Source organism: Macaca thibetana, chromosome 1 (genome assembly GCF_024542745.1).
Source record: "Macaca thibetana thibetana isolate TM-01 chromosome 1, ASM2454274v1, whole genome shotgun sequence".
Classification (NCBI taxonomy): Eukaryota; Metazoa; Chordata; class Mammalia; order Primates; family Cercopithecidae; genus Macaca; species Macaca thibetana.
Window position 1 is genome coordinate 203659953 of NC_065578.1, and position 1151947 is coordinate 204811899.

General features: G+C 41.8%; 4 protein-coding genes, 3 long non-coding RNA genes, 2 other non-coding genes and 3 pseudogenes across 23 annotated transcripts; 4 read left to right on the plus strand and 8 right to left on the minus strand.

The window, feature by feature from the left end:
• Positions 1-232: 232 nt before the first annotated feature.
• Positions 233-805669, plus strand: NTPCR (nucleoside-triphosphatase, cancer-related). The gene is made up of 6 exons (XM_050770321.1): positions 233-242; positions 777027-777168; positions 781994-782156; positions 783294-783390; positions 796926-797135; positions 805022-805669. Exons 2-6 carry the CDS (start codon positions 777135-777137, stop codon positions 805088-805090), a joined length of 573 nt encoding a protein of 190 aa, XP_050626278.1. The 5' UTR covers positions 233-242; positions 777027-777134; the 3' UTR covers positions 805091-805669.
• LOC126958161 (uncharacterized) lies at positions 35650-60610 on the minus strand (annotated as a pseudogene).
• On the minus strand, positions 142168-144209 carry LOC126942670 (uncharacterized). Its single transcript, XR_007721602.1, has 2 exons — positions 143812-144209; positions 142168-142883 (listed from the first exon to the last, which is right to left on the minus strand). It is a non-coding gene; the product is annotated as an uncharacterized LOC126942670 (long non-coding RNA).
• Positions 222987-454897, minus strand: SIPA1L2 (signal induced proliferation associated 1 like 2). Of its 12 annotated transcripts, none has more exons than XM_050769653.1 (23): positions 454785-454897; positions 396373-396421; positions 337444-339198; positions 318138-318271; positions 315496-315684; positions 308418-308592; positions 304254-304357; positions 295967-296124; positions 289904-290480; positions 286004-286278; positions 270964-271221; positions 269022-269105; positions 267231-267331; positions 266751-266854; positions 264552-264940; positions 257734-257958; positions 253939-254092; positions 251111-251330; positions 240906-241037; positions 229103-229156; positions 228427-228550; positions 227373-227454; positions 222987-224294 (listed from the first exon to the last, which is right to left on the minus strand). In XM_050769653.1, exons 3-23 carry the CDS (start codon positions 338924-338926, stop codon positions 224148-224150), a joined length of 5169 nt encoding a protein of 1722 aa, XP_050625610.1. In that variant the 5' UTR covers positions 338927-339198; positions 396373-396421; positions 454785-454897; the 3' UTR covers positions 222987-224147. The 12 variants fall into 12 exon arrangements, with proteins under 12 accessions (XP_050625610.1, XP_050625656.1, XP_050625576.1 ...); XM_050769699.1 differs by lacking the exon at positions 454785-454897 and adding an exon at positions 453963-454034 and having other exon boundaries at positions 269022-269102; XM_050769619.1 differs by lacking the exon at positions 454785-454897 and adding an exon at positions 453963-454034.
• LOC126944896 (U6 spliceosomal RNA) lies at positions 522647-522751 on the plus strand. Its single transcript, XR_007722221.1, has one exon. It is a non-coding gene; the product is annotated as a U6 spliceosomal RNA (small nuclear RNA).
• On the minus strand, positions 550767-566667 carry LOC126942658 (uncharacterized). The gene is made up of 3 exons (XR_007721599.1): positions 566347-566667; positions 553896-554103; positions 550767-552027 (listed from the first exon to the last, which is right to left on the minus strand). It is a non-coding gene; the product is annotated as an uncharacterized LOC126942658 (long non-coding RNA).
• On the plus strand, positions 630383-633766 carry MAP10 (microtubule associated protein 10). Its single transcript, XM_050769823.1, has one exon. It carries the CDS (start codon positions 630812-630814, stop codon positions 633533-633535), a length of 2724 nt encoding a protein of 907 aa, XP_050625780.1. The 5' UTR covers positions 630383-630811; the 3' UTR covers positions 633536-633766.
• Positions 661848-662011, minus strand: LOC126944233 (U1 spliceosomal RNA). Its single transcript, XR_007721984.1, has one exon. It is a non-coding gene; the product is annotated as a U1 spliceosomal RNA (small nuclear RNA).
• Positions 805670-810999: 5330 nt separating the features above from the next.
• On the minus strand, positions 811000-1120610 carry PCNX2 (pecanex 2). Of its 3 annotated transcripts, none has more exons than XM_050769598.1 (34): positions 1120211-1120610; positions 1087537-1087742; positions 1086656-1086776; positions 1085897-1085933; positions 1082636-1083952; positions 1076922-1077069; positions 1076633-1076778; positions 1074677-1074770; positions 1060965-1061100; positions 1051090-1051235; positions 1041579-1041732; positions 1041447-1041479; positions 1032078-1032249; positions 1022675-1022785; positions 1021444-1021535; positions 1001553-1001662; positions 1000279-1000375; positions 985467-985559; positions 984471-984621; positions 966227-966368; positions 961528-961705; positions 923233-923341; positions 917549-917678; positions 886492-886550; positions 883559-883774; positions 855302-855555; positions 847828-848061; positions 845572-845684; positions 829847-829991; positions 828314-828544; positions 827122-827396; positions 826259-826446; positions 813279-813727; positions 811000-811379 (listed from the first exon to the last, which is right to left on the minus strand). In XM_050769598.1, the coding sequence occupies exons 1-34, from the start codon at positions 1120361-1120363 to the stop codon at positions 811206-811208; spliced, it is 6414 nt and encodes a 2137-aa protein (XP_050625555.1). In that variant the 5' UTR covers positions 1120364-1120610; the 3' UTR covers positions 811000-811205. The 3 variants fall into 3 exon arrangements, with proteins under 3 accessions (XP_050625555.1, XP_050625548.1, XP_050625564.1); XM_050769591.1 differs by having other exon boundaries at positions 829847-830006; positions 1120211-1120363; XM_050769607.1 differs by lacking the exons at positions 811000-811379; positions 813279-813727; positions 826259-826446; ... (28 more) ...; positions 1086656-1086776; positions 1087537-1087742 and adding an exon at positions 1117417-1119387.
• LOC126942640 (uncharacterized) lies at positions 818382-828321 on the plus strand. Its single transcript, XR_007721594.1, has 3 exons — positions 818382-819123; positions 823137-823193; positions 827483-828321. It is a non-coding gene; the product is annotated as an uncharacterized LOC126942640 (long non-coding RNA).
• On the minus strand, positions 855564-862400 carry LOC126942576 (developmental pluripotency-associated protein 3-like; annotated as a pseudogene).
• LOC126942609 (putative 60S ribosomal protein L39-like 5) lies at positions 950946-953520 on the minus strand (annotated as a pseudogene). The gene has a single exon (XR_007721587.1). The product of XR_007721587.1 is annotated as a putative 60S ribosomal protein L39-like 5 (transcript).
• Positions 1120611-1151947: the final 31337 nt, after the last annotated feature.

A 1151947-nucleotide genomic window follows, 5' to 3' on the forward strand; every position in this document is an offset into this window, starting at 1 on the left:
ATCCATCTCCAGAACTTTTTCATCATCCCTGTCATTTGTTTTGCATTGCTGTGAAGGAATACCAGAGGCTAGATAATCTATAAAGAAAAGAAGTTCATTTGGCCCACATTTCTGCAGACTATACAAACAAAGCACCAGCATCTGCTTCTGGTGAGGCCTCAGGAAGCTTTTACTCATGGCAGAAGGCAAAGGGGGAAAAGGTAGGTCATGTGGCAAGAAAGGGAGACAGAATGAAGGGGGGGGGAAGTGCCAGCCTCTTGTAACAACCAGATCTTGCATGAACTCATAACCACAGAGAGGGCACCACACTATTCATGAGGGATCCACCTCCATGACCCACACACCTCCCACCAGGCCCCACCTCTAACACGGTGGGTCACATTTCAACATGTGATTTGGAGGGGACAAATATCCCAACTATATGAATCCCCAACAATTGTTTCCATTGTTTCACAAATATGATCCACAAAAAAATATGAGATTCTATAGTAGAATCTCAACCTGACCGTCATTTTAAACAATTCAGGTACCCAAAGATCTTGGCCCCTTTATGCAGGAAGAAAGTGATCGTGAAAATGTCTTACTTGAAATTTGGCATTGAGCTCCCACAACTGCTTCACACTGTGTCCTCCTCTCTCCTCTATGACCCTCTCCAAAGGTGATGGGAAGTAGTAGGGTGCCAAAGAGTTAAAACAAGGAGTGTTGAGATAGGGAAGAAAGAGAGGTATTAAGGAAAGTGGCACCAGACTGGCTTCCTCTGAGTTCTGGCGCTTTGGCACAGTCACTGTGGAAAACAGTATGGCAGTTCCTCAAAAACTTCAACAGCATTACTATATGATCCTGCAATTCAATTTCTGGGCATGTATTCAAAGGAATCAAAAGCAGGAACTTGAAGAGATGTCTGTATACCCATGTTCACAGCAGCATTATTCATAATAACCAAAAGGTAGAAGCAGCCCAAGTGTCCACTGACAGGTGAATGGATAAACAAAATGTGGTCTATACATGCAAAGAAACATTATTCAGTGTTTTAGTCCATTCTCATGTTGCTAATAAAGACATATCTGAGACTGGGTAATTTATAAAGGAAAGAGGTTTAATTGACTCACAGTTAAGCACGGCTAGGGAGGCCTCAGGAAACTTAGAATCGTGGCAGAAAGGGAAGCAAACACGTCCTTCTTCACATGGCAGCAACAAGAAGTGCTGAGCAAAAGGGGAAAAAGCCCCTTAAAAAACCATCAGATATCTTGAGAACTCACTCACTATCATGAGAACAGCAGCAGCATGAGATTCAATTACCTCCCACCGGGTCCCTCCCATGACACATGGGGGTTATGGGAACTACAATTCAAGATGAGATTTGGGTGCGGACACAGCTAACCCATATCATTCAGCCTTAAAGAGGGAGGAAATTCTGACACATGGATGAACCTGAAAGATGTTATGCTAAGTGAATAAGCCAGATGTAAAAGAACAAGTATTGTATGATTCCACTTATTGGAAGTACCAAGGATAGGCAAATTCATAAAGATAGAAAGTAGAATAGTGGTTTCCAGGGGCTGTATGGGGGCAGGAAGGTTAAGGGAATGGGGAGTTATTGTTTAATGAGTTTTTGTTTGGAATGATATAAAAGTTTTGGAGATGGATGGCAGTGATGTTTGCCCTACAAAGTGAATGTACTTAATGAACTATACTTAAAAATCATTGAAATGGTAGATTTTATGTTATGTATATGTTGCCACAATTTTTAAAAGTCAAAAAAGTTGTTGGACCATGAACTAAGATCAAATTGGCATAGTTCTGGGGAGAACAAGTTATCCCAGTAATAGGAATCCCAGGGTGGGTGCTGTCAGGTTCCACTGTATATTAGTTGCAACTACCATATAAGATTGTGGCAATGTAAATAATGTATGCAAAGCACTTAAAACAGTGACTGGCACACCATCAGCATCTGATAAATGTCACATTGGTATAATTCTGGGGTCTATATTAATATTTTTACTTAGTGAACTATATTTAATTCTTTATACATAAACTCCCACTTAAATTGCCTTTTTAAAAATAAATTGCCCTTTTAATAAAAATAAACATGATTTTTACATGCAATTTAGAAAATACAGATAAGCAAAAGGGATAAAGTAGAAGTCATCCACAATCTTATCGACCAATCATAGTCATTATAATATTTTGGTATAAACTCTGAAGTCCCTCTTCTCTGTATGTATTTAGGAAATAGAATTATATAGTACATAATACTTTACAACTTATCTTTTTCAGTTGTTTCATTCACTCAACAATTATTTATTGAGCAGTTACTATGTGTCAGCTTTTCTAGGCAGAAAGAACAGCAAATAAATTGCCCTGAGGCAGACATTTATACTGTGACTATCTCTCCATGTAGTTACGCATTTAGAAGCTTTTTCTATTTTACCCCTTCAGTGTCAACATTTTATTCTGCTCTATAGATACAGCATAATTTATTTAGCTAATCTCTTATTTGGGGACATCCAAGTTGTTTCTAGTTTTTTCTTGTCTCAAATAATATGGCAATGAGATTCTTACTTACAAACCTTTGGTCACACCGCTCTTTCACTACTATTTACTTAGTGACTAACGGAATGTCTATCAGAGCTCCCTCAATGTTTGTTGAGTAAGTAAATAACTCTATAATTATTACTTTAAGATAATACTAGAAGTGGAACTGCTAACTCAAATAAAAGGTAATGCTTAATATAGTAACTTGAAGTCTACTGTTCCAAAAGCTTTACAAATATTAATTCACTTAATCTTCACGATAACTTTTTGAACTATGTGCTATTAGAATACCTACTGTGTAAGTGAGGAAACAGGCTCAAAGTAGACTGAGTAACTTGCTCAAGGTCACACAGCTAGCATGTGGCAGGATGAGCTTTGGAGCTTGTGTTCTCAACCACTGCTCAGTGAATCAAATAATGTATCAGTGGTAAGGCTTGTGGTGTCATGAACTGGATGTGTTTCTCCCAAATTCCTACCTTGAGGCCCTTTCTTGAATGTGACTGGATTTAGAGATAGGGCCTATGAGGAGGTGGTAAAGGTTAAGTGAGGTCAGAAGGGTGAGGTCCTACTCCAATAGGGCTTGTGCCCTTATACGAAGAGGAACAGACACCAGAGTTCTGTCTTCGACAAGTGAGGATGCAGGAAAAACGTTGCCATCTGCAAGCCAGGAAGCTGCCCTCACTAGAACCCAAGCAGGCTGGCGTCCTGATCTCAGATTTCCCAGCCTCCAGACTGTGAGAAAATAAATCTATATTGTTTAAACCCCCTAGTCTGTGGTATTTTGTTATGGCAGCCTGAGTAGACTAATAAAACTAGTGTATTTCCAGATTATTCTCATCAGGAATGTCACGTGTCACAACACTAATGGGAAATAATGTTTTTGCCTGAAAGTAGATCTACCATTCTATCTAGCAATCCCACTAGTGGGTATCTACCCCAAGGAAAAAAAAAATTATATCAAACAGACACTTGCACCTGTGTGTTTATTGCAGCACAATTCATAATTGCAAAGATACGGAACCAACCTATGTGCCCATCAACCGATTAGTGGATGAAAAAGATGTGTGCGTGTGTGTGTGTGTGTGTGTGTACACACACCATGAAATACTACTCAGCCATGAAAAAGAACAAAATAATGTCTTTTGCAACAACTTGAATGAAACTGGAGGACATTATTCTAGGTAAAGTAACTCAGGAATGGAAAAGCAAATACCACATGTTCTCACTCACAAGTAGGAGCTAAACTACGGGTACACAAAGGCAGACAGAGTGGTATAACGGACATTGGAGACTCAGAGTGGGGAGGGTGGGAGAGGGGAGAGACATGAAAATCTACCTGTTGGGGTACAATGTACACTACTTGGGTGACAGGTACACTAAAATCCCAAACTTTACAACTATATAATCATCCATGTAACAAAAAAACACATGTACCCCTAAAGCTATTGAAATAAAAACATTTAAAAACTTAAAAAATGTATATACATTGAAAAAAAAAAGAAATAATGTTTTCATTCACATAAGGTTTAATTGGCAGGAGAGTGGGCTCTGTTTCAGGTAGTCATTCAGGGACACAGGCTTCTTTCACCCACACTTCTTTATCTCCAGGGCCCATCCAGAATCCTTCTTTGCATGTATTAATTCTTGCCACTTAGGAGGAAGAGAGTGAGGAGGCCAGGCTAGGGCTGAAAGTTGTATGCATCTTTTCAACCGCATCCCCTTGCCTGAACTCCAGCACCTGGTCATGCCTATTGCTAGTGGAGATTGGGACATACAGATGAGCTGTGAGCCCAGAAGATCTTGGAAAGAATTAGCAACCTAGGCCATGGTTCACTCTTCTGATCACTGTTACTCACGTTCCTTTTCCACATGGAAAAACCTCGCCATAGACAACAACAAAAAGACCCCCATCCAATTGTCGAAGTTCAGGATCTCTGGATAATCAGCACTCCTATCTATCAGGGCCCTACGCTGCTTCTCATGGTCCAACAGCCTATGAATTTAAAACACAGGTTATCTGCCTCCACCCTTCCCAATATACGACTGTGGGTCAGACATAAAATAACAATAACATTCCCATTAGAAGAGGGAAGAATGGGAAACCGAGCAACTACCTGTTCATAGTGATTTTGAAATTGTACCAGACAGTCTCCCTAACCTGGGAGCAAGAAAGATTCCTTGATTAGAGCAGATTTTGTTCAATGGAAGGAATTCCTGTGTCTATTTTTCTTCATGGCAACATCTGAAATAGGTAATGATGAGTTTGTGTTACCTGGGGTTGTATTAAAATAGAGAGTATTAATGTTTTAAAAAATAACGTATAGTAAGGCCAACATAACACAAAATGGTTACCATAGAAAAAACAGTGTGTTACTCAGTTCCTGAGCGGCGGGGGGATGCCATGCAGGGTGGGGGAATGGGGATATATGGAAACAACAGGGTCAGTCAGGAGACAGAGGGAGGTGGGGAACTGTGGGGAAGAGCTTTTATTTTGGTTTCTGCAGGAAGAAACTGGCAAGGTAAGGTAAGCAGGCTTAGGATTGGCTAGTTTGAATAATTTCAGTGGACTCTGGTGCATAAGAGCTGGCCTTACTTGTCTGGCACCTGGCCAGGGCACAAGGATAGTGGCCTAGAGTGTGAGAACCCTGTAGAGGAAGTGGTTGGGAGTGTGGGTTCTGGATTGTTTGCTTTGCATATGAAAGGTGTACTCAGTCTCTCTCTCTCTCTCTCTCTCTCTCTCTCTCTCTCCTCCTCTCTCTGTCTGAATTGGTTAACCTGGGAGGGGCAGTCCCTCCAGAGTCAACAAAGCCCAAAGATGTTAAAGCATCAAAATACAGAAAATTTTAAAAACATTATTAAGACCAGGTGTGGTGGCTCATGCTTGTAATCCCAGCACTTTGGGAGGCCAAGGCGAGAGGATCATCTGAGGTCAGGAGTTTGAGACCATCCTGGCCAACATGGTGAAACCCTGTCTCCACTAAAAATACAAAAATTAGCCGGGAGTGGCAGTAGGTGCCTGTAATCCCAGCTACCCAGGAGGCTGAGACAGGAGAATCACTTGAACCCAGGAGGTGGAGCTTGCAGTGAGCCGAGATCGCACCATTGCATTGCAGCCTGGGGCACAAGAGTGAGGCTTCGTCTCAAAAAAAAAAAAAAAAACCCACAAAAACAAACAAACAAACAAAGTGATTAATACGGGGAACTCCCCAAGGTTTTTGTTTTGTTTTTTTTTTTTTTTTTTTTTTTTAGATAGTCTTGCTCTGTTGCCCAGGCTGGAGTGCAGTGGTGAGATCTTGGCTTACTGCAACCTCAGCCTCCTGGGTTCAAGTGATTCTCTTGCCTCAGCCTCCTAAGTAGCTGGAACTATAGGTGCACACCACCATACCCAGCTAATTTTTGTATATTTTTGGTAGAGATGGGATTTCACCATGTTGGCCAGGATGGTCTCTAACTCCTGACCTGTGATCTGCCCGCCTCAGCCTCCCAAAGTGCTGGGATTACAGGCATGAGCCACTGCGCCCAGTCAGGAACTCTCCAACTCTTATAGTCTACTTGCTGCTCACACAAATTTGGAGACACAAGTGTTGTTTTAATCTCAACAAATGAAAGGCCTCTATAGTCTTCTTGTTTCCATGGCAGAATAGTTCCCTTAAATATTTAATAGCTTCTGATGGTCTTCTTCCAGTCGGTTCCACATGCAGCAGCCTCACGGAGGGTCTCCCCGAGGCGGGACCCTCCTGCCTGTCTTTTCCCTGTGCCTCCTCACCACAGCTTCCCTCTTGCAAGTTGACGGTGACTGCCTATGTGCAATTTAAAAAAACAAAAACAGAGAGCCTTGGGTGATTGGTTCTTTGACACAACACAAATCACTTTGCTTAACTGAGAAGGTTGACTAGACCTTTCCAGTCTTAACAATTGTTATTTGGGGTCCTGAAGTGCTCAGTTTTTCCACCTTGGAGGTCTTTTATTTGTGGACTTTCTCATTTCTTCTATCTCCTCTAAAAAGAAAAAACAGTCAGTTGTTGTCAGAGGCCATCTCTCTTGTGTGATCTGAGAGACCAAATTGGACACCACCTTGTCCACTAAGAGGGATGCCATGGTTTAGAAAACAAAGGTTACCTGCAGGTCGAGGGTTCAGGGCCCAACTGGCGTGGCATATTTCTAAATTTCTATGACTACAAGAAAAACTACACTCTTGATACACTCCCTAACAGTAGGAGTTATCAGATCCCTCCTAACCTGGCTTTACAACCCAGGCCACTACAACTCTGGGCAGAGGACGGGCCTTACAAACACTCTTTTCTGATAAGCACCTGTAGACTTCATGTCTGTTTCAGCAGCTTATAGAGGCTGCACAGTCTTTGTGTCCTACAGTTCAACTCTTGATATTAAGGAGCCAAATTTCACTTTTTTGTTTGTTTGTTTTTGAGATGGAGTCTCGCTCTGTCGCCCAGGCTGGAGTGCAGTGGCCAGATCTCAGCTCACTGCAAGCTCCGCCTCCTGGGTTCACGCCATTCTCCTGCCTCAGCCTCCAGAGTAGCTGGGACTACAGGTGCCCGCCACCTTGCCTGGCTAGTTTTTTGTATTTCTTAGTAGAGACGGGGTTTCGCTGTGTTAGCCAGGATGGTCTCGATCTCCTGACCTCATGATCGCCCATCTCGGGCTCCCAAAGTGCTGGGATTACAGGCTTGAGCCACTGCGCCTGGCCAATTCCACTTCATTTTAATGCTAAAACCCTGCCCCAAAGTGAACATGGGATGTTTATTATATGTATGTTTACCTATTGTGCATGAGCTTGGCTCCCCTCATAAATATATATAGCTTTTTCCCCAAACCTGCTGAATATGTATGACTCTATTGTGTAATACAGACCCTGTGAGGCATAAAAACCAACCTGCCCCTCCCCTCCTAAAAGAGAGAGCACCTCCAGTTCATACCAGAGATTCTGTCTTCCCAGCTTGCAAACTGATGTGGCCAATAAAGCTCCTCTTTCTACTATTAAGCCATCCTAGTGGTCTTTTGGATGACACTTGTATTACCTTATTAAAGGCATCTATAGATTTAGTTGATCACTTTAGCTTCTACCACCACTTTTCCTGGAGCTATGGTCTCAGGAGGCTGGGGGTGTGGGGGCAGTCACCCTTCTAAGACATTTAAGGTAACAGGTTTGCCACTCATTTGCCATGACTTAACAGGGCTTTCTAGCTATCCAGCCTGCTTGATGTATTTCCCCTCACACCTGTCACCCAGCCACTAAGCCACTGTCACATATTTAAGTGTTTTTTACAGCAGCACCTCACTTTAAGCCATCATTTCTTGAAAACCTCTTACGGCAATGCTCATAGCTGATATAACAGATAAACCTCCACTTTCAGTGGTTTAACACAAAAGAATTTTATTTCTTGTTCATGAAGAACAAAATGGCAATAGAGTGGTGGGGGGGCTTGCCCTATTCAAACTTTTTCTATCATGGCTTCCTAGGGTCTTGCGGTCCTCTTCTGTGTCCTCTGCCTCTGATCAACCAACAAAGAAGGAGGCACAGAGGGTCACATGCCTGGCATGTATGGGTAGGCCTAGAGTGGTGGGTTTCATTTTTGCTCACATCCCTTTGGCCAAAACTCGGTTGCCTGGCCACATCTCTCTTGAAGCAAACCTGTGAAATGTAATAGCTGAAAGTCCATTGAATGACCCAGCAGCCCTGAGTCCCAAAGAGCAATCCATACAGAGTGGATTCACTCTTCCCTCAAATCTTCATCAACACCAAGTACCATTTAAAATAAAATCTTTGATGTGCTAAAGTGGTATTTCAAATGTTTCAATTTGCATTTTCTTTGATTTCTTTATGAGCTTCAACATGTTTTCATCCGTTTACTGGTCAGTTTTATGTCTTCATTTATGAGTTACTTGTTTCTGTTTTGTATTCCTTTTTCCACTAGGGGATTCTTATCTTGTTAATCTATTTATAGGCAGATTTGGTATATTAAAGATATTAAACTTTGCCTCTAGGAAGAAGATTTTCTTTCAGTTTGCTTTTTTTCCCCGTGGAAACGTTTAATTCTCTTGGAATTTATATTGGTATGTGACACAAAGTAGGGAATCTAATGTTTCCCCAAATGCTTAGGCTTTCTCTCCCAAATCTTAGCATCATTTATTGAAAAATTCATTTTTCCCTCAAAAGACTAATTGTTAAATATATGGCTTTCATCACCAAGGACCAAGTGATACAAAAAGACTGATGCAGTCAGCCACCCATGCTGAAATTCTGCTCTGGAAACATTCCCTGAAAGCCCTGGTTAGCATTGTCATTTTAGATTTCAAAAAATAAGATATTACTGTACAGCACCTGCAGTTCTGTTGAGAAGTGATGTCCATGCCCAGATAACCAACCTGGAACTGCTTAAAGGGGGAGCCCCAGGACACACCCATCATTCACAATCTCTGCTGTGATCCATACTCCAGGCATCATTTCTCGAGCTTGATGCCATCTGCTATGGGTCTCTCAGCTACTGACCAATAGTCCATTTGCTTTTGTACTGCCAGTTTTGGTTTGTTGCTTACTGTAGATTTTCTCATCAAAACCTTCACTCCCCTTGGTAAGAATTGTATTTGTGAATCTTCCTGATTTAGCTTGTCCCCAAGATGTTTCTACTTTGGCCAGATGGCTCTCTTACTCAATTCTTCCTTGTCCCCTAAAAGGAAGTCAATGACATTTTTTCCACTACTTTCTTCATTTATCCCACTATCAGAACTTCTGCGTCATAGGAACAGAGAATGTTAGAGCTTTAAGAGGTCTTAGAGGCTATCTATTCCCACCCCTCATTTAGCAGATGGCGAAACTGAGATGACTTAGTTCAGAGCTACAGATCGAATTACTGGTAGAGTCACAATTCATACCTGGCCTCTTACCTCTTAGTTCAGCGTTCTTTCTGAATCCCTATCATATTCCATATCCTGAATTGTCTCTTTGGTACAGGAACCTAGCTGAACCAGCAGGAGATGCTGTGTAAACATCTGAGTGCCACTGTTATGACCAAATACTCCTACTTAATGAGAATTGCCCATATAAAGAAGGCAGTATGCATTAGAATATAATCAATACATGTATCTAAAATGGGAAACCACAGTGGCAATGCTAGGATTCTCCCCTGTCATTCCATTATAGATCTTTTAGATCAAGGAGAGACCGTTAGGAAGAAAGGATCAAAATTCAATGCTTATGAAATATAAATGAGATGATTTATAAATTCATTACATGCCATACGTGTTGAATATCATTAACATTTTAACTTTATCATACAAATAAATGCACCAGCTCAACAATTTATGAACAGAAATCCAATTAGTTTTTCTACCCTCTTACTCGGAACATTATATTAGAAGCCCTCGGGGAATCTTCGTAGATGTGCGAATGAGAAGGTGAAAATTTTTCTTTCTGCTCTGAGGATCATGTAACCCCAGGCATGTTTCCAGTGTTGGTTTAAGAGAGTCAGCTGGAGGGGGCCATTGGTAAGTGTCATCTGGTGTCACTGCAGACAGCGGTGCAGAGCAAGCTGACATCATGGTACCTGCATGTGAGTCCAGGGAGCTACATGTCTCTCTGCTCGAGCGTGTCTCTGACACTCCCATTTTTGGTGTAATGTCGAGCTTCTTTGCTTATAAATATTGTGAATAGGCCGGGCACGGTGGTTCATGCCTGTAATCCCAGCATTTGGAGAGGCCGATGCTGACAGATCACAAGAGTTCGAGACCAACCTGGCCAATATGGTGAAACCCCCTCTCTACCAAAAATAAAAAAATTAGCCTGGCCTGGTGGGGGGCACCTGTAGTCCCAGCTAGTTGGGAGGCTGAGGCAGGAGAATCACTTGAACCCGGGAGGCAGAGGTTGCAGTGAGTTGAGATCACGCCACTGCCCTCCAGCCTGGGTGACAGAGCGAGACTCCATCTCAGAAAAAAAAAAAAAAATTGTGAATATATTTTCTGAATCTTGGTCAGGGTATATTATACAAAAGCTTCCTTGGTTTCATACCATTGGCTACTACTAAGATGTAGGGTTTTAGATGACCAACATGGAGAGCATATGTAAGTAGATGAGAAAGATTCTGATGTTCGCGACAATGGCCAACATCGCTGAGGGTGGCTTTTCATAGAAGGCCACAAGGAATAACATGCAGGGGAAGTAATTTAACTTAGTAGGAAGAAAATATCTCTCAAGGGCCCAGAGACTAGGTCCAGAGAAAAGTCGAAGAGTGTTGCCAGGATATTAGCATTAAGTTAAAAGAGAAACAAAAGGAACTATCTAAGAATGGAACCAGCAATTTCTCTCTTTTCCTCTGCTGACTTCGTGATTGTCACATAGTATTTTCTCTAAATTAAACATCTGAATTCTATGTTAAAAGCATTCCTAAAACACTTTCTTATATGGTAGTTATAGCCAGTCCAGAAATTACAGATGTAATCGTCTCACATTTTTAAGACTAGAAGTTCTTGGACTTGCTCATAAAGACAGCATCAGAATAAAGTAACCATCAATGACCTACAAATACAGTCAGCCCAGATAGTAAATAACCAGGCTAAAAGAGTCTGAAAGCTGCTGCTCAGGAAGCTGGGCAGGAAATTGCAGTCAGAGGTTACAGTCTTCCCTTTTTACAACCAAGCTGAACCAGCAACATTTCCACCTGTAACAGGTCTGCTCAAGTCTCCCTGGTCCCAGACAATATCAGAAGCAAAATAAGAAACACAATTTTTAGAGAAGGAAATGTTGTAACAGAAAGATTCAGTTTCCAGAAGGTGCTATTTCTTTGGAAGGCGCTACCATGGGGAGCAATATAGCTGTGTTGGCATGACATGGGCCATGGGGAGCATCCTGCCTATGGAAGGTCGATGGACTAAGTATACTGGCCTCAGTAGGACTTGGGTTGTTCATAGCTCCAGGTTGCAACAGGGATAAAAAAGACTGGTTTTAGTATATGTGGCTATTACATATGCATGAATAATATTACATATTACTCATGTGTATAAAGTACACAATTTGCATGATCAAGTAAACTTTACCAAAGGTAACAGAGAGTCTACAGATTCAAAATTTAGAGATGATTAATCATTTCATAAAGAGCTCTCATTTTTCAATAGGTGTCATTACAGGCTTTCTTCAAATAGCAGTAACCCTTTGTGCATTTGAAAATGGAATGCATGTATATTTATTGATTTATTAACATACATATATATATATATATTTTTTACTTTTAGAGACAGGGTCTCATTCTGTTACTCAGGCTGAAGTATACTGGTGCAATCATAGCTCACTGCAGCCTCAAACTCCCAGGCTCAAGCAATCCTACCACCTCGGCCTCCCAAGTAGCTAGGACTACAGACATGTGCCACCACACCTGGCTGATGTTTTTCCCATTTTTTGTAGCGACAAGGTCTTGCTATGTTGCCCAAGCTGGTCTGGTGGAACTCCTGAACCTCAAGAGATCCTCCTGCCTCAGCTTCCCAAAGTGCTGGGATTATAGGCATGAGCCACTATACTTGGCCACATTTATATTCATCAACAACCTTTCAAGAGTACATCTATTACATATAATAATTTTCATCAGTAAATAACCTCCAGTGTGTATATAGCTTTTACATGCACACCCAATTATGTTTTAGCAAAATTAATTCCATAATAATGTATAACCAAATAAATGCATTACCTCACCCAGTAATTTTTAGTGATAATTATGTAGGGATTTATACAAATGAGATTATCTCACTGCCACCTCCTCCCCTTGAAAGATCAGTAATGAGATCATTGTGATATACAGTAGGATTTAATAGAGATATTAAGTCAGACTTCCTTGTGTTCCTAATATATGTTCATGTAGCCCTTGGCTAGAAGGCTACAACCCTTGCTCTAGGTCGAGCCCTAAGTAATGCTGTCATCTGGGTAGGATCAACCCAACTGCTAAGCAATTGTCTCTAACTTAAGAGCTTATCAACAGGCTCACAGTCCCTAAACCATCTCCATTACCTTGCCATAGACTCTGAACTACCACCATGAATTATTTCTTTAGATTAAGACTTCTCACGTCAGAGCCTTGCTAGCTCTGGCACATTAACTCATTCACTATTTAGCCTAATTCAGTTTGCATTCCATAGCAAGCTTGGCCCTAAGAGGGTAAGATGGAAGAAAGGCTCAACCCAGAGCGCTGGGCAGGGATGCGAAAGGGAGACCTGGGGAAGGGAAAGGTGTATGAGGGAATGGTTGGATAAAGCAGAACAACACATGTGCTTGCATAAAGAGGAGAAAAGCAGGAACCAAAAGGAGGCAGGAAACAGAAGCTATGCAAACCCCTGATTTGGAACAGGTTCAGGACCTGGGCAGTGGCTGTCAATGGTGGGTATACCTTTTATGGCATGGATGCAGAAACTGTTATGGGATCCTTCTGATCACACTGTTCTGTGAATTGTTCAGATAGAGATACACTGACAATGCAAACAGATCTAGTTACCAGCATTTGTCTTCCTTAGTTTGGTCTTTTTGGCAGGGGAAGGGGAGATGAAGCCACTTTTAAAAACACAACTTATTCAAACAAATACAATGATTGTTTAGCCTTTTCAGCATTGACACGACCCTCACTGCGTGTGTCCTGATCTTCCCCAGTAACTGATATCAAACTGAACAAGTGGGATCACTATTTCTTTTGACCCCCTCCTTTTCTCTCCTTTTAATGTTTCCACCAAAAATACTGGGCATCTTCTTTCAGAACCATCTCTAACTTTATTTATTTAAAATAACAATAATAGCACCATAGCCCCATTTTCAGACACTGTTCTAAATGTACAGTAGATCCTACTCAATTCCTCATATCCCCCAAGGGGCATGTCTACACCTGTTCATGGTGGCACTTAGATGTTCTGAGGGATTGTGCTTCTGCTCGTGCCAGGAGTTATTTTCAGAAGGTTTCTATCGCTTCCTCATTGTCTGTATTTTTCTTTTCATTTCTATTGCAGAAGACGGGGTTTGAAGAATGAGTTCAATATCTCGGCCATTTCAGACCCATCATTAATTTCATGCCCAGCCTGATTTATTTGTGGACCCGTTTTCACTTCGGTATCTCTTTTCCCCGGTGTATTAGTCAAAAGCTCTTCTATTATTTTTAACCCTGTTTACTAGAATTATCTTTGCCACTACCTTGTAAGTCACACGTGTTTTTTTCTGTTCATAATTCTCTTCTCTCTACATCTCAGCATGGATTTCCTACGAGAAAATCTATACAAAATCATTCCCCAAATCACAGCACATATTTCAAGGGTCTTTATGTTTTCTCTCCTTGGTGGAATTGTGATCTTTCTGACCTTAATTATCCTAGTAGACTGTTTGGTCTTCCTCACAGGCTTTGGTTGCTTCCTTTGCTTGTTAGAAAGGTGGCAGGTCCCTGCTTCTAATCTGTTCTCCTGGGAGAGAGTTGGACCTGTGGACGCTGCCTGTACCACCTGTTCTCTTGGGACAGCCAGCAATCTTGAGAAGTCAGGCCCGGCTTGATGGATGTCAGAACTGCAGGGTGGCTCTGCCCTGAAGATCACTGTGGAGCCTCTTCCTTCCAACCCTGGAATGAAGAGGCCTGAACAGCAGGGGTGCTTGTCTGTAGTGTTCTCTGGCCCCTTTCTTTCCCACCGTCTGTAAAGATACAGAAGCCACAACTGTTACAAAGACCCAATTTAACTTCAGGGTCCCTAAGGCAGAATCAAGACAAAATGGAGAGAAATGTTGATAAAATCTACCCCCAGCCTTTTCCCTTGTCCCTCCCAAGGTATCTCCTGCTCCCAGCTATCTGGCATCTTGTTCTGGTCCCCTAAGGGTCTGGTCATAACTTTCCATAAGCACACAGCCCAGGTCTGCCCTCCCAGAATGTGCTCCTCCTTTGGGACATCTCTACCCCGCCATGATTACTATCTTAGAAGGAGCTGAGCCGAATTGCTTCCCAGAAGAGACTGGCCAGTCCACAATGACACTGCTTGAGGGCTCTGAGCCTCCTGCAATGCTTCTTAAAAAATAGTGGTGTCCTCTTTTACCCCTCCTACCCTCTAGGAAATAACCCTGGTCAAATAGTGGGCTGTTGGCTGGACACCGTGGGCTCATGCCTGTAATCCCAGCACTTTGGGAGGCCGAAGTGGGAGGATCACTTGAAGCCAGACGTTCTAGACCAGCCTGGCCAACATAGTGAGACCTCATCTCTACAAAAACTTTTAAAAATTAGCTGAGTGTGGTGGGCAATACCTCTAGTCTTAGCAGAAGGATGGTTTGAGCCTGGGAGGTTGAGGCTACAGTAAGTTATGATGGCACAACTGCACTGCAGCCTGGGCAACAGAGCAAGACCCTGTTTCTAAAAACAACAAAAAATAGTTGACTCAATTTACTCACAGCCTAAGTTGAAAGATACAAATGAAGTATCAGCAACAGGGCAGATTCGGTGGGAGGTGGAAAAGAGAGGGAATTCACACACAGAAAAGATGACAGAAGAGGAAATGGGGAGTTGAGAAAGGTTAAAAATAGCAGTGAGGTGATGACGTAATAGGAGCAATGTTTCTTGCATTACAGATTGACAGAGAAAAACAGGCATCCTCACCCTTTGTCCCACAGAGTAGGGGAGGGGGATTCCCCCAGCAGCTAATCCTCCTCCTTCCACCCAAGGCCTCCCACCCTCTCCTCCAGTCCTGTACCTCCACTGCTTTCCATCCTCCTCAGGTTCAGGACCATCGCCAAGGAAAGCTTCCTTTTGCTCCTGATATTTGGCTGTGTCCCCACCCAAATCTCATCTTAAATTGTGGCTCCCATAATTGCCACGTATTGTGGAGGGAACCCGGTGCAAGATAATTGAATCTTGGGGGTGGTTTCACCCATACTGTTCTCGTGGTACTAAGTCTCACGAGATCTGATGGTTTTATAAGGGGAAAGCCGTTCGCTTGGTTCTCATTCTGTCTTGCCTGCTGGCAGGTAAGATGTGCCTTTTGCCTTCCACCATGATTGTGAAGCCTCCCCTGCCACGTGGAACTGTGAGTCCTTTAAGCCTGTTTTTCTTCATAAATTACCCAGTCTCGGGTATGTCTTTATCAGCAGCATGAAAATGGACTAATACAGCTCCTCTTTGAAAAGCCTGGGGAGAGGTGTGGTTTGCTCCTGAGCATCAGAGCTCCCTGTGTGGACCCTGGGGACACTGCCAGCTAGACATGGGCTGAGCACTCCAGATGCATCACCTCATTTAATCCTCACAAAAGTTGGCATTAAAGATGATGACATGAGGTGTACAGGTTTGGGTGATTTGCCCAAGATCCAACAGCTGGTAAAGGGTTAACCATTGTGTGTGCATCCTGAGTGTGGGGCTCCAACAATTCTGTCTCCCTTCTCCTTTGGTGTGTTTGGCATGATGTCATCAGGGCAGTAGATGGGGCTCTGGGTGGTGTGCACAGCACTGGGTCCCTATCCACATTTCACACCAACTAGTAACCATTTATTATTCATTCCACTTAAAGGGATTGACCTGACTTTTCTGAGACAATAACTACTGAAGGTGGAAAATAAGAACTGATGTCTCGCAATCATAGGCCTACGAGCCTCAGATTGTCACATAAACAGAGAGGAACTTTGATATTATTTTCAAAGAAGACTACCACAGAACTCATAAGAAGAGTGATACCCATGTGTTGCTGAAACTGCCTCTGCAAAGATAATGACAGTGAGAGAACTTAGCATGGCTGACTCCATCTTGCTTCCAGCCTCACAAGCTGCCTGTCTTCACTCATTCCTGGGCATAAGCCAAGCTAACCATGAAGGAAATTGGTTTATAATTTAATTTTGAAGCAAAGGTGAAAATAGTACTTCCCTAAAGCTGCTCCCGTTCTTGTTTGGGAGCCAAAATCACCTTTGAAAGATGAAAAAAAAATGGTCACAAGACTAGGATTATGGGAGAGGCCTGAATTCTGCTAAAACATAGGCGTAGTTTCTATAAACCCTTATTGCTAAGGAGTCATGTGGCCAGAGGTCTGTTCCTATAGAAAACATTAGTATTGTAGAACCTAAGATTGATCTTTTGAGATGCTTTTCAGACCTTTGCATTCTGGCAACTGACTGACCCTACCTGGACTCATTGAGTTGACTCATGAGTCAACCAGTTCTGTGGCCCCCATCCAGAGGCAGACTCAGCACATGAGGGCTGTTTTCCGCACCCCTATGATTGCATCCCCAACCAGTCAGAAGCATCCATTCCCGAGTCCCCTGCCCACCAAACCATCCTTGAAACACCTTAGCATCTCAGCCTTCAGGGAAACTGATTTGAGTGATAACTCCTGTTCATCCGTATGGCTGGCCTTGCATTAAATAAACTCTTGACTGCAATACCACATTCTCAGTCAACCTTTTTTGTCTGTGCAGTGGGCAGGAAAAATCTGTCAAGTGAGTACACTACAAGCCTCCTAAGTGCCAGGCACTGTGCCTGTGCTAACTGGGATCCTCAGGATAATTTTGCCAGGGAATTATTGCCTGCCATACAGCTGACTGAGCCTAGGTGCAGAGAGGTTACATGCCTTGTCAAGGCCACACAGCTAGGAGGAAGCCGAGCCTGGATTCAGGCGGCACCAGTCTGAATCCAGGTATACAACATTTCTGCTTCCCAAATACACGCTTTATAGCTTTTGAAGTAGCAAGAATGGGTTCAGGAACTCATCATAGGAGACATGCCCAGACTGTGCACAGTTGCCCAAGAATTAGAGGGAAGAGGAAGAGTCATGGGTGAGGGTGGAGCCAGAGTGGAAGGAAAGGGAGGAAGTTTCTTCTAAAACAGATAAAGAAGGGGATGTGCCTGCTGGGCAGCTGTCTGATGGCCCAAAACTGTCACCAGTATCAACCTGGCTAACTCAGGTCCCCCAAATCCTTCCTCACCTTACTTGTGGGTATAAATGAAGTTACTCTGACATGGTAAGACCTGGAGTAAGTAAACAAACAAACAAAACAAGCAGATAAGACAACAGAGAGAGAAAGAAAGAGAAAAGGGAGGGAGGGAGGAAGGAAGGAAGGAAGGAAGAAAGGAAGGAAAGAAGGAAGGAAGGAAGGAAGGAAGGAAGGAAGGAAGGAAGGAAGGAAGGAAGGAAGGAAGGAAGGAAGGAAGGAAAAAAGAGGAAAGAAAGAGTCCACTCATTTTTCTCACTTAGGTAGACTTCCCATCCTCCTCTGAGCATTAATTGTGCTCACGTACATTTACATATGCTAAAAGCTGACAGCTGAGGTCAGCTGAGATTTTGGAAACAAATAAAGTATAATGTGGTGTTATGAATTAAGAATGAGTTTTGTTGTTTATATTTCAAATTCTTGTATTTGCCTCCTAAGAGTTACCTCCTTTTAGAAACTACAGGAAAAAGATCTTAAGAGAAGGAGAATTACTGAAAACAATGGAGCATGTTTTATGAGATATTTTGATTTAAAAATGTTTTTGGACACGAATTCCTTGGCCAATGAAAAATGAATAGCAAAGGAAATCTGTTTGTTGTTTCTCTCTGGTCCCAGTAAGTTTTCATTGTGCAAACATTTAAAGTGCCCTATTCTGATGGCATGTCAACTTACAAGCTCGACAGAGGTGCCCAAATGCCTGGTCTGGCCCTGGTTTCAAGTAGCAATTTGAGCCAGCACTGCAGATCCGGCTGGATGACAGAGGTAAGGCCAGGGAAGATCAGGACAGGGCCAGAGAAACAGCCAAACTCTCCCAGGAAGGGCTGGAGGCTTCGACCAATTGTCATTGTCTCCTGTTCTTCCAGCACAGCTCTGGCTGTTTCCTGGCAGCCCTGCCCTGAAGGACTCATCTCACTGTGTCCTTTGTTAGGCCAAGTCCCCTGCCATGCTCTGCCTTGTCCCCAGCAAGGGAGGGTAAACAGGGAACTCCTCCCAGGGAAAGGCTGCTGGCCAAAAGAGAAGACGGGCATTTCCTTAGCTGGATGAACATCTGCATGGGCAGCAGACTTGCTGTTTGAGCAGGTGGAGAGGAGACGTGAGGCACAGGGCAGAGTAGAGAAAGGAGGCATGGCTGGGACCGCTAGTGCTCCCACAGATGGGCATGGCCAAGTGTGGGCCCCTGGGGACACGCAGCTGCTGCAGAGGTCACTGGTTTGACTGACTCACCAGTGTGCCTTTGGCGAAGGCTACTGTGGGAGCAAGCACCCCAGGAGAAACAGGCTGTGGGGGCAGTGCTGAGGGTGGGAACAGAGGGGTTTGGAAGTGGGGGAGTAAGGTGGATCTTCCTTGTGTGCTCTATATGCCAGCCAGCACCTGTCCCCCACCCTCAGGCAAGCCGTCCTGGCCAGGGACAGAGTGGAGGCAGCCAGATATACAAGGGAGAACAGTCTTTTTTCAAATCCTTTGTTCCCAAGCAAATTGGAAAGAAGGAGAGACCTGGAAGAGAGAGGTACGTAGGAGAGGAGAGCAACCTCCTTCGCTCTTTGTACCAAGGCTTCCTGGCTATAGCCTGGCCCGTGGGAGGGTGGGGGAAGGAGGAATTGGTCATTGGACTGGATATGAAATAAATAGACACTTGAAACAGGCCTGGGCTGTTTCAGTTACTGAAAGTGAATGGAATGTTATAAAATCTGCCCCAAATGTCATTCAGTGATGGGAAAGGGCATAGTTGAAGGGAGTGAATAAGAACAAAAAAAAAAAGTCACATTTGAATTCCTACTGAATTCACACATCTCAATGAACTGGCTGCCCGTGTCCTACAGGGTCTGTCCCTGAGGGCAGGGCTGTGTCCAGGCGAGTTAGAGGCAAAGCCAGGAGGGCTGGGGATATTGCAGCTGCACACACATGGCTGAGGCCAGGACTCAGGTCCTTGGACTGCAGCGCCAGAGATGAAGATGCGGGGAAGGGGAGGTGTGGGGGTTCAGTGTGGAGCAAATGCGTGAGGCACATCCTGGTGGGAAATAGTGGGAGAATAGAACAGCCAGGTGAACTGAGCTCTGGGCTCAGACCAAGGCTGTGCATCTGAATTTCTGCTGAAGATCCAGAAGTCAGCCCTCAAAGGAACCTGGATCCATTTTCAAGGTGCTGCTTTGCTTTCAGCTTCAGCAAATGATGATAGCACGGTCTAAATCCTAATCCTAACAACAGCAGCTTACCGTGATTGCAGGATCCTCATTTACTGTCATCATCCCCAGTTTACTGATGAAGACACTGTGGCCTACAAAGTGTGGCAGCTAGGTTACTTTCCACCAGAATTTGTCCCCACTTTCTAGAAGAGAGTTCTCAGTTGCTCTGACAAGTGGCTGCCTGTCCAAGGACTACGCTTCCCAGCTTTCCTTGCATCCTTCTCCACTTTCTCTCACCTCACCTCTTCGCTGGATGCCGAAGATGCAGAGGCCCTCGGGGATGGTGGGGCCACAAGACCAGAAAGACTGGTCCCCCAAATCAGGGTGTCGAGGGAAGCTGTCCTCCAACCAGGAGCCCTTGGATTAAAATGTAAATGCAAATAAAAAGTAAACTTCTATTATGCCAAGCTACCAAGATTTTGAAGTTCATTTGTTACAGCAGGCAGAATTATCCCAACTAGCACAGAGAAATGGAATAAGTTTGACGAGCCATACGGCCAGTGAGTGGGAAGACTGGAGATAAACTCAGATCTGCCCAACTCCAGAGGAACACCCAGGCCAATCAGGTGCACATCCTGCCAATGCAGGTCTCATGTATGACGGGCTCCCCCTGCCCATACAGCCTGCGTGTCTGTCTTCGCACCTAATGCTATTGTAATGGGACAAATGTGGGCTGGCCCAAGGAGTGGACACAGGATAACTATTCTGAGTCTGTGGGTTCCCCTCTAGGGTCAGCATCCAAGCTGTGAGACATTGTGCTGAAACTTCATACCAACCCCACTTCCAGGTGAGACCAGACAGGAGGTCCATTGAAGTGTGGCCAGCAGACAATGTCTGTTTTTGTTTTGGGGGTTTTTTTTGGATTAAAACATAGATGGGGCAGTCTTCCTAAAAAGGTACGTGTTCACTGGACTCTCCACGCTAACTCAAGGACCCTGGAGTAGGAACTGGAAATGGGTGAAGAAGTTCCACATATAGACTCCAGCAGAGCTTGGGAGCCATCCCGAGAGCTTCAGCTTCTGCTGTTTGATGTGGAATTGACCTGACAGTAACAATGATAACAACAGCTGACGTTTATCCAGGGCTTCCAGTGTTCCAGGCACTGAGCTCACACTGTACCATCTCGTGTCATCCCCACAGCAGTCTCATGAGCGAGGGTCTTCTGCCAAGTTCACTCTGTTAATGAGGAAATGAGGATGTAGAGGGAATAAGCCCCTTGCCCAGAGCCACACAGTTACAGAGCAGCAGAGCTGAGACTCACAGCAAACTCTGCTTCCAGAATTCTGCTCTGAAACACTCGTCTCCAAGTGCTCTGGATCTTGCTCTCCATCAGAGACAAAGGAACAAAATTTAAAAATTAATTTTATACATGTGCAACGCTCACTATGTACATTCAATGTCAGTAGAGCAGGAAGATATGAAAAAACTAGCGACTTTCTAACGTTTCTTCCCTTGCCCTTGGGACTGTGCACCCCTGGAGTGGGCGCACTCCCTTTGGAAACAAGCTCTGGACCCCTCTCTGGATTGTACTCAGATGCCAGGACCACATGTGCTTCAGTGGCCAGGATCTTTTCCAAGGGCAGGCAGCCCTGCTCCAGGAGAGAACTCAGGGGAAATGGGAAGGCATGGGAAACACTGATCCTACATTTTGTCCATTGCACTGTCTTCATCACAAGATGCTGGGCAGTTCTGAAGCCTTGTGGTTGCAAAAGCCTTGTAAGATTCAGACTACCACTAGAAGGCATGTTTCTTTTATAGAAATGTCCATAACGGCTGAAAAGTGAATGGGAGTGAATGCTTCATCAAGGCCCGTGAGCTCTAGGTAGCCTTGGAGGTCAGGCGCTGACAGTTACCATGCTGTCAGTGGAGGTCATCATTGATGGAAGAGTAGGTGGAGGTGGGTGGCAGCATGCAAGTGTTCCACAGAGAGATAAAATACCCTAATAACCCTACTTTCATGAGGTCAGAAACCTGCATTTGTCTAGCTTGGCAAGGCACTGGAGATAGTGGAGGGGAGCCAGTACCATCTGGGCTTCTCCATGTGCAGTGCCCCTTCCCGAGAGTACATCAGGATGTCAGGGAGGCAGGCGGTCTCAGAGTGGGCCAGCAAGTTTTGGAAGGTGTCATTCATAAAATATTGAAACACCGAGGCTGCAGAACACAAACCAAATGGCCATGACAGGTTCTGCGCAGGGGAGAGTACAATGGAACCCGACCTCCATTCATTCCTGACTCTCATCCGGCTCAGTGGGCTCCAGTGTGTGTGGACTCCAGCCATGGGAGCAGGTCCAACGGTGCCGAAATTAGCAGAAGCAAGCACTTGCCATCGATGGTCACTTTGGGAAGGGCATCTCTTGCAGTTTTAAAACACTGTTCTGTTTCTTTGTAACAAAATATAGCAGGGTCTCAGCCAAAAAGAAAATGGCACATAAACCTTTGTCCTAAAGCTATGTTCAGGGATTTAAAAAAGGGTGCAAGCCCTACTTCAGACCATGCCCAGGTTTCCGAGTGTCTAGCACAATCCAACAGAGGGGGTAGGCTGCAGGGAGGAGAGAGTGATGGGGAGGAAAGAGTAATATGACATGATGTTCTATTCTACAGAGCAACACATGTTCTAACATGTGTGAGACTGGCTGCCTCTCCTCTACGAAGAGATGCCGGTGACAGCCAGGACTGGTGTAGGCTCTGTTGAGCATCGCAGTCGTATGTGAGTGCTCAAGAGATGCTATTCACTTTCTCAGGTAGGTGTCTCCCTCTGACTGCTTGTCCCCTTCTTTCAGAACCTGCCAGACCCCTTTTCAGGGAGTCCTCTACAGACAATAGACCGAAGAGGGAGCCTGCCCCAACCCAGAGTTGACTGAACCCAGGTTGGACACTGAGTTCCCCCCACCCCCATTGAGATGGGCCTCTCTCATCCTCTTTTGTGGAATTTGAACCAAGCGACTCACGTAATTTCCTCTGGGGTCTTGAAATATGAAAGGATTTAACACAGAGATGGGTGGGAGGTGGGCAGCCATGTTGGATCCTCCATAGAGAATTGAGGACATTGTGTCTGCAGAGAGACACACACACATAAGAAAGATGGTGGCAGAGATGCAGAGATGAGCTCAGCAGCCCTGGATCAAGTGGCTCAACATATCCCGTCCTTGACTTTCCAGATCCCAGCTGTGGTCCCATATGGGGCCTGCTGCATGCCCTGTCCTTGGGTTCTTTGAGCTACCCTTGTAGCCTCCAATAAATCCACTTTGCCCCGAGCTAGGAAGAATAGTTCTTGTGCCAAGTGATTCTGGACTAAGACACCCTATACCCTGCCAATGCAGCAGGCCAGTGTGGGATTCTGGAGCCCCAGATGACACAAAGCTTTCCTTCTACTTTAATCCAGAACGCATTCACCGATTCTCCCCACATGCTAAGCACGGGGAGAGAGCCTGGGACACCAGGCATGACACACACCCATGCTCATGCTTTCTCTCAATGCCTGCTTCAGTTCCTAAAGAAAGGAAACAGCAGAATCACTTCCCTCTCATCAGTTGACATCAGTATTCATGCTTTCGTGACATTCTACATGTCTCCAACATCTGTGATGGCATCGCCCCAGAAAGGGATGTAAACTGGGAAGTGGGTGGAAGTGAAAACAATAGCCTTTATTTATATGCTTCTCCCTTAAACAGGTGGATCTGGGGGAAATATTTTGAGCTCTATTTAATGCAGAGCTAAGTGGGGATAATTTGATTCCTTTTGCTTCCCCAGATGCGGTTTGTAGAGGGAACTTCACAGGCTCCCTGGAATTGCTCACATTTGGCAGCTAAAGCGGAAACACCGATCCAAAATATTCACCCCAGGCGTGGGGTCACTCCCAGTGGCGGAACTGCCCTGCATTTCCATTGCCTGGACTGAGGAACAGGTGAAAGGGGAACCACATCAGTGTGGTGGCCTGGGATGTGCCTACTCCCTAAGCCAAGCTTCTCTGTCCTGAGTGGGCTTAGGGTCCCCTGCAGCACGGGTGTTAAATGCTGCTTCCTAGGCCTCACTCTCAGAGCTTCCAGTTCAGTCGAGTCCAGGTCCCTAACCTGTTGTCGTCCAGTTTATTTTGATCAGGTGCCCCACAACCACACTTTGAGAAGTAGATCGAGTCCATCTGGGCATCTTCCCTGTTGTCCCTAAAAATAAGGTTAAAAAAAGGCACCAGTTCAAAAATCCAGTTTATTTGTTTGAAGTTCAGGTTTACAGTTCCTCCAATCCTCAGATAACAGAAGAAGCATCTGGAAGGAAATAACTCCTGCGCCCACCACACCCCAACTACGCCAAGGGAGTTCACACCCATGACCTCTGGGCTCCTCCCACGGCAGGGAAGCCTTTGATTCCGCGCCTACTCCTTGAGTCTAGAGGTCATAGGCAGCCAGTGGGCATTTCTGGGTTCTGGGTCAGCTGCAGCTGCATTCCTGGGCAGGGGCTGTGTGATGTGCTGAGCGTGTCTTGGAAGAGTCGCTGGAATCCACTTACCTGGGATGCTGCTCCTAAAAACCCCTTTTCCAGCTGCGGCTGTGGTCACCTGCAACATCCGTTCAGCCACACAGGTGATCCAACCGGCTTCATGTCACCCAACCTCACTAGAATCTCGGTTAAACAAACAGGGCTCCCGTGTTGTTTTCATGACAAACCCCCCATCTTAAGTCAGGGTTCTGGTAAGTGGCCCCTGCCTTGATTCCTAGGCTTGAGTTTCCTTCTTGATAATCTGCCCAGTCTTTAGTTTCCCCAAGGCTGAGATTCTACTTTCCTATCTTCCAAAAACTTCTCCCTGGGGAAAGAGAGTCTGCTTTTGTAGACAGATTTTGTAGACATTGAACCCTGCTGACCCTGCTGTCTGCTGGGTGCCCCTGTCACCATGCCCTGCCTACGTGACATGATACCACCTTTGGGGTCCCCAATTTCTCACCACTTGCCTGGACTGTCCCTTGTGCAGTAGCCGGCCTCTAGAGCCACCCTCTACCCACCTGGCCTTGCTTTCTACCATGTTTCCCCACCCAGTCTACCTTGGGGCTATTCCAACTTGCTCCTGGCAAAGGGCTACTGAGTTTCTAGGTCTCAGTCCCTCCTCACCAGGCTTGTCTAAGACCTACATCCAACAGATTTAAAGCCAACTGGAGGCCAAGATCATTGGCTCATGCCTGTAATCCCAGCACTTTGGGAGACCAAGGAAGAAGGATCATTTGAGCTCAAGAGTTCAAGGCCAGCCTGGGCAGTAAGACTCTGCCTCTAATAAAATAAAATAAAATAAAATAAAATAAGATACAATAAAATAAAATAAAAGTCAGACATGGTAGTGTTCCTGTACTCCTAGCTACTTGAGAGGCTAAGGCAGCAGGACGCTTGAGTCCAGGAGATCAAGGTTGCAGTGAGCTATGATTATACCGCTGCATGCTAGCCTGAGCGGCAGAGTGAGACCCTGTGTCCAGAAAAAATAAATAATTTAAAATAAAAAATAAAAATCATCTCCCAGGGGTATAATTGTTTCTCGTTTATCTCCTAAAATGGATGGAAATATGAGTCAGGGCTCTTGGTTAGAAAACTGGTGCCCCTGCTATTTAAGCAAAATATAGGACTTTGTGAAGGAAAGAAAACGTAGGGGTGAGAAGTAGAGAGGAATGAGTAGAAATAGGGAGACCAGTGGCTATTCCCCACAAATCTTAGATTGCATCCTGGAATCTTTCCTTTCCTACTCTTTGGACCTGCCTGGGCTCTTAGAAAACTTCCCACGGCACTGTCCTCCTGAGTCCCCCTAGGGTGACTAAGCAATCAGAAAGCTTCTGCTGCTTCTCTGCTCTCAGCCCGCCTGGGGTCGCATGTGACATCTGGCTGCTGTTCCGCCATCCACTCTAACAGCCTCTTTGTACCTCTCTGCTCTTGGTCCCCTGGGAAGCAGTGTCACGTGGGTGCTGAGAGCATTCACTCCAGTGGGGTGGTTTCAAATCCCATCTCTGCTACTTATCACCTGTGTGACCTCAGGCAAGTCACTTAGTACCTCTGACCTCAGTTTCCTCACCTGAAAAGGAGAGTATGTTTGGCATATACTTATAAGGCTGCTGTGAGGATTAAATGAATTCAATATGTATAAGGTTCTTAGAACAGTGCCTGGCCCATAGCAAGCACTATCCCATATAAGCATTCTTTATGATTATTATGGCTCTCTCTCCATTCTAGTTAATTTTCTCATCATCTTCTTTACTGCCCAGTCTGGTCGGCATGCATTCCCATAAGGTTGCTATAATCTCTTTCACCTCCATTCAAAACACTGCAACATCTTCCTCAATTTCAGCTCAGTTCTGGGCCCACCTCTTCTAATACGGAATCCACACTTTCCTAATGAGCAAGAGAGTAGCCATTTTTACTAGGATCCTTAATCAGAGTAATATTTACTCAAGATTTTAGTGAAGCTTCTACTATCTGGACTGTCAGATTTGGAGTCAAAGGTGGTGCCTGGGTTTCTCTGTGCTTCTCATGTCCTGCCTGATACTGGGCAGCGGGTGGCATGCTCTCTGCAAGCACTGCTTCTCTTCACTGTACGCTCTAAAATATCCTTTGCATGCACTAGGCTGTATATCTACTAGATGCACAGTTGGTTTGGCCAATAGCTAGACCATCATTTAAAGACTGTTACGTGGAGCACCCTCTGGCTCTGTGATTGCCACGACTGCATGATGGAATTGTGAGACAAAAGCGAGACCCTGTCTGTGATGGAGAACCCCCTCAGAAGAAGCTCTTCTTCCAAGTCTATAAAACAAACCCCTCTGAAGTTGGTTACTAGGGTCCAAAATTCCAGGCCTTTCACCAGAATACTTTACAGATCAAAGTTAAGTAGGAAAATTTAATAAAACTACAGCCTCGGGTGTGGTTATTCTCAAAGCATGACATTTACCTCAGTTCACCAAAATTTCCCCTTTAGGCCACTGTTTCAGTAATTCAGGTCTTTAGTAGGGGAGATAATATTTTTTGCCATGCTATAAGTTCTTTTCTTTTAGAGGTATATATTTTCTGCAGTGAACACCAAGAATGTTAACGGGCCATCCATTTAACTTTGATTTCATAAAGTGTGAGAAAAGTGGCGGCAGGCTGCGGCACTTTTGCCAGGGGGTGGCAATTAAGCAGGTTGAGAAGGGACTTGAGCAAGTCAGGGACTCACTCTGAAATGAAATTACTGGAATTTGCTCTGTCGGAACTGTGATTCATGCAGAGATCTGAGAAGCAAGACTAAAGACTAATGAAACCGCCTTCCTTTAAACTCCAAGCTAAGTAGCTAACAAGCCCTCTGTACCTTGTTGGTAAAGTCAGATTTTCTTTCAGCTTCATCGCAGTTCTACAGTACTCCACGTTGATGGAGAACCCTCATTTTCCACTTATCTACATATTGATTGCATAAACATGTGTCCCCTAGGGAATCTGTAGTGGCAGTAAACTTCAAAGGCTTCCTTACATATTTATAGCTGGAAGAAAGGTCTCAAGGGAGTCTTGTACCTTGATTGAGGTGCCCCCCTGGAACTCCAGGCTTATTGGTGGGACTGCTAAATTCCAAGACTGGTGTGTCAGTTCAGAAGATACAGGACTTAGCAGTCCAATGCTTTTGATTTCAAAAGACTAATTTATTCACTGATATTGGGAGATCAGCCTGGGAACTGGCGCTGGTCATTTATCTGAAACATCATTCCCTTTCCAGATAGAAAGTACAAGAGGCAGATTACATTATGGATCAAAAGTTATAGCGTGTGTAAAAGAGTACAAATACTTGGAAACTGTTAAGGGAATATTTGTTCCAGCTAATGTTCTCTTGGATACAAGGTGTCATAGTATACTGTATACACAGTTACTGTATCATGCGTCTGTCTCTCTTTCCTGCTCCACTGTTATATCCTAAGGTCAGAGTCTGGATCCTGTTCAGCTTTGTGTCCCTAGTGCCTACAGCAGAGTCAGCACTCACTAAAGGCTTACTAAATGAATGCTGAATTAAAGAAGGAAGGCTTTGTTTTTGATCTTGAAAAATAAGTCAGTTTCAGGGCAGCGGACTATCCGGTATGATACTGTAGCACTGGATACATGTCATTATAGCGCATAGCATATACAACAAGAGTGAACCCTCATGAAATCTGTGCACTGTGGGTGATGGCGTGTCAAGGTAGGCTAATTAATTGTAACAAATGGACCACTCTGGTGGAGGATGTTGATAGTAGGGAAGGCTGTGCAGTGTGTGGGGACGGAGTGTACATGGGAATTCCCTGTACTTTCCATTCGATTTTTGTTACTGCGCTAAACTTGGGTCAGCTTGCCCAGCATGCAGAAACAGTTAAATATTGACACCTGGATTTGCAGTGAGAGAAACTGAGGCAATTATTGCAGAATGCCAAGCATGGAGAATCAGGCAGCTAATGCTTGAGATCCAACATCCCCAATGGCTTACAAGCAAGGGTTTTTAAAGGGAAGAGTATATTTCAGGAAAGCAGAAGTTACAGGCAAAATCATAAATCAATACATGGCAGTTATATATTGATTTGGTCTAAGAAGACACGATATCTTGAAGCAAGGGATTGCAGGTCATAGGTGGATTCAGAGATTCTTTGATTTGCAATTGGTTAAGGAGGCGAGGCTTTGTCTAAAGTCTTGGGGTCAGCAGAAAAGAATGTTAAGGTCTGGCCTGGGGGTGTGACTCTCTCCAGGCCCCCCAGAAGAAATTTAAAACAAAGAACAACTGTCAGAGTTCAGTCCTCAGTTCCCCTTTATCTGAGATCTATGTGACGGCAGTCAGCATTTTCCATCTGGTGGGGGGTCCTGGTTTCTGAAAAACAACTCTAAGATGTATGTTAAGATGTTATCTTTAGCTTCTATAGGGAACCAAACATCTTGTGACTACTTTACCTGAGTGGGTATTAAGTTTATTATTAAATACCTTCATGCTTAATGGGTTATTCACTTATTTCCCAAGTCTAGGTGCCTGGAGTTTAATTCCAATCTAGGTGCCTCAAATTTCCCTTGAAGGGACTAAAGATTTTTCCTTTATTTTCATGCTTGGGGGATCTGGAGGGCTCTAAGTGGGGTCCCTGCACCATCTTGTTTTGCTGTGAACCTAAAACTGCTCTAAAAAATGAAGTCTATTAAAAAAAATAAGTCAAATTTCAATATGGAGTGATGGTGAGTGAAATTATTCAAGGCAGAAAGAACATCATGAGGCAAAATACTGAGGTGGTGGTCCTGTGTGGGATGAGGATTAGAAACAGACTCAAGAAAATTAGTGATATTCAAGTTTGGCTTCAGGAAACTATATATATATAAGGGGAATCATGAGAGATAAGAACTGCAAAACAGTTCAAGGAGAGAGGATGAAGGCCTGGGATAAACTAAAAGCTTCAACTTAGTTGAGTAGGCAGCAGGGAGTCACTGAAAGCTTCTCAGGTTACATTGCAGCAAGGATTAAAGTTGCTATTAAATCTGGGTCAAATTGTCAGATTTCTTTATTTCATCTAGTTTAGTGATCTCCAATTGCACTGCATCAATCACTCCCTTCAGGTACAAACAGCAGAAGCATCAAATATATTTGCCTAGGGTCACTATGAGTTGTACACTCCTCACTATTTCCTCATTCTACATTCAGATAGTTTCAAAACAAAAACTTACTGTGATTAGACTCAATGGGTTTTTTTTATTACTTCCCCCTACTTTTGCCTTTTACTTTTAGCTTCAACACAATATCTATCCCAGATCCCTCCCAGAGATGTGCAGTGAAGGAGGTAAATGCAGAGATCTGATTAAAGAAGGCAGGACAGGGGCAATCAGCATGATGGCCATCCAGGAAGCTCTACAACTCTTAAAGAGACAACAGGAAAAATGCTTATCTAGAAATGTCCTTGTGTCAATACTCCTTATTCCAGGGAACTGCAGAGAGGATAGAGAAGCCACCATCAGTCATAAGAGGAGCTAGCTCTTAACCGTCACCAGGGAGAAGTGCTCCAAAACTTTGGCTGTGAATGAGAGTCCCTTCTGACCAGATCCCCTCTTTGGGCTGCTGAGAATGCCCACTTTATGGGGATACCACCTTATAGTAAAGGCACCGATGAGAATGCTTTATGTGGGCTGGGATGATAAATTCAGATAGTATTGATATGGGAGGGGGGCAAGGAAGTGATGAGTGGAGAAGGCGGGAGTCCCTAGTGAGGTGGCCACCCCTGGGCCTGTGCCCACGGACCTAGGTAAGAACAGGTATTTCTGTTTTCCTGCCCAAATGTTGCATTTTCCAAGACCACCTTGGCCCCCCACGCCCCCATCCTGTGCCTATGAAAACCCTGAGACCGTAGAGGGCAGACACACAAGCAGCTGGACATCGAGAGGAACACACTGGCAGAAGAACACACCGACAGGCACTGGCAGATGCCGGCAAGCCATGGGCCCGAGGAACGACGCACAGTTTGGCCACTGCGGTCAGAGGACAGCGCCGCTGCTAGGTTGCCTGACTCCAGGGTACAACCACCACCTTCCCACTCAATCACCCTTCTGGCTTCCCCATCCACCTCACTGAGAGCTACCACCACTCAATAAAAAATTTTGCACCCATCCTCCAAGTCCACGTGTGATCCACGTGTGATCCAAGGCAAGAAGCCAGGATACAGAAAGTCCTCTGTCCTTGCGATAAGGCAGAGGATCGAACTGAGCTGATTAACCCAAGCTGCCTACAGATGGTGAAACCAAAAGGGCACACTGTAACAAGCCCACTGGGGCTCCAGGAGCTAGAGGCTGCTGTGGAGTCGGAGCCCACACTCTCCGTCATCTGCCCCTCTACCTGCTCTCCCTAGGGGTTGTGAGCAGTGGGGCACTGAAGAAGCGAGCCACATCTCCATCGCATGCCCTGCGAGGGGGACAAGGAAACTTTTTCCATTTCAGTATGGAATACTGAGATGGTGGGAAAGACAGGTAATTGCTGTAGCATTAACCTGGAAGCACAGAGAGGAGATGGTGAAAGGAAACGGATTGGGTAAATAATGTTAGCAACCAGCAGTCCATTCTACTGCTTTGGGATATTTCCTCACTTTCTCTCCATGGGATTCTCACCATTGTGGAGACCCAGTAAGAAGAGAAGGGGGTGGTTAGCACAGTGGTTCCTAGGTCAGGAAGAGTTCTGGAGAGGCTAACATTTGAAATGATACTAATGCAATAGCTAAAATGTAATAAACTCTGCCAATTCCTGTTCAACGGGCTTCACCTGGATTATCCCTCACTGTAAGGCAGGTTCTATTAGGTCCCTTCCACACAGGTGGGGACACAAGGTAAAAAGAGGTTATGTAACTTACTGATGTTTACAAGGTATGTGAATAGCAGAGCTGTCTGTCTATCTGCAGAAATGGTGCCACTCATACTGCTGAAGAAAGAGCTGGGTGGTACAGACAGAAGGGTGAAATGGAAAAACATAGGCTGTCTTTGAACAGCTTCTTCCCAGATTGTTTTTGGGAAGCATTTTGGTTTGGCATCCTCCCAAAATGCTTTTCGAGACCCTTTATATAAAAAATGTCTCTTCTTTGCCTGTTTCTGTTGCTGGTTCAAACTCCCACAGCCTCATCCATGACTTCTCCTCTGTCTGTGAGTCACACAGCATGCATACCAGGGCAGGTGGCTATCTTGGCTGAGGACACAAAAACATAGACAGAAAAGGTTGATTCATGTACCTGTGAGTGCATGTATGTATGGTGCATTCTTGCAGGGCAGGGAGCTGCACTCTGCCTTAGAGTCTGGGATGGGCTGTGTAGGTGGGTAGTTCAAGGTCAACTAGTTATGGAAGGCCCTTTTGCTTTGTGTTCATTTTCCTTTTGGAAAATGTCAAGTTATTTAAACTTGACCCACAATCACTGATAAAAATCTTATAAAGTGTTTTCCTCTGAAAGCAAATAGCATTTGGCCAGCCACTCTTAATTACAGTATGTTGCAGGGAAATGAAAAACGACTTCCCTCCACTCCTCTATGTTCCTTGGCTGGGCTACGAATTAAATTGGCATGAGACAGATGAACAGGAGAAAAAGCTATTTAATTATATGCATATGTATGGGATTGTCACAAATAAGAGACTTGAAGAGGGTCAGATGACTGAAGCTTATGTGGTTTCCTGAGTTACAGAAAGGACTAGGGGATTGGGGCTTGAGGCTTATGCAGTGGGGGTGGTGACCCAAGTTATGGAAGGGTTAGGGGAGGAAATGTATGGTGAACAAAGGTTGACCTGCTATGCAGATAAAAAGCCTTTGGGGTAATAAAAGTTGTCTCTGAGCAGCCCTCACAAGATTAGGTGATGGTTTGTCTGGGCATAGTGTCAACCTCCAATCTTTCTCTTCTGTGATCTGAGTTCATCTTCTCTGTTTGAGAAGATTCCTAGGGAAAGGATTCATGACAATTGAGCTCCTTTTGCAGGATCATCTTTAGGCAGGTAAGGGGAGCTCAGGGAAGCCACTGCCTGCATCTGCTATTCCCCCAAGTGCCCTCACTTCTAAATAAGCAGCATACTGAAGTGTCATATCTTGGGGTGGCATTTCCTGAACTACTTCAATGTATATACCCCTCCATGATACAGGATAGTCAGCTGTGGGCAGGGTGAGAGCTCAATGCAGAATTGAGGAATAATATGATTGCAGCTATGAGTAAGGCCTCCAGATCCAGGACCTCCCCATATCCCCTTCCTTAAGGGCCTTAGGGGTCTGTTACTCTGTTTCCCTTTTCATTCAACTATCAAGAAAATTTAAGGTTTTCAAAAGGGCTAAGGAGAGACTCTGTGGGCAAAGAAACCCTTTGACCGTCAGATACATCCCCCGATTGCCTGAAACATGGCAGAAATAAATGGTATTATTCTTGGAATCAGTCCTAATGTTCACTAATCGATATTTGTAAAAGTCTTAAAAGAGCCATGGGGTAGGCTAATGAGGTACTTAAGAGAAAACCACATGGGCATATTTTGAGTCAACAATATGAACCAACAAGTCCTTAGGTGCAACATTTGCCATATCATCTCCCTTTAGCAATGTGAAAGAAAGCAGAGTTAGGGACTATGTTCAGAAAAATAAGACCATGACCAAGGCCTTTGCTTCACATTGCTGCCTGCTCTGCAAATATTGCTACAACTCCTAAGTGGAAGCACTTAGGAGACAGAATTTACCAACATGATCCTCATCTTGGGTGGAGTCAGGAGCCGGGTAAGGATGGAAAATGCAATGGAGCACCAGGGAAGGCCTCACAAGGAAAAGAAGCTGTGCAAATCACATGGATTTGCATGGCTGGAGGAGCTCTGGGGCTGTCATCCTGTTGGAAAGACCTTAGACTTGGAGGCACAGAACACAGATGGAGTTGCCTGCCCACTCCCTCAGTTCTCCCAAAACTACTACATAGCCTGAACCTTCTAGATGCAGAGAGATTAACTTATTACATACTGTGAATGCCTTAGGTTGTGCATTAGGACTTAATTTTTTCCAGGAGGTTCCTGGTTGACAAATTGCCTTCTTTTTTAAGTGTCAAGAATATTATTTATTAAGGAAAAATTAACTTTTCAAAACTCCAGGGGCCCAGTAGGGATGTTGACCTGCAAATTGGAGGAGGCCATTTCAAACAAACACAGTATGCACAGGCATTATGAGGGGTACAGATGTGACTGGGATCATATGAAGCCTCTTTCTGAAATTCAGGTAAGATCAGCTCAAAGCCCTTATCTAAGCCCCATGGAGAGTTGGTTGCCTCCCTAAAATTTTGTGGCTGCCCAAGGATTTTGCCTTCTCTGATGCCTTTGGCCCCAGCAGCCTATCTTAACAGAATACTTGCCATTCACTTTGTGTCATTTAGGTCTTTATTTCTACCCTAGAGTTGATAAAAATATGGGGCTCATATTCTTTTCTTGAATTACTTAAAACCCTCATCTGATGTCTTTGTGCATGCAGTGAACTTACGTGGAAGAGTTTCAGCAGCAGCAACATTAGCAACTTATGATTAAATATCAGACCTCTATAGCCTAAAAGAGCTTTGTCTACCCATCAGGTGGTCAGCCATCTCTGCCATCTCCAGTCCTCAGAGCCCTCCTTTGTATGCCTAGCTTTCACCAGTCCCTGCCCTATACTCGGCTCAGAGCTTCTCTTTATACTCAAGGACTCCATTCAGCTCAAGCTTAGAGATGACTGCTCGAAACGGAATGATTACTTTCACAATGGGCACCTCTTTCCTCTCCAGGATGTGGTGGAGAATCTGGAGATGTAATTTCTTTCCAATGACATAAGATAGATAAAATGATTTCTGTCTTTAAGAGCCTTAAATCCAGTTGGAAAATCATTTAATAATTAATAGGCTGTATGGGAAAAAAAACACGGTCAGAGTTAGAGACATGTATTCAATCTTCCAGTGCCGCCCCGATAAGCCAATGACCTTGGACAAGTTACTCATATAGTTTCTCATCTGTAAAATATGGATTATATCATGCAATGTTGACAGCTGTTATAGATGTGAAGCTATATGTTTAAAATGGCTAACACAGTGCTGGCATCATGGCACGCAGTAATAAATTCCAGAAATTTTTATTCATTCCTAAAGTATCTGTCATGCAGTAGATGAATACTAAGTGATAGCTACCTTCTGAAGAACAATATCTTAAGTGTTAAATAGAACATCAGCAACATATGAGATGGTGTGAAGTAAAGTGAACTTGGAGGAATTCTTTTCCTTCAAAGAGTGTGATTTTGTTAAAAAGGCCTTTGAAATAAAACAAGAATGCATTCCATAAGAGAGCTCAAAGACAAAACAGTTCTCCGTGTCTCCTTGTTCAGCCCAACAGGTTAACTCAGCATTTCTCTGGTGTGTAGTGCCTTTGTGCCCGAAGATCATATTGCACATAAACATTTGTAAGCAATGGGTCATACTTCAGGAAGAGTTGTGAGGTAAAGGAAGCAAGCACTGTGGAAGAGGGTGATGTAAACATTTAGAAACATTTAGATAGGGACCTTGGGCAAACAAAGAGAGGAAAGGAGAGAATTTGAATGATTCTATGAGCAAAGTGGAAATGATGCAAGTATAATCTCATATATTTTCTAAACGTCTGAAAGACTCATAAGTAAAACATCTTAGAGACATAAGAGTGCATTGATTTTTATAATTTACTTTATAATTTACCTACAGGAGACATATTAGGGTTCTCTAGAGGGACAGAACTAATAGAAGATACACACACACACACACACACACACACACACACACATATATATCTCCTGTATTCCATATATATATATATGAGTTTATTAAGTACTTAGTATTAAGTATTAACTTACACCATCACAAGGTTCCCACAATAGGCTGTCTGCAAGCTGAGGAGCAAGGAGAGACAGTCCGAGTCCCAAAACTGAAGAACTTGGGGTCTGATGTTCAAGGGCAGGAAGCACCCAGCATGGGAAAAAGATGTAGGCTGGGAGGCTAGGCTAGTCTCCCCTTTTCATGTTTTTTTGCCTGCTTTATATTCACTGGCAACTGATTAGACTGTGCCCACCAGATTAAGGGTGGATCTGCCTTCTCCAGCCCACTGACTCAAATGTTAATCTCTTCTGGCAATACCCTCACAGACACACCCAGGATCAATACTTTGTATCCTTCAATCCAATCAAGTTGACACTCAGTATTCACCATCACAAGTCCACCCCTTGTCAACTTGAACCCATACACATCTCCTAAGATCATACATAACCTTCAAATAAAGACAATAATAAGGTCATGATTACACCTAACATAATACAACCTTCCTTTGTACAACCAGAAATGGACCGATCCCCAGCCCAAATACTGTTATACAAGGTTAACAATACTTAATATCCTGATATGAAGTCAATAAACCTTATGTTTTATTGATGTTTACTGATGTTTCCACATGATAAAGGAAAAAGAAATAAAGATATTTTCTTAGTACCAAGTGTATACATGCACAAACATGTTTTTAGCAAAAGAAGAAGGAAATACTCATGACAATTACAATCCCCATTTCTGCAGCTGGTCACATGGTCGTAGCTGGTATTGATGACTACCTTCTTCTACTACCCATTCTGTATTCCCTTTGTCTTCAGCAAGCACCTCAGCAGATTGCGGGTTTTTTCCTGGAGGAGTGACCCAAACCTTTATTCCTGAGGGGTCTGGGCCATTTGCAGTTCTGCCTGGATTTGGCTGTTGTAGTTTCCCATAATTACAGGGCACGGTAATACTAAGAGACGCCCTAATGGATCTCCTGAATTCCATGTATACTCTTCCTTACCTCCAGGTTGTGGAGTAGCAGACTGATTTCATCTTGATAGTCTGGGTCAGTCACTCCAGCCAACACTGTAACTCCCTTCTTAGCCTGTTGACTTAAAGGTAGGAGGAGCCCAAAGTGTTCAGGTGGCAATCTTAACTTCCAGTGTAATGGAATCTTTGTTGTGTCTTTTAGGGGCAGAGTTCCTCCCTCTGGAACTAAGACCTCTAGACCAGCAGAATGTAATGTCATGGGAACAGGAAGCAAAAACTTTGCTAGTGAATCACTAGGGGTGATGGTGAGGGTGCCACTTCTACTTCCACCCCTTGATTCTTGGACTCATGAATCCTGGCTATGGGAGAAACAGGACCATATATTTGATGTTGATTCAGAGCATACACGGCCTTCTGAGAACTTTGCCCAAGCTCTGCAAAGTATTATCACCTAGTTGGTGTTGTAATTGTGGCTTCAAAAGGCCATTCCACCATTCTGTCAGTGTCATCCAGCTGCTTCAGGATGATGAAGAACATGATAAGACCAGTGAATTCCATGAGCATGCGCCCACTGCCACACTTCTTTAGCTGTAAAGTGAGTGCCTTGGTCAGAGGCAGTGCTGTGTGGAATACCATGACAGTGGATAAGGCATTCTGTGAGTCCATAGATGGTAGTCCTGATAGAAGCATCGCATGCAGGATAGGCAAGCCCATGTCTGGAGTAAGTGTCTATTCCAATGAGGACAAACCTCTGCCCTTTCCACAAAGGAAGAGGTCCAATATAATCAACCTGCCACCAGGTAGCTGGCTGATCACCTTGAGGAATAATGACATATCAAGGACTGCTGGCCCTTGATTTCTGCTGCTGGCAAATTGGACACTCAGCAGTGGCCATAGTGAGGTCACCCTTGGTGAGAGGAAGTCCATGTTGCTGAGCCCATATGAAACCTCCATCCCTGCCACCATGGCCACTTTGTTCATGGGCCCATTGGGCAATGACAGGGGTGACTGGGGAAAGAGACTGAGTGGTGTCCACAGAATGGGTCATCCTATCCACTTGATTATTAAAATCCTCCTCTGCTGAGGTCGCCCATCAGTGAGCACTCACATGGGATACAAATATCTTCACAGTTTTTGACCACTCAAAGAGGTCCATCCACATACTTCTTCCCCAAATTTCTTTGTCACCAATTTTCCAATCACGCTGCTTCCAAGTCCCTGACCATCCAGCCAAACTATTGACTACAGCCCATGAATCAGCATATAATTGCACATCTGGCCATTTCTCCTGCCATGCAAAGTGCACAACCAGGTGCACTGATCAAAATTCTGCCTACTGGGAAGATTTTCCTTCACTGCTGTCCTTCACGAATGTCCTAGAAAGGGGCTGTAGTGCTGCAGTTGTCCACTTTTGGGTGGTCCCTGCATATTGTACAGAACCATCTGTGAACCAGGTCCTAGTCTTCTCTTCCTCTGTCAACTGATCATAGGGAACTCCCGATGAGGCTGGGGAAGAGAAGGCAAGGTGACAGGAGTGGAGACCCTGGGCATTTGAGCCATTTCCTCATGTAACTTGTGCCTTCAGGACTTGCTCGAGCCTGATCACATATATACCACTTCCATTTGATGATGGAATACTGCTCTGCATGACCCATTTTATGGCTGGATGAGCCAGAAAGCTCCCAGTTAATGATAGGCAGTTCAGGTTGCATGGTGACTTGCTGACTCATAGTCAAACATTCAGTTTTCACCAAAGCCCAGTAACAGGCCAAAAGCTGTCTCTCAAAAGGAGAGTAGTTATCTGCAGAAGATAGCAGGGCCTTGTTCCAAAATCCTAAAGGCCTCCACTTTGATTCACTTATGGGAGCCTTCCAAAGGCTCCAAACAGCACCCCTATCTGCCATTGACACCTCAAGCACCATTGAATCTGCTGTGTCATATGGCCCAAGTGACAGAGCAGCTTGCACACCAGCCTGAACCTTTTGCAGAGCCTTCTCCTGTTCTGGACCTTACTCAAAACTGCAGCCTTTTAGGTCACTTGATAAATGGGCCAGAGAAACACACCCAAATGAGGAATGTGTTGCCTCCAAAATCCAAATAGGGCTACTAGGCATTGTGCCTCTTTCTTGGTTGTAGGAGGGGCGAAATGTAGCAACTTATCCTTCACCTTAGAAGTAATATCTTGAAAGACCCCACACCACTGGATCTCTAGAAATTTTACTGAGGTAGAAGGTCCCTGAATTTTAGTCAGGTTTATTTCCCATCCCCTGGCATACAAATCTCTCACCAATAAGTCCAGTGTGTTTGCTACTTCTTGCTCACTGAACCCAATAAGCATAATGTCATCAATGTAACGCACCAGTGTGATATCTCGTGGAAACAAAAAGTGACTAAGGTCTCTTCTAATAAGATGATGACACAAACCTGGAGAGCTGATATACAGTAGGACAATAAAGGTATATTGCTGGCCTTGCCAGCTGAAGGCAAATTGCTTCTGGTGGGCCTCATGGACAGGAATGGAGAAAAAGCCGTTTGCCAAAACAATGGCTGCATACCAGGTACCAGGAGATGTATCAATTTGCTCAAGCAATGAAACCACATCTGATATAGCAGCTGCAATTGGAGTCACCACTTGGTTAAGCTTACAATAATCCACTGTCATTCTCCAAGATCCATCAGTCTTCTGCACAGGCCAAATGGGGGAGCTGAATGGGGTTGTGGTGGGAATCACCACCCCTGCATCCTTCAAGTCCTTGATGGTGGCACTAATCTCCACAGTCCCTCCAGGAATGTGATATTGTTTTTGATTTACCATTTTTCTAGGTAGAGGCAGCTCTAATGGCTTCCACTTGGCCTTTCCCACATAATATCCCTCAGCCTACCTGTCAGGGACCCAATGTGGGGGTTCTGCTAGCTGCTAAGTATGTCTATGCCAATTATGAATTCTGGCACTGGGAGCACAACCACAGGATGAGTCTGGGGACTCACTGGACCCACTGTAAGTTGACCTGAGCTAAAACTCCATTAATTACCTGACCTCTACAAGCCCCTACTTTAACTGGAGGACCACAGTGATGTGTTGGGTCCCCTGGAATCAATGTCAGCTCAGAGCCAGTGTCCAGTAGGCCCCCAAATGTCAGATCATTTCCCTTTCCCCAATGAATAGCTATCCTGGTAAAAGGCTGGAGGTCTCCTTGTTCCTCAAGGGGACCCAGCCTCCCCTTTATTCAAGGAGCTCTGGGTCAGTAAACTGGCTCAAGTCTGGATATTGATTGCGGGGCCATGATTCTCTGTTTTTATGATTTAAATTAGTCTTTTGTCCATTCAAGCTAGAAATTTTCTGCTTGCATAAATTAAGTAGGAATGCAGTGGGCTTCCTATCAATTTCACTTCTAGGAACACCATGATTTATTAGTCAATGCCAGAGCTCTGCATGAGTCAGACTATTCTGATTGCCGCTTTGCTTTGGCTGTCCACTCCGTACCTACACCCACCTTGCCTTTGACGCTGAGTGCCGCCGCTTGGCCCCTGACACCTTGGGATCCAATTATTCCCATTGTATTTAAATTTTGTAGTTGAGTGACTGTGGTTCCCATGGTTAGATCTGACATACAGAGAAAAGCAATTACAGGGCTCTTCAAAGATGCAGGTGCTGCCCTCACAAATTTATTTCACAAGGCATTGGTCAAGGGTACATCTTCTGGACCCTCCCAGTGGGGATAGGTAGGTCTAAAGTGGCTAATCCACTTCACCATCCCAATCTCCCTAAGTATTTTGATCCCTTCCTCTACATTAGACCAAGGGAGATCAGGCATTTCCAGCTCACTCACAGTGGGCCATCTTTTGATCTGTACTTCAGCTAACCAAGCAAATAAACTATTAGAACCTTTTTTAAGTCCTCAAGCTGCAACATTAAAAGCAGAGTTCCTACTAAGTGGGCCCAAATCAATAAATTCAGCCTGACCCAACCCTATGTTCCTTCCACCATTATGAAAGCAGACAGAGAAAAATGACATACTACCTACAGAAGAACACCAATTCAAATGACAGTGGATTTTTCATCTAAAACCATGGAGCCCAGAAGAAAGAATGCAACATTTTTTTTCAAGTGCTAAAAGAAAAGAACTTTAATTACAAATTCTATATCTGATAAAATTAGCCTTCAGGAATGAAGGGGAAATAAATTCTCAGACGAAAAAAACTTAAGGAATTTGCTGCTCATTGACCTACCCTTAAGCAATGGCTGAACAAAGTCCTTCAATCAGATGGAAACAATAAAAGAAGGAAGCTTAGAGCATGAGGAAGAAAGAAAGAACAATGAAAGGAGCACAAGTACAGGTATATACAACAGACAATTCCTTTCCTGATGACTTTTTAAAATCATATGTGATGACTGAAGCAAAAATTATAACACCATTGGATGCTAAAGACAATGATACTTAACAATGGGAAAGGTAAAAGTATTTAAATAGCAGTGAAGTTCAAACTTCACTAAAGATGGCAAAATGTTGATACCAGTAGACTATGATAAGTTTCACATGTCTATTATGATAACCGGAGCAAGCACTAGGAAAACCACACAGAAATAGGCCAAAAAAAAAAAAAAAAAAAAAAAAAAAAACACTACAAATGAATTAAAATATAATCCTAAAAAATATGCAAGTAATCCACATGAAGGCAATAAAAGACAAACAGAAAAATAAGGCCTAGAGAAAACATATGAAAAATAAATAATAAAATGGCAATTCTATCAATAATTACCTTGAAAGTAAATGCTCTAAATATATCAACCAAAAGACAAAGATTAAGAGAGAAAATTTTAAAAACATGACTCAACTATATGCTGTTTACAAGAAACTTATTTCAACTTCAATGATCTAGATAGATAAAAAGTAAAAGGATGGAAAAAGATATAGCATGCAAACATCAAATTTTCTTAAAAAGCAGGAGATCCTACATTAATATCAGATAAATTAGATTTAAAGAAAAGTTACTTGAGAAAAGGAAGGACATTACTATATCATAAAAGAATCAATCCACTAGGAAGACATAATAATTCTAAAGGTATATGCCCCAAACAACAGATTTTCAAACTATATGAGGCAAAAATTGACAGAGCTGAAAGGAGAAATAAATAAATCCACAGTTATACTTGGGGATTTTAACCCAGCCCCGTTGGAAAGTAATGAAATGACTAGTCAAAAAATCAATAAGGATGTAGGAGATCTGAACACCATAATCAATCAACTGGACCTAAAGTGCATGGATAGAACACTCCAACCAGCAGTAACAGAATATACTTTTTTTTTTTCAATTTTCTGTAGAACATTCACCAAACTAGTTCATATCCTGGATCATTACAAAAAATTCAACAAATTTCAAATAATTTAAATCATGAGTTTGTTCTCTGATCACGGTATAATCAAACCAGAAATCAGTAGGAGAAAGACAACAGAAAATATTTAAACAGGTGTTAATTAAACAATATGCTTCTAATGATTCACAGGCCAAACAAGAAATCTCAAAGGAAATAACAAATATATAAAATTAAATAAGAATATTTAAAAAGTCAGACTTGCAGGATGCATCTAAAGCAGTGCAGAGAGGAGAATTTGTAGCATTAAAGTGCAAATTAATGTTAGAAATGAGGAGAGGTCTCCAATCGATAATTTAAATTCTTACCTCAAGAAACTTGAAGAAAATAGACCAAAATAAACTCAAGCAAACAGAAGGAAGGAAACAGTAAAAATGGCAAAATAATAATAATAATAATAATAAATTACTGTAATTCAAAACAGGAAAACAAGAGAGGAATGCAATGAAACAAGAAATTGGATTTTTAAAAAAGAATCAATAAAATCAGCAAATCTCCTGACAAAAATAAAAAAAAATAAGTAAAAGAGTAAACCTCTGACAAAAATTTTAAAAAGAGAAGGCATGTATCATTGATATCAGGAATAAAACAGGGAATATCACTATAGATCTTGCAGCTATTGTGAGTGTAATAAGAGAACATCATGAGTGAAAAAAACAAGTTTACACTCATGTATACAGCAACTTAGAATAAATTAACCCATTCCTCAAACGAAACCCTACTACCAAACCTCAACCAAGATAAAATAGATAATCTGAATAGTTACATAGTCATTAAATAAACTGAAATTTTAATTTAAAATTTCCTGAAAAAGAAATCTCCAGCCCAGATGGCTTCATTAGAGAATCTTAACCAGATATTCTGTAGAAGAAATAAAGAAGAATTAATGTCAATGTGATGCAATCTCTTCCACAAAATAGAAAAGGGGAGAACAAGGCTGGGTGCAGTGGCTCACACCTGTAATCTCAGCATTTTTGGAGGCTGAGGTGGGTGGATTCCTTGAGCCTAGAAGCTCGAGATCAGCCTGGGCAGCATGGTGAAACCCTGTCTCTACAAAAAATACAAAAATCAGCCAGGTGTGGTGGCACATGCCTGTAGCCCCAGCTACTCCCCCCCCCAACACACACACACGAAAAAGAAAACCAGAACATTTCTCAACTCCTTTTAAGGGGCTAGTATTAACCTGATACTAAAACCAGACAAATGAAGTACAAAGAATAAAAACTCTCATGAGACAACAATGTCTTTCATGAATCTGATGCAAAAATCCACAACAAAATATATTAGCAGATTGAAGCCAATCATGAACAAGGACCAAGTAAGATTTATTCTATATATGCAAGGCTTATCCAACATTCAAAAATCCGTATTACAGAATACTATTCAGCAATGAAATAAGAAAGAGCTATTGACACACAGCATCCTGGACGAATCTTCAGGGAATTGCTTAGTGATAAAGGCCAATCCCACAAAGTTTCATACTGCATGATGTTATTTATACAGTACTTTTGAAATGAAAAATTTTAGAAATGGAGAACAGATTAGTTAGTGGTTGTCATGGGATAGGGACATGGATGATGGGGTGGGAGAAAGGTTGGTGTGATTCTGAAAGGGAAATGGGAAGGATCCTTGTGAAACTGTTGTGTATCTTACAGGTCTTGGTATGTACATGAACCTAGAAGTAAACATTGCATGGAAGCAAATACACACACACACACACACACACACACACACCCCCACCCAACAAAACACCACCTCCGACAGGTATAAATAAAACTGGGAAAACCTAAAAAAGGTCAGCTAATTGTATTAATGTCAATATCCTCATTGAAATATTATACTATATTTTTGAAAAATGGTCCCATTGGGAAATTGAGTGAAGGAGACATGTGGTCTCCTTGTATTATTTCTTATGACTATACGTCTTTCTACAATTATATCAAAACAAAAGTTTAATTAAAAATACTAATTGATCATATTTAAGTGAGAATTTTGTTTCAAAGCATTAAAATAAAGAGCTCATATATTTACTCTTTGATCATTCATTGCTCTAGTTGAGGGTCTCTGCCCCTCCTTCTTCCGTAATGATCTCCCTTCCATCAAACTTTCAGAGTTAGACTGAAGAACAATATGCAATATAATTTTGTCATTTAGAGATTTGTTTTGTTTTGTTTTTGTTTCACTGAGACAGGGTCTTGCTCTGTCACCCAGGCTGGACTGCAATGGCACAATTATGGCTCACTACAGCCTCGAGACTTCCCAGGCTCAAATGACCTTCCCACCTCAGTCTTCTGAGTAAGCTGAGACTACAGGCACACGCCACCACACCCAGCTAATTTTTTTTTTTTAATTATTTTGTGATGGGGGCCTCACTCTTTTACCAGGCTGTTCTCAAACTCCTGGGCTCAAGTGATCCTCCTACCTTGGCCTCTCAAACTGCTGGGATTGCAGGCGTGAGCCACCACACCTGGCCCATTTTGGGTTTTGTGCCCTTCCTGAGCAGAAGTGGTGAATTCAAGGATGGGCGCCGTGGCTCACGCCTGTAATCCCAGCACTTTGGGAGGCCAAGGCGGGTGGATCACGAGGTCAGGAGATCGAGACCATCCTGGCTAACACGATGAAACCCCGTCTCTACTAAAAAATACAAAAAACTAGCCGGGCGAGGTGGCGGGTGCCTGTAGTCCCAGCTACTCTGGAGGCTGAGGCAGGAGAATGGCGTAAACCGGGAGGCTGAGCATGCATTGAGCTGAGATGGAGCCACTCCAGCCTGGGCGACAGAGCGAGACTCCGTCTCAAAAAAAAAAAAAAAAAAAAAGAAGTGGTGAATTCATTACTACTCCACCCAATATCTAAAGCTATTCAGTGTCTCTTGAATCCAACAACATTTTACATTTAAAGAGAATCAACAGCATTGTTTCTTGTTTTGTTTTCTACAAGTAGCTTGCAATTAGAAGATAACATAACATTTCTAAAAACTTTTTCTGTTGATAATAGTTATAATCTTATTTAAAGAAACCTACTACATACAAACCTGACTGTCCCCAAAAAAAGATTTTAGATGATGAGAATTTCCCTTCCAATAGAATTTAATACTTTTCATTATAAAATAAATAGTGTGGTCAAATGTGATTATAACAAAGTGCTGTTTATTCATTAATGGGGATTATGTGATGAAAAGTAGATCTGGATTGTGTTAATAGAGGTATAGTCCCAGGTACTCCTCTACAAGAACTTTGCAAAGCAATGTAGACATTCCTCAACTTATGATGGGGTTATATCCCAAAGAACCCCTCATAAGTAAAAAATACCATAAGTAAAAAATGCATTTAATACACCTAACCTACCAAAAGTCATAGATTAGCTTAGTGTACCTTAAATGTGCTCAGAACACATAGCCTATAGTTGGGTAAAATCATCTATCACGAAACCTGTTTTATAAATATAAGTATTGAATATCTCATGTAATTTATTGAAGACTGTACTAAAAATGAAAAAGAGAATCGTTGTTTGGGTACTCACCATTAATGTACACAGCTTAAAGCACACTGGGTGTGAAGAGGGTTTTATGCATTGAACTAAAATTAATTGCTGGATAATGGGGATGCTACGGTGACAGGGCCATCGATTTCTCTCTCTCGTGTGGAGGCTTGAGAATAGCTGTTGGAAGACAGTGGGGCATTGACACTTGTTGATGGTTTGGCAAGCATAGAGTTCTTCAGGAAGATAAGTTTTAACCGTGCAGTTCGTTTCTTCTTTTCTTTATATATTTCTCTACAGCAAGCAAGAGCAGCCTGCATCTACCTGTCAGCTCTTGAGAATCTCTAGCAATGGACGTCCATTTCTTCCACCGTTCATAAGCCACTGCTGAGGGTAACCAATGTCTCCACCAGTTTCTTTGCTGCAAACTTTCTTGGTGCCTCAGGTGTAACTTATTTTTCCTCTGCTTCAATTTCTTTCTTTCTTCTTCAGTCTGATCAGTTTCTCCTTAGGAAGCTCTTCAGTCCCAATGCCAATAAACTCATGAATATCCTCTTCATCAACCTCCAATTCTGGCTGTTCCCCAAGCACTAATATTGTTAGTTACTATTTCATCAAGAGCAGAATCTTTGTTAAAGCCTTTAAATGCATTTACATACATCTTCAAAACTTTCCTCCAAATGCCATTCATGCATTGTTGTGTGTCTTCTCATGCTGGAGCAATGATCCAGGCAGCATTTAGAATATTAAAACCTTTCCAAAACTCTCAGAGCGTTAGGTCAGATTCAGTCTCTTTAACAGCCTTTGCAAATATTGAGTGGATAAGTAGTATGCTTAGAACAGAGCTCTTGTGCCTTGTTCCATGAGTTGAATGAGTGCAGTTGTGTTCAGAAGTGGCGAATATACAATCTTTACATCAAGATGGATGTCACCGGATAAGCTATGGAGGACCTGGAGCATTGTCTAAGATCAGAGCAATCTTGAATGAGATGTTGCTTTGCCTATAATACTCTCTTGCCTGCAGAATAAAACACTTCAAACCCGTCTTTAAACAGTGCTGATGTCATCCAGGCTTTCTTGTGATGGCAATAATAAACAGGAAACGAATACTTGTTCACATTCTCAAATGCTCTAGAGTTCCCTAAGTGGTAGATTAGGAAGGCTTTGATTTGAACCCTGCAACATTTCCACCCCAAAACAACATTCCAGGATATTTGAATGCCTTGAATCCTGGCATTGTCTTGGCCTGTTAATATATGTATGCACCAGCATACGCTTCCAGAACAAACTCATTTTATTGACATTAAATATTTATTCTGGCAAATATTTCTCATCCACAATTATCCTATGGAGCTTTTTCTTAAATGCTTCAAGACCTTCAGTATCGGCAGTTGCTGCCTCACTGCTGACCTTCATGTTATGAAAGTTACGATGCCTTTTGAAGTGTTGGAACCCGCCCATGACTTGCTATAAACATTTGCATTTGGGAAAGATCACAGGCATGCTCTTTTAGTGTATTGAAAAGACTTCTCGCCTTAGCCTGGATCATCAGTAGGCTAAGCAGTATGTGCTTCTGTGTCTGGTCTTCCACTCACATGACAAGTAATTTTTCCAAATCATCAATCAGCCCAGCTCTTTTCTTTGTGATAACAGTAGATTTGACTGATGTTGATGGTTCCACTGCATCACAAATTTGCTTGTTATTCCTTAAGATGATCGTGGCTTTCTACAGTCCTAACTCATGTGTGATGGCCATTGCTGGCTTGCTGTCTCCGTACTGGGCAATTATTTTGAGTTTTGGCTCAAGAGTAATTCCCTCTGCTTTTCCTTCTCCCCAGATATAGATGAGTGTTTTGTAGACATGATGGGATGTGAAAATTAAAAACACAATATTCCAAACAACACGGGGAACACAGTATGCTGTAGAGTATCAGTTGTTTGCCCTCGTGATTGCATGGTTGACGGGGACCTGTGGCTCACTGTTGCTGCCCAACACTGCAAGAGAGTATTATACTGCATTATACTAGGAATTATAGTATTATACTAGTGAAATGCTCAAAATTTAAAATTCAAAGTACAGTTTCTACTGAGTGCGTTTCATTTTTGCACCACCATAACGTTTAAAAATCATAAGTCGAATTATAAGTCAGGAACCATCTGTGTACTCTTATCTTAAGCAGGGCAGAAACCAACCCAAAAAGGCCATAGAACAACTAGCTCTAGGCCTGAAGTTGGCAAACTTTTTCTGTAAAGAACCAGACAGTAAATATTTTAGGCTTCCTGGGCTGTATGATTTCTGTTGCAACTGCTCAACTCTCTGTCCTTTTGGGAAGAAGGCAGCCATAGACAATCCATAAATCAATAGTGGGGCTAGGCACAATGGCTCACACCTGTAATCCCAGAACTTCGGGAGGCTGAGGTGGGTGGATCGCTTGAGCCCAGGAGTTCAAGACCAGCCTGGGCAACATGGCAAAACCCCATCTCTACAAAAAAATACAAAAATTAGCCAGGCATGGTGGTGCACACCTGTAGTACCAGCTACTTGGGAGGCTGAGGCAGGAGGATTGCTTTGAGCCTGGGAGGTCGAGGCTGCAGTGAGCCAAGTTCATGCCACTGCACTCCAGCCTGGGTGACAGAGTGAGACCCCATCTCAAAAAAAAAAAAAAAAGGTGTAGCTGTGTGCCAATAAAACTTTATTTTGGGAACCTAAAATTTGAATGTCATACAATTTTCAAGAGTCACGAACTAACTATTACTGTTCTTTGATTTTTCTTCAATCCCTTAAAAGTGTACACAGGCCATACAGGAACAAGTGGGGGGCTGGACTTGGCCTGCAAGCTGAGGATGTGGACTCCTGTTCTAGCTCATGAGACAGCCTGTTAAATATCAGCCTAGCTTCTGGAAAGAAAAACTAAGGAATTAAACTTGGTTCCCATGATCTTAATGTGCATTTGACAACATAAAATCTATTTAGGTAGTTTGTCAAAAAATTAGCAAGAAATATTTTCGTAGGTACAAAATGATACATTTCATTAAGAGATAGTATTGATGTCCATGTGACTGTACATATACGTATATATTATTTATGTGTGTGTGTGTGTGTGTATGCCTGTATCTCTTCCCCCCCACAACACACACTGAGTAAATACACAACAATGGGAATTATTTTCATGTTCCTGTCTGCAAGAAAAGGGTTAATCTGTGGACTATTAATTGCTCCTGAAATCCAGTCTGGAGCTGCTGCTGACACCAAGGAAATATTCTGCATTTATATTCGAAGCCGACAAACCTTGAGAAATCCTGCTGTTGGAAGTGTGAGTCAATGTGCTTTCATCTGCAGTTTCTCTTTACCGTGCAGCTTGGAATGTGAGTACTGGCATTGTCGGGTGCTGTCAGTCACCGCAACTGATTCAGAGTGAGACTGTAATTGAGTCAGAGAATTTCAGATAATGGTCTTATGAATGATGCTATCTTTTTACCCACCTGAGGGGAATCTGTCCTTCTGAATGGAGCTATTTATTCTATTCCTTGCTCATCAGCTTAAAGTTTGGGCATCATTAGAGTCACGGAGATGCCAGTGATTCACTTCCTTCGGTGGTATGTCGAGGGTCAATGGGAATTGTCAAAAAATTTAGGGGATTTTAATTTAAGAGGAAAACTCAAACGTACTCCAGAGCCCATTTTCATTTTGTCATCCTTAGTTTTGAGAAAACTCCTTGGTATTATGCTCACTGTTTTGGAATTTTCTTTTGTAGCAGGGGGTGGCTGCATTCCTTCACTTAAAGGCATTGTAATGATACATTGTATAATTTTATGGCCAAATGCAGCTGATGGAGATAAAACTTCTCAGGAGTAACATTATCATACTGCCATTTGTTCCCAAAGCTACTTCTAAAACCTCTTTTTAACCTTTGTCCCCTAAAATTATTTCTGCATATCTCACTATTTTCTGCATATCCCCAAGAGACAATAATTTTGTACAAAATTTTCCTATGGGTAGAAAGTAGATAGACTTTTTCAAACTACATGAGCCTTACCTTCCCCCTGAGATTCTGATAAGTTTTCCCCCTCCAGCCTTTGAGAATCCATTTGTTTGAATGTAGGGATTTGAATCACATCACTCAACATCCTGTATGTCTCTGATTCTTAGATTTCTCCGTAACGCTTATAGTGATTTACTGCAGATTATTGACTCATTTTTTTTTTCTTTTTACCAAGTCACTAATGCATGTACAATTTGATACCAGGATAAAGAATGACATAATTTTCTTTCGTTATGATTTCTCATTGGCCAATGTCAGAAAGAAAAACAGAACAAAATGAATGTCTGCCTGATGCAAAATCCTAATCAGGGTCCAGGGAACTCAAAACAAATTAGACCAACTTCTCAGTACTCTGAAGAGGTTACTAGACCTTATTTTTACTTTTGCAGCAGAAACGTGGGAGATCCAGTTTGAGACCAGCCTGGCCAACATGGCGAAACCCTGTCTCTACCAAAAATACAAAAAATTAGCCGAGCGTGGTGGTGGGCACCTGTAATCCCAGCTACTTGGGAGGCTGAGGCAGGACACTCACTTGAACCCAGGAGGCGGAGGTTACAGTTAGCTGAGATCATGCCAGTGCACTCCAGCCAGGGTAGAGCAAGACCCTGTCTCCATAAATAAATAAATAAATAAATAAATAAATAAATAAATAATAAAAACAAGAACCGTGGGAGATCCTGGGGAGGTTAGGAGGAGAAGCAGTGTGGTTGGCCTTCCCAGCAATCGTAGGTACTGGATTTCCTTCCTAGAAGTAGTCCATCCAACTTTGACCCCATTTCCAGGGTATCTCAGAATACCAACAACGTGTTCGGTGTTTAAGTAGAAATATCAATTGCCGTGGGTGGAGAAACAGGCCTAAAGAAGATAAATTCTGATCCAAGCCATACATTTAGCAGGGAGAAGACTCAAGGTAGAAATCACAATTGTCTGCTCTCATCGGTTGCCTCTCTTCCTGCCTCCTCTCAGGGGGTCACGCACTGAGAGAGCAGCATGGGCCAAGCCACATGGGAACCCAACTGGATGCTGAATACAGGGGTGCACTGCCCAGCTCTGCCTTTAGGGTTGAGGCACTCATTTGTTCGCTGAGCTGCTGTTAGTTGGAAAAGGTTGGGTCTTCTCCCAAGGGACAGAGAGCATCCAGTGACTGCTTGATGAGGAAGATATAAGGAACTGGCACTTGGTATGAAGAACTGGCATTGGGCCGTAAGGCAGGACAACTCTGAAGGGTCCTCCAGGTCCCTGAGGATTAGCTGAGGCCTTTGTTGTGAATGCATTAAGAGTAAATCCCAGCGGAGGTGTGCTGGCTCATGTCTGTAATCCCTGCACTTTGGGAGGCTGAGCTGGGCAGATCACTTGAGGTCAGGAGTTTGAGACCAGCCTGGCCAACATGGTGAAACCCCATCTCTATTTAGAAAAAAAAAAATTAGCTGGGTTTGGTGGCAGGTGCCTGTAATCCCAGCTACTTGGGAGGCTGAGGCAAGAGAACCGCTTGAACCCAGGAGGTGGAGGTTGCAGTGAGCCGAGATCGCACCACTGCACTCCAGCCTGGGCGACAAAGTGAGACTCCATCTCAAAAAAAAAAAGAGTAAATTCCTACCTCACCACAGTTTTCATTCCTGTGAACATAGTCCCCTATATTCATCCAAATTAAGTACTCTCCCCAGAAACTTCCTTTCCTCGGAAAGGAAAGAAAAGAAACTGGAAAAAACTCTGAACTGAGTCAAAAACAGCTTCCTAAGGAGCCACCAAAACAGGTCAAATAATAGCAATTATCTGGGAATGGAGTTTTGAGGCCAAAAATCTTTGCAGGACTCCCCGTTACTTTCAGATAAGATGAAAAGTCTATAGTGGGACATGCAAAGTCTTTTAGGGTCTGGTCCCTGCCTAAATCCCCAGTCTCTTTGGCTGACAAACTACTTAATGTTTAGACTGACCCTATTTTGTCCCCTCCAGTGGCTGCCAGGCTGCTGTTTTTCACCTGATTGAGAGCTTTTGTTTTCAAAATGATTGTGCGGCTGGGGAGGGAGGATAATCGGAATAGGGCAAATTAGAGCAACACAAAGCTCACTGTTCTTACTGAGATTCAGTTCTTTTTCTTGAGAAATGCTCCCTGGGTTGCTGCAAGTGTTTTGCTAAGTTCCACGGTTCTAGAAGTGGGAATTCTTACCATTTTTGCCAGTGTTCTCATTGCTTTTATAAAGGATGAGATTTTCAGAAGATCTTATTCTGTCGTTTTTTAGTTGATATCCAAACTAAGTTTTAAAGAGTAAATAGAGGAGAGGTTTGTTGTGGCAGAGGTGACAGCTTGGGCAGAAAAAAAAAAAAAAAGACGGGAGAAAGTTTGACATATGCAGAAGCACTGCAAGCAGCTTGGAATTGCTGGAACATGAAGTTGAGACAAAGGAGCACAAGGAAAAAAGTCTGAGGAGGCAGGCAGTTGTCAGATAATGAGTGGTCCATGTGCTACATTTGAAGATGTTTAAACTTTTTTTTGTCTGTCTCAGCTGTTTTCCTTACAGGGCCAATTTCAAACCTCAGTGATTGCTGAAAACCTGGTATAGCCACGCAAACTCACAAGTTTTGAATTATCTGATACTAGTAACCTTCCCCTCACCAACTAAGCATTGTTCACCGGTGGTCAATACTTCTATATAATTATCTCTTTAAAATTTCTAAATGCATTTTTAGCTAGCCAATCCTAGCATTCAATACCTATCACTGCATTAAAAAAATGGGAGGCATTTGGGAGACCTGTATTAATTGATTACCGGAGAGATTATTGAGAAGTGCTCCCAGGTTCTTATTTTGGAGTATAACTCTTGATGATACAACCAGCAAGTGTTAGTTTGGAAACATAGAAACCATTTTAGGTATTTTCACCAGGAAGAACTTAATATGAAGACTTAGAGGTTCCTATAACCATTGGATATGTTGGGAAGATTGAAGATCGAGAAGGTTTTCAGTGAATCCTAAAGTGGGGTGGTCACAAGAGGCCATCCTTGATGATCTTAGCTAACTGCAGCACAAATGAATAATTTTCAAGGAACCCTTGGGAGCTGCTGGCAATCCCCACATCTATCAGTTGCCAGTGCCTACATTTTTGCTTAGCAACTAATACAGGAGAATAGTGATGTATCTTCTGTCTGTGAAACCTCTTGCAAACACCTCACATTGGTAGCCGGGTATGCTTGCTGCTGTACCACTGAGCTCTCCATTCAGCAATGAAGGACTTACCTCTTAGCTGCTGGGAGTGTTACCAGATGAAATTCTTCAGATATCAGCTATCTTTAGAAATTGCCCTCTGCTGAAGTTCAGAACCACCTTTCTCAAGGCCATGTTCTCTTCTCAAAGAAGCCCACCTTCAACAAGTGGTCAGTGTAAGGATATAAAGGTCCCAACTCATCCCACCACCACCGGATACTCTGAGCTACAGTCGTCTGCCAGCTATTCTCCCTGTGTGTATCAAGTCCCTGTCCACCCCATCCTCACTATAGCAGGAAGGAGGTAGTCAAAGGCAAATCTGATTATTTCCCCCCACCAGCCTCTCAGATGACCCCCAATGCTCCTGTCTCTTGGTATCCACCTCCTTGGTAGTCCCCTCCCACATTGTATCAGAGTAGGTCTGTGTTTCCCATAGATGTTGGTAGAAATAATGGAATGTCACTGCCAAGATGAGGTTATAAAAACCCTTTCCTGTTGGGCTGGCTCACACTCCCTCTCACTTGCTCTGGGGGATACAGCTTCTCTGGGGCACACAGCTGCTCTATGCTGAGTGGCTGTATAGAGAGGCCCACAAAGAGGAAGAGAGAGCTCCTGAGTGATTCTGGAAGCAGATCCTCAGCCCCAGTCAAGCTTCACACAATGGGAGCCCCCAGTGCAGTGACTGCAACCTCTTGTGGGACCCTGAGCTAGAACCACCCAGCTAAGCCACACCTGAATTCCTCACCCTCAGAAATGGCATGAGATAATCAGTGTTTGTTGTTTGAAGCTGCTAAGTTTTGGGGTAATTTGTTACATCACAAAAAATAAGTATCATCCAGTGGTTTCCCAAAATTCTTTAACGTGGTTCTAAAGGCTCAATATGATCTGACCACTGACTATAATGTCTGCACATCTGTCGCCATCTCCTCTCTGCCGCATGCTTTTCCTAGACTATCCTTCCACCAATACTGTTACCACTCTGCACACACCATTTCCACTGCCAAGAACGTGCTCCTCAGATTTGTTCATCAAAGTTAAAATCTACTTCCTCACATTTCAGTCCAAGCCACTTCCTCATGGAAGCCTTCTTTTGTCTCCCAGATGACTAAGTCGAATCCTTCTTTTATAAGCCAGGATGGCCTCACTCACTCACTTCTCTTTGAGGGCACTTGCCTGGTTTAATAATAGCTAATATTTATTGATGAATTACTATGTGCTGGCACAATCCTAAGTGCTTTGCATAATGCATATAAACCCTCACAACCATCCAGCAAAGTGCCCCCACTTTACAGATGAAGAAACTGAGGCACAGAAAGGTCCAGAATGTTGCTGAAGGTCACCCAGTGAGTATGCAGATTTACATATTCCTGTGTGTTTATTTGAGTGCATCCATTATTCCAGGAAACTGGATGCTCTGTCATGGCAGACACCTCTTCTTCTTTTGCTCACAGTGGCCCTAAGTCTTCTTTCCTAACTATCCCAATCGTATAAACATGGAGTTGTCAGTGAACCTAGGAAAGGCCTGAGTTACAGAATTTCCATGGAGCAGGGAACAAACAGACCCTGTAGCCCACTTTGAGATTTGGACATGCAAAGGTCAAACTGTGTGGACAGGGGCTTCTTTATGTGACCGGTTCTTCTGTTCCTTCCTTCTCTGCTAATACAGTCCTGCTGTTCAAAATGAACTCCAGAATAGCACAAAGTACAGGCAAGGAAGGTTTTCAGGAGGGAATACTGCCAACCAGGCAGGACTGGAGCCCTAGACATTTTCTTTCTGGGCAGCAGGAGCACATTTCATCAATGGTGGGGGTGTGGAGCCTGGGGCCAAAGGCTGAGGCAGACAGACTTCCAGGAGATGAGGCCATCGCCGGCAGCTAATGCCCAGGACCCCACAGTCAACCCTCTGCCACTCAGGTCCTGCCAGACAGGAGCAGCAGGCACAGCCACCCAGGCAGAAGAGAGGATGGTGCACAAGGAGGGCGTAATGCCAGATGGTGGAGCTGGATGAATGGCCAGCCAGCCGGCACCAGCCAAGTGCCAACTGTTAGCAGAGCCCAAGCAGCACAGTAGAAGGCAGGAAGTGGGGTGGCTCACCCCAGCTCCTCCCAGGGTGCCGGGGCTGACAGCCAGGGGTCCACCCTGGTGAGGCAGGACCCTCTCCTCCTCACACTGTGCAACGAGCTCTGATCCTGGGGTCATAAGATGTTGGTTCAAACCCAACTACATACTAGCATGTGACCTTAACCAAATCACATGACCGTACCTGCTCTGATTAGGCAGGTGCCATGAGAACAAACTAAGTTACATGTATAGAGATGGTTTGCTAACAGCAAACTACAAATGAGTATCTACAGGGTTGCTATGACACTCCAAACACTCATCAATTGTTTTCTGTTTGCAGTCTACTTTTGAATACTAAAAGTGTGGGCCCACCTAAAGGGATTACAAGTTAAAACAACATAGACTTGGTTCGCAGCAGTTACAGATCCATCAGTACTGCAATTACCAGGGGCTCATGGTCTTTGTCAAAGCGGCCTGGGCTTGCCATCGGTCTAGTAAACCTTTTCCCTGGGCCCCTCTCTGGCATTCACTGTTCCCCTTCTCTCACTCATGCTTGTTGCTGGAGTAATGTCCTCTGGTGATGGCTCTGGCCACTTTGCAAGGCCTTCCCTCTTCACCCTCCCAACAAGCTTATCTCCGTCCACTCCATTCCCTTCTTCTTGGGGCCCATTCACATAAGCACTCCCTGATAGATGTTAGAGTAACAGTGTGTGTACTGAGTTGTAGCAAAAAATAAATTTAAACGTGGATCAAAACTGGGTGGCTTGCTGAGGAAATGTTTTCAATCCACCTGGGCACGCCACGTTTTGTTTGAACTCATTGGCTTCCACACCGGCTGTGTGATGGGGACATGCCACCCTAACCTCTCTGTGGGAATGCCAGGCAGACAGATGCAGAACAAGCTCCAAGGGCCCTGCTGGTAGTGCTCAGTCTTGAAAAGGTCTAGCGGTTTGAGTCTCTCTTCAATGAGATACTCTAGATTTTGTAACTCTGCAAAGTTTTTATTCATCTGACATAAGTTCATTTCATCTAAGTGGTTATGATTTCCCCGCTGTGAGCCAGATATTGTGCTAGAAGCTTGTATAGACATAGGAACCAGGCTGGGTGTGGTGGCTCATGCCTGTAATCCCAGCACTCTGGGAGGCCGAGGTGAGGGAATCACTTGAGGTCAGGAGTTTAAGACCAGACTAAGTGAGACACCATCTCTATCAAAAAAAAAAAAAAAAAAAGAAAGGAAAAAGAAAGAAAGAAAAGGAAAGAAAAGAAAAAAAAGAAAAGAAAAGAGGACCCAGACACAGCCCTACCTTCAAGGTGCACTGTAGTAGAACGGTTTCCAAAGTAATGAGTAAGTTGTCTGGCCTGTACTAGAAGGCTCTACAGAGTAGGCAGCCTTTGAATAGAGTCTTAGGGTCTTAAAGAATAGTCAAGAATGCTGGGGCAGAGTTTGCAAAGACATAGGACATGAAGGCAAACATAGCTGTGCCATGATGGGTGTTCTGGGTCAGCCTAACTCTGTCAGAGATGCTTCAGGAAACCTCCCAGCCAAGGCCTGGGAAGAGGAGACAACCAACCCTCAGCTCCAGCTAACTGTCACCCTGTGGAAGACAGGCTCAGCTTGGCCTCCTCTTGGAGCTTTCAAAAGATATCAGCAATTCAGATTTCACACACACACAAAAATTCCCTGATTTTTCATTGTTGGTGACCAATTCAAAGAAAAAAAGACTGTTCGGGCCAATTGCAACAGATGCTATGGTGCCCCAAACACAGCCAGTCATCTTCCAGCTGCTCTGAGCATCAGGCTTCCTTCCCCTTCCCCAGCTTGCCTTTCCCTTCACTCCTGCTCTGCCTCTCCCCTTCTCCAGCCTGCACATTTCTTCCTTCACTATCATAGGTGTTTCTCTCTCTTTTTCCAAGACAGTTCTATAGAGTGGAACTATCACAAGTTTTGAAGTCAGCCATCCTAGTAAAATTCCAGGTTGCCATTTACCATGTGATTTTAGGTAGGTTTTAGGTAGGTCTTTTTCTTGATGTCCTGAATGGGCAAAAGAGGGTAAGAATATCCACACCGCAAATTTGTCACAAGATTGCATGACATCAGGTCCATAAAGAGCTTGAAACATGGGTCCCCTGAAATATTGGGTCCCCTGCTCCCAGTTTGCTTCTTTTGTTTCATTTCTTCTTCCTCACTTTCTCTGTTGATTAGAAGAATTAGGCAGAATAAGTAAAACACCAGATAAAATTTTCTTTACATTGTATTTTAAGAAAAACATTAGATTAGATAACATAATTTTTTATCTACATAGATTCTAATTTTTCTTTTTTTTTTTTTTTTTTTTTGTTATTTCATACCTATAAATTAGTGGGCAAAATTCCCAGTAAATAAATAATAAAGAATAAGGGCAAAATTCCCAGTAAAGAAAGTGGTCATCAGAAGCCAAGAGTGTTTCAAGAGTGGAGAGCCCTTGAGCCACCCAATGAAGTTACACCATTCACACCTGGTGAATCATAGCTTCCTGCCCAGACGCTATGTTCTCTTTACTTCCTAAGAAGCAATGATGCATTCTCAAGGGCAACGAACATGAAGGAACACAGAGCACATGCCAGATGTCCGATCCTTCTGGCCATAGGTACTGAGGCAGAGATAGAGCCTGGCATGCCTCTTCTACCATATCTTTCCATTTTTAATGTGCAAAGTGAGGTGCTATGCTAAAATCCTGTTTTCTTCCAAGTGTTTTATGAGGCTTTCATATGCACTCTGAATCATCATTTGATTTGGTTTATTACAAGTGATACAATTCAGAAATAGCCAGGTGGAAGAGATGCACAGGGCAAGGTGTGGGGAACAGGCACCCATGCCTCCCTGGGTGAATGACACCTCCCAATACCTCAATGTGTTCACCAATTTGGAAGCTCCACAGGTGTTTCCTGAAGATCTTCCAAAGCCAGGCCCCAGGCCCTGCCTCTATAGAACTGATCTGACACCTGAGACTCCAAGTGCAGACCAGAGGAGGTATTTGGAGCACCAGCTTGAAATCCTGTAGCTAGAGTTCAGGAGAGTGGGGTGTCAAACAGGAGCTAGAGAGAGGAGTTGCCTGGCTGGGAGGCTGGGAAAGAGGAAGGCCTGGTTAGGATTAGTCCATTATCCAATACAAGGAAATTCATTTTGAGAAACAAAATTAAATGCTAAGCCCCCCAACCTACTGAAAGGACCATATCTTGCTCAAGGGGACCACAGAGCAACCTTGAAAACTGACTTCTTAGCCTTGATGGGATGGGAGATCAGACAGACCTAGTTATACCTGCTCCTTTGTTAGCCACAAATAGACTTTCTTCCCTAAAGGCTGAGCAGAAACCATACCTTTCAAATCCACCGCTGATACCAACCAACTGTCTAACACTTCCCCTCCTTTTATGCCTAACAAGAGACTCAGCTACTCAGGAGGTTGAGGCTGGAAGATCCCTTGAGCCGAGGAGTTCTGGGCTGTGGTGTGCTATACCAATTGGGTGCTTGCACTAAGTTTGTCATCGATATCGTGACCTCCTGGGAGTATGGGGCCACCAGGTTGCATAGGGAGGGGTGAACTGGCCCAGGTCAGAAATGGAGCGGGTAAAATTTCCTGTGCTGATTAGTAGTGGAATCGTGCCTGTGAAAAACCACAGCACTCCAGCCTGGGCAACATAGTGATACCTGTCTGAAAAAAATAAACAAATGAATAAAAAAGAGCCCATCAACCACCCAGTAGTTATGACCAGTCTACAGAGAATTTCACGTCCTCTGCTTTACCTTTTGGTATCAGAAGGCTGACAACTTCAACTTCAGGTCATGCTAATGCTGCCATTATTTGTACATAGGACAGATGAAGGGGCATGAAGTTCCACTGCACATATGCATGTTTCTCTTTTCATAAATATTCATGATCCCTCCCATAGCCTATTGAATATGTATATTTGACCACTCCATTCAAGGTATTTTTTTTCCCTTTACCCCTCCCTAGAGTGCCTATTTCTGGCTTCTGGCTTCTGGCCAGAGGCTACATTTCCCATTCTGCCAGAATGGCCACCTGCAGGCTGCAACCCTTTATGAGAAATAAAGCTCCCTTTTTTAAATTTATGAACCTCATCATTTTTCAGTTGGCAATTGTATGGGCACTGGGGAGTCACTGAAGGATTCTTTACCAAAAGAAACAGATCAAACTGGGCTTCAGAAAGATTATGCTGACTGCAGATGAATTAGACAAGACCCATACTGGGCATCTCTTGCTTAGATGATGCAGTAGCCTTCTAACCGGGCCTCTTGCATTCACCTTTGCCTTGCTTTAACCGAGCCTCAAATCAGCAGCCAGAGAGATCCTGACAAAATGTGTTAGGTGTGATCGCCAAGGCCTCCGAGGATGCCTCCCTTGTGGTCATGAAGGCTAATGTTCTTTCTACAGCCTTAATCCCTGCGCAACCTCCCTTAACCTTGTCCCCCAACTGCCCTCTCCTCGCTTCCTCCACAGCGGTCATGCTCATATATCCACATGACCCCCTGCCCTTTCTGCGTCCCATCGTCAGGCTCTCTCCTCATGTTGTTGCACTTGCCCTTCCTGCTCTTCCCTCACCTATCACAGAGCGGCTACCTCCCTCCCTCAGGTCCTCACTCAAGTGTCACCTCCCCAGGGAGGACTGCCCTGGCCCGCTTCTGTAAAATCACACTGTATGGCAGAAGCACTGGACAGCAGTAACTTAAGCATATCCTGAAAATGACCCTATGATCTGAGACAAATGTGTGTTTGGAGTTCCAAGCTAAGAAATCCAAGAGTGGCCAACCTAGAGATTCACTCTTTATCTATGAAGAACATCCTAGCCCCTAGCCCATCCCTTGGAACGCGGGCTGTACAGGGGATTGAGGCCCTTTGTTTTGGTTGAAATGAAGGTTGCTAGGTAGAGGTTGATAAGTGAAAACGCCATATAAACTGCATGCTTTTTATACACAGTAACAGTTTTCCTGTCCAGCCCACCGCCTCTGGATGACCCTGTGTGTAAGTCCTCAAAAAACCTTATGTCTTGTTTGCTGGCTCCAGGTCTCTTTTTTGGTCTGTTGAACACTGTGCCATCAGTATTGGAGTCAAGAGAGCTTTGCATCACACACACACACACACACACACAGACAGACATATACACACTCTCCCCACTTCATAGCTGGACTGCAGTGCATCGTGGCACCTGATACAAGGAACAAGCAGGTAGTGAATGGAGCCCTTGCTCCACTTGCCAAGGAATGTCCCATTGTGGTTCGCTTTGCCCAGAGGAAGGGTGCTTTGACTGAGCATGAAGGCCAAACTATATCCTGCAGAAAGAGGGCACTGTTTTATTTGTCTAGAATCTGCCTCATTCTGCACTCATCCCCCTCCCTTTTACTTATCATCACCTTACATGTTACATAGTTTATTTCTTTACCTCGTTGGTGTCTGTCTCCCCTGCTAAAATGTAAGCTCCGTGAGTTTCAATCAATACTCTTTCCTTGGGGTCTAGAACAATGCCTGATACGTAGTAGATGCTCAATAATATTTTCTGAATGATTTATGGGTGAATAGATGGAAGGCAGGAAGGTAGAAGAGAAGGAAGAAAAGAGAGGAGAGAGATTAGAGGCAGGGAAATGCAGTCTATGTTCATAATTTATACAAAACAGAATAATAACTAAGGTGGTGATATGACTGTTTTGAGTATAATCTTGCTTTTCTCTGACCCTCTCCAGCTAATTGTATCACCCAATCAATCCCTGTAAACCTCTGGGTGAGACGAAGGAGGGATCCCCTCTTTTAGGGGCCTACAGACCCCAAGCATGGAAATAAAGGAAAATCCTGAGTTCCTTCACAGGAAATTCCGGGCACCTAGCTAGCCCTGAGAAGTAAATAAGTAATTTGTTAAACAAGAAGGTAAAAGCAGCCTAAAACAATAGCTAAAAAAGTTAGAGTCCCAGAGATGTTTGCTCTCCCTATGGAAATTAAAGATAACATCTTAAAATATGTCCCTGAGTTGTCTTTCAGAGGCTGGGACCCCCACAGTACTGATCCGCTGGCACTTAGACCCCAGGTGAGGGGGAAGCGAAGACTAAACTTTGACTATCGCCCTTTGTTCTAATGTTCTTCCTAAGGGGCTTGGAGACAGTCACTCCCCTAACATTTTTCTACTGACCCACAATTTTTAAACAAAGCTTCTCTTCCTTAACCAATTGTAAATCAGAAGATCTTTAAATCTGCCTCTGCCCTGCAAGCAGGTGCTTCAAGATATCCCCCCTTTTTGTCCAAAACCAACGCGTAACTTTCATATATTGATTGATGATTTTGCCAGTAGCGTCATCTCTCCTGAAATTTACCCCTCCTTTAGAAACCCTTACCTGCAAGCCATTAGGGAGTTTGGGTCTATCAGCATGAGCTGCCCTGATTCGCCTTGCTTGATGCTCTACAATAAGTGCCTTCCTTTCTATCACGGCAGAAACCTCAGTGTGAGCATCTGGTTTCATTGCACCAGGCGAGTGGTCGCCGGTTTGGTTCTGTAACATGAATATCACCATGCCCAGGACAGCGACTCCAAATTTCTACACTCCTCAGTTTGATGTAGCTTCTCTTTGGCCTTTGTGTCTGTTATTTCATTTTCTTGGTCCCGGTTGGTTTTTTCATATTAAAACCCATTTTTATCTCGGTCTCCATTTCTCCCATTTGAATTTTCATTTAAGCCCAAGTGATTTTCTAATAGCTTGAGTCCCTTATTGAGTCATTTGTCTCAGGGCCAAATGCAGAGATGATGGCTCCGCTTTCTCTCTGTGTGCTTAGCAGAGAGGCTTTTGCTTATGAGCCTGGGGTGCTGAGCAGTTTAAGAAAGTGCCCTTGGGCTGTGACTGCACTGCCATCCTGAAGAGGTGACCTCTCCTCATTGAAGGGAAGGGAGAGGCCTTCCCAGGCTCCTCTCTCACCCCAATTCCTCCCCCAATCAAAACACTTGCAATCTGGGTGGCAATTGATGCAATAAGGTTCAAAGGTAAAAAGCTAACCAGGCTTTGTCTTTTAAATGAAAACTCCATTCTGAAATAGAGCACAGCAGGTGGGCAGGAGCTGCACTCCTTTCGAAAGCTGTCACACATCTGTGCAGAGGCATGGTTTGGTTTTTTTTTCTTTTTTTTTTTAAGCAGCAACTGCAGCAGCAGCCTGGGAACCACTCCGTACCTGCTGCTCAGGCTTAGCTGCTTCTCTGCAAACTGTATTCAGTGGCAGGCCATTTCCCTGTTAGGGAGGGCCTGTTGGGGGGGGGGGTTTCCCTGTCTCTAGGGACCAGCTTTGGAGCCAGAGCATTGCATTCCCCACCTGAAAATCCCAAATATGCATTTTCTGCTTCTGAAAGGAAATCACTGTCCATGAAAGCTAAAAACACCCACTGTCCAGAAAAAAATCCACACACATATGCATATGTGTATATATATATAGAAGTATATATAAGATGTACAATTGAATAATATATAGCGAATAGTATATTAATAATTAATAATATTTATTAGTAATATATTATTCAAATTTGTCATCTCACTCCTCCTCCAGTAGAAGTTCTTTAAGATACAGGATGAAAATTTCGGTGACTGTAGATATCTTTCCTCCTTGAGGTACTCAGGATTGGGTCATTGTGGATTGGAGGATCCATGGGTAGATTTTTAAATTCAAAACTGGGGGCTAAAGCAGCTGTCTGGGCAAACCAGATTAATACATTAAAAAGAAATAAAACCCAGAAGTGACTGGAATTTCCTTACTTGGAGTGGCACATTCTACATTTGCTGTTTTGTCAATGGAGAGCGAGACCGGGGTATTTTCTAAGCTTCCTGGTCTCCCAGGAGAACTTTGTTTAGTTCTTTAAATCACAGCTTTTAAATTCCTGGCCAGCTGCCTAAAGGCTGTATTGTTGAACCTGCCTTTTGTCTTCTTCATAACTGTGCATACCCTCACAGGATCTTTAGGGGTTAAGGAATTGTCCTTCAGTGAGTTTCAGTCAAAGGAGGCAGAACCTGGAACTCAACATCAGCCCTTTCGGTGGGGCTTAGGCAGCTTTCCGGATGGGAAGAGGGCTTACCCCCAGCGGTCTGCATGTAGCTCTTCAGGCTAAAATGCCTGTCATCTGCTACAGATCAAATGCAGGACTAATTGGCACTCCTGAGCCAACTCATTTTTGGATGAGTTTCCTTCTGATGTTTTAAAGCATCTCAAAAGCCTCTTCTATAAATGATTCTCAAGGACCCTCGCAGAGAGAGATTAGTCTCTTCACTATAATAGGAGTAGGCTTTGGTCCAGATTTATAACCATCCTATCTTTCATATTGAATAATAAAATCTAGGTTTAGTTTAATTTCTTCTAATTCCTTTTCAGTAACTTATCTTAGAAGCTTAACCAAAAAGAGGAGAATGAAGAAGGAAATCAACTCATTTGCCACTGTCAAAACAGTTATAAGGCGAAAGATGTATGTGGTCTGAAGAGAAACCAGAGAATTATATAACTTAAAAATGATTTCAGGCACGTGCAAATGGGATAATTAACAAATATATCAAAACGAATAGGGGGAAATTCTAATGCTGTAAGCTAGAAATTTCATGAAAACATGCCTGCAGAGAGCAAACTCTTTTTTTTTTTTTTTTTTTTAAAGAAAGAAAACCATAATAATTATCATAAGGTCACTACTAAGTGCCAGACATCAGGCTGAATTTTTTGGAGGCACGAATGTATCTAATTTCCATGAAGCCTTTTCAAAGTAAATGTTATTCTCCCCATTTTACAGAAGGGGACACTGAGACTCAGCAATATTAACTGACTTACCCTATCAATAGATAGTAAGTAAATTTGAACCCGGGGCTACTCAGCTCCAAAGTCCTTTCTATTTACATAACTGTCATTAAAAAAAAAAATCTAACAACGATAATGACAGCAGCAATAACTCTAAGAATGTGTAAGAAAAGAAATTTGAAACACAATTATTTACAAATATTTTATACTTTTAAAAGACTCTCTTCATTTCAGGTTTCTGAATGTCTGTATCCGCATTAACCAATAGAATTTTCTGCAGTGAATGTAAATATTTTATCTCTGTGCTATCCAATCAGGTAGTCACAAGATACAGAGAAATACTGAGCAATGAAATTGGGTTTTATGTGACCAAGAATCTCAATTCTTAATTTTATTTCATTTTGAATAATTAATTAATAATTAATTATTTAATTTCTATTTAAATAACCACATGCTGTATGCCTAATGGATCAGGCAGCACCAGATCTACATATTTATAATTAAAATGCTCAAAGACAATTTCGGAAAGAGGAAATTTTAATGCAAGTTTAGTGCCAAAGCTGATATTTTTCGTTAATGCCATTAATGAAATTCCTGGAAAATAGATGAGTCTCATGTAATTGCAGACTCACCCATGGGTATTTATACTGTGGATTGAGAGTTAGTTCTCATAATGAATTCCTACATGTCATCAATGCCCAAATGGATTTAGGACACAATTTTAATTCTCACGTCTGCAATTCTCACATCGACAAGGGACACATTTTATTTTATAATAGTAAATTTAAATATGGCAGAGGAAAGGATTTTGCTTTTTTTCACTACACACACACACACACACACACACACATTTTTCCTGAAAGCCTTTTTTTTGTATTATAAACATACAATCCAGATTCCAGTTATTCTCAAAACCAAGCACTTTTTTTGTTGTTGTTCTTTATTTTGTAATGTATGATAGTGTGTGATGTGGTTTGGCTCTGCGTCTCCACCCAAATCTCATATCAAACTGTAATCCCCGTATTCCCCATGTGTCAAGGGAGGGACCTAGTGGGGGTGATTGGGTCATGGGGGCAACAGTATTGCTGTTCTCATGATCGTGAGTGAGTTCTTACGAGATCTGATGGTTCCTCCTTCGCACACACCCTCTCTCTCCTTCTGCCTTGTGAAGAAGGTGCCTGCTTCCCCTTCTGCTATAATTGTAAGTTTCCTGAGGCCTCCCCAGCCATGTGGAACTGTGAGTCAATCAAATTTCCTTTGTTTATAAATTACCCAGTCTCAGGTGGTATCTTCATAGCAGTGTGAGATGGACTAACACATTATGTAAAGATATGACCTCCAAAATGTTATCAGAGACACTCTGACCCACATTCGCTCAGATAGGTTACAATTCCTCCCTGCTCAGGGGAAGATATTTCTGCCTCATCCAGATCCCTTTCCTGGCCATCACCCATCCCTCAACTGCTGTGAGTGTTGCCTGCTAATGGCTCAAAGCTGCCCCTTCTCTAAAGAATGGCCATGGAAAAATGGGAACCCCTAGCCCAGGAGACTACACCTTCCTACAATCCATACTCATTCATCCTTGGGGGATGACAGGGTGATGGAGGAGCAGGTTCCAAAAGACCAATCTCCCTGGTCAAAGTAGAACCAATTTTATGGTACAATTCTTGCTCCAGAGCTCCCCATGGGATCAGGCTGGTGGTTGTCTCCAGGCGAGTTTATATCCTTCCTTAACTCCTTGCCATAGTCTATTCAGGATGCTATAATAAAATGTCATAGGCTGAGGAGTTTATAAACAACAGAAATTCATTCCTCATGGTCTGGAGGATAGGACAGCCAAGATTAAGGTACTGGCAGACTCAGTGTCTGGTAAGGGCCCACTTTATCACAGACGGTGCCTTCTCTGTGTCCTCACATGGTGGAAGAAGTGGACAAGCTTGCTTGGGGTTATTTTATGAGGGCACTAATCTCATTTCCGATGACCCCACCTCCCAATACCATCACTCTGGTGATTACTTTTTAACATGTGAATTTTAGAAGGACACAAACATTGAGACCATCGCCCTCTTCCTCTGTTCTATCTTACTTCCCCATCCCTTCCCCAGATACCACAAGCTCAATAAGTCACATGCACCTGAATCCTTGTCTCAGGTCCTGCTTCTAGGAAAACCTGCCTAACACACCATCTCAAAGACCTGAGTTATTTGCACGACCAAGAAGTTGCCTGTCAATGTCTGGGCTCACATGTTCCTCCTCAGAAAGTATAGAAAATATTTTCACTAATAAGCTTTGAGAAACAGTAAACTTTTGTTTGTTCTTTTCCATGCAAAAATTTATCTAAGACATTCCAGAGGTAAAAGGGTTATGTGATATCACCACAGCCTAGATTTGGAATACAAACCCAACTACAAAATAGAGGCTGTCACTCCTGCCTAGTTAATCAGCCAAAATGGGAGTGCTCATTGGAGTAAGTCTATTTTCTGGCTACAGCACAATTTAGAAAGGCATGATGGCTAATTTTATGCATCAACTTGACTGGACCACAGGGTGCGCAGACATTGGGCTGACCATTATTCTGGTGTGTCTATGAGGGTGTTTCTGGATGAGATTTGCATTTGATTCAGTAGAATGAGTAAAGCAGATTGCCCTTCCTAATGTGGGTGGGCCCCATCCAATCAGTTGAAGACCAGAATAGAACAAAACAGCTAAGTAAGACAGAATTGCTCCTGTCTGATTGAGCTGGGATATTGGTCTTTTTCAGCCTTTGAACTTAGTCTAAAATACTGGCACTTCTTGGGTCTTGAGCCTGCTGGCTTTCAGACTGGAACTTACACTATCCACTTTCCTGGCTCTCAGGCCTTAGGACTCAGACTGGGAATATCCTATCAGCTTTCTTGGAGCTTTGGCTTGCGGCTATAGACCTTGGAACTTCTCAGCCACATAAACTCATGAGCCAATAACTTATAATGAATGTCATTTGATATCTACCTGTATTCTATAACCAGATAGATAGATTGATTGATTGATCATCAATCATAGGTAATCGCCTATTGATCATGTTTCTCTGAAGAACCTTGCCTAATACAGAAGGTAAATTTTGCATAAGCTGATTGTTTAAGATTTAGATTCAGTAGACAAGGAAGCAAAAGAGTACACAGTGGGTTTTACATATAAAGTTATGATAACCACATCTGATTTCTTAAGCATACACACACACACACACACACACACACACACACACACACACGCAAAGGGCTTAGGCCAAAGGAAAGGAAATATGCATTCTGTATGTCCTGTGTTGCCCCCAGTCCCACTGAATATTAAACAAGAACAAAAGCACTCATTTAGAATATACAATGATTTGGTAGAAAACAAAGTGTCAATTTATTCATCCATAATGAGAAATAAAACCATCAAGCAGATTGGATTCTGATGTTTGCTGTTCAGTTTATTCTACCCCTGCAGGCAAATTTACAGGGGAAACTAAATTGAAACTAGAATTTTTTATTGTCTGAGGAGCAGAAGGGATTTGGATGACTCTCCATGCAGAAGTCACTCATCTATGACCACCTGACTTTCTGCTCTTCCTGTGGGGCACGCCAGCTGCAAAGCGGCTTGGGCCAGGTCTCTCTCCCCTGAGCAAGGATAGAGGCCCCTTGCCAGCAGAAGCCTCTCTCGTTGTCATTTTTCTGGACTTTCTTGACTGGCCAGCTCCCTTTTGTCTAAGTGCCATATTTTATAGGTTTTTTCTGTAACATTTTTTTGGTCCTGTTTATTTTTTTCTGATGTCAAAGATATATGATCATTTATAAAATCTTTGGACCAAGTAACAATTTCTTACCACCTAGAGATAATCACTGAGAAATGAGAGCAAAGTGAGTACCTGCCTTGTAGTGAAGAATAAAGGAGCATGCATGGAATTGAGGACATTGCCTGGAGCATAGAAGAGCTCAGAATGATCTTTCTCACACCTTTTTAAATATTCTTTATATCGAGGTTCAGCAAACTTTTTCTTTAAATAGCTGGATAGCAAATAATTTAGACTTTGTGGGTCTCATGGTCTTGCAACTAAACAACTCTGTCACTGTACTGTAAAAGCAGCCACAGATACTATGTAATGAATGCTTGTGTCTGTGTTCTAATAAAACTTTATTTACAAAACAGTCAGTATGCCACCTTTGGTCCAAGGGCCATAGTTTGCCGACCTCTAATCTACATCATCATCTAAAATGGCTCCAGAGTAAATAATGGATTTCATTATTAAGAAAAAATTTTATTTTCTAGTAAAATAATTTACAAATGCTTCTCTCTTTGCTTTTCAAATGTGCCTTTTGTTCAGTATCAGGATCAATTTATAAATAATTGCTCAGTATAACTTCTGGGTGTGCTTCAGGCATGAGAAGTGGGGCACGTTTCCTGACGGCAAATGTTGACAGCACATCTACTCGGGCAGAATGTGCCCAGCGACCCAGCCATCCGTCCTCTCAGAATGCACCACACGGGTTTCCTAGAATGCATACACAAGGGTATTCATGGCAGAATGGTGTCATATCCAGGAGCTGAATGCAATCCAAACACCTGTGGAGTAGAAAGGATAAATTGTATATTATAACATAAAATACTATATGGCAATGAGAATGAACTAACTACAACTGCATACAACAGCATGGATGCCTCTCACAAACATAATGCTGAGTGGAGGAAAGAGAGCATGCAATTTGATTTTATTTTCATACAGTTCAAAAACTAATCCATGATGTTGAAATCACATAAGTGGTTTTCCTTGGGAGAGAGGTAGTTAGTGGCTGGGAAGGGTAGGAAAGGGCTTCTGGAGTGCTAATAATTTGTTAGTCCGGGGACTGATTTCACAAGCAAATTCACTTTTATGAAGATCTATTTAAATTTTTTAAAAATTGCAACAGTTATTTTAACAACTACCTATATGAAAAGACAGCCACATGCCAGGCACTATGCCCTTGACACCAGTTGTCTATCTAATCCTCACAAAACTCCTCCAAAGTGTTTTCTCAGCCCCATTTCATTATGAAAACAAAGGCTCAGAGAGGTTAAGAAACTTGCTCAAAGTCACACAGGTAGTGAGTGGCTGAACTTGATGATATTCTGCAAACAGACACCAGGAGAAAAATATACAACTTTATGAAATCGGTCTATAAACTGGGTATCCTAGTGGGACCGTGTTATGAGATTTTGAGGAGGGAGAAATCTTGGAGATGAAAGACGGAGGTGACACCTGCACTGTGTTGAGAAGCAGGAGGAAAGAAGGAGGTGTGTGCGCAAGGCTGAAGCACCTCAGTATCTAAGTGCCTCTCCCTCCCCTTCAGTCTGGACTGCCATAGTGCAGACAGGGGGATTGGAAACAGGAAGGTTTCTCCTGCTCATTGATTCCTTTTCAAAATATACACCAGCTCTAGCATGGCTCAACATGGAAGTGATGATTTCTCCTGGGAGGAACCAATGGTTCCAGAATGAATCCATGCACAGACATGGCTTCTGTGGGCTACAGCCTTAGATGTTATATTTGTAATCAAAGCAGAAAAAGCCCTGACTCTGGGTGATTAAATATGGAGAAAAACTAAGAACGCCATATAACCAGTCTTCTCTAGAACTACTGTAGGTCCAATTCTGTCCCTTGGCCCCTCCTCTCTCTCTCCTAGAAACTCGCATTACAGAGTCAGTATTTGCAAGCTTGGTGCTAGACACTACAACATCTTATTTTTTTTAAAATGATGGTCTTAATGTAACCTGGTTCATATAGAAGCTTGTGAAAATATTCATATGTCCCCAAATAGAAATAGGAGAGTCTATGACCCAATAAACAAATACTGCAAAAAACTGGTAACTTTCAAATAAAGTCTATCTGTAGCACAAGCAGTAGAACTTGAGAATTTGCAACATTTATCTGAATCCCTGAAGGTATTAATAAACTTTTATATGGAGCAAACAGCCTAGATGCTAGAAAATATACATCATAATGTTTTATGTTTTATTTAGCTGCAGTACATAAATTCCCCCGGGCCCCACAGGCAAATACTGGTGGGCTATGACTTCCGGCATTTAAAGGGATTCTCAGACATTTATCTTAGCCATTCCAGTGTGATGCTTCCACTCTTTATTGTGGAATCAGTTACTTTGGGCTTTGGGGAATTTGTGATTGCTGTTTTCAAAATTCTCTTTGCAGAATTTAATGAAGTCAAAATTATACAAAAGAATCATTTTTGAGAGAAGTGAGTCATCTATGTTCTCTATCCGAAGTGCGCATGGAAATCCGTTGCTTTAATTGTATCTAAATACCTTCTCTTTCATACTGGTTTGGTTTATGTACATATATGCCAGCAAAGAAATAGCTATTATGGCTGTAAATTGTACCTGATATGAGATTAATAGCTATAAAAATAGTCCTCGGGGGAATTAGGGGTCTGGTTTAACCATCTCTGTAATGTTCCTGCTTCCAGAGCGATATTTCACGGGTGTTGTAAAATTTATAAGACTATATTCACGAGGTCTGCATGGTTCCAACTAGACAAGACTGGCTGTTTATCTTAGCATTCAGTGTCTAATAGAAGCTGCCTTCATGATATTCCAGGTGTCACAATAAACACACAGTACAAGTGTTTATAGAAGCTGCACTCAATACTGGATCACAGAGCTTACTCTGAAGGTGAAGGAAGAGATCAATAAAAAAATCTGCCCTCCTCTTTCAATAATGACTCAGGAGGGCAGAGGAGGGTAGGCCGGACATGATGGGGGATGAGGGGGTCAGATAATAGTAATTGCCACTTCATTAACCCCCCACAGGCTGGAGAGGAAGGAGGAGTGGAATATATTCTATGTACCTCTCATTGTTGGGCTGAAGGCAAACGGCTAACTCCACTGGTATGCTGAGACAGCTTTTACCAGCTCTCAGGAGCTTATTGCTAAATTTTTAGAAATTTTGTGAGCCTGTTGTTCAATACTGCCTTTATGAAATATTGAATCATGCAAACTTACAATTAAATAAAATATACTTAACAAAATTAATAAATGCTCAAAATTCTTCATTTCCTAATCATTGTGCTACATTTTACTATTATCTATGCTCGGCCTTTATCTACATCTCTTGCCTATAAGATGGAAATGCTGAAATGATATGCAACTGTACAACTGGACAACTGGATAACTGTACAAACCTTCCTGGTTGTACAACTTCACAGTCAGGAAAATCAGATTGGTAGCTTGTCCCTCGCTGGAAGTATTTACACCACAGAAACTGGCAAATACTAAATCTCTTAGTGTGTGTGTTTGGTGTGGGATAGCCAGTTAAACATATTCCACTGGTCTATATGTCTGGTTTTATGCCAGTACCATGCTCTTTTGTTACTATAGTTCTGTAGTATGATTTGAAGTCAGGTAATGTGAGGGAGTTTACCAGCACACCATAGCCGAATCCCCTTTTTGCTGTTGTTTTTTTCCTAACATCCTAGTTGTTGATCACAATGGCCACTTGTACCCCTTCCTCACTTTATATGCCATTCTCTGGCTACCGTTTCTTGGAACAGTTGAATAGGCCTTCCTGCTGTGGTTAAAGGAAAACCAAAAGAAGGAAAGATGAAAAGATGGTTGCCATCTTCCCTGTGGCCCTTCCTAGTGAGGTAGCAGACTAGCAGGACTTATTTCCTGGTCCCAGCAGGATGAAATAAGGAAACTGGTTAGAACCAGCATATGGCATTGAAGGTAACCTCTGGTTGCCCTCACTGCTCATCAGCACTCACGCTTACATTACCTGGCTTCAAATCATACTACAGAGCTGTAGTAACAAAACAGCATGGTGCTGGAATGAAAATAGACACATAAACCAATGGAACAGAATAGAGAACTCAGAAACAAGTCCACACACCAACAGTAAACTCATTTTCAACAAAGGGGCAAAGAGCATACACTGGGGAGTCTCTTCAATAAATGGTGCTGGGAAAACCGGATATCCATACACAGAATGAAACTAGACTCCTATCTCTTGCCAAATACATAAATCAAAGTAGATTAAAGACTTTATTTAAGACCTCAAACTGTGAAACTACTACAAGAAAACACTGGCGAAACTCTCTAGGACATTGGTCTTGGCAAAAATTTGAGTAATATCCCACAAGCACAGGCAGCCAAAGCAAAAGTGGACAAATGGGATTACATCAAGTTAAAAAGCTTCTGCATGACAAAGTAAATGATTAACAAAGTGAAGAGACAACCCACAGAATGGGAGAAAATATTTTCAAATTACCCATCTGACCAGAATATATAAGGAGTTCAAACAACTTTATAGGAAAAAAAACCCTAAAATATGTTTTAAAATGGGCAAATGATCTGAATAGACATTTCTTAAAAGAAGACGCACAAATGACAAACAGGCATATGAAAAGGTGATCAACATCATTGATCATCAGAGAAATGCACATCAAAACGATAATGCGATATCATCTCACCTCAGTTAAAATGTCTTATGTGCAAAAGACAGGCAATAACAAATACTGGCGAGGATGTGGAGAAAAGGAAACCCTTGTACACTGTTGGTGGGAATGTAAATTAGTACCACCACTATGGAGAATAGTTTGGAGGTTCCTCAAAAAACTAAAAATAGAGCTACTATATGATCCAGCAATCCCACAGCTAGGTATATAACCAAAAGAAAGGAAACCAGTATATAGAAGAGATATCTGCACTCCTATGAGTGTTGCAGCCCTGTTCACAACAGCCAAGATATGGAAGCAACCTAAGTATCCATCAGTGGATGAATAGATAAGAAAACATTGTCCGTATACACAACACAATACTATTTGGCCATAAAAAGAATGAGATCCTGTTATTTGCAACAGCATGGATGGAACTGGAGGTTATTAAGTAAAATAAGCCAGGCATAGAAATGCGAACTTCACATGTTCTCACTTATTTGGGGGAGTCAAAGATTAAAACAATTGAACTCATGGAGGTAGAGAGTAGAAGGATGTTTACCAAAGGCTTGGAAGGGTAGTGGAGGGGTTGGGGGACAAGCAGGGATGGTAAATGGGTATAAAAAATAATCAGAAAGAATGAATAAGGCCAAGTACTTGATAGCACAACAGACTGACTATAGTCAATAATAATTTTTATTTTTATTTTTTTTACATGGGGTCTCACTCTGTCACCCAGGCTGGAATACAGTGGTGCAATCATGGCTCACTGCAGCCTCGACCTCCCTGGGCTCATGTGATTCTCCCAAGTAGCTGGGAGTACAGGTGTACACCATCACACTTGGCTATTTTTTTTTATTTTTATTTTTTGTAGAGACAGGGCTTTGCCATTACCTGAGCTGGTCTCAAAACTCCTGACCTCAAGAGATCCACCTGCCTTAGCCTCCCAAAGTTCTAGAATTATAGGGATGAGCCACTACCCCCAGCCTTATAGTCAATAATAACTTAATTGTACCTTTTAAAATAACTTAAAGAGTATAATTGGATTGTTTGTAACACAAAGGATACAAGTTTGAGGGGATAGATACCTCATTTACCATGATGTAATTATTACACATCACATGTCTGTATCAAAGTATCTCATTTACTCCATAAATATATACAATATGTACCCAAAAAAACAAAAAATAAAAAAGACACTCCCACCAGTGCCATGACAGTTTACAAATGCCATGGCAACAGCAGAAGTTAACACCTATTTTCTAAAGATTTCTGGATAACTTGCTCCTTAATTTGCATGTAATTAAAAAGTCGGTATAAATATAGCTACCCAACAGCCTATGGGTTAGCCTTGCTCTGCAGAAAGCAGCCACTCTGCTGTACACTGCCGCTTCAGTAAACCTACTTTCCTCTACTGTCAGCTTGCTGTTGAATTCTTTCCTGAGTGAAGCCAAGAACCCTCCCAGATTAAGCCCCACTTTTGAGGCTCACCTGCCCCTGCATCATAAATGTGGATTAAATTCCCATTATTAGTGTCCACTGTTGTCATCCCAAGGCCTGTATGCATCCTCCTGTCCCCCTCTTCCACTTACAGCCCCTCTCTCTTTCTGCATTCCTATGCCCTGGAGAACCTCATACAACACTCTGGGTTTGGGGCGGAGGAAGCAGGAGAGCAGGAAATGGCAGAAAGAGCATGGAGGCAGGTATCAGAAAACCAGGATTTTTGAGCCAATAGTTTGCCACTTTTTAACCTGTGATAAGTCACATGTACTGTGTGAGCTCTATTTTCTCATCTGAAGAATGGGGTGAAAGTAATATCTTCCATGCCTACCTTATGGAGTGCTGTGCAATTGGATGCAGTAATGAGTATATGAGAAGATGATCCATAAACAACCACTTTTACATTTCTGGGTCTTCAATATGTCCCTGTTAAAAAGTATTATTAAATACTCTACAGAAATAACAAGCACTAACTGATTTTTGTTGAGCATCATAAAATGTTAGAACTAGAAGAAATCTTTCAGATAATCTACCAATGTATTGTTCCGACTTAAGGAAAATGCCAGATCTGCCTCAAATCTTGCCCCCTCAGAAACTATTTTACATAAAACCAAAAGACTTATTTGGGATCTTTGTGTCAAGAGAAACAAAGACTCATTCAGTTCCTTCAGGAGGAAAAATAGAGAGAGTAGGTTATTACAAAGGCACACATGGATTGTGAAGGTGAGAGCTCATGGAAATAATAGTAACATTGATAATAGCACTTTAGTGCTTTCTATGTTCCATGTATTATTTCTTTTAATCTTTGCAACAAATGTATGAATTGTGTCCTACATTTTCCAATTGAGAAGACAGAGGCTTAGACAGGTTAAATATCTTACACCATTGCACAGCTATGTTGTGCCAAACTGAAATATGAACTAGGGTCTCCAGAACTATGCTTGTAACTTGTATGGCATGTTCTTCCATGAACACAAACTTCAGGGCAGCTGCTCCCCTGGGAACCAACGCCAGGAGGGGTTTGCTGAATGACACAGAGAAGCATGTTCTCTCTCTTGTAGCATCTGCTTCTCTATCAGCTTCTGTGCTGTCTTTTGCTCCCAGGCTTCTAACTTCAGCTTGCTGGACTATAGTGATCACTGCAGCTTCAACTGGACATGTCCTTTCATTAACTCAGTCTCTGGGTTTTCTAATTTCAACTGCCAAGAGTGAATTCACATTGGTCCTTCCTGTCCTTTCTAGCCTGGCCATAAGTTAATTCCTGGATTAGGCCTCTGTTCCTGCTCCAATCAGCTGTGGGCATGCGGCCTGGAATAGCATGTTTTGTACACCCATTCTTTTATTTGACCTCCTAGAGCTTCTCATATTCTTCCTTTTTTATAGCTATTTGTATATTAGTTTTAACTTCTCTTCTTGACAAAAAGAACCAGAAGTACAGACTGATTTAGCTTTGTTTCCAGCATTTAGCACAGTAGCAGGTGTTCCGGGAGGGTTAGTTGAAGAGGTAAACTATCCTTTGGCAGATGGAGAGGCCAGATTTACACTAGTGAAGATAAGTGTATAATTTAAGTAGTAATCTAGGGAATTGAAGGATTTATTACTTTGCTTCAATTCTCTGTTTCAGTGAAAGGATAAAATTCTTGGTCTTTATTATTTAGATTATTGGATCAATTTTCAGTTTCACTTAGCTGATTTCCATTTTCTGCAAGACACCGAGAGTAAGTTTATTTTTTGGGCCATAGTCAAGGTGTATCAATAACCCAGAAAAGAGAAGCAACCACTGGTGTCTCCTAGCCCGCAGGTAGTTCTGGGCTAAGCAGGAAGGAGCACACTTACTCCTGGTAACTACCTCTGGTTCTTTCCATCGAGGCACACTAGAAGACTTCCAGACACTCTTTGCAGTCGTGTTGGGATCATGTGGTTAGTCAGATGTCTTATTCTGTTTTTTGTTGCTTATAATGGAGCACCTGAAACTGGGTAATTTATAAAGGAAACTAATTTATTTCTGACAGTTCTGGAGGCTCAGAGGTTTAAGGTCGAGGGATTGGATCAGGTGAGAGACTTCTTGCCAGTGGGGACTCTCCGAAGAGTCCTGAAGCAGCACAGGGCATTGCGTGGTGAGAGGACTGTGCTAATGTGCTAGCTCGGGTCTCTCTTCCTCTTCTTATAAAGCCACCAGTCCCAATCCCATGATAACCCATTAATTCATTAACCCATCAATCCATTAACCTATGAATAGGTTAATCCATTCATAAATGCAGATCTCTTATGACCCCATTACTTCTTAAAGGCTCCATCCTTCAGTACTGCCACATTGGGGATTATGTTTTGACATGTGTTTTGGAGGGGATATCCAAACCACAGCATCAAGCCGGCGAACCCCCAGTAGAAGTGAAGGGAGTCATCTCCCTTTAGAGGAAATTAAAAATGGATCTGAGTTTTCTTACCCCTTTCTTCCCTACCACATTAGTGGTGGAGGCTACCTGTTGAGATGGTAGAGCTGCAACATGAAAGCATACCCTGGAGAGTCACCTGACATGTGCCTTACTTTGTGTGAGCAAGAAAGAGGCCCCAGTTGTTCTATTTTTTGAGATTTGGAGGTTAATCTGTTACCAAGGAATACCATCACCTTTCCTGAGGAGTACCAGCTTTCTAAACTATCAACCCATAGCCCTGGCCTGACCCAGACTTGCTCAGAGGCTACCTTCCCCATTCAGATCCTGTCAGGGTGGGTAGCTCAGTGACTCGCAAGTAGTAGTCATGGTGAGCATGAACTTTCAATTAGATAGAACCAGATTTGAATCATCTCTGATACTTCGTAGCTATAGATCTTTGGGAGAGTTAAATCCTCTGTACCTCTTTTTTTTTTTTTTATTTCTAGAAAGGGGGTGACACAGTGTCACAACTCATGAGGCAACTCATATGGATAAAATGAGAAAATGCATACTTAGCCTGCCTTCTATTAGTTTAGAGTCCTTCCATTTCCCTTCATGTATACTACGTTCCATCTCTCTTAAAGTCACCCAGTGCAGGGACCATCCCTGCATTGCATCCCATAGTCTCTACTAGCATAGTTACATGCACCTACTATAATTCTGCTGAATTAAGTTATACTTCATTAAATTGGAAGATGAGGATGATCTGGAAACCAGCTTTAGCAATGGCCAGTCTCAACAAACCCAGATACTAATTGATGTAGCCACACTTTGGTTCTGCAGTGGCCAGGTGATATGGATATTCCAGAAACATTTAACAATTTACTTGCAGCCTCACCATGACTTTCAAGTGATATATTGGTCTGCATAAGTGTTCTTTGAGTGACTCTAGCCTTAGCAAGCGTTCTTCGTCCAATAGCCACCCTTTGGGATTAGATATTAGGCCATCATTGGATGTTCTGGTTCTTCCATAGATGATCTTATAAAATTACAAGACTTAAGTCCAGACTTTCATCCCACATAAGCATGTTTAAGATTAAGTAGGGTTATAATTAGTTCCTGAATAAATTGTGGGTGTGGGTGTGTTGGCTTCATGAGGCCAGATGTTCCTTAACAGTCACACTTGATACATCTAGACAGTTTCCCCAGAGCATCTCACAATTTTTGGATTCACTCCAGGTAGTTCCAAAAAATGACCTCAGTTCTGCAGATTTCACTTTTAGAAAAAGACTAGACTTCCATATGTTTCCTAAATAGAAATGGAAAAATAACATGCAGGAAATTATACGTGTGAGAAAAAGTAGTTAAGAGTCTCCTATTAAAAAGCCAAAGTAAATTTCTTGAGGCTTTAATTAAACAAGGCATCAAGCAAAAAATCTTAAGTAAACTATAGGCTTTAAATATTCATCAAAGGAAATCCATATGTAGCAATAGATTTGTACAGAATTCCTCCTAGCCATATATTCTGACAAACCGCATGTCCTCTGAGCTGGTCTCATATTATGTATAGCACTAAAGGTATCTTATACAAATGCCATAGCTGGTCTTTGAAAGAGCACCCTTTTCATATGCATTCAAGATGTAACTATTGTCTTCTACTAGGTAGTGGTAAGAACCCAAAGCATTTCTCCTGATTTTCCCCCTAAAACCTTCAACCATTGGATTTGGAAGAAAGACATTGAAAATATCATTTCCACACAACATACTGCACTCAAGCAACATTCAAACCCAAGTCCATTGGGATTCTAGTCAGAAGTCATCAGCAGTGGCCTGATTGTGCTGGGACCTTCTCTTTGCTCTGACCAGATGTGGTTAGAACTAACTAGATGTTAGGTCTTTGAGAGTCCAATGACGAGGACACTTGTGGAGAAAAATGCACTCGCGTGATGAAAGTCTAATGAAAAATGCAACTCCCTGCCTCTGCCCTCCGTTTCATTTGTGCTTTTATGAGAACCCATGTTTATAGGGAAGCTTCTGTTTGCTTCAGCTCCTGGCAGCTGCTTTTGTTTCTCTTCCTGGTGAGTAAGTCGGTGTTGGAAAAGAGAGATAGATGGGCTTGGAGATCTAACAACTTTTGCAGGCTTGACAGAATTTTTTCCACACAATGGTTTTTTTGGAAAATGTCCTTAAAAGAGGTCTGTACGGTCTTATCCAGTTCCCTGTTCTTTAACTTCTGTGTGCAGATAGAAAGAAAGAGACACTTGGTCAAGACTGCCCCCAAAGGGCTCCACAGTCCCTCTAGAACTGTCTGTGATAGAAGGAATACCTTAGATCTCATCATGCTCCTCCTACTATGAACTAGAGTCTTTTCTATTCTTGTGTAAGTTAATTTTTTTTAAAAAAATGTTGTCCATAGTGGATGTCAACAGGTGAAGGAGCTATTCATTTCTGTACTCCCTGTTTTAATCCTCCTCTACCTTTTTCTTCCAGTCCCTAAAGGGGGAATTCAGACCGACGTAAATCAGAAAGCACCACAGACTCCACTGTGAGCTGGAGACAAGGAATAAAATCAGGAAATGCTTAACTCAACAGGCAATCTCTTTGCTAGCTGGGGCCGTCTAATTAAACAGCTGATTGAGTGCATTCACCCACATCTCCTGCAGCGGGCATCATGAAATCTAAGCACTAAGCTACAGTACTTATTTGGAAGATTTTTTCACACAGTATTAAGGAAGAAACAGCTTTTACAAAATCACAGCTCCATCACCTTTCTAGTGCTAATGACCAGGTTCAAATATGAAATATCACTTTCCAGATCTCTGTCCTCTGTCTTTTGAGGACCCAGCATTCACCTGACCCACACAACTCACAGCAAACCCCAAGCCAAATGAGACCCGAGCAAGTGAAAATTACAAAACCAGCAATTCTCTTTCCATTGGTCTGTCAGCATGAAGTGCCCACTTTCCCTGCAGTGTTAATAACCAAATATGAAATATTTAAATGGCTGCAAATTGCATCAATTAAAATTGTTTCCATCCCAAGTAAGCACAGATTGCTTGGCTGTTTTGACCCAACGTCTTTTTATGTTTGATATACTTTCTTAATTAAAAAGTGCACAATGATCAAAAACCATGGGTAATTGTAGCATTAAGTTTTAAGTGCAAAATCTAAAAAAAAAGGAAAAGGCTGAGGTTGAACTCTTTTGTAACATATCAACTTCATGTATTACTGCTTCGTTACTTTGAAAACATAACAAGCCATGGATATGAGGGGTGCTTTTTTTTTTTTTTTTTTTTTTTTTTTTTTGAGACGGAGTCTCGCTGTGTCACCCAGGCTGGAGTGCAGTGGCGCGATCTCGGCTCACTGCAAGCTCCGCCTCCCGGGTTCACGCCATTCTCCTGCCTCAGCCTCCGAGTAGCTGGGACTACAGGCGCCCGCCACCACGCCCGGCTAGTTTTTTGTATTTTTAGTAGAGACGGGTTTTCACCATGTTAGCCAGGATGGTCTCGATCTCCTGACTTCGTGATCCACCCGCCTCGGCCTCCCAAAGTACTGGGATTACAGGCTTGAGCCACCGCGCCCGGCCTGAGGGGTGCTTTTTGATGCTAAAGTTGACCTTGGTTTCTCTACCTAGGAAATGATGACCGCTTGGTATGACCAGGACTTAAGGAGCAGAACAAACACTTAAGGATGTCAAGGGAGAATTTTTCAAATTGAGCCCCAAACACAGGGGCTTCCACCGTTTGATGTAGTCTTTTAACAAATCAGATCAGATCAGTTTTTCTTCTGTTTAATACCCTCCAATAGCTTCCTACTGCATTTAGAACAAATCCAAGCTGCTGACCACAGGCCACGGTGCCCCACAAGCCCAGACAACATGCTTCCCTCCTTTTTTCCCACTCACCTCTCTCTAGCCACATTGGCTGAATGTTTTCTGGGAAAAAGAGATTATTCAGTTTTTTTCAGAGGTAATCTTCACCCTTTCAGTTTCCTCTGCTGAAATAATCTTCCTCAGATAATTTTTAGGATTTCTGGCTCTTTCTCTTCCTTTAATCTCTGTTCAAATACTCTCTCTCCAGAGAGATTTTCTCTGACCACTTTATCTCCCTCCCTGTCCCCTCTCACTGCTGAGGCTCTATCATGTCACCCTGTTGATCTCCTTCATCCCACACAAGGCTCTCAGAAATGACTTCTTTGACCATCATGTTCTTATTCAATACCTGTTTCTTATTCAATACCTGGTGAATCTTCAGAACCTGGAACGGTGCCTACACACAGCTGTGCCAAGCACTCCACTGAAATGATTAACACTGGCTCCACATCCAGGAAGCCTATAGATGTAGGTTCCTTCTGACTTAAAACGGAAGGGAATTCAGATGTGTGCCCCTCCCGGCCTCTGATCTGCTGACATCCAGCAGCGGGAACCCGTGATGTGATGGCTTCATTGCTATTGGGAGATAAGAACCAGAGGAGTTTGCTAGGAGAACTGCATCTGAGGGAAGATGCTTTATTAGGGACAGTCCACCAGTTATGCTGTGTGTGTGTGTGTGTGTGTGTGTGTGTGTGTGTGTGTGTGTGTGTTGAATGTTCTATTAAAACATCTATGAAATGGTACCTCTGAGGGAAAATGAAAGATTGTCTTTTCTTACAGGCTGTTTCCATGGTAGCGTAATACTCTTGGGCAGCACCCTAATGATGAGTTATTACTTTTTAGCTAAAACACATTGTAGGGAACCAATTAATAATATAACTTTCACAGTGAAACAATAGGTTAATTTTTCTTTCATTTATTCTCAGATGCAAACATGCACAGACATATGTGTAATAATTTATCCCAAGCTCTGACTCACTTGTCTTTGCTCTTTCTTCACTGAGTTAGCAAAAGAAGGGAAAAGGAGGTGATATTGACCCTCTGGGAATCCCTCAGGCAAAAGATGTAGGTGGCATTGCAGATGCTGCCCTGAGAGTGTTTTAATCATGAAAGTCCCTTTCTAAAACTGCCAGACCAAGTGTTCTAGCAGCTATATTATGTCAGATGTGATTGCACCCACGGTGCCTCTTGAGCTGCGTATCAGAACTGATGTTACAAAATGGTTTGACTGCTTGCAAGGGCTTCTGAGAGAGATGCATCTGACATAATGAGAAACCTCTTCCTGGAGGAGTAGCCAAATCTCTGTTTGGCCAACTGGTCTTGGAGGCTTAGGGTGGTATCCTCCTTGTGGTCAAGATGCACAGATGGCTCAGATTAGTGGAATCGCCTGCAAGGGAGAGGAGATGACAAGGATTAGTACAGAGTGGAGCCGAGGACAATTCTGGGACAAGGCAACATCGGGCTGTGCCCCATGGGCTTCTGAGCAGCTAAAAGGCTTATGGATTTCTCTCTTAGGAACTGGGAATGTATTTGGTAGCTTAAGAGGTTAAATCCCTGGATTTCATGGTGCTTCTACATTTCTCAGATGCCTTTGTCCTCTTCCTTCCAAGTCCCATTTCTTCAGGCAGACCTGGATGTAGAGATGCCATCAAACTTATATATTATCCACAAAGAAAAATAATCAACAGAAATAGTTCACATGTTCATGTGTTCATGAGCGCTCAGGAAATCTAAATCCCCCAATGCATACGCATCAGATTATCATCTTTGATTTAAGGTAAATATTTTCAAGCCACATATTTGTCAAGTATAAAGAAAATATAAGATAATGAACAGCAGAGAAAATACACTAAAGAAGTAAAATATCCTGCATCTCCTGCCCTACAGCTGCTGCTACATGGAGATGGAAAAACAAATAAAAGACTGCAGCCATTGTATAAGTTACTGACACATTGTATTCTAAAACTGATTATATATTTTTTTCACAGCCCATGGAGAAAGTTGGATAATAGAAAAATAGAATATTCTATTAGTAGATATAGCTATATCATAATGTAGTTCACTTCAAAGTTCAAAAGTAAACCAAAAGAGAGAATTATCAATAAATAATACTTTAACTGGCCCAAATAATTTTTAAAGATTTGTTAAAATGGAATTGAGAATCATTTCTACTCAGTTTGATACATACAAAAAGATGTGCCTACATATTTTCTAGAAATAGCTTCAAGTGACTACCGGGTGAAGAGTAAAAAGAAAATGTAATGACATATCTCAGAGAAGGGAAAAGGTTGACATGTTTATAGAAAAGAGAAGAACGACTGTTCTTGAAAGAAAAGACAAATGTTTACAGAGCATCTCCACATGAATTCATGGAGACTTCTATTTCACCCCCAAAGGAACTCCGACAGGCTTCCCTGTGTCCCTCTCACAGATGAGGGGAGTGAGCTCAAAGCAATTAGATAATTTGTGCAAAGGGAAAATGACTGATAATGCACAGTGGTGGATTCTGAGCCTAGATTCATTAAAGCTAAAGAATTACCGCATTTGGTAAGTTCTCACCTAGATGCCTTTACATTTCTACAGAGGGCAGATAGCAACTGAAAATAAATAAATCAAAATAAAAAGATTTTAGGTTTTAATTTTCTAAATGTCTTTTTTCATATTGAATTGATATTTATTTCAAGACAGGCCATGTCAAAATAAAAAAAAGAGTCCACCCTTGTCTTTAACAATAATATTGCATTATGAAAGCACTTTACAAACGCCATCCCACCTTTTAGCATAAGTTATGGGTATGTGAGCTAATGATTACCTGAAAGCATCTCCTTATCCAGATCCTTAATTCAAGTGCTCTCTGAATATTACAAGGTGACAATAAGTGGGAAGTGTAGGAGGAAGAGGAAAAAGAGTGGACTGTTTCTTCTAGTTAAGGGTTTTATTGCAAAGAGGGGATAAGGAAGTATGAAGATATTTTTGTTGTCTTTTCATCTTTACACTGTTGATATGGTTTGACTCTGTGTCCCCATCTAAATTTCATCTTGTAGCTCCCATAATTCCCACGTGTTATGAGAGGGGCCCGGTGGGAGGCGATTGAATCATGGGGCGGGTCTTTCCTGTGCTGTTCTCGCCATAGTGAATGGGTCTGACGAGATCTGATGGTTTTAAAAATGGGAGTCTCGGCTGGGCGCGGTGGTTCACGCCTGTAATCCCAGCACTTTGGGAGGCCAAGGCGGGTGGATCACAAGGTCAGGAGATCGAGACCATCCTGGCTAACACGATGAAACCCCGTCTCTACTAAAAGTACAAAAAATTAGCCGGGCGCCGTGGCGGGTGCCTGTAGTCCCAGCTACTCAGCAGACTGAGGCAGGAGAATGGCGGGAACCCGGGAGGCGGAGCTTGCGATGAGCCGAGATCGCGCCACTGCACTCCAGCCAGGGGGACAGAGCGAGACTCTGTCTCAAAAAAAAAAAAAAAAAAAAAAAAAAAAAAAAAAAAGGAGTCTCTCTGCGCAAGCTCTTTTTTGCCTGCTGCCATCCTGTTAAGATGTGACTTGCTCCTCCTTGCCTTCCTCCATGATTGTGAGGCCTCCCCAGCCATGTGGAACTGTAAGTCCAGTAAACCTCTTTCTTTTGTAAATTGCCCAGTCTCGGGTATGTCTTTAAAAGCAATGTGAAAACGGACTGATACAACTGTGTGAAGTAATGCTTACAACATAAATTCAGCAGGCTTTTCCTGAGCTGTATCTCAGAAGTTTTCTTCCTGCAAATAATGTATTTACAAATGTGTAAATTAGCTTACACAGCAATCTCACAGTAACTGGTGAAGATTAAAAGGGTGCACTCCTAGTATATTTGTTTGCAGTGTTTAAAATAAAAACATATTGCCATGGTGATGAAGCTCTAAATAGATCCAACAAAACATCTAAAAATTGAAAGTAGTTTTAAAAACAGGGCAAAGGAACAAATATCACCAAAGGAAAAAAAAGATTAATTGTAGGTTAAATAATAAACAAAATCATTAGTCAATTAACAAAACTGTACAGGTCTAATAAAAAGCAAAACCAACCTAAAAGACTCAACATTTAAAAAATGCTAAAATGTCATGTAAGAAGGAATTCAAATGGGTTGCAAGGGCAAAATAGCAATAAAGTAAATTGGAATTAGAGATGTTTGCTTGTCAAAGATAAAGCAAATAAGCTGCATCTATAGTGGGCCGCAACTTGAAAGGAAGAGTTTTTAAATTTGTTGTTTGGACTATCTGAGACCCCAAATGACTTTACTTTGGAGGTGATAAAATACAGGATTTAAGAGCATTGACTTCCAAGTCAATCTTCTACTTTGTAATGCATAATTAGAAACCTCTCATTCTGATTTTTAGCTTTCTTACCTGTAAAATAGGGAAATTATATTAATTTTTAAGGTTTCTGAGAGTTTAAAAAATGATACGTATGTTTTAAATTGACTAGACCTAAGATCGCTGAGTTGATAGAGTCGCAAGAACAGATCAAGTGAAATAAGGTATTAAATGTTATGAAGGGTTATTCATTTCCTTACTTAATTGAAACGTTCGTTTTTCAACTTATGGTATTGAGACTTTGCACCAAGTTTTATGTTTCCCATGATCTATAAGAAGTCCTAAGAGCAAAGTTTCTGAACAAACAGAAAAATAGCGTAATTCTTGACTTCTAGTAATAAATTGAACAAAGGCAGAAGTCAATAAGAATTAACAGAAAGGCCGGGCGTAGTGACTCACGCCTGTAATCCCAGCACTCTGGGAGGCCGAGGTGGGCATATCATGAGGTCAGAAGTTCGTGACCAGCCTGGCCAACATGATGAAACCCCGTCTCTACTAAAAATACAAAAATTAGCCAGGCGTGGTGGCATGCCTCTGTAATACGAGCTACTCAGCAGGCTAAGGCAGGAGAATCGCTTGAACCCGGGAGGCAGAGGCTGCAGTGAGCGGATGTTGTGCCACTGCACTCCAGCCTGGGCAACAGGAGCGAAACTCCGTCTCACCAAAAAAAAAAAAAAAAAAAAAAAAGAAAAGAATTAACAGAAAATAACAGAGAAAAGAATCAATGAATTCAAAACCTGGTTCTTTAAAAAAGATAAATAAAATAGAAACATTTCTAGCCTAACTGATAGGGAAAAATAACAGAAAGAGAAAGACGGAGAAGACACAAATTACCAGTATCAGGAAGGAAAGAGAATAACATGACAGCCCCTATAACAGACATTAAAATGATAATGAAATATGAAAAAACTTATGTCAATAAATTTGACAATTTAGATAAAGTAGACAAACTTTATAAAAGACACAAACTACCAAAGCTCATTCAAGAAGAAATAGACAGCCTGAATATCCCTATGCCTATTAAAGAAAGCAAATTATGAGTTAAAACCTCCCCACAAACAAAACGCCAGGCCCAGATTGCTTCACTGGCAAATTCTACCAAACATTTCAAAAGAAGTAATACCAATAGCACAATTTATTTCAGAAAATTGAAGAGGAAAAAACACTAACTCATTTTGTGAGGCTAGAATTATACTTATACCAAATCCTGACAAAATAATGACAGGAAAATAAACTGTAGACAAATGTCCATCACAAACACAGATACAAAAATTTTAACAAAATTTTAGCAAGTTGAATACCCTTGTTTGTAAAAGGATAATGCATCATGACAAATTGGATGTTGCCTCTGAGTTGCTGGGCTGATTCAACATTCCAACACCAACCTCCTTTGGATTAATGTTTATATCATATACCTTTTTCATCCTTCCATTTTTTAAACTTTCAGTGTGTTAATATTTCATTTGTGCCTCTTACAAGCAGTGTAGAGTAAGGTTTTATGTCTTCATCCAGTCTATTACTACTAATAAAAGATTATAGATTTTTAAATATCTTACTTCAGTTCTGTACATTTTTGGTTTATATACTTTGAAACTGTGCTGTTAGCTGCAATAAATTTAGAATTGATGTTTATGTGTTTGTTGAACATTTTTATTATAAAATCATCGTCTCATAATTATTTCCACTTTAATAACTTATTTGTCAGATAAATTTGACTACATAAAAATTAAAAACTATTCATCAAATAACACCATTAAGGGAATTTTAAACATTAAGCCATAAGTGGGAAAAGATACATGGAACACATACATCTGAAAAGAGCTATGTCCCAGAGTGTGCAAAACACATAAGAATCAATACGAAAAATATCAGACACCCAATAGCAAAATGGACAGGACATTTGAACTGGCACTTCAAAAAATGATATTCTAATGACTACTAAACATGAAAAGGGGCTCAACCTCATTAGAATTCAGGGATATTTAAACCATGATGAGTAACCATCACACTTACTAGAAGGAACAAAATTTAGATGTCTGAAAATATTCAGAATTCACAAGGATATGGAGCAATGGGTCCTCTTATGTAAACCTGGGTGCATTTTGGTACATATTGGTGTATATTGGCACAGCCATTTTAGTAAATGACATTTTACACTACATTTTACTACATATATACACTTTATTCCAGCAGTTTCACTGCTAAATATACCCTTGTGAGAAATGTGTACACATGTACATCAAAAAAATGTTTAAGAATATTCATAACAGCACAACATATAATCACTAAAAACTGGAAACAACTCCAATATCTATTAACAGTAGAACTGATAAATGAATTTGGATACATTCATAGAGCAAAATACTAAACAGCAACTAAAATGAATGAATCATTTCATGCAACAATTTGGATGAATATTACAAACATATTGAACAAAATAAGTTGGAAAATGCATACCATATGATTTCATTTATACCAAGTTTGAAGACAGACAAGCAATCTATTGTTTTAGAGGTCAGGAGAGGTAGGGGATGTAGGGTAATTTGAGGAAGGAGAGCAGGAGCTCTATGGGGTTCAATAATGTTCACTCTATTGATGGGAAGTGGTTACAGAGGTGTGTTTACTTTGTAATCGTTCATCAATCTCTGAGTTTATGACTTGTAAACTTTTCTATATGTATGTTGTACCTCAGTTTAAAAGTTAATACAAGTTCTTCAGATCTAAATAAAGCTAAATTTATTTTTATTTCATTTTTAAAATTTTTCTTACCAAGAAAAAAATAAAACTAAATTTAAATTTCTTTCTGAATTTCTTGACACTGAAACCACAAAACAGATGATATTGAATTGTGTCAAACTTATTTTCTAATGTAAAGAAAAATCCAGCTACTTTCAGTGGACCATGTTCTGTGAGCCTTACTCCCAGGTAGAGTATGCCTCTATTTAGAGAAAATGTCTATAATGCTTCTGTGCCAGTTCCATGGGGAAAAGATTGCGCCTTATTGATTCACCATTGTGTGTCTAGTATCTAGACTAATTTCTAGAGCAAATTAGGTGCTCAACAACATTTGTTGAATGATTAAATGAGTTAAAGAGAAAGAAAACTTTGTTACTTGAAGTAGTTATAAAGGTAGGCCTGGGCTCCACTCTTATTGAAAGGAGGCAAGGAAATGGTTCAAACTAGGGAAATGTCTGCTGTGTGAACACTGGTTTGTGAATATTCCTCTTATTATAAACACATATGCTGTGAAAAGAAGCTCAGGAAATTGCAGGAGAGGAGTCTTCACTATTGTCTTTTCCTACCAGCCTGATAAGTCACGAATACATCACAGTCGCCTACTTGAAGCCCACCTCTACTTTGACTGAGTTACACGCACCCACTGGAAGTGATTTTAAATGACCTTTATCAGAGAGGTTGCAAATAGGGGCATGTTTCTTCCAAGGAGCACGCGAGTTAGCTTTCGTCAGTGTCAGAATTTGTATATTGAAAGTAATAACTTACAAATATTCTGTGATTGAGCCTTGACCTTTCTATGAATTTTTTTCACTTTAGAGTGACTCATACGTGGACAGGTAGAAAATCCACATGTGATGCAGAATCTAAGCTCTGGAGAATTAGTCTCAGTACAAATTGTCTTTACCAGGCATCTTGGCATTTAATCACACATTGCCTTGAATTGTTGTTTGCTCTTTTCATAGAAATATTCCTCATCTCCCATCTAAACTGTAAGCTCATTTCAATCTGGAGCTGTGAGCATTTATTCTCAGATGTCTCACCTGGACACTGAGCCATTAAGAAACATGAACTGATCTGAGCCAAGTACCAACCATGTGGGCTGAGCAGTTTGGATCACAGCTGACCACCATCTGGCAGCCCACATATTCCCAAGAGTCAAGGGCGTTAGCCAAGGCCCATCCAGGAAGACAGAATCTATGTTAAGTATTTAAAACAAATAATTTAATTCAGGGAATTGGTAACACAGGTGATGGAGGATTTGGAAAGCCAATAGAGAGAGATGAGGTTCCTCAGGTATTAGCCACATCAGGAAGCCACGGCCACTCCTAGGCTAGAAAAACAAAAGGAGGAAGCAGTGTTACTGGAGCCCAAGAGTCAAGGTCACCAAATATGAGCTGGGTCCATGTGGGCTGGTTCAACAAGAGCCAGAATCACAGGAGATGCAGCTGCTGGCGGAGAAGCTACCCAAGGCAGAGTGGGAGGGAGCAAAATCCGTGGCATCTCCGGAGCTTCCCTCACCCTCCAAATTCTTCCCACTGCCTCCCACTGGTCAGGCCCAGCTGGAAGGGCTAGGAATAGTTGTAAGGGCAAGGCAGAGCCACAGTGGGCATACCAAGTCCTTATTCCTTTTCCTTAGCCCTTCTCCCGTTCCTTTGTTGCAAAGATGCATGTTCTCTGGTGCAGTTGAGTTCAGCTGTGGATCATCTGCTCTACCCTCTGCAACCCCATCCTCATAGCCACCTTCCTAGGCATGTAGGAGGTGCCTGGCCTTTCCAAGGAACAGCAAGGTGGCCAGGGTGGTGGAGCCTAGTGAGTGAAGGGGCTGGGGAAGCAGTGGAGGTCAGAGAAACAAGGGAGCATAGCATATCCTGCAAGGCCTTTGACTTTCCGCTGAGTGAGTGAGTAGGGGAGGCCTCTGAGGGTTTTCAGCAGAGGAGTAATGGGATCTGACATTTTCATTACAATTCTGGCTGCTGAGTTGAGAATCCACTGTGGTAGAGGGGAAGGAGAAGGGCAAATGCAGGGAGACCAGATAGGATCCTTATGATGATAATTCAGACAAAATGGTCCAGGCCAATGTTGGTGAGGAGCCAGGGTTGAGCTCTAGGGTTCCTCAACTTTAGGCATCAGGGAGATGAGGAGGGATGAGGAAGTGCACTGAAGACACGGCCAAGGAGCAGAGATGAGGAACAGGAGGGTAGTGTCTTAAAAGCCAATTGAGGAAGGTGTAGCAAAGAGGAGGGAGTGGTCACCCCATCAGTCCTGTCACCACTGATGGCCAAGTCGGAGGAAGACTGAGAAAGTTGGATTTATCCGTCTGTAGTTTTTGGTGACCTCCATGGGGCCAGTGTTGGCAGCATGGTGGGGTGACGGCTGATTGCAGTGGGGTGACGGCTGATTGCAGCGGGTTGAGGCACAGGGGCTTGAAGTGAGCTGGAGACAAGGAGAGGCTTCCCTTTCCAGGTGTTTGGCTGCAGAGGCAGGTAGGGGCATGGGATGTGGCTGATCAGGGAACTGAGTTTTGTTTATTACTGATTTTGAATGTGAGAAATAAGAGCATGTTTCTACACTAAAAATAAAGGTGCACTAGAAAGGGGAAGACATGATTTAGGATACATCCTAAAATTAGAATTTTGGTGGAATGCTGTCCTTGAAAGGTTAAGAGAGGATGCAATTTTATTATATTTTTAAATAAAATTGTATTTCTTTAAAGTGTACATGTTTATATATACATAATAAAGAATATGATGTATATATATACACATACATAGGAATGATTATTCATATCAAGCTAGTTAATATTCATCTCCTCACAGTTACGGGGGATGGGGCGGGGTGGGGGTGGGCCGTAGTGAAAGCACTTAAAATCTAGTCTCTTCACAAATCTCTAGTATACAATACAGTATTACTAACTATAGTCTTCTACCATACATTAGATTTCTAGAATTATTCATCCTACGTAACTGCAACTTTGTACCCCTGAACTAACATCTGTGCATTTCTCCCACCTCCCACCCCTGGTAACCATGCCCTGTGTAGTCAGCTTTTTTAGATTCCACACATAAATGAGATCATGCAGTATTTTATCTTTCTGTGCCTGGCTCGGTCCACTTGGCATAACATCCTCCAGGTTTAAGGACGGAGTTTCAGCATTACCAGCCTTTTGTGGCACCTGGGCCTGTCCCAGCACTAGGGGTACTATGTCCCAGGAAACCATCAGCCCTGGGCAACCAGGATGGTTAGTCACCTGAAGTGAAGTAAGCAGGAAGCAAGAACAGCCATCAATGAGATTGGGTAAGGCTGCCACGTCCCTGTAATCCCAGCCACTTTGGAGTTTGAGGCAGGAGGATCACTTAAGCCCAGGCGTTTGAGACCAGCCTGGGCAACAGCAAGACCCCCATTTTAAAGGAAAAAAAAAAGACTGGGGAAGGAGGTGCTGGGGATTTTTTTTGGTAGCAAAGTGAACCTGGGGATACACTTCCAACTAGGCCACACGAGTCACTAAATCCCAAGAGAGCATGAGAGAATGGAGAGAGGTGGCCTTTTCCTTATGGTTTTTAAGCTTCTGATCAAAACAATCTGTCATGAGAGAAAATCTTTAGCAACAAAGGCTTTGAGCTCATGGGGGAAAAACCCCAACTAATGTCCAAAAAGAAATAAAAGAGGAGTCTTAGCTGATAGCCAGTGAAAAGAGAAAAGTTCAAAATATTATCCACATCACCTACCACATCTCTGCAGTTAATGGAAAATCACATCTTCTGCGAGCTTTTTGGAAAGAGGTTCACTAGATAAGATCATCTGAAAAAAATCTGACATAGAGAACTATTGACCATACCATTTGTTTTTCTTCTATTCTCTGGCTGTGATTGTAAACTTTGCTTGCCTGATAAGAACCCTTCATGTGAAGAAGCTATAGATAACATCCTCCTAGGTCCCTGGCTCATGGTCAAATGATAAATCATGTCAAGATAAGGAAATCGTTTGATTCTTTAAAGTTGAAAAGAAGATGTGATTAAAAATGTTATTTTGTGGATATATGGGATGGTTTCCTATAATCAGTTACCCAAAATAAACCATATTATTTAGCGACTGTCTGCAGAAAGGCAACCTAACAGATGTTTAAGACAATGAAAGAAAGCTGAAAATATCTCAAATATAGAAGAGTTTAAAAAAAAAAAAACATGTGTATTGATTTTGGAGTGAGGGAATGAGAGACATATGTTTATATATTTCTCATTCCCTCACTAGCTTGATATTGCTTTTATGGGACAATTTTTTTTCTACATAAGATAGAAACTGATGCTATGAACACTTACTTCAAGTCTAGGAGCAAAAAATATGAGTTGAAGCTCTATATGATCAGGATTTTGAACTGTAAGAAATGTGGCTTGTGTGGAAATCTCTGAAGTCTATGAGATCACAAAGTGGAAGTCACAGACAGGTAAACTGTGTCTGAGGAAGGGGCAAAGAAGGAAAGGAGAAAGAACGGGGCACATTTAGAGCCACAGGTATTTTTGTTGCAATTTCACCATAGAATACAGGGCAGGGGTTTCTTTTATGGATGAGAGCAGTAATCCACAAATATGACACCTTTTTTCCCTCCCTCCCCCAGTCTGCTTGACCAAATCACTCATACTTCCTATCTACCCCATAACCCGTACTTTTTGTCTGCCCCAAGACATCCAGTGCCTTAGGGCTCAGGGCTGAGACTGAGAGCGCATGCCAGCTGCACCTGTGCGGGCACTGAGTTCTCGGAGAAGGAACCCAATAGGTAAATGACTCCAGAAAGGCTTCTCCCAGCAGCCAGAATAAGACAGGAAATGAAGCTGATTTATTGACAAGGTAAGGGAGCCAAGGCTGGGCCAGGTCTAGAATCGGGAAATGGGGGCATTTTCTACTGAGCAGATAGCCTTTGCTTCTCCCTCACGGCCATATTTTTGGATTACTGCTGTCAGTACTACTTCACCCACGAGAATCAGGCAGGTGGCAGCTGAGAGTCCTGCCCAGAGTTTCTCCCAGTTTTCCTCAAAAGCACCAGGGTGGATTCAAGGGTCTGGGGTAGACCCAGTTTAGAAGCCTCAGGTGAGAGCCCTGAATTCGTGTGCCCTGAGCTGAGGACAAGATTTTTGGGTCACTAGAGAGCATTTTCTGGTGGTGACTAAAGAATTCTCTGTCTCTGTTCTTTCCCGGTTTATTCTCCTGGTATAAAATCCCAGGCTGTGCTAACAGCTTCACAAGGGGGAGTTTCTGAAGAGCACTGGATAGCACATCAAATAGGAATCTCTTGTGTGCAGATCCCCGTTCCAGTCCTGCACACGAAGCAACTCCCAGGTTCGGGGCAGCAGGGAAGATGCACATGCTGACCTGTGGCCACAGAGGGTGGGCAGTGGATGTCGAGAGTGGACAGCCACTCATGCAGGTAGGAGGCCAAGGCAGGAGGTCCTGGTTCTGCCCCTGGAAGGAAGCAAATTCTAAGCATGAGCGAGGCGAAGCCAGCAGGTGAGGCGCCAGGGTTTCCCCTCCTCCTGCTGAAGAGTTCTGAGTCCTACGTTTTGCTGAGGAGCATCTTCCCTCCTGGCTTTTCTGCTGCCTCCCTTCTCTCCCTTCACTCCCTTTTTACCCCTATGTAATCCTAAGCTCCATGGTAGACAAGAGGATCTGCAACTGTGAGGGAGAGTGTGCATATTGGTGAGATGTGGGCACTGGTGAGATGTGGGCATTTGGAAGGAGAAGAACCGTCAGAATTATTTGGGGGAAAAGAAGGAGGTTTCCATTCTGGGTTCTTTCTTTACTTTACTTTTCTTTTCTTTTTTTAGAGACAAGGTCTTGCTCTATCACCAAGGCTGGAGTGCAGTGGCGCCATCATGCCTCACTGTTACCTCCCACTTCTGGGTTCAAGTGATCCTCCTACCTCAGCCTCCTGAGTAGCTGGAACTAGAGGTACATGCCACCTTACCTGAATAATTTTTAATTTTTTCGTAGCTATATGCTGGTGCCACTGTCCTTTGTCTCCTACCCCAAAGCTATGCCTGTTTCATTGTGACAACATTGTAGCCCAGGAAAAAAAAAAAAAATATATATATATATATATATAATTATATATAGTATTATAATATACATTATATCACGTTGTAATATTTATATATTATAATATATTATATATATATATGTGTGTTACCATCCAGTAAAGAAGCCTGTGTATAAAAGGAAGGAGCTTCATCAGGAGTCTCCAGAGGCTCTACGCTGATGCCTCTTTAGTCTGATTTCCAGTGATTTAGGTCAAACACAGTTTTGCAGAAAGGGAGGAAAAAATGGTGTGATGAGGGAAAGAGGGGCTCACCTGCCAGCATTCCCACCTACCCACTGCGCCTACCCACCTTGGCTTTCCTGGAGGCAGTGAATGTCACCCACAGCACGGAGGTCACCAAGGGGCTAGGCAAGCAAATGGGATTTTTAATAGGAGCACTCTTGCCTCAGCTTCGCTGTTCAGCACACTCATGAGTGCTCAGCCAGTCCAGTTCTGCCTCTCCATGCGCGTATGTGTGTGTATATATAAACATATTTTACCATCCGGTAAAGGGGCCTGAGTATAAAAGGAAGGAACTTCATCAGAAGGCTCTGGAGGCACTACACTGATACCTATTTAGGCTGATTTCCAGTGATTTAGATCAAGCACATTTTGCAGAAATGAAGAGAAAAAGATGGGTAAAGAAATGTTTGATTTACAAGGCCTTTTTCCATGCCTTGTAAAATTCACCTAGGCTATGTTCCATTCTCTTGGGAATGATGCCTGCTCCCCAGATTAATTCCACTAATGTCTGATTTCCAGTGATTGAAAAAATTTCCTAAATTCAGTTTGAGATTAGCCTGTTGCCTAGGGTAATCTGAAACTGCTGGCAATCCTCCAGCGTCAACCTCCCAAAGTGCTAGAATTACAGGCATGAGCCACCGCACCCGTCTGGTAACTTCATTCTTTGATCACCAGTACACACCTCGCCCAAGGGTCATTGTCCTCTCTCCTTCCATGAATTTAAGCTCCTTTGCATCTCTCTTATTTATTGCACTGCCTGACAGATAGGGGTGTTTGGTGAAGATAGGCTTGATGAATGAATGAATGCCCAAATGAAGAAGACAGGCTGAGCTTCCAGAAAATTGTTGTTATCCCACCCTGCCTGTGGCTAAGAAGCATCCAAGTGGGGCCTGTCTGTCCAGCCCAGGCTTAAGAATCATCTTCTCCTTTCCCATTGAAGCCATAGGAAAGCCACTGTTCTGGCCACCAAGGCCAAGAAGGACCATAAAACTCAGGGCCTGACCACAGGGCAGCCAGTCCAGTTCTACCTCTCCATGTGCTTATGGAGTCAGAGGTTTGCCCCTCCTGGTCCTTCCTAAGGGGAATAACAACATGAATACTCTCATGTTGCCAGCCCTCAGAGAACAGAATTCTCAGGGCCAAGAAAGTGAATGGAAGGTTTGAAAACATACTCTGGTCACCATATTAGACACAGGAAACCAAGACACATAAAGACCGACAGTGCTTACAAGCCACAGCTTCTCTCCTGGCAAATGTTGGATGAAGAAAATCCACTGAAGAGTTATTCACACTATGTTCTAGATCCTACATGGTCATTAAAGGGAAGCACATTACCTCCTCACTCAGGGATGGCCAGTGCTACATTTATCTACCCATTTTTTCTCCATCTCTGCAAAAAGGTATTTGACCTAAATCACTGGAAATCAGGCTAAATAGGTATCAGTGTGATCCACCCTTCCTGATGAAGCTCCTTCCCTTTATACTCAGGCCCCTCTTCTTCCGGATGGCAAAAACAAGATGTCTTCTTCCTGGGCTCCATTGTTGTCAAAATGAGCCAGGCATAAAGCTAAGTTCTAGGAGCCTTCCAGGCTCCAATTCCCAGGCTAGACTGTGTCTCCTTCCCTCCTTCCCCTGTGTTCCAGGAGCCCATCTCAATACCAAGGATACGCTCAAGGACAAACAAGTGTTCTTTTAGCGCTGTCTCTGCCCACCCCATTCCTTCCATTGGCCTGGCCCCCTGCTTCAGGGGCTCTGCCTGCCTCTGGGTCTTTAATATGCCTTGTAAAATTCACCTAGACTATGTTCCATTCTCTTGGGAGTGATGCCTGCTCCCCAGATTAATTCCATAGAAGAAACTGAGGTTAATTGTTTAATGCTTAGCTCCTGCTGGAAATATTGACATTTTAATAGGGAGTCGTTGAAGGACTGGAGAGCTGCATTTTAGAAAAATCAATCTAGAAATTATGTAGAGTAAGGAATGGACAGAGAAGAGTTAGAAAAGAGGAAAAAGAGGTAGCAGGCTACTATATAAAACTAAGTATGAAATTATGAGGGTATCAGCTGGCATGACTGTCGTGGACTGGCAAATATTTGCCATTTTTCGGATGCCAGACTCTTTAACAGTTTTCCTGTGTTTGGGAAACATTGGAATGAAGCTTTCTCTAGGTAAAAGCTAGAACTTTGATCAGAATGAACGCTTTCTCAGCCTTCTTGGCACCTAATGTGAAGCCACAAGACTTAAACTTGGCTAATCAGTCACTCATTTAAGAGAGAAAGCAGACGCTCAAAAGATGTCATTTTCTGGCAAAAGAGGTAGAATATGGCAGAGAGATACCATGATTTCAGAGGCCACAGGGCCTCCAGGTTGTGAGAACTCCCTGCTTGAATCTCTGGAGATTCTGAGTTTCCTCATATTTTTTAATAGATAAGTTTTCTTTCTGCTTTGCTTTCTACCTAGAAAGGGATTCATTCTGGCAACCGTGATTTACACAAGAGGATATTGAAAGGATTTGATGAAAGTTATCCCACTGATTCCTTAACAAGATGGTAAGCACTTAAAGGACTCAATTTCATCTTCTTGACTACCCTGGTGGTGCTTAGACTATATACAGGCATTTCATAAGCAATGAGGATGAGGCACACTGACTGAAAATATTTTGAAAGTTGTAAAAGACCCTCTGATTCTTAAAGCCACGTTGGGCACAACTCATGCAAGAATTCAGTGGCCTCCAGAGCTCTTAGCCCAGCTGGGAATCCTTTAGGGTAAGTAATTGTACTTCCTGGAAGCCCGTTTTCTCCATCTGTGAAGTGGAGGCCTTAGGGAATATCTAACAAGTATCTAGTGATGAAATCCACGGGCTCTTGGAAAGGCCACTGTTTCAGACTGAGCAGGGCTCAGGAAGCCAGGGAGGCATAAGCGCTCCCACAGAAATTGCATTTGTCTCTAAGGTTTGATCTGCCTGTATGAATGAGGGAAAAAATTTAGCACGAGGGATGTTTAAAATTGGATCCTTTATTTGCCTGAACCAATGCCTTGTGCATTTTTGAGTTTCATTTCCTGTTTTGTTTATCTCCAGAAGAAAAGAAAATAAGGAGAAAAGTCTCCAGCAGAGCAGAGGCAAGAAGTGCTCCTATTAAAATTCCCATTTGCTTGCCTAGTCCCTTGGTGACCTCCGTGCTGTGGTAACATTCACTGCCTCCAGGAAAGCCGAGGCCAGTGGGTGCAGTGGGTAGGCGGTAATGCTGGCAGGTGAGCACCTCCTTCTCTCATCATCTACCATCCATCAGAGGCCTGTCTCCCCTGATTCTTATCTGACACTCATTTGCACTGCTTGGAGAGAATGTGCAAGGAACTAGGAGAAGATGCTCAAAAAAAAACACGGGTCAGGAAGATGGCTGCAGCACTGGAGAAACCAGGCATTGATTTTGTGGGCCTCTGGGGAAGAGCTCTTGGGTGCTCTTACAAGGATGACTAGGGTTGTGTTGATCTTGAGAGATGCAGCTAACGAGTTGGGGGTCAAAAGAATTAAATTGCAGAGGCTTAGGTATCAAAGTAAAGAGAAACCAAGAAACAAAAGCGTGCAGAGCTTCCCAAACTACATTCTTAGTGTTTAGTCTTTGCCTTCCTTTAAAACAGCTAAGATAAGGCACGTATCACTGCATTCTAAACCTGTTGTAACAGTTATGACCATTTCATAGAGTAATACCAACTTGCCAAAAGGATTGACTCAGAGTTAAATAGCGAAGGGAGGGAAGTGGCTATCTTTTGACTCTATAACATATTCGTCTGAATACAATGATGTTATCTTTGAAATTCTTAAATTCCAATAATATCATTACAGTGACAATTTTATGAGTTGGGTGTTGAATTCTCACAATCAATGAAAGGTTTATTTGGGTGACTTTAGCTTTTTTTTTTTTGGCACCAGTTTAACAATAGTAACTATTTATGCCGCTTTACTCTTTAAGATGTTTTCTGAACACTATCTCACTTCTTAACAACTTGGTGAGATTGTTTTTCTGACCTTTCCACTTTACAGCTGAGAAAACTGAGGCTCAGGGAAAGAGAACTGGCACTTGCCTTTGACTCCAAATCCTGACTCTCCTGGCTGTTCTGTGAAATCCTAAATGATGGTAACCCTGGATACCACCATGCCAGCTTTGGTTGCATGATAGGATTAAAGCCAATATCATCTATCCTGCAGTGAAGGCATGGATGGGAAACTCGCAGTGAAGGAGAATGTAATGCATTGAAATGACAAATACATTGCATCTGTGCTATAAACTATGACTGAAATGCTTAATGCTCTCCTTAAAGAAGTGAATCAGGTAAGCAAAGCTCTGTTCACCACACGGGAAAGCACCTTCACAAAAACCCAGGCCCGGACTCAGTCCCTGGTTCTGTGCACAGTGCTAAACCCAGTGGGATTTCCAGTGACTCCTAGATGAAGCAGACATTATTTCGCTCTACAGTCTCTTCCCTATGCTCACAAACCAGCCTCTAGGAATTTATCCCCCACTGGCCAGTTCACATTTTTCATATGAACTCAGAGGGATATTTTTAAAAATCGACCGAGACAGACTGGGCTCCCATAAGAGAAATGGTTCATGGTGGAGATCCTGTTCAGTCCCCAGGTCCTGCAGCATCAACACAAATGGGGCTTTGATCTGGAGTGCATGTCTTCACCCTGTTTGCTGTTTTCATTGACATTGTGCAGTAGGAACAGTGCAATTTCCTCCCATTTCAGCTCTGGCTTTTCTGAGACGGAACTGGAGGGAAATTAAGCTGTGACTGATGGAAAATACAATGGCTTTCAGTCCAGATGTGTCAGGTAGAGCTCCCTGTGGTAAATCTAGCCTAAATCTGTCCAAACAGGCTGCTCTTGTGTTGCCACTTGGGGTTGATTTTTCTTTAAATGAAAGTACGAAATTTGCATAGAACTCTTTCCTGATTTTGCTTTTCTCTCCCTTTCCTTTCCTCTCCTCTCCTCCTTTCCTTTCATTTCCTTCTTTACTTCTTTCTCCCTTTCATTCTTTCTCTTTGCCTTTCTGCCCTTTTATCTTCCCTTCTCTCTTATGCTCTTTCTCTCCCTCCCTCCTTCCTTCTATCCATCCTTCCTTCCTCTTCCCTCTCTTCTGCCTTCCTTTCTTTGATCACATTGGCTAATATATAAAAGTTCTGTTAAAGATTAATTCCAAGGTCAGTTTTTTATTTTATTTATCTATTTATTTATGTAAAGAAATGGGGTCTCCCTGTGTTGCCCAGGCTGGTCTTGAACTCCATGACTCAAGTGATCCTCCCACCTTGGCCTCCCCAGGTGCTAGGATTACAGGCATGAGCCACCACACCCAGCCCCAAGGTCAGCTTTTAGATTTGTTCTCAAAGCTTTCCTAAAACTGAGACAGTGATTCCTTACATTAATGAATTGTGTAACTAAGCCCCTCTGTCTGCAGGAATTGTGGGACTAATCTGACACTTAGACGTTGCTTTTGGCTGAGATGGAGGCAGAAAGAACAGCACAGTGCTAGCCCCACAAGCAGGAGCTGCTAAGGCAGGGACAGAGTTGGAGAAGGCGCTGCCAAGCCTCATGGGGAGGCCCAGGGCACATTCTCCCCTGGGTGCCATTGGAGGACTTCTTGTAAATCTCCAGGTTATGGTAGATGAAGATGCCAGGTGCCAACTCTCGGATGAACCAGCAGATTGGGGCTGTAGGTCAGAGATTTTGCTAAAGGTTAATGAAATCTTGGGATGGTGGCAGTTGGAGGAATGGACTCACCTTTTCCCATGAGTCATCAGGATGTTTATCATACTAAGCACCAACTACTAACTGTTACTTAAACCTTCTGTGGGGGATCTTGTTTAGAATTTGTTCAAAAGGATTTATTTCTGACTCATTAGTGGAAAGAGTTATGTTTGGTTTTTTTTTCACCTGAAGTTACTATCATTGTATAATAATTTACAATGTATACAGACTTTTTCTTTTATTTTGTCTTAATAAATCTTCAAAATAATCCTGTGAAACAGGCACCATCTCCATTTTTCCATATCCCACACAATCTCGACATTTTAAAAAAGCAATCACAGTAATAGTGACAAGTCAGATTTTCCTAGTTATGCTTTCATTCACTACTTTAGGACCTCTGGCATTTTCCTGATGCTGCTACTTGTCTCAAAAACCACTTCCAAACCCAGCACCTCAGTCACAGGATAGAGATGGGTAATTGGCATTTATATTGTATTATTCCATTCCACCTTACTTTCTTTGTGGCTTCCTGTGTGACAGGGCTGGAAAGATTTTTTTAAATACCTTGTAAGACTCTCTTGCAGCTAGGGTCCTGGATGGTTTGTTTATGATGAACTTGTGTGATTTGGAAGACGGAAGTGTGGCAGGGGCTACTGCCTGTGGCTTCAGCTGCAGCTCCTGGAGCTGCTGTCCTGGAGATGATGCTGGGCTCCCTGACTCAGCATCCAGGGTCCAGCCACTAGCTTCAGTTGTGCTGAGAAGCAAGTGTGGTTCTGTGCCTGCTGGACATGTGTTCTTGAGCTCCACCACTCAGGATCTGCTCAGCAGAGGTAGACTGTTCTCCAGTGGGCCAGTTTGTTGCTTTTCTGAGAGTTATCTTACTCGTAGCTCTCCAAAGGATTCTGCAAATTGCTAATTCCTGTTATTGAATCCTCTTTTTGCTGAAAGTACCTAGAATATTTTCAGTTTCATGCACCTGAACCCTGGTGGATACATGCGCCTTCTCCCAGTGCTGCCAGGTCTGGGAGTCCCCGTAAGTGTGTCCTGTCTGCCTATAGTCACAGCCATCTCACCTCAAGGTGACAGTGGTCATACCTGCCAAACTTTCTTCTGCCCCAGGCCCTTATAGTGACCCCTACTGCTAAGACTTCTCATGCCCATGAAGACTCCTGCACTTCCACTGCTGTTGGAAGCTGAAGGCCATCAAAGGCCCACTGTCAAAGGTATGCCCAGCTGAAGCTCCTCCACAGGGAGCATCCATCCTCTGGCACCCTCAACGTGACAGCGAGGCAGTCATCTCTGGTGAAATGGGGGAGAACCTCTACCCCATTGCAGGATCACTTTGCTACCTTCATGACTCTCAGGCACTATTATTATTGCACAGATACGCTGTTCAGCTTGACTTGGAGCTTCCTGCTTTCTGGTTCTTGACCCAAAATTTACAAACTCAATAACAGTATTTAATTAATAACTGTGCAGACTAATAAATTATTAGTTGATAATTATTGTTAATTAACAGCTAATTAAATAACAAGTATTTGTTGAGTGCCTAATGTAGGACATGCATGGGATTACACCTGAAATTATCTGTTGACTCTGGTAACTGAGTCATGTTTGTATTCCTAGTGCTCTCTTTCCATAGAAGGAGTCCCCTCCAGGCATGAATAGACCCCTTCACCTGTCACAAAAATGCTCCGCAGAGCTGTCCAGCGAGTCTGCCAGCCATGTCTGCAACCTGAGGGAATAAACTAACACCACCTAAGCTTCAGGAGGGCATGGACGATGCGAGGTGGCTGGGGAAGATGTCTGTGATGGACCCCTGGTTCTTACCGGAGTGACTTCCCCAAGGTCAACGTCACTCGTCCACGCTTTGATCAAGTAGATCCCAAGAAGGAAGGTACAGCCAAGAAGGGATACTCCAGACAGCTTAACTTAGGAAGCTCTTGCTTTGCTGAGTCACTTGAATATTGCACTTGCAAACCTTTCTTTTGCATGGCTTTTTTTGGGGATTCCATTCGTTATTTATTCCATCATTAGAAGATGAAAATATATATATATATACCCATAGAAAAGTACGTTTCCTTGAAAGGTTTTCAAGTTCCTCAGTATTGTAGTTAGAACGTTAGGTCTGATTTACCCTTTGAAAACTTCCTCTTTGATATAGTATTTTAGCTGTAATTATTAGGACAAAAGATCAGAGAACCATAAAAGAAAAATGACATCTTAAATCTTTACTTAAATGGACTTAAATTTAAATGGGCTTAAATTGTTTACAGAGCTCACGCTACATTCTGCTATAGAGAAAATAGCAAGAAAAAAAGTGAAAGAAGCTTTCCAAAACTTTCGTTTGGGAAAAAGTTCTCTTCAGAAACATATCCAAGGATCTCTTTATGATAGAAAAGAGAAAGGTCTTTGGAACGTTTGAGGGGGAAATGCTGTTTTTAATAAAGAAGCAATTCAAGGAATATTTATTTATTTGCTCAGTTTCAAAAGGTGTCCTTTAGTCCTGAGACCCCAGGAAGGCCAGTGTCGTGTCTCCTGAGGTTGTTGGGTAAAAGAAGCAGTTTTGACGTAGAAGCAGTCAATTCACAGAGAAACAAAGAAGTGCTGGAATTGGTTCTTGACCCCTGATGTCCACAAGACTCAGAAACTGAGAGAGATGGTAGTTAAAATTGCAAAATGTTTTCCTGAAATGACCCAACTTTGACACAAAGGAATTGTTTACTTTTTAAATGTACATGTCTGCAGGAAACTTTATGAGGTCTATATCCATGTGTATGTGAGTAGATCTCTCTCTCTCTCTCTCTTTCTCTCTCTCTTTCTGTCTGTCTCCTCTCAGCTTTTTGGATTTTTCTCTTTACCTTATATGTTACAAACTTTTACAAACGTGTCTAAATGTGGATTTTTAAAAAATTCACTCTGCTTGCCACTTTGGGAGATATTTTTTTCTGTCTAAGGACTCAGGCCTCTTTTTTTTTTTTCTTGCAAAATTCTTACTTTTCAAACGTTGTCCCCCAAGAACCCTCTCTATTTTCCATATCTAGAACTCATTGAATAATTACGGAAATTTCTAGATTAATCCTCCCTGTCCCTTAACTTTTTATAATATTTTTTTCTTTGTGATCCATTCTGGAAGATTTTTTCAGTTTTATCTTCCATTTCATGAATTCAGTCTTGAACTGTACTCAGATTAATAATGGACAAATTTATTGAGTTTTTGTTTCATTAACTGTATTCTTCAGTTCCAAAATTTCTAATTTTTTTCTCCAAACATGAATTCATGTTTAATGAATGCTATTTCCCCCCTTGTTTCCACGAGGGTAGGAAAACAGTTCTCTCAGGGGTGAGTTGAGTGCTCGTGCTTGCAGCCCGTCCTCCTGCTGCTGGGCCTTCTCAGAGGGCCTCTCCCTTGCTCATGTGGGATGTGAGACTGCTAGTGGGATGATGTCATTGTGGTTTCAGGCTGGGACCTGGTAGAAGCAAGATTCTGGGCTCCTACAATATATGGGAAACAACGCCCAGCCCCAGCCATGTAGCTGCAGCCTGCAGCCAGGCCACAGCCCTGGGTGGGCATCTGGGTTCTAACACCGGACCCAACCTCGGTATGGGGACCCTGTCCCCTGCCCCGCCTGTTTGGCCTGGTTCTGGACCTGGCCTGCTGGAGGAATGTGGGCCAGGAGTCCACTTCTCATTGCTGGTTTCCTCCACCCCTGTGGTGTAGAGAGACTGCATCAGTTCTTGTCTATAGAGATTTCCTTTTCTTGTTTTTGTGCTGGCTATGTGCTTATAAATACATCTGAGATCTTTAAAAGTATGTGTTGGGGAAGAAGAGAGGTTGCAGCCTAAGCTCAATCCAACATCTGGACCCTGATATCTAGTGAAGAATGTCTCAGGAGAGGCATAGAAGACTCAGGTGCAGTGAAGAGAAGCTCTTGACTTCATCTCTTTAGACTCTGAGAGAGGGAGGCATGGGAAAGGAGGAAAAACGTAAAGGTAAAGAGGGGAGGAGGAAAAGCAGAGTCACGGACGGAGGACCCCGGAGCAGGGGTGGGTGGGAGCCACCTGGTGATTATAGGCGCTAAAGTCGTGTTTCTCTATCTTTTATATTTAAATAATGATTTTACTTTATGGATCCTGAGGAAGGAAGTTTAGCAAGTGCTTATTCATAAGCATTTTTCTCATGATCGCTTCGTGCCATAACATATGTGTGTATGGAACATAAAGCCCATAGAATAAAATCATGTCATTAACTATGTGGTCAGTGACATGTGGTTAGCACACATTATTTCCTCCTTTTTGCCTTTATAATAAAAATCAAACGTAAACAAAGTTGTTGAGGACTTTTGATAGGAGTGAGAGGGAGGCTGTCTTCTGGCCTTCCAGACTACTTCAGAACCACCGATAAAAATGTGAATCTAATATTGAGGTTAATAACCTTGTCTCAGTGTTGCTGAGTAAGACAATTTTTTTCCTAACCCAAATGTAAGTGTTTGAAGCTAATAATTCAAACCATTGTTAAGCCTTAAGGATATAAGCCTGGCTTAATGCCCAGAGAGTCAGTAGACTCAAGCTCTTGAATGTTATTTAGGAAAACCGATCCTAAAAGAAGAATTCCTCACTAAAATGCAGATTCCAGAGGCTTCTGAATGTGCCATTGGCATTTTTAGCAGACATACATAAGCATATAAATAACCGCTTTACTGGGTTAAACAGTGTCACCCAATTGCGTGTCTACCCAGAACCTCAGAAGATGGGGAGACCTTGTTTGGGAATGGGGTCTTTGCAGATGTAATTAGTTAACATGAGGTCATACTGTATTAGAGTGGGCCCGAAATCCAATGGCTCGTGTCCTTCTAAGGAGAGAGGATTTCGAGACAGAGAGGAGACAGAAGACCATGTCACAATGGCAACACTGATTGCCAAGGAATACTAAGGATGGCTGGCAACCACCAGAAACTAGGAAAAGGCAAGGAGGGACCCACCCCAGAGCCTTCAGAGAGAGGGAGGCCCTGTCCACACCCTACTTTCAGACTCCTGGCCTCCAGAACTGTGAGAGAATAAATATGAGGTGTTTTAAGCTCAGTTTATAGTATTTTGTTACAGCAGCCCTAGGAAACTAAGACATCTGGGGGGAAAAGTAGACACAGGGCCCAAGTAACAGTGTAAAATCCACCATTAACATCAAACACCAGGGAGGCAAAGGACCATCTTAGTTAAGGGACTTCATTGCCAGGCTCCTGGGTACCTGGGAGGCATCTACCTGATGGTCCAGGGCCAGCTTTTCTCGTAGTCTCCCTGTTGTTGACGTGTGGGTCCAGGTTGGCACATGGTGACAGACCTCCACCCATTGCTTGTGAAACCTAAGTGTCCCCCTTGAAAGTGTGCCAACTCTTGGCTCAGCTGCCCCGTTTACAAGTTGCCTGTCCTTACATAAGTTGTCTGATTACTTATGTTTTCTCTCTGGAGCTTATCTTTTTACATGTTGACTCAACCTACTTCACTGGGAAGAGGATCAAAATGGGGAAGAACAAAAGCTGTGGCAATGTTAGCTGCTAATTTTTTTTTTTTTTTTTTTTTTTTGTAAAGAGTTGGCGAAGTGTTTACTATCTAAACAGCTGGCCTCAGAATTCCTCTTGGGAAGGAAACTGTCTTTACCCAAGAAAATTCCTTGGTAAAGGCACCCCAGACCCCTTCGGGCCTGCATGTTGATTGGTAGCAAGGCTGCTGACAGCAGTTGTGTTGAGACGGCAAAGCTTTTGGAATAGAGGCTATTATACAAGAAAGAGAGAAGCAAAAGATAGGGCTGGGGGCGGGGAGTGGGAGAGAATTTAGCAAGACTAGTTGAAGAGATGGTGCGAATATGAATGCTGTGTGATACGACCCTTTCCCTCCTGTCAAAATACTCTAGAAATTTATGAATCCTTAAAGGAATTGATTCCCTTGCTGATATTGTTGCTTTGGAGACAGTTTCTCATTACACTTGACATGTTCCTTCAGGTATCTAACATTTATTGAGCACATAGAGAAGAAATCATCCCCTCCTGTTCCCTTCTCCAAGAATGTGCAGACGTCTAATGGTGGGTGTTGGAATGCCACTGAATGTAGCCTAGTAGGTTTTGTGTTTCCACACCAAGACTGTAAGAAGCAGGACAGCCGCTGGCTTGTATTCAGTTACATTATATGTTTCTTCTTTTTAAGGCAATACTGCTGCAGGGAAGGAAAAATATATATATTTCTTTTACCCTTCCAAGTTCCTGGCTGGCACCCTGTAACAAAAGACAGATTGATAAAACAAAAACAAACAAATTTATTTAATGTGAATTTCACGTGACACAAGAGCCTTCATAAGGAAATAAAGACTCAAAGAAACAGTTAAACCTGCATGTTTTTACTAATAGGTTTGATGAAGCGTGAGCAGTCATGGAGAAATCCAGTAGAGCATCAATGTGGTTTGGCTGTGTGTCCCCACCCAAATCTCATGTCGAATTGTAGTTCCCACGTGTCAAGGGACCTGGTGGGAGGTGATTGGGTTATGGGGGCGGACTTCCCTCATGCTGTTCTTGTGATAGTGAGTGAGTTCTCACGGCATCTGATAGTTTAAAAGTGTAACACTTCTCCCCTCTCTCGCTCTCTCCTACTCCACCATGGCAAAGACATGCTTGCTTCCCCTTCACCTTCTGCCATGATTGTAAATTTCCTGAGCTTTTCTAACCTTGCTTTCTGTATAGCCTGTGGAACTGTGAGTCAATTAAACCTCTTATCTTCATAAATTACCCAGTCTCAGGTAGTTCTTTATAGCAGTGTGAAAACCGACCAATACAAGCATAGAGTACGAGGTAAGAGTAGTAAACTGGGGGAAACTTACCAAGGTCTGTTTGTTCAGATACTCTTGTGTTCCTTCATCTTCAGAGATAAAGAAACCCCTTTCCTCCTAGAGAGGGGAGGGCACCTTTCATACGAGGGTCTTATGACCTGCTTCAGGGGAAGATCAGAACATTCTTCCTGGGTTTTCTGACCTCCTTCATGGAAGAAGGGTGGGGAAATTCAGAGTCCTTCCTGCATATACTATATCTCAAATCTCCTCTACTTAAAATATTCAGTGTATCAAGGAGCCACATTTTGGGGGTAGCATGTCCTGAGCCTCATCACTCTGATTGGAATATAGATTTTATCTCCTAATTAAAGTTAGATTGACTGTCTCAAACAGGTCAAACTGATGACCAACGATATATTCTATATAGCTTACAGTGACAAGAAAAATAAAAGCCCATATTTACAAATTTAGAGATTTCACATAGAATCTGGATTTCAGAGACCTCTTCAAAAACAGAGACATAGGACAATACTGCCAAAACCAGCAGATGTTCCTCAGGGGCCACCCCTTCCAATGGGTACATCCCTGCAGGGTGACTCCTGCTGTCTCTTACCCCTCCCACCTCCCCGGGGCGACGCACCCATTCCCCCTTATCTTTTGCATGCCCTGTACTTTTCCTTGTTATGGTGGTTATGTCTCAGGGGCGGTATCTCTACCAAAAGCAAGGAAAAAAAAGTGGACTAAGAGGTTGGGGTTTTGACAAAGCAAAATGGGAGACAGCCTATATTTCTTTAAGGAAGTACTGACTCCTCCTGGCTGTTTAATCTGCATACCCTACTGCATGTGATGAAAGAATGCAACTTGAGTCCCTGGTTTATGAAACCTGCCTGCTCCCTGCAGGTGGTCCAGCCTGTGATTCTGGACGGAAGTGACTTGATTCTAGCACTCATTTCCTGTCTCCATCACTTAGTTGGGAATCCTGTATTTCTTCATGACTTCTCAATCTCGTATTATCTAAAATTTGCCTTTACAACCAGATTGTAAATTTCACAAAGGAAGGGATTTTTCTCAGCAGTCCACCCTTTTTCCACCCCAGCCTTGCTTTCCCTGCCTGCTGCCTCCCTACCTAGGGGAAGTCAGGGCAGAGGCTCAGGCAACCAGGCCAGAATGAGCCACACCCATACCTCGGGGCAAAACTTACCTGGGCTGCAGCTGTTGAGTGCCAGTCCTTTTCTTTGTATCCTCTCTACTTTTTCTCCTGACTTGCTTTCCCTGGAGCTTAGAAACTATGGATCTCCTGAGTTGGCTGCCTGCGCTTTGTGATTCCTTTGTCTCCGCAAAACCAGCATCCTCCCCTGCTTGACTGTATCAACCTTGGACTTTTGGATCACATCCTGCTGTGCTGAGAGATCCACCTGATACTTTGCTCCCACCAGAGTCTAGCCTACTGTCTTTCCCTTGAGTAGTTAATAGACTCATGCCTTGACATACTCAAGCAATGCAATGTAGCTCATTTGGACCAGTATGTACACAGAAACATATGCCTTTGACCCCCAAAATTCTTTCAAATTTTTCTTGCTCTTTGTCTTTTTCTTTTTTGCAGCAGTGGGGAAGGGGAGAAGTCATCAGTTACACCTCCTCATTTTTGTAGCTAAGTGGTGAGGTTCTCCTCACCATCACTTCACCATCCCTCCTGGGACCTAATCCTGAACATTGTCCTGATCCCTTTCCGGGTTACCCAGTGTAGAAAATCCCAGCAGGTCCCACTGGGGAACTCTTAACTCACAGTGAGGGCCTTCCCTTACCTTCAGCTACACAGAACTTGGTTTCCTCACAGAATTCCTCCTTGTGCCCACAGAGCAAGATGAGAATTTTGGGGGCTCTTTGGATCTGGAAGATGCCAGGCCCAGACCCAGCCCTCACAAAGAGCTTGATTTATGGCAAATGTCAATGTCACATGTAAATGCAAATTGTAGCTATGATGCAAATGAGAGCCCAGAGAAAGGGGATACTTAGCTCAGGTCAGGGTTAGCTCAGCTCAGCTCAAGGTGACAAAAGGCCTGGTGGAAGAGACATTTATGACATTTGTGCAATAGTTTGACCACATATTGTTTTAAAAAATATTCCAAAGTTAAGCATAATGTGTATGCCATAAATAAAATTTACACACAGATTTTAAATGTATGGATTGGTAAGTTTTGACAGTTGCTTATACTCATGAGACCACCACCCCAAAAAACATGTCCATCCCCACTGGAAGGCCCATCTTCTAGTCAAAACAAACCCCGCCACAGTTCTACTTTTCACTACCACAGATGTTTTTTTGCCTGTCATTGAACTTCCTATAAATAGAGTGCATTCAAAAGCATTCATTCAGTATGTGCTCATTGATCTGGCTTCTTTGGCTCAATGTGATATTTTTTGAGACCTATTTGTGATAGCAACATGAGTAGATCTCAAAAATTGTCTGTGTTAATGGAGTCTTAGTCTGTTTCCTGTTGCTTATAACAGAATAACTGAAACTGAGTGATTTATAAAGAAAAAGAATTTATTTCTTACAGTTATGGATGCTGAAAAGTCCAAGGTTGAGGGGTTGTATCTAGTGACAGCCTTCTTGCTGGTGGGGACTGTCTGAAGAGTTCCGAGGCTGGGCCGGGTGAAGGGATAAAGTGTGCTAATGTGCTAGCTCGGGTCTGTGTTCTTCTCCTTCTAAGGCCACCACTTTCGTTCCCATGATACCCGTTAGTCCTAACCCATTAATGCATTCATTCATGAGTGGATTAATTCATTTATGAGAGCAGGGCCTTCAAGATCCAGTCACCTCCTAAAGGCACTCTCTCTTAATATTGTCACATTGGGGATTAAATTTCAACATGAGTTTTTGAGGGAGCAAATATTTAAGCCATAGCAAATGGTTTCTTCTTTTCAAATTCTGTCATGTGAATGTACTACAATTCATCTATCCATTCTCTTTTGGATGGACATTTGGGTTATTTCCAGTTTGGGATTATTATGAATTAAGTGGCTCTAAACATTGTGTATATGCCCATGTAGTTTTTGACCAAACCAAGATTGAGTAGGTCAGTGTCTATAGCAAGGGTCCCAGACGTCTACCCATGGGAAAGGAGATTAAGGTAAGCCATGGATCAGGGGTCCACTGGGTAAAATTCCTTGGGTAAAAACTAAGTAGGGGGCCAGTTCATGCTCAAGAAAGGAATTTTAGGATGACAGGGAAGCTGTGCTCTCTTGTTTGAACTGTATTCTCTTTGCAGTGGAAAAAGCCCCGAGCAGGGAGGGAAGAGAGCAGGATCGAAACCAGGACAGGGGAGCAAGGTGCCCAGGCAGTAAATGGAAGGAGGCACTCGTGCTTGGGGCCCAGTGTACACTGCATGGCCCTGAGGCCTGGCCTCTGCTGGGATAGTCAGTTCTTCATGTCTTGTAGTAGCAGAGATTGGAAATTAGTGGGATCTGCTATTTCTAGCATATTATCCTCTCCTCAGAGCCCGATGGCTGGAGGCAAGCTGTGACAGTGCTCTCTGCAGACTTTGGAGAGAAAGGAGGGGAAGGAGGGGGTGTTTTCCTGCTGCATCACCCTGGTAGTGAGCCTTTGTGCTGATATTTTGCTTGAAGGAACTGTAATTGCAGGACCAGCCCACACTGGGCCTACTCTGTTGATAACAGAATGTCAAGTTACCTTGTAAGTATAACGAAGCCAAAACCACAAGTCATGTAGCCTAGGCATGTGTAATAGAAAAAGATTTGACCTCCAACAACACCTAGAACCAATGATTCCTTCCCCACAGAACTGAGAAGACTGGGACATAACGAGAACCTGAATGCCAAAACTTTTTCAGAAGTGAAGGACCCATTAACCAGGAAAATCTGGGGCTATATTCTGTTTCAACATACCTTACCATAAATAGTCAAACTTGAAGCCTTCCCATCAGACTCTACCAAGCCAACATTCCTAAATCCTTTCCCTTGCCCTCCAACTCCTTAAAACTTGCTCTCTAGGCCCCAAATTGGGGAGACAGACTCTCATTGTACCTCCTGTCTCCTTGCTGACCTCACAATAAAGCCTTTCTTTTCTCAAAATCGAGTGCCATAGTATTGGCTTCTACGCATGTCGGGCAGCAAGCCCATTTGCGGGATAACAAGAGTGGGGCTGGCTCTACTTCTATGCAAGTTCAAAAAAACAACAAACACAAACAAACAAAAACCAGACTGATTTCTTCAGTGGCAGCTTGGTGTTAGGAGAGCCAGATCTTCCTTCCAATTCTCTGAGGGACTCAGGCAGGTCCTATGCCCTTTCTGAGCTCCAGTTTTCTTCCTCTGTAAAATGAGAATGATCTAACCTGCCCCGAAGCTCCCCGACATAATTGTCATGGTGACTCAGTGGAGGAAACATGGGAAATTGTGGGGAGAACATTGTCTATGTATGTGAATTAATGTAGGGAAACATTCATCAGACTGATGGCTTGAGTGGTTAATCTGGCTTTAGATACTATTTAGGACTAATAACCAACACAATTTGAAAGAGGGCTGAGAGCACTGTAAATACGGGCTCTTTTGGTTTGAGCAAAGTTGAATGAACAAATGCCTTACATAAGCATTTCCTCAAAACCTGCAGTTCCTCAAAGCCTGCACATCTCATAAAGCATCTTTCAGTGGGTTCTGTGTTCGTTTGTTCTGCTTAGCTGAAGTCAGAGTCAACATAAACACAGTGTGTTATGTGTGTATTAGAAGAAAGAGTCAGTAATATGACAAAGGTAAGGGCAGAAATGGAATCTCATGAAGAGTATAACCACAGGCTGAGTTATTGAACTGTCTGAAGATGGAAATGAAATAATGTAACACCAGAGAAAGAGAAGTAGCTGGGAAAGATGCTGATATATTTCCAACAAGAATGAAACGTAGAATTGTATCAGTTTTAAATAGTAAGGGAGCATAGCAATTACTGTATGCAGCCTTGTCATTTCTCAGATAAAAAGACCGAGGTCTGCAAAGTCTGATTTATTTGCACCTAGTGACATAGCTAATTAGAAGTGTAGCTGGCATTGGAATCTGGTTCTTCTAAATCCTAGAGGTAAAAGATGTCAGCCTGTGAAATGTCTTAGTCGAATTAAATTGCAAGTTTTGACTGAATGCTCAGGTTAGGGCATTTCTTTCAAGAACTGAAAAAGGCGTATGTTTTATTACAGAAAAAGGCCTATTGATTAGAAGCCATGTGATTGACTAAAGAAAACCAACGTGAATAGGGGGATGAGGCAAATGTCTAAACCCCAGTAGGGAGAGTTTGAAAAGCTAGAGAAAAGAATTAGAAACAAATGAAACAACTAAACAAACAAACAAAAAATATATGATAGAGAAAAGTCTTAGGAATTTGCACTATTAAACATTTTCTGAACCAAAAAAAGAGAGAAAGTTTATATCACCAGGGCAGATTAAAATCCCTTCAAGGATAATAATGAGAAAAAAAAAGAAAGGAAAAAAAAAAAATCTAGACAAAAGGAAAGACTTCCCACAGGCAATGACACCAGAATGCGGGAACCTGGAAAGCAGCAACAATGGAAGCTGGCTGGGGACAGCGAGAGACAGGGAGGAAGAATGCAAAATGAACACAAAGCGGCTGCAGGACAGCAGTACCTGGGACCGCAGAGCGCAGAGCGAGGGAGAGTGGATTCACAGCTCAGGGAAGGCAGTTTCTGACAAGGTGCATGCTAATAAGACCAAAATGCAGGCTTGGCTTTGCATCCATTATTCGTGACTTGGTTTTACAAGAAGTGCCCTCCTGCAGAAAAGAGGACAGAAAGAGAGATGATAAATGCCTCCACGGTGGGCCATTTCCCATCATCTACACCCCAGCAACCCTCGAAGGATTTCTTTGATTCCCATCTGAGGAATGAAATGAAAGGAGCCTCCTTGAGAGAGGTCATTTTAAAATTGGAAACCTGAAAGGTGAGGAAAGACAGTGGGTCCAATGGCATTGGAGTGAGCAAAGGACAGGGAGAAGGGGGAAAGCAAAATTAATTTGTTTCTCCTCTGTTGGCTTGCAGATCGCTGTTTTGTTCCGCATAGTGATGAGAAATAATATATAAAACAAAATCTTCTTGCAAATTAACATTTTCCTGAAAGGGAATAATGATTTAGTACTTGGCTTTAATTTTTGTTTGGGGGCAAAAACAGTACCGAGAGCTGGGTACTGGTAATTTCCAGGGTGGTGTAGTAAGTCTTGGAAATGCTCAGCAATGAGACTCAGAGACACATCAGGAATTCAAGATCCACCAGTCTGACCAAGATGGTGAAACCCCATCTCCTCTAAAAATACAAAAAAATTAGCCGGGAGTGGTGGCGTGCACCTGTAATCCCAGCTACTCGGTAGGCTGAGGCAAGAGAATCACTTGAACCCGGGAGGCGGAGGTAGAGGTTGCAGTGAGCTGAGATCATTCCACCGCACTCCAGCCTAGACAACAGAATGAGACTCCATCTCAAAAAAATAAAATAAAATAAAATAAAATAAAATAAATAAATAAATAAATAAAATAAAAATTCAAGATCCAAAGGACACTTTCTAAAACTAACATTTACTGGATTCTCCTGTAGGGATTATAACTAGAACTGTCCATGAACAGCCACACACAGCTTTGCCTTCTCTAGCCCAAACCTTCCATGTCTTTAGAATCTTTCCTTATAAATGGGGACTCCCATGATTTTCATTCAAGTCTTCCCCAGGTAATTCTCGCATTAGTTCACAGCTTCACTCCACGCCAGCTTTGGAAAAGTCAGGTACTGCCCCTTCCTGGGAGTTATCACCTCCTTTGGGGGCACGCCAGCCCCTGGTGCTGCTTCAGTGGCCTGGCCTCCCATGCAGGAGATATTATAAAATGTCTGCATATTTGCATATAGCCTTCTTTATGTGGGTAACTGCCCAGCCACCAAACCCTGAATCTTGCACTTTAGCTCTACATGATAATATTAGCTGATGGAATTCTCTAGTCGCTTTAACATAGATTGCCTTCCTCTCAACCCTTTAGTTTAACTTGATATATATTTTTAAAATGATTGGTTTGAACTAACCCTTTCTTCTCAAACCAGAAAATCAGAATGTGCCTCTATGAGCCTGTTCCCTGGACTTGCCAGGGGACAGGCCAACCCCACACAGTAAAATACTTGCGACATTGCAGAACTATGTCTATATCATCATTTGTGGGACTATTGGTTTTGAATTCTTTGTGTGGCGTGTGTATACATGAGCTTTTTATAGTGGGGAGAAGAAAAACCACAAAGACTCTTGGCAAACGTTGTTAGGATGTATATTGGTGGTTCTCAAAGGCCAGTCCAGACACTGTTGACCTAAGAGTCCTGTGTGAGGCTTCAGAAAAATTCGGAATCCTGGGCACCACCCTGGATTATTTTATAGTCGGTCCAGGGTATAATGGCAAATCTGTATTTTTCTAATGCTCCTGAGGAATGCTGATGATTGGCCAGGCTTAATAACCAGGGGATGAACCATTTCTGGCAACATGCTTTGCTCCATGCTGGGTTGGTTTATCTGAATCCGTCCTAACTGAGCGATCTATCCTTCATTCAACAATGCTTATTGAGGGCTTTCTATGTCCTGGGCACTATTGTAGATGCTGGAGATGAAACGGTGATGGAAACAGATGCAATTCCTGGGGTTCTAATGCTCTATATTGTTCATACTGAGAATGTCCTTCCCCTGCAATACTTTTCTATTATGTCTTCCCTCTCCTGCTTCTCTTCCCACCACGTTTGTTAAAAAAAAGAGAAAGAACATTTTGTTAACGTAAAACTAAGAGGAAAAAAATCAACAATGATTTCTGTAAATATGTTGACATAGTGCTTTGGGTAGCAGAAAGAGCTCGTGGTGGTCGCTGGAAGGAGCAGATCATTTTTTGGAGAAACAAGATGAATATTTCAGTTTCCAGATCAAAAACTAGAATTTAGTGATTCTCTTTGTCAATAATCATTGTGTGATACTGAAAAGCATAGTCAGCGTTACACCAAAAATAAACCTGTATCATCACACTCCTTGCGTTTTGATGGGAGGAGGAGATGGGTTGCTGTTAGTGCTAGGAGCACACAGACACTCCCATGAACTGGTTGGTCTGCCTGGGATGGCAGCGCGTGTTCCAGCATGAGCAGAAATTGTGGAGACAGAGTGGAATCCCAAATTGGACCCAGGGGTGTGACTTCTAGGATCAACAAAAAGATCAACTTGCCATTTGACTTGAATGACTAGAAACAGGTGCATTTCACTTCTAGGCCCCTAATGAATGTTGCCAAAGACTTCCCCTGCAGCCCCAGACGTGCCCCTACTGCACTGTGGAGGGACCACAGGCACTGTGGGGGCTACTGGGCAAGGATTGTGCCTGGAAAATACTCCCAAATACATTTGGAGCAGGATTCAAGGAAAATTTCCAGGCAGAGGCATTTTATTTGCCTCTAGAGTTTCAACCTGTTTTCCTTCTCCATCAGATTTGTCTTAATTTAGTCTGAGGTCTGTGCAAGGCATTTTATGACCATCTAAGACAGTCTTGTAGTGGGTCATTATACATTCTGGCCCTATGCCTAGAAGCAGACCCAGAAGCCTCAGTGTCCCTTGGGGCTTATAAACGGTCTTCCTGTTTGCATGTGGTATCCCATCCGGCTACATGTCATTGCCACAGGCCCTTGCAGGCCAGCCTCATCTCAGGGCACGAAAAGTTCAGGTGTCCTGAGACAAAGGAAGGACCCTGACACAGCTCCCACTGCCAGGCAAGCCATCAGTTCTGCACACTCTAGTGGCTGCTAGTGCGCTCCCTGGCCGTGCACTCAGCTTCATGGGGACACCAAGGGAATGAATGTCCTGCCTTCAACATATTTATGCTCTTCTGAACACTGGGAGCCACACACTGGCCCTAATGGCAGGGAGTCACTTGAAAACCTCTAGAAAGTGTAGGTTCAAAACAAAATATAGATCTGGCTTAAATGTAGCTTAAACTACTTTCCCTTTTCCCCAGGAATTGTACAGAACCTACATGCAAACATAAGCTAATAACTCTCCAATTATTTTTATGTAAATTCCCCTCTTTTCAGGTTTTCTGCTTTGGATTTTTTAATCCTAGACCATCATCCTAAACACATGGTCTGTTGACACTACCGCTGCCTGGCCAGGGCAGGGACCTGAAGTGTTCTCCTTAGACAAAGCCAAGCATGATGAGAACAATGGATTTATACCTGACTCTACATTTAGATTTGAGGCTACTGCTTGGAAGGGATCTAGACTGTTACACTGCCTGGTGCACCTGGGTCTGGCTTTGCTAATAAGCTGCTAGCTCTTAAAGCTGACAAGGTGTCTGGTCACAGGCTTCATCCAGGCACATGTAGTGGCTGAGAAAATCACCACCCTTTGTCTTGGGCCAAAGGAGTCACTAGGTCTGTCAAATGGTCCCAGAGAAAGGTCTTGTTGTTGGTGGGTGTCGTTAATTACTTTGTCACAGCTCAGACACCCACCTGCTATCAGGCAATTGTTAGGAAAGAAGTTGGACTCCTTTAGCAGGTGAGGAGGGACTTATCCCCAGACTGCTTCAGTGTCACATAGGCAGCTCCTGGAACTGATGGTCAGGAGAAAGCTCTGCTTCGCCCTCCTGGTACTCAATTGTCCCACACCCTTCAGCCACTGTGGCACCATATCACTGTTGCTGATGGAGCACCCCTGCTCAATTAGCCAGCACTTCCTGAGTACTTACTGTGTGAGGAACACTCACATGGTGCTGCAGGGACAACCAAGGTGAGTGACAAGAGCTTCTGCCTAGAGGTTGCCTGGTGTGTGCCAGGCACCGGCTAAATGCTTTACACGTTCCATCTCACTTAATCCTCTCTACATCCTTCACCATGGGGATCATCATCTGGACGTTCAACATAAGAACACTGGACCAGAAGAAGGAAGCGATTTGTCTAACCTCGCTCAGGAAGAAAGTGGAACAGCTCAAACCTAACCCCAAACCTGTATTTTTCTACCTTAGTGTGTCTGCTTCCAGTAAGTCCACAGTCTAGACCAGAGGGAAGACACGTACATTAAATAAAAAAAGTTAAACTATTATGCAAGTTCAAAGGGATAAACTCTATAGTGGAAGTATGTATAATGGAAGTGTTCAAAATGTGAAAAGGACATGGAAACTACAAATCCAAGTGCAGAGGACAAGGGCAATTTATTGAACAAGGTAAGTTGGTCAGAGCTACCCAAAGGGAATGGGATTGGGTGAGTCTTGTGTATGCATGTGGCTTAGTAAATGGAGGGGGAACCTAATAGGAACAGGATCTCCTAGCTCATGTGGAGAGTGCAGATGAGACTGTATGCCATTCATCTTCAGTTTTCCATAGTTTCCTCCTGTAACACAGTTGAAGAGCATGTTCTCTGATCGGTGCATATTGTACCAGAAGTACTTTGGGAGGTGTTTGCACTTTGCTTGTGGGTACTTTGTGTGCCCATGTCAATGTCCCTTCACCCCAGATGTGAGCTGTATAGCTTGGCCTCCTGATTGACAGAGCCCCAGCTTGGTTTGGCTCAGATTCTACCTCCATTGCCCATCTCCTCATGCTGAAATGTGCCCTGCTCTTCTCTCGCCACCTGCTCAATTCTTAACACCAAATGACCAATTCCACCCTGGCTGCCCACTCAGGATGTCAGATTGGGCACAACATAGCCAAAAACCTGGATGTCACTTTCAATGGATGCATGCAAATGACATCCTGGGTAACAGCAAGAGGAGGAGGCTGGACATCAAAGGCCATGATCCAGCCCAAGATCTGTCACTAACCATTTATGTGACTTTGAGTTTAAATTGCTAATCTGCTGCCTCTTCCAGCTCTAGCAGTCTATAAATCTATCCCAAATATATGTTTTAACACCATATTTAACTTCTCTTTATCTTTGTGCAGGACAAAGTTGTTTTTAATCCTCAATAAACTGGTTAAAGGAAGGTCTGAAGAGTTAGAACTCTGAGCATGGGGGAAGCTTAAGAAAGCTGGTTCATGAGGCAAGTAGAGAACCAACAGTAAACTGATAGAAAAACAGAACCCTAAATATATAGCATCATAGGGAAAACAAGAATGGAAACATTCTTGCGTTCATTCTGCACCATTTCCACCCAGCTTTGCTCAAGTTTCAGGAAGAAACATGGGTCACTGTAAGAGCAGCCCACTATTGTTCTGTGCTGCAAGAGCATGTTTCTATATTTCAAAATGCAAATCAATGATCTGGCCATGGTGACATGTGCCTTGAGTCGCAGCTACTTGGGAGGCTGAAGCAGGAGGATTGCTTGAGCCAAGGAGGTTGATGCTACAGTAAGCTATGCTTGCACCACTGCACTCCAATCTGGGTGATGGAGCAAGATCTATCTCTAAAATATTATATATATAATTATATATTATTAACACATAAAATATAATGTACACTAACTAAAATATGAAATAATATATGTTAATTATATAATTAACATATATTACACTATATTAATGTATACATAATATATGTATTATATTATATATTATTTATATATTTTATATATGTTTATATAGTACATAATTCCATGTAGATTAATGTCTTACATGTAATATGTAACATAATATATTAATATATAGTAATACAGTATATAATATATTAATAATATATATGTTAATATTAGTGTATTATAATTACAATAATACATTTTATATATAAATAAATCAAGCTGGTGATCTCTTACTGTGTAACACTATTGTTCTTGTACCTTGCAATCATTTAGTAAGGTTGAATTAGATATCATTAAATCTCCTAAAGTTCTTGAAGGAAATGATGACGATTGATTCCTTTCTGCAGTCCCAACCTCCAAACACTCGAAGAAGGGTAATTTTTACAACCCACTTTCTCTGAGGGTGAAGCTCGGAGACTATAACTGATTCCATTTGCAGATCAGGAAACTGAGGCCCAGAGACTGGAGCTGACTTGCGCAACTGGCCTGATAAGCCAACTGCAGTCATTGGACCTCAGACTCCTGATGTTCCCTGCTCGTGCTTCATTGGGAACAATTTTTCAAAGTGCGCAGTGCAAGCTGTTCTCTGTTATTGCCCAGTGGAAAGTGGAAAGACTAAACCAGGACAGAAAATGTGTATTAAATTTTGAAGAAGTTAAAAACAAGAGAGAGAAAGAAAGGAAGGAAGAATTCATCCAAACTAATAAAACTTCTTGAGCAATTCTCCTTGGGATGACATTTAGGTGTTTACTTAAATTGCTGAGAATGACTCGGGACTGCGAAGTGATGAGAAAGAGGACAGGCTGCACTTGGCGCATGAGTCCCATGAAGCCTCAAATCCAATTTTAACTTGGAAAATGTTTGTGTAATCGTCTTATTCAGCATCTCCATGGTGTGAGAAAGATTGGGCAAGAGAATGTCCTCAGTGTCATAGCCTTTTAAGTCATAAGATGCAATCTTTCAGGGCCTTGGTCTTTGGCATTCCACTGGCATAATGCCAGCTCCAACGAGGGTGGGAAAAGCACACAAGGGAGATGCAAGGGGGCACATGGAGGACGCACCTCCTGCTCCTGCTGGGAAACAAGCCCTCTCTTTCTAAAGGAGGGGCAGGCTATGCACAGACACTCACACTCACCCCACCCAAGCTCTGTCTGGCAAGGTCCATCTGTGAAAGGTCAAGGCCAGCCTTCACACCCATGTGATTGGCCCACATCCCATTGTCTAATGGGAAATGACTGTGCAATGTTTGGCCTAATGTCATGATATGTGCAAAATCTGCCCCTAAACTTCCTCTGCAGAATGAACCTGTGCTGGGACCCCTCACAGCACATACTGTCAAACTTCGCACACATTGATGCATATCCTGTAGAATTAACAACTAACATTTACATGACATCTACTATTTACGGAGAACAATCCCAAGTTCTACCTTCTGTTATTCTCCAATCAACTCTGTGTGCCTGGCATTCTGATAAGCACTGCACATGAATGACTACCCTTAATCCCTTACAACTCTATGACATATGTACTATTTTTAAAATTTTTAAATTTAATTTATTATTATTATTATTATTATTATTGAGATGGAGTTTTGCTCTGTCACCCAGGCTGGAGTGCAGTGGCATGATCTTGGCTCACTACAACCTCTGCCTCCTAGGTCAAGCCATTCTACTGCCTCAGCCTCCCAAGTAACTGGGATTACAGGTGCCCACTACCACACCTGGCTAATTTTTGTATTTTTAGTAGACACAGGGTTTCACCATCTTGGCCAGGCTGGTCTTGAACTCCTGGCCTTGTAATCCACCTGCCTCAACCTCCCAAAGTGCTGGGATTACAGGCGTGAGCCACCGCGCCCAGCCTGACATATGTACTATTTTAACCCATCACCTGAGTAACACACAAAGCTGGAAGCATCACTTACCTGACTTCAAATTATATGACCAAAACATTATGGTACTGGTATAAAAGTAGACACATAGATCAATGGAACCGAATAGAAAATCCAGAAATAAAGCCACATGTTTTCAGCCAACTGATGTTTGACAAAGCCAACGTTGGGGAAAGGACACTCTTTTAAATAAATGGTACTGGGAAAATTAGATGGCTCTTATAGAAGAATGCAACTGGACCCCTGTCCCTCAGCATATACAAAAATCAACTTAAAATGGATTAAAGACTTAAGTATAAGACCTGAGACTATAACAATCCTGGAAGAAAACCCAAGTAAAATGCTTCTAGGCTTTGGTTTAGGCAAAGAGTTTATAACTAAGACCTCAAAAGCAGAGGCAACAAAACCAAAAATAGACAAATGGGACTCAGTTAAACTAAAACACCTGTATTCTTAATCACTAGGTTATTCTGCCTCCTTGTGAGAAAACAGGTTCAGAGAGAAGTATCAGCATAACCATAGGCAAGTGGGAGAAAGCAGGAGATAGCCCCAGGCATCCTGCCTCATGCTACTTCTTCCAGCCCTGCAATTCTTAGCACAATGCTGTGGAGTATTCGTCCGTAACAAATAAGACATTGCAAATGCCTTCTAGCAGGCTCTTTGCTCCCCACAATGCCCCTCTGGGCTCTGTTCCCCGCACGGCAACCTCAGTGACGCTCCTAACACTGAGTCACATCACAGCTCCCCTCTGACCAAGTCAGGTCAAGCCAACATCCTTGCAGGGCCCTAAAGAGCTGGCCCCAGTGGTCTGTTTAGTTACATCTTCCCCTTTCCTCTCCCTGCTCCCACTGCTCCAGCCACACTGACCACTCTGGGCATCATTAAACATGGCAAGCAGAAATCCACGCCCATAGTCTCTCTGTTTCCTGTTGCTCTGCCAGGAAGGCTCTTCCCACAGATACCTGTGACACTTGTTCCTTCAGCTCTTTCAAGTTTCTGCTCAGCTATCTTTTCTCAACTGTGCTCTCCCAGAGAGGCTTCTCCTAAACTCCCATTACTCTCCACTCTCTTTACCCACTGTTTTCCTTATCAGTTATTGCCACCTGACATATTGTTTCCTTTTATTTTTACTTGGCATGTAATAATTGTACATATTTATGGGATGCAAAGAGATATTTTGATGCATGCATGCAATGTGCAATGCTTAGATCCAAGTAATTAGCATATTCATCACCTTGAACATTGATCATTTCTTTGTGTTGTGAACATTCAAAATCCTCTGGCTTTTTTTGAAAATGTACACTAAATTATTGTTAACCATATTCACCTTACAGTGCTACAGAACACTAGAAGCATTCCTCCATCTAGGCATAATTTTGCAGCCATTAATCAACCTCTCCCTATCCTCCTTCCCTCCTACCCTTTCGAACCTCAAATGACCTCAATTCTACTCTCTACTTCTATGAGTTTATTTTTTCTCCCACATGTGAGTGAGAACATGCATTTATTTTTCCATGCCTGACTTATTTTGCTTAATATAATGTCCTCTGGGCTTATCCATGTTGCTGCAAATGGCAGGATTTCTTACTTTTTTATGGCTAAATAGTACTCCATTTGTGTGTGTGTGTCTGTAGTGTGTGTGTATATATATCACACTCAACTGTGATGTATGTATATCACACTCAAATGTGATATGTATGTATATCACACTCAAATGTGATATGTATGTATATCAGTCTCAAATGTGATATGTATGTATATCAGTCTCAAATGTGATATGTATGTATATCACGTTTGCTTTATCTATTCATCTGTTGATGAACATTTGACCACCTGACATGTATTCACTTGTTTATTGCTGTCTTATTTTTCTCTAACATAAGTTTTTTGAGGGCAAAAACTTAGTCTGTTGGCTTCTTTTGTTGTTCATTGATATATCCCTAATACCTAAAATAGTATGTGGCACACAGAAGGTGTTCAATAAATATTGGTTGAATTAAGACATAAGCAATAGTCTAGATAGGAGCATATAGTGTGTAGCACAGTCTACTCAGCATAGTGCCTAGCACTTGATAAGAACTGAAAGCAAATATTTATATATGTAAAAATAGACGGGACTTGAAATATTAATTCTATTTCCTATTTTGTGTAATCAGCAGAAAAGAATGTATAAGAGCTTGTCCAGTTTGGTTTGGTTTTAAATTAGCAATTCAGCAGCAAAGTGAGAAGCCAATAATAATAGCCAAAGCCACGCCAGAAGTCTGGGAACACGTCACATGCCGATGAAGACAGCAAAGACGTCACTGGTGTGTGGCAGTCATCATCCCTGCATTGCCAATAGCAGCTGTGGGCTGTGGGCTCTTGTGGGAGAGCCCTGTCCAGCTGAGAAGGAAGATGGAGGAAGGCTGGGAGCTCACAGTGGTTTAAGCAACTCTGCAGGATTGATGCACCCCCACAGCCTCTAAGCTGGAGTGACTGAGATCTGAGGACTCAAAGCTCACTCCTAACTCACTCATGGACTTTAAAATGACTTAAGACTATGGGTGTGGATTTCTGCTTGCCATGTTTAATGATGCCCAGAGTGGTCAGTGTGGCTGGAGCAGTGGGAGCAGGGAGAGGAAGGGGGAAGATGTAACCAAGGAAACTCAAACTTAGAGCCTCATCCTTTTCACGGAGTTTAGAACTCTTTAGGTCATTTGACCGAATCACAAGGTAAGCAGGCAGAATGATATCTAACTTTGACCCAAAAGAACCAAATTAGAGAATGATTTGCTCTTGGTTTAAAATTCAGTTCATGGTAATCCCAGCACTTTGGGAGGCCGAGACGGGCGGATCACGAGGTCAGGAGTTCGAGACCATCCTGGCTAACACGGTGAAACCCCGTCTCTACTAAAAAATACAAAAAAACTAGCCGGGCGAGGTGGCAGGTGCCTGTAGTCCCAGCTACTCGGGAGGCTGAGGCAGGAGAATGGCGTAAACCCGGGAGGCAGAGCTTGTAGTGAGCCGAGATCTGGCCACTGCACTCCAGCCTGGAGGACAGAGTGAGACTCCGTCTCAAAAAAAAAAAAAAAAAAAAAATTCAGTTCATGGTTCTTTCTACTGTTCTTTGTGACTTAACCTCAGTTTCAACACATCCTGGCTATGCATCTTGGTGTGCTGCCAACTCAGCCACCTCCCTTTTCTTTTACAATCTTTTCCTTCAAATTGATTGTAGTTTTATTGGAGGAAAGCCAAATAAACATGGGCTCATTGTCATTATATTATTTCTTACGTTATTGTCCTAAGAGACGAGCTCATACGGAGTCTCAGAAATTCAGAGAAGTTTGGCTTCAGGGTAAATTTGTTAGCTCAAATACCGTAGACCAGGCATTCAGAGAAAGGTCAATCTTATCCCATCCACCATTTTTCTTCCATGTACCAAGAAGCTTTTGCTTCTAAAATAAATAAACTATACAAAAAAATTAATACAAACATCAATCCATCTCATTGCTTTCTCTTACATAAAACATTTTCCTTTGGGGTGTTTTAAGAAAACTCCTTGGAACAAATTTGATTCTCTGAGTAGATTTCATGGTTAGAGCATAAATATGAAAGAACTTTTGGGAGAGTATGGCAGCCCCAGTACGTGAGATCAGGCAGTTGGTACGAAGAGGCAGAGATTAAATGAATTTACAAGTACAGCAGCTACTAAGCAAAGAACTCTTCTCTTCTAAACAGAAAGTGGGAAATTGCCTCCTTCAGACTTGAGAAAATCTTCTGTAGGACTCTTGGCAAATATCCAGTTTGAAAGGAACTAACTTCTTTAACTTCAGCCCCTCACCAAGCTTCTTCTTTCTTCTTCTATTCTCCCAAACAGAATGACTTCCTTCACTCTCAAACTGTTCCCCTCTGGCACTCCTAATTAATTTAATCTAAGCTTCTCTCAAAGGCTACTCACCTCTGTTCTCCTGCAGCCATTCCCTTTCCTCTTGCCAACACTCTCCTTCTATGCTTCTTGGGTTCATTATTATCTTTCCCGTCACTGAAAAACATTTACAAGGAGGTACTTTTTGTATTAATAGACTTAAGAGATCCATCAGTTGGAGATTGTGTTACTCAAAACAAAGCCTTCACAAAAGTCTGGCAAGAGAAAAAGCCATCCACTTTCAGTGCTGGTGCCATTCCTTGAGGAGCCACTGGGTCAGAACTGAGTGTCTTCCAATGACTCAACCTCAGCTGGAGAAGAGTAGCTGGAAACCAATCCAAGGACAAGCCCAAGGTTTATTAACAGATGCAAATCCTTTACCTTCCTTGTAGCTCTTCTCTGATCTCCCAATACGAGCTGAAACAGATGAAATGTGGGTACAGCACTGGGATGTTGCCAACAACAACCATTGCAACGCAAAGGCAAGTGCTCCATGGCACTTGCTTCATGCCCTCCTTGCTGGCGATACAAGACTGGTCATGAGCTTCCTTTTTTTCTTTGTTGGAGGCCGCCAGCTGCGGGCTATGGGCCGTGGCATCCTAAAGAACAGGATCTGACAAAAGAAATGATTTTTTTACTTGTAAAATGAAGAGGAGTACGAAGCCAATTCTGCAGATAATTCATCCAACTTCTCCTCTCACAACCCACACCCAGGTGCTTTGGCCCACCTCTCCTAAAGCAAAATGGCTAAAGTCTATGAAGTATGACAGAATACTTCTTGAAAAACAATGCAGAGAGCTACCTAAAACAAGCAAACAAAACAAAACACATCGTGGCTTGAAAGGTAGCTTTCTTCTCAGTTGATTGGCTATCTTCCTTGGGATGTGCCTAGGCCAGTTTACCAACTGCCACCTATAAACCTCTTCCCTCCTGACTTGTTACCAAATGAGAAGACTCTACCACCTACCTGTTCTAAGAGCCACCATTGGTTCCTCAGTGAATATTTTCCTGCCCCTCTTGTCCCCGCCTCATTCCTTTTTGATTACACCTGTATTTACAATTTTCTTTGCCTATCACTCCTTCTTATATTTCAAATTTTCTAGCTGGTATACATCTTTTAGAATTTTATTTAGTAAATGTCTATTGGTGGAAAACTTTTAGTTTATCTGTCTTTATCTTGCCCTCATTTTTGATATATTTTAAAAATAATTTCAACTTTCATTTTAGATTCAAGGGGTACATATGCAGTATTACATGGGTATACTGTGCCATGCTGAGGTATGGGATACGAATTATCCTGTGACCCAGATAGTGAGCATAGTACCCAACAGTTAGTTTTTCAACCATTGCCCCCCTCCCTGCCTCTCCCCTCTATTAGCCCCCAGTGTCTATGGTTGCCATCTTTATGTCCATGAGACCCAATATTTAGCTCCCACTTATAAGTGAGAACACACAGTATTTGCTTTTCTGTTTCTCAATTAATTCACTTAGGATAATGGCCCCTAGCTGCACCCATGTTGCTGCAAAGAACATGATGCCATTCTTTTTATGGCTGCATAGTATTCTGTGATGTATATGTTTCATATTTTTTTAATCGAATCCACTGCAGATGAGCATATGGGTTGATTCAATGTCTTTGCTATTGTGAATGGCGCTGCCATGAACATATGAGTGCATGTGTTCTTTTTGGTAAAATGAGTTATTTTTCTTTGGGTATAAAACCAGTAGTAGGATTGCAGGGTCAAATGGTAGTTCTGTTTTAAGTTCTCTGAGAAATCTCCAAACTGCTTTCCACAGTGACTGAACGAATCTACATTCCCACCAGGAGTGAATACGCATTCCCTTTTTTTCCACAGCCTCACCAACGTCTGTGGTTTTTTGCCTCTTTTTTTTTTTTTTTTTTTTTTTTTTTTTTGAGATAGAGTCTCGCTCTGTTTCCCAGGCTGGAGTGCAGTGACGCCATCTCGGCTCACTTCAACCTCCACCTCCCAGTTCAAGTGATTCTCCTGCCTCAGCCTCCCGAGTAGCTGGGATTGCAAGCATGCACCACCATGCCCGGCTAATTTTGTATTTTTAGTAGAGATGGGGTTTCACCACGTTGGCCAGGCTGGTCTCGCACTCCTGACCTCAAGTCATCTGCCTGCCTCAGCCTCCCAGAGTGCTGGGATTACAGGTGTGAACTACCGTGCCCAGCCTTGACTTTTTAACAGTAGCCGTTCTGACTGGTGTAAGATTGTATGTCATTGCAGTTTTAATTTGCACTTTTCAAATGATTAGTGATCTTGAGCATCTTTTCATGTTTTTTGGCCACTTGTATGTCTTCTTTTGAAGAATACCTGTTCATGTGCTTTGCCAACTTTTTAATGGAGTTGTTTTTTGCTTGTTTAGCGATTTAAGTTTCTTATAGATTCTGAATACTAGACCTTTATCAAATGCATAGTTTGTGAATATTTTCTCCCGTTTTGTAGGCTGTTTGCTCTGTTGATAGTTTCTTTTGCTGTGCAGAAACTTTTTAGTTTAATTAGGCTCCACCTGTCAATTTTTGTTTTCATTACAATTACTTTCGAGAACGTAGTCATAAATTCTTTAGCAAGGCCAATATCCAGAATGGTGTTTTCTAGCTTTTTTTTTTTTTTCAAGATCCTTATAGTTTGATGTCTTACATTTAAATCTTTAATCCATCTTGAGTTAATGTTTGTATATGGTGAAAGATACAGATCCAGTTTCCTTCTTCTGCATATGGCTAGCCAGGTATCCCAGCACCATTTATTGAATAGGGAGTTCTTTCCCCATTGAACAGTATATTCTCTGTATAGAATTATACAGATGCGCATTATTTTCTTACAGCTAATTGAAGACATGATTTCTATTGCCTTCTGGCTTTCATCGCAACTGTTAAGTCATTGATAAATCAGGTATTAGTCTGTCACCCCTTTGAAGACAATGGTTTTGGACGTGGGTTTTTTTGGTTGCTTTTAAGATCTTCTATATTTTGGGGTTCTGCAATTTCAACAAAATGGGTCTAAAACTGGATTTATTATTATTTAGTTAGTCTACTTCAATCTATGGACTGGCATCTTTAATCAGTTCTAGAACATCCTCAGGCATTATTTTTATAAATATTGCCATTGCCTCATTGTCTCTCTCCTCTTTTTCTGAAACCTTGACTCTATGCATGATAGACCTTCTTGGTCTATACATCTCTTAGCTTCTCATGTTGTAAATCTCTTATGTTTTTGTGCTTCATTCTGGTTATTTTGTCTTTCAGTATACCAACTGTCTCTTCATCTGGGTTTAATATGTTGTTATACATATCCATTACATTTTAAATTTATTGCAAATTGTCCAGAAGTTCTACTTTTTAGACCTGAAAAGTCTTTGAATATGTTTTTCCACTTCGAACATACATGTTAGAGTTTGACTTTTATTGTATTCAAGATGTGATTACTGCATGGTAGATATAGTTTGCATATAATAATTCTAATATTCCTGATGCTATTATTAGCTCCCCAGGGCCTCTTTTCCACCCTGAAGCTCCCTGTAGTCAGAGCTGCCTCTGCTCTTTTCTTTGTTGGTATAACTATAGGGTCTAGCATAGTCTCCAGAACATGTTCAGCCCCCAGTAATAGTTATTGAATTGAATTGTTGCCTTTTTCAGGAGAGTCAAGAGTGATCTCTGCCACCTCCAGTAAGTGTATTCCTGATGTTACCCTGACACCTGATAGTCAGACTGTCCTACCTTCAACTCATGGCTCACAAATGACTATCACACTTCTAGGGGATCCACAGTGAGGCTGAGAGCTGTCAGGACCCCAAATAACTCTAAAAACCTGGCTGGAGTATTGGCTGTCTTGTTAGGAGCTGGGTCACCTTGGACTCTTTGAGGAGAAAATGAGTGTAAGGAGCTTTATAAACTGAATTGCAGGCACTTGTTCAATTATTTACCACACAGCACTTTTTGAATATCAGTTCTATGCAGAGCTCTATGCTAATGCTGGACACGCTGAAATGCAGTCACTGTGTGCCACTTGCAAATGGCTTTGAGACTAGGTAGGGAAATTGGCTATCCAAAGAAGATCATCAACATACTAAGGCAGTGTTTCCAAGTACCAGATGAGGAGGCTAAATGATTGGAGTCATTTCTCAGGGCTCAGATTGCTGGAGAAGGTTTATGGAGCTGCTAAGTTTGGGGATGTACCTTAAGAAAGAACTTAAACTGCCAGAATTGGACCAATCTGATCAAATGGGGCTATGAATGGGATGGTCACAAACTCAAAAATTTGCAGGACAGAAAGACAAAATAGTGATGCAGGCTGGTAATACAATAAGGAGTGATTGGGACTGTGGCAAAACAAAAGAGAATGTTCTGTCTAAAGGTGACAAAAGTGACTCAACTCCTTCATAATATTGAGATGTGAGAACATGACCTATGCCAGAGCTTCTGCTTTCAAAACAAATGCTGAAAATTGGGTTTCTATGTGATGTTTCTCAGTTTTTAAAACACGATTCCAATATCACTCCTTTTGAAAGCATGTCTGTGTGATGAATTTGGTCTATAGGCCACAAGTTTCCTGCCTCTACTTTAGACGAAAACACAAGTGTAGTGAATTGCTTCATTTCACCCTTGCGTGTTCCTGTCTTTCTGCTTCACTACTCTGAAAAGCTGATAATTCCCAAATCTGTATCTTCAATGCCAGTCTATACCTTGAGTTTCATATCCGTATGTTTAGTTGCCTATTTGGTGTCTTCATCAGGAAAGGCACTTCAAACTTGACGTGTCCAACACCACATTTTTCTGCTCCAACTCCCAATCGATTCCTATTTCTTATTTCACAGTGGGCCTCAGTCTTTAATCTGTAAATAGGAATAATAGTAATAACCTGCCCTTCCTAACTTTTAAGGTTGTTCAAAGAAAATAATTGTGTATAGGACAAGAGAAATGAGGTGAGAAAGATTGCATATTGTGTGTGAACTGAACTCTGAGATGACTACATATTCTGCAACATGCTTGTCCACATCTTCCTACAGACAGAGATGAGAAAGAGATTCAATTTTGATATATATATCCGAATGTTGTCGTAGACAAGGAAAGGCAATGAAACACGAAATTTGTAATAATCTTTTGTTACGCAGACCAGACTCATCCAGAGGAAAATAGATAGCGTTGTCAGTCAAGTAGCATCTCACTATTGAGTTCAAGTAACATGAACTTACCAAACTTTTTTTTTTCCTGAGAATTATATAATCTAGAAAACAGTCTGTTGGCTTCTCATTGTATTGGCCTCATTGCCTCCAGTAAAGGATGCCTGAATCCTCTAAAATTCAGGAATTTTAGGGCCCATTGTTACGGGTTTCCAGAGATGGAAAGCAAGTTGTGCAGCCTTGGCTGGGCTGCAGCTGTGGAACATGCCTATGGCAATGGTGACTTCCATAGAAGGTAGGAGTAAAACAAGTTCATACAGTAGAGAAAAGTCTTTTCTAAGAGTAGGTAAGAATACTGGAAATTATTATTATTCCATATTTTACGGCATTAATATTCAGTGAATGGCCCAAGTAGAAAATTAAGGAGTCATCTTCCACTATTCTGTTGTCTTTATCATGCAAGCCAATCAGGCACCAGTTCTGTTATTCTACTTCCTGAATATGACTGGAATCCATAATCCCATCTTTACTGCCCTGTAGAGGTACAAATAAAATAATAATACAGGCTTATTATTTTATATCAGGTTGTTAAAAATCTTTCTGACCTGTCTCCATCCCTCCATCTCAATTCTCACCAATTCATCCTTCACTCTGCTAGCTAAGTGATCTTTCCAAGCCTGAAGACATGTGCCTCGCATGATTACAATGTTTTTTTTGCAACTTTTTATATCCAAGATCCAGCTATCATTTCAGTGTCAGTGTGTCACTTCCTTACACACCTCCTGTATTCTGGATGAACCTCATGGCTAGCAAGCTTTCCAAGCATGTCTACACATGCCAGGTGCTGGTCAAGAAGGACCAGCATTTAAAGACTCCGAGAATCAAGAGTGGCTGTGTTGAGAGGAAGAGGCGGGCGGGGAAGATGAGAGGCTGCTATGATAAGGTGGGTTCTTGAAAGCATGTTTCTTGAGCCTAACGAGTCTTCCTGGGATGCATGTGGCTGCCAGTGGGTGCATCTTGAGCATGAGTCATAGAGCCAGTCAAGACATGTATCTCAGGTATATACCATTGATCTACCCTGCCATGGGTAATGTCTCAAGTCTCACCTTATTAAATATCCACACAAAACAAACAAAACTCTGATGATAAATGACAATATGCGAATATAAGAGGTACTAGTAAAGTTGGTTTTAGAGAAACTATGTCAACTTATCTAAGTTTTTACTTGGTATTAATTATTACTAATATAAAATCTGAACTTCTTTCTATCTCATTTTGCATTATATCTATAAATATAATTTTGTCACTTATCATTTCTATTTCTGACCTAAGTCCTCTTCCTTCCTCATCCCATCTCTTTTCATCTCCTCTTCCCCCTGCTGATTAGACAGCACATTCTCCCTGGATGGTTTTAGTCACTGCCACTTGTTCCATTACTATATTTGAGTGAAGGTCTCCCAAGTCTCTAGCTCAATCTTCTCTGCTGATTTCAAAACTGTCTATTAACCGTGTACTTGCAATTTCTGCTTAGATGTCCCATTAGCTGTCTCAGACTGAACAGTTCTCTCTCTAATGTCCCATATCTCAGTAAAGGCATCACTATCTTCAACTCTGATGCCTTGTTCCTTTACCTCCCACTTCCATTCAGTCACAGAATTATGATGATTCTACCCCAAATGTAACCCATCAATTTCTTTCTCTCCCACTGTGAGTAGTTTAGTTCAGGCCACAGTGATCTCCAGCCTGAATTATTATACTGGTCTCCAATGAGTCCTAATCCTCCTAATATTGTCCCTTCCCATTCCCCTCCCTGATCTGCTGCTGGAATAATCATTCTAAAGTGAAAATTTTTCCATGTCATTCCCCACTTTACAATTATTGTCCCAAGCCCAAGAATAATATTTTAGATGGAGCAAGTACTCCATAAATACATATAAAGACACAAATACATTAAATGCAAATAAATGGAACAATATATACCTTGTTCTCATTAACCAAAAGAAAACTGGAGTGTCTATATTATTATTATCAAAGTAGATTTCATGGTCAAGAATAACACCAAGGATAAAGAAGTCATTTCATAAGATAAAGAGGAACATCTCCAACATTGCATAGCAGTCCTAAAAACATACACACCTAAAAACGTAACTTCAAACTACCGGAATATATAACACATAAAGCAAAAACTCAGAGAATTACAAAAAGAAATAGACAAATTCAGAATTATGGTTGAAACTTTATTGCCCCTCTTTCAATAATTGATTTAATGAGTACACAGAAAATCAGCAACAATATGAAGAATTTGAACAATAGGAGAGCCAGGTAGCAAGTTTGGAGAACTCCTACTTAGTCTTGCAGATGTTAGGCCCAAATCACTTGCTTTTTGGCTTTTTCAAGTAAAGAGCCTTTGCTTTTATTGCCAGGATACAGTGCTCACATTTGATCTGCGTGTTGGTTTTAATATCCTGAGTGCACTTCCCTGAAATCTTAACCTGGCCACTGTCATTTTCCGTGAAACTCTAGGCCTCTACAGCCCTAGACTCCTGGGTCCCCTTGTCTTCTTCCTAACTGGAAAAGTCTTAAACAGCATTGCTACACTTACACTTCTTTCTTCTTCTCTTGCCCTTCGTCGGGAGCTTTTGGGATATCAAAAGCCAAGTATCTCATAACTAACTTCTTTTTAGTAGTATGTCATAAAGGTCTTTCCAGGTGACCCAAAAGAGTTCAGTGAACTTTTTTATTAGAGATAGTTTTTCTCTTAGTTATCTTCCGTAATTATAACAACAATAATCACGAACACTTATAGAGCACTTACCATTTACTATGTACCAGGCAGAGTTTTAAAATGCTTTACATTTGATTTTGACAATAACCTGTGAGATAGGTAATATTATTATCTCATTTTGTCTCATTTTACAGGTTAAGAAACTGAGTCATAGTGAGGTCAAGTAATTTGCCCAAGAAATAACAGAAAAGCATCCAGCTTAACAGTATGGCCTCCAAGGAGTATTTGACCCACTATGTCATATATGCCCTAAAAAGTAGGTTCTGTAAAAGGACATACCTTTTTCTTTCTGAAATTTTAAAACAATTATTTGAAAAAATACTTGAACAGGTAAGCTTTAAATAGTGTAATTCTGTGACTTCTGCTGAAGTTTAAGGACTGCAAAAGGTGGCCTCTTCCTCCAACTAGTCCTTTAGATAAATTTAAATTATAATCAATGAAACATATTGATGCTTTGCTTCATTTAGTCAAAAGGATAATTTAGCTGTCACAGAAATAAGGAAAAGAGATCATATTAGAGAAAAATATTGAGTGATCTCTGTACTTTCATGAGAATGTTCTTCTTCTGCCACCTGGGAGAGGATAGTCCTTCCTTTGCAACTGGTTGCAAAGTCCCAAGAAGTCAAGCAGAGTAGCGTAGCAGCTTATAAAACTGTCCAAATTTCATATAGCATGGCTGTGGCTTACTGAATTGCCCATATTTCACATAGCATGGCTGTTGCTTAGTCTTAAAAAGAAAAAGAGAAGAAAGAAAAAACTGGTGATCAATCAGAGGAAAAACTCCTCCCTTTCCTACCTACTTCCTAGCTCTGTGCTTCCCCAAAGAGGAGGCCTGAGTGCGGGACCTGAGCTCCCGTGAGGCACTACACGGCAAAATAAAGCCAAGGTGGGCAGAGAACCTTGTGTTGGAAAATCATCAAGGAGGAAAAAAAAGTGAAACTGCACCAGGTTACCTTACTGCAGTCCCCCCATCAAAGGTCCAAAGAGGGAAGGCTGCCCATGACCTGGAATTGGCAGGTACTAGTGCTTGGAACTGAATTCATTCCTGCAGGGATGGGGCAGGCAGGGAGCAAGAAAGGGTTGGAATGCTTATAAGGGATTAAGGCAAAAATCCTCCTTAAAAAAATAAAATCAAAAATGAAATAAGAAACTGTCCTGCCAACAACTTCGTCTTATAACATCAGTAAGGATAAATTAAAGGGGAAAAGAGGATAATAATGATCTGATTCACATCTTCTGCCAAGTCCTTGACGACGCTGTAGAACTGGGAGAATGGCAATCCACCCTTTCATCTTGTTTCATGTGGTGGCAGCACAGTATTGTTTCATTGGCATGAACGACGCGATGCTCGACCTCTAACCGCCCTGCTCCCCAGCAGGCTCACACACCCTCTGAGAGTTGTCGTTCTGTGTCTGCCCAGCCCTGATGATAAGGTGCGTTCTTCCACATTTGTCATACAGGAGACTTAGGGGGAAGGTAGAAAAATCACTTTCAGATCAACCGCAAAACCAATGCCTCCCGTGCAGGTCTCTGCAAATACCCACAATCTCTACCACTCATTCCTTTGTTATTGTTAACAATTATTTAAGTTTATTCTTAAAATTTCAAACAAGTGGCTGGGCACGATGGCTCACACCTGTAATTCCAGCACTTCGGGAGGCCGATGGTGGGTGGATCACGAGATCAGGAAATCGAGACCATCCTGGCTAACACGGTGAAACCCCATCTCTACTAAAAATGCAAAAAATTAGCCAGGTGTGGTGGCAGGCGCCTGTAGTCCCAGCTACTCAGGAGGCTGAGGCACGAGAATGGCGTGAACCAGGGAGGCGGAGGTTGCAGTGAACTGAGATCGCGCCACTGCACTCCAGCCTAGGCGACAGAGCGAGACTCTGTCTCAAAAAAAAAAAAAAAAAAAAATTCAAACAAGTGTAGTAAACGGCATCTCATACAGAGATGGCACTTTGGTCAGCCTCCTTCCAGGCACCTCTTTCCCCATCCAGAGAGTCAAGTATACGTTTAGTCCCTTTATGGAAATGCTTCTTCTCTACTGGTTACTACCATTTTGTTTTGTTCATTCAGCAATTGTAATGTGCCACATGCCAGTGATATTATTCACAGTCAAATGATGCAAAGAACCAAAAGAAATTTGTAACCTAGTATTTTTCAGCTGTCTTTATATACATATCTATTTAATGCACACATTATAATTGTACATATTAATGGGGTACAAACTGATGTTTTGATATATATCTATGTTGTATGATGACCCAATCTGTTCGTGTTCTTATAGTGGCAGGTACGTCGAAGACCTGAATGAAGACCATACATGACTTACCTCCTCAGAAGAGGAAAGCAGTGTGCATTTCTACCAAGGGCAGCTTCATGTAGAGGGATTAGAGGAGGGAAGTACCCATTCAGAACAACTACTGCCAGGCACTTTGTATTTGTTCTCACTCAATTCTCTGAGTTATTGGAAAAGCCAGGTTTCATCACACAGAAAGAAGGAAACAGAAGCCAAGGAAATCAGGTAGCTACATCCCAAAGCTAATTTGCAGAGGGTCAGGATTGTAACCCAGGTCACTCTGGCCTCAGGGGCTATGAATGCTCCCATAGCAGGCCTGCACACGCCCAGCACCCAGCCCTCCATCCATGCTCAGTGTGAGAAGCAGAACGTCACACACCATAGGTGAGTTCATGGACTGCAATGTCACTTGTATTTCTTGCAATATGATCTGGACCTGGGTATTTCTCTGTTCTCTGATGGTTCCATGCGTATGTGCCAGAAAGCTGAAAAAACATGCTCCCTGACTAGCAGGCTCATTCTACCTAGAACAGATGGACCAACATGTGGAAGGCAAGTATGGGGGAGGAAGGGGGAGGAAACAGGAAAAACAGAAATGGGGCCAAGCCACAAGTGGAATACGTTTTTTTATTATTACCTGATTTTGACCAAGGGTAGATGCATTAGAAACCATCCTAAATGTTCATGCAATGCTTACCTGAAAAGAACATGCACTTAACTTCAAAGGGAATTAGGTTTAGAATTGCAGTCCGCAAGTCCCATTTGAGGATCTCTTCTTTGAGACAGCTGCTGTCTGGGGCTCTCGTCTGGCCCCTGCTGGGGCCTCTATTTCACAGCTTCTCAGGGCAGTTGGCTTGGAGTGACAATGGTGAGACAATGGCTATGACAGTTTCATCACCATCCTCATAATCATGCCTCTTATAAGAGCTTATAAGATGTTTTCACATATATGACATCACCTGATCTTTATAATAAGCTCTGACTTATCTCCTAGGAAGAGGAAAGCAGCGGGCATTTCTACCAAGATAGAAATTATTATTGTTAGGCAATAATATGACACATTTAATAGCCTGATGTAATGTTACTATGTTAGTCTTATCCAATAAGAAACCAGTGTTTGGCAAAGTGATACAACTTAACTGTGTTCACACGGTTAGCCAGTGTCAAAGCCGGGACTCCCGTCAGATCTGCTCCCTGGTCTGGCACATTTTTGCTGTAGTCTATCATGACGAGGTAAAATGACAAGCTTCCTAGGTTCACTACAAGACTTGTATTTTATCATTCAGGGAGTATCAGAGGTTGAGAAATATGGTGATTCATGATCCTTTTATTCGTAGCTAGTGCTGTCTGTCCATGCTAATTTTTCTCTTTGTACATGTGGCATTAAAGGCTAATGCATGATGAGCAAATCTTTACAGACTAGGTATGTGTCATTTCGACTATGATGATAAAATGTGACTCAAGTGATATATTTCCATCCGCAATGACCTTTCATGCATTAAGAGTACTGACTGAGAGTTTTGGAGGCAGACCCTCCAGAGTAGGAGTGGAAACCCTTGAACTTGGCAAGTTACTTAACTACTGGAAGCCTTGATTTCTTAATCTTTAAAATGGGGATAGCAATGTCTACCTTGTAGGGACATCATGAGTATTTAATGAGATAATGCAGATAAAGTTCCTGATCCCAGCAAGATCCTCCATGAATGGCATCTATTATCCTTATTCCGAAGTTCTTTCCCTCTATATTTAAGCTTCTAGAATTGACATCTTCTTCCTTATCAAAAGTTGCTCAATATGCAGAACCTAGAAGAAAAAACTCTTTCCAAATAGCAAACGGCCAACCATTGTTTTAAATTGTTCAGTTGTGGAACTGACTTTAGAATCAGATGTGAGTTCAAATTTCAGCTGTACCAGGTGCCCTGGGAAACTCATCTTCCCTATCCCAACTTCAGTTCCCTCATCTGCAAAATGGGAATCACGGTGTCTATTGCACAGTGCTGTTGTGAGAATGACTTGAAAGTGCCTGACCCACCGGGCGCGGTGGCTCACGCCTGTAATCCCAGCACTTTGGGAGGCCGAGGCGGGCGGATCACAAGGTCAGGAGATCGAGACCACGGTGAAACCCCGTCTCTACTAAAAATACAAAAAATTAGCCGGGCGCGGTTGTGGGCGCCTGTAGTCCCAGCTACTCGGGAGGCTGAGGCAGGAGAATGGCGTGAACCCGGGAGGCGGAGCTTGCAGTGAGCCGAGATCGCGCCACTGCACTCCAGCCTGGGCGACAGAGCGAGACTCCGTCTCAAAAAAAAAAAAAAAAAAAAAAAGAAAGTGCCTGACCCAGAGGCAAAGCTGGACAAATACTACTGCTGTTCTGGATGTTGCTGGTTTCAGAGCCGAGCCTGTGTGAGGAGATGGCCCAGTGTGGGGCTGCGAAGCCTGGGGCTGCTGGCATTTTGGTGGGGGTTTCCCCGTTTGCTGCCATCTCTGATCGCTGCAGGGGCCTCTTCCTGCTGTTCCTTTCTGCTTGGCTGTGCTGCTCCTTAGAGTCCCCTGAGGGAAGACAAAGGTGAATAGAGTTGTTTAGTTTGGAAAAAAAGCATCTCAGGGGCAACCTAGTCATGGATTCTACCAAGGACTCTTAGGAAGAGGAGCTGTCCATTTGTTCTCTATCTCCAGGGAGGACCAGAAATGGGGATGAGGAAATGAGCTGCAGAGAAAGGGGGCTCCAATGGAGGGAAGAGCATCTTGCCTAGATGGTGAATTGGTCCTAGGAGGGCAGTGACCAAGAGAGCTGGGGACACCATCTCTGGAAATCCTTAAATGCAGGCATGACCAACACACAGTCTGGATCTCTTAGGTGGTAATCTGCTACAAAAAAGGAGCCGAGACCAAAGTAAATAATTCCACAGGTTTTTATAGGAGAGAATCCCAAAGATTTTCTGCGCATTGGTATATGCACGTGACATAAATTAAACCTGGGCTAATACACAGAGAAGTATGTGTGATCAGGTACGTGTGCACACACACACCTTTCTCTTTATGCTTTGGGTTCAAGGGAGCTCAAGAGAACAATATCAGGTACAGAAGCTATTGGCAGGCACATGTGTGGTCTCTTAAGACAATAAGGTGGGAAAAACAGAGAACTGGAAGACTTGGCTAGGAGCGGCTCAAAGAGATAATTGGACCATTGTGTGAGTTCTTGTTGTGGAAATCAAGGGCCATCAGAATTTAGCCCTGGAATGGGAGCTGTGCCATTGACCAAGTTCTTAGACACTGGCAAGGCAGCACACAGTATGCGTTCACTCTTTATTAGAGCCTCAGTGATATCCTGTACAGGTGAGGAGATGGTGTCTTCATCTATTGAGCCCTTGGTTTTCAACTCAAGTGTTTGAATGTGTCATTCCGTTTTCCTGTGGCTGACTTCCTCTTAATGCCCAGGTATATGCTTTGAGTTTTCTTGCTCAGATTAGCTCTCTGCCATGGGGCCTACTCTCTTTAAGCTCTCCATGAGACTCATTGCTCTCCAAAGTGTCTCATTTGTTTACCTATTTATCTTCTACCCCCTAGAATGTGAGCCACATGGGGCAGGGATCCTATTATCTTTATTTTTATATTCCTTCTTTATGACAACATACAGAAGTGCTCAATACATGCTTGTTGAACAAAAGATTAAACTGACTTTCCCAATAAATTGTTCTACTAAAAAGACACACGCATCCATATGTTAATTGCAGCACTATTCACAATAGCAAAGACAAATAGCAAGTGCCCATCAGTGTTGGATTGCATAAAGAAATTGTGGAATAGTACCATGGAATAGTACACAGCCATAAACAGAATAAAATCATGTCCTTTGCAGTAACATGGATACAGCTGGAGGCCATTAACCTAAGTGAATTAATGCAGACATAGAAAACCAAATACCACATGTTCTCACTTATAAGTGGGAGCTAAACATTGGGTACACGTGCATATAAAGATGGCAACAATAGACACTGGGGACTCCTAGAGGGAAGAGAAGGAGGGTGTCAAGGGTGGAAAAGCTACCTATCTGGTATTATGCTCACTGCCTGGGTGAGGGATTCAATTGTACTTCATATCTCAGCATCAAGCAATATACTTTTGTAACAACCTGTACATGTACCCCCTGAATCTAAAATAAAAGTTGAAAAAAATAAAATAAACTGACTTTCCCACAATCCACCTTTGACTCCCAAGCCCAGCACCCTTCCAGCTTGCTTCCTGCTTCCAGAAGACCTCAAACCGGGCAGCGCAAATCCGAGATGCACAGAGTCAAGCCTGCAGCCAGGTCTAGAGCTGGACACTGCCTGATTCTCCCCTCTGCTCCGTTCCTTTAGAAGCTCCTTTTCCAACATTTGCTTTGAAAAGTCATTCCCAGAGGATTTTTATTTTTAATGGAGCAGGCTGCCAATAGAACTTTATTTATGGATTTGTATTTTAAGATTGTTGGGGATTTGCTTGCCGTGCAGTATTTGGGTGGATCTGGCCCGAGGCAAGCTGAGCCTCAGCACTTCCCTGTGGACTAAGCGAGCACTTTCCTGAGGTTTGGCAAATGCCCTAGGGCTGCTTTCTCTCCTTTAGAGGACTGGGTAGGAGCCCAGGGCCTCAGACCAACCCATTCACTGCCACTAGGAAAACAGTACTCCCACTGGGGACAGCACTGGATGCCAGAAAGGAGGCCCTACCTCTCCCTTCCCACACTCCTGCCTGTGTTGTGTGAACCTGGTCTTCTAAGAACAGAAATAACATCCTGTGCTTGCTCCCACTTGGCAGCCAGGCGGGTCCAGCGGGCCACTTGGCGGTCAGCCTGAGGAAGGAAGTCTCCAGGTATTGGTGAGAAAGTCGGAGGCAGGTTGCTGCCTAGAGAAAGTGCCTTTGGCATTTGTCAGGGTCACAGGGCAGAGGTAGCTCCAGGGGGGATCTCTGACCCTTCCCAAGCAGTGAAAGTTGGGAAGTGTCTCCCCCTGCAGCTGTGGCTTCCAGCAGAGACCGGAGACTAGAACCAGCAGCACTTACAGAGATTTATAGCCCGTGGAAAAGAGCTTCTCAGCTCACATGTTTACTTCAGAGAACTCTGTGGAGGCCTCAAGGGCCAGGGTCAACATATACCACTGCAGCTTTGCCTTTCAAGCGTTTCGGGCCGCGTTATGTGTTTGGAAGACAGCAATGGGGTAGGTGGGGAGTGGGGAGGGCAACAGGCATTACTGAAAATTCACAAACACACATGGTTTGGGCATGTCTAGGTAGTGTATAGTTAATGATGATGTTCCTCTTTGTTCCTTACCACTTAGAGGAAAAAAGAAACATTTCCAGTTCTCCTATGTCAAAGGAAGGCCTGTTGCCAGGCCCTTCTTCTGCTAAAAAAAAAAAAAAAAAAAAAAAAAAAAATCCTTACAAATTGAGAGTTCCCAGGAGATTGGAGTTAATCCCCCGCAGCTAACCAAGGGAGAGTTGTCACCTTGAACATTGCACCACTGTCAGGGTTTTTGGGGTGCTCTGCTTGAATGACTAAAGGAGACCCCCCTCTCCCACCCAATCCCCTTCCATGCCCAGGCTTGGCTGGCAGCTTTTCCCTCGCCTGTGTCACCTCCTTCTGTTCCTCTGATTCCTCCCCCTCACACTACTCCTGGCTCCCTCTCGGACCAAGTCCCAAAGGACATGGGGGATGCATAACCGGCCGGGAAGTGAGTGGCCACTGGTTTAATGGCAACCGGCACCTTCCCCTCTTCCAGGAGGAAAGGCTGTTTATGTGGTTTTGTAAAATACGCAGAAGCTATGAAAACAAGCACTCTATCAATAATAAATGGAATGGAAAATAGAAAACAAGTCAAAGAAAGATGCGGTGGAAGGTAAGTCAGTCAATTTTCCTTTAATTGCTCTCACGTCCGTAAAAGCCAAAGGAAGAGCAACCCTAAAAGTGTCTTAATCAAATAGAACGCCAGGAAGCCTGCAGCAGGGACATCTCTTTGGGAGAAAACGCAGCGCAATCTGAGTTTAAGGAAGCCAAAGCATACTTAGGCTGGCTAAAGGAAATCCAGTTGAAATTACATTATAAAAACAGAAGCCAACTATTGTAACTTTTTCAATTACCGCAATTTTTGGCACAGGATTGTATTTTTTAGAACTTTATCCGTATACAAAAATTGAAAAGTAAGTATTTTAATTCGCTTATGTTCAGCTAGAGTGGCTTCTTTGCAAACTAAAGGTTAAATTTTGCCAAAGTGATAAGGAGCCAATTGTATAAAGTAAACTGTTGTCACGAATGCTGCCTTTCTCCCAACAAAACCCACCCATGTGGTCACAGCTCATTACTCTACAAGGAAATGTACCACTAAGAAAGAGGGACACCTGCTTGGCTGCAGGTAACCTGTACAGGACTCCATCCAAAGGGCTTACTGAAAAGAACAGAGTACCGAGGGGTGTCATTATCAGTGGTCTCACTCCTAAGGCAGATCTGGGCCCCGGAAATAGTTAAACGTATACCATGTTGAAATGATGGCAGACAGATTCTAGGGTGGTTCTCAGGCTTTCCACACCCTGCTGTTCACCCTCTGTGGACTCCCCTCCCCTTGGGCTAGACCTAGGAAAATACATCACCTTCTCTAAGATTCTTTCCTAGCAGAGTAGGGAACGATTCTCCAGCTAACTTTGAAAAAGTCAGCTGTTATGTTTTGACACGGCTATGTGGCTGAGAGCTGAGGGTGGCCTCTAGGAGCTGAGAGCACGTCCTGGCCAACAGTCAGCAAGAAAGCAGGGACCTCAGCCCTACAACTACAAGGAACTGAACTCTCCCAACAACCTGAATAAGCTTAGAAGAGGACCCGAGCTCCAGATGAGAATACAGCTTGGCCAACACGTTGACTTCAGCCTGGAGAGACCCAAGTAGAGAACCCAGCTATGCTGTGCTCAGACTTCTATGGAAACTGTGAGAGAGTAGTGAGTTTTATTGTATGGTAATGTGTCATGCAGCAGTAGATAAGGAAGGCAAGATGCATCCCATTGCATAGGCTGCTCAATCAGCTGGCTCAACGAACCTGCATCAGAGCACTTTTCCAAGCTGCAGCCAGGAGATCCTTTCAAAACAGGAACCACCCCTACTGCCATCCGCAACTGCTTAAACTTCTTGGTGGCTTTCCTTGGCACCTAGGATAAAGATTAGGAAACTCCGGTTGGCCTACACAGACTCATATCTCAGCTTCCCTCTCCTCTCCTGCCACACTGGTCTCCTCTCAGCGTGTGGCGTCCTCTGGGGCTGTTTCCCCTTCTCCTCCTCCTCACCTGCAATTCCTCCTTTCAGAGATGACATCCCCTCCAGCTTTTGACTGCTTTTGTTTGCTCTCCAATGCCTTCCAATAACTATTTTAAAAGGGTTTTCCAACACTCATCATTGTTGTCTACAAGAAAGGTAGTTTAATCCAAGATCCACCCTCTTCATCTGAATTCATCATAGGGTTTTAAGACACTTACATTTGGCTATTCTCATTTAGTCCTCATAAAACATTACTAAGATGACCAAAATGAGTTAATTCTCTCAACAGATAATTTACTTTCTCCGTTTCTATATTCCAGCCATTATGCCAGGCAGTGATAGCCAGGGAACAAATCAGCGGGAAACAAATCAGGTCCAGTCTCTAGCTTCACTGGGTTTATGATCTAACACAAGAGTCATTCGCTAAATGAATATAGTGAATTTTAGAGAGACCAAGGGCCTCATGCCAGGGCCCATAGTGGAGTAAGTAGCAGAAGTGAGATTTAACACCAGAGCTCTGACTTCTGCATCAGTGCACACAACACAGAGTATTTTTCATGAGGCTACCCCATAAAAGCTATACCATTCATTCATTCATTTAAAAAATATTCATTGAATACTTTTAATCTACCAGGAACTGTTCTAAACACAGAAGATACAAAAAGGGCAAAAATAGAAATTCCTGCTCTCATTCTGCCCACATTCTAAAGAGTTATTACTTTCTTAAGTCATATGTAAATAACACCCTTAGTGTAATCAGATATTCTTCAAAGACTGAATTTTATGGAGCATGTGTTTTTCATTCACTAGGGAGGCACATAACACTATGAGCTTTGCTAAAATTGGTTGATACAAGGAATACAATTATGATAAAATGTTCTTTATGATAAAACCACTTCACTATCTGGGGAATGGGCCACAGTAACAAGGCTTTGTCAATTTTTTAACTTCTATATTAACAAAACAAATGCAAAAAATAAGACCTAGATGAATATATTTTTGTGAGTCCTTATTTATACAATAGCCAGTCTCTAATAATGATAACTGTGGCCGGGCATGGTGGCTCACGCCTGTAATCCCAGCACTTTGGGAGGCCGAGATGAGTGGATCACGAGGTCAGGAGATGGAGACCATCCTGGCCAACATGGTGAAACTCTGTCTCTACTAAAAATACAAAAATTAGCTGGGTGTGGTGGTGTGCACCTGTAATCCCAGCTACTCGGGAGACTGAGGCAGGAGAATCACTTGAAACTGGAAATCGCAGGTTGCAGTGAGCCGAGATCACGTCACTCCTCTCCAGCCCGGTGACAGAGCGAGACTCCGTCTCAAAAAAATAAAAATAAAAATAAAAATGACAACGTCAAGGCCTGATTATATATTATTTTTATAAGAAAGATCCAGGGAAAGGAAGAATGAGAGATGGGCATAGAAAAACAAGAATAAATAGGAGAATTGAGTGACAATTTTTGCAATTTCTTTTTATCAAGACATTTCATCTTCTATCACCCATCTCTGCTCCAAGCATCTCAGCCACCTACAAACTCACTTCAACTCCCAGAAACTGCGTGCTGAATTTCATGATGAACTCAAATGCTTTCTTCCCAGCCTTTCCCTTCATTCTCACAGTGTGGCCCCACCTACGCATATTGTCATTTAGCACGGATCAAAGCCTTACACTGAGAGGATGGAGTCTTTGGAGACAGTGAAATCTCAAACATCTGCCAGTGGGTAGATAAGGAGGTGGGGGCATCAGGGTGCACCCCTCAAATCACATCACATGTAACTATTGGGGTCAGGAAAGTTAAACCTCTCACTACAACAAATCACTACCATAAAATTTCAATGAACTTTCACAAGGAAAATCAGGGCAAGGTGATCTATGTCAGCTATGCCTGTCTGTTTCCTCTAATGAAATTTTGACTGGTTCTTTTCAGTTGCTAATGAACTTCAGAGACTCTCCATTCTACTTTATCTCTAGGTCTTAACATTGAAAAGAGCGTAATCATTTTAATAAAATGTTATCATTGCAGACCTATTTTAATATTTTATAGCATGATTCATTAATCCATCAAATATTTATTGTATATTTACTGCGTGCTCTGAGAAATACAAAGGTGAACTTAAGATCTAGTGTACTGGGAGAGTTTGCCAAACTGTAATTCTGATCTACTATCATTGGCTGTAGAGCTGAATGTCACACAGGACTGAGTTTCATAATACGGGGTTATAGGTGATACTTACGGAGAGAGATGGAGGGGTCGTTGGGAGAGCTCAGTTTACCACAGCAGCCCTAGAGCTGACATATAGTGATCACGCAATCAACATTCATTACGTAAATAAGCAGCCAGAAGACAGACACATGAGAAAGATGTTGGAAGTATGGTTTTAATAAATAGATCAGGAAGCTGGGTAGAAGAAATGGTGTATACAGAGATGCAGAAGGAAAAAGCTGAGCAGTGCGCTTGAGCTACTAGCTGCCACGCAAGCACAGAAGGGCTGACCCCAAACCACCTTTCCAGCACCATGTCCCCTAGTTGTCTTGTGACCATTTCTTTGCTCCATAAACTTCCTTCTCCTCCATACTTTATTATTCAAACAGTGCTTTCACTCATATCTGTGAGCCAGGCTTGAGATCACGGGCAGTTTTTACTTTTCCCTTTCCCTCCCTTGACATCTGGTCAGAACAAAGCCTGAATAACATACTCCTGAAGTTCTTCTTGGTATCCATCTCATCCTCCTAAAACTTTCCTTCAAAAAACACTGAAAGCTCCCATTGCCACCAGTCTTGTTTGAGATCCATCTTTTCTCATTGGATGTTTGAAAGGCCTTCTTAATTTCTCTTCTTACATCCCAAGTTTCCCCATAGGCCATGCTCAGTACAACTCCCAGACCAGTTCTCTTGAAGCAGAGCCCTGGTACTAACATGTTCCCGTTCAAGAATTGTTAATGCTTCCCAATTATATGAGGATTAAAGTCAAGGCTGTGAGTCCAGCAGAAGCTCATGGACATTATGACAGAATTTGAGCCATTATAGGAATTTCTTCAGGTGATTCACATGGTTAAAATTACATTTTGAAAGTATCCTGTGAAATAAAAAATGGAAGTTAAGGCAAGCATGCAGGTCATAAAATGACTTTGGAGGCTTGAGAAAACCAGGCTAGAGGAGATAATATTCTTTTTTTTTTTTTTTTTTTTTTTTTTTTTTTTTTTTGAGACAGAGTCTTGCTCTGTCGCCCAGGCTGGGGTGCAGTGGCCGGATCTCAGCTCACTGCAAGCTCCGCCTCCCGGGTTTAGACCATTCTCCTGCCTCAGCCTCCCGAGTAGCTGGGACTACAGGCGCCCGCCACCTCGCCCGGCTAGTTTTTTTTTGTATTTTTTAGTAGAGACGGGGTTTCACCGTGTTAGCCAGGATGGTCTCGATCTCCTGACCTCGTGATCCGCCCGTCTCGGCCTCCCAAAGTGCTGGGATTACAGGCTTGAGCCACCGCGCCCGGCGAGGAGATAATATTCTATACCACAAAAAATTAGTGGAGGTAGAGAGAAGTAGATAAGTAGGAGAGCTATTCAAAAGTGGGATTGACTGCTCTTAGTGATAGGTTGAATACGGGGGGAAAGGAATTGGGGGTGGGGATGCTGCCCAGTTTTCTGAGTAGATGACATTTTGTTTGCCAAGATTAAAAAAAAAAAAAAAAAGACAAAAGAAGAATCAGCTCTTCTTGGAAGTAGGTATGGACTGGGGATGAGGAAGAATGTTGAAGTCAGGTTTGGGCATGTTGAATTTAGGACGTGTGGATGGAGATGTTCAGGGACCACTGGCCTTGTAAGACAGGGAGCTCAGAAGATATGTTTGAGCTTGTACGAATCAACATTTGTTGTGTGACAAGCCACCCCAGAAGTTAGTGTCTTAAAAACAGCATGTTTTATTATTGCTCATAACTTCAAGTCATCTAGATGTTTCTGTGGATCTGGACCAGGCTGGCTAATCTGGGCTAAGCTAGTTTATGAACCTACCAGTTAACTGATAGATCACCAGAGGACCAGCTGTTTTCAGAGGGCCTTGTAGACAGAAAGGGTGAAGGAGGTGTCTTTGATCATCAGCTCAGCCCAGTTTGTTCACTGGGCTAGGATAAGGGGTTCCAAGATCAAAAGCATATGTGTGCAAAACATCTTGAGGTACAAGCTTAAGACTGGCACAGCATCACTTCTGCATTTTGTTCTCCATAGCAAGTCCCAAAGGCAGCCAGATTCAATGGTTGGAGAAATCAACTCCACCTCTTGACAGGAGGAGCAATAAATATTTCTGGACAGGCTTTGCAATGTACCACAGAGCTGAAGAACAGATATGGAAGTTATCAAAAGATCAATAACAGAAATAGGTACAATTTCCCAGGGAGATCGGTAGGGTGAGAAGAGAAGAGAGCCCAGAGCAGAATCTGGAACCCCACAAACACTATGACACAGATTGTAGAAGATTTCATGAAATAAACAGAAGTAGCACCCAGGGTTATAGGAGGTAACTAGAAGATGGCTGAGTCATAGCAAAGAAGATGATGTTCTAAGAAGGAAAGTGTTATGGTTTGAATGTGGTTTGTCCTCTCCAAAACTTATGTTAAAATTGATTGCCAAAAAAATTGCCAAGGTAACCACGTTTGGAGATGGGGCCTTCAAGAGGTGATTAGGCCAGCAAGATGAATTAATGTCTTTCTCACAAAATCAGGTTAGTTCTCCAGAGAGCATGTTTTTATAAAGCAAGGTCATGCCTCATGTTTTGTCCTTTTTGCATGTACACTTCCTGTTTTGCCTCTCTGCTATATTGTGATGGTATACAAGACCCTCACCAGAAGTGGACCAGATGCAGCTGTCTGATCTTGCACTTCCCAGCCTCCAGAATCAAGAGCCAAATGAACCTCTTTCTTTATAAATTACCCAGTCTCAGGCATCATGTTATAGCAACAGAAAATGAACTAAGATTGAAGGTATGTAATAAATGCCAAGAGAAAAGTACTAATCAGGCCAAGTACAGTTTCAGCAAGGTGTTTAAAAAAAAAAAACAACTAATATCTGAATAACACTTATGTAGCTGGATAACATTTAGAAATTAATTTCTGGGGTTTCCCCCATGTATTTTCTCTTTTTCTTTCTTCTGTACTACTACTACTGGGGTCTTTCTGCCCTCCCCAGCTACTTAAAAAGGAAGAAAACTCTACGCTTTATTGCTTCATGGGTGGTCTGTGGCAGGCTGGAGGGCTCACTGTGCTTGCAAGATGTCTCCATCTTGTTTTCAATAGGCTAAGCTCAGAGGAGAAAAGAACATTGGCAGAGCAATAGAAGAGAACCAGGACTTGGAAGAAGCAGGAGGCAGAGAGGTGCTTGATCCTGATTTTAATAAAAAAGAGAGAGACATTTCCTAAGACTAGAGAGGAGTGAGGCATGTGGATGACAGAACAATGGTATGCCTACCTTCTGCCTTCCCGGGGGTGACACCTCATAGAAAGAATTGGCAAAAATGGGATCATAGGGACAGTGGTTGCCAGCTTCTCCCAAGATTCTATATTCAAAAAGGAATCTGACCTTGAGAGCTGAGGGTGGGAGAGACAATGGCTCCACTAGCAGGTACTTGGCTGAGCAGATTGTAATGACCAGGGGCCACCATCAGCACATTGGCTCATCATGTGGGCTCAGAACCTTTAAGAGACCCTGAGGAACTTTATGTCCCAAATAGAGTATGTGAGATGGAATTACAAACTAATGAGAGGCTAATTTATTCACAAATAAAGAAATGTGCTGTTTCCCATACACGTAGGTTTGTGGAATGAGAGTCACCTTTGCTGTGTCCACTATGTACAAGGCAATGTGTTAATGTTTTCAGTTCATTATCTTACTGAATCTTCCCAGTAGTACTGTAAATTCTCTTCTATAATTATTCTGACTTCATAGATAAGGAAACTGAAGAGCAGAAAAATCTAGTAAGTTTTATGGGCTCAAACTAATATATGGGAAAGCATGAAGTTGAACCCAGATAAGCTAATGTCAGAGCCCTGTCTCTCAACCACCATGCCATTCTGGTCCTGATGATTTAAAGCATTTATCCAAATAATGCAGGCAAAATAAGAGGAAATAATAACCAAAGTTCATATGTGCGCACACAGACACACACACGAACACACACAAAACTTCAGTAATTGTACTATCTTCTTTTTTCTGGAATTTGGTGGGATGTTTCTGTACCTCCTAGGAAATGGCCCAGTCCACCTATTCTCTTGACCTGGCCTAGAAAGAGGTAACCAGGGAAATAACAATAATAATAATAATAATGGCAGACTTGCAGGTAAAAGAAGGTGTAAAAATCCCAGCACTTTAGGAGGCCAAGGCAGAAGGATCATGAGGTCAGGAGATCAAGACCATCCTGGCTAACACAGTGAAAGCCCATCTCTACTAAAACTACAAAAATTAGCCGAACGTTATGGCACACACCTTTAGTCCCAGCTACTTGGGAGGCTGAGGGAGGAGGATCACTTGAACCTGGGAGTTGGAGGTTGCAGTGAGTTGAGATTGCTACACTGCACTACATCCTGGACAACAGAGTGAGACTCCATCTCAGAAAAAAAAAAAAAAAAAAGAAGAAGGTCTGACAAGGAAAACGATGAGAAATGATCATTCATTTCCTCTGCTAATACTTAGGAATAGGTTAATGGCAGTCAGGTGGAATCTCTTTTAGTGAATAAGAAAATAATGGAAAGGAATAAATTAAAGGAGTACAGGATAAAAAAGAATAATGAAGGCCGGGCCTGGTGGCTCACGCCTGTAATCCTAGCACTTTGGGAGGCCAAGGCAGGTGGATTGCCTGAGCTCAGGAGTTCCAGACCAACCTGGGGAACATGGTGAAACCCCATCTCTACTAAAATACAAAAATTTAGCTGGGCATTGTGGTGTGTGCCTGTAGTCCCAGCTACTTGGGAGGCTGAGGCAGGAGAATTGTTGAACCCGGGAGGGGAGGTTGCAGTGAGCTGTTATTGCGCCACTGCACTCCAGCCCAGCCTGGGTGACAGAGTGAGACTCTTTGTCTCTTAAAAATACAAAAAACAGAAAACACACACACAAAAAAAGAAGAAGAATGAAAATAAAGGTAGAGCAGAAAGGGAGAAAAAGAACTGGTGGAGAAGAAAAAGCCCAGAGGGAGGAAAACAATGAACAAAAAGCAAAGGGCAGACTGCAAGGACTGGACTATGCTTCCCAGCCAACCAGCCCTAGGAAATCCTATTAGACAGCAAAAAATGAGATTATTGTATTTTTACTTTGCCACAATATGCAAATGACTCCATTTAGCTGTTAAACATGTTGTTATTGAATTCTGAGAAATTCCCTTCATAAGATGTAATATTTTTGTGACAATATTGTCAGCAATGCCAGATTGCTTTTCTATTTTGGTTAAGCTTTTATCCGAGTCTAGTATATGTCATCTACTCCCAGATTCCAAATGATTGCTTTTATGCAATTTTTGTGTAAGCAAGAAATAATAACATGCTTAGAAATGTGAGAAATGTGTTAACCTTCCCATTATTTTTCAGGGCCCAGGAGAATTAGAGGGTGGGCCACAATAGGGAATGTAATTATTTCTCATGATGAATTTTTATGTATGTTAATATCCTTGAGAGCCCACATATCTGTTATTAACCACATTCATTTATTTTGTTCCAGTCTTTGTGCCTCATGTTTTTAGTCCTACTTTTAGAGGCTTTTTGTATAACTGACAAAGACTTTTAAAACCTGTAAACAAAGGATTGTGAAATCACATTTTCTATCTCTGACACATTTATTCCTTCTTGGTGGCGTCACTGTAATTCTGACTATAATTTAAAAAGAAACTGGACTCTCAAGACATCTTGGCAACTGCTGACACTATCATGACAATGCTTGTGGTTTCTGTAAATTTTTATTGATTTAGATGACTTTTCTGATAGAGAAAACTTCTCACCTATCCAGGATCAATCAATGAGAAATAAAGAGGGAAGCAAATACAAGAAATGTTTTGCATGATTCATTAGTCACAAAGCACATCTGTTCAGATCAGAACCATTTCGAAATCTGCTATATCTAGCTACTGAGTCCTGGACAATGACTAGTGGATCAGAAACAATAGTGACTTTCTTAAGAATAAGAAAGTCTAGTCATCTAATTAGCAACAACAGTAGTGTGATGGTTAATTTTATGTGTCAACTTGGCTAGACCTAGTTGGTACCTAGATATCTGGTCAATCATTATCTAGGTGTTACTGTGAAGATATTTTTTAGATGTGATTAAAATTAAATCAGTAGACTTTGAGTAAAGCAGGTTCCCTCCATAATGTGGGTGGACCTAATCCAATCAGTTGAAGGTCTTAATGGAAAAAAGACTCACCTCCCCCCAGGAATTTTGCCAGCCTTTCGACTGGAACTGCAACATCAACTCTTCCCTAGGTTTCCAGCCTTCTGATCTAACCTGAAGACATTGGACTTGCCGGCCTCCACAATCTCTGTCAGTCATTCTCTCTTTCTCTCTTTCTATGAGTGTGTGTATGTTTATGCATATTTAAAAATCAAAATCATATAGAAATACCCACACATGCATCCTATTGATTCTGCTTCTCTGATGAACTTTGTGATTACTACAGGTAGCTAGGACCTACTTCCCAATTATTAACCTTCAACTGGCCAGGCTTATTCTACCCTCGCTGGCTCATTGCTGGTAGCAAGGTTGAGCCAGAAAACCGAAGAGTAGATAGAGAAACCACATTCTAACACCATTTTCCTGATTAACAGAGATTAACAGGTTCTTTACTTTCACATCAATAGAGATGCCTAGGTCAATGAAGATCTCCAGGGAGTCACTTAAGATAACTCTTGTTATAAGTAAGACCACACCGGAACACCCCACAAGCATCCATTTTAAAGATTTTCAGCAGAACGGATGACCTCAAATCAGACAGAAACATTGAGGCAAATAAGGACCGACAAAGGCCTCTAGATTGATATAAACTAAGTCATTGGAGGATGTATCAATTAGCTTTTGCTGTGTAACAAACCACCCCAAAATGTAGGAACTTAACTGTTTTATTATTATTCCCAAGTCTGTGGGTTCACTGGGCAGTTTTGCAGTCAGCCATTGAGTTGGCTGGGTGCTCTTGGTCTGAGATTGGTTACTCAAATGTCTAGTAGTTGATGCTGGCTGCCCATTGCTCTCCAGGGTGCCTGGGCCACAAGTCTCTCACCATCCAGACTCCAAGGGCTTTGTAAAGGTTTTGTTTTCTCTGAGGCAAAGCATTCAATGTTTGCATGCAAGGGGAAAAATATCACCTAAACCCCAAGCGCGCACATTGTTTTATGCCAGGTGATCTGATGGAGAGGGAGCAAAGGTCTCTTCTGTTTCCTTAGGCCATGGATTTAAAACAAATCAGGCAACACAGACTGCTCTTTTGTATTTGGTAAATTATTTATAATGGCATTTGACTAGAAAATATAGCCATAGACTTGGAAATAATAATTTTAAAAAGAGTGAATGTGACTCTATTAGGGAAATGGTGTGCTAATCCAGGTTTTGTTATCATTTCAGCCTGATGGCAGATTGTCCATGAAATCTTTCTAGATTCATGGAGGGAGAAGCTTTGAGGAAATGAATTCAGGAATCTCATGCAAAAAAAAGAAAGTGGCATAAACTTTACCCCACCCTAGACCTGATATGAAACCCTAGGCGATCCCTCCTGCTCAAATGTTCATACTGTGTGCCCTGAGTTATTACCTAACAGTGGTCATTCTTCTAATAACAGATCCTGGGATTCCTGAAACCATGCTTTCTCTCAGTGCTGTTGTCTCTGGGCACATACGCCATTGAGACAGCGACATCACACACCCTCGAAATAGCAGTTGCACAAAGCAAACATTTGCCCCAAGCACGTCAGACTTTTGACAGGCTGCAGCATGATAAGTTACCAGACATGTTCCCACAGGAACCTGCGTGAATTGATTGCAACCAGACTCACTCGATGACAAGTGACAGACAGCGGATAATGCAGGGAGGTCAGGTGGGCTGCCAGGCCCAGAGCCAATTGCTCCCTGGAGCCCATCAACAAGGGACGGGACTCAGCAGGACCAGGTCGGCAGCCATCCTGGTTAGCTTCCAGCGGGTACAGGGAGAAATCACAGCTGGCAGAAGCCGGGACTCCTGGTGCCACTCCAACACAGTGAGGGTAGAGGAAGGTGAGAGGAGGGTGTTACTCTTTAAAAGAACTCAGATTGCATATGAAATGCATCTGTTTCTTCTTGCTTTTGATCCCAAAATGAAAAGAGTTTAATCTCCTATCTGAAAAGAAGCTCTTCCTCTGCTCTCCTGACACCAACGAACCATCAATCATTGTCTGGATTTCCTGAACCTCTCAGTACAGAGGCTTCTAGGCCAAGAAGGGTTGAGAAAGGCCTCCTTCCAGCTGAGGACAGTGAAGTGTGGTAGGAAGCAGAAGTCTCCCAGAGAGGGCAGACCTTGTCTGATCCCTCCCTCCGACAACCTGCTCCACAAAATGATGTGGGGAGAAAGGGGTCATGGCTCAGACTCTGGGAACACAGTGGCTTAAAAATTGATAAGTATTCAGACTGGACTTGGTCTCCAAAAGCCAAACATCCTTTTCCCAACTCTTCTGACTTCTCACTGCTGTTTCAAAGACCCCTCTTGGCACAACAATGGGCAATTTCTCTTTTGTAAAACAGACCATAACAGATTTAAAGGGCACACAAACAAACATACACACACGTACACACACAAACACACATGCACACATAAATACACACACATGCACGCATAAATGCATACACATGCGTGCATACAAATACACACAAAACCACAGCTAAAATCCTTTGTAATCCCAACCCAGCTATTTAAATCATTCAGAACCTGGCTTGGAAGAGAGAGAGAGAGAGAATAAAGTAGAAAGGACTGAACAGGTTGAGTTACTCAGGATTCTGAATTTCAAAGCAACCTCTTACCTCCCAGTCTCCTGTCAATGTGCTGACACAATTTCAGACCTAAAACACAATTTCAGACCTAAAACAGAGCTCTGTTCTTCTTTATCAGACTTTGGCCCTAAAGGCAATTTTGTCACCTCCCAGTCCCATAATAAATTTAATGGGCTGTTGAATTACCTTCATGTGCCTGGGGCTTTGGCAGCAGAGCTATCTATAGCTGCCTTTTTATATCTTTTTATAAGGGCAAAGTGCTGACTCTTTGTCCTTAGACAAACTTCAGATTCCATTGTGATTGACTGGTCGAATCAATGAGATGTGAGATCTTTTCCCCCTGAGAAAGTCATCTGACAGAAATAACCTCTGAGCCCCTAAAAGGTCAAGTTCCTATCAGACTCCTAATCTGGTCAACCCCTTGGGCTTGGCAGGACAGTATATAAGCAATGGCTGTGGCCAAGGGCTGAGCAGAATTGTGACAGTTCCTCCTTCCCCACCATGGTCTTCTGTCTCCACTTTCCAGATGGGATGAGAGTAGCTTTAGCTTCTAGATCTGGAAGTTCATGTCATCCCCGCTCTCTGGGCCACACCTCACCTGCTGGCTGTCCACTTTATACCCATGTGCATGTGCCCCCTCCTCCAGCCCCAGAACCCCAACCCTCACCTGCACCCCAAAAGCCCATGCTCCTGGAGACCTCAGCTTTAGGAGATGAGTGGGGCTGGCTTAATGAAGCTGTTGGAGAGACCCAGCGGGAAGGACTAGTGAAGTCTTTCTCAGCCAAAGGTTGATTTTGAAGGAATCAATACAATCATCAATATTTTCACAAGGCCACTTTATCCTCCTTTTGGGGATTCCTCCAGAATGGTTGTTGTTATTCATCTGTTTAAAAAGCTTTTTTTCTTCTCAAGTTCTTTGCATTCAAGGTACACTAAATTCTTTTATTATTCAGAAGGGTCAGGAGATGGAGTCAAATATGCTGCTTTAATGGCTCTCAAATTCTGATGTCTCTAAGAATCACCTGGGGAGCTTGTCTCTAATTGAGATTGCTGTGCCGTGACCTTAAAAATTCTTATTCAGATGGTCTGAAATTGGAATCGAGAATCTGCTTTTTTATAAGCACGCCAGGAGATTCCAAGGTTGGTGGTCTAAGTAGCATGGCTTTTCTTAATAGTTTACCATTTGCAGCTAGTTGATTTTCACAGAATTATAATGTTTTCAAAATGGATCCATGGCAGGAAACCTAATAGAAGTACAGCTGACACATGAATAACACGGGTTTGAATGGCACGGGTCCACTTCTACATGGGTTTTCTTCTGCCTCTGCTGCCCTTGAAACAGCAAGACAGACCCCTCCTCTTCCTCCTCCTCCTCTGCCTACTCAACATGGAGACAATGAGGACAAGACCTTTATGATGATCCACTTCCACTTAACAAATAGGAAATACATTTTCTCTTCTTTATGATTTTCTTAATAGCATTTTCCTTTTTCGCAGTATATAATATATACAACATACAAAATAGGAATAGGAAATACATTTTCTCCTCATTATGATTTTCTTAATAGCATTTTCCTTTTTTGCAGTATGTAATATATACAACATACAAAATAGGAATAGGAAATGCATTTTCTCCTCTTTATGATTTTCTTAACAGCATTTTCCTTTTTCACAGTATATAATATATACAACATACAAAATAGGAATAAGAAATACATTTTCTCCTCATTATGATTTTCTTAATAGCATTTTCCTTTTTTGCAGTATATAATATATACAACATAAAAAATACGTGTTAATTGACTCTTGACTATGTTATCAGTAAGGCCTCCAGTCAACAGTAGGCTATTAGTAGTTAAATTTTTGGGGAGTCAAAAGTTATATGCAAATTTTTAACTGCCTGAGAAGTTGGCGCCTCTAATCCCCACATTGCTCAAGGTTCAACTATATAATTTTAAATGGCTTTGAGTCCGACTATCTGAGAATTCTGTTCTATATGCTTCTTCTGAAAGCTTTAGGATTTCCACAGTGTGAAGTACCAAGTGATAGTCTCCTGTGGACCTTCATGTGCCATGGCACCACCACATATCTGATGTTCATATGGAAGACCCTGTGAGCAGCTGGTTGGTGGGAGGCCCTGGTAACTGGCTTGACACAACCCGGGTCATTGTGCCAATAGCAGAACTCATACCTCATCTTGCATGGCCACTCAGCCGCACCTGTCCCAGAGACTCCGCCCTTCACCTGCACTTGCCCTTGCAGACAGTCCTTGGGTCACAAAGAAATCACTGGAAGAATCAGATAAGAAAATTATGGAATGATTGTTTGCAGAATCTGTGTTGACTTAGAGCAAGTTGCAAGTGGGAGATACAAGGAGCAGAAGCAGGCAGGCCACGCTGAGAACAGAGAAAGCCAGGGCTTGTGTGATCTCCTTGGTTCACTGCTTGCCTGATATCCTATAAACAAATGGGAATTTGCATTAAACCATCACCTGGCAGTGTTCCTTTTCAGCAAACACTGTGTTAAGGATCTGTGCTCACCTAAGAACTAACGCAGAATGGTCATGTTGTAACTTTCAGTCACCTCTGTGAAAAACCTGGCCACATTCAGAAGAGAAAGCATACATACATTTCCACTCACATGATAGGCCTGTTTACGGTCTTTATGTATTGAAGGAGTAAGAACAATAAATACCTAAGGCAGAATTTCATATCCTGACTCCATAGCAAATCCCAAAAATGGCTAGGGACCATCAGTAGGCCAGCATGACCAGCAGGACCTAATCTTAACACTGAGGATGTGGAAGGTCATGCTGTGCTATTAACTTCTCTGTAATCCCAGCTGCTTGGGAGGCTAAGGCGGTAGAATCACTTGAACCCGGGAGGCGAGGTTGCAGTGAGCCAAAATCGTGCCATTGCACTCCAGCCTGGGTGACAGAGTGAGACTCCATCTCAAAAAAATAAAAAACTTTCTCCAATTAAAATTGCTAACGCTGGTGACAGGGAAAACTGGGCAGAGAACAGATCCCTCCCCACATTGAAGCAAGCACCATGGGAGAAGACTTTCAAGGTCTTTGTGAGTTTGGCCTTCAGAAATTCAAATCTTGCAGCTTGAGTATATGCATAGGATATAAGAACTAGAAGAAAGTTAAAAAAGTATTTTTTACTTTATGGTATAGGTGAGTAAACTGTCCCTGCAAAATGCAGTGACAAATACCAAGTAAACATATAATTAGTAGTACAACTGGTTGAGATTCACTGCTGCGTTGTATCCTCACCAAAGGAAGCCTATTTTTCATAACTACTGAAATACTTCATCAGATCTTTGTTGAATAGAGATTGAGAAAGGTCCAAGGAACAGAAAGAAAGAGACACTTCAAAAAATGCAATGAGTTCATTCAAGCTTCCTGATGATGGTAAGTATGTGACATCCTGATATTTACAGGACAATTAATTCTGGACACTGGATCTTCATAACCTCAGTTGCCCTTGGGAACCTGGCGCTTCTTTTCTTCCATCCCTGTCTCCGGGTGGCCATTTGGAACTGCCTTCTGTATGGCTGAGACAAGTGGGAACTCTCCCTCTTATTGCTGCAGCATGTTGGTGAAAAGCTCTCAGCAAAAGGTTCTGGCCAAGGGTAAACCAAGCCTTTGCTTCCAGAGGCTAGAAGATCAGGCAGGTCCAGATTATCATCGAGTCAGTGGGCAGCAAGGCTAATGTTCATGCATCCTGTCCCATTCTAAAATCCCAGTCTCATCTAGAAAATCCATCTCTTTGGACAGGCCAACACTGACACAATGCACTTAGATTTGGAAGAAATGTCCAGTGTGTTCGTGGGGGTAACCATTAGGTTAGAGTGGGCAAGAAGATTAGTGTGAGGCCATAGTTAATACTCTTCCCAAGGGAAAACTCAATGAGGTTCCCGCCTGCACTGATGCCAATATGGGGCTCACTGGCCACCCGGAGACAGGGATGGAAGAAAAGAAGCACCAGGTTCCCAAGGGCAACTGAGCTTATGAAGATCCAGTGTCCAGAATTAATTGACCTATAAATACCAGGATGTCACATGCTCACCATGTTCTGTTCTCCTGTCTGTTCTGTCCATATCAGAAGCACAATATTCAATTCTGGGTAGAGCACTTTAAGAAGCTTGTTGGAAAAGTGTTCCTCCTAAATGCCCTAAATGTGTAGAGAATACTGCTTAGGATGGTGAGAAACACTCCTGATCTTGATAAGAGAGTAATAGAAAATTCCAGAGATGTTTTCGTATGGAGAAGAGAAATACTCGAGACGGACATAAAAGTAATGTCCCAGCATGTAAAGAGCTGCCAGAACAAGTTGAGATTTTTCTTATTCTTATGGCTCTAAAGAGCAAAACTAGGAGCAGATTTATTTTCTACATAAATACAAACTTTCCAACAAAACAAACAAAAGAAGCATCCTAAATATTGAACACAGTTTGTAAAGCAGTAAGTCTCCCATACAGAGGAGTCTGAGGAGAAACTAGGAAATTATAAGCAAAGATGTCAAGGGCATTTATTCCTCTACTAAGAGTGCCACAGAGGATCTTTAAGGCTTCTGACAGCCTTAAGATTCAAGAGCTCTGTGCCTGGAGGTAGAAGAGAGACAAATTATGAGCCTCTGCATGACATATTTCTTTTTCATTTCCTGACCATTCAATTGCATTGCTAAGTGGACTCTTAGTTGGGGAAGGCACTTAGGTAGCAAGCTAATCAGATGTTGGAGAAGACACATTCAAGTGAATTTTGTGCAGGACAGAACAAAATTCAGAAAGGCAAGCAGCTGCTCAGAGACTATATTCTTCATGTCTCCTTGGGACACCTCTTCTTGTATGTGACTTATCTAGTTGGGAAAGTTTTTCTGTTGCAATTTCAATTCATCTTCCCTCCTCCTAGTTACTCACGAAAGGCTACTCTTTAGGGGTGAGTGAGGACCTAAAGCCATTTAGTTATTGGAAGGAATACAGACAGAGCAAATAACTGTCGCATTCCACTGGGTCGTACCCTTCCTCTTTCAGATAGCCTCAAAGAAAAAAGCCTCCTCTTACCATATGCATTTTATTTTTACTCTCTGTTTATGGGATTTCGAAGTGTAGTCTTGAAATAATTACATTTTTGCGAAACAATAACTCTGGAATAAGCTTAGCAGATAGCATTTGGAGAAAGAAGAGTTCCCCATAAGCTGCACTGCACAGAGCCCGAGTCAAATGAATTTCTTCTTCCTTGAAAACAACCTAAGCTATCTTGATACTTGAAGCTAGAATTCTAGAAAAATACAGAGAATCTAGAACACCCAGTGTGAAGCCACTTGACTCAAGGGGACTGAAGAGCTTGTTCAGCCATTCACATCAGTGATGCACAGGAAGAGAACATGAAAATCCTGAGCACTCAAGCCAAACTCTCACCTTCAGTTGTAGTAGGATGATGGCAGTAACACCTTGCATTTACTTAATACATGACAATTTATTATACATTTAAGACTTTTACATTTTATAAGTCTGGATGTTGAAGTAGTTTACAAAATAGTTTACAAAATTAAAAAAAAATAATGTTTAGAAACTCCAGGTGGCCCTTCTACCATGAAAGGACACAGTGAGAAGATACTATCTATGAGAAAGAAGGCCGTTGCCAGGCACCCAATCTGCTGGTGCCTTGATCTTTAACTTCCCAACCTCCACAGTTGTAAGAAGTAAATTTCGGTTGTTTATAAGCAAAAAAAAAAAAAAAAAAAAGAGAGAGAGAGAGAGAAAGAGGAGGAAGAAGAAGACGACGAGGAGGAGGAGGAAGAGGAAGGAGGAGGAAGGAGAAAGAAAAAGAGAAGAAACTCCAAGTGGCTTTCACAAAGTCACCTCAGTAGTAAGAGGCAGAACTAAGACTCAAACCTATGTCTTCCACCGCTAAGGCCAGTCATCTTTCTACTATAAAGAACCTGTGCTCTGTAACAAGTGTTATTTGCTTATATTTTCTTTATTTCTTTACTTTTTAAAAACCTTTTTAGCAGTGTTCCTTCTGGGAATTTTAAACTACATTTCAGCATTGCTCAGCTTTCATAGAAAAACTCTGTTCTGTGGAAGCCATGGAGCTATTTAAGGCTTAGAGGATTTCCCATAGTGAAGTACCACCAACTGGGTGGCTTGCGCTCCAGAAACTTACTGTCTCACAGTTCTGGAGGCTGGAAGTCCAGGACCAAGGTGTTGACAGAGTTGGCTCCTTCTGAGGGCTGTGAGGAAAGGGTCTGTTCCAGACCTCTCTCCTTGGCTTGTAGATGGCCGGGTTAATGTTCACACGCAGTGTTCTATGTGTGTCTGCATTCAAATGCAAATGCCTCCTTTTGTAAGGACATTAGTCATATTGGATTAGGGGCTGACCTGACTGCAGCATGACCTTATCTTAACTAATTATATCTGCAATGACCCTATCTTCAAATAAGGTCACTTTCTGAGATACTGGGGCTGAGGAGTCCAACATATATTTCTTGGAAGACACAATGCAACTCATAGCAAAAAGTATCCTAGAAATCACTATAAAATGAACATTACTATAAAACGCCATTATCCCCCTTTTTTTCTACCTAATACGTTTGCTCACAAGACAAGAATGCACTTAAACACGTTAATATGTATGTTTGAGCATGTGCATGGATATGCACATATAGCAGAAAGAAGGGGTAGTTAACTAAGGCAACAAGGCAGCATGACCTACCAGACTCACACACTGGGTGATGAGGTTAAAGAATATCAGTAGCAATACTCATTTTTCTACTTTTATTCTCTTTTTCTTTTTTTTTCCTTTTTTCTTTTTTTTTGAGACGGAGTCTCATTCTGTTGCCCAGGCTGGAGTGCAGTGGCATGGTCTCGGCTCACTGCAAGCTCCATCTTCCGAGTTCACGTCATTCTCCTGCCTCAGCCTCCCAAATAGCTGGGACTACAGGCACCCACCACCACACCCAGCTAATTTTTTGTATTTTTAGTAGAGATGGGGTTTCACCGTGTTAGCCAGGATGGTCTCAATCTCCTGACCTCGTGATCCGCCCGCCTTGGCCTCCCAAAGTGCTGGGATTACAGGCGTGAGCTACTGCGCCCAGCCTCCAGTTTTATTTTCAAATGCCCTCTAAAAAAAAAAAAAAGAATCTGAAGATGGCAATTCAGACAGAACTGTTCACTGTCAATGCAGAAATGTATGCCTCCCAGAAGTATGTGCATGTTACAGTGGATCCCCCTGAACAAGGGATGATGGTTAGCACACAGGAATGCATTATTAATGATGAAATTGCAGGCTTCACCAAATAAATACTACAGGAAATATTTGGGTGGGGGAGGGCAGTCTTCCCAGCTTTCTGAAATAATGGAGTCTGCCTGACCACAAAAGGCCCCCACCCCATTCCTAACTCAAATCTGGCTTTGCTTCTGGGGAGAGACGCTTTCCCCACCCAATTATGCTCCATGCTTCCAGTTAGACTGCCAGGCAAACATTCCCTCGGGCACTGGCCTTCTCCAGTTTCCAAAGAGAAAACGCTTTCAACTGTCAGAAAGATGAACTTGACTCTGTCAATTGTGAAAAATAAATCATAGTTCTATTTGGGAGTTTTTTGGACAATATAAATGTACAAATTTATCATCAAGAAAGAAAATAAAACACAAGTGTGCTTCCCCCACCCACCTCCTCCCTCCTTATTGTTCCCCAAACATCTGCTCAGTGCACAGCTCTAGTGCCGGCCATGACCAAGCCCATTCAGCGTGCCCGGACTCATCGCTCCTGGTGAGTTTCCGGGAGTAGTATACATTTTTTTAAAAATCACAGTGCTTGTGATGAGCTGCTCCAGTCATACCTGCTGTCTGGAGTTGTACACATTGTTAAGACGGTGTGGCCCTATAACCTTCAGGAACAATCTAGTGCAGGTGCTACCAGCAGACCCCATCTCTGGGGCTCAGTGGAATTACAATGCCCTGCAGAAGTGTGCACCAGGGGCCTCTAATCAGGTCAGAGCTGATTGCCCCGTAGCCTAGAAACAGGTTGTAAATACATGTTGCAGACACATCGGAGAGCCCACTCCTAGGCAGTGAAGGGGCTGTCTGTTCTGCCTACAGCTTTAACAGATAAGGCCCAGGGCTGGGTCTCACAGGTTCTCTAGGCAAGTACCTGCAGCTCCTCTAAGAGGTGTACATCTCACTGCTAAGTTGTGTCACTTGGGCCACTTGCTGAAGAGAGTTCAGTTAGTAATTTTCAGACCACCCTAAACATCACCATGAAGTCCATGGGGATCTCCCATAGGTAATGGAAGGGGGATGGCCTGAACCCTGACCTCAGTAAGTGGGACAAACACGAGGGTCTTTTCTCTTTATTATACTCCTCTTCTGCAGATACACAGCCAGAGCTCACAGGAGGGTTTGACTCTGTTTTTTTAAGTAATAAGATACCAAATGAGACTCAGCTGAGCCAGTCTAATGCCGACAGTATCTCCAGACCGTGAGACCAGGCTGCGGCCCAGATTAGCAAGCCTCACAGACTCCACACCAAAGGCCTGGGAAACGCTCTCTTCCCTGATCTCAGGGGACATGACCTTCTTTTCATTCCTGTGGTCACAAATAGATATAAGGCTATTAACCTTATTAGGCCTAAGATGTGTCCAGCTTGGAAGAGATATGCAAAGAGCACTGAGATTTCTTCAGCATCGGCTGACCTGCAAATCCCAGGATGCCATTTTTAAAGGGGTCTGTCTGTGGCTATTTGTGGCAAAGGTTGAGATAATTCCAAATAGCACTAGATACTAAAAAAGGAAGTGATGGCGAGGATTAAGCCTGGACACAGGTTGAAGAATAGCCCAAGTGAAGCCTCTCTGTGGCACTGACTACCTCTGCCTGCAGTTGAGGAATTTGTCCACTGCCATTCACCTGCCATTTTTCTGGAAACTCAGGGCCATCACAGGTGCAGGGCAGAAACAGGTAAGGCCTCAGTAACCATGGCAGAGGTCCTGGCAGCCTCTCTCAGCCTTTCTCCACCTGCCAGGGGTTCTGGCAGAGAATTAAGCTCCTACAGAAAATTATTTGAGTGACTTTTTTTTTCAGCATTCCCAGAATCTTCCATGGCTGGTGCTACTCTAGAGACCTAGGAGAGACGTTAATACACTAGATACCTGAGGGCATCGGGTCTTAATTGTTCCAGGGAATCCCAGGTGAGAAAGATATGTTGTGTAACTTGATTGCCAAGTTTTCCAGTGGCCCTACTACTTCGACTCCTTCAATGACAAGAAACTGCAGAGACAACCTTCTGGCTCTGTGCACTGGTGGGTTGTACCAATGCCCCACTTGGGGAGTGGAAGCAGGTACATGTGAAAAGACATTTGGACTGTAACTTGCTGGGACACTCCTGTTTCTAGATAAGCATCCAGCTCCCATTTGGCCACTGAGAGACATGCTGAAGGAGTGAGCTGTGCTTAGCTCAGCTTTGTGTGGGTGCTTTTTCATTCCAGGGCATATGCCCAGTTATCAATGGCTTATTCCAGGTGCAGTGTCTCCCTAATCCCATCACTTTAGCCTGCATTGCTAGTCTCTGTGTTCCAGTCCATAACAGGCTCTCACTGGCACATCTGACTCTAGGGGTGCTTGGCCAGAATAATCCACTGTTCCCAAGCCACAGCTTCATGCACTGAATAACACTCTGACTTTTTAAGAGCTGGATATGTCGATTTTGCTTCTTTCTGACAATGAAGATTAGTTCTTGCGAAAGTTAATGTTTCATCTCATGGAATACAGAGAAACGGGGAGGACAATTTAGCAATAATGCATCTGGGTGGGTAAGAATCAAGTTAATCTCTTGCTAAGCCTAGGAGAGATTTGGGTGGGGGAAGGGCAGGAAAGAGACCAAAACGTACATTCAGGAGTAAAAAAAAGTCAAAGGGAAAATGTCGCCTGTCAGCTGTCAGTATAAAAACTATGTGGATTATCTTTCTCCAGTTGTGAAGGTCAGTATTACTTCTCTAAATTACATAATGTGCAAAAGTAAAACTCATTTTAGTAAGAGAGGGTAGGATAAGACTTGCCCTTGGGTAGTAGTGTCATCACAGGCGATACAGGATGCCCGTTAAGTTGGAATTTCAGAAAAAGAACAATTTTTTAGTGTCACCTTAAGTATGTCCCATGCAATATTTGGGACACACTTATACCAAAACTAACTGTTATTTATTTGAAATTCCAGTTTAACAGGGTGTGCTGTATCGTTTTTCTTTTTGTTCAATCTAGCAACTTAGCTCAGAGGACAGACAACAGCGAGTGACCGGGACTTGCCCTGCCTGAGTGTCTACCACCAGTTTGCCTGTCATGGAGCTTGCCTGCATTATTTAACACGTCTGTGCTTCCATTCATTCATGTGAAAAATGAAACAAGGGTACTACCAGGTGGCCATGGACATAGATATGTCCAGGATCTGGTTTCAAAGCAGTTCAAAAAAAAAAAAAAAATCAGTCATCAAATACAAGGTTGAAGGCCAGAGACCCAATTCCCATATTTGGAGGAGAGGGTAATCCGGATGGATCTGCACTGATTTTTTTTTTTTTTTTTTTTTTTTTTCTTTGAGATGGAGTGCAGTGGCATGATCTTGGCTCACTGCAACCTCCGTCTCCCGGGTTAAGTGATTCTCCTGCCTCAACCTCCTCAATAGCTGGGACTATAAGCGTCCACCACCACGCCCGGCTACTTTTTTGTATTTTTAGTAGAGATAGAGTTTCACCATGTTAGCCAGGATCGCCTCAATCTCCTGACCTCGTGATCCACCCGCCTCGGCCTCCCAAAGTGCTGGGATTACAGGTGTGAGCCACCGCGCCAGCCCGCAGTGATCTTAATGTGCTGATGGATCACCTGTGACTCTCCTCTGAGGAGCTCCACCCCCTAGGTTGGTAGGACTCACAGACCATGTCTACAACCAGGGCTGGGGGTCCGGGATTCAAATCCGTTCTCCTCACTAGGCAAACCTTCTTGAAATTGCTGAATCGTGCAGTGGGACAGAGTTGGCAGTTGTGTATCTGTCTGGGACTGAGGACCTTCAGAAAATAAAGCTTATTTTAAGGGGAGACTCGGACACAGTGAGCTTGACTCTGTAAGGAACCTCTTTACTTCTAGAAGGGAAGAAGAATTCTGAGAACATCGAATGGCTACTTGGATTTCATCCCTGGCCCAGGGTCTAAGAGCTGGAGAGTTAATAACAAAAAGTGCTGGAAAGTGCTGTCCTCCCCACGCCTCCCCACCCCCACAGAAAACCCTACTAGGGCACAAGTAGCACCTTCAGGACTATTCTTGCTGAGAGTGGCACAAAGGGGAGAGTGGCAATCGCCGTGAACTCCCCAGAGTCCTCCAGTGCCCACACGGCATGGCAGCCCACAGTGATCCTAGGGAGAACATCTTTCTCCTCTTTGTGTTGCTCTCTGTATGCAGGGGCTCAAGTGTAGGAGCCAAAGGGGCCTGACAGAGACAGGGGAGTCCAGCAAACTTCAGCCCCTGCAGAGCAGCCGTAGTTCCCAGGGAGTGCGGAGGTGCCTGTTAGACAAGGCAGTGCTGACCGAGCATGGTGCCAGCACCTGGGACAACTTTAGGATGACAGGCAGTGCCCTTGACTGCAGAGTCAGCACCAAGGACTGGATGTGGTACACATGTCCCCAGCTCTCCAGGGGAGCCTGAGCCTGCCCCACGCATAACATGTGAGTGAGTGGATGAAGGAATGCTTGACTTGAGTGACGCTCACATAAGGAGCATAAAGCATCCAGCTACGGAGCTGAGACACAGGGAAATAGATGAGGCCAATTTTTTTTTCTTTTTTCTTTTCTTCTTCTTCTTTTTTTTTTTTTTTTTGTCTGTAATTTCTAAACTGTGGCTAAAGAAAATGCCAGTATTTGGTTTAATTCCCATCTGGCACCTTTTTCAGCGGTAAATTGATTTCAGTCTTTTTTTTTTTTAAAGTCTCATCACGAAGCTTCTATAGTTAGGTATAATTCATCAAGGTTTAGAATTAGCCCAAATTTCTCTAAATCCTTCTTTATTTTTTCACACAAGGCTTCATGATTGTTGGTTTGGAACATTAAGATGCAAATGATAGAGGAAGCGTTACACATTTAAATGTGCAGGGTTGTGTGGCATTAAGCTGTTCTGGAAAAGAACCACAATCCTCCTCCGGCTTGTTAAGACGGAAAAAATGAGAGAGCGGTGAAAAGGGAGGAAATGTTAAATTTATCTCGATTCATGCTTTGTAGGTCAAGGTGAAAGAAAAAACTATAAGCTTTTCAAGACCTAATCACTGACAGACACGCCTAGCAAAGATCCCACCTTACCCAGCCAAAGCAGAAAGACCGTGGAGGGATTGGAGACAAGAATGGCTTGTTTCCCACTGATACCTTAAACTGAGGTCTCACTGGCCCATCCTTCACTTTCCCTTGGAGAGCTGGTGTGCGTTCCTAACAGAGTGTGTGTTTGTGACAAGATAAGGAGTAATGACATCATGACAGGGGCCAGGCAGTTCCAAATGTGTTCTCCCTAAGGTGTCCCCCTGCCCAATGTGCGTTGTGACTTCGCTCACATCTTCCTCTCTTTTCCTACCTTTCCTCAGTGTCTCTCTCCCTCTTCCCTCTCCCCCTCCTCCTCCCCCTCCTCTTCCCCTTCCTCCTCCTTCCTCCTCCATCATTTTCCCTTTTTCCCCCTCCCCTCCCCTCTCTTTTCTTCTCTCCCTCTTCCCTTCTCCTCTTTCTCCCCATCATACTCCCCAATCACCTTCCCCTCCCCCTCCTTTTTCTCTCCTCCCCCCACCCCTCTCTACCATCTTCCTCCTTTCCCCTCCCTCCTCTTCTGGCTCTCCTTCTTCTTTTCTCCTTCCCTCCTTCTCTTTTTCTCCCTCATTTCTCCCCCTTCCCCTCCCTCCCCTCTCCTTCTCTTTCCTCTTCTCCCCTTCCTCCTCCGGTCTTCACTCGCCTGTCCCACAGTGGCTAAGCCGCCCTGCCCTCTGACCCAAAGCTCCAGCTCCACCTCCTCCCATCCTGATCCTTCCTGCCAGAGCCACACACACATTTGCCCCTGGGCTTGGTGCTGGCTTCTCTGCAATCCACCCACCTTGGGAAGGATGAGTCATGTGTTCTTGGGCCTCGGGGCCTTTGAACATGAGCTGTAAAGAAGGATGAGTGTTTCCGTTTGACTTTGAGCCAAGCTCAGTGGGGAGGAGCGCTTCACCTGTAATGTGCTTGACTTGCCTGGCAAAAGGGCAGCAGGAACCCTGCCCTGCTCTGCCCACCTAAGCCCAGTGGATGGAAGGAGGGCAAGTCTTTTCTCGTGTGGCTGCCCTGGCCTGAGGACATTGCTGGTAGTCTCATCAGCCCTTCCTGGTCTGTGTCTTTGAGTGGAGAGATGAATGGCCTAAAGTCGGGAGGCTGAAATGGAGGAAGCTTTGGTGATGCCACAGAGGCAGTGTGGTTCAGTAAACCCGGGGTGCTGGCATCGCCATTGTGTAGCTGTGGGCGAGACACCTAACCTCCCTGAGGGCCAGCCGCTCCTTGTCAGGTGGGGTTACGAAGCTTCCCTGTTGAGTGTTGTTGGGGTAAGGACATCAGATGTAGTAGAGCAGGAAGAGGTGCTGTCTCCTTTCGTGTGGAGACTTCTCAAATAAATGATTTCCGCTTACCTATTGACAAAGGGGTTCACCAGAAAGTCAAAACGGGGCTAGGACCCAGATCATTCATATTCTGGTTTCCTCCTCTCTGGGGGCACTGGGCTTTCATGAATAAGCTCTCCTGCAGGCTCTGTCACCGGACAGGCTATTTCTGCTCCTGGATGGTTGCAGGCCCCAGGACTGCCTGGCATACAATTCTCCCTGGGCTTTCCTGTTCTCTATCCATTTCAAAATTCGCAGCTTTTGCTCCCACAATTGACAAGTTCCCTCTCCTCCTTTGCTGGGTGTGTCTTACTCACATTTCTGAGAGGCTGTCTCTGCCTGTCACTGTGCCATGGTATCAGCACCCAGTCAGGGGCAAAGCCCCAGCCAAGCCAGCATTGGAAGAAGGGAGGGGTCCTGAGACATGGCTGCCTCGGCCAACTGTTCAGCAGATGCTGAGGGAGGCCCCTTCTCCCCAGCAGGCCTGGGGGCGGTCGGTGATTGGCAACTCTACCCACAAGGCAGAGGGACTGAAACCAGAACCACAGAGAAGGCGAGCAGCCTGCTTAGAGGCCAGGGGAAAGCCTGCACTTCGCTTCTATTGCATCTCAAGTGTCATAAGAGCACATGGCTTCTCCAAGTCCTCTGAGCCAGTGGAGGGACTGAGCTAACATTATGATGTCCCTAGATGAGTAGGCTGTGGCAATTTGTGCTTTTTTAATTTGGCAATAATATTTAACAAGACATTTGGGTCAGTGGGATCAATTAGACCACACTAGAACTAACCAGAAGTGCTACATTTGATTATAAACTCCCGAAAGGGTACTCATGGTGGCCAGAGTTATTTTTGTGCACAGGACTTTAAAGAGGGGAACCCTTTGTTCAACAGGGGTGCATACTGAGCACAGCCAACTTGTTGGGGCACTAGGTGCTATTGCAGGGGAGGCAGAGATCCCCTCCAACCTCCTTAAACTCTTATGAGGGCTCTTTGGCTGGATCTAGAAACCAAATTGACACCAGGCAGATTAAGAAGAAAAAAACATACAAATTGTATGAGTTTTCCATGTGCATGGAGATCTTCACAGGAGAGTGAAGTCTGAAGAAGTGGCCAAAGCCAGATGTTTTTGGACTCTTTAGACAAAGAATGACAATTTTAAGAAGTGACAGGACAAAGAAAATCGGCGAGGGCAGTAAATTTTCTAGGAGAGTCATTAGGAGAGATACGGGGCGGGTGGAGGAGTGTAAAACAGATGGGAGATAAGGGTTACTCTCTAATATATGTTCATTCAGGTCCATTCCAGCCCCCACTTCCCAGTCTCTGGTGATAAGGGCTATTTTCACATGCTAATATGGCAATGGTATGCCCCACCCCTAAGCAGGAGAAATACTTATCCTTTCTGAATGCAGGAAGAGACAAGTCAGCTGGCCCTTTCCGAAACTACAATTTCTCCAGTGTTTTCAGCCCTAAATCATCAATCCGGCATATTTTTGGATGACACGTCCTTCACTCCTTCACTATCCAGCATGATTATAAAATACACTCCTGTGTCCTTCGGGGGTTTCAGATTCAGCTGGGGAGACAGAAAATCAGGAGAATTCTTCCAAGAAAGACTCTTCTGCATAATATAGCAAGTAGAAGTTGGAGATCTAGGGACAGCATGAGAGGGTGGGGAGAGGAGCAGAGGTGAGAGAGGGATAAAGTGTGAACCATCAAGATGCCAGCGAGCTGAGCACTGCAGTGTGGGCCCAGCCCCCAAGACTTGCTGAAGCCTACTAATCTCATGGATTTTTGCATGAGGGATTTTTGTTGTTGATGTGTGGCGGTGGTGGTTGGCAACACAAGGTGTTCATCTGGTGTGTTATAGAAACAGCAAGGGGAAGGAAGGTCCAAGAGGCAGATGGAGCCACCTCACTTCCCACCTGCTATGATTTGAACATTTGTCCCCTCCAAAACCCATGTTGAAATTTAATCCTCAATGAGTATTGAGAGGTGAGGTCTTTAGAAGGTGACTGGGTCATGAGGGCTGTGCCTACATGAATAGATTAATGGGTTAATGGATTACTGGGCTATCATGGGAGTGGGACCAGTGGCTTTGTAAGAAGAGGAAGAGGCCAGGCGTGGTGGCTCACGCCTGTAATCCCAGCACTTTGGGAGGCCGAGGCAGGTGGATCACAAGGTCAGGAGATCGAGACCTTCCTGCCTAACATGGTGAAACCCCGTCTCTACTAAAAATACAAAAAATTAGCTGGGCGTGGTGGTGGGCGCCTGTAGTCCCAGCTATTAGGGAGGCTAAGGCAGGAAAATGGCATGAACCCGGGAGGTGGAGCTTGCCGTGAGCTGAGATCACACCATTGCACTCCAGCCTGGTTGACAGAGCGAGACTCCGTCTCAAAAAAAAGAAAAAAGAAAAAAAGAAGAAGAGGAAGAAAGACCCAAACCAACATGCTCAGCCCCCTCCCATGTGATGCCTTGCACCACCTCAGGGTGCCACAGGATCCCCACCAGCAAGAAGGTTCTTACCAGATGCAACCCCTTGACCCTGGACCTCTCAACCTCCATAATTGTAGCAAATGAATTTCTTCCCTGTATAACATTACCCAGTTTTAACTATTCTTTTATAAGCATCAGAAAGCAAACTAAAACACCACCTACCCTGAGTTCAGAAGTTGGGAGAAATTGTTGGTAGTATTTTGACATTCACCAAATGTGAAATTCAGGGTGCACGACAAGGATTATAGATTGGAAAAGAACTAATTACGGAGTTACGTACATAGGATACAGCCCCAGCACCCTATCTTTGTATCATACGTTGTATCTTACAAAGAGACCTTACGACCTAGCACATCAGTTGGCCCAAATACTGGTGGAAGGCTTATTAAGCGCTCATGAATTGGTTTACGTGATTTATTTCATTGAATCATCACAGCAACATTGTGCAGTATGTATTGTTATTAACTGCTCCCCACTGCACCTCTGCCCTATTTTACTGATGTGGGGTGTGAGGTGCAAGGAAGCTGGATGGTGCCACAGAGCCCGCAGTTGGTCACTGGTGGACATGAGCGCCAGCACAGGCATAGTGAGTCCAGAATGAGTATTCCTCACCTGCACCGCCCACTGCCTCTTTATATGGCCCTGTCATCACATGACACAGACCAAGCTGTGCTGCAGAACCGTCCCTGTCTTTCCCTCCAACCATTGGCAGAGAATCCAATCTGACATTCTGACATTGCCCAGTCGTCACGGTGTCCCCACACCAAGGAGAGTACCGTGCCCAAAGGAGCTCAGCAACTTGTTGCAGGGGTGAGGTTAGCAGGTAGCTTTTAACTACTCTCAGAAAAGTTTCCAGACAAGAGGCTTTATACCCCAGCACACCCAGGTCTTTACCATAAGCCACTGAAAGCACACACTGTGTCCGAGATGCTGCGTCTGAGATTCTCCAGAGGAGAAGGCATTGGTTATCTGCACGAGGTGTCAGGCCGTGGAAGTAAGGTTTCTATTTTATCATGATGTCTTTTAAGATACTAAGTCCAGGAATGCCTGTCTCAAATCCTATTGGGAAAAAAAGGCAAGACATAAATACATTTCAATAGGGAAAGGAAACATCCAGGAACAGTTACGGAGAAACCCTGTCATGTTATATGCTCCCTATGATGACTGCCCATGGCTATTGATTTTGTAACATAAAGTAGAATGCATCCCCAGTGTTTCTCCTTTTGAAGGGAGCAGACCTTTACAGCCAGTATCACACAGAGAGAAGCCTTGGTTCACAGCAGCCCATGTGTGTGTCTCATGTTTTTGAGCCAAGCCACACCATGGCCCCCAGAGTCCTCGTGTCCTGCACAGCTGAAGGAGCTGGAGTTGGCACAGCTGAGGGCACAGGTGAAGCCTTACCTGGCAAGACCAGCCCTCTATTCATTTTCTGCCTTGTGTGTGAGGTAGGAGGGGGACATTGGTCACACGAGCTCCATAGACTTGGGTCTACAGCCAGTTAACAGCTGTTCCCTTGAGAACCCACTCACCCAGAAGGAATAGCTCAGTCTGAGCATCAGCCTTCTGGTGCCCTAGCTTGTTTGTTCCCCTCCCCAGCTCTGAGTGGTGTTCAAGAGAGAGGAAAATGAGAAGCTGTTAAGCATTTGGGGAAAAGGCATAGAACCATCAGACTAGGGGCAAGGAGAACCATCAGACTAGGGGACTAGGGATAGGGGTAAAGAGAGCTATCAGACGAGGTACAGGAAGAGTCGTTAGACCACCAGAGTAAGTAAGGAGAGCCGTGAGACTCGGGGCAGGGAGAGCCATCAGACTATTTTAGCTCAGTGCACAGATATGACCTCACTCTTAGATTATTCCAGCATACAGAAATAAGAACTTACCAAATGGTCATTAAGATGTAGTATATATCTTTAGGAAAGCCAGCTCTAAGTAGATAAATCTAGAAGTCAATTGAAAATATGATTTGATTTTTAAAAACTGTGCTTGGACATAATCTTTAAGGAGCTATTTGAAACAGGTCGTTCTATATACCATTAGTTCTTCCGCACCATTCTGTATCATGAAATGACAGAGAGCCTGAAAGAGGCACCTCCATCAAAAGGTGCAGGCCCCAGCAAAACCCATGAAATCTAAGTGTAGGCAAATATCTGTGCTTATGCATATATATGCATGTATTTATATATAAAAAAGAATAAGTTTATGGGATTTAAAACTTAAAAAATACTAGTCTAGACAATTGAACTACACAGACAGACAGAAAATGTCTCTCAATTTTTCACAAATTTCTCCTTAAATTATTTAAGCTCAGCATCTCTGACTATGACCATGAGTCAAAATACCAGCTTGGTGCAAATTTCTTTGATGCAGGTTGGGAATCATCCTCCGAGACAATGTCTGTGAAGCTCTACGAATTCCCCCTAAATCAAATATACTTACTTGTTGATAATATTCACAGGAAATGAAATTCTTCTCAAAACCAAAAGTGACTGGTGTTTCCTGTGTACCCAGCTGCTGTATATCCATTCTTCAGAGTATCTTCATCTAGATTACATTAAGAAGTTGTCTCCAAACCCATCAACCATTCCTCACTAACTGTGTTTCATGGGTTCCAGAATTTGAGGAGAATCAGTGGGATACCATTTGCGTCATTTGCAAAGGCAGCATGCTTTGACCACCTCTGCTCCAGGCCTTCCCCTGAAGCCATGAGACACCCTTCTTTCTCCAGTGGAATGGGACGTAACTATCACACTTGGCTTTCCATCCCCTTCCTCATCCAATCCCTGCCCCTGCCCACCTGATTGTCCGGGACACACAGAGTTGTCGAGGAACCCTGCCCCTCCTTGAGTGTGTGTGACATAGGATAAGAGAATGTAGCTTTTGCCTGGGAAGTGTCTGGAGCACTCAGTGGCTTCCTTTAGCACTTGGCAGTGTTAAGCATCACAGTGAAGAGTCAGAGAAATGGCCTGTGTGATGGAAGCCACTCTCATGCATGTGCCTATCTCTGTTAGAGATCAGGGCATGCTTGAGTTAGAGATCAAGGCCTGCTCAATGCCGGGAAGTATATAGTAGCTACAAAGCAGGATATTGGATACCAAGCCATCAGTGAGGCAGCTGTTGTGGGCAGGTGAAACCATCATCAAAATTCAGAATAACTAGGAGACTTGCAGTTTGGGTTTTTCGTTTTTATTTTTAATTATTTTTGTAGAGACAGGGTCTTGCTTTGTTGCCTAGTCTGGTCTCAAACTCTTCAGTTCAAGCAATCCTCCTGCTTCAGCCTCCCAAAATGCTTGGATTTACAGGTGTAAGCCACCATGTCCAGCTGACTTCCAGTTTTGTGTAATTGTTTTGAAACAACTGTGTGGGCATTTGTTGTTAGGATTTGTTTGTTGCTTTGTTTTTCCAAACTATCTTCTCACCTTCAATTATACCTTCCAACTAAGTCTCTTTCCAAGAACCAAGAGATTTCCAAGCCATCTCTTGAAGGGATCAACTTTTTCTTACAAAGATGGAGGGAACTGTTATTGGTCTCATCTTGCATGTATCACAGCCCCAGCCCTGGAGGAGAATGTGCCAACAGGACACTGTTATGAGGCAGGGTCTGCCTGATCAACTCCTCACTATGACCAGCTGCCTTACTCCTTCAAATTTATTTCTAGAGGAATTTGAAAGTCGACATGCTGGGAAATGGCATGGTTAATCCCCTTCAGTCCCAGCCTGCCTGACTAACCCTACCTCCAGCTACACCCCTAGTCCCTCTATACTCTGGTCAGTTTCATTCCCACCTCCTTGCATCTTTTTATGATATTTCTTTCCCCTTCTCCTGGCATATCTGTTCTTCATCTTCTGCCCATTTTTCAGGGCCCAAGGGAAGACCAGCTTCCACTTGCATACATTCCTCGGCTTCTCTGGTCTACAGACATGCTGCTCTCGACTCCATGAACACCTATGCTCTGTGTTGCTCATTCTCGTACTTCATTATGGGCAGCCCTGCAGGCTTTGACTTATTTTTTGTCCATTTGAACATCTACAACTGAGAAGGGACACTGAGGAAGCCCTGGACAAATATCTATCTGAATTTTTTTTGAGTTAATGGAAATCATCTACAAGTCTTGTCTGTACAAATGGTCTGTAGGCAAAGTGATTACCAGAGTTGTACATTTTTGAAGGCAAAGTTTCTGTCTGCTTCATCTTTGAAACTCCCAGAGTATGTAGTCTTGACTCAAGAGTCAGTTGACATTGCATATAATTTAATACTTACCATCATTGATTTCAATACTTAACTGAAACTCAACCTTGAGAATTTCCTCTTCTACAGAACAAATCCCATTTCAGATTCCTCATTTAGTGCCTCATCTGAAATATGGGGATGATAATGCTACTTAACCTCGTAGAGTTTTAGGTGGATTACATAAATTCTACATGTAAAATACTCAGTAAAATGCAAGGCATGGCACAAAGTAAGTACTCAGTCAATTTAACTAGTATTATTGTTATTCCTTCTGATTCTTGGTTGACTTCTTATAACAAACTACCTGCCTAATCTCCCTGTTTCATATTTCTATGCAACTGAGGACTTTTTGTTTGTCTTTTGTTTTATTTTTTATAAATTTTAGGCTCAAGCAATCCTCCTACATCAGCCTGCTCAGTAGCTGGGATTGCAGGCACGAGTCATAGTACCCACAACTGAAGTTCGATTGTGCATTATCTAAGTCAATAAAAGGACATGCATACTGTATTAGTCCATTCTCACACTGCTATGAAGACATACCTGAGACTGAGTAATTTATAAAGAAAAGAGGTTTAATCAGCTCACAGTTCTGTGGGCTCTACAGGCATCTCCTTCTGGGGAGACCTCAGGAAACTTACAGTCATGAAGGAATGCAAAGGAAAAGCAAGGACATCCTCACTGGCCAACAGGAGAGAGTGGTGGGAGGTGCTACACACTTTCAAACAACCAGATCTCGTGACAACTCTATCATGAAAGAGCACTAGGGGGATGGTGATAAACCATTAGAACCCACCCACGTGATCCAATCACCTCCCACCAGGCCCCACCTCCAACACTGGAAATTACAATTCAACATGAGATTTGGGTGGGGACACAGAGCCAAACCATGTCACATAATTTAGAAATTTTGGGTTTAATCATTCTTCTAGGAGTGTTTAAAAATGGAAGTTTTGAGAGTGTATCAGATCTCTGAAGACCAGAGAGCTTAGTGGGATATTTGAGGGTGTTCAGATGCAAGTGTTCTTTATTTACTTGGCTTAAGAACCTAAGCCTTTGATTCTTGGACAGCCTGTAGATCCTTTAAGTTGTGAATGGTACTCTTACTCCTAATGTCATCATCAAATATGGTGTCCTGTCTTCTGAACTTCCTGTCACGAGGCAGCATGGCTTGGTAATTTTAAGCTGTATTTTGGCACCAGCTGGCCATTCCATTTTGTTCCCTTCCAGTAGAGCTAGAGAATAAGAATATTGCTCTTTGATGGACAATTATCATTTGTCCAGACACATTCAACTACATGACTCTGAGGAAAAACTGAGGCCACGTTCAAAACAAGGACAATTATCTCACTGTTGGATTGGATGTAATAGACTCAGTGGGAGTCTTAGGCCTGAGTCATTTAACACAGGGCTCTTCACTGGGACATTTTATATTTGAAGGCAGACGGACATAGACGTAGACACATCTATGAATGGACAAAGGCCATTGACTGAGGGATGTGGTTTCTCCAATTGCCTTTCTGGATAACTTGCTTTGGATCTCTAGAGCCCTGGAGCACACACCTGTAAAACTGAGGCCGACTGCTCAGGTGTCACCCTTCACCGAGGCTGATATGTGGAAGGACAGGGAGGAGCAGGAGCCCTGTGGAAAAAGGAGAGCCGAGAAGACATAATTACATAGGAATTCCTCTTTTAAAAAACAAAATTATTTTCTGTGTTTGAATGTTTATAATCCTTGTTTACCCCACAAAGAGTTTAGTAAAAGAGGAAACAGATCCATATGAAATCCTGATTTCCACGTCCCAACCTCAGCCACATCAGTCCTAATTTGCTGGCGAGGAAGGGCCATGAATAATGAAGCTGGCCAGCCCTTGCTTAGGTCTCAAGCTGGATTCCCAGATAGAAAGAAAGGGGAAAGAGGGAGCTGAACCAAGGATGGGCTGCGGGCTTTCTAATGGTCTTGTTGCCTACAGGATTAGGCTCTGCCACCTAACCTGAGTGTTTCTTTTTCATTACTGTGGAACCATGGTGAGAGCAATGCTGTGTTGTTCTATGGCTGCTGAGGCAACCGCGGCTCCCTGTCGGGTGAGGAGAGGCAGGAGACAGGTGGAAGGGGCCGGCCAGTCGTGCCCATGCAGCTGGAGCTTTGGTTGTCCTTTGAAAAACTCCTGCAGCATCTTCAGAATAGAATACAATACTGAGAACTCCTGGCTGAGTTGGAAACACCGGATCAGGGTATCTGGACACAGGGAAGAGCCTGCATCGTTGGGGTCTTGGAAAGGATCTTGCCTGGGAAAGGGGTAGTGGATGGATAGTGTATAATTCACCCAAAGTCCAAGTCAGCTGGAGCCGGCTCTGGGGTGAGAATACTGGTGATAGTTAATAACAAGCAAAGTCCCAGAGGATGACACCATCTGCAGCTGAGCTGATGAATTAAAGTCTAAGCAGTAGTGTCAGGGGCTGGAGAGAACATTCTGCAAATGAGGCTGATACACCTTCCTTGTTATAATTGCTCCACTCTCAAAGGCATTCCAGTCCAAGCCTGCTTGGCTGTCAGAGCTTAGAGAACCAAGGACAGAGCGGAGCAGTGCAGACTGTAGTCTGTGAGTCTTCTCCTGACACAGCTAGAAGCAGGAGAATTTCTTTCCACCGTGGGCCTGTCAGTCAAGACTGGGGTGGGGTTCTGATTTTGCCTTGTAAAAGCTACATGACTTTGGAAGAGACTACTTAACCTCTCTGGGCCTCACTCTTATTTCCAAAATTGGGGTAATAATATCTGCCTCACAGGATTGTTGGGAGATTCATGTGAGATGTGTGTAATACATTCAAAGCTATTTTGGTTTCAAAAAAACAGGGCTCCCACATTTAGGCAAAATGGGGGATATTGTATAAGGATGCTAGAGGATCTTATAAAAACTATTTGAAGGAAGGCGGTGTGCCCCTTCACATGGGGGAATAATATAAAATATAATTTAATTATTTTTCTTTTATTATTTTATTTTATTTTTAATAAAGGATATATTTTATTTATAAATTATTTTAATTTATTCTGTCCCAGAACCGGCAGCTTGCATGCTGCAAGGAAATTTCTCTTCATTCCTTACCTCTGTGCTTGGAGGTTTTAGCCTTTTTCTGGAGACTGACTTCTTCCATGTGTCAGAGACCAAAGCCAGTGACAACTCCCAACTTTCATATCCCCTGTTTTAACAACAGAGAGAACTGGTTCTGCTCCCAAAAACCTTAGGGAAGACATCCTACTGGCCTGAGTTTATGTGACCAATTCTCGCCCAACCACCTGTGGCTAAGGGGACAGGACCTGTAAAGTATGACTGCTCTTACAGGAACCACAGGGTGCAGCTGGAGGGGGACGATATCTCAGAAGATGGTGGGTGGACAGATAATAGTGTCCCACCCAGGTTTGTTGTTGTTGTTGTTGTTGTTATTGTTGTTGTTTTGAGATGGAGTCTCACTCTGTCATCCAGGCTGGAATGTAGTGGTGCAATCTCAGCTCACTGCAACCTCTGTCTCCCGGGTTCAAGTGATTCTTGTGCCTCAGCCTCCCAAGTAGCTGGGATTACAGGCGCTCACCTAATCCCGCCATGCCCAGGTAATTTTTGTATTTTTAGTAGAGACAGGGTTTCACCACGTTGGCCAGCCTGGTCTCGAACTCCTGACCTCAGGTGATCCACCCACCTCAGCCTCCCAAAGTACTGGGATTACAGGCATGAGCCACCATGCCTGGCCCCACCCAGGGCTTTGTGAATTGTAAAGAACACTTGCTGGCCAGCCGTGGTGGCTCACGCTTATAATCTCAGTGCATTGGGAGGCTGTGATAGGAGGATTGCTGGAGGTTAGGAGTTCAAGACAAGCCTGGGCAATATAGCAAGACCCCGTCTCTACAATAAGTAAATGAATAATAATAAAGAGCACTTCAACTGGGATGTCTTGGCAATGGCTACTAGACAAACATGCTCAGTGTACAGTCTTAGACGCCCAGTGTCAATCTCTATGTTGTGGTCCTACGAAAGATGTCCATTCCCTGCACTTCTGGACTCCTGCTTTAAACAGCGTCTTTGTGCTCCCCGAACTGTGCCTTAGTACTAGTTTAATGGTAATACCCCTAGGAAAGAAGTAGAAAGAAATCTATACTTGCAAGATCAAAGTTTGAACTGACACATTGAACTAAACAACAATCAGAAAAGATGGTCTTTTTCTGTGCTTAAATGGGAAGAAAATTAACTTGTTGATAGACTATACCACTCTGCAGCCAGACTCCTGAGAGTCCCAAGTCTGAGTGATTTAGCACAGGAAAATGTATGGTTTATAGTCTAGCACTGCTGCTCCCATTCGCAGACCTTTGTCTACCATGAAATAAAGGATCTGTTGTGCAAGTGGAGAAAGGAGGTGATAGGGCCACCTGCCGCAGCGGGGGCTGGGTTGAGGAAAGACACCTTCTGACTTCAATTAAGGCTTCAGGTCCCAGAAGCCACTTCTTCCACAGTACATTGGGGTTTTTCATGTCTCCCCACTTTTAACCCTTCAGCTAGCAGGGAGAGGTTCCTCTGAGCACCCAGCTTGTAAATTGGCTTCTGGGTTGGGAGTCCCCCAAGCCCAGCACTGGTCACACTGACCAGGCAGTGTAAACTTTTGCCTGTGTTTCCTCTGGATTAGGCTTGGCCTTCCCTAGCAATCAATCCTTCACAATTTAATAACTGACTGGAGTTGGGGGACAATTTAGAATGCTGATTCCTTCTTCATTTGCATCTGATAGTCACTCTGGATGTTAAAACTGAGTAGTTACGTCCAAAGGCCAAAATCAGCTGAATTAAAATCTATGATTATGCTTATCCAATCCTCATTTATATCTAAATCCTGTGCAGAGACAATGTATATTGTGAAGGCCCCCGTTAAGGCAGAACAGAAACTTGGCTTTAACTCGTCAGTTCTGGCAATTCAGCTTATAGAGGAATTTGATAGAACTCGGTCACCTACAACCTTGGTCAATGTTTTACAATGAGCTCTGTCATTATGCCAGTCTAATTCCTGCCTTTTCAGACAACAGGAAATGGGGTTAGTACCAAGGGGCAGCGAGGTGCTGTGACCTTGACACCTGTTCAGTAGGAAGTGGACTGAAACAGGAATTGAGAACTTCAAGCACCTGTCTTCACCCGACCACTCCCATCTGGGCAAAAAGCTGCCCATAGAAGATCGTCTGGAGTTTCCCTGACTTTATGTGATTCCTGATTTTTAAAAAGAGACAGAGAGAGAGGGAGAAGTATGTGAAGCCCAGAGAGAAGCAGGTAGCAACATCTTAGAGGAAGCAGCAGCCAGGGCTTGGCTAAGACAGGAGACAGCAGGAGCATAGGGCAGGGTATAAGGCACAGGAGCAAGAAGTGAAGCTGCCATGGCACCAGGAAAGGCCCTGTAGCATGGGAAAGGCTCTCTCTTAGCTCAGAAATGGCTGGCACTAGACTGGCAGCTCTAACTCTGACTCTATTACAGGTCTAACTCTTGCTACCTATGTCCTTCCAACACAGTCACTTTGCTGCTCTGTGACTCAGTTTACCTCTGCAATTTGGCCTACTCATTACTCTGGACCTTACTGTGAAGTTCCAAAGTTCTCCAGGTAGCAGGCATCCCAGACAACACCATAATTATGACTTTTCTGCATTTTCTCCTCAGTGGATGTCTTAAAGATTATGTGTTGATCTAAAAAGGAGTCGCTGAGCTCACGTCAAAATTAGGGTCATCTATGTTAAAATATGAATAGTAACTGGGATTCAATACATTTGGTTTTAAGATTTAAATAGGTACTCTAAAACTTAGAAGACATGATGATGGTTAGGAGAAGACACTATCTGCCAGGGCTCAGTCACATATGGGCGAGAAATTCCTACACAATAAATGCAAAGACAGGACGTATGAGAAACAGACAACCAGAGAGCAACATTAACACATCCATCACTTCAGGACGTCATGTCATTTCTGCTACTCAACGTCAAGATCCACTGTGAATTTTACAAGGCCTGAGACCATGTAATGGAGGGCCATACACCATATGTAAAAATGTTTATACTTTTTTAATTCAGTTAACAAACTGAAATATTAAATAAGTTTTTCCCCATATTTGACAATTTTTTCTTTCAAGATGGCCTGGTCTTAGAAGAAAACATAGGCATGATCTTAGATCAGGCAATGGTTTCTCAGATATGATACCAAAAGCACAAACAACACAAGAAAAAAAGAGGTAAATTGCACATTATCAGAATTAAAAACTTTTGTGCTTCAAAGGACACCATCAAAAAAGCAAAAAGATAACTCACAGAATGGGAGAAAATATTTGCAAATCATATACTAGGTAAGAATCTAGTATCCAGAATATATACAGAACTCCCACAACTCAACAATTAAAGCTTAACCCAGTTTTTTACATGGGCAAAGGATTGGAATAGATACTACTACAAAGAAAATATTCAAATTACCGAAAAGCACATGAAAAAGTGCTCAGCATCGTTGGTCATTAAGGCAATGCAAACAAAACCACAGTGAGATGCCATTGCATATCCAGTAGGATAGTTTCAATCAAAATGACAGAGAATAACCAGGGTTGGCCAGGATGTAGAGAAACTGAACCCCTTACACATTGCTGGCAGGAATGAAAAGTATGGCACAGTCACTTTGGAAAAGAGTCTGGCAGTTCTTCAAAAGCTAAACTTCAAATTACCATGACCCAGCCATTCTACTCCTAGGTATGTACCCAAGATAAATGAAAACATGTGTTCATCTAAAAATTAATGAACATTCACAGTAGCATTGTTCATAACTGCCAGAAAGTGGTAATAACCCAAATGTCCATCAATTAAGGAGTGGATAAAGAAAATGTGGTACAGTGGAGTATTATTCAGCCACTGTTAAAGTATTGATACATGTTACGACGCGAATGAATCTTAAAAACATTATGCTGAGTGAAAGAAACCAGACCCAAAATATGACATATTGTATGACTCCTTTTGTATGAAATGTCCAGAATAGGCAAATCTATAAAGATGGAAAGATTGCCAGGAGGGTGAGTACTAATAGGTATGGGTTATTTTTTAGGGGGATGGTGATGAAATGTTATGGAATTCGATAGTCATTATAGTTGTACAATCTTGTGAATATACTAAAACCTATTGAATTGGACACTTCAAAAGGGTAAATTTTATGGTATGTGAGTTAAGTCCCAACTTTAAAATGACTTGGAAGATCAGGTTCAAATTTAGAATTTTCATCCTTCCCCTCCCCTGGCCACCAGCCCCAGTTCTTTTCCCACACTTGGCTCTTCCTGCCTCACGAGTGTGCTCCCATGCCCCCATGTGAACTCCCCTGCCTTCATGGCCAGGCTCTGTCTACGCCCCCAAAGCAGCCACCCTCAGCTCCTCTCACACCTGGAGGTGAGCACGCAGGCAGCAGAGCCTGGCCAGGAAGATATTCCTGAGCACGAGGTCCAGGCAGGCCATAAAAGTGGACTCAGACATTTGAGCAGGGAATTCTGCAGGGTGGTGCTGGTGGGAGCTGGCACAGGGTCCCCCAGGCCGTTCTTTTGGCCTTAGAGATGCCTTCCCTGTGCAGAGGACACAGTTGGAGGATGGCCCCAGAGAGGCTTTCTGGAGTGTGTCAGGAGATCACTCCTGCCCAACTGGCTGTGGAGGAGTGAGGGCAGTGTCTGTGCACTTAATAATATGGCAGCAAGGGAAGCGGCTGATGCACAGTTCTTAGAAACGATGGATCAGGGAGGACAGCCACTCTCCAAGACAGTCTACGGCAGTGACGCCTGAAGGACAGAGCAAAGCACATCCTGAAGCTCTGGAAGAAGGAAGGAGCATCCTTGCAAATAAACTGGGAGCATCCAAGGACTCAAGAGGGCAGGCCCAGAGCGGCAGCAAGGAGGTGGTAGACAGAAGGCCTAAGACTGAAAGGCATGGCTAGAGCTTTGCAGGAAAATAGAGGGATGTGAGCCTGTGCCTCTGGATTTAAAACATGTGGCATTGGCCGGGCGTGGTGGTTCAAGCCTGTAATCCCAGCACTTTGGGCGGCCGAGACGGGCGGATCACGAGGTCAGGAGATCAAGACCATCCTGGCTAACACGGTGAAACCCCCTCTCTACTAAAAAAAATACAAAAAACTAGCAGGGCGAGGTGGCGGGCGCCTGTAGTCCCAGCTACTCGGGAGGCTGAGGCAGGAGAATGGCGTAAACCCGGGAGGCGGAGCTTGCAGTGAGCTGAGATCTGGCCACTGCACTCCAGCCTGGGCGACAGTGCGAGACTCCGTCTCAAAAAAAAAAAAAAATTGTGGCATTTGCCTCTAGTCATGTTGATTCCCTGGGGACACCATCCTTTGACACCTCCTCTTGCTTTCTTTTTTTTTTTTTTTTTTTTTTTGAGACGGAGTCTCGCTCTGTCGCCCAGGCTGGAGTGCAGTGGCCAGATCTCAGCTCACTGCAAGCTCCGCCTCCCGGGTTCACGCCATTCTCCTGCCTCAGCCTCCCGAGTAGCTGGGACCACAGGCGCCGCCACCTCGCCCGGCTAATTTTTTGTGTTTTTAGTAGAGACGGGGTTTCGCCGTGTTAGCCAGGATGGTCTCGATCTCCTGACCTTGTGATCCGCCCGTCTCGGCCTCCCAAAGTGCTGGGATTACAGGCTTGAGCCACCGCGCCCGGCCTGACACCTCCTCTTGCTTTCACAGACGTCCTTCCTACCTGCTGCCTGATAAAAGTTTCAGACAGCAGTCAGTTTCTCTGATGAGATAGGAACTGGTGAATGAGATTGAGGTCAGAGGTAAGACACCCTATCAACACGGCCCGTGCGCTTGCAGCAGGCATGATGGCAATCACCTTCTAGGGCATTGCAGACTTGTTATGTTGAGCAGAAGACTTAGGGAGAAAGGAGATAAGAGAAACCTCCTGCCCAGGGTATCATTTTCTCCCCACTTGTGCAGAGCATGAGGCTGGAGAGGCAGTGCAATTGTAAACTTCAGCGTGGCCCCCGTGTAATGGGAAATGTGTTTGCTGGGCCTGGGAGGGGCAGACCCCAGGAGGACCACGGCAGCCCTTCCTGTTAAAGAGGAGCCCAGCATTTTCCCAGAGGATGGACGGCTCAGTGCTTTCGCTCTGCTTTCTGTCTACTTTTGCAGCCACTGAGCCGGCCAGAGAAAGAGCAAGCTGAACGACCATCAGAGGTTTGTATTTGGCTCCATTGCTAAGAGGAGCAGCCTGGAAATGCTCCAAACCACTGAATGGAGTGGACTACTCCTCTGTGTTGGATGCCCGGCTTGTCTTCCATCCTAGTGGTGTGGTCTTCCATTGATGTTGATGATTCATGAGATGCACTTTAGCATCTGACCATCCTCAGTTTGGATTCCAGTCATGTGTCTTAGCCTCAATTTATTTATCCTTAAAAGCAAGAGCTTTAAGTGGGATTCTACATGCAAATCTCTTAGCATCCTCTCTGGGACACATTAAATGCTGGGAAATTGATGATGAGTATGACTGATTGAATGAGGCTGGGGTTCTTTGGTTCAGTCCTTGCTGGATGGCCGCAAGCAAAGGGGAAGGAATGAGGGGCTTCCCAAATCTCATCCACTGGAAATGTGCTGGCTGTAATTATTTGCTGACAGAAAAGTTTACTTTTCAAAGGAAAAAGTAATCCTTCCTTTCAAGTATAAATAAGATTCTGAAGGTGGGGAAGTGGATTTTAAAGTATCGGCTTTGAAGAGTGGTTTCCAAGTATTTATTTCTAAATAATGAGTTAAAACTCTAATCACTCAATGAGTTCTGAAAAGACCTGGAATGGGGGAGTGCTATATAGTCATTGCTTTAAAAAGCTTTCTTGTCCAAGTATTTTTGCCTTTAAGGCTTTGTGAAAGCATCAAACCCTCTCCTCTTCCTTCCCCCCTCCTCTCCCGCCCCCCTTGCTAGCTTTGGAAATGTTACAGCTCAGCTCTGGGCTGCCCACCAATACCAACACCTGCCACCTACCCTCTCAACACCCCCTACATCCTACAATAGAAGCGGAAGGTGATCTTGGGTTTTCTGGCTATAATGCCTTGTGCAGGGCAGAAATAGAGGAAAGTAAGAGTGAGATTAACCCAAATTCAGCTTTGCCACTAAATATCAGGAAAAGGTTCCCCCTCCCTTCTAGGTCTGTTACCCTTGGCCTTTTTGTGTCCATGCAGAGCAAAGACACCTGCAATTGGAGGTGGGGGTGGAGAGGACACTACAGAAAATTCCAGAATTCAGATAGTTTCACGTTTTGCTATTATTTCGAAACTGCTATCTCCCATTCAAATGTTGGGCCAATTGCTATTTTTGTAGCACTTAGCATGAAATGGGAATGATAAATTGTTTGGTGCCAGGGACATAAAATAAAGAAGGACAATGAAGGTAAAAATACTGCTGCTGTGATTTATGGAGCTTCTTGATGCTTTTTTTCTCCTTCCTATGGATATTCTTCCAACTCGATCTCCCTGATCTCCAATCTTGTTTCTCACTTCCAGCACTCAGTCTTCCCTTTCCCTTTTCAGGTTTGTTTTATAATAAATAATTTTCCCTCCAATGGCATGCTCTTAACAAGCCAATGGTGATTCATTTAGCCAAATTTCTCCAGCACCTTCCATGCATCGAGCACTATGTGGGAATCAAAGATGAGGCAACGTTAATCATCCAGGGCTAGGCAGTCCATCCAGGCGCAGGGGACACAGGCTGTGTAAGAGGCCTGGGATCCACGTTGGAAGCTCCCTTACTCCTACCCGAAGCAGGAGGATGCAAGCACAAACAAAAGCTGAGTTAGCATTGGACCAGACTTCCCAAGAACCCCTCAGGTGGCTGGGGCAAATCATCCTGTCTTAGTAGGGGATCATCAGTCCAGCACCCTGCAAAGGCTATTTGGGAGTAGAGAAGTGTCTTCGGAAACCAGGCTACCTGGGTTTGAATCTCACCTCTGCCGCATGCCAAGTGGGTGACCTGGGGTTCAACCTTACTTATGTCCCTAAATTCCAGATTTCTCCTCAATAAAATGGGAATGATAACAGTACCCATCTCACAGAGTAACTGTGGAAATTATTGGAAATACTATGTGGAAAGTGCTTCATAAAATTGGCTGCTATAATAATAACAACAACAAGAATGTTGTTATAACAGTAAAAAATAACCCAGGCCCAATCCAGGATGAGGTCTGTGGTCCAGAATGCTTTCCAGGAGGAGATAATTTTGGAAAGATTTCAGTTAGCATAGACCTTAGAATTAGAGACAGTGGAGCAAGTGTCACCCTAGGGAGAAAAGGAAGCAAGGGGACCACTAGATTTGGGTGAGGAAGTCAGGCCATTTGGCTGATGGACAGGTGTGCAGATGTGGGTATTCTATTCCCAGAATGGTTGTAAGATTGGACCAGACACTGAGCACATGACTAGAAGACAGACACTTAAGCCAGTGGCCCAGGCAGAAGGACCAGATAAGCTAACGAGCTACTCACAGTGGTCTGGAGCAGGGAGGCCAAGCTGGCTGCTCAGTGTTCAAAGGCCCTGCCAAGAAGCATGAATGGAAGACAAGGCCATGGCTCCCGTTCTGCAGTGCTCTGGGTGGGGCTCTCATTGGACCAGGGTCAGGGAGAAGCTATATCTGCCGGTGTTGAGTGGCATCACAATGGCTAGGGAAGAAGCAGTTGAGGCAAGCCAGGGCTTAGTCATAGTCAACAAATGCATCCAGCAGAGACTCTACTCTCAGGATGTGTATATTCCACGGAGAAGACAGAAACTAAACAAAGTCATCATTTACAAAAAACCACCAGACTCTCTCCCTTGTGAAAATCCATAGTGTCTTAAATTAGTGACCTGATAACATTAGGAAGGCTGTATAGCAGCCATTTACCAGTCAAGTGACCTTGGGCAAGGTCCTTGACCTCTCTGCACTTGCATTCCTTTGTCTGTGAAATCCGGAGGATAGCAGTAGCCACACAGTTTTTAAAAGGACTAGATAGGAGAGTAAACTGCTTGGCACACAGATTATTGAAACCAATTAAATAAAAGAGATCTGCTTCACTCCTTCAACCAGTCATTAATATTTTTGAACAAATATTTACTGAAAAATATTTATTATAGTAGCGCTACTCTATGCTTGTCACTGTTCCAGGGTCTAATAAACTAGTGTCAGACAAAAGAAACAAAGTTGGCATGGGGCATGTATGTCAATGGGAGAGACACAAACACGATACAATGACGGGTAACAGCAAGTTGTCTGAGTAAAAGCAAAGCCAGGTAAGGCAGTGAAGAAGGACCTGGCAACAGTCTCTGCAAAACAAAATGTAAGCAGAGACCAGAACAAAGTGAGCATCCAAGCCATGCTGATTGCTAGGGGAAAGCCTTCTAGGCAGAAGGAACAGCAAAAGCAGAAAACCCTAGGTGAGACAATGTGGGTTAGGAACAGCTAAGAGACATTGAAGCCGTCTTCACAGGGTAAACAAGAATTCTGGACAGAAATAGAGTTATAACGAAGCATTAATCAGGCTGCACTTTAACCCATTTCCTTGTAATCAAAAGTCATAAAGCATTAGATATTGACCATTCAAATCCCCATTGTACCTATGGATAAAATTCCTGACATTAGAATTAGAAGGTTTTTGTTTAAGAATTGCTTAAGCAGATCCTGAATTTCAGCAGAACAGCTGGCAACTACCAGTTGAAAGACTTTCACAGGGGAACTGAATCAGCACGAGAATACAGTTTCTTCATCTCCTTTTCCCATGACTTCACCCTGCACTCTTTGACCAATCAACAATCTCCACACTTTGGTCCACTCCAAAACTTGTAAAAACCCTAACCCCAAATTCCTGGAGGAGACAAATTTGAGGCTTCTTCTCGTCTCCTCGTTTGGTGGCCCTACCATTAAATCTCTTCGTCTGCTGCAACCCAGGGTCTCATTGTATTGACCTGCTGTGTGCACCGGACAATGAACCTATTATAGTTACAGCATGTGGGGCTGGAAGTGGGGAACAAGAGAGTGATAAATGAAGTCAAAGGTGGCTGGGCCATATCTGTTTTCATTCTCATGGCAGTGGGAAGTCATTGGAAGATTTGAACAGGGGGAATGCCATGAACAGACTCTTTGAAAGCTCACTTTGGCTTCTGTGTAGGAAATAAACCACTGAGAGGAAAAGTAAATGAGACAAACCAGTTAGTCACTCACAGCAGCAGTCAAGACTTAAGATGATTGTGGCCCAACCGGGGTGGTTGCAGTGGAGGTGGTGAGGCGTGGGTAAATTCAGAATATATTTAGAGTGAGGACTCCACAGGGAATATTGATAGATAGAAGCAAAAAAGAACCAGGGAAGCATGGCTCTGTAATTTATTATGCAAACCAAGAATTTTTGGCAGTTAAAGGGGATGTTAAAGACTGACAGTGCAAATTGGGATACACAGTCACCTTAATCAGGGAGTTTTATTGTTGTTGTTTAACTGGGAAGACGCCATGGCAGTTTCCTGAGATGAAGAACAGGGGAGGAAGAATAGGTGGAGGCCAGGGGGTTGGGGAATCAAATAATTTGTATAGTGTAAAGTTTAAGATGCCTACTAGACACAGTTTAAGTGTTCGTCAGAAGTTCATGAAGGGGTGGTGTCACACATTCGGAATTTATGATTCTGACAAGTTTTATGTAAATGGAGACGAGAAGAGCCCCAAGGACAGAACTTGGGGAACTTCCAACATTCCGAGGTCAGGAAAGTGAGAGGAATCCAGAAAAATGATGCTGCAAAGAAGTAGGTAAAGTAGAAGAAAACCAAGAAGGTGGAATGTTCCAGAAACCAAGTAAAAAAAAAAATCAGAAGAGAAAAAGACTCGAGAATCAACTATGGGATATATGTGTGTGAAGATTGCTGGTAATGTTGGTCATGACTTCAGGACACTGGTGGGGACAACAACCTCATACAAGTGAGTTCAAAAGGGAATGAGAGAACAGTGAATATAGATAATTTCTCCAGGGTGATTCAGTGGGGGCAGTTGCTGGAAAGGACCTTTTTTTTTTTTTTTTTTTTTTTTTGAGACAGAGTCTCACTCTGTTGCCCAGGCTGGAGTGTAGTGGCACAATCTCGGCTCACTGGAAGCTCTGCTTCCCAGGTTCACACCATTCTCCTGCCTCAGCCTCCCTCAGCTGGGACTACAGGCGCCCGCCAGCACGCCGGGCTAATTTTTTGTATTTTTAGTAGAGACAGGGTTTCACCGGGTTAGCCAGGATGGTCTCGATCTCCTGACCTCGTGATCCACCCGCCTCAGCCTCCCAAAGTGCTGGGATTACAGGTGTGAGCCACCGCACCCGGCCCAGGAGCTCTTTTTAAAGACTGGAGAAAGGACAGGGATTGTCTGCTGATGGGAATGAGACAGCAGGTGGGAAAGCTTTGATGCAGGAGAGAGAAGAACTGATTGCATAAGCAAAGAGCAGGCCAGAGGGGACAGGAACCAGTGCACACGCTCGGGGCCTGGCTTCAAGAGGGGCAGGCACAGCTGTCCACCAGGCAGGGTACACCATCAGAGACAGGCAAATTGGTGGATGTGGCTATACAGTGACGTTTTCTTCCAATTGTGTCTACATGCTCAGTAAAATAGGAAGCAAGATCATTGGCTGAGAATAAAGGTGGGAAAAGGGTGTTAGAGGTTGAAAGAGAGAACAGAAGGTGAGTTGACTGGGGGCTGGGTTGCTCGACAGCCCTGAGGGATCCATCTTGATGTCTGGTCGTAAACTTGAGTTGATTCCAGTTTATCCAGTTATTCTTTCACTCTGGCCAATCAGCCACTCAGATGCAGACTCTGTACATCTGAATTTAACTGGTTTATTTAAGGGTTCTATGATAGAAAGACATGATTGTTGAGGGTGTATGTGCAGGAGTGATTAAAGGGATGGACTGTAAGCTGAGGAAAAAGGAAAGTGAGAAAATGAGGGGGATTCAAAGCGGTAGAGTACTGCTTGGTGGTCCTAGTGGGCAAAGAATTGTTAGATTTAGGCTGTGAGAGGGAGTGACCTGGATAGATACGAGGTAGCAGTCAGAAAGCAGAGTGTTTGAAATGAGTATTTTGGAGTTGCTGTGGTTAAGGGCAGTGGAGCGGGTGGCTGGGGTGGGATGGAGGACAAGGTCACTGGCAAGGACGAGGATGTCAGATGAAGTGTGTATGTGGCTTTGAAATTGCCAGGAATGATGACAGTCAGTGCTCAAACCTTTGATGAATGAGGCAAAGAGTCTATAAATGATTACAACTGGGAGGGGGGGAGCTGGGGTGTTTTATGGAAGAGGGAGAATCAATGCTAATAAATAGCAAAGACCCCTCCCCACCCCCCACCCCCCCCCCCACACACACAAAACGATAGCCAGGCATGGTAGAAAGGCTGTGGAGAACAGCCAACTTGAGACATGTCGCAGAAGCAGAGTCCCCAGGAAGGGCCAGGTCTGCTTCACAGTGGGATAATGAAGGGACTATCCAGCAGGAGCTGATGTTAGGGGAGGAGGTGCTGCTGGTGACCATGATTTCCAGAGCACAGGCTTTGGGAGTCAGAAGCCTGGGAGCTTGAATCAGATTGGAGAATCGACCTAGCCACAATGGGACAGTGGTCCTGAGAAGCGATGGCCAGAGAAGCTAGGGCTTCCTGTGGAAACTGCAGCAGATTTATGAGCTAAGAGGCAGACTGGGAATCCCACTGTGATCCTTAGGAGTGGGTGGGTCACCTGCTCTAGCTTTATGCTCCTTCTTGGCACTGGTCACTTTGCAGAGTGGAGGAGAGATTTAGGGCAGCAGAGCGACAGAAAGGAAGGGAAGCTCGGTGTCCTCATCAGGAGAAGGAGCAGCCATGTAAACCTCTCTCCACGCAGGAATGGTGCCCTCTTACCAAGACAACAGGAGCTCTGGCAGTTCAGCAGTGACTTGCTGAGGGACAGGGATGCAAAAGTCCAGAGAGGGGTCAAGCTGGGCTAGGTCAAGGAAAAGGCAAAGATTCCACGGGTTCCTGCGTGGGGAACATCTAGACCACTGTGCATCTCAATAGGAAGGAGTCCTGAGAGGCTCTGTCATGACCCCATGAGCTGGGGTGCCGCCTGTCACCCACAGATGTTTTTACACATGTTAAAGGAGCAGAGCTAGCAGTGGCTTTCCTGTAACATCCACACTGCTGCGCCCGTCTCCACGTTGAAAACGGCAATGAATTAAGGACAAAAGATTAATGTTGTTGGCCTGGTGTATTATATACTCAACTTCCATGGAAACCCGGCAGGTAGTAAATCAGCCAAAAAACATATTTAATAACTCCTAGTAAAACCCAATTTACTCACCTGCCAACCATGGAAAAGTTGATTGCTTTGTCAGAGGAACCCCATTCATTGTAGACTCTTGGAACTGCCCTAGACATGAGAATCACATTTCCCTTTTTTTGGATGGAGATAATGCATTCAAAATGAGCCATAAAATAGTCTAGGAGCAACATGCCTGCTGTTAATAATAGTGCTAGATTACTTTATTTGTCATATACTCCAGATCTGTCTACCTTGGTAGCTGGCATTGTTCCTGAATTTTTAACAAGCACCCTTATAAGGCAGTGAGAAAAGGCAAATAACCATGGACTTGAAAAGGAAGACACGAAGAACAATGCCCTTCCTTCCTGGCTGTTTCAAACAAGTCATTTGGCCTTAGCCTTTAGGGAAGATATTAGCTTTGTGAATCACATCTTACCATTTGGTAATTGTACTGTTCGGTTTCCTGGGGATCTTTCTACTTCATGACCTCCGGCTCGGTGATTAGATTGATCAGAAGGAAATGATGGGAAGCTGTCCTTCCCATCTCACTTATTCTGGGTCTCTATTGTCTGCCTAGCATTTTCTCCAGCTTTGCTCTCCTTCATCAACAAGCTACTTGTTCCTGAGAAAATTCACAGTGCTCTCCAGCTGCCTCCTGGATGCAAGTGCACTTCAATACAAAAAGTCTGAACCAGGAGAGCTGATCACCAGAGGGGAGGCAAAGGATGCCGTTTGATGGATAATTTTCTGCCGGCTCGCCTGCCTGTTACTTCTTTTTCTTTGCTCTATAAGCATCAATTGTTCCAAGGGGGGTAAAATGCTTTCTGCTTTTGGTTGGATTTAAGTTATATGGTTGGTATAACTTAAAAGTACCCATATCTCTTAGGTGACAAAGAACTTGAAATTTTGCATAGAAAAGAATTTAGGATCCAGGACTGCAATGAAAGACAAGGAATTTGGGCTCTGCTTCTAACTCCACGACAAGCATCTATGGCCTGAAATCCATATCTTTCCCTCAGGCTCTGAATTTCTGTTAATACTGAGCTTGAGTTCATATCTGCAAATAGGCAATAATTAATAATCAATCCACTAATTAGAGTTATACATGTTTGATTGTGGTGAACTAAAATAGTCTCCTTGGCTTAACTATATCTCTTTAGAATTTTCTCACATTTATAAACAAGAGGGTGTGAATTACACAAGCCTCACTATTAATAGTAGGAGCCAAGGCTCACTCAATATTTTAACACATAACCGTTCTTTGCAGGAAGTACTAGAGTGCAATATTTCTCAATTTAGCCTGGGTGGATAGATTCCCAGGGATCAGAATGTTTACAAATGCATTCTTTTAAATTTGTATTACCATTTTGCTAATACTGTAAAAATAAATGTATATTCTGAGATCATCAGCTCCTAACTACAGCCTGGTTTCTGTGTTTTCATTTCGTTTACAGTTTCTATACTAGCACAACATATCGATTTGTTTAACTCTACACCAGGCGATACCAGTCTATGTATTTTTGAATGCATGTACTCATTTTATCTTCACAGCAACCCTACAAGGTAGATTCTATTAGCACATGTATTTTATAGATGAGGAAGCAGTCACAGAGACATCAAGTGTCATGCTTCATTTTACAAAACTGGAACATGCTGGAGTCAGAACTCAACCAGGCAGTCTTGCTTCAGAGTTAGTAGCTCTTGACTAAGTTGCTATTTTGCTCCTCCAACCGGTAGCACTTCACTTCTAATGTGGTATTTTACAAACTTGGCTCCACAGAATCTAGGAGATTTGTGGGGTATGCTCAAGAATTATGGAAGGTTATTTTTCTCAAAATAAATCTGTACATTTCTTAAGTTTTCAAAAACATAGGCATTGGAATAATATCATTTGAGGTCAAATCTAGAGAAGGTTCCTATTAGTTAAGCAACATAAGGGGTGTTTCTTTTCTGCTTCTGTTATGATGGGATATTGGTCTCCCTTGTGGATTATTGTCAGAGTGTGATGAGGCAACATATGTTCACTACTTGGCATACCATATTCAGTGAGGTTGCTCCCTCTTCCTTTCCAATTCCCCATTCCCCATCTTCCTCTTCTCAGGTTGGTACAAGATGTGTGCTAACAAAGGTACCTAAACCGGTGGAACTACAAGGAGAAGCATAATCATTAGGTTCACTAATTACTGCTTTCTGTCTGCCAGAGAGACCATTTACATAGATGTGATAGCATTCAGTATGTGAATTGGATCATTCAAAAGAGACAAATGTTTGTAAACAGCTGAAGAGATGTGCTAAGAATAAAGACAAGAGAAAGAAAGAATGTTATATTCTGGAGGACAAAACACAATGATTCTGATTTTGATTCTGCCATGAACTTGTGCTGTGTTCTGGGACAAGTCTGAGCTTCCATTTTTATGCCTAAAATTAAGGAATTTTAGTAGATCAACAGTTTTAATTATTTTTTAGACATAGAATCATTTCATCAATAAAACATATACCCAAAAAAGCAGATTACTTTCAGGAAGCATGACAACTTTGACCATTTCACAGTGACTTTCTGGGACCTAATGTGGAGAAGGATTTTATAATGAGAGAAATCTGTGATTGATTAGCAATGTCTGCCAGGGTCACAAAAAGCAGACAGGCCTCCCAGTGAAGACCATCCTGTCCAGAAGACAAATATGATAAGTAGATAAAGAGGAATATTTCATGCTTATCTGGGAGAGATGCCTAAGCCTGGTTTACTCTCTTCAGCAAGAGAATTCTACTATAGAAAATTCCTCCTACCTTTCTTAGTCTCTATGTTTCTAAATCTTTGAGGTAAAACACTTTTTAAAAACTATCCAATAGCTAAGACTGTGAGAAGAATTTGATATATAATTACTAAAACTGTTCCAATCAAACTCAGCAGATAAAGCAAGAGTAATACTTTTTATATTGTCATTAGACCCAGCCACTACAATAACGTTTTTGCCTAAAGCCTCATTTTAATTAAGAGACAAGAAATGAATTAGGCTTCCAGGAAACGGGTTAGTACCAGCTCATCATATTTGGCTGTGGGATGTTTAGTCTTCTCTTGGAGACACCTGCTCCATGTAATTTACTCTCTTGTGGGATGTTTTAATAGCCTTTTTCTAAGGGATGAATAATGTCCCACTGTATTGCTCAGGAGCAAAAAATGGCCACAGCTGGGTGAGATGCTTAGCAACTTTTACTGTGTCAAAGAGATTTGCCAAACTCAGCAATCTGAGGCGGTAGAAATTCATCATTGCATTCATCAGGTGCCTTAGTACCATGTAGCACAGGGAATCTGCTCCAGCAGGTAAAGAAACGACCCTCATTAAAGTCCTGGGGAGGCGTCTGCCTTAATGCCCACCAAGCCTCCAACACTTGGCATTCCCAGAACCCAGTACCAAGTTCCTTGCTCTGCATACAAAATGTTTGTTTAAGAGAACTAGAAAAAGATAAAGGGGCTTAATAGCTAGACTCATAGCTGCTAATCTTATTTTAAGAGAAAATAAGAGAAACAAAGCCTGTGGGTGAAGGACATTTAACAACATAAATGAATAGTTCATACGTATACCTGAAACTTAATTTTAGAGAATGTCACCTCCTTCATTAAGTTACTTTCAATGTTTATCCTTAAAAAGTAGCTTCAGGCCGGGCGTGGTGGCTCACGCCTGTAATCCCAGCACTTTGGGAGACCAACGTGTGTGGATCATGAGGTCAGGAGTTTGAGAACAGCCTGGACACCATAGTGAAAGCCCATCTCTACTAAAAATACAAAAAATTAGCCGGGCATGGTGGCGGGCATCTGTAATCCTAGCTACTTGAGAGGCTGAGGCAGGAGAATCGCTTGAACCCGGGAGGCAGAGGTTGCAGCGAGCTGACATCGCGCCACTATACACCAGCAGGGGCGACAGTGTGAGATTCCATCTCAAAAAAAAAAAAAAAGCAAAAAACAAAAAACAAAGTAGCTTCAAACCCATCAAACCACTTATGTGAGGTTTGCTGGCCTGGAGAAATGTAACGATCTTATGAAAATATCTGGGAACTGGGAAAATATCTTTTTTTAAAAAAGAGAGAAAAATTCTAACATTAGTGGTATCCTTCTTGAAAACTCAATATGTTGGGCCAGTCCCTTCAACAAAACTGGGATTTTAGTATGCATCTATTAATTGAAATGTAGGCCACGGCAAATAAAAATGGGTTGAGGCCAGGTGCAGTGGTTCATACCTGTAATCCTAGCACTTTGGGAGACCGAGGTAGGTGGATCTCCTGAGGCCAGGAGTTTGAAATCAGCCTGTGCAACATAGTGAGACCTCTGTCTCTACAAAAAAAAAAAAAAAAGGCTGGACATGTTGGTGCATGCCTACAATGCTAGCTCCTCAAGAGACTGAGATGAGAGGATCACTTGAGCCCAGGAGTTCGAGGCTACAGTGAGCTGTGATCGCACACTGTACTCCAGCCTTGGCAACAGAACTACACTCTGTCTCAAAAAAAAAAAAAAGAGTGAGAGAGAGAGTCAAAATATTTAAGTCAGTGTTTTCAATATTTAGGTTACAAGAGTATAAGCGAAAGGTCCACAAGTATGTTGTGAAGACTAAAAATAGGCCTGCCTTATTCCCCCATGACAAGTAAATGCTGCTGCAGTTAAGCAGGTATGAAAGTCACCAGGGAACCCAAGTTTCTATGTCATGCATCTCCACAGCCCATGTGTTTGAACTCTTCCTTCCAGTGCATGCATCTCATTTACTCAATCAGCATATAAATAGATAACTTAGCACCATCAACCATGCGCAAATAAAACCCACAATGAAACGCCATTTTACACTCACTAAGATGCCTATAATAAAAAAAGACAACAACAAATGTTGGCCAGGATGTGACAAAATTGAAACCCTCATACGGTGCTGGTAGGATTGTAAACTGGGGCAGCTGCTGTGAAAACCAGTCTGGCAGTTCCTCAAAATGAGGTTAAACATAGAGTTACCATATAACCCAGAAATTCCACTCATAGGCATATATACCCAAGAGAAGTAAAAATACATGTCCACATGTACATGAATGCTCACAGCAGCATTATTCATAGTAGCCAAAAGCTGGAAACAATCCAAATGCTCATCAACTGAGGTATGGATAAATTAGAATATGATATATCCATACAATGCAATATTATATGACAGTAAAAATAAATGACATTTACAAAAAGAAAAAAGAGAGTATCTATAGCAGGCCTGAACCTTGAACATATGCTAAGGGAAAGAACCCGCTCATGAAGAACCACAGAGTGTATGATTCCATTTTTATGATATATCCAGAGTAGGAAATCCGTAGAGAAAAAAGGTAGAAGAGTTATTGCCTAGAACCTGTGAGCCTGGGGAGAAATGGAGAACGGGAGTAACAGCTATTGGGTACAGGGTTTCTTTTGCAGGTGATGAAATGTCCTAAAATTGATTATGTTGATGGTTGCACAAGTCTATGAATATAATACAAACCATTGAATTATCCCCTTTAGATGGACGGATTTTACGACATGTGAATTATATCTCAATAAAACCATAATAAAAGAAGAAATAGCAAGGAAAAACCCCAGAATATTCATAGTCTGGATTAGCCAAATAGGACAATGAATACATGGATCAAAAGAGAGAGAAGAAATATATTAATTTAGTATGTGGTAAAATTCACATTTCCAATCAGCAGAAAAGTTATGAAATTATTTCATGGATTAGTTCAACACATTGAGACAGAAAAGTTGGCTACTCATCTGTGAAAGAAGAATAAAGTTAGATACTATGCTCACACTGTATATAAAAACAAATTCCAAATTGGCCTAAGATGTAAATGGGCAAAATAATATGTTTTATAAAAATAAGCAAATAATCTTATAACTTTGGCATGTAGACGGTCTTTCTAAACAAGAAGTAAGACCTAGATGTTCTAAAGGAAGTGGTAGACAATTGCGTTTACCTGAAAATCAAAACAATTTATGACAAAAATGATATAAAGCTAAAAATGAGCAAGACTATAAAAGTATAGTCATATATTAGAAATACAAAAATATAGTCTTATAGATTAGAAATAGTATATCTATTATATAATATATATTCATAATATATGTAAAAAAATAATCAATTTTATTATTGATTGTGCGTATGCTTTTAAGGGAAAAGATAGGAACAAGCAATTAACAGATAAATAAATTCATATGGCCAATTAACACTTAAAAATATACTCATGGAAATTCAATATAAACAATATAATTTCTCTTTTATCTACATGATTAACAAAAATTAAAAAGATTGTAAACATTTAATGTTGGCGGGAAAAGACATTCACTCTCAAACGACGTTGGTAGAAGATAAATTGGTATATCCTTTTGGGAACAAAATTTGGCAGTGTCGGCCGGGCACGGTGGCTCATGTCTATAATCCCAGCACTTTGGGAGACTGAGGCGGGCATATCACGAGGTCAGGAGATCAAGACCATCCTGGCTAAGATGGTGAAACCCTGTCTCTACTTAAAATGCAAACAATTAGCCGAGCGTGGTGGTGGGTGCCTGTAGTCCCAGCTACCCAGGAGGCTGAGGCAGAAGAATGGCATGAACCAGGGAGGTGGAGCTTGCAGTGAGCCGAGATCACGGCACTGCACTCCAGCCTGGGCGGCAGAGCAAGACTCCGTCTCAAAAAAACAAAAAACAAAAAACAAAAGACAGAAAACAAAATTTGGCAGTGTCTGTGTAATCTTATATTCATATGATCTTTGCAGTTCCAATTCAGGAATCCAACCTGAAAACATACCTGCACAGGTGCACAAAAATTGAAGTAAAGATTATTTATGGAAGCACCGTTTGTAATAGTAAGAAACTGGGAAACCCCAAAAAGTCTGTTACTGGGCTATTATCACCTGAACTGCAGGACGTTCTTACCATGCAATAGTACGCAATTGTTAAAATAATACACACTGACATGGAAAGACCTCCAAGATCTATTCTTAAGGAATAAAAAGTAAGTCTCAAAATAATAAACATGGAAAGATCCCATTTCTATAAGACTTATATATAAATATAGATGATGATCCACCAACATCATTACTACGGGGCGTGTGATGAAAGACGGAGGGTGTCTCTTACTCTACAGCTGTCTGGTGTTGTTCAGGTTTCTAGGTATGATTTCATAAATTTTAACTGATGCTTAAAATGATAAAGGACACAGTGTAGATTAATTCTCAGTTCCTTTCCAGCTCTCCGCATCTATGACTCTGTAACTGTCAGTAGCTACTGCCTCCATCTGCTTTCATCACTGCAGAGGCAGACAGCAAGACTCCGCAAGATCGTCGACTTTCAGACTTGAAGCCACATCCGGTCTGCTAAAATGCACAGGTGTTTAGCTCTGTTTCTTTAACCAGTGACATGATCATATCACACTGAGCTTATCTTGGTGTCAAAAGCAAAGCTTGGGTTTAGTCCTCTTCGTTTCTCAACCTGGTCAGATGCCCTCCTGCGTCCTGGACTTGTGGGTGCTCCTTGCTGTGGTGATGTAGCGTCACTGCCCTCTTGGACTGATCCCTCGTGCTCCTGTCCTCCAGCTTCCATGTCACTTCCCAAGAAGAGACATTCCTCATCACCCAGGCCAGGCTGGTCTCCTACAGTCACTTAGCTCTCTGTATTTTCTCCCACGGCACTTTCATCACAGTGATAATCACACGTGGTACCATTTTTATAATATCCCATTAAGCCACAAGGTCCCTGAGGACAGAGACCGTGCCTCTTGGTCACACTGAAGGCCCAGTGTTGAGTATAGTACTTATTATATTGTAAACATGAAACAAATATTTATTGAATAAATGAATGTGCAAGTTAAGGAATCCCAGTTCGGCAATGAAATCAACAGTCAACCCCGTGACTCGTAGAGTGAGAATATGGAGTGGAAGAGCTGTCTGGACAGAAGCAGCACGGCTGTGGGTTTAGTGAGCAGCGGGGATTGCAGGGGCGAGAAGGCTGCAATCACAGCATCATAGCATGACCCGAAGAACAACGGAGAGACATTTAAAGATTTAAAGCAGGCCAGTGACATGACCATGTTTTTATTTTTTAAAGATTACTGTACTGGGTCCAGTGGCTCACACCTGTAATTCCGGCACTTTGGGAGGCGAAGGCAGAAGGATCGCTTGAGCCTGAGAGTTCAAGACCAGCCTGGGCAACATGAAGAAACCCCATCTCTACCAAACAAAATACAAAAAACGATTAGCCAGGTATGGTGGTCCACGCCTGTAATCCCAGCTACTCGGGGAGGCTGTGGCAAAAGAACCCCTTGAACCCAGGAGGTGGAGGTTGCAGTGAGCCAAGATTGTGCCACTTCACTCCAGCCTGGGCAAGACAGTGAGATCCTGTCTTAAAAAAATAAAACTAAAATAAATTACTCTGTCTGCTCAATAGTCAGGGGAAATGAAGAGTGAATGGGAAGAAACCAGGTAGGGAGTACCTCCAAACTCCAAAAGACAGAGGGTGGCAATTTGGACTAGAGTGGGAAAGTTGGGCCGCAGATTTGGAAAGACACATTTTAAGTCTACTGTAGGCAAAATTAGAAGACTCTGCGATTATATGGAAGGGAGTGTGAGAGGTGATTCTCTGCAAGACATATGTATGGAGATGGAGAACCATAGCATTGGAGAAAGGTAGTGAGTTCAGTGTGCCATCTAGTACGCAAGTGACTCGGAGACATCCAAATGGAGACATCAGGACTCTAAATGGGGAAAATGCTGACGGCCGACTTCTGGAGCACAGTCACACATCACTTAATGGCAGGACTATATTCTGAGAGATGTATCATTAGGTGATTCTGCCGTTGTGTGAGCATCATAGAGTGTACTTGCCCAAGCCGAGATGGTAGAACCTGATGCACACTTAGGCTCTATGGTACAGCCATAGAACTAAGCTACACACCTTTGCAGCACATTCCTGTATGGAATACTGTAGGCAATTGTAACACAATGGTAGGTATTTGTGTATCTAAACATAGGTAAAGGTACAGTAAAAATATGGTATTACAATCTTATAGAACCATCATCGTATACGGGGTCCGTCACTGACCAAAACGTTATGCGACGCACAACTGTCATTCTAACTAGAATCCTCTGGGCAGCCATTATCTAATTCCTCAGGAGCAAACCGTCTTCTATCAAGACTCTCATAGCGAGTCTAGTTCTTTACTCTTTTGTAACCAGGAAAATGTGATCATCAAAATGCAAACAATTGTTTTGTGAAGAAAGCATCTTGAATAAATATGTTTATCTTTGGTGTTTTTTGAAATCGAGACAGTGTCACAACTCAGCCATCATTTTTCACCCTGACACGACAATTTGATTATACTTTCCTCCCTGCTCATCTCTTTATTTGTTGTAATCTCTCCACATGAGCAAGTTGATGGTGGGCTCTAGAGCCTATCGAGGGAGTGTGTGGTCGTTGTGTGAGAGCTTCAGCAGGACACACTTATAATTAGGGCCCAGTCTAGGACTTATGATGCACGCAAGCCTTGCTCTGATAATAAATAGTAAGTGACACTTGCAAAAATAGTTGATCAGAAACCATCTGCTCAGAGCCACAGTGGATCAGAAGCCCAGGGCGAGGGGCGGTCCTCGGAGCATGTGCCTGTTGGCCGAGGAGCCCAAAGCCCTTGGAGGCAGAGCAGAAAGGACAAAAACAGTGCAGGTCAGAGGCAGGCATGAGATCAAGCCTTCTGAATTCCAGATCACTTACCTTATACTCCCCAGCCCCTCCTTTCACTTCATCAAAGCCCACAAAAGAGCTTCCCTCTTTTCAGCAGCCAGTCTTGAGGGTCTTAGAACACCCTGGAGTTGGTTCAACATGCAGATTCCCACCTTTTCATCCCCTGCAGGACACTCGGAGTCAGCCACCTGGGGTACGCTGGCGAGTTTGCACTCACAATGACTGCAGGTGATTTGGATGCAGGTGCTTCTCAGACGTTTGGTCTTGACTTGAGCATCTATTTTTCCCTTGTGATGCTAGTTTTGACTGACTGCCAAGATTTAGATGAGCTGTCAAACTCTCTCAGGCCCCCACTCCTGGTGCCCCTATTTGCCCCTTTTAATTGATTTGGTCTGAAGGTCCCTGGCCTGTGGAAATCTTTGACTCATCTTTATCGAGGCTCTGACAGGCCTCACTATGGGATGAGCAGCTTCTCCAAATGGCCATGCATCTTTATTTAGGTGCACCCAGGCTGCCGCAAGTGAACCTGGAGCTGCGGGGCATGGGGGCTGGGCTGTAGGCCAGCTTCACAGGGACAGTGGAACTCAGAAGGGGGCTCGCAAGGCCACCTGCTAGTAAGGACCGATATCGGGGTAGAAGTGTGACTGCAGGTGGAGGCCGAGGCGGGAGAGCAGGAGGTAGGCTGGGGTGTCAGCTGGTACAGGGCAGATGGCTCCCTCCCCCCAGACTTTCTGCAGGGGGCACCCTGTCCTTCGACGCTCCATGACTTTACCCAGTGGCTCCATTACTGCGCCCCAGTGAGGACAGCATTGACTTATCGCAGAGACAAAGTAGCTTCTGTTTTGAGGCTCCAGTTCGTGCTGCACAGCCTGGGGGAGAAGCTTTCCAGTCACCTGGGGAGAGCACATGTTGCCTCTGGCCCAGGGTTGGCCCTATGTTGTTGCTGGAAGACAAAAGGGCCTTCCACGATACAGGGGCCAGTGGAGAACCGTGGTCAGCTTCCTTTCTGGCTTCAAATTTCTAAGTCCTTTTATTGCTCTTCTCTGGAAAGAGTGACTGTTCTGGGGACATGTACGTGTCTGAGGTGTTTCCTCCTAGTCAGACTTTCATTTGGAACTGTCAGCTGGAGCAACTTCCAGGTGTAAGAGTCTGGCTCCCAGGCTGGCTTCTCCCCGGGTGCCTGGGCGTCTGCCTGTGTCTCGGGCACACACAGCTCTGGACACACAGAGGAGTCAGCAGGAACCAGCTTCTGTGCATCCATCAGCTCCAAACCCTGGTGTAGAGGAAAGGCCACATCCAGGCAGAGAAGACAGGGGCAGGCAGGCAGGCAGGCACGCAGACTGGTCCCCTCAAAGTGGTTTTGGGCTGGTGAATGGGCCAGTTGGCCACCATTTGAAGTCTGGCCCTCATCTTGCTGCTTCAGGGACCAAGAGCCCTTTGGACTGGAGATGTTGACTCACCCTAACGAAACTCACTAGAAAATAAGAATGGTGTTTTCTTTTCTTTTTTTTAATTTTAGAATGAGAAATTTAACTGTCAGGTGGACCAAATGTTCCCATCGGCCCGACTAACACTTTCCCTCCCTGTGGGCAAGCTATATGGGGAGATAAAGATGGAAATGTCATTTGGTGGGAATAGAGCTAGGGAACAGAGAGCTATGTTTTAAGGGAACCTGGGATTTGTTTTACTTAGGGATGGTGAGACACACAGAAATGGAAGTGACTGTCACGAAGGAAAAAGTTCATACGCACAGGTCCTTAGAAACAGGAGGCACGGCACAGCATGCAGGACCAGGCGGGATACACCAGGGTCGGTCTGAAAGCAGAGGAGGAAGGAGAGAAAGGTGGGCGGGAGCCTTTATTGTTGTTTCCAAGGGAAGGAGAGGGTAAGACAACGTAAGCTGACTTAGGATGGGCTAGGTTGAATATTTCAGGACTCTGGGGTGTAGGAGCTGTTCCTGGTTGTCTGGTACCTGGCTCTGGGGTGATTAGGGCAGGGGATAGTGGCCCAGAGTGTAAGAGTCCCACAGAGGGGGTGGTTAGGAGTGTGGGCTCTGGATGGGTTGGTTTGTATTTGAAAGGCATGGTCATGGATGAGTTAGCATCAAAAATACAGAATAAAGAGACACAAGGAATTCATACATACATAACTTCTGTATTTACATGCGTATGTGAAAGATTTGAATGTTAAAAGAGCCAATGAGTTCATTCCACAAACATTCATCAAATGCCTACAGTGCATCAGGCCCTGTGAACAAGTTAGATATATTGTTCCTGCTTTCCTGGAGCTCAGAGTTTAGCATCAGTCTCCAAAATCCCAGGAAGTCTCACCTTCAAGATAAGGATATACCGGACAGGTGGATCTGATGCACTGTTGTCACACAGAACCCGTCCTGATGAGCACTGCCCATGTGTGACTCTATCTCTCCTTCCTCCAACTTTCCATTCTTGTTCACCCATTTCTGAAGGACATAGTCCTTGCTTACATGGGTTGATACAACCAATTAAGTCATAGACCACCCTCTCTGGCCTGGTAGCCCTTTAAGTTCTTTGAGTGGCTTTCCTATCTCAGTTCTGATGGGTCCTACGCCGATTCCATGGTTTCAAGGACATGTTTACAAGAACTGTCTTCAGGCTGGTTTCACACATCCTAAGAAAGAAAAATTGGGAAACTCATTGCAATGCATGATTTCTTAGGTGAAGATGTCCCAGAATCACGCCAATTCCCATTGTCCCAGGGAGTAAATCCTCATCACTCTCCCCAAGTATGGCTTTCAGAGGGTACGAGAGAGAAAGACTGGAATAAAATCTCCACCTTCAGCCACTGTGGATTCGAAGAACATCCTGGGGAGGCTGTGTGTCTTCAAGAACCTCTGGCAGATATATTTTTGATGTACACAGCCCCATTATCTCAAGAGAAGGCCAATATTAGCACAGTGCAATATGCGGATTATTTTAGCCTTTGTCATCTTACAGATCCAGTTCTGCAAGGTGGTTTTTAGGTATTTTGTAGCTCAAAACACAGTTTTCACTAGGAACACCATTATAAAATTCGGGCTCCCGGGCTGGTTCCCCAGAAACTACTTTACTTTCCCAAGGAAATCCAAATTTGGAGGTGAGCATCTTAAGCAAAAGTATGCAATTACCTAAGATGAAAATCCCAGTACAGAGCCAAGCAGCCAGGGGAGTGAGGCCATCAGCACAGAAACATCCAGGACCACGTCAGGGAAGGCCCCTAGATCACACAGTGAGGAGGTATCACTACGGGCCACTATCTGCAAACTGGGAGTGTGATGATGTAAAAACATGAAACACGGGTATCTTCCACGGGGCGAGCCCTACCACAAGGAGGCAAGTCCTGTTTTTAGCACTTGCCATCAATGTTCCCCATCAGCATCACAGTATTCTTCCCTGGGCTCGCCACTCCCTGCTAAATATCCGTTATCGTGTCAGTTAGGATCACATTTGGGCTCTACAAGACAGAAAAGCTCAGATAAGCTTAAATAAGACAGTAAGACTTCTTTCTCCCCCATGTAAAAAAGCAATTATCGTGGCCAGAGGTGCAGAGCAATCACGGTTCCAGGAAATCCACCAGGCCCCAGACTCCTCTCCTATCCAGAGCATGCGACCCTTATTCCCATCTTCCAGGGAAGTCACCGCAGCTCTGGCCATCAGCAGGGTGCCCTGGGCAGCAGGAGGAGTGGCAAGAACAAAGATACCCTCTTCTCCCAGATGTTCCACTCTTTCTATTTACGTCTCACTGGCCACAACTAACAACAAGAGAACGCTGGAGATAATCTTTTAGCTGAGCGCCTTGTCCACCAAGTTCAATTAGGGTTCTGTCACTTAGGAGGAAGGAGAGAACGGTTGTTGATATGGACAACCAGTAGTCTCTGCCACAGGGAACATGTGAGTAAGATTTCTTATGTTGATCAGCTGCAGTGGCTCACATCTGTAATCCCAGAACTTTGGGAGGCCAAGGCAGGTAGATCACAAGGTCAGGAGTTCAAGACCAGCCTGGCCAAGAGGTGAAATCCCGTCTCTACTAAAAATATAAAAATTAGCTGGGTGTGGTGGCAGGTGCCTGTAATACCAGCTACTTGCTAGTTGGGAGCCTGAGGCAGAGAGTTGCTTGAACCTGGGAGGTAGGGGTTGCAGTGAGCCGAGATCATGCCATTGCACTCCAGCCTGGGTAACAGAGCGAGACTCTGTCTGAAAAAAAAAAAAAAAATTCTTATGTTAATGTCATCAGCCACAGCTGGGGTAAGAGTAACAACTACGATTTATTACTTACTCTGCTTGTACAGGGTCCAAAACTAAGCATTTAAAACACATTCTCTTATAATTTTCATAGGGATTCTATGAATCAGGCAATTATGATCCCAGTTTAGTGATGTGGAAACTGAGGCCCGTAGTACACACCAGTAGATGGCAGAGCTGGGAGGTGAATTCTGTGAATCTCACCTGCTCTGAGACCTGCGAATGTCTGCAACTGTGATGGCGGCAGCCATGGTGTTTCCCAAGATTAGGGCCAGCCTGTGCAGAATGAGGGCTGTCCTGACTGGTGGCAGGAGATGTGGGAGCTTCACATGGCTGAATGTGGGCATCGCCTTGTTCCACCCTTGACTGGAGCTTGCCCTCCTGCCAGGACAGGGCTCATTGGAGAGTGTGACTTTCTGCAATCCCCTTGCCATGGTTTGGCTCTCATGGCCTCACATGGTGCCATCTTGTCAATCCTGTTTTCTTTCTGTGTCTGCCATTGGTGGTTCCAATTACATTGCTCTCATCCCAGGCAGAGAAAAGGACACAAACAGCAGCACCTGCCAAATTAGAAATGTGCTGCTTTGCTAGCAAAGGTCATGGATCAGAGCTGAAGATGGTGAACAGGAAATGGAACTGGGTGGAGACCGGGAGGGGAGCCCATAGACGGGGAATGCTGCACAGCACCTAGTGAGGGACTCCAAGGTGGTGTTGGAGGTGACCTAATCCAACACCAACCCTGGCCAGTGGGTGAAATTATTATGACTATACCTACCTTGCAGACAGGAGCCTCAGATCAAAGAGATGCAGTCACTTACCCAAGTCCATTCAAGTTAAAACATGTGTGGGCTGGATTCTTTCTACCACTCCAGAGATCAGGAGCAAGATCCGGAATGAGGATGAGAGCCAAGCCTGGGGTCATGGAGGTGCAAATCCATTAGTGCAGCAAAGTAGAAACCAACAAAGTCAGTTCACGAGTTGGTTTACCTCTGTATTCTCCAGAATATCCAGCCCAGGCCTTGGCACTTAGAATATAATGGATATTGTATTCTAATCACACCATTTCTCTGTGACCTTTGGCTTCATTGAGCTTTCACTGATCTTCATTGCCAAATTGAAAAGGAGTGAGTCAGCGTTCCTTCCGTTCCCCGCACCCCCAACCACCCCGCTCCCACAATGTTAATACAATGATCCTAAGAGACTCAAATAAAAGCTATGAGCCTGCTGGGAAATTATGCCCAATAAGCTCTTAAAACTGGCCAGACATTTGAAATACAGTCTATAATTTCATCCTCAGCACAACACCAGGAATTTTATGTGATTATATTAACTTTACCAATGAAGAAGGGCCAGCAGCTCTGAAAAGTTAAGCAATTTGTCTAAAGACACACAGCAGAATTGGACTCAAAATAGTTTTTACACTAAAGTCCATATATTTCTCTTTTTTCCTCTTTCCCTTATTATTATTTCCCTGATTATTATTAAAATAATAATGCTAAAATAATAACATTATTATTTTAGTTCACAGCAAGCCTTGACTGAGCATCTAGCATATTCTAAGCACTGTAGATACAGTAGTCAATAAGATACAATCCCTCCCCTTAAAATAAGATTGCTTATGGATTCATGCAAAGAAGAATAGCTTGGGCCGGGTGTGGTGACTCACATTTGTAATCCCAGCACTTTGGGACGCCCGGGCGGGAGGATTGCTTGAGTCCAGGAGTTCAAGGCTGCAGTGAGCTATGTTGGTGCCACTGCACTCCAGCCTGGGTAATAGAGTGAGACTCTGTCTCAAAAAAAAAAAAAATAGTTTGAGTAAACATGATACAGTTTTATGAGTGCTGGCAAATGTGTGATCAAGCATGACGGTCTCTGGAAGTTCTCCCTTCATTAAAGGGAGAATTTACACAACCCATGAGTAAAAACAAACAGCAAATCCCCGTGCCTCTTGTAGGGTGCAGGGCCAGTTTACAGGCTGGATTTTGCAGACAGAAGGTTGATCAGAAGTGAGTATGTTTGCACAGTTGCCTGGGAAAGGTGCCTGGGGCGCTGGCTCTGCCGGGAGCTGGCTGGTGGAAGGATGAGAGTGCACAAGCTCCCTGTCCCTTCCCACAACCCCTGCTGTCTTGTCAAAGCACACGGCCAGCCTGTGAGGAGGAAGGGGAGGGGCCAAACCAGGGAGCCTGAGGTCTCACCTGAGAGCCCGCTGCTCCTGCTAACCCAAATCAGGTACACTTGGCCTGCACAGCCTCTGAAACCAGAGAACTGCAAAGTCAAAGCAGCTAAGTCAAGAAGATTCCTTTTTGCTTCTCAAAGGAGTAGCAGGGCTGTCTTTGACTCCTCTGTTGGGCCCCAGGCTCTAGGGTGAGGCCCAGCTCTTTCAGGGACCAGGCAGGGGGCTGTCTGTAGGAACCCCTTTTTCAAAGGCCCTGCTGGGCTTCCCAGGAAAGGCACCGTACTAGGAGCCAGCATTTACTCCCAGCCAGGGCCTGGTAGGGAGGGGCGACAGTATCCGTGCAGTTGTTATTCCTTGAGGCATTTCCCATCGTTTCAAACGTTACCCAGGGAGTTGTTTTACCGAACAAATAGCAACTGGTCTCATACGTGAGTTGGGGAGGGCAATTGAGAAGGAAATCTGAGCCAGGGTCACAAAATTAAACTGGAAGAAACTATCAGCTTGTTGTTAAGCCATTTTATCGAGCCTAAGACCTAGTTGCTAAGTGGCCGGATCCACGGAGCTTTGCCACCTCCTCTCCCTGCTCTTCCCTCTTTATGCAGTGGCCACTCTCATGACCCCTCAGAGCTCCGTGGAGACCCTGACATCAAGGAGGTCAACTCCCAGCCTGGGAATGAGCACTAGGGAGGGGGGGTAGCAGGGAGGGCTGTAGCAGACAATGTACACCCAGGAGGGATGCGCAGCACAAACCAGATAGCACCAAGGGGATGGTTATTCTCTCTCCCAGCCGCCCAGGCTGACTCTGCAATGTCGGAGGCTCCTGGGGACAGCACAGCTGCACTCCTGTAGGGGCTGGGACCTTGGAGAGTTGGGCTTTGCCTGCCTCTCTCAGCCTTTCTTTTGGAAGATTGTTCCCTTTTTCAGACTTGGCCACATTCATCTGTCCCAGGGGCAGCCATGTCTTTAGGTGGAGGAACAAGACCTTAAAAGGGAGCCACTTTGAAGGGAAGGAGAAACGGCCATTTTCTAGCCATCAAATAGAACAATTGGCTTGCAAATGTTCCAGATATTTACTAGTTGGCACATAGAGGGACAGGCAGGCACCCTGGGCATTGTGGTGAGTTTCACAGCTCCTTCCTGGAGGAGAAAGTGGATCTGTCACGGTAAACAGCATGGTCAGCCTTTTTTGGCCATGTAACCACTGCAACAGCACAGGGGTTTCGTGCCGTGTGGTTGCAGACCTGCAATTCGTAATAATTTTAGTCTGGGGTCTGTGTTTTGTGAGTGAAAGCTCATGGAACCATGCAGCACGCACAGGGCTTGCTTGGTCCCATGGGATCCTTCTGCTGCTGCCTCCCTGGGATGGCTCCTCTGGCGCTGGCTGCCCTGTTCCCTGGCACCAGGTCCCATTTGGCTTCCCTTTTCCCCTCCCTCCCAGCACCCTTGGCCATCTTCCTGCCCATTGGGGGCCTGAGGCAGGTGTGGGGACAGGAAAGGCCAATAGACACGCTCCATATACCCTGGCCCAGGACATGGAGGTGTCTGTCCCCAGTTCAGGATGGTAGCTGCTGGTGACCCAGCACGGGGGACCTTCTGGTTTACCCCTTATCCAGAAAGTGATCTTGCTTTTGGCCCACAGGTGTCATCCCCCGGGAGGAGCCATGAACTGGAGTTCTGGTCCTGTGGGAAGGGGAGAGTGTCTGCCTTGCCCTGGCTCAGGGATGTTATGTCAATGTGATGGCTGGGAGAAGGGGGACCCCTCCTAGTAGCAGGATGGGGTCCACAGGAGACTGAGATGATCTGTGCCCACAGGGCAACATCCCTGTGTCCATGAAGAAGACTTTAATGCCTTCTTCTAAACCACCATGGCAAATAAAGAGAAAAAGAGAGAGACAAGGGAGAGAGGAAACCATCTGTATTGTAGTATCTATGACAGCACTCATTTTCTGCTTTTTGAGCAAGGAGCCCTGAATTTTCACTTCACCCTGGGTTGCAAATTATGCAGCCAGCTCTCGTGAGCATGGCCTTGGGGACCTTGACCAACAAAGCTGGCCTGGCCACTTCGTCTTATTCTCTTTTAACAAAGAGGTTATGGTCAAACTATGCACTCAGAGCAGCAGCCAGCCAACCCTGGTGACCGACCTGGTGTGGAGTGGAAAGCACAGACGCGCTTCCTTCCCACAATTAGTCCTGTCTCCAGAAGTTGCCTGGGAGATGCTTCAGGGAGTAGAACCCTTGTGGTGAACATTGGCCAATGGCTTCTTTCAAGATGATCATTTTAAGTCAAGACCCTGATTTTGGTTTTTGAATGGAGGTTGGCAGAGAGGCAAAGGGCTAAACTCCTTCAAGTAGCAGGTAAGAAGGCTCTACACCAACTGCCTGAGCTCAGCCACGGTCGAATGGGGAGGCACCCATCATGAGCCAGAATCAAGCGCAACTCTTACTTCTAACATCTCCTGGATTATCAGCAGCAGTGGAAGACAAGGGAGTAGGGGAGATGGAGTGGATAAACAATGCTTTGACTAGTGAGTAGGGGAGACAGAGTGGATAAGCAGCGCTTTGACCTGAACCCATAAAAACGCATGGAATCTTTCAGGCTGAACTTCCCTCCTTTCTTTCTTTTTTAATGAACCTCAGTTGTTGACTTGACCACATTCAAGCAAACTTAGACCTATGAAAAGCCCTTCTTTTGCCTTCTTTTATTTTACTTTTTTCCCCTTTAGTTCTAACCCTCCACCCCATGCACCCCACCCCACCCACCCTTCGGCACGTTGACACATTCATGAGGTGCCTATCATCCATCCCCTCATCTATGAATTTATACATATTTATATTTACAGAAAATATGCTTTGTTATTTTGTGGTGTGTTGTTTCAAATAATATCAACATAGCATTGCGATATGAGTCTCTTCCTTTTACTCACTTTCTCACTTAACAGTATGTGTTTGAGGTGTAATCACTGGCTCTCTGCAGACAGAGTTTCTGGCTTTCGATTGCTGCAAGAAATCTGGTGGTATTAACAGCTCACGTTGACCATCCCTCTAGTGAGGACACCTCGGCCACCCAACAGAAGCAGCGCCATGATGAATATCCTGAGACATACTCCCTTATGCACAGAGGTGCACATTTCTTTTGAGATATATATCTATATATCTATATATCTATATGCAAAGATGTGTAATATGGTATTTCTCTCCTGAATTTCACTAAACAATGCCTGGCTGCTTTCCAAACGGCTACACTAGTCCACACACCAACGAGCTCCCATTCCTCCCACATCTTCACCACCAATTGCTTTTTCTCCAGCATTCTAGTTCCGGCCAACTGGTGCGCAGAATTTGTATGTCTCTGATATTTTAATCTGTACTGCTCTCATTGCTGGTGAGGCTGAGAATCTCTTCATGTGCTCATTAGCCTTTGAGCTTCTTTCTCCCTCTGTGGCAGGCCTGCTCGTATGCGTCGCCTATTTTTCTATTGTATTTATCTTCTTTCTCTGTGTGATTTACAAAAGTTCTTTATGGTTTCTGAATACCAGGCTTTTGTCAGGTATAGAAAGTGCCTGCAATCCCAGCACTTTAGGAGGCCGAGGTGGGTGGTTCACCAGGTCAGGAGATAGAGACCATCCTGGCTAACACAGTGAAACCCCGTCTCTACTAAAAATACAAAAAATTAGCCGGGCGTGGTGGTGGGCGTTGCAGTCCCACCTACTTGGGAGGCTGAGGCAGAAGAATGGCTTGAACCCGGGAGGCAAATGTTGCAGTGAGCTGAGATGGCACCACTGTGCTCCATTCCAGGCAACAGAGTGAGACGCCGTTCTCAAAAAAAAACACAAAAAACATATGTTTTCTGCCGTCTGTTCATCCAGTCTGTGTTGCTAGTTGTTGAACAGAAATCTTTAGTAAAGCCAATCACATCATTTTTCTTGTGTGTGTGTGGTTTTTTTTTTTTTTTTGCTTAGTAAAGCTTTTCCTTATCAAGACTCTAAAGATATTCTTCTGCATTTTCTTCTAGTTTTATAGTTTTAAAGCTTTCTTCTAGCTTTATAGCTTTGCGTTTATAGTTAGGCATGTAATGAATTGGGAGTCTTAAAAATTTTAATTTTGTGGAGTACTGGATTGGGTTTCTAGGATTCTATAACTTTTCACACCAACAGGAAAAGTGGGAATGAATAGCACAGAATCACCAGGGACAGGGCTGGGACGTGGCGCTGCCCCAGAGTTTAGTGTGCAACCCCTGGTCCGGCTCAGAGGCTCCGGAGCCTCTCAGCCACACAAATGTGCTGTGTGTCAAATGGTCCATGTGCTTGGGAAGCCAGTGGGTATGTGAAGAGGGAGGTAGCACTGAGGAGACAGTGCTGAGCTATAGGAGGCAGGCATGGCTGGGCTTTATTTTGAGGCAGAGGGTAGTGCCAGAAGCATTTTATTTTTTAATTTATTTTTATTTTTATTTATTTATTTTGAGAGGGAGTCTCACTCTGTCGCCCAGCCTGGAGTGCAGTGGTGCGATTTCAGGTCACTGTAACCCCTGCCTCCTGGGTTCAAGTGATTCTGCTGCTTCAGCCTCCCCAGTAGCTGAGATTACAGGTGTTCATCATCATGGCTGGCTAATTTTTGTATTTTAGTAGAGACAGAGTTTCGCCGTGTTGGTCAGACGGGTCTCAAACTCCTGACCTCAAATGATCCACCTGCCTTGGCTTCCCAAAGTGCTGGGATTACAGGTGTGAGCCACCGTGCCCGGCCTCCAGAAGCATTTTAATCAGGAGCTTGGCAAGGAAGGAAGGATGTGTCACAGCACCCTGGTGCCGGCAGCGTGGTATGGGGGTGGCTGGTTGGGGGGATGGATAGTCCAGGAGACCACTCAGGAGTTGGGTGCTGTGTTCAGGTGGGCACTGGTGAGAGCTTGAAAGAAAGGATGAAAGCTGGAGGACACAATTCCAGGGTATTTGGGAAGTGAGAACACCACCACCACCAACAGTGTATCTTGGCAATGAACTAGATGCAGACAGTGAGGGAGAGGCTGTGACCTAGGCTGACTCACAGATTCCTGGGCAGGACGCCTGGTACATGGCTGTCACCCACCGCTATGGGGATGAGAACGCAGAACATGAACCGTTTTGGAAGCGGGTGGAGGATATTGCTGGGTTTCTGTCTTGGTCTGTCTGGTTGAGCTACTGTCCCAAATGTGCCAAAGCCCAAGGGGGCTTAAACAACACACATTTATTGCTCAGGGTTATAGGAGCTGGAAATCCCAGGTCAAGTTGCAGCAAATCTGGTGTCTGGTGGGGGTGCACTTCCTGGTTTACAAAGGGCACCTTCTTACTGCATCCTCATGTGACATAGGGAGCAAGCCTTGGCTCTTCATCCCTTTATGGGGAACTACTCTCATCACGAGGGATCCACTCCCACGACCTCATCCAAACCCAATTACCTCCCAATGGCCTTGCCTCCAAATGTCACTACACTAGGGTCTTAATGTATGAATTTGGGGGTTGGGGGAAGAAGCGTTCAGTCCCTGGCAGTGTCCTACCTAGCACAGATTCTCTCCTCCCCTTCAGAACAGTCCTCACATTCTAGTCTGGGTGGTCACCTTGTCCACTATGCTCCCTATGCTTTGGGGAAGCCGACCCCAGGTCCAAGTTTCAAGGGGGCCTCTGACAGTCTTAAGTCAATCCTCCATCCTTGCTTGCAGTGATGAGCTCATGAGGGCGTGGTCTAAGTCGGCCCAATCAGAGAAGGCCTTAGGAGCCCTGCTGGACTCTGGAAGCAGAAACATGAGCTCATTCTCACGCTCTGTTCTCTCTTCTTCTCCTTTTCTCTCTGTCTTTCCTCCCTCTCCCTTCTCTCTCTTCCCCTCTCTCTCTCCACCCCTACTTCTCTGTCTTTCTGTCTTTTCTCTCTCTTTCTCTGTTTTTTTTTTCTCTCTCTCTTCTCTCTCTCTGAAGGTGGAGAAGAAAGCTGGCCACCATGGATAGCCATCCTGGGAACAGGGCAGAGAGCCAGCCTGAGGATGAGGCTGAGGTCATCAAAGATGGAGCAGGTAAGTGGCAGAAACCAGGGCCTTGGGAGCATGACTATGTCACCAGAGGAAACCGGCTCTGAAGCCCGCTGATCTCCAGTTCCTGTTCTGTAAGCCAAAAACCCCCCTTAGGATTCAAGTCTATTTCAATTGGGTGCCTGTTAATTGCTGCTGGAAGCATACTATCAGACACAGAAGAGGAGAATTCTGGTTTGGAAATCATGAGTGTGAACTGGGACACCGAAGTAGAGACAGTGGTCCAGGTAGTGCAAAGTTTCCACGACAGAGGAAGAGAAGCACGAGCACGCCAACTCTTGTCAGCAGACAGTGGTTTGTATAAGTGGCTTCAAAATCTTAGGAGCAGGCTGCAGGGGTGACTCCTGGAGGAACTCCACAGAGCCAGTGTATAAAAGGAGGTGCAGGGTGCCCCAGTCAAGGAGCTGGAGTCACGCAGCCCACCTGACTACTGGCTCCAGCGTCTCCACCCTTAGCTATGGCTCAGGGACCATGGGGTCCAGCATCCTGCCTGCCACACCTACAGCAACCAGTGGATACTTTCTGCAGTGCTACCTTTTGCCCACATGACTGAGCTCTGAATTGCATTGCATGGGGACTGATTGGCAGCATTTAAGTTGTATCTGCAACTCTCGCTGCCAAGATGTCTGGGGATGCAGTGTTGGGTGTTCTACCTGTGCAGTACAGAGAAGCTCTTCTCAGGAGGTGATGAGTCAGCCCATCTGCACCTCCCGCATGGCTGTGGGAGAGTCAGGGCAAAGAGCTGGGACCAGCGGGGCCCTGGGCAGGAATGAGCAGAGACTGTGGGAGGCCACGAACACAGGCAGAGGCCAACTTCAGCAGAGTGGCCAAAGGAGAGGTGCAGGGAAGGCAGCAGGCAAGAGTGGGCAGAGCCATACATGGCCAAGTGTCCTGGGATGGGGGGCATCACATTTCCAGGAGGGACTAGGTCACCCTGCCAATGCCATGGGAGGGCAAGGAGAAGGTCTGAAAAATTCAGCTTCATCAGTACCACGTGACAGTGCGTGCGTGGAGATGTACAGTGAAAGGAAGCTATTGCAGTCTTTTTTTTTTTTTAGACGGACTCTCGCTCTGTCACCCAGGCTGGAGTGCAGTGGCTCGATCTTGGCTCACTGCAACCTCTGACTCCCTGGTTCAAGCGATTCTCCTGCCTCAGCCTCCCGAGTAGCTGGGATTACAGGCACACGCCACCAAGCCCAGCTAATTTTTTTTTTGTATTTTTAGTAGAGACAGGGTTTCACCATGTTGGCCAGGATGGTCTCGATCTTCTGACTTCATGATCCGCCCACCTCAGTCTCCCAGTGTGCTGGGATTACAGGCATGAGACACTGCGCCCGGCCCTTGCACTCTATTTTTATTGAAATTCCATGTCTATTAGTTTTAGCAGCTGGTAGGCTTCTGGTGGCCCTCATTAGAACCCTCAGGCTTAGGTGAGTGGTAGAAATAGAGGCTGGTTACTGGATGCCTCAGGTGGGCGTGCAGGCAGTGCAGACAGCCCGTGTAGACATGTGGAAATGAATAGGTGGAGAGGGAGCCACAGAGGACATCACACATTCGGTGTCTACTTCCAAGTGTGAGAGGAGCTCCCTTGGAGAGATGCCTGCATCCCTAGGGCTCAGGGCCCCAGCGACATTTGCCAGTGCTCTGGTGTTTCGAATGTCCATGGTGCAGACTGAGATAGTACGTGGCACAGGAGACCCCACCCAGAATGAAGAGAGGAAGAAAGGATGCATGAGGGGGTGGTCATGGCCTGGAGTTCCTCAGTCTGACAGGACTGAGGTCACGCCTGTCCCTGGAGCCAAGTGCAGCTTTTCACCCGGCCACACAGCACATTCTCTGGGAAGGGATCACGGGATCACTGTCAGCTGTCAAAGCAGCAACGCCTGCTCAAGGCTCAGCCCTCTCCAGATCACTGTTCCTGTTTTGCCTTCCAAAGTCCGGCGAATCAACCTCAAAACAGTGCGCCGTTAGGGCGCAGCCTAGCTCATGGTAAATCCCACTTGGAGAGGTGAAAAGAACCAGGAGCCCACGCCAGGAAACTGTCTCAGTTGCTCCTGATAGCCCTTCTACTACTCAGGTGAGCATGGACTCTCATCAGGGCCAGCAATTTCAGCTGCTTCTAGCAGAAGTAATCCGGGGGAAGATGGCTGGACACATCCCGGAAGCAGAGCTGGTTGAGAACCCCTGTGGGATGTCGGGTCACCCTGGCTGGCTCAGGCTTCCTGGGTGTGAATGTGACGGAGCGCGGTGCATGGTGCGGGGCAAACAGAAAACAGCCTGGAAGTTCCCTGCAATCTGGAGGGGCACAGGGGCCAGGGAAACCCATTACAGACACTGGCATGAATCAGACACAGGCCCACAGATTGCTTTTATTTGCCGGCTTGAAAAATGTAAAACTTGGAGAGGGGAAAATCTTTCTACTGTGGGCATTTACACTGGGAAAGGAGATTGGCCAGCATCCTTTCAAGGGAGTTGGTTCCCATGTTGGGCTCCTCTGCGCCTTCTTTCAGGGCTCTGAGGATGCTCCGGCTCAGTCTGCCTAGCTGAGGTTAGCAAGGCCCTGGAAGCCAGGTCTCTTCTGAGGCCGTGGGTTTTCTAGGGGCAGAGCAAGGGCTGGCCATCTATCCTGAGCCCCCCTCAAAGGTCCAGCTCCTCTCATCTGACCTGGCCTTTATGATCTGGCGGGGCAGGTGCTACAGACACACAGCGGGCAGCCCAAGTTGGATCCACCTGCCCAGGTGCACTTTGCCATGCCTTGGGGTTCCCAGCTTAAACTCGTGTCTAGCCTGTCTTCCACAGTCATACCCGGTGTCTGCTGCTGATGTCCAGCATGGCCCAGGAGACACACACATGAGCTGGCTCAGGACCATCTGCTTGACTGTTGGTTTCCACCAGTGACGGAAAGCAGGCATTTGTGGGTTTCAGCAGTCGTAGTCGTCCATTGCTTTTGTGTACTCGGGCAGAAAACAAAAATGTTTTTTCTAAGTTAATACCTGTATCATGTTCCTTTGATTCCTGGCAACCACGGAGTTAGATGGTATCAACACATTTTCGCTTCTTTCCTATCACACCTGGAAAGAAGTCGTGGTCCTTTTACTTCTTAGCAACATGGCTGTAGTGGAGACAAAGACTAGATAAGCTGTGGAGTTAAGACACAGGCATATGACCGGGCGCGGTGGCTCACACCTGTAATCCCAGCACTTTGGGAGGCTGAGGCAGGTGGATCGCCTGAGGTCAGGAGTTTGAGACCAGCCTAACCAACATGGTGAAACCCTGTCTCTACTAAAAATACAAAAATTAGCTGGGCGTGGTGGTGGTGGGTGCCTATAGTCCTAGCTACTTGGGAGGCTGAGGCAGGAGAACTGCTTGAACCTGGGAGGCTGAGGTTACAGTGAGCCAAGATGGCACCACTGTACTCCAGCCTGGTGACAGAGTGAGACTCCGTCTCAAAAATAAATAAAAGTAAAAGACACAGGCATGTTTGCCTTTTAGTATCCGGCTCTGGTACTCCTTCCTCTCTGCAGCCCCTCTCCATACCCACTCACTGCTCCCCTGCTGCTTGTGTTACTTTGCACTCCAAGGCAAACGGTGATTCCCCTGTTGATAAAGGCTTCTCCTCCACCCACTACCACCTCCTTAGATGCTGTCTCATGCTGTATTCCCAGTGCCCTGCACAGTGTCCGCCCCATAATGGGTATTCACCATAGTCTCTGGGTGAAAAGGTGGGGGCGACTAGGGGAGAAAGAGGAGCAGGGGAAGGAAGTGAGCGTTATAATTTGGGGCTAGGAGTTACACTGCAGTGTAATATAATCAACTAATATCAGTTACGGGACAAAACTCTGGTGAGTTCTAAAATAGTACTTGAGAATACCGTTCGTAAATGATCTCTTCTTAGAGAAAAAGAATCTTCAAAGATGATCTTAGCCCAATTCTGCTGAGTAAGGAAAAATAAAGTCCTGATAGGAGATTTTCCTTCTAGGGTTTTCACATAATTGACAATAAATTCTAGGCCCAATGGTCACTCCTGAAAAGCTTAGACTGCAGCCATGTGGCTGCTCACAGCCACCATGCAAATGGAAAATGGGCACAGGGCATCTGTAGCAAGTATAGGCTCCTTCTCAGTCTTCTTTCTTTCCAGCCTGACCCCGTCCCTTCTCCTAAACTCAACATCGGGACACTTGGCAAAGGACAGCAAGGATCTGTGGGGTTCTAGACCCTGTGCAGGAGCCATCGAAGACAGTTTACCTCCTCACTTCAGAACGGATTCATGCCCTCAGCAGCGGGCTCAGCTGGGATCAGTGAGCACTCAGTGCATCCTCCCTTTCTGCCAAGGCTGGCCAGCTGAAAGGAGGCAGCTTTGTAGGAAGTGCACGTCCGCTCTGTCTCTATAGCACTCAAGGGTACCAATCACCTGGGCATGGTGGCTCACGCCCATAATCCCAGAGCTTTAGAAAGCCAAGGCAAGAGTATCACTTGAGCCCAGGAGTTCAAGACCAGCCTCGGCAACATAATGAAACCACATCTCTACAAAATAATTTAACAGTTAGTCTGGTATGATGGTACGTGCCTGTAGCCCCAGCTACTTGGGAGGCTGAGGGAGGAGGATTGCTTGAGTCCAGAAGTCCAAGACTGCAGTAAGCTATGATTGTGCCACTGCATTCCAGCCTTGGTGACAAGGTGAGACCCTGTCTCTTAAAAAAACAAACAAAAAAAGGCACCGACCCAGGCACGGTGGCTCATGCCTGTAATCCCAACACTTTGGGAGGCTGAGGTGGGTGGATCACTTGAGGTCAGGAGTTTGAGACCAGCCTGGCCAACATGGTGAAACCCCGTCTCTACTAAAAATACAAAAACTAGCCAGGCATGGTGGCAAATGCCTGTAATCCCAGCTACTAGGGAGCCTGAGGCAGGAGAACTGCTTGAACCCGGGAGGCAGAGGTTGCACTGAGCTGAGATAATGCCACTGGATAGAACGAGACTCCATCTCCAACAACAACCAAAAAAGCACCAACGCGCACTTCCTGGTTCCCTAATAGCAAGCATAGGCTAGCATGAGCCCACAGACATTCTGTGAAGACACCGAAAGGAGACTCAATTAGCCTTTTGAAAAGTGCTCACGGCACTGGTTAAACATGACCTTTCCTGGTAAAGGTGCACAGGAGCTGGGCAACTCAACATGGAGTCCCAAGAGGCTGAATGGGAGTAACTGAGCCCTGACCCAGTGTCCTCCATAAGCACAAATTCGATCTGCCTTCTCACTGGGCAGTCAGCTGCATGCAGGGCTGACCTGGATACTTCTCCCTTCCGAAGGCCAGAAAGGTGGGCAATGTCCCAGCACCTCTGAAACGGTCATGTGGAGCCACAGGGAGTCTTAAGTCTCACCTGGTCTACACTTGTACCTTGAGTATGCTCTAGTGTTCAATGACCAGGGGAGTTATTACTATGGGAGCCAGGCTGTAGGCAGGTTCAATAAAGTTGGGTTAATGGCAAAAGTTAGGTTTTCCTCAATAATTCTTCCTCTTAAAGGTATTCAATGATGCTTTCTTATTTTCACTTCTAGGTCTTGATTGCTCTAACTTGACCGAGATTGATAAAATCTTGAGTGCAGATATCCTTACCCAAATCGCAAACAGCGCCCTATATTCACAAATACGACACTTCCTTTGATTCAACCAAAAAAATAAATGTATCGGGGACCATGTTATAGATTTGATTTCACCTCTTCAACCATTTCTCTAGAACTCGGTCTTCTATAAAGTGAAGGGATTGGTCTTCTCCAGCTCTGTGGTTCTTCTTTTTTCCAGTGGGTACCAGGCCTTCTTATAATGGCCTTTGTCTTTTCTTTTTTCCAAGCACTTTCTTCCCCACTGTGTCCAAGCTTCCCAATCCTCAAGCACCCCTGAAGCTATTCATATTTAATCTCTTCTCCTGCTGTCCTGGTGTCTGATCTCATTCTTTAGCTCATCCAACCTCAGTGTCCTACCAGATGCTCCCATTGCAGAACGAAATGTTAAAATTTAGGGCCTGGAGCAAACACTTCAGTCATTCTTCCTTTTCTACACATTAATTACCAAATTAATCACTCTTTGGAGAGAGGTCCTCTTTTCCCCTGTTGATCCTCCTGCAGGCCCCTAGAGCACAGCTCCGTGGAATGACGTCTCTTCTCTCTGAATAGATGGCAATTGATCAAAGTCTGTCTGCTCTTTAACATCCAGAGGGCACTTCAATGGTGTTTCTATATTTTCCTGCACTTGTTCCAACAGGTCTTTGTTTTTTTGTGAGATTAAGCTTCCTGGTTTCCCTGTGCTTATCCACTCCAAGTCCCCACAAACTCACTCATTCGGGCCACATTCCTATCTTTTACTTTTAATTGTGATGAAAAAGACATAACGTACAATTTACCATCGTAACCATTTTGAGTAGTACAATTCAGTGGTATGAAGTATATTCACATTGCTCTGCAACCCTCCCCACCGTCCATTTCCAGAACTCTTTTCATCTTCCCAAACTGAACTCTGGACCCACGAAACAACTGCCCATTCCTTCTCCCCCTACCCGCTGGTGACCACCATTCTATTACCTGTCTCTATGAATCTAACTACTCTACTACCTCATATAAGTGGAATCATCCAGTATTTGTCCTTTTGTGACTGGATCATTTCACTGAGCATAACGTCCTCAAAGTTCATCCACGTTTTAGCACGTGTCAGATTTTTCTTCTATTTTAAGGCTGAATAATATTCCATTGTATTGATAGACCGTGTTTTGTTTATTTATCTCCTGATGGACATCAGGGTTGTTTCCACTTTTAGGCTATTGAGAATGACGCTGCCATGAACACAGGTGTACAAATACCTCTTCAAGGTATAAATACCTTTTTCCTAAATTCTCTTGGGCTCATACCCAGAGGTGGAATTGCTGGATCATATGGTAATTCTCAGCTTAATTTTTTGAGGAATCAACATATTTTCCATAGCAGCTGCAGCATTTTACATTCTCACCAACAGTGGACCAGAGTTACGATTTCTCCACATCCTTGCTAACACTCACCACATCCCTATCCTTTTCATTTAAAATACAGTTCATCACAAGCCATAATTTAGGAGGGAACAAGGCCATGCAAGATGAAGTCACAGGGAAGAATAAAAGCAACAGGTTTCTATAAGAACCAACAGTTAGGCCGGGCACGGTGGCTCACCCCTGTAATCCCAGCACTTTGGGAGGCCGAGGTGGACGGATCACCTGAGGTCAGGAGTTCGAGACCAGCCTGGTCAACATGATGAGACCCCCCCCATCTCTACTAAAAATGCAAAAGAAAATTTAGCGGGGCGTGCAGGCAGGCACCTGTAATCCCAGCTCGGGAGGCTGAGGCAGAAGAATTGCTTGAGCCTGGGAGACAGAGGTTGCAGTAAGCCGAGATCATGCCACTGCACTCCAGTCTGGCCGACAGAGCAAGGCTCTGTCCCAAAATAAATAAATAAATAAATAAATAAATAAATAACCAAGAATTATTTTGGCAGGACAGGGCAAGTCAAATTTTCCAACAGAAATACTAAAGATATTCTGTTGGAATATTCTATATGTATTGGCAGCTACTTTTATAAATAAAATGTGTGTCTATAAACACACAAGTTTCATGGTCACATCCATTAATGTAATGCATTTTTATGGCAGAACTACTTCATGCATCTAAGCACAATTCACAATTGCCAAAATATTATGAAACCAACCTAAATGTCCATCAGCCGACGGTGGATAAAGAAAATGTGTTACACATACACCACGGAATACTCCTCAACCATGAAATGGAACAAAATGGCCTTTACAGTGACTTGGATGAAGTTGGAGGCCATTATTCTAAGTGAAGTAACTTAGGAATGGAAAACCAAATATCATATGTTCTCATTTATAAGTGGGAGCTAATCTGTGAGGAGGCACAAGCATAAGAATAATCTAAAGGACTCTGGCGACTGGGGGGAAGGGTGGAGGATAAAAGACTACACATTGGATGCAGTGTATACTGCTCAGGTGATGGATGCACCAAAATCTCAGAAATCACCACTAAAGAACTTATCCATGTATCCAAAAACCACCTGTTCACTAAAACCTATTGAAATTAAAATAAAACGAAATAAATTGTTTCTCTGGACAAGTGAAGGTGGGATTCCTTCAGAACCTTTCCTTATACAGCTACATCTTTGGTTCTTAATACAATTTTTCTTTTGGAAATCAGTGTCACTGACAAGAATAATCCCTACCCAATGGGACAGTAAACAATGACAGTAACCAAGACTCCCAGAACATTTCAATTTTACGTTTCAGAACAAATCACTAATGTGGCTCTTGCTTTGAAAGAACAGAACAAGAATCTGTTAAATTAGGGAGAAAAACTTGGTTTCAAAGCTCCCATCTACCTTGGAATTCACATGAACAGTGTAGTCTATAGACGCCAGTGTCATTAACTGGGTCACTACCAGGCCTCGCTCTAATCCTTCCCCCTTCACAATCATCTGAAGTGAAATGTTTTAAGATGATGCTGGCAGAACAACAGCCTTATAGTTCGAGAGGAACAATGAAAAATAATCAAGTAGGAGTTGAGGGGTTAAACCCACTGACTTCTGTGCACTTCCTCTCCTGAGTAGTGCTATTCGCGTTCTTAAGTACTTAATTTAAAATGATACAGAATGCCTATTCTGGGAATTTTATATTCATGGAAGCGGGGACTGTGGGCTGTAGCCTGCTGTTTGGCAAACCGTCAGCCCAGATGGGGTTCTACAAGGTGTTTAATCAGATCCTAGAGCAGCACACGACTGCCATGTTTAATTATTCTAATTTAATGGAGCATTCAGCAAGATCCGCTTTGTTTGGCATCAATGATTATGGTCGTGGGCAAGAGGGGCATGGGCCCAGACGCTCAGTCCCAGCTTGTTTCATACACGGCGATGGAGGAGACTCTGCCAGGGCCTGAAGTCTCCATCTGCAGATGTGTATTAATAGCCAGCACTGATTTAGTTGAGGCAACTTACTGAAATGCTACCACTCTGAAGCCCTCTCCTGCACACAGCCTTCCTCATGGCTTTCACTGGGTCACAGGAAGGCTGGGAGAGCTGCTCTTTATTACAAGACTACCAACACCACTGCCTAAGAGCCTGATTGATGGGTACCAATGGCCAGGACACTGGAAGTCTTACCCTTCATTTTGTTTTTTTACGAACTCAGCTCCAGCTTTGCAACCAAACGGTATTTTCGCATGTCAAGGGGGCTCATTATTTTTCATTTGTTCTACTTAAAAACAGGCTGCTCTGCAAATTTTAGGCAGATCCCTGATATTAAGAGATGAAAAACAGAGATACATGTTTTTAGAGTCTGCGGATGCTAAAATTTAATCAAAACTTTGTAAGGATTTAAGAGGGCAGTACATTTTCTGGTATTAACATGAACTAGAGAGGGCTTGCAGGGTTTATGTTTTTGTGTTTTTAAAAAGCAACCAAAAGGTACTCAAATCCTGTGTGTCAAAATGCAAGAATGTGACATTTGGGGGTGATGCCCGTTTAAACCTTTTATAAAATACACGAGGAGATACTTCCTTTGTACTTGTTTCTGCCTAGTCAGGAGACTTGCTCTTTGGTTAATTTGGAGGTTATAGGTTAGAAATAGAATGCATTCCTCAGGTCTTGGCAGGTCTCTTACCATTTTCTCTCCTGTGAGTCATAAATAAAGTTTCCTGCTACCTGCCCCTAACTAGGTGTTAAATAGAACCCATTTAGTTCTATTTTCTTTTTCGGGAGTGAGTAGTATGCCTGACTTGCTTACACTAGAGCTAGGGAACTGGTTTTAAATGTGTTAAGCACAAAATCCACAGACACTCAAGTGAACTGGACTTGTTTCTTACTAACCAGTAATTCAAAGGAGAAAAGTGTGTGCAAAAATCTTTATTACTTCTTCCCAGCCCCGTATCTCAACTTGGAAATTCTAAAGAATCAACACTGGTGTGATTTCAGGGGATCTGAGGTTATTTAATAATCCCCAGAGGTTGACCTGAAAGTCGTGGGCCTTTGTCTCTTAGAAAGGTTCACACAAATGTATTTCATGGTGGGGCAGCGATCGTCATGGTCAAGAGGGTGGTTCTGCCTCAGATGGTGGCTTGTTTCTTGTGACACATTCCATCCGGCAGAAACAGTAGAGTTGACTCTTAAAGAGGTTATGTTCACAGCTTCTCCACAACCAGAGAATTCATTTGTTGATCAGTCTAAATGGTATGCCAATTCTCTCCCTAAATCACAGATTGCGGTTTCTCAGGCCAATTATTTTATACAAGGAGCAGGTGATTTCCCTATTCAAGCACTCCTCTATTATCATCATTATGGGTCTTTATCCTTAATGTTTTCATAGTTATCTTTTTATTTTTGGATGTGCCAACAAGAAGCTATGTTTCATGGCTTCATGACTTTGAAGGCTAAAAATAATAGGTGATCAAATTCTGCAGTTTAGTGGACTCGCAGAACAGACTCCAGGCATCTCAAAAGATCATTGTGAGCCACAAAGGCAAAACTGTACTATCAGCCCCCTCAAGTGTAACTTACGTTTCCAATCATAAGCCTTCTCCTAGCTATAGAGAATAGCAGGATAAAAGCCTAATATGTTAATTAACTTTGTCACATACTAAAATGGCCTTAATACATAGTAGTCCACTCCATATGGTTAGAAAAACCTGCTTATTCTAAAATAAATTTTTTAGCAGATATATTCCACGAAATATTTGGTTTGTATCCAGTAAGTCATTATAGCAAGTCAATGTGTGTAGTTGTTAAGGGGCACATTTTGTAACAGTGTCACCAGGACGCCAAGTTGTTCAAAACTACATGTACTATGGGAGCATGGAGTTGGTTGGTTGCTGACTGGAAACATGTTTGAAAAAGCTAAACAGACCCAAAATCATTTTGGCCGTTTTTTGGCATGGCCCTTTGGAGATGGACTTGAGACAGATTATTCATTCCTTTGCTAGTATAGACTGAGAACTGTGTTTTCAAGAAATGTCTTCTGGTCTTATCCTCAGGTATGCCTTCGGAAGATGGAATGGCTTTCCATTCAGCTAGGTTTTGGTCAGGTTCCTTTATTTTCTCTAAACGATGCCCACCTTTCCATCTGATTAGTAGCGCTAAAGCAAATGCACCCACCCTTGATCAAAGACACAGGAGAGCTGTATTCCAGGCCCTTGCCAGGAGCGTAACTGTTGTTAAGCCTTTACTAAAGGCAAGAGATATTTATGGAAAACCGTGTCATCAAACATGCAGTTCATCGATTCCTTTGAAGTCTAGGGCTTATCCCTGGATCCAGCCCTTTCAACTCATCTCCAACCCATCAGCAGTTCTGTGCGCTTTACCTCCAAATACATTCTCACGTGTGGCCTACCTACTTCTCTCCACTTTCACTGCCTTACCACAGGCCATGCCAACACCATCTCTTGCCTAGACCGGTCTTCCTCGTGTACCCTGCCTTATGCCTGGCATTGGTAAATTATACTGGTGAGTGGCCTGTTTTTGTGTGGTCTTGCAAGCTAAGAACGACTCTTACTATCTTTAAAGGGTGTTAAACAGAAATTTGAAAGTATGCAACAGAGGCAGTATGTGACTCCCAAAGCCTCAAATGGTTCCTTTGTAGATAAAGCCCCACACAGAAAGTCTGAAGACCTGCGTGGTCCATTCTGCTTTAGAAGTCAGAATAATCCATTTAAAATAGAGCTCACATCGGGCAGTTTTCCTGCTTCAATGGCTTCCTTTTGACTTAGAACAAAATCCAAAGTCTAGCATGGCCTCCAGTTCCTTCATGGTGTGGCTTTTGCTGATCTCTTCAAGCACATCTCCCACTGCTCTACCCTCCCTGTTACGTCCTGGCTTCTGCTAGATTTCTTGAACACACTAACCTTACGGACTCTGAACCTCGTGTACCCTCGTCTACCCATGGACCACCCTATCTAGGTCCTGATTCCTCATCTTTAAAAAGGGAGTGACGACGGCACCCACCTCACAGGGCTGCTAGGTAGGTAACACAAAGCACTACACAGGACCTGGCACCCAGGAGCTATTCAGACAGTATCAGTGTTCATAATAATTACTTAAGGTAGCCTGTTGCAGGTACTTTTATTTCTGTCTTTCATGTTTTGAAGTGCTCTTATGTCTGTCTTCCCTTATTCGACTGTATGCCTGTGCACACAGGGGCCCTGACCCCCGTTGATCACAGTTGGATTTTCAGTTCCTAGCATGCTGCCTGGTTCACAGTAATGGGAAAGAAAAAAAAGGGAAGGAGGGAGGAAGGACGGTATCTACGTGGCCCATAAGGTTCTTATTCCCTGAAAATCTCCAGTCCCTGGCTGCATCTTGGAGGTGCACCTGTGCGTTTCATAGAGGGCAGCTGCACGAAACAGCCTTAGGAAGCTTACTGCTACATCCACTGTGAGAACGTTAATTGTTCAATATGCCTCCCATGTGAAGCCCATATGGAAAATTCCTTTTAGGGCCAATTCTAAGAGTCAGTTTGCTTCCTCTGAATTCTTGATATGCTTTCTGTTCTTCAAAGGTTGAGAGCAATGGACCTTAACAGTGTTTCCCTTCACATCTGGATCCATGTTTTGTGTCTCCTGTCTTACATTTGACTCATATTTACAGTTTACCTCTTCCTGATAATTTTTCAAACTGTTACTCTTTTTGTTTTTTGAGACAAGAGTTTCGCTCTTATTGCCCAGGCTGGAGTGCAATGGCATGATCTTGGCTCACCGCAACCTCCACTTCTCAGGTTCAAGTGATTCTCCTGCCTCAGCCTCCCAAGTAGCTGGGATTATAGGCATGCGCCACCATGCCCGACTAATTTTGTACTTTTAGTAGAGACAGGGTTTCTCCATGTTGGTCAGGCTGGTCTTGAACTCCCAACCTCACATGATCCGCCCACCTTGGCCTCCCAAAGTGCTGGCAACACCAAAGTGTTAAATTGTGTGTGTGTGTTTTTTTTTTTAAGGCAATCTTGGGTAAATTACTTCACTTTAGCCACAGCTCATGTGGTTGTAAATGAGAACCCCACCTCCTACCTATGGAGGATACCGTTGGGGTTAAATGAGAGGGATGAAAAGTTCAGAGAATAGTGTCTGGCACACAACAGCTACTAAAAACTACTAGATACCCCTTCCTAAAATCGATCTGGGATTTTATGAGAAGGCAGCTGAACAGTATTTAATACAAATCAAGGTCCTAAATGACCTGAAATAAATTCACATACAGTCAGACTGTAGACATGTTAGATCATAAAAAATCTAGTCACCTGACAGCACCATTTCTTATGTGGACTTCTTTTAAACATTTATTAAAAAAGCAAAATGTATGTTCATCTCAAATCTAACAGTTAAAAATGGTAAAGCAATACAAACAACGTGTTACTAGCAGCATCCAGTCGTTAGAATCTCTCACCCTGCTTCTCGGTCTGATCTGTGCAAGCTCAGTCTCTTCTGAGCCTGCAGCTACCTCCAACCCTCATCGTAGTGCAGGCCAAACCAAATTTTATAAAATTAACAATTTAAGGTTAAATAAGCTTAAATAAGGGTGTTAAATACAAGACACTTCATCAAAGCTTCTGTACAAAGATAAACAAATCTGGCATTGTACAAGTGGTTCCGCCGGCTCACAGCACACAAGGAAGTTCTAGTGAGTTAAGCAGATTCACTTTCATTTTTTTCCAGCAGAGCAACTATACAAAAGTGAACTAAGAGTTGAAGTGACTACTGACAACTCGGTGAGCCATTTACAAGGCATATGTATCTGTTTTTTTTGTTGTTTTTAATCAGAACACTGTTAATATTCAGGCACCATTTGTTCCTGCAAATAAATAAGTCTCTAAGGTAACTGCATCTGAACTAGTGTTAAACACAACAGTGCTTTTTTTCTTTAATCCCCCCCGCAAAGCTTTTCCAACTATGTACTATGCCTCCTTTCTTATTGCTATGGTAATGTGGCTGTGGAAATAAAACTACTGTACATCCAAAAAAATAGAGCACCTTTAACATTAAAGTATATGTCTGATTATTTGTTCTCATGTTTATTTTACAATACTAAAGCCCAAACTATGGTAAATTGCTTTACATCTCTACCAGGTCACCTGATAAATAGGAAATAAAACCCAACTATCTTCCCTCTTGAGGTAAGCCCAAGCCAGAGCATGTTTCAGCAGAGTCTAAAAGAAAAAAGGTCTCAACTGTCGCCAGGGTTTACATTCATCTTCACACCAGGAGTTACATTCATTCAGCTTCACATGGGCACTGCCCTCTGCTGTGGCTACCGAGAAAGAGTCGAGGCTCCCTGTCCTGCTGTGGTGAATGGCGCTACACAGAATGGAACAGCAAAAACATCTACGACTGGTGGAAAGCACACAGAAAAACCACGTTTGTGACTTCAAAGGGACAAGGGGGCATTTCCCAATGGTCCCTTGATGAGGTGCGGACTGGCTAAGATTTTTTGTCGATGGTGGTGAAAAACCATTCTGTGAATTTCCGCAGCTGAGCTGTCGCGGTCTGGGACTCCTCCTGCAGCCTCATGTTGTCCTGTCTCAGGTGCTGCACTTCCGCTTGGAGAACAGCCTTGTCTTGTTTTTCCTGGTCAGAGTAGAAATAAACTGAGTCATGGAGACTGACCGATACATTCATTCCTCCTAAGCTGGGCTACAAGAATCTTTTATTCTTATTTTTACTTATGTACTTTTTGAGGGGAGAAGGGGTGACTTTCTTCAGTGAGGGAACTTTCCTGATCCTGATTCCTGCTGATGACAAATGGATGGGAACGAGCACTCCATGCACCCTGTTCTTTCATCCCACTCTGCTCCCACAGGGTGCTAAGATAGCCTTTCTATAGGAAGGTGTTCATCGTTGTTTATATCACGCTCTATCCAAAAAAGGGAGACTACAGTAAGGTGAAAGGTAATACCCTTTGACAAATGCACAAAACTTTCTAAGTACAAAATTGGAATCAGCAGAGCTGTTACATATGTTTATAATAAAATATGTACTTAGGTCTTTCATTCCATCAAGCTTTCCTGCTACACTATATTTCCATAATGACCCTTAAAGTCTGCCATTAAAAACTACGTAAAAATAATCAAGACTTTCAGAAGAATCACATCTGGAGTTTCCAACATATAGCAATAAAAAAATGTACAGCACCAGTTTCAGACCCCTCCCTGCTGAAAGCGATGTCTTGCCCTAAATGGACAGAGGGGTCCACTGTCAGATTGTAACAACTGGTATTTCTGTAATGGGATCTAACTCGACCGCTAATGCCACCAGATGCCACCCACAGCACTGTACGGGAGCACTGAGCGAGGTGAGTGGAGGCCCCCACCGTTGGCATGTCTGGTCCCGCCCTCAAGGTTTCCTCGTTTCCTGATCCCTTCCGAGGCCCTCCCCAATACCACCTGCCTGGTCACTGGCGCAAAAGACCCTGGTCCCCAGAGGAGGCCCGAATCAGAGCTGGCCACTCACTTCGCTGTAAGGAGCAACTGCAGCCCACCCTGGATACGGACTCTCCCCGGACATTCCTCACCACGACTCTCGGTCCCAACAGTCTGAGTCCCACAGCTCAGAACACCTCTGCTGTGACTCAGCTGCCCACCTCTCCGCATCCCTGCCAACCTTTTATTATGACCCATGGAACTTGGATTCTGCCATGAAGACCTTGTGCACGCTCAGTTTGTCCTCCTGAAATTCCCTTCGTCTTCGTGCTCTAAGTGAATCCTGGTTCCCTCCTGAGGACACCGTCCCCAGCAGCTCACTACGGGGGTCGGGCAGGCAGACAGTGCATCCCCTATTGTTCAGGCCAGATCTCCGCTCCTTCCTACAATTCCAGCTCCTCTAAAAAATGTGCCATTAGGTCATGAGACCTGCTACCCCTCCTGGCTGCAAAAACTTTACTGTATCTCCAGTCCCAACCATCATTACGGGAAGATTCTAGAACCTGGTTTGCTCTTTTCTCCCCATCCCACTCCTGTCATCTGTGTTGATGATTTCGAATCCACTGAGATGTTCCATCCGACACTCTGGCCATTCAGCCTCTCCATCGCTTTCTCTCAGCGATCTTCAAAACCAGCCTTCCTCAGCTCCCACTCCCATGACCACATCCTATACCGTGCTATTGTCAATGACTGCATCTCTTCCTAAAAGTTTCAAGTTCCTACTTCTTGACCATCACCTTCTGTCTTTTAAAAATAATTTCTCCAGTATCTCCTCCTCCAGTAATGATAGAATCCATCAATCTTATCAATCTTACTCTTATTTTCACTGCCCACCAACACCTCCGCCCCAGTTGTGACGTTATTTCTCTTCAACCAGCCTGGACTCTGGGTTCTTTAGTTTATTCATGCACTGTACATGCCCCAGGGTCCTTGTCTCTCCCTCTCTCTCCCTCTCTCTCTCTCCTCGTCTTGATTTCCTGTCTAAATCTTAATATTGGCTAAATTCAACTCTCCAACGATTCTACACTTGCAGCTGGAGATAAGGTGACCAGCCATCCCAGCTTGCATGGGACTTTGCTGGTTCTAATATGGAAAGTTCCGTATCCTAGAAAACTTCTCCATCCCGGGCAAACTGGGACAGCTCGTCACCCAAGCTGGGGAAAAAACACACAACCAGGAAAACAGGTATCGCTTTAACTTATGCTCCAAATTCAAATGTGCTTTAGCTTTTTTTGGCAAGTCTCCCAAATACACCCGGTTAGTTTACATGCTGTGGTACACCCATATCCTCTATCCACAAAGCTCTTATATTCCTTCTCACCACTCTCAGCTCATGACTAGAAAAAAAAGAAACAATCTGAGAAATTTGCCAACATCTCTGTCTGGACTCTGTGTATGTGAATGAACGTGGTGCATACATGAACACGTGCACACGCACACATACTCTGCTCCACTCTGGTAATTGTATAAGCTGTCCCTACTCTTATCCAAGGCCAGCTCCCTCCTTGTGACTAGATCAGAGCCCCACCCACTTGCCCTTCACCCTCATCAGGATTTCCCTCCCAACTGAATCCTTTCCTCAGCATTCTCACCAGCTACGATTTTTCCCTTCTTCAAAAGCCAAACCAAACCATCACAACAAAAACCTTCCTGTGACGCCCTCCCACTCGCTACCGCACCCCATTCCATTTCCCTGGACAACCAACTGGCTCTCCAGCACAGGGCTGATGGAACAGAGCTCAGCAAGTATTTGTGGGATACAGGATTTAATTTCTTTTGAGGATGGACCAAGCGCAGGTTGATGTGTAGAGCAGAAGTTCTGAGGGCTGCGAAGCTGACTCAAGACAGACAACAGGACTCAGAGACCAGGCTTTCTGGCAGCAATGGACTCCTCTGAGGTCAGCTCATACAGAGTTGGTGCAACCGATAACTCACTGAACTAAAAAATGCTGGCCCACCGTGCTTCTACTGCACACTGAAGATTAGCCACACGAGGGCTAATCCTCATTTACTCATATCCATTGAGATCCCTGCATCCCACAAAATGAAATACATCAGCTGCAGGTCAGCAGATGGAGTGAGACCTCAGGAGCATCTGTTTGTATTTATCATTGGTTTTTGTGTAAGGCAGTCTTCTTTCCTGAATCTCTTCAATTTCTCTGTAGTAGTTATAAGGGGCTGATTTGATAAGAGAAAGAGTTCTGATTATGCTCTTCCAATAGATTACCTTCCGAAGGTCGGTCTGGAGTTGTCGAAGAATTAATTCCAACTGATTGACTTTCCCGGTCAGTGGTGATGGAGAACGCTCCCTAGCAAATAAGGATAGAATCAGAAAGACTCAAGACAGTCAATTCAGCATTTTGTTGGTCAAGTTTTCACTTGAAAAAATTATTTCATGTGCTTAGAGCCCAGCAAGCGGATACATTATAATATGTCAGAATGGAAAGTGTCCATATAGCTGATCCACTGGAAAGCCCATTCTGGGACTTTACTGATTTAAAAAGAGATCCAGAATCTCTATAGATATACGGGTCGGTAGGAAATCGAAAGATATATTATTTAAATTGGTTTAGCCAATGGAGACAAGGTAGACCCAAATGAAGTCCTGGGAACCAGTCAATTTCCCCAATTTGCCTTTCTCTATGATGGCAATATTATGAAGCTTGTTACCAGTGTGAACATGCAAGTTAACGAAGTTAATTCCAACTTCTATATTCAGCTCACACAGAAGTTGGAATTAAGAATGGATGACACAGGTAAAGAATATACATTTCACGGCGGAAGAACATGTCATGAATATAGGGCTAAGAGTGGGATGTTCCCAACATATTTCAATGGAGGGCATGAGGCCGGATCAAGGACCAGGTTCTAGGAGGAGCCATGCCCTGGGCTGGTGAGCATGTGCAGCCTGGCAGGTGGAAGGCCAATTGGTGAGTTATCCCTGCCTAATGCTGTTGCAATAATTCGGCAGCAGACGCTGACCTTGAGGCTCCTTCTTGCCCTCTCTGACAGTGAGGCTTGCCACCGTGGGCACAGGGTCACAAGTCTTGGCAGGCATGGTGTGCCCATGGAGCAGAGTGGTCATGCAGCTAAAAGCGGTCTCCCACAGCAGGGCAGGGAGCCAAGTAGTCCCACTCAGTCCCTTCTCTGGATTCTTCAGGACTGGGAAAGGGCATGGTGGAATATGGTCACCTGCCTGGCTCAGGGTTAGTCTGTTAGCCGAATCTTTGCTAATCATGCCTGGAACAGCAGGAGGGAGGGGTCCACAGGGGCTCACATACCCAGTCGTGTCCATGAACTCTTTGCCACTGCCTGGATCTACACATAAGGGCAGCTCCTGGGCCCCTTCCAGGTCCTGCCCATGCTGCATATCTGTCAGGGTGCAGAAGGATGCCACCCTCTGGTCTGGGGAGGGGAGAAACACACACAGAAAGATGGGTTAGTAATCACTGCAAGGCAATGTTTCTTTGTGGAAATGCAGTAGATAAATAAAATCCTTTCCCCCCTTCAAATCAGTTACTGCCTTGTTTTGGAACAAAACAAAGAAAAACAAATTCAGGCAAGCTTCAGAGAAGGAGAAAGCATGGAGATTGGCTGTCCTCCTACTGGGCTGTATGGCCTATGCACATCACAGCCACGGGGACAATTAGCAGACACTGGATTTGCTAGAGCCAATTTGCTTTCTTCTTTCCACATCCCAAGAAATGCCAAAGCTGCTGGCTATGCATGAAGTAATAGTTGGATAATGACTCGACTGACAGAACCAAGGAGAGGGACCTCTCTCTCAAGTTCTCCCCAACCCAGAGAAGGTTCTGGAGACAGAACAGCCAGGGCACATGTCCCGCTGTGCACCCCCAACCCTCAGAGCGTGAATAACCATGCAGATGTGCAGACACATGAAATATACAGAAAAGGTTACAGGATATCAGGAGCCAACGAGCAGCCCCAGACAATCACCTAGATAGGACGTGTGGTGACAGAGCAGCCCCAGTTCTTCATCTGAGTCAAGACCTGAAATAAGATTTAGAATTTTCCTATGAACAGGAGTATCTCTCTATACTTGAGAATCTCGGGGGCCCACAAAATGTGGTTATGTGAAGTAGAGTGTGTGTGTGCGATGGACCAGGGGAAACCCTTGAGAGCCAGTATTATGTAACTCCAATGCAACAAGGTGACACATTTCATGTTTTCACTGTTGGTTGGAAGCAGTGTTGTAGTGTACAACAAAGACACGTGGTATGCCATACACACATGGATCCAACCATGAGCATACACAACTGTGGGCTTACTTAAATGACTCACTCCACAAATCCACAGAGAGTGCTGGTGAGAGAGATAATAGCTAAGTAATCTCACTAGAAACCCTTAAAGGAAGATCGGAGGGGCACAGTACTTATAGCAGTACTACCAATGGTCAGTATGACTACGATGCCTTATATTAGCACAAGGACATTTTTATTCTTGGCACCAGGAACTTAACATTCAATGTTTTAAGAGGTAGGAAGGAAAGGGAATAGAATAGTCTTAAGAATGGGCGCCAGACTGGGCCAGCTTCGGGGGCTGAGCGCAGACCAAGAACAGTAATCCAGAAATGCTGAATGGCATGCAGAAAAATAGTCTGTTTTTGAATCACATGGAAGTGAGAACCAAACAATCTATTCAATGACCACTTCACCCTCATTCCCTGGAGTCTCTCTGCTTGGTTTCTGAGCACATGTATGTATCTACACTAGGAATCTGAGGTATACAGCAGGCGTGTTAGTGCTGTGGCGGTCCTTTTCCTATGAATCGATTAATGCTGGAGAGACTGCACTTGGGTCCGTGTCAGGGGTGCTCTGTTCTTAATTTACCCCACTCTACCTCCCTCTGGCTGCTGGACAAGACTCCTCATGAGGCTACCTGCTTATTTGCTTTATGGCAGATCATATACTTCCAGTTAATTAAAAAGGATGGTGACATTGAAGCTGCCAGGAACATATGAAGGAAAGCCAAGGCGCGGGCTGTGGCCATGGTACTGAAAGCGCCATCAGTGCCCTGACAGAGGCCTGGGTCCTCCTGAGTGCACCCAGCTACTGATCGCATTGAGAGTTCTCCATCCACGTGGCTCCTTTGCTAACACACCTGCCCTAGGCAGGCAGATGTCTTTCAACTAACCTTTCTGTAAAGTTCCACACATCAAATCTTCTGTAAGATGATAAACATTATATAACTATACTTTCCTGAGAGAGAATCATGTTACCAATTTGGTACTGCATAGTAGGCTTTTTGCATAAAGTAATTTGCAATTTAATTAAGGTCAACAACATAATTGGGGCCCTGCCAACTTCTACATATGATGTGACGTGCACAGCAGAGCTGGGGGCAGAATCCTGGCTGGGCTTGAGCTGCTCTAGGGGCTGGGTGGGGAGGGGAGGTCTCGGCTGCAGTGGTGTCCAACATAACCCTCTGTTCTGAAAAGAGCCCAGAATATGGGAACATGTCACATTTTAAAAAATCATTAGGAGATATATTTTTATTCCATAGTGACTTTAACTGCTGACCAGAAAAGGAATGGAAAAGAAAACAGGTAAAAATTTGTCTAACTTTTTAGGAGTTTCATTGACTCATCCTCGTTTTATGCAAGCCAGTGATAATTCAGTTACATTTCTTTCTTAATATATTTAGGTTTGGTGGTCAAGTCTAAATACATGGATGAACACGCCTTAGCTTCCTTCATCTGTTTTTACCTTAATTGATAAAATACCCACATATTTAACAGAAACAGAATTTGCTATAGGCAGTCATTCAGACATTCCCTAGGGAGAAATAGGGTCCTACTGGTCAGAAGGCAAGAAGCCAAAACTAGAGTTTTGCCAGCAATGTAATTTCACAAACAGGATTTCACTTTGGATTTGAAAAGCTTGGGAGGCTGAAATGCAAAGAGAATGCTAATTGATTAAGTACAGACACCAAACTACTTTATAAAATAGCTAATCTTAGAGACAGTTTCCAGTGGAAGCTTTATGCCCCTACAGCTTATTTCTGTGACAATAAATATTCAATAATCAAGCAATTACTGAGATAGAACCAAATGGCATGAACAAAACCATCAGAAAAGACAGGCAGAAGAGTAGGAGCTTCATATGCATGGTTACGGTTGGTCCGGATCCCATCACCCACACTCCACACGTGCAGCCTCTTCGGTTTTCTTTCCTGTTCTTTCCAGTGTGAGCAGATCTGGCTAAGGTGGAGTGCTGGGCATGGCTGACACACAAAACAATCCATCCTTTAAAATAATCTCTTAAAAAAACTTATTTCAGGCCGAGGCGGGTGGATCATGAGGTCAGGAGATCGAGACCATCCTGGCTAACATGGTGAAACTCCGTCTCTACTAAAAATACAATAAATTAGCTGGGCATGGTGGCGGGTGCCTGTATTCCCAGCTACAGGGAGGCTGAGGCAGGAGAATGGCGTGAACCCAGGAGGCGGAGCGTGCAGTGAGCCGAGATTGCGCCACTGCACTCCAGCCTGGGCCACAGAGCGAGACTCCGTCTCTCACACACAAAAACAAAACAAAACAAAACAATAAAAACCTTATTTCAATGTCAGTTTCTTATTTTTAGTACATTTAGCACTAAACAAGAAGATGAACAGTCAACAGGCTATTCCATATTCTAGAGTCAAGATGGCAAAACGGATGACTGTAAGTCACTCCCATGACCCTGTCTAGGATTCCTGAAGCACTAGGAACATAAGGCCAAGGCTGGATTGGTGGGGGTGAATGATCCGATCAACGTGTCATGTCTGTCGAGCATAAGGCCAAGGCTGGATTGGTGGGGGTGAATGATCCGATCAACGTGTCATGTCTGTCGAGCATAAGGCCAAGTTAGATTGGCGGGGGTGAATGGTCTGATCAATGCGTCATGTCTGTGGAGCATAAGGCCAATGCTGGATTGGCGGGGGTGAATGGTCTGATCAACACGTCATGCCTGTGCAACATAAGGCCGAGGCTGGATCAGGTGGGGATGAATGGTCTGATCAATGCGTCATGTCTGTCTAGGGTGAGGAATAGGACGACAGTGACTGCCCCAGCTACATGCCAAATGGGACATTCAAGTATGAGGCTAGATTAAATTAAACATATTTCCACAAACAAAGCTGTTCTAATATGTCTTTGTTAGAACTACAAACTCAAGACAAAGTAGGGTTTTGTAGCTACATGTAGAAAATTAAAAGTTTTGATTCTGACTCCTGTGCTTATTGCACTGCAGAAAATTGACTTAACTGGCCACTAGGAAAGGAAAAAAAAAATGCTGCACTATACTATTTTCCACCTAAAATTCTCTGGTTTAGACTTTTGGAAGCCCATCCATGCATGTAGAAAGATAATGGTCTGGTATCTGCCTATGAGTAATTAACAAGAAAAAGTCCTGAAATTATTCTTTATTTAAGAAACAACTATTGCATTGGCCTGAAACCATTTTAATTTACTTTTGAGATAATTTAAATGGATTTACTATTCCAAATTTGACTTTGCATTTTTCATCCATGTAGTAGTCATTTTTCTTTCCATTTTTTTTTTCACTAATTATGTTACCATTAGGAGTTACTCAGTAAGTCACATTTTGTTTACACTTGTATACACATATACACACACATATTCTCTCTCTCATACACACAGTGGTCAAATGTCAATAACTATAACAACTTTATCAACTTTAAGCTGAAGCTTCATAACAGAAAAAGTTCTCCACAAAAAGTGATGTTTATTGTGCTCTGTTTAAGAAGCCAAGGGCCTAAAGAACATAACAAATTAAAGATACAGACTTTGAATTTTTGGGAAATACGGTTATGTGGAGCGTTTCATTGCCACAGTGGTGCCTGGCATGTGAATTGTGAACTCTGCATGTGTGTTTCACACTGATATTTGTGTAGGAGCACACACACATCCATGCTCCCAAACAGCTACGGGAAGATGGCACTCTCCACTACCAACTGGGGAAGTGTGGAAACCTAGGAGGACAGGCCTTCGTGGGGCAGCAACGTGGAATCCAGAGTCTAAGATCATCAGTTGGTCATTTTACCTTTGAAGCCTGTGTTCACTGAAAACAACATTATCCATTCAACAAATGCTAAAAACACACCAACTGCCTCTTTCTGATATTCTGATGAATGAGAGATACTTGAAATCCTAGAGATTTTGAAGAGACTCCACTTCCCTTCCCCAGCTTCACTGTGTGATCCATAGCCAGGTTTTCTAGTTGGGTTTATTCCCATTACCATGTTTAACCGGGGATGAAAGCCATTATGTACATTACCAGGTACCCCCAAACTTGACGTGATTCTACGTAACAAAGGGTATAAGCACTGCAGGCTGGCAAAACTATGATCTTATTGAACTAGATAGACCATCAATTTCACTTAGGAATACTGACATGTAAGAAGGACATGTCTTGCCCTCCAAAAAACAAAATAACTGCATACATTAAAACAAAGTCTAAAATGTGACTCAGTCAGCTTTTCGAACTTGATCTTCACAGCATGGGGGAGGCACAGAGCATCCAACTTACTTTTACCTTTTTAGACCTATGAAGGACTGTGTGTGTGTGTGTGTGTGTGTGTGTGTTTTTAGGTATTTGGGTAGAGATGTGTTACTTGATCACTTATTAATTTTTTTAAATGTCCAATATTTTTCTATTGGAAGCTTTTTGATTCTTTTTAATAATTTTCTGTCAGCAAATTCTCAGGAATTAGATTTCTGGTTAAAAGGTGGGTACAGTTTTCTGGCACTAATAACATACTATCATATTGCCTGAACAAAAAGATGGATCACTTTATAATCTTTATAATGATACCAGCTGTGAGTATTCTTCATAGCTTCCTAGAGCTATTGTATCATTTTTCATATTCAAAAAGTGTGAGCTGGTAGCTCATTATTCTTTAAATTTACATGTGTGATTGAACATTTTTCACCTTCTTATTTATTGTGTATTTGTCTTTTGTGAAATTTATATTCACATGCCTTGACCATTTGTTGACTGTGGGTTTGGTGCTTTTTTGCAGGGTAAGTTCGTTTATGTACTTTAGGTATCCTGGTTTTACCTATCACAATCACATTCTTTAGAAATCTTTTCCTAAAGTCCAATATTTCCTCTTTTATTTTAACATTCTCTTTCAGGTTCATAAAAGGTCTAAACATTTAAATACCTTTATCTGACCATATTACATTTCGTATGTTCTGTCACTACTCCATAATTAAAGCATAATCTTGCTTCCAAAAGTATAATCTTACTTTTACTTTTTCTAAAATTGGCTTTTTAAATACCTAAATCCAAATGGAATACATAAATTCCTTTCCCATGTAACTCTTAAATATATTCAGATTTCTGTCTGAGCTCTTAATTTTTCTTCAAAAAATCTTACCCCTATTGAGTTATTATGCTGTTTTAATTATTATTAAGTTATAATAGATCTTTTGGTTGAGTATCATTTACCTATTTTCCAAATGGAGGCAAATTTAGTTCTTTAACTATTTTTCTTGAAATTGCATTAACTCTACAAGTTAATCCAGGAAGAACTGTCATCTTTACTATGAAGCTTTCTATCCATTTCTAGTCTTACATATTAAAACTTTTCAGATATCAAAGTGTTCCTTGGAATTCTCTCATAATTCTGATGATGGTTTACTTCTCAAAGAACATGTTAATTCAATCTTACTGATATATCTAAGGTGTCCTGTGACTATTACAGTGGAAAGTTGTCTGCAAAGACAGCTGTCAACAACTCCTCCCTCCCTGTGTGTACCTGCCATTTCTTGCCATCTCCACCATCAAGAGGTAGAGGTAGAGTCTATGTCACACCCCTGGAATACTGGCCTTGTGAACTACTTTGGCCTAAATAGAATGTGGTAAATATAATGTTCTGGGACATCCAAAACCAGGCCTTAAGACATCACAGAGCTTCTGCTTTTGCTCTTCTAATTCCTTAAGCCCCATGTGAATAAATACAACTACTCTGCTGACAGCAGGGGTCTCACTAGGCCTCAGCCATTCCAGACACAGACAGGTGAGTAAAATCTCCTTAATGCTCCAGATTCAGTTGAGCTCCAGCTGCATACAGCTGCTTGAGTGACCCCAGCTAAGATCGTATGGAGCAGAAGAACCACCCAGCTGAGCCTAGTCAACCCAGAGTATCATGATAAATAATAACTATTGTTGGGGGTGGTTTGTTAAACAGCAATAGGTAACTAAAAAAAATTAATAACACTTTGAAATTATGCTTATAAAAGTATATTTCAAAATACCTAATTACTTTACCTATTTTATAATCTCTAATTAAACTTCATTTTGATCTTTTGTATTTTCTACATATAAAACTCTATCTAAAATTTCTTACCTCCAACATTGATCTCTTTTTTCTTTGCATTCCTTGTTTAAATGTCAAAAATTCCAGTATAAAAATTAAAGGCACAGTCTCAAAGAGTACACTTGCTTAGTTTCTGGACATAAGCAATCTGCTTATAAACATTTTCTATTAAGTACTATGTAACCATTTAAAATAGATATCAGCCTTTGGGGGTATCTCTCAAATCTTAATTTTTAGAAGAAATAGGTTCTAATTCTATTAGATATACTTTTTTGGGACAAATTGATATAGCTTTTAATTACTTCACCTACTGTAACTTTTTCATTAAAGTTTTTCTTTTATTAAACTAAACTCTTGCCAATAACAATAATCTTTTCAATTTACTGCTGAATTTCATCTAAGCTTTCTTATACTAATATTAAACACTGAGATTGTCTTATAATTATCTTTCGAGTATGTATGTGTTTATCAGGAAAGAATCCTATCATGCAATTGCAGTGACTTGTTATTACCTCCAGGATAGGAATGTTATTACCTCTCCCTGCTTCTGAATTTCAAAAAATATATATATAAAAGGGCATCATTACTCTGAAACTCTGAAAACAATTAACTGTAAACTTATTATTTTCAGGTAATATTTGTTATTTGGGGATATTCTTGGGTGACTTTTCCAATGCCTTCCACACTTTGGCTTTTGACCATTTCTTATGCTCTCTGCCATGTTTTCTTTCAAGAAATAATCTAAGTACCTTATCCACCAAATGTATTCTTATATAGCTGCTTGACACTCCTTAGTAATTAAAAAAACTCTATGTCTCTTTTTTAAAATGTCACCCAGAGAACATATGAATTAGAAAATACAGAGGACTGAGATTCACATGGGGCCAGAAACTGGGGGTTAGGGTGGTGTACCAGTATTTTGTGCAGAAGGAACCAACCAAGTAGTCTGCCAAAGTTTGCAGAAAATTAAGTGATCAAGTGCATCATCTCAGACCATTAGAGTAAAGACAGAAAAGTAATTTTCTGGGTAAATAAAGAGCCCCAGAACTGGGATCAGCCAAGGTGGGCAGCTTGTGTGTATGTGCTACCGTGAATTAAGAAGGGTGTTCCGAGCTTGCATCTCTAGATTGTCCTTTGACAGGTTTCCTTCTGCCTCTACAGCTAATTACTAATACTTTACATTTATATGTTTAGATTTACACGAAACCAACTTCTTGAGTAAGGTCAGGGACTCGTCTTGACCAGATTTTATGGTTCAGGCTGGCCTGGTTTGCATTATGGTGGGGAGTGCAAGACCCCAAATGATCACGAGGTCTTCATAATCCAAGCCAGGGAGAAGCAGTAACATTCCTATCCTAGAGGTAATAACAAGTCACTGCAGTTGGTCTGGGGTTTGAAGGGTAAGGCAGAACCCATTGTCCTCTGCAGGGAGATGGCAAAGTTCTGCACAGGTCATTTTTGTCCCACTGTCTTTTTCTCATGTTAACCTTCTTTCTAATATGATTCATTTGTACCTTTTATGTTTTGGATCAAATTTGCTATTGGTTTATCAATACTCAAAGAAAAACAGAGGTTGTTAGTTTTATTTATAAACTGCAGTGTAATTTCATTTGCCATTTTTTTTTTTTAACAACTTATTTCATTCCTTTATGTGTTTTTCTTTCACAGTTTTCATGGAATCTTTTTGAAGTACAGTGAAGCTGGTTAATTTTCCCTGTTTTTCCATTGAAATAAATATTTCTGAAACATATTTTTCTTAAAGAACTACCCTCTCTCTGGGTGTAGTCCAGATTTAGGTGTAGTCCAGATTTAGGTAGCATCTTTTTCATGATCCTAAAAAAATTGCTCTTGTCATATTCATTAATTCTTCCCAGCATAATTATTATTAGAGTAACATTTAAAACTTTCTAAATGGTCAGATTTTTGTGTTTTGCTTCTGTTTTTCTCATTTAAATCTATTATCACTGCCTTAGGGTCAGCAAGGTGGTCTGGAAACATGGCTCCTTATTGGAGGGAGCTTACTGAGTCCTTGTGCACAGAATGCCTGGCTCTCACCCACAACTATACTATTTATTATGGTCCTTGCACTAATAGAGTTTAAACATTTAAGTTGTCATGATTTGACAGCTTAATTTGGTGCCTCTGCTCTATTTTTAAATGGTATAGTAAAATCTAGATTCTTAAACTCGTGTCCAATGTCAACTTTAGCCCTTAAATGAAGGTGAACACATCATATGCCAAGATGTGTAGCATAAATGAGGCAGACCAATGGGGGAGAGGCAAGTCTGCCAGGGATCAATTACACTATTGGATTTTATAGGGATCATGGGATCTCAATCCAATAGGAAGGTAAATTCCATTTTCCAAGCCTGTTTTCAGATATACTGATGGAAATATGCGCACAGGATTATTCCAGGGAAGACTGAGGCAATAAGCCTTTAGAACCGCCTTTGTTAGTTTGTAGCAATGACATAAACAAGTACACGACATGTTTCACGCTATCTTTTCTTTATAATGTTTACTCTAGCTCAGAAATGGCCTTGAGAACTGGTACAAAAAGAAAAAGTCATGAGGAGCGCAACTGGGTTATCTACCTGAAGGCATTTCTCTTTAAAGTGCTAAGGAGATTGATCACACTCATCACCACCATGCAACTCAGGAGAGAGGGCAGCAGGTCACTGGGATGCAACCTGAGGCAACACTGATACAAGGGAATCTGATTAGCCACAGGAGGCACACATTCTCAACTGAATTTTCATAGGCTGGCTACTGTCTCACCATGACATGCCACCCTATGGAGTAGCATCAAAAATTAAACATGGCATTAACTTCTTCCACATTATTTTATCCATCAATGTTAAAGCTCAGATAACCAAAGTCTTCTCCTTTGGCAAATAGAATACAACACTATTTTCTGCTTAATTTAGGCATCCATGTACCTGAGGGCACTGCCTAGGGAGAATTTCCATGTCATACTTTTTCCCTTCTGTGCCAACTACCACCTATACTCTTACTTCAGCTTAGAAATAACTTGTTGATATCAAAACCACAGAACTAGAGGTTTAGGACTAGATGAAGCCTTCCTTACAGGTTCTTTGGTTCTTCATTTTATAGATGAGAACACTGAAGCCCAAATTAATTCAGCACATGTCCAAAAGGATTACTATTTAACATTCACCGAGTTCATATTTGTAAAAGACCTACAACAGTATTGGGACAAAGTGTGGATGTCACAGTAGCTAAGTGACTTGTCCAAAGGCCTATGGCCCAGAAATGGCTGAAGTTATGACCAAAATCCCTAAATTCATCATTCAGTCCATGCACCATTTTGCCTTCTCTAAGCCCCTGAAAAAATGCATTTTCTAGCCGTCATTTTATTCTGAAGGAACATTTGAAAGGGGTGGAAGGGAACCAAGTAAAGACATAAATGAAGGCAGATACAGACATAAGGTGATAAATATTGTTTTAAATCTGAAAGGTGATCACAAAATGCAAAAGGATCTAAGACGTTGAGAGCTGTGATATGGGTTGGGATAGTTCTGGGTTGCACAAACTGTGCATATTGAATACCTACTTACTCCTCATTACTAGCGTTTCTCATTTGGTTATCTTGATATGTATCTGATAAATACAGATAAAATAATAAAAGAGGCAGCCCTCCCTTAAGAAACTCATCTCTTAAGAGACAGGCATGTGAAAGAAGCAGAATTCAGTGTGTTAAGTACTCTGTGGATAGTTACACAGTGAGGCCACACAGAGATCTGATCTCTGGTCTTCTCTCTCCTGGGGCAGAAAGATCTGGTCAGAGAGAGAGACTGTAGTGTGTAAAAAACACCCCAGAGAAAGAGAAAACGGTGTTACCTGCTCCCAGATTGCTCTGGACAGAGGTAAAGACAGTGTTCCTGTGCTCTGGTGCTGGGTCATGTACAAGCAAGTGCTAGAAGCATGGGGAGCCCAGGAAACAACTAGACCACCAGCCTGGGGCTTCTAAAATATGCAACTAACTTCTGGTAACATCAGAGAATGAAGGTCTCCCCATAAGGCAGACAGGGCTCTTCTGAAATTTCTACAAGGAGTGAGTGGTTTATAAAGAAAGCAGTCTCGTTCCTTCCATTTAGGGAGCAGTGAGCGCATATTCATGTTGCATAAGCTTCCTCCTAGCAAGCTGCCTTTTACCTACTTCCCTCGTGTCCACCTGAGAGTAGATTCCAACTCCTGTTCCCAGAGGCTCAGGACCAGAGGCACTGATACCAACTGGGCAGAGCAAAGGCACCACTGGGCCTCACTAACTTGTTAAGCTGGTCACAGATGAGGGGCAGTGAAACCTCAACCTTCTGCATTTTGACTTCAAATGCACCTCCCCTCCTGGGAAAAGAATTTGATTTTGTTTCCTGAGGCCTGGTGTCACAGGTGATGGGGCTGTGCTAGCAGAGACTGAGAAAGGAAGAGAAACGGGGAGAAAGAGAAGGAAGGGCCCTTAGGCCTGAGAAGGCAGCAGTGGACTCGGGTGCCTCCAGGATGCTGTGACTTGGTTACACCATGAGAGTCTCACAGAACGCAGGGTGTTAATGCCTACTAAAATGATCCTGCCTCCTTTGTCAGTCCCAGCTGTCAGGTTCCCCAGTGCCAGAGCCTGCCATCGTAAAAACTCACTGAAAGAATGCAGCGGCAAAGGGCAAAAAGTCAAGTCACGATCCCGAGCGCCACAGGTTTACATGGCATCACCGCGAGGTCCCGAGGCTGCACGTGAAGCAAGCATCTTCCTTGTTTTGTCTCCCTTTAACTGCAAGCTGGACAAAGGTGTTCCTGAAGGGGAAGCCTCAACCAAAAATGACAGAAGACAGTGTGGCAGCTGGATGGCTCTTAGAGACTGGCTAGCCCATCTACCCTCACTGACCTGCATGTAAGAGGAGGAAGGCGAGGCCTCGACAGGTAGAGACACTTGCATGGGTTGAGCCGATCATGCCAGAGTCTGTGTTTATACCAAGTGACTGGACTCCTCGGCCTGTGCTCGTCCGGGTGAGCCCAGCAGCTCCCGCCTTCTAAATGTGTGCCCCACATTATACCTCAGTACGCTATGAGGAAAGACGCAAGGTGCTCCCCGTACAATCGCCTCTGCTTTTCAGATAGGAAACGGAGGTCCCACCCAGGTCACAGATGGTGCCAGAGCTAGAATTCAGGTTTTCAGATTTCTTGCCTAGTGCTCCTTTTACTAAATGACATGGTCTCCCTTAGGAAACATCCTTAGTTATAGCCCAAGCCAGCCTCTGCTTGTTTTCATCATACAACAAGGCTAAGGATTCAAAACTTTAATCAGACGATGGGAGACAGACGCGCTCCCCTAAGATGCCAAACAGGCCCTGCAGGAAAGGACTCCCAGGGTAAGGGGTGAGGCCAGAGGCTGGTGACTCTTTACCTTCAAATGCCCGTGCAGCGTCCACGAGGTGGGTCCAATCTAACCCTGTGGCTGTGTCCGGGAGGGGCATCAGGCCAGGGTCTGCGCACTTGGACTTATCTGATAAGGACCCATCAGAGAACCAGAACTCATCTAAACAGAAACAAAACCAGAGAGTCAGTCAGTCAGTCACAGCACGGGCACCATCCCAGAGTCAGTGAGTACACAGGCCCCACTGCCTCTCCCACAGTCAGTGAGTACACAGGCTCCACTGCCCCTCCCAGAGTCAGCCAGTACACAGGCCCCACTGCCCCTCCCAGAGTCAGTCAGTACACAGGCCCCACCATCCCTCCCAGAGTCAGTCAGTACACAGGCCCCACCGCCCCTCCCAGAGTCAGTCAGTACACAGGCCCCACCGCCCCTCCCAGAGTCAGTCAGTACACAGGCCCCACCGCCCCTCCCAGAGTCAGTCAGTACACAGGCCCCACCGCCCCTCCCAGAGTCAGTCAGTACACAGGCCCCACCATCCCTCCCAGAGTCAGTCAGTACACAGGCCCCACCATCCCTCCCAGAGTCAGTCAGTACACAGGCCCCACCATCCCTCCCAGAGTCAGTCAGTACACAGGCCCCACCGCCCCTCCCAGAGTCAGTCAGTACACAGGCCCCACCATCCCTCCCAGAGTCAGTCAGTACACAGGCCCCACTGCCCCTCCCAGAGTCGGTCAGTCGCAGCATGGGCACCACTGTCCTTCCTGGAGTCAGTCAGTCACAGCATGGGCACCACCGTCCCTCCCAGAGTCAGTCAGTCAGTACACGGGCACCACTGTCGCTCCCAGAGTCAGTCAGTACACAGGCAGTTCTGCTCCTCCCAGTGAGTCAGTCAGCACAGGAGCCACCATTCCCCTCCCACAGTGGCCAAGATAATTTTTCCTGCTCTTAATGGAAAAAGAAAACACGAGGCTGCAGTTGCCCAGAAGGGATATAGCTGGAAAAATGGAGGTTTGTAAGCAGCAGCCGAGTCTGTAATAGTGAGAAGTCGGCCAGCACATAAGGGCAGGGAGATGAGAATCAAGCCTCTGTACACTATTGTAATTTCACGGTTTTCTTCTAGGGGGCCTGAGTACAGCCAGGTCTGACTGTTGCAGGATAAATTCTCATTTGCTTCAGGGGAGACTTTCCTCTTTTTAAAAGTGTTGCAGGCTTTACGTTGCTGTAAGAAGTACTGGAGCAATCTCCATCCTGATTTATAAAGCTTACGGAGGAACACATCTAAGCTGAGCACCACAAACTTGAGATGCTTCAAATACCAACTGATTATAAAAATGTAGTAAGACTAACTTCGTTTTTATTGCTACTTAAGATCGAGGATGTTATTTTATATACAAAGCACAAACATAGTGGTTGGACTACCTTTCTGACTTAATAAGATGGTTTTACCAATGGCGGAAGCAGAAAGCACTCACCTATCGTGTATTCAATGTTGAGTGGTTTTCCTTTGGCTATGAATGGACCTTTTCCATTTCTTTTTCTCCTTAAACTCTCATCAAGGTACTTAAGTGTTTATGTCATTAATAAGATTCGTTGTTAAGAACTTATTATGCATCTGAGGACAAGTTCTAAAAAGGCTTCAACTGGACTTTCTTTAATGTGCTTTTCTGAACCTGCCCAGAACATTGCATGCAGCTGCTTGTGAACACATCTGACTAATTAGACCAATCAAAATAATGACCACCTGGCTGTCTGAGCCTGCAATTATGTTAAGTAAGGGGGCATAATTAACCAAATGCACCTGTAATTTTTATTCCCACATCCTTTTGGGTGGCTGTGAAATGCTGGCATCGGGACTAAGACAGCTAGTAAATTTGGCCTTGAAGGAGACTGACAGACTTTTGAGACTCTGGACAAATGCAGCTCTTACCGGATCTCTAACAATTACAGCTACACCAATTTTCCATGCTACCTACCACCTTTAGAAGTTGGGGTAATTTTCCACCTAATTATTCCCTGCCTTTATTTTGAAAGGAACTTAGTAATGGATATATTGTCAACATTGTTTCCACCCTCCCTTCTCCACATGCTCTTCTTTGAAACAACACTGGTTCTTCCTTGTTCTACTTGTTCTGTGTGTGATGTGCTCGTCCTTGCCAAGAGGTTAACCAGCAGAGGAGGGAAGCAGCAACACAGGAGTGGGAGGTGGGAAGGAAGGCACTCAGCACTCACTGTTTCCCAGGAGCATCCTCGCTCCCTGCTGGGCAAAGGCTGGGCCGAACTGACTGTCAGGTCCTATCTCAGTTGCTTAGGAAGAAAGGGTTCCAGGTAAAGAAAGACCCTCAAGCAGAAAGGTAAAGAAGCCCAGGAATCTTCCTTCACTTAAAAAACACTTTCTTCTCTCTCTGCAACTCATATGCTGCTTTGCTCAAGGCAAGTTTTCTGCACCAAGTATAAAGAAATTACATATGGAGGCAGCAATTACTTTTGTCACTGATTTCCACATGGCTGAGCTCTTCGGGAAACGGTGCAAGAGTGGCATAGCTCTGTGAGGGCCGCGGAGGTCAGGCAGGCTGGAAACTGGGCCCACTGCAGCACTGTCCTCCCTCCTTCCCTCACTGGAGGAGAAGCATCACGGAGTGGAATGGAATTCTATTCAGATATACGAACATTTCTACAGAAAGTACATTCTGTTCATCATGTTTTACTAAGAAATGCCAACTCGTGAATTTTCCTTGTGTTTGTAAAGCAACAATCCACTCCAGCTTCCGGCATTCTTGAAGGCTAAAATCAAGCCTAACGCACATTCTACGTGCTGTCTGCTTTTTCCCCTAAGATCACTACACAACACAATCCTTACTTGGTGATAACAGGAGACAAGAAAAGAGAAAAATAACACAGTAGACAAGAGGGGTAAAATCCAACGAGAACAGAGGGGACGGCGGCCAGTCCCCTGACTCACAAACTGGGATGTGAGATTAATGTCCCTTGCTTCCCCTTCCCTGGTCCCTCCTGTAGCTGTGTGCTCAAAGAGCCATCTTTCCCCAGTACTCAATAGAGTGGTTTCATGACAGTCTTGGGTGAAACAATTAAAGCTTTGACAATTCCTAAGCACCTCTAAAGTTCCTGATACGCGGCCATTCATAATTTTGCCAAGGCGCAAACGTGAGTGTTAGTGGCCCGGAGTGTGTGAGAGGGCCCAGCTCCCCACAGAGCAGCCCAGCCAACCAGCTCTGAAGATCTCTGCCCACTGCCCCTGCCCAATGCATGTAGAGACCACACACTGAGTGGCACTAATGGCTCTGGGATCTGAGATGGTCTTGGGGTGTACATTTCACAACCAAAGGCAAGCCCAGGCAACCCCGCACCACTTTTAATCTGTATGGCTGGCAAAGCAGAGAGGAGAAGCAAAGGACATTTGTTGGTGATATTTTTTCTTTATTACAAAATATTGTCCCCCCCTCTCCTCCAGTGGTGAATGGGACTTCTATGTGATACTGCAGAACTGGCAGAGAACGTTAGCACAGATTAGATGTATCCTTTCCTCTAGGGTTTATCTGGAGCACTGTCCACTCAGCAGTCTATCCACAATGTATTTGATAAGTGACTACTGCCTGCCATGTGATGGGGGCACAACAGTAGGTAAGGCACGCAAGGCCCTGCTCTCGTGAAGCTTTACATCAAAGACAAGACAATAAATGAATAAGCAAGAAAATACAAGGAGTGATTAAGTCTTCTGCAGAAAACAAAACAGGGTGATGTGACTGTGAAGCTTGGTGGCACATTTGGGGGAGGGCTGTCCAAGGAGGGGACACTTGGCTGAGAAGCAAATGATGAGAAGCTTCTTAATGAACAGCATAGTTTAGAAATAAAAGCTGTGAAAAAAATGTGGATTTAAAGCTAAAATCCATCATTTTTCCATAAGCAGGAAGAGCCTCATGTTAATGGAAGTCTTGTCAGACGAAGAAAGAGCCACCTGTATATCTCCATGAATAATCAACATGAAAAACAGACATTTTCTTTTCCATTGATTAGAATATCATGTAACCGGGAAAATTTACTATTCTGTTTTTGTTTTTTTTGAGACTCTGACACAGTCTGGATGTGGTCCCCTCTAAATCTCATGTTGAAATGTAATTCCCAGTGTTGAAGATAGGGCCTTGTGGGAGGTGTTTGAGTCCTGGGTGGATCCCTCATGGTTTGGTGCTCGTGATAATGAGTGAGTTCTCATGATAGTGAGTTCTCGTGAGATGTGGTTGAGTGTGGCATCTCGCCATCAGCTCTGTCTTGCTCCCTCTCTTGCTATGTGATACTCCTGCTCCCCCCTCTACCTTCCATCATGACTGTAAGCTTCCTGAGGCCCTCACCAGAAGCTGAGGCCAGCACTATGCTTCCTGAACAGCCTGAAGAACCAAAAGCCAATTAAATCTCTTTTCTTATAAATGACCCAGCCCCAGGTATTTCTTTACAGCAATGCAAGAACAGCCTAACACAGATTCTAAATCTGCCAAAATTATTTGCAATACTTTTATCACTCCCCCTATCACCCGGATGATGTTTACTGAGCATCTACTATATTCCAGGAACTACTGGGTACTACCTCAGAACCTAGGGACAGAGTAACTAGTAAGACACAAGTTCTATCCTCAAAGAGCTCTGTCAACAAACAGACGAATACTGTTGGTCTGAGAGGGGTTTGGATTAAGATATGCATAGTGCTGGCTGAGTACGTTGGCTCACACCTGTAATCCCAGCACTTTGGGAGGCTGGGGTGGGCAGATCACCTGAGGTCAGGAGTTCAAGACCAACCTGGCGAACATGGTGAAACCCTGTTTCTACTAAAAATACAAAAAATTAGCCAGGTGTGGTGGCACATGCCTGTAATCCCAGCTACTTGGGAGGCTGAGGCAGGAGAATCGCTTAAACCAGAGAGGTGGCAGTTGCAGTGAGCTGAGATCGTACCACTGCACTCCAGCCTGGGCAACAAGAGCAAAAGTCCGTCTCAAAAAAAAGGTATACACAGTGCAGACCTGGAGGGGCACGGGCAATTGATCACCTATGCTTTGTGATGCCACAGTGGCTGGAACTGTCTTGTCTCCTCAGTTGTACGGTTTTATATGAAAGGCACCATTCGCCTCAGGTATCAAAGCCTGTTGTTTTAAATCCAGCTCTCGCAAGCCTCAGGAGCCCAAACAACTCTTCTGGCCAATTAAGACAAGACCGTGACCTCTTCAGTTGGGTGGCTGGCTCGCTCCCAGGTGCCAGTCCAGGAAAGGGGGTGGCACAAGTGTGGGACCCATTTGCAGGCTCCCCACATGGAGCACGGTGACCTCCTGGCATAACAAGTTTCTCACAGAGTTTTTCCAAATGGAAACCTGAACCGATTTTGCATATGGTGTCACATACTAATGTCAAAGATGAGACATTTAGTGAGTAGAAAACAATAGTAACTGAATTTAGTTCATACCCATAATACTTCCTGGGAGTTCTCAGGATGAGTTAAAAAACAGGAGCGAGGGGAGGACACTGTCTTGAAAGCATTTTTTGGGCACAGTTGGGTAGATTCCATCCTACCTCACTTCTGGAGAAGATGCTTCTCTGTGCTCATAATTCTTACTGCCCATGTTGCATACGGACCTAAATCAGCCTTTCAAGAGACTCATGAATACTGAAATGGGGGTAATATCAGGGAACCACTGCCTGCGCACCTGCTCTGGCTTGCGACATTGATCTTGTGGCTGCCTGTCTGTTTACCCAAAACCTGAAATCACAGTAACCATCTTTACTGAGTCTGAGTTTATTGCTATTATTATAAATGCCAAGGAGCTTCCCAACAGCATTTCCTGGCGGTCAGATATCTGAGGTTTCACAACTACACTTTTCAGAAACCAATGTTTATTACAGGGAAGACTGAGGACATTTGAAAAAAGAGAAAGAAGTATTACACTGAATAATACTGCCCAGTCAAATACTGAATAGTCAAAACCCTGTTTGCAGGTGGATGGACACCTTGCCATGCCACCCTTGGCAAAGAATTCTTCTTCTGGTGGTTGGTAGTCCTTATCATCTACAACACAAAACCACTGAGGCTACACGTGTGGTCTGAAGCAACACGTGCAACTATTACATTATAACTAAAATACCAGTTTATTTTATTTATTCTAAACTCTCCCACCCTCCCACTTTTTAACTTCAAGGGGCATTCTTTGTGATGTGCGTAGGTCAGAACTATAGGATTTGAAACCACACATAATTATTCTCTATTTTCATTTTTGAAATCTAAGAATTCTCATTAGTCCATTCTCAAAAGAAGATTTCAGAGTTTTGATCTCTGTTCCATTAAAAAAACAAAAAATGATCTTTAAGCCGGTGAGCCTGCCAATGTTTGGGACTGTGCCGAATGAACCCAGGTGTCTACCTGCCAACGAAGAAAAGGAAAATATGACTGCTATTCAGTGTCACTGGTTATCCGGCCTGTGAACTGTGTGTTCAAAAGCCCACTCTCATTTTTTTTTTTCCCCCATCTGGGCTCTAAAATAAATTTTCTTCTGCAATCTACCAATGACAAAAACAAAGGTCCTAAAAGCAAGGCAGAAATGTTTCAGAAATATTCTCAACTGCTGGATTAGGTGATATTTGCACACCTCCAAGTTGAAGACATAAAGATACAGCATTTTTCAGTGACTCCACAGGAAATATAGATGAATCATGACATGAATTACATCCAAAATGAGCTTAAGTATGAAGATTAAGATCTTAGTCTCAAGAGAAGATTGAGACAGATTCAAATCTGTAACTTTTAAAAGCTAAAAATACCGGAAAGAGAAGCCTGTGACCATGATAATTACATGTAGAAAAGGTGCAGAGATTAGGTCTTCCAATATTCACTGGGAAGAGATGGGCAGTTACTGGTGCTTTGCCCTGCAACCCTCCTTCCACATTACATACAAAATCTGATTGAGTCTCTTTTGGTGAAAGATTCTCTTTCCCCTAGGAATGCTCTATGTTTTAAAGTTTAAAAGAAGAGTATCTGCGCTTTCTGAGTTTTCTGCCCAACTCTATCTACACAGCAATTTAAAACCATCTGGAACCAAACTCTGCTCCAAGTTTTAAAGTGAAGCTATGTCTCTCTGAGAAACTAAGAGAAAGTGCTGGGCACCTTCAAATATTCCTCATTTCTCGCTCAAAGACATCTTCTGGGCATTAACACTCACATTTCAGCTTTCTGGGCTGCTCTAGTTTTTGACTGTCAAACTATTCTTAAAGAGTGGTATCTTCTTAGAGAGGGTCTACAGAACGGCCAGAAACCATGAAAGGAGGATTATTAAAACCTGTCTTGAGTAGATCTTAATGGTGCAAAAGTGATACATACTTGGTAGAAATCATAATTCAAATTCTGAATTTAGAACTTTTCCCTGGCTAGTGATATGTGGTATGACACTCTGTCGCAATGCTGAACCGTGGCAGTGAGCCACAGCTCCCAGTCAGTCACGAGATTCCGTGGGTAAATAACTGATACTGTATGATGGACTGTGTTGCAAGATGATTTTGCTAATGCAAGTGTGCTGAGCATGTTTAAGGTAGGCTAGGAAATGCTATGATGTTCAGTAGGTTAAGTGACCATATACATGGTCAACTTACAATATTTCCAACTTATGGTGGGTTTATCTGGACATGGCCCCAGCGTAAGTCAAGGAGCATCTATAATCATATAGGCGATTGTGGCAGTCAGAAGGCCAGGGAACCAGAGGCCTCCATACAACTAGAGTCTAGAAGCTTAAACTTTCCATGGACAGGGGGGTTGGAAATCAGAAGTTTTTAGGGGAATAGACTTCAATACAAATTACCTCCAGCTTTCTGATTTACATGTTGTTAGTTCATCCATCAAGCCTAGAGAACATTTTCTGAGTAGTTTCTTAAGTATAGCTATTGGAGGAGATGTATCACCAAACAAGAAGGTTTCTTTAAAGAACAGCAAATGGCAAGGAAAACTCCTAGTGCTTTTTCTAGAGAAGTAAAAATGAAGACAAGTAAGGCAGTTTTCAACTAGGACAGTGAATGAACAGTGTAAACCTGACTGTTTCCTAATTGTGCCTTTGAACACATAAAAAAGGACACAGTTCTCCAGTATATGACTAGATAAATAAACTACAGTACATCTAGATGATGCAATATTATTCAGCTGTAAAAAGAAATGAGCTATCAAACCAAGAAAAGACATGGAGGAAGCTGAATGCTTATTACTAAGTAGAAGAGGCCAGTCTGAAAAGGCTGCACACTGTGTGATTCCAACTAGACAACATTCTAGAAAAGGCAAAACAATGGAAATGGTAAAAAGATTGGTGGTTGCCAGGAACTAAAGGGGAGGGAGCGAAGAACAGGCAGAGCACAGAGGAGTTTTAGGGCAGTGTAACTACTCTGAATAATACTATAATAGCGGATACATGTCATCTTACACATTTGTAGAAACCCATAGAATGTACACCACCAAGAACGAACCCTAATGTAAACCAGGGCCTTTGGGTGATAACGACCCGTGCATATAGGTTCATCGATTGTAACACATGTACCACTGCCACTCTTTGAAGGCACGGGGAAAACGTGTTGGGGGAGGTATACGGAAAATCCCTGTACTTTTTGGTGTGAACCTAAAACTGCTCTAAAAAGTCTATTTTTTTTTAAGTGAAGCTAAAAAAAAAAGGACATATATCTTTCACATGGAAACAAAATGAAGGGTAGAACGTAAGACAAACATAACACACGCACCACGAAGAGTTCACAAGCACACTTCAAACACTGTAAATGAACTAATGTTTGGAGGAAAATAGAGTTTACTGGTTTTACAAAAGCTTTTAAGAGGACATTAAAGTTACCTCTTTACAAAAAAGGGAAAACAGCTGGAGAAATATTAGGACAGTGGCCTAGGTCTGTCTGACCTTTCACGTGGTTGTCAAGGTTTCTTCATTTTAGGTAAATGGACTCTTTATAACCGGCAGGTAATTATGTTACTTAAAGAAATAGATTAGGCCAGGCACGGTGGCTCATGCCTGTAATCCCAGAACTTTGGGAGGCCAAGGTGGGCAGATCACGAGGTCAGGAGATTGAGACCATCCTGGATAACACTGTGAAACCCCATCTCTACTAAAAATACAAAAAATTAGCCAGGTGTGGTGGCAGGTACCTGTAGTCCCAGCTACTCAGGAGGCTGAGACAGGAGAATAGTGTGAACCCGGGAGGCAGAGCTTGCAGTGAGCCAAGATCGTGTCACTGCACTCCAGCCTGGGCGACAGAGAGAGACTCTGTCTCAAAAAAAAAAAAAAAAAAAAAAAGAAAGAAATATATTAAGAATTTTATGAGATAAAGTTCATTTCCAATTATGTTAAATACTAGATACATTATTAGAACTTTGATTTCATTTAGCCTGGGACTTCTAATTGTATTATGAAGTTTGAATTGGTTCTAAAGATATTTTCTGTGATGAAATGAAAAAAAAACTTGCCAATGAATATATTTCTGATTAAATTCCCATTCTTTCTGTACAATAAGAAATAACTATGTATAAAGGAAATAAGGTTAACATAAAAAAAGTGCCCTTAAAAACTGACATTAATGAAGACTTGACACTATGTAAAAATCAAAGATTTTTAGGATTTGAAGGAAAATCGTCTAGAAATCATCAGGTTGACCTGTGACTAGTAAATTGAAATAAGCGGGGACACAAGAGAACACACGTCATCTGCACAGGAACACAAAGCCGCCCACGGGTAAAGCCCAGTGTACGAGCCAGGTCTCCCGAGGCACATGTGCCACCTCCCCATCTCCAGTACTGAACTGCAAAAAGAAACTGAAGGCTAGAAAAGCAGACGTCCCTCCTTGCTGTCTACCCACTCGAAAACCCACTCCTTACATCGGACTTTTCTTTCCTTTTTTTTTAAAATCAGGCTTTAGACATTCTTTTCCTTTATAGATATGATAGTTGAGATATGATGCAGAAGTCACTATTGGACTTGACAGAAATATCTAATATGAGTTTCTCAGTTGCTTTCAAAATAGGTAGTGTTACCTAACTTTTTCAAAATGTCCATTCTGGCACTCTGGAGCTTTTATATTTGAAAATTATTTAAAAGAAAAACACCAAATAATACACATTGAATAAAAACAAAAACAAACTCCCAAATCACGCCACCCTCAGAGCCCAGTGAGGCAGGAGTTGTGCGATCAGCCAGCCTCTCACTTACTTCTCAGGCTCCCCATGCTGGGTGTGGGGTGGGTCCGCGGAGGCAGCGTGCTGTGGTAGGGTGGGGTGGTGCTGAACAGAATGTCGTTGGGCAGTGCTTGGTCAAGCATGGAACTCCGGGAACTGCCAAAGGAGGACCCCCTCCTGTTGCTGCAGATGCTCTCATCCGACAGCGTGCGGTAAAGCGACCTCCTTGGAGACAGGTTCCCATAGAAAGAAAACTAGGGTTTAAACAAGGTGAGAGGAGGGAACAGACATTAACAAAACGAATGCACGGGGCTTGTTTGACTAAGTCCAGTCGTTTCACATACTATTGTGATAGCCTCTTTGAGTTTTCTCTCTTAGCTCAGGAATGCCAAACGCGGCAAGCAGTTGATCAAGGCAAATGCACCAGGGCTTGGATGTAGTTATTAGATTTTATGTTTTCCTCCTTTGACATTCTATGAAATATCGTCAAGACTTAGACATGCACAGCTTTATTAACTCTGAAATGTTAAATAAAACCTCCATAACCTTATAGCAGTGAGAGTTCCTGGAATTATATAAGGTTGCCATTTAAGGCAATAGTTATTCAAAGTCACACATAATACTGGTTTGATTTTAATTTGAAATGACTACATTGTAATATTAGGCAATTTCTCTACCAATCAACTACATGTGAGGTTCAATCTAATCCAAGTAATAAGACTAATTTTGAACACTGAAGCTTTGTAGGCCGCATAAACATGTTTCAAAAAAACAGTAGCAGTCCACTAAAGTCTTACTGTCCACTTAAAAGTATCACTTGCGGTCAGGCACGGTGGCTCACGCCTGTAATCCCAGCACTTTGGGAGGCCGAGGCGGGTGGATCACAAGGGGCAGGAGATTGAGACCATCCTGGCTAACACGGTGAAACCCCATCTCTACTAAAATACAAAAAATTAGCTGGGCGTGGTGGTGGGCGCCTATAATCCCAGCTACTTGGGAGGCTGGGGCAGAAGCATGGCGTGAACCCGGGAGGCGGAACTTGCAGTGGGCAGAAATCGTGCCACTGTACTCCAGCCTGAGCGACAGAGCGAGACTCTGTCTCAAAAAAAAAAAAAAAAAAAGGTATCACTTGCAAAAGTCTGTATAACTGTTGAAAATTGAGTTACAATAATGGATCATAACCAGACTTAAATGAACCATTAAAATTATTGTGGTGTTTAATTACAGATAGGGTAAGAAAAATTCTTACTAAAGAAATGAGTGGTCGAATACTCAAGAAAAGTTAAATCAAATTTGAATTTTCAACTACTTCCTTTGCATACTGAACCACATTCCTTTTAGGTAAACAATAGTAAAAGCCAGAATGTTCACATCAAACAAAGAAACGGCTATTTACATTTATGAATGTAGCAGTAAGTCTAAAAATATTCCTATTGTATGTGTTCCTTCCATTCTGTCAAGTCTTTCCAACTGATGAATGGTAACTGGAATGTGTGTGAGCTATAAAGTTAAATTTACATCATGAAAAGAAGGTGATTTGTCTTAGAAGAAAAAACACATGTCAAGAAGTTTAACCCTCCAGAAAGAAAAGCTGTGTACACTCTCTGTACAACAGTCTGCCTTTGTATCCAAGCTTATACAGTATCATGTACATGACTCGATACAAGTTTTTAGAAAAGACTCATTCTGATGGAGTTCTTATGGGATTCCCTCCTCACACACCACCAGCAGGTTCTTCAGAACTTGATTACAGGCATATTAGATTAAAGCAGCTTTGCAGTAGTGTCTAATTAGAGTGTTGTTCTAAAAACACAATTAGGTTAATTGCGGAATTGTTTTACTATAGGGAAGACAGAAGCACAAAGACCTGCAGTTTACCCTGATCATGGTCAGTATGGCAATACCTGATTTCCTTTTTCCTTTTCACATGAACAAGAGGGAGTGCTGGATTAGAAGTGACAGACAAGGACTCAGTTGCTGACTCTGGCACCAAGTATTTATGAAGAGTTCACATTTCACCATCTGGGGCCTCAGTTACATGCTAAAAGGGGTGATTGGGCTAAATCGCCTTTATTAAGTCCTTTTTAGTACTTTGAATTGTTTAGCAAAGTGGCTTAAGAGATTGTAATAATAATGAAACTAAAGCCAATAAGCAAGCTAACATTATCGAGGGAGTACTACATTGTGAATGACAAAGGTATGCCATTGAACTTGGGGTTGTGGTTTATAAGATTTAAGCACGGCCTTCTCTATAATTTCTGCATATCTCTAAACGGCAGTGTGCAAGTTCCAACCCTGTTTAAAATGCCCAGCAGTGTGCTGTCTAACTCCACTCCACTTCTGGAACAGGACTACATTTCAGAACAGATAGCTTGGAGCAGAGGCTAGAGGTCTGGAACGAAAGTCAGGCGGTGTGAATTTTAACAGCTACTGTTCACGATCACCAGTTCTGTCCAGGAGCTGTACCGGGCTCTTCTCACATGACTTCTTATCTTCACTGTAACTTCACAATTCAATTATTATGATCTCCTTTTTTTCAGATGAGAGCACTGAGGTCAAGAGGCCAAGTCACTTGCGTAAAGTCATGTAGCTAATCATTGCTGGAGCCAGGATTTGAGGCTAGGCCAGCCTGACTTTTAGCTCTATCTGAGATTTTAAAAACAGCCTTCTTAACCTCTCCCAGGCTCCCTTTACATACTGATAGAATCAAAATTGACAACAGTCAACTATGTGCAGTGAGTCGTTGGTGGGGTCATGAGAGATGAAGCATGTGGGAGTACTCTGGAAACCCTTGAGTTTCCTTTAGACTTTTTTTTTGTTTTCAGCGTTTCTGGTAACTTCAAAGCTCCGTAAGTCACTAACCTTTCTTCGCCCCTCCTCCACTAAGGGGCTGTCAGGAAGCATCAGTTTCAGAAAATCTTCTTTAGACAGAACATGTTGAGTCTCTGCAACGGCATCTCCCACTACTGTCTGATGCTGAGCTGCTGTGGACATGACATCCATCTCACTATACATCCTGTTGAAAACAATCAGAACGGAAATTAAGCCTATTTGTAAAGTGCCTGTAGTGGTAAGAATTAAAACCTAGTAACCAGTTTCAGCAACCACAAATGCATACAAACAATTCTTAGGTCTTTAAAGTCAGTTCACTTTTGCTGCATTTGCTCCAAATTCCCACGCCATGTCACATTTGTGAAATGAGCTCAACTACAAAGTTAGATTCCTGAATAATTCAGACACAAATCAGATCGCCCAGGATGAAAAAAATACATAGCCAACTTTTAAAATATGGCTGTGTTTTCCCTTTCCTAATCTGTATCAGAAAACACAGTTTCAATAATTCATCAGAGATTGTCATACGTCTTTTGATACAACCCTTGTGTGCTCTCGCGGCTGGACAACCAGAGCCCCGATGGCACCCAGGCAACAGAGAGGAAGCCACCCGAGGGAGCCTGGGGTTTAAGACTGATCAATTCATGTGTGTGCGAAGCATGTTTTATTATCAGCAATTTCACAAAGCTGTTTGGATAAAGTAGCTGTCTCCCTTAATTATCAGTATATAAAAATGTATTGACAGATGACGAAAGAGTGTCAAGCTGAATTACTGTTTTTAGCTCTTTTTCAGGGAGAAAACTGGGGAGTCATTCTAAAAAGGTTTACTCTGAAAATACAAGCTGAGCAACCAAATATTCCTGAAGACACAGTAAACAGTCAGTGGCTGTACTGTCAGTGGAGGCAAACGGTCTTTGCCACACAACCTGAAACATAACACTCGAGGAATTCATAGCCCACAGCAGTGAGCTGGAGGACAACCTGAATGTTATTGCTGTGTGCCTCCAAGATGACTCTTTATTTCAAAAGCTAGGCTATCTTGTCACTGTATGACAGCTCACTGGGAAATTACTAGAATAAGAAACATACACAAACATGCTCAAAATTCAGAAGGATTTCTCTAAAATCCTCTATGGCTTTGTTCCCGAGGTAGGACAGGTTTCCCTGTACCTCTCAGTTCTTGAAGCACAAGCTACAGTTACAACATGAACAAACAGAGGCTGTAAAAAAAAAAAAAAAAAAAGAAGAAGCTTTTCTTAACATTACTGAAGATTTAGTTGGTTTGTGGGATGGCATGACATGAAAATGGGAGCTTCAAGAAGAATCCAGGACGCTGGAAGGCTTTTGCATAAAAGTCACATAAGGAAAACAAAACAATGTAGTTTTTACCAAGACTGCATCCAAGAAGCGCCCAACATTTGATCCTGAGGTGAGTTAGGTGGTGCTCAAGAGCTCCACGCCCTATGTGTTTTGGGGAAGATGCGGGGAAAAAAACCCAGGTCCTACCAATAACTGCATGGATAAAAATATTATATCATAATTACGATGATGATGTGCTGTTCTAGTTTCTATATGTGTTTCAATAAAAATCGCTAGCTTTCTCTGCTAAACTAGTAATTTAAAGAAATTATCCAATGACATGTCATAAATATGTTCCAAGGGTTTACTCTGTGCCAGCCACTATGAGGAGTGAGGTAAGCAGGACATGGGGCTTGCACAGAAACCCCAGTCCGGGTGTGTGTGCATGTGGTAGGTATGTGGTGTGTGTGCTCTGCAGGCTGAGATGACCCATCAAGCGTGAAGTCACTGGAGGAAGTAAGTACTGGGCTAGCGGGTGCAGAGAACAATTCCCTTTGGGAGGGTGCTGGTCAGGCTCAGAAACTCACAAAGGGCATTAAGGCAGAGGGAAGAGCATGAATGGGTGCACAGAAGCCTGAGACAGAACGGCTCATTTGCTTATATTATTTAAAAATGTAAGACAATATTACTAACAAAATTAACAGTAGGGCTTCCACAATATGATTTTGAGAAATCACCGGTCTATGTGAAACTTCTGGAGAGCACAACTGATTTGTTCTTCAGTGCACAATGAGGCACTAAAAATATGATGTACTTGGCTGACTGTTTTCTAGGCAAATCTTTCAATGATCCAGTAAAACACTGTTTTGATAAAACTTCAAATCTAGTTAGTGCAGTCCTGTATGATTGCCTTGCCTTAGAAACACTGTGTTACTGGGCAGGGCCTGGGGCGCCTGCTCCATCTGCCAGGATGAGCCCGCACACTGACCAGGAGCCCTGGTCTCAAATCCCAGCACTGGCCTCCTGCGATAACCAGTTTGAGCTCAAATCCGCCCCATAAAATGCAAGTTAGGACGGAAGAACTTCTACAGCCCCTCCCCTGCCAGGTGCACCCAAAAACATGTGTGAGGACTGCCGTTTGCCCTTCCACACCATAGGGGACCTCAGGTGGGGAGGTCCAGCGGAGACACAATCTCAGTCTCCTCTAGTGCGCACACAACCTGTGACTCAGAGACGCAAACCCCCTTCTCACCTCATTCCTGACACTGCCTCGCTCTCACTGAGCATTAGCACCATCAAACCAGTGTGTGGAAATGCATAAACCCCAGGCTTTTGCATGAAAACTGTCCAAATGGGCTCCTTTCACACTTCCCTGACTTTCCAAGTGTCTTTCGCCTAAACATAGTACTACGGCGACATATAAAATGCTTCTAAAAATATTTCATAGAACTTAAAAAAGGTTTGGAATGAATTCCTGTGAAGCACTGAGAAGACTCTTATTAGAAATACCAATGTATCATTCTAACATTTTCGTTTATAATAAAAAGGGCTAGTTATCACTATGAAATTCCTTCCTAAATAAGTCATTTGCAATGACTGACATGATTTTTTTAACAAAAGATTCCATGTTCAATTTAAACTAAAAGAATTTTTAATTTAGAAGGCAGAATCGTATCAGCTGTATTTAAGACATAGGATCATTTTTTTAAGAGAAAAAGGTGATACTAGTTCACTGGCAAAGTGCAAAATCTAGAGGTTCTCTCTAAAGAGCCATCCCAGAGTGGGTGCATGTCATGCTCGGCACCACACGCCTGATGACGCTACTGCAGGCAGGTACAGCAGGGCACACAGACCTGGTAATTTAGCACGAGTATTCTGTTAAGTTTCTTTACGAAATAAGCAAACAGTTCGTTAGCCCCAACCAGCCTTGCTCTGCATTCTTCAAATGCTGTTTCTTTACCTGTCTCTTCACAGAGGCATCAGCATAGTCTTCACAAGTGTTGTAAGATGGGTTACCAGTATTTTTAAATCTTTTCTTTTTCAAACAGATACAAAGCATCCTTCCCTACGTGCCCACCACCGCCCCCAACCTCAAACCTAACAACTAAAAGGAAAATTGGAAGTCATGCTAAAATTAAGAAAAATACTTCTTCTTTTAGGATGTCACTTACACGGCAACTTTAAGAAACACACAGGACTCCGTGGGAATTCGAACTGCCTTTGACCTTGTGTATTTATAGAGACTCTATACTCACACCATCAGTAACATGTTACCATGACTTTTCTATTGCAGGCAGATTTGAATATAAAAGCAAAGAACACAGATTTCTTTTCATTTTTTTAATGTAAAAATCAAGAGAAGAATTTATTATAGAGAAATATAATCATCATTTAAAGAGTTTAAGAAAGATGTTTTTAGATTATTCTTCTTTAGTAAATGTATTTCCTTTGGGAGGAAAATACATTTGCTTAGTCAATCCCTACAGTGAACCATGCTGACCAGAGAAGAACAGCCAACCACCTTACCCGGGACATTCAGTCACTTCAGGCTCCTCGGGCGGTGGGCTGCCTTCTGATTTCTTCCAGCCGATGACATATTTGTTCACTGCCCCTTGTCTGTGGTAGGGCTTGGACATGGACCCGGGAACCTGCTGTCCACTGCTGTGAGACACGATGTAGACTTTGGATGAATCCAGAGACCCACTATTTTTTGAACAGTGAGCCGAAGGGCTTCCTGAATGGTGAGAACCACTGAGGAGAAAAACAGACAAAAGCTGCAATACCATCCGATTTCAGCAGTGCTGGCACACGGCCAAATTCAGAGCCACCAGGCTTTACTCAAGTCTTTCTCCGAGAGCAAAATCGGGCCCAGTGAGACAGATGGAGCCTTCTTTCTACCATGGAGCTTGCTAGGAAGCCTCATTTTACATAGGCTAAGGTTATTCACGTCCAAGTTGTATGCCTGTGGCAGGAAGGATGTTAAAAACGTGGCTGGGGAAATCTGATAGAAATATGGGCAACATTCCTAAACTGATGCTTCAAAAGAGAACAAACTCAAATGGTGAATATGTTTGTCGGAGACGGTGCTCAGACTCAAGTTGTCTCCAGGGAAATGCCAATGCAAACCGTAATGGAATACCATTACATACTCACCAGACAGGCAAAAATGGGAATGCCTGACAACACCCAGTGACCCAGTGTTAGTAAGAACCGGGGCAGTGGGTACGTTCCTACTGCTGGTGGGAGTAAAAAGTGCATGAAACGGTTTGAGCATTACCTATGAAGGTGTGTGCACCTGCAGAGCTTACGATACAGCAATTCTACTGCATGGGCACACATACAATAAACCCCTGCTGCACGTGCAACTGTCAATACGGAACAATGTTGATTAGAAGCACTGATTTTAAGAACTCCCCAATGGCAGCAACCAAAATCATCAATAGTAGAAGGATATTCGATTAATAACTATGAATGAATACACGGAATACTCTACGAATGAATGGACTGAGGCTACAGACGACTTGGGCAATCTCATGAACAATGTAGAGAAGCAGCCAGTGACAAAGAATACAATGATCATGAGCCAGTTTCTTAATAAAGTTCATAAACAGGTAAAACTAAACAACATGTCATTCAGGAAAATGTAAAGAAAATGAGGGGATGATTATCACAAAAGCCAGGTTAGTGGCTACCTCAAGGGAGAAGAGAAAGGGCTGTAATTGGGTAGGATGCAGAGAGCTTCCAGACACAGCAATGCTCTAGTCCTGAACCTGCTGGTAGTTACAGGGGTGTTTGCTGCATTAACATATGATACAACAGCAACAATACTGAAACAGACAGAGGCCCTAAAAACAATAAAAATTTTCAAGGTTAGTCATGAAGCTAAGGCCAGAAGGACCACCCACCCCCAGCTGACTGAGAAATTAAGTGGACAGTTCACCGCCACCAGAAATATCTTTTTCTTAAATTAGAAAGATCAACAATATATGTTTTATGAAAAAGGAATAAAAGTTCCTTTATAAAAAATGAAAAATTTTAAGAGTTTAAATTATAGGTCTAATCTCAGCGTTCAGAAAGGGAGGTGGACTTCACTTTCAGCAAACTTGACATGTGAGCGCAGTGCTAGGATTCTGGGTCTCAACACCAGCTCTGTCCCTTACCACTGCCAGACCCTGGGCAAGTTTCTTAACCTCAGTTTTCTCATCTGTAAATTGAGGATAGTAACAGTATCTACCTCCGAAGGTTTCTCTGAAGATAATCTGAGTTAGTATCAGTGAGGCACTTAGAACGGTGCGTAGCGTAGGGTAAGCATTATATAAATGTAGTTATAGGAAGTGACGCAGGAAAGGATTATTCACGAGTAGGAGTCCTTTCTACTGAAAGAGTTTAACACAGGGTTCCTGAGGTAGCAAGCTCCTCCAGTATGCTGAAATACAATCTTATTCTGAAACCCCAGGGGCGCACAGACCTTTTCTGATACATGTATAAAGCAAGTATTATAAAAGACAAAGTATAAAAATAAGAATGATATGAAAATGAACTTTTTGTAGAGGTTCCAGAGGAAATAAAGAAACAAAATAAATGGACCCATTTTCAGGGTCTCTGTGTTTTGGAAAACACTGCGGTTTTAAGTAAAATTAACCAAGACCAACAAACAAAGCACCTCGTCTACCTCTATGAAGAAACTTTAGTTGCTGGTGGCTGGTCTGGTGCCCTTGAGTTTGACTGGTGGCTCCCTCCCTCTGGGCACTAACTGTGAGTCTTGGGAAGATGCTGCATTGCCTCTTCAACGACATCCACACACATGGAACACCAGGTCAAGAGAACAGTAAAGCAACATGACCGAGGTGACCTGAGGAGTAAGGCAAGCAACCAACAGGCGTATGGAGAATAGGAGCTAATGGACTCTTGCCATTCACTGGGGTGCACGCCAGTTAGGGAGCCCTAACATGAAAACTCTGTGTCTAGATAACGAGCTCTGAAGCCCTGTATGTTATTTTCCCAAGTGTATTTTGAAAAATTTCAGAGCTACAGAAAAGGGAAAGGATAGTAGAATAAACACCCACATACCCTTTTTCTAGATCCACTAATTCCTTTCTGAACCATCTGAGAATTAGCTGCAAGCATGAAGACATCATATGCCTATGTTTCAGCATTTATTTCCCAAGAATAAGGACATCCCCCCATAGTTAACCAAGTGAGGATCATGTACAGGACGTCAGGCATTAATGCAATACTGTCATCTAACAGACAGTCCACTTGCTAGTTTCCCAGTTGTCCCAGTAAGGCTTATGGCCTTAGTTTCCCCATTAAGAACCTGATGAAGGACTGTGCACTGCCTTCCACTACCTGTGTGTCTCATGTATTTCAAAGCCTTGGATGATCCCCGAGATGTTTTGTTGTTAAAGACTGGGGCACTCAAAGTCACAGTCTAGTTAATACGCTGCACGTGTGTTTGTAGGTTACTCACCTTTCCCCCTTAAAATGGCCAAAGGCCGCAAACTCTATGTATTGTGCCATTTGTTTTATAACATTTTCTAAAAATTAGATTTCATTAAAAATGTCTTTTATCCCAACTGTAAGATATTTTAAAGTTAACTTGAAGAATAAACATACAGAATCCACTTGATGAGTAATATGGCACAATTCCTTGTTTAGTAGCAGTCATTACAGAAGCGTTCTCCGATGCTGACAACATTCTGGAATGTTGCCTACAAACTTTTCACGAATCCTTTCCTTCTGGACTAATGCTCTTCTTTCAGAGTTATACTGCCGACCTCCAATCATTTGTACCAGGAGAAAGGTATGGTGGCGTGAATGATGATAAACAGCCCAACATCCTATGTGCCATTTACAGGCGAATCCGGAACATGGGGTTTGTTTTTGCAGTTGATTTATTCCATTTTGCAAGGCCTTCGTTAGGTTAGCATAAATACTGCCTGGTATGCTGAGCTCTTGTCTAAATGCCCTGCCCTCGAAGAAAGAAAAAAATGTGTGTGCTGAATTACAAGAACTGAGCAACAGGAGAAAGCAGGCTGGATACATGCTCGTTCTGCTTAATAGATGATTCCTGTTCCCCTACCCTCTTCCTCACAAGAGCGTAACTTGTCCTAAAGAGTTTTAAGTCCTCCCTTTGCCTCCTTAGTACAATCTTGGAATTGTGCCATATACACAATTGTGTACTTATTTAACTCCCGGGTGGCTGCCAAGGAATGCGTGTGTGTGTGCTTGGGGCTGGAAGAGGCTGCTATGGTGTCGGTGGTGAAAAACCACAGTTAAGAATTAAGAGTACACCATATACTGATTGGGACTCCTGACACCGTGAACTGGGAATGGTGGATCCCACATTCCTCCTACTTCCCTATGTTACCTAGGCACTGGTTTATTAACTCCATCAACAAGCATTTATCAAGCACTTTTCCTGGTTTATTTCTTCATTCAAAAAATATTCAGATGCCTGCCATGTGCATAGAACCGTACTAAGTGCTGTGGATACAAGCGAACAAGACAGGCCATGACCCTATCAGCTCAAAACATGAATGCTCCAGTGAGGGGAAGGTAGCTATAAGTGACCTTCTTGTGGGAAGGAATATGCTGTAACACAAATGATTTTATTTAGGGGTGGGTGCTATGAAGAAAACAACACACAGGTCAGGGGCACGGAGCACTTGGAAGCAGAGATGTGGGTTTAAGCAGGATGGTCACCCATGTCAGTTCCTGAAAGTTTATTCTGCTCTTCGGTTACCTGAGCTACTCTCAGTCACAACCCAGACCCCCCAGCAGCAGGCCTCGGCTCAAGGGGACTGCAAGGCTGCCTGAACTGGGACAGGAGAGGAAAGTACGGGGCTGAGGGAGCCTTCCTCATGGCGGCCCATGCCCCAGTTGGGGTTGGCATTTCAGAGTTTGCAGAATCTTTGTGTGGCTTGATAGGTTGGTCCCTCATGCTCTAATGAGTCACCTACCTTTCACTCAACACACAGAAAACAAGGCAAATGCTGTAAATCCCATCCCTCCTCCTCGCCTCCTGTGCAGGTCGGAGGGCAGGCAAGAGGAAGTGTTAAAAAGATTCCATTCAATGACTGAATTCCACGCTGAGCAAAAGCCTAGGACGCAAGTTGAAATGTGGCTTCAAAGCCACCATCAATGAAGAATTACAAGAAAAGGGCAGTCAAGTGGTAAAGGATTCCACTCACTCAACATCTATCACTTATACAACAGCTGGGCCACATCCAATTCAGAGTAGCGGAAGAAAGTAGAATCAATCAGAAATCCAATCTAGCACTGTCATATACTTTCTAATAGTCTAGCCCATTACATTTGCAAATGGTTAAGGTAGTCATGAAAACCCATTTCAAATGCCAGTAAATATCCCTACCAAATATCAACAAATGAATGTGCTCCGAAGGCAGTCTCCATAGAAATTTTACTTAATAATAATAATACATAACTCTATTTGTGATGTCAATGACATCTGTCCAAAAAGGTGTCATGAAATTGGCTTTTTTACAAATCATCTAAACCTTGAACTAGATGTTAGCAGGTTGTGCAATCCCGAGATGGTTTCTACAGTATGACCACCGTTCCTGAAATTCAGCCAGGAATAATTCAGATAACCAAATTCACTGATAATCCTTAATTATTATATTAGTTATTAGTACTAAACCTATTTTAAGTCAAATTATTAAATAGAACTGGTAAAAAAAAAAAAGTAGTAGGAATGTCTATTTTGAAAATAATCTTCATATCCCAAGCTCCCTCTGCATGGTGGATATGCATGATTTCTACTCTCTGGTGTCCACTCCCCCTTCTTCAGGTCAAATAATGCCCTGCTTCTCTTCTGGGGCAGTGGCTGTATTTGCCATTCCTCGGTTGCATGGCTTGGTGAGAGGGACTGACCCCCCAGCCCAGGCTGAGGGCCCCAACTGCCCGAGGTGATGCTACCCCCTAACAACATGATTGGAGCTAGGAGCATGTGAGGAGATATGGGAGTGGGGGGGTTGGCTTTGGAGAAGGCAGAAACCTCTTTCTTCTGCAGAAACTACAAAAGAACCACTTTCTCCCTGGGGACAGAGGACCGGGACTGTGGCAGGTCTGCAGGTGGCACAGCTGTTTTCAGCCAAAAGAAGAATGCTGAGATTTTGGGAAATGGTCATACGGAGTGGGAAGGTGGAGGCAACCTGGTCCTGGGCAGTATCATTTTGAGCTGCTGGGTCAAGCTGAACCTTGCAAGTGCTCAACTTGTTGGTTACATGAGCCCCAATATGACCCTGGCTACGTGAACCAATCAGCATGGAGTTTCTTTAACTTGTAACGTAAAGTTCCCTGAATGACACTCAGTATCCCCTAGCAGTGGTGGGGTGAGGGGGTCTCTGAAGGGGAGCCTAAGGAACATAAAAAGCCTTTCACCGTGATGGCTACAGGTCTGCCTGGAGCACCATCATTTGGAGAAATGCTCCCTCACAGCACTAGGTACCTGCAAGAAACATTCCCATTCTTAGTTCCACTGACTCCGCCCTCCAGTATTGTGGGCAGGACTCACAGAGTAACTTGGAGCTGAATCAGGGAAGGCCTTGGAAACAAGCAGAACAATGACACTGGTAGTTGCTGTGAACAGTTAAATCCTGTCCACAGCAAAACTGAATAAATCCATTTCTTTGTCCTTTGCCTAGTCTTTGAAAGTGAAGGCAGAAATTGCAAATTAGGTGTTTTAAAACCACTGCAGAGAAGTATGTCCAACAGGAGTTTAAAACCACTCATAAGGAGATATTAAACATCCACACTTAGAGTACTTAGAACACAGGTGCTTCACACTTAGCTAGTCTCTACTGAATGAACCCCAGCTGCAGAGCTGAACACACTTTCATTGTCAGACACGTGATCTCAGGTCTCCCCTGCTGTCAGGGCTGTAGAAACAGGGAGGAAGTGTGTGCATGCCCTCACGGCAGGGAGCTACATGTGCTCCACGCACACGCTGCTCTCATGGCTTCCTACTACTATGGTCTGAAGATTAGTGAGTGCCTCCAAAACATGTAGGGACAACAGGTTGAATTAGGAGAGAGACGTAAGTGGCCTGACTAGAGCAATTAATATCTTTACTGACTTTTCACTCAAACTTAATAGGAAACAAAACAAAACAAAGCACAAACAAGGGACTTACTAACATGCAAGCTTTCACATTTTCATGCTGTAGAAACAAGCCCTTCCTCTGATGTCAGACAGCTACGAAAAATAACAGCAACCCACCCGATGCCCCTACTGCTTATAGTTCAGGCTTCTGCCCCACCCCAGCAGGCAGGGCCCAGGTGGCACCAGCAGGTACTACTCTGCAGTGCTGCGGGGCTTACCTGGAATGAGAGGATATCTCACTGAGATCGCCCATGCTGCCTTCCGCGGCACTGCCGGCGGAGATGGCGGACGCGTAGCCATGCACAGAGTATAACTTGGCCGGCTCGTCGTCAGGCCCAGAGACGTCAGCAGCGTCAGCCCACTGCTCGGCCCGGCTGTGGATCAGGGACCTGCTGCCTGCCAGGTGCACAGGGCCGAGGATGGTGGCGGGCATGCACGGGGCCGTGTCGATGCCACTGTCGGTGGAGGCCCCTTTGATGTAGGTCAGCCCCAGTAATTCGGGATCCATCAGGTCGCCAGACCCAAAGTGCTTGTCGTCACTGTTGCTGGAGGTGTTGCTGGAGAGCGTGTTGCTGCTGGAGTGACTGGAGCAACTTTTATCCCCAATCTTGAGAAGAAAGAGAAACAGAGAGTCTTCAAGTGAATCTTGAACTCTGCTGCTTCTCACCCTGACTCAGGGAGCTGCAGGCCATGGGATCGTACCTGAACCCTTTCTACTCACTCTTCAATGTGGGCAATGACGGGATTTCCTTTTTCAAAAACAACCTGGTTTTGTGCAGAAGTCTCTAATTCATACTTCTTCCCATAATTTATCTAAGTTAAATGGATATCTTTAAGTCTTTAATTATTTGTGCAAGAAGCACAAAAGTATGGCCACAGTGTCACTAGCAAAGAAAATAATAAACAAAGGTGATATAAACTGGGAAGAAACTGGAAAATTTATACAAGGAAGAGAAGGGCCACTTATTAAGAAAATGCTTCCATGACAAATTATAGTGCCAGCCTTGAGTTTGGGGGAGAAGACTCAGGTTCCAGTCACAAAGGTAGAACTTTCTGGTTAATCACTTAACCCTCTTCGTGCTTGTAATACTGAGCTTACATGATTCTTGTATGGAGCAAATGAGATAATATATGCAGAAGCACTTGGCTGCTGCGAAGTACACGGTAAACACGAACTCTCTCTCTGAGACAGCCCCAGTCAAACTGCGTCCCAAGCCTTTAAGAAATGGGATTCTCTTTAGAGAAAATAGGTCTGAAAAAGAGTCAATGCTTTTGGTTGGGGCGGGGGGTCTCTGGAAGACAAAAAGCAAATAAAATAGAAGAAATGTCACTGTCTGTACAATGTACTCATATAGACATGGCCTCTCTTCACAGTCTGGGAAAAGCAACAAGATCTGAAGCATCGGCAAAGGGCTTTGGAATCATAAGAACGAGCCAGGCCCTGGTAGATTTTAAAGCAGTTTGGCCTTACCTTTTTTTATTCCAGTCTATCAGATCCTTAAGCAAATCACCTCGACCTTTTCATCATACACTGATATTCTCAAAACTATGCCCACACCATGTATCCCTTTGCTGAAACCAATATGAGAACATTGTAAAGGTAGATTTAAATAGATACAGCGAGGCTGACTCAAGACAAGGTCGTGGTCACAGCTGAGGGAAGAAATGTCGTGTGTGTTTGCTAAGGGACAACTGCAAAGCTGGCTGCTGACACATTAAGAAAGAAGAAAGACATAACTTAATTCAGGACCTTAAAAATTATCTTCACCTGAACATTTTCAAAAATAAGCCACTTTAAAATGTTGGCTTTATTTTAATAACCAACAATTCCTGTTTCTGCATTTCAATGGAAGTTTTGTTTCACTGAGCTAGTCTCCCTCAACGCTCACCTCCCAGGGTTTCTTCAAGGGGTAAACATGGCAACACATGCAAAGGACTGAGAACTACCACGTGGGCACTGCTCTACCCTGACATGTGTGATGGACAGCTGCCGCCGTGATGATTAAATCGTCTGTGACTGTACAGTAAATGACTGCCTATGGCAGAGTTCCTCTGACCATACACATCACTTAGCGGTTTCTGCTTCTGTTTTCAAACCGATAATGCTTCTGCCACTAACTAAATCGATAAGTGGTTAACAGATTACAAATGGGAACACGATTTAGTAACTACTGCACTGGATGTTGAGGATCAAAAGGCTGAGGATATAACTTTGGCTTTGCCACTCATTTGTTGTGCAACCTTTCTTCGAGGTCTTTTATAAATCAGGAAGATAGTTTCCTTTTTTCACCTCACCTCTAAGAGCCCTGCGAGGTAATGTGGTCTTGAGCATCCCCAGGAAGCAGGCTGTATCACTGTGTGCCAAGAGAGATCAGTCCTGGCGAGGCCAGTGAAGGGCTTATGAACAAAGGACTTACGTGAGAAAGCTTATTGGGGGAATCTTTGCAACTTCCATCTTTCTGCAGAGCTCTTTCTTTATAGGAACTCAGGACTTTGGAAGGTGGGCCATGCCATTTGTTTTCTGTCACATAAAGAGAGAGGAGTTGAATTTCCAATTTCCAGTATTATCAAAAGAGTAAAGAAAACCAGAAGTCAGACAAGTGGTTTGGTAAACATGAACAGGCTTGTGGTTCTAGGCCTTTCTGGTCTTACCGATGGATATGCCACAAAAGTAAACAGAACCACCACCATTAAGTGTTCACTTTCTGCAGGTGCCACAACCACAACCAACCATGACCACACCCCCTCCTGCACCTGGAGACCCAGCTGATCACCTCAGCCTGGCGCACATAGGCCGAATGAATGAATGAATCAAATGAACAAGTGATGGGAGAGGAGGGGGCAGGGAGGGGGCAACGGGGAGCAAGGGCGGTCAATTTCCAGGAGTTCCTTATTACCCGGGTGCCTGCTTGTTTCCATGGTGTCTTCCCTCTCCCTGGCTCCGTCACATTCCAAAGGGCCTGAGCCCTGGTGTTCGAGCAGTAGAGGGGACTGGCACCTGAAAAGAACACAGAGCTGAGCCTGCCGTTTCTCACCGTGCCACCTGCCAGCATGCACACGGGAGTGCTGGCTTCCAAGTGGGCTATGTGAGGGAAAGCCCTATCCAGGAGCTGGTTTTTTGGCAAATGAAAATGCAAATTGTCAGCTCAGCCCTGCCAGAGAAGCTAAAAGCATCTGAAATTGTGGGATCTGGTTTAACCAGAGGGTCAGAAAAAGCAGCTAGATGACAGCCATTTACAGATAAAGAAGGGCTGCTGAAACCAGGAGGTTGAAGGACTGTCCAGGATCAGACAATGTACCTGCAAGCTAAAGAGGAGGTTGCATTTTTACATTATGCTTAGAATACATGGCACTGACATATCTTTATATTAAATTTTTCTTAAGAAAAAGAAAGGGCCGGGCACGGTGGCTCCTGCCTGTAATCCCCGCACTTTGGGAGGCCAAGGTGGGCAGATCGCTAGGTCAGGAGTTGGAGACCAGCCTGGCTAACATGATGAAACCTTGTGTCTACTAAAAATACAAAAATTAGCCAGGCGTGGTGGTGTGCGCCTGTAATCCCAGCTACTCAGGAGGCTGAGGAAGGAGAATTGCTTGAACCCCAGAGGCGGAGGTTGCAGTAAGCTGAGATCATGCCATTGCACTCCAGCCTGGGTGACAGACTGAGACTCCACCTCAAAAGAAAAAAAAAAAAAAAAGGAAAAAGATTAACTCTAGACTACATCCAAGTAGACTTTGTTTTATGACAACCCCAAATATGAAAGAAATAAGTAGAAGAAAACTTATTCACATTACAAAGTGATCCTTATTTACAGAATTCTGGCTGAAGACCTTGATTTACAGAAAAAGCCCAAAAAGGTTTTACCGTTTATACAAAAAAGAAAACCAAAAAAGCCAACATCAAAACCTCTCTTCTCTTAAAATGCAATGTAATTTAGAAAGTTGCTTGACATACAACTTTTAAGAACTCCATCATCTAAGGGAAGGAACACACATAACTCAGACTACACATGTAGAGAGATTTCTGCGTGCACCTGCGGGAGCAGTGATGTAAGCTGCTCCTCAGAGCGGAGTCCTTCCCACTGACCAGCCATTGTCTCCTCTCAATCAGTGTGACCAGATCCTAACTCCAACCCAAAGCAGCACCAAGTCACAGTGGCCCCAGCAGACCTGGCGCTCCTCAGGGGTGCACCCTGGCGCCACGCTCTCTCTTCTCTTCCCAGAGGTGGTGGGATTGGTCCATTCGGTGTCTTTGTTCACGGAAGTCCTCAGGCTTTGCCTGAGCTGCTGGCTCCTGGGGACTGCATGGATACTACAAAGGGCAGCTCTCAGCTAGGTGTGCTGGGGCAAAAAAACCAAATGCTAAACCCACTTCTCTGATTTTGAGCGGCATTGCCTCATCAGCAACTTAAGTCAGGGGGCAATTAAGCCCTCACATCCTTAATTTTCATGTTCTGAAAACCTTTCCTCATCAAAAACGAAAAAAGCAGGCTGAGAACTAGACAAGTGAGCACTACCTATATAGAAGCAATGAGCTTTCCAACCTGGACAAGTCGCTTATTAAAAGCATGTCTGGCATTATTATATTCCCCAAATGGCGCCAGGTACAGCAGGCACACAGTAAACGCTTTTGAATGAGTCACGGAAACAGGTTCTTCCCAGTGGATAACTAAGGTAAAAATGAGTGGTACCCGTCGTAGCCCACGTGTGGTCTCCAGGGTCCGCTCCCGCCGGGTCCAGGGTCGCTGGAGGATGACTGGTTGCTGGGCGAGCTTCTGAAAGGTTGAGCACAGTCATTAACACGGCACTGAACTATCTGCCAAGCCCCTTGACCTGGCCTGTTTTGTTTCACAAATAAATTTACTTTGGGAATGACAAGGAGAAGGAAGAAAAACATATTGCCATGTGAAACAGAATAAATCATGGAAAAATAAACTAAGAATCGGTGATGCCAGGGGATATCAGGTGGTTTATGATTGGCAATTTGTCCTAGGAAAGAGGTATGACAGGACAAGCCTTCACTGTTTAAAGATTTAAAGCACAGATAATGATTCCGTCCCAGAGAAATACAGAAGAACAGCAATACAATTCCCGAGAATACAGAATTATGAAAACATTACTAATTCTTATTATGTGAAATTTAAAACAAGTCACGTTTTAGTTCTATACTTAAAACTTATGCAAAAAGAAAAACCTAAATTTGGCAAAACCATTTATTTTCACACATCTCTTGAATGTAATCCTATTTATCTTTTTTTCAGACATGCAAAAATGAAAAATACTCATGAAAACTCACTTGATGAAACGTGCTTGCCAAGTTTCCCTTTTGCTACTAGAATACTTCTGGTTTTTTCCTATAATTTACTTAAATTAGAATTATTTAATTTTACTTTAAGTAAATTTTAATTTAATATAATTTAAACTATGATTATTTAAATTTACTTAAATAAGGGAGGTTCTGCAGACCCCCTTCCTTCTACATGTTGCCCCTTTTACCAGCGCTATCTATGTATATTTCTTTGAATATGGGAAAGTTATAAACTCAGCAGACTTTTGAGTTAGGAGACACAGAACCAAGATGATTGAATGTTAAATTAAATTAACACCTCCCCTGCATTCACTCTGGAAAGAATAAAAATTGGAGAAGGGAGAGGATGACCACAAGTTTTATCAATTAATTCTGGTTAATATTTATATAAGCTTTTCAATTAATTCTGGTTAATATATGTAAACTTACTAAGTGCAAGGCCCAGTTCTAAGCATTTTACATACATTGACCCACTCAGTTCTCCAAACTTCCTCATTTGGTTCATCAGATGAAGAAACTGAAGGTTCAGAGAGGATGAGCACCAGGCCCATGGTTACAGTACATCAAGTAAGTTAGAGCTGTGATTCCAGCCTGGCTCCCAGGCCGTGGTCTATCAGACCAGAGCCTGACATGTCATAATTGAGAAAACTCATGGCATTACTGTGGCCTATATGTTACATAAAAGTTAGAATAAAAGGAGTAGGAATTAACAACAATAAGAAATTTATTATTTTGCTTTGTTAAAATGATCTATGCAAATTCGGCATCGGAAAACCCTCACCAGCTTCTAATGGTATTGGATTTAACTTTTAAACAAGTGTATGCATTCTTTCTTTGAAAAAATCATTTTAAACTCAACTCACTTTGCTTAAAAGGAGAAGAGCAAAGAGGAAGTCCTAATGAGCTTGGAACCTCTTAAAGTATTACTCACATTATGATGATATTTAAGCACTGATTGTTCAGTTTTGTTTTATTTATGCTCAAACCTGTTCACACTTTTCTAGAGGCTCCAGCAGAATAGTTTCTGGGGTACCTTTCCCATCTTGGGGAAGAGAGCCAGTGGACATGGAGGAAGGCTACGAGATGAAGAGGAAAAATTGTGGCCCTGGTGGGCAGAACCTGCATTTTACTAGCACCATCTCGGGGCCAGGAGAGTGCCTGACCCCAGGCGCCACTGTGTCTGGGGCCTGCCCTGCTACCTTGCTTGCCAACTTGTTGTGAACAAGCTAACTCAGAAGTGATTACGAAAAACCCTCCCTACAATGTCAAGTTCTCACCCCAGTGATTTACAAGGGCCGCCCTTGAGGAAACGGAACCAGCATTACCTCGTGCCATCGGGCAGCTTCCGGTCGAAGGAGGTGCTTCGAGGAATGGCGGCCTGGGCCTGCTGGAGCAGCTGTTGGCATGGCAGCCGGTCGGGCGTGCCGGGGATGGGGGAAGCTCTAGAGAGGGGCTGCAGGGCAGGAGTGGGCACCCGGTGCCACGTGGTGTTCCTCCTGAAGGGGGTTTTATACTCGCAGGGGGTGCCCTCGCTGTCGAGTTTATATTCCACCAGGGGGATCCGGCAGAGCTCTGAACACCCTCTGTTGGGCCAAGAAGAGATGGTGAGAAGGGAAGCTCGCAGCTGAGCCGTCAGCATGGCTTACTCACAGCTGGGCCCATCAACACACATCACGTGGTGTGTGCCTCTCCCAGCTCCAAGTCAATGATGCAGAGCGATCCACCCTTAGGAGCATCTCACCTATAATAAAACCACATTCCCACACTATTCAATTCCTCTTCTGCCAGCAATGACTGCGTCTAGAAATTAGAAAGGCTGTTTGTGGCTTTTTTCCTGGCTGCTGTGCAGCCACACACATCATCTATGCTGGTAACCTGCTAATACAGCTGTATGGTTACTAAGATGTTCAACTACCAGAGCGTAAGGAGCTGCTGTCCCAAGACCCCCAATACACAACCAAAAAAAATTAACACCTGGCACAGCAGAGGCCTCCAAGACTTCAGAGCGTAAGGAGCTGCTGTCCCAAGACCCCCAATACACAACCAAAAAAAATTAACACCTGGCACAGCAGAGGCCTCCAAGACTTGTAGGTTAAATATTTTAAATATATTTCTGGAGATAGCAAGTACTATCTCTGGTAATTAGAAATTGAAAGTCCAGAGACATTAAACACCTTGTTCACAGTTACTCAGCAGGACCAAGACTGGGCCTCTGGTCCTCACATTCACTCCCAGAGACCGTAAAAATAAGACCCTCTAAGCAAATGTTCGTCACTTTTAGGGATGATGGAAATATCCATTATCTTGCTTGTGGTGACTATTTCACGCATGGGCCCAAACTCATCAAAATGTATGCTTTGTATACATGCAGTTCATTATGCATCAACCACACCTCAATAAAGTTGTAGAAAAAATCTTATTAAATAGAAAGAGAAAAGCTTCCTTTTGTCTGATGCTTTATTCTTCAAGAAAGTCTTTGGTTAAATGCAGCATAACCAGTCTTAGTGACCAAAAGAACTAGGCCATGTCTGTGTTCAACATATGGGAGTTGGTGGATTCTAAGGTTTCTCTATCTTTCTCTGGCTGTAGTTCCTCCTTATTACAAACTTTGTATGAGATTTATCTTCCTGAAAACTTCAATGTCTCCTTAATGTCTTTCAGGCACACTATGTACCTAGCACTGTCTTGCCCCCAGTCCCTCCACAGTCACATTGCCCACACAGCAGACGCCAGAGGTGGCTCAGAGAGCCACTCAGAGTCCTCTGAGCACCGGAAATGGGCTTGTGTTTGGAGGAACACAGTGATTTCATTTTCATTCATTTAACTTTAAAAACTGATACTCTGATTCATTTTTTAAGTGTTTAGAATAACTTGGGTATGTGAATCTATGTTTTCAACTTTCCATTTTATGAAATATAAACAACAAGTACTCAGGATAAAATTTAGCATCTGATTTGAGATATGCTGTAAGTATGAAATGTACTCCAAATTTCAAAGACATAATACATAAAATAATGTAAACTAATAATCGTTTAATATTTTTTGGATGTTGAGATGATAGTATTTTGAAGATACAAGGTTAAAATATATTACTAAAAATAATTTCACCTGTTTCTTTTTACTTAATATGGCTACTGGAAAATCCAGATAAAATCTTTCTATTTGACAGCCCCCTGTAGAGGAACCTGGCCTGCCACAGCTCTCTGCATGTTGTCTATCTACCCCCAGCTGGCTGATCTGTTCCAGCCATGCATCCTGGCAATCATATCTCCCAGTTTGACCCAAATCTCAACTCAGATCTTGCCTTCTCCATAAGATTTGCTGATTGTGCTGCAGAGTGCAAAGGATGGTAAGCCATGGTACAATTTGAAAAAGGTGTGTGCTCTGCACAGATGTCCCGAGAGATGCAGACCCCTGTGCAGAGAACGGCTGAACTTCGGCGCTCCCTCACCACTGCAGGAAGGCACCTTTCTGACACAAGCCATGCAAGTGCGTGCAATAACCCCGTTCTTGGCTATGGGGGCCTTGTCTATTTTTAACCAGGATGGATCAGTATGATCCAATATCATGGTTTTGGCTCTGGCTAGTAGATGGATATTGCTGTCAGGCATTTCATACATAAATTCTGTCTTTCCAGGTAATTAGCAAACTTCTAGGACAGAACTGATCATATCTTTAACTAATATGCATGTGTGGAATCAAGAACATTGAACATGGGTGATAAATAAGCTTTAACAGATTAAAAATACTTCATTTATATAACCTGAGCAGATATTTTAAATTATAGTTATATTAACATAATCAGGAATCAGAGTTACAAATCACTTTCTTTTTCTTTTTTTTTTTTTTTTTTGAGACGGAGTCTCGCTCTGTCACCCAGGCTGGAGTGCAGTGGCCGGATCTCAGCTCACTGCAAGCTCTGCCTCCCGGGTTTGCGCCATTCTCCTGCCTCAGCCTCCTGAGTAGCTGGGACTACAGGCGCCCGCCACCTCGCCCGGCTAGTTTTTTTTGTATTTTTAGTAGAGACAGGGTTTCACCGTGTTAGCCAGGATGGTCTCCATCTCCTGACCTCGTGATCCGCCCGTCTCGGCCTCCCAAAGTGCTGGGATTACAGGCTTGAGCCACCGCGCAAATCACTTTCTAATTGAGTCTGACAGAAGTGAAAAGCACATTTAGTAAAAGCTATCACAACTCAGGGAAAACCTGAGTGTCCACTATGTGAAAGTCAGGTGTGGCTTTGAGTTACCATGGTTACTCTCTTAAACAGGCATCACAGCTTCCTAAAAGGTCTCCTGCTAGACAGCTTTCCCATATGCTCAGTGATTAGTCAGGTACTTAAGACTCTTTAGCCTAAAATATATGATTTAAGTCAGCTATCCCTAAGGTTCCTACCAACTGCACAGTACAAGGCGTACTGTTAACTTGACCAAAGTCAGCCCGCAAAGCTAATTGGTGCAGTTTGGCAAGGACATGGGAAGACTAGATAAGTCTCAACTTTTGAGTGCCGGGCAAATCATTCCAATTTACCCTGTTGGCAAAGCAGTCAGCATCCCAAGCCAGTGCCTCTCCCTAGACATTCCAGAGTCGTCAACAACAACAACACTTCCTAATATTTGCCCTTTGAGAAATCTACTAGAACAAGGGATCACTCTGTTAAAAAGCAGAATTCCACTGTCACCATGGTATAGTAAAAATTTCAGCCTTTTCTGAAAATCATCACAACAGAACAAGGAGGACAGGGAGAACGCGAAACAGAAACAACCTCAACTGCCAGCTGAATTTGGAGATCCCTGAGACTCTAATACACAGGATGTAAAGTTGGAGGTGAATGAAGAAAGGTTATGGTTTAGCAGAGCAGAGGAAGGTGTGCAGAGGAAATATCAGTAGGAAGGAAGATCACTCACTGTCCTTGAGAACCCTAAAATGGTGCAGGGATGGGAAGCACCAAGCACTGCAGAAGGCCAAGTGAAAAGGGAGATTTAGGCCTAAAAGTTACTTAGAAAGAAGGAACGGGAGTTCGGCCCTAGGCCCTGAGGTCCACACAGTGCCTGGCCTCGTCAGGCAGTAACCAATCCTCTACCACAGTGGGCAAGAGCAGTGGTTTTTAGAGAACAGAAAAGATGCAGAGTCAAGGGTGTGAGGTGCAGAGAACAGGGATGAAAACGACAAGCCTAAGGCAGAGATGAGACCCAGGGTCACTTCTCCTTCCCTGAAACTCGGCCTCAGAATGCTCACCAGCCCACAGAGATCAAAGAAGACGGTTCTCTAGAGAAAAGACAAGCAGATGTAAACCATCCAATCACGCTGCAGTGAAGCTCATGGAGCAACTAGATTGCTGAAGAAGAGGAGGAACTTATGAGAGTTAAAATTAAACATTAAAAAATCCAATAGGACAGTTGGAAGGGAAACTGAGAAATTCTCTCAAACAGTTATGAGAGAGAAAAACTTAAGAAAACTGAAGTTCAATTCAAAAAGTCCAACAGCTACCAGACATAGCTATCACAAAAGAGGAGAAAAAAAAGGGGGAGAAATTATTAATAGTATATGAACATTTCTAGAACTAAAAGATATGTAAAACTGGATTAAAAGGTCCAGAGATTACCCAGCTCAATGAATAAAAAATGGTCCACATGAAAACACATCATTTGGAATTCAGACTCCTGGGTTAAGGAAGTAAGCCTATGGTTCTGGGGACGGGGTGGGTGGGAGCCTAAGTGTCTAAGGACCTGGGCGTGGAATAGTTCCATTCTTCTCAAGAACAATACTAGAAGGTACAAAATATAACAAAGGAAATGCTTGTAAAATTCTGGGTGAAAGTGATTTCTAACTTGTCAAATCCATAATGCTTGGAGCTTGGGACAGAGAAAGAGAAAAAAAAAAAAAACAACATCCTAACTTTTGACTTGGGAAACCAGATTGATGGTAGCACTATCCTTTGATGGTAGCGTTAATAGAGAAGAGTGGACTGAATACGCCCTCCTAAAGAAATCTTACACCTGTTTATAGAACATGAGATAGTGATTTCTCTGTGCATCAGTAAACGTTAGTTCTTATCCTTTATTTTAACTCTGTTTCCCTTCCCGAAAGTAAAATTCTCCTCTCTTACTTAGTTTAAGTTACTCTGGATTTACTGAGTTTAATAGTTACATTATTGGTCAAACTGAGTAAATGCAAATTACATTGGGTTGCATTATTTTCTCATAAAATGCCAAGGCTCTACAAGTTTTGTTCATGGATGTACATGGTTTCCAAGCGTTTTCTGTTTATTCAGACACCACATCCCTAGGGCTACTGATTCATCCCCACAGCCAAAGACCTAATCAGAAATCAAAGGTAAGATATGACAGTAGATAATAAAACATCAAGAAAACCTACTCTCGTCTTCCACTCAAACCGATGCTCTAAGGATCACTGGATGTTCAGGTGAACCCCAGGCTTTGGTATCTCACAGGTTCCAGCTACCTGAGTAGTGCGCATCAGGAACTGTAACTGACTACCATCGAAGTTAAAGATCCTGGAGTTATGTGTTGAGTGAAAGGAATGTGAACCTTGAATCTTGTGAACCAAAAGGCAACTTTGCATTTCCAGTGCTTGTTTGGCCTTCACGTTTGTTTGGTATGGGTTTTTAAGAAGAAAAAAGAAAGAGAAGACAGATGGCTGAGTAGTGTGGCCTACTTAATTCATGCCCATAGACTGTAGTCTTTATAAGACACTATAATTTAGCTTGAGGCTTGGAAGGAAACATGTAATATAAATGCATAATCATGACTCATATTTTGAGAGAGTGCTGGCAAAAATCTGTGCAATCCATTAAGTTGAAGAGAGAATCTGGGTGGAATGATTTTATCTCCAACCTTGTGCGGAAAGTCATATAGGAAAGGTCTTTTAAAATAATAAGAACTGGCATCCTTTTGCCCTAATAAAATTTAGCTATTCTCAAAAGAATGGTTTTATTTTAAAATCAAAACCAATTTTGTTATTATGTGACACTTTTACAGCAACTACTCTTGTGAACTAGCTTTTGCTTTGTTTACTTCTATGACTAAGATGCCAAATTAGTACTACTGATATAAGTGATCATCAAACCTAGTCAAACTCAGTTCTGTTCCATATGTATGAGAAATTCCTTAAAGGATGCATACGGAAAATTCAACCAATGTTTAGGGAAATGGGAAAAGGCATAAAAGAAGAACGACAAATGAGCCTGGAGAGGTCCTCGTGCTGCAGAGCCCATCAGAAATGGATCTGCGTCCCCCTTGGCACGCATCCTCTCTCCCTCTTGAGGGGTTTTAGCACAGGACACCAGGCACGACACCCCGGCTCATCTGGAGTGTCAAACTCGGGGCTGTTATGGATGGGGCACACGGCAAATATTTCCATGAGTTAAATAAAGGCTAACTGAAACCCCAACAGACCAAATGCCCAAAGACCTAGCACAAAAAGACATTTCTTAAAAAAGCAAGCTGCTCAACCTGTGTGTAACTGCAACATTCTTAAAGAAAAGACTTTGCTTTCCTGCTACAGTAGAAAAATTCAGACCTCATTGATACACACGCTTGGCTTCCTCTCGACATACCAAATCAAGTCAAAAGATGGAAATTGCATTTCTAGCTTCTGGCACATGCCTTACAGTTTGCTTGCCAATAGGAGATACTAAAAAACCTCAAGATAAGGCTGTGGGATCACTTTTATGTATGCATATTGATTTCCTCTTTGCTTCATAACAAATGTACACATCATCGACTTATGCTCCTAATTACCACGCTACGCAGGGATCAATACAAACTCAGCTTCAGGGTTAAAAATAAGTGCAATTTTTCACATTTCTTCTCTAGCCAATAACTTTTCTGAGTCTATTCTCTCTTCTCACTCAAAAACATATGCTGGAAGGCAAAACATTCTGTAGACCAAGAAGGTCATTGAAAATGTGCTAGTTAGTTAAAAATGTGGCATTCTCAAACTGTAAAAATAACAGGTAATTCCATTAGATGGCATCCTCAGAGGATCTTATATTTTACTCGTCTATTCTAAAAACAGTACTATTTGTCCTTCTGAACTCACGATCATGGACTTCCTGGGATGGCTTAATCCTGTAAAAGGGACACTCATTAACTTATTCATATTCATACTCATGGGCTTTCTCTCCTGCTTCCTGACGCCTAAAGCTAAACTTTCCACCAGAAGACTTCTTGGTTACAGCTGCCACCACTTCCTGGCTTCCTGAACATGATCAGCAAAGAGGGGGTGTCCAATCTTGCTCACAGTTAACAGATACCACAGTCACTGCCAAGTACTGTAGTGTATGGACCCCACAACTTCAGAGGCACCCAGGAAGGTCCCCAAGATGGCATCCACCCACCCAGGCTCATTCCTTTCCAATGACACTTTGAGTTTCTCGGAAGAACCTTCCATTTACCATCAATAATTTGGAGACGGGAAGGTAGAATCCCTGCTGGCCAGGGTATGGACTTGGTTCTAAATCAAGGCTTCAAACTCTGCAGGCTGACCGTCAAGACCACCACTGTTTGAGTCCAGTCAAGCCATACAGTTTTTTCCATTTGTTCCCAACAGGAACCGTAGACACCAAACTGTCTCCATTAAAGACAGAGTTTGAGCTCTAGGCTCAAAATCCAGACATGACTATGTGTAGCTTAGAAATGTGATAACCTCTTAGACTCTCCACTTGAAAATAGAATAGTAACAGCAGAGGGTGCAACAAGATTAAATTACACAAAATATGTAAACTTCCTCAAGTGACAGCTTCAAAAGAAAGAAGTTCATTACAAATAGACATTATTACTTTCTGTTTCTCCAAAAACATTAAACTGCAAAAGGCACATACAATTTTATGAAAGTTCTAGATAATAGATGTTTATAGAGTCCTGGAATTTTAAAGTTTAACTTTCAAATTGAAAAAATCTTTAGAGCTGTAAAATTCCCTTCATCTACATTCATCTGTAGAACAATATATCATTATCCTATTACTTTATTCTTTTCATCTTACATAAAAGTAGGACACATGACTTCGTATTACGCTACTTCGAAACTAAGAAAGGGGAAGAGTCCTAAGGGAATGATGAGTAGCAAAACAAAACCAAAAAACCTAGAAAACCGAGAAAGTTCAAAGGGAAAAATGTATATTCTTATCAAAAAAAGAGAGGGCAGTTGAACAGTACCAGGTACCATAGACTGTGCAGCCACAGCTTCATCTAATCTCATGACTGGAACTTGCATTTACTGGACTCTGAAATTCCCTATTGGTTTTACTTTACTTGGCTGCATCACAGAGAACCTTTAAGTGAATCCAGTGATCTAAGGAAAAGCCTTACAAAGTACTGCAATGCTATCCTTTAATTCCAATCCACCACCTTAGCATGTGTAGCACTTTATAGTATTCCACATACATCATTTGACTTTCACAAAAATTTGTGAGGTACAAAGAAAATTTACGTTTTTCAGAAGAAGGGCTACAGAGGTTGGAAAGATGATACAGTTAATCAGAGATAGGGTTCACAAAGGAACTCAGGTCTTCTGACTCTAAGTTCAGGACTCTTCCTAAAATACATGGCTATTTTTTTTTTTTTTTTTAAAGAAAACCATCAAAGAACAGTTAATGCAGCCTACACCATGTCATATTTTTCAGTAGGTGCTAAAAGAATCTTTGGAAACAAAAGCCGATCCTCTAAAACAAATTAAATGTTTTTTAAATATTATGCATTTTGTAAAAGAATTCTTTTATAGCCCTAGGGATTAAAGTAATCACTGATATTTTAATCATTTTAATGTCTGTTTTGCTAATAGCCTGCTAATAGCTGAAAGACTCCAAATTATCCAACCAGGTGATAGGGGTAATTGATGCTCATTCACTTGAATCACAAACTCTTTCTGGTACATAAAAAATCAAAGGCTTCCAACAGGGAGATAACCACACAGTATAACTTACTGTAAAGGTTAGGGCAGTGTCATCCATGAAATAGGCACTAAATGAAATCGTAATTTGCTTTTCAACAAACTCCTTAATTTACAGATAGAAACAGAGAGATACCCAGAATAGGTAGAAAGAGAGACATCTGGACCATAATCACACTTGACCAAGCCCTCTTATAAAGGTCAGCAATCGAAAAGGTGTCGTATGAAATAGGAAGTGAGGCTATCTGGCACTGACTAATTCATCAGCTTCCTTCCATCCTTTTCCTCCCTCACGAGAAGCAGACACAGGGGCAGATGGTGTCTTTGTATCTCCAGTACCTGTCAGAGCACTGGACAGAAGCTCAGCACGTTCTTACCAAAATCAACTGCTTTGTTTCTTAGAAAGCTTAAGAGCAGGAACAACACTGCACTGTAATATTTCAAAAGTATACAGAGAAGATTCTCAATAGCTAGCTACCTGATGCCTGATTTCTGAAGAATGTATTTCTATGGGGGAGAACATCCAATGGCCGTCCACTATGGTAGCCACGGTGTAACCTGTCAAGCATGAGATGGTTACTGGTCTAACACAATGCTCATGCTTTACCACCACCCTACGCATTCCTCTTACTGTGATGGTAATATCTCAGCATTCAAAATGAAAAAACACGGGGGCACTAAAGTGAGGATTATTAATTGGAGAGGGTGACAGCATTTTCTACACTACTTTGAGACATTTATTATTAAGTAGTAAGTTGTTGCTATAGTTTGAGAAAAATCACTTTTAAATAGCTAAAATATGAATAAGTCTTATGGCATTTTAGAAAGCCTGAAAGACAAAAAGGAGTCCTTGAAAGTCAGATTACATCTGTCCTATCGTTTTAAAAGCCCTAGTGCTCAGCACTGCTCCTGGCACAAGCTAGTTAAGAGTGAGTGAGTGAATGAGTGAATGAATGAATGAATGAGTGAATGAGTGAATGCAAGGTAATCGACCTTCAATTCTATAATCCTGTGTTCTTACTTTAGGGAGTGAGAGAACAATCTGAACGTTATATTGGAGGAACTGGCCAGAGGACTCAGAATAGGGACTGTACTTTAGGTTACCTTTGTTCTGTATTGTTTTCACATTTCACATCAAAATTCATTCCTGGAGGGTCCATAAGACAATACCAGACATAACTGATTTTTATTACCCATACAAATAAGTTGGAACTCTAATACAAAAGCTCACGTGAGACACATGCACGCACATGTTCTCTGCAGCACTGTAACAACAAAGACATGGAATCCACCTAGATGTTCAACAGTGGTCTGGATAAAGAAAATGTGGTGCATATACACCATGGAATACTACACAGCCACAAAAAAGAATTGAAACCATGTCTTTTGCTGCAACACGGGTGGAGCTGGAGGCCATTATCCTAAGCAAATTAACATGGGAACAGAAAACCAAATGCTGCCATGTTCTTGCTCACAAGCGGGAGTTAAACATTGAGCACACATGGACACAAAGAAAGGAACAATAGACACTGGGGCCTACTTGAGGGTGAAGGGTGAGAGAAGGGTGGGGATGGAAAAATTACCTGCTGGGAACTTTGCTGATTACCCGGGTGACAAAATTATCTGTACACCCAACCCCCACAACATGTAATTTACCCATGTAACACACCTGCACATGTACCCCTTGAACCTAAAAGCTGGAAAGAAAAAAAGTTTGCTTTGTAATGAATAATAAATGGAATAAAGCATGGAAATTTTTTTTTTTAAAAAAGCAAGCTCACTTGAGTCCAGATTTCAGCCCACCATTTATTTTATATAGGTATGTGTGTAGATATATATACAAAAATAAAAACTGTTAAACTGACAAAATTGAGTTTTCCTTCTATTTCCATATTCTCCTCTCTGCATACTTCAGGGGGTTGAATGATCAGGCAACAGACAGCAAAACAGGAGATGAGGACATAAAGTTTTAATTTTATAGAATGATGAGAGAATAATAATTTAGACTCATGATAACATGAGAAAATTTCCACTGTTTTGCATTATATAGAAAAATGCCTTGGATAGTATATCAACAAAGTATGAAAAAATTCACACAAAACAGATGCACTGTAGCAAGGAATTTCATTTCCATATTTATTGGACATATTTACTAAATTCACTCATATTATATAACAACTCATGCATAATTCTGATGAGTTGTTACTTCCTTTATATCTGCCTTTTAGGCTGATATGCTTTCCTTCAAATGACACTGATAGAATGTCAGTCACCTTTGAAGGCCAGAGGCTGGGCCATACCAGTGGCTGTAAATTATCCCTTGCAAAAACAAGAAAGATCTTAATTAAGCATTTCTGGCCCGAGCAACTCTTCATCTTTGCCACAGAGACTGTCTGCTTGAGAAACACTGTGGTTCCCCTTTCAAACCTCATTTCCATTTGAAGAGTGCTATTCCCAAACTGCTTCTTGCCACTCATTCCCACTGTATATGAATTCACTCCAGGATCCAATCCCAGCACGAGATCAGTTAATAAGTGTCCCTCAAGGGGGATTCTCCCTGCTCAGCATTCCCTGCAAATCCACAAGGAAAACTAAAAATGGCTCTGACTTCCTTTCAAGCTGAGGGACAAGCTAGACTGTCACCTCCCTTAGGCTGGCAAAGGGGACTTCAAAACACAGGTGGCTTTAGATTGAACATAAATACTTTTCTGGGAATTCAAAACGCAGGTGGCTTTGGATTCAACATATTAATAAACACTTTTCCTACTAAAGACTGCATTTAATCCAGCAGCTTCTGAGTCAAAACCAAACACCTTTTGACCTGAGGACAAGAGATACTGTCTATTAAATGACAGGCCGCTCATGCTGCCCACAGGAGCAGCTGGGCTCCCATGTCAAATGATGTCCTCAGTGATATCCTGGTAGGAAAAAAATGGGAGTTGATAAATGGCAAAAATGAACCGAAGCATTTTTCACAACACTTATGAGACTAAAATATCTCGTAATTCCTTAATTTGGCCATTTTTGCAGTCTTCATAGTGTTTATGTTAAAAACTACTTTAAAAAATGTATATGTATATATACACACATACACACAGAAACACATACATGCATATACATGTCCATTTAAATAATATTCCTCCTCCCTGACAAGCACTAAGAGCCAGTTTGAGAAAGATGGAGGTCATTTTCCATGCTGCAAGTCAAATGTATAGCTTTAGCTTCAGGCACATCCCGGTATGTGTTACTATACGGTTAAAGGTACTAAAGGTTGTTTGGTTTAAAGGGTTTGTATTTTAAATTTTAAAATGAGTGAAGTGCTACCCATTTCCCCTTAGTCCCTCCTCTACAGTTTCTTAACAAATCTAATAATGCAGAAGGCTAAACATGCTGAGTGCAAGGGTGAAACTGAAAATGACATTTCATACTTGCTTGCGGTCAAAAGCAAAGGGCTGGTATTGCAAGGGTGGTGTCTGGTTATGAGAGGTTGTCTGACAACAGCAAGTACTTTTATCAGGGCACCAGACAGTTGCAGGCAGAAAACAAATCAAAACTAACAAAAATATGGATTTAAAAATTTACAAATTCAGATTCACAGAAAACTGGAAAACTGAATTGAAAGAGTTTTAAATGATACAGGCTAGGCTTAAAGCCTTCACGACTTGCAGTAATGTGGATGATGGGTGTGCCAATTTTGGAACGTTGCTGCTAGGCAAATAGCTAATTCTAACCCTTCTGGCTAGGGTTAAAAGACAGTTATTACAGATTAATTGGGAAAAAAAAAACCCTGTATGTTTAGGGAATGACATTAATGAGACTCCTAGGAAGCAAGGGCAAAATCTTTAAATAAATATCTTGCCTAGTTCCAATAAGAGAATTTGCATTTAAAACAAAGAATTAATTATGTATAGACCAAGGCAGATAACTGACTCCTTAGAGGAAAAACATGTCCTTGGATAAAAAGATAACAGCTGCTGGAACTTTCAAATTGTAGTTTTTGTTTGTTTTAGCTGAAAAACAATTCAATATTTCGTAGAAAATTCTATTCTCCTAAATTATATTTCTAAATACCAAATATAACGACAACTTTACCATTTTTATTAAACAGATCTCTTGAAAGCTTTAAAAATTTCTTACTAACAGTAAACTAAAACTAAAAATAGGCAAGAAATGTTATTTTCTAACCCAAAGGAAGCTCATGGTAACATATTTGTCCAATTCTAGAGTAATCGGCTGCTAGGACAGATAAAAGATACAAAGGCAGATAAAAGACGGATTCTTATCATAAGCATTAAAAATCTATTTTTCTACTAAGGAAGACAGAAATCTTACTGTATGAAAAAATTTCTAACAAATGCTGGAAAATTTACTATAAAAGATTTTTACATATATAGTACTTTAGCTTTTAAGGTCTAAAGGATTTGCCTTTTGCTATTTCTAAGACCCATTTTTAATAAATTAATTTTTTATTTTCTTTGGACTCATAGTAGTACATGTGATTCATGGGACTCTCGAAAAACAGATGGATTCAACCAGGCAGAATCAGGCAAGGCAATAAGAAACACCTTCACATGGGACTGATACTCTACAGAGAAATCTTAGTTTCTTAAATCCTTATTTTATAAACATACTGGGCAAACACAGGAAACAAGGTCACAGAAAGTGAGGCTGGAGGCAAATGGTAAGATAACTAATAGAGAAAGATTTTTGCAAGATTTTGCACATTAACCATAGAGGAAGACAGTGTAAGCAACTTTTTTTCCTAAAAGGAGATCATGGTTTAGCTGATCTATCCAATACGGCAGCCAATAGCAACACGTGGCCAATGAAATATAAATTAATTAAAAGGAAAATTTCGTTTCCTAAGTTGCACTATAGTTCATGTACGTAATAGCCACTTGTGGTTTGTGGCTACTGCTCTGAACAGCACAGACACATAAGTAGAAGTGCAAATGGAGAGTCCTGGCTTAAAGGATGAAGAAAGGAGATAGAGAAAGGAGAGAGCATGACCTAGGTTAATAAGTCCAGAAAGTAGACCCAACAAGCCTACTATCTTTGGATAATAAGAATTTCTTTTTTAATATGAAAGAAATTAAAATGAATATGCTAAAGTTTTATTTATTATTATTTGAGATGCAGTCTCACTCTGTCACTCATGCTGGAGTACAGGGGCACGATCTCAGCTCACCGTAGCCTTGACCTCCCAGGCTCAAGGGATCCTCCTACCTTCCCCTCCTGAGTAGCTGGGACTATAGATGCACATCACTGCACCTGGCTAATTTTTGTATTTTCTGAAGAGATGGGGTTTTGCCATGTTGCCCAGGCTGGTCTCAAACTCCTGGGCCCAAGCGATCTGCCCACCTCGACCTCCCAAAGTGCTGGGATTACAGGTGTGAGCCATAGGGCCCAGCCTAAAGTTTTATTTTTTTAAATTAAATGTGTGGAGTAATTACGCTAAAAGGTTCTAAGTGCTTTACATACATTATTTTATTTCATCTTCATTGAAATCGTCGGAGGTAGGCAATATAATCATCCCATCTTATAGAGAGTAAGTGAGACTTAGAGAGTGTGTGAGTTGCCCCAGGCCACAGAGCAAATTCCTGGATTCCAAGCATACTTAGTCTCTCACAAGCCAGAGCTCTTAAGGCTGCCTGTAGGAACTCCATTTGGGAATGAAGACAGAGAGAAGGTGCTCTAGATACTACCACCAGTCATGCATTACCACAAGTAGTGGGCCACAGCCTGAATGAATGGCTCCTTCTTAATTAGCATTCTTTTTCCTTTTGGCCTAATATTTTATGTTGGGCATGATTATTTTCTATTAGTAATGGAACAGTATTGCTTTCTAACCCCATTCTTATCCTAGCCCTCCACCTATCTGCCTCTGAACCTTCCAAGTCTAGCCATTCCTTTTCAACTATTTCTCCTGGCAGTTTATGACAACGCCCTGAACCAGTTCAACATCTCTCAAGCTCCAATTGAGAATGGAGTATTCACCACACAGAGTACATGCGCTGTTCCAACATTCTTTCATACCTACAAGTATTGGTTTATTAAATATTTTTTAAATAATCAATGGCTTCATGTTATGGGAGGATATTCTAACTGAATGGTTATTTAATGTGTTCAAGGCTGAGTTGTGATGCAGAATTATTTGCTCTTAGATATAAGTCTGACTGGTCCAGGGGAACCAGGCAGGTGCTCTTCCTGTTAGTTCAGAATAGCTCAGCTTTTATGTAGTCAATGTCCCAATAAATCACTTAGAAAATTACTTTTTATCATTTATTACATATTTTAAAGCTCCTTTTCAATTCCTCGAATGAGAGACATCACAACAACATTGTACCAAGACGCACTTGACTGCATTTTCTGAGGACCTTGCAGGGGCAGTGAGGACAGCCACCTGCTACAGAGGCGAAGGAGGAGTGAGCATTACTTGGGCCTGGCACGCCTTACCTTCGGGGGGAGCCGTCGTCGTGGGGCTGGATGATGACCACCTTCACAGTCACAGAAGTGCGGAGCAGGTCGATCATCTGCTCGTGTGTCAGAGTGGCCACGGCGACTTTGCAGATCTCCACGAGGCGGCTCCCTTGGCGAAGGCCAGCCTTCCAGGCAAAGCCAAAAGGTTCCACATCTGCGACAATTCCTTCAAAATTCACATGGAAGCCAAGCTGGCCCAGCCCATTCCTCCTCAGGGTCATTTCCACAGTCTCGCAGCCTCTCGTCACTATCTAAGGGGGAAGGAGACTGTTAGAGATGCCCTTCCTGCCCAAGCTGCCATGGGGCTCTACCAAAGGTGCACGTACGGGCCTTCATGCCAGCCCTCTCCCTTGGGCCCTCACAGCCCAGCCCGTCTCTCTCTGCCTTTTCCTTAAACTGTCCAAGTGACAAGACCAGGACACATTTAAGTTCAGAGCTGATCACAATTAACATTAGCATCAAGTGCAAAGAAAATAATAGAAGCACAACAATGGTTTCATTCTTCATTCTAAGTCAAATCTATTCTTGATACAGGTGTCCCGCTTTCTTAGATGTCACTGACCCAGAGCTTGGGAGCTTCAGATGGACTGAGATAATTCCCCTTTTTCCTTTATTGTGTCAAGTGACTTAGCTTTTAAGCATATAAATCCCATTGTTCTAGATGGATTTTTGCGATGTAAAACGTAAAGATTTTGGAGACCATTACAAGTTTCAGTCAGCAAGCACTAAAAATCATTAGACAATTTAAAGAAAAACACCCCAAAACACTTGAAAGCTAACGCTTAAAAGCCCACTCTGAGGTTCAGGAAGGGCAAACGCAGAAAGTCAGAGCTTTAAGAAAACTCTAAATGTTCTCTACACACCAGCCCTGGGGACATACTGTGGAGGGTTCTGTCCCCTAGGGTCCTTGTCTGTGCTTGCCCGAGTGGTGAGGACCATTCAGATCCACGGCGGGGGCAGGCCAGCCAGACTCCTTGGCCATCTGTTCACAAGACAAGTGTGCAGGATGGTGCTCTGGCAGGCAGCAGAGAGTCCCTCTGGGCCTATGGGCTGCCTCTCCTCCACTGGGCCTGTCTCCTGGGGCTGAGGGCAGCCCCAAGCAGAGGAAGCCCCAGTGTATGTACCTTACTCAAGAGTGAGAGAGAGTCAACAGCAGTCCCACAAAAAGGAACATGAAAGAAGAATGGTGGTTTGCATCCCAATTGGTACATTAAAGCACCACTAATGTAGTCTTCAAAAGCACTCACTGAGCATAGTTTACATGCAATGAAAGAAAAACATGGGCTCATTAAACATCATCTGATGACTATGACATCACCTATCTGTGGGAATTTCAAGTTGGGAGGTATCATACTCCTATCCCCAAAAGCCCAGAGGCAATGTATGAAGTTTCAGTTTAATGAACGTTCTATTTCTATGAAACATGCTCTGAATACACAGATACCTATTTAATAAGACCTATGACAGTAAGTACAGCTGTGGGACTGGGGCTGGTTCATGTATCACCAGTGTCTGATGTTTCCATGGTTACCACAAGTGCACACAATGCCAATCAGCTTTTCCCAGACAGCCATGACAGTTCACGACTCAGCAAAATGCAGAAAGGGGATTGCTGGTTTTAGTTAGTGGTGACGTTTTAGAATATTGACATTTCTAAAGTCATGAACTGAAGTAACTTAAAACTTGAAGAAGTAGTTCTGTAATACGCACAACACAAATATATCTTGTTCTCTTCTTTTTCAACTCTGTTCTAAGCAATCCTATCAAAAGATGACACATAACATGTACCCAGCCTCCTTTCAAATATCAATGCAATTATGAGGTGAAATTTATCATCCATGTATCAGAATGAAGAGTTATTGGCTGAGCCTTTCCAGAGTCCTCCAGCTCTGGCTCTCCTGCTCATTTCCTCCAGTCACCTGCCATCTCCTCTACTTTGTCTTTTTGCTATTTCTTTATCCCCTCTGTTTATTGCTTCCTCACATCCCCAAAGTCTGAAGGAAGGTGTTCTCCATGTATTTGGACTTCCTCCATGGACCCAACTATCACACGAAAACTGTTGTCTCCTAGCCAGGACTGGCTATGTAATTTGTGGGGCCCCATGAAAAATCAAAATGCAAGGCTCCTTATGAAAAAATCATGAAGAATTTCAAGATGGCAATGGCAGAGCATTCAGTCAAGCACAAACTCTTCTGAGAGTGGGTCCCTGAGCAACTGCACGGGGTGCACATCTGGGAAGTGAACCCTGCCTGGCCCTCTAGGAACAAACTCTCATTCCCCTCCTGTACTGTTACCTGCAAGACAGACACCTTTAGTTCCACTTTCCACCACCTGAGAATGGACACTGAGTTAACCACCTGCCAAACGGGCAGGCATTCCCAACATCTCCACGATGACTGCATTCTTCTCTTTCTTCCCATTTCTGTTACTACCACCCTGTACCAACACTTACGATCTAATCCCTTCAACAGTCTTTGGTTGGCTTGCTTCCAATAGCTCATGTTGTACATCATCCTAGACACAGAATATAATTCCTAAAATAGATTTGTAATATTGTGCATCTTGGTCACACTGACAATACACTTCTCTAGCAAAATAGGATGGGGTCCATGGAATAGCAAATGTATAAGAGCCCCTGTGTAAATATCCAGGGAAAGTACATTTTCGTGGTTGGTGAAGTGGTATTTGTGTTGTACTTTCAGAAGCACAGATTATAATGATTTGGTGGATATGCTGAAAAGAAGTATTTGCAATTAGCAAAAGCACAATGCATCCAGAGACTCATCAGTATAACTCAAGTCAATTCTCTAGGCATTTAATCATTTACTTAATCACCCCAAACCCCTTATCTAGGCTTGCACACATATACCTGATAATACTGTTGAACATACTGAGGCCCTTTACCGTAAACAGTCTCCACAAATAATGAAATTACTTTTCCGAGGCCAGCAGACACTGCCCTGATTTTACCTTCTCTTATACATGGTCTGTAACAACAAAAGGGTAATTTATATTTGGTGGGAGGAAAGGGGACAAGGAATGGATATAATTTCTCCTTTTTTCATGATCCATAGTGAACTAAACCTTTTCTAATTAAAAAAAAAAAAAAAATCCCTTTTGGGGGAAGATATACACACAAGAAATTCTACTGTCAAAGCATGTTTTTTTCTTATATTACCAAAAATAAAAACTGGAAATAGTTTGATGTATTCTTACTACTTTATTTTATATGCTCAAACTAAAATCTAATTCTTACTTTGTTAAAATTGGGAGCAGAAATATGACTACTGAACACCATAGATAAAATACAAGGGTTTTGCACTAAAAATCACATACACAAAAATCTTTTTTAGGTCTGACTTTTTAAAAGCCTTTCTAAATTAATGTGTAATTCTGAAAAACTTCCTTAAGAAACAGTGGCTCTAAGATTAATACTATATTTAATCTGGCACATTACACAAAAATACCTGCTGTATAAACATGCAGGGTTGAACTGCAAATAGGACTCATCATTCATACACTCAACAGCAATTCTGCTGTTAATTACCCACTGGGAAGGTATGTTATGTCAGCCTCCATAAACAGACATTCTACCCAGATAATTCTGTTTTTCCTTCAAATGCTGCTAAAATACATCTCAATGTTCTCTTTTGCAGGTTGGCTTAACTCTTCCAATCAATTTATGATGGTTGCTTCTCCACTGTTCATGTATTCAACAACTCCTCAAAAGGACCCAGCATTTGAAATTAAGCCCTGTATCTGTAAGAAATAGTAATGCATTCCCTAATTGCTATAATCATGGTAGGATTTCCCCAGTGAAAGTTATTTTGAATCTGGAATTGAAAACCTAAGGGAAAATAGAAAACATGTACTTACTACTAATCGCTGAACAATTTCCCTGATATCTTCAGCACAGTTGTCTACCGAGGACAGGAGGACACATTCTCCTCTTTCATAAAACACTTTGATACTCATTAATCCAGATGTCCACCCAATAACATCCCGGCAGGAACAGTTAAATACAACATTCTTGGAATCCTTTTCAATCAACATGATGAACTCATTGGAAATCCCGAGAAGACATTCAATGTCAGCAGACTGGCCGAAGTCCCGTGCTATCACATGCCACATGATGGCTCCAATGCTGAACAAGTGGGCATCCTTCCTTGGCTTTACTTTCTCCTTTTTCTTTGCACCCAGTGTAATGAAGCTGAACTTCACAGAGGTATCCACAGTGGCAGTTGTGACAAAGTTCTCCGCCAGATCTTTCAAGTACTCTTGCCTCGTTCGAGTGGCCATTGCTCGAAACTTTTCCGATTTATGGGCTGCATTCTCTGCATTGATTACTTTGGCTAAAAGGAAGTCCCGGAACACGGCTGACTTTGGAAAAGTTACACCTTTGGGAATCGGTGGGCCAAATGGTGGCACATCTTTTGATCTGGAAACTCCAACACTGAGGAAGTAAAAACGGAAACAAAATGAGATAAGCTATGATACCATAACGTGTATCTTTCCGAATTTGGCACATATATACACACTTTCAACTTAACTGGTCTATTCTGCAGGCTCTTGTTCTCCTAATTTCTAGATACCCAGGGTTTATTGTTGTTTAAGCAAAATGTTTTAAACTTAGTAGACAGGAGGTGTAATGGGCTGAATTCTGTCCCTCTCAAAATCCACATGTTGACAAGATAACCCATAGTTCCTGGGAATGTGACGCTATCTGGAGAAAGGATCCTTAAGGAGGTGACTGAGTTCCAGTGAAGCCATTAGGGTGGGCCCTAATCCAACAGACTGGTGTCCTTATAAGACGAGAAAATTTGGGCTTATAAAGAGATACCAGGCATGTATGCACACAGAAAGACGACCATGTGAAGACACAAGGAAAAGACAGCCATCCATAAGCCAAGGGGAGAGGCCTCAGGAGAAACCAACCCTTGCTGACACCTCGATCTTAGACTTCCAGCCTCCAGAACTCTGAGAGAACAAAAGTCTGCTGCTTAAGCCACCTAGCCTGTGGTATTAGTACAGCAGTGCTACCAAACTAATATGGGGGTAACACATCCATAGCATGTGGAATAAGCAGGTTGGCACTCTATAACTCTGTGGGCTGGTTATCACAGGGAAAAACAGTAACGCTTCCAACCAAAATGAGTTTAGCCCAAGTTAGCTGCAAGGGATTCAGTGACATGGGACAGAGTGATCATACTTATAAAGGCCAAACATTTTAAGTGTCACTTTTTTAAAGGAAATGCTCATTTGGTCACATTTTGAAAATCTAAATGAAGGTTTTATGGGAGCAAAGTTTTAAGAGAACTCAGGGACTGAAGAGATCAAATGCATAGTGTTAATAATGAGCATCTTAACCTATTAAAACCAGTAACGCTCCCCTACATCAGAGAGTTGCTTTAGTTATCTCATATCCTTTTCTGAATAAGATAAATTATAGAGTGGACTAATGAATTAACAAAGGAAGGATTAAGACCAGTGAGTGAATGAATGGATCCGGTATCACTGGCAGCATTGAGAGCACCCCAATTACTAAGTAGCTACCACAGACCAAGAATCTGTACCAATCCCACATCTGCCCAGGCTGACGCTGGAGTAAAGAAAGGAAGCAATCTTTGTTTTGTTTTCATCATTGTGGAAAATTCTAAAAAAAGTAAATTAAGGAAAAAAAACATTCCATCCAAATTTGTTCTGTCAGATGCAAACTCCTCTTCTGAAATGTGGTTTGTTAAGACTTTAGAAAAATTGCAGGCTCTCTCACTTGTGCTTTAATCTGCAATCTCTTCAGCAGCGTTAATTACCTGTAGCGGCAAGACAGACAGCTGGCTAGATGGGGCCTTCACCAATATGAAAGGGAAGGAATGACTGCTTTGCTTTGGGACAGATACACCAAACTCATGAATAGTACCTGGTGGTGCTTTACGGTAGTATACGTACTACACCAGAGGGTATGTGTGTGTGGGAACTTGACTTATGTCTTTAAATGAAGGGAAGGTCTTTAAAAACATCACAGAGGTTGACGCTGCCAGGGATCTACATCACGTGTGGCCCATTTTCCCCTCACCACCATCCTCAGGATGGCCATTCTAGACTGGGAATTAATTTATCCCTTACAATCCCCCATGTTAACTCTGAGAGAGTGGTCCTAAAGCTCCTGTTTGGACTTGTGATTAGTCTAACCACACCCTGTGGCTTCTCTTCTCTACACTGTCAATGAGCTCAAAGGGCCTCTCTGTGCACTGCAACCTGCCCTGCAAATATTGGGTACGATAAACCAGTGTATCACTGCTCCTAAATTTGGTTCTCTCTTCCAACAATGAGTACGGATTTCTAGCAGTATTTTTTACCCATGGAATGCTGAGGCGGCCAAATGTCATCTGGCACTCTAGTGCATTACTTCTCCGCATTAACTCTGTAGATCCCATGCTACCCTCTGACTGCAGCTTGTATGCACTTAAGCTACAATGTCAGGGGAAATTTCTTATATCTAAATATTCTCCACTGTGGTGTCACATAGTGAATAAGAGAGACATGGTGACTCCATTATGTACTAGAGAAATTCTTCTTGTATCCAATTATAGACCCTAATATCTACTTGGAGATTCTTTCTACAATGTATGCCATATTCTTGTTCAATAAACTGTATTCTTGCACATCTCAAAGTTGTACAAGAAAAGCAGCAGAATGTAAGCATGGCTATTCCATGATTATGATATTCTGGGTATGGGAATCAATTAGAAATCCTTGATTACAAAAGCTCATATGATCCTTAACATTCCAAATAGAGTCAAGTTCAGAAGAAATATTCTTTTGCCAGATTCAGATAATTCCCAATGTGTGGAAACGAGAACTTATATCAGAGCTCCTTATTTCACCCAATGATTCGATAGCATTTATTAATGATTTAGGGGCCTTAGATATTTAAGGCTCCTCCAGCAAAAGCAAACATAGAAAGATAAGCATTCCTTAATATGCGCATGAAAGCATTTCAATAAAGCCTGCTGGCCAAAGGACAATAAAGAAAGGTGCGAGGAGCAAACTGGAGTCAGCTAACGGGAATCCAGCTCTACCACCTCCTGAGTGACTGAGCTAACGATATAATCCCTCAGTGCCTCACTGCCCTCATCTGTAAAATGGAGGGTAAAGTAGTATCATACCCAAAAGCCCACTGTAACGATGATAGAAAATAATGCACGTAAAGCTTTTATTACCCGAATTGTTGCTGTTACTGTCACTATTACTATCATAGTTGTTTTAATAAATGATTTAAGCCTGTCATCTAATTTTTGTCAGAAGATGTTACATATTAAATTTTCTTAAAAATGGCAGTCATCATTTTCTGTAGATACCTCTCCACTTTTAATTCACTGTTAGCTACCAAGCCTATTCTCATTCCGTTACTGAGCATTTTGTAGAGTTTATCTTGGAAAGCACATAAAAACATAAATCCCTCAAAGTCAGCTTAACATTGGCTACAAATTAAAGAGTCTTTTATAAAGAAATAGGCACTTTGTCATGTCTGCTTTTTAAATATTTTCAGGCTAAAAGCGAGATGTTTCGTGAGGCTTTGGGTGTGTTGCCTCATTTCTCCTAGTTCCAGTGGACCCTGCATAACTGCTTGAGCATTCTGCTGAGCTCATGGGGGAGGCCTGACTCCCTCTGTAGGGTGGGACTGTGGTCTTTTGCTCAGGCAGGTACACCTGATAGGCTGCACACTTTTCATTAGAGGAGGTGATCTCAACCGCGCAGCCCCTTCTGACAGCTGTAAGGCCTATGAACTGGCGTTGGTACTGAGGGTCTATGTCAGCAAGAATACACTGCCACTCAACACCCGTACAAAGCTCAGCTCAGGAGAAAAACAGCTTTCACGGGAGGTTGCCACCCTGGATTAGGACACAGCAAAATTTAAGAAAGCTGTCAAGCTGGACTATATCATTTCCTTGGAAATTATTTTAATACATTTATTTCTCCATTGGAATATTTAGAGGAGTATCACATGAAACAGACCAGTAAGGTGGTTTTAGAAAATGTGGGCATGCCAACCTTATTCCACGAGACAGAGTAAGGACAGTTTCATGAAATGTTATGGAATTCATGTGACTACAGGATTACTCAAGATTATTATTGTTTAAGAAATACTAGCGATGTTTTTAAGCAAGATCAATGAAGCTGATGAGGCACTTCCAAAAATGTAGGCACCTGAACTGATGTTACATTTGAATCTCATTAGCAAAGGTTAATTTAGTAACAGCAATGTGATTTCTTAAAAACTAATCACTCCATCTCTGAATGATTGGCATATGCTATCTTTATCACAGAAAAAATGCGATGTACTTTGTTTATATGTAAGGTATCTCTGTGGTGTTTTCAAAAACATTAAATACATTCAAAACATTTAATTAGATTCAAAAATATTTAATTAAATAACTCAGTTGTTTAATTAAAACCAGAAAACCTAAAAGAAATAAACTGAACAAGTATTGCCTATCTTTACAATTTTTCCTGCTAATGAACTACCTCATGATACAAGCATAAAGATAGCAAGTAATTTAAAATACTTGATTCGACCTAAAGATAGCTACCCATAAAATAACACCAAATACAAAACAATAAAGCCTTATATTTCAGTTTTCCCAACCCATTAGGAAGGTTCATTTTACTCTTCAGAATTACCATTTGCTGGATGAGCTCCCAGGAAAAAAGGCTAACTCACCAGGTTTGTACCAATATTATCTATTTTAAGCCTATCATTTGTATAGAGTAGATACTATATTCTTTCAAATATCACTTTTAAAAAGTAGTTCTGAGCATTTAGGCCAGTGGTCTTAAACCCAGATGTGTGTAAGAATGACTCTGGAGGAAAATATAGAGATGTCAGGTGTACTGCATTAGAACACAGCACAGTAGAGCCATAGACTAGGGCTATGTTTAACACGGTGACTGGGAGGTAAAATTCAGGGTAAGAACTGCTGGTTTTCAGATTTTGTTCTAAGATGGCTTGGGCATCTGTAGGGTGGGATGTAAATTGACAACTTCTCACAGAGAGACAAATTTCTCTTTTGCCTTTAGGCAGTAAGCTCTGTAGTCTTCACTTTCTTACAAGGAATAGTCATGTCTCTGAACTAGGCCCAGTGGGCAGCTGAACTGGCAACTACTGTTTTAAGATGATAAATGAAAATAACCTTGGATGAATTCCAGGAACTCTAATAGGTGTTTTACATAATTTAAGCTATTTGTTCATCATAACCACATACTGAAGTAGGTACTATCATTACCATTATCTTCAATTTTAAGATGAGGAATCAAATGCTAAGAAAAATAAAATAAGTCACACAAAGCCTTATGATAAGCGGTAAAGCTGGTTTCAAACTCGGTCAAAGACCCATTGTTTTACCAATACCCCACATGATATGATCACTTGGCTGCAGTTATTTCCTAACACAGAGTCTGGGAGTAGCAGTTAAGCAGAAAAGCAGGCCTTGTCAGAGCCAGTCTTGGGATTCCAAGGCATGCACGTGCCCTTTTGAAGTCACCCAAGTGTCAACTCCTTGTTTCACCAGCCCTGCAAAGATCCAAGATCTTTGATGAAAAGAAATGTTTTACTGCCACAATACTTACTTCTCCTAGATAAGCACTTAACTAGCCACTTCATCCAACTCAGAGGAGGACACCAATTAAGCTATTGGTTCTGGCTGAAGTTTTTAGGAAAAAACAGAGGAAACGTGTAATCCCCCATTTGAAAGTGCTAGGCATTTCACTTTTTCAAGGGGGCAAAATGGGAAGAAGGCAATTATTTCTTACAGAAAGTGTCTCAGTAATTAGAAAATCACGAAGTTGGAAATAATAATTGGCAAACAAAGATACTTTTGGGAAAAGATGCCCTGTTGAAATAAACCTGGGAGAATGACAGATCAGGGATTACTGACTCACCTATAACACACATTTTCGGTACATGGATTATGCACTTTGACTATGACAAAGACATGCTGAAAGTGAGACCGGATGCTTTTTGGAGTAAAAGGAAGTGCCCCAGGCTCCTGGAAGACGATGGTCACGATGTCATTTCCTATGTGCCTTTTCCTCAGTAGCTGTGGTCAAGAAAGTGAAGAGTTACAAACAAGTTTTTCTTTAAAACAAAATATATAAATATATGCAATTCGCTCATCTTTCAACTTGAAGGAGTGATTTTTAAAAAGCACAGTCATTCTCTGGAAGTTAGTGCTCCTAAATTTGGCATAGAAAAAGCAAAATGGGCTTCATCCAAAAGACCCACGGTAAGAAAAGCCTAAATATTTATCTCTTTTATTTTAAAATTCAATTTGTACTCTCTCTCCTTTTTGTTTTTATCCAGTTCCTCTTTTTAAACCCCTAAAATAATAGCACATCAGAGCTCACAATGCTTTAAAAAAGGTTGTAGGTTAAGCTCTGGAAGATGAAGTCCAAGAGAGGGTACAGGTTTGCTGAAAGGTCCTACACTATCATACCGGCAGGCCTCAGCTTCTAGCCTGTGCTCCCACAGTAACATGCATTTTTGCAACAAAAATACAGAACACGGTCATTTTGGTGGGCAATAATACAAACCAATTAACTGAACCCTGGCCGTTTAAAATGTAATTCAGAAACACACAATTCCACTGGATTAATAATCAGAAGCCCAATTGTTCATAATTTTATAAATCATAAATCTGGCAGGGGGAATGACGCTCAGAGCAGTAACATTTGAACAATGCCTTTACTTTTGATGTTCCTTCTGCCAAGAATGCCCCCTTCACTCCAGGTTTCTCCCAGACAATGCAGTTGTCTCTGTAGATCCCACCTCATCTGAAAGAAACTTCCTATTTCCCAGGCCTATTTCTATTACACTGGTTGTTGCACGGTCTTCTAATGGTTGGTTTACTTCTTCTGCATCAGGTCATAACCTTCATGAGGGCACAGAAGTGTCATACTGACTTTCAGTTTCCTAGTTTCTAATGGTGTGCCAGGCAAAGGAGGTACCCAATACACATTTGTTTAACAAATAAATAATCCAAATATACATTTACTGACACATCACATCATGCATTAAAATTGTGACCACTTTTTTCCTATGAACACATGCCCATAAATCCACATAAAGGCACTCTGTAAGCTTATGCAAGTGAAGGCATAGATCTGAGCTCTCAAAAGTTTGTGATCTTCAGTTTTAATACATAAAACAATCCTTACACAACTTGGTGATGTCATTGCTGGAATGTGACAACCTCAGATAGTAAATCTCTTTTCACTAGCAATATGAAAGACCACGACCTTACCCTTAAATTTATTTGGCACCTACAGCGAATATTCCACATAAAGACCATTAAGTTCAACTTTTAAAGCCTTTTAAACCCGGATACAAAAAGGATTTCATTGTCAGGTCCCTGACTTGTGATTTAGCATGATAAAAGGCTTGGAAAAGTGGGAATGAAATGTTCATTCTTTCAGAGTTTTCTACAGGCCAGTTAAATTGCTGATTCATATGCTGAAAAATTCCTACTTAAATCCCCATGGTCAAAGTTATAAACACACAAAAATCATCTTACTGTCTGAGTGAGGTTTGGAAACATATATTAATACATCATAATACAGACCCAATGAGCCACCTCATTTAAAATTGTGGTTTTAAAAAAGTTTGCTAGATATTTAAAGTGTGCCATTTAAAATGCATGTAAATAATCAGTGAAAACTATATTTAGCAAGGACATTCTTTGCTCCTTTCTCCCAAAATTGAAATACATGATTCATATGTATTGTAATAAGACAAGGAAAAATCAGGAATAGTTTTTAAAAATATGCCCATCATTGTGTTCAATGTATTTGTAGACTACAAAACACAGCAGTTCACACTCTACTTTATTCAATGCCCTTGAAACACAGGAATCCTCACACTGTCAAAAGATGGAGCTCACTTTGGCCAAGGCCAGGCAGTGAGTTCAGCACCTCCTACTTCCTGAGTGATTGCCAGTGTGGCTTCATGTTGTCCAGCCCTGTCAATTAAACACAGGGTGCAGGGAGGGCCTTGTTAGTCAGTGCTTCGTGGCCGTTAAGACTGCAACAGCAAATTGGACAGTTATTCCAATTTCTTTTCCTCCTGAAGGAAGATGTTGGGTCTGATTCTCTACTTCACCACAGGACTATTTAAAGCACAAGTTAAAGCACAAGCTAAAGTCTGGTTACCTTGACAACATGCCAAAGCACTGTTGTCCCTTTCTAGACACATTCTTTTGCTTTGTAAAATGGGCCAAAAAATGTTTTTAAAAGTCTAGTTAATTTAGCCGTGGCCACATAATGCACTTTGTAGGAAAAAAATAAACCATTGGGGGTGGAAACAAGGAGATTCATTAGGAAGGGTAAAATCTAAAGCTCTTTGAAGGAGAATAAAATAAGAAAAATGAATACTATCAATTAGTAGGATGCTTGAATTTGTTTCAGAGATTAAGAAAATAATCTGGAAAATTAACAGAAATATTATTCATTTTTCTGTTTTAGGACTTTGTCAAACATGAAATAAGTAATTTCTTAAACTTCTTAAAGGCAAATGTTTTCTTTAGTAGTTTATGCTTTTTTCTAACTGGTCAATGAAATTCTATACAATCAGAGTCTGTAAATTGGGAAAAGGGATGGCAAACCAGAAACAAACACAGCCTGGCAAAACCGGATGGCACTATTTGTTTGAGGGAATTACAGGAATGACATCTTCTGGGGCAAACTTCTTTCTAGGTATGCAAAGCTAATTACGATTTTCAGTAATGTCAAGAGAACCAACTTATTAGTGCTTTCAGCTGCAACAGGGAGTTAATAAATATTGTATTAGATAGATTTACATAGTCATTTCTACTAAATTTCTAACGCTTGATTCCAGCTGTGAAACAGGAATAAGCTCTTGTTATGACAAGGAAAGAGAAAATGTGAGTCTTCACCCAATTCCATGGCAAAAGCATATAGATGCTACAGAAATACCATTTACGGCCGTAGGTTTAGTGTCAGTTCCTTAAACAAACCGGGATCTCACAAGATCAGTTTCAACTTAGTGCAAAAATACAGTAAGATAGAAGGAGTAAGTTCTAATTATTCGAGAGTACACTAGGGAAACTATCATTAACAGCAACTTATTGTGTATTTCAAAATAGCTGCAAAAAAATTTGAAACGCTCTCAACACAAAGATAAGTGTTTGTGGTGACAGATATGCCAATTACCCTGATGTGATCAATACACATTGTATGCAGGTTTAAAAATATAGCATGTAATCCCAAAATACATACAATATGATATATCAGTATAAAAAAAAAATTTAATGAGAGGAAAAAACTCAAAAAGCAAACTGAGAAGGAAAAAACCAGGAAGTGAAAATAAGTATCAGATAGCACACTTGGATGAAAACTGAAAGCTGAATGAGATAGTATCTGCTGGCTTCTATGTATACGGGCTCATTTGTTAAATTATTATTTTTTTAACCCAGTAAGACAGAAACAAACTGTTTTGCACCTAATGCTGGGGGAAAGCAGGCTGTACAACACTAAAGAGAACAGTCAGGATATGATTCAGAAGCTCGTAAGAGTCAGAGAAGAGGAAGGTCATCTGAAGTTGGAGAAGGCAGGTCTCCAGAGAAGGTCTTTAGAAAGAAACAAATCCATATACTCTAAGAAAGCAATCACAGGTTCTCAATCCTGATTCTTGGGTTTGAATCTAAATCCTGTTACTAAAAAGGGGGCTGACAAAGACTCCTCTGACATGACTGATCCCTTCCTACCACTCTGACCTCATCACCTGGCTCCTTACCATCTAGACAGCATCTTGTCCCTCCTACAGGACAACTGATTCCCACCCAAGGAACTTTGCAGTTCCTGATCTCTTACCTGGAAAGCTCTTCCCCTTCACCCGGAGGGCTGGCTTTTCCTCCTTTAGGGAGATGGCCCTAATTTTGCACTTATACATACACATGCATGTACATAAACACACATATCCCCTCACATACACTATCCTCAAGAGTTTGCACCAGTGGTTAGAATTATGCCTTGATTTTTAAGAGACGTATAGAGTTTCCTACAGAAAAAGTTAATGTAGAAAAGCATTCTAAATAATAATTAAGAAAGGGCAACTTATACACCTTACTACATAAATACAAAAGAAAGAAAAATCTTGCCCACCTCCTGCAAAAAAGTGAATGTTAGTGAACTGTTCTTACTTCTGATGGGCAAGAAGAGGATATTACATTTAATTAATGTTTGAAGGATTTGTCACTGATTTACCATTTCACATAATCATGATATTTTACCAATAACAAGAGTAAATGTACAAATGAGTTAAGAAATGAACACTTTGCAAATGAAGAAACAAAACGATCTAATAATGCAGATTTTTAAGGACTTCATAACAAAGTAAAGATGATAACAGGATTGTGCAGATATAAACATCTCTTTCTTCTTTCTGACACTAGGCAATACCAACCCTCACTCTAAGTAACGATCTTTGTGATGTAGTATAAGTATATGCTCCTACTTAGGGTCTGGGAATAAAGCTACTCATGGAAAACTAAATAAGCATTTTATCCTCCCAAAATATTCTACAGTATTATGCACAGGTGAACCCAAGTATAGTCAGGACCCAAGGGTTCACAGCACTTAGTAAGGCAGGTTGTTCCAGTATTCACATGAGTCCTTAGTAACACCGACTAGGGACTTAAGGAAGTACGCAAACTCTTTAAGGCAGGAGCTTACAACACCCTATCCACTATGGAGAAAACGGCTCCAGGCTTAGCCCAAATGTAACATCATTACCTCAAGCCCATTACTAGAATAAGACCAGTATCCTTTAGTTAGCATCTCAGAAACCTAGGGGCTTGGTCTTACTCATTAGACACCTCCATAAGGCAACAGGTACCCCTTCACAACAGAGCAGCTAAAATGTTACGCATACATTAAAAAAGAAATAGGTTACTGTGTGCCAGGCACTGAGGCACCTCTACTTTATATGCCTACTTTGAAGAAAGAATTTCTTTGCCAAAGTGAAGTTTAAAGCTAATTTGTGAAGTTCTTCCCATTGATGACATCCCACGATGGCTTAACCATGACTTGTCTCCAGGGCAAGCAGAAGGAAAGCACACAGGGGAAGACAGCCCTGGGAAAAGTGGATGGACTGCCAGACAGATGCAGAGAGACTTGCAGGACTTAACTTTTGAAGACAGAAAATAACTCCAAGAGCAGGGTTTCTTATCATTCTTTTGGTCTACTGAGTTTTTCTACGCAAGAGTCAGAGACCATTGCAAAGATTAAAGCTCTTTTGCAACTGTGGTAAACTCTCTGAAGACTTTTAATACATCCTGGAATCGGCATCCAGCTTGATTTATTACAAGAAGGAACACAAGAAATTAGATCTGATGTGGACGAGTCTGGACCAGTTAAATGGTCACAAACTGTAATGTAAGCAGCCAAGGTTACAGGCATAATTCATGTAGGGGCCAGTTAACTTTGCTAAGTCCTGTGGCTTCAAATTGCACTCATGAATCCAGCTGGTCATTTCAGACATTTCTGCCTTTGGTATTAACATAATTTGTGGGCATGGTTGGGGAGGGTGAGAGAAATGGAGTCAATACAACTCATAACAAATTTGGAAAATACATGTCCCAAGATTGCAAGTGGCATTACTTATCCACAAACAGAACACTCTGATGACAACCTGTGATTGCAAAATATTAAAATGTCAAAGAATAATTTTCTGAAATAATTGATAAATTTAGTCTCTCACTTTCTTAACCATTCAGAATCTTAGTTTTTCATAATAGATCTTTAGGACTGGATACAGGAAAATAAAATGCAAATTAAGTCATCCAAAATATAAGTGGCTCGATATCTAATGAATTATAAAAGAATAACAACTAAAACTTAGTTCCATGCCTGGAACTATTTTAAGTGCTTTACATGTATTAATTTGCCTAATTCTCTATCCCTAAGAAAGGTTCAGTCATTCATTCATTAATCATTCAACAAATGTTTGTTGACTTCTTACCATGTTCTGGATACTGTTCTGGGCACACAGGGACACTTCAGGGAACAAAACAGATACAAATCCCAGCTTTCACGAGTTTATAATGTATAGCCTCAACTTACAGGGACTTTTCTTTTACTTTCCAGCTGGGGAAGTTTAGCACACACACATGCTCCTCTACCCGCCAGTTGCATCTACATTTTCACTGCTTTGCTGTCCTGATTTTTGTGCGCACATTTTTTCAAGGCTAGTTTCAGTGAAATGAAGTCAGGTACACAAAACTCTAATGCCTACAGATTTTGATTACTCTTCAATGAAAGGGGGTGGGAAAGCCAGTTTTGAGTTCTGGTAAAAGTAAAGACTTCAAACCTCTGGAGGTTGCCACATGTGAAATGCCAGGGCCAATTCAGCCTGAAGTCCAATGACTCAAGTAATTAGGGAACTGGAAGGGCTTTGTGGTTTGAATACTCGATGACGGGGGTCAAAAGTCACTGGCTCTATTTCTGCTAAAGTACTGACAGATTTTCTTGGCTTGAGTAAGCCCTATCGGTTTTCTGAGCAACAACTCCCACAGAGTTTAATTACTGAATGATTCACAAGTATTTGCTGGACAACTGTCCTGGTCTAAATTAAGCCTCTTAAGATCCAGTGAATCTGTTTGGCATTATTGCAAATAAATTTTTGAGAGCTAAAATCCCTTAGGTTAAAATATACATAAATACATACATGTGATCTAGTGATTTTAAGTCTATCTTTAAAAATACACAGATGTGTAAATCTAGAGATAGATTTTTTTGAAGGTGGTAGGAAGAACTATGATTATTAGAAACACTAGAAATTTCAGAAAGGACAAGAGATTGAGATAAGCACGAGATGGATAATGGCAAGAAAACCCAGCTAGCAATTACTATGAGAAGAGACTGGGGACCAGGAGTCTGCTTTCTCATCCTAGGTGGAGGATCTTAGGCTAAGGTGCTTCTTCCAACTAGTGATGGGAGAAGAGGAGGTAGTTGGCTGGTTTCCTCTTTGGGAAAAAAATGCAGAATTAGACTAAATATATATACACTTTTATGAGTGTTTTTAAAAGAGGAAAAATTCTCTGTGACAATTAAATTTCACTCATTTGACAAATACCTATTGAGCAATTCCTATGTAGTCCTTGGTACTTTAATATATTTGGAGCAAAGGAGTATCAGTTAAGTGACATCCAGAGAACTATCTCCTAAATGTGAAAACAAACGTTAACTCTGTATTTAACCTAAATACAATCAAATCCCTAAAATTAAATTATGTCAATGAATCAGTTATAAGATCCCAGTAATTCACAAACCTTTCTGTAAACAAATCTTCAGAAACTCAAGCAGTCAATATTCTTCAAAAAATCTTCAGCTTAACATGGGCAGAGCCCAGAAGATTCTAAACAAGATGTGAAATGGAGCCTTAGCTATATCCCATAGATCCTCTATCCCAAATGTAGGTCCTTTGCTATCTCAAGTGATCCTCCAAGTCTTCTCAAGCTCACAGTAGACAAAGCATTTCAAATATTTTTAGCATAAGATAAAAATGGCCATAATTTCTAGTAATCTTTGTAAAAAAAAAAAAAAAACTTGCTCGACCAATTTTACAGTTATACCGAAAAGTAAATTATTTTATAATGATTTATGCATCATTCAAGTTTTCAAAGGTTCTTAATTCTTACTGAGTGACTTCTTACTTAATTCTTACTATATTCAGAGCATGATGCACTCTGATTTTTTTCTCTTTAAAAGGGTCAAGAAATTTTGACCAGTAAATCCATTTAAAACAACAAAAACGAAAAGGAGAGGAACAGCTGAAAATAGCACCAGTAACAACTGCAAATAGTATTCTCTATAAATGAACTATTTACCCATATGCAAAAACCGAGGTCAGGTCAACATGGTTGGCCTTTTCGTAATTAACATAGTTGAGACAAGTTTCTCTTAAGAAAAGATTTTGCCTAGCAAGCAATAAATCTGAGTGCAGAAGAGTTTCTAAGTTTTATAAGAAAAAAGCGCAACAATACGCCCTTTAAAACCCAAATAATCCCAAGTGATCAAAGAGTCAAAGATGATTAACGCTATTCAAGAAAAACCCTCACTGATTCTTTGCAAGTTCTAAATGCATCAATATCATCGTGGGCCCACCTCAGATTCCACACTCAGGGTAAAAAGCTCCAGGCTGGGGAGGACATACCTGTTGTCTGTTGTTGGGCATGTAGGGAAGCAGGGTTGACACGTGGAACATGAGTTCGTAGTCTTTGTATGTGGTATAGAGAGAGTGCGTGCCCGTGGAATCAGCTGAAAACAAAGATGAATTACAGAAGCAAGGTAAGCCACTACAAAATTAGTGCTTTAATATTTAAAAGGTTATTGTTGCAAAAACAAAAAACAAAAACACCAAGCTCCACCCAACCAGAATCTGGACAATGCCCTTCAGCTGTCACCAAGCACTGTTAGTACCACCTCCCGCTCCAGGACTGCGGACTGAGGGGCTCCTTTCCTTCTCCACCACTCTCTACTGCACCTTCAGTTTCTTTGCTTTTCTTCTCTGTTCTCGCCCTCACAGTGTGGATTTAGGTGATCCACTGAAAGCGAAGTGCTTTTGCCACCAAGTGCATAGGTGAGCAGTGGAGGAGAAGCTGGTGCACATCTGGGTGCAATTATCTGAAGGGTGTGACAAACTGGCAGATGGCCTGGCCACATCCATGTGTGCATGTGTGCGTGTGTATGTATGTGTGTTTTACAGTTAATTCTTAGTTATTCTTGGGCACTTGATCTTCCAGAACCCAGAAAAATGAAATAAGATTGATTGAATATGGAAATGAAAACAAAAAATGTTATTTAGAATATGTCTTTCCCTGAATGTAATTAATTTTTTTCTCCTTTCAACAGGAAGTACAGTGATACATCACGTGAATGAAGAATATGGAGAATGAATGTGATCACTTACAGTATATTATCCAGTGACACATATGTTAAAAAACGATGACATTTGAACTCCTATTAATCATAAACCTATTCATCTTTTGAAAAGGAGAATGATTCTTTGAAAATTCAAATTCCATCTGTATTATCAATAAGAGTATCTCAGATTGAGAGTTTCACACACTGAAACTAACCTGCTGACTATAACACTGAAGTAATTTTGGAGTAAATTTCTGAATGACTTTTTGCACATGGATAATGAAGACAAAAAGATATACAAAAAGGAAAATGTAAATGGCATTCAATTTCTTTGTCAATTCTTGATCTATACATAGTCTTATTTCTTTACTTTTTAATCAACAAGAAACAGTGTTGCTAACAGCATTTATTCCATCGTGTTTGTTGGAGAAACCTCTATGTAGTCATCTTAATCTTTTTTTAATCTAAAAATCTAAATTTTTACTTTAAAAACACGCAATCATTCAACCTTCATGGACTTAATATTTTCTTTCTGAACCCTGTAGTATGTCTTTCTTTCCAATATTTATATCCAATACAGAAACAGACCTGAAAACGCTCTAGAAGAAGTATCTCATAGAGATCTTAGATGCTCCGAAGTCATTCATAAAAGGCATTTTCATGAATAAGGCAAATAGTTAGTGTTTACATATAGTTACCAATAAATTAATTTACAGATGGACAGAGAGAATATTCATCTAAAAAGTTATATATAAATCAGTCCCAAAATAAAAAAAAATTCCTTTTAACTATTCATTAAACACACATTTGTTATTTTCTAAGGACTTCTTAGAAAGCCACATTCCATTTTAATTCTCTTGGCTCAGAACCTTGACAGTGAACGTGGCTCTGGATGTGAGCCAGCACAGTCCCACAGCAGGATGGATGCTCCTTCCATGAACAACGGACTCACTGATGACAAAACCAAAGGCTGGATGATGAGAGGGCCTGGTACGTTCAGTGACACCCATCACAACACTGCTATCGGGGTGGTTCAAATTCGGAAAGAGACTGATATTAGGTTTCAGATTTAGGAAATTGCAAGGAAGAAAGAAAGATGCACTGGCCGGGACGTGGGGAGGGGGAGAACTACTTCTTAAAATGTGATAATAATTTGTCTATCTCAAGCCATACTAAAAGAGGAATTTCTAAAATTAAATATTCTGAAAGTTTTTATGTCAAATATCAGCCAGATAATGGACAATACACACTAACAAGGCTTGTTGTTCTGGGGTTTGCTATAAATATTTCTATTCAAAAAGGGATACAGGCTATCAGTTTTATCATTCTCTGCACCTAGCTCAATAAAGGCTTTCCATGGCTGGGATTCTGTACTCTGCTCTAGTGAACAGAGCATCTTAGTGGCTCAAATCCTCTATGTTCCTATCCCATTTCATTTTATGTTCAAGAGAGAAACAATCCATTTTAGAGCTGAAAGGGAAATCCCAGATATTCTAGCCCAACATCCTGAGCTTTCCTTGTGAGGAATCTGAGGCCCAGATTTGACCTAAGTTTTATGGGCAGACAGAGTTCTAACTAGAACTCAAGTCCCCCAAATTCTAGAAGGAAGATTTTTATTTGTCTGTGCCTCAAAAGACGTAATTTTTATCTGACCATTCTCCCATACCTAATTCTTACATATCTCCTCTCTACTTAAAGAATATCAGACTTCTTCGCATCTCACAGAATGCCTTGCTCATAAAAATAACTTACAGATTTATTATTAAAGTCAACATATCAAACTCTAGTTGTTATGTTCTCATCTCCTTGAGCTAAGGTGCTTAATACTACATCTGCAATGTATCAAAGATAAGGCCTACGTCATAAAAATGTAAAGCCAATGTAAATTCTATATGTAGGAAAATACTTGGATTATCTATGTTGTAGTTTTACAGACGACACAGATCAGAAATTCTTTAAATGTTTTCTCAATCCAATTCACTGAAGACAGATGACACACAATCACAGTAACAGTTCACATCAGCAGTGGTTTTCCTGGAGGGACATCCTTAAGGACAGAATATCAGCATCTCTAGGGGGTGAATGGTTCTTTACGGAAAAGAGGAGTTCGAAAAAAAAAAGGAAATCAGAGAAGATCTCATTTGTCTTTCTTAAAATATATGGATATTCACATTTTGGGTACTATGAATTATTTCTGAGGCATGGGCATTATACATATTAACAGTCCAGCTCCAGCCCTGGCATGTGCAAAGGACAACTAGGGGCCCCATGTGTGAGTTTATACCATCGCAGGGGCTTGTGAACTATCCTGTAACTGCTACTTTCAAAAACAGGTCTAACAACAGAACTGACTATAGGTGCCACCCTCATCCAGATGGAGTATCAGTGATAGTCCCAAGTTGAATAGACTTAGGGACAGGGCTTGGCGACTAAGGAGAACAGAAGGCAGGAAGACATGGCATTAGGCCACCTTGGTTCCAATCGCAGCTCGGCCACACCCTGACGCTCCCACACAGAAAACTTCCACGTCACCATTCCTTCTAGGAGTCGTGTAAAGAAGCTCCTTCAGATCCTCCAAGTTTAGACTCTCTGTTCATCTCTTTTCACTCAAAGAGCAAGCACTTGTTTGATAATAAGCCGAATTTTCCAATATACATCAAATTACTCTGCCTGGTATTTCAGATACTCATAGCAACTAAATAACAGCACAAAGATAAAATACATAGAACTTACAGACATCAGGAGAAACATGATTATCTATGTGTAGCTATTAGACAAATTCATGCATCCTAGGAGGGCATAAAGCCCATGTTTTGGATTGGCCAGTCAATCTGTCACTGTACAGCTAGTAGGTGCTCCACTCAAGGGGATCTAAATAAAATCCTTGAAAAATAAGATGCATTAGCCATTTTTTTTTTTTTTTTTAAATTTTAGATCCAGGGGGTACATGTGCAAGTCTGTCATAAGGGGATATTGTGTGAAGATGCATTCGCTTTTTAACCACTGCTCCACCTCCCTGGTTAACATCATGAATCTAGAAATGAACAAAATAAGCCCAATAACACAGCATGAATGGATGTGTTAATATTTTGTCTCTTAGAAATAAATGCAGTGCTTGTCCTTGGTATACTGAAACAAGGGTATAATCGAAGAGGTTAGGGTAAAAGAAAGAAGAAAATATTAAACAATTCTTCATGAAACACTGGGGAATCTCTCTGCTGGTGTTACAAAGGAAAAAGAATTGACCCTTTGAGCTTACGACGTGAATCATACACCTCTTGAGAAATGTGTTTCCTTTGTTCATCTGAGGAAATCTAAAGTCTATTCCAAATAAGCTTTCGAGGCTGCTTCTGGGGTCGGGAACAGGAGGGCATGTGATCACTTACTTGGATTTACGCAGCATGCCTGCCTTTGGAGAATTAAAAATGTGCACACACACCAACATTAAACTTACTCTTATTGTCCAGCTGAGCTCGATATTTACTAAATCCTTTCAGTCGGACTCTCTGGCCCAGAAGATCAAGGAATTCTTCAAAAGCTGGTCCCGCCGTCTCATTGTTGTACATCTCTTCCTCCGTGCTCTGGCCTGCCTTGCAATAAAGGATCCCGATCTTGTGCTGAAAGCTCAGCTGAAATGGGGGAGAAATATAATTACTTGGCAAAGCGTATCAGACAAGCTAACTTCCAGTAAAATTAAAACTACAGAAGCTGAGAATTGTTCTAGGACAGCATGCCAGAACAATTCCCATGAGTGAATAAGCAAAAGAGTAGGCAACTGCCACTGTGTGAGATGCTACAAAGAATAACCCAGAAACCCCAGAATACAGCTGGAGACATGTCAGAAACCCTAACAAATTAAATGTACGGCTACGGCCATGTGGGATTTGCCAGGTTTCCAAAACGGACAGGAAGTCAAGGTTCAAGCATCTACTTAAAAATAGAACTGTGGAAATACTTAATCTTACACACTTCATATAGTAATTAGGATGACCTTCTAAGTTGGAAAGAAAAAAAGGCTACAAACTTTTAAAAGTTTCTCTCTCTAGTAATACCTTTTACTTCTTTATTTGAATTTTATGTATTTCTTGTAAATACGTAAGACTATAAGGAAAAAACAAACCAAATTAAGGTCTGGTAAGGGTAGAAATTCCAATGGAAATTGTGATATATGTATATAAACATTAAAATGTTTTGTTGCCATAAAAAAATAACTCTGGCTATATGATTATATTCATTTGTTACATTTTTTACTATCTTGAAAACATCTGCTAAATATACAGTGTACCACAAAGAATCTAATAGCAATTGAGGAGCTCCTGCTGTAATCCTATCTTACAGTCAATGCCACGTTCATGCTGGAAGCCCTGTGACTTCCTCCCAAGACCAGTAAGAAACTGGAGGCATTTTTATACCTTTCTTATGTCCCCCAAAGAGGAACTACTTCTCACTCATGCAATCAGAGTTCTTAATCTTACTACCAGCAATCTGAGCCTGAAAGGCTGACAGATTATCAGACATTGCCAATTCCCGAAAGACATCAATCCATAACACTGTTCACTTTTATTATCAAGCTGTAAAATAGAGCCTTTAATCAAAATTCATAGCTGACTCTCTTAGTAAAATAAGGCAAAATGATACTCATTTCCCTTGAGCAGCAAAGTGATGACAGCAGTCTCATCCATATTATTACCCTAATGACAACACACTATGCAAGAAAGGCATGCGACATCTGCCTGGGTGACCTTAGCAGACATCAGGAAACATTTACTGCATGCTGGATAAACTTAAGAGTTGAGCAGGTAGAGTCAACTACCCATATATCCTGAATGTATTCGGATCTCGACTAAGTGCTGAGAGACTATAAAAGGAAATATCACCTGTTTACAATCTGACTGAATCAGCTACCTACACTGATGGATGCTATGGCATTGCAGTTCATGGGCGTTGGGACCCTGTCAAGGCCAGGAGATCCCCAACTGCACAGCGAGGAAAATGATCTGCACCTTGAGTGTGGGGATATGAGACGGTGTGCATATACTACTCAATACCTAACATTATGAGTTTATTGAGCTACTACTTTAGCAGGGTCAAGAAGAAAAATTTCTATTCACCCAGAGATTGAGGAATCAATGTTTCTGATCAACTCAATTATCTAAATCAATGAGATACCACATTTACTGAGAATAGACAATTATTTTCAAAAAATATTAAGTACAATAAAAATGCCTAACCTCATTTTATTGTAAACATTATTTGCTCCTGAGTGACTCAGAAGACATTTCAGGATCTTAAAGTGCATCAGAGAAACTACTATGATTACCAATTATTACACAGATGTTGGTGACATCTGTGATTGTTGGAATCTATATGAATACTACAATGTGGCCTGAAAATGACCACTTCCCACTGTGGACAACGATGTTAGTTGACGTCTCTTCCGCTGTGAGAGGAGAATTTCAGCCCCCCAGTTATTTGGCCCTGGCTGTAATTAGAGTCCACCATTAATACCGCAGAATACTCACTCACTCCAATGCCTGTGCATCTCAGTGCCCCCTGCTTCCTCTGCACCCAGTAGAATTGCTGCACCATCATCCTCAGCCTCAGAGGTCATTCTGCCCCAGTGGCTGCTGTCCCTGTTTGCTCATCCTCTGCTCCTTTACCTGCTGCTTATCTGAGACCACTGCCAGTGCCATGTGCCACATCATCTGAAGGCCATCTTTGTCTCCATTGCCCCAGGACACAAAGGCAGCTTGCCTCAGTCTGCTCTGGCATCTCCAGGAGGAAACCCCTTCCTCTTCTCTTCTCCCATCCAGCTCTTGAATGGGGAGTCCTGGAATACAGCTGTTTGGGAGCCCAGGGTGTGTACGGTATGCTAAGCAGAGCCATCAGCAGCCTGGCATACTTCCTCTCTGACTCGGACAGTCTTGTGGGCTTGCTATTTCTGTGAACTCTCATTCAGGCAAAGGCCAAACAACTGGACAACTATTTCATGAGACCTCATTACTGACTGTTGTACTGTCAACTTCACACCCCTCTCTTGCCAGCCATCGGACACACCAGCCTGTGTCGAGATCCTAACAGGATCTAGAACAAGATTTGCATTTCCATCTAAGAAGCTCCTGGGCCCATGGGAATCAGTGGATGTGACTAAAGCAGATTTCAAGGCCCTCAAGTGTCTTAGGACAGCTGCCATACTCTGACTCCAAAGAAAACACCTTGCTACACACATGGCATGGCACAAGTTTACCACTCACAGGTATTTGCCAGTCGTGCCTACTTTTGACCAGTTTGCTAGGTGAAACTTAGGAGCCAGAAATAACTCCAGTGAATCACAGTAAAGAACTGTAGCTTGTTTATAACAAAGGTGATTCCAGTAAACCAAAAATGAAATCAACAATGAAACAGAATGAAATGTTCAGTAAAGATCTCTCTCTCACCGGAGTCTCTTTCAGAAACCTGGAAAACAACTGAAATGTGGTATCAACTACTAAATACTCCCGGGGTATATCAGAAAGCTAGCGACACACTTCTTCAGCTCCATCATAACATAAAGTAAAGGAGGGACTCCGGAATCCATACACTAACATTCCTCACTCTCTCAGACCAAGGCTTCGTTAAACCTCAAGCTAAGCCTAATACTTAAGTCTACTGCAGCAACCTTTACTTAACGGATCTGGTAAGAGCTGTGGCAGTCCCACAGTCCCGGGATAGAACTAGGCTTGCATTTGGACACAAGCACTGCTGCAAACTAAAAATATTCACTTGTCAAAATTCCCTATGGCTTCAGTGCTGACAGCTGGACATACATACACACTGCCCAGACAGCAGAGGATCCAACCCACGTCCCATTTTCTTTCTGAGACAGGATAAGAACTGGCTGCTCTATTTCCAAGGCCAGAAGCTTTGGTATTATTGACAAGAAAATTTACATTCAAATGAAGGTGAGAAAAAAACCAAGCCTCAGAACTGTCTAGAGCATATATTTGAGTGTCCAATAAATCCCTTCCCCTCCATTCTCCTGACTCAGCCTACTTGTTCTAAGCATGTAGTCTCATTTATTTAGACCTGCTTGACTTCGGTTGAAACAAATCTGATATTTGAGTAAACGTATACATCTGGGGTGAGAGGACAAGAGGGGAATCGGGCAGTTGGCCTTAAGAACCAACTAATAACTCTGTTAAGGATTTCATAATATTCTAAGATAGTGAGCTGTCATAATTCATCTAAATAACACTTTGTTTACAGTCAACCTCTATAATTTTATGAGTTTACCTATTAAATACATTGGGATAGTCTTTTTAAAAAGGAAAAATGGGATTTTAGAACTGGAGAAGTGAAATTATGTAGATAAAAGTAGCAAAACCATCAAGGTCTTGTTTAATATTTACTTTCCTGAAAATTCTCCATAGTGTTCGAGTCTTCCTCCTCAAAACATCCAACCAAACTGAAGGAACAGAAGGAATGATCTAAACACCCACAGAATCTCCTACTTCTGAAACCTGTCTTGTACAGAGCACATATACTCAGTGGCTACGTGACAAACCAGGATGGTTTGCAAACTACAAAAGAGCAGAAACTAACAATATATGTAATTAGGTTACACACACACACACACACAATTTTTCTGAGACAGAGTCTCACTCTGTCGCCCAGGCTGGAGTGCAGTGGTGCGATCCTGGCTCACTGCAACCTCTGCCTCCTGGTTCAAGCGATTCTCATGCCTCAGCCTCCCTAGTAGCTGAGATTACAGGTGCCTACCACCACACCCGGCTAATTTTTGTATACTTAGTAGAAATGGGTTTTCACCATGCTGGCCAGGCTGGTCTCGAACTGCTGACCTCAAATGATCCACCCACCTCGGCCTCCCAAAGTGCTGGGATTACACGCATGAGCTACCACGCCCGGCCCATAATTAGGTTGTATTTTAAATATATTTTCAAGATTAACAAACCCTTAGAACAATAACCAAAATTGGCTCATCCCTTCCTGGGAAGATTTACTATTAGGAAAATGAGTAAAGAAACAGCACCGCTTGGAATAAACTCTCCACCACCCTAACAGGTTAGCGGCGATTTGTAAGGATTCTTGAGAAACTGGGATGCTAAAAAAGCTGCCCAATCTCTTTTAGAGATGAATATGAACAGTATGTTTTCCTCATGTATAATGGGAATCTGATACCATTAAGAGTTTTAGGGAGTTAAAATGCCATCTTGTGCTTAAGTTTGCACACCATTAAGAAAGTATACCAAAGTCAAACGAATATAAAATCTAAAGAAAAGCCCATGAACTACTACTAGAGATATGAAATGCAGTGGTTTTATCAAAGCAGAATCCAATTTTCTAAATTCATTCGTTGACATCAGACTGTAAATAGGTGTTCAGTAAAAATACTTAGAATGCCTGGTTTTTACAACTGCCTGGCTTCTAGACCTATCTGACTACACCGACAAAATTCCAAAGGAGCTTGCACTTGATTCAGACGGCAATAAGGGGCCATCAAAAGTTTTCCATTAGGATGTGGCATGATCAGAGCTGTATTTTAGGAAGATTATTCTGGTAGAAGAAAGGTAGCCGCATTCACTGATGCCTAAGACAGGCTCATGAGGATACAGACTGATGGTTACATCAGCCAACTTGCAGCTGCCATGGTGTCTCTTTTCACTGCCTGGTGAAAGCAGCCCTAGACGGGGGCAGCGGCAGAGCCCTGAGGGCTTCTGGGGAACATGAACCATCTGTAAAACTTTCTAGAGCAGCCTTGGGGACCAAATGAATGCCTCACCCACCGGGCGCCCGCTCTGTGGGACAGTGATCTATTTTAAAGGGAGAACCGACATATCCTACAAAGGGATCAAGAACTACCTACCACGTGGGTGGCAAGTTCTTTACGCCAACTGTCTTACAACATGCAAATGAATGCTATTCTTCTCATCAAGCCTGCCCGAGCTCTGAGCACTTTCAACCCACCCCGATGTATCCTCTCTATCCTGCCATAACATGTTTTCATCAACTGTTTCATATATTGTTCATGTATGTTTCATGAACATTTCATATATTCCACATACTTTACCAATCATAATGGTAAATCGATTCTGTGTATCACACAATTTTAGAACTCACACGCGCAAGTTTGTGAGTTGAGAGCATGGTTTGTTTTTTTTTGCTTTTTGTTTTTAATGTCAGCTTTCATTCCTGAGACAGACAGATCTCAAGTTTATTCATTCTGGGTGTTACAATATCTGCTTCTTTTTGCTAATAATGCACTGTTAACTTGTTAGACCAATTAGGTTCATCACTTTTAGAATTCTAGCCATCTGAGGTGTCAAATATTCAACTTTAACCACAGTATTATTTGGTCAACCAAGAAATACTTCATATTCCCTCTAAAACGTGCAGAAGGATGCTGCTTGGGAAATTCTGAAAATATACATTGTCACTGTCTTTTTAAAATCATGGATTTAAAAACAAATCCACTCATTTAAAATAAATTGCATGCACTTGAGCATGTAATGCTCGGTTTCCTCTATCAGTTATTTTGCATCTGAAACTTAAAAGACATTTTTTCCATATTCTGAACTACCATCTCAGTCCTGTTCATCATTAATTCTCTCCTGGACAATGTCAATAATCACATAACTGGTCTCCACACAGCCATCAGTCTCTATCTTCATCAGCCTGTACAATTCTCTTCTACCAGAATAATCTTCCTAAAATACAGCTCCGATCACATCACATCCTGATGGAAAACCTTCAATGGCTCCCCATTGCCTCCTGAATCAAGTACAAGCTCCTTGGCCTAGCATTCCGGGTCTCATTTGTTCTAGTCTCAACTTACTTTCCCCACCCCAACCCACCTCAACACCTCTTTTCTTTGTAAAGAAACTAGTCATAGTTCCTAAAACAGCAACTATTCATGTCTCCCTCTTAGAATTCTATCCAAGTCCAAAGGCCCAGTTAAAATGCCACCTCTTCAGGAGAGGTGCCCAGCCAGATGTTATTTCTTCTTTCCCCAAAGTACTCACTGCCTTTACACCTCTCCAAGATCTCTTATCATATTCTGCCTTGGAGCGGTCTTTCTGCTCTTAGTCTTACTGTTCCCATAGGCCAGGGACTAGGTCTTAGTCAGCTTCAATCTTCCTAACGCTTGCTGCTCACACCCATCTGTCAGCATCATGCCTTCCACATAGTAGAGAAGAATAAATGTTGGTTCAGGGAAAGGGCCAACACAAGATTTTTAAATCCTGGAAAAAACCACTATCGACTTCTATTAATCATGCAATCAGATGCACTCTTGCAAGCTGGGACACACCAAAACCTTGGTAATAACAAAAAGTCACAACTCAGCAGGAAGTGTGTTACACTATAATGGCATCATGTTTTCAAAGTAGTATAAAAACATATTTGGGAAAAACTAAAGAGAAAATGTTCTGAGGCATTTAAAATAAATGATCTTACAAGACAGATGGGAAAACTCCCAAACTTTTAGAAACAGACACAAATTCACACACAAACATACAATCTCACATTATACCCACCCCTTGTTCATCAAGCTTGAGCAGCTGCTCTGAAACCTTGGGTGAGTTGGAAGCCTGTCGCAGACACTGAATGCTCAGCTCTGGAATGACGTATTCCAAAACTTCTTTGAGAGGTAGTCCTCGTGCGGTACCATGCCTAGCAGTAGAGGGGATAGCATCTTCTAAAATTGCTCCTCTCAGTGTTGTAAGCTGCAGGGACAAAACAAAAGACTTCGGTTAATATTGATTCTCAATTACCTACTCATAGCCTAACTGTTTGGCTGCCTTAAGACGGGAAAAAGAGAAGCAAGGCTCTTTCTCAGTGTAGCAAAAGGGGCTAAAGTAACATTTAAGGAAACAAAGTCAACACTCAAGGAGTCTTTAAACAGTAACAGTATACAAAGACCAGGAACAAGCCAGGCAGAGTGGAAATGAGCAGATACATGCCTAAGAATGAGGAGAAGCAAGGCAGAGCAATGCTATGAAAATTAGGACATTCCTACAACTCTGAACCCACATGAGAAGGTTGAAACAAAGGAACCAGACATGATGATCCTGGACCTGAGTGATCCTGAACCTGATCACTCTTCTTCCGTCCTCCCTTCCTCCTATCTCTCCATCTTCTTTTCTTCCACTCCCTTTCTTATCTTAGATTAAATTTTCCATAATGACCATTCCCGAGGCTGAACAGGGGAGCAGCAGTCAATGGCATCCATGGGTAGGGTGATTCAGGGCTGAGAAAATTGCCACTTAATTTTGTCTCATGATTTTTTTAGGTGTCCTCACACTCACCACAGAAACATGCAATCAGTATTTGAAGCACGTGTCTAAGATCTAATATGATGAGAGAGAAAACCCCAGAACCATAAATCAAGAGACCTAGTTCTAATCCAACCTCTCTCTGACTCTGGTCCTTAGACTACTAACAACAGGAGGTGGGTTGATGGCAGTCATAAGGATACCTAACGTTTGCATAACGTTCCATAACACTGGCCGACAGAACTATCTGCAAATGAGGACAATGTTCTCTATCTATGCTAATACAGGAGACCCTAGCCACATCAGCTACTGAACACCTGAAATCACTAATGCCACTAAGGAAAAGGATTTCTAATTTTGTTTAGTTATTTTAAATTTAATATTTAAATTAAATTAAGTATTTAAATTTAAGTAGCCACCTGCGGCTAGTGACTACTGAATTGAACAGCATAGATCTATAACTTAAAATATGTCACTTCAAGAAAGGGGCTTTATCTCACATATACCTAGAATGGAGCCTAGGTCACTGGGACACCTATGTACTAGGTAAGATGAACAGGAGTACACATGTTCATGCAGCTGGAAACTAGAAAAGGGCTCTATGTTTTCTCTGATCTAGAAGCAGTTAACCAAAATACATATTCTGGATATCTGCCAAATACATATCCCTCTAATTAAAATGAGCTAAAGGGATAAAACCTAAAGTGCTGGACAGATCTAATTCTTTCCTTTTTTAAGAGATAGGGTCTTGCTATATTGCCCAGGCTGGAGTGCAGGGCCTATTCACAGGTGTAACCATACTGCACTACAGCCTCAACTCCTGAGCTCAAGCCATCCTCCCACCCCAGCTTCCTGAGTAGCTGGGACTACAGGCATGTGCCACCATGCCCAGCTTCAGACTTAATTCTCTATATAGATGAGTATCTACCTATTTAGCTATACATGTTGTATAATTCATACAACAATCTCACTTTCCATTAAAACCAAGACAAGCAAGAATCTAACCTGGGTCCTCAATGTAACAAAGTGTGGGTAGTAGTGACTGTCCTGCTGGGTTTTGGACTTGCATGGGGTCTGCCTCTTTGTTTTGGCCAATTTCTCCCACTAGGAATGGGAACATTTTCCCATCCCTGTACCCCCACTGCATCTTGGAAGTAACCAGCTTGTTTTTGATTTTACAGGCTCATCAACAGAACGGACTTGCTTTGTCTCAGATGAGCCTTTGCTCTGTGGACTTCTGAGTTAATGCTGCAGTGAGTTAAGACTAGGGGACTGCTGAGAAGGGATAATTCTATCTTGCAATGTGAGAAGAACATGAAATTTGGGTGGGGCCAGGGTCAAAAGGATACGGATTAGATTTGTGTCCCTGCCCAAATCTCATGTCAAATTGGAGAAGGGGCCTCGTAGGGGTGACTGGATCTCAGAGGTGAATTTCCCCCTTGCTGTTCTCATGACAGTGAGTGAATTCCAACAAGATCTGATGGTTCCAAAGCGTGTGGCCCTTCCCCCTTTACTCTCTCTCTGTCCTGCTCCAGCATGGCAAGACTGCTTCCTCTTCACCTTCTGTCTTGATTGTAAGTTTCCTGAGGCCTCCCTGTCAGGTTCCTTGTTAAGCCTGAGGAACTGTGAGTCAATTAAATCTTTTCTTCATCAATTACCCAGTCTCGGGTGGTTCTTTATAGTAGTGTGAGAATGAACTAATACAGCCACTTAATATCCATGGCATGTTTCCAAATTTTTCATTTGGAACAAAATACTGCAATGTCCTTTTTAATTATCTTAAATGTTGCAATCATTAACATTAAAAAAAAAAAATTCAGTACCCTATCTAAAACAAACTCAAGCAGTAACATCAAAGGAGATTTAGACTTTAGCCCAGTAACAATGGCAAGCAGCCCCATTACCTCACTTGTCCTGAAAGCCACCCTGTAGTTGAACTGGGATCCTTCTTTCTCCTTGGCATCTTCCACCTTCTCTCTCCGGATGCTGACTGCCACTGGACCAAGGTTTTCATCTATCCCAAAGTAGTTTTGGTGCTCTATAATGGAAGAGAGAGGGTGGCCTCAAAAGAATGAAAAAGGAACAAAGAGCAGGATGGATATCTCTTAGTTTGTGTATCAAATCTCTGAAGAAATACCACATAGCTCATACACAATGATTTCCTTGTATTTGTTTGATCAAATCTTCTGGTTTCCAGTTCGGATGCACGTCTACATCTCATTTTCGATTACCTCCTCCTTTCATTCTGCTTTTCACTAGTTCATGAAGAGCAAAAGCCTCCCTAACTCAAAGTTGTTATTTTGTGATTATGTGAATGGCATCATCAGAAAGAGGTATTGCCATTCTTAGAAACTGTCAAAAGAGGAACATGGCTACTTGTAGAATCAATATTGAAAACAGTTTCCCTCTGTCTGGGAAAGTCATCATTTTTGACTCAATGAGGGCACCAGAGGTGACCTGAGTAGCCACTCAAGCCAACCAGATTAATCTTGGTGATCAGTGGTGTAGCAAATGTAGCAAATATCGTCTTTTCATTACAATGTCACTAAAACAGCATAATGTTTATAAAGCTTACAATGTTCATAAAGTCTAGAGCACAATTTAGCAATAGAAAATACATAAAAGGTTAGTTTCTAAAGTCAAATTTTATCCACAAATCCTATAACTTGGTTTAAAACGTCATCAGCTAATCATCTCTTTCACATAAAATCACTGGTCTTTGAGGGAAATCATACCATCTGCACGGAAAGGGTGGCACCTGAGGCCACACTGTCCATCTAACCCAAGGATCCCTCCAGGACATCTTTCCTAAGAGATGGTCATTCGTCTCTTCCTCATATGTGCAATCACTACGTGTGGGCATTGTTTCAGCCATGGGAACATGGGGAGAACATTCCAGAAAATAGTCGCTACCTATGAAGCAAATACTGTATTCTGAACCCCTCGAATGACATGAAGCTTACTGCTTTGTGAGCAATTCCCTCTAGACTGCTGGTTTCTTGTCCGTGAGCTCTGTTAAAAGCAGCCAAAAATACCTCATTGCAACTTTCAAACTTTTTAAATGTTTCCTCTGAGATGACCCGAACTTAACACAACATTCAAGATATGGTCCAACCCACACTAAATAGTGGGAGCAATTACCCAAATGCTTATTAATGCAGCTTAAAAATTTATCTATTTTTAGCAGCCCCATTACACCAATAATTCATATGAGCAGGTGGTAAACGCAAACCTCCAGGTGTTATTCATTTATTTCTTAATGAACTGCTGCCAGGTCAGTTCTCCAAGCTGTATTCTCACAAAATCGATTTTTTTCACCCTGACTTAAGGTTTTGACTAAAAAGAAACATAATACAGTGAACATCTGCAAACTTGAAGAAAACCTACAGGCATTCCAAAGGCTTTTGGTTATGCCAATGCTTGCCACAATGATTTCTGAAGGAGTAAGAATTGTTGCTGAGAAAGTAGAAAACAGAACCTGAATCACTCAGAACACACACTATCCAAAGCCACCAAAGAATACTGGCTAGACCTTGAAAAGGCAAATCATTTACCTATTTGCTGTTTGCAACCAAATGGGATTAGTACTGACATTATGTCCCTTTACAGTCAGGGGCAGAAGTAGCAAGTAAACTATTTTAAAAGATAAAAGGTGAATTATTGACAGGGTATAGTCCTAGACTTGAACAAAAGGAAACTAGCCTATTTGTTTTAGTGGGTAATTAATCCCTTATGCTGCATAATGCTGCTTTGGTCGGCAATGCGGCACATGTACCAGTGGCGGTCCCATGAGATTATCATGAAGCTGAAAAACTACTATCATCTAGTGACGTTATAGATGTCATTACATGGGAATCCAACATATTACTCAAAACCAAAAAAAGTTCAGAAAATAAAAGTAAGTTCTTGTAAGTAGAAAAAAAGCTTACAGAACGAGATATAATAAAGAAAGCATTTTTGTACAATTGTACAATGTATGCATTAAAAGCTAAGTGTTATTACAAAAGAGTAAAAAAGTTAAGAAAATAAAGTTATAAAGTAGAAAAGTTACCCATAAGCTAAGGTTAATTATTATTAAATTTTTTTATAATAAATGTAGTATTGCCTAATGTAAAGTGTTTATAAAGTCTGCAGTAGCATAATGCCCTACATTAACTCACTACTGAATCACTGGCTCACGCAGAGCAGCTTTTAGTCAGTCCTGCAAGCTCCATTCATGGTAAGTGCCCTATACAGGTGCACCACTTTTGATCTTTCGTGCAGTATTTTTACTGTACCTTTTCTATGTTTAGATACAAAAATACTTATCATTGTGTTACAACTGCCTACAGTATTCAGTACAGTAACATGCTGTGCAGGTCTGTAGCCTGGGAGCAATATGCAATACCACAGAGCCCACATGTACAGAAGGCTGGCCCATCTAGGTTTCTGGAAGTCCACTCTATGGCGTTTGCAGAATGACGAAACTGCCTAAGGGTGCATTTCTCAGAACATAATTCTGTTCTTAAGAGATGCATGGCTGTATTGTGTACTGATAATGGCCAAGGTAACTATTACAAACATAAAAAACTCCAGTGACATTAAGCATACATAAAGATGTGGGTTTATGAACTGATCCAGAAGCAGGCCAAAAACAAACAAAAAAAAGATATTCAATGAAATCAGAGACTAAAAGTTAACTGTCTACTTCAGACTACTAAGTACACTGTCACTATATAAGCTGGCATTAGTGACCATTGGACCCATGGCAGTAGATCCAATGGAAAATGCATCTTTAAACTTAAAACTAAATCAGTTTAGAATATTCTTAGTCGCAGTTAGTTAACTATCCTGACGATAACTTTTGCTTTTCCCTCAATGGGCCAAATGCATCATAAGCCAAACGCATTAAGAAAAATACTCAGAAAGCACACAAAAATACAACAGTCATAAAACAAAAGCTTCCTTCTTATAACACATTTCAAAAAGTTACTTGCAAAAATACTCGATTCTATATTTGGCATTTGACGAGCCCCATAACAAGATCCAAAAGAGTTTCAAATTATTGTAGGGAGTACAAGAGTAAATACACAAAACTACCTCTGATGGGAAGATTGAGAGCCCCAGATTAAGAAAATCAAATCACTAATTCTAATACGTGACAGCATAAAATGATACTCAGCAGGTGCCACAACGACAGAAAACAGAGCCGTGGCTGTCAGGGGCTGGAAGGGACAGCAAGCGGCCGACTACAGAGGAGGCATGGGAGAATGTCCTGGGATCGCAAAGCTATTCTACACTAACTGTCGTAATGGTAATACCGTATTTACTCCTCAAAACTCTCAGAAGTGCACATTAAAAAAAAGTAAATTTTACTGTACCTAAAATATACCTTCAGTTTTAAAAACCGGAGGGAGGCAGAGTCAATGGGAAGAAGGGCCAGTGATCCTTGCAAATGGACGGGGCCTGCTGCACAGACAGACGCCATGACCATTTCACTCCCCCACAGCCTGTCAGTGAGGACAGTACCTGTTCCTCAAGTCATCATCCTTCTCTCTCACTCCTATTTCCTTTGTTACTATTTAATCCTCAATCTGCGTCACACTTTCTGCCACGCTATTGCTCCACTCAAGGTCTTGTTGCCAAATCCAACTACCTTCAGGCCTCCTACTGCCGGAGCTGTCTGCTGTGTGACACCAGTGGCCACTCCTTTCTTGTCCGGGGCCCTCTACTCCACTACTATGGCATCTCCTTTCCAGGTGAGACTGCTTTCTGGTCTTTCATTCTGGGTGTCTGGCATGGCTCCTCCTCTGGCCTCTCCTTACAGCATGAGTGTGTCCCAAGACTCCAGCCTTAGACCTTTCTGATTCTGTGTCTGTCTTTATACTTATATGAATGTCTATTTTCTGTCTTTCCATCTACTCGCCCATCTTCTCCTTTACATTCTTCATTGATATCATCCCAAGCTTCCTCCAGGTTCTTCTCTCACAAATCCCCTGACTCACAAAGGTCTAGGGAAGCACCCTCCACTGTTCATGGCACCAACCCTGTACTTCCACCTCCTCCCTCTGCCTGGAATGTCTTCCACTTTTCTTCGCTTGACATTCTTCTTACTCATCATTCAAGACTCAATCCAAACATCATTCCACTGGAAATACTCCCCTCACCTCCAAAAAGGCCAAATCCTTCCAATTGTACATCCTGAGGCCCTAGGGTTATAGTGCCTCATAGATGACAGGTGCCTAATAAACTGTTCTTGAAGCACTGAACTAAAAGTAGCCTCCTCTGGTATTGTCCAAAAGCAATGGTTGTATCTGACCTCAAGCAGGAATATCAAAATAAAACAGGGAGGTAACTCATTTCATGCCAGGAAGTGGTAAGACAGTGTGAAGCATCTTGGAGGCTACAGCAGGCATTTCTCTCAGTGACCGGAGCAATACAATTTCTTGAAGTATTTATAAAACTGAGAACTTATATATCTATTGGAACTTACATGGCAATAGACCTATCATGTCATATTGCTGTAACAAATTTCCAATAAACTTCTGGCTTAAAACAACTCCATTTACTGCACACAGCTCTGGAGATCAGAAGTCAGTTTCAACAAACAAAAGTCAAGGTTCTGGAGTGACTGCATTCCCCTGGGCAACTCTAGAGGAAAATCCATTTCCTTGCCTTCTCCAGCTTCTAGACCTACATTCCTTACGTTTGGTGGCTCATGGCCCTCCCTCCATCTTCAAAGCCAGCAGCCTAGCATCTTGTTTTAGTGGTCACACTGCCTTTCTCTTCTGTAATCAAATTTTCCTCTGTTTCCCTCCTATAAGGACACCTGTGATTGCATTTAGGTTCCAGCCCGGTCCCGCCCAGATAATCCAGGATATTTCCCTATCTCAAGATCCCTAACTTAACCATAACTGCAAAGTCTCTTTTGCCATATGAGGGAGCGTACACAAATTCCAGGGATTAGGACCTGGACACCTCTGGAAGCCATTGTTTAGCCTTCCAAATATACTTAATCCACTTTAATTCACTTATCCAAATGTTGAACAGGGGATGTCTCAACTGTGTGCCAGAGACTGATAAATACTGGGGATACAAACACTGCCTGCTTCAAAATGTTTGACTGCTGTGGGGGCAATAATATAGGAGAGAGACAAAAATGACACTCCTCAATTGCCCCATTTTCCCTGGAGACACAGTAACATTGAAATTAGGCCAGATAATAATCCTACAATGGCCCCTAAGAGTTAAAATGAAAGGAAGAATCACACCTCTTTCACTTTAAATGAAAAGCTAAAAACGTTTAGGCTTAGTGAGGAAGGCATGTCAAAAGCTGAGACAGGCTGAAAGCTAGGCCTCTTGCATCGAACAGTGAACCAAGTAGTGAATGCAAAGAAAAAGTTCTTGAAAGAAAGTAAAAGTGCTACTTCAGAGAGCCCACGATTAAGAGGCAAAACAGCCTTACTGCTGATACGAAGAAAGTCAGAGCGATCTGGATAGAAGACAAAACCAGTTACAACATTCCCTTAAGCAAAAGCCTAATCCAGAGCAAGGCCTTATCTCTCTTCAGTACTATGAAGGCTGACAGAGGTGAGGAAGGTGCAGAAGAAAAACTGGAAGCTAGCAGAGGCTGGCTCATGAGGCTTAAGGTGAGAAGCTATCTCCACGATGTAAGGGCAAGGAGAAGCAGCAAGTGCTGACGGAGTGAAGCTACACCAAGTTGGCCAGCAAATTACTTAGGTAAGATAGCAGATGACAGCAGCTATAATAAACAACAGACTTTCAATACAGATGAAACAGCCTTCTAATAAAAGAAGATATTATCCAGAATTTTCATAGCTAGAGGGAGGATGTCAAGGCCTAGTTTCAAAGCTTCAAAGGATAGGCTGACTCTCTTGCTAGTGGCTAATGCAGCTGGTGGCTTTAAGTTGAAGCCAATGCTTATTGATCATTCGGAAAACCCCAGGGCCCTTAAGAATTATGCCGAACTACTCTGCCAGTGCTCTATCAGCAGAACAACAAAGCCTGGATGACAGCACATCTGTTTACAGTATGGTTTACTGACTATTTTAAGCCCACTGTTGAGTACTAGTTCTGAGATAAAAAAACATTCCTTTCAAAATATTACTGCTTATTGACAACGCATCTCATCACCCAAGAGCTCTGACGGAGATATATAGGGAGATTACTGTTGTTTTCATGCCTGCTAACACCACATTCATTTTGTAGCCCATGAATCAGAGTATTTCTGACTTTTAAGTCTTATTATTTAAGAAGTACATTTTGTAAGGCTATAGCCGCCATAAACAGAGATTTCGCTGATGGATTTGGGCAGATAAAATTGGAAACCTGGAAGGGATTCATCATTCCAGATGCCATTAAGAACGTTTATGATTCATGAGAGGATGTCAAAATACAAACGTAACAGAAATTTAGAAGGTGGCTCTAACCCTCATGGATGACTCTGAGGGATTCAAGAGTTCACTGTAGGAAGTATTGCAGATGTGGTAGAAATAGCAAGAGAACTAGAATTAGAAATTGAGCCTGAAGATCTGATTGAATTGCTACAATCTCATGATCAAACTTATACAGATGAGGAGTTGCTTTTTATGGATGAGCAAAGAAAGTAGTTTCTTTTGATGGAATCCACTCCTGGTGAAAATGCTGTGAACATTGTTGAAACAATAACAAAGAATTTAGAATCTTGCATAAACTTAGTAGATTCAACAGTGGCAGGGTTTGAGATGACTGACTCCAATCTTGAAAGATGTTCTACTGTTGGTCAAATGCTATCAAATAGCATCGCATGCTACGGAAAAATCTTTTCTGAAAGAGTCAATCAATGTGGCAAACCTCACTGTTGTTTTAAGAAATTGTCACAGCCACCCTAACCTTCAAAATCTACTATCCTGATCAGCCAACAGCCATCAACGTGGAGGCAAGATCCTCTATCAGAAGAAAGGTTGACTTTCTGAAGGCTCAGGTGATCGTTAGCACTCTTTAGCAATGAAGTTTTTTTTTTTTTTTTTTTTTTTTTTTGAGACAGAGTCTTGCTCTGTCACCTAGGCTGGAGTGCAGTGGCGCAATCTCAGCTCACTGCAAGCTCTGCCTCCCAGGTTCAAGCCATTCTTCTGCCTCAGCCTCCTGAGTAGCTGGGGCTACAGGTACCCACCACCACGCCTGGCTAATGCAATGAAGTATTTTTAAATTAAGATACGTACACTGTTCTTTTAGATATAGCACTATCTGCACAGTAGACTACAGTATAAACAACTTTTATATGCACTGTGAAACCAAAAACAGTGTGTGACTCACTTCATTACAATATTCACCATATCGATGTGGTCTGGCACTGACCCCACCATATCTCTGAGCCGTGCCTTATGAGGCTGGTCAGGCAGGACCCAGCCATCAGACAGGGGCATCTTCTTCTTGGGCCAGTGAGTGTCCCAGGGAAGGCACCTCCAGTCTCCTGTCTAGAAATATTGAGCTCAAATAATGGGGTGGGGCTGGGCACCTCACTCTGTTGACTTTCACTAAGTCCCCATTTTTAGTTAAGTGCCTTAGTCCTGCCCTTTGCTAGGCCTGCTGTTCCATTTCTCCAGAATAAATCTTCTTTCCCACCTGGGAGAGGGGCACATAGTCAACTGGCTATGGGGGAGGAGAGAGAATCCGGCCTTTTATGAAGCATGTAACCAGCCCCGTTTTCACTCCCCTAAGCCCTTCTCCAAGGGTGCCTGGCTCTGTGGCATGTCCGGACTCACTTCTTGATGGCCTCTACCCTCTTCCCATGCTGAGGGACGCAGGAGGCTGGCTCTCTCAATCTACTAGGAGTAGTCTTGCTCTTCCACCTGCTTTCATATACCCTGCCTTCCTTCGGCTGCTTCTCCCTGGTGCTTTTTTACTTTTTGGCATTATGCCCATTTTTAAAATTCCTTCACTGTCATTTTTAGTGGTATTCTGGAAGGGGAAGAGATAACATGTTTTCAATTTGCCTTATTTAACCAGCAGTCTCAAACCCATTTACTGTGCAATCTTATAATTATAAAAAGCTTCTTACTGGTTGCCTAATCTGGGCTTTGATGCTTATCACGTGCTTAACCTTGGGTTAGTTACAGAACCTTTCTTAACCTCAGAATCCTCCCGGCTCCTAATATATCTAATCCATGTAACACCATCATTGACCTGGGAGGGGTATTATAGTTGACAGCAGGCATGTTACTGGCAAAAAAATATATATATATATCAAAACAAAATGGAATGCACATAAAGTAAATTGCATCATCGAGTAATTTGATTTTGAGCCCAAAAATCCGGCACAGTTCATAGGTCAGCCTGAAGGTGATTCCCACTTTTAATCTCAAAATGCTGACCCAGAATCACTTGGAGAGGTCACACTGGACTCGCAGAAGTCTTTTTTAAGAGGTGGTATATATACTTCACTGAGTAATTTCTATCATAAATTATACTTTTAAAAGTTTGGGAATCCAAAACTTGTATATTCCCCTTTTTATCAAAGATGGCAGGTGAATTAACTAAAAAAACAAAACAAAACACAAAACCCTTCATGCCTACCTTGCCAATCCATGTCGCAGACCCATTTTCCTCTCTCTGTCTCACACAGACATCCACTTTCTCATTGCAAACAGAGATGAAGTTCCTGCTGTTTACAAGCATCACACCTGCAGACTTACAGCTTTTATGTCTCCTAACCATCTACTAAGGGTTAGCCATGCTTTTGGTTTCACCAAGGAATACAGTAGGTTACCCTGATGTGTTTCCAAAGAAATCAAAGTCTTCTATTCAATCATGTTTAAGACACTGCCTAGCTTTTATAAAGGGCATCTCCACATACCATTAGGACATACAGAGACTGTGCCCCCTACCATAACCACCAGGAGGCAAAAAGTTGCCCTTTTCAAACGATATCCCACATCGCCTCTTCGGGAAAGACCTCCTTGTTTATCTGCATGGCAAGAAGCCCTTCCCATCTTGGGCAGAGGACCGTGAGCAAGGCTTCCCAGGGCTGTGTGCATTCAGACCCTCACCCACCCAGAGCCTGTCCTCATTCCAGGCAGATGATTTCCATAAAATTGCTTCAAGGGTGAATCAAATGAAATCCTTCCTTGGCAGAACAGAAGCTATGAAAAGACTGTTGAGAAGCGAATGAAAACCCACCTATCATGCAAATACAACAGGGCAAGATAAAAAAATCAGCTAACAAGATTGCAGAGCAGGAAATGAAAATGAGATTCAGTGCATTGCTGTGGTGCATTGTGGCTATTCAGTAAGAGATAAAAATTGTAGCTCAGGGAGAAAAAAAATGGGGGCAGGGGCGGTACATTGGACCCTAGCCCAAAAGCTGTTTCCAGATACGGTGATATCTTAGAAGAGAGGTTTAAGTGGTAACTCACTAATGAATTGACCGGTTAAGGATCACATCTCTGCAGGGCCTCCTGAGGCCAGGTATGTAAAAGACATTCACTCCCAGCTCTGCCTTACAGGATTTTATCCAAGCTGTTAGCATCCAGTGACCACAGCACCATTTATAAGAACACCAAGGCCACAAACAACTGTGCACCTGTACCCTCCAGTCCTTTACTTTGTTAATATGCACAGCAGAAGCTAGCTAGCTATTTTGCCATTAAATGCATTTTAAAGGTTCTTTGTTCTCTCAGCCACTAGTTGATGATTTAATTGCCTGCTCTCTGCTGATCTGGGTTACACAGGCCGTTAAATGTTCTTTCAATTCCTATCTATGATGTATCTTCTTTCACCTTTCTCTCCAAACAATTATGTGTATTTTAAATCACTTCCCTTTTTTCGAACACTCTAGGAGTTATTTTTTAAAAAGTGAAAAGGGGACAATAAGTAAGTAAATGAGGGCAGGGCATGGTGGCTTGGACCTGTAATCCCAGCACTTTGGGAGACAGAAGGAGGAAGATTGCTTGAGGCCAGGAGTTTGAGGTCAGTCTGGGCATCACTGCAAGGCCCAGTCTCTACAATAAACCTAAAAAAACCTAATAAATAAGCTGAGTGTGGTGGTGCATGTCTGTAATCCCCGTTACTTAGGAGGCTGAAGCAGGAGAATTGCTTGAACCTGGGAGGTGGAGGGTTCAGTGAGCCAAGATCGTGCCACTGCACTCCAGCCTACAAGATGGAGCAAGACTCCATCTCAAAAAAAAAAAAAAAAGTAATTCAATAGGCCGAGAGCAGTGGCTCACACCTGCAATCCCAGCACTTTGGGAGGCCGAGGCAGGCGGATCACTTGAGGCTAGGAGCTCAAGACCAGCCTGGCCAACATGGCAAACCCCATCCCTACTAAAAATACACGAACTAGCCAGGAATGGTGGCGCGTGCTTGTAGTTCCAGCTACTTGGGAGGCTAAGGCATGAGAAGTGCATGAACCTGGGAGGTGGAGTTTGCAGTGAGCCGAGATCATGCCACTGCACTCCAGCCTGGGCAACAGAGATAGATTCCATCTCAGAAAGAAAAAAAAAAAAAGTAACTCAACAACCTCAAGAAGTATCAAACATTTTCGTTAGTGTTTCATGGATTAAATTACTGAATTTACTATGAAGGAAAAACATAGATTTTTATCACGTAAATTTTTGCTCTTTTGACCCAAATTTAACCAAGGTATTTGCTAAGCTTGAAAAATCCAAGGCATTACAGGGAAGACAATAATATTAAATATCTTTCACAAAAATAAACTCAGTTCATCCTAACTACTTATGAGGAGGCACAACTATTCTTACAGACAATACTGAGGCACAAAGGTTAAGTGACTTGCTCAAAGTCACAATCTGGTGGGACAGTGAGGATGCAAACCCAGGCAGTCCAGCTCTAGTGTTCTCTCATGGAAAGCAGCTCAAGGCTAAAAAAAATTCGGGCAAAGGTTTAAATTGCAAAAATTAATTAATACAGGAAAGTGAAAACTTAAAAATGAGACAACAAATGTATCCTTAACATAAAAACGGTATCTTGAAAAATATGATTTCAGGGAAAGCTAGAGTAAAAATGAAGCTGAAAAAGGAAGGCAGATTATTTAAGGCTTCTTTTCATAATCTGTCATTGTTACTATTTGCTCAAAAGGAAGAAGAAAACACTAGGGAGGTATGAAAGGCGTCACCACTTCAAAGGAGAGCGGTGGAGCCCACTGATAACAGGACGGTTGTCCAGCTTTTATTTTAATGTAGTGGGACAAAGAATGAAATAAATGTTGGATCTAAACAAACACAAGGTGTTTAAACTAAGTTTCTATACTCTTTAAGAACTAATGCTGGCCGGGCGCGGTGGCTCAAGCCTGTAATCCCAGCACTTTGGGAGGCCGAGACAGGCGGATCACGAGGTCAGGAGATCGAGACCATCCTGGCGAACACGGTGAAACCCCGTCTCTACTAAAAAATACAAAAAACTAGCCGGGCGAGGTGGCGGGCACCTGTAGTCCCAGCTACTCGGGAGGCTGAGGCAGGAGAATGGCGTGAACCCGGGGGTGGAGCTTGCAGTGAGCTGAGATCTGGCCACTGCACTCCAGCCTGGGCAACAGAGCGAGACTCCGTCTCAAAAAAAAAAAAAAAAAAAAAAAAAAAAAAAAAAAAAGAACTAATGCTCCAAAGACCTTTACTTTCAACTTACTATACCAGCAGCAAAATGCCAACAAGTGTTCTCAGTTGAACGCCATGTGAGTCAAACTGTAAAGAAATATAAAGAGTCTTATTCCTCTTCTCAGGGAAATCACAGGGCATTCGTTCTTCTTCCCCAGTAACTGACTGAAGACTTTTTGGGGCCGGGGGGTCAGTAGGTTTGAAATAGCACACAGTCCTTTGCAGGTTCCTTCAACACTGCAGAGTATGGGAACTGTGACTGTCCAGATACGGCACCTCCGCAAGAGAAGCAGCCCTGGCGTTTTCCTCCGACGGCCACACCGAGCCCGTGCGATCATAGCCCTTGGTGCTGAATCTCATATATATCTGGGCAATTCCTCCCTGTTAAGGGTCCCCATGGGACTGGATGGGACCTCTAGGGAGGCAATACTGGCCAGGGAGAGAGGTGAAGAACTGCCAGGCGCAGTGGCTCGTGCCTGTAATCCCAGCACTTTGGGAGGCCGAGGCAGGCGGATCATGAGGTCAGGAGATCGAGACCATCCTGGCTAACATGGTGAAACTCTGTCTCTACTGAAAAAAAAAAAATTAGCCGGGCGTGATGGCAGGCACCTGTGGTCCCAGCTACTCAGGAGGCTGAGGCAGGAGAATGGCGTGAACCCAGGAGGTGGAGCTTGCAGTGAGCCAGGATTGTGCCATTGCACTCCAGCCTGGGTGACAGAGTGAGATTCTGTCTCAAAAAAAAAAAAAAAAAAAAAGGGAGGTGAAGAACTCAGTCGATTACGTCTTCAGAGGGAGGAATGTGTATCTTAGAATAGTACTATTGTTAGATGGCACTGTGTTCACTCGCATGAATTTAATAGTGTCCAACTCCCTATTAATTTTCATCAATGACTGTATAAAATCAGAAGAAAAAAAAAGCCACCAGGCATGAAATTCAAAGCAAATGCAGCCACGCATCACTCAGCAGTGAAGTTCATTTGAGATGTAAAGGTGCAGGCCCGCCTACAACTGTCACATTAGTGACACTTCACTGAGTGTGTTTGGAATGCGGTGGTGGACTTCACCAGACACCTTTCCCCAGCCCTCTCTGCCATATGGTTCTACTTGTTTCTCTCTTCATCTCTGAACCACTAAAAGAAAGTATTGCCCTTTAAAGCCTGTACCAGTGGTGTGAACAATAGTTTCTTTTTAGAGAGAAAAGTCTAACACATTTATTTAAGTAACCCTGGGAAGCAGGGGGGGCACGCTATTGACAAGCACTGCTCTAAGCCCTTTACAGGGAGGATTTGTATTATTATCATCCCATTTCACAGATGATTGACTAGGGCACAAAGTAGTTCAAGGATTTGCCCCAAATTGAGTTGGGATGTGAACCTCGGTGTGCACTTTGCCTTAAGTGATGTCATTTGCCCACCATTCACAGACCTCTATTTACCAAGAGTTGACCTCCAACTATAATTAAAATGGATGGACACTTTTACCTAATGACAGACAATTCCCCAGCCAACAAATGGTTAAACTGGTATCAAGAGAGGTAAGAGGGTTATTACACAAATTCTAGAAGAATCTATTTGTTCATTTGGCAGAATGTACATACAACATATTATTCTTCAGTTAAAATGCTAATGATAAAAATTAGCACTGGAGGAAAAGGTGGGTTTACATAGAGCTAGGTAAGAGAGCAGTTACCAGAAACAGTGAAGTTAGCTGCTTACAAGAATTCTATGGTCGTTCAATAAAGCAACATAAACCTTTAAGTTTGTTATTTAGAGGAACTACTCATAAATTCTTCTAGTCTTAAAGAAATAAATCATAATTTAAAATATACGAGCATTTATGACTTACATTTGTAAAATTTTTAACTTTTTATTTTAAAATTCTTTTAGATTTCTAGAAAAATTGTGAATAGCAGAGTTCCTTCCCTTATACGTGTCTCCCAGTTTCCCAGTTGTTAACATCTTACATTATTTTAGTATATTTGTTATGATGAATGCCTCAACTCTGTTTATTATTAACTAATGTCCATACTTTACTCAGATTTCCTCAGTGTTTAATGGAATGCCTTTTTTCTGTATAGGATTCCACCCAGGGTACCACATTCCATTTGGTTGTCATGTCCCCTAAGGCTCTTATGGTCTGTGATTTTTTTTTTTTTTTTCTCAGACTTTCCCTGCTTTTATGACCTGGACAGTTTTGGGTATTGGTCAGGGATTTTGTAGAACGTCCTTCATTTGGAATTTTTCTAATGTTTTCCCCTAATTGTACTGGGGTTATAGGTCTGGAGAGGAAGACTGCAGAAGAGTCATTCATACCTGGGGTACAAGCTATCCACAGGACTTGTCACTGCTGATGGTGACCTTGGTGACCTAGGGAGGTAGTGTCTGCCAGGTTCCTCCACTGTGAAGTTATTTGTCCCTGTCTTTCCATACTATACCTTTTGGAAGTGAATCACTAAATGCAGCCCACATCCAAGCAGGAAGGTGGTGGGACACTGACTTCAACTCTTATAATGATAAATTACTTCTTCAAGTAAAGATTTCTTTACAAAAATGGACATTCACTAATGTCTTCGGTAAGCTGTTTTGTAGCATCTACAAGAGGGCAAGAAATAATGCTTCTTCCCCTGTTACTGTGCTTCTATCAAGCTGATAAGTTTTTCTCTCAAGTAAAGTAAACACAGTCATTAACTTGTCTGCCCAGATCATGGCTGGCAAATACCTGGTATCTCCTCATGCATTCAGTGCAGATAACGACAATTGATAATGGCTCTTAAAATGCAGATGCAGTTCTATACATAATGACATGGAAGGATGATCATCAAAAGCAAGTTCCACAGTAATAGCAGGAGTAAGCTCCATTTACATAAATGTATTTGCATCAGAAAAGCCTTCAAGGATAATAACGAAATGTTAATGGTGATATAGCTGATGAATTTGAGGAGACTTTATTTCTTGCTTCTCTACATTTTCTTATTTTCCTATAACCATCATATGACATTTATATACCATTTAAAAATTCTAAATGAAAAAAAGATACAGATTTGTCAATCTTACTCCGCATTTTTCCCCACTACATTCAGAGGAACACATGCTCCTGTGCCAGCAAAATGCCTCTAGTAAAACAATGTTCCCAAAGGCTCAGACGATGACTTAACCACTTTTCACTTCACTCCTGAGTCACCATGGAGGCCCAGCTTCATCCTCCCATCTGGTTTCAACCTCTCTTTACCCAAATGTTACTCACTTTGCCTCCCAGAACTATTCTGGTCTGTGTGGCATAAAGTAGGGCACAGAACAGTTTTAGAACTCCCGAGTAGCCCAGTAGGTGCACAACTTCTTAACAAGTTAAGGATTTCAACACCACGCAGGAACCCTTACGTGTCAACAGACAGTGTCTGGGCTCTGCCACACAGTGCCAGCGCCAGCCCCACCGCTGGTGGCAGTGTGCAGTACCAAGCAGGTCCAGCCACACAGTGCCAGCGCCGGCCCCACCGCTGGTGGCAGTGTGCAGTACCACGCAGGTCCAGAAGGAGGCAAAGCCTGCTGCTCTGCTACAATGGAAACCAGACTCACTGATGCTCCTATGACTGACCGTGGTCAAGCCCAACTAGAATCCCTATCTAAGGGGGGGCTTGGTCACGGCCTATTTCACAAATGGAGAGCTCAAAGCAGCAGCATATGGCACATTCGCCATGAGTCCCATCAGAGAAACAGTAGTGTGACAAATGGCACCAATGTGTCTTCATGGTCATCGCCAGTGAAAGGAAGGGAATTACTGAGCTTTCACTCTACTTGCTACTATCCTCACTGCTTTTAAAAAAGCTGTTTCGGCTGGGTGCGGTGGCTCACGCCTGTAATCCCAGCACTCTGGGAGGTTGAGGTGGGTGGATCACCTGAGGACAGGAGTTCGAGACCAGCCTGGCCAACATGGCGAAACCTTGTCTCTACTAAAAATACAAAAATTAGCAGGGTGTGGTGGTGCATGTCTGTAATCCCAGCTACTTGGGAGGCTGAGGCAGGAGAACTGCTTGAAACTGGGAGGTAGAGAGGCTGCAGTGAGCTGAGATGGTGCCACTGCACTCCAGCCTGGGCAACAGAGCGAGACTCTGTCTTAAAAAAAAAAAAAAAAAAAAAAAAAAAGCTATTTCACCGAAAGCTACAGATGGATTTGCCTGGGCAAGCGATGTTGTCACACAGTTTCCTGTGTCCTGCCACTCCCCTGCAGAAATCCTTTTACAAAGTTATTCAACAGCCTTTCAGTGATGACGTGTCATAGAAACACACCTCAGCATCAAGGGCAGACATTTCACATTAACTACCCAATAAAGAAGAAATCACATCATCAAAGTTCTACACTTTAAACATTTGCCAGTGATCGGGAGCCAGTTAATTCTCTTGAAAATGAAGTTTTACACAGAACCCTGAAGCACAGAACAAAATAAAAGCACTCTGGAAAGTACCAAAAGAGAGATCCCTGAAAAGCCAGTTTCCAAAGAGAAAATCCTTGAGAGAAGGGAAAAGCAAAAAAGGAAAAGAAAAAAGCTATCTCAAAAACATCGTATCTGTGCCAGTATGGCCAGGCCCTCTGTTTTTAAATACAATGAAGCTCAAGCAACTTGTGATGTTTGCAGACAGAAGGGTCCTGCACAGCTGTGTCCAGTGGCTGAAGCGGGGGTAGGAATCTACTCCCACACCATAGGAGGCCTCCACCTCACTATACTTTTCACTTAAGAATCTGGGCTGCTGCCTCTGCCTGGAGTCCTTAATGGCTCAACAAGAGACCAGCAAGAGCAGGAGCAGATGCCATTGTAGCCAACTTCACTTTGAAGTCACACTGGACCACAGGGGAAGAGCTAAATATAGCAGGAGGCAGGACACAGTTCACAGCTGCACTGGAGAGAGAACAGAGCAGCCGGGGCTCGGCCTTCTTCTCGCTCCTGGTGGCCGCTCCCTCCCCAGCCCCTGAGCCCATCTGCTGGCACAACAGCACCTTCCACAGCACAGAATCACAGAACACCGAAGACAAAGCGACCTCAGGGATTGCCTCCCCACTCCCTCGTTTTGTGGGCTTTGCAAAACACAGCGATGTACCACATAGGGACATTTCGGTCAACAATGGACCACATACATGATGGTGGTTCCACAAAAATCACGATGGAGCATATACAGAAATCTGATGCATGGCACTTGATACTGGCAGTGCAGATGAATAAGGGGAAATGTCTGATATTCAGTAATGGTGATGGGACATTTGGTTTTCCATATGAAAATATATATAGAGAGGAATAAAAATATATATCATCTAGGTTTAAGTACGCTCTATGATGTTCATGCAATGACGAAATTGCCTAATAACACATTTCTCAGACCATATCCCCGTTGTTAACTGATGCGTGACTGTAGTCTAGAATTCCGCTTTCTGACTGGTTTATAAATCCACAGCAAAGCTGAGAACCAGAGAGTGTGCCCAACAGCACCAAAATGCCAAACGATAAGCGTACATCCACCCACAATTCACTGACAGGGTGTCTACACTCAGATTCTTTTGTGGAGCTTATTTATTTCACATTCAAACCTAAGGAGTTTGATGATGTCATCTGCGATGCTCTTGAAAACATTAAGTAGCTCATCAGAAAAGGTGGAGGAAATAAATCACTTGCAGAGGAGCCTTTAAAACTACTAAGAAGTGACAGTTGAGAATTCAAGAGAAAAACCACAAGTGGCAGTCAAGAAAACTAACAGAATCTAGCAACCTGAAATCATCTCGGGGAACAGACCCTGGGGACATTAATGAATCAAATGGTGGTGACCCGGGTGCAGAAAACAACCGTTTTTCATTCCACTTACACTTAGGATGTGCAACAGCATATGAATGAGATGCTGGCACTAAGTCTTGGCATAAATATGAATATATATATAATTTTATATTCTAGTATTTTGAAGTCTGGATCACAAACTATTTACAAAACTCAGCTAGCCAGAGTGACTAATTACCTGGGGATTTCAGGGCATAATAAATCTAACAGACTTTATTTTATTAAGAATTGGCAGCCATGGCTTCATCAATAAAAATAACCTTAATTAGGAAGCCTATCTCTCCATCTCCCTTTCTGAAAATAACTTGCACCTAGAGAGTATCCTTGAGCAATGTGATATAATGTGATACCTCTGCATGAACACAGGCATGAGGGTTATGAGTTATTTTCACAGCAGAGACCAAAAAAAGCAGATCCAAGATTCTTTGATTCCACTGGCTGGAAGGAAGTAACTCATGATGTTAACACCGAGGCACACCTGAAGCCAAGACCGAAATTCAGGGTGGAGGAGAGGAAAGGAGACAACAACAGGGGACCAAGATCTGTTGACAAAATTATTTCAGTCCTATTATGTCATCAGTATGAGGACAGAGAGACAATTCACAGTAAGTGGCCAGATGCAGTGTAAATATCTGTTTATTTAGCTTTATTGCATCAGATCGTTTCTCTGAGTTACATGTTGTCATAACGTGATTATGAAAGACATGCTAAGTTTGGATTGATGCAAAGTAAAAAAGTAAATAAATAAATAAAAGTACACTTAGCTCCCAGTTATCTGCACTAGAAGCAGAATAGTTTATGCACGAGAAACAGGAGGAGGAGAGCAGCGGGGCCCACCCTGTGCCTCCTCAGGTGCTCCGTGAGCTTATCCCTGGATCCCTGGGAGCAGGAAGAGGGCTGACAGGTGAAACTGAAGACAGAAAAATATAGCTCCGAAAAGTAAGCTGCATTGTAACGAAGGGGTGAAGGACACCAGCTGCACCCAATAAAAAGGTGGTGCGAGGTGCCGCAGTGTTTCCTCGGCATGTGTTACTGACACGTGTGGAACCTGTTTCTCTGTAGGTCTCTAAATCAGAGAAGATTCTCCTAGCCCTGGGATAATTCGGGACACTTATTTACAGGTTGAGGATTCAACTATATGACCTCTGAAGAACGCATCCTTCAAGCCTGAAGATATACGTAAAGCAAAAACCATTTATTTGACATAGAATTAAATAATTTATCATTTGTGTCTTAACATTTAAGCCTATCTACAGAACTACACGAAAACAAAATTTGTCTGTTGTGGTAATTCACGCATTCTTTCAACAAAGATTTAACGCGTCCAACACATACAGCAATGCTGGAGGAGCAAAGCACAGAAAGGTTAGAGAGGTGAGGGAATCACAGAATGATCCACTGTACGCAGCATAAGAGATTATTCAGAGGAATAGGAGGAAGACAGAATTAATCAGGGAAGACTTCTTACAAGGGGTGAAATCTAAATCAAGTGAAATCCAAATCTAAAATCAACTTGAATTTGTGATGCTCACAAACTGGCAGACAAAGAATGACAGAAAGAGAAATCAAACCAAAAGGGCATTTACACATGAAGGACTACCCATCAACAAAGGCATGGAATTGCAGTTTTCTAAAGAAAAAATTAGCCTGGAAGCTATGGAGGGACCATGATGGAGAACAAGGTCCGGCCCAGTGGACTATGGCCTTGGACACTCTGAGGAAGGTGCTCCAACACAAAGCAAAACATTGTGACTGGTCCTAAAAAAATTACTCCCGAGACGCACACAAACGCCCGGGGCTCTTCCTTACCTTTCCCATAGAAGAATTTGCGGTAATAATAGGCCCCAAGGTCAATGTGTTCTATGATGTAGCGCTTCACTTTCTCCCTGTGAATGGGCTGGTTTTCTCTGGGCACTTCCAAGACCGAGACACCTGCATTTGTGCAGTGAGAGCTGAGAGACGATTCAAAAGAGCAGCTTTCCCCAGAACTGAAAGAGGACGAGTTGGCCCGAGAGAGCGCAATCCGCCTGTCGCCTTCCCCTCCAGTCTCATTTCTAAAGTAAGGACAACTAAGGACAAGGTCGTTACTTTTCCCGTCACCCTCGTCGGCATCCAGGTTCTCTTTGGAGTTGAGGTCCTCCTTGCTCCCTAAAGGGGACTCACAGTTGCCTGTCTGGCCTGTGGGCATCTGAGTCTGGGATGCTGCAGAAGCCCCGGTGGTTATGTTTTTCCTTTTCCCCACATTAGCCCTCGTAGCCATGGCTTCATTGATATTAAACAAAATGCTCTGGACATCATAATGTGCAAAACAGCGCTGGCAATTCCAAGGGCGAATGCCCCTCTCCAGTCGGCTCTCCTCCAGCTCAGATGTGAACTTGAAAGTTTCGTGCTCACTTTTAACAGTTCGAAGCTTTCGAAAGAGGGATGTTTCCACCGACTCTGATTTCAACCTCCGTTTGAAAGGCTTGTCCCTGTCTCTCCCCATCAGGAGGGCACTGTCCATGTAGTCTAATCCTGAGATGCGGACAAATTCTCCCCTAGAAATCTGTGCTGCTGCATGAAGGCTCGGAGACACTGCAGGGTCACAGCGGAAAAATTCAGGGAACCCAAAAGGGACCATTGCTTTGTGGTCATAATTTTCTACTCGGTACCCTCTGAGCATAGCAAAAAAGTTTTCACCAGATAAGCCTTGCCTGTCGATAGATGAAGTACTTCCATACTCCCTGTGCAGGGCAGCCCCTGTGTTGGGGTTGACTGCATTTTGGTCTAAGACATCTTCGGCGTCGATGTCACTGATAGTGACATCACTATTGCTCCTCTGTCTTATGGGGTGAAGTCCTCTTTGGGGGGAATGGACAAAGATGTCCCCGATTGTGTACTTGGCCTCCACGAAGTCCAGATCGAGCTGCTCATCTTGCTGACCTTCGCTCTGGTCACTCTGCCCATTCTGCATGACGGAGGTGACACTTTCATAACTGGTCTGAGACCGGCTTTCCCACAGTGCCTTGCAGGTTAGCTCCTTGGAACAGTCCTTTTTAGGAGGCCATTCAGACACCCTTGCTCTCACACCCATCTTGGGCACAGCTGGGGTACCATTAGCCGGACCACCACCGCCAGTCTCACTGGAATTCGAGGCATTTAAAGAAGTAGTGGGTCCCATGTTGCCATTAATGGCTTTAAATTTCCGAGCAAAATAATCATCTGACTGCATGATTCTAGGGGGATCCTTGAACTTTGAAGAGGCTCTGCCGAGCTTGTGCTTCTCTTCTTGTGACTGCCTTGGGTCACTCATGTCTACTGAGGAAGAGCCTCCAAGACTCACCAGGAAGACCGATGTAAATCTAATTACATTGCTATTGACCACGCCATAATACTTGCAGATATAAAGCCTTTGTCTGTAGTTGTATTTTTTCTTTTTTTTTTAGCCCAAAGCAAACAACATCTTCAGAATACAGTTTCTCCAAAGCCAATTTGCTTCTCTGTTGTCGTAATAATGTTGTACACCTCTGTTCTTTTCAAAAGCATTCCTTAAGACATCTGGCTGGTCATGAGTATTTCCTTCACCTGAATTAAAAGACAGGAAGTAGCCATTAGCAATTAATATACTTCAAGTTGAACACATTCTACAATAGATTTCGTATCTGTCTTTCTCCTCTGCTTCTGCCCACGAAGTTTCATGATCCACAGCACTGTTCGTAACACTCCTCCCTGGACACCATCTTCCTTCTCTACACAGCTAGATAAAATTCACATCATACAATCAGGTATTAACTTATCTGAGAAACTTTCCTAGGATGTCTCCCACACTAATTGCATCTAAGCAAAGAATGTTGTGATAACACAGCACTCCATCTATATCCAACAGAGTAATTTTCCTTATCTCTAATTGCTGTTTACCAACTTACTGACTTCAAGTTCCTCTAAGCAAAGAACCATGCCTTTCAGTTGTGTACCAGCATTAACTATTAAGGTAGCCTGGCTTAAACTAGGGATTCATGAAGTATTTCAATGAATGAATTGGCTATAAGAGTAGCACAAGTCATGTATATAATGGGTTTCAGTATTATTAGTTTACTTTCCTTCAAAACAGTTAAACTCAAAATGGCCCACAGCAAAAGGGTCAATACAAGACATTAACAAGAGAGTTTTCACAATGATCACCTGTAGTCAAATTAGAACTCACACAGATCCTCCTTTAAGTGGGAAAAGGTCTTCAAGGATCTGGTATCTGACACATCAAATACACTGGAGTAGAGAGATACTGGGTAAGAAGTTGTTTTCTTGTACCTAAGTTGTCAGTTTTTCAGTCTCCAGGAATGGATTTGATAATAGCCTAAACTGTATAGGAAAAAACTATAATTCAGTCATCCTTGATCCTTTTAAACATAATAATTCTAAGAGAATTAGGTAAGATGCAGTCATTTATCTTCTCTTTCTGAAAACCATGGGATAGTGTGTCTGTTCTGTTCTGTGCATGTCAGTACCTGGCTACTCATTTTCCCTTTGTTTGCCATATCCTAAAATATCATTTTATTTCCTCCATTATGGAACAGCTCTGAGAATAGATGACACGTTGTCATCCCTAGACTAAATTTTTTTTTTTTTTTTATGGTAGGGGAAAGCAACTGCCACCATAAGAAAAATACCTGCTATTCCAAGACATCCCCACATGCTCATCTCAAAGCCATTAAGAGTCCACTGGAAAGAGTTTTTATGCTGTTTAGCTAGTTGGGATTTTAACATTTTCAAACCGAATTACAGTTATTAATATTTCTTATGCTTTGGTGAAGGATGAAGAAAACTGGCTATAGCTTTATTACCATCATTATGTTCAGAAGAGGTAAAGTGGTTCTTTCTTTCTTCTGCCTCTGAGTAAGACAGCCTGTCATGAGTTTGGAAAATATGTAACACCTGAAAATGTTTGTGTCTAAAGAAAGAAAGAATAAATTCAAAGAAAAATATTTGTAATTAAAGAGACGAGTTATTAGATCAAGTGTCTACAAACATATGGGTAAATTGCAGTGTTTTCTATTTCCGGGGGCCTTTATTTTACAGGTCACTTGTGCATAATGCACTAGAAAGTTGTACTCTTGTACATAACCAGTCCCCAACTAGAAATGACATTAACAAACGCATCCACGAAATGCAAAGAACCACTTTAATCATTGCTTTGAAACTCCTTTATCCTCTTATTTGTAAAATAAATGCCATCCAAATAATTACAACAAACCCTACCTTCTTTTCTTTTCCATGTCATGTCATCTATTGAAATACCAGTATCTGTACAGCACAAGGGAGTCAAGAAGGAACACGCTCAAACTAGAGGCACAGTTAATGGACTGACCACCTTGGGCTCAACCCACCACCCAGAGAGAAGAGAAAACCAGCATCTCCTCACACTTGTAACCTATTCACCACGCTCCACAGGGAAGCTCTGAGTTTAGGCCACCAACTAACAGATGTGCAAAATAAACCAGAGAAACATTAAATATTAAAACTAGCATTAGCAAGAATAAGATGATAATTAGTCCTGGAAAACCTAACCAGCTATTATAATTTACTGGGCTCAGATTCTTACTTGAAAATCTATCTTCTGAGCTTTCACATTTCTCTAACATTTGTAACTTTCTCAATGTTTAACACATGAAATTAAAGTTACAAAATATTTATTACACATATCTTGTGAAAAAATGGAATACACCAATATATAGTCAAAAAATAAAGATTAGCTAGGTGTGATGGCTCACACCTATGCCAGCACTTTGAGAAGCTGAGGCAGGAGGATCGCTTGAGCCCAGGAATTTGAGATGAGCACAGGCAACACAGCAAGAGCACGTCTCTACAAAAACTTATTTTTTTTTTAATTAGCCAGGCGTGGCGGTACACACCTGTAGTCTCAGCTACTTGGGAGGCTGAAGCAGGAGGATCCCTTGAGACCAGGAATTAGGGGTGGCAGTGAGCTATGATCGCACCACTGCATCCCAGCGTGGGCAACAAAGTCAGATCCAGTCTCAAATAAATTAAGATTTTAAAATATAAATAATATACGAAATTAAAAATAGATGAATTTATGCTGAATCTTATCATAAGGTTCACTACAAAGGACAAAAACTATAGCAAACACAGAGCACGTGAAATTCTTTCCTAACGGTATCTCAGAATATTCCTTTGGTTGTGAATTTTGAAAATTTGTTTGTGCTAAGAACATTAGCTTTAGGGGACAGCTACCGATTTTTCCTATCTAGAATCCATTCCCCTTTCTTCTGGAAATGGTGGCTTGAATTGCTTTGGAGAATCATTTAATTTGTGTGAGGCTAACTCCACACCTAACATGTGGTCAGTTAAGAATACCTCATCCCATGGCCACAATTATTGCTCCTGGGATGCAGCCTGGATCCCATCTCCTTGCAACTCCTCCCCTGAGATTTTGCTCTACTGTAGCTTGTGGGAACTCTGTGTTGTTTAATCTCTCTCCCTCCTCCCTTGTTTTCTATGCCCTGCCCCAGACATACCAAGCGTCTTTCAAGTCTTCAAACAGACCACTCTCCAGGCTTGTGTCCCAGCTGCTCCCTCTAAATGGATCACTCACTGCCTGAGCTGAACTGACAACCATTCATGATCATCTCTCTCCCCGCAACGGGGTGACCCTACAACATATTCCCACAGTGTCTTCCCCAACACCCATTTCCATGCCTCTAAGGACTTCCTGCTTCTCTCTGTCTCTCCCCAGGAGAAAGCTCTGTGAATCCAGACTATGTTTGTTTTCTTCCCCATTTTATCTATGGTGCCTGGAGCTGTTTCCAGTATGTGGTAGATGTTTGGTAAATATTATTAAATTAACAAATCACTATACAAATATATTAGGCAGTAAGCCCTTATATTAGAAAATATTTAAATGAAAAATTCTGGTGGTTATAGGAATATATTATATAATATATTGTAATCAGAAATGTTTCATTTGATATAACTTTGTAGAAAACCACTCATTATAAAGTCAGATACCTATAAATGGATGTTAACACTTTGCAGGACACTATGTGCTCCATGGCATTTTCCCAAATCCTTACAACAGGTAAACACAAAATTCAGCAACTATTCCACTCTGAAAAGAGAGCTTCCCACCCCCACTTCCGTACCAGCCAAATGAGGTGATTACAGACATGTCTTCTAATTGTATACAAAGAAAAGAATGTCATACTTCATCTTCTAAGCATCTCAGCAGCTTCCTCTAGTAGACCCAAGGCCCATTCCCAAACATGGTAGGTAATAAGGAGGCCTAAACGGCCAATCCTGCCACCAGTCTCTGTCCTCTTGTGAGCGCGGCTAAGCGGCTGTTTGCAGAGCTCCATTTTCTGTAGGTGGCATGTCGCCAGCTTCCTGGGGGCTCTGGATGCATGCCCGTGAATGGTATCACTCCAAAACCGGATGGCACATGGAAACTATGCAATCGAAAGACCTGGTCAAAAGGCCACCTCAGCTTCGTGTCCGAGTTAGAGAAGAAGCCATATGAAGCGAGGGCCCACACATGCCTTCTTCCTGAGCAGCTGTGAGTCGCGCCTGTCCTTCCCCTCTCTGTGATTTTACATCATCTTGTCATTCTAACAGATTGTAAAAAACCAGTTACGAGAGTTTCAGATTGGCAAATGCAGAGTCCTCAAACAAAAAGGCCATGGTATTTCTCCTTAGAAAGCAAACGTGCTATGAAATGAAATATTAGAAAGCTGTAGCATAAACTGGATCCTCATTGTACATGTATATGGTGAGTGTCACTGGTACCACTTGCTCCCTCCTGCCTTATTCTAATTAACAGCACAAGGATACTAACTGCTTTCCTAATAGTTAAATGGACTCATACTACTAAGCTGGAATAGCTTAAGAAAAAACAAACATCAAGGAAAATCTGAGACTCATTTAATTCCTTCCCTAGAACTTTATAAAGATGACAGACTCATCTATAAGAGGCCTGTGACCTTGACAGCAACATGAATATTCTCTCTTCCAGGTAATTTCCTAAACCTAGATTCTGACCATCTGGAAGGTGGTGAGAAGAAAGAGTTTGCCTTTGAATGATCTAATAAAAATGGATCTCTGGATTGTGTCTACATACAGTTTTCTTTCTGTTCTTTAAGCTAATTTTTACTGTGAGGGGCACTGGCCCTCTCCCCATAGTTTCCAATTATTCTTGCATTTCATGAAATTCTATGGCTTTTGCTCCCCAGTAAAAACAGAAAATAGTCACCAACACTCTGCAAGCACTTAAAAAACCCAGACAGAAAACTCACAGGTAGTGGGGGTGCCCCCAAGTAAGGAAGGGCTAGGGAAGGCCGCTGACCAACACTGAAGAATTTTAGAGCTTGAAGGAGCTGTTCTCATGCTAACTGTCTTGGTAATAACTTTTAAAGGATAGAAAAGAAATGGAGAACATTCGATATTTAAGCATAATTGTCTTTAAATAGGATGTTTTTCGAAGTTTTCCATGAGACATCAGTGAGTCTTTAAGACCAATATTATAGTTATAATTGAGCCACTTATCAGGACTGCAGCTGTAGCAAATGGATTGAAAACCACAAAACGCACAAATTATGAGCCCCATTCAAGGGAAAAAATGGTTAAAATTATATAGCAGATTTATAATACAAGTATAACTACAGTAAAAAAAAAAAAAAATGCTTATTTTTCATGCCAGTATCCCAACAGCTCTAATACTAATATGGATAATAGGACAGGGAATAAAAGGAAGAACAAACTGATCCCACGTTTACCCTCTCTCTGAGGTCAAGAAGGCAATCAATGAGCTGAGGTCTGATCACCTAAAATGCATTTACCAAAAACTGAGCCGGGTATTAAGTGAAATGATAAAAAAAAAAATAGCTATAAAAAAGCCCATTAACTCACATTCCTATTACCAGCAGAATATGAAAATCAAAGCTATAAGACAACTTGATAAATAGCTACTATTAAATAATAATGGTAATAAATTGATATACAAGTTCAATAATATTTTTGCCTGGTAAGTTTTTGATAGATCTGAACATGAAAATAAGTTCTTAAACATCTATCTTGAATTAAACACTGCAGTGGTACCAAAGATAAATATTTTTGAACATGAGAACATAAAAACCAGCAGAATTCTCCTCTTTGGGGTTTTATAACATAGGGGTAACTTATGATCTGCGAAGGGGAATAGAATCTTTTCTTGCTGGAAAGTTCACATTGGTGTTAGGCCAACAAATTTTTAAAGTACTCCACGTGCTATTTGGAGGAATTTCTCAAGTGATGTCCCAGAAAAGCTGATCTCCTTGATGTGGTTAAGAATTTTTTCATTGGAGTAAAGCAAGACCTCAATTAAAAAAAAACCCTGAAGGATTCAGTCTCCACAAGTTACCCATATTATGAGTTTCCTTTATATTGATTTGCACTTCATAGTGAAAAAAAGGGCCCAGTCGAAGGTTTCTTAAATGGGGCTCTTGGGTGACTCTGTAAGTAAAGCAGCTTGGTAAACTCCATCGGAGTGGGGTCCTGGTCTGTCATAGTCACTGCTTCTACTCCCAGTCATGCCCGACACTTGGTTGACAATCATCATTAACCTCTATCTATCCATTTAAATTGAAATGATTGCAGACCAAAGTATCCCAAAGTCCTGAGTCGACACATTATCATAACACCTGCATGGAGCACACTGATTCTCATTTGTCTCTTTTGGTCTCCTGGCTGGCTCCTCCTCCTCCTCAGGTCATCTTTAAATGCTGAGGTTTTTCAGGTTTACCCTAGCCTGCCTTCTAATTTTATACATTCCCTTGTGCCATCCTTGTAGTCTCATATGCCATCTCTATGCTGATGACTCATAAATCCTTATCCACAAGCCCAAAGACATCTCACAGTCAACATTTCCAAGTTGCACTAAGATAGTCCAGGTTGTCCTGCCTACCCCTCCCTGCACCCAAATCTGCTCCTCCTCTGCCCGGCTCAGGGAAAGGCATCACCAACCACTCAGGTGCCCAAGCCAAACACCCTGCCTTCCCCTCACAGCCCACATTCAATCATGCCTTCCCCTCACAGCCCACATTCAATCATGCCCATTTTACCTTCCAAGTACTCCTCAAATCCATGTCAATCTCTCCATCTCGACTGCTACAACCAGAGTTAAAACCACTATCATATTTCTCCTAGATTATAATGAAATCCTTCAACAGTTCCTTATTTCCCTCTGAATAAAGCTGCTTGCTTTAAGACAGCACAAGCCACTCATGATTTGATCCATGCGTTACAGCCCCTCGTGCAGCTGCTGGATTTCCACCCTCTATGCTCCCATGTGTTGACCTTCATGTTCTTATCCTCTGTACATGCCACTACCTCTGCCAACATCTCTTCAAGACGTGTTTATTTCCTGCCTTGCTAAGAGGTATTATCCATCACACCTCAGTTCACATATCATGTTTTTAAAATGCCTTCTCAAACCTTAAGGTTGGGTGTAAGGGATCTTACTTTTGGCCGCCATAGCATTGTACCTTTTTTTTTCTTTCTTACTCGAAGTTACACCAGACTATACCAGTTTATTACTTGCTGTTATCCTCCTGTAAACTCTAAGCATGGTGAAGGCATAGACATGTCCTGGCATGTGGACACTTGGCAAATATCCAGCTCTACCACACGCTGCTGAGATGGTGATAAAATCGCCTGTAAACGCTGAGCCTCAGTTTCCTATCTGTAAAGTGGGAATAACTGTATCTCTTTCAAAGGATTATTCTAAAAATTCAATGGGACCAAAAGCTCTAAAAATAATAGCTGAAAATGTAATATATGAGTGTATATTTATTGATAAACATACTGATTTGAAATTGAGCAAATGAATGAGGCCCATAACTATTCCAAAGGAACACAGTGAAGGAAACAGTCAGGTTTACAAAATATGGGATGACTGCTCACTGATTTACACACAAAGAATAAGAGAACACACACCAGTAACTGACTGCAGTGTTTAAGCTGATTCTCCAAGAGGCAAAGAAAAGCTTTTAGAAGCTGAGTGAGTTGCCCAAAGCAATCTCCAGGGAGGCACTATTCTCTTCCCAATTACAATTTATATTTGAAATTATCTTAGAGACTTTATACTGTATTAGAATATGGCTTTTCTAAAGTTTTAAACTTCCTGTATCTCAATAAAGAACAAGAACCGATTTCTGGTAGTAAACTGCTACCCTGCCCATCATTCTGTAAGTCAAAAATAGAATAAACAAGGGTTGTTTTGTTAAATAGACAATTTTGATCACGGAGTTTTTTGAAGGAGACAGAAGAACAGCTGCGAGTATTGACTGCTTCCCATTAAATCTTTTAAATCAGAAAGAGATAAAAAGAGATAGCCCTCACCTCCTTCTCTCAGGAGGTTATTAGTTAATACATCTTTTCAGCAATGTGACCCCTGAATTACAGATGGCACGGTAGGAAATCAGTCATCCCAATTAATAATTTAAGCAGAGGCATTTGTGTCTGAGGAAAACACAGCAAAAGAAGAAAAGAATTTCTATTTAATGTCAACCAATATAGACTGCACTTATTAATTTCATTTAGAGATCATAAAAAAAAAATCTGTCCTAATCGTTAAATGAATGTTTAGTGACAATGGGTAGCAAAGAAGAGAACATGAGCATTTTATAATGAAAACTGGCAGGCTGGAGCCTTAAAAAAATATAAACCTTCCTGAAAACACTCTGTTCTCACTAAATATTATTTTCCACTGAATCCAAAGTGGAAACTCTTGCAAAATATCTGTATTATGGTATTCAACAAAACTAACATCAATCAATATTGTTGAAAACTGAACTAAACTGTACAAAGCATGTACCATCACTGTATTCTTTATTAAAATGCAACAAGTAAACACGAAGCCTTCAAATGTGAAGATGCTTCCTTTCAACTTAGTATAAAGGACATGAAAAGAAAACCCTGTCAATCCATACAACAGTCTAGTATTTGATTTCTTAAAACCAGTAATTTTAGCAGCAAATACACAACAAACTCCATTCACTACTCACACACACTGAAAGCCATCTTTGCACTGTTCCCATGTTTATTTGAATTATAAGATACTGAGTATTGTTGAACAGTTTTATGTGGTTTATTGTCTGATATAAAAAACCCTCTTGTTACTTCAGTAAATCAACGTATTCAGTTCTACTAGGCACTGTACTGGATGCTGTAGCAGGGAGGAGCATGAAAGATGAATGAAAGAGCTTCCTAATCCTCAGGAAGCTTAGCTGGGTAAGACATGCGTATAAATAATGAGTCATAAAAGAGATGAAGTTAAAACAATAGTATACCACTTCTGACCAAGCAAGTTACAAAAGCTGTCCATGAGTGTATCACACATGCATGTCTCTCTTTCTCACTCTCTCACACACACATACACACAACACACTCACTCCCCATGCCCATGAGGGTCTGGGGGATGCATATCCCACACGCTACAGACAGATGCAAACTGGCAGCATTCTCTGAACACCAATAAGATAATATGTATTAAATCCTAAAAAACTGTTCAAATCATTTGGCTCAATACTCTACATCTGAAAAATCTACCCAAGAAAATAAGAGACATAATAAGAAAATAAAAAACTTAACATAGAAAAATACTCATCCAAAACTACAAGAATGAAAAACTGGAAACAGTCTTAACAGTCAGTGGTCAGAGATAAATGTGGTACATATATAGAATAAAATACAACACAATCCCAGTGTTTAAGAATATGCATGAAATTGAGGATTTATAGTATTATGTGTAAACAGCCATACACAAAAAACTTTATATAAAGCATGAAACAAAGTATGTTAAAAATCTATATACGTAAAAATACAGGAAAGAAACACTCTCATATTATGATAGCGGTTCGCTCTAGTAAGTAGCCTTAGGAATGCTTTCTGCTTTCTTCTTTGTATTTTTCTAATGTGTCCAAATTACGTAACTGTATATGTATGCTAACTTACATATATACAAATAAACTTTAAATTCAATAAATAACGAATTTTTAAAAAATCCTTCATAAAACTAATGGATGTTTAAATTACACAGAACATATAATATTTTTCCTTGTATAACAGGAGGACTGTTAGCTGTTTCTTCTCCCTTTTAAAGTCCCACAGTAAGATAAAGACGAAAATGGATATTAATACTGAATGAACAATACCTACTGTTGATTAATTTAATGTTTTTTTTTTTTTCTTGTGGCAGGTATTTACAAAAACACTGCCCTTTATTCCCACGCAACAGAAATTACTTTTGTTAGAATAACATTTTTTTTTTTTTTTGAGACAGAGTCTTGCTCTGTCACCCAGCCTGGAGTGCAGTGGTGTGATCTCGGCTCACTGCAACCTCCACCTCCCTGGTTCAAGCAATTCCTCTGCCTCAGCCTCCTGAGTAGCTGGGATAACAGGCACCCGCCACCACGCCTGGCTAATTTTTTTTTTTTTGTATTTCTAGTAGAGACGGGGTTTTACCACGTTGGCCAGATTGGTCTCCAACTCCTGACCTCAGGCAATCCGCCCTCCTTGGCCTCCCAAAGTGCTGGGATTATAGACATGAATCACCACACCTGGCCAATAATATTTTATACTCAAATATATTTTCACAGGCCTTACACCTCACGAGACGCTTGGTGCACTGCAAGGCTGCTCATGTGGTGGACGGCATAAAAGATTAAGAATTAAGAGCTCTGCATCACACCTCTGGGGACACGACTGATGCTGGGACCCTCAGCGGGCCACTTACTTCAATTTCGTCTGCACAATGGGGAGAATGTCTGCTTAGCACACTTAGATAAATGTTGTGGGACCAAGTGAGGAAGCACACATAAGTACTCCAGAAAATTTAACACCACAGATGCAAACTATGAGTCTAATCACCACCTGACGCCTGAGCTAGCAGACGCCCGGAGAGGCAGGGTGGAGCCATTTACTCCCGTGGTATGTCCAGTCCTTAGCCAGTGTTCTTTCCATCTCACTGAGGAATAACTTGTGCCCAATTAAAAACAGCTTTGAGGAGCCGAGAGAGGAAGGCCAATCAGGAAGTGGGACAGACCAAGCTGCTGGCAAAACTGCAACTGAGGAAATCAGTATTATCTACGTAAAAGGTTGCTGTTAGGTTCTAAACCGATATTCCACCTCCTAACCTCTCTGAGAAGTGCCTAAGACTCTCCTAGTCCCTGTAGTGCCAATACTGAATGCCAGTCAAAGCAGACTGTGCTGCAGGAAAACACAAACCCGGCCTCCCCAGGCCTGTACCTGTCATCCTACCTGGGACCCTGGTGCCTGGCAGCGCCTAACTCCTCAAAAAGCATGCCGGATGGTGTGTTCACCTCTCACGGGATCCCCTAACCCAGCGGTCCCCAACATTTTTGGCACCAGGAACCATTTTCGTGGAAGACAATTTTTTCAGACTGGAGTAGGGTGGGTGGGTTGGGATGAAACTGTTCCACTTCAGATCATCAGACCTTAGAGTGCTCAACCTAAATGTATGCGCAGTTCACAGTAGGGTTTGCACTCCTAAGGGAATCTAATGCTACAGCTGATCTGGCAGGAGGCGGAGCTCAGGCGGTAATGCTAGCCCACTGCTCACCTCTCGCTGTGCAGCCCGGTTCCTAGGTTCCTAACAGGCCATGGGCCCCTGCCGTAACCCACTGCTTGAGAGTTCTTCCAAATCCAGAATCTACATACCGTAGGCCTGTGACACATGCCCTGCCCTGAGGTGAAAACCCTAAAATTGGACTGATTCTCCAAGGTGGGCCTGGGCAGCAAGTCACTCATTTGACACTGTGTCCCCCTGACCGGTATCTGAGGCTGGGAGGCCAGGGCTGTGGATTTTGACACCCTCTCGCTGCAGATGTCCCTGCCCACATCAAGACTGTGCCCAAGGACTCCTCCCTCCCAGACTGAAGTGTCCCGCTGAGGGGTCAGTACAGTCCTCTTCCGAGAAGGCCTTCCCATACCACCGTCTTCTTGGGTGCCTGACAGAATAAAGACAAAGTACGAAGGTGTCAGTCCAACTACTCAGGAACCGTCGTTGAAATAATGCAGTCCCACAAGGACAGGCCAGCACAATGACCTGGTGGCTGAAGAAACAAGTTAAAAATACTGGCTCCACTGTGTCAAGTCCAAATTCTATGTCCTTCCTTCAGCAATAAACTTGTCCTAAAATAAAACAAGAAACTTTGCAGTAAAACTTCCAAGGTCACTAAATTAAAAAGCAGAAAAGAGGACAGGAGCAGAAGGGGCTCCATACTTTTTAATTGTCTGGTTTGACTCATAATTGTCCCAGCTGACTCATAATTGTCCCAGCTTTGTTGGCTAGCTCATTCAATTCTTCAGAAAACAAAGTTTCCTGGAAACTCAAATCCAGGAGTAATGTAGGATAAATCCTCAAGAAACGTTTTCCCATAATGTACTTCTTTAGAAGGTTTTGCTTCCAGAGGGATACCATTCCAATTCGCTAGGCACAGGGAACAAATTCAAGGGCACTGAGGGGAAGACTATTCCTTAAACATACTAGATTTGGAATGTTTCAAGTATGAACTGAGTGCTAAATATGAAAAGGAAACTTAAACCACTTTTAATTACAGATGACCACTAATTAATTTGGCTTATTTTTAAGAAGTTCATAACACTACAGATCTTTACCTGAAGAAAAAAAGGAAAAAAGAATCATCACTTAATATGATATATAGCATTTTCCAAAATAACAAGAACATCAAAATCCCCATTTTCTTCTTCTTCTGTTTTGTTTTGTTTTGAGACGGGGTCTCACTCTGTTGCCCAGGCTGGGGTACAGAGATGCAATCATAGCTTACTGCAGCTGAAACTCCTGGGCTCAAGCAATCCTCCCACTTCAGCCTCCCAAGTAGCTGGTATTACAAGTATGTACCACCACGGCCAGATAATTTTTTAATTAAAAATCCCGTTTTCTTATAAAAAATATGATCATGGGAAATTACTGCTTTCTTCGCATATCCAAGTTAATGAATAAGAGTGGGATGCAGAAACTGTAGTTATGATGACTCTGAGTCAAACAGAACATCCAACAGTGAAAACTGATCTCTTGTTAGCAAGTAAGCAATTTTTTTATATATATACACATCACCATTTCTAAAAACCACAGGTATACCCAAAGAACTTGTATGAATATTTTCTTATAAAACGTTAGTATTAACATAATTACATTTATTGAAGGATTGACTATTCCCCAAACCCTTGTAGGTTAATTCGATCCATAAAAAATCCAGCTTTCAATTGAGAAATTAAACAAGATATATAGTAGCGATGATAAAGAAGCATGTATACATTCATTGTGATTGCTACCAGTTTATTTGTGTCTCTGTAATACAAAGGGGGCTTTCAGGATTGGATACCACATGTGCAAAAGCTAAACTAAGAGGCCTTAATATACTCTCTATGTACTTATTGATTCATTATATAAATAAATTCCTCTGACTACAAATTAAAAAAAAAAAAAAAATCTCCGAAAAGACAAGAAAGAGACACCTCTCTCGATTAAACAGACAAGGAAAAAGTCTTAGGGCAGGAAAGTAAGCATTTGCCTGCAGTCAAATGACTATGTTTCAAGAGAATCAGAACTAGAATCTAAGTTGCTTCATTTTTCCTACTGTCACAGGTTCTCAAATTTGCATATAGCTTTTTAAAAATTAGAAATAAAAACAAAACACAAACATTACTGGCTTCATCTGTTCAAAAGAACCCAACCTAACCCAAATTTGTTAACTTCAGACAAATTCATTAACTTCAAGCAACTCTCTTGCTCCTCCTTCCTGCAACAGGCAACTCTCCTCTTCATCCTTCTTAGAGCCAGACTAAGGGTAGATTTAGATAGGCCCAGGAAAAGGCGGCAGTTGCTCCAGCCTCACGTCACTGGTGAGACCACGCACAGACCCAGCTTACAATCAAGTGTGGCACTTTCTTGCCAGTTGGCTCATGCTAGTTACCCATATAACCCAAGGAAACCTCAAGTGTTTGACTGGCAGAGCAGACTGGACATGATCCTAGGCACACCACCCCCAAATAACATCAAAACTTCACAATACCACTCCCAAACGCATTTTACTGATACTTTTGGTTTTTGCCTCAAAGAAACATTTTTTCTTCCCCTGTACAGAGAGCACTGTGTGGTGTTCTGGGTGTTAACCACCCCCTTAGACTCACAATCATAACATGAGATCTTAAGAGAGATAATCTATTCTCACCTCCCACTTTATAAAGCCAGAAATTAAGTGATTTGCCTAAGGTTAAGAGCAAAATGGATGTCCCACTGGAGTCCCAAAATGCTAATAGTTAGGTCATTGTCCTTTATACTTTTTTATTTGAAAGTTGTATTACTGACAAAGATCAGTTATGATACGTAGGTATCTCAGTTGGGCTGAAAATATCTACGTGACCACCCTGTATGCCCCCACCTCTTTGTTTTTGCTTATTCAGTTCCTTTGCTTGGAACATTTTTCTTCTTCCATTGGAAACGGCAAATCTAACACACTCAAAGCCATAATCTATGACTCTTTTCCCCTCTAACTTTACCCTAAAACTTAACTTTCAAAGTACTTTGTGTTCCTTTACTATATAACGGCATACATTATATTCAAATGTTGACATTGACATACCATTAGTATCTATCGACCTACTAAGTATGAAGCTGGGCACAGAAGAATGGGTGACATGGCTCTTGGCTTGGGGGAGGCCAGTAGGGCTCAAGGGTGCCAGAATACAGTTCGGCTAAAAGAATGCCCTGCTAAGATTTCCTGCTGTTGCTCTTGGCTCATGCTAGCTAAAATAGTGTCCAGAGTTGTGTACCTTCTCATCCATATTCTAGCTGCTAAGATTAAAAGCCCATACATTTGCAAAACTGGAAAGCAGCAAGGGTATCACTATAGGATGGCAAATTGGACATCATAATTTCTTTCTCTCTTTCCTCAGTTAGGAGTAAACAGTTTTAAGTTTTGCTTTTATTCTTATGGAGGAAAAAAAGGTATTGCCAACTTTGGCCAACAGAAGGCAAGAGAAAGCCATAAGAGATCAGTATTATGCTCTTCAGCATGGCCCCACCTATTGCAGAATGATGTGTCATCGGCAACCTGAAGCCTCATTTCACCATCAACCCCACAGTTTGGGAGAGAAGTGCTGGTTCCCAGACTTCAGTATGAGCAGTCACTGGTGATTAAAGCATAACTGCTCTGACCCTTGTCACTGAAGGTGAACCAACCTGTTTCTCCCGCAGTCTTTCCTGTATAACCAGAATCCTCCTCATCTCTAGGGGCAGGAAGCCTCACCATTCATTCTTTTTTTGGGGGGATGGAGTCTTGCTCTGTCGCCAGGCTGGAATGCAGTGGCATGGTCTCGGGCTCACTGCAACCTCCACCTCCCAGGTTCAAGCGATTCCCCCGCCCCAGCCTCCTGAGCAGCTGGGACCACAGGCACACACCACCACGTCTGGCTAATTTGTTGTATTTTTAGTAGAGACAGGGTTTCACCAAGTTGGCCAGGATGGTCTCAATCTCCTGACCTCGTGATCCACCCACCTCAGCCTCCCAAAGTGCTGGGATTACAGGCATGAGCCACCGTGCCTGGCCATCATTTATTCTATTTGCATTTGCAACCCCTGTCACATTTTTGTCACGGAGTTTCTCCTTTAAGCACAGGCCTGAGACCCTCCCTAAAAGTGCAGTACAACTAGAAAGGGTTCTTAAGTCTTCAGAACAGATTTCTGAGCAAAAAGGTAAATACTCCCTTTCGCTAAAACGTTAACAAGTTTGGGGTTGTTTTGGCCAGCAGTTCCCAAATCTGACTACACATTTTCAAAATTACCTAACAGATGTTTATACCTTGCTTCCTGGTCTCTGGCCCCAGAGATTCTGGTTCAGAGGGCCTGGAGTAGCCCTGGAACCTAGAGTTTTAGAAGGAAGTTGCCATGCACAAATAGGATTGGAAGCTACTGGCTTCAACGGAATTCTAATAGAGGAAAACTAAAGGTAAATACACGACTCTAAAATCTCCCTGTTTTCCCCTTTCACAAGTACTGAACCATCTTCCACTTAAACAGCTAAATGTAGTACAATTTATTTACTCAGAAGATTCTTGAGTGTGGAAGAAATGAAAATCTGAAATTAGGAACACTCTAGAAATCACTTATGAGTCCAAAACACTGGAAATTTCTACTCTGGTAACAGTAGCCTGGATTTGTTCTGCTGTCAAAATATACTCTAAATTGCAACATTTACTGAACATTCTGTAGGTGCCAAGCACTTTCTAAATGCCTTTTAAGTATTTGAATTTTGATAACCTTATACGATAAGAATTATTATTATCCCCAATTTAGAGTAAGACTTCTCAATTCTCTTAATACAGCATTTAAGGCTCTACCCAAATTTAGCTGCATTCTACCTACCCATCTTACCAACCAAAACCCCTAAGATCACCTTAAAATCTTCTCAAATACACATGAGCCACTCCAACCTCCCTAGCTTCCTTCTTGGAGTTCCCTTCCTGCAATGTCTTTTCCATCCCATTTCTTGTGATATTAAATATGCAGACATTGACATAAGGCCTAAGTTCAAATCCTGGCTTAGCCATGTACTCACTCTGCTCCTCTAGGCACATTTCTTAAACCCTCAGAATCTGTTTCATCATATGTAAAAGAGGTTTTATTTTTTCAACAAATACTTATACATGACTACTACCTTCCAGGTACTAGTCTAGGATCAAAGATGCAGTAATGAAAGGACCTGGAAAAGGTCCTGCTCTCACAGGACACATATTCTGGCATAAGAAGTCATGTAACAGAGGAACATCTTTTGGTTCTTCTTAGTAGCTGCAGTTGGTAAGGTGGATAGGTAGAATGCAACCGAATGTGGGTAGGGTCTACAGAACTTGTTCAAAGCGACTGCTATCATGGGACAGGAACAGAAAGGCTGGGGACATGTAGATGCCGGTATGGGTGTTAATGGAAGGGTAGGTGGCTAAGGAAATACCTGAAGAAAAGGATGAGGACATGAGCCACACAGATAAACAGGAAGGAGGGGAAGGAGCTCCAATCAAGGACTGGAATTGGGAGCAAGCCTGGTACATACAAAGACAGTAAGGACACAGGTTAGAAAGGTAGTGGGCTCAGATCCGGGAGGGACTGATGGGCCACAGGAAGGATTTGACTTTCATTCTGGACAGTTCTAAGCAGAGGAGTGAGATCTGACTTAGCCATTCTGTTTGCGGTGATGAGGAAAGGCTCCAGGGAACTAAGATGGGAAGAGGGATGTAAGTCCACTGCAGTAATCCAGGCAAGAGAGCGTGATGGGGTCTGGAACCAAGTGGCAGCAGTACAGATGGTGAGAAGCAGACAGCTTCTGGGTGGGAGGATTGCAACGGCAGCTTCGGCTGATGAATGGGCTGAGCAGGAGAACAAGAGAAGTCAAGAATGACTCCAGGATTTTTGGCCTAAGTAACTGAGAGGGTGAAGTTGACCTTTATTAAGATAGAGAAGATTGTAGAAGGGAGCAGGGTTATGGTTAAATAGATCACATGTGCAACATGCTTATGAGCACAAGGCCTGAGACACAGTAAGAACTTGATAAATACTAACAGTATTTTTGCTGTTGTCATCATCTGTCCACATGAAACCTTGAATCTTCTAGCTCACACTGATCACTCCTTACTGTAAACTCAGCTATCTGTTCAATTCATTTGGGCACATAATAAGTGCTGACTTACCTTGCATTTTTGTGCAGTTTTTCAATGGGGATAAAAAAATAAATTTAGCTTCCAGAATTGTGTTTCCTGAAGGCAGTAAAGCGCATCCCATAACACTTCTTAAAACAAACTGAAATGTCTAGGGAGTCAGAATTCGTATTTTAAAAAACAAAGATCCTGAGGTTTAGCTGCTATATGACCCAATCAGGACAAATGCCCAGAGTAATATAAGAAAAAAGCAAAACAAAACCCAGATTTCATGTCCTTGTTAAAAACGCTGAAGTACAGCAGGACAATGAGATGCCTACCTCTACTGTAGGAGAAATGCTAAAGAGAACTGCGGAATTAAGGTCCCTGAAATACAGAACAAGATGAGGCCGGGGTCAAGACAAAACATGCCTTCTGTGGTGCAATGCTCTGTAATGACATTAGCTGTCCAGATCTTTAAATCCCGTCAGATTTTGAAAATGAGATTCCTGAACTGATAGAGGGCATGGGTCAGAGGTTCCCGAAGGCCTGTGTGTCGACCAGTGCCAGGTCAGTTGCTGGAGAATTAGCTGAGGAATTTGTTTAAAATACAAATTCCTTAGCCACTGTCCTAGGAATCCTGACTCATGAGATTGGGTGTGGGGCCCCCAGCCAGTTTTTAACAAGTTCCTCAGGTGTTTCTGGTGTTGATTCATCTTTAAGATCCACGGGGTAAAAAAATAATTTGGAAAATATAAAACATTACACAAGCATATGATATGATTAAACCATTAATTCAGAAGTAGCACTAATGATTGAGTTACCCTTTAAAGTCACCCCATACTTCCTTCCCTATCACTGTATAATGATGCTTGTTTAAGACCACAGTTCTCCAAATGCTGGATCCCAGGAGGTCCACCACTGGGCTGGGCAATGATCTCTACAGAAAGGAGGACTGCAGCTATCATCCACCTGAAACTGGAGTTAGCACCTGAGTTGAATAAACTGAATGAGATAGTGGACATAAAGTTTCAGTTGGAGCAGGTGTCCTGGGCCAGTGTTCAATCTAAAAATAGGAGAGATAACAGGCAAAGTGTTGGTTAAATCACAGAGGACAAAGCTGAGGCACATACAGATGTCCAAGGAAGGCAGAAGGGGATAAAGAAAAACGTGTCATACGCCCTCAGCTAGACCTTTGATACACAACCTACAACGTTCCACAACTGCCATGTAAAGACAAGAAAACCTTGCTCAGAGACTCCAAAGACACTTATCTAAAGCCGAACAATGAGTTAAGCAGCAGAGCAAGAATCCAGCAGCAAGTCTGTCTGGCTACATCCAAAGGTATACTCTTGCACACTGTGTCCCACTGGCCCCAGATGCCTGCCTGAGGCTGGGATATCACCACCATGGTGGGGTCCTGCTGACTCCAGCAAGGGTGAGTCCTTTGGGGCTGGATCTCTGGGAAGACTCATCATTCCAGCATCTACATCCAGGCTCATGAATCCTCCTGTTACACTGCTCCCCCGACACAGATCCCAGATCCTCACAATTTCGAGCACATCCCCCCTCTATCTGAATAGTATATGAAAATAAATTATCTGCATGGAGTATCTGTTAGGCTTTGACAAATGGAATAAATCAGTTCTAACTGGTAGCAGCTTTGTACTCACAATCTAAAAATGGCAATTTATACTCATAAATATAATATGCTATGACAGGACAGAATTACTTCCACTGACAACATCAGGTTTTGATCCTACAGTAATGTACAAGATACAGTTCCCAATCACCAGACTCTAAGCTGTAAGTTCTGAGTCCACTAGTCCAAAGAAAGATAAAAGGGAATTTAATAAATGGCTGAAACATCAAGGAGCTAGGTTCCCAGTCTGCCAGAGAAAGTACGCGTATGCCTGAGAAACATCCACAACATATGTTTTTTTTAAAGCTGTCATAATTTAAAGTCTCTCTAAACATCTACTGTTTAATCTAATTTTCCCTCATGAATGTCTGGCTTCAGCTCAAACTGAATCAACATTTCCATTATAAATCTCTATTTTCACATTTTTCTGGTTTGATTGTAAAATGTCTTTAGTCTGAAATATGACACAAGCAGAAGCCGGCATTTTAATGTTCTTCATTGGCAAAATGGTTTTACTACAAAACCAAAATCGCAGTTTTCTCAAGCCAAATGTCTAGAAATTAATCTAAGCAAAAAGAAAAGTAAAATTCTGTAGAAAAGTTTTCAGTTACAAATGCCATCCCAGGTTCTAAGAGAATAATCTGCCAAGCTATTATTAATATTAATTGCTACACATCTAAAGAAATTACATTTAACCTGAATATGAATATGTACCATGAGCCTATGTCCAAATGCAACTGAATGCCAGACATTAAGTTCACATCAGATGCACTGTGCCTCACAGTAAGGAATTCTGTACTCTATCATTGATGCCTTTTAAGAAGCTACTTTGTGAGATATGTATTATGAATGTTGAAAAGCAACAAAAAACTGTTATTAGTTATTTTTATTAGGCCTACTGATTTTTTACATATTAAAACAAACATAAGTGAGTCAGACTGCTCATAAAAGAGATTTAATGTTCCATCAAAGTTATAAATGTTGGAGACTCAAGTGACTTTCTCCTTAGGGATATGTTCTGTGGCTAAAACAGGCGAGAATTCTCTGAAACTTAAACTCCGGCGGCTGACAGAGCAAAGGGCACGCACTGTCTGGGAAGGCATACTGATGACCTGCCAAGGAATCTGGTGAGAAGAGGTTTGGCTGCTAGGTCAGAGACAAGGAGACCATGAAGCACGACAGATCTGAGAGCGCAGGAGCTGGGAAAGGCGGAAAACAAGTCTCTGTTATCTAAAAGTCAGGTTATCCCATTCCAGCTTGGGCCTGCGGCATCTCCCGCCTCTCTCCCTAAATCCCTCACTCTCTTCTGGCAATGCAGCCTCATCTCAGTAACCGTTGAGCAGAATATTCTTACCAACGTCTGGTGTATGTAGATGGTCTGCATAGGCAAAACACCTTTAAGGAAAACTAGAGGGAATCTAACTTAAGGCCTGGGAATTCAAGAGATGCTCAAAGCTATATTCTAACCGTAAGGGTCCTAACCAACCACTCTCCTGGCCTCTTGAGTCACTGCTTATTCCACCTTCCTCTCACCCTGTTTCAGATGGTATGTGACACCAGTGATATGAAGCCCAGGGACCGAGAGAAATCAGCCCATCAAATAAAGAAGCCTTTAGGCTGAAATGAAAGACAGCCTACACCATCATTAAAAAAATCTGTAAACGGATTGGTGAAAAAGAGTTCTCCAAAAATGAAAAAGAAAACAAACAGACAAAATGACAGAAGTTCTAAGTCTAATAAGTTCTTTCTTTTTCTCTTGTAACTGCAATATTGCTATGGATGATTTCACTATATAAGTAATATATAAAAAGCTCTTCTGCCTGAAAAAAAAAAAATACGATGACTGATAGGAGGAGTAGTTGAGGTGATAAAACAGTCAAAAACCAATTTCTCTTGTGTCCAAATATTTGGGATGTCTGATGGCTGAAGATGTTTTATCTCAAAGAATGTGCTTTAATTTGGAATTATTCTTTTCTATACCACATCATGTCATAACAACACTATGGGCCGAGCACGGTGGCTCATGCCTATAATCCCAGCACTTTGGGAGGCCACAGCAGGTGGATCGCTAAAGCTCCAGAGTTCGAGACCAGTCTAGGCAACATGGTGAAACCCTGTTTGTACAAAAAGTAGAGAAATTAGCCAGGTGGGGTGGTTTGCATCTGTAGTCTCAGTTACTTGGGAGACTGAGGTGGGAGGATCACCTGAGACGCGGGAGGTTGAGGCTACAGTGAACTGTGACTGTGTCACTGCACTCCAGCCTGGGGTGACAATATCAGACCCTGTCTCAAAACCAAATAAATAATAATAATTACATTATGTATTAATTTGGTGGTACCAAGCAATTTGTAAATATAGTATGTCCTACTTCTTGGAACAAGAAATTCTGATCAATAAAATTAAGAACTATTTCTAGGTACATAAGCATGCAACTAAACCAATAGTATAACAGCAAAACATTAGAGTTGCTTAAGAAGAACGATAGTAGTAATTCATCCCTTTACAGTGCCCACATTAAAAATACGCTAAAATTCAAAAGATCCAAAAAAAAATGAAGCAACAAGTAATACTTCACGATATGGGAAAATGAGAAATTTTCTTAACTTAAAAATCCCAGAAGCTTTGGTTTTGTGTCCATCACCCTTGTTCAGCAGGAGAAATGGTGTAATAATGGCTAGTAGCACAGATGGGCTGCAGAGTCAGACGCCAAGGTCAGAACCACAGCTCTACTTACTAGACCATGTGTAGACAGGCAAGTTAGGTAACCTTTGTGAGCCTCGATTTTCTGATCTGCAAAATGGAGAATTAATAGGACCCAACTCACAAGACTGCTGTGGGGATTAAATGTGCTAAGGCAGGCAAGGCTTAGAATAGTGCCTCCCATGTGCAAATGTGTTCCACAGTTACTGTTCATTCATGATCCTTAAACCATCTACATACAACCTTTCTACCTCTAACTACGCTCTTTAAGCTTATCCATTATTCATTCACTGATTAGAGACATCCTAAATGACAAAAATATCCTAAGTGTAACCCTTTTTGTAATAAACATCATTTATTTAAGTTATCTGTGACAGTCTCCCAGGCAAGTTCTCTACCCCAACAGTGAGGAAATGCTGGGTTCAAACCCTCATTAACATCGGTTAAATAGAAACAACAAAAAGTCTCAGTAATTTCAAAGGTAGCAGCATAAAGCTGACATATCTCCATTTTAGCACAGGTGGGATCACGGTCGGGCCAGGATGGGGATCTTCTGCTGATACCTGGCTCGGCAGGCCATGGGGCTGTTGAGGGCATGAACCAGAAACACTCATGCATGTCAGACAAAAGAGGAGGGGGTATGGGGCAGATGAGGAAGGTCTCCTAACCCTACAAACACCCTTCTCAAACACAGAGAACAGTAACTGGCCCTTAGCAGGGGTTATACCTCCAGAATGACTCAGAGGGAAAGAACGCCTGGTGCCTCCACAATATCTGATCCCTTCAAAGCATCGTTCCACATGAGGGCACTCACTCTGTACGGCACCAGCTCCCTTTCCACAGAGCTCCCCGACACCACTTTCCATTAACACCTTTTCACCACTGGCATTCAAATAGCATATGTACAATTAATTGCTGGTTTCAAATTATCCAAAGAGAAGCGGTCCAGAGAATGCTGCCATCCCTAAGATCTTTTATTTTGCGAATTCCTACTTCATACAATCTTATAGTCCCCCAGCCTTAGTGTTCTGTGACCCCCCTCCCCACCTTATACACACGTGCTCGTACACACATACAACTGAGAAGAAAAACTTTCAATAACTTGATGGTCACATGAAGGTACAACTTCAGTGGAGGGCTCAAAATTTCCCAACCATCAAGAATGTGACAGTGGGTGGGTGAGCTGACTCACCACTAATGAGAAAGACAAAATTTGACCTCAGCATCTAAACCTGCAAGTGTATATAGAATATCATGTTCTTTTTTTCTATTTTTGTTACCTATTCAGACAGCTGACGAATATTCCTGAGATGCAAGTTTTATCTACCTTATTTTCTACTCGACTTAATCCTGTTTTGATTGCTGGGAGAAGTAGCAGTCACATGTTCTGTTTGTGGCAGCACAGAATGAAAATCCTATACTCAGAGTCTCCTTGTCAAGCAAACAGCAAATCTGTTTATTCATCATCTTCAGTTCACCATCTCCAGCCTTCTACCATGCTAACTACACAAACCACTGCAGGTGAAGCAGCTCAACTCCTCTGTCTAACCTGATGCCAGTTGAAACCCTTGGGGTAGGGTCTTACCTAGGGCTTCTTGGTAACTAGTGGACACCTTAGGCAAGGCCTTGAGGGGTTCAAAAGAATCTGAGTTCTTCCTAGTACTTCCAACTACAAAAAATCTAAGGGTCTGCCACTCAAAGGACAAACTAGAATATTCAAAATCACTTAAGCTTCATTTGGCCAAGAGAAACTAAGTAGTTTCCTAAGAGTCAAACAGCCCTGAAAACCACCTAACATCTTCAAGAACAGAAGAAGACATAATAAGAGACTTCCCCTTCTGAATCTCTGCCTTCAATTCTGCACTCTTCTGAGTAGATCTGGGCCCACTACCTCAGAAATTTGGTACAGAGCATCACCAGGCCAATATGCACGAAGGCTGAGGTTTTAGAGAAGAGGATCTTACGCAGGTTGTACAAGAATAGCAGAGAGAACTGACCTGGAGCAGCTCTTCTCTCATTCTGCGCCTCCCCATTCCCCCATGCCCACCTTCCAGAACCAGCTAGAGCTGGGATCCCCCTGTACCCTGTGGCCAGCTTCTTTCTACCACGAGTCTGACGACAGCCCTTTTACTTCAGAAAGCCCCAGTGACCTGTCAATCTAGATCTGGCTCCTCTGAGCTTAATTCTACCAGTTTTCGTTATTCATTCTTTCTTCTGTGCAGACTACAAGGTCAAAACAAAAATGAAAGGTCTGTGTCTAACTTGTCCCTGCAGGATGGAGAAAGCTGCATGGTGCCCAATGCCAATGCCTGTATAGCATGTAAAATAGTGTCCAGCTCCCAGCAAGTTATAACTTCAAATAAAGGCCGCGCGTGGTGGCTCACGTCTGTAATCCCAGCACTTCGGGAGGCCGAGAAGGGCGGATCACCTGAGGTCAGGAGTTCGAGTCCAACCTGGCCAACATGGTGAAAACCCCATCTCTACTTAAAATATAAAAATCAGCCGGGCGTGGTGGTACGCACCTGTTGTCCTAGCTACTTGGGAGGCTGAGGCAGGAGAATCACTTGAACCTGGGAGGCGGAGTTTGCAGTGAGCCAAGATCGCGCCATTGCACTCCAGCCTGGGGGACAAGAACAAGACTTTGTCTCAAAAAAAAAAAAAAAAAAAAAAACTTCGGATAGAAAGCATCAACACTGAAAGCAAGATAGCAATGAAGTGGTGTCTTCATTTCACTGAACCAGCCTCTCCCATGACAGCCTCTTTGCAAACCTTCATTGGTTCCGACTCTTCAACACCTGTTTCCTCCATTGCCCATTCCCTCTGATTGAGGGAAGGAATTCACAGTCAGAGGGCACTCAAGTGAGTCAGGAAAATAAGTATGAGAGCAAAGGCCAACCAGGGGTATCTCTAGCAAATTCCATAAGTGTTAGAGGAGAGGACAGCAGAAAGATTTCGAATGGAAGGAAAGGGAGAAGGGCAAGCAACTGGGGAAAAAACAGAAACATGCAAGAAAAAAACTGGGTCTAGGGAACAAGAAATCAGGCAAAGGCAAGAGGGAGAGAGAAAGGAAAGAATATGGATCTAGTTGGTGAAATATGGTGATAACATTTAAAATTTGACCAGAATTATCATTATTATTATAAGCAATAGTCAATGCCTTCATCAGGCACCTTGCCATTAACTTACAGAGCACTCACTGTGTGTTGTTTGTTATATCAAGTCTTTAAGAATGTATCTCTAATAATAAGGCACAAGATCACGTCCTTTGCAGGGACATGGATGGAGCTGGAAGCCATTATCCTCAGCAAACTAACATAGGAACAGAAAACCAAACACCACATGTTCTCACTTGTTAGTGGGAGCTGAACAATGAGAACACATGGACACAGGGAGGGGAACAAGACACATTGGGGCCAGTCGGAGGGGCAGGGGAAGGGAGAGCATCAGAATAAATGGCTAATGCATGCTGGGCTTAATACCTAGATGATGGGTTGATATGTGCAGCAAACCACTATGGCACACGTCTACCTATGTAACAAATCTGCACATGTATTCCAGAAAATAAATAAAATAAAATAAAGTAAGAGAATATATCTTCTGGGCTTGCCACTTATTAATAATTTACTATTTTCAACAAGAAAATAGCTCTAGATAGTCTACTAGGTATATTTAACAAAATACCATTTGAAAATAAGGAAGACCTAAAACCTTTAACAGTAGGTTCTATGGGTTTCCTGAACTCTAAGGCCCAAGTGCAAATAAGGCTTTAACAAACCAGATAGATAATTTATTTTTCCCCCAAAACTCCAGGTTCACTGATGCTGAACAAGTCCTAAATTCTTTTCTTGATAATATCTGCATTTCTGAGTTAAGACAGTAAGTCGGTATTTTGGTTCTTGTACAGTACAAGTGTTTTAAACTTAGACTTCCCCATCAACTTTACCCGCTGATTTGATGCTTTTTACTGATATTTAACAAAAAGAAAGAATGAATGAAAGAAGAACACATTAAGACCTTCAGAAACCCAGTTTTCAGTACACCCTCTCGAATAAGCCCTCTCCAGGAGCATTCCTGACAAGAGTAGAGCACATTTCTACAATCGGGCGGCAAGGACTGGCTTGATCCCATAGATTTTTTTTTAAAAAAAAAAGTAATTTGAGGGGGAACTGGGGCAGGGAAAGAATGTTAAATCTTGGGCTGAGCCTTAAATCTCTCTCTCTCTCTCTCTCTCAATCTGTATAGTTTTAAAAATACCTATCAAACCCTTAACAGAAGACGCACAGTATTTTTATTCCTGTTTTTGTACAAGATTACATCTGATACATAAAAGTGTCTCTGAATATTCAGCATTTGTAGTGAATGATGTAAGGATTTAAAGTTACCAGTATGATACATACAAATAGGACCGGACTGCTACCATCTACTTATATAACCCTGGGAAAGTCGCTCCGCGATATATACTAATTTCTCTTCGGCCTGAAAAATGATTATTTTAAGTAATTATTAATTTAGTTATTCCTCAATACAATTATTTCCAGGATACTCAACATAGGGATACTGAGGCGATAGGGCACAATCGCCTGCATCTATGCCATGCTTAAAGATGCTTAAAGATATGGGCATTTCATCTATCAGAAATTACTCACTTCTAGTAGCTCAAATAAGATGCATTCACTGTATGCAAAGTGCACTCTCATATACACTGGGTATTGATCATAAAGTTCTAAAATGCATCTACTCTAGTCTTAAGACAGGATACCAGAATATCTACTCTAGTTTTAAGACAGGATACCAGAATAACGTTCATAAACATGTATCTGTTCATGTCCAGTCTTTCAAAACCTGCAAAAATTTTCATTTCCCCTCTGCCACAAAATAAAAAGCAAATTTCCCAACCTAGCAATCAGGGCCCTCCAAACCTGACTCCAAACAACTGTACTTCCCACTATCCAAGAGGTCAGGGACTAAGTTAAAGGAACTGAGGCCAAATCCCACAGAGTGAAGGAAAAAGAAAATGCGCTTACCTCAGGTCGGCTATGCTCTAAGGCACTGGCAAGGTATTTGTGGTTACAGGATCTCATGTAAGTCTGGTAGTCTGGGTCTTCCCACTTCGTCTCCAGGGCCCAGCTGAGCCCTGTGAGGAACTGCACATTCCTTTCGCTCATATATACTCCTCTCTATGTGTCTGCAAATAGCCTAAGACTATGAATGGAACATGCCTTGTTTGTACACACTGGTATTTGCACATGACAAAAATCAGGCTTTGCCACCTACTAATTCCCTCAGATTCAGAAAAACAGCTAAGTTTTCCAAGAATCTTCAAGAAGCTATTTTAAGTAATTTTATAAATTTGTGTGCCTTCATGAGGCTTAATCTGTACTAGAAGGGTCTCTCATTGCACAGTGTATCTAACACAACCAGTCACTGTCTTCCACAGGACAGCCTGTGACTATGCTGCTATGTAAATCGAATCAAGAGACACACAGAGCAAAGCCTTGCTACTATCCTTACTATATTTTCATCTAGGTCTATCTAACTAGTAATCGAAATGTATCATATACAAACATTAATTTGCATGATTTACCAAAACACTTTTTGTCATGATTCAAGTGAATCAACAGAGCTGGCCCTTGAACATGGGTGTGCACTGCATGGGTCCACTTTTAACATATTTTTTTCAGTAAGTTACACTGAGTGTGCCTGCCTCTCCTGGCCCCTTCCACCTCCTCCACCTTTTCCACCTCTGCTACCCCTTTCTCTTCCTCTTCTGCCTACTCGATGTGAAGACCTTTATATGATCCACTTCCACTGAATGAACAGTAAATACATTTTTGCATTGTCCTTTCTCTAGCTTACTGTAATGCAGGACTACAGTATATAATGCATACAATGGGCCAGGTGCAGTGGCTCAAGCTGCCTATAATCTCAGGCTGAGGAGAGAGGATAGCCTGAGGCCAGGAGTTGAAGCCCAGCCTAGGCAACATGGGGGCCCTGCCTTTACAAAAAATTTTTAAAATTAGCCAGGAGTGGTGACGCATACCGGCAGTCCTAGCTGCTTGGGAGGCTGAGGTGAGAGGATCACTGACCCCAGAAGTTTGAGGCTACAGTGAGCTATGATTGCGCCACTGCACTCCAGACTGGGTGACAGGGCTCCACCCTGTCTCAAAAACAAAACATATAAAATATAAAATGTTAATTGACTGTTTATATTATTAAGGATGCTTCCAAACAACAGTAAGCCATTAGTAAATTTTGTAGGGAGGGGGTTGGTGCCCTTAACTCTCACATCGTTCTAGTCAACTGTACTTCAGAAAGACTGGAATTTCTAAAATTACGGTTAATATTTTCACAACAAATGTTTTAAATATGGGCATAGGTACACACAAACACATGTGCATGTACTTATGTACCCCCCAACAGAAACCTTCCTTTTTTTATTATCCTCTTATTCGTGGAATAAGCATTGAAATGCATGGAGTAAGCACTGAACTACTTCCACATTCTGAGACGTCTTGGGAAATAGGCAATGTTTTACTTTATTTAACGGCTGTAATGACTTTCTAATATAAAAGTGTTTGAACGTCAATAATGATCTTTATCTCTCAAAAAGAGCATCTGCTCTAACATATTAGACAGAGGCTTGGTCAAAGTGATTAAGAAATGTGCTGGGGGAAAGGAAGAAAATAATACAAAGGTTGCCTGGAACATCCCTGCCCTGCAACCACCTATTTTACTAGCAAATAAAAGATACCTAAGGCACAACACAGCCAGGTCTTCTTGCACAAAAAGACAGATAAGCACCAGATGCCTAAAACTTCATCATTGTTATTATCACAATCAAAAAAGCTCCGAAAGCAGATCCCCTGTTCACTAAGGCAGACGATCACTGTATAGGGGCATAAAGTCTCCTACGCTCTGAATCCAGCATATGAATTCTTTTTAAAGGCGTTAACAGGAATTAAACACCTGTAAACGGGACAGGCCCAGTGACGCAACTGTCTGCTCATTTTCATGTCTTGTCTTCCTGAGGAAAAAACCAGGCACAGTGGTGGATGGTTACAGAAGCAGCAGAGGAGCCAATCTCATACTAAAATAAAATATTTCGATTTGTAAGAATGTTTTTTAAAATTACAAAAACTCTGATAGCAACTTTAATGCCTCAATTTTTACCAGACTACTCAGCAATGCATAAGTGTCAACTCTTGTACAAGGTTCCCTGCAGCATAGCACTGAAAAAGCACAGCCTTCACATGGACTTAAACCTGGCCACAAACAAGCTACACTTACTGACTATATGATTTCTAACTTTCTATTAGACACATTACTTGTTTTTCACATCTGGCTTAAAACTTTGAATTAAAGCTCTTGACTCACACATCTATTAGGCTCCGTGTGGGCGCCTAAGCGCTCTAGAAGAACCACAGTTGGCTTTGTTTGGTTTTAATTATGAAAGTAATCTACTTACATTACAAAACTATAAGACTTAAGAATAAGTATGTAATCACACGTAATACTACCACCCTTAGAGAAGCTACGCTTTTTGTCTATTTCTTCTACTAACCTCTTGTTCTTGGATTGTTTTTCCTACTAATAAGCTGAAAAATTCATAGCTTTTTACTCTGATAAAACATAACTGGTTTTTAAAAATTCAAACAGTCTTGAGAAAGAAAGCACTTTTCTCAACCATTATTAACAGTTTGATATATACAGCCTTCTCGTTTTCTAATTCACATATAATTCTCTTAATGTTTGTAATTTAGCAGTAACAGGATTACATAATAGCATATATGCGATAATATTCTATAATCTTTTTTCAACTAATGTATTAATAACTTTCCCTGTCAATAAATAAAAATCTATATTACTTCTTTAAATAAGTTACAGCTTCCTTTAAGAGTTAACCATATAGATGCAGATCGTTATGCAGAATTACTAAGCAGAATGTAAATTATTTACAGACCAAGAAGTTTCTTTCTTCCCCCCTTCTCTTTCTGGTGTCACTGATGTAGGCACAGTCGGCAGCCATGTTGTCATTACAACGTGTTAGGAACGTGCAGATGACAGAAAAGCATCATTTTAATCTTCTAGTACACCTGGAGTCCTGTCTCAATCTTGAGGCTAAAGAAAGCTAGAGTGATTTGGATAGATAAATTGTAATAGACTGAAGACAAGAAAATGCACTCCACATTTCCTAGGCAGCCAGCCAGTTACACAACATAACCTTACTTTTGCATGTAAAGACATCCCTTCACCTTCTTCTCTTCTCTAGATAAAGGATTTTTCTACCGGCCTCCATAAGAGACAGGAAAGAAAACCCTAAAAGGCCACTATGATGCCAAGACTTCACCTTTATTGACTTACCATTTTTCATCTACTTTTACGAAAGGGTTTTATGGCCCACTCCTCTTTAGTAAGAGTCAATACACTTTATGAACCTCCCATTCTGTCTAGTAAGATTTAACAGGAAGACTGTCCAGCGGGGCAATCAATGGCGCTAAATGATGGCACACAGGGTACCAGACAACATGGCACTCGACTCTGAAGAGATGCCTGGGGTAATCACAGACACGCTCTAACCTACTCTGCGTGGCAAACTGAACACAGTTCCACCAAAAAAACACAAAGTAGTGCACTAATGAACACAGTTCATTCTGTTCATTGACTAAATGTCTAGGCTGTTTCAGGAACTGTGTAGGACAGTCGGCATTCTGGAATACAACAGCTCAGTTCCTAAAAACAAGTCTAGTAAAGGGAAGACGCATGCATTAAGACATGTTGATAGCGATACAGTGAAAGCGGTAACTGCACAGCACTATGAATGCATCAAGAAGAAAACAGCCACCTGTCAGGGTGGGGCTGGTCGAGAAGGCTTCTCAGAAGAAACGAACAATCAGATCCTCAAGGATGAGGAGGAGGTCTGCCAGGTGGAGAGAAGAGGCAAAGGCACTGCAGGTAGAAGGAACAGCTGGCCACATTAAAGCGTGATAGAGCACTGGCAAATTGTAGAATGTAAATCAGTACCTGCTTGACTGTGCAAAAGAAATCTCTGAAAGGATACACAAGAAACCAGTAATACAAATAAACTGCTAATACTAGTAATACCGTTAAGGAAGTGGATGGCGGGCAGAGGGTGGGGAAGAACTTTTCGCTGGCTATGCTTTAGACAGTGTGAATATATCTCTCCAAATAAACAGAATTTTAAATAAATAATAAATAAAACTAACTCTTGCCCCCTACCCCTGACAAAACAAATCCAGTATTTTTTATGCAGAACACACAGCAGCTGGGATAAGTAACAGGGAGGAGTCTGGTATACACAGGTCCTCCCCAAATCACGTCTGAGTGGCCCTGGGATATGGGAACGCAACCCTCCCAAGATGAAATAACCATTTCGGGGTAAGGTGGTCCCATGTAACAATCAGGAAAGCCCTAGGGGCAGAATCACAGGTCTCATTCTATTCAAGGGTGTTTCCAGAGCCATCGTTTTCACAGTATTCAAAATGTGCCCTAATGATCACTGTGGCTGGGGGTGGGGGCTGGATGGGGGCAGGGTAGGGCAGATAAGAGTGATAAAAAGTAAAAAGTTTGAAAATTACCAATCTAGGGAAGAACACCAGCATTGCTATCATCCAAATCCTAAATTATTCAAAGACTTTCAGAGGCCTCTACAGCGGTTAATGAAACAATTCCTATTGATAAGTGATTAGCCAACGTTATCTCACCCAGTACATATCTCATTTCCAAATCCCTCAAGCTTTAAGCAGTCTTCTTCAGAATAATAAACATGAGTAAAGATCCCTAACCTGCTGGGTGTGGCTGACTGGGAATGCAGTGACAAAGGCACAAGAAACTGTTCTCAGCGGCAGCTTCAAGGTCTGTGCTGTGCAAAGGTGGCCTCCTGGTACACAACAGCACACACTGTGGCCTGACACACAACAGGCTGTCCCAAAACGTGATTCCCAGTCTTCTCAAACACTAATCCCAAGAACAAGTAGAAAGCCAATTTTCTAGAGAAATAATTACATAATCCACTTTTTACAGACAGGCTCTTCTACAATTACTTGAGTAAAAGAAAAACAAACACTAGTACGATTACTATAGTAATCATGAACGTGCTGGAGGCAGAGCCCAAATCTCCAAGGGTTCTAATGGATTCTATAAAGCACAGATTCGAGAACTGTACGGCTTCCTTCTGCAGCTCCCAAGAGGCAGGCTTGGTATGATAAGCAAACACAGCTGAAGAGCCACCCTGACTCCCCAGGGGATATCCTCAGACTACAAACAACCGTATTCGCCACCTCCATTTGCTTCCAACCTCCCACCTCCTTCTGCTTCCAACCTCTGTACATACTTGTCTCAGTTCATAATTAGTGTGGAACCCAAAGTGTCTTTATTGTTTAGTATCCACCTTCCCACAATACTAAGACTCATGGAAGACAAAATATTTGTTTTACAAACCCAAACAATGGTAAGTTCAATGTACTTCATTCATTTACTCTTTCAATAAATATGTACTAAAAAATTCAATAAATATACTTCATTCTTTTACTCTTTCAATAAATATATACTAACACCCCTACCTGAAGGCAGGTAACACACCCAGCACTGCAGGAGTAGTGAAAAGAGGGACACTGCAAGGCCTCCCACAGCCTGGGGGGTAGTGTAAACTGCAAACTCCAATCCAACAGGAACTGAGCTCCCCTGAACAGAGGGAGCCCAGACCAACCATGAGGACAGGACAGAATACATCACAGAGGGATGGCATGGATCCAGGCAGGGGACGCAGCCTCTGTAAAGACATGAAGCGACAGCGAGCAGGATCCATGCAAGGACAAGGGAGGAAAGCAAGTGGTAGATGAGGTCCAGAAGTGGAAAGGCCAAGGCCAGCTGTGCAGGAAGGAGCAGAAGCTTCTGGAGAGCCCAAGGGGCTGGTGTACAGCCAGAGGCTTGAATAACACTGAAAAAGGGGATTCTGCAAGAAATAACCTGGGAAACAGAAGGAGGAGTTTCCTCTTACTGGTCAGGATTTGCACACCAAAAGGGACACGGAGCCTTCATGCTGGGCCTGCACCGCCAGCACCCTGTCCTCCACACAACTCAAGTGAGGTCTCCCCCAACCAGAGGTGACAGGAGCAGCCAGCAAAGTCCCCATTCCACTGCCCTCACTTCCAGTGCACTCCTTTTAGCTGACACAGGACCTTCCTCTGACCACCCACCTTTCTTCCTCTTAGGACTGCAGATGTTTCTAGTCTTACACTGTTATCCTTTCCAACCTGCCTGTCACTCTTCCCAGTGCTTTTCTCTAATTAATCCCAAAGAGGAGATCTGAAAGCCAAATCCTCAAGGTTGTAGAAAAGGTATATAAAATTAAAGCTCACCACTAAGCAGTTGGTAGAGAAGAAGCCAGGTAGTGTAAGAAAACTCTTAAGAATTGTTAACACACAAAGTGATTGAAATCAGCATGTTATCTGATGTTGACGGGAGCTCATATTATGTGGGAAATTTCCGTAAGTGGGACACTTTTTCCCTAATGATTATAAATAAGTGAGGCAGGGTACCACTATTCACCTAAAATTGGCGGAGGGGGATATTGAGGAGAGGAATCTGAGGCACAAATAAGGGAGGAAAAACTAAGCGTTTTCTGAAATTGAAAAATCTGCTGATCCAACTTACATTTCAAGTTTTGTCATAAAAATCACTAGTCAATATTACTTTTCTTGATCATTTTTATTTTGCTTATGTTGCTAATTGACTGTACCACTGCTGCCTTAGATTATAATAACCAGCAGGCAAAAAGAATGGTGCTCTACAACCATTCTGAAGCCTGGTCACCCACAGACAGGGACTCTTAATAAATACAGTGCGATGGTGACAACTGTGACAGTGAATTTCTTTTTCATTTCTGTGTAGAAATAGAGAATAGCTGATCAAATGCCTGAAGAGGGATTACACACTTAACTATCTGTAAGACAGAACTCAAAATTTTTCTAAACTGTAACTACCCACATCCATTTCAGATTTTTGTTGTGGTTGTTGCACGAAATACTTATTAATAATGCTACTTCATTAGTTTACCAAATGGCACAAAGGAGGGTGTATTCAAAGGAGAGTGTTCATTACTCAAAAGACCATCTGTCTAAGAGCTCAACAGAAGGTGTAAGTAACCATGATCTAGTGCAGGATGTATGGCGGCATTATATCTAGTCAAATATTTGCATTTCTCAGTATTTTAAATATGAACGTTCTTATCCAGCCACCCACAAGTCAGACTTAATTATTATCTATTTTCAAACCAATATAGAAATTTCAATACAAGGATAGCTTAAACATAAGCAAATAGGATTGCCAACCAAAGAGTCTGTGCAGCCACCTTCATTTATATAACAAATAATCCTGACAGCAGCAATATTTTCAACCAGAAAAGCAGTTAAACACTATTACATAAATCAGAACAACATTTGGAAAAACAGCTGATTCTGCCTTTTGGAGCATTAATAATTGTGGCTGTTTTTGCTACTATGGTCAAAATTAGCAGCAGCAGCAGTAGCAGCAACGTTAATCTCATTTAAAGGTATCCAACACTACTGTCTTCATAATGCGGACAACAGAACCAAGGCTGGCAACTCCTCTCCCCTGGGGGAGGTGACGCATTCAGAAAACTTGAGAGGTGCGTGGGCTTTATAAAACAGAAACACTAAAGTCCTCTTTCCAAACTGTTATTTAAAATAGTAAAGACTATTAAAATATTCAAGAATATTTTAAATGGAGAAAAGGGGGAAGAGCAACATGGAAGAGGTATTGCTAAGTCAACTCACTAGGTTCTGGTTTAAAGCAGAGAATGTGATTGAGGACAATGAAACAGAACCAGCGGACTGGGAGTGAGGAGACAGGTAAAGACCAACCAGGAGTGAAAACAGCAAAGACTGGAAAAAAGTCAAGCCTGAATGGGAATCCTCCTCCCACCATCCATTAGCTACTAGGTGGCCCCAGACAAACTACTGTGCGTTTCTATGTCTGTTTTCTCATCTGTAAAGACTTAACGAAGCGAACAGTAGGGTTCATAGGAAGATTAGATGAGATAATAGAATGCATGTGTTTGGGACCTAATAGGCACTCCAAAACCAAAAAACGAAAACCACAAAACACCGGTTTAGTCCCGTCTGCCATGTTCCCCTAAAATCAGTTGTTTTTATTATATGACCCGGAACCAGCTCTTTCTCCATCTGTAAGAGAAAAGGGGTAACTAAGAGAGGAGTCCTCACAACTTCAACACCCAGTATCTAAGGAATATTGGCTACTAGTAGGTTTACTGCTCCATGCTCACTGGGGAGGCCTAATAACAAACTAGTTTACCAACGAACTAACTGAGGATGAGCCAGGAGATTTTGAAAAATCTTAAAAAACGAAGGACAATATGTCAAACTGACAAAGCAGTAGTACTCCCAAGAAGAGCGGTGGGAACTTCCAGGAAGGAGAGAGGCCCCAGTGGGGGAGGTGAGAAGAAGGCCTGGAAAGACCCTCCAGCCTCAGCAGAGGGAGGAGGCAGAGCGCTCCAGGCTGCCCACAGCCCCACAGAGCAGCAGGGCTGAAGGGCTGTGCTGCAGCAAATGATTCAGATTCCTGTGAACTGTAAAAGCCTTCTAAAAAGCTAAAGCCAGAGTGATAGTTTAGCTGACGAGTTGAGCCTTAAAAGCCAGGCCAAGGAATTTTAACTTTTCCATGAGAACAATAAAGTTATTTATTTATTTATTTATTTTCCCCACGAGAGGAAGTCTCGTTCTTGTCCCCCAGGCTGGAGTGCAATGGTGCCATCTCGGCTCACTGCAACCACTGCCTCCTGGGTTCAAGCCATTTTCCTGCTTCAGTCTCCTGAGTAGCTGGGATTACAGGTGCACACCACCACGCCTGGCTAATTTTTGTATTTTTAGTAGAGACAGGGTTTCACCATGTTGGTCAGGCTAGTCTCAAATGCCTGACCTCAGGCACCTCGGGAGGCCTCCCAAAGTGCTGGGATTACAGGCGTGAGCCACCACGCCCAGCTGAGAACAGTAAGTTTTTAAGCCAGAGAGGGTTAGATTTATATCAAGTATTTAGTGTCCAGTACCTCACAAAGAGCAAGCAGTGATTAAATGTCAGCTTTTATTAATACTGACGACAATATGCTTATATCCTGCATTTACCAGGCATTATAGGTTTTTCTTAATTCTTAGGTAGAAGGTTGAAATCAGGAGATTGGCAGCTCTCACTGACTTACAGAACGGGTAACTTGCCTGACACAGACTAAGTAATTAGTAAATATTTGTTTTCTGTTTGTTTCTTTTTCAGAGAAAGGGTCTCCCTCTGTTGCCCAGGCTGAAGCACAGTGGTACAATCATAGTTGGGGCTCAAGGGATCCTTCTGCCTCAGCCTCCCAAGCAGCTAGGACTACAAGCGTGTGCCACCACATCGGGTTAATTTTGTGTTTTTTGTAGAGTTGGGGTCTTGCTCTGTTGCCCAGGTTGGTCTTGAACTCCGCCTTGGCCTTCCAAAATGATGGGATTATGGGCAAGAACCACCACACACAGCCAATAAGCATCTGTTGAATCAAAGAATGCTTAAGTGAAAGGATTATATCTAGCAAATATGGTATAAAAGAGAGAACATTAATGAAATAAAAAGCAGATTCCTGTATTTTAACACCATAAAATGGACACTACAATTGAAACAGAAGAGTTCCCTGACCGCCTTCACTGGATGTGCAACAGGGGGGTGGCACCCCTTATGGATGGGGGAGCACACATTCGGGCAGGTGCAGGAACCAGGGTGAGCTCTTTTGGGCTCCAGCCACACAGTAGCATCTGGGGTGGGTGCCTGCGACTCCCAAAGCCCCAGTGGGCAGGCTACAGTGCTCTTTTAGCTCTGCCATCTGCAAACGGCCTAAGTGTTAACCAGCTCAGTGCCCTCTTGGTACTCGGGTTCCTGTCTGGGGTCCAGGAAGAACCAGGTCACACAGAGGCTTGAAGGATGGTGAATTCAGGGATTTTAATGAGTGGTGGAGGTGGCTCTCAGCAGGATGGATGAGGAGCTGGAGAGGGGGTAGAGTAGGAGGATAATCTTCCTCTGGAGTTTGGCCATCCAGTGGCTGATCTCCTCCCCAACAGTCCCTAGCCAAATTTCTCTTGAGGTTCAGATGCTCCTCCTCGTCTCTCCTCTGCTGCACTGTTCTGTTGCCCTTCTGCTCTTCTCTTCATCTGCCCGTCTGCTCATGGAGCCTGGGGTTTGGGGTTTATATGGGTACAGGATGGGGCATGTAGTGGGCCAAAAGGCAACATTTGAGCATGAAAACAGGAATGCCCGTTCCCACTTAGGGCCGTGGGTTTCCAGGCTTAGGGGTGGGGCCTTTGTTGGGGAACTGCCCTCTTCTACCCAGTATTTCCCTGTTTCCTGTCTCTTGCCCATATCACTATATCACAACTATGTGACACGTTGTCTCTGGTCTCAGCTACACGTGGAAAGTGGCCAGGCTGCCAGGAGGCAAGGAGCCAGCACAGGATTTAGATAGAGGATTTAGCTATTCGACTGTCTCCTATATTTATACTCTTACCCCTGAGCATCCATTTAATGTTTTCTTCTCCTTATAACATATATATCTAAATCCTCTTCTACCATACAACTCATTTTAAAAATCGGCCTTTTCTGTAGTTTGTGAATATTTATCTCCATTGTCAGACAAACTCCAAGAGTACAAAAACATATTTATATTCATTACAGAGGTGAGCCATCTGTAAGTGATCAATACAAATTTTCTCATAAAGAACATAAAACCCATCAACAAAATGAAAATTCTGATAACCCATGTTCATTCTTTCATTTAAGCATGAAGAACTGACCAAGCAGCAAGGCCCCAGGGTAGGCAATGAGAAGTATCTAAGGCATGAGCCCTGACTCCAGGACGTTTATAAACTACTGCAGGAGGCAAGATTAACATACACATCTTTCCACAACATTGGTTTCAATCTCTAAAAAGTTATTTTTTCCACCAGAGTAACTATTAAGAATCAAAATGGATACATTTGGTTTTAAATTTCTGTCTTCATCTCCTGTCTGTGTCTCTGAGATAAATGTTAACAAGCACTAGAATTATTTAAATGCAGTCGTCAGAGCAAACCAGAAGAGAAGGACAAATGGAGAACAATCTATAAGAGAGACATAGCACATCAGTGGCTGGACAGTCTGAAACTTCAATAACAGGACACAATACAAAGGAGAAATGCTCATACAGGAAAGGATATGGTTAAGTGGCTGCGCTAAAAGAAGGGATTATGAAATAAAATATTTACATTTAAAGTCCTATTTTTAACAAACTTACTTTATCCAGCCTCTCAAATTCCAAAGCCTTCAACAGGAAAAGTCTTTCCACAATGCTACCCTAAAAATAGTTCCCTTTATTCTTTCTCAGGGTACCATGCAGATTTCCCTTCAGTTTGCTTTTGCAAGAACACTGGTGTCACGAAGATGAAACAACCACTTATTTTAACTGGAGAGCAATATTTATGTAACGCACACATATCTTGACACTATCACACACGTGCTGATGTTTTCTTTCTAGAAATGGGATCTGCATCAGCCGTGATTGGTGTGCGCCCTGGCCTTGCAGCTGTTGTGCTGGCAAGTTGGGTGTTGTTCCCAGGCATTCCACGGAGTTTCTTGGTTTAATTTTATCTAACAGGCTAAAAGGGGTACAATTATTTTTTATCAAAATAACAATAAGGAAATAACTTCCAACAATGAATTTCTAAGTGAAAGAATCTGCACATCATACATTTGTGTCTGTAATTAGCAAAATTAAATGTCCCTTTCTCTCTGTAACGTATTTGGCTTGCTTCCTTACAATAACTGTCCATGGAACAAAAGCAAACAAGTTAAACAAGAAATTGAGTTTACAAAGTTATGGACATTAATTATTCAATGTTGGCAGAGGCTTTTACTTTAAAATCAGTTACAATACAAACATCTGAAAAACCTCTAGGTTCTAAATCACATCACTACTCTCAGTAGTTCTGAGAAAACAAGTGACTCTTCTTTCGAACAAATGAAACCACCCAAACATTATTTATCTTTCAGCTGCACCACTCCCGTGCCCAAAACTAAACAGAAAAAAGGTTTCAGACTCAACAGTCCACCTCTACCGGTAATCTGAAGCCAGAGTGGGAGAGCAGGTATTTGTGGAGCTAAGTCTGAATGTAATTCTATTTACAATGCCATGCTTTGCCCCCCTAAAGCCAACCCGGGGCAGTATAACCCCAGCCTGATCTTTATCACCTCCTGCTGGAGTGAGGAGTCAGGTTCCCCAAGGTGTACTTCTAACCAGAATTCCTCAAGACAGAATAACCAAATGGCTAATTAACAGAGAGAAGAACCTCCAGCTGCTCCACCACACAGAGGCTCTCACTGAAGTATCACCAAGTCTAAGACAAAGCAGACAGCTGATAAACAATCCACTTTCTTCAGCCCCCTCTAACAAAGCCTCAACAGCCAAATGTAATCTAATAATTAGCATATGTAAGAGTAAAGGTCCAGACCATGACATCAGCTTCACAGAAAAATCAGCAGATTCAAAAAAGATCCACAGAGCCTATGCAGTCTTTGGAAATTCTAAATAAATGAAAGGATGAAAGGACAGAACAGCAGGAGATAGAGAACTCTACATTCTAAGTCCTAGAAAGCACAATACAACATTTCTAAACAAAACCATTCTGCAAATTCTCTATTACAGAAAAAAATCTATCCATCACAAAGGTATTAGCTCACAAGGGTATTAACTAAAAAGTTGCTTCCCTAGCAACCTCCACATTGCAACAATGTCCTTGAATAGCATTCTGCAGAGACGACAAGCCATAGTTAACCCAGAAGACTGTCAACAGTTCAAGGATCACCTAAACTTGGTGAGAGCCACGAAGAGCTAACACAGGATTCCTCAAAGATGACATTACTGCTAAAGATAACATGAGTGCACACATTCTGAAATATCTGTAGCAAGAACTCAGGATCCACTAAGCTGTTTAAAGAAATTTAATGTGTACACCGTGATAAAAGCTTACCTTCCTGCCTGTTACAAAACTTACAGAGGAATGAACTGAACTCAACTAAGCTTCTCTCATCAAGGGTTTTGCTGGCAGCCCCTGCCCCTCGAATTTACCCAACATCTATTTCATCTGTTGGCATGTCAGGTTTTCTGTTGTTGCCGCTGCTGTTGCTTAAGTTAAAGATAACCAATAATTATCTCAACTCTATTTTTAAAAGAAAGAGTGAACCCAAAACTTCTTCTCTCCCTTTAGCGACAAGGTATGGCCATAGTGCAGTTTAACACACCAGATGATAAATTCCACAAATGTACTCTGATGTTGCATAGACAAGGATTGAAACAAAATCCACGTAACTCAAAAGGCAGCTATCAATGGCACATAAACCCCATTCAGATATGGAGAAACCAGATAGATAAGTGTGTCATCTGGGAAAAACTAACAGAGACAGAAACAAGATAAAACCAAAAGAAATTATGTGTCTTTGGGAGCTGTTATCAATCACACTTGAGAATCTTTGAACTTTGCTTTGTAAAACTAGGGATCTTATCCTCTCTTATACAAACAGTTTAAAAAAAAAAAAAAAGGAAGAGCTCCAAGGTAGTGAACACTGGGGTCAGACTCAAGTCTGCAAAAAGATAAGACAATTTACCCAGGGAAAGTTAAAGCACACTTCTTTGAAAGCTCATTTAATTTCCCTCTATTTTTTAGATTCAGGTATCAAAATCTCAAGGATTTTGCAATCTTTGAGATTTTCAGGATGGAGGCAATCCATTGGACCAGGAGACACAGGCCAGCTCTGGGACAACAGACAGAGAGAAGCCATGCGGAAGAAATCCCACAGCCAACAAAGGTAAATTTTAACCTGTGTCCTGTGAGCAAAAGAGGATTAACAAAAACGCATGAGGGCAGCTTAATAAAATACTGAACTAGGAGGCGAGACGCTGACACCGCACAGCGCCAGTGCAATCCACTGTAGGTTATGGTGAAAATGTTTGTGGAGTTGGTCTCATTGCTATCACAGATTCAGCAGGTGTATAGGACAAATAGGAAGATACAACATACAGTAAATGCCTGCCAGGGGTTGGGCTCCATTTATGGTATTCACTTCTACCTAAGACACCCCATAATGTGGTTATCGGTCTCTCTATTAAGATAAGTGATGAGGGACTCTTGAGAGTTTAGGCACTTTTCAATAGTGGAAGCCACATACAGCAGCGGTAGGTGTTTAACTTTGGTCAAAGGTTACAAAAAAATCTCCTTGTGTTTCTTTCTATGCAAATCATTTACTATCTTAACCGCACAACACATCAAGCCCCACCGAACAATGACTTCGACCGGTCTTTCCATTCCCAGTCAGTGAGTTTCCACTCCCACTCTTGTTAACCCAAACTCCAGGCACTTCGAAAATTCCAATATTCCAAAGAATATTTCCCCTCCAGCTACTGTGACTTCCATGTGTTCTTACCGAGGCAAGCCACAGCTCTTGCCCTATTCTGTGTTCTGAGAGATATAACCCAACATTATCATTATTTATTTACATGCTTATCTATCCCACTAGACTGAGAATGTAGAAATCAGAGAAACCTAGTCAATGTGGTATTGTCTCGCCCTGCCTAACAAGATACCTGGCACAGTGAAGACACAAAAGGTTGTCAGCTAAATGAAACATTGCATGTGCTGAGAAGTGTCAACAAGTCGAACACCCTGTACCAGCATGAACTGACTGTAACATCTCCAGTCCATAGATAAATCACACATTTAAAACACTTAGACATTATTTTTATAAGGATCATTATTCCACGTTATCAAAGCAGCGTCTGTATGGAGAGTAAGCCAAAACAAAAGCCTTACTGGAAACAGTGACAAGTCGTAGCTGCATTGTTCAAACAGAACCCTACCTGGAAAGCCAGTTGCCATAGGCTTTTATCTCACACACTGAAACCTCCCCAGACAGCTTGGAATGAGGAGAAAAGATAACCCACTGAGATTTAAACTTCAAAGAGCAAGAAGCCTCGAGGTCTGTAAGATTTGACTGTACCCTAATTAATGGCAAAACATAATTAAACAGAGTTTTGGTCAGGAACTGGGGACATGAAAAAAGGATCCTGGAGGAAATTTTGGCATCCAGAGGAGAAGGACCCTCAGCCACTAGACGGGGAGTCCTCTCCTGGGCAGTCCTTGTCTGGAGCCAGTAATTGTTCAACTCACTTCTCTCCCTGGTTCTGATGGTAAATGTGCCCCATCCCCTGCCCCACTTCTGATGGCAAATGTGCCGAGCAACCTGCAGACCTCTGTCTACCTTCAGGCAGGGAACATGGCACTGAGAAAAGGTTGGCATTCCAGTTCCCACGATGAGTATATTTATTTTTGTACTTTACTAAGTGGCATTCTTGTCACATACTCGGCTAGTGAGTTTGGTTAAAGCAACTAAGTCTGAGAGAGAGATCCATTCTCAGTGCCCCCCAAAAAAATTTTTTTTTAATTTTGCCAACTAATGAGTTATCTCTCATAAAAGTCTTCAGGAAGAACTAACTGGCATTTCTCCTGGCTGATGCGTGATCCTAAATCTTCATTTTTATGCATATTTTCTTTAAATTTCTACACCATGTGGATCAAGTTTTATGAGGGTAATCACTTTTAGTCAACAGTAGTTTTTACCAAACATATAACAATTTATTCAGTAAGACTCACTATCCTAGTATAAAACAATCCTCTCATGTCCCAGGGTAGAAGTGTCATGGAAAAAGTTTGGTTTCACCAGTACTAAATTAATACTGCTTTTGCGGGGCTGAGGCAAAAAATTTAATTTGCAAAAACCAGCCCAAGGCTACCATGATATAAAATTCACTTGATGTGTTAATTTCACACTCTAGAGTCCTCATCGCACTGGTGGGTGGGTGATCTCAATTATGTAAAGTAGAAGAATGTCTGAATTTACCCCAGCAACCCCAGACATCAGCACTCTAGGCCCAGCAGGAAGCCAGAGCTCAGCTTCCTTCCTGCCAGCCCATGGGGTAGCAGGGATTATCCTAGAAGTCAGCCAGACTGAGTAAATATTTTCACTATGCAGAGCTCAATCATAGGGCACCAGTGTCCCATTTAATAAACTTTTTCTTCTACATCTTAACACAGAAGGGATGCTTCCAATATGAACAAATAACAACATAAACTCAATCAGCTCCAGCTAGACCCAGCACATAGGGTGCTTTAGGTTCTGCAGTCACGAGCACTAAGCCTGGGAACTGCACAGGCAGTAAGTGTAAACCTCCCTTTGCCCAAGTCTGTGTTCTTGAAAAGAAATGTGCCAACTCCTGTAAAATAAATATATATGTTCTAGCATCAAAATACTATTTATAAAGACCATGAAATAATGAAACGTGCTTTAATAAAGGCCCACTAAACTGTATATGCAGTACATCAACAGAATATAACACAAACATACATACACAGACATAACCATATATTTACAGAAAAAAGATGAAGACAATTCTCCAAAATTTTGTTTTCATCACTGGGTGTCGACAATTGAGGAAATTTTATTTCCTTCTTTCTATACGAATAGTATATATGTAATATATATTACTTTTAATAGGTTACTCTATAAAACAAAGAAGCCTTGCTTCGAAATATAAGTAAATGAAGATTAGTGTATATTACTTTAAATAAATAAATTGATCTATTGTTAGAGTAAGCTACAATGTTTCCACTATAAGCTAATTCAATGCAGATATAAATTGACTATCTGTTCATCAAGGAAATAAAAGTTCCATGATTCACAAAGAGTAATAATACCTACCCATCAGCAAATCAGTCTGGAAACAAATTTCCTTCCTGTCGGTTCCCCTCAATTCATTCTTGATTTTTGATCCCTGCCTAATCTGCTATCTCTCTCACACACAGAACTGTGGGACTTTCAGGGCCCACAAAGGAATTAACTAAGAACAGAAATAGCCCTTGGCCAGTCCTTTCTTGACAGTAAAGAAACGTCCTTTGTGTTTTTAAAAACAGTTTTCCCTGTGAGTTGGTAGTAGCATGGCAGCCGGCAATCCCATTTTCCTGTCCATCAGCTATTAGGATAAAATGGCTTAACCATCTCCTATCCCAAACCACATCCCCAGCTACCAGCCCTACACCAAAACATTAGTAAGAAATCAGTAGTATGGTATTAGCAATTGATTTAACCAATAATATCACTTGAAAGAAGCTGCTATGCCCTGTTGCTCATATACTACACTGGTATTTAATAAAGCCCTCGGGAATAAAAAATCTAATTCAGAGTCATCTTTTTGGATCATCTGCTCATCAAGTTGACTACTTATTAAAGATTCCTTTAAGAAAGCATAATTCCTTAGACATAGGAAGGTTTCTCAGTGATTGTTTAATCCTCACGGGAAGAAAAATGCTGCATACTGGTCACCTTGCCCAGCAGGGAGGGCCTCCACCTCTCACCTGCCTCCTCTGCATGTGGGAGGCAGGCCCAGAGGCCTCAGCCTTCACAAGCCTCAATGGCCAGACCAGGACACAGCAGTCCCAAAGCCCTGGGCCATGAACTGAGAAGTTCTAACAAGAACATGAACCAGAAATCGAAGCTTCTAAGTGCATATAATTTCTCGCAGTGGAACAGAATCATGAGAGGTTCCAATGCCGGAAAAACACCAAGATGTAAAATTTGGATAATAAATAAACGCAAATTATCTACTAAAGATACTGGATTTTAACAGTCTAGATTTTCATGAAGAGGAAAAAAAGTAAATAAAAACACTACAGTATCCTGAGCTAGAACTTTAGTAGACATTAAAGGAGTCTTTTCTTAAAGCATTAAGCTTTCATTCAAATATTTACTAAGAATCTACCATGTTCCAGACAGATATGACTCTTACACATTTGCTCACGTACATAAAGTCATTTGGTTTAGACATTCCCACCATCTACCAGTTCCTGGGGAGGTATACTGCAATCTCCACGTCAACTGATAAAGATAATAGAAGACAAAGTCCGTCAAATAATATGAATTCCTAGACCTTTTTGATTAATGATACAAATGGCTACAGCATCTTTCTCAACTCTCTTCCCAACTCCTTATCATTATGTATCCTGGTAAAAGAGAACAAAGTTTCAGGAAAATTTTCAGGAAGTCCGCTTTTGATTATTTTAAATGGGTTTGCAAATATGTATCTGTCACTATGTGACCAGAAGACTACATTTTGGACATTCTCGTGCCAGATTCCGACTGGCCCCTGATGTGTACCTGCAATTAACGTAATTATTTCCATATATAAAACCACAAACTGGATCCCATTTTCATTACCTTTTGGGCTGGAGCTGGATACACAGATCACATGTTCAATCCGATGTCCTTCTCTATCACAGGGAGACACACACAATGCCCACCCCTAGTAACAGGAAATGAAACACTAATGAGCAAAATAGCCATTTGCCTGTGTCCAGGATGAATAGTCTAATGAGCCTGTTGGTCCTTTCCTATTCTACAGATAGAAAACAAAAGTAGAGTACATGCTCTTTTACCTTTGACTGGCAGGTTGTCCAGAGTGACTCTGGATAAGTTACTTATCATTGCCAGGCTTTGATGGGAATGGTCTTGATGAAAGAGAATTCCACTTTCCAGCCCCAGCTTATACCTACTGAGTCAAAATGCAGGAGCAGGAGAGAGGGATACACAGGGCAGCGTGTGGAATGCGCCTGGGCATGGGTACTTCAGCAAAGGCCTCAGGTGACTCTTGATATGCAGGCTTAGTGATTACTAAACCTTTTCCAGGGCCAGAGGTAAAGAGGAAGCCATAAAGCCAACCACCTGAAGGGTCTCACTGCGCCAGCTGCTCTGAGAGGCCCTGAGCAAGTAAATATGGCATCAAATATGGATAAGTTGCTGAGATCACCAACAAATCCCCAAGGAGTTTTGGAGGGCAGAAGACACTGGAGAAGTACCAATGAGGAGAAATGGGGAAGATGGCCCAAATGTAGTTAGGAAAACCAAAATGCTGCCCTTGGCAAGACTGCCCAGGCCTGTCCTTACAGAGTGGCAGATACGTCAACTGCACATTTTGAATGCCAAGGAGACGCATGCGTCTGTAACAGCAGCAGAAAGGAGTTAAGTATATTCAATATTAATTATGAAGTCGTCAAAGATAACTTAGAGTCTATCCCCTCCCTAAGCTAAAGAAAAATCTTTACTTGGCTAATTGCCTGGATGAAAATTAGTTTGGGGATGATCTGCATAAAGATACGTGCTTTAAAAAGTCAAAGCTACATAGTAATTCTAATACACTGCCTATTATTATAGCATTTTAATGGAAGGAGATAGAATAAAGGAAGAAAAGAATCATAAATAATACCCAATCTATTATGTGGACACATTAAAGGCATCACATTATTTTATAACGAGAGTTTTTTTTTCCCATTGCAACTGTTAATAACCTAACACTTTTTCACCCTAATGTACTGATGCATATTTCCAAGAGTAGACTAGAAGACAACAAGATCTTATTGCCATTTTTAAAACAAATGTAAAATAATAAAGGTTTACTACTGACTCTGTTTAGTTCACTTGATAATCAGATCTGGACAAGGGGATCCCCTCAGCAAATAAAACAAATCATCAGACAGAGGACAGAGACCCACAAACAAGAAAATGCTTCACATGTGCACTTTTTTCCCCTTAACACCACTAACTGCACATTTTAGCACGTTTTAAAAAGGAGAAAAAAATAAAAATTAGCAACCTAACAAACACCTGCGAGGCTGTGTCTAGAGAACCCGGGCATGGAAGGAGAGCTGTGTAGACATCTGGCATCACCTGTCAGACTGCCAAACCACTGTATTTTTAAGCTATTCAGATGCTTTCTAAAGAAAAAACAATAAAAATCCTACATGCCTGAACTGTGAGGTGGGGGAGCCTCCTTGTAACTCGGCCCTTGTCAGACAGACTACAGCAGCCTCAAAAGGTTCAATAGCCTCTTTATAAACCTATTGTGTGGTGTAGTGCCTAAAAATAGTACGGTCCGGCAGGCAGATCATACCAAGGAACAATCCTACATACTAAACTCCTAAACAACAGACAAAGGAATAGAAAAAAAACTAAATTGTATTTTCAGTCTGCACCTAAGCTCCTGTGGTCAACTCTTCACCTGGACTCCTCCAGCTTCCTCATTTTGTCTGAACACACAGCAAACCTAAATTTTAGCCCTTACAGGCTACACAAGAAAATGAGAGGGACTGCTGGGGGGGAACCTAGGCAGGCGAACAGAGGTGAGGTGCATGACTGAGTCATACATTTCTATAGTATACACTGCCATGCTCAAGAGAACTTTTACCCTCTCATTGAAATAGACATGAAGGTGATGATTACATTATAATAATTATTGAATATGGCTTTCAAGTTTCCCTTACATTGAAGTTCTCACCCCTTCATAGCTTTTAAGAATTACCTGGGGCAGTTTAGGAAAATACAGATGTTGGAAATTCACTTTTAAATTCAGTTTTAAGTTTCTGAGGTGCACAGCTAGGGTTTAGACCACTGCTTAAAACAACAAAGCTTATTGTTTTGTTTTGTGATGGAGTCTCGCTCTGTTGCCCAGGCTGGAATGCAGTGGCACGATCTCCACTCTCCGCAGCCTCTGTCTCCCAGGTGCAAGACACTCTTCTGCCTCAGCCTCCTGAGTCGCTGGGATTACAGGCGCCCACCACCATGCCCAGCTAATTTTTGTATTTTTAGTAGAGACGAGCTTTTACCATGTTGGCCAGAGTGTGTGTGTATGTGTTTGTGTGTGATGGAGTTTCACTATTCTTGCCCAGGCTGGAGTGCAATGGCACTACCTTGGCTCACTGCAACTTCTTACAGGCATGAGCCACCACTGCTGGCCAACAAAGGTTTTTAGACCACGTCAGGTCGACTTCTCAGGTCATGGAGGCAGGCAAAAAAAACCAGGAGGGACGCGGTCAGTATCAAGCACGAAGCCTGCCTGCAACGGATGGGCCACCAAGAGGCCAGGAGTGTCACCCGTCTAGCGAGCACTCCTGGACGGAATGAAAATCAGGCCACAATAGGCAGCTACAAGAAACCATCAGATGAGATCATAAGAAAATGCAAAGTTAAAAGCTACATGTTAACACTCCTCAATCTCCAATTTTAATTTAGCGTTTACTTTTCCTTTTCTCAATATATTTATTTGAAAAGAGATTCTTACTCTGGATTTTTATTGTGGGGACAGGATGGGAGAAGTACCACTCTTCTCCCAGAAGTATTAATAAATTAATACATATTAATACAGATGGGAGAAGTAATAAATAATAAGTGTACACATGTTCTCACTCATAAGTGGGACCTGAGCAATGAGAACACATGGACATAGGGAGGGAAACAACACACGCTGAGGCCTGTCGCAGGGTGGGGGCCGAGGGCAGGGAGAGCATCAGGACAAACAGCTAATGTACGCGGGGCTTAAAGCCTAGCTGACGGGTTGACAGGTCCAGCAAACCACCATGGCACATGTATACCTATGTAACAAACCTGTACGTTCTGTGCATGTATCCCAGAACTTAAAGTAAATAAATTGATAATAAGTACACTAAATGAAATTTAAAGATAAAAATGAGTGTCTTTCTAACACAGTTTAGTTGATTTTTCAAATAAAATAAAATAGCTAGATCAACAAGCATCGTCTGGATGAATCTGGATAAAAACCTTAGATAGATGAAGTAACTTGCCCAGTGTTACATCAAGTTAACAATCTGACACCTTGGATGGCAAACCAGGTTGTTGTCTAACTCTCAAATTAAGGTTCTTTCAGGTTTTTTCACTGTTTCCACTAAACCCAATTGCCGGAATGTTTTTCTGCATACACATGGGTGTCAACATAGGCTCATGGCTAAGAGCCTGACACTAGAATCTCCTTCAGGCCAAAGTGCCTGCTCAACTATTGACTGTGCGACCTGGACAAGTCCCTTAGGCATCTTTGTGCTTCTGTGTGCCGCATCCACAGAGCAAGAAAGACAGCAACAGGAGCTGTTTTATACTAAATAATAAAAGAAAGAACACCTGCAAAATGCTTACAGCAAGACTTAGAACAGGAAGTACTCAATAAATGCTAGCTATTATTATTACCAAGAATTAAATCTGAACTTAGAATGTGTTACTATTTGTTAGTAAGAAAATCAGTACAGAAAATTATCACCCTTTACTGCACATACAGATTCTCTATTCCTTTCTCTCTCTAAACAAACTTTTAAAATGGGTGACTGCAGGGCCTTTATTTCTACTGTGTGCGCCTTAAGGTATGAAGGGGACACAATGATCCAATATCCTGTTACTTCCTATACCCCAGAAATGTATGAGGCAGAAGGAATGTTTGAGTTTGAAAGGACTCTCAAGATGTGATGGTTCTTATAGTACACTGTCACGCTTAAGAGAACTTCTACCCGCCCACTGAAATAGACATGAAGGTGATGATTACATTATAATAATTATTGACTATGGCTCTTTCAAGTTGCCCTTACACTGAAGTTCTCAACTCTTCACAGCTTTTAAGAATTACCTGGGGCAGTTTAGGAAAATATAGATGTTGGAAATTCAGTTTTAAGTTTCTGAGATGCAGAGCTAGGGCTTAGACCACTGCTTAAAATAACAAAGCTTTTTCTGTTTGTTTTGTTTTCTTTTGTTTTGAGATGGAGTCTCAGTCTCTCAGCTTCTATCAGACACATTGCTCATTACCTCAGAAAGTGCTTTCACTGAGGAAAAACAGTTATCTCATTAAAGAATCAAAACCTTAACACTATGCATTGTTCCTCACTGAATTCTTCCTTTATAAAGCTTTCCACCGACATTTCCTCCAAAGAGAAATGTTTAATGAAAGCAAACAAACAAAGGAAAGAAAACAAACCATACATACTGAGACTTAACTTATAAAATTACAATGTGGTATGTGGAAAAGCCCTGCTGGATTTCGGATTCATGAACTAAGAGTGGTATTAGTGGCTTTTCACTAAGGGAATATACAAAACTGTCTTTATAATATGGTACTGTAAATGCTTTCCAAATAACACTGTAGAAGGCTTGTACAAAGCATGACATTGCATTTTAAACATTTGTAGGGATAATCCTTAATATACTGACTTTCACATTTCACACTTCTTTCAGATATCTTAACCATTTAATCTCCACTTAAGTTGAAGATTCCGCAAAACAGAAATCCAACGTTCACAACACTCAGGGGTCAATGTGTTTTCAGAAGTCTGATTATTTCAAGCAGGGCTTTAGGCTATGAACGAATCAATAACTTCATTTGAGTATGAGAATATGCAGTAATTGTTTCATATTACTCTAGTACACATTCTTGAAGTCTTATGAGGATTCTGTTTGGTTTTGCACAATATCAATATGCTTATCTTCCTGCATGAACAATATACGAACATATAGAAGATAACAATATAATTGTACAGATGCTTCTTTTTGGTTTTTCTCCTCACCGCCTGCCGAAGCAAAGTAAGACCACATTCTGAAATTATCTACAAAATACGACTAACGGGATGAATTGGCCATCTCCTTAAGTCACTACCCTTGAGGCACTGTCACAGAGATCTGAAATTATCTATAAAATACGACTAACGGGATGAACTGGCCATCTCCTTAAGTCACTACCCTTGAGGCACTGTCACAGAGATCTGGTAGTTTGCTTCATTACAAATTAGCTATATGACCTTTAGGGCAAATCACGGAGCTTCCCTGGGCCTTATTTTTTAAATGGAGACACCTACTTCAAAGCACTAATGAAAGATTAAATGAAAAAGGTAAAATACCAAAATATTACCTGTCACATAGTGAACAGTAAGCAAATAAAGCTGCAATAATAATTATTCAACAGAAGAGGAAATGGCCTGAAAATACACTGCAAATGAGACACAGCATCTGTCACATTCAGTCATAAACTGTGCTTGTGTGATCAAGTTGATCAGCATTACATTTTGGGAAACCTTATTAGTAATATAATCAAGATATATAATAAATTACATTGTCATTTATTCAACTAGCTATAACCTAACGGTAAGAACAGAGATTGGAAAAAGGGAAGGAAAATAAAGAAATTTCTAATCACCAAGTAAAGCATATCCTACCTGGCCAAAAAAAAAAAAAAAAAAAAAATTCCAAGTTATAAAGGAGTTTGGTTTGAGTCTGATTAGTCCATGAGAAACCAGCATATTGGACTGTGATAGTGTAAAATATATATTTGAACTTCAACCCCATTTCCTGGCATACAACTCCTAAAATACTTAAAATGTCCAGTGACATCTTTTTGTATACTAATGAGTTAACTGATGGATGGCAGCCCTGAGGTAGCTTTAGGATGGGGCTGGTCAACAGAAAGACCAAGGCCTAATCGGAGGGTTGAGATTTTCTGCCCCATCCACAGCCTCCAGTGAGGAGAGAGGGGCTGAAGGTTAATTTGATCACCAATGGCCAATGGTTTAATCAATAATGCCTATGTAATGAAGCTTCCCAAACAGTCTAAAAGGACAGGATTCCGGAAGCTTCCAGACAGCTGAACACATGGAGGTTCTTGGAGGGTGGAATGACGGCAAAGTACATGGAAGCTCTGTGTCCCTCCCCCCGACCTATGCATTTCATCCGTGGAAGAGACATGTAACATCCTTTGTAATAAACCAGCATATCTAAGAGTTTCCCTGAGTTCAGTGGGCCGCTCTAGCAAATTAATCACATCCAAGGAGGGGGTTGTGGAAACCCCAATGTAGTCAATCAGGAGTACAGGGAAATCCACCTGGAGCTTGAGACTGGCACATGAAGCGGCAGAGAAAGGACGGAGAGTCCTGGGACTGGGTCCTTAACCTGTGGGATCTGACACTATCTCCAGGTAAATAGTATCAGAGTTGAGTTGAATTAGAAGAAAGACAGCTGGTGTTTGCTGCAGGATTAATTGCTTGCTTGGTGTGGGGGGAAAACCACCAAACATGTGGTCATGGAAGTCTTCCTTGTTGACTGTTGTGGTATGACAGCAGCAGAAGAAAAAACACTTTTTTTTCATTCTCACAGACCTACTGAATTAAGGACCAAATATTACTTTGTGCAATGGCTTCAGGTGCTGCAGAAAAAAAGAGTGTTCCAAGCCTTGGGAAAGGAGGCTAAGGAACAGGTAGGGCTGTCCTGGGTACAAGAGGACATGGAGTGGCCCATGGGCTGGATTTCTGCTCAGCTTGTCTCAGGTCCTTGATGACCTCATCAAATCCTCAAACCCTATGAAGTCATACACAAATCTAACACATTATCTCTTTCTATACATCTTTTTCACTCTAAATAAAGTACACCAAAATGCACATGTCTACATGTGTTCATTTATCCACCCAAACGTGTATACTGAGTGCCTACAATGTGCCAGGCGCCCTGGAGGACACAAAGATCCATGGTCATCTCAGCTCACTAGTATTCCCCCAGTGTTTCATGATTACAGCAACTGAACTTTTTATCTTTTTAGCTATTTGTGTACATTTGCTTTTTCCCCTTTGGATTATAAACTCTTGATGGGGAAGGGCTGCCTTTTCGTCGTCTTGTTTCCCCCAGCAACTAACAGAGTACTGCACTTACAGAAATTATCCAGTAAATATTTACTGTACAAAATCACTCTCAAGGAGCCCACAGTCTCCTTCCCCTGAGGTCTTCAGATTTTAAGACCATCTGCCTGAGGTGGCTACAGCTTTCTAAATTTGGCTGACAGTGCAATATGAAATAAAATGTTTCAAAACATAATCTGGAAAGGGTTTGTGTTTTCCCACCCTGAAATTCTGTGTATAAGCAGCAAAACAAAATGGAATTTAGGAAGAGAGATGAAATCATCTAAACATTTTATATATAGGCAACTGCATTTCCCAATGGTCAAACCCCCGAGTGAAGGATGAAGCACCAGCCCTGCTGACTTGTTCTTGACAATCCGATCCCGGCAAGAGATGGCACACATCTGCTGTAAGCAGGCAAAGAATGCTGTCATTCCCCCTGTAGAGATCTAGCAACTAAAATGTTTGTTCAGAAACTTGGGCGGGACAATGAGAAACTCAGTCTCAGAACATTTTAAAAATAGATACAGGCCAGGCACGGTGGCTCACATCTGTAATCCCAGCACTTTGGGAGGCTGAGGCAGGCGAATCATCTGAGGTCAGGAGTTCGAGACCAGTCTGGCCAACACAGTGAAATCCCATCTCTACTAAAAATAGGAAAATTAGCTGGGCGTGGTGGCGCATGCCTGTAGTCCCAGCTACTTGGGAGGCTGAGGCAGGAGAATTGCTTGAACCCAGGAGGTGGACGTTGCAGTGAGCCAAGATGGCGCCATTGCACTCCAGCCTGGCTACAGAGCGAGACTTCATCTCTAAATAAATAAATAAATAAATAAATAAATGAAGATAAATTACGGACCCTGTAAAGATCCACTAAAGTATAGAATTCTACTGGCCTTACGAAACTGACCATAAAATTTAAAAAGTGCAGAATCAAAAGGAAGCCTAGCACCATCCCTCCAATACTTATTTTGATTCCCAAAGGGTAAAAGGCGGAAGGTAAAGTTGAAAGCAGAGAGGAGGAACAAAATATTCCAGGCATCAAAACAGTACCTTTCTGATAAGAAAACACCCAAGGAGTTAAAAATTCTTACTAGAAATCTGAAAGCTGAAACACAGACCTCTATAACACTACAGTGCCAGCTATCTCAGAAAATTCTATTCATCTTTTTAAGGACAAGAATTTGGAGCTCAGCCCAAACTTGTCTCAGTCACTTCTCATGATAATAATTTGAGTTCTCCCACAGAACAAGTCTCCTAATCCTCTAATAAACAAGTTTCTAAGCCTTTAAGATGGTTAAGTGAACAAATCCTAACTTCGCCAATGGGAAAATGAGGGCATCAAATGGTAAAATCATCTACGAAGGCGTACACGACAAGTCAGTAATTAAACAAGTATGCCGTCTCCTAGGTTCTGATGCTATCACAAAATCTGTAGATTTTAAACAAGGTGTTCTTTACATACAAGTTAACTGGGGAATAAAGGTCACTGCAAAAGAAAAACTAAAAGAACCAAAGCAATTGAACTTCATTCATACTTTTTTATCAACAGATATGTTGTACAGATTTGTGATGTCCCCTTTAACTAGAGTCCAATTGTAACCCATGTTAAAATAGCATTTGAAATGGATTTTCAACTGAGAAAAGAGACTACCTGGGGCACAGCAGCTTATTCAGGAAGCACAGCTTTACTCCCCTCTATGCTCTTAAAGACATCATATGGATCCAAATCAAAAGCAACTCAAACCGTAAAAATACAAATAAAATTTAATTTTAAAACGAGAGAGAATACCTGGAGTTGAACTAACAGACTGGAAAAATTTTAGATCTGGAACTCATACCACATGCAAAAATAAAGAAAAAAAGTATCATATGCAAATTTAAAACTAAAATATGGAAAGTAGTTTTTATAATTGTGGAGTGGGGAAGTTTTCTCTTAGCATGAGAATCAGGCCAGAAACCGTAAAAAAAAAAAAAAAAAAAAAGGAGCTAAACTTAGGGAGAGACTGACATACTTCATAAGAGAGAAATCAGAACTACTCTATTGTGAAAAGTATCTCCAGAAAGCTCAAGCGCAAACTAAGAATTGGCAAAAAATACTTGTTTATTACCCGTGACAAAAGACTAATATCCAGAATAGAGAGATTAAAAATATCAGTACATGTAAAACTCCAAAAAATAAATGAGCAAAACAAATACATGTAGCCAATAAGCACGTAAACATAACCTCAGTGTTAATTTTTTAGAACATAAACACTAAAACGATAAAACACTTTTTTAACATTAAAACCAGACAATGAAAAGATGTCCACAATGTACTACAATTCACTACAATGATAAGTGAAAATAAAAGCAATGTACAACATATCTGTGGTCAAAAATAGTACATATTGAATAATTCAATCTTTTTAAGTGTGCATGTGGATTTCTGAAAAGTCTGTTGACAGTGATTGCCTTTGGGGGATGAGGCTGCAGGAGAGATCTGTGCTCCATTTTATGCATTTCTGTGTTACCTGAAATTAATATACTTACAAATTTAAAAACTAAAGAATTTTTGGCAAAATGAAGTTTGCCTAAAATCATGAACACATATGATATGGCTTGGGTGTTTGCTCCCTCCAAATCTCATGTTGAAATGTGATCCCAGGGTTGGGGGTGTGGCCTGGTGAGAGATGACTGAATCATGGAGGCAGATCCTTCATGAATGGTTTAGCACCATCCCCTTGGGGTTGAGTTCTCCCTCAGTCAGTTCACATTAAACATGGTTGTTTAAAAGAGTCTGGGACCTCCCCCTTCTGTCTGATGTTCCCACTCTCACCATGTGAGGTGTTGGCTGCCGCTTTGCCTTTCACCTAAAAGCTCCCTCAGGTGTCACCAGAAGCCAAGCAGATGCCAGTACCATGCTTCCTACACAGCCTGCTGAACTGTGAATTAAATCCCTTTTCTTTGTAAATTATCCAGCCTCAGGTATTTCTTTATACCAACACAAAAAGGGGTTAACACAACGCATCACAAATGTGCTCCCTATTGTACAGGGTAGCATATTCCAGAACTTCACTCATCAAAATTACTCATAAAGAAATTAATCTGGAGACCATGTCCTCTAGGTGCACTTCTGTATAGACCTGACTAAGGAAAATCCAGAAAGCGTGAAGTCCAAGCAGTGCCTATTTCCCACAGTACTCCGAAGTGCAGTAAAGGCCAGGTCCCCAGCTGTGTCCAGGCAGCACAAGGTGTCCCTTAGCTGGCCAGCAGGCTAGTAACAGAAAGAACTCATCACTTAGATTCAGAGGAAACCAAGGAACTGGGAGGGACAAGGGCAGCCGTTGGTTTTTCCTTAAACCTAGGTGGGAAGCACCTCCCATTTCCTGTGCTGAAAATGTTCACTATCTCCCTCGTTTTATTTCCACATCAGAATTTACTCAGTCTGAAGGGTTTTCATGAGCACTTCGGCCAAGTTCCTTGATTCCCATTAGGAGGGAACAGTCTTTTCAGGCAGAGTCTGTGTCTACTGTTCTCTCCTCTGTTCCACCTCTTCTCTTGTAAGGATTTTCACAATTTCACCACTCGACATGTTTGTACTTACGTATTCATGATTTATGAGAAACTCGTAGTGGACATCCACCCCCTCCTCCAGTGGTATTTTGCCACAGTTTAAATGTTTATCCTCAAATCTTTTTTTTTTTTCCCCTTGAGACCAAGTCTCACTCTTGCTGCCCAGGCTGGAGTGCAATGGCACGATCTCAGCTCACCGCAACCTCCGCCTCCCAGGTTCAAGCAATTCTCCTGCCTCAGCCTCCCAGGTAGCTAGGATTACAGGCGTGCGCCACCATGCCCGGCTAATTTTTTTGTATTTTTAGTAGAGACGGGGTTTCTTCACGTTGGTCAGGCTGGTCTCGAACTCCCCATCTCAGGTGATCCACCTGCCTCGGCCTCCCAAAATGCTGGGATTACAAGTGTGAGCCACCATGCCCGGCCCGTCAAATCATTTGTAAAGGCACGCTCCCAGGCCACAGACCTCAAAATGCATCAACACGCATAAAAGACAGAGGCTGTGGAAATAAAGATTGACACAGGAACTAAATGCAGCGCCTAACCCTAGAGGGACCCTATATGGAGGGGAATGATGCTGCAAAGGACATTTTCGGGCAAATGGTAAAACTGGGATACAAATAATAGTTCGGTTTGAGTAAGCAATCTATATTAAGCTATCTGAAGTTGATAACTAAACCTCTGTTACCCAAGCAAATTATCTCTATCGCACTGAAGTGCTTAGGGGTAAAAGGTCATGAAGTGTATAACTTGAAAACCGAGTGTATGGGTGCATGCATGTGCCATGGGCCTGTGTGCATGGTTGTGTAGACACAGACTGAGAGGAAAGGATGGGGATCCATTTTTGACAATCCAAGGCTGGAGGACAAATGTCCTGGTGGTGGTTACTTCCTACAGGCTCCTTCACAAGCCCATCTTATTTCCTGCTGCTACAGGAAATACAGTATTTGTGCACACGCACAAGTAAAGGAGCAGCTCTGCCTTTATTCTGCAGCCAAGGAAGGGGTTTAGGTGACAGTGCCCTCGGCCCCGGGCAGAGCAGGCTGGACTTTGCCCCACCACTCCCTTGATCACCTTCCTCACAGCGGCTGCTCTCGGGGGTCCAGGACACATCTTATACCGGGAGAGAAGCCTTTGGCAGCTATTTACCCACCAACATGCTCACTGGTTGCGCCTCTAATATAAGGGACGCTCCATGTAAATAACATAGAAACCAATTATTAAAGGCCAGTGCTTTTAAACACATTCAGGGATGCTCACAGGAACTCTTTAGTGACTCCTTTCAAAGCATCTAGAGGCTCTGAAGCAAGGCAACTCCAAAATTCAAATGAGCTTTCTTAAAACAATGCTCACCCATGTTTGCTGTGGAGAAGTGAGAAAATAAAAACATATAGTCTATCAGCCTAGGGAAACTGAAACAATCTTTAAAAAAAAAAATTAGTGGGACACAAAACCCGAATTTAAAAATCAACATGCCTCTCTGAAGTGAGAATGCCTTGCCTGCAGGCTTACCTGAGTGGGGAAGAGCAGCGGGCTCCTGCTCACACAGCCTGGCAAGAACCTACAAACGAAGAAAGAGACCCCGTTCAGACTCCCAGAACAACTCTTGGTCAGCAATTTGAACATGTGGTTCCTCAGACCTGAGGAATCCCCAGGGGTCCACAAGGTTTCCATTTTCATGTTGATACCAAGGCACTATTTATCTTTTCTACTCTTCATCTCTCCCCAGTGTTCAATGGAGTTTTCCAGAGGTTGAGGAACATACGACAGCACAAGAGATTGAATGAAGAAGCAGGTAAGAGAATCCAGCTGTCTTCTCTTCAGCCACACATTAATGAAATTAAGTATACAGCAATATCATTCTGCTTATTAATTTTTCTGTTTTGAAAAATAATTATTTTCATAAAATGCTGTTTATAATAAAATATAAAGGGGTTACTACTGTCCTTTTTTTTCTTTTGTTTACATTCAGAATTTTTATTTTAAAACAAAGAATCAGAGTAACATTAGTAACAGAAAATCCATATGGAAAGATCCACAATCTTCTCAGTGAGAAGGGGGACCCTGCCTTACTGCCAACCTACCGTTTGAGGAGCCAGAAGTTGACGTGAAATTGCAAGGTCACCTTTTCAAGCTAAACCCCACTCCACAGCTATGTCCTTTTTTTTTTTTTGATTTGAAACAGAGTCTCGCACTGTGGCCTGGGCTAGGGTGCAATGATGCGATCTTAGCTCACTGCAACCTCTGCGTCCCAGGTTCACGTGATTCTCCTGCCTCAGCCTCCTGAGTAGCTGGGATTACCAGCGCCCGCCACCACGCCCACCTATCATTCTTAAATAATAAATATTTTTAAAATTTCTCAGTTTTAATTCTAGTATGGTAAACATCAACAGAGATAAGCCACATAATCAAAAGCTCCATGGAATTCCAATAATTTTTAAGCACGTCAAAGGAATCCTAAAACCAAAAATTTTGAGAACTCCAGTTATCCATTTTGGTACTAAATTCTGTTGAACTGCATCTTCTTTTAATGATAATGGCGATGGTCAATATTAGGTATGCAGTGCTACGTACTAGACACTCTACTAAAACACTTCATATATGTTATTTCCAAACTCACCAGCACGTTAAAAGAAAAAAACAATTGGCCCTTTCTGCCTCCCTGGTTGAGGAAACTGGCACTCAAGACACTGGTTATTTGCCCCAGGCGAATCAGCAAGCGCAGGATGTGAACTCAAGTTAGCTGGACTCCTAAGATCATGCTTTCAACACACCGTTTTTTAAAACAACGTTAAGAATTTCTGCAAACTCAACCACAGCCAAGCGCCCCAGGGCTCACACTCAGATCTGACACTGCATGGACTCAAAACGCAACAATGTGGAGAATACACTTCAGACAAAACCATATAAACATGGGTTTACAAAGACAGTGTGGCTTTTTTTTTTTTTTTTTTTTTTTTTTTTTTTGAGACGGAGTCTCACTCTGTCGCCCAGGCTGGAGTGCAGTGGCCGGATCTCAGCTCACTGCAAGCTCCACCTCCCAGGTTTACGCCATTCTCCTGCCTCAGCCTCCCAAGTAGCTGGGACTATAGGCGCCTGCCACCTTGCCCGGCTAGTTTTTTTTTTGTTTTTTGTTTTGTTTTCTTTTAGTAGAGACAGGGTTTCACCGTGTTAAGCAGGATGGTCTCGATCTCCTGACCTCGTGATCCACCCGTCTTGGCCTCCCAAAGTGCTGGGATTATAGGCTTCAGCCACCGCGCCCAGCCGACAGTGTGGCTTGTGTGGCTTTCTAAAGGCTGGCAAGATCCAGCACTGCTTCCTACAAAAGACAAGACAGACCCCAGGAAGGAGGGCACCCCAGAGCCAGTCCCAGTTTACAACTGTTAACCCAGCAGAGTATTAACAGCGCTCCTTTCACTTTGGGAGGCGATAAACTGTAAGGTCACCTACCAAGAAGGCTATGACTAGTCTCAGTTTTAAAAAGCCCTCCTTTTTCAATCGGTCTCCATTTTCATGAAGCACAGAAACAGTAGATGAAAAATTACTACTCCCCTCAATTGTGGCTGAAGGTAAGATTATGTGCACCGGTTAGGGTGGGGAGAGAAATTCTGACAATTTTTGTAGCCAATATAGAGTTCTGAGTTTTAAAATCTGATGCATAATATAGTGGGTACCTCAAAAAAAAAAAATTAAACATGGCATTACCATAAAACCCAGCAATTCTACTTCTGGGCATACAGCCAAAAGAACTTGAAAGCAAGGTCTCCAAGCTGAACTGGCATAGCCCTTTTCACGGCAGCATTATTCACAGTGGCCCAAAAGGTAAAGCAACCCAAATGCCCATTAGATGAATGCAGAAACAACATATGGGAAATACGTGCCATGGAACATCATTCAGCCTTAAAGAGGAAGGAAAGGCTCACACAAACTACAACACAGATGAACCTTGAAGATACCATGCTAAGCAAATAAGCCAGTCACAAAAAGGACAAATACTGTATGATTCCATTTATATGAGGTATGTAGAGTAAGTCAAATTCATAAAATCAGAAAGCACAATGGCGGTTGCCAGGGATTGGGGTGAGGGGAAATGGGGTTCCTGTTAAATAGATACAGAATTTTCAAGATGAAGAGGTCTGAAAATGGATGATGGTGATGGTTGCACAACAGTCTCAATCTGTATAAAATCAGTGGACGTCTAGTACCGTCAGGGACTCAGATACAGTACTAGGTAGAAGGTGAACCTCATGTTACAGTGCTTCGCAGATACTGTATCTTTTACGGACTGGAGGTTCGCAGCAACCCTGCATGGAGCAAGCCTATCGGCACCATTTTTCTGACACAAAGTTTTCAGTTAGTGTTTCTCACAATACTTTCAACTCCATCAGTACTTTTATATTTGCTATGGTGACCTGTGATCAGAGATCTTGGATGGAACTAGGGTAACTGTCTGGGGCTGGCATGAGCCACACCCATATAAAACAGTGTATTTAATCCATAAATACTGCGTTCTGACGGCTCCACCGACCAGCCTCCCCCATTTCTCTTCCCTCCTCAGACCTCCCTATTCCCTGAGACACAACAATGTTGAACTTAGGCCAATTAATAACCATACAACGGCCTCTCTGTGTTCAAGTAAGAGTCAACTAACTCACTTTAAATCAAAAGCTAGAAGCAATTAAGCTCAGTGGGGAAGACATGTCAAAAGCCAAAACAGGCCCAAAAGTAAGCCTCTTGTGCCAAACAGTCAAGTCGTGAATACAAAGGAAAAGTTCTTGAAGGAAATTAAAAGTGCTACTTCAGTGAACACACAAATGATAAGAAGGCAAAACAACCTCATTGCTGATATGAAGAAAGTTTGAGTGTTCTGCATAGTCAATGAAACCAGCCACATTTCCTTAAGCCAAAGCCTAGTTCAGAGCACGGCCCTAACTCTCTTCAATTCAATGAAGGCCGAGAGAGGTGAGGAGGCCACAGAAGAAAAGTCTGCAGGTAGCAGAGGCTGGTTCATGAGGTACAAGGAGAGCTACACTAAACAGCAAATGTTCAATGTCAATCAAACAGCCTTCTATTAGAAGATGTCCTATAGGACTTTCATAGCTAGAGAGAGGAAGTCGACGACTGGATTCAAAGCTTTAAAGGACAGGCTAATTCTCTTGTTAGCAGTTAACGCCGTTGGTGACTTTAAGTTGAAACTCACGCTTAGTTACCATTCTGAAAATCTTCAGGCCCTTAAGAATTGTGCGAAATCTACTCTGCCTGTGCTCTGTCATTGGAACAACAAAGCCTGCATGACAGCACATCTGTTTACAGCATCATTTACTAAATATTTTAAGTCCACATTGAAACCTAGTGCTCAGAAAAAAAGATTCCTTTCAAAACGTTACTGCTCATCGACAATGCAGCTGGTTACCCAAGAGCTCTGACGGAGGTGTACAAGCAGAAGAATGTTGTTTCTTGCCTGCTAACAACATCCATTCTGCAGCCCACGGATTAAAAAGCAATTCTGACTTTTAAGTTTTATTATTTACGAGGTAATTTTCATAATGTTATAGCTATCACAGATAGCAATTCCTCTGGTGGATCTGGGCAAAATAAACCAAAACTCTTTTAGAATCACCATTCTAGATGCCATCAAGAACATTCATGATTCATGGGTGGAGGTCAAAATATCAACAATTAATAGGAGTTTGGAAGAAGTTGACTACAACCTTCAAGGATGACTTTAGGGTGGGGGCTCAACATTTCAATAGAGGAAGAAATAGCAAAAAAGCTAGAATTAGAATTGGCGCCTAAAGATCTAACTAAATTGCTACAAACTCATGATCAAACTTGAAAGGATGAGGAGTTGCTTTTTGTAGAGGAGCAAAGAAACTGGTTTCTTAAGACGGAATCTGCTCTTGGTGAAGATGATATGAACATTGTTGCAAAGGATTTAGGATATTACATAAATTGGCAGGGTTTGAAGAGAGACTCCAGTCTTGAAAGAAGTTCTACCTGTGGGTCAAATGCTATGAAACAGCATGAAGTCTTTCATGAAAGGAAGAGCTGACTGATGTGGCAAACTTCACTGTTGTCTTATTTTAAGAAATTGCCACAGCCAGCCCAACCTTCAGCCACCACCACCCTGATCAGTCAACAGCCATCAACACTGAGGCAAGATTCTCCACCAGCAAAAAGACTGACTTGCTGAAGGCTCAGATAATCATTTGCATTTTTTAGCAAAAAGTATTTTTAAATTAAGGTTTGCAGATTTTTTAGACATAATGCTACTGCATACCTAATAAACTCCAGTATAGTGAACTGTAACTTTTAAATGCACTGGAAAAAACAAAAAAATTGTGTGACTTGCTATACTGCAACATGTTTCATTGCAGTTGTCTGGAAATAAGCAAACCTCCAAAGTATGCAGGTACTGAAAAGCAACGTGGGGAAGACTAGGTAAAATACATTACTGAACTATAAAAGATAAATGTTTCTTGCAAAAAAAAAGCACGATATTCTACAATTTAAAAAACCTCAAAGCCTCTGAAGCATCAATATTTTTCAAAATTTTGGGATCCCATTTTTTCTCTAAGGAAGCTTTCTATTCTCATCTATATTCTTTATGCTGATACGTCATGAAGCCCTCAACTTGAGTTTACAAAATAAGTCTTTTAAAGGCCTGCTAATGAAACAGTCTGTGTTTTGTGACTAAATATCTTATGCTCTTATGCTTAATGTCTCTTCTCTAGGAGACACTCGATGTTGTAATATCCCAACACAATGAACCGTCTGTAAAAGGCACTTTTCCTTCCTTTGACACAGCAAACATCCTGTAAACAATTAATGTTCCACTCTTTTAACTGACTGCTTTTGTTTACTGACAGGAAAGGAAACCACAAATTCTTCAAGTGGCAATAGGGACTGCAAGAGTTTTACTTCATTTCCTATTGAGCAGGTGGTTTATATGAGGCAACTGGCTATTGTATTTTACCTTGTTTTGCCTTGAGACAGGAAAAAAAGAAATGAACTTTCAGTGCACAGCCTTCTCAAGCAACAGAGCTTGGGGCCAGGTGCTGTGATGCCAAGAGTGAGGGGGGTAGGTTCTCCCGTGTTCCCTGGTCTGTCACTGAGAGGAGGCTCCTCACACTTCAACAGGAAGCTCTGTGTGAAAACCAGATTTGCAGACAAACAGAGGTCTGGCTCTTTGTTCTTACCTGCAGGTTCATCAGCTGTTTTTCCAGCAAAAGAAAGTTCTGAGAAAGTGAAGGCAAACATTTTTTTTCCACTGAAATGAACACAAATATTCCATCAGCCCGTTTCTCTACTTACTGTTAGGATGGATTTGCTAGTATTTGGGGAAAGCCAGCATCAAAAAAAGGCTACTTTTTGTTTCTGTTTGTGTTTGTTTTGCAGTCCCGTACCACTACACCTCAGAGTTTTCTATTAGCCCCAAAACACTCCAGTCTAGACTCTAGACACCAGCAAGGTCCAGATCATGACCACGTATCCAGGACTAAGCACATGCTCTGTACTTAAAAAGCACCCAGTATATATTTCCAAAAGAGATGAATAAAGAAGGAGAGAGGCAGGGCATTTCCTACAGGATAAGCAAGTGACGGAAAGAACACAGCCATTCCCATAAGGGAATCCATAGAACAGGTTGAACCATATGAAACCACCAATGGTTCTCTATTTTTGACCTAAAAAAGCAGCAATTTCATGCAATCCAATCTAACCTCTGATCCTCCTCAGGGAGCTTCCCTATTCCATGCTATTGTAGGAGCCATGGGAAAACTTCCTCTTCACTCTCCAAAACTCGATGAATAAAGGCAGATCAACAGGAGAAAACGCAAATATATTAATATGAACAGAAGTCTCACAAAATAAAAGAACTCAAAGAAATGGCCAGATGGGCGAAGCTTTTTCGGAGGTTACAGAAAGAACGAGGGCTTGGAGTGTTACTGAAAAGGGATCCTGATCCCGACCCCAGGAGACGGTTCTTGGATCTCACACAAAAAAGAATTCGAGGTGAATTCGTAAAGTGAAAGCAAGTTTATTAAGGAAGTAAAGAATTAAAAAGTGGCTACTCCACAGGCAGAGCAGGGACATGGGCTGCTCAACTGAGTATACTTATAGTTATTTCTTAATTATATGTGAAATAAGGAGTAGATTCTTCATGGGTTTTCCAGGAAAGGGGCAAGCAACCCAAGAAGTCACAGTTCCTCCCCTTTTTAGACTGTATAGTAAGTTCACGGGGTTGCCATGGCATTTGTAAACTGTCATGGCGCTGGTGGGAGTGTCTGTTAGCATGTTGATGCATTATAATTAGCACATAATGAGCAATGAGAATGACCAGAGGTCACTTTTGTCACCATCTTGGTTTCGGTGGGTTTTGGCAGCTTCTTACCACAACCTGTTTTATCAGCAAGGTCTTTGTGACCTGTATCTTGTGCCGACCCTCCTGTCTCACCCTGTGACTAAGAATGTCTAATCTCCTGGGAATGCAGCCCAGTAGGTGTCAGCCTCATTTTACTCAGCCCCTGTTCAAGAAAGAATCACTCTGGGGAAAATGTCTGACAGGAACACAGCCAAAAACAGGTTATGATGGTGCCTCAAGTTATGATGACGGGACAGTTATGGGAAGGGGAGGAGTCCTGGCTAGCAAAGGTGGCCTCGTTATGCATCTGAAACCTCACACGGGTAGCAGCCCTCAGACAGAATAGATGATAATTTCTTTTTCAGACCTTTACAGGTGTCAGACTCTCAGTTAATCTTGCCTACATCAGGACAAGGGAGGGCCTTAGAGAAAGCCTGGCTGCATTAATGCGGATTCCCTACAGATGCAAATCCTCCCTACAAAAGACAGCTTTTCAGCTATTCTTGTATTTCAAGCCCAGTGAACAGCCATCTTGAAATATGTCAAAGTATATTTCAGGATAAAATATTTTGGTTCCCTTCATTATCTTTATCATCAATCCCTTATTCTGCTACAACACTAACTTTATCCCTCTCCTTTGTGCCCTCACAGCCAACTGCCACATGAATGACCCACAGTACCTATAGCTCAACATGCAGAAGATGGAGTCTACATCCTTCCTGACAAATCTCCTCCTCCACCCATGTTCCCGACCTGGGCTAACAGCTCCAGTCTTCTCTTACCCTCTCTCTTGTGCTGCAACCATGGCAGTTAAAGCTTCTGTCCGTCTCGTGCCCTTTTCCCACATTCCCTTCTGGTTCTTCTAAGGAACCATCCCTGCCCGTGATGTCATGCTGTCGTCCCCTGGGTTGCTCTGGGCACACCATTCCCTTAGCTCGGTGACTAGTTCAAGGACATGTGCAGGCCACGGCAAGGTCATCTACAGTCTTCTCTGGGATGATGTCGGGATCTTAAGAAGTTCAGTTCTGCCAAAGGAACTAAGCTAGGAGGGTGTGGGCTGCAGCTGCTGGCCACTGTCTCACAGATCACAGAGAAAGGGCTGTTATGCAGAGCTCACCACAGGGAAGGCAGAGCTAGCACAGAGAGAGAGAGGGAAAAAAGAGGCCTTCTGACAATGCTTGAGCCCCTGAATCCAACAATGCCTGCAGTATGCCACCCCAGACATCCCAGTTACTTGAGCTATGCCTTTCTTTTTTTTGCTTAAGTTACTTTAAGTTGGGTTTCTTTCACTGATAACAGCTCACACAGACATATCTACTCAAAACTATACTATGCATAACTTAAATCTCAAAATAACCTTCAAATAATTCCATACTACGGCCCAAGTACCTTCCTAACTCGACTTCCCTACCTGACAGTCAGAATACATATTAAATGACCTTTCCCAAAAGAATATGCCCTCAAGGTTCCTGCCTCTGTCCCTTCTATCAAGACGTTCCCATTACCCAAAATAAACAGCATCCTTTGCGCCTAAAAGCCCCTCATTCCCCACAAAACTTTCTCAGACATTTCCAAGGGAAAAAACTGTTAAAGAAAACCTTCCTAGATAGACAGTGTCTCCTCCTCTCTGCTACTCACTTAGAATACTACGTGTACCTTTCGCTGGAAGGTTTTTTAGTCAGTCTCTTATGTAACTTCTTGATAGACATGTCTGCACCTTCAACTGTGAATCCTGAATGGGCAGAAGCCTGATGCATAATAATAAACGGCTGGTGAAATGAATAAGCAGGCAAGCTTCTTGCATTCTAGAAACATTTGCTGATGATGATGTCACAATTCACTGTCTATGCTTTTTCCATAATTTTCTTTCAACTTTTATTTTAGATATGGGGGGTACATGTGCAGGTTTGTTACATGGGTATATTGCACCCAGGCAGTGAGCACAGTACCCAAGAGATAGTGTTTTACCCCCTCCCCTCCTTCCTTCCCTCCCTCCCTTCCTCTCTAGTAGTCTGCAGTATCTGTTGTTCCCGTGCTTACGTCCATAGGTGCTCCATATTTAGCTCCCACTTATAAACGAGAACACGCAATATTTAGTTTTCTACACCCGCACTGGTTTGCTTAGGATTATGGTTTCCAGCTCCATTCATGTTGCTACAAGGACATGATTTCATGCTTTTTATGGCTGCACAGTATTCCATAGTGTATATATACCACATTTTCTTTATTTAATCCACCACTGACGGGCACCTAGGTTGATTCCATGTCTTTGCTATTGTGAATAGCATAGTGATACACACGAGTGCATGTGTCTTTTTGGTATATGACCTATTTTCCTTTGGTTATATACCCAGTAATGGAATTGCTGGGTCGAATGGTAGTTCTAAGTTCTTTGAGAAATCTCCAAACGGCTTCCCACAGTGGGTGAACTAATCTGCATTCCCCCCAACAGTGTATAACGGTTCCCATAATTTTTTACATTAATTCTTCTCTGAGCTTTTAAGAACAAATAATTAAGTTATTGTGATTATTGGGATAGCCTCCATGTGGTGTTGAAAATTCCGTGGCTCTTTCAGTATTTCCCACAAACAAGATACATAAGGAAGACTCGTTGGAAACCAATACATCCCTGCTAAATTCAAGCTAAAAAGCTTTAACTACTCCACAATGAAGACAAAGTGCAAATTTCCAGTCAAGGCAACCAGGCCACTAGCAATATCTCCCATTTATTTTGCCAGCTTCTTGTCCTGGTGCTCTCGTTCTCACACTCAAATAGTTGTTCTTCCAACTTGCCTGGGTAAAGGGTGGAGCAGTGAAAAGTCACGATGTTGCTTGGTGAACACACACCTCTTCCATCCAATTTGTAAAACATTACAAACAATGGTATCATTTTAGTATGGGAAGCAGAGACAATTTTATTAGCAGAAAAGACAGAAGTAAGGAAGTAATATGCGTCACCACAGGCATGCCTATCCAGGAAAAAAACAGGACATAAAATTTAGCATACATAGCTGATACAGGGTTTTCCATCATTAACTAGTTTGCTTTTACCATCTGCTTGTAGACAAGCAAAACACTAAAAATGAGAAAATATCACTCATTAAAGTAGAAGTTTATATTTGTTATCTTAAGAGTTGAATAGTGATACAGCCCGAAGACGATCCATGGTCAAACTGAGCACAATGAAAACCACAGTGTCCTCCATTCTCTGTGGAGAATGAATAAAGCTCTAACTTAACGATGTTTCAATGCCATAAGCATTTTAAGACTGGGGAATTCTATTATAAACCTGAAATAGTACTCATTAAGTCAATAAAGAGAGGAGAGAATAAATTGTACGTGTTAAATTCAAGAATATTCTCTAAGGACAGCTACTAAAAGCAACTGTAATAAATTAAGGAAGTCTAAATTCACTCAAATGACTACAGGTGTCCATGAAAGGCAAATATGTCTCTGTTTTCTGACACTGACAGATGCCGGGGCTCAGAAAATGACATAACAAAATAAAGGCTTCAAAAGGAGCTCTCTCTGCCCTCCTGTCTCTGGTCTCTCATTCTCCTTCGAAGCAAGCCACAGAAACTAGAATCCCTCTTCCCCAAGTCAACTCACAGAAACTAGAATCCCTTTTGCCCAAAGCTATCCATAAAATCTAAACACACAATCTCCTGCTCTCTGTATAAAAACTGGCCATAAAGAAATTGTCTGACCCACCATGTTTTATTGTAGATCATAAGATGCCCATTTCAGAGACAGTCCTGCACCATGCCCAGAAGGAAGGGGTACATGCTCAGAGAGGCCAGGAAGAACCTAGACAGACAGGCCTTGCTGGGCTTCCCCTTCAGTCGGTTAGCATTCAATCATATCCTTTTAGTCCAGTCATTTTTTTTTCTTTTTTTGAGACAGAGTTTCACTCTATCAGCAGACTGGAGTACAGTGGCGTGATCTCTGCTCACTGCAACCTCTGCCTCCCAGGTTCAAGCAATTCTCCTGCCTCAGCCTCCCAAGTAGCTGGGACTACAGGCGTGCACCACCACACCCAGCTAATTTTTGCATTTTTAGTAGAGATGGGGTTTCACCATGTTGGCCAGCATGGTCTCAATCTCTTGACCTTGTGATCTGCCCATCTCAGCCTAGTCCAATCATATTTCTGCACAGCTGTCCATACTTTGTTGAACCTAAGCATAAAGATGGACAGTTTATCCTGTATCTTTGGGTCTTTCATTCTGAAGGCTCCCATGCGATATACAACTGTGATCAAATAAATTAGTATGCATTTCCTCCCATTAATCTACCTCTTGTGAGTGATTTTCAGTGAACCGTCAGAAGGTGACAGGGAAGTTTTCCCTTGGCCCCTACAAAGGCAAAGTACCCATTATCAGATGAACCTCTTATATCATACTTAAATGACTACTTATACAAAACGCTAGATGGAAAGCTGTGATGAGCTAGGTCAACGAGACAGAAGAAAAATAAAAAAAGAAAACTAAATTTATAGAGATTTGTCTGCAATAGGCTTGAGCACTTCTGGAAGAGAAGAAATAAATCCATCATTAGAAGGTTATATAACTATGCTGCCATATATGGGGGAGAAAGGAAGTATTGCGGCTGATTTATCTCAAACATTCACTAAGTAGTAAGGGGATATTTCCTTTAAGCTCAATTACCTCACGGTGTTCAGATTTGAACCATTATATATCTCCTTAGTTGGGGAAGAGATCTTGATTTTATACACCTAAGAGTAGAAACACGAAGCTAACTTCTGTAACACATGTACAATTTGGAGAAATACAATGAAACCATTTGAAATGTAATAAAAGTGAATAATCTTTACCTACCTATTTAGGCAATTTGCTGTATTCAAGTAAACACAACTTGTATCAATTTCTCAGCAGCAATATATTAGAACCAAAGATGACAGTTCTATAAACATAGCAGAATATACTCTTCTGGAGGCTTACGCTTATTTTCTAGCTGAGTGCCGTTCTCCCCACAGTAAAAGAAGATATTTACAATCTCAGCTACGGAAATGGTCATAGGATCACACAGAACTATTCAGACCTCATTATATAAGTACAGATGAAGACGTACAGTGTCTAAGGGGACAGTGGGGAAAGGGACAGGCCAATGGTTAACGCATAATGGAAACTGATCAAAAGAGAATAATTTTCTTCTCTAATATTCTCCCTCCTCTCTCTTCCTGTGTTTCTCATCTCCAAAACTACTTCCTACTCCAAAAGATAGCTTGATACTGGAAGCTCTGTGCACATGTAAAAGAGTAAAGTAGAACGATGAAACCATACAAAGAGAACAAAGGAGGAAGAAGGCCAATCCTGGAAGCCTCATTCTCCATTACAAGGTTCCCTTAATCTACAAACCTAGCAAGGGAGGCAAACACAGAGAAGAAGCTGCTAAGAGTGCTGATACTGAACATGCAAATCAAAGGGCTTATAGCAACAGTAGAAAGTAAAGATGGCAGGTTTGGTAATAACACAGCTACTGACTTGCAAACACTCCAAAAATGCTTGCTGAACTGAATTAAATAGTTCACAGCTTGAAGTAGGAAAAACCACGATGAGCAAGACTGGAAAAGGTGGTACTTCTAATCTGTAAAAATAATAACAGCAATAAAGAGAAAACTATGGAGGAAATAGAGTTGGAATATTTCAAAACAAAAGGCCAACACAAAAAGAAGATAATATTTACTTAGCTTGGTTTCATCAGCTAACTCGGAAAAATCCCGCATGAAAGCAAAGCACAAGACTCGGTTTCTCCTTGAGACCCTGTTTGTTAGCTCTGTCTCCGCACAGTGATACAGTTTGAGCAGGGGATTTTGCCACGGCTCTGCCACCTGTACTCTGATATTTTCTCAGTGACCATGCGGGTCCTCTCTCTGTGTCCAGGGGACTCAATTAAAAAGACATTCATAAATAGAATGTCTAGGTTTCACACATCCACATCCTCAGAAGCAGGTGTCCACTATAATGTATTTATTAATATTTTATCAGATGTCATTTTATCAAGACAAGTCCGTCATCACCACAGTTATTACCAGGGAGTCCTAATGCAAAGGACAGTTGAAGGGCACCTGGCTTCCTCCCAACAGGCTCCAAAGACCGAACGACTCCAACCTGAGTGCTTGACATCCACAGGAAGAGCTCCTCACGTAATCACACAAATCAGAAAACTGAAGAGAAAAATAAAATAAAATATTGGGCCAAAATATCGACACGCAAAAACAGCTACTCTAAATGACTTAAAATTTCTTTTAAGGAAGAATAAAAAAAAAAAGAAATAACAAGGTATTCTTCTAGGCGTGAAAGCTTTCTCTTCAAGAGCCACCCAAGAACACACTTGTGATTCTTCATACATAGAAAACAAGCAAACATCATCACTACCTAGTTACAATGCGAAATCGCTGGGAAAACACGAGTGAAACAGGAGTCTTTGTCACAAACAGCATCAATTACATACCCAATCTGATGCTGCCCCTTCATACTGGGCACATTCCCAGTAAGGGGAAAGAACACTTGTTGGCTTTTTAAGCGAATAATGATAAATGCTGCATCTATTATTTTTGGAGTATGTCTACACAGTTGGTGTCGTGGGCCTTGATGGTAACAGGAAACAGACATACAAGGGCTAGGGAGACTGAGGATGATGGTATCACAGGAAGGTGGGATGGGAGGGGCTGTGCAGCTATATTTCACAACTTTATTACTTTTATAATACAAAAAGATTACCTTGACTAATCTTTATTACGAACACAAAACCCATTTGACTTTCTAAAAACCAATGAATTTACGCAGTCATTACATTTGCCCTAATTATTCAAACTGCCACAGAGAGTATGAACTGATACACCAGGTACAGATTTAGATGTTCAGGACACAGGAGTCAACAGCTCCAGTGAAAGCGCACACTCCAGGAACTCTCTTACACATCCCTCCCACGTGGCCCCACACGTCTATCACACACATATTAGGTATCTGACCCATTTCTGTAATACTAAGTTCATAACGAATCAAGTCTAGTTCTATCCCATTTAGCACCTTTCCCAAATGTCTTAAAGCCGTGGTTCTCAAAAAGCATGAACCATGGGCCCCTTAGGATCCCCAAGGCTCTTCAACTGGATCTGTGAGGTCAAACTAGAATTCTAAAGCTATTATTTGCCTTTTTGTACTGCATCAACAGTACAAGAGCAACAGCATGTAAAAATGTTTGTACCTTACCACACAGCAAGGCACTGGCCCCAAACTGTATTTACTAGCTGTCATCTCACCACATAACTGCAGTTAAAATAAATGAAGAGGTCCATCACCTCACTTACTGTCCTTGATGGATGAGATGGTTTGACTGCGTCCCCACCCAAATCTCATCTCGAACTGTAGCTCCCATAATTCCCTCATGTTGTGGGCGGGACCCAGTGGGAGAAATCTGAATCATGGTGGCATTTTCCCCATACTGTTCTTGTGGCAGTGAATAAATCTCACAAGATTTGATGGTTTTATAAGGGGAAACCCCTTCCACTTGGCTCTCACTCTTCTCTTCTCTGCCACCATGTGAGATGTGCCTTTCACCTTCCACCATGATTGTGAGGCCTCCCCAGCCATGCGGAACTGTGGGTCCATTAAACCTCTTTCCTTTGTAAACTGCCCAGTCTCAGGTATGCCTTTATCAGCAGCATGAAAACAGACTAATACAATGGAGAAGTAAAAAACTGATTTTATTACGTCTTGACTCTTGAGCACACACACTCTATGACTCTGTGTGATGGAAGGGAAAGCCCCGATGCAGCATATATTGATGGCTGTCGCAAGGGTCAGCACGTGTGGGGTGGACCTATAAGGTGATGAGCCACTTTTCTTCATTGAACCCAACCTTGTACTTGACAGAGCGATATATAAACAATGGTTATTCAGACAAGGCTATCCGGCCGGCATTTTAAAGAAAAGGAACAAAACGGGCCCATTTTTGAGGAAAACAGTAAGATTCAGCTTTTATGAAAATTTTAGACTTTCTGAAAACTTGAATATCCACTGTGATCTTGACAATTTCCCTACATTTAAGAATTTTCTAATTCATGACAAGAATTTTTGATATTACAAGTGAAATGTATAAACATTTGGGAGATTTTCCAAGTGGCCAATGCATGATATTCAAAAACATAAAACAGAGTTTTTAAAGTTAATAGATATGGTTTCAGGATCTACACATATCTCAACCAAACTTTGAGATACCACCTTTCTAGTGTAACATCCAAGAAGATCCACTATTATCTGAAAGGAAATTCAAACACTGCTGAAAGGAAATTCAAACACTGCCTTTTCCAACTACAAACCTCTGTGAGGCTAGGTTTTCTTTGGTTGGATGGCAACCAGAGCAACATATCACAACAGATTGAATGCAGATGCAAGGCAAGAAACCAGCTGTCTGCTAATAAGCCAGATATTAAAGATATTTGCAAAAAATAATGAAGTATACTTCTCATTAAGCATCTTTGTTTTGGAAAAATAGTTATTTTTCACGAAAGTATTATTTATGTTGACATATAGGTGAGTATATTGTTATTTTAAATTCAATAATGATTTCTAAAATCCCTTTTTTATTTCTAATATGATAGATTATGTGATTGATAGAACTCACATAAACAAAAGCTCTTTGGAGTCCTCAATTATTTTCCAGGGTGTAGAAAAAAGGCATGAGACTAAAATAATTCAGAAGCACTATCTGAAAGAAACATTTAGGTGGCAGTTCCCACAAGGAAACACAGGGGCAGGTTTATGGAAAAGAATTTGAGACATAAAGCAGGTGAGGTAAACTTTCCTCAACATCAGGTGACAAAACGCAGTTTCATTTCAATTCATTAAGTCAAATACATATTCATTGAGGTTTCTCTTTAGGGTCAGACAATGATTAAACTATTTAAACATTTGGATCTCCATTAATCTTCTATCAATTTCCCAAATGACTAGTCTTGTGTAACACTACAGTAACACAGTATGTAAATTCACCCAATTAGCTCACTGGTACTTGTATACTCTCCCAAATCGACTCACATTCACTACATTGTCTTTTGTTACCATTGGCTGAGAGACTTCTCACTGAATTATTGATTTTCTGCCAATTAATTACCACAGTTAAGATTCAGTTGAGCTTCTCTTCGCAGAAATTTTTCCAATCTCACTTCTCTTGTACCCTTTGGAGTCTGCTGGGGAATCAAAATAATTGGAAACCTAAGGATAAGATACTGAGTTCTAAAAATATCCTTGGCATAACTTACAAATAACTCAGTTGTCAGACACTTAAATGGGCAAAGCTCTGTTCTCCACTGGATTCCACACTTGGATACTTTTTACCTGATCTTCCCTCAACTCTCTGTCAACAATTTTCCTACAAGAATCTAAGATAAATCCATTTTACTGAACCCAGGGGAAAACTGATAAGTGCATTCACGTATAGGCTCCTGTTTGGAAAAATGGCATGCTTGAGGTATAAGAACTATAAAAAAGAAAAAAGAATCTGCTTACCTATAGAAAGGCATATGCATTTCAGGAAAGGAAATGCAGTTTCTAATTCCTGAAACAATACTTGCACAGCTAAACAGACACTTCCTGCAGCAGTTCAGAAACCATCCAGCCAAGGAGGACGAATCACAGCAGAACAGGAAGTCATTGCTCTATCTCAAGTCAAGGGTTCCTCTGAGGGCTTCCAGAGCCCACTGGAGTGTGCCTGCAATCCAGCGACGCAAGCCAGGAATTCCATCTCTCCTACCCTCTTCCCCAGAGGGGAAGTCAAGACACCTTGCTGGAGCACATGGAACAGACAGTCCTCCTTTCCCCATTCCCACAGTCTCTCACCTCCACCTCCAGGGCCCTCCCACACAGCCTACTCAAAATCCCTCAAGAGTTTATCTCAAGACGCCCCATAAAAATGACTCTTGACTTGATTTCTCTAAAAGGTGTGTGTCACCAATTGAGCAGTGAGATTCAATAAAGCTCCATTTATTTTTGTATACAACTTGAGTCTGAAGAAAGCAAACAAATTAAACCAAAACTTAATAAAGTTGAAGGAGAAATAAGAAATTTAACTCAGTGACAGCACCAGCATTTTAACAAGATTGCCAGAAGAAAGTGAGCTGGAGTTCATACACACTGTTTTCTGGAAAGCAGAGGGTATGGAGGAGAAACACGGTGGACCTGATGTCACATGCTGATTCAGACCCCAGCTCTCGGGCCCTACCTACTTCCTGAAGGGGAACGTGGCTTAGAGAAGCACATGGCATTGGGCCTCGCCCATGGAACCAGCCACACACAAATTAGTTCCATCCCTGCCTTCCTCCTAATATCTCTACCACCACACAAAAAAGGGGGGGGGCGGGGAATGGTCCTGCAGTGAAAGAATATGAGATCTTCCAACTAACAGCAGACCAAAGTCAGTCACAGTATCAAACAGTGAATTCTTTACCATGCATTAGACAAAAGAAACTGGATTAGAGAAGTGACTCTAAGAGAGAAATGAAACCCACCCCATCAACCTAAAATGCAGACAATACAAACAGGAAAGACTCTGCTTTGTAAGGGTTTCCTCAACATAGTTTACAACAAACAAAAGGGATTAAACCTTGATCAAGTTAAAGGGCTGGTTAAAGGAAAGCCTGGTAAATCAGAATACGGTTGATTTCAAGGTGTGTGTCCATTGTCCCGATGCAGCCAACACACGGGGGGCACTGAGGAGTGCTCACCGTCTCTCTTGGCCTTACTGACCTCCAGTACCCTATCTGAAAATAGCAGCCCACATAGGAACAATGACAAAACAGCCAAAAGCATTTAAATGGAAAGAGTGAAACAAAAATTAGTAACTCAGCCTATTACAAAAATAGCTCACATGTGATTCCCTATTTCCTTGATCAAATTGGAAAATAATTTAGCTGTTTATATTTCAGAGAGAAGATCAACACACACACATACTCAAGTACTGAAATTTCCATATTGATCATGACGGGATTAGAATCAGTCCTGTAAGATTTGCTACTCATGAGAACTGTGCTGCCCATTACTTGTTCTACACCAAACCTGGCTCCTCCCTGGGTCTATCTGGGGTGGGGCAGTGGAGCCCTCAGGCCAGCAGCCCCCACCAGGGCCAGGAATGTGGCTGCCTCTGGCTGGTCTCCATGGAGGACAGGACAAGGCTTAACCTATAACCCAGAATGGCACGCCGTCTGGCACCTCTGCCTTGTATTGTGTGTTTGCCTTTAAGCTCTCTCTTTAGGCCTCGTGATGCAGTTTACTGACTGGCGTGGTTTTCTCTCAGTCTTCTAGTCTCCTTAGCGAGGCCATGTTAGAGCAGAGTCTAAGAAAATCAAAAAGATGCGGTACCTTATGACAAGAAGAGGGGAAAATGCTTCCGAGCCCTTCTACCAATAAACTCCTGAGCAAGCAGTCAGGGAACCAAGGTCGCTCTACTACAAAATCCAGCCTATCCTGGCCCAAGAGGAACAAGAGTCACTTCTTATGTTTTAATTTTTAATTTACTATAACTGGCTGAGACTCTTGCTTAAAGAAATAAGAACACAGTTGAAACAGCAACAGCCCAAGCCTGTAAGTGCCACCTGCCATCATAAAGGGCCACTTCTATGGGTGCTTCTAGTGGGGCTGAGCCCTTGTGTCCCTTTTTTCCCACTAATCACTCTTGGGAAGGGGCTACCAGAAGAAGAAAAAGAAGGAAAACATTACTGCATTATCCATTGCCACTATTTTACTACTAAAAATAAACTACCAGAGAAAAGGGAGGAAAAAATATAAAGTTATCAATTCTTACACAAACACACACACACACACACTCTTACTTAGAGGCTGTCTGATAGCAAGAGGAATATTTAGCACAGACATTTGCAGACACTTACCGTCAGAATTAAAATGGGAAGCTGCATAGATAGAAGTCACTGAATAATTAGCCGTGAAGACAATTTTCCTCTGCTATCTGCCAGATACAATTACTTTCACTCCATTTCCAGAGGTAAACACATCTGAACTGGTACAGCTGAATGAGACCACCTGCCACTTGGTTTGCAAAGGTTCTTAATTTGAGGTAAAATTGTAGCCACCTAAAATGTTCAGATCTAAAAATACAAGTATTCTTTCATAAATCAAGTCTGTTGATCTTAAATCAAATTAACTCTGTGAAAATAAAATAAAAACTGATTTATCATGTAGTCTATACTCCTGGGCCTCAGGTATTGAAAAACTTACTGAATCAAAGAAAGGAATGTTTACTGTTACCCAAAAACTTTGTAAACTGCTAGGTTTTCTAGAACTAAACAACAACAACAAACCTTTTTTATAACCTTTCCATAAAGAACCTTAGGAAACTTAACAAACTAATTTAATATAAAATTAAAATGAGCACTAATATTTCAAGCTTCAGTTTATCCTCTCCGAATGTTCACAGGAAAAAAAAAAAGTGAAAATACCCTTTTCTTCTCTCCTTAAATCCCCTATTTCATAGTCTTCAGGTGTACGACTAGAAAAATGGAATAAGGGGCAAATTAGTCCAAAGTAATGAAGAGAATCAGTCCCCTGTAATTCCTGACCTCAGGAGATTCTTGGTTTTAATAGTGGGGCAGGTGCTGGACACATCCAGGTAAATCCAAATTTTTACCTGGGCTGAACACACCCAAGTAAATCCAAATGACTTAGGAAACTCAGACAGCAGCTGCAAAATGACTCCGAAGACAGCGTGTTCAGAGGCTGCATAAATTATTGCATATTGCATCACACGTTTACAACACAAAACATCACATTTAAGAAAAACAAGAATAGGCCAGGCGCGGTGGCTCAAGCCTGTAATCCCAGCACTTTGGGAGGCCGAGACGGGCGGATCACGAGGTCAGGAGATCGAGACCATCCTGGCTAACACGGTGAAACCCCGTCTCTATTAAGAAATACAAAAAACTAGCCGGGCAAGGTGGTGGGCGCCTGTGGTCCCAGCTACTCGGGAGGCTGAGGCCGGAGAATGGCGTAAACCCGGGAGGCGGAGCTTGCAGTGAGCCGAGATCCGGCCACTGCACTCCAGCCTGGGTGACAGAGCGAGACTCCGTCTCAAAAAAAAAAAAAAAAAAAAAAAAAGAAAAACAAGAATTTTTTTTTTTTCCTGAAAGTCCTAAGTCAAATATTCAACTCTCTCATACAGATATCTTTACAACGTTAAAATGAGGTATCTGGTCAATTCCTGTTTAACAAGCATGAGTAATAATGATGGGCCACATTTCCTGAGTCCTTTCTGCAGCCTGGGAGAAAGGCTGGGGTGAGGAATCAGCTCAGCACTCACCCGGCTGTGTGCTTTCAGCTTCTGCGCTAACACCTTTTCCTAGATATTCCTGAACATAAGCAGGGTATTAATGGGGGCGCTTCATTTTAAGGCCTAACCTGGAGACTACATTACATTTTTTTAAATGTAGTTCGCAGAGTAAGAATTCTGAAACCAATCTTGGATTTACCATCTCCAGGGTGCTTTTCATAAAATGATTTGTTATAGTTTTGTTCAAATGATTATACAGAAACAATCCAAACTATTGGGCCAGGTGCAGTGACTCAAGCCTGTAATCCCAGCATTTTGGGAGGCTGAGGTGGGTGGATCGCTTGAGGTCAGGAGTTCAAGACCAGCCTGGCCAATATGGTGAAACTCTGTCTCTACTAAAAATACAAAAATTAGCCAGGCGTGGTGGTGCATGCCTGTAATCCCAGCTACTTGGGAGGCTGAGGCAAGAGAATTGCATGAACTGAGGAGACGGAGGTTGCAGTGAGCCGAGATGGCACCACTGCGCTCCAACCTGGGTGACAAAGCAAGACTCCATCTCAAAAAAAAAAAAAAAAAATTCCGAACTATCTATAAAATGTCACTAAGTATCTCAGAAGTCAGAGTGGCCAGCATTTTCCAACAAGCTGCGGAAATTAAATGAAAAGATACAAATTCTCAGTAACACAAAAAAGACAAAATAGAAACATCCCACTTAAGAAATCATGCCAAATAAGCAATATTCAAAATAGGAATGGGTCCTTAGAAAAGTCACCTTTCAGCAAATGACCGCACTGCCCTCCCCTAACAGGGCCTCTTTATACTCCATGGATATCCAGGGCAGACCCTGCTTGGGCAGGCACAGTCTAAACCGCCCAGCCTCAAAGACACAAGGGCAAGCTCCGGCCCCTCAGTAAGCCCTGCTCAGCCGGCTCTTGCCCTCCTGCCCTCCTGCCCAAGCAGTGGGACCTCTGACCCTCTAGTCATCTCTACCCTCCTGTCTCCGACAAGGCTGATCTCAGCCCCCTATTAATTCTCAAAACCCCACCCCGGCAGCATCCTCAGCACTCCCCTCCAGTCTTCTGATGACCTCACTCCATCTGCCCAGTCCGACTAGAACAGGCTTGTGGAGCGTGACTCCTACTGATTCCATAGAACTGATAACATAAAAAGTGAAGGGAAAACATGAACGAAGGAGAGCGTTGCCACCAGAGGCGAAAGGAGATGATGGTAGAGCTGCTACGGGCAGAGCTGGCTGTGGGGAGAAAGCAAGGAATAAAAATCAGCAGCTGGTGCTAAGGAGAGAGTAAAGACAAAGGGAAAAATTGAGTCAGAGGAGCTGGTGTCAAAGATGAGCACACAGGAGAGACGTGAGTGAACACTGAGCGGAGCCTGGGCGGGGACTCCTGCGCTCGCCTCATTTTACGCTCACGATCACCCACAGCCATCGCTCTGTCTGGAGTAGCTACGGCCAGACAACTTTCATTTTTTTAGTTTCCATCCTCACTCTCCTTCTGGGAAAAACAAACACCTTGGGACCACTGCTTAAGGGAGTCAAGTTCAATGCCCCTTTACCCAGCCTCTTTCTAGCTATCCTTTTTAAGGATTTTTTTTAAAAATCAGTAAGCTCCATTGTTCCCACTAAAGTTTTTCCAGTTCAACAACCCTAAAAGGTCCTAGTCTCCTAAATTTAATATGCTCATTCTTAGATCTAATCAGAACCTCTCCTGAAATACTCTAACACCATCTAACATTTTTGTAAAGCCTGCAGGTAATGCCCAAGCACCTCAGGTCTCAGGCAGGCCAGTGGTGTTCCACTGAGGCTACACCGTACCATCACCTGAAGACCTGCAGTGCCCACACCCAGGCTGCACCCATTCCAATTAAACTGGAAGCTCTGCAGGGGCCCAGGCATCTGTTTTTGTTGTTGTTGCTGTTGTTTCCAATGCTCCCGGTGATTCCAATATGGAACCAAGTTTGAGAAGGCACAAAAGAAACACAGCCAAGGTGCCCATTCCGAGGAACAGGAACAGCTACACAACCATGGCTAGTTGCTAGTGAGGACTTACTCTGCCCTTCGCAAGCACTACCTTGCTTACCACTTTTCAACGGCCCCTTCCCTTAGTAATAAGTGATCTTGCTGGGCTGAAATCATTGGTCCACTGGCTAGTGAGGTCTGGCCCCCCGTGTCTTCCCAGTCACCAACCTTCTCGTGCATACAAAGAATACTTACCCCCCAGCTCCTCTAACTTCCAGTCCAATGGGCACAAAGCCTCGGGGCAACGAAGAAGGCCTTCACTCTAATAAACTGGCTAGAAATAAACTTAAATTAAGCCATAAAAGAGAAAAATGCAAAGCCTGGGCCCCAAACGACAATTGAAGGTCTAGCAAAGGGCAGCCGAAGGTCGGAAAGCACACCACCCTTTGTGCCGGGCTGCCACCGCTGCACCGGGTGGCTTCTGACTCCTTTCAGCTGTCACATTCCTCACAAAGGAGGGAAGGCCAGGGGTCCGGACATTCTCCCCAGCACACTGATCTCATGCCACCCAGCTCAAACTCTGCTCTGGGTCTGCAAAAGTCATCTTTCGTGCTCCCCCCACAAAAGAGGATTTCAGATTCCTGACGTTCATATAAACTGTCTAACTTTCCATCGGGAGGGAATGGTGGACTATGTGTAGGTAGAGTCAGTGCTACGAATGAGCATTTTCTTCCAATGCTCATTCAAAAAGGAAACCCTTTTTAGGGTTTTATGACTATTTGGAATTTAAGCTTTTATTCCTTTAAATGTTTCAAAGAAATAAAACCTATTTTCATTAGGAACAGATGGAAATCATGTTTCTAATGCTAATACAGAGGATCGAATGGATCCAAATGTGTTAACCAAATGAAACTATTGCTTTCCACAATGGTTGACAATCACCTTCAAGTTCCACTGCCCATAGAGTTCACTGGAAAAAAAGTGAGTAACTTCCCTTGCTCTTTTCAAAACTGTTCAGCTTCACGAATGATGCCTTTGGGATGCTATGTTTGTAAGAGGTTTTAAGCTGAAGATGGGGGTTAGGATGGAGGCTGGACACAGGAAGAGGAGAAAGACAAGAAGGCTCTAGCTTAAAATGAACCAGGATTCCAGAAAGTCAAAGGGCTAGTCTTGAAGTGGTTCTGCTGATGTCCAATTCAGGCTTACCCTGAATATACTGCACGCTCTTAGCTCACTGCTCACTCTCTCAAATCCATTTCCCCTCATGAAACAACACTAAACATACAGAACATCACACTAGAAAAGTCTCCCCAACACTCACATGGCTATAAGAAAACTGCCCTAAGTGTTTCCCATATGTGAAACGAATTTCAAACATACACTGCACTGAGGCTGTGAAACGAATTTCAAACATACACTGCCACTGAGGCATCTGCTGAAATTAACTTCACGTGAGAGCTCCATCAAAGCAGAACTGGGCCCCAGATCACCAACAAGGAAGGACCCTAACATAATTCTTTGGTGGATGAATTTATTCATGCTATTATAAGACATTTAGAATTGCTTACAGAAAAATAAACTGTTAAATACTTCTCATTTTATCATTTTGTCAATAAATATATTCTAAATATCAATGTTCATATGAAGGAAGGGTAAGATGTTTAGCTACCTGAATTAAATACTCTATTAAATTTCCAGTAGTTAACCTATTTGTAGAAGGAACAGCTTCTTCTTATTAATACTGAAGCAATCACTGAAGGGAAGAAGAGTTTTTGAGAAGCCTACTGTTAGTGAGAAATGCTTCTTTCCTGCTTCACCTGTTACGGGCTCGATGAGTTAACTCTGGGATTCTTCCACTCCTGAGAAGTGCAGGGACTTATCTGATTAGAAAACGGTTCATTCCCGGCCTCCTCCTACTCCGGGACCAGGCCCCCATGAAGGCAACATGTCCCCTGGGCCTGGTAAGTTCAATGGCCTAATCCTGAGACTCTGTTGGCAGGACCATTTGGTTTTCACAACACGCTGTGGCCTCCAACCTTGCCTCTATCAATGATAAATGATTATGTGGGCATCTACTTTTACTTACTGTTTTTTAACTTTGCCTTGGGCAGGAAGAGGGTTCTATGAGCATCCCAGAAACCCCAACATCTGTGAATGGGTAAGAGTATCAATTTCACTTCCCAGAAGGGCACTTACCCTAATACTGCACCTATGAATACAGCCAAAATTAAAATGTGGCATCAATACCCACCCCCCAACAGACACACACAGGCTCGCAGGCCAGGGTGGCAGCCCCAAACACAAACAATCCAGAGAAAAAGGCACAAGGTGGGGATAGTGAACTGGCAGAGGCCAGGTGACAACAGCCTGTATGGTGGGAGACTCAGGGGTCTGAACATCAACCTAAAGAAGTGACAAGATTTGATCTGGACTCAGAAGAATCACTCAGGCCCCTACTGTGATCCAGGCAAGAGAGGCTGATCTTGGCCTTGTAGTGACAGTGGAGATCTGAGCAATTTCAGAGGTGAAATCAGAACCCCACACAGGAATTCCTTTCAGACAGGCTGAGTCTGAGGCACCCGAAAGAACACTTCCAAAGTGCAATACACACCTCACTTTTAAAACCTGCTCTCCACATTTTCTTACAGGAAGGCACACCTGCATGTGGGCAACAGACTGAATTTGAAACTAACAAAAGCCTGCCAATAATTGTGTCCTCATCCTCAGCCTGGCCATGATCTCCTGATTTTCATTATCTGGCTCCCAAAGAGAAGCTTGTACTGCTTAGTCAATGTTCCTTTTAAAGACAGCCTGTAGGCCAGGCTCTATGGCTCATGCCTGTAATCCTAACACTTTGGGAGACCAAGGCAGGAGGATTGCTTGAGCCCAGGAGTTTGAGACTAGCCTGGACAACAGTGAAATCCTGTCTCTTACAAAAAAGAAAAAAGAAAACCCGGCCGGGTGTGCTGGTGCGCGCCTATAGTCCCAGCTACTTGGGAAGACAAAGTGGAAGGACTGCTGATGAAGCCTAGAAGGTTGAGGCTGCAAGTAAGCGGTGATGTCACCAATGTACTCCAGTCGAGTGATACAATGAAACCCTGTCTCTAAAGGAAAACCAAAAATGACAACTTATAGCTAACTCAAAGACACCTTTTGATTCACCCATAAAGCATCGGAAATATACAAATAAATTATGCAGTGTCTTAGCCTGTTCAAGCTGCTATAACAAAGTAGCATAAGCTGGGTAGTTTATAAACCAAGAAATTTATGTCTCACAGTTCTGGAGGCTGGAAGTCCAAGATCAGGGCACCAGCACATTCAGGATCTGGTAAGAGCCCACTTCTCTGATTCACAGAACGTCACCGTCTTACAGGGGTTTCCTCCTCTCTTGGGCATCTTATAGGGGCATTTATTCAATTCAACAGGACTCAGCCCTCATGACCTAAGCACCTTCCAAAGGCCCCACCTGTCAATACCATCACCTTGGAAGTGAGGATTTTCAACACATGAACGTTGGGGGAACATAAGTATTAAATATTCAGAGCAAGCAAGTAGAGACTGGTGAGCAGACTAAGATGAACAAGACAAACAGGCCTCAACTGAAGCTCAACTCCAGCGAAACAAGCCTGTTACGTACGTAACAAACCATCTATCCCTCAAAAAAAAACAAAAGACTTCCAAATTCTGCGATTTTTAGCCACTATATTTAAATGTAATTCGACAGTTTAAGCTTTATGGAGCAATTTCCTTCACAACCCCAAATCCATTCTATTCAATAACATTAGCTCCCTTAGCAAATAATGAGCATCCATTAGGTGAACAGCATCCGGCTCTGTAACGTGACAGAATGAGGGCAGGGGTTCTGGATTCAGATTACATATTTAAAAAAAAAAAAACAGTGGCGGCTGGTCATCCAGAACACGCAGCTTCTGCAAATACCACCCACTCTGCCTAGGCCAGTAACAGCTTAATGAGTCTCATAGTGGAGCCTAAACCAAAAGCTTGCTCCCAACACCTGTCTCCTCCCACTCTAAGCATACCACTCAGCAGGGCATCCAGGACAGCAAGACGCTGACTGCTCCTCAGCAAAGATCTGCCAGTAAGAACTGTGGCCAAGGGCAAATTTTTATCTGTTGCAGGAAGTTGCATCATCTTCTGTACACTATCAAATCAAAATGTGTTTCCAATTCCAGGAGAAACCCACAAATCCAAAGTGCAGATCCCTGTGTGCCCACCCTCTGTGACTCCACAGTAGGAAGCAGCTGTGATGATCTCGAAGTTCTGGTGAGTTCTGGCGAGAGTGGCTACACGGTGGGGTAGAACTACCCCTCTTAAGATCGGAGATGACCAATCATGCTTCCTAGTCCCCTGCTGTAGCCCCGGGCAGAGCTGTGTAAGATACATTTATGCCCACAGCTTCTTAGCAAGACCTGAGCCTCACACTAAGATGACCGCAATCACACCCGGCAAGGCCGGAGGACTGCTACAACGCAATCTGTCTGCTCTGCAGAAGTGCATGCTGGGAAGTATTCAACGAACCATTTATCAACCACATATCTACCTAGGCATCTCCTGTCCAGGAAATGCCTTCCTGAAAATATGTTACCTAGACCTAACTGATGAAAACTTTAGCAACTAATGTACGAAGGATCAGGAAGCAAACACTTGGGGGCTCTGCTTGCCCATCTGCGGGGATCCTACCAGAACACGGGCACTAATCCGCTGCCAGAGTTTAGTGCCTTTCTGGAGTGGCACCCTTGGTCCTGAAATGGCTCTGAAGGCAGGACCTTCGGCTTTGCTGCGTGCTTTCTGGGGACGCTTGAAAACTTTATGCTCAGTTCTGGAAGGAGCTATAAACTGATAGCAAGTTTGCATTTTCAAACAAAGGGGCAGTGCTGGTGACAGAGTTAACAAAAAAAAAAAAAAAAAATTCTTTTTCATTTCTGGCTGTGCTGCATTAGCAGAATTAGAAAACATATTCTGAAAACAAGAATTTAAAAATCAACTCTTTTTTTCCAGCTATCTTCCCTAATAAGTTATAGCCAAAATCAGTATTCCCCTTTTTATTTTTCATCAAGTATTTTTAACTTAGTTACTTCATGTGGACAAAACCTTACCCGCTGAGAAATGAAAGTTATGAGCGTGAAGGGATGAGGAAACCAGGTTACTGGGGTAACTGAGAATCAAACTGTTGTGTCTGAAACAGGCATTTTTGTTTGATTTTGCTTTCTGCCCAAGGGTGTCTGTTTATATAACTTCTAAAAAAGATGATAACCTAAATTAAGGAGCGAGGAGCATGCCCGTTGGATGACATAATGTGGCTTATCCATGATCTAGCTGGGGAACAATGGTCACCATGCGTCTTACTTCTGAAGTGGGTAGGACGCTCACCCAAAGCGTGCCCCACCCCCTGCCCCTCAGCCCTCAGTGACAGGGCAGGAGGTGGCAGTTGCTCCACGAAGACTCATGGAAGCCACTCACATGGAAGCCTCAGGGCACATAGGTGATAGCCAGGCAGCCTGCACAGCAATGTCACCCCTGTCCTACAAAATGGGTTGTAGAATAACTGATAAAATCAAGCAAGCTGCTATAAACACAGTTACTGTGTCATGACAAAAATACTTTCACTCTTCCCCAAGGCAGAATGACAGTCCCTGTTTCCTGTGGCCAGTGGTGTCTCAAGTAAACCTATAGGCAAGAGCAGGCACCAACAACAGCCCCTAAAGGAGATTCCCCTTTAGGGGATACCCTAAATGGTATCCCTTAAATGGTATCCCCTAAAGGAGAGCAATGGACCAGCCAGTGAGGCTGTGCCAAGTTAGACTAGAGAGGAGGCCTATTCAGTCAGCCCCCAGGCCAGGCCCTGGGACACAGGCAAGATGAAGACTGCCTCATCCTAGAGTTCCAGTAGTCCAACAGAGACACGCAACTTTAAGGACTTGAAAAGTCTATGTGTTCAGTTCAAGGAGAGCTAATAGCTAACGGCTATGCTGTCCAGGCTAGTCTCAAACTCCTGGGCCCAAGCAATCCTCCTACAGAATCAATTTTGAGACCCTCACCTTCCCTATGCAACTCTTTCTGAAAACAGACAGGCATTCCTATCTTTGCAACAGTTCCACTCTCCCTGAAATCTTACATTCTTCCAAAGTTTAAAAAACCTCAGGGCACCAAACAAAGGGTAACTCAAAGCACTGATCATCAAGATGTCTTCTTTGATGATGAATTACGGCCCATGGCCCCTAGAATCCATATGGCTTCCAGTTTTTATGTGTCTTCAACACATTTCTGTTACGGGTGAAACTTGGCCCATTTGGGGATGTTCTGGATTCAGAAAAACTGAAGACATACAGGTTTAATGGCATAGATTCTCTTAAATGTTTCTGAAATTCCACACCCCCAACACACCAAATGCCAAAATGTTCAAGCCAAGTTACAGAAACTTCAAAGATAACAATTTTACTTGTATTCTTTACAGCACATTTTTCAACAGGTAGATAAAATCAATTATCTCAAATTCTATTGTAAAAGGTATATCAAACTAAGTCAATCTTCATATTATTTTCATCTCATAATATGTTTAACACTTCCTACTCGCTATTAACAAAAATATACTATTTAAATTTATGATTTAAAATATGGGCTGTCACCTTACAAGCATGTGAAGGAGTATACAGTTTTTTAAAAATTATTTCAGAGGGTACAAAGACAAAAACCTTTGAAGACCATGCCCTTGAGAAAAGCCCTCCCATGGAGAAGGTGGCCTAGTGAACAAATGCTACAAGGCAAGGAGGGGAAGTCACTACCAGAGAGAAAGCACAGGTAAGTCTGAAGACGAGGGCATTCCAAGCAACAAGAAGAGCTTGTGCACAGGCAAAGCAGCAGCAAAGCCAACCTGGACGACAGGCAAGGGGCAGGAGCCTCTGAGCCTAGAGACCAAGGAGAATGGTGTGGGAGGAGAAGGGAGGCTCTGAGGACCTACAGGCCATGCTGAGGGGGTGCAGATTTTACTCAAGCACCCTCAGAAGGTTTTTTCTTTTGTTTTGAGATGGAGTCTCGCTCTGTTGCCCAAGCTAGAGTGCAGTAGCGTGATCTTGGCTCACCGCAACCTCTGCCTCCCGGGTTCAAGCTATTCTCTGACTCAGCCTCCAGAGTAGCTGGGATTACAGGTGTGCGCCACCATGCCCAGTTGATTTTTGTGTTATCAGTAGAGACGGGGATTTCACCATCTTGGCCAGGCTGGTCTTGAACTCCTGACCACGTGATCCACCCACCTCGGCCTCCCAAAGTGCTGGGATTACAGGCGTGAGCCACTGCGCCCGGCCACCCTCAGAAGGTTTTAAGCAGAGAAGGCTCATAACTGGATGACTGTTTCCACGCATAAAATGCTGGCAGCAATATGAAGGATGAAATGGGCAGAGTAGGCAACTGGAGATGGACAGATGAGCTAGATAGCGGTATCTACAGAAACTTCTACAGCGATGAAAATGTTACTCCTGCAATGCCCAGTATGGCAGCTACGTGGGGCTGCTGAGCACCTGAAAGGTAGCTACTGAGAATGAGGAACTGAATTTTTATTTTTATTTAATTTTAACTCATGCAGCTGGTGGCTACCATATTTGTAGCTGGCCTCATGCAGCTGGTGGCTACCATATTGAACACACTACCTAGAAAGCTATATGAAAATTCCATGAAGGATGACATGTCCTAAGTAAGGCAGGAGCAGGGGAGATGAAAAAGACAGATTCAAAGGCATTTCTGATGCAGAATTAGCAGATGCTGGTGACCAACCGGACACGTCGTATAAGGACTGAGTTAGGGAGGACAACAAGCTTCGTCTAACTGGGCATCCTATGTTGACAGTGACAGCACATACTAAGACAAAGAACAGAGTGCAACAGAGGTCTGGGGGAAGACAACAGATCCAGAAAGGATTCATTTACTGTGAAATGTACTGAGGGGATCCAAGGAAGACGACTAGGGACAGCTGGAGAAAGGCCAGACAGGTAAAGATCTGGAGGTCTCCTTCCAGAGGCTGTGAAAGATGCCACTTAGGGAGGGGTGATCGATCATGCAGAGGGACAATAAGATCATGAGACCCCAGTGTTTAAAAGGCACTGAGAGGTGGAGAGGCCAGCAAAGGCAGAAGAGAAATGACCAGGGGAGGGAGGAGAACCAGGCGCAGAGATACTTGAACAGCAGGGTGTTACTCAGGGTCAAGAGGAGCAGAAAGCCACAGAGGATGGGGCCTGAGGACAAGCTGTAGGATTCGCAATACCAGGAACCACAGAGCCAGGAGGGAAGACCAGATGACGAAAGCCATGGGTGGAAGACAAGACTGTGGCAGCACCAGCAGGGTTCAGAGGGGTTGAAGAGCTGGTGGATGTTAGGATCACAGCAGCAAGGTCATGGAAACGCACCTCTCCTTCCAGGCCCTGCCATCCACTGATGCAGGTGATCATTAGATCCACATGGGGCACTCAGACTCTGCTCTAACACCAGCCACATCATTACACTCCGAGGGTCTCTTTACTGAGACCATTTCTTCTAGGCCCCAATAGACTATCAGAAAAGTTCAAGTTACCTATTTTTGATGACTAAGTAAAAAGGTACCCAGTAAAAAGAGACCTTCTGAAATACAGAAGTGAAGTGAGCAGGGAATTTCACAGAGGTGGACATCATATTTACTCAACCCACAATCAGACTATCCTTTTTAATACCTGCTGAATGGCATTTTTCAAACAAATCAACCTGATTCCACCACAGGGATTAATTACCTCAAGCAAAAGGATACAACGCATCCACAGACTCCTGCTGATCAGTTTAAAAATCTTCAAAAGATTCCAGCACGTTGTCAAGCATAAGGGAACTTCCCCTGTGAGAATCTATACCAACTTCCTTCAAATCAACTTTGTTTTGACTCTCACTATCACTAATGAGAGGAATATTAATCGTTGAATACAATTTTTGTATTCTGACTTTAAAAACCTCTTCGTTCATTAAAATTCACTCCACTTTTGTAGTCTGTTGTATTCATTTCCTTTCCAGCCGCCTCCTCTCACTCTGCTCTAGTGCAGGCAGACAAGTTATTTAACACATACCAGATGTTCAATAATGCAGAATAGTAACTACAGTTTATTGTGCACCTACTATGTGCCAGGCACTTGACAAAGCACTTTCACAAGCATTATCAGAATCTCACAACAATCTTTCACAATAGATATTCTAATGCCCATTTCATGATGTGAGAATTGAGGCTCAACTTGCCCAAGGTGGTGTATCTGTTTGGGTTTTGTTCTGGTTTGGTTTTTTTGAGACAGGGTGATGTGGTTTGGATCTGCGTCCCCACTCAAATCTCATGTTGAATTGTAATCACCAATGTTGGAGGTGAGGCCTGGTGGGAGGGACTGGATCATGGGGGTGGTTTCTAATGGTTTAGCACCAGCCTCCTAGTACTATCTCGTGATGGAGTTCTCAGGAGATCTGTTTGTTTAAATGTGTGTGGAACATACTCCCTCTCCTCTCTTCCTCCTGTGTGGGCCACGTAAGACGTGTCTGTTTGCACTTCATCTTCCGCCATAATTGTAAGTTTCCTGAGGCCTCCCCAGAAGCCAAGCAGATAGCCAGCATCATGCTTCCTGTGCAGCCCGCAGGACCGCGAGCCAATTAAACCTCTTTTCCTTATAAATTACCCAGTCTCAGGTATTTCTTTATAGCAATGCAAGAACTGACTTAATACACAGGTCTTGCTGTGTCTCCCTGGCTGGAGTGCAGTGGCTCAATCATGGCTCACTGCAGTCTTGACCACCTGGGCTCAAGTGATTCTCCCACCTCAGTCTCCTGAGTAGCCAGGACTACAGGCATACATCACCACACCCAGCTAATTTTCGTATGTTTTGGTACAGACAGGGTTTCTCCATGTTGCCCAGTCTGGTGTCAAACTCCTGGGCTCAAATGATCCACCTTCCACGGCCTCCCAAAATGCCAGGAGGATTACACGTGTGAGCCACTGCGCCCAGCCATCCAAGGTAGTACAGACTTCAGGTTCAAACTGTGGAACATCACAGTGAACAAATCATGGTAGGTGTTCAAAAGACACTGAATAAAAGTTACTCCCAGCTGGGCGTGGTTGCTCACGCCTGTAATTCCAGAACTTTGGGAGGCCGAATCGGGTGGATCACCTGAGGTCAGGAATTCAAGACAAGCCTGGCCAACAAAGTGAAACTCTGTCTCTACTAAAAATAGAAAATTAGCCGAGCGTGGTGGCGGGTACCTGTAATCCCAGCTACTTGGGAGGCTGAAACGCTTGAATCTGGGAGGCGGAGGTCGCAGTGAGCCAAGATCGTGCCACTGCACTCCAGCCTGGGTGACAGAGTGAGGTTCTGTCTCAAACAAACAAACAAAAAAACAAAAACAAGGTACTCCAAGCCTCACATTCATTCCACTAAAATTATACTAGCTTGTGAAATATAACTTTGACATTATGATAAAAATAAAAAATACAAGATTTCTGATTCTCCAACAATATGGCAGGACTTCTTACACACATCACACATACGTGCACTGCTTATGCCCCAGTCAGACACAGTTGCTGCTTTCTGATCCATCAGACAATGCTGTAGCACACACAGCACATTCTAACCACATATTCATATCAATGTCTCAGACACGTGATGCTACTGAGTTCAAGAAATTTCAAGTACATTAACAACGAATATACATTATAGGCATCTTTTGTAACAGAAAGAGAAAGAACCTCATAATCTATTAATACTTGTCATCTACTATCATTACAATTTGATAGATACTAAAAATTGACTTCAGAATTGCTATTCAAACGTAATTCTTAAAACATGCTTTCATAAGTCATGTAGACTAATTACAGAGAGACAATTAGCCTTTGACACTGCATTTAATTTAATAAGCCATTCCAGAATTTTAATGGAAGCATTAACAGGCATGAAACAGGAATGAACTTTTTTTTGAGACCTCATAACTTACAAATTAGCTAATTTTTATTTTTAACATAAATGTCAAAAAGCATAGTACCAAAGGGCCGGCAATTATACTGCTAAAAAGACATGGAAGTTATCTGGGTCAAGGTATCTCTGCTTTCAGAAATAAGCGGAGAGCTTTAACAGTATTTTTAAAGTAAATGCCGAAATCTCTAACTTAATGTTTAGTAGCAATGCGGAAAAATATTCCCATTGTCAAGGAGAGGTACTAGTGATAATTAAATAAAATAATGCATGTATATAAAGCAAGTCATTCTAGGCCTTACCAATGAATTATATTATTCATTTATTATATGTATTATATGATTTATAATATATTATTAATACTAAAAAAGATCCTGAAATTAATTTCAATGCCTTTAAATTACATATACATGTATTTCTTCCTATGTAATAAGTTTAAATGAAAGAAAGTTGTCAGAAGGTTAAAAAATATAATGCTTAAACTGACATACAAGATCAGCAAATAATTTTCAAAGCATACATGAAACTAAACTTAGATGTTAGGGGCCTTTACAATAAAGAACATGTACCAAAAACATACTTATTAGACATTTATATCTAATAAACATTTGCTAATTACTTGCCTTGAAACCTTCTGTTAAGTAGAGTCTAGTAAATATTTGCTAATTACTTGCCTTGAAAACTTCTGTTAAATACAATTAAAAGAAAATAAATCCAAACTATATTGAATCAGGAAACTATTTTGAGACAGACTAATTATTTTTTAAAGATTACATATAATGCAGTCATTCAAATATTTTAAGAGCATGTTTTTTCCTATTATAAAATTAATATGTTCATTTTAGAAAAGCTGGAAAACAAATGCAAAAAGAAAATGATAATTAAACATAACACAAGCACAAGTAATAACCATTGTAAATTTTTAAATGTATCCTTGGTTCCATTAATACATATGCATATTTAATATACTGCTTACGAAGAAAATTTTTTCATTTAATATTCTGTGAACATTTTCCCATGTCATTAAATAGCCTTATAAAACAGGATATTTAATTGATTTAAATTACTTGATCATATGCAGTATCATAATTTAATATCTTACTATCAAATTTTTTCCAATTTTTCATATAACTAGTATTACATTGGGCAATCTTATACATAAATCTTTTAGACCACTTGTGATTATTTGGGATGGGTAAATTGCCCATCCCAAATCCCCACACAATTATTAACTTTCTAGATTATGAAAAGTTGCACAGAGCTTAACCTAGAAGACAAGGAATGCCATGCTTGGAGCACTCAGCATTAACAAAAACTGTCCCTACTTCTCCCCGTAGTTATTAATCTTTCAGCCAGTGCCATGGAAGAGAAGGGCTGCTTTGTTCAAAGTCTTCAGGCACACAGGTAGGGTTACATGGTGATGTTCCCGTCTGCACTTATTTTCCATATTTCACCTCTTAAAAAAAAGAGAGAAAAAAAAAAACGCCAGGCACAGTGTCTCATGTGGGATTATATCTCACGATAATCCCAGCACTTTGCAAGGCCGAGGCAGGCGGATCACCTGAGGTTGGGGGTTCAAAACCAGCCTGACCAACACGGAGAAACCCTGTTTCTACTAAAAATACAAAATTAGCTGAGCGAGGTAGCGCATGCCTGTAATCCCAGCTACTCAAAAGGCTCAGGCAGGAAAATCACTTGAACTGGGGAAGTGGAGGTTGCGGTGAGACGAGATCGTGCCATTGCACTCCAGCCTGGGCAACAAGAGCAAAACTCTACCTCAAAAAATCAAAATAATAAAAATAAAAATAAATTAAAACCCAGAATCTTAACTCTGTCATGTAGGCTGGAGTTCAGTGGCGCAATCTCAGCTTACCACAACCTCCACCTCTAGACTCAAGCAATTCTCATGCCTCAGCCTCCTGAGTAGCTGGAACTACAGGCATGCATCACCACGCCCCGCTAATTTTTTTGTAGTTTTAGTAGAGACAGGGTTTCAACATGGTAGTCAGGCTGGTCTGGAATTCTCCTGACTTCAAATGATCTGCCCGCCTCAACCTCCCAAAGTACTGGGATTATGGGCATGAGCCTCTGCGCCCAACTCCATATTTCACTTCTTAAGAGGAATGGACAGATAATCTTTTAGTGATAGCTTCTCACAAGGGGTCAAACATCCAGTGAGGGACTGCTGCAGAGGGCAGACCACCTGCAAATGCAGTAACAACTCTCAAATAATAGAAAACAAATTAGTGGGTTGGAATCAAGAGGTTGGTGCCCTCTTTTCAATGCTATCTTTTCCTCTACCCTCTGACTACAAGCTCAGGCATTAACATGGTCCTCCTCTCTCAAAATAAAAAATTATTTTAGCATTTTGGTGTTGCCAAGTTACTCAAGTTAACTAAAGATGTTTCTCTGTGTGCTGCACACCCATATCTCTGCATACACTACAAACACGAGGAGATCCATGCACAGTAGAAGACTGATAAGCACTCCAACTAAGGTGGAGGCACAGGGGTGAGAAATACACCACAGAGGAAACCACATACAATGGCCAAGCAAGTGCCAGGCAGGTTCACCTACCTGGGACTGTGAGATTCCATTACTCCATCTTAAACTCACAGCCCCAAAATAAATCTTTCACAGAGTTCACAATCCAGCTACTTACTCACAATAGGCCGGTCTTCTTAAAGTCAAACACATATCTAACATTAACCAACATCCCCTCCTTTAGAAAAGAAGCAGCTGTGAAAAAAAAAAAAAATAAGACAGTAACCTCTTTTCTAATAGTTTGTTTTCCGCAATTTAATTTTGTTTCTCTAAAAGCTAATTTGGGATAATCACCCACATCAAACTAGCCATAGACCAGTTTGGATGTTGTTGAACTTGTAAGGTGAGTCACATGACTAATTAAGATCATTAGGACTGTGGTACAACAGTGATGTTTTATAGTTAGCTGTCAAAAGTATACAAAATCCAGAATCCGTTTTGTTCATCAAATTAACTATTACTTTATAAAATAAACGGTTGGACCTAATCACCAATGACAGATCAAAGATAAATTTTGAAATATATCATTTGCTTACTTTCTGGGTAAAAGTTTAAAATGAATGTGCTGAAATTGCTTCACAATTTCTTCTTCCACTTCCATCAACATATTTCTCCGTGAAAGGGTGTCTCTATTATGCGCATTATTAAAACAAAATAGAGAAACCATTGAGATACATATTATCCCCTAAAATAGTGTTATCAATCCAAAACTGAGTAGATAAATTATCAAAGCAAGAAGGAAGCAAGCGGCCAGGTATGGTGGCTCACGCCTGTAATCCCAGCATTTTGGGAGGCTGAGGTGGGCGGATCACAAGGTCAGGAGTTTGAGACCGGACTGGCCAACATAGTGAAACCCAAAAAAATTAGCTGGGTGTGGTGGTGGGCACCTATAATCCCATCTACTTGGGAGGCTGAGGCAGGAGAATCACTTGAACCCGGGAGGCGGAGGTTGCAGTGAGCCGAGATCGCGCCACTGCACTCCAGCCCAGGCAACAGTGGGAGACTCCATCTCAAACCAAAAAAAATAAAGAAAAGAAAAAAGAAAAAAAAGGAAGCTCACTTATCAAATTAAAATCTTAAAATAATGATATGCATGGTGTCTGTTCAAAGTCTGTCACTAGCATTTAATCCAGAGAACCGATCTCTCACTTGTAACTTTAGTTATAATTGCAGAACAAAGTAATGACAGTAACTGTGACTCACTTTATTCATCTCTGATATGCACATTTTCATGGAACAAATATAATTTTTTAATAATGCTTTTCTTTTTTCCTATGTTTATTGTGATTATATTTAAAGAAATGGAAGTTTATGTCTGTTAAACCTAACGATAAAAATTGAGGTTTTAAAATTTTATACTGTATATTTCTTCATGTTTCTTTTTTAAAAATTAATATTAATTACATTCTCAGAAGTACCAATCTGTGAGGGACTGGAAATTAAAGACACTTGAGTTCCTTCAGTTCTCTGCCACAGAGAAGTGCTGTGCTAGGTAATGTGGATGGGAACAAGTCACTGGCTGAGACCTGGACTCGCTTGGAGAAACTGCCTCTGCCGATGGAAGGGCATGATGAGGACTCCGCCAGTACTGGGCTGGACACCAGGTTTCCAAGGCTAAAGCAAGACACAAAAACTCAGTGCTATGGAAGATGTAAGGAGGGAAATGCACCTTACTTATCTACGTAGTTTCTAAAGATAAAATATATGCAAAATTCTAAGAGATCTTGATAAACAGCAAAATACTTCTATGTTTGCCAGTTTGTCTCCAAGTCTTAAAACCTAGTAATCAAGCAAACGAGCAACCCCCTCCACATACACACAACATCAGCAATGACGAACTCAGGCACCTGGGCCTGACACTGAGCCTCCAGAAAAGCCCAGAGTTCAGCCTTTCTCAGTGTGGAGCGGCACCGTGTCATCCGTTCCCGAGTTGGAACCCATCAGAGGCCAGCACAGGCCTGACAGCATGGGAAGGAGAAGAAGGGCAATTAAATGGGGAGGAACACCTTGGTTCAGGTAGGGCTTTAACTCACATTTCTACAATGAGTTTTAAAAAAAAATAACATAAAAACTCTATTTGTACTAACAATAGGCCTGAAACCCAGAGGGCCACCAATGCTGTCTGACTGCTATGGTTTGGCTCTGTGTCTCCACCCAAATCTCATCTTGAATTGTACTCCCATAATTCCCACGTGTTGTGCGAGGGACCCGGTGGGAGACAATCTTGAATCATGGCGGCGGCTTCCCCCATACTGTTCCCGTGATAGTGAATAAGTCTCACAAGATCTGATGGTTTTATCAGGGGTTCCGCTTTTGCACCTTCCTCATTTTCTCTTGCTTCTGCCATGTAAGAACTGCCTTTTGCCTCCGTCAAGATTCTGAGGCCTCCCCAGTCATGTGGAACTCCAGTTAAACCACTTTTTTTTCCCAGTCTCGGGTATATCTTTATCAACCGTGTGAAAATGCATTAATACAGTAAATTGGTACCAGTAGAGTGGGGCGTGGCTGAAAAGATACCCGAAAATGTGGGAGCAGCTTTGCCGACTGTTACTTTAGTAGGAAACAGACAGCAGTTGCAACAGTGTGGAGGGCTCAGAAGAAGAGAGAAAAATGTGGGAAAGTCTGGAACTTGCCTGAGATTTGTTGAATGGCTTTGACCAAAAGCCTGATAGTGATATGAACAAGAAGGTCCAGGCTGAGGTGATCTCAGAGGAAGATGAGGAACTTGGGAAGTGGAGCAGAGGTGACTCCTGTTATGTTCTAACAAAGAAATTGGTGGCATTTCGCACCTGCTCTAGAGATTTGTGGAACTTTGAACTTCAGAGAGAGAATTTAGGGTATCTGGCAGAATAAATTTCTAACCAGCAAAGCATTCAAGAGGTGACTCAGGTGCTGTTAAAGGCATTCAGTTTTATAAGGAAAGCAGATCATAGAAGTTCAAAAAATTTGCAGCCTGACAATGTGACAGAAAGGAAAAATCCCATTTTCTGAGGAGAAATCCAAGCCACCTGAAGAAATGTGCATAAGTAATGAGGAGCCAACTGTTAATCCCCAAGACAATGGGGAAAATGTCTCCAGGGCATATCAGAGGCCTTCCCAGCAGCCCCTCCCTTCACAGGCCCAGCTACGAAGGAGAAAATGGTTTCATGGGCCAGGCCCAGGGTTCCTGTGCCGTGTGCAGCCTACAGACTTGGTGCCCTGTGTTCCAGTCCCTCCAGCCATGGCTGAAAGGGCCCAACCACAGAGCTGGGGCCCTGGCTTCAGAGGGTGCAAGCCTCAAGCTTTGGCAGCTTCCACATGGTGTCGAGCTCACGAGTGCACAGAAGTCAAGAACTGAGGTTTGGGAACCTCAGCCTAGATTTCAGAGGATGTACGCAAATGTCTGGATAACCAGGCAGAAGTTTGCTGTAGGGGCAGGCACTCATGGAGAAGCTCTGCTAGGGCAGTGTAAAAGGGAAATGTGTGGTGGAGCCCCCACACAGAGTCCCTACTGGGGCACTGCCTAGTGGAGCTATGAGAAGAGGGCCACTGTCCTCCAGACCCCAGAATGGTAGATCCACTGACAGCTTGCATCGTTCACCTGGAAAAGCTGCAAACACTCAATGCCAACCTGTGAAAGCAGCTGGGAGGGAGGCTTTACCCTGCAAAGCCACAGGGGTGGAGCTGCCCGAGACCATGGGAACCCACCTCTTGCATCAGCATGACCTGGATGTGAGACCTGGAGTCAAAGTAGATCATTCTGGAGTTTTAACATTCGACTGCCCCACTGGATTTCAGACTTGCATGGGCCCTGTAACCCCTTTGTTTTGGTCAATTTCTCCCATTTGGAACAGCTGTATTTACCCAATACCTGTTGTGTCTAAGAAGTAATTGGCTTGCTTCTGATTTCACAGGCTCATAGGTGGGAGGAACTTGCCTTGTCTCAGATGAGACTTTGGACTGTTGACTTTTGGGTTACTGCTGAAATGAGTTAAGACACTGGGGGACTGTTGGGAAGGCATGATTGGTTTTGAAATGTCAGGACATGAGATTTGGAGGGGACAGAGGTGCAATGATATGGCTTGGCTCTGTGTCCTCACCCAAATCTTATCTTGAATTGTACTCCCTAATTCCTACATGTTGTAGGAGGAGAGACCTGGTGGAAGACAGCTCGAATCATGGGGGCAGTTCCCCTCATACTGTCCTCGTGGTAGTGAATAAGTCTCACGAGATCTGACGAAAGTTTTTATCAGGTGTTTCCGCTTTTACATCTTCCTCATTTTCTCTTGCTGCCGCCATGTAAGAAATGCCTTTCACTTCCTGCCTTGATTCTGAGGCCTCCCCAGCCATGTGGAACTATAAGTCTAAGTAAACCTCTTTTTCTTCCCAGACTCCGGTATGTCTTTATCAGCAGTGTGAAAACGGACTAATACACTGACCTTCAGCTTATTCGTCACTTCTTCATTTTGAGAGGGTGGAAAAGTGAGCAGTACTTTTTCAATGGACTTCCCAATGTCTCTACCCCAAAAGATAGAACTTAAAATATTAGTGTTTTCACAAGACCCTTTACACTAGACTTTTTAGAAGGCACCCTGGTGGTAAAGTTGTAGAAAGGCCCAGGCAAGAAGTTAAACACAAAGTTACAGGTAGTCTTTAGCAAACCACCCACTTTTATTATGGAGTCAAAGGAATCTTCTCCAGGTGTTAACAGCATTCTATACATTATCTGAAGGTATCCAACATGGAACTGTCTTCCAGCAATTCTGGAAGTTACTAGGAATCTAAACACTTAGAAGAATACAGCAAGCTGTGACCAAAATACAGATACTACCATAAACACAAGATTAGAAGGATCCAGTGTTTGGAAGCTTCCAATTAAGTTAAAATTCAAGAACAATATTGTGTGTGTGTGTGTGTGTGTGTGTGTGTGTGATGCCAAAAATGTTATAATGTAGGTCAAATTAGTTCATCTCAATTTAAGGAGCACAGAACATGATCTTTCAGGTGCTATGTGCTTTCTAACCCACAGAACACACCCAGTATCTGAGCAACAGGAAGCTAGGATGGTTTTGAACACAAAAATGTAAGAATCGCCCACAGGATTTGAGGCAGAGTCCAGCAAGTCTTTATTCCAACTCCAACAATAACAGAACACTTAGCAGGAGGGCGCTGTGCGGAAACCACTTCTCTGAGGATTATTAGTATATTTGCAATTTATTTGGCATCTCCTCCCACTCTTCCCATGAAGACATGAACTCTGAGAAACCTTCACCCTCCTGTAGAAGCCTTCCCTTTTTCCTCCAAAATCCCCAACCAACAGACTACACTAACTTACTGTCATGAAAAGCACAGGCTCACACTCCACACAGGGATTGCCAGATACTTCGTGTAACAGTGTAAGAAGAGAAAGATAAAGGGTTTTGGCTGATGGAATAACTCATTATTCCATCAGCCAAGGCCTGTGTAAATGTTTACCCATTAATGGAAAGTCAAAGTACACACATTTTAGAGGCATGTTAATGTAGGATTTAATCAGGCACCATAAATCACCAGGCCAGTTTTCCTCACACACAAGTTTCATATTTCAGTTCAGATAGAGTAGAAATACCGTCCTCAGAATTTATACACATTTGATCTAACTGATTAAGTTCCACACTGCTCTTTTGTTCACTATAAACAAAAAGATGTTAAAAAAAAATTCCCAAACTGCCACAGCATGAATTGAAAACATACCATCTGCAGCTGCTTAGCCACAGCTACTGCCCCCAAATCAAATGAAAGGCTCAAGAAATGCTCAGCTGTGTTCTTATTGCTTGAGAGTTTCCCAGAATCCTTCCATGATTAACTTATTGGCAAAAATTAGCAATATATGCATAGCCCATCTATAATACACCTCGAGCAGACAGCAGTAATCAAAAGGAAATGAATGCAACTTTCGAATTATCAAAATGCCACGATGCTCCTGTTAAAAACCATTTAGCCTTTCCATCTTACAAAAATTTGAAATGTCATTTATTTTAACCAAGAGTTTTCTCCTGCCTCTTTTTCTGATTTGATAGTGGAAAGTGACAAATACATCCTTATCACTAAGTTTTTATTCTTTTGCACATCTTCATTCAAGAACATGAACACTCCAATCTCTAGGAGAAAATTCCAGTCCAAAGCCAGATATAATCCCCTAACTTAGAGCAAACAAGTGTAAGCCGGTACTCTCCAACATTCTGAGAGGAATAAGCTCACGTTCATAGTACACTGTGGATGTTATGAGTTGACCCTCTGGAAAGAATATTTACGTCTGGTATCATCAGAATTGCTGCTACACATCCTTGGAAACCGACAAGATAACTCTAGAAACACAAAACTCAAGAGCCCAAGAATGGGGGCCACGCTCCATCTCCTGCCCCTGACACTATGGTGCACTGACCACAGTACTTGCTGCCCTTGAGCTTGGACACAGTCTTGGAATCGGAATCTACCCCACACAGTCTCCAAAGTGGCCACTCAAATCGATCAGAATCGTCACTTCAAGAGTTTTTCAAGGTGCTAGCCAGCAGTCTGCTGAAGGTCCTTTCAGGCTAAAGCAGCATAACATGAGCTCATTAGAGAAGGAGAAAATCACACGCACAACTGCTTCCTTACTATTTGCCCCGACCCCATCCCAACTCCTCAGACTGGGAGACGGCCCCTGGACTCCAATGGAACTTCCTCTGAATCGCAGGCAAGCCAGAGGGCCCTGCAGTCATTCGAAAGGTTTTTGCTCCCAAGAAACCCTCTGGCTCCTGAATAAGTGATTACCATTATTCCATTCATCAAGTGTCTCTTAAGCCTTCTATTATGAGTCTGAATTTTAAACAGGGACTAGGTCTTTTATTACATCCCCTGATCCATGTCTCCAGTAACATTTCTTTCGAAGTTATAGAATCTGTCAGCAATCTCATTATTAGACTTTATCCTCCCTTCCACCACCCAGAACTAAACTACATCCAACGGGGTGGTGGGGGGGGGGGCCAATCTTTAGAAATATTATTAGAAAATCTGTATTTCCAGAATAAGAGCACCACAAGGGCAACACCCTGTCTGCCTTTCTCACCAGCATAACCTGAGTCCCTAGAACTGTGTCTGGTAAAAAAGAACACATAATAAATAGCTGATGAATGAATACATCTGAGCACCAGCTATACAATAGGCAGCTTATCTCAATAAATCCTCTCTGTAATGCTATAACACAGATTGAACTTCTTCCATTTACAGGTTCAGAAATGTGGACTTTTAGAGAGGAAGCCGCTGACTGACATACAGGCCCCAAAGCCATGGAGATGGCCCCTCAGTCTTAGCCCATGTCTGATCTATCCAAAATGTGTTCTGTATCTTGGGAGTACAGGACAGCAAAAAAAAAGCTCAAGATCACAAGGACTTTTATCCTACAGTAGAGAGGAATACTAGGGAAGCCCCCAACACAAGAGTTCGAACATCCAGCATCACACAAAGCATCATAAAACCAGCTGGGCAAAGCAGAACCAAACAATTGGCAAGCCTAATTCCACAAGACTAGAACAGAAGCCCAAGGATAGCCAGTTACACGACATTCCCTAGCATCCCCTGAAGTTAGGTCAGGTCATAATAAGAGCTCCAGAAGAATAAGAGTGGAAGGGATGGAGGAGACACTTCTGGGCCAGCCCTTTAGGTGATGCACACCTGGGTGCCCCGTCCCCCTCAACAAGCCTCAGCGCAGACCACTCAGGGCAATGCAGTGGGGCTGGGCCCTATGGTGGCAGAAACAGGTGGAAGGAACCTGAATCCACACGTGTCAGGTGGAGGAGAGCAGCCTACCTGCTTTTCAGTGGAAATCAGCTTTTCCACCGCCAGAGCATTTTGTAGTGTCTCTTAGAGCAGGTAGAGCTACCTTAACCAATACAGCCCTAAGGAAAAGTCTTCTCACCTTGATGGCACATTTCACATGCAAAACAACCATTAACCTGGTACAGCTGATGAAAATGTTCTAGTACTTTCATTTATGGTTGGAGAGGTTTAGCAACTCAGAACTTCAGTAGTAGAAGAAATAGAAAAGGGGGTGGTTAACTAAGTCTAGAATTTTATTCTTATGTCAACTAGGTTTTCATTTTGCTAACCAGTATCTATCTCTTCAGCATAAATGATTGAAAATCTGTATTTTTTCAGGGTTAGTTGATTAGTCTCCTTCATATAGTATCATAAAACTGAACTCAGGATTTTTTTTTTGTTTTAATAATTGTTGCATTTGAAATAATTGGAAATAGTTTGAACTAATTAGAAAAAATTCCTCAGTTTTGCAAAATAAACAGATTTATTTTCATTCACCTAAAATTTTCTAAGTATCAGATACAAATCAACCAGTAATATGTCAGGATCCATCTCTTCAGAAGCAAAGTTGCTCAGCTCAATGCTGTAAGCCGGCCTAAGCCAGGCCTGCAACACGTGTCAGCCAACTAACAAAAGAAGCACCTGATCTCCAGAATGAGTGGGTGGGATGTAAGATGAGACCCAGTGGGAAAATTGTCAAATCAGATAGGAAAATCACACCCCTGTAGGGAAAAGGGAAGTTGAGATGTGACTGAAGATAAATACATAAATATCTAACAGAAATTGCTCCTAAAATCATTTGACAAATGGATATGACCTCAGAAAAGGTCGGGTGATAAATATGAAGGTAAAGAAAGCTCAGTGTGGTCATATAAAGTATATAACAAAGTAAAAGTAAATAAATTATGCTGAGTTTTGAAAGAAGCTTTATACACAAGAGTGCATACTGCATGATTCTATTTACATGAAGTGCAAGAACAAGCAAAACTTATCATTGGCCAAAAAAAAAAAAAAAAAAAGAACAAAGGTTGCCTCAGATGAAGGTGGGAAATGAAAGAGTAAGTTGACTGAGCAGGGGCATGAGAGAACTTTCAGATGTGATAGGAACATTTCACATCCTAACAGAAGTATGGGCCACATGGGTGTATGCATTTATCACAACTCACAGAATGATACACTTAAGATTTGTGCATTTCACTCTATACCTTTTACTTCAAAAAACGTAAAAGTTATTAACTCATTTATAACATACATGCTGAAGTGTTTAGTGAGAAAGTGTACAAATGTGTGCAACTTACTCTGAAATGCATCAAAAAAATAAAATGGACTGATGGATGGGTAAAAACAGAGAGACATGTATAAAGCAAATAAAGTCAGACCTAACAACTGTGGAATCCAGGAGGTGGGTACAGGGGTGTCCCCTACACCACACAGTATTTTCAGCTTTTCTATATGATTGCACATTTGCATGATAAAACGCTGGGGGAAAGTATATGGTGATTGCATTGAGATTTATTGGTCTAAATAAATCTCAGAAGTTTAAAGCAGAATGCAAATCTTACCCAGCACTTACTGTGAGTTCATGAGACATGAGATAGGAAGTGGACTGAAGGAAGGGAGCACTGGCAGCAAATGAACAACACCCCAGAGACTTGGGGGCGGATGGGATGCTGAGGCGAGGCGAGCTCTTTTTGTCCACAGACATCCTTCCTAATGTTGCCTCAGTTTAAAACTCTTGTGGCTGGGCGCAGTGGCTCACACCTGTAAACCCAGCACTTTAGGAGGCCAAGGTGGGCAGATCACGAGGTCAGGAGTTTGAGACCAGCCTGACCAACATGGTGAAACCCCATCTCTACTAAAAATACAAAAATTAGCTGGGTGTGGTGGCCATACCTGTAATCCCAGCTACTCAGGAGGCTAAGGCAGGAGAATCGCTTGAACCCAGGAGTCGGAGGTTGCAGTGTGCTGAGATTGTGCCACTGCACTCCAGCCTGAGTGACAGAGCGAGACTCCGTCTCAAATAAATAAATAAATAAATAACTCTTGTTATTCAGCAAATCACTTCAGTGTATCAATTATCAAGTTATATATTCCTAAGTATAAAGTCTCAAAACAAAACACATGACCTTGAGTAGCAAATATGATACTATGTGTATATTCTGTCGACTAACTGAAACGAATTCAGTAATTTTATACCAAAACATCATTTATATCTCTGATATATCCAAAATAATTTTCTTTTAGGTTTATGACACAGTCTCTAACCTTTAGTAAATTACAATGAGGAAAAAAAACATAATGACCATCTTACATGATAGACAAAGTAATTATCACCACTTTGAAAATACTGTCCGTCACTTCTCCTTAATGTTGCTTTTGTTAATAAAATCAATTTCTGGAGTTGCAAAACCTAAACCAGGCAAAAAGATGAGTTCGGATTTAAGCAGATCATGTTAACAGAGATAGTACTGTGATCAAAGGAACAACTGAGAGTGTTTTGTGCGTATCTTCTGGTCTTGGAGAGGGCCTACAGTTTCCCTGCACACAAGAGGCCCTCAATAAAAATTCAAATCCTAACCATTTTCCAAAGCTTAACTCAAGTTCTATCTTCCTTGAATGTTTTCCTAATTATGCAAACCCACCTTATTCTCAGCTAACCACACAGTCTTTCATCTGAAAGAAGCTGTACTGCCCACCAATCATATGGTCTCATTTACACGGGAATCTTTTTCTCATACACCTGACACATAGCCATCAACTCTGCCCAAGTTAGTTAGTTCATCACCTAAGAAGGCAGTTCATTCATCACCTAATAAGGTAGCCCATGCTACTACACAATAGGTCTAGCGGTTAAATCATTCCCTGATAGTTCTGAATCAGTAACATAAGGAAGTTGAACTAAAAGAACACTCAAAGTCCCTCTGAGGACTAAATTCTAAGAGTCAGTTAATTTGCTAACTGTGCCTGACAGCTACCCAGGACTGAAGGACAGGGATGGAAGGGCAAGATCCCTGTCCTCAGGGCTCTCACACCCTAGGGTGCACCCTGTTAACTTGGAAATCTTAGAATGCCAGCATTTAAACAGACTTCACGATGGCCTGGCCTCACATCCTTATTTTAAAATTGGATTACAGGTCACTGCCCCAGAAAGATGAGGGAGTTAGACAAGGCCACCGAAGAACCCCTTACCCCACTTGTATCATCTGCAATAGCAGGATATTCTACTTTGCTCTTTTATATAATACCCCAAGCAGTTTTTTGTTTTGTTTTTTTTTTTTTTTTGAGATGGAGTCTTGCTCTGTTGCCCAGACTGGAGTGCAGTGGCACGATCTCAGCTCACTGCAACCTCCACCTCCTGGGTTCAAGCAATTCTCCTGCCTCAGCCTCCTGAGTAGCTGGGATTACAGGCACGCACTGCCACGCCTGGCTAATTTTTGTATTTTTAGTAGAGACGGGGTTTCATCATGTTGGTCAGGATGTTCTCAAACTCCTGACCTCATGATCCGCCCGCCTCAGCCTCCCAAAGTGCTCGGATTATAGGCGTGAGCCACCACGCCCGGCCAGATTTTTTTAAATTATCATTTTTCTCCTTAGTTTTACCTGTTCCAAAACAGAAGAAGGTAAAAGTTCACTTTTAAGCACACTAATGCTTGCAGGGATGACAAGGAAAGCGAGGGCATATTGCCAAAACCCTGCTCCATGAAGGCAGGTGTCTCGATGTACACTTCTCTCCACCTTCCTCAACACCCCCCAGTGTGCTACAGCAAGGGAAGTACAGATGTGCTCTTTGCTATTGGAATAACGAAGAGCGTAGTAAGACTAAAGCAGTGTCTCTTGAAACTCTCCTAGGGCCTTGTTCCTCATTCCATGCACATATCCTGTGCCGACTCAACATCCCCTCTGCTCCACAGCTTATCTCAGAAAGAACTAAGTTACCGTGCCAAGCGAAGAGGATGAATTTAGAAAGCTCCACATAACCAGACGCACAGCGACAGCAGCCATCAGACATCAACCAGATTTAACTGCCCTAAAATTAGCAGTCAGAGCAAAGTAGTTACTGCAATGATTGCGTCAGAGCTATTCTGACTGGCGAACTGCCAGTTTTAAACAAATTGTCCTGCTTTCTCTACCAGAGAAACAATATTTTGGAACAGAGCCAGCTAAGCATTTCAGTGAATGTTCAAATTCTAGCTTCGCTATTAATGTTGTATAATTCAATGACAAGGTGAACAAAGTCTATGTAGGCTACATCTGCAAGGGTGTTATTTTCTTTGTTGTAAGCACTTATTCTTTGGGTGAGTAAAGTACTGTGGATGAATCCTTTTAAATATTTAAATGCCTGAAATTTATTTAGGGATTCACATTCAACTGGCTTAAACAAAGATTATGCAAATCTAGCAAAGTATAAATGCAAAACAAAAATTGTTTTCCTCTTATATTTCTTTTAATCTTGGCAAAGACTCAGAGGCTAAAAAAAATGTTCTCTGCATGATCACAGAAGGACCCACTCGCTTCCCAACAAAGAATATATAACCTGATTCAATTGGCAAAACTGCTACCTCACTACATATTATGAAATTTCTAGTTAATAACAGACAATTCACTGGCTGATAGAACAGGGCGGTTTTTAGACCAGAACAATGAGCTCATTAGCCCAACCCTTAGCCTCCACTTCCCCCTTTCAGTGATAGTGAGTCGGATAATTCCGCCATTCTCATATGCACACACCTTCTTTAGTCCCTCCCTTTCTCCCTTCTTCCTTTCTCTCTTTTCATTCTTTCCTTTTATCATGATTTATTGAAACCTACCATACCTTATAGGTGAGCTGTAGAATAAAACAACGCTATAGCTGGAACCAAGAGACATGGGTTTAAAATACAAGGACTCAGATTCAGAAAACCACACTTTCATTAAACCTTAGTTTTTGTATCTGTAAAAGGGAAAAAAATCCCACCAGCCCTATAAGGTTCTCGTTAAGTATACGTGAGAGAACACAATGAAAGTTCAAGCACAATAACATTTTACATTTGCCTTTAAGAGTATCTCTCCCCAATTCTTTATTCTCTTCATAAATCAACATTAGTCTCCTTCACTTATTCTTGTCATTTAAAACATTTTATTTATTTTTTTGTGACAGGGTCTCACCCTGTCAAACAGATTTGAGTCCCTAGTATGATCTGCCCACTGTAACCTCGAACGCCTGGGCTCAAGGGAGGGTCCCTCCTCGGCCTCCCCAGTGGCTAGGTCTACAGGTGTGCACCACCACACTCAGCTCATTTTAAAATTTCTTGTAGAGATGAGGTCCTGCTTTATTGTCTAGGCTGGTCTCAAACTCCTGGGCTCAAGCAATCCTTGCCTCAGCCTCCCAAAGTGCTGGGATTACAGGCATGAGCCACTGTGCCCAACTTAGAACATTTTAAATGGGAAAACTGACCTACTATTCCAAACTAATGAGTTACAACGACCCTCAAATAAAATTGGTTGATAAATTGGATGCTTCTACTATCATGTACGCCCTGCTTACAGCATTTCATAGCACACCTTATACACAAATGTAAACAAACAGGAGTTAGAATGATATCCCTCTAATGTCATATTATAAGAACTAGCAGTATGTTAAGATATTAAAGATAAAAGATTTTTACCACGTAAAATTAAGACTATGGCTACTGAACACCTACCACATTTAAGGTACAAATAATATCCTCATGTACTTTGCAACCCTCAAACTAAAAGTACTGAATCAACAAAAGATGCACACTATACACTACTGATTGCATTTTTAAACAACATGATTTCCTGTAGAAATTAACACTGCTAATGGACTGAGAACTAAAGGACTACAGACAGTACTACACAATTCAGAAATCCTTTTCAGTAAGCTTGATTAAGTCCCAGCCAGGGCTTTTAAGTCAACTGCAGCCTCATGGGATTCAAATAGGGCTGTGCAGTCATCAGCACAGACCAGACTCTGAAACCTGGGAAAGGTGTAAATCATACTCTCTCATGAAAGGAGGCCACCTAAGGGTGCCCAGGCTCCCAGGAACCACACCCCTCTGAATGGGGCTGTAAAGTTCTTGATGTAACAGATGGAACACAGTCAAAACCCTCTTCAGAAACTTCCACATTTTTACCAGTTCCATATCAGAGTTCAATCACAGGTCATTTCAAACAACCCAGGAAAGACATAAATTAGGCATAAACTGTTGTTCAAGATAGATCATGTACAATAGAAATAATGATTAGAACTTTAACTCGACAGTATTTAGTTCAACAAAAGCCAAGATAAAGGAAGTTATTTTATGTTCAACCCACAACTCCCAATCATTTCTTTAACAAATATTAGTTCACTGTGAGCCTATTATGTGGCAAAAACCACTTAAGTACAAGGAATACAGCAGTAAACCAGAAATGTCCCTGCCCGTTTGCTGCTTATGTTCCATTACTAAAATTGCACAGGAGGATGGGTGGGGGTGGGTGGTGCTCCTTTAGCTGGAAGCTACTGGAGATACAAGAGCAGGGCTCCCTGCTGTCTCTCCTCATTCATTCCCAACCCACTAATGGCTGGGAAGTTAGGCATTCCTTGCACTAGGGGTGGCTGTGTGCTACCGTTCTGGCCAATCACATACAGACAGAGCTAGGCTATTAATCTGCACTTTTAACATACCCTGATCCTGGGACTGGTTTTGTCTGAGTGTGATAGTATGATGCTTCTTAAACAGCTGAGTTCAGGCCGGGCAAAGTGGCTCACGCCTGTAATCCCAGCACTTTGGGAGGCCGAGGTGGGAGGATACCAAGGTCAGGAGATCGAGACCATCCTGGCTAACATGGTGACACCCTGTCTCTACTAAAAATACAAAAAAAAATTAGCCAGGCATGGTGGCAGGCGCCTGTAGTCCCAGCTACTTGGGAGGCTGAGGCAGGAGAATGGCATGAACCCAGGAGGGGGAGCTTTCAGTGAGCTGAGATCGTGCCACTGCACTCCAGCCTCGGCGACAGAGCAAGACTCCGTCTCAAAAAACAAACAAAAAAAAACCAGCTGAGTTCAACTAGAAACCTTCTAAGCAAAATAGCATCACCATTACATTAACCTCCTCAATAAATGAAACCTCAAACCAAGACCCACAAGCAATTCTGGAAGAAAACAGGCCAAAGTCAGAAATGTCTTCAGGAAAAAGAATAAATACACAGTAAATAGAAGGCCCATTACGAGTGGAGTTTGTCTTCAGCTTGCCTCACAAGATCCTACAGGCTCCCTAGAAATTCCATTTCTCAACAGTTACAAACTCTAACCAGTGATAGTAGAACAGTGGTCTCCAAACAGCGCCACACATTTCAAAGATACAAATGCCCTTGAGGTGCAGAGAAAATACTTCTACATCTATTTATTTTCAATATTAATCTTCTTAAAATTTACATTTGTTTTACAATGTCCATAATATCTTAGCACAGTAAAGTATGTTTATACATACAGATATATTATACATATACACATGCAAAAATGTGTATACAGATATGTATATAAGTATATGCATACATACATGAACACTTAGACAATTGTGTATAGATGGGATGCATGTTGAAAAAAGTTTGAGAACCTTGAGAACCTACCAAAAGAAACCACTGTTTTTTGCATTAGATCATTTAAACACCTGAAACAGGTAGCATCTGCCCTGTAAAAAGAATCAAAACTATAATTTCTAAAATTACTTATTAGAAACTTCAATACATAGAGGACAGTATCCCAAAGCTATTCCTGAACAATGTGAATACCCTACCCACTGTTCAACAAGGAACCAAATGTGTTATCAAAAACACCTCCAGAAGACAGTGAAAGCAATCGATACGCTGACTTCACAGGATATTGTGCCTTAAGCATTAATCAGAACTTTTTTAAAAACTCCACACAACAGTTCATCTCAGCATACATAATTTTATTTATTTATTTTTTTATTTTTTTTTGAGAGGGAGTCTCGCTCTATCGCCCAGGCTGGAGTGCAGTGGCACGATCTTGGCTCACTGCAAACTCCGTCTCCTGGGTTCCCGCCATTCTCCTGCCTCAGCCTCCCCAGTAGCTGGTACTACAGGCATCCACCACCGCGCCCGGCTAATTTTTTGTATTTTTAGTAGAGACTGGGTTTCACCATTTTAGCCAGGATGGTCTCGATCTCCTGACCTCGTGATCCGCCCACCTCGGCCTCCCAAAGTGCTGGTATTACAGGCATGAGCCACCACGCCCAGCCAGCATACATAATTTTTTATTCACCCAAGAGTTCTCCCTTTCCACAGTAACAAATTTTAACACTGGCTCTTTACCTAGATATTTCTACTTAAGAGTAATTGAATATACTACTAAATAACCTACTTCGGACTGTTCTTATTCTTGAGCAACTCAACCAAATGAGGATATCTCTCAGCAGATTAAGCAAATATGCAGAAGTGAAAAATACGGAGTATTCTAATGGGCAGAGTTAAAGACACCCCTTCTGGCTAAATGTTTGTTAGCAAAACAGGAAGAGAAGTGTATCAACCAATTAAAACAGAACCAGAAGAGATTGTGGTGTTCTTCCCTACTATCTGAAAGCAATTCAACACAAGAGAATACCAAACCAAAAAATAAGCTGAAGAAAGTCCAACAAGATTCTGATCTTTCCTACGAGCATTGCAGTTCCTAAGGCCTCCAGAGGTCACAGGTCACAGTGTGATCCTAGTTTCTCAATCCAGTCAGTCATTCAACAAATTTTCATACTCATATGCAGAACAGAGTCCTCATTACTAGGGACACACTGAAAGTGAACTCATTATTACTCAGCAAAACTCGGTCAGTAGAACCAGCAAAGGAGGTTTGACACACTCTTTCAGGATATCCACGTGAAAAGGTGGAGATATATGGGCTAGTTATAAGATATTAAGAGCATTAGTAGTTAACTGTAACCGAGACTGTGACTCCTTATAAGCCTCGAGGGAAGCTTCCAGAGACACACTTCGTGTTATTCAGCCAGTTTAACAATTTCATCACCAGCTTAAGTAAAGATATAAAAAAGAGTCTGATATAATGTACAGACAGCATTTCTTTGGGAGCACAGGTAAAGGTGCCAAATAATATGATCAAATTCCAAAAAGCATGATGGGAAGAATCAGCTAAAATAAAGCAAAACCACAGCGCAATAAATGTTAGACTTTGCAGTGACATCAGCGCAAGATGGGAAGACGAGGTTCAATGGCAGCATGTGATTAACGGCTCGGGGGTGTTTAGTGAACAGGAAACTCGTTGAGTCTGACCACCGGAAAAGCGAATGCAAACTTGGACTATATCAGTGCAAGCAACATGCAACCTATGACACACACTCCTGCTCTACTCTACACAGGTCACGTTACACCAGCCAGGAGCCCAACTCTGACAGAGACTGAAGGATTTGTTCCGTAGGCCACCAAGGCAGTAGAATTTGAATAAACAAGCAGAATTAGATTTCAGTTCTGTAGGCCAAAAAAACTTTCTAGTACTCAAAACCATTAAAAGGTGGAGACCCCCACCCATTACTTGCAATGTTCAGGTATTACTGGAAGACCACTTATATAGAGATTATATAAAAGGATCCAAATATCAAAGAAGGGTTAGTTGAGCTACTCAGTGATTTCCAAACCCTGGTCCTTAGTGAAGTTTTCATTGACCCATGCAAAACAAAAGTGTCCGTGTTAGGATAGCTATAAATCCATGAGCGGGGTAGTTTTAACACAGCTCCTCTCTGGATAGGAAGAACTCTCCTTTAGGCCTGACAGCATACATATTCTTCCCCGTTTCCCCACCTTTTCTTTTTTTTTGGTACATCAAACGTATTTTGACGAAATGCATTGACAATAAGTAGTAACTGCTGTTGTCAATTTTCAACACACTTATGCAGCAACATTAAATGCTGACATATCTGACAATCCCTAATATTTTGTTTGTTTGTTTGTTTTTTCATTTTACAGGTAGATGAAAACAAAAGGTATAGGAACAACATGACGAGACAATTTTTAAGGTCCTTTCTGGTCCAAAGATGCTATGACAACTAGACTCGACTTGCTGCATATTTTCTCCCTTCCTACCACCCAACTTGGCTATATAGTACTGGGGTGGGAAAACGAACCAAGGAATTGGGTTTCACTAAATATGAAATCTCTCAAGAAGCAGAACCTCAACAGTGAGTCAAGATCTGGCTCCCTTCTACAACTGCTATTCTTTGGAAGCAAAGTTTATGAATTAAGTTCAGAAAGGATCAAAATAATCTATGTCTAAAGTTGGGAGCCTTTTAAATTCCTATCACATTGTTACCACTCTTTTAAAAGGCGTCACAGCTAAATGCAATTGGAACAGAAAAAGCAATTTCTGAATCATCGATTTCAAAGTAAACCAAGTAGCTATGATCCTCATGCAAAGCATTCACATATAAACTTACTATAGGTCAAGGCAAAGAAATGACATAATCATGAAAAATATAAACTATCCCAGTCAGACAGGCATTTTCATTACTCTAATACATTCGTTTTACACGTTAAAGAAACCCCACATTTTGGTGCTGTAAGGGATCATGAAAATACTTTCATCCAAATTCATTCGTGACAGGTGGTAGAGGCAGGAAGCTCAAGGTTCCTGTCTGTGCCTAAAGCTTTTTCTACTCTCATCCTGCAAGTGAATTAGGCACATTAACAGAAGTAGAAAACCTAGAACACGGTTCAGTATTCTCTAGGACTGTACTTTGTATTTCGTTGAAGTTCAATACAAAAAAAAAAAAAAAAGCAGCTTTTCAATTAATACCCCAGGCTAAATTTTCTTTAAATTCAGTATGTCTTTAACAGGATTTGTAATCCTAAATCACCACCATAAATTGATCAGAAGTTCAAAAACTCAATGCCTTCCTCAATCTCAAAAAATAACCCTGCACTTATTTACCAATTATGGTTGGGGGCAAGAGGCCGTATTCACATAAACACATAGTTCTTTGCAAAGTATGCAGGAAACACAATCCCATTTAAACTAGTTTCAATGCCCATAGTGCTTTTAAACCAGTTTCAATTACCAAACAACTGGTTTTTCAGGGTAGCTAGTATTTCCTTACTTTAAGAAATAGATTGACTGCTAATTTCAAAATAATAACCCGCTTCCCCTTTGCCTCAGGTAAAAAGACCCACAAGGTGGGCAAGTGTTTACTAAGCTCAGGTATCAAGGAACCCTTCAAAACACCATCCCAGTCTTGGGGAACGGGGAGAGAAAAAAAAAGAAAAAAAACACCTTCCAAATCCATATTACACAGCTTTAACTACAGTAAGCATCATAGAAACCAAATCATGATCTGATAATTCCCCTATTAGACTAAAAGTTACATTCCATACATTTAAAGCTCTTTGAGAAAATCCATGATTTAAATACATAAAAAGCATTTAATGAAAAACATATACTTAAAGCAACTGGGTAAAATCTGTGGCCCATACTAAAAGTCAGAAGCTCCACCCCCATACCTATGATCCAGCTCTTGCTTTATTTTCCGGACCAAGTGCTTACACTGCTTCTTATACAAGTTCATTTCACCCCATCTATAGGTAGCATGTGGGTACTGATAAAAGCTGTTTCTGATTTCATTTCCTACTTCCCAGATGTTTGCTCTGTAGTTTTTCTTTTTTCTTTTTCCTTCAGCTATTTATGAATACACTCTAATTTAGAACAAATTCAATATGTCTTATTTTAAGCTGGGCAAGGCACACAATAAATGAGCACTACCAAGATAATTTCAAGATATTTATCCAGCGTATAAGTTTGCCTACCTAGGCAAGATTTGGACAGGCTGCCATGATCTTGCTTTAGAATAAAAGTGCTTAAAAAACATCACTGGGAGCCTGCTGCTGCTGTTACTGCTGAAACTACGGGCTATTGTGCTTGTCATAAAAGGGCTTGTGCTTAGAAATGAAAAAATCAAATATCCTCTGGGGAGAAGATGTCCCTAACACAATCCCTGGTATGAATCATGCAGATACTTTAACTGCATCTCTTCCCAAAATGGATCAATGGAATCCTTTTGGAGGAATCAACGTGATTTATACCCAAAACTTAAGATGGCATTTTCTCATGAATAATACTCTTATAACTCTGAATCAAGCAGTGAAATTCAATCAAGCAGTAAACATCTTTTAAGTGGAAATATTGTCTAAACGGGATGACAAAACAGAACTCTGAATTCTTTAAGTAAGTCCAAACATGAAACAGACATTCTTAAATGATGTAACTAAATACAGTAACCAAGTTGTCTCTTGAAATTCAACTTTAGGAATGCCAAAAATAATAGGCCACCTCTCAATATCCGCAAAGATACTGGTATGTGTAGGTTTTCTAGGAAAGTAATAAAAAGCAACAGTTTGGGAGATCTTTTTTCTTCAATTACTAATTGTAACACTAGAAAAATTACAACCTAGGCTGCACACAAACGCAACTCAAATGGGCAGTTTACTAAACGTCTGTCATAAGAAAGCCATCTAGTGTTAACGTTTAGAATGGAGACTGCAGACAAAAGAGGCAAAGAAAAGAAAAATCTGTGCGACTATTTTGAACTTCACTGAGCAAAGCCATGAGAACCACCAAGATTCTTTGAGGGTTTTTTTCCTTGATTTTTGAAAAAAGCCATCCTTGTCAAAACCCAGTCTCAATCTAACCAAATCAAAAATGTCTACAATTTTATTTTGACCAAAATCGTGTTTTGTTGAGCATAATTCCGTGACCAATGCACTTGATTTTTTCCAATACTCAGGCCAGAGTCATCTTGGGCTAAATTAATTTAACTGAAGCAGGTTAATGATGACAAATATCTCCCAGAGGAGTAATGCCAAGTTGTTCTCTCTTTCCGAGAAGCCTCGGCTCCTCTTGTAGATGATGAGCCGAAATTGATTCTTTGGGTTTGCGGCACGGCTGAAAATTAATCTGTAGGTTTTCCTGGGGATATTCCTAGGACGTGGGCAAACTACCCTCACTGACACGGGAAGACCCGGGGAGGCACAGGAGCTGGCAAAGTGGGAAGAAAGGTCGCGCTGAGTGAGAAGGGCGCTCGCCCGGCTGCTCACGGTCTTACAAAGAGGGATCCGTCCCGGTGAGGGCGCGCGCTCGGGGTGCACCCCTTCTAGAAGGGGAATTAGCCCCGCAGCAAGTTCGGCGTCAGCCCGCCAGGCGCGCCGGGGGAGCTGCGTCGGGCAACCGCGAGCCCTTCCAGAGAGCGTTAGTCAGAGCGGAGTTCTGGGCACCTGGAGGAGGTCCTCCTCAGTGCCTGTGTCGCCGACACGGGAATAACCTTTCAGACGATCGATAACTTGGAGAGAACAGGCGGCGACGGCTCCTCTCCTAGCCTGGGCCCGGGAGCGCGGGTGCATCTGCGTCTACAAGCCGGACCCTGCCCCGTGCCCCTCGCACCCCCGCGCCCCTCGCCGAAGTCAGCCCCCCGAAGCGCCCCGAAGGGCATCCCCTTCCCCTTCGGGACAGTCACCGCCTGGCCGTAGCCATCCCGAACCTACCCTCGCCACGCTGCCCGTCGGATTCCCCGACACGAACCTTCGCAACACCGTCCGCCGGGACCTGCTACAGCCTGTGCGCGCCGGGCGGCGCGTACCCGGGCTGCCGCCTCGCCGCCCGCCGCTGCCCCGGGCTGCCCATCGGCCCGGACTCTCCCCGCGCCGGGCTCCGGCGGAGGCGGCCCGGACCCGCCGGCTGCGGCTGGAGCTCTCGGCCTGCACTCGGGCGGCCGGCGGGGGCGCGGCGCTCTTCCTCCGTCCTCCTCCTCCTCTCGCTCCGCCGGCTCCTCCCGGGCTCCCAGTCTGCCGCGCCGGCTCCCGATGCCACCGCCCGCCCGCCAGGCGGCACCGCCCCCCGCCCGCTCTGTGGGCTCCCATTGGCCGCCGCCTGCAGGCCCCCTCGGCTCCGCCCCACGATTGGGCGCGGGCGCCGTCAGTCTCACCGCCCGCCGGGCTCCAGGCTCAGCCGGTGCGCTGTTCCCAGGCCCCGCGGCGCGCGGGAGCGGCGCGTCCGGGAGGGGCCCGAACGCCTTTCTTGGGGAGGGGGCTGTGGAGCGCAGCATGAGCGGCGCTGGGCGAGCTCGAGGGCCGGGCAGCCTACCTGGACCCAGGCTTATAGAGAGCTGTCGCCGTCCTCGCCGGTACTCGCTTTCGTCCCTCTGAGGAATAAGTTAAAAACCCCGAGTCTGGTTCTGAGCCTTCCTCTGGCGCAGGCGCGACCCCACCCGGCCCTCCTGTCGCCCAACTTGGGACAGACGCGGCGGCCGGGCGTTCGGATCCGTGAGCCTCGGCCGCTGGGGCTACATACACAGCCCAAGACGCCACAGAATCGCCGAGGCCGCGCAAACGCCCAAACGGCCGCATCTCGAAGTGATCCCATATGAAGAAGACAGCGCGAGGAAGCAAGACCCTGCTGTGTGCCGGCCCCCGGAGGGCGCCCCGGGCCCGGTGGGTCGGAGGGTGGGGAATCACAGAGAAACACGCAGGCAGTAAAATCTTAGGAGGACAGGGGGTGCCAGCGTGCAGGAAATGCTGCTAAGAGACCTTTAGAAGCCAGGGAAAACGGAGAGACCAGCAGTTCCAGGCACCCGCATGCCAGCCCGGTCCGCTCAGCCCTTCCTCCCTGCCCTCCAGGCAGCGCTCAGCCCACGGTAGAAATGTCTTGGATCGTTTTTCCGACGAGGAAAAATTGAACTTTTTATACCCAACGTTTCTACTTTCTTAGAAATGTTGACTCACCTTTGAGGAAGCATTACTTGAAACTATTACTGTAAATTGCTTGACATTTGAATTAGATGCAGAAAGATTAAAGGGTCTCAGAAGAATCTTTTAAGCTAGACTGGAATTGACTCTGCCTAAATGGACAGCAACAGTCATCTATACGCAGAAATAATAAAGCAGGTGGAGGGAGCCTCTAACTTACCTTCCAGCGACACCGTAGGATTTCCTGAGCAGGCCTTTTTGTCAGAGTTTTGAGCTGGGTTCCCAGAGACTGGATTGGGGCTTTCAGTTCCTCCCCTTCTAGAGTCAGACTTCTTCCTGAAGAGAGAATGTTATCTCTACTTCCCTATCACAAACACTTCCTAGAACACAGCCCTGTTAAAAGTTAAATACAGGCGGTCCCTCCCACACTATATTTCTCTGTGATCTGAAGCTGTACACATTATACAATCTTTTGTATCTCTTTAAATTATAGGTATAATCTGTGGGATTAGGTATAACTAAACAGGTCAAAAAGCAATCCTGTGACATAATACAATTCCTGAGCACTCCAGGTTTTGGTGAGTTTCCCAACTGTCACCCCATTATCAGCATTTACAAGATTGTCATGTATTCATTTAACAAACATTCGTGGAGATCCTCTGATGTTCCAGACCATGCTAGGTGCTGGGAATATAAAATGCACAGGACATAAGGCTCGGCTCTTCAAGAGCTCACCATCTGACAGGTGTATTCTCATTCATTGTAGATACTCTACAAGAGATATCAACATTATCTCCTATGTACTCAACAAAACCCTACAGGAGCAGCACCCGTGAAGGAACTTTTCCTGGGAGTGCCTAGGGAGGACATACTCACGTTTCACCTTATTGCACGTTTCATTGTCTGTAAGGGCCTTGAGGAGAAGAACTACATCTCCTCCAGCATTTTGATCCCTAAAGCACAAATCGACTGCAGCTCGGAGCAGATCCTGGATCAGTGGGTGGTCATTGAGGTGGTCTTGCTGCTACAGCTGCAAATGTCCATTGTCTAATAGATGAAGAGGAACCCACTCCTTAATATCCAATACATAATGATCATACATGGAAGTCTGACCAGACACTCTTCGATGACGGTGCTAGCCGCAATTCTCACCCTCTCACCTTCCCATCCCACTTCTTGTGCTTTGCAAACTAAAACTGAAATATCCTAAGTCCCACTACCAAGGTTGACAGTATTTTTTTTAACGCCTGTAATTGATTCTGTGGAGTAAATATTTGTGTGCGTTTATGAAGGTCCATGGGACTTTCTGACTTTCCCAGAACTCCACGTCACATGAGGTTGGCCTTCATCGGAATGTTCCTGCCTTCGGCAGGTGCTGAGTGAGCCCCTTTGCCGTGCAGAACAATGGTGATACATACAGGCAAGAGCAAAACCCATAAGGTATCCACCTCACAGTCAACCGCGAGAGATCTTCAAGAGACACATCTCAGGAATGATTCTGAACCTTCTTCACCAAATAAAATATTCCAGAAATAGTATTAGATTTTAATGTGTGTGTCCTTCCTTGCTAGTCTTCCTACCAGCAGCCCTCTTGTTTCTTGCCTTTTTAGGCAAACAGCCTGAAACTTAGCACAGAGACGGTGGAATTGCAGCACGTGTGAAGATATCAGTGCATCATTTTGGCCTCAGGACATCTTACTGAAAATAATTCTATATTAAAGCTATACATTTTGCTGAAATTAAAAAAAAAATCAATGGTGAATTACAAAATTGTATTTGCCTAAAGGCTAGTGTGAACTTACCACTTTCGCCTTCTCGCAGGCCAGGGTTTTCCCTCCCCTTGTTGCCCAAGCCTCACTTTCTATCCCTCAAAACTCTTCTTTCTTCTGTGAATTGCATCATGTTCTAGGGGTTCCCAAAGAAACAAACTCAAGGGATTAATTCTTTTTACAATTTTGATTCAGCACATCCACTCCTGAAATAATTCCAACATCACTCTTACCTATTTTTCTCTAAGTGTAAAGAGAGCTGGAGTTCAAAGACATACCAACTGTCTACCCTGTTCCAAGGTTTTGAACTTCTTGGCTGACCTTATCTGGTACTTCTAGCTATTTACCTTTGAATTTAGCAAAACGGAAGTTTTGTTTTCTTGACACACTGCAGCAGGATTCTACTTACAGATGAAATGTGTACACTGTAATAAACCTGAATAGCTAAGTTAAATAAGGGTTTATACTCCTATCCTTATTTCCTCCTTCCCTTTTCTATTACTAACCATCTTTTAATAAGTATTTCTTTTATGTCAAATGAATAGGTATAATTTGCAACAAATACGCTTTGAATGCGTATAATGTATACGAGTCTATTATATTAGACTCTTTAAGGACCCAAAGGGCAATATTTATTAGAGTATGTGAATTTTATGACAAGGAGAAGAACTTGAGAGCAGGTGCTCAAGATCACCAATGAGTGGCGCCCACAGGGAGAGCAGGAGAGCCAGCCACCTGGCTTGGGCCATCCAGCAAAGGCCTCACCAAGGATGTGAAACTGACAAGGCAAGAAGGAGAGAAGAGAGCACTCTACCCTTGGTGAGATGAAGCACGGTGGGTGCAGACACAGCAGCCGCCTGTGCAAGGCATGTTTGGGAAACAGTGGTGCCCTTTGGCCAAGCACAGGCTTATTCACTTGTATAACAAACACTTACATGGCACTTCATCCATGCCAGGTTCTGTTTTCCTCTTAAAAGGGAAGTTCTCACAGGCAGACAACCGTATGGGTGCTGCTGCAACTTTTCTTTCTTTTTTTTTTTCTTAAAGAAAACCTCTTACAACAGAAACATGTTTGAATATGGTCTTGTGAAGTAAATTAAGAAATGCAAAGTTCTGTTGCAATTTTTAAAGAAATGGTTCAGCTGCAGCTCCGAACAAAGCACATGTTTATCTTAAAATGAAAACCACTAGAATAACATAAAACCAACAGAACAACATAAGTGATGTGCTAAGTACCCTATACTGTCCGTAATAGCCTTAGAAGAAACCCATCTAATACAAAAGTCTCAGTTCTGTGGATATCTACGGAGGCCTACTATGTGTTCAGTTCTGCTCTGGGGAATGCGGATTATTACAGATAAATAATGAAATTATCCTCAAGGAAATAAAATACTACCTAGCTGGGAGTTTCACAGAGGAAGCAATTCTCAGATTACTGCAAAGACAACACATTTAAAATGCCAATTTGAATTTAATGTTGTATAGATGTGTGACACGGAGATCTGGAGTGGCCAATCTTGGATGGCGTGGTTAAGGATCACTGACAAATGTCCTTCAGAAGGAAAAAGTTTCTTGAGTTCTTAATCATATGTTTCAGAAATTTAAAATCCTGTATGTTTGTCTTTGCTGTAATGTACCCAATCTAATGTATCTCCAAGAATCTTCTAAGACAGGTGGTTTGTTTCTTTTCTGATGATTCAAACTCTTGGCCATAGCTATTTTACATTTTATACCCCTTTTATCTGTTTCACTTTCTCTACTCTCAGACCCACAGGTTAACAACTTGTACCAACTTTATCACTATGAGAGGTATCTTCTGCCTCTTGCCTCACTTTGGAAAGAGAAAGAAGAGGAGAGAAGGGAAGGGAAGGGAAGGGAAAAAGAGAGAGAGAGAGAAGGGAGGGAGGGAAGGGAGGGAGGGAAGGAGAGAAGAGAGAAAGAGAGAGGGAGCAAGGGAGAAAGGGAGGGAGGGCAGAAGGGAGGAAAGGAAAAAGAAAAGAGAGAGGAAAGGAAGGAGAAGAAGAGGAGGAAAGGAGGAGAGAGGGAGGGAAGAAGAGAGGGAGGAAGGAAAACAGCTAAAGACACAGTAGATCATCAGTGTTTGCCACTTGCTTCTATCCTTCAAAGACGAGACTGGAACTTTATATCTGGCAACTCACACAGAACCTGGCAAGGTCTTGCTCGATATCTGATGAATGAGTAGGGAGTGGGTGGATGGATTGCACTGAGAGAAAGTACTGTATTGATTTTTCTGTTTTCTTCCATAGCAGATTTAAAGTGTATATCTTAATCTTCCAAATTTTATTTCTACTTGGGACAAACAGGATCCTTTAACGAGTGCTTTTGGTTCTATTTTTACAAAATAACAATAATAATGACGTGTTAGTTGAACTGATCTACAGAGCATCTGCTATTCTATACCACTAGATGGCGTTTATCAATAATAATGCTCAAAAGCACCACACATACTCTGCCGAGTAATAAATCTAAAGAAATCAGTACAGAAAAGGCATATACAGCATACCACATATGTATATAGATTTACATTTTACATTTGATTTCTTTTTAATATTGGCTGTGTATCTAGGGCTGCCTATAATTTGACAAACCACTTGCTTTCCTAATTTTAACAGTCTTCTGTAACAACAGTTTAGGTTGTTAATTAAACTCTAAGCAGCCTCAATGTGGAAGACATTTCACAGTACCTGGTGACTATTTCCAAGTCTTTCTGCAGTGCTGATGGAAAAACACACCCCCTGGGAAAAAATAATCTGGAAAAAGTTGAAAGCAATATGGAGAGAATGAAAAAAAGTAGAGAGACTGTTCTGCCTGCCTTCATCATTCATTCATTCATTTATTCATTTAACAACTAGGGACTGGGCACCCAGTATTAAATGCTTTGGAGGATGTGCTTGCTATCTCATGAAGAAAAACTGTCAGAGCACAGAGGAAAATGTTTATGATATTTAAATCCTATAAGGGGACAGATTTTTGTTTTTAAGAAATCAGGAGATATAAGGGAGAAATAGAGATAAATTTGAAATGCTCCATCAAGACTATGTAGTTTCTGCTTTCCAGGTCCAAGTGGATTAGTGAGGCCACATTTCCTCATTCTAACATCTGGTTGTCTGAGAAATAACTGCATTTGAGATTTCCTGGGGGGAGACCTAAGTAGGAAGGAAATTGAGGGAGAGAGATGGGAAGGAAGGGGAGCAAAGGAGCAGTGTGAGGAGGCAATCAGAGAGAAACATGAGAAGAGTGGCCAAGGGTTAGAAAGGTAAATCCTACCCACATAATCTGAAAATTAAATCTTTGAAACTGCTTTGATATAGAAAGAGCAAGCTCATACTATATTTTAAGATTGTAGGAGTAAGGAGAAAAGAACCATAAGAGGAAATTGAAACACCTTAGCTCTCCTAATTTCAGTGTTTCCAGAAATTGTAAAATCAGGTGTCAACTTTGCAAAAATGAACTCTGACTACTATGAAATTGTACTACTTTATTTCCAGAAATGCAACAAATGACTAAGTAAAGAGCCTGTGGCAGACACCATTTTCATCCTAAGAGCCTGTGGCAGACACCATTTTTATCCTAAGTAAAGAGCCTGTGGAAGACACCATTTTCATCCACCTACAAAACACAACAACAACAGAGACCGTCACCATGTGACGCTGTTGCCTACAACTCAGTGACCTAAAACCAAATCTATCAAATTTTCCCGAAGGCTGGCAACCTTTGCTAGCCATGACATTTGTGATACAGATGTCACTGTGCTAAATACTGGACCCAAGAGAGTCTTCTCTTGGATTCTTCTCTTTCTCTGCCTTCCATGATCCAACAAGAATGATTCTGGTTTCCTCCAGCGATCTCTCACACCAGCGCAGCCGTCCTCCTTAGGTGCTTTTGTCCTTGAGTACGGACAACTCTCTTAAATAAGCTCTTTGTTTTCTTCCCCCTGGCTTCTAAACCAGTGGTCCCCAACCTTTTTGGCACCAGGAACTGGTGGAGAGGAATAGTTTAGGGATGAAACTGTTCCACTTCAGGTCATCAGGCATCAGTTGGATTCTCATAAGGAAAGCACAGCCTGGATCCCTCCCATGCGCAGTTTACAATAAGGTTCATGCTCCTATGAGAATCTGATGCTGCCACTGATCTGACAGGAGGCGGAGCTCAGGCAGTAATGCCAGTGATGGGGAGCAGCTGTAATTACCAATGAAGCCAGCCAGCCACTCATCTCCTACCGTGCCACTCGGTTCCTAACAGGCCACAGGCCGGGGGCCAGGGACCCCGTTCTAAACCACTGGACACACAGTCCTTTAAGCACATAAATTTCCAGTTCCCAATTCTTCTGGGTTTCTCATTGCATACTAAATAACATCAAAGTTCTCACCTTCGTAACATTTGCACCTTCCATAGACTGCCTCCAACCTTAGTTTCCTGGAGGGAACTCTCAGCAGTATTGACCACTGCAGAACACTTTCTCCTTCGTGGAACATTCACCTTCCTTTGCCCCATTGTGCTACCTTCTCCTGGAACCCTTCATTCCTCTCTGACACTTCCCTGCCTCTGAAACTCCTGTTCTACCACCTTCACATCTGATGCACCTCAGGATTTCTCCTACCCTTCACCTGTTTCCTGGCAAATCTCATCTTTTCCAATGTTTACAATTACAGTCCTTGTGCTGGGACCCATGAACCAAAATGGACAGCCTAGGAATGGCTATTCAGCTCCCAGGAAGCTAAGTATGCAGATAGATCAATATAGATATAGATATAGATATAGATATAGATATAGATATAGATATAGATATGTATCAGAGGTGAAGACTGTGAAAATGAACTCTCCTGTGATAGATTGTATACCAGATACCGACATGGCAAAAATGAACTCTGACTACTATGAAATTGTACTTCTCAGTCAACATGTCTACTTGGATGCCTCAAAGGTAGCGCAATCTCAATACACTTCAACCCGATATGTCAAAAAACGTAACTCTCCAGACTCCATTTCCTGTGATCCCCATTTCAGTAATAGCATCACCACCCATTTATTTGTCGTTTCCAAAAGCTGGGGCTTCTCCTCAACCCCTCCTTCTCCCTCATGCTTTAATCCAATCAATGACCAGGCCTCTATCTCTACCTCCTAAATATATCTTGCATGTATCTACTTCTCCTAACATCCTTACTGCACCATCATGTCTTGCCAGGACAATAGCAACAGCCTCCTAAATGTTCTGTCTCTCTTCCTGCCTTCTGTCCAGCTCTTCTCTAATTTATCTGCCCTTCATACACACAAATCAGATCACCTTCCTCCCTTGCTTTAAAAACCTCAGAGGCTTCCCATTGCCCTCGAGAGAAAACTTCCTTAACCTGTCCCTGTCTGCTCTTTCCAGCTGCCCGCCTTGCTCCCTATTCTTCAGCAATACCAAACACTTTCCATAGTTCTACACTCAGCACATTTCACCTCTCAGCCTCCACACAGACTTCCCGTGTGCCAAGAGTTTCCTTTTCTACCTGCTTCTGTCTTGCTAACCCCTCTTCATCCTTCAGGTCTCAAATGGCTCTCCCTCAGGATGATCCTTCTTGATCCCTATACTAGGCCAGGTCAACCCTCTATCTTCTTGTGGAGGTTTGGATCATAATCCCAAAACACACATTCCTGAACACTGTAGTCCAGAATGTCAAAATGCTGAAAGATCAAAATCTCTAAAGTCTAAAATCCCCAAAATCCTAACCACAGGATAGTTGTATCATGTTAGGCCAGCTCTTATGGACTATCTCTGTGCAATTGCCCATAATCTAGCCCTGCAACACACTTTTTCATATGTTGAATTTTCCTTTTAGGTATTTTTTTCTTTTCTTTTTTAATTTTTTCTTTTGTTCTTCATTTTTTACTATTTCAAATGGTCAGCATTATGTTTTACAATTCACTATGCTATATACTTCATCTTTATGTCACTTCCAATACCGGAGGTATAAATCATGTGAAATCTTCTAGAGAATTCTAATTTCTTTTACACTTTTTTTTCTTTTTCTTTTTTTTTTTGCAAATTTGAGCCCACAAGAGTGCACTATCAGAATCTTGACTTTGTGGATAAGCATTGTGCACGTATGTGAAAACGTTGAAGCTTCCTCAGTAAATGAAGAGAAGTCGTTATTGTACATTTTCTTTAGGAAAGATAAAATTTCTCAAAATCTCAGTTCTTTTGGCAACTGCACATGCAGTGGTAATCAGTTTTTTATTAATATTCTCAAAAGGCGAAGGTTGTTCTTCACAGTATTTCAGATGACTGAAGTGGAGGCACACAATTGCCAGCCACAGTGGCATGGCTTTATACACCTCCTTTTTACCTTTTCTTTATGAATATGGTTTATCTGCTCGTAACTGTTATACCCATGTGGCTACCATTCATATACCTGAGTATTTATGCTTGCAAAAACATATATGTTGTTATTGCCTATTTTATTGTGTAAAGTGGCCTATGAAGTGTCCTGTCCTGTGTGTTTATATGTTTTTCAAATAAAACCCCTTTTAAAAGTGTAAATACCTATCTTTTAAAGAGTTTATTATTTTTTTCCAGAATTATATTTTGGGAATTTTGATCTTTTAGGATTTCAGCATTTGGGATTAAGGCATCCAAGATGGTGCCTTTTGGAATTCTGATCAGTTCTCCTTTATATGGCATTTAGAATTGTCCCTCTCAGATCTCCTTATGCTTTCTTACGTGTGACCTCTTTCTTTCCCACCAGCATGTACACTCTGTGAAGGCAGGAAGTGTGCAGGGGCCTTGACTTTCTCTTCCATAAAACATTCCTTCACAACCCAACCTACCTGCGAACCTCCCAATAGCCTTTGCCAGTGATCCCAACATGAGTCCCAGATAGGCCTCTGCTGGTGCATCTGGTAAATGAGGAGATGAGCCCAGCAGAGGTTCCTCATCTCTGCTGAGGGACTAATGTCCCATCAGAGAACCAATTCATCCTAGGGGAAAAGACACATTTAGCCACTTCTAGAACCTTATAGTTAGAGAAGAGGGATGATAATACAGCTATGGGAACATGAAGGTGGGCTCCATGATAAATCAATGTAAGTGATAAGCATCATTTTGTCCTAAAAATGACAATAATTTTCTCCTGAAAATGATGCCTATCACACATAATGATTTGTCCTGAAGCCCATCTCCATGTCCCCATAGCAGTATTATAGGGAGAAATTGGGCTATACTCTAAAATTATATATTAAAATTCAGTGTGGTCCTAGGACACAAGCCAATTGCATTCTTTTTTCTATTATAATGTGACCCAAAAGAGAGAAAGACTGCACCCAGATTCAGTACAGACCTCCAAGCAGCACTGGCACATCTGTAGCAACATCCTGCACGAGGTGGCAGAAGCAGCAGCAGGGCCCATCAGGAGACGAAGGCAGTGAGGGAGAGGATGCCTGAGGTTCACAGAGGTGGGGGTCGTGGTATTTGGCAGGTGTGGCTTTATCCAGACAAGCCAGAAGCTGCAGCCCCAGCACCAGCTGCAGTGTCCCTGGTTGAAGCTGCAGAGCTACCAGTAGATTCAATCCTGTGCAGAGACTCATCCCCTGAAGATGCCCAGACACGTGTTGGAGAGGTAATGATTTTGTAGAGAATTGGTTTTCTGTATTAGCAGATGGGGCAAGAGCCAAAGAAAAACAAGGAATTACCCTGAACGTGGCCCCTTCTGTACCTGAGGCCAGTGTAAGGAATCTCTGTTGGCATACAAATAGACTGAGCGTGTCACTGGGCTTTACAGATACAATCTCAAATGCTTCGTTATTACTGTGATAGGTACAATCTATGTCTTGTCTCTCTAACCACATTTGATAAGTGATGGAGATAAGTCTGTCTGAGCACCTTGGCCACTGTTCAAGGAGCTTTGAGGAATGGCATGAGCACATGGTATTATTCTGAGAGTACAGCACAGAGGGAGGGAGGCATTACTCATCAGTTTTTACCCCTCTGAGGGTATAAAACTTGGAAAATGCAAATGGGCTTTCTGTCTTTCAAGGACACAGGGCCAGAACCCCGATTTCTTGATAATCCTGCTATGTAAACATACTTGTTTCGCCTTTACATCTATTCTCTTCATTATCTACCCACCTCGTTCCCAGAGGAAATTAGAGAAGAAGGGTGTGAAGAGTGAGTGTTGAAGGGATATGTGGGCAAGTAATTATGATAAAGTGGTCTCTCTCTTCAACAATGTTCTAATAACAAAAAGCAATTGCTTTAGGGTCACCTATTATATTCATTATCCATGCCTTTTCTCCATGCAACAGTACAAGCCATCAATAATAGAGTATGATTGTTTCCTCCCAAAAGACAAGTGATGTGAAATAAACCACGAAGCGACGGTGTCTCAGACAAGATTCTTTATGTCCCTGTGCTGTTCAAGACTGTTTCTCATTGCCTAATAATTACCCACCAAGGACCAGCTCTGTAGCCTGCATTCCACAGGAGCAGAGTGACACCTACAACATCCAACAGCCCCGGTAATCCATCAAGTGCCCTAACTATGGAGCCCGACCATTTATTACCATACCTTCCATTGACAGTCACTCCCTATATTCCCTGAGTGAAGCCTGCCTAAAAGGAAAAAAAAAAAGTCTATGTCTACCTGTGATAATATTATATATATATGTATGTATATTTACATATACAGGTTTTTGTCCACAGTTCCTGATGCATAACTCCCATCACCCTTGTTACAATCCACAGAATCTCTCTTTGAACTTCTCCAGCCCTCCTTTTACTTGCCCAAGGAAGGACTCTAATCTGACTGTGGTTCTTAAGACCCTCATTCCAGAGGTGGTCCTACCCCATACCCTGTAGAAAGGAATGCTGCAGAGAGGCCAAGAAGAATCTGAACAGACAGGCTTCGCTGGGTTTAGCTCATACCCTTTTTGTTCAATCACATTCCTCCATGGTTGTCAATCCAATGAATGCCTAGCCAATGAAGTCCACATCAAAGGCCCATGAGGACAGGGTTTGGGAGCTTCCAGATAGCTGAACATATGGAGATTCCTGGAGGCCAGGACACCCAGAGAGGGCGTGGAAGCTCCGTACCCCTTCCCATATGCCTTTCCCTATGCATCTCTTCATCGGTATCCTCTGTTATATCCTTTATAATAAGCTGGAAAATGTAAATGTTTCCCTGAGTTCTGCGAGCTGCTCCAGCAAATTAATCGAACCCAAATTAATGGGCACCCCAGCTCGAAGTCAGTTGGTCAGAAGTTCTGGAGGCCTGGACTTGCAACTAATGGCTGAAGAGTGGGGAAGTTTTGGAACTGAGGCCCCAACCTGTGTGACCTGATGCTATTTCTAGATAGATAGTGTCGGAATTGAATTGGAAGACACCTTGTTGGTGTCTGCTGCTGAACTGTTTTCTTGAACTGTTGGAAGGGGGAGAAATACATACTTTAGGGTCACAGACGTCTTCTATGTTGACTTCTATTATGTGGGTGTTCAAGCAGAGGGAAAACAGTTTGAGCTTTCCCTAACACTATCTATCTACAAATCAGTGATACCCTTCAAACAGCAGGTCCCTATTAGTTCAAAGAATGCACCACATTACATTTCATTTGTTCTTGTTCCTATCCTTTCATGCTTTCAGTGGCTTACCACTAGAGGAGACCTATACAGACAAGATGAGACAACATGCAATTATCATCTTTAGTATTCCCACTGGGAAAATTGACTAGCATTCATGTGGAACAATAAAATCAAATTTGCTGCCACTTTATTCCCAATTCATGGGCATAAAAAAAAAAAAAAAAAAAGATCTAGTGGAGGGGGCGGGTCACTGTGCACGGGGGAAAGACACCAAAGAGGAAGTGCATCTGTATTGATTGTAAACATATAGTTAAAGCACTGAGCTCATTCATTCCAAACATTATTTTCCTTCTTTCCTGTTAAGAAATGTTAATAATCTTGACTTCGTACATGTTATTTGGAGATCAGAGAATCTCTCTTTAGCATTGTCACTTAACAAACATGTATATATTGAGCACCCTCCTGGGGAGAGAAGCCCCAGTGGCTTAGGTCTATCTCACAGGTGAAACTGGCTTATATCCAGTTTAAGGCTGAAAAGCCCCAAAGAGTGTAGGGCAGGTGACAAGTGTATTAGTTCATTTTCATGCCGCTGATAAAGCCATAAACAGACTTGGAAGAAAAACAGGTTTAACTGGACTTACAGTTCCACATGGCTGGGAAGGCCTCAGAATCATGGCAGGAGGTGAAAGGCACTTCTTACATGGTGGTGGCAAGAGAAAATGAGGAAGACACAAAAGTGGAAACCCCTCATAAAACCATCAGATCTCGTGAGACTTATTCACTACCTTGAGAACAGTATGTGGGAAACTGCCCCCATGATTCAAACTGTCTCCCACCAGGTCCCTCCCATAACACGTGGGAATTATGGGAGTACAATTCTAGATAAGATTTGGGTAGAGGCACAGAGCCAAACCATATCAACAAGGATGTAAAACAACTGGAAAATAAATGCCCATTCATTCACTTTTTTCATTGCTTCATCCATCCATCTATCCACTTATCAAATTTTCTTTGTGTGCTACTATATGCCAAGCATAGTGGTCAGCACTGCAGTTGCAAAGATGTATTGAACTCAATCTCTAGTGGAAGACACAAACAAGAAGACAATTTGAAAAAAAAAAAAAAAAAAAAAAAAGGAGAAAGAACTTGAATCCACTCCAACAGCCAGGAAGTGATACGATGCTAAGGTCAGCCCCAAAGAATGCCAGGTATTGACCAGAGGAAAAGATGCTTAGTTTGGATTGGATTAAAATGCCTTTCCCAGGTACTTTGTAGCTGTTACTTTTCTCTAATTTTTACCCATTCCCCACCTCTTCACACTCTGCAGCTAAGTCTGATAAAAGCAGCATTTTCCTGTATCTTAACAACTTTTTCATTGGCCTTAGCAAAACGTTATAGTGTATTAAGGTTGTTTTTGAACCAAATATGGTGAAATAGTTTCCAGTTTAGAGACAATGCAAAAAGGGTTATTTATTCTTTAAGATAAAGTTTCCTGATAAAATAAATGTATCCTAAGTATATATGTACTACCTAAGATTTTAAGCTGGACTTTTTACCTTAAATTTTTGCTTTGCTAAGTTTCTTCTTTTTCTTGGTTTTTATCATTTCCTTCATTTTTACATGCTGGCTGCAAGGGTAAGCAAGAAAAATCAAATTAAATTAACAGATATGAGGAAATGTAAAAAATTCTGAATCTCTGAGTACCACATAAGCCCATTTATGCAACATGGGCATAATTTTCCATCCTCCTTAAATTCTTAAATATCATGTGATCCATCCAGTAATTTTAATTCAAATGAGTATTTTTTATATTGAAAAAACAGCCTTAGCACAATCTTCTGTCCTTGAAGTGTTTAGTCAGCAGGTATATTGAGTTGTAGAACTGAATAGGGAAATTCTATGGTAGTTTGAGAGAATACAGATTTTATTTCTGTTTTTGTGTGCAGAGTCTAGTATTGGGTACCTACAGAACTTTAACCTGCTTTTCCATGCTTCTTCAGAACATAAACTTAGCTAACTAAGCCTTTTTGGCTCTTTCCAAAGAGCCAAAGGAAATAAGACATGGTGTCAAAATAAGATGCTGCATTACTTTTTGTAGCTGCTGTGAAAAAAAAAAGTTTATTCCATTTATAAGTAGGGAAATAGATAAGGCTAATTAAAAGGACAGTAAAGTGCATCAAGGAAGCTGGGTGTGGTGGCTCACACCTGTAATCCCAGCACTTTGGGGGACCGAGGCCTGCGGATCACGAGATCAGGAGTTCGAGACCAGCCTGACCAGCACGGTGAAAACCTGTCTCTGCTGAAAATACAAAAATAAGCCGGGTGTGGTGGCATGCGCCTGTGGTCCCAGCTACTCGGGAGTCTGAGGCAGGAGAATGGCGTGAACCTGGGAGGCAGAGCTTGCAGTGAGCCGAGATCGCCACTGCACTCCAGCCTGGGCAACAGAGTGAGACTCCTTCTCAAAAAAAAAAAAAAAAAATGCATCAAGGAAAGAGACTAAAATCTGGCTCCTAGCTTGGGAATAGTTTGGACACACAGAGAATATGATAATATTATTCATCTTTGTTGCAACCTAATGATTCACCTGTGACCATTTCATCACTCCCGTGACTATTGCTCTTCATGACAGAACGTTTATTATTCAGGTAAGACAGGTTCTACCACCAAAAAGTTGACAATTGAGACTCTCCTTCATGCAGTCTTGAATATGACTCTAAGGGAAGATAAAGCCATTAAGTTGATCTTACATGTTAACCGTATTTGCCAGCTTATGCAATTTGTTCTTTCATTAAACTGGGAGCCAGGTGGTCTGAGGTCTAGCCTGGCTATGCAACAGACAAGCTATGGGATTTAGGGACTTCACTTGATCACTGAGCACCTCAATTTGTTTGGCTGACAACTATGGAAAGGGAATTAATAACCTCTAAGATCCCTCCTGGTTCTTAGGATGTAACAATCTGTAATGAATGGATGGAAGGATGCAATCCTTCAAGGTTAGCAGAAGCCACTGTACTCAGAGAGGCCTCTGCTCAGTATGGAAGGGGAATATTTCTGATTCTTCAGGCAATGCCACTTTCTAAATACAATTTGTTGGGCTTCTGTGTTTGTTCTGATAAAAGCCTGTTTTAGGCAGAATATTTCTTCTTAAAACTAATGACCAAAGAGCTGTTCACCTCCTTGCCTCCTTACGGTTTTCTATGAATTAAAGTAATTAAAGTTAGAAGGTTATCATTTTTATTTCATTTTAAAAGTTGGTTGAGTGGAGTAGAAATAATTTCTAAGCAATGGAGTCATAGATCATAAAATTTGACAGTTTAAAAGAAAACTACAAAGGTTTCCAAGTTTCTCCTGTGATAATTCAAAATCAACAGGAACCTTTGTTGTTTTAAAGCTATTTTAATTTAAAGTTACTTTAACTGGATTTTTTTAGGCCTTTAACAGTTTTGGTATCCAATGTGTCTGAACTGGGAGGCAGGCACAGATTGATGAAAGTGAAGGTTAAATAAATTTATGTGCCTTCTTTAAGCTGGTGTCAAATGTTGCTAAAATTACAGGATTATGGGCTGGGCATGGTGGCTCATACCTATAATCCCAGCACTTTGGGAGGCTGAGGCAGGAGGATTGCTTGAGCTCAGGAGTTCCATACCAGCCTAGGTGACATGGGGAGTCCAGCCCAGGCAATATAGTGAGACGCTACCATAAAAAGAAAAAAAGTTATAGGATTATGAGTGATAGATATATGGTAGACAATTTACTAGTTTTTAAAAAATATTTGTCATAGAATGATTTGTATATGCAATTTAAGAGTAATTTGTATTTGTGAAACTATACTATTACTAAAACTTTTGTGATGGATGCTATTCATGTTATAGAAATAATTTATCATTAGATGATTTTAATCCTTTTATCTATTAAACTTACAAAGCTAAGTGACAGTTCCCTGAAATTTCTGTAAACATGCATTATTTATTTGATAGCTTGTCTTTCATATTTAATTGTTTGAAGTTAATTGTATTTTTAAACTTTTCTTGATATAGATTATTTTAGATTATGCAGGTTATTTTATTTATTTATTATTGTTTTTGAGACAGAGTTTCCCTCTGTTGTCCAGGCTGGACTGCAGTGGTGTGATCTTGGCTCCCTGCAACCTCTGTCTCCCGTGTTCAAGTGATTCTCGTGCCTCAGCCTCCCGAGTAACTGGGACTACAGGTGTGCACCACCACATCCAGCAAATTTTTGGATTTTTAATGGAGACTATATTTCACCTTGTTGATCAGGCTGGTCTCAAACTCTTGACCTCAGGTGATCCGCACACCTCAGCCTCCCAAAGTGCTGGGATTACAGTCATGAGCCACCACGCCCAGCCTATGTAGGTCACTTTAGATTAGTGTAAAGAACATGCTTTGCAACTATTTTGAAAACAAATATCTTAAAACACAGAACTTTTCAAGAATACATGTGTGTCAGCATGATAAACGTGAAAACTCCTATCACCTTCAGTATTTGCGTAATAACATGTATCTCGATTACTTATTTGCTATTAAATTAGGTTGGTGCCTAAAAAGTAAAGATTACAAAATTACAAACACAAAGTTAGATATGAAAGTAGACCTTATTTCTCTGCTATTCCTTCCATGCTTCTGGTGCTGGACATCATAGTATTCACTCATACTGCACTACCAGCTCTGGCACTGTACCTTTGGACCTCTGACTTTTATGGAAAGAAGAAAAACTTTATGGACACAAACGAGAGGCATTTTACCAAATTTGTGAGCTGTAATCTATTCAGACAGGATTCATGTAGAAAAACAAAAACTACTAGAGGCAGGAAGTTCATATAGGAATAAGATATACAGCTAATAAGGGATCGGAAAACCCAAACATGGGACAGTTAGCAACAGCAGACAGCCACTTCCAACCCACAGCTGAGTGACAGTGGATAAAGCTACCAGAGCCCAGCCCCACCCCATCTGCTGATAGCAGAGCAAGGAGCTTCTGGAAGGAACTGGAGCCTCTGTGTATTCGTTATCTTCGACAGTGTAACACATCACCCCAAGCCCTGTGGCTTAAAACAACATCCTGTACTTTCTCACGGTTTCTGTGGGTTAGGAATCCAGGCATGGCTAAGCTGGGTCCCCTGTCTCTGTGTTGCTCAAGTCTGTAATCAATGTATTGGCCAGGCAGGGCTGCAATCATCTGAAGGCCCGACTAGGGGTGGGGCTGCTCACTCAAGCAATGGTTGGCAGGACTCAGCTCATCCCTGGTGGTTGGCCAGAGATCTTCCTCAATTTCTTGCCACATCAGGGAGCTCACAACATGGCAATTGGCTTCATCAGAGCAAACAGATGAGAAGGGAAGAGAGCGTGGGAGCAATGCAGAAGTCATAATCTCCTTTTCACCTAAGCTTAGAAGTGACATCCCATTATCCTTGCCATGTTCTATTCATTGCAGTAAGTCCAGTTCACATTCAAGGAGAAGGAGTTACACAAGGGCATGAATACTAGGAGGGTGGGTTCTCCAGAGCCATTGCCAAAGCCACCTACCATGCAGGGAGACACAGACATGGCCAAGGACAGCAGTCCTAGAAGACTCTAGTCTTCTAGTAGGACCCCCAACTGGCCAGGTAGCCTCAGAAATGTAGTTCCATGTTCCTTGTGCAGAGCAAAGCAAGGGCAAGTGTTGGGTCTGAGAGCAGACTGACTACTCGTTAGCATAGCATCCTTTTATATTTTCTGACATGACTGCACAAACAACACAAGGGAATTCTGTGTACATAGAGCTATTTCATGGTATTTGCAGCTCTTTCTAGGACTGAAGGATATTATGTTTGTGTTCTTGTGAGGTTGTGAGGTGGCTCTGTGCTATGTTCCAACTTTCCAATCCATCAAAGGGCCCCCAGCACACGCGCGCGCGCGCGCACACACACACACACACACACACTCTTACTCAATTCTTACCCATACAGTGGAGTTTTCTTACTTAGTCACGGACAGGTGAAACATACCAGGTCCTCTACAACTATACCCCAAAGAGGATACATTTAAATGAATAGGATTAACTGTGACTCTCCAAAATGCATTTGATCATCAAGACAAATCTTGGGTTATTTGGTTAATACCACAAAGAGAAGGCATGTTACCCATAAGCCCATTATGACTTCTATTTGAAAAAATTTGGCAGAATTATTGCAATAAATCAAAATTCTAATTTTGATGAGCTCTTCTTTTCTATAAGTGTCACACATAATCTCTAGAGTGCAACAATAAATAAATGAATGAATAAAGTGCACCTTTATTCATGTAGCTTATATATGAATTCTTATAAAATTCCTTCTAGCAGATTATATTTTCCAAAGATGTCTGCATCCCATATAATATTTTTCATCCTGTATATTCTAGGGCCTTGCCACACTCCTATCAAGAGATGGCAATGATATTCCCCTTAAACTTGGGTGCGTGTTTACAATTGACTTGACTGATGGAGTATGGTAGATGTGATGCTTTGTAACATCTGAGGAGAGATTACAAACATGCGGTGAACCTTCATTGTTCTCTTGCTACATTCTCTATTGAAACCCAGCTTCCATATTGTGAGGAAGCCCAGCAGCTACATAGAGGCCCACATGGAGGGAAATGGAGGCCTCTGGCTTCAGACCCCAATTTCCTCCACCCAATAGCCAAAACCAGCTAGTTAGTGATATGAGTAAACCATCTTGAAAGTGTATCCTTCTGTTCCCTATTGAGCTTCTCCAACTGACACCCTTGGAGCAGAAAAACTACCTCCACTGAACCCTGTCCAAATTACAGATATGTGAGTAAAATAAATGGTTATTGTTCCTTTAAGTCACTATGCTCTGAGGTTGTTTGTTATACAGCAATAGAAAACTGGAACACACCTTTTGGGAATCCCTCAAACTGCCCCCACCTCCAAAAAAACAGGCAGAGTACATCAGTTAGGAATATGTTTGGCTAGAAATCACAGAAAATCTGACCTAAGAGTGGCTTGCACAAATGGGGATTTCATTTGCTCACATAGCAGGAAGATTGGAGGCAGAGGGCAGCAGGCATGGTTTTGGAGGCTTAACTCTATCTGGTTCATTGCCTGTGAAATTCTCTTGGCATTTCCCCATGCTTGTTGCTTTGGTGGAACAGGTAGGGCTGCCCTGGCTCCAGGCACAATGCCTGTGTAGCAGGTAGGATAGAGAAAGGGAAAGAGGAGGATCAAGCCCATTTGTTTCTTTTGGCCTCCCCTCAAGTTCTTTCAGGCTGTCAGTCATAGGTGTACCTCCAGCTAGAAGAGAGGCAAAAACAATGAGTATTCACCTATATCCCTATCGTAGCAGAGAGTAACACAGGAGCAGGGGATTGCGTGGGCTCTGGGGAAGCCGAACAGTGCCCAGTACTTTGCAAGCGCTGGGATCCCCACAAGAGATAAGGAGTCTTTGAATGAGAAGCAACAGGACTCCAGGAAAAAAAAAAAAAGAGTAAGATAAATGAGAAGTCAGGCCAGTCTTAACAGTCAAGAAAAAAATGCAACATAGATTTGGTTATCATATATTTCATATATGATTCACTTAGACATCTCCTCCAATTCTTCAAATACCTCTTTGCAGATAGTTCCTCAAATTCCCTCTGCCAGCCGGCTGCTCCTCGAATTCTAGTTCCACATTTGCTGTAGTCTCAAGTCAGATAGCCTCCTATCGCTTCCAGACCAGTGCATCTGACACTGACCTTGCCTGACCTCTACACCAGTTCCCTGTCTGTCTCCCCTATTCATGCTAAATGTCAGTCATCTTTTAGCTCTCACCAATTTGTCTGTATTCTACCTTGTGAGATTTGGCCTCTCTCTCTGCTTTTCCATTTCCCCTACCACCAACTTAGTTTAGGCACCACCAACTTAGTTTAGGCTCCTGTTGACTTTCCTTAATACTAGTGTAATAAACTCCTTACTGGCTTTTTCAACTTCACTTTCTTTTTCTTCTAACCCGTCCTATACTCAGTTGGGATATTAGGAATGACTTTTATATGGTTTGATATAGTTTTGTAATTTTCTAGGAAGATAATGTGGGCTACGTGAGTGGTTTCTCCAGCAATATTGTCTGCCCTTTTGTAAATAAATACATCATTTGCTCATCCACGGGTCTTGGGCCAGGGCCTAAGGGTACAACAGTGGGCTCAACTTTAATACCTCCAAGACACAGGAGGCATTGAGGCTGATTAAGTCTTACCAATGAAATACCTTTCCAACTTTCTAGAGCAAAAGAAAGGAAATTCTGTTGTTTCCAACATGTACAGATAGCATGGTCTTTCACGTTAAAAAAAAAAAAAAAAAAAATCCTGAATTCAGGCCAGGTGCGGTGGCTCACGCCTATAATCCCAGCACTTTGGGAGGCCAAGGCTGGTGGATCACTTGAGGTCTGGAGTTTGAGACCAGCCTGGCCAACAGAGTGGAATCCCATCTCTACTGAAAACACAAAAATTAGCTGGGTGTGGTGGTGCATGCCTGTAATCCCAGCTACTCAGGAGGCTGAGGCAAAAGAATCACTTGAACCCAGGAGGCAGAGGTTGCAGGGAGCCAAGATCATGCCACTGCACTCCAGCCTGGGCAGCAGAGTGAGACTCCATCTCAAAAAAACAAAACAAACAAACAAACCCCTGCATTCCTATATGTGACTATTCTTCAAATTGTGTTCTATCACATTAGTAGTGGAGTCTTCCTTAGATGTGCATTTCCCAGCTGAAGTGTCCAATGAACCTCACGTTTCCATCATTCTGTGAGCATGTAAACTCATTTTTACCGCTTCTTCCCACTACCCCCCACTCCTGAATTATCAGCTTGAACGAACTGGGCCAACTCAGCTTGATATATAACATCACTGGATTAAGCTTGATAACAGTTCTGTTCTTGCAACTTCTCTGCTCAGAAATCTTTACTCGTACTTCCTTCCCTGAAAGCTTCATTTTCTACACCTCCCTCCCTGATGGGCCAACGCTTAACCTTCCATGCCCATCTCTCCTTATGGTCCAGTTGTCCTCTTGCCTCAGCCCGGTATGCCTGTGATTTTCTGCTGTCTACTGTTGGCTCCGGCTGCTGCTTCTGTTTCAAACACACCCTTCTCTCTTAAAATCTAGTTTAAAAAATGTGAGTTTTCGGCTGGGCGAGGTGGCTCACGCCTGTAATCCCAGCACTTTGGGAGGCCAAGGGAGGCGGATCACGAGGTCAGGAGATCGAGACCATCCTGGCAAACACGGTGAAACCCTGGCTCTACTAAAAATACAAAAAAAAATTAGCTGGGTGTGGTGGTGGGCGCGGTGGTGGGCGCCCGTAGTCCCAGCTTCTGGGGAGGCTGAGGCAGAAGAACGGCGTGAACCCAGGAGGCAGCGGAGCTTGCAGTGAGCGGAGATCGCGCCACTGCACTCCAAACTGGGCGACAGAGCGAGACTCCATCTCAAAAAAAAAAAAAAAAAAAAAAAAAAAAAGTGAGTTTTCACAGAAGGCATTTATTTAAGTAACTTATTAAAAAAAGAGATCATTTAATCTTTTTTTGTTGTTTTTTTTTTTTGTTTTTGAGATGGAGTTTTGCTCTTGTTGCCCAGGCTGGAGTGCAATGGCATAATCTCAGCTCACTGCAATCTCCATTTCCTGGGTTCAAGCAATTCTCCTGCCTCAGCTTCTCAAGTAGCTGGGATTACAGGCATGTGCCACCATGCCCGGCTAATTTTGTATTTTTAGTAGAGATGGGGTTTCTCCATGTTGGTCAGGCTGATCTCAAACTCTCGATCTCAGGTGATCCACCTGCTTTGGCCTCCCAAAGTGCTGGGATTACAGGCATGAGCCACCACACCTGGCCGAGATCACTTAATCTTTATAGTATGGGTTTTATCACAATGTCTTGTATAAATTTGGCACTCAGTGAGTATTTGTTGAAAGAATGAATTGAGAGTCATTTATCCATCAGCTATTTACCAAATAGACAGGTCTAGTTTAGAAAAGTCTTGCAATGATTACCTGGTTAATTAATTGTCTTCTGTATTCTGTGATGCTTCACCTGCAACTTTGTACAACAGCATTTGCCCTGTATTACCCTTTATGCGATGGCCCTGACATAAACTACTGATAATCCACTCACAGTCATTCCATGCGCTAATTTCCCCATTACTGCATCCTACTACATACAACCTCATACTTAGCTTATATCTCTTGCAGCTCCTCCAGTTCTTGTCCTAATATCACAATAGAAGTTAAGCGCAAGGGGAAGTTTGGAGGGAGATATCAACGTGTATATAATAGATGATCTCAATTCTGCCTACTGCCTGAAAGTCTCTATACATTGAGTTGCCCTGAGTTCTAGTCTTGGCCCTGACCTGTTCAATAACTAATGCACTTACTAAAGTGGATGCACTCTACAAATTGATTCTGCCTATTCATCTCCGGTTTGCAGCTAGGAAAAGCAGAGGCCTTACTCTTAGGCCTATTTGGCATTATGAGACATTGTAGATGCAACCTTCATTCCCTTCTGCAGTTTCTCTGCCTTTTATCAACAGCTGGTGGAAGACTCCCATCTCTCCCTATTTCAAAGCATGACCTTCCATTTGAATATCTTTCAGAGTTCCTAAGGAATCCTCTATTTTTAAATTTGCTTGCAATTCCACGAGGTCCCCAAGCTCCACCCTTCCTCAGATCTGTGTTCTTACACTGCTCTACATTGCAATTCTTATACCCTCTTGTCATTTAAGAAGGCTTTCCAAGCCCAGGAGAGTTAATTTTGGAACATAAAGCTTGAAGGCTTACCAAGTTTAATTACTTTCCATACAGCTAATAACAAAAAACCATCCCCTGCGCCCTCCCTAAAAGGATGAGAATCATTCCTCCACATGAAGGAACAGAACATGTAAAACCAGCAGACAGTATAAACGTTGCTGAAAACAGGATCAGCTGATGATAGGATCTTGCCTAACCTTCTTCAGTCTCTGATTCTGTTCTGTAACGAGAGAATTCTAGTAGCTGCTGCCCTGAGTGGGCACTGCTGAAGATTACTAAGTAGATTTTAGCCCAATCGTTGAATCCTTCACATTCGGTACATATTAAATATTTTCGGCACTAATTAGCTCCATAATTTAGTCACTAGGAGCCTTCCATCTAATTCATGGACATATTTTCCATTATCCCTTGGGTTTGCTTTTTTCGCCCTTCTTATGTCTCAGATTAGCAGAACTACTGTAACTCAGAAATTAAATTATGCAATGTCAGGACTACTGTTGGTAAAAAAATCAAATGTTAACTTTAGAGATATTTTTCCAATTAGTTTAGGAGTTCACATAGACATCTTTTGTAATCAGAAAACACACAAATATTTTGTGTTGATATTTTGTTCCTATTATGTTAATATCATCTCATTCCAAGTCGGTATTATTTTAATTTGATACCTAATGCTCTCAGGAATTTACTTTTCTTAATAGCTTTCAGTTCAATGCTGGCTGTATAAAAAAAAAATCTGATGACTTAAAAGAACACAGTCATAATTTACTGAATGAAGAAAGTAGTGCATGAATGGGAAAACGAACACAACCGTCATCTGCGTGTCTGTGTGTGACTTTTGTTGTATGAATGCTGGCATCAAGTCACATGAGATATACTTTTTAAGTTCTCTTAGATGGTAATTCGGGACAATAGTGATTGGCTGCCAAAGTTTACAGAGTTGATATAGGAGTGAGGTCTAGTATGCAGAAATGTTTCAGACTCAAAATCAGAACTCATAAGTGCACTTTTAAAATGAGAATGTTCTTCTGATACTCACTGCAGTTCCCAGTAAAGAAACTGAGATTCTGAGAAATGACACCATTTTCTCAAAGGTACATGGTTAGGCAAGGTCATGGAGTGGAGGCTTTTGACTCCCCTGGTGGTCTTTAACCTATAAAATTTCTCTCCACCCCCAGCCCATCTGCTGATTCTGGGCATGGCATCTGTATTTGATCCAGCTTCTCAGAGCATATCAACTGTAAGCCAATTGGATGTAAATACAAAGAGAGCAGAAAACTCTTTTACCAGGCAGCTGGAAAGTTTCACTTGGAATTTATTTTTAGCATCTTGCGTGTGCTCAGGAGCAACCATGGCAACAAAGGCACCTGGGAGAGCCCCTCACAAGGACAAGCGATAGCACCAGAGGGACACTGCATCATCTCCACAGGGAATCGGCAACAGGCTGGACATGTTCCTGTCACTAGGAAAGCCATCACCAGAGAAGAATAATCTCAGAATCAGCAGGGCTCACCTCCACTTAGGGAATAAATGACTGATGAGATCATCTACATAAACCTGTCTTCCCTCCCCTTCCTTACCTTCCTTTCCCCGCACTGATACAATGTGTAAATACAATGTGTAAACACAAGTTTCTGTCCACTTTTAGGTCTGATCATGTGTCATGTTTTATTTACTACAGTCCTTCATGAAACTTAGAAACCACATAGCCATAAGACAGGAAATGAACCCTTCAAGACCTCAGGCTACCACGCTGTGAAGGCTTCAAAGGCATTCATTAGTCTTTATCATCTCAGCAAGGACAAAGTCAGAAGTTCAGCCTCTTTTCTCTCGAAGAACAGGTGAAAAGAAAGCTGAGGGCAAGATAGTGCAAGAGAGAACACACCAGCCGGAGAGGAGCCAGGGCTGCAAGAGACACCACAGTGTCTGGTGAAAACTAGAACTCAAACCAGCTTTATATATTTCTCTTTCCCCAGGTCAAACACTTCCCAGGTAGAAGATGACATTAACTCATGGTAAAGAGCCCAGGGTCAATTCAAGAAATTCTTCAGTTTTTGAATTTCTCTGTCTAGTTCTCTGAATCCTGGCAGACTCCATGGTGATTTTATTTTATTTATTTTTTTTTTTGAGACAGGATCTCATTCTCGTGCCCAGGCTGGAGTACAGTTGCTTGATCATGGCTCACTGCAGCCTTGACCTCCTGGACTCAGGTAATCTCCCCACCTCAGCCCCCCAAGTAGCTGTGACTACAGGCACAAGCCACCACACCCAGCTAATTTTTGTATTTTTTTGTAGAGATGGGGTTTCATCACGTTGCCCAGGCTGGTCTCCAACTCCTGGGTTCAAGTTGTCTGCCTGCCTCAGCCTCCCAAAGTACTGGGATTACAGGGGTGAGACGCTGTGCCCAACCCCCATGAGTAATTTATCCACGTCACAGTTCCCATGCTTGAGACAAGACTCTCAGCTTTCTGACCTGCACTTTCAAGACCACCACTATGTCATTTCTTCTCTTACATTTTGTAAAAATGCAGTTCTGTGCCTTATGCTTTTTGGGAAAATATCCACACTAAACACATCTAATGTTCACAGTTTATGCAAGCGTAGACCCAATGAAATAGATATACTTTAGCTCCATCTTGGCCATTTAGCATTTTTCTGCCTAGGTGCTTTTTCATAATGACTTCAGAAAATCTTGAATGTTTCTAGTTAAATTTGGTACATTTCCAAAGAATATAGATACGCATTGCATTGAATTTGTGGTTCAATGTTATCTTGAAACGTGATAGTGACTGATAAAGTGTTTGCCACAAGCATGTCTTCCATAATTTTAAACACATTTCAGTAAAATCCAAAGTTTCAGGATGATATCAGTACACCGAATTGGGTCCATCTACAGTCCTCTCATTCAATCACATTCGAGGTCTAGGACAGTGTTGTTCACAAAGAGGTATTTAATAAATAATGAATAGAGTAGGAAAAGAAAACCATCATTATAGTCACATGGCTGGAAAGACCTCTATTGATCTTTACTTCCCCACAAAACCACATAAATATATAATGGTGTTATTGAACCAGCTTCCACCAAGCAAATGAACTATGGCATTTCTAAGAGATATCCGTGTTATTATGGAAAAACATCCTACAGATAAAATAAAAAGCAAGTCTTTTATTTGACCCCAAACTAGGAAAGACTGAGGGAAAGATATTCAATTTATGCTTATTTTCTGTTCCTAAAAAAATTTTATGAAGCATTGTTGATTCTCAGAGTTGGGAGAAATTTTTTAAAAAAAATCAGTGAATCATTTTTTTCCCCTATAAACTTGCAGCCACAATGTACAAACCCATATCATATTGGGATAAGTCAATTGCCAATCTAAATTACTAGGTAACTACTATGTACTTAGTAGAGACTAAGCCCAAATGCAGAATAAAGGATGGCCCTGGGAATCAATTCTTAGCGCAAAGAAGCTGCTGCAAACTTAGAAGCAGGAGCCCACTTCTAAGGGCTCCCCAGGATCACAGTGTTCGAAGGATTATCATTCACAGTGGCTACAGTCCAGGTGCAAATGAGGGCGAGCAGACATCGAGGCTCGCAGTACAATATACACATTCAGAAGAGGTTCTGTTTCAGGAGAAATGATGCAAGACATTGGTTCTAAACTCTCTTGGTTTCAAAAGAGGATCCTGTTCTTAATTTAGAATATTTGCAATATATGCATTGGAAAGGAAAGCTGTGAATAGAAAATAAATTCCCCTCTGTATTGCTGATTGGGAAATGGCCGCCATATAATCTCTCCAGGAATGTGATGAAATTGTACTTCCACTTGTATTGCTTTCTCTGCCAAAATGAAAGCCTTCTTTTTAACTGATTTTTCCTCAAAATAGATAACAGACATCTTTGAATTCTACATAAAAATAATTATGGAAACAATTTTAAAAGACCTATTGCAATATCTTCAGATCGATTCCAAGTGAACAAATCATGGTGACATTTGCTTGGCCGTGTGACATGCAGGCAGTTGGTATCAGACTCAGCATCTTTATGCTACACGGTAAGACAAAATCTGACCTCTTAAACTTTAGACATGAAGGAAAAAAAGAAAAAAACCAGCAGCCCAAATTGAGAAGGTGAAGACAGCCTTCAGAAAGATATAGGTACTATGTATCTCACACCTAAATGTCCTCCATAAATAGATAATATGATTAATCCAGAAGCAGATTGTACTGAAGAAAAGAAGAAGGAAATGAACTAGATAATTTTCCAAAGCCTCTGATCCACCGGCCCTTCCCCTAAACCTGAGGGCTGTCCACTTGCTTATGCTAGCTCGATCTCTGCCTTAGAGAAAGAAGCCTAGGGGGACAATTTCTCTTATGAAACACATCACAGTTTGTCTTTTCTTTGCAAGGATTTATAACAAGAGAGAGACACACTCATTTTCATGTAATTGTAGGCAGCAAGACATCGTTGAAAATGCGTAAGAATTGCAGTTGCTAAATCTGAGTTCAAGGCCAGAAGGGGAATATCATCTCTCTGAGACTTGGCATACACATCTTTAACCAGGGACTAATAATTCCTACACAGTGGAGATACCTTGAGAACTAAAGGTCCTAAGGCCTATGAAAATGGTATGCAAACATTGATCTAGAAAGGACCAGGGAAATCATCTTGGCCACTCCTCTAGCTCTCGGGCAGGATCACATCTCAGTTTTCCTGTACTGAATTAAAGAAGTTCAGAGAAGGAACTAAAATGGAAAGTGTTTGATAACATTCCAAGGACAGAATATATAAATTCTTATATTATAGCTTAATCTCTGTGGCTTTCTTTGCATCTCAGTGAAGACGGAAAATTTACCATATAATTAATGGCTTTTGTTTTCATGAAGCCTGTAGTATCACTTCTCAGCCATTTCTTTTAGAAACAGAATACTGCCAAAACTTTAACTGTTCCTTAAAACTGTGTTTGGAGGTATGCTCTACACTCTCTCCAATTACTCTAGTTCATTTTTTTCTGGGACTCAGAATTCTGTCAGTGTGGATTCAGGTCCCATTCTGATGCAGTACTTCATGGTTCCTACTTGGGAGGCACTCAGCCTTTTTATCCTACTGATAGGGCATCAGCTCCTTCCCTACTGTAACCCCTCAATGTTTTCCTGCTATTTATGTATATATAATTGCTTTGTCTTGTATTTATGCATTTTCTCTGTCCTTGATGTGCTTTTCTTACTTCAAGTTGCCAGTTTATTGAAAACACATTAAATTCCTATATTTCTATATTTCAAGATCTTTGCCCCACATATCTTAGTGTTAACTGTAAAACTAATGAAGGATGCTTCTCATTCCATCATCCAGGGGTTATGCAGTGCCGGGTCTAGAACCAATATCCTGTGAGCAATGGTTGCCATGAAATTTTAAGTTGGTATTGCTATTTTTAAAAGTCCCCTCTTGCACATGAATTTCCCATCATGTGTATGGTTATATAATGACTATGTAACTTAGCTCATGTAGGCCTAGTATTTTTGTATGATACATAGACTAGAATAAAAGTCTCTGTGAAGCTAAGATACCAGTGATTTTCTAGGGTTCTCCCTGGCTTATTTTCATAAACAAAAAAAAGGACTTGATTGGCCTGACCAGGTTTGTATTTCATAAAGCTGCGTTGGTGGCTAACCAGGATTTTTATCCTGTTTAAGGCAATTTCAAAATGAGTTTTTCAGGGATATAAGCAAATAGTTAATCTTCACTAAATAGAGCAGATTCTGACTTCTAAGGGCTGGGAGCCTTTTGCTTTGAGCTGACCATTTACTCACTTTCACAAAGAAAAGATAGTGACTTGCGCAGACACAGACACCTCTCCTTAGAACCTTTCAGCAACAAGCTGGTAACTACGGTCCTTTATGATAACAATAGGGGAAATGTATCCTTTCCCTACCCTCTGTCCACCATTAACCACTATAGTCTTGTTAACAGATGAAATAAATTTGATGTATTAATTCAGCAAAAGCCACATGTTCTGAATGAAAAGAAGCAAAATGGCTTTAGGTAGAACCGGGGAAACATTGTGAATCAGCTGCTGGCTTGGTAAGTCAGCCTTCCACAGCCTAACTGATGCCTGGTAGAGGTTTTCCGCCTTCCATAGCCAAACTGATGTCTGTTACAGGTTTTCAGCCTTCCACAGCCTATCTGAGGCCTTTTACAGGTTTTCAAATCAACTTGACAATAATAATAGCAGAGGTAACATACCAGCTTATTCGAAGAGAAGTATTAAATAACATAAGATTTCCCACTCATATCTAATTTCTTGACCTCACGCTTTAAAACACAGAAGGGGAAGGTGTACAAAAACCCTGTTTCACCCAACTTTGGCGCCTTCTCTGTCATACTCATGTATTCAATCCCTCAAAAAAGCTTCTTGAAACTCACACTAAAATCACCAATATATCTAGAGAGGCACTTCCCTCCACTATTGCAATTTATTTCCTCCAGGCCCATTGACTTTCTCAAAAGGGACATAAAAATCACAATTTTTTCATCTTCAAGATTTATTCTAACCACCAGAGCCTTCTACAGCGTTTAGACCCAAGTGTCTCACTAAAATGTACCAACATTTTAGTTTTAATACAATGCATTGCATATATGAAGCAGCTCTTGGCAGAAAAGCAATTCCTACAAAATAATCTCTCACTGTGTGCCACATAGATTCAGGGATTCAAGTGATATTAAGAGGTTTCAAAGGAGAATTCTTTTCTTGTGAATGAAAAATTGAGATATTGAAAAATGAAGCAGCTTGTCTTAAATCAACCCATTCAATAAGTAGTGAATATTTAATATGTGTTATAAAGAAACACGCATTGGGAATTATAAAGAAACTGCATGACATGTCCCTTTGCTTCATGCATTTGCATTTATGTTGGAAGATGACAAGACTAGCATACATAAATAAGAAAAAGAGCACATTGCCATAGAATCTAATATTATGTCTGAGCATGGAAGTAATACTGGATGTAGGAAAAGTCGGTTGTTATGTGTGGGGAGAGATGGGAAGATTTAAATAATCTCTATGACTCTATAATTCTATGAAGACTGATCACAATGGGCCAGGTCCTATGGGTAGAGCTTGAAGCAAAGCTCAAATATTCTTGCTTCTAAATGTAATGCCTGCCTGTCCATTCCTAGACACAGTCAGAATCCCTGGCTCTTTGCAGCCAAGTTCATAGTTAGTAACTGACTTTCGAAGGGAATTATGGGATTCACAACCTCAAGTGTTCAGGGAAGCCAGACACGTGACCTGAGAGTCCATACCCTGTCTGTGGAGGAGAGGGGTTACTGTGTCTTCTTACCTTTAGTCGATGGAAGTCATGCTACCTAGCTCTACCAGAACTCTCAGTTCTTCAAGACAAGTTATAAGCACACATTTTATGGGAAATCTTATGATTTTTAAGAGTTGTCTGCCATTTTGTGACTTTGTGACCTCTGCTTTAGGTAATTCTAACATTTTATGGTGAGATCTTAGCTATTAGACTGAGATCTCAGAGAGTGAACATATATGATTTAGCAATGAACAATGTCATAGGCTGTAAACCATTATCTCCCTGGACCATTACATTGATAGGTGCTTATCAGTGAGTGATTGTGAAGGAATTGTCTACCTGACTCAATTGGCCTTACAGTATCCTAAGAGTCTTCTGAGGTGCAACTACTCTTGAGTTTAAGAATATTCTAAATAACCAAACTGGCCAACAGCTATAACCCATTGGAATAGACAGAACCAATAGATGAATGGCCTCAAGTTAGAGATTTTTACTTTCCTAAAGACAGGCACATGCCAAATAACATTGCATTAATGATAACAGAAGAGTGATAGTTTTCCCCATATAGTACAAGAGACTCAGGAGAAAGCTGACCTTGGAAATTGCCTATATAGTACTTAGCAAGCCATCTGGAGAATGGTTATCATTGGACTGCACTGCCCAACACAATTGATTAGAGTCCCTTGTAATTAATAGTCCTTTATGTCTCTGCATGTCATTGAGTGAGTGCCTGGGCAAGAGAAGCAAGGACCAATGCCAAAGATGTCACACAACCTGTCCTGAGCGGTCAGCTTTCCCAACATAAGGACCGAACAAAAAAACACATCTAACATGAGGATGGTGGACACAGAGCTGTGTAGATAAATGCCAAAAAGTCTGCTGTGAACAGCAGACTAGAAACCAGCTTTCCTGCTGCTCACTCATTTAGATAAAGAAGCTCATCGGAAATACATATGGCATATATTTTATATTAGGGGCAAGGAGACTGGGGGAAGGTCCATTAAAGAGAAGAATGACTGAACCTCAGTGCTGTAAGATTGGGGGAGATGTCAATTATCTCATTTGGTCCCTTTCTTCTGGAAAAGTCGATTACTGTCATGTAATTGATGGGCCAGGAGAGAGTCATAAAACCATGGAGAAGAGGAAACAGACGAATCCAGACTATTAAAAAACACGAGGTAGTGCTTACAGATCATCATCCTTTATTTTTGAAGGAGCTCTCCTCAACCAAATATAGGATAGAAGAAAACAATGTTAATTACTCTTGAAGGTTGTCCTGTTTTCTTCTTCCTGTGAATTTTTATTTACAAAGAAAACACACTCCACCTCTCATGCCTTTTTTACTGAACTTTTTGTATTCAGTGCTTTCAGATGTTCGACAGTTGTACTATAACAGGCTAACATATAAATACTTTTCGATAGCCAGGTCCAGAAAAGGGGTTTTAATTTCACAGACCAGGAAAAAAAAAAAACGAAGAAAGTGAAAGAGTGCAAATCTTCCCATTTCTAAGTTATAGACTCATTTCATTGAGAATCTTTTTCCACACATACGCCAAGTTTCCAATCCATCTCCCTGTGAAAGGAGACTTGGAGAGCCTATGTCGGGCTCAGGGGAAGCAGCAGTGTGCATCCTGTAGCAGCCACAATACATGGAGTCTGAGGACAAGTTCCAGATCATGTTCCAGAGAGCATGGCAATGACCAGTTGTGGAGAGGTGCCGGCAAATGAGAAACAAAGAAGCAAGGGCCTCGGCTGGCTTGAGGAGGCCAGGTCCATGGCTGAAAGGTTGGAGGTACATGGAGAGCCACAGTGAGGACCTGTGAGTTAAACAAGTGGGAGTGGAGAGGATGGTTACATCCTGCTTAAGACTGCTGAGTATTGCTGTCAACAGCAAGTCATCCATTCGGTGGAGCTATGTCAAGAAAACAAGACAGAGAGAACACTCCATTGAAAATGCTTTCCTTCTTCTAGGCCTGCAGCAGGCCACTCTTCTAGAAAAGCCTGCTCTGAATTCATTCTCTCTAGGAGCACTTGGTTCATCAGCAGACCCCCTCTCTCCACTTCCATTTAGCCTGAATGTTTATTTTCTGTCTTGTCAACATTAATATATACAGGAGGCATCACCCACAATTTTGCCCAGCTCAAAGTTTATCTTGCTGAGTGTAGTGGCTCACACCTATAATTGTAGCTATCCAGGCTGAGGCAGGAGAATGGCTAGACCAAGAATTCAAAACCAGCCTGGGCAACATCGAGAGAGATCTCATTTCTAAAACCAACCCCCTGTCTCCGAAACCCAAAGTTTATCTGAGCAAGTGTGGGTTAGACTCTATTCTGCTACTAAACACAAAGATTCTCAGCACACTCTAGCTTTTTCCATATTGTGTTTTCTTTATCCAAAGATAATCACTTGTAAAGACAACTATTCTAAAAAAAAAAAAAAAAAAAAAAAAGCATAGTAAAAAACAAATAAGGCCAGGCACGGTGGCTCACACCCGTAATCCTAGAACTTTGGGAGGCCGAGGTGGGCGGATTGCCTGAGCTCAGGAGTTTGAGACCAGCCTGGCCAACGAGGTAAAACCCCATCTCTACTAAAATACAAAAAGTTAGCCAGGCATGGTGGCGGGCGCCTGTAATCCCAGCTACTTGGGAGGCTGAGGCAAGAGAATTGCTTGAACCCAGGAGGCGGAGGTTGCAGTGAGCCAAGATCTCGCCACCGCATTCCAGCCTGGGCGACTGAGTGAGACTCGGTCTCTCAAACAAGCAAACAAAAAAACAACCAGATAAAAGTACATTATGTTTTTCATGTCTAAACAGTAGTTCATTTTTTTTAATTGTTTTATTGCTGTCCTGCTTTTTAAAATTTACTGTTGTTTTTCTAAGTATCAATCTGTATCATGTAAGAAGTGCTGAATTGCTTCCCTTTTTCCTTCCACAATTAAGTGAATATTTGTTTGCTTTAGTCCATAGTTTGCTGTACAGCCCCATGAAAGTATATTGGTGACTTTTCTTTAAAAGCCATTGTAGTGTGACTGGTCCTTGAGAAAGGTTCAAAGTAGTATAAAATTACTTTTTTTTAAATTATTTTTTTGAGACGGACTCTTACTCTGCTGCTGAGGCTCACTGCAACCCCCAACTGCCCGATTCAAGCTATTCTCCTGCCTCAGCCTCCCGAGTAGCTGGGATTACAGGCACCTGCCACCACACCTGGCTAATTTTTGTATTTTTAGTAGAAACAGGGTTTTACCATGTTGGCCAGGCTGATCTCGAACCCCCAACCTCAAGTGATCCATCCACCTTGGCCTCCCAAAGTGCTGGGATTATAGGCTTGAGTAACCAAGCTCGGCCTAAAATTACCTATTAAATAAGTAAGAATATACTTCTCAAAGTTTAGATTATAAGTTCTCTAAGGACAATTAGAAGAACATGTTTACACATTTTGTATTATAGTATCTAGTGTAGTAATATTCTAATTAGAAAGATAAATCATTTAATAAACTAAGGAATGTATTGATGAATGCATTGAACATGTGACCTTGTTCTTGTGTGTGTGCATGTGTCCTGTGCTTGTGTGTGTGCACACGTGCACATCCTTCCTTGCTTTTGGCTTCCTTTCCCTCTTCTGAGAGAAATGGGATTTGTTATTGACATAACTCCATTCCTTCATTCTTTGATTTATGTGTTTATTCACTCAGTATTTCTTTCAGGCAGTCAGTTGTTTAGCAAGAAAATGATGATCTTTTCAAAGGGCTGAAAGAAAATATCCTGTAAAAATGTCTTCCAAATTAAGGTAAAAATACTTTTGTCAGTTAAATTAAAAATCAGGAGAATTCATCACCAGCAGATTCATAATGAAATAAGTAATAGAGGAAGCCATGCTGGAATGAGGAAAATGATTTCATGTGGCAACTCAGAGGCTCAGGAAGTAATGAAGAGTAACAGAATGGTAAATACGTGGGCAAATCTAAATGAGTATTGACTATAAAAATCAATAATGATAATGTCTTGTATGGTTAAACATTATCTGGAGAATTTAAAAACAGTATATAATATGGGATGTAGTGAAATATGATAAAGAATACTAAGTTCTTTGTGTTGTACAAAAAGTGGAAAAAGTACTTATTTATCTTCGATTTTAGTAAGTCTAGGAAGGATGTTTGAACCACCGGATAGTCTCTACTATTACAAGAGTGATCAAACAGTATGATAGTGGGGATGGATATAATACAAATTCTTATTCAATTCAAAAGTAAGTAAGAAAGAAGAAAATAAGAACAGAAAAAGTTGAGACAAATAGAAAACAAATCATAATTACATTCCATTTAAATGAACTACAGATTTAATTAAAAGAAAAAGATATTCAGAGAGGGTAAACAATTATTTTCTCCTTAGAAGAAATACATATTAAATATAAGGACCTGGCCATGTGCAGTGGCTCACACCTGTAATCCCAGCACTTTGGGAGGCCGAGGTGGGCAGATCATGAGGTCAGGAGATCTAGACCATCCTGACCAACACTGTGAAACCCCATCTCTACTAAAAATACAAAAAGTTAGCAGGCTGTGGTGGCGTGCACCTGTAGTCCCAACTACTCGGGAGCCTGAGGCAGGAGAATGGTGTGAACCCGGGAGGCAGAGCTTGCAGTGAGCCGAAATCACACCACTGCACTCCAGCCTGGGTGACAGAGCTAAAACACACATAATGAAATATGTGTGACCATTCCTATCCATCTCAGATTAATTGATTTCTGGTTAATGGGTCAAAAGTCAAAACTTTTTTCTTTACAGATAGAATGCTATAGTTGTAGCTGTAGACTTAGAAACACGTTTAATAGGCTGGGTGCAGTGGCTCAGGCCTGTAATCCCAGCACTTTGGGAGGCCGAGATGGGCGGATCACGAGGTCAGGAGATCGAGACCATCCTGGCTAACACGGTGAAAACCCATCTCTACTGAAAATACAAAAAATTAGCTGGGCGTGGTGGCGGGCGCCTGTAGTCCCAGCTACTCGGGAGGCTGAGGCAGGAGAATGGCGTGAACCCAGGAGGCAGAGCCTGCAGAGAGCCGAGATCATGCCACTGCACTCCAGCCTGGGCAAAAGAGTGAGATTCCGTCTCAAAAAAAAAGAAACACGTTTAATAGTACGAAAACACAAAACTTGACCACTAAAAGTCACAAAGAGAAAACACAAATATATAATTTTATGATTTACAAGTAATATAGAGCATAAAACATTTAATCTATTTACCTATTGCCTATATTTCCTATATAACTATTGCCTATATTTGACCATTTTTGAACTACAAAAACAGCAATTTCAGATGGTTCAACCCAGTATTTATTTGTTTAGCATTGCAAGACAAGTTATTCAATTTACTTTTTATTAACTGTATGCAAGTATAACTTACAAGCAGAAAGGGCAAAAATCATACATTTGTGGCTTTACTTATCATAATTTAATGCACTCAGAAAACTACAGCTTGGCTCAGAAGGCCCCAACACCGTTGTGTACATGATATATTCCTTTATTTATTCAATTCTTATTTAATTTCTCTCAGTAATGTCCGATAGTTTCTGCGTGTATGTCTTGTACATATACATAGTTTCTGTATGCCTTAGTATATTTATTACTAAGTGTTTGATGGTTTGCAATGCTAATGTAAATGGTGTCATTTTATAAATCTCATTTTCTGCTTATTGTTGGTAAAAGAAAAATAACTGTTAGCGTTAAATTTATGATTCTAAATAAACTTATTTATTAATTTAAATATTTTGTTTGTAGATCCTTTTGGATTTTCTGCATAATAATCTGGTCACCTGTGAATAATGAGGCTTGCTTTTTCCTTTCTAGTTCTTGTATCTTTTCTTTTCCTTGTCTTGTTTTACTGGCTAGAACCTTTAGGAAAATGTTAGCTCCAAATCGTATGAAAAGGCATAAAGCGTGATTTAGTTTAAATCTCTCCAAGACCAATCTGGCTACCATATTGTCTCTTTGGACCAGGGATATAGGTCAAGGACTATAGTCACCATGGAACATAGGACTAGACTCCTATTGCACCATGGCACCTGAAGGCTGGATTGGTGCTTCAGTTCCTCAGTTGAAGAGCACTAAGAGGCATTTGTTTATTACTTCCCCCAGGATGGCACTGTACCGAGGTAATTAAGGAAGTTTATCATGAACATGCTGGGATAAGTTGGAAAGGAAACATGAATGATGGAGATGGTGTAACAAAATGGTTTTGACAACTTTGGATCTGAATTCTTATCCTAATTTGATCCTCATGGTGCAATGTGTGAGTCTAACTCAGGCCATTTCCCTGATATAGATCCTGTTTTGATTCTGGCCATGCCTAGCTTCTTTCAGGTTGTGAAGCGGATAAGGTAAAGATTGTTAAGTGATTTCTACTTCTCTAGGAATTTCTTCTAAGATTAGGCACATTATTTTTGATTGAGCCAGGAAGCAATAGAAAAATGAGAAGCAGATGTTGATTGTTGATTACCAGTTAGTTTCATTTTCCATCAGCTGACAACCTTCACTCACTTTCACTCAGGCTATATTTATCATAAAGCCAGCACATTCGGTTAAAAAAAAATGTAGCAATGTAAAGTGGGCTACAACATCTGGAGTTTAAATAAATTGGCCAGATGTTTTGGTGGTTTATAAATAAAAGCCAAAAAAGAAAAGAGAAAAATGAAACAAGGGGTAGGAGGGTGAGCTGGACTTATGATGTAGTTACCCACTCATGCCCTGCACCTCCTCAGAGTCTGCAGGAGATGAAGCTGTGTGAATCATGATTGAGGAGGTGGAATTAAAGGGATAATAAATTTTGGAACTTGGCCCTGAACAAAGAGAAGCAACCTTCGTTGTTGTACTGTGGAGAAATGGATGGTTGCCTCAGACTTTTTTTGTATCTAGAAATTATTTCTCAATGGCTCATAATTTTTGAATTATATTTACATGGCTTCTCATATCCAAGCCAAGATATCAATTTGCTAAGAGGGCTTTGCCAAATTGGAAATAGATTTGCTTTCCATGTTGGAATTACTGATGAAAACTGCAGGCGTAAGTTCCTTTCCCTTCCTTTTTTTTTTTGTAAAGGTGGAAAACATCTTGTTTTATTCTATTTCTTTCTTTCTCGGTACAATACACTTCATCGAATAATTCTCAAGCAGTTTTGAAAAGAGCTCAGGTTTGAGAATAAGATTTGTGCTCAAATTCAAACTTTGTACTTTTTAGCTTTCTAACTTGGTCAATGTAACCACTTAGAACTTCAGTTTCTCCCTCTGTAAGATGGGAACAATAATTATTATATCCTAAAGCTATTTTGTGAAATAAATGACTTAATAAAATGTAAAACACCTAGCACTGTTTCAAGTCCAACCATATGAAACTGCCCTCTTGTAGCTCTTCTAGATTCTCTGTTTAGATAGATTTACTCCATCCTTCATTTGTGATTCGGAGATGGGCAAATCAGCTGGGTGTAACTACCTCTTGGCCTAGACCTAAACACGAAGTTTTTTTGTTGTTGTTGATTTTTTTTAAACACTATCAGCTATCACCAATTTAAGCCCAGAGAAATAGGAACAGAATGGAAAATTATTCTGCACAACTATATGTGAGTTAATATGATACACTGAAATAGAAAATATTCAACATGTATTTCATTTATTCTTCCAACAAATATTCAATGAATGGCCTATTATAGATGGAAATGGTTCTAGGTGTTGGGGCACAGAGTTTACATTCTGTTGGGGGAAATGGATAATAAGCATAATAAATAAGTAAACTATACAGAAGGTAAAAGGTGATTCAATCTATAAAACAGCACCAGGAAGGCACAAGGAGAACTGAATGGATGAATATTAAATACATTGTTAACTTGCAAATGTTTCTGAGCTTTATGAAGGAGGTTACATCAATGAGATAATAGCAATGAGAATAATAAAGATTCAATATAAAATCCTGGCAGGGTAGCCCTTTTAGGTGGGCAGTTTTACCTGGTTGTTGTGGATCTTAAACCATGCTGGATAAGTTGCCCTTTAGACTAACAGATGACCCTTCTTCATAAAAGAAATGAAACCCACTATAATATGGAAGTAAAATTAACAGAAGAATTCCCATCCAGAGCTATATTTTGAACAATATTCTTTCCCAGGGAAACTAGCGCTGTGAGGGGCTTGCTCTAATAGTCTTATATTTCCAGACATCATGATCTGATTCTGAGTTCTATGTGTTCTGAAATGATTGCCCTATAAAATGCTATAGAGAGAAAACCTATTTCTGATATTAGTTAAGTCTTTGTAGAAATGTTTCAAGTTTCTCTTTGATATTAGTGGGAACAGAAATTAATACCACAATGAAAGGGTCTATCAAAATACCAGAATAGGTTGTTTGAGAGTAGCAGTTGCTAAAGAACTTTGAAATGTGTAGAAAAAAAGGAACTATATAAATCAAAGAAAGGTTTTTTTAATTACTAGGTAAGTATTTCAGTATTTATCCTCAGCAAATGACATTGTTTCCTACTTCATACAGGAAATAAAGGAAGAATGAAAGCATGGAACACTTCAGTTCCTACCTCCAAGTCTCTTGCTTCCAAATGTAAGCATATTCATAAAAAAATGTGCCTACATTCATCATTCATTCCATTCCCACTTTTTTCCCTCATGTTTGAATATATACTTTCCTTTTCTTTCAAAATGAATGGCTTAGTGCAAATGGTAGTTCATCCACCGCAGGCTAGTATACATGACCACAAAGTAAAAATCCCAGCCTGAGGGCTACCCTGCCAAGATTTCACATTGAGTCTTTATTATTCTTGTTACTACTTTTTGATTGATATAACATCTTTCATAAAGCTCAGGAATACTTGCAAGTTACCAATATATTTAACATTCAGCTCACCCGATGCCTTAACTCTGCTATTTTTATAGACTTATCTCCTGGATTCTATGCTTTTCAACTACTCATGAATTACTTCTTCCAATCTTTTATCCGTTTCCTTTTTCTTTCCTCTTTCCTTTCTCCTCCCTTTTTCTGCCTTTTCACTTTCTACTATTTACTTTTTTTTTTTTCTTCTGCATACAAACAGGCTTTAGCCTCTCCCCTCTTAAAAGCAATCAAAAAACAACAAAATACCGTCATCAATAACAATAACAGCTCTCACTGCTCAACATCTGCCTCCGGGTACTCCCCTCTTTTCAATCCTTTCTCCTCAAGCTCACCAGGTAGGTCTTTGGCGCTGTCTCCACGATCTCAATTCCCTGTCCATTCTCAGCACAACACAATCTGACATCTGGCTGTTCTTCTTTTATTATTGAGACTTTTTTCAATCAGCTCAGTGATGACCTCCTAGCTATGAAAGGCAAGGACACTTTTGAGTACTTACATTACCTGGCCTTCAGTAACATGAGACAGGTGACTACATCCTGCAGCAATTAGATGCATATTTTTTGCCAGTGTATGGGAAGTACAAGAATACGTAGGAACACCCATGTGGTTTCCCTTTAGAAGTATGACTTCCTTGGCTTCTGAGAGACCACTCACTCTTGATTCTTTTTCTACCTCCCGGACTTCCCTATCTCACTGTCTTTGCTGGTTTCTCTTTTACCTTCCCTATAAAGGTGAATTTTCCCCTAGAATTCCGTAATTAACTCTTCTTTTTACTCCATCTCCTCCCTGCAATCATGCCCGGTTTCATGGGCATGAAACCTGCACGATTGCAAAGGCCCCATGCTGCCAAGGGCCCCAGCCTTAAACCGATGTTCTGCTTTCCCATCTTGAAATGTCTAATTTTTGGACAAGGACTCCACGCCTTTTCACTGTGCACCGGACTTCACAAATTGCGTAGCCTGTCCAGCCCCAAGTGGTCTCGTCTACATCCAAGAATTCCATTACCACTGGTGACTGATTAACTCCCGAGGTGCTACACCCGGTACGGAATAGGAATCTTGTCCTCTGAGAAACGTATCCAAAAAGTCTAACTTACTATCAATCCTGGTCCACAGCGTTTTATTTATTCTGGGCTTCTGATTTCTACCCTAAATGTCTTTACTCTTTTTTTTCTTCAGGTAAAGTCACAGTTTTCCTCAGGAAGCAGTCCTGGGTCTGCTTCAGCAAGTGAATAAGAGCTTGATTGTGTCCCTGAGGGGCTACAGTGTAAAGTATGGCTCAGATGACATTGGCTTGGAAAAGGTTCAAAATAAGTTTTACTAATCTGTCCCCACCAGGGCTATGGGAAAATCTTTAAACTGCGTCTGTGAAATGTCTGTTGAGCAAAATGGCTTCCTTGTGAATCCATCAGCATGGATTAGCTGCAAAATATGCCATGGAACCAATACCAACTGTGCTGGTTACCAGAGACTGGGAAGGGTAGTGGGGGTTGGAGGGTGGTTAATGAGTACAAAAAATAATTAGAAAGAATGAATAAGATCTAGTATTTGATAGCACAACAGGGTGACCATAATCAACAAAAATTTATTGTACATTTAAAAATAACTAACAGAGTATAATTGGATTGTTTGTAATGCAAAGAAAGGATAAGTGCTTGAGGTGATGGACACCCCATTTACCCTGATGTGATTATTACACATTGTATACCTATATCAGAAGAGCTAATTTACCCTGTACGTATATACACCTACTATGTACCCACAAAAATTAAAAAATAAAATCAATGAACTTCTCAAAATCTCTCCGGGATAATGAATGATCTTTTCACGGAATGGTTATTTCCAAGCCATCTTTATGACAGTGTGACTTACCGGAATCTAATGTCTTTTGAAATGGCTTCTGCTTAACCTGAGCATAGAGGTTACTGCTCCATCTCTCCATGGCAGAGGCATGTGTCTAGTTCATCTGAGGGTGATTTTCTGTTATTAAAAAGGAAGTGAAGTGAAAGGAGCAGGGCACAGCCTTGTCTTATGTCACTGATGATGAGAAGTTTGTTCTTGCCTGTCCCAGCTTTTGAAATGGTATTAAGATTCAGGATGTGGATTACCATGAAAAAATTATACCCCATTCTTGGTATCAGAGCCAAAGGGCCATAACAGATCATTAAAAATTACATCACTGTGGCTGGGCACAGTGGCTCACGCCTGTAATCCCAGCACTTTGGGAGGCCGAGGCGGGCAGATCACCTGAGGTCAGGAGTTCAAGACCAGCCTCGCCAACACGGCGAAACCCTGTCTGTACTAACATACAAAAATTAGCTGGGCATGGTGGGGGGCGCCTGTAATCCCAGCTACTGGGGAGACTGAGGGAGGAAAATTATGTGAACCTGGGAGGTGGAGGTTCCCACTCTGGCCTGGGTGACAGGGCAAGACTCTGTCTCAAAAAAGAAAAAAAAAAAAACTACATCACCATGTTTTTTTTTTTTTTCTATTTCTCTAAAAGGTCATAAAAGTGTAATAACCAATGGTAGATCAGTCCTTCTTAAAATCTGTTGTTTCTCAAATAAAACATTGCACCGATAAACTCAAACCAATAGTTAAAAAAAAATTATTTGAGGAAATGTTAGGCAAAAGTAACGAGCCTGTAGTGTTGAGGGAAGTTTACATTAGTGAGTGGCAGTAACTGCTCTTATCTTTGTCCCTGCAATGTTATCCCAGAAATGAGCTCTTCATCTCCACCCCAAATTCCATTTTTCATGGAATTTGAGAAGTCTGAGAGCCTGGCACAGTGGCTCATGCCTATAATGCCAGCACTTTGGGAGGCTGAGGTGGGCGGATCACAAGGTCAGGAGTTCGAGACCAGCCTGGCCAACATGGTGACATCCCATCTCTACTAAAAATACAAAAATTAGCCAGGCGTGGTGGCGGGCATCTGTAGTCCCAGCTACTCAGGAGGCTGAGGCAGAAGAATTGCTTGAATCTGGGAGTCAGAGGTTGCAGTGAGCCGAGATCACACCTCTGCACTCCAGCCTGGGTGACAGAGCGAGACTCCATCTCAAAAAAAAAAAAAAAAAGTCTGGAACTGTGATGATACTGAAGAAAGAAAGGAGAAAAAAAAAGACAAAAACAACTTTCTGAGCTTTTCTTCATGGTTTGTCTTCCAGGTCTGGCCCTTGCCCTGCCTGTGGCTGTACCTTCTATCACTTTCCCACTCTAATCCCTGCTCCAAAAACGTGATGTTACTGGTGTTCACTGACCTCCTGTTTGGTGTCCCTGGCTTCTGTTAGGTCTTGGAGGTAACTTAAGGGAAATTTAAAGGAACTTAAGTTTTATTTTCTTGCAGAGCTAGATAACCACAAAAGAGCAGACAGCCGAGCCCAGCTGAAGGCAGGCGCCTTTCCCAGAGTTTCCAGATGGCATTCCTGTCCACATGGTCCTATTATCTGCAGTTCCATCCTATTCCATATTCTTCCTGTCAACAACACATCTCACACCCAATTAGAGAGTTGGCGCCATTATCAAGAGAGGAAGAAGACGGAGCCTTTGGTATACATTTCCAGAGCTCCCTCTGGCACTTGTACTGCCCAGTCCGGGGCCACTGGCATCTACAGATGCAGAATATGCCTCGTCAGGCATTCCTGACTCCCAAGAGCCAAGTATGCTCCTTAACTTTGTGCCTATCCTTCTCAACATGAACTATCCATACATCAAAATAAAAGCGTGTGCCCAGGCTACCTAAATCCCACTCAGCATGTGGCGGGAAAGGAGCTACTGTGTCACTGTGCCCTAATCATGTACAAAGCTAAGAGGAGATGCCAAGTTCCTCCAGAGAGCTCTCTGTTTAGATAAGGAAAGCTCATGATGTGAAAGAAGTTATTTTTCCATCATGGACACTCTTTACAGTCTTTTAAGAAAAAAAAAATGTGACATTAGAAGAGGTATTATTTATTATAAAGGCTTACACTCAGAAACTATTAATATAAATGAGCAGAGGAGGCTTTTGCCAGGGCTAGTGTTAAAATTGGCTGCCCCACCAGCTGGACACCCAATGTAGTACAGCTTCCCCTCATTGTGGGTTTTGTTTTTTTATTTTTATTTTTTAGGAACAGAGTCTAGGCTGGAATGCAGTGGTGTGATCATAGCTCACTGCAACCTCAAACTCCTGAGCTCAAGCAATCCTCCTCCCTTGGCCTCTCAAAGTGCTGAGATTATAGGCTTGAGCCACCGTGCCTGACCTGCACTGTGTTTTTGTGCCAGGCCTTGTCACACTTGACAGTTCCTCAAATGAGCCACGCTCTTTACACTCCTAGGTCTCTGCATGTGTGATGCCCTCTACCTCAAATGCTCTTTTCCATCTGGCCAAATCCTACATTCCTTAAGGACATGACTCCCTTGGGAAGCCTCCTCTGATCCCCTGGTCTGAGACAGACATCCCTGGTCTTTTTCCTGTCATATCCAGTGAGCAGCTGCTTCGGTCCCTCTTCTCAGGAAGGTCATTTTCCCTGTGCCCCAACAGACTGGCGTAAGGGAGTCAAAGGGAGAGGGGTGGGGAGAGAGAGAGAAAAGAAAAAATACAGAAAGGGAAAAAGGAAGGAAGAGAGAAAGAGAAGGAAAAAAGGAAGGAAGGAAGGAGGGAGGGAGAGAAGGAAGGAAGGAAGGAAAGAAAGAGTAAAGGAGGGAGGGAGAGAGGGAGGGAAAAATGAAAGGAAAGCAGAAAATTGTAAAGAAAGAGAGAGAGAAAAGACAGAGGGCATGCTGAACACTCCAACATGTTGTCTCTAAATAGGTTTAATTTTGCAGTCGAGTTCTAAAGAAGGTAATAATTTCCTGCTATGTCTCCCATAATGGTAGCACCACCAGGTGAACAGTCAGTGAGGATTGTTAATGCTTGCACAGATCTAACAAATCGGTTTTTTTCACCCATGGTTCATTGAGATAAGGAAAAATGGTCCCTGATTCAAGCCTTATTACTTTCTCTATAAAATCATGACCCTTCATTAAGATCACAACATAATTTTAACTCAATACTAATTGTTACCTTTAACTAACAATGCTTGAAGAAAGAAACAACTTGAAATTAGATCCAAGCAAGGTAAGGATTGTCTTCATTTTCAAGAGGGAGAAAAAGCAGAACATTTCACCTCGATAGGGATCACTGTTGGCTTCTACTCCTCCAGGGCTACTCAATTCTACTTGCAGAATTGACCGCCTCTGCTCCCAAGAGCACCTGCCATTACTCACCCATCTACCAGGACATCAGGACTGATTGGGTGCAAACCATGAACCTGGGACCAAGCATCTTGGGCACAAAGCGGGAGCCTAGGGCACGTGTTGCATCGTTACCCAGGCTTCTGACTTATTGACCCTGTTTACCTGGTTTCTGCCTTTGGCCTTTCGATTAGTAACTCCAGTTTCCCGGTGCAACTGGAATCCCATTCTACCCTAGAATCTGTTTGCTTGAGACTCTGATAGTTTTCCTGACGCTCTTGCCAGCTCCACCTCTCCAGTAGCTTACTTTAGTTTTCTGAACTGATAGCCCCTGGCTAAGGTCCTGTATTCAGTGGACCGCTCACTCAGAACCCTGGGAATGCTGCCTGCCTGAAATGGGGAACCATGCTCTCCTGGCTTGTGTTGCTCTGATTAACCCTTTAACTTGAGCTGCCTTAAATATGGGTGCCACCTCAAAGCAAGCCCCAATTTTCCCATGCCTTTTTAGGTACTATATATCAGACTGGCTGCCTATTATCTGTCATATCAGAGGCCAGTCCTACAGTTATATCCTGGTTCTATCTGCTTCAGTGTCCCTACCTACTCAGGCCTTTGAAGTTTCATGCAGGTCCAGCTGCTTGCCACTTGCAAATTCAGATAACAAGCACAAGGGTTGTAAAAAGACAGTGACTTTTGTTCGAGAGCTTAGCTGAGGGGAAACAGCACAGGCTCCTGCCTTAAGGAAATGACTTGAGCTTTTGGGGAAGAAGGCAGAGGCTTTGAAAAGGGACTTGGCCTGAATGGAACACAGGGATCAGAGTGAGGAGGTGTAGGGGGTCTGCATGACTTGCTTTGATGTCTTATCCATCCAGTGGTCTGGCTGGCACCATCATGGGCAGAGGTGAGTTGTAAATTGAATATTGTTTCGAGGCAATCTCCTAGTGGGTGAGAGTTCCAGAGGTACCTGGTGTGTTTCAAGATTCAGTTGTCCCTGGAACTTCTAAGCAAACACATAGTTAGGGAAGAGTGTCTGCTGGAGAGACGGTAAAGGTTATAATTACGTTTCTGAAGAGCTAAGTAGGTGGTCTTCAGGGAAAAAGGAAAAAATAATTCATTTTTTAAAAGAAAATGTGGTTCTTAGTTACAGCCCTAAAGCCAAGCTTGCTCAAGCTATGAAAATACATCGGAAAATGACACAACAGGTTATGAGGCAGATGGTTTGTCAACATTTATAAAATTATTGATGACAGCTCAGATTTACTAAGAATGTATCATGCCAACTTAAGCCCCTCTTGGTGTTTTTATGGATAAAATGGTGAAATATAAGCCATATGAGTTCTCTTAGGTGGAGTCACAGCGGGCTGAATATTCAACAGTCATCTCCAGAAAGCATTGGTTGATGGCTCAGAGTCAACATGGAAGAAGTTCTTGGTGATGATCGTGATGCTTAACCCAGGCGTGCTAACCACTGTAGCCACAACCTGGGTAAGAGTCTGACACTTTATATGCTCTGATATGGTGAGATATTAATACCATGAGATATAGGATGTACCGAGTTTAGGAGGATTGAGTACACTGACTTCACCATAGTGATGTCCCCCATTGGTTCAGAAACATGATCCAAAAGAGTAAAGAGTTTAGAAAGTTTCTGTGTGGTTAAAAAACGAAGTACAATAAAGTTAATTGAATAAGGACTGTAGGCAGTAGGCCTTCAAGAGCTAGAGGCAATAACTGAGAACTCAGTAAGATCTTAGGACATTTGTAATTGCATCATATGACATTTTTTAATGTAAACTGTTTCTCTTAATATTTAGCACTAAAACACTCAATATGAAATACATTAAAATCTTGATGTAGTACCCGCTACTGTGAGTGCAGGATAAATGCATAAATGTGCACAAATGCCCTGCTGAGATTTCCATTCACCCCACCCTCACCCCTGATTTTCACTCCAAAGACTCCAGGTTCCCACTGGCACCACCTCCCCGCAAGAGCCTTCCCCAGCGTGCTTACTGCATTTAACACAATCCTGCACTGAAAGGCACGTGCAGACAAAGCTTTGCCTCTTGGCCTTGCCAGTTAGTTCTGGAGCCCACCAGACACTCTTGGTTTACATTCTGTTAAAGGCAGACTAGGAACATATGGTAGTTCTCTTTGTACTGTTCCAGAATGGCTGTCCCAATTTACATTCTCACCAACAGTGTGCAAGGGTTCCCATGTGTCCACACCCTCACCAACACTTGTTCTCTCTTATCTTTTTGATAATAGCCATCCCAACAGATGTGAGGTGGTATCTCATTGTGGTTTATATTTGCATTTTCCTGATGATTAGTGAAGCTGAGCAGCTTTTCATGCACCTGTTAGCCATGAGTATGTCTTCTTTAGAGAAATGTCTATTGAAGTGCTTTGCCCATTTTTAAATCCAGCAATCCCACTTCTGGGTATGTATCTGAAGGAAATGAAATTGGTATCTTGAAGAGATATCTACACTCCCATGTTTATCATAACATTATTCACAATAGCAAAGACAGGCAAACAACCCGAGTGTCTGTTGATGAATGAATGGATAAAGAAATTTTTGGTGTGTGTATATAAAGGAATATTATTCAGCCATAAAAAAACGAAATCCTGCCATTTGCCACAACATGAATGAAGTTGGAGGGCATTATGCTAAGTGAAATAAGCCAGACACAGAAAGACAAATGCCACATGATCTCATTTGTGTGTGAAATATTTAAAAATTAAATTCATAGAAACAAGAGTAAAATTAGAATGCTAGTTGCTGGGTGGGTGAGATAAGATATTGGTCAAAGGGTACAAACTTTTGGTTGTGATCAATAAATTCTAGGGATCTAATGTATTAATTAATAAATTCTGGGGATCTAATGGGTGACTATAGGACTAAAATTAACAGTTATTTATTGCATATTTGAAATTGTTAAGAGAGCAGACCCGAAGTTTTCTCATCTCCAAACAAAACAAAAACTGTGTGAGGTGAAGGACAGGTTAATTAGCTGGTTTGTGGTAACCATTTTACAATGTATACACATATCAAAACGTCACATTTTACACAGTTAATATTCCTAATATTTATTTGCCCATTAAAAGCAAAACCAAAAGATCTTTTTAAAAAAAATTCAGAGCTTACTGTCCACACCCCTCAATCAAAACTTCCTCAGAACATGGAGTCACCAGCTAGCTTCCTTTCTGCAGACCGGACTCAGCTGGGACACAGACGGCCTCTCAAACCCCTGCCCTCCACCTCCCGTATCAGTGTTCAATGAAAAGTTCTAGTAGGACTTTAGGGTTTAGTTTTGTGTTAACACATGTTGTTTTAAGAGGACAAACCCTTTCCTCTGAACACTTTGAAACACATTTGAACAAACAGAACAGCCTTTAAACAAAGTTAGAGACCAATCTCCTCACACCTCGGAAAAGCTCCTGGGCCTTTTGGTGATTCATTCCGCCCACCGTAAAGTGGGAAGATTATAATAAACAGCACCTGCCTCAGAGGTCCCTGGATGCTTTGCCGGCTGTGGGATGGTTTCTGTTGCCACAGCATGTGTGTACCTCTGAGCAGATCTGCAAATATGAGTCACCCTGGTACGTGCCCTCATAAAAGTATACACAGAGCATGCCTTGCTAGCTTGGCAATTAACTAATTAATTGACAGCCAGGGTAAACAGTGGAGTGTAAAGTCTAAACCACATTAATTACTGCTTGTAGAATTCCATGAAAGCCTAGGGAAGAAGGTGCCATAGAAGTGTAGGGCGTTATCACTGTAGTGGCTGCAGTTGTTAGAGGCTGGGTTAGAGAAGGGAGCTCAGGGAGCTCAGAGTAGGGGGCCCTGGGTTTCCGGTTCTGCCAGTCTCTCATTTAATTTTTTTTTTCTTTTTTTTTTCTGGGACAGAGTCTTGCTCGGTCACCCAGGCTGGAGTGTAGTGGTGCAATCTCTACTCACTGCAACCTCCGCCTCCTGGGTTCAAGGGATACTCCTGCCACAGCCTCCCGAGTAGCTGGGACTACAGGCCCCTGCCACCACACCCGGCTAAATTCTTGTATTTTTAGTACGAACAGGGTTTCACCATGTTAGCCAGGATGGTCAATCTCCTGACCTCGTGATCTGCCTGCCTCGGCCTCCCAAAGTGCTGGGATTACAGGCATGAGCCACCGCGCCCGGTCTCATTTAGGTGTTTTAAAGGAAGTGGCTTCATATCTTTGTTCATTTAATCCAGTATGTGAAATAATTACAATACTAAAGACTCTTTGAAATAGGCATGGGATAACCAGAAGCCAGAAGTGCATTAATAAGTCAGCAATATGGTAATAACATCCACAGTTATACAGATGAGGATAGATTTAAACAAAGGCCATGCAGCTCAGGTTCAATTCAGCATTGTCCTTCCAAAGTCTTCAGTCTGGAAGACCTTGCTATCCTTCCATTTTTTATTTTATTTTTTAATTTTATTTTTTATTGACACATTTTAATTGTACATATTTATGGGGTACAATGTGATGTTTCCATACATATATATGTTAAATAATGATCAAATATCCATCACCTCATGCATTTATCATTTATTGGTAGTAAGAACATTCAAAAGCCTTTCTTCTAGCTCTTTTGTAACTTTTCTTCCAGCTTTTCTTCTAGCTCTTTTTTAACTGCACAATAGATCACCAGAACTTATGCCTCCTTTCCTGATGGTAACTTTGTAGCATTCTTCAATTTAATACAATATGTATTTATGGAACACCAACTGTGCTAGGCACTTAAGGGAATAAAACGATGAAAAGAAAAACTCATTTTCAGGTAAGCTGCAATCTAGCTATGGAGCTGAGAAATGAACACAAACACCTAAGACCTTGGAGTAAGTGCCAGGAGATGTTACAATCAAAGGCTCAAAAAAAGATTGCTAAGATTGCTGAGGAAGGTGGTTAGTAATTAATTTGGCTGGGGTCATCCAAGGAAGGTTTTGTGTCCTTTGGTGAAAGCTTTGAAGGATGAGAATAGTTTTCTTTTTGGTTTGGTTAGTATTTATTTTTGTTTTTGCCAGGATGGGGAGTAATAGGAGGAAGTATAAAATGCCTTCAAGGCCGAGAAAACAGTAGGTACAGGAGGCACGTTAAGGGCCCTGTGAAAGGTTTTCCTTGCTTTTCCTCCCTTCCTCCTTTCTCATTCCATTCAAACCTTCCCCACCTTTGACGTGATGATTGAAATGCCACCACTTCCTTTGGTTGAAGACTGTTGTTTATTCATTCATACAGGGTGTAGACAGCAATAAGGCAAGACAAGGCAGAGAGAGTGTTGGAGCCAGAACTGGAAGTACTTACATGTAGGTGGGTTTGGTGGAAGCTACAAGTGTAAGCAGGCGACAGGTCAAATCTATATACTTAATTCATTTACTTGCTTTCTAATTCAATAGACATGTATTTATCGTCCACTATGTGTTTAGCATTGTGTTAGCTCTTAGGAAATGTAAAGAAAAGTAATAAGCGGTCCTTTTACTTAATTAAGGAGCTTATAGACAGGTAAAAACAGACAGATCTGTGTACAAGGGAGTGACAGTCGGCTATTGGAGGTGTTAGAGGTAAGAACGGCTAATTCACAGCAAGCACCCACTGCTGGGAGGAGGCAGGTTCATGGATATCGGAACAGGTAGGCCACAGGCTTTCAATGGGTTACAGGAATGGTGTCACAGGACAGAATGGAGGCCACAGGCTTTCAATGGGTTACAGGAATGGTGTCACAGGACAGAATGGAGGCCACAGGCTTTCAATGGGTTACAGGAATGGTGTCACAGGACAGAATGGAGGCCACAGGCTTTCAATGGGCTACAGGAATGGTGTCACAGGACAGAATGGAGGCCACAGGCTTTCAATGGGTTACAGGAATGGTGTCACAGGACAGAATGGAGTTCTGCGGTCACGTCACAGGTGGCGTTTTCAGCTTGCCTGTGTGCACGGTCCTGGCCTATAGCTGTGAATTAGGGGATGAAAATTGTACTGAGACTCTAGTTAGGACATGTAGTTTTGGAGCCTGACATTTGAAACTTCATGTTCAATCCTATTAATGAGAGACAGAAGCTGATTTTCTCTGAGTACAAATTTTACGTAGAAACATGTTAGTTTAGCAATCAGCATTGACCAAAACTGAATCAACAATCTTAAAACAGTCGACTATGTGTCTCACTTTTCTGGAAATCTATTCTCAGATTTCTTTTGATCTGGAGTACTCCTTTGGAGGCATGTTGAATGATTTGAACACACAGATAACGAAATATATCACTTCTTCCTTCCAGCTATGCCATGTGTTACTTGGTCTCTCGGCTTCAGTGAGCCGCTGAACTTCAGCTAATTGCATTTACCCCGTGTTCATCTCAAAATTCTTAGTAGTCATGGTAGCTTGGGGAAGGTCTATTTAAAAATGTTTCTTCCCTAAGGCTCTGTCAAACTTCAATGAAAAAGGATCAACTTGTATTTCACCAGCTGTGTATGGAAGCCGACGTTAACAAGCACCATAATTTGAATTTATCTCAGTGATAGTTTATGCCTTGTTCAAATTTGCCCCAAGGGAGCTGCCCAGCCAGCCCACCCTTTCATCTGGCCTTGCCTAAAAATAATTCCTACCTCTGATGAAAGTAGAAACAAAGATGCTAGGGTGGTCTTCCCTTACCCCCGGCGCGAGGGAACTGGAGCCCATTGAGGTAGGTGAGTCACAGAAACCTCAGTGCATATGTGGCCAGTACAGGTCCCCCTTCCTTTGGAGTGGTTTTGACAGGGGATGCTGGAGAAAGCCTGAGCACCCTGGGATTCTTTAGGGGAGTGGAGAGGAGACAGGATGGAGGGGCCAGTCATACACACTGCCCCTGCTGGGACAGGAAAGCCAGAGTTTTCATCCCCATCATGCTTTCAGTTGGATGGAGACTAAAGATAATAAGAACCTTAGGTACAAAGACTTCTTTCTTTTCAGACAAACACCAAAAACTCATATATCCGATAAATATTGGGTCTCCCAGAAGAGTCACTTCAAGGAGGTCTCCAATTAATCCCCAAATGTGGACCTTCTTCAAAACATACTTTGAAACTCCTCATGTGGAATGGACACAAAAATCTATGGTACCTTCTTTTGACTGCCCTTAATGAAGTCAGACTCTGATCCCAGGTTGATAAATCGCAACGGTGCTGTAGGTGGTAAACACAGGCTGGGCCAGTGCTTATCTAACCACAGGCACTGGAGCTGCAGCAAGAGGAGATAAGACACTGTGATCAGTGCCAAGATGTGCTATAATCAAAGATTAAAAAAAAAAAAAAACACTAAGATAACATAGAAGGAGGTTGAGAATTAAATCTGGATGGAGTTGTCAGAGAAGTTTTTATGAGTTTCCATCTGAAAAATGCTTTGGGCTGGGTGTGGTGGCACACACCTGTAATCCCAGCACTTTGGGAGGCTGAGGCGGGCATATTGCTTGAGCTCAGGAGTTCGAGGCCAGCCTGGGCAACATGGCAACATGACAAGACCCTGTCTCTCAAAAAATACAAAAATTAGCCTGGTGTGGTGGTGTGAGCCTGTAGTCTCAGCCACTTGGGAGGCTGAGGTGGGAGGATCACTTGAGTCTGAGAGGTGGAGGCTGAAGTGAACCATGATCACGCCACGGCACTCCAGCCTGGGTGACAGAGGGAGATCCTGTCTCAAACAAAAAACAAAAACAAAAGCAAAAACAAAACAAAACAAAAAGCTGCTTTGGATATTGGTAATTCTCTCCTTCCCTCCCTCCCTCCCTCCTTTCCTTCCTTCCTCTTACCTATATACAGACATTGGTTCAGTTCTTCACTAAATAATATTTATCAAACATCTGTTATAGGTCAACATCTGGAGAAAAACTGACTAAGACACAGTCCTTGTTCTCAAGAGGCTCCCCGCCTGATAGGGGATAGCGTAGGAACAGACCTATTTCAGACAGTGAGAAAGCCAATGGGGGAGATGAAGCATAGAGCACTCTAAGAATCAGAGCTGGAAAGAGATGTGCTTCTACTAATGCTACGTTTTGCTTCCATTTTTACAATAAAAGCTTCTCTTTTCTCTTTTTCTCTTGGCTGTCAGGGAATTTAGGGTTGAGTTTTATGGCTAGTAGTCTCCTCTTAGTTCTAGATTTCTGAGAATCCCATTCTCTCTACTCCATTACTCAGAGCTGATCCTACACATGCCATTTTAATAGTTTTATTACACCTATGCTTTTAACATTTTTGGAAACAGCCAGGGCATAGTGGAAAATAAATGAATACCTCCCAGAAGCATAAGAGCAATAAAGGCATTAGATAGAGCCCAGGATCCTTATTGATCAAGTTTGTGGCTCTGCTAGGAAAACTCTGCAGGAAACTGAGCTGCTCAGAATTTTTTTTAAACCCGTAAGTTTTTTCTTTTCTTTTCTTTTCTTTTTTTTTTTGGAAATTTCTAGTGTTATTAGCTTTATGAGTTGGAATTAAGAGTGGAGCTGGTCAGTTGGAGAATGCTGAGACAATGTTTTGAAGCGTATTTATTACATAACTGAGATTGAGCAGAGATGTGAAGAAAGCAGCTTGCCATATTTGGAGACATCCTGCTTCTCTTCTACAGTGGGACCCAGCCACTCTTCTGTGTTGACCCTCGGCATACTCTAAGCACCTTAAGGGCCAGGACCAATATTGTCTACCTGTAATCCCAGCATCTTGCCTGGCTTGTAGGAAGCACATACAATGAAGGAATAAAAACGACACATTTCTTCCAAGCTTTGGCCCTGAGCCACTAAGAGGATGATGATGGCACTAATTAAAACAGGGAAGCTAAAAGGAGGAGCAAGTTGGCGGGGCAATGGTGGATTTAGTTTATAAAGTGTTGAGTTTGAGGTGAAGCTATCCAGGTGGAGATGTCCCTTGTACTGAGAAATCTTATATGATCTCTATGTGCCTCTTTGCATTCTCATCTATTAAAAGGAGATGATGATAATAGAATGTTTCTCGTGGGGTTATTGAGAGGACCAGATAGGACAATCTAAGTAAGTGCTGGCTCATAGCCAACACTAATAAAGCATAAACTCAAAGAAATAACTACAGAGCTAGCTGCGATCCCTTCCTCTACTTACATTTCCTACCCACTCAGTCAAGAAGTCTTATGAATTCTCCTGCAATATTTCTAGCATTAATTACCCCTTCCTTTTGCACTCCTTCCCCCTTACAACCTCTTTACTAACTTCAGAAAATTTCTCTTGGGTCCCTCCCATTCCCTCAGTCTCAGTGCTGCCAGCTGACCTTCCCAGAGCCTGGCTCTGTCCCTCTCCCCTCCACTGCCACTCAGTCTTCAGTTTCCACTCATTTCTGCAGAAAGGCAAAACCAACAGGATGCACTGAGCACATAAAGACCAAGTTTCATCTGCTTCTCCCACCTGCTGTTCTAATGCCCACGATTTGTGCCCAAACTAGACTAAATACATGATTAGACCCTAGCAGCATTTGCTGCACCACCGTCAAAAGCAGTCTTCCATTCTTCCATAACTCATTCATTCACTTATTCACTTGTGGTATCTGAGGTCTGGAGCCTCATAGGCCTGAATCTGAATCTGACTCCTGGCTCTGCCCTTTTCTATCGGCTGCTTAGCCTCTCTGAACCTCAGTTTCCTCATCTTGAAAGACGAAGGAAGTAACACCCTGAAGGAGTAGGTGACGGGCTCTGCTCAATAGAAGGTGCTCCACAAATACTGGCATTCTTCTTTCATGTCCTAGGTAGCTGGTCCTTCATGTGTCTCAGGCCTGCTGGGAATTCAGTCTTTTTCCTTCATCCTGCGTAGAAAGGGCAGGCAGCTGAGATGACAGGCAGCTCCAGGCCCACGGTCATTGTCGCTCCAGGTGTTGGCGATTTATCTTGAGGGCGTTCCTAGAGGCAAAGCCCAGCCTTGACAACTGCCTCCATGAAGACTGCTGTCTTGTCCACTCCTCTCATTCTGAAAAAAGAAAATACCGGGGTGCAAAACATATCGTTTATCCTGGTAACAGAGTGAATCAATTCCACACTTTTCTATATTCCAAATCCAGCCCTGGTTCAGATGATCCAATACCTTTCCCATTATAAAGGGCTTTCTCTCTTTTAAAAGTTTGTACAGACTAGGATCTACATATTTTGGGGTTCCTGCCACCCAGAACAGTGCCTGGCACACAATAGGTGCTTACTAAATATGTGTTAAGTGAGTGAATGAAGAAATTGAAAATACCCGTACCAGAGAAGTAAGCCCTCTATAGGATTTCCAGGGCTCCCTCTGAGGGAGGGCTCCCTGTCGTGCTGGTGACAAGGAGCTTATAAGGCCTCAGTCAGTTCCATGAACTGAAATCAATAGGTGGATTTGAGTGCAATAGCTTCTCATCAGACCTCTACATGAGGTCATCAGCGCACCACTGAAGTACTCCAATGGGAACATAAGAGCTCGGGTTCCCAGTGCTGGACACTATTCTGATGAATGCCTGGTGGGCATTCATAAAGAAGAACTCAGCTTACTTGAGAAATGGCTTCGGACATGACATTTCCAAGAAGAGAAAGCTTTTCCTTTGCAGAGATGTGACTCCAGTTTCAGGGGACAGCTAGCCATCATTGACTTTTTCCAGACTCTATGGTGGCAGCCAGATGTCCCAACCACATGCTGACCTTTCTGTCCTTCCTTTATTAACAAACCCCAAAGAAACCAAGTGTCCAGATGGCCAGACTGCAAGGTTTTTTGATGATCATATCTCTTGGTTAGGACATGACTAAAACACATTTCTAAATAGAATACAAACCCTCAGGAAAAGCTGACCCCGAGATATGGAATACTTCTCTTGGCTGGCAAGTTGAGTGCTGACTCTTGAGGCCCATGTTCTCTGCTAGTCCTGACTTCCTACCTTAGGAAGCCTGGTGGAGCCTGTCCGTACCCTCCCAGGTGAGCATCACCAAAATCTGGGCTTGCTGATGATATTCTATCATCCCTGAAACACACACTCAGTAAAAGGCATCTGAACTAATTCAGAACAAAGAGAGAACTGCAGTCCTGATGTTCCAGGCTTCCCTGGGGACCACCTGTCCCAGAGCCAGGGCTGACTGAGAATGCAGTGCTGGGCAGAAGCTGGTTCTGACGACAGCACTGTAAGCCCCACACCTCTTCCAGGGCTGTGACTCAGCTCAGCAGCAGCAGCCATGGCTCAAGGGCAGCATTAGCTCAACTCTGACGAACACCAACTTACCCTTCCTCTGAGCCAGTGCCCAAGCCCTGTGCAAATGGCACCAACACCCTGAGTGCTATAGGGGAGCAGCACCTGTCCTGAATCTGATAGTGGCCATGGGTCTTTTTTTTTTTTTTTTTTTTTTTTTGAGACAAAGTCTCACTGTACTGCTCAGGCTGGAAAACAGTGGCACAGTCATAGCACCACTGTTTTCACTTGAACTTTTGGGTTCAAGTGATCCTCCTGCCACAGACTCCTGCGGTCATCACTCCCAGCTATGTTTTTTCTTTTTTGTTGAAACAGGGTTTCACTATGTTGCCCAGGCTATTAAACTCCTGGCCTCAAGCAGTCCTCCCATCTTGGCCTCCCAAAGGGCTGGGAATACAGGTGTGAGCCATCATAGGAAAGTTGCTCAGCCCTGTAAGACCTCCCCTACCCAGATATCATATGCCTAACATTCCTTCGTTATAATTCATTCTTTGGATTCTTCCCTGCCCTCTTTCCAGACTAAACGCCAATAAGAGCTTATAATTCCAGGGTGAATTCATAGTGTATTTCTACTTGAACAGAAAAGATCAAGAGCAACTTCGGGTGGTACTTCAAAGCCCTTCACACAATGAGGGCTTCTTAATTTCCAACCTCAGGACCAGCCCTTCTTATGGTTAAAAATGGCATTCACTTTTCCAAAAAGACTCCAAGTTGATGCGTGAAGGTCATTCACTGCACGGCTTCTTCGGGCCAAGGCTCATTTGGAAGAAAGCACTGACTCACAGCTGGAGACATCTGACCTCTGAGACGGTCATTCCCTTAGCAGAGATGGGGTTCTGGTCTGCACTTTCACTCTCGTCTCCTAGATGAACATCCAGTTTTGTTTTGTTTCGTTTTCTCTTGAGCAAAAGAGGGCAGAGTCCACTACAGTTAGAGCTCTGTTCTGTATCTGTGGGTTCTTCATCCATGCATTCAACAAACTTCAGATTAAAAATATTCAATAGGCTGGGTGTGGTACTCCCTCCTGTAATCCCAGCACTTCGGGAGGCTGAGGCAGGAAGATCACTTGAGGCTCAGAGTTCAAGACCAGCCCTGGTGACATAGTGAGACCCTGTGTCTACAAAAAAGAAAGAAAGGCAAAAAAATTGGAGATAAAAAAGGATAGTTGTGTCTGTGCTGAGCATACACAGACTCTTAGGCATTTTCCTTGTCATCATTCCCTAAACAGCACAGTATAATAACTATCTATATAGCATTTACATTGTACTGGGTATTATAACTAGAGATGATTTAAATTCTATGGGAGGATGTGTGTAGATTATATGCAAATACTGCATCATTTTACATAAGGGACTTGAGTGTCTGTGGATTCTAATATCCTCGGGGGATCGCAGGTCCAATCCCCATGGATACCGAGGGGGAACCACACGTCACTCATTGATTGCTGAACACACCAGCTGCTTCCAGGCCTTTGGCACTTTCTCACCTCTGTGCCTTTGCTCATTATTCCTTGGCTCTGTCACTTCCCCAGTGATGTTTTTAAGCTGCCTTACAGAGAGAGGAAGAAATCCAGCCAGTTTCTGAAAATCAAGACCAAACCAGAAACCCCAAATTATCCATCAGAATTGGGTCCGGCTGCCCTCTCTACTTATCCACTCAACTTCCTCCCTACATACTTATTTCCTATGCTTTGCTTTTCCTGAGCAGTTTGTAATGTGGGTTCAGTCTCATTATTTTAAGTTTGTTACCTCTCTCACTAGCTCTTGCTTCTGTGTAGATGTCTTGGAATTGACACCAGAGTCCTCTTTGCCTCTCAGGCTGGCTTTGTTAGTTGCCAGTAATGACCTGTTACTAAATGCCAGCACACCTCATTTTCTGACTTACTGTGCCCTTTTGGGCAACTGGTAAACCAACATTCTCTTCTTTCATATCTTAAAATTCTATCCATCTTTCAAAGACAAATTCAGCTTCTATGCGTAACCGAATCTTCCTTCTCCATCTCAGCAGTTTGTTTATGTTTCTATTACATAATTTATGCCTGTGTAAACAGTATAATTGGCTCCATAAAATTTACTCTAGATTTGAGTCTCTTTGAGGGGAGACTTTTATTTGCTTTTTTTCTTTCTAGCAGCCTTTATTATGCCTTGGATCTGAAGGCTTGTCTTGGAAAATGACCATTGAGGACAAGCAGAGGAATCTCTGAGCAGGAGATTGAGAAATACACTTGGATTTTCTCACTTTTAACAAGTTTCTAACATTTTGTAATATGGTTATCTGCAAGTGAAAAAACTCTATTTTCATTTGGAATGAGAGTCAGAAGTACTGAGTTTAAAATCCCAGCTCTTGCTACTATAATGGCAAGCATATTTAGGTTTTACTTTTCTCATCTTTTAACAGCCTGGAGCAGTGTGTGTGTGTGTGTGTGTGTGTGTGTGTGTGCGCGCGCACGTGTTTGTGTGTGTGTGTGCATTGTTTCCCAATGTATAGTGGTGATCTGAGAATCTTTAAATCTTCAGGCAGTATCATCCTACTGACTGTCAACATGGAAGCTCACAGAACTCTGCCCTCCTCTCTTCAGACAGGAATATATTCCCCTGCACATCTCTCTGGATGGAAATGAATGTTCATCAATACAAAGAAAATTGTTATCTTGGTTGATTTCAAGTTGTCCACCATATGTCTCTGCAGGCTAGAATCTTCTACAAAGAAAAAATCACTGATCAGTTGATAATTGCCGGGTTCTACTCACCTCATCTACAGAACAAAACGAGTTATATTTTATATATGTATTTCGTGTGTCTTCCATGTAGGAATTATGCCAGTTTAATATTCAATTAGCTCCAAAAAGTGGTGGTTAATTTTGCTACAAATAGTGATGAGCTTTTGTCTCCCAGACTCAAGAATCTAGAATACCAGCAAATGTGTTATTATTTTAAATAGCTAACCACACACTAACCATCAGTAGACTAATGACTTTTGTGCAGTATTTCTCAACATGTGGTCCATGGAACGCGACTCTCAAAACCACTCTCAGAAACAGGAGTCTATTGTTGAATTAGTTTGGAAAATGCTAAACATTGACTCTTCACTCTAGAAAAATCTCAGTGAACGGATATTAAATATGTATATTAGGTTTATATTGAAGGCTGAATATTCCTGAGGAAAAGAAATTGAGTTTATTTTGTATAATCTGGTATTTTCCAAGCTTGGTTAGCACAAGATAGTGCATTACCATCCCACGGAACTAGTTCCTCTTAGGACATATGTTGGGAACTGTTGCCCTTGAGAATATCCTCTTAGAAGTTTATGGAACTCCACACCTCTCTTCAGTAGGCAAGGCGTGTTTATTACTACAGTATAAGATAATAGCTCATGACAGATAAGCCTCCTAAGAGCAGACAAATCGATTGGTTCATAGTTAGGGTTTTTTTCACATTCAAAAGGCCCAAACCCTGAGCAGCAGCACTTATTCAATCTGCTTTCAATTTGCACATTCTAAACACAATCTGGCTTTCAGGTAAGAGGAAGATAAAATTGTTTTTTTGTTTTTTGTTTTTTTTTTTTTTTGGCAGAAATCTGCCTTTTATAAATGTCTTTAATTTTCTGGCTCCAGATACATCAGAAGCATCCCGAGAATAATGCTCTTTTGAGTATTTTCGGTTTTTTTCACCACAGTCTCTTAAAAAAAAACTCGCAAGATTTGACTCCCAAATTGACAGAAAATCAAGTTGGCTTAAATGCATCTGTTCAGTCCTAATTCCAACATGGGAAAAGAGAATTGAGGAGAACAGAAGTATTCTGAATAACATCTGGGTATTAGAAAAACAAAGAGGAGATAGGATTTAACTGCCCGATGAGGAATTGATGTAGCACGCCCTGCCGCAGGAAATGGCACATTTTGGTCACTTCCACTCAGGGCAGAATGGAGTGGGGGAGGTGAGGAAGTGACACTCAGCTACCAAAGGAGGGCCGGCCCCCGTCTACTCAGCAGCAAAGTGGAGAAGCAGAAGGAGTTTCTTTTCAGCATGCTTTTCTCGGACAAGCCTTCTATGTCTTGTAGCTCAGAAATTCCTCCCACAATCTCTCTCCCCCCAGTCAATTGTCCATGTCCTTTCTCACTTCTCCCTTTCTTAATCAAAACCAGCTTTCAGAAAAAATTATTTCTAACCAAGGCATAACTGTCTAATGATGTTCACAATGTTTTCCTTCCCAGAAGTCTTTGAATACTTATAAGGATAAAATGTCTCCTGAAATTTCTTGTCTGGTTAGTCTAGCCCCATCCCAGCACTTTACCATGAGAACCTAGCCATCTCCAGATGACCTGCCTCTCCCTGCAATATTGGCTTTTTTTCTTTTCTTTCTTTCTTTTTTTTTTTTTTTTTTTTTTTTTGAGTCAGGGTTTCTCTCTGTTGCCCAGGCTGGAGTGCAGTGGTATGATCACAGCTCACTACAGCCTCACCCTCCTGGGCTCAAGTGATCTTCCTGCCTCAGCCTCCCAAGTAGCTGGGATTATAGGGATGAGCCATCATGCCTTGCTATTTAAAAATTTTTTTTTAGAGATCAGGGTCTTGCCATGTTGCCCAGGCTGATCTTGAACTCCTGACTTCGAGCGATCCTCCCACCTTGGCTTCCCAAAGTGATGAGATTAGAGGTGTGCGCTACCATGCCCAGCCAATAATAACTTTTAATGAGACTTGCTGTGTATTACTTTCTTTCCATGTGGCAGGCACCATATTGAGTGTTTTCTGTTATTTAATTTGCTCAACAACTTACAAGGTCGAATAGCAGCTTCATTTTAGAAATGAAGAAAAAGCCCTGAGAGAAGTGAAATAATTTTTTCCCAAGTTGACTGATGACAGAGCTAGAATTTGAATTGAGATGTTTCAAATCCCAAGCACGTGCATCGGATGACTCTGCACACTTTCTGCCAGAAGCTCCGCCTGGACGGGGATCAGCGGTTCTCACCCCACAGCTGCAGCGAGTGGTGGACGACTGCAGACCCCAATCCCTCTCAGCTGCCCATGGGTAAGCCTCTCAGACCCTCTTATTCCCAGGTCTTCTAAATATACAGGATCACTAGCAACCCTCACTGCGCTCTACCCTGGAATCCCTTCATCCCTGGTCCCCTTTCCTAGATTGACATTCCTGCTTCTGAACACCCACTTCCTAACACATTGTAGGAGCCCTTCTTTTCCTCATAAGCCCCTTCCGCCACATTCATCCCTTGACTAGGGGGATGTAATAGGAACATACATTTTTATTAGAGGTTGTCTTGGTATTTCCTGAAGTCATATTATACATGTGTAAATGTGTGAATAAATATATATATACACATACATATAAATCTGTATATAGGTCTATAAATACACATGCACACACATATATTATATACGCCACCGAATGGTTGCTGAATAGAACTGTCCTTGCCATTCTGCTACCTTGAACTTCATTCAAGTGATACTTCCTGGTGAATGAGGAAATGTTGGCTGACATGAACATCCCGAGCTTCTGTTTCTCATCAACAGTGTGCAACCGATTTCTGAACAGTTAAGTAACTGGGTGAAAACTATTCCTGCCCAAGGGCAGTCAATGTAAAGAAGTTGATTCAGCCACTTTACCTCTCGACAAATTTAGTATCCAACAAATACTTATAGAATACCCATGTAAGAGGCACCATGATGGGCACTGTCAACCAAAAAGTGATTGAGGCAGGTGTCAATCCATAGAAGTTTATTCTGTCAAGGTCGAGGACATGCTTGGGAAAATACACCAGTTGCAGGGACATCTGTGACCTGTGATTTTTCCAAAAGGGTTTCAGGAACTTCTGTATTTAAAGAGGAAAGAGGAAGCAGGAGGGGAAAAAAGAGGAGAGTGAGTAGGCAGTGAGGTAGGTGGTTACATTCTAGTGAGGCTCTGATGAGCCTTAGTAAACTACATTTTACATGTGAAAAGAGAGTGTAGATGAAAAAGTCAATGATGACTTGTCTCATGCTCAGTAAATCTACATTTTATTTAAGATAAAGTATTATAGACATGAGAAAAGAGGGCGTACAGGAAATGAGCCTATGACACGGGTTGTGGAATTACAGCTATCTGCTCCAGAACAAAAGGAAGGCAGGATTGGTGACTCAGTTCCCAACCGTAACTTTCCCTTTGGCATAGTGAGTGTGGGGTCCTGAGATTCTATTTTCTTTCACAGCACTGGGAATGAGAAGTCGAAAAGATGTGCGTCTACCCTCATGGGGCTCATCTTCGTAGAAAAACAAAGGGGCAAAGCATCCAATAGAATAAAAATATTGCTACCATGGCCTCATGGACAAAGGGCTCCAGAAGCAGAGAAGACTATTTCTTGTTTATGAGGCAAAGTTGTTTCTTTGTAAATCCATAAATGTTTGGTGTCCTTGACTAGATTCAAAGTCCTTGAAGAGAAAAAAAAATCAGTTTTTTGTTCTCTCTTGCCCCATGTTAGCATTTAGTAGAGTCATCTGCCTACAGCCAAGTTTGAGTTGTGAGGCCGGTTACTTGTGTTGCATAAGGAGCAACTGAGATGCCTCCCAGAGGTGCCCTAAGGACAAGCTAATAGAAATGAGGCCAGTGTTTTGTTAGTAGAAAGTTTAAGAGAGCTGCAGAAACACTTCAGCGTAACCTAACGAAGGGAAAAGAGAATGCAGGAGAGAGAGCAGGACCTGCAGAACAGCTTGCAGATCACAGAAGCATCTTTTGTCTGAGAAAATATGAAAACCCACATGAGGCAATGGCCACATCGCCCAGTCATCAGGGGCCTTAAGGAGAACACCGGGAAATGGACTGCAGAAGGAAACCCTTCCTCTGGCTAAAGAAGGCTGAGGAGGCGTGGTTCACGTTGCAGGTGATTTCAATTTCTGATAGTCAAGGCACCAGGATACGTGGGCAGAGCTCTGCTCACGGCATCATTAAGACAGAGAGGAGAGCACTTTGCCTGGGAGGTGTTCACCTGGTCCCCCCCCACCCAGAGCAAAGGAGTATGCAAAGATATGATCATACAAACCAACTCGGGGTGTCTGGATGACTCTACTCGGCAGTGGGCTTCTGCAAATTATGGCTCCACTTCTGCTACTCCTCGCACAAGTCAACAGCATGTCCTTACACAACCTTGGTTGATGATGCCTAGATTCAGTGGGATTGCTGATAGTGTCAAATAAAAGGGAGATGATGTCACCAGCGATAGGGACAGGAGACAGGGGAATTCTGGGTGGAAGAGGGCGGGTCCCGGGCAAGGTCCCCACCCTCAAGCCTGGAACCTAAGCCCAAAGTGAGAACAGACATCCCTGTTTTTCTGCTTGAATGTTGCCTTTTCCAAAACCACCCATGGCCCGCCCCACCCCATCCCCGATCCTGTGCCCATGAAAACCCAAGGCTCCACTGGCAGAGGGAGTGGAGGAGAGCAACCGGACATTGGAGACTATGTTGAACATTGGAGAGGAGAGCTTGACTTCAGAACGACAGCTTGATGGTGCAGCTTCAGAGAGGAGTCCGACCAAGGACAGCTGGACTCTGGGAGAAGATTACCTTCCTGCTATGTCCCCTTTTCAACTCCCTATCCTACAGAGAGCCACTTTCATTGGCAATAAAAATCTCCCACATTTACCATCTTCAACTCATTCATGCGACCTTGTTTTTCCAGGATGCTGAACAAGAGCTCGGAGCCACAAGTGTGGGTGCAAAAGGCTGTCACATGGACCCTCCACTGAGCTGTTAATACTTAAGCCATCTGCAGGTGGCAAGGCTAAAAGAGCACTGACTGTAACACTTCCTCTGGGGCTTAAGGGGTTGCAGACACCCCCCAGATGCTGCCATGGGGCTGGTATAGAGTTTGTTTCTACCAGCGCCCAAAAGCACTCACCCCGGCTCCTGTATCTGTTTACCTGCGTGGTCCCTCCTGTTGGGGTTGAGCTCAGTGGGTGCAAGTGAGTGGACTTCACCTCTGCTAGCGCCGAAGCGCCTGGCTAGTTCTCACGCCCACACTGCAGTTCCCACCTGCAAAGGGATCAGGGGCAGTTTCCTGCCTTCACTAGCATAAAACAGAGTGCTACTCTGAACCTCCAAAATCTGTTCGGGCATCTGTTTTTTTAAAATTGTTTAATTGTTTTTACAACTTTCTTAATAAATACTTACATAATTCATAAAAGTAGATAACCATAAGTCATATGTGTATAGCGACCGACATTTAACCTCATGAAGTTTAAGGACATTCTATGGATTCTTTGCCTTGGAGTTTCTTACTTTTTTTTTTTTTTTTTTTTTTGAGACAGAGTCTCGCTCTGTCGCCAGGCTGGAGTGTAGTCGCATGATCTTGGCTCACTGCAACCTCCACCTCCCAGGTTCAAGTGATTCTCCTGCCTCAGCCTCCCGAGTAGCTGGGACTACAGACCCGCGCCACCATGCCCTGCTAATTTTTGTGTTTTTTAGTAGAGATGGGTTTTCACCATGTTGGCTAGGATGGTCTTGATCTCTGGACCTCGTGATCTGCCCGCCTCAGTCTCACAAAGTGCTGGGATAACAGGCATGAGCCACCGCGCCCAGCCTTAGTTCCTTATATTTTGAAAAAAAGGTTGTGTCATTTCCTCTGGCTAAAAATTGCTGTTCTTTTGTTAACTGGCCAACATTCAACTTTCGTTACACTATACTTTGATTTCTATTCACCTGTCTATACCTTGCACCAGACTGAATTTCACGAGGGCAGGAGTTATCTCTTATTCACTATCTTGTGCCCAGCTTGGCATATACAAGTAGGTGCTAAGATTTTGATTGAATGAATGAATAAATACTATGTTAATATAACAGAGGTAGGATCTTGGCTTGTCATCAGGTCTTAGCTAAGCCAAGATGGCACTTGGTCCTAACCATTTTTCACATGAGACAATTCTTACTCTCCTAAGTTACACTGGTAGTCACTGAATTTCTGTTCTGCCATCAGAAATGCAAATTAATTACACAGATTGCATCTCTTTACATTCTGGACGATTAACTTGCAAACTGATATAAATTCTAGTCTTCTTATCTCATTGTAAAAGGATAGAAGAAGGCTTCGTCTTGTTTTGCAGAATAAGATGAAAACATCGAGCTGTTTCTCTTCCAGCCTGGGCTATAGCTCTGGGCTGGGTCCAGTGCCACATAGCTGGATCCCAAGCCTGGGGCTTCCCTGCCAGAAGCAAGACTGAGAGGTGCTGTGGGAGTCAGTTAGAAGCTCAGCTGGGAAGGCTCAAGGTTCCACATGCAGACTCCTGCACATGTGCTCAATTATTTGTAGTTAAGTCCTGGCTCTCCAAACTGGCACATGAACAAACAGGGCTCCTGTTCCTTAGGGCACGGGAAAACTTTATAGAGTTGAAAGCAAAGCATGTCAATGATGAAGCCCCAGATTTGAGAAGTTACAGGCTTGGCCATCTACAGGAGCCATTTTGAAGATAAACAGAAGAGAGGAGGAGCTTGTTTGTGTCTTCATCTCTGTGGACTAAGTAGGGACAGCCAGATTGCCCCAGCTGGGTAGAAGGTGTGTCCACGCTTGTGATGTAATGTGACTTTCTTCAATGCCATGTGACTTAGCCCATAGAATCTAAGTAGGAAAGCAGACGAATGAGTGGGAAAAAATGAGGAAAGCTTGCAGTTGAGTGACACATTGCCTTGGAGAGATTACATATCCCTTGAGCACAATTTACTCTCAGTTAAATCAGACCTTCTTTCCCACCCACTTCTTCTGGGCAGCTTCCGAATATGCCCTAGCATTGCCGATTCATTAGCATGGGGGTTCAGGCTTGCTTTTGCCTTAGCAGAGAAAGAAGATGTTCTTCTCTAAGTACTTTCTTTAAATTTAGAAGACTTCTGACCCAGAATCTTATTTCCCAAAAGAAAAGAAAGAAGAGAAGCACAAGCTCAAAGGGTTTGGAAAGCATATCGTGTTGGAAGACATTCATTCCCCTTGACTAAAGAACAATCATCTTGAGTGGGGGTGGGGGTGGGCCTGGGGAGCGGGGAGTCAGGAAAGGAAGGGATTAGATACTCCAGCCAGCCCCATTCCCCTTGAGATAAACTGAGGGGCTGATGTCCACACTGGCGAATGACTGTAGCATCTTGCTTTCATCCAGACAATCTGCAAAGCGCCCGTGTGCAATTCATTTAATGCCCTCTTCACAGCTGAGAGGTCAGCCAGGTGGCATAATTACCCCACAATAAGCTGCTCCTCCTCTCTGCCTCCAGAGCACACAGCTCATGTTGCCCCCAGAGCACTGATCAGACTGTGCCCTGGCTACTCTTTCTAAAGTGTTCACATGGGGTTTGGGCATTGCCCCTATTTCAGAGGACTCAGGAAGACCTGAACTTTCATCTGCCAAGCTCACTCCCTCCCTCCTGATTCCCTGAGGGAGACGTACAAATGAGTGATAATGGGTGAGAAACCAAAGGCTCACTTTATATTCAGCCAAGTTCCTTACAGACTGCAGCACTGGGATGAGCCTCTGGGCCTAAATGGAGCCTCTGTGGATCCCTAAACGTAAATGTAGTATTGAACCCCAAATGAAAAGCCTGTTCATTTGTGAAAAAGAGAAAAGAGAGCCAGCGGCGCCATTCTAGTGGGGCAGACTCTGCCTTTCTCTCAAGCCAGCTGGAGGGAGAGAGCAGAATTGGGTGTGTCCACAGCTGAAGTGCCGAAGCAGGAGGAATCAGACAGGCATGCCCAAATGGAACCTTATAAAACCTGCAGCCCCACCCCGTGGCAGATGGGACCCAGTCTGTGTCCTGGAAGCTGGCTCTCGGTGGGGTTAGTATAGGCGAGAGGTCAGGGGTTGCTTCTCCTCTATTGATGTGTATTATTCTGTCTCCCTTAGAGTACTCGCCTGTGAGCTTTCTCAGGGCAGGCAGTGGGTCTTAAGCATCACTGTAGCTCCATTCCCCCGTCTAACACACCATGCAGCACAGAGCAGGCTCAGGAGAGATCACTCCGTATTAAAAGGAGATGGGGCTCAGAGATGTCAGGTGACTTGCTCAGATTCTGCAGCTAGCAGGTGTCTGATAAGTGGGACTCAGGTTTTTAAATTGTGTGATTTCCTTACATTATGCTTCTCTGCCATATGACATCTCTCTAGAGCAGGCAGAAATGCATCTGAAGGGAGCCCAGCTGGGGTTCATGACCCCTGCAAACGTCCTTACGTTGAATGCAAACTTTTTGTGTGTTAATTTCTGAAGAGAGGCTCAGTGGTTTTCAACACATTCTCAAAGAAGTTTGCGAAAAGTTAAGAACCAATCTTTCAGGAGATTGCATTGAAAGCTACTCTAAATAACATGCATAGTGCCTGTGTGCTGTAGGTACCAAATTAGGATCAGCCTCCTTCTCACTTTTCTGAAAGTGAGGCAGCAGCAAATGAATGGAATCCCAGTGATTACGCTCTGTCGCAGTTTCACCTTTGGAAGGTGTCTAGCTTGGAGTTTCAGATTAGAAAGAGAATTCACTCACGTGGGAGCATATTTTCTCTAACTTGAAAAAAATAAAGAACGTCGCTTTCAGCCCCAATATGTCTGTCAAGTGAAAATGGATGAACATGTCATGAAGATGATTGAAAGACAGATACGCCCAGCACCAATACCCACTAATAACCATGTTACCTTAGAGGACTGAAACTTCAAAATGGTCAGACTTTTTTTTTTTTTTTTGAGACGGAGTCTCGGGGCTGGAGTGCAGTGGCGCTATCTCGGCTCACTGCAAGCTCCGCCTCCTGGGTTCACACCATTCTCCTGCCTCAGCCTCCGGAGTAGCTGGGACTACAGGTGCCCGTCACCTTGCCCGGCTAATTTTTTGTATTTTTAGTAGAGATGGGGTTTCACTGTGTTAGCCAGGATGGTCTCTATCTGCTGACCTCATGATCCGCCCACCTCGGCCTCCCAAAGTGCTGGGATTACAGGCTTGAGCCACTGCGCCCGGCCTGAAAATGGTCAGATTTTAAGGCTCCATTACATCACCAAACCTGAGCTGGAAAAACGACAACATAAAAGAGCTAAGCTGCCAAGCACAGTGGCTCAGGCCTGTAATCCCAGCACTTTGGGAGGCTGAGGCAAGTGGATCATGAGATCAGGAGATCGAGACCAGCCTGACCAACATAGTGAAATCCTATCTCTACTAAAAATTAGCCAGGCATGGTGGCGGTGCCTGTAATCCCAGCTACTTGGGAGGCTGAGGCAGGAGAATAGCTTGAACCTGGGAGGCAGAGGTTGTGGTGGGCTGAGATCATGCCATTGTACTCCAGCCTGGGCAATAGGGTGAGGCTCCATCTCAAAAATAAAAATTTTTAAAAATTAAAAAAAAAAAAACCTAGCCATGTTAAAATTATGACCAAGGGAAGTTTTCTTTCAGAATTTGCTCTATTGTTTATAGTGGTGGTCAGAGAAGAGTGTTGGTGGGCAGGTGATGGGCAGGGAAAAAGAGGAAGGCCTTTCATGATTTAGTGATTTTTTTGCATTTATTACTTAGCTCCTGTATTAGCCAGGATAAGGTTGATTATGCTGTTGTAATGAAAAATCCCGAAATCTCAGGGGTTTAAAGACTCAAAACTTTATTGCTGCTGTATTACACGCTTCCCACTGGGCAGGAGGGGGCTCTGCTCTTTGTAATTGTTACGGGTCCCAGGCTGATGGGGGATCCATCATTTTATGACACCACTAGCATCACACACAGTTTCAGAGTTGACTGGGGCAAGGTAACTGCAGCCCGTATTCCACTGGGCAAGCAAGCCACATGGCCACACCTAGTCTCAGGGGGATGTGGGGATATGCACTTCTCCATCTACCTAGAAGTGAGCCTGTGGGTGATAGTTAATTCCTGAATCCTGACTCAGGCATTCTTTTCTATCCTGCGCCGAGTCTTAAAAAGTCATGTGGAATAGAAAGAAAAAAAAAAGTATTTCTGCACTTCATCTCGATACCCATTTTGTATCTGATCTGGAGTTGAATAACAAATGTTTACAGTAGAAAGTTAACACTGCCTCCATAAAGGACTCAGATGTAAGATCTGTGGAAAGAATATATTTGTTTGAGAAGAATTTACTAACACAATGCCTCCAATTAGTCAGCAATAGACCCTCTGAGAAAGCACATTGGTGACGACACACCTTAAGTTAGTTCTGGTTGAGTGAAAAATGAAAATGTTCAAGCTATAGATGTCACAGTAAGTTTTGTGTCCACAGAACCCCCAGTCAGAGTTTCTGAGGCATTTTTAGCGTGCAAAATTGCATGAGGTTTAAAGGAAACTTACTCTATAAGACAGGTTCTTTAACCCTTGTCAATCACTTTCAGACCATCGGTGAACCTCTTTAAAAGGCCAGGGTGCTGTGTTTGTGTGGGTAACAAGTAATATTGGAAGTGATACTGAAAATTGGAATGACACAGAGGAAATTAACATGGGCCCTGTGCAAGGATAACACACAAACTGGCAAAGCGTTTAATATTTTGGGGCAAGATGAAAAATGTTCTGTGGATGGGTGGTGGTGATGGTTGCACATCAATGTGAATCAACTTAATCCCACTTAACTGTACACATAAAAATGGTTAAGATAGTACATTTTATGTTGTATGTATTTTACCATAATAAAAAAATTTTAAATATCTCATTCATTTTTATATTGTTCACATTGAATTGAAAATATTTGGGATATGTTCATTAAATAAAATATATTATTAGCAATTTTTAGAAGCCAGCACGTTGCCTAAACACAACCGGGGCAGACGTCTACTGTTGCTGTCACAGGCTGTACTTTACAATATTTATTTATATCTATTTAAAAGGCAGATGATAACTAGCCAATAATAATACATTTTATTTGGAACATCAAATGCATGGCGAGCACAGGACTAATAATTGCAGATGTAGTAACACATTTATGTCTTACAAAAACATTGATGGGGCTATTATCTCCATTTTATAGATAAAGAAATACAGCCCTCATGAAGTTGACTGGCTGGGTGCTGTGGCTCATGCCTGTAATCCCAGCACTTTGGGAGTCCGAGGCGGGTGGATCATTTGAGGTTAGGAGTTTGAAACCAGCCTGGCCAACATGGTGAAACTCTTATCTCTAGTAAAAATACAAAAATTAGCTGGGTGTGGTGGTGAGCATCTGTAATCCCAGCTACTCGGGAGGCTGAGGCAAGAGAATTGCTTGAGCCCAGGAGGTGGAGGTTGCGGTGAGCAGAGATCACACCACTGCACTCCAGCCTGGGCGACAGAGTGAGACTCTGTCTCAAAAAAAAAAAAAAAAAAAAAAAAAAAAAAGGAATTGACTGATTCAAGGTCACATGGCTGATAAGGGCCAGGAAACAAACCTAGTCCAATTGGCTCCAAAACCTGCTGGTAAGTCGAGGCTGCCCATAGAAACAGGAAGAAATGGCAGCTATGAACTCAGGGCCTTGGGCAGGGGCTAGTATGGTGGCTGGATCAGCCAGGAGATGACAAAGTTGAAGTCCCAGAAGTGATCCCGAAGCAGGTGGATCACCTGAGGTCGGGAGTTTGAGACCAGCCTGACCAACATAGAGAAACCCTGTCTCTACTAAAAATATGAAATTAACCGGGCGTGGTGGTGCATGCCTGTAATCCCAGCTACTCAGGAGGCTGAGGCAAGAGAATCGCTTGAACCCGGGAGGCGGAGGTCGCAGTGAGCTGAGATCACGCCATTGCACTCCAGGCTGGGCAACAAGAGTGAAACTCTGTCTCAAAAAAAAAAAAAAAAAAAAAAATGTGCATCTTTTTTTTGATGCTCAGAAGATGTGCTTCTGCCCGAGCCAGGCTTGGTTACAAAGGCAGGCATCCCAGCTATAGTGTCAGGAATGGAGGACAGATAGAAAGAGCAGGGGAAACTTAAGCCCAAACCAAAGATTTAGGGAACATGTTGTTTGTTTGATCACTTCTTTTCTGGAGGAATCCTACCCTCTGGGGCTGCGGTATCCGTGAGCACATGCAGAGCCCTTTCCTGTGAGTTCCATGTGGTGCCCATCCCTGGGCTGTGGGATTTCCTCTTCACACCTGCAGGCTTGGTGGAGAAGCCGCCTGCTGAGGGCAAGTGTCCCGGGTGGTGCAGCCCACCATCAGTTAGCGAGTGAGTCCATTCAATGCAGAGGAACCAGTGGACTTGGTGACACTCACAGACTACCCCTTCAACCACTGGCTGATAGAGGTGGTGAGAGCAATAATAGCTTTGATGGACAACCCACACAGAACTGGGAAGGGCTGGGATTGAGAGAACTCACACCTGCCTGCACTCCCACACCTGTTCCCTCTCCACACCTGCCTGCGCTCCTCCTGAAACATAGTTCCCCAGGTAACCACATACTCTCTCCCTCACCTCACTCAGGTCTTTTGCTTTTCAAACATGCCTTCCCTAACCACTGAATTTAAATCTGGTCCTCTATCTTCAACCTGCATCCCTGTCTCCATAATTCCTGCTCTTTTTTTCCCTAACATACATTTCATTCACATATTTGTTTGTTGCCCCTCTCCTCCTGCTAGAATGTCAGCTCCATGAGGGCAGGGCTTTTCATCTGTTATGTTTACTACTATAACCCCAGTGCCTAGAACAGGACCTGTTCAATGAATGAATGAGCTGAGCCCTAAACAATCTACGTACTTAAATACTTCCATCCGGCCAGGTGCTGTGGCTCACGCCTGTAAACCCAGCACTTTGGGAGGCCGAGGCAGGTGCATCATCTGAGGTCGGGAGTTCGAGACCAGCCTGACCAACATAGAGAAACCCTGTCTCTACTAAAAATACAAAATTAGCCGGACATGGTGGTGCATGCCTGTAATCCCAGCTACTCAGGAGGCTGAGGTAGGAGAATCACTTGAACCTGGGAGGCGGAGGTTGCAGTGAGCTGAGATTGCGCCATTGCACTCCTGCCTAGGCAACAAGAGGGTCTCAAAAAAAAAAAAAAATTCCATCTCTAATTTTTCCACTGAGCTGTAAACGTAGAGTAGATTCAACTGCCAATCTGACAACCTCACTTGGCTAAGAAGAATGACAAAGCAACCTGGCCCCAGGGAAAGTCTGACTGCCACTGACCTTCCTCCCCTAATAGCCCTGACTTGGTCTCCCTCATCTCACTTAAAGTTACCATCATCCACCCAGACACCTCGCCAGAAATCTAGGCATCATCCTGAATTCCTTTCCTTCCCATCCACTCACATCCAATCCATCAGCAAGCCTGCTGGCTTTATCTCCAAGAAGAATCCCTGCTGGGTCAACTCCTCCTTGTCTCCGAAACTATTCTAGTCCAAGCCAAGCCACCAGAATTTCCTACCTGGGCTATGCATACTCTATTAACTGTTCTTTTTACGCTCACTTCTTCCTATAATCCCCACCCTATAAAGCAGACAGGATGATCTTTTAAAATGCAAGGCAGATGATGCCACTTCCCTGTGGAAAATTCCTCCCAGAGTCACCACTGAATATAGACTAAGATTTAGGCTCCTTCTGTGGTTTCCAATGTCCCACACGGCTGGCTCTGCCTGTCAGATAAGCTCATCTGCTACCACACACTGGATCACCTACCTTCCTGAGTCCAACACCCCCGTACGTGTCCTCAGAAATACTCAAGCTAATTCCTGCTTAAGGACCTTGGCTCCTGCTCTTTCTGCTACCTGGATTGCTGCACTTCCATATCTTCACAAAGCGGTCTTCATGTCCATGCTTCATATCTTCACAATGCATCTTCGCATTGCTTCATATCAAATGCAACCTCCCTGTCTAAATCCCGTCACCTCCACCCTGGTCACTCTTTATCAAATCATCGTATTCTGTATCTTTGTTCCTTAATTTTTAGCATGTGTTACTATCTAATATTACTAGGTAAATTTGTTTGCTTTGTTATTTTGTCTCCTCCTGCCCATTCCTACCCTAGGTAACATGTAAATTTCCTTCCATGTGAGAAAGAACCTTATCTACATAGTTTACAGTTTGCCACTGTGTCCCTAGTGCCTAGCACAGAGTCAGGCTTGTCAGAGGTGATCAACGAATATTTGCTGAGTAAATGAACTCTTGTGGAGCTAAATGAACTGCAGTGGTATTCCCATGTAACTGATGGAGGATTAGACACTTAGGGATTTAAGTCATTTGCCCAAAGGTGTGCAGCCAGCCAGTAAATGGCAGAAGAAACTAGTGTTCATAACCGGGAGCCAGTGCTACCTGGCAGAACATCTTCTCTTGGTAAGACTAACTTGTCAGGAGCATCTGACCTTAAAGACCTGAGGTTTTGGCTGGGTGTTGTGGCTCACGCCTGTAATCTCAGCACTTTGGGAGGCCGAGGCAGGTGATCACCTGAGGTCAGGAGTTCGAGACCAGCCTGACCAACATGGAGAAACCCTGTCTCTACTAAAAATACAAAATTAGCCAAGCATGGTGATGCATGCCTGTAATCCCAGCTACTCAGGAGGCTGAGGCAGTAGAATTGCTTGAACCCGGGAGGCAGAGGTTGCAGTGAGCCGAGATCACGCCATTGCACTCCAGCCTGGGCGACAAGAGCAAAACTCTGTCTCACCAAAAAAAAAAAAAAAAAAAAAGAGACCTGAGGTTCAGACAGGTGCCCAGTCACCTACCAGGCTGGAGCTTCAGAGAGCTAGTGACCAGTCAGGGAAAGCTGACCTTGAGAGAGTGGGGTACCAAGGTAAAGGCAGGACTGGCCAGAGGTCTCACTGAATAAATCATAGTGAAGCCCACCACAGGGGCACCAGGTTGAATGAAAGGTAGAAATCAAGTAAATTTGGCCACCAGAGTGAGAAAGATTCCAGGGTAGCACTTCCCACTGCTGAAAGCCTGGCTAACACTTCCTATTTCCTTGTCTGGCTTCACGGGAGTCGTTTTCCTCTTCCTATTTAGAAGACATCCCAGTCTTATCCTTCTGGGCTATTCACGCTCAGCTAAGTTTCCAGCCCTGTGTCCCCTAGTGACACCTGTGTCTTGGCATGACACAAAGAGCCAATATTATTAAAACAGCTCCGTTAGTAAACTGTATGGTGTTTAAGGAGCCACGTGAAATCAGAACTAATAGTATGATCTGTCTGCTTAGTGCATGAATGTAATGGCATAATCTCATACAAGGAGCGAACAGAGAGAGACAGAAAAACATCAGTTTAAAGGAGTCTTGTTTGACCTGTCTATAGTGTGCAACGGCTTCCTGGGTGTTCATGTTGCCGGGTGCAAGTCTCCAAAATAGTCAGCAGGCAGAAAGTCTCCTCTGTTTGATAACAGTCCCAGATCTGTCAGTTCGGTTGCCAACCCTAATTTGTAAATTCTCTTCTGTAAAGATTGCACAATTGTGCTCATTTTCTGTTGACTGTGGGCCGGCTAATGGCTGCTAATGAGTCAGCTGCTAAGTGACTCAGCACTGCATCAATAGCGGAACAGATCCCTTCGTCCCTGAATCTGCTGGAGGAAAATGATGTCTTCCTTTGTCAATGTGTCCCTTTTGGCCCCCGCTGAGAACTCATGACCTGATGTATTGTGTAAAGAGTCTCATCCTTAAAGAGCCCACTCTATCAGCTCAAGGAAAACCAAGAGGAATATTCCAAGTTTTTGGTGTTTTTCTATTTTGGTTTTTGTTTTCCTCACTGTAGAATGTTCACACTTGCATTCTTTCTAGTCAACTAGAAAGTCTCATCTTTCTTCCTGTGTAAGGTGTACTATTGTTGATGGCATTCTATGGGCTCTGGGTGACTGAAGGTACGTTAGAATAGATGGGTAAGAGGAAGAGACCATGGCCAGTCTTTGGTGAGCCAGGGTCTGGTTTATGCCCAGATGCAGTTGGCACTAGCAGTAAGACAGAAAATCAGGAAAAACTGAACAATCAGCTAGTCTTAGGGGGATCTTTCGCAATGTAATGGGTACTCAGCAACATAAATGTCCTAAGTGGCCCCCTCTCAAAGAAAACTAATACTGCATACACAAATATAAACAGGCAGCAGCTTAAACACAAGTGCTCTGTGTATCACAAATAAGATGTTTCACATAATAAAAAGTATTCTCTAGAGAGGGCCCTTTGCAATAATGTCAAACATCATTTGAAGTGTGATTCATGTGTTTCCCAGGATCCATTGGGAATAGGAAATGGGAACAGAGGAACCAGGAGCAGAGGACTCAAAGGAGGCATCAAGTTCTACCTCCAGAATTAGAACAGAAAAGAGAATGGAAAGCTGCAAACCCAGTCGATCCTGGCTGTGAGGGCATCAGAACCGCACCAGCCCTCCACGTCTGAGATCCCAAGACAAGCTGGCTCTGAACCAATGACAGCCTCTTGCTCCTTCCTTCTTCCATGAGGAGCTACCCAGTGCCTGAGTAATGGCTACATACTCTCCAGAGGCAAGTCTATCTTCAGATTTTCTGCCTTCATAGGCACCGTCCAGACCTAGTCGTGTTATTACTTCGTTGTTATGGGGCACTTTGAAATATAGAACCACGCCTCTAGGTTTTAGGACACTGGTCTCTCCCCATTCCCTGTATGTTGGAACAACATTATTGGTGCTGTGACATAGGTCACCCCCTCTTATGGACTTACACACTGCCTTTTCCATTCCTCTCATTCCTCTCAAGAAATTTTGAAACAAGTGATTTCTAATTAAAATATTCACCTACTTTAACAATTTCACAATAGTAACAAACGACTTGTTAAACATTCCAATGTGTTGCAATATGGATGTGGAGAACTGCTCTTCTGGAAAACACGATGAAGCTCAGAGATGTTTGTGACTTGCAGAGCTGGTAAGGACACCCAGGCCTGCTGACTCCCACCCAAGTGGCTTGTTCCTGAGCCTCATGGATTGTACAGGATTCTCAGATTGTGCAAATGCGGAAGTGGTGGTGGACAAGAGCCAGTAGCCTATACATTTGGTTACATTTTCAGCCTCTGAAAAGTCATTTTTCTGTCTTGTACTTCAGTGTCCTTTCTCTCAACTCCAGGCTGCCTTACTTCCTCCTGAACACCCTTGACCTGTCTCTGTGCTTGAATCTTTGTTCACCTCCTTATCTGGGGTGAAAGGCTCTCTTCAATCTTCGTTGGTTTCAAGACCTCACGGGAACACTACCTGCTCTCCGAAGCCTTTTCCCACTTCGCGTCTTCCGGCGATCTCTCCCATCTATCCTGAAGTTGTACCATCTCCATCACTCATTCAGGGCTTTCAGAATATCCCTGATGTTGTGAAATTGTCTTTAAAAATATTGTCATGTCCTCTTGTTAGGATATACATTCCTTTTGAGCAGGTATTGTGCCTTGTACCATTAATTAATTTTATTTTCTTGTATTATTAATTTATTAAATAATGTATTATTCTGATCTACCAAAGATTTGAGATAGCGTACAAAAATGATATAATCTGAGAAGATTAAATTAGCAGTCAAGGTAGTTCAAGTGAAAGAGAAGACAAGAAAAGGAGACACGTTTTCATATCCCTAGCGCCCTATGCAGCATCTAATCCCGGAACTCACTACTTTTTTGTTGCTTCTAGGGAATCTGTGGAAGAAACACAAAATCAAAATATTGATCCATTCTATTTGTATATCACTTTATAATTTTAAAGATCTTTACATCATTGGGGCTAAGCATTCTTAGGAATATATTTTTGATCTTTATTCTATAAATAAGAAAATTAAGACTCAGAGATGTAAAGTAACTTGGCCAAGTTCACTGGTTGGTTAATCTGGCAAGCTGCCACTAAAACCCAGTTTTTCCTGATTGAAAATGTTGTGCCCTACCTGCTGGAAGAATAAACTTTGTATAAAGTTTCTATTTGTATTAAAGACTAAGAGATATGGAGAATGAGAACATTACTGAGCCTGTACAGTGGGGAGAGAGGGAGAGGGAGAGAGGAAATAATCAGTTATTATTGATCTGGGAGAGAGGAAATAATCAGTTATTGGGTGAGGAACTAAGACAGATACCTCATATTTTTTCAAAATCAAGTACTCTACGTAAGAACTAATGATCCCTATAGAGATCATTCGTGGAGCAGAATAACAGAGAAACTGAGATATGCCAGAGTGAGGCTGAGGGGCTGAGGACTCTATGAAGAGTTACAGCTTAGGGCCATCATAAATTCAGGCCATTTATTACCACAAGTTTGTAACTCATTGTCATTATTGGTGTTTGCATTCAATCAATTTTATATTCAGTTTTAGAATATAAAAAAGCAATGAAAAGGCTAACCAAAAAAAGGTTAAAAAAAGAAAAAAAAAGCAATGAAAAGACTACCAAATATGCAATTCCTCACAATCTGCTCTGAATGAAAGTGAAGTAGAGGCCAGATGTGGTGGCTCATGCCTGTAACCCCAGCACTTTGGGAGGCCGAGGCAGGCGGATCACTTCAGGTCAGGAGTTCAAGACCAGCTTGGCCAACACGGCGAAATCCTGTCTCTACTAAAAATATAAAAATTAGCCAGGTTTGGTGGCACACACCTGTAATCCCAGCTACTCAGGAGGCTGAGGCAGGAGAATCACTTGAACCTGGGAGAAGGTTGTAGTGAGCCAAGATCATGCCACTGCATTCCAGCATAGGTGATGCAGCAAGACTCTATCCCAAAAAAAATAGAAATAAAAATAAAGAAAATAAAAAGAAACAAAAAGGAAAGTGACGTAGAGAATGTAAGCTGCATCCATAATCCATCAACGTGATGTTTTGTTGAGAAAATTGTTGGCAGTACCATGAAAGGGATGTTTCCTTTGGTATCTAAAAGAAAACATTACTGCCAATATTGGGGGCAAAGGTTTTCATAGTTTGATGGAAAACCTTTATCTTTCTTTGCGCATTCTCTCCCTAGTCTTATTGGATGAAGAAATATATCTACTAACCATGTCTACAGGCAGACCAAGCTCCCTTGGGAAGCTCTTTAACTCCCTGTACCCTGGGAACCAGCTGTGTAGCAGGGTAATCATGCACCCAGTACTCCCGACCAGCTTCAAACTCTGCCACGATGCTCAAGTCTTGTCTGTCCATGAAGAAGTGGGCCCTAACGCTACCCACAGGACCACAGCGATCATTCTAAAATACAGCTCTTCAAAAAGCCCACAAGCTCATTGGGAAATAAAATAACAATTTTTGAAATAGTCAATAAAGTTCTTTTTTGAAATTAGAGTATTATTGGAATTTATGTGAATCGAGATCAGTAGAGTATTAGAAGCTGAATTGAGTGGCATGGGCCATCAGTGAGGGGCATGCTCTAGGAATTTAGAGAACTAGGGGATGAGACCGTTAAAAGTTATTTTATTTATTTATTTATTTAATTAATTTTGAGACGGAGTTTCGTTCTTGTTGCCCAGGCTGGAGTACAATGGTGCAATCTAGACTCACGGCAACCTCCGCCTCCCGGGTTCAAGCGATTCTCCTGCCTCAGTCTCCCGAGTAGCTAGGATTACAGGCATGCGCCACACACCTGGCTAATTCCATATTTTTAATAGAGACGGCCTTTTTCCATGTTGGTCAGGCTGGTCTCAAACACTCGACCTCAGGTGATCCGCCTGCCTCGGCCTCCCAAAGTGCTGGGATTACAGGTATGAGCCACCGTGCAAGGTCTAAAAGTTATTAAGAAGGTGGCATGAAGAAATAGTGGCAGAGGCAGACCTGCCTGTGCTAGGATTCCAATCCCATCCTGACTATATGTGTGATTCTGGAAATGTTACTTGACCATTTTGTGCCTCAGTTTCTTGACTAGACACAAATCATGGTTTAATGGCAGTTTCCGAAGAGGTGGCAAATGGTAGCATGTATTTAGAAAACATTACAGGACAGGAAATTAAAACCAATGTGGGAGTTAGCTTCTAGTGACAGCTCTGGACTGGAGAAGCACTTATTTTTAGGCTTTCTAAACCTTTGCAATTTATTTCAGGGGATTCAGGGAAACAGCATGGATTTTCCCAAAGGGAAGAAATGAGCTGCAAAGCATGAATCATCACCTGACCTGTGTGATTGTCTTTTGCTGACTGTTCAGTTAGAAATGTTCCACAGGGCATTGCCTTGCTTCCTGGCAAAGTTTACAGTTGGGGGAGTGGAAGAAACATCAGGGACCTCTTCCAAGAAGACTATTGAGTAACTATGACCAGGTGCGTCCCACGGTGACGGCTGCCCTGGGTGGAACGGCTAGGTCCTGCATTAGTGTGGTGTTACTTGATGAGGATCAGGGGCTCCCAGACAGGCATCTGGGTGGGTGACAGAAGGTGGTGGCCCTCCCTGGAAGTTTAACAAGGATGTTGGGAAACTAGGAAACGAATTCCCCATTCTCAGCTCATCAGAGATGGCTACTTTAGGCTCTTCACGGAGCTGTCTGCACCCTCAGTTTAACCGTGTATCTGATGTTTGGGGCTCTGAGCTGACATGGAACCTGCTGGTCCAGCCTACTGTCCATCCTCTCCTCACTCAGATGCTTAAACAGAGGAGCCCATGGGACTGGACAGATGCTCATTAACCTATCAGGGCCATAAATATAGTCATAAAATGGCGGTTCAGACCAAATGAATAGCAACCCTACATGATGCTTCACATTCTGTATCTGTTAGTACAATATGAGTTTTGGTTTTTTTGTTTTTTGTGTTTTTTTTTTTTTTTTTTTTTTTTGAGATGGAATTTGGCTGCTGTCACCCAGATTAGAGTGTAGTGGTACGATCTTGGCTCACTGCAACTTCCGCCTCCCAGGATCAAGTGATTCTCCTGCCTTAGCCTCCCGATTAGCTGGGATTACAGCACCCTCCACCATGCCCAGCTAATTTTTGTATTTTTAGTAGAGATGGGGTTTCACCATTTTGGCCAGGCTGGTCTCGAACTCCTGACCTCTGGTGATCTGCCTGCCTCAGCCTCCCAAAATGCTGGGATTACAGGCATGAGCCACTGTGCGTGGCCTACAATATAGAATTTTTCATTGACTCAAGTGACCACTTATTTCTGTTCCTAAATTTTTATATATCCCAGAGAAAAGTCAAAGGGCAACAGTAAAACAAAACAACAAACAATGCAAGCAGACAAATAACATGAAGCACTTTCGAAATATTTTTCTTACTTCTACCACTGCTGTATTATTTGTCCTCATTGAAATGCTCATTGTTTTTCTTATTTCACTTCAGAATTGTCTTCTTTGGCTAAATCGACGGCAATCATGGCCTTGCCTTTCAACAGCTCAATAATTTTGGTTATTCTTAAGAGATATGGGTGTGATGATACATAGATATTTTTAAGTTATCTAAATTTCTGTTTTTGAAGATTCCATATATTGTGCTTTTATTATTTATTACTGCTTGATACATTTCTTAGCTAAGGAATTATTGTCAGATTTCTTTCTCTAATCATGCATCTATGTTTGAAATGTCCTGGTATTTTCATTATATCTCACATTCCTGGAGCCGCATTCTGTTACCCTTCTTTGAGCCATCAGTGAGTGTTGCAATCTCTCCCATCCCAAAACCAGAGCACCTCTTTGGCAAACAAATGTTTTCCCAAGTTCTCATGGTGTTCCCAAACTACTTCCTCCCATTCTGTGACATGTGTTTATTTTATTCTTTTTGTAAACTAGTCATCTTGATTTACTAGTTATTAAACTTTTTTTATCTTCAGAATTTACCTTTTTTTTTTTGAGACAGAGTCTCACTCTGCACAATCTTGGCTCACTGCAACCTCCACCTCGTGGGTTCACACCGTTCTCCTGCCTCAGCCTTCTGAGTAGCTGGGACTACAGGTGCCCACCACCATGCCCAGCTAATTTTGTTGTATTTTTAGTACAGACGGGGTTTCACCGTGTTAGCCAGGATGGTCTTGATCTCCTGATCTTGTGATTTGCCCTGCCTTGGCCTCACAAAGTGCTGGGATTACAGGTGTGAGCCACTGCGCCCAGCCCAGAATTTACCCTTTTAATGGTCTTCTCAGCTTTGCTGAAAGCCACATTTCACAGGTATTTTTACTTAAGTAAAAGGCAGTGAAAGGATCGTTTGTCAAATATAATTCAAGTATTAATTAAAATTCAGGTAAAAATATCTATTGCCACAAAAATGTAGAAGTTACATCAAAATGGCAACCACCACCTTACACCCTATTTATTTTAAGCAAAAAGTTAGTACGTGAAAATTGTAAGATATGGGCCAGAACCCCATGTGGCAATCCATTGTGGTGAGACTTGATTCATATCACATTAATTCTAATTCTTTGTGGAAATAAATGTTAACACACACAAGGCATGATCCCCTCCATTCGCTTATTTCTTAAAACTGGTTCTGGGGGTTGTAACCATTGATTTAGTTATATTACGTCCCTTATTACAGTGTTCCTAATTTAATGTTCTCTCTCTCTTTTTCTCCTGTCTCTTTCTCTCTTCCTGTTCTGTTTTTCAGGCTTTGGCTTTCTTTTTCCTTCAATGCAAACAGTTTTGGAAAAGATCAGCTTAGTTTCACAGAATACATTGTCATTATTTCCCATTTTTCTTTCTCTTAGGACATACATAATTAGGATTCTAAAAATGCATCACTGTGTACCTCCCCTCATTCAAAATGTCTGAGAATATGAGGGCAAGCTGAACTGCTCACAACAACTTGCTTAAATGACTTGATATACTGACTGTGACGTCTTATTATTTAATTTCCATGTGCTCATATCTTCCCCAGTAGATTGTAACTTTCTCGAGCCTGCAGCCTATTAATCTTTATAAGCACCTCCCACCCAAAGTCTAACACAATGTTTTACACTTAGATGCTCAGTATGTCTTTATTGAAGGAAGAGCTATCCCACTTAGTGTCAATTCTCTTCAAATCCAGGTGGACATTTTCCAGTTTCAAGACCTATATTCTGTGTATGCTTTAATCCACAGTCCTTGCCAAATTCTCTCCGTATAAAATAGTGATAAATCAATGTTTCCCCTGCCAATATTTCACTGGAAAACATGATCTAGGTAGGAACGGGTTAGCAGGCTGTGTGGGTGTGAGACGCTGCAGCATTTCCCAGCTACTCTCTAGAGAACCGGCTTCAGAGCTCTCCCAGGATATGCCATTATAACTTCCCTGCCAAAACCTGCTTTTGCTTCTTCCTAGAACTTGGAATCATTTTGGATAGATCCTTAGGTTCATGATCTGGATTCATTACCATCCATCTCACAATTTCATCTAATTGTGATTTTAATTTTTTCCCAAAGTAACACAGAAACTGTTGAACAAAAACACTGTTTTATTATAGACTTATAATAAAAGAGCAGTTCCCTCACCACACTTTTCTATTTCCCAATTCCCACACCTCAAATGGCATCACTTTTCACTCTCTCAGCTATGTCTTGTGATTTATACCTTGTTATTTCAAGATAGCATCTTGTCTTTGTTCCGAATGCTCTAACAAAATACCATAGACTGGATGAGTTATAAACAACATAAATTTGTTGTCCACTGTTCTGGAGCTGAAAGTCCAAGATCAAGGCTTCCTCAGACAGCTGTCATCTTATTCCAGACTCACATGGCTGAAGTAGCTAGCTGGCTCTCTAAGGCCTCCTTTATAAGGGCACTAATTCCATTCATGAAGGCCTCACCCTCATTACCCAACCACATCCCGATGATTCCCTCTCCTAATCACCTTGGTGGTTAGGATTTCAACATAGGAATTCTGTGGGAGACATAAGTATTCAAGACATAACAGATTTTTTAAAAAATAGTTTTTCATATTTCAAATTTAGACATTGGCTTTTAACTTTCTATCATAAAAGATGGAATTTGGCTCTTCCCCATGCCCCCAAAACACATATACACACTCCCACACCCCCACTGTCCCTGAACCCAATTATGTTGTTACTTTGTTAAAATCAGTTGTGAGAGTTTATATTACCTTGATTGCATAATTATTATTTACAGTTGAATCATGTAAAGCAATATTGTTACACTTCCTTTCTTGTAATTAGTGAAATTAATTCTTGTCTTTTTTTGCTTATTTTTCTGTATTATGCTAAATCATCCTTAAAATTTCCCACAGAAATCTACATTTTCTCTCAAGGTATTAAAGCTATCAAATGATTTTTTTTTCCATTTTCCTTTCTATGTATTAGTTTATTATTATTATTATTATTATTATTATTATTCAACATCTCTCTCCTGGAGCTGTCTTTCAGCTTCAGTCTGCCCTGGTCATTCTCTTGGCCAGATACTCAGATGACATCCAGGGACTCTCCTTATCCATCATCCTGTGAATTCCCTTTGCCCCTCTCCTGTGTTACATCCCTGATTCCTAAACAACAAATCTCCTTTTTTAGTTTACTCTCTCGTTTTGGTGGAACTAATTTTTAATTTCCAAAGCTATAACAGGAACAAATAGAGATAACTTTTTGAAGGTCTGAATGTCAGAAAATATCTTTACTCTATCCCAACACTTGCTTGATTGTTTGGCTGAATATAGAATTGTAAGTTAGAAAGTATTTCTATTAGAATTTTGAACGACATTACTCAATTATCTTCAAATTCCCTGTGTTCTTTTTGAGAAGCCCAGGCCATTCTGATTCTCAGTAATTAAATGTGACTTGGGGTTTATGTTTTGTTTTGTTTTTGGAAGATTTTACTATCCCCTTTATCCCTAAATTCTACAGGTATGCTTTACTAGTGGGCAAGGTCCCACTTAAGGTGGGTCCTTTCTAATTTCATCCATTATCCTGGAGAATTACTTTTCAGTCTGGAAACTCATATGCTTCTACTTGAGAACTTTTCTTGTATTATTTCTGTGATACTTTCTTCCCCTTCACTTTCCATGTTTTTTCTTTCTGGAATGTCTACTAGTCAGATATTAGATCTCCTGGGATGAACCCTCCATTTTATTTATTCTCTCTCACTTTCCTTGTATTTGTCTTTTAGTTCTCACATTTGGAGAGAATTTCTTATTTTATTTTCTAATCCACTTATTAATTTAGAAAAACCTATGTTAACATATTTTACTTATCCAAAGTTCAGTCTTGTTTTATGAATCTGAAAACATCTTTTGTTGCTCTATGGTTGCAATATATTCTCTGCTTTTTTTGAGGATAAAAATTATACACATTTTGAAGATTTCTTCTCCTTGTGTTTCTCTGTTTCATATTTTAGATGGTATCTGTTGCTATGTTGCCCAGGTTGGTCTCAAACTTCTGGGCTCAAGCAATCTGCCTCAGCCTTCCAAGTAGTTCTATCCCATTGTACGTGGCTATTTATTGTTATCTTTCATAATAGAGACCTTGCTCAAATGTCCAGTAAACCTTGTCTGCCTTTTTATATTTAAGAGAAAGTAATTTAAAAGCTGAAGGCAAACTCTGTATGTGGAGGGAGGATCTGTTGGCAGATGGGTTTTATCGTCAGAAAGCCAGTTTTTTCACTGGAAGACACCAAAATGTCCATATATATAGATTGTTTTCTATTTGGTCATCTTTCTTTGCTTCTTTTCTTTCCTGCCTTCTTTTGGCTTGATTACGTATATGTTACGATTCCACTATGACTGCTCAAGTATTGGCTCATGGAGTATACTTCTTGTTTTACTTCTCTATGAGTTGCTTTAGGGCTTAAAATATACATCTCTGATTTATTACAGTCTATCTTCAAGTAATATTAGACAACTTCCTAAGCAGAATTTTGTTCTATTCTTATCTTTAACATTATTTCTTTGTTTCTTTTTCTTTCTATTTCATTTTTTAAAAGAGATGGAGTCTTGTTGTATTACCCAGGCTGGAGTGCTGTGGTTATTCACTGATGTGACTGTGCACTGTGGCCTCAAACTCCTATGCTCAAGTGAGCCTCCTGGCTCAGCCTCCCGAGTAGCTGGGACTGCAGGTGCGGGCAATGGTGCTCAGCTGAGTTCATTTGCTCTTACTGAGTTCATTTTTATCCCTGATAAGTGTATGAAAACTATAAAATTCTCTCTAGGTATGCTTTTATTATGTCCCTTTAATTTTGACAAATAAATAACTCACAGGAATTCAGTTCTATGTGTTATAGCATTTCTTATGATTTATCTTTATCTCAAGTGTTCAGGATAGTATTTTTTTTTTAGTTTAGTTTATACAATTTAGTTTAGGTATTTAATTTAGTTTACTTCTTAGCTTAGTCATTTAGCTTTATTTGTTTAGTTCCTTTTAACTTAGTTTAGTTTGTTAGCATAGTTAAATTACTACTTACTAGTCAGTTACTAATTTTTAACATTTCAGTCTTTTAAATTATTTTGATCCACTATTTAAAGATTTAACTTATTATTTAGTGTAATATTTAGTATGTTACTGACATTTTAAGAATATCTTTAATATTGATTTATAATTATTGTTACTAGTATGATGTTTATTACTATTATGACATTTTCTTTTGGAATTTCTTGATGCTTATTTTATGGCTTCACACATGGCCAATTTTTCTGACTATTCTGTTTTCACTCAAAAGAGGATGTTTTCTACATCTATTGAGGGTGAGTATGTACACATAGTACTTATACATTAATTTTATCGATTGTATTATTTAGATTTATCTATTTGTTAATTTTTTCAATGAATATTCAATGCCTACATTTTTGCTACACACTGTTCTAGGCATATGAGATATGGTGGTAAACAAAACAAAATTCCTGCTTTTCATGGAGGCAGTATTTTGCTGGTGCTGATAATAAATTAGTAAACAACACATTACATCTTACACACATATATATGGTAGTGATAACTGCGTTGGAGAAAAATAAAGCAGAATAAGGGTGATAGAGAATTTAGGGCATATGTAGTCAGAGTTAATTCATGAAGGGTAGATTAAGAAAACCTCTCTGAAAAAAATAATTAAACAGATCTTTTATAGACGTATTTGTTTATTTTCCTCTGCTTGACCTGTTGGTTTGAGATGGTATATTAGAAATCCCCAAAAACAATTAGTGCTATTTTCACCAGTATGTAATGTCCCTTTTTGACCAACATTTTTTGTCTCAAGTTCTATTTTATCAGATACTAAAATTTGAATACCATGTTTGTTTTGATCCATATTTGTATACCTTTCTCAATCTGGGTCGACCACTTGGGTTTGAATCTCAGCTCTGCCACTTACTACTAGTTTTTTGATCTTGGAATGATTATGTAAACTTTATGCTTCAATTTCCTTATCTAGTAAATGGGGATATTAATAGGAACTATATTATAGTACTGTTATGAGGATTAAATGAGTTAATACTTGTAACAGGCTTAGAACAATGCCTGGCACATAGTAAGTGCTACAAAAGTTAGTAGCTATAAAAATAAATAAAATCTTCATTTCAAATCTTTCTGTTTTCTTTTGTTTCAAGTTTGTCTCTTGTAATAACATATTAGGTTCTTCTATTTTTTAAATCCAGTGGGTGTTTTAAAATCCATTTACATTTACTCTGATTACTTTTATTATAATAAAAAAACTTCTGCAATGTTATTTAACATTTTCCACTTACTGTACCTTTTGAATTTTTTCCTTCATTTCTTATTTTTCATTGGATAGATGACGTTTTTCTCCCAGCTTAAAACATAAACTATTGGCCGGGCGCGGTGGCTCAAGCCTGTATTCCAGCACTTTGGGAGGCCGAGACGGGCGGATCACAAGGTCAGGAGATCGAGACTATCCTGGCTAACATGGTGAAACCCCGTCTCTACTAAAAATACAAAAAACTAGCCGGGCGAGGTGGCGGGCGCCTGTAGTCCCAGCTACTCGGGAGGCTGAGGCGGGAGAATGGCATAAACCCAGGAGGCGGAGCTTGCAGTGACCCACTGCACTCCAGCCTGGGCGACAGAGCAAGACTCCGTCTAAAAAAAAAAACATAAACTATTAATGGCACCTAACTTTTTCAGAAAATATGTCCTTCCCTTTTCCTAGTGTTTTTATTATTTCTTATTCATTCTCTGGTACACACATTTTGTGTCCTCTCTCATGAGTGGTTATGTATGTTTTGATTCTCATTCTCGTAACAAATCTTTTGTTTACCTTCTTATATCACTTGCACTGCTACACAGTGCCTTTACACATCCATGGCTTTGATTCCCTTTACCTGTTAATGAATTGCACATCTATATCTCTGGCTCAAATTTCTATCCCAATCATCTTAAACCAGTGCAGTCACCTGACCTGGGCATCCCATTTGCTTGGCCCTCAAACATTTCACACTCAAAACATCCAAAACTGAACATGTTGCTTGCTGTGTGTTCCCTTTCTCCAAAAATGGTAATGCCATGTTCACAGTTGCCCAAGCCATCACTTTGACCCCTCTCTCTCCTTCTTACTCTACATCTAATACATTACCAGGTGCTGTCAATTTTTATTCATAAATCTGGACTTGAATGTACATTCTATTTTCCCTCCATCATCATGGGTCTAGATTACTGTAACAACCTTCAGTATGACATTTCTATGCCTGGTCTTCTCCTCCCCTGCATACCCCAATATACTGTTCTACCCTACAAACTGAATGATCTTCACAAAACAAAATTCTGATGATAGCGTTACCCACTTAATTCTCTTTGATGGCATCATATTGCACTTTGGGTTTGTTAGAAATGCGTGTTCCCTGGTGCTGTGAAGAAATAGCACTTTAACATAAATTTAACTTCGTCAGCAAGGCCATTTTTTTACTTTCTGCAGAAAGGGTACACTCACCAGCAATTTTGCCAAGAGAGGACACCGAACAAAGGAGACCGGGTCATTTATAACCTGACGCGTCCACCTCACTGCTGTGTCTGTTTCCATTGGCTGGAACGGGACCTCACATTCTGTATTTGTCCTGATTGGCTGGCAACTTGGAACTTTTTAAAAGAGGCAAAGGCAGAGGAGAACAAAGGAAGGAGGAAGTAACTTGTGAAATATTGAGAAAGGTAAAAACACCTCCAAATAAGGAAGAGGAACAGGCTATGACCTAATGCTTGCTTGGACCAGTATAAGCCTCCAGGGCAAATATTTAGGCTAAATTGTGGGAGCTAAGAACATAAAGTACATTGATTTCTTTATTATGGCTAGTAGATATTTAAGAATGTTAGCACAGGTCTTTGAATAAATTTTGCTTCTAAAAGAAGTTACTATTTATTCCTAATTAGATGGGGAGGAAAGTCTTTGAAGAGGAACCTCTACTTTACTTTTTACAGGTTAAATGTTAACAACTTTATATAGCCTAAAGGTCTGGGTGTGAGCTGAGATTTCCATTAACTCTTAGCTTTTCCTCTCCCAAACTTCGTAGAGAAATTTCTTCAGCCCCTCAAACATATCAGGATTTTCTCTTACTATCATGCCTTCTCACGAGTTGTTTCATCTTCCTAGAACACATTTTCCCTTCCTCTTGGTCTGGTGAAATTTAACTCAACCTTCAGAAATTTTACTCAACCTTTCTAATATTTCTACTATTTCTTTTCTTTTCTTTTTTTTTTTTTTGAGACAGAGTCTGCTGTGTTGCCCAGGCTGGAGTGCAGTGGCGTGATCTCGGCTCATTGCAAGCTCTGCCTCCCGGGTTCATGCCATTCTCCTGCCTCAGCCTCCCGTGTAACTGGGACTACAGGCGCCAACCACCACGCCTGGCTAATTCTTTGTGTTTTTAGTAGAGACAGGGTTTCACCGTGTTAGCCAGGATGGTCTTGATCTCCTGACCTTGTGATCTGCCCACCTCGGCCTCCCAAAGTGCTGGGATTACAGGTGTGAGCCACCACACCTGGCCTATTTCTACTATTTCTTATTCATTCCCTTGTATACACATTTTGTGTCATCTCTTATGAGTGGGTATGTATGTTTTGATTTTCCCTTCCTCTCGGCCTGGTGAAATTGTACTCAGCCTTCAGACCTCAGGTTAAATGTCATTTCCTATGAGAAGCCCACCTCGTTCAGGATGTCCATGATCTCTCACAGCCTTCTGTGTTCGCTCCTCAATACAATGTTTTATAGCTTTTTAAAAAATTCTGTGATCATATCATGCTCAGCAAACAGAGAGAGACTATTCTTGTTTCCTGTGCCTAGGGTGTGCCTGATGTATGGTAAGTTCTCACTAAAATGCTTTGACTTGAATTGCATGTCCATGCTGTACTTCAGGTTCCTGGGATTCTTTTAATCTACAAATTTCTCTCAAATGTATCTACTAATTGTGTCCTTAGAGACAACTAAAACATTCCTAGTTGTGTACTTTATTGTTGATATAGTTGGGAACCAGTGCTCGGTGTCACAAAAGTCAATACTGAGACAAAGGATCTCTCAGCAAGGCTAGTTTACTTTCTGCAGAAAGAGTGCCACTCACTAGCAGTTTTGCCACGAGAGCACATACAAACAAAGGAGACAGGGTCATTTATTTTTTTATTTTATTTATTTATTTTTTTTGAGACGGAGTCTGGCTCTGTCGCCCAGGCTGGAGTGCAGTGGCGAGATCTCGGCTCACTGCAAGCTCCGCCTCCCGGGTTCACGCCATTCTCCTGCCTCAGCCTCCCGAGTAGCTGGGACTACAGGCGCCCGCCACCGCGCCCGGCTAGTTTTTTGTATTTTTAGTAGAGACGGGGTTTCACCGTGGTCTTGATCTCCTGACCTTGTGATCTGCCCGCCTCGGCCTCCCAAAGCGCTGGGATTACAGGCGTGAGCCACCGCGCCCGGCCGACAGGGTCATTTATAACCTGACGCGTCCACCTTACTGTTGTGTCCGGTTTCCATTGGCTGGAACGGGACCTCACATGCTGTATTTGTCCCGATTGGCTAGTAACTTAGAACTTTCCAAAAGAGGCAAAGGCAGAGGAGAACAAAGGAAAGAGGAAGAAACTTGTGGAATGCTGAGAAAGGTAAAAACACCTCCAAATAAGGAAGAGGAACAGGCTATGACCTAATGTTTGCTTGGACCAGTATAAGCATGCGAGGGCAAATATCTAGGCTAAAATGTGGGAGCTGAGAACACAAAGTACATTGATTTCTTTATTATGGCTAGCAGATATCTAGGAATGTTAGTACAGGTCTTTGAATAAATTTTGCTTCTAAGAGAAGTTACTATTTATTCCTTATTAGACAGGGAGGAAAGTCCCTTTGAAGAGGAACCTCTACTTCACTTTCTACAATATCTACATTTATAGAAAATTCTGTAATGTTTACAAAGTAATTTTCCATGGATGATCTCATTGAATTCTCTGTGTTCCTGGGATGTAAATAAGAATAATTAGGTTTCTAATGACACACTGAGAGAACTGAATTCCAAAGAAGTTAGTGACATACATAATAAGATCAGATTGAGACATCTATTCAGGTCCTCTGCTGTGCTCATTCTTTAAAAAAATTTTTTTATACATATAACATAAATATACCATCTTAACTTTTTTTTTTTTTTTAAGACAATCTTGCACTATTGCCCGGACTGGAGTGCAGTGGCATGATCTCGGCTCACTGTAACCTCCACCTCAAGTGATTCTTCTTGTCTCATCCTCCCGAGTAGCTGGGATTATAGGTGCCTGCCACCATGTCTGGCTTTTTTTTTTTTTTTGTATTTTTAGTAGAGACGGGTTTCACTATGTTGGCCAGGTTGGTCTTGAACTCCTGACCTTGTGATCTGCCTGCCTCGGCCTCCCAAAGTGCTGGGATTACAGGCGTGAGCCACCGCGCCTGGCCGATCTTAACTATTTTTAAGTGTACATTTTAGTAGTGTTAAGTATATTAACATTGTTGTGCAACCAATCTCCAGAACTCTTTTCATATTGCCACACTGAAATCACATTAACCAAACAACTTCCCTTTCCCTCCTCCCCTCAGCTCCTGGCAACCACCATTCTATTTTCTGTCTCTATGAAGTCCCCCATTCTAGATATTTCTTATAAATGGAATCACACAGTCTTTTTCTTTTCTGTGAGTGGCTCATTTCACAGCATAATATTTTCCATAAGTGCCATCCATGTTGTAGCATGTGTAAGAATTTTCTTCTGTTTTACCACTGAATAATTTTCCATTGTATGTATATACCGCATTTTGCTTATCTATTCATCCAATACTTGGGAGGTTTTCACCTTTTAGCTATTGTGAATAATGCTGGTATGAACATGAGTGTACAGAATATCTCTTCAAATTCCTTTCAATTCTTTTCAGTATATACCTGAAGTAGAATTGCTGTATCACGTGGTAATTCTATTTTTAATTTTTTGAGGAAATGCTCTACTGTTTTTTGCAGCAGCTACACTATTTTCCATTCCTACCAACAATGAACAAGGGTTCCAATTTCTCCACATCCTTGCCAACATTCATTATTTTATCTTTTTTTGATGGTAGCCATTCTAATGGGTGAAAGAGGTTTTAATTGGCATTTCCCTAATGATTAGTGATGTTGAGCATTTTTTATGTGCTTATTGGCCACTTGTATTTCTCCTTTGGAGAAATCTCTACTTAAAGTCCTTTGTCCATTTTGTTAATGGGATTTGTTTGCTTTTTTGTTATTGAATTGTAGCTATATTTTCTGGATATTAAACTCCCATGGAATAAGGGCCCACAATCCCACAATATTCACAAATATTTATTCCCGTTCCGTAGTTTTTTCACTCTGTTGATTGTGTCCTTTGAGCCAATCTGGTACTCTTGACATTACAGTGTCTCTGTTTAGTTACAGAGGTGGTAGACGGCATAGATGGAGTGATAGCAATAGGAGTCTACTCCTCTTATCAGACTAGGTGCACAAGGTCAAAGAGCAGCAGGGAGGGGATAGACCCCGAGCCCCACAGTATGGGAATGTTGTGGGCTGGAGGGATGTGCTTTTATCCTGTCTAACATCAAGATTTATCATAGGGACTAAGGTAGGCCTAGGCCAATAGATGGGAGCCAAGTGATCCCCACAGTGGTAAAAGAGGGGATGCCAGGCCAGGTATGGTGGCTCATGCCTGAAATCCCAGCACTTTGGGAACCTGAGGCAGGAGGATTGCTTGAGGCCACAAGTTTGAGATCAGCCTGGGAAACACAGCGAGACTCTGTCTCTACAGAAAATTTAAAAATTAGCAAGGCATAGTGGTGCTCACCTGTAGTCCCAGCCGCCTGGGAGGCTGAGATGGGAGGATGACTTGAGCCCAGGAGTTCAAAGTTGCGGTGAACTATTCTTGTACCACACCACTGCACTGCAGCCAGGGCAACAGAGTGAAACTCCATCTCTAAAAAAAAAAAAAAAAAAAAAGGAGGAGGAGGAAAGAAACTCAAGGAAACAACTAAGAACCATCCAACCAAATGCAGGTCCTGGAAGAATCTGGCATCCAGGTGAAGTTTTTTTAATCAATTAATGTAATTCTAGCCTTTTACTAAAAGGACACTTGGGACCTCAGGCAAAGACATCACCAGCTTGATAGAGGTTAGGGCTTATTATTTATACACAAAGATGAAGCCAGGAATTGTATGTGTCAATGCCAGATTATCAGTGGAAGATTGGTACCTTTCAGGTAGCTAAAGCTACCTAAATCAAATTAGGAATAAAACCCAGGTCACCAATGAGCCAGGACTGGTGGATCAAAGCTGGTTTAATTTATAGGAGACTTTAAGGTAAATTGGTTTGGTATCTGAAATCATAACTACCATTCTTTCCCTATTTGTATTTAAAGGATCTGTCTCCAGCGGGACTAGAAAACCATCTATGGCATTACCTATAAACCCCCTCTAGCTATATAGATTAATATAGAATCATCTTTCTTTATGAGTTTTCCACCAATAAACTTTTATAGATATAAGCAAAGCTTTCCATCAGAGCAAATTGTTTCAGGTCCCACTGCCACCAACAGATGACATCAGTGGTTTGCATATTCAGCTGTCACACTGTTTTTTTTTGAGACAGAGTCTCACTCTTGCTGCCCAGGCTGGAGTGCGGTGGCATGATCTTGGCTCACTGCAACCTTTGCCTCCCAGGTTCAAGCGATTCTCCTGCCTCAGCCTCCTGAGTAGCTGGGATTACAGGCACGCGCCACTATGCCTGCCTAATTTTTCTATTTTAGTAGAGATGGGGTTTCATCAATGGTGGCCAGGCTGGTCTCGAACTCCCAACCTCAGGTGATTCACCCACCTCAGCCTCCCAAAGTTCTGGGATTACAGGCACGAGCCTCTGCGCCTGGCCAGCTGTCATACTCTTTATTTGTCTGTGTTTATTATTAAGCTGTTTTAAGTACATTATTAAATGCATACTATTTGAAAAGTACTACTGATAAAATATTGAAAGCGTTCACACCTAGAGACTTAATATAAGGAAAACAAAGGAAGTGACTTGTAAAAATTGAAAGTGTTAAGGAAATGACAAATGCAGCCGATGCAGCTGAGATGAGTCATTTGACAGTAGCAATGATTCTCAAGGATAAACAGTGAAACATTGGTGAACAAAAAAGTCTATGCAACTGACAATAGAAGGCAAGACAAGGAAAAGAGATGTATGTGGTTGAAAGATGGGCCCTATTATTAGATGAGGTAGATTTTTTAGGCTTTAGTTTATTAGATTAAGTATTCTAAAGCCAAGAGTTAGTTAGAGAACTTGAAGACAGAACAAGGTGATGCTACTGCCAAGGAAACTTCTGTCTTAAGCTGTGTATGGTTGAATGGGTTCATGGCCATTTGAATCTGCACAAAATCAAAGTGAGAAGAGACAAATCCATGTGGGATGGCAAGACATCTAAGGAGATACCAGAAACTAGTTTCAGAGACCCCCAGAGCTCCGGGTGGGGAGTAACTGTCTCAAGAACTTCAGATGCTTACAGAACAAACAGCAGCTAGGAAAATGTGTGTCTGGTTTTAACGCTTCAAAGTCATGACCCATGTCCATTTTGGTAGGAATGTGCCCAGAGGCTGCAGACTAAAAACAGGCTCTCTTACTTTGGATTTATGAAAGGCTTTTCAAAGAGCCTTTTAGAACTGGAACATAATTGAGTAGGTAGACAGACTTCTGAAAATCGATTGAATTTGTTTTCCCTTTTGCTCTATATTACCGCTACAAATTCAACATACTTGCTTTCTCTGTTGTCATAGATATCATTAGTAAAATGCTCTAGACATGACCAAGGGCAATGCCTACGGATGTGCAACTGGAAAAGCTCTTCTCAGGATGTGCTCCATGAGTTCTGTAGGGAAAAAAAAAAAAAAAAAAAAAAAAAAAGATTCCATGATCTAGTAGGTCTGGAAAATGCTAACATAGTCAGTTAATAACATTTGAATGTGTTTATTTTTGAGGAAGGTAAGTGAAAATGATTGTCATTAGAATACACCTACCTGACTTCCAACTACAAGGAGCATCACCGACAGTGGGCACCAGCCACTGTCCTCTAAACCTATCACCCCATTCGTGATGGGCCCGGTTTCCCAGAGGTTGTTCTCAGGCAATGAACAAGAGCAATAGCATAGTAAGTTAGGCCCATTCCTGGAAGACACAAGACTGTTGGACAGCCAGCTTTGGCTCAAGGACTTCCAGACAGCAGTACCGAATGTTTAGACTTCGCAGCAGTTGAAAACACTTCAACTCTATTTTTCTTGTCTCTCTCCTTTTCTAAGGGTCAGACTTCATTATGATCTGACAGCTCTCCCAGCCACTCCCAACTCCTCCTCCAATTTATTTCTTAGGCATTTCCCCAATACAATTCTTCCCTATTCATTTCTATTTTGGTGTCTGCTTCTTAGACAACCCAGACAATTACAATAACTCATAAACCTCTGTGCACACAAAAAATAGCAGCTGAATATATGAGGCAAAACTTATTAGGAATAAAAGACCTGTACACAAGTGTAATATTACTGGGAGATTGTAATATAGCTCTTTCATAATCAGTCATAAGTAACAGACAAAATTTAAAAACATAAAGAAACTTATGAACCTATAATCTCTCAAATAGATAATAAAAATTATTTTCTAGGTTGATGGAACAAAGAAAGGAGAGTTTATTTCTATCATCATCCAATAGAGTTAGAATAGAGTTATAATAAATAATAAGTGATGAAGTTAATACTTTGAAATTATGAAATACATCCACAAACTTTGTAACAAAGAGGCAATCAAAATTGAAACCTAGCATAACGAATCCTCAGAAGACAACGTAGAAACTTAAATGCTTTTATAAAAGAAGAGAGATTAAAATTAATGAAAATTAGACCTGGCGTGCTGGCTCATGCCTGTATTCCCAGCACTTTGGGAGGCCGAGGTGGGTGGATCACTTGAAGTCAGGAGTCCGTGACCAGCCTGGCCAACATGGTGAAACCCCATCTCTACTAAAAATAACAAAATTAGCGGAGCATGGTGGCGTACTTCTGTAATCGCAGCTACTTGGGAGACTGTGGCAGGAGAATCGCTTGAATCTGAGAGGTGGAGGGTGCAGTGAGCAGAGATCGCGCCACTGCACTCCAGACTGGGAGATAGAGACTCTGCCTTAAAAAAAAAAAAAAAAAAAAAAAAAAAGTAATGGGCCGGGCATGATGGCTTACTCCTGTAATCCCAGAACTTTGGGAGGCTGAGGTGGGCGGATCATGAGGTCAGGAGTTTGAGACCATCCTGGCTAACACGGTGAAACCCCATCTCTACGAGAAATGCAAAAAAAATTAGCCGGGTGTGGTGGTGGGCACCTCTCGTCCCAGCTACTCAGGAGGCTGAGGCAGGAGAATGGCACGAACCCGGGAGGCGGAGCTTGCAGTGAGCTGAGATCACACCACTGTACTCCAGCCTGGGCGACAGAGTGAGATTCCGTCTGGGGTTGGGGGGCAAGGGGGAAGAAAAAAAGAAAAGGAAGGGAAAGGGAGGGGAGTGGAGGGGAGTGGAGGGGAGGGAGCCTTGTCAAAGTGCAGGTTAATTACCTCTGCAGTATGCCTAGTGGCCACTCAAGTTGCCTTATTCCGCCCCATATCACCCCTGTATTGCCCCACACATAGTGCAATGCCTAGTATGTAGTAGACACTCAAAGTTGCTCTCCCGAATGTGTGTACAAAACAACAAGATTTAAACAAACTTTTGGTCTTGTCTTGGGAAAGAACTAATCAAAACTTCTACTATCTGGGGAGAATGCTTTAAAAATTCTCTATTGTCTCTCCCTCACTGAGAACACAGTGATTCCACACACAGTTGTGAGGCCTCTTGGTGTGCTTCCCCTCCTGAGCTGCTAAAAGGGAGACTTTCGGCTGTCACTTAGCTTTCAGACTTGTAGGGAAGAATGTGATCCCAGATTAGCAGAGCATGTAAGTCATGTTCTCTCCCACCCAAATGCTCAGTTGGTCTTGTCTTTCAATATCTCCAGTTACTAAGATGAGTCATCAGTACTGGGGTGGGGGTGAGGGGGCAAGTACCTAGGGTAGGGGCTTGGAGACAGAGGTCCCGAGGCACTTCAGAAAGAGGCTCGTTCAAAGAGACATAGGGTTCTACATGGGAGCATTCCAAGAAAAGGAACACCGAGGACGGATGTCACTTCATGTCTTGCTGCACATGTGAGCCCCTGCCATCCTCTTGTAATTTGCAGGTGTGTGTTTTGTAACTGCTCCCTGGACAGTTCTAAATGACAAAGCATTTGTGCTGGCAGCACCCTCTACTTCACACCTACTCCTCCAGGCCTCTGGCGAACACAGGGCTCAGAGGAACTACCTTCCTCAAGAATCACACACGTGGCTGGTTTTCTCAGCAAGGGGTCTCGGTTGAGCATTAAAATAAAACAATGCTTGGTTTTTGTATAGGAAACCTTTTTTTCCATCAGTTTCAACAACCCCAGACATTGCCTATTGGAGCTGATGCTTTCGCTCTTACCATATCCTGCTACCTTTCCTGTCTCCAAAGCCCTAAATGGATTCCTCAAGGAATGTCTTCCTAACTTCCCTCAGGCAAGAGGAGGAAGGGCTGTCTTCATTATGTCTTTACTCTAAAGTGTTTAGCACAAAAAAGCAGCTCTGGATTCATTTCATTAATAAAACACAGTGAACAAAAGTCTTCCTGCATCAGTTTGACTGATGAGATCAAATTGTGTGATAACTACTCACCCATACCACAGAAACCACACAAAACTGGACCTGCCTAAGGAAGTTAAACTTAGAATTCTGTTTCCCCTTGGGGCTGAGTTTCCATTTTCTCATATATTAAAGAACTTATAAACTATTTTTTAAATTAACCAGCTCTTGGGCCAGGCGTGGTGGCTCACCCCTGTAATCCCAACACTTTGGGAGGCCGAGGCAGGCAGATTACCTGAGGTCAGGAGTTCGAGGTCAGCCTGCCCAACATGGTGAAACCCAGTCTCTACTAAAAACACAAAAATTAGCTGGGTGTTATGGCACATGCCAGTAATCCCAGCTACTCGGGAGGCTGAGTTTGGAGAATCACTTCAACCCAGGAGATGGAGTGAGCCGAGATCACACCCCTGCACTCCAACCTGGGCGAAACAGCAAGACTCCATCTCGAAAAATTAATTAAAGTTCAGTAAAACTTACCCTGAGCTGCATGTTGTGCCTCCGTGGTCTCACCCAGTGGAAGGTGAGCACATTCATATTGGCTGGTGAAAATCCAAGCAATATGTTTGTATGGTTCTTAAAGAACTGAGGAACAGCAAGAATATGCACAGTATTTGTAAATAACTTGAGCCTTTATAAAATGAACCTTTGTTGGAAAATACACAGAAAAAGTTGTACGCAGGTTTACCTAGAATGTCAATTGGAATAAAGACTGTGATGGCTTTTTTTTTTTCTTTTTTCTTTTTTTTTTTTTTTTTTTGAGATGGAGTTTCGCTCTTGTTGCCTAGGCTGGAGTGCAATGGCACGATCTTGGTTCACTGCAACCTCCTCCTCCTGGGTTCAAGCAATTCTTCTGCCTCAGCATCCCGGCTACTTTTGTATTTTTAGTAGAGACAGAGTTTCTCCATGTTGGCCAAGCTGGTCTCAAACTTCCGACCTCAGGTGATCCATCCACCTTGGCTTCCCAAAGTGCTGGGATTAGGATTACAGGCGTGTGCCACAGTGCTCGGCCAGCTTGGGGCTCTTAATGGCTCCCACCTTGCTTGTAGGCTGCAGCATCTGCCTTCCCTTCTTCCACACTGCACCCTTCTTCCCTCGGACTTGAACTTTGCATCTTGGTTCACTCCTGGGTGTTCACGACTGTCCTTCTGATTGCTATGTCCAGCACATGACCATCCAAAGGAAGCCACTGTCCCTTTAGAGTCACTCTGGACTTTGCCAGCAACATTTCCTAGGTACCCCTGCCCCTTTGCCGTGAGGTCTTGGCAGATACATCACTTATGACAAATTGTTTTCAGATTAAGAGAGGTCTTATTGGGAGCAAAGGAATTTAATTAAAGTCAATGCCCGAATTCCAGCCAAATGAGTGTCCTCTGTATGCATGGCTGATGCCTAGGTTCTCTAAATACATCAATACCAGGGAGCTCACCTGTCCTCTTCCTTCCTTCCTGCTAATGGGGACCTTAAGATTTTTAGTAAAGGAAAAAAAGGATAACTTTGTTTCTTTTCAAACTACCTTCACTTGTACACATCCATGATGATTACCCTCTCTCAATGATCTCTGAGCTCCAGGAAGAGCTCCCTATGAATGGACATTCCTGTGACCTCATCCAGATCTGAGATATTCTAGAAGATGATATATAGAAGATGCTGTTTGCTCTCAGAATGCTCGTTTGTTTTCCAATGTTTGTTAAACTGCATCTTATATGACTTCCGAATCCAAGGAGTCATGGTCAGGAACCCATCAACCCCAAATGGGTCCATGACTAGCAGGGATTCTTCAAACTCCTTAAAAAGTTGTCTGAATTTTTCTGTATGTGATTTTTATTTTCCAGAGGCGAGAATCCACAGTGCTCATGGTGTATTCAAAGAGGTCTGCAACACTGAAAAGATTAAAAACAGATGTTTACTTGGACTCCTTTTCTCATTCTGGCATCCCATGAGACTCTGATGATGTTTGCAGCTTTAACTCCAAACCCAAACCTAAAAAATATTTATTTGAGAGTGTCAGAGTAAAATTTCTGGGTAAAATCTCTGCCTGCTGAAGAAGGCACTTGCACTTCTAAAGAGGGCATGGCACGCCCCTACCTTGATATGATTCATGATTTCCAGCAATATTTAAGGCTTACTGGGCAGTACCACAAATCATTTCCTACTTTTCACAATAATTACCTTGATAAGAGGCTTCCTTAAGAAAGACAAAAAAATGTATCTGATCCCTGGACACTATCCTAAGATCTTAGTCAACTGTGTCCCAATCCTGGGCTTCCCCTGGGTCAGCCCTGTCTTCAAAGCTCAGAATAATACTTACAGGATGGCAGAAGAATCACTTCATCCTAGGAAAGCTTCCTCAGAAAGCTGAGAAGGTGTTCCATGTCTGGGGAACAACAGAACTCACTAGAGAAGCATTCTATGTGCTAGTATACGGACGGGATTTGGAGGGCCACAGCCTAAGACTGTCAACATGGTGGGTCTTATCAGTTCCGGGGGCTTCTAACTTCAGTTGCCTCTCTCCCTATGACCCCACCCAGTCTTTTAATACTTCCTGCTTTGATCAACATTAGAGGCTATCACCTTTCCACCTTGTGCAAATGCCTGATGATGTTTCTTTCCCCTGCCCACCACCCCCCCAACATTTCTTGAGATGGAGTCTTGCTCTATTGCCCACACTGCAGTGCAATAGCACGACCTCGGCTCACCACAACAGGGTTCCAGTAATTCTCCTACCTCAGTCTCCCGAGGAGCTGGCATTACAGGCATGGGTCACCACTCCCGGCTAATTGTATTTTTAGTAGAGTTGGCATTTGGCCATGTTGGCCAAGCTGGTCTTGAACTCCTGACCTCATGTGATCCGCCCACCTCGGGCTCCCAAAGTGCGGGGATTACAGGTGTGAGCCACCATGCCCGGCCTAAATGCCTGATGATATTTCTTTACTCCAGATGTGCATTCTAACTTCTGTTTATCATCACTGGGATGTCCCCTGGAAAGATTAATCAGCATCTCAAACTTAATATGCTCAAAACTTTATTCTTGATCTCTGGTCACAAATATGCCTCTTTTCTTGTGGTCTTCATTTAGTTATAAATGCATCTCTTCTTCTGGTTGATAATATGAAAAATTCTGGGAGTTACTATTGAAATTTCTCTCTGTAATCCTCCCTAACCAATACATCAACAAGTCCTGGTTGGGCGTGGTGGCTCACGCCTGTAATCCCAGCACTTTGAGAGGCCGAGGTGGGCAGATCACAAGGTCATGAGATTGAGACCATCCTGACCAAGAGGGTGAAACCGTCTCTACTAAAATACAAAAATTAACTGAGCACGGGGGCATGTGCCTGTAGTCCCAGCTACTCAGGAGGCTGAGGCGGGAGAATCGCTTGAACCCAGGAGGCAGAGGTTGCAGTGAGCCGAGATGGTGCCACTGCATTCCAGCCTGGTGACAGAGTGAGACTCCGTTTCAAAAACAAAAACAAAAACAAAAGAAACAACCAAAAAACAAGTCCTGTTTATCCTACCTCCAAATTATATCTCATATCTGCCTACTTCTCTCCATTTCCACCACCTCCACAGGGTAACCATTGTGCCTGGTGAGAGGATTACATTTCTGACATGATTCCATGCTTGTCCCTTCTCTGATCCTTTTTACTTCAGGCAGCCAGAGTGAACTTTTAAAAAGGCAAATCTAGCCACTGCCCTTGCCAGCATAACAATGCCTTCTTATGTCATGTGGGATAAAGTCCAAACCTCTTACCTGCAGTGACAGTTCCCTTGAGATCTGACTCCTGCCTCTCTTTTCAGTGCCATCTCCTGTTCCTCCTGGCGTTGTGTCTGCGTTCCAGCCACACTGGCCTTGCAGGACCTTCAACACGTTCAGTTTGTTCCTCTACAGCAATGGGTCTTCATTCTCTCTCTCTCTCCCGACATGGGAGTAGCGGGAAGATCTCACAGATCACTCTGTTCTGTAAGGAGAGCAGAAAAAGAGCATCCTTCACCTTGAGAAGACCTACAAATTCTCTCTCCTGTACCACACAGTGGAAGTCACTGACGTCATGTCACTTGCTATATTATGCTATGATACCCCTTCCCACTCCAGCTCTAGCAGCTTAAGGATTGTTGTTCCATCATTTTATATGCACTGAGTATGATCCCCAAAGGCAGGTTATTTTAAGCTACCACTTATTTAAAGAGCTATGTTCACAAATTGAAGGCAGCACCAACTTATCTTTTCCTTTAGGGTCCAATATATGGCTGCACTAGGTCCACTGAGACCTCAATTCTACTTTTAATCATTAAAGAGGCCAAGGAGATGTTATCAGATTTTCTCCTAAATATTCTAGATATTTAGAATAAATAAAATGATCTTTAGACAATGGGACAGAAACATGAACAGAACAATGTGTATGTAATTTTAACTTTTGGTAATGTAAGCATATGGATAACGTTGGTTTTTAGAGCTTTTGTATTTTCCAGTCTTTGCTATAAAATTATTAAGCACATACAAAAGTAGAGAATACTATGATAAACTATCATGTATTTGTCACTTAGTTCAATAATTATTAACTTATGGTTGATATTGTTGCACAAATACCTCCTCCAATGTTTGTTTCCCTCCCAAACTGGGTTCTTTTTGAGCAAATACTTGACACATCATGTCATTAGAAAATATTTTACTATGTATTTCTGCAAGTTATGGGCTTATTACTATTATTACTATTTGAAACAGAGTCTCACTTTGTCACCCAGGCTGGAGTGCAGTGACACAGTCTCAGCTCATAGCAACCTCTGCCTCCCAGGTTCAAGCAATTCTCCTGCCTCAGCCTCCTGAGTAGCTTGGACTACAGGTGCGCCACCACGCCCAGCTAATTTTTGTGTTTTTAGTAGAGGCAGGGTTTCACTATGTTGGCCAGGCTGGTCTCAAATTCCTGACATTAAGTGATTCCCGCTTCTGCCTCCCAAAGTAATGGGATTACAGGTGTGAGCCACCATGCCCGGCCAAGGGCTCTTTTAAAACATAATCAAAACATAAATATCACACATTAAATTATTAATACTTTCTTAATATCATAAAATATTCAGTGTATTCAAATTTCTAAGAGTATCTCAAAGTATTTTACAGCAGTTGCTTTATTTGAATGAGGATCAATAGATACACATTGCGTTTGGTTGATATAACTCTTAAGTTTTTTTTCTTTTAAAAATTTTTTTAAGACAGGGTGTCACTTTGTTACCCAGACTGGAGTGCAGTGGTGTGATCTTGACTCACTGCAGCCTAGATCTTCTGGGATCAAGCAATCCTCCTGCGTCAGGCCCCCAAGTAGCTGGGACCACAGATGCATGCCACCATGCCTGGCTGATTTTTGTATTTTTTTGTAGAAACCGGGTTTTGCCATGTTGCCCAGGTTGGTCTCAAACCCCTGGGCTCAAGGGATCCGTCCACTTCAGCCTCCCAAAGTGCTGGGATTACAGGCTTAAGCCACCACGCCAGCCCCTCTTGTTTCTTTTAATCTGTAGATTTCCCTCTCTATATTTTTCTTTTCAATGTGTTTGTTGAAGAGATTAAAGAAACCAGGTCATTTTTCCTACGAATTTTACTAATTGCATCTTCATGGTGTTATTTAACATACTCTGTTTTCTTAAAAGCTGGCAGTTCAATCTGGAAGATTTATCAGATTAAATTTCAGTTTTTTGGCAGGAATGACTCATGGTTGTGTACTTTCATCAGGAGGCACATAATGTCTGATTATCTCCCTTTATGGGATGTTGAGATTGATTGCTGGGTCAAATCTTGTTAGTCTTTCCATCATTTTAAACTTCCCCATCAGTTTCTCATCTAACAGTTTTAGCAGTCATTGATGATCACTGCCTACATCCATTATTTTACTAGGAGTTCTGAAATGATGTCATTACATTAATCCTTCTTCATTTAGTAGCTGGAGTGCTGCCATAAAGAAAGACTTTTCTTCATGAGCTATATGATAATCCCTAAGCATAGTTTGTAAAGGAAAAGCACAATAAATGCTTGACCGTTTTCTCGTTTTTAGAATAGTTAGTTCCCTAACATCTGCTAAATGTGACCAAAGACCAATGGTGGCTCTTTTTTTCAGTATCATTTTGAACCCATGAATGATACAATATTAGATGCCTAAAAATTCTTGGCAGTTATTATCCTTTTTGAGAACCCAACTGTCCCATCTTTAGTGAGTGAGGGTGTCTCTTTAATTTCGTTTCTAAACCCTGTTGACATGACCCTAGAGATCTTTAAAAGATTTCTTTTATTTTCTGGTATAATAAGATGCTCTAGCTCATCTTGTCTGTTTCCTGAACCAGATCTGAAACAGTCATTTCTCCAAAAAGACTTTATGTGTGAAACAATGTTGCGAGATCACAGACTGAGTACTAGGCATGATCTTTGCTGTCAGGCCTCAGAGCCCAAGCTAAGCCATCATATCCCCAGTGACCTGCACATATACATCCAGATGGCCTGAAGCAACTGAAGACCCACAGAAATGAAAATAGCCTTAACTGATGACATTCCACCATTGTGATTTGTTTCTGCCCCACCCTAACTGATCAAACTTTGTATCTCTCCCTTTAAGAAGGTTCTTTAATCTCCCCCACCCTTAAGAAGGTTCTTTGTAATTCTCCCCACCCTTGAGAATGTACTTTGTGAGATCCACCCCCTACCCCCAAAACATTGCTCTTAACTCCACCGCCTATCCCAAAACCTGTAAGAACTAATGATGATCCACCACACTTTGCTCTCTTTTCGGACTCAGCCCGCCTGCACCCGGGTGAAATAAACAGCCATGTTGCTCACACAAAGCCTGTTGTGTAGTCTCTTCACACGGACACATGTAAGACACTTGCTCCATATTTCTTTGCCCCTTTTAGTGGACAAGGCAATATAAAATATGCACTTTTAAAGGAAAAGAATATGGGCATAGTGACATAGCCAACTGAAATAGAAGTCAGAGAAATTTTACTCTTTGATTTTATATTTGTGACTCTAATTACTTACCCTGAAATTCTTGGTTCTGGCAAAGTTAACATAATTACTTGTTTTTACCTTACATGACTTAGTTTCAGAAAAATGATGCCCAAATCATTCAATATAAATATTGAATACAGTTTACAATTTCTCTGGAGTGGGATGGGGTGTGGTGGCTCTCGTCTATAATCCCAGCACTTTGGGAGGCTGAGGCAGGCTGATCACCTGAGATCAAAAGATCAAGACCATCCTGGCCAAGATGGTGAAGCCCAGTCTCTACTAAAAATACAAAAATCAGCTGGGTGTGGTGGCACGTCCATAGTCCCAGCTACTCGGGAGGCTGAGGCAGGAGAATCGCTTGAACCTGGGAGGCGGAGGTTGCAGTGAGCTGAGATTGCACCACTGCACTCCAGCCTGGCGACAGAATGAGACTCCATTTCAAAAAAATATAAAAATAAAAATAAATTTCTCTAGAGTGTCTTTTTACCATTAGGATATATCCCACTCGGGACAGTCAGTCAAGTTACTGTATTTTAAATCACCTGAAATATTGTAACCCTTGTGGGGTTAAGTGGCTACATATTTTTAAATTCTGAAAAAGAATTGTTTTTGTTTACATTGTTCTGTTTCAAATAACTACCAAGATTTTCTTAGCATTATAAGGGTAACATTCTTAGAGGAGTATAGAGATGAGAGGAAACACTTTTGTGTTTATAGCGGGAAAAAGTACATTGAAGTTGGTCAGATTACACAGTGGAGATGACGGAGCCTGCTAAGAAGGTGAGACTCCCACACTGGGACTCACTTCAGCTTTCTTGTCAAATTGGCATCAGTAACTATGACACACTTACTGGCCACAGCTGTGGGAGAATATCAATGCACTAGTGGAGATTTTTCTCATGAAACTCCCTGACGTACACAGAAAAATGAGTGACCATTTACTACTAGATTCCCTTCTAAACAGTCTATAAACATTCTTGTCTTCCACCAACCCCCAGAGTAAATTCACCCCTTCGCTCAAATTTTAGTTCACCTGGAACCTAATAAATGGTTAATGTTACCTTTATTTTATGATGGTGTTTTGTCATCAGATTTCATTATTTTGCCTTTAGTATAGAGCAATGTTTGCTCTATGCCCTTTGGGAATTGTAAACAAGGTGTACTAGCCTGACCTTTGGTGATTCCGCCTTGGCTTCCCAAAGTGCTGGGATTACAGGTGTGAGCTACCACGCCCGGCCAAGGGCTCTTGGTTAAATGGTGAGCCTGCCACCCAGGTGAAGTGCCTCCACATTTGTGTTCTTTAAGAGATGGTAACTGGGATTCGGTGTTTTATATAAGAATCACCAGAATAGCATTTATGTAGCTTTCACTAAAATATTTTCTCAGGGGACAAACAAGTAGTAAGTCATTTGGATATTAAATACCAGGAATAGTTTGGTTTTTTTTCTTAAGTAATGTACATGGGCAGTGCTCTGCCCATCCTGATTTTTGTGTAAAATTTCTCCTTTCCATCTCTCAGCAATAGAAACTTACTATGGTCATACGGGGACTCTGCAGGGGACAGACACTGCACATATAGCTGTCTTGCATTTTAGTATCATTACTTACTAAGCTGGTAATGTGCTTTGGACCTGCAGGAAGCCAAGTCATCTTTGAGAGCTGCAGCATGACTCGATTAAGTGATCAAAGTCCTTAAACTCAGGGACTGAGAAGGCCCATCTTAGCTCTACTCTGATGTATTAGGTTGTTTTGGACAAGGCACTATGCCCACCTACTATGAAAACATGCTCCCTAGTATGAAACTGCCAGGGGCATGGTAAGAAAGTGTCCATGGCACTCCCAGGGGACACTTTTATGGCCATTCAAGAGAAATACTTATCTTCCTCACTCTACATAAAGTCTGTTCTCTTGGTTTATGCTAATTTTGTATTTGCAACCCACATTTCTTTTTTCTTCTCCTCTTTGATTCATGATGTATTTGAAGGTTCCGCTCAAGAATCTATTTCTGACACTCCATTCCTGAGTGCCACTGCCAGTTTGGATTGTCTTTTTCTCCCTTCCCTTATTTTACAACTAAGCGATATCGATGTGGAGGGATTTATATCACCCTACAGAGGAGTTTTTGCATCCTGCTGTGTCCCAGGCCCACGCCCAGCTGCAGTGTGCTGCAATGAGCATTGCTTGCAATGTGAGCATGCAGGTTCTTTGGAGGTCTTGCTGTGGGTTTCGATTTTGTTTATCATTTCATGTTTGTTGTGGTTTGAACATGACACTGATGGATCTGTTTAAAAACCTCAACCTTTTCCAGCAGAATATCACATTTATAACTTATAACCTTCACTTCAATCAGCAACGTCAAAAAGTTATACGTTAGGTGTAATGACCATGAATGTACTATCATCCCACACAGGTCAAAGGCCTCCTTGGGAGCTCCTGTGTTTGCTGTGGCCACATTAATTATTTAGTGGCATGATAGCTCACCTTCTATTTCTATGCTAATTTGAAACTTTGGAAAGCAGCAATCACATTACCTCAGTCCTTTGCTGACTGTTATTTTTGATGAATGATTGGTCGTGGTGCTCTTTTTTTAAAAAAAAGATTAGCAGTCAGAACAAGATATTGGTTAAAGACAATGCCTATGTCACCTATGCAAGGACTACTTTCATAAATGTGTTCCAAGAAGAGTTTTGTCCTGGCAAATAAATGTGTGTGCCTTCTTTTATCACAAATTTTAAAATATTATCTGTAAATATTAAAATATCTTATAAAATATATGCACATATATTATTTTGTTTTATATGAAAGAAAACTTTATCTCAAATTCATTACCAAATGCTGCTTCCTTTAAAGAATGGTGCGGATTTTTATTTTAAGTCTCTTCATTTGTTTAAACCCACAAGTTTTTCCAATCCTTTTGCAAATGACCGCTGCATATACACTGATTTAATTTTTACTGTGGAATGTTAGGTCCAGGGGAGTCATATAGGGTCATGAAATAAATATCACTCTAGCATGTATTCACTTCCTTCTTGATTTTGGCAGATTTTTGTGGTTGAAGGAGTGGTTTCTCTCTATTTAAAAAACAAATTTTGTAGGTCTTCAGCCCTAAATTTTCTCCGTTTCTTCGTAACAATACCCAACACCATTGTTTCAATTCTTTTTAATAATATGATAGAAACAGTGAACCATTTTTGTCCAAAATCCAAACATCCAAATTGTCAAAAATCCAATTTGTGGCAGTTTTCTTGACTCCAGATCATTGGACAACTGCCTTTAATAATGAAACCACAGTGGCTTGTAATACTTTGCCTTTGTGTTTAGGATCTTTTTCATTTCAAACAACCTCAACAATCCTACAATCCTACTGTTAGGGTATATGCAGTAATCGACATCCTGTATTTCCCGACTTGGCTGCAGAGAACAGAACATCCAGTGCACATGCCAGCCTAACGTGAGAGCCCCTTCTTTGAGTGACAGGCATTGTCTGTTTTTACTCAAATTTATTCCTCACCCTGCCCCCGAAAACAACAATTTTGCAGACTCTTGTGCCAACTGGTTTCTAACTAGATTCAGAAACAGAGAGGCACTGGCAGGAGCTGGGAGGATGGGAGGAATAGAGAGGCCAGAGTATTTCTCCCTCCCTCCCCGACACTCACCTGCTTCGGTGGCTTCTCCAGCAATGACTGAGTCTTCTCTGCAGTCCCAGATCCTGCCAGCTAGGCCCTCCCTCCATGACCCCAGCCTCTTCCCCGGATGCCTCATAAATCCACCTCTCCAGGTGGTCCTGGCCTTGGATTCTGAATACACTCTTCGTATTAGTTTCTCAGGGCTGCTCTAACAATGTACTACACACTGCATATTTTAAAACAACAGAGATGTATTGTCTCACAGCTCTGGAGGCTGAAAGTTCAAAATCAGGGTGTCAGCAGGGCCGTGCTCCCTCTGAGAATCTGTCCTCACCTTTTGCAAGCTTCTGGTGGTGGCCACAATCCCTGGCATTCCCTGGTTTGCAGCTGTGTTATTCTCGTCTGTCTCTGTCATCAGAAGGCCATCTTGTCCCTATGTCTGTCTCTGTGTCTCTTCTCTTTTTATAAGCACACTAGTCCTATTAGATTAGGGGCCCACTATTCCAGTCTGACCTAATTTTAACTTAACTAATTACATTTGTGATGACCTAATTTCAACATACCTTTTTGAGGGGATACAATTTGGCCCATGACACCGCCTTCCTGTGTGGCCGCAGTTTGCCACTGTCGCCGCTCTGATGCATCAGGTTGTTTGGGGCAAGACACTTAACTGAATCTCCTCTGAGATGCCAAGACCTGATGTCTTTCATTGCCCCTTGGCTATTTCAGCTCTTCCAGCACCTTCCCAACTAGTTCCCCTAATTGAATTCTTACCATTGAATTCTTTAATCTGCGCTTTCTTTTTCTTTTTCTTTTTTTTCTTTTTTTTGATATGGAGTCTTTGTTGCCCAGGCCGGAGGGCAGTGGCACGATCTCTACTCACTGCAAGCTCCACCTCCCAGCTTCACACCATTCTCCTGCTCAGCCTCCCAAGTAGCTGGGACTACAGGCACCCACCACCACGCCCGGCTAATTTCTTGTATTTTCAGTAGAGATGGGGTTTCACCATGTTAGCCAGGATGGTCTCGATCTCCTGACCTCATGATCCACCCGCCTCGGCCTCCCAAAGTGCTGGGACGACAGGCATGAGCCACCGCGCCTGGCCTGGGCTTTATTTTTCTGAGTAGACCGTTATGGCTACACCAGTAGAAGAGATGTTTCTCCTTGTTTGTTTCTTTTGTTTGTTTCATATTCCTATTATTCCCTTGTGAGTACTGGTTTAAACAGCAACAGAGGATAGTGCCAAACCTTCCCACTAGCTGAAGAATTAGAGCAGGTGGCTCTTTCCCGCAAACAAGAGCTGCCAAAAAACATGTCTTCACTTCAGAAAAATCCTTCAGCAGACTGATATACACCATGAGGCCATAATCATGATTAGCTTTTCTTTTTAAATTCTGAATGGGTACGACATCAGCTCTGAAACACAAAGGAGTGTCTAACAGACATCAATCATTTGGCCTCATCAGAACGAGAAATAGAACAAATCAAAACAGCAACTTGGAATGTTTTTAATTTTCTTGGACTCTACTACATCTCCCACATGGCATTATTTCTCAGGGAGTTGCTTTTATTTTCATTTGGTGCAACCCTTTATTTTCCTACAGAAACGTTCATACCTGTGAAAGAGCCATCATAGTAGAAACCACCAATGATGCCCACAGAACAGCTGTGGCCAAGGAATACTGAGATTATCTTCTCTGTCAGTCCCTGCAGGCATGATGGAGATGCTCTCTTTTAGGTCCACTGGGTTAATTTGGCTCCCTGAAGACCTTGACAAAATGCCTTCTGTGGTGGCGTTTTTGTTCCAGGAAAGCATTTTGTTAATTTTGTGCTATAAAATACATCTTGGGGTGCATGGGAAGTAAATGGTGATCAATGAAGGGGCTATAAAATCTTCCTAAAAAATGGTGAAGGAAACTTTCTAAGGCTGGATCTCAGTGGCAATAAAATAAGGGCATACAAAAGGACCTCAGTTTTTTAAATTTGTTTTTAATCTATTTAGAGACAGGGTCTCATTCTGTCCCCCAGGCTGGAGTGCAGTAGTGTGATCATAGCTCACTGCAACCTTGAACTCCTGGGCTCAAGTGATCTTCCCACCTCAGCCTCCCAAGTAGCTGTGGCTATGAGAGTGTGCCACCACATCTGGCCATCTGGCTATTTTGTTGTTTTTGTTTCATAGAGATGGAGTCTCGCTATGCTGCTCAGGCTGTTCTTGAACTCCTGACCTCAAGTGATCCTCTCACCTTCAGCCTCCCAAAGTGCTGGAATTACAGGAGTGAGCCACCATTCCCAGCCTAATTTTAAAATTATTAATGTTGTGCAGACATCTAAAGATAGCCCAGAATGAGTAATTTGATTCATTAATTAATTGACCATTCATTCATTCATTCAGCAATGTTTACCCAGTGCCTGTTATATTTGAAGTCTGACTCTAGATGATGGGAATATATAGTGGAAAATAAGAAAGTCGGGGATTTCGTTCTCACAGATCTTAAACTTGAATAAAAGAAAATACAGTTAATTAGTAAACAAGAAAATGACGGTGAGTGATAAAGGCTCTAATAAAATTAAAAGAGGCAGTGTGATAGAGATAGCTTGGGTGATTGCCTGGAAATCATCCTGGTTCCTCCCTTTCTCTTTGGGCAGGTGATATGGTTTGGCTTCGTGTCCCCACCCAAATCTCATCTTAAATTGCAATCCCCAGGTGTTCAGGGAGGAACCTGGTAGGAGGTGATTGGATCATAGAAGGAGTTTCCCCCATGCTATTCTCATGATAGTGAGTGAGTTCTCACAAGATCTGATGGTTTTATAAGTGCTTGGCAAGCTCCTCCTTTGCTCACTCTCCCCTTGCCTGCTACCATGTAAGACATGCCTGCTTCCCCTTCTGCCAGGATTGTAAGTTTCCTGAGGCCTCCCAAGCCATGTGGAACTTTTGAGTCAATTAAACCTCTTTCCTTTATAAATTTCCCAGTCTTGGGTAGCATTCTTTATAGCAGTGTGAAAACAGACTAATACAGCAGGGCAAACATCTCCAAGGATATGTCACTTGGGCTGTGGCTGAATCACAAGGGAGGGACAGCTTTGCAAAAGACCTGGGGAAAGAACATTTCAGGCAGAGAAACATGAAGCATAAATTCTGAAAACTGGGAATAAACTCAGGGAGTTGGAGAACCACAAGCAGCCTGCATGTCTGAGTGTACTGAGTTGTGGAATACGAAATCAGATTAAGTCAGAGGTCAGCAGGCCAGGAAATGTAGGGTCTTGTTGGAGTTTCAATTTTATTTTGTCATCAGTGGGAACTTTTTGGAGGATTTTTAAAGTATGGAAGAGAAATTATATAATCTAAGTGTGTAGAATAGACTTCAGAGAGGAAAGAATGAAACCAAGGAGACCAAAGAATTGTCCAGTGAGAGATGGTCCCTGAACTGGTGATGGTGGCACTGGCAATGGAGGCATGTGGACAAATGCAAGGGGCATTTTGGGAGTAGCATTCACAAGACTTAGCAATGAACTGGGTGATGGGATGTGGTGGGCAGATATTAGGATGACCTCTGTTTATCCTCACCTCCTGATATTCATGCCCTTGTGAAGTCTCCTGTTTTTGAATATGGGGTGAGCCTATGACTTGTTTCTAACCAACAGAATATAGAAACAGCGATTGCATGGCACTTCTGTGAATGCAGTACATAAGATCTAAACGTCTGTTTTGATAGCAGACTGTTTATTAGCTGTCACCCTTGCTGGCATTGATGAAGCAAGTTTCTGTGTGGAGAGGCCCTTATGGCAATGAATGATGTCTGGCCAATAGCCAGTAAGGGCCTCAGGCCTTCAGTCCAGTAACCCACAAAGAACTGAATCTTGCCAATAACTATGAGGAATTAGATAATTCCCCACTTGAGGCTCAGATGAGACTGCAGCCTGGGCAACACCTTGATTGCAGCCTTGTGAGAGACCCTGAAGCAGAGGAAGCTGTGCCTATATTCTTGCCCACAGAAACTAAGATCAGAAGTATGCTTCAAGCCACCACATTTCTAGTAATATTGCTACACAGCAGCAGATAATGATTACATGGAATAAGCAGGAATGGGGAGTCAAGAATGACTTCTTGAACAACTGGATAGAAGGTAGAATAATTTACTGAAATGAGGAGGCTTGGGGAAGAACAGGTTCAGGGAGAAATCAAGAGTAGAGGTTTCAAATAAGTGGTTGGATATGCACATAAGGAGCATAGTAGAGAAAGGTGGTTGTCAGTAGCCTATCCCTGGCATTTCCTTTATCCACATGTGTAAAATCAATAGAGTCATTACCAGATCTCCCCTGTTTAAGAGTGCTGTGTAGGCTGGCCTAGGACGTGGGTTCTTCTTTTCTGCTCCACCCCACTTTGCTGGACTTTATTCCCCTACACAATGCTTTGCTACCTCTGCTATCATCACATTCTCATTCTGCCTGTCTCCCTTTGCCCTTCATATCCTGTCCTAGGTTCAGCTTTCGTAGCATCTTTTACCAAGATTTATTCCAGACAGAGAATCCTTTCAGATCTTTGTATTCTCTCCTCATTTCCCAGCCTGATCAAAACATGCCTTTCGATGCTCATTCACCAAGGATTCTGCTACCAAATAGCAAATATATGCTGAGAGGTGGTGCTGTGTAAGGAATATGGATTTGGAGAAAGGTTGGAATTTGAACTGAAAATCTACTAGTTATGGGCTGAGAAAGACACATAACGTCTTCATTTTCTCATCCGTAAAATAATGATAGCAATTATAGCAATGCCTACCTCCTAATGCTGTTTAAACATAAAATCACTGGAGTTACAAAATGCCCAGTACAGTCCTTGGTACATAGCAGGTATGGTAAATCATACCTATTATAATCAAACTGATTTTTTCTAAAGTGAAAAAAATTCTATCTGGCTAACATATTACCTTATAGCTCTTATATTCCCAAATTTAAAATAACCACATTCGATTTCTTTCAATGCTCTAGTCTATTTTTATCAGTATTTAAATGTGTTCCAGACACATCTGTCTTTAAAAAGAATTTTTTTTCAATCATTCCACTTTCCTCACTAGACAGCTTCATTCTCTCTCCCCTCGCCTTCAGAATCATGCATTCTGAGCCTTGTCTGCACTCTGTCCTCATTGCCTCGTGGCTACTTCTTGCATTCTGTACAAAGAGTTTTGCACCTACTGTTCCACATTTTTTTTTTTTTTTTTTTTGAGACGGAGTCTCGCTCTGTCACCAGGCTAGAGTGCAGTGGTGCAATCTCGGCTTACTGTAACCTCCACCTCCGGGATCCAAGCAATCCTCCTGCTTCAGCCTCCTGAGTAGCTGGGACTCCAGGCGCCTGCCACCACGCCCAGCTAATTTTTTGTATTTTTATACAGACGGGATTTCACCATGTTGGCCAGGATGGTCTCAATCTCTTGACCTCGTGATCTGCCTGCCTCGGCCTCCCAAAGTGCTGGGATTGCAGGCGTGAGCCACCGCGCCCGGCCTACTGTGCCACTTTTAAGGTTGTACTTCCAATGTCACCAAAGGCATTGTTGTTACTAAACCCAGTGGCTACTTTTCAGTCCTTATCTTACCTGAGCTCTTTGCAGCAATTAATTGTATAGACTATGCTTCATTGCTGGAACGTTCTCTTCCATCTGTGTTTCCCACAGGTGATCTTCACTCCTGTGGCTTCAATGACTATCCATGGGCTTATGTGTTCAGTCTGACTCTCTCCTGGACTCCTGAGCTGCAAACCCAGCTCTCTTCTGGATCTCCCAAGCTCTTGTTACTCAATCAAATTTACTACTTTCCCATGAAACTGCTTCTTCCTCATTCCATCTGTATGAATGGCACTACGGAGACTCAGCTTCCTAAGCCACAGACCCTACCACACACATCCCCACCACCCACTCCTTTTCCACTTCAAAGCCCTGTTGATTGTTGAGTTGCTGTGTTCCATAGATTCTGCTTCCACAGCAACTGTGGAATCTGATTACTGACCTCCACCCTCCTGGGGTGATACGGTTTGGCTGTGTCCTCACCCAAATCTCATCTTGAATTGTAACTCCCACAATTCCCACGTGTTGTAGGAGGAACCTGGTGGGAAGTAATTGAATCATGGGGACGGTTTTTTCCCGTGATGTTCTCCTGATAGTGCCTAAGTCTCACGAGATCTGATAGTTTTAAAAACGGGAATTTCCCTGCACAAGCTCATTCTCTTTCGCTGTAGCCAGGTTAGAAGTGCCTTTCACCTTCCACCAGGACTGTGAGGCCTCCCCAGCCACATGCAACTGTGAGTCCACTAAACCTATTTTTCTTCCCAGTCTCGGGTATGTCTTTATCAGCAGCGTGAAAACGGACTAATACATGGGGCCACCTCATCACTGACTGGATCACTGTACCTACCCATTCCCTGGTCATCTTGCTTTCAGGGTTGCACCTTTCCAGTCAGTTCTCTGCAATTAAGTGATCCTATTAAAACACAAGTCCACTCACATACCGCCCTGCTTTCAGCCTTTTCAGTGCTCCCATCACCCTATGTCTGATATTCAATCTCCTTAGCATGGCATTTGGCGCCCCCATCATGGGGCTACTTTGTGACCGCTCAGCATTTTATTCAGATCTTTCCTTACGCCCATATGCCCTATTTCAGCCACACTCAACTACTTGCAGTGACCCCATATTTCACACTCTTTTGTGACCCTTCCTTCTCCCCTCCCGTCTCCTCTTTTCTTCTTTCCTTTTTTTTTTGGCGGAGTCTCACTCGGTCCCCCAGGTTGGAGTGCAGTGGCCTGATCTCAGCTCACTGCAACCTCCACCCCCCGGATTCAAGCGATTATCCTGCCTCAGCCTCCGAGTAGCTGGGATTATAGGCGCCTGCCACTGCGCCCAGCTAATTTATATATTTTTAGTAGAGCCGAGGTTTCACCATCTTGGCCAGGCTGGTCTTGAATTCCTGGCCTCGTGATCCACCTGCCTCGGCCTCCCAAAGTGCTGGGATTGTAGGTGTGAGCCACCGCGCCCGGCCGACACTTGCTTTCTTGTAAGTTATTTTCCCTGCCCAGTCTCTTCCCTGTTGGCCTCATAATGTCTCTGGTCCTTCTGAACTCAGCACAGATGCTGTCTTCTCTGGGACTCTGCTGAGCCTATGCAGCTCTTCCTGTGCACCCTCGCAGCCTCTCAGTAGAACTATATCTACGTTAGAGTTGACTCCTCCCTCATCTGCCTCTCCCACTAGCGTTTCCTGTTTCTTGAAGGAAGGTGCTGCATCTTTCTTCACAATTGTATTTCCAGCCTGGTGCCTGGAGGCACTCTGGAAATAGTTCCTCAATGAATACACACTCAGTGTGGTACCTTTTCAGTTCCTGGAATATTTCAGGCCTCTCACTTCAGAACTTCTGCCCTTGATTTTTCCCTATGTCAGCCAAGTTTTCCCCTGTCTTTTTGTATAATTGGCCCCTTCTAATTCTTCAGGATTCAGCTGAAATTTCACTGTGCTGGAGAAGTTTACTAACCACACTATCTGCTGACCTCCTTCACAACACTAAGCACTGGTTCTTATTACCTTCTATTTGTTTACTTGTTAATTGTATGACACCTCCCAATCCTCTTGCTAAAATATAACCTACATGAGAATCAAAACAGTATCTGTTTTATTATTCACTGTATCCACAACAGCTAGAAGATGGCTGACATATGATACTTGTTTAAAAATCCTTGATGAATAGATTAATGAAAGCAATTGATGTTAACTATCGAAGGGAACTGTTTCTGAGGAGGAATGGGAGAGGTTCGAGTATATTCATAAAGCAAGGGGAAACCTTGAAAGTGGGCAGGTGAAAATTGTTAGGGCTGGGTGTGGTAGCTCACGCCTGTAATCCCCAGCACTTTGGGAGGTCGAGGCAGGCAGATCACAAAGTCAGAAGTTCGAGACCAGCCTGGCCAATATGGTGAAACCCCGTCTCTACTAAAAATACAAAGATTAGCAGGACGTGGTGGCACGCGCCTATAATCCCAGCTACTTAGGAGGCTGAGGCAGGATGATTGCTTGAACTCGGGAGGCAGAGGTTGCAGTGAGCCGAGATTGTGCCGCTGCACTCCAGCCTGGGTGACACAGCAAGACACTGTCTCAAAAAAAAAAAAAAAAAAAAAAAAAAAAAAGAGAAAGAAAATGTAAGTTAGCTGGAGATTCTCAAGAACACAAAAGGTCACGAAGATAGGGCTATGTGTTGACAACTGGATCTGAAAAGTGAAAACAAAACCAAAAGCTAGGGCTCTTCTCATTTGGAAACTGGACCAAAGAAGGCAAGGTCAGTGTAGCAGAGACTGTTTTTGCTCCATCCAGCTCTCGTTGGTCACCCCAGGACTTGCATAAGGGGTCCCTGAGCATGGTAGTCACAGTGGCAAAGATGGATGTGACAGATACATAGGCCAAGAGCATGGGCTCGCATTCGCCAGATCTGCCTAGATGCTCTCAGTGCCAAAAATGAGAGCCCTGCAGCAAGCCCTAGGTACGGCAGCAAGCCCTAGCACCATCTCTTAAGGAGACAAACCATTAGTGCTAAATTAATTCCATGGGACATCTTCCACCCTGAAGTGAGCAGTAATTTGTCTTTATTCTGATACATATTCTGGGTATGGGGTCACCATCCCTGCCTGCACTGCTTCACTCAGTATCATTAACTGAAGGTTTAAAGAGTCATTTTCCAACATGGGATCTCATATTAAATCACCATGAACCGCGGGATCCACTTTACATGTGTTAGAAATGCTTGTTCCCCGGTGCCATAAAGAAATAGCACTTGAACATAAATTTAATTTCCTCAGCAAGGCCATTTTTACTTTACTTTCTGGTACACTTGCCAGCAGTTTTGCCACGAGAGGACACGGAACAAAGGAGACAGGGTCATTTATAACCTGACGCGTCCACCTTACTGCTGTGTCTGGTTTCCATTCCATTCCATTCCATTCCACTGGAACGGGACCTCACACTCTGTATTTGTCCCGACTGGCTGGCAACTTAGAACTTTTTATAGGAGGCAAAGGCAGAGGAGAACAAAGGAAGGAGGAAGTAACTTGTGGAATGCTGAGAAAGGTAAAAACACCTCCAAATAAGGAAGAGGAACAGGCTATGACCTAATGCTTGCTTGGACCAGTATAAGCCTCCAGGGCAAATATTTAGGCTAAATTGTGGGAGCTAAGAACGTAAAGTACATTGATTTCTTTATCACGGCTAGCAGATATCTAAGAATGTTAGCACAGGTCTTTGAATAGATTTTGCTTCTAAGAGAAGTTACTATTTATTCCTAATTAGTTGGGGAGGAAAGTCTTTGAAGAGGAATCTCTACTTTACTTCTTACTCATGGAATGAGGTTTGACGATGGGCATGTTGCCGTGAGATCCACCGGTCCTATCAAAAGCCGTATTACCCCGAGAGGTTGTCAGCCTGACAGGATATTGGAATGGTCCCTGAGAGGCTCAGCAAAGATGCCAGTGATGTGCCTTCCCATGTGGTTGGGGCAAGATGTGGTATACATTGAACCAAGAGCAATTATAGGATGCTGTGTCCCCAGTAGCAATAATATACAATCCAGAAATCAAGGAGTAGAAGTAATCTCATCTCTACTTCCAGAACTTACTTGGAGTTTTTGTGCATCTATTTCCAAAATTTTAAGGTCTATTGTATTAGAAGATGTGGCCTTCAGGGATGGAATGCTTCCACCGGGAGAAGCAGCAATGGTTCCACTGAATCTAAAGCTACACTGTAGCCCGGTTAATTTGAGCCTCCATGCTGACAGACCAGCAGCAGAGAAAGCATTTACTCTACTGGCATAAGTCACTGATGTTGGTTATGAAAATCCAGAGAGGCTGATGCATAAAGGCCCAGGGATGACTGTACTTGGAACTCAAGAGATAGATTCTCTCGGGACTTCTGGTTGTTTCCATGGCTGCTGATGACAATGAAAGAACAATTGTACCAATCAGGCCTGACAACAGGGCGAAGTCTTTAGAAGCTCAGACCCTTCAGGGATCAAAGTCTGGGTCCCACCTGACACGCCAACTAAGATCAGCAAAAAAGTCAGCAAAAGTGAGAAGAATCAAACACAGGTGGAGAAGAGGGAGTCAACGAGTATTAATTATGGCCTCAGATCCAACTGCAGCATCAGGATATTGGCCCATCCCACTAACCTCCCTGTTGTAAGTCTTCTTGGGTTTGCAAGTGGCCACCAAATTGCAGACTCAGTGACAGAACAGAATGGAATTATTCTGGGGCACAAGTGGATCAAAAGGCTGCATGGTGAACTCCAACAAAGTCCAGGGCCCTCACCATGTTTCTTCCTGTCTGATGGTTTTTTGCCTCTCTCTGCCTGAGAACATATTCTGGCTGCAGAGTATGCTCCACTTGCATACAGGGGAGGCCTGCAGTGATGGAGAATTAATGTCCCCAGGAATGACCTTCGACCAGTGAGAAATGGGAACTAGGGATCAATACCCCAACTATCTCTGCTCAGTGGGGGGATTTGGAAGCATGGTCCACACAGTCTCCTACAGGATTGCCCACTAGCCCACAGCACAGCAGTCTCTCATGCTCCCTTTGCTCTCTTTCTTTTCTTCTCACCCTTGCTTCTCCAGGCCGTCACAGTGACTCTTGGTGTCACCTCCCATAGAAAACTTGCACTCAAAGCCTTGTCTTGGAATTAGCTTCCGGGCAAGCCCAAATTTTATTCATTTCCTGGGGCAACTGTAATAAATTACACAACCTGGGTGGTTTGAAACAATAGAAATAGGTTATTTCACAGTTTTGGAGAGTTTGCAGTCAGTCTGGGCTGAAAGCAAAATGTTGGCAGAGCCACGCTCCCTCCAGAGACTCTAGGGAGATTCTGCTCCTTGCCTCTTCCAGCTAGCGTGGTAGTTACAGTGGCAAAGATGGATGCAATAGGTACGTGGGCCAACAGCATGGTTCCAATTCACCAGATCTTCCTGGATGCTGTCAGTGCCGAAAATGAGAGACCTGCAGCAAGCCCTAGTATGGCACCACCTTTTAAGGAGACAAACCATTAGTGCTAAATTAGCACTGTAGCCACTAATGGAGTTACTGCAGTGTTGGCTGCTGGCATTTCATTCCAGTCTTTGCCTTCATCACATGGTTCTCTTCTCTGTGTCTGTGTGTCAAATCTCCCTCTACCTTATAAGGAAACATGTGAGGACATGCAGGGCCCACTGTGATAATACTGGATGATCTCCTTATCTTAAAATCCTTAATTTAACCATATTTGCAAAGACTCTTTTGTTCAAATAAGGTAACATTTACAGGTCCTGGGGATTAGACTTGTTCTCTGGAGGGCTGTGGCGGGTTGGGGGACGGGGGTATTATTCTGCCCAGCACACAAACTAAGACAGATGGACATAAATGTAGATATAAAAGTTATACACGGGGTAGCATGGCAGTAGTGAGTTTATGTCAGTTGTAGCGGTAGATATATTGGTGCCAGACTGCATAGACCTTGAATGTCAGACCAAAAAGACTGCGTTATACTCTTTAGATATTACAAAGTAGAGTATATCACAGCAAGCATTATCTTCCTAAATTTATACTTGAGAAAATAGGTTGAGAGAGGTCAAGCAACTTAAAGTTTATGAAATTCACATGTGGTGGGTTGGAATCCAAAGCAAGGTCTATTTGGTTCATAAGCAATGCTTTTTTCCACTTTACCACACTGCCTACTTAAGTGGGTTAGAAGGGGATGAACACTTATTAAAATGCTCTCTTATTAACATAATTCTGGCTGTGGAAAACAGGAAGGATTCAAAGAGAGAGAAACTAGAGGCAGGAAACGTATCCTGAAGTGGCCCCTTGCTGGGAAAGACCTGCACTTGCCTGGGGCCCCTGTGAAGTTCTTGGTCTGGATGACATGCACATGCAATGTGCTATGGTCATTAGGAACTATTCTTTCATGCAGTCTGCTATGGTCATTATGAACTATTCTTCTGCAGTTTTTTTTTTTTTTTTTTTTCTTTGAGACAGAGTCTTGCTCTGTCAGTCAGGCTGGAGTGCAGTGGCATGATCTCGGCTCACTGCAACCTCTGCCCTCCTGGGCTCAGGCAATTTTCCTGCCTCAGCCTCCGAGTAGCTGGGATTATAGGCCTTTGCCACCACGCCCAGCTAATTTTTGTATTTTTAGTAGAGATGGGGTTTCGCCATGTTGGCCAGGCTGGTCTCAAATGCCTGACCTCAGGTGATCTGCCTGCCTCAGTCTCCCAAAGTGCTGGGATTACAGGCATGAGCCACTGCACCCAGCCCCTTCTTCAGATTTTATTGCAAGAAGTTAATTTGCAGAAAGAAATGAAAACACCACTAGAAGCAGCTCCAAAATTTTCTGTTAACATTAGCTTTTAACTGTCAGATACAGTAAGTTCCTTTCCAAAGTTTTAATTTCTGACTTCCTTGTTCTTTGTTCTTGGGATCAACTTCTCTGTCCCTTCTCCTAAGCTACCTGCTCTGTAAACAACTTCTCCTGCCAGTCCCACTCTGTAACTCACATCTCTTCCTTATTTGGAAAGAGTCCTCTTTACTCCTGGCTACCCATTCTGTAAACTGTCCCTCCCCCGAAGCTACCCCTCCCGCCAAAACTACTCTACCCCCTTTGCCGCACCCTGACATGCTCAAACGTGCCTTGTACCATAACAGACAGCCACTGCCTTCCTGCCTAATTAGCCATATTCAATTTTAAAAAGTAGCCAGTTGGATCAGTTTAGCCTGTGTGGTCCTACTCCAGCCAGTGGGGATAGGACACAGAAGCAGAGACTAACCACATTGGGGATAAAAGCCCCTTCCCTCCTTTGTTCAGTGTGCTCTCACAGTGGCTGGAAGTGCAAGCAGCATCCTTCTGTAGAAGTAAATTTGCCTTGCTGAGAAATCCTTCATTTGAGTGCTCGTTTTCCTTGGAACTGTGAGCTCTTGTTTCTAACATAACTCTGGCTGTTTAATGTGCCTGTCACTCATTCACATTTTATAAATAAGTGGGGATTTATATTGAGATTTACATTCATATGCAGAAAATACTATTTTTTCCTCTGCAGGTGATTACTTCAGCAAGAGCCAAACTATTTTTTGTTTGAAAGAGAAAGTATATGTGTGTGAGAGTATATATGAGAATATTACATGCATTTGAGATTACAGTTTGCATAATGATGTTTCAATCAACAATGAGTCACATATACAATGATGGTCTTGTGGGATTATAATGGAGCTGAAAAATTCTTATCACCTAGAGATGTCATAGCCATTGTTACGTTGTAGCACATGTTACTCATGTGTTTGTGATGATGCTGGTGTAAACAAACCTACTGTGCTGCCATCATAAAAAATTCTAGCTCATATCATTATTTATTATACATAATAGTTAATAATGATAGTAAACAACTATGTTACTGGTTTATGTATTTACTAGGCTATACTTTTCATTGTTATTTTAGAGTGTACTTCTACTTATATAAAAAAGTTGACTGTAAACATTACTTAACTGTTAACTGTTTACTGTTAACTGTAACTGTAACTTAACTGTTAACGGTAAAAACCTCAGGCAGGTCCTTCAGGAGGAATCCAGAAGAAGGCATTGTTATCACCGGAGATGACAGCTCCATGTGTGTTATTGTCCCTGAAGACCTTCCAGTGGGACAAGATGTGGAGGTGGAAGACAGTGATATTAATGATCCTGACCCTGGGTAAGCCCAGGCTAATGTGTGTGTTTGTGTCTTCGTTTTTAACAAAAAAGTTTAAAAATTAAAAAAAATTAAAAATGTTTAAAATAGAAAAAAGCTTATATAATAAGGATATAAAGAAAGAAAATGTTTTTGAACATCTGTACAATGTGTGTTTTAAGCTGTCTTTTTAGAAAAGAGTCAAAAGTTAAAAAAATTAAAAAGTTTGTAAAGTAAAACAGTTACCGCAAACTAAGGTTAATTCATTATTGAAGAAGGAAAATGTTTAAGTAAATGTAGTGCAGCCTAAGAATACAGTGTTGATAAAGTCTAGTAGAGTGTACAGCAATGTCCTATACCTTCACATTCACTCACTGATTCACTCAGAGCAAACGTCCAGTCCTATAAGCTCCATTCATGGTAAGTGCCCTCCAAAGAAGTATCTTTTTTTTTTTTTATCGTTAATGCTGTATTATTACTGCACCTTTTCTATGTTTATAAATGTTTAGATACACAAACACTTACCATTGTGCTACAATTGCTTACAGTACAGTTCAGAACATGCCATACAGATTTGTAGCCCAGAGCAATAGTGGGTGCCATGTAGCCTAGGTGTGTAGTAGGCTAGACCATCTAGGTTTGTGTAAGTACATTCTGATGTTCGCACAAAGATGGAAATGCCTAACGACACATTTTCTGTCATTAAGCCCACACGAATGACTATGTGAGTGAAAGTACCTATGTGTGTTTGTATGTGTAAATATATATATATACACACACACAATATTATGTATATATAATATGTATATATAATTTGTTTATGTATACTAGTTTATATATAATGTGTATACTTTTTTTACTTAATGACAAAACATTAGCACAGAAATATCCCTCTTGGTCAGAGTCAGACTCCTAGTAAACATTCATCTACTTAAATAAAACCTCAGGGTCTAGAAGTATGCAAAAAGCCTCCACGTGCCTGAAATAGTTTACAGAAAGACACTTCACCAAGCCACATTCTTCTTCTTTTAGCCCCCAGTGTTAGTGGCAATTATCTACAGTATGTACTTTTATAATATGCTTAGCCCTGTGGTTTCCTGTTCCACAGAAAATTAGAAGTAGAAAGTTCAGCAAGAACACAGGGGAGCATTAGCAGTCATAAATGAAGAGCACAGGAGCTGCTGGATGTGGCCAGGTAAACTCAAGGACCAAGTTCACTCCATTACCACCCAGAGAGGGAAACATATTGTGACGATGATCCTGTGTAAATATGTGGTTACTGATGTTGAGAATCCTCTATTTAAGAAGCCAGAAAAGTGAATAACATATTTGAAATGCTGTTGACATCATAATGGTTAAGTTGTTTAAAGCTTTATTTTTGAATAGATGAGCTTTAGTTAGAAAATTGGCTGGTGGAAAAGAACTTATTTCTTAAAACAAATAGGAGATTGCTACAGATAATGTTTCTCATCTAAAAGTAGGTAAGTCAGAGCACACAGGTCTGCCACCTGTACTTCCATTCACCCTGAATCCTTTCCAGTGACAGGAAAAGGACATCTTTTAAGACTACATTCGTGACAGCACAGGAAGAATAGAGGTGACATTGAGAGATCCTGAACCTAAAATGAATTAGGAAGATAGAAAGCAGATGGGATTAAATTGACAAAAACTGAAAAAAACCACAGCCCAACATGTGCACAGAAGAAAGAACCCACTAGGAAGACAAGAGCAGTTGCAGAGAAACTCCAAGCTGAGTATTAACAATTACAGAGAGCAGAAGGAGGCCCTCTGGCAATGATCAGGGTAATTAAAGAGCCGCCTGCAGAACGCGGGGCTCCGCTGCCAGTGACTCCCTCCTCGGCTGAAGAGGAAACCCACGCTGTCCTCCTATGTGGTATTAACTCATCCAGTTCTTCATCCTTAGGCATAAATGGACATGCTTAAGGGAGGAAACCATTAAATTAAAAAGGAAGTAAGAGAAAGAGGCAGAACATCGACCCTAGAGAAAACAGAAAATCCACAATAGAGAAATGAACTGCCAAGCTTTCTATTTAATATCTTCCAGGGGATTCAAGATGACGTTGCCCCCTAAAACAAGAAGAGGCTTCTATGGAAAAGAAACAGAGGACAAGCCACAGTTCTTAGTATTATGGAATTACAAACATAGAGTACTTACTGGAAGGAATGAATAGAAGAACAGGCACAATAAAGGACGAATTAGCGATCTAAAACAGAGGTCAGAACATGCTTTTTTCTGTGAAAAGCCAGATTTTAAATATTTTTGGTTTTCCAGGTTACGTTGTCGCTGTCACAACTCCTCAATCTGCCAGGGTGGTAGGCAAGTAGTCACTGACAAATACAAACAAGAAAGAGTTGATTTACCGAATAATATACAGACAAGAAAGGGTTTATTTACAAAATTCACGTTTATTTACAAAACTAGGTGGTGGACTGGATTCGGCCCACGGCCTGTAGTTTAGTGACTTGTGTGACCTAAAAGATGAAGTTAAGGAAATATTCCAAAACATGGAGAAAAAGATAAAAAGACGGGAAAGAGTTAAACAGGAAAACTTGTTTCAAGAGTTCCAACACATCTACCACGGTTTCAGAAACAGAAAAAAATTAAGTGGAGAAAATTATACAGAAAAATAAAAATGTATCATAGCTGAAGAGAAACATAGATTTTCTTTTTTTTTTTTACATAAACAGAGCCACCCAAATGTATTGTAAGAGAAATAATAATCCCTAAGCAATATAAATGGATAAGATGCATCTAGAATGTATCTTTTTTTTTTTTTTTTTTTTTTTTGAGACATTCTCGTTTTGTCGTCCAGGCCGGAGTGCAGTGGTGCCTTCTCACAGCGTTCTCCCACCTCATCCTCCCGAATAACTGGGAACACACGTGTATGTCACCGCGCATGGCTAATCTTTGTACTTTTTGTAGAGACAGTCTCACTGTGTTATCCGTGCTGGTCTCATACTTCTAGGCTCACACAATCTTCCCATCATGGCCTCCCAAACTACTGGAATTACAGGCATGAGCCACCACACCCAGGCTAGAATGTATCCTTATGAAGTCTTAGAGCTGTAGAGTATACAGAGATTTCGAAAAACTCCTAGAGGAAAAACAGATTACTTATGTAGAAATTAGAATTCTGTTGTCATCGAAATTCTTATTGGCAAAACTGTAGGTTAAAAAAAAATCTGGGCCAGGTGCAGTGGCTCACACCTGTAATCCCAGCACTTTGGGAGGCTGAGGTGGGTGGATCACAAGGTCAAGAGGTCGAGACCAGCCTGGCCAATGTGGTGAAACCCTGTCTCTACTAAAAATACAAAAATTAGCTGGGCACGGTGGTGGGCACCTGTAATCCCAGCTGCTTGGGAGGCTGAGGCAGGAGAATCGCTTGAATCCAGGAGGCAGAGGCTGCAGTGAGCCAAGATCGTGCCACTGTACTCCAGTCTGACGACAGAGCGAGATTCCATCTTAAAAAAAAAAAAAAACCAGTCAGGCATGGTGGCTCATGCCTGTAATTCCAGCACGTTTGAGGCTGAGATGGGAGGATCGCTTGAGCTCAGTAGGTTGAGGCGGCAGTGAGATGTGATTGCATCACTGCACTCCAGCCTGGGCAACAGATTTGGACCCCATCTCAAAAGAAACAAATTCTGAGATGTTCTGGGGAAAAATTATTTTTAAACCAATTGTTTCATACCCAACCAAAGAGCACTCAAATGGTAGGGCAATGATATAAAAGTATTTGTAAACATTCAAGGACTCAGAAACAGACCTTCTCTAGAGTTAAGATTTGTTCAAAGATTATTTACTACAAAATGACAATTTTGATCTAAGAAAACAATCACACAAAATATAGTTTAAATAATGGTATGTAAAGTATCCAGGATAATTTATAGGTAAGTTAAATAAAATACATGGTGATGCCATCAAACCTTCAACTTTTTCTTAAGTTCAGGTTGCAGTTTGCCTCTCTACCCCACCCCCGAACAGTTTTATGTGGTGTGTAGACATCGCGCCATTAAATCCAGTAATAAGTCACTGTCAGATATCTTGCATACATGCTAGCACTTAAATCAGCATCTCTCTATCCTGGATCCCCCAGGTGATATGGAGGTGATCCTGGCCTGAATAAGGTTTGATGCCTGAGGTGGGCTGAGAATGGCTTCAAAGATATGTTCACATCTTAATTCTGGAAGCCTGTAAATATGACCTCATTTGGAAATAGGGTCTGCACAGATATGCCTAAGTTAAGGATCTCCAGGTAAGACAGTCTTCACAAGCATCTTTATAAGGGAGAGACAGACACAGAGGAGAAGGTGATGTGAAGATGGAGGCAGAGACGGAAGTGATAAGGAAGGCTGAGGAGGCGCAGCAATGTTGGCAACACCGGAAGCTGGACGTGGTGAACAGGGAACTCCCTTAGAGCCTCTGGAGGCCCTGCTGGCACATGAATCTCAGACCTGGCCTCCAGCACTCTGAGAGGAAAATTTTTGTTAACTCACCAAGTGTGTAGTAATTTGTCATCGCAGCCACAGGAGACGAATACAACACCCTTTAACTGACACCACACATAAATACACACTCTCTACAGAACTGTTACTCCCCGTCTCCGGCTTTGTTATGCCTGTACTTGGCTATGTTACTACCCATATCTGGCTATGTTACTCCCCCCCATCTCTGGCTATGTTACTTCTCATATCTAGCCATGTTATTCCAACCATCTCTGGCTATGTTACTCCCCTATATGTGGCTATGTTACTCCCCATATCTGACTGTGTTACTCCTCCCATATTTGGCTAAGTTACTCACCACCAATGGCTATGTTACTCCCCTGATATCTGGCTATGTTACTGCCCCCATATGTGGTTATGTTACTGTCTCCATATCTGGCTATGTTACTCCCCATCTCTGACTATGTTACTACCTCTGAATTTGGCTATGTTACTCCCGTCATATCTGAGTATGTTACTTATCATCTCTGGCTGTTAGTCCTCCACATGTGTCAATGTTCCCCCATATCTGGTTATGTTACTACTCCATATGTGGCTATGTCACTTTCCCTTTCTATGGCTATATTACACCACTCATATATGGCTATGTTACTTCCATCATATATGGCTATGTTACTCCCTAATATGAGGTTATCACTCTCCCCCTATCTGGCTAAGTTACTCCCCATCTCTGGTTATGTTACTCCCCCATATGTGGCTATGTTAGTCTCACCATATCTGACTATGTTACTCCCCCCATATGTGGCTATGTTACCCTCCCCATAACTTGCTATGTTACTCCTTTTCTATCTGGCTATGTTAGTCTCACCGTATCCAGTTATGATACTCCCCATATGTGGCTATGTTACTCTCCCCATAATTGGCTATGTTACTCCCCTCCTATCTGGCTATGTTACTTTCCTAATATGTGGCTATGTTACTCCCCCATATGAGGCTATAACACTCTCCACATATCTAGCTAAGTTACTCAGCATCTCTGGCTATGTTACTCCCCAATATGTGGCTGTGTTACTCTCCCCAATTTTGGCTATGTTACTCCCCTCACACATGGCTATGTTACTCTCCCCATATATGGTTATGTTACTCTCCCCATAACTGGCTATGTTAATCCACCATTTGTGGCTATGTTACTCTCTGTATCTGGCTATGTCACTCCCCTCATATGTGGCTATGTTGCTCCCTTCATAGATGGCTATGTTACTCTCCCCATGTCTGTCTATGTTTCTCCCCTCATATATGGCTATATTACTCTCCCCATATGTGGCTACGTTACCCTCCTCATATCTGGCTATGTTACTCCACCATTTGTGGCTATATTATTCTCCCTGTATCTGGCTATGTTACTCCCCTCATATCTGGCTATGTTGCTCCCTTCATAGATGGCTATGTTACTCTCCCCATATCTGGCTATGTTACTCCCCCATATGAGGCTATCTCACTTTCCCCATATTTGGCTAAGTTAATCCCCATCTCTGGCTATGTTACTCTCCCAAATGTGGCTATGTTAGTCTCACCATATCCAGCTATGTTACTCCCTCATATATGGCTATCTTACTCTCTTCATAACTGGCTGTGTTACTCCCTCATATGTGGCTGTCACTACCCCACATGAGGCTATGACAATCTCCACATATCTGGTTATGTTACTCCCCCTTATGTAGCTATGTTAGTCTCCCCAGATGTGGCTAGGTTACTCCCCCATATGAGGCTATGTCACTCTCACCAAATTTGACTAAGTTACTCCACATCTCTGGCTATGTTACTCCCCTCATATCTGGCTATGCTACTCTCCTATATGTGGCTATGTTACTCTTCCCATCCCTGTCTATGTTACTCCCTTCATATATGGCAAAGGTAATTCCACACATGTGGCTATGTTAATCCATATCTGACTATGTTACTCCCCTCATATATGGCTGTGTTACTTCCCCATATGTGGCTATGTTACTCTCCCCATCTCTGGCTATGTTACTCTCCCCATCTCTGGCTATGTTACTCCCCCATATCTAGCTATGTTACTCCCCCCATATCTGGCTATGTTACTCCCCCATATTTGGCTATGTTACTCCACCATGTCTGGCTATGTTACTTTCCATCTCTGGTTATGTCACTCCCTCTATATTTGGCTATGTTATGCCCCCCAGTTCTGATTATGTTACTCCCCCCATATCTGGCTATGTTACTCACCAATATCTGACTATGTTTCTCCACCTATATCTGGCTATGTTATTCCTTATCTCTAGTTATGTTACTCCCCTCATATCTGCATGTAACACCCCCATATGGCTCTGTTACTCTCCCCATATCTGGCTATGTTACTTACCAATCTCTGGATATGTTACTCCCTCTATACTTGAGTCTTTTACTCCCCTCATATCTGGCTATGTTACTCTCCATCCCTAGATATGTTGCTTCTCCTATATCTGGCTATGTTACTGCTTCATATGTTATTATGTTACTCTCCGTATATCTGACTATGTTATTCCCCCCATATCTATGTTACTCCCCACCTCTGACTATGTTACTCCCCTAAATGTTGCTATGTTAGTATCCCCATATCTGGCTATGTTACTCTCCCATATGTGGCTTTGTTACTCCCCCACAGGTGGCTGTGTTACAGTCACCATGTTGGACTATGTTACTCCCCCATATGTGGCTATGTTAGTCTCCCAATATCTGGCTATGTTTTTCCCCCATGTAAGGCTATGTTACTTTTCCATACAAGGCTATGTTACTCTTCCCATAGGTGGCTGTGTTAATCTCCACATATGTGGCTATGTTACTCCCCCATAGGTGACTGTGTTACTCTCCCCAGGTCTGGCTGTGTTACTCCCCTATATGTGACTATGTTAATATCCCCATATCTGCCTATGTTATTACCCCATACATGGCTATGTTACTACACCATAGGAGGCTATGTTACCCTCCCCATAACTGGCAATGTTACTTCCCTTATATATGGCTATGTTAGTCCCCCATATGAGGCTATATTACTCGCCTCCATCTGGCTATGTAACTGTCCTCACATGTGCCTATGTTACTCCCCCATATGAACCTATGTAACTCTCTCCATATCTAGCTAAGTACTCCCCATCTCTGGCTATGTTACTTCCCCATAGGTGGCTATGTTAGTCTCCCAATATCTGGCTATGTTACTCCCCATTATGTGGCTATGTTACTCCCCATCTCTGGTTATGTTACCCCCTCTATATGTGGCTGTTACTCCCCCATATGTGACTATGTTACTCTTCCCATATATGGCTATGTTACTCCCCCATATGTGCCTATGTTATTCTACCCATATATGGCTATGTTGCTCCCTTCGTATATGGCTATGTTACTCCCCCATATGTGGCTATGTTACTCTACCCATCTCTGCCTATGTTACTCCCATCATATGTAGCTATGGTACTTCCCCATATATGGCTACGGTACTCTGCCCATATCTGGCAATGTTACTCCTCTCATATCTGGCTATGTTATTCCTCCCATATCTGGCTATGTGACTCCCCTATATCTGGCTGTGTTAGTCCCCCATCTCTGACTATGTTTTTCCACCTTTGGCTATGTTATTCCCCATCTCTAGCTATGTTACTCCCTTCATATCTGGCTATGTAACTCTCCCATATGTGGCTATGTTACTCTCCCCATATCTGGATATGTTACTTACCAATCTCTGGCCATGTTGCTCCCTCTATCCTTGGCTATATTTTTCCCCTCCTATCTGGCTAGGTTACTGCTCTCCATATGGCTATATTATTCCTCTCATATCTGACTATGTTACTTCCCCCATGTGTGGCCATGTTACTCTCCCCATGTTTGGCTGTTAATCCCCTCATTTCTGGCTATGTTACTCCCCCATATGTGGCTATGTTATTCCCCTCTTATCTGGCTATGCTACTCCCCCACATGAGGCGATTGCATTCTTCACATATCTGGCGAAGTTACTCCCCATCTCTGGCTATGTTATTCCCCCACATGTGGCTATGTTAGTATCCCCATATCTGGCTATGTTACTAGCCCATATGTGGCTATGTTACTTCACCAATATCTATGTTTCTCCACCTATATCTGGCTATGTTATTCCCCATCTCTAGCTATGTTACTCCCCTCATATCTAGCTATGTAATTCCCCCATATATGGCTATGTTACCCTCTCTCTTTCTGGCTATGTTACTCCCAATTTCTGGCTATGTTACTCCTTCTACACTTGGCTATGTTACTCCCTCTATAGTTGGCTATGTTACTCCCCTCTTATCTGGCTAGTTACTCTCCATTTCAAGTATGTTGCTTTCCCTATATCTGGCTATATTACTCCCCCATATGTGGTTATGTTACTGTCCCCATATCTGGCTATGTTGCCCACCCATATGTGACTGTGTTACTCTGGCCATATCTGGCTATGTTATTCCCCTCAGATCTGCATATGTTACTCCCCTCATATATGACTCTGTTAATCCCCGATATGAGGCTATGTCACTCTCCCCATATCTGGCTAAGTTACTTCCCATCTCTGGCTATGTTACTCCCCCATATGTAACTATGTGAGTCTCCCTATATCTGGCTATGTTACTTCCCTCATATATGGCTATGTTACTCCTTCATACGTGGCTATGTTACTCCTTCATATGAGGCTATGTTACTTTTCCCATTTCTGGATATGTTACTCCCTTCATATCTGGCTATGTTACTCTCCCATATGTGGCTATGATACTCCTTCATATGTGGCTATGTTACTCCTTCATATGAAGCTATGTTACTCTCCCCATTTCTGGCTATGTTACTCCCCTCATATCTGGCTATGTTACTCTCCCATATGTGGGTATGTTACTCTCCCTATGTTTGGCTATGTGCCTTCCCTCATTTCTGGCTATGATGCTCCCCCAAATGTGGCTTTGTTACACTCCCCATATCTGGCTATGTTCCTCTCCTCATATCTGGCTATGTTACTCTCCCATAATTGGCTATATTAGTTTCCCCATGTCTGGCTATGTTACTGCCCTCATTTCTGTCTATGATACTCCCCCATATGTGGCTATGTTACACTTCCCATATCTGGCTATGTTACTCCCAATATATCTGGCTATGTTACTTCCCAATATGTGACTATGTTACTCTCCCATATCTGGTTATGTTACTCCCCTCATATCTGGCTATGTTACTTCCCCACATGAGGCAATGGCACTCTCCACATATCTGGCTAAGTTATTCCCCATCTATGGCTATGTTACTCCCTCATAAGTGGCTATGTTTCTCTTTCCATATCTGGCTATGTTCCACCCCTCTTATATGGCTATGTTACTCCTTCATGTGTGGGTATTTTACTCTCTCCATCTCTGGCTATGTTACTCCCCTTATATCTTGCTATGTTCCTCCCCCATGTGTGGCTATGTTGCTCTCCCCATCTCTGGTTATGTTACTCCCTCTGTATTTGGCTATTTTATGCCCCCATATCTGGCTATGTTACTACCCCTGTATCTGGCTGTTACTCCCCCCATATCTGACTGTGTTATTCCCATCTCTAGCTATGTTACTCCCCTCATATCTAGCTATTTTATTCCCCAATATGTGGCTGTGTTACTCTCCCCATCTCAGGCTATTTTACTCCCAATCTCTGGCTATATTACTCCCTCTGTACATGGCTATGTTACTCCCTTCTTATCTGGCTATGTTACTCTCCATCTCTAGCTATGTTGGTTTCCCTATAACTGGCTATGTTGCTCCCCCATATGTGGTTATATTACTCTCCCCATATCAGGCTATGTTACTCCCATCATATCCAGCTATGTGCATATCCAGCTATTTTTCATATGTGCCTATGTTACTCTCCCCATATCTGGTGCTTTTACTCCCCTCATATATGGGTATGCTACTCCCCCATATGTGGCTGTATTACTCCCCCCATATGTGGTGCTTTTACTCTGCTTGTATATGGCTGTGCTACTTTCCCACATGTGCCTGTTATTCTCCCCATATCTGGCAAGGTTACTCCCCTCATATATGGCTATGTTACTCCCCCATATGTGGCTATGTTAATCTTCCCATATCTTGCTGTGTTACTCCCCTTCTCTGGCAATGTTACTTTTCCTGTATCTGGTTATGTTTACTTCCCTATATCTGGCTATGTTAATCACCATCTATAGCTATGCTACTCCACCATTTCTGGCTATGTTACTCCCCCATATTTGGCTATATTACTCTCCCCATATCTGGCTATATTGCTCCCCATTTATGGCTCTTACTTTGTCTATATTTAGCCAGGTTACTCCCCTTATTTGTGGCTTTGTTACTTTCCTCATATACAGCTACATGACTCCCCATATCTGGCTTTGTTACTCTCCCCATATTTGGCTATGTTAATCCCCATATCTTTCTGTGTTATTACCCATATGTGGCTGTTATTCCCCCCATATCTAGCTATGTTACTCCCCATCTCTGGCTATGTTACTTTTTCTATGTCTGGCTACATTACTCCCCTTAATCTGGCTACTATGTTACTCCTCCCATATCTGGTTATGTTACTCTCCCCATATCTAGCCATGTAACTTATCCAAATGTGGCTATGTTACTCCCCCATATGTGTCTATGTTACTTTCCCCATCTCTGGCTATGCTACTTTTCCATATGTGGCTATGATACTCTCCCTACATCTGGCTATGTTACTCCACATCTCTGGTTATTTCACTTCCTCTATATTTGGCTACGTTACTCCCATCATATGTGGCTATGTTGCTTTCCTCATTACTCGCTATGTTTCTCCCCCATCTCTGGCTCTGTTACTTTCCATATATCTGACTATGTCAGTCTCCCATATGTGGTTATGTGACTCCCCCTATATCTGGCTATGTTACCCTCTATGTATTTGGCTATGTTACTCCCCTCATATCTGGCTATCTTACTTCCCATCTCTGGCTATGTTACTTTCCTATCTATATGTGGCTATGCTATGCTCTCCATATCTTGCTATGTTACTCTCAATCTCTTGCTATGTTACTCCCTTGATATTTGGCTATGTTACTCCCCATCTGTGGCTATGTTACTTTCCTTATATCTGACTATGTTACTCCTCTCATATCTGGCTGTTTCTTCCCCGATCTCTGGCTATGTTATTCCCCATCTCTGGCTATTTTATTTTCCCTATGTCTGGCTATGTTACTCACCCATAAGTGATCATGTTACTACTGCCATATCTGGCTATGTTACTACTCATCTCTGGCTATGTTACTCTTTGTCTTTGGCTATGTTACTTTCTGTATATCTGACTATGTTACTCCCCCTATATCTGGCTATGTTAACCCTCATTTATAGCTATGTCACTTTCCCTATACCTGGCTTTGTTACTCCCCCATATGTGAGTATGTTACTCTCCCCATATCTCGCTATGTTACTACCCCATACATGGCTATGTTCCTCTCCCCATATCTGGCTATGTTACCCCCCATCTTTGGCTCTGTTACTCCCAATATATTTGGCAGTGTTACTCCCCTCATATATGGCTATGTTACTGTCCTCATATCTGGCTATGTTATTTCCTATCTTTGGCTATGCTAGTTTCCTTATACCTGGCTATGTTACTCTCCCATATGTGGTTATGTTACTCCTGCCATATCCGGCTTTGTTATTCTCCATCTCTGGCTATGTTGCTCTCTATATTTGGCTATGTTACTCTTCATCTCTGGCTATGTTACTCCCCCCATATCTGGCTATGTTACTCACTGTCTCTGGCTATGTTACTCCCCATATCTCACTATCGCAGTGCTTCTAATATTTTAGATTATAGAGGAGTAAAATGTCAAAAGATAATTCTGGCAACTAACATTGGATGGTTCAATTTTTTATCTTAAAATCACACAGAAGAATAAAAATCATAACTATCATTGGTTCATAAATGGAAGGACATTTTAACATGATAGGTATTTACAAAAAGTAATTCCTTAACTTGAATACATTTCAATGTATGAGAAACACACACTATTATCCTTACTGTCATTGTGCAATGGAGCAGTTGGAAACTTCGTGACAGCTGGGTCTTCACCTATAAATGGGCATTTGGCCCTACTGGCTCTGTTGGCTTAAGTCTGACATACCTGTTTCTTTACCTTCTTTACCCTACTATTTGCCATCCCAGCCAGCTGCCAAAGAAAGTGTGCAGAAATTCTAGAACTCTTCTCTATCCAGTTCCCTCTATAAATCAGATTTAGATCAGTGGAGACTACAGTCAAGGAGTATCACTGTATATGTTGGTTAGCAAGAAATCAAGGATTATCAAAAAAGAATAACTTTCTAATTTTTTATATATGAAAAAAATTCTCTTTCCATTACTATGTTAAAAATATAACATTCTTGGCCGGGTGTGGTGGCTCACACCTGTAATCCCAGCATTTTGGGAGGCTGAGGCAGGTGGATCACGAGGTCAGGAGATTGAGACCCCCCTGGCTAACACGGTGAAACCCCGTCTCTTCTAAAAATACAAAAAATTAGCTGGGCATGGTGGTGGGCGCCTGTAGTCCCAGATACTCGGGAAGCTGAGGCAGAAGAATGGCGTGAACCCGGAAGGCAGAGCTTGCAGTGAGCCAAGACCGTGCCACTGTACTCCAGCCTGGGTGACAGAGCGAGACTCTGTCTCAAAAAAAATAAATAAAACATTCTTATGTTTTAAATATTTATTAACAAAAGGAGAGAAAAATAAACATATAGTATCAAGAATTAAAACAGAGATAAAGAGAAGTTTAAGAAGAAATAAGATAATATACAGTTGACCCTTGAACAACAAGGGCTTGAACTATACAGGTTCACCCTTTCTTCCATCTCTGTCACTCCTGAGACTACAAGACCAATCTATCCTTCTTCCTTTTCCTCAGCCTACCCAATGTGAAGACGATGAAGATGAAGACCCTAATAACGATCTACTTCCTCTCAATGAATAGTAAGTACGTTTTCTCTTCCTTATGATTTTCTTTTCTCTAACTTTATTATAAGAATGTAGTATGTGGCCAGGTGTGGTGGCTCATGCCTGTAATCCCACCACTTTGGGAGGCTGAGGTGGGTGGATCGCGAGGTCAAGAGATCGAGACCATCCTGGCTAATATGGTGAAACTCTGACTCTTCTAAAAATACAAAAAATTAGCCAGGCATGGTAGCACGCACCTATAGTCCCAGCTAATCGGGAGGCTGAGGCAGGAAAATGGTATGAACCCACAAGGCAGAGCTTGCAGTGAGCTGAGATGGCACCATTGCACTCCAGCATGGGCAACAGAGTGAGACTCTGTCTCAAAAAAAAAAAAAAAAAAAAAAAGAATGTAGGATATAATACATATATCATATAAAATATGTGTTAACTGACTGTTGATGTTATCAATAAAGATTCTAGTCAACAGTAGGCTATTAGTGCTTAAATTTTGGTGGATCCAAAAGTTATATGTGGACTTTCTATTGCAAGGGGTGGGGTGGGCTGGGCTGTGTCCATAACCCCTAACTTGTTCAAGGGTCAAATGTATTGTGATGAAGACGAAAGGTAGAGATAACAACATAGATTATGTTCATCTCAGAATCAAACAGCTCTGTTCTGCCTAGGCTCCCAGGTCTGGAACTACACTTCTCATCTTGCTGGGAGATATGAGACTAAAAAGCAAAATTATTAACTTCCTGAATACCCTAGGCTAGAAGTCTTGCTGTTCTCACATATGTTTCTGACAATTGTCATTAAACCAGTGGGTGGATTCAAAAACAACCCTCAACCTTAAAGCTACCTTCCCCAACAAGCTTTCCTCTCCCCTTCTTTTTTTCTGTATAAGCTCTAGTAACTTTTCGTGTTCTGCCAGCAAGCTGATGAGGTATTTCTAGAGGAAAAAAATTAAAACACTTGCAATACTCTTCAAGAGAGAGGTACCTTGCTGTAATCCACTGTCTCCTAAGGTGAGGTCTCCTCCTCAGTTCATATAGCTTCTTATATCTTTTTTCCTCTCATACTGAAACTAACCCAATAATTCCATAGATGGCTTTTTTTTTTTTTTTTTTTGATAAACATAGAAATTGACCCTTCTGTTCTTAAAGCTTGAAACTTAATATTTGATTTATCTGAGTTCCTTCCTTAGGAAATGATCTTCAGTCCTCTCAAAAAAAAATAAAAATAAAAAAGTATCAAAGAACTGAAACTCACCAGGTCACCACATCCAGACAATGAGATGCCAGACCCCTGACTCATCATGATTGCTTCCTGACCCCTCCCTGGTTCTTGTTTTCTTACACATTGATACATTCTTCCCTGCTACGTAAATCACTAGGTTTAGCTGCTCAGGGAGATGGATTTGAGACTGAACTCTCATCTCTTGCCTGCAGCACCCAATTAAAGCCTTCTTCCTTGGCAAAATCACTGTCTCAGTCATAGGCTTTCTGTGCAGCGAGCAGCAGGACCTAGATCAAACCCCTGACGTTTCTGTAGCAATATTCCTTCAAAAATTCTTAGGTGACCCTGAAATCAACAAGTGGGGACCTCTGTTGTAAGTCAAATATCAAGGCAGATGAGTGACTTTAGATTTGAGAAAAAGGAATTTAGGATAAGGATTTGGTTTATTTGAAAATTTCCCTGTTTGCTTCTGTCTTTGCCTTTGAAGACACTGCTTGGAGAACTTTAAAAATAAAATACTAGAAAAGATTTGGGATTACCTCTTTTTATTATGTTGGAAACACCAAAGTTCAGAGAGGCCATGTGATCAGCCTTTCCTCCTCAATCTCTATTTTTCTGTTTCAGGAAGTTGAAACACAGAAAGTTCAAGAACAAAAAAAGAATCACTGACTTCAAAATGCTTTACATTGTTACATAATCTTAAAGCATGATTACATTGTCATTTAATCTGCCTACCTGCTCCATAACTGTAAATGTCTAGTTACCTTGTCCAAGAAGGCAAAGATACATTTACAACCAAAGGCTTCTCCCTCTCATTTTAGGTGACGAGGTATTCAACAATTTACCAGACTGCTCCTTGTTAAACTGATTATTAAATGTTGTTGCCAATTTGCCAAATAGCATTATTGTCTGTTTTTGCAACAGTATCAACCAAAACCAGGTGAAATGCACCTTTGTTAAGAGCTTGGCTTATAGTCATTGATCTTGGTTAAAGTTTTGAAAAAGTCATGTGGGGACAATTGCCAATTTGGAAGTGGAATGGAATAAGACTGAGTGTGTTTGAGGTTCCTATTTGGTGGTTTCATCTGGTTTAATTTTTAGGTTTATTTTTGCTTTTTAATTCTTCAAACAAAGCAATTGAACTTTGGGGCTTTTTCTGGCAAGATCTGTATTTGCAGTTCCTTGTTAAATTTCCGTTTTATTGGTTGTGGGTTTTACAGCTTTCCCTCCACCCTCTTTATAGCACCTTGGGTAGTTCTAAGCACTGGGACTGGGTTATTAGGATTGGAGCCTTTCTTATGAGCCAACAAGGCATGAACTGTGAGCATTTTCTTCCACGGTGGGATATTCAGACCTGCTAGTACAGTTACATAACTGGGAACACATTGACACAGTTAAGGTTAATGACCTAATAACAACAGAAGGCACTTTTACAGACAAATGTGTTGTTGTAATTGTTGCAGCAATAACATATTGCACATGGGTGTTCCATCTGCCTTAGCACCACCCAGCCTGAGCACCATTCAATAGGCCGACTGGGAGAAGGAACACTTTGCTTTCAAATAGCTTAAACAACATCACTAGTGAATTCCTGAGTGCCAGAACACCTGTCATAAAGCCTGCTGAGGCAGAAAATATCGAGTCCACAGCAGTTCCCATTTCTCCAAGACTGGGGATATCAGTTTGCCTCCGATTTTATTCTGTGCGCAATTTGCACTCTGAGAGTTAAGTTGACCTTTGCAGAAGCAGCACCTACTCTTTCAGGTCACTTAATGAGCACCAATTAACTAATGACTTCACTACGGACCTCTAGTAAATTAACTAATGGAAACAGGACATTGTGACCTCAGCCATTGTGCCTCATTTGCTACCCAAGTAACATGTTAACTTAAGGGCCCGATGAATACCTTGGAGGGCTGCCTTCTGCAGTCACGGAGAGCACTCTTCTGTAGTCACGGGGAGCACTCTTCTGTAGTCACGGGGAGCACTCTTCTGTAGTCACGGGGAGCACTCTTCTGTAGTCATGGGGAGCACTCTTCTGTAGTCACGGGGAGCACTCTCCTGTAGTCACGGGGAGCACTTCTGAATCTCAAGGTGAAATTGATCTTTCCATAAAAATGTTTCTGTCAACTAAAACGGAATGAGAAGGGTTTTCCCGAGAATGCAGTTCCTATTTTGGAAAACTATCAGGCTGTCAGGATGCCCTTAAGTACTCTTAAGTAACTCACTTACTGGCACCCTGAGGCCTGGAAGAGTTAACATCCCTTTTGCACTGAGCTACAGCCACATCTACGACATTGGTAAAAGGATTTTTTTTACTATCCCACTTCCTAGATGGGGAAACTACATTCTGAACATAGGAAATGGTGAAATTCACATCATAAATTACGTTACAATAAAAACTAATCTAGGCGGGGCACAATGGCTCATGCTTGTAATCCGAGTGCTTTGGGAGACTGAGGCAGGAGGATCACTTGAGACCAGGAGTTTGAGACCAGCCTAGGCAATATAGCGAGATCCTATCTCTACACTTAAAAAGAAAAAAAAAAAGAATAAAAAAGGAATCTTGTTCTCATGAAGCACAGTTTCAGAGAACAAACAAGAAGTGAGGACTGATGGGGTCAGAGGAGTGTCTAAGGTGGAAGAGTGGGTATCAGCTCCAGCCATCCCCTTAAAATTCCTTTTTAAATTATCGTTTTCCCCCTCTCCCTTTCTCTTTGTAAGATTTTATTCTATCTTCTTGCCCGTGACAAGTTCTTTTCAGTTTACTGCTTAATGTGGTGGTCTGAAGATGAGTCTGTATTGGAGTAGACGTGGAGAAAAACACTCCATGTCTGGGAGGTTTAATCATTTACCCGACGTGCTACTGATATTTTAAAATGTCATGCTCTTCTGGTTAGAGTTTCCAATGTAATGTGACCCACATCAGCCCTCTCCAGTGTGGTGACACATCACCTCAACATGGGGCAGCAGGCAGGTGGCTGCGTCTGGGCACCCAGCTGGGTGATTCCTCCAGACGTGCTCTCCCTGTCTTCCCCTCTGGCCCTCAGCAGGAAGCCAGGGCCTATTTGAGCTGTTGCTGCAGCAGCCATGTGCATACTTTGCCCAAGAGAAAAGAAAGAAAATCCTTGCTCTTAAACGTAGATAAATTATGCTAACAAGAGAACACAAAATGGCTTCTTGGCAGGTGAGGACCCTGTTTGTGTGAGATCATGTACTTTTCCTTTTGCTTTTCTCCAACAGTTTACTTACAGGACACCCACAAATAGAATGTCACAGTCCTGGGGGACTGTTTCACCAGTATTTCACTGAATATCTGGGAACTGAGAAAGTACAAATGAATCAAACACAGTCCAGACCACAACGTCGATGAGCAAATTGTCTAAAAAAGGAGTTACAAATGCTAATTCTAAAGCCAGATAGAAAGTTTAGACAGAGAGACCCTGGAGTTCAAGAGAAGGAGCAGTGACTTCTAACTTGGAGAGTTCAGGAAGAAGTGGGAACAGGTGGCCACTTGGAGGGTTCTGGAAGGCCAGTCCTGTTTGTGTTTGTCAACTTGGGCAAGATGTCAGAGGATCTGGGAGAGGAGCAAGAGGAGAATAGAAAGGAAAGACCCAACGTCTTATTGGGTCCAGAGGGTTTTCATTTCTTCAATCGGTAACACAGGTCCTATGGCAAAAAACTGATCACAGCTGATTTTCTGCAATATCGACATCACTTTTGCTTTCTCCTGACACATGTAATGAAGTTTGAATCTATTCTTCCTTCCAAAAAGCTCTAAAAAGTTTCCTATGTGTATTGTAAGGAGGTTTAGTGAAATTAGTTGTTTTGAGATGGCTTGTTCTTTGCTCAGCTCCCTGTGCTGTTGTAAAGTGCCAATGCATAACCAGACAGCAATAACAGTTACCAAGAGAATTCCCTCCACAGCAATGTGGCCAGATGGTACTGAGTGATCAGGCACAGCCCGAGGGGCAAGAGGGGCAAGGTCTTGGCATCTGCTTCTTTGTAAAGGTAGATCTGCCGGGAGCACTTGCTTCTGGCCCATAGGAAGTAAGAACTCTGCATCCCCAGGCACACCTCTGAGTCATAAGTCTTGGAAAATTTATAAAAGTCATAAGTCATTAGAATTATGCAATAGGCTTTGGGACAAACGAGACGTTGGAGAGAGTTATTCTAAAATCTGAAAGAAGAAAGCTAGTTTTAAGAAAACAGAAATGGTAGCTACATCTTTGAATATTGTATTTTTAGGGAAACGCATACCCCATTTGAGAAGGTTAGCGACCTTGGCCTAAAGCGCTGTTTATGTTTAACATGAGGAATTGACTGAAATGTGCTCTCATAAGCATTTCTAGCACCATATTGACAACATTGGCCCACAGACAGAATAAGATGTGATCTTCCTATTGGACTAGGTTCATAGGAGCATTTGTTCCTTAAATAACTCTAGTCGAGGCCGGGTGTCGTGGCTCACGCTTGTAATCTCAGCACTTTGGGAGGCTGAGGCGGGTGGATCACCTGAGGCCAGGAGTTTGAGACCAGGCTGGCCAACATGGTGAAACCCCATCTCTACTGAAAATACAAAAATTAGCCAGGCAAGGTGGCGGGCATCTGTAATCCCAGCTACTCAGGAGGCTGAGGCAGGAGAATCGCTTGAACCTGGGAGGCAGAGGTTGCAGTGAGCTGAGATCGCACCACTGCACTCCAGCCTGGGTGACAGAGGGAGACTCCCTCTCAAACAACCAACAACCCTCTAGTCTAGCAGAAACCCATAATATGTTATCAGTTCTTCAACTCCATGAATGCTTGGATCCACATATCTTCCAGGATCCTTCCCTCTTGAGTTTGAGTCTGGCTGAACTTTCTCTACAAAAGAAGTCACTGAAAAATAGGCAATGCTTCAATAACTGCCGTTTGTTAAGCGAACTTTGTTCCCAGTTGTAATTACTCTGCTTCAAAATAGCACAACAGCACCGGGTGAGAAAGTCATCCACAAAATTGTTTTTCCATCCTCCTGCTTGATGGACAATTGTACTCTCAAAAAAAAAAAAAAAAAAACCATCTTATTTAAAATTGTATTTTGCCATTGCTCTAGCCAAGAATGTCTTCCTAACACTTACCTTATTTTTTTTTCTGTGGTGGTCAATTCCATAATTCCTTTTCTACACTTAGAGGTGAATGGAGACTCACTACCAATATAATATATCTGCAAAGCCGAAGTGAGCAGCATTTGGAAGCCAGCACATCTATATCTGTTTCAGAGTCAGAGAATATATCCCACAGCTACCACTTCATGGTATACAGATGGTCACAAAGGGCAGAGGTCTCTACATTATCTGAACTTTGCCAGCCCTTCCAGCCTCAGCTCCTACTGTATGCTCCTTATCCCCGTCATGCCCTGACAATGCCAGCCAGCACTCCGGAGCCTCTCAGAAGGCACAGGATGTTTCCAGCTTCCATGCCTTTGCTTGCGCTCTTCTCTCCATTCACCGTGGGAGCACTTACACGCAGCTCAAGAGCATGTGGTTGAATTTGCGCAAATCCATTATTGGGTGTGGTATGCCAACTCTCACCAAAAGTCAAGTAAGTCATATATATTACAGGTTTCATTGTCAATAATATTTCTTGTGGAAATTATTACATACCTAACATTTTCTACTGTAGATTAAGTATATCGCAAAGACTTTCAACTTCTCTGCTAAGAATCAAATTTTAATTTCTTTAGTCACCTCTTGCCTCTCATTTGATCTATCTTTAAATAGATCCATCCAGGTTAAGGTTCAATTCTTCTGACCAACACCTTTAGGAGACTATCCGATGCTTAACACTATAGTGTTAAGATACTTTATATTTTCTGAATCACAGATCAGGTTGAACAAGGATTTTGTATATCATATTTGTGTATAAGAGGCAGTCTAAATTATACAGTCTAGATGCTATTAGAATTTCTTGAATATTATAAGAATTTGGGGACCACAGTATAATATCATAATTGGAAATAGGATTGGCCTAGAAATTCTGAGACATATGGTTTCCCTATCATGTTTCTGAATCTTATTGCTATATTTTCTCTTCTTTTGTTTTTAATCTCACTACCTACCACAGAAAGAGGATTTTTTTTCAATGTACATGGCTACATGAGACGTTTCAGAATCATACAATGTTTCATTCAACAAATATCTAGAAACAAGGCAAGTTTTTTTTAGTAGATTCCATTCTACTCCAATTGTCTTCTTAGTGGATGAAAATAGTCTTAAGATTTAGGAATCCAGTTACCCAGACACACAGGGGATTTACTGAACCTAAATACCACCCAGGAGCTCTAATGGGAGCTCCCAGCCTCAGCACCCCATGCATCAATTGGCAAACAGACTTCTTTCAGTCACTAAGGCACAACTACCTGCTGTTTTCAATTACTTCTTGCTTGACAAATGCAGTGGAGGCTACTCGCACAGTTTTTGTAAACTCCGGAAAGTGAAGGAAGACATTTTCAGAAGTCTTCCCACTGTGGGGAGACTTTCAAAGGCATCTGTCATGACTGTAGGGGGGGAAGCTTTGGAGGATTTTTTGCGTTAATAAAGACATCTTACAAGGAGACTTGCACTTAGGGCCCCAGAGTTTCTTCAAAGTGGTTTGTTTTTGACTTCTCGCTCATCTGTATTAGAGCCAAGACGTACGTCAGGGATCTCAGACAGCACATTTATGTTTTCTAAACCTTCTGTACGCATCAAGCAACGCAGTTTAATGGCTTGTTGGGAATGTTAGTATAGGTTGTTTGTTGTTATTTGTTTCGTCCAATGCATCTTAAACAACACAATAAAACATTTGTATTGCCCCTTCTGAGAATGCGCTGCCAAGTGGATAAAAAGTAAAAGAGACTGAATTAAATAACAAAGATATTGACACTCTCCTGTAGACTCTTTGTTAGACTTTAGCGACTTCTATGAGGCGATAATATGCTATTGATCTGCCATTAGCATGATTTTAAAAGGTCTTATTTATTTAACTGTGTGCATTGAGAAAGATTCTTTTTCTATCTTATGTAGTAAGTAATACTGAAAAGAAAACAGCAATAAGATTTAGAAACACGTCAGGGAAACCATATGCTTCAGAATTTCCAGGCCTATTTCTAGTTATGATATTGGATACTGGGGCACTGCCTGGCCTCTCCATGTACCAGATGGAGCAGGGTCCTGACTTGGCACACACGGTGATACCTCATGAGCCTACAAACAGCAAATACAGAGTGAGTTTCCCAGCGTAGAATCCCAGAATCCCAGAGTTGGAAAGGTACTTAGAGATGGCAGAATGCAGTCCTCTTTTGTTTTGTTTCGTTTTTTAAATAAGATCTGGGCCCAGGGAATTGATATCACTTGTCCAAGGATAACTGATTAATGGCAGACTTAAAGCTAGAGACCCAAGCTCCTTACTCTCAGTCCAGACGTATTCCACTCAGTGCCGCACATTCACTGCTTCTTTGGTGTTCATTGCTCCCAAGGAGCATGGGAACTAATGTTCTGGCTTGATCTCATAAAGAAATGCAGTGAAAGACAGAAAAGCCTGTCATCGGCTGCTATCTCAGCACCAAAATTATCCCCACATCTCCAGGATTTCCTGAGCTACCCACAGGCACTAGGCAGTGGCACTGATCACTGTTGTTACCAACAACCTTCCTCATGGATCTCTGACCCTGCACCCCCAGCAAACAGGATTGCCACATGGAAATGATAAGTAGAATTGTTATGAGTAAATAGTAGTAATACTTGTAACCATAATTATGGCTAAAACAATATTGAGTATTTAGAACATATTATATATAATGCCAATCACATGCATTGTCTCATTTAACTCTCATAGCAACTTCGTGAAATTAAATACTCTTATTATCCTCATTTCCAGATAAGAAAAATGAGGCCTACACGGATGAACTTGCCTAAGCTTATATACCTAGGAAGTAACAAAGCAGGGATTTGAACAGAGACCATCCACCTCCAAAGTTAGCACCTTCCTAACTGTGCTTATGAGATAGACAGGGAGGGGAAGGTAGGTGAAAATTTCAGGGGGAAAAAACAGTGTATGCAGAGATGTACAGGATATGAGAGCAAATCCTGTTCAAAGAACTACAAGGATTCAGTGCGCCCACAGCCCAGGGTGAGCGCAGTGAATCCAATGGCTGAGGCCTAGATTAGAAGCAAGGAAGGGAGTCTGATCATGAGAGCAGTGCATGGGAGTTAGACTTTGTCTCAGGCAGGAGCATCAGGAACGAAGAAAAGATCTAGTAGAATATTTGGGAAACAAAGTTACATAGGACCTACTGATTTGCTATTCATCTGTCTAAATCGCCTTCTACATGACAAGAAAAGTTTATCTACTCCCTATACACATTGGTAGTTTTTCTTTTAAAAGATATCACAATAAAAAATATCAATAAAGTTATGTGACTGACCAACCTGACCAACACAATGAAACCCCATCTCTACTAATAATGCAAAAGATTAGTCGGGCATGGTGGCTGGCACCTGTAATCCCAGCTACTCTGGAGGCTGAGGCAGAAGAATCTCTTGAACTTGGGAGGCAGAGGTTGCAGTGAGCCGAGATAGAACCACTGCACTCCAACCTGGGTGACAAGAGTGAAACTCCATCTCAAAAAAAAAAAAAAAAAAAAAAGTGACTATTGGAGATGGAAGTAATTTTTCATTTTTTTTCTTAGTTTCAGTCTTGGTTCTTTTATACCACTTTGAATTCAACAAATATTATAGAACAGACATGTGTTATTCAATTAAACTCAGGTTTCATTTTAACATTGATTAGATTTTGAAAGCAGGATTGTCTACATAGAAGAACCAATGAGTCAGATATAGCTAATATGCTTCCAAACCTTGGAACAGAGATGCTGTCTCATCTAGGAGATGTTTCATTCCAACAGGGAGATGGCATTTTTCATATTTTTCTTGATTATTTTCTTTGCAAGATTAACATGAGTAATTGAAAGAGACGTTGGAATTAGCATATTGAGGGAATTGTTTATTATTTATGAGATAGAAATCACACTCCTATATAACCAAACTCATTAAGGCTCACATAATGTTTTTTCCATCTTCCGCAGACATAATTCCCATAACAAGTAAGTAGTTGATGCATCCCCAAAGTACATGAAACTCTCTGAGACCCAAGTTTATTATCCAGGAGTGGATGGCATCGTCCTGACCTGAGCCCTTTCTCCATCCCAGCAGTACTGCCCCAAAATATGCTGCCAGAAATAATACATGGGAAATAGCCCTTGCAAATTGATTTGCACCTGCCCCCAACATAGGGGGACTTGGTTGTTCCTGCACATGGAGCTTGGACGTGGCAATCAGCTCTGCACCCTCTCATTGGTTCTGCCTGTCCCATTTGTGCCCTGTTTGGCATCTCTAGCCAGCTTCCCACTGTGTCCCCTCCCCTGGCTTACAATTCTCTCTGCCACCCTTCCCATCATTCAAGCCCTTGCTCTGGTGCTTGAGGATTTCTTCCTCAGTAGGCTCGAAAGACAAAACACAACAATTTGCCCTTCATCCCCTTCCCTGGGTACTGTCACCTCGCCAGTTTCCTCACCAGTAAGATGCTTCTTCGAGGGTTGAAACAGTGAGCAACCCTGCTGTGCTCATGGCAATGATATGGACAGGAGATGGAAATACTGAGGAGAAGAGGGCGGTTCCCTGGCAAAGGCCCTACCCTCAAGCCTGGATGCCTGCGGCCCTAAGTGGGAACAGGCATTCCTGTTTTTGCACTCAAAAAAGTACCTTTTGTCCCACCATGCTCCCTATCCTGTACCCATATAAACCCTGAACCCCAGGCTCCAGAAGCAGATGAGGAGACAAACATGACGAACACCAGAACAGCGGGGCAGAGAAGGAGAAAAAAGAAGCAACGTCCGGAGGAGTTTGGCTGGGGACGGTTGGAGAGTCGGCTGCTGGATGGCCAAACTCCAGGGGAAGATCATCTTCCCACTCCATCCCCTGTCCAGCTCCCATTCCATCCCACTGAGAACCACCTCCACCACTCAATAAAACCCCCACATTCATCCTTCAAGTCCGTGCGTGACCTGATTTCTCTGGGACTCTGGACAAGAGCTCAGGGTACAGAAAGCTATCACACTGGCCCCCTGTCCTTGCAAAAAGGCACAGGGTCCACTGAACTGGTTCACCCTTAAGCCACCCGGGGACGGCAAGGCTAAAAGAGCGCACTGTAACATGCACCGACTTGGGCTATGGGAGTCACAGACACCCACCCCTGGATGCTGCCTTGGTGCCAGAGCCCAAAAGCGCTTGCCCGGTTCCTGCACCTGCCTGTCTGTATGCTTGCCCTCCGGTAAGGGGACTGAGTCCCAGGCAGCCAAACCGACAGCCCCACGCCCGTCACACGTCCCGCGAGGTGGGTGCAGGGACCTCCCTTTTCAGTACATTCCAGGTGAGTCTTAGCCCTCCACCAAAGTATCAGCTCCACACAAGCAGGGATTTGGGTTTGTTTGGTTGACGGTGGTGTCCCCAGTATCTAGAACAGTGCTTGGAAGACAGCTGATGTTCGATAAATATTTGTTGAATGAAAAAGTGAATATATTCATGTAGTAAGTTCTTAAGAAATAAAAATTTTACATTTAAAATTAATTAAATCTATTTGTCTTTTCCCCTCAGGTGCCTGTTTTGGTGACATGATGAGAAAATTATTAACACTTACAAATTTATGAAACTATTTTCACAAATGCACATATCTACTTAAAATCTGTATGTAATATATGTGCACACACATATATGTGTGTGTGTATATATATGTGTTTGTGTGTATACAGCCGACTCTTGAAGGGTTTTAACTGCACTGGTTCACTTACACACAGATTTTCTTGCACTTCTGCCACCCCTGGATAGTAAGACCAACTCCTTCTTCTGCCTCCTCCTCCTCAGCCTACTCAGTGTGAAGACATCCAGGATGAAGACCTTGATGATGATCCACTTCCACTTAATGGAAGTAAATCTATTTTCTCTTCCTTATTTTCTTAATCACACTTTCCTTTTTCTAGCTTACTTTATTGTAAGAATGCAGTATATAATACATATAACATACAAAATATATCTTAGTTGACAGTTTATGTTATCTGTAAGGCTTCTGGTCAACAGTAGGCTATTAGTAGTTAAATTTTTGGAGAGTCAAAAATTACAGGCAAATTAGCCACTGGGCAGGAGGTCAGCACCCTTAACCTCCACATTGTTTAAGGGTCAACCATATACAGAGATGGGGAGAATGAGAGAGAGAGAGAAAGAAAGAGAGAGAGGATTAAATTTCACTGGGCATTTTTTTATGTACCAGACACTGAAATACTGTGTGTGTATTTTCCCATTTAATCTTCATGATGTTCTTTTTTTTTTTTTGAGATGGATTCTCGCTCTGTCGCCCAAGCTGGAGTGCAGTGATGCGATCTCGGCTCACTGCAAGCTCTGCCTCCCAGGTTCACGCCATTCTCCTGCCTCAGCCTCCTGAGTAGCTGGGACTACAGGCGCCTGCCACCACGCCCGGCTAATTTTTTGTATTTTTAGTAGAGACGGGGTTTCACTGTGTTAGCCAGGATGGTCTTGATCTCCTGACCTCATGATCTGCCCGTCATGATTGTCTAATCATGACAAAACTTTGTGCCAAATATCATTACCCCAATTTTTTTTCCAGACTAAGAAACAAAGGCTGGAGATTTAGAAACCTTATCTATAGTCACACAAAGATGACATTTATATTTAAATTTTAGATTTAAAGTTTTAATCCACCATAAATTTATGTTGATATGAATATAGCCTATCTTGTAGGGGTTATTTCAAGTTCATGGCTTTTTGGCTCCAAAATCCATCAGAACTGCATGGAAGACTACCCACATACACACACACGCACAAACACACACACACACAATTGCCTATATGCAGAGAGAGAGAGTGTGTGTGAAAAGAATCAGTATCTCTCATCAGATTCTTTAAATGGTTCATAACCTGAAAATGATTGTAAATCATAGGTCGAAGAGATGATTTTGTTCTAAATGGAAAGCCCAGTTTTCCTAATACTGTGTATTAAAAACTATAAGATTCCCTTGTAATTGAAAATGTTATTTTTATAAACAGCTAGAGCTCTGACGTCAGGAAGACCTGGTATTGAATCACAATGCAACCACCTCTTGGCTTTGTGATCTTATGCAAGTGACTTGACCTGTCTGAGGCTATATCCACATCTGTAAAGTGGGATAATACAGTATCTCATAAGCCCAGTTCTAGGATTAAATCAGGTAATACATGTAGTGTACTCAGCAATGAGTCTGCTTCATAGTAAACCTTCAATAAAAGCATTTATTAATATAATTCCCATATATATTGTGTTCTGGTCTTGAATTTTCTGTGTCACCCACTTATGTGGATATGTTTGCCTATTACTCCAAGATACGAATATTTAAAGGGTCTTGGCTTTATTGCCAAATTGCTCAAGGAAGTCTATACGAATTTACATCTGCATCCCCCATAGGCAACCTATCAGTGCCGCATCTCCCCCCATCAGCGTAGTGCATTCTGCTCTTAAAGAATCTTTGCTTATGGCCGGGCGCGGTGGCTCACGCCTGTAATCCCAGCACTTTGGGAGGCCGAGGCGGGCGGATCACAAGGTCAGGAGATCGAGACCACGGTGAAACCCCGTCTCTACTAAAAATACAAAAAAAAATTAGCCGGGCGCGGTGGCGGGCGCCTGTAGTCCCAGCTACTCAGGAGGCTGAGGCAGGAGAATGGCGTAAACCCAGGAGGCGGAGCTTGCAGTGAGCCGAGATCGCACCACTGCACTCTAGCCTGGGCGACAGAGCGAGACTCTGTCTCAAAAAAACAAAAACAAACAAACAAAAAAAAAGAATCTTTGCTTATTTGATGGATGAAAAGTCTTATGTTCACTTTAATTCATGTTTTTTTAAAAATTTATTTGTGTGTGTGTTTTTTTTTACGTGGGGTCTCCCTCTGTCACCCAGGCTGGTATGCAGTGGTACAATCACGGCTTACTGCAGCCTCGAACTCCTGGAATCATGCAATCCTCCCACCTAAGCCTCCCAAGTAGCTGGGACTAAAGACACACAAAACCATACCCGGCTAACTCTTTAAATTTTTTCTAAAAACAAGCTCTTTCTATGTTGCCCAGGCTGGTCTTGAACTCCTAGGCTCCAGCAGTCCTCCCACCTTGACCTCCCAAAGTACTAGGATTTCAGGAATGAGCCACTGCAAGCAGCCCCATGTTTCTTTGGTTACTAATGAGGCTTTCCATTTTCCCCAAGTTTATTGACAATGTATATTTCCTTTAAGTGAATGGCAGAGATGGCTGTTCTCCCCTTTTATGGGAACAGCAAAGCCAGACACATGGCTACAGGACAAAACACATTTCCCAGTCTCCCTTGATGAGTGTGCTTATGTCACCAAATTCTCAACAAAACAATGTATGCAACTTTCATCTCACATGAGGAGGAACTGTCTATTGTCTTCCAACTGGCTAGGCAGATGTATCCACAGCCCATCTTCAACCATGCAGATGGGGAAAATGCCTTATGGTAGGGAGAAGCAACGATCTAGAAGTCATCCAGGTTTCTGCCTGTGAGGGAAGGAGTTGCCCTGCCGTCCTGGGGCACTCCCTGGGACAGTTAGATAAAAGAGATAGAAACTTCTGTGTTCTTTAACCTACGATATTTTTTAAACAGTTTTTTTGCTCCAGCAGCTTATTTTTTGTATTATTAATAAATATCGTTTGTCCATTTATTCATTGGAATATTAGCACTTTTTACTGATTTGTGGGAATTCTTTGCTGTATTTGAGGCAAACATCTTTATGTAGTCAATTTCATTACGCTTTTTTGGTGTGACATCTTCCTTTGCATTAGCTTAAAAAATTCTTTCTGGCCAGGCATGGTGGCTCACGCCTGTAATCCCAGCACTTTAGGAGGCTGAGGCAGGTGGATCACCTGAGGTCAGGAGTTTGAGAGCAGCTCGGCCAACATGGTGAAACCCCGTCTTCACTAAAAATACAAAAATTAGCCAGGCGTGGCGGCAAGCATGGTGGCAAGCGCCCAGCTACTCGGGAGGCTGAGGCAGGAGAATGGCTTGATCCCAGGTGGCAGAGGTTGCAGTGAGCAGAGGTTGCAGTGAGTCGAGATTGCGCCACTGCACTCCAGCCTGGGTGACAAAGCCAGACTCCGTCTCAAAAATCAAACAAACAAACAAAAAACCTCTTTCCTATATAGACATTATATTTATTCCTTTTTTATGATTTTCAAATTTCTGGTTGAATTCATTGATCTAGCTGTTCTTATTACATTGAATGAATGGATGATAAAATATTTCAACATCATTTTCCCAAATAATTCATTTATTCTCACTTCTCAGCACCATTTATAAAACAATGCCTCCTTTTCCTGATGACTACGATGCTATCATCATCATACTCTATATATCAGTTCTCTATTTTAGGATCTGTTTCAGAATTTTATATTCTGAATCACTCATCAGTCTCTTCTAGCACCGGTTCTACATCGCTTTAATAATTGTAGCATAAAGTTGGGCAAATCTCTTTTTATTGCTGTGGCAAGGTGAGTCAGGGCAGTTGCCACGATGTTGTAAAATTTAAAGAAAGCATTTTATGGAGAAACCATATAAATCAAGGATTAGCAGAGAAAGCACATGGTTCCCTGTTCTCTCATCAATCCAGAGAGGTGTTCCAGTGCAGGGCACTGTTGGCACACAGTGAGTGGGGCTGTGATCTAAAAGGAACTCTGCCTTCCCTACCCTACCTGGTTATAGCACAAGCATAATATCTGCTTTACATATGCATGCGCCCTGTATATTCACATTCACTCTTTTTGCTTCTCCGCTCTTATATCAACAGAAAATCACATAACATATCATCAATTTAATAGGCGTTGCAAAAGCCAAACAATTTTAAACTTCCTTTTATTTAAAGAAAATTCTTTAATCAACTAATAGATAGTCCCTAGATATAAAGAATATTTAAGAACAATAGCTAGTCTCACATTAAACTGCTAAAAAACAAAATAAGGCGGGGCGCAGTGGCTCATGCCTATAATCCCAGCACTTTGGGAGGCCGAAGCCGGCAGATGACCTGAGGTCAGGAGATTGAGTCCAGCCTGGTCAACATGGTGAAACCCCATCTCCACTAAAAAATACAAAAATTAGTCGGGTGGTGGCACACGCCTGCAATCCCAGCTACTCAGGAGGCTGAGGCAAGAGAATTGCTTGAACCTGGAAGGCGGAGGTTGCAGTGAGCTGAGATTGCACCACTGCACTCAGCCTGAGCAACAGAGTAAGACTCCATTTAAAATAATAATAATAATAAACAAAAACAAAAGTAAAACCTAGAGCATTCCAGTTTAAATTGGAAACAAAACAATGATACTCTTTTTTACCATTATTCTTTAACATTGTTCTGGAATTTCTAGTCAATGCAATAAAATCTGACAGAAATAAGACATTATTATCAGAATTATAATAATATAAAGATACCAATATTTTTAGACAATACTTAGCATTTTCCACGTATAAAGCTATGTTGTTTAAAGTCTGTCTTAGTCCATTCAGGTTGTTATAATAAAATACCTTGGATGGGTAGTTTATAAAGAACAGGTCTGGTGTAGTGGTTCACACCTTTAATCCCAACACTTTCAGAGGCTGATGTGGGAGGATTGCTTGAGGCTAGGAGTTTGAGACCAGCCTGGGCAATACAGTGAGATCCCATCTCTACAAAACCAAAACAAGGTGGGGCACGGTGGCTCACGTCAGTAATCTCAGCAATTTGGGAGGCTGAGGTGGGCAGATCACCTGAGGTCAGGAGTTCAAGACCAGCCTACCCAACAGGGCAAAATCCTGTGTCTACTAAAAATACAAAAAATTAGCCAGGCATGGTGGTGGGTGCCTGTATTCCCAACTACTTGAGAGACTGAGGCAGGATAATCGCTTGAACCCGGGAGGCGGAGATTGCAGTGAGCCGAGATCACGCCACTGCACTCCAGCCTGGGCGACAAGAATGAAACTCCATCTCAAAAACAACCAAACCAAACCAAACCAAAACAAAAATCCCTAGAATTTACTTCTTACAGTTCTAGAGGCTGAAAGTCCAAGATCAAGGCACTGGCAGATTGAGTGTCTGGAGAAGGCCACTTCCTCATACATGATGATCTTCTCACTTTAATCTCACATGGCAGAAAGGGCAAGGCAACTCTCTGGGTCTCTTTCATGAGGGCCTGAATCCCATTCATGAAAGTGGGCCCCTCATGACTTCATCGTCTCCCAGAAGCCCTGTCTGCTAACACCACCACCTTGTTTCAGCATAGGAATTTTGCAGAAGTTGGAGGTGGGACACAAACATTCAGACCACAGCAGTCTTATCAGAAAAGAGAAACAGGTAAATGCAAATAAGATGATTTTGGGAAAGAAAGCTGATTACTAGAAACCAGCAAGATTATCCAGTGAATGATGATTGAAATCCCAGATTGTCAGGCTGTGAACCAGTCAGAGCTGAAGACACCTGCTCCAGCCTGGGATGGACGGTGGCCAGAATTCAAACTCAAGGTCTGGGTACTACTGTCTTTCCCCATAACTTGAAACCACGAGGTGCCTGCAGTTGACCACTCCCTGAAGACCTAGCTTCAAACCTCAGACAGCTTAGTGTCTAACTCTGGTAGTAAACATGTTCTCCATTTACAACCACTCTCATGCCTACACTATAAAAAGATAGAGTAGCTGATGGGGAGAGGACGTCTTCCCCTGGGCACAGCATCTCGGTCATTTAGCCCTCTGGACCCTGCACACCTCACTGAGGAATGATGACAGAAGGGGAGATCTTGTGCCTTCTCTTGTTGATCTTTGGTGTGGACATTCCCCAATAAAGTCTGTTCCTTATAGCCATACCTCCTGACATTTGGTTAACGTCACCTGCATTTTCACCTTTAGTCCCCAGTACGGGACAAATTCTGTTCATTCTAGTTAAGGCTTCTGGAATGGCCCAGCCCAGGGTAGGAGATCACTCCTTGCATGCAGCAGGGGCGGGTCACCTGGCTGAATGCGATTGTGGTGCCTACATCACAGACCACAGGAGCCCTTGGCATCGGTTTCCATAGGAATGGGAGACTGAGGGAGATAAGACTGCCTAGGATTCAACCCCTTAGCCTTTCCTCAGGAATCTACAGTTCTTTTAAGAGGTAAGGGTAAAAAAGGATGGTAGAAAGCCTCAAAACTACACTTCCCTCCCATCCTACCCCCAATAGAAGTCCATAGTATCTTATTTAGGATACTTACATCATATCCTCTGTAAGTAAACTTGGCCTGTGGTTTCATGTCTTTATTTAAAATGTTGATATTTTGTTCATTATGGATCTTTTTGCACTAACTTTGAGTTTTTACAACATGGCATTTAAATGGTATTTATTCTGATTACTTCACTCTAGTCTCTACACTTCCTGAAATTCTCAATTAGGCCAAGTCCTCTTTATGAATTGGAGCAGCTTTCCATCCCCTCTCTGAGGAGGTGAATCTCCCCTGACCTGGAGAACCCATAATGGCCTCCCCAGAGAGGGGTGATGATCCCCCTAAGCAGTATCTCCACCTCCTTTCACCATTTCTAGCCCTATGACCAGACTCAAGCCAGAACTCAGACTAACCCATCTGGTGAGTATGTCCTGATTGTTTAAAGTGGGCATCATGCTAATTGGACTGGCTTCTGTGCTGAATAGCCAGTGCTCGTCTGTTGTTAAATATGTTGGCTCTTATCCAAACATGGCTAATCAATGTCATAATAGTATGTCAAAGTGATCAGCATTTTTCTTTAAAAAGTCTACTTGATGTCATTGATATGTTGAATTCTCCTACAAGAATTGTGTTTGTCTATTGCTAATTTGACTTGTAGCAGTTTTATCTCCAGATAGATATATTTTTTTTTTTCACAATTCAGCTTATAAAGTTTGGAAGAAGACATTCACAATTTCATTACCAACTATAGTTTTTAAAATTGGAAATCTACCTATAAAACTGTCTGGACTGGATGATTGTAGAAAACTTGAAATATAGAGAAATAAACAAAGAAAACCATAAAAACTCCCTATAATCCCTCAGCCAGAGGCAGGTCTTATTAACATTTTGGTTGTATATTTTATGAAAACTAAGATTACAAACAATACAATACTTTGTATCAGCTATTTTCCTTATCCATCACACTGGAGAATTAAAAGAATTATCAGCTGTCTGAAGGTGGCAAATTGCTTAAGAGACACATGAGCGTATTCTCTGAGCTTTGGAGGTAAAATCACCAGAGAACCGAAAACAGAAAGGGTCAGGGATGGTGGCCTTTTGGGATGGATGTTCTGGAGTGAGATTGAGGGGGCAGTTTATTTCTTATTTTGCACCCTTCTGTTGAATTTTGAATTTTAATGTGTTTATATGTTTCTTCTTAAATGATAAAATATTTATAATAGATTTTAAAAATATATACATGTTTGAATATTAATAAAAGAGGTACAGGAAAATATGGAGAAAAGATGGATGAATATATTGGACTTCAGGATTCTACATATTTACATTCATATGTAAAATATGTACATGCCACTTCAGAACATATGTCAGGAGCAAGGCTATGGACATACATGATTCTTTCATTTTATTCACTAATTCATTTATTTTATTTTTAGTAACAGTAATACATATAATTGCAGAAAATGTAAAGGATAGAGAAGTATCTGTAACAATCCTATATAGCCATATCTAAAGCCAGATTCTATTAACATTTTATTCTGTATTTTATCAATACTAAGATAACAAAATCTGTATTATTTTTCATCTTTTTTCACTTAGTAAATACATTAGAAATATTTTTTCCAATGTTCTTAATTATTTTTTTGCATTACCACTAGTAAATGCTTTCACAATAATCTGTATGCTATAACTGACTTTAAAAACTTCTTGTTTATGTAGTTGGTTTTTCCTTTTCTTTTTGCTGTTATGTCAGGTTCTGTGGATAGATGGCTTGGATCTGTAATTTACTAATTGTGCATTTGTGAGTAACTCACCTAATGGCTAAGCCTAAGTAGTCTTCTTTGTTTTTTTTGTTTTGAGATGGAATTTCACTCTTGTCCCCCATGCTAGAGTGCAGTGGTGTGCTCTCAGCTCACTGCAACCTCCACCTCCCGGGTTGAAGTGATTCTCCTGTCTCAGCCTCCTAAGTAGCTGGGATTACAGGTGCTCACCACCACATCTGGCTAATTTTTGTATTTTTAGTAGAGATGGGGTTTCACCGTGTTGGCCAGACTGGTCTCGAACTCCTGACCTCAGGTGATTTGCCCGCCTCGGCCTCTCAAAGTGCTGGTATTACAGGCGTGAGCCACTGTGCCCAGCCAACTCTTCTTCACTGATGAAAATTATAAAGAGAGTGCCTCATGAGGTTTTTACAAGGCTGAAATGAGATAATGTATGTTACAACTTTAGCATAACACTTGGCACATGGTAAGCACGGAATGAATGACAACTGATTTTATTCAAAGTATTGGCATAAACATACTTGTAGATAAATTTCCGAGCACATGATGATGTTTTTGTTTAGATGAAATCTTAACAGGTAAAATAGCTGAATCAAAGATGTATTCATAAAAGTTTTGATAGGTGTGGCTAAGCTGTCGCTGGGGAACATTAACAATATAGCAAAGAGGCCGGGCGCGGTAGCTCAAGCCTGTAATCCCAGCACTTTGGGAGGCCGAGACGGGCGGATCACGAGGTCAGGAGATCGAAACCATCCTGGCTAACACGGTGAAATCCCGTCTCTATTAAGAAATACAAAAAACTAGCCGGGCGAGGTGGCGGGCGCCTGTAGTCCCAGCTACTCGGGAGGCTGAGGCCAGAGAATGGCGTGAACCCGGGAGGCGGAGCTTGCAGTGAGCTGAGATCCGGCCACTGCACTCCAGCCTGGGCGACAGAGCGAGACTCCATCTCAAAAAAAAAAAAAAAAAAAAAAAAAAAAAAACAATATAGCAAAGATTCTTTTGCCTGAAATACAGTCGTAGGCAGCTTTCACTTCCCTTCTTTATCAGCTTGTATAATTGGTTAAAGTATTATTTATTTATTTTGAGATGGAGTCTTGCTCTGTCGCCCAGGCTGGAGTGCAGTGGTACGATCTCAGCTCACTGCAACCTCCGCCTCCCAGGTTCAAGCGATTCTCTGCCTCAGCCTCCTGAGTAGCTGGGATTACAGGCCCTGTCACCATGCCTGGCTAATTTTTTTGTATTTTTAGTAGAGACGGGGTTTCACCACCTTGGCCAGGCTGGTCTTGAACTCCTGACCTCATAAGCCACCTGCCTCGGCCTCCCAAAGTGCTGGTGTTACAGGAGTGAGCCACCGCTCCCGGCCAAGTTTTATTTTTTAATTAGCCACTTACATAGACAAACACAGCACCTCATTTTAACTTATTTCTTTAATGACTAAAAAGGTTGAAGTTGCTCATATTTCCTATAAATACTACTTACTAGTACATTTTTGAGAGTTATTTGTGTTTTGCCTATTTTCCTATTGGATTTGTCAGAGTATTTTTTTTTTTTTTTTTGAGTTTGAAAATCGTTTTACATAGCCAAAGACTAGTAATTTTATGCCTTCACTGAAACCTTCACCCCATCTGGAGTTTACTGGGTGTTTGGCTAAGTGAATTTTATTGTTTCTAAGTAGTCTATTGCATAAGGCCTCTCTTATCAGGCGAAGATACAAACCTGGACCATTAGGGTTTTCCATCAAGTTTTAAAGTCTTCAAAGCACAGGAAGTCATAGAATTCAGTCATGAGCCAGAATTGATAAATATCACAAAAGAGTGAACATATTCTCTTAAGCCTAGACTTAGCTAAAACCCCAGGACAGCAACTTTTATAATTTGTAAAACACCTTTTCAAACTACTTAAATCCTTAAAGGTCAGACACATGAAAAGAAGCACAGGGTTCTAGCCTCTCAGGTGAGCAAACACAGATCAAATGTAACGATGTTTCGTTCATTTCTTTTAAATTTCACTGTTGACAGCTTCATCTCAAAGTTACCCAGTTTCTAAGCTACAAAATCAGCAACTAAATCGCCTTTTACTGGAGAGAACCTTGTTGGGGGTAAACCATAAAGTAAACTCAATTATGGAGTACATTATTTTATTATAACCATGGAACCCTTAGGGAAGCCAGAGAATGCTCTTGCTGATTAAAGGAGTAGAATATATAAATAGAACCTATAGATGTAATATACAAAAATGTGTGTGTGTGTGTGTGTGTATTTTTCAAACATTGAGAACCCCAGTACAACACCTTTAATTTATAAAGAAACCAAAGTGTAGGACTATAGTCTCTAAATATGTTTTCATTTATACTCTTAATAAAAATGTGTGTATATGTTTATGAATTGTAATTATGTACTATTTATTAAAGTTTAATGTACCTTGTAAAACAATACATGCTCAATTTTTTTTTTTTTTTTTTTTTTTTTTTTGAGATGGAGTCTTGCTCTGTGGCCCAGTCTGGAGTGCAGTGGTGCGATCTCGGCTCACTGCAAGCTCCACCTCCCGGGTTCATGCCATTCTCCTGCCTCAGCCTCCCAAGTAGCTGGGACTACAGGAGCCCACCACCACGCCCGGCTAATTTTTTTGTATTTTTTAGTGGAGACGGGGTTTCACTGTGTTAGTCAGGATGGTCTCGATCTCCTGACCTCATGATCCTCCTGCCTCAGCCTCCCAAAGTGCTGGGATTACAGGTGTGAGCCACCGCGCCTGGCCCACATGCTCAAATTTTTTTAATGGTTTAATGAAAATAGGCATAACTAGAAATTCTGGTATTCCTCTTCCTTACCCCAGTGGGTCATCTCAAACACACGCATGCCCCCACTTTGAAATCACCTACTTAGAGTTAACTAACTCATCCATGGCCATATGAGGGGCAGAACAGAACTAGAATTATGGTCTTCTAGCCCCAAGCTGTATTTATTGCTACTACATTATCCTGCTTCCTATCAAATATATACCCAAGTTAGAACTGGGCCAAGGTGAACTGGGTTAATAGTTTTCACTCTTGTAAAGTCTCTACTTTGAAATATCTTATAACCACAAATAACTGAACTTTAGATTTAAGGCTAATATTAAAGGCACACTTGTGCTAACTTAGAATCCCCCAAATTGACTTTAAGGTTATATCTGAGGAAAAGCTCCAAATTATTAATTTTCTGCCAGTCTAGCATAACCCTGACTTAAACCTGTGGTATATTCTTAGAAAGCTCCTCCACCCCTACCACCATATACTTCCTAAGCCATCTTTAAAAATTCTGAAATTATAACACAAAGAGATTTCTTTAGGAACATAAGTGTGTCCTCTCGCTCTTGAAGAAAAAAAAAAACAAAAACCAGAGGTCATATTTTTCTCAATCCAAATATCCTCACAGTTGCAAATAACTTTACAACTTCATAAACTGAATTTCTGAAAAATGTCTAGTTTGATATGACCAGAATTCTCCTTAACTAAGTTACTAACTAAAACTGGAGGTTTTATACTTCAGAAAGAGCTAAGAAAAACAGAAAAGCTACAAGGTATAGCTTCATGGAAAGTCGTGATTTTGTCATTGGGATGAACACGAAAGGATTATCATCAGAACTCCAGGCACAGCATGTTCTTAGTCACTTAGCTCAAGCGTTTCTCAAACCGGGCTCACATTTACAGTCGTAGGGCTCTGAGTTCTCTTGAAGGATTGTGTGGGCATCTGCACGTGCCTGCGTGTGCATGCACTTTCGAAGCATGGTAATCTGACGTATACCTGTGTGGTATGCATATCTGGACAGTCTGAATGGTCCTGTTAACCGCAAGTGCTACCATTCAGTTTTCAGTGCTTGGCTTTGCATTTGGGTCTGTGACTGCAGTGGTGCTGAATAGGGCTGGCCTTTTTACTGTGGGCTAAATTTGTCAGGACTCCGTTGCTGATCATAAAAAACGAATCCAAACTAGCTGCTTTGCAAAAGAGACAGGGATACCTACACCACAAGTCCTGTGTCCTGCAAAGATCAAATGTGGTTAACTGAGGAAAAATCTTTCAAGCCAGAAGTAGCAGAGTACACACAGTCTCCCAGATTTTCTTTAACCCGATGAGGGATGTGCCAGGGCCAGGCAGTGGGAGAATGCCCGCACCATGCAGGGACTCCACATCTATAATGCGCTACATTTTTTTTTTTTTTTTTTCGAGACGGAGTTTCACTCTTGTTGCCCAGGCTGGAGTGCAATGGTCCAATCTCGGCTCCGTGCAACTTCCGCCTCCCAGGTTCAAGCGATTCTCCTGCCTCACCCTTCTGAGTAGCTGGCATTGCAGGCATGCACCACAATGGCCAGCTAATTTTTTTTATTTTTTATTTTTAGTAGAGACAGGGTTTCTCCATGCTGATCTAGAGCTGGTCTAGAGCTCCCGACCTCAGGTGATCCGCCCACCTCGGCCTCCCAAAGTGTTGGGATTACAGGTGTGCACCACCGCACCCGGCAGTCTGCTACATTTTGATAGGAGACATCTATGTGGTGCTGTAACGGTGGAAGCTCCTTGCTCAAGAACTTGGCATTTCTGGAAAGAGACAGCCTCTGGGGCGCAGCAGCCAGTGTCGTTCAGTTCTTCTGTGGAGCTCATGCAGGCCTGCAAAGCTAGATCTTGTGAAGCTACTGAAAACGGGTAGAAAATGAGCTTACAAGGCTACTTGGACTTGTTTATGCTCACTAGCTGAAGCTAAATGAGAATATTTATTGGCACCCCTGTCTTCGCACGCCAAGGGTGGCGGTCACCTCGAGACCCAGTTGATGTCACTGAGACGGTTCATCTCTCGGTTACACTGCTTGCTGTGTGTGGATCACACTAACAGGCTTCCTCCTCCGGAGGTGGGAGTGGGTTGAGGGTGAGGTGTGGTGGGGATGGCCACAGTAGAGCACAGTGTTTATAACACCCATGTGAAACAACCTTAGAGGAAAGAAAGAGCTACATTCTTTCAGTAGCCAAGTATATAGTACCAGGGAAGGGATCTAATTGCACCTGCTGGAGTCACTTGCCCACTTACACGACCAGAGGGAATGAGTGTTCTGTTCGGCAATTCTAGGTCACGTGGGGACTCTTTTGGAGGCTAAGATACTATGCTTTGCTGCTCATTGGCACACAGGAGTTGGGAAAGAATAGCTATCCAAAAAAAAAGGGATGTTTGTGAGCAAAGAATCAAACAATGTCTTATACTTGGGGAAAGGAGAAGAGAACAGAACAGGCTTAATTCAGAAGTGATGCATTTGAGCTGAATAAATGCCAGATGGCATTGCCTCACGCTATGTAATTAAATGATTTAAACTATATACCAGCCTATAATTTAAGTAGTAGTTTGAATAGAAGGAAGTGGTGGCAAAATTAAGTGATCTCATGGCATATGGTGGCATGCCAACTCTAAAAACAATAGCTTTATAGCATCAGTACCATATTCATACTGTTATTTAGTTCCATCAAAGCGGAATCAGCCACCATGTTAAATTAATGCTATGCATTTTTATTGGCTTTTTTGTATTTAATTAATAAATATTTTATTTTTGCTTTGCAAATGTATGCTTGGCTTTATGTTTTATGTATTTTGCTAATATTATGGTGCAATTAATCTCAGGCAATCCCAGCTTTGACTGTTCTTCTTTTATAAAACATCCATATATTACTTAATTCTGAGAAGTCTCACTAACGTATCTATTTCATCCAAAATCCAGTTTCTTTTCTTTTGCAGGCTAAATATTAAATTCCCTCCACTTATATGGTATAGTTTTAAGTTCCTTTAGACCTGGAATTCCCTTGGGGAGTGGTATGCTTTGGCAGGCATATTAGGATCATCTGAGCAAACAGCACAGGTGCCCCTCACCTTCTGAAATGCTCTTCTGTAAGTGTGCGTGCCCCATTGTTGAGAATCACTGCCATAAAAACTCACTTTAACAATGCAACATCTCATGTGTCTCAAGAGTCCTAGGTATAAAATAAGGCAAATGTCATGGTTTTAGAATATCAACTCCCTTAAGTGTAGCACCCAGAACTATAACGGTCTGTGTATGCTATAGTAGCTAAAAAGCAGAGCGAAGTGCTTCACTGAGATCTACAGTTGAATGAATTGCCTATCTAGTTCTCAATTTGTCTCTCCCTTTACTTTGAATCTCCTGCTACTGACTGTGGTAAGCAGGGAGTGGGCTGCCCTGATCCTCCTTAAAGGAAGAATGTGCTGCTCTGCTGCCAGCTTCTTCAGGATCTGCCTGGGTCACAGAGGCCACCTGGTCCAAGGTCCATGACCTTCCAGCGGGACTATTTGGCCAACCAGGGCACATTCTGATGAGCAATCGTAGCTCCAGAGCTTCCCACCAAATCAGCCAAAGATTCACTGGGTCCGTATCACACAGTTCAACATCTTCCTCTATTCACTCCTGCTTCCGCCCCCTTCTCTTCACAGGTGTTGGTCTCTAATAAACATCTTGCACCTGTAACTCCACTTCAGCATCTGCTCCCGGAGAGCCCAGCTGCAACACCAACTTCGTCCCAATACTGGCTGTGCTTTCCTGGCTGCCCTACAACATGCTAATCTTGCCCGACAGTCTAGACAGTCCTGCCACTTTCTTGGCAACTCAATGTACTCTGCTGTGACACTCACCTTGAGGATTCCCGGGGCAGATCCCAAGATACAGGGATACCAAAAAGTATTTTCAAACCAGTAGGCTTGCAAGCATTGTTCTAATACTGAAAGATTCATAGTGACCTATATTTATTGGATATTTATCATGTGGCAGGCACTGTTTAATGTGAATTAATCACAACCGTATTGTCCATACTATTAAAGTTTTTTAGGTGAGGAAACTGAGGCATGCTTCAGTCACCAGTTGGTGAGTTGGTGGAGTTGGGATTTAAATTTAGGCATCTTCACAGTCCACGTGTCTTACTCAATTTTCTCTTCCTCAAATTGAGCTTAAATTCAAGTTTCTTATAGTTCTGGAGGCTGAGAAGTCCAAGGTCAAGGAGCCATATCTGGTGAGAGCCTTATTCCTGGTGGGGACTTTACAAGGTCCCAAGGCAGTGCAGGGTATCACATGTTGAAGGTGTGTAAATGTGCTAGCTCAGGTTTCCCATTCTCCTCTTCTAAAGACACCAGTTCCCCTCCCATGATAATCCATTAATCCATTAACCCATTAATCCATGAATGGCTTAATCGATTTATGAGGACAGAGCCCTTGAGATCTAATCACCTCTTAAAGACCCCACCTCTCGATACTAACATATTGGACATTAAGTTTCCACATCAGTTTTAGAGGAAATATTCAACCCATAGCACCATATTAGCCACTATACCAGTGCTTCCCCAATTTTGGCCTGCACTAGAACCACCTGGAGGGCGGTTAGTGGACCTCACTCTTAGAATTTCTAATGCAGTAGGTCTGAGGTAAAGTCTGAATATTTGCATTTCTAACAAGTTCCCAGGTGATGCTGACACTGCTGTTTCAAGGACAACATTTTGGGAACCACTTTACGTGATACAGCCTCTCAGGTACAATTTCAACTGACATCATGTGAAAATGCATTATCGTTTTCCTCATGATAAATAAGCGTTTCCAAGTGCAATAAATTTGGAAACCACTAATTACACAATATTGTCATTGACTCTCCAGTTTCAGGCTTTCCTCATCTTCCTAGTGCTCAGTCTTTCTCTGTTGACCACATGTGTCCAAGGACATCTGGCAAGAGCATCCTGATTACAAAATCCAGTGTTGCTTTCCTTGGATATCAACAAAAACATGCAATTGATTAATAGAGGCTAACATACTTGAGATGCAGAGTTAGGCACCATAATTAGGCACCATAAATGAGGCTTTTAAAATAGTTGCCATTATTAGCTCTGTCAATCGTTTTAAGGCCAGAAAATGCACAACACAGCCTCATACAGTTTTGTTTTTTTGTTTGTTTGTTTGTTTGTTTGTTTTTTTGAGACAGGGTCTCACTCTGTCACCTAGATTGGACTGCAGTGGTGCAATCATGGTTCACTGCAGTCTCGAGCTCCTGGGCTCAAGGGATTCTCCCGCTTTAGCCTCCTGAGTAGCTGGGAACACAGGTGCACACTACCACGCCCGGGTAATTTTACAGACAGAATCTCACTTTGTTGCTCCGTCTGGTCTTAAACTCACGGGTTCAAGCAATCCTCCTGCCTCGGCCTCCCAAAGTGCTGGGGTCACAGGCATGAGCCACTGCGACTGGCCCGTCATACAGTATTTTAGAAATTTTGTGAACTAGATTGTGTGAAAGCACACATATTTAAAAAACAACAACATTAGGGTTAAAGTTAAGGATAAAAATAAAATATTTTTTAGTTAAATAAAAGAAAAAGCCATTAAAATGTTTGCAATACTTCTCAATCTTGGAAACATTAAGGTGATTTGTCGAATTATTTTCAAACCATGAATCTTTTTTGGTGCATTAATTCATTTGATTAATATTTAGTAAGCACCCACAGGGCTACAGCCTCGCACTTGCAGAATCATATGGTATTATAATTGTTATAGTAACAATCACTAGCGTTTTTATTGTCCTCACTTTCTCAGGCACTTGAAATCTTTTCCAACCTGAGGCCATTGGTTTCCACATCATCTCTGTGAAGTAGGATCATCTATTATGTTATTTTGTCCCATGTGTACCCTAGAAAGCTAAGGTCCTGAGGACCGGGGCTGCCTCCAGGCCGACTCCTGGTGGAACCACAGGTGGAACTTACAGGGCTGGACTTTCAGGCATCAACCTGCCAAACAACTTTCTGTCTCTGGGGAATTTTCTGTCCTAGGTTTCTATGGCAAAATATTTACCTATCATTTTACTTTTTAAAAAAAGAAAATAATTCTATAAGGAAGTTCGAAATTAAGATTTGTTTTGACTTTCCGGTGATTCCAGACAGGGAATCTACTCCGAGTGTGGCGGCGGGTGCCTATAGTCCCAGCTACTCAGGAGGCTGAGGCAGGAGAATCATTGCTTGAACCTGGGAGGTGGAGGTGGTGCTGAGTCGAGATCACGCTATTGGACTCCAGCCTGGGCAACAAGAGTGAAACTCCGTCTCAAAAAAAACAAAACAAAACAAAACAAAAAAAACCATCTAGGTTTGGAGGATAAAATAAACATTCATAAACTATATAATTCAAGGAGAAGACCAGAATACTTCTTTAGGCCAGGTGCAGTGGCTCACACCTGTAATCCCAGCATTTTGGGAGGCGCAGGTGGGTGAATCACCTGAGGTCAGGAGTTCAAGACCAGCCTGGCCGAAACCCTGTCCCTACTGAAAAAAAAGAAAAGTTAGCCAGGCATGGTGGTACATGCCTATAGTCCCAGCTACTCGGGGGTGCTGAGGTAAGAGAATCACTTGAACCCGGGAGGCGGAGGCTGCAGTGAGACGAGATCGCGCCAATGCACTCCAGCGTGGGCAAGAGAGCAAGACTCCATCTCAAAAAAAAGAAAAAAAAATAAAGAATACTTCTTTAAATGCCTGCTAGAGTAAATGAAATATAATATTAATTTCATTTTATAGAAGAGACATTATAAGAAAACATATTACAGTATATTTTAATTGTTATTTGACAGCAAAAATAGTCATTCACAAACACCCACAAATTACAAGCTAACTAAAATAATCTCAAGATATTGATAGATCAAAGGAGCTATGAGTATAGTAAAGAAACAAGAAAAAGTAGAGGGAAGATAAAGGTGAGATAAGGAATGGTGCTCTTTCAGCATGAAAGTATGTTCTGGGTGGAGGTGCAGTGTATGTGAGGGTGATCTAATAGGATGGAGGTGCAGTGTGGATGGAGTGTGAACGATCAACATAGAGGTGCTGTGTGGGTGGAGGGTGATCTATCAGGATGGAGGTGCAGTGTGTGTGAGGGTGATCTATCAGGATGGAGGTGCAGTGTGTGTGGAGTGTGATCTATCAGGATGGAGGTGCAGTGTGGGTGGAGGGTGATCTATCAGGATGGAGGTGCAGTGTGGGTGGAGTGTGATCTATCAGGATGGAGGTGCAGTGTGGGCGGAGGGTGATCCATCAGGATGGAGGGGCAGTGTGGGTGGAGGGTGATCTATCAGGATGGAGGGGCAGTGTGTGTGGAGGGTGATCTATCAGGATGGAGGGGCAGTGTGGGCGGAGGGTGATCTATCAGGATGGAGGGGCAGTGTGGGCGGAGGGTGATCTATCAGGATGGAGGTGCAGTGTGGGTGGAGGGTGATCTATCAGGATGGAGGTGCAGTGTGGGTGGAGGGTGATCCATCAGGATGGAGGTGCAGTGTGGGTGGAGGGTGATCCATCAGGATGGAGGGGCAGTGTGGGTGGAGGGTGATCTATCAGGATGGAGGGGCAGTGTGGGTGGAGGGTGATCCATCAGGATGGAGGTGCAGTGTGGGTGGAGGGTGATCTATCAGGATGGAGGTGCAGTGTGGGTGGAGGGTGATCTATCAGGATGGAGGTGCAGTGTGGGTGGAGGGTGATCCATCAGGATGGAGGTGCAGTGTGGGTGGAGGGTGATCTATCAGGATGGAGGTGCAGTGTGGGTGGAGTGTGATCTATCAGGATGGAGGGGCAGTGTGGGTGGAGTGTGATCTATCAGGATGGAGGGGCAGTGTGGGTGGAGGGTGATCTATCAGGATGGAGGTGCAGTGCGGGTGGTGTGTGATCTATCAGCATGTAGTTATGTGGTGGGTGGTGGACCCATATTTGTAGTAGCTCCTCCTCTTCTTATATGGAAACCCATCCTATTGGGTGTCCATATAAGAACATACGCTGAGAAGGACGTATAGTGTGGGGCTCTAATTCAACATCCTGTTATCTTTGGAAGTCTTCATAGCTAATTACAGTACAGTCATATTAGGGGTTAGGGCTTTAATGTATGAATTTTGGGGGACACAATTCCATGCATGTCACTACCAAACTCATTTCCACAGCAGTTTCACTGTTTTATAATTCCACCAATGGTATAGAAGGCCTCCAATTTCCCCACATGCTTGGAAACAGTTCTTATTTTCTGTTTTTTTGCTTGTAGCCATCCTAATGGATGGGAGGTATGACCATGGCCCTTCGTGTGGGACCTGGGACACGTGAGTTGAATAGCCCACTTCGTATATTAGTTCTTTCTATTTATGACAAGTAGCACTGCCCTAATATGCCGGGTTATGCAGGTGCAAAGCAGGGAAACAAAAGAGAAGACTGACATTTCAAGGAAAGGGGGGAATGATTTAAGAAAATCTAAGCTGAGTGAACAGGGAGTCTATTTTTAGCTAGGTTGGATTACAGTTTCATTCGGAGGTTGCATCTTTTAAGAGTAATCATTTAAAAGGAGGCAGAGCTTCCAACTGCACGGTGTCATTTGCAACCTCTGCCGTGGTTGCAATAGGGGTCTCATGCCTCCTGCTGTCTTGTGGACACTGAGCAATCTTCAGAGAATGTTCACTTCCGGTGCTTGCACAGAAAGGAAACCTGCAGAGAAGTACTGCAAGTCATAAAATCGGCATGGAGAGAAGAACACTTAATCCTGTTTACTCTAATCTAACTACCTAAGGCCTTGGATTCAGTCAACCATAACTTCAAAATCTAAGGCAAATTGAACACAGTAGGGCCTCTTTGAAAAGTCCTGAACACTCTATGAGCTTCTCCGTGGTTTTGATAAAACACATTCTACACAAAGAACACTGCAAACTGGGAAGCATCATAGCTTTGTTTTAAATATTTGTAAGTTTTTAGCTTATGATATTTTCTGAACTTTGTGTTCTACACAAGCAAGTCCTGTAAGGAACTATACTCTTCATGTATTAATTTATCAAATATTATATATACAAATACTATGTCTAGAAACAAGGTACTGTGTTCATTGCTGTAGGCATGCAAAAATTTAAAAATAACATTGTCAAGGAGCTTATAGAGAACTACAGGCAATAAACTCATGTGTGTAACAGTAATAATACAAGACAGAAGTAATAGTTCACAAAGGAGATTAAGTGTAGCAGAGAAAAGAAAAGATCACTTGCAGCCAGGACTACCAGGAAAGAATTTTAAAAAGACATAGCATTTGATTTAGACTTTAAAGAAAGATGATGTTTAAGATCTGTGGAGAAGCAGAGGAGGGCATTCAAGGTCAAGGGAATATAAACCGTAGATACTAGCACTGAGAATAGGAAAACTACAGTGTATAAACAAGGAACAGCAAATAGTAAAAACAAAAGTGGATTAGTTGCTTGGGATATGGTCTTGAAGGTCCCTGTATTGACAAGGAGGTAAATTATTTCATGTTCTTGTTATTTAAACTTTGAAAATACATTACTATGTACTTAGCATTTTATGATACATATAAAGCATGGTACCAGCCAGGTGTGGTGGCTTATGCCTGTAATCCCAGCACTTTGGGAGGCCAAGGCAAGTGTAACACCCAAGGTCAGGGGTCCGAGACCAGCCTGACCAACATGGCAAAACCCCGCCTCTAGTGAAAATAACATAAATTAGCCAGATTGGAGGCACATGCCTCTAATCCCAGCTACTTGGGAGGCTGAAATGGGAGAATTGCTTGAACCCGGGAGGAAGAGGTTGCAGTGAGCCGAGATCGAGCCACTGCACTCCAGCCTGGGTGACAGAACAAGACTCCATCTCCAAAAAAAAAAAAAAAAAAAAAAAAAAAGGTACCTACTGATCTGAGTTTGCCTTTTGAATTTCCAGTTCAAAACACGATAAACACATGTATGTTTTAAAGAAAAATAAACTTGTGAATGTAAATTGTGGCTATCATCCTAAAATAGCTGGTTGACAGGGAAGTAAATTAAAGGATAATATGTACATACAAAAGAAAAGGCGATGAGGGTCCCCTTCCTGCCCCTCTGCCCCCCCACCTTGAAGTGGCTGGCATTGAGAAATGAAGCAAGGGCAGAAGGAATTTTAAACATGCTTGGCCTTTAAGATCTATAAAAAGGAGGCATGCTATTTATATATGACCTACTTACAAATACCCCTCATTTTAGGTAGCTACCCAGGACAGCCATCAGAACTTAATTCTGGATATTCTAGATTCTCACAGCTCTAGCAGTAAAAAGCAATTTCCCCTGAAAACATGATTATACATTGTGGTTAGTTTCTACAGTACTGGTATCTGGTGCTATACTCAAGTTCACAGTCTTTTACGGCTAATCTGAAACTTGTGAAAGAAAATCCACTATTAGTTTATAAAAAGGTTAAAACATCACTAAAGTACAGAAAAACCACAAGTAACTCCATATACTCCATATGCCTACCCCATAGATTCCCTAATTGTCAAGACTTTGCCACACTGGCTTTTCTTATGTGGTTTTTCTTTTTCCTTGAGGCATCATAAAGCAAATTCCAGGCATTGTCATTTCAGTCCTACTACTTCAGTTTGTAGCTCTTACCTGCATGAGTATTCTCGTAGCTGTAAACTAAAAATAAAATCCTAAACCCTCCAGCAACCAACTGAATGAAACCCTCCCCACCGGGCCAAGGGGACCCCAGAGCAACCTAAAAAATTGAATCCCCAATCATGATGGGAAGGGAGGCTGGACATGCCTCAACACACCCCTTCTTTTTGGAGTTTAGGCACCCCGACCAGCATTAACATTAAAACAGAGATCATGAGACTGAAAAACTGAATTTTTGTGGCACTAAGATACCAAATTCCAACCTGATTCTGGTATAGCATCATATGACAGAAGACCCTGAAGGACATAAAAATATTTTACCCCAAAATATATTTCTTTGACATCTTTTGAAATGGCCCTGAAAGCTTTCTTTGCTGGGGGAAATTTGTATCTGTAGGCAATCTCCATTAATGCAGCCAGGCCATTGCTGGATCTAGGGGAGATGAACCAAGAGTCTGACACATTTTAAGGTCTGAAAAGCAACATTTACTACCTATTTTCTTTAAAGGATGTTGCCTGGAGGCTTCATCTACATGACAAGAACCTTCATCTTCACAATCCCCCTTATCATAATTCAAGTATCTCTTTCCACTGACTTCAAGTCCTGAGACAAAGCATAACTCTTTCAACCAATTGCCAATCAGAAAATATTTGAATTCACCCATAAGGTCCCATTCCAAGATATCCTGCAACCAATGTACACCTTTCATGTACTACGATTTTCCCTACAATTCCTATCTCCCTTAAATGTATGAAACCAACCTGTAACCTGACTGCCTTGGGCACACTTTTCTCAGGACCTCTTTTCACTGTCCCCCCACCCCTGGCCATGGTCACTCATATTGGCTCAGATTAAACCTCTTTAAATGTTTTACAGAGTTTGGTTTTTCCATCAACATAGCTAACCTTCATGAGTTTAACACACTTAACCTTAAACTATAATTATTTTGTATCATCTAAAAGCAATCAGTACTGAAATCACCCCTGTTGTCTCAAACACGTTGTTTTGTTCAGACGGTTTATTTAAGAATTCGAAGAAGGTGCACACGTCACATTTGATGGTTGTGTCTGCTAAAACAGAATCTGAGCTGGGCATGGTGGCTAATGCCTGTAATCTTAACACTTTGGGAGGCCGAGGCTGGTGGATCATCTGAGGTCAGGAGTTCGAGACCAGCCTGGCCAACATGCCAGAAAACCCCGTGCCTACTAAATATGCAAAAATTAGCCAGGCATGGTAGCGCACGCCTGTAATCCCAGTTACCCGGGAGGCTGAGGAAGGAAAGTTGCTTGAACTGGGGAGGTGGAGGTTGCAGTGAGCCGAGATTGCACCACTGCACTCCAGCCTGTGCAACAGCAGCGAGACTCCATCTCAAAAAAAAAAAAAGAAACCAAAAAAAAGAAACATAATCTGGAGCAACCCACTTCTCTACCTCCCCTTTTTACATGCCCCTAATTTGTTACTTAAGTCGGGTCTGTTTTCTTACAAAACATAAGATGTTTAGCATTTGCCTCTTTGTTTCCTTGTGGTATTGTTAAATTGCTCCTTTGTACCCCCAAATACATGTTCCAATTGGATAGTGTCAGTTTCCTGTACATTAATACTTTCCTTGAGCATAAACAAATAAGATGAAGGAGTCTAGTGGGATGAACACAAGCTATTTTTTCAAAGACAGGCAGAAATGTATTTTAATGATACTTTACCACTTACTTGCTATGTAACTTTGAATACATTATTTAACGTCTCCAAGTTAGTTACACTGGTTTCCTTAAGAGTATGCCAATAATTTCATGGAGTTGTTATGAAGATTAAATACAGTCTGTAAGAGATCAAATGCAATGCCAAGCACATATGATAAGCTCGATAAAACTGGCAGCTATTTATAGAGCTATCTCAGTGTACCCCAAGCTCCCGTTTTGGTAAGAGTCTCCTAAAGGACAAATCTGCTTGCTACAATTATCAAGACTTTTGATTTATTTCCCATATCTTCCTAATTATGAAAAGAACAGCTGGCTATCTTTTAGAAAAATCTAAATTATGAGTGAGTAGTGTCAAAAGACAAAATCGCAACAAATTTAGTTTAAAGATCTCAGTTGGCTATATTGGCTATTCTAGAATCAGAAAACCCTTCACTCCACAAAATAGAATCAGTGTTTCACAGAGCTGAGCCAAAGAGGTCGGCTTTATAAACAGAGAAGGGCCCAAGAAAGCAGAAAGCAAGAACACAAAGTGCATTGTTCATTTCAAACTTACTTCCTTTGTAAGGCAGGAGCAGGAAAATGGAACAATAGAGAAATAACCAATTGGTTAACATCACGTTACTTTTTATGGTAAGGATTAAAGCAGTTATCCCTTTCTCCTGATAGAGAGACAGTCACATAACTTAATTTCAGTTTGGTGACCTGAAATTACGGCGTGAATTACTGCATTTTGATTTTTAGTCTGTTGGGGCCTAGTGCAGGAGCTTAGTCCAAAACAATGGCCTCCTATAATTTTTATTTAACAAGTAATTTAAAATAAACCCAATTTAAACCTAATTCTACTACATGGGGCAACTATTTACAGAGTCTTGACAAGATGGTCTAGGCCAAAATACCTAACAGTGTTTATATGCATGGGAAGGAAAGAATTTATGAGCAAGATTTGATGTTTCAGCCCTCCCCGCTAACTGAAGGCAGGAGGGTACTCTGTCCAAGGAATCCGTAGTCAGTCTTTCCTGGGGCAGAACAGTGGTTTTGGTGTCTTGGCAGGCAGCATTCTGCTTATGAGGGGGTTTCTCATAAACTCCCTTCCTCTGGGGGCTTTCTGAAGCTTCTTCTGAGTACTTGATGGTAAGCTGTCTCTCTCTCAAGGCTGCTGTTGTTGCTGCTACATTGGCATCTCTTGGCATGGTGGCATGTTGACAGTAATGCTTCATTGCTAAAGGTTACCTACTTCATTTCTTCCATTTCACACTGAAAGTGTGAAAGAAGGAGCTATGATTACATAAATCTTTCATACTATTCTATTGGCATGATTATACTACTTGTTGTATATGATACTACTATATGATCAGCATATACTTGTTACAAATGCAGAAGACAGAAATATGGCTATCTGCAATGTGCCATAAACTAGGATGGTGATTCTCAAAGAAAAGTCCAGTAACTCCCTGTATCAAAATCATCTGGGATGATAGTTAGAAATGTATATTTGTGGGCCTTGCCTCAGACCTAGGAAATCAAAATCTCTGGAAGATGGACCTAAGATTCTGCATTTTAACATGCACACCATAGTTTGAAAATCTGTGAGATAACATGGGAGGAAAATTCCCAGAGTTGAAGAACTTTTCCTAGAGTTACATGGGTATAAAATGGAGAAGCTGATATTTTAATCCAGGACTACCCGACTTCAAAGACTATGTTGATTCCACTACGCTACACTTCTTCTTTTCTTTCTTTCTTTCTTTTTTTTTTTTTTTTTTTTGAGATGGAGTTTCATTCTTGTTACCCAGGCTGGAGTGCAGTGGCACAATCTCGGCTCACTGCAGCCTCCGCCTCCCAGGTTCAAGCGATTCTCCTGCCTCTTGAGTAGCTGAGACTACAGGCATGAATCACCATGCCCAGCTAATTTTTGTATTTTTAGTAGAGACGGGATTTCACCATATTGGCCAGGTTGGTCTCAATCTCTTGACCTCATGATCTGCCCGCCTCGGCCTCCCAAAGTGCTGGGATTACAGGCATGAGCCACTGCATCTGGCCTCCACTATGATACATTTCTAATTGCCAATGACAGTCAAATAATTTTCACTAAACCACTCCTACAATTGTATATACGATTTAGCTTATTAATGGACTCATATATTTCCAATACCTTAGGATGCTTCATAATTTCTTTTTCCCCTTCCTTTCTGGTAGAGAGATTTATCGGAGTGGGGTATAGGCCATTCTTTCCCTTTAATCTCTAGTAGTTCCTTTGTTTACTCCCCAGCTCCCAGCCCCTCCCTTCCTTCCACCCTCTAATCTTTCTCCTTGTCCTTCTCAAGTGAATGAATTTCCAGTATCAAGTTCTAGCAAGTTTAAAATAAAAACTGAAAATGCAATGCAGAGCCTTGGTACCATTTTGCAGAATATTTTTAGATTATTTGCATTTATTTACCACAGCTATTTTGTATGTGATATTGGAAATGGTAATCATGTTCTGATCATAACTCTGCCCCTGATTTAATGACAACACATGGAAAAGCTATGATTCCCCATTTCCAGAAATTTAGAAAAAGAAGGGAATGAAAAGACTGGAAACAAAGAAAAAGATCCACATTCAAACACTGGAGATTTATTCTGAAGATAGAGTCATGCCATCTTTACCAATGATGAAACATGTCAAGGTGAATGTTATTAAAGTTCTGGTCATTTGTGGTGTTAAGTTGTGTGAGATCCATTTGTAATCCAGTTAGCAAAGAGGGAGATATCTGGCTTAGATTTCAGGAACCTCTAATCAGGTCTAGAGTCAGGGCAGCTTTCTGCTTAAAACAGGCTTTAATCTGAAGTCCTGAATGAATGACTAGAAATCGGCTTCTCCTGACTGAAATTTTCTTGCTCCAGAAATACAGTATATGTCTAGAATCCTGAAATGCAAGCCCTTGGGAGACAACAGAAGAGGACCTGAGGGAAAGAGAGCTGCAACAAGAACTCCCAACTTCCCAGTCTGTCTCCAGAGGAATTCTAAGAGCTAAGGTTGCCAGGCTTGCCATGCAAATAAGCATATGCTAGGGGTTTTAAACCATGGTCAAGGGAAAAAGGCTTTCACCTGGTCTTTTCACATTTCGATTTTCAAGACTGCAGATTACATTTTCTGGTTTATTTTTAAAAAAATTTTCCTCTAGAATTATTTCTTACTGGGTCTTTCATTATTTTATTAAATTGCAGGTGATTGAAGTTTGGTGTACAAATGATCCCTTCACCCAGGTAGTGGGCATAGTTTCCGACAGGTAGTTTTGCAACCCTCTTTCCCCACCCTCTCCCCTCTAGTAGTCCCCAGTATCTATTGTCCCCATCTTTATGTCCAAGTGTACTCAATGTTTAGCTCCCACTTATAAGTAAGATCGTGTGGTATTGGTGTTACATTCTTTTTGTTGGGGAAAGGAGACACTGGTGTAAAGAATTATTCTGAAATAAGGGATGTTGAATTTCATTTCCTCCTAGTTAGATTCACACAGGTTCTTCTTCCCTCAGCTCTGTTTCTTCCACCTGGTGGGAGAGGATATCTTCAGTCCCCTCTGTCTCTGCCAATTATGGGTGGTTGTACTTGGTTCTAGAGCTAATCCTGATTAAGCAAGGAAGTCTGTAGGCAGCAGGATGTCCCCAATAGTGAGACCTGGAATTAGTATTTGGTGCTTCTAGAATAAGCCTTGGACATTTTCATGTCGACTAGACACACATTTCTCCTAATCAGTGTTTGCTCAGTGCAAACAACTGGATGGCCACATCACTTCCCTCGACAGCCCAGGAGCTCCTTTCCATTTTCCGAAGCTAAGTAGATTAGGTTGCATCCATGACATGCACTTGGGTTTTCCAGGCTCCATGACATTTTCCATGTATCTGGGCTTCTGCTCCAAACTAGACCAACTGCTCTCCTACTTAACTCCAACGACAGCCACTTTGTTACTACTCCTGCTACAATGATCCATCTGCTGAATCTATTTCTTGGTGTCCACAGCCCTATGACAACAGGTTTGCCTCTAAACAGCCAGACTCACACAGCTCAGTGAGTTTTACTAATTCAGTTTCTGCTTCCAGCCCAAATTATTAGTCCCATCATGTCTTGAAGGTGTACTACCTTAGTTAATGATGCTGACTTCCTCTGCCCCTTCTCACCCCAAAGTTATTTCCCCTAGAAAAGGTAGTTAACATCATATCTGATCATCAGAGATCAACCCAAAATTCTTGCAATATGTACTGTTTCAAAGTAATTTACATAAAAGAAGAAAATAATGTCTCATTACTATACTAATTCAGGTCTTATATGAAGAAATTAGGTTGCCATCCAACTTTTGATGTATCCTTTCAGCCCAGACCTCTCTTGTAAGTTTCATATCCATATATCTAAGTTAGATGTATCTACCTGGATGTATATGAGGTATCAAACTCAGCATATCACACACTGAAACTCATACTTTTTACTTGTGTCCTTCCCTACTTCTCTCTCCAATGACAGTAGCTTTTTAGATTTCAATAATCCATAGTCTTTTGCCTAGCCTGACCTTGACCTGTGAAAAAAACAGCTAGCTCCTGCATGAAAAATAAAATACAGAGCATAAAACCTTTTACAGATTGAAAATAATGGGCCCATGTTGGATAAATTATTTTTTTGCTAACTACAATAGCAGTGTTTTAAACACTCAGCTAAAGTCTGCCATGTGGGAAATAATAAATGAAACAATATTTATTTTAACAAATATTTACTATATGCTAGGCACTGTTCTAAGAGTTTTGTAAATATTAATTCACTTAACACACATAATATTTTTATGAGGTAGTTACTGTAACTGTATTTTTTAAAAGAGGATAATGATTCACAGAGAGTTCGGAAACTAGTATAAGGTCACAGGACCAGGATTTGAGCCAGGTAGTTTGCTTCCAGAACCCAGGCGCTCAGCTACTGCACTGTGCTACTTCTCCATGTGTGGTGTAGAAACATGGGGAAAATATTTGTCATGGCAAAATTTTATTTGTTACCTTTGGCATTATTTACAATTATAAAATATTATTCACATATTATAATACCAGTCATGTGGAGTAGTTGGGTAGATAAGTTATTATCATTGCAGAAACTACATATTGCAGAACTAATGTCTTTATAGAAGAGGGACTTTGCTTTTTCTATTCATATGTAAGAGACATACAAGTGCTACTAGTGTACACTATTAACCTCATTCAAAAGGCTAACTACAGGATATCTTCTATGAGGAATTTTATCTACTGTATTACTCTGGCACACGTGGACGCAATACCTCATTGCTTTTCACTTGTGATGATGTCATTTTTTTATTGCTCTACATCATCTATCCATTGAACATGTTGCTTGATATGTGTCCTCTGTAAGTACATAGCAAGATTCTCAAAGCCTAGAAAAGTATCTTGTAATTTTTTTTTTTTTTGGAGATGGAGTCTCGCTTTTTCACCAGGCTGGAGTGCAGTGGCGCAATCTCGGCTCACTGCAACCTCCGACTCCCTGGTTCAAGCGATTCTCTTGCCTCAGTCTCCCAAGTACCTGGGATTACAGGCATGCACTACCACACCCAGGTAATTTTTGTATTTTTAGTAGAGACGGGGCTTCACCATCTTGGCCAGGCTGGTCTCAATCTCCTGACCTCGTGTTCCACCCACCTCGGCCTCCCAAAGTGCTGGGATTACAGGCATGAGCCACTGCACCTGGCCCGAGAAGTATCTTGTATTTATATATTGCAATGACTCTTCATACTAAAGCATCATATCCCTCCAGTTCTGAATTTCTCTTGAGCTTCACAATGTTATTCTGAGCATGGAAGCAATATAATTTAACTGTAATCTATAAAGCTGAATAAAGTTGTACATATATAATGCCCAGCAGCAGGTACTTCAAACTCTACATATCCCAAAACTCAAAAAAAATTTTTTCCATCAAATCTGCGCCTCCTCAATATTTTCACCTTCAGTAGCAGAAATTTTTCACCCATGACTTTTCTTTCCCATTCACCAAATTTTAAAATTCCTCCATCACAAATGCCTCTTCTGCCACCTCTTTTTAATTTCCACTAGTCCTGACCATGTGCAGGTCATAATTATCTGCCTCATAGACCACTGCAGTAGTCTTCTAATAGATTGCTCTGAATCCAATTTCTAATTAGTAGAATCCATCCTTTGTATTCCTCCCCATGCTGCATTTCCAAATATTGATATGATATACTTATTCAATCAAAACAATTTATACAGAATGTAGTCCAAATGCTTTACCATGGCATTCAAGGCTCTCCATATACTGGACTTGGATTCCTAGCTGGCTAGCTCATTGAGGTTACGAGTATGTTTCTTAAAATATCTGGATAGAGCAGTAAGTTCTCTGTGTCTCTGGAGGTGTGTGTATATTTATGTATACATATTTGTTTTATTGATGGGATCATTAACATTACTGTCATGCATCATGATGGCTTAGCTGGAAATGTTGTCAAATAAAAAACAGGGCCAGACAGTAGCTGAAGTGGCAAAAACACTGTATTCAGGAACTACTGCAGTAAAAGAGATCTCAATACAGAGCTGGGCTCAATTCCAAATACAGCATGGACAAGTGGGGATTTAAAGCCAAAGGGGCGTTGGGTCAAGTGGATGGAAACTTACTAATAGGAAACTTCAGGGGTGGGAGGGTTCTGATTAAACAGACCTAATAGGATATTTGCTGAAGGCAGGCCAGTGTGGTCAGATACTATGGTAGAAAATGAAGAATTTGATCAGGTATCGATGGTAATCAGGTATGAAGGGTTGGGGTTTCTCTCTCAATGGCTATAGCAAGACTCTTGCTACAACTCGGTGATTCAGGCTCCACAGGATTGGAAGCCAAGGTCAAAGCCTGATCGGAAAGAAGACTTAGATGAGCCTGACCAAAGTTCAGCCAAGGAGAGTTTTTGCCAGTGTATTCACACTCCGTGTGTGTGTGGTGTGTGTGTCTCTGTACTATTCTAATTTACCAGGCAGGGGCTCCCCGGCCATGAGAGCAGTGTCACCATCTTTTGGGTAGAACAGCAGACACAGAGAAGGCCTACTGTGGACAGTTAACTACCTGGCTCTTTTTTTAGCATGGGAAAGGAAGGAGAGTCCTGATTTTCTTTCAATATTTCTCAGGTATATTGATCTGACCCCCAAATTACATTAAGATCTGCAGTGATAAAACCATTACCCAAAAAACTCACTGTCTTTTATCACTTATATCCTCAGCATTATCATCAGCAATTGTCTTAATATAAGTCTGGAGGCAAAAAAAAGGCTTACACCAAGTATGCATACAAAAGGGCCAAATACATTCAGCAGCAAAACTCCCAAAGCAGATACCGCCGGGGACCTGCAGGAGCGCTTCCGCAAATCTCGCGAGATAGCAGGCAGCGATCCCTTTTGCTCCGGTTTCTCGTGAGAGCCCGGGGCTTCAGCTTCCCGTTTGCGGAGCCCGCGGCGGCGTTTCCTGGGGCAACAGCAATGGCGGGCTCGCTGTCCGAGCGGTTCTTCTCGCTGGAGCTGCTGGTGGACTGGGTGCGTTTGGAAGCTCGGCTGATGCCGCCCCCCGCTGCCGCAGTGGAGCAGGAGGAAGAAGAGGAGGAAAAGGAGCAGGGGGAGGCCTCGTCGCCGCGCGGTGTGTGCCCCGCCGTGGCCTTCCGCCTGCTGGACTTCCCCACGCTGTTGGTTTACCCTCCTGACGGCCCTGGCGCTCCCGCCCCCGAACCGTGGCCCGGCGTGATCCGCTTCGGTCGCGGCAAGTCCTGCCTCTTCCGCCTGCAGCCTGCTACCCTGCACCGCCGGCTCCTGCGGACCCCGCTTGCCACCTTGCTGCTGCAGCTGCCCCCCGGGCGCCCGACGCCCACCCCACAGCTCCTGGGGGCCTGCGACATTTCGCTGGCCACCGCGGCCCGCAGGGTTGTGGGGCCGGCCGCCTCCGGATGCTCCCACCGTCACCGGGGACGTTTCCCCCTGCATAATCAAGTGGGCGAGCGGACTGGGGATATTGCACTGGCCTACCGCCTGACTGACCTGGGAAGCCGCCTGCTGGGCCAACTTGAGCGGCCCCTCACCGTCACCCCCACAGGAGGCGGAGCGGAGGTCAGTCCCCAAACCCAGCAGGAAAGACAGCAGCTACAGCAGCCAGCCTCACAGCCAAGCCCCAGAGAGGCTGATAGGCCGCTGGGGGAATTAGAAATCCCAGAGGCACAGAAGGATTTGAAGGAAATGGTTCTCCAAAGTAAGGCTGAATCTGATAATGTGGGTTCTGTGGAGAATAGCAAAACCAGTTCTGTTGTTATATGTTCAAGTGCTGTCAGTGGGAGAAATGTTAGCTCCCTAAATGAGGAAGTCACAGAGTTGGACATGGAGACCAATATATTTTGCCCTCCTCCTTTGTATTACACTAACTTGACCCAAGAAAAACCGCCCCCTGCACAGGCTAAAATCACCATTGAGCCTCAAATGAATGTACCTGAGGAATTGGATGGTGCTTCTCCTGAAAAAAAGCGTGTAAATCCCCCAACAGACAGGAGTTGTCTAAAACATCCAAGTTCTGCAACACAAGAGCATCCTCCAGTGCTTGTAAATCCTCCACATATTCAGGATATAGGAGCAACTAATCAAACATGTCAAACTGAACAAAATAGAATTAATACAATAAGGCAGTTGCCTTTGTTAAATGCTTTGTTAGTTGAGTTGTCGTTGTTGTATGACCAACCTGTGACAAGTCCTGCTCATATACATCCTCACCTAGCCTGGTTATACAGGAATGAGGATAAGAAGTCACCCGAATCTTCTGCCAAATCCACATGCCAGTCTGAATCCAAGAAGGATAAGCGTTCTATGGGGGGATGTGAGAAGTCAGTGAGTCTTCAGTATAAAAAGAGCCAAATTGAAAACTGTAAGAAAGATAAATATTCTGAAAAGAGCAGTGGTACCTTCCAAAAAAGAGTTCCAAAAGGGAGGCTACTTTATGGCTTAACAAATACATTAAGACTACGTTTAAAGCTGACAAATCCTGATATGTTGGTGGTACATGAAAAAAGAGAACTATATAGAAAATCACAGTCACAAATGTTGGGTACAAAATTCAGAATTCCATCATCCAAAGTTAAACTATTAAGCTCTGCAGAACAAAGTCAGGAGCCACAGCTGCCTAAAGATGAGTATTTAGATTCAGATGCATCTTTTACTGAAAATAGTGATACCTCAGGACAAATCAGTGGAGTTTTTGATGATCCCAGAACAAGTAAAGAAACTAAACTGAAATATGCAACTGAAAAAAAGACAGTTGATTGTAGTAAAAATAGAATCAATAATGTTTCATTGGAAGAAGTTGTGAGTCCTGCAAATTCCATTATTCCAGAAAGGCTCACCCCTACAAATATTTTGGGAGGAAATGTGGAAATGAAAATCCAAAGTCCGTGTGTTTTCCAACAGGATGCTGTTGTTGACAGAATTGTAGATAAAGAAATAGGTATTAGACAAGTCAAAACCACAGATAATGACATTCTTATGGCTGATGTAAGTGACAATAGACCAGATAAGAATAGTTGCTATGAAAACATCTCAGAACTAAAGTATTCGGATGACTTGTCTAGCCCTTGCTATTCTGAAGATTTCTGTACCACTGAGGACACCAGCAGAAGTAAAGCTCATGATAGCAGTTCAAGGACAGAAAATCCAAAACATAGTCAATATACAAGGAAGTCTAGTGAAACAAGAGTGTCCAAAAAGAAAGCTAGTAGTGACAAGAGTTCTATCCTTAGCCCACCTTTTTCAGCTGGGTCACCTGTCCACTCATACAGAAAATGTCATATTTCAAAGACTCAGGATAAAAGTTTGGAGGAAGCATCTAGCATCTCGGCTAGTGATTTATCTTCATCACATTGGACTGGCGAGAAAGAAAACCGGATAGATCAAAACAGTATGCACAATTCTCAAATTACAAAGAGAGGTCAAGACATCTCTGTTAAAACCAGAAGTAGTTGGAAATCTTTAGAAAAAAGCCAGTCACCACGAACATCCCAAGTGAGTTCTTACCTGCCTTCAAATGTGTCCGAACTAGAACTTAATGTCCTGGATAGCAGTACATCAGATCACTTTGAAGAAGACAGTGATGATGTTGGTTCACTAAATATTTCCAAGCAATGCAAAGATATTTGTGAATTATTAATAAATAAACTTCCAGGATACACAGTGTAAAAATACATGCTTTTAAAAAACTTTCAACAACCTATGTGTACTGTTAGTGAAAAAAATTTTAAAGCTGTTTTAGTTCATGAATTATGTGAATAATTTTTTAAAGAAATATGAATGTTACTCCTTTGATGTTTAAATAGTATTCTACCATTAAATCTGATAATATTGACTATTAAATCATATAAACAGATTTCTTTTTAAATTGTTTAATCATAAGAATAAAAGTATATCTTTCTAAATTGTCTCTCAAAGTGTCTACAGTATTCATCATTCTAAAGCTGACTTCATGCACAGCACTGAAAAAAGAAGGCTAGTGAGTAAGGACAGCCTCAAATTTTAATTGGAACAAATTATTTAACAAATATAGAAGACTTACTGTGTTAGATGCAGAAAGATGCAGAATCTCTCTATGATAGAGCCCTTGCTGTTTTAGAGCTTACAGTTGTATGTAGATAAGAAGTCGTCTTGACATATACATATCCCATGTCCCCAATAGGTGAAGTTGCTTTTATATGCTGTCATAGTGCTCTGCACCTTTTCTTTGAAAACCACAATTTGTGTAATTACTTAAAGTTTGTCTTCCACTAACCTTCAGTTGTGTGATGGGATCATATTTGCTACACATCAGTATATTTTTGTATCTAGCACAATTCCTGGCATGTGGCTGCAATGCAATAAAAACATTTGTTGAAAAAAATGAAGCCCAGGCATTTAAAATACCTAATGGGAGGGTTTAGAGTGAAGCAGCAAAAATAAGCAGATTCCCTAAAAATAAACCTGCAGAAAATCCTTATTGGAGATATGTTTGACTGTAATATTTTTGTTTTGCTTGATATAAATAGCCTTCAGGTGTTCTCTGAAATATTTGGAAAGGAGAACTTAAAAAGGTGTCTTTCTATACAGTTTCTGATATAGGAGTTCAGTTTCTTGTCATTTCAGTTTGTTCAATGGTTATTTGTAGTGTATGAAAATTTGTTTTTATGAAATCCAGTGATAATTTATAATTTATTCCATTGGTTTTATATTTAGACTTTATTCTGTGTTCAAATATTTACATATATTTTCTTCTAGCTGTGTTATACTTTAATTTTTAGACTTTTAAATATATCTAACATTTTTGAATGTATGAAGTGAGGTTCTAATTTCCTTTCTTTACAGGTAATTAATTATATAGGTATTCTGAATGATCATAATACTAGAATATAGATAGATGGTAAAAAGAGAGAAGAGGATGTTATATTTTGGGGAGCAATATGAATGAAAGAATGATGATGGGAATGAGCCTGATATATTTATGGGACAATTTAAAATATTATCTTGAGTAGAATGATAGATTCATGCTACAGAGTGGTAGAAAGGACATTTGTTGAGCAAGGAAAGTGCCAGATTACAGACAGCCTCAAATGCTAAGCATAATAACAGAGTTCTAAAAAATAGGAACAACAGATGATTTTAGGTTATAAATGAACACTAGTAAGTAGTCATGACGTTTTGAATATTTTAAATTATTGAAAATAATAGGCAGAGAAATTATATCGGTAAAATTTTTGAAATATGAAAGGTTTCTATGGCTAGTGGCTATGATCTTAATTTTTCTAAAATACAAAGCATATAGTATAACATTTCACAAAATCAAAATATTTTAATGCCAGGTATTGTAACTAGATGTTTAATGATGTCAACTGTGTAAATTGTTTAATAGCAATTTGTCATTACTATGGAAGAGACAATAAAAATATAAGCAATATCAGAATCATCAAAGAAATAATTCCTTATAAACCAACGTTTTATTTGGTAGAGAGTAAGTCATTGTCTGTGGTAAGAATAGGTAAAATGATTAATTTAGCATGTCTAAGGTACAAGACCAAAGAAGTAATGCATTTTAAATTACAAAACTGAGCAGCTGAATCTGCTTCTCTTTGAGTTAATCCATGAATACTTATTTCTAGAATTGTGATAATTGTTTCTTCTGGTCTAATTCTAGTGAAAAATATCTGTTTTCATGTATTTAGTGCTTCCTATTACATTCTACAAATTCTAGTCCATGTTTTAATTCTACAATCTATAAGCTTATTTTAAGAGAATTTTGTAATATATACTATTCATGGAGACTTATTTATCTCCTTAATTGCTTAAAATTATTGAAACATGAAATAGTATTTCAAGTCACAAGTAAGGGAGACTGTCATTTCATTGTAAAATCAAGCTATTGCAAACCTTCCAAAAGGTCTTCTGAATAGCATGGGTATCTAAACTGCTATGGACAAAGCTGAGTAGGAGAGGGTCTAAAATGCAAAGTGAGCCACAGAAAAGATGTTAAGATCTACCTCTATGTAATATTGAATGTTTATAGCTTAGGAACCAACCGCCAATAATTACTGTCCTATAAACATTTGCAGAGGGCTGTGCAGATGCATAGAATATACACTGGGTTTTTTCCCTTCAGTCATATGCATGCTATTGATGACATTTTCAGATGCAGAGAACAATGATATTAAACTTCTGTCATGCAATTATTATGGCTTTGTGCTGAGAGCCACCCCTTTACATGTCAATTAATTTAGATTTTTCTTCATGTACAAGCAGTGAATTTAGTATGGAATTATAGTTAGGAACCAGACTTTTATTGGTAGCAAAATACAGGTCAAGACTGTTAATTAAAAAACCCAGCTTTTAAATTACCACACTGTGTTGTTGGCAAGGCAAATAAATTTCATAGCAAAGCAACATATAAATAATATTTAAATTTGCTGCATCAAACTGTCCTTAGGCCTAGAGAAAGTCATTGTTCAGGCTATGTTTTAATTCAGATTTAAATAGGGAGTTGTATAGAATGACAATATATAGGCCAAAACTTGCTAAGTCATTCTTTTCTTATTTTTAACTTAAAACAATACAAGGAAAACTTTACTTGGTCAAGGACTAAGGCTTTCTTAAGTGATTTTCTCTGGAGACCTAAGTGTTATGCCAGGAAGTAACAGACTTCAGGAGCATCTTCATTAGCTTGGAGTGCCAAGCCATAGTGTTAGAAGTATTTCCTTATTTTTAAAAACTCTTCTCAGATCTCTGTTATACTGAACTATACTCATTCTAGAAAAAAAATTATAAAACGTAGATAAGAGGTTTTGCTTCAAAATTGCGTACTAAGGAAAGGTTATAGTGTTTTCCTTACAAAATTCCACTGAAATGACCGATGTAAAAATATGAATGCACCCAAAGCAGCCCTGGAAAACAAAAATGCTGGTGGTGGACAACACACCCAGTTTGAGGAACTTCTGGAAGACACAAAGCAGTTGGGATTATGTTGATGAAAAAATTGGTTACAAATCCACTCTTCAACACAGCCCCATGAGAGTGCTTCTGGAGAAATGAGAAGATGGTATCTTCCAACAGAGCCCCAGATTAAGTTCAAGCTGGTCAGCAGGGCTTGGGCATAGAAACAGGTTAAGGGACAACAGAGGGAAAAGCAGAACCCTGAGGACAGGGAAGAAGCTGGGGTGGGCTCAAGATTATCTACTAGAATAAGTGTTGGGACCAAAGAGAAAAACTATTTTTCAACTTTGACACCAAAACATATATTCAAACTGTCTCAATGTTATTGGTGAGACTACTAACCCTCATGCAAATTAAAGTAGTATAAGCCTGGTCATTGGAGGCAGACAAATGGCGTTTGCATCCTTGATTATTTTACTCCTTGGAGACTTTCTTCATTATAGAATTGGTTTCAGGATTGAGTCAAATAACATATATAGCATATATAACAGTGAGTGTGAGTGAGTGTTAGATGATGTATTTAGTGATATTACAGAGAATGCACCGTGGTGTCTTATTCCAGCCTAGGGGGATGTATTTTCAATTAAAACTTCAGTCAAGAAATCAACTCTTCCTTCCAGAAGGTTTAAACAACTTTCCTATAGCATAGCAAGGCAAAAGAAGTCCATGATGATAAAAGAGGCAGCACAGATTTCTGGCCAGGGAAGAAGACTTTAAGTCACAGAGCAGAGCCACAAAACCAAGCAGAAGAAGTATCTCAAAATATTAAGCAAAATGGGGCATCTAGCTTTGTGCAGAGTACTTTGTGCAGAGTACTCAGGAGAGGGGACTACAAAATGTCCTTTATACAGAAAGAAAGGAAACACTGATCCAGGTCCCCAGTAAAGACAAAATGTTCTAAAAGAGTAAGAAAGTGGTGTATCAGTGCTGGGAAGCATACGTTTCCCTGCAAACCTAGGTAAGTAGCCCCTCCTATAGGAGGTTGTTTTAAAACCTCCTAAACAATTTGTTTTCCTGTTTATATATTCCATGTTTTTTCATAGTAGGTACACAATAAATGTTTATTCTTTCCTTTGAATACCTTGAGGACTGGGGTGGGGATGGGGTGAGTGGGGAAGGAGCTGTCATAATGCATCATGATAAAATAGGTACAAACTTACAGAACAAGTTGGGAAGGGATGAGACTTAGCTTTCAGGCCAGATACTGTAAGTAGTGAAGCGCTTGGTAGCAGAAATCCATGAAAATATTTGGGTTTTAAATCAAAAGGAAGTTTGTGCTTTCCAGGAACAGGGCAGCACAGGAAATTAGATGAGCTCCTGAGCAATAGTGAGACAAGGTAACAACTGAAGGTCATATTCAGAAAGAACATGGAAGAGAAGAGGTCCCTAAGTCAGTAAGTCAGTTGGTTACTGCAGGATCAGAAACCTATACTTGTAGCTTGACTATTTAGATACTCTATGTTGTGTCCCTTTCTATGTGCTTCTTGGTTTTAATATTGTTCTTTTTCAAGGATCTTCTAGTTGATCCATATGAGCAATAGGAAATGACTTTGGTTGTGGCTCATAATTGAGCAGAAATCCTAAAGGGGGTGCGGCATACCCCTAGAGTCTACATTATCAAAAGACTGAGAAAAAATATATAGGAGCTTTTAGAAAAATCCCTTCTTTCTACCCAAAGATTTTTCCTTCAGCTTTTCTTCACCAAAGACCTTGGAGCACTTCACATTTTGTTTTATTAAGGGAAGCTGTTCAATCACAGAGAGTCTCACACCCATCAGCTGTCTTGAGTACTGTATCTCATTACTTAACGATTTCAGCATCAACCTTGTGGAGGGAATTGGGACTGAATTCTGGCCTCAGAATGACATAACAAATAGTGGATTGCTTTAGATACAGAGGAGTCTATTGTCAAAAGAGTTGGCCTGAAAATTGTTTCTTGCATATCCAACCTTTTTAAGACTATTTCTGAGTACTCTGGGATAGTGTTTGTTAACTTGAGGTAAAAGATCTTTGTAATCTCCTGAGAAAGTCCAGCATGGGTGACAAAAGTGAGACTCCATCTCCACAAAAAAAAAAAAAAAAAAAAAAAAAAAGAAGTCCTGAGTATGAACATGCATGCTTCTTGTTAGCAAAGTACTCTATATCCTTGATATTCTCTGTAATAGCCAGAAGCCAAGTATGTCGGAGGGCAGAACTTACATTTTCAGGGGAAACTATTATAGTGCTTCTTTTCTGCAGTGATTTCTTGGTGCCCTCTTCCTACCTCACTGATCACAGTGTGAGTTCCGACTGTCCGCCTCTAAAAACCAGTGTGAGAGGCAGGATCTTACTAAAATTATGGCTTCATTTTTCATTGGCAAATAGGATTGCTAATAAAAAAAAGTAATTTGTTGATGTGTTGTTTTCATTAATTTTAACACTAATGTCTTCTTATACTGAACAGCACTTTACAACTTATGAAGGACTTCCACTATCTCACTTCATCTTTACCAGAACCCTGTGAGCTAAGTATTAATATAGATGAGGAAACAGGCTGTTTTCCATATTCATTGCCTTTCTCACTTTCATAGAGAAACTGAAAGACTTTCAGCATAAATCTCAGAAAAATAATGTTCCTTTAATCCTTATAATATTTCCAGAATCAGAGTCTATCAATAGATTAAATTCCAGTTTATTTTATTTTATTTTGTTGTGTTATGATAAGAACATTTAACATGAGATCTGTGCTTCTAGCAAATTTTTAAGCATACAATTCATTCTTGTTGACTGTAGGCACAGCAGCTCTCTAGAGCTTATTAACCTTGCTTGACTGACACTTTATGCCCAATGATTAATAATTTCCCATATCCCCCTCACCTCAGCCCCTGACAACCCCATTCCATCCTTTGATTTTACACATCTGACTATTTTAGATGCCTTGAGCAGAGGACCCACCTAAGCAATGCCTGGACTCCTGACCCATGAACGATATCAGAAAACATGGCTATTGTTTTAAGCTACTAATTTGTTATGCAGCAATGGAAAAATAATGCAAGTGGCCAATAAAAAACACCATGGCAAATCAAGATGAGGAGACTTTGAAAGAAAGGAAAAAGCTTTATATTTTAGGTACTTTAAAAAAGATCCCTTTTTGTTCCTTTTTTGAGCAATAAGGTCTACATTTTCATTTTTGATGGAGTGCCACAAATTGTATAGCTGGCCCTGGTTGTTACTCCAAGCTGGTAGAGGCAAATCCAATTGCTTACAGGTTTTCCATTGTGTTATCCAAGTACATATAGTATTTGGCACTACGTTTGTGGGCATAGTTGATGTGTATCATACTGAAGCATACTCTGTTGGGGGCTACACATTTTCTCTTTAGAATCTAGAACATTATCTTTAAAATTTTAATTTTACAGTCTGAACTAAAATGCCTACATTTCACACTACTGACAAATTTGGCTTCTAACACTTGTATACAGGATTACTCATAGTAACTCTTGGGAGGTAGAGCTAATGTGATTCTGCATACAGTATTTTCAGTACATAACATGAAATTATTGAACAATACATAACCATTTATTAACTGTCTCTATTCTTGTCAGTTACGGTGATTTCCAAGGATTTTTATAAAGATTGACTTTCTTCATAATGTTTCTTTAGCACCAGTTGCAGACTTCTATAGTAGTGCTATGCCCTTCAAATGGGTTGTTTTGGAGATGTTCTTGGGATATGTAAGTATAACCAGTATGGCCCCCTGCACTAGTGTGGGGTATAAATATAACAATCCCCCTTTTACATTCCAGTGGATTATTCTAACTCCATATATTTATGTTAGCAGGAAATCCAGCACCAAGTTTTTATGAACCCCATCATCCTAAATGGTCCAAGATCCTGAGAAGCTTACTTGGCCTTATTTGCTTGGTTGCTCTTGCTTACAAATGCCAGGCCATGTGATCTGCCCACCAACTAGGCTTAGTTTTCAACTGCTGTGGCTTCTATTGCTGTGACACAGTGTTGCATCTAAAGACCAGTTGCCTCCCTGGTTCTGTTTGCCACACAGATCTCCAAGGTACAAGTGATTATGGTTTTTACTGACAAGCTAACATTAATGGGGTGGCTGGGTCTGGAGTTGTCTTAAAGGCCTTCTTCATGACGCTCTATATATTCTGTGTGGAACAAGGATCACTAGTACAGGTTGTTACTTTCCTCGTTTTCTTTGGGTTTTTAAGGTCCTTTCCTACAAGAGAACTTTGACTGACATTATCCTAAAACCTCAGAGTTCCTAATAATTCTAATCATCTAAAGAGAAAGGGTCATGGGCTTTATCTTATTCCTCACTGAAGCCTACTTAACTCCATGCAAATTTACTTTCCCTCTCTCCATTTCCACCAAATCACAAAAAGAATCTGAGATCTGTAGGCCAATAGATGTTGTCTTAGTTCATTTATGCTGCTATAACAGCATACCACAGACCGGGAATTTAGATGAACTGAAGTTTATTGGCTCACAGTTCTGGAGGCTAAGAAGTACAAGATTGAGGGGCTGGCACTTGGAGAGGGACTTCTGCTGCATCATAACATGGCCAAAGGTGAGTGACTGAGAGTCTAAAGGGGGACAAACTCATCTTTTTATAAGGAACCCATTCCCATGATAACGACATGACATTATTCATGAGGACAGAGCCCTCATGACCTAACTACCTCTTAAACATCCCTCTTCCTAGTACCATTCCAATGGCAATAAATTTCAACATGAGTTTGGAAGGCGACAAATGTTCAACCCATAACATATGTTATGCTACTTCTATTTACATAACCAAGAGTGACCTTTAGAGTGTTATGGGAAGAGTCCAAGAACCTTTTTTTGCAGAGTTTTCTGTGTCCTCTTATGGAAATGAAGTTGGCAGTGCTAACTTAAATAAATAAAATCTGGTTTACCTGTGCCAACTACCTGTACAGATGTATATGTTGAGAATGTCTTATTTAATTTTCTTCTCCCTAATCACTAGCAAGGAGGCTAGCACAGTGCCTTCACAAAACATATTGTCTCGGTTCATTTGTGCTGGTATAATAAAATACCACAGACTGGGTAATTTATTTTAAAAACAGAAATTTATTTCTCACAGTTCTGAAGGCTGGGAGTCTAATATCCTGGCACCAGCAGGTTCAGTGTCTGGTGAGGACTCAATCTCCAATTCCACGATGGTACTATGTTTCTGTATCCTCTGGAGAGGATGAATACTGGGTCCTTATATGGAAGAAGGGGCAGAAGACCAAGAGAGATGAACTCCCTTCTCAGGCCCTTTCATAAGGGCACCTAATTCTATTTATGACATGACTCAATCACCTCCTAAAGGCCACACTTCTTCGTATGTTGCATTGGAGATTAAGTTTCAACATGAATTTTGGAGAGGACGAAAACATTCAAACCATAGCATATATGCTTCATGAATGTATGTGGAATTGAATAGAAACAATAATTAATACTAGCATAAATTCTCATCTTACAAATTATGGTGTTTCACACTTTGTCGACCTCACTGCTTAGCTAAGAGTTACTCTGCTATCTAGAAATTTGGAGGTTGGACGCTTGGAATAATGATCCATGAAACTAGCTTGCTTAGTCCCCTGCTATCCCAAGGAGGAAACCAAGACAAAACTATTTTGATAACTCCTCAAACCAATCCACTTGGCTGATACTATTTGGGTCCACCTGGGTTAAGAACGGAGATGAACACAAACCAGGATGATGTCATTGCCCATTCTTGATGCTGCCCCATTGTCTGAATTTACTCTTGGGATAAGTTATGCAAACTGACTTCCCCCAGAAGGATGCACTTTTGTAGCGGATGTTTTTCTGGCTGACAATGATTCCAACATATGGCACCTCCTAAGAGACACCAGAAGATTGAAACACTCTGATCTCCATGCTTCAACTGCATTCCTTCAAATAGCTTGGTTATAAAACCTACAACAAATAAAACTTCCTTTAACACTATCAGAGTGTTAGGAGGAGCTAGACTGTGGTGTATATTTAGACCACTTTGTACCTGAATTTAAATTTTAACATTCTCTTTGTAGGCAACCAGTTTCACTGTGTGCATTATACAGAATGAGAATGCAAATGAATGTGGTCCCAGTAACTTGCTTTTACTATGTAGTATTTCAAACATTCAGAAGAATAAATAACACAACGAACTCCTATGTACACATCACCCAGATTTAACTCAGTGATGACATTGTGCTGTGTTTTCAGTCTTTCTCTTTCTCCCTCCCTCCCTCCCTCCCTTATTTTCTCATAAATAAACAGATACAACTGAAAGTCTTTTGTTTCCCCTCCCCATTGCTTTGGCTTCCCTTCCAAGGGGTAACTCTTGCTCTGGGCTTGCTGTATTTCCTTTGCATTTCCACTGGGGGATGCATAGGTTGTTTCCAGATTTCCCTTATTGGAAACAGTGCTGCAATTCATATTTTTATCTCTCTGTTCACATGCGCTTGAATTTCCTTAGGGTTTTATACGTAGAACTGGAATATCAGGCCCTAAGTTATGCATATCTTCAACATTGCCAAGTCACTCTCCAAAGCAGTTGAACCATTTGCCATGCCACTAGCAGCATGTGAGAGTTCTTTCTTCACCTCCTAGCCCCAAACTGACAAAGGATAGATGTTTTAATTTTGACTGCTATATATTCAACTACCCTAGCTTTACTTTATCAAGTCAGTCTTGATATTCAGAGATAAAAGCCTACCCTCTATTTTACTTTCTTTTTTATGCTAAGTCAGCAGTTCTCAAACTTTTGGTCTTAGGAACCCCTTACACTTTTAGAAATTACTGAAAATTCCAAAGAGTTTTTAAAATGTGGATTATATCCATCAATATTTGCTCTATTAGAAATTAAAAGTTATTTAATGCTTATTTATGAATTCATTTAAAAGTAATATTAGTAAACCCGTTGCATGTTAATATAACATTTAAAAAATAAAAGTAATAAATTTTCCAAAGCAAACATTTAGAAGAAGGGCATTACTTTACAGTTTTGCCATTTTAAAAAATGTCTGGCTTAATAGAAGATAGCTAGATTATCACATCTGTTTAATTGAAGATAGCCTCCTACCTGCTTCTTCATTCAATCTTGCATGATATCACATATTGTGTAGCCTCTGGAAAACTCCACAGTACACTAATGAGAGAATGAGAGTGAATACGGCAAATAGCGTTTCAGCATTATTATGAAAATGGTTTTGACCTCCTGGACCCCGTCCTGACCCTTCCCAAAAAGGTTCTTGGGAACCCTTAAGAATTTCTAATCACACTTTGAAAAGTGCTTTTCTAGACTCTTTTTGGCCCTTTTTCTTTCACGTGAATTATAGGATCACTTTATGAAGATCAAGGAAATAGATTTCTTAATCGATTGGAGTGATTTGCCCTTTAAGGGTTGGTAAAACTTGCCTATAAATATGTCTGGGCCTTGTGTTTCTTTGTGGTAGAACTTGTTGCTCACATTGTTTGGGGACCTGATTTTATTAATATATGCTTAAAAATATCATTTGGACTGCTGTTGTTTCCTGAAGTTTTAAAATTTAGTGTACTTTATATACTTTTATAAAACATGTAAAGTTGTTTAAAGCTCTTTTTTTTTTTTTTGAGAAGGAATCTCTCTCTGTCACCCATGCTGGAATGCAGCGGCGCGATCTTGGCTCACTGCAACCCTTGCCTCCCATGTTCAAGTGATTCTCCTGCCTCAGCCTCCCAAGTGGCTGGGATTACAGGCAAGTGCCACCATGCCCGGCTAACTTTTTGTATCTTTAATAGAGACAGGGTTTCACCATGTTGGCCAGGGTGGTCTCGAACTCCTAACCTTGTGATAGACCCACCTTGGCCTCCCAAAGTGCTGGGATTACAGGAGTGAGTCACTGTGCCCAGCCTAAAGATTTTTAAAAATATAATTTTGAAAAGTAAAAAAGGAGTCAAAGATTGTCTATTACTTTCATTGACGCCAATGAACACATTTCTGTATTTATTTTACTGACCTCTCAGTTGCATTCGACATACTTACCTACTTACTATATCTTCTGCTACTTTCCATTCTTGCATTTCTTGACATCCCACTATTCTAATTTTTCCCCTATCTTTCTAGACTCTCACTCTACATCCAAATACTGGATTCTAACCCTTACTCCTTCTCTTTTAAATCTCTCTCTAAATTGTCTCAGTTATCTCATCTCTCCTATTGCTTTAAAAACAACCTAGATGTTGATAACTTCCCTATTTTAATTTTCAACACAAATCTCTTTTCCGAGTTGTGGATTCATATTTCTACATGAAATATCAATTTATATTTCACAGGTGTCTCAAATGTAATGAGTACAAAATGTGACTTTTGATTCCCACTCTCCAAAACAGTTCCTTTACTAGTTATCAGTACTGAGTATTCTCCATTTACACCCTCTATTCTCTCTGTACCTTTCTCCACCCTGCTTTGAGCCCAGGATGCTGCTACCTGTATAGCCTGCATCAGTGGTCAACTTTGGATTTTGGCTTCTATTTCGGGTTTGTTGGTGGTGGGGTAGGGCAGGAGATTGGAGGGCAGGAGGAAAGAAAAGTTGGGGTATTGAGTTCCCTGGTTCCCTTCCTGCCAGCCTTGAGCATTTCTACAAAAAAGTCACAGCTTTCATGGGACTTTTTTTTTTTTTTAAAGCTGTGGCTACAACTACAACTCTGTTTCAGGAACTGACTACTCCACTTGCCCTTCCAGACCTAGGAAGGATAATGGCTTCTTGCATTGCTAGTTCTGGAGTCCTTTGCCATCCCTTGTTTGTTTCTTTTAACTCTGTCCACTCCTTTGTAAACGGCGCCTGCCATTAAACTTTCATCAGTGATCTTGTCTGAGTGTACCATCTGTTTCCTGCCAAGATCCTGACTGATGCATCTTCCCAGTTTCAGAAAGCCACCGCCTCTCTGACAACTTAAGCCAGAAAACTGGCACCATCGTCCCTTCTATTCACCTTCCACATCCAATCCATTAACCCATCGTGGTGGCACTGCTTCCTACACACACCTTGAAATAAGCCATGGCCAAGTGTTATAGGAGCCTCTTTACTGTCCTTACCATTTTCAGCTTTGCCTCATTCAAACTATTCACTGCATGGCAGACAGATATGATAGATATCTTAAAAAATATCTATCAGGCCGTAATTCTTCACTGCTTAAAACACATTAATGGCATTCTTTTAGATTTTCAGTAAAATCCAAATTCTTGATCATGGGCCTACAAGCCCTCATATGGTCAGATCTCTACTTGCCTCTCCAAATGCACCTCATACCTCATTGCAACTTGCCCTCTGATGTTCCAGACACGCCGTCTCCCATGTTGTTCCTTAAACATGGAGAAGTTATTTACACCCCAGGACCTTTGCTCGAGCTGTTCCCCTTGCAGGGAACTCTCAATCTCCTACACAGGGCACTTATTACTCTGCTTTTCACATGCTCTTCTCATCCTTTAGGTTTCTATTTAAATGTCACTTCTTCGAAGAGGCATTATGAAAACCCTGTCAAATTAAGTTTCTCAATCTCACCTTGCCCACACTACATTATTTTCTATCATTGCATTTGTTAATTCTTTTATAGTTTATTACAACATATAATATCAGTAATATGTTATAATATATAATAACATATCAATCGCTTTTTCTATTTATTTTTTACTTTTTTATTTTGTGTCTTCTTCCCTAGACCATAAACTCTTTGATGATAGAGACTTATGACTGTTTTGTCCACCACTGTATATGCAGCTTTTAGTACAGCTTCTATTATGCTGGCATATACTGATGTTTTGCATTCAATAAATATTTGTTTAATGCATAGATATTTAATCATTTAAGTAAGAAAAAAGTAGTGTGTTTTTAAAAAGGTTCACAAAAAAATGGCAATGGAAACTGAAGAGAGAATTTTCTTTACAACAACGACAACAAAGGCTTATCACTCTCCCTATATACGTTTTTCCTCTTTTCCCTTGAGAAAATGATCAGCATTTAGATGTTCTTAGCCTGTTAAGGATCCAGAAAAACCACTTAGCTGCAGAGAAAATTTCAATTACACAATGGAGATTAAAGTTTCAGTACTTGGGAATAATTATAAAGATGTTTTCCATTATATATGTTCAAGAAAGTAAAAAAGAAAGGCATTAAAACTCAATGGAAAAGCATTTCAAATGATAATCAACTTATTATCTTTATTGCAATCACAGGAAAATTATTTCAAAACCTCACATCTTGGGTCTAAGACCCAAAGACTAATCACTTAATGACGTGGTTAAAACTGAAGAATTCAAAAAAACCTGGATTGAGCAGGAACATTTTAAAGCATCATACTATTACCAAAACCATTAAATGAAGGGATAACATTTGGCTAATCATTGAAACACACAGTGATGTTTTCTCCTCTGAGATGCATTTGTTATTTGTACAACTAACTTACCACTTAGAATTCTGAGTCTTTAATTGCAATTATTTTTCATGTATCTGTAGTTTATTCCCTGCTTCTATGTGATAATTTAGAATTCTGAGTCTTTAATTGCAATTATTTCTTGTGTATCTGTAGTTTATTCCTTGCTTCTATGTGATAATTTTGTGGCTAGGAATGCATTTTAAATGTCTTCTTATTCTCTAAATAATCTTCTAGAGGACTGCGGTGAACATCTATTAATTTTACCACCTAGAATCCATTCACTTTTCTTTAGCTAACAGTTTACTGTACTTGTCCTCTGAGAAAGCTCCTCAGTCACTTCTCTTGAGCATTGTGATTTGATGAGCTTAATCCCACCTCTAGTTTAAAACAGCAAGCATATTTACTCTTCCAGGAAGAGTAATTGGATGGCACGTGATTTCACATCAGGAAATGTTTTAAAACTGTTCTGGGAGGAACATTGTCTTTTTCCCACTGGGTCTGAATGATGAAGTATGTTGGAACCCATCTTGGAAGCAATCACAAGGGAGATTCTTCCTGAGGAGGAGCCAACACCAAGAAAGAAAAACATAGAAACAGTCCTGGTCACGTTGAGTCCTACGTCATACATCTGAAAAGAGTTAATTCTTGGACTCTTAAATTGCATTAGCGAGTAAACTCATTTTTTTAAAAAAGACCATTTTAGATTTATAGGTCTCTCACTTGCAACCAGAATAATTCCTGTACGCAGTAGGCACTTGATTAATGTTGATTAATTTGTGCAAGTTTCCTCTTTATTTCAAGACCTCTTACAAAAATCTTGAAAGGCCCTCTTGATTTGATTAAATGGGAAAACAAATTTGTGTCATGATGAATGTTCTTTAGTTTTTCTGGATCAAACATCTCTGTTTGAAACACCAAAATTTACTGATTAATATACTGCTATTTCCAGGCCATTCCTGGTGTATGGGAAACTTTCCCTCTTATATTTACAAAAACAAATAAGGAATCTTTAATTTTTTTTTTTTTTTTTTTTTTTTTTTTTTGAGACAGTCTCACACTTTTGCCCAGGCTGGAGAGCAGTAGCACAATCTTGGCTCACTGCAACCTCTGTCTCCCGAGTTCAAGCGATTCTCATGCCTTAGCTGCTCGAGTAGCTGGGACTACAAGCATCCACCACCACACCCAGCTAATTTTTTATATTTTAGTAGAGATGTGGTTTCACCATGTTGGCCAGGCTGGTTTTGAACTGCTGACCTCAGGCAATTCATCTGCCTGGGCCTCCCAAAGCACTAGGATTATAGGCGTGAGCCACCACATCCGGCCCCAATTTTATACTCATTTAAAATTAGAATGCATTTATTTATTCTGAAGAAACCATTTCCTTGTTTTTGTCAGCCACAAAGAAATGCATTCTTCAGAATAAAGACCTGTAATTAAACAGGTCAATTTAGTTTAATGTTGTACCTAATAAAGGAGTTTAAAACCATTTAAAAAGTAGACTTAATTTTCCAGAATTTACGCATGACAAATACTTTTGTTTAAAATTAAATTATTTAGTCCAGTATGGTGGCTCACGCCTGTAATCCCAGCTGCTTGGGAGGGAGAAGCGCTTGAACTCAGGTGGCAGAGGTTGCAGCAAGCTGTGATGCACTCCAGCCTGGGCGACAGAGTGAGACCCTGTCTCAATCAATCAACTAATCAATCAATAAAATTAAATTATTCAGATGTGTAAACAGAAAATGAAAATTGCTTGTAATCTCATTCCTAGAAATAATAGCTGATATTTGAAAGCATATTGTTCTAAACACTTTCTATTCGTAGTGTTTTTGTTAAATGTTAAAAATAGAAATATCCTATTATTCTAATAATTATTTAGTAGCAGTGACAATAATGTGGCAGTCTTTCCATGTCAACATAAATAAATACCATTTTTAATGACTGCTCAGTACTCCATTGTATGGATATAACATAATATTTTTGAAGAACACATCACTTGTTGAAGAACATTCACATTGATTCTCTAACATTAGTATTATAAATGAGGTTAATAAATCATCACATATTTATACGATTTTTTTAGAATACAATCCAAGAAGAGTAATAGCTGGCACATTTGAAAATTTAATACACATTGCCAAATTGTCTTCTAAAAAAGTTGTACCTTCCAGCTTTCCATATAATTACAAACTCCGTGAATGAACATCCTTGTTTATTTTCATCCATCTCATAGACAATAAATGGTCTGACTTTGCTGGTTTAGTTTTAATTTCTTTGACAATTAATGAGTGAATCTTTTTTATGGGTGAACTATCAGTTTTTATGGCTGTATGGAAAAACACCCAAAAACTTAAGGCAACCATTCATTACTCCAGGGGTCAGCCAAGCGGTTCTGACTTGGCCTGTGTTGCCTGGGCTCACTAGTGAGTCTTCGGCTTGCTGCAGGCAGGCCAGATGCTTTTGCTTCCAGAACTGGCTGTGAGCAAGCTGGGGCACCTTGGTTTTCTTCCACACGGCTCCCAGCATCATCAGAAAAAGTCCAAGCTGGTTTAATGGTAGTGGCATGGTTCCAGGAGAATGAACAGAACGTGCAAAGCCTCTTGATACTAGACTTGAAACTGGCACAATATCCCATGTGCCTCATTCTACTTGTCAAAGTAAGTCACAGGCTAGTTGAGATATAACAGGTGGGGAAAAACACACGCACACAAGAAAACAAAAAACTATACCACTGTCGCCAGGAGCTACAAACTCACACTGCAAAAGGGCACAGACACAGGGAGAAAATAATTTGAGCTGTATTTTAAAACCGTTTACCACCACATGTTTTCTTTAGATCAGTAAGTAGGCCAAAAGTCTCATTAAGCATCTTTTTTTTTAAAAAAAAAAAAAACAATTATTTTCACAGGTTATTGGGGAACATGTGGTGCTTGGTTACATGAATAAGTTCTACGGTGGTGATTTGTGAGATTTTGGCACACCTGTCACCCAAGCAGTATATACTGCACCCAATTTGTGGTCTTTCATCCCTCACCTCCTTCCAGCCCTTTCCCCCTGTGTCCCCAAAGTCAACTGTGTCTTTCTTATGTCTTTGCATCTCATAGCTTAGCCCCCACACATGAGTGAGAACATATGATGTTTGTTTTTCCATTCTTGAGTTACTTCACTTAGAATAATAGCCTCCAAACTCATCCAGGTCGCTGTGAATGCCATTGATTCATTCCTTTTTATGGCTGAGTAGTATTCCATCGTGTGTGTGTGTGTGTGTGTGTGTGTGTGTGTGTGTATCTCACAGTTTCTTTATCCACTCGTTGATTGATGGGATGGGCATTTGGGTTGGTTCCATGTTTTTGCAATTGCAAATTGTGCTGCTATAAGCATGCATGTACAAGTATCTTTTTCATATAGTGACTTATGTTCCTCTTGGTAGATACCCAGCAGTGAGATTGCTGGATCAAATGGTAGATGTACTTTTAGTTCTTTAAGGAATCTCCACACTGTTTTCCATAGCAATTGTACTAGTTTACATTCCCACCAACAGTGTAGAAGTGTTCCCTGTTCACTGCATGCATGCTAACATCTATTGTTTATTTTTTTGTTGTTGTTGTTTTGTTTTGTTTTTGAGACAGAGGCTTGCTCTGCCACCCAGACTGGAGTGCAGTGGCATAATCTCGGCTCACTGCAACCTCCGCCTCCCGGGTTCAAGTGATTCTCCTTCCTCAGCCTCCTGAGTAGCTGGGATTATAGGCATGCACCACCATGCCCGGCTAATTTTTGTATTTTTTAGTAGAGACAGGACAGGGTTTCACTACATTGCTCAGGCTGGTCTCAAATTCCTGACCTCAGGTGATCCACCAACCTCGGCTTCCCAAAGTGCTGGGATTACAGGTGTGGGCCACCATACCAGGCCTATTTTTTGATTTTTGATTTTTTTGTTATGGCCATTCTTGCAGGAGTAAGGTGGTATCGCATTGTGGTTTTGATTTGCATTTCCCTGATCATTAGTGATGTCGAGCATTTTTTCATATGTTTGTGGGCCATTTGTAGATCCTCTGTTGAGAATTGTCTATTCATGTCCTTAGCCCACTTTTTGATGGGACTGTTTGTTTTTTTCTTGCTAATTTGTTTGAGTTCATTGTAGATTATGGATATTAGTCCTTTGTCAGGTATACGGATTGTGAAGATTTCTCCCACTCTGTGGGTTGTTTGTTTACTCTGCTGATTGTTCCTTTTGCTGTGCAAATGCTTTTTGGTTAATTAAGTCCAAACTATCTTTGTTTTTATTACATTTGCTTTTGGGTTTTAGGTCATGAAATCCTTGCCTAAGCCAATGTCTAGAAGAGTTTTTCCAATGTTGTCTTCTAGAAGTTCTATAGTTTCAGGTCTTAGATTTAAGTTCTTGATCCATCTTGAGTTGATTTTTGTATAATGTAAGAGATGAGGATCCAGTTTCATTCTTCTACATGTGACTTGCCATTTATCCCAGTGCCATTTGTTGTTTTTTTTTTTTTTTTTTTTTAGTGTCAATAATTATTTATTATTATTATACTTTAAGTTGTAGGGTACATGTGCATAACGTGCAGGTTTGTTACATATGTATACTTGTGCCATGTTGGTGTGCTGCACCCATCAACTCATCATTTACATCAGGTATAACTCCCAATGCAATCCCTCCCCCTCCCCCCTCCCCATGATAGGCCCCTGTGTGTGATGTTCCCCTTCCTGAGTCCAAGTGATCTTATTGTTCAGTTCCCACCTATGAGTGAGAACATGCGGTGTTTGGTTTTCTGTTCTTGTGATAGTTTGCTAAGAATGATGGTTTCCAGCTGCATCCATGTCCCTACAAAGGACGCAAACTCATCCTTTTTGATGGCTGCATAGTATTCCATGGTGTATATGTGCCACATTTTCTTAATCCAATCTGTCACTGATGGACATTTGGGTTGATTCCAAGTCTTTGCTATTGTGAATAGTGCTGCAATAAACATACGTGTGCATGTGTCTTTATAGCAGCATAATTTATAATCCTTTGGGTATATACCCAGTAATGGGATGGCTGGGTCATATGGTACATCTAGTTCTAGATCCTTGAGGAATCGCCATACTGTTTTCCATAATGGTTGAACTAGTTTACAATCCCACCAACAGTGTAAAAGTGTTCCTATTTCTCCACATCCTCTCCAGCACCTGTTGTTTCCTGACTTTTTAATGATCGCCATTCTAACTGGTGTGAGATGGTATCTCATTGTGGTTTTGATTTGCATTTCTCTGATGGCCAGTGATGATGAGCATTTTTTCATGTGTCTGTTGGCTGTATGAATGTCTTCTTTTGAGAAATGTCTGTTCATATCCTTTGCCCACTTTTTGATGGGGTTGTTTGTTTTTTTCTTGTAAATTTGTTTGAGTTCTTTGTAGGTTCTGGATATTAGCCCTTTGTCAGATGAGTAGATTGCAAAAATTTTCTCCCTTTCTGTAGGTTGCCTGTTCACTCTGATGGTAGTTTCTTTTGCTGTGCAGAAGCTCTTTAATTTAATGAGATCCCATTTGTCAATTTTGGCTTTTGCTGCCGTTGCTTTTGGTGTTTTAGACATGAAGTCTTTGCACATGCCTATGTCCTGAATGGTACTACCTAGGTTTTCCTCTAGGATTTTTATGGTATTAGGTCTAACATTTAAGTCTCTAATCCATCTTGAATTAATTTTCGTATAAGGAGTAAGGAAAGGATCCAGTTTCAGCTTTCTACTTATGGCTAGCCAATTTTCCCAGCACCATTTATTAAATAGGGAATCCTTTCCCCATTTCTTGTTTCTCTCAGGTTTGTCAAAGATCAGATGGCTGTAGATGTGTGGTATTATTTCTGAGGACTCTGTTCTGTTCCATTGGTCTATATCTCTGTTTTGGTACCAGTACCATGCTGTTTTGGTTACTGTACCCTTGTAGTATAGTTTGAAGTCAGGTAGCGTGATGCCTCCAGCTTTGTTCTTTTGACTTAGGATTGTCTTGGAGATGCGGGCTCTTTTGTGGTTCCATATGAACTTTAAAGCAGTTTTTTCCAATTCTGTGAAGAAACTCATTGGTAGCTTGATGGGGATGGCATTGAATCTATAAATTACCTTGGGCAGTATGGCCATTTTCACGATATTGATTCTTCCTATCCATGAGTATGGTATGTTCTTCCATTTATTTGTGTCCTCTTTTATTTCACTGAGCAGTGGTTTGTAGTTCTCCTTGAAGAGGTCCTTTACATCCCTTGTAAGTTGGATTCCTAGGTATTTTATTCTCTTTGAAGCAACTGTGAATGGAAGTTCATTCCTGATTTGGCTCTCTGTTTGTCTGTTACTGGTGTATAAGAATGCTTGTGATTTTTGCACATTAATTTTGTATCCTGAGACTTTGCTGAAGTTGCTTATCAGCTTAAGGAGATTTTTGGCTGAGACAATGGGGTTTTCTAAATATACAATCATGTCATCTGCAAACAGGGACAGTTTGACTTCTTCTTTTCCTAACTGAATACCCTTGATTTCTTTCTCTTGCCTAATTGCCCTAGCCAGAACTTCCAACACTATGTTGAATAGGAGTGGTGAGAGAGGGCATCCCTGTCTTGCACCAGTTTTCAAAGGGAATTTTTCCAGTTTTTGCCCATTCAGTATGATATTGGCTGTGGGTTTGTCATAAATAGCTGTTATTATTTTGAGGTACATTCCATCAATACCGAATTTATTGAGCGTTTTTAGCATGAAGGGCTGTTGAATTTTGTCAAAAGCCTTTTCTGCATCTATTGAGATAATCATGTGGTTCTTGTCTTTGGTTCTGTTTATATGCTGGATTATGTTTATTGATTTGCGAATGTTGAACCAGCCTTGCATCCCAGGGATGAAGCCCACTTGATCATGGTGGATAAGTTTTTTGATGTGTTGCTGAATCCGGTTTGCCAGTATTTTATTGAGGATTTTTGCATCGATGTTCATCAGGGATATTGGTCTAAAATTCTCTTTTTTTTTGTTGTGTCTCTGCCAGGCTTTGGTATCAGGATGATGTTGGCCTCATAAAATGAGTTAGGGAGGATTCCCTCTTTTTCTATTGATTGGAATAGTTTCAGAAGGAATGGTACCAACTCCTCCTTGTACCTCTGGTAGAATTCAGCTGTGAATCCATCTGGTCCTGGACTTTTTTTGGTTGGTAGGCTATTAATTATTGCCTCAATTTCAGAGCCTGCTATTGGTCTATTCAGGGATTCAACTTCTTCCTGGTTTAGTCTTGGAAGAGTGTAAGTGTCCAGGAAATTATCCATTTCTTCTAGATTTTCCAGTTTATTTGCGTAGAGGTGTTTATAGTATTCTCTGATGGTAGTTTGTATTTCTGTGGGGTCGGTGGTGATATCCCCTTTATCATTTTTAATTGCGTCGATTTGATTCTTCTCTCTTTTCTTCTTTATTAGTCTTGCTAGTGGTCTGTCAATTTTGTTGATCTTTTCAAAAAACCAACTCCTGGATTCATTGATTTTTTGGAGAGTTTTTTGTGTCTCTATCTCCTTCAGTTCTGCTCTGATCTTAGTTATTTCTAGCCTTCTGCTAGCTTTCGAATGTGTTTGCTCTTGCTTCTCTAGTTCTTTTAATTGTGATGTTAGAGTGTCAATTTTAGATCTTTCCTGCTTTCTCTTGTGGGCATTTAGTGCTATAAATTTCCCTCTACACACTGCTTTAAATGTGTCCCAGAGATTCTGGTATGTTGTATCTTTGTTCTCATTGGTTTCAAAGAACATCTTTATTTCTGCCTTCATTTCGTTATGTACCCAGTAGTCATTCAGGAGCAGGTTGTTCAGTTTCCATGTAGTTGAGCGGTTTTGATTGAGTTTCTTAGTCCTGAGTTCTAGTTTGATTGCACTGTGGTCTGAGAGACAGTTTGTTATAATTTCTGTTCTTGTACATTTGCTGAGGAGTGCTTTACTTCCAATTACGTGGTCAATTTTGGAGTAAGTATGATATGGTGCTGAGAAGAATGTATATTCTGTTGATTTGGGGTGGAGAGTCTATAGATGTCTCTTAGGTCTGCTTGCTGCAGAGATGAGTTCAATTCCTGGATATCCTTGTTAACTTTCTGTCTCGTTGATCTGTCTAATGTTGACAGTGGAGTGTTGAAGTCTCCCATTATTATTGTATGGGAGTCTAAGTCTCTTTGTAAGTCTCTAAGGACTTGCTTTATGAATCTGGGTGCTCCTGTATTGGGTGCATATATATTTAGGATAGTTAGCTCTTCCTGTTGAATTGATCCCTTTACCATTATGTAATGGCCTTCTTTGTCTCTTTTGATCTTTGATGGTTTAAAGTCTGTTTTATCAGAGACTAGTATTGCAACCCGCGCTTTTTTTTGTTCTCCATTTGCTTGGTAAATCTTCCTCCATCCCTTTATTTTGAGCCTATGTATGTCTCTGCGTGTGAGATGGGTCTCCTGAATACAGCAGACTGATGGGTCTTGACTCTTTATCCAGTTTGCCAGTCTGTGTCTTTTAATTGGAGCATTTAGTCCATTTACATTTAAGGTTAAGATTGTTATGTGTGAACTTGATCCTGCCATTATGATATTAACTGGTTATTTTGCTCGTTAGTTGATGCAGTTTCTTCCTAGCCTCGATGGTCTTTACATTTTGGCATGTTTTTGCAATGGCTGGTACCGGTTGTTCCTTTCCATGTTTAGTGCTTCCTTCAGGGTCTCTTGTAAGGCAGGCCTAGTGGTGACAAAATCTCTAAGCATTTGCTTATCTGTAAAGGATTTTATTTCTCCTTCACTTATGAAACTTAGTTTGGCTGGATATGAAATTCTGGGTTTAAAATTCTTTTCTTTAAGAATGTTGAATATTGGCCCCCACTCTCTTCTGGCTTGGAGAGTTTCTGCCGAGAGATCTGCTGTTAGTCTGATGGGCTTCCCTTTGTAGGTAACCCGACCTTTCTCTCTGGCTGCCCTTAAGATTTTTTCCTTCATTTCAACTTTGGTGAATCTGGCAATTAAGTGTCTTGGAGTTGCTCTTCTTGAGGAGTATCTTTGTGGCGTTCTCTGTATTTCCTGGATTTGAATGTTGGCCTGCCCTACTAGGTTGGGGAAGTTCTCCTGGATGATATCCTGAAGAGTGTTTTCCAACTTGGTTCCATTTTCCCCCTCACTTTCAGGCACCCCAATCAGACGTAGATTTGGTCTTTTTACATAATCCCATACTTCTTGCAGGCTTTGTTCATTTCTTTTTCTTCTTTTTTCTTTTGGTTTCTCTTCTCGCTTCATTTCATTCATTTGATCCTCTATCGCAGATGCTCTTTCTTCCAGTTGATCGAGTCGGTTACTGAAGCTTGTGCATTTGTCATGTATTTCTCGTGTCATGGTTTTCATCTCTTTCATTTCGTTTATGACCTTCTCTGCATTAATTACTCTAGCCATCAATTCTTCCACTTTTTTTTCAAGATTTTTAGTTTCTTTGCGCTGGGTACGTAATTCCTCCTTTAGCTCTGAGAAATTTGATGGACTGAAGCCTTCTTCTCTCATCTCGTCAAAGTCATTCTCCGTCCAGCTTTGATCCGTTGCTGGCGATGAGCTGCGCTCCTTTGCCGGGGGAGATGCGCTCTTATTTTTTGAATTTCCAGCTTTTCTGCCCTGCTTTTTCCCCATCTTTGTGGTTTTATCTGCCTCTGGTCTTTGATGATGGTGATGTACTGATGGGGTTTTGGTGTAGGTGTCCTTCCTGTTTGATAGTTTTCCTTCTAACAGTCAGGACCCTCAGCTGTAGGTCTGTTGGAGATTGCTTGAGGTCCACTCCAGACCCTGTTTGCCTGGGTATCAGCAGCAGAGGCTGCAGAAGATAGAATATTTCTGAACAGCGAGTGTACCTGTCTGATTCTTGCTTTGGAAGCTTCCTCTCAGGGGTGTACTCCACCCTGTGAGGTGTGGGGTGTCAGACTGCCCCTAGTGGGGGATGTCTCCCAGTTAGGCTACTCAGGGGTCAGGGACCCACTTGAGCAGGGAGTCTGTCCCTTCTCAGATCTCAACCTCCGTGTTGGGAGATCCACTGCTCTCTTCAAAGCTGTCAGACAGAGTCGTTTGCGTCTGCAGAGGTTTCGGCTGTGTTTGTTATTGCCCTGTCCCCAGAGGTGGAGTCTACAGAGACAGGCAGGTTTCCTTGAGCTGCTGTGAGCTCCACCCAGTTCGAGCTTCCCAGCAGCTTTGTTTACCTACTTAAGCCTCAGCAATGGCAGGCGCCCCTCCCCCAGCCTTGTTGCTGCCTTGCCGGTAGATCACAGACTGCTGTGCTAGCAATGAGGGAGGCTCCGTGGGTGTGGGACCCTCCCAGCCAGGTGTGGGATATGATCTCCTGGTGTGCCTGTTTGCTTAAAGCGCAGTATTGGGGTGGGAGTTACCCGATTTTCCAGGTGTTGTGTGTCTCAGTTCCCCTGGCTAGGAAAAGGGATTCCCTTCCCCCTTGCGCTTCCCAGGTGAGGCAATGCCTCGCCCTGCTTCAGCTCTCGCTGGTCGGGCTGCAGCAGCTGACCAGCACCGATCGTCCGGCACTCCCCAGTGAGATGAACCCAGTACCTCAGTTGAAAATGCAGAAATCACCGGTCTTCTGTGTCGTTCGCGCTGGGAGTTGGAGACTGGAGCTGTTCCTATTCGGCCATCTTGCTCCGCCCCCATTTGTTAAATAGGGTGTCTTTCCACCACTTTATGTTTTTGTTTATTTTGTTGAAGACCAGTTAGCTGTAAGTATTAGGGTTCATTTCTTGGTTATCTATTCTGTTCCATTGGTCTATGTGCCTATTTTTATGCCAGTACCATACTGTTTTGGTGACTATGGCCTTATAGTATACTTTGAAATCAGGTAATGTGATGCCTCCAGATTTATTCTTTTTGCTTAATCTTGCTTTGGCTATGTGGGCTCTTTTTTGGTTCCATATGAATTTTAGGATTTTTTTTCTAATTCTGTGAAGAATGATAGTGGTATTTTGATGGGAATTGCATTGAATTTGTAGATTGCTTTTGGCAGTGTGGTCTGTTTCACAATATTGATTCTACCTATCCACGAGCATGAGCTTGGGCTGTGTTTCCATTTGTTTGTGTTGTCTATGATTTCTTTCAGCAGTGTTTTGTAGTTTTCCTTGAAGATACCCATTGTCACCACTCCTTTTCAACATAGTACTAGAAGTCCTAGCCAGAGCAATCAGACAAGAGAAGGAAATAAAGGGCACCCAAATTGGTAAAGAGGAAGCGAAACTGTTGCTGTTTGCTGATGATATGATTGTTTAGATAGAAAACCCTAAAGACTCCTTCAGAAAGCTCCTGGAGCTGATAAAAGAATTCAGCAAAGTTTCTGGATACAAAATCAATGTACACAAATCAGTAGCTCTTCTATACACCAACAGCGACCAAGATGAGAATCAAATCAACAACTCAGGCCGGGCATGGTCTCTCATGCCTGTAATCTCAGCACTTTGGGAGGCTGAGGTGAGCAGATCACCTGAGGTCAGGAATTCGAGACCAGTCTGGCCAACGTGGTGAAACCCTGTCTCTACTAAAAATACAAAAATTAGCTGGGCTGTGATGGCGAGCCTGTAATCCCAGCTACTTGGGAGGCTGAGGCAGGAGAATCACTTGAACCCGGGAGGTGGAAGTTGCAGTGAGCTGAGATCATGCCACTGCACTCCAGCCTGGGTAACAGAGTGAGACTCCATCTCAAAACAACAACAACAATATCAACACAACAACAAAAAACCCCCACAAAAATCAATAACTCAACCCCTTTTACAATAGCTGCAAAAAAATAAAATAAAATACTTAAGAATATACGTAATCATTAAGCACTTTGGAAACAAATTAATATTTTGGAAGGTATTCAGATTTTTTTCCCTCTATGTGAAAGGTAAATCATGATAAATTTATTTCTTCTTTTGTCTCTTGGGTCACCAAAAGCATTAATTTAATGTCTTCTATTAGCTGTATCTTTTTTTCTGTCACCCCAGTTTTCATTTCAGGTTAATTGAAGTGTGGGTTTTCCAAATTGGTTTTTGCTTAGGCTCACTAAAGTTGATCCATTAGCTCTGAATTTCTTTCTGTACATACTTCAAAAGCTAGAATTACTGAAAGGAGTATTTTTTTTTCCATTTAAATGTACTTTACTTATTATTTCCTAGGTTCTGATAGCAATATACTGCTCAGTGGGAAAAGATTTCTCCTGTGATTGAATTTTCCTAGCACTGTGTTTAGGAAATTTCTTTCAATTTTTTCTCTTAATATTTTTCTAGTGCTAAGATTCTGCAGTTTGAAGGACTTTTATTTCAGAGACATAGGCCATGCTTAGTGGAGACTCATTCAGAATGGAAACAAAGCTTAGATGCTGACTATCCAAAGAGCCTATTTTGAATATGAGACTCTTCTTATTGAAAGGACAATTTGGAGAGATATATGGTCAAATGACTAGGCTAACTTTATCTATATTAATTTCCTAAACAATGTAGGTAAATTGCACATTTTAAAATATTCCAGCCTCTCAAAACATGGCACCTACCCTCAATATTTCTAATAATCATTCACTTGTTTAGCACATATAGAGCACTTACCCACATGAACGCTTTGTAAAAGTCTAGGGGAACATGAGAAATAAGTCGGACACAGTCCCTGTTGTCCCTATTTACAATCTACTGTGAGACACAGATAATTAAGGAGGTGATTACAACCATGTGGGAAAAGCAGTTCTTCCTGTAGATTCAGACAAGAGATTCCAGATTTTCAAGGGATCTACATCTCAAACCCAAAGAAGTAAATCCCTCAAAGCATAATGGGGCCGGGCATGGTGGCTCGAGCCTGTAATCCCAGCACTTTGGGATGCCAAGGCAGGTGGATCACCTGAGGTCAGGAGTTTGAGACCAGCCTAGTCAACATGGTGAAACCTCGTCTCTACTAAAAATACAAAAATTAGCTGGGTGTGATGGCACATGCCTGCAATTCCAGCTACTCAGGAGGCTGAGGCAGAAGAATCTCTTGAACCCAGGAGGCAGAGGTTGCAGTGAGCCGAGATCACAACACTGCACTCCAGCCTGGGCAACAGAGCAAGGCTCCATCTCAAAAAAAAAAAAAAAAAAGCCAAGAGAAAATAAATTGAACTCAGGTAAGGAGAGATGATATGCAAAAGGATTACTGCAACAAAGGCAGGGAGACTCTTGCTCTAGGAAAGGAAACTGCAGCATTAGGGAAGGAGACTATAGCAAGGTAGAGAGTGCCGTAACCATGAGATCAGCGTGCATCTCCGAGGTCAGCAGAAAAAGGTCTTTCTTTCATAGGGAGTAGAGAAGGCTACAAAGAACCGTGTGAGGGGCGGGATGAGGTGGTGGCATGATCAAACAGTGGCTCAGTCTCTGTTTGTAGCCATCGCATTCTCTGGAGCAGGTCTTATAGAGAGGCTTTTCTGCATTCCTACATGCGAGAAAGGACCAAAGTCCAGGGGCCTGGGGGAAGGTGAGGAGGCTAAGCAGAGTTTGGTCAAGTCACATTGATGATATTTTGTCGACACTGGCCAGTGGGGACCAATGGCTAATCATTCATGAGACACAGAATGGAATTGGAAGGTCCGTGTCTGACCCTGTCATAGGTGAACAAGGAGGTCATCGGTGGGTCTTATCTAAATCTTATGGGGAAAAGGAATTCCTTGCAAGAAGTCATTTTTTGGAACACTGAAGGTGTGTGTTGGGAAGGGGTAGTTTTGTAATCTCCCCTATTTTCAAGAGGCACAGGACTTGGGGAAAGTTCAATATCACCAGTGCCTCTGACACAAAGTGACCTATAACCTTGAACACCCGGTGGCAGGATGAATGGAGTCCACGGTAAGTGCCACCACAGAAAGTCATCAGCCAGTAGTGTTGACATTACCTGGAGTCTTGCTAAAAATGCAGATTCTCAGACCTGTTGAATCAGAATCTTCATTTACAGTTGAGTCCCGGGATGATCCATCCACAGGTGAAAGTTTTTGAAGCGTGGATCTGGGGAAGTCAGGAAAGCATTGCTAGAAGAAATGATCCCCTAGTTAACTCTCTTTCTTTGGTAATGCTTTGATTTGAGCGTTCACACATTCATTCATTTACAAAAACTAATTGTTTTTCCAAGAAAGTTGTATTAGTATCTATGAGTATTAGTTATATATTGCTCTGTAAACTACCCCCGGATTTAGTGGCTTAAAACAACAAGCATTTATTATTCTCACAGTTTCTATGGGTCAAAAATTTAGGAACAGCTAGTTGGGTGGTTTGCAGTCAAGATATCAGCCATGGCTGAAATCAGCTGAAGACCTGGCTGAGGCTGTAGGACTCAAGGTGGTCCACTCCCATAGCTGGCAAGTTGGTTCTTCTCCAGGCTAGGCTCTCCATCCTGGGGCTTCTCCACATGGCTGCTTGGGTGTCCTCACAACATGGCGACTAGCTTACCCCAGAGAAAGAGACAGAGGAAAGCTATCCTTTTTATGACATAGCCTTGAATGTCACATGGAATCACTTCCAGAACAATGTGTTCATTAGAAGCAAGTTATCAAGTCCAGCCCCACTTTGGGAGGTTGGAGAGAATTAGGCTCCAGTTTTTTTTTTTTTTTTTTTAACAGAGGAAAGCGTGAACACAGTCTCCCACTGCTACACATTATGCAGTTGGGTTTCCTACATTTGAGGAAATTGCAGGGATCAGCACATTTGGAGTGCAATGGATGAGCCTTGCCCTGGGAAAACCACCTTTGAGATCATGGTATCTCCCCTGCCAGGTAAGTATAGGCTCCAACTTTTAAAGGAAAGAATATCAATGGAGTTCCGGACATTATACAGCCTTGTACAGGTCAACTTTGTAAAAGTCAATGATGTTTATCAATTTAATTTATTTGACATTTTGCCGCTGAAGACAGATAACTGATTCTGTTTTTCAGTCTCCAAAACTCACAAGAACATGCTTCATGCTATCTTAACAAGACAGAAACTTTCAACTGTCAGAATACTTTTTGAGAAAACTGTAGTTGTTGGTGAAATTCAAAGGTGATAAGATTGAACTTTCATGGGTGACAAGAGAATGACTTTGCAGTTTGCTTTGTGGGCAGTATGTGGAGGTGGGAGGGACAGGAAAGAAACATAAAGAGCAGAGGGTAGAAGCCAAGAGATAGTGGAAAATCACATGTTCTGTCCTGGTACTCCTCGCTGCTCTCCAGATTTTTAGTAAAAAGGTGTTGAGCTCATGTAAAGTACAAGGTGAGTGGTGCTTTTTTACAGACTGTGATGGGGCTAGGCTCTATATCTGGACTGAGTCGAACTAAACTAAGAAACACATGCAAATATGGAAGATGAACAGAGAGAAGCAAGAGGAAGTAAAGTCAGGGGAGTTTGCAGAATTGGTGTGAGAGGTGAGGTGGACCATGGTGGGTGGTGAAGGAAGCATCTCAAAGGCCATGGAATAGAGGACTGCAGTCATTTTTAGCTAGGTATCCAAGGGACAGAGGGACCTTAGTTGACATGTGGATGGCACTTGATTTCTGGCAGTTCTTCTCTTTTGCTGAGTCAACGGCATGATCAGAATATTATTTACTGAATTTCAGCTTTTGATGCTGACTATTTTAAAGTAACATTAGAAAGTAACTATGGAAAATATCTCAAGTTAGAAGAAAATTTTTATTCATTTATTTAGGTTTGGAGTGGCAAGGTGTAGAGCTTGAAATGTAATTTCACTTACCAGCAACATGTTTACATTGCTGCCTTAACGCTCCCTCTGGAATCAGAATAACCTCTAGCATTTAGGGACCTCCTAGTTTATAAATGCTGTGGCCCCTTTTTTTCTGTTTCAGAAGCACACTCTTTTAATCTTATAAAATCCTGGCCAGGAATGAAAGAATGATCTAAAACAATCGGTCAACATGACCTTTTATCTTGCTTAATAGTTGGAAAATCTGTTTCGCGAAGCTAAAAGCAAAATGACTTTCCTCAAAAAGCTTTTGCTGTATTTGGGGTTAGAAAAACATATTTTTTTGAGAAGACAGTACATTTCCCCGAATTTCATCTTCTAAAGGCTTAAATAATTTTCATAGTAAAACAAAATTGCCTCAAGTGCTATTGCCTCCCTCTCCTAGACACCCATTAATATAAAATAAAACTAATCTATAATAAACGCTTGTTCTAAGAACACTCAGCGGAAGCCAGGTATAATTTAACATTCTGTACAGCATTCAGTGATGAAGGACACACTATGATTGTTTTGCAGCATTGCAGAAATTCTTTTTAAACAAATCTTAGCTTTTAAAATTGAAGCTCAGAATTTTGCTCAGCCCGTTTTGTTTCCTAGGTCCCATATATTGGGCATCTACACACTCAAAATTGATAAAGTTAGGCATACAGAGACAGAATATTTCTAGTTTATAAATAAAAGCAAGTTTTATTCAACCCAATAAGAGCACTCCTAAAAAAATTAGTAAATGAAATAAATAAAAATGTAAAATAAATTATTCAATAAAACCAAATCTAATGCACCCAAAGAGTTCACCATCTAAATTCCTGGAGGGAAGAGTTGGGTAGCTGGGCTATAAATCTCAAATAATTTCATTTCTTCCAATCCCTGTATTCATCTGTGCTTTGCCAAATTCTCCTTTCATGCTTCTTAATGAACTTTCAGCCCCCCCTTTATAAATGGTCTGGCTGAACATTTTGATCTTATCATCAACTTACTGCTCCAACCCAGAATGGAAGCCAATCTCTCCCTTTTTCTGACACCAGTATTCTCTGTAGGTAACTTTTCTAGAATAGAGGTCAGAAAATGTTTTTTGTAAAGGAACGGTTAGTAAACATTTTCAGCTTTGTGAGCCATATGGTCTCTGTTTTGACTATTCAACTTTGAAGTTGGGGTGAGAAAGCAGGCACAGACAACATGAAAATGAATGGGCATGGCTGTGTTCCAATAAAACTTTATTTACAAAAATAGATGGTGGGCTGGATTTGGCCCACAGGCTGATGTGAAAGTTGTCAGAATCAAAATAGAGTCACTTGTGACCATTGGAACTGGGAAAGGCTGTAATGGGAGGGTTCTCATGCTTGTATGCCTGATAACAAGAACTATCACAAACAAACTGCAAAAAAGCACAACCTTGCACAAAGGCCACAAAACCTTACACAGAAAATACTTTTGCAAGGACATCTGTCCAGCAACTGCTTGTCCAACCTTAGACTGACACCACCCTTGTTATTGATCCATACAGTCAAGGATAATTGATTCAAAACAACTTATGTCATTCTCTTCATTTTGCCTTCAAAAACTGTCCCTTGCCTCAAGCTTCCTGATGATCTGCATAGTTTACTCTGGCACATGTATTTCAATTGCAAACCCATTCCCAAGTACGTATCGTTTTCTTTTAGAGTCTCCTTCTCAGTCTGTTGTGAAGGTTTGACACTGCATGTCCTACAGCATGTCCCCATTTGGTTTGACATAGGAGCCGGAGAAGAGAGAGGTGAGGAGAGAGAGAAAGCCCAGCTGTCTTCGCAAAGCCATGGATGTTTCTCCTGTCTCTGCCATCATCCTCCTCCTCATCCCACTCTGAGTTTTTTGCTCATGTTGATTGTGGAGGAGCACGGTAGAATGGAGGTTCAGTGAGGGGAGCAGAATTGATTGGAATATCTCTTAGAGAGCCCTCCTGTAGACGACACCATCCCTACTGTTTGCAATTCTTTGGGAATACAGGGAATTGGAGGCTCCTTTCTGTCAGTTTTAGACCCAAGTCTTGAGCATAAAAAGAGCCCTGCTCTACCTTCTGTGACACTCTTTACCACCATGTTTTATTCTGTGGGTCAGTGATTGTAAGGATAGATATAGTTCAGGAATATAGAAATACACTAGTAGTTCATCAGTGGCAGCTGTTCGTTGACATTGTCCCAATCTCGGTCTGTCACGTTCTTGACGAAATTCCAGGGCTTTCCACACATTCTAGTGTTGCCTAAAATATGAAGTGTTTACAAATGTAGTTTGTTTCTTTTGCTTCACTGAGACAGAGGTTTTTTGGTGGTTGTTGTTCTTTTGTTTGTTTGTTTAATTTTTGTATGTTTTCAGTTAACTTTAGCTTTCCAGGCTGGAGTGCAGTGGCACAATCATAGCCCACTGCAGCTTTGACCTCCCAGGCTCAAATGATCCTCCTGTCTTAGCCTCCCTAGGAGCTGCGACTATGCCACCATGCCTGGCTATGTTTTTTGAGATGAGGTCTCAGTGTGTTGCCCAGGCTGGTCTCAAACTCCTGAGCTCAAGCAATCCTCCCATCTCCGAAAGCTCTGAGATTACAAGTGTGAGCCACTGCACCCAGCTGGCTTGACATTTTTGAGTCTCCTCTATCCCTTCTGACCCTTAATGAGCATTCTTCTCTTCCTTAATCCTGTTTTATTTCAAATAGTTTCTTTTTATGGCCTCCATAATAACACCTATTAGACTACTTTTGTGATTGTACTTTCTCTAAAGGTGTATTTTCCCATCGTCCTAAGAATAACTTCCTTTAGAAATGATTCTTTCCCTTCTCCTGTCTCACTTGGATGTACCCCATGGCCTCACCTGCTGACCCTGGCTGCCCTGCTCTCCTCCTTGACTTAAATGAATTTTCAGCTCCTGCTATAAGCCACACTGTTCTACATCCTGGAGCTACAGAGATGTAGCTCCTGCCTTCAAGGAGCTCTCAGTGCAGAAAAGTGAGAAGATAAACATAAAAACAAGGCCAATGACACCAGGGGCAATTCACTCTCTTTGGTGGACTGTAGACACCCATGTCTGTAAACAGGGCACACTCTTAGTCGTATGGGAAAGGTTCAGGCTGTGGTACATTATTGCACTCCAAGACAAGGACAGAGGAGTGGCATCTCTTAAACATGGAGGCTGAGCCAAGGTACTGTTAACTTGTGGCTCATGGTTCAAACCATTCATACCATGGTCATGAAATGTACTTACCCTCCCACCCCACCAAAAGGGAAAGCTCTCTTGCTATGGGGCTATGCTGCCCCTGTTGGGCCCACTGGAAAATTTCCATTCCATTCCCCAATGGAAAATTTAAATGGAAAATTTTCAGGGTCATGTTGTTCTAACAGATTCCAGATTCTTCTGATTACCCAATACTAGATCTTACGGGGGAAAAACCCAAAGACCCTGCCTTCAAATTGCATATGGTCTGTTTAGTAGAAGGGATAGTCAGGAGACACAGAGAAGAAACAACCAAATGATTTTTATAGAACAACATATTAGCCAGCACAAATTAGTCTAGCAGAGTGCCCACTGAGAGAGCACAGAAGATGAGAGAATAAACAAAGATGGTTGTGGTTGCCTTCCAAAGGAGGAGAGTTTTGAGAATTTAATTTGCTTCCAGTCTTTGCTATTATAAGGTATATATTATGAAGAACCTGTTGACTCATAAATCTCTTACTATATTTTGGATAATTTCTCAGGACAAATGCCCCCAAATAGAATTACTAAGTTAAACGGATATCAAGGAAATACACATTTTTAAGAGATTTTGATATATTGCCAGATAGATTACAATTGCTGTCTAGAAAGATTATATAAATGTATGCTTCTTACCCCCAGCAGTGTATAAGGGTATCCACCTCACAAAAACTTGGAAGCATCAATAATTATGATTTTTTAAAATCTCTAATATAGCAATTGAAAATATCTAATTTTTTTCTTCACATTTCCTTTGTGCTAGTGGTGTTGAACATTTTTTCATATGTTTATGACTCATTGTTATATCCTCTTTTGCCAGCTAACTATCTTCTTTGTCTTTTGCTCCATGGGTCCTCTGTAGATGAGTTATATAATAGCAGTAGAACAGCGTCCAATCAATATGCTAGGTTATTTTGTAACTTTAGACTGATAAGGCATTCAGAGTTGAAAGGTGTGGTTCTTAATACAGCTCAAGGAAGTTATGTCCAGATAAACACTCTCAGGTCAGGAAACAATTCTGTAAGGAGTAGAGTTCTACTAGAAACACAGCGAGGGTTACAAGTATCAGCTACTGCCTGAGGTATGTCTACATGTTATCCCCAAATTTGATCAAAACATTTGACGAATAAAGGGGAACAACAATGAGATACCATCTCACATCAGTTGGAATGGCTAATATGAAAAAGTCAAAAATAACAGGTGTGCGAGGTTGCGGAGAAAAGGGACTGCTTACACACTGTTGGTGGGAGTGAAAATTAGTTCAGTGCCCTGTGGAAAACATCTTGGAGATTTCTCAAAGAACTAAACACAGAATCACCATTCCACCCAGCAATTCAGCATTACTAGGTATAGCCCCAAAGGAAAATAAATTGTTCTACCCAAAAGATAACTGCACTTGTTGGCCAGGCACAGTGGCTCACACCTGTAATCCCTGCACTTTGGGAGGCCGAGACAGGCGGATCATGACGTCAGGAGCTTGAGACGAGCCTGGCCAAGATGGTGAAACCCTGTTTCCATTAAAAATACAAAAATTAGCTGGGCGTGGTGGCACGCACCTGTATGTAGTCCCAGCTACTTGGGAGGCTGAGGCAGAAGAATTGCTTGAACCCGGGAGGCGGAGGTTGCAGTGAGCCAAGATAGCGCCACTGCACTCCAGCCTGGGCAACAGAGTGAGACTCTGTCCCGCACGCAAAAAAAATACCTACACTTGTATGTTCACTACAGCACTATTCACAATAGCAAAGAAATGGACTCAACCTAGATGCCCATCAGTGGTGTACTGGATAAAGAAAATGTGGTACATATGCAATATGGAATACTACTATGCAACCGTAAAAAAGAATGAAATCATATTATTTACAGCAACATGGATGCAGCTGGAGGTCATAATCCTAGGTGAATTATAGCAAAAACAGAAAACCAAATACTCCAACATGTTCTCACTTATAAGTGGGAGCTGAACATAGGGTATACACAGACACAAAGATGGGAACAATAAACACTGGGGATTCCAAAAGAGTGGGAGGAGGTGGGGGCAAGGGTCGAAAACTATCTATTGGGTACTGTGTTCACTTGGACATTAGAAGCCCAAACCTCAGCATCACATAATATACCCAAGTAACAAGCCTGCACATGTACTCCCTGAATCTAAAATTAAAAAAGTAAAAACAAACAAACAAACAAAAAACTAGTAGAATCATCAAAGTGCATTCTAGTATAAAGTGATACAGGTCTGTATGCAATTGTGGTTGCACTCATCTTGCAATCTCAATTTGGAGGAAAAAAAGGGAAGAATTTGGAATTGATTTCTTAGCCTCAAACATGTTAAAACTGGGTACATTTTTACAAATCTAGCTTCCTGCCAAATCTTGAGATACGCCTACATTAATAATTAAGTTAGTTTTCTAGATATTTAGATTTTCCCTTTGGAGATATACAGATGTGATAAATATTTATTTTTTATTTTGTAGAACAAAAGAAGAAAAATGTATTTGGATTACCAGATCCCTGACTCTCTGTGTTTGCTTTTGTTGATTATTAAGGCATTTTCATATAGGCTTAGATTCTTTAAATATCACAGCTATATGCATAAGTATCAGTCATAGTTCTGCTTTTTCCTTACTAATAATTTTTAATTAAAAGAAATACAGAATTTAGCATGAAAAAACAAAATGATGTAGAGTCTAGGCAGAAAATATCTCTAAGGGTCATGACATGCGACATTATAGGAGCAAATCTAACACACACAAAGACGAGTATGTGGAAATGAGTTTTAGAATATAGCATATGATTCAGGTTCTTCTTCTGACTTTGTCTGATGGGGTGACATCAAAAGGTGATCGTTTTAATATTTTGTCATCTGTGCATTTATTTTGTTTTGTATATTTTAGCAAGTGCTTTCAGGCTGCAGGTATCTCTTGGAAACATTTACCTCTCTTCCAGCTAAATGAATAAATAATGATGCTATGCCCTTTGCATTCAAATGCAAAGGTTATAAACCACTCTCAGTAAGGTCTGGCTTTGAGTCATTTGGCCAAGGAAAATGACAGGTTCTAATGTGGAACACTTCATACTGTCTTTGAAAAACCCACGAATGCCAAGAAAGTGGCTCAGGATTTGCTGTGGGGGAGGACTGTGTGTGGTGCAGGAAAGGCCATGAGAAAGGACGAAGAGATTAGGGCTCGTGGTCATCTGTATTGGCTCCATTTCCGATGTGTTCTAATATTGGAATCCTGTGCAAAGTTTGTTTGAAAATAGAGATATGATTTTGCAAAAAAAAAAAAAAAAAAAAAAAAAAAAAAAAAAAAAATTTGAGCCAGGCGCTGTGGCTCATGCCTGTAATCCCAGCACTTTGGGAGGCCAAGGCAAGCAGATCACCAGAGATCAGGTGCTCGGAACAGGCCCCAAAATCTGGCCATAAACAGGCCCCAAAACTGGCCATAAACAAAATCTCTGCAGCACTGTGACATGCTTGTGATGGCTATGGCGCCCACGCTGAAGGTTGTTGGTTTACCGGAATGAGGGCAAGAAACACCTGGCCCACCCTGGGCGGAAAACCGCTTAAGGCGTTCCTGAACCACACACAATAGCATGAGCGATCTGTGCCTTAAGGACACGTTCCTGCTGCAGATAACTAGCCAGAGCCCATCCCTTTGTTTCCCATTTTAGTTAATCTGTAATCTATAGAAACAATACTTATCACTGGTTTGCTGTCAATAAATATGTGGGTAAAACTCTGTTCATGGCTCTCAGCTCTGAAGGCTATCAGCTCCCTGAATCCCACTTCGCACTCTATATTTCTATGTGTGTGTCTTTAATTCCTCCAGCACTGCTGGATTAGGGTCTCCACGACTGAGCTGGTCTCGGCAATCAGGAGTTCCAGGACAACCTATCCAATGTGGTGAAACCCCATATCTGGTAAAAATACAAAAGAAAAACAAAAAAATTAGCTGGGCATGGTGGTGTGCGCCTGTAATCCCAGCTATTTGGGAGTCTGAGGCAAGAGAATTGCTTCAACCCAGGAGGTGGAGGTTGCAGTGAGCCAAGATCCTGCCATTGTATTCCATCCTGGGTAACAGAGCAAGACTTCATCTCAAAAACAATTTTTTTTTTTTTTTTTTTTGCAAACTACACTTCTTATTCCATAAGCTGCATTCCACTGTATAGACATACCATCGTTTATCCAGTCTCCTGTTTATGTACCTTTGGGCTGCTTCCAGCTTTTCAGTATTATAAATATATCTTCTTTGAACTTTCTTGTTTAAGTCATGTTGTGGACTTACATTTTCATTTCTGTTAAGTCAGACCTGATGGGTCAAAAAGGGAGTCTATGTTTAAGTTTATAAGACATTATCAAAATATTTTCCAAATTGGTTGTACCATTTTACAGTCTCATTTGCAATGCATGTCTCATTTTACAGTCTCATTTGCAATGCCAGTTGCTCCACAGTCTTACAGTATTTGATGTTTTGTGGTAGCTCATAGGCAGGGTTTGATTTGCATTTCTCTGAGGCTTAATGATGTTAATTATATTTTCATGAGTTTATCACCTATGTGTTTATCTTCTTTTGTGAAGTATGAAGTCTGCTCAAGTCCTATGCCCCTATTTTTATGGGCTGTATTTTTACTTACTGTGTTGTAGGAATTCTATGTGTATTCTAGATATGGGTCCTTTGGCAGATAAACGTGTTAATCATTTCCCCACTCTGGCTTGTCTTTCGTTTTCTCAGTGGCATCTTTTACCATTAAACTTCTTATTTCTAGCTCGTTCTCTGTAAGAAGTTTAAAAAGTTTTGATAAGGTTGTATTTATCAAACTTTTGTCTTCTTTTATGAATAGTGCTTTTGTGGTTTAGTTCAGAAATATTTGAATAGTAGTGATGAGAGAGGACATCATTGCCTTGTCCTTGATTATGTCTTGTTCCTAGTCATTAACAGCAGACATTTGCTGTTAGAGAGGAAATTAGTTGTAGGTTTTTCATAGATGTTCTTTGTTAAATTTAGGAAGTTTCCTTCTATAGTTTCCTAAGGATTTTTTTTTCCATGGGTGTTAAATTTTTACAATACATTTACTGTATCTACTGAGATAATCCTATGTTTTCTTCTTACTCTGGGATTCTGTTATTATTTACCATAATATTATATTAATTGATTTTATAATTACATTGAGTAACTTTATAACATTAAAAACCTTGCATTTCTGGGATAAAACTCAAGGTTGTAGAATGTATTACCATTTTTATTTTGTATTAGTCCATTCTCACATTGCTATAAGAAAATAACTGAGACTGGGTAATTTATAAAGAAAAGAGGTCTAATTGGCTCAAGGTTCTGCAGGCTGTACAGGAAGCATGATGCTGGCATCTGCTCAGCTTCTGGGGAAGCCTCAGGAAACTTACATTTCTGGCAAAAGCTGAAGCAGGAGTAGGCATTGCTTACATGGCAGAAGCAGGAGCAAAGAGGCGGGGGGGGAGTGCTACACACTTTTAAACAACCAGATCTTTTGATAACTCACACTCACTATCACAAGAACAGCGCCAAGGGGATGGTGCTAAACTACTCATGAACAACCCCCATGATACAATCACCTCCCACCAGGCCCCACCTCCAACCTTGGGGATTACAATCCGACATGAGACTCGGACATGCCCCACTGTTAAAAACCCCCACTGATGTGCAGTTTGTTTCAGGATGAGTGTAAACTCTTTAGCATGTATTAAATCCTTCACAGATATTCAAGGTCATTTCTGATCATTCCTGGTTATGTACCATAGGTTCCAGCCTCCTTGTCTTTTCACTATTCTCTGGACACCCATCATCCTTCAAGCCTCTCTACATTTGCACATGTTGTCACTTGTTTAAAATAGTCTTCCTTCTCTTTCTATCTGATAAATTTCTGCTCATCTCTGTCAGAACCGAAGCTGAAGTTTCCCATCATAGCAAGCCATTTCTTTTACTCCACTTAAAGTCATATGATCCTGTGCTATCATTATCTGCTGACAACTTTATTTCTCCACTGACAGTGAGCAGCTTGAAGGTCTTACCCTTCTTTTTTTTTTTTTTAAACAGGGTCTTGCTCTGTTGCCCTGTATGGAGAGCAGTGGTATGATCACAGCTCACTCTAACCTTGAATTCCTGGGCTCAAGCTATCCTCCCACTTCAGCCTCACAAGTAGCTAGGACTTCAGGGATACATCACCATGCCCAGCTAATTTTTATTTTTTACTTTTGTAGAAGCAGGGTCTTGCTATGATGCCCAGGCTGGTCTGGAACTCTGGACCTCCAGGAACCCTCCTGCAGTGTCTCCCAAAGTGTTGGGATTACAGGCATGAGCCACCCTGCCTGGTCCTGATCTTGCCTTTGATCCTCAGCACCTAATAAAGGGCCTGGGGTGAGTAGAAACTCAATAAATGTGACCAAATTAACAAAGGAAACAGATGGAGGATGGCATACAAAAGAAAACATGCCATACCTGCACATTTTTAAATGTTTTCCCTAAATGTTTTTATTTCCTTTTATGATAAAGTCAGAAGGAAATAAAATAGGGCCGGGTCACCAAAGATTATACAGCTCATTTTCATTCCTGGGTTTTTCCAGCAAGAGCAAGATTATGGTTCTCCTATTGGGCTGCAGCTGCTTTTAGTTTGAGTTGTCCTGTTTTCAGCAATACATATGATGATTAACTGCTAGAATTCAATAATGGGCAGTAACATTAAGTGATGATTGAAGATTAATTTAAATACAGTCTGAGGTTAAGTGAGGAAAAGCAAGTATTTTATTTTTGTCAAAATTTGAAGTATTATTAATGCTGGGATCAGTGGTATAACTAGAAATAATAGATTAAAATTAAGAAAGGAAAATTTTTAGAGAAAGATAAAAAGTCTCTAGACAATGAGACCTACTAGACTGTGAAATAGGTTTTCAAGTAAAGTGATGGAACACAATCCCTGGAGACATTCTAAATAAAGGGACAATGGACTAGAAAGTGTTTTGCAGAGAAGAATTCTGCATTGATGACTGGAGTGAGAAGGGGGCAGGGAAATGGGAGGATGACCAGATGTGGCCCATGGCAAGGCCGTGCATTGTGAAGGGAGGAGGAGAGTCTGAGATCCAGGAGCCCTGCAGAGAGTTTGCTGAAGAGTGAAGAAAGGATGGTTAGTCATGGGAGGAGGGACACTGGAGTCCGAATTAACAAAGCACACAGAGAGACATTCAGGCTGGTAGAAAAGGCTGGCTAGATCCAACCACTGACAAAGAAAAAGAAGATTGGATGGAGAGAGTAGATCTCGCTCAAAGAGGATCTTGATAGATTAGAAGCATTTAATCCTGGCATAATGGGTAGCAGGAATAAAGTTCAGACTCCTGAACTTGGAATATGCCCTGTGCAATAGAATACTTACAGTCACTTATAGTCTCTCTCCTTATGGAAGGCAAGTGTAAGGTGGGGATGGGGCAAGGTGCTATTTGTTTCTGCAAACCCTGCATCTGCCAGAGAATGGATATTTGCTGAATATTTGTTGAATGAAGGAAAGAATGACTGGATAAAAATTACATAATCAAAGTAGAATTGTAAAAAAGATTAGTTTTACAGTCAGGTGCAGGACAGATTAGAAGAGAAAGAAGCTAGAGACAGCACAACCATAGAGAAGCCTCTTGGAGCATGATATAGAGTGCTGGCTTTCAAACTTCCTGTCCAAGTAAGAAATATATGGCGGGGCATCATATCTTTCTCACGTCTGTAATCCCAGCACTTTGAGAGGCCAAAGTGAGTATCACTTGAGGCCAGGAGTTTGAGACCAGCCCTGGCAACCTAGTAAGACCCTGTCTTTACAAAAAATAAAATTTTTTAAAAAGCCAGGAATGGTGGCTTGTGCCTGTGGTCCTAGCTACTCACAAGGCTGAGGTGGAAGGACTGCTTGAGCCCAGGAGGTCAAGGCTGCAGTGAGCTATGATTGCACCACTGCACTCTAGCCTAGGTAACAGAGACCCTGTCTCAAAAAAATTTTTTTAATTAAAAAAAGTTATATTGTGACTTAGTGTACACATACACACGCCCACATACATAAGTATATCACAAAACAATACATTCGCTATTGAGTAAAGAATGATATGAATGTTTTTTGTATTCTATTTTATTTTTTAATGCTGGCTGGGACATACTAAATTGACTTTATAACTGGCTAATGTAAATGCAATTTGAAAAGCATTGCTCTGAAAATAAATAGCCAATTACTATAATCAAATGAGACACAATAAAAAAAAAAAAGCACAAAAAATAAATTGAAGACATATTGAAGTCTGACTTTTCTTTTTTGTTTGTTTGGGTTTCTGTTTTGTTTTGAGATGGAGTCTGTCTCACTGCAAGGCCCAGACTGGAGTGCAATGGCATGATCTTGGCTCACTGCAGCCTCTGCTTCCTGGGTTCAGGCTATTCTCCTGTCTCAGCCTCCCGAGTAGCTGGGATTACAAGCATGCACCACCATGCCTGGCTAATTTTTGTATTTTTAGTAGAGACTGGGTTTCACCGTATAGGCTAGGCTGGTCTTGAACTCCTGACCTCAAGTGATCCACCCACCTTGGCCTCCCGAAGTGCTGGGATTACTTAAAGCGGGAAATTCTCAGCAGCTGACCAGTCTTTCAGACCAGGGAGATGTGGTTAGTCAAATAGAGGAAAGGTGCAGTGACCTCAGATACACTGTGAAAATTCTCCTTTCGAACTTGCCAGAACCTTTGTTATGCTCATATATCCCTCAACACACAGAACTCAGAGCACTTTTAGGAAACTTACTGAGGATTCTAGGTGTGGGAATCAGTTAAATACCCAATGGGCTGTTTTGATAATTCAGATTAATGCCAGCATATGACAGAAAGCTCAAAAGAAAGTTATTATTATTATTATTATTTTGGTAGAAAATATGTAACGGGCCTTCTAATCTAGGACAGAATTGAATTGAATTTTAAGGTTAAATATTAATCCCACCAAGCTTTTCATCTTCCCAGTTTTTTTTCTCAATGACACAGATTCGTCTTACTTTTACAATTCCTTCCAGTCCAAATCTCTTGGATAAAGATGTTTGTAAGTTGTTCTAATTTCTGTTGCTCTTCCCACTGGCAGACAGAAAACTGTTTTTCTGCCTGAGCTTCCCAATAGGCCTGTTGATCTAATTCTCCCTTCATTTCTTAATAGGTTTTGAATGATCCTCTCTGGTATTCATTTCTCTCCTGACACTCCAGTAAAAGGCCATCTTACTTCCCTTGACTCTGGCTGACAGTAGTATATTCTTTTCTTTTCTTGGCCTTAATTGACATTGTTTATACTCACAGGGATCTCTTATCCCTCTTCCTTCCTGGTGGTTTAAAAAACCCACCTATATTCACGCCTCGTTTGTCTGAGAGCATTCCCTCGAGAAGCTTTGTTGGCAGTTACTTGGTCCTTTGGAAGCTCTTTTTAAATCTTGGCCTCCCCTCTGGGTCTTAATTATGTGTTTCTGAAAATTCTTCAGCTTTCTCAAAGACTTGTGGAGAGCAATGCAATGGGATTTCACTTAATAGATCCTCTAGGAAAGAAGACCTTTATAATCCACTGTGTTTGTATTTTTTAAAAGGCAAAACAAAATAATCCTTATAAACTGGTACGCGGTGTTGGTTTGCTATCTAGGCTCAAGGGAGATAGATTGCCCTTTGCCACTGTTCTTGAAAAAGTGGAGAGAGAAGGTGGATCCTTGTGAGGTGGAGCTAAAGACACCTGAGTTTGGAGGTGGACACATCTAGGTTTTAGTACTGGGTCTGCCACTAATTTGCTTTGTGACTTTGGGCTGGGTATTTAGTCCCTCTGAACCTCAGTTTCTCCATCAGTAAAATAAGTGTAAGACTATTTACTTTAGTAAAATAACGGATTAGATAGGAGGATGTATATTAAGTGCTAGCACAGTGGTTCTCAACTTTGCTGTGTATCATAATCACATACAGATTAATAAGGAATACAGAGGCCCACTTGCACTGAGGTCAGCTAAGCTTCTTTGTATTTGTACCAAGATCCCCATGTGATTCTGCTATCCACTGAAGTTGGAAAACCTAGTCTAGCATCCTGTAGACATTCAATATATATTAGCCCATTGCCCCATTTTAACACTCAAAGCAGTCAAAAAGCAATTTCAACAATGTAAAGGAAATTAATTTTGACTTAACCTTGAGTTTCAAAGGCCAGAGAACTGGAGAGAAAAGGAGTTGTGTTGAAGATAAATCTGGCCGGGCGCGGTGGCTCAAGCCTGTAATCCCAGCACTTTGGGAGGCCGAGACGGGCGGATCACTAGGTCAGGAGATCGAGACCATCCTGGCTAACATGGTGAAACCTCGTCTTTACTAAAAAATACAAAAAACTAGCCGGGCGAGGTGGTGGGCGCCTGTAGTCCCAGCTACTCAGGAGGCCGAGACAGGAGAATGGCGTAAACCCAGGAGGCGGAGCTTGCAGTGAGCTGAGTTCCGGCCACTGCACTCCAGCCTGGGCTACAGAGCGAGACTTCGTCTCAAAAAAAAAAAAAAAAAAAAAAAAAAAAAAGAAGATAAATCTATTTTATGTCTCCCAATCTGTAGCCCTAGAGGCCAGAACTTTCAGCCCAATATTGCAGCTCCCAGCTGGTAATTGTCATCTTTTGCATATTGATAGGAAAGCATACTCTAGAAATATGTAGGTTTATACACTTTTAAATCAAAAAGTAAAATTCATCTTAATTTTTAAAAGTTTTTTCATAGTTTGTACTTTTTACTACCTTGCAGCTCCTATTTAATATTTTTAGAAAAAGGCCTCCATTTTGTTACTTTTTAATCAAGATTATCCTATATTACTTGTATCTTTGATAGCACTGGTGTTCTATTTTGTTTATCTCTTTATTTATTTTGTATCATGTTTTATTCCAAAAGCATTTGAGGAGGCTTACAGAAACGTGTGATGGACCTCTGCCTTCTGCTGAGGATGTAAAAACCTGGAAAGAGAGCCTCTCTTTTTCTAAGAACAAGAAAGAGTTAGATAACCTCCCAAATCATAATTTTCTTGAATTTATCAGAGATCTGAGGTCACAGGGCAACCAAATACCTGAAATCTAAGGAAAAACAAGCACTTCTAAGGAGTCATCATAACCCTGGCTTACCTGTGAGAGAGGAAGGAGACACTATCCCTGATACAGTTTAGAAGACTTTAGCCGAAAGTTTTAATAAATTGCTAAAGGTTAAGTATAAGCTCACATGAGAATATAGAATCCTTGGGAGTCTCAGATACAAGGGGAGCTGGCACTCATTCAGATTCTTCTCCATGAACCTCACCATGTACTCACAAGAAAGACTCAGGGCAGACCCAGAAACCCGAGAAGGTTTCCCTCAGTTGTGCACACTTGGAAGACCGGGGGTGGCCACCATTATTGGAAGGCATCAAGTGCCCCTTTCCCCAGACTTGTTTTCTCCATCTCTCCTTAAGCTATTGGGGGAAAGATGACAAACAATCTTGTTCCCAGGACAGAGAGGAAGACACATCTCAGCTGGGGCAAACCAAGGGACAAAAGCCCTTGACACTTGAGGGAGAGGGAACAACAATCTGTTGTAGCTTCAGATCATTAGAAATCTCCTACCATGGAGGATGGTGCAGGAAACTCACATAAGATATGTCAAAAATACAAGATAGAGTTTGGCTGCCGTAGGAAATAGGCCAGCATAATTTGATTGTTCCACCACTGAGACCCAATGACACAGGGCTTATCTAAGACTGTGGATGAATGAAAACAACAGAAAACCTCCCCCCACTCCATGGCTAGCAAATGTCAAGTAACAACTAGCAGCAAATCTACCACTGGGGAAGGAGCAAGAGCACGGAACAAAACCCTCTCTGAGGTTCAGTTACACAGGTAAAGCCTAAAGATGAGAGTGAAATGAGAATGTAGAGAATAATTCTTAAACATAAAATACTACTAGAAAATAATACCTGTGATTCATTGACAGTAATCATAGCAATAAAACTCACATCCAGCTCAATGACTGACTAGATTGTCTCAACCTTCACTCTAAAGACATAGCAGAAACATGTATGTGGCCAGGTCCAGTAGCTCATGCCTGTAATCCCAGCACTTTGGGAGGCTGAGGTGGTGGACAGATTGCTTGAGACCAGGAATTCAAGATCAGCCTGGCCACCAATTTACCAACAAGAGGCAAATTGATTAACAGAAACAGACTTAGAAACGAACATGATATTGAAACTATCAGACAGAATTGAAAATAACAATGATCAATATAGTAATTAGTAACGTAGACATCATGCACAAAGATATGGGGAATTTTAGTAGAGCAATGGAAATTATAAGAAAGCAGAAAATGAAAATTTTAGAAATAATAGAGTAACAGAGATGAAGAATGTCTTTAATGGGCAATTCATAAACTTGACACAGACAAGGAAATAATTTGTATATTTAAAGATAGGCCATTAGAAATAATGCGAACAAAAAAAAAAAAAAAAAAAAAGAATAAAACAATGGCACATCCAAGAGCTATAGGATAATATTGAATAGTCTAATATTCATGTAATTGGAATCCCAGTGGGGAAAAACAGAGAAGAAGATAGAAGATGTATTTGAAGAGTAATGAAGAAATAATGGCTGATAATTTTCCAAATCATTGAAAGGTATTAAATCCCAAATCTAAGAAACATACAGAAAATCAAGCAATATAAATACAACACATACACACACACATACACACACACACACTTAGATGTATTGTATTCAAATTGCTGACAACAAAAAATAAAGAGGAAAAATTTGAAGATAGCCAAGGAAAATAAATACATATTATGTACATACAGAGGAAATATTTTCCCTCATTTTGAGGGTGGCTCTTCACTTTCTTGGTATCCTTTGAAACACAAAAGTTTTTCATATTGATAAGTATGACTTATCCAGCTTTTTCATAACTTCTACATTTGGTGTCATATCTAGGAAAATGTTACCCAATCCAGTTTCTCAAAGATTTGGTTCTGTTTTCTTCTAAGGGTTTTATAGGCCTAGCTCTTACATTTAGGGTTAGGATTCATTTTGAGTTATTTTTTGTGTATGCTGTAAGAAAGGAGTCCAGCTTCATACTTTTTGCATGTGGCTATCCAGTTGTCCCAGCACTATTTGTTGAAAAGTCCATTCTTTCCCCCATTGAACTTCCTTGGCATCATTGTCTAAAATCAACTGACCATAAATATAAGTTTTTCTCTACAACCTCTCAATTCAATTTCATTTAACTATTTATCTATCTTTATGTAATTAACACACTATCTTGTTATCATAACTTTGTAGTAAGTTTGAAATCAGAAAATGTGAGTCTTCCTGCTTTGTTCTTTTTCAATAGTGCTTTAGTTATTGTTGGTTCCTTCTGTTTCCACATAAAATTTAGGATCATCTTGTCAATTCCTGCAAAGAATGCAGCTGGGACTTTTTAGGAATTGCTTTGAATTTATAGTTGGATTTGAAGAGTATTGCCATCTTAACCATGTCAAATCTTCCAATGCATGAACATAAAAATGTCTTTCCATTTATTTAGATCTTTAATTTATTTCAAAGATGTTTTGAAGTTTTCAGTGTACAAGTTTTGCATCTCATTTAAAAGATTTATCCCAAAACATTGTATTCTCCTTGAGGGTATTATAAAATAAAATGGTTTACTTAGTTTCATTTTTGGATTGTTCATTGCTGATATATAGAAATACAATTGATTTTTATGTATTGATTCTATATCTGCCTCCTTACTGAACTTATTTATTAGTTCAAATAGTTTGGGTTTTTAAAAGTTCCTTAGAATTTGTTGTGTGTGTGTGTGTGTGTGTGTGTGTGTATGTGTATATATATATAATTAGTTGTATATATGTGTGTGTATACATGTGTGTATATATGTGTGTATGTATACATGAAATATTTCATTATCAAGTAAAGATAATGAATCATGATGTCTTTTATTTCATTTTCTTGCCAAATTGTCCTGGATAGAACCTCCAGTATAATGTTTGAGTAGAAGTGGCAAGAGCAGGCATCCTTGCCTTCTTGTTAATCATGGGAGGAAAGCATTCAGTGTTTTACCACTTAGTATGATGTTAGCTATGTTTTTCATAGATGCCTTCTATCAGGTTGGGGAAGTTCTCTTTTATGCCTAGTTTTTGGATATTTTTATTATTACAAGCCATTGTATTTTGTCAAAAAATATTTCTGTTTCTATGGAGATGATTATGTAGTTATTATCTTATTATATTAATGTGGTGCATGATATTAACTGATCTTTGTATATCAAACAAGCCTTGCCTGCCTTGGATAAATTGTATTTGGTTAGGGTGTGTAATTATTTGTATAATCTGCATATGTTGTTAGCTTTGGTTTACTTACATTTGTGGCTAATTTTTGCCTCTGTATTCATAAAAGGTATTGGTTTGTAGTTTTCTTGTGATGGCTTTATTAGCTTTGTTATCAGGATACTTCTTGCTTCAGAGAATGACTCAGAAAGCACTCCTGCTTTTGTAAATTTTGGAAGAGTTTATGAGGGATTGTTGTTACGTCTATTCTAAACATTTTTAAAATTTACCAGTGAAGTCATCTGAAATTGGGCTTTTCTTTTTTTATGAAGTCTTTTTCGCTGATAACTCACTATCTTTACTTGTTCTAGATCTATTTAGATTTCCTATTTCTTCTTGAGATAGAAGCCCATCGTTCCCTCTCCAGTGGCCAATGGTCTTCTGGTTTTCATGAATATCTTGATTGACCATTTGTTGGTTTTTGTGGATAGAGGGCTGGGAAGAGGGTTCTGAGAAATGAGCAAGTTACACCACCCCAAAGGTTGTTGTTTTTACTAAGATGTAACTGTTTTTCTTGAATAAATGCTCCTCAGATTGTTGCAAGCCTTTGATTAATTTCCAAAGTTCTGAAAAAAATTATTTGATTATTTTCCTACAGTCCTTATTTCTTTGATAGAGGAACAGATTTTCAGATGTTCTTATCTGGCCATTCCTACTTGCATCACTCCCAAAGATTTATTTGTATGTGTCATAATTAGCAGCAACCTTACAGTTTAATCCAGGCCAAGTCTCTAATTTCATAGGTATATAGCAGAAGAACAGATCATGTAATCTTTCTTTTCTGAACTTAGGAGGTCGTAAGAGTGTCTAAACTTTGAAACTCTTAAAAGCAGGGATTTTTTCTTTCTCACTGCTTATCCATAAGAGCCTAGTACTGTTTGGCACGTGCCAAGTGTACAAAAAAAAAAAAAAGTTGCTCTCTTTGTCTGTCTGTATATTTGAATAGTATCCCCATGCCACCGCATGCCCTGCAGTTTATAAATCAACTGGAAGAGTTAAGATCCCTAGGGCCAAGAGTGGGGTGTGCTGCCTGGAGTTAAATTCAGTATCTCTCTCACCTAGCAATACTAGACAAACTGTCAATTATATGCAGAAGTCTTATAGACTCTGTAGTCTGGAAGTTTAATGTTAATACCTCAGCCTATACCTGGATTAGTATTGATTTAGCTCAATTTTCTAAATCTCTGACTTGTACATTTACAATAATAATCATTTTAATAGTGGGATAGAAATGCCTGAAAACCCTGAAGAACATTCCAAAAGATGTAAGAACACTAATGATAGACAACTATTTCTTTCAAGATACCTTTATTGTGTTACAAGTTTTTGACAACAGCTAAATTATTCACTCATTTCTTATGCTAAGCGCTGGGGTTATAATGGTGACTAAGACAAGCATGGTTTCATTCCCTCTTAAAAAGTAAATGGTAACTCCAATCCAAGCAGAAAATGAGAATGGAATCACCAGAGTGCTCCATTCACAGCCATTCTGGATAAACAGATATATACTGAAATAATACCGCTAGAATATCTTCTGGCATACTGCAAGCTCATGAGGGTTGAAACCATTTTCAACTAATTTCCCTGTATTCCTTTCCTTTTCCTTCGTCACTTGGTATCTTACTTCTCCAAGAGTTCTGGTGTGGACTTTCCACACCTTCTGTGGTCTCTTCAATTCCCCCATCTTTTCCATTTATTTTCTTCTTCATCCCCTCAAAGAAAAGCCTGATGGCATGTTTCCTTATTTAAATAGTTTGTTCTTTAAATATAGAATGCAGGGTAAGATGTAGGAATATGTAAAGAAAGTCACCAAGGGGATGGTAGAATTTCAGAGACTCCAGGACTTCTCTTCTCCATCATTGCTTGGCACTGCGTAATTAGAGTCTTGTTTCATTTCAGAAAGCTGTGGGATCTGCCTAAAATGCAAATACCCCTGGGGAAATTGTTGTTTTGAGTCTTATAAGTCATTTCTATATTGAAGTGAATGAGTTTATTTAAACCTTTTCTGAGAACAGATTTTGAGTGGGAAAGATAGAAAAATTGTGAGCAGTAGGTAACTGAAATTATTGAGGGAGGAGGTGGAAAAGGGAGGTTGAGGATACCACCATTATGAAGGAGAAGCAAGTCAGCTTTTCACAATAGACTGAATTTCCTGTACTTTCAAACTATACTGCTAAGTTCCTTTAAAATGCTCTCAGAAATTACATTAACAATTAAAATTATCTTAATGATAAGTACTCAAGTTGCACTGAATATGACACTTGGGATGGAATGACCCTAGGTTATATGAAAGGATTTGGAATTCTTCCCTATGTATTCAGTGCCTCTGATGTATTTCTTTAATGCAAACCCCTTCCCACCCCAATTTTAAGGGTGATAATTCTTGGCTTTCTGAGTACAAAGTACTGAATACTAAGTCAGTGGATTCAAAATTGAGATTAAAGAAGAACATAAATGAGATTTTTAGAATGATCAAAGAAGCACTGAAATTTAGAGACAGAACAGAAACTAAGTGCTTATTTTATAGATGAGGATACAGGCTGAGGTTTGGTTAGATCATTTGTTAAAATATGACATATTCCTTATCTTCTGCCATGCTTATATGTCAATTTCTGCCTCATATACACAAATCTAGATGTTTCTGTACAAATATTTTCACTCTCTTTGGGAATGCAGTTCAGATCATAATCATTAATTATTCTTTTAGTTTCAGGAGGACTGTTTTAATCATTTTTTCAATTTTAACTAATTAATTTTAATGATATATTTTATAGTAATATTAAACAATAAGGTTTTTAATATGAAAAAAATGTCTTAAATGAACCCAGCATTTAAATGAATAGCAGTTGTGTGACATTGTGTGTGATACCATCCAATATAAAATATGTGGACATAACAATTACAGACCATCTGTTAAACTGGCATCTTGTTGTACAGGAATGAAATTTCAATTAAATTTTATTATCAGGAAGTGTAAATGACAGATCCCATATGAAAGTCCACAGCCAGTAAACTGTCTAAATAAAGAGTGGGATGCCACACAGTTAATGAGTTGGATTGGGTTTCCTGATTACATACTTTGTAAATAATGTGCTTGTTCACCAGCTTTTGGAAACGAGTACTGCTTGGAAGGATGGTGGTTGTTTTTAAAATGATGCCCATATGGAAGGTAAATTGGAATGGTCGTGCGACACAGTCCAGTCATCTGGTTAATGTATGATTCACCACTTTAGCTGGAGAGACTGAAATTAAACCATGCATGAGATAAAAGAATGACTTGAAAGTGAAGAAACAGAAATCAGATCTCAACCATCTCTAATGAATTTTGATTTACTGGAAGCCATGTATCCATGGCTCATAGACCAGTTCACAACTGCAAGGAACTGACGTCATCATCCAACAGTGGGTTCAGCTGTGGGTTTGAATCACCAGGGAGGGAGAAAGTCTAATAGTATCAGCAAGTTTCAGGACAAGGGTCTACATTATTAATGGGAGAACACATGAGCTTATAGTTTTTAGCAGTGAAATGTGTCTCATAACTCATTGAGCAAGTTCCTCATTTTCTGCTGTCACTGTTATTAATATCTATTATTTGTTGGGGTAGTCAAGAAAAAAAGAAATCATACCCAAAATCTAATTGCTTCAGTGGCAACATGGAGTGTTGTCAGAAAGAAGCTTAATTCTCATTCCATAAAACAAGATAAGAAGAATCTCAAGCCATTTCTCTTTACTATATTTCTGAAAAACATAAGTAACGCTCTAATGGATCATAAAATGCATAATCCACAGCTATGGACCTTTGAAAAGTTATTCAAACTCTTCCAGGACTTATGCTGAGTAATATCTGTGTGATTTAGCAGGCAGGATACAACACAGGACAGGATTCGCTGGAGGCATCTTCAGCCGGGTAACCCGTCCACTCTGGGCCCTGATACTTCCACATTTCAAGGTTACTGAAAGGATACCATATCCCAGAAAGGGAATTCTTCAGTGGACTTTTACTGTTATGTTAGCTCTTCTAGCTTTTAATGGAGAGTGAATATTTTTTTTCTTCTTTGTATTGGCTTTTACTTGGATTAAGGCTATGTAAGTCTACATTTTTTGGAGGTAGGGTAGAAAAAGTAATACGCTATGGAGTACCTGGCACTAAGGCCAAGGCTAGCCTTGGGGTGACACCAGAATAGCAGGCAAGTGTCAAGACTGCAGATGAGATATTACTTAATTTTTAAGAATTTTGTTATAGGATATAATTTACAAACAGTGAAAGGCACAGATCTTAAGCCTATTGTTCAATCATTTTTGACAAATGATATACCCACGTAATTCACATCCCTTTCAATATATAGAATACTTCCATGACACCAGAAAGTCTTCTTGTGCCTCTTCCCAGTCAATTCCCCTGCTCCTGACTCTCAGGCAACCACTGATCTGATTTTTATCACCACAGATTCATTTTGCCTATTGTAGAAATCATGTAAGTGAAATCAAACAGTATGTATGCTTTTGTGTAGGGCTTCTTTCACTTGGCATGATGTCTTAGAGATTAATCCATGTTGCATGTTTCATGTATCGGTAATTTGTTTTTATTGATAAGGAGTATATTCTCTCATATAAATACAGCAACAGAGAGCTTGTCTGTTTTTCAGTCAATGAACTCTTGTACTGTTTCTAGTTTGGAGCTATTATAAATAAAGCTGCAATGAACATTCTTGGATAATATTTTTGGGAACATTTTATTTTTCTTGAATAAATATCTAGGAATGGAATTTCTGGGTTATAGGGTAGGTATATATTTAACTTCCTAAGAAGATTTCTGTGTTGAGAGTCATCGTACCATTTTATGCACCCATCGGTTAATCCACATCCTCACCAACATTTGATGTTATTGTTATTTTCTTATTTCAGTCTATCTCGTAGGAAGGTAAAGGCTGAGTTACTTTTAAGGCATTAAAATACAATAACTGGCCAGGCATGGTGGCTCATGCCTGTAATCCCAGCACTCTGGAAGGTCGAGGTGGGCAGATCACAAGGTCAGGAGTTTGAGACCAGCCTGGCCAACATGGTGAAACCCGTCTCTACTAAAAATACAAAAATTAGCCAGGTGTGGTGGTGTGTACCTGTAATCCCAGCTACTCGGGAGGCTGAGGCAGGAGAATCGTTTGAACCTGGAGGTGGAGGTTGCAGTGAGCTGAGATTGCACCACCACATCCAGCCTGGGTGACAGAGTGAGACTCTGTCTCAAAACAAAAAACAAAAACAAACCACCCCAGACCTCTAAGTCTAGAGGCTGGAAATAGAGGACCTAGATTTGAAGCTGGTTCCAACTCTTCGGGGGTGAGGGCCTGGAAGGCCATGGCTGTAGTGCAGGAAGATTTGATTCATGAGAATTCTGAAGTCTTTATCCATACCTAAGGCAGATCTCTCACACTTCCTTTTCCTCACTCTCACTCCCTGCATCTATCTGGGCACCAAATCCCATCCACACTCCCTCCCCACTGCTCCTTTTGCAGTTTCCGCTCATCACTTCCCAGCTTTTGAGCTTCATTGTGGTCCTTCATTATTTTTCCTCTGCACCACTGCAAGTTTCCTAATCACTTGACCTGCCCCGGAGAGGGATCATTCTAAAATGTGGATCTCCTCATAACACCATCTGGTTTAAACTCCTTCAGTGGCTCCTCATTTCCCGTAAGATTTAAACAAATAACGGCTGACGTGTATTAAGGGCTCAGGCTGTGCCAGGCACTGTATTAAGCACTTTATTCTGCTATTGGATATCTCTTTGAAATAACTATTCGTATTAGCACCATTTATATAGGATGAACCAAGGCTTAGAGAGTAAAAATGACTCCCCAGAGTCACACATCTACTCAGTGGCCGAGTTTGGAATCAAACCCAGATGCATTAGACTCCCAAACCTATGACCTTTACAGATACAGGATAAGCCCTTAATCAAGCTTCTTAGGAAATGTCTCAACAGGAAGATGTACTTCCCAGAGGACAGCGCTAAGAAGCAACTTGGGCCCACTCCCCAGTGAAAAAAAAGCAAAATTATTGAAACGAAAATAAAAACAAACAACTATGTAAAATCTCTGAAAATTTTCCTAATGGTATAAACAACAAATGATGAATAATTATCCCAGAAAGTCTACTAAAACTCGGGAAGAACAGTGTGTTTGTGGTATCTGAGCCACAACCACCTGCTCCCTCCCTCTCCCTTCACCTCCTTTCAGTTTGGTGGGTTTGACAGAAGCTGCACTCCAGGCAGGTTGGGATCAAGAAGGCAGGGCCTCCTATACTCTTAGCTCCAGTTAAGCATCACTATATCTCACTGGAAGGGGCAGGCTGCCATCATTTCTCATTCTCTCCAACCTCAAGTCGAAGAGGCTACATTCAATTCTCATTCCCTGAGAGGTCAGGGTCTACCTTCCTCTATCTAGTCAATTCTCAGGAAATGGAGGCTCTCCCCAAATCAGGGAAGGCTGAAAATACTGGGGTCCTTTTATCCTCATCTCAACTTGATCGTAAAGCAGAGATTCAACATCAGGAGAGGAAAGCTGAGAAGACAGAGGCTATCTCCCAGCCAGCACACAGAGTAGTGGCTGAGACATTTTGCTAGGAGGAGAGACAGTCAATAAGAAGAGTGCTCCAGAGCATTCCAAAGGAACTATTTGAAACAGTATATGGAAGTTCAAATCTAAGGGAGCTGTCAAAAACAATAGCTCCTCTTTAATTAAAAGCAACAGGACCAGGCGCAGTGGCTCATGCCTGTAATCCTAGCACTCTGGGAGGCCAAGGTGGGTGGATCACTTGAGGTCAGGAGTTCAAGAGCAGCTTGGCCAATATGGTGAAACCCCATCTCTACTAAAAATACAAAAATTAGCCAGGTATGGTGGCATGTGCCTATAATTCCAGCTACTTGGGAAGCTGAGGCAGGAGAATCGCTTGAACTCAGCAGACGGAGGTTGCAGTGAACCAAGATCGCACCACTGCACTCCAGCCTGGGCAACAAAGCAAGACTCTGTCTCAAAATAAATAAATTTAAAAAAAATTAAGAACAACAGGTTAGATGATGGACCAGCTAGCTCACCAGAGCTAGCATAAAATAAACTTTGCTTCAAGATCTTGGGATGGGATGCAGGGGTGGGAGTGGGCAGAATAACTGGATGACTTTACCCCTTTCCAGTTCTAAATTCTCAGGAAAATACATCATCTCTTGCACTTGGGTGGAAGAGAGCAGAAGTCCTTGGTTAACAGGATTACACGCAACGGTGCAGAAAGCATTCTCTAAAGAAAAATCAGAGAGGAAGAAACACTGCATGAAGAATCCAACAAACACTCTAAGAATTTAAGTTAAAATGTCGGAGGTAAGAAAGTGACAATCCTTGGAGGAATGTTTTTGAGCATTAAGCAGGTGAATTAGAAGAAACAACAGTGACAAGATACAATTAGTCTTTCTTCTTTTCTTCAGAAACACTGAATATCTATTATGTGCCATATATTGACCTGTAAATGAGGGTGTATAATGAAAGTCATTTCTGGTTTGAATTCACACTTGTATGGCAAAGACTGTGTGAGGTGTGTAAGCATTTTAACTTTGCTGAATTTATCTGAAGACCCATTACTTTCCCTAGTGAGATGAATGAAGGTTTTTAACCTTTCAACCATGGGACATAGATAATTCTATTTATCTCAATGAAAATACTTTTCTGGAGAATGCTGAAATTCTAGGACAATCAAAATGTAAGAAATCATTAAAAACTGAATTTTATTTTACTGCATATTACTTATTTTCAGGTTTTGCTAAGTGAGCTTTTCTTTCCTTCTTTTCTTCTTTCTTTCTCCCTTCCTTCCTTTCTCCATCCCTTCCTTCCTCTCCCTTTCTTTCTCTCTTTCTTTCTTTCTTTCTTTCTTTCTTTCTTTCTTTCTTTCTTTCTTTCTTTCTTTCTTTCTTTCTTTCTTTGTCTGTCTTTCTGTCTTTCTTTCTTTCCTGTCTTTCTCTCTCTCTTTCTTTCTTTTTTTCTTTCTTTTTTTCTCCTTCCTTCCTTCCTTCCTTCCTTCCTTCCTTCCTTCCTTCCTTCCTTCCTTCCTTCCTTCCTTCCTTCCTTCCTTCTTTCCTTCCTTCCTTCCTTCCTTCTTCCCTGCCTCCCTTCCTCCACAACTATCTACCCAATATTTGGTATAGAAGAGCAAGATTATACACAAGCCAACTACCCAGGAATCCTTCAGCCTCAGAGACAGAAGGGGTGGTGATATGTGCAGTGAAGAAGACTGGACCCTTTTTAACTGAAAGAAAAAAAAAGCAGATAGGGAGAAAGAGAATGATTTTAAATCATAGCAAATAGACTCAAGAGAACAGTTGGGGTAGGAGCAGGTTATCACTTCAGAAACTTTCTTTCAAACCATTTTGAAGGGAAATGTTTGAAAATGGCAGAAAGAGAGCATCAAAGTGAGGGAGGGAGGGCAAAATAGAAGATAAGTACAATCGGGGACTGTGAATGGAGCTATGAAGATTTTATCTTCACATGTAATTGAATATAGTTGAGAATAAAATGATTACTATACAATTATGTATTTCATTTCGTGTTCTGTACTGAATATGCAAGCTCAGTTTTAATTGGGGATGGAGATATGAATTGTTTAGCTCATACAAAAAATTCGAACAATTGTACCCAAATTACAATGAGATTTACAGAAAATAATCCCAAAGGACTGTAATTTTATAATTTTCTGCTTTTGTTCTGTTGGGAAGGATTTGAGGACATTTGACAGTATTGTAGGAAATCACTTGCAATGGCACTGGGGAAGGATAATAATGTTCTGAGGTGAATGTGGCCCCTGAATACACCAAGTCAGCCTGCTGCCCCCACACCTGGACTGCAGCTGCACCAGGGAGTCCTCGGTCCTGAAGGAAAGTCCTAAAGCAGGGGCCGGACTCCACTGAATGGTAGTAGAATCACCTGGTGAACCTTTGCAGCTATCAATGCCTGCGGCTACTGTATACCAATTAAACAGTATCTTTGGGGATACGGACCAGGCACAGCTATTTTCTCAAACCTCCCCAGGTAATTGCAATTTCCGAAAGAGTTGAGAATTAGAAAGACTTGGGAGAAGTAGAAACACAAATACAATTGCCTGTGGGACCGACTGGGGCTGAACAGAGATGAGGGCTGTGGAAAGGGACCAGAGAAGATGAAACACAAGAGAGAAGGGCAAGGGAGGTTTCAGACTGAGTGACTGAGGAATGGTCACATTCTGTCCAAAGTGAGAAAGAGAGCTAAGCACTGCTTTTCCCAACACGCTGAAGCCCAGACAGGCAGCACAGGAGACTGGATACTGTTAGAATTCCTTGAGCAGAGGGAATCCTTAAGAAATTTGCAAATACAGTGGACAGTGGTCCCTCTAGACAAAGAACTTCAGTCTTACCAACTTCAAAGAACTCCACATATCCAATAGCAAGAAAAGCTTTGAAGAGCAAGATTTCTGCACAGCATAGAGGTGGCTGCTGGCCAGAGCCAACTGTGTTCTTCCTGGAGGAGGCGTGAGCAACGTGGTGGAGTGAATGGCCCCAAGCATTAAGCTTTTAGTAGTAAAACAGACCCCAGAGGCTGCAATCTTCAAAAGGCATCTGTGAACTGAACATGGCATTTCAAATAGAGCTGCTGAGTCAATCACAGGACACCTGGGTAAATTTATATTTCACATAAAAAATGAAGAGCTTTTTATAATTGTATGGGATATACTTATATTAAAACCTTATTCATTGTTTATCTGAAGTTCAAATTTAACTGGGCATCCTGTCCTTTTATTTACTAAACCTGGCAACTCTTACTCCCAGTGAGTTCTTAGTAATTTCTAAAATATTTCTGGAAAGTGGGAAATGGCCAAGACCCACCTGAGCACCCAGATGAGAGGGTGCTGTGAAACGGTGGTATGATGAGAAAGCAAAGTGTCCAGTCAATACAGACATCCATGCTCAGTGTGAGCCAAAGGTTCAAAATGGCAACAGAAAGACATAATAATGTCTTCCAATAAGAAGTTCTCACAAAGAGCGGGTGCTCCAGAGTGTGCAGTACACAGTCTTTTTGAATGATAGTCAGTATAGCAGACATCCGTCAATAGGCTGCAGGGCTCTTGTCCCAGAAAGGGGACAGAGATGATATAAGTAGATACCCAGAATCAGCAGTGTGCTGGGACCCTAGACCAGAACCTACAAGCGAGGCCCAGGAGTGAAGCTTCGTTAGAGAAACGGGGTTCCCACATCAGGTCAAAGTAGCAGCAACAGCAACAACATACGTATGTGTGTATATGGGTGTGTCGTGTGTGTGTGTGTATATATATGTGTGTATATGTGTATATCCTTTGAATATCACCTTAGGAACGGGCCTAATGCCTCCTGCCTCAAACCAAAATTGATTCCAGGGACAAAGCACATTGCTGAGCCTGCAGTGAGAATTACCTGGTTCCAGCCAGCGGGGAGAGAACAATCTGAAGGCGGGTTGGAGACCAGCGGCCCAAGCTGGCTGGCAGAATCTCTATAGGGTTTGTGGGCATCTTCACAAACAGGCTGGATAAAATGTCATGATTCTTATTTGGCAGTTTATACAGTGGCAAATTGATGTTTTGCTCCTCGTGGCTATCCACTGAAAATGCCCAGGGATGCTCAATGATAACAGAAAAATGTGTGAAATCACCGACTCCTAAGCCTTGCTCTAATGGTGATTGGTGACCGCTGGGCAGAGTTGGTGTCGATGCAGAATGGCGCAAGGTCGATTTTACTTAAACAAGCCAGGGAATATACCTAGATGGCCAATCAAGGAATTTTCTATGTAAGAATGTTGTTCTTCCAAAAAAGCCGAATCTCTGCTTAATTTATAATTGTTTAATGTTTAAGATTTCCAGTAGCACAAGAATTCTGTTCTCTCCACGTTGAATGCAGATTCTTTTCATTGACCATACCTGCAGAAGTGTCAGAGGTTCAACTCTCAGAAATAGGGAGAATTGGATTTTAACAACACTGCATGGTCTTTTAAACTTTCGCTTGCAAATATTTAAGCAACAATCTCCTTCTTGGCGCTCTGTGAAGCTGGAATAGAGCTGAGAGTTCGTGCTTTGCTAAGTTGTATATAAAATGTAGTAAGGTCACAATCGTTTAGGAAGCCACCCTGGGGCCTCTAAAAACTACTAGGCCACGTGTAGTGGCTCACACCTGTAATTTCAGCACTCCAGGAGGCTGAGGTGGGCGGATTGCATGAGTCCAGGAGTTTGAGACCACCTAGGCAACATAGATAAACCCCCACTCTACTAAAAATAAAAAAAATTAACCAAGCGTGGTAGTGTATGCCTGTAATCACAGCTACTCAAGGGGTTGGGGTGGGATAATCACCTGAGCCCAGGCGGTTGAGGCTACAGTGGGCCAAGATTGTGCCACTGCACTCCAGCCTGGGCAACAGAGCAAGGCTCTGTCTCCAAAAAAAAAAAAAAGAAAAAAAAATTTGTTTTAAAATTACCTAGGCGTAGTGATGCAAGCCTGTAGTCCCAGCTACTCAGGAGGCTGAGATGGGGGGATTGGTCAAGCCCAGGAAGTCGAGGCTGTGGTGTGCTGTGATTGTGCCACTGCACTCAGCCTGGGTGACAGAGTGAAACCCTGTCTCAAAAACAAAACAAAATGAAACCAACCAACCAACACCACCACCACCAACACAACTCTACTATTTGTGAAGGCTTTTAAGCTGTGTTTGCACCACCCTCCTAAACAGCTCATTCCAATATAAATGATCACTTGGAAGGATCAGTCAAGTTAAATTAACAGCTTGATTTAAATGTAGAACAATCAATGAACTGATTTGAAGTTGTCTGCTCAGTGAAACGTCTTGAACAGGGCTTTGACTTCCATCAAAGTTTGGCTTTGTAGTGGAATAGAATGGTATTGAACATGTTAGATCTTATTAGCAACTTTTGATATCTTTGACAAACTATATAGTTAGATAGTTAAACATTAGAAATCTGTCTGAATTAAGTTCTAAACATGGATAAATTTTGTTCTAAAGCAGTTTCTGTCTTTAAGAAGATACAGAATGACATGGTTCTGTTCTTATAATTAATAAGAATTAAATGATCGACTGGTTTCTGAAGTTGGATTCTGGATATATCACAATCTCCTTGAGTATGAGCTAGCAGAATGGCTAGGTAGCAAAGGGCCGATAAAAGGGGTGCTTGTAATCCGGGCAAGGGTGGCCTTAGAATTAAGAAAATCTTTGAGTTCCCTTATCTTTTCTCTCACCTTTATAGTATATACCCAAAGACAAATGTACAGATTATTTTTACTCCTTTTATAATTGAAATACAAAAAAGAGAAAATTCTGGCAACTTCAGAAACCACCTTGTTAGTTTATTGTGGGTATCCATCATTGTACAAACCAATTTAATAGGGTGCTATGGTTGCCAAAGAGTCTGATCTCCAGATTTTCTCAGCACTTCCCATCTGCTCACACAATAGCCAGAGACGTTTGCTTTCCTGGAGATAGCATAATGCTTTAAAACTGCCTGAAGAAATCTACTCACCCAAGCTGTTTTAATAAGGTTAAGTATATAAAATATTCATCCCACAGGATATATGCCCATATGCCATCTTATCATTAGTCACAAAAAACGGACACTTAATTATTCTGATCTCTAAGGTCCATCTTTGTGGTTAGGCTCCAAGGGACTCTATGAACCAGGCGGTCTTATTTATCAATGACAGTGTCTCTATCCAGACTTACTCCATGTTGTCATGGTATTTTATTTGTCTATCCGTCTTGTAAATGCTTATTCCTTGCTGTCAACCATCTCAACATGCTTGGAGGCAGATGGGCCCCTGGCACTCTCCATGGTATTCTTCACATCTCTTGGGCTGTCATATGCACTTAAACACGCGTAGGGAACACTGAAATTTTGCTCTTTCTTCTAGAGAGTCTAGAGAGCCAGGAAGGAAGTTTTTGCTTACAGACCTGCAATAAGAAGACCATAAACTGTGCCGGGCGTGGTGGCTCACGCCTGTAATCCCAGCACTTTGGGAGGCCAAGGCAGGCAGATCTCGAGGTCAGGAGTTCAAGACCAGCTTGGCCAACATGATGAAACCCCACCTCTACTAAAAATACACAAATTAGCCAGGCGTGGTGGCTGGCACCTGTAATCCCTACTACCTGGGAGGCGGAGGCAGGAGAATCGTTTGAACCTGGGAGGTGGAGATTGTAGTGAGCTGAGATCACGCCATTGCACTCCAACCTGGGCGACAGGCGGAAACTCCGTCTCAAAAAAAAAAAAAAAAAGAAGAAGATCATAAACTGTTGCTTGAAATCCTACTTCCTCGGGCCTCTGAAAGACCATACGGTGATACTTCCCTTATGTCCTTATTCACAGTCATCACCCACATTAGGCACTGAATGGAGACAGAATAGGTGCATGTATCATTAAGATTACATTTTCCCAGAGGCAAAGTTGTCTGCACTTTCTTTTTGCAGTAATTTTAAATCAGCATGCATTCCAAATAGCACAAGTATATTACTACAGCAGACATCTTTATATACCTAGTTAGGTATAATATAGCAATTAGATACCTATTTATATCTTAAATAAAATATATTTATCATTATGTATCTATTTAAAATACCTATCAGATACTTTAATATACTATTTATCTATTTTGATCTACTGAAGACATTATTATATACCTATTTAAATACCTAGATACCTATTTAAGTGTCTACATTTCTATCTATATATATAGATCTCAAATGATGTCTACCTAAACATTAAAAGCAGTTCTCTCTAGGTGGTATAATTATAGATGGATTTCATTTCCTCCTATCAGCTTTTTGGTAGTTTAAAATTTTTCAACCAAAAATATGCTTTACTTGTGTAACGATGGAAAAAAAATGTTAAAACAACCCTTTCTAAACTAAAAACAGGATCTTTATGTGAGTGTAAATGATGTATGACTACCCCAATTATAAAAGCCATGGAAATCCAAAGATAGCCTCACGTCTGTCTCTCCCACAGAATGTACATCAGCAATGCACGCATGTGTTCCTTCTGCACCGCATCACTGCTTCCCTGAAGAAGCCTGGCTCACTCAAGGACAACAAGAAGCACGCAGGAAAGAGTAGATTGGGGTCAGACAGAGCAATTGCAATCTTCCACTTTGATTTCCTGAGAAAATAGTGGTGGGCAGAAACGCACTATCAAAAAAGAGAGTAGGAAGAAACTAATGTTAGTAAGTGCCTATTTATGGCCTAGGAATTGAATGTGTTTATTGTATCCTTTTTTCTTTGTAATCTAGCATCGCTCCTGTTTTGCAGATAAGGAAACTGAGGCTTGGAGAGGTAGACAACTCACTCATTGTGTCTCACTAACCTATTGCAGAGCCAGCGCTTGAACTGATCCTAAAAATTGCCACTCTTCCCACTCTACCTCATTGTGTTATGTTTTCCAGCTTCTAGAGAAGATAAGGCAGATCCATGCGACACAGACACATGTCAGCCACCCGTAACCACACTGTTTCTCTAGTGCTTTCCTATTGTGGGAGATAAACACCCCCCAGACTCTTTCTAAGGCTACGTTTTCATGAGCCTTTTGGTGGCAAACTCCCCCAATTAACAAAATTCTTTTGGACTTTTGATAATAAAACCCATGCATGTAAGATTGAGGTTTTGCCATCCACCATCGTACAGTATGTGCTAACTAGGTCACCATCAGTAAAAATTGCCATTCGAAGTGTCACAAAATCTTGCCATGAAATCACTGATGAATCCTTCTAATTCTCCTTTCTTGACCCTGATTGACTACAAGTGGAATGAGTAAGTATGGGAGGAATCTTTGATCCATTTTCCAATTGGCCACCTAATTTTGACTTGTACCCTGAATGTGACACTTGACTTGGAAGGAGCCCTAGAAGCGGGCTGGACCTACCTCCCAGGCTACAGCCCGGAGGAAGACTGTTAGGGCGACTGAGGCACCTGGTAGGACCTCTCCATGGGTTTGGGAATTCTCTCTTTTTTCCACCTGCAACCTACTTTCCAGCAGCCACCGCTCAATATTGACAGAGGACAGACTCTAATACTGTCTCTTCTCATGTTTGAAGCTCGAATTATCACCTCTTCTCCAGGCAAAACTTGTAGTTACTTGAAGCCTATATAAGATTGAGTGTTTATTATGTGTTTTCTTTGTATTCTCTCTCTCTCCATTCTCACACATCTTATGGAGAAGGCACCATGGCTTTCAGGCCCCTCTCTATCCTGGTCAGCCTTGTTTAACCATGTTATAATTTGACAAAAGTATCTTAATACATGGGGCCTATCATCTAAAGTTAACCAAGTCAAAGGTTATTAATCTCACCTGTTTCCCCTTCAATTTCATCCTTTCCCAATGGAATGTATACAAATCTCCCTCTGTTCCTTTCCCTCCCTCCCTCTCTCTCTCTTTTTCTGCCTCTTTTGCCCAAAGCATAATGTATTCCACATGTACAATATGGAAGTGTTCTTTTTTCATTAAATATATATCATGGATATCCCTCTTGGTTAATGTATGCAGATCTATTTTCAGAAGCTGCACAACAGCCATTATTTGGATGTAACATAATTAACCATTTTCTTCTTGAGGAATATTCCAGTTGTTTCTTTTTCTTTTTCTTTCCTTGTGTGTGTGTATGTACATTTTACCTTCCCTCCTTTTTCTTATTCCTTCTGTCAACTAAAAAATCACACAATTTATATATTTAGAAAGGGGATTTTATTTCTTATAAAGGCTTAGAGCCTATAGGGTGGCCATCCTGACAGGCTGGGAAGTGTAGCCTCCGGCAGAGGCCATGAGCAAGCACTGTGAAGGAGGAAAGGTGAGACAGGAAGGTATGCCACAGAGAGTTCATTCTGTAAGTCCTGTGATCTCTATTTTAACATTAATGCTGGTCAGTTGTGGCTAAACTGCTAAAAGAAAGGTACTTAATGAGGTGTGTCTGACCTCCCACCCACCCTATCATGTTTTTAAGGTTTTTCTAGGGTCCCCTTGGCCAATAGAGGGTCTGTCCTGTTGGTTGGGGGGCTTAAGATTGTATCTGTAGTTCTCACTTTCTTCCCTGTCTCCCTACTCCCGCTTTCTTTCCTGAAACTCAATATATAAAGTTGCAATAAGCATCTAGCTATTTTCCTTTTGTCTTTTGTCACTCTTATTTCTGTAACATACACAAATACTGCCAAGGAGCCAAAGTTTGTACCTCCTTCACCGATGTAAGCAGGTACTAATTTTTCCACAACCTTAACAGTGACAGACATTATTACAAATTTTAAATTTTACCTAGCAGTTTTTTAAAGTTTGCCCATTTTTTATTGCATTATTTGTCCTTTTTGCATCAATATTTAGAAGGCTTTGACTATGAAGAATATTAACTCTTTGGTTGCCATATGTGTGTTCAATAATGTTTCCTACTATTTGATTTTTGGCTTTATCTATGATATCTTTCATTATACAGAATATTTTAAATTCATATAATTATATATGTCCTATATTTTCTTTATAAATCTTGAATTTCCTGTCATGTGTAAGAATGTTTTATTCATCCCAGGGTTGTACAAATATTTGCCTACATTTTCTGATTCTTTCATTGGTTGATTGCTGCATTTAGATCTTTCATTTATCTTAGGTTTGTTTTTGCACATGGAGTGAAATTGAAATCTACTATATTTTATTCCTGACAGATAAACAATTAAACACCTTTTTTCTCACTAAAAATAATGTCACATTGATTATATATTCTTGGTATTCTTCCTTGTCTTTCTGTTCTAGTTTATTGATCTAATCATCCATTTCTTTGTCAACCCTTTACTATTTTGATTAGGGTTATTATAGTTTTATCTGGTAAGGTATGTTCCCCACCCCTCCAAACTAGTTCCAGAAAACACCAAATGCATTGGCATTCTGATTGACATTACGTTGAAAATACAAATTCACTAAGGGAGATTGTTTTTCAATGGTAAGTTCTCCCATTGGGCACAAGGTAAATCTCCCAGTTCATTTTGGCTCTGGTTTTGTGTTTTTCAATGAGATTTTATAGCTTGCTTCCATGGGTCCTGCCCCCCTTGCTAAATTTTAAAACTATATATAAAATTAAAACAGCTTTTCAAGATTCTGTTCAAGATTCTAAATCTCTTCTTTACACTAGTGCCTCTTAAAACCACCTTCATTGGAATCACATTGTAAAATACTCACAAAAATGTATATTCTGGCTGGACGCAGAGGCTCACGCCTGTAATCCCAGCACTTTGGGAGGCCAAGGCAGGTGGATCCTGAGGTCAAGAGATCGAGACCATCCTGGACAACATGGAGAAACCCCATCTCTACTAAAAATACAAAAAATAGCTGGTGCATGCCTGTAGTCTCAGCTACGTGGGAGACTGAGGCAGGAGAATCACTTGAACCTGGGAGGTGGAGGTTGGCAATAGAGTGAGACTCCGTCTCAAAAAAAAGAAGTATATTCCTATGTCCCCCAAAACTTAAGTCAAAATCTCTGGGTGTGCCCCAGAAACCTGCATTTAAATGAATTCCTACAGGTGGCACCAGTGTACACTGAAGGCCAAGGGCATTGTTTTTGTGTACTTTACCCAACTAGGACCAAACATGCACCCTCTCCACACCTCCCTGTTTAACTGAGTTGGAATAGATCAGTTTCCAACACCTTCTCCCACTGGAACTCTTTAACAAGCCCATCCCACTGCTTTGGGGCCATAAGAATTGATGTGTGCTTCTCAGGAGGAGCATACCAGCATCTCTCAGGATACATTTTTTAAATGAGCTGATAATGCCTAAGACCATCATTGTTGATTCTGGCAAGGCTGAAAATAGCAGCAACCAGCAAATATTTTGCCCTTCCTGTAGCTTTTGGCAGTGTTGCAGCTGTTGCCTCATCTAGTGAATGTGCCAGGCCTAAGGGCAAACAGACACTTAATTAGGTTAGGGTGAGCTTCAAAAACTCGAGAGTAGGCAGAGAAGTAGTGCCCACCACACTTTCTCACTAAGAATACTCAATGCATGCAAAGAAATAATTATCCCAAGAAGCTATGGTTTCTTTCCCCTACCCCTCACCTTTTTTGGCTGTTTTATTTGAGATCCATGACCTGATAGAGTTACTCATTCAAAGAATGCAGTGGTGTTCAATCATGCAATAGGAGCCATGCACTATGAAATACCTGAAAGTCAGTGTTGGTCTTTAGATGTGAGTTTCAGCATGAGCTGAGTTTCAACAACCCTTGGTATCAACAGCAGAACCCTATTAATAGAAGAAAAACAGTCCAACCCTGGCCTGACAGAAAAATCAAGGTGAACATGGTCTTTTTTTTTTTTTTTTTTTTTTTTTTTTTTGAGATGGAGTCTCATTCTGTTGACAAAGCTGGAGTGCAGTGGCGCGATCTCGGCTCACGGCAAGCTGCACCTCCTGGGTTCACGCCATTCTCCTGCCTCAGCCTCCCGAGTAGCTGGGAATACAGTGCCTGCCACCACGCCTGGCTAATTTTTTTGTATTTTTTTTTAGTAGAGACGGGGTGTTTTATTTTTATTTTTATTTTTTATTTTTGAGACAGAGTGTCTGTTGCCCAGGCTGGAGTGCTGTGGCGCGATCTCAGCTTACTGCAATCTCTGCCTCCCGGGTTCAACTAATTCTCTGCCTCAGCCTCCCGAGTAGCTGGGATTACAGGCGCCTGCCACCACATCAGGCTAATTTTTGTATTTTTAGTAGAGACGGGGTTTCACTATCTTGGCCAGGCTGGTCTTGAACTCCTGACCTCATGATCCACCTGCCTCGGCCTCCCAAAGTGCTGGGATTATGGGCGTGAGCCACTGCCCTTGGCCCAAAGTGAACATGCTCTAATCAAAAAGAGACTCAGTTTTCTTGAAAATTCATGCTTGGTTGGTCAGAACATGCCCAGTGGGGCCACTGGGGACATTTTCAATATAGTTGACTATATATTTTATTGATTGTTGTTGTACAAAATGACAACCATCTGCTACCTATAAGCAAGGATCTCGTATGGTCAAGCTGGAATTCAGGGGGCATCTTTTGTCTTTTGAGACTGGCCAGAACAGCAGTACTTCTTTCTGTCCTTCTTCTCAGTCATAGACTGAGGGGACCACTGGTCCATCAAGGGCCAGAGGAAACTAGATCACAAATGCACATGTGTGCACATACATATTCATCTATTCTAGGCTCCATTTATTTGGTTGTCCCATTGCCTGTGCTATTTCTTATTTCATTGTGTGGGGTGTGCGAGGCTCCATTTATTTGGTTGCCCCATTGCTTGTGCTATTTCTTGTTTCGTTGTGTGTGGGGGGTGTGTGTGTGTGTTGGGGTGTGTGGGTGTGTGTGTGTGTGTGTGTGTTATGCTGTTATGATGGCTTTGTGGTTTGTCAATTCAGCTAAGCTAATTCCCCAGAATTTCCCAGTATGTGGGAGGGGTGGGCTATACCAGATACTCTCTCATAAAAGTTGGAAGGGAAGCCGCAGGTATTCTGCAGCATGCGCACACTTTCTCCTAGGTGTTTCTGTGAAGGGACTTTGCAGATATACATAAAGTCCTTAATCAGTTGACTTTAAGTTAGGGAGATTATCTTGGGTGGGCTTTAACCAACTGAAATGCCTTAAAAGAGGACATATGCCTTTCCTGGAAAGACAGCAAGCAGTTCCTCCCTGTGGACAGCAGTTTTAGTCCATGCATGTGGTGTGCGTGCTTGTTTTTGTTTGTGTGTATGGTGGGTGTGTTGTGTTTGTATGTGATGTATGTTATGAGTATGCTGTTTGTGTATATGTGTCATGTCTGGGGTGTGTGTGTGGTGTATATGCACATACACACTTGAGCCTGCATACTAGACCACAAATAAAGCCAAGTTCATTTTCAAGACCTACTCCAGATTAAAGCAGAGCCCAAGGCCTTCCTGGTTCATCCTCAAACTGGGTTGTCGTGAGGGAAACCAACATAAAATTGGGGTTGCTTGACCCAATATATTGTTATTCATCTGATGTCCAATTTATCAGTTGCTCAATTTTCCAGTCATTGTGGCATAAAATGCAAAACTATTCATGCAGAAACATTCACTGAATTCAATAGATCTTGGAATATTTGATCCCCTCAGGCCATCACCTGTCACAGATATGACAGATACATTAGGCTGTTTGCAAGTGAGAGAATTATATAGCATTTAAAAAATACCAAGAGAGGATCAAGTTTGTCAGGAATGAATTTTGTGTAATAACTTCTATGGAGAGAAGCTGATGTGTTCAATGGGATTGACGAAGGAAGCCTAAATTGAAGGGGACACCCGACAAAATGATGGGCAGTCGCCCAGTCTACTTTCGGGAATAAGCGGGCCACTGCTCCTCGAATGGCAGCCTGCAGGACTGAGTGGACTGTGAACCTCCAAGAAGATACCTAGGCTGCTCTCTGTGCCTGCCAGAGCTTGCCACTGGAATAAGAGTCTCTGTGCTTTGTCTCTCTAGATACGTAAGGGAAGGGCTCTGTCTTCCAAGACGGCTGACCACACAACAGGGTCATCTTTTCCAGACCACTATGATAATGTTGGCAGAGGGTTTTAGCCTCTTAAGAACAAAAGTGATGTGCAGATATAGGAATGGATTAACAACCACAGGGAGCGGATCCCTGCTTCTCACATCTAACTCATTAAATATCATGATGTAACTATTGGCTCCCACTAATAAAACACAGATCCCAGTCAACACAGCCTAATAAGATAATCCTTTCTATTATGATAATATCTTTGAAATGAGTTTTTAATTATTATTTTTACAAAGCATCTGCAGGTGTTTAGCCTATCACGTTGGCCCATTAGTTGAGCAATCCCAAACTGAGATTTTATTATTATTATTACTACTATTTTTGCTAGAGGACATAGCGCCTTCTTCATTAACTGTAGATCATTTCAACGAGGAATTCTTTTGACTGTATTCAAGTGCAGAGTTTTCTTTTCACCCCCTTCATCTTTTCCTAGCTTAAGCCAAAATTTTTAAATATGCAAATAAGACTGCCTCCCCACCCTACATTAATAGCTGTGTCCTCAAATAGTGTCTCTGCTCATGCCTGTTGAGGCAGCTCTCTGGGCCATTACCCCAGAAGCATGCTGCCGCCTGTTCAGTAAGAGAAAGATGGTTCTCATCTCAAGTAGGCTGGGCCCCACTCCATGGCATGGCTCTTGAGAATCATTAGGAGACGGTGAGATGGGATGGTGAGTGACAGCATCTCCCGCCTGACAAGGTGGTTGGCTCATTGCTCATTCTTTTGTTCCTTTGACAGCTGTTGAAGGACTGGGGGGATGAAAGGGGAGGCTTGCTCCAGGGATGTAGGCATGAGCCGGACCATGCCTGGCAGAAGCAGCAATGTGGGGAGAGCCAGAGGGAGCGTGAGGGCTGCAGCTTTGCCTCCTCAGGATTGCCGTGGGGACCCTTTCTGAAAACCAGCAGGTGTCTGTAGACAGGACTTAAAATGTCAAGATGTCAGTATCACAATTTAGGGATTGGGGAGAGAGGAAATTTTTAATAATTGCAGTGGAGTTTAATCCACATGGTACAAACGGGCAGCCTGTGACCTAAGTATGACCCATGGACATTTTTTGGTTTTCCCCCACAGAGTTGAGCCACATTGTATATTTTAAAAAATATATATATTCAATTGTGCATTACCACATAAAGCGGATTTCACATAACATTTTCAAATTCCACCTGACCTCAAAGAATCAGCAAATCTGGTCACCCTGGGTGCGTGCTCCTACATGCAACAATGGCAGGCGCTGGGCTGCAGGAACTCCTTTCCACAGAATGGAATTCTCTGCTGGGGTAGCTCCTACTCCTCTCTGCCATCTCCCCAACGCGGAGCTCATGCGTCCACTCTCTGTCCCTGCACATGCACTGTTTATTGCACTGAAGATGAGGAAGACATCACCTTGTAGGAAGTGACAAGCAGTCACACAAGCTTAAAATGCAAACAGAGAATGTCGAAAGAACACAATGTAAGTAGCTTTTATGAAACAACTTTGACCACTCTGCCCATTTATATTATTATGACTTCCTCAGCCTTGTTGGTATTAGGGTTTTCGAACCATATTTTTATTGGATTTGGGGGCATCTTTTTTAAATGGCATAGAAGACAGGTGTGTTTTGATAGAGGTGGGCATTGTAGAAATGTCCAGGGCAAAAGCCCTGCCAGGCAGGGGCCCCAAGACACCTGGGGAGGGCGCGTTTCTGAGCTCACAGAAGGAGGCTTCTGGAATTCAGGAGGAGGTAGGGTGGCCAACTGTCCTGGTTTTTCTGGATCTGAGGGGTTCCTGGAATGCAGAACTTTCAGTGCTAAAAACATGAAAGTCCCCGCTATATAGGGGTGGTTGGTCAGGCCAGGAGGAGCAAAGTGGTTAAGAGATCACTAGAATGAGCCCTGCCTTCTTCACAACTTTGTTCAGAGACAAACTCAGTGGTTGCTCCTCTCACTCTCTTGGGCCTAGACGTGGCTGGTTCCCCAGGACCCTGGAGTCTCACTTGTCACTAAGGACTGTACATACATAATGCTGGTGTGCCTAATTCCCTTAGTGTTCTGTGGAACGGATCTGGCCTGGGTTTAGGCTTGGAGTTTCTTTGAGAAACTCAAATGGCTAGTCAATCTGGTTTGCTTCTAGCTCATAAGCTCCCTGGAGTCTCTCCCTGAGCTGGAGAAAGAGGGGCTGGGAGCCATTGACAGGCATGTTGGGTGCTAAAGAGGACAAGCATGACACTAAAATAAAGTTGCTTGGCCTGAAATGTTGTTATTCATCTGGTTTCTAGTTTACCAATCACTCTACCTGAAGATTCCCTGAAGAGTCATTTTTAAGGGAAAACGATTAGTTTCCCTTGGCAGAGGAGGATTTGTAGCATCACCTCTTTTCAGGGTCATTTTCTCCATGTCAAATGGCTGTTCCCCAAGCCTCCCCCTGCCAATCCCCATCCTTCCCTATTTGGACACAGCTCAGCATTTGCCTCCCCAGTGATTCCTTCCTAGCCCAGCTCCACCTGGCTCAGTCACCGCCATCAACCTCCTGGGCGCCTGGGCTCCCCTGCATCCTGATGACTGAGCACCACGTTCATATGTAATTCAGATTTCACTACATTGGAATACCTGATAAGTCAATCTGGGCTCAGCTGAGTTTTATTGTGGCTTATATTTTATGAAAAAAGGCTTTCACAAAACAAATCAATACTGACAACAAAATTACATGCACGTTTGGTTTAATAAAGAGGACAATCTGCCAAAACTCTCTTCATGCTTTGGGGCCTACTTCAAATCCCTTGACATCTGTAATAAGTGTCTGGCACACAATGCAGACTGGACACCTTCTCTTTCCTCTTCTGGAAACCTTCCCTCATCATCATCCAGGCCTAATTGACCTCTCCCTCCTCTGATCTTCATGGCAGTTTGGGGCCTGGAACTTCTTTGAGTGTGAACTTGCTCTTTCTGTAGTCAATTCTTTCCCAGTGTGTACCACACACCTTTCCCATGTCACTTCGGATGCCTTGGTTTCACCTACCTCTGGTGTCTTCTACCTGCAGAACCGTGAGTCAAACAAACCTCTTTTCTTTATAAGTTACCCAGCCTTAGATATTCCTTCATAGCCATGCAAAGGTACTAAGACCGCTTCTGCCTAAGATTTCACTGGGGAAAAGTAACTCGGTTGCTAAATTGTGTCTTTGGCTTCTTTCTGGACAGTCACCATGTGGTGACCAGCTCTGCATAGGCTGTGACCAACTCCAGTCGGCACAGTCCCATGGTGGCTCACTCGTGCCTGGAGCTTATGCCCTGTGTCTCCTTCCCAGTTGATGCTGAGACATGAGATGTTGCATGACCCACAAGGCGACCGCACATGCTCAACCTAAAGTATGGGGGACACTCTGCAGAACAATTTATGACCAACAGGAAACAAGAGCCAAAGGATGAATTGTTCCCCCCTTTCTGTCTTCTGGACCCATTGCTCTGAGACATATTTAGTCTTCTAGCCTCTGAAAAGATGGCCCTGTGTGACCAAGCAGTCAGTAGAGGTTGGTTGGTAGTGCATCCTGCTAGTGGCTCCCCATCTTTCCCTTTGCTCTTTCCTGCATCCTGGTAGGAGAATGCCTAATAAGACAGTTGCATGTTAAGCCTGCTCTCAGGTAGTGTTTTTTCAGCAACTCAAGCATATATTTTTCATACACCCCCCACTTCAGTCACTTTCTTCCTACCTGTTTTGAAAGTGTCTTGAAGCCAAGTTAAGATGAAAACATGGAGGTTAATCCCAGGGATCAGTAAATGGGCAACTTGTTGAGTCTGGGTATGGCTCGGTTCAGGAGGAGGAGCCACCAAGGCAGGACACAGAGAACAAACGGATGAACTGTGGTGTTCACGGGTCTCTTCACAAATGGTACTTAGAGTTTTCTCTGTTTCTGTTTTCAACCAGGCTATTCTGGAAGCTTTAGAGGAGGCTGGTCTTCTTCAGCAAAAAGATGATTGCCTGGGATGTCAGTTTCAGTTTTGAAAATGTCACTGGAAGGAAAACCTCAAGTGATACTGTGGCTGTTTCTCCCGTGTATTTTTCACCAGCTCTTAATTATAGAATTTTGCCTTATTCTATGATGGGAAAATATACATGCCATAGAATTTACCACATTCATTATTTTTTTTGTGTACAGTTCAGTGGCATTAAGTACATTCACATTGTGGTGCGACCATCAGTACCATCCATCTCCAGAACTCATTCATCATCCCAAACAGAAACTCACACCCATTTAACACCAACTCCCCATTCCCCCTCCCACAGACCACCATTTTACTTTCTGTCTCTATGAACCTGACTACTCTAGACCTCATACTAGTAGAATCATACAGGATTTGCCTTTTTATGACTGGCTTATTTCACTTCACATAATGTCCTCAAGGTTCATCCATGGTATGGCATGTGTCAGAATTTCCTTTCTGTTTAAGGATGAATAAATCATAGGATTTTAAAGCTTAAAATTCTAAAAGTTTTCCTCTGTTCACTAAGGGGAAAATTAGTGGGGTATTGACAATGCTATGGGTGGACTGAGACCCCTCTGAGGTTGCTGCCTGAGTGACAGTAGGGGTTTACTGGGCTAGGGGAGGAGGCAGAGCTACTGTCTTCATCCACCCAGTACTGGGTTCCTAATATAGTCTGGATATTTGTCTCCTCCAAGGATCATGTTGAAATTTGATCCCCCATGTTGGAAGTGGGGCCTGGTGGGAAATGTTTGGGTCCACAGGGGCAGATCTCTCCTGAATGACTTGGTGCCATCCCCAAGGTCATGAGTGAGTTCTCGCTCTGTTAGTTCCCATGAGAGCTGCTTGTTAAAAAGAGCCTGGCACCTTCCCCCTACTTCTCTCTCACTTCCACTCTCTGTCATCATGTGATCTCTGCACATGCCGCCTCCCCTTTGCTTTCCACCATGAGTGGAAGCAGCCCGAAGCCCTCCCCGGAAGTGGATGCTGGCACCATGCTACCTGTACAGCATGCAGAACCACAAGCCAAACAAACCTCTTTTCTTTATAAATTACCCAGCCTCAGGTATTCCTTCATAGCAATGCAGATGTACTAAGAGAGCTTCTGCCTAAGATTTCACTGGGGAAAAAGAGTTCTGCTGCTAAAAATAGCTTGAAAACCTTTAGAGTCACTTACTTCTTCTCCATTTGCCTTTCCTTACATTTCTACATTCTCTGCCATTTCTCTACCCATCTAATGATAGTTCCATTTATGTCATCCTGGCTCTGAACAAAAGCCAAGAACCTACTGCCATTCAGACCTCACCATGGATAAAAAGAGGGATCCCACTCTGCCCTGGTTCAGAATGGCTGTGGGTATGGCACCAAGGGTGATTTAGGTCAGTTCCAAGCACACCGCACTACCGAAAAAACCGCACTGTTGTGAGATCTGTTCAGTGGACCTGAAAATTAACTTCACAGCTGAAACTGAAGCAACTCAACACTTTTCCTCCCAGTGCCTACCTGGACTCCTCTCACACCAGGAAGAAAATCAGAGTGTAATAATTACAAATAGATATACCACATGGTCCAAGCTGTTGGAATCAAATCCAGACTTATATCGTCCTTCATAGACCTAGTGGGCTACATAACTATACTCCCTGCCTTTCTTCCAACACACCCTAAACTTTCCCACTTTTTTTTGTTTTGTTTTGTTTTTCCGGATAAACATGTTTTCTCCATCTGGGAAGGACTCCGTCTGCAGCATCCAACTATCACAGCTGGGACTGAAGACCTGGAATGTTTTCACCTGGAGGTGCAGTTCCATGTGGGCCCTAAAGCCTGAGAGTCAAAGCCTGGTCGGTCATTAGAAGCCCTTCCTGACCAGCCATGTGGAAGCCCCTGGAAATAGTCATCCTCCCTTGTCCCCAGAGTCCAGGGAGCTCCAGGGAAGGATCTGGCACCTTGGGTTCCCAAATGGCAATGCAGCTTGTCAGTTCTACACAATCTGGGGGCAGCTTGTCTCCATACTGGCATTTTGGTGCAGAATCCCGGCAATTAGAATCTCTCTCCAGTCTTAATAGGGATGTATGTTATGCCCGATCAGGAACTGAAGACTAGGGGAATGTAGAAGGGTTTGGCCCTAATGCCTAGTTTCCGCTAGTAACTTTCCTTTATACTCTACTTCTGACAGAACTCACTGTTACATCCTGGGATGTAACTGCCGTAAACTTTAATGAATGCTCTGCCCATTACAAGATCATTGTGCAAACTTAATTCCAAAGAGTGCCTTAACAAAGATGGCTCATTTTGTCTGTGATTGTTGAATGAACGAATGAGTAGGAGGGGACTCAGCCATAGTCAGTTTAACAGGGCTCTTCATCAGAGAATTCTCCTGTCTCCTGGACTTCCAACTGACATCAGCCAGTACTCTTGTGCCCAGCGTCTGACTGCCCAAAATGAATGGACTAAGTGAACATTCAGTCACAAGGTGTTGTACCACCTACCTGAGTGATAATTTGATTTCAGCTTCTGTCAACCCACACTTCACTTCAAACTCTCTTGTCTCCAGTGATTATCTTTGGCTCTGTTTGGTTCTTCCCCTGGTCACCTGGTAATTGCAGCTGATACTTGTATGCTTGAGCTCCAGGATGCTTGGGCAGATTTGCAGGGTCTCTTGTTAGGTGCTTTAAATAGGCAAATGGCAGGCTCCAGAGGACTTTCCTATTCCCTCCCTAAGAAACCAGCTGCACCTTTCCCCTAATGTCCTATGTCCCTGTTAACCTCATTTCCCACCCAAAGTCCAAGCCTCCAGGGTCTTCCACCAGCACTTAGACTTTTGTCTCCATATGGCTTCTTTGCACATCCCACATCCCTGTGACCCAAGTTCCCAGCCCTCTTCAATCCTCTAAACCTCTGCGCTGAGCTCTATAAAAGCATTGGTTTGTTATCAGTTTAAATCCTCTCTATCCTTTTATTTATTATTTTTTTTGAGACGGAGTCTCGCTCTGTTACCCAGGCTGGAGTGCAGTGGTGAAATCTTGGCTCACTGCAACCTCCACCTCCGGAATTCACGCCATTCTCCCGAGTAGCTGGGACTACATATGCCCACCACCAGGCCCAGCCACATTTTTTTTTTCTGTATTTTTAGTAGAGACAGGGTTTCACTGTGTTAGCCAGGATGGACTCGATCTCCTGACCTCATGATCTGCCTGCCTCAGCCTTCCAAAGTGCTGGGAATACAAGCGTGAGCCACTGTGCCCAGCCTAAATCCTCTATATTCTTAACTGCTTCAATAAAAGCTCTCTCCCGTTGCTTTCTCCTATTTTAGGCTTTATGTTGTTTTTAATTGGCACATAATAATTATACTATGGGGTATAGTGCCATTTTCCATACATGTATAAATTATGTAATGATCAAATCAGAGTATTCAGCATATTCATCACCTTAAACATGTATCATTTTCTTATGATGAGAACATTAAAAGGAAGGATGGGGAGGGATTTGTTAATGGGTACAGTTTCAGTTAGATAAGAGGAACAAGTTCTGGTGTTTTGTTGCCCCAGCAGGGCATATAGTTAACAACATTGCATCGCATCTCTCTCCTGTTTCTTGCTGCAACTGAAACACAGCGCCCCCAGAGGACTCTGCTTTCCCTGCAGCCCGCTTAAGCTGTGGCTTGCTTTGTTTCTCCCATACTCCATGCTCTTGGACCTGGAGTGGCGCAAGTGCCTTCTTTGCTCCTCATTGTTCCTTGCAGACCACTTCTTCTCTCCACCAGAAAACAAAAGCAAACAAAACAAAACAGGAAACAGCCCAGATCCTGGAAGAAAATGCCATCTGATTATGCTATCTGCCACTACTCCTCTTTTCAGTCATTCAACTTGCAGCCATGCACCCTAATGCGTTAATGATCTTATACCTATCCCACTGCCTTCTCTCTCCCTCAATTCCTGCCTGCTTCTTGGCAACATCAACATTCACATCGACAAGCATCCCGAACCCCGAGTCCCTCAGATCCTTCCCCTCCTTAATTCTGCCCCCATCCCAGCCTTCCATCTCATGGTCATAGTCTGTCTTGTCATTATTCAAAACAGATCAGCTCTAAAACCTTGATGTACAACATTTCATTCTCTAACCAGAGCCTCTCTTACTTTTGGGCTCACCTGCCCTAGGTTCTCACTCCAAAAATTCTTTGCTCTGCTGGGACCTCTGATCCTTTGGTCCTTCAGACGACTGTCTGTCCAGACCTCTCCTAATATCCTCACTTCTCTCTCGTCTAGTTTAGATTTCATGGCCCATTATCATAATTTCTCTTCCCCTGTCACACTCACTAGTCAAAACCCCAAATGTAGTTAATTCTGCCTCTCCACTTCCCCAACCCCTGCATCTGAGCAGCTGACTATAGTTGCAAAAAAACACAAGGATGTGCTGATGGATCTTGCTTTAACATTATGAAAACAGAGCCCCAGGAGGTCCTCATCATGCTTCGAGATCCTACTACGCTCTCCTTTCCTTGCCACCCCTCGTCTCCGTGGTGATCTCGCTTTAACATTAGGAAAGTAGAAGCTCACGGGAGAAAATGTCCTCATCCACTCATCACCAAATCCACGTGTATCCTATGGTTCCATAGGATACATGTCTTCCCTTCATTGTATTGTTACAATGGATGACAATAAGAAGAAAAAGAGCTAACATTTATTGATTGCTTCCTAGTCCACATACAGTTGTAAGTGTTTTATATGCATTAATACACTTAATCCTCATCACAACCGTGTGCAATAGATACAATGATCATTTCTACTTCTCAGGTGAGGAAACTGAGGCACGAGGAGGTTAAGTTGCTTGAGTGAATGGTGTTAAATGCTTTTATCTAAAAAGACAACTCCTCCATTTGTTCCCTAAGTTTCTCTTCTTGTTTCTTGGTCATTGCTTCTTCTCTGATAGATTATTCCTATTATGCAAATTTCCTGAAATATCTTCCCTCTTAAGTAAAATTGTGTCCATACTCCAGCTATTGGCTCATTTCTCTGCTCTCTCTGATAGTTAAAGTTCACTTTTCCCCTGAACTCACTCCAGCCAGACTTCCACACCCATCACTTCAATGAAACCCTTGTATCAAAATTGCCAATGACCTCCACGTTTTCCAATCCTGTTTTTCTCTGCGTCTGAACACAGCAACCACCCACTTCTCTCAACTTTAGTCCGGGGAGGCTGCTTGATCTTGGTTCTCCTCCCACCTCACTGGTAGCTACTTCTCAGACCCTTTGCAGGTTCCTTCTCATCTTCCTGACCTGGGAATATCACAGTCGTAGGTCTGTTTCTCTTTTCTTTCTACACGCTAAATCCTTTTTCTTCATCATAGCTGTAAATACCATCTATTCACGCAGGAATGTCAAAGTTATTTCTCTGGCAAAGACCTTTCTAGAGTTCCAGAATCTTACATCTAAGCATGTAGCTGGGACTATAGGTGCCCGCCATCATACCCGGCTAATTTTTTGTATTTTTAGTAGAGACAGGGTTTCACCGTGTTAGCCAGGGTGGTCTCAATCTCCTGACCTCGTGATCCGCCCGCCTCGGCCTCCCAAAGTGCTGGGATTATAGGCGTGAGCTACTGCGCCCGGTCCTACATGTCATCTTCTTGCCCACTCCACACCATCCACTCTGGCCTCTTTGCTATGCTTCAAGGACACACAAAGTCATGCTGTCCTGAGGGCCTTTGCATTACTGTTTCTTACTTCCTACCCCTCACCCCTCAGATTTGTATAGCTGACTCTCTCTCTGCTCAAATGTCAGCACTTTGGAAAAGCCTTTTGTCCAACCTCAAATAGTTCCTTGTTACCCTCTACCTGTTTACCCTGCTTCATTTGTCTCTACAGCACATTTACTATCTGACATTACATTAGATGCTTGATTGAAAGTTTATTATCTGCCTTTCCCACAGAATGTAAGGTCTATGGGAAGAAGAGAATGCATCTTCTTTTTGCCACTGTATGCTCAGAGCCTAGAACCGTCCCCAGCATATAGTGGGCTTCCAATAATACAGGCTGATTGATTGAAATGAATGAATGGGGACCACACCCAGCTCTTCTTATATCGTGGGTTTCCCTATAGATCCTTAAGCAGTATAATTAATGCCCGTTTGAAAGATGGACAATTCAGCATCTTTCTGCCTTGAGTTCCCTCAATGTTGAGGGGTCACTCCACACTTTTCTACTTCTCCCTAAGCTGCACCCACTGGCACCTGGAACATTGCCCAGTGGCAGCTGCACCAGCACAGCAATGGTCAAAAGGAAGCTACAACTTGAGTCCGAGCAGCTTCACGCTCCACAGATGTCCTGGTCAATGCTGAGCTCACATTGCCTCACTAGGGGTGTGCATCTTGACTGACTCTCCTGTCAGCCTCATCAAGTTTCCTTAAAACTATCCCTAAATTCTGGTGTTAACAACCTGCCTTGGGCTTTGCCCCCACTTTAAAACTGCTTCTACTTCTGGTTTGATGTCCAGGAAATGGCCCATTTGTAGCTGCAGATCTTAATCTTTGAGGCTTGTGCTGGTCATTTTATCTGCCCCTTTAGATGGGCCAGGGACTTAGGTAATACTCCATCTGAGCCCTCCATCTTTCCCTATTTTTGTCTGTTCTCCGTTGCCTGGCACCTCTGCTGGGAGTTGGCATGCAGTTCCCAGAGTCATGCTTTGCACAAAGTAAACACTCAAAAAATAGTAACTGAATTGAATTAATTCAATTCAATTGAATTAGAAGAGTGCTTCAGTAATCTATAGTTTCAGAAGAAAAAAAAAAAGACCCACCCTAAAACAACCACTTACATTTCTCATGACTGTATGAGATGACCAGGCAGTTCTGTCCCATGTGATATCCACTAGGGTACTAGGACAGAAACGCACGGCCCCGGCACAGTATGAACCAGCAGCCACCGTCTGGGAGCTGAGGTGGGGCCATGGCCAAAGGCTTGGCTGTTTCTCCACGCAGGCTTCTCGACATGACGATCCAGGCTTCCTTACAGCAGAATAGGTGAACTTAATGCTTGGCTTTTCATATGCTTCCTGACGCCCATCGGCCAAAGCTAGTGACCGTCTGGGTGGGAGGAAGCTCTGTAGAGACAAGATTATTGGAATGTGGGCTCACTGGAATCCCTGAAGTAGCAGTCTACCACAACGACACCCTCTAACCCCTGAGGAGGCTTCCTGTCTTCATCCAACATACACTGTATTCCAGGTCTCTCTGCAAAATGGTTATGAAATCAGACCTGATTCATCTGTGAGCACACACATTGGCCCAGGCACTGCCCTACTGCTGTGTCACTAATAACATCACGTGAGTGGAGTGCATGCTCTTCACGCCTGTTTTAGCTTAATAACCATAATTCTTTACATTTCCATTGCCTTCTAAGGATCCCCTAAATCTCCATCTACTCACCCTCATGAGTTCTGATGTTGTGAAAGATGGAAAGGAGGTAGTTCTCTGCTCTATTTTACAAATGGAACCTAAGACCTCTTACCTGGGGTAATCGCTATAATACCGTTGGGCAAAGAATAATTTTAATTTTTTCTGGGCAATCTTAATATATAGACTGTAGACTAGCAACAGACTGTTGTTAATCACAGCAGCAGAAGAAGCTAGATTAAAAAAATTAAAAACTCATCAACTGGGAAGAATATTATGGAATTAAAAACATACCATCTCTTATGAGCCCAGAGCCACTCAGCCAGGATGGCAAATAGATAGAAAATCATTTCAGCTAATGCACTCTCTCGGAGTGGAAGCCAGTTCTGGGAATGAGTCAAGTGCTTCTTAGCCCAATAATGCTGGGGTCTTTGTTTCACAAGGGGCAAGGTCCCATCTACAAGAATTACAGAAGCAGTCTTTCCCCACTGTGAAATTAGATTGTGCTGTCTTCCAGAGAGAATTAATGCAGGCCTTGGCGGCATGTGCTTGCTTCTTAGACTGGTAAGAAAATCAGCCTCCAGACTTGCTGGTCAGGAGGCAGATGTAGAATTGGTACCTTTGCTCCAACTCCTGAGACTAGAGCCCTTCTTCCTCCCCTTCTCCCTCTCCTAGTACAGAGTGCCTGAAATGGGAGAGAATTATGTGCATCAAGCCTGGGGTTCAGGGGGACTTTGGAGTGAGCTTCAGAATCCCCCCCGCCCTGCTCTTTTAGGAAAGAGTGGAATTTGCTGAGGGAGGAGCTGAAGCCACCAGCCTCAGGGACTTGAAGGAGAGGGTTGTAGAAAAAAGGATATAGTTGCCTGGGCTCGGTGGTTCATGCCTGTAATCTTAGGGCTTTAGGAGGTTGAGATGGAAGGACTGCTTCAGACCAGGAGTTTGAGACCAGTCTGGGCAACATAGTGAGACCTCTGTCTCTACCAAAAATTAAAAAAATTAGCCAGGCATGGTGGTGTGCTGTAATCCAAGCTACTCAGGAGGCTGATACAGGAGGATCGCTTGAGCCCAGGAGTTCAAGGCTGCGGTGAGCCTTGATTGTGCCATTGCACTCCAGCCTGGGTGATACAGTGAGACTGTCTATAAAAAAGAAAAGAAAAGAAAAAGAATCTAACATGGAAAAGCAAAAGAGAGGCAGATTTAAGGAGTGCCCTCCATTCCGAACTCAGTCTGTGGTGGGTTCCTGCTGTCATGTGGCATAAGGGAACAACTACATTTGTCCAAGTTACAGCCTCTGCTTGGAGGTTGACCACTTTGAATTACCTCCATTGTAGTCACCTGGGTATTTGTGATCCTGAGGATGTAATGGGAGGTCAGAGCCATGCCAGGGAGACTGATAAAGGCAGAGGCACCCAGGAAGAGGATAAGCACTCACAGTCATCTTTACTCTAGGGAACCTTGGCTGGGGTTGGGGGCAAAAAACATATTCCTCTCCCAAAAAAGCATTATGCAGTGGTCAAGGCTGCCCTCATTCCAGGGCCTCCACTAACCCACGTAATGCCATTGTGCAAACTGAGAAAATGATGCCCCTCTGGGAAGATGACAAACTCTGGGAGAGAGGTGGGTTGGCTGGATTTCAGCCCCATTTTCACTCAATGAATCAATGTGTAACTTGCACAACCTCTACCTCTGATAGTTTCCCATAGACTACTAAATTACATGCATGGAGATGGAAAACGAAGGGCTCTGTCCTAGCTGGGTTATGTAACAGTCATAATCATAATCCCCTTTGTTCAGAGTTTCCTAGAAGCCAGGCACTAAGCTAAGGGCTTTACTTTCATGACCTCACTCAATCTTCCCAATAAGCAGGTTGTCAGCCTCATCAGCTTGTTGGCAAGTAAGGAATCCGAGGCTTTGCAAGTTAAGCAACTTGTCCCAGGACAAACAGCTTGAAACCACAGAGCGTCTGCTTACCAGCTTCTGTCTCTCTCTCTCTCTGGATGCTCTTTCTCCTCGAAATCATTCTTATGTTCGGAAGCCTGGCTCCTCTGACCAAACGGATGCCAACAGCCTGCAGATTCTATCAGGTGCTACGAAATAGTAGATCCAAAAGGTAGACATGGGTTGGCCTCCCAAGCCTGGGATCACTCTACGGGTGTCACTCTCTTCCCTCTAGCACCTTGGTTTGTCTTGTACCAGCCTAACTTTGGTGACTATAGCAAAGGCCACCTATCCTGTGCGACTGGGGAGGCAAAGTGCAGTGAAGCCATGCCGTCCCCACTCCCCTGGCTGTGGTCTAGCCTGGTTCCCCCCTGTGGAGGTTGTGCTGCTCTTTCTTCTGCACAGCCTCCTTCTCTGCCTCCTAACACTTCTCTTGCTAGTAGTTCACTCGGGGGGATTGACTCCAGGGGCATCTCAGATGGGCTCCATCTACTTTTCTGATTCTCTCCAGGCTGACTCGGGACTTGCTATGATAGAGCTCAAGGATAACTGCTTTTCCTGCATCACCATTTGCAAAGACATCATCACTAAACCATTTCGTTTAACGTTCTTTAATTTTTATTGTCAAGAATTCCCTACATGTCTGTGACTGTAACTCTGTGGATATCGTCCACACCCTAGTGTCCCTCTGCGGGGTGCTGTGTGGCCTCCCCAAGTTGTTATCATCTCTTTGTCTATTGAAAGAATCATCTCCGAAGCAAGTTATACAGATGTATATATGTCTGTGGGTGTGCGGGTGTGCATGTGCGTGTAGTTCTTGATTCATAAATATTACCAAATTATTGACGGTTTCAATCTTGTTACTTTTAATGAGTAGGTTATGTAGACATTAAGTTGGCAAAAAGCAATGAAATGTCTCAATAATTCCTTCCCTCTAAGACAGCAAAGTGATGAGCCTGGTTGTCTTGCGGGCTCTGGCCCAGCCCTCCACACGGGAGTTAAGAGCATGGGGGCCTCTGAGTATGATACTCTCTCCTCTCAGCTTGAGGTTGTGCAACTACGGGTGCTTTGGGCTGTGTGGAAACCATCCTCAGAGGCTGCTGCAGGGTAGAGCAGAGAGCTGCTAGGCACCTCCAAGTGGAAAGACACCAGAAAAGAGATGCTCTATATTTCTTTACAGGCCCAAACACCTTTATTTGTGTGTTCCAATTCAGATTATGGGGGGAGAAACAAAAAGCACGGCATTAAAAAAAGTCCAGCCATGATGATTTATGTGTATCATTATGCAATTTAATGAGATGCAACTTTTGTACAAATGCTAATTTTAAAAGGCAGGAAATTCGGCAGGAAAAGCAGGGTGGTAGAAAGGAGAGGTTCTTTCCGCAGACTGGAAGAAACTTTGCCAGGGTTGCAGAGCCTCAGGGATGTGGGGAGCCCCTTCAGAATCTGAGGGATGGTTGCTGATCACCCAACAATTCCAGATGAGAATCTCAAGGGCGATCCTGACTGCAGCTGCATGAAGTGCAAAGCCATGAAAGCAGAGCTGCCAGACAGCAAGTCAAAATACAGGAAGCCCAGTGCAGTTTGACTTTCCAATAAACAGCAGAGGCTGGGCACAGTGGCTCACGCCTGTAATCCCAGCACTTTGGGAGGCCATGGCGGGTGGATCACCTGAGGCCAGGAGTTCAATACCAGCCTGACCAACATGGTGAAACCCTGTCTCTACTAAGAGTACAAAAAATTAGCAGGGAATGGTCACATGTGCCTGTAATCCCAGCTACTTGGGAGGCTGAGGCAGGAGAATCGTTTGAACCTAGGAGGCAGAGTGAGCCGAGATCACGCCACTGCACTCCAGCCTGGTGACATAGCAAGACTTTGTCTCAAAAAAAAAAAAAAAAAAAAAAACCCAGCAGATACTTTTTTAGTATAAATATGCCCCATGTAATATTTGGGGCCAACTTATATTGAAAAAGTATTTGTTGTTGATCACAAATTCAAATTGAACTCAGTGTCTTATATTTTATCTGGCAACCTTACTTGCATGGCCTTCTGGCCATACCCCAACACATAATAAGCACACAGGATAAGAAGGGAGGTGAGTGAGGAAGGCATGCAGGGAAAATCAGTGCTTTCTTTTTGGATAGCTGCAGGTAAGTAGTGAACAAGGCTTTGGTACTAAAGCTACTTAAAATGACTTTAAACAGTGATTAGAAACGGTTAAATTTAGGGAGGTAATTCCCGTTTCCTTAGTTCTTCCCTCCTTCCCTCTATTCCTTTCTCCCTCCCTTTATCCTTCCCTCCCTTTTCTTTCCTTCTTCTTTATTTTCTTTGTTTTCTCTTGCTCTCCTTTCTAATTTTCTTTCATTGAATAAACATTTACTGGTGATCGACTTTGCGCAAAGGAAATCTTCAAAATGTGATTTCACTCTTATCCAAGTGTATCTTTCTTTAAGAGTTTTTGAACAATTATAATCATATAGATAATCTAAAATTTCAGTAGAAACATAGCCTCAAAAAAGATGATTACTTCATTGTAAAATGTATCTCGTTGGACCTGAGAAAGAAGAAGCTAGGAATAAAAAGGCCAATTTGGTTGATTCATGACAACCTTGGGCAAGCAATAAGCTCCTAGAACAATCTAATGGCATTGTTAACTCGAAAAGAAAAGATGCAATTATTTTCAACGTAAACTCTAAAATATGCTAAGCTGCTTCTAAACCTCCTTTTGGAAACACTTCAGTAAAAATGAAAAAGGATAACTTAGGTCATAGAAGAGGCAAAAGCCCAGAATCAAGAAAATATAGGTTGTTTCTATACTTAATTCTTAGGCTAATATTCCCTTCAGAAATAGTTTCTAATCACCTCTCCATCCTTGGTTGCCATAAGAGATATAGAATGAGCTGGGCGCGGTGGCTCACGCCTGTAATCCCAGCACTTTGGGAGGCCGAGGCAGGTGGATCGCGAGGTCAGGAGATCGAGACCATCCTGCTTACACAGTGAAACCCCATCTCTACTAAAAATACAAAAAAAATTAGCCGGGCATTGTGGCAGGTGCCTGTAGTCTCAGCTACTCGGGAGGCTGAGGCAAGAGAATGGCGTGAACCCAGGAGGCGGGTTCTATATATATACAGAATGAAATTAGAAGGAAAATCATATAAGCTGCTTTGTTTCCCTATTTTCCACTTGATCTTAGGCAAAAGTCCGAGAAGCAATGTTTCCTTATTTTCCAAATCTTTTGTCCAGATATTGGGCAGGTAATTTCTTTCCTTTTTTTTTTCTTCTTCTTTTTTTTTGTTTTTTGAGATGGAGTCTTGGTCTGTCACCCAGGCTGGAGTGGAGTGGTGCCATCTCGGCTCACTGCAACTTCTGCCTCCTGGTTCAAGTGATTCTTGTGTTGTGCCTCAGCCTCCTGAGTAGCTGGGATTACAGGCCCCCGCCACCATGCCCAGCTACTTTTTATATTTTTAGTAGACACAGGGTTTCACCATGTTGGCCAGGCTGATCTTGAACTCCTGACCTCAAGTGATCTGCTCACCTCGGCCTCCCAAAATGGTGGGATTATAGGCTTAAGCCACCATGCCCAGCTGGGCAGGTAATTTCTGATTCCAGGGCCTCCCTATGGGACACTAAGAGACAACACAACTGGCTTGACTCAATAAACAGGGACTATGTGCCAGCTAACGTTTATTGTGCATCTCTATCAACTAAGCACCCTGCATTCTCGAACTGTTGAAATCCCACATGTATGACAACCTCTTCTGTATTTGTGTGTATCAGGCATGGACTCTTATTTTCCATGGAGTTTGAGTTTGCTGACTCTCCCATTAGTACTTACACAAAGAAATGTCAGTCACCCTCTTCCTGGCCCTTCTCATCCTCTCAGGGAGCTGTCACCATAGGCAGCCTCAAATTCACAGCCTGTCTCTCATAGCTGTTTCTGGGAATGATCCTCCTAAGCTTTGTACTTGAGTCCGTCACTCTGCATAAGAGGATGTTCTTGACTACATTGCCACCTTTTGTTCCTTTCGTCAAATGGAAATTAGCTTTGTTATGAAATCATTGGTTGACATATAATTTACTCTTGCTGTGATCTGGTAGAAAACTGTACATTGAAAGAAAGTCTCAAATACAACAGCACCCAAGTTGAAAATGTCCTATTATTTCCCAAAGAGAAGGACAAAAAGCAAAAGGTATCAGAAAATATTGTGAACAAATGGAAGATTGTCATTAGTGTTGGATGACTAACTCCGCACTGATGGCATTCCAGTGGCTATAATTTAGCTCCACACTCAGTTGATAGTATTAAATGCTTCCCTTTGGTGCACTTTTGTGGCTGAAGCAACGGCCTCCTATGAGTTCTGTGTGCAATTTCTCTTCAAATCAGCTGCCTACCATTTTGTTCCAGTTCACAGTGCCTTTTGGCCCCAGGATACAGTGCAAGTTCAAAGGAGGCACTAAAAGTGATGTGGTTGAATGACAGTAAAGTCATTTGCAAGGTCCTCAGCTCCAGCTATGAGGTCAGCACTAGACGGGTCAACTTTTCATTCTTGGCCTGTGACTTTGAGGTTTCCTACATAGCTAGCATTTTCAATTGGTTAAATTCCTATTTATTTCATGGGTTAGTCATACATACCAACAGTGAGGGTTCTTCTTAGCACAACAGAAAGTCTTTGCTGGAGGAAACATTGTGGCTCATCTAATCTAGTTGTTATTTTTTAGATTAGGACATTAAAGCCCAGGAAAAAAAAAAAAAGAAAGAAAGAAAGAAAGAAAGAAAGTAAGAAAGAAAGAAAGAAAGAAAGAAAGAAAGGAAGAAAGAAAAACTGCTCAAGATCATATGCCTCCTTTTTTTTTTCTTTAATTGAGAATTCTTGTCACAATGTCCCAACTGCCTCACATGGCAGGCATGTTTTACACTCTTTGTATTCCTCGCAGATGCCAGCTTGTAAGATGGTCCTACTCTGTTGGGTGCACATAGATACTTGCAGGATAAATAATCATGACTGTTTATTAAACATGAACTATTAGAAGTGTTTTTAAAACAGTATCTATAGTCCTCAGAACAACCCTACAATGTATGTACAAAACACATGTTACAGATGAAGAAACTGAGGTTGAAAAGGCTTAAATAACTGGAAAAAGATTGCACAAATAATGAATCATAGAGATGGGATTTCAACTCAGATCTGTTAGCCCCAAAAGTGCATGCTTCTTTCACAATAACAGTCTCACTTGCAAACACTATAAATTTTAAAATACAGTTAATACCTATCATGAAATTAAGAAAAAAATATTAAAACAAAGTTTTTTTTTTAAAAAATGCAGTTAGACTTCTTAGGATTTCAATAGAAGCAACATGATTCTATTTGTGTCTTTCTATGGACAGTTATGTGATCTGAATCCCAATACTAACTCAAGAGAGCTGAAGACTCACAGCTTGTACATAGCTTGCAACAGTCTCAACAAACAAAAATAAGCTTTACAAGTCCCAGGGCTGAAGGGTTATGAATGTTGGAGGAAGATATGAGTTCATCTATACTTACTTGTATGGGTTGTAATTCTCTTTCATTTACCTTAGAATATGAAAGTCAGAATTACAGGAGCTAAATAATTCAGGGGTCTTGAAGGCTCAGTCGTATCTCCCTCAGAGTACTTTGACACAAAGGAATAGCTCTCCAACATTAAAATTCCAGGCTTCAGTGCACATGAGGAAGAAGCGGTTCTTAGAACAAGGGCATGGTTTATTCCGAGTGATAGGCAGAATACTGGTCCGCAAAGATGTCCCCGTCCTGGAATCAGTGAATCTGTTAGGTGATATAGCAAAGGAGAATGAAGGCTGCAGTTGGAGCTAAAATTATGAATCTGATGATGCTGAAAAGGGGGGATTATTCTGTACTATGTGAGTGGGTCTAATGTAGTCACAAGAGTCTGTATAAACGGAAGAAGGAGGCAAAAGAGGAGGGTCAGAGGGACCTGTGATGATGGGAGTAAGGTTGGAGTGATGCGATGAGAGTGCCCAACCTGGCGTTGTTGGCTTTACCAATGGGAGAGGGGGCCATGAGCCAAGGAATGTGGGCAGCCTCTGCAAGCTGGAAAAGGCAAGGGAACAGATTCTTCCCCTAAAGTCCCAGGAGAAACGTAGCTCTGTCAATGCCTTGATTTTAGGACTTCTGCCCTCCAGAGTTGAAAGATAATGAATGTGAGTTGTTTTAAGCCACTAAGGTAGGGTAAATTGTTACAGCAGCAATAGGAAGCTAATGCATCTAGCTTCCCTACTTACTCAAAAAACTGACATTAGTTATAAGAGCAGTACTATGTTAGGATATTGGTTTGGCTGATAAAGATGAAAATAACAGTGGCTTAAATAAGATAAGAGATTTACTTCTTTCATGTAAAAGTCCAAACTGACAGGTGGTGCAAAGTTCCACTTTGTTCTGTGAGGTTCCACAGGGACCCAAGCTCCTCTTATCTTCTTCTTCTACCATTTTTCGAGGTGATAGCCCTCATCAGCATGGGTGAAGGTAGTTCACTATTAGACCCTGGACTAGAATAGGTGAAGGGGGCAGAAAGGAATTTGTCCTTTTTCATAAGGGCATGAAGGGGATAGAGATTAAGTAGGGAAATAGTAACCAGCCCCATTTCTGGAAGTCGGGGATCAGAGGTCAAATCCTGGCATTCTTAAAATTCTCCCTGCTCGGCAGGGCGTGGTGGCTCACGCCTGTAATCCCAGCACGTTGGGAGGCCAAGGCGGGCAGATCACGAGGTCAGGAGATCAAGACCATCCTGGCTAACATGGAGAAACCCCATCTGCACTAAAAATACAAAAAATTAGCCGGGTGTGGTGGCATGTGCCTGTAATTCCAGCTACTTAGAAAGCTGAGACAGGAGAATTGCTTGAACCCCGAGGCGGAAGTTGCAGTCAGCTGAGATCGCACTCCAGTCTGGGTGACAGAGCGAGACTCTGTCTAAATAAATAAATAAATAAATAAATAAATAAATAATCCCTCCTCAATATCTCTGGATCAGGCTGACACAGTCACCAATTAAGTGGAAGATTCTAAATTGCTGCCACTACCCTGAAAAATGTAGCCATCCACAGGAACCTAAATTGTCCCCATTAAAATGTAAGATATAGAGCTATCAGATGGCATCACGTAATGCTAAATTGTGGCCAGGACTGGAAGGAATTTACATTGTACAGCCCTGTCACTCGGAATCTCAGCCAGCTCTCTGCACATGCTCACCCCTGTCATTTCATTAACTTTGCAAAAACGTGGGCCTGTATTTCACATCACTGAATTTTTTATTCAGTGATGTGAAATAGCTAGCTTTTTCTGTTTTATCTCCTTTAATCATCACAACAATGCTACAAGGGAGATACATTATTATTCCTATTTAACAAATGAGGAAAGGCAGACACACAGTCATGAATAACTTGCCCAAGTTTACATAGGTAATAAGTAATGAAATGAGATTTGAATCACCAGACAGTCTGGCTGCAGTCTTTGCAAGGGAAGAACGGATACTGGAGGAAAATTAGCAGTCTCCGCCATAAGTTCTTGTACTAATGTGAGCTAAAGAAGACTGTAGTCATATGTAATTTTGCACCAAAGAAAATGTAAACACAGCCCAAAAGACCATATACACTTGTTCAGAACTGAAAGCCAATATGAAAACTCTTCTAAGTCATTGTGCTATCAGATAAGCCCCTGAATGACAAGGGCTTATCTGGCTATCCTTTAGCATGGGGTTAAGAAATTCATGCCAGAATTTTCCTCTCCATGCACGAGGCCAGATATCTTAAATCAGTTAATTTTTTCTACATAACGAACTATGCCAAAACTTAGTAGTTTAAACAATAGCCATCTATTAGCTCATAACGTTGTGGATTACCAGTTTGGGTTGGGCTCAGCTGGCTGGTTGTTCGCTGACCTTAGCTGGGCTCACTTCACATGTCTGTGGTCTGCTACCATTCAGCTTGTAGGCTGTGTTTCTGCAAATGGGTTGCCACAGGCCAGCAACAGGAATGAAGGGACTACATTCATGACATCACTCATCCAGTAGGCCAGCTTGGGCTGAGTCATGTGGTGCAGGAAGGTTCCAAGTACAACAATAGGACAAGTTCCAGTGGACATGTGCTTCCCCAGTTTCTGCTTACATCCCATTTTCTACTGTTCCATTGGCCAAAGAGGGTCACACAGACAACCCAGACATAGGGATGGAGGAAGACTTCACCTATGGATGGGAGGAGCTACAAAGCTATGTGCAAGGGTGTGGATTACAGGGAGGAGAATACTTGATGACCATTTGCACAATCCACCGTAATATTAAAAGTAAAAATAACTTTGGCCCAAGAAAAAGGAGTGTTTCTCAGCAATATTTCATCTTGAAGGTGAGTTTTATCAATCTGAAATACAAATTGCCTCTTAAAATACAATTAAAAACATTTGTCCCTAAATAACCACCACATGGAAGAAAAAAAGCAGAGAGAATGCCTGCAATATCATTATAGTGAGAAGAACTGGGTTCCCATTAACAATGGAAAGTTCAGATACTCTTGAAATAATGAATAATGATAACTGGAACAAGATCTCTATTCTTTATTTTTCCCCATTTAACATATAGATCCACTATTAAAATCTCAGGGTCACAACCATACATTCTGAAAATGCACTTCAATGGCAGGGCTACCTGGCAAGGGTGGTGATGCTGCTGGCCTCTTCCGGGTTCAGACTGCAGCAATCCTGTCTGGTACAACTTGCCAGCTCCATTCTAATGGCCTCACCCCAGTGGCTGGAGTCACCTGGTGTCAGAAAGGCACCCTACTGATAAAAGAAAAAATGCTTACCTGGGAACCCTGACTGCCAAACTCTGAATGTTTCAGTTAGATTGAATGAGAAAAATAATTGCCCATCAAAACAGTTAATTACATTTGAGAAACCTTGTGTCCATCTTTCTTTTTGACAGGAGGCCTCATATGTCTTCTTCTAGGAGGACTCTCAGCTGATGTTGGTTTTCTTCAGTCTGCATAAGCGATGGACAAGCTGTTACTACCCTTTAGATTTTGGGTGGTCTGGGAGGACCATTCCAAGTTCGAGGAAAGTTGGCAATGGAAAAAGGAGCATCTGATAGGAGCAGTCAGTGAAGTTCTTGGGTGAGTGAAGTTTTATTTATTTACGTACCATTCCTCCCCATGAAAAGGAGATTTCAGGTGGCCTCCAAAAATATACATATAACAGAATTTTACAAATAAATTAGAATCAACGGAAAATAGGGCAGAAAGAATTGCAAGCAAAATACTAATTGGGTACCAGGTTTTTTGTTTTTTTTTTTTTAAGGCAGGTCATATCAGGAATATATAATGTCAGGGAAGAAAGATTTCTTTTCCTCTTCCATTGTTAGGTTCATGGCTATAACCAAAGACAGATTAACAATAGAAAAGCATACAAATGTATTGAAGTTTTTCATGACATTGAAACCTTCAGAAATGAAGATCCAAAGAAACAGGTGAACTTGTCTATTTTTATATTTATTTTGAAAAAGAATGAATAGTTGTGAAGAAGTATAATTGGACAAAGGAGATGACCTAATGATGATAACTGGGGACAACTTAGCAAGGCCTCTTTGTTCCGACTCATCTCTGGCCCTGTGTCTTCACAAATAAGGATGTTCCTTTTCTCTGGGTATAGGAAGGCACTTCTCAAATGAGGGTTTTCTGACCTGCTTCAGGGGAGAAGGGCAGAAGAAAGTCGAAGAGTGACCTTCCTGGGTTTTATGACATCCATCAGGGAAGAAGGGCTGAGGGACAGTGAGAGAGACTTCCCTGCTTCCACTGTTTCCTCAAATGCCCAGGTGCCATATTCTGCGGTAGTATGTCCTGAACCTCATCAATAACCTACTTCATGAGTCCCAGTGTTCATGAGATAAAATTTAGCCAATTTCTCTGGAGAAGAGCATTTCCTCTTACTACTAGGCTTCGAGATATTCTCCAGAGAGTCCACATAGTGAAGATACCTGTAATACTGTGAACTGGTGTCTCACCAACCTCCTGTTGTAAAAACTGGGTGACCAGCTTCATAGGTTACGAACCCCCAAGGGTTGGGCTTCCTCAGCCCAGTTACCTAGTGAGGTCCAGAAAGACAAGGCCCTGTGGGTCTGGATAGGCCAGCCCATTTCTTTCATTGCCAGCATAGAAAGATCATCAGTAAGGGTTCAGCTGCCCTCTGGATTCCTGAAGGGTTTTTAGAAACGTGCTAAGAATTCTTTTAAGGGAACCTACAACTGGATTCTCCTTTAGAAAAGAGACATTTACATGAAGGCCATACTCAAGCGTATGCCACAGGGCTGGTAAAGACACCTGGGAGGCTGCCCCATCTAGGCCTAGCTGGGACTGGGGCATGTGCCTTCCCAGGCTCACACAGACAGGGAGGTATGCCCAGCCAACCCTGATGAGATCTGGACCAGATTTCTGAAAGCTGAACTCACAGGACTACTTGGGAAACAGAGAGAGAATAGGTGAAGTGACTGCAGAAGCGTTCTGAGCCCCTGATGCCTCCAGATTTCTAGTTCTTATGGAGGCAGAGAGCATGCTGTTCAGGCGCAAATGCTGGAGTTGGACACACCCAGATGCAGTGTGAAAAGAAAATAAAATTCCAGGACCCCAAACTCAATACACCAAAGGGAAAAGGAAAGTTTGGAAGCTAAGTCACACAAAAAAACTGTCTTTTGTTCCTAAATAGACAGCTACAAGATAAAAGGACCCATGTCTGTCCAGGTGGCCTCCCTCACCTTGACAGTGTGAATTAACAGCTTATTTCCATGGGCATGGGACAAGAGGAGACTGGAAATCATCTCCCACACCACCCTCTCCAAGACAAATTCGTATTTAACTTCTGCTTCTGCTCTGTTTACTTTATCCTATGTAAAGTACAGATTTACTAAGCACGAGACAAATGCATAATTGACTATTTCTCTACCCTCTCCTTTTCACATGCAACACACAGATTCAGTGAGCACTAATAGAAATCTCACAAGAATGTGACCATCCTCTCCCTCTTTTTGTCTTTCCTCCTTTCATCTCCTGCCAGCTTTTTACCCTTTAAATATTAAAGCCCTGAAACTCCTCTTTGGAAAAAATGCAAGGTGTGTGTGGCCTGTGTCTCCATTTCCTGGGCGCATTCTCAACCTTGGCAAAATGAACCACTAAATTGATTGAGACTCACCTAAGTCATTTTCCTCAGGGTACACCAGCATTACCACTGGTAGGCTGAGTGGCACTGAACAAGTGACATAACCTATGTTGCCCTAGACTCCTTATGATGGCAGGGGTGGCCCATCTGGGGTGGCCGCTGTGAAGACGCTGGTTGCAATGGGGGAGGCACGGCTAGGGCTGCGTACTCCGTGGAGACGTCCAGAGCCAGCAACAGGCAGGAGCCATGCCCTCTTCTGAATTGAAGGGGTGGGAGCCCCACCCTCCTGGGCATAGTTGCAGTCTCCCAGCTGCGGCTGTGGACCTGGGCATCCCTGTGCTCTGGGGGACCCAGGAAGGCCCCCTGCTCCCGCAGGCTTGGAAGTGCCTGCTCTTGCTGCCTGACCTCTCCCTGCTCCCGGCACCCACTCCAATTTTGGATCAAAGTTGTGGCTGAGCCTGGGTGCTGTCACCACTGACCAGGTGTGTGTGCACTTGAGGTAGTGCTGACACACCAGCTCCCGGCTGCCTTGGCTCCCTCTGGACTTGGGCACTGAGGAGCATAGGAGGGAGGCCGAGGGGGTGCTGAGGGTGGTTTGGTATGGGCCTGCAGACACTCCTCAGCATGAACAGCCTGGGCACCATGGGTGATATGTAGATGGTGGCAGGAGGCAGACAGGTTTCTGGGCAGAAAAGGGCAGGTCTGTGGTGAAGCCCACCTTCAGCCAGGGAGGGTCTGAAGCCTGGGGGCTGGGTTGCCAGTTCCATGTGGAGTCCACAGCCAGGAATGAAAACCTCTGGTGCTTTTTCTGGGCCACCCATAGACCAATCAACATGCACTTTCTCCCTTCTGAACCCATAAAACCCTTGGACTCAGCTGGACTCAGTCAGACTCAGGGAGATGTCAGGACAATCTGCCTGCAGATAGGAGCTACCCACTGTGGGTATCCTCTCTGCTGATCTGCTGAGGGCTGCACACTCATCAGGACGACTTGCCTAAGCACAGGAGCTACCTACTCCAGCTCTCCTCTGCTGAGGGCTGCACACTTGTTGGGATGAGCTGCCTGTAGATAGAAGCTACCCAGTTTGGGTCACCTGGCAGCTGTACTGTCACTTAATAAAGCACCTCTTCACCTTGCTCATACTACAGTTGTCTGCACACCTCATTCTTCCTGGATGTCAGACAAGAACTCAGGACCCACTGAATGGCGGGACTGAGAGAGCTGTAACGCAACAACACAATAGGGCTGAAACACATCCCCTGCTCACCTTGTTGTGGGCAAAAATGAGAGAAGGAGAGAAGAGCTGCAGCCCTTTGGGGAACCTAGACCTAGGAGCTCCCCGAGCCAGGGCTGTAATACCCTCTTTGAGGCTCAGCAGTTCCTGGCATCTCCAAGCTTGTGGGCACCACTTTGTTCCCCAGTGCCCGCAGTGGAGATCGCTTGTGGTACACCTGGTCCAGCTGCAGCCTCTCAGGGAGTTGGTACCCATGCGGGCACCTGCACCTGGAGCTGCCTTCCCTGCCACAGCCAGCGTGCCTGGCTGTGCACAGTGGCCAGACCCTGTGATCACTCACTCACGCACCCCTCACAGCACCGCACCGCCTGGCTCACCCTTGGCAGGCATGGGATCTGGGCTGGTAGCATGAGCCAGGTGCGGCCTGCCAGACCAAGTGGGCAGAACGAGTCCATGGGCCCTAGCAAAACTTGGGGAACGGCATCACCAGCCACAGAGGCTTCTGGTTGGAAAGGCAACACCCAAAGGATCCTATGGCACTTAGATGATAAAGAGCTATGCAATTGCTAAGTATATGGTTACAAGTTATGGAGCATTCAACTAACCCAAGCTTAACTAAAAAGGAAGATATTCATCTCACACAACCAGGCGTCTGGGGGTCTAAAGTCCAGGGCTGGTAGAATGGCTCAGCAGAAGGCTCAAGGACTCAGGTTCTTTCTAAATTCCTTTTCTAAAGAACTTTCATTCTCATGCTGCTCCTCTGGGCTTTGTGTCTGAGTTCCAGGCAGGAAGAAGGCAAACAAGACCAAGCCTTCTGAATAAGGCTTTGTTGTTTTCTCCGGAGGAGAAGAAACTTCAGCTTCTATCTCATTGGTCAGAGTCTGTCACATGGTCATCCACAGTTGCAAGGAAGGATGGGAAGGCTGCTTTCCTTGCTCCTCCATTATGGTAGAGGAAGGCAAGGGAATGGGCCATGGCATGTGAGTTGCCATTCCGCACTGCATATTCCAAGCCAGGACCAGCATTTCTGTCAAAGCCCTTTTGAGGAGTGTCTTTGAAGCATTTAGCCCAGTACCTGAAACATAGAAAGTACAAAAATGTTGCTGTTATTCATGCCACAGGGTAGACCACCCAAAAACATGGTCTTGGCTAGCTGGACCTAGGGATTTGTCAACTAAATGCACCAGATTTTCAAGGTCAGTCACAATTTAAGTCATTCATTGTCTGAATATGCATTAGATAATGAGCCGTGATTTAGGGTTCAGAAAATCTGATCAACATACCAAGAAATAGTTCTGGTGGCAAGAGTTGAAGTAAAAGTTGTTTGATATGGTTTTCAGGGAATCAACATATAAGCCTGGGAAATGGAAGAAATAGATCCATGAGGTATTTCTATACAGAAATGCAGCAACACAATAACTGTGCTCTGAAAAATAAAACAGAGTTTAAATCTCTTGGGGAAATCTAGGCTTTATGGAATGACTAGGGTGTTTTTTTTTTTTTCCCAGTAAAAATTATAGAGAGGAAAAAAGATTTTCTTACAGAGCTTAATATTAATTTACAGGAGCTAGGATTCGGAGCTCTGCCCTTCCCCACCCCCTTCCAGCCTGTAGGAGACTGAATCTATGCCCCAGGGCACACGTAGTAGGAGCCACTTACAATGCAGCCCCTGAGGGATTAGGGTGCTGACCACAATTATTTCTGGAAATCCAGCCAGGGGTGAAATTCCTGGAGCTGCCTCCCTGAGGTCTAGCCCACCCCATTTAGCAAGAAGGAAAGCAAGAAGGAAGCAGGGCTAGGTAATGTTTCTATCACCCATCTACAAATAGTGTGAGCTGCCAGCCTTGCTGTGCATAGTACATGAACTTCAAAGGAGAGGACACAGGCTGCAGAAACTGGCACCGAGGCTTGGCGTTCTGGGAATCTCTGTGTGAAGGCGAAGTCGCTGCTAAACTTAGAAATTTGATCTATTTCCTTATTTGTGACAGTGTCCTTTTTAGTTCCCTGTGGAATTCCACGTCTGCCCTGCTAATTCTAGAAAGCTAAGGGAGGGCTAGGAGGAGGTCATATAATTGATACATAATGCACAGGTACTAATTAAAGATCAAACTCACAGGATGGTAAGGGATATCTCATTGTATGGGCCAGCCAAGTGTCACAGTCCAAGGCTTCAGCAAGGTGGGAGAGCCCTTTTCAAGTGCTCTGACCTAGAATCTGCTCTCTTTCTGTCAAATGCCAAAGCAGGCCATGTCATTTTCTCAACTGTTAAAACTATGCAAAGAGAAAAAATGCTCAGAAAGAAAGCAGGAAGCCAAGTCCTGGTAATAAGCACCTGCAGCTTTCACTTTAGGGAGATGCACCGAGAAAGGCAAATCCTCTTAAATGCCAAGATTGCACTGACTTTACACTGCTAATTTAGGAATAGAAGTCACCAGCGAGTGCCCTTCCTAGGGTCCTTCAAGCCCGCTTAGCCCATCCAGGCATTATAATCTGCAGGCCTCTAACGGTGAAGTAGGGGCTGCAACATGTCACTTAAAAACACCACAGCCCCCACACCCCTCTCTCTGGAAAATATAGGAAAATATCATTTCAGTGCCTACTTGCACAGACAGGTTTATCCCAGAGAACACAGAGGAGATTCGCTGGGACACACACCTGGGATGAGAAGAAATAGAATCTTGAAAGGACTAGACTGGACTTTCTCACATCTTGCTTGAGGTCTCAGTGATTCCTTAGCAAGAGGGGAAGGCTGAGCCTGCTAGCTGTCCTTGTCTATTTTAGCCTGGCCTATATGGCTACCCATGTAACTGCCCAACAGGTTCACTCTGCCTGCTGCCTAGACAGAGTCAATTTAATAAGACAGAGTAACTGCAATAGAGACAGAGTAATTCACACAGAACTGGCTGTATGGGAGATGGGAGTTTTATTATTACTCAAATCAGTCTCCCTGAGCATTCGGGGATTGGCGGTTTTGAGAATAACTTGGTGGATAGGGAGCAGCCAGTGAGTAAGGAGTGCTGATTGGTCAGGTCAGAGATGAAATCATAGGTAGTCGAAGCTGTCTTACACTGAATCAGTTCCTGGGAGGGGCCCACAAAATCAGATGAACCTGTTTATTGACCTGGGTGGTGCCAGCTGAGCCACCAAGTGCAGGGTCTGCAAAGTATCTCAAGCACTGATCTGAAGCTTTACAATAGTGATGTTATCCCCAGGAACAATTTGAGAAGGATCAGAATCTTGTAGCCTCCAGCTGCATAAGTCCTAAACCATAATCTTTTGGCTAATTTGTTAGTCCTACAAAGGCAGTTTAGTCCCCAGCCAAGAAGGGAGTTTGTTTTGGGAAAGGGCTGTTATCTTCTTTGTTTTACACTATAAACTATAAACTAAGTTCCTCCCAAAGTTAGTTGAGTCTACACCCAGGAATGAATAAGGACAGCTTGGAAGTTAGAAGCAAGATGGAATTGGTTAGGTCAGATCTCTTTCACTGTCTCAGATACAACTTTGCAACGGTGGTTTCACCCAGAGTAAAGACTTCATTTTCTCCTGTCCCATACAGTGTAGTGTGGTTATGTGATTGGATTTTAGCCAATGGGCTATAACAAGGGTAGTGGGAAACTTCTGGAAAGGGTCCTTAAAATGCTGGGGTACCAGTGTAAAGAGTCCAGCTCTGTAAAATACTTGAAGAGATTTATTCTGAGCCACATGCGAGGACCATGACCCATGACACAGCCCCAGGAGGTCGTGAGAACATGTACCCAAGGTGGTTGGTTTACAGCTTGATTGTACCATTTAAGGGAACAGAAGTTACAGGCAAACATCAATCGATACATGTAAGGTGTACATTGGCTCGAAATGGGAAGGGGGTTGATAGGGTGGGGGAAACTTCCTGGTCATAGATGGATTTAAAGATTTTCTGATTGGCAATTGGTTGGAAGAGTTAAGTTATTATCTAAAGATCTGGAAGCAATAGAAAGGAGTGTCTGGGTTAAGATAAGAGGGTGTGGAGATCAAGGTTCTTTTTTTTTTCTTTCTTTCTTTTTTTTTTTTTTGGAAACAGAGTCTTGCTCTGTCACCCCGGCTGGAGTGCAGTGGCACGATCTCGGCTCACTGCAACCTCTGCCTCCCGGGTTCACGCCATTCTCCCGCCTCAGTCTCCTGAGTAGCTGGGACTACAGGCACCCACTACCATGCCCAGCTAATTTTTTATATTTTTAGTAGAGACAGGGTTTCACCGTGTTAGCCAGGATGGTCTCGATCTCCTGACCTCGTGATCCACCTCAGCCTCCCAGAGTGCTAAGGTTACAGGCGTGAGCCACCGTGCCCGACCGATCAAGGTTCTTATGATGCAGCCTCCAGGTAGCAGGCTTCAGTGCTCTTATCAGATCTAAAAGGTGCCAGACTCTTGGTTAATTCTCTCCTGGATCGGGGAAGAGACCTGGAAAGGGAAGGAGATTCTCTACAGAATGTACATTTTCTTCACAAGAGACAGCTTTGCAGGGCGATTGCAAAATATGTCAAAGAAATATATTTGGGGGTAAAATACTCTGATTTCTTTCAGGGCCTGTTCTATCTGTCATATGATGTTATACTAGAGTTAGGTTGGAATTTGCTATCTTATTGCCACAAAGAGTCTGTTTTGTCAGTCTTATATCTTTTAATGATAATGCTGGGCAGTTCTGCCTTAATTCCAAAGGGAGGAGAGTACAATGATGCATGTCTGACTCCCACTGCCCATCATGGCCTGAACTACTTTTTCAGGTTTACTTTGGAATGCCCTTAGCTGAGAGGGGGATCCATCAGTTGGTTGGTGGGCTTAGAATGTTACTTTTGGTTTACAGGGGCATTACCTTATTCTCCTTTCCTTGCTCTTGCTGTCTGAAATGAGCTGGTCATGTGACGACTGGAGCTGGAGCAGCCACATTGGACCATGCAGTGGCTTTGGGATCAAGGCCCAGAGTTGATAAAGTGGCAAAATAGAACAAGTCTGCGTCCCTGAGGATTTTAGGAAGTAGAGGAAATATGCCAGATCTGGACTGTCTATTTTCAGGTTTAAGTGAGAGAGAGAGAAAAAAAAAATTTCTGACTTATTTAAGTTATTTTTATTTGGAGTTTTGCTGTACTTGTCCTTACTACTATAGAAGGAGGCAGGCTTTATTTTAAAATCATGTTGTGATTTATTGTGTGTGCCCAGACATCTACATAGAAGTATATAAGTAATAGCTTGAGAGCTTCTGTAACTTAAACCTCTAAAACCATAATAAAATGAATGACTGAACTCACTATACATAGTCCTAAACACATATATATGCATGCTGATATTAATATTATATTGTACTAGACTAAGCTACATATATTTTAGTCCATGATGAGATATCCTACCTTCCTGGCCATTTTGCTTTTTTTATAGAATATCAAGGTATCAAGCTCCTTCAGAAGTTGATAAGAAGTGGGGTGTGACCTGGACGTAGCCACTGTGGAAAGGATCCCACTGCCCCGCCTTGGGGACAGTGGCAGGTAAGGACTGTACTCTGTCTCTCTGGGCACTGCCCCGCTGGGAGACCATGCCTCCTCAGCTACATGGGATCACTTGGATGTCAGTGTGCCCCAGGTGCTTGATGGCACTTATGACTAGCTGCACCAGCTTTGAATGTCCTCCTTCCACATTTATGGGGTAAGTAAAATTAGGAATATCCATCTGTATTCAAAGCTCTGGTGTCAGGCTTTTTGATACTTGCTTGACTGATAACCCATTCTTGACTGATAAATCTCTTCTAGTAGAATCCCATTTTATTGAGGCTAATGACTTCTCACTGGGCATAAGTTTCCCTGAAAACCCAGGCCCATTAGTGCCTCTGTTTCAGCCCCAGCACCTGTGCAGTATCTGCACAGACCAGCTCTTGTATGTTGTGTGCTGAGTGAGTTCATACTGCAGTTAGCAGTGGCAGTGAGGAGAGCTGAGTCATTCCACCACATCATTCTGTTAGCATACAAAGCCCATGAGTGAGCATGGACCCAGGCAGCAGACTTGAGCCCTTCTCATGCAATCCAGCAGGTTAGCTTCAAAACACATTCTAAAACTTCTTTCTTCTTCTTTTTCTCCTTTCTCCCTAGTCTCAAGATGAAACCTTGAAGCAAATTACAGAAAGCTTTTTTCCCTTAGTTTTAAAACATAGCCTTGACATTTACTTTGGAATTCCCCTCTCTTCCCTTTCCCACCATACACTCTATTACCCCATGCACATTTATCTAACTGTATGCTTGTTAAACTCATACCATGCACATTTATCTAACTATATGCTTGTTAAGAAATTCCAGGGGCAAATTTGAAACAAATCAGGTATAAAAGCCCCATTGTGGAATTCTCCCCCACTTGAAGATTAGACACTCTAAAGGCTGTCCATTGTTGAGATGGTGCCAGCCTATGCTCCAGGTGGACCATAACTCAAGATAGACATTGAAACAAGACATACATCCCCTACACGCCCACACAACTCCTGCATGCCTCCCATATCAAAGTTCCCTTTTTAAATCCCTGCACTCAATCCAGGCTTTTGAAGTGGTTCCTTTAGAGCATGAGCCTTGGCCATTTCCCTACTCCCAGTGCTAGCTTTGGAACTAAAGTCACCTTTCTTTCACTGCACTTCATCCTTGTTATTGGCTTTGGAAACAGCGAGCAGCTGAGCCTGTGCTCAGTTACACTGAGACCTGCTGAGTCAGCATCTTCTGTCATGAGTCTTCATTTGAATCAGAGGAAGCTGAATTTGGAAACCACTGATCTCAATGACAGAATGGATATTCCTATTTCCAAGTCAAATGGTCGTAATTCGCCTATTAGTAGATACTACTGGTTGCAAACAGAACACAAATTTTCTCTTCCTTCCTTGCAGTCAGAGCCTCAATTGCGCTCAGGTGTCTATCCATTCCCTGCTCAGCCTCCTGCCTCAGGAGGTGCAGATTCCACCACTAGCTCCAAAGAAGAGCCATTTGGGTGTGAGGACAATGATGTCGTTTCCTGTTGCCAGGGTTGATTCAGGAGTGGACCTGTGACCCAGCCTCAACAATAAGAAATGAGATAAAGATATCCAGGGGTTTCTGTCTCCTAAGAAAGCACTTCCAGCGGAGACCGTAGCTCTTTTTCACCAGCTCTTGGGTCTAGATATGATGTCTGGAATAGCTGCAGCCATATAGCTACTGGCTCAAGGGCCACAGAGAGGAGAGCGGGATATACTTTTGATATAATTGGGCTGCTAAATCAAGTAATCTGTGAAGTAAAAATAAAACTTGAAGCCCCCCAAATGACCAAATGGACTATCTCCTAGTCAAGAGAACTCCAGAGTAACCTTGAAAACTGAGTTCTCTGCCATGGTGGATGGAGGCTCAGACACACCTTGTTATACCCACTCCCTTACTAACCGCAGTTAGGCTTTCTTCTCCCTTTCCAAAGACTCCACCACTGATACTGACAAACTGCCAGATGCTACCTCTCCTTTTTTGACTGATAAGAGACCACTGGCCAGGGAATGGTTCTGGCTAGTCTATGAAGAATGTACCACAGTACATGTTTTTGTGCTCTCTGCTTCACTTTTTGACATCAGAGAGCCAACTCCTCCCTAGGGTCATGTTAGTGCTGCTGTTTTTTGTATCTGGGACCCATGAAGGGGCATGAAGCTCAATCGCTCACACGCATGTTTCTCCTTTCATAGATATTCATGACACTTCCTAGAGCTTATGAAATACATATATTTGGGCACCCCACTCAGCATCAATTTCTGTTCCCTTTGTCCCTTCCTCACAGTGTCAGGCTGGACTGCGCTGGCCTGGCTGGAGGCTCCGCTTCCCAGCCTGTCAGGGTGGCCACCCTGCAGGCTGCAGCCATTTATGAGAAATACATTTCCTAATTTATGAACATCATCATTTTTCAGTTGACAGGTCCTTAAGCACCCTTCCCACACATACACACCTGCTCAGGATTAGAAAATATAGTTATCACAGAAGGGCTACTTTTCCGTCTTGAGCACCTGTGCTTGTCAAAGACCCTCTAACATCTCAAAGCTCTTTTCACATTGTGCCTCCTCCACCAGTGGAGCCCATCACAATCTCTCTCTCCCTCATAGAGCTCTCTTTTCCCTTAAAATTTGTGTCCCTGCTTATGGTCATTTGCACACACATGGATCTTCCCTTCTTCACTGTGAAATGCTGGGAATTAGGGTCTTGTCAATCACCTCCACATTTCCACCCAACATCTGTCCCAGGCGTGGCAGATTCTTGCAGATTCTTGCAGAGGCGATGAAAACTCAGTGCAGAATGGCACAAGGTGTGTGTGCGGGAACTGCATACTGCCTGTGCTTGTTGACAGGGTTTTGCTTTGCCGTGGTCAAGTCCCAAGTTAACATCCAACCAATTCTCACTAAAGCAGCCACGGAGAGGTATGATGGAGTTGTTCTATTCAGTGTTATTACACCTCCAATACCCCGCACTCCTGAGTAAAGACAATCTCACTAGGGAATTTCGGGGCCAGGATTTCTTCTTCTTTGTTAATGTCACATTATTTGCATTTCAGGAATCTGCATTTGAATGGATAAAAACCACAATTTAATTTGGAACAAACCCGGATGGAAGAAACATACTAAGGAAAAAAAATGAACAAGAAGTAAGGGGGTGGGGAAAGAATCATCCTGTGGAAAATTTAGTCACAAATTGGATTTTCTTTTTTCTGGTACTTTAATTTGCTCCTTCCATGCTTTCGTTATTTGACTTAAAAAAAAGCAAAAACCTTTAACTGGTAATAATATTGCCTACAAGTTAAGTATTCCCTTTTAACAGTATCAATCATAATGGCAGCTACACTGTAGCTATTTTATTAGCAAATTAAGTAATTTCCAATCAATCAAAATGAATTTCTTTTCCAACAGCTATTTTATTATCTTCGTATGTTTTCTTTGCAGAGCTTCTAAAATGTTTTTGCCCCTAATCAAAGAGATTAACGTGTATTTTCTCCTCTCTCTTTCTTTCTCTCCCTCCCCCTTGCTCTATTACTGAAAAGAAACATTCTCAAATGCCTTAACCTTTGGGTCTCAATAATGAATAAAAGGATATATTATGTATTATCAAGAATAGCCTTTTCTAAAAATGTAATGTGGACACTGTTTCATGTTTTCTGGATGGTAGCCAGCAGTGGTAAGTAGGTTCCGACATGGATCACATCTCTATAGTCTATTTTTTTAAATGGTGCTTTTTAAGTCTCTGACTAAATTTGTCATAGAGGTTTTAATGTAGGAAGCAGTTAAAGTTTTATTTTTCTTTAAAATATAAAGTGAAGCCTTCTATCCTGCAAAATAACCAACCAGGAGCAAAATGGGGAGAAGTCATCCAACTTTATTTTTCTTTCCCTCCTTTTTTTTTTTTTTGCATCAAAGGCACTGGCCCTCCAAGCACAATGACGGGCTACTTTGACTGTTCCTGACACCCAGGTGACCTGGGCATGCGTTGGTTGAGCAGTAAAGTGCAGGAGAGAATATCAGTGATAGTTGCTTCTCCCAGGGACATTTACTTGTGCTGCATAAAAAATGTGATGGTGCTGGGTGGGGCCACCTGCTGTTAGCTAAGGCTCTGAGCTAGAAGTGTGGGGCCCATGGCACTACATGAAAACTTGCCAACTTGGGTTATTGAGTTGAATGAAGTCTTCCTCTAAAGACACGCCTTGACAGGACGGGACAGAAGGAAGGAAATCTGCCACATCAAGCATAAATCCTGTTAATTCATAAAGTAGACAGCAGCAATTTGCAAAGGGCATTAGCAAGAAGGGAACTTTCTAGAAATTACCAAGTGGTAAAGACTCAACCCATACAGACTTGATTTTCAGGAAAGGGAGAAGCAAAGAAACAGTCCTGAAGGAGGAGGGGCCGCGGCAATTTTAGGCTTCCCAGGGCTGGCAGAGTAGGGTAGCCCTCGTGGGACACACAGAGAGACCCTTCCCTTCCTCACTCTCAGCTCTTGTCCTTATTCTGTATTTCCCTGAGAAAAAAAGAAGCATCAGAAGAAGTCCCGCAAATCCCACTATGAAATCCCCCACTTCGCCTGCCTCTCTGTTTCCAGGACAACATCCTTCAATCTTTCCTGTCATTGGCTTCTCCCTCCCTAGAGAATAAATGGGCGTCAAGAGCTCTCTTCCTAACAGCTATGACAGTACAACGATAATAGCAAAACCCTCCCGATCCTGCCACCTCTTCCCACTGCTGTGTCTTTTCTTTGCTTCCCTCACCTACATTTCTGAGGTGGTAGTTATGACTGACAGCTGCCCATTCCACTGCATCTCTTCCTATCATTCCATACACCCGCCCTTACTAGGCCTTCATTCTCCCTGTCTTCTCAGTCTGCTCTTGTCCAGATACCCAGATCTGTGCATTGCTAAATCCAGGGGTCAGTGTCCCAGTCTTAATGACTGCTGCCTCGTCAAAAGACTTTCTTCTCTCGGCCTCTAGGACACCTGCTGTTTTGGTCTCTGTGCCATTGTGAAGTGTATATTTGGTCTTTGGCCTACTTTGTGGCATATGAATCCTAAAATCCCTGGAATCTCCAAAGCGATATCTTTTTGTATGCTCATGAGTTGACTAATGGCTGGCGGCCCCTCGGTAGCTTCAGGTTGGGTGCTGGTTACCTGAAAGACCACAGCAGGATTAGATTGGGTGACTCAGCTGCACCTCAACCTGGGCTTTCCACAAGCATTGGAAATGGGAGGCAGGCTTGTGGACAGATCCCTCAACCCGTGGGATCTGATGCTACCTCCAGGTATACATCGTCAGAATGGAGTTGGATTGGAGGACAACGTGCTGATAACTGCTGCAGAATTGATTGCACGCTTGCTGGTAGGAAGAAATCCTCACATATTGGGTCACAGAAGTCTTCTGTGTTGATTATTTTTGAGTAAGAGAATAGACAAAACACTTCAAGTGTGTTTTTTCATGCTCGGCATCTCTATAATACTTGATGGGCTACTCCTTCTCAGTCTCAGTCTCATTTGCGGGTTTCTCTTCCTCTTTCTAGTTTCCAAACAGTAGCTTCTTAGGAGGTCTTTGATCTTTCCACGTTCATCCCCATCCCACGGCTTTAAAGACATCTACAGGAGGAAGACTTCCATACTAATGTCTAGACCTGCCTTCCGAAATGCACGCTCACACACTTAACATCTCCTCTGACATTCTATAGACTCTCAAATTTTGCATGTCCAGAGCCGAACTCTCCATTTTTACCACAGACATGTTCTCTGCACAGTTCTTCACATCTCAGTTCTCGTATCAACCTCATTCTTTCTAGTTGCTCATGTAAAAAATGAAAATATTCTAGAGTCCATATTCCACATCCCAACCATCAGCAAATCCTTTCCGCTCTGCTTCAAAATCTACCCAGAATCCGGTCACTCCCACTCCCTCTGGCCCACATTGCTTCAGTGGACTTTCAACCAGTCTCCCTGAATCCATCCTTGTCCCTACCCTCTCCACTACCAAGAGTGGTTCTTGCTCTCAGCCAATGCTAGCTGGAGAGCTGGGGTACGTTGTGGCTGGATTTAATGAGGGTGACACGGGGAAATGGAAGGGACACTGTCCCAGCGAATTCCTGACTGCTAGACCAAAAGGAAAGCCATCTCCATGGTGACATTTCCTGCAACAAATAGCTCAAATTCTAGTTCCTTCCTTCTCTCCCATTTGTGAGTCTCTGACCTGGCAAAGGAAAGTTACCGAAAATGTATCTGTTCTCTCCTTTCTCCTTTTATGTGAGCCTGAAGATTTGAACGGTGAGCCATCCAGATACAGGCTGGGACTGACACAGGTGCAGACCTCCCTCCAGAAGGAAGACCAAACAGAAAACCACCAGATCTGCTAAACAATAATGTGGTTAATGCTAAGAAGCACATTCCTAGCGGTTAGAACAAAGGTCTCCTAAAACGCTACTTACTATGAAAAAAGAACATGAACAATCTGGAAATTGTCAAATTCAGGTCCTCAAGATGATCGAGAACTTGACATCTACAAATCTACCAACACAAATTTGTAAACTTTCTTAAACCATTATGAGATTTTGCAATTTTTTTTGTTAAGCTCATCAGCTATCGTTAGTGTTAGTGTGTTTTTTTTGTGTGGCCCAAGACAATTCTACTTCTTCCAGTATGGCCCAGGGAAGCCAAAAGATTGGACACCCCTGCTCTAGAGGGACTGTCCCTCCAGGTTAACTAATTCCTAAAGATGGTAAACAACTCGCCTGTGAGCACACCCTTCATATGTACATCGACCAATACAAAGCCCACACTCAGGCCACTATCCATCCACAGCCCATTACCCCAGGGCAAGACATCAGACACTGAGGACATTTCCTATGCCCTAGAGCCTGCTGAAATTTTTCAAGCTAGTAAAGCCTAAGCCTTTTTGTTCCGCCTCACCCATTCCTTCCTGCAGAAATAATAATAAAAGCTCTGGTCCGCAGTTCCCCATCTCCCTCACTCTCCTGATCCACCCTGGTGCTTCCCCACGGTGTGTGGTGTGTCCCTCCTCCTGGGAACTATGAATAACGAACTGTCTTTTCAATGGCAAAATCTTACCCTAATCTGTGGGCATCACTATACTTCGAACTTTGTCTCAATACACTATATTTTAAAGCAAACACATCCACACAAAATATATTTAAAAACTGAAAAGTAAAATATAAGCAATATAGAGAATCCTAGAAGATAAGAGAGTAAATGTTAGAAATAATAATTGGAAGAAAGTTTAGACAGTAGTGTCAGTTTGAGCACCAGAGAAAAATTGTTTAAGAGGTCAATATTTAATCGTAGCTGGGAGAAGAATTTGAATTTCAAGAATAAACTCAAAATTATGTAGATGTTCAGACAGGAATGCCTACAGAAATATAGAGAATAAAAAAGTTACCTACCAAAGAATGAACAGACTTCTCTTCAGCACCCTGTTCCAAAACAGTGAACCGACAATGGAATACCGTATCCAGCCAAAGTGTCACTTATGTATGATGTTAACTGAAAGACATTCTCAAACTATGCAAGGTCCCAGAAAGCACATCACCTTCAAGTTCTCCTTAAAACAGTCATCTCTTTCTATACATTGGCCAATTGATGAGTAAATTTAAATGACCTAAAAAGAGAGAGAGAACTATGTTAAACATAATATGGGTTGGGGGCATCCCTTACCCTAGATGCTAGTCTTTCGGACTTTGGATTTTTTTTTCAGATTTTGGAATGTTTGCGTTATACTTACTGGTTGAGCCTCTTTAATCTGAAAATCTGAAATCTGAAATGCTACAATAGCTTTTCCTTTGGGCATCATGTTGGTACTCAAAAAGTTTCAGATTTGGGAGCATTTTGGATTTCGGACTTTCAGATTAAGGAGATTAAAACTATGCTACTGAAAGTGAATTATTAAACCCAACCAATTCCATTTATTGTGTTATAATTGATGCAAACATCAAATAATCATTGAAAGAGATGTTGCTAAGCAGCCTAAAATTGTATATAATTTTGATTGATTGTATTATATTCGTCAGATTAAATTCAGATAAATAGAGTGAAACACAGGGCAGGGACTGCGGCTAAACCCGGAAAAGGACTGTCCATATCCAAGTAGCTCTGCCCAGACAGCAAGGTCATGTAGTAAACGGCTGCAGTGGCCCCATTCCTGGGTGCATGGTAGCAGGGGTGGGAGGACAGTAGTTACCAGTTTAGGGAAGAGAGACACCTCAAAAATAACAACTGCATGAACCGAGATCTCACCACTGCACTCCAGCCTGCGCAACAGAGCAAGACCCCATCACACACACACACACACACACACACACACACACACACACACACAAAACAAAAACAAAAACAAAAAAAACTGCAGAAGAGATAGAAAATGTTTCACTGCAGATGTTGAAAAGAGGAAAAAGCTAGTTTCTGATATACTTCTTGAGTGTCACCACTCGTAGAATAAGAGTAGAATGAATAGTTTCTAAATTTCTAGGCATAAAAATGCTCAGTTGTTTCTCAGGAACCTTTTGTTGACTTCAGAATTACCGAATTTAGGAACCTTTCCGAGTATTGTTAAATGACCGACTGACCCATGAGGCCACTTTGGAACTCTGACTGTCGTGATTCCAGTACCCAGAATGGACAAAACCAGGTAAGCAGCACCCCTTGCAAAGTATTGTTTTAACAAGATTTATTCCTATCGGGGTCTGCTACAGATGATTGGGCCCAGGACTAATACAAGCACATGGGCTTTTTCTGATCCTGTGTGGCAGACATTTCCCAGCTTTCTGGAAATTACAACATCCTGTTGTTTATTTGATTCCCTAACTTCCTCTCCAGTTCCCTCCACCCAAATTAAATATGGTTTATTTATTTAGTTTGTAATGGATGGGAATTTAAATTGTTATTGTTCTGGAAATTTTTAGAGACTTTTACAATATCCTCTTACATAATGTGAGCTATTACTGGGTGCTGAGAATCATAGCTTTAAGGCAATGTTCAAAAGAAAGAATGGATGCAGAGCCAGGAGGGGAAAAAAAATAAATCAACAGTGAAGGAGTGTGACATGGAATCAGGAAGGGTAGAAATCAACAGATAACTTAATTAGTAAAAGACAATGGAACTCCCAAATGTCCCCCAACAGAACCTAGGTGGGGGTGGATTTTTATATTCATATAATTGCCAGGGGGATTGACTTTGCTCAATTCCTTAATTCAAAATAGAAATATTTTTGAACACACACTTGCAATGGTGTAGGCAATTTGGTAGCTATCAAAGAAAAAATAAAGATCAATAAAATAATGTTGATTCCCTTGAGGAACTTTCTTATAGATTGTATGAGGGAAAATGAATGGGAAACTGAATCAGAGAATAATAAACAACTATGTTCATGAAGACGGGACCAGAACCCAGGCCCCAGTCACGCCTATAGACTCTTTTGACCAAATTAGGCTCCTTCTCTTGTTATCGATGTTATCGGGTGTCAGAAGAACAGCTGCCCTGTTAATTACCCTTGTTTTGCCAAACAGCTTGGGAATCTCATTAAAAAGAATCTCTCAAGGGATGAGCACAGAATGCCCAAGGGAGGCCCTGTTGACGTATCCACATTTATTTAGAAAAGAACTTGATTAAAAGGTGTTGATATTTATAAATTGATATGATAGTTATATATTAAATTATATTATATATTAAATTTTTTATTTATTAATTTATATTTTAAATTTATATATTAAATTTTTTATTTTATTTTAAATTTAAAATTATATTTTAAATTTATATATAAATATAAAAATATTACATATTAAACCATATAATATAATTTAATTTAAATTTAATTTCTGTTCAAGATCTTCACTCCAGGACACTCAGTCAGGTGCTTGGCAAGATGACACATTTCCTGGTCTGAAGCTCACAGCCAATCCTCTCACCCAGGTGGAACACCCATTCTCCTATGCTCTCTCAGAACATAAATTTAATTTCCTCAGCAAGGCCATTTTTACTTTCTGCAGAAAGAGTACACTCGCCAGCAGTTTTGCCACTTTGTTCGAGAGGACACGGAACAAAGGAGACAGGGTCATTTATAACTTGACGCATTCACCTTACTGCTGTGTCCGGTTTCCATTGACCGGAACGGGACCTCACACTCTGTATTTGTCCCGACTGGCTGGAAACTTAGAACTTTTTAAAGGAGGCAAAGGCAGAGGAGAACAAGGGAAGGAGGAAGTAACTTGCGGAATGCTGAGAAAGGTAAAAACACCTTCAAATTAGGAAGAGGAACAGGCTATGACCTAATGCTTGCTTGGACCAGTAAAAGCCTCCAGGGCAAGTATTTAGGCTAAACTGTGGGAGCTAAGAGCATAAAGTACGTTGATTTCTTTATCACGGCTAGCAGTTATCTAAGAACGTTAGCACGGGTCTTTGAATAGATTTTGCTTCTAAGAGAAGGTGCTGTTTATTCCTAATTAGATGGGGAGGAAAGTCTTTGAAGAAGAACATCTGCTTTACTTTTTTACAGTTATATGTTATGTAGTTATAATATTGATAGTTTATAAATGTCTTGTTTGTGAAAGTGACTATAACCTGAACTTTTTTTTTTTTTTAAAGAGGATGTGAAAGTTGTATGGATTTTTTTGTTATCTTCACTTTATTGCATAGGACACAATCTTCCTCATCATTTAAAATGACATGGGTGTCGGTGTTGTAGACCTTTGGGTTTTTTCTTCAGGTTTAATTTCAGTTAACAAAATTTAAAACATGACATTCCCCTGCAGACATTGTTGTACACCAATATGTACGGTTTCTTCTCTTTTTAAAATGTTTTTGACCATCACGTCGCAGTCGTCAGTGAGTTTATAATACTGACAATGTGCTGTATATCTTCTCTCAATAAGTTTTAAGCAACATTTAAAAATATTAAAGCATGTTACTTGACCTAATTTTTTAACTTTTGAGTCGTTCCATTAAATGGAGCATCTCATACATTTTAAGTATTTTATACTTGCAGTTGTTAAGAGTTAAAAGGTAGTTGGATTTGTCGCAGACAATGAGTTAAGGCATCCTTTCACGTTTTTCCCAACTTTAAAATTAAGGATTCTCAGGGTCCCGTGTAGAGCAATGAAAATAAGACCTCATGTGTGTATCTGTGTGTGTGTGTGTGTGTGTGTGAGCACGTGTTTATGTGTGCCTGGAGGAGAATGGGTGTTCCACTTGGGTGAGAGGATTGGCTGTGAGCTTCAGACCAGGAAATGTGTCATCTTGCCAGGCACCTGGCTAAGTGTCCTGGAGTGAAGATCTTGAACAGAAACTTCTTTTTATGTTATTATTCACTACAAAGCTAAAATGACCAAATACATACTGTGAAAATTGGTTTCTTTTAACAAAAGATCAGATCCCTCCTTCAGCCGTACACATTTTTAAATAAAATCATATTGAACTAAAAAAAATGTGTTGATATTGAGCATACAGCTAAGGCAGGTAAAGGAAAAGTAAATATTTATGAAGGTGAAAGTAAAGGGAAATATGAATTCTCACCATCTCATAGCTCATAGCCTTACATCCTATAAGAAGATGACACTGGCAGGGTGGGAAGGGGAGGGAAGTTTAGAGCTGGGTTTCAAGGCTGCTCTTACATTTCCTTTAGCAGGGGCACAGCACTCAGCACGATATCTGCCCAATATCCGGGGCTCAAAAATGTTGCATGGCCGGATGGCGGCCTGGATGGACGGGCATGATGGCCTTCTGCTAGTTAGTTCAGATGTAGGTCAGTAAGTAGATAGCCACCTTCCCAGGAAGAATTCTGTAGCCTGAGTTCTCCAGTCAGCCATTTGCCAAATAAAATAAAAGCCTCCCTTAAGGAAAAGACCATAACGCAGCCTCTCTTATGTAGATTCTTACCTGAGTCTTAGGCTACTTCAAGTTCACTTTCTATGCCAATGATTCCTTCTGGTAGAAAGGATCACTTTTGTGATCAAGGGCTCAAGCTTCTTGATCAATGGACAGAGCCCTTCCAGACTTCCTCCCAACTTGCTGTATCTCTGCCTGCATTTGCCACTCTTTCTTGCTACAGCTACTGCCTAAGACTACAACAGAGTAAACTTTCCCAGTAATCTCTCCAATGTAGCACAACTAAGATCACTTTTGTGTATCTCTTCCACAGGCATATGCCTTAAATAATTATACTAGTAGTGCTTGTACCTGCTTGTACCTAGCACTTATATTTTTCAAAGTTATAACTGCTCCTAGTTTAAAATATCAAATCATTCTAGAAAGAAAAATAGCAGTCTCCTGCCATGCTCCTCCCCCTCACAATTCTCACTTCTGACTGGCAACATTCTTAACTTTAGCTGTTCCTTACACTGCTGTTTCTTGATAGTTTTAATAGTTTAGAAATCATTGCCATTTACTATTTTAAAAATGGTTTCACACTCTTACTCCCCATATCTCTGAACATGTTTTTCTTTCCACACTCATATTCCCTTCTACCCAATTAGGTTGCACAGTACTTTACATTTAATGTTTATATTATGACCCTATAAATATTTGTGGCTGAGCTATTTATTGAACCCTGATTATATTTTCTTTCTTGGACAAATTGCATTTTTCTGGATGTAATATGTGTCTCTGCTGGAGGCATATCCCTCTCTCGATACTTTAGCAGAGAAAACCTACCAGCTTCTTTCTTATCCATGGAGACCTCCCTCCTGCACCCTTCTGCCACCTTGCCCTGTATGGAGAGGTTGCCCTCTGGGCCTGTTGTGCAACAACCATCTTCTGAGCTCTCTCACATCATCCTGGAGATGGCTTCACTCTCTCTCTTGTTGGAGCCCCTGGTATATAAGTTAATGCCTTTCTAGTTTTGCTCCTATGTTTTCAAAGAGTACAAACAGTAGCTTCTTGAGAAAGCATATGTGGGAGAGTTTTTCTTTTTGTTTTTCAGTATCATGCATATCTAAAAAACTCTTTACTGCAGAGGCCAGTTCCATCAAGCCCGCCCTGGGCCAGCAGGAAGATGAACAAAACTGAGAGGAGCTTTGATTCAAGCTGGAAGAGACCTGGGAGGTGCAGGACTTGAGGAAGAAACTAGACATGTGAGAGCTGTGGCCCTGCAGATGGGACAGGGGGTACAAGTGGAGGCCACTCTAGTGGGTGATTTCCTTCAGATTAAGACAGGTAGTATGTGTGTGGGGCAGGAGGAGAAGGGCATGGATGGGATCAGTAAAGAGGAAGACCTCCAGCCACGGATGTCATTTTCTGAAGAAACCAACCCAAGGTAGGAGGGTATGAGCATGATGAAGTACATGTAGACAAAGACAAAGCAGAGGAAAGGGCTCCTGGACCACAGGAACAGAAAAGCAAATGGAAGAGTGCAGAGGACTGTCTCTATGAACTTTCAGAAAACACACGTTTGCTCTTCAAAGAAGGCCAAGGAGATGCTTCCTGCCTGATGCTGGGTGCATCCCAAGGTGGATATCTGCCCTGGTGCTAAAATAGAATGCATTGCCACCGAGGAAGCTAAAGCCTGGTTGCTAGCAGGGTATTAGAATAAGAAGAAAGACATTGAGACATCCTGTGTGCACAACATGGTTGTGATTATATGTGATACCACCCATTTGATCCCAAGGGCTCGATGCCTTCAGAGGGAGAAACAAAGAAGAGTCCAAGGCCTGACCCTAGAGTAGATGACACGAAGAAGCCTAAGCAGCCCCTTCCAGATCACCAGTGTCCTGCTACAGAGAAAGCCACCGATGCCCATCACCATGAAGAGTTCAAGAAAAAGGAACAGCCCTGAGAGCTGCTGAAGGGAAGATATGCAGGATAGGATGTAAATAGCACCCCGCTCCTAATAAAAGACTTCCTAGACTAAGGCCTACTGATTGGGAGTAGCAGACAGTCCCCCAGATCCACTCCATTAGTCCTGCTGCTCACCTGCCTGATTTCTCAAGCACTGGATGTGTAACCTTTTGAAACAAAACGATATTCAGTTTTCCTACTTGGAAGCAACTTCATTCTTAGGAGCATTAACATATATTTTGTATATGTATTACATACTGTGTTCTTATAATGAAGCAAGCCAGAGGAAAGAAAGTGTTATTAAGAAAATCACAAGGAAAAGAAGATATATTTACTATTGATTAAGTGCAAATGGATCATTACAAAGTTCTTCATCCTTCTTGTCTTCACATTGAATAGGCTGAGGAGGAGGAAGAAGATAAAGGGTTGGTCTTGCTGTCTTAGGAGTAGCAGAGGAGGAAGAGGTGAGGGAGGTAGAAAGGGAGGCAGGAGAGGCAAGCATACTCGTAACTTTTATTTTTAAAAATCCACATTTAAGGGCCAGGCATGGTGGCTCATGTCTGTAATCCCAGCACTTTGGGAGGCCAAGGCGGGCGGATCACGAGGTCAGGAGTTCAAGACCAGCCTGGCCAACATAGTGAAACCCTATCTCTACTAAAAATACAAAAATTAGCTGGGTGTGGTGGTGCATGCCTGTAATCCCAGCTACTTGGGAGGCTGAGGCAGGAGAATCGCTAGAACCCAGCAGGCAGAGGTTGCAGTGAGCCAAGACCACGCCACTGCACTCCAGCCTGGGCAACAGAGCGAGACTCCATCTCAAAAAAAAAAAAAAAAAAAAATCCACATTTAAATAGGCTTGTGCAGTTCAAACCCATGTTGTTCAAGGGTCAACTGTATGTGCATGTTTGTGTGTGTGTACACACATGGTACCACTCTCTTTTAACTTACTGTAGTCTATAATAATTTATGATAACCAGCAGTGAAAATCATCCCACTTTGTTCTTCTCTAAGATTTCCTTGACTATTATTTGCCATTTGCAGTTTCATACAAATTTTACAATCACCTTGCAAAACTTCACAAAATTCTACTGGAATGTTGACCAGAATTGCATTGAATCTAGAGATTAATTTGAAAAGAAAGTTCACATATTTACAAAACTGGGTCTTCTACTTCTTGAACTTGGTTTATTTCTGCATTTATTTATATTATAATTAACTTCTCTTAATGTGTATGCTATGATTTGAATATAGTTTATTTGGCCTCACCAAGTCTCATGTTGAAATTTGATCCCCAGTGTTGGAGGTGGGGCCTAGGTGACAGGTGTTTGGGTCATTGGGGTGGATCCTTCATGAATGACTTGGTGCCACTATAGCAGGAGTGAGTGAGTTCTCACTCAGTTGCTGTGACAACTGATTGTTAAAAAGAACCTGGCATCTCTTTTCTCCTTCTCTTCTTCCCTGTCTCTCCAGGTAATGGGTGGCTCCCCTTCACATTGCTCCAAGAGTGGCAGCTCCCTGAGGCCCTCATCAGAGGCAGATGCTGACATCATGCTTCTTGTACAGACTGCAGAACAGTGAGCCAAATAAACCTCTTTTATTTGTAAATTACTCAGTCTCAAGTATTCCTTTGTAGCAACACAAATGAACTAAGATAATATGATTTTCCTTGATAAAAGTTATGTAAATCTATCATTAAATTTATTCCTTTGTACGCGATGCTTTGATACTGTTATAAATGATATCTTTTTAAGGTTTTTCTTTTCAGTTTAATTGTTTACTTCAGTTATATAGAACTACAATTGATATGTGTGTGTGTGTGTGTGTGTTATTTGTTTTCGATTAAAGTTATTTAAGGTCTTTCAGGTGCATCTCTGTTACTCTGGGTATGTGCAATTGATTTTATATCCAGTGGCCTTGCTAAATTCTCTTTCAATTCTAATATTTTAGTGAAAATTATCTTTGGATTTCCTACATGCATTATCATGTTCCTTGTGAGCAATGACATATTTGTTTCTTCCCAATCTCTAAACCTTTATTTACTTTATCCTTATTCTTTTGCACTGCCTAGGACATCCAGTGCCCTGCTGGCACCTTTTTCCACCCCATCACAGTTCTGTTGATCAACTAAAGGCAAACATTAGGAAGAGCATTTCCAGGAAAGGAGTGGGAAAGGGTTTCTTTCTAAGACTGAGAGCAGAGCTGGCCTAACCTACACAGTTCAGGCTTTCTGTGGATAATATCTCTAAAGAAAAGATCTAGGGAAAGATTTGAGTTTTCAGATAGCACTTATCTCTGGAAAATCAAAACCATAAGGAAATTATTTCCAACAAAGAATCTGAAGAGACAACAGAGAGCTCCCCTTTGCCCTAGCTGGACCATGTGTGGAGCTTTAACTCCTTTCCTTGTTCTACCTCCTTACTTATTGAATGTACCTTAGGGACAATGGTACAATGCAATTGTTATGGACTGAATGGTGTCTCCTTTTAAAATTTATATGTTGGAGTCCTAACCCTCAGGGCCTTAAAATGTGAGCTTATCAGAAAATGGGGTTGTTGTAGACATCATTAGTTCAGAGGAGGTCATTAGGGTGGGCCCTAATCCAATATAACTGGTGTCCTTATAAAAAGGTGGAAATTTGGACACAGAGACACACACACAGGTGCAAAGAGAAGACCATGTGAAAATGAGGACAGAGATCAGAGTGATGCATCTACAAGCCAAAAGATGACAAAAATTGCCGGAAAACCAGCAGAAGCCAGGAGAGAAACATGGAACGAATTCTTCCCCACAGCCCTCAGAAGGGCTGCCAACACATTGATTTTGGACTTCCAGCCTCCTACATGCCCAAGGCAGCTGCCACAAATGGGGCTCTTTCCCTCCGCAGCTTATGGGAGTGGTCCAAGCAGCCACAATAATTTCATCAGAGAGTGGGTTTGAGTTGAAATCTCCTTGTCATCTCTTCCTTAATGAGTATATAAAACTTTTTTTAGCAGAGGATTTGAATAAATTTCATAGCTCATCTTTAAAAAGAATCATTAAAGCCCTATGAACTAAGATGTGCCTTTCACTAATAGATTAAGATTGAGGCTCCAAAAGATGGGTAGCTGTTTTTGTTTGTACAAAAGCCTTGCAGCCTCTAGCAGTTTTCCCAGCACATAGTAGGTATCAAAATTATTGAAAGAATAAATGAGCAGAATTAGTCTTACCAAATAGAGCTAATGATGACAATAATCAATGATAGGTCCAGCCTTACTCATGGATAGCGTAGATGGTCATGGGCATGATGTATGTGTGAGTTCTCCAGAGTTCCAATGAAACAACATTTCTTGTATATTGAGAAGAAAAAAATATGTCATTACTCCAAAGGGACATGATAATGCAAGTAGCAAATCCAAAGATAATGTGTGTGTGTGTGTGTGTGTATATATATATATCGTATATATATCTCTATATATCATATATGTACATAAATATATATATCCAGAGAGAGAGAGAGAGGGATTTATTTTAAGGAATTGCTGCACTGACAGATGTGCCTGTTTTTGCCATCTTGGGATTTCTTTCTGTTATTTTAAGAAAAACTCAATGAGCTTGATTTTGAAAGCTGCTGCCTTGGCCATGTTAGTGTTTGAGGCTCAAAGTGTTGAAACTTCCTATAAATAGTATCCTCAGCAATGGGTCATCGCCATGTGTATTGCTCCAACATTATGTTGGCATACATTTGAGTGAAAGATTGATATTGTTGACTACAGTTGCTTGTATGATTTGTGTTTGTAGTTGGCCTCCTTTTATATTTTTTTTGTGAATGGTTGGGACCACAAGAAATGTTGTTTCATTGGAAGAGAAAGGAAAGGAGAAAATACTCATTACCAGACTCAATATAATGACTCATGTTCGCATTCCCTAATGGGCTGCCTAACATGAGAAAGGGGAGAAGGAGATATGCTTCTTGTCACAAGGTTTCTATTTCATGATTGAAGCTATTTATCTTTTGAGGGAAAAAAGAAAGATTTATAATGTTTCCAATAAAGTTGCCTGTATTAATCTATTTGAGCTTCCATAATAAAATGTCATAGATTGAGTGCCTTAAACAACAGACATTTATTTTGCATAGTTCTGGAGGCTGAAAATCTATGATCAAAATCCAGCATTGTTTGGTTTCTGGTGAGGGCTCTCTTCCTGGCTTCTAGATTGCCACCTTCTCATGGTGTCCTTAGATGGTCTTTCCTTTGAGTGTACTTGGAGACAGAGATCTTTCTCTTCCTCTTATAAGGCCACCGATCTTGTGTGATTAGAGACCTACCCTTGTGACCTCATTTAACCTTAATTACCTCCTAAAGGCCCTATCTCAAACTACAATCACATTAGGGTGAAGGTTTCAATATATTGGGGGGATATAATTCAGTCCATGGCAGTGTCAATTACATTATAAAATAATACTGTTTTTCAAAGGCATAGGAAACTAGCAAGGGAGAATTATTACGTATTCACAGAGTTGAAGGAAAGGAGGGGTGATGTGGTAAAAATCGACAATTACTTGCCACTTACCTCTCTCTCTCTCTCTTGTTTTTTAGAGACAGGGTCTTACCCTGTCACCCAGGATAGAGGGCAGTGGCACCAACATATTTCACTCGAGCCTCAACCTCCTGCTTCAGCCTCCCAAGTAGCTGGGAGTACATATGTGTGCACCACCATGACTTGCTAATTTTTTTTAAAGAAATTTTTGTAGAGACAAGGTCTCACTATGTTGCCTAAGCTAGTCACAAACTTCTGGACTCAAGCAATACTCCTGGCTTAGTCAGCCTCCCAAAGTGCTGCAATTACAGGCATGAGCCACTGCATCTGGCCTACTTTTCCTGCAATAAAATCCAGATACAGTTTTAGGGTTTTTTTCTGGGTATAAAATATTGTGGTAAAATCTTTAGATTAATGACTTAATTTTTTAGGAAGTAAGAAGCATTTTAAGACAATGTACCACACATCTCCTACTATGCTATGTGAGGGTTAAAAATGCAGCAAAAAATATGGACCTTTACTTTGAGAATTTAGAATTTTACTGGCAATATTGAGGTATGAGTTTGCTAATTCTCAAAGGAATCTTATATGTGTCTATTCAGGAACAGTAATTTGATTATTTTGAATAAATATGCCTGATGACAGTGTATTAGTCAATTTTCATGCTGCTGATAAAGACAAACCAAGACTGGGAAGAAAAAGAGGTTTAATTGGACTTATAGTTCCACATGGCTGGGGAGGCCTCAGAATCATGGTGGGAGGTGAAAGGCACTTCTTACATGGTGGTGGCAAGAGACAATGAGGAAGAAGCAAAAGCAGAAAGCCCTGATAAACCCATCAGATCTTGTGAAACTTATTCACTATCATGAGAATAGCATGGGAAAGACTGGCCCCCATAATTCAATTATCTCCCTCTGGGTACCACCCAACAACACATGAGAATTCTGGGAGATACAATTCCAGTTGAGATTTGGGTGGGGACACAGCAAAACCATATCACTTAGTAAAGTAAACAGTTTGATTTTCAAAAGTTTCTTGTTTTGATTGGTTACAGGCTTAATTGACCAAATGAATTCATCTTTTGGCACAAAGATGGCAAAATCTGTCAGTCCAGTGATTGGTCACACATTCTATTTGCACTGTATGCAAGCATATTAGCTATTGTTTCTTGAAAAATCAGTGTCTTCCTTGGCAATAAGAGGATGATGGGGGAACTTTTATTTCGAATAATGCCATGTTTAAGCACTCGACAAATCTTGGGTCAGATTCATTCTCCCCGCCTGGAAGGCTGAACCAGGAAGTAGAGCCCAGCAATGTTGAATACTCATTAACTCTTCCAGATCACTCTTCTGGTCCCATTCAGTTAATTGCTACTTCAGATCCTTGGCTTCTGGAGAGATCCTGATTCACTCTCACTCAGCTTTAATCATCCTCTGAAAGTGGACTGTGGGTTGGGAACAAGGGTGAGTAAGGACATGTCAGTGCTCCTCTCAACCCAAGGGATACTAGGTGCAGCTGAGTTGGTAGCTCACATCCCTGCTGTGGCTGTAAAGGGAGGGAAGATGGCATTTTATTGTGAACTTGCAGTAGAGGTGAAGGACTGCTCTTCCAAAAGAGGGGCAGCTGCTAATGACGAGATCAGATTCTGTGACACTGTTGTCACTTTGCTAAGTCAGGAACAGATATAGTTTTATGCATCGACGTGGTTAGCGCTTGCCAGAAACCGACCCAAGGGTGTGCTATCTTGCTTTCTTTTTCTTTGTCTTTTGGGCTAAGTTACATCTACCGTTTCAGTCTCTGGAAGCTGGCGGTCTTAAGCAAAGCCGTGTTTACTTCCTAAACTGTTCAACAAATCAAAACCCTGTTCAGAAAGGCAGGAGGAGCCAGGTGCTGTGTGGTGACCTCTTCCTTCACTGCCTGGCCGGACTCAGAAGCCCTACAGTGCACTGCAGCAAAGGAGACTTTGATCTCAAAGTCATTTTCATCTTGATCTCATCTATAGGCCCTGAAGACTCTTCCTGGGTGTCTGTCAATGCAAGGAGTGGGCCTTGGCATTTGTTGTAATGAACTGAAAACTGACCACAAATCACCATCTTCCATGTTGATGGGGACTGTTTGTTTAATGGCATTGCTTAGGCCATTAAAAGACCCCTCTGGAATCAGGAAGGGGTGAAGATTTGAAACATTTTCATCCTTGGTTCAAGACAATAGATGGAGATGCCTTTACCCCAGTGATGTGGATATCAAGAGTGTCCAGGGTGAGAGGTCACAGAGTTATCCGCCTGACTGAGTCTGCACGAGCAAGGATAGAGAGGATGAGACTGAAAATTCTTCTGCTTCATTCATTTCTGTATTTCTGGGCCATGCCCTGCAACAATTGCAAAGATGAACTGCAGTGAATTGGAACGACCTAACATTTCTGTGACATCTGATTATGTCGTACCTGAACGTCCCAGAGACCACACCACTCAAGGGAAATGTATACTTGGAAAATATCTTGGGAAGGTCTTTAAGCCAGAAAATAAAAATGGACTTTTCGGAGCTAGCAAAGATCCACTTTCGAGCCTGATGAAGCCTCTCTGGTGATTTATAATGCATTGACAGTATTCCCCAGATAATTATTAGAGCCCTCCATTATCACCCAATGAATAGAGGCCATCTCATGGGGATGTCAGGGAGAGTGAAATTTGCTAAGATTTACTAGCCCAGAGAAATGCATGAGAGAGAAGTGCCAGATGAGACATCTGGAAGAGACCACTGCTGATTCTATAGATGCAAAATCACATGCAGTCAGGGTAGCGACTTACCTGGGACCACACAGCTAACCGTGGCAGTGCAGAAGCAGGACTAGCGTTCATGTCTCTGAACACCCAGCTTTGTGTTTAAAGACTGCACTGACCACTAGGAAAAATAGGTCTGGTTAATGCACCATTGGCCATTCTGACAATGCTTTACTAACTACCTGAGATAGACCAAGACTTCCTTCAGCAGTCAGGAAGTCAGAAGAGCAAGGAAGCAATTTGGCTCTACAGGGTGGAGACAAAATGCCTTATTTTCAATAGGTTGCTACGTTCTCCATTTAACAAGAGCCAAAGAAAAAGTTCATACCAAAAGCACCTTATAAACAAACTTCATCCTTTATACAGACATCTGCACTTCTTCAGTGGGGGCTGCGGGCCATTAGGGCCATATGCTTGTCACTATACTTGCAGCAGATGTTTGTTGCTACTTTAAGATCTCCCTGTGATGTGGTTATTGTTTAATTATCCTGTAAGGAGAGTTTTGCTCAAATTAAACAGGAAGGCTTAAATGAACCAGGGTGCAATGTCCTCCTGTGCATTTGTTACAGTGGCACATGAAAGCTCTAAGAAAGGGGCTTGGGGTTTCTTCAAGCTCACCAGAGGCCCCCAAAGCACTATGCCATGGTGAGTGAGAGAAGCTGTGTCTCATTTTCGTATGCATTTATGTTCAACTACATTGCAGGGTTGTTCTGTTAGCCCTATTGTGCCTATTGTTCAAAAGCCAGACTGCTTTGAAGTGAGCTGGCGGGGCATGATGACAGAGGGCCATTCGGGCAGGGCCCGTGGCCAGAGCCTGGAAAGGCAGTAGGAAAAGCTGTATTCTTCATGCCTGACCAGGTCTCCGCACTTCACATGAGCAAATGGACTCACTTTAAGAAAGGATTATTAGAAAGTCAAATGCGAGATGAAAAGCGACTGTCTATTGTGACACGTGTGCTGAGACTGAGAAAGGAATCAATGGTGAGATCAACAAATATTTCATTAAGCACCTCCCTTGGTCAAGAAGCAAAAGACTGGGCAATGTTTGCTCTCCTGGGGGGATTATAATTATAAATCCACTCTCTTATCACCTAGGAGCTAGACAGAACCTAAACATATTAGGAATTAAAGTGTGAAGGATGAAAAAATATTTCAAGAAGAGAACAGAAGAGGGAGAGTGATTCACTAAATGAACAGTCTGTATTTGCCATGGGTCCAGGGAGAAAGAGTCTGGCCTGGCCGGGTAAAGCTTTCCTGAAGAGGAGAAGCTTCTCTAGTGGGAAGCAGTTGGTTTGGACTTTACTGGATGGTATTAGTTTCTGTGTCACATCCTTGTCTGTGAAAAAGTAAGGCCTTATTACTCTTCTTAAGGAGTTAAGAGCCACCTGACTGCCACAGACATTAACTCCTTTGTGATGGGATCCCGTGCAAATGAAAACAACATGATTAATGATGGGATGGTCTTATTCTTAGGTGGCAGCAAGGCTCACAATTTTTCACATTCACATACGTGACTGCATGGATTTTCTAACTAATAACCTGCTGCCCATAGCAACACCTAGACAATGGATCTCCACTCACTCTTCCTTGTCACTCAGAAAAAAATCCACATGATTCCCAGGTTTAAATCCCATCAAGGTTATGATTCAGGTTCTCTTGGCTCCAGGCCTGATCCTCCAAATAATAGTAGAGAAGAGAATAATAAATAGAAGAGAATAATAAATTATTCTCTTCCAAATAATTTTCCAGGTTCACAAAAATGGACATTTATGGAGCTTTTGACTTTTTTTCTCTTGGGAGAACCAGCAAGAACCTACCCTTTCCCAAACTTACATTCACTCATTTATTTCTTTCTTTATTGAACACTAGCTATGTGTCAAGCACTGTCCTAGGTGCAGGAGATTCAATAATAAAAACATTGGAATGCATAGTGAAGTGAAGGGATAGAGGGAAGCAAAGAGCTTATGATGATAGTGATGTAAGAGGTTATGATGATAGTGATGTGCAGTGATAAAAGGAAGGACACAGGAGGGGGGCTCTGGTTCCTGACTTGGGGTGTAAAGAAGGTATCTGTATTAGTCTGTTTTCATGCTGCTGATAAAGACATACCGGAGATGGGGCAATTTACAAAAGAAAGCAGTTTAATTGGACTTACAATTCCACGTGGCTGGGGAAGCCTCACAATTGTGGTGGAAGGCAAGGAGGAGCAAGTCACGTCTTGGATGGCAGCAGGCAAAGAGAGAGAGAGCATGTGCAGGGGAACTCCTCTTTTTAAAACCATGAGATCTCGTGAGACTTATTCACTCTCATGAGAACAGCAGGGGAAAGACTTGCCCTCATGATTCAATTACCTCCCACCAGGTCCCTCCCACAACACATGGGAATTCAAGATGAGATTTGGGTGGGGGCACAGTCAAACCATATCAGTATCCCAGGAGGTGATGTCAAAGCTGAACCTGAGTGAGCAGAGCAGGAGGTGGTCAGGCAAGGGTGGACAGAGCAGAGGGCATTCTGACCACTCGGGCTTGCATAGGAAACACCTGGAGGCTTGGCAGTCCTGTTGTAAAAGTCCAAATGCTGTTTCAGAGGATGGAGCCAAAAATGACACCATGGAGAAGAGCAGAGGTCAGTTGCTGAAGGCCGTATGAGAACATCAAGAGTTTTGGCTCTCACGAGGGGACCGGGGCACTAACAGAGAGTTATAAGTGCCTCGTTGCAACAAGCTCAGAGTGACCTGCCATTTAACACTCACTGGGCACATTAGTCTCTCTCAGCATTTTAAAGAAATGACTGCATCCCGGTAAAGCCTTTGCAGACTCACAGAGGAGCAAAGGTTTTCTCATTTTACAGGTGAAGAAACTTGAGATACATGGAGGTGACAAGGCTCAAGGAGTTCATACAGGAACCAAGAGTAAAAGGTGAACAATCAGCAAAGTTTGTGACAGGAGAGGGGAAATGTGATAAGGGCACAATTAATGTACTGTCCAAGCTGAACTAAGCTAATGTGCAGCATAAATTCTTTAAATGATTTTTTTAAACCAAACTCTTTGCTTGAAACTTAATCAGGAATTTACTGTGGGACATTGAAGGTCAAGGTTTTAGAGTGCCACTACAAATAGCTCTTATCCTGAGTCCTAGTGATACAGCCAGACTAGGCAGTGTGTCAAAACCAAGAGCTCCCTTTGCTATGTAGAAATGCAGGAGGGAGAGCCCAGGATCAATGACTTGAAACCGGTGGCAGATAGACAGTGGTCTCTCCCCTTGAGTGTACAGAGAGGTAATAACAGGACCCACCTCCTCACACGAGGACATGTGAGTTAATACATGTTGTAGTGTATTGAGCAGAACCTGGCATATGATAAGTGCTTGATTTGTTAGCTGTTCTTTCCTGTGTGCTCCCTTAAAGATATAGGTATCCAGTTTGAGAAACATGGTGGTACAAGAGTCTTCTAACAGCACACAGCTTTTCTGTCATCTAGCAGTGCTATAATTGTGCCATTAAGCAAATGGAATCAAACTTGACAAGGAAGATGCTGTACCAAGTGCCCCTGCAATACCCAGCACTTCTTCATCCCAGCAGCGTTCACCATGCACCTTCCAAACATTCACTGGTGTTAACGTGGAAGCGCAGAGAACTGGCTTCTGGTGTGGATCCTCAGAAACAGGTGGCCAAATAAAAATGGACAGAATCTATCCCATGTGAAGAGGGAGTAAGCTGAAAGTGCGGTGTCTGGAAATTATTGTAATTTTTATTGCATTTGTAATTTCATGTTATATGTGATTTAATTAAATATACAACATTTAATAAAAGTCCCTGGGAATCCAGATATGAGTTACACATAAAAAGGAAGAAGAAAATATATTTTTTTACTTAAAAAGTCACCCTTTTCAGTGACTTACCTCAGATTATTATTATTATTACTGAGACAGAATCTCACTCTGTCGCCCAGGCTGGAGTGCAGTGGTACAATCTCAGTTCACTGTAACTTCCACCTCCCAGGTCCAAGTGATTCTTGTGCCTCAGCATCCTGAGTAGCTGGGATTATAGGCGCATGCTACATGCCTGGCTAATTTTTATATTTTTAGTAGAGACAGGGTTTCACCATGTTGGCCAGGCTGGTCTCGAACCCCTGACCTCAAGTGATCCACCCACCTCAGCCTTCCAAAGTGCTGCGATTACAGGTGTGAACCTCTGTGCCTGACGAACTTATGTCAGTTTAACAGATCCATGCTGTCTGCTCTGCATTTTCTGACTGATCCTTTGTAGTAATCTCTGAACCATCAATTCAATGAGGAATTAAGAGATAGGAGACTTCACCATTCTGTAGAAGCCTTTGGCATTTAGATGGGCTCTCCAGCCTGTAACTCACACAAAAACAACACAGATTAATAAGAAAGATGTTATAAGTGGAAACAAACAAACATACACACAAGTGTATACCACCTGACATTCCCTAATAGGCAAAACAAAACTATTTTGATAAAAATCAGAACAGGGGCTGTTCGGGGTGTGTGTGATGAGGGATTGTCTAAGAAGGGGTACAAGGAAACATTCCTGGGTGATAAAAATGCTGTATCAATATGCATTTGTCAAAACTAATGGAAGGGTAGGTATCTTTATTTTAAAAAGTGGCTATCTCAGTAGCATCGCTATGTGGATCAACTGAGATAATGCCTGTAACGCATTAAGCATACAGCCCAATGCATAATAAACGCATTTTCCCAAGCAATGTTAGAAGCATCTGGTTCCAAAATAGAAACCATAATAAGCTAAAGAGAAACAGGTATTGTAAAAGTTGCCTATCTGTTTAAAACTTCTCCCCAAATCCCAAAGACTAGAGTTATTATGAAAGCAACTGGGCAGAGAAAAAAGAGCTTCAAAGGAAATGAATTAAGGGGAGCAGGAAGAAGGAAAATAGCCTCTCTCAAAGAGATAGAAAGAAAAGAAGGATTAATTTGCTTTCTAACTTAAAATTGTGTCTTTGTATAATTAAACTACTGCTTATTTGTAAAACCTAGTAGATAGGCAAAATGTGCATGTTCTGAGTTTGCAATTTAACAAAACATGTTTTAAATAAAGCAAGAAAAGCATTAATTATAAGTCATTGTTTTTTAATTACAGGAGGAGACTGTGAGGTAATTTAGTAAAGTGTTTCAGTTTCCTAGAAAGGGCTCAAGGCTTAAAGTTCATCGGTAGCTTAAAAGTAATTTATAGCCATATAAACCTACACAGATGCCTAGATACTCTTGAACCCAGAGACCACTGGAACGATTCAAACCTTCTGACATAGAGGAGAACTAAGTTACCCTTTATAATGTGGAAAGGAAACTTGAGAATGTTTACCTCACCCCAAAAGAACTGAGATTAGAGCAAAAGGGAAAATTTCTGCCATATTCCTTGGTGTAAAAGTGGTTTTGAAAAGTAATTTGAAATAAACTCATGGAGCTCTTTATTTCTAAACCCCACGCAACGTCTGCCTACATCCCTTCTTCCTACTTTTGTTTTCTTTCGTTTTTGTAGGGAGGTTTACACAAATGGGCTCCCTAAGGTATACCCAAGACTAGTCCTGGCTCTGAACCAACTATGGGTTGGTATTAATTTATTGTCTTGCCAACTAGTCCTGAGACAAAGGTTGTCATCATAGGCACATAAGGTGTTCCCTAACCCAGCCAGGCATGGATTGCATGTATAGGCAGAGCCTCTGCAAAGCAGAGTGACAGTAGCAGGCAGCAGGCAGAACAATCACACACAGCCGCCATCAATTGTAAATGAGACGGTGCTCTTTGTGTCAAATATTTGTAGGGTACACTGCTGAGCTGTAAACTTGACTTGTTCTACAAGTGGGCACTCTGGGACAAAGACGAGCCATTCTACTTACACAAAATATAATGGTTTGTAGACCCTGTGTCTGTCTTTCCCGGCCTGTCCGGGTAGTGGACTTGCTAAAATGACTATTTCTTGACACTTGGTGGTTAGACACAGAGGAGGTGGTGGTGAAATGTTCTTTAGACCAGAATGACAGTGGGAACTGTTGTGATGGAAATGGATTCCCTGAATTCACTGAGGATGATGGGATCCTGGTGGACCGGGGAGTCAAACTGAAGCTCTGAATCTCAGACGAGGATGTGTGGTAATGGGGAGCAGGGCCCAAGCAGCCACCAGAGTAGTTTGACCTGCAGTGTCTTTGGTGTTGATCGTGGTGTCCTTGAAACTGAAGTAGTTGAGCAGCTTACTGAAGTCTTCATCTGTATAGGCAAGAAAGCTTTACATCTGGGGAATAGAAGTCTAAATTGGGTCACCACAATAGACGGTTGCAGCTTCTCGTCTAACTGTCAGACTCAAGTCAATTCAGGGCCTGGACTAGAGTGAGGCAAGAAGGCACCTGGGGTGCAAAACTTCAGAAGGCACCCACTTCCAGGGTCATGTAGGTGCCCACAGGCAGGGTCATGCACTTGCATGACCCAACAGTAATCATCTCCTTAAGTTGGGTACAAGAGTCCTTCTCTTACCTTTCCCTAGTCCCAGGCCAAACAGAACTCCTTGAATGAAAGAGAGGCCAAGACCTCTGGAGGAAGTTCTGCTTTATGGCAGAAGTTTACACTTAATCTCCCTCCTAGCGTCCTCCAAAAGAACCTAGGGCCATTTACAAGAGTGACTATGTGTTGAGGAAGGGTAAATAATCAAACCTTTCAGGGATTACTGAACACGGGCTCTAAATGGAAATTAATTTCTAGAGCAAAAGCACCACTCGTAAGAAGAGGGGCTTGTGAAGGTCAGGTGGTCAATTACAATTTTATGTAAGTCCATTTCATCATAGACTTGATCAGACCCATCCTTTGGTGATTTCCCCAGTTCGGACTGCAAAATTGGGATACGCATACTCTGCAACTGGCAAAACCCTGACATGGGTTTCCTGACCTGTGAAGTGGAGATGCTATGGTAGGAAAGACCAAGAGACAGCCACTAAAGCTGCCTCTACATAGCAAGTAGTCAACTGATAGCAGCTACATTCCTGAAGGAATTTTAAAGATTCGTGCCACCTAATCAAGGACTTGAAAGGTGGAAGATAGTGATTCCGATCATGTTCCATTCCACTCACCTATTTGGCCTGTACAGAAAACAGATGAATCTGTGAGAACGACAGTGATTATTGCAAATCTCATTATACCATGACTTCAACTGCAGGTATTATTCCAAGTGTATTTTTCTTGCCATATCAAATCAATACTTCCCTAGCAAGTGTATACAGCCATTGATCTGACAAATGCTTTTTTCTCTACACCTGTTATCAAGGACCATATAAAGCCATTTTCTTTCAACTAGCAAGGTCAGAAACATGGCTTCACTATCCTGTCTCAGAGCTATATCCACTCTCCAGTCCTGTGTCATATTTTAGTCCTTGGGGAACTTTATCAACTTTCCATTCCACAGGACATCACGCTGGCCCATTACATTGGTAATATCATGCTGATTTTTCCCTGGTGAAGAGAAAGCAACAACTGTTGGGAAATAACTTGGGTTTTTTTTTCATATTTCTACAGGCCTTGCAAGTAGAAGAACTGACTGCCTTTGTTCTGAACCATCTTTTCAAGGAAGTTTGTATAGTGACTAGGCTTGGAGGAAAGACACAGTGTCTCCCTCCAGAGCAAAAGTTAGGCATGTGTACTGTACAGTATAATAATAATGATGCCTGCTTCTGGAGCAAGGGGCAGATACGCTTACTGCCCATTATAAAAGACTCAGGTTCCCAAAACTCAGGGTTCTGTTCCTGTAATGGAATCCAATGTGTGTACATGTGTCACATGATCCTCTTTGTGCTGCCCTGTAGGAAGTGGGGTCACTCTCTCTCTCTCCCCCAATCCTATCAGTTCTGCTTCTCAGGAGAACTCTGACTAATGCATTCATAGTAAGCTCCCGAGTAGCTGGGATTACATGCGTGTGCCACCACACCCAGACACCCAGCTAATTTTTGTGTTTTTAGTAGAGATGGATAAAAGGACTTTTTATCTTTTTGGGGGAGGAGGGTTAGCAAGTTTGTTTCCTTTGTACAAGGAATTGCTGCATCATTCTGGGCAGAAGAATGATGTCACTATCATCGTTACTTGGAGATTCAGTTTCGTTAAGTGCACTGTATGCGGAAGCCACCTAGATGCTGGGCAGGCTATGATGACTTTGGACTGTCTCAACCTAATGAAGGTGGAGTTACATTTTCCAGAATTCCCTCCGTGGTACTTCTGGGTTAGCTTTGGCCACAGGAAGCATCTTGTGTAAGACTTAAAGGCAGCAGTAGAGGAGCAGCTTTGTGTTTTGCCCTTGGAGAGCCAGTTCAATCCAGGGGCCTGGGGCAGCTCTGCATGTCTTTGCTGATCAACCAACCAGCTCTCTTGTTGCTGTGGGGACACTTGGACTCTTGGCTCCTCCTTCGGCTCCTCCAGGCCCCGGACCTCTGTGTGCAGCTTTGAGGCAAAGGTGCCAGCATCTTCCAAAGGCCACCCCCATCACTGAGGCAGGAGATGGTGTGAAACAGGCTCCAGTCTGTGCTTGTCCCCATTGTCTCTAACAGTTTCCCTTCCCAGCTGCAGTTTGACAGACCTTCAGGGACAGCAGGCTCCACACTGGACACAAGAAGCAAGCTGGCCCCACCAGCTCCCATAACTGTGTAAGGGTGAACCTTATGATAAAAGCCTGACTCTCTCGCCCAGAGAGGCTCAGTTTCTCTGATCAAACTATATCCGGCACAGAAGGCAAGACTATTAATGGAGTCATCTTTAAATAGAGAGACTTTCTTAAGACAGGAAATGGACTTGAAGGAACCTGTGTGGCAGTGAGAGGTTTTTCAAGGCCACAGAGGCAGAGCACTGGCTAAGCTCCTTCACCTGGGCAGGCCCCTCAGCGAGAGTGAGTGAGAGCGTCTGTCCATGGACGTGTGAGTGAGTGAAGGGCCCTTTACACAAGAGAGCAGAAAGGCCATCTGGTTCTGACCTCAAATGCTCTCCTGACACACAATCACAGCAATCACACAATGACAGGAACTGAAGATGAAGACAGATATCATACAACTTAAACTCAGAACAAGCTACTTAAAATCGGTACCAGATCACATCACCCATAGTGATAGTTAATTGTATGTGTCAACTTGGCTGGGCCAAGGTGCTCAGATATTTAGCCAAACGTTTTCCTAAATGCTTTGGTGTGGGTGTTTTTGGATGAGATTGACATTTAAATTGGTGGACTTTGAGTAAAACAGACTGCCCTTCATAATGCGGGTGGGCCTCATTCAATCAGTTGAAAGCCTGAATAGAATGAAGACTTAGCTCCTCGTTCAAGAATAAATTATCTAGCCTAACGGTCTACTCTGCAGATTTTGTGCGAGCCAATTTCTTAAAGCAAATCTCTCTCTTTCTCTCTCCCCATCCTATCAGTTCTGCTTCTCAGGAGAACCCTGACTAATGCACCCATAGTAAGCTATAAATTAAATTTTGAATAATTTTGCAATCATTTTGTGAAAAGCATAGTTATATGGGATTGCATTTCTGTTTTAAATTTTAATTTGGGGTTGAGCGCGGTGGCTCATGCCTGTAATCCCAACACTTCGGGAGGTGAGGTAGGTGGATCACTTGAGGTCAGGAGTTCGAGAGAGGCCTGGCCAACATGGTGAAACCCCATCACTATTAAAAATACAAAAATCAGTCAGGCATGGAGGCAGCCACCTATAATCCCAGCTACTCAGGAGGCTGAGGCCGGAGAATTGCTTGAACCTGGGAGGCAGAGGTTGCAGTGAACTGAGATGGCGCCATGGCACTCCAGCCTGGGCAACAGAGCAAGACTCCATCTAAAAATAAATAAATAAAAAAAATAAATTTTAATCTGCTAAAGGTAATTTTTCTAAAAGTACACAATATTTTATAATCCTCTTCTACTACTCTCCCTTTAGCTCACTCTGATCCAACTATACTAGCCTCCTTCCCATTCCTTAAATATACCTCAAAGACCTTGCATTTGCTATTCCTTTTTCTGGGAATACTGTTCCCTCAGATTACTGCATGACTTGCTCCCTTGCTTTCTTCAGAACTTTAGCCAACTGTATTTGCAGTGAAGCTTTCCTCCCCTCGACTTATCTTAAGCAGAGTTGTGAGTGTGGTGCAGTCTGTGCATGCATATCTGTGCATGACAGAAGGCCTCCTCTCAGCTCACCCAGCATCTCCTGTACCACATGCAGACTTTCAGCTGCTTTCCCAATTCAGTGCACAGCGCCCATGTAAAGGGTTATGGCTATGCCTTTTCTTTAGTGACAGCCATTTTCAGGGCAATTACTGAGCCACAGTGGTAATGGATCTAAAGATGCCTCAATACATTTGAACTTCAGCAAAGCACTCGGTTGTCACATAGGGAAATGAAATCAAATCAAGTTATGCATTAGAACAGACCAGAAGATGTCCTTCCTTTACCCGATACAATGCACGTGTAGGGCATGAGTGTCCTTATTCCTGGCCATGCCTGAATCCCACGACATCATGTCTTTTTGTGTGTGTGTGCGTGGGAGTGGGGGTGTATATGTGCATATTTTCAAAAGCGTTATTTATAATTTGGAAGACGCTACATACAGAAAAGTACTATGATGAAATTTAACTCATTTTCCCACAATTCACCCACATGACCATTACTCTTTCTAATAACTTTCTTCTGATTATATGCAACTGTTTTAAATTTATTTTTATACACTTGTAATTACATTGCACATGTAATATCCTATGCTGTTTCGTGTACTCCACATTATTTCATAAGCATCTTTCCATCCTATCAGTTAGACTTTTTTTCTGATTGCCAAGGACTCTAACAATACCAAGACTTTATAATTTCATACGCCCTGAGGCAGGGCTGGCTTTGGGTGAGAGTAATTCGTGGCTCAAACAATTACAAGGAATTTGGCTCCCTTTGTCGCTCTGCTCTGGCTGGAAATGTGCTATCTGGCACAGAAAGAAGCAAACTCTGCCTCCTATTCATAAGGTGGGCAATTCCCCAAACATAGGAAAGGGTTTAGACGCTTGGCAGCCAAAATGAATGTTAAATTTGTACTATGATATTTCATAAGACTATTGTGAAATGTCGAATGAGATAATACATGTACATGCTCAGCACAGTGTGTGGCATGTAGGATAGTGAGCCTGATAAACTTTCAGTTTTTTTGATAAAGATGATAAGAGAAGGAGAAGCTGCTACTTGAGGATGATTAAACTCTACAAGCCTCACTTGTATCTCAACACATCAGGGAGAGTCAACCAGCGCTCTTAGGCTCAGGAGCAGGTCACTGGATCAGTTTAGAAGAAATACAGAAACAGAGGGACAAACTAAACAATGCCGTGGTGATATGAACACCAAAAACTGTGTGTTTGTATCTGCTGTGAAAACTGTACAAGACAAACCACTGGTTTCTTTAACAAAGAAATTGTAAAGGAAAAAAATGAGATGAAGGAGGTGTTTTACATTAAAGGGATGCAAAATGTATCAACCACTTGCAATGTATGAGCCTTAGGCAGATCTAACTCAGTGCACAAGGGTCCTAATTGCTCCATATCCTCATCAACACTTGTTATTCTCTGGGTTTTGTTTGTTTGTTTTGATAGTAACCATCCTAGTGGGTGTGAGGTATCCATAGTATTGATTTTTACACAGGTTTTACTTGTATCATTAACTAATTGTGTTATGTGCATTGACATGTTTTTAAAATTAGATTATAAGTATTTTTAGGGCAAGATGTTATATACATCTTTTATTACCTAAAAATGCCTAATAAGCACTCCGTACTTAGTAGAGGTGATCAGTATGATTGTTGACACTGCAATTATATCTGTTCAAAATTCTAGTATGTGCAGTAGACTGCTACTCTACATTTGTAATTTTTTCCCCAAAGACCTTTAACACAAAGGAGGAGTTTAAAAAATGTTCCACTGAAAAATAAACTACTGAGTATAGAAATTCATTTAATTATCAAGCATTAATTGAACACCTAGATGCTGGGAATTGAGTGGTGAATAAACCTGATTTAGTTCCTCTCTCATGAAGCTTTTTTCATTTTAGCAGAAGTGGAAGTCATTAAATACATTTGAACAACCCATCATTCAATTACAATCATGATAAGGTAAATGAACTAGAAGTTCAGGCGGCTACAGGAAGCTTGGTGTGGAGGCAGCAGCAGCTCCATCTTGGATGTTCATCCATCTGCCATGCCAGCTTCTGATTAACACTCGTTTCAGGAATACCTCTAAGATTTCTACTTCCACCTACTTACTGTGAATGATGCTCTCAGGTCAAGAAAACTTTGATGTTACTGTAAACACATATTTACCATAAATCCTGTCCTAGGCAAATTCCTTATACTATACAAGCCCTGGGTCTGGGGGTAACACGCAGGGATCCACCATCACATCTTGCAGCCACCTGAGACATGGTTTCTGTTCCTAAGTCCCTATTAAATGCTTCTTGATGGGAAACTGGATTTGTCAGCCTCTTTCTTTGGCTTTTCAGCTCCCTTGGCCTTTAGGGGTAGGTTTGCACAGACCTGTTCACTAGGAAACACTTGGTGTGTTCTGGGGGATCAGGAATGACACATATATGTTATCTAGGGGAAGATGATATGGGAGAAAGCCTTTGAAGTGACAGAAACAGTACGTGCAAAGGTCCTGTGGCAGAGAGGAGTGTGGTCCCCTTGGGCATATGAGAATAGTTTGCATCTCCCCCATATGGAGCAGGAGCTCTAGGAAAGTTAAAGATTGGCCTAGTGCTCCCATACAACAATGCCATCACCTCTACTCTCCTGCACTAACGTTGTATGGAGACATTCTTAGCACCCTGCTAGGCTGCTTCCAAGCATGGCACCCAGGAGCCAACTATCCTTAGATCTTCAAATGTAAGGGTTCGTGGGGCAGTGAACAGTGTGAGGCACCAGTTCTCTTCTCTTCCCAGCAATGCTTTATGCTGCTTTTGCCTCAGCTTGGACTCTGCTTATGAAATAAGGGGAGGGGTTAGGAGTTTGGGATCTTACAAAGGGACAAGTTATTATATAAGCGACACACACTTGATTCTATCTCTCTATCTGTCCACACTGGGGTGATAGAAATGAAAAATCTAGAATCCCTGTTTCACTAGCAGTGAGAGGTTGTTCATGGGGGAGAACAACAGAACCTGCCCTAAAATACCCCAAGTTATTTATTAGTTAGATGCAAATTAACGCTTCACATATCCACACCACAGGTTTTGAGCCCACACATGGTGTTAAGAGAGGATGATGAAATTTGACCCAGGAGAAGAGTCAGTGCACATTGCCCTCTCTGGGAATACTGATGATATACAATGAAAGGAAAAAGAAAGGATTCCTAAAGTTCTCCCTTAATTTTCAGTCACAAAACATTTATCCCCTTGTTGGGCAGATGGAGCTGAAACCATTCTCTTAAACAGGAATACACGAGAGGGCAAGTGAGGCCGTGTGGGGTGCCAATGTTGCTGTGGGGATACACAGAGCTCATTTAAACCACAGCCCACTTTGCCCGCACTGCACTGTGCAAACAATGCTGGGGATGATGCGGTCTGACCAAGTTAAAAAGCAATTAGTTTCCCCTGCAGAGGATTTATAGGGCAAGACAACACACCTTGAATAAATACCATTGAGTTTACATCTACATCTGAAGACAGACACTTCATGATGTAGCCGATTCAGCTTCAGCTCAAGGACAATGACAGGGTCCCTTCAAAGACCTGCAGCCTCACATCCAAAGTGACTTGCGGGTGAGATGGTCAGTCTGCTTGGCCCACTCGATCACAGATTGACCCAGGATTCTCCAAGTTGGCTTTCGTATGAGGACATATGTGATAGTAATTATTATTCTAGAAAGTCCTAGGGAGAATGAGATTAAAATTAGGCAGAGAGGGTCCTCCATTATTTCTGTTCTCATAGCTATTATAAGAACTATTTTAGAACTCTTATCACACCACGATATAATTCTTGTTTTCCTAGAAGAAGGAAGAGCAACCAGTGGACCATGTCTGCAGTCCTCGTGTGACCCTTCTTGTTTTGTGATATTGCACTCAATCGGTTTTCTGGACAAAAGTTAAAAAGCTGAAACCGTGAACAGAAGTACAGTGCAGAGGATGAGAGAAAAGATTCTGGTGCCCAAATGCCTGGGTTTGAAGCAAATATCAAACACACACACACACACGTAGACAATCATGTACTGCATAATGATGTTTTGGCCAATGACAGACTATATATATGAGGTGACTGGGCATGGTGGCTCATGCCTGTAACCCCAGCACTTTGGGAGGCTGAGACGGGAGGATCGCTTGAGCCCAGGAGTTCAAGACCAGCCTAGGCAACATGGTGAGACCCTGTCTCTATTTTTTTTTTCTTAAAGATCACCATACTGTGGTTTTAGCATATCTTTTTGTATTTAAATATGTTTAGATATACAAATACTTAACATTGTGCTATCATTGCCTATAGTATTCAGTACAGTAACATGCTGTGCAAGTTTGTAGCCCAGGAGCAATAGGATATGCCCTGTACCCTGTACCCTGTAGCCTAGCAATAGGCTATACCCTATAGTCTATTACATCCATAGGTGTAATAGGCTATCACATCTAGGTTTGTATAAATAGACTCTACCATGTTTGCACAGCAACAAAATCACCAAAGGACATATTTTTCAGAACGCATCCCTGTTGTGAAGCAATGCTTCGTGATGGTGTATGTAAATGCTTGTGCATGGATGGATGGGTGAGTGAATGGATACAGCCTGGATGGCTGTGAATGGATACATGGACAAGTCCTTTAATTTCTCTGTACCCTGGTCTCTCCATATAGAAAATGAAGTGTTGTGATGATTAAATAAGTCAACAGAAGTTATAATGCTTTTAGAACAGAGCCTGGCAGTTAGTAATCTCAATGTAAATGCTAGTTATTGGGCCGGGCGCGGTGGCTCAAGCCTGTAATCCCAGCACTATGGGAGGCTGAAACGGGTGGATCATGAGGTCAGGAGATCGAGACCATCCTGGCTAACATGGTGAAACCCCGTCTCTACTAAAAAATACAAAAAAAAAAAAAAAAAACTAGCCGGGCGAGGTGGCGGGCGCCTGTAGTCCCAGCTACTCGGGAGGCTGAGGCAGGAGAATGGCATGAACCCGGGAGGCAGAGCTTGCAGTGAGCTGAGATCCGGCCACTGCCCTCCAGCCTGGGCCACAGAGCGAGACTCCGTCTCAAAAAAAAAAAAAAAAAAAAAAAGCTAGTTATTATCATTTGTTAAGTACTTGAAAGTATTAAAAGGTGGGTGGTTAAAATGCAACACCAACTCTCCTGCTAATTCTAAAAGGGTGGGAAAATAACTCTTTCCCATGGAGCTCAACTAAAGATATTCTCTTTTTGAATAATAAAAAAATGGCAGCTCTTGGACATTTACATTTTATTTCAAAAATGGACCTCAGGTATAAAAGGCAGTGTTGTTTTGTTTGTTTGTTTTCACAGTCTTAGCCTTCTCATTACAGAAGCTTTGATCTCTACTATTTACCACAGTATCCAGAGCAAAATAGGAGAAGGAAAGAAGGAAGGGAGGGAGGGAGGGAGGGAGAAAGGGAGGAAGGAAGGAAAGTAGGAAAGAAGGAAGGAAGGAAAGGAGGGAGGGAAGGAGGGAGGAAGGAAGGAGAAAGGAAGGAATAAAAGGATGGAAAGAAAGGAGAGAGGGAAGGAGGCAAGGAGAAAAGGAGAGAGGGAGGAAAGGAGATAGGTATATTCAATATCCAGCTCTCTTTAGATCAACTGTTGAATATTCATTAGACACAGTGATTTTTTTTTTTATCTCTACTCATCAGAGGCAGATTCAAACCAGAACAAGTGCCATGTTATTTTGCAAACAATAGAGTCTCCACTGATGGGATCCAAGTGGAACAAATGAATATGAACCTGAACAAAACGTAGCTGCACAGTGTCAGGATTCCTCGTGACTATAAAGCCAAACAGAAGCTCTGCCAACAGGCCTCCTTTTCTCCTGTACCTCTCGGCTTGTCCTTCACAGCTCACCCTTATCTTTGTTTCCTGCCATTATTTGTTATGAGGTTAATGAGACTGTCCTTCATTTTGGCTGGTTCACCAGACACTTGCAGTGACGTGGATCGACTGGCATCTGCATAGGTTTTCTACATCTGCTCTGATAATGGGCCTGCTTTTTAAAAAGTACACACAACACAGCCAGAGAAGTGAGCTCAGAGTGTGGCCCAGGGCAAGGGACACTGACCATAGTCAGAAAGGTGTCTTTTATTTTCACTTATCTTCCAGGTCTTTACTATGAGCCAAAGCTTCCACAAAACTCCATTTTCCCCATCCCTGTACCACAACACAGTGTGTGTGAGTGTGGAGCAACCGGTCAAATAAAGTGGGATGTATAAAAATATTTCCCAAACTTGTAAACCTCCATGCATGTGCTTGCATGCGCACACACACATCCACACAATTATTACTCCTATTACCTTGGAAGGCACACATCTAATAGTAGATGCTAAGTGCGAGTTAGCATCTACTATTACATGCTAAGGGTGAATTCAGGTCTCACCCTCAACACCTAATAGTTCTCTGACATTTTTGGGCAGGATACTCAGTTTCTCCAAGGCTTCACTTTATTTATTTATTTATTATTTGTTTGTTTATTTACTTATTTATTTAATTTATAGAGAGGAGTTTAGGGGGCATTTCCCCTGCAAGGTTTATAAGAATTCAGCAGGTTGAAATACATACAGTGCTTCCTTCATGGGAGGTCTATTTCAAGGTGTAGTAGTTTTAAAACATGTTCACAAATTCTTTGGTAGTCATCAAGTGCCAGAGCCTGGGGCTGTGCTTGGCTTGGAAAGGTCTCCAGTGGGGGTGCAGCTGTGCAGGTGGGATATTCGGTTCTTACTGTTGCATCACCAACGTGAAATAAAGCTGTAAATAAGACCCGAAGCTCTCCAGACGACGCGGGCTTCCTGTGGCTGATAGAGACACCCACATTTATAAAACAGAACCAAATGGCCATAACAGGGTGAGAGAAGACAGGTCACACACTCCTGTGTTCTCGGAAAGGCAGCTCTTGAAAAACACCCCACTTTCCACCCCTGAGCCAGAACAGTCCCTGTAACCAAAACAAGATAACCTGTGGCCCAAATGCCCCCTCCCCCCAGTCACCCAACCCTAATGTTTAGAAGAAACATCTGTCAGAGACTTCTGGTTTCAGGCTTGAAAACCACCCAATCAGGCCTCAACTATTTCCAATAATTGGAACTGAGCACATCTGAATCCTTCATTTGCATAAACAGACTTGATTGAGAACTGAGGCAGGAAGCTTTTCTGATGAAGTCGGACCCTTCCTTTGTTCTTGGAAGGGCACACTTTCACTTGAATTAAAGGCTGTGCCTCCCCCAACCTGCACATTTTTTTTTATTATTATTTTTATGGAAAATGAAGCTCTCCCTTTTTCCTCTGAAGATCTCATGATCTTTTGTTAACACAAGTTACTACTAACGTAACAACTTAAAACTCCATCCCTTTATCAGGTCACAGTTCTGAAGGTCAGAAGCACAGGTATGTGTGGCTGGGTTTTCTGCTCAGAATGGATGAGTGTTCTCATCTGGGGGATCTAGGGGAAAATTCAGTTTCAAGCTCACCCTCATTCTCTGCTGAATTCAGGTCTCTGTGGTTGACGGACTGATGTCCTCATTTCCTTGCTGACATCAGCTGGTTCTCGGCCCAAAGGTCCATCTGCACCCTTGCCACATAGCTCTCTCTCAATTAAGTTCGCAAAAATGTGTTGAATCTTCAGGCTTCAAACCTCTGATTTCCTCTGCTGGCACCAGCCAGAGAACATGCCCAGATTTTATGGTAGGGTCAGGCCCACCTGCATTATCTCTCTATCTTAAAGTCAAGTTAAGGTCACATAACATAACCTACTTGCAAGAGTAGGAATCTTCTATTATATTCACAGTCTTGGGAATTATGCATGGCACATACAGATTGAAAGGCAGGAAATGTGGAATGCCATTCTAGAAGTTTGCCTAAAACGGGTAGGACTGCTGCTTCTCCCATCGGCATCCCTGGGGATGCCTTAGAGCAATTCTTTCAGCTGGTCCTCTCTCCTCTAGTCTAGATCTCTAACTTCAGGTGACCTTTGTAAAGAGAGGTTGACGGGACAGTGTCTGTGTGCTTGATGTGGCACCACAGAATTGTGACCAGAGACTTCCCAGTGGGGCTCAGCTGCTCCAATACTTAGTATGTTGCACCAACTAATACACAGTTTTGTTTTTTTTTTTTAAAGATAGAGTCTCACTCTAACCCCAGGCCGGAGTACAGTGGCATGATCTTGGCTCACTGCAACTTCCACCTCCTGGGTTAAAGTGATTCTCCTGCCTCAGCCTCCTGAGTAGCTGGGATTACAGGTGTGCACCATCATGCCAGCGAATTTTTGTGTTTTTAGTAGAGACTTGGTTTCACCATGTTGGCCAGGATGGTCTCGATCTCTTGACCTCGTGATACACCTGCCTCAGCCTCCCAGAGCGCTGGGATTACAGGTGTGAGCCACCGCACCTGGCCCAGTTATTCTTATTAGAAGGGGAACACCTGGTAGATGAGTGACCTGCCCAACTTGCTTGGTCAAGCAAAGTCTTATGCCTATCCCATGGGGACATCACCTGAGGATGATTATCGGATGGTTACCTCAATGTACCACCTATCCTTTAAAGATGGGAAAGCCTGTAGGACTTTTCTGCTGCTCTGCCCCTGCTCTTTGTCTTCCCTGACAGTCCGATACCGTCTATGGGGATACCATTCATTTACTCATTCATGTGCAAAAGAAAATATCAGTTGAGCACCTATGATAAGCATGTGCCAGTAAATGCACAAACATTATTTCTGTAGCAGCTGGATTATTACAGTAGCATTCAGATTGGTCTTCCTGCTTCTACCCTTGCCTTTCTGTAGTCTATTTCTTGCACACATGCCTGATGATCCTTTTAAAAAATTTACATAATGCCATTCTTCTGGTCAAAACCCTCTAATGGCTTTCTAGCTCTGTTACAGTAAAAGCTAGAGTCCTCACCATGGTCTATAAGGCTGAACTATCTGGCCCCCTGCAGCTCCTCTGACCTCATCTCCTATGCATCTCTCTCTCCTACTCTGCTCCAGCCACACCGGATTGCTTGGTTCCTCCTCAGGCCACCTATTCCTACGTCATGACCTCTGCATATGCCAATCTAGACCGCAATCCCCATGACACCCGCAGGACTTGCTTCTTCAGCTCCCTGCTCAGTTGCTGTATTCTCAGTAATATCTTCCCTGACCACCTTCTATGGAGTAGCACATCCACTTCCCTTTTCATTTCCCATCCTTTTATTTTTCCTGCATGGCCTTACCACTCTGTGACATTTTATTTATGTACTTGTGTATCTGTTTGTGTCTCCCACCAGAATATAAGCTATACCAGCACAGGGACTGTCTCTTCTTTGCTGCTGTATCTCCAGAATGTACAACATTTCCTGGCAGAGTGATGGATGCATGTGCTATAAGTACCATGCTATATTCTGGGTATAGATGAATAGCGCAAAATTCTTTAGATTTTTTTTTTTTGAGGTGGAGTCTCCACTCTGTTCCTCAGGCTGGAGTGCAGTGGTGCGATCTCGGATCACTGCAACTTCCGCCTCCTGGGTTCGAATGATTCTCCTGCCTCAGCCTCTCAAGTAGCTGGGATTACAGGTGGCCACCACCACACCTGGCTAATTTTTGTATTTTTAGTAGAGAAGGGGTTTCACCTTGTTGGCCAGGCCAGTCTGGAACTCCCGACCTCAAGCGATCTGCCCGCCTTGGCCTCCCAAAGTGCTGAGATTATAGGCGTGAGCTACTGCACCCAGCCTAGATTCTTGCTTTTGGGGGAATTCATAACTGGGTGGCAGAAGAGGTAGATGCCAGCAATCAGGGGGGTGCCGTAAGGGAAGGCCAAGGAAGCAGGAGCTGGGCCTGGAGAATCACAAAGCCTTGGGAAGCAGTAACAGTTGAGCCCATCCTGGAGAATGAGTAAGGGGTGACTGGGGAGAGTGGGAGGGGAGGCCTCTTACATCCCCTCTCACTTCCCCTTGTCCCTCTGCTTCAGTCATGGTGGCTGGTGGCTGTCTTTGATCCCCACTGGCTAGGAGTGGATGTGTTGCCCGGATCATGTGCTTCTTCAGAGTCAATTACTGAGGCTGGGAAGACAGAATGATCTCATTGACCAGGCTTGGGTCATGTATTCTCCTTGGAGAATGAGAAGAGGAGGGAGGTTCTCTTCTATCAATCACAGAGCCTGGGAGAAAAGGGGTTCCTAAAAGGAGAATTTAGCTGCTATTTCCATCCAGTGAAATGAACAGTGGGCTGGTCAAACAACACAACGGTCTCTCTTCCCACTTTGTTGTTTTCACATCTATACTTTTTATTTGTTCTGTTTTCAGTTTTCCTGTACTTAGAAAACTGTATCCTAAATATGCGAGAACTCTCATTCTGTGTCCAGCCAGGAAGATGCCACTGGATGCCAGTAGCAGTTGGGCGTGGGGGACATCCAGGCATGCGCTGCAGGAAGGGGTGGGGTGAGGGTGTAGAGTCAACTCTGCTTCTGTCCTACTGGGTTACTGGCAGGATAGAACGTTGTTCTGCACAGGGATTAGAACTCAGGGTATGAATGGCTCAGACGTTAGGTACAGACTGCATTAAACACTCATTCTATAACCACAGCTGACAAGACAACCAGCTTACAATAAAGTATTATTAGCCTTTGACTTGTCTGTAAGAAGGAAATACCTTGTTTAACCACATGAAACCTTTTGCATTACTTCCCAAGTGTTCCTTTAACAGTTTGATGACCATTCATCCTGGTTTGCTTGGGATTGAGGGGCTTTCTAAGACACAGAATTTGCAGTTTAAAAATTAGGACAGTTCTGGGAAAAGGGTAGATATGAAAACAAAATAAACAGTGTTTTTTGGACTTTAGGGTATTTTATAACCATAGAGACTGTAGAGTTGTACCTACAAACTGCTTTAATAAAGAACTGCACTGCATCCTGTCAAAAGTGAGGCTGCACCCAGGTGTTGCAGGAAGAAATCATTGGAATCACTTGTTTCTTAGGTAATTCTACCTTGTGTGTTAGCTCAGGCTACTATAACAGAGTACCACAGATGGGTGGCTTAAACAAACAAACAAAAAAAAACAAAAACAAAAACAACATTTACTTCTTGCAACTCTGGAGGCTGAAGTTTAAGATCAGGGTGCCAACATGATTGGGTTCTTAGGGAAGGCCCTCATCTTGGTTGACAGAGAGCAGTCTTCTCGTATCTTCACATGGCAGAGAGCAGAGAGAAAGCAAGTTTCTCCTTTTTGTAAGGGCACTAATCACATTCATGAGGGCTCCACCCTCATGACCTGATTACCTAATTGCTTCCCTAAGGCCCCACACTTTAATACCTTCACCTTGTGGGTTAGGATTTCAACAATAAGAATTTTGGGGAGACACAAACATCCGTCCATTGGATGTTGATAAGAAGCAAAAGTTGGATTCAGTATGGTACAGTACGTTAAGATCCCATTTATTTTAAAATTTGTTTCCATTTATGTCCTCTTCTTTTGTTGTTAATCTCTAAGGGATATAAGCTATTTAATTTGTTGTTACTGTTGCCCAATAACGCATACAGGAAACTGTAGAAATTAAGCATCAAATCGATGAATTTTCTAACATGAAGATATCCATGTAACCAGCATCCAAATAATTTATTTTCCATGGATAAAGAACACTCATCTATGAAGTCTTTTTTTCTGTTTTGTGAGACATCGATTCACTACATCTGGATTCCATGTATCTCTGAGCTATTTAAACTGATGCCAGAATTCCAGGCACAGCATCAAAACAAAATAACCCAACTTAAGGTGAGCCTTGCAAATCCAAACTGCTTTTCAGTGATGGAAAATGCCACATGATTAACACTTAAAATTAATATTTTTGATACAAGAGATATATACTTTTTCTTTCCTTTTTTTTTTTTGGAAGCTCCTCCTATGGATTTACCTTACTATATCAGCTTTTCATTGTATTCAATATGCATGGAGTGCAAAATAAATCAAGGTGGAAGACCCTACATTACCAGCTGGGATAATAAATAGTATACTGTTACAATAATATAGCATTACAAGTGTTGCAGAAATGGTGATGACAGCTGTATTTTACAAATCCGACTTTTTTTTTTTTAGATAATCATTGGACTGGTATAAGTCTCAGGCTAAAGGGAAACCAGGAGGTCCACGTGTGGGCAGAAATCAATTAAGTTGAACACTCACTGAATTGCTTTCTCAGCCAGGATGGGGAATGACTGACCACAAATTAAGCTGTACACATGTTAGACTGAGAGTTTACAGGTAAAAGTGGCCCAAGGCCACTGCCATGTCATTCGTTGGCTGGAACGCTTGCAGTGGTAAAGTAAGACGGAGAAGCTATTTAATTCTTTGCAAGAGACCTTTATACACTTTGGTGTGAAGGTAAAGAGGGAAAACTAGGCTTCCCATGCATGGCTGAGGACGGGAAGTCTGCCTACACCAGTGGTTCTCAACCCTAGCGCACTTCAGGAACTTCCTGGAGTTTAGAAAGAAGAAAAAGAATACAGATGCTCAGGACTCGCCCAAGACCAATTACTCATGTTAAACAAGATATATGGGAGGTCATTGTTTTGGACTGGCCCTAGCAGACTAGACCAAACCAGAATCGAGTCACTTGTGCCAAGTGCCATGTAACCAAACTGAACTTTGAAACAGGCCAGTTTTCCCAAAAACCAGGAGATTTTAATCAACCTGAGTCAGTACAATAACGAAGTCCAATCTGTTTTAACCCTATAAGGAAAGTAACTTTGAAATACCCACTCGTTGTTGTTTTTTCTTCAGCCTTTTTTTGCCCATAAAGCCAGCCTCCTCTGCGCAGCTTACTGGAACACTCTACTTGCTTTAATGGAATGATCTATTTCCGGTTCTAGATCCTAAATATAAGCCAATTAGATCTTTAAACTAAACTTGTAATTTTGTCAGAAGACATCCCTTGTTACTGCAGGTGAAACCCAGGCATCAGAACAAGTTTAAAACTCCCCAGCTGATTCTATTCTGCAGGAATGGCTGAGAACAAGGTTGGAGTCATTAACATGGCATCCCCCTTTGAGGAATGCTTCCAGGTCACAAACCTTCTACAAAAGGGCTGTCCCCGCAGCCTTGGGCAATTTCAGCTCCTAGGTCCGGAGGCAAGGGGCAGAACCTGGGTGATGGCGCTCACTTGAAGCAGCAACAGTTTAATAACTGACGTTCTCACGCACTTATCTCTGCAAATACCCCACAAAAGCCCGGAACCCAGCATAAAACTTAGTGACCGCACAACCCGCTCCGCTTTTAGGAACTGCTGCCGCAGACGCAGAAATGCCGAGGGTTGAGTACGCAGGCGCGGATCGAGGACGTGGTAGAAGGCGCATGCGTGGTCTTGAGGGCGGTGCTTCCGGTCGAAGTACCGCTTGGGGGCGGGGACGGCGACACGCGGTGGGCGGGTCCTGAATCGCGACCCTAGTCCGGACCTGAGCTGAGTAGCGACCCCAACCCGGACTGGTACCCTGACCGCAACCCCCGCCCCCGCCCCCGCATGGCCCGGCACGTGTTCCTAACAGGGCCCCCAGGTAACCCTGCGGGGATCCCCACCTCCGAGAGGCCAAGGGGGTGGGGGCGCGCGGGCTGGGGGCGACCCTGTGCTGTCGGGGACGGACCCCGGCTCCAGGGCTCCGGCCTCTGAAGTTCCCAATTTAAATGGCGGGCTTGGTAGTCTGAAGAGTTTGTACTCCTTCCTGGAAAACGTGATTTAAAAGACGTAGGGCCTAAAGGATTAGAACACACTTGTGAAGGGTCCTAGGCCGGCTTCTTGATGAAGGGCTGAAACCGCAGGGGCCAGCGGCAGCGGTAACTCCTTACTTTAGTGTTGACGTTGTGGTCTGCACAAATGGTATTTCAAGAGATCTGCAGCAACCGTGATGTGAAGTGGAGATGTCTGATTTCTATTGGTAGTCACAGGTACTTCCTTACTGTGGGTCTTTGCTACATTCATCGTGCAAAAACATGGTAAATTTTAGTTGGAGGAGAGCAAAGCTGAAGTTGTAACCTTTCTTTCCCATCTGAGTTCATCCTCCCACCCCCATCCCCGTCTCCATCCCCACGAATTCCCACCACAGCTGAGGCAGCAGGTGGAGAAGCTTTGGTACCTACAGGAGCCCTTCTTAGACACGCTTGCTTGTTCCTGTCGCTGCCCCCTCCTGACGTCTGTCAGATCCCTCAACCCTGTGGCCTGTGGAGTTCTCATCTGAGAAGTGGGATAGCGTTGAGGTCAGATGAGAGGTGTAGGAGGAGATGCTTTTAAATCAAGGCGCGACCCATTTATCAAGCATTACTAAAAAGGACAGGTAGGATGGTGGTGGTCGCATCAGATAGGCTAAAAACAAGAAAGACGTGCTAAGAGTGGAGAGAGTGATTTCAGCTGCTTTTTAAGGCAAATCTAATTTTGAAGTTTATTGTGGGTTCAGGTATCAAAGGCCGTAACCCTGGATCTAGAATTCTCTTTCACTTTATTTTAATGATTATGTTTAGCCGTAAGTAGCAAAGACTACAGCTAATATTGCAGACTTTGGAATTTTATCAGGCATTGGATGGGGGAGATGGGGAGCAGAGGGTGAGGAGGAGGAGGAGGGTGGTTTGAGAAATGCCTGCTATCTAAAGTCACTCCTAAGTACTGCAAAGAACTGTTTTCTGAAAGTTGGTTTGTCGGTCCTTTATTTGAAACTTGGAATGCAGTTTGATACTCAGCAGGTTGACCCCAAGGCATCTGTGTGTTTTATAATGGAGGTGTCCTGTTACCGTGATTGTATTGGTGGTGGTTCTTGCTTCTCCTTTCTTTATCAAAGTCTTATCTACAGGTAGTTGAAAGACTCAGATTCTACAGTGTAGCTCTCTTAAACCTGTCCTCAAATTCACACACCTTTGTCTTTTCTCCTCCTCTTCTTAATGTAGTTACAATGTAACTTACATTAGTCAATGTTTATAGTATTATGGCCATGTAAAGATAATCACAACAGAGCCACATAATAATCTATCGTTTATCTTCCATTTATTTATTTATTTTAGAGACAGGATCTTGCTCTATCACCCAGGCTGGAGTGCAGTGAAACAATTAAAGCTCACTGCATTCTCAAACTCCCTAGGCTTAAGTGATCCTCCCGCTTCAACCTCCTGAATAGCTGGGACTAGAAGCGCATGTCACCACACCAGAGACCTATCTCTTGTTATGTTACCCAGGCTGATCTCCAACTCCTAGCCTCAAATGATCCTCCCACCTGGGTCTCCCAAAATACTGGGATTATAAGTGTGAGCCACCTTACCCATCTTTCTTTTCCTTCTTCTTTTTTTTTTTTTTTTTTTTTTTTTGAGACAAGCTCTCTCTCTGTTGCCCAGGTTGGAGTGCAGTGACACAATCTTGGCTCACTGCAGCCTCCACCTCCCAGACTCAAACCATCTTCCCACCTCAGCCTCCCTAGTAGCTAGTACTACAGGCATGAACCCCCATGCCCTCTAATTTTTCTTTTTTTTTTTTTTTTCCTTTTACGCACAACTTTTTTTTCCCCATTAGGAGTTATTGTCTGGTATTTTTATTTGCCTAGTTTCTTTCTGCCTTCTCAACATGTTCAGACCATCAGGTAAAGTCTCCTCGCAAAGAGGTCACTTTTCGTTGCATATCCTCTTAGTGTCCCTGGCACTTAGCATTTTTTCCGATTTCCAACTGTCTGTACCTGTGACTCATCTTGGAGGGCTTTCTCTGGTCCCTGGAGCCCACTTGGCCTGCACACAGAGCAGGCCAGAAGAGCCAGGGAATTCCTGTGCACTGGGATTAGCCTTCAACCGGTGATTGGTGAAAGTTAGTTGATAAATTCCCTACTTCCTCACTCCTCAGACAGGATAACTGAGCCACTTGCCCTGACTTGTCCCTTAGGATTCCCCAGTGGGATGAAGCTCCAGCTGCCCCCAGTGGAACTTGCTTGATAGTGCACCTCATGCTGGTGTCCTTCCCTTCCCTTTCTGAATTTCTTCCCTACCAGTCCATCATGTTGTCACTGCCCAGGTTAAACTACCTGCACTTGAATCTTTATCTGAGGATTTGCTTAGGAGAGAACCAGAACCAAAATAATTCCAGAGCTTTCAGATCTGTTTGTGCCTGGTATACAGCTACCATCTCGAGGTCTCCTGAAGCAGAGATCATTTCTTATCCAGACAGCACTGGGGTAGCAGCTTAATTAATGAAGAAAAAATTAACTGAAAGAAGATTCCTAGAGCTGAAGAAGCCGAAAGGGACTTTGCCCTAATGCTTCCTATTTATTGGTGTACTATGTTCTACACAACATACAGTCCCCAGAGTATACCCTTTGTGAACAGGAATAGTTACCATTGCTCCATTTTACCTTTTTCAAAATATAAACAGCATTTTTTGTTAGGATAAGAGTAAGAACCATTCAGGATAAGAATTAAAAAAAAAAGTTTTAAGGAAGAAAGTGACAATCACAGGGAATTTCAACATACAGAAATGAACATTGTAAATCTTTGTTCTGTATTCTTGATATTTTTTTTTTCTGTAGACACATACGTACTTGACCATTTTTTAAAAAACCATAATGGAATGGTTTCTGCTATTAACCTGCTTTTTTCATATATTATTTTCATACACTGTGGTCTATTTTCCATGCTAATAAATACACATAAGCGGTATATTTTTTAATGGCTGCATGGTATTCCTGTGTATTTATGTGCTATTGTATGCGTGGTGCCATGAGTTAGCATTCTCTTACTAATCAACATTTAGGTTGTTTTCAGTGTTATGCTATTACAAAGAACGGTGCAGTGAATGTCCCGTTTCACACATTTTGTACTGTTGATGTTGTTTCCTGAGGATGAATTCCTGGTCATGAACTGCAGGGTGCTGTGGTAGGCACATTGAAATTGCCCTTCAGGAAAGGAGTACCAGCTTACACATTCAGCAGTGCCATTACTTGCATGAAACAGATTCTTTAGTGACTTTCCTAAAGCAGTTGTTACTGAGGGCCAGGGCTGGATTAGAATTTCATCATTTTATGTTCTCCACAGTTCTACCAGCCGCATGCTCACTGTGGCTCACTGTAGCCAGAATCCTCTTGGGTTGCTGTTCATGTTCCAGAAAGCCAGGTGCCATTATTTTAATGTGAAGTGTGAAGATAGATACATTAAATAAGAATAATGGATCATATTTTATGTCAAGGAGGCTTAAAAGAGTGGGTAGTCTTAGAAATAGCATGATTTGCAACTCTGTAGTATCTCAAAATAGCTCACTTGCAGACATGCTGGGAGTTTTCTCTTTCCATTGTAGGGTAGTCATGATGCCGTTTACTTAAATCCATATTGGGAACAAGACTCATATTTTAAAAAGTCATGGTAACAGGTAAAGCCCTGTGTTGAAAGGTATGGTCCTTATAAGGGGTATAGCCTTGGGTAAAATACCTAACCACTGTGTGCCTCAGTTTCTTCATCTGTAAAATATGCATAAACATGGTAATTGCCTCCGAGCATGGTTGCAAGGACTTAACCAAGAAAATGCTTCCGAAGTGTGCTAGAACAGTGTCTGGCTCCATAATGTCAGTGATTAGTATTACTGTATTCGGTAGCACCTGTTGGTGCTTATAAACCCATGAGTTCATCAGAGTAGTCAGCTGGCCAGGGTGGATGGAAAGGAAGGATCAAGGTGGGGAGGATAAGGGGGCGGAGGTGCATAGGTTCAAATTGGGGAAGGTGTGGGGGATAAAGGTGAAGAAATGCTTACAGACCCTGGAGAAGATGATGTTGGAAGGAGTTGCCAACCTGATAGGCTTGCTGTTATGAAAAAGTTTGAAAGTGACCATTAACAGGGATGCTAATGGTATTTAAGAGACACATTTTCAGGAGTTACAGCAATGTAAGTCCAAGGAGGAACAAATTGATTTTCCCACTGTTAAGTGTAGGTCCATTTGTAATCTCTTGAAAGCTGAAATCTTAAATTCCCAGCCCCTGACTCAAGTGTGAGCAGTGTTACTTCCCGGGCAGAAAAATGGAAACTGTAAACCATTTCACAGGATGCAAATGGCACGTGAGAATATCATCAGGAACCAGTCAGTTGATTCTGGGATTGTGTATGTGACAAAATTCACAGTGTTTCACAATTTAAAAATAAACCTCAAGATATCATCCTTGTTTTTATTATGCTTGTTTCTACTTGAAATTAATCATTTTTAACACCTGGAGCAATCAAAATTAAATTGAAGTTCATATTCATAAATCCACTTACAGCCCATTTCTCTACCCACCGTAATTGCTGTCTCAGAGTCCGCAAGGGCTGTGTGTGCTCTAGTAAGGGAATGTTTCCTCATGGGCCTTTTTTCTTTTTTTTTTTTTTTATTTTAGGGGTTGGAAAAACAACATTGATCCAGAAAGCCAGTGAGGTTTTAAAATCCTCTGGTGTGCCTGTCGATGGATTTTATACAGAAGAAGTCAGACAGGGAGGGAGAAGAATAGGATTCGATGTCGTCACGCTGTCCGGAACCCGGGGGCCTTTATCGAGAGTTGGGTACTGATTTTTCATTTCTGTGGTGTTTTATTATCTAACCTCCCTTTTCCATCTGTGCTTTGGGAGCTTTTCAACAAGAGCTAAATTCACCGAAAGCAGATACTCTGTTGGGTCCTTGGATGCCTATCTGCTTTCCCTTTAGACTGAGTTTCTCTCTGGGCACAGGGTTGAGCCCAGTGATCTCATCTATCCTCAAGAATCTTGGGCCTTTAGGGATTTCTCAGAGACAGAAAACAGAATGAAGCCATCACATGAAAAAAGTATAAGAAAGTGATATTTTACTTAAAACTTATTCACCAAGTCATAAACTCCTCTCACTTTATAATTCTTAGTCCTGTTTCTGGTGCCACTTTTCAAAGACTGTTGATGTAGTAGCTGCTTGGACCTTAAGAGATAGCCCTGCCGTAACTGCAAGGCCCATTGTTGGAGGTGTGGACACGTAGGGTAGCTCTGTTCAAAGCAGAGAAAACCTGATCAGCTTTGCAGACTGTTGGGAACAGGCCCCCCCAAATATGGCCATAACCTGGCCCCAAAACTGGCCATAAACAAAATCTCTGCAGCACTGTGATATGTTCATGATGGCCATGACGCCCACGCTGGAAGGTTGTGGGTTTACCAGAATGAGGGCAAGGAACACCTGACCCATCCAGAGTGGAAAACCCCTTAAAGGCGTTCTTAAACCCCAAACAATAGCATGAGCGATCTGTGTCTTAAGGACATGCTCCTGCTGCAGATAACTAGCCAGAGCCCATCCCTTTATTTCAGCCCATCCCTTTATTTCCCACAAGGAATACTTTTAGTTAATCTATAATCTATAGAAACAATGCTTATCACTGACTTGCTGTTAATAAATATGTGGGTAAATCTCTGTTTGAGGCTCTCAGCTCTGAAGGCTGTGAGACCCCTGATTTCCCACTCCCCACCTCTATATTTCTGTGTGTGTTTAATTCCTCTAGCACCGCTGGGTTAGGGTCTCCCCGACCGAGCTGGTCTCGGCAACAGACCACCGCATTTTGTGTTTTTCATTTTTAAGGATGATTTAGCGTATGTGGAATGCCAGAGGCTCAGTGGAGCAGCTAAAAACCAGAAATCAATACAGGAGTTTTTCGACAAAGAACACAATGTCTTTTCCTTCAGGTTAGAGCCTCCACCTGGAAAACGTGAATGCCGAGTTGGGCAGTATGTGGTTGATATGACTTCTTTTGAGCAGTTGGCACTCCCCGTCTTGAGGAATGTGAGTACGTGGTTTCTGCTTTTTGAACCCATCTGCTCCTAGTGCATTGTGGGAGTTGCTGGCCATGGAAACAGAATGCCTTTTGCTCTTAAAGGTCCCGGTTTTGCATTTTACAGTTGCAAAGTCATCAGGTGATTGAGTCTTAATAAGGATAAACAACATAATTTGCTATCACTCTGAGCTACAAGTAAATTCCTATAAGTGCAGTACATATAAATATTTTATTTTGGAAAGGCTCTTAATGCCCAGGTACCAATTCCCAAAGACAGGTCTTTCCTCTGTCTTCTCACAGTCATATCTTAACCTGGTTTCATAGCACAACAAACATTTAGGAAGAGAAAATGTCATTATATGAACATAATAGCCAGTTGTTATTGAATGCCTGCCAAGTACTGTAAGCAGTTAACACATTATATTATTATATTACCTTTTTCAAAAAAGGAAAACACTATTGACATCTTACGGCTTCTTTCTTTCTACTTGGAATGCCTTTTATTTCATTCGCTTGCCTAATTACCCTGGCTAGAACCTCCAGTCCAACACTGAATAAAAGTGAGAGTAGACATCCTTGTCTTACTCCTAATCTTAGAAAGTATTTAGTCTTTCACCATTATGTATGATGTTAACTGTGTCTTATTTGTATAGAGTTTACTCAGGCATATTTTGTTGAGGATTTCTGCATCTTTATTCACAAAAGTTGTGGTCTGTAGCTTTCTTTTCTTGGGATATTGTTGGTTAGTTTTGGTATCAGGTTTGTACTAGTCTCATGGAGTTAGGAAGTGTTTCCTTCTCTTCTAATTTTTGGAAGAGTTTGTGGATGATTGGTATTGATTTTTCTTTGAATGATTGATAGAATTCACTAGAGAAGCCATGTGGGCTAGGTTTTTCTTGGTGAGAAGCTTTTAAATTACCAATTCAATCTCTTCTTATAGGTCTGTTGATTTTGTATTTTTTGTTGAATCTGTTGTGGTAATTTGTACCTTTTAGTAATTTGTCCATTTCATCTGAAGTATCTAAGTTGTTGACATACAGTTGTTCATAGATTCACCCATGCTTTTTACTTTGTAAGATTGGTGGTATTGTCACTTCTTTCATTCTTTATTTTAGTTATTTAAATCTTCTATTTTTTTCTTGGTCAGTCTAAAAGTTTGTCAATTTAGATGATATTTTCAAATAACCAACTTTTGTTTTATTATGTATTGTTTTATGTATCTATTTATCAGATATTTATCAAGTACTCCATATACAGTCATGAACAAAACAGACATGTTTTCTACTCTCTCAAAACTGTCTAGTGTAAAAGGCAGACACTCAGTAAATTTATACTTGTCATTGTCATTAATGCTGTGAAGGAAAGAACAGGGTGCTGTGGGGAGGGACAGGAAGAACTGACTTTAGACCAAGGAACCAGAAAAGAGTTCTGAGAAGATGACATTTAAACAGAAAGGAACAGGTGAGAGGGCACTGGAGAGAGAGAGAGTGTCGGGGTATTCATATGTGTCAGGGTGGGGAGCTCTAGGGAGAATATTCTGAATGGCAGGAACAGATGCATTAAGACCTCAGAGCCCTGGAGCAGGAGCAGGTGAAGAAGGTAAGTTTGGTGAGGTGGGGGCCATGAGATGCAGGGCTCTGTGGACCATGTTAAGGAATGTGAGTGTCATTTAATCTATTATAGACTTAATACTTTGATTTGTGAAAATTAAATGATACAGACCTGTCTCAAAAACCAATTATAAACCATCCAGAGGTTTCTGTGGCACCAAGAATAAAGTCCAAGGTCCTTTCAATGGCCTAGAAGACCCTGTAGCCCTGTGGTATCTGGCCTTACTAACCTCTGACCTCATCTTGCCATTCTTCAGCCACACGGGTTCACTCAGACTTCCCACACATGCCAGCCTGAGGCCCTTGGCACTTGCCATATTTTTTGGTGAGCACACTATCTTCCCAGTTCTTTGCCTCTCTGCTCCTTGACATTCAGAGCTCGGCTGAAGTATGTAATGGTGATTGCCCAAAGGCTGCTGAAGATTTTAGCTATAGCCTCTGAGGATATCCTGTAATCTCAGAGGGCTGGTGGTATCTTATGGTCTGTTTCAGCAGGGGGTTGTGTTTCTTGGAATCCACCAAGTTCTCCTTTTCTTCCTATACCCTGTTTCCTCCTCCCACCTCCTTCTTTCCTAATTCCTTCCTCTTGGAACTTTCCCTCAGTTCCTGTGCTGGTGACTCTTGTGGCTGCTGTGTTGTGCGGGAGCAGAGAACATGATACTTTTCTTTTTAGTTGTTTTCCTGTCACATACATTCCTCTCTACTTAAATGTTCAAAAGGCAAGTGAAATACTTCAAATGAAATTCCAAGTGAACATTCTGCTTTTAGGAGCTGACTGGGTCAATACAAAGAATTTTTTACTTACCCTGCTCAGGCAGAGTAGACCAAATCCTGGGAGAAGCGTTTGCACAGGTGTTTAGTGTCTAGCTGCAAGATTATATAAGAGATCATATGCTGACCAGATCAGAGCATGAATCTGTTTTTTAATTAAAAAATAAATACAGACTTCTCCCAACTTTTAATATTCTGATTGCCAAATGCAGACGTGTACATTCCATGTAGAAAAAGTTCCTGGCAGGGGATTTGATATGGTTTTGCTCTGTATCCCCACCCAAATCTCATCTTGAATTGTAATTCCCATATGTGAAAGGAGGGACCTGGTAGGAGGTGATTAGATCATGGTGGGGATTTCCCCTGTGCTGTTCTCCTGCTAGTGAGGGAGTTCTCATGAGATCCAGTGGTTTTAAAAGTGGTGGTTTCCCCCGCACTCCCTCTCTCTCCTGCTGCCGTGTGAAGAATATCCTTGCTTTCCCTCCGCCTTCCACCATGATTGTAAGTTTCCTGAGGCCTCCCCAACCATGCGGAACTGTGAGTCAATTACACCTCTTTTGTTTATAAATTATCCAGTCTCAGGTAGTTATAGCAGTGTGAAAATGGACTAATACAGGATTCTTACCCAGTCAGGGTCATGGATTTCTTTTCTGGAGCAGAAATTTTTCTCCCATCTTATATATTTTATGGGAATGAAGAAAGGAATAGGAATTAGTGTTTTATCTTTATACTAAAGAAAAAAATGAAAAGAATATCAGTTAAAATAATTAGGCAACAAAACTGGGGAGTATAAACTGACCATTTTTGACACTGGCAATGAAAACAACCAAGTAAACTGGAAATGTTAGAAACCCTTTATAAAGGGACACAGTGTTCATAGTGCTGGGATCTATGAAAACACAAATTCCAATAAGATATCCATTGTGTGTAAGAAGTATCACTATGTATGAGTGAAAGATAGTTTGAGGGGTGTGTGTGTGTGTGTGTGTGTGTGTGTGTGTTTTAATACTACAAAAAATAAGAAAACAGTACTTCTCTAATTAGATCAAGCAGGGCTATGCCTGTTTGCAGATGGGGAAGTAAGGATGTGGCTAGGACTGGTTGCAGCGGCTCATGCCTGTAATCCCAGCTCTTTGGGAGTCTGAGGCGAGCAGATCACTTCAGGCCAGGAGTTTGAGACCAGCCTGGCCAATATGGTGAAACCCAGTATCTACTAAAAACAAAAACAAAAACAAAAATCAGCTGGGTATGGTGGTACACGCCTGTAGTCCCAGCTACTCAGGAGGCTGAGGCAGGAGAATCGCTTGAACCCCGGAGGCAGAGGTTGCAGTGAGCTAAGATGGCGCCATTGCATTCCAGCCTGGGTGACAGAATAAGACTCCACCTCAAAAAAAAAAAACACACACAAAAAAAACCGGGAGCTGAAGAGCAGCTCCAGGTGAGGGATAGGCTCGGGAGGCCTAGGCACAACCCAGGTCCACCTTGCAAAGCTGCTCTGGTTGTGTTTCTTTTTTCTTTTTCTTTTCTTTTCTTGTCTCTTTTTTTTTTTTTTTTTTTGAGACAGTCTTGCTCTGTTGCCCAGGCTAGGGTGCAGTGGCGCCATCTCAGCTCACTGCGACCTCCACATCCCGGGTTCAAGCGATTCTTGTGCCTCAGCCTCCCGAGTAGCTGGGATTACAGGCATCTGCCACTGTGCCCAGCTAATTTTTGTATTTTTAGTAGAGACAGGGTTTCACCATCTTGGCCAGGCTGGTCTCGAACTCCTGCCCTTGTGATTCACCGGCCTTGGCCTCCCAAAGTGCTGGGATTGCAGGTGTGAGCCACTGCGCCCAGCCTGGTTACGTTTCTTTAGACAGGAATGGAGCCTGAGCATCATGGTCGCTCGTGAGACATAAAGAAAAATAGAGTGTGTGTGGAAAGCGTTCTAGACTGGTTTTTGGTTTTTGGAAAGCCTTTAGTAGGGTTGACTGTTAATTTTTTTTTCATTCCATGAGTTAATTCTTTCCTTATTTGTCACCATTTGTTATTTTCCTGAGTTTTCAAGTTCTAGATATTCACGGTTAAAAAAAATTATAAAAAATGTAAAATAAAAATAAAAATACAATGTGAATAACTCATAATCTTATCACTAAGTTAGCCAATATTAGCTTATTTTGTTTCTGCCCCTTTTGTATACCTGGTTTATTTATTCAGTCATTCAACATCAGGGAAAATGTTATATATAGTTTCATAGGCTTGGTGTGTTTCCCTTAATGTGATTGAGGGCCATGGGAATGGTCTCACAACACGCTAATCTTCAAAGCTGGGAGATTTTAGTGTTTTCATCCTATTTCATGATATGAGTTTTCATCTTTGATTTAACAATTACTCCCTCAGTGTTGGGCATTCAGGCTCTGTATCACCATTGTAAGTAAACTTGCAACAAAGCACCCTTTATACGTGAGTCCTTTTCTCTAACCATGATTGTTTCCCTGGGGAGGGTCTAAAAGGTGAAGTCTGAGCTGGTGGGGTGTGAACCTTCAAGGTCTTGATGGTGCGGCGTTGACTTTGTGTCCCACTGTCAGGGTGTGAGTGTGCTTGTCTTGCTGCACTTTGCCAGTCCTGAGCACTCTGCTTATTTTCAACACACCTCTTTGTTTTGATTTGCATTTTTCAATTACTAATGGGGTTAAATGTTTTTCAGTTGTTCATTAAGTTTTCCTTAATTTAAATTGTTCATCCATTGCTCTTCCCATTTATTTTCTTTGGGCTTAAATAGATCTTTTATAAAGCAGGTAGCCTTTTTATATTATTGATTCTATTTTTCTCAGGTTAGCACTTCACTTTGGTGATTGTTTTCCCTTCAACATAGAGAAAAGTCTATCCCTATTCCAAATTTATATAAAATTTTACCTATATATTTCTTTTTCTGCATGCTTTTTTAAAACATTTATGTTTTCAATCCATTTGGATTTATCTTGAGTGTAATATGCTATGAGATTCTCAACTGATTTTCTTCCAGATATTTAGCCAGTTTACTAAAACTGTTAACCCGTTTCTAATTAGTTTTTATGCTTAATTATATTAAAGCTATTTATGTGTGCGTGTTTATGTGTAGTGTTTCAGAGTTATCTGTTCTCTTCCATTGATCTGTTTGATCCTTGCATCAGTACCATAGTATTTTAATTACCATGGTAATCGTTTTTATTTTTCTTCTTCAAAAAATGGCCTTGTTCAGAAACTGTAATAATGGTGGCACTAGTAGTAGTAAGCTATTATTGAGTGCAAACTACGTGCCAGGCGTGAACTCATTTAATCCTCAGAACACTATCATTATATTCCTATTTTACAGATGAGGAAACTGAGGCATAGAATGGAAAGTTACTTGCCCAGGGACACACTGATTGCATAAGTGGTAGAGCTGGAGCGAACTATAGAATCAAGACTTTATTATCCATCAAAAAAAAAGTGTCATATGGAGTGATCGGAACTATAGCTATTTTGACATAACGGGTATCTTAATTTTTCAGATAATCTTAATTCTCCACAGCCAAAAATATGTTTCTCTTTCTCCATTTATTTCTTTAAAATTTTTATTGGTGAGGTTATTCATAGGGCCTTCCTATTTTCTGGTGCGACTGGAATTAGGATTGTTTTTTTCTGTTTTCTAATGATAAAGGCTGATAAGATAATGCTGGCCTTTTTCATAATGGCCTTTTTGACAGCTACCCTAAATGCTTTATTAAAATTTGATGCAATGTAAGATGTACCATTTTATTGATTTCCAACATATCTCCTACTCACACAAAATGGAGACAATAGATTATAATGTTTTAAAGAGCAAAGGACATCTACTCAGAGCCCTGTTTTCCAGGCGAACAGTGTCATCTTTTACAAAGATCTGTGAAAGGAAGAGTAAGCTAAAATCAGAACATCCAGGGAAAATCAACATAGTTTGAGCCTTGTATTTTCCTGTTTTGATTAAAATAAGGCTTTAAAGTATATTGTTTTTGAGAGCAGGATCTACTTTTGATTCTGAAATAGACTCTGCTTTGGAAAATCTTAGAAACTTCCTTTGAAGGTGAGAGGACTCCTGTCTAGGGAAAAGTATTTTGTGTTTGTTTTTGTTTTTTTAGACTCTTGATCTGGAAGTGTTCCATAGTGTTTCAGGCCACTTGGCTTTAGAAAGAATGCAGAAAAACCAAGTTCTAGTCAGGATCTATTCTTGAAAGATTGACAAGCGCCTCAGCATTGCTAGAATTTCCGTCATTGCCGTTAGCAAATGTGGCATTTTATTCTTTGTTCTCCCTCAGCTTCTGTTTCTCTACCTCATGTATTACAAGTCCATAATGCAGGATCAGCCAGGGAAATTAAAAGCTATCTGATGCAAACAGAAAATCAGTTTTTAAATTGTCAGTAAGGACATTCCTACAGTGAGTCAGCTTAGGAAAATGAAGTGAAAATTCAGTATGAGGTTGACTCTGCAGTTCATTTTGCAAGATACGTCATGGCAAATCTTCATAATTTCTATTGAGCAGAGACTGAGACTTTATTATTTCTGATTGTTGGTGAGATTCTGTGGATTTAGACGCTAAGCAGGCTTTTGCCCTGGGTTATGACACCTTCATGTCTTTCTTCTTGCAGCCTACTCTCAAGAAATACAGAAAAGTTGCATGCTTCTTAAGTCGCATGTCCCTTAAGCTGGACTGGGGTTGAGTTTGTGTCAACTGTTGCCGTTTTCCCTTTTCCTCACTCACTTTGTCCCATTTCCAGCACTTCCTTCTCTCTCGCCTCCCATGCATATCAGTGTAAAACCACACTCCATTAGGAGGAAGTTCATACGGGGTGAGTTGGTTGTTTTCTTGAATCTGGTACTGAGAAAGTACATATATGTGTGTTTTCTTTTTTTGTACTGATAATTTTTTTAAGTTCATTTGGATAAAATTTTACTCTTAGAGAAAGTTGTAAGAGTAAGAATAGTGCAAGAACACCTGTATACTCTCATTATCCAGAGTCACCTATGTTTATCATTTGCCTTGTTTGCTTATTCTCTCTCTCTCTCTCTCTCTGTGTGTGTGTGTGTGTGTGTGTGTGTGTGTGTGTGTGTGTATAAATACATAAGCTGGAAGGGGGCGACTATTTGAGAATATGTTGCAATCATCAAGGTACTTTACTCCTAAATGTTCAGTATATTTTTCCTAAAAATAAGGATATGCTTTTACATAATCAATACAGTTACCAACCTCTGTAAATCTTACATTGAAAAAATACTTTAATCTGTCATTAGTGTTTTATTTTCATCAGTTGACTTAATATTCTTTGTAATATTTCTTTTCCTCCAGTTCAACGTCCAGTCTATTGTCAGATGTTACACTTAGTTGTCACATCTCCATAACCTCTGTTAATCTGGAACCTTTCCACAGTCATTCTTTGTCTTCTGGGACACTGACATTTGTAAAGAATGTAGTTCCAATTTAATAGAACATTTCTCTTTTGGAGTTTTTCTGATGTTCCCTCGTGACCAGATTCAGCTGGAATACTCCATAAGTGGTGACGCGTCCTTCTCGAGTAGCTCATCTGGAGGCATGTGATGTTTAGTGATATTAATTTTGATTACCTGATCAAGGAATTGTCCTATTTCTCCACTGTATAGTTACTATTTTTTTCTTTGACACTAATGAGCAGTGAGTGGGGAGATAGTGTGAGACCACGCACATCCTCCTCATCAGATTGCCCCTAGCCAATTCTAATTTTATCTAAACTTTATTAGATCATCTTAAGATAAAAATAATTTTCTCTTGAGGCCTTAATTGGCAAGCAAATTTAACTACTCTCTTTTGAAATACTTTCTCCAGCAAGGTGAGCAGTAATTAACAAACATAAAATTACTATACATTGAAGCTGAACTAAAAAAAAGCCATAATGGCTGAGCATTTTTCCACTCTAAGCTGTACTTCTCTCTATTTGTATCTGGTTACCTCCCCATTAGAAAAGCCATCACCATTTTATTATAACAAAAACAATCAGTTCTTTCTCCTCTAGGCAGTTTCTAATGAAAAGGATATCAGGTATCAGAGATACCAAACATTTACCAAAAGCTTACATACTGATGAAAATTTTTACTAAGCAAGTGAATTTTTGTTTTTAAATTTGGTTTTTGTAAACACTGTCAGGTGATAAAGAAATGGCAGGAAGGTGGACATATCAGGATACCTGGTCATAGCTCTTCCACCGTCTGCACGGGGATGTGCTCCTGGTAGAGGAGAGAAGTCCTTTTACTTTCTATCATATCTGCCTACTGCTGTGGGCCATTCGCTATCCATACTTGATGAAATGATTTTGGTGATGTTATTCTCGGGCCCAAAATATGAGTTCTTTTTGAGTAATTTAGAGCAATATGATTACTCCAAATAAATTGAGGTTTTGTGCATATGCCTCTGTAGATCCCTGAACACCAGAGTGCTATTCCTTCTTATTGGAGGGGAAAGCAGTTTCTCCAGGGTTAGGTCAATTTCCTAGATGCTGTTCTTTATTTCAGAATGAAAGTGTGGAAGCGTATTGCACACAGGGCGTGGAAGAGAGCTTTCAAGTCAGGTGATCTCTGGTTTGACGCCAGCTCTGTCACTGTGCTCTCAGTGATTTTTGAGTAAATCCCTTAATGCCTCATTTCATTTCCTCATCTGTGAAACAGATGCTGTTACCTGCTATGTGAAGTTGCTGAGAGGACGAATGTAATGCTTGTAAAGTGCCTTGGTCCCTGGCTTCTAGGAGGTGCTCAACAGAGCAATAGCTGTGATTGTCTTCTTGAGGAGTTAATTGAGGTGATGGATGGCAGTACCTTGAGAGGAGCCTCCTATCACAATTGGGTTTGTGTTTGCCAGGGAGCTGGGGGCCAGAGTGGTGTCATAATCTGTCATGGAGTCCCAGGAGCCCAAATGTCGGGGCCAGTACCAAGTGCTCAGAGCATGAGGAGGACAAGGAGTACTGGGCTCTCCATCTCACTGGACTGACTGTCAGCCAGTAGGTGTCATTTCAGTCTGAAGATAGCTTGGAAAACCTCACGGGCACTATTCAAGCACTCTTTGGTCAGGTGACCATGTGGGTAAGCCCGTTTGAGTCCCGAGAGGCCATTTAGGACATCCAGGAAGAGCCTCAGAGCTAGTCTGTCTGTGCGCCGGGGTGAGGATCTCTGGCATGTCCGGGGGAGCAGCTTCTGCCCAGAGTATGCCTGACTGGGGAAGGGCCAGGCTATCAGGCACCACTGGGCAGTCTAGACAGCTTGTCCTGGCTGTGCCCTGGAGACTCACAGTCCATATGCCACCAGACAGCAAAGGGATTATGAAACTTGAAGGCTTGGAATAAACACACATAAAATATGATCGGAGCCCTGTACTTTTTGCTAATGACTTCAGTGGGTGAGGAATTGTGGGCTGACTGAGAGATGGCTGCTGTTACCACCATTTGCCTTTCTGCTTCCCCACAACTTGCTGCTGTTTGGGGGAAGGGCTGCAGTTTTGCCTCCTACCTTCTGACAGACACTTCTAATTCACTTTCATGACTTTCCGTACTTGCCATCCCAGATGGGTGAGCTCAGGAGCTAGTCTGTGTGTCTGATATTAAAATAAAACAGTCCAAACAGTCCTCCTAAAATTAACATTAATACCACTAGAAATATCTATTATGCAAATAATTCAGAATAAGGCAAAGACCACTTTGATTAGCTTGCTCTCAGTTTGGCATTTTGGTTAAATGAAATTATTTTATATTTATATGTTCTTTGTATTTTTAAAAGTATATATAAAAATAAACAAAGGACTCAAAAAAATCACACTCTTTTCAGGTCTCTGATATAACTGGTACGAAGATATTTGTTGCTCTAATCTTTCTGGAAAGCAAACTAGCTGAGTGTAACCAAAGTTATAAAATTATTCGTAGCTTCTCTGATCCCTGGCTGGTCAATTTTAGGACTCTATCTAAGGAAATAGCTTCTCTCCCGGAACAGGAGAACTAAAAGTGCGCTTCGTGACTGAACATGTATAATCAGCTGAAGTGGAAGCCTGTGAGGGGTGCAGCCAGGAAGGCTAGTGTGTTACATAGGACTGAGGTGTGGTCCTAGGAAGCAATGCTGCCTGGGTTGCCCTCTGAGGAGAGGCTGTGAGGGGAGGAAAGGGTGCTCCCCAGATGGTGTGTACACCCCAGATGGTGTGTACATCGTGATGATGACCACGTGGCTGAGAGCCACCCACAGTTTTTACACACTCCTTACTCCAGCAGCTGCAGGTGGAGTTTCTCTGGGAGCTCATGAGGACTCTCCCCACACCGGGGGTTGGGGAGGGGTTCCTGACCATCTTCGAACCTGGGCCCCTATTGTTCTAAGTCTGCGTCTCTGTCAATTTAGAACAATGGAAAGGGGGTGAATGTTTACTTACTTATTTCTTTGTTTCCCTTTAAAGTTGCTTGAATTTATATAGAAATAAAACCATGTTAAACACTATGGTGGTTCTTTTTTTAAGACCTTGAGTGTATGATCTTGTACTATTTAGAAAAGCAAGCTGAGTGTCTACGTGCTTCAGAGTAGCCCAGCATCTGACATCTTTCTCTCAATTGAATATGAATAGCTTGCATTTTTAATTAAAAATCACAGATTTATTTTTGAGATTCCTGAAGTTCCTGGATTATAAAACTCCCTAATTCTGGAGAGATTGAGGATTTTATGTAGGCTAAGGTTTTCAAATGACAATGTCCAGTTGGTAGAAAGTCATGTATGCATGTGAGTCCAAATACTTTTGTGCTGAAACTTAAATAAATGTCAGTGAGCTTTCACTAGTGAATGTTCTAGAGAATTGCAGGAAGGCTGGTTGTTGAAGAGCCATGCACTTTCTACCTGTACGTGTGTATGTACACACGGCCACGTGCATTTTACTACCCTCATGTATATAGTCAAATAATACATGTGCATGTATACACACATTCTTTCATATCACTTCTTGTCTGATTTGGCACCTTCCAAAACTGTAATTTTGAGGTGCCAGAATAAGTTTTATTTTGGCTTTTAGATGATAGCCTCCAGAGGAATGACGTCCACAATTACTCATCATCTCTGGGGGCAACAAAATGTCCACAGTACTTGAGAACAGTCAGGTCAGTTGGAGTCGCATGCTCCCAGGAAGACAGAAACCTTCCTGTACAGTTGTCTGTTTTTATTATCATAGACGAGTGGTTGATCGCTGTTTTATTTCTTACAAATATGGCTTTCATTTTTGGAGGAAAAACTTGGAATAAGTAGTGACTTACTTCATAGATGCTCTGCCCTTCCCCCCGACCCCACCAGTGGAGGCTGACATTGCCCCTTCCGCTCCCCACTTCTCAGCTCTGGGACATTGGTGAGTTCCTCAGGGAGGATGCAGATGAGGACAACCATGTACCTGCCCTAAGTGGGGAGACCAGGCATGTGTACAGATAAACTTAATAGAGAGGCAAAAATGAAGCGTGTCGGAAACACGGAAGTGTGGAGATTGTTCAGACCTCTCTTGGGTGATTACAGTGGACTCCTTCTTGATCTTTTAGCTAATAAAATGAGTGGAAAAATATTTCATAAGCATACAATATGCAGTAGGAAAATAGACTACCGCTTACTTAAAAGTCTGAAAAACACTGCTCTACTGCTTGTGTGCAATCACAACTGGGGTTTAGACACCCACTGTCTTATATTGTGTATTCCAAAAGGAGTCTAACATGTGTTTCTGACTCCACAGCCAGCAGTCTTTCTAGCACAACTTGTGATCCTCCCTGGCTTAGACTCTTTCGGCTGTGGGAGAAGATTCCCACCTCTGTGTGTGCCATGGAAGGCTTTTAGGATCTGGGCTCGCAGCCCCGTCTGTCACTGGCTGTCCCTGGTTGCCACTGATCCCTACCACCAGCCACACTGTACCATACGCTCCTTAGGCTTTTGGAATTTGAACAAAATCTAGCTTAACTCATATGTGCCCTCTGGGACTGTATTGCTGTCATCGTTTAAGGAATCAGAACTGTAGTGAAGAGTACTTTGTAAATCAGCTTTACATACAGTTTTCAAAATAATCATGCATACAAACATATATAAGGTGTATTTGTCATTCACCATTCATTGAAGTGTTTATTATGTTTATTATGTCCTGTTGTGTCCCTCCCAGGGAAGAATCAACCAAAGTCCTATCAGCTTTCTCTAGGAAGGCTTTCTATAGAGGACATGTGTATTAGTTATATGTTGCTATGGAACAAGTTATTTCAAAATTTAGCAGCTTAAAATGACAAGCGCATTATTGTACACAGTATCTGAGGATCAGGAATCCATGTACAGCTTAGCTGGGGTTCTGAGGTTACAGGCAAGCTGTTGGCTGGGGCTGTGGTCATCTGAGGCTTGACTAGGAGGGCCCTGCCTCTAAACTTGCTCATGTGGTTGCTGGTAGGTTTATTTCCTCTTGGCTGTTGGTCTGAGGCCTCAGTGCCTCACCACATGGACCTCACCGTCAGCTGCCTGAGTATCCTCACAGCATAACACGTCTCTTCCCCCAGAGTGAGTGATTCGGGAGAGGGGATCCAAGACAGAGACCAAACTTTATGTACAACCAGAAAATAGGTGGCACCCAAATACCTCGATTTAAAAGAAATGAGACAGCAAGCATGGGAGCCTTTCGTGATAATAATGGCCTCTTTTTTCCATTGTGAGCCATATGAGATTCCCTACATGCTGGGGGGCTGATAACTGCTCTGGGCAGATGCTTGTGTATTTCATGATCTGGTCCATAAGCATTGTTGGAAACAAGTGAAAATTAAAAGGAAATGAGTCTTGGCTAAAGGGGAAAAAAAGGTAAGTACAATTGCATCCTTTAGATCTCAGATTCTTTTTCTCATGACTTTATTCCAATTTACGTCCATTACTTCCTTGAACATCCCACTAGTAGCAGGCGTGGCTGCCAGCCGCCAAGAGTCCTAATGATTCCCAGCTCCTGGGACTCCCCCTTGTGCAGTCTCCTCCCTCACAGTACCAGGGTGATCTGTGGGATGCTATGTCACTTTTTGAAATCCAGTAAAAAGGTTTCTGTCTTTTTTACCTCGTTGGTGAGTGACTGGGGAGTGGGACCCTTGGGCCCTTTGGTTAATGTGACTCTGGTGTCCCAGTGAAAGTCTTTTGTCATTCTCAGGCTGACTGCAGCAGTGGTCCAGGGCAAAGAGTGTGTGTCATCGACGAGATTGGGAAGATGGAGCTCTTCAGTCAGCCTTTCATTCAAGCTGTGCGTCAGACGCTGTCTACCCCAGGGACTATAATCCTTGGCACAATCCCAGTTCCTAAAGGAAAGCCACTGGCTCTTGTAGAAGAAATCCGAAACAGAAAGGACGTGAAGGTGTTTAATGTGAGTACAGCCAGTCCTCCATAACCTGTGGAAATGGAGCAGATGATCTAAAATAGCAGATGGCTCTAAAATATATCTTTGGTTTTGAGTTACCATTTTTACCCTTCCATGCAGAAATATAGGTGAGTCTAATTTTCTAGAAATGTATAGAACTTAAATTATACCTCTACTTGATAAAAAACCAGACTCGCTTATGGGAGAGCCTCCTGACGGTCGCAGTTATTCTGTGCTTTTTTCTTTCATCTCCCCCACCAGACACTAGGACCTCTCTGGCATCAGAACTGCCTGAGCTAAGGTACTTGTTCTAAGCGTATTTCTTCTCAGATTAAAAGGCCAGGTTGGGATACAGAGGCAAATTTTTTTGTTTTAAAGGTTTCCCTTTTAAAGCTGACCCACTTCTGCTTGTGGGGAGAAGAGGCTGTGGATGCGTTTGGAGGCACAGCTTCCAGGTGCTGAAGAGCAGCACCGTCCAGTTGAACTTCCCGTAGTGAGGGAAATGTACTCTCTACATTGCCTAGAACAGTAGCGACTAGCCACATCTGGCTCTTTAAATTTAATCACATTTAAATTGAATTATTTATTTAATCATTTAATAATCAAATTTAAATTGAATTAAACTTTCGGTTTCTCAGTCACTCTGACCACATGTAAGGTGCTCTGTGGCCTCGTGTGGCTGCTGCGTTCGCCAGTGCAGTTGTAGGGTCTGCTACTCAATGTGAGGCTTGCAGAATGGCAGCACAGGCATCACCAGGGAGTGGGCCTTACCCTGGTCCAAGGAGTCACACTCCGGGGGATGGCCCTATGATCTCTCTTGGCAAGTTCTCCCGTGGTTTTTAGGTCTCCTGCACTTTGAGAAGCACTGCTATAGACCACATGTGAGAGATGAGGGGCTAGGGCTTGTTAACCAGTGGCAGTGTCTGGGCCAGTCGTAAGGGACTCATGGCATTGCTGGCACTTTATTGAAATTCTTGCCTTTCCTTCCCTGTTGTCTCTCTGTTTTCCTCTCAGTCAGATACTGCCTCTCCCCCACCCCTGCCCTTAGTTTCTTTGAGTCAATGATAACTGTGCTCTTGGCTGAGCTCTGCTCACACGCCTCACTCTCCCACCCCCAGTTGAAAAGCTCCCTGGCCCTGCAAGTGCCAAGTGAACAAGTCAGGCAGGCAGGGCCACTCCTATCAGGGGGAGTGGAGAGTGAGTACCTGGGAGCACCTTCCATCATGATCATTTTCATCACTGAGTAAAATGTCACCTTGGCCCACTGGCCCAAGTGGCGGTATCCACATGTTGACACCAAAGAATCCTGGAGTGTGGCGGTAAACAGCCATTAAGGTTAGACCAGCCAGACTTGGAAAAATATGTGCGCTTCTTCATTTATTTATTTATTCATTCATTTGGTCAATAGCGATTGAGCACCTACTATGTGCTAGGTGTCATTCTAAGTCTTGGGATACTGTGGTGAACGAGACTGACCAGGTCCCTCCTCTCATGGAGCTTACATTTGAGTGGAGGAGCTGGATACCAAAAATGTGAACAGACAAGCAATTTCAGATACTGATAAAGGCAAAAATAAAGAAACCAGGCAATGTGGTAGTTGGGGGCATGAGTAGCAAGGGTGATCAGGGAAAGTCTCTTCAAGGAGGTGGCATTTGAGAGCCCTGAAAAGTGTGGGGTTCTTCAGAGTTTCATGTCGTCTTCTCTTACTTTACATTTTTGGTTGTGATTATAGAGTTTCCGTGGAAATCGAGGCAATGAAAGATCATGAAAGAAAATTAGTTTTCAGGTCAGATAGCTTCTAGGCTGGAAGACCAGGAAATTGCTGATGTTAGACTCCAGGGATTGGCTAGCTCTACAAACTAATCTCACCTAACAGTCCTAAGGAGGGATTGAAGGGAGCTGAATGTGATGCCCAGAAATAAACTTTGTGTCTTAGGATCATACCACATTTCTTCCTCTCTCTGAGACTCAAAATTATTCTCCAGGCAAGATAAACATTGCTTCTAATGATCTGTAAATAAAACAATTAGCTTTGAGTTAATTAAGTAAGAGATAGGGGCTGACATATCCTGTTATTTTTTTGTTGCTTTGGGGTTTGTGTGGTCCTTCTGTTCCAGTTTTAATATTTTTTTTTATAGCTTATTTTTTTAAGGGAGAGGGACAGAGTCTTGCTCTGTTGCCCAGAGTAATCTGTGCTGGATTACAGGTGTGAGCTACTGTGCCTGGCCTTTTCCAGTTTTATAAATCAAGAACCTCATTTTCTTTTTTTCTGAGACAAGGTTAGTCTCTGTCGCCCGTGCTGGAGTGCAGTGGCATGCTCTTGGCTCGCTGCATGCTCTTGGCTCGCAGCATCCTCTGCCTCTTAGGCTGAAGCCATCCTCCACCTCACCTTCCCAAAAAGCTGGGACTACAGGCATGTGCCACCACACCTGGCTCATTTTTGCATTTTTTGTAGAGATGAGGTTTCACCATGTGGCCCAGGGTGATCTCAAATTCATGAGCTGAAACAATCCACCTGCCTCAGCCTCCCAAAGTATTGGGATTACAGGAATGAGTCACTGTGCCTGGCCAAGAACCTCATTTTCTTTATCTGCAAACTTAGGAGTTGGATTAGATATATTTTTGGGTTCTTTCCATTGCTCACATACATGCGATAAAGTATCCGAATCCATTTTTGAGAGTGGCCTTCACATTCAGTACTTAGTCCATGGTTTAGGCACATGTGAGGCATGATCTCTGCCCTCAAGAGAAACAGACCATGGGGCAATCAAAATCCAGGGGCAGGGAAGGGAGAGATCTGTGTGAGCAGTGGTAGTGGGGAGAGGTGTCCAAAGGAAGGGGTTCTTGAGTGAGCTCTTGAAGGAGGAAATGGGAAAAAGAAGGGAGAACATTCCAGGTAAGAAAATGAGCTATGAAAAGGGGTCAGAGGCAGCCTCCCCTTGCTACCAGCTGAACATGCGTAGTGTGAAGATGAGACTGAGCTCAGGGGGAAATATACCACACAAATTAGTAATATTATCTAGACTTATTCTTCATAATGTTGGGTGAACAGAGTAGTTTCCAAAGAACGTGCGTAGTGGGAAGATAAGACTGAGCTCATGATATGGGGGAAATATTCTATGCGAATTAGTAATATTATCTAGACTTATTCTTCATAACGTTGGGTGAACAGAGTACTTTCCAAAAACACCTGAAAACTCTTCCAGTGTTAGACAAGATGGAGTAGACACACTTGTGTTTATTTTTCCTGCTAATTGCAGCCAGAAACCTTGGATGTTATTTATAATACAAGCATAAGAAGACCTGAAAGGTGAGGAGAAAAAGTCTGACTGACTAGCAACCTAAGGACCTAAGAAACAACACAACAGACACAACTGAAAATCATTTGTCATGCCAAGGATCAGGAATACCTAAACCTGAGTGAGAAAAGGGCATCAGTAGATCTCAACAGCAAGATGACTCAGATAGTGGAATTATAGGGCAAGGATTTGAAAACAGCCATCATAAAAAATGCTTCATAAAATTACAGATACATACAGATACACATGAAACAAATGTAAAATAGTCTCAGCAAAGAACTGGAAAGTTTCAGCAAAAACCTAGAAGATAGAAGAATCAAGTGAAAATTTTAGAACTATAAAATACAATAGCCAAATAAAAAAGTCACTGATTGGGCTCATCAGCAGAATAGAGATGGCAGAAGAAAGAATCAGTGAACTTGAAGGTAGAACAATAGAAATTACCTGACAAAGAGCAGACTTAAAAGAAAAAAAAATGAACAAAATTAACAGTTTCTGGGACCTGTGGGACTATAACAAAAGGCGTGACATTCACGTCATTGTAGCACCAGGAGAGGAGTGTGGGGCTGAAAAAGTGTTTGAAGAAGTAATGGCTGCATTTTTGTCATATTTGGCAAAAGACATAAACCTACATTTTCAGTGAACCCCAAGAGGATAAACTCAAATTCATGCCAAGACATACCATAGTCAAACTTCTGAAAATTAAAGTCTTGAAAGCAGTGAAAGGAAAGCAGTACCTTACCTATAGGGTAAAAACAATATGAGTGACAGCAGATTTCTCAGGAGAAACCACGAAGGCCAGAAGGAGGTGGTACAACATTTTCCAAGTGTTGAAGCAACTGTCGACTCTTAATTCTATAAGACATTCACAGATGAAGGAAAACTAAGGGAATTTGTTGTAATAGAACCGCTCTAAAAGAATGGCCAAAGGAAGTTCTCTTATCAGAAAGGAAATGGTAAAAGGAGACCTGGAACATCAGGAAGGAAGAAAGAACAATGAGAAGAGTAAAACTGTGAGTGAGTGTAGTGGGCTTTTCTTCCTCTGTTGAGTTTTCAAGAATTATGTTTGACAGTTGAGGCAAAACTATAACATTCTCTCATGTGTTAAAAAAAAATAGCTGAAAAAAAGAAAAGAAAGAACAGTACCTAAGAAGGAAAATAAAATCTCACTGATACAACCTTTGGTACCTCCTATTACCTAGTAAAGCATCAGTAGAAGAAATTGGTGATGGAGTATTTTTATTCATCGGTAAATATTGAGCACCCACTGTATGTCAGGTACTGTTCTATTCACTGGAGTTCTAGCAATGAACAAAAGAGAGGGAGAACCAGACATCGTTTTATCAGTAACCCAGTCCTGCCATAACTCCCTCCCTCCCACTGTAATGGCATTAATCCATTCATGAGGGATTGCCTCATTCATGGGGGAATGCCCCCAGGACCTAATCACCCTTTAAAGGCCCCACCTCTATTTGCATGGGGGTTAAGTTTCCAACACATGAAATTTGGGGGACACAGTCAAATCATAGCAGGTGACTTATGGGTTCTTCGATAATTTGTTTTTCAGAACTCTAAGAGGTTATTACCATTGTATCCCATTGAGCTTTATCCCATTGTATCCCAATGAGTGTGTCATTGATTGATTTTGCTGCCTTCTAGTTAATGTCATAACATTGACAATTTTATCAACAACTTTAGATCTTTTTCAAGCTGGCAGCTTCATAGTATGACTAAGCCTTTTGTTTAGACCATGGGGTGCACATGTTCTTGGCAGCAGTGAGTGGATATTATCTGGTCTTTCAGGCTGTTTGCATGCTACCTCATTGCCTTCTAACTTGTATGATATGATCAGTGGCTGTATGCCCTGCTCAGTCTCCCCTTCCCGCTTCTTGGTTGTTGAAGAAGTTGAGGTGGTGATATCACAAGTTTGGCTTCCCATCTGGTTGGCCTAGGTACTGCGAGAGATAGTACTTGACTGATCTGCTGGGCACAGATGCAATACGAGGTACTGGGTCCTGCTTATGTTCTGACTTTGACAACCCCAAACCTGAAAACATGGATGAAACAGGCAGGGGAAGAAATGCCTCTTAGTATATAACTACGTGCAAGAAAGCAAAATAAAACCACAGGCATTTCCTTGAAACTGTGGGAAGGGCCCCCAACATTCCTAATAAGCAAGGGATTGGATCTGGAGGTCACAGGATGAATGAGATGTGGCTTCTGACCCCATGGAGCTCACAGTCTTATCTTGACTGTGCCCAGTATAACTTCTTACCAAGGGCCCTCCTACAGCCACTGGGCAGGTGCAGGGGTTCAGGTTCACTCAGCTTCCTTTCTTTCTCTTAAGGCTCCAGTGCAGAAAAAAAGAATGGTTGGGATTACCTTTTTCTTTCTGCAGTGTTCTTTATTTCCTTTTCCTGTTCCCAGCTCCCAGTTCCCTCTTCTAATTAGCCTCTCAGGAAAGACTTTCTACAACCAAAATTCTGGCTGTTGAATAAAAAGTAGACTAGAATTTCACATAAGGCAAAGACTCCTGAGACTGGCAGATGCTGTGATCCTCGTTCTTGCGTTTGGGAGTGTGTCTTCCTCATACAGGGAGTATCATAACTGAATACTGTGGAGAATTTCACATCAACATCTTACTGCATAATTTTCAGAAGTAATCTTAGGGAAATCAAAGGGAGTATCAAAATATTAATATTGGAGTGTTTGTATTCTGCTCATTAATTTTCAAATTAATTTTTAATTTGTAATTGATATAATTGTACATATTTATGGGGTACAGTGTGATATTTCAATGCATACATACACTGTAAAATAATCAAATCAGGGTAATTTCCATATCTGTCACTTTATATTATCATTTTTTGTGGTGATGACATTCAAAATCTTCTCTTGTAGCTATCTTGAAATATACACGACCTTGTTATTTGCCCTGTAGTCACCATACTGTGTGAGGGAAGACCAGAGCAAATTCTCCAACTGTGTGTCACCGTCCACTCTCACAGAGCCTGGCTGGTCAGAAGCTACTGCAATCACTGCTGAACTCAGAGTGGACGAAAAGGGTCCCTGTGGTGCCCACCTCTGTGTTGCCTCCTTTCTACCTCAGGTGGATTCCTTGGTTGCAAACAACAGGAATGGACTTCGGCTAATTTAAGTGAAAACAGCATCAAAAAGCCTTACAGGCTTTGGAGCTGTCCCGTGAAGCCGAAGGAGAAGCTGACTGTCCTCATTTCAAGTGGAGCCAGAGCTGCCCGGGATTGACGCAGTCAGGACCAGTGGAAATGGGATCGGCTTCCGGCTGCGTGAGCTCACTCCTCTTGGGGTGCAGATCTCCGAGAGGTTGCCAGGGCCTGGCTTGCCCACTCGTTGGCTGGGGGCAAGTTTCCTAGACCAGGCAGTCTCCGAAAGACAATCAGAGCATTCTTCCAAGAAGGGTGAGCAGACACCAGGAAGCAGAATTGACGAGGTCCGCTCTGCATCTCCTCCTCGGACATGTATTGGCACCTACTGTATGCCAGCCCCCCTCTTCAGATACAACCACCCTGAACCTCAGAAGGCTTCCAGATGCACTCCCCATTCTTACCAGGAACCTTCTCCGTGGCTCACCTGTTGAAATTACGTCCAGGCATAAGCAGCCCTGGAAGACTTTCCTGCCCCTGACCCCCACACACGCCCCTGTTCCTGCCTGCCCCCCCGAGACTCCTTCATTGTCCTCGTGCATGCCTGTCCCGTCCTGGTCTGCGAGCTCCATGAGGTCAGGGTCCTTACCTGTGGTACCTCTCTATTCGCATCTCTGTGCCTGGCTGCTGCTTGCCCTTCCACCCAATCAGCGTGTGTGGAGTGGATGGATATTATATAGGCCAAGCAGGAAGGCGCCACGATGGGAGCAGAGATGGCCATTCCTTCACCCTGGGGCACTCGGGATGGTGTGGTAGTGAAAGAAAAATAAACAGATCATCGGGTAAAACTCTGGCGAACTCTGTTGCTTTTGTTTGTTTTGGTAATGGTGTAAGTGATGGAGAACACACTGTGGTCAGGAGGCCTGAGTCACAGTCTCTACGGAGGCACCCTCACTTCTCTGGCTTTCCCACTTCTCCATCTTTCAAATGAGCACTTGAAGTTTGTGGAGAGGCGAGTAGATGACTGAGCATCCCAGAATTCTGGGTGCTTCGCTGCTGCTCTGCTGGCTGCTCTCCCGGGCCCCGCTGGCTCCCAGGCTCTCCTCCTCACTTCACTCCGACAGTTCATTTCCTTCCATTCAGGACAGGTCATGCTCAGGCATCCTGCCCGGTCCTGCGTGCCCATCACCTGTCCCGGTATGCCTCATAGGGCTCACTTCACAGCTCTCCCCATGGTTGGCTGAAATCTGTCTGGGATCCAAACCCACTTTGACTTTTCGAGCTGTCACTTGGCAGAAGCTGATGCTGGGACTCAGTGATACCTGTCCTGTTTCTGAGTGCTCCTGAGGAGCTGGGCCTCCTCCCTGGGTGACAAAACATACCTCACCCTCTCCCAGCCTTCCAGGCTTTTCTTTAAGACTGAAGAAGAGGAAAGGAGCTCTGAAGCCTGCTCTCTCGCTTCTTCCCACAGGTCACCAAGGAAAACAGAAACCACCTTCTGCCAGATATCGTGACGTGTGTGCAGAGCAGCAGGAAGTGAAGACACGTGCGTTCCTGCCTCCCTTGAAGGAGTGCCCAGTTCAAGAGGAGCCCAATGGAGCCCTCCTGTCGAGGCTGTATGCCTGTGGGGTTATAGAACCTTGTGGGCTTTTCTAGAGAAAACTCAACAGCTGTTTTCCATAAAATGTTTAAAAGATCAAATTAGCCTTAATGCTGGATTGTCTGTACAAGATGAACAATCCATTGTGGCTTATTTATGCTTAAAGATTTCTCGTTTATTTCCTCTTGCAGTCATGCACATGATTTGGGTAAATTATGAGATGAGAAATGGTTTTCAGAGTATTAGATGGAATTCGCCCCTGTTGAAGTTTATAAATGTGTTCAGGGGAAGGGGGAGGAAAGAGTTCACTGCCTAATCAGTTTTGCATGTCATGAAAATTAAATTCCTCTCCAGGTGTAGCTTCAGTCTCATGCAACTTAAAGTGATAACAGTTAATTTGATTTTTTAAAAAATATTATTCCAAAAGAAAACCATTTTAGGTTATCTCTGCCAGCTCTTACTGTTCGTTTCCTTACTGCTTAATAAATATAAAAATAAATCTGATGGTTTCAGACAGGAGGCATTGTGTGGGAGGAATACACAACCTTTAGAAGTGTTGACAGCATCTGATATTCAGCCGACCAAATGACAAGAGCTCAGGCCCACAGGTTTGCACAAGAGCACTGCTTTGCCTTAGTTTACTCGGGAGCAATTTTGAATCTTTCTATGTCTAGTTTCCCTTCCAGAAAAGCAGGGAGTGACTGTCATCTCAGGAGAGTGATGTCACAACCACGGAAGGAAACCGTCAACCATTCCACACAACTGCGGAGAGTGCCTAGTGCCAGGGGCTGGGCTTTTCAGGAATAATGGTGTAGAAATGTGGAGCTCAGCCCACAACAGGGGTACTATAAAAATAAAGTAGGCAAGTAGAAAAGACCACCGAAACCCCAGAATTGATAGAGGATAAAAACTTCCCTCCACATGGTGGATGGTACTGGAGTGATAAACAGTTCAGTGTTTTTAGGTCATTTTTGGTGAAGATCTATGAATTTCCAGGATTTTAAAAAACAAATTAGCACTGGCTACAAACCCACTGGCATAAGTGGCAGTGTGCTTTCTCTCTAACTGTGGACAAGTCGGGCATGTGGGGGGTGAGGTGCCCTGGGCTGGGCCTGGGGCACAGTGAATGGGGCAGAGGCACTCGCATGGAAACCAAAATGGCGTGCAGCCCAAGACTGGCTCCTCCATCAGTGTCTTTCCTCAGCGCTTTTCTTCCAAGGTAGCTTTGTGAAGCTTGACCTGGACTTGCCTAGCCTTGAAGGGACCACAACAGGAAGGCCTAATAGATTATGAACTAATCCCTCAAAAAGGGCTACTTGCCCAGTAGAAGGAAATGGGCATCTCCTTCCGTGGTCCCTGCCTGGCGGGGCTGTTCAGGGAGACTGAGTTCTGAGCTCAGGAAGTCTGGCAGGCTGGCTGTGACTTCCAGCCACCATCACCAGGACAGGAGGGTTACTGAACACCGGTGTGGGCTGCATGCCTCAGTGGGCCAGGAGGGGCACGGCCTCTGAGATGGGTAGAGGCTTCCCACAGAGGCCTGGGAACCTGATCCTGGCCATAAATCTGAAAGCACCACAGCCCTCAGGAGAACCAAGAGAGAGAGGCAGGCTGGGGAAATGTCATCAGTGTGCACCCAGGCCTGGTGGAGCTGGTCTGCCCCAGCTGGAGTGAGACTTCATCAAGACGGAGCCTTTCCTGGCACCCCCGGGAGGCCGTTCTGCGTTTCTGCCCTTCATGCCTCTGAAATACCAGGGGCCATGTTCCTTCTGGTGCTTGTCCTTTTGAGCTCGGGGCCATGTTCTTTCTGGTGCTTGTCCTTTTGAGCTCGGTGTTTCAGTCATGTCTGTTTTGTAGACTTTGATTTTGTCTTAAATGAGAAAGCAAGCTGGTGAAGGTTATTTCCAAGTTAAATAGCTAGTCTGAGGGGCTTATCACTGCAGCCAATTGTGCTTATGTGGGGGTAGGAGTGTCACTGCCTACTTGAAAGTATCCAGTTGTGTGGAACAGATTCAGGGTGGCCCCTAGCACTTGGGGCTGCGGGATCTTCTGCACACTTAACCTTTAATGGTAAAGACACAAGCTTGGAGTGTTTAAGTGGTTCGTTCAAGAGCATGGTGATAGTGGTGACAAAGGGGATTTGAACCCACGTCTACGTGGCTCCAGAGTTCACTCTTTCATTGCTCCCGCAAGTCCTTCTTGAGGCTTTAGTGTTTTTAGTGCATTTTGTGCCCCTAGACTCAGAGTTGACATTTAGCAGATAAATTGCTGTGAATCCAAAGAACGTTTAGTGTCTCTTGTGGCGAGGTCCTGAAATGATTATTGTATTAGTCAAACAGAATGATCATGGAGCACGGATGGAGATGTCAGATGCAATCCCTGTATCGTAAGGCAATGAAATTTAATGAAGGATAAGATGAATTCACAAATAACTACAACTCAGGGCCAAACGTGCACAGCCTGTAGCAACAGTGTCATGCTGAGATTTAAAGGAAGAAGAGGTGCCATGGCAGAACTCCACGTGTGACCGTCCCCTCCCTGCACATAGCCAGGATTCCCTGTCAGTGCCACGGCTGAGGTGAGGAGCTCTTGCTGGATGGTGGGGTGGGGGCGGCAGGGCAGATTGAAGTCAGGGTTTCTGTTATACCTGGGTTTGGAATGCCTCCTATTCAAACAAAGAAAAATATCTAACAGATGGTTGGATGTGAGTCTCAAGGAAAAATTCACTCTGAAAAGCACAGAATTCACGTATATTGCTTGTGTGAAGAGTCTCAGCTAGAATAACAAAGTCGGATGGGAGGACTCAGGACCGATTGGAAGAATGGTTTACTAAATCGTTCTTTCCTTTTCCTCCTTAGCAGATCATACCGCCAGCTGCTTAACACACAATAGTTTAAAAAATTGTTTCTTCTTACCTCTGAGTGAAGGTAAGCACATTCAGGGAGATGGGCGAGTCTTTTCAATGGATAGAGTGTCATCTCTGATGATCAGCCCAGACAGGGAGAGATCCTAGTAAAGCTGCTAGTTCAGGCACCCAGTTACCAGCCCTCCAGTTATCAAGGGGGTGGGAAGGCTGGTGGCTGGAAAACGTGGAACAAACCTGCTCCTCTTCTTTTCCTGCCAATTTCCATGTTTGTAGAAAGTTGTGTCTGTGTATCGCACCTGTGTGTGTGCTGGTGGTGGATGCTTGTGTAGCACAGTGACTTGGAACAAAACAGCATGGCTGATGAGGCTGAAGGTGGGTGGGCTAAGTAAACAGGCATTGCATTGCACATTTTGTGGGCAAAGAAGTTGAAGCATCGCATGATTTTAACAAATTACTTGCCAGATGATTTCAACACATAGTGCAGAATTTAGAATCAATAATGCCAAATTGGCCACGTGATTTATATAAAACCAAGTGCTATGGTTTTTATATTATCTTTAGAGGAGAAACCATTTTGATCTGTGTCCAAATAACTTATTTTATTTTATTTTTGAGACGGAGTCTCACTCTGTTGCTTGAACTGGAGTGCAGTGGTGCAATCTTGGCTCACTGCAACCTCTGCCTCCTGGGTTCAAGCGATTCTCCTGCCTCAACCTCCTGAGTAGCTGGGATTACAGGCACCTGCCACTACGCCAGCTAATTTTTTTATAGTTTTAGTAGAGACAGGGTTTCACCATGTTGGCCAAGCTGGTCTCAAACTCCTGACCTCGTGATTTGCCCGCCTCGGCCTCCAAAAGTGCTGGGATTACAGGCATGAGCCACCGCGCCCGGCTTCCAAGTAACTCTTGAGATAGAAAATAACTCATTAGCTATATACTGGCAGAACATTTGAACAACTCATTAGCTATATACTGGAAGAACATTTGAACAACTCTAGCAAGAACTGTCAGTTTAGGGATGCCGCCTCTAAATGGGGGCTTACAATATAACATTTTGCAGGAAGTCCTTTCTGATTGATACACAGCTGCCTAGATGAAGGACCAGTTAACAATTTCATGAGTTGTAAATATAAAAGTTGTGTACAACAATAAAAAAGAAAAAGAAGTATGGCTGCATTGTTGATGGCTGGCAAACAGCCCCCAAGAATCCTAGGGTGACTCCAACACTGCCACCTTTCCTCTGTGGGTGCGGTCACCTGCGGATGCGAGTGTCTGTGCATCTGCGCCTCAGTATGCATACTCGAGATGCCCGCTCTCATAGACCGTGCAGAGCGTCACTGCATTCTTACCTGATTCATGTGGCCTTAGTGTTGTAGATACACTATGTCACTTTCATCCTCCCTCCTCCCCAAAAAAGATGCCACAGAGAACGGTGAACTGGGATAAGCAATGAGCAGAATAACAGTTGAAGAAGCACCTCACGAACCTCCCCAGAGAAACGGGATGGAGGAGCGCCCAGGGTACTCTTGCCCTCTTGCCTGCGCTGCCATTTCCTTCCAGCCTGGGTTTCTAGCTCTTTTTGTGGAATGCTTTCTGTGTTTCCTATTTCTGGATGCCTAAGGAGTGGCCAGTCATACTCCTGGCTGACCACTGCCAGGCACTGTGGTTTTCCTCACTGAACTCAAGGAGTCACCCTCCGTGGGGAGGCCACACTCAGCTCCAGGCCTGCCGTTTAGCCTTTGGGGCTTGGCTGTAAAGTTGCCCAGGAGGATTACAGGAGCTGCCAGCCAAGTTTAATTTGGCCACCTCAGAGAACTGCAGCAAGGCCCTACCAGCTTCCCATTAGACAAACAACTGCATTTAAATTAAATACAGTTTGCACCTCTAGGGAGTACTGGCCTGAAAATAATAGCATTCTGTCTCTGATTATAGAGTACACTTACTTTCATTAATTGCTGATTCTTAGTTTACCAAAAAAAAAAAATATATAAAAGCATTACCATTTACTTTCCAAGGGGTAAGAGATTCTCTACAATACCTTCCCCCAACCCTCTCCTCAAATTTCCAAATCCTAAATACTATGAAGAAATTTGTGTGACTGTTTAAAATTGAGTATTTCCTTCTAACTATTGTCTTTTGAAAACGGATGGTTCACCAGGCCAGTGATACTCTGTGGACTGCATTTTGGGACCTCTACCCCAGCAAGGATACAGGCTCCTCGGGGTCTTCAAGATGGGAAAAGTTGTCTCGGAATTTACCCAAATGTCGTTCTCACCATAAAAGATATACTTGTAGAAATGAGAAGCTTCAATACAACTCAAAACACTGGACACAGCAGTAACTATAAACATTTTAATTTCAAAAACAAAGGTGTGTGCGAGTGTTGTGTGACACAGTAAGGGTTGCGGGGCTTGGAGAACAAGCACGCGTCCCTGGGAAGCCCGCAGGGTGCTGGCAGCCCACAAATCGCTTAGACTACAGTGAGGGGCATTGTGTGACGCCGAGGGGGCTTTCCATGCACCGAATGGACTCAGTTTCTAAACTCACATCCTAATGTATCCTGGCTCTTCACAGAATACTGGAGACATGACTGCATGCACGATCACGGTTCTTGTTGTGAAGCTGCCACCATGTTACGCTTAACAGCTGCATAAATATTATAAAGAAATAGGGTTTTCCTGACACTTAGATTTAACCTTAATGCATCTAACCGGCTGATGGTATCAGACGTGCTGCTGTTCATTTATTTTTCATGGTAACAGTAACATATAAAGTGCCAATGATGTAACATGCAGTTGTCTTATTTTCATCAGGGCATTTGTTTCATGGCTCTGTTTAGTTGTTTTAAAATAGTAAATGGCTTTTGTTTGCGATTTCAGATTCTGGAACATGTGTGGTGCTGTCCGTGGTGCACCGTTCTGGGCGGTGCTGTGCCTGGCGGGGAAGGTGTGCTGTGGCTTCTTTGTTGTTTGTTTGTTTCCCCATCATGTGAGGTTTTTTTTTGTTGTTGTTTGTTTGTTTGTTTTTTTCAAAAACCTGAGATAAGTTCTGTGTTCTGGAACAGCTCTCCTTTTCCACAGGAGGAGCCCCTCATGGATCGCAGTATTGGTTGGTTGTGATTTGGGGAGCACGAAGGAGAGCAATGCAGGTGGGAGCGGTGGGGACCTGGCCTCCCCGCCCGGTCGCGTGCCCGTCACTGCTCGTCCGACACACTTTGCTGCGAGGCCGTGTCGTCCAGGCCCATGTCCTCCTGGCTTGCTCTCCTGCAGACAACCCCGAGAGTCTCTGGCACAGCCTCAGCCGGACGTCGGTCACGAAGCTGCCCCTGCTCGGTGGCATCGGTGGGCTCACATGGCTCGGAGAGGTGCTTCCAAAGAGAAGAGAGAAGCAGTGAATAGCTCAGCAAATGTGCACTACCCACTTGTAACTGGCCTCACCCCACCCGTGCTGTGGGAGCTAAAGGCTAGTGCTGCCATATCCTTGAGGTCAGGTTCTAAAGTCAGGTCAAATGATGGAGGGCCAGCACGGTGGCCTCTGAGGACAGGACGAGCAACATCTGAGACGCAGGGCCTCTGCGCGTGGGCCTCTGGATGACTGCACTGGAAAGAGCGGCCCTGGGGGGAAAGGGCATTTGTGCGCCTGGCTTTCCAGCTGTGGTTCGTGTCACTCCCTGCACACTTAGCCTGTCATGCATGCTGAGTTCTAGCAGGCTTGACCCCAGGAGAACACGGAGGCCATTCTATTCTGGGGGCATGTGGTCTCAAGACAATTGTCTGTTTTGGAGAGCCGGAAGGAGAATTTGACGGAATCGCAGAACTACACCCACAGACTGACTTTAACACAGATTGGGGCAGGGAGAAGGGTGATACTTTGTGCATTTTTATTGAGGAAGTAAAGAAAAGGGAGGGGAAATGTATTCTTTTAGTTATCTAACTAAGGTCAAACTCCTGAAGTAATCAGCTCTTTCCTCTTCACCAGGACAGCCTGGGGGTTCCAGGAGAGCCCATAAATCTCCCCCTCCGTGAAAGATGGCACCCATGGCTGCAATCCTGTGGCTCCTTGTGGGGCGGCTGGCCCAGCCTCGGCTTCCCCTGGCAGGAAGGTACTTGCCTGGAGAGCCTTTTCCCATGAAGGAGAGGGAGGGCGACACTAGGAATGTTCAGGTGCGGCCCCCTCCCTCCACCTGCAAATAACCTCACCCAGAACCAGAGGCCAAGCCGCGGTGTGGCCCCTTCTCTCCACCTGCAAATAACCTCACCCAGAACCAGAGGCCAAGCTGCTGCAACTCTGGTGCTTGATGGAAAGCATGAGCCATGGTCAGGAAAACCTGAACACTCAAAAGGAGTGGGGCAACTCTCCAAATATGACCCATTTTTGCCTTGACACCATCGATTTTTCTGTCTACCAGGTTACGAAGGAGAACTGCCAGGTATTTACTTTTTTCTCACTGATGAAGCTCAAGTATTCATTTCATCTCAGCTGGCTCAGGATTCTAGACAAGCAAGAGCTTATTTGGGTGAAGTCCTTAAAATGCTCCTTGTCTAGTATTTAAATACCTAAAAGCAGTGGGCTGTCTCAGCAGCTTTAAAGTTATATCTATTGGCTGAGAAGCAATGATACTCTAACTCCATTGGATAAGAAGCAATGATACTCTAACTCCATTGGAGAAGAAGCAATGATGCTCTAACTCCATTGGAGAAGAAGCAATGATACTCTAACTCCATTGGAGAAGAAGCAATGATACTCTAACTCCATTGGAGAAGAAGCAATGATACTCTAACTCCATTGGAGAAGAAGCAATGATACTCTAACTCCATTGGAGAAGAAGCAATGATACTCTAACTCCATTGGAGAAGAAGCAATGATGCTCTAACTCCAGCATTGACAGGTGCCCTTTCCTCTCCCTCAGGCCAGAACCATGTGAGAAGAGTCCCACTGTGTGAATGGGTGGAGGGCATTCTCCCTCATGCCCCAGTGTAGGGTAGATGGCCACAGTTCTGCAGAACCCCTGTGTCCGGTGACTCCTTTCAGTGTCTGCCTGGGCATTATCATTTACAGGACATGTGCTCTGTATCTTGTCTGCTTCCAAGAGTAGCTAAGCCACTTCGTGTCTAATCACTGTCCTTTGTCACTCTGGGAACCCCACAGAGGAGGGGAGGGGGTTCTGCAGGCAGAAAGGTGGGAATGCAAGGCAGGTACCATGCTCAGGCCAGGAGCCCATGCCACCACCCCAGCCCGTCCTGGTGAGCCCTGTCCAGCCCCTTACCCGAGTGGCCTGGCTGGCAGCCCTGGCCGAGGGGCCCATCACGATGTTGACGCTGCTGGATGACTGGGTGTCACTGGTATTGCCCCCCTCCGCAGCAGAGAGTCCGGAAATGACGAGCGCGCTGGAAAAGCTCCTCTTGCCAAAGAGGAAGCTCAGGGTGGAGCTGGTGGAAGAGCCCAGGCTGGACCTGATGAGTGCCTCGGCCCGCTCGCGGACGCTCAGGTGGCCCGTGGTGGTGACAGGCGGGGGCTGCGAGTGCAGGGACGTGGCTGAGGTGTGCAAGGAGAGCCGGCTTTCCGAGAGCCTCTGGGCCAGCTCATGCACTGAGGTGGACGTCTGCAGGAATGTTTGGCGGCTCTCTAAGATGGGGCCAGATGAGCTCAGCATGGGCGGCCTTTGGCTTAGTGCCGAGTGTGCCTGCACAGACTGGCTCCTGCCTTTCCTCCTGCCTTTAAAAGAAAGCAGAACACAGAATTGTAGCGGGTGGTCATGAACATCGATACATGTGTGGGGAAGCAGGTGGCCTGCTCTGCCTGGGCCCAATGACCCCGCCTCAGTGCACCACCTGCAAGGCTGGGACAAGAGCTGGAAGCCTGACCACTGCCTCACCCACTCCCTCCCACCAAGTCCAGGTCCTGAGAACTGAAGGGCCAACCGAAGGGCACCCAAGGGTGAGGGCTGGGGTTGGGGTTGGGGGTACAGTGTGAGAAGCTGCAGCCAGGGTGACAGATCTGCCCAGTTTGCCAGGACATTCCTGGTTCTAGCACTGAAAAGTCCCACATCCCTGGAAGCTGCTCGGTTCAGGCAAACCAGGACGACGCCAGGAGCAGAACTTGGGCTCATAAAGTAAACCCAAATGTGATCCTGGCTCAGGACCTTGGTTCCTATGCTCATCTGATTGGCAGCGATAAAGGAAAACATGCAGGGTTCTGTCATTTTTATTTGCCATGGAAAAGAAGAAAGGGGAGGAGAGCTGAAAGCCCATGCTGTGGCCTCCTTTCCAGAACAGCTTTCCTTACAGGCTCGCACACTACTGGCCAGGCCGGGCCTTGGTCCCATGCTCTTCTCACCCACCCCTTTGCCCACCGCCTCGCCCCTCAGGGGCCCTGCCACCCCAGCCTTTGCTGAGACTTGTCTAGACAAGGCCATTTTTGACAAAAGGGACTGGACTGCCCCCAAAGATGTGGTTGTGTCCAAGCTTCTGGAAGCAGGATAACGTCATGGGGTCTTGTGTGCATGATGGGCCTGCGTAGCCTGTGGTTCAGCTTTGCAGTCTAAGCAGTCTGAGGAAACGGGTGCTGGCTAGAACACCGGGTTGCTTAACTTGAGCATCCATGATCACCAGGGGCTAACTGCAAAATATCATTTTGATGGGAGCAGCTAGTGACGCCACAGTTCTATGAATGGCCTCATGGGCATGTCTCCTGCAGCTGCTACAGTTAGGCATTAAATCAAGACAAACAGAGGGGGCGGAGGCATGACTGTCAGAAAGGACATCCTATGCATTGCCTTGTACCTTACCCCAAATGCCCATTATTCATTGTGCATCTGGTGATTCTGAAGCGGGTGTGGCTGCCCCTAGGAGAACCCAAGAACTGACACGTCACGTGAGAGGCAATTCCTTAGGGATACACGTTACGAAGGGGATTCCAGGGATCCTTCCAGCCCCGCCCCACCCCACCGTGGCCTAGGCTGAAGGGGCCTTTCTGCCTCATGTTGCCAGTTTGGATGCTATGATGGTCGAGTGCCCATTTGCAGGGGGCACTGGTGCTCCCATCTCACTTTCTCCTGCCCGTGTGGTGACGGTGTGGAGTGCTCACCCCACAGTGCTGTGGGCTTCCACGTGACGGGGTTGCCCTCCCCGGGATGAGTGTGCTCAGCCCCTAGCATGGGGCCCACCCGCCTCTGCCGCAGGAGGGATGCATCCAGGCCAGCCTGAAAGGTCCCGGCTGAGTAGTTGAGTATGTTCCTCTTACAGAGAAAAAGGAGAGGAGGAAAGGGATCCTGATGAATCAGAATGAAAAACAAGGGGGGCGATTTGTTAGTTTATTCAGCGTCTGGCAGGGCTGGACGTCTGTTTGCGATTTCTACTGTAAAGCTGATCACTGTCCAAAAATACTCCACATTCATCCACAAGTCAATGATTGTGATGCTCAAAAGAAGACCACCCACACTTGGTGGGGAACTTCCCAGAGAATTCCAGGAACAAGGGGACAAATAACCCACTGTGTGTCAAAGGGCAGTGGCCTGCTGTAGTCTGTGCAAGACAAGGACTCCCCCACCACCTGATTTCATTGCTTCAGATTTTCTCATTGCTCTTTTTTTTTTTCAAAATTAATTTTGCAAATGGAGCATCACTAAGGAAGCAAACCATGCTAAATGCATTTGTGTTACTCAGGATCATTATTTTACAATTTAACTTATTTTGCAAATTACTGTATTACCAAGTTATGAATGTTTCTAGGGAAACCTTTTTAGAACCTGTATGGAAATACCTCATATGTAAATCGCCCTCCTTGGTTTATTATCGTGGCACTTAATTCCTTTGTCTTTGATGTTATCTGGAAAGTGGTGGTGTTGCTCCTTAGTGATATGAGAACAGCCTCCCTCTCCAATCTGGGATTCAGATTAGTTACGAATTCCTAACTGCTCACCAGTAAGTAGGTCACCAGCCTCCACTGCTAGGCCAACTCCCCTTCCAGCTGTGACATATACTTTTTACCCCAGCAAGCCGATTGCAGGTTGTCGGGCCCTAGATGAGGCTGGCATAGTGAGCGCCTGGCGGCTGGGTGCAAAGTGCTGTGTGCACCAGCAGTAGCCGATGCACAGCGTGGCTGGCCTGGGGAGAGGAGTTCTGCTCGTGGGGTCTCAGGCAGGAGGGACCCCAGTCCGCTCAGCCTCTAGCAAGGGCTCGGGATTGGGATACCTGGCCAGAACTGAGGCAGGGACCAACGAAGGCTGGGGGCAGCTGGGTCCCCAGTTATGCGAGTTGAGTCTTGGTGACTTGGTGAGTAAAATAAGACCCTTGTTAGAATTTGGTTCAAATTCGCCCTTCAAAACTGCTCACTCGTTGCTACTTGGCTAAGTGTCTCTGTCATGCCCTTTCCAGAGAGGCAGGTCCTCCCGTCTGAGAGGCCCCCGACCACTTCTCGAATGGCACTCAGCACACTGTGTTGTCACTGTCTGATGCGTGGTCCTCTCCACTATATGCCCTTCCTGCAGCAAAGGAGCCCTGTATCACCACTATGAGCTCAGCACCCAGCACACTAACATGTAAGTAAAGGATACACGGGACAAACCTGCAAAACAGACCAGATGCCAAAACCCTGATTAGAAATCCAGTGGGTCTCAGAAAGTTTGGGGTGGGTACAGTGTTTCTTAAACTTGGCCATTAGAAGCATTTCAAAAAATCAGTATCTTGACTAGAGGCTGAGACCCAAGGGGCTGCCACTGCAGACTGGAGGGCAAGCTAAAGGTTAGGAAAATAGGAAAGTGATTCCTCCATTGTTCCAGGGTCAAGTACAAAGATCCGGGATCAGGAATGTCCTCCCCATAGCTGGAGACTGGCCTCTAACCCCCCTGCACTGGCCAAGCAGGTCTCTGGCTGGAGACTGGCCTCTAACCCCCCTGCACTGGCCAAGCAGGTCTCCGGCTTCCTCTCTGGGAGCTGTGTGTCTCAACTCGGACGGGCATGGTTGTTTTACTTAACTGGGAGGAGGGTGAGAAGGAGGCCAGAGACTGAAATCAAATCCAGTTATGTTCACATCCCTGAAGGGAATGAAGGCCTGCTGGGAATGGCAGGCAGGTGGTTTCTGCGAAGTGTCCCGGGCAGGGCCAGGCAGAGCCACCCCTCCCACTGTGGTAGCCTCCTTCTTGGGCTTGCTCTCCTTGGAACCCCAGGCGCTACCTGCACATTGGGTGTCAGGTGCAGTGTCTTGAGATGAATGAAAGCTTTGCGCTCCCGGTCCCAGTCAGGGCTACAGACCCACATGTGCACACCATCTGCATCCATGAAGGAGGAGGTCAGAATCAGGGGCGTGGCCAGGTGCAGGAGGTAAGAGCCTGTGGGTGCAACTTCTCTCTTACTGACACCACGGGCATCTTCTAGCATCGGCTGTGTATCGAGTGCTGAGGGTGCCATGGTGTGGGTGTGGGAGCCCTCAGGAAGTCCACACCTACTCGTACTCTCCTTTTCCAAGGCCAAGGGCTCCAACATGAGGCCCAGGAGTGTATGTGTGGGGGGAGCTGCTAACTGCTGAGACAAGACAATGGCTCCTGACCTTCTGCCGCCCATGGGGAGGGAGCAAGTATAGTGAACCACAGTGGAAGGTGGCCCGTGCCCCACTGTGGCTGTAACCACAGTGGGAGTAGAAAGAAGGTGACGTTTAATTTTTCTAGGGGACAAGAAGGAGAGATGTCCATGTCTTGAGTGTGGGGTCGGCAAGTTATCCCTTTCCTGTGCCTATTTTGGGCGGCTCTGGATTTCTTCCAGGAGACCAGCTGTGCCCATGGTGTCTCAGAATTCCCTGCTGCCTGGAGGCTTCCTGGGGGCCCCGGATGCTGGTTTGAAGCAAACATGCACATACCTTCCAGCCTCCTGAATTCGAGTTTGGCCTCCAGCCCTGTTCCCACTGGCATCCCCAGAGTGGGCATTTTGCTGATGTCGCCGGCCGGCCTCGGGCCCCGTCATGAGCTTTAAAGGAGTTGCCCCAGGAGGCCCCACTGAAGGCAGCTGCCATAGCGGAGGCTGAGTGCAGAGATGCTCGGGCAGCTGAGGCAGGGCTGTCCCCTGATATCCTCCCCACTGGGCCTCATGCCCCGCACCTTCCTGTAGCTCACTGGGCCCCCTCGGGGACTCCAGTCCAAATGGTCTGGACAGGCGTCTGCCCTCAGTGCCTGAGTTCCTCATAGGGACCGCTTGAGGATCTCAGCTGCATCTGAAGGTAGCCTGGCTGCTCTCGGGCTGGGGAAGTACCTGAAGGGGACCATGGGTGCAGTCCTCCCCTCAGCCTATCAGCTGTCTTTAAGGCCCCTCTTTTCAGAGCCCTATCACCAAGTATCACCAGGAGCCTTCAGTCCTGGGTCTCCTGGAGAGCCTTCTGGACAGCTGAGTCACATCCTGGAGGGATTCTGGCAGGGGGATTGGGGCACCAAGGACATGATGGTACATTTCAGGAGAGCCAACAAGATTGGCAGCTCCTGGCTCCGCTGCTCTTGGCTGTGATAGAACCTGGCTACAGCTGCAAGTCTGAGACCCGAGGGCCTTACACCCTCGCCCTCTAGGGAAGCTGTAGTGTAAGTGGCTGAGGCCAGGAGGGGTAACCATCCACTCATTCATTCAACCTTTGTCTGCTGAGCCCAGACCATGCTTACTACCCAGCTCAGCACCTCAGAGGTTTCCCTTGGTGGCCCCTGCAGCCATCTGTGTCCCCACAGGGCCAGGAAGCTGTGGAGCGGGAGCATGTCAACCAGCTCCCACCCACTCCTGCTTGGCCATGTGCTGGGTTCCCAGGACTCCAGAATTCGCTGCCCCAAACTGGGGCCTGCACAGGCCTCTTCCCCAGGGTCCCCTCCCAGGGCGGACCTTGGGTCTACTTGCAGGCGTGTGCACCCCCAGACGGGCATGCGAATGGGTGGCTCCAGTGTATGCAGGCAGCCCCTCACCTGGCAGGATGTGGGGAGAGCAGGGAGGAGGGTGGCATGGTCTTCACGTGTGCTCCTGTCACAGGCTCTGCAGAAGTTACAGCTGCCCAACTGAGCATCCAGTGTGGGCTGCACTGTCCTAGGTGCCGGGCAGTGAACAGCTCATGGGGAATTCCGACCACAGACGAGGGACATGCATCAGGTACGGATTGGAGGGGAAGAGAAAGTGGGGCAGGGGGACGGCAGTGCTGTATGGAAGGCTGGCCGGGGTCTCTTGGATAAGCTGGGATTTGATGGGAGGCTGCGTGAGTGAATGAAGGAGCTGCAAGCCTGGGAGAGGCACGTTTGACACAGAGGAGGCAGCAGCTGAGGGGGTCCTGAGGAGGAGAATGCTTGACACTGGTGAGGGACAGTAAGAGGCCGTGTGCTGGGGATATGGGCTTGTAGGAGAGGGCTGAGAGAAGGCATCAGAGAGGCAGCAGGTCAGATGGGGTCTGCAGGGGAGGGGTGCGCATGGGATGTGCGTGGGTGTTCCGGGCTGAATCGTGTTCCCTCCCCAGATTCCTCTGTTGAAGCCTTAACCCCCAGGACCTCAGGGTGGGGCCTTACTTTGATACAGGGTCATTGCAAATGTAGTTCATTAAGATAAGATCATACTGGAGTAGGATGGGCCCTGAGTCCAAGATGACCAGTGTCCTTATAAAAAAGGGACGTGTGGACACAGACAAGCACACAGGGAGAACACGATGTGAAGACGAAGCCAGAGCTCAGTGGTGCTTCTCCAGGCCAGGGGATGCCAAAGATGCCAAAGAACCACCACAAGCTAGGGAAGGGTCCTGGACCCCACTCCCCTCCAGCCCTCAGGGGGAACCAAGCCTGCCCCACACCTGGATCTCAGACTTGCAGCCTCCAGAACTGGCAGACAGTAGGTTCATGCTGTTTAAGCCACCCGAGCCATGGTACTTTGTTATGGCAGCCTAAGGAGACTCACAAATTCTGAGCTGAAGCCATCATTCAACAGAAGAACAATGTGAACTGATTTAAGTTTAAATAAAATCACTCTGACTTGCTTTGTGGAGATTTACGATTTTGTGAGTTTCAGAGCTGCATGAAAGACCAGAGAGAAAAAGCAGGAGAGACGATAGGAGAGGTTTTTCCTTCTTTTAAGTAGGAAAGGGGTGGCACGCCTTGTTCAATCTCCCCTGTCCCCTTCTAGCTCTCTGACCCTCTGCTGGGGATAAAAGCCTTGGCATAGCTTCCTAGGCTGCAGTGCCTTCTTTCCTCAGCATGTCAGCTCCTTGAGCTGGAAAGGGACTTGAGACAGTCCCTTGCTCTGCCCCTGTCCCTCCCTGACCACAGTGAGAAAGTAAAGGAGCCCCTGCTGGCTGCTTCAGAAAGAACTGGGTGTCAGCTTTGCCTGCTCGTGAGGCCAGAAGGAAGATCACTTATAAGTGGAACCCTTGCCAGCCAGGGGACAGGACAAAGTCATGCTGGGCAGGGACATGCCAGCTGCACAGATGGAAGGCAGGAAGCAAGGGTGGCACACTCAGTGTTCAGTAATGCTTGCTTCCATCAGCTCATTCCCAGGGCTGGGGACAAGGACACTTGAAGCAGCATCCCTGGGGCCAGGACAATGGGATGGTGCAAGGTGGTTGGGATCACAAGTTCTGTGGCCAGCTCGCCTAGGCATGACTTTCAGACTGGCCACTGCCTGGCTGGGTGACACTGGACAGTGACCTAAGTTTTCTAGGCCTCTGGTCTCCACCCAAATTTCATCTTGAATTATAATCCCCATGTTTTGAGGGACAGACCTGCTGGGAAGTGAATGGATCATGGGGGTGGTTTCCCCAGGCCGTTCTCGTGATAGCGGGTGAGTTCTCGTGAGAGCTGATAGTTTTAAAGTGTGGCACTTCCTTGGTCTCACTCTCTTCTGCTGCCATGTAAGACACACCTTGCTTCCCCTTCACCTCCTGCCATGATTGTAAGTTTCCTGAGGCCTCCCCAGCCATGTGGACCTGTGAGTCATTTAAACCTATTTTTATAAATTACCCAGTCTCAGGTTGTATCTTTATAGCAGTGTGAAAATGGACTTTTATGGAGAATTGGTACCAGCACAGTGGGGTATTGCTATAAAGATACCTGAAAATGGGGAAGCAACTTTGGAACTGGGTGATAGCCAGAGATTGGAATAGTTTGGGGGGCTCAGAAGAAGACAGGCAGATGAGTGAAAGTTTGGAACTTCCTAGAGACTTGCTCAGTGGTTATGACCAAAATGTTGATAGTGATATGGACAATGAAGTCCAGGCTGAGGTGGTCTCAGATGGAGATGAGAAACTTTTTGGGAACTAGAACAAAGGTCACTCTTGCTGTGCTTTAGCAAAGACACTGGCGGCATTTTACCCCTGCCCTAGAGATCTGTGGAACTTTGAACTTGAGAGAGATGATTTAGGGTACCTGGTGGAAGAAATGTATAAGCAGCAAAGGATTCATGAGGTGACCTGACTTATTCTGAAAGCTTTCAGTCATATTTGTTCATGAAGAGATGGTTTGGAAGTAGAACTTATGTTTAAAAAGGAAGCAGAATATAAAGGTTTGAAAAATTTGCAGCCTGACGATGGAGGAGAAAAGAAAAGCCCATTTTCTGGGGAGGAATTCAAGCCCACTGCAGAAATTTGCATAAGTAACAAGGAGCACAATGTTAATAGCCAAGACAATGGGGAAAATGTCTCCAGGGCATTTCAGAGATCTTCACAGAAGCCCCTCCTATCACAAGCCTGGAGGCCTAGGAGGGAAAAATGGTTTCATGGGTTGGGCCACGGACACCACCATTCTGTGCAGCCTCTGGATTTGGTGCCCTGCATCCCAACCACTCCAACTCCAACATGGCTAAAAGGGGCCAAGGTACAGCTTGGGTCATTGCTTCAGAGGGTGCAAACTCCAAGCCTTTGCTGCTTTCATGTGGTGTTGGGCCTGAGGGTGTGCAGAAGACAAGAGTGGAACTTTGGGAACCTCTGCTTAGATTTCAGAGGAGGTATAGAAATGCCGGGCATCCAGGCAAAAGTCTGCTGCAGGGACGGAGCTCTCATGGAGAACCTCTGCTAGGGCAGTGTGGAAGGGAAATATGTGGTTGGAGCCCCCAGAGTCCCACTGGGTTACTGCCTAGTGGAGCTGTGAGAAGAGGGCCACCATCCTCCAGATCCCAGAAAGGTAGATACACCAACAGCTTCCACCGTGCACCTGGAAAAGCTGCAAACACTCAACCCCAGCCCATGAAAGCAGCTGCGGGGATGGTACCCATGCAGAACTGCCCAAGGCATTGGAAGCCCACCTCTTGCGCCAGTGTGACCTGGATGTGAGACATGGCATTGAAGGAGATTTTGGAGCTTTAAGATTTAATGACTGCCCAGCTGGGTTTTGGACTTGCATGGGGCCTGTGGCCCCTTTGTTTTGGCCAATTCCTTCCATTTGGAAGGGGAACATTTACCCAATGCTTGTTCCCCCATTGTATCTTTGAAGTAACTAACTTGTTTTTGATTTTACAGGCTCATAGGTGGAAGGGACTTGTCTTGTCTCAGATGAGATTTTGGATTTGGACTTTTGAGTTAATGTTGGAATGAGTTAAGACTTTGGGGGATGGTTGGGAAGGCATGATTGGTTTTGAAATGTGAAAGGGCATGAGATTTAGGAGGGACTAGAGACAGAATAATATGGTTTAGCTCTGTATCCCCACCCAAAAAAAATCCCCATGTGTCGAGGGAGGGACCTGGTGGGAGGTGACTGAATCATGGGGGTGGTTTCCCCCAGGCTGTTTTTATCATAGTGAGTGAGTTCTCATGAGAGCTGGTGGTTTTAAAGTGTGGCACTTCCTCACTCTTGCTCTCTCCTGCCACCATGTAAGATGTGCTTACGTTGCTTCCCCTTCGCCTTCCACCATAATTGTAAGTTTCTTGAGGTCTCCCCAGCCATGCAGAACTGTGAGTCAATTAAACCTCCGTCCTTTGTAAATTACCCAGTCTCAGGTAGTATCTTTATAGCAATGTGAAAACAGACTAATACACTCAGTTTCTTTATCTGTAAGATGAGGACGGTGAAACCGCCTGCATCTCTAAGAGCCGTGGTGAGGATCCAGTGAATTTGCACATGAAAGTACTCAGGATGGTGTTGGTAGAGTAGCACCTGAGAACTGTTACTGTTACCAAATTTTATATCCTGCAGCAAAGATGCCGTGAATAGCCGTGGGAGCAAAGAAAGAGCAGAGTGGCAGCAAGGCGGGTGAGTTCAAAGCAGCTGATGCTTGGCCCAGGGCTTCATAAATCTCCCCAACCCTCCATCCCCCTAGCAGGACAACAACGGGTCTCAGAGCCTGGGACAAAGTCAGGCTGCAGGTGTGGCCAAGGCATGTGGGGTGTGGGGTATTTTGCCAGGCACGCACCTTTACTTGTAAAATGTAGAAAGTCAGCGGTGGCCTTGGCAGGAGCAGTTTTAAGAAGCATTCATGAGAAATTTAATAGCTGGTCTGGGCTTTAGTAGATCCTGCTCCAGAGTAAGCATGTCATTTAAATATGTGGAGGTAGATGCCCAAAAAATACAAAGCAGCTGCAAGAGTTGGAAGCAGTAACCTCTGGGAATTAGGAATGCTCCTGGGGTGTGAGGTGGGGAAACCCATGATTTTTGTTTTAATCCAGGCAGTCCTGTTTCAGTTTTAAACTATGCTGATTGTATAGTTTGATTATTAAATTTTAAGTTAAAAATCCAATTTTAAAAAAAAGATCTTGCTCTGACATCTTCCACAAACGGGAAGCTGTGATTGCTCTTGTAAATGTGAGGAATGCTCACTGCCTATGGTGTTTGGACTGCAGGGAGTGGAAGGAACACCAGCTCTTCCAGGCAAGGCCAGTTGCAGGCACTGTTTTACTAGGAAGAAAGAAAAGAAGGTGTTTGCAATTTTTTTTTTTCCCTGCCCAGGCTGGAGCGCTGTGGCGTGATCTCGGCTCACTGCGACCTCCGCCTCCTGGGTTCAAGGGATTCTCCTGCCTCAGCCTCCAAAGTAGCTGGGATTACAAGCACCCACCACCACACCCGGCTAAGTGTTTTTTGTATTTTTAGTAGAGACGGGGTTTCACCATGTTGGCCAGGCTGGTCTGGAACTCCTGACCTCAAGTGATCCTCCCACCTCAGCCTCCCAAAGTGCTGGGATTATAGGCGTGCACCACAGCACCCAGCCTCCAATTTCTTTTCTGCCAAGCCTCAAGAAACCAGGTCTGAAGCACTTCTGGAACCCCCACCTCTGACTCCTGTCTCGGACCCTGCCCACCCCGTAGCCAGACCCCCCTGACTCTAGACTTTCTCTGGTCCACACAAGTCACCTCGAAGTACTGGCAAATGACAGATGCTTAGGCATTTCACCGTTTGGAAGCTACTCTGCATTTTCCCATCTGGAAAGTCACTCCCGTGATCCTGAAACACATTTTTCATGCGATAAGAAATGTTAACTAAACAGTGAGATACTGGAGGCCTGGGAGCTGCACGGGAGGCCTCCAGCAGGCGTCCTGCAGGGCCTCAGAGTAAACAGCATGGGGTGGGTGGGGCAGGGGGAGATCTTTTTTCCTTTCTTTTGAGCAGCTGATACTACCTATTTTGTCTATTTACCTATCTATCTACCTACCTACCTTTCTTTCTGTCCTCTATCAATCAGTCCCTATCTACCTATCTAGCATCTGTGAAAGGAAAATAAAATCTCCCCAAACTCATATGCCAAAGGAAAAAGTCAAGCCTGGGAACCGAGACACGCAAAACTGCCTCCCTTCTAATTTGCTTGCAGAGAAATTCCTTGTGGGCCCCAAGATCTTTACTCTAAAACAGTTCTGTTAAATTTCACCCTGAAAATGTAAATGAACAGCTTATCTTTACAAATGTGGGACAAAGAAAGGACTAGGAGTCCTCCATCTGCTCACCTGAGACAAAGGCACTCATGACTCCTTCTTCAACTCTATGTTTACTGTATGTAAAAATGCAGATCTGCAGAGCTAGAGATGAATGTACAATTGACTATTTCTCTACCCACTCTTTTTACATGTAAAATGTGGATTCAGCGAAGGTTGATCAAAAGCCTCAAAGGCGGGTTGCAGTGGTTGCAAAATGCCCCTTTTCCCTACCCCCCGCCCCGCCTTTTTCCCCTATTGCCCATTCTTTCCCCTTTAAATAATGAAGTCCCCAAATCCTCTTTGGAAAAAGTAGCCACAGTTGGGTCTGTCGCTCATGTCCCTTTTCCCTCAGCACATCTTTAACCTTGGCAAAATAAACCTCTAAATTAATTGAAAGCTGTCTCAGATACTTTTTGGTTTACACATCCTCTCTCTCTCTCTCTCTGTCTCTCTCTCTTTTTCTCTCTCATGTCTTGCCCATGTTTGCGTACATCCTACTGTCTCTGTTCAATCCTCTGCCTTGCTCTGGGCACTCCCAGGAGGCAGGGACTGTAACTCCTGGCTCATTTGGTGCAGAGCTGGCAGGAGAAGCATGCACAGAGGCACTTATTAAACGCTCCTGGACAGTGAGGAAGAACTGAGGCCAAAAGGTAAAACCACTAACATGCTTCAGAGGGTAAAGCCAAGGGCCAGCAGGAACCAGGGCAGAGCATTCATCTCTCTCATGTTCCCAGGACACTCATCCTCTGCCAGCCCTCAGGACCTCCTTTTCTAGTCCAGCCACCTCTTCCCCAGCACAGACCACCAGTGGAGTTTTGGAACTTCATCCATCTGGTGGAGCATAACTATTTGGGTGTTAGTTTAAACATGATTTTAAACTTTAGATTCAGCCAAGCTTGGCTGCAGCTACCTCCTAGGTTCCTATCTGTGGGCACCCTTCCTCCCCTCTTTTCTTCTGCTCTGAAATGTCAAGTCTAAGTGGAGGAAGGTGAGAATCAGTGAGAAGCAGGAGAGGGAAGGCAGGAGGCCTGTTTGTGTACCCCACAAACACTTGCAGAAGAGGAAGACACTACATGGGTCAATAGCTACAACACGGCCAGATGCAGAAGGCACACCATCACGCGGTCATAGAGTGAGAGATGGAATGGAATGGAGCGACCCCTGGACAGGTGGACAGACAGATGAATGGCTGGCCAAGGTCATGGACAGATAGATAAATGGTAAAAGCTGAATCTAACAGATGGAGAGTTGTTTTTCTGAGCAGAAATTACAAGAGTTTGCAAATTTCCGGCATCTATTGTCCCAATGCAAGAAGGTGCTCTCAGAGGTCAAAACAACATCATAACTCAGGGCATTGCTCACTGGGACCAAATAGGACTTCATCAGTAGTTCGGAGGCCCCCACTGCACCCACCTGTTCTCTGTGTCCCTTCACAGGATGACACCCCGTGCTGAGCACCACCTTTTCTGGGCTGTTCTGTGCTGCTCTCCTGGCTGCCACCACTCGGGGCATTGCTGCCACCTGTCGCCGGGGCCCCTCCTCCGTCCACGTCTTCAATGTTGCCGCCACTCTGCTGGCGGGCATTGCAGTCCTTCCGCATCCTGTGGGAGGGAGAAATCCTTTGAGGATTCTCACCAACACATTCCTAATCCCCCTAAACGCTCCACCATGGCCTTGCCTAAATCGGGATCGAAGACCATCCTCTCCAGGTGAGCAGCCACCTGGCATGCTGGTGGGAAGAGGGGCTGTTGTTCGCAAACCTCGGCATCTGGTCAATGAACAGACTGCACCAGGATGAATGGGCTTCAGTCTCAACCTTCCATAGGAACCCTTAGTGCCGAGGCTCGATGGGGAGCTCTGCATCTTCCGGCAAAACTTCTTAGAATTCATCCCAACTGATTACTATGTCCAGGTAAGAAGACTTATTGGATGAGAACTGTGTGCTGGAATGTTCTTCCAGTTCTTGCTAACAGATGTGGAACGGTTACTGCTAAAGACTCATGACCTTGGCAGCTCTGCAAGAACTCAAGCAGATTCTCAGCCTGTGCAAATGTGGGGGAAAGAGATTCTCATCTGTATGAGATTTCCCATGGATTCATAATCTGAGACTGCTTGCTGAAACAAATGATCTGTTCAATGCCACTTGGGGGTAGCAGTTTTAATCATATGAGAAAATGGTGGCTGACACTGAAATCTGAACCAGGAGTACAGAGCTCCCTGCATCCCCCATGCCTTCCCCCAACATCTGGATAGAGGCATTTGTTGTAAAAACTTACCTTACCCACTTGGTCCAGAACCAGGTCCTAATTCTGTCCAAAGTGATGGGTCCACCCCAGACGTTCTTCAGCTGCTTGTGGGTCCCTAGGTAGGATGTGGTTAGTGGGGAGACATACATGGGGTACCCCAGGGGCTGATCGCAGGAGGAGTTAATCAAGTTCCGCAGGACCTGCTTATTGTTCTGGATGCTGCCGCGCTCTGGATTGCGGTTGCGAAGAAATATGAGCTCCTGCTGCTGTCCAGCCCAAAGTCCTCGGACGCATTCTTTGTTAACCTGCCGGTCAGAGAGGGAATGGGAAGAAAGGCAGATGGCCTGTGTTTTCCAGTCTATTGGTTTCTTTTCTTTTCTTTTTTTTTTAGATGGAGTTTCACTCTTGTTGCCCAGGCTGGAGTGCAATGGCACAATCTTGGCTCACCGCAACCTCCGCCTCCTGGATTCAAGCAATTCTCCTGCCTCAGCCTCCTGAGTAGATGGGCTTACAGGCATGCACCAACACACCTGGCTAATTTTGTATTTTTTAGTAGAGACAGGGTTTCTCCATGTTGGTCAGGATGGTCTCGAACTCCTGACCTCAGGTGATCCACCCGCCTTGGCCAATCTATTGGTTTTTAACTACAATGAGAGAGCAGGACTCTGGGACTGAATATCTGTGACTACAAAAGTTTGGTGTAAAGCTCTTTTCACAGTCAAGCCAGAAGAGCTGTCCTGCAAGACGGATATGATGCCATCTTCATGGGGAAACTGAGAGAGAATGCAAAGAAAGTAGTTTTTGTTTTCACTTAGTGATTTGAAGCTATATGAAAAGAAGAGCCATTGGGAATAAGGCTTATTGGAGCCAGGAACGGGTTATGAGAGACAGGTGTGGGTTCTAGAGAATTAAAAAGTCTCTACAAATAAGCTATATCCTGACTCTCACCTACATGTGTGTCTACTGGGTCTTCTTGGCAAAGTCTGTGCCTGTGTGCTGGCTCTGAGGTGGAGGGTGATCCTGCCAGGGGAACGCAGCACCCAGCCCGATGCCATGCCCTGCCCCACTTGCCGGCCAGTGCTCCTTCCAGAACATTCCTCTGAACAGAGGATGCTGGCACAGGGACTCCTGTGTCAGTGGCCCCCTGTCCACCACCATTCTATTTCTTCTTAGATAGAGAGATGTGAGCCAACGGGGGACCCAGAAAGCGTGGCTGCCATACCTTGATCACCTTGAAGCTCAGGAAGCTTCTGTGGAGCATGATGACCTTGTACTCGTCGGCGCCCTCGTCCACCACGTGCCGCAGGGTGAGCAGCTCTTCCTTATTGGACAGCACTGCGCCCCGCCAGGCTGGGTCACCCTCATGGCAGATGACCACCTTCTTCTCAAAGGACTGGATGGCCTCGTAGAGGACTGCTGGGTCTTCATACTCATCAGGGCAAGTGAACTGGTCCTGGTGGGAAGAAGTGTGGATGGGGGCTGGGCAAGGATCAGAGGAACTCACCCCCAGGAAGCATGCAGGTGGCAACTGTCCAGTGACCTCCAAAGCTAAGCCCTTTCCTCATCTTCCTCTCTCCTGTTCTTTTTCCAAATCCTGAGCTCGGCACAGAGGACACCTCTTAACTCATTGCACTAACCAATGGAATATGCCTAGAAAAGAGCTTCATGGCTTAGGTTCCTCTGACTTTCACATATAGTTTTAGATATAGGTTGGGCACTTTTGCTAAGTTATTGTCTCTGCACAATACCTGTCTTTCTCCTAGTGGAGTATCACCACGTCCTAGCTGCTCTTGAGGGCAAATCACCATTGGCTAAAGTCAAGAATATCTGGATGGCTTCAATGCTTAGTTACCTAAGTAATAAACCCACTTACAGAGCTGTGCAGAGAAAGGAGACCATATTTTTCTTTTTTTTTTTTTTTTTTTTTTTTTTTTTTTGAGACGGAGTCTCGCTCTGTAGCCCAGGCTGGAGTGCAGTGGCCAGATCTCAGCTCACTGCAAGCTCCGCCTCCCGGGTTCACGCCATTCTCCGGCCTCAGCCTCCCGAGTAGCTGGGACTACAGGCGCCCGCCACCTCGCCCGGCTAGTTTTTTGTATTTCTTAGTAGAGACAGGGTTTCACTGTGTTATCCAGGATGGTCTCGATCTCCTGACCTCGTGATCCACCCGTCTCGGCCTCCCAAAGTGCTGGGATTACAGGCTTGAGCCACCGCGCCCGGCCAAGACCATATTTTTCAAAGGCCATTTTTTCCCCTAAAGTTTCAGGCTGATCCTCTTTCTTTTTTTTTCCCCAAATGACAGGGTCTTGCTCTGTCACCCAGGCTGGAGTGCAGTGGTGTAGTCATAGCTCACTGCAGCCTGAAACTCCTGGGCTCAAGCAATCCTTCCACCTTAACCTCCTGAGTAGTTGAGTGATACTTAAAAAAAAAAATAGGTTTGGCCAGGCACGGTGGCTCACACCTATAATCCCAGCACTTTGGGAGGCCAAGGCGGGCAGATCACCTAAGGTCGGGAGTTTGAGATCAGCCTGACCAACATGGAGAAATCCCATCTCTATTAAAAACACAAAATTAGCTGGGCATGCTGGTGCATGCCTGTAATCCCAGCTACTTGGGAGGCTGAGGCAGGACAATCGCTTGAACCTGGGAGGTGGAGGTTGTGGCAAGCCGAGATCATGCCATTGCACCCCAGCCTGGGCAACAAGAGCAAAACTCCATCTCAAAAATTAAATAAATAAATAAATAAATAGGTTTTTACCTGGTGAAGTTTCAGGGACATCCTGATAGCTGGAGCTACAACTTTATGCAGTAGGTCCATGTCAGCAAATACCCACTCGTCACGTGCTGTTATTCTGAAGTCACCTTTGAAGAGGGCATGGAGGCCATATAGGAAAGAATCCAGGCTGCAAAACAAAGTCCTAACTACTATTAATTCACATGGAACAAATGTTCAGAATCCTGTCATTGTGAGCAAGGTTTGAGTCTCCCGTTTGTCCAAGAATTATCTTAACATTTAGGCTGATATAGAAAGAAAAGGAAGGCAACAGGACTCAACCCAATGCACCAAGTGCCTACCCCTATAGCCCATGTTTGGGCCCTCATAAGTGCTAGTGTCATGGCATGGGCATTGTCTTCAGTCATTTTAGGAGCCACCGAAGTACTTGATTGCTGAATGTGACACTAGGATTTCAGGTCAGAACTGGCCTCACATGTCCACTCAAAGTTATAGTGCTAAAACACAGGTTCTTCTACCCCAATAATCCTCTAGAGACTACCAGCTCCCCAGAGATAATGACGCTAACTGCAGAATAATGCAGGAGCCTTTATTCTTCTTCTTTGCATTTCTGTATATCATTTTGGGGCTATGTTATTGGATTCAACCACAATATGGAGAGAGGAAATAAAACTAAACGAAACGTCAAATGGATCATTTAGGTTCTCAGAGAACATGCATTTCCTAATCCCACCATTTTTTTCAATGATGAGAGGAAGAGGCAAAAGAGTGAAGCTTAAAACAAAAGATTAAGCAACTTCAGCAAAGTCTCAGGATACAAAATCAACGTGCAAAAATCACAAGCATTCATATACACCAATAATAGACAAACAGAGAGCCAAATAATGAGTGAACTCCCATTCACAGTTGCTACAAAGAGAATAAAATACCTAGGAATACAACTTACAAGAGATGTGAAGGACCTCATCAAGGAGAACTACAAACCACTGCTTAAGGAAATAAGAGAGGACACAAACAAATGGAAAAACATTCCATGCTCATAGATAGGACAATCAATATCATGAAAATGGCCATACTGCCCAAAGTAATTTATAGATTCAATGCTATCCCCATCAAGCTTCCATTGACTTTCTTCATAGAATTAGAAAAAAATATTTTAATTTCATATGGAACCAGAAAAGAGCCTGTACAGCCAATACAATCCTAAGCAAAAAGAACAAAGCTGGAGGCATCACGCTACCTGACTTCAAACTATACTACAAGGCCACAGTAACCAAAACAGCATGGTACTGGTACAAAAACAGATACATAGACCAATGGAACAGAACAGAGGCCTCAGAAATAATGCCACACATTTACAACCGTCTGATCTTTGACAAACCTGACAAAAACAAGCAATGGGGAAAGGACTCCCTATTTAATAAATGGTGTTGTGAAAACTGGCTAGCCATATGCAGAAAACTGAAACTGGACCCCTTCCTTACACCTTATACAAAAATTAACTCAAGATGGATTAAAGACTTAAATGTTAGACCTAAAACCACAAAAACCTTAGAAGAAAACCTAGGCAATACCATTCAGGACACAGGCATGGGCAAAGACTTCATGACTAAAGCACGAAAAGCAATGGCAACAAAAGCCAAAATTGACAAATGGGATCTAATTAAACTAAAGAGCTTCTGCCCAGCAAAAGAAACTATCATCAGAGTGAACAGGCAACCTACAGAATGGGAGAAAATTTTTGCAATCTATCCATCTGACAAAGGGCTACAATCCAGAATCTACAATGAACTTAAACAAATTTACAAGAAAAAACCCCATCAAAAAGTGGGCAAAGGATATGAAGGGACACTTCTCAAAAGAAGACATTCATGTGGCCAAAAAACATATGAAAAACAGCTCATCATCAATGGTCATCAGAGAAATGCAAATCAAAACCACAATTAGATACCATCTCATGCCAGTTAGAATGGCAATCATTAAAAAGTTAGGAAACAACAGATGCTGGAGAGGATACGGAGAAATAAGGATGCTTTTACACTGTTAGTGGGAGTGTAAATTAGTTCAACCATTGTGGAAGACAGTATGGCGATTCCTCAAGGATCTAGAACCAGAAATACCATTGACCCAGCAATCCCATTACTGGGTATATACCCAAAGGACGATAAATCATTCTACTATAAAGATACATGCACACATATGTTTACTGCAGCACTATTCACAATAGCAAAGACTTGGAACCAACCCAAATACCCATCAATGATAGACTGGATAAAGAAAATGTGGCACATATATACCATGGACTACTGTGCAGCCATAAAAACGAATGAGTTCATGTCCTTTGCAGGGACCTAGATAAAGCTGGAAACCATCATTCTCAACAAACTAACACAAGAACAGAAAAGCAAACACTGCATGTTCTCGCTCGTAAGTGGGAGTAGAACAATGAGAACACATGGACCCAGGGAGGGGAACATCACACACCAGGGCCTGTTGGAGGCTGGGGGGCTAGGGGAGGGAGAGCATTAGGAGAAATACCTAATGTAGATGACAGGTTGATGGGTGCAGCAAACCACCACGGCATGTGTATACTATGTAACAGACCTGCACGTTCTGCACATGTATCCCAGAACTTAAAGTATAATAATAATAAAAAAAGAATTCAATTCAATTGTTTTTCATATTTGGCCAACACTCAATTATATAAAAATTACAGCTCCACACACTTACATATTTTTTTTAAAAGATGGATCTTTCAAGAGTATTCGGGTGTTCAGGTTCCTAGGATTTTCCTGCCTCGCTTCCATTTCCCACACATCACTCAGAGTTGCCAGGATGAAGAACAGGGGTATCACCCAAGGGAAATCTCTCAGAGCCTGGGGCCTTTAAATTTTGGATGAACCTGGGGAGTAGGTTTGGGAAAGCAACTCATCCTGCATTCCTAGGAGAGGAAGAACAGTTTCTCCTTTTTTTCCTGTGTTTTCTTTCTGTAAGTATTCTCTATGGCAGCCGCCTCTTACAACCCTGGTCTCTCACATCCCCAAGAGGTAGTTACGAGGCAAGTACAAGAAACAGCGTCCCTGACAGGGTCGGCTTGGGACAGGATGAGCAGGGCATGTGTGTGAAGGCAGTCTCTGAGGAAGGCTCCTCCTAAGGATTTAATGAGTTTGCTCACTGAGCAAGGCTTCTGATTCAACACAGCGCATTAGACCTGCACATCAGGGAAATAGTTCCACTGATTGCTATTTTAGCATTTCAATGTGATGTACCACTATCATTAATATCTAGGACTCCCTTGAGAAAGAGGCTGCCAAGGCTTCACGGCTTCAGAGCAGACTGTGGGAAACAGGAACAGCCAGGGGCTGGTCAGGTGGGGTTCGGGGTGCTGTGGCCTAGAGGAGCCTGGAATCTTCCAGAAAAAGATCCAAGAAGCTATCAAAAGCTTCCTGGGGCCGTGAGCTTTAGCAACTGCCTAAGAGGCACCAAGAAGACTATTTTACAACAGCAGAGTCAGGCTGCAGGTAGGCTGATGCCGAGAATGGAGGCTTCTAAACATGAATAATGACCACTACCTGCTCTCAATAGAAAACATTTGGAAATGCTCCCAGAATCAGATAGGACCTACATGCCAAAATGAGAGAGCTAACTCCTGAAAAATGGGTGGGATTTATTCAGGAAAGGATTCGGAGGGGCATGATACTTGCTCAGAATGGCCTTGCATACGCATAAGAGAAAAAGCTTTCTCCAGATGTAGAGATGGGGATAGTGGAAAAGGAAGATTAACACCCAGACACCCAGCGCAACATCCACAGACAAAAGAGAAGAGCCAGGAATCGCAGGCATCAGCCTAGTGTTTGCCCAGCTGCATGTGCCCAGCAGCCATCAACTGCTCACTCACCAGCAGAAGAAAGGCAGGCTCCACAGGCTGCCTTTCTAAGATGCTTGAGTTCCATCGAAGGCCACCAACAATGGATATTTTCCCTGTCATTTCTATTTTCAGAGAAAATGAGACATTGGGGTGCTTCCTGCTGTTCCATTACTGAAATGATTCTCAATGTAGAAAACAAAGTCTGAGTTAGAATTCCACTAGATTGGGGATATTATCCCCAGCACCTTAGAGATCAAGGCATCCTAAAAGGAAGGTGTTTCATTACCTGGGTTTTTTTCCCCCGAGAGAATGAAGAGGGGGAAGGTGGCGAGCTGTGACAAGCCAAGCGGGGGTGGGCGGCAGCAGAGGTCTGCGGGACACCTGCAGCACATTTCTGTTGGAGCTTCACAGGGCTGTCTTTTCAAAGCTCTATTGAGAAATGACAGGCTCCCACCCTCAGGCCAACAGCTGGAGCTGGGCTTTTATTACTGGGAAATAGTGTTGCATCTGAGTCATTCAAGGTTGGCCTTCCTGGGGACTAAAACAGCCCCCACTCCCAGCCCTGTGGAGGATGTCAGTGAAGCAGGTCATCTTATCATAGTCGGTCAGCTGGGAAGTCAGTGGTGTGGGATTACACGGGGGCAGAGAGGGCAGGCAGGGCCCTGAAAAAACCTGGCACATGTGTAATCGTGTGTTAGGGGAGCATGTTCACACATAGAAGACCAAAGACTATGGCACTGAGATAAGCTGGCACTAGCTTCCATGGCACCATGGAAGTGCGAAATACTGTCATAAATAAAAACAGCACTAGAAAAATGTCATGCTTTCAAAGATGATGAGGAGCTAACACTTGAGTACATTTCCTTTTTAACTGGAAAAAGCTGGAGTATATTGCGTAGGCTGTAACACTGCGCTACTCATTGCAGAATGAATCCGTCACTTGCTGTTCTTCTGCTTCCTCACCCACTTCCTGTGACATAGCTGGTGGTTATGTGTGTAGAGGGGAGGCTGGAGCCTCAGTGCAAAGCACAGTTGTTTACAACTTTCCTGGAAACGGCTGTTCTCTGGCTGGAGGCTGGTGCCATTTCCACGATGCCCAGGACAGCCCCCACCACAAAGAACCCTATAGCTCAAAATGTCCGTAGTGCCGCTGCTGAGAAACCCTGCTTTTTCAGAAAGACAGAGTAGCAGTGGAGGAGAAGTCTCCAAGTATTGGACAATGGGGTCCTTATCTTAAGTCTTAATGAACCTGGGGATGCCGAGAGAAACAGCTCTAATGTGGGGATGGTTTCTGCAGGACTCACAGGGGTATCTCCAGCACAATGACTGATTTGTTCATTTTAGTTAATTGCCAAACAGGCCTGTACATACTATGTTATTTACAGATTAGCATTGTGAAGCGCCTTCTGCTGCCGCACACTGCCATAAACGGAACGCTTGTAGAACATATGTAAACAATTAAGTGTGATTTACTGGCTAGGTGTCCCATGTTTACGGATTAGTAACAGAAATACTCAGAGTGTGTGTGTGCCCGTCTACCTAAGTCACTGTCCCAGGCTCAGATAGCATCTCCACCTCGGGGACTGCAGCAAGGTCTCTTCATGTGTGCCTTATTCCTCTCTGTGGAATCCAGCAACCACACACCGGTTTCACATCAATCCCATGCTCCTGACCACACTCTCCTGCTGTAGTTCCCCAAACAAAAACAACGATCCAAAGGTGTGTACAGTGCCACATGCCTGTAGTTTCAGCGACGTGGAAGGCTGATGTGGGGAGTTCAAAGATGTAGTGCATTCTGATGGCACCTGTGAGTAGCCATTGTACTCCAGCTTGGGCAACATAGAGATGTCCTGTCTCTTAAAACACACACACACACACACACACACAAACAGCACACACACACACACACACACAAACAGCACAGTGTTCTAGATGACTAGCACCATCTCTGAGTAACTAAAAGTGAAACAGAAGGAAACACTCTCCATTTGTATGGTGACTTGTGGGTTACTAAGTGCTTTCCAGTCTATAGGCTCCTCTCATTCTCACAGATGCATGATGTAATTATTATAGCCCTTCCATATGAGAAGACACAGGCCAGAAAAAGTTGAGGAAGAGAGTAAGATGGGTTGGAACAAATACTCAGTATTTTATGCCACACTGAAGCAGCACAGAAGAAAACCCACAGCTGCTTCCAGGCTACCTACCTCTCTAGCAAACATGGAGTTGCTTTTATAATGTGTAACTAGAGTCATCTTCTTCTTTATAATTTATTTTTTTGAGACGGAGTCTCTCTCTGTTGCCAAGGCTGGAGTGCTGTGGCGTGATCTCAGCTCACTGCAACCTCCACCTCCCAGGTTCAAGTGATTCTCGCACCTCAGCCTCCCAAGTAGCTGGGATTACAGGCACCTGCCACCATGCCTGGCTAAATTTTTTTGTATTTTTAGTAGAGACGGGGTTTCACCATGTTGGCCAGGCTAGTCTCGAACTCCTGACCTCAAGAGATCCACTCGCTTCAGCCTCCCAAAGTGCTGAGATTACAGGCGTGAGCCACCACATCTTAAAGGCCTGCTCAGAGCTGTGTGAGAATGAACTAATCCCTTTAAAGGCTTCAGTTGAGCCACAACACTGAAAGCGCTGTGAGTATAGTTCTTGAACTCATCCCCATCTCACCCCCCTAATTGGTGTGTATACTCTGCACAGACCCTGAATTGAGAGTGTGTTAATACTGCTTTCATAAACTCCTTATCCAGGAAGTTACTCCATTGGCTCTAAAATCAGGACCACCCCTGATTGGGATCCCAGCTCTCTCCTACCTGGTAAAGAACATTCAGAAAGAACACTCGGTAAAGAACACGTGATGTCCCCCAAATAGCTCCAAGGTGCTTCACTTCCTCTAGAGTTCAGGTGCTGCACTGAGAGGCAGCATATGGGCCTACAGGGTTGGAGGGATGGGAGCCAGGAGCTCCAAACTGAAGCTTAAATCTTGGCTCTGATACTTGTCTCTTGCCCTCATTATCATCAATTTCTTTCTGTGTTCACTCATATGATCAATTACTGCCAGGCATATTTAGAGACTTGGTGAGGGTCTTGCTAGGAATTTCTTTCCATGGGTGACCCAGTGCACAAGTGGGGTCTGCGGACAATGGGTGCCTGTTGGTGAGGGGGTGGGACAATTCCAAATACACCCCAGTGTCCAGCATTCACCTTGTCCTATGGGATCAAAGCCTGTGTCCTCAATGACTCAGTAAATGTGTCCAAGTGAGCTGTGTATGGAGGGTGCACAGTGTCAGTACCTCCTATGGGAAAGGCACTGGGCTGGCAGGAAAGGGCAAGATGCCATCCCAGGGGTGAAGCATCCCTGAGCTCAGGCCACACTGAGCATCAGAGCCATGACTCCTGCAGCAGGCTCCATCAGCAGCTCTCAGCATCACAACCCAGCACAGGACAGGTCCACAAGGAAGCATGCGTAGGTGAGAAGGTGGATGCCCTGGAGCAGCTGGGCCACCCCAGGGAAGTGTCCATGCAGAGCTGGGGGGAGTGTGGTGCGTTCCTGCAGAGCAGATGGAGATTAACTGCTGGGAGATGTTGTGGACAGCAGGACAGTGTGGCCAGTAGGAGCGAGGACTCTGGAGTCTGGGCATGACTCTGTGGTGAGACCCGCACAAATCACTTCTCTGTGCTTCAGATATCCCAGCTGTGAAATTGAGCCAATAATACCTATCTCATCCTCTCTCATGCTTTCAGAGAAGATGAAATGCATTAACTCTCCTAACTCGCATTAGCACTCTGCCCAGTACCTAGTGGGCACCGCTGTAAGTGTTCACTGATACTGTTATTGTTATTTTCACCCCTGAACTAGTATATTTCAGCAGTCAATATCCAGGCCACTGTGGCTTCAAACTAAGCACGTTTGAATTGCAGAATCTCATATAATCACTGGAAATAAATTATGTTGGCTAAAGGATTTCAGCAATATTGGTGATATTGCTTCAAATAAATCATAAGTGTGAAATAATAATTAACAAAAGAGAAATAACTAAAATGCAAATTTTAATTAAAAATATATTTTGAAAGTATGTTTCACCTCATGATGTTTTAGCAGCAATAGTTCTCTGCTCGGAGGCTCCACATCAAGCAGACCAACTACTATTGTCTGGTGCAAAATCCTTCATAAGCCCGGCCTGATGACCAGGTCTGGGCGGGCTATAGAAGAATCAATCACTCGGCAGCTTGTTCAAAATCACAGATTTCCAAATCCAAGATCTAGAGAATCCATGTCACTGGTTTGGATGGAGTTTGGGGTCTGTATTCTGATCAAGCTCCCTCAGTGATTCTGAGGTTTGGAGTCACGGGACCAGAGAATCTGCGGTCTCCTAAAGATGCCAAGACATTTCAGAGAAGCAGGGAGCTGGAACCTGGAGGAAAGCCCATACGCCAGGCCGGGGTGGGAGGGGCCTTGCCACACTGCATTAGAATTTAAGGTTCCAGAAACTTCTGTTCCTTTGTAGGCTATCATTTTTTTTCCCCTATGTTTTAAACTTAGATATTTTTCTCATGTTCCAAGATTGTGATTTTAGCTGATAACATGATTTTAATCTCCTAGGTCAGATCTTGCATCCTGTTTACTTTATCGGATTCTGATTTCTGAGTTTCCTTAGTCTGGCAAATGGACCTTAATTTCCTTTACAAGATCATCCACTGTGACATGACAGCTGGCCCCAGTGTGAGGCCTCATCTCCAGTGGAAGTTCAGGAGGAGAAGTTGAGATGATGTCCTAGATTTCTGAAGAGAATATTTCCTTAGCACGCTGTGGGTGGGAGGAGTGTGTAGATGGTAGATGGAGTGACCTCAGACCACAACAGTGACCTCCTGCCACAAGGCAGCATGCCAGGGCTTGGCAGAGCACACTTCGGTTTGGCTTGTTTCCCTATCACTTTTCAAGATCAAATGTGCCTTAAATTTTCTATCCTCTTAGAATCTTACTCTACTCTGAGTCAGTAAATTTTTTTTTACAAACAAACCTGTTGCTTCTGTAAAATGCAGCCATCTTCTCCTAACCTCTATTGATGGAGCATCAGCTAGAATCCGCCTCATCGCCTTTCATGTATTTGAAGACAGTAATCCAACCATCTCATAGCCGCTGTGGTCACTGAAACTATTTTGACTTCCTACTAAAACATCTCATTATATCTGGATGGCTTTCTTCAGTGGGAGACACAGTTTTCCAAGAAGGTATGTCTCAAACCTTAAATCTAAAAAAATAAGTGTTTTCTTGTCACATCCATATGAACCCATTCCATCTCCATAACATATCAACATTTTATTTAAAGACAATTTAGATAAAGGTAGTCTGTTGCTCACTTGTATTTGGCATCTCATTTAAGATGATTTTGAATTTACTCATCTTCCCTAATTTTGCATGCATATATTTTTCTTTCTTCAGGACTACCCATCAAATCTCTGTCACTTTTGTAAAGTTAAGACATTTCTCCCAACAAATCAGTCAAGTGAAGCGTATCTTTAAGACCTACCTGGGAAGCCAGCGTTCACCATCACCTGATGTCCTTTAGCACTAACTATGTAAGAATGACTTGTTGCGTCTCCTACAGTACACCTAAGAACATACTCCCCATTTAAAAATTATACAACCATAGAGCACTATGCAAACATACACAATTATGAGCCATTCTTACTTTGCACTTGAATATAATCATACTAAGTAAAAGATTAGCACATTGAGGCTGGGTGCGGTGGCTCACACCTGTAATCCCAGCACTTTTGGAGGCCGAGACAGGCGGATCACCAGGTCAGGAGTTCGAGACCATCCTGGCTAACATGGTGAAACCCTGTCTCTGCTAAAAATATAAATATTAGTCAGGCGCGGTGGTGGGTGCCTGTATTCCCAGCTACATGGGAGGCCGAGGCAGGAGAATGGCGTGAACCCGGCGGAGCTTGCAGTGAGTGGAGATCGCGCCACTGCACTCCAACCTGGGCGACAAAGAGAGACTCTGTCTCAAAAAAACAAACAAACAAACAAACAAACAAACAAAAAAAAAAACAAAAGATTAGCACATTGAATCCATCATTGTATAAAAACAGTAATATGACCAAGTAGAGTTTATCTTGGAATTGTAAGGGTGTTTCAACATGAGGAAATCTACTAATGTAACACAACATTAATAGATTAAAGGAGAAGAATAATATCATCTGAATTATGGCCCCCAGTTCTATACAAATTCAACATTTTTTTTTTTTTTTTTTTTTTTGAGACAGAGTCTCACTCTGTCACCCAGGCTGGAGTGCAGTGGCGCGATCTTGGCTCACTGCAACCTCCACCTCCCAGGTTCAAGCAATTCTCCTGCCTCAGCCTCCCATGTAGTAGCTGGGACTACAGGCGCCGGCCACCAGGCACAGCTATGGTTTGTATTTTTAGTAGAGACAGGGTTTCACCATGTTGGTCAGGCTGGTCTTGAACTCCCGACCTCAGGTGATCCACCCGCCTCAGTATCCCAAAGTGCTGGGATTACAGGCGTGAGCCACTGCACTCGGCTTCAACATCCTTTCTTGATAAAGCTTTAGCAAGCTAGGAAAAGAAACTCCCTGCCTTCATAACAGTGGTTTCATAGAAACCTAAACCAAACCCCATTTTAAAAATTAATTTTAATTTTAAGTTCCATGGTATATGTGCAGGATGTGCAGGTTTGTTACACAGGTAAATGTGTGCAATGGTGCCAAACCCCATTTTCAATGCTCAAATATTAGGCTCATTCCCATTAATGTCTGGATTAGGCCAAGGATGCTATGGTAGGCAGAATAATGGCCCCCAAGGATGCCCATGTCCTAATCCCTGAAACCTGTGAGTAGGTTACCTTACAAGGCAAAAGGAATTCTGTAGATGTGATTAAATTGAGGATCTTAAAATGAGGAGAGTATCTGGGTGGGTCCAATGTAATCATAAGGATGTGAACGAGGAAGGCAGAACCCTGTGTTCAAGTCAGAGAGATTTCAGGATGCAACACTGCTGACTTTGAAGATGAAAGGGGCCACAGGGATGTAAGCAGCCTCTAGAAAAGGAACGGATTTTCCCCTCAGAGCCTCCTTCTGGAGGGGATGGAAGCTCCACAGTCTTGAAGACACCATGACTGTAGTCTGCTGAAATCCATTTAGGACCCCTGACCTCTGAGACTGAAATATACTGAATGCACAATGCTTTAAGCCACCAAGTGTGTTGTAACTTGTTATAGCAGCAGTGCAGCATCAGATGCCGAACTGCAAAGTGGTGCTGCGGGCCTTAGCCAGTCCACTAAGAAAAAGAATGGAGTTATAAACCTTGAAAAGAAAGAGTCAAACTGTCACCATTTTTAGATATGTTTTTCTTTCCACCAGAAAATCAGATAATTAATTGAAATATTATTATGTTAATAACAGAGTTCAGTAGAAGTGCTCAGAATGGGATAAATGTTAAAAAATAACTTCCTGGACACTAGAAGTAACCAATTGGAAAATGTGAGAGAAGAAACGGTTCTGTTCACAATCACAACAAAACTATAAAATACTTAGAAACAACTTCATTAAGAAATTACAAATCTCCAAAAATGATAAAATTTTACCAAAGGAGTTTTAAAACTAAGCAATCAGAAAGATACACCATATTATTAAATAATGCTCATTTTGTTTTCTCAAATTAATCTGTATATTAAATACAATCTCCATCAAAATTCCAATGGAAATTCTAAAACTTTACCGTGAAGAGAAAATGAGCAAGACTAGCATGCCAACAGAAAACTATAAAAGACAAGAAGAAAGTAAAGACAGGAGGACTTGGCTTATCAGATGTCAGAACAATGTATCACTCCAGTAAACCAAACAGTATGGCATCATTGTAAGAACAGACAAATTGAGCACGTTAGCAGAAGCAAACCCAGAAGTACTCCATTTATGTACGGGGATGTAGTATCTAGCAAAAGTGGTACTTCAAGTCAGTGATAATTTTTACTAATTAATTAATGATGAGATACCAAATATAAATGACCAATAAACATGAGGAAAGATTCTTATTCCTTACTGTTAATAGAAATGTAAGTTCAAATAAGAACAAGATATCAATTCTTACCCCTACTCACAGGTTTCAGGGATTAGGACATAGGCATCCTTGGAGGCCATTATTCTGCCTATCACAGCACAATCTGGACATGAATGGGAATGAGTCTAATATTTTAGCATTGAAAATGGGGTTTGGCACCATTGCACACATTTACCTAGAGACTAGAAAAATCCAAAGCAATGGAATGCCCAGCATTAGTGAGCACATGGCAAAAAACTATTGTTAAAAGTGCACATTGGAACAGCTTTTTTGGAAAGCAAAGCAATTTGAGTGTATCTATGATATTATGATTTTACATATATATAATGATTTTATTTTAATATTAAATATATTAAATTTTTATTATTTGATTATTATTTATGATATTATGATTTGATAGATAGGTTTTCATCCACAGTTCCAGGCTTACAACTCCCACAACTCTTGTTATAGTCCTTTGTTATAATGCGGGGGCACTTCCAGCCTTAGAAGCAGGCCTCATGAAACAGAATCTCTCTCTGTGATCTCCTGTTCTCCTTTTACCTGGCCAAGGCAAGACTCGAATCTGACAGTGGGTCACAAGACCCTCATTCCAGAAAGGGCCCTGTCCCATATTCTGGAGAAAAGAATGATGCACACAGAGGCCCAGAAGAATCTGAGCAGACCGGCCTTGCTGGGTTTAGGTAAAGCCCTTTGTGCCCAATCATATTTCTGCACAGCTGTTCAAGTTTCAGTCATGGACAACCAATGACGCTCCATAACAGGCCCAAAGGACGCACAGTTCCAGGGGCTTCTACAGAGTGAACACGTGCAGGTAGACAGGAAGGTGAAGAAGAATTCATCCACCTGCCTGGAGAGTGGCACACCCCAACTTCACAGGGATGGAAGCTCCTGTGCTCAAGACCCTTTCAGACCTGGCCCTATGCATCTCTTCATCTGGCTGTTTATTTGTATCCTTTAAAATATCCTTCATAATAAACCAGTAAATGTGTTTCCCTGGATTCTGTGAGCTGCTCTAGCAAACTAATTGACCCCAAAGAGGGAATTGTGGGACCCCCCATATAGAAGCCAGTCGGTCAGAAGTTCGGGCGGCCCAGACTTGTGGGCCTCAACCTTCAACCTGTGGGATCTGACACCAGCTGTGGTCAGTGTCAGAAGTGAACTGGAGGGCACCCAGCTAGTGTGCAGAGCTGCTTGCTTGCAGGGAGAAATCCCATATATTTTGGGGCCACAGAAGTCTTCTGTGTTGATGAGTGTTGTTGTTTTTGTGTGAGAAGAGAGGAAAAACATGGTTTGAGAGTTTTTCCCTAAACAGTATCTATAAAAATTACGCGTAAAATTTGTTTGAGCTCTGGAGACTATTTTTTTCAAGTCAAACTATTTATGGCACCCTAGCAGATTAAATAGAAATCCCAGCTGTCGGTTGAAGAGCGGTGGGGCCCTGCCAGGCTCCAACCTCCCCTCCCACTGCATCTTCTACCCCGATCCCCAGGCACATCCAACGAGGTCAGAACTTCATGACTGCAGACCATGGGCTTAGGGTGGGATGTAAAAGAAGTTGTCTTTTGTAAGCAAAAAAAAAGTGAAAGTGTCTTGGAGGATCTTTCTATGTGAAAGTGAACCAGTGAAGTGAACCAGACCCAAATAACCAAGTGTTTCCCTAGAATACTGAGAGGATTCTCCCCAGAGTTACCTCATCACCATGTCTGCAGCAAGTAGAGTTGATATCGAGTATGAGAAACTATCTGAAACAAAGGAAGTCCCATCAAAACAAAGTTTAAAAAAGCAGCTGGTAAGCATGGTGTTTAATTAAAGAAAAAGAAATAAAGCGGACCAAACAAGAACCGCCTGATCAGGAATATCTGAACAAATTACACAAAGAACAAGACTGAAAAAGCCTTTGAAAATGTCTTAGATATGAAATAATATTTGCAACTTGAAGTTTATAAGACATTTCAAATTGATCCAACAAAAGAGCTTTTTAAAATCATTTTCCCAGGTGCTACGAATATCTCAAGAGTCATTTTGTGATTTTAAGTGCAAGATCCTATGAAGCCCTTCTCAAACACTGTTCTCTGCTTACCATTTAGTGAGGAGCCTGATCTTGGGGGCTACATCATCATGTTTTATGAAGCCCACAGAGGAGTCATCTGCTAGACCCGCAGCAATCTTCAAGCTTAGTCCCAGATGGCCACAAAGAGAATGCCCTGAGTCCAGTGTGGGACTGAGTCAGGTAAGAGGACAGGGAGAGACTGGAGGCCAGCCAGCTCCTCCCCAGGAGATTGGCCTAAAATAGGTATTAACATGAGACTTTAAGGGTCAGACTTTTGGCATTTCTTACCTGTAAAAAGGATCATGTAATTCTGAGATGTGGGAGATGAAAGAGTAGTTGATATCAGAAATTCTAACTACCGTCGGTTCTTACCTGTCTCTCTTGGTGACTCCAGGCTCTGCCTCCAGAGGGAAATGGAAAGCACTGCCAGCCACAACACTTTACCCTTTATCAACTCACAATTCTTACTTGATGATACCTCCCAACAACTTGCCACCAGTGTAGATTCACAGCTGCCCCTTTCAAGAAGGGCATTCGGAAACACAGTCAACAAGTCTCCCTGGGCTTGGTTACCTGACAGCCCAGAACTGTGAAGGTTGCTAAACAAATAGACAGGTGGGTTTTGCCCTTAACAAGCTTATAATCCCACCTAACGACACAAAACTCACTCAAGTCAATATCAAAAGAACCCCTTTTGCAGAGCACCATCAACAATATAATATAGACACAATGAAGCAAGTTCAAGTAGAAAACATCCCGGGGATGGGGCGGAGGCTACGTAGAGGCACCCTTTCTTCTCTAAGCTCCCTAGGTTTGTGTTCTCAAGCTTGGCTGCCCATTGACATCACCTGGGAGCTTTTGAAACTTGGAATTTGTGGTCCCATCCACAGACGTGCTGATAGAATTGATTAAATATCCTGGGAATCAGGATATTTAAAGGCCTGACAGGAGATTGTAATGCGCACGTGGGGTTGAGAACCACTCATCAAGGTGATTCCACCTTGTGGGCAGGCAGAGTTCAGCACCACGGCCCATAGTGCTGAAAAAGGGGACATCTGTGCAGTGGCCGCTGATTTGGGTGATTTGAAGCTGATTGATGAAATTTTAAGAGCAGTTTGGCATGAGTACTGTTTCTTTGGTGGACACCACCACCTGAGTGACACAGGGTGCCAGAGAGCCAGCAGAGTTCGATTTTGTTTTTGTTCTTTAAAAAGACAGACATGAGCTATTTGCCCACTGAGGGGAGAGACCCAACAGAGAAAGGGTTTGAAAAACAGAAGGAGCATCCAATTCAACAGCGCCCCAAGGAGACGGGGTGAAGCAGGGTCTGGACTAGAGCACACATGTGAGGATTTTCTTTTATGAAGACAATTAGCGGAAAGGGAACTAACACTGATTGAGCACCAACTCTGTTAGGTACCGGGCTAGGCACTTCATAGGCATGATTTCATTGAATCTTCCCAGCAAATCTGCAAGGACCTCTGTAACAAAGAAGGTCCTATACCCAGAATCCCTGGGTCTTGACTCTTCCATGTGAATGCTATTTCCAAATCAAATACTCCAAAAGAGCAGTGATCAAAAAAATGTTCTTGCAGGCCCAACATAATTTATTATAAAAAGAACTATCTGAAAATAGTATAATAAGTCCAGCTTCAAAATAAAGAAAATGATTGACAAAATGTGTCAAACATGTAAAAGTGGGTGCCTGTGCCTAAGAGATTCTAACTTCTCCCCACAGGTACCTGATGGCCATATTGTGAGCGGCCGTTCCCAGAGCTCTCCTCCCCAGGGTGCACAGGGCGAAGGACAGGGTCACCAAGGGAGAGTCCTCGTCACTGTCCAGGGTCTTTGAAGGCTGAAAGAGCAAGAAGTTAACTCAGCTTTCACACAGTTTCCAATATGTACCAACACAGACTCATAAATGTAGAGTGACAGTGGCTTTGTAAGTCAGCCACGTGGTCATCCAGTCCCCTCTAAGATGACCTCACAGACAGGGAACGCTCAGCTTCCTGGAGCAGTTTCTGCTGTGGTTGGACATGAAAAAATAAATAAATAAATAAAAATGGAAAAGTTATTTTAGGAGAGAAAAGGGCCTACAACATGGGCTGATGACCTGCTTTTCTGGGATTTGAAATATGGCACTTCAGGTCATAAAGATGGGCAGTGATTACAGTCAAATGGGTGCCCACCTTAACACTCTCCAATGCAAAGGAGAGGCATGGTCGAGCAGGGAGAGAAGAAGAACTTGGATCCAGTGTGAAGGAGAGTCCTCTGTTCTCTAACAAGGAGCCCTGTGGGTTGACTGCTTGACTGTAAGTCCACAATCAACAACCAAATTAAAGGCATCTTTCAGCTTGGGCATGGTGGCTCATACCTGCAATCCCAGCACTTTGGGAAGCCAAGATGGGAGGATCACTTGAGCCCAGGAGTTCAAGACCATCTTGGGCAACATAGCAAAACCCCATCTCCATAAAACATTCTTTAAATATTAGCCAGGTGGCCAGGTGCAGTGGCTCATGCCTGTAATCCCAGCACTTTGGGAGGCCGAGGTGGGCAGATCACCTGAGGTCAGGAGTTCGAGACCAGCCTGGTCAACATAACCAAACCCTGCCTCTACTACAAATACAAGAATTAGCCGGGCATGGTGGTGTACACCTGTAATCCCAGCTACCCAGGAGGCTGAGGCAGGAGAGTCACTGGAACACGGTGGGGCAGAGGCTGCAGTGAGCCGAGATTGCGCCACTGCACTCTAGCCTGAGCAACAGAGCAAGACTCCGTCTCGAAAAATAAATACATAAAAATAATAAATTAGCCAGGCATGGTGGCACGTGCTTCTAGTCCCAGCTACCAGGGAGGTTAACACAAGAGGATCACTTGATCTCAGGAGTCTGAGGCTGCAATAAGCTATGATCGTTCTGCTGCACTCCAGCCTAGGGAGAGTGAGACTCTGTCTTTTAAAAAAAATTGTCCAAAGTCAGCTTAAAAAAGAAAAAAAGGGAGAGTGGGGAGATGCAGGAGAAATTTAAAGTCAAAATATCTTTTGCAAGGAAAATAAAATAATTTCACGAACCATCTGAGGAATGGACAGAGCCATCATGGAGCTATAGCCGATAACATCAATCAATTCTTTGAATATCTCAACTGCTTAAAGAGGCCTGGCATGAGTTAAGATTATTATCACACCTTCTTCGTGGTTGGTCTGAAGAAAGCAGGTTCTGCCACCTGCTTCTTCTCCCACCTGTTTTTAATCACCCATAAGAAATTCACAGAACTTGGCTAACGTTGTGGTTTGGTTTACTCTCTCTAGCACATGCCACATACTGCATCAGCTGCTGAGGAAGTTGTTTCTAACTTGTATCCCCATTTTCCAACAACAACCCGTGGACTCAGCTTTTCAAATCCTAAGAAGCAAAGTAAACCTGCTCCCTGCATTTGCTCCCTCCCCCTTCTCCTCCTCCCCTGTCCCCTTCTCCTCTTTTTGTAAACTGTCATAATTCTTGATTATATTTCTAAGAGGCAGGATTCACTTCCAGAAGTGTTCTCAGCACATAAGCAGTAACAGCACAGACACACAAAATAATGATGACAGAAGTTAAGTTGGACCATCTGATTGCTAAATAGAATTTTCATGTCCATGATTTAATATGTTCAGTAAATCCCCCCGATTTCAGCACAGATAGACTTGGTAGGGAAATCCCAAAATGTAATTTTAAACAAAGAAGCTTCAAATGTTTAAAAGTTATAATAGAGGCTTAAAACTTCGCTGGCCCTGAGCACTGCAAAAAGGGATCTATCCCTTCAACTGTTCTTCATTGGAGACATGCCATATTGATTCTCCTATTTAATTTTGCTTACCTTCAATAAACATCTATCCAAATAGTGCTTTTTTTCTATCCTCTATGTTAAAAGTCTACCATAGAATATAAGAAAGAACGGGCATTACACTGTTCTTTATTAAACTTACAGTCCATGCCTCAGTCCCCACCTCCCTGACCTACCTCTTGTGTTTTCCGTGCGCAGTGTTGAATCCATTCTAGATAAACATTGCAGAAGCTAGCTCGTGTGATCCCCTGCAGACACGGGACGTAGTCATCATCAATGTTAATGTTGAACATTGCAAGGTCACGCTCAATGTAATGCCACTTGGCAAAGGGTTGCAGGGACTTCAGAAGTGACTCATTTTTGATCCAGGAGAGGAGTTTGGGAGACGTTACCATATAGTATATTATACTCTGCAGAGAAAAAGCAAGGTTTTGAGCCCTTACAGCTATTCTAAAGCCAGGAAGATTTTATTTATTAATTTAATCTTAGAAAGTAAATCAACCTCAGGAAAGTAAGAGACATGAAATCCCTACATGTGGTATCATTTGTATTTTCCGCTGGGTGTAAAGCACAGAACTCATCTGAGACATTTCTAAAATGTCCTCTCTTAAGGGTTATCTTAGGGGAGAGGAAAGTGAGAAGAACGTAATGCTAACAGAATGTAACAGAACAGAATTTCTGTGATGAGGAAGAATGACAGTCAGCCCCATCCCTTCGGAGAGAAGCACGCAGAAGCACCGTTTGCTGGGGTTGCTGTAGGCTTCGGTGGGTCCTAGACTAGCTTCAGCTTAGAGACTGGGATAGACCTTCCTCCAGAGCCTTAACAAAAGAGTATTTAATGAACTAAAACAACAGGGTTTTCAGTTTGTTTGTTTGTTTTTTGAGATAGCAGTGTCTCTCTATGATGTCCAGGCTGAAGTGCAGTGGCACAGTCATGGCTCACTGAAGCCTTGAACTCCTGGGCTCAAGCGATCCTCCTGCCTCAGCCTCTAGAGTAACTAGGGCTACGGGTACAAGCCACCATGTCCGGCTAATATTTTAGTTTTTATTTTTGTAGAGACAGGGTCTTGTTGCCCAGTCTGGTCTTGAACCCCTGCCTCAGCCTCCCAAAGTGCGAGGATTACAGGTGTGATCCACTGTGCCCAGTCAAAACAACACAGTTCTTATGGAAAGTATTGACGATGTGAAATTGTTGTCACCTTCACACACTTAATCCTGAGCACCCAGACAGTGGACATCTGTGATATGTTCACAAGTAACCCATGTTTCCTTCTTAATCAGACACTGTACTTATGAGTCCCACTTGGGGAAAATGCCTCCCTTGGGCTTGATTATTCTGAGTAACAGCTTTGTGGAAAGCCATTTTGTAGTTTTTGAATAAATTCCTCCATCAAAAAGGCTAGCACCTGGCCTCAAGAAATTGAAATGGGACAGAGGAAATGAAAATCCAAGCCTGATAGGCTTGGATCAGGATGTGCTGCTGCGGAGTCCCTGCCAGCACGCACCGCCTCTGCCGCTCCATTATAACAGAAAAATGCAGGTGGTGCTTGGGGCTATTGAGGCTGAGGGGCACCCCTGGAACGAGGCTGCACATCTCATCGTGAAATCATGAGGGGCTGGAGGGCTCACAGTGTTTGATGCAAGGAGGCAGGGATGTGTGCTCCTGTTATAAACAAACGCTTAATTGATGCTCTTCTCTGTTTATAAAAACATATTCTTTTTAAATGAGAAAGCAGAAAACGAATATTGGGTGGATGGAAACAAAGTCTTCAGTGACTGACACCTGTAAGTAGAGTGGGCTGAGAAACCCTTTTCTAGGGGAGCCCCCACCCTCCCTCTCTGGCTCTTCCCTCCGTCTGGCTGGGAAATAAAACCCAGAGCTCAAGGCCTCAGGTTACTTGGGTATCTGGTTTCAAGGTTTTTTTTAGGACTTCAGCAGGTGAACAGACAGTCTTTGATTTCCACTAAACAACTGCAAACACATGACTTAGGCTCTCTGCTGTGAGGACCAAGGACAGCCTGGACTTTGGGGAGGTTCATCTGTGGTTCATGGCTTATGCTCTTCCTTCTTTTGGGCACATCTTCTATTACACTCTACAGTCTACCTGTCCCAAAAATGAGGAAGTGGAAAAATGAAATCTGCAGATAATAACTAGAATTCAGTGGCGTGCCTGTTCTCCCATCCTCTGTAACACCCCGCGATAACCATCCCGGCCTCAGGGAGGCCTTCGACATAAGGAGGAAGGAAGAGAGGGAGTGATGGAGGAAGAGGTCAAGGAAGCTGAAGGCAGAGGTGGGAAAGAAAGACATGCTAATGATGCCCACGTTGCATGGCTGTGCTGAGGTTTAGAATGAGACAATGTATATGAGGAACTTAGCACATGGCCTGGCCCGTTGATATGTGTATAGGTGGAAAAACAGTCATGTCTTTGACATCTGTGACTTACCTACCCAGCAAGCAGGATGAGCGTGGGACTCAGAGGGGAGGCAGGCAGTGGCAGCAGTAGCAGTAGCCCAGGAGAGGTTGAGGCAGAGGGGCGAGGGAACGGGGATGGCATTAGGGGACAGGAGACCCGTTGTGTCTGTGGTGGTCACCAGAGTGCACATCTGATATTCACAAATAGAAACTTTGAATCTGGAGGGTTTTCTCTTGTCTCCTTGCTGGCTGGATCATTTAAAGACAGTTTAAGTCGTCGGCCCAAAGTTGCAAGCAAAAGAGAGTAACGATGCCCATGTCCACGAGCACCGCTTCTCAGCTGAGCGTTACAAAGGGAAGAAAGAAATTTGGTTTCTCTAAATATCTAGCTCTAGTGAACATCTGGTCTAGTTTTTCCCCAATATGGCCTAATCACATACCAGATAGGAATAACAAACAAAGACTGAAAGAGAAAAGTGTATGTTTTCATTCATTGCTAGGGAGGAATTAACCCCACAATCGATGAAGTCAGAATAGTTAATGAGGACTTTGAATTCCAGAGGTTAACACTTCCTCCTCTCCGTCTGGCAAAACCCTGCAGTGCTGACTTCAGAACAGAACCCAGCTTGATGCTCAGCTTTCTAAATCACTGCACCGACACTTCTCACCAGGAGAAAACAGAACCACCCCAAATGGTTGCAAGTCATACCCTATCTCCATTTAATTTAGGCAGAACTTCTGTCATGGAGACATAGTCAATGAACACTGTAAAATCTTTCAGAATCTGTCAGGAGGAAGTGGATACAACACTAAGTAAAACTGATAAGTTGGGGCACTGACAATGAATTGATGCGGTAAACCTAGACTGTGCTGAAGGCAGGGCCCCTCTGAATAAATTCATGATATCTGGCTCCTCCAGCAGGGATTCTCCTGGTTCCTCATTTTAATTGTAGATCGGCATATTCTTTCAGACAACTCATTCTAGGAAGGGGGGCCTGGCAGGCAAACCAACCTGTCGGGCTTGTTTCTGCAAGGCCAGTGATAAGCAGGTCTCCTCTCTAAAAGAACTGCCTGGAAACAATGGCAGCAGGAGAGCCAGGCCCACACAGAAAGCGGCAGATTCCTTGACTGCTAAGAGGGTTTTAAACACTAATAAATTGAAGAGAGATGGAGGAGGCACGAGGGAAAACCTCAAGTCGCCAGGAAGGAAATGATTTCAAATATATTCATAGAGGGTGGGGGAACTGACCCAGTTTATTAGGATATTTTTTAAAAATCCTTTTGTAGTAAAGGAATTATTTCAAATTTTTCTTCCTTTTAATTTGCCTTTCCAGTAAGAAAATAATAAAGGAATGAAATCAAACTCTTGAAACTTTAAGTAATTCAGAGCTACAAAGGCAACTTTGTTCACCCAGCAACCATACCAAAGAAGAAAATAATTTTTTTTAACCCCAAAATGCTGTTTCTTCTGTTCTAATAGGCAGTTAGCCCTCCTGAAATTTCCCTTAACTAGCTGCAGCGGGGAATGAGTGCAGGTTCCGAGCCACCCCTTGCTGAATGGCAGGAAAGCACTGAGTCCTGTATTTGGAGGCAACCTCGCAGGATAGGCCCGGCAGTACCAAAGTGAATTAAACATGAGGGCACCGTGAGGCCCCATCTGCCCCAAAATCTCAGCCCCATCCTGAGTGCTGACTTGGGAGTTAAGAAAATTCTTGTTTCTGTGGGGCACAATGATGTCTGTAGTAGCTCCAAAGCCTAGTTGTATATCAAATCACTTAGGAAACTTATTAAACAATATAAGTCCTTGTGTCCCAGGAGGTGGAGGTTGCAGTGAGCCGAGATCACGCCATTGCACTCCAGTCTGGGCAATAGAGTGAGGCTCCGTCTCAAAAAAAAAAAAAAAGTCCTTGGGTTCCAGCCCAGGCCCATGACATTTTAATGTGTGGGTAGGACATGGGGATGTGTAATTATTCAGCTCACGAGGGAGGAGAGGAGTCTGTTCCAGGTTTGCCCTGGCTCTGGCTTGTGAGAGGCGCCATGATAGGTAGCACACCTGTGTGCAGACACTGCCTGTCTCTCCTAGCCTACCTACAACTCCCATTTTGCCTTCACTCTCCTTTCTTAAAAAACAGAGTGGAAGGCATTGTTTCCCCACAAGCCAGCTATTACCCAGCAGGTTCTGGGGGGCCGTCTTGAGCCCCCTTCCATTTGCACATGATCCTGGATTTGTCCAATGGCAAACTGTCATCTTAGAAATCATCTAGGGGACAGGGAGGCCCATTTCCAGCAGTTAGGAAAAAGAAAGGTGAGTATCAACTAGCCATCCAAGGAAAGAAGGCATCAAAAAGCTGGTCCAGTCATGGAACCCCCAAGGCCTCTGTAAAAACCAACAGGGTTAGTCCAGGGAGGATGGACCGAGACAGGGCATCTCACTCTCACTACTCCTCCCTTCTCTCCCACTCACGGTGATCTGCTGGCCCCATGGTGATGGGTCGGGCCTGTCCACATGTCTGGTTCATGGAAAGACAGGGATGTGGCTCAATATTGAACCCCGTTCCCACCACCTGTGCCTGTAGCAAGCCACCAGACCCTTGCCTGAATTAGGATCTCTTCTGTCCAGACTGTATGGCCCAGACTCCAAATCTATGTTCCCTGGAACCTTTGTTCATTTAGTACAAAAAAACAAATTGGGCCATGCAATATATAGGTCATCAAACAGAGCTCTGAGGACCCAAAGAGGACTCAAGTGTGACTTCTCTGTTTAGGGAATTACCATAAAGTGAAGCAGAAGAGGTTTGCAGAGGAAGGGGAGGTAAATGTCGGCCATGGCCCTGAAGGGCAGGAAAGCACTGGGCAGCCAGCTGGTGAGGAAGAGCTGTTGGAACTGAGGTTGGAGGAGAAGGTGCGGGCATGTGGGAGGGAGAGGAGGGTTCCTACAGGAGGAGTGAACAGTGTGCAAGCATGTGGGGCAGGGAGCACAGGTAGTGTGTGCACAGTGTGTACACAAAACAGTGAGAGATGGGGGAAGAGGGGTGGGAAACACAGCCAGTAGCAACAGTGGAGTTCTCAGGGTAGCAGATGAAAGAGTCTAGTCTAATTCTTGAGGCAACAGGAAGATGTCAACTCCAGGGCTTATCTACACGGCCTGTCCAGACCTACACTGTTAGTCCTTGCTGCCCCCTTCCAGCCACTTGCTTCACTGGCCTGTGAGTCCTCTTGTTTACTCAGTCCCTGGATCTAGCTGTTCATGCAACCACCCCATCCTGCCTCCTGAAAACGAAAGGAAATACTCAAGCGACACTTTCCTTGTTGAGGGAGAAAACAGAGATGGCTAGTTACCATTTATCATCTGCTTTCTCCTTCTTCCGTGAAGGTACAATTTCATTCTGGGCTCATGGCCACCCAAAGTACACTTTCCAGACCCTCTTCCAGGTGGCATGTGACAATGTTCCGGCTGACAGGATACAGTGGGGAGGATGCTGTAGCAGCTTCCTAGAACCTCTTTAACAGACAGCTGGTGCGTGCCCTTGGTCTTCATTTTCTGTGTCCTTTCCTCTATCCCTTAAAGCCTGGAACTTAAATTGTGGAACTGAAATTTTGGAAGATGGTTGATGATCAACCATCTCAAAGTCCAAGAGAAATAAGCCTCTAACATGCATGCCACTCTTATTTCATGGCTCACTGCCAAATCTAACACAACTGGTATATTGAGTTTGCCTAGAGTTTAGAAACAGAAGATAGGCCATAACTCCCTGGTATGCTTCCCAAATCTTCCCCCATTTACATTAGGTTGGACAAAACATGTGTAGTTTTGTATGAAATTTGAATATAATGTTTTGCATCTCTAGCACACACAAAGATGGCAAGCACAAACGGCTAAATCTGTTGTAAATATGCTGCCACAGAAAACGGTTTTGCAAACATTTTGTGTAGCAATCACCTAGGGGGATGAGATCTAAGAGTTACTTACCCCCTGACTATCTTCTGTTTCCACGTAGCTTCAGCAGCTATTGTGGATTTTGGGAATCCCCATTACCCAGGCTGGAGTGCAGTGGTGCAATCACAGCCCACTGCAGCCTCAAACTCCTAGACTCAGGCAATTCTCCTGCCTTGGCCTCCTGAGAAGCTGGGACTACAGGTGTGCACCCCATATCTAGCTAATTTTTATTTTTATTTTTGTAGAGATGGGGTCTTGTTATGTTGCCTAGGCTGGTCTTGGACTCCTGGGCTCAAACAATCCTGCTGCTGCCTTGGCCTCCCAAAGCTCTGGGATTACAGGCGTGAGCCACCATGCCTGAATTTATTCCAAATTTCTCAATGCCCTTTGTTTGTTAGCTGGTTAAAACTTTAGGTGCCATGTTATCTTTTCATTCTGTGTTTCCTCATTTCTGCTGGACCACCTGCCTCAGCACGCTGGCAGGGGCCTTTGTGGTCTCCGATGGATGAGCTTCCTCTTTTTGAATAGCATTAAGATGTGACGCATACCTGTGGGCCATCCAGGATTTCCACCATGCCAAGTCCCCCCAGACCTCCAGCACAGGACCCACAGCAAAGATCTCCTCCGCCACACGGCCCTCGCCTGCCCCTTCCCCTTCGGAAAACACCTCAGCCCCGATGAACACTACACATCCTCAGGCAGGTCCCACACTTGTTTTCCAAGAGACTTACTCCAAACTGCCATGATTTCTGAGGTTGAATACAGATTGGGCAGAGGTAGGCACTGAGCAACTGAAAAAATATGTTATTCTCCATGTGAGTTAGGAGGAAAGGCTGTCACAGCCAATTCTGACTGGATGGTTTAGCTACTTTTTGAGTTCTCCTTACGAACTTAAAATATAATTCTGGTTCTAAAGTGGACACTGTGCAGAGCATCTAATCTGACTCTTATAACTCAAACATGGAGGCTTAGTAATAGTTCTAGGATATTTAAATTTGTCCTCATCATCAGGACAAGCAAATCATGCTGTGCTGGAAGAGACAAAGAAAACCTAGATAAGAAAACGAACTGCCTATTGGTGCCTAAGCTTAGGATATGACCAGGGCACAAATCTCAGGTTAAGGCAAAGCCCTCTAGGACTTTTCCAAAAGTGACAGTTCCCCAGATGGCTGGGCTTCCGATTCGGAAGCTGAGGATGAGAGGCTCAAAATTTAGTTTTCGACAGAGCTCTTTCGGAGCTTCCTGTACCATCCTAGCATTTCTGCTTTAGACAGGTGTTTGGGAAACAGAGCAATACCTTGATGTAGTAGCGGATGAGGATCCTTCGGAGGTCAAACACCTGCAGCATGGTGGCCGCGTTGTTGTCCAGGATGCTGTAGCCCTCCAGGATGTACTGGGTCCGCGTGATTTCCCAGGTGAGCCAGCGGAGGTGAAAGGCAGCATTGCAGGACAGCAGGTGGGGCAAGTGGCCTGGTTTGCAGCAGCAGCAGCCTCTGTCATCCTCATCGCCCTCCATGATGGCTTCCACCTCCCTCTGCTGGCAGTAGGTTCCTGGCCGAGCACAAACATGAAGGAAGTTTGATGAGAACGCATGCTAGAATGTTCGCTTCAATGGATTTCCCCATGGCTTCATCAGAAGGGAAGAGGCTGAAGGGAGTCGAGGAATCAGGAAATTTGTTTATTCTCAAATAAGTCCCCCAAAGAAGTCATAATTCTCATAATCATGAACTCTCTTATTCACGCACATTCATTCTGAGTCTTTGTAGAAAATATATTTAAACCATTTAAAAATGTTTATGGAGCTATGAGCTAAATGTCAACACAGAAGAACATCATTTCAGTGGGAGGCAGTAGTTGACAAACAGGTTTTGAAAACGGTAGTACATACTAGCTACTTGACTTTAGTCCATTTATTTAACTGGTGCAAGCTTGTTTCCTCATCTGTAAAATAGGCTATTGTAAAGATGAAATCAAATGGCATATGCAAAGTGATTAGTCACCACACAAAAATGGTAGTTGTTCCTATTATTTTTACTAGATTGTGAGCTCCCTAAGGGCAATGCCTGGCAGGTAGAAATTCAGTAAACACACAAACAAATAAATAAATTGATGAGCTAGTGAATAATTTATTCACCAAATATTGAGTGTACCCAATGCACTGTGAATATAGTAATGAAAAAAATATATAAAATCCCTGTCCTTGTATAGCTTATCAGTTTAAGCTAAAGAAGACAGGCAAAAAAATAATAAAGCAAAAAAAGGACTGGAATGACAGGGTGGGAATAACTATTTTAAATAGGGGGTCAGAGAAGGCCTCCCTGGGATGTCTGAGTAGAGAGCTGAAGGAGGTCGGGGGGAACTCAGCGCAGATAACTGAGAGAAGGGTTTTACAGGCAGACAGAAGATCATATCCAAGGCCTTGGGGTGGGAACATACTTATTATATGTTCCAGAGCAGCAAGAAAGTCTATAGTAGAGGGCACAAGTGGGAAAGCAGTAAATGAAGCAGAGAGATAGCTAGGGGCAGATCCTACTTAGAATGAGTTAGAGGAACAGTTGGATGGCTTTAGCTTAAAAGAAATGTAGTCTGACTTATGTCTTAGGAGGACCGCTCTGGCTTGCTGCCCAGAGAAAGGACTGTCGAGGGAACAAGAGTGGGAGCCAGGGCATCAGTTGTGAAGCTGTTAGTTAACCCAGAAGGGAGAGAATGATGACTTGGTCCTGGGTGGTTGGAGGAAGTGGTGAGAAATGATAAGATTCTGGATATATCTGAAAGCAGTCTGATGAGATTTGTTAACCAATTTAGACATGGGATATTGAAAAGATGAGAAAAGAATGATGCTCAGGTTTCTGTCCTGAGCAGGATGAAGAATGAAATTACTATTTACAGAGGAGAGGAAGATTGCAGGAGGACCAGCCTTTGGGTAGGAGTGAAGGGAAGATCAGGGATTTACGTTTACATATGTTAAGTTTTAAGTGCCTAATATATAAAAATGGAGATGTCAGGGAGGCAGCTGAATTAAGGAATCTGGAGCTCAGGGGACAAGTCCTGGCTAGAGATTTATAAAATCTAGGAGAATTATTAGCAGTAGGGGCTATTTCAAATCACCTATATGCTAGCAAGAAAGTGTACAGAGAGCATGGAGAAGAGGTCTGAGAAGTAAACTCTAAGCATTCCAACATTTAAAAGTTGGACAGGTGAAGAGATCCCAATAAAGTGATAGAACAGAAATGGCAAGTGAGTTAGAAAGAAAACCAGGAAGTCCCAAAAGACAAGTGAAAAAAGAGTTTAAAGGAAGAGGGAACATCAGTTCCATCAAATGATGCTTACAGGTCAAATTACATGAAGAATTAACTGTTAGATTTGGCAGTATGGAGGTGTATGGTGATCTTTGCAAGACAGGTTGTAGGGGAATGGTGGGGGAGGGGTAGTCTCATGAGAGTGAATTCAAGAAATAACGGGAGGGGAAGAAGCAGAGACGGTGAATGTAGGCAACAATTTCTAGAAGTTTAAAAAATCTTTTTGACTTTATTATCTTTCTTGGCACCTTATTGCACAGGCTATGATCTCCTGTATGCTGCTGAGTAGAAGTGGTGAAAGTTGGCATTCTTGATTTTTCCAAAGAAGCATCATTTAGTTTCATTAATTTTCCTCTATTGTTTCTCTATTTTCTAGAGAAACCATAGACATCCAACCCTTATCTTTAAAATTTTCTTCCTTTTACTTGCTTTGGATTTACCATCATCAGTTTTTTCTAGTATGAGGTGAAAACTTATGTCAGGGGTCACTAACTTTTTTCTGTAAAGGGCCAGAGAGTAAATATTTTAAGCTTTGTGGGCCACATATGGTCTCCGTTGCAGCTGCCTCTCTTCCTCCTCCTGCTTCTCTTTCTCTTCCCCTTCCCTTCTTCCTTTAAAAAATGTAAAAGCCATTGTAAGCTCATGAATCCTAGTTTGCCAAACCCTGGCTCACATCTCGATTTTAAACCTTTCTTCTTTGCTAATATAAACGTTTACAGCTGTACATTTCTCTCAATACATTGCTTCAGTTACATCCCACGTGTTTTTTAATATGCTGTGTCTTGTTTTCATTCAATTCAGGTATTTCATGATTGACTTAGTTATTTCTTTTTTGACTCACGAGTTTAGAAGCGTGTTGCTTATTTTCCAAATATTGGGGAATTTTTATGATGCAAATTTTTGTAAGTTTCAATTTTAATTCCAGTGTTACTGGAGAATGAACACTTATTATTTCCATCTCTTGAAATTTATTGAGTGTTATTTGATGGCTTAGCACATGGCCTATTTAGGTGAATGTTTCAAGTGCTCTTGAAAATATCTGTATTCTGCTGTTGCTACGTGAAGTGTTCCATAAATGTCAATTAGTTTCAAATGATTGACAGTATCATTCAAATATTCTAGATGCTAATATTTTTGTGTGCATTTTCTATCATTTACTGAAGGTATAGTGTTGATGTGTTCAACGATAGTTGTAGATTTTTCTGTTTTTACTTTTAATTCAGTCAGTTTTTGCTTCTTGTAGTTCTATTACTAGGTATATGAACATTTAGGACTGTTATGTCTTCTTGATGAATTAACTCTTCAATTATTATGAAATATCTTTCTTTAATGTGGTGATACACCTCATCTTGAAGTCTGATATTAATAAAGCTAATCCAGGTTTCCTATAGTTAGTGTTTGTAAGGAATATAATTTTCTATCTTTTTATTTTTAAATAGCACAAAGCAAAATAGGTGTGAGGGTTCCTAAGACTCTCCAGATCTTTATAGTTAAAACATCTCTTGTAAACAGCATGTAGTTAGGACTTGCTTTTTTATCTAGTTTGATGATCTCCAATTTTTAATTATAGCAATTAATCCATTTACACGTAATGTGGTTATTTATATGACTGAGTGAAAGTCTACTATTTTCTTTTTTTTTTTAAAAGTACTCAAATGTCAACTTTATTATTTCTATATAAACACCTTTTTGTACTGAAAACTGTAAAAATAAGTTTGCTGTGATTGCAATCCAAATTTTTGAAAGCCAGAAAATCTAGTTATTATGCTATAGCCAAACTACCTAATGCTTTCTTTATCCACAAGTAACTTTGCTTCAGTTTCTCGATGTTGGGTTTCATCTCACTGACTTTGGGCTTCTAAGACACATGGGAATACTTATATCATCTCTGGGTCAAATCAAACAGTAGAGCTAAAGTTATTCACATACATTCAAATTACACAGATCCCTTACAAATTACTAGTATCATAGTAGGAAGAAAAAGATACAAGAAGAAAAACACATCCTAGAACTCATTAATATTATTGGTGTATAGTCTATACTAGCATAGCGTACCTTTCACAACCTGCTATATAAAATTACCAGCAAGAAGAAAAAGGTGCAAGAATAAGTTTTATGGCTGAAGTGGCTTGGTGTCATAATTCCCTATTCTAGCATTCTCAGAAGGATCCCATCCATTGGACACGCAGAAACTGCAGGGACATTTGAATGGTCTTGATTCCTTCCTAACTCCCTTAAGCCCAGTGTTTGTCAGTATTCTTTCATGCGTACAAACTCTGCCGAGTAACATGTATCTGAATCTTGCCATCCTTTCTCTCTGCACAGAGAGCAATGTTCTTAATCCTCCCCTCCTGTAAAGCAAGTCATCTCTGGTTTCCCTGAGGATTGCTGCTCTTGCTCAATGGAGTGAATCTTCTGGTAGAGGGGAAGGGGATTCATTACTAGTGTTGATAGTCAAGTTACTAAGGTTCTTTATCAACATCTCGGAGCAGATTTCAGAGGCCCCTGAATCGTCCCGAGAATTTTCTTTGGTCAGCATTTGTGGCTCCGGGATGGAGGATGGATTAAACTGCTGTGATGGGTCCATCTGCGTCTTGAACAACACTAAGCTTCTCCTGGATCTTTGAAACCAAGCAGAAACTGATGACTGACCCTCAAATTGCTACAAGGTAGCCCGGAAAGAGGCTGAAAACCAGAGCTCCAACGAATGGTCAAAGAACTGATGTAAAATATAGGACCGGCTTCCTCTTAAAATACAGATAAGCCAGTCTTCCAGGATATTTGAATGTTAATGATCCAATGATTAGAGGATTAAGGGATCCGAATGATTAAAGGTTAATGGGCGTGGTTTAGACTAGTAGGGTAGTTCTTCATCTGCTTTGCATTAAAACAATATGTCCTATGTCATAGCTGCTAGAAAAATTTATAAAACGCCTCTCTTTTGTTGTGAAAGTCTACTATTTTCCTATTTGTTTTTATTTTTCCAACTTTTAAAATTTGTATTCTTTCCAGTCTTTTTTTTTTTTTTTTTTTTTTTTTTTGAGATGGAGTCTCGCTCTGTCACCCAGGCTGGAGTGCAATGGTGAGATCTTGGCTCACAGCAACCTCTGCTTCCCAGGTTCAAGCCATTCTCCTGCCTCAGCCTCCCGAGTAGCTGGGATTACAGGCGCCCACCACCAGACCTAGCTAATTTTTCATATTTTTAGTAGAGATGGGGTTTCACCCTATTGGCCAGGCTGGTCTTGAACTCCTGACCTCATGATCCACCCGCCTGGGCCTCCCAAAGTGCTGGGATTACAGGTGTGAGCCACCACACCCGGCCCGGTCATTATTTTTTAATTGAGCAAATTTGGGCATTTTATTTTTTATTCTCAGTCAGTTTTTTAGCCATACCTCTTTTATTTTTTGCAGCTTCTCTAAGGGTTATAATATGTGTTTTTTCTTATCACAAAGTATTGGTTAATGTAATTTTTCAGTTTTATAATTGTTTATGATAGTAAGAATATTTCAGTACTGGTTATTCAGTCATGGCCAAAAGAATGTCTTTGAATCTTTCTACATGTCTTTGGAGACTTAATTGAAACACAAAACATTTCGCTTCACCCACTCCCACCCCTATTCATTATTCACTTTTTCTGGGATCTCATATCATTATTCACAGTGTCTGGTAATTAGTAGGTGCTAACAAAGTTGTTGATGCAGTGATTGAATGGACAAATAAAACAGTTCTTCTCCAGATCTCTGTCTGAACAGGCACCAGTTGAGGAACTCCACAGCAGTATATTGTATTACCTTACATATGGTGGCAGATAAAGAAAGGCTATGTTTAGACCAAGCCTCTATATAGAACCCAGGAGTAAGATGACTATAATATGCCAGAGATGGAAAACTACAACCTTCAAATCATAATGCACATTCAGAGCTATTAGGATAGCAGTCTATGAAATAGGAGTCCAGGTCAGGAAGGGGAAAAGCCAAGCAGGCTGCATACATAAAAAGGGAGACAGTTAAAGCCTGATCCCAAATCTTTGGACTCCATTTGTCTTTCTGCCAGACCTCCTCGCTTTGGCTCTTGGCTGAAAGCATTCTTTTTTTTTTTTTTTTTAAACATTTCAAGGGTCTCTTAACTCATTCTACGATACAAAGCGTTTCTTCCCTCTGGTGAAGATGTATGGAAATGCATACTGGACTATAAACAGTGGGGCATCCAGAGAGTAATGACCACCATAACCTGACCGCTCTGCACACTGGGACTCTTGGACTGCAGACCCTAGGCTCCGGCGGGGTGGGGTCTCAATCTGCCACAGTGACACACTAACACTGGCTTGCTATACATTAATAACAATTTAGGAAGAAATTATCTTCCAGTGGAGGAAATAAGACCGTTTTCTTTCTGTCTTTTCTTTTTCTTTTTTTTTTGAGATGGAGTTTCACTCTTGTTGCCCAGGCTGGAATGCAATGGCGCAATCTTGGCTCACTGCAACCTCCACCTCCCGGGTTCAAGCAATTCTGCCTCAGCCTCCCAAGTAGCTGGGATTACAGGCATGCGCCGCCACGCCTGGCTAATTTTGTATTTTTGGTAGAGACGGGGGTTTCTACTAAACCTCCGCACTGGTCAGGCTGGTCTTGAACCCCCAATCTCAGGTGATCCGCCCACCTTGGCCTCCCAAAGTGCTGGGATTACAGGCGTGAGCCACCACGCCCAGCCGACAGTTTTCAGAAATATATTACACAAGGAAAAAGCATAAAGGAGGATTTTCACTTGAAGAAATTAGCAAAACTGGTTTAACAGCAGACCTCAAAAATGTGCATTCCAATTTTCCCCTTCCTTATTCTTCTATCCGGTTCTACCATTTATCACATTGAGCTGAAAGCCAGGGCTTTTTTTTTCCCCCTTTCCATTAAACTGGGAGGGCTGGTTACATGAGTATGTGTGTGGGTCTGTGGTCTGTGTATACATGCACATGTGTGTGTCTGTGTGTATGTGAGAAGATGGAGAAATCGAATTTCTTTTTTTTTTTTTTTTTTTGAGACGGAGTCTCGCTCTGTCACCCAGGCTGGAGTGCAATGGTGAGATCTCGGCTCACAGCAACCTCTGCTTCCCAGGTTTAAGCCATTCTCCTGCCTCAGCCTCCCGAGTAGCTGGGACTACAGGCGCCGCCACCGCGCCCAGCTAGTTTTTTTGTATTTTTTTTAGTAGAGACGGGGTTTCACCGTGTTAGCCAGGATGGTCTCGATCTCCTGACCTCGTGTGCCGCCCGTCTCGGCCTCCCAAAGTGCTGGGATTACAGGCGTGAGCCACCGTGCCCGGCCGAGAATTCGAATTTCTAACCATCTGAGTGAAATAGCACAGTAGACTATGAGGAACATGTGGGTGTCTCTACATTGGTGAAAGGGCAGTTGAGGAAACAGTTTGCCATGAAGGATGGCTTAGACTTGACAGATACATCATAGCTGCCAACAGTTGAAAAGCTTGGTTCAGGTGAGTCTTGGATAATCTGCTCTTAGGAGTGAAAGAGTCACACTCAAGATCATATTAAAAAAAGAATATGAAAATAATAAAACCCAGTAATTTTGGAAAATGCACTAATTGTGTTGTCCAAATGTAAATGAAGGTCCATATTCTCAGGAAGACTCAGAAGGTTTGAAGCATATTCCCTCCAGAGGAAATGCTGAAGGTCAACCTGCCCACACAATGTGACCTTTTGCAGTCCTGGCAGAGATGAATGTCAAGCTGGCAAGGCTGTCTCTGTCTGGTATTTCCATCGAAACTGACTCTTGGCACCTTTAATTGTGGCTGTGTTTGCATTGTCACACCTTTGTCACACCTACCAATGCCAAGCCCAGGCAGACTTATTTATTCCCACCTAATTTCAAGAAGGAATAAACTTAATCTAAAAGGTATACATAGTATGAAAGCAAGTGAAGAAATTTAAGTGCAAATCAGAGGTAAGACAAATACAAATACAGAAACAATGTCAAGGGTCCTAATTGCATTCTAGGATACCCAGTACATTTACTAATAGTGATCCACAGATTTCACTCCGGGCTTTCCAGAAGCCTATGTAGAAAGAAAACACAAATGGTTTCTTGTGTCTTTAAGGCAAAAACAAACTAATTCCTTGGAAGGATCATAGCTATTTCTGGCAGACACCAGAGAGATGATATCCCCAGGATCCTCATAAAGAGGACATTGTGCAATATGGTGAACAACATCCTTAATAACATTGCACAATAAGTGCAAGCACGAGGTTTGCCAGGCTGTTTTAATATTTCACAGTGCAGGATGCTAGAATATGGTCAAAGTGCAATAAAGCAAAAGCATTTCTATAGGTAGTCAAAACAAGTCAGCCTTACATATGGGGCTCTCCAGAGGCCTGGCATCATCCAAGAGTAGATTCTAGAAACTCTTGAGGATTGGGAGAACTGGAAACCTTTCAGGAAATCCTTGAGATGCATAATTTCTGCAATGGACTGAATGTTTGTGTCTCACCCAAATTAATGTATTGAAACCCTATCCTCCAAGGTGATAGTATTAAAAGGTGGGGCCGGCTGGGTGCAGTGGCTCACATCTGTAATCCCAGCACTTTGGGAGGCTGATGCAGGTGGATTATGAGGTCAAGAGATTAAGACCATCCTGGCCAACATGGTGAACTCCATCTTCACTAAAAATACAAAAATTAGCCAGGTGTGGTGGCAGGCACCTGTAGTATCAGCTTCTTGGGAGGCTTGAGGCAGGAGAATCGCTTGAACCTGGGAAGCGGAGGTTGCAATGAGCCGAGATCGTGCCACTGCCCTCCAGCCTGGCAACAGAGCGAGGATCCGTCCCAAAAACAAACAAACAAACAAACGAGAAGTTGGGGCCTTTGGGAAGTGATTGGGTTATGAGGGTGGGGCCCTCATGAATAAGAGTAGTGCCCTCAGGAGAATAGACATGAGAGAGCTTGCTCTCTCTCTGCTATGTGAGGACATTGCAGAAAGATGGCTGTCTGCAAACCAGGAAATGGGCCCTCACCAGTCACTAGATCTGCTGGCACCCGATCTTGGACTTCCCAGCCTCCAGAACTGTGAGAAATAAATGTTTGTTGTCTAAGCCGCCCAGTCTATGGTATAGTTGATGCAGCAGCCTGAACTAAGACAATTTCTCTCCATCTAGTTTTGACAATTCTTATGTATCGAGTTGCAGTGAATTTTAACATATTCTCTCTGAGAGGCACAGGATTGTTGCTAACTTGTGTGGCTGGCAGACACACCTGCCAAGATGGAGGCAAGGTTGGCATTCTCTTGGGAAAGTTGGGAACCGAAGAATGGTTGCCTGAACAGAAGGTCCAGCAACCAAAAATCAAACCAAAATATTCCCTTCTCTTACGTCCCAAAAGGCCTCATGAGAGGTACCTTCCTGGCTGGGAGGCCTGAGCCAGAGGACAGGATCCATAAAGAGTGGGAGAGTGGAAGGAAAGTTAGAGTTAGATCAAACTGGAGACATTTGAACCTAATTCTGTAAGTAACAGGCAGGTAAAAGAGATTTTCAAGTCCCAAGGAAACATGAGGAAAGCTGTACTTAAGAAAATTCCCCTGAAGCTTCTGGGATTAAGAGGAACAGACCAGTGATGGGGAAACCAGCCACCCACAGTCTCATTTCAGGAATAAAGTGATAGGGACCAGAACTAAGGTGCAGGCTGTTTACCAAGAGATAAGAGGAAACATGTAGATAATGGGACTTCGAAGGGACATTAAACATGGTCCCCTGCACCAGAAAAGCTGCTTTGAAAGAAAAGGTTGGGATGATTTACAACCTTCCAGTGAGAACATTGCGATTAAAGCCGAAATGCACAACACATTTTCAAGATTGGGCTTCTTGGTCCTTCAATTTCCCTTCTTAACTGATATGAGTACTTTGAGAAACAAATACGAGTTTTTGTTCCCAAAAATCAAATTGGATTCTACAAAAAGGAATCTAACTGGATTCATAAAAAAATCCAAAATTTCATCAATATGATTACATTTAAAACATTGTAAATGTTTAAAAATATGCTGAATATTTATTTTAGCTGAGTTTTAAAAGGATCATTGCCTTCATTAGCCATTGCAGCATGCCAGGCACTGGGCTGGTGTTCTGCATATACCTAGCAGTGAGGTGACCACAGAGGATGTTAGACAAGGGACAAAGCTCAAACCACCCATAGAGCACAATCAGACCCTAACTCACAAAGTGGACATTCTTAGACATAGGTAGAGCTTAGCCCGTGCTTTTCAAACTACAGATGGGACTTATAGGCACAAACGTTGGGATACTTATGTTGGATTATTAGAAAATGTATTTCCTTTTGTGGTCACATAAGGTTATTCCTGAATTGATCGGGGCTACAAAAAGGAGGAGACCATCAGATATGGCCATTGCTGAGCTCTGAGCAGTTCACTTCCACAGCCCTGAGTGCACATTACAGGCTGGGAACACAAGATGTGTGAGACAGGGCTCAGTCCCAGCGAGGTTCCTTGATAGCCCCTTCTAATATCCTCCTGCATGTACAGTGGTAGAGATATTAACAGGACGAGGGCCCCCGTAACATTTTTCTTAAAGCTGGAATTCTAAATTTATATTGCCTCTTGTCAGCTGGTTACATCAAGGGCTGCTTTGTGACCAAATGAAATAATGTCAAAAAAAGACTTTAAAACATTTTTGAATGATTGTCATTTTTAAGAAGGTCACAGTGGGATTCCCACCGCCCTCCCTCCCTGCCCCATAAACTTCTCCTGCAGTTTCCATGTCATGGCAGGGAGGAACTTTCTCAGCTCCTCTTCTACCCACACTCATTTTCCAGGGACAGAATCCTAGAACATAAGCTTGAAGGAACATTCAGGTCATCTATTCCCATCCACCTGCTCTTAGAGGACATCTCTGTATTTGTTAGACCTCACTATATTTAATTTGTGGAAAGAAAGAATTGTAAGAATTTTATATTTCAGGCTGGGCATGGTGGCTCATGCCTGTAATCTCAGCACTTTGGAAGGCTAAGGTGGGTGGATCACTTGAGGTCAGGATTTCAAGACCAGCCTGGCCAACATGGTGAAACTCCGTCTCTACTAAAAATACAAAAATTACCTAGGCGTGGTGGTGTACACCTGTATTCCCAGCTACTTGGGAGGCTGAGGCAGGAGAATCACTGGAACCCAGGAGGCAGAGGTTGCAGAGAGTTGAGATCGCACCACTGCACTCCAGCTTGGGCAACAGAGCAAGACTCCGTCTCAAATGAAAAAAAAAAAAAAGAATTTTATATTTCAAGGAGCCTCCTTTAAGGTCGCGCAATAGAAACAAAATTCATGTAGAGATTTTCTAGGTCTTAAAATATTTATTTTTCTATCCATTGGATTATAGTTGCAAACTTAAAATTTCTTATTCCAGTTTTAAATACTAGAATTTCTAATAAATCAGCCCCTAGGGAGAGGTAAAAATGATTTTATTTACTCAACAAAGTAAATCAAGGGACAATCCTCTCAACTGCTGTTTAATTCTGATTCTGACGAATAGGGCTTCCCTGCCATAGCAAAGACTCACTTTTTGGAGGTTTCAGCTTCCCTGAAACCACCAGGGCCAGACACAGAAAGACTGAGTCTGTCTCTTTGGGAGACACTGTATGAGCCATGACTACTGCCATCATTACCATCACTAAGAAGCTGTCCTGGACACTTCCTATTCCCTAAGTGTTACACATTCACTTGGCAATCAATTCTGTTTAGATTAATCCAATCTTAAAGACAGGGAAACAGAGTGCTAATAGTATAGTTACATGACTAAGGCCACAGACAAGAACCAAAACAACGAATAGGATCAGCTTGTTGAGCCACTGAATGAGTTCAGTTCTTTACTACCTTAGTGGCAACTTCTCCCCTAGTTCCAGTTTCTAGTCCTTCAGCAACACTGGACCTGTGTGTCTTTTAAATTTTATTTTATATTTTGTACAGACAGGGTCAGCCTCTGTCACCCAGGTTGGAGTGCACAGGTGCAATCATAGCTCACTGTATCCTCAAACTCCTGGGTTAAAGTCATTCTCCCACCTCAGCCTCTGGAGTAGCTGGGACCTCAGGCAGGCACAACCACACCTACCTAATTAATTTTCTTTTTCTTTTCTTTTCTTTTTTCTTTTCTTTTTTATTTTACAGATGGGGTCTCACTATGTTGCCCAGGCTGGTCTCAAACACCTGGCCTCATATAATCCTCCTTGGATTACAGACATGCACCACCGTGCCTGGCTTTCAGTGTCTTTTAAATGTGATACTGGGAACCTAGAAGTGTATTGGCCCAGTATGCAATAGAGAAAAAAGACAAAAGTAGGTTTGAATAATTTATAACTTGTTTGATTTTGTGAGCCTAGCACAGATTTTACATTGTAACAATTTTACATCCCAAGGAACTTCATATTCTTTAAGATCTGCCCATACGAATAAAATTTGTTCTGTGACCTGTCTGGCAAGCTAGATTTTAAATGTTTAAATTTAAACCTTTAAATGAAACAGCACTGGTTTTTCACAGAATTTCTATTTCACAACACTATGTATTTATGTGACATTTATCAATTTAAAAAGGAATGCTTCAGAGTATCTTATCTGATGTACACATCAACCTGGCTATGCAGACATAATTTCCAGGGCGCTGATTCTCAAAAGAGACTCGTCTTGTGGAAGGGTCTGCTCTTTTGAATTTAAAATCAGTATTCTTCTTTTATCACACACTGTCTAATGAGGCTTGACAAATTACAAGCCAAGGTTTCCTGAATTTATTTATTTTCAACCAGCTCATGGGAGAAAACGAAATTAACCAAATCACTAAGTACACATTGTAACTCACACTGGGCAGTTTAGAAGCATAAGAATAAGAAACTTTGAAATAGATGATAGTTATCTCTGTGAGTGATATGATTTCCCACTACTCCTGCCCCGTTTAAAGATGTGAAAACTAATGCACCCAACTCTACTCAGAAGAGTCCTTAGAATAAATATTCTAATTAAAGAATATTTAATTCAAAGTTGTATTATTTTCTTTTTCTCCCGTGAATTTATTTTTGAGTGCTGAATGTTAAGACATGCAGACCCTGTTCACGTTCAGCAAGAAGCCCTCTTTCTTCCCTGTTTCGCTATCTAGACAAATAGGACTTTGTCTCTCCTATTAACAGGTCACACAATTTGCAATGAAGAAAAATACGTGGTCAGGGATTCTGAATGGATAACTCATTATTGTATGGGCAAGTTTGGAACCAAGGGATTTGACAGATTACTCAATTTATACAGACCTAAGAACTAAGCATTTGCTAATGACCTGAATGTTGTCATAGAGCAGAGAAAATTCTAGATAACTCCAAGATTAGTGGGAACGCTATCTCTCTGTATGGATTAGCCAGCTAAGATAAAGGTTTGGGTTGGATTTGCTTTAGATAAGATTCAGTTACACAGATATTTTTAAATGTCCCCACAGGCCAGTGATTATGGGGTGTTAGCCAAACTATGAGATGGCTGATAACATTTCACACAGACAGAAACATAAATCCTATTTTTTGATATTTTCCAGACGTGGTGGTAATGTGTAGCTACATCCTGATAATTGTGCCTTTTGCTTTCAATGTTCATTCTACAAGAGCCATCTAGGTTTCATGACTTTAATTAAGTCTTGCAGAATGAACATTGAAAGCAAAATTGCTAAGACAGCCAATAATTCAAACAGCTGAGCTGCTGGAAGTGACCTACAAAGGTGCTACCACAATAGCCTTTAAGAATGAATTCTGGTAAAACCAACTTTTATTTGTTTAATTTCAACAACCAAAAATACTTTCTAAAATGGTCAACCATTTTTTTCTTTCATATTCTCTCCTTATTTAACCCACCTTCCTCCCTCTGTTCCTTCCCTCTCAAGCACCGGAGTCTACTGTACAGGCCGTGGACTTTGGGGTCAGTCACATCTAGGTGTTCATGCTCCTCTACCACTGGTGACTGTGTGGCCGTGGGCACCTTACTTAAATTCATTCGCTCAGATTTCTCATGTCGACAGTTGGGTAATAGCACCTACTTACTTTATAGAGCTGTTATAAGGAATATTTTGATAATACAAGTAAAGAACCTAATATGGTACCTGGTATGTACTTGGTGTTCAAGAAACTTGCAACTGTCTACCTTCTCATCCAACCAATATTTACTGGGCATCCTACCATGAGCCAGTCAATGCACTGGGGAGAGTTACGTGAAAAAGCCATGAAGCCCCGGCCTTTGAAGGGCTCACAGTCAATGGAGTCTGACTTAGTTAATTTTTCATAGTCCGCAGGAATAGAAAAACCTCAATGCATAAACTTTGTAAGTCTATTGAAAACAAACTGGCTTTGGTTTTCAAATTATTATTTATAATGTTGTTATCAAGAAAACATTTATTGATTGCCAACCATGTGGTCACATACCTGACACTAAGGACAAGGCCCTGACCTCAGAGATTCATGGTCAACACAAACACTCAAACACAAATATAACTTTCATTACAACTTTATTTTAAATAAAAGAACAAAGTAATCTCTATTATTTTTTGTTTGAACTATTAGATGAGCAAAAACTGTATATATTTGATTGATGGAAATGTAGAAAATATATACAAATGCTGTATCACTCATCACAAGGAAATACTGAGAAATGAGTAAGTTGAGGAAATAAAGTTACACAAATAATTAAAAAGGCAAATGCCCATATAACACCATGCATTTATGGTATCATTGTTTTCTCCTGCTTTCCAAAAACTCATCTTATTAGATGACTCTTTTCTATTTCCTAAGACCTACCTCCTGTAAGACGATTTCTGGAAAACAGATCTCACCATGAGAAACATGTAGCAGCCTTACACTAATGAGGATTGTGCACGCATACCTCCATGCCTAGATCAACTTCATTTCAGTCACCTCAAAGCCTTCCATGCAGATGACCCAGCCTTAGACTACAGGATCGTCTTCATCCTCCCATGAGACAAGGCTGCTTTACTGCATGCAGTTCACGTCATTTGCTATGGGAAGCCCAGGATTCCCTGCAGTCTAATTTCCTTGCCTCTCTATAGATCACATTTTCTGATCCCAACTTAACTGTTCCACCCATCCAAATCTCAAAATCCTTTCACACATGCCTCTCACCACTTGGTCAGCACTGGAAGACATCCTTGTGTTTCTCATTGATGCTCTCAGGCCATTCTGTCATCCTAATCCCATGCTCCAACTCATTGCCATCTCCTATGGCCTCTCTGGTCATTCCCACTCCTTCCATAAAGATTGTGTCTCCGGTTCAGTCACTCTCTCCACCATGCCTCCTGCCATTACTCCTGGGGATGTAAATAGCCATAGAGATGCTCTTTCCAACATCCTGGTGCCCAGTCCAATCTCTACCCCTGCAAAGATCTCATCTTCCCCTCAACGTCAGCCAGTCATTCCCAGGGTGATAACACTAGAGTTTGATTATAAAAAAATTGCTTTCCCTCTAAAGATATCAGTTTGAAACATTTTCCAGTAACCACCTCATTTTTCCAGCTCATTTCCTCTAATCTTTCAACTTCAACAATCTTTGCAGCCTTCCCAGATCCACGATTCATTGGTCCTGTTTCTTACCTCTTTCACACCCTCACTTCCCTTCATCCTCAGCTTACACTCCATGGCCAAGTATTATAATCATTGTCACAACCTTACATATTAAATACATTCTCAGCTTCATGACACTCACTTGGTTCAACCCAGTCCTGGTTAGCTCTAACTCTGCCCTTCCACGCCTACATCCACAATATTGAATGTGGCTTAGAGAAAACCACACAGTTATTAATCTTTACAGATCTCTCTTTAAAATAATGATCACTAACCTCAAGTGAGTGTTTCATGCTGCCCAGCATTTGTACTACAGGTTGAGCATTCCAAATTCAAAAATCCAAAAACTTAAATGCTCCAAAATCCAAAACCTTTTGAGCACTGACGTGATGCCACAAGTGAAAAATTCCACACCTGACCTCTTGTGATGGGAACAGTCAAAATGCGGGTGCACAGCCTACAGTTTCTTCAGTGTCCCCAAGGAGAAAAAGACCCTCTTGGCCATTTATAAAAGTCACACAGCAGAAGGCCTCCTCATCCCTAGAGGACCCACTTCTTGGTCTCTCAACTGCTTCTCATGTTTCTTCCAACCTAAATAAATAAAATGCAGTGTACATTAACCTTTTAATCAAACCCCAGCACCCTGGGTGGAGACCAGGAACCTGCAGCTGTGTGCTGCTGCTCTTGCCTAGCAGCGGATCCAGGTATTCTGGTGATGTCACTGAGCTGCACAGGTACCCTGAACACAGCATTTATTCACGGTATTAATGGTGTGTCACTTTTTTTTTTACTGTTAACTCCTTATGTGTGAACAATTATAAGAAAATAAATGCTTATCAGTAGCACATAAAATCAGAGTCAGGAATGATGGTGATTCCAAACAACCACAGATTGCCCAATGGGTGGCTGAGATGGTGACACCTTTGCTGTCTGATGCTTCATTGTACACAAGTTTTGTTTCCTGCACAGAATTATTAAAAATCTTGCATAAGATTGTCTTCATGCTATGTATATAGGGTTTATAAGAAACATAAATACGTATGTGTTTAGACTTGGGTCCCATCCCCAAGATATTTCATTATGTATAGGCAAATATTCCAAATAAAAAAAATCCAAAATCCAAAACACTTCTGGTCCCAAGTATTTCAAATAAAGAATATTCAACTCGTATATTTCCCTATTCCCTTGATTCTTCCATTCCTATTCCATCTCTGTAACACCCGCCCCTACCTGCCTCTGTGCTGTATGTTCTCTCTTTTCTCCCACTTCTGTGGATGAATAACCATGGGTTTCAACCTCCCAGTCTCATCCCAGACCTTTGGATTCCCTCACCTGCCATTGTAGCAAGCCCTCCTCTTTCTTTTGCCTGAAATTCCTCCATTCTGTTTCTTCTCTGCAGTGGTCCTTCCGAAGCCCAGTCCTGCCACCAGCCGATAGACTAATGCTAAGGCACACTGGCCTTTCTTGTTCTAGCAGGGATCCAATAGTTGCTCAACTTCTGTGACACCAGCCATGGCCTCCAGCCATGGTATATCTCCCAAACTGGGAGATATAACAATTATATCCAATCTCCCCCCTTGGAGGGAATTATCTTCACACTGCAACAGGGAGAAGTTCAACTTTCCCCTAAATATGTCCTGTGGTGGAATTATTTTTTATCTTGTGAACTGATGAACTGTCAAAGCTGGGAAGAGACTTAGAAATCACATTGAGGCTCTAAGGAAGAAATCAAGGTTCTGATAGGCCAAGTCACTTGCGATGCTCTGTATATCCTGATAGAAAGTGGGGATTTTTCCTAACTAAAAAAAGATATGGAGTTTTCAAGGGTCTATGCAAGTGACAAAATGAATTATACACCAGTTTTTCGTGTTTGATGAACTAAATAAACACTATGATACAAATTCCAAACAAATACCCGAAAGCAGGAATGAGAGAAGAAGGTGAAATGGTGAGGTGGAAGGGGAAGTCCTGGTTAAGAGACAGCCATGTGGGTTTGACTAGCTCTACCTCTAACTTGCTGTAAGCCTTGGGAAAGCCTATTCATTTCTCTGGGTTTGCTTTTCCCATTAGTTAGGTGGGAGGAAGGGATGAGACTACCCCTTCGGAGGGTACTTGTCACCATCACACTCTCTGCATTCTCTCCTTAGCCCAGAGTTCACATGCATCTCACAAGAAAACTCCCTCCAATGCCTTCTGCTTTCTGTTCGTATTCTTGATCCTTCACCTCTTCACACAGTATTTTCAAGTTGCCTGGCTCCTGCTGTTGGCAGCATGGTGATTCCTCATTCATTTTTCTCCTGTTCTCATAGAAATAAGCTAACCCATCAGCCTAGGTCACTTGACTGACTAAAGAAGAGCAGAAACGGACTCTCACTTTCCCATCTTTCTGTATCCACCTAAACAAAGGATGGTTAAATGGGATTTACGATTCAACAGATTCCATTTCTTTTGAAAACCCTTGAACTTGGTGCCCCCCTTTGGCCTTCTAACATTCATTATCAATTAATTTGACTTAGATTTAAAGCCAATGATTAATCTGTCCACTCTAGAATGTTTTCCTGACAGGCTCCCTGTTTAGGTAGATGCAAGTAATACTCCTGAACTCAAGAGCAGTAGGGGCACCACAATCCTGTTTTCTTACATTAACAAGAAAATAATTTATTTCTATTCTGGAATATATAAGCCAAAAGAATAGAATAGAAAAATGGGGCTTCCTCATTTGTATCTTTCTTTCTTTCTCTCTTTTTTTTTGAGATGGAGTTTCGCTCTTGTTGCCCAGGCTGGAGTGCAATGGCGCGATCTCAGCTTGCTGCAACCTCCACTTCTTGGGTTCAAGTGATTCTCCTGCCTCAGCCTCCCGAGGAGCTGGGATTACAGGCGTGTGCCACCATGCCCAGCTAATTTTTGTATTTTTAGTAGAGATGGGGTTTCACCATGTTAGCCAGGCTGGTCTCGGACTCCTGACCTCAGGTGATCTACCCGCCTCAGCCTCCCAAAGTGCTGGGATTACAGGCATGAGCCACTGTGCCCATCCTATTTGTATTCTTGATATAGAATTTGTATCAATCATTCATTATGGTACCAGACAACAGAAATAGGATGTGCCATGAACCTTGATCATTCTTTTGGGCTATCTGAGATCTACGCCCCTATTCTAGGTTTGGGCAATTATGTACTGCACCAGAACTAGCTAATTGTTCACCAAAGCCTTTTACTTTTTTTCCTGGGTACTCAGCTAGATAACATTTCCTAGCCTCTTTTGTAGTCAAGTCAATTGTGGACAGTAGAATGTACAAGGAAATGATGTATCCCAGGTTTAGGCCAAGCTCATAACAATCTTCCATGCAATCTCCCACTTACTGCCAGCTTGGTACTGAAGTCCAAGGTGGACTTGAAAGCAATGTGCTAGGGAATAGGCGGAGCTTCTATTTGCCTGAATCCTTGGTAGTGCAGAATGAAACCATCCCCTTCCCCGACTACCTCCACTCACTGATTGGACTCTATATGAATGTATAACAGACGTCTGTTGCATCAGCCACTGAAATTTGGGGCCTAATAGTTACAGCAACTAGCATTACTTCAATTAATCTACCCATTTTGTGACTCTCAGGGATAGGCAGTCACCACCTCCCATCAGAGAAACTGGAGAGTCAGACACTTTCTCTCCCGGGCTCCCTTCCATCTAGAGCACACACGTGAAATCTTGGCTTTGTGAATCTGTTAAACCCACATCAGACATTGACTAATGAGCTGGAGACACAAAGAAGCAAGGTTATGTGGAATGCATTCTGGAAGGGTGGTGTTCATCCAGTTTCTGGGGGCAGCTGCGGTGGCAGTAGCAGTGTCCAGTATCCAGGCTCATGGTATCAATGACATGATGCCAGTGTCTGGATTCACCTGCCAAGATGTGACTCCTTCACAGCTGTAGTGTGATTTTAGACTTGGCTCTTGTCCAATAGCTGCAAAGCCTGCTTTGCTAGCCTTTTCAGAAGTCTGTGCCCTTTGCAACATCTTCCAACAAATCCTTCTACTTAAGTTAGCTAGACTTGAGTTTTGTAGCTCATGACCAAGAACTCTTATTGATACAAATGCATCCCTTTCAGGGAGGGGAAGACAGGATACTTTCTTGGTCTACAGCCTTGGGGAGCTTGCCTCCCCTCTGGAGTGTATTTCTCATTTTCTGAAAAGAATCAGAGTCTATCCTGTGAACATTTCATGTTTCCACTAATGGCTTCAGTAGACTTCAGGAGGGAGAACAAGCCCATCTATATTTTGACTGCCTCAGGTTGGGGCGAAGTAGATTAAATTTGACCAAAATAAAGCCAGTTATTTTGGAAAACAAGAAACTGAAAAGGAAAATGGTGAAAAGAAAACTCTAAAATGTCCAAGGAGGTAAAAGAAAACAGACCTTCCCTAGGAATACTGTACTATATGTTGCAAAGAGACATAAAACAGAACAGCCATTTTAGGTTAACTGTATTCTTCCCACAATAAAAGCACGATTTAGGTTTTGTCAAGCGATGTGCTCTTTTAAAGTCCCTGTGTCCAACTACAATTGAACTGGGTTTAAAAAAAAATGTATTGTTTAAGAGTGAGTGGTATTGGGGCAGGCGAGCTGTCATTTTTTTTCTCAAGACGTTGTTATGGAGCCAAAGTGACCCTTATCGCCAGGTTATATTCCTACTGTGGCTGGCAGGAACAAGGGATATCAATGAGCAATAGCAGAGATCCTCCTGGGCAGTCTTGTCTCACGTAATCTCTGCCTCTGTCTTGGGGATGGCTACATCTGTCAGTTCTGAGCCTCCTTCTGTATTTCATCTGATGAAGTTCAAGGAGTCTGGTATGTTGTAATATTGACAAATCATGCCTCCCTGTAATCATACCACTGTGCAAATGTGGCAGAGTCACTTTTTCTACCCCCAGAATCTGAGTTGTCCTTGGGAATGGCTTTACCCACCAGAATGTGGCAGAAATGACATGGTGCCTGTCTGGGAAGCTGGGCTGTAAGAGTCCTTGAAGTGTTCAGATTTCCCCTTTCCAAACCCAAACACCACCTGGCTGTGAAGATGCCTAGTCTGGCCCCTGGGAGACTGAGTGGTCCCATGGAGGAGATCCAAGGCTCCTAGTTTGGCAGCCAGCCTCTAGACCTCCCAGCCTGGCTCATCTACCTGCTGAATGAAACTGTTCAAGTGGTCCAGGTGACAGCAGCAGCAGAACCACAGGCCAACCCATGCAACAGTGGGAAATAGCACAGCATTGCTATTCTAAACCATGAAGTTTTGTGGTGGCTAGTTATGCCTCAAGATATAATTGATCTAAGATGGGACCAGAACATTTATTGTGCTAGATTAAGAAGCACTGCTTGTGTGAGGAGCTGACAGACAGAAAAAGCACTGCAAAATTCTAAAAGCTCATTAACTTGTACCCTTTAAACTCAACGATTGGTTAAGTTTGCTAAAGAAGCTAAAAATGGCACAGAACTTGTGATAGAAACTAAAACTCACATTCAACTAGGTTAGCTCTAAAAGATTTTCCCTTGAATTCCAGCAAAAACTGAAAACCTTTCATCAAAAAAGGAGCAGGGGTCGCTATTCTTATATTGGATAAAACAGACTTTAAACCAACAACGGTAAAACAGGACAAGGAAGGGTATTACATAATGATAAAGTGTTCAATTTAACAAGACTTAACTATCCTAAATATATATGCACCCAACATTGGAGCACCCAGATTCATAAAACAAGTACTTATAGAGCTACGAAAAGACTAAGACAGCCACACAATTACGGTGGAGGACTTGAACACCCCATTGGCAGCATTAGACGGATCATTGAGGCAGAAAACTAACAAAGAAATTCTGGGGCCGGGCACAGTGGCTCAAGCCTATAATCCCAGCACTTTGGGAGGCTGAGACGGGCGGATCACGAGGTCAGGAGAGACCATCCTGGCTAACACGGTGAAACCCCGTCTCTACTAAAAAATACAAAAAAACTAGCCGGGCGTGATGGCGGACGCCTGTAGTCCCAGCTACTCGGGAGGCTGAGGCAGGAGAATGGCGTGAACCCGGGAGGCGGAGTTTGCAGTGAGCTGAGATCCGGCCACTGCACTCCAGCCTGGGCAACAGAGTGAGACTCTGTCTCAAAAAAAAAAAAAAAAAAAAAAAAAAAAAAAAGAAAAGAAAAGAAATTCTGGACTTAAATTTGACACTTAACCAATGGGACCTAACAGAAATCTATAGAATACTCCACCCATCAACTACAGAATATACATTCCTCTCATCTGTAAATGGAACATACTGCAAGATCAACCACATCACATGCTCAGCCATAAAGCAACTCTCAATAAATTTTAAAAAAAGGAAGTAATATCATCCATACTCTTGGACCACAGTGGGATAAAAACAGAAATCAATACCAAGAAGAACTCTTAAAACCACGTACTTACATGGAAATTAAACAACTTGTTCCTGAATGACTTTTGGGTAAACAATGAAATTAAGGCAAAAATGAAAAAAAAAATCCTTTTAAATTAATAAAAACAGGCTGGGCATGGTGGCTCACACCTGGAATCCCAGCACTTTGGGAGGCCAAGGCAAGCAGATCACCTGAGGTCAGGAGTTCGAGACCAGCCTGGCCAACATGGTGAAACCCTGTCTCTACCAAAAATATAAAAAATAGCTGAGTGTGGTGGCACACACCTGTAATCCCAGCTACTTGGCAGGAGAATCACTTGAACCTGGGAGGTAGATGTTGCAGTGAGCCAAGATTGTGCCACTGTACTCCAGCCTGGCCAACAGAGCGAGACTCTGTCTTATACATACATACATATGTACATACATACATACATACATACACACACACACACAATACACCAAAATCTCTGGGATGCAGCAAAAGCAGTGTTAACAGAAAAGTTCATAGTGCTAAATGCCTACCTCTAAAAGTTAGAAATATCTCAATTTAATGACGTAACATCACACCTAAAGGAACTAGAAAAACAAGAACAATCTAACCCGAAAGCTAGCAGAAGGAAGGAAATAACTGAAATCAGAGCACAACTGAACAAAATTGAGACCCCAAAATCCATACAAAGATTCAATGAAATCAAAAGTTGATTTGAAAGGATAAACAAGATTGATAGACCACTAACTAGAATAACAAAGAAAAAGAGAGATGATCCAAATAAGCACAATCAAAAATGACAAAGATGACATTACAATTGATCTTAAAAGAATACAAAAGATCTTCAGAGACTATTATGAATACCTCTATGCATACAGACGAGAACATCTAGATGAAATGGCTAAACTCCTGGAAACACACACTCTTCCAAGATTGAATCAGGAAGAAATTGAAATGCTAAACAGACCAATATTGATTTCTGAAACTGAATATGTAATAAAAAGCCTATAATCAAAAAAAGTCCTGGACCAGAGGGGTTCACAACAGAATTCTACCAGACTAAGAAGAAGATCTAGTACCAATTCTACTGAAAGTATTCCAAAAAACTGAGGAGGAGGGACTCCTCCCTAATGCATTCTATGAAGCTAGCATCACCCTGATGCCAAAACCTGGCACAAATACAACAAAAAAGAAAGTGAAGACCAATATCACTGATGAATATAGATGCAAAAATCTTTAGCAAACTACTAGTAAACCAAATCAGGCAGCACATCAGAGTTAATTCACTATGATCAAGTCTGCTTCATTCCTAGAATGCAAGGTTGGTTCAACATACACAAGTCAATATATGTGATTCATCACATAAACAGAATTTAAAACAAAAACTATATGATCATATGAATAGACATAAAAAAAAACCTTTCCATAAAATTCAACATCCCTTCATAGTAAAGACCCTCAAGAAATGAAGGATAGAAGGAATACACCTCAAAATAATAAGACTAATCTATGACAAACAAATCGCTGGAAGCATTCCCCTTGAAACTGGAACAAGACATGGATGCCCACTCTTATCACTCCTATTCAACATAGTACTGGAAGTCCTAGCCAGAGCAGCCAGTTCAGAGAAATAAATAAAAGACATCCAAATAGAAAAAGAAGTCAAAATATCTCTCTTTACTGATAATATGATTGTATAGTCAGAGAACCCTTAAAGACTCTGCCAAAAGCCTCCTGGAATTGATAAAATAACTTCAGTAAAGTTCCAGGATACAAAATCAATGTACAAAATGTAGTAGCATTTCTACACACTAGTAACATTCAAGCTGAGAGCCAAATCAAAAACACAATCTCATTTACAATAGACACACACACAGACACACACACACACACACACACACACACACAAATACCTAAGAATACATCTAACCAAAAAGGTAAAAGATCTCTACAAGAAGAACTACAAAAACGCTGCTGAAAAAAATTACGGATGACACAAACAAATGGGAAAACATTCCTTGCTCATGGATTGGAAGAATCAACATAGGAGTTGAACAATGAGAACACATGGACACAGGGAGGGGAACATCACACACCGGGGCCTGTTGTGGGGTGCAGGGCTAGGGGAGAGATAGCATTAGGAGAAATACCTAATGTAGATGACGGGTTGATGGGTGCAGCAAACCACCATGGCACGTGTATACCTATGTAACAAACCTGTGCGTTCTGCACATGTATCCCAGAACTTAAAGTATAATAAAAAAAAATGACCATACAGCTATAGACTCTATTCCCATCAAACTACCAATGTCATTTTTCCCAGAGCTAGAAAAAAACTATTCTAAAATCCATATAGAACCGAAAAAAAGCCCAAGTAGCAAAAGCAATCCTAAACAAAAGGAACAAATCCAGAGGAATCAATTACCCTACTTCAAACTATACTCTAAGCCTATAGTAACCAAAACAGCATGGTACTGGTACAAAAACAGTCACATAGACCAATGGAACAGAATAGCAAACCCATAAAAAGCCACACACCTATAGCCATCTGATTTTTGACAAAGTCAACAAAAATAAGCAATGGGGAAAGGGCTCCCTATTCAATAAATGGTGCTGGGATAGCTGGCTAGCCATATGCAGAAGAATGAAACTGGACCCCTACCTTTCACCATATACAAAAATTAACCCAAGATCAATTAAAGATTTAAATGTAAGACCTCAAACTATAGGAGGAAAACCTAGAAAACATTATTCTGGACCTGGGCCTTAGGAAAGAATTTATGACTAAGTCTTCAAAAGCAATTGCAAAAAAAGCAAAAATTGGCAAATGAGACCCAATTAAACTAAAGATCTTCTGCATAGCAAAAAACAAAACAAAACAAAACAAAAAAACAAAAACAAAAACAAAAACAAACTATCAATAGAATAAAAGACAACCTACAGATTGGGAGATAATATTCCCAAACTATGTGACTGACAAAGGTCTAATATCCAGAATCTATAAGGGAATTAAACAATCAAACAAGCAAAAAATAAATAACCCCATTAAAAAATGGGTAAAAGATATGAACAGATACTCCTCAAAAGAAGACATACAAGCAGCTGACTAACACACGAAAAAAAATGCTCAACATCACTAATCATCAGATAAATGAAATCAGAAACACAATGAGATACCATCTCACATTAATCAGAATAGCTATTATTTAAAAAAACAAACAAACAAACAAACAAACAAAAAAACAGATGCTGGCGAGGCCGCAGAGAAAAGGGAACATTTATATACTGTTGATGGGAATGTAAATTAGTCTAGCCACTGTGGAAAGCAGTTTGGAGATTTCTCAAAGCACTTTAAAACAGAACTACCTTTCAACTCAGCAATCCCATTACTGGGTATATATACTCAAATAAAATAAATTGTTATACCTACCAAACAGACACATGCACTCATATGTTCACTGCAGCACTATTCACAATAGCAAAGACATGGAATCAACCTAGGTGCCCATCAACAGTAGACTGGATAAAGAAAATGGGGGTACACACACACCATGGAACACTATGTAGCCATTAAAAAAATGTCCTTTGCAGCAACGTGGATGCAGTTGGATGCCATTTTCCTAAGCAAATTAATGCAGGAATAGGAAACCAAATACCAGATGTTCTCACTTATAAATGGGAGCTAAACATTTGGTACTAATGGACATAAAGAAGGCAACAATAGACACTGGGGACTAGTAGACGTGGTAGGTAGCAAAGGGGACAAGGGTTGAAAACCTGTTGAGTACTATGAGCTGTACCTCAGTGATGGGACAAATCATACGTCATATCTCAGCATCACACAATAGATCCATGTAACAAACCTACACATGTACCCTCTGAATCTAAAATCAAAGTTGAAATTATATTTAAAAAGGAATACACTGAAAAAAAAAGAAAGAAAAGCTCTCAAAAGAGCTGAGATTCAGAAATTCAGAGAGCAGCACAGTTCTATTGTATTATTGCACTGGAGGCACTTATTTCCACCATCTCTCATGACATTTTCTGGCATCTGTGCTAAATGTAGGGGAAATATCCTTTCTGTGATTACTCTGTAGAGTTTTATCACTATTCCCCTCCTCAATAACCTTCTGCAAACTAAGCCCTCTAAATTAGATTCTTAAAATTCAGAAAAGTGCACAGAAGGCACACCTAAAACACGGAACCTACCACTCTAGAAAAAAACATTTTGTATACATTTATTTAGGAATGTGGAAAGGCACGGATATTCACAAAACTAATGCTAGAAATTCTCATCCAAAGAACCGAGATAACTGATCATCTTTAGACAACGGTGTTCAATTGTCCTTTTGTCACAGTGAAGGGTTTGAACAGGTATGAACTGGCTCCTGCTCACCTTTCTAGCATTACCTATAATCACTTCCAAACTACCTGCTGAGAACTACATCTGATGACTTGGTGCTTTCTTGTCATCACATCTGCTGCCCCTCTTTCTCCTCCACTGAGCTGACCCAGACTCCAACCTGACACCAGTGCCTCTCCTCTGGTCCCTAATGTGGCCCAAGCAGGACACTGTCATAATACTCATTTCATGGGATACTCATTTCACATGAGCTCCTTCCATACCTGTCTTCTCTGTGAGGCTCCCAGCATCTTAAGGTGGGGGCTTCACTTCTGTATTCATGGTACCTACATTAATGCATGACATGTAATCAGTGCCAAATTAATATCTCCTGAATAACTGTCAGACTGTACGTACTAGCTACTTGGCACATTCACTTGAATGCTTCCACTACCAGACCAAAAAGTCCTATTCCTCTTTCAGGCTTTCCTGTTTCAGTAAACACACCTCTGCCCACGCAGACACTCGATCTAGAAACTTGGGGGGCACACAGAGCCTCCCCTCTCACTCACCCCTAACAGCTAGCCCTTCTGATTCCACCTCCCAGTCTCTGGGCACTTCCGTGTCTCTGTTGTCATCTTCTGCTTGGGTGTCTACAATGCAGTCCTAAATGGTTTCCCTGCTTCTACTTTTGTCTTCCCCCAGTACATTCTCCACACAGCCACCAGACCAATCTCTTAAAGTGTAGAGAGGGTCAACCATTCCCTCATCCAGAGTCCCTACATGGTTCCCCGTAACATAGAGAATAACATATAGTCCCTGACGCTGGCGGGGAGATCTCACATTACTGGGCTTCCTGCTGCCTCATGTCAAGTTGCTGCGAGTGCTGGTCAGCCCTAGTCACTTGAGTCCTCCCAGATGCCAGGAATGCTCTGAGATGCTGCCTGACTCATGCATTTAGCAGTTATCAGTTCCTGCACTGGGGACTTTCTTCCTCCTGGTCTCCTCTCGAGGCCTTCCTTGACCATCCCATTGAACGTGGCACCTCCTCACCCTCATCCTCTGCAGTGACTTTGGGTTTCAGAACCCTATTTACTTCCTTCATAGCACTTGCTCCAAGCTATAATAAGTTTGTTTGCTTGTTTACTTGTTTACTTTAGGTGTCTCTCACTGGGGGTAAGCTTCATCGGGATAAGACTCTTTCATGTCATGTGTCCATTGTATCTCTAGTATTAAAACACTGCCTGATACAGAGGAGATGTTCAGAAAACAACGCAGGAGAAGGCAACAGGTACATCATTTATACCACTTTCTGAATCCCGCATAACTCCAGCTCCTGATTCACAGGAAAACTGGGGTTCTACTTTCAAGATTCAGGCAGACTCAATAACCACAAAGCAATGAGGATTCATGAAGTGCCTTCTACATGATCTCATTCAAACCACACAGTAACATTATAAGGCACCCATTCTCATTATTATTATTTTGCAGATAGGAGAGAAAAGCTCTAAGACTTTAAATGATTTGCACACAGCAGATCCCAACACCTGTGGCCCACAGAAAAAGGTCAGGCTGACTCCGTTTGGAGCCCCGATGTTCCCCACAACCTCCTGTGGCTTCTGAGCTTTTCCCAATGGAAAAAAGCGTTGGGATATTTATTCCCAAATCAATATCCTGATTTGCTAATAAACCAATGTCATGGTTTGCTAATCCACAAGTTTACATGCCATTCTATGTTTTATGTTTTTATTCCTTCAGATGACTGTAGTTTATTTATATCAAGGTAGTGGTGGCAAGCTCTCTTTCAGTAGGAAGACATTACGTTTTTCCTGTTTAACAGTGACTTCTTCCTAAAGTTTTGCTTGATAATTAACTCAAGCAACCAACTGTCAACAGTTTCCGCAATGAAGAAATTCTTACCTCGGAATTCCAGTCCTCGAAGTTGAAAGGTGACAAGACCATTTCCAATTTCAATCAGGTGAACAAAGGCATTGAGGTCATCTGAAGCCAAAATAAAGCAATCGCCAGAGCTGTAGTTGCCCCAACGACCAAGAACTAAGTCTCCACAGAGGGACTCCTGGAGGGTCCTTGTCAAGTGTTCATAAAAAATGGAATTGCGATTGTTGTCATCATTCCCTAAAGGCAGACAAGAAATATGATCAGTGAATGCCTACTTCTTGCTGTGTACCCAGACCTAGGAAACAGTGAGCTGTCATCTGATTAAGGGCAAAATCAGACTCTTTATATACATAAAAGAGGAAAGATCTGTTCTTCCCACATTTCAGTGGATTATATGGGACCCTCCTATTTTTTTCCCTTTATATTCTCTCTGTATAATTTACAGGCAATAAGCAGCATCATTTTATATATATGTGCTATAATATATAACACAAACAATCATTGCTAGTATTTGTTATATACAAATATATATTTTACATATTATATAACATATAAGTTGTTATACTATATATAAATGGATACCATTTGTTCTTAAATTATATACATTAAAAATTCAGGTTTATTGAAGAATAATTTATGTAGGGTAAAATTCACCCATTTTAGTGTATGAGTCTTGAAAAATGCATATAGTCATATAGCCAGCTCTTAGAATAATGCATTCATCTGCTGTATATATGAGTGTGTTCTGTTTCACCTTTGAGTAGTATCCCTCTGTATGCATGTGCTACAGTTTGTTTGTCCATTCATCTGCTGAAGGACACTTGGGTTGTTTCCAGTTTTGGTGATTATGGGTAAAATCACTACCAAGAGTCATGAACAGGAGTTTGTGTGAATATGACTCTCCCCGTTTCTCTTGAGTAAATGCTTAGGAGCAGGACTGTTGTTCTCCAAAGCGGCTGTAACCTTTCTGCATTTCCCCAGCAGTGATTGACAGCTCTAATTCTGCATCCTTGCCAGGACTTGGAATTGTCCATTGTTGCTTGTTTGTTTAACTTTGGCCATTTTAATTGGGTGGATAATGACATCCAAGGAAGGGTGAAGGAGGAAGCTGCAAAGGAGATGGAATGATGGAATACCTTGCTTCCCAGTGGAAAGCCAGGGGTGCATGTTGAGTAAGGGTGAAATTAGGAGTGCGTAGTACATTTCCTATATCCTCCCTGCTGAGCTCTGACTCTTTTTCCTCCTTTCAAGGGATCTCTCAAGATGAGGGATATAAGATTTTTTAAAGAGCAGATTGGATAACATGGGAAGTCTTCCTGGTCTGTGGTCCTGTGGGTGGAGTAAGCATTGGGAGAAGCCTAGGAAAAATGTTCACATTCATGACTTTTATTTTAGGAGTAGCTTTTCTTTAGGAGAGGAAATTATGGCTCTGGAAAGCCATAGGCATAGTTGTCCCAAAGAGGAAATGCCTAAAGCAAAACTCAACATTCCTTTCTGGATTGTCTATTTGAGTGGAGATGGAGATTCGGGGAGGACAGGGATGAAGACTGCAGATCTAACCGGAGCATCTCTGCTTTGTATCCAAGGGAACCGGGGCACAATCAGGGTGTGGAAGGCAGGGAGTGGTACAAGGAGGTGAATACGCCCCAAGTGTACTTATACGAGGAAGATCACCAATCCACCTCTAAGAAATCTACAGAATAACACTATCAAATTGTGAATATCTTTGCTGGCCACTCATGACAGTTGAAAGCTGAATCAATAACCTAATTATGATTAATGGAAAGAAACTGTTCTGTGGGCTGAGTCATGCCATGTAGTCTAATAAAGTATCAGTATGCTTAATCTTCTGTGCAGACGAAGCCTCCTTGACCTGCACTGTATTCATTTTCTCTGATGAAGCAGCATGCATTCTGAGACACTAATTAAAGATTACTTTCAGTCTCTGGCACTTTGAAAGGAAAGGCCTGAATGAGAGAATTAGCCTTTGCTTAATTGTTCAAACTGTTCAATGTTTAAATAAAACAAAACAATTAAAATCACTAAAAGTAGAGATTCAACTCAGGGCATCTTCTTAAAACACACTGACCACACATCTGCATAATTAGATTAAAATGAGACAGCAATTATGATTCACTAACAGCACAATGTGCCTGGGAAACTGTCCCTCTGCCTCGTATCAATAGGCTTGGAACATCACAGTCCCACGGCTGCACCTCAGAGATACCAGTGCCTCTCCTCCCCCATTGTACTGACATGAAGTTCAACAAAAAATAAGCCTCTCTCTCCAGGTATCTCAAATTTCAAATTCTGATTTCGAATTAATCATGTATATGCAATTCAAATACAGATAATGAGCATGATATAATTGTTCCTAGGCAGATTTGGGGGCACAAAGAAGGGAGTGAGGAGGATAAAAATAGAGAACAGTTAAAATTTGCATTCTAATATGAGGAAGGAAGAAACAGAATGGTTAAAAAAGGAGATTGATTATGGAAAGAAAAAAGTAAAATAATCTTCTAGCAGGTAAATCCTTAAATAGCTTAATGCTGACCAAAGTTTTTGAAAGCTTCTAGATCCTGGATCGTGGAATGGTTTGCCTTCAAGGACATTATCATGCTGATGTTTTTCCAAAGAACTTTTTTTTCCTAAAAGACGAATCTCAAGGTTTATAGTCTGTGTTTGAGGTTTACTACACACAAACTAAAATGTCTTGATTAACAGAGTTATCCAATACTGAGCAAGGTCCTAATCAATTCTAAACAGTGGAGCAATACACTGTCAGACCAAATCAGGATGCTTGATCAGTCTACCTACACAGTTTCATTCCACAGTCAGCATATTACTAAGATGTGCATTGTCTCCACAATGAGTACAGAGTGAGTAATTCTTCCTTTTGAAAATCCATCCATATAGCAATAAATAGTTTAAAAAGAGAGAAGAGATCTTCTTACCTGGATCTCTTTCAATTTGGACTGCCAGTCTTGTGTTGGAATTATCCACACGCCTTGTACTAGAAGAGGCCACAAAAGGGTAGAAGGTCATGATTAGATCCCCCCAAGCGGAAGAGTTGGTTTACAGAACCAGCTGCATGAGTGGAAAATGCAAATGCGATAGAGCTCACAGGTTAAGACGATTGCTGTAGTTTTACCACACTGCAGGAAGAGAGGAGTCTCATGACAAGAAAGAGAGAGAACAGTACAAGAAACACATGGAGGGGAGAGATGAGTAGCTCTCCGATTTGGAGAGAATGGCCTTGTGTCTTAATCAATTTGGAGCCCCAGATCTGCAAAATCAAAGCAAGTATTTAGGCCGAACATGGTGGCTCATGCCTGTAATCCCAACACTTTGGGAGGCTGAGGCAGGCAGATCATTTGAAGTCAGGAGCTTGGTACCAGCCTGGCAAACAGTGCAAAACCCCACCTCTACTAAAAATACAAAAAAGATTAGCCAGGTGTGGTGGTACACTCCTATAATCTCAGCTAGTTGGGAGGCTGAGGGAGGAGAATCGCTTGAACCCAGGAGGCCAAGGTCGCAGTGAGCCGAGATTGTACCACTGCGCTCCAGCCTGGATGACAGAGTGAGAATCTGCCTAAAAAAAAAACAAAACAAAAACCAAGTGTTTAACCTGCCAATACAATGCCACCCTCTTTCAGAACTTGAGAACAGTGTCCAAATAGGTATCTTTCTCTTTAAATTGATTTCAGGAAATGGTGGTGAGTAGTCAACATCTCCACCACCTGCTTTCAGGAGCTGGGTATACTCTTATAGACCTTTCTTAGGTTGAACCATGAGAATGAAAGCTCTCAGATCATCTGCAGCCATGGTAACAAGTGGCCACTAGAACCAGCTTTGAACCTATTCCATCATGGAAACACTCTTCAGTGCGCAGCTTTTGTAAGGCAGCCAGTCCATGACAATCCTGGCTTCTGAGAGTTAGCTGACTCACTGCAGACTTCTGAGGGGCAACTGATGAACAACAGGCTTTTCAACTAACCTCCTATACAGATGCTGTCAACCCGCGTATGCCTCCAAAACCTCACTAGTCCTTGAACTCCACACATCCCCAAAACCCTTTGTAAGTGCACCGATCTGCTCTGCTTGGAGAGGCTATGCCAGCCTACCTTTGTCCTTATATTTCCAATACTGAGTGGTGGTCTTTAAAGAATGAAACATGAAATTGACATCAAGCCTATGAAATTGATGGCAGTCAACTGTTTATTATCACCTGCAAAATGGCAATTTCATATGGTTAAATCTGATATATTAGCCATTAAGAAAGGACTTCCACAAATACATCAGTATCACACATAGGGTTTACTTGAAGATCTGGGCATAATGAAGGTCCCACTGACAATTGTAGAAAGCCTTGTCTTGAACACATCCGGCTCCTACTTTTTCTTTTTCTTTTCTTTTTTGAGACGGAGCCTCGCTGTGTCTCCAGGCTTGAGCGCAGTGGTGCAATCTCGGCTCGCTGCAACCTCCGCCTCCTGGGTTCAAGCGATTCTCCTGCCTCAGCCTCCCGAGCAGCTGGGATTACAGACACGCGCCACACATCCAGCTAATTTTTGTATTTTTAGTAGAGGTGGGGTTTTACCATGTTGGCCAGGATGGTCTCGGTCCGCCTTGGCCTCCCAAAGTGCTGGGATAACAGTTGTGAGCCACCGCGCCTGGCCAGTTCCTGCCTTTTCTGTCACTCTGCTCTTTGCTTTCTTTGTTCCAATCCTGTTGGTTTTCCTTTTCCACCCCTTCAACATGCCCAGACCTCTTGGTCCTGTTGCTCTTTCCTCTCCAGTAGCCTTTGCAAATGTTCCCTCTATTTAGGGATCCCTTTCCATTCCCACTCATTTTTCCTCATTGATTCCTCTTATCCTTCAAGTCTCAGCTCAAGTTTCACCTTCTCAGGGAAGCTGCCTTGACTCCTGTGCTGCGTGAGATTCCTTTGTCGTGTTCTCTTTCACACATTGTACCTGTACCTCTCTTTTGGAGCACCTGTCAAGGCTAACGTCAATCATAACGATGACAGCTAATATTTATGTAGCACTTGCTTGTATCATGTGCCTGTTCTAAGTACTTTATATGTATTAGCTTATTATTGCCTCAAAACTACCCTCTGAGGTAGTTTTATGCCCATTCTCACAGTGGATGAGGCAGAGGCACAGAGAAATTAAGTAGAGTGTTCAAGGTCACAGATCTAACAGGTGGTACAGCCAGAATATGACCTAGGGAGGCTGGCTCAGGAGCCTTTACTTTACACCACATCATACATCTCTTTGTGTAATTATCTGATTATATCTGACTCTTACATCAGTCCCTAAGTACCATGAGAGTAAGTTTGTTGCTCACAACTGGCACATAGTAGTCACTCAATAAATATTTGCAGAATAAATTATTGAATGGTCAAAAATAAGGCTACTTCTGAAGTTTTTGTCCCTATAATATTTGCTAAGAAGAAAGACTAGCTGCCAGTCAACGCTGCATATGTGGCTTATGTTTAAACATGATCATTGACATACTCTGTATAATTTAACAAATGACAAGCACTTGTCAGAAATGGTGCTTAAGAAGAAACCTAAGAATGCAGCCTTCTTTTCTGAACTTGTCTTTTGGGAATCAAAACAGATAAAAAGATATTTGGTTGGAACTATAATTTGAATAAATGAAAAGGCTTGTCTTCAGAAAAAAAAAGTATTCTTTCTTTTCCTGTATGTCTTAGACATTTGAGAACCATCTAGGCAAGATCCTGTTGCGTTCTGTGATGCTACGGACGGGCTGGAAAGAAGAAACACCGTGTTACATTTCAGAAAGGCTGTGAACCCCAGCATGCTGTTCTATCACAGCTTCAGTTTTCCTCACAAATACTCCCACAGCAGCTTTCAAAAATAAAAGATCTCAGGGTAGCAGAAAATAGAGCAAACAACAAAATTCTTTCTAATGAAGGCTGAAATCCCATGTCTGCATAGTCCCTAAATGGAATTTTAATTTCACCTTAAGACCTACCACAAATGGAATTCTCAAGCAGCAGAATAAACAATTTTTAAAGGAGGATTAAGACACAAGAAAGTCATTTGCTAAACTCCTTAGGGAACTAAAACATCTTCTAAAACTATGTTCACTGGAAAGCTATCTTTTCAGAAGCCTGTAGAACACAGTCTAAATTCTGATGAGCAATAACTAAGCTAAGCTGCCTGTGTACCCCTAGGACCTCTGGCTCTCCACATATTCTTTAAGAGGGTGGAATGTCAGCCACGCTGGGTAATTTGAGTTTTCTCCAGTGCTTTCCTTCTGTAAATTTGGTGCTTACCCCTCAAAGGTGCTAATTAGCTCAGTAATTGGATTTCTGCCTTAACTGTCCAATCAAATGAACATCAGCTCTGTAGCTCAAAGAGGAAACAGGGCTTATAGCTCACTTCCCAATCTCAGTGGGAACATGCAATCCTGGTACACATTAGGCATGTGTCTGCATGCATGCTCTTCCTAGCATTTGCCTGACAAAGTCACTGTGCATTGCTGGGCAATGGTGTCCTGAGCACTACAGAACAAGAGCGGTGTAACGGGACTCTCCAGGGAAGTTGACTTACTGAGAAATACCCCTCTTTTATGTTAATATAAAATGCAGAGAGCAGAGCTGTCTTCTTCCCTTCAAACTTGGCCTTCCCACCCCCTGGTCAGTCTCTCTAGGTCTAGACCTTCTGTCTCAGTTTCATCTGAGCAACTTAAGTAATTTAAAAGTAATTTTCTTTATTGACAATGCTTCAAATTCCCCTTTGTCAGTACACACAGTCTATGGTAAAAGTTGTCTCATTTTTTTGGTGAGGAAATGTTGCTGGCCAGAGTGAGAAGTTTGGTGGGGGTCTGTTCATATAGCAAATCCAAGATGGAGCTAAAAATAGACTGTGATTCTATTCATAGGCAGGGCAACCTTAAAGAAATCTGGACAATGAGAAGGCAGCCAGAGTTTAAATACAGGGGCACTGTTTCCTTTAAAATTGATTATATGCACAAGGTACACCTGGGTTTGTTTTTCCACCTTTCATTGCTGCTGCCACTAACAATCGTATTAGCTCTTGCAAAGCCAGTGGCACTCTGCTGTCGCCATGCAACATCAGAATGATTTGGCATGAGACATTTCCTGAGGACATACTGCCGTACACCCGTCAGGGTGGGCACTGCCTGGGGCCAGGCCCTTCAGGTGACCTCCAGTCTTACTAGGCCTGAGTTTTGACTTTTCATACATTTGCCCTACAAGACCACAAAGCATAGCTCAGTTTGGCTGTTTCTTTTTTCAGGTTTGGCAAATGATCTTGAATAAAAATGGCTATGAGCGTTGGGTGCTTTCCTTCTACTGGATTTTGATCTGAATTTTCAGTACTTTGAAGATTTTGAGCAACCAACAACTTTGAGTTTTAAGAAAGTTTTGTTGGTTCTTTTCTTTATATTTCTTTTTTGTTGTTGTTGTTTTGTTTTTGTTTGTTTGTTTTTTGAGACAGTCTGACTGTCGCCCAGGCGGGAGTGCAGTGGCGCAATCTTGGCTCACTGCAACCTCCGCCTCCTGGGTTCAAGTGATTCCCCTGCCTCAGCCTCCCGAGTAGCTGGGATCACAGGCATGCACCACCACTCCCACCTAATTTCTGTATTTTTAGTAGGGACAGGGTTTCACCATGTTGGCCAGGCTGGTCTCGAACTCCTGACTTCAGGTGATCCACCCACCTCGGCCTCCCAAAGTGCTGGGATTATAGGCATGAGCCACTGTGCCTGGCCCTTTTCTTCATATCTTACCCAGTTTTCTTTAGTTGCCCTCACTAGGGACAATTGGTTATAAATACCCAGCATGTCATTACTAGAAATTGAACTACTATTGTAGTTTGTAAGAATTATGAAAGCTCCTTTTTAATTGTCTAATATATAATCAGTGTTTCTTCATATTCCATGGGCACCTGAAAAGGTTTTTTTTCTTTTTCTATATGTATGTGTGTTTGTGCATGTGTGTATACATGCATGTGTGTATATATTCTGTAATATATATTGAAGTTACATTGTTATGTTATTTCTCCTGTATCCTTATCTAATTTTTGATCACTTGATGGGTCATGAACTAAGAAAAGTGAGTCACATTTTCTACCACTACTGTGTTTCTAGTTTTTAAATAAAATTTTCTTTTTTTTCCTTATAAGTTGTACTATGTGACTTAATGCATTGATATCCATAGCTTATATTTTCATTGTGAATTTTAGTCTTTGACATTGTAAAATGTTTTTAATCCTAATGGTTTTTGCCCCAAATACATCTGTGTTCAATATTAAGCCACAACAGTAGCTTTAATTTGTTTGCACTTGCCTAATGCTTTCACTTATTCTTTGATTTTCAGCTTTTCCAAGTCACATCTTTAAGGAATGTCTTTTCGCTGGGTGTCCAGGCAGATGTATTTGGTCATATTCCATCTTCATAGTTTATATTATTACGCTTTCTAATTGTATTGTTTCTTTGATTTTTAAACACATTACACTATAGTCTGATTACAAAATTATAAAGACAATACTACAGAATCAGAAATCATAAGACAATACTATGAACAATTTTGTGCCAATAAATTTGAAAACATAAATGAAATAGGTAAACTCCTATAAAGATGTAACATACTAAAAGTAACTCCAGAATAAAAACAAAAGAAGAGGCTGGGCACGGTGGCTCATGCCTGTAATCTCAGCAATTTGGGAGGCTGAGGTGGGTGGATCATTTGAGGTCAGCAGTTTCGAGACCAGCCTGGCCAACATAGTGAAATGCCTGTCCCTACTAAAAATACGAAAATTAGCTGAATGTAGTGGCACACCCTTGTAATCCCAGCTATTCAGAAGGCGGAGGCAGGAGAATCGCTTGAACCTGGGAGGCAGAGGCTGCAGTGAGCCAAGATTGTGCCACTGCACTCCAGCCTGGGAGACAGAGCAAGACTCTGTCTCAACAGAAAAAAAAAAAAAAAGAAAAAGAAAAAGAAAAGAAGAATAGCCCTGTAATTGTTAAACAAGTAGAATCAGTAGTTAAATAAATACCCAAACATACAAAAATACACATATTTGATGAGAATGATTTTTTTAAAAAAGGGAAAAAAGGTGAAGGAAGAAAGAGAGGCAGGGAGAGAGAATGAGAGTGGGGGAGAGAAAAGAGAGCTAATACAAGTTAACCACACTGAAAAATAAGAGTACAATGACATATTACTCCATTGCTGCTGTGTAGAATTCTTCTATTGGTCATACATACTGTTATTAATGAGTATGCATTCTTTCTGTTGCTTCTGAATGCTTTTAAGATCTTTTTTGATATTAGTGCTCTGAAACCTCACTATTTTGTGTAGAAATGTGAATTTATTTTAGTTTGTTATGGTCATGACTTAGATTCGTAAATCTGAGGATTTATGTCTTTCATCAATTTTAAAAATTTTCTATTATTTTCTCTTAAAATTGTGCTTCTCCCTATTTGTTTTATGCCTTCTTCCAGGAACTTCTAGATTTCTAGTTGACATCTTTCATTTTGTCCTCTAAGTCTCTTACCTTCCCTGGAATATTTCCCATTCTTTATCTTTCTCTGCTGCATTCTGGCCAGTTTTCTTAGATCGAGTGCTTTCTAGTTTAGCTGTGTTTAATTTACTATTTGTCTATTACACTATACATTTTAATGACTATATGCACTGATTTTTATAAGCCATTTGTTCCAATTTGTCATTTTTTCATAACATCTTGGCCTTTTAGTTTTATTTCTTCTTATACAAATTTTATTCTAAATATATATATGATTATTTCTTTACTTATCTTTAGTTTTGGATAGTCAAAATCTGCTATTTATTTTATTTCCTGGTTCTTGTTCATGATGAGTATTTTTCTTTTGTATTGTGTAGTACTGGATTGGGAGCTCCTTTCCAGTCAGTTTTTATTGTGGAATTAGTTGAAGACATGTCATGTCCTTTAAGAGTAATTTTACATTGGCTTCATCAGCAACTCTAGGGGTATTACACACCAGTACCATTTTTGTGTTAACTTCTCAACGTGACAATTTCCAAATATGAGTAGTATAGTTTTGAACTCCAAGCCCACATGTGACAAAAGATTAGTAATGTCCATTCACAATGGAGACTTGTTCCCACTCTTCCCTCTCTCTGACCAGTTGAGATTCCTTGTTCCTTCTCTGTGTTGGGTGTTTCACGTCTTCACTGATGGGCAGACCTTCAGGGCTCCAGCTTTATGTGGAAGTCTTAGTTGAAACCTTTTTCTGCTTCTGTAGGACTAACACTTCATCACCTAGCCTGGCATAGATTTTAAAATGTCAGCCCCTATGTTACTGAGACTCACAGCCCCGACCCACCACCCACCCCATTCTTCCCAGGCAGTGATACTGGGTTTTGCTGTTTACTGCTCCCTCTTTCTTTCTAGCCCTCGGAAATTTTCTAACTTTATTATTATGCTCAAACATGTATCTAAGAGGAATTTTACAACCTATCATTTTTTTGATACTTTTAGCAGGTGGAAAAGTTTTGAGATTATCTAGTCTGCTACATCTCTGGAACTGAAAACTTCTAAACCAGATTTTCATAAAGAAAAGATAATACAAGTTAGTCATACTGAAAAATAGAAGCACAACTACATATTACTCCACTGTTGCTATGTAGAAGTCTTCTACTGGTTTTTGTGAGTTTTAGTCTTAGTTATACAACTTTTTAGTTTTAGTCTTAGTTATACAACTTTTCAAAGTAATTATTAAGTTAAAAAACTATTTTTTTTTTCATTTTATGTTTACAAAGCTTGCTGAATTTTATACCACTCTCTCCACAAGGATCTTATCATGACAGGGTCTGAATCAACATTTTTTCTCTCTGTTTACATTCCCTTAATGCTACTCTGGTCTCCTCTACTCTCCTACAGATAAACTGTAAAATACGCTCAGCAACCACACTGTGTTCAGCCTACTTCAAGGTGAAGTTTCTACGATTCTGTGTAAACATACATGTGTGCTCGCAGGCAGCCATATGGGCATGAAGCAATTCTCTTACCTCCTAATGTTATTGTAAAAGTCTATTTCCTGAAAGTCTATTTGAGGCCTGCAATGAAAGAATAGCCTTTATAGAATACTGGTATCCAAAATACTATGTTTTCATCATACCATATGAATCTGCAGTAGAGAAAGCTAAGCATGAATAAGAACAATGAATACATGCAGATTGGCTCTATTCTTCCGGAAAGATGGAGTTGGTGTATTTTTCCTTATTCCTCTACTTGGTACACGAAAACCCTGGATTTTACGTATAGTAAAAACACCTTCTGAAAGGTAAAAGGAAAAAGCAGACCATCTGGGCATCATGGGATCCAAGGAAAAACAATGTGGTGAGTTTCTCTGTTTTTCTTTTTGCCTCATATAGCCCAGAAACACCTACAGAAGCAAAAAAAAAAAAAAAAAAAGCATCAACAAATCCCTGATCTGTCTAGCCTGAGAGTCAGGAAAGGCGCAGCCTAACAAGACAGAAAACTGTAGGTCATAACCTCTCTGTAACAGCTGAATACCACAGATAAAACCATAGCCCTATGCCTACCTGTACCAGTGACAGCAGCAGGAGGGAGACAAATTCCTAGGCAGATAGGGGTGGGTCCCTGGTGAAACCCAACCTTCAAACCAAAGACAAATTAAAGCCTGAAAACCAAGCTGCCAGTTCTGGGTAAAGTCCCCAGCTTTAGTGAGAACTTCCTCCATGCCTTTCAGCCAACTGAATGGTGCTTTTTGACCAATCAGCATGCATTCCCCCATTCCGAGCCCATAAAAACCCTGGACTCAGCCACACTTTTGGACTACCCAGCTTTGGGTAGGGGGTACCCACTTAGGGTCCCCTCTCTGCTGAGAGCTGTTTTGTCACTCAGTAAAACTCTTCTCTGCCTTGTTCAGTCTCTGATTGTCTACATAACCTCATTCTTCTCGGACACAGGACAAAATCCTGGGACCTGCCAAAAGACGGGTGTCACGCATCCCTGACCAGCTCACTGAGCTGTGGGCAATGACATGCTCTTGTTCACTGGACCATGGGAAAGAAGAGCTGTGATCCTTCTGGGGACCCAGACCCCCAGGCTTCCTGAGCCAGAGTGGTGACAAAGCTATAACACCCTCCCGGGGCTTTTTCTGGTTGCTGGCATCTCTGAGTTTTTGGGTGCTACCATACTCCCCTCACCCAGCGAGGGCACTTAAGGCAGAAGCTACTTGTGGTATGCCTGGTCCAGCTGCAGCCTCACATGAAGGAGGCATCTGTGCTGGCATCTGGAGCTGCCTGCCCGGCCCCACTGCAGCAGCCTGTGTGCCTGGCTGTGCACTGTGGTCAGACCTCACACCCACTTGCCCACACACCCCTCACCATTCTACCCAGGATATGGGAACCAGGCCAGTAGCACAAACCAAGCATAGCCTGCTGGGCTGAATGGGCAGAGCCTGGTGAAGTGGCCCCCACAAAGAATCCTGTGTCACCAGCAAAGACTGAGTGAGGAACCTAGACTTCCTTCCTTGCCAGGCAATAATAAAGTGCCCCTTCTCTTCCTGCTGAGATGGTGTCAAAAGAGACTGAGTTCAGACTTTCATAATTTTCCTGGGTAAAGAGGCCACATGGGGAGCAGTAATGAAGTGCCGCTATCCCTCCCATTCAGGAAAGTATCAATAAAGGCTTAGTGGGGAATCTGAACTCCCACCCCCTATCAAGCAATAACAAGAAACTTTCTACCCTCTCCCATCTCAGGAGTCAATAGAGGCTGAGTAGGGAACCTGGACTTCTAACCCCATCTGAAAGTAACAAAGCAGCAGCCCCTTTTCTCCTGCCAGAACGGTGTCAGTAACAGCTAGCTGAAACAAAGGTGTAAATATTATCCAGAGGCTCATAATACATAATAGCACCCAAAATGTCCAGAGTTCAATAGAAAACTACTTATAATCAGAAACAAACAGGAAGATCTCGAAATGAATTTAAAAAGACAATACATGCCAAAATTGAGATGATGAAATTATCTGACAAATATTTTAAATTAGCCATCATAAAAATGTTTCAATGAGCAATTAAGATCACTTGAAATCAATGAAAAAATAGAGCTTCAGCAAAAAAAAAAAAAAAAAAAAAAAAAAAAAAAGAAAGCCTTGGCAAAGAAATAGAAGAAATAAAGAAGAATCAAATAGAAATTGTACAACTGAAAAACATAATAACTAATTTTTCTTTTTGAGACAGAGTCTTGCTCTGTCATCCAGGCTGAAGTGCAGTGGCACCATCTCAGCTCATTGTAACCTTCGCCTCCAGGGTTCAAGTGATTCTCCCACCTCAACCTCCCAAGTAATTGGGACTACAGGTGTGTGCCACCACACCCGGCTAATTTTTGTATTTTAATAGAGATGGGGTTTCATCATGTTGGCCACGCTGGTCTGGAACTCCTGAGCTCAAGTGATCCATTCTTTTATAGTGCCCACAGAGAGTGCACCAAGATAGACCATTTTTCTGGGACATAAAATGATCTCCACAAATTCTTAAAAAATGAAATCATACAGAGTTTGTTCTCCAACCAGAATGGACTTAAACTAGAAATACACAACACAAAGAAAACAGGAAAGTATCCAAACATTTGGAAACTGAACAGCACATTTGTTTTGAATTAGCAAGTAGATTAAAAACTATGACCTACACTGCCTACAAGAAATACACTTCAAATATAGTAACATAACCCAACTGAAAATAAAAAATGAAATATATGTACTATGCAAACATTAATCAAAGAAAAGCAGAAATAGCTATGCTAATATCAGATAAAGTAGACTCCATAACAAAGAAGTTTACCAAAGACAGAAATGAACATTGTATGATAAGAGGGTTAATCCAGCAAGAAAACACATCAGTCCTAAATATGTATAAATCAAACAACTCAATTGCAACATATGTGAACCCAAAACTGATAGAACAGAAAAAGCAGACAAATCCACAATTATAGATAGAGACCTAAACACCCATGTCTTAACAACTGATAAAAAGGCCAGGCAGAAAATCAACGATAATATAGGAGAACTCAGTAACACTATCAACCAACATTACCTATTCAACATTTATTGCACACTCCACCCAACAATGGTAGATGACACATTCTTTTATAGTGCCCACAGACAGTGCACCAAGATAGACCATTTTTTTGGGACATAAAATGATCTCCACAAATTCTTAAAAAATGAAATCATACAGAGTTTGTTCTCCAACCAGAATGGACTTAAACTCGAAATATATAACACAAAGAAAATAGGAAAATATCTAAACATTTGGAAACTGAACAGCACAATTCTAAATAAACCATGGATCAAAGATAAAGTTTCAATAGAAATGGAAATACACACACACACAAAAAAAAAAAAAAAAAAAGAAAAGAAAAGAAAAAAAAGAAATAGAAATACATTGAACTGAAAGAAAATGGAAATAAAGGTATCAAGATTTGTCAAACACAGCTAAAGCAGTATTGGAAGAGAAATTTATAGCACTAAACATACACATTAAAAAAGTATCAAACTCATAGTCTATGGTCCCACCCCAAGAATCTAGAAAAAGAAGAGCAAAGAAAACCTGAAGCAAGCATAATAAATGAAATAAAGAGCAAAAACCAATGAAATTGAAAAATAGATGAGAAAATCAAAGAGCAAAGAGCTGGTTCTTTGAAAATATCAATCAATAACATTGAAAAATCTCCAGCCAGACTGACAAAGAAAAGGAGCGAGAAAACACAAATTACAAATAACTGTATACACTGCAGACACTGCAGGTATCAAAAAGATAATAGGGAATATTACAAATAATTTTACATGCATGAATTTTAAAACCTAGATGAAATGGAGTAATTCCTCAAAAAAACTCAGTAATTACCATAACTTGCTCATTATGAAATACATAATTTTAAAAGCCTGTAACTATTAATGCCATTTAATTAGTAGCTTAAAAACTCCCCCCAAAATGAATCTCTAAGCTCTGAAGGCTTCATTGAAGAATTCTACCACATGTTTAAAAAAGAACTAACAGTAATTATACTTAACCTCTTTATAGAAGGAAGAGACACTTTGCTATTTATTTCATGAAGCTAGTATTACCCTGATACAAACACCTGACAAAAACAGCATGAAAAAGTTAAAATTAAAGATCAATATCTTCCATGAATATAAATCTAAAAATCCTTAAAAATATATTGCAAATAAAATTCAGCAATATATAAAAATAATTACATACCATGACAAAGTAGGTTTATTTCAGGGATGCAAGACTGGTTCAATGCACAGAAATCAGTCAATATAATCTACCATACTCACATGGTAAAGAGGAAAAATCACAGATTCATGTAGATAAACACAGAAAAAGCAATTGACAAGACCCAATACTATTCATGATTTTTTTTAAAAAAAAAAGCTCAGAAAAATAGAATTATACGGGAATTTCCTCACTTGATAAAGATCATCTAAAAAAAACCTACAGCAACACTGTACTTAATGATGAAAAACTGAATTACTTCCAACAAGATTGGGAAAACTGTAAGGATGTCCACTTTACCTGCTCTTAATATCTTTATTTTTTAACTTTTAAGTTCAGGGGTACATATGCAGAGTTGTCATATAGGTAAACTTGTGTCATGAGGGTTTGTTGTATCATCACCCAGGTGTTAAGCCTAGTACCCATTAGCCACTTCTGATCCTCTCCCTCTTCTTACCCTCTACCCTCTGATAGGTCCCAGTGTGTGTTCTCCCGTGTCCATGTGTTCTCATCATTTACCTCCCACTTATAAGTGAGAACATGAGGTATTTGGTTTTCTGTTTCTTTGTTAGTTTGCTGAGGATAATGGTTTCCAGCTCCATCCATGTTTCTGCAAAGGATATGATCTCATTCTTTTCATGGCTTCATAGTATTCCATGGTGTGTACGTACTACATTTTCTTTTTTTTTTTTTTTTTTTTGAGACGGAGTCTCAGGCTGTTGCCCAGGCTGGAGTGCAGCGGCGCGATCTCAGCTCACTGCAAGCTCCGCCTCCGGGGTTCCCGCCATTCTCCTGCCTCAGCCTCCTGAGTAGCTGGGACTACAGGCGCCCGCCACCGCGCCCGGCTAATTTTTTGTATTTTTAGTAGAGACGGGGTTTCACTGTGGTCTCGATCTCCTGACCTTGTGATCCGCCCGCCTTGGCCTCCCAAAGTGCTGGGATTACAGGCTTGAGCCACCGCGCCCGGCCGTACTACATTTTCTTTATCCAGCCCAACACTGATGGTATTTAAGTTGATTCCATGTCTTTGCTACTGTGAATAGTGCTGCAATGAACATACACGTGCATGTGTCTTTATGATAGAGTGATTTATATTCCTTTGGGTATATACTCAGCAATGGAATTGCTGGGTCCAGTGGTATTTCTGTTTTTAGGTCTATGACGAATTGCCACACTGCTTTCCACATGGTTGAACTAATTTACACTTCCACCAACAGTGTATAAGCATTCCTTTTTCTCTGTAACTTCCCAGCATCTGTTATTCTTTTGACTGTTTAGCAACAGCCATTCTGACTAGTGTGAGATGGCACCTCACTATGGTTTTGATTTGCATTCCTCTAATGATTACTGATGCTGAGCGTTTCTTTTTTCATATGCTTGGCTGCATGTATGTCTTCTTTTGAAAAGTATCTGTTCATGTCCTTTGCCTGCTTTTTAATGGGGTTGTTTTTCTCTTGTAAATTTGTTTCAGTTCCTTATAGATGCTGGATATTAGATCTTTTGTCAGACGCATAGTTTGCAAAAAATTTCTTCCATTCTGTAGGTTGTCTGTTTACTCTGGGGATAGTTTCTTTTGCTGTGCAGAAGCTCTTCAGTTTAGTTAGATTCCATTTGTCAATTTTTGCTTTTGTTGCAATTGCTTTTGATGTCTTCATCATGAAATATTTGTTTGTTCCTGTCTCAAGAATGGTACTGCCTAGGTTGTCTTCCAGGGTTTTATAGTTCTGGGTTTTGTGTTTAAGTCTTTAATCCAACTTGAGTTAATATTTGTATATGGTGTAAGGAAGGGGTCCAGTTTCAATTTTCTGCATATGGCTAGCCAGTTATCCCAGCACCATTTATTGAATAGGGAATCTGTCCCTCATTGCTTGTTTTTGTCAGGTTGTAGGTGTGTGGCCTTATTTCTGGGTTTTCTGTTCTGTTCCATTGGTCTATGTGTCTGTTTTTGTACCTATAATATACTGTTTTAGTTACTGTAGTCTATCACTGATGGCATTTAGGCTTATCAGATTGAGGACATTCTTTTATCCTCGTTTGTTTAATGTTTTTATCACAACATAGTGTTGTATTTTACAAAATGATTTTTCTGTATCAATTGAAATGGTCAAGTGGGGTTTATGTTAATGTGTTGAACCACCCCAGCATTCTCATTTGGTCACAGTGTATAACCCTAATAGGCATTGAATTTGGTTGGGTAGTATTTTTTGAGGATTTCTGCATCTGTATTCATAAGAGATATTGATCTGAGGTTTCCTTTTCTCATGATGACACTGTCTGGCTTTGGTGTCAGGATGATACTGGCCCCACAGAATGAGTTAGGAATTGTTCCTTTTGAAAGATTTGAGAATAATTGGTGTTAATTCTTTCAACATTTTATACAATTCATCAGTGAAGTCAACTGGTCCTGGGCTTTTTTTTTTGTAGGGAGTTTTTTAAACATTACTGATTTGGTCAAGTGCGGTGGCTCACGCCTGTAATCCCAGCACTTTGGGAGGCTGAGGCTGGCAGATCATGATGTCAGGAGATCGAGACCATCCTGGCTAACACCGTGAAACCCCATCGCTACTAAAAACACAAAAAATTAGCCAGACGTGCTGCAGGCGCCTGTAGTCCCAGTTACTTGGGAGGCTGAGGCAGGAGAATGGCATGAACCCGGGAGGCGGAGTTTGTAGTAAGCTGAGATCACACCACTGCACTCCAGCCTGGGGGACAGAGCAACTCTCTGTCTCTTAAAAAAAAAAAAAATTACTAATTATTTTTATTATACTTGCTATAGTCTATTTAGATTTTCTGTTTATTCTTCAGTCAGCTTTGGTAATTTGTATGTCTTTAGGAATTTCTCCATTTCATCTAGGTTACCTAATTTGTTGAAATACATGGGGTTGTAGAATTCTCTTATATTTCCTTTTAATTATGTAACGCTAGTAATAATGTCCTCACTTTTATTAGCAATTATAGTATGTTAAGTCTTGTTTTTAACTTGGCCATTCTAGCTAAATGTTTGTCAATTTTATGTTTTCAAAAAATAAATTTTTGGTTTTATTTATTCTGTCATTTTGCTACTCTTCATTTTCATTTATCCCTAACCTAATCATTCTGTCTGCTTGCTTTTGGTTTTGTACACTCTTCTTTTTCTAGTTCTTTAAAGTGGAAAGATAGGTCATTTATTTGAGATCATTAAACAAATATTTTTTGAGATGAGGTCTCACTATGTTGCCCAGGCTGGTCTTGAATTCCTGACCTCAAGCAATCCTCCTGCCTCAGCCTCTGAGTAGCTAGGATTACAGGCACAGGCCACCATACCTGGTAATATCTTTTTTCTTCTTCTTGTTTTTAGAGACAGGGTCTTGCCCCTGTCACCCAGGCTAGAGTGCAGTGGCATGATCATAGCTCAATGAAGTCTCTAACTTCTAGACTCAAGCAATCCTCCAACCTCAGCCTTTACAATAGCTAAAACTACAGGTGTGCACCCCCATATCCAACTAATTTTTTAAAAAAATTTTGAAGAGACCCATCTGTCACTATGTTGCCCAGGCTGGTGGTATTAAACTTTTGACCTCGAGCGATCATTCTGTCTTGGCCTCCCAAAGTGCTGCAGTTACAGGCGTGAACAACACCATGTCTGGCCTTATTTTAAAAATCTAGGCATTTACAGCTATGAATTTTCCTCTGAGAACTGCTTTTCCTAACTTCCATAAGTTTTAATAAATTATATTTTATTTTCATTAATCTCAAAGTAATTTTTAATTTTCTTTGTGATTTCTCTTAGAACCATTGGTTGTTTCTGTGTTTTAATTTATACATATTTGGAAAATTTCCAAATTTGCTCTTGCTATTAATTTTCTATTTTATTCTATTGTGGCTGGAGAACATTCTTTGTATAATTTCAGTTTTTAAAAATTTATTGAGGATTGTTCTATGGTCTAGTAGATGGTCCATTATGGAGAATAGTCTATGTACACTTGAAAAGAATGTGTACCTGAAAAACTTTTGCTTTGCAAAACATTTTGTTAAGAGGGCGAAAAGACAAGCTACAGACTGGAATGAAATATTTGCAAAACATATATCCAAGAGAGTACAAGTATCTGAAATAGGTAAGAAACTCTCAAAATTCAATAGTAGAAAAAGTAAAACAGTAGAAAAAGAAAACTAAAAAAAAAAAAAATACTACATTATGAGACAGCAATGGCATTCTTGGAAATTATCTCAGAGAAGTGAAGACTTATGTTCACATAAAAACCTATAAACAAGTGTCCAAAGAAGCTTTATTCATAATAGCTCCAAACTGGAAATAACCCAGAAGCCCTTCAGTGGATGACTTATTAGACCCTGACACATTCATACCATGGAACTACTCGGCAATATAATAACATAAACTACTGACACACACAACTTGGATGAATCTCCACTGAATTATGTTGTGTGAAAATAGGCAACTCCAAAAGGTTAAACAGTTTAGGATTCCATTTATATAACATTCTTGGAATGACAAAATTATAAAGATGGAGAACAGATTAGAGGTGGACAGGAGTTAAGAAGGGGTGGGGGCAGGAGGAAGTATGTGTGCTCTCCAACAGGAGAGGTCTCTGTGGCGATGGAAATCTTCTGGTTTTTTGTTTGTTTGTTTGTTATGTGACTACCATGCATTCATGTACAATTCGTATCTCTGATTCTAACGTGCTTACACCTTAAATTAGTATTATTTCTTCCATTTCAGCAAGAAAAATCCAAGACTACTTACTATTTGAAATACAGAATATGAAATTCAACCATTCAGTGGAAAGTCATAAATATTGAGGGGGTGAAAAGTGTTTCTTCTCTTTCTGCAAATGCAACTAATAAAAATAGTAATAAAAAAAATCCAAGTTGTTTGCTGTCGGGCAAAGAGTCAGCCAAATGGGAAACTGAATAAATGAAGAGGCAGACAATTTTAAGTGATTCATAAAGATTAAATTATCAGAGTACTGCTGGGTTTCTTCCCAAGTTTAATTTGACTGATTTAAGGTTTTGACTTCTGGCTGTTACATTCTTCTGGTAAAAAGAGGTTCAGTGCCATTTATATGAGTGTTTTGTTTAGAGTTATGAGTGAAACTTCTTCTGGGGATGAAGACATGTTTATTTCATTCATAAGTTACCTGTGGTGTGTACAGAATTTGGATCAAGATGAACCGGGCTTTTGCCATGCATTTCCCCATACAGCAAAAAGAAACTATTATCTTTGGCAATGGAACTGCAGCAATTTGCGCAGTGACACACTCAGTTGTGATGAGTTAACTTGGGTCCTTCAGTTTTTGTAGCCACTTGTTTCAGGAGAGGCAGCAACTTGAGAAGACACATTCTCTGAACACAATGCCTGTTATACCACGTGCAGTTTTCTAGTTGAGGGATTTGGTGTTAATAAAATCACACCGCAACCTTTCTTGCTCAGACGGACTTCACTTTTCCTTTGCTATCTCCTTCACTCCCAAAGCATACCACTGTACTTCACTCGCTTTAAATCTTAAAATCTATCCCAAAATCAAATCCAACTAAAATTACACTCCTTATTCTACAATCATCTTGAGACACTTTGTTAAGTCATTTACACCTTGACTAAACTTATAAATGAAGAAATGTATTATATGCAAGTGTGACATCTCATGTTTGCATTTTTATGATGTGGTACTCCATGTAAAACAATTTGGATTGGAAACATTGCACTAATGATAAGGTAAGGGGAAGGGGAGTGCCCACGAACAAGTCTGCAGCTGTAAGTCAACAAACATGATTTCTGGTTTCTCATTTGATTTATGATTTATTAAATTATTTGAGGGGTGTAAAGGAGAGAATCACCTCATTCTTCTGACCCCCAGTTTTCTGAATGTCTAAAATAGCAAATAAACATAGCATAGGGCTTTCGGTAGGAAATGAAAACACAGAGCCGCATCTATGACTGCCTACTGCAAAACTAAACAGGTAGTCACTTTAGCCTTGTGGCAGACCAGTCACCCAAGTGAAGGATAAGTGACAAAGAATGAATAGGAAATAGTTTTTATGTCACTGCATCAGTACATCCGGGTATAGATTTTATTTTAAGGGGTGGGGGAGGAATAGTATTTTTTATTCTGACAATATTTGACATTTCTTTTTAAATTAGATTTTTCAAATACTAAAATAGATTGTGTCAAATCTTGACGAACAGGGACAAAATTCGACAGAAAATGAGTTCATTCATCTCTCCTCAACCCTCACCGGTGTTTTCCTAAAACAGGCTCTTGGAAAACAGTGAAAAACACCCTCAGAAACCTTCCCCAGTGGCTCCTATTTATCAGTGATAACGTTAACCATCAAGTGAGTGCTCTATTACTCTGCACTACTCCTAAAATGAGGCTTTTTGAAACTTTTCCTACCCAAACAATTTTCTTTAACATCTACTAGGAACTCTCTTTCCTTCTTTTCTCCCAAATCTGTCCCATGCCTCTCTCACAAAGTCTTCCCTGACTACAGGCAAATAAGCTCCAACTACACAACCTGTAGAACCAATAATCAATTTAGAAAGCACCCTAAGATATTATAAAATATAAAAAGAAATATAATATATTAAATTGCCCTTATTTTTACTGGGTAATTTTCTTCTAATTCTCGTGTATATAATTATTTTGACATTACCAGTCACTTTTCATTTAAAAAATCATGAAAGGGAGCATCTATTTAGTTGAGTTTACAGGGAGAGCCAACACAGCAATCCACACATGAAAGAGCATTGTAAGCCCTATGGAGTGGAGATGATGACAGAATGCTTCCAAAGTGAAAAGAAAAATAACAGAATGGTTTTGTATATTCACATTATATATTAATTCCACTCATGAATCAAGAGCACTGTGTACCAAGAAGCAGCAACTCTATGTAAGGCCTGGGCAAGGTCTTTGCTTTCAATAAAGTAGGATTAGAGTCAGTCCTGGAAACATGCTCAGAGTAACAAGATTAAACAAGCACATGATTATCAGAATCCTACAGAATGAGTCTCACAGAGCCTCAAATGCAAAAGCCTCCCAGTACCTACAGTGGTCTGCTGTTATAACACAGAATGAGAACATACCGTGGAGTGGCCTCTGACAGTCACTTGGCATATTGGCCGATCTCAGGGAAGACGTTTTAATTAGAAGTGCTCAGGATTCTTGGCCTTGGGGAGTAAACGCTCACTGTCCAGATGCTTCAAATCTGCCTAAGAAATCTCCCGCATCACATTTATTTGAGGCATGTAGTAAAAGAGTTTAAGACAATGTAAATTTAAAAGCCGCATATGTCCTGCCTTCCTTTGTTTAGAATAAATCAGTCCCATCTCTAACACTTTCCTAAAAGCTGGACGAGCTAAGGATCCTCCTCTCACTTGCTATAGTGATTCAGAACAGGGCTCTGCCCTCCTGCTGTACAAGGCTTACACTCCCTGCAACCATCCATCAACCTGAATCACTCACAAAGCCTCGCTCCTGGGTGACCTTGAAGCGTCAGCAGCACCAGACAGCTGGGAAGCAGCTGGGCATGTTCGACGCCTCCCTGCAGTCGCATGGTCTGCTACACTATTCTGCACTTTTCAAATACTTTAACTGCTCAGCAAAAACTAACAGGACCCTGAGTAAAATTATGCACCACAGCACAATGTGTAATAAGCTCAAAGAAATGCTGTTTGAGAAATTCAACATACTGGAATTCCTCAAAAGCATCAGCTTTCTGGAATATATGTGTATAATAGCTCATTTCCATACCTCAAGTGTCAAACCTTACATGTAAGAGTTTTCCCATCCGTCAGCAAAACAGTGGGATGGAGTCAAGTTCATAATTTGGCTTCTCAGAAGTAAGAGCATTCAGACACAAATTCCAGGTGAGGAAATCCGAGGCAGAGAAGGGAAGTGGAAGGACCAGCCTAAGTTAAGGGTACATTGGTGATTGAGCTTGGGGAGCTTAAAGTTCTTTTGTCTGCCACTCAACCCTGGAGGTACAATAGGGGATGGATGCCAGCACCTTCTCTGGCATTCTAGGCTACTTAGTGACACAGAATTATGGCAATAAAGGTATGCTTTTGTGCCATCACTCCCTAAAAGTAAAAGGTGGCCAGGCGTGGTGGCTGACACCTGTAATCTCAGCACTTTGGGAGACCGAGGCGAGTGGATCATGAGGTCAGGAGTTCGAGACCAGCCTGGCCAACAGAGTGAACCCCCCCCTCTACTAAAAATACAAAAAATTAGCTGGGTGTGGTGACGAGCACCTGTAATCCCAGCGACTCAGGAGGCTGAGGCAGGAGTATTGCTTGAAGCCAGGAGGAGGAGGTTGCAATGAGCCGAGATCATGCCATTACACTCCACCCAGGCGACAGAGTGAGATTCCATCTCAAAAAAAAAAAAAAAAAAAAAAAAAGTAAAAGGTAAGAGAGAAGGATTCCTTTGATAAAAGCCACCACTTGCTTTTATTAGGAGTCTTTTGATTTCAAGTGACAGAAAACTCAACTCAAAATGGCTTAAGCCAAATACAGAATTCAGTGGCTCATGAAGCTCAAAGGTCCTTTTAGGCCTTGGTGGACTTAGGAAATAGGGGAGTGTCATCATCCTCTGTGTCCCTCAGCCCAGCCTTCCTTTGTGTTTGCTGTGTCCTCAGGACAGTTCTTGCTTTGTGGTGCCAAAGGACTGCTAACAGCAATAGGCTTGCACCTCATGTCACCAAGTCTGGTGGGAAGGAAGGGACACCTTAGGATACTTTAGGACACCCTAAAGTCCCAGAACTCACTCTGGCTAGACAAGAACAATAGACCTCTGGGACGCCAGGCTTCACACCTTTTCTTTCTCTGGCTTTGGCCCTCTTGGCCATAATCTCACGTACTTGTTTGTTTCCCACTTGCCTGTGCCCTAATGTAAGTCTTCCCGGAGTGAAATGAAATAGGAGGCAGGCACTACCCTGCTGTCAGTTCCCAGGTTTGGCCCATATGTCCCCAGTCAGTTGGGTGAGATTTACTGACTTTAAACTTTGATCTCTTTTCCAGTACCTCAGTCCGTCTTGACATTTCTATGTTATCATGCATAACTATGATGTTTTTTTTGGCTGGTTTCTCCTTATTTCTATTTCTTTTGGAAAGTTCAAGAGTTGGTCCATATTCCTACTTGGGCCGTAACCTGTCAATCCCAGTACCTGCCATCTCCCCAAACATCGTCCTGTAGTAGCTAAACTATGTTAATGCTGAAACAAGTCATTTTCATCCATACACACACACACACACGTATCTCATCTTAGTCACTTCAGGCTGCTATTTAAAAAATGCCATAAACCAGGTGGCTTATAAACAACAGAAATATGTTGCTCACGGTTCTGGAGGCTGGAAGTCCAAGACGAGAGTGTCAGCATGCTCAGGTTCTACTAAGGGCCTCTTCCAGGTTGCAGAATGCCAAATTCTCACAGTAACCTCCCATGGAGGAAAAAGGGGTTAGAGAGCTCTCTGAGGTCCCTTTCATGAGGGCACTAATTCCATGCATAAGGGCTCCACTCTTATGACCTAATCACCTCCTGAAGGCCCCACCTCCTAATACCATCTCATTGTGGGTTAGCATTTCAATCTGGGGGAGAAGGGACACAAACATTCAGTCCACTGCAATCCTCTAAGTGACTCTCATGCATGTTTATATTTCTCAAAACTTTCATTTCTGTATCCATCTGGACAATTCTGAGTTCTGCCTGGGGAGGAAGATTCCTGAAGACTCCCTGTTAGCTCCCGGTTAAAATGAGAGCATTTGAAAATTCCTTTCCCAGATGTGTGAAGTTATTTAACACCCTAGAAAATCAACGGCAGGTTGTAGCCTCAAATAGGGATTTCTCAAATCACCCATTTAAAAAGCCACCTCATCTGGGCCAGGTGCGGTGGATCATGCCTGTAATTCCAGCACTTTGGGAGGCCAAGGCGGGTGGATCACGAGGTCAGGAGTTCAAGACCAGCCTGGTCAAGATGATGAAACCGCGTCTCTGTTAAAAATACAAAAATTAGCCGGGCATGGTGGCGGGTGCCTATAATCCCAGCTATTTGGGAGGCTGAGGCAGAGAATTGCTTGAACCCGGGAGGCGGAGGTTGTAGTGAGCTGAGATCACGCCACTGCACTCCAGCCTGGGTGATAGAGCGAGACTCCATTTCAAAAATAAAATAAATAAATAAATAAAAAGTTGTACCTGTATTAATTAGCTCGACCCCTTTCTGGGCCTGAGACTGTATTCAGAATCTCAGATGGTCACTTGTCATCCACGAGGGTCACTGAGGCTTCATTCCTGTTCTTACGCATCCCTGCGTAGCGTCTCTGGAGCTGCTAAGAACCAGGCCGGGGCCATGGGGAAGCATCAGGAAGCCTCTCTCGAGGAAAAGGAAAAGACAAACCTGCAAGCTGATGACTTGCAAAGCAGCCACTCACCACGCTTTCTTGCAGCCTGAAGACGGGCACTCCATTCTCTTGAGCTATGAATGTTTTGTGGTCCAGTGATGAGTATGAAAGCTCAAAGCTCAGCCTAATGATTCTAAGGGTGGTCTTGGCGAGCTGCATTGCTTCTGACCTGCAGTGGTTCTGACCTGTCCTGCCACTCTGAGCAAATGCCTCGGGGCTCAGAGCTGCAGCTGCTTTCCTTTCCAGACAGGCCTTTCTGGCCACACAGGGCTCTTGTGATGGTGCCTTCCTTTTAAGGCTCTCACGGGCAAATGCATCAACTGGCATTCTGTGTGTGTTTGTGTGTGCGTGTGTGTCCTCTGAGAGGCTTCAGGATATAATGGAAAGCATGTTCTGGGCTTGAAATAAGATCAGCCCTGGGTTAATATCCTGGCTCAGCTGCTCACTTGTTCTGTGACCTTGGGCAAGTTTTTTAACTTCCTTGAGTTTCTTTTTTTTCTGATCTGTCAAATGAGAAAAATGAAACTTTGCTTCCAGAGTGAATGTTAGGACTGGAATGAATATACTAGAGAAGACAAGCAGATGTTCAATAAATACAAGAAGATGAGGATCGCCATTGTTACTGCTACTACTGTTGCTCCCCTCCTACTACTGTTATTATTACCATTAAGAATAATAGATCCAGGGCCCAACTTACTCCGAAGAATGGGTCTGAAAGCTCTAATAGACTTCGGATTCCTGATAAAGGAGAGTCACGACATTTATCTCAGCAGTAACTAAAACAAGGGCATCGGACAAATAAAAATGTGTTGCGTTCCTTGTCATGGTGCATGCAGGCACCTTGTAAATGTATCCAAATAAATTATGGGGTAACTTAACTGCAAGTAGATCTATGTAAATCCCTCTCTGGCATAACTTTAAAGGAAGAACAGCTTTTAATGACAGGGTTGCATTGTACTATTAACCCATAAGCCAGAAAAGCCGCCTGCTTTGCACTTAAGAAAAAAAATTGCCTTTTGAGAAGCTCAATGCTTTGCAAAGATCTGACAAGTCACCTTTAAAACAGCTTAGTGGGTAGAAAGCATTTGGCAATATTCATTTGGAAAAAGTTAAAAAATAAACTGTGAAGTTGAGAATTTCTTTCTTTGATTGCCTGATCAAGCCAGGCATCCCTGGCTCCATCCTGTGCACCATCATTAGCAAATCATGAATGAAGCTCCGGATAGTGACAGATAATCCCATCTGCTGCCAAACTGAGGGGGCTGGAGGGGTGAAAGATGACATGAATGAAACTGACCTCTATGGGCTGGAATGGTGAGTTAAAACCAGTAAGATGAGAGTTGATAGCGAAAACGTAAACTTCCTGTTTTCAGTAAACCACACTCACACATAAGATCAGGATGATGAAGGGTCAGCTCAGCAAATGTTTTGTGAAATAATGAGACATTTTAGATTTTAAGAGGCCCAAATGAGAGCAGGACACCTGGATTGTCGAAGTAACAGGTCCTTCTACTGACAACCAATTAGATGACCTCTGGAGCAAGGTGAAGGTGGGGAGGGTTGGGGGCAATTCAGTGAACATCTAGAGGAGGCTGACTAGGATTTCCAAGGTCTAGACCATTTTACACAAGGAACAGTTTGTACCATTTAGCCTGAAAAAGAGGGTGGCAAAGGAAGGAGAGCTGCCTCCAAACCGGTAAAGAGCAGCAGGTGTAGGAATCAGCATCTTGATGCTGCGTCAGCAGGGGTATCCAGGTGCTATCACAAGGAGCAGATTCAACTCAATGAAGAGCCCACAGCTGTAACAGCACTCACAAGGGCTGCCTAGCAAGGCGCAAGATCTGCTCCACCAGCACCGAGAGGAGGCTGGATGGTCCAGAGCACAGAGGCGATACCGTAATTCCTAAGGGTCCGTGCTACACTCATGTCTATATTACAAACCAACAAGGGGCTGGAAAACAACACAGTGAGATTCACGAGAGCTCACCAAAGACTAGTTAAAATATTTTTATCATTTATTTTGTTGTTAGATAAAACACAAAACCGTGGGACTTAGAAAGCCTATTATTCCATAAAGGCGGCTGTGAGGCTCGAAGAACAGAACTGGGGCTCAGTGACTGACCGAGGTATCAAAATAAACATGGTGCCTGAAGGGAAAAATAATATTTATTGGGTCTCTCACAGCAGGCTGGCTGTGGATGTGATGGTACACGATCTATATGATGTGTCGATTCCCCTGTTGATTTGATTGCGTTCTGCCATTTCAGAAAGGACTCAGGTAGATTGCAGGGATGCATAATACATGTCTAGTTACAACTAGATTAAAAGCTGAATGAGAAAAGATAGAAATTTAGGAAAGGAAAATGAAATGGGGTCAGGAATAAGGATAGGTATGTTGTACACAGAAATGACTTACACATTTACCAAAGCGAACCACGTCTCATTTGGTGTGTATGACGTCTGAGGAGTAATCATTTCATTTTACAGATGAGTTAACTGAGGCTCACAGACAAAGTAACATCCCAAACACCTAACCAAGCATATGCACTGGGATTTTAATTGTGGTTGGACTGACCACAAAGCTCATGCTTTCTGATGTTCTACCGCTGCCTCAGTTAAGAGCTGAGGATTAAGTAGAACCAATTATCTCCTTGCTGAGAAAGGCAGGTCCAAGGATACAGATGCAGAGTTGATACTTTTGCAGACCAGTCACAGAGTGATTCCTGCTAGGTAAAGCCTAGCACAGTACACTGGCATAGATGATGCTTAATACACATTTGCTGTAAAGGATAACACCCAGAACAATGCAACATTTTAAAACCAATCTGGATAGAATTCTAGCAATGTAACCAACATGAAAGCTTTATTTCCCTTTCATCTAGCGTTGTAGGTCTAATGTATTTTACATTTTATAGAGGGTTTTTGACATATCAAAACAAAATCCCTGTTAATGGGAGTTTTCATTATTTCAGAAAGCTGAAAATAGTCAACTCCTTTAGAACAAAGATGTTTGCTGAGATAACTGGGCACATGTGTCATGTAATTTCTGGCCTAAACATTTGTTTCATGTTAATGACAAAGTTTGGTTATTTAGTGACTGTTTATATACAAAGAGCAGGATGATAAATCATAATATCAGAATGTGTTTCTAAAGCTTTCTAGAATCCTCTGACATTAGGGGGATGTATAAACACAAAGCACTATTACATACTGCATTTGCTATTGTTGCCTGGAATTAAAATAAAGACACCAGGCAGAGCTCATCAAGACAGATTTTAAAGACCTTGTTAGTAGTCAAGACCACCTCAGTCTAGCAGTGAGTGTTCTCGCCTCAGTAAATGTGAAGCCAGATTAGGATTTCTATTTCCTCTGACATAATATTGTTGGACTTAATTCACTTAAGAAATATGTACAGGCCAGGCACGGTGGCTCAGGCCTGTAATCTCAGCACTTTGGGAGGCAGAAGATGGTGGATCACAAGATCAGGAGTTCAAGACTAGCCTGAACAACACAGTGAAACCCCATCTCTACTAAAAATACAAAAATTAGCCAGGCGTGGTGGCAGGCCCCTGTAATTCCAGCTACTCAGGAGGCTGAGGTAGAAGAATCACTTGAACCCGGGAGGCGGAGGTTGCAGTGAGCTGAGATCGCACCACTGTACTGCAGCCTGGGGGACAGAGTGAGACACCATCTCAAAAAAAAGAAAAATGTACAGAACACCTACTTTTTGCAGGACCCCATTAGGCATACAAAAATGAAAACTAAAGTTCAGAATTGAAAGTATATATAGACTACACCAATCTTGGGTAGAATTTACTGATGGCCATAGTAGCAAATTTATTTTTCCAAACATGACTGCTACAGTACCTCTCCATCCTGCAAACCACTCTTGAACCTTACCATATATCCACCAAGAGGCAGAACGTAATTCCCTTTTCTTTGAATCTGGGTGGGTGAGTGACTTACTTGTAGAAAATAGAATGGGAGAGAATTGATTAGGCCAGAAAAATCAATGTAACTTTTATTAATACCTTACTCACTAGAAAACTTTTGCTGAAGCCCTGAGGCCACCATGCTCTCAGGAAGCCAAACCTCTCACTCACCCAGAGATTACACGGAGAGGTTCTGAGACTACACGAAAAGAGAGAAAGATGTCCAGTTAGTCCCCAGCACTTCCAATTCCCTATTTCAGTCCCAGTCACCACCTTCATAAGGGTCCCCAAACCACAGCCACTCAGCCCAGCTCTTCCCAAATTCCTGACCCATAGAAGCCATGAGATATGACAAATTGTTTCCTGTTGTTTTAAGACAAAAACTAAGGTTTACAGAGATTTGTTATTGAGTAATAGATAACAAGAACACAAAGGCAAACTGTTAGAGGAATTTAGGAAAGGAAAGACAATTTTTAATTGTGGTGATCAGGGCAACTTCATGGCAGAGTTGCCATTTAAGTTGGGTTTTGCCAACTAGGTGTGAACAGGAGATGAAGAGGTTGAGGGAGGGAAGGTCATTCTATATGAAGGGTATGATCCAAGGAGAGATTTGGAATGGAAATTCACAGTATATGATGTGTGGGAAAGTGTTGTGGGAGATGGGCTGGAAAGTTCGAGAAATAAGGGTCTATATCTGTGCTTTCCAATATGGTAGAATCTCATCACAGGTGGCTATTTAAATTTAAGTGAGTTAAAAGTAAATGGAATTTAAAATTCAGTTCCGGCCGGGCACGGTGGCCCACGGTGGCCTGTAATCCCAGGACTTTGGGAGGCCGAGCCAGGTGGATCACAAGGTCAGGAGATCGAGACCATCCTGGCTAACACGGTGAAACCCCGTCTCTACTAAAAATACAATAAATAAATAAATAAATAAATAAATAAATAAATTAGCAGGGTGTGGTGGTGCGTGCCTGTAGTCCCAGCTACTCAGGAGGCTGAGGCAGGAGAATGGCGTGAACCCGGGAGGTGGAGCTTGCAGTGAGCGGAGACCACGCCACTGCACTCCAGCCTGGGCAACAGAATGAGACTCTGTCTCTAATAATAATAATAATAATAATAATAATAAAAAAAATAAAATTCAGTTCCTCCGTCAGACTAGCCCCATTTCAAGTGCTTGGTAGCCCTATGTGGCTGGTACCTGCCATATTGGAGAGCACAGACATAGAACATGTCCGTCATCTAGAACTTCCTATTGGACAGCGCTGGTCTCCATGGCATTTCTCCTTGTCCCACAGGCACAATGAGCAACTGCAGGCTTTTGAGGAGAAGAGTGACGTGCTGAGAGCTGTGTTTTAGGACAGCTATCCTAGAGCTGTGTGTGGGCAGAGAGTAGCAAGCAGGTTCGTTAGGAGGCTAGGGTAAAAAGGCAGACAGGGGACACATTTGTCATACACCCCAGTGAGGCACAGCATCAGGGAACAGGAGGTCTGCAGGTTTCAGGACAGGCCAGTTCAGGGAGAAAAGGGACTAGCTGTGATTATCAGGTCACTGGTGATTTATTTACCACTTCCTTGAAGTATTAAAATTGTTTCGGTACACTGCAGCTCTCATTAGAGACCTGCACAAACACAAGTCAGCTTGAAAAGATCTGTGCCAAGCGACTGGAGAGTGAGGGAGCAGGGGTGAAAAGAAAGAGGAAGCCAGGAGAGGGGACTGCTAGGTGGCCTCCAGCACACACACCCAGGCTGGTGGCGGCAGTTCATGGTGGTAAATGTGCTCACTAAAGCTCTGGATGAGAATATCTTTTCAGGCATCCCTTTTAAAGTGATGGAACAACTAGTACAACATTAAACAGGATAAATGACATTACCTGACTGGTCCTTTGTATCAGACTCAAAAGATGGTAATTAGAACAGCCACACAGAAACTCTCCAGTCAGAGCACTAAAACTCATTGATTAGGATTTGAAACTTAAAAAGTTTTAAATAGATAGAATGAGATTTCCAGAGTGTTTGTAAGGATCCAGATGAGATTTCCTGTCATTTCCTTTCCTGGTGGCCACCACTCTACTGTCGTGATTTCCCTCCACTGATCTTTTCAGCAGACAGGCCAGAGGATGCTGCGTTCTGATGCCTTCACAAAAGGCAACAATAGACCTTCAGCAGACTGGGTTTGGCACCAAGACTCAACTCCTGCAGTGGAGTTGAAAATTTCCTTCCACTTGGCTCTTTCGGAAAGACCTAGGCAAGGGCAGGTATCCTTGTACATCCCCTTAGACCCTGAAGCAAGCCCTCTTCCAACCCATGAGAAGGGCATCCAGAGGCAGACACCCCCCATACATATACAGGGAGCCTAGTGCTCATATCTGTGTTATTTACTGATGAAAAGAATAAACGCGGCAGAAACAGTTCTTTGTGGGACTGAATAAACATAAATCTTGCTCTAGAAGCCCATACATTTGAGTAACCCACATAAACTGACAATTCAGACCCAAGCATCTCACTCAAAAAGGATGGCTGAATTTGGGAAGTGAGGAGACTAAATAACAAAACACCTAACTCCTTTTGCGCAGGTATTAGAATGCCTCCCTCCAAGGTCATCTCTGCACAAAGATTCCCCTTTCCACTTAATATCCTTTCCGACTCAACTGAGAGGTGTTTTACTTCTATTGAATCTTCCCATGCCAGAAAGACTGATTCCCTATCTGAGAATAGGAGGCAAAAAGAAACCTTTTGTACTGAGCACCAAGTTTTAAATACGTTGACCAAGTTTTAAATATGTTGTATTTTCCTTCCCTGTTTAGGTGAAAGCATGAGAAAATGCCCCTCCTCTTATTTACAAGTATTTGCACTTTCCAGAAGCGTGACTTTCAGAACGCCTAAAAGGTCCCCCAAATTGTTTTCTCCTAAAAAAGCTTAAAGAGAAGCCAACTGTGGTAGTTTTCTTTTACTCTCTGGCTCTGTAAATATGCATGTTTCTTTAGACAAATGCAAATGAGCAGCCTTGTTATGTGTGAATTTCAAGACAACTTTACTTTTATTGCAAAATCTACGTCTCTTAGAAGAAATCTGCCAGAAACCTGAGGGACCTCCCTCCACTCCTCACGGGCCGGAAGTAGGGCTCACTGGTTTGATTAGTTTTCACCAGGGCACCCCTAAACGTGAGATTGTCCGAAGGAGATCCCCCCAGTCATGGTAAACACCCACTAGCATGGGTCAAGCTGGGACAGGAACTTCCCCGCGGAGCAGTCGGAGAATAATCATCCTAGCCCAGGCTCACGTGGTGCTTACTTTGTGGCAGCTCCTGTTCTTGGTGTTTTATGTATGTTAATTCATTTTCTTTTCACAAGTCTGTGAAGTAGGTCCTATGATTTCACTTCCATTTTACAGGTGAGGAAAAGGAGGCCTGAAATGATCAATGTTAAGTGGGAGGGATGAGGTGTGAACTCAGGCAGGCTGTGTTCTAATCCCTAAGCCACACACCTGTGCCAGAAGGATGCACATTTTATAAACCATCTCTCGGGAGAAGCGTGAAACCACGGGTCTAACTTAATGATGGCTTCTGTGAGACATAAAAGACACACTGTAAAATGCTAGCACTCTGCAAAATGTGAATAAATTATGGAAAAAGGATTAGGGTTTAAAAGTAATAAATAGCACAAGTATGGTTAATAAAGGAGGAGATTGAAATGGAAGACGTGCTGTAACACATGGAGCAATCCAGAGTTCTCTGTCCCAGCTGAAGACTGCTGAAGACACACGCTTTCCTTCCCTGCTAGCTATTCTCAAGACCTCCCCCCACAAATCATGAAGAGGTCTTTAGGATTACTTGGTGAACCATCAATTCTCTCTTCAAACCTTCCCGTAGGAATAGCATTCCTACTTCGTCAATCACCGATTGCTCAAGGAAATTTATGACAGGTCCAAATAGTGGCCACAAATTTTATGGCACCCAGAAAAACTGGTGATCTCTTTTCCATACATCTGTGATGGCTGCCCACTTATACAAGACTGTCTATTTAGAATGCTCATAAAAGCGATGCTACAGACAGGAAAAAAAGATGCCATCCAGGGACCATCTTGGCATATCAAAGGACATTACCAGTGGCTTGTTAAACAACCTTCCCTTAGGTCACCTACGAAAATTTGGCAGTGATAACTCTTCCTTCACAACTGATGAAACCCGGACTAGCATTCGTTGGCTAATTTGAAATCAGTCATGTTCTTTCCAGATCCCTGAGACCCAAGAGCTGAGTCACTGAACGGAGGAAGTCATCAAAAGAGACAGGTTTGGCCTGGCCCCACAGCCGGGGGAAGCCTGGAGCCAGGGACCCTCTAACAGAGGAAGGCAGAGGAACCTTCTGAAGCGCACACTGGAGAAAAGGAATTGAGCACTGATTTTAGGATCTTACTTGTAGTTTTTCTCCCAGAATTTCACTGGCCTGACATACGATGTGATGAAAATGACACTCCCAAGAAATGGGCTCAATGGGGTAGAAAAGATTGACGTGGCAATCGTCTGAAAGAAAAGCACGGCAGAATCTGAGAATGTTGAGTTAAGGCAAAAAAAATTATTATTCCTATATTTTTAAAATATTGTTTCAAATTTTGATGAGTTTTCACTAAAGCCATTTTTTCCACCAAAGAAAGAACAAAGGACACACACTTAATCTCTCTATGTATAGATTTATAAACATAAAACTTTCAGTAGTACCCTGCTACGTCTCATTTTACCACCATGTAAACCAAATGATTCTCATAAAAATCTCAGCGGTCTTAGTCTGATTCATGGCAAAGATTTAATATCTAAGGATTGAAAAGAACAGTTTCTCTTTACTAAGATTATTAGCTGAACAAAACACACTAGGGTACATTTACTAAAGTATCAAGTAGCTTTGTAAATAATTAATATTAGACGATACTTTTTGAAAACAAATAATAGAATTGTTCGGGAAGGTAGCATCTGTTTCTTGAAGAATGTTTTCCCACTGTTCGAAATATCTATCCATCTATCTACCTGGGTAGATGCATACGCAGATAAACAGATACTGTATATTGAACACCATTGGTTCAATTCAAGTCATATCTAGTTTTTAAGCAAAGAACACCACATGCACATGAAGTAAGTGTTTTGTGGGCCAAGTTGCTTCTATAGGCATTCTTACATGAGTTTCTCATGTACTGGCATGTGTTAATTTCACACACCTTGCTTGATCAAAGAGGTAACTGCTCAATATTAAACTTAGCATGTCTGTTGCTTTTGGCTTAAGCCCAACGGATCTTTGGTGATTAGTGGCGAGGAGCCAGAAGCAACAGTTCTCTGAGCAAGCTGGTCCCTTCAGGTCTCACTCCATCACTGGAGACTCCCAGCTGCCAATCACTCACCATCATTGTGGCGCAGAGGTTCTGTGGGGCCTGTGGTTGGAAGCGAAAGAGAGAACTGCTGGCCAGAATCCATGGGGGTGGCAGAAGTCAGTGGAGAGCCAGATTGCCCAGGTCCTGTAATATGGACATCCTTCCTGGTCCTAGGGTAGGTATTAGGACTTGGATCATTCTACTACAGATCTGATCTGACCTCCTACAAGGCTGGTCTTCCTGCTGGGAAGTTGTTGACAGCTGTATCTCTCTCACTGCTGAACTAAGGGGGTCTTATTTCTGTAACCCATGTTCAAGGTTCTGGCACAGAGTAAAAAGGAAATGCTTGGCACAGACAGGAAGACTCTGCATTTCATTATCAAGAATATAGAAGTAACTCAGACTTCTAAGTGGTTTAACATAACGTTAAACAAATTATGTGATAAAGGGGTGGGGATGGAAGTAGGGATTCCCTAATAGCCCCATTTATATGTAAGATATAAAACAGGAGCGAGTCTTGCGCTGTCCACACTTTCACATACATTTTAGTAGATTTAAAATCAGATTAAAAAAAAATTATCCGGGCATTGTGGTGCACACCTGTAGTTCCAGCCACACAGGAGGTTGAGGTGAGAGGATCTCTTGAGCCCAGGAGTTTGAGGCTGCAGTGAGCTAGAATTGCACCACTGCACTCCAGCCTGGGCAACAGAGTAAGACCCTGTCTCAAAAAAATCATGATTTTTTTTTTTCAAGAGTGACTTTTTTTTTTTTTTTAAACTTTCTATTTACTCCCAAGCATTTTCAGGAGTAAAATGTCACATCCTCCACTAATAATACATTCCAATGTTGAATTGTTTAGGTATCAAAAAGATCTCTATTGTGCTGCAATTTAAATCCAATTCTTTTTATTTTGACCTAGGTTCAAATAGAGAACTACAGAACAATACGCTACTGTAATATCTATTATCACCCATCAGTTTCCTCTTCTGAAAGCTGAAAATACCTAAATACTTCTGCCACAAAACACAACATATTAGCTATTATGCTCCTTGTCATTGGAAGAAAAGGGAATTGCACGGAAGATATCATTGCGTGAAGGTATTGAAAAAAATATTAGAAAGCAGAGTGAGGTCAGAGCTGGAGTTTTCTGAGGGGCTGTGTTGAGAAGAAAGGAAGAGGGAAAAGTCCCCACATCAGGGGACAGAGGGTGTGATGAGGCTTGCAGAGGAACCAGGACAAAACCAAGTGGAGCCAGGGCTGGGCAGATGTGCTAATATGTGATTATCTGGCTAAGTCTGTCTAATTTTTAGAACACAGGGGTCCTGCATGGTCTCTACACATATTAAAAGGGGGGCTGATTGGCTCTTGTTTTTGATTCTAAAATTTCCCTAGAGATTACATTGTACATTTTTTAAATGCCAGAAACAATTATCCAAAATTTAAGAAGTGAGGAAACTGTGCTAGTCTAAAAATAAAGTTCAATGTGGTAGGAAAGGAAATGACGTTTAACAGGTTAGAGGGAGGGTGGCAGTGAATAAAGAGGACCGTTTTTTCAGGAAGATCAGTAAAGAATTATAGCACACTCTGGGCAAATAGGAAAGGCTGTCACTACTACTGGCAAGACAGCGCCAAGAAAGAAGAGCTACTAAGAGGAGTAGGCGCATAAAGCCCACTTTATTTCTAAGAGAAACAGCTGAGAGATTAACCTAAGGGGTAGATGATCACTCCTTCAAAAGCACACTTAAAATGCAAACATCTATTATTTGTTTTGTTTGTTTTTTGTTTTTTTTTTTTGAGATGAAGTCTCGGTCTGTCGCCCAGGCTGGAGTTTAGTGGCCCCATCTCAGCTCACTGCAACCTCTGCCTCCCAGGTTCAAGTGATTCTCCTGCCTCAGCCTCCCAAATAGCTGGGACTACAGGAGCCTGTCACCACGTCCTGCTAATTTTTTTGTATTTTTAGTAGAGATGGGGTTTCACCGTGTTAACCAGGATGGTGTCAATCTCCTGACCTCATGATCTGCCCTCCCCAGCCTCCCAAAGTGCTGGGATTACAGGCGTGAGCCACTGTGCCCAGCCAGAAAGCATCAATTATGAAAAGATTTTAAAAAATGATTAGAAGTGCAAAAGGATGCACCAAGTAGAAAGCAGCCCTCCCAATCTCTGGGTTTACTATAGAGAATCTGGCTAAGTCTATCTAATTATTAGAAGACAATGGTCTTGCATGGTCTCTACACATATTAAAAGGGTGAATATTCTCATCTTTCCCTGGAGGTTACAAGCTCAGAAGCTAACAGAGGCTATGGAGGGAGAAAACATGCTAGTACTAGAAAAAGCAATTTACCAAACAGTGCCCTGCTGGCCTGAAAGCTAATTCAATTCCAAAACAGAGCAAATTAGTCCCTTTTCAATGCTGATATGGAGCCCACAGCTTCTTAATAGAGTGATAAAATAATTAACATTTCAAAATTAGCCAACATCCATGGCTGACACTTAATAACTTAATAGCTTTGTCTGGGTGGCATGTATATCCAGTTTTTCAACTATTTATCTGATTATAGTTTGAACAGCATGATGTTGGACTCCAAGGAACAAATATCTACCTTTACAACTGAGGAAGGATGAGGGGGTGTCCATGGGTACGGGGGAGAGGGTAAAGATACTGTCAGTGGCCAGCCTCCAGGGAGGTCAATTTGAAGGCTCTGTATCTTAGCAGAAGGGGTGGAAGTGGGTGTCACTAACAGGGCCAGGCTTAGGAACAAAACAAGGGGGTCCACTGAGTGTTCTAAAACGGAACCACCAAATGCCCAATAAAATTTGCATCTCGAATGTTTCCATGTTGTAAGGCAATTAGTCTATACATCGTGAAAGTATTTAAATTTAATGCTCACTGTGCACAAGCAGAGATAAATCCTAATGCTGTCTTTATTCTTATAGGACTTATTAAGTGCCAAATACCATGTGCTCATGTGTGAACCCTCAACACGAATATAGGGCAAGTATTTGAAAATTATGGTTCCCAGAACAGTCTTAATTCAGTCGTGGAACTCCAAGGAATAATAAGTAATATTGAACTCACCTAACAAGGCATAAACATCAACAAGAAATGCTACAGACAGATGCAAGTCCAAAGTTATGAATCAGGAATTATAACTTCAAGTTTTAAATTCTTGGTGCAACTCCTCAACAACAAATTTGCGTTAATCTAATCACTTTCATTGAATAAACATGCTTTAAATTCTAAAAAGGAAACTTTAGAAATACGTCAGAAAGAGATTAAAAATCAACTCAATATTTCACCTGTTTTTGTTTTAAAGGACTCTATTTGGAAAACTGAAATTACTGGCTTTATAGAAAGTGACTGCAGCTAAAGGGAAAGGGTGGAGCACAAGCTCAGGCTTTGCAAATATATATATAATTTTTCCTTAGCTTATTCTGCCAAATGACCTTGAAACACTTTAGAAATATTAATGCACATCTAAGAATAGGAACATAGAACAATGTGTATTGTGAGATCCACTCTTCGTATGCTTAACTTTTTTTTAAAAAAAGTTATGGGCCTGGAAGAAAACATTTTTCAAAATATAAAATATATTATTACTCAAGGATTATCCTAAGTATGTTTCCATTCCTGTACACCAAGTTAAGATCCTAGAGATTCCTTAAGAATTGTCTTAATGAGCCTTATGTAAATTTCATATGGAGGAGAGCTCTGAGTGGTCATTCAAGTTAGCTAACAGCAGCCCTGACGGATTGCCAGAGTTTAGAACTGTGGTTCACACACACTGATGGCATAAGAATCACCAAGAAAGCTTGTGAAAAGACAGACTCCAGGATCCCGGCCCGTGAAATTTGATTTAAAAAGTATGAGCTGGGCCCAGGAATCTACTTAGTTTAATTAGTTCCTCCAGGGATTCTGATGCAAGTGGTCCCTGTTTCCTGGGAAACACACAGGTTTAAAAACCCTAAATTCAGTGGGAAGGAAAACCTTTGAGGATGTATTTTAGGTCTGAGTCAAATTTTAATTAATCTCTTTCTTTGAGAGTATTTTTAAAGCAATTTCTCTCTCCGCTTCCCCTTACCCACATATGCACATATATAAAACTTAGCTATCAATGTCAAAGTGATGTTTAGAAGGAGCATCTCAAAATTTGTTATGAAGTAAATTAAAATTATTATGTAAACACTGTAAAATACACATGGAAACCAAGGCTTCCTGCCTAATAGCCACTAAAAGACCATAATTTAAGTTGTTAGTCTTCCAAATGCTGTTTGGATCTAATCTTGGGTTTCTGAACATCACTGAAGTACAATATGATAACCATACTATAAAATAATATACTCTTGATAAAAATGTATTGAATGCATCAACCCTATCCACAATGTTTAAGAACAGCAAATGTATTTGCACTATTTTGCACAAGGTGACTCAATCATTTAAGCAGTAACTTTCCATTTAAAAGACAGGGTATCTTAATGCAGATCTGGGCATGGGAAATGGAAGGACCAGAAAAAAAATAAAAGTAACTCCTGAATATGCATTAGGAAGCAGGAAGAGTTCAAAATTAAGAAGTATCTTTTAAGGCTAAGTGGCCTAAAGGGATCCAAAGTGCCTCTTCATGTCCCCATTAAAATGTAATCTTAAAGACTTTACAATCTTTTTATTGCCAGGGGTCAATGAAAAGCTTGCTTCCGTAAAATGTGAATCTCAGCTGGAGGGTGAAAATAGAAGCAGAAAGGATACGAGGAATGGCAAAGAGCTGAGCAAACACGTGAAACGAAGAACCCCAAGCCATCTGCCAAGGAGCCACATACGTCAGGACAAACTGTAACTTGTGAAGCAGGTCCCCGAGCTGAAAGTAAAAAAAAAAAACAATTCATCAGAGAGGACAATGACAACAGTGGTAACTGCATCAAGGTCATTCAAAGGACATTTGTCAAGGTTAGGAAGGGGCAGTGGGGCAGTGAAACTACTGTCTGCCTTCTCACTCTTATCTTCCTGCATCTCTTATGCCATGCAGCCATTTATTGATATTTTAAAACAGCAACAGGCTGATCAGAAGAAACCTTGCATGGTTAATCTCAACAGATTTATTATTTCAACCTACATATATGGTGTATCTCTTTGCCTTTCTCAGAAAAACAACTGCAGCTTGGTGTTTCCTCCTTCATATTGGATCTTTTGGAGGGAGTACATACAGAAACCTGTCATCGTTTGACATTGTTAAGGTTTTTGTTAATTTCATTTTACCTCTTCAGCTGCTCCTACTGGAGAAAATAGCTCCATACCATTGAATTGCAAGTTACAAAGTACTTTAGAAAGCTAAGACAGTATATGAAGCTATTGCACTGGCCAGACAAGCCAGCACAAGGAAAAACCGAGTTTTGGGAAGATATCGAAAATACAGAAGAGAGACCTCACATAGGGTGAACTGTTCTGTGGTTTGACTGGAGATGGAGATGATGAATGTGCAGGGAAGGATAGAGAAGGATGGACTACTCTGGCTTTAGATCTCTGCATTGTGGTAAGAAGTGACTGATGAATCCCAGATGCAAAATTCTGCTGCTGTCACTTCTAGATGCGGTCAGTCAGTATCCTACCAGGATTTCTTTCCCCAAAATCCACATCGGACCTTCTTCCATAATGAAAACTTCAAATAGCATGCCATGTTTGTTCCCAGACTGGCTAGCATTTGAGACAATAAAATACATTCACCAAGGCCGTGATGTGAAATGAGAAGAAAAAATACAATCTTTAATTAGGCTTAATAGCCATTATATAAAACAGAAGGTCACAATGAAAAGAGGGCAAGGATTGGGCAATGGGGCCATTAAGAAAGCATTCAAGGAACCAAGATAACTGAGCCCTTCTGTGAAAAGCCAACCTGGTGATTTTGGAACCAAAAGATGAGGTGACCCTGATTTGTTCCATGAAAACGTAATAAGGCAAAGGGAGGTTAATTAGAATCCTCTCCAAATCTTTGCCTCACTTTTCTGGTCTCTACTGATTCTCATAAATATTCTGGTTTTGGAGAAAAACTTTAAAGTAGAATAAAACATTATTGGATAGGCCATAGTATATGAACCAAGAATAAAAGGTCTCTCAAAGGCACAGCAAACATAGAGAATCCTTAAGAAGTCACAGGCATCTGGTTATGTATAGAAACCCTGACCTAGAAACATGTCCACCAGAGACTCTAGTTACAAACCTAGCACTGAGTTTTAGGTGAAAGTTGAAGAATTTTAGATAGAAGAGAATGGAAGAATGATAGGGAGGGTGGCAGATGGTGAGAGGGAAATAAAAAAAATACGGGAAACAGAGAAGACAAAGGGAGGATAAAAAAAGCAAGAAAAGAAAAATGAAAGAGAAAAACTAGATGATGTGATCAGGCTTGTGGAACTATAAGGAAATATGAATTCCAGGAAAGGAAAAGAGGAGTTTGTTTTTTGCTCATAACTTTTCACTTTCTTTGCTCTCACTCACTTGCATCAACCATAGAGGATTGATCTCGATTGGTTTCCAGGATATTTCAGAAAGGCCACTTTGGTTTTAATCCTGGGGTTGATTTCAGCCTCCTGAATCCATTCTAGATGGGACTCCACAGCCCCCAGTGCCTTTGAGAGTTTGTCAATTGAAAGAGCAGCCTTTCAGTCTGTCAACCTGAGGTCCAGTCTCACAAGTTTACATAAAATACAGTCGTTTCCCAACCACCTTACTTTTTACCATCATTAGGTGACTTCTACAGATCAAGAAATGGATAGTTCTAACACAACTTCAAACTCTTGACTCACTTCTGTGAAGAGATAACGATTTGCATTAAAAGCCAATGTCATTTCCTTTTATCTCCACCGTTAACCCAACCAGAAGGGGAACGCGTCAAGGGCCCAAGAGAGGATATGACTTCTGGGTTACCAACCAGCGCAAAAGTGGTGGTGGGCTCTCTTGCTCATATATACCTAACCAAACTCTACCAGAAAAAATACCTCTGGATTTGAAATCTTCTAGTCACCCCACTATTAAGAATTCTTAGTTGAGTTATTAAGAATTAATCTTGTGACTCATGTCTAGGTGAAAACTGCAAGCATGAACAAGATTACCTCATAAGATACATGGCCCCCAAATGCCCTAAAAATGAATCATGAGTTATGGAAAGTTACTCCTGTTAGGTTTTCTGTGTATTCCTGTATCCTGGGAGGCATTTAAGCCACCTTTTGAAAAAGCTGATAAGTAGGTCAGTTACAGCAACTACAATCAGACTGGCTGCCCCAGGGAAAGCTTCATCTGCAAGTTTGAAGCTCTAACAAGTGAAACTTTGCAGCGTTATGATTAAATGAATCTATTACAATTATTTTCTGCTTAGCACAGCAACTTCTATTTACACATAAGCAAAACCAGTAATCAGACATCTAAGGATTCCAGATACAAGCACTCTTCTGCTCTAATTGCAGCCGAACCCCCAGGTGTCCTTGTTCTTTTCCTTTGACTCTCTATGCCTTTTTTTTTTCCATGAACTTTGTGAAGAATAAAATACGTGCTTTGTAAAGCTTTTCAATATGAAGCTCACAAAACAGACTCCACCGTTCTCAATCATTGAAGAAGCCAGATCTCCTGAATGTCATTTCTTTCTGTAGTAATGATTCCTCCACAACACAGTAATTGTGATGCTCCTCTATGAAGCCCACCAGAAAAAGGATGTGTTCTAGATGAGTCAGATGCTAACGCATGCCAATATTTAAAAGCATGGGCTTGAGGGCACGCTGCCTGAGTTTGAATCCCAGCTCTATCTCTGGTCATACATTTCTGGATCTATAAACTGGAGATGATAATAACACCTCCTCAAAGTGTCATCTGAGGATGAAACGGCTTCACCTTTGTTAAAGACTTAGAACAGTGCCTGGCAAACATAAGTGTTACAAAAGAGTTTGATAAATGTTAGGACAAGTGGATATCTTATTCACAACCTAGTAATTTTAGAGCCCTCTTATTCCCCAAACTGAAACTTACCAAGTCCAGGTCCTCTCATTTTTCAGAGAAATAAACCAGGCTCAGAGGGGTTAAGTGGATTGCTTAGATCAGACAGCAAGTTACTGGCCCATCTGAAACCAGAGATCGAAGTTCCTGATTCTCCATCCAGTGATATTTCTTTCACCCAACTTTACCATGCCTCCTAGAGGCCATGGGCCTTCTGTGAACTACAGCAATGGGAAGAACCTGCCTGACATGCAGCAGCTACAGAAAGGTCCCCTTTATCCAAGATTTCCTGCTGACAGCAGAGGGGCAGGATCACAAGCATGAACATCACACACTATAGCTGCAGCCACGATTCAGACAAATGATGGCTGCAGCCACGTTCTTTCATATACACAATAAAAAAGGACCTGATCTGCCCTGGAACATCCTTTTCAGTGTAAATGTCTAATTAATAAAATATGATACTACCCAAAAAGCCTGATGACCCTCGAGGGATCTCAAAACGGCAGACTGCTGGCTTACTTGTGCTTCTTGAATGTACAACTCCAAAAAGATTGATTTGGCTCATGTATTTTATTCTTACAGTGTGGAGAGACATGATCCAGGTTTAAAAAGACTCAGCTTCATATTTTCCCTTTATACTTTATCCTTCTCTTTAAGGGTAAAATCAGGTAAAATAATTTAAAATGAGTGTGTATCAAAATAGCAATTTCTAAGCACAAAAGAAAACCTAAATATTGATCATCAATGAGAAAAGTATATGAAGAGGGACCTCCTGCACCACAGTGGCCATTGTGTATAAAATAATGAAACATTTAAGATAAGACTTAATGGAAACAGCCACACCAACACCTTTCCAGTAAGCATGGCCACAAGCATTATAATATTGTATTGAAGTACTTTAAATAGAAATCTCATTTAGATTAGCTATGAACTTGCATCTCCTTAGACAGTTTGAGGTCTTTGTTTTTATGAAGCTTATCTCACTCCTAACATTCTACTTCCAAGATCTTAAATCTCAGCCCTATTAAAATGCATAATAAACTTTATGAGTTACTGGAATATTAGAGAAAACAAAATCATTTGGGTTTTTTCCACTCAAAACACTAGGAAAGGAGTAAAGAAAATCACAATGAGGGCCTGGCACTGTGGCTCACGCCTGTAATCCCAGCACTTTGGGAGGCCTAGGCAGGTGGATCACCAGAGGTCGGGAGTTCCAGAACAGCCTGGCCAACATGGTGAAACCCCGTCTCTACTAAAAACACAAAAATTAGCCAGGTGTGGTGGCACACACCTGTAATCCCATCCCAGCTACTTAGGAGGCTGAGGCAGGAGAATCACTTGAACCTGGGAAGCAGAGGTTTCAGTGAGCTGAGATCATGCCATTGCACTCCAGCCTAGGCGACAAAAAAGAAAAAAAAGAAAAGAAAATCACAATGGAATGGCTGTTTCCCAAAGAAAGCCACCATAAATACTCTCATTTCAAATGACCTATTTTGGAAATACCTTTTCAATTAGACCTAGACGTGCTGTTATATCTCTGCTATAGATAGTAAATACACAAACCAGCTTGAGAGAAATGTCTCCAAATAAAGGTGACCCCAAAACTTTTCCTTGCAAATACATCTGCAATAAGGCATATCTTCACTCTGGAGACACCCCCCTCCACACACACATTGTCCTTCCTTTAATGAAATAACTGGCTACTTACAGAATTTTCTTATATTTGGGTATTGTTTTAGGAAGCTATACATCCATTTGATTAAAGTGCAATTTTCTCTCCAAATCCCACTTACCACCTTTTAGCCTATTGCTCCATCCTTACTAATCTCCCAGATTCATTCTATCATTTGCCATTTTTTTTGCATTTTGTTTTATTCAGTTAGTTCCTTCTCAGCTTCAGTTAACTTCACCCCAAATTTGGAATTACCAATATTTGAACTTGAAGGGGTATACAAGGCTGAAAGGCATCGCAGAAAGTGGCTGCTGAGTTAAAGATGCATGGAGTTCAAAGTGACAGAACAGTGAAGAAATTGAGGCTCTTGAGTGCTTGTAAAGGAGCAGATGAGATGAGAAGAAATCTGGAGATTCATGGGGAACCACATTAATGAATTCAGGTGGGAGCCCAGCTGAGGGATTAAAAGCTGGGAACAAAGGAATTGTGGAAAACCGTCAGACGTTTTGAGGCACAGGTGGTGATATGGGGAGTAGAAAAATGTTCAAGAAGGAATAGAAAAAGCAAAGCTAGTGACATCTCAAATGTAAGACCATTTTTTGGGGGAGGGGAAGCACCACTCCTACAGAATAACAAGTTATTAACAGAAAATATGATCATTCAATTTGGGGATATTAAATATTTCCAAATAGTAGCTGACAATACAAGACAGAATTTTGTAAAGTAAAAAACTTACTCAGACAATGGTTATAACTCATTACAAGAGTGACTTTCAGGCCAGAAGCAGATTCTACCTCAGTAGACAATGTGTTGGGAGCCCATTAAATAGCATCCATCAGACTTTGCAAAATATTGATGGGCTTCATGGAGCATGGTAATGCATAAAGGATACCATCCATTATAAAAATAATATAAATAATCAAAGAAGTTGTAAGAAAAAAGTAAATTAATAGTTAACTCAAAAAAGGGGGCACCTCCCCCCCCCCCACCACGGCCCCTGCAACAGTCAGAAGCAAACAGGTAATTTGAAATAAGAATGGTTAAGTCTGAACTGACACCATGCCGACCCAAAGGGAACACAGACATGGATATAGGTCTTAGGAGCTGAGGAATTGCGTTTTAGCATATTTGAATGGGTTCCATGTCCATAAAGAGCAAATTATAAAAAACTTCATTTACCAGTGTTGGGAAAAAGCAAAGAGAGTTTGCCTTCTGCCTGTTGTAGAATAGATAAAAATCTGTTATCCATGATACACCAAAACCTCAAGTTCTCATAATACAGGGCAGTGGGATTTAAATTTAAACTATTCCAGTAGGGTGAAAATTTAAAAACAAGAAACTAACATAAAAGGCATTGGAGGATGATAAAACTTCCTCACAGGAGTAAATGCATGAGATCCATTTTTTCTTTTGGCTCCACGAGTGACAACATACAACATTTGTCTTTCTGAGCCTGGTTTATCTCACTTAACATAATGTCCTCCAGTTCCAATCGTGTTGTTGCAAACTGACAGGATTTTATTCTGTTTTATGGTTGAATAAATTCCATTGTGTATATATACACAGTTTCTTTATCCATTCCTCTGCTGATGGGGACTGAGGTTGATTCCATATTTTGGCTGTTGTGAATAGTGCTATCATAAACATGGGAGCACAGATATCTTTTTAATATGGTGATTTTTTCTCTTTTGGATAGATAGCCAGCCTTGGCATGGCCAGACCACATTTCAGTTCTAGTTTTAGCTTTTTGAGGACCCTGCATACTGTTTTCCATAGTGACTGTATTCATTTGCATTCCCACCAACAGGGTATAAGTGTTTCCCTTTCTCCCCATACTTGCTAGACTTTGTAACTTTCAGATAACAGTCATTTTAACTGGGGTGAGATGATCTCTCATTGTGGTTTTGAGTTTCACTTCTCTGATGATTAGTGATGTTGAGCACTTCTTCATATACTTGTTGCCCATTTGTATGTCTTCTTTTGAGAAATGTCTATTCAGAACTTTTGCCCATTTAAAAATTATTATTAATTTTTTTTGCTATTTAGTTGTTTGAGTTCCTTATATATTTTGGTTATTAATCCCTTGTCAGTTGAATATTTTGTAAATATTTATCTCCCATTTTGGGGGTTGTCTCTTCACTTTGTTTATTCTTTCCTTTGCTGCGCAGAAGCTTTTCAGCTTGATATAATCCCGTTTCCCAATTTTGGCCTTTGTTGTTTGTGCTTTTGAGGCCTTACTCAATAAATCTTTGCCCAGACCAACGTCCTGAAGCATTTCCCCAGTGTTTTCTTCTAGTATTAATTGTTTCATAGTTTCAGGTCTTATATTTAAGTCATTAATCTACTTTGATTTGAGTTTTGTGTATGGTGAGAGATAGGATGAAACTAGATGTTTCATCCCTCTGAATACACATATCCAGTTTTTCCAGCATCATTTATTATGTTTTTAAGTTTTTAATTTTTGTGAGTGCATGGTAGGTATACATATTTATGGGATACACGAGATATTTTGGTATAGGCATGCAATACATAATAATCACATCATGGAAAATTGGGTATCTACCTCAAGCATGTATCCTTTGTGTTACAAATAATCCAGTTATATTCTTTTAGTTACTTTTAAATGTACAATTAATTTATTATTGACTATGGTCTCCTTGTTATGCTATCAAACTCTAGGTATTACTCACTTTTTCTATTTTTTTTATAACCATTAACCATCACCACCTCCTCCCAATGTGCCCTTACTACCCCCAACCCAGCCTCTGGTAACCATCCTTCTATTCTCTGTCTCTAAGAGTTCAATTGTTTTGATTTTTACATCCCACAAAGAGATGAGAATATATGATGTTTGTCTTTCTGTGCCCAGCTTTTTTTACTTAAAATAATGACCTCCAGTTCCATCCATGTTGTTGCAAATGATAGAATCCTTTTTTATGGCTGAATAGTACTCCATTGTGTATAAGTATCACATTTTTAAAAATCCATTTACCTATTGATGGACACCTCGGTTGCTTCCAAATCTTGGCTATTGTGAATAGTGCTGCAACAAACATAGGAGTGCAGACATTTCTTCAATATACTGATTTCCCTTCTTTGGGGGCATATAGCCAGCAGTGGGATTGCTGGATCATATGGAAACTCTATTTTTAGTTTTTTGAGGAACTTCCAAACTGTTGTCCATAGTGGTTTACTAATTAACATTCCCACCAATAATGCACAAGGGTTCTCATTTCTCCACATCCTCAACAGCATTTGTTATCAACTGACTTTTGGATAAAAGCCAGGAGATGCTGATGCTGCCAATCTGGGGACCACATATTGCAAATCATTGCACTAAAGGGCTAGAAGCACAGTATTCAATTTTCAAAGCACTAGAGGAAAAAAAGGACCAAAAAAGTTCATTTTGTTCAATAGATGGTAAGAAAGAAAAGGTGGAGAGCCGAAGTAAAAGCATCATGAACATAAAGCCAACAAAAAATACCATGGTAGAAAAAGTCCAAACATATCAGTAATCTCAGCAAATGTAAATAGATAAAATTTGCCTATCAAAATACAGACTCTCAGTCTGCCTTAAAAATTAAAATCTTGTTAGATTTAGAAGAAATATTAAAGTCACCTAAAACTTTTAGGTAAAATAATGTTAAAAAAATTAATACATTTTTACCAAAATAAAGTTTCCTTATCTCTTTTAATAGTAAGCAAAATATTGAGGCTTTTACTCAAAATAGAATAAATGGCAGTACATAATGATGAAAGGAGAGTGTCACCAGGAAGATAAAATAATTGAAATATATACACTTGGCCATGTAGTCTCAAAAATATCTGAAGTAAAAATGGGTAGAATTACAAGGAAAGATTAATAAATCTATAATCATAGGGGAAGATTTTAAGATACCTAGCTCAGAAAATGATAGTTCAATTAGACAATAAATAAGCATATGAAACATTTGACCAACAGAATTAACAAGCTTCATCTAAGAGATATGAGTATTAGAATCTTAAAACCAACCAAAAAAATATAATTTTCAAACATAGGTACATTTACAACAATTGATACCTTACTAAAGTACAAAAGCAGTCTGATCCATGCCAAAAATTAATATCATGCACACTGTTTTGCAATTAAATTAGAAGTCAATAATAAAAAGGTGGCAAAATAATAATTGTAATAATCACAATCCTTTGGATTTGCATGTAATAAAAACAATGGAAATAACAGTTAAGAATAAATTATAATGAAAAGTAGAACATATTTTAAAATGAATGACAATGAAAAGCCGTAGTACCAATTAGAACTTTTAGAACCTAGGTAAAGCAATCTGTAGAGGAGAAGATATTGCCTTAAAATGTGCATCTTAGAAAAGCTTCACAGTCCATGTTGGCAGGCTATTTCCTAATGTAAAAATTTGACAAGGATATTATGAGAAAGAAAATATATTCTTATCTATGAATATAAATGAAAAAAACTCAATGAAATATTTACAAAATGAATCAATAAATGTATAAAAACACATCATCATCAAATTTGGTCCACTTTATAATGATATAGTATTAGGAAAAAATGTTAATGTAATTCACAAAATTGAGAAAGTAAAAAAGAAAAACTGTATGTTGCTCAATTGGTGCAGAAAGGATGTAAAAAATGAACTCAACACCCATTCATAAACATCCCTTACAAGCTAGTCATAAAAGAGTCATTTTTAAACCTCATAGAGGATACCAGAGGTATATGGCAATAAACACCGTACTTAGCAATAGAATCTCAGGATTATTCAGACAAGAGGTATCAAGCAAGATGAATCTGATTAACCTAAAATAGAAGAGTGAAAAGAAAATTACTAAGGGAGACTAAAATATAAGCAGAGAGGAAGGAACCTGGGGTAATAGTTTACCATCTGTGAAGTACAGTTTGGGAAATTTTAACTAAGAAGAAAAACAGAAACAATGCAGGGATGACATCATCCAGCAGGAGTAGGCTACTTAGGCAAGTAAATGTGGTATTAATAAAGGAAATGCAACAAACCCTGATTCTTTGATTAGCCGACCTCACGCAGCCAGACACATTCAGACCCTTAAGAGAACACAACAGACAGAAAACATTATTTTAAGGTCATATTTCATGACTGCTAATTAGCATATCCATAAATGCAAATGAAGTAGACATTGCACATTGAAATTTTACAATCTACCAAGATGTAGGAATGCACAAAACTCAAAGGTCTCCTCTGGACCCCTGAGAATTCAGAACTAAATGTAATTCTGGGTCTGTGTGTTCCTGCATGTGTTGGGATATGGAGCTTTAGGTTAAGGATGTATGGGGAGGTGGGCCATTGAGGAAGGAAGCAAGGGTGGACTTCAATAAGGAAGAAACAGGAGATAATGAAAGTGACTGATGAGGGAGAGATGAGAGATGCTTTTGTTCTCTAAGTATCCTGCTAATTTCACCCTGGAGTGAAGTGGTAGAAATGACACAGTTTATGCACACATTCTGTCTTCCTTTTCAATTTCCTGCTTCTTTAATTCCATGTTATCCTTCCTGTAACCATTCCATATATGAAACAGCTTCTCCGTCTTTGAACTGCATTCTATTTAGCTCTCTCTTCCTTGTGGAGAAGTAGCTTCCTGGATTCTGCTTTTGGGAGCTTCCTCTCCTCCTTTTTTATTTGAGATGGAGTCTCGCCCAGTCTGGAGTGCAGTGATGCAATCTTGGCTTACTGCAACCTCTGCCTCCCAGGTTCAAGTGATTCTCCTGCCTCAGCCTCCTTAATAGCTGGGACTGCAGACACGTGCCACCACACCCAGCTAACTTTTTGTGTTTCTAGTAGAGACGGGGTTTCACCGTGTTAGTCAGGATGGTCTTGATCTCCTGACCTCGTGATCCGCCTGCCTCGGCCTCTCAAAGTGCTGGGATTACAGGCTTCCTCCCTCTTAAAGGTCTGTTACAATCTTGTGCGTAGCGAATCCTGCCCTTGGGAAACGGGTATGACAGCCAAGTTCATTCACCTCCTATCAGGATACATGCTGCTTGCTTTTACCCACATGGTATTTCAGCAAGATAAACAATGTTAATGTATGAGCTATAAGGCAACGTTTTGTAATGCCCTCCTGTCCCTCGAATCTCCTGCATACCTCCCTGGATATCTAACTTGCACATTGTCCTGAGGTTTTTCTATTTGTAATAACATTTCATCAATCTAGTATATACAGGAATGAGATGGTTCATGTAGTGATTTTTCCATGTAACTGAATCTTTCCCTTATAAACACTGAAACTTTCCACATTTATGCTTTTTAAATAAAAATAATACGAGTTCACTTTTTAAAAAGTACAGAATTACACAAAGTGTACAGTGAAAGTTTCTGTTACCTGCTTTACTCTGACCTAACTTCCAGTACCAATCACAGTTAATGACTATTTGAGCAGTTATCCTTCCTGCATTTTCTGCATGTGAACATGTACTATACACACACAGACACAAACACGCAGAGCCTTTTTTTTTTTTTTTTTTTTTTTTTTTTGAGATGGAGTCTCACTCTGTCGCCCAGGCTGGAGTGCAGTGGCCGGATCTCAGCTCACTTCAAGCTCTGCCTCCCGGGTTTACGCCATTCTCCTGCCTCAGCCTCCTGAGTAGCTGGGACTACAGGTGCCCGCCACCTCGCCTGGCTAATTTTTTGTATTTTTTAGTAGAGACGGGGTTTCACCGTGTTAGCCAGGATGGTCTCGATCTCATGACCTTGTGATCCGCCCGTCTCGGCCTCCCAAAGTGCTGGGATTACAGGCTTGAGCCACCATGCCCGGCCTACATAGCCTTTTTATTTAACTTGAATTAACAAGGTTGAGTGCAGTTTGTAGTCCCAGCTACTCAGAAGACTGAGGAGGAATCACTTGAGCCCTGGCGATCCAGGCTGCAGGGAGCTGTGATCAAGTCACTCCATTCCAGCCTGGGTGACAGAGACCTTGACTCACAAAAACAAAGAGCCCTGCTAACATTGTTTGTCCCGGGTAAGGCTATGTCTCCATCACGATCCACACTTGGACATTCCAGCTATGTGAAGCAGTGTAGTTTCAATTTTGAGTTGTATTTTTGACATTTAACAAGAGAAATCTCTAATATACCAAATTTCATGTAAAATTAAAATACTTCAAAAGGCTTCTGGTTTCTTCTCTGGGATATACAAAGCTGTAAAGCATGTTTCTTCCATCCTTACAACGAAAAAAAACCCCCACAAACTTCAAATACGTGACTTTTCTAAAACTCTCATTATAGAACTGAGTTGTAGAGCAGACAGCTCTTAGAGGCACGTGAACCAGAACAACTGCATCTTGAACAGGAGCTGGGTAAAATGAGGCTGAACCCTACTGGGATGCATTCCCAGACACTTAAGGCACTCTAAGTCACAGGATGAGATAGGAAGTTGGCACAAATTACAGGTCATAAAGACTTTGCTGATAAAACAGGTTGAGGTAAAGAAGCCGGCCAAAACCCACGAAAACCAAGACGGGGATGAGCGTGACCTCTGTAGTCCTCACTACTACACTCCCACCAGCGCCATGACAGTTTACCAATGCCATGGCAACGTCAGCAAGTTATCCTATATGGTCTAAAAAGGGGAGGCATGAATACTCCTTTTTTAGCATATACTCAAGAAATAACCATAGAAATGGGCCATCAGCAGCCTTCTGGGCTGCGCTGTCTGTGGGGTAGCCATTCTTTTATTCCTTTACTTTCTTAATAAACTTGCTTTCACTGTCTACTGCAGACTCACCCTAAATTCTTTCTTGCGCGAGATCCAAGAATCCTCCTTTGGGATCTGGATTGGGAATCCTTTCCTGTACCACAGCTAGTCCAAAATCTAAGGAGAGGAAGATACCTTCAAGGGGAAAAGAGACAACAAGCGCTCACTCACCTAGGGCAGATGCAGCCAAAGCTGGGGGGAAGATTGTGGCCGGTGGAGTTGATGAGTTGGTGAACATAGCTATGTGTGGGCTGGTGGGACAGTGTAAAGCCTCAGGGAGCCATAGAAATTGCCGGCTCTTTCTCTCAGAATTCTACAAGGTGTTCACAGAAAAGACTGGTGGGCACCCTAAGAACATGTCTGATGTGGCACAGACCTGAAGGGAGAAACGGCAGACATGCACAGGAGTGCGCAGCTCTGCCAGGCCCTTCCCCCGTATCTCCGATGGAACAAAAATTGGATGAGTTTGTGTCCTTTGTAGGGACATGGATGCAGCTGGAAACCATCATTCTTAGCAAACTATCACAAGAACAGAAAACCAAACACCGCATGTTCTCACTCATAGGTGGGAACTGAACAATGAGATCACTCGGACTCAGGAAGGGGAACATCACACACCGGGGCCTATCATGGGGAGGGGGGAGGGGGGGAAGGGGGGGAGGGGGGAGGGGGGAGGGATTGCATTGGGAGTTGTACCTGATGTAAATGGCAAGTTGATGGGTGCAGCACAGCAACAGGGCACAAGTATACATATGTAACAAACCTGCACGTTATGCACATGTACCCTACAACTTAAAGTATAATAATAATAAATAAATTAAAAAAAAAAAAAAAAAAATTGTCATCTCCGGAGGAAAGGTCAATAAATGCGTTGTCTTTAGGGCACTGATGAAAACTCACTGCAGCTGCGGGGAAGGGATTGTTTAAAAACAAGAAACCCTCCTTCTGAGGAAGGGGCAGGAACGCCTGCTGGGCCCAGGATTACAGATGGGGGGGAGGGAGGAAAGCTGAGGACACATCCCTGAGACCAAAGGGTTTCATTAGGAAATTAATCAGAATGTCCTCCGTGTCCCACCCCCTGCCACCAAGTAACACGTTGCAAGTTAAGAGTAAAACATATACCAATGGGAGAGGGACAGGGAAAGGTATAAGAGCACGCAGCCACTCTGAGGTGCAGCCTGAAAGCTGGGGACCCAGCAGATTTCATTCTGGCAACCCCGCCTCACTCTCCAACCTGAACACGAGTTATCCCTCCAGGAATCCAGGGTCCACGATGCCCTGGATAACCACAGCAACAACGAAGCGCAACACTGTCCCACTCCCCAGTGAGATTTATTCAACTCCTCCCCCCATATTAGAAGTCTAGCGAAGGAAATGTATGTTCATTTTCAGGCATAAAAACTATTTACCTCAGTCTCTATGGGCCTCCGCAAAACATTCAGCTGTCAACCAAAAATTATGAGGCACACAAAAGGGCAAGAAAAAAATTTCACTCCTAGAAGATAAAGCCATAATCAAAGTAAGACTCAGAGATGACACATAGAGTAGAACTATCTGATAGGGGATTTAAAAGAACTGTGATTAATACGTTAAGGGCTGTACTGGAAAACAACGCAGGATGAAAGATTGAATGGGTAATCTCTGCAGAGAGATGGAAACTATAAAATAAAAAGTCAAGTGCAAATGATAGAAGTGAAAAACACAGTCACAGATATAGAAGGCTTTCTTTCCACAGGTTCATCACACTGGACACAGTTGAGGAAATAATCAGTGAACATGAAGACGGGTCAGCAGCAATGGCCCACACTGACACACAAAAATACAACTGAGTTCAAAACTGAAACATTACTGAGTATCCAAAACCCTCAGAGCAATACCAAACTGTCTAACATAGGCATGCTTTGAACGTCAGAAAGAGAAGAGGAAGAGGGAAGAACAAAAGAAATATTGAATAAATAATAGCCAAAAATTTCCAAAATGACAGACAGCAAACCACAGATTCAGAAGATCAGGCAGGGAGCAGTGGCTCACGCCTGTAATCCCAGATCTTTGCGAGGCCCAGGTGGGAAGATCACCTGAGGTTGGGAGAAACCCCATCTCTACTAAAAATATAAAAATTTGCCGGGTGGTGGCACACGCCTGTAATCCCAACTACTCAGGAGACTGAGGCAGGAGAATCACTTGAACCCAGGAGGCAGAGGTTACAGTGAGCTGAGATGGTGCCATTGCACTCCAGCCTGAAGACAGAGGGAGACTCTGTCTCACAGAAAAAAAAAAAAAAAAAGGAAGATCAGATAGTACCAAGGAGCATAAATATACAAATGAACAAATGAATAAATAAATAACAAAACCACATGCAACAACTGCTGGAAACAAAAGACATACACTCAAACTGCTGAAAACAAACAACAAAAAGAAAATCTTGAAGGCAGCCAGAAAAAAGACACATTCCACAGAGAAGAACAAAGGTGAGCCCTGCAAAAGACTCCTCAGAAAACATGCAAGCCAGCAGGTCGTAGAGGGACATCCATAAAGTGCTAAGATGGTTGGGAGAACTGCCATCTTGTGGAACTATCAACATAGAATTCCATTCCCAGCGAAAATATATTTCAAAAATGTAAGAGAACTACTTTCTCATGCAAACAAAACTGACAGAATGCCTTGCCAACAGACCTACACTCAAGAGCTGTTCGAGAAAGTTCTTCAGGCAGAAGAAAAATAATGTAGGTCAGAAACTTGGATCTACACAAAGATATAGAACATTGGGAATGAAATAAATAAAATCATGTTTAGAAATTTTTAACTGCTCTGAAACAGCAATTTTGCTCTAAAGCAAGAATAGTAAACAATGGATTGTGTGTTCTTAGCATATGTAAAAATAAGTATATGACAATAATAGCACAAAGGATGGGAAGGAGAAATGTTAAAGTTCCTTACACTACATATAAAGTGGTATAATATTATTTAAATTAAATATTATTGAAATTTAATATTATTTAAATTTAATATATATTTAAATTTATATTATTTAAATAGTATACCACTTTCTGTGTAGTGTAACGACACCACACATATACCTTTAAAGGCAGATACTGATGAATTAACTTTTATATTCCTAATATAAGAGAATGACTTTTAAACGGCACAAATAATATGTCAGTAGAAGAAATGAAATGGAATAAAGAAGTAGTTCAAAGTGACATCCCCTCAAAGTTTATCCTGTTATCCTTCTTTCCACTGTCCTAATCACGTCTCTTTCTAGAGACTCTTAAAATATTTGGTATATAATTTTTTATCACACGGAAAGTTGTACAGAATCTTGGCAGCAAGAACGGGCGTTGGAGCCAGACAGACCCAGGTTCTGATGTTAGGTCAGCCTCTTACTAGTTGCGAGATGGGTTTCAGTCCACTGAGCCTCAGTTTTCTCATCTGCACAGCAGACTGGTAATGCTACCTACCTCAGAAATTTATTGTGAAGATTGAATGAGATCATCCATGTACATATTTAGCTTAAGAACAAGAACCCTATAAGTACATTCAGGTTGTTTTACTGGTGGCACTTATGAGATTGTTTCAAAATTATTTATTTTTCATTTTTTAATTTTTTGAGACAGAATCTTGCCCTGTTGTCCAGGCTGGAGTGAAGTGGCATAATCATGGTTCACTGCAGCCTCAACCTCCCAGGCTCAAGCGATCATCCCACCTCAGCCTCCCAAGTAGCTCTCCAAGAAGCACCACCACACTTAGCTAATTTTTGAATTTTTTGTAGAGATGGGGTCTCCTTATGTTGTCCAGGCTAGTCTCGAATGGCTGAGCTCAAGCGATCCGCCCACCTCGGCCTCCCAAAGTGCTGAGGTCACAGGCATGAGCCACCACACCCAACCCCAAATTAATTTTTATATGTCTATCTCTCCGGCATCCCCCATTAGAATGCACTGTCATTGGCAGCAGACACTGGTATTATTTACAGTTTTACTTTTATCTTCTAGAAGATTTGTAGGCTCATAGTAGGTATTTCAGTAAATGCTTTTCAGAAAGTGAAACAAGTGACTGAAGGCCTCAGGTGTTGTCCCAGTTCATCAAGCTAACAGGCTATAGGAGCTTGGGTTCAATGGAATTTTTCCTATTGCTTCATGATTCTCATTTACGTGTCAGATCTTCGTTAATTGCCACTGCTTTTTCAGGTAAGACAGGTATTTATCCTCTCTTCCTTCCTGGATGTTTCAAATTTGTATAGTAACTATCTCAGTCTCATTCATAGCCTTTCTTCACCTAAGGTAGAAACACCATGGTTTGGACCACTCAAAGTACTTCCAAAACTGCTAGTTCAAGGAAAGAAAGAATGGGAAAATCTGTGACCTTGAAGATCTTGTCCTAAATATAAGCACCTGGTACAGAATTGAAATCTGCAGGTTCTAAATGTACATCCTATAAAACAATACGCCTACAGCCAGCACAGGAAGGCAGATGCCAGTGGTCAGCCTTGCAAGGAAAAGGCTTCCTTGGCTCTTCACCAGATTGAGTTCTCTGGAAGCATTTTAAGAAGGGCCTTTCAGAGGGCACTCCCAGGTGCTGAATGAGGAAGGTTTTCAAAATTCTTTCAGCAAGTGAGTCTAGAGTTGTCACCTGTCTTGAATTCCCTGAAGCCACTCAAGCAGCCTTTGTGCCTTAAGCACACCTTACTTCCCTGCTCCTTAGAAGATTCACCAGCTCTGGCTCTTCAGTTCTCTCTATTAATGAAGGCACATCACTGCCCGGAGGGACTGCAGCATTTAACCAGTGAGCAGGCTCCTTCAGCAGAGAATGATGCAAACTTTTTAAAAAGATGGGCGTTCGTAAATACTTCTTTGATGTATTAGCAGGCATAAATGTGCCTGTGTACATCTTTGAACAATATAACTAACTTCACATATTTATTATAGTATACTTTGGCATGAGAATTAAGCAAAAATGAAGAAAAAAATCTTCAGTCTTGCATACTAGGCTTGATGTCCCAAATAGGGAGAAAAAGCTGACTCTTACTTTGAAGTAAGAGGAGTTGCTAGCATGTATTTCAGCCCCTCCCATGAGATGAACGGCAGTAACTTACAGGGGTTGAGTTAAGGGAAATCATCCTCTTTCTGTGTGGGTGTTGTCCTAGGGAGCAGAAGACAAAAAAGTGGATGCGTTAGGCTGTAAATCTTTAACTAAGGGATGTGTAGGGTCTGTACAGGCACTTTCCTGCAATTACACAACACAACACTAAGAATGCAGCCACAGGCTGTGGTCACAATGCAGTGAGCTGGCCAGTTGCGTGACATCAGCTTGTCATCCCCAGGGTAGATTTACAGCTAGAAGCAGATTGTGGTTTATTCTTCTTGGTTTTGCAAGAGGGACTCTGATGACTAGACAGCACAGAGGAACAAACTCACAGTGCAGCCTCCAGCTCTACTGGCCCTGTGCTAACTCCCCACTGTGAACAGGACAGCAGGCAGCAGCTAGACAGCTGAACAAGATTCATAAGAAGCCAAGAAAATCAAAACATACACCTTGAGAAGCCAGAGGAGGAACTCTAAGTAATCCATATGCTTAGTCTAAAAGCCTTTCTTCTCCCCTTACTCCCTTCCCCCATCACTGTGAGTCAGCATGTCTCTAGAATAATAAAACGCCACCCAACCACTGCATCCAAGCTAAGAGTTTATTTCTCAAAAAAGAGTTTTCCATCTCGGAAGCTCTCAAATGAATTCAATCTATATGTGCTGAGGAATTATTATGAACCTGCCTCTTGTTAGATGTTGCATAAGGTAAGAAAGAAAGAAATACACCAGTGGTCTCATCGCTGAGGCATTTCCGGTCTTCCTGGGAACACACATGCACTAGAGGTGCGTTCTTTGTTTTCAGGCATAGTGCAAAGTTTGTGAAATTCTTTCCCTGAACCATCCTGGGTGGCAGCTGACAGTGAAAATGTATCCCTGAAAGCCCAGAAAATGTGTTTTGCCTATGCAGTGGTTGCATGGAACTTCTGGCAAACCAGTCTTTACTCCTGAGCCTGTGCAGACTCGAATAACACTGAATTCAAGTCAGCTGCTGTAAGTGACTTAGGATATGTTAGTGAACAGTCACTGTAAAAGACCAATATTCAACATTCCAGAGTTTTATTTCATATCTACTCTGTGCCTGACTGTGTTCTGCAAATTGGGGTTCTATCAGTAACCAAAAGAGACAAAGATCTTTTGCTTCATGGAACTTAACATCATAGTGGGAGAGACTATAATATCATAACAATTATAAAGTATGTTGTAAGATGAAGATGGCCATGACAAAAAGGTAAAAAGTAATGTAAGTACATAAAAGGGTGAAAGGATTGGAAAGCTGGGGTGGACGGTGAAGTAGCGTAAAATTACAATATGAAACTGAGTGGGCAAGGCAAACCTGACTGAAAAGGTGAGATCTGAGCAAAGGCTGGAGAGAGGATCGAGTCCAGTGGATATCAAAGGAGGAGCATTTAAAGACAAAGGAAACAGAGCATGGAGTCTCCAGTGGCAGCACGTCTGGCACAGTGGAGGAACTGCCAGTCTACCTGGGTTGGGCATGAGGAAGAACAGAAGAGGAGGTCAGAGTAGGAACAGAGACCAGTTGGTGCTGGGCCAGCGTCACAGGTTAGACTTTTACTCTGCATGAAGTCATGAGTCATTACAGGGTTTTGGACAGAGAAGGTACAAAATCTGGCTTGTGATTTGAAAGAAAGACTTGAGAGACGTTTGGTTTCTGCTGTGGCATGTAAAGAGCTTGGAAGTTATTTTTACAAGAAGAAGCAGCTGGATAAACAGAAAACTGATGGCGCGTCTCGACCCATCAGATCACTGATATTGCAGCAGTCACTGCCACTCTGGACTATGGAGCGACAGGCGCATCCAGAAAGTCACAACGGAGATTAGCTTCTGTGGGGCAAAAGCTGCTGTGGCCATAAACTCCTAGGAACATTTAAACGATAATTTTCATGAAGTGCTACAGGCTGAGGGTGGCCGAGCATGAGATTAAGAAACTCACGAGCACTATGGTCTTAGGGAAGGGCCTATACTTTCAGGGGCTTTACTTCCAGAAACCCCACTAGGTTCTCATGGTGAAGATCAAGAAACATCCCCTCACAGCTCTAGTAGGAGGTGGGAAAGATTAAACAACGCAAAACACACAAGCTTATCCTCCAAAGCACAGCACTGTGCAGGAGCCGATCCCACATGGGAGAAAGAACTTCCTTCCACACCAGTTTACTCCAGTTTATCTCACTGGAAAGAGGAAGGGAGGAAGAAACATAGTCATTGGGGGTCAGGGCTTCAAGGAAATACATTGAGACTACTACAACCAGGGAAAGAAGTAGAGGGCATTTAAAAAAAAAAGTTTACCACTTTGGAAACATTTGTGAAGGTCATAGCCTGGAGACACAGGTCTAATTAAAAATAGATTTAATTGGAAGATAATAGAATGCTCCCCCTACTCCACACCTTACCGGCACACCAACAGGAACTCAATATAATAACACTAGATCACAGATAACAGAGCTACAAGACATAAACCGTTGCTGAGGAGAAGCTTTAAGGGAAACCAAAAGTCAAGATGAGACAAAAACAAGGACACTAGAAAAATCGGAAGCCTCTGAGACCCACAGCTAAAGCAACACTAAACATGGCCTAACTCTTAGAGTAACATAAATTCTCACACCAAATGCTTTCTTACCTCAGTTTCTGTTACCTGATACCACAGGTTCAACGTTCAACAAAAGATTAAGGGCATAGCAAAAGGCAAGAAAAAACATAGTTTAAAGAATTAAAGAGCCAGCAAGCCTCAGAACCAGAGTCAAATATAATATAGATGTTGGAATTATCATACAGGAGATATACCATAACTATGATTAGTATCTTGAGAGTTCTTGTGGAAAATGTAGTTCAAATAATCCATGGAAACAAGAAAGAAGATAAAAAACAAAGTGAAAACAGCAACAACAAAAAAGGCAAACATAAACACTACCACATCAATAAATATATTAAATGAAATGGTCTAAGTATACTAAAGACAAATATTGGCAGAATGGAATAACAACCATAACTCAATTATATGCTGCCTATGTAATGATATGAACAGTTTGAAAGTAAAAGGATGAGAAAATATGTATCAAATAAACCTCCGAGAAAGCAAAGAAATGACCAGAAAAGACATTATGTAATGATAAAAGGATCAATCCCCCAAGACCTACCAATCCTAAATGTGTATATAGCAAACAACAGAAATGCAAAATATGTGAAGCAGAAACTGACAGAACTGAAAGAAAAAACAGACAAATCACAATTATGATTGGAAACTTTAACACATCACTCTCAACAATTGATAGAATAATTAGAAGAAAATAACAATACAGCAGAACTCAACAACATTATAATGCAACAGGATATGATCAACTTTTATTGAACACTCCACCCAAGAACAGGAGAACGCACAGTCTTTTTAAGTGTTCATGGACAGATACAAAGATAGACCATATACTAGGCTACACACACACAAACACATAGACACCAAAATAAACAAAAAAACTCAACAAAATGAAATGAAATCATACAGTTACTCAGACCATAAAGAAATCAACCTAGAAATGAATATATAAAGATAACACATATCCAAACCCTCGGATAATGACACACTTCTAAATAATTCATGGATCAAAGAAGCCTTAAGGGAAACAATAAAAATACATTGAATTGAATGAAAATGAATGTATAACACTTCAAAATTTGTGGAGCACAGCTAAAGCAGTGCACAGAAGGAAATTTATAGCACTAAATGCATACATTAGAAAAGAAGAAAAGTCTCAAATTGATAACAATATCCCGCCTCAAGAGCCTCCCCAAAAAAGAAGGGCAAAATAAATCCCAAGCAAGAGAAGAAAACAATAAAGATAAAGGCAGAAATCTATGAAATTACAAATAAGACAAAAATAAAATCAATGAAACAAAGAGTTAGCTCTTTGAAAAGATCAATAAAATTAAGAAATCCCTAGAAAGACTGACAAAGAAAAACACCAATTAATAATATCAGGAGTGAAATAGAAGGTATCGCTAAGGAATATGCAGATGTAGAAAGGGCAATAAGGGGATACTATGAACAACAACACGTACAACAGAACAATAGTAAATTTGTCAATTTAGAAGAAACAGATCATTTCCAAAACACGGCTATCAGAAAACCCAATATGGAATAGGTAATTTGAATATCCCTACAACTATTATGGAAATTTAACTTATAAATTTAAAAACTCCTTCAAAATATTCTCCAGACCAGATGGCTTAATTGGAGAATTCTAACAAATGTTTAAAGAATTAATGCTAATTCCACAAAATCTCTCCAGAAAATAGGAGAGGAAGGGATACTACAATTCATTTTATGAAGTCAGTATTACCCTGATACCAAAACCAGACAAAGACAATACACACAAAAGACCACAACCCCCGGTCAGGAGCGATGGCTCACGCCTGTAATCCCAGCACTTTGGGAGGCTGAGGCGGGCAGATCATGAGGTCAGAAGATCCAGACCATCCTGGCTAACACGGTGAAACTCCGTCTGCACTAACAATACAAAAAATTAGCCGTACTCAGGAGACTGAGGCAGGAGAATGGCATGAACCCGGGAGGCGGAGCTTGCAGTGAGCCAAGATGGTGCCACTGGACTCCTGCCTGGGCGACAGAGCGAGACACCGTCCAAAAAAAAAAAAAAAAAAAGACCACAACCCCATACACAAAAATATAGGTCAATATCTCTCCTGATATAGACCAAAATTTTTAACAAGATATTAACAAATAGCATTCATAAACATTTAAGAAGAATTATGGACCATAACCAAATGGGGTTTGTTTCAGGGATGCAAGGTTGGTTTAATTTTCAAAAATCAATCAATGTAATCCATGCTATTAACAGGATAAAGAATAAAAATCACAGAGTTACATCATCCAATATAGGAAAAGCATTTGACAAAATGGAACTTTCGTTTATGTAAAACTGCTTAGAAAAATCGGAATAGAAGGGGAACTTTCTCGACTGGATAAAGATCTACAAAAAACTACAACTTACTCATACTTAATAGTGAAAGTTGTATGCCTTCTTTCTAATGTCCGGAAGAAGGTAGGGATCTACTCTCACCACTCTTATTTGACATAGTGCTGGAGGTGTTAGCTAGTGCAATAAGACTGGAAAAGGAAGTAAAATGTAAACAGATCAGAAAGGAAGAAATAAAATGATCCTTACCTACAGACGGCATGGTTACCTACAGAGAAAATCCCAAGGCACATACAAAAACAAAAAACAAACAAACAAACAAACAAAAAACCCTCCCCAAACTAGTAAGTAAATTCAGGCTTACAAAAATCTATTGTATCTCTATATGCTAGCAATGAAACCATACATTCTGAAATTGAACATACAATTCAATTCATAGCCACTCAAAAAAAGAATTATATAAGTTGTAAATCTAACAAAACTTTATAAGCTAAAAGTTAAGAAACTCTAATGAAAGAAATCAAAACATAAATAAATGGCTACTGTAGTTACAGATTGGAAGACTCAACGTAGAAAAGATGTCAATTCTCTCTAAACTGATATAGAAGTTTAAAGCAATTCCTATTGAAATCTCAGCAAGTATGTTTTTTTATAGAAGCAGTAAAAATTAACGTAAAATTTATAGGAAAGGCAAAGGTTACTAGAACAGCAAAAACAACGTTGGGAAAAAATAAAGTGGGAAGAATCCATCTACCCAATTTCAACTCTTTCAGTACAACTAAAGTAATCAAGACTTCTTGGTATTGGTGGAGGAATAAATGGATGGGTCAATAGAAAAAAATATAGCACTCAGAAATATACTCACACAAACATGAGCAACTGATTTTGACCAAGGTGCAAAAGCAATTAGAGGAAGGAAAGACAGTCATTTCAACAAATGGTGCTGGAATAATTAGATATAAATAGGCAAAAAAGTTAAAAGCAAACAACCCTTTACCTAAGTATCATAACTTATATTAGCTCAATAAAGATCACAGACTTAAGTATAAAATGAAAAGTATAAAACTTTTAGGAAAAAAAGGCTGGGCGCGGTGGCTCACGCCTGTAATCTCAACACTGGGAGGGCAAGGCGGGTGGATCACAAAGTCAGGAGATCAAGACCATCCTGGCTAACATGGTGAAATCCCGTCTCTACTAAAAATTAAAAAAAAAAAAAAAAATTAGCCTGGCGTGGTGGGGGGCACCTGTAGTCCCAGCTACTCGGGAGGCTGAGGCAGGAGAATGGCGTGAACCCAGGAGGCGGAGCTTGCAGTGAGCAGAGATCCTGCCACTGCACTCCAGCCTGGGTGACAGAGTGAGACTCTTGTCTCAAAAAACAAAAAACAAAAAAAATGGTTTAGGAAAAAAAATAAAAATAAAAACAGGAGAAAATCCTGGGACCTAGAACCAGGCAAAGAGATTTTTGTACTTCACACAAAATTATGATGAATAAAAGAAATTATTGATAAATTAGACTTCACTGAAATTAAAACTTTTTGTGCTGTGAAAGACCCTATTAAGAGAAGGAAAAGACAAGCTACAGAGTGGGAGAAAATATTTGCAGATGACATATCCAACAAGGGAATCAAATCTAGAGTATATAGGGCTGGGCACAGTGGCTCATGCCTGTAATCCCAGCACTTTGGGAGGCTGAGGCAGGCAGATCACCTGAGGTCAGGAGTTTGAGACCAGCCTGGCCAACATGGTAAAACCCTGTCTCTACTAAAACTACAAAAATTAGCCAGGCATGGTGGCATGCGCCTGTAATCCCAGCTACTCAGGAGGCTGAGGCAGGAGAATCTCTTGAACCCAGGAGGCAGAGGATGCAGTGAGCCGAGATCACGCCACTGCACTCCAGCCTGGGAGACAGAGTGAGACTCCATTTCAAAAAAAAAAAAAAGAAAGAAAGAAAGAAAAAGAAAAAAGAAAAAAAAATAGAGTATATAAAGAATTCTCAAGATTAAACAGTAAAAACCCAAACAATCCAATCTAGATCATACAAAAACTATATGAAGTCAGTTTACAGAAGAATATATACAAATGGAGAATAAGCACCTAAACAATATTCCACATCACTAACCTTTATGAAAATGTAAATTAAAACCACAATGAGATATAATTATACCTCCATCAGAGTGGTTACAATAAAATAGTGAGAATATAAAATGCTGACAAGGATGCAAAGAAAATGAATCACTCATGCATTCCTGGCGGAAATATAAAATGGTATAGCCACTCTGGCATTTTCCTTAAAAATTTAGCATGGAACTACCTACGACAATGAAAAGTAATGAATTACTGATTTCCACAACAACCTGGATGAATAATATTGTGTGAAAAAATCTTAGAAAAGTGAGCGAAAAAGACAATCCCCAAAAGTTATGTATTGTATGATTCCACTTACGTAACATTCTTGAAACATCAAAAGTATAGTTACAAACATGACAGATATTAATTTAACTATATCAACAACCAATTTAAATGTGAATGGTCTAAATACACAAGTTAAGAAACGAAGTGTTAGAGTAGATGTAAAAAAAACAACAACAACAACAACAAAATTTTTTTTTAAAAAGAGCCAACTACCAACTATAAGTTTGGTACAAAGAAACTAAACAAAAAGATTCAGAACAAACTGTCCGGGAACTAATAAGTCAGCATAGCAAGGCTGCCCTATACGAAGTCAATAAACAAAAGTCAACTGCTTTCTCATATGCTAGCAAGGAACAACTGGAGTTTAAAATTTAAAAAAAATACACTCTCCACAATAGCACCAAATAAGACAAAATATGTGTGTGTAAATGTAATAAAATACATGCAGTATCTATATATATAGATATATATATTATATTTCTATAAACCTATAGAAATCTGAAGAAAGAAACCAAAGACTATCTAAATAAATGGAATAATATTTCATGTTCACAGACTGGAAGATTGAATATTGTTAAAACGTTGATTCTTTACAACTTGATCTACAGATCCAGCATAAACCCATTCAAAATCCTAACAAGATATTTTGCAGATCTAGAGAACTGATTCTAAAATTTGTATGAAAGGCAAAATAACAATAAACAAAGATAGAATAGCCAACACAATATTGAAGAAGAAAAACAAAGTTGAAAAAATCACACTATTTCAAAGCTCACTATAAAATGATAGTTATCAAGACAACATGGTACTAGCAAAATAGAAACACATATTAATTGAGCAAAACAACTCAAGAAATAGACCCATTCAAATACGGTCAAGTAATTGTTGTTAAAGGCATAAAAGAAAAGCAATTCTATGGAGCAGAAGGTTCTAGAACCAATCCCCCACAGATACCAACGGGTGACTGTACATGCGTATTGGAATTGAACAGTTAACAAAATAAATGACAAATGGTAGAAGCTAAGTTTCTCACTATTGGAATGGAAAGTTACAGTAAACAAGGGGAAAAGGCTAGAATGATCCATGTAGTAATGGATTAGATTTGAAAACATCAATTTGAACTCATGTTTAGTTTAATGCCGATACAGGTGGTTACAGACATACAGACATATTTCTAGACATGTGTATATACGGATGATATACACACATGTATTTCCTTGCTCTTTCAGCTGAGAATGCCTAGATGCAATGACACCCCAGTATCAGTAAGTACATCTAGTACCCAGATCAATACTGTTCTCCAATAAAATAGAACAGGGCTTCCTAGAGAAATGGCTTATTCTAGGACTGGGACGGGAAGTATGTGAGGATGAACCTAGATCATCCTGTAGTGACAGAAAGTTAGAAAGTACACAAAATACACACACACACACAGAGCGGGGCGGGGGGAGAGAGAGAGAGAGAAGTGGGATTATACCACAGAAGCTGCCAACTGAAGAGCTCCAAGTAGCCAAAGTTTAAAAAATTTGGGAGACAAGATAAATATTAGATTATAACCCAAGTATAAAATAAATATCTGAGCCCATACTGATACAAATGAATGAATTTGTCTCTTTAGACAAATCTCCCGTGCAGAAGAATTCAAATAATTTAGGTACTTTCCCCCAAAGGAAGTGAAATATAACTTCCCATTCCTTCAATGTGGGCTGTGCATAGTGGCTTTCTTCCAAAGAATATAGGATGGAAAAGAGGACAAAAGGGTAAATTGCAGTGGAAAAAGTTTATGAACAATACTTAAGCCAGTTAATCATGCTTAACATTAATGGTAATATGATGATTCATGTTAATATTATAAATCTTTTTTTGTTTTGTTTTGTTTTTTTTTGAGACGTAGTTTCGCTTTTGTTGCCCACACTGGAGTACAATGGCACCATCTTGGCTCACTGCAACCTCTGCCTCCTGGGTTCAGGTGATTCTCCTGCCTCTGCTTCCCAAGTAGCTGGGATTACAGGAGGCCGCCACCATGCCTGGCTAATTTTTTGTATTTAGTAGAGACGGGTTTCACCATGTTGGTCAGACCGGTCTCGAACTCCTGACCTCAGGTGATCCACCCACCTCAGCCTCCCAAAGTGCTGGGATTACAGGCATGCACTACTGTGCCTGGCCATAAATCTTTGATATAATGTGATGAGAATGATACTTGACCTACATGGTTTTCCTCCCAAAAACACATAACCCTAATAAAAATACGAGGAAAGGATCAGACAAATCCCAGTCAAGGGATAGTCTGTAAAATACCTGATCAGTACTCCTCAAAACTGTCAAGTCATCACAAACATGGAAAACATGAGAAACTATCACAGCCAAGAGGAGCCTAAGGAAGCAGGATAACTCAATGTATTCTGAATGGGACCCTCCAACATGGAAAGGACATTAGACAAAACTCAGGATGTCTGAATAAAGTATGAACTTTAATAGTAACACACTATTTGGGCTCATTAATTATGACAAATGTACCATACAAATGTAAGATATCAGTAACAGGGAAACACGGTGTGGGGTATATGGGAATTCTCCATACTATCTTCATGTCTTTTCTGTAAATCTAGAATTATTCCTCTCTCTATATATATATATATTTTTTAAATGAAAGGCCTCACATATTTATTACTGAACCCAGTCAACCAACGCATTCACAATAGATTCAGAGAGGAAAACACGTCGAACTCTCCAGAGAGTGGTGACATTTTCAGTTTGATATGGTAATGTGATCGTGACCTTCAGACAGCACAAATATGTGTGCCATCTCATGTGCAATTCCTTATAGACCCAGCTTGGTTCTTCTCCAATGTCTCCTTTGGAGTTGTACCTGATTTTATCTCCAGTTTTCATCTGAATCCACTGGGGAATGGGACGATTTTGCTTTTGTTTCTGGGCCAGGAATTGCTTAATCTTGAAAGTCTTGAGAGAAGACATGGCGAGAAGCGGAGGCAAGAACACACCACGATGGCGGAGAAAGGAAAAGAGGGGCCAAAATATATTTAAAAAAAAAAAAAAATCTGACTGGGCACGGTGGCTCACGCCTGTAATCCCAACACTTTTGGAGGCCGAGGTGGGCGGATCATGAGGTCAGGAGTTCAAGACGAGCCCAGCCACCATGGTGAAACCCCCATCTCTACTAACAAAATACAAAAATTAGCTGGGCGTGGTGGTGGGTGCCTGTAATCCCAACTACTCGGGAGGCTGAGGCAGGAGAATCACTTGAACCCGGGAGGCAGAGGTTGCAGTGAGCCGAGATGGTGCCATTGCACTCCAGCCTGGGTGACATGAGCAAGACTCTGTCTCAAAAAAAAAAAAAAAAAATCTTCTTGTAATATGAATGCAAATGAAAGACAGTTGTGTCTATCACAACTAAGTGGAATGCTTAATGATTCGATGAAGGCAAATCTCTAAAGACAATGCTGTGGACCTAGATATGAATGAGAAGAGATTTGGGAAGAAAGAAAATGTGGACTACTTTCAGACTGTTTGACAAAAACCTTTAACATCTCAATCCAAGTAGAATAAAAAACAGAAATGGAAATTGAACACCCTAGAAAATGTATCATGGGCATAGTTCACTGAAAAAGACCATATAGTCATTTTGTAGATTCCCACTCAAAGGGAAGTCCTCGCCCTCCATCAGAATACTGGTAATGAAAGTTAATGTGTAAGTTTTTAGGTTATTATAATAAAGACAAGTACAGAGGTATCATTTATTATTTCTTGCTTAACTTTTTTCAATTAACCAACCAACCACCTGCCAGGTTTAGTTGAATATAAAGTTTCCACTGTACTGGTCCTTCTTCTCCTCATTCTCATTCTCGTTTTCTCTCTCATTATTTCTTTGTTATCTATACTTTCAAATGACAACCAAGCGGCTGGTATGTAATCCAGACAAATTTTCCATAGAAAGCTGTAGACAATTTAAGTTTTATCAGAGCAAATGTACTTTCTTAAGGATAGGATGCCGTAGGGTATGAAGAACACTAGGCCTTATGGATTGAAGTTATTATGAGGGTTAGTCTTATCCAACAGAGAACAAACTGTGAAATGACCTTACTGAAAATTCCAGGATTATGAAAAAGATCAATAAATCTGACAAGTCCATTCTTCAGCACAGTGAGGGAAAGCGAGCTAAAAATAAACTGAAAATGGAGCATGAATCAAAACTATCTCACCAAAAACATAATGTAGGGATGCTATGACCACCATCTTATTTCAGGATAATGAGAATTAGTCCACATACTGACCCTGTGAAGGAGATGGGTGCAGATGTTATCATCCAGAAACTTGGAGGAAGCAGAGGGAAACACACTAAGATTAATGGCACCAGAGGAAATAACATTTGTTGTTCACGGTTTTCCTGGCTAGGAATGCCTAAGGACTCAGTTCTGGTACTAAAAGTGTCAATGCTTGCATTTTAAATGTAGAGATGGCGTCATTACGTCATTAAGTGCACATTGCAGACTAGTCTTTGCATCACACATATTTAGCATGCTTATTCCTGCAAGGGCAATGGACTAAATCCTTCACAGGTAACAAAAACATCATGTTTAACACCATTCACCTCTTCTGGACCAATAAAGAATCAACAGCCCTAAAGTGGTTGTGACTATCGAGTTTTCCGTGAAAGACAGCCTCACTGAACAACATATAACAAAGTTCCCAAACACCCACATTTAAATACACTGACCTGTGATCAATGAACATACTTGGTCATTTACAAATAGGTATTGAGACCTCACCCTACTAAGGGCACTAAAGAAAGCACAGAGGATACAAAGAAGGAAGAACGGAGTACTTGACCTTGAAGAACTCACTCTAACGGTGTCAGGACTACTGTGCTGTCAACCTTACCAGTGGCTTCTCTGTTGCTAAATCTAGTAGTGGCATTTCAGTGTTGAGCTTTGATTTCTGAAGGCTCTGGCATTGCTGAACTATTCCTTCTTTCTTAAAACTGTTTTCTTTCTCGCTTTCTATTATACTGTACTTAATTTTGTTTCATGGGTCATTTCTCAATCTTTTGTTACATCCTTTTTTCTCTACCTGTTTCTTAAATGCTGGTCATCCCTGTTGGTAGCAATATGTGTTTTGGAACGATTCTCTACTGAGACCCTTTCAAGAGCATCATCTTGACCCAGCAAGTCCAATCCCAGCGGTCTGTGCTTCTAAAACACTCACAGGCACCAGTATGTTAAACATGACCTTCTGTGTAGTCCAATGCAGTGGCCACCTGCCACTTCCATCTGCTTCCCTTGACTTCCAGTCCCTGTGGTTTGGTTGAAATTCCAGGGGTGGGCAGGCAGTCCAGGACTCATCAGCTAGGGAACCCATATCCTTCCTGCCATTGTACCTAGTTCAAGAATGAACATGTGACACAAAATGTCGATGAGACTTCTCCCCTACTCCAAGACTTTGGCTGAAACTATCAAGAAAGATACTCTTTCTTTTGGGTGAAGATTATTAGTCATAAGAATGCTATAAATGTAGAACTGCTAGTGACCATAATTACCACCACGCAGAGACAGCAAGTCTAACTATAAAGTCAACAGATGGGAGAGAAGGAGAAATAAAAACAGAACTTCAATGCCATCATTAATGCCTTTGGGTCATTCAATAAGTTATGTAAACTGTTAAATTCTCTTTTGTCAGCTGGGCACGGTGGCTCACGCCTGTAATCCCAGCACTTTGGGAGGCTGAGATAGGCAGATCACCTGCGGTCAGGAGTTCAAGACCAGCCTGGCCAACACGGTGAAACCCTGTCTGTACTAAAAATACAAAAATTAGCCAGGTGTGGTGGCAGGCGCCTGTAATCCCAGCTACCCAGGAGGCTGAGACAGGAGAATCGCTGGAAGTTGGAAGGCAGAGGTTGTAGTGAACCGAGATCATGCCACTGCACTCTAGCTTGGGTGACAGAGCAAGACTCCGTCTTAAAAAAAAATCCTTTTCCGAAAAATGTCTTTCTCTTTTTATTATTCCCTAATCTAGTTAATGACACCCCCTTTCATCTAGTCACTGAAGTATGCTGAGAGCTCTCCCAGAGGCGGCTTTCACCCGCAGTGCACTCTCTCCCGAATCTATCTGGTCACTAAACATAATCAACTCTCTCTCAAATGCTTCCTGAATTTGTTCCCTCCTTCCCCTCACTTCTGCCACCTCGGTTCAAGTCCTCATGAGTTGCTTGGATGACTGCAATAATCTCCTGTTCAGTTCCAAGACTCCGTGCCTTCTCATCATTTATTCAATTCCACAAAGGGATATTTCCAAAATGCAATTCTGATCTGTTTTTCCTCTGCTTAACAGCCATCAGCCGAAGTAGGAATGAAGTCCACACTCTGTAGCATGGCATGCTGGGTCCTTCGAGATCCATCTCACAGACACCTCTGGGTTCATCTCTTACTTTCCCAACCATCCACTCCCCTTTCCAGGTTTTCACACTTCCCAAATATCTCGTGGTTTCTGGAATGTGCCAACTCCTCTCTTGCTTCTGTGCCTTTACACATGCAACTTCCTCTGCGTAACTCACTCCTCCCTGCCTTCTTTGCCTGACTTACTGATTCTTCCTCAAAGCTTAAGGTGAGCATCGTTTTTGGTTCTCTCAGGTTAGAGTGGGCACTAGCGCTCATGAAACTCTACCACTATCACCTCCCTTATCATCCTTTCTTGTAATTATCTCTTTACTTGTCTGCCTCTTTTTTCAAACTCTCCAAGCAGGGAAGGCAGTATCACAAAATACAGACTCAAAGCCAGACTGCCTGGCTTTGAATCCTGCCCTACTATTATATAGCTAGGAGACTTTCTGGCAATTCACTTAATTTCTGTGCCTCAGTTTTCTCACCTGTCAAATGAGGCGTATCCACCCACAAAGCTGTTGTGAAGATTACATATGTTATTATGCACAAAGTGTTCAGAACAGTTCCTGGCCCACAGAAAATACCAAACAAAGATTTGGCATCATTTGTATTACTAATAATCTTTGTATAATACCTAGTGCAGTGCCTGACAGGCACCCAGTAAGTGCTCAATGAATGAACAATTGCTTTTTTGAACTAAGTATTTTGAACAAGTACTTCTGTATAAGTATGTACTTTTTTTAAAAGTGGCTCAATTTTAATCCAAGACTTTCTACCTGTACTCACAAAATAAGGAAAATGCCATTTAGAAACTTCAATTTCAAATAACTTGAACCCCCAGTGGGGCTGTCCATGAGAAAGCCACACATCACGGTTCTGGTGTGATCATTCATACAGCTTTATCATAAATACAACCTCATGCATTCATTTTGATCTCCTAAGTGGCAAAAGTGTTATGTCCCATGTTGAACTAATGGCCTGTAGAATTTCATGTTTAATGTATTCTGGAAATGCTGGCAGAATGATCCTATGGCAGGATTTTCTCAAGTTCTGCTTCTACATCCTGTAACAACCCAAAGTTACCACGATTTTAAAAACAATGTTTTTGTTTGTTTGTTTGTTTGTTTGTGTTTGAGATGGAGTTGTGCTCTGTCGCCCAGGCTGTAGTGCAATGGGACTATCTCGGCTCATTGCAACCTCCTCCTCTGGGGTGCAAGTGATTCTCCTGCCTTAGCCTCCCAAGTAGCTGGATTACAGGCATGTGGCACCACGCCCAACTAATTTTTGGATTTTCAGTAGAGACAGGGTTTCACCATGTTGACCAGGCTGGTCTCAAACTCCTGACCTCAGGTAATCCACCCACCTCGGCCTCCCAAAGTGCTGGGATTACAGGCATGAGCCACTGTGCCCAGCCAACAATGGTTTTTAAGAACTTTTTCAGGGCCAGTGGGAGGTCATGAAAGAGTACTGTCATCTTTGCTCCTGTAACAATCAATATTCCTTGCAACCCAATATCCTCATCTGCACGTTTTACTGTACCCTAAAGACCAAGACAACCAGAAATGTCACCAATGAATAACAAAAGTTCTTAAAAGAAAGGAATGACTGAAGAAGCAAGATAAAGAGAGGGACCGGATGGAGGAAATGAAGGAGCGAGGAAGAAGAATGTGTGGTTGGAGGGTCACACATCTCAGGAAGGGACATGCTGGGACCCTTCTTTCTCACTGCCCTCCTACCCTCCCCAACCGCCCCCTGTCCCCAACACACACCCACCCACATATCCACACACATGCAAGCCCAGGGCGCCATTCAGTAGGAAGTGTCCCACCCACCATCTCAATACACAGGCTACACTTAACTTGTCTGGTGGGTTCCGGCCTTGGAACTCAATATTTCCACCCCCAAACTTTTTTTTTTTTTTTTTTGTAAGATGGAATCTTGCCTTGTCGCCCAGGCTGGAGTGCAGTGGTGCGTTCTCGGCTCTCTGCAAGCTCCGCCTCCCGGGTTCCTGCTATTCTCCTGCCTCAGCCTCCCAAGTAGCTGGGACTACAGGCACCCGCCACCATGCTCGGCTAATTTTTTGTGTTTTTAGTAGAGACAGGATTTCACCGTGTTAGCCAGGATAGTCTCGATCTCCTGATATCGTGATCTGTCCATCTTGGCCTCCCAAAGTGCTGGGATTACAGGAGGGAGCCACTGCGCCCGGCCCCGCCACCTCCCACCCCCCCCCTTTTTTTTTTTTTTTTTTAACCAGGTCTGGCAGACTTAAAGAGACTAGGCAATAGTCATTCTCCAGACCTCAGGAGGATTGGGGGATTTGGGGGCTTAGGGAGGTAGAGAATATCATGCGGGCAGGGCCTGGGCCCTTTGGAAGCCATCTGTTTCCTTCCTTGGCCTCCTGGCGCTTTGATCTCACCCTCTCACTAATCACTTCTCTCCTCCCTTTCTACCCATAAAGCCCGAAGGATTAGAGGCAACCGACTCAAAATAATACTGTGTCCTATATTTGGGCAGCTCCTTTCTTCTGAGGAAACTGAGTGCCCATCCAAATGTGTCTTCAAGAACCTCACAGCCCTTCTGTGAGGGGGGCTGCCAGGCTAATAATAATTCTCTATTTAGTGAAGCATGAGCAAGGCTGAGCGGAGGGCTGGGGGACATCTGCAGTGGTCAGATGACAGGACCTGTTATAAGCAGGGCTTCCATGAGTCTAGTGGACAAGCAACATTTCACATTTTGCAAGTAATCGTCCCAGAGAGCAGTATTGCCTGTAAGCACAACAGTGGAGGCTTCTAGAAAGCCCCTAGGAAATACATTCAAAGAGACTTTTTTTTTTTTTTTGAAAAAAATATATTAAAATGAGCAGAATGAAAAGGAGCTATCAATTAGGACCTTCAGGCAGAATCTTTATAGGGGACCTTAACTGTGAACTTCTCCTTGATATAATCATCTTCTGTCACTAATATCCACTGGTTTTTCTCCAGGAAAATCACAGACACTCTCTTTCTTTCACTATATTCTTTTTCTCAGAGAGTAAGATCTTGCTTCTCATTCCAGAAAACTCATTGCCACCAGCTCTCTGAAGATGAAGAGTGATCAGGCATTAGCGGGAGGTGAGATTGGCCAGTACTCAGAATCCCCAACTTTCTGACTTGCCGCCTACTTTCCTAGCTTTTCTCTCACTAATTTTTCTTTTCTTTCTTTGATACTTAGCCATTATCCCAGTCTAAGAGTGGACTATTCAGCCGGGCGCGGTGGCTCAAGCCTGTAATCCCAGCACTTTGGGAGGCCGAGACGGGCGGATCACGAGGTCAGGAGATCGAGACCATCCTGGCTAACATGGTGAAACCCCGTCTCTACTAAAAAATACAAAAAACTAGCCGGGCGAGGTGGCGGGCGCCTGTGGTCCCAGCTACTCGGGAGGCTGAGGCAGGAGAATGGCGTGAACCCGGGAGGCGGAGCTTGCAGTGAGCTGAGATCCGGCCACTGCACTCCAGCCTGGGCGGCAGAGCAAGACTCCGTCTCAAAAAAAAAAAAAAAAAAAAAAAAAGAGTGGACTATTCAAATACTATGTGCCAATGCTCCCTCAATTAGAGAAAATAAGAAAGCTGCAACTCTGGTTCTATCTGAAATTATTCATATGCTAACTGGTGCTTCAAAAAGATGATGGCAAAGTGAGTCAAATGCCTGCACAACCAAGTTTTTGTGCATTTCGCTTTAGATCATGTTTGTTTGTTTGTTTGTTTGTTTGTTTGTTTGTTTTGAGACAGAATATCACTCTGTTGCCCAGGCTGGAGTGCAGTGGTGGGATCTCAGCTCACTGCAACACCTCACCCTCCTGAGTAGCTGGGATTACAGGCACCTGCCACCACATCCAGCTAAATTTTTTTTCTATTTTTAGTAGAGATGAGGTTTCACCATGTTGGTCAGGCTGGTCTCGAACTCCAGACCTCAGGTAATCCACTCTCTTCAGCCTCCCAAAGTACTGGGATTACAGGCATGAGCCACTGTGCCCAGCCTAGATCATGTCCTTGTCAGGTTCCACCCTCCCCATTCTGCACAGGATGTCGCTAAGGGTCTGCACCGACCAGAAGGATGACTGACAGCCATGCTTACTCCCTTTCTTTGTGCCTTGAAAGCCGCTTTGGGTGAGATACCCACTTCGAGCCACATATTTTTGTCAGTGGACTGCTGTCGGTGCAGAACGCTGTCAGGATGGGGAAAGATGGCCTGTGCTCCCATAAAGGAAAGCCACTCTTCTCACTACAGATATGGAATTATTTAGAAGCCAGGCTCTAGGACTCTTACAGAAAGAAACCTCACTCCTCTTCTGTTCACCTGGAGCCACTCAGGAATACAAGATGATATGAAACTGACAGTTTAGTGTGGAAAAGTGGCCACTTTCCTTCATAAACACAGTGTGTCACTTCTCTTTTTCTACTTACATACAGCTTTAAAAACACAACCTTCTATTGGAGAGTATGTTCTACTTAACTTTTTTCAGTTATATTGATAAATCCTCCTATTTATATTGATAAATAGCTCCTTTTCATTCTGTTCATTTTACTATATATTTTTTTTAAAGAAAGGCATTATTTTCCGTTTTACAGGAAACTGAGACTCAGAAAGGAATACAAACATCATTGTGTCAAAATGTAAATAATGCCTGAGTCAGGATTGAACTCTTTCTGGCACATTTTACATCTTTTTTTCTTTTTTTTTTCTTTTTGAGACAGGGTTTCATTCCTGTCATCCAGGCTGGAGTGCAGTGGTGCAATCTTGGCTCACTGCAACCTCCACCTCCTGGGTTCAAGCAATTCCCTTGCCTCAGCCTCCTGAGTAGCTGAGACAACAGGCACATGCCACCACTCTTGGCTAATTTTTGTACTTTTGGTAGAGACTGGGTTTTGCCATGTTGCCCAGGCTACTCTTGAATTCCTGAGCTCAAGCAATCTGCCCATCTCAGCCTCCCAAAGTGCTGGAATTACAGGCGCGAGCCACTGCGCCAGGCCACATTTTACATCTGATGATAAACTCTTACTCCTGCAAGCAGTGAAATAATTTCTAGTAACTTCACAAATAGTTTAAAGGTTATAGGATATAATGCTACATTTATTATGTGAGATAACAGAATTTGATACGTAAGGAAGGAAAATCGCTTATGGAAGTCTGTGATTTGTACAGTAAGAAAAATGGGATAAGTTAATCAGAACAAAACAGAACTCAGCAAACAGGAAACAAATGTTTGACCAAGGCCAGGGTCTACAATAAAATACAGAAATTGGGGCAGGCTGCAGAAGTAATAGTGAGAAACCAACGGAAGATAACACAAGAGGGATGTAGGTGACTGAAAATTAGTACCCAGTTGGAGTTATAAGAGGAAATTGGGGGCCAGGTGCAGTGGCTCCTGCTTGTAATCCCAACACTTTGGGAGGCCAAGGTAGGAGAATCACTTGAGGCCAGGGGTTGGAGACAAGCTTAGGCAACATAGCAAGACCCTATCTTTACAAAAAGTCTTTAAAACAATTAGCCAGGCGTGGTGGTGCATGCCTGTGGTCCTGATTACTCAGGAGGATGGGGCAGGAGGATCACTCGAGCCCAGAAGTTGGAGGCTGCAGTGAGCAATAATTGTGCCACTGCACTCCAGCCTGTGAGTGGCATTGTGTTTGTGAAGGAGTGAGACTCTTTCTCTAAAATAAAAAACGAAGAAATTCACGTGCAATGATGGGGTGGTGGCAATTACTTATGAGGCATCTTTAGTATGATACAAGAGTTTTTGATTTTTGTTACCTAAGAGAATCCAAGAGAAAGGCAGTAGAAGGGAAAGGTAAGTAATAGAAATAAAATAAAGATGAACAGAACTGATTAAGAGGTGAAAAAATTTTAAACATTTAAAATTTAGAAAACCTTACAATTAAAAAGATTATTAACTAAAAGGGGAAAGGTGTTGCTGAAGTCAGTCTCCACAAGAAACCCCAGGGCTGCTGTATTCAACTGGGGTTGTGAGTGTGAACACCACGCGAAAGAGGTTGTATCATCACTGAGTTTATTTACCAAGAGTTGTTCCAAATTTATTTCTGTTTCTGCTTACAAACCTAGGTTTCATTACAGTGATCAGGCTAGATATGGTCATGGAGAACCCCCAAGTATCCAGAGGATTTTATTTCTCTCCCATTAACTAAACATTAGATACGAGCCCCATATATTTGCCTGAATTATAAGTAGGATTTCTCATTGCCCATGTATAAATTTGCTCAACAGATGAAATCTTGACTTCAGACAAGCTAAGCATGTTGGAAATACTCCAAGAGACCCTGCTCTTGCATACCAGTTCTTTAAATTTACTTCAAGAGGCAAAAAGAAAAGAGAAGAAAAAAGGAAGGAAAGCAGGAAGGCAGGAAGGTGGGAAGGCAGGCAGGCAGGCAGGAAGGAAGGAAAGAAAGGAGGCAGAAAGGAAAGGAGGGAGGGAGGGAGGGAGGGAGGGAGGGAGAAACCAGAGAACTTGGTTGCTAAACTTTCATTCATAGCATTTTAAGATCTAGGGAAGTTTTATAATGAGATTGTTAACAGAGAAGAAGGTAATAAAATTTCGAGTCACACTAATGGCTAATTCATTTTAATTAGTGATTTTTAGCAAATAACATGGCATACTTACATTCCATGGGCAATTTTCCCCAAATGGCAGGCAGAGTTTAACATACATGTATAATTCAATTTCATATCCTCCCATAATTTTTTAATAAAGAATAAGTTTTAAACTCTTAAATCATTTGATGAGAACAGCTCCCTTTAAAATGTTAAAATGAAGAAAATAGCTAATTCACTTGCCTTGCTAAATAAAATGGACACCATGAAGAAATCCAGTAAGAAGCTCTCTGAAATATCTTTGTAGTCAAAGTGGAAAAAGATGACAGTGAAGCTTAAGTTAATAAACTGGTAAACTGGGTTGCAAAATGAAGTCCGCAACAGTTTCATGCCAGCAATGATCATCAGAAAAATGTCCCAGCTGTTGGAAACAAAAGAAAAGATGCAATCAATGACAGCATGCACACTGCTAGGTGAGCTTCATTCGCTCACATTTCTCCAGAACTGATGGTGCATTACGCACTTCACAGGCACAAAAAGTCAATCTAGGGGGCCCCGTTATTGTCTGTATCTCACAGGGGTATAAACTGAGCATCAAGGAATTTGAGAAACTTGTCTAAGGTCGCAAAGGGGCAGAACATAAACAGAAATTCAGTCCTGAGTGACTCTCAAGCACATTGTCTGCCATTACAACAGACGTTTTCTTTCCATCACATGCTTTTCAAAGTCCCTCATGTTCTTCAGCAAGGGCACAGAGCTCCTTCTGAGCTTGTCTGAATTCACTACTGCAGTGATGATGGACATTTCCCAGAAAGCCTCGTGCCAAATGAGAAAACAGGCAACATGCTGCTCCTGCTAGAGTCAGCTCAGTGTATGCCTCTTCACGAGGAAAGAATCCAACTGGAACAGTGACATAACAACAGATAGGAAATTCCGAATAGAGAAAATAATCCAGTATCTTCATAAAGCCTTTTCTATTTCTACATATTAACTTCTAATGTTTCTCAGAATATTTGTCATCCTAGTGAACATAAGGTTTCTGCTCTCCCTTTTTGTTGTTTAAAATTATATCATCAATGTTTTCTTCTCCCATGGAATGGGCCTTTTCAGTTAAGGAGCTCAGCAAAACAGTTAGGTGAAGAAATACCCTTCTAAGATTTTGCTTTGAGGACTGAAGTCCTGAGTGCTCTTGCCTAAGGGGTTAGATTGTTATTATCTACCCACGTAGGGAGTATGTGTCATGTGTACAGTTCTCCAGATGATAAGGTCAACAATGAACAATCCATCTTGAGATTGGAGGACAAATGATCACATCACAAAGTAGCCCCAGAGAGCAGGCAAGTGCCTTCTTGAAGGGCCTGGCTTTCTGAAGAAAGGCACTGCACATTTTCACCAGATTCCCTCCAATTCTAATGTGCTAGAATATTTGGCAACTGCAAGACAGAGGTGGGAAAATTTCTAGAAGATGGTTGCACTTGTAAGACAGAGGCTTTCTTTCCCTGGCTCAGTATAGAAAACTGGGGCCATGCCTCCATTTCCCTAAACCTAGAAGAATCTTGGACTCAGGACCCTTAGCAGCATTATGAATATCTTATCTCAGAATGAGGTTATTTAAGAAGTACAAAATTGTCATTTTTGTCATAAAAAAATGTTGGAAATTCCATATGCCTCAATCTGCTGTTTTTTGTGCCTTCAGACCTAGGACTGCATCTGTTTCCACCTTGCTCCAGCATGTGTGAGGTGAGGTTTGCCCAAGGCCTTGTACGGCAGGCTTGGATTTGGCATCTGAGAAAAACTAGCAATTGATTCCAATGCATACTTCAGATGGGGAAGTTTGTCTTTAGCCTCAACCCAGAGCCCTCAGTGTTCCTGCAGCAAGGCTGAACACTGCTCCATAACTGGCCTTCCTTTTCCAGTGCGCAACTAATGCTCAGGATGAAAATACAGTAGGAAAAAATGACTTCAGGTCCATTTGCCTTTGACAACAGCCCAAGGTACAAAAACCCCTGTGGGATAGCCAAAGCCCTGTGGAGAAACCCCAGTGATAACGTATCTGAAGACTTAGGGATATTTTGGTTTCCAGGGGAGACTGCTGATTTTCTGGGTGATTCGGGCAAAATCCAGATGAGAAGCAAATCTAACTTTCTGTTTCTGTGACCAACGTTCCATGACCTGCATCCATTTGATATTTAGTAGGGACGACTGGTTCAAGCTGAGGGAGATTTTAAGGACTCATGTGCATGACTTTGATAACATTGCAATAGGAACGGCTACCATTAATGGCTCATAGATCATTGTATACAGCAGGTCCTCAAATAACGTTGCTTCATTCAATGTTGTTTCAGTATAACATCGATGGGAAAAAAAAATGGATTCCTGGCCAGGACCCCACTGTCAGTGTGGAGTTTGTACATCGTCCTCATGTCTATGTGGGTTTTTCTCCGAGTTCTCCGGTTTCCTCACACATCCCAAAGGTGTGCACAGTAGGTGCTCTGATGTGCTGACGTGGACCAGTGTGAGTGTGAGTGTGGGTGCGAGTGTGTTCTGCGATGGGAGACGTCCTGTCCAGCATGGGTTCCCACTGGGCACCCTGAGCTGCCAGGACAGGCTCCAGCCACTGGATACGCTGAATTGGAATATTTGGATAAATAACTATCTTACTTGTTTGTATTAATCTTTCCTAAATGTATGTATTATTCACATTTATTTCCATGTTTAACATTAGAAGTGTTTTGGTATTTATTTAGAAGTTTGGTGATGTTTTTGTGACCAGAAATAGGCTATGGAACTTAACTCTTGTTTCTATCAATTAGCCTATAGTAAAATTTGTTTTATTTGGTTTTGTATTGGTTTTGATTAAAGTCACAGTTTTCAAGAACGTATCCAGGATGTTACGTGAAGATACACCACACTTAGCTGAAGGTTTTAGAAAGGCTGAAGTAACAATTGGTGAGCAATGCCCTGGAACAGATGGAGAGAATCCTCTTAGATTCTCTAAGAAACAGAAACACCTAACAAACACCTAACAAGATACCCCAGTTCACCAACTCATTAATTTACCAAACCCCTACTTGGTTGTTCATGCATTCATCCTTCTAACATTTACTAGTGGTTTGCCATTGAATAGCTGAATAAGAAACAGTGCCTGCTGTTGAAAAGCTCACTCTGTGACTATTTAGTACAATGGTTCTCAAAAATCACAGGGAGGGGCTAGGCTTCTCTAGTTTAGAAAAGGTCTCAAGGTGATACTGATACAGGGTTTCCTGCTATCCTGTTTGAGAACAGTTGGTCTAGTAGGGTGCCTGAAACCTCAAAAAACGTTTTGTTTTTACTTCTACAGACGCATCAGGAATAGAAAGGGATTTCCAGTTCTGGGTTCTGAGTGAAACAATTGCTGATGTTATCATCTGGGCGTTGAGGATATTCAGAGCTATATAGGTAAGGTGCACCTTTCTGGCTTTAGTGTCTAGGAAAAAATTACAGGGGATGGAGAATAATATTACTTCCAAATGGACCCTCCCTGAACTGTTTATTTGACTCTGCTGGAGTCTTAGCCCTTGCATCTGCCTTCTCTAACAACTTGGCTTCAACCCCACAGGCTTAGCTCAAGGTCCTTGTCCTGAAGTCGAATAGAGAAAACTTGAAATCCTTTAGCTGGATTTTCCAGAGTGGCACTGATACCTTCTTTGCTACTCTGGCTTTGAATGTGTGTCCCCATTCGAGAAACTGAGGCTCTGCCTTGTTCTCGGGGGGAGTCACAGGGTCAACTAGGACTGTACCACACTGGGAATTCCTGCCCTAGAGAAGCTCACGATGTTCTAATTCTGACCATCTCCTAGATCGGGTCTCACCTAAACTGTATAAGGGGTCTTAAGTCCAGCTATCTGCTTTCTTAAATCCAGTGAGAGTAATTCTCATCCCTGAATTTGAAGTCTAGAATTTTAAGTATCAAAGGACATAGAATTCTTGCCCTGATCTAACAGAAACAGGTCTGGACTAGAAGGAAGGCAGAGTCCAATCAGGACAGGTTATGGGATCATTTCATTTAGTGTCTGCTTTGTGTGACTATGAATCTACTCAAAGTCCAACAGAGTATTAAAATGCCTTTTATCTTAGCCTGCTCAATCTTTGAAGAATATTAATTAATTTGTCCTCATGACATCCTGAAAGGAAGAGCAGGTTTGAATTAGTATGTTTGGGATTATGCATTAGGGTTGACTTGGATATATAGTGTTTAAGCAACGTGACTAATGAGCAAATCTGGGAAAGAATCTCTTTTATATCCTTCTACTCTAACAACTTCTTTGACCAGCAACTTTCACCTTTCATCAGAATGACAAATCTACAGACTATCAAGGAGATTTCCATGTTGTAAATTAAGAATTAATTTTAACATATGAAACCAGTGACTTGACTGTACATTGTTAATGCTTTGAAAGACATGGGCATCTGGACAGTATGAAGTCTCTGTGCCAGTGTTTAAATTACGAGGCTTCTCTTGATAAAGAGACAGCAGTGACAGTGATTAATTTCCCCCTCCCACAAGCACAAAATGATAGAGTATTTGCTAAATGAAATGACACGAGGCAGTTCATAAAGCTCTAAGCATGATGTTAAGAACTCCAGGAATCCTGGACTCACACTGTGCTTCCGTCTTCTTCTTAAGGCTCACTGACTAAGCTTCTGCAGGATGATTTTCAAATCTACTGACATTTATTCACAACATCATTTCAAGCAGATCTAACTTCATTTGCACCCCAGTCACTCTACAATAACTGTCTAGCTCCAGTGGGTTTTGGGTAAAAGACCACCATGGCTTATTTTTACATGGCCAATAACAGTCGGTAAAGGTTGGCTTCTTCTGCAAACTGTTTACAGAAAATTCACTCAATATTGAAAATGTGACCCAAATCATTATGAGGATAAACCATTAACCACTTACTGGGTACCAAGTCTCCGGTGATTGCTTATTAAAAATGCATCAATAGTGAGGGCATTCAAAATTAGCGCTGGGTACAAGATGTATTTTTCAAAACACTGAAGCCAAACATAGAGTCTTTCAAACCACATTAAATGGGCGACATCTGAAAGAAATATAAAAACCACTTAGAACAACCACCGATCAAAGTATTTTTCTTTAAGTAGAGGTAATAATAACTAATATCCCCCCTTTAATTCAAAAGCTGCTAATTAAGAACTCATGATACTAGACATGATATACCATACCATTTTTTTTCCAGGCAGCAACTGTTAGCTTTACTTCTACACAGTTCATAAATAATAATATCCATATAGTAATATAGGCCAGCATCCCAATTTTTCAAGTCAATTGATTTCTTCATACATAATTTACTGAGACCAATGAATGGGCTGTCACATAGCATCAAGTCATCTTAGAGTAGTAAGGGTGGAAGGTGAAGGATGAAGAGTTGGAAAAAATCCCATATGTCTATCTCCTTTTAAGCTAGGGTTCACTTCTGTGGCTGAAGCTAGTTTCTGGGCTTTCTTCTCTTTTTAATCTTTAAACCACAAACAACTGAAGCTAGTTTCTGGGCTTTCTTCTCTTTTTAATCTTTAAACCACAAACAAATCTCTGGGCAATGTATGCAAATAAAACACAGCTGACTCCCAAACCCCAGCCACTATGAATCTATTACCTTCTTCTGAGTGCTTACAACAAAGGAAGTACCATAAAGATTGAAGTCTATTCCCATTAAGGGCTAAGGTTTTAAGTTAGACCAACCTGGATTTGCATTCACTCTCTACCAACCACTAGTGAATGACCTTGAATTATTAGCTTCATCTTTTTGAGCCTTAGTTTTCTGTGTCCTGACCATCCTCTGAGTCTGCTGAGGGGGAGGAGGTCCCTTCTGCCTCCTACTCCTCATGGCAGGAGATGGGGTAATGAGGAATGCATGCTTGCCCATCTGGGAACCCGTGCTTTTCTCTCTGGGGAGGAGGAGCAGCTGGTCTGAGTGGTCAGAGCACAAACTTGCTTAGGTCACATTCAAGGGTGGGGAAATGCTTCATCCCTGCCTCTCGGATCTGGAACGAGAGCCAGGACTCTTCTCTGCTTCCCACCTTGAGGACGGCGCAGCAGGTTCAGGCCCAGGGCCCTCAAGTAGGCCCCTCTCATTCCCTGCCCCCTCCTCTCTGTCTGTCAGTAACTGGGAGGCTGCAGTGGGCCCCCATCCACCAGCAAATGAACCATCTCTGCTGTGGGCTTCATGCTCTCCACAGCAAGCCTCAAAGCCTAAATCTGCAAGGTGGAAGGCAACTCCATTACACTTCTGGAATCACATTCTTCAACAATTTATAGTGAAAAAACAAACAAACAAACAAAAAACTATACCCTACGATGACCTAGAGTTAAAAAGAGTTATGTAGTTTTTACATTGGGTTGCACAAGAACAACTCACAAAAGAGAAAAAGTTCAAGCTGGCAAAACAGCCTGTTCCTTCCGGTTCTCTTATCCAGGATTAGCAGACAAATTGTTTCCGGTCAGCTTCACTGGGGCTCTACATGACGGATCGCAGGAAGTACCATAGACACACACACACAAATAGAAACTATTTTACTTTCTACTAGATATGGCTCATATTTCTGTGTAAGAATATATCATCTTTGTAACTCAAAAACATAACTACTTTCATTTGATTAAAAATATTAAGACAGACCGGGCGCGGTGGCTCACGCCTGTAATCCCAATGCTTTGGGAGGCCAAGGTGGACAGATCAATTGAGGTCAGAAGTTCGAGACCGGCCTGGACAACATGGTGAAATCCCGACTCTACTAAAAATACAAAAGTTAGCCAGGCATGGTGGCACGTGCCTGTAATCCCAGCTATTCTGGAGGCTGAGGCAGGAGATTCACTTGGACCCAGGAGGCAGAAGTTGCAGTGAGCCGAGATTGCGCTGCTACACTCCAGCCTGGGTGGCAGAGCGAGACTCCATCTCAGAAAAAAGAACATATATATATGTGTGTGTGTATGTGTGTGCGCGCACGCATATGTGTGTGTGTGTGTGTGTGTGTATATATGAAGAGAGATTTGTCATTCAGAAATCTTACTTGAAAAGAATTCATTCGAATGGGCTAGGAATGGTGAGAATAGATAGAGTGAAAGTCCTTCAAGATATTGGAAATAAAGTATTATGAGAATAAACACTCCAACAATCAGCTTAATAAATAGAAGAGACAATGAGAAATCATCCAGATAAAAATAAAAAGAAATTTTAGTGCCAGATGAAACAGGGAGGAAGAGTGGGAGGAGAATCAAGTTCAAAGAGCAAGGATGTTGTGTAGGAATTCAATGTTGAATATTCTTAATGGACAGAGTATAATTTTTTCTGGAGTGGATCTGGAAGTGTGTTATTTCACAATGAATGTTTTATACACAATAAAGCCTAGGTATATTAGACATTTTACATATAGATTAAAGGATTTTAATCTGTTGTGAAAGTATATGAAAATTTAAAAAAATCTTCAAGACCCCTCCCAGCAAATGACTTTGACCTCTACTTTCTAGAGAAAATAAAGTCTATGAGGTATAAATTCCCTCCAACTACGAATTCATTTCTACTCATATCCACTTCTGGCTCCTCCTGAAGCCAAGCTCCACCAATGTCCTGCATCCTATGCTCCTGCCTTCTTGGTTCAGTAGCCACTCCCTGCCTTATCACTAGCTCTTTCCCAAGGCAAATTACAAGATCCCAGTCTTCTCTGTGTGGAAAACTCACCTTCCACCCTGAACCTCCTTCTAAAGCTCACTTTGGCCTTTTCTGTACTTCTCAGCTTCTTGGAAAGCTTGTCAATATCTGATGTTCCCACTTCTGTGTCTCCCACTTACTGGGAACACCTCTGCCCCTGGGTATTTGCGGCTACCTTTCCCCTGACCTGCATGTGGCAGGGCCTCCTGTGACCTCCAGATGGTCAAATAACTGATACTTCTCAGTCTCTCTTACTGGACTTTCCTGAGGCATAAAACATCATTAAATCCTTTCGTCTTTTGAAAACTCGCTCTGCCCTTAGCTTCCCCATCCCACCATCCCTGACTTTTGCTCAAACCTTTTGCCCTACTCTTCTCCCATTTCCTCTGTCATCTCCTCTTCCCCTATCCCTGGTCATCGGCTTTCCTTCTCCCCATTATTTTTCTTATCCTCTTGAGCTAATGTCTTCAACACCCGTAATTTTAATTATTACTTCCATGCTGATGACACTCAAATCTGTAACTCACTATCGCATCTTTCTCCTGGACTTCAGATCTAAATAATCAACTGAATAGCTTCATCTGATGTCCCAAAGGAACTTTCAAATACAACATGTCAAAACCAGAACGATGTCGACCTGTACACAACTTCTCTTCCTCATACATTCTTGCATTCTCTTAGCCATGCAGACAATGACCCAGAGTCATCCTAAACCAGCTCTTCTCACTTCTCATAGCTGTACGTTGAAATCACTTCAGTGCAAAGCTGAAAAACACTGTCCTAAATGGTGATTCTCAAACATCAACATGTAAATAAGTCCCTTGTTAAGATGCAGAGTCTGATGCAGTAGGTCTAGAATGGAGCCGGACATTCTACATTTCTAATAAACTTCTAGGTGATGTGAATACTCCTGAACCTCAGGGAATACTTTGAGGAACAGCAGAGCCAGCAGTACCAGCATCCCCTAGGAATGTGTTACAAATGCAAATTCTCAGATTCAATCCTAGACCCACTGAGTCCGAAATTCTGTGGATTGGGCCCTGGGCAAGGAATCTGTGTTTTGACAAGTCCTACAAATGATTCTGATACATGCTCAAGTTTGAGAACCATTTTCTGGAAAGTCTTCCTCTATACATGGAGATTAAAGGACTGAAGGACTGTGTTGATTCCATGTGCTTACTCTGCATATCTATTCCTTCTTTTCTGTCTTCCATGCTCTTAATCACTTTTGTCTAAAAAATTATAATTATCTTTTATGCAGATAAACTGTTTCCTAACCCAGCCAGATGTGTACACTGTATTCCAATCCTTCTTATCTGTCTACTTGAGGACTTGTCTCTTGCAATGATCCCCCATTCTCCTGCATTACTTGGGTTTTTTTCTCTTTAGCGAATCATTCTCATCAGAAAAAAAAAAATTGCTATAATATCTTCCATTAAAAATATGCCCCAAGTCTAGGCAATATAAGGAGACCATGTTTCTAAAGAAAGTTTAAAAATAAGCTGGGTGTCGTGGTGCTTGCTTGTAGTCCCAGTTACTCGGGAGGCTGAAGTGGCAGGATTGCTTGAGCCCAGGAGGTTGAGGCTGCAATAAGCCGTGATTATACCACTGCACCCCAGCCTGGACAACAGAGCATAGACCTTGTCTCAAAAACATTAGGAAAAATACCCTCTTTTGGTCCTATATTTTCTTTCAGATGCTGGTTATTTTCCAGGTAGTACCTGGAAAATATTTTCATTTTTTAAAAATGTAGCTACACTCATTTTCTCAACAACATTATCTTTCTTTTCTTTTTAAGTTTACTCCAGTCAGGTTCTCATCAAAACCTAGTTATAGAGTACATAATTAGGTGTAGAACTGATAGGTTATCAGGTGCACATATAGCAAGCTTCAGTAGATAATGACAAAGAATTGTCCAAAGGTATTGTGCCAATTTACACTCCTGCAGATGGTACAAGAGAGCTCCTTTTTGTTCCACATCTTTGCCAAAATATTTTCTCTCTTCTTCATTTTTGCCATGCTGGTGCGTGTAGAGTGGTATCATATTATGGTTTGATTTTACATTTCTTTAATGACTTATGTAGACAAGTATGTTTTTACATGTTTACTGGCCATTTGGATGCACACTTTTGTGAAGTAGTTCTTCATTCTGTTGCTTGGTTCTTTTTCCTATTGGATTATATGTCTTTTCCTTATTGTACTTTTCTGATTACAAAATAAAAAAATGTAACTATAACATATTAAATGACATTTCCTATTTTAATCTCTCATAAAGTACAATCAGTTACAGCTAAGTTTCTTTCTGTACAAAATTACTTGTTCTGATTTCTCAATTTATAAAAGATCAACAGTGTCAGATTAAGGCCATCACATCAAATGCAATTCAGCCTGCTTATAAAAATACATTTACAGAGTTCTATCAACATTTGTCACCAATTCAGAGAGACATGACAACCTTAGCTAGATTCCTGCCAAAAAAAATGTAAATGAAGAGAAATATAAGCCATCTCTTCTCAGTGCTATTAGAAAAACATATGAATTAAAGGAAACATTTGAGTGGCTGGGTCATCACTGTAGAACAGCCTGGGCACCATTTGGATGGGGGAGTAAGAACTAGATTTTCAAAAGCTTGTCACATTTACTTTTAGAAAATGACATTTTCCAGTGAGTGGAGATAGATTGATTTGAGTGGAGGGACATAATCCCATTACAGTCTACAAGGATTTACCACAGGTCATGGTAACAAAAGTAGGTTTTTCATAAGAATTTCAGTTTACTCATCTCAGAAACATATAAAGCAATGAATTTCAAATAAAAGAGACAGCACTGATAAGCTCTGAATTCACTATCCATGTCTTTCCAAATACTTGAGAGTGAAATACTTATTCAGTGAGATTCTAGCCATCTGAACTACGGGGGTGGTGTGTGTGTGAGCATGTGAAACTATGGTCGACCCTTGAACAATGGGGATGTTAGAGATACCAACGCTTGCATAGTCAAAAGTGCAAATTTAACTTTGAGTCCCCAAAAACTTAACTACCAGTAGTCTAAGGTTGATCAGAAGTCTCACTGGTAACATAAACAGATGATTAACACATATTCAATCTGTTATATGTATTATATACTGTATTCTTACAATAAAGTATGCTAGAGAAAAGAAAACGTTATTAAGAAACTCATAAGAGAAAATCTATTTCCCGTTCATGAAGTGGAAGTGGATCACCATAAAGGTCTTCATCCTCACCATCTTCTCCTTGAGTAGGCTGAGGAGGAGGAGGAGGAAGAGGAGGGGTTAGTCCTGCTGGCCCAGGGGTGGCAGAGGTGAAAAGGTGGAGGAAGCAGAAGGGAAGGCAAGAGAGGCAGGAGCACTAGGTATAACTTACTGAAAAAAAAAATCTATTTGTTAAGAGGACCACACAGTTCAGACTCATTCGTGTTGTTCAAGGTCAACTGTGTATCATAGACACAACTTTAAGGCAAGTGATTAAAACATTTAATCTTTAGGAAGACTTGGACTGTAAGTACCATTCTGCTATCTGACATTAGAACAGTATTTTGTTGGCAGGTCCTGCATTCTATATGGCCACAATAACACATATGGAGATGGGCTGAGGCCAGGGATCTTTACGAGGTGATAATTGAGTCTCTACTTAGAAGCAAAGCAGCTATAAAGGAGCTCTACATTGGACTTTCGAAGGGAAAAAAATCTTTTAGGGAACTGGACACCAGTTAATTCATAAGTTACAAGACCTTTACTATTATTTTTATAGGAACAGGAGAGTCACAAAAAAAGACTGAGTTAGAAACCAGGTTGAATTGCTAATTCAGCTCTAGTTTACTGCCCACGGTACTTCAAAGGAATGAAAGTGACAGCTGCTGACATCTAAATGTCATATAAAAATTACCACATGCTTTCCATGGATTAATTCTGCATCTCTAGATAAGAGGACAGCATATGTGTTTGCACTATGAACATACACCGGCAAGCAGAAATGAAAAAAACATTTCAGGTAAAGATTCATCCCAAGGCATGGTTTTCCTGGTGAGTGTTGAGTACAACATCTAGCCAAAGCAGAGATGAGAAAAGGTGAGGAAACAAGTTAAAATAAATATCAAGAAATGACAGAGTAGAGAACAAATCCCAGAGATCACCAAGCCCCAACTTTTTACTTCAGGTTCCGTTAATGCGGCATATTGACAGGATGTTAATTTCACTTTTTTTTCTTTTCTTTCTCTTCTTTTCTTTTTTTTTGAGATAGAGTCTCACTCTGTTGCCCAGGCTGGAGTGCAGTGGCAGGATCTTGGCTCACTGCAACCTCTGTATCCCAAGTAGCTGGGATTACAAGAGTGTGCCACTACGCCAGGCTAATTTTTTGTATTTTTAGTAGAGATGGTGTTTCACCATGTTGGCCAGGCTGGCCTTGAACTCCTGACCTCAAGTGATCCACCCACCTCAGCCTCCCAAAGTGCTGGGATTACAGGTGTGAGCCACCATGCCCGGCCTTAATTTCACTTTAATTCCTACTTATCTTAGAATCCTCCTACCAATCTCAGCAATTTATTCTAATGACACACTTCAATCTCTAGATGAGGAAAACATTTAACAGATAAATGGAACTCATACTGAATGTTTATAGCTGGAAGTAAAAAGGGACACAGTGAAAGATGAATCATAATGTAAGAAGAAGCTAAAACAAAAGTGTAAGTCCAGAATTCTGATTCCTCAAAGATTAAACTTACTCCTTTCATATACAACAACCATGAAAAGCTAGAAAAAGGAGAGACTGCGCATGCAGCAGCATGGTAAATGTGCTCCCTGCATCCCCAGATTGTGTCAGGGTTCACACAAAATAAAGTTAAAAAGAAAATCTTTGCAATGATATTTTGTAACTGCCTTTCTGTAATGTCCCAAATACGCAAAGAGACCAAAAAAAAAAAAATCCTTTAGCATGATAATTTCTCTTTTCTCTGGAATATTAGGCTCTTGAGAAAAAGAATGAAAACTAATTATACCATTTACAAGTTTATGTGTAACTCATTACAATTAAAAGCTTTAAATTTTCTTAAAGGGTTTTCGGGGTTGTGTTTTGTTTAGACTCTTTATGCTACTAAAGTAAGTTCGTCTCCATAATTAAAAGTTAGTAAAAATCCTCAGGATGTTTTCAGCTTTAGAAAGACAATCTTCACCAATTCAAACCTTGAATTAGGATTTAAGTTGCAAGGATACAGGGCTTCCTGCTGTATATGGGCCAGATGCATTTCAATGGGGGTGCGGCTTGAATCAACTATCCCTGGTGTCACCCCTGAGGCATCTAAGGCAGAGAGACTCTGCAAAGTGAAATGAACACATCTGTGCTGTTACCATCCCTTTATTATAGACAATTGCTTTTTTCTGTAAGCTTTTCTCACTCTCATCTGTCTTCCTGGGTCAAATCTCAGCTGTCGTCAAGTTCTTAGCACTAACATGTACACATGTTGTTTATTCTCTAGAAATAGGCTTCACTTACAAAACCAGTAGCACGAATGGAGGGTAAAGGAAGTCACATCATCCTTGCTGCTCAAAGCCCTTGATCTCTGTTTAGGATGAACCCATGGTCCATCATTTTTTCTTTTTTAAGTAAGCAAATTCAGGGCTGCCCATGGCCCAGTCCCATGCCCGCAATCCTCTTCCGCCACTTATCCTTAGACCTTAATTTATATATTTTTATATATGTATATAAATATATAGATGTATATATAAATATATATGTATATAAATATATACATATATATATTTTTTTAACTCCATTTCCTTTACTTAGTTGCAGTGCTATTCTGGTTTCTTTCTTCTTTCTTCATTTTTAAAAACATTTTAAATCTTTAATACATCTGCAAATTCATTTGATACAAAGTCTAACTCCAATTTTTTTAATGTTCATTTCCCCAAAACCATTGATTTTTTTTGTTAGTTCGGTGGGAATAAAAATGTATCCTTCACATTTCCTCAAAAAGCGGGAGAAACTTGGCAGAATCAGTGTGGAATGTGCCTTCTCTTCTTGACAGAAAGGTCCTCAATTAACACAAAAGCATAATAATAATATTTAAAACTGAAAAAGCAAATGGAACCACTTGTACATTTTTTACATGAAAAAGGTCAGACCAGCATTTTTACATGAAGAGGGCTAGGAGAGAATTCCAAATGCTCTCACTATGGCCACAGGGTAGACAGAGCCTCTCGACAGAACAACCGTCTTGCCAAGAGCAAGGACAACGTGCTTACTTTTGCATCCTCAACGCCCAGAACAGTGTCTAGGACATAGCAGGTGCCCAATAAATGTCCAATTCAGAAGAAATCCTCCCTCAAGGAAAGTGTAATTTGTATGTTATTTAAATTACAAGGTTACTTAAAAACACCAATTCTATTTTCTCTATGGCATATCCATATATTATCCTATCATAGAGAGTTATGAAGGTTAAGCTCCTTCTGATAAGATTCCAACAGACCTACTTTAGGGAGACTGAGTCAGGGCTCACCACAGTGGCCACATCAACTGCAGCTGAGAACTAACATCATTCTTCAGAATGGTCTCTTTAGCCCTTCCCATGTTTGTTGTGCTAATAACCCAAAGCCACTGTGGGACCATCGTGCGTGTATTGCATGCTGCACATTAAAACTTCCTGATTTTTAGTGTTAGTTTTTTAAGTATCCCTCCTACTACTGACCATTCATTGTAGCTCCATATTGCATTAGGTTTATCAGTAGTTTAACAGAACCCTAATGGGTCTTGGATAAACACCCTGTGGCTTGCTGAAGAGCTGGAATCTGAGGCTGGCAGCTAACCACTGAGCTCTGTCCCCAAGTCCTGTCTTTCTTTTTTATCTTTTTTTTTTTTTTTTTTTTTTTTTTTGAGATGAAGTCTCACTCTTGTTGTCCAGGCTGGAGTGCAATGGCGCAATCTCTGCTCACTGCGACCTCCGCCTCCCGGGTTCAAGCAATTCTCCTGCCTCAGCTTCCTGAGTAGCTGGAATTACAGGCACCTGCCTACATGCCTGGCTAATTTTTGTATTTTTAGTAGAGATGGGGTACAGGCGTGAGCCACTGCGCTTGGCCTAGTCCTGTCTTTCTTAATGCTAGCCCAGTTTGGCCTGAGCTTCTCCAGACCTCCCTCTGCCTCCCTCTGCTGCAAGCAGAGGTAACTGAATTCCACTTTTCTTTTTCCTCCCGCTGCAGTGTAACTTGGCTTCACTGCCAAACCCCTGTGGCCACCTCCAGCCTTGTGGAGACTGACACAGGAAGGTAAGTTTCCCAGTGGACTAGAGATCAGCCAGAGTGTGAGAGTGCCTGGCAGGGAGGAAGGGAAAATGAGGGGAAGAGAAGGTACAGGAAAATAATAGCAACAGAGAGAATAATTAATAAAGCAGGCTTCCAACTGACAGGCTGATTTCTAAAAACTCAGCTCAAAGTCATTTACTTGGCATTTGAAATGCACTTTCCCATACTAGTATCACAGCACACGATGACTATGTTACTCTCCTAGTACTAGTTCAGTTTATGCTTCAAATTATTTTCGTCATTTTGAATTAAAAACACTTTGGAGAGTTTTCCAAGTCTCTAACTGCTTCCTGAAGTTAGCATCTTTTTTATGTGGGGAAAAGGGGGAGGTAAGGAATACATCCTTCCTCCTCTAGCTATGGCAAAGAAAGCCTCTTTCCAAAGACCCCCACATAGCCTTTGTGTTCCAAAATCAGACAATACCTCTCATGCCATATTCCTTTAACTAGCACTAGATACGTTTGAAAGGATTTTTTACATATATTGAGTTCCACTTAATTACTGTGCAAATTCTGTGAAATAAGGCATTCAGATAGTACTATGACCTATTGGTGAACATTTCAAAACTGTATGCAGGACATGTACATCCAGATTATAAAGGGCCACCAACTGCCTAGCACAACGGGTGAAACAAGGCACAAAGTCAGGTGAAAAATGATGAGACTTCAGAACCCTGGGAAGAGCAGTAGGATGCACTTAGGGAGAGCTTTCTGTCTGCCAATGACCATGCTAAAGGCGCTACATTTCTTCTTGGATTGATTTTATATTTAATGTAGGAACTCCCAATTATAGATGACAAAACTGAACCACAATGGCTAAGCACACTTCATATGTGACAGAACCAGGGTTTGAGCCCACCCAGTCTTGTCCAAGGCTGGGCCATAACGTTATAATTCTCTCCTAAACTTCCCACAAGCTTTCTGCAGAGAAAAACCTAGTCACATGCAAAGGACGAAGAGTCCAAAAACCTCAGACTTTTTAGCAGCAGCAGTGGATGCTGGAAGATGATGGAATAATGCTTACACCCTGGCAGGCGACACACTACAAACCATCTGAAGTATGAAGTAGAATGAAACACTTGGAGCGGAGGAGGTCTCGAAAGTGTCTTCTCATGTGCCTCTTCTCAGGAGCGACTGAGGACGAGCTTCACTCCAAAAAAGGGAGTAAACAACAAACAGAAACTTGCAGCAGGTTCCAGGAGGGAGGACAGAGCTAATAGACGATCTGACAGACTCGTCTGTGTGGAAAGTTGGAATGAGACATATACTACAAAGCTATTGGAAAGGCGAGCAAATGCAAAAGCCAACATTTGAATAAGAAATATAATCAAGGTCTATACTACTGGACTCAGAGGTGAACAACGTTTAGACTTAAGAGTTAAAAAAGAGCCTGAGTAGAAGTTCAACAAAAATATTAAAACTATATTAGGAGAAGGAGGAAAGTGAAAATGTTAATGCATAAGGGAAGATAAGAGAGATGAATTCTTATCTTTTATAATGGAAAGTCAGTAGATAAATAAGTCTAAAATGCCAAGAAGTAGCAGAACACGCACATGATCGTTAGTTAGAAGAATACCAGAAGAGATACCTAAAGAGCAGAAAGTATTTTTTTTCTGTACAGGGAAAATCAGAAATGGGGCAGGAGGGTGGAGTTGACAGGAGTCTGCTGCTTTTCATTGCAACTTGTTCTATATGATTTTTAATACTATGTGTTATTTTGATATAAGTGAAAAATACATTATAAAAAGCAAGAGCTCTCAGAATCATGAGTATCACATAGAAACTAGTCTATCTGTAAACTGATAGACAAGATTTGCTAAAATGCAAAGTAAATCTCATTTAAGAATTGCAAATTTGGTACCCATTAGTGAATGTTTTGTAATAGTGGATTTTTTAAAATTACAATTTAAATAGATGTTTAATTGATGTGTGTGTGTGTGTGTGTGTGTGTGTGTGTGTGTATGTGTGTGTTTCGAGAGAGAGTCTTGTTCCATCACCCAGGCTGGAGTGCAGTGGTGCGGACTCGGCTCACTGCAACCTCTGCTTCCCGGGTTCAAGTGATTCTCCTGTCTCAGCCTCCTGAGTAGCTGGGACTACAAGCAGCTTTTAGCAGAGACAGGGTTTCACCATGTTAGCCAGGATGGTCTCGATTTCCTGACCTCACGATCCACCCACCTTGGTCTCCCAAAGTGCTGGGATTACAGGTGTGGGCCACCGTGCCCAGCCTATTTGTTTTATAATGTATATTATCTTTATTAATTTAATCTAATGCATCCAAAAAGTATAGCTTAGACTTTTCAGTACTGTACAGAGGTACAAACGAATCCTTCAAACTACGTGTTACTTCAACAGGCTTTTTATGCCCTCATCAGCCTATAGAAAACCTTCCTTTGGTGAATTTACAAAGGATTAATCATTCATTTTCTCCTCCAATGTTTACTGAATATCTGCCATGCACCAGATATCAATGTAACATTTAATTATATAATTCCACAGGTTTTCCATTTTATATGCATATTAATAAGTTGGAAAGGCTTAAGCAATGATACATGAAATTAATTGTAAGCTCCTCTCTTAGGATATATATTAGCCTTCTACTTCTTTCTTTTTCTTTGTTTTTTAAGAGAAAGAATCTCAGCCGGGCGCAGTGGCTCACGCCTGTAATCCCCAACACTTTGGGAGGCCGAGGCGGGCAGATCACTTGAGACCAGGAGTTCGAGACCAGCCTGGCCAACATAGCAAAACCCCATCTCTACTAGAAGAACAAAAATTAGCCGGGCACACCTGTAATTCCAGCTAGTAGAGCACCAGCTAGTAGGGCAGCTGAGGCACAAGAATTGCTTGAACACAGGGGGCAGAAGTTGCAGTGAGCCAAGATCGAGCCACTGCATTCCAGCCTGGGCAACAGAGTGAGACTCCGCCTCAAAAAAAAAAAGAAAAAGAAAAAAGAAAAGAGAGAGAAAGAATCTCGTTATGTGGCTTTAGCTACAGTGTGAGAGTGCAGTGGCTATTCAATAGGCGCTATCATAGTGCACTACAGCCTCTAACTCCTGGGCTCAAGCGATCTTCCTGCCTCAGCCTCCCAAGTAGCTGGAACTACAGGCACATACCATCATGCCCAGCTGTTTCTCTGTCTTTCCTGCAGGGCGGAACCTAGTGTCACAGCCCACATTACTGTATGTGTGTAGCAGTCACAAGTCTTCTACGGTGACACAGCCATAGGCTTATTTACCAGATCATAAGCTTTTTGATGACAGAAACTACATATTAGTCATTCCTATGTCACTGGCTCACAGGGCTTGGCATCTTGTAGGAACTCAATAATTATTTTCTGAATGAGTGAATAGTATATCCATAAGCATTTTCTATGTGAACAAGTAAGTAAATGAATTTCAATACCATACTTATTCCTTGCCTCAATCTCTTTTAACTCCATTATAACCCATTTTTATGGTTAGAGTACAGTCATCAAATCAGTTCACTCTTTTTAATTCTTAAAAGCCAAGAACTATAATATTATGGAAATATACCTTGGAGGACCAAGTGAAATGTGACTCAACCCCAATATTTGCTTTTTGAAATAATATAATTCCTTTGGAAAGTTTTAAGATAAAACAAATTTTCAATAAGGTCCAACTTTGTACTTCTTTATGACAGGGATCAATCAATAAAGTCATTTGTCTGGAATCATTATCATAATTCAGGAAAATTGATTTGCTTTATTTTCTAAAAATAGGAGTGCTCCTTTAACATTTAGTCTCAAAGACTCCCAGCTAGAATAATATGCTGTTGCCTATAGTGCTATCTTCTGTCATGTTCAGCATGATTAACTTAGATCGGTGGGAAATATGGCAATTTTTAAAAAGAGCAACTTCACACATACACATTAACATAACTCAGTTGTGTCCACATGACCATCATGATTCATCTGATGCTGAACTGTACTATAAGTGATTGAATTTTATTCTCCTAATTCAAATACTGGTGAAACAGCATCTCAAGGTTGGGAGGAGATAATATTTACTTTCAAAAAATTAGTCTCAAAGGTAAAGAACTAAATTGACTAAAAAAGCTGTGCTTCAATGTGTAGTCTTCAACTTTAGTTACAATATCTATTTCCACTCATCATCTGAATTTTATACCAAAATTAATTTGGTATCTCCACATTTTACCAAGTAGAAGTACATATTCGAAGTATGCAGAAAGGAAAGTAAGCTAAAAGGAAGTACATGTACCAAGTTTAAAGTTTGTTCCAGTGGCCACAGAGTGATGATGGTTAAATTAAATGCAGTTCAGCATTTGTGAGGATCCCTCTCTACACCAAGCACTGCCATGAGAACTGGAGGAGGAGTATGCACTAGCAGACTTGGAGCTCAGTCTACCTTAAGCACCAGTGGTTACAAGTGGTTATGGAAGGGAGGCTCAGGGAGCAGTGGGGAATCTAGTCAGGTTTAGGTGGTCAGGGCAAGACATCTCTGGAGGGGCTGATTTTAAACAGACCTGGGCTGGGTACGGTGGCTCATGCTTGTCATCCCAGACCTTTGGGAGGCTGAGGAAGGTGGATCACTTGAGGTCAGGAGTTCAAGACCAGCCTGGTCAACATGGTGAAACCCCATCTCTACTAAAAATACAAATATTAGCCAGGTGTGGTGGCGCACACCTGTAATCCCAGCTACTCAGGAGGCTGAGGCAGGAGAATCACTTGAACCCAGGAGGCGGAGGTTGCAGTGAGCCAAGATTGTGCCACTGCATTCCAGCCTGCGTGATAGAGTGAGACTCAGTCTCAAAAAACAAACAAACAAACAAACAAAACAAAAAAACCCAGAGACTTGAAGCATGAGCAGCCTGGTGTCAGTCTAGTGAAGCTGGAGAAATGGCATCCCTAGTCAAGGAAGAAGTAAGGAGAGCAGAGGGAGAGAGTGTGTTGTGTTTGAGAAGCCACAAGAATGCCTAGAATCAATTGTGGCAAGTCTGTATCAAATCAGGGAAGAAAGCCTGGTAATGTTGGCATGAGAAGACGGCATGTCAGACTTTACAGGACCTACTGTGACTGCAGTCATGTGGCTCTTCTGGGTAGTGGTGATTGTGAAAACAGCCTGAAAGCCACATTCAGGCTGCACATGATTGCCCACTCAGAATGACAGCTACATGGGTAGTGAAATGACCTGCGCTCTAGTCACTCACTGGCCACAAAATCAGTGGGACCCAAGTTATGTTTCTGTCCCTAGGCTTCAGTTTCCATCTATGTAAAATGGTGGGATAGGATTATATAATAAACTCTAAGACAGGGGCAGCACATATGCCTTATCTTACTGTTTCAGCTGATTAGAAATGTCTGCCACCAGCCCAGTTCTAGGACTCTGTTCTCAGTTAGTGATGTCTGCCCTGGAACCACTGTGTCCCAGCAGCATGCCACACACTAGCGAGTCCTGCTCTGCCCTGACTTCTTTCCCAGTGACAATATTCTGTGCTTCTATGAGAAAGAAGATGGGAGCATCACTTTCACATGAAAAGCTGTGTGCCTGGCCTGAGTTTCCTGTACATGTTTTGTTGCTGGTGGAAAAAAATGAAGAGTCAAAACCTAACAGGCAGTAGTCCAGGAAGAAGAGGCAAAGAGATTCAGGACACAGATGGCACCAGAATGGGTAACTGGGCCTAAATCATTTTTAAATTTTGTGTCTATAGGTTTTCCTTCTAATACACCTAATTTTGAAATGGAATCTGTTTTTCGTCATGTGCCTAATTTGTCCAACCTGTGACTCCCGGCTCGATTTCAGGCTGCTTATAAATAGAGAGTGTAGGCAAGTTAGAACCTTCCACAGAGCCTCTGCCTGACACTGTGGAAGCAAGTGTGGACCCCTCCCAGCCTACGTCTATGGGATACACAGGGACTCAGTGCCACCCACTCACTCACCCGCCGACACGGGAAGTCAGATACACAAACACGCTCATTTTACGTGTTCTTGAATCTTGTACTAAAAAAGCCATGTAGGCTTGAAATAGCTAAATGATTTTAATTTAAACGGGGCTGCCTTAGATACAGGGGAGAAAACAAACAAACAAAAAACAGAAAAAAAAAAAAAAAACAAACCTGAGTTGTTAATGGCCCACTCCTGTTTTTCATTGTTGAATTCTAAACTCTGAACTGCCACAGTAAGGGAAGCCCAAGTCTAATCTGTCTCATTTTCCTTTCCTTCAGCTTTACAGGTTCTCTTTGCTCACCCCAAGGTATGTAAATATGTACATATAAACACGGCCATGGGCATAGGCATAGTTTAAGAATAGGTATAGGGAAAGGTACAGGTACAGGTGCAAGTAAAGGTAAAAGTATAGGTATAGTCATTGGTACAGGGAAAGTTATAGATACAAATAAAAGTACAGGTATAGATACAGGTACAGGTAAAGATAAAGATATATAGAGAAGTAAAGGTAAAGTTATAGAAGTGAGTATTGGTATGGGTATAGGCAAATGTGTAGGTTACAAACAGATATAGGTATAGATATAGACAAAAGTAAAAGTATAAGGAAATGTATAGGTAAATGTGTTGGTACAGGTACAGGTATAGATATAAATATAGATATAGATACGCAGTTAAGGTTTCTTACTTCAAATCTCCATCAACTAACTTACCAATGATGTCAAAATAACCCCAAAACACTCCACTAATTTCACCAACACTTAGTCTTTCCGGAGGTTTTTGAATGAAAGGGAAATATAACCTGAAGGCTGCAGAAGTTCTATGGAAACTGGTCCTCTTCATCAGGGTCCTCTATGTATCCACAAGCAGTCACCTGTTGGGGTAGGGACTTTCCTCTACAAGTGGACTAAAATATACAAACCATCATAGATGGAACCTTCTCTGAGTCTATCTTCTTTCAGTTTTTCTAATACTAGTAATAATTTGCATTTAAGTAGCACATGAAATTGTACAGAACATTTAAAACTATGCAGCTCCACTCTTACGCTAGCTCCTGATTCTGTAGGTGGGAAGAGTAAATCTCCAAGGGGAGAGAACTCTGAGTTACCCTCCCTGTACTTCCAAACCTCATCAGCCCGATGAGGCCATCTTTCTCCACTGAACGAGCCAGTTTTTCTACTTGGGCTGTTTCTAACTAAGGCGGCTCCTTTTGCCCACGCAGAGACGCTCCTTATGGAAGCACTCTCTGTTCTGGACAGCATCTTCAGTGACTCTTGCATATTTATTTTAAAAATTATCCTCCCCCTTTTCCTTTTGTCACACCAGTCTACTGAAGTTGCTGGTGACAAATTTGGCTGAGTTCAGTACTTTAAGTCCACAAACCTTGGTGCCCCTCACTTACCTTTATGCCTGGACATATAGACAATTAGATAACCCGCTAACAACTGAGAAGTTACAATAGGGCTAAACAGCCCCGTGCAGAATCAGCAGCATTCGACTGCAGTTATGATCTGTGAGCAGTAACTTTGATGGGTCTAAAACTGTGGATAAATCAGTCTTCTTCTATCCATTCAAGCACAGAACAGGGAATTACAGAGCAAGGAAAGACCTAGCAGAAAAATTTCTAGAAGACTTCTTATCTAGAAGAAATCTATTTCTTCTCCAAGGCTCTGAAACGGTTGTGATTACCAGGCTATTACATGATCATGGCCAGAGACACCCATGGAAACTGCTAAGTCAACCAAGTGTAGATATAGGTGTAGGCCTAGATGAACAAAGCAAGCTAAAGAAAATGCAAGGGTTCAGGAGTGCTTAAAGTTATTGGTCAGGCCCTGCTCCATCCCCACCAATTCATGAAGGATGGGAGCATAGTCAAGGGATACTCTGCTTAGGCCCCAGTTAGTTTTGGTGGGAACAGCATAATCTTCAAGTGTGAATGGTACAATTTTTCCACAATACCAATAGCCAATTAATATTTTTATAAAACATCCTTCTGATTCACCTGGCTTTAACTTTCTTCTTATGGTTGGCTAGAATATCTGCGAACAAATACCATATACTCCAAGGTACACATTCTCCTTTTTTCTTTTTTATTGTGGTAAAATACACATAATGTACCATCTACCATTTTCAAGTGTACAGTTCTGTGGCATTAAGTACATTCGGACCGTTGCACATGGCTTACAGTATACCTATCCCTCCTTTTTTGTTTTTTTTTTTTTTTTTTTTAAATGAGGGATATATTACTAACCTCTCACTTCCCGTTGATGATACTCTTTGTTTTTGAGAATGGGGTGTGAAATCCACATCCAGGGATGATGCTTGCGGAGCTGAGGGAGCAGGTAATGTGTTACAAACCCCACGGCACCAGCCAAGGCAAACAGCACGATGCTGAGAAATGGCTGCGATAAAAATGGGCAGAATCTCATTACTTAGCCTAGAGGATGGGGAGAGGGATGCCCGTGAATAATACATAACATCATTGTTCTTCCACTTTTTCCTCTTAACGGATAGCCAGACTCTTAACAGATAGTCAGTTCTTGTTTCAGGCCTCTGAAAACGTCTTCTCTATACCACGAAATTGGTTCATGTGTTGGAAACCACTACGAGAGTGAGGGAGAACTAGCCTGTGGGAGTACAGAGGCCAAGAGAATTATGCCCCTTCGAATACATTTTTAAAATTTTCTAATGAGGAGGTGAAGAATAACCCATGTAGCTCATAGACATTTCCTCGTGAAAAGGGGGGTTCGTGGATGGACAATATTTTTGTATAGAGAAAGCAACTGTCTGTAAGAACCACAGCCAGGAATCCCATCTGGAGCTCCCCACTTTGTTTTTCTAACTGAAAATCCTTTTCCCATAGTCCTTTTGGCTCTATGACCTCTGCCTCACCCCGATACGGTGACTCCTCTCTGCTCACAGTAGAGCACTGTCAGCCCGCCCTATCACTATTAACTGTCCTCACAGTGGATTCCACAAGACGTGCCATCACTCTTGCAAACAAAACAGCTCCCCCGATTCAGGAAAGGGCAAGGACAAAGCAATTGAACCCAATCTGTGATGCGGACCAAGTCACATCTTGGACGTAACTGCTCACAGCACATGGATACATTCCCTAAGCCTCTCAACAGGCACTTAGTTTCCTTCTCTAGCTCACGTGTCTTGTCAATACCCTGTAGCTCCATGACAGCTTTGTTATTAAGGAGAATAAGGGGGCAGGAAGAGTACAAAGTTGGTGGATACATACTCGCAATGACAGGAATACAGTGCTGGCGCTGACTGCAAATGACAGGACAGCAACCACTGCGCAGACGATGAGATCCCATTTTAAGACATCCGTCTGGAAAGAGAAAACCAGTGGTAAAGGTTGCTCTTCATTTCTCTCAGCAACTCTGTGTGACCAGGTAAATGAAGCAACAGGACACTGACCCAAGCTAAACGATTTTTCCAGCCCATCACTTACCTGACACACTCAGTGGCACACACTGGATGGGCTGTTCACTAGCTCCTGCTTAGGGAATTTCAGGGAGACTAAGGTGGGCTGGGGGAGAGTGGCAGGGGAGAGGAATAATGCACCGCAAAGCTAGTATGTGTGTGCTAACCATAGAAAGAAGAAAGCTTTCCTACACAAGTAACAGGCATGAGGTTCTTATAAGGTTCTCGTATCGGATCTGTGTTTCCACAAACATAGATCAGATACAAGATTCCCAGAGAGCTCCCCAAAGGGACTTAAATTATTAAGGTCTGATAAAGGAGGTCAAAGTGCTAATCATCTTTACTTGGCTTTAGGGTGTCTTGGATTTTAACATTCCAAAAACCTGGCTAAAACAAACAGAAGCCTCTTAAACTTTCTTATTGCTTTGGACTAGACCAGATTTTGCATTTTAATTTACCAGTCAGATCACTGGTGAATTAAAGAAACCACTTCCAAATTATTTATATATGTGTGTGTATATATATACATATATATACACACACACACATATATATATATGCAAGAGGTACATTCCATTACATGCAGATAATGAAATGTTCAGTAACTCACTAATACTTTCCCATGCAAAATTGTAGTGTAAGCTGGGGCTAGGGAAAACGAAGCAAGTTCAACCTAAGAATGCCGTGAATGCAGATAGATGGAGAATGGTCTGTTAGCTCCAACGGAGCACAATACCGCTGGCTGAACAATCTAAAGCAAACAGGAGGAACCATCACTTCTTTTCTCTCTGTAGAGGCGGATTAGTTATAGTACACAATTTTCGATCATTTGAAGATATCATACTGTTACCTGAAAATTCTGAAACCATCAATACGTTTATACCTTCCTTTCTCATACTGAAGGGAATTATGCCTCTTAAATCATTGTTTTTTAAATTAAAATGTGGGGTTTTTTGCAAGTCATGCTCCTTCCTGGCTTGCTGACCATATGATCAACCAAAGTGATAAAAAGAAACAGTGAAAAAGTCGGGATCCTAGATTTATTCATAGTAATTAATGGTTAATCTGATTTTTGGGCAGGGATAACCATAGGACCTTAATTTCGAATCTATGAAATGTTTATGATCAGAGAAATTCACCAAAAATTTACTTTAGTTACAGGCCATATATTGCTTATCACTCCAAATGCTTCAAAAAGACCAGATCTTCCTAGAGGAATAGTCTGTAATTCACTGCATCTTTAGGCTGTGGGGAGATGTTAATTTTTCTCTTCTATTTTTCATTAACATGGTTTTATGTCATTTAAAAATTACCGAATGTTTATCTGAAAGAAGATAAACATTTTCCTGAATATTCTAATTTAAAATCATGTGTCATGTTTAACATCTTTGTGTAAAGGGAAAACAGTTGGCCAGTGGTATGAGTGCTTGAGCAGGGAGGAGGGAAGGCTGCGTTTCTAAGTTTCTTAAAGCAGGAATAGGAATGAGCTTGAATTATTGTTACTCTTTTTTCACAGTTGGATAACATACGGGAATTCCACTGTGATTTCTATCAGTGTCATGAGTATCCCGTATAAATATAGACCATTACACAGCCTTTCTCTATTTATTAAAATGTTCTCTCCACCCATTTCTTTTCTATAATTTCTAAATAGCTTATTGAGATAAAATTGACATACCAAAAAGCCACATATATTTAAAGTGTACAACTTAGGCTGGGCGCTATGGCTCACGCCTGTAATCCCAGCACCTTGGGAGGCCAAGACATGTGGATCACATGAGGTCAGGAGTTCAAGACCAACCTGACCAACATGATGAAACCCCTGCTCTACTAAAATACAAAAACTAGCCAGTTGTGGTGGCTACACCTGTGGTCCCAGCTGCTCGGGAGGCTGAGGCAGGAGATTGCAGAACCCAGGAGGCCAAGATTGCAGTGAGCCGAGATCACACCACTGCACTCCAGCCTGGGTGACAGAGTGAGACTCTGTATCAAAAAAAAAAAAAAAAATACAACTCCACAAGTTTATATATACTTTTACATTTATAAATTATATAATATATATTATATATAATTCTGGTTATGGTTTTATGGGGATATATATATAAATCATGGGAATATGTATATCCCCACAAAACCATAACCAGAATTAAGATAATTAGCACATCCATTACACCCCTGTATTTCCTCTTTTGCTTCTTGCTAATCTATCCCTTTTCTCACCATAGACTTGATTTTCTGTTTTAAGTGATCCTCCTGCCTTGTCCTCTTGTTTTCATTTTCTAGAATGTTTTATAAATAAATTCATAAAATATGTACCCTTTTGGTCTGGCTTCTCTCACTCAGTGTACTTATTCTGAGATTCATCCATGATGTCGTCTGTGTCAATAGTGCATTCCTTTTCATTGCTCAGTAGTATTCCTCTGTATATAGATAAACACATACCACAATGTGTTTATCTATTCACCTGTGGGTAGATGTTTGAATTTGTTCCCAGTTTTTGGCTATCTGCAGCTAAATAAAGCTGCAACAAATATTCATGAATATTCCTCTGGACATGTTATTTCTTTTCTCTTGTGTAAACACCTAGAAAAATGGCTGGCTTATGTGGTAGGTTTAGTCTTAACTAAACCTTAAGAAACTGCCATAATCCAATTAAAAATTGGGTAAAGCAAAAAAATTAGCTGGGCGTGGTGGCAGGCGCCTGTAGTCCCAGCTACTCGGGAGGCTGAGGCAGGAGAATGGCATGAACTCGGGAGGCGGAGCTTGCAGTGAGCCGAGATTGCGCCACTGCACTCCAGCCTGGGCAACAGAGCGAGACTCGTTCTCAAAAAAAAAAAAAAAAAAAAAAAAAAAAAAAAATTGGGCAAAGGACTTGAATAGACATTTCTCAAAAGAAGACACACAAATGGCCAAAAAATATTTTAAAATATTCAATGTCACTAATCATCAGTAAAATGCAAATCAAAACCACAATGATATACCATCTCATCCCAATTAGAATGGTTATTATCAGCAAATGCTGGTATGGAAGTGAAAGAAAAGTAACCTTATACACTGTTGGTGGAAATGTATATTGGTACAGGCATTATAGAAAGCAGTATGGGGACTTTCCTCAAAAAATTGAAAATAGAACTACCATATGATCCAGCAATTCCACTACTGTGTATTATTCGAAGTAAATAAAATCAGTATGTTGAAGTGCTATCTGCACTCCCAGGCTTAATGCAGCATTATTCACAATAGCCAAGATATGAAATCAACCTCAGTGGCCATAAACCAATAAATATATAATATATATAATCACATTTTATATATACCACATTTTTTACATGTATATATTGAAATATATATCATATATAGAAAATAGATAGAAAATGTGATATACACAAACACAGCCCCATGGAATACTATTCAGCCATAAAAAAGAATGTAATCCTGTCATTTTGCAGCAGCAACATGGATGAACCTGGAGGACATTATGTTAAGTGAAATAAGACAGGCACAGAAAGACAAATACCACTGAGTTCACTTATTTGTAGAATCTAAAAAAGCCAATCTCATAGAAGTACAGAGTGGAATAGTAGTTTGTAGAGGCTGGGGAGGGGAGAAGGAAGGCGAAGGAGAGATTGTTCAATGAGTATAAAATTATAGTTAGAAAGAATAACTTCTGTTGTTCTATAGGATAGTAGGAAGACAATAGTAACAATATCAAAATGTATATTTCAAAATAACTAGAAGACAGGATTCTCAATATTCTTACCACAAAGATATGATCAATAAGTGAGGTGATACTTTAAATACCATAATTTCATCATTGCACAATGCATACATGTATGAAAACATCACAGCATACCCCCATAAATGTGTACAATTATTGTCAATTAAAAGCAAATTTTAAAAAAGAAACTGCCAAGCTGTTTTCAAAGCAGGTGTAACTCTTTTACATTCTCAACAGCAGCGTGTGTGAGTTCCAGTTGCTCCATAGTCTTGTCAAGAGTTTTTTTAATTTTAACCATACTAGTGAATGTATGCCTCCTAGAGCACATTTGGCAATATCTGGAGACATTTTGGTTTTTACAACTTGAGGAAGGGAAAAAAAAAATACTGCCATTTGGTGGCTAGAGGCCAGGGATGCAGCCAAACATCCTACAATGCACAAGACAGCCCCCCCACAACCCCCACTTCCCTGTAACCAGGGAAATATTCTGAGGCTCAAAATGTCAACAGTGCTGAGGTTGAGAAACCTTAATGGAGTGGTATCTAATTGTGGTTTTAATTTGCCTTTTCCAACGACTAATGATGAACATCTTTTCACGTACTTAATTTAAAGTACTATTTATGATAGCACTAAAAGTATACTTAGGGATAAATTTGAGAAAAAATGTGCAAATGGAAACAGAAACTAAACACAGAAACTAGATAAATAAATGGGGAGATATACTGCATTCCTGGATTTGAAGATTCAGTATTGTTAATAAGTCAATTCTCACAAAACTGATTGGTAAATTCAATGAAATTGTAATGAAAATTCCAGCAGAAATTTTTTTTAGAAATGGACATGCTAATTAAAAAATGTATATGGAAATGCAGTAGACCCTAGAATAGCTAAAACGACTTTGAAATAGAAAAAGTTGGAGGACATACAATACCTGGTTTCAAGGTTTATTACAAAGCTACAGTAACTATGGTATTGATGGTATTGGTACAAATACACATGTAGATCAATGGAAAAGAATAAAGTGTCCAGAAATAGGCCACAACAGATATATGATCAATTGATTTTCAACAAAAGTGCCATGGTGAGATGACAAATCCCCAAATGAGGAAAAGGAACATCTTTTCTATGAAAGGCGCTGGAACAATGGAATAGCCATCTACAAAATAAATAAATAAAATTAAATAAAATGATAACCAAAACACCTTGACACTTACTTTGCTGCACATACAGAAATTACTCAACATCATGAACCTAACAAACCATCAAACTGCTCAGAGCAACCATAAGAGGAAATCTTAATGATCCTGGATTTGGCAAAGATTTCTTAAATGGAGCACTAAAAGTTTGAACTGTAAAAGAAAAAATTGAATAAATTGGACATCACAAAAATGTAAAACTTTTGCTCTTTGAAAGACACTTACAAAAAAGCAAGCCAAAGACTAGGGAAAAAAATTACTACTCATAAAACCCACATTCAACAAAGGACATTTACCTATAAACAAACAACACCCTCCTACATCCCCAGCTGCACGTGGTTCTGAACAGACGCTTCACGGAAGGAGATATACAGATGGCAAATGGTAATTACTGAGCTTTTTACTCTTGATGCTAGTTAATGAAACTAGACTGCTCTCCTAATATTGCTGAAAATAACATCAGCAAAATCAAAAGGAAACAGTTGTTTTTCCCCAAAGCCACCAAAAAGCAGATATTATTCTGCTCCAAAAATTTTATCCTGGAAAATAATATTTTTTTTTTTGGTGGGAATGTAGATAGGTGCAACCCATTATGAAAACAATATGGAGGTTCTAAAGAAATTTAAAAATAGGCCAGGTGTGTTGGTTTGCGCCTGTAATTCCAGCACTTTCGGAGGCCGAGGTGGGAAGACTGCTTAACGTTGTGAGTTCAAGACCAGCCTGGGCAACATAATTGGAACCCATCTCTATATTAAAAAAAAAAAAAAAAAAAACGATATTAAAAACAGAACTACCATGTGCCCCAGCAATCCCTCTTCTAGGCATATACCCAAAGGAAATGAAATCACCAGGCCATAAAGATATCTGTGCTACCACATGTATTGCAGCACTGTTCACAATAGCCAAGATGTGGAAACAACCTGAGTGTCTGTCAACAGATACATGATGGGTAAAGAAATTCTAATATAAATGTAAATGGAATATTCTTCAGCCTTTATAAAAAGAGACATCCTGCCATTTGCCACAACATGGATGAACCTGGAGCACATTTTGCTAAGTGAAATAACCCAGAAACACAGAAAGACAAATACTGCATGATTTCACTTTTATATAGAGTCGAGAGAGAGAGAGAGAGAGAGAGAGTCAAATATTCAGAGACAGAGAATAAAACAGTAGTTAACATGGGCGTGGAGTAGGTAGAGATGGGGACATGTATGTTAGGAGTTACAAAGTAGCAGATATGTAGGATAAAAAACTCCAGCAATCTAATGTCATGAGATCTATAGTTAATAAAACTGTACTATATTTGGGATTCCTGCAAAATAAGTAGATTTTAGCTGCCCTTGCCACAAAAACATAAAAATGGGTAACTATGTGAGATGATGGATATTTTAACTTACTTCACTATAGTAACCATTTTACTGTCTATATGTAACTCATGACATTGTGTTATATACCTTAAATATACACAATAAAATCTCTTTTTAGCAAAATAAAAATAGTATCTTTAAAAGGAATCTTATAACACAACTGAACTTCAGAGTCTGCTACCCTGTCCTGTGAAAGCAGCCTTTAATGCTCTAAAAAGTTTGTAATTTTGGTTGGTTTTCCTGTTAAATAACTTTTTGCTCATTTAAATGTATATTATTATACCTTTCCACCTTGTATATGATATAAATATGTGTGGGTTTTTTGAGGCAGGTATATTTTATTTTAATCTTAGTTTTATACTATAAAAAGAGAATTTACTGGTACTGCCCTCTTCCTTCACATGCTTGAAGGTTAAAAAAAAATCTGTGACTCTGTTAAATTACTTATCTAAAAAACAAGAGTTTAAGAATCTGTTTCCTTTCAATAAATGTCCAATGTCCTAACAGTGAATTGTACTGTGTTAGACCTTACAAAAATGAGTGTGAAAGGGAATATACTGCAAGATGGAAGAAAAATGCAAATTTAGGTCTTTGTAATTTTTATTAATTAAGTTTCCCATTATAGAATACCATAATAATATTGCAGCACCCTAGAACATAGAGAAGAGAGGGGAAAATCATTTACAATCATTATAGCCTGACATTAACGGTATGAGCATTTTTGTGTTTTCCAAGCCAGTATTTTTCCTGTGGATGTTAAACCAGGCTCTAGCTATAATCATTATGTATACGAATATTTCTATGCATATTTTATAAGTATCTAATCTTAGTGTGCAAATAATTTTCTACCTTTTGTACAGTACTTTTTTTGTAAGCTATATATATATATACACACATATATAATTGTATAGCCTCACTAATATCATTTAATGGCTAAATAATTTACCATCTTGTGATGTCATACACATACAATGCCATTATGATCACTCAAAACATTAATTGAGTGAATGAAATTGAATGACTCATAGTGCAAACATCCCTTGACTGCTACTATCAGGTTGCCTTCCGTTGTTTACCATGATGAATTATGCTGAAATTACTACCTTTATGTCCCTGAATTTTTTTTATATTTCGAATTACTTTTCTAGAAAAACTCTAGCAAATAGATTTACTCTATTGTAGGTTATAAGCATTTTACAATCCTTGATAAATTATGCTTTTCCAGATGATTGTAATGATTTACATAAACACAAATGAGATCTAAGAGATTCCCTCTTGATACAATTGCACATCACTAATTTTTCCAGGGCTAATGGTGTGTACAAAAATGCCATCTCATTTTAATTTGCATTTTTAAATTCATAACAGTAATTATTTCATACATTTACTTAATAATTCATTCCTAAATTTTATATAAAATTTCAAATGGCTTCATTTTGAAGCTCAGATATATACATATTTGTATATAATTATATACAAATGATACACATATAATTTGCCTATAGGGTTTTAAAAATCAAATTATAAGGGTTGTTGGTATTAGAAAGATATTTAACTTTGCTAACTTTGCTACAAGTACTGTACCAAATTATTTAAATTTTGCCATCTTTTTTTACATACAGAAGTTTAAAATTTTTATGTTCTTAAATCTAACTCGGGGTATTGTGTGTGTGTTATTTCTTTTATGGATCCTATGTCTGAAAAATCATTTTCTCTGTATATTTTGGATAAATGTTTGACTTTATTTAATATCTTTTTGAAAATTTATTTTACTTTTTTAAAATGTGACATGGGTAATCACAAAGTGCATATAATAAGTACGTACAATTTAGTAATTACAAAGTGAACACCTCTATGACCACCAACTAGTTCAATAAATCTAACATTTCCAGCATCCTAGAAGCTTCTTGTATGTGGCTATCTGATCAGAAATCCTTCTCTTGCCTCCTGGAGGTTCCCATCAACAATCCTGACTGGTGAAAATCATTTTCTTGCTTAAAAAAAGAAAATGATTTCACTACTTACGACTTAGGTATGCAACTGTAAGCTGTTTCATTTTGCCCATTTTCACTCAGTATATTGTACCATACTATATGCATTACTTTGTGTCTTGCTTCCTTTGCTCAACATGATGTGGTTAAGATTCACTCATGCATTGCATTTAGCTGTAATAAGTTCATTTCCTTTGCTATAGACTGCTCATTTGGCACTTTCATAAACAGATGCTATCATGAACAATTTTATATGCGTATTTTGGTGCAAATGGGCAAGATTTGCTCCAGAATAAGTACCTAGGAGTAGAATTGCTGGCTGCAGTCTATTCATGTCTTAAACTTTATGTTACCAAACTTTTATCCATAATGTGTATACTAATTCACACTCCCACCAGCAATACATGAGAATTCTCTTGCTCTACACTTGCCAACACTTAGTGAGAACTTTACATTTTTTAGTTTGCTAGTTTTGAAATGGTAAGTCAGTGTGATTTTAATTTGGAGTTTTCTGATTATTAATGAGGTTGTCCATATATTCATGTTTTTTGGCCATTTATATTTCCTCATTTGTGAAGTGTATGTACAAGTCTTCTGCCTATTTTCAGTGGAGATATTTGGTTTTCTTATTGATTTAGAGGAGTTTCATGTTCATCTAGACACTAGTCTCTTTTCTGTATAATTTAAAATAATTATATATAATTTAAATAAGTCAAAGGTCATAATTTTAATTAATTTGAATCCTTTTGTGTTGTTTTAAAAAATTATTTCCTACACTGCTAGCATAAAAGTAGTTTCCATTATTATGACTCTAAGTGCTTTCAGGTTTTATTTTCTCATATTTAGGCTTATAATTTACCTGGAATTGACTTTTAAGTATAGTGTGACATAGTAGTCCAATTTCCTTTTATTTGTGAATAACTTCTTTTTTCAGTTTTCCATTTTTCCCTCTGTTTGGAATTGGAAGCTACATGCTTTGTTTCTCTTCCTTTAGTAGTTGCACAAAACATTCCAGCATGCATACCTAATTTATCACAGACCAAAGTTAACAGAACGGGCTGAGCAGCCCGCATCTGAAAATCCGAAATGCAAAACACTACCTTCCTTTGAATGTCACATTGGTGCTCAAAATGTTTTGGATTTCGAAGCATTTCAGGTGTTGGATTTTTGGATTAGGGACATTCAGTCTGTATCTTTATTCTTCTCTTGGACATTACTAAGACCTCTGACTACTTGAAGTTCATTTCTCCTCTCGTCCAAACTTGTGTGTTATTATAGTCGTGTATTTTCATTCTACCTTACATTTTTTAAGCCAACTATATAGCCTTATCATGGTTTTATGCAGTTAATATTTATTCAGATTTGCCAGTGTACCTGCCACTTTCTTTTCTTTTTATTCCCTTGCAAATCAGATCTTCCATCCAAGATCACTTTCTTTTTTTATTTTTTTTCTTTTCTCCTCAAATGACTTTTAACACAAGATCACTTTCTACTGAAAAATACCTGCAGAATTACATGTAATGAGGGCCTCTGAGCTTTTATTTTTCTAAAATTTATTTTGCCTTTATCCTTAAAAAATATTTTCACTAGGAATAAAGTTCTAGCTTGGCAGTTACTTTCTTTACACATCATTAAGTATATCCAACAACTGTCTTCTGGCTTCCATGAGGGCTCTTGATAAAGCAGCTTGCAGCCTGTCATTCATTTGCATGTAATCTGTTCATTCTGTTTACCTGCTTTAAGTTGGTCTGTGTGTTTGGCATGCTGCATTTTCACTATGGCTTGTCTGGTGTGGATTCTTTCTTCTTTAATTTACCCTACTTGTGATTCACGGAAATTCCTGAATCTCATGATAAGTGTCTTTCATCAATTCTGGTAAACGTTCAGATATTATCTCATCAAATATTGATTATGCTTCAGTCTCTCTTCTAGGAATTCTGATTGGATATATTTTAGATTTTCTCACTCTATCCTTCAAATCATTTCTCTTTCATATTTCTTGATTTTTTTTCTTTTGTCAATTAGTGTTACGTTCTGGGTACTTTCTTTTCTCTTTATCTTTCAGTTCACTAATTCTCTCTTCAGAGGTATCTAATCTCCCATGTGGGAGGTCGGCTCATTGCAACCTCCACCTCTCAGGTTCAAGTGATTCTCCTGCCTCAGCCTCCCAAGTAGCTGAGACTATAGGCATGTGCCACCACAGCTGGCTAATTTTGTATTTTTAGTGGAGATGCAGTTTCACCATGTTAGCCAAGCTGGTTTCAAACTCCTGACCTCAGGTGATCCACCTGCCTGGGCCTCCAAAAGTGCTGGCATTACAGGCGTGAGCCACTGTGCCCAGCCCAGTCTTCACTCTTAAATCTAAACGTGCTAAGTTCCTTTTTCTTACACTTCTTTCTCAAGTTTTTAAAAACTATGAACTGCTATTTTTCTAAAGGAACTTTAGAATCATTTCTCAATGTTGAGAATATAATGTCTTTGGAACTGTTTTGAATTATATGAAACCTACAAATTCATTAGAAAGAACTGGCATTTTATAAATCTCAGCCTTCCTATCCAAAATCGGGTTATGTCTATCTCCACTTATTCAGAACATCATTTACACTTTAATGAACTGCTGTAGTTTACTTTATTTGTGACACTACTTGTTAAAATCATTTCCATTATCAATTCAGATATTTTGTTGGAACTGTGAGTTGGATCACATTTTCATAGCTTATTTCTGGTATGTTAGAAAGTTCTTGCTTTTCTAAATTTTGGTTGTATTTATGAATCCTCTTATTAATCATAGTTGATTATATAGTATGCACAGAAAAGTTTTATATACACATATAAATCAGCATTTTTTTCTCTTTCTCTTTGCTCTTTACTATTTTGCTTTTCATTTTATATATCTAAGATATAAATTAAATATATATTTATTTATAATTATATATTTTGTATCTTTATCTTAGATATAAATATCTTTATATTTATCTTATATAAAATATCTTTATAAAGATATAGATATAAATATATATTTATATTTAATTTATCTTATATATAAAATTATATATAAATATATATTTAATATATATTTTATATATTATAAATTATATATTATATGTAATATATAATTTATGTTTTATATATATAAAGTAGAGAGCAAACTATTAATATTATTGAATATTGTTTTAGAAGTTCTGGCTAGTGTAAGGCTGCAAAGAGAAAAAATGAAACATTTATATATAAATTTTTGGATTTATGGTAAATAAACTTATGGTAAATCCATGCAGGTTTAACTAAGAAATATATTAGCTCTTCATATACTGAACATTTTAAACTCACTGTGCCATTTTATATAGCACTTCACACTCCAACTCTCAAAGGAAGCTTAAGAACCCCTGGTCCAACATTCCACATCTAGCAGCATGGGACCAGAAAAATCTAGATATTATAACCAATGATTTGGGAAAAAACTGTTTGAATTTTACACATAAGAATTAAATAGGCTTTTTTTTTGCTTCTAGGAACTGAAGAAAATTGATACAGTGAAAGGGACAAATCTAAACATAGTAAAAAGGGTGTTGACAATGACGAAGATGTGAAAGTTAAAAGCTTAGAGTCTGTGCTAATAAGACATATAGAGAAAGACTAACCAGGCAAACCACTAGTAGAAAGTTATATCTTTATTAAGTAATGAATTTTGGTGATAAACTTTGTGTGCATAACTTATCTTGCTCATATGCAAATGTATAGGCCCATTGGTATATCTCTGTTTCTAGATCAATGTTTCTTGAAGTACAACCTGTGGATCGCCTAAACAGAATCACCTGGGTGAATATTCCTGTTAAAATGAAGATCCTCAGACCCTTTCACAGGCCAGATGAATCAGAATGTTGGGGGAGGGCTACAAAACTGAAATCTAATGAGGCTCCTTGAGGGGTTCTCATACAAACTAAAATTTAAGAAAAGAGAGCGAGACAGAGAAAATAAAAGGTGGAGAGAGATACAGAGAAAGAAAATCAGAGACAATGAGGAGGGGGATTTTACGCTTGTACGGTGTCACAGAAGGCATTATATATCAAACTCTAAAAGCTGAATGTGATATTCCCATTAAAATATTATAATTAGGCCAGAGACTTTTCAGAGAAATGAACACAAACATCTTATTAAATCACCTAACAAGTTATTGTTCTACACTGTACAAAGCATTTCAAAGGGGATGAAAACCAAGGTAGGCAACACCTAGCCCATCACATCTAATTATACCAATGAAATACTATCAACCTCTGCTGGGCAAATTTCTGGTCAAATTTCTTTGTAATTCCTACATTATTTTTAACTGCAATAAATCAGAAAGTAGAAATGCACCTTCATTAGTCATGAAATCAAGGAAGACTGAAGGGCATAGTTTTTCTCAGATATCCACGGGGAGAGTTTTGGGTAGACTCTGGACCACCCTATGGCTTTTACAGAAAATGCTGTAGGAATGTCAGCTTGACCTTCACCCTGTAAGTCCCCTGGTATAAATATTAGAGGTCAGGTTGTGGATGCTAGGATTATGTCAAACACTTCTCTTTTTTTTAAGCTGCTATCTCATCAGGCCCAGCTGCTTTGACTTTTAACCTGCTTTTAAATGTATCTCTGCTCCTAAAATTCATGAACTATGCCCTTACTCATATTAAGTGATTTGTCCTTTTATTCCCTTGTGGTGGAAAAAAAAAAAAAGCCTTAATACATTAGCTTGAATTGTGACCACACTCAAAGGCACAAAAGCTGAGTATGAATTTTTTTAAAGGCTATCCTGTTGGCTGTGAGTCCCATACATTGTCTTGAAATGGCAGGCTGCAATTAAATTCAACTAAATTCCATGAACTCTACTGAGCACCCACTGTAACAACAGGCACTGGCTCTGTGGATATCAAGACAAATGAGACACAGTCCTGGCTGGATCAACAGACTATTCCCTTTTCCTTTTATCTGTCATTCCTAAGAAAACCAGGAAAAGTGTGAGTCAAGGACATTAGATGGTTCCAAGCTCAATACTCAGATGTACGAGAGCTTACACAATTAATGAGCATTGCTTTTCAAAGTATGAATGTTTGTAAGTTGATACCAAAGAAACTATATCTGCTAAAAGAATTTTTGAAGCTGTCCAGAGCCCTTTTCCTGGTGAACAAGGAAATGGCATCATTATTTTATAGCTGTAGGATTCTCTTGTTCCTTCCTTCCTCTCCTTCTTCCTTTTCTTCTCCTGTGCTCAACCCAGTGTGGTTACCCCCTTCTCTGTGACCCAGCCATAAGTCTAAAGCTCAAGGGCCCCAAGCAATGGCTGTGCAGACATCAACTTTGAAAGAGTGCTTTGAACTAAGCATGGTGCTTAGGGGAGATGTGGACAACAGCTGTGTGTGGACCACATCAGGAGGGCAGGTTGGCTAAACGTTTATCGACAAGCTTTCATTTGTGCAGAGCCCACCTGCTATTTGGTGCTAGCAATACGCAAAACTGACTGAATGTGATTCATGTGACTATCCTGACAAACTGCAGCCACCTGAGGGCCACCTAAGCGCCCGCACCATGTGTGCACAACAGCTGCCATCAAGATGCTCTAAAGGGCTTGTAAAAAAAAAAAGGTTCCTCTTCAAAGACTTTCTTCCCCATTTAATTAGGAATAAATAGTAACTTCTCTTAGAAGCAAAATGTATTCAAAGACCTGTGCTAACATTCTTAAATATCTGCTAGCCGTGATAAAGAAATCAATGTACTTTATGTTCTTAGCTCCCACAGTTTAGCCTAAATATTTGCCCTGGAGGCTTATACTGGTCCAAGCAAGCATTACGTTATAGCCTGTTCCTCTTCCTTATTTGGAGGTGTTTTTACCTTTCTCAGCATTCCACAAGTTACTACCTCCTTCCTTTGTTCTCCTCTGCCTTTGCCTCTTTTAAAAAGTTCTAAGTTGCTAGCCAGTCGGGACAAATACAGAATATGCGGTCCCGTTCCAGCCAATGGAAACCGGACACAGCAGTAGGGTGGACACATCGGGTTATAAATGATCCTGTCTCCTTTGTTTGGTGTACTCTCGTGGCAAAACTGCTGGCGAGTGTACCCTTTCTGCAGAAACTATAAAAATGGCCTTGCTGAGTAGATTAAATTTATGTTCAAGTGTTATTTCTTTACGGCACTGGAGAACAAGCATTTCAAACTGGGCTGCACCTGGCAGGCAGCTCAACAGCCCAGTGTGCCAGTTACCAAGCGAGGTGTCTCTTTCTGTCCTAGTCCTTCTCCTGTCCACCTGCCTAGAGCTCCATTGATCTCTGCTGAAAGGTGAGGCCCTCCTATACTACATTACACAATGCAAATGTCTCACCACTGAATCTTTCATCTTCTTGGGGAGAGGGTCAGCAGCTGACTCTTCCAGATTTTGATGTAAAAATTTAGGCAACAGTCTGCATTGGATGAAGGACCTGAAAGTGGAAACACACATGGGTTTTACTTTATCAAAGATGTTCCTGGGACAGTGTTTTTGGTAAATAACTTCACCTTAGATCTCACACCCACACATGACAAAAACAAGTGCTCTCTTCATTTAAAAATTTATAATAAAAAGAGGGACATGTTCAAGTGATCATAAAGATAGTGTTTTGATTTGTAAATTTCATCCTAATGAGAGCAGTCAAGTATCTTAGCAGTATTATTGCCCTCTGCTGTCAGCAGTGGGACACGGGGAAGGTCCTCCATCTCTGCCAGCCCACTAGGCCTTCATCTTCACAATTAGCAGCAGAAAGTGAACATTGCACTAATACAATTGACACTAAAAATTGTGTGAACCATGTTTAACTTTTCTTTCCCCCATTTTTCATGCCTTTCATACTGTTGAACCTAATAGCCTAAAATTATGGTGTCTATTGTCCTCAAAGAGTTATGGTTATCTTCAGTTAAAATCTTTCATAAATTTAAACAAGTTACATAAGATGCTACTGTCAATATCTGAAACCCACTGTGGCATCACATGAAAGATGTCCAGTGCCAGAGTACACGTTACCAAAGACTTAAAGATAATGATTAAAGGGAAGATTGTAATGTACACTTTCACATTACTAAGGATTACATTAAATACATGTTAACACTTTGGTGCAAATCTCACTTTAAATCCCGAAGGCGTTAGCCAGATTGAGAACAACAACAACAACAACAACACAATAATATCAAACAAAATCTTTCCTTTCAGAGGTGCTGGTTTAGTCTCCCCAGGGTAACTGCCTAGACTAAAGGCAGGGATGCAGCTTCATGGATCTAGAGAGGGTATTGTTGAGGTGGTAGCTTCTCATCCAACTCACCCAAGGGAGTCACAACAGGGCTTGGGTGTTATCGGCCTTCTGTTCCTGCCACTGTGCATTTTACTCCAAAATCAAAAGAGCAAAGCTAAAATGTTTGCTAGATGTTCACTTTTAATTGTTATTAGTTTCTGGCTAGTCCTGTATTTCTCCTCCCCTCCTCTAGTGAGTGACCAGCTAGTTTAATAATGAGAATCAAATCACAATGGGTAGTGAATTGCTGTCTCCCCACCTCAGTCACAGCGCAAAGCTGCAAGAACCATGCCCCCAGCTCAGTGATGAGAGAGCGCAGGCATAGACCACTCACATGAGTACAGATGGGTCACTGCTCTGCCGGCTCAGATGGTAGGAAAGGGCGACCAAGAGGCCACAGAAGGCTGAAAACAGGGCCGGGATGTGCTGCGTGCTCCACGGTTCCTAAAGAAAATATGTCAGTTAGCCAAGTCCCTCCACGGCTGCATGGATAGCAGGATCTCTATCAAACATTTAGAAACATCCCCAAGTTCCAGCTGGATGGACGAGTTATTCCTGTGACCATTCCTGCCCGTGGGCATATAAGCATCTGGTGGGCACACAAAAAAACTCACCTATTGGTTTATAAACATTGAGTTTGATAAGGGACTTTTTGACTAATAGTACATACTTATATGAATAAAACTGAATCTTTCCTGAAATTAAGCTTATAATTTTTTATAGAATGTAATATTAAACATATGTCACTCCTCCGAATTCAATATAATTAATAACAATTATAATAATTGCATTTCTCAGTGTTTATGAATTGATGGTCTAAATGGCATAAGAAGTGTAAAAATGACATAAGAGATTAAATAGACTAACGAACTGAAAACTTGATAAAGATTGTAGAAAGTAGAAAAGTTCCTCTTCAAAGCTCATCTTGGTTTAAAAATAAAATAATACACACTAGGAATAATAGCTTCTTACTCTAAAGCCTCCTATCAACTATCAGTTTTTATACTTTAGCCCAGTTAGTTGCTTTGGCTTACTCAGGCATGTCTGGACAGGCCCAGGCAAGTCTTAGCTCATAGCTTATGCCGCTTCCCTGTTTGGAAATGTTATTGCTTCCTTAAACCTTTCGTGAGCAACTTCCTCTTCTTCTTTGTTCTCCCTTGCACTTACCTATTTAGGAAAGTGTTAAGCTATTAGCAAATAGGGTATCAGTTTAAGACTGTGAGGTTCAACTCCAGCCAATGGATGCTGGACACAGCAGTAAGGACGACCCAAATGCGTAAGGGATAAATATGTCTGCTTTTCCTTTGTTCAAGTGTGCTCTTGCCATTGTTCCATCTGTGTGGGGCACCCTTTCTGCAGAAAGCAAAAATGGCCTTGCTGAGATAATTAAATTTACGTTTGAGTGCTATTTCTTTGTGGCACCAGGGAACAAGCATTTCTAACAAAGATTAAAGATAGTCACCTGAGGAAAGAGCAAAGTTATTTGAAATGAAAAGAGACAGGCACTTCAGGTTTGATTTGATAGAAGCATAGATGTCAGTTATCAACACATTGTACTCAGCCTGGCAGAGCAGAACATGGGAAATACATGTTACCACCCCAAGCAGTGTGGTGGCCTGGGACTCCGGCTCTCCTTCCACACACACCTGCTGCTCCCACCAACACAAACATGTCTCTCACACACCAAGAAGAAAACATCTACATATTTAACCTTCTCAGTCACCATCAGTGGAATCACTGATGCCTTCCGAAAGCTGAATTTAGTCAAGAACTTAAATACTTTTCTCTCAAGATTTTTTTTAAGGATGGGTTAATTGTGCTTACAATGAAATCTACAAATGAATGAGTCAAGTGTGCTTAGCAGTTATCCTCTGTAACTGCTAAAATAGGCTGGAAAAGCAAATGATACAGTGGATAGAGCAAGTGATTTTATTTTTGCATGCTTCATTTTCCTAGAAATTAAAATGTATTTATTTTATCTTCCCCATTGTGGAAGTCTAAACACCCTAAAGCAGTACCTGGAAAGCAAATTGCAGGGAGCTGACTCTCGCTGAGGGTGCTGAGCTGCATGGCTACAAAGTCAGGAAGTAAGACTCACTGCCTCCAGATGCACTCCCCACACAGCTCCCCACACCGGGACGCCCTGCATGCCTTTCAGATCAGCTTCCCAGAGGGTCGGGTGCAGTGCCTTTTCCAGCGCCCTAAGGTACCATGTCTGCATTCATTATTTCCCACCAATGTTGCTGAAAAGCTCAAACCCAGTGATGAGGCATTCTGCATGGACCTCTTCTTTCTTTGGAGTTTCATCAGCAACGCCTTCCCTTCCAGTGTCCAAGGGAGAGGTGTACTTCCTCCTTCCTGAGCCCAACCCTCCTCTCACACTAGGATGTCCTACTCTCTTTTCATTGGTCCCCTCTGCCCTACCTATAAAAATGCTTAAGTTGTTGACATCTTTTTTTTTTTTTTTTTTTGAGACGAGGTCACTCTCTATCACCCAGGCTAGAGTGCAGTCATGCAATCTCGGCTGACTGCAACCTCTACCTGCCGGGTTCAAGCACCTCAGCTTCCCTAGTAGCTGGGATTACAGGCGCACACCACCACACCCAGCTAATTTTTTATTATAGTAAAGACGGGGTTTCACCATGTTGGTCGGGCTGGTCTCGAACTCCTGACCTCAGGTGTTCTGCCTGCCTCTGCCTCGCAAAGTGTTGGGATTACAGGTGTGAGCCACCACACCCAGCCAGTTGCTGACATCTTTAACAAATAAAAAAAGTCCTTCTTCCCCTTGATCCAGTTGGCCTTGAAAGCTACTGTACTCTCTTAGTCTGATTGGGCTGATATAACAAAATATCATAGACTAGGTGGCTTATAAACCACAGAAATGTACTTCTCACAGTTCTGGGGGCTGAAAGCCCAAGGTGCAGGAAGGAGGTTTGCTGTCTAAGGAGGCCCTGCTTCCTGATTCCTAAATGATGCCTTTTTGTTGTATTCTCACATGGTACAAGATACAAGAGAGCACTCTAGGGCCTCTTTTACAAGGACACTAATCTGATTCATGAAGAATCAGATCAATATTCTTCTGATTCTGAAGAATCATGATTTGATTGATTCATGATTCAGAATCATGAATCATCAATCAGATCATGAAGAATCCCTCAATACCTGTAATTACCTCACAAAGCCCTCACCTCCAATACCATTACATTGGGGATTAAGTTTCAACACGAATTTTGAGGGACACATTCAGTCTATGGCATACACTATCCCTCATTTTTCTTTCAGTGCCATCCCAGCTTTTTGAAGGTCTGAGCTCCACATTTCACTCCTGGTCATCAGTGAATGACTCAGTAGTCTCTGTCAAGCTGGGTACCTCCCATGAGTGGAGGTCCTACCATGAGCTGTGTGACCTTGGCTAAATTACTAGACATCTCTGACCACTGAGTTCCTCTTCTTTAACAAGAAAAACAATACCTACTCAATGGTTGTTGTGAGGGTGCGTTTCTGTAACGCAGGTGATTTGTTTTAAGTTTTTGACATGGGAGGGGTCAAGGCACCCCCACTTGATGAAGGACACCTGAGAGCTGTTTCATTCCCACCGTCTTCACAGTCTCCTGATCCTTGTGTGCCATCAATATACCTTTTCAATGCCACTCTAATCTGCCTCTTCTTTCCATTGCATCCTGTCTGGTTAAGGCCTCCACTGTCTTGTTCCAGGACTACCGTTAATGCTTCCTAATGGGGACTCACCCTTCAGTGTCCACACTCAACCCCACCCCACAAATCCCACGCTGTCCTTTGTATAGTGACAGAGTGGTTCTCCTCCCCAAAACCCTAATCGGATCATGTCTGTGCCCTTTACTCAGTACCTTTCAATGATTCCTCATTACCTACCAAATGAAATCTACTCCACAGGCAGCTGCATAAGCCCACCTTTCAGCATCCTTCCTCACATTTAGGATATACACAGCAGCAAACCTGAGAGATAAATTGTTCCCTGCCCTCCTGCCTTTGCCCACACGGTTCCATCTGCACAGAGGGCTCTTCTGCCCTGACTCCGTTCCGTTCTGTTCCATTCCATTCCATTCCATTCCATCCATTCCATTCCCCTCTACCTGGTGAACTCCTACCCATGCTTCAGTGCCCAGCATAAGAAGTTCCACCTGCTCAGTGCTGCCTCCTCTGACTTCCCAGGCAGAACGGAATCCTCCTCCTCTGTGCATCAAAATCATCTTTAAGCATCCCTAGGGTAGCATTTAAGATATCTCCTTTGTTTTTCAGGGGCATAGCTGGACTCTGCCCCTCATCAGAGAGCACCTGCCCACAGGAGTTGTGCATACACATCTGCTAAGTCACAAGGACAGAGTAGATCTTCAGCATGTTTCACTGAACTAATAGTGCAAACACTTTTACTATGTTCTTTTATTATGTTTGGTATGAAGACGACCTGCAATAAGACTTGTTAGCTCAAACTCAAAGGCAGCTGGCAACTTTATCCATGTTAGAAAAGACATTCTGGTGCAACCTGATGGCACAATCCCCTTCAAGATGCTACTGGCATCACCATCCCTGAAGCAGCATCTCATATGTGGGCCTGTCCCCCCGACACCTTAGGCACCTCTCACTCAGTCCCACTGTTTACGTGTCTGCCTTCCCATTAGACACTGGACCCCCCAACAAAGGGCAGCCTTGCATGTTTCTTTCCCCGGTACCTGGCACAAACGTTAGCACACTGACATATCCTTGTGAGGATGACTACAAGGTTTAGGCTTTCATAATGACTCACGTGGACAAGAATTTTCAGCAGAAAAGAAGATGAAGGAATTGAGTAGCTTATATCAAATGTCGATCAGGCAGTGAAATGCTGTGGAAGTGATGTGATTATCAGAGAAAAGGCAATCTCTTGACAATGTGCTTCTCATTATTCCTTCAAACAGTACCCCCAGCAACAGGAAAGTTACTCTGAAACTTGAGTTTTATGCTTTCAAAAGAGTCCACGCATCAAACATTCATTCATTCCTACCATGTGCCGAGTACCCAGAAGCATAACTGTGAACAGGACAGAGAGAGTCTTGGAAAGAAAAGACACGTGGGTAACTGCAGTCAAGTATGACAGATGAGGGGACAATGAGCTGCTCACAGAGCACACGAGGGGCTGCAGAGCAGGAAGCAGAGGCTCACATGAGTCAAGGGAATGGCATTTAAGTGGATCCCTGCACACAAGAAATGCAGAACATGGTCCTTCCACTGCAGGGGCTTCTGGAAGGGCCAAGCAGGGCGGATAGGGCTGGCTCTTCCATCCTCACATCGACTCCACCCTGCTCTGTCCATCCACCTAGGGCTTCTCTTATTTCATTTCATACTTGACCATTACACAATAAACACAAAACGTGTTCCAAAGGAGAAGAACCTGCTAACTTCTGTTTCTTGTCATTGATTCATCTGCACTAACCAGCGCTGTGTATTTAATTCATGATTTTGTGAAGGTGCAACCTTTTCTCTCACATGTAGCCCATACGTATGCATACCCTGGAAGAAATTCCTATGAGGAATGAGTAACTAAGACCCTATAAATAATTCTCATGACACGGATCAGAGAAAAGGTCAAGGGAACAAGTGCTGGCAGAAGTTGGTTCCAGGCTCACTCATCGTTGAAATGAATTGTTCTGTGGAAGGCACTTAACTTCTGGGTGGTTTAGCTTCCTATTCTGTAAAAAGGGGATGACAACACTTTCTTAATGAGATTTAAAACAGTCTTAACCCCAGAAAAGTTGAATGTCAGTGTTAGGTTTCTATTAATTGGAAAAGAAAGGGTACCCATGATGGATGTTCTTTGCTGACAATAAATTAAGTCCAGGTTCTAAATATATTTTGATAATTGAGTTTGCCTACTTTTATTCCCTCAATACTCCTTGCCTAAATCTCCTCTCATTTTCTCTCTACTTCAATATTTAATCAAACATTTCCAACAAAAACACCAAGGACAGCTGTTACACTCTTTCTGGTTTCTGTCCTGTATTAGTAGGAGTCTGTATTCATTCTTCCATTACATATAATTTCTTTTAAGGATAACCAATAGCTTCGGGGTAAATTGATGAACAGGAGTAAATGGCAATGTGGCCACAGTGGCAGGAAGAAAGATGTGTATGTCCTTCAACAATAAAAAGCAAAGTGATGCCAGCGGGGCACACTTATTCTTCCAAGAAAAGGGTAAGATAAAAGGTGTTAAGGAGTCCATATTCCAGGTGCCAATTTTCATGTGTTCTTGCCCAACCTCAAACTTCCACACAACTTTTTCTCAGAAAAAAACCTGACCTTCCCTGAGTTTTGACACATGGTAACAAAGCAAACCACCTGGATCTTCTGAGGGTCTCTCCTGGAAACACTCTCATTCTCCAAGTTAACTGTTCACTTTTTCAACTGATGCAGATGTATACATACATAAATACACACACACACACACACACACACACACACACACACACACACACCCCTCAGATTGGAGGTTGATTTCTCAAGGAAACAAGGACAAGAGAGATTACTTGATTATCAACATCACGGGTTATCCCTTCATGTGCAGAGTGCCATTTTTCGAAACCCACCATCTTCAAGAAAGATTACTTTAGAGTTGGAAGGAACCTCATAACTGAGATGGTCTCACTTCAAGTTATTGATCAAGCAAGGAGACAGGAAGAAAGAGACTTGCCCAAGGTGGTAAGACCAGTACCAGCCTCCACAGCTCTGAATTCAGTGCTCCATGTACCCTACCACCTTAAATGTGTATATAGCTAACTGTAAAAAATATGTAGACATCCCACCACTTTTCATTAAAAAAAAAAGGTTAGGATGTTTTAATAATCACTGTAACTTACAAGTTCCCAGCATTATAGGCTGTTTGATCCATTTATGCATCCATCCACACAACAGTGTTTGGAAATCTATTGAGCTACCTGCCTATTTCAGTGCTTGTTGAAACACACGTAGAGCAATGGCTCAGAGGAAGAAGGGATCAATTGTATAAAGATTGAAAATTTACAAATGTATATCTAAAGATATAAAGATTTTGGAAAGAGATAAAGTTTTAAATGGTCTATTGCCTACAGATAATGAAGCATTTATCATGTGACAGTTTGCTTCAAAATTAACATCTCTAATTGCTCTGAGACGCATCTCATGGGTCTCACAATTGGGAATGATAAGGACTGATGAGTGCTGGTTTCGTAAAACTCCCACAGGGTTTGAAATATTTTTATGAGGTAGTAATAAAACTGTCTAATAGTCCTACAATTCTGTGGCAGATGTCACATGCATTTGGGAATTATCTGATGAGAATGCATAGGGCAGTTCAGCTTTGTACAAAAGCACACTGTGAACACAGTCTGAATTCCAGCATTTTTTTCCTTAGAAATTTTAGACACCTCTTATGTTGGAATTTATGGGACAGACTAACTGAGGGTTTGGTTATAAAGTGAATATCAACAGGCCAAATTCTCACTTTGCTATGCCTTTCATATCAGGCTTAAATACTTTCTTTTTAAAGAAACTGATTTTTTTATCGCATTAAACATAAGGGCATTTTTGAGATTGAGGATTTTATACATCCTAAAATAAGAACGAGATTGTACCATTTTGACTCTGTATAAGTCCTATTTCTAGGTCTATTTTTGACATGAATCCCATCTTTAAGTAAAAGGAGCGCTGGGCCCATAAAGTTCCCAAAATTTAGTAGTGAAAGATGTGTCACCCAGTCCTTGAACTGTGCTCTCTCTTCTTACTTCACACATGGCCTGCGGAGTGTCATGTGGCCAGCACGTGTGAGTGTGCAATGGACACCTTCTAGGCTCTGGCATCCCCCAACCCCTAGAGTGTCCCTCTGTAGCAGCTCTTCTCCATATTCCTCGTGGACCTTGAGCACCCCGGGAGGGGCTCCCCGCTGCCTCGCACTGACCCTAAATTATAGGTCAATATGTGTCCCATAAATAAATGAACAATTATGTGAACACATATGGCAAGTCAGACTTCACTATCTGCTACGAGTAGATTCTTCTTATTTCATCCTGTTTTTTCACTTTGGTGAAAAACATGGTATGTTTATGAATCAAGACAGTATTTCACTTTTAGAGATAGGTACTGAAGAAAAATGAGACTGTCACCCGGCAAGACAGAATAACGGGTCCCATGTATCCAAGTCCATCTATATCTACATGGATAAATATATAGAGATGCACACACACACACATACACACACACACAGAAATATGTGTACTTCAGGGAAAACATTAACATTTACTTTCCTTCTCATTGCCCTTTTGCAAGGTATCTGTAATTATTCAATCCAAGATTTTTTATAGCATACCTTTTATGTGACACACTAATAGGACATAAAAAGAAGCACATATAAACCACAGTCTGGGACTTCAAGGAGCAATGAAAAGTGTGCACAAGCAAGAAGAACCACCGCAACAGCCCCCATGCATTCGGCAGTGAAAACCTGACTTGCTGCTTAACGTTCACGACCACACGTAGTTTTTAAAACACCCTGAAGGTAAAAGTATTGCCCATTTTACACATGAGGAAACAGAGGCTTTTACTTTACTAGTTATTGTGGTACGTATCTGTATTTTTCACATAGAATTGATTACATACAGTAAAAAACAAGGATTGGATGAACATCAATAGGACAATGTTGTCCTCTGGATTCTGGAAGACAGAAGATAAACTTTGGCTGGTGTCACTGAAACAAGTTTTGTCTTCCATCACTACTAGGGTCACGACAGCTCAAACTCTGGGCCTAGAATGCTGTTTTCCACCTACCCTCTCCTCTCTGTATCCCTCACTCACCAACAGGCACTACATTTCCTGGATTTGACCCTGGCATGCTCTCAGGGATTACTACCAAAACCCCCAAGTCCAAATTTTACTTCACTCAACAATTGCAATTCTATTCTGAGCCATCAATATTCTTCCTAATTTTTCCCCAAATCAGTGTCAGCTGACACCGTCAAGTTTGAGGGTCATAATAATCCAGCAGTAACTGGGTTTGAGGGTCAATTCTACTTTTTCGCTGACCAGGAGGAACGGAAGCATGGCAGAAAGCACGAGCTGGCTGGCTGAGATCGGTCTCCCCTTCATCCTCAGCGGTAGATACTTCCTCGCAATTTGTTCAGACGGCCAAAAGACTTATTACTCCCGGTCTCTTGCAGCTAGAAATGATACAATTCTAGCCATAAAATAAAATGCGAAGTCTGATATAAGTAAAAGTGAGTTAAAACTTAGGTTTTACTTTCAAATTTACTACTATTAGCATTATTAGCACTGTGGTTACAGTCATCATAACCACCAACTATTTATGCTAATAATAGTTATCGTTGGTATTAGCTTTCTATTGCCATGTAACAAATTACCACAAACTTAGCAGTTTAAAATAACACAAATGTATGATACAGTTTCCTAGGTCGGGTGCTTGAGCAGAGTGTGGCTGTGTCCTCTGCCCAGGGTCTCCTAGACTGAAATGTCAGTGATGGCTGGACCTCTGATCTTATCTCACACTCAGGGTCCTCTTCCACACTCATTGGTGGTGGGCAGAGCTCAGTTCCCTCTGGCTGTCGCATTGCAGTCCCCGTTTCCTGGATGGTTGTCTACTGGGACGTGTTCTAGCTCCTAGAGGCTGCCCCCAGATCTTTGCCATGTTGCTACTTCCATGAGCAGTTAATAACCTGGCTGTTTACTTCTTCCAGGCCAGTAAGGGAGGGTCTCTACTGCTTTTTCTGTCCCTGCCCTCTGGAGTCCCTTTTAAAGGCTCTTCCGATTAGGTCAGACCCATTTTTTTGAGACAGAGTTTTGCTCTGTCGCCCAGGCTGGAGTGTAGTGGTGCGATCTTGGCTCACTGCAACCTCTCTGCCTCCCGGGTTCAAGTGATTCTCCTGCCTCAGCCTCCCAAGTAGCTGGGATTACAGGTGCATGACACCACGCCCAGCTAATTTTTGTATTTTTAGTAGAAACGGGGTTTCACCACGTTGGTCAGGCTGGTCTTGAACTCCTGACCTCATGATCCACCCGCCTCAGCCTCCCAAAGTACTGGGATTACAGGCGTGAGCAACTGTGCCTGGCAATCACCCTTTTAAGTTAAATTTTAATTTAAGTTAAAGTTACATGATTAGGGACCATAACTACATCTGCAAAATCTCAAGTTTGCCAGATAATGTAACCTAATCACAGGACTGACATCCCATCCCCTTCACAGGTCCTGCCCACACTCAAGGGGAGGAAATTGTACAAGGCATGTATGCCAGGGGATAGGAGTCTTGGGGCCATCTTAGAATTCAGCCTCCCACACCACTTAACTGGAACCTTTAGCCAGGCACTTTATAGACATTATTGATTTGATTTGCTTTGCTTGTTACAACATCCACAGGCAGTAGGTACTACTAATCCATTTTACAATGGAAAAAACAATGTGAATTAGTCATGTACCCTTAGGCAAATGAGTATTGTGTGTTTCAGGTTCACCACTGGAAAATACGAATGTTAATATCTTCCTTATTGATTACATAGAGATATAGTAAGGGGTAAATGAGAAGACGCTTGGGAAATTATTTTGTAGATTAAAGAACCGTTGATCTACAACGATCTTATATGCTGTGAATTGTTCTTTCAACTAGACAAACATATTTACACTTCAAGTGTGGTAGTGAGGATGCCACAAAAGGAAGACTGAAAAGATATAGATCTGGGATCTGGGGTGTGTGATGCGGAGTAAATTACTTAAATCTCTCTTTGGCTGTTCATTTTCTCATTTTAAATAATCAAATGAAGGAACTGGACTAGGAGGCATCTCAGGTCCACTTCAGCATTAAATAATATCTAGAACTGTGAGTTTGTTTTACATTTATAATTAGATTTTAAATCCTGAGTGCCTGTAAAGTAGCACGATGTTAGGCTGCAATCCTGTAGGACCCAGAAGAAATATGGGAAAAACTCTCCCGCAAGCAGTTGTTAAGGATACGTGGGAAACATTAAATTATAATAATGTGCTTCCACCTCTGGATCCCCTTGCCATCAATAAAAAAGAATCTCTTTGTAAAGGATAATAAAAAATAGAAATCATAGTTTATCCAGACACAGAAACCCCAGTTAATTAACTACTGAACTATTTCTCCAAGGAGCAAATATTCTGGTTGTTTCTGTATATCACTGTTGAATACTATTTAAGTCAATGAGGGAGTCCATTTATATGTTACTTGGTACCATCTTGGACAAGTCAAAGAGAATATGAAATTAAAAGAGGAATCAAATTATCTTTTCCTAATTAATATTCCAGAGGACAAAATTAACTCATGATCTCTGAATCTGCTTCTACCAAGTGATAATAATAAAAATTAAAGAAATAAACACATATAGCATGACCCATATGGAAAACTATATCTCTAGCAAGGCAGCTGACATGCTGAAATGGTTCACAAGGATCCATCAATCCATCACGACACACTAGAGATGAAAGGAAAAAAAAAATCAATTCCAGCAATGCAAAGAGTAAGCATAAAAGGTATAAACAAAAGCATCGTTAAACAAGAAGTAGAATCACAGCTTTGGGTAAGTGGGAGTTAGATTGAAGATGGGTGAGCTTTTCTTGTTTCCTGAGGACCCTCTTGACAATTTGCTAACCACATTCATTCAATTCACAGCATTTAATAGGTGCTGCATCTTAAAGCAGAGAGTCAGTCTGAGACCATTAGAAAACTCAGGACTTACAAATGAGAAGGGAGAAATTCAAATTGCTCTATTTTTACCAAAAGGTGTTTCAAAACATGGTTAGAACATTAAGGTTTTTCTTTTATTACAACAGACTATACTATTTATTGCAAGTGATCTTTGTTCTATGCTGAGCAAGGGAAGTCAATACCTCCCTGAGATGAAATAAACCTTCCCAAAGTACCCCAGTCTCAATTGGTCAAAAGCCTGTTTCAACACCTAAGTAAACCCCAGAGTCCTTGAAGTGTTTCTTTCCATCACAGAGTTAACAACGTGCTTTTAAAATGGAATCTGTTTACTCTGATTCGACAATTACTTACACCTATAACAAGCCATAAACTGAATAGAAAACAGAAATAAAAGTCTCAGCCCAGGATAGAGAATAGAGTTTATCTCTCGGGCTGGCTCTGATCAGTTGGCACTGGCTGACTGTAATACTTCCTGGGCAGCCCGAGGTACTACAGACCTCAGTTAGAAAAAAATGCTGTGATCAATTAGCAATGTCGGATATGAAAATGGAGCCACATTTGGGGAGGTAAGGGAATAACTGTATCTGTCCAGTAACTAGGTAAAAACCCAAGATACTCTATTTTTTGAATACCAGATTCTTCAGTAGCTTCTAAAACCCTTTAAGAATCTTGCAAGAAAAAGTTGTGTAACAATCTATGAATGCACATTACTTTTGAGAGTATCTGAGCTGATGATAATTGTGGGTGTTCAGCATGTGTCAAATGCATGTTAAGTTCCTGAGGAGAAAGGACTGTCTTTTCCTCCTCCCATATCTCTACACTACCCGGCAGAGCCATTGCTGAACAATAAATACGTGTTGACTATCACAGAATACGAACTTTTCAGCTTCTGCATCAGTTACAGAGAGCTTGCATGTTTCCATTTCCATCAATCAAGTATAATGATATTTACATCAGATGCTGTTTGCTATTCAGGGTTGCCAAGAAGGGTAAAGTGTGGTGGGGTCCCAGTCCAAATGGTATCAAGAACACCAGGAACTAGATCTCCCTCTTCCTAGAGCTCATTAAGTGTCCAATAAAATATTCAAGAAGAGAAAAGCCTGAACCCACACTGGGAACCAGAGCAAGTTACTTGTGTACAAGTCATAGACCCTGAGGAATTTATGCCAGACCTTGTATTACAGATGGGTCTAGAATGAAAGAAGATTGTACGGTCTGACTCCAACTCCTCTCTCCATTTGAAAGGCAGCAGTGTACTGAGGAAGTAAATAGGAAAAGACCTCTGCTAACATCACCTAAATGAGAGGCGGAAGGGCTGGCAGTGAGTATAGACCAAGGGGTTAACAGACATTTTATCACTTGGCCTTGCACATCTGTGGATGGGCAGTCTGCAGCAACTCCTGCTGTCGCAGAGGCGGCAGGATTTATTCAATCAGGTCATGGATGTAGAAGTTAGGGCCAGGAGAGTAAAACAGAGATAACTACTTTCCCAGGCATTTCATTCATATCTATTGCCTGTGATGAGCTTCCTGATATAACTACCCAAAACTCCATCAATAAGACATTTTCCCTGGGAAAATCATCTCTGAACTAGCAGTGTATTACTGAAACATGCTTTGTTTCATTTTCCTCTCTTCCTGTGTTTCAGATATGAGGTACTTCTGAAAAGATCTAGCCAAGGAGTCTTACAATTCCCTAACAGAAACCAGTTCAATTCTTTCTTGACTCTAAGACAGAAGTCATGAAGTCTAACATCAACGTGGGCAGCCAAGTGACATGTGGGTCAGGCCTAAAAGAATATAGGACACGATGAGACCCGTGAGCTTGTGGTAGCTGTGAGTTACTATTCAGTGTCAGCAGGTTGTTACCAAATGGGAAGGTTAGCCCAGTGTTGCCAGATCTTCACATTGTTTAAGAGAAGTAGGAGAATCGTATTTTTACACTGACTGTCCTAATATTAAATGTTGGCTGGAAAAAAAATTTAAACATTCTACAGGCCGAACACAAAACAGGTCTGTGAACTAACAAAGACGATACTAGGTGACCAAAGACACACTCTCACTGCGAAATGAGAAAAAAACACATGACAGAAAGCATTCTGAAAATGAGATAATCTCTTTAAAGGGACCACTTACAGAAGCTTTCTAAAGCATATTTACATCAAGAAGAAAAAATGTTTGGAAAATATCTGATTTCAAGTCTCAACTTTAAAGCTAAGCAACCAATTATGAAGGTCGAATAATATGAATGCCAAATTTCAAACTGCAATTTAGTAGTAGACCAAATAACAAACAATGCAGAAAATAAAATTTATCATTGTAAAATTAGGATAACAATAGTACTTGTCTCACAGTTATGCTATGTGAAGTAAATTATATAAAATATATATAATAGTGCAAAAAAATTTCTGGAGATCTGCTGTACAACATTATGCCTGTAGATAACAATACTGAATTGCACACAAAAAGTTAAAAGGATAGATTTCAAGTTAAGAGTTCTTACTGTAACAATAAATACATTTTAATCTGTATTTATTATTTATACTTATATATTATATATAATTATATATTATTTTAACACGTTTCAATAATATATAACATTTATGTTATTTGTTACTATAATTTATTATCAAACTATTTTAAATGATAATTTATATTTTATAAATCATATTTTATAACTAGTATATACATAAACTAGTATAATTCCTAGTACACAATAACTTCTCAATAAATATTTGTTAGTTTCATCATTCTTGAAATGAGAAACTCTAGAACTGTACCAGAACTCAAAGGAAAAATATAAGGAGAGGAAAATGATGAAAAAGAAATGAGAGACACGAAAAACAGCCAAAAGTTAAAGTCTGTGAAAAATTAAATCATATTATGTGAACAGAATCGACAATGTCATTAATCAAAACATAAGAGGGAAACTTTTCCTCTAGATAGAGTCTTCAATGTGAAAAGTGAAAATGGGCATGGTGCTCCAGAAAACTTAAGAAAGAGAACCACGCCTAATCATAGTCCACTAACTTCTTTTAAATTTCAGACTATAGGAAAGAATTCTACAAACATTCAAGAAAGAAATTTTAGTCCTATTGTTTTTCTCTTCAAAACTAAACACTGACAAGTGATGCCTCCAATTCAGATGTAGAAATCCACAGTGTCCTGCTCACAGCCTGACAACAAGAAAAAGCCAGATAATTTACAAAAATCTCAACTTTAAAATGACTGTGATTAATATGTCAAAGAATCTAGTGACAGAGATGGACATCATTCATGCGCAGATGGGTAATTTCAAAAGAAAAATGGAAACTATCTACAGACATCAAATAGAAATGTTGCTTCTTTGGTGAGTTTATCATCGGACTAGACACAGCAGGAGAAAGAATTGGTGAACTTCAAGATAGGTCAGTAAAATTACTAAAACTAAAACGCAAAGAAGGAAAAAAGAGTGGAAAAAAGACTATAGCATACAAATGATGTGGGGCAATATTAAACGATCTAACATGTATGTAATTGAAGACCCAAGAAGAAAAGAAAAATAGAATAAGGCAGAAGACATATTTGAAATGAGAATGGCTAGAGATTTTCCAAAACAACTCACAAATCAAAACAGTTCAGAGAATCCTAAGTAAAATAAAAAATAAACGCCATACACTTAGTAACAGCATTGTCAAATGGCTGAAAACAAAGACAAAGAGAAAATCTTAAAGGCAGTCAGAGAAAAACATTACTAACAGAGAAACAAATATTGGAATAACAGCAGATTTTTTTTATCAGAAATCATACAAGACAAAAGAAAATAGAACATGTTGAAAGTATTAGGGGAAAAAAGCTTTTAAGTAGAATTCTGTAACAGTGAAGATATTCTTCAAAAGTGAAGGCAAAATGAGATATGTTTCAGACAAAGGCTGAAAGTTTTATTACTAGCAGACCTGCACCATGAGATTTCTTAAAGTTCTTCAGACAGAAGAAATATGATGGCAAGCAGAAAGATGAATCTACACAAAGAAATGTACATTGCAGAAATTATTTTTTTAAATAATGTAAATGAAACATAATTTTAAAGATTTTTAAATATCTTTATGAGATAACTGACTGCTTAATGAGACTATAAAAGAACACATATTCCATCTAAGAGATCAACAAAACCAAATATTACTATATAAAAAAGTTCAGTAAGAACATGAGCTATTTTATATGAGCTCTTTTAGAATATAAAAGGAAACACTTTCCAATTCATTTTATCAAGCCATTACATAATATCAAAACAAGACAAAGCATTACAAGAAAAGAAAAATTAGGCCAGGGCCAGTGGCTCATGCCTGTAATCCCAGCACTCTGGGAGACCAAGGCAGGCGGATCACGAGGTCAGGAGATTGAAATCATCCTGGCTAACATGGTGACACCCCATCTCTAATAAAAAATACAAAAAATTAGCCAGCTGTGGTGGTGGGGTGCCTGTAATCCCAGCTACTCGGAAGGCTGAGGCAGGAGAATGGCATGCACCCAGGAGGCAGAGCTTGCAGTGAGCCAAGATCACCCCACTGCACTCCAGCCTGGGTGACAGAGTGAGATTCTATCTCAAAAAAAAAAAAAAAAAGAAAAAAAGAAAAATTAGAGAACTAGAAACTTCATAGACATCAAATTTCTCAACAAAATATTGGTAAATAAACTTGAGCAACAGCTTTAAAAGACGATATGGCATAACCAAATGGGTCCCATCCTTTAAATGGAATGTTGGTTCTACACTGAACAGTCAATTTATGTAATCCTTCCTATCAATCACTTTAAAAAAAATCAATATTGTCTTCTCAACAGAAGAAAAAAACAGTGACAAAATTTGACATCATTTATGATGACGACTCTCAGCAAATTGGAAATCTAAGGGAAATGACTCAGCCCAATAAAGGGCATCTGGAAAATTTCCATAGCTAACTTCATACTTAATGGTGAAAGACGTTTCCCCTAAACTTGGGAGCAAGGCAAAGATGTCTGATTTCAGCACTTTTAGTCGACATTGCTGTGGAGGTCCTAGCCACCACAATAAAGCAAGACAAAGAAATCAAAGGCATACAGGCTGTAAAGGAAAACAAAACTGTGTTTATTGACAGACATGACAATCTATAGTAGACAATCTCAAAGAAATTACTAAAAAGCTACCAGAATTAATATGTCTGCTAAGCAAGCTTGCAAGATATAAGCTGAAATATTACAAAATAAATTGTATTTAGTATTACTTAAAAATTGAAAATTTAAATTATAAAACACAATGCCATTTAAAATAACATATAATGCACAAAAAGGTGCAATAGTTGTAGGTTGAAAGATACCAAATATTCCTGACCTGAGAGGAAGTAACAAAGACAAAGATTGTGGTATATGAAACAATATACTATGTCCATGGATCAAAAAGTTACTGTTAAGATGTCAGTTCTCCCCAAATTGATCTACAAATCCATCATAACCCCAATGAAAATGTTTGCAAATTTTGGTAGGAATTGGCAAACATAGTCTAAAACTTACTTTTAAAGAAATATGACCTTTAATAGCAAAAACAATTTTGAAAAAGAAGAATAAAGTTGGGAGACACACCATCTGATTTCAAAGCGTATTATATAGCTACAGTAATCAAAACCGTGTAATACTAACATAAAAAAAGGCATACAGAACAGCGAAATGATTAATTTTTGGTCCCAAAGTTTCCATGGTAATTCAATGGAGAAAGGTTAGTGTTTTCAACAAATGGTACTAGTAAATCTCAACCTTCACTTCATATCATACACAAAAATCATCTCAAAAGAGATTTCAAATCTAAATATAAGAGCTACAACTATAAAACTTCTAGTACAAAAATATTTATGACTTAGTGTTAGGTAAATGTTTTCTAGGTAAGATATACAAAAATATAAACCATAAAATAAATATTAGATAAATTGGACTTCATTGTAACTAAAAATTTCTGCTTTTCAAAATATGCTGTTAAAAAAATGAGAAGACAAGCCACAGCCTGAAAAAAAAATGTGTGCAGCATATATCTGATAAAGGACTTGTATCTAGATTATGTAAAGAACTTTTATGTCTCAATAATATGACATACATATAATTTTTAAATGGACAAAAGACGAGCAAATTTTTCATCAATGAAGTTATACAAATGTCAAACATACAAAAAGATGTTCAACACTATTCATTATTAGAGAAATGCAAATTATAACTACCATTAGATACTGGTTCACACGAGAATGGATTTAAAAAAAACTGACAGTACTAAGTCTTAGCAAGAACCTGGAACACTTGGAAATCAAAGATTATGTGAGGGTAGGGAAATGAAAAATGGTACAGAAACTGGACAACAGTTTGGCGATTTCTTATAAAGTTAAATAAAAACTTACCATGTGATCTAGCAAGCTCACTCAGGTATTCACTCCGGATAAATAAAAGCATTGTGTGGGGAGGGGATTGACTGCAAGTGAACACGAAAAAATATTTCTGGATGGGGGAATGGTTTGTATCATGATTGTGATGGTGGTAACTTGTCTATACACAGTTGTCAAAATACATCTAACTGTACACTTGAAATTAGTGGATTTTATTGTATATATACCATGCCCTGACAGATTTGATTCCAAAGAAGCTTCAAAGACAGAATATCTGATGAATGGTGGCCAGAGGTTGGAGGTAGGGGAAGAGACTGACTACAAGGAATTCGAGAAAATTTTTTGAGTTGGTGAAAATGGTCTCATAACTTGATTGTAGGATTCTTTATTTATTTATTTATTAAAACTAACCAAACTGGACAGTTTTAAAAGCTGAGTTTTAAACCTGACTTTTAAAAATTAATGAACAAGCAAACAAATAATTCTAGAAGACAACAGAGCAATATACTAAGGTGCCTGCAGAAAAACACTTGTGACCCTAGAGTTGTATAGGCAGCCATTTCACCAAAAGACAGTGGAAAGATGTTCTCAGAAGCACAAGGACTCAGAAAATACCCATCCAAGTACTCTTCCTAAATGAAGTATACCTGGGATCCTATGATTGAATAAAGGAACATAAGTCAAAAGAAAGAATACCAGAAACACTGATTAGATAATTGTTGGTCTACATGATAGGATAAATGTGGTAACAAACAGGGCCACTACAAGCACATAAATTACCTTTGTATATTAGATAGAGAAACCTTCCTCCCAGGCCCTTCCCCTTTTTTCTGAAAGAAAATACCTATATGGTAGGAATAGAAGGAGCAAGATAAATAATTACTCCATTGATTACTGTACAATGTTGAAAGAGAAAAATGTTGAATTCGTTCTTTCACAAAGGGAAATAAACAATTATCTTTCTGCCACTGACACTGATCAGTTTAATAAGCTTTAAGTTAATCTTTTAAAAATGTGAGTTAAGAAATGTCATGTGATTTAGATTAAAAACACTTTGGAACATCGATTATTTTTATTTACTCCTTTACATTTAATTTTTGTTTTATAAAGGAGTACCTGTGGTTTAAACTATTAAACCATAAGTCCAGAAATATGTATAATATTAATTTATTTGTTACTGATTGAAGATGCCCCTGAGGACATTATGTACGCTATTATTTTTAGACTTAATGGCCACTCCACAGCTCTACAACACTGAAAACAAACAGTAGTGGTCCCGGCCTACGCAAACCCCTGCCCTAATTCCTGCTTCCTGAAGGCAATGGTTCTGCTGTTTCTTCTCCATATATACCTCCATATTTTCAAATAAAATACTTGTTGTGCTATTTCTTGATTTGTTTTTTTCCATTTAGATGTTATTTGCTGACTTTCTAATATGGAAGACAGGATTGGGAGCTCCTCCATCACACTTCACCTCCCCCATTCTTCCATTAGTGATATAACATGATGATTACTCAGATTACTACATAAATATGGTTCACAGCCGAGCTAGGTACCTACAATAGATACGTTTCTTGCCTGACGCAACTTTGCGTCTTCCTGAAGTTAGTGTTTATCTTGCTTTCTCATCATCTTAGGCTTCCCTTGCAGCCAGGCTAGGTTTGCATTTTCCCCTTCTGGGTAAGTCTATAGTCTGTCTGTTTTCTAGATTCTAACATTTTGTGGCTGTCATATCCTCTTCTGTCCTCTTGTCCATATAGCTTTAAGCAGTTGTATCCCTTTATTGTCTTTTGAGCGGTATTTCAGGAAGTGAAGGCAGACACATGGGTTCCATTGACCACCATGTTTAGCAGCAGCCCCTCCCAATGCCACTAACCAATCCTGGCAGAGAGACGTCTGCAGAGGGGAGGCCAGGCCAGGAGGTGGGGGGGGCCTTTCATATTAGGGCAAACTAGGCATCCTGACCCATCTTCTAACTACCGAGGCCTCGCTCAGCCACACAGTCACTCCCTGATTTGCACAGATCCTATTTCTCTTGTAATTTTGGAGAAAACATTTATTTGTTTAAAAAAATAAGTTAATTCAATGAGTCGAGGAGAAGGATGAGGGCCCATGGTCCTCACACCTACCTTCACTGCACTGAAGCAGACCGCGTGGAGCAGGGCGGCAGCCAAGAAGCTCCGGGCCACGCTGTAAACAGCCGAAGTTATCCCAGACACAGCTGGAACACAAACATCAACAGTTCTTTTCTTGACTGGCCATTCTTAAAATCAACAAATGTAAAACAGCGAAGAGATGGTTGCACATTCACATATAAGATGTTGCTGAAGGGGTAAAGAATACATCTATGGGATCCATCAGAAGGCACTGGGTGACTCATAGGTGCACGAAAGAGACTACCATTTAACTAAAAATTCAAGAGGAAAGTATTCAGAAAGAATGCTTTACAATGTTCTTAAAAGACTATGTGAATGTGTCAGAATGAAGGTAGGGAGACCTCATGGCTTACAGTTGAAAGCTGCTGGTCAAGGAAAAGGTCCTGGATAGCAATTTCAATAGAATAAATGGTAAGAAGAAGGAGGGAGGGAGAAGGCAGGAGGAGAGAGGAGACGGGAAAGGGAACAAGCAAGTGTCCCCACGTAGTGCGTGTGTGTGTGTGTGTGTGTGTACGTACGTGTATGTGTTATGGGGGTGGTAACAGTGATTGCATTATGCACATGATTTCATTTACTCTTTATAGCAACCCTATGAGGTCACTGTGTTTATTTCCATTTAGAGAATAGATGAGTAGGCTGAAAAGTTAAGCAATTTATGTCATGTCGTGAGATTATACCCACCTTGGCCTGAATCTAAAGTATGACATTTAAAAGGTCACAGTGATGGTTTAGGGACACAGGTCACCTGTCTCTGTGGGTACACACACAATACACAGCACAATGTCAACCCACAGGCTCACATTGATGCATTCCCAGACTTGAGCATGTATGTGCTCAAATACACACATACACACACACATACACTTTTATATCCACTCACACATGCTCACACACATTCACACACATGGAGTGTTTTTTTAGGGAATAGTTTGAAGGGCCTCAAACCTATTCCAAATCATAGAGAATTCTACCCTTCCTTGTCTCTGTGCTTATGCTCAAACAAGCTAAGTGGACCTCTTCCAATTTGGCTACGGGAAATCTGGACAGACCTATCATCACCCAGACTGATCCAAACTGAAGTCATTTAAATGCTCTGGACAAAGAAAACCTAACTATCTAGCCTCTCATCTCCTGCCTAAGGCTATTTAGTCCTTATCTGAACTCTAGATTCCTTTACAGGAAGAATAGAATGTAAACGACTTACCAGAACCACCAAAAAACAGCATGTCAATTTGCTCCAAAAGATAAATGCAGAAAGTGTTGATTTGCGGGAAGAGTCCAAGGAGGGAAATAGCAGGGAAGCAATATAAAAATACTGAAAATGAACAAACAAAATTGACGATAAGCTTGTGGGAACTGTGTTGCCAAAGCTCCTGCTGCAGTGCTGTCTCTCTCCCCTTCCAAACCATCCCACCCAGGAATACTGGAGGAAATCTTTTTTTTGAAATGGAGTCGCCCTCTGTCACCCAAGCTGGAGTGCAGTGGCACGATCTCGGCTCACTGCAACCTCCACAGACCAATGTCAGACTCCTCTCACCTGGAGGAAAGATCCTGAGAAAGACGTTCTGATGAAAGGAATGCACACAGCCCAGGACAGAACAAAGACTTCAGGGGTGGTGAGTGAGAGTACAATCATCTTCAGTTTGAAAGAGTAGACTTGGACATGGGGCAGATGAGGGGAAGAGAAAGGAAACTAGGAAAACTACAGGAACATAAAAAAAACACAGGACAGGCCAGGCGTGGTGGCTCACACCAGTAATCCCAGCACTTTGGGAGGCTGAGGTGGGCAGATCACCTGAGGTCAGGAGTTTGAGACCAGCCTGGCCAACATGGCGAAACCCCATCTCTACTGAAAAAACAAATACAAAATTTAGCCGGGCGTGGTGGCATGTGCCTGTAATCCCAGCTACTCGGGAGACTGAGACAGGAGAATCGCTTGAACCCAGGAGGCTGAGGTTGCAGTGAGCCGAGATCATGCCACTGTCCTCCAGCCTGGGCAACAGAGCAAGACTGTGCTTCTCAGACAAAAAAAATCACAGGATAGTAATTACGGAAATCTCTTCCTGCATGCGAGAGGAGAGCAAAAATTGGGGCCAAGGAGTGTCCTTGCTTTGCGCTTCTGTACCCTCAAGCACTTGAGTAACTCGGAGTCTGTTACATCCTAAATACCAACTGGAAACTCAGAGTTAAGTCAGAGCTCAAGGCTGTCAAGTGGGAACTACCTGACTCAGCACTGGGTGATAATGTGACATGGATTCTAGGGTAGATGGATCACATGGTAGACGAAGGTGCTCTTGGCTGAGGAGAGGGAGCTTATGCTACCTCCCATCAGAATGATGCAATTGCAGAACTGGAGAAAACGTGTGTAGGTTATAATTCAATGTTTCAGAGAACTATTTTGTTAGAGGAGGAAAACTACAGTAGAGCTGCATTTTACAGCAACTTTCCTACCGTTGCCTCTTGCTTAATTCTACTGAAGCTGGGTTTCAGAGAAACATAGAAACTCCCATTAGCAGTGCCATAAGACATCTGTCTTCCTTTCTGTCCCTGATCATTGGGTTGTATGTCAATGAAGTTAGGTACTGGTAAACCTTAATAAAACTAAGAAAATTTGATTTGAAATCCAATATGTCTAGACGTTGGAACTATGTCCTAAAATATGCACAAACCACGGTGAACAATGGGAGGAGGATGGTAAGTGAGGCTGTTTCAGCTATTTCTGAAAAATGGGAAATGTTAACTTCCCATAGTGGCGTTGTAAGGATGAGAGCATTTGCACAACCCATTCTCTGAATATTTGATTAAAATAGTTGCTTAATGTTATTGCGTTATTTAAAACGGGCACAATAGCACCTTTGGCCATAAGATGGTAAATAATATTGCATGGACTTAGTTCTTGCTTCTCTCTTGTCCTTTTTCTGAAATGCTCCTTGTTTCGGGTTGAATTCTGTTCCCACAAAAGATGTTGAAGTTCTCTTTTTAAAAGTTGGTATGTAACGAACCTGCATGGTTTGCACATGTATCCCAGAACTTAAAGTATATTTAAAAAAAAAAAAAAAAAAAGATGGTTTGCACATGTATCCCAGAACTTAAAGTATATTTAAAAAAAAAAAAAAAGTTGGTTAAAATTCACTATAGAACAAAGTACTGAGGAACTGTTCCAACTCTTTGTGAAAGAAAAATTTTATGTCATGAACATGGCTATCTATGACAGTAGGGGCTGTGGTTGGTGTTGGTGCTATGTTTTGATACAGGTGGTGATTTTGTTGTGATAATTTTTGTGGCAAGATTTCAACTATATTGTAAAAAAGTAGAGCACCCGAAAGCAGTTTATTTTTCAATCAATGCAGACAAAAAGGCACAAATACTGATATGCTAGACATAACTATATAAGACATAATTTCTTTTGCAGTTTCCATAGAGAGATACAAGAAATAAACAGAAATTTGATTACAGAACATATAGTCATGAACATAGAAATTTTAATCCACAAAATTCCATAAAATTTCAAACAAACTGAGAAGAGCTTCTCTTTACTTTGGGGTCAAAACCCAGCAATGACAATTTTGTGCTATGCTATATCTGCCAATTCCAGATCGGGGCAGAGGGAAGGTCCAATGAGATCTCTTATTTACCTTTCAAAATGCTGTATGCCTGGGTGACAAAGACTACTCTGAGAATGAAGAACTACAGAGAAAAGTCTAGGTGTGGAATCACATCAAAGACAAAGCCAAATATTGGGAGCTATTTGGTAAATCAAGGATAAAGAGGTATTCTGTATAAGAAATACATTAGCCAATGCAACAAAACCCAAAGAAGTGAGAAGAATTAGGAGACAGTGAAAAATGGCATGAGGAAGATAAAATGGTAAGAAATACCAGAAAGTCATCCCCGGAGATGCTCTGGCTGTGGGTGTAGAATTGGAACTTAATGAAACAATACAGGAAGAACAGCAGTCAACAGAGAGGCCCATGCACTAGATCCTCTCCAAAACATACTGGAGGAGGAAAGCTCTAGTCTTTAAAATAAATGTCGTGGAGGTGGAATGGGAGGAAGAGGGAGTCCATGTGTCTCATCTGTCAGGTTGCACTGAACGTGAAGGAAAAAGCAGCCAAATGCTTGTTATGTTACCAGGACTTTAGGAAAATGACACTTGAAATTGCTGAAATTATTTTGTTCTTTTTTTTTCCCAGAAGTGAAAAATTAAAGTCTTTGTGGCTGTTCATAATTTTCCCTGTGAACAAACATTTTCTGTTAGCACACTGAGTGGGTCTATAATTTTCTCTCTCTTCTTTCTAACTTTTTATTTTCCTTAATAATTATAGTCAAGGCAGAAACTTCTGGCACAGTTCCATTTCTTTTTAAGCAAAATTCATAAATAAAAATATAGTAGCTTAAGCTACTTTTTATCAAATGTGATTTGATTTATCACATTTTTATCAAATGTGAGTGATATGAATTACCATATTTGCAGGTCTGAGGGGCAAGCAGGCAGAATTAAAATGGCACAGAGATAAAACTAAAGCCTCTGAAGTCAATGTGAATGTATATATTGTGTGTCTTCAATATGCTCTATCTGTGTATTAACTAATTGACCTCATACGGACTGAGGTCAAGAAATGAGCCTTTAAACAAGACATAGAAATGGGACGTCTGGGTGTTTAGGGAAAGGTGAGTACAATCCAGTAATTGGTTCTAAAACTTCCACTCATCTCCAAAGTTACAATCTCCATTATTGAAGATGCATTATTGTTGTCAGGGATTTATAAACGTAAGGACCAAAAATGTAACATAAAACTCTCAGGTCTGAGAAAAACAAAAATAAAAAACACAGAGCAGTGGCCATTTGATAAAGAACCCATCCAGTGCTTGGACCCGGGCTACAACTGATGGACCTTTCATCTTGCCTGAAGTTTTTCCACGCCAGAGAACTCATTTCACTAAGCAACACCTACTCTACTGTGGGGCAGCTCTAACCCAAACCGTTTCACTGGCTTCTCTGTACTGAGCTGTAATCCACCTGCTATCTGCTGGAACTAGTTGTTACGGCTACAAAAGAGAATAAAATCCCTCCCCTTCAACCTGGCAGCATTTTAAGGATCTGAAGCTATTGTGGGTACCTCTAGCACTCAAGTGTTTCTTCCCTGGGTTGGACATTCCCAGTTCCATTACCCAGTTTCCAGACCCCATATAGGCCATGTGGCTACACATTCCTCCAGGCACACTCTAGTTTTGTTACTGCTCCTTTTGAAATATGGTACTAAGAATCAGAGACCTTTTGGCTTTCTCACCCATAGGATAATTTCAAAGCCAGTCTCACTCAGAGGCTTTTGCTGAAGCTTCCCAAATGGAAAGTAATGTAAATTCCAGCCAGAGGTCACCAGTCTCTGACTGAACACAGGAAATGACTGCGGACGAATAACTTTCACCTTATTCCTGGGAATAAAAATAAAGAACATTTTTTCTTATAATGAAAGGAAAAGTGCACAGAGTAATATTCTGAACATATATGAGGGATCATAAAAGAAAAAGAAATTACGTAGGAATATCATTCTGTGCTTCTACCTCCTTAATTCACCTGAATTTCTCCTCCTTCAATCATCTGACGTTTCCTTCTTCTCTGAGATGCTTCTCTCCTCGCATTATACATGACAAGGAGTTTCTCCATCCTTCCCACCTGCCCCATGTCCACCTGACTCCTCTCATACCACTGGCTCAGGCATTTGATCTCTTCTGCACAAGGAGGCAAAAGGAGCTGCTGATACTGGACTGGCCTTGCTCCTTGTCTGGCCCTCTCCTCTGCCCCTCCTCCCGCTCTGACAGGGTGATGGTTTAATTGCAGAAACCAGGAGTGGCAGTGGGTAACCGAAACATCACCAACAAGACACTGCTCTAGGAAACACTCCAAGCTCCCTAGCACCGGCCAGAGGAGGACCACTTGCACCCAACACAGCATGAGAAGCACGATAAATCCATGGGAAACGATGTCACATGGACGTAATTCTTCCTTCTGCCTTGTCCTTTTTCTTAAACGCTCCTCATTATGGGCTGAATTATGTTCCCATAAAAGGTGTGGAAGTTCTAACTCCCAGTAACTCTAAATGTGACCTTGTTTGGAAATAGGGTCTTTGCAGATTATTGAGTTAAGCTGAGGCCCTTAGGGTCCACCTGGGCCCTAATTCAATATGACTGGTGTCCTTATGAAAAGGAGAAATTTGGACATAGAGGCACACACGCATACAGGGGAGACCATATGAACACACAGGAGAAGAATGCCATCTACAAGCCAAGGAGAGAGGCCCGGAACAGGTCCTTCTTTAGCGCTTTCAGAGGGAGCATGGCCTGGACAACACCTTGAGTTTGGACTTCTGGCTTCTAGAACTGCAAGACAATTAACTTCTGTTGTTCCAAGCCACCCAGTGGGGAGTACTTCGTTATAGCGGCTCTAGGAAGCATTACACTTCCTAGATCTGTACACTTCCTTTTCCTCCTAATAACCTTTTGTTTTCTCCTAATGTTTTTCTTCTCTCCTTTCTAGTTCCTCCATATAGCAGTGGCAGCAGCTTTAGACTGCTTACATCCCTTGCTAGTGGAGGGAGTAGAGAGAATAAGGTCCACAAAGAAGAAATGACTTTCAGTTGCCCTTGTGTTCCCTCATAAAGTCAGAAAAATAGTGTAAGCCTCTACCTCTTTCCTTTCTCTCCCATTTGTTGTAAATTTGTTTCGCAACCGTTTCCTGCTCAGTGCAAATTTGTATGTTTAACACATTCATTCCATAGGGATTGCTATTGTTCTATTTTTCTATTTATCTTTACCCCAGAAGTTATTTAATCAGCTTGCTGGATTTTTTATCGCCATTTTTACTTGTCACTGTTGACAAGCAAACAAAAATATGTATTAGGGAGAAGCTTTAATGAGGGAAAGGGAATTCCAGTGAAAAAGATAAGAATGTTCCCTCTCCAATCCCTAATGAAATTGATATAAAAACTAAAATAAAATAAGAATACGCATACCTAGTAGGATATTCTAGAACAAGGGTTATTGCTAAAAGTAAAATCTTAGACTTTTACCAATTATTTAAGACATTAAGGTCTTACTTTTTGAGCTTTAATAACATCTCACATTCCAATGCCATTGTAAGTTGACCACACCAAGACAACTACACTTATTCCAAAGTTGACTTTTTTACAGTAGTAAACAAAAATTTTAAAAACCAGGAATGGGGGAGAGACCAATGTACATAAAAGCAATTTGTAAATGGAAGACACATCATGCTTTTCGTGCCCCCAAACTTCTTTCTACAGAATTATTGGCAAAGGCACTTATTAAGTCCCTACTTATTCTAAGTGCTGAGTTAAACGGTCCAAATGGACTGTAGCCTTCTCTGACTTATGAATGGGAAGTATTCCGAAAGTTATTGTACATTAATCTCCTTAGTACTTAAAGCAGACTTTCGGCCAGGCATGGTGGCTCACGTCTGTAATCCCAGCACTTTGAGAGGCCGAGGCGGGTGGATCACCTGAGGTCAGGAGTTCGGAACTAGCCTGGCCAACATGGCAAAACCCCATCTCTACTAAAAATACAAAAATTAGCTAGGTATGATGGCACGCGCCTGTAATCCCAGCTACTCGGGAGGCTGAGGCAGGAGAATCGCTTGAACCCAGGAGGCAGAGGTTGCAGTGAGCCTAGATCGGGCCACTGCACTCTACTGGGCAATAGAGATGGACCCCCTCTCAAAAAAACAAAAACAAAACAAAACAAAAACACAGACTTTTATATTCATTAGTTCATCCTTTCAACAGATGTTTATTTAGTGCCTCTAAACGCCAGACACTGCTAAGGATTCAGTGGTAAGAAAGTAGGCAGGGTCTCTGCCTTGCCTTTTCTGAGCAAATAAGCTAGTGAGAGAGACAGGCATTATTTCAGTATTAACAATGCGAGCAGATTGCTAGAAAATGGACTAAGGACTATGAAAGTGTGGGTAGTGAGAGGACAGACAATGGGGTCAAACTTACGGAAATAAGGTGTTATAAGCCAGCATAATGAAGGACAGGGGAGGCCGCAAAACAGCTTCCGAATAGAAGGAACACACTGTGTGAGACAGAGATGAGAAGGGACCACACAATGTGTGATAAGGAGGTGAGAAGGGGTCACAGTAGTTACGTCTCCAGCTCAAGCCACAGATCCCTGTGACCTGTAAGAGGTGGCACTCTATCAACACTAACCCACATTCAAGATGCCAGGAAAAGGTGGTTGGGGGTGCCCAAGATGGAGTGTGGAGTGCAGAGAGAGAAAAGGCAGCATTTTGACATAGACAACTGTTTCTTGGACATCTTCCAAAATTATTTTATGCTTTCTCCTTCTCTAATCTCCAGGTCCTCGTGTGCCCTTGAGCTGTGGACTCCAACACTGCTGTTTGCAAAAAGAAGATGGCAGGAAAGGATGGCCCTGCAAAGTGTGCGATCATGAGTGAGCATCTCTGTCTACTCAAACTGTGATTTCTTCATTGCAGCCGACTTAGTGAGGAATATGGGTGTGCTAAGTTATAAAATAATAAGAATGACAGAAGGCCTTTCTTGTGTATGTGTTTGCTCCAACCAATAGGACTGAAAAAAAAAGTAAACTAAAAAAATCAGGAAGGATAGAAGCAAATATTCTTGGGCAGGAGGGCACTGACTGGGAGATCAAATTATGGATCTGTTATTTTTTTCCCAACATGTTTGTGTTTACTAATTGAACTCAGAGGTTCTCCGAAGCATGGTGCGTAACCCTTTGGCATTAAGAAGCTACTCTGGCTGGGCACAATGGCTCACGCCTGTAATCCCAGCACTTTGGGAGGCTGAGGTGGGTAGATCACTTGAGGTCAGGAGTTCAAGACCAGCCTGGCCAACATGGGGAAACCCCATCTCTTCTAAAAATACAAAAATTAGCCAGGTGTAGCGGCACATGCCTGTAATTCCAGCTACTTGGGAGGCTGAGGCTGGAGAATCACTTGAATCCAGGAGGTGGAGGTTGCCGTAAGCCAAGATTGTGTCACTGTACTCCAGCTTGGGAGACAAAGTGAGACACTGCCTCAAAAAAAAAAAAAAAAAAAAAAAAAAAGAAAAAAAAGAAGAAGCTACTCTGCTTCTCACATGATGTAATAGGAAAAGATGTGTTGAGGATGCATAGAAAGGGGGGCTTGTGGTGGGTTGGGCATGGGGGGAGTAAAGAGTGAAGAGTTCAGTACCAATGCAGCAGGAAGAGGAACAGGAAGCCGGAGGGTGGAGTGCCTACCAGGGTTTTCACCTATAAGGAGCACAAACAAAGCTTACACCATACCTGGGCATCTCCCTAGTTCCACTAGAGAGATTCGGGAGGGCTGTCACGGAGGTTGGGAAAGGATGATGTGGGACCAGAGGCTTTGACAGTCTCTTGAGTAAGATTTCTAGCTGGCAAGCGAGAGATCCAGCTAGTGATGTTGGTAGAAGCTACCCTTTATCAACTCAGCTGGTCAATGTGATCACAGACAATAACAAACTGGCAGGTGTGCAAACCCCTGGACGTCTCTGCAAGAATTCTCAGAGCATATGCAGTCAGGTCAATACCAGAGCAACCACTTTGCATAATAGGGACAACAACAGCTGATGCTTGGTGCCCAGCACTGCTCTCTATGTCAAAGTATACCAACTCATTGAAAACTTTCAGTAATTTCTGAGGTGGCTAATATTTTTGCCTTTATATCACAGTTAAGTTTTGCTCAAAGTCATATACTTAGTAGGGTGGCAAAGCTGGAATTCAAACCATCAGCAGTTTGGCTCCAGAGTCAGGACTCAAAACCATGCAGGTGACTCGTTTAAACAGAGCATTTTATATCAAATACTGCTTCAACCTTAAGTCAAGCAAAGGGATTGGTGGAAGACTGGGTGATCTGAGTATCCAGGTCTCCGCCTGGACTGAGAACCATGCCCACTCATGCTGCTACCCCGATGGCAAAACCATCCCCAGCAGGAACCATAACAACTATTCTGCAGATGGGCATTTTTTTTTTATTTGTTTATTTATTTTTGAGAAACAGTTTCACTTGTTGCCCAGGTTGGAGTGCAATGGCGTGATCTCGGCTCACCGCAACCTCCGCCTCCCAGGTTCAAACGATTCTCCCACCTCAGCCTCCTGAGTAGCTGTGATTTCCAGCACGCGCCACCATGTCCTGCTAATTTTTTTGTATCTTTTTAGTAGAGACGGGGTTTCACCATGTTGGCCAGGCTGGTCTTGAAATCCTGACCTCAGGTGATCCACCCGCCTCAGCCTCCCAAAGTGCTGGGATTATAGGCGTGAGCCACCGTGCCCAGCCCAGATTGGCATTATTACAATGGGCATTATTATAACGAACATTATATTGCTACAACTTCTTGGTCATAAATATCAAAATCCTTTAAAAATAATTCCACAGTTGGATGCCTTGAGGCTTGGGCTCCCAGACAGTCTTCAGTAGATACGCGAGCCAAGAGGAAAATACACATCTCTTCACTCAATAATGAAGTAAGGAAGCTTAGAAATTCAGAAGACAAGGGCAAGACATACCCCCACCCACCATATTCTTCCCCACAAGCCCGTAATTAACTCACCTATTAGGTAGTCCCTAGCTGATTGGAGAAACACTGGAGAGAAGAGCTTCAGGCCATACACAATGTAACTGGGAGGGTGCCTGGCTTTGGCCCCTGTATCAAGAAGCAAAATAAGGCCACACAGCACACAAAAATAGATTGGTCTGCTATATGTTATGATTTGGTTGTGTCCCTAGAAAACAAACACAATTTCTGAATGGTACCTTTTATTTTGATTAAATGACAAAAGCCTCATAATTAGTAATTTACACTATATCTTATAACTTATACCATATAACACATTTTCCCCCAACCACCACAATTCATACACACACACACACACACACACACACACACACACAAACAGGAACAAAAGAAAAGAAAAAAGTCTGATTCTTATTCTGCCAAACCAGAATAAGACTATCAAAAAAAAGTTATGCCTATCAATCTCAACAAGATTTACCTGAAATTTTAATTACCATCCTGAGAGAAAATCTAGATCTAATTCAATGCTTTCCCCAACAGTGAAACTTCCATTCATCTTGTTCATTTCAAGTGCAAAACTAATTTAAACCACTGTTTGCTCTACACTTGGGTGCCACTATTAATAAGAAATAGAATTATAATTTGTGGGCTTTAATTTCCTAGTATCTTAGAAAGCAAGACCATATGGGTACAAAGTTATACCTGCAGAGATTACATAAAATGTCTCAGTGTAGCACAGTGGAGTCATTCAGCTTAAAAAATGTCTTATTTATACTATGTACAAAGCATTTCCCTGTGAGGGGTACCAAATATTTAGCAGACCTGATCTTATCCCTATACCTATTGTTATGAGGCAAAGTAGAATTATTTTTTATTCTTCTTGAATGGATAGAAAAATTAAGGAAAAGATACAACATCAACTTTCCAGGGCAAAAGCCAACAAAAAATTTACATCTCCTAAATCAATGCACAAATTTATAAGATTCAGGGGAGAAAACACAATGAAAATGAATTGGGAAAAATGTCTTTTGCAATTCATGAACTGCCTCGAGTGTAAAAAGGAAGGATTAAAGTGATATGGTTTCAGATGTGAATTTTTAAAGTCACTGCCTTGAACATGTTATATTTAGAAATGCAATTTAAATTGCCACTGCTTCTATAATAGAAATCGTCCTATTCTGAGACCATCTTTTAAGAGGAAGGAAAACACAGTCTGTCCATGGAGGCTGGCTATGTTTGGCCCAGAGTCCAGGCTCAGTCTTAAGAATACTTCTACTCTTATGAAATTTCCTTTTGAATCCAACTAGGTCGCAGATTAATGGGTATGGGAATACTTTTGTTGCATTTTTTAAAACTGAAACTAAAGCCCACGTTCCATCTAAATGCATTTCTCATCAAGTGAATAGCAAAATAAATTTGTTGGTATAAATAACAATGCAGTATACAAATACACACGCAAATGAGACATTTCCTCAAACTGGCATGGTTTAGGAAATATAATTAAATAGCTACTTTCCACTTGCTCTGAGTTTTTTCTTGTATTAAAAGGTTAAAAATACATTATTCTAAAAATTAAAAGTCTTTGGCCTTTAACCAGTCTGAGATATTATTCTGAATCTTCCAAGTCAAACTTTACTGGGCATGGGGAGGTTTTCTTTGTATCTGTAATTTATGAAACAAAACTTACAGCACTGTTACAGAGAGCCTGCCCTCATCACCATGTTCCTGCGCTACCACATTTTCCCATCCTGTGTTTTGGGTCCCTAAACTATAATAAGCATTTTGCTAACGCAAGGCACATAAACCACTTTTTTTTTGAGACCCAGTCTCACTCTGTCGCCCAAGGCTAGAGTACAGTGTTATGATCTTGGCTCAGTGCAACCTCCATCTCCTGGGTTCAGGTCTTTCTCCTGCCTCAGCCTCCCAAGTAGCTGGGACTTTACAGGCACCCGCCACCATGCCCTGCTAATTTTTTGTATTTTTAGTACAGATGGGGTCTCACTATGTTGGCCAGGCTGGTCTCAAACTCCTGATCTCAGGTGATCCGCTCGACTCGGCCTCCCAAAGTGCTGGGATAACAGACCTGAGCCACTGTGCCTGGTCGCTACTTCTATTTGCCTCAATTTCTGAGAACACCTGCTAATAAAATGTCCCTGCTCTTCAATACCTACTTCCACGTATGAATGAATCATCAAATCTCCTAAGGACTGATTTTTTAATTTTTTCAATAGAAAAATTCCAGTAGCTCCACCAGCTAAAGTCTGATCATAATCTCTTAAAAACTCACTTGACACCATCAGTCCCCATCTGCTTTTAACCTTAAAATACACTGTGGGGAGCACCAATGGAATTCAGCTGTGGAGCATCTTGCAAGGCTATTGCACAAAAGCAGATCTCTGTGCACATTTGCATTTTCCATCAGCCCTACCTCCATAAGCCATCTCATGACCCAAGTGCTAGTCTCAGTGCAGAGAAGGAGCAAGGTTCAAGACTCGAACAAAAACTCCAGGAGTCCTGCCTGTGGCAAGCAGCAGTGTGTGTGGCTAAGTGATGAGGCCATCCTAATTATCCTCTTAGAGACAGTGGAAGGGTCAGCTCCTTCGAATGTTCTGTTGTTGTGAAGGCGGGGAAAAGGTTTTTGTTGTAAGGGAGCTGGGGTGTCTGGGAAAATTGTAGAGGCGCATGGCTTAGCCTCAAGGGGAATCACCTGAGGTCTGTGCACAGCCTGGCCAGGCTGCCTCCATCCTCCCTCTCAGCTCTGCTGCATGTGCCAGCTCCAGGCTTCATTCCCCGGAACAGCAGACAGCCCCTGACACCTGCTGAGTTGACAGATGTTCCTGTCTCTCCCACATTCAGCATTTTTTTATTTTAAAAAAGAAAAAATCTTGCTTTGTCACCCAGGCTGGAGTGCAGTGGCATGATCATAGCTCACTGCTGCCTCCCTCTCCTGACCAGCTACTCTTTTTGACAACTGATGTAAAACGACAACAGCCACAACAGCTAATGTTTGTCTGGCCTTTCCTGCATCCCAGGCACTGAGTGTCCTACGTACTTCAAGCGTATTCATGTAGCAAACCCTCAGAACACCCTGAGAAGCACATACTATTCTCCTTTTGATAAGACTAAACTGAGACATAAGGATGAAGAAACTGTCCCAGGCCTCACGCACAGAAAACAGCAGGGCAGAGTAAGGACTGGAGCCCCATTTGCCTGGCTTCCTCCACCGACCATGGGGAGGCATACATGTGGCACTGGATTCTCCAGACCCAAGGACTCAGCCTGACATCACAAAATTTCATTCATAATCGTCACTCTTTAAACACAGAATGTGAACGTTACTCATGTGAAGCAAATTCAGAGAATGAGGAAAGCGTCTGTGATAGTCTTAGGGTGTCAGTTTTTGCAAAGGACTCTGGGCAGAGAACAGGGCTCTTTACCTGCAGAAGGTGTAGAAAGCCCAGACATTCCCTGCCCGTTTCTCTGCTGTTGCCCTGTGACATGATGGTCACGTACGTTGAAGTCTCATCACTGCCACAAAGGTTTGCTGTGTTTTATGGTTTCTCACAATGGTGTCGGTTAGTTTAATTAAACATTATTTTCTGGTAGTTGTTGATGATTTCGTTTTTACTTTAGCTTTAGCAGTTCACTTGTACATTCAGAGCCATCCTAAACGTTCGTAATGCTCTTTGGTTCCCGTTGTATGTGGGTGGAGCAAACAAGGACAGCTGGGGATGGGCACCCATCACCCCACTGCGACCCTAAACAGCAACTATTTTATGATCCACACTTTGTATATACAAGAGAATTCGAAATATTTTAAAGAATTCTCTTTGTATGGAAGAGAAGCAGCAGGCAAAGGGTTAAATAATTCTCAACCGGTTACTATTGAGATATTAAGATGCAATGTCAATTTAAATATAGCAGAAATGTGATAGGCTACTTTAAAAATTGAAAAGAAATAGGCAAATACGATTGTTTAAGCTTAGTTTATCGTTGAATTCTACAGAACAATTTATGTTAGGTTCAACTTCGTAACTTTCAGATCTGTGAACCATGACAAAATGGCAGATGCAGTTGTCCAGGCAAGACAGCAGTGAAATGGGCATCAAAGTGTTCATCAAGTGCTTCCAGGGCACTCCATTCTGCTACCTCCTAGTTCATGTATTTTCCTCCTGTCTCAGCACTGCCCTCAAAGGCAGTGAAAGAGAGCAGAAAGAGTGGTGATCTACATTCTGCCTTTAATCAATGGTAGACATTAAGTATCATTTGCAATGGTTTCTGTTTTAAATAGTACCATTTTGAACAAAGACACAATTGAATATTATTTGAGAACTTTTCATCAAGATCCACTAAAACTAAGTTGACCTTCTTATTTCTTAGGATTGAGTATTGGGAAATTATTTCATGTCATTCAAAATCATTCCTCTGATAAACCCTACGTTGGCCAGGTGATCAAAGTCAACATCAGCAGAGACAAATCATACTGATAACTTGTCCCGTTGATGTGATGTGATCCATGTAACATGTTACCTCTGTGGTTTTCCTCCTGAAATCCATAATCCCATTCTTACCATGAGATAAACATCAGAAAAATCCCAACTAAGAAATGTGTATAAACTACCTGACGAGTCCTCAAAACTGTCAAGGTCATCAAAAGCTATTAGTATATTGCCAGTCTATGTTCCTCGGATTTCTTCCAGTATCCACCTCACCCTATATATTTTTAAGTTGCCCAGAAACTGTTTCCTTTTAGAATCAGACTAATTTTTTTTCAGGCTTAAGGAAAATCTGAGAAATTATCACAGCCAAAAGGAGCCTACAGAGACATGGTAGCTATTATAACGTAATTTGGTGCCCTGGATGGGAACCTCAAGCAGAAAAAGGATATTAGGTAAAAACCAAGAAAATCTGAATAAAATGTGGACTTTAATAATAATGTATCAATATTGGTCCATTAATTGCAACAAATGTATAATATTGTGACTAATGCACGAAGTTAATACAGTGAAACTAAGAATGGGGTATACAGACATTCTCAGTACCATTTTCCCAATTTTTCTGTAGATTTAAAACTATTCTAAAATAAAAGGTTTACTTACAAAAAATAATTCCTAATACTTTCTATATAACCTGAAGTAGATACCAAATGTCTTCACTGAATAGTAGCAACAGTTAATTGAATAGAATGCATAACAAGCTGTAGCCCTCACTCTTTGCAGTTTGTACTGTAAGGAATCAAGACACATATGTAAAGAGGAAGGAAACATTTACAGAGGACTTAGTACACTTAGTATACTCTAGTATACGCTAAAGCCTGTACTGGGCATACTACATACATTGCCCAGTGCGCTCTTTTTTTTTTTTTTTTTTTTTTTTTTTTTTGAGACAGAGTCTCACTCTGTCACCCAGGCTGGAGTGTAGTGATGTGATCTCGGCTCACTGCAACCTCTGCTACCCAGGTTCAAGCGATTCTTCTGCCTCAGCCTCCCGAGTAGCTGGGATTACAGGCACCTGCCACTGCGCCCGGCTAATTTTTGTATTTTCAGTAGAGACGGGGTTTCACCATCTGGGCAAGCCTGGTCTTGAACTCCTGACCCTGTGATCCACCCACCTCAGCCTCCCAAAGTGCTGGGATTACAGGCGTGAGCCACTGTGCCCAGCCGCCCAGTGCATTCTTTATTAAATCCAACTGATGTTATTCTGATTATCCATATTTTGCACAAACATAAAAATACTGCTAACAATTGCTAAGTGCTTCAGGGCCAGATACTGTGCTAAACACTCAGGGATGCTACATTGTTTCCTTCTCTTGCAATCCTGTTTTATTATTTATTCCTCTTTTGCAGATGAAAAGCCTATGATTGAGAGAAGTAAGTTTCCCAGGCTCTCACAGCTTACACATGGTAAGGCCGGATTCAAATATGAACCCTGTATGCTTTTGGTTACTCCAATATTTCTCAACGTGTGATCTGTGTTTGCCTCCACCATAATGACCTGGGAGTGTGTAAAAATGCAGATTACCGGGTGCTGTCCCAGCCAGTAGAGGGGAGGCGGGAAATGGAGCTCTGCCTCTGCCTTGCCCAGGTGATCCCGGGCACACAGCTCTAGTTTTTCACCGCCTCTTGGATATTCTACTGAACTTTGCTTTCTGGGTTATTATTAGTGGTTACTGTCAGTTAGTCCTATATGGACACCTGTGTAAGCAAATTAATATCTTCATTCCCCATTAACATATTGCCATCTCTGATCCTCAAATTGCAAAGTTTCAGTTAGACAGTATCCAACTCCTAATCTTTCTAAGCTTTCCCAGACTTATTTTCTTTTAGAATCAAACTAATTTCTTTTGACCCCAGGGGCTACTGTATCATACCTGTTGTCATGCCATTATTATTAATTCTGCATTTAAAACTGAAATACACAGTGTTATGCAAAAATTTTATTTTCATTTCACTATCTTCTGATTTTAACAACTTGCTCAAAATATGCCACCTGTGCTCTTAGAAGCAAGCAAAAAAGAAAGGTCTGTCAATCACTCTAAGAGCAAAAATTGGCTGAATTTATTAATAGCTACCCTCCACAAATGTGCAAAGTAGTGCAGTCTGAAAAGCAGTTTGGTTCCTTTCACAGCCCATTATGAATAAAAATTAGCAGCAAGCTTGAGAACCATCTCTGTGTCCCAAACCTGGGTTCCCGCTCCTGACAATCTCCTTTCTAAAGCTTTCTATCTGCGAATGGGAGATAATAAATCTGTCTTCTAAATACCCACATGGTTCAGTCAGATTGCAATAGGAAATATTTTATAGCTACCATATTTTGTTTCTTCATTAGAAGTACTGGAGAAATATCAACCCAAATCAGAGACTAATCTACTTAGAAATCTGTGTCAGCAAATTAATTACTGCAATAAACATAGTTAAATGTCTGACTATGTCTTACAAAAGCGATTTCTTACTGTCTCACTATATGACATGCTTGCTCAGATAAAGGAATAGCAGCTTGACTGAGTCCTCTAGGAACTAAATAATATAACTCCAACCTAGAGCAGTGGCATAGGGGCCATAGTAACAGACATTACAAATCCACAAGGATTACGCAGCTGTACTTGCCATCCACCTTTACTGGCATGTCCTGCATTATTTCTGAAAGGATATGCAGGAAAGGAATGTTTAACAGCGTAGAACACCCCTCCCCAGAGTCATGCAGAAAGACAGCGACACTGAAGTGCAGTTAGGAGTGAGGAGAGTTGACTAAGGCAGGAGAAAGGTGATGTGGCATCTAGGTTGGGCTTGAACAAAAAAGCTTCAAAGCTGTACATCTCTCTCACACCACCTAACCCAGATTTCTGATGATAATCACAACAATACATCTCAATACCCTAATTATGCTGCTTCTACTTATCTTGACATTCAGACTCTAGGATAAAAGAAGATGTATTACATGTAAACCAATTATGGGGAACAGAGGAATTTAACAAGATAGCAATGCATGCCATGTGATCGTCCAATTATAAGCTTTTCGTAATTACTGTGAGCTAAACAGGAGCTATCACAGATTGAAAAACGGGTTCTAAATCCTGGATATAATTTTTTTTAAAAGCACAACAGAGGGAAAATCAAGCTTTCTTTCATTGGGAGGGTTGAAACAAAGGAGACAGTTGCTTAGCGAGCTGGGGAGTCTACCTGGCAGTGAACTCGGTACAGACGCACGTGGCCTAGATGCCTGCAAGGGGCACTGCCTGTCCCATAGCACCCACCCCGTAGGCCACTGTGGATGAGCAAAGGGGCAGCAGGCTCAGAGGAAAGCACATGTGTGTGTTTCAGAGTTCACAAAATAATGCCAGGGCACCAACAGATCAGCATAGGTGAGCTCAGAGTCTTTGTTACGAATTAGCTCCAAGTTACAGAGGTGAAAAGTTAACAATATACGTGAAAATGTGGAATAAAGAGATTAGCTTCATGTAAAAAGAATGAATGATTCAGGAAAATGCAAGTTACAACCACAATGAGCTATCACCTCATGCCTGTTATGATGGCTTTAATCAAAAAGACAAAAGATAACAAGTGTTGGCAAGGATTTGGAGAAAAGGAAACCCTTCTATACTACTAGTGAATATGGAAATCGGAACAGCCATTATGGAAAACAGTATGATTTCTCAAAAAAAATAATAAAAATAGAATTTTTAATTCTATTTTTGAATATGATCCAGCAACCCTACTTCTGAAGATATATCCAAAGGAAATAAAATCAATATGTCCAAGAGATATCTACATCACCATGTTCACTGCAACACTCTTCACAACAGCCAAGACATGATATCAACCCTAAATGTCCATCAACAGATGAATGGATAAAGAAGATGTGGTATATACATATAATAGGAATATCATTCAGCCTAAAAAAAAGAAGACCATCCTGTCATTTGCAACAACACTGATGAATCTAGAGGATATTATTAGGTTAAGTGAATTAAGTCAGGCACAAAAAGGAATATACTGCAGGATGTCACTTACATGTGGCATCTAAAAAAGTTGAACCCAAAGAAAAAGAGAATAGAATGGTGGTTACCAGGAGGCAGTGGGATGGGGAATGAGGAAGGATTGGCTAAAGCGTACAAAGTTTCAGCTGGACAGGAAGAAGGAGTTCTGAAGATCTTCTGTATAGTATGGTGACCACAGTTAATAATAATACGCTGTTATACTCAAAAATTGCTAAGAGAGTAGATTTTAAATGTTCTCACCAGGAAAAAAATAACTATATGTGGTTATAGATATGTCAAACAGCTTGATTTAATAATTCTACAATGTATACATACACCAAAACATCACCCTGTACCCCATAAGTATATACAATAAATTTTAAAAATAAGAATAATGATTCATGCCCATATAATTATATCACTACAAAGAGCTAACATTTATTGAGCAATCTCTCTGTGTCAGGCACTGTTATAGCACATACATGGATTACTTAATCCATGTAGGCATTTCCACTAGACTTATTTACACATAGGGAACATGAGGCATGAAGAGGCCCAGTAGGTTGTTCAATGTCAAGCATTCAAGTGGAGGAATCAGGACACAAAGACAGGCAGTCTGATGGCAACGTCTGTGGGATCTTCCCCCCAGATGGCTCAGTCTCTGCTGACTTGAATCCAGTGGGATAGGAAAAACTCTGCATGCACTCTTCACCCCCTGCCCCACACCTTCGCCCGTACCACCCACACCATGCTCTCAGGTCTAGCCGGAAGCTGGCCACCATGCACTTATATATATATTTGATATTCCCATTTTATATTCAATATAGAGAGCTAGGTACAGACTTGGCCCTTTGACTAGATTTTGGCTTTTTCCTTGTCTTCAACACAGACAGACAAGAAAAACTACTTGCCTGTATTTGGAAACTTACGTGTATTGGTGAGGCGGGGTCAGGCTGAACACTCTAAAACACAAATCAGAAGTGTCTGTGTCATCATCTCATGATTTCAAGGCTACATTAGTGACAGCACACGCTACTGGTAAGAATTAGATGTGGTCTTGCCTTTAGCAGGGAGTACTGGCAGCTGGCCATGACGAGGCAGAAGAGGAGCACCCACATATCTTTGCAAAAGCCTCGGCTCAAGGTCAGAAATCCAAGGAGGGAAACCAGGACAATGAGTAAAATCGCCAGTACATTCTCCTTGATGTCTTCAGTTCTGTGCAAAATATATACATAAAAGCAAAAAAAAAGAAAAGTAAGTTTTGCCTTTTTAAAAAATTTTATTTTATGATTTTTTGAGACAGAATCTCACTCTATCCACCAGGCTGGAGTGCAGTGATGTGAGCTTGGCTCACTGCAAGCTCCGCCTCCCAAGTTCAAGCGATTCTCCTGCCTCAGTCTTGGGAGTAGCTGGGACTACAGGCACACACCAACACATCCGGCTAATTTTTTGTATTTTTTTAAATAGAGACAGGGTTTCACCATGTTAGCCAGGATGGTCTCGATCGCCTGACCTCGTGATCTGCCTGTCTTGGCCTCCCAAAGTGCTGGGATTACAGGTGTGAGCCACCGTGCCCAGCCAGTTTTGCCATTTTTAAACAGAATGCCTTCATGTTTCCAAAAAAATGAACCATGACAACACAGTAGTTACCTTAAGCAAGACTTTATTCCCCTATGAGATTTTAAGGTATCTTTCTTTACTTATTCCTCATGCTATATAAACAAAATCCAACTTAACACCAGATTTTTGTTATTGAAGGGAATAAAATCTCATCCCATTGGATCTCCTTGGCCACTAAACTGGGTTTACTGTCAAAATGTAGTTAATGATGCCATCCATGACCATGAAATGTGTTTCAGATAAAGAGCTTCACTGGTTCCTTTCAATGGAAGGGCGTGGAAGGGGGATGCATTCACACCTGGCCTAAGCAGACAATCATTTCCAGATAAAACTTTTAGTGTCCGAGTTTACTGTCAAATTTCAGGAGCCAGGAGAGCTCCAGCAGGAGAGTTAAGGGTGAACTGCAACTTCCTCACAATGCAGAGGGCCGGCCCTGGGGTGTGTTGGGTCCACAATGTCTCGCTGGGTGACTCTTGTATGGACTCTCCATACAAGGTGTAGGGTCGAGAGGTGGGGTCATCCAGAGGTGGAGTGTTATCAGGTGGGTATGCAAAGGACAACGTAAGGCTGTTTTAGGATAGAGATAGGAAGGGGCTACAGGGCTGGATCAGGTAGCCTAGGTAGAATAGGAAGAAAACTGAAGACGGCAAGGGCTGCAAGGTAAGAGACATATGGTGGGGCAAATTGCTGGAGAGGACTGAGGAACATTTGAGGAAGTCAGAGAGAGATACGAAGGATAAGCAGAGACAGGATTATAATGTCAGAGGTGGAAGACTTCTGTGAGAGGATCAGATGCAGGGTGAGGCCATGGAAGGGAGTGGCAGAAATGGAGTCACAGGGGATGGCACGGACCACAGGGTCAGGGAACAAGGGGCCTGGGTGTTTGGGTCGGTCATTCACAAGGATTCTGAGTATACATCTCACCTTTCCAGTTTTTGCTCATATATCTGTTTTTCTACCCCACTAAGCTGATATCTTTTTTAGACAGGAATAATTGACTACTTTGTGCCTAGCAGGTAGGCAATTGTGAACATTTAAAAAAAATTAATAGGCTATATTTTTGAGAGACATTTGTGATTCACAGCACAACTGAGGGGAAAGTATGGAGTTCCCACATAGCCCCTCCCCACAGACACATACACACAGCCTCCCCCACCATCAGCCTCAACTGATGAACCAACACTAACACGTCATTATCCATCAGTATCACCCAAAGGCCATAGTTTACATTTGAGTTCACTCTTGGTGTTATACATTGGGTTTTGGCAAATGTATAATGGCATGTCTCCACCAAATGGGAACTCTAGTGAAAGTTCCACTGCCCTAAAAATCTTCTGTGCCCCACCTATTCATCGCTCCCCCACCCTAAGCCCTGGCAACAATTGATCTTTTTATTGTCTCCATAGTTCTGCCTTTTCCAGAGGGCCATATAGTTGGAACTATACGGTATGTAGCCTTTGCATATTGGCTCCTTTCTTTAAGTACTATGCATGTAGTGCTCCTCCATGGCTCTGTGGCTTAGTGCCTCACTTATTTTTATCTCTTATAGTATCTCGCTGTATGAAGATACCACAGTTTGTTTATCCATTTGCCTTTTGACAGATATCTTGATTGCTTCTGAGTTTTGGCAATTATAAATAAAGTTGTCATAAACATTCATGTGCAGTGTTTTGCATGGACGTAAGTTTTCAACTCATTTGGGTAAACACCAAGGAGCATGATTGTTAGATCATGTGATAACAATATGTTTAGTTTTATAAGAAACTGCCAAATTGTCTTCTAAAGTAGCTGTACCATTTTGCATTCCCACCAGCAAAGAATGAGAGTTCCTGTTGCTCCACATCTTCACCAGCATTTGGTGTTGTCAGTGTTTTGGATTTTGGCCATTCTAACAGCTATGTCTGGTATCTCATTGTTGCTTTAATTTGCAATTCCCTAAGGACTATTGATGTTGAGGGTCTTTTCATATGCTTATTTGTCATCTGCAGATCTTCTTTGTTGGGGTGTTTATTTGGGACTTAAGCCCATTTTCAGGTTGTTCTTTTTTCTTACTGTTGAGTTTTAAGTGTCTTTGTATATCGGATAACAATCCTTTGTCTTTTAAAATATTTTCTTCCATTCTGTGGAACATTTTTTAACGAATGAAAAAATGAGTGAAAAAGAACCCATATCTAACGCTGACACTTGATGCTTCAATAGCTAACAAAAATGTGAAAACAGTAAAGAGAAAACTTTTGAAGAAATGAACAAATGCATGAATCATTTGATAGGGACTTTGCATATATAATTTCAGACAGATAGCTATAGAGATGATTGATTGATAGATATGTATACAGATTTCACAGATTCAAAGAAATAGAAAAATAAATAACTATAGTAAAATAAGTCTGGAGCTGAGGCTGCCAAGAGGCATAGCCTTGGGCCTCCTACACAAGGAAGGACAGGAAACTGAGGACAATAGCCAGGAGAAGGAAAACAATGGGTGATTTGGTTGACTGAACTGTAGCTGATATATTACAGAATAATAGAAGTAGGGTAGAAAGATAACATACAAATATATAGAAAGGCTGAGTATTCAGATAACCATGAGGCTCAAGCTGAATTTTTTTTTTTTTTTGAGACGGAGTCTCGCTCTGCCGCCCAGGCTGGAGTGCAGTGGCCGGATCTCAGCTCACTGCAAGCTCCGCCTCCTGGGTTCACACCATTCTCCTGCCTCAGCCTCCCGAGTAGCTGGGACTACAGGCGCCCGCCACCTCGCCCGGCTAGTTTTTTGTATTTTTAGTAGAGACGGGGTTTCACCGTGCTAGCCAGGATGGTCTCGATCTCCTGACCTCGTGATCCGCCCGTCTCGGCCTCCCAAAGTGCTGGGGTTACAGGCTTGAGCCGCCGCGCCCGGCCTGAATTTTTTTCTTAAATCTGGGGAAACCAAAATATATTTGGCAAAAAGGAAATTGTGGGTGTCTTTTATTTTCCACTATGCATTTTTAATAGTGCTCAATATATTTGGTGTGTTCAGGTCCGTAAAATTCATGATGCTCATAACATTTTGATGGATACCTAAAAATATCCAAAGGTCTTGGAAATAAAATTTCAAAGAAAAACAAACAAACAAACAAACTTTTTTCTCTTTGGGGAGGGGAAAGAATAAGGTTCCTAAAAGGTATTTTTCCTCCAAATTCTTCTCTGCCAGGATTCAATTCCTCTGCCCCCAGGCTCCGACTCCTCCCTTCCTCAGTTTCTTGTTTATCTACCTTTAAATATTGGGTTAAAAAATTTACTTGCCAGACAAAGAGTGACATGACTAAGGCTGTACTTTTGAAAGATTTATCATGCAGAGGTGTACAAGGTGCACTGGATGGGGAAGAGACCAGAGCAAGGATAAACGAAACTCCCAGGAGAGGTAATGAGGGCCTGGGAAATTCACATGGCTGGGGAATAGGAAGGGACCCCTGACTCAGGGACACAATTCAGAGTGAGGCTGAGAGAACTCCAAATGAATTACGGACAATGATGGACTGATTGAAAGAATAAAGATTACTCCAAGATTTCAATCTGAGAAGAAAAGGATCATGGCAGAATCCATGGCAGAAATTAGGAAGGGGAGCCGATTTGCAAAGGAAAATTGGTTTCTTCCTTTATGCAGCAGAAGTGCTCCGTACTGCTCTAGCTGCTTTGATATCAGTGAACAAAAGGGATGGGAGCTTCCTTTCTCATGAGTGGTGCCATAAGTAAGTATGAATAAAAAAAGTTCAGTAAAATATACAATATGTAAACACAGATGCAACAGAAAAAAGAATAGAACAAGGCAAGAGAAAAGGTGAGGGAGTTGGCACTGCAAATGTCTGGGAGACAAATGCTCCAGGCTGCAGGAACTGCCAGTACAAAGGTCTTAAGCTGGAGGACTGCCTGGCATGCTTGAAAGACAAAAGGAAGGCCAGTATGGATGCAGAAAAGCCCACAGGGATAGTGGGAGATCAGGCCAGAAAGCAAATTAGTGGCTACAGCATGGGGGACTTATGGGCATTGTGAGCACTTTGATTTTCATTCTGAGTGAAATGGGGAGCCGTTGCTGGGCAGTCAGCAAAGCAGTGACGTTGAAAAGCCTTATTGTGTTGTGTTAAGAATACTGTACAGGGGCTGAGCATGACGGGCACTTGTGATCCCAGTTACTTGGGAGGCTGGGGCAGGAGGATCGCTTGAGCCCAGGATTTTATGACCAGCCTAGGCAACAGTCGAGGCAAACGAGTCGGTAATGTGAGAAGTTAAAAAAAAAAAAAAAAAAAAAAAAAAAAGCTATACAAAGAGAATGAATGGTTATAAGCAGGGAAGATGCTATTGCAGTAACCAGATGAGAGATGAAATGGCTCAGACCAGGTGGTCATATTAACACTGAAAAGATGTAATAGATACACTTGGAAGGAACAATGAAAGTAACTTCCTATAAGAGACTGAGTGTAGGTGTGAAAGGAAAGAAGACTCAAGGACAACTCCAAGATATTTAAGCAGAGAAACCAGAAGGATGGAGTTGTCATCACCTGAGATGGGGAAGACCACAAGTGGAGCAGGCTTGGGTGAGGGTGAGATGAAGAGCTCAGTCTTGGATGTGAGATGTCATCCTGATATCATGAGATGTCAATTTGGTAGTTAGATATACAAGTCTGGAATTCAGGAGATGAGTCCAAGTTGGTGATACAAATCTGAGTGTCGTTGGCATATTAAAAGCCATGAGACTGAGTGCCATCACCAAAGAAAAGAGGGCAGATAGAGAAAGAATGAAGACTAAGAGCTTTGCAGCCACTGGCGACTTCACCATTATAGGGTCAGGAGGCAGAAAAACCTGTAAATCTTCCCTTCCTACGTAGCAGCGACCAGCAAGGCAGAAGGAAAACCAAGAGAATGCTGAGTCCTGGAAACCAAGAGAACCTCTACCAGGCAGGAGGAGAAATTAACTCTGTCAAATACTCCAAATGAGTCTAGTAATGTGAGAAGTAAAAGATGGAGTCAATGGTGACCCTGACAAGGGCAGGTTCAATGGAGTTTTGGGGTTGGGGGAGCCTGAACGGGACAGGATTATTAGAGAATGAAAGAAGAGCAAGTGGAAACAAACACAGGCAACCCTTCAAGGAGTTCTGCTACAAAGAGGAGCACAGAAACAGGACCGTGGCTGGTAAGAAAGTGGGGTAAGACAGGATTTTTTAAAAAATACTTTAAGTTCTGGGGTACATGTGCAGAACGTGCAGGTTTTTTACATAGGTATACATATGCCATGGTGGTTTGCTGCACCCATCAACCTGTCATCTAGGTTTTAAGCCCTGCATGCATTAGCTATTTGTCCTAATGCTCTCCCTCCCCTTGTCCCCCACCCTCTGACAGGCCCTGGTGTGTGATGTTTACCTCCCTGTGTCCGTGTGTTCTCATTGTTCAACTCCCACTTATGAGTGAGAACATGCAGTGTTTGGTTTTCTGTTCCTGTATTAGTTTGCTGAGAATGATGGTTTTAAGGAGGATTTTTAAGGATGAGAGCTGTGTGTGTTCTCACGATAACAATGATGACAATTAGTTTAGTTTGAGAAGTATGAATGATTCCCTCTTTACTTGTCATATAGCCAGCTACCTCTCATATTTTACATCTGTTTGTGTGTTTCCTCCTCAGAAAAGCCTTTGCCAACTACCAGTTTGAACATCAGTGCCCTTCCCTCTCAGGTCTCTCTATCTCAGGCCTTTATGTGTTTCCTTCATGGCACCTATTACAGTTTTCTCCCCTCTCCCAGAAGAAAGTAAGTTCCCTGAGGGCAGAGACAATGGCTGTTTTATTCATCACTCCATACCCAGTGCCCAGTACAGATCCGAGCATGGAACAGGTGCTTTGGTTAATATTTGTTGAATGAATGAAATGTTGAAATGATGCACAGAAGGGCAACTTCTTATTTCAGATGTTAACCTAATCAACTAGATAAATGAAAATAAACCCTCAGTGTTTTTCAGGAAAGTGTAATGGCAAGATATGAAATAAGAGAATATAAATAAGAAGAATAGGACAAGTCCAGAAACATCTGAGTAGAATAGGTGGAGAACTGCAGGCAAATAGCTGAGACTGCAATGACAGGAACCATGAAACTACTGCCCAAAGACTAAGAAAACATTTTTAAGGAAGAACAGCCTGACTCTAAGAGTTAAGTTGAAGAATGTCAGGCAGAATGCCTTAATCTATGGGAGTTTATTGCAATGATTAGTGCAATTTTAGTGCTTGTTACCCACTGATTTCTTCCGCTTCCTGCCTAGTCCTTACAGTTTGTTTTTATTATGCATATTATGCATTTTTACCCACCTTCCCAGATGATTCTGACCCACAGCCCTGTTTGGGGATTATGCTCTCCTTGCAAACGTCCCAAACAGCTTGGTTTTTCTAGGTCAGTATTTTGGGTTCCTTCCTCCTTCCTCACTGTGAGTTGTGAGTTCATGTAGTCCCTGTCCTTATTTTAACTGACTCTGAACTGTAAAACCAGATCACCAATCCTGCTAACAGATGACTTTAGGTAGGCTTATATGGCTCTGAATAAAAAGTGATATTGCCTCATTCTCAGCAAACTAACACAGGAACAGAAAACCAAACACCACATGTTCTCACTCATAAGTGGGAGTTGAACAATGAGAACACATGGACACAGGGAGGGGAATATCACACACCGGGGCCTGTCAGGGGGTGGCGGGCAAGGAGAGGGATAGCATTAGGACAAATACCTAATGCATGTGGGGCTTAAAACCTAGATGATGAGTTGATAGGTGCAGCAAGCCAGCGTGGCACATGTATACCTGTGTAACAAACCTGCACGTTCTGCACATGTATCCCAGAACTTAAAGTTAAAAAAAAAAAAAAGTGATTTTGCCTATGAACTAACAGTCTAAATTTTAGTGTCTGGATTTGACAACATCTACTTTGGCTATCCTAATTTTATTTATTTTTAATTTTTCTTCTTTCTGGGAGCTGCGCCACATTCCAAATAATAATAGCAATTAGTATTTAAAGAACTCTTTCAATGACTAAATTAATTTAATCTTTACAACCTCCCTGTCGTATAGATTATACCCATTTAACAAACAGGAAACTGACGCACTGAAAGGTTTCATAGCCATCCTAAGATCACAGCACTAATAAGTCGTAGGGACCGGGTTTAATTCCCAAGGCTGACTCAAGTCCAGGGATTCCTCACACCAGCTGAAGGATCTATGGATAAGGAAATGATGCTATTTCTAGTCATCCCTAAGCACAACATTAAAAAACCCACTGTGACTTGCCAGGAAGGTGATTAAAATAATAAAAACATAAGCTTTTAAAAAGTGTGATCATCCTCATCATCCTTCTTAGACCTCCAATGGATTTCCATTGAATTTTTGTCACCAAGTAGATTTTAAAATAACAAACAAATCCATAGATATATTTATTTTTGTTTTGATATGCAAGGTTAATGCAAGCTAGTCCAACTTTCAATAATTTCTTTTTAACAGAAAATAGTTAATATTTCAAAAATGCCTCATTTATCAGAGTATACTATCTTGGATTATTAGTTAAGTATTAAATGTTCCTTCTAAGTGTGTGCCCCTTGGGTAACATAGTGTTGTTAGGAAAACCATTATAACTCCATTCCCTGACTTGTGGGTCCTGAAATTTACTGTTGTAATTTTGCACGACTATAGTTTTTTTCATATGTGATCACACTATTTAAGACATTACTATAACAACCAGTCACTGGGGGACCAATGACAACAAGACAGGCAATCGGGTTTTCCACTGCCCCCAAGGGCTGGCATTAAACCGTGAAACTCAGCAATTGCTTATGGCAGCATTAGTAATAGCATCTGAAATTTTCAAGCCAACCATGTAGTCAGTGCTACTCAGCCCTTGAACATCATAAACTGTTATGTGCAAATTCTGAGGTAGGCAAAGATACAAATGAGAAGCTCCCACTCCTTAGGCCCATCTCCATCATGTTTTTTTGGGGGGGGTCGGGGGGAGACTAAGTTTTGCTCTTGTTGTGCAGGCTGGAGTGCAGTGGCACAATCTCGGCTCACTGCAGCCTCTGCCTCCTGGGTTCAAGCAATTCTCTAGCCTCAGCCTCCTGAGTAGCTGGGACTACAGGCGTGCACCACCACACCCAGCTAATTTTTTACTTTTAGTAGAGATGGGATTTCACCATGTTGGTCAGGCTGGTCTTGAACTCCTGACCTCGGGTGATCCACCGGCCTCAGCCTCCCAAAGTGCTGGGATTACAGGCATGAGCCACCATGCTCAGCCTCCATCATGTTTTAACTAATCTTAACTTCTCCTCCTCTTTCTCCCTACCCAGTAACCACAGCTCCAACCCCACAACATTTTGCTATATGGAATAGTGGTAGGAGGAGGTGAGAAAGAGAAAAGGGGATTAAAGGAAAAATTAACATTCAAACGAGTGTGCATCAGACACAAGTGAGCAATTAGAATCCAAGGTGTCCGGGAAAGAGGCAGAAATCACCCTACTTCATCTTCCCTCCTCTCCCCATGCCCACACCCAGTCAGGCCAGGCCCTGTGCTACAGATGGGCCTCAAGCTTTCCCACAAAACTGGGGCAAGACATGAGTACACCAAAGCATGCTACTGTGCCCAAACGAACCTTAAATACAAACCACTTCTTATTTCTTATTGTAACTATTTCTCATTATTTCTTATTATTAATACATTAATTTATTATTAATAAGACAGTTACGTATTGTAACTCTCTTATTTCTCATTGTAACTGCTAAACTACAATTTGTTAAGTTGTCAGGATCTTATTGCTTTGACTTTGGGTTGTCAGCAAAGGAAGTGCACAACCTGAAAATGTGCGAGTGACAATTTTCTCTTTGAAAGCATGCAGTGGGCACTGTCGCGTCCCCGGTGTGCCTTCCGACAGCACATGTGCAGGCTCAGTGGCTTACCGATCAAGTAATGCCAGCAAGGTCAGTCGATCGTACCAGACTTTAATCCACTTGCCAGGGAAAATGATAAATTTGTAAAACTGCTCTCGGTTAAATTTTCCTTGTGTTGAAGAACATGACGAGGCTTCCAGATCCTGACTCACATGCTTTTAGATACCAAAAGAAACAACAGAAAAAAGTGTTTCATGTTGTCATGCCATGGCCACAAATATATATATACACCATAATTTAAAAATACAAAAAGCAGATGTTCAAATTCCGAAATATAAACCAACATATTTCAGTTAAAATAAATAAGAAAAGGATAATGATCAACAAAAAGGGTTTTTCTTACCAACACACTTCAATTCCTTTACAATGTACCATTAAAATTATGCTATTCATCACATCAAAATGCTGCTGCTCATTAAGGCCAAGAAACTGCTATAAAAATAGTTCTTACGAAAAGTAGGAATTCAATAAAAGATCTTAAATGACTTCACTTCTGAAAAGTGTGTTAATGTTGAGATACATATTCAAATTTTACTAAGAGCAAAAAGATTTTCATTGGGACTATCTAGGCTATTGGTGAAGCCCGCTATAAGAAAAACTGAACTATTTATTGAAAAAATCTAAATCATTCAAACTAAAATGTGGGGAAATTTAGACCCAGATATTAAAAGTTTTAACCCCTAATTCATCTCTGATTAGCTCTAATTCAGTGGAAAAGAATTCACTTTAAAAAAAAAAATTAGTCTTCATTGATTTGTCTATCAACTACTTACTGAGGGACTCTTAGGAGCCTGGAACAAGGTTGGGAACAGGCAGTTTTCCATGCAGTCCCCTAGTGAAGATGTTGGTAATAGAATGTGCTTAGTTAATCCTAACAGTGAGGTCCCAGATGAAGTGGGGAGCCTCCTATTGGACATCCCACCTGTGTTTTGTCTCCTGTTCTCGTGTACAGAAACTGTTAAAACCAAAGCTCCCATGCAGCTCCTCCTTCACTGTTTGACCATTTGCTTGTCACTTCTTGCTACCATCCTTCAGCCTTCTCTAGACACCCCAGCCCCCTTCAGAGCTTCTATTTCTAACCTCTATATATCTTTAACTGTGGTTGAAAAACAAATATCATAAAATTTACCACCATAACCGTTTAAAGTTTAAAGTTCAATAGCGCTAACAATATTCACATTGTTGTGCAACAGATCTCTGGAATCTTTTCATCCTGCAAAACTGAAACCCTGTATCTATTTAGCAACTCCCCATTTACCTTCCCCCCAGCCTCTGGTAACCACCATTCTCCTTTCTGTCCCTATGAATGTGACTACTTTAGGTGCTTCATGTAAATGAGATCATATAGTAGTTGAACCTTTTTGTGACGGGCTTATTTCACTCGGCATAGTGTCCTCAAGCTTCATCCACGTTGTAGCATGTGTCAGAATTCCCTTTCTTTTTAAGGCTGAATAATACTTCTTGTATGTATGTATCATGTTTTGTTTGTCCACTAATCTGTCAATGGATATTGAAGTTGCTTCCACCCTTTGGCTATTGTGAATAGTGCTGCTAGGAGCACAAGTGTGCAAATATCTCTTCCAGCTCCTGCTTTCAATTGTTTTGGATATACACTCAGAAATAGAATTGCTGGATTATTCTAATCTGTATTTTTGTTTGGTTTTGCCTTGCATTTTTCCAACATGGATTTAAGGTTCTGATTTCCCGTAGGCCGACAAACATAAGACACAGGAGATTAAAAAGGGCAAAGACAAGAAAGGGATGAGTATGGGACAAAGAGCAGTGGCAGCGGCGCAGGTGACATCGGCTTTTAAAGGACTCCTACATTTCCCTTTGGCTTACAAAGCACAAGGTTATACATGGGCAGACTGCACAAGTTTTCTCCTAATTTAGGGGAAGTCACTGATGTCAAAGTGCCTGGCATGCATGGAGGCAGTGCAGCTGCTTCATTAGAGGCCACTGCAGAACTCTCCAAGAAAGCAAATTTTACCATCTCTCCATTTCCAGATGCTAATCTGCTTACTCAGCCTATGGAAAATGGAGTCATTCCGGATATCAAATATTAATGCAAAAGGCATCTACAGGGAAAGTTGATCCATCATGAAGGCGATATACAGGATGAGTTGGACTGAATGATAACAGGAAAGTTGAGATTGTAAGTGCTGCTTGTGCCTGGAATTCTATTTCAACACAGAAGAGAGCTTTGTGGAAACTGCCTGGTGTCATCTCAGCAGGAACAGCTTCTTTGCATGATGATGAACTTGTGGTTTATAGTAAACCTCCCCCCACAAAGGAGTCCTTTTCCTTGAAGCCACATGGACAAAGAGTGTAAGTAAGAATTAGGTGCACAGGAGCCCATGGTTTACTGTCCTTGTTATGTAAGAATCCATGTATGATGCATAAACAGGTCAAGGGTAAGCAACAGCTAAGATGAGAGCATTCCTTCCAATAGGAAGAAAAATGCCTTCTTAAAGTGGGGTTTCATTTGATATGCTTAGCTGTTAGGAAAGGTCAGTACGTAAAAAATTACATGAAGACTATGCCTGCATCTTTTTTAAAACTTATTAAAGATTCCAGCATACTGTGCTGTTTATTGCTGCTTAAATGAAAGTCCTTGCTTAAAAAAAAATCCTCAAAAATTAATGAAAAAAAAAAAAGATTTGACTTCTTTTATGGGAAAAAAAGGTTCATAAAATTTTATTTTTTACCTTCGATATCCAAGAAGCCCAGAGCTACATGTTTTGGTGAATAACAGCAATTATTCTTGGACTATTTTCTGGTACCAAATTCAAATTCAAATTCAATTTCTCATCATTTTAATATCATTCATGTTTTCACTCATCGAACAAAATAGTTACTGTGTAGATTATATAAACCAAATGCTATATGTAATATATGTTGAAAATTGAAAACATAACAAGAGAGAGTTTCCACCTTACAGGGGTTTGGAAATTTCTGGGAATAGGCGAGCAAACCAGTCATGATAACATCATCACACATGCATAAACGCATCTACATCTGTGTCTATCTCTGGAGAGAGAAGTGAGTCACCAGAGAGTGTAGGACTGACATCCCAGAAGAGGGCATGGAGTAAAGGGGTCTTGGGCATTCCCTGGAGTGCATCAACAATTAAGGGGCTCGCATAATTGCGGACCCTCAGTGGAGTCTGAGAAGGAGCTTCATATTCATCACTTTTATCTTTCACTGTAAGTGATCTAAATAATGAAAAAAAAATGAATGCGTGGACAAACTGACAAAAAAAGACGTTTATGTCTCTGATTCATTAAACCTTGCCAAAGAATGACTATGTTGCATTGCCCAGTAAGTTGGGCCTGCAAGTTTAATTCTATGATTCTGAGAAAGAGTTTAGGAAAGGGGAGGACAAAGGAAAGGATAAAAGTTGAACTTAGGTTCTTTTTAAAAAACAAGATAATTGCATTTACATACACTCCTCATATGGATTAGTGTTTATATCATAATATCCAATGTTCATTTAATGAATTTGAATTATCAAGAACAACTTACATTATTGTCAGTATATTCTTCTTAAGAAGGCAGGGAAGGACAGTGTACCTTTTAGAAATATTTTGGGTGGAATTTTTGAAATCTAAGTATAAAAGACTATGCCTCCTGAGATACCTGAGAAATTCTACCGCTCAAATAATGCTACTTTCAAGAGTTCCAGATAACAAACAAGATTTTTTGATGATATTAGTAACTGCCACCAACTAGTAAAGTCATAATTTTGCCATATATTATCTCTAATCCTTAAAAGATCACAATAGTTCAGTTTCCTAAAAGAAACTGAGGCTCTGAGAGATTAGGCCACTGGTCCAAGGTCCCAGATTAGGAAGAGATTTGCTGGAAGCCAAAGTCTGGGCTCTTTCTACAATCGTGCTTAAGGGGGCCCAGGTGAATCGACACATCATCAGTAAAGAGAAAGCCACCTTCACAGCAAAACAAATAGAGTTCAAGAGACAATACATATAGCCTAATTGTGAAAGAACAAGTTAACAACACAAATTTGAAAATGGAAACTGGCAAAAATAAGATGGGGAATAATGGATTACAAATAATATGTTATTTAAAACAAACAAAGTCAGGTTTGTGATTTTGAGAATGAACCATATCTAATAAAAACTAAAATAGATATTATACCCTGTTATGTGAAAGAGAGTAAGTGATCAGCTCTACAGAACCTCCCCAAAGTCTGAACAGGCACAAATGGATTTAAATTATTGGCCTCTTTTTTGTGGGGGGATATTGAAAATTAAATTAGAGGTTCTCCAGTTCTCAGAAGGTATCTGTAGATTTTACCTGAAAGGGCAGGGAAAAGGGAGAAGGAGTAGAGGAGAGAACAGTAGACAGAAGAAAAGTGGTCCTTTGGGAAACTATGTGTAACTCCTAACAGCTATCAAGCTCAGCACTGGGAAGGAAGGGTTGGTAGGGACTCTGTTTGGTGTCAGAAGTGGGATTGTGAGAAATCACAGCAGTGGCTGCCAAGGGGGATGTGAGCACTGGAGGCCCTAATAGTGACAAAAGGGCAACTAGGAAGGAACACTGGATCAGGGTCCCTTCGATGCCCCAAGTTCCAGTACTCTCTGCACTGCAGTTTCCTTAGATATTCAACCCCCAGATGAAATAATGCCTACCCTGAAGACTTCTCTTAAAGATAAAATGACATCAAATATGACAGCACCTAGCCCAGTGCCATACACATAACTTGTGTTCAAAACATACAAGTGGAATGTGAATTATATCTGGATGTGAACAAAACTTTGAGGGATGAAACATATTTTTTTTGAAAGTAGAATGATACTATTATAACAGTGGCTATGTTTAGCAGCCAGAATTCATAGCAAACCATGTAGATTCTAAACCTATTACAGATAGCCTCTGACTTACAATGATTCAACTTATGATTTTTGAACTTTACAATGCTGTGAAAGGGATAAGTATTCAGTAGAACATCAGTAAGTGATATGAGATAGTCAATACTTTATTACAAAATAGGCTTTGTATTTGATGATTTTGCCCAACTGTTGGCTAATGTAAGTGTTCTGAGCATGTTTAAGGCAGGCCAGGGTAAGCTATGATATTCAGTAGGTTAGATGTATAAAACCCCCCCCCCCCCCCCCCCCCCCCCCCCCCCCCCCCCCCCCCCCCCCCCCCCCCCCCCCCCCCCCCCCCCCCCCCCCCCCCCCCCCCCCCCCCCCCCCCCCCCCCCCCCCCCCCCCCCCCCCCCCCCCCCCCCCCCCCCCCCCCCCCCCCCCCCCCCCCCCCCCCCCCCCCCCCCCCCCCCCCCCCCCCCCCCCCCCCCCCCCCCCCCCCCCCCCCCCCCCCCCCCCCCCCCCCCCCCCCCCCCCCCCCCCCCCCCCCCCCCCCCCCCCCCCCCCCCCCCCCCCCCCCCCCCCCCCCCCCCCCCCCCCCCCCCCCCCCCCCCCCCCCCCCCCCCCCCCCCCCCCCCCCCCCCCCCCCCCCCCCCCCCCCCCCCCCCCCCCCCCCCCCCCCCCCCCCCCCCCCCCCCCCCCCCCCCCCCCCCCACATTTTTTTCAACTTATGATATTTTCAATTTATGATGGATTTATAGGGACCTAAACCCATTCTAAGTTGAGGAGCATCCGAATTTAAATGAACTTCTGAACACGATAAATGAAAAAGATGCAAATGTTACTTTTTCTTTTTAAAGTATTAATATACTTTTAAATAAATGAATATATGATGAAAAATAAATGTTACGATATTATAATTGATGTCTCATCTCTTTCATCTCTATAATTATCTCAACTGTTTCATCTTTTAGTAAATGCCAATATTCTTATAAGTTCTTGTTAATGTTTTAATGATAGTAAATTGTGATGTAAATGCTGCCTTTATATTTACCTAGAATAACAGTCAGCCAGGCCTAGTACTGTGCTCATCTTTGCAATTCTCACCAGTTCTCATCAGTTAGGACCAATGAAATGCTTGACCTTCACATATCCATAAGATAATAATAATAATGCCACTATCATAGACTTGCACAGAGCTTTAGCGTTTACGAAACACTTTTACATACAATACTATCTCATTTTTTAATGTAAGACAAGCTGAATGAGTTGGAGACTATATCCGGTTAAAAGTAAATGGAAGCAGAAAATGCTGTATTCCGACAGATCCTATGCTGCCCTTGGGGAGACTGCACCTGCCTCTCAACCAGCAGTGTAATAAACAAAATGTTTCCAGGTGATTACTCAGGTACTGACCCATAACATATTGGGACAATGTAAGATTTTAAAAACCATGGTAATGAGTCTACAGAATATACTCTGTGGGGTTAGAAGCACATGATGGATAAACTTAGTGACAGAGAAGTACAAGTTTATAATATGGATTCATGCAACATTTTTAATTGGTAATATTCAAAACCCCTGAATGCCAATCTTGAGTTCAAACAACAGGTTTTCACCAATTCCAACCATATATATATATATATGGTTGGAATACACACACACACACACACACACACACACACACACATATATATAAAGTGACCAGCCCTTCATAAAAGTGGCAGCCCTTCCTGGGAGCCCCCCTTTCAGGGACACTTCATTCTCCACACACATACTGTATTTGTGCCAGGGAGGAATTTCAGAAAAGTCTTTCTCTGGCCTTGGCTCACCTCCTGACCACCCGCCCATCAGAGCCTGCAGAATTCCGTCCTCTGCTAGAAAGAGCTTGCGGAAAGTTGCGGGGAAAGCACTCCCAGAGCTCATGTGCTGCACTTGAAGGAGAGAGGCAGGGAGGATGGGGGAAGGAAGGGATTAAAGTCTTGTCTTCAGAGTCTTATCTCCTGCTTATTTTTGCTAGTCTCCTTCTGAGAAATAGCTCCCCTGTGCCTCCAGGCTCCAGGAACACTGAGCATACCTGCTTTCAGCCTCACCTCCAGGCCCCATTGGCCAGGTCTTTTCTCTGTCTAGATACTCTTATCTCCTTTTATTTGGTTAACTTCAACTCATCCTCCACATTTCAGCGGAAGTGTCACCTTGCTGAGGAAGCCTCTCTGATCCCCTGTTTCCTGGCCTGGAGCTTCTGCTGTGTCCCACACCACTAGAGCCTATTCTAATCAGAATTCCTGTTGTATAGAGTTGAATTGGTTGACTGGCTGTTAAACTTATTGTAGGCAGGGACTGAGTTTTTTCACCATTGTATACCAAGCTTCTAGCACAGGACTGTAGGCATAGCCAGACTACAGCAAATATTTGTTGGATAATGAGTAGAAAACCTATTTAATTTTTATTTTGTGGCTGAAATCTAATTTAATTTCCTGGTGATATCAATTATATTTAGAAATCAAATAGTAGAACTACATTTTTTTCCCAGTATGAGACTTTGTAAATATTTTCTTAGGGTCTAAACATGAGCTTGGTTAGCAATCTTCATTTTTCCTCTTCCATACCCATATACAATAGAATATAGAACTTTAAAAATGTTTACTTAAAGTAAGTTTAAATTGTTGAAGCAATGAATTTGGTTAAGTGTCTAGCAATAAAACACTACAGATGAGTTGAGTTTTTATGCATCATCATGCCATTTACAGAATTACAAATGTAAAATAAGGAATGGCAGGACTGTTTCTGATTTATTCTTTGAGTATTTACTTATTTTCAAGTTTCTGCTCTAACTGGGATATTTTTGAGATACTAAATCAATAGATGTATACCTTTGATAATCTAAAGTTTCTAGTTTCCTCTAGTTCTGCTACTCATGAAATCAATGGCATTCATATCTTTCCAAGCTCTCCTGATACTTTCATGGAACCTTCTTGAAGGTTCAACACTAATGTTCTGGAGGGTAGTAGGGAGTTAGCGCTTTCCCAGGCCTATCACGGGGAAAATGCAAGTTTCTCAGGAAAGCCTGCGTTCCACAGGGCCCCCACATACTAGGGCTGGGGTGGGAACTATGTTCTGGCAGTTGGGGGTGGAGCTGGGCAGAGCTCACAGACCTCATACAGGCTGACAGTGTGTGCAGAACACGGCTAGGGCAAATGGCAGGGTCTCCGGTGGTCAGTGAGTGGCAGATCCAACACCTCACCCAAACCAGGCAGGTACAACACACAGTACACCCGGTGACTGGGCTGAGGGATGCTCCCCTCCCTGGAAGGGCCCCTCCCAGGTCCACTTCCAACCACAGGTTTAGGAATCCTATCCCTTACACACAGAGGCCCTGGAAAGGAGGAGAAGGAGAGCCTGAATACATGAAAGGGAAGAGAATAAACAGTCCCAAAAGGCTGCTTCTTTGAATAAATTAAACACTTGTTCACACAGAAACTCCAAGCCTGAAAGGGCTGAGTTACCCTAATTAGCACTTTTTTTGTTTGAGAGAGGATCTCACTCTGCCACCCAGGCTAGAGTGCAGTGGTGCAGTCATAGCTCACTGCAGCCTTGAACTCCTGGGCTCAAACCGTCCCCCTACTTCAGCCTCCCAAAGTGTTGGAATTACAGGCGTGAGCCACTGTGTCTGGCAATTAGCACTTTTAAGTTAAGTCGTCCCTACACTCCCCACATCAACAGGAATAAGAACTCAGGGCAATATGTGGTCAGCTAAAAGGTAACTCAACATTTTCTTTGCACAGCTGAGTAATGGTGTATAAATTTCAACCCATTGTATTTTGTGTGTGTGTGTGTGTTTGTTGGAGACAGAATCTCGCTCTGTTGCCCAGGTTGGAATGCAGTAGCACGACCTTGGCTGATTGCAACCTCTGCCTCCGGGGTTCAAGCGATTCTCGCGCTTCAGCCTCCCAAACAGCTGGGACTACAGGCATGTGCCACCATGCCAGGCTAATGTTTGTATTTTTAGTAGAGATGGGGTTTTGCCATGTTGGCCAGGCTGGTCTTGAACTCCTGACCTCAAGTGATCCATCCACCTTGGCCTCCCAAAGTGCTGGGATTACAGGCGTGAGTCACTGCAGCCAGCCACATTGTATTGTTGAGCATCCTTTGGAAAAATGTGGCTAAGCAATCAAAAACATATATATATATATAAAATTATTTTTTCAAAGATGAGCTTTTCTAGAATGAACTGAAACATTTCCAGGAAAAAGGTAAACAGAAATAAAGAAACTTGACACTCACATGACATCACCCCATCTACAATCCTCTTCTCTCAATATGTACCAATGGAAACCAATCTTTCTTCAAGGCCTAACCCAAGTATTTCTTCTTCTAAGAAGCCGTCCCCATTTCCCCTCCAAAATGCCCAAAATTGAATCTGCAGCTCTAACTTCATGTCTGGGTGTTTCACTAATCTCCCATGTTATCTCTGGCTTTTAATCCTTGGCTCTGCCTCCCAAGAGTCTTATTAAAGGTTGACTGGATAAATGAATGAACATTAATAAGTTATCTCTTAGTAACATAATGAAAGGCTTCACATTTTTAGACCTCTTGAGGATAATGTCACTTGCCCCAAGAATAAAGTCTCCCTTTAAGTCAAATATTTAAGAATCTTTGAATATTAAATATACAAGGCAATAATACATTATTTTTTAAAAAAAAAACAGATACTTTGCAAACCATGGGCGAAAAAGGTAACCTAATCCAGTGAGCTCCTGTGAGACTTACGCATCCCGGCAACCAAAGATCAATGTGCATGAATTTCTAATGCATTTGAAAAGCAACTGAGACAGTGGCAATCCTGTTAATATCAACCCAAGGTTAGCTGCTATCTCTCTGATTTCTTTTCACATTCAGTCAGTAGACTGCCTTGTAGTGATATATCAACAACCCAGTGATGCAAAATTCAGGGAAAGAGCTGACTAATCCTGTCAGGTAATCCAACCTGGAAAAAGGTTTTAAGATCCCCTGTTTCTAGAACATCCACAAACAGCAATTCTGGCATGTACGTACCCGTGGAGTTTCTGACTGGGTCCTGCGAGCCACCATCAGTAACAGCTGTTGCTGAAGGGCACTGACAGCAGGGTCCCCAGAAGACGGATCTTGACTCTCAGAAGTTGTGGTACTGGAGGAGCTGACCTGCATCTCTCTGAGGGTGGGCAAAACAAAAGCTTTGGTTACCTGGCGATACCACAAGTCATCTATTTATTATACACAAACACAAGAACAATAGGAATGCCCAAAGCAGGTATTGGATGAGTCTTCACAACCTTACATAAAGAGTTAAGAGTTTAAAATTATGTATACAAGGCTACCTTCAGGGAGAAGGTCAATTACCCTGCATACATTGAAATTACTCAGGCTGCCCAGGGTTGTAGTGTGTCATAGGGCAGGTGGGTAGATGCCTGGTGTTCTACAGATGACAACCTTAAATTTGTTACATATTTAATGGGTGGGGAGGCCTTAGTAACAAGTTCTAGCCTCACATTTTGTAAAAACAAATAGTGGGCTTGATAATTCTCCAGACACCAACCAGGAAGAAACAGAGACTAACACCTCTACTACCTGACTGCATCTCCTCTCCACCACAGCCCAAAGCACGGTAAGTACATATTAGACAAAAGAAATGTCTTGGGTAATTGATCAAGAGGACATTATGGAATTAGTTGTGATCTGTATATAAAATAGTTTTATTATCTTTAATCACACACAGATTGGCAAGACTTAAATTAACAGTACGCAGTCTCAATCCTGGCATTTTTTTCCTTTGGCTCAGAAAGCAAAAACTAGGACATACTTCTCTATCTGATTTCCTAGCAGGGTACCTATAACTTTTAGGACACAATGGTGCTGCCTACTCAACAGGCATTTCTCATAGAATGTCTGCTAACATAACTCCATCTTATTAAGTCATCCAAGACTGTGTGCTTTGGAAGAGACATGAGGTCCTTCCCTAGCCCTAGGGAAAAATCCTGGTCTCTAAGCCATTCACTCTGGCCAGAGCTTGGCTTTGGAATGAGAAAGAAACACAATTCTAAGAGGTCAATGAAGGGCAAAGAAGAGTTGGCTGGGAATAAGACAGCTCTTGGACAAAATTTTCTATAGTTCTTAAGTAGTAACAAAAGTAAAAGACAGTCTTTCTCCAGGCCTTTGCATGATTCATGAATAATAAATACTGCCATCGTGAAGGAAAAACTTGAGGACTGGAGAGCTGAGTGATGGAAGGGAACTAGTTTTTTGATGACAGCATTAAACCTCTGAATTCACCAACCTTGAACAGACCATATCTTTGGGCTTCTTGTGTTCTGACATAATACATCTCATCGTGCAGCCCATTTTGTTACATAAGGTTACTTGTAGCCCAAATCACACCGTCTAATACAGGCTCCTTAAGAATGCAGATGCTACAGTAACATAATTCCCTTCTGATTTATAATCTACACCTTTCATGATAAAGTTTCTGCAATCTTTTCGATCTTTCTTTTTCCTAACTCCTTCCTATCATACTCATAAGCATACCAATAGTTATTCTATGTGAATGGTATTCAAAATACTGTCATACAGCTGGGTACAGTGGCTCATTCCTGTAATCCCAACACTTTGAGAGGCTGAGGCGGGAGGATTGCTTGAGCCCAGGAGTTCAAGACCAGCCCTGGCAACATAGTGAGACCTAATCTCTACAAAAATAGAAAAAAATTAGCTGGGCGTGGTTGCACATGCCTATAGTCCCAGCTACTTGGGAGGCTGAGGTGGGACACCACTTGAGCCTGGGAGGTCTAGGCTGCAGTGAGTCATGATCACGCCACTGCACTCCAGCCTGTGTGAACAGAGTAAGATCTTATCTCAAAAAAAAAAAAAAAAAAAGCAACTTTCATATACACATGTAAATAAACAAAAACTTCAATACATTCAATAAAGTCTTCCTATAAAGAACCACTTAGGAAACATAACATGATAAGGTTAGGGTTTAGGAAATGAACCGGGTAGAGTAAGTACGTGGAGTTTGAAAACTTAAAAAATCCTATGCTTCCATTATTTAATGCTTGCTCCTAAAACAGTGCTTTTCCTTCTTGTCTATGTTAGTGGCATAATCTCCGTCACTAACAGAGAAAAAGATTAGTTAGATTTATAAAAACAATGTTAATTCAAACTCTTCTGCGTTGTACAGAAGCCGCTGAGTAACGTAACTCTGTCATTTCACATCGAAATACAATAGAACTGAAATTTCATTGTTGACACAAATTCAGAGATATCTTAAATGGAGCACATGCCAGAACTTCACTAAAACCAAAAGATTAAGCTAACTACATTGTAGGTAAGGTAGGTAATGATCGTAAATAGGCAAGAGTGGGAAAAGAAATGTATGCTTCTGTGAAAAATGTAGAAGGTGTACAGCACCCTCTATTGCTAACTGAAATAAACTAAGAATTGACTACGACATCATGTGTAACGAACGGCTGTTTTAGAGCAGTCTTCCTCCTACTAAGGCGTCCTGCTAGGATACATGATACAAAAGGAAGTGTCAATCAATAGACATCAGCTTAATTTTTTCATATTTCTTAGTACATTTCTGATTGTAAAATAATAATAATAAACATCATTTTCCTATGTAAGCCATTTAAATATCCTTTAAAAAATCTATGGGTTGATTTTCTATTTAAAATCTTTTGGGTCAGTTCTAGAATTAAACAGAACTAGGTTAAAGTATTTCTCTACTACTTACTATCTGTGACTATAAGCATGTTGTCTTCCTACCTCGAATCCTCCCTATAAAATCAGGAAGATATTTTCCTCATAGGGATCATTGTGAAAACTAAACCAGACTATGTACATAAAGCAGTGAACATTGCCTTTCATATATTAGGCACTTCATAACCATCCCTGACCCTTTTTACTCTTTTCTGTTGATATAGGACTTGACTTTGCTTATTCTTATATTAAATAGTAACATAACTCCTATGCTTTTACACAAATACTATATTAATTTCAGGTGTCTCTGTTAGCAGGCATGGGGGAAGAGTATTTTGCTCTCAACTCACACCTAATTCTCCTTATTTTATAAAGACAGTCTCAAACAGCATATTAACTTCCCTCTTAATTAACCTCTTTTATAAGGTTTGAGTATTCTAGACAAGGCATGAGCATATTAAGAAAGATTCTCTTCTGAGCTTCATGACTGGTATATGTCTGCATCAGAAACCTGTACTGTCATCTGTATTGTCATGTGTATGTGGGCTCCCCATTTGGCCAGGAGGAAATGGTTACATGCTTACAGTAAGCATTGCTCAAATGGAGATGTTTCCCTATGTGATATAATTCTCTGATGTCCTGATAGTGTAGTTATAATCCATGTGCACCAGCCTGCCCACCCAAGCACCAAAGAGACGACGATGCCCACAAAAATCACTGACATGGACAGGTGGACAGGAGTGCAATCTCTGAATAATTCCAAAGTCTATGTTCTTTGCTTGTGTCTCTTCTCCGAGTATTTGCTGGTTATTCTCTCGCATCTTTTGAAGTTATAGACTGTAAGCATCATAATCATCTAGAAACACAATGTCTAAGTAACTTAAAGCCAAAGATTTTCCCACATTAATACACATAAAGTGAAAGCGTTAAGTTTCAAGAGGCATTTTCTCTTCCTCCAAAACAATAATGGCAATGGAAATATCCCAAGCCTATAGTAACTATTCTGTGAACTGCAATACACGATACTTAGCACATCTGGTCTCAATTATCCCATTCTCTGGTGAATCTTTGGTAAACTAGTTTGGTTCAGGGCTATAGCAGAGATAAGTTTATTTAAGTTAGATTGAGCTCCAAGCAATAGCAGAAATAGTGACTAATGGTGGAAACTTTTAAAAGTGCTGCCACTAGAAAGTAATAAAGATGGGCCTGGGGCTAGAATCTAGCCTGGGCCAGAAGAGTGCACTCCTATATGGAAACAGTTGGGTCTCAAATTGACCATGACGATATTCCACCACACTGAACTCCCCAGATTTTCACTATCTGAGTTTCTACAAGTAACAGACAGTCAAAATACATGTGCTTCTTCTACACCATCTCACTGATGTTGGAAAAACATTTCCTGAAATTCTTCATCTTCTCCAGAGTTTAAAGACGACAGCCCACCACTCTCAGGGAGGGGGCCTCCCTTTTTCTGCCTCTTCCCTTGTTTTTCAGGCTTCCTCCGGGGACATGGGCACGAGGCCCACAGAGGGACACAGACATGAAAGTCGCAGCAACATGTTCAGTATGTAGGATGTTTAACTAAAGCAGCACTGTTCTGCAAACCATAACCTGTTATTTTGAATTGTTTTACAGTCGGCAAAAAACTCTTCTCTTATGTTACAGCAAAATTTGTGTGAGTATCAGAGAAAAAGGCAGCGACACCGTGGAAGTGAGGCAAGGTCGGGAGCATGGGACCTGACTGCCATCATGTGGCGGCAGTGGCTGTGGCCACCCGAAGAGATCCACACTGAGTGGCAGGGCCAATTTTCAGGCTTTCAGAGAAGATGCCCCAGAGAACAAAATCTTTCTAGAATCAACCTCACAAACCTTTTGTCCTTACGACTCTATGCCTGGGTGAAAGTACAATCTCTTTCTAACATGTCTAAGAAAACAAGATAAGAATGACAGCGAAAGGAGCAAAGAGTAAAGAGTGAACGCCAAAAAGAGAGGACATGGAAATTTGGGAGGGCAGACACTATTCCAAGGCAGACCCAGGTGATCATCTACCTCTTGCCAATCTTTTTCACCTCCATGTGATCAAAGGCACCAAGAAACCGCAAAAGTTTTTCAAATTTGAAGCAGCAAATATCTATCTCTCTACTACCCAAATTAAGTGAGTGAGGCAGCTATATGCATACCTCAAATATTTGTAATAAAAGATGAAATTTCCAAACTATCATTGAATGGCACATGGTACTGGGTATATCTAATACTGAGAGAAGTTACAACGTTTTACTCTTCATTTTGAATATCTAGTTGACTTGTTTCGTTGCCCCACATTCCTGCTCAGCTATTCCAAACCAGAGTGTCACTATTATTTATTCTGACTAAAGTTAAAAACCCAGTCTAAACAGACACGATTACTTCTTGCTGCTTTCTGCCTGCTTATCTTCTCTGGGAACCAGGTAGATAATTAAACATTGTGGCTTTAGAGGACTTTCCTGAAAGTTAATCCCAATAAGTAAGAGGTCTTTTTGAGATAAGGGTCAGAGAAGCTGATAATGTCAACAAAAGAGTAAGAACTCTGAGGAGGTAGTAAAGATTAAGTACAGGGCTTCAGTCCACCTTTGGAGTATGGTACACAGCGGGATTAGAGATTTAGGGCAGCTTTCAAACATAAGCCTAATTTATAAACTGAAAATATCTGCTTCAATCTTTGCTACAATAATTCAAAAACAAAAGCCATGAATAAGTGAATTCACATAAATATTTATATTACCATCCTACTCTATTTTTTAAATAAAAACAAGTTGAAGTTCCATCCTTGATAAAAAAAATTCCCCAAAAAAGTCCTGCAAATGAATTTGCTACAGAATGACTCTTCCATTCAGAAGAGTACCATGCCTACTTTATGAGTTATAGATCCTCAAAATGAATGTAAATATCATGTCTTTCCAATCAGATTTCACTGGGTAGCAGATGATATGCATTTTGCATGCATTTCCATTAGATTGTTTATGACACTGGAAAAGCCAGATTCATACGGAAACATGGTTATAGATTGTTCATAGAAGAACGTTCTGCTATATTACTTGGATTAATTTAAACACAAAGAAATATAAATATTTGCTGAACAAAAAAGAGAAACCGTCAAGCTTTAATTACAAGATCTACTGAGTAGTAATAAAAATTCACTCTGCAACAAACCCTTTGCACTCAAAAACACATTTCAACTTTCTAAGCAGCTTCACCTCCAACTTCCTAGGCAGATTGCCTACTTCCACTTCGGTTTTCCAGGCAGATTAGCAATTCCAACTTTCCAGGCAAATTAGTTCATTTTGGCTCTGAACTATTGAATCAATCTTGTGTTCTGGGTAATAAAATACTCAAGTGGATTTATTCTCTGGCAGTTTTTCCTACTAGCAATTCTAAAGGCTGCAATTCAAGTTGTAGTTTCCTCATTCCAGTTTCTGGGGAAAGCAGAACTGTGCTAGCTAATGTTACCAAAGGTACCTGCTCTATGGGCAGCTATCGTACAAGCAGAAAATGTTGCTGTGTTTCTGGAGCAGTCCACAAGAACTGCACTGGTTCCCACAGCGACAGTGAGGCCACGGAGAGAAGTCTGTTTCCTCTCCCGGTTTCCTTCAGGAATCCCCAAAGAGACATCAAGTTACATTACTAACAATTCCCTATTCATACTTGGGAGTCAGGGATATAAAACTGTCCCATGGTAACAAGGCTGAACAATAGCTAAGAGGAATGGCTTTTTTTGCCAATAATAAGAATCAGTCATTTAATGGCCCAGTTGGAGACAATCCCAGCCACTGAAGTCACCTCATAGGGAAAAACCTGCTTTTCCAATATATCTTCCATGGCTGAATGACTTACAGCCCCAAGTAGGCATCCTTCCAAGTTCAAAATCAAAGTTTATGTTTACTGTAATAGAAGAACTTAAAATCTAATTGCATTAAAAGCCAAGGACATCATATTAAAGGACCTACTCTAAAACTATACATGCCAAGATGTTGGAACACAACAGGTTAATAAGGGGAATGCCTTCAAATCACATAAACCAACTCATAAAGGACTAGAGGAAAGGCTTCCACCTGGCCCAAAGTATTTTTGTTATATAAAATCGGGTGTTTTGTTATAAAAACTCAAGAAACAAAAGTCAACATCTTTTGGTATATCAAGTCACAGTGCACTTTACCTGAAGTCCTTCTGCCTCTATCCAAAGATAGTAACAACAGCCAACATTGACTGAGGGCCCTCTATGGCAGGCACTGTCCTAAACACTGCATGTGTACTATCACATTTATTTATTTATTTATTTATTTATTTTTTGAGACGTAGTCTTGCTCTGTTGCCCTTGCTGGAGTGCAGTGGTGTGATCTTGGCTCACTGCAACCTCTGCCTCCCAGGTTCAAGTGATTCTCCCGCCTCAGCCTCCCAAGTACCTGGGATTACAGGTGCATGCCACCACACCCAGCTAATTTTTGTATTTTTATTAGAGACACGGTTTCACTATGTTGATTCGGCTGGTCTTCAACTCCTGACCTTGTGATCCGCCTGCCATGGCCTCCCAAAGTGCTGGGATTACAGGCGTGAGCCACCATGCCCGGCCCACATTTAATTTTTAAAGCAAACCAGTGAATTATTACAGAGGTATTATCTGCATTTTTTTTGTTAGAAAATGGATACTTAAGATGGTTAAGCAAGTTGCACAATGTCAAACAAAAAGTAAATATCAGTGCTGGAATTTGAACCCAGATAAGTCCGAGACAAAATTTGTGTTCATATAGCTAGATACTAAACCTCTGATTTCAAGGAAGTAAAATTCTCAATGTCAGATTTTCCTCTGTTTTTAGCTTTCATACAGACAGAGAAAATTGTTTCCTTATGAACTAATAAAACACAGGGCTGGACTGGGCATGGTGGCTCACGCCTATAATCCCAGAACTTTGGGAGGGTGAGGAGGGCAAATCACTTTGAGTCCAGGAGTTCGAGACCAGCCTCGCCAACATGACAAAACCCCATCTCTAGTAAAAATTAGCCAGGTGTGGTGGTGTGTGCCTATAATCCCAGCTACTTGAGAGGCTAAGGCAGGAGAATTGCTTGAACCCAGGAGGCAGAAGTTGCAGTGAGCCAAGATCACGTCAGTGCACTCCAGCCTAGGCCACAGAGCAAGACCCTGTCCCAAAAAAATAAAAAATAAAAATAATAAAAACTCAGGGCTGGAAAATTTAATTTGAGTCTCTACCTCTGATTTCTATGTAGATTGGTTTAAAACGGGTCATTTTACAGGTTTCATTTTACTGTACTTCCCCACTTATAAAAGGAGGAGATCACATTCTGTGTTCAAATGCGTTGATCTGGCAAACTGCTAGTGCTTTGGCTCTCCCTCTAACCGTCCCATCAAAGATGAGGGATTTATTTGTTGAGGTCGTTTTGATAATCCCACATTCATCAGGGTTGTTTTGCTCTGCACATAGATTCCCATCACTCCTGCTGCATAGAGAACAAACCACACTCCTCCACCAGTTTCATGTGCCCCAGGGCCCTACTCGGCCCCTCCTGTTTAGCTTCTCCTGCTGTCCTTCATCCCAGAACTCCAACTGGGCCATCTTTGTCACTTCCAATGATTCATTTGATTTAATCCCACATTTATTGAGCACCTACCTATAAAGGGCTAAGTGAAGGCTGGTTTTAGATGCATGCAATCTAGAAAAAGAGATGGGAACTCTCTACAAGTAAATGAGATACCAGGGAGAATGTGATCAGCATCCTCCTGGCAGCAACTTGAAGAGATGAATTTATTTTCACAGGGAGGACTGAGAAGGAAAAGAAGTATAACAGAGGCAGATTGTAACTTGAGCTTTCAAAGATGAGAGTTTCAAAAGGGAGCAATGAGTGGAGACCTTAGCAAGGTGGTTTGGAGGCGCCTGCAAAGTGGGAACCACCAAGGGCGTCTGGATGCCGCACATGTGCGCAAGAAGAGCTGAGGGCAAGCGCTTTCCCACTGGAGAGGCAGGGCAGAGGCTGACCACAGGTAGTGCACAGGCCACAGTCAACCACGCACAACCTGTGATCTGTAGTGGTATTAAAAAAAAAAAAAATTAAAATCGGCTGGGCGCGGTGACTCACGCCTGTAATCCAGCACTTTGGGAGGCCGAGGCAGGCGGATCACGAGGTGAGGAGATTGAGACCATCCTGGCTAACATGGTGAATCCCTGTCTCTACTAAAAATACAAAAACATTAGCCGAGGCCGGGTGGCACGTGCCTGTAATCCCAGCTACTCAGGAGGCGGAGGCAGGAGAATCACTTGAACCCAGGAGGCGGAGGTTGCAGTAAGCCAAGATCGCACCACTGCACTCCAGACTGGGTGACAGAGGGAGACTCCATCTCAAAAAAAAAAAAAAAAAAAAATTAAAATCAACAACATGAAACAAAATACACTTTTAGATACAAATATGCATTTCTAGCTCCTTGTGGAAAAAACTGGAAAATCCTGTCACCTGGGGCTTATGAGCCATCATAAGTAGACTAACATAGCAGCAGCCCTTCAGATGGGATAAATGCCCTCCGATTTACTGCAGCCATCACCACTCCTCTCTACCATTCCACACTGGGCCCCCCTCACCTATTTATCACACCTGCCTGGGCGCTGAGGAACCCTGAGCCTGTGACGCCTCTGTGGGGGATGGGAGCAGGGAGGGAGACTCACCTGTCCATCAGCCACTTACTATCTACATGAAGCTGAGCACTTCTGACAATCAGTCTTAGTTTCTTTATCTGTAAAATAGAGCTAGTATCACCAACCTCGGTTTGTTGTGCAGATAAAATTAGGTAATTTAACACTGAGCTTAGTGCATAAGTGTTTAACAAATGGTGGCTGTTACTACCAGAGCTATTGCAGGCAAGTGCCTCGTTCAGAGCCACGAACTGCCGTAATAGTACACATGGGAACAAGGGGTAAGGTACAAGCCACTCAGTCCTTCCATGTGGCAAAATCCTGACCTGCTGGCATTTCACTGGCTCTGCTCTGGTTCCATTCTTTACCTCTACCATGAGAGACGGAGATACAGCAATGACATCCCCAGGTGCACATGAGCTCAGACGAGTGCACACACGTACTAGTATGTTAATTCAGAAATTCAAAGATCTAAATTGAGCCAGATGGCTGGTTCTTATTCTGCTTTCTGAGAATTTTTCTTTCAGATAGCCAACTCAAAGATTCCCAAATCATCATTACATCATGGGCTTCTGCAAAAGACAAAGCTTATAACAAATCCAAAGAAATTAGCCCCCCGTGAATGGGTAGCACAGCTTTCCATGTGTCAGAGTCTGGGGAGAAGTTTGAGACAATTGGAATATCCACCCTAAGCCTGTCAGACAGCAGTTTAAATCCAGAAGATCATCTGACTGACATAGGACTGACTCGTTTTTCTTGAGCACGAATTAAACAGATGGTAGCGCCTTAACTGCTTTTCCAGAACTACCTAGGGAACAGCTTCAATGCTGTAATTTTGCTAAGTGAAGTGACTGCAGTTTTGTGCTTATGCATCTGACAGGAAGCACTGTATATCACCCGTGCCCAAATGGGCCGCTGAATGCCACACCACCACATAACAAAGTCCCCTCTATTATCTATCTTAAGGACTAACTATACATATAATGGCAAACCGTGTGTATTATTTTACTTTATCTTTGAAGCACAAGAAAGAGAAATTACACATGGCAATGTGTCCTTCTTTTCTAGAACTCTTCTTGTTTGTTGGTGTTTTTGCTACATTTTGTTTTGTTTTTTGTAGAGATGGAGTCTTGCCATGTTGCCCAGGCTGGTCTCAGACTCCTGGGCTCAAGTGATCTTCCCACCTCAGCCTTCAAAAGTGCTGAGATTGTCAGGCATGGTGGCTCACGCCTGTAATCCCAACACTTTGGGAGGCCAAGGCTGGCAGATCATGAGGTCAGGAGTTTTGAGACGAGCCTGGTCAACATGGTAAAACCCCGTCTCTACTAAAAATACAAAAATTAGCCAGACGTGGTGGCAGGCACCTGTAATCCCAGCTACTGGGGAGGATGAGGCAGGAGAATCACTTGAACCTGGAAGGCAGAAGTTGCAGTGAGCCAAGATTGTATCACTGTACTCCAGTCTGGGCGAAAGAGCAAAACTCCATCTCAAAAAAAAAAAAATGTTGAGATTACAGGTGTGAACCACCATGCTCAGCCCTTTTCTAGAACTTTTAAGACCAACACCCTGTCAAATAATGCTGGAAAAAGAGCAGATAGTCAAAGACCCAAAACTTGCTATCTGAGACTGGTGGACCAAGGCCTTGCCCATTGGAGCATTCACACACGAGAAAAGCTAGGGGTGACTAGGGACATTCAATAAAGATTTTCTTCAAGGGGAAAGTCGCTTGCAAAAAACTTGAACGTTTTTCTCTTTACAGGAGCTCAGTAATTAATTCAGTTGCCATTTCACCAGAAACAGAGTCCTCAGGGGTCACTTGTTGATTTTGCTGCCTGGCTTTTGTCCACAGAACTCCAAATATCCCTCAGAGAGCCGGCCCCATCCAGTCTCAGGGGGAACCTCGAATCCAGTTCTGTGTGTGTAAGCCCAGACCAAGTGCTTGCTTGGTCTTAGTGATTGGGCTCAGGGAATATGGCTCAGTCAGAACCAATCAGACACAATGAGACCTTCCGTGGGGTCTACGGGAAAGAAGCATACTGTTCTTGCTAGACTTAGATGAGAAAAGACACAAGATCTAGGGTAATGACAGCTGTCTTTTGACCGCTAGGGTGAGGTGTTTGAGAATGGTATCAAAACAGAGGAACAGGAGAGCGATGGAAATGGCAAAACTAGGCCCCAATGACTCAATCTGAACCTCTTTGTCTAGACAGATGTCTTTATCTAGACACTCCTGAAGACAGATGGACTCAAGACTGTTCAGTTACATCACCGCAAAATCCCCACTTTGAGTAAACCTGTCTGAGATGGGTTTCCCTCCTGTGTAACAGAAAGGGGTCTGACTGTTCTATGGACTTGAAAAGGCACATAGGAAAGGGCCAGGTATTCTGAGACTCTCCAGTAAGCCACACGCCTCACAAGAAAGTTCAGCAACAACACTGCTCAGTTGCCTCTCAGTCCAATACCCTCGCAGCACCCCAACACAACCTCACCAAAAGCCATTTCACCAAGGCTGAATGCACTGTGGCAAACCTATGTCCAGGCAGCTCTGGAAACGGAAGGCAGGTTAAATATAAAAGAGCTGTAATCTGGAAAGGAAATGCAGAGGAAATGAAAGAAAGTAGAGGCTGGAGGAAGTTTAGTAAAGACAGATAAATTTAAGGGGAGAAAGCAAGTTAGCACGTCGTGCTAGAGGAGGCAGAGCCTAAGGAACTGAGGCTTAATGAAAACACTATAGGTCCTCTCTCTCATTTTAATTTGGATACTGTAAATTTTCAGTTTTTTAAGGCTCTGGATATATGGCCTTATTCTAACTATCATTACTGACAAATGCAGTCCAAGTATTTAACCTAGAGGAAAAATGACATGTTTATCCTGGGGGGGGAAATTAAAACCAAAAATCTTGTAACTTTACTTTGGGATAAAACAAGAATTTGTTCTAAATTCAGCTTAGAAAAACTTCAACTTTTAGCTGGGAATTGCAGAATAATATGGCAGTTTTCAAAGCTGTGTTCTCATGCAATTACATATTTTGTCTGAGAAAGCTGCCATCTTAGATGACTAAACTCATCAAACCATCATAACGTCTAGAATGTCCTGGAGGTTGGAGTAAAGATGTGGACAGCAAACCTCCCTCTCCTCTTGGGTGTCCATTTGCATGGGGACTCTGCATGCTTGTTGGATGGAGAAGAAGAAATTTGTGCCATCTGGATTGCTGCATGGTACCTGAGGGAAAAGGAGAAAGAGTGGACGGCAAGTGGGGGATGAACAATATTTCTGTTTCCCCACACGAGTGACTTTGGGCACATGCAGGCTGCTTTAGTGCAAAGCTCAGAAGGGACTGCGTGGCGAGAGAGAGCCGTCACCTACAGTTCCCATCAGACCTACCTGAATGGCAGGCACTAGCATTCCTAAGCAGGTAAGAAACAGTAGTGGCATTAAAGAGAGAATGCCCTAAGAAGCTGGCACACGACAGCATTCCACCTGGAGGCCAGAATGCAAGGACAAAGACAGCCTTTATTCTAAGCACACAGAAGCCTCCCCCTGAATTTCCCATACACCCTTGGGAAGACTTTAAACTTGGAAAGACACACGGGGTCACAGGCTCTGAAATTAAGGTTTAGATGTGAAGCGCAAGACTTTCCAGTTACACCCTGAAAATCTCCCATAAGCCCTCAAATATACGTAGAATTCTAAAGAAGGATACATGAACAATTTACTTCCACACTTAGAGCAACCAACTGAGACATGGCCATATGGATTATCCACAAAGAATCTTGAAGCCCAGGATGAAGGATGAATTCTGTCTGCCACTGACAAGATGTACAGCTTGCCCAACACACTATTAATCATCATATGTCCCAGATATGCAAACTAACTTAATATCAACTTCACCTAATTTAATATCAACACAATTAAGAAAGTTATTCAAAGCATTCTGAAGTACAATAGAAAAGATGTGTATCTATCTGTAAAACAGTTTGCCTTCATTACTGTAAATGAGAATAAATGAGAACTAACCACATTTCTAGTCCGCTCCTTGGGACAAATTTAATAATGTATTTGAGATGTGCATCACCATCTTTCTTGAAGGGAACATTATTACATTTATACAGGGTTCCTGTCTATTTATATTACCTACATGTTATCTTCGTTTTTGGAAGCAGCAACGATTAAAATGGTTTCATTTATTTTTCATTATTTCAGAATGTCAGATTTTCTTTTTCTTTCACGCAAAACTACATGCTTTAACAACTACAAAGGGATTAACACATTTCTTCTAAACCAGAATCCTCACTTTATCTTCATCGCTGTGTCTCCCAGCAATGCAACAGCTCTCAAGCCTGGAAACAAAGCTCCACTCACCGAGCCTGAGACAGACAGTCACAGTTTGATGGTAGAGGCTGTAAAGGACCTTCTTTCTGATTTCCGGATTTTAAATAACAGGATCTAATTTCCCCTGTAAAATCAGAAAATTTCAGCAAAGGATATGACATAATTATTCATATAGAATTGTTTCAACTTATACAATTTTCAAGTTAAAAGGAAACTTATTTTGGTCTGTTGTAATAACTGTTGACAATCTGGATCCATTCTTTGTATTTCTCCACAGAATGTATATCATGAGAAGTTGAAGGATGTCTGAAAGAAACGTGACTAAGAAAATTTTCTTTGACCTGCTTCCCTGCTAATATACTTAGACAAGTTTTGACTTGGTTACTTATGATTTAATTGCTTTTGATAGACTTATTTCTGTCATCTCTTAATTCACTTTACATACATTCTCTTCATGTGTCAGCATGATCTGTGCTAGCATATAACTGGATTTTTTTGTATATGAATACCTCGGTGTCATGTGCAAAAAGCAGCTTATTAAGAGTACAGTTTTGACTGGTGGACCACATGAGACCATCTCTGCCTCCAAATGTGCAGACGAGCCAGTGCCACAGCACACTGACTGATGTGTCAGCCTGTTAATGAGGAAAAGCAAGAGGTGGAATTAATCTGCAGAGTTCAATTAGCTCCACTAAAGCAGTTCAGGATACTGAGGTATGAAAATCCGTTCCCTTTCTAATGATGTAAACGGTTTCTGCCCAGAAGGGCTCCTACTAGTGCCTTCTTCAGTTGACACAGGAAGCGTAATTAACCTTGTCTGTTGTGAGCAGCTGGAAGGTGGCCCTCAACTCAAAAGGTGTTTTCCACCAAGAGAAACTGTAACAACCGCAGCCCCTGTGGAGGCTTTCATGTAAGTGCTAATGTTGTTCTTTATGATGTAAAAGTCCCTTATATTTCTGCACATGCCAAAGCATTTAAAACTATAAACTACCGGCCGGGCGCGGTGGCTCAAGCCTGTAATCCCAGCACTTTGGGAGGCCGAGACGGGCGGATCATGAGGTCAGGAGATCGAGACCATCCTGGCTAATACGGTGAAACCCCGTCTCTACTAAAAAATACAAAAAACTAGCCGGGCGAAGTGGCGGGTGCCTGTAGTCCCAGCTACTCGGGAGGCTGAGGCAGGAGAATGGCGTGAACCCGAGAGGAGGAGCTTGCAGTGAGCTGAGATCCGGCCACTGCACTCCAGCCTGGGTGACAGAGCAAGACTCCGTCTCAAAAAAAAAATAAAATAAAATAAAATAAAACTATAAACTACCGAACTCCAGATAAAGTAACCATATAATGTATTCTCCAAACCAGCATCCTTTTGAGAGTAAAATAACAAGCACTACTGGAGCTATATGATACATAAGCCAAGACCCATCCCAGAAAAACTAGGACCTATATCCCTTATCCTTTGAACTTTGAACTTGCCACTTTATAATTCTCTATGTATACTATTTTAAATCCTTTTTATAACAAGGCGATGGAAAAATATATCAAGGTCAGGTGTGCAACACAGGTCCAACAAATATTTACTGACTACTGGGCATTGCCCTCTTGAAGTTGATAACTGTGAGGGGGAAATGCCATTAATCAAATTATTATACAAGCTGTAATATTATCAAAGAAGGAAAGAGACGGGGTGTTAAGAGAACAACAAAAACTGACGAACCTGATTAAGTCTGGGGAGTTCAGGAAAGGTGTCCCTGAAAAACTTACCTTAGGACCAAGATCTGAAGGATCAATGGCACACACGGGCACAGCATGTGTAAAGACCCTGAGATGGGAGGCAGCACACTCCGTTCAAAGAACAGTGTGTGGGCAACTACGGCGTTAAGTCTTCCAGTTCTCAAGTCTAGTGCTCAGGCTAAGATATCACGATGAGTCTGAGAAAGCTGACAGTTTTCCCTGCTTGTTCATTAGTAAAGAGCTCCAAAGACTCACCATGTTCATCAATGAAGACATGCATAGCATCCACAGATATCTCTTCTTGTACAGACGTTTCAGGCCCACTGATGACTTGCAAGACAGAACTATCTTGTTGGGAAGTTACCCTGTAGATTATCTGTCTTTGTCTATTGCCCTGGAAACTTAACACATATAAAAGTTTCAAAAAAAAAAATGATTAGAAGTTCTTCCTTATCCTTGATAAAGCATTAAAAGCAGAAGCCAGTAAATGAGGCTGTCTCATGGTTTTTGACTAAGTGAAACTAAATAAGTAACTTATCCTTACAAGGCCGTAGTCTTGGCAGGCTGAGTGCACACGGGGCTGGTGCTAGTATGGTCTTGACTTTGTAAGTCTGGTTTTCCTTGCTTAGGACTGTGTCCACTGGGCTTTTCATTTTCGAGGATTTCCTCCTTTTTCTCCTGGGAAGTGTTATCTGAAAAACATTGCTTTACCTGTTAATATAATATAAAATAATTCAATGTGAAAGCTCTGGGAAATAAGTTACCAAAACTGAAACAAGAATAGAAAGAAAATCTAAGCAGCTCCTCTGCATGCAAAAGACTTTTAAATAATTTTTCATTTTCCTAATTATGGAAGTACCTACATATATTTGAAAAACAGAAGCATGTATAAGTCTGAGATGTGTTATTTAGGCGTCTACAAACACCTACTATTTTATATACAGGTTGAGGGACTCCCTTGAAATAAATCGGTGACCACACATGTGCCCAGCTGGAAATCACCCATTTAGGTTACACAGGTCTGAAAGGTTCATGTCTCATAAATGAATAACCTCAGATTCTAAAAAATTACAAAAACAAATCTGGCTATTTCAGAGCAAGGTCCCCTTTACCATTTATAAATCTTAACAGTCTTTCTTCTCACTCATCTCTAAAACTGAATTTTCAAGCTAAAGCTAGAATTGGACCCTTCATAAAGCAAATACTTGTAAGTATAGCTGGGGGTGGGGGTTGTTTTTGTTTGTTTGTTTGTTTGAGACAGGGTTGGCCCTGTTGCCAAGGCTGGAGGCGGGAGTGCAACGGTGGAATCACAGCACACTGCAGCTTCAACCTCTTGGGTGCAAGTGACTCTCCTACCTCTGCCTCCCAAGTAGCTGGGATGACAGGCACATGCTACTATATCCAGCTAATTTTTAAAACTTTATGTAAGTATAGGGGCACGCTATGTTGTTCAGGCTGGTCTTGAACTCCTGGCCTCAAGTGATCCTCCCACCTCAGCCTCCTGAAGCACTGGGATTACAGGCATGAGCCACCACACTCGGCCAAGTATAGCTGGTATAGCTGATTTTGAACAACATGCTTATTGTACTGTGTAGGACACAGTGAGCTACAACACCTATTCCTTGCCCTGAGAACATTTTAAGGTGAATGAGAATTCCAAGATCAATAGGTACAGAATGTTTTTATTTTTTTGCATTTTTTGAAGACTCTTTAAACAATGAACCACTAAGGGTCTCAGGTTATACCATTATGCAAAACGGACTGCATATGACCCTGAGGATTAGCCCTTCCTTCTCTGCGGACACATTCCAACTGTCACTTTTAAGATCAAAAGGACCATTGTACTCCCATGACTTACTCTGAGTAAATGATTGGCTCTTAAGCTCAACAGTCTGTGCCTGAGAGAACAGAATTGAGCCTGAACCTACAAGTTCTTTCAAGACACACCATTAGAAAAGTCTATCAAGACCTGCCTAAGCCCTCAGAAAGCAAAACTGTGTTAGTGTCTGTGGGATATAAATCACATCCTTGCGTCTAGAACAATGTTATTCATCCTGAAACTTCAAGTAATTAGAGGAGCAATGCTGGCTTCTCTTTGAGTCCTGAAGATAAACATTTTCAGCACATCTGTGAAACTACCATAAGAATTTCCTTGGTATGAAAATGTTTGCATTTCATTTGACAGCCTGTCAAGATAGAAGTTTTCACAGTTTTCAAGAAACACATTTATAAGAAAGTGCTATCATAACAAATAGCTTTAGCCAGTAATCATGCCTCATAAAAAATCGCAGAAAGGCACATTGACACAGCTCTCCTGTTTCACACTAAGAGTCTTTGAATTCGTTTGTTCACATCTCTTCATCATATCTTAGACTCCTTTTCTCTTAAATGGGTATATTACGTAAATCAACATATGGGTGATTTTTTCCCTTTTTTCCTTAAAAAATACATTTATATAAAATTTTCTCTTTATAAAAATACTACGCATTCATTGTATGTAATTTAAAACTACACAAAAGAAAAAACTTTGAATCACTCCTAATCCTGCCATCATATTACCACTGGAGCCAATTTGATATATATCATACCAATCTCTTTTTCCTAGATATATGCACTTTTTTTTTTTTTTTTACAAAAATGAAGTCATAATACAGGTATGGTTTTATACTTATCATATTTATCTTAAACTACTATAAATATTTAATGTTATTGGATATTCATCTACATCATCTAAAAGTAGTAGTTATATATTATACTGATAATGGTATAAATAGACCCTAACTATAAATTTTCATTGTTTCCATTTTCCATATTATAGACAATTTTTCAATGATAATTTCTATATACATTCATGATTCTTTTCTTAGAAATTCTTAGAAGTTAGGAGACTGAATATACGAATGGACAATGGCCAGAAATTATTCATAACATAGAACTCTGACCAATAATCTGCAGCACCCAGCTGAGAAAATCAACCCATTATCCAGGGTAAGCAGCCCAGGAAGACAACATCCTATGCACAGGTCAGGCTCGCAGGAAGTCAGACCACTGTTTCTGGCAAACAATCCAGGAAGCCAAACAATAACCCCCATAATAATTAGCCCGAAATGGCTAGGACTTGATTCACAGCTGACAGCTTCCCTAATGTGTGTCCCTGCTTCCAACTTAGGACCACCCAAAGAAAACCAAATATAGTCCCCTAATGAAGCACATAGGATGCCTCACTCCTAGTCTAGCCACCTCCAGCTTCATAATGCCCAGAACCTCCAGTCAGGGCACATCTGAAGCCTTCCCTTTTTTCCACTATAAAGCTTTGTCATTCTAGTTGCCTTTAAGTCTCAGGTGAACCCAAGTGATGATGGCTGACTCCCTCACCATAAGTAAGCTCTGAATAAATAGACTTTGCTTGTTCTCATATGGGCAGTCCTCATTTATTTCCACAAAGTAAAATAAAGTTGTGTCAAACAAAAAAGCAAACAAACATGCTTTAAAGGTTTTTCAGAAGTGTGTGGTTTTCCATAGCCTTGAATTCTAGGATATTGCTGAGACCTGAGAAAAATACTCTGAAGAGAACCTGGGCTAGAAATAAGAGTACATTAGAGAGAACTAGAAAATCCTGTATCTTTTTCTAGTGAGGTCCAAGTTCAAGCACTGTCCTACTGATGAGCAGGAAAACGATTAGAGAACATTTCCTAAGCTGCTAATATCATTAAACACCGTCACGTTGTTTTATAAACAAACTCAAAAACTGGGTTTTCAGATTACAATAACAAATACTTCAGTGAAAGAAGAATAAGAGGATATTACCAATCTCAAAGACACATGACACCACTGAAAAACTATCTAAATTGCCACCTTTGATGTTGATGGCCTTCTAAGAGCTAAAAGATTCATTGTAGTCTGTCCTTTCTTCCTTCAATTAAAATCCTCTGTCCTTTCCTAAAAGAAGCATATAATTCATTCCAACCCCTCCCTTCCTGCTGTACCTTCAAGTTCTTGGTACCTAAGCCTATCTCTTCCCATAGAATACCTCATATTTCCCTGCACACAACCTCGATGTCCAATTTAACCCTTCTGACTGAATGTGGCTGGCTGAAAAAATGAAGAGCAAAAACTCAAGCAGGCAAACCAAGTAAACTTTACATATGGCCTGAGGGAAAACAAAAATAAAAGACTAAAATTGATCAAATAGCAAAACTTTTCACATATTTTCCTAATTGAATCCTCACAATAAATCTGTAACATATTATGATTCCTGCTTTGTAGAAGAAACTCCAACACAGATGCATCTGATCAATTGTCCAAGCTCAACCAGCCGATATTACTGAACCAAATCTGGCCTTGTGCTGTCTGGTTTCAAAGTCAGTGCTCTATCCACTGGACACATTGCTTCTGGGAAGGCCTTCATGTGCTCTGGGTTAGCACTGTCTGATACAGCAGCCAATAGCCACACGGCTACTTAAATGAATTAAAATGTAATAAAATTTAAAATGCCACTTCTCATCTGCACAGCTCCCTTTTAAAGTATTAAACAGCTGCATGTGGCCATTGGCTACCATATTGGACTGCAGATATGGAATATTTCTATCACTGCAGAAAATTTTATTGGACAGTGCTAGCCTAGAGGTATGAATCTCTATATTGGATAGATGATAAACACCCACATCTTTTATTAGAAACATTTTTGTCTCAAGTTACTCCTGCTTTATATACCGCCCTGTCTGTTAAAAAGTTTAAGTAATCAGAGAAAATTTCTCAGAGCCAACAGTATGGAGCCAGAGGAGCCTCTGGCTGTCCAGAGAGCAGAGGAAAAATCCCAGCACTAAGAAACGTTACCACCTACAGCACAGAAAATGAGCTACCATATGCAAACACAACTTTCAGTAAGCATTCCTACCATACAGATGCTATCTCAACACAGATCTAGGTAGAAATGATATGCTCAGAAATCACAGCATTAACAGAATTTAAAGCTGAAAGACCTTATAAAAGCTCTAGTCCAGTAACATCATTTTAGCCATGAGGAAAGTGAGGCCCAGAGACACTAAGTAACCTGAAAATAAACGTACCTTATCTTCATATAGGAAATATCATTTAATTTTTATGCAAGGACTCTGGAACAAGACTGCCTGGAATCGCTGGGCGCGGTGGCTCATGCCTATAATCCCAGCACTTTGGGAGGCCGAGGCGGGCGGATCACGAGGTCAGGAGATCGAGACCATCCTGGCTAATACGGTGAAACCCCATCTCTACTAAAAATACAAAAAATTAGCCGGGCGTGGTGGTGCGTGCCTGTAGTCCCAGCTACTCGGAGGCTGAGGCAGGAGAATGGCGTGAACCCAGGAGGTGGAGCTTGCAGTGAGCCGAGATGGTGCCACTGCACTCCAGCCTGGGCGACAAAGTGAGACTCCATCTCAAAAACAAAAAAACAAAAAAACAAAAAAAAGACTGCCTGGAATCAAATCTCAGTTCTAGCACCTCCTGAACTTACTAGACACTTGGGAAGGCAAGTGAAAATTTCTGAGCCTCATTCGAAGAACAGGAAGGATAATGGTATATCCATAACATAAAGTTATATAAAGAGTGAGTTAATATGACAGTAATTGTATAATTTATCATCTAAACTGGGGACTCTTTTGAGAGAGAAAGTCAGTGCTCTTAATAATTATGTTGGCAAAACCGTGTGTAAATGAGGACCCTTCCAGGCAAACCACAAGGTACAGTCACCCTCGTTAACATATGCAAAGTGCTTAGAACACTGCCTGGCATAAATTAAGAGCTGCAGAAGAGTTTGTTATTATTATGAGTACAACATGGGATAATTAGTGAATTCTGTATTTTATAATAAAACTCAGCAGGAAAAGTAGATTCACTTCATAGAAATTTGTCTTACAATCAACTTTCCCAGAAGGCATCTATTTCATAAAGGAAGAAACATCTATTGCGAGTACTTGCCACAGTAGTAAAATATAATTGCTTATTTCCCTGGGAGTAAATAGTCTTGCCTTGTAGAATAGGGAAGCAAAAAAATCATGATAATGCCTTAAGTGTCCTGGTAGAGTAGGACACTATATGTACACATGTTCATCACAGAGCTTAGTCTCGGTAATTCAGCAAATACTGATGACAAAGCCAAGCAACAAACGATTGCCCAAGAGTTGTCCCACTATTTGCAAAATCAAATCACAGAAGGCAAATGGCAAAGAGGCATATTGCCTTCTATGTCATCATCAGAACGGAACTGATGTGGAATCGCACCTTGGAGAAGCCCACTTTCTTCATTCTGCTCTGCTGAGCCATTCAATTGATTGGATGCGGCCATCTTGGAAGTATTGATGGATTCTAACAGGGAGACAAATTCCAGGAAGTTGGACTCATTTGGTATTTGTCCTTCCTTAGCCTCTAGATCAGATTTGGAAGTTGGCATTGTTTTCTCTGTATCATTAACAATTTCTGCGGAACTTTTACTCAAGAAGACATCTGTTCCACTGTCCACACTGAGCACCCGGGCATGCCTCTTTTCATGGCTGGACTTACAAGACAATGGGTCAAGGTTAGTCAGGCCTTCCTTCCCCACCTTAGACTCAGAGGCTGTATCAGGTGTAAGCCGGGACGCTGATTCCCAGGGTTCCCGTGAGGAAGAACTGTGATCCTTGGTGGCACTTCCCCCCTCCCCAGATCCATAGCCAGAACACTGATTGGTGGATACCCTTGCCTTCAGTCTCTCTGGAGTCCTTTCACTTCCATTGCCTTCAGAACAGGGAACACCTCCTCCCCCACCCTCAGGCAGGTCCAGGGTGATCACGGGAATTGAGATCTGCTCGGCATTGGGAGAACTGGCCGCCCCTGGGTTAGTTGGCTCAGCGTCAGACTTTACATCGGTCTTCTCTATGCCAACCACCTTCAGGTGGAGGGAGCTTTCCAAATCTGTCATGGAGTTTGGGGTACTGCTCATCGTGATAACAATTTTTATGGGTTCATGTAGACTCAGTGGGTCTCCGGGTTGAGAAGTATCGATGAGAGTAATAGCCACCTCACTATCTGAGGAGTCCACTTCCTGGTTCAAGGGCAGGTCCACCTGGCAGGAGGTATCCACCTGACAGGATGTGTCTGCTGGCTCCTCCACAGGCTTGGCCACGATGGTGTCACACTGAGGGCAGCTGCTGCTCAGGCTGTCTTGGGGTGACTTGCTTTGTACCCGTTCCCTTACGGAACCCTGGGGACAACTGACAGGTTCTGGAATCAGGACTGAATTTTCACTCCCCCATGGCTGGAAAGAAATGTCTGTTTCTAGTAAGTCATACTGAGACAAAGACAGGTGGGGCAACTTCTTCAAGGGTCCCTTATCCACTAAGCCACCCTCGGATCTGTGGCGCAAAGGAGGCTGCCCCTTGCCTCCTCTTTCCTTTCCTTTACCATTGATGAGAGTTTCTGTGGCAATTGGTTTTACGGGTATTGCTGACTTGGGCATGGTTTCCAGCATGTGTGCTTGACAAGCAGGTAAACTTTCCATTTTGATACCAGGTGAGGTAGATGACACTGGTGCTATGGGATGGTCTTCTGATAGAATGACACCTGAAATGAACGACACATGGCAACTTTATTAGCATTGGAAATGAATGAGTGATGCCCAAGAGCCAGACCTAATGAATGATAACAAAACTAAAACAGCACCAGCAACTAATGGAATTGGATACTTTTTTTTTTTACTTTAAGTTCTGGGATACATGTGCAGAACAGGTATAGATGTGCCATGGTTGTTTGCTGCACCTATCAACCCATCATCTAGGTTTTCAGCCCTGCATGCATTAGGTATTTCTCCTAATGCTCTCCCTCCCCTTGGCCCCCAACCTCCGACAGGCCCTGGTGTGTGATGTTCCCCTCCCTGTGTCCATGCGTTCTCATTGTTCAACTCCCATTTATGAGTGAGAATATGCAGTGTTTGGTTTTCTGTTCCTGTGTTAGTGTGCTGAGGATGACGGTTTCCAACTTCATCCATGCCCTGCAAAGAACATGAACTCATTCTTTTTTATGGCTGCATGGATACTTATTTTTTAAAATAACATTCCCACTGTGAAATTATTCTTGAAATATAACAATAAAATGAATGAAAAGCAATACAGTATAACAACTATATATATAGTGTTTACATTGTATTAGGTATTGTAAGTAATTTAGAGATGATTTAAAGTATACAAGAGGATGTGTGTAGGTTACATGCAAATACTATGCTATTTTATATAAGAGACGTGAGCAACATCCACAGATTTTGGTATCCACGGGGGTGCTGGAACCAAATCCCTTAAAATACTGTAGAACACCACCAACTAAGATGGTGTCTTTTATAAGATTTGACTAAGGAAAAAACAAAATTCTTTGCTTTACTATAGTGTTGCTAAGAAACACTGGATTTACTCGCCAGGTATGGGTTTAAATGCTACCTGTACATTTTACACACTATGACTCAGAATGAAATAATGTACGTAAAACTTCTACTGCAATTCCTAGTACAAGTAAAAAATGGGAAATTATTGTTTTAATAGGAATGGTGAAATTAAAAGGCCAGACCAGATATTCAAAGTACATAAGATGATGAGCTATAGCACACCTAATCTAGAAGAATATGTTTAATATGAAGGAAAAGGTATGTGCTTGTATATATGTGTATAAAACAGACATAAAGTAACCGTTATGAAGCTGTATGTGCAACCAAAATATTAGAACTCTAACTAATGTGAATTTATTTTAGTAGTAATAACACAGAAAAAAATCTGGACAATCCTTTACATATTGTTATAACGGGATACAGCTGAATGATGAAAAAAGAAACTTCATTTTAGGGGTTCAGGGCTATGGTGCTAATTTCAGCTGTTTTCTAGAACAAATTAAATTTTACACCATTTTCAAAACTGAAATAGTGCATAAAATTTGTCTTTGTAGTAGTAGAAAAGAAAATAGAATTGCAGAGAAACAAAGGAATTAATTCAGGCCTCCAAAAGATCTTTTCTAAGCCTTCTGAAGGTAGTCAAAAGATTTAAAAAAAAAAAAAAAAATCTTAGTAAAAACGTAAAACAAAAATTGTTTAAGTTAAAGGAAAGATCCCCCAAAACAAAATTTGTAACTTGAAAGAAAGGTAGATATGCAGAATGCTATACAATTTATCCTGTCATTTTTTGATGTATGTACTATAATACAAATTTTTATATGGATGATAATTTATCATCCATAAAAAAACTTACATGTCTGCTCTTTATAAGTCATATAAAATGAGGCATAGACTGGAGAAATGACAACGAATTATGATCAACAAAATATCACAATTTGAATTAAGACTTGATATACAAATACTGATGAGAAAAAATTAAAATTAAGAGTTAAAGAAACAAAGTCAAAATATAACTATGCAGTCTTAGGTATAGTTCTTATTTTCAGTTAATCCACTGACATTCTGTTTTATAAAAATATTTTTCACTTCACTGAGGATAATGCAGGGATAAAATATGAATGATGACACTTTACCTTTGAGATCTTCTACGGTTTCCTGTGCTGACAACTCCTAACAAATGAAAGAAACAAAAATCAATGGATGACTCAGCTGATCGTCCATTTCCAGACAGTCAGCAATAACTGACCAGTAGTCACTGGTTTTCTAAATGGCATGTAGGGAAGAGACAATACAGTGTTCACTCTCCTTAAGCTTCTATAAAATGGGGACCAGAACGGATACAAATGTATGTAAGTGTGGACATTCAACCAAGACAACTGTACTGTGACAAAGGGAGATTTGCTACTAAGAAAGTAAACAGAGAAGGAATAAGCCACTGCTGACACTATAGCGAATGGAGCTCAATAAAGTAAATCTAGAAAAAAGGTAATTTATTGACTTCCCAGAAAGACAAGTGTGATTTAAAATGGAAAGCAGAGGCGATATCCATTTCAGGTGGAAGGCATTGCAGATATGATGACTTCAATGAATGACAACAGAAAGAAGCAAAGGCCTGCAAATTGGTTCTCTCCCCAGTGTGGCTGACCCAGCAGTGGGGGTGGATGGCAGAGGAGGCCAGAGAGTGTGCTTTGAACACATGACTGGGCATTTATCATATGGTCCCAAGGGCACCCTTCAGGCCATTTCCAGACCCTGGGATGTGATATTCACTGTACACGGGCCAGTGATTACAGCATGCAAGCTACAATCACTGCTGCTGAACACTCGCATTCTAAGTGAGATCAACACCGAAACCACATGAAGAGGGTGAAACAGGAAACAAGACCACTAACCAATGGCCCAGAAGAGTGATGAGAGGTTATGCTTTGCCCTCTGGAGCTGCAGCGGAGGGGAGGCGTGGAGAGGTTTCGACTGGCCTCTTCCTTTTTGCCATTGTGAATCTGCCTATTATTGCTAACCCAACATGAGAAACACAAGAGCAGTGAGTGATATTATCAAACAGAAGCATGACTCTTTTAGTACTAGTCTAAAAACTTATTTTTCCTACAGTCCATTTTGTTATATTCCTTATATATAAATCTTCGTTTGTTGTTTTTAAGAGACAGGGTTTCGCTCTCTCTGGGTAAGCTAGAACTCAGTGGCACGATCATGGCTCACTGCAGCCTCAACCTCCTGGACTCAAGTGATCCTCCCACATCAGCCTCCCAAAATGCAAGTTTACAGGCATGAGCCACCATGTGCAGCAGATAAACCTTATAATAAACATTACTTTTAAATTAGAGGACATGCTATCTTAAGGAGCTGTAAGAAATAATACAAGAATAGTGAAAAGAATGCTAACTCAAAAATTACTCTTAATATTTCAGTTCTATGTAATGTATCACTTTTATATCAACAAACACAAATGCTATTCTTTAAAATACTCTGGCATGTTCTAAGCATTTAAATAACAACATAAAAACAGTGAAGTGAAATTTTTTGCAGTGCTAAGCCTAAGACAAATGAATTCTAGATCATGTGAGAAGGTCATATTGATAGCCAGTTAAACCATCCCGATTATGAATATCAATGTTATGCTTAAGTATATGCTGAAATATAAAAAAAAATGCACATATTTCTATCTGCCTGTACTAGTGATTTCAAAAACAACTGATAAAAAACTTAAGAGCAAAACATTTAAATTTTGAAGTGTCACATTAATTGGAAATATTACCTTGGATTTTTGGGATTAGTTATGTGTTCACCTTTGGCCTCCTTGTCTTTATTTGGCTTTTCTTCCTTTCTGGAGGGCTTTTGCTGAATTACTTCTCCTTTGTCAAACATGAGGTGTAGGCGGTAACTGACTAGTTTGATTATTGTGAAGAATATAGTCACTGCACTGCAGTAGAAAAATACAATGATCACATTTGGAGGAAAAGCCTGAAGAAGGGAAAAGAGAGAGAAAAATCATTTGCTTTTAAGATTTTCTTTCTGTTTTAAATCTGGAAGCATTTTTAGACTATATACTGAATATAAATTAGGCAAGACTTCAGATTTGACTAATTTTGTAAGTTTTCCTGGTTAAAATACTTGAGGAGAAAGACCGGCTTTTTATTTTTTGAAGTCTTTTTTGTTTCTCAGGTTCTGTAGTAGTTGCACTGATAATCAACATTTGATTTGCAGGCAGGAACCCCACAGAACAAAAGACATATTCAAGGAAACCTCTCCTTTTTTTTTTTTTTTTTTTTTTTTTTTTTTAGAGACGTAGTCTCACTCTATCACCCACGTTTGAGAGCAATGGCGTGATCTCGGCTCACTGCAACCTCCGCCTCCCAGGCTCAGACAATTATCTTGCCTCAGCCTCCTGAGTAGCTGGGATTACAGGCATTCGTCACCAAGCCTGGCTAATTTTTGTATTTTTAATAGAGACGGGATTTCATCATGTTGGCCAGGCTGGTCTCAAACTCCTGACCTCAGGTGATCCGCACACCTCGACCTCCCAAAGTGCTGAGATTACAGGTGTGAGCCACCGTACCCAGCCTCCATGTTTGATAAGCTCTTATCTAAGCCCTAATCCAATGCATCTTCCTATGCAGGTCATCTTAAAGGCCAGAGATGCATTTGTTTTCATCAACAAAACACAAAAAGCCTTGTGGAGAACAGAAGGAAAAAGAAGGGAGAAAGGTTAGGGTAACCACTCCGCCACTCCCCTCCTTAAGCTCCCATTGTGATAACACCCGCAGGCCATGGATTTCCCTAGGGTTGTAATGCACACAGGGGACCACAAAAGGGTACTGCTTCCAAAAGGAAGAGGAATATTTCCAGCAGAGACAAACGATCTGAACATGGCGACTATAGTGAGGTTCAGCTCAATTCTATGCAATCCCCTCAAGAAACAAAACAAAAAGAATCACTGGGACCCATGGAGTTGTCCTACTCTGTAGCATCTCCCATATACCTTCCTAATTCTCTCCAGGACCATGGACTATCACACGTTCTCTAGGCCTTCCTAAACTACATTCCAATTCTTTGGGATGGAAAGAGATCCCCAAGTGTCCCAAGGTGATATCCAGGACAGCCTTAATGACTCACGAGACCATTTTATCAATGGACTGTCCTAAAGAATATCGGAAATCCAGTGATCTGTGTAGCCGGTGCTGCAACCTAAACATAGCTAGGCTTGCAGACAGTAGGGCCCAGTCTCCATCTGCGCCTAAGCAGACCCTGTACAGTTTGCCGTGGTCCCATGCAAGAGTCTATCTTCTAGGTTGGACTGTCCCTAAAATGCAATAGCCAAACAAAGAGCACAAAAAAGAAAGAGGAAGATGATCAACAAGTAAAAGATAAAGTCAGAGATTTTCACCATCACTTACTCACTCTTATTACATCATGGGGGGAAAAGTCCACAGATAAATATAAAGCAATAAATAAGTGACAGAATAACTATATAAGACACTATGAGATAGATAATACCTGCTGTCCACTACCTGGCAGCAGATAAGGTTTATATTTACAAAAGGTGTATCTGTAAATATAAACCTTATATTTACATACTAAATACTACTAATAAATTAAAATACTACTAATTTAAATACTGCTCAAATACTACAATACTACTAATAGTATTTAGTAGTATTTAGTAATCTTGTTTATATTTACATACTAAACACTACTAATAAATTAAAATACTACTAATTTAAATACTGCGCAAATACTACAATACTACTAATAGTATTTAGTAGTATTTAGTAATCTTGTTTATATTTACATACTAAATACTACTAATAAATTAAAATACTACTAATTTAAATACTACTCAAATACTACACTACTACTAATAGTATTTAGTAGTATTTAGTAATCTTGTTTATATTTACATACTAAATACTACTAATACTACTAATTGCACACTAAATACTACTAACAGCCCCTATCGCTTTTTCTTAACTATTATGGGTTTTAAAAATTTAAGCTAAATTTAGAGACTTAGTTTGAACAAAAGTGATAAAAGAAGGAAAAAGAGAGCCTGCAGATGTCCATGAGAACAGACTATTGTTATATAAAAATGATATTCAGCCAGGCATAGTGGCTCATGCCTGTAATCTCAGCATTTTGGGAGGCCAAGGCAGAAGGATTGCTTGAGCCCAAGAGTTCAAGAGCAGCCTGGGCAACATAGTGAGACCTGCCCTTCCCCATCTCTACAAAATTTTAAAAATTAGCCAGGTGTGGTGGTGTGCACCTATAGTCCTTGCTACTGGGGAGGCTGAGGTGGGAGGATCTCTTGAACCTAGGAGTTCAAGGTTACAGTGAGCTATAATCACACCACTGTACTCCTGCCTGTGCTACAAAGTGAGACCCTCTCTAAAAAAAAAATGAATTATATTCAAGAGTTTGTTGAATTTTCATGTAACTAGGGCTTCATAGTACTCTAGTCAGCAAGGGTAGCAAAGAGAGTTAGTGCTCACTAAATACTCCATCCTCTCCTCTTCATTTCCTAGCTTCTCTCGCAGCTAGGCTGAGGCCATATGACTAATTTTGGCCAATGGACAATGAGCACAAGTGCTGGCTTAGACAATTATGAGCTAGGTGCCTCCTGCATCCCACTCTTTTCCTCTTTACTTGGTGACCTCAGGAGACACGTTTTCCAGATGATACGTCTATAAGATGATGCAGTTTCTTTCAGACTGGGCACCTGAGTAACTCTGCAGAGCAAGGCCCCTATAAACCCAAGATAAGCCTATAACAGGAATAAGAAGTAAACTTTTGAGCCATTAAACCACTGAGATTTGGAGTTGTGGCTGCTGTGGAAGCTAGCATTACTTAATTAACAACAGGGGGGTCCATTTTCATGAGGAATCTTCCATTCAAATTAGGTTAGAGATAAACTGAGAAAACCCTAAGTTATTGAGAAAAGAATGGAAGAGAAGAAGAGTGAGAGACAAAAAATTGTATAGGACTCTTGGGAAAATTCACTTAGAAAAAAAACTGGCATGCCCCAATATTCAGAGAGATATTATTTTTCAGTTTATCCTCATAAATTTAGGCTACAGTGTAAGCTTGGTTAAAACTGAAATTAAGTGAGGGCAAGAAGTTAGAATTTGAAGTTACCATGAGCACTAGCACCTAGTTGGCAACCCAGGTGAGAACCGGCCCTTGCCTCATCCTCTATAAAGGACCACTTGGCACTCTGTCATATCTGCAGCCCATGGACCTGACCAGACCATAGTGAAAACAGAGATTTTACTGAAAATTTTCTGGAACAAATGTTTTACAGCATGCTATGCATGGTACGTTGTTTCTCCCCAAACTCCCTGATCTAATAATTCCTTTGAAAACCTCTCCCTAGCCAGGTGCAGCGGCATGTGCCTGTAATCCCAACTTCTCAAAAGGCTGAGGCAGGAGGATCTCTTGAGCCCAGGAGTTCAAGACCAGCCTAGACAACATAGAGAGACCCTGTCTTATTAATAATTAATTAATTAATTAATACCTCTCCCTTCAGTAGACCCTCCAAATTGAATCTAGCATCTTTCCAAACACTCCTTTTTTACGCCATGCAATTATGCTCTTCCCAGGCTCCTCCAATACCACATGCCCAGGGACATCCCTGAAAATCACCTGCACGGCCATTTGACTGCAGACATCATTATACTCAGGCAACAGAAGACCTCCAGCTTCTAGTATTTGCTCTCCTTAGAGGTGTGAATGCAGGCAGAGAAAGAGGGTTTAGGAAGGGATTTACCATATATGAGCAGTTATGAATTGTTCCTAAATCTTCACCTTGATGTAAGGTATACTCATGTTTCTGAACAGCAGTTTTCTTGTTCTAAGGGAAATTAAAAGTTCTTATTTCTATGAACTTTTCATTTTAACACATTCTAGTTAACAGTGTGAGGCAACATTTTTCAACATCATATCCTTGGCCAAAGAAAAGTTTTATGCTGTTTCCTGACCCACTATTAGTATAATTAGTATTATAATGACTCATTTGACCAAGGTTTTATGACAAAATTTCATGTAAAACAACATGCTGTTACCAACTAAGCAGTTACAGTTCTTCCCATTGGACCCACCTCTGTCTGTTCCTTCAGGTTCATAGCTCTGGTTTCCTCACAGTCACTGCTCTGTTTTTTTGTTTTTGTTTTTTCTCTCTTTTTTTAAAATTTTTGTGGCCAGGCATGGTAACTCACGCCTGTAATCCCAGCACTTTGGGAGGCCAAGGCGGGCGGATCACCTGAGTTCGCTACCAGCCTGGCCAACATGGTGAAATCCAGTCTACTAAAACTACAAAAATTAGCCAGGCGTGGTGGTGCTTGCTTGAAATCCCAGTTACTCAGGAGGCTGAGGCAGGAGAATCACTTGAACGTGGGAAGCAGAGGTTGCAGTGAGCCAAGATTGCACCATTGCACTGTAGCCTGGGGGACAAGAGTGAAACCCCGCCTCAAAAAACAAAACAAAACAAAACAAAAACAGAAAAAAAAAAAAAAAAAAAAAAAAAACACAACTTTTGCTTTACTGTGGTAAAATATATATAACATAAAATTTACCATCATAACCATTTTAAAATGTAGAGCTCAGGAGTGATAATTACACTTGCCTATGTGCTACTGTCACCACCATCCATCTCCAGAATTTTCATCTTCCCAAACTGAAACTGTACCCATTAAACACCAACTCCCCACTCTCCCCAATCCCGATCCCTTGGAAACCACTGTTCTACTTTCTGTCTCTATGATTCTGACCACTCTAGATACATCATATAATTAGAATCATATAGTACATGACCTTTTGTGACTGGTTTACTTCACTTATCATAATGTGTTCAAGGCTCATCCACGTTGTAGACTGTGTCAGAATTTCCTTCTTTTTTTAAGGCTGAGTAATATTCCACTGTACAGCTAGACCACATTTTGTTTATTCTTTCATCCATTGGTGGACATTTGAGTTGCATCTACCTTTTGACTACTGTGAAAAACACTGTTCTCAACATGGGAGTACACATATCTGAAGCCCTGCTTTCAGTTCTTTTGAATATATACCCCAAAAGAGGAATATCCGGATCACATGATAATTCTATGTTTAATTTTTTTTTTTCCAAGACAGTATTGCTCTGTTGCTCAAGCTGGAGTGCAGTGGCACAATCTTGGCTCACTGCAACCTCTGCATCCCGAGTTGAAGCGATTCTCCTGCCTCAGCCTCATGAGTAGCTGGGACTACAGGCGTGCACCACCAAGCCCAGCTGATTTTTGTATTTTTAGTAGAGATGGGGTTTCACCATGTTGGCCAGGCTGGTAGCGAACTCCTGACCTCAGGTGATCCGCTCGCCTTGGCCTCCTAAAGTGCTGGGGTTACAGGCTTGCGTCACCGTGCCCGGCTTATGTTTAATTTTTGGAGGAACTGCCTCATCATTTTCCACAGCAGTTGCGCTGTGTTACATCACTCTGGTTTTTAACTACAGGCCAATGGGTTATTGCCTCCCATCTCCTGAATGACCTGGAGAGATAAAAAATCTGCCTGAGTGAGGATTAGCTATAAGCAATGCCCATGCCCAGTGAGAATCAACCGCTGCTGAGGGTTTCTGTTTGCAGACATAAAGAAGGACACTCTTGGGGGCTCACCCTTTACTGATGTGTACCTCATAAGAGTTCTTCATCGTTCGGTTTTCACAAGCTAATTTTGAAGAAGTCTTCTGGAAATGAATAGATTCATTGTGCACATGAAGAAGCTGGGTGTAAAGTGGGTCACGCTGCAGCGCTGATGAGCTCACGGAACTCCTCCTTTCTGGAAGTTACCTACCTAGCAACTTCAATGACCTGACTGAGAACCAGAGACTCAGGAGAAAGTAATAAAATCGTGGTCTTCCTGGGCAGTCAGAACACACCACTGTTAGAGGGAAACAATTCCTCCCCATTTCTTGGCTTCAAAAGAGGGGATGATTCTCTCTACATAGCCAGCCTCTCCACCCCCATGACTTGCTCCTCCCTTAGTGACTTCTGATGCGTGATTTGGGGAGCCGGAACTGGGCATGTCTTTCTCACGCCCTCCCCTTCTTCTCTCTCGGGAGCTGGTTGGGCCAAGAAGGTGGGTCTGGGTGGCTCCTCTACTGCAAAGTCTCCAGTGTCAGGCCCCAAGTAAAGAGGCCCAAGGCCGTGCATGGTGCCCCTGACCAAATGGGTAAATCTCTATCACTCTGGGGACAGTGAGGAAGTCCACTTGCCTGCAGATATTAATATCAGTCACATTCCCAAATGTCAGTTCATTCACACTAAAGGTGATCTTCTGAACTCCACGTTTGACTCTTTTGTCTCCCTTAAGTGCCTCAGAAAAGGATGTGTTATCTATGGGGTCACCAAGTCTATGAATAAAGTTCTTGAATTTAACCGGAAAGGGAGTCGCTCAGAGCTTCACTGGATGTTCTGTGCTCTTGGTCTAGGCATAATTCATTTACATGGCACATAATAAGCTAATAAACTCAGTTTCCCAGCCCACAGCAGAAACTAAAAGGGAAAACGAGGAATGAACAGAAGTAGGCACAGTAATGTAACAAGACCTAATAAATGACGGCTGAAGTCATGGGAGAAGTAAAACTAGAAAACGTACCCATAAAAAAGCAAAGGCACTTCTACGATTATTTTCTGAGACACAAACACACCTCAGTTATGTCTGAGGCTATCATTACAATAGCATAATATCTAGGATTACAAAGAAAATGGTCTGTGATATTCAATACACTGTTAGAGAAGGCAGGGACATTTAAAACTATCCCATCAATGTGGTTAAAGTAAATTGAGTTTTTCTGCCTGAAGGTTAAGTTTCAAGTAATTTGGAAAATGATTTTACTCAGAATATGTGGCCTAATAAATGAGGCATTAATCTGCCAAACATAACACTCACACTCAAGCCTGACATTTATATGCCCACCCGAGAGTCCTGGGATGATTGTGCTGTATGCCAGAGCATTTCCTCCGGCTGTGGGGAACTGCTTAGTCTGGTTATTTATGCCATCCGTGGGCTTCAGAACCTCCTACTCAAGCTGCTAGAAGCCCGACAAGTTCTACGACTATTTGAAAACCACAGGTTCATCCAAAAAGATAGAATTTAGACTGAGCAATGTGAGCTGTCTCATCTGCTTCAGAGATAACAGAGATTCTTTTCTGTTCATCCATTTTGTCAAATTAAGAGAGAGCACCTTTGTCCATCTGGTCATTCATCCCCATTCATTCATTCATTCATTTCTTTCACAGGTAAATGTTAGTACCTTGTCTGTGCCATTCAAGTATGACTCTTGGGTCCTATTTAAGTAAGTTACAATTCCTTGAGGGGTTGGGGACAGGTGTGTATACCACAAAAATTACACGACAGAGAAGTGCTATCATTTCTTTGCATTTATATATGTGAAGGGAGTTACAAGTTTTCAGAGTCAAAATCATATTTCTTACATATTTCATGCATTTCCTTTACGAAAAAATAAACTAAACAAATGTATCATTCTCTCAGAAAATCTGGAACTTGTGATTATATGTTGAAAACTAGAACAAGCCCAGCAGAAGTTCAAATCCCAGGAATATAGGCCAAGAACCCCTGGACGTAGATGTGTACAGAAGGCATCCTGACTTATATGAACCTGCCCCCAACAGGTTATGGACAGGGGATATCCATGCAGCTCCCCTTAGATATAGCCCCCCCCTTGCAAATACCTGTTTAAAAATGATGAGATAGACGGAATCAAGACATTTGACAGTTTCTCAAAATTTAGCTCTATGTGAACGTCTATCCTGAAAAGCAAGATGAACAAAAAAGTATAATAGAACATTTTCTCTTAGGACTGCTATTTGACTTTTGTTGGATCTGCTGTCTGTTTCTTATGAAATCTGCTCTGATTTTGTTGAGCTCCTGGACCTCATTCTTAGTGTGCAGCTTTGATAAGAGAAACTGATGATAGAGAGGTGGCAGGTGAGTGTCTGGACCGTTAGGATGGTGCTACAGGGAATGGTAAGATGAAAAAACAGCCAAAGTTTAGAAAGTTAGATTTGACCACATCAGCAGAGTCATTAAAATGAGAGTCACTGTAGACTTACTCACTTTGAAAATCCTTTAAAAAGCTGCACCTATGATTATCCAACCCTTTCTCTCTTCTCTTGTGATACAGAATATTGAATGCATAACTTTGTAAATGAATGTTATTTTAGTCAAGAAATTTGAACTCATGTTGTTTTCATTTTAAATGGCCATGGTAAGAGTTAACATAATACTTATATTTTTAATGTACACTGAGCTAAATAGAATGAATCAATAAGTTTATACAAGACAAAGTTATGCCAACCTCAATTCAATGACAAAATCAATCATAAATATGTACTGAGGTTGTGTTGGAAATCCATGTCACATGTCTCCTAATAGAAATGTGCTACTTAGAATTAAAAATGAAAATTAAATATTATGAAGGTTTATAAAATATAACCCATACATGATCAATATCATATTTTATATATAATCTAAATCAAGACTGAATACTTATTTTTCATAAGGAATTTTGGAAATAGTTTTGGCGTGACGAAGTCAACAACTTACTACTAAAATGTCTGAGTTCATTACCACCAAGTTCCTTGACTCTTTATTAAGTGCCCTCAAACCCAAATGATACAGATAATGACAAGTGTCATGAACTTTCAAACCTGTATCAGTTAATGTTCAAATTTAATGATGTACATTACATTTAATTTTAAGCAATATTCTTCAAATTCATTTTTGTTAAAATATTAAAACCACATCTTAGATTTAAGTCTTTCATCCATCTTGAGTTGATTTTTGTATAAGGTGAGAAATGAGGATCCAGTTTCATTCTTCTATATGTGGCTTGCCAATTATCCCAGCACCACTTGTTGAATAGGGTGTCCTTTCCCTACTTTACGTTTTTGTTTGCTTTGTTGAAGATCAGTTGGCTGTAAGTACTTGGCTTCATTTCTGGGTTCTCTATTCTATTTCACTGGTTTATGTGCCTATTTTTATATCAGCAGCATGCTGTTTTGGTGACTATGGCCTTATAGTATAGTTTGAAATCAGGTAATGTGATGCCTCCAGATTTGTTTGCTTAGTCTTGCTTTGGCTATGAGGGCTCTTTGGTGGTTCCATATGAATTTTAGGATTGTCTTTTCTAGTTCTGCGAAAAAATGAAGACCTGAAATCACAAAAATCCTTGAAGAAAACATTGGAAAAACCCTTTTGGACACTGGCTTATGCAAAGACTTCATGACCAAGAACTCAAAAGCAAATGTAACAAAAGCAATTGTAAATAAGTAGGACTTAATTAAACTAAAAAAGTTTTTGCACAGAAAAAGAAACAACAGCAGAGTAAACAGACAACCTACAGAATGGGAAAGAATCTTCACAATCTATACATCCAAAAAGGACTAACATCCAGAATCTATAGGGAACTCAAACAATTAACAAGAAAAAAAAATCCCAAAAAATGGGCTAAGAACATGAATAGACAATTCTCAAAAGAAGATATACAAATGGCCAACAAACATATGAAAAAATGCTCAACATTGCTAATGATCAGGGAGATGCAAATCAAAAACACAATGCAATACCACCTTACTCCTGCAAGAATGGTCATAATCAAAAAATCAAAAAATAATAGGTGTTGTCAGGGATGCAGTGAAAAAGGAACACCTCTACACTGCTGGTGGGAATGTAAACTAGTACAACCACTATGGAAAACAGTGTGGAGATTCCTTAAAGAACTAAAAGTAGAACTACCATTTCATCCAGCAATCCCCCTACTGGGTATCTAACCAGAGGAAAAGAAATCATTATACAAAAAAGATACTTGCACATGCATGTTTATAGCAGCACAATTCGCAATTGCAAAAATACGGAATCAGCCCAAATGCCCATCAATCAATGAGTGGATAAAGAAATTGCGGTGTATGTATTTACCATGGAATACTATTCAGCCACAAAAAGGAATGAAATAATTGCATTCACAGCAACCTGGATGGAATTGGAGACCATTATTCTAAGTGAAGTAACTTAGGAATGGAAAACCAAATATCGTATGATCTCATTCATAAGTGGGAGCTAAGCTATAAGGATGAAAAGGCATAAGAATGATATAATAGACTTTTGGGATTTGGGGGAAATGGTAGGAGGAGGGTGAGGGATAAAAGACAACAAATTGGGTATGGTGTATACTGCTTAGATGACAGGTGCACAAAGTCTCACAAATCACCACTGAAGAATTTGCTTACTTAATCAAACACCACCTGTTCTCCAAAAACCTATGAAAATTAATCATTAAAAAGACTAGAGAGAATATAAAAAAATAATAATTTAAAAATAAAGTATTAAAATCAGTTAGTAATAATCATTTTTAAAGGAACAGTGAGATGATAATGAGTTGCATTAATTATTTTTTCCTTACACATTCTGCTTAACAAACAAGAGGAGCAGTAGCTACAGCTCGAAGTGGGAGAGTCCTTAGAGGCTGGGCTAGAAGGGATCCCTGTTGAAGCTCCATGCCCACCTGCAGATTTTGCATTCCTTCTCTTGCCCAGTCTGCTAGTCAGCATCCTAGTAAGAAGTTAGATGTTGGTATGTCTCAGAATCCTTCTTTCCTTCTACCCAACTGCAAAAGTATTTAGTTTGATTCTTGCAAAGGCCATACCTACCAAGGATTGTCCAGTAGGTTTCTGCTCAAACCCATTCAGTGGTTTTCAATAAAATAGAAGTTCTTTTGGTGTTTTTTTTTTTTTTTTTTTTGGTAGAATGTTACTCTGTCGCCAGGGCTGGAGTGCAGTGGCACCGTCTCGGCTCACGGCAACCTCCGCCTCCTGAGTAGCTGGGATCATAGGTTCAAGCGATTCTCCTGCCTCAGCCTCCTGAGTAGCTGGGATTACAGGTGCCCGCCACTACGCCCAGCTAATTATTTTTATCTTTAGTAGAGATGGGGTTGCACCATGTTGGCCAGTCTGGTCTCAAACTCCTGACCCCGTGATTCGCCTGCCTCGCCCTCCCAAAGTGCTGGGATTATAGGCGTGAGTTACCGTGCCTGGCCTCTTTTGGCATTTTGAACCTAATAACTTCTCATTGTGTAAGATGTTTAGCTTTCTGGCTCCCACTGTTTTAATGCTACTAGGACATTTAATTTAAATTACATTGTGATAAAGTCATTGAGATAAACCCAAAAATGCTCCCAACAAAATTTGTCCATGTCCCTTGGGGGAAGTTGTTGTTTCCAATCTAGAACCAGTGTGCCTACTTAAATATAATATTTACCAGTGGGCATTAACATGCTGCAGCAAAGGTCACTAAAATCATGGACCTTGTCCATTAATATCATAGAACAGTCACCCTCCTTCTTTAGCCCAGGGCTTCTCAATCTTGACACTACTGACATCTTGGGCCAGAAAGTTTTTTGCAGTGAGGGGCTACGTAGGTAATATGCACTGTAGGACATTCAATAGCATCCTTAGTTTCTATATACTAGGTGCAGTAGCAATCCCTCCAGTGGTGACAACCAAAAATATCTCTAGATAGTCCCAGATGCAAGTCCCAGATGCAAGAGGGTGCAAAATCAACCCTCTCCACAGTTGAAAATCACTGCTTGGCTCAAAAATGTATTAAAGTGTACCAAGCATACAGACAAAAGAAACATAGTCCCTATACACACCAAGTTCAAAGTCAAGCATGAGAGTAGATGTAGAGAGTAGAATTCCAAAGTAGAGTAGCAAGTGCCATCGTTCAAGTAAATCAGGTGTGCCTAAATCAGACTGAGGAATGGGGATTGCAGACCAAGAAAACCATGTCAGAGAAGTCACACATCTGAAAACTATAAAGTATCCTGAGAAAAGCCAGGCAGAGGAAACAGCATGAGAAAAGCAAAGGGCCTTCCAGGAAGAGCAAGGAGTTTGGAATCACAGACATGAGGAATTTGAAGTCGGAAGCAAGTGGTAAGAAATGAAAGATCTTGACATTAGGCTTAGGACTTTGATCTTCATGATGAAGAGCACAGAAGGCTAGCGAAACATAGAAGCAAAAAGTTGGTATCTACATTTTACAAACTCATCCATGTAGATGGACAGATGGAGGCAGAAGTAGGACCAGCAATAAGGAGACGAGGAAGGGGCAATCTGTTTCATGGAATTGTTGCAGCGTTTGATGAAATTACATTTGTGAATGCACACTGTGAAACATGAACTGATTTTTCCATCAAATCATTTCAAAAACAGTAAAGTGTGATATAAATGCAAACAGAAACTATTCCCACTGCTATCCTATGCTAGTGTTAGAATTGCAAAAACATTTCTAAAAGGAAAGTCTGAGACCACTAGGATTAATGGCAAGATTGTTGAAATAAATGAATACTCTTTCTTTGACGGAGTCTTGCCCTGTCACCTAGGCTGGAGTGTGTGGCGAGATCTCAGTTCACTGCAACCTCTGCCTCCTGGGTTCAAGCGATTCTCCTGCCTCAGTCTCCTGAGTAGTTGGGATTACAGGTGCATGTCACCATGCCCAGATAATTTTTGTGCTTTTAGTAGAGACAGGGTTTCACCATGTTGGCCAGGCTGGTCTCGAACTCCTGACCTCAAGTGATCTGCCCGCCTCGACCTCCCAAAGTGCTAGGATTACAGGCGTGAGCCACCGCACCCAGCTGCAATAAATGAATACTCTTACAAGGTGATATTGAAAGGAGGTAACACATGTTAAGTTGCTATATTTTTATTTTAAAAAGTATTGACACAAAACAGTGTAGAAGTGGCCGGGCGCAGTGGCTCAAGCCTGTAATTCCAGCACTTTGGGAGGCCGAGACGGGCGGATCACGAGGTCAGGAGATCGAGAGACCATTCCGGCTAACACAGTGAAACCCCGTCTCTACTAAAAAATACAAAAAAACTAGCCGGGCGAGGTGACGGGCGCCTGTAGTCCCAGCTACTCGGGAGGCTGAGGCAGGAGAATGGCGTAAACCCGGGAGGCGGAGCTTGCAGTGAGCTGAGATCCGGCCACTGCACTCCAGCCTGGGTGACAGAGCAAGACTCCGTCTCAAAAAAAAAACAAAACAAAACAAAAAAACAGTGTAGAAGTTCTTCAAAAAATTAATAGAATTAACATAGGTTCTGGCAATTCCACTTTTGGGTATACATGCAAAAGAAATGAAAGCAGGGTCTCAAAAAGATACTCGTACCCCCATGTACATCGCAGCATTATTTATAATAGACAAGGGCTGAGGTTGGGCTCGGTGGCTCACGCCTGCAATCCCAGCACTTTGTGAGGCCGAGGTGGGCAGATTACGAAGTCAGGAGATCGAGACCATCCTGGCCAACATGGTGAAATCCCGTCTCTACTAAAGAATACAAAATTTATCAGGGCTTGGTGGCATATGCCTGTAATCCCAGCTAATTGGAAGGCTGAGGCAGGAGAATCTCTTGAACCAGGGAGGCAAAGGTTGTAGTGAGCTGAGGTCGTGTCACTGCACTCCAGCCTGACGACTGAGCGAGACTCTGTCTCAAAAAAAAAGACAAGGGGTGGAAACAAATCTAATGTCCTTCAACAAATATTTGAATAAACAAAATGTGGTTTATACATACTATGGAATATTAATCAGCCTTAAAAAGGAGGGAAATTCTGATACATGCTACAACATGAATGAACCTTGAGGATGTTATATTAAGTGAAATAAGGCAATCACAAACAAGCAAATACTACATGGTTCCACTTATATGAGGTACTTAGAGTATTCAAACTCAGAGACAAAAAGCAGGATGGTGGTTGCCAGGGACTTGGGGGAGAGAGAAATGGGGAGTTATTGTCTAATGGGAATGGAATTTCAGTTTGGGAAGATAAAAATGTTCTGGAGATGAAAGGTAGTGATGGTTGCACAACAATGTGGATGCACTTAATGTTGCTGAACTGTACACTTAAAGGTGGTTATGATGGAACATTTTATGTTATATACATCTTATCACAACTGTTAAAGTAATTATTATTTTATAACACTTTGGATTATACATGACATTTTTCAACTGAGAAATATGAACAACCAAGTCACCACATTGGATCCTGCTGTTTGAATATGGAGGTTAAGAAGTAAGCAGAATCAGTTCCTCAGAAAGTTCGGGATTTCCCTTCTAGAATAATCTCTCAGGTCCAAATTTCATCCACGTAATGTGTTCACTGCCCCGAGTAAGCTACGAGCAGAAGTCCCACGTTGTTAGCTGGATCATAAAGATGATCAAGCTCCATGTTCATTTAGTCTTTCAGGTGCTCAGCAAGTACTGTTCCATATTCTGTGCCAGGCACTGTGCATGGCACTTTGGGGTAGAGCTGTGACTGCAACAGACAAACATCTGTCTTCAAGGAGCTTCCAATATAGCACACACTAGTGACAACTAATTTTAAAAGTAATTTATTTGTGCCCACCAAGGGAACCTAACCTATACTAGAGTGTCAGGGAATAATCCTTCAAGGAACTAGTATTGAACTTGAGCAGTGAAGGTAAACTGGAGTTAACGCAGAAAGGTGAGCAGGTAGATTCCAGACAATGGGTCAAAGTGTGCAAAAGATACAAATCAGCATTAGAGATACAAAGAAAGCCTGCGCAGCTGACTGCCTGGGTGGGAGGGCAGAAAAGAAGAAAGGAGTGGGATGAGTCTGGGAAGGTGGGACGGTCAGATGACACACCGCTGAGCCCGAGGTCCTCCTTCAATCCCTGCTGGGAGGCCTGGAGTGGCCTGCTAGCCAGTCTCCTCTCCTCTGCTCTACAGTTTTCAGGATAGTGTCTCTCAAGCACCATTTTAATCACATCACTGCCCTACGCAAATACCTACAATTAATTTTCTCCAGCACTTCTTATGCTAGTTTCAAAGCTTTTCATGGCCAAGACCCCTTGAGCTTCCAGGGTTCTTGGTCATTGCATCACAGGAGTGCGCTTTGCTGTCCTCTACCATGGGCAGAGCCACAAACCAACAAGGCCTCAGGGAGTAAACACCTAAATGGGGAGATTAGACTAACATCGGTAAAGTAGTATTTAAACACTACAGAGGGGCACACAACTGAAGGGCTCACTCAGGTAAGCTGTCCTATCTTCGTGTCAAGGCAGTCCACTCAGAGCAGGTGGAGAAAACCAGAGAACAGGGGCTGTTGTTGAAGGCTCCAGAGGTCCCTGGCTTCAACTGTGGTGCAGAAGTTGGATACGACATGGAGGGGAATGTGGAGGAGGGCACCTATCGTTAGCACACATGCAACAGGCGAAGCCAACACGGTGCCTGGACTCTCCACAGGAGAAAGGAGATCATGAAATACAGAGACAGACTTGAAGAGAAGACCCATATTTAAGGGAAAAGGGGAAATGGAACCAAGCAAAGAACACAAAGAAGCAATGAATGACTAGTGAAAGATGAGGAAAGCCTGGATACAAACTTATTTTCAACATTACTGATTACGCTTGTCATTCTTTATTGATTAATTAATTAGTAAAGGGTTCAGTGTAAACTATGTGTTAAGCATTCTGATATCCAAATCAGCTATTATCTGCACCACTCATAGACAGTTACCACACTTTTATGGATTCTATTTTAAGTAATGATAAACTCCCCGAGTCTACTCTTTGTATCTACTCTTTGTGTGTGCCCAGTGCCTGACATGCAGCCAACATTGGGCCCTTTCTTGGCTGCAGCAAGCATGTTAAGCCCTGACCTCCCACTTACCTATTTTCAAGTTCCACAAACAGTGGCAAAGGCAAACTGTGCCTGCCTCAAGAGCCAACAGAGCCAAGAGGAGGGCAAGTCTGCAGAGAAGATGCTGACTCACGGCAAGGCATCAGGGCCCCCAACCTAGGCTGCTGCTTGCTAGGCCTGTCTGGGGACTCTTGAGATGACAAACACTGGAGGAGAGAGAGGATCCTGCAGCAGTGACATCACGTCAACGGGACAAGCACCTCCCGAGGTGCTTTATCACCGTGTTGGAAAGGGGGTCACAAGTCCTGATCTCATGAGTCAGAGGAATGAAATGTCTTGAGAATTGTGCCTGCTGATGGGAAAGGGCATTTCTGTACAGGGGAATGGAGATTTCTAGAAAGGTTTTCTGATGAGCAAGGGACAGGAGTAGGATTGTATGTCTCTTCCCCAGTGTCTGTCAGCTCTGGTTCTCCAGTTCTTTCCTCATAGCTGGAGACACTGGCACTCCACTCAGTCCCATGTCAGAGCCCACCACAATCTGGTTGGAGACCTGTGAGTAAGTCTTGTTGCTAACATACCAACTACTCTAGGTGGCAGAGATGAGCCCTCTGGCATCCAGTGTTAGCTTCCCCTTTACAGTATCATTTCTCCCCTTTCTGTAGGATGCACCCCACTCCTAAATGCATATCATTGTATGATGATCTCACTGGGGCTCAAATTGAACATACTTGGCCAGCATCTATAAGCTTACTCTCCTATCTTTTTAACATGACCCTAGTATTCTTCAATAATTCTTCTTTACTTAAAGACTCCTCTTGTTCATTTTCTTGCCCAGACCTGGAATAAACCATTTTTTCCAAAGAGCTCTAGTTTCTTTTAAAAGAAAACGGAATTCAGAGACTAAAATCCGAGTTCTAGATCTGTCCATTCTCATTGGGTTATCACTGATTCTAGGTTTTTCAGTAGAGCTCAAAAATATATATATTTTAAAATTAAATAAGTCATGATTTCAGAATGACACTGCTACTTTTTTTTTTTTTTTTTTTTTTTTGAGACAAGATCTCACTCTGTTGCCCAGGCTAGAGTGCAATGGCATCATCATAGCTCACTGCAGCCTCGTCCTCCCAGGCTCAAGTGATCCACCTCAGCCTCTCAGGTAGCTGGGACTACAGCCATGTGCCACCATACACAGCTAATCTGTGTGTGTGTGTGTATGTGTGTGTGTGTATGTATGTGTGTGTGTGTGTGTGTATATCTATTTATATATTTTATTGCAGAGATAGAGTTTCACCATGTTGCTCAGGCTGGATTTGAATTCCTGGGCTCAAGCAATCTGCCTGCCTCAGCCTCTCAAAATGCTGAGATTACAGGTGTGAGTCACCACCCCAGGTTGATAATTATAATTTTAAAGATTACAAGGTTCTATGTAAGTCCTTTGATTTTATATGTGTCTGTTTTCTTTTATTGCTGAAATCCTTACTCCTAAGTATTATAACATGATTTCTCATTTTCTTTACCCTCTACTACATCTATAATAATTTCAAAATATGTATAAAATCCTATTAAGAAGCTTATTGACTACAATTTTAGATGTCTTTGTGGCTCTTTTGCCTTTATGTTGTATCAGGAGGCCCAGAAAGTCATTAAAGTCATTTGAAAGATATTTTGTTTGGTTATGCCATCAATCTACTAAGGTTCATTCCTCATTTCTAGTCCTACTGCCTTCACCTGTTCTTTACCTCCTTCTATAGGTAACTATGTTCTTATTAATGTTTTATCTGTTCAACCTGTCTTTTTGAAACATAAGTAACGCAAGTATGCTTCATGTTTCCCTCCCCCTTTTTAGTCTATATGTATCTTCTGCTTTTTTTTCTTAACAATATTACCTGGAGATCCCTCTACACCAGTCTATTTTCTCATTCCTTTTTTATAGTTGCATAGTACTCCACTGTAGAATGTACCATAATTCATTAAGCCAATTCCCTCTCAATGGACACCTGTTTCTAGTCATCTGCTATAACAAATAGTGCTTCAGTAACTCACTTTGAACATACATCCCTTGGAATTCTTGAGAATGGTTATTTATTTAAACCACATTCCATATTTTTTTTTTTTTCAGATGAAGTCTCACTCTGTCACCCAGGCTGGAGTGCAGTGGTGTCATCTAGGCTCACTGCAACCTCTGCCTCCTGGGTTCAAGTGATTCTCATGCCTTAATCTCCCGAGTAGCTGGGATTATAGGCACGCACCATCATGCCCTTTTAATGTTTGTTTTTTTAGTAGAGACAAGGTTTCGCCATGTTGGCCAGGCTAGTCTCGAACTCCTGACCTCAGGTGATCCACTCACCTCAGCCTCCCAAAGTGCTGGGATTACAGGCATGAGCCACCGTGCCTGGCCCATATTACCTTTTAAATCTTTGCTATGTAGACATGAAAAATCATGTTATTTTAATATATATTTATTTGATTATTTAAAAATTTTCACATTTATTGGCTGTATACATTTCTTTGACAGTTGTCTATTTTACGCCACTTTCAAGATGTTTATATTTTCCTACTTTTTTTTTTTTTGAGGCAGAGTCTTGCTGTGTCACCCCAGGCTGGAGCAGTGGTGCAATCTCATCTCATTGCAGCCTTCACCTCCTGGGTTCAAGCGATTCTCCTGCCTCAGCCTCCCAAGTAGCTGGGATGACCGGTGCCTGCAACCACACCCAGGTAATTTTTGTATTTTTAGTAGAGATGGGATTTCACTATGTTGGCCAGGCTGGTCTTGAACTCCTGACCTCGTGATCCACCTGCCTTGGCCTCCCAAAGTGCTGGGATTACAGATATGAGCCACTGTGCCCGCCCCAATTTTTTTTTTCTTGGAGATAGGGTCTCACTCTGTCACCCAGGCTGGAGTGCAGTGGTGTGATCTCTGCAACCTCTGCCTCCCAGGTTCAAGCAATTCTTGTGCCTCAGCCTCCGGAGCAGCTGGAATTACAGGTGCTCACCACCATGGCTGGCGAATTTTATTTTTGTATTTTAGTAGAGACAGGGTTTCACCATGTTGGCCAGGCTGGTCTCGAACTCCTAACCTCAAGTAATCCACCTGCCTCGGCCTCCCAAAATGCTGGGATTACAGGCACGAGCCACCACGCCTGGCCCTCTCTTACCAATTCTTATTTATTCCTAGAGCCATGTAAAAATGGTAAGTCTTATGAGGATGGTGCCAGGTCTGTCTTATTCTCCATTACACCCTCAGCACCCAGCTTGGTATCCAGCAAACAGCTGGTCAAAAATATTGGTCAATAAATAAATATTTATGATAGTAATTTTATATTACATCCTTTTTTCTCAATTTAGCAAATTGTACAACCTTTGGAAGTTATTTAGCCTTTGTAAATCTCTGTTTCTTCTGTGAAATGAGAAAAATAATTCTTAATAATATTTTTATAAAGATTAAGCATAATAAGTATAAGATAATTAATACACTGTCTGGCACATAAAAAGCACTTAAATGTCCATGTCTCCCATGATCATCACCATCATGATCATCATCATTATCTATTCATCATTCATCAACACCATGTAATAATAAATTCAGATATGCTGTTGTAAGAAGGAGGAAAGTGCAACAGAGCAACACAGCAAGTGTTTTATTGCCTGTGAACACAGTCATGGGGTTGATATATAATAAGAAAAAGTATTTCTGAAACAAGCCAGGCAACTGTTTTCTGAGTGAAATATTTGTGTCAGGGGTTACTCAGGGACATTTCTTATATTCAGGAATTTTTCTTCTTCCCTGATTATTAAGTATCTAGTTGTAGTCTTGAAAGCAGAAATAACAAAAGACAAGGCTAGTCTAGAAACAGGTGTCTGCTGACAGGGAACTATATCCCAGTGGGCTACTAGTTATCTAGCATTTCTTTTGAGATGGTGAAGATTTGGGGGAAAGAACTGAAATACACACTAAATCCAATCTAAATGTTCATACCAGAGACTAAGAGATAAGAATAAGAAATGCGTAAGGTCCTTCACAGTCCAAAGCTTCTATACTTCCCTTCTATACTTAATATCAATCAATAACAAGAAATGAGGTAAAATTTATTTTTGCCTGCTTCAACGGTCTATAATTTTTTAAAGTCCAAGTTTCCCATGATAGAAAAAAAATTAAATTATTATATAAGAACCACAAGGAAATACATAATTGCTACATAAATAATAAAGGTTATCTGGAAAGTAATGGCAAATTGAATTTTAAGGCAAGCCAAATCCAAGAGTCATGTCTCTGTTTTTCAGCTCCATTTTTAAAGATCTGGATTCTGGCCACAACCTTGTGGTGAGTCTACTGAAATGGGTCTGACCACAGTCCGTAATATGCACTACCAAAACTGTGCCTTCCCTTATGGAGTCAGATTCCATTAATGCAGAGTGATTAGATTATCCACTGTGTATGAAGCACCACTCCAAGGACCAATGGGGATTCAAATCACAGCCCTACCTTCAAGGACCTTCTGACCTTGAGGGAGGAATAAACTCCCTTGACTCCAAACCTCCCTCCAGATAGCGTGCCCTTTTTCTGCTCCCTGCTTGAAAGAACTGTCTTCACCTCCCATGGCGTCTTAAACCCACAGCTGTGTGGCTTCTACTCCCCAATACACACTGAAAGTTTCTTGTCAATGTCTCTAAAAACAAAAAATAACCACAATTTCCTGTCTTCTCAGCAGCGAGCAACACAGGTGCTCACAGCGGAAATGCTCTCCTGGCTCTTCCCTTGTCTCCCGACGCCTCCTCTTTGCCCTGCCTCTGAGTGTAGCGCTCCTGGGGCCTCACCGTTAGCACTCTTTTCCCTCTCTACACATTCTGTTTAGGAAGTCTTACCCAGTCCCTTGGTGGTAAATGTCATCTCTATGCTGATGATTTTCAAATCCATATCTCTAGCTTAGATTGTTCCTTTAAACTCCCCACACCTATATCCACCTATCTACTCAACATCTCCACTTCGATATCTAAAAGGAAACTCCAAGCTACTATGTGTAAAATTAGGTGTTTGGTTTCCCTACCAACTATCCTCTTTCATCCTTCATCTCAGTCAATGGCACCCCATACACCTCTGGCTCAAACCAGATCATCAGGCATCTCCCTTGATTCCTCCCCCATCCTTACTCCTCTACCCTAAAAATGAACTGATCATTAAATCCTATTAAAATCTATCCACAATTCTCCATCTTTACTGCCACCACCATCCCTTGACTGGGTGACTGAAATAGACACCGAACCTCTCATTTCTATTTTTGTCCTTTCTTTGATCTACTTTTCCATCCAGCAGTCAGAGAAACCTTTTGATAAAGTAATTCAGCATATCTTTTTATATGTTTTGTGAACTATGTTAATGTTTTATACCTCCTGTTGGTATAAATTATTAAATCAGCAAGGATGGAGGAAAAGCTAAAATTATATAGCTACAAGTGAACCTAACTATATACCAAATGATAGCATAACCACAAAGATGAACCAAAAAATAATTAGAAAAGAATTCATCAAAGTAACTTTTGAGCATGCTACTCTGGCAGTACATCACTGGTGATGTGTATTCTAAAAACAATAATAATAATAACTTCTAAACAGTCTTGAACTTTTCCTTAAAGATGTGTCTATGGTGGTGTTATGGGAGTAGGAATTCGTGCGTATATTTTAGGACTGGGCAAATGATATTGTTGTGAGCTACAGTTCTCACTGTGGGAGAAGGGAGATATAAATATGAAATAATGGAAGCAGAGGAAGAGTCCTTTGATATGGACTGGTTTGATGGTCTCAGAATAAACTTCAATTGATTATTCAATCATTCAACCTATAAATTGATCAATCTTCTAGTTGTATCTACTGAAAGGGTCTAGAGGCAAAGACAACTAGTGGCAACAAATGCAACTACTGCAGCCCTAGATTTTGGTTTCCAAATGTAATTCCCTACCACAAGGATCATGGCTCCTTGGTAAAATGACTGATTCTTCCAGGGCTGGGGCAGGGAAAATACAAGCTAAGCCAGGAATATCTTTTTGGGCAGAAAGCAATAACATGCTCACAAACTGATGAGAGTATATCCAAGAAAACTCAGGATGTGCATGAAGAAGGTCTCACTTGCCAAAGTTTTGATCATTTGAACATCAAAAAGAATGATAGGCATAGATTATACTCCCACTGAATTAAAAAATGAATCTATGAGACCACACTAAAAAGTGCAACAAAACTATGAGGATGGGAAAAAAAAAATCTTCTTTATAGAAGAGTACCAATTAATAAAGGTGGGAAGAAAATTAGAATATTACCATTTTGCAACCACCATTGTCATAATTATTTTAGTCAAGAATCATCAATTTATGCTATAACTATTGGGGGAAAGACTTTTATAAATACAATATATACAGTCTCCAGGTTTCACTCCACAGATTACTCACTAAACACAAAGGGGAAAACTGGTAATTTTATAATAGAGACATCTGGCTGACACTACCTTAACCAACGATGCGGGTTGGGGAGAGGTGGGAGAATTCTGTCCCTCTGATGTGATGCACGACAAGGACACAACACTGACCCAGAGGCTTAGAGAACTCATTTTAGAATAAGAACAATCAAGAGATGTGGCAACTAAAAGGCATGTTTGATCCTTGTTTGAATCTTGGATACAGAAAAACAAAACCAAAAACCCCAGCTCTCTAAGACATTACTGACTGGCATAACTGGAAATTTGGATAGGAACTATATATTAGACAATACCATCATGTCAATAACTTCTCTGGGTGTGATAATTATGTGGGAGAATGTTCTTTTCCTTAAGAGACACCTGTTGAAGTTTTTAGGGGTCATGTGTCTTGATGTCTGTCACATATTCTTAAAGGGTACAGCAAAATGGCCAGACTCTCATACACCTTAGAGCTTTAATACATGCTGTTCCCCTTGCATGAAATGCTGTTCCTCCTCTACTCATCTTTGCTTGGCTAACTCCTACTCATTCATCAGATTTCAGATGAGAAATTACTTCCTCCTCTGGGAAGCCTTCCTTAAGTACTCATGCCAAGATTCCACCTCCCACCTTTACTGTACAGCAACTGTACTTTCCCTACAGTAACAATTATCACTGTGTTATTCATGCCTGTTTATCTGCTAACTGCATGGGGAGAAGACATCAATCCACCTTGTTCTCCTGACGTCTCCACAATATCCAGCAGAACATCTGGCACTCAGTCTGTTGTCATAGACATAAGTGCTCTCCAACAAACATGTCCAGTTAGTCCCTCAGGCACAGGGTAGAACTGCGCTCTCCTTTCCCTTTGAAGTGAGGTGTGGCCATGCAACATTCCTTGACAAAGAAGTCTGAGGGCAAGAGGTATTTGCCATTTCCAGGCAGGAGCCTCCAGAGTCAGACCATGAAACCCACTCAGTGTCCCTCAACCATAGTGACTGGTATAATCATCCAGGGTCATGGGGGGGAGTAGCGAGTAATGCGCCCAGTCACCCTAAAATGAAGACTCAAACAGCCCGTGTTCCTAAATACCTATAATGAGCAGGACCCCCTGCTAACTATACCCCTGATACCCCAATGGACCATGTTGGACATGTAGTATAAATAAAAAATAGGGCCGGGGGCAGTGGTTCACGCCTGTAATCCCAACGCTTCAGGAGGCCAAACTGGGAGGATTGCTTGAGGCCAGGAGTTTGACACCAGCCTGGGTAGTACAGCAAGATCTCATCTCTACAAAAAATAAGAAATTAGCCAGATGTGGTGGTGCACGCCTGCAGTCCCAACTCCTCAGGAGGCTGAGGTGGGAGGACACGTGAGCCCAAATGTTTGAGGTTGCAGTGAGTTACAATTACACCACTGTTCTCCAGCCTGAGTGACAATGAGTCCTATCTGTAAAAAGAAATAATAATTAAAAATTAAAACTTAAAAATAAACTTGGTAGGCAGGCTTGGTGGCTCACACCTGTTATCCCAGCACTTTGGGAGGCCGAGGCAGACAGATCACAAGATCAGGAGTTTGAGACCAGCCTGGCCAATATGGTGAAACTCCGTCTCTACTAAAAATACAAAAAATTAGCCAGGCGTGGTGGTGCATGCCTGTCATCCCAGCTACTCCGAAGGCTGAGGTAGGTGAATTGGTTGAACCTGGGAGGCAGAGGTTGCAGTGACCTGAGATCATTCCACTGCACTCCAGCCTGGGCAACAGAAAGAGACTCCATCTCAAAAAAAATAACAAAAAATAACTTGGTAAAGCCAAACACATGTTTAGGTTGGTTATTGCTTCAGCATAAGCTAGCACATCTTGACTGATCCATATCCAACTAATGGCATTAGGTTAAAAATCATCTGAAAACCTAATTATTCTTCAATAGTGACTAATCAAATAAGTTGCCCTTGATAGAAATAGTGGAATACTATGCAGACATGAATAACGAGGAGGCTCTTTGTGTCATGATCTCCAAGATGTTCTGTCAAGAGGGACAACAAGGTTATGTATGCATAAATGATTACACATTTGTATAACATTTTTAATGGAAGTGTTGATCAAGGAACCAAGGTAGGATGGATAAGAGATTCCAATGCAAATTTCTGGGACAAACAACAGACATTTCTAGATAGATTATAAGGATGAGTTACATGATCTTAAATGTCTTACTCAAAATGATGTAACAGAATTTAGAAAAAGAGGGCATATGAAGATTTTTGGAAAGGTCTGCTGGTGAGCAGCTAATCCTGTGTCCCATCCCCTTCCTCAGTCAGGAGAGAAGGCCTTCAGTGGGACCACTTAGAAACCTATGAGTCCCCTACCATTTGGGTGGGGGTAGAAGGCACCTAATATGAGTCCCCTACCATTTGGATGGGGGTAGAAGGCACAGTGGACTGTCTGATTCCCTCCTAGAAAAGATGAAAGATCAGAGACTGGCTGGCTAGCTGCTCTGATGGCAGTATGAGCTTGGCCTGTCCTCCTAGAATGTGGTGGGGAAAAGAATATGTGGACATTGACATGGACTCTGTATGTGAGAATCTGTACAGATCGCTTTAGACAATGTGTGAACGGGCTATGGAGCAGAGGATATTGGAGCAGAAGAAAGCTGGAGGTGGACAGAGTAAGAAACCAGACAGGGCAAAGACACAGCAGCCCTCATCAAGACAAGCACCAGAGAGACAAGGCTGGCAAGGAGAATGGGGTCTCTGAGGATGTGTGAAGGCAGCTCTCCAGAGAGTCAACTAGGGAACATGTGCCATGCTCTGAGAGCCCAAGGCCAGCTTACCACCATGACAGTCAACAAAGAATCGTCCTGCTCTCCAAAGCCAAGGACATCAGAAACATCAGTCAACGCATGAGGGAAGAGGAGAGCAGGAAAGACTGTGCCATCATCATGTCCCTTTCTACCTGGAAATGACTGGATGATGGAAGCTTTGGTTATGCCACGGAACTGCACATTCTGCAATCTAAATCAAGTCTGTATTTTGTTGCTTAAAGCCATCATAAAATGTGTATAAACTGTGATCTGAAGTCATGGGGCTTACCCATGTTTTTATCTGGGATATGGAAAAAAAAAAACCCTGTCCAGGGCAAATTGAAAGGAACAGTGGAAGACAAATAAGATTGCTTTATGATTACACTCAGGACCCCTTACATTCAAACTTCCATTCACATGTGTATGAAATACCAGTGCAAGAAAACACAAGAGGCTGTGTATAGTGGTTCCATCTCAAGTGGGAAACTAGAAATAAGTGTGAGAGGGAAGTTATATTTTTGTTATGTGTCCTTTTGTACATTTTTAGTGTTCATATGTCTTCATGCAAATGTGCAAGGAATATATACCAATTGGTATGGTTTGGCTGTGTCCCCACCCAAATCTCATCTGAAACTATAGCTCCCTTAATTCCCACATGTCATGGGAGGGACCCAATGGGAGGTAATTGAGCCATGAGGCAGGTCTTTCCTATTCTGTTCTCATGATAATGTATAAGTCACACGAGATCTGATGGTTTTATAAAGGGGAGCTCTCCTGCACAAGCTCTCTTGTCTACCACCATGTAAGACCTGACTTTGCTCCTCACTTGCCTTGTGCCATGACTGTGAGGCCTCCCTAGCCGTGTGGAACTGTGAGACCATTAAACCTCTTTCCTTTATAAACTACTCAGTGTTGGGTATTTCTTCATAGCAGTATGAAAATGGACTAAAATGCCCACATTGTAAAATGACCTGTTAGAAGTGATATGGCTGAGTGGGTAAGAACTCCAATGCTTGGGCTTCAATCCTAGTCAGGCTGTGACAGTCATGTATTTGTAAGCATATTTACCTACCTCTTTTTGCTAGTTTCATTGACTGTAAAATGGCATAATGATGGTGCCTCACTGGGGCACTGGGGAAGGTGAGATGATTTCTTTCTTGCAAAGCTCTTACGAAAGTGTCTGCCTCATATGTGCTCCGAAGTGTTGGCTGTGATTCTTACCTATTCCAATAATAGTAACATAATACAATTGTAAATGCTAAAGGAAGAAAATGCACCAGACAAAAAGTATGGAAAAATCTGAATACCATTAAAAGTGAGTCCATTTTCTTCTTGCAGAGAGCATAGGAAGGAGATTTAGAGAAGATGAAATAGCAATAAGATACTTAATGTTTAAAATTTACCATTTAGGAGACCAAATGATTAAAGCCAGAAAATAACAATCACCTAGTAAGTATTCTATACAAAAGAAGTAACACCAAGTCAATTAGATTGTTCAATTAAAACAAAAATAATAGGGTATTAAAAAGTATTAGACATTACCCTGGGGAAAAATGCCAGGTATCTGAGGAGTGAACCATTCAAAATACAACTAGTCACTAATGGGGAGAAATCTCAAGAAGCCCTAAGAAAGCTGGGAATGGGGCAGGAGACATAAGTTTAACTACTAGAAAATTTGTTATGAACTTGTAATACCAGAATGGAAAGAAAAAACAAACACAGAAACACAACCTGGGGACATAGATCCTGCCCGCAGACATGCATGTGTCTAATGGCAGACGATGAGGATAAATGGGATAAGCAACTGTGACTCAATAAAAGAACTGTCAATTTGAAAAGACTGGAGACGGCTGCCCCAGCAACAAATGTAGGGACTCCAGGAAAGCAGAGCCCTCCACACAGGCAAGTCCTCTGCACACACCATCCACAGAGCCACCTGGAGAAACAAAAATTGAGAGACAACTGCATGGTTTGGCATTCAGCCCAAATCTGGAGGGACTAAGTCTGTAGTTCTTCTGGAGGCTCAGGACCCAGGAAGCATGCCTTTTAAGCAACTCCATGCTCAGGCTCTTCACCTCAAATACAACTCTGCTTCAGGCAGGTGAGGGCAGGAGGCAGGAAACCAGACATTCAGGTAAATTATGGAGATAGTGCAAAGGATCAGACATCTCAATGCAAGAATAAATAAGGCCCCTAGAAGTGGAAGGACCAAATATCAAGGTTCTGGGAGTCAAAGGAAAGAAAGCACGGACTATGTGATTCATTAACAGAGAAAGCCTTTCTTTGGAGGAAATTGGATATAAATGCTAGGACTGACTAGAACAGAGGTAACCTTCTGGGAACGGCGACATGCCAAGCAGTTCAAGAGAATAACAACCACCAAGTGGAATGGGCCAAGCCTGCTATGCAAGGCTGTGCAGGTTGCATCCTGCACAAAGGTCTCCTGCTGACAGGATTAAATGGGCCAGGAAAGGCTGCCTCTTTGCAGAGGCTGCCTTTCCACAATTTACACAAAGTCATCTTATATGTTAAAAGTAGGAGAGGAAGTCTAGGTGAAGCATGGAGGGGGGTAGAGGGAAAGAAGGAAGGAAGGAAGCGTGGTCAAAGAAATGCAAAACCTTAAATTCTATTCTCATACCTCAACATTCAATTGCGCCTTCATTTCTTAGGCCTCAGGAAGCCTTGTTATGGGGGTGAGGGATGTGAAGGAGTAGAATAATCCAAGATGCCTAGTGCACCGGGCCCACAACCAGAGCTCCATGGTAACTTTCTTTAAAATGCAGTATATTTAAATTTCCATCAAACTGTCATTTATTATGCAAGGTGAAGTATTTAGGAAGAAATAGACTGATGTGTGCAGTTTACTTTGAAATGCATCAAGAAAATAAAGTAGAATAAGGGATCAATAGAAGGATGGACAAATGGACAGATAGGTGATAAAGCAAGTATAGTAAAATGTTCATGGAGTAAAATCAAAGTGCTGTGTATATGGCTGCACGCAGTAAAATTATTTCAGCTTTGTTGTATGTTTTAAACTTTTTATAGTAAAATCCTGGGAAAATATTGATTGAAAAAAGAGGAATGCAAGATCTAAGAAAAAATAATGACATACCAGAATGGGAAATGACTGTGAACTCTCATAGAAATGTCACCAATTAGCTGTAATAACAATTAGAGTGTGTTGGGTGCTTACTATTTGCCTAGTACTATGCTAGCGCTTGACAGATAATCCTATTAATTATAATTACGGCAATTAGAAATGATGTAGGTCTTACCAAAGAAGGTCTCTAAGATTAAATTTTAAAAAGCAGAACTGGGAACAGAACAAGTCTGGCTAAAGTTAAAGGAAAGGAAACAGAAAGCTCCAGCCATAAAACAAAAGACAGGCTTTCTGTCCACAAGCGCGGAAAGGGCTGCCCATCCAAACACATATGTCAGGCCTGGAAAATCAAGTCTAATATTGCCGTGCATGGGGTTTGGAAGGATGTGAAAGTTCCACCTCATTCTTCCCATCACTCAACTCTTCCTCTCCAGTGGAGCTGACCACAATGCCACTGGCATAATCATAATTCCACTGTAGGTGGCTCCACTGTTTCACAGACTTCAAAGTGTTCTTATATGTACTATGTCAGGCAGCATAATGTCCTGGAAGGGCCAAAGACTTGGATGCTACAGAACCTCAGCTAAATGCAGAATTTTACCACTGACTATCTAGATGACTGTAGGCAAACAGCTGACTCTCCCTGGACCTCAGTTGCTAAACTTATAAAATGAAGGTGTTATCCGCATTCTACAGATGATAAAACTGAGGTCTGGAGAAGTAAGGTGACTTGCACAAGGCCACACAATTGATAAGAGGAAGAACGGGAACTGCGTCTTTTGACATGAGGCTTATGCTTTCAGAACTGACACAAGGCCAGAATCATGCCCATATGCCCCTACTGTAAAGAAAACTCAGCTCTGAATCTCCATTAATTATCATCTCAAAAGAAGAAAGACAAAACACATGTAATAGTGACAATTTAAATATCTCTCAAGACAAATCATCTTTCAGTGCGTCCAAAAGAAAAGGAGGTTGATAATCAACCAAAGTAAAACTCTTTCCAAGTTATCCAAATTGACTTACTGTTTTCAGTTGTACATTTCCAAACATTTCTCACAAATATATACATAGTTTACAAATGCTAATAAATCACTGTTTTCCACATTATCACCCAGATCTAAGTACATTCTAGGGATTAGAAATTTGCCTCAATAATTAATAATAAAAATATTTAAAATACTCGAAGTATCTGTTAAATTAAAAAGTGGATCTTTTCAATAGTGAAATTTTCTTTCTTTCCTTTTTCTTTTCTTTTCTTTTTTTTTTTTTTTTTTTTTTTTTTTGAGAGACAGAGTCTTGCTCTGTCACCCAGTCTGGAGTGCAGTGGCGTGATTTTGGCTCACTGCAACCTCTGCCTCCAGGGTTCAAGCGATTCTCCTGCCTCAGCCTCCTGAGTCACTGGGATTGCAGGCATGCACCACCACGCCCAGCTAATTTTTTGTATTTTTAGTAAAGACAGGGTTTCACTATGTTGGCCAAGCTGGTCTTGTACTCCTAATTTCAAGGGATCCACCCACTTTGGCCTCCCAAAGTGCTGGGATTACAGGCATGAGCCACCATGCCCGACCAAAACTTTCTTAAACATGTTTAAACCAAAATTGTAAAAAAAAAAAAAAAAAAAAAAAAAAAACAGAGAAGTTCATAGAACTTTGACTAAGCCCCTGTTGTCAGTAACTAGTCAAGTATCTTCTTGGAACAAATGACTGTAAATGAACAAATTGAAAAAGACATTAACAATCACAGACAACACTGAAGTGCAGAGAAATATGTTTAAGCACCAAGATCTGAAGAACAAAGCCTCCACTGGGGAAAAGGGCCTTTTATTTCAAGGGCACTTTCAGAAACCAGAAGACCAAAGCAAGAAAAAAATAACCTGTTGCGTTTTTAATAAGACAGGCTATATATTAAAAAGTAGCTGCACCCACATACAATTATTCTATAATAGTTAAAGGCATGCTGGCATAGAGATATAAAAATTTGGGCACATCTGTTTTACTTTTTAAAGCCTGATATAAAAGTAAAATTATTTAAGTCTCAGATTTTACTTTCTAACATTTTGAGATTTAGCTGAAAATTACATTTAAATATCATCGAAAAGCAAGTTAACGAAGGACAATTTCCTACTCACAAACGCAAGATCTAAATCAAGCTACTCAATAAAGCATAGTTAGGTAGAAATTAAGGGTTCTGACCATACGTAGACATCAAATCTTAAGTAGAGTTTTACAAAAATGAGCCCATATGCATAGAAAAAAACATCTGCAGGAACACAACATTAAATTCTAATGTGGTTGTTTCTGAGGAGTGGGATTATAAGCGGAATATATATTGCTTTCATTATCAGGAAATATTCAAAAAGCATAGTGAGGTAGACTATTTAATGCTAGTTGGAAAAGAAAGAGACACACAAGTTAATTGTATAGGAGATCAGTGTTACCAAATGCAGAGCACTCTGCTATGTACAAGGAAAAACCAAGATGAATAAACAACATAAAAACCCATGCCCTCAAAAAAGCTTATGATCTAGACATAGAAGTGAAATACATGTTCCTACAACTAAGTACCAGACAGAATTAGAAAAGTGCTATTAATGCTGATAGTCCAACTACAGAATGCTGTAAAACAAATAGTAAGTACAGAATGGTATAAGGGTAAGGAAGAAGAGAAATTAATTCTAGCTAAATGGAATCAGAAAACATAAGGATAGAGAGATTTTAGAAGCTGGGGAAGGAAAAAAAAGGGCATCTCTTACTGAGCACTCTGTGTGTGACAGGTACTAAGAGTACTTCCATCTATTAATTCACTCAGTTCTCATATTCACCCTATAAGGGAGGTACTATAATTATCCCTGCTTTACAAACAAGGAAGGCGAAGCTTGCTCAAGCTCATACTAGGTCTAGTAAGCAGGAGAACCAGGATTTCACACTGGTGAGGGCTGCGTTCCTCATGACTTTGCTATGCTGTCCCTCTAGGAAAAGGGAAAACACTGGGACCCATAGGCTAAAGAAAAATGAGTTAAGAAAAATGGTGCACAAAATCAGAAAGAATAAAGAAACTTGCATTTATTGAAGGGTTTCCAAGTAGTTTCCATATTTAATGCTTTTTATATACAATTTTGGTTATTTTTTCTGTGAAGTGGTGATTATGATGATCACATCTATTTTAATGATATGAACACTAAGTTTTAGAAAAGTTCAGTATCAGACCAAACAGCTAATAAGTAGCAGAACAGAATTGCAAACCCAAGTCTGAGCCCAATCTCAGGTCAAGTCAGACCTGTGGCTTTATATGTACTATCTCATTTAATCCCTAAAACAATCTGTAAATCTCGTACTCTTACCTTTTCTCATTTTACAGATAAGACAATGAAAAATTAGACGGTAAATAACCTCCCCAAGGTCACAGAACTGGTAACCAGTAGACCCAAAATTTAACCCAGGCATCATGACTTCACACCCAGACTTCTGACCCTTTGGGTACACTGCCGGAAAAAGAGTAAAGAAGAACCCAATCACAAATGTCAAACTCGGAATCCATCAGTCATGCAAACTCATTGACAATTTTTGCTGTAAAAAACCCATGATCTAATAATGTGTTAGGAATAAAGTCCTCCAACAGACATACCAAAATTAGATTCTTAGCATGTAAAGCTTAATAAGACGTGGAACACCTTACCTGTACAGCTTTTCAAAGAAGGTAAACCATTGTTTTAATTACGTATAATCTACCTAAGAAGGTCATCTATGTAGTTTTTCAGCAAGCACTCACTTACCACAACCCCACTAAAATGTCAAGCCCCAACTAAACGTTGTAATACTTTGTCTAGCATAAAGTACATTGGATTTATCCATTATTATATCTTCCTACAGAATTCTATACATAGTGGTGTAGAAATTACAATGTGAGTAATTGATAATTGAACTTGCCTTCCCAAAGCAAAAGAAGAAAGAAGGTGAGAGGGGAAAAAAGGGGCCAATAACTGAAATGAGTTTGCTTTTTACATTTCGTTTTGCCTCTTGGCTACAATCTACAGTATTTCACACCAAACATTATCCCAAGCTACCCAGCTCTGAGGCCTAGAGTTACCCACCTACAAAACAAGCTGCAAGCTCCCTGCCACAAGGAGAGTGACTCATCCTAACATCCGGCATCAATTCTTAATGAGTCCCCGAGCCCCCGCAGTCCTGTCTACTTTTCTTTTCCAGTGAATCCTCACAGCCCCCTTTCCCTGCACGTTCTCTGTCCCAAATTTCTGAAGCCCTTCCCCTTCCGTCTCTTAAGAATCTCTACGAACCTGAAACCCTGTGAGGCTGATGGCACGTCTGTGGTTCCTTTCTCCTCCTTCCCTCCATCCCCACAGCTCCCCGGGACCTGACCCTCCCCACTCACCAGGTGCAGGGCCAGGGGCAACAGCAGCAGGAACAGCCACAGGTAGAGGTGGCAGCTGTTGGTGAACTTGCTCTGCTCCGGGTCGTGGTACCAGCCCCCGGTGAGCGCGGCCCACACGCCCTGCCGGAGCAGCTGCAGCACCTGGGACACCATGCCGGCTGCGTCCCGGGGCTGGTGCGCGCCCCGTTGCACCCTGCGCGCCCCGGCCGGCTCCCCGGGCTCCCTCAGGTCTAACACCCGGGCCCGCGGTCCGCGCCTCCGCCGTCGCCGCCGCCGTCGCCGCCGCCGCCTCCTTCCACCCCACGGCTGAAGCTGGAGCTGCTCTTCCGCCCGGACCCGCGAACCGCGGCGCCGGAGCCGGCTGCTGCCGCCGGGCAGGTGAGCGCCATGTCCGAGGGAGGAAGGATTTTCCCAGCGTGCTCAGAGGCGGCTGCTCAGAGGATGCTTCCGAGGCTCCTCCCAGCGCCCGCCCAGTCCCTCCTTAGCCTTCGCTGGGGGCCAGAAGGATTTCTGAGTCTCTCCAGCTTTTTCTTTCTCTCTTTCTTTCTCTCTCTCTTTTTCCTTCCTCCTTCCCTCCCTCCCTCTCTCTTTTTTCTCTCTCCTTCCTTCCGTCCTTCCTTCCTTTCTCTCTCTCTCTCTGTTTCTTTCTCCCTCTTTTTTTCCTTTTTTTTTTTTTTTTTTGCCACTCCCCGCTTCCCTTCCCCTTCTCTCCCATCCTCCTATTAGGGGACATGCAAAGGTGTTCTCATGCAGAAGGCACAGACCAGGACACGTTCCTTGTCCTTGTCCTTGTCCTTTTTTACACCCAAATATTTACCTCATACAAGGTCCTGTCACTCAGCACTCAAAGCAATTTCTTCTCCTGAGCACTTCCTGCACGCCTTCGTTCTCCTTAATTAAGGGCTGACCCCAGACGTTCTATTAATCTAAGCTCTACCTAGTCCTCTGGCACTGATCTTCTGTCCTCCCTGACTTCCTCCTCCACTCCCTATTGTCCAACTTGGTGGAGAAAGAAGATAACCACCTCCCTGATAAAATTTCAGGAGCTTCAGTTAGGCTCTTTAGTTTTTTATCTCTTTCCTAGAACATAATCCCAGGTATTTAACTGGCTATTTAGAACATTAATCTAAATCTCTCTATGCTGTTTAGATAGGAAGACCCACTGGACAAAAACTTAATAATCTTTAAGCTATTATCTATTTTATCGTTTACAGTGGATACAGTTCAGATTCTCTTTTGAGAGTGGGTTTTGGAAAGGGAAGAGATAAAAGGGAGCTTGTCTTCCTTTGGGATGAGGAGCGGAAGCCCTGTGTGTGTGAGCTCGGGCCTTAGGGAGAGACAAAGATTAGAGGGCTCCATGATTCTCAACATGCCTTCCCTGCATCATCCTTACCTGGTCTGTCCCAACACATCACACTCCTCTGACTCGTGTGCCTGCCTGTGTCCTGGCCGTGTTCTGGTCTGCAGCAGCACTTGCTTGTGGGCGCCCTAGTCAGGCCCAGTAAAGGCACACCAGCCTTCCCAGGCTGAAACAAGGTAAGGACAGGCCCATCATGAGGAGAGGGCCCAGGACATGAAAGGCCACTGAGTTACAGCAAAAGCCTCACTATGGTGTGTCTGCCGTCAGCCATAACCACTGTTCCTTCTACTTTACATTCATCAGTAGGAATGAATCATCAAAATGGAATATGGCTTCTTTCTGTACTGGAAGAGTAATTTTCTTTTTTTTTTTTTTTTTTTTTTTTTTTTTTTTTTTTTTTTTTTGAGACGGAGTCTCACGCTGTTGCCCAGGCTGGAGTGCAGTGGCGCGATCTCGGCTCACTGCAAGCTCCGCCTCCCGGGTTCCCGCCATTCTCCTGCCTCAGCCTCCTGAGTAGCTGGGACTACAGGCGCCCGCCACCGCGCCCGGCTAATTTTTTTTTTGTATTTTTAGTAGAGACGGGGTTTCACTGTGGTCTCGATCTCCTGACCTTGTGATCCGCCCGCCTCGGCCTCCCAAAGTGCTGGGATTACAGGCTTGAGCCACCGCGCCCGGCAAGAATAATTTTCTTAAAGACTCAGCTTGTAAACGGGCTTTTTTGTATATCTGCTCAAAATATTTATAACCTACCAGGTGTTGTATAAATGTTTAATGGATTAATCTACCAATAAACTCCACACTAAAGGAGCGCTGTCATGTGCATGGATACAGGAGGAAAGGTCATGCAACAGTCTGTTTCTACATGGAGGTTGTGCCCTTGTTCACTTGTCCTGATTCATCAAATATTCACCTTCTGGGTGCCAAGCATTTTGCAGAAGACTAAGAAAGCAAATGTAGGGCCGGGCGCGGTGGCTCAAGCCTGTAATCCCAGCACTTTGGGAGGCCGAGACGGGCGGATCACGAGGTCAAGAGATCGAGACCATCCTGGCGAACACAGTGAAACCCCGTCTCTACTAAATAGTACAAAAAAACTAGCTGGGCGAGGTGGCGGGCGCCTGTAGTCCCAGCTACTCGGGAGGCTGAGGCAGGAGAATGGCGTAAACCCGGGAGGCGGAGCTTGCAGTGAGCTGAGATCCGGCCACTGCACTCCAGCCTGGGCGACAGAGCGAGACTCCGTCTCAAAAAAAAAAAAAAAAAAAAAAAAAGAAAGCAAATGTAAGTCAAATATAGTCCCTACCATGAAGGAGTTAACAAACTACAAGAGGAGGCAGGAAAATAAAAGACTTCCAATAAAATGTGCTGCCTGTTATCATATTGTAGAAATGGACACATATCCAGATATATGGAAGCACTGGGGCACTGTGCAGTGCAGAAGACATGTACAAGTCTGTGAAGGAGGGGTGGTGTCAATGAGCACCAGGGAACCGGTCTTACAGCTAAATACTAGCTCTCTCCACAGGGAGTGGAGAAGGAAAAGTCAGGGAGGATAGAAGATCAGTGCCAGAGGACCAGGTAGAGCTTAGATTAATAGAACGTCTGGGGTCAGCCCTTAAGGAGAATGAAGGCGTGCAGGAAGTGCTCAGGAGAAGAAATTAGTAAGTGTAAATAGTTCTCCAGGAACATGTATGTGTGGAAAGAGGAGCATGGCAATTTGGGGAAAATGTCAGGATAGTCTAATATATCTGGAAGGTAGGGCTGGGAATGGGAGAAATGGAACAGTAGGAAACTTAATGAGATAAGCAAAGGTCAGTCTCTTGAGTCATACAAAGTTCTTCATATCCTATCCTAGGCAATGGACAAGAACTGGAAGGCTAAAGCATGCATGTGTCATGATCAATAGTACAGGGGCAAATGCTGAACACCTGAACCAGCAGGAAGGTACAAAATGTTGAGGGATCATATATGATCTTAAGGCTTAGAGATCAATTCAATGTGGAGACAAAGGGATAAGGAATGTTATGATTTTCCGTTTTGGGTTGAGATGACTATACTGTAAAATTAATCCATTTATAAGATATAGGAAGGTTAGCAGCAAAAGATGACTGCACTGAATTTGAGTTGCTTAGGGACTTTGCAAGCCATCGGGGAGAGAATGTTTCTGAAGCTTAGGAGAGGTTTTTGAAATAGAGATTTATACTTGAGAGAGATCAGCAGATAATCCCATAAAAGGGGATGATAATGTCCCAGAAAAGAATGTAGCCAAGAGGGCTGTGAATTACAAGGATTAAACACACAGGCAGGACAAAAAGAGGGAGGAAAGGAGGAGAATAAGGTGAATCTGATATTATCTAATAAATGGGGAAAGAACAATTCAAGAAGGAAGTGATTAATAGTGTCAAGTGCCATAGAAGAGGCCAAGTACAAAGGTTGTTATTAGGACACAGCCATTAGGAGTGACCTAATGTGACATAGCCCCAGCCATTCTGAGGATTGAAGATGATAAAGTGGGCAGGTGCCTAATTGTGTTGTATTACAAAAGATTGAATACGTAGTGAATGCAAAAGTAGAGGGAGGCAAAATCAGCTACTCCTTAGGGGAGCCTGGCCATAGAGGTGAGTGTGATCTAAATGCAGGTGCAATGGTCAAGAAAGTGTTTGTTTTGACTGAATGGCTTTTAATATTAAAAACTAAGTATGCCGGCCAGTCATGGTGGCTCATGCCTGTAATCCCTGCACTTTGAGAGGCCAAGGTGGGTGGATCACCTGAGGTCAGGAGTTCGAGACCAGTCTGGCCAACATGATGAAACACCATCTCTACTAAAAATACAAAAATGAGCCGGGGCATGGTGGTGAGTGCCTGTAGTCCCAGCTACTAGGGAGGCTGAGAATCACTTGAACCCGGGAGGTGGAGGTTGCAGTGAGCCAGGATCATGCCACTGCACTCCAGCCTGGGTGACAGCGAGACTCCATCTCAAAAAAAAAAAAAAAGCAACAACAAACAAAACTAAGTATGCTTCTTCTTGACTACTCTGCTTTCCTGGCATCATTATAGCTTTCACTATAATGCATATGTTGGAGACTCTAAAATCTTTATATTCAGCCCTAACCTTTTCCTGAATTTCAGATTTAAATCCAGTTGGGTACCCTTCTACCCATAGGCCCTCAACATATTCAAATGTGAACTCACTGGCTTCTCCCTTACTGTGATTCCTCCCATTGTGCCTTTTGTATTTTGATCTCAGCTGATGAAACCACAATCCACCTGGTCACTTAGAACCAGGAGGAAACCTAAATTCCTCGTCTTCTCATCCTCCTCTCTCTCACTACCATATCCAGTCAGTGACCAGGTCTTATCAATTTTATTTCCAAATGATGATTAACTACATATGTTTGCCCTATCCCTGTTGTCACGAATTCAAGTCAAATCCTCAGAATTTCTCCCTTGAACTATCAAAGTGGCTTCCTAACTAAATTTTGTATCTCCAACTAAACCTTCTATATCAATGAAGGGAAGAAAGGAGCAACTCTCTAGCTTTCAAGGCATACATAAGTTTACACAGGAAATAAGAAAGCTGAAAAAGCAAACAAGGGATCATACAAAGCAGAATATGCACCTACCACTCCTAGGACTGGAAGAACAGTGGGAACAAGTAGTATTGTTAGAAGCCACAAGCCAGAGGTTGGTGGCAAGAGATAGATCCATGGCAGGGCAGTCTAGAAAGAGCTGGAGCCTTGAGGACTTGCAGCGGCCACAGAAAGGGAATGGTTTTGAGTGGGGAATATGATACCAAAGCAGATAAAGACATGACGGGAAATGAAAACTTGGCCATGTATTATCCTGCCTTAACAAAAGCAAAAATTCTTAAAAACATATTAGCAATCTGAGTCCTGCAACATATAAAAAGGATTACATACTATGACCAAGTAGAATTCATCCCAGGAATTCAAGGTTGGCTTAACATCCAAAAATCAATCATATATGTGAGGGTAGCCCTAATCTGTGTGATGGAGGGCACCACAAATACCTGCTACATTCTTGTACACCCTTTCTCAGAGCTACTGGAAAATATGCTTCATTAAAAGGAATGAATATACTAAGAAAGATAAAGCATGGGACCAAGGGAACAAGCTTTTTTTTTTTTTTTTCTTTTTTACAGAGTCTTGCTCCATCGCCCAAGCCAGAATGCAGAATGCAGAATGCAGTGGTGTGATCTCAGCTCACTGCAACCTCTGTCTCCTGGGTTCAAGTGATTCTCATGCCTCAGCCTTCTGAGTAGCTGGGATTATAGGCATGCACCACCACCCCTGGCTAATTTTTATATATATATTTTTTCTGGTAGAGATGAGGTTTCACCATGTTGACCAGTCTGGTCTCAAACTCCTGACCTCAGGTGATGCCCCTGCCTTGGCCTCCCAAAGTGTTGGGATTATAGTGAACCACTGCACCCAGCCAAGAACAAGTAACTGAAAAGAGAGAGAGAAAATTAAAAAACAATCTCCAGGACAACAGTTCACAAAACAGCAGGCCTAGAGAATAACCAAATCAGATGAAGCATTGAGATAAATTTTGAATGTAATATCTTTAATAATTTTAGGTCTAATTGATTTTTTTACTACTTTTATCTTTTTGATAAATATATTTTTTTCTAGGAATTTGTTCATTTGATCTAAGTATTCTACTTTATTGGTATAAAGTTTGTCATACTGTCCTCTTGTGATTTAATAAAAATGTTTGTAAGATATGCAGTGGTTTGTGCCTTTTCATTCTTAAAATCAGTTATTTGTGCCATCTCATTCTTTCATGATTATTCATTAGGAATCTCTTATTTTATTTAGTCTTCTCAAAAAAACAATTTCAACTTTTTCATCTTCTTTATCAAATGATTTTTTTATTTTGTCAATTTATGTTCTTTATGTTTCTTTCTCTTGTACTGTGTCTCAGCCTTATTTGTTCTAATTTTTCTACCTTCTTGAGATGGATGCTTCACATGCGTTTTTTTGCTTCTTTCTCATATATATATATACACATACATTTTCCTCTAAGTATGACATTAGTTGCATTCTACAAATTTCAATATATTTTACTACATTCAGTTTAGAATATTTTCTAATTTCCATTAGGATTCCTTTGATCTATAGATTAATTGGAAATATATTGCTTCTAAGTATGTATAGACATATATGAGCACTTCCTAATAATCTATATCCTCATTTAATTCCAGAGAACATACTCTTAATAACTGTCAGACTTGATTTACGGCAAAGTATATGATTAGTTTTGTAAATGTGTGTGTCAGCTTAAAAAGAATGATTTTTCTGCATGCTAAAAGTCCAGTATTCTATAAATGTCCACTGGTTAAATCTGCTAATAATTTCTCAAATATTCTTCATCCTTACAGACTTTTTGTCTGCTTTTCTATCAGTTAGTGACAGAGGTGTCATTCTTTTTAAGATTTTCCAAATACAAATGCACACACAAATGAACCATATTATTTAACATAAATCAAGCCTCAATACATTTCAAATAATTAAAATTATTTAGAGTTCAGAGTATTTCCTACAGAACTAAGTAAGAAATCAAAGATCATTATAAAATCATATGTAGTCCCAGCAGATCATTTGAGCTCAGGAGTTTGAGACTAGCCTGGGCAACATGGCGAAATCCTGTCTCTACAAAAAAAAATACAAAAATTAGCTGGGTGTGGTGGCATGTGCCTGTAGTCCCACCTGCTTGCGGGGGCTGAGGTAGGAATATCCTTTGAGCAGAAGAGGTCATGGCTTCAGTGAGCCGTGTTCACGCCACTGTACTCCAGCTTGGGCGACAAAGTGGGATCCTGTCTCAAAAAATCATATATGTACATATATATCTATAAAACCATATATACATATTATATACACACTATGTTAAATTAAAGTTTTATATCTTTCTGAAGAAATGAACCTTTTCTAATCATGCAGAGTATCTCCAGGAATTTTTATAATTTAAATTCTATTCTGTCTGATATTAACGCAGTCACCCCAGGGTTCTTCTGGTTAGTGTCTATATGGTTATATCTTTTTGTATCATTTTACTTTTAACTTTTCTGTATCTTTATGTTCTATCTTTATGTTTGTTTCCTATAAGCAGCATATCATTGAGATACGGTTTTTATTTGATCTGATAATCTTCGACTTTAATTAGAATATTTAGTCTGTTACATTTCATGCAGTTGTAATAGTACTGGATTTAATCATATCATGATTTTCAGTTTGTCTTTTTTCAGTTTTTCTTTGCTTTCTCTTGGCTTCTTTTGAATGATCTATTTTTTATTATTCATTTTTACTTATATCAGCTTAAAAGTCATAAACTTTTAAAACTTGTTTAAAGGGGTCAGAAATATAAAGTGATGCATTTCCAATGGAGGTGGAATTATACAGTGGACAGGATGGTGTCAGCACATGGGGGACACATGTGAAGAAGTGACACAGAGGAGCATGAGCATGGGGTAGTATTATTTTGTGTAGGAGTTAGAGGTAAAGCAAAGATTATTTATAATGATGTGAGGATCTCACAGAACAGAACTGAAAGAAGGTGGAGGGGGCAGAGAAAAGATAGGCTAATCCTCATTCAGTTAGCACAAAGAAGGGAAATACAGACAATAAAAAGACTATGTTAATGAAGAAATGCCTAATAGGTAGAATACTAAACCTTTACTCCAAGATAATTTGATATTTTCCCACATGTATTTAACTCTACCCAGGAGTAAGCATAAAAAATAAAGTACATCTTTTGGCTCTTTTAAGCACATATTATAATTCAGACAGTGAAATGTGAAATAGAAAATGCCAGTTATTACGAGATGAATAAAGGGAGGGAAAGGAAGCAAAGGTGGGCAGAGGAGAAAGGATGAAAAAGAAAAAACAGAGTGGCTTTTACTCATTTGTAGCACTAGGCGGCACCAGAACCCTGCTCAGAATGTAGTAAAATAAAATACATTATGGGTATTGCAAAGCAAGGAAGGACTTTAAACAGGGCAAATTCAATATTGCAAAAAGCTTGTTCACCCAAATGACAGTTCTACTTTTCACCTAATTACATTTTGTGAAGATCACCTTCATATCTTGTATGGTCAGTGTATATTGTATGTGTGTTTTGTGTGTGACTGTTATTTTTTTGTTTGTTTGTTTTGAGACGGAGTCTTGCTCTGTCACCCAGGCTGGAGTGCAGTGGCTGGATCTCAGCTCACTGCAAGCTCCTCCTCTCGGGTTCACGCCATTCTCCTGCCTCAGCCTCCCGAGTAGCTGGGACTACAGGCACCCGCCACTTCGCCCGGCTAGTTTTTTGTATTTTTTAGTAGAGACGGGGTTTCACCGTATTAGCCAGGATGGTCTGGATCTCCTGACCTCATGATCCGCCCGTCTCGGCCTCCCAAAGTGCTGGGATTACAGGCTTGAGCCACCGCGCCCGGCCTTGTTATTTTTTTTTAGGTTATTTTTCCTTAATCTTCTACACAGATTAGTGTTCCTGAATAACAGAATAGAAATAATGGAATCTAAGGAATATTATGAGTTATAACTGAAGAACTTTTTCAGAAACAAAAGAGGTCTTTAACTTACCTAAACATTAAACAGATGTATCATTCCCCATCCCCAAAATGACAAAAACAATGATAACAATAACACGAAGAAAGGTTCTAGGGCAATTGACTTCTGTATAGTAGAAGAAGTTTCTTTATGGTATAAACATATTTTGTATATAGCTCCTTTATTCTCATATCTGTTTTAAAAGACAAATCATAAAGCAAGAATTACAAAACTATGTTGAAGGACTTATAATATATAAAGATACAATTTGTATAAAAAGAATAGCACAAAGGAAATGAGATAAAATAGAGTTATATTGTTAGTTTTTATGTAATATTGAAATGAAGCTAATATTAATCTGAATTAAATTGTTTTAATATGCTAATTGTAATCTCTAGGGCACTCACTAAAATATTAAATTTCATTTTATTTTTATTTTATTTATTCTTTTGAGACAGAGTCTCACTCCATCACCCAGGCTGGAATGAAGTGGTATAATTACAGCTCATGCAGCCTTGACCTCCCCGGCTGTAGTGATCCTTCCCCACTCAGCCTCCCAAGTAGCTGAGACTACAGGCATGTACTCCCACACCCAGTTAATTTTTAAAATTTTTATATTTTTTGTAGAGACAGGATCCCACTATGTTGCACAGACTGGTTTGAATCCCCTGGGCTCAAATGATCCACCCACCTTGGCCTCACAAAGTATGGGGATTATGGGCACGAGCCATTATTATGCCCAGCCTAGAAATTAAATTTTAAAATACAGTAAAGGAAACACAAAAGGAATGAACTAGAAAATATCCACTTAACAACAGAAGAGGCAGTAATGGAGGAAGAGAAAAAGAAAAACACACGTGACATAAAAACAAGTATCCAAATGAGATATAAATTTACCTTATCAGCAATTATACTAAATGAAAATGGGTTAAACACTAAAATCAAAAGGTAAAGTTTGCCAGGATGAATTTAAAAACATGATCAAACGATATGATCAAATGCTGGAAAAGACACACTTTAGATTCAAGGATATAAACAGGTGGAAAGTAAAAGGGTAGAAGAAGCAAACCAAGAGAGTTAGAGTGTTTTGTGGGTGACTATTATTATTTATTTGTACTAATATCTGACAAAGTAGACTTTGAAACAAAAGTTTTTACTAAGAAAAAGAAAAGCATTTTATAATGATTAAAGGGTCAATTCATTAAGAAGATAAAATAGTTATAAACCTACATGTGCCCAACAACAGAACCTCAAAACGTAAAGAACAAAAACTGACAGAATTAAAGGGAGAAGTTAATAATCCAACAACAATAGTTGGAGACTTTAATATCCTGACTTTCAATAATGGATCAAACAACTAGGCAGAAGATTAACAAGGAAATAGAAATCTTGGGCAACAACATGTAGATATCCTGTACTGGTAGCATGGAGCACCATCTAAAATTTGGTTTGGATGTCAACACTAGTGACATCACACAAACAACACATCACACAAACATCACACAAACACACAAGTGAGCTTATTACTCACTTAATGAATCTATCTGGGGAAAGCAGGGCACGTCTTTTAGCAAGTCTGAAAAGGCTCGACAGAGCACAGAAATATTTTTATTGGGTTGGGAAATATACATGTTAAGTGGCTGAATTGTATGGCATGTGAATTATACCTCAATAAAGCTGTATTCAAAAAACAAATAAACCAAAATATGTGCTTGAAGGTATCTGACTCCTTCACATGATAGTGAAGAATTATTCAATTTAGATTTTAAGATTTGATTTTTCCCTTGTGTGTTTACCAGTTCTGAAGGGCAATTTATTCTGAGAATGTTGTGATTAGGAAGGACACTCAGAGAGCTTCTGGAATATGAAAATATTCTGTATGTTTACCTGGCTCATGATTACAGGAGTATTTGCTTTATAAAAATTTATTAAGCTGTGTATATATGTTTTATGCATTTTTCTCTGCAAGTACTCTACCTTAAAATAAAATAGTGATTTTTCAAAAGATATATATTCTGGTAAAGTTACCAAAATTTGAAGATAAGGAATCTGTTGGGTAATCCGATAAAAAAATAGGTAAATAAATAAAGTTACCTATAAAAGGAAAGTGGTAGCTTGACCTCAGAATTTTCTTCAGATTTATATAATGTGAGAAGTTGATGAAATTATGGTTACAAAACCCTCTGTGAAAGATCAATGTACATTTTTGCTACTTGATATACTTTGGATATTTGTTCCTTCCAAATCTCATGTTGAAATCTGATCCCCATCTGTGCAGGTGGGCGTGGTGGGAGGTGTTTGGGTCCTGAAGGCAGATCCCTCATGAATGGCTTGGTGCCATTCTCAGAGAGAGGGAGTTCTCACTCTTAGTTCCTGGGAGAACTGATTGTTGAAAATAACCCGGCACCTCCCTCCTCTCTCTCGTGCTCTCTCTCGCCATGTGACACACCAGCTCCCGTTTGCTTTCTGTCGTGAGTGGAAGCAGCCTGAAGCCCTCTCCAGAAGCAGATGCTAGTGCCATGCTTCTTGTACAGCCAGCAGAACTGTGAGCCAAATAAACCACTTTTCTTTATAAATTACCCAGCCTCAGGTATTCCTTTAAGGCAACACAAAAAGACTAAGGCACTGTTATTATGGTGGATCTAAAAATTTTTGTAAGAGATAGTGGTAGCTTCCATTGAATAATCTCTCTGTGCCTGGCACTATTATTAGCATTCCACATCTGTTCACTCTATTAGTCCACAACACTACTCTCTGAGGAAGGTGCTATCATCATTCCCATTTTACAAGCAAGAAAACAAGCACAGAGAGGTTAAGTAAATTGTCTGTGTGCTAAGGGATCGCGGCCAGTTTCAAACCTCAGCACAGTGAGTTCCAAGCCCACGCTCCAGAGCTGCATCTGAACCACTGCATTACCTCTAAGCAAAACAGTCATTTAAGCATGAAGGCCATGTAACGTGTAAGAACTCAGAAGACAACATTCGCACGAGTCTTCTTGGAAGGGGTTACCAAAGGATGAACTTCTGTTAACCAAGTAATGAATTGAGAAACTGACAAAAAGCCAGATGTGAGCACTGAGTCCATTTAGTATAAATAAGACTAAAACAAAGGTACTGCTTATGATATAGAGCAAGACACAAATGATACCAAATCCGTACATGAAGAAATGATACAACTAACTAAAGCTATCAAAAGAAATGGGAGAAGAAGCTGGGCCTAATGGCTCATGCCTGTAATCCCAGCACTTTGGGAGGCCAAGAGGGGCGGATCATTTGAGGTCAGGAGTTCGAAACCAGCCTGGCCAACATGACAAAACCCTGTCTCTTCTAAAAATACAAAAAAAATTAGCCAGGGCATAGTGGTGGATGCTGCAATCCCAGCTACTTGGAAGGCTGAGTCAGGACAATTGCTTGAACCCAGGAGACGGAGGTTGCAGTGAGCCGAGATAGTGCCACTGCACTCCAGCCTAGGCGACAGAGCAAGACTCTGTTTCAAAAAAAAGAAAGAAAGAAAAAGAAATAGGAGAAGAGAGAAGGTAAGAAGCCCGAAGACATTTAATTCTGACACACCAAATAATAGATGTATAAAGATATTTAATGGTATAGGAGTAAATCCTAAGAAACATAAACTTATCAGATAAAGCTGAGTGGTAGAGGAGCAAAAGAAAAGAAAAAGAAGTAAAAATAAACTATTTTTAACCCTGTTTATAGTAAGAAATCAATAGAGAACATCTAAAAAAGATTAAATTAACATGTTAAATTTAAAAAGATACCTCTAAAGCCAAAAACTATAATTCTTCCAAATTTTCAGAAGCTGCATAAAACAAAATAGTAAAAAAACACAAACTACATAGTGAAAGATTGTTTTTAAAGTAAAAGAAACAAATGAAACACAAAATGTGATAAAAAATGGCACAAAATATGTTGGTAATATCAATAAGTGTAAATGGCTTTAACTTACCTATTAAAGGACAAAAGGAATCCAAATGAATCTTAGAGAAAATCCAAGAATTGGTTGTTTATAGGAGATACACCTATGAAAGAGTGTCTCAGACAAACTGAAAGTAATAAAAATAGGCAAAAGCTCCTCAGACAAATGGGGAACAAATGGTAGGTGGGTGTGTGATAAGGGAAGCTCAAAATCTTATCAAATAAAATTAATGAAATCAAATTATTAAATGAGACAATCTTCATAAAGAAAGAAATTCACAATACAAAATTTGAAGTTATGTATATCCATGATCAAAAGAAAATAGCACCAACATTTATCAGTTAAAATATTTGGAATATGTCCAGGTGCAGTGGCTCATGCCTATAATCCCATCGCTTTGGGAGGCCAAGGCAGGTGGATCATTTGAGGTCAGGAGTTCAAGACCAGCCTGATCAACATGGTGAAACCCCATCTATACTAAGATACAAAAATTAGCCGGGTGTGGTGGCAGGCTTCTATAATCTCAGCTACTCTGGAGGCTAAGGCAGGAGAATCCCTTGAACCCAGGAGGCAAATGATGCAGTGAGCCAAGATCATGCCACTGTACTCCAGCCTGGGCAACAGAGTGAGACTCCTTCAAAATAATAATAATAATAATAATAATAAAATCTAAAAATATATATATAACTTAATTTGGCTGAGCGCAGTGGCTCACACCTGTAATCCTGGCACTTTGGGAGGCTGAGGTGGGTGGATCCCCTGAGGTCAGGAGTTCAAGACCAGCCTGGCCAACATGATGAAATCCCATTTCTATTAAAAATACAAAAAGTAGCCAGGCATGGTGGAGGGCACCTGTAGTCCCAGCTACTCAGGAGGCTGAGTTGTGAGAATCGCTTGGGCCTGGGAGGCAGCGGTTGCAGTGAGCTGAGATTGCACCACTGTACTCCAGCCTAGGTGACAGACTGAGACTCCATCTCAAAATTTTTTTTTTTTTTTTTTTTTTTTTTTTTTGAGACGGAGTCTCGCTCTGTAGCCCGGGCTGGAGTGCAGTGGCCGGATCTCAGTTCACTGCAAGCTCCGCCTCCTGGGTTTACGCCATTCTCCTGCCTCAGCCTCCCGAGTAGCTGGGACTACAGGCGCCCGCCACCTCGCCTGGCTAGTTTTTTGTATTTTTTAGTAGAGACAGGGTTTCACGGTGTTCGCCAGGATGGTCTCGATCTCCTGACCTCGTGATCCGCCCGTCTCGGCCTCCCAAAGTGCTGGGATTACAGGCTTGAGCCACCGCGCCCGGCCTCTCAAAATTTTTAAAAGAGTAAAAATAATAAGCATTTTTGGAATAAATAAGAAACAACCTAAAGAAGGATTCAATTCTCCTTTTTCTGCCCATTACACATCAAATAAATAATAAAGTTATTAATAATTCCTGAATAACATAATTGATACGTGTATGTCAACTATGAACTCCATTTATATAGAATGTACCATCATTTCAAACATTCTCAGAGCACTCACAGAATCTGAGTCTATATTCATAAAAGAAAATCTCAACGAACTCACAAGAGGAAAAACAATACAAATAGTATTTTCTGATCATAATTTAATAAAATTAGAGGCTAATAGCCAACTAGGAAAGAAACCAATATCTATCATCCAGAATTTTTAAAAATTTTTTTGCTCAAAACCTGTTGGTTCAAAAAATAAGTAAAGATCAAAATAATGAAATATCTAACGTATCTTATTGAAAACTGATAGTATATCAGTACCAATAGGATCCAAAAAGGGAAAAAATATTAGCTCTCAAAGGAAAATATACAGACCCAAATAATTATGCTATCAAAAATATGTAGAGGAGACCACTGGTTGTCTACCAGAAACCACTGTCCCCTTCTTGAAGAATAATGCACACCACATTTCCCAGAACATCTTTTGGGGAGTTGCAGCCATGCAACTGAGTTCTGGAACAGTAGTGGGAGAGAAGTCTGTATCCTGTCAGGCCCAGCACATTCAGCTTCCCAGATGTTCTTCCAGGTCCTTCTGCTGGCTGGGTGCTCGTGACAGTAAAGTTGCTATGAAGTGTCTCTGTCCATGTGTATTGCTGTAAAGGAATACCTGAGGCTGGGTCGTTTATAAAGAAAAGAGGTTTATTCGGCTCATGATTCTGCAGGCTGAACAAGAAGCATGGCATCCGTATTTGCTTCTGGTGAGGGCCTCAGGCAGCTTCCACTCATGGTGGAAGGCAAAAGGGAGCTGGTATGTGCAGGTCACATGGCAGGAGAGAAGGCAAAAGAGAGAGGACAGAGATCCCCAGCTCTTTTTAATCAGCTCTTCTAGAAACTAATACAGTGAGAACTCACTCATTACCACAAGGAGGGCACCAGGCTGTTCACCAGGGATCTGCCCTTATGACCCAAATATCTCTGACATTGGGATCAACTTTCTTTTTTTTTTTTTTTTTTTTGAGACGGAGTCTTGCTCTGTCGCACAGGCTGGAGTGCAGTGGCGCGATCTCGGCTCACTGCAAGCTCCGCCTCCCAGGTTCACGCCATTCTCCTGCCTCAGCCTCCCGAGTAGCTGGGACTACAGGTGCGCACCACCACGTCCGGCTAATTTTTTGTATTTTCAGTAGAGACGGCGTTTCACCGTGTTAGCCAGGATGGTCTCGATCTCCTGAGCTCCTGATCTGCCTGCCTCGGCCTCCCAAAGTGCTGGGATTACAGGCGTGAGCCACCGCGCCCGGCGGGATCAACTTTCAAAATGAGACTTGGTGAAGCCAAACACACATATCCAAACCATAGCAGGAAGCCACAAGTTATGTTCAGCCTGGGTCTCTGACTATGAGAACATCCACATGGCTGAACTGAGTTCCTGCCCAGGTGTTCTAATAAGCCAGATAACATTTTTTATTGTGTTAAGCAACTAAATTGTAGGGATTTGTTTGTTACCATAGTATTACCTACCATAACGAACACAGAAGCTATTACCTGGAAATAGTGTACTAATATAATAAAACCTAAAAGAGCCAACATTGCCTGAGCAGTTGTTTAACAACTGAGGAACAAGGAGGCATGGCAGCCTGCCTGGAAAGATGGAGACCCAAGTTATGAGGTGATCAAAGACTTTGCAAAACTCACCTTCAGGAATTTGGAGGACTTACCAACTACCAGCAAACCCATGGCTCCAGAGGTGGAAAAAAAAAATGTTTGTTTGTATGTGTTGCCAGTTCTTGGCTCCATTTTGCAAATTATAATAAGAAGAAAGAATTCAAGTTTCAAAGCAGAACACCAAAGCCTTGAATAACTTCAGCATAGAAAAACTGAGTAATAGGCACAAATATCTGCTTCTTACATGGAAATAAATTGCAATAGAAATAAATTAATTTTTACTGCATTAAGTCACCAAAATTTGGGGGATCCATTTGTTACTGCAGCTTAGCCTATCCTAATTAATACAAGAAACAATAAAAATAAACAAATTAGACATTGAAAGCAAGAATTAAGAAAAATAATAACAATTAACCCAGGGAAGGCAGATGGAATGTACTGATAACTATAATTGCAATAGAAAATACAAAAATAAATAGAACTTAAAAATAATTACAGCCGGGTGTGGTGGCTCATGCCTGTAATCCCAGCACTTTGGGAGGCCGAAGTAGGTGGATCACCTGAGGTCAGGACTTCGAGACTATCCTGGCCAACATGGCAAAATCCCGTCTCTACTACATATACAAAAATTAGCCAGGTGTGGTGGCGGGCACCTGTAGTCCCAGCTACTCGGGAGGCTGAGGCAGGGAGAATAGATTGAACCTAGGAGGTGGAGGTTGCATTGAGCTGAGACTGCACCACTGTACTCTAGCCTGGGCTACAGAGCAAGACTCTGTCTCAAAATAATAATAATAGTAATAATAACAATAGTAATTACAAAGCTGGTGGGGGATGGGCACAGGAAACAATAACATAGATAAATTAATAGCCAACCTAAGCAGAAACAAAGGGTAAAGGACAAATAGGCACAAAGGAAATGAAAAGGAGAAAACAAATAGAAAAAGAAGAAATTAAAAAATCTTAAGAGAATAGTTTGCTCTTGAGTAGTCAAATAAACGTAGAACCTAGGTATAAATTGGATAATCATCTAGAAAAATATAAATTGTGAAATCATGCCCCAGAAGATACTGAAAATCTTTATGTATTGAAATAAGAGAAAAATGATCTCTAGAAGAAATAGAGAATATTATTACAAAACTATAATTTCAAGAAGCACCAGGCCCAAGTTATTTCACAGCAGATTTTTATATCAGCTTTATGAAATAGGTAATTCCAATGTAACTTAAGCTATTTCAGAACACTAAACAAGAGGAAAAATCCTTCTAAATTCTCTGTATGAAGGTAGCATAATACATTCCAAAAATTCAATAAAAATCCATAAACACACTCAATCCCAATTATGAATGATGATGTAAAAATCCAAATTAGGTATTAGAAACAAATGTAGCAACACATAAAAACCCGAACAGGGTTCATCCCTGGAGTACAAGGATGGTCAAAACATAAAGGATGCCTAGTAAAATAGGGAAATTTTGGATGTCCATTAGGAAGACTACTATTTATATTGTTCTGGGCTTTTTTCAATGGATTAGAAAAAAAATTCCTGTGAAGAAAACCTTAAAATGTAACTGAAAGAAACAAAAAAGACTAAGCAAATGGAAAGGCATAGACACTGTGTACCCAGAAGATTCAGTGTCATAAATATACTAATTCTTGCTAAACTGACGTATAACTCTAACATTATCTCGATTTTGAAAACCCACAGGAAGAAACTAAAATTACACATCACAACACAGATGGATCTTAGAAATAAAATGTTAATCTCAATAAGCTCAAAGGAGTTTATGATTCCATTTATATGAAATTAGAAAACAGGCAAACCTAATTTGCTATGACAGGCCAGCAATTAGAAGGAAACACAGGGAGTTTCTGGGCTTCTGGCAATGCTCTGCTCCTTGATCTGTGAACTGCTCACAGGCATGAGTGTAGCTTGTATTCAGTATGAACGATTAAGCAAAGAAGAATTGTCAGGAAAATTCTAGAAAAAAATATTAGTGAAGATTAGTCCTAGCAGACACTATAATATTGTGGCACGGAGGGATGGGTAGACAGACTTGTCAGTGAGATGGGACAGAGAACCAGGAAGTGGTATGGAATAGAAGAAAACCTATGAAAAATAATTTTCAGTAAGTGGGAAAGACTATTTGTACTACGACTTAGAAACCATAAAGGAACAGATTCAACAACAGATTCAACTATGTAGAAGTAAAAGCAAGAAAACAAACAAGCAAGACAGAAAGAGAGAAAGTGCGGAGGGAATGAAGAAAGAAAGAGAGAGGAAAGAAAGAAAAAGAAAAAATCTAGACAAATCAGGAAAAATATGTGAACCTCATGACCAAGACATATAAAGTTATTTAGTATACACAGACCTCCTAAGCATCAATAAGAAAAGACCAACCAAAAATAGACAAAAAGAAATAACAGCTAGTTCACAGTAAGGGTAATTAAATGACCCAAACATAGGAAAAAATGTGCAATCTCACATATATATAAATATATATATATATACACACACACATATATATAGAGAGAGATGCATACATCTATCTCTGGATGTATTGTGTACATCTATTTCTGGAAAGATACAAATTAAATTCTTAAGCAAGAAAATGGATGGCTGGGGAGTAAAGAGTATGGGAGAGAATTTTAACTTTTCAAATTATCCTTTTGTGTATATGACCTTTTCAAAACGTGTATTTTATTCCATTTTATTTAAAGATATGTGTATAAAAATAATTAGAGAACACACATCCAAGTTTTTCTAGGTTACTTCTACATGGAAAACATTTAAAAAGATGGAGGCAACTAATCAAGAGAATAATTAACAGCTAAGAGAATATTAACTTTGCTTTCAGAAGTAGGGTTAGAATCCATCTAAGTAGGAAAAATAAAGTTTTCAGTACCAAAGTTAATATGAAGGAGAATCAATATTGTGTATAAATGGAAGCTGTGACTCAAAACCATAATTTGTCAATATTTTTCGAGATGTTTAATTTGAAATCTTTGCATTAGGCTGGGGGCATTTTTTTTTAATATATTCTTACATTATTACAGAAAACCAGTTTGTCCAAGAGAATTGTCAGGTAAGAAAATACCCCTGAAAGAGATACTTACTGGAAACTCACTCACTGAACCCTCAACTTTGTCAAGTGACATTGTAAAAGATTAGGAAGACTTCAAATGACCTTGTTATTAAGTAGCAACCACAAATAATACTTCACATTTATATGACACATTATAGTTTTCAAAGTACTTCACATTCACCAGTGCCTTCAGGATAACAAAGACCACCCTATAGGGTAACAACAACATCCCGAAAATTCAGGAAGGCCACGTCCTAACGCAGATTCTATGTCTTTGGGCACTGAAAATTCTTACAGAGAATAAGTGATAACCAGGAGGTTAGATAAAGCAGCAATGGGAATGGATTCAAACAGAGCAGTCATAACTGGTATGTTCCGCATTCACATATAAGAGAAGAAAAGATTAGATAAGTTAATTTAAGAGTGCTTTGGAAATGTCAGGAAATATTTTAAAATACTGCGGAAAAAACAGAGATTATTTCATGAAAGAAACTGGAACTACATAGATTGTGCTAAGTTAGCGTACGCTTCATGCAGTAACTGGAAATAAATGATTGGATTTATTTAGTCTTTCTTTTCTGAGAATTTCAAAAGAGCTGTTCAATTTTATCATCTCATTACTTCTCATTATAGTCATTATATAGTATTCTTAAAGGGGTATGTTAATACTAGTCTAATTTTATATGTGGATGAAAAATTTGGAGAACTGAACAAAATCTCAAGGTCTCTAAAATGGTCAGTGGTGTAAGTTCAGCTTTTAATGAATGTCACATTCCACTTTAAGGAAGTTACACCTCCCAAAACTAGACCTGATATCCAGAAAACCATCATTTCCATAGAACAAATAAGATATAAGGCACTACAGGGTAAATTTGTGCAGGGAAGGAAAGTTAACTCACAAAAACAGGTAGTATGACCAACTTTTGGCATTTAAAAAACAAACACAAGTATAAACCAATTTCTCTATGATTTATTCTCTGTGACCTTAGAAGGATGACTAGCCTTTTTAAAAAAATAATCTGTGTCCTCTGTGTCCTTTGTTTAATATTTCTAGCAGGTTGTGAAGAATTACTCATTATGTTTGAAAAGAGTCCAGTGAATTGTAAATACAATAAAACCAATTTTCATCAGACAAATGTACAAAAACGGCAACTCAGGGTAGAATGGCAGCCTTCCTATCTCCGGTTCAAGGTCAGGAGCTTGATAGTTTACTTCAGAAAGGATATCTTCAAGGGTTTACAAAAGACCTGGGCTTTCTGGAACCACTCAGGTTTTTACATTGTTGCATTATTGAATGAAGTAGCTCATTGTCCATTTCAGCAGCGCTTGCTATAATCTGTCACTCTAAGCATGAACAGGCAGGGCTCCAGTCCTGTCCACTGATTAAAGTTACAGAAATTCTAAAAAATCACAATTACTCTGTTTAAATAGCTGAAAGGCAGCTGAAGCTGTGAGAATAGAGAGTAACCTAACACAGGCTGAATTCAAAGCTTTGACACTAACAACAGATGCCAATAAATGTTAACTTATTACTGTTCCTGTAACATCAGCACCATCAGCATTGTGGTCATTATTCTTACTTGTTTAACTGCACATCTTTTTTTTTTTTACTTGTTTGTTTTAACTTGTCACTAAACTGAAGCTCAAGACCCCACATCTTTAAATGCATGAAAATGAACCAGAGAACCAGACTCAAGGGAAAAAAGCTAATTTACAAGTTCACAAGACCTTCAAAAAGAACTTCATGCTACTTTTTACTAACACCTCCTTCATTTATAATTACTCAACTGTAATACTGATGTAATGAACTGGGCCTTCAGAGAATGTGAAAGTCGAGACACTCCCTTGTAGTATTTGTTCACTTAAACTTTCTCCAGATAATTGCTTGCCAAACCCCTCTTGTCCTTCAAGTCTTCGCTCAAATCTTATCTTCTCAATGAGGCTACCCTGTCCTCCCTACTGAATACCAGGCCACCTCCCGTCCCCATTCCTGGCCCATCTTACCCATCTTTTCTTACACTCCTTTTACTTTTTATACAGAAGTTATCAAATTCTAACATACTACATAATTTACTTATTTATCCTGTCTATTTTTCACTTAATCCTGCTAAAATATAAGGTCGATGGTAACAGGCAACTTTGTTTTATTCACCATTATATTCCAAATAACTAGATTAACGCTTGACGTTCACAAAAATAGGTATCAAATGATGAATCTATTCTTTCTGTATATTTTGTCCAATCTGTTTTACAAACCAAATGAATATACTTATTACTTGGATTTACTGCAGCGTTGTTCATGATGAGTAAGTCAGAATACTGATGACAACAGGGCTGGGCACAAAGGCTCAAACTTGTAATCCCAGCACTTTGGGAGGCTGAGGCAGGCGAATCACCTGAGGTCAGGAGTTCAACACCAGCCTGGCCAACATGGTGAAATCCTGTCTCTACTAAAAATGCAAAAATTAGCTGGGCGTGGTGGTGGGTGCCTGTAATCCCAGCTACTCCGGAGGCTGAGGCAGGAGAATTGCTTGAACCTGGGAGGCAAAAGTTGCAGTGAACTGAGATCGTGCAACTGTACACCAGCCTGGGCAACAGAGTGAGATTCCATCTCAAAAACAAACAAACAAACAAACAAAAATGATGACAACAGGATAAAGGTTACAATTAATCTCTTATACGTATAATTTGGTTTGCTCAGAAAGCATTATGTTTTTAGATGTGATATACTCAAGAGTCTTGGAAGTTACTAGTCCATCTTTTAATTCTGATTATCCTAAGGAAATTGTTTAAATTTTTTTGGCACAGTGAAATTGATCTTTGGCATAGGAAAACATACCAAATGTGGGGTAGGGGGAGAAGGAATAAATATGCCTTCTATTGAATTTTCTGTTTTAATAAGTCCTTCATAAACAGTATCTAATATTAAAATAACAGCTAACATGTATTAGCACTAGTTAAATGCTATGTTTTAATGCATTAGCTCAATGAATCCTCAAAACAACACCACAGGGCAGATACTATTGTTCCACCATTTTACGAAGGGGAATAAAGAGGAGGTTTCAAGTAACAAAGGCAAAGCCAGGGTTGGAATCTATGTCTTCCTGCATATGCTTGCTGTTAATCGCAGTGTTATATTCCCTTGTATTGCTCAGCAATCGATGGTGGGCTATACCAGATTATACCACCCAGGTAAAACACACATACATACACACATGCCCTATCTCCCAAATGTAATCCACCGTAAGTATGACAGCTGGCATTTCCAAAGTTTCAGGATACCAATCCAGATGCTTTTTGTCTCAAGATGTTTGGCACGGGACCCAATACGGGCAATCCTATTGAGCTATTAATAATCTCTAAAATTGTGCGTTTTACATCTAGAAATGGAAAGGTTTGGGGGAAAATAACTAAAACTTGGGGGAAAACATTTTATATCTCAAAAAGTTTTCCCTTTTTTAAAGCATTCACATACAGTTTCTGAGGGAGTATTTTTCCTCACCCCTCCCTCTAACCACTGCAGAGTTTTTCATCTCTCCTCATATCCAGATATCTCAGTCCATTTTTAAGTCCTTTCTAATCTGATTTCCTTTCTCAGCTCCTTCCAAGAAAACATCCTTTTCTCTACTTGAGTGACCTCAATGACTGATGAACCCATAATCATTGTTCTGTGTCTCTATGAATACTTTCTTCTTCCATCTCCTCATGATCCCATCACTCTCCTGCTACCTCTTTTTTTTTTTTTTTTTTTTTTTTTTTGAGACAGAGTCTCACTCTGTTGCCCAGGCTAGAGTGCAGTAATGTGATCTCAGCTCACTGCAACCTCCGCCCCATCCAGGTTCAAGCGATTCTCCTGCTTCAGCCTCCTGAGCATCTGAGATTACAGGTGCCTGCCATCATGCCTGGCTAAGTTTTGTATTTTTAGTAGAGATGGGGTTTCACCATGTTGGCCAGGCTGGTCTCAAACTCCTGACCTCAAGTGACGATCTGCCCACCTCAGCCTCCCAAAGTGCTGGGATTACAGGCGTTAGCCACTGCACTCAGCCAATCTCATCCCTTTTCACTGACCTACTCCTACCCACCCAGAAAGTCCCCACTTACGTTTCATCTGCAAGACTCTCTCTTACTGAGGGTGACCAGCCATCCCAAGACTTCAGGACTGAATGTCCTGTGGCCAGGAATCCAGGACATTTGGTCACCTCACACAACCCTCCTCACTGATACCCACCGTCTTTCAGTTGCTCCACAACTCCATCCATTCCACAAAGCCTGTCCCTCTCTCGGGTTGCTATCTCCTTATACTGGCTTATCTTGACTCTGTAAGACCCTCAATGGAAAGGACAGCTCTGGATTAATGTCCACCATCTCCACTTCCTCATCCCTCATTTTTTCACTGTAAACCACACCCCCCGTTTTGTACTACCGAAGCTGAATTTTTAAACGTCAGAGGTTTCTTCACCACCAATTCCCGTGGCAACTTTTTCCTCTTCTTCCTCTCTAGGGTCATGACTGCTCCTGCAGGCAGATTAGATCTCCTATGAAAGGGATGATCTTTTCTGGTATTAGCTACTTGAGGCGCCTTTCAGACAGGAAACTGAAGTCAAAGCAGGTGCAACAGGAGAGGAAAAGCATAATCACGCTCTGAGCTTATGGTCCTCAGGTCTAAGTGGAACCCAAGAGAGAAAGCCAGGTGTTCTGGGTTAATGTGAGGGCTGAATTCCATTTTGTAGTCTCATTTACCTTTGGTAACATCTTGCTTAAACGCCCCAGCTTTGTCTGTACTGCCCTTGTTATCACAAGGTATTGAACAAAGGGTCCTATGCCCTCACTTGAACAAATGCTTTATCGGCAGAGTTTATTTCCCTTTGTGGACAATTCTCAAATTTTTTTGATCTCAGGACCTCTTAACATGCTTAAAAAATTATTAAAAACCTCAAAGAGTTTTTGTGTATGTGCTTCATAACTATCAACCATTTCTATATTGGAAATTAAAAGAGACATGTGTAAAATATTTATTTATAGCTTTATTTTAAAGATAACATCAATAAATCCATTACATGGTAACATTAAATACATTTTTAGAAATAATCATTTTCCCCAAACTAAAACATATAGGTAATTTGACTGGTATTGTTTCATATGTTTATAAATTTTCTTTATGCCTGGGTTAATAGAAGACAGCTGCATTGTCTTATATGTTTCTGCATTCAACATGTTGCAATATATTGTTCTGGCTGAAGTATATGGAGAAATTCTGGCCTCACACAGATATGTATTTGCAAAAGGCAAAGCATTTTTTAAACTTTTTGTGTGGATGGAACTGTAGATTTACATGCAATTGTAAGAAATAATACAGAGGAATCCTAAAACCCTTCACCTGATTTTCTCCAATGGAATTATGCATAATTATTATGCAACAATTATGCAATAATCATACATAATTACTGTACAATATCACAACTAAGAAGTCAATATTGATAAAATCCGATGACTTTATTCAGATTCCACCAGTTCTACATACATTAACTTGTGTGTATGTGTGTGTGTATATATTTAGTTCTGTGTGATTTTATCACATATGGTCAAGACACAGTACAGTTCCATCCCACAGGTCTCTCATGCTACTGTTTTTATACCTGTTCCCTTTCTCCCTTTCTCCTTCCCCACCTCTCTAACTCCTGATAACCACTAATCTTTTCTAAGGCAGATGTATCTTTAATAGCCTTTTCGGTAACCATGGATATTCTTTGATACCATACCAAACCTAAAAAAAGTAGTAGTCGCTTAAAGATTAGTTGCAATGTGGAATGTGAAACCATTGTCAATGAACTTTTCTTTAATACACTTTGAATGGATCTTTTTGCACACTTTGGAGATACCAAAATGACATTGGTCTTTTGAAACATATTGGTTCTCTGAGCTATTTAGATTTTCCAAATGTTGCCACATCTCATTATCCAATATCAAAAATCTCATTAATTGACATCACTACCAACCTTATCAAGAAAGCCTTTTAAGTATTTGAAAAGTTGTTGAGCTCACATTAGCAGCTAAAAGCTTTTTAAAATCCTGGTTGTTGCTTGGAAGCTCAAATTTTAACACTGATAACAAATACTGCCAGTGGTTTTCCATGGAATAAGAGATTTACTTTGTTCATTTTCAAGAAAATATCTTCTTAGTATCCAAGTCTGAAAAATTATAATTAGTCTATCAATCATTCTTTCAAGTAAAAATGGTGTTCCATACAAAAAACTAGCCGGGCGAGGTGGCAGGCGCCTGTAGTCCCAGCTACTCGGGAGGCTGAGGCAGGAGAATGGCGTGAACCCGGGAGGCGGAGCTTGCAGTGAGCTGAGATCCGGCCACTGCACTCCAGCCTGGGCGACAGAGTGAGACTCCGTCTCAAAAAAAAAAAGAAAAAAAAAAAAAAAAAAAAAAAGGGGAGGATGAGATCAATGTACAACTCAAAGAATCACCCAAGTGCTCTTTCCTTCCCTTCCCTTCCCTTCCTTTCTCCTTCCTTCCTTCCTTCCTTCCTTCCTTCCTTCTTTCTTGTTTTTCTTTTTTTTTTTTTGAGAGGGCGTCTCACTCTTTCACCCAGGCTGGAGTGCAGTGACGCGATCTCAGGCCACTGCAACCTCTGCCTCCCAGATTCAAGTGATTCTCCTGCGTCAACCTCCTGAGTAGCTGGGATTACAGGCTGGAGCCACCATGCCTGACTAATTTTTGTATTTTTAGTAGAGACGGGGTTTCACCATGTTGTCCAGGCTGGTCTCAAACTCCTGACCTCAAGTGATCCGCCCACCCCAGCCTCCCAACATGCTGGGATTGCCGGCCTGAGCCACCACACCCAGTCAAGTGCTTTTTCTTTAAAATGTCATCATACTTGGGTGTGCAGAATTGCTTTATATGCATTTCTCATTTGTCATATAGAATATTAATCACCTGTACTGAAGATTTGAGAGTAAATAAAATTGGTATTTTTTACCACTTTGTCAAGGACATTTTAAAGTGAACCTGGCATTTTTCTTATATTGCATGTGCGTGACACTGAAGAATACTACAGTTTGAAGCCACTGCCTTGGTTTGTGCAACTCATCCTTGCTTTTTGCGTCATCAGTACAAATGTCAACAGAGTGAATGAAAGCAAATAACATTTTCCTAGAATTATGAAAACAATTTTGACCTTGTAGACCCCCTGAAAAGATCTCAGGGGTCTCTCAGGGGCCTCTGACCACACTGAGAACTGCTGAGCTAAGATAATAAGTGCAGTAGTAATTAAAGATTCCCAAAGAGAAGGTGGTTCCTAAGGGTTGATTCTCCTTTCAAGACCAGCATTGGAGAATTCAAATACATGTATAAAGACAGCAACCCCATACAGCCATTCCTTCTTTCCTGAACACTAACCTTTTGTCCTCTTTGTCTGATTCTTTTAAACTATTTCCTTGGTTCTCATTCTTGCCACCATCTGTTTAAATACACATTTGCCACCCAATTTCTGTCTTAGCTCTCTGTTCTTGTGTTGCAATAGACGTCCTTGGTGCTGGGCTCGAAAGAGCAGATGTGGTTACAGTACATGCCTATGAGTAGGGCACGACACCAATGCTTTTCTCCAAATGTCAGATTTGGGGGATTACATAATGGCACTGAAGCAACAAATGATACATTTTAGGATAATCAAGCCCAAGACAGACTCTCATCTGGGACAGCTTCCTGCTCAGAGGTACCAGATGGGGAACAGGTCCCAGAGAATCACACTGGTCCCTGATTAAGAAGGAGGAGTCTGAGTCGTGGTGTGGAGGGTTATAGACACTTGGCACTCCTCCTAGTACCAGGTGTGTGACTCAAGAGAGGGATGAAGTCTACATAAGCTAGAAGATTCTGCAGACTGGATTCCTCTGGAACTTGATGAGCTTTGTTTTGGCAGGCAGCAGAAGGGCAGAGCACAAAGAGTCAGCCAGCATGAATGGAACTGATATAGTTTTAGATGGATGTTCTAAGTCAAAGGCACCCCCACCCTGCCCCAGCACTCCCCGCCCCCTTGATCTCCGCATGACTCAAGAGTGCAGTTTGCTTCAGTACCTGATATGCTGCTTAGGACACTTCTTCCAAAATGTGATTTCCTCTACCCTTCCTCACCTTTCTGAGTTCCTGGTTCTCTCCCGTTCCATCTTTATAATCCGTTGCCTCAGAGCAACACATCAATAAATTACCTTTTCCCTAAAACAATATTCTGGGTCATTTCATATCATTACCATCCACCTAGTTGCCTAGGCTAAAAACCTGGGAGGAATTATCTTGAACACTTCCCATAAACATCCACAATTCTAAAATCCAATAAGCTCTGAAAATAAAACTTGCTTTTGGAAGGTGGCATCAAAACTCATTTGGCATCAAAACTTGACTTGAAATGACATAAGGCTGTTTGTGGTGTTTATTTATTCCACTTGCTGAGACTATTCTTACATTTCAGGGCAGAAATATTAACGTGTTTGACTATAGGGTGCTGCCTCATACCCCACTGGGGAAAGTGTTAATGTTTACTTGCGTACTATCATACTAAAATCCCCCAAATTCTAAAATCATCAGATGCTCAAGTCCCATATGTAAACCGGTATAGTATTTGCCTAAAACCTATGCACATCCTCCTGTATACAGGCATGCTTCAAATTATCGTGGTTTGCAGACACTGCATTTTTTACAAATTGAGGGTGTGTGGTAACACTGCAATGAGCAAGTGTCTTGGCGCCATCTTTTCCAACAGCATTTGCTCACTTTGTGTCTCTGTATCATATTTTGGCAATTATCACAACATTTCAAACAATTTCATTATTATTATATGTGTTATGGTGATCTGTGATCGCGGATTTTTGATGTTACTAATTGTCATTGTTTTGGAGCACCACAAACCACAGCTATGTCAGACGGTGGACTTAATAAATGTGATAAATGGCTGGCTCCACTGACTGGCTATTCCCTGTCCCTTTCCCTTCTCCTCAGGCCTCCCTATTCTGAGATAGGACAATACTGAAATTAGGCCAGTTAATAAGTCTACAATGACCTCTGAGTGTTCAAGTGAAAGGAAAAGTCACACCTATCTCCCTTTAAAGCAAAAGCTAAAAATTATTAAGAGTAGTGAGGAAGGCACGTGAAAAGCCAAGATAGGCTGAAAGCTAAGCCTCTTGCGCCAGTTAGCCAAGTCATGAATGCAAAAGTTCTTGAAGAAAAGTAAAAGTGTTACTCCAATAAATGCATGAATAAGAAAGTCAAACAAGCTTATTGCTGATATGAAGAAAATTTTACCAGTCTGGAGAGAAGATCAAACCAGCTACAACATTCCCTTAAGCCAAAGCCTAATCCAAAGCAAGGCCTTAACTCTCTTCAATTCTAGAAAGGCTGAGAGAGGTGAGAAAGTTGGAAAGCTAGTAGAGGTTGGATTATGAGGTTTAAGTAAAGAAGTCATCTCAACGTAAAAGTGCATGGCAAAGCAGCAAGTGCTAATGTAGAAGCTACAACTAGTTATCCAGAACATCTAGCTAAGATAATTGATGAAGGTGGATACACTAAACAATGGATTTTCAGTGTAGATAAAACAGTCTTCTATTGGAAGAAGATGCCATCTAGGACTTTCATAACTAGAGAGGAGAAGTCCAGACCTGGCTTTAAAGGACAGGCTGACTCTCTTGTTAAGGACTAATGCAGCCAGTAACTAAGTTGAAACCAATGCTTATTTACCATTCTGAAAATGCTAGGGGCCTTAAGAATTATGCTGAATCTACTCTGCTTGTGCCATATCAATGGCACAACAAAGCCTGGATGACAATGACAGCACATCTGTTTACAGGATGGTTTACTGAATTTTTGTTTTGTTTTGTTTTGTTTTTTTGAGACGGAGTCTTGCTCTGTCGCCCATGCTAGAGTGCAGTGGCGCAATCTCGGCTCACTGCAACCTCCACCTCCCGGGTTCAAGTGATTCTCCTGACTCAGCCTCCTGCGTAGCTGGGATTACAGGCGTGCACCACCACACCTGGCCAATTTTTGTATTTTTAGTAGAGATTGTTGGCCAGGCTGGTCTCAAACTCCTGACCTCAGGTGATCTGCCCACCTCGGCCTCCCAAAGGGCTGGGATTACAGGTGTGAGCTACCACGCCCGGCCAGTTTATTGAATATTTTAAGCCCACTGCTAAGACCTATTGCTCAGAAAAAAATGATTCTTTTCAAAATATTACTACTCATTGACAATGCACCTGGTCACCCAAGAGCTCTGATAGAGATGTACAAGGAGATGAATGTTGTTTCTGTGCCTGCTAACACAACACCCATTCAGTAACCCATGGATTACAAAGTCACTTTGACTTCTAAGTCTTATTATTTAAGAAATACACTTTGGCCGGGCACGGTGGCTCACGCCTGTAATCCCAGCACTTTGGGAGGCCGAGGCGGGCGGATCATGAGGTCAGGAGATTGAGACCATCCTGGCTAACACGGTGAGACCCCGTCTTTACTAAAAATACAAAAAATTAGCCGGGCGTGTTGGCGGGCACCTGTATTTCCAGCTACTTGGGAGGCTGAGGCAGGAGAATGGTGTGAACCCAGGAGGCAGAGCTTGCAGTGAGCTGAGATGGCGCCACTGCACTCCAGCCTGGGCGACAGAGAGAGACTCCGTTTCAAAAAAAAAAAAAGAAACACATTTTGTAAGGCCAAAGATAGCAATTCCTCTGCTATGGGATATGGGCAAGGAAAATAGGATTCACCATTCTAGATGCCATTAAAAACACTCATAATTCGGCCGGGCATGGTGGCTCAAGCCTGTAATCCCAGCACTTTGGGAGGCCAAGATGGGCGGATCACAAGGTCAGGAGATCGAGACCATCCTGGCTAACACAGTGAAACCCCGTCTCTACTAAAAAGTACAAAAACTAGCCGGGCGAGGTGGCGGGCGCCTGTAGTCCCAGCTACTTGGGAGGCTGAGGCAGGAGAATGGCGTAAACCCAGGAGGCGGAGCTTGCAGTGAGCTGAGATCCGGCCACTGCACTCCAGCCTGGGAGACAGAACGAAACTGTCTTCAAAAAAAAACAAAAAAACAAAAAAACAAAAAAACAAACAAAAAAAACACTCATAATTAATGAGAGCAGGTCAAAATATCAACAGTAACAGGAGTTTGGAAGAAGTTGATTCTAACCCTCATGAATGACTGAGAAGTTCACGACTTCAGTGGAGAAAGGAACTGCAGATGTGGTCAAAATAGCAAGAGAACTGGAATTAGAAGTGGAGACTGAAAATGTGACTGAATTGCTACAATCTCATGATCAAACTTGAACAGATGACGAGTAGAGTTGCTTCTTATGGATAGGCAAAAAAAAAAAAAAAAGTTTCTTGAGATGGAATCTACTTCCAGAGGAGATGCTATGAACACTTTGAAATGACAAAAAGGATTTTGAATATCACAAACTTGGTTGGTAAAATAGCAGCAGGGTTTGAGAAGGATCACTCCAAGTTCCAAAGAAGTTCTACTGTTGTTAAAATGGTATCAAACAGCTTCCCATGCTACGGAGAAGTCTTTCGAGAAAGGTAAAGTCAATCCATGTGACAAACTTCATTGTTGCCTTAAGAGTTTGCCACAGCCACTCCAACTTTTATGCAACCACTGCCTTGATCAGTCAGCAGCTATCAACATAGAGGCAAGACCCTCCGCCAGCTAAAAGATTATGACTTGCTGAAGGTTCAGATGATCATTAGCACACTTTACCTATAAAGTACTTAAAGTTAAGGTATAAGCATTCTTTAGACACAATGCTATTGCACACTTATAATTACAGTATACTGGAAACATAACTTTTATATGCACTGGGAAATCAAAAAATTCATGTCACTTGCTTTATTGCAGCGATCTGGAACCAAGCTTGCAATATCTCCAAAGCATGCCCATACTTTAAATACTTAGATTACTTAATATACCTAACATAATAGAAAATAATAATACCTACTATAATGCAAATGCTATGTAAATAGCTGTTATGCTGCATTTTATTTGTATTATTTGTATTGTATTGCTATTTTTTGGTTTTTTAAAAAACATTTTTGACTAGCTGTTGGTTGATTCTGCGGATGCAGAAGACCAACTGTAAAACTATTAATTCATTTAGTCTTCCTAAAAACCCTATAAAGTAGGTACTATTTTTTATTATTCCCATTTTATAGATGAGAAAACTGAGTCACAGAGAAATAAAGAAACTTGCTCAAGGTCACACAGCCAATAAATAGTTTGATCTGAGAGACTGAAAGAAAACTGAAAAGGCAATAAATCTCTCTTTATGTAACTCAGAATGTTACTGTATCCTCGTAATATCTAAAATTGTCCCTCCTGTTATTGGAAGTACAAGATCCACAAGTTAGGAAATTCTGGCCTACTACAGGATAATCTAATATCTTAGAATTTTAATAATAAAACGCTTCTTTTTAACCTCATCACCTGCCACAGTAACCTGTCAACCTCTGGCACCCAACCATTGCCAATGCCTCCTAAACCCAAAACTGTGGGTTTCCAGGGAGACTGGGGCATTTTCCATCTGAGTAGACAGTACAGATAAGCAAGGGATTGACCATCATGGAGCTTCTGGGACTATACTGACCAGGGGTCACTCTGCGCTGCAATCTGTAACCTAGTCAGTTCTGAGATGCACGGTGGCTCAAACGCGCTTAGC

Coding starts and splice junctions, on each gene's coding strand:
- SIPA1L2 (XM_050769653.1), bottom strand. CDS start 338,926: ATGAGTGACCCAAGGCAGTCACAAGAAGAGAAGCACAAGCTCGGCAGA. Junction 286,279..289,903: donor AAATTGTTCAGCGATTAGTA/GTAAGTACATGT, acceptor CTTCCCCCTTAG/ATAGTGACGAGAGGCTGCGA. Junction 271,222..286,003: donor GACGACGGCTCCCCCCGAAG/GTAAGGCGTGCC, acceptor TTGGCCCAACAG/AGGGTGTTCAGAGCTCTGCC.
- MAP10 (XM_050769823.1), top strand. CDS start 630,812: ATGGCGGGCTCGCTGTCCGAGCGGTTCTTCTCGCTGGAGCTGCTGGTG.
- NTPCR (XM_050770321.1), top strand. CDS start 777,135: ATGGCCCGGCACGTGTTCCTAACAGGGCCCCCAG. Junction 777,169..781,993: donor GTTCCTAACAGGGCCCCCAG/GTAACCCTGCGG, acceptor TTTTTATTTTAG/GGGTTGGAAAAACAACATTG. Junction 797,136..805,021: donor AGGACGTGAAGGTGTTTAAT/GTGAGTACAGCC, acceptor TTCTTCCCACAG/GTCACCAAGGAAAACAGAAA.
- PCNX2 (XM_050769591.1), bottom strand. CDS start 1,120,363: ATGGTGTCCCAGGTGCTGCAGCTGCTCCGGCAGGGCGTGTGGGCCGCG. Junction 1,032,250..1,041,446: donor ACCCCGCCTCACCAATACAC/GTAAGTTTCCAA, acceptor TTTGTTTTCTAG/GGACACAACCAAATCATAAC. Junction 984,622..985,466: donor CTGTATTCCTGTCATTGCGA/GTATGTATCCAC, acceptor TTTTTATCGCAG/CCATTTCTCAGCATCGTGCT.